Below are 1,038,261 nucleotides of genomic sequence, written 5' to 3' on the forward strand. Positions count from 1 at the left end.
TGCGTGTGGGAGCATATGTGTTCCTGATTATGGATGTGGTTTGCCAGGGCAGGACCGTGGGTGCATATACAAGCAGACGATACCGTTTCTGAGCAGACGTGAGAGGGACCGGGTGTAGTGTGGCTGTGATACTTGTCTTTTTTTTTGCTCGCAAAGGATCGGGGCTCATTTGCTCACAATCCTCCTCATCATCATTATGTTCTGTTTCACAGCTCCCCTATGGACTGTACTCAGCATGACTTACAATTGCTTCAGTTGTCTGACACAGTGAGTTTGAGGCAGCTCATGAATAGTCAGGAGCCAACGGTGCTTTATAAAGTTGGAGATAAAGCGGAGTGGGCATATTAGCAGGCTACTGTGTAATCGTGTCCAAGGTCTGAGCGGTCTTCACGGGGAGATACGAGGATTGCGTAATGAAAGTTGGGGACTTTGGCCTCTAGTAGACTTTATTACTGAACATAGCTTCAGTAATTACAGTAGGGTGTTTCAGGCAGCACCTTGTTTACACAAGTTTGCTGGTTGTTTTTGGAATTTCTTTAAAAGTATTAATATAACATCTTATAGGAAGTGAAAGTGATGCGACTGCAAATGCATATTGTGAAATAGTTGTATTCTTCCATTAGGAAAATGATGTTACAGGCTCAAGACTTAAGCAGCTTTATTGTCATATAATAACCTACAGCTGCTATAGAGTACGGCGAATACCAGAATCGACAAAACATGGACCAACACCAACCCGTGTGTGCCAGATAGTTCAAAAGAGTACAATAATTTCTTAGTAAAATGCTGTAAATATACAGTAAAACTAACTTTCTAAGGCTGACTTTCTCTGGCCTCTGCAGCATTTTATGTGTTGCACTTTTGGAGCAATTTAAGAAAGAAATGTTTTCAGAAATGGCTCAAAGATGAGAGGCGTTATCAGACTAGTCTGTTAGATAGCGTGGCTGTGCAGGTTAGAGTACCTCAGTACCTGTTCCAGGCAACAGGAAGGAAAAGAGTTTGTGTGAAGTGTGTAAATGTGTGTGCAGGGTCATCTACAAAACCGGTGATTTTGTGTAGGCAGCGTGTAGTGGAAATATCTGAGATGCAAAAAGGCGAGACAATATTCTCAGCTGTCCTCACTTTCTCTTGCAGGGTCTTGTCTGAGATGAAGCGGGCAGTGATTCAGCTGGTCGGGATGCTCTCGATAGTCCCTTTGTAGAATGTGGTAAGAATGGAGGGAGGGAGAGTTTCTCTCAGCCTTCACAGAAGGTAGACAAACTACTTGAGTACTGTTTGGCTAAAATTTAACAGCAATAGTCACCTGGGGGGACATTTAGGGGAATGGGCTTACCCTTGTTGGACAACATGGTCGATAAAAGAGAAGCCAGCGGCTAGTTAGCTTAGCATGCGAGGGTAAAAATAGTTGTGATTGAGATCAAATGTGTTAGTTTTTTTTTGTTTTGTTTTTTACTTTTGAGGCGCTAGTAGGTGGGTTTTGCTGCCTTCAAACACCACCAGTTTAGCTGTGTCGCAGTTTCGGGCCTCTTGCTAAGCTAATGTGCTAATGTCAGGAAACACGAGAGGTGTGTCAGTTTTTATGAAGCTGAGCTGTGCTTTTAGACTTGAGGGAAGGAAAAGGTCCAAAAAACTACAATGTGCTGCTTTTGTATTTTAGTTAAATGAGGCATAAGAGGTCAGCTAGCTCTAAAGCCTCGATTAAACTCTTTTCCAGACACAGATGGTTGGAGACTCGATGGCCGAGTAACGGCCTGCTATTCATTTTTAATTTCCACTTGCTGCCTGGGGAGCATGCGTAATTGCGTAATTGTTGCATTGTAAAGTAATCTTAGCAGACTCATGGATGCAAAAAGTATAATCCCTGCTTAAGTGTAGCCTTTAGCGTCTAGTCTGTGTGCTATGCTAAGCTAACAACCCTCACTGTAAGGAGGTTTCTCAAAATGTCAAACTCTTTCTTTTATCACATTTTCAGACTGGAGCTTTCTGCTCATCTGTTAGTTTGGTGGTCACTGTAATTCAGTGATTGTCAGACTGTGGAGTGGGCTCCACTAGTGGAGGATTGAGGCACTGGGCATGGATAAGCAGATGAAAAATACAAACTGAAGCTACTTAACTTATCTAAAGTCAAAGTTTAATAAATTCAATTGGTAGAGTAATAAACACATTTATTGATGCTATTTTTACTGTTCTTTTTAATTGTTAATAATTAACATTGCAGGTTTTAAGGTTTGGCCGCTTTTGTACTTCTGAATGAGAAGCTTGAGAAGGTTTGAGAGCTGTTGCTGTAATTTACAAGATAATCCTATAAAGACATAATACAACAAAGGAATGCAGAATAAGAAACACTTGTTAAACATCTTAATACAGTATTGTAGCAGTTGCATTGTATTGGTATGCAGCCAGTGTAGAGCAGTTTATATCAGCTGCAAAGGGGATGGGTATAGGGAATAGCAAATCAGTGTGAAGAAGAACTAGCCTCGTTTTTTTATTGCCTTTAGAGCCGTGCCAACTGATTGTCTGCCAAAGTCTGTTAAACACACGACAGACTACAGCATGCATTGTTCATTCAGAGAGTCGGTCCAAAGCTTTGGTTGTTAAGCGCTATCACCTTTGAAAAATTCAATGCAAGTGCCACAGTCTGCGGCTGTGGTGCAAAAGGAAATCTTAATTTTCTACTTTTCTACTTTTGATACCTCAGTGTATATATAAATAAATATATGTGTGTAGATGGCTGGAACACTGCTGTCATCTGGACACTGACTAATAGGCATCAAATACAGATTAGTGTGTCCTCAGCAAATTAAACCATGGTATCGCTGAGTTAATATTTCTAAGGGACATGTAAAAATTCTCATTATTTCTCAAGAGAAAAGCAAATGGTTGAGAAAGATTATTAACATAACTTATTTGCCTAAATTAGCGGTAAAAGGAACATTTGCCTAGAAAAATAACCTAATGCAGAGGTCAAGAGCAACATTATCCTATAGTAATATTATATACTGTACTGTGCAAAGGTTGTGAGTTCTTTCTATTTTGGAGCTAGACTTTCTTGGATTTTTTAAACAGTGGTCTTCTTCCGTGTGGAATTTCCATGTCCTCCACGTGTCTGCGTGGATTCTTCCTGGGTACATCGGCTTCCTCCCACAGTCCAAACTGGGTTAAGGTTAGGTTGGTGCCCATAGTTGTGAGTATGAATGGTTGCCTATCACTCTGTGTCAGATAGGAGATCTGTCCAGGGTGTATCCCGCCTTTTGCCCTACAGTAGCTGTAGCCAGCCCTGCCTCCCCCGGGATCCTGATAAGGATAAGTGGAAGAGGTTGGATAGTCTTGAGTAGTTTTGAAGGCCTTTCAAAATTTTGGCATTGGCTCCTTTTTCCCTCATTTTTAGTTGGACCATTTTCGGAAGTATTTTCACACCAACAAGGCAAATCCCAAATATATATTTGGCATGATGTGCAGTGTGTGCAAAAAATTGGGGGAAACTGCACAAGTGAGAGCAAAAAAAAAGGTGAAGGGTCTAAAAAATATCAGCAGCAGACGGACGGTATCTGAAAGTCATGTCCTTATGAAATAAAAAGCAAACTTCAGCAAAGACCTGACACAGGACCTGAAAGATGCATCTTGATCCACTCACTGAAACTTCTTCAGAATTAGTCTCAGTGGAAGGGTGAAAAAGCAATCATTCTTATAGAAGGAAAAACAGACTAATCCACATACAAATAGTTTTGCTATTTATACTTAATGTGTCTTTGACTAATCTAGAACTTGTTGACAACATAAGAAAGACTCAGTTCTGTGTATAGCTAACAGACGTGTAACCAGTGTGCTGCAGTTTCAGGATTCTCACGCTAAAAGAACAAAATAATATTTAATGGAAAGAAATGATTATCCTCCAGGCTGAGGCTGTTCACATTGCTGCTTTCAAAGACCCCCTCTGCCCTGTGGTACAGTCATCATTTTCAGCTGTTTTATAGTAGTGAGATAAGGAGGCTCCGCTTATTCTCTCATTGCCATAGAAACTGAGTGGAAATGCAGTTTTCTTAGAAGATATCATTGTGGTTTGTTTGGCAATATACAAGCAGAAGCAGGCAAAAGCACACCAGGAGGAGATGGGTGAAGTTTAATTGGCGCCGGGTCTGTAATATTTTGATGCTGTGCTGAGAGAGCAAGCAGCACAACAGCTGGGAAAAAATGAAAAGCATTATATGAATCTGAATATTACGTTTCTTTATGAAATGACTTTTATAATAAAATGTTTCAATACTTTTAGTAGTTCCCCTTTTCTTTTCATACTGACCTTAGTTGACTTTTTGAGCCTTAAAAAACACTGTTCCACTTAAAGGCACATTTTTTCATCCTTTTTAAATGATATGCTTTTTAAGAGTTTTGTTATTTTTATCTCTCTCGCATTCAAGAAAGAGCGGTGCAAAACATCGTGCCAGTCCCTCTGCTCTATAAAAAGACTTTCTAAGAACTGTTTTTTCACTGTTATATAAAATAAGCACATGGTTAAGAAAATGTTGTAGTTATCCTTTAATAAAAGAAACACAGATTTTCTTTCTCAAATAGGAAACTAACAGTAAAACTGTGAACGCCAGTGTTTTGTTGACCTGTCTATCCACCCCAGTCCCCTCCCTGTGTGGGCTTTGCTGCTCTGTACAAACACCACCTGATTTCCTGCTTTTGCCTGCACCACAAATCAATGAATTGATCTTTTCAGCAAGATCTCTAAATAAAAGATGAATGATCACAACAGTCAATTGATCCTATAGCTACAACTTACAGGAGTATTTCCAACTAAAACTCCACATTAGAAGGTAGGAGGCTTTGGAAAGGAGGCACGGGCACAGCTGACTGACCAGGATAAGAGTTTAACTCTCCTTTGAGACCACTTTTAAATTTCACTTTTCATCAGTGTTTACTTTTCACTTGCTGTTTGATGCTAGGCACAACATGCACTTGTATAAAAGTGCAGCTTTTCACGGCGTTAAAGTGTTTTAGCTCGATTGATCAGGTTCCGCTCGCACAAATGACCTACAAGATCACCTTGGAGAGGTGTTGTTCAGCTGAAAGTCTCTTAAAAAGATGTAGTTGAAACCATGAATTTATGGCCTATATTTGACTCGTTTTAAACTTTATTTGGGGAAACATTTGAAAGCGCCGAGATGACAAACAAAAAGGGAGGAGATAAAAGGGAATGTGTTATTTTTGCTCTAGTAATTATTCTGACAGGGAACATTTTCCTATTTTCAGACACAGACCACCGTGTTCATTAGAAGAACCCGTTAATATTACATGCACTGTTCACAGAGCCCTCTGTGCCATTAATTTGTGGACTTACCGCAGTAGATGTGATAGAAACGTAGCATGCTGCGTGTGTGTCCTCATGTCCAACTATGAATATGCGGTTACATTTGTGTGTGTGTGAAGTCGTGTTCTCTCTGCGTATAAAGAGCTGGGCCGGAGCTGTTCGTGTGTTTGTGATGTTCCCTCCGGGTGTGAATTAGCTTGCGGTGTAAAGGCCATGCTTCACGCTGAGACAGACCTCTGATCAACTGTGTCGAAAAGACGGATCATGTTAAACTACTCCTCTCCGCTTTCTCATTACTTACACTGACTCTTGCACTCCTCTTCTTCACCCTCGCCACTTGTCCCATCTTCACTGCACCCATCCCACACAGCTCCTGCATTCCTCCCTGCCCTTCTCTCCCCTCATTCATCTCTTGGCCTGTCACGTCCTCATCTCATCTCTTTGGAGGCTATCCTTCCATTCCTTTTCCTCTGTAAAGAGGTGCAGCAATGCAGAGAGTACTCAACCGGTCTCCGAATGAATTCCAGCACAAATAAGATGCTTATTTGTTCCCAGTAAAACCAAGACTTTAGTGCACAAAATGAGCAGTTCAAGAATGTCTTGACAACTTTGCTAGTATGTAATTATTGATTATTATTGATCTTCTTCTTTTAAATATGAATATTTTATGTGTTTGTTAGCTAACTGATGAATGGAAGTGAGAGGAAATATCATAACTGGTCCACTTTCATATCATCAACAGTCATAAAAACAGATCTTTCCTGCAGCAACATTGAGTAATGGGGAAGACAACCTGCAGTGATGACAAACAACTGCTCAGCATGATGTTTCACTACTTGATGTGGGAACCCAAAGGGAGTAACTAATGATTTTTATCATTATCTACTCTAAAGTTCTAGAAAGGGCGTTATCCAAGTCGTGGTTCCTGATACTTCAAAACAATTATAATTAATTTGTCACTTGTTCTTTAGTAATGCAAGTTTTCATATCTCTTACAATGAAAGGTCATTGGTTAGAGGACAGAGTAGCTCATGCTGCAGTGCTTTAATTTATAGACAAATGGAGCCTCATTTTGGCAATTTTTAAAGTGAATGGTTATGGTTACATTTTCTCTGATTAGAGATGGGTTTACTGTTGGTTGATGTACATCTAATTTATTTGAAGTTGGGGTCCTTAAGTGCATTTTATTAAACTACTAATATAGAAGAAATAATCAATAGATTCACTGTGTACAGTAAATAGCTACTGGTAGGAGCCTTGAACTTGAGCAGGCTGCCCTTTTTTCAATTCATCTTTATCTTCTTCTTATCTTTCCTGCTTTTCAGCTTGACCATTCTCTTCTCTTCTCTTCTCTTCTCTTCTCTTCTCTTCTCTTCTCTTCTCTTTCTCACTGGTCTGTGTTTATCAGTGCAGTGCTGCTTGGGCGACACGCTCCTTTGGTTTCCATTCATTCTGTGCCCGTTCCAGCACACTTGCGCAAACTCACACACACACACGCACACACACACACACACACACACACACACGCACGCACGCACGCACACACACACACACACACACACACACACACACACACACAGTAATCGCCACTGTCTTGCGCTGTGTCTTATCCCTGCACTCCTGCTCACATCAGCTCATCCTTCCTCAGCCCAATCTCTCTTTTTCTCTTCCATCTCTCTCTCTCTCGGGAAAGGAGGAAGATGCTCCTTTCCCGAGAGAGAGAGAGGCAGACACGCGCACACATACACACACTCAGAAAGACAGAGAGAGAGAGAGAGAGAGAGGGAGAGATACAGGGGAGGGCGCAAGAGCGCGCAAGTGAGCCAGCGGGTGAAGTGCGCGTGCTCTGTCACCGCCGCCGCCGCTTGAGAGGAGGAGAGACGTTTATTCAGCTGGTGGATAAGGAAACGAGCGGAGGGCAGGGATGAACAGATAGAAGCACCAGCCAGTGAATCAATGAACGGATCGCGACCTGGGCTTTTTCCAGAGTACCAAACCGGTGAGAGGACACAAAAATCGCGCCACTGTTGCTCTTATAATGAATTTATGTGCATTGTTAAAACTGTTTTGTTGCTCTTACGCGAGCCGTGTGTGTGTATGTGTGTGTGACAGGAGACAATCACCGTGTTTAAGAAGTGTGCCGGCATGTGAGGTGCATTCACTTTGACAGTTTGTCTAGACCCTAGCAGCGGGTGCTGCGGGGTGCAGAATTTGGTGCATGCGTGCGTAAATAAGGAGCGAGAAAGTGTTTTGATGAGGCGGAAGAGAATAGACGCTGAAACTGAAAGACACCGGAGTGCCCCGCATGACCAGGGAGGTCTCTCAGGTGTGTTGCGACACCGCGGAGTCCTGCCCTGCGCGAGAGACGCATTCAAGTGCCGTTCCAATTAAGCATCTGTCCGGGCGCGCAGTCTCCTGTGAGAACCAGCGTAGCCTGTGTCGTATGATATGAGGATCTTGATCCACGCCGGCTGTTCTCTCAGCTGGAGAGCGAAACGCGATGGAGTAAAATCTACTAAGACCTATAACCTTTGCTGAGCGGAGTTGGGGATTGCGCAAGAAAAGAAGGTGCGGGGCCATAAGATTATGGTTAGGGATAGGGAACGCACCTGGGTACTAGGGGACTGTGCACCGGGTCAGGGCGCGCAAGAGTAATGGATTTGTAAAGGGTGAAATAGCAGCACAATAGCGGCCTGTAGCTTTGCATATGAAAGGAAAACCCTGTGAGTTTGAAATAAGGCTGATGATAATCGAAATTTAAAAGTTGGATGAATTCCATTCAGGTTCCTGCCTTTCTTTAGAGGAGCTGATTATTATGATGATTTGTTAATTCTGGTGGTGGTGACGATGATGGTGATGAACGTATTTATGGAAGGAGTTGTGATGATACCAAAGCTGCTGATTGATATGTGACACTTTTAATGATGGCAGTCCCAACATAAATGGATGCTGCTGTTAGACATCGGTGTGGAGGTGTTTTTATAACAGCTGAAGAATTGGCAACAACATAATGGAGATGAGGATGATGACGCTGATGGTTTATAGATCATGATGACGGTGGAGAGTTAATGATGATGGCTGGGCTGCGGGGTACATGATGAGGCTACTGATGAGAACTTTTTCAACAATGATAAATAATTTACCCAAAGATATGTTGCCCTCTCAATAATTCAAGGAGCCAAGCTGTCTAAGGAAATGTAGGCTATAAAATAATCTGCATATCTTAATCCATTCCCAGCATATAAGCAAGAGTAAGTCTTTGTGTTAAGCAGCTTTTACACAGGTGTTGCTATCCAGCCACGTCTACAAGGTAGCGATTTTGTACAATTCAGACATACAAAGCTGTTTTTCTGAATTAATAAAGGGTCAAAATAAGTCTGATGGTTCCTGGAAGGAAAATATATCCACATTCTGAGGTTAGCAACAGTTTTTTTTTTTTTACCTTAAAAAATGATAATATATTCTTTTGCTTTATATCTTGGCTCTCAACTAATCCAAAAGCAGCAACAGTATGATTTTGGCTGCCTGTGTGAGCAGTGACTGTAAATAACTGCAAGTGCAGAGAAACCTGGTGCTTGGAAGGAAAAACACATGCATTTATTCATTATTTTTGTAGCGCCTAATCCTAGAAATGTCAATATTGACAATGATTTGGTCAAGTTCTCACATTTATAGTTTGTTTCTAGGTCTGTGTGTTTATTGTGTATGCACATAATGGAGGGTGCCTACTAGCTAAGGGTGTTTGCATGCCAGAAATATCCACGACTTTCCCTGTCTGTCTCTGTCGTCTTTTCCTGTGACGGTATCCTCAGCTAATCCATTAATGACTTAAACAACACACTCACTTCCCCACAGCAGAGGGTGGTAACCCACATCTTGGCCTCTATTCTTGTCCATGTTAATCTGATTATGTGTTTCGCTGGCACCGGTCTCTGGTTTCTTGTGTTGTTAGTGGTTACTGAGCATAGGGAACCTGTTACTTTAAGCATAATGCATCTGTCCAGTAGCTGGGAGGGACAGGAAACACCCTGTGGTCATAATCCTTTTTTCTCTTGTGTGTGGGTGTTTGTTACACACGGTTAGTAGTGCCAGCTTTCAAAACCTTGTGTTTTGAGTCGTGTACCAGAAGAAGATTATACTGACAATACCGTGAAATATAAAAAAGAAGGCCTATTCATGTTGGCAGGAGCATAAAGGACCAGGAACTTCTATTAAGCTAGAAGATACATTTTTGTGTTCTTTTAATTGATGAATTGTTGAATTGATTTATTGTTTGAGTGGTAGGCTACATGTAGCCAAATTCCTGTTTGGCCTAATGTTGCGATCACCAATCAGTTGTTTGTTATAACTTCAAGGGCTAAAATATTTCCTGATGGCACTGATTGGTTATTTATTATATTTGTCCATACTGGACAAACCCTTTATAGATCAGGAAGTTTGAATATGTAAAAATGTAATACAATTACTGGTGTGATACAATTAGCAATGAACTGATATAAGTAAAGACATTAAAGCCAAACTCAAAAAGCAACTTACTTTAAAATAATTTAACAGTCTCATTATCTTAAGGGGGGAAAAAAAGTTAAATAAAGTAATTAAGATGACAAGTTAGAAAATAATGTGTTTCAAGCGATATGCACTTAACTCTCTTGTGTCAAAGTCATCTTCAGTGATGACCCCAACCCTATGCTTTCATGTCTTTTTTAAATTTTTCCAAATAGGTACTTTATGCTTGCCTCCAAAGCATAATGATGATAACTTAAACCCCACAGGGTTAATATATCGTGCCAAAGTAGTTGTGTTCCATTTTGTGTTAACTGTACCAGTATTCTAGTTTAGCTGCCCTGATGTGATTATTAAAAGCAAACAATAGTTGGACGTAATATTAACACGGGATCTAAAACAGATTGTATCACATAGAATACACGGCATAGTTGCATGAATCTAATTAAAATGATTGCACACATTATTATTAAAGAGTGATTTGAACTCAAACATTAACAGTCCTGTCAGTTATTGTGCTCATCAATGGGAACTAGAACAACACTGAGATAATAGCTGAACCTACTCATGATCTCTCACAGTTCATAGCTTATCATCTGTAAAATGACAAATGTGATCTTTACATTGACCTTGAGTAACATTTGGGTGAAGACTGAATAGGTGATCATTATTTGTAAGTTTGCTGAGATATGACCAGTGCTCTAAGAGAAGAAGCGATTCTTGTGAATTGGGGATGAGCAGATGGCATGAAGTCATGAGCTAAAAGAAAACGAAAATGTATTATATATATATATTGCTAAAATAGCAGCTTCGTAGTGTAGTGGTTAACACATTCCATGAGAAACACCAACCCAGCCTCAGGAGGTCCCAACCAAATTTAATCCTGTGTCCTGAGCATATCACCTTATGTTTGGGAAGTTCTCCTCTTTGAGAGAGATTCTGACTTGAAGGGCTATGCTAGTAGCATATTGTACTGATGGTATGGCTTCTTTCAATTTAACTATTAATGCTGCTCTCCAACTGCCTTGCATGGAAGAAACTGCAAATTTGTTATGAAAGCCTTTACCCGGGTGTGCAAGTAGGCCTTGCAGTTTGTATTTAGTTGATTCATTAGTGCAGTGACATCAGCAGCAAATCCCATCTTCCTCTGCATCTGAGAGATCTGTAATCTTCTTGACTTTCTTCTCACAAAAACACTCAAATTTCTGATCTCAGGTCCCGTACACTTTAGCATTGCCCAGACGGAGCCACCTGACAGCCCTGTGGTAGCCTATGTCACCATTTGGAGTCTATTTGTGATTCAGTGCCCTTGCATTGATGAAGTGAATTATTTTAGTTACAACATCAACAATGTGGTTTATTTTTTAGCACTGACTAATACAACACCTCCTGGTGTGTAATATAGTGCAAAAATACCATTAAGATAAACAAAAGGACTGATAAGTTACAACCGCACTACTCTCTAACTGGTTGATTTAAAATTGTGTTGCCACTGTAGATGCTCTAGCTAAAAGGTAATTTCATGGTGGTTGGTGAGCTTAAAGGGTATGCAATGTAAAGTATGTGATTAACTAAAATGTAGGCGGATCATAAAATATAACATGAAACAACTAAAAAACCTGTAGTACAATATCACATTTAAATGTATTAGAATTTATTTAATTGCAATCGTCTATTCAATTATTAAGTTATTGTTGATTTTAGTATGGAATCTTTGAATACTATATAATTGCATTGCAATTATTTTTAATATTCATTTAAATTGAAAAATTTGAAACTATATGTATTGGATTTATATTGTGAAATGGCACCTCTTCCCAGGAGGGATCATTAAACTTTCAGCTCTCATCCCCAGGCTTTCTAAGCTATTTGCCCTCATTGTTTTAATTTTGTGTATCTTGTGTATGGACAGCAGCTTTATCCAAAATCTTAAAAGTTCACTCCATCTCCATGATTTGTTTTGGCTGCTGTTTGAATCTAGATAATTTTAAGAGGCATTTTAATCTCTCTGCAACCGAACAGTGAGTCGCCCCTGGAGGTTTACAGCACGGCCTCCTGCCTACAGGTTGATTAATTAAGTACACTAACACAATAGAATGAGAGGACAGTGATATATCGAGTGGTTCATCTCTTCTCTCGCTGCGACACAAAGCCATTGGCCTATCCTTTTATTTGACACAGTGTTTGACATTCATGGAAAGTGGCCAGTACCCATGGGTGGTGCCCAGTGCCACATCACATAATGGCACCTCAGTGTTTGCTCGACCGGAGGAAAGCGCACTGTGAGTTAAGACCAAGGAGTGAACTTTATGATATCAAACCCAAAGCTTAACAGTCAGTATGGGCATTTGGCAATTTGAGCTGTGAAATTAGACATTACAGCATGATCAAAATAATGACGCAATGAGAGAGAGTGAAAAACGCGTTCAACATATTGTGACTAAAACACATTAAAAATTAAAATAAAGTTCTGCGTCATTGCCAAGTGTCAAAGAAGGCTAAATCCTGTTTTAAATATCAGTAATCATTGACGAAGTCAACTAATTGTAATACAGGTTCCAGATATAGTCTGATTTAAACGCCTCTGAGTTTAAAAATCCTATAAAAAGGACTGTTGCAGATTTAATAACATCCTGATATCCCTCACAGGTTCAACTAGGTTGCCTGGGCCCTCACATCACTCATTCCACTCACTTTCAAACTGCTCTCAAAGTCTCAGTTTATGGCCAAATGGTGTGATTTCCAAGCTGGACAGCAGTTTGAGGTGTCTCAACAGTGATCTCACTTGCATGGCAAACTGATTTAGCCCTTACTCTTGTATACCTCAATTAATCCTTCAGAGGGAAACTACAAATGATGAACTAGGAGCCTGAAGCAATGAGTGCATGCAGCAGTTTGCCTGGTCCACATTTTCACTTGATTGGCAAACGGATGTCAGGATTCCAAATATCCAGATGTCAGGATGTTATAGTTCTGCTCAACAGTAATCAACAATTAGTAAAATCATTTATTGGTATGTTTAGCGTTGGAACTCTTTTTATTTATCCAAATTGATATGGAAACTCAGACTAAAAAGCCACGAGGAATGATTATTGGAACTATGACAATCATAAAACATCAGTTTAGACAAAAGTAGGTATGTCAGGCTAGAAAAAGGAGTGTTGCTTTAAAATCTAATATCTTTATAAGACATAGTTGTTTTCTGCATTTTTAAGTTAGTTAGGTTATGTCTTGCTCCTTTTGCTTATCTCCACAAGTAAATGGCAATAAAATGCTCATTAACCAACTGTAAAACAATCTATTATGCAATACTCTCTATGTACTGCTGTTAAATAAAAGGGATGCAGTGGTGGAGCAAGGGGAGCATGGGTTTAAAGAGGCCGTTATAAAAATGAGGTAACACAGTGGTGACTCAGCCTATGGCCAATTGATGAAAGCACTCCAATATTTATATAGCTGCAATGTTACCAACTGACCATTATTTGCTTTTTTCTACAAATTATATTACAGGATAACACAAACCAAACACTTGCTGCTGTTGCAGCATCACATTAAACGCATTTAAGCTGGTGAGCCATTAGTTGGCTTTTACTTTGGAACTGTCACGCAAAACATTCAGTGTCAGTGAGTTGAGTGCCATCATTGGCTAGTTATGAAAAACAGACTTTTTGGCATTGTCTTGCAAATTAGCTTGAAATACTAAAGGTAGTAATGAAACCAGAAGAAGCAGCCACTGTGAGCTGCAGGCAACATGCTCAACTCAACGTCTCCTTGTGCAAGCCAACTTCCATCCATCCATTTAAAACAGTTTCTCAGAAATAAAAGGAAATGGATAAATCTGCATGAATTGTTTTTTGAAAGCATGGAAATAACTTGTTTTGCTTTGATTTACTAGGATTAAATTCTTCAACACAGCCATTTCAAGAGGTCGTTATAGACATCCATCCATCCATGCTCCTACAGCTTATCCAAATTCAGGGTCGCTTACTAAATAGACATATCCAGGTAAACAAACCCTCAGTTATACAGGCTTAGAAACTGGTGAGTGACCCCCTGGCAGTCTCCGTTTGGAGATGGGAATTGATAAGAATTGAGCAATTCTTATTCCATTATCGATATCACTTATCAGTTTGATTCCTTATCAGTTCTCTTATCAATTCTTATTAGCTCTGCTTTGACAGTCCCCACGATCCCTAAGCAGCGTATCAGAGAATTTACATTCATGCAAATTATTTGGATGGTGTGGGTCAAATGTTTGTGCATCCTGGAAATATTTCCCATCTTTGTTGTGAGCAGTTTTGGGGTCGTTACTCAAAAAAAGTAATGTATTACACAGAACACTTTTCTTAGAAGTAATACAGTACATTACTGCTTAACGTTACTTAATTTGTTATACTGCTCGTTACATTACTTTCATGTTCCTCTGTAAAATGATCTGAAACATGCTGTCTCTTAATTACCATTTAACAATATAAACCTACAGGCTACAGACGCTCACACCAACACAAATCCCTATCCTGGACGTAACAGACCGTATGATCGTTCTATTAGTATTACACGAAGCCGAAAGCACAAAGCGAAATTGAAAACCAGCACACAGATTTTCAAGCAAATGCCACCACATTGATTATACTTTAAAAAGATGAGTGAATGGCAACAGAGACTGAAAGCATGACTGCTCATCAGTTTGTTATCTGATGAAATTCAAGCTATGGCTGCTGTGCTGGGGTTGGCATTCATTCACTTTCACTCTGGGTTCTTGGCTAGCTTAGTGTTAGCATGCTGTCCGGCTAGTTTAGCGTTAGCATGTTGTCTGTCCTGGATGTAGTTTCCACATTATCATCACGCTCTGTCTTTTGGTGCAATACAAATAAAAGCAATATCCATATACACCCTGACGACACACGAATCGAAATCAGCTGATTGTAGCAAGAACTGATAAGCCGGATCGATAGACAGGCAGACTAACAATTCCAAGGAATTGGACAAGTGATTCCCATTATTACCTCCGTTCACGAGGGAAAATGTATAGTCCCAGACCAGTTATCGAATGGTTGCTCTGTTACTAGGTGAAATTGGTCACATGTCTTTGTGATTCCTTTGGTCACTAGCAGACTGCAGCACGCACCTGTAGTTAGCATGGATGATACCCACTTGTTTGCAAACACTCCCTAAGCAGGTGTGATGCAAACTTTGAAATGGAGAACGTTCGCCTTCAAAGTAAAAGTTGGGCCTTACTGCTCCAAACCGACACGTTTAAAGCGCAGGTTTCGCTCTGGAGGTGACTGAAGCCCAACTGATGTAAGGGAAGAAGACCGAAGGCACCCCAACAAATGAATGCCTCCGAGTGTGGCTGGATTGTTCAGCTTGGCCTCTGTGGTCATAAGTAGGAATAACAGGATGATGGTAAATGTAACTCGAGTGTGTTTCATTGCTCATTAGTTTGGCAGATACTTCTTCATTCAACTTTGTAACTGAAGCTGCTGGTAGAATATTCCTGTGCCAAATTAACCATGGAGGGAGGTGCACTTGCCAGGACTCCTTGTCTCATTGATCTTGGTGGATTAGTTAAAATCCCACATGAGTTCTGCTGCTCTCAGTCATCTCTATGTCCTTAAGTCCTTTGGTCTGTTTCTAATAAAATAACCGTCATCATCATCTGGCAAACAATGACAGGCTTTTCCACAAAATCTAAAAATGTGCACGTATGTAACAAAAGTTGTTGCAGGAAAACCAAAAAACTCTTTTGCAGACAGACACATTCGATAGTGCTCTGATTACTATTATCATCCCACCAGATTATGTTTAAAGATGAGCCGAGCATTGATATGCAGAGAGGCTCCCCCTGCTGCTGCTAAGAATAGAAAACACCGAGGTGGAGGAGAGGCATTTGTTTTATGAGTAACCTCAGCATATGATACACACACTTGGACTCACCACAGTGTGTGAGAGGTAGTGACTGTGTCTGCGAATGTGTCTTTCTCTATGTCTGTGGCTGTCTGTGTCTTGCTCTGCGTGTGTGTGATCCTCATGCGGTGATTCACAGGGCAGACCGTCTCGGAGATTTTGCTTATGGTTGTCTGCAGTGCTGTTGTTGCTTTAAATTACATTTTAGGGATGGCTTGGTGCTTGGCAGAATAAAACTGTGCTAAGTGGAGAAAAGTGACTAAAGCGGTTGTGATCTCTGAACGATAGAAGAAGGGACAGAGACAAAAACAGACACAACCCTGCTTGTGTCCTTTCCTCGCTACTCTCTGAGGCCAGAATCAGTGCAAGCTGTTCTTTTAATATCATGAATGGGAGGAAAGATGTGAAATTGACAACTGCAGACTTATCCAGCCAACTGTGAAAATGGGCACAGATGAAGAATACAATGACCTTTTAAATCGCTTAAGCCCCAGGCCAGTTTGTGGAATTTGTGTGTGGAAAAACAAACTCAATCAACTTCAGTCACTGGCGGCTCCACAAGTGAAAATGAACAACCTTGGGCTCTGCTTATAAAGAATGCTTTGAAGAATTTTTGAAATACAGTAAATCTCCTTGTTTCACTCACCAGCCCTGGGTGAGACTTGAAAAAACCTCAAGCAGTATTTACTTCCAGCATCTAAACCTGATCAGAAATTAAACACCCGCTTTATAACAAAGAGTCAGCGACACTGATGATGGTGAACCTGATCTAAAAAATCTGACCTACAACCCTGCCAAACTTGGCAGTTGGTGGGACTATGTGGCCTCTCCATTTTAGCCATTTGAGAGCTTTAGAGAGCCAAATGGTGTTTGAAAATGGTGGCTGCAGGTTATTGGAAAAGGTTACAGATTTTCTGAAAGGACAGGTTTGCACTGCATGGTTGAAGAAAGAAGTGTACGCTCTTTTAAAAGAGGAATGGATAAAATACTGAAGTGTGTGAACTTGGCTGTCGTAAATTCTCGACCATCTCACACTTCTGTTTAATCTAATCTAATCTTATAACTTTAATCTCAGCCAAACCGATTTACTCAAGAACAAATAAAACACTGAAAAAGGCCAAACAATAACATGTTTAAGTTATTTAAGTGACTTATATAATATATCATGTTTAACCTGAGTAGCGAAAGACCGCGGCTACATTCTCGCCTGAAAATATGTTCAAAGTTTATTTTGCGACCCAGAAAGAGTAATAAGAGTAATATTAAAACTAAGTAGCTGCAGTAGTAGTAGCCATTGTTGGAAACTGGAATTGGCTGGGCCAATCTGGGATATGTTTTTTCAATTTTGTTGTCCGGGTGGAAAATCAGTAGAAATTCAGGAGAATGGTGGCTCCGGGAGATTTTTGGGAGAGGCACTGAAATTCAGGATTCAAGGTTGGCATGTATGAAAATACATCGCATTTTATGCATTTTCACAGCAATAGTAGTGGTCACATGTTAGCTTTTCAGAACATTCTCAAGGCAAACTTGTCCTTTGTCCTGTTTTTCACCAAGCTATCACGTTACATCAAATAAATTGGTCAGTTGCAATCATGGTGCTGGTGCAACATTAACACCACCGCAGCAATATCAAATAGCCCCCCGGCCCCCCTCCCCACGCCTTCTGTTCCGTCTTTGTCTGTCCTTTTAACCTTTTCTGTGTGGCTTCACATCAACACTGTCAGAGCAGTTTATAAAACAAATAGACCTGATATCCTGAAGTCCTGGTAATTCCAGGAATTCTCCATTTTCTTGAGAAAAGACACCCCTATATTTCTTCGCTGTGTAAAACAAAGCAGATCTTAATCTGTTTTGTGTTATATAGCAGACAAAGCCCGCACTCCTTGCAATGCGTTTCTTGTGAGGCGTACAGAAATACCAAAATGTGGCTTCAGATAATCCATGTAGTGTAATGTATGCAGTATCATAATCATAATACATGTACAGTGTTATGCAACTCACAATCAGCATAATCTTCTTTTGCCTTTCTATGGATGGGAAGTCACGGATGTGTTTTGTTCACGCTCCCAAACACACACACACACACACACACTCTTCTCTCCCCAAGCGCAAGTCATATTGCAGATGTTCATATCCAGTATCTGCCAGCCTCTGTTTGTTTGTTTTTGCTTCTGTGCGTGCGTGTGTGTGTGTGTGTGTGTGTGTGTGTGTATGATGTTGAGAGGTACTGGCAGCGCAGTGCTCAGACTTCCGTCCCTTGCTAATGTCACACACAGAGAGGATAGCAAAAAGCCCGAGGGAGCTCGCATGCTAACCCCCACCTCCCCTCGCCCCATCTCATCCTCAACACGTGCACGCACACACACGCATACACACACATATCATGCATAAATAAGTTCATATGAACGCTGAGCGTGAACATTTAAACTTCCGCGCTTCCACGCGCACTTTTTCCTTCGCTCATGGATTTAGTTGTTGCTGCAGCGACTTACTCTCGCACACATCTGTGCAGAGCCTTTACTCCTGCGTCTTTTTTTAACCTCTGCTGCCGGGCCTTGATGGCACACACATGCGCTCACGTGGAGTTTACAAATAAAAATCATCACGCCTATACATAGAAACACTCTGTGTCTCTCTAAAGTACAAGCGGACTTAAATGCGAGGTCCTGAGGGAACCTGGGTCTTTGAGTGTCTGCGCTGCGCTTGCCCTGCGTGCCTTTACACCTCCACTCTTAGCTTCTCTCCATTTTTATGTCACAGTCTTTTGCAGTAGCGGAGGCATTTAGTCTGTGTGACTTCCAAGTGGTACTACAAACAGTAAAAGAAATAAAGACTCGGAGCAGTCGTGTGTTTCTCAATGAAGGATTTAGTCAAACTGACTTCTTTGTGAATTTACAACTTTTGGTAAATACCAAGGAAAAGTGCTCACAGGGTGTAGTGATACAAACTCTATTGGCTATTATGTAAAACACTGGCTCTATGCATACTTTATGCAGTATGCTAGTTAAGTAACATAGTGTATTATATTATAGTGTAGTATAGTAGCTTTCAACAGTTACTTTTGTGGCCTTTTTGCAAGTAATGAGGATGGGAATCGAGAACTGGTTTCAAAATAACCAATCTATCACATCACTAAGCTTATCAGTTCCTTTTATTAGTGCTGGCATTACTCATTATTAAACAGTGGCTGCAGTGAAATGTTGCACATTTGTATCATATGGAATTCTTTGTTCCGATCTGTTGCTACACTGTATTTGTTTCGACTCAGGGATAATGTAACACTTGCTTTGATGCTGATGTTAATGCCTCTAGGCCTCTGTTTTACACCATTTGCAGGCCAGCCTATAATCAGAATTGATAAGGACACTGGTATTAAATTCATTTCTAAATTCATGTCTATCTATGTGGCAAAATGTGAAACGTGACCAAAAAGTTCTGAGAGCCGGTCGATTAAAATCCAAAATCTCACCCAGTTAAAATTTGGCCCTTTTCACATTCAAGGTCATCTTCTCAGGCATGTCCACACAACTTCCAGTGTGGCTGCTATTTTTAGATCTCTCCTTGTAAGTCCCATTCTGGCCACTTACACCGAGCAATGTCCGATTTCATCACCGACCTCAAAGTTGCACGGAGAGCAAACATCGACTTCTCTTTCAAACTGACTCAGGTCTCATGTGGAGGATCGTCTCCAATGTTCAGAGCTTCAGCCAATTCAGTTGAAGAGGGAGCGAGCCAGGTGAGTCGTTCTGCTTAAACATTAATTGTCCATTCGTCCGCCAGGTGAACTTGTCAGTGCAGTATTCTAGTGTAATGCCATTTGGAGTCGATGATATGAACTGCGGTGCATGGCAGTGTGCCGTTTCAGAGCACGGTGAATACAGTTTTTTGGCCACACGAAAAATGTTCTCTCACAGGCTGGAAATGAAAATCAAGTTGAAGGATCACCGTCTTGACACACTGGAGGAGATTGAACTTTAAGTACATACAGAACTTCCAGAGTGCTCCAAGCACGGCACGAGTGCTAGGAATACTTTATCTTTGCCAAAGGATACTTTTTTCAAATATTCTGAATTCTATTTATCTGAAATTATTTGATTAATACAGTTGAATGGATTTATAAGTAGAACTTTACTGTTTTTGTTGGTCTCGATGATGCTAGCTTTTCTACCCGCGATACAGTGTTTGTGCAAGAAAAACTGTTAGACCTGGAGAATGCAACATGTGGGGGGAACTGAGGGGTGTGTGTGTGTGTGTCTGTGTATTACAAGTCAGTGTTGCATTTGATTCATATAGTGTTTCACCCTCTATAAAAGTAATTGCTAATTGCTAGGACAGACAGAACAGAGGAGCTGCACATACGCCACAGAGCAGAGGGAGACAGAGAAACACTGGGGAGGTTATTTCTCATTAACTGTACATGTGCGAGAACGCTGACTTAGACGTAACCTCTATTACATCCTTGGTTTAGTGAAGATGAGTGAATGAATACGACCGATTTTACCCAGTGACCTCCAGCAACCGCTCACCAACCAGTCTGGGAATGCACATTTTTTCCCTTACAACTGGTGACTGTCCGGTGGTTGCTGTCCAGAGCATTCTCATTCCCAATGCGTAACATACCGACGATTTATCACATCCTAAGGCGTCTCATAGTAACACGAAAGGTACCCTTCGGCGTCCTTATGATATGCTCCGGATTCTCAATTGAATCCAACACGCTCCACCCATCCATTCCAGCCCTAACCCTAACCTTAACCCTATCAGATAGTGTTTTCCTAACACGTAACATACCGACGATTTGCCACATAGCGTCGGTATGTGACGAGTTGAGATGAGAACGTGACATCCAAAAACACCAGTGTCACATGGTTAGTGCTCACACGACTGCAGTTTATCAGTATTATGTATACTGTTTATAGACAGCATAGTAGATCTAAAGGTGCTGTACACTGATTCCATAGCAGCATAAATCTAACTGGTTCCTCAAAATGCTTTACAATGTGTTTTGGAAGAGGACATAAGCCAAAATAGCTAGGAACGACTGGTTCAGTCTGAAGCATCTTATTTAAAATAAATAATAATAAAATCTCTTTTTGAAGATTAACTATTAATTACAGAATGTTGCTAAACATTTGCTATAAGTGCAGACTAGCATATAATTGAAATATAATTAGTCTAATTTCTTTCATTTACTGAACTAATTAAATCCTCAGATGCTTTCCCAAAACCTCTCATCTCGTTTCTTTTACCTTCTGTTCCACCAAGATTTTATTTCCATCATAGCTCCACTGCTTCGTCACTGTTTTCCTCTAACTAAGAGTCTGCAAGTTCTTTGGCTAAACACCTAACTATGTTTAGAGTTGAGGCCTGATCTCTCTGTCCTCCGTTTCTTTAATTTCAAAAGTAAATACCCCTGCAGTGATAAGAAATGTCTGCTTCTTTGAACGGATGCCAAAAAGAGGTGTGCCGCGGCGTGTGTGTGTGTCCGGGTGTGCGAGCGATGCCAAGAAGAAGTACAGTTTGATGGCTGAGCAGATGGATAGCACGACTGTGTTTCATTTGTTTGTGTTTGGGAAACGGCAGTGACAGAGCTGTGGTGAAACTAATGAAGTTAAATGGAACCACGTCTTTCATTAGCTCAGTGCTTTCCTGTATGATAAAACCCCCGCGCTGCCCTTCCTCGCTTTACAGGAGCGACTCAGAGAGGCAGTGAAAACACTCCATCTCTGAAATGGATTTACAAAAGAGCCCATTATTTTCAGTGAGAAAGATGAAAGACAACAACAGCTTTATTTTCACGTTCACGCTGACACAAATGCCCTTTTGAACGTGGTAACACTGAGGACTGAGTAGCTGGGAGAGGACGCCAAACCAAACTTCAATGAACATACAGACAAGCCCCAAAAAACCTGAACAGCAAAAGCGAGCATGGAGAAATCGATGTTCCACTTAATGCGGGCATCTGAACAAAGCATGTACATGTGCAGTGAAGAGAGTAATACACAGAGAGAAAGCCTGGATTAGAGTATTTAGGAATGCATTTCGTCAACTTGTGTTCTATTTTATTTTATTGTCCTCCTGTGTATCTCTCCTTTTCGAATGATGGTCATCCCGTCCTAAATCCAATCAGGAAATCACCAGCCATGACAATCCTGACTGCACATACACACTCCCACACACACATGAACATGAAAACATACAAACCACCAGGTCCAGTGAAGCAGACACTTGCAAGATTTCACGACTGCTAATGCATGCACTTGTGAACACATCGTCACACATACACATTGCATTCTGTACCAGCCTGCAGTCATGCATGCAACGTGTCTGGACAGCTTGTGTGTGTGTGTGTGTGTGTGTTTGTGTAAGTATGCATGCGCCTGTGTGTGCGGACTCTTATCAGATTATATAAGCCAGGTTTGGGGTTTATGCTGCAGCGCCAGATTACGCACAAATGGATTGAAGAAAAGGGTGGGCAAGAGGAGGATAGGGGAAAAAGACTGGAACAAAAATGGATAAGCAGAATGGGAAATTTACAGCAGGATGAGGTGTTACAGGGCAGGATCCCCACTGATTGAATGGTACGTTGAGCTGAGCATTAAGAGACAATAATAAGGACATATGGCAGTGATTGTGGAAAGAGAGTCAGAGGAGATAAAAGTGGTAAACAACAAAGGTGGGAAATGACAGAGATAGGTTGAGCGAGAGCAGTAGTCCGAGATGAGCAATGCTACTGGAAAACAGGTGAGAGAGGAGACGGCTATGAGACAAAAAGGGGGGGGAGATAATGAGGGAGACAGACAGGAGTGAATCTAACAAGTGAAATGATGAGACAGGTGATAATCAGCAATAAGAGTAAGTGTCGATGAGAAAAGCTGAGAAAGGAAATAAAGTAGCAGGCAAACAAGAATAATGAGGGAGAGAGGGAAACGGTAGCCATCTTTCTATCACAGTAAATCCTATAGCAACACTGGAAGACGAATTTTCCTTCTGTATAGAGTTTACATCATACAACAGCTGTCTACACAGCTATTAGGTGTGAAGGTTATCTGTGGTTATGGAATCAGTACTATCTACGGGTAGATCGCTCTTCCACCAAAACAGGATTTTAACGCTGCGCCACTGAATATTTATATATTAACAATAGGTCGAATTACTGTGCGTGTGTCTGTGTTTCCAGTGACAAAAAATGAAAATACAGCAAAAATAACCGAATCGGGATTTTGCCTTTGATGTCTGTCCGTTTTTTTGAATACAAAACACTCAGTTTAATAGGTACACCCAGCTAAGACTGTTGCACACTTCAGCCTTCCTGAAAGTCACAGTGCTGAGGTGTAGCTGAAACTCAAAGAAGTGCTGATTCTACCACTTTAGACAGTTTACAGCCATTTGCAATCTGAGAGGAGGGAGAAAATGAGCTATCATTATGGAATGGAAAACTGTTAGATTTAGACTGGGTGGATTTGGTGCCAGTGGGGAGAACCTTGGGTTTATCACTGTTCAATTTGAGAAAGTTGCAAGAGAACCAGGATTTGATTTCCTGGAGGGAAACACACAGGGCGGTGGGTGGGAGAGTGGTAATAGGTTTAATAGATAGGTGTAGCTGTGTGTAGGGATAGCTCAGTAGGTAGCATAGTCACCTCATGATCGCAAGGTCAGGGGTTCAAATCCACTGAACAGCTACCCTGAGGTACCCCTGAGCAGATTAGTGGCTGCGCGCTGCTTCACTGAGTGAATGGGTTAAATGCAGAGAGAGCAATCAATAAAGTATACCTTATTATTATCAGCATAACAATGGAAACTGGTATTAATCTTACAGAAGATATGACCAAGTGGAAGTAGATAGATGATAAATAGAAGATGCCCCAGGACAGAACCCTGGGGGACACCAGTTGTTCCTGGGATTTGAAATTTAAGAATTTAATGAACGAATGTGGTTGAAAAGATTGAATTTAAACCAGTTTAGAGGTGTTAGTCTGTCAACAAGAATTTTATTGGATTTGGAGGCAGATGACAATGGTTAATAGACGGGAGTCAGTTGTCACGAGGAGGTGACGATATGTGTATGTGCTTGACCATCTTGATGTAGGTGATGGCTGCAGGTCTATGTCCCGACTTGGCCCAATGTTTTCTGTTGGATAATACATTTTTCATTCTTCATTTTATGCTTTATTCCAATGGTTGAACTCATCCAGTTGTATTTCCCTCAGATCCATCTTAGAAATGCAGCTATCAACCTTCAGCCCCAGAGCCACGTTCATTAAGTTCATTTTCTAATGCGGTCCAGATCTAGAAGTAGAATGAAACATTCATACACACTTAACCATTCATCTGTCTTCGGATGGTTCAGGAAACCTCTCTGGCCTTTTCAGCCTACAGGCCCCAATGACACTTTTCTCATTTCCTCCTCTGGATCACTCTGCCATTATTCTTCCGCCTTATACTCTTTCTTTCCTTTCGTTTCTCATTCTTACTTCCCTCTTCACTGCGTTGGTTCTCCACTCTGCCATTATCAGCATGAAAATCTGTTGCTGGTTTGCTTGGATCTCAGTCGCAGCTTCAAACATGCTTTTAGATAGATCAAAGTAGATATTAGGCACAAATGCGATCGCATACGTATGCAGACACACGATAGCGTCACATGCGTGAATCTCACACCCTGACAATGAGCCTGTTGCTAATTGCTGGCTTCAAAGACTGAATACATGCTATACAGCCTGTTACCTCTGAATATTTACACACATACACATCCGACCCCACATCCTCAAACTGCACAAACAAGTATACCCAGCTAACATGGATATACCAGATAAATGCATAGACGTAGGAGCATTAGATTGTACCCGTGTATGTATGTTTCTTTGTGAGAAAACACAAAAGTGTGCACAGCTAAGAGTGTGATTATCTGGGTAATGAATGCTCAGGTCTGCTGGTTGAGTAGGCTGTCGGATGAGGGTCAAACGCTTCAAAAGCTCTTTCATGCCTGCCTCAGATAGGTCGCATCGACCCCTGGATCTGTGAATCGATCAGCCAGCCTTAATGTGACTCATTCGGGGAAACAAGAGTCCCCTAATCAAACTTTAAAATGCTCATGCACTAACGCTTTCACTTTCACTTTAGAATAGAGGATACGAGATTTGGTGATGGAATCGCTTTAGCATAAGAAATAGGAGCGGAATAGCAAGTCATCAATACCACAGTTCTTTCTTTTGCTTTTCCCTGTTGTCTTGTTGATCATCATTCATTATATAATTACGTATGAAAAATAATTCAAATGATACAAATTTATTGCCTGTAACATTTTGCTGTTTCTGTGTTTATGGATCTTTTAGCACTTAGCGGACCAACGGAGATGGCTGTAAACACACACATATTCTCACCTTCTAAATGTGATTAGGCAAATGTGTCCACACACGGTTGCTGATTTACATACTCGGCAGACTGTTTGAAAACAGCTGCAGTTGTAAATACATTTGATGTAAGCCTAGAGGCATAAGACAAAATAAAGCAAAGTCTCTAAAAGTCTCTGGACTTCAGAGTCCTCGGTTATTACTTGGATTTATCTGTCACCTGAACGTTGCAAATACATTATTTAACTTTACTTTTAGCTCGTTTTTGGTCTCCACCAATTCCTGAGAAAATGACTGCACTCTTTGACTCCTTTGTTCTCTAGCAAGTTGCAGTGTATTCACGGTGATGCTGGGCAGGTAGTGTAGATTGCATGTAGGAGGTGGGAACGCGGAAATTTTTGTGACTGACCTTGCTGCATATGTATTTCTAGGAGTCTCTTTCTTAAGTTTTAAAATATAGGTAGGAGAATTTTTAAATCAAGCATGCAAACATCCAACTTACGACGAAAAAAAGAGCATCTTATGGTTTGCGCTTGACATTGAAATGAACTGACTGTGCCTGTGTTTAGAAAAGAGCGCAACTTTTGTTTATTTTCTCCCAATTAGTAAAGTGGCACTTGGTCGAAACTCTGACATCTAAATTGGTCAACACAGCGGCACAAACTCAATGCAGTTTGCAGAGGTTTAGGCCTCTTACAAAGTGAGAAAAATACATCAGATTATTGCAGGAATTAGATGCTTCATTGTTTTTCATTAAACAACAACTAATTTAGTTAGTGCACAGCTGTGAGCAGATGGCCCCAGATCTTTTATATGTACACAGATTTTTATTATCAGAGCTATTTAAAACAAAATATCATTAGAAATCTATCCATACTATTTACATCTGGACTTCAGTTTCATTTATTTGCACGAGGAACATAATGCATAGGACTGTTATAAATATTCCTCTCTGACACCAATGTCTGAACCATAGATTCAGTGATGGGATTGGCTAAATGTGCAGTAGGAAGGAAACTTAAGATTCTGCATTTTAATCACCACTGAACAGTATTTCTTTCCACATCCTTTTAATTGACAATGTTTCCTTTATCTAATTTTATAACTGATTAAGAGGTAGTTGAAAATAATTCTGCAGTCACAAACTTTATCTTGGTTGGAAGTCTTACCAGAACATCTGGGTGTGTTGAAGACGCACCTCGAACCGATGTCGGTTCAGCTTTTATTTTGAAAAACTTTTTCAGACATGACTAGACATAAAGAAAAGACCATCAGCCAGATGTTTGATGGGGACGCTATGACAGAATAGCCTGTAGAGAACTACAGCAAAGTCAGCCGATAAAGTAGTTGCAAGACACATTTCTCATTCTGCGCAGTGATTCGCTTACATCAGCTACAAATAGTGCAGTAGTCTGAGGTTTCACTTGTACAACTTCCAACCTTCCCAAGCCATTACTTACAGCTTACTTTAAACGTGGTGTGAAAATCAAGCTGTAGAGATTTGAAACTTGTTTTACATATTCCAAAAGCATATTCAAACATACAGATGTGGTATGGCTAAACCTTAGACTGCCATTTAGACAAAACAGCTTTTAATCATTTTGTACTATAGTGAATGGAATAACCTACAGAGTTGGACATTACTACACTTCTCACAGGTCTAAAACATCTCTCAGAGCTTAAAAGCTGGATTGAACTTGAATTTAATGCCAAGGATTCTTTTTTTAAACAGCCATGGTTCACATGTACATCACTGTAACTGTCCTTGCATCAAAAACAAGTCATTTATTATAACCCACTTACATTTGTTGTGACCTCTAGTGGTCAAAGCAGTTATGACAGGGGCAAAAGAGGAAGTCAGGTGACACAGAAAAAGCTACAAAGTCGGTACAAGTAGGAGGTCAGGGTAGATAAATGGACTTGCAAAACACTGGACTTTAACACAGGATAATAATCGTGGTTCTGCAGCTTGTCTTTCCTTTAAAAAAGTTGCTGACTGTGTTCCTCATATGAGAGCTGGCGAGTACAGCTCCCAGACTTCAAGGGCACTGGATGTGTAACTCTTTGCTCAAAGAAGAAAAAAAAAAGCATATCTTAAAATCTTGAATTACTGGGAAATGTTACTCATTCATCTTTTCCTGTCAGGTTTTGCCAAGCCAATCCAGGGATTTAAACCAACTCCCTCCAGTCAAAGGCTCACATATACTCCTCCAACCTCGCTGCTGACGGGGTCCTTTGGTGACCCTCTCTGAGTCATGGTGCCTGCAGCTGTTGCTCAGAGGCCGCAGTTTAATTCGTACTTCAAAATAGACAGGCAGGCATAAAAGTCACTTTCACTCAGATTTACTCGGAAATCTTCTCTATACATGTTGTGTGTTTTTATTGACCTCCTTCACCCATCCTGCCAAACAGTGTCCCACTTACATGGGAGAAACTGGTATCGATCCAAAGATAGAAAAGCAGCCGAGGGGGGGCTAAACTCATTTCACAGAGGATTTCTCATTTCTCTTGTCTCCGTCTTGCTTTGACTTTATCTCTCTAAGACACACACACACACATACGCAAACGCACATAGTCACCCACTCCTCTCGTACCCATAATGATAACGTTAAAGACTTTTGTATCTCATTAATCACCATAGCAACAGTGTTGGACCTACTTTCTGCACTCCTCTCCTTTGTTTAACTCTCTGTCTCTTGCACGCATGCATTCCCCTCCACTATACAGTCATCTATATTAAGTACTATATTGGATATTATTGGATGTGACAAACTGCCGATGCTTTCTCATTGTGTCTTAGATTATGTTGCTGAAGGATGCGCTGCTGCGGTGATTTTATATGCAAGTGTGTGTTCGCGCGCGTGTGGGAAAAACAGTGTGTTTGTGAAGCAGGAGGAAAGAATGTCTGCTGAACGGCGTGTGTGTAACCACAGAAGGGCAGAGCTACATGGTAACAGAGTTGCACTACATCTCAGTGTGCGCCTGTGTGTGCCTGTGTGCTCCCGGCCAATCAGAATAATGTGGATTATCGCTGGTTATGTAGATTGCGTAAATGTAGAGATTGAGTTTGTGTATGTGTGTCTCTGTGCTTTAGAGCAGGTGAGAACAGCTCAAGATGCCTTTAAGCGAGAGCAGATGGGAAGTCAAATGTTATTGGAGCGTATGCTACATAATTCATTTATGTTGTGTGTGTGTGTTCCTGGATCTCATTGTGTATATGCAGTTGTCACCCTGAGGGGGCTATAGAAACACAGGTTCATTATAAGGGACATGTACAATGTGCCCAATACAACATTTAGCAGTTATTTAAAGATTTGTTTCATTCTTTTCTATTCAGGTATAGAAACTAAGCCAGGTAGAGTTGGCCTTGCATTAATCAGCTGCTAGTCTGTTGTTTATTTGCTAAAAAAGACTCACACCTGTCTGCTAAAGCTGAGCAACCAGGGCTGAAAAATTAAGCCAGTGGCAAACCTGCAGTTCCTAGAACAGCCACTTGAGGGTGGCTCTAAAAGCGAGTCAATCTCCATAGACTCCTGTGGAAAAAATGGCCAACTTTACAAAAAGCTGTTGTCAGGTTAACTTTTTTTTGTTCCACTTTTATAAAATAGCTGCTTAAATTTCGCTGATACTCAAAGTTAGTCATTATTAAGTGTGGGGATGCTTTAAGTGATAGGTGGCTGCTGGCTCAGTTTATAGCTTATTGCTAGGCTTCAGTTCAGTTATTGAGAGTTACTGAAATGACTCTTGTTACTGCGTTTTAAATGACATCTGACAAAGAGCAATAATAATAAAAAAATAAGATCACAGAACAGGTTTGTGGATGATGGTGTTGCCCATAAAACTAAAATTCAGGCACCAAAATGTGAGTCCTGTTATTGAAATCAGAAATAAACTGATGTTCAGACAGTTAGGTTTTCTTTGCGAGGTTTTAATTTCACTGTGCAAACAGATCAAACAACATTACAGAGCACAACAGATCATGGTGGCCATCTTTTATTTACAGTCTGTGGTTAACAGCATTGGGCTATTTGGAGTCATGAGCTTAATGTTCCACTTCCACCCAGGTTGCTTTTTATGGTCATTAAAAAAGGCAGGAGTGTAACATCTGCTCGACCTGAGTAGGACGCATAGTGAAGAGGATTTTTCACACTGTGAAGTCAGGTCAGTCCTCTCTTCTAAACAGTCTGATGGTGCCCCTGTTTCTAAATCATCTCAAACCTATATTGGCATTTCTGCTTGGCAAGTTTTTGCAATAAACTACTCTCTGCTGTAATGCCAGCCTGGCTGATTTATGGCTCTAGCATCCTGCTAAAAAAAACATCCCAGTAAAACAGGAAAAGGAATAAAATGATAGTAAGCATAATATGCACTATGTAGTACTTCAAATCATCGGATTAATGAGAAACTAACCTGGGTTTTCTCTCTGTTTACGTCTCAGTTTCTGCAGTGACGACATGGAAAACGTGAAAGAGCAGAATCCAAGAAGACATGTTTAGATTTTTAATTGTTTATCTGACCAACCATCTAAAACCTACTTATATTCAATAGTAATTAAAAGGTAAGCAGACACAGAAATTCATATCTTATTAGTTGGCTATTATTAAGTTATCAGCTGAGTCTATGTGAAGTTTGCACTGTGTGTTGTGTTCATAGATCCAATTTAAGAATCAGAGCCAAGTTGCAATAAAGCGGGTTGGTAATTTTGTCATTTTTTTTCTGTGGCTTTCTTTTAGTTGGTTCATTCTCAGAAAATTGGTTGAGATTTTTTTTCTCATTCTGCAGCAGACTGAAAGACATTAAATCAAAAGTACTCCTCCAGGTGCTAGGTAGGGGGGATATTGCTCTCAGCAGGGACTGGGGATTTGAGGAGATTCGGGCAAAATCCATAACGACTCAGGAGTGCTGTTGTTATGGTGGAATATCAATTGGTGTTTTTCAACTGCTTCAAATCACAACCTGGAATGAGCTTTTGGATGTGACCTTTAGAAATGCGCCCTCGCGTACGGACACTTTGGCTCATCATTTCTGTGCCACTGTTTTTCACATGCTCCATAGTACAAAATAAACACCTGTAGGTGATGCGCGTCGCAATTCTTGGTCCTTTTCTTTTCAGCTTGTTGGTGTAGTGTATTTATTTCTCTGACAGACTGCACAGACGTGCTGTGTTTGAAAAGAAAGCGAAGGCTGTGATGTGAAGCTTTTGTCTCTGGCTCTGCTGCTGACGGAGTGACAGTGCTGGCATATTTGGTGCTCAGGGCAAGAGCACGAGTACCCAGGCTCCTCAAATGACCTGTGACTGAGCGACGCGTGCCATGACCGCTCCTCAAGAGACCGAGAGCCTATAAATTGTTAGAAAAACAACTAGTTCGAAATATCTCTCAGTAAATTGAAATGTCTCTCAAAAAACAGTTTTAAGAGCGGCCTTTTAACGCAACACTCGGCGGTGTATTTTGAGGCTAGATCCGCACCAGACAGAAGTGATTCAGCAGAAAACACACTAGTGGGGGTGATTATTAAGTGAGCGGTTGGGTGTCAGACGGCTAGGCCTCCAAGTCGTGTTAAAGTAAAGACATCACAATTAGATGACTTGCAGTCAGACCTGTCATTGGCCAACTTGCCTGCTGCTGATACTGAGGCCTCCTGAGGGCACGAGAAACTGAATATTGCTACTGCAGAAAGAAAAGTACTCTGAGAACAGTTTTACCAGCACTGCTTGCTGTTGCTAAATTGCTTTTATTGGATTTTGTCTTTACATGTAAGACTCCGGCGACTTCTCAAAGAGCAGGAATGATTGTCTAAAATTACTGTTTGGCTAAGAATCCACTAACTTAAGTTAAATAACGAAACACTTTTCTTTAGCTGGCTCTATACCCTCTACTCACAGTCGTGAAAAAAGAACATTTTCAGGTGACTCTGTGCAGACACGTGGAAAAACTAAGTATAACCTTACTGCTTCCATATGATTTAAGAGGGTAAATAGCAGCCAGGTGATGCTGATCAAATATACTTAATTAACTGATCATCAGCAGGTGTGAGAACCTCTGTAAAAGCAGATGTTTTGTCAAATTGCCAGCGTGGAGCATTCAGGTGTGTGTTAACACAAAGCCACAATCTTCCCAGCAGTGGACGTCCAAGCAAATTTAGCCCAAGGTCAGTCCATGCAGTGCTCAGAGAAACTGCAGCTACACTTCAGACTCTGCAGACCTCGGTTAGGATGTTAAATATGAAACTTCATGACACTGCAATTAGAAAAGGATTTGCTTGTTTGGAAGCGTTGCCAGGAGGACGGCCCTTCTCTCTAAAAAGAACAGCACAGTTTAGGTTTGCAAAGTTTAATATGAACATACCACAAGATCTCTGGAGCAATGTCCTTTGGACAGAGGAGATCAAAGTGGAAATGTTTGACTGTAACGCACAACTACACATCTGGTGAAAACCAAACAAAGCATAGCACAAACACGTCGATTGAGTCGATCATGACCTCCACTGTACATCAAAGTAAAGCCATCTGTCCAACATCTGAAGCTTAGCCAAAATTGGGTCATGCAACAGGACAGCAATCCCAAGAACAGCAGAGCCCATCAAATATACGCTGGAATGGCTCAAAAGATTCAAGGTGTTGTAATGTCCCAGTCGAAGTCCAGACATCAAGTCATCATTGACCAGGTACGATTCAAACCTCAATGACCTGATGAAACATTATAAAGAAGAGCGGACAAAAATTCCTCTATAACAAAGACTATGCTTAATGTGGTTCAACTACTGAATCATGGGATGTACTTCGTTTGTCACATGACTGCAGAGAGTCCTGTGAAAATGTATTTTTCCACATTACTGCATTAGCAGGTGTTAAGAGAAAACTCAGGAGGCAAGAAACACAGACTCAGCGCTTTGCTAAACACTATAAGAGTACAAACACTTTAAAACACTAAAATAAATTTGCTTTAACATATCCCTCCTGTTTTAGCAAATTTAAACTGTATATGAATCACACAGGTTTTATCAGAACATGACTACTTGCGTTTGCATTTTCAGTCTAGTCATCATTATGTGTGTTCAAATCAGTATTTATCTATGCTTTTATCATCGTTATCATCATCTTCTTCCTCTTGAGTTACGTTTACATATGCTGCAATTGAATGGCTAATCATCCTAGAAATCATTCCTCTGAGACATGGGATAATACATGTGGTGAAAATACAAAACAATAATAATAATATTCCAACAAATATCAGGCCTTTAATCAACAGGGCCGTCCAGGATCCGCTCATCAGCCAGCCCAACCAGTCTGGTTTGCTGGCGGTCCAATCTGCTACCTGTGCTTGTTGAACATTTTTAAGTAGTTGTAGGGCATCTGTCATGTTGCTAGAATGTATGTTATCAGGTATGTAGGTGCAACAGGTGGTGTTAAAAAGTACACATAGTCCTCCTTTTTCAGCCAGCACTATGTCGAGTGCCACTTGGTGCTGCATGACCATTATTCGCAGGGCATCTATCTCTTCGTTCTGCTGGTTGTTGATTCGGCATGATGCGTTCAGGAACAGCCCAAACCGGTAGTTCAGTGTCTCGATCCTCAGCGCATTTTTTCCTGTGCCCACCCACGGAAAGAGTGAGTGCAGCACTTTCTGTCCTGTAGTCCAAAGCTTGAATTCCTGTGGGACGTCAGAGCCCCATATTGGGTCATGTGCTGTTAGAGCTGATAAGCTGGTTGACCTTTTCCTTCTTGCGTATGACTGGTTGTCGGTGGTTATCTTGAATGTGTGATCGGATATGAAGATCGGAGCACACGTACCTGTCCAGTTCTGAGGGAGAGTGAAATAGGCACGCTGACCACATAGCCAGGCCATTCCCTGCACCCAATAGGTGCCATTGGAAGTGTCATTGTTCTTTACTGGTGCTCCAGGAGCATGTGTCACTGTTCCTACGCAGTTTGTGGTGTTTCCCATGTCTATGGTCCCTCTAGACTGGCGGTAGCACCGGGTATGATTCCATTTTCCTGGGTTTCCGAGGAAGACTGGAAAAGAGCCAGCTTTACTTCTACGTTTTACCTTGAGGTCAACCCAAAACAGTTCATCACATGTGCCCTTCCGTAATCCTATCTCCAGAGGTTCGCTGTGGTTGATCACAATTCCAGGGTACTGGTACCCGAGGCTGGCGTAACTTGCTGCACACTTTACCTGAGTCATGTTCATTGCTTTGCCATACAACGTTGCATGCTGTGTAGTTGGAGGCATATGTGAGCAGACATAGCAGTCTTTAGTAGGTGTGCTGTCATAGACATAGCGGTACCATGCATTGTTCATCCAAGGGTGGATGTGGTCCTGCGTCATTGTGTAGTGGTGTGAATTATCATGCGTCCAAGCTCTCTTCTGATGCTGTGTCAAATCCGGGCAGAGCCATAGAAGACATGCTGTGACTAGCACAGCAAGAGCAAGTGCTGCGAGGGACAGCTTCTTCATGTCGACCTGGCGCACCTGACCCCTCTGATAAGTAGACTAAAGGCAAGAAGAAAAGGGCGGGATATACCCGATCAGCCCTTCCTCCACCTTTCAGATTACCAGAGAGTAGGGGCGTCGGCGTCTCTAGGCCAAGCTGTCACTCACTTTTTTACAGTGGCTTTGGTGGATCCACGACGGGCGCTCTGCTATTTTACAAGCAGTGGGGGTCACAATCAGGACTTGATATGGCCCTTTCCACCTCGGCTCACTCCAAGACTTCCTGTTCAGCTCTCGGACCAGGATCCAGTCACCAGGTTGTAGCCTGCAAGAAATTGGAGACACATCGTCTGGCAGTTTATTGCTCAATACAATTTCTTTGTTCTGAAAAAGTTGGGCCATCCAGTCTGCTATCGTCATTTCTCTGGCAGACTTCAGAAGTGGTTCGCTTGTTATTGGCAAAGGGAAAGGTCTCCCATGTATTATTTCAAAAGGTGACATAGGGCCACTTCCCTTTGATAATCTCATCCAAAATTTCACTAAGGATAAACATTCTGGCCACGGTTTCTTAGTTTCTTCCATTACTTTCCTTAACCTTTGTTTAATTGTACCATTATTTCTTTCTACCAATCCTGCACTCTGTGGATGGTAGGCACAATGGTTTTTTAATGTGAAACCTAGAACTTGTGATACATTTTGTATGACTTCATTCACGAAGTGTGTGCCATTATCTGATCGGATCAAACTTGGTATGCCGTAGGTTGGAATAAAATGATTACATAAACACTTCGCTACTGATATAGCATCCGCTCTCTTTACTGGGTATATTTCTGGCCATCTAGAAAACACGTCAATGATGACCAACGCATATTTTGACCCTTGGCATTTGTTCAATTCTATGAAGTCCATGTGAATAGTGTGAAAAGGATGTGGTGGAGTAGGGAAATGACCTCTCTTTGGTCTTAAGTTCCCTTGAGCGTTATGTTTTTGACATATCATGCATGTTCTTATGAATTCTTTTGCTGAATTTTCAAAATTAATGACGTAGAAATGTTGTTTTACAAGAGACACTATCCCTCCTATTGACAGATGCGTCAAGCCATGTGTCACTAATGCTGCTGTTTTGTGTAAGGATTTTGGTAGTATTGGTTTTCCTGCGATTTTCATTATATCATCTGTGTCTAACTGTGCTCTATGTTTCAACCATTGTTTCTGTTCTGTGTGATGTGCGGTTTTCTGTTCACTTTTTAATACTTCAATTGGTATGTTTTTAATTTCTGTCATAGCTAATGCATGCATCTTCTTTTGTGCTGCTGACTTAGCTGCTTGGTCGGCAAAGTTGTTTCCTCGTGTTATGTATGTGTCATCCTTTTGATGTGCTGCACATTTACATAGTGCTAGTTGTTTTGGCAATAGTACTGCTAGCAACAGTTTGTTTAATAGTTCTGCATGTTGTACTGGTGTTCCGCTTGAGGTCACCATTCCTCTGTTGCTCCATATCTTGGTAAAATGATGTACTGCTGAGAAAACATATTGACTGTCTTTATGAATGTTTATACTTTTGTCTTTATGTAACTCGCATGCCCTTATTACTGCTATAAGTTCTGCACTCTGGGCGGAGTGCATAGATGATAGTGGTTTTGCTTCTATCACCTCAGTCTCTGTGGTTACTGCATATCCTACTTTATTTTTTCCATCAACACCTTTAGATGCGGAACCATCTACAAAGATGTCTGTATAGTCTATTTGTGGCATGCTATGAATATCAGCACGTGGTTTTTTTTCCTCATTTAACTTGTTTATGCAGCAGTGTGACTTTCCATCAAGTTCGCTTGGCAACAGAGCAGTGTTGGGCAAGTTACTTTGAAATAGTAATTCAATTATAGTTACTAGTTACTTCTTCAAAAAAGTAACTGAGTTAGTAACTGAGTTACAATATTCTAAAAGTAATTAATTACTTGGAAAAGTAACTATTGCGTTACTTAAAAAAAAAAACAAAGAACGTTTAACCCTCTGGCGTCCAGGGTATAATTGGCCATTTTTTTACTACTCTTGATTTTCTCTCCACATTTTACCTTTAAAAACTATTTGCTATTCTTTTTAGCGCAACCTCACGTGCCTGAATTTACAGTTATGTTCTCATTTTGTCATACTGTATAACCAGAATTGATCTAAAATCAGACAAAAAACATAAAATCACAGTAGAAAAAGTTATATTTTTACTGTAACAACCATAAACATGTTTAATGAATCATATTTCATAACTTCAAATGCAAATATTAATTGTCAATTTTAAAATCCTATGCACAAGTTTTGCAAACAAAGTTATTTGCATCCATTTACTTTTTACCCCTTTTTAAAATAACCATTTCAAACTATTTACAGAACAATCAGCTGTTCTTCAATAAGATGCCACACAAATTATTTGTGCCACTCCAAAAAAATACTTTCTGTCCACTACAAAGGAGAACATCACAGCCTGATACCTGCAGGTCTGACAGCAGCAGGTGTATCACTGCTGTTTCTACCTGGAGACAGCAGTTGCCTCATTGTTCTGACACACAACACAAAACTATCCACAACACTAAACACTAACTACACAAGACAACACATTAACTACACACTACAAACACGCTAAACGTCACAAATCTCACATCTCAAAACTCGCTCTCTCTCTTTTCCTGCTCTCTCTCTTTCTCTCTCTCTTTCTCTCTCTCTCTTTCTCTCGCCGTCACTCCTAAAACTTTTTTTTGTTTTGTTTTTTTGCTCATAAGCAGAGAGTGCTTGCTAGCGCTAACGTGGCGAAACTATTGAGGAAAAAACGCCGCGTATATATTGTTTATCATGACTCCGGTTTTACGTGGCCTATCAACACAATTTAAAAACTGGTACCTTGTTGCTTTGTCTTTAAGCGGTCATGTGATTGGCTTACCACGACTACTTTATTCTTCCTCAGTCAAACAGCAGCACTCATGCGATTGTTTTGCCCCCTGAGCTCCAGGTGTTGTGCTAGACAGTGATCGTGATTACCGTCCGCGGGAGCGCGCAGCTGCTTAAAGCTGTAGCGTCCAGATTACTTACAGCTACTTCCGTGCAACTGATATAAGATGCGGTAAGCTCAACACAGCTTCAACCGTCTGTTTGTTGAAAAATAGTAACGGACCGCGTTTCCTTGTTAGTAACTGTAACGCCGTTGTAACGATAGAAATAGTAATTCATTAGATTACTCGTTACTGAAAAAAGTAACGCCGTTAGTAACGCCGTTACTTGTAACGCCGTTATTCCCATCACTGCAACAGAGTGCCAGGGTTCAACTGACCGCAACGCACAATTTCTATGTTAGATTGAGACAACAATACGCCTACATAGGACAGTTGTCGAGCATGTGTTCCAAATGGCAACTGTCCTTGCAGAAGTATAGAAGCTACTGCGTGTGGCACCCGTAGTATAAGCTTGTGTCCTAGCACTATGTCAGATGATTTTTGAACGGCCTCTGCTGCGGCTGCACAGGCTTGCACACAAGTTGGCAATCCTGCAGCTACAGAGTCTAGTTTACTTGAATAGAAGGCTAACGGTCTGTGTTTTTCTCCAAAGGTCTGTGTTAACACTGCTTTCATGTAGCCTGCATTTCCATCTACACTGAGATAAAACGGTTTGTCACAATCAGGCAGAGCAAGGACAACATTTGTTTGCAAAATGGCGTTCAACTGTTGTTTTGTTTCTGGCTGCGGTGCTTTCTGTATTGCTTCTTTCCTTTTGTTTAACAACTGCTTTCCTTCCCCTGACAGTGTATGTCCCAAATACACAACTGATGGGCTCCACAGTTGTAGTTTATTCATAGACACTTTGTGTCCCTCCTGTGCTAGGTGCACTGCAAGGGTATTTTGTTTACAATCTTCCTGTGTGTGTGAGGATGTCAGTGGTTTCACTTCCACAACTCTGTCTGTTGTAGTTACTGCATAGCTAGAGTTGGATGTCTCGAGACCGGTCTTGACCGGACTTTTACGTGGTCTTGGTCTCGGTCTTGGTCTCGACGGACTTTTGTCTTGGTCTTGTCTTGGTCTCGACGGACTTTTGTCTTGGTCTCGGTCTTGGTCTCGCTGTTTCGGTCTTCCGTTCTCAAATCGACATAGTGTTCGGGAGATTTGGAGTCAACCATCAACGGAGCGGGGGGGTGGCTTACTGGGCTTAAGCCCGGGTCATTTTTTCAGAAGCATGGGGTTTTTTGGAGTGTAATTTGTTAGTTAGATGCCTGGCTGACAACTGTATAAAACAAAAACAACACATGAAGCGCAGAGCGCACCGTCGTAAATTCCCCCTAATTTTGGTACGATCCGAGGTCAGGCACTAGGCGACTGAGCACAGCACGCATGTGAGCGCGGGGGGAGAAGCTGCTGCCTGCGAGTTTGCTGCAGGCAGAGATGAGCTTAAGTTTGACCAGGTACCGAAGCAAATCATTCGTACTGAACTAATAATGTAAATATGATGGTGTATCACAAAAGATTGATATCAAACTGATCAGTTGGTTGCGTTACTTGCTCTTCGAGTGAATCAACAAATGGATAAATAAAAAGCCGAACAACAATGCTGATTTTTTAGAGAGTCTTAGCTTACATTTCATATTTTGGTAGAGTATCACTTCCTGTTCCTGCTCTTCCTGTTCCTGCTCAAACACAGTGGTGTTTCTGAGTAGCTTTTCTGCTTAGCAATTTAATTTAAATCTTTTGATACATCCCTTCTTCATAGTATAATCTTAACGTGCTTCATCTGAATCACCCTTTCTGTGTACTCACTACCTAATTTGTAGCCAAAGTATTCACTCACTGTCTCTTTACTGTTTCGCTAGCTTAGCTTAGCTCGTAGCCGACTCGTTAGCACCATGGCCTCTTCACCTGTCCCTCCTGCACTTTCCTGCTCATTGTGTCAGATGTTTAGTTACTCCTCGGCCTCCTTTAGCAGTAATGATACCTGTAACAAATGTAGCATATTTGCAGCTCTGGAGGCCAGGATTACTGAATTGGAGACTCGGCTTCGCACCCTTCATTCACCCGTAGCTAGCCAGGCCCCTGTAGCTGGTGCAGCCGAAGATAGCGTAGGCCCCGCTAGCTGTTCCCCGGCAGACCCCAAGCAGCTGGGGAAAGAGGGCGGCTGGGTGACGGTGAGGAGGAAGCATAGTCTTAAACTGAAGCCCCAGGTACACCACCAACCTGTTCATGTGTCTAACCGTTTTTCCCCACTCGGCGACACACCCGCCGGGGGTCAAACTCTGGTAATTGGTGATTCTGTTCTCAGACATGTGAAGCTAGAGACACCGGCAACCATAGTCAATTGTCTTCCAGGGGCCAGAGCAGGCGACATTGAAGGAAATTTAAAACTGCTGGCTAAGGGTAAACGTAAATACAGTAAGATCATAATTCACGTCGGCAGTAATGACACCCGGTTACGCCAATCGGAGGTCACTAAAATCAATATTGAATCGGTGTGTAACTTTGCCAAAACAATGTCGGACTCTGTAGTTTTCTCTGGTCCCCTCCCCAATCAGACCAGGAGTGACATGTTTAGCCGCATGTTCTCCTTAAATTGCTGGCTGTCTGAGTGGTGTCCCAGAAACGATGTGGGCTTCATAGATAATTGGCAAACCTTCTGGAGGAAACCTGGTCTTGTTAGGAGAGACGGCATCCATCCCACTTTGGATGGAGCAGCTCTCATTTCTAGAAATATGGACCAATTTATTAAACCCCCCAAAATATGACTATCCAGAGTTGGGACCAGGAAGCAGAGTTGCAGTCTTACACGCCTCTCTGCAGCTTCTCTCCTCCTGCTACCCCCCCAAAAACCCATCTCCATTGAGACTGTGTCAGCTCCCAAAAAGACAAAAAACAAACTAAAAACCAGCAATAAAAAACTTAAACATAAAAAATCACAAAGAAAGAACAATACAGTATCCACATCTGAACCAAAGAGTAAAACAGTGAAATGTGGATTATTAAATATTAGGTCTCTCTCCTCCAAGTCTCTGTTAGTACATGACTTAATAATTGATCAACAAATCGATTTACTCTGCCTTACAGAAACCTGGTTGCAGCAGGATGAGTATGTTAGTTTAAATGAATCAACACCCCTGAGTCATTCTAACTACCAGAAATCCCGAAGCACAGGCCGAGGGGGCGGTGTGGCAGCAATTTTTCACACCAGTCTATTAATTAACGAAAGACCAAGACAGACTTTTAATTCATTTGAAAGCCTGATGCTTAGCCTCGTCCACCCCAGCTGTAAAACTCAGAAACCAGTCTTACTTGTTATCATCTATCGTCCACCTGGGCCTTACACAGAGTTTCTCTCTGATTTCTCAGACTTTTTATCTGATTTAGTGCTCAGCTCAGATAAAATAATTATTGTGGGTGATTTTAACATCCATGTAGATGCTAAAAATGACAGCCTCAACATCGCATTTAATCTGTTATTAGACTCAATTGGCTTCTCTCAAAATGTAAAAGAACCCACCCACCACTTTAATCACACTCTAGATCTTGTTTTAACATATGGCATAGAAACTGGACATTTAACAGTGTTTCCTGAAAACCCTCTGCTGTCTGATCATTTCCTGATAACATTTACATTTACAATAATTGATTACACAGCAGTGGAGAGTAGACTTTATCAAAGTAGATGTCTTTCTGAAAGTGCTGTAACTAAGTTTAAGAATATAATCCACCCACTGTTATCATCTTCAATGCCCTGTACCAACATAGAGCAGAGCAGCTATCTGAACGCTACTCCAACAGAGGTCGATTATCTTGTTAATAATTTTACCTCCTCTCTACGTACGACTCTGGATACTGTAGCTCCTGTGAAAACTAAAGCCTCAAATCCGAAGTACCTGACTCCGTGGTATAATTCTCAAACACGTAGCCTAAAGCAGATAACTCGTAAGCTGGAGAGGAAATGGCGTGTCACAAATTTAGAGGATCATCATTTAGCCTGGAGAAATAGTTTGCTGCTTTATAAGAAAGCCCTCCGCAAAGCCAGAACATCTTACTATTCGTCACTGATTGAAGAAAATAAGAACAACCCCAGGTTTCTCTTCAGCACTGTAGCCAGGCTGACAAAAAGTCAGAGCTCTACTGAGCCAACAATCTCTTTAACGTTAACTAGTAATGACTTCATGAACTTCTTCACAAATAAAATTTTTATCATTAGAGAACAAATTACCAATAATCATCCCACAGATGTAATATTATCTACAGCTACTTTTAGTACCATCGGTGTTAAGTTAGACTCTTTTTCTCCAATTGATCTTTCTGAGTTAACTTCAATAATTAATTCCTCCAAACCATCAACGTGTCTTTTAGACCCCATTCCTACAAAACTGCTCAAAGAAGTCCTGCCATTAATTAATTCTTCGATCTTAAATATGATCAACCTCTCTCTAATAATCGGCTATGTACCACAGGCCTTCAAGGTGGCTGTAGTTAAACCTTTACTTAAAAAGCCATCTCTAGACCCAGCTGTCTTAGCTAATTATAGGCCAATCTCCAACCTTCCTTTCATATCAAAAATCCTTGAAAGAGTAGTTGTCAAACAACTAACAGATCATCTGCAGAGGAATGGCTTATTTGAAGAGTTTCAGTCAGGTTTCAGAGCTCATCACAGCACAGAAACAGCTTTAGTGAAGGTTACAAATGATCTTCTTATGGCCTCTGACAGTGGACTCATCTCTGTGCTTGTCCTGCTAGACCTCAGTGCTGCGTTTGATACTGTTGACCATAATATCCTATTAGAGCGATTAGAACATGCTGTAGGTATTACAGGTACTGCACTGCAGTGGTTTGTATCATATCTATCTAATAGACTCCAATTTGTTCAAGTAAATGGAGAGTCCTCTTCACACACTAAGGTTAAATATGGTGTTCCACAGGGTTCAGTGCTAGGATCAGTTCTGTTTACATTATACATACTTCCCTTAGGCAGCATCATTAGAAGACATAGCATAAATTTTCACTGCTATGCAGATGACACGCAGCTCTATCTATCCATGAAGCCAGGTAACACACACCAATTAGTGAAACTGCAGGAATGTCTTAAAGACATAAAGACCTGGATGGCCGCTAACTTTCTGCTTCTTAATTCAGATAAAACTGAGGTTATTGTACTCGGCCCTGAAAATCTTAGAACTATGGTATCTAAGCAGATTCTTACTCTGGATGGCATTACCTCGGCCTCCAGTAACACTGTGAGGAACCTTGGAGTCATTTTTGACCAGGACATGTCCTTCAATGCACATATTAAACAAATATGTAAGACTGCTTTCTTCCATTTGCGCAACATCTCTAAAATTAGAAATATCCTGTCTCAGAGTGATGCTGAAAAACTAGTTCATGCATTTATTACTTCCAGGCTGGACTACTGTAATTCTTTATTATCAGGATGTCCTAAAAACTCACTGAAAAGCCTTCAGCTGATCCAAAATGCTGCAGCAAGGGTACTGACAGGGACTAGAAAGAGAGAGCATATTTCTCCTGTTTTGGCTTCCCTTCATTGGCTTCCTGTTAAATCCAGAATTGAATTCAAAATCCTGCTCCTCACATACAAGGTCTTAAATAATCAGGCCCCATCTTATCTTAATGACCTTGTAGTACCATATCACCCCATTAGAGCACTTCGCTCTCGCTCTGCAGGCTTACTTGTTGTTCCTAGAGTATTTAAAAGTAGAATGGGAGGCAGAGCCTTCAGTTTTCAGGCCCCTCTTCTGTGGAACCAGCTTCCAGTTTGGATTCGGGAGACAGACACTATCTCTACTTTCAAGATTAGGCTTAAAACTTTCCTTTTTGCTAAAGCATATAGTTAGGGCTGGACCAGGTGACCCTGAATCCTCCCTTAGTTATGCTGCAATAGACGTAGGCTGCCGGGGATTCCCATGATGCATTGAGTTTTTCCCTTCCACTCACCTTTCTCACTCACTATGTGCTAATAGACCTCTCTGCATCGAATCATATCTGTTATTAATCTCTGTCTCTCTTCCACAGCATGTCTTTATCCTGTCTTCCTTCTTCACCCCAACCGGTCGCAGCAGATGGCCGCCCCTCCCTGAGCCTGGTTCTGCCGGAGGTTTCTTCCTGTTAAAAGGGAGTTTTTCCTTCCCACTGTCGCCAAAGTGCTTGCTCATAGGGGGTCATATGATTGTTGGGCTTTTCTCTGTATTTATTATTGTGCTATCTACTGTACAATATAAAGCGCCTTGAGGCGACTTTTGTTGTGATTTGGCGCTATATAAATAAAATTGAATTGAATTGAATTGAATTGAATATTTTCAGTTCTTACCCTCCACGGCTAAACAAACTCTCTAAATCGGTTTCAATTGTGTACTGATGTACACAATGATGGACATAAGGAGCTTCTTTCAAAGAAAAAACTCAGGTAGATGTTATTTTATATATTATGCTTTGTATGTTGTTCAGTATATCTATGCAAAACAAGAGGAATTTCAATACACAGCAGTATATTCACAGATGAAACCAGATATTTACATACACTTTAGGTAGAAAACATAAAAACTATTTTTTACTGTTAAACATCAATTTAGAGTAAACTTTTGTTTTAGATAAATAAATGTTGAAATATCTTTTGAATTAGTTAAATGTCAGAATAAAAAGAGGGAGCTGTCTATTTTAATCTCTTTCATCAAATTTAGGAGTACATGTATACTAAGTTTATTGTTAATTAATAAGAAAACTCCAGACGATTCCATTCTGAGCTGAAGAAGCTTCTGATAGGATAGTAGAGTCCATGTGAGTAAATTGATGGCACACCTGTGGATGCATATAAGGCAAAACACAGAGCCTGTTTCTTTAAAATGGGAAAATCAAGAGATGTCAACCAAAACACCAGGAAAAGAATTGTGGAGCTCCATAAGTGTGGCTCAATTTTGAATACAATTTGGTGCCATTTGCAATTAAGAAATACATATAGTTTCTCTCTTTACTCTTAAATTTAACAAATATGTTTTTTATATTTATCAATCTAAAAAAAATAAACAGTCTGATTTGATGTTACAATTAAAAAAGTGTTTGTGTTTTTATCTGAAGAGTACATAAATATCTGGTTTCCACTGTATATTTGATGATGTTGGTGTTTGGTCTGATTGTCAGCACAAAGAGGGAGAGAGAGGAACAGAGATGGAACAAGAGCAGGTGAGACACACATGTTAGTCAAATGGTTGTTTACCAAAACTCATCAGAACATGTATCTAGTACCTGTTTCTTTTTAGATACCATTTGTTACTTTTCAAATTCTATATTTATTAAGTTATGCAGGTTTGTTAGCACAACAAGGCTAAATAATTATATAAACTTTTCAGAATCTAAATAGTGTACTTTGGTAGAATTAAAAAATAAGTGAAGTGCAGGTCTATGATGATTTTCAGTGCTACTATCATGTAGTTCTGATTCTGGTTCTGTCTTGGTTACTGTTGTAGTCCTGTTTTAATTCCGGATCAGTTCTGGGTCTGGTTGAATTGGGGTTTAGTCCCTGTGTCTTGATACAGGCCCGACTTTGTTCTGCCTTGCTGCTTAATTAAAAAACTAGTTTAAGGTGTCCTGCATATGTATATAGAAGTAAAATATATATATATATGTATGTATATATATATATGTATATATATATATATATATATATATATATATATATCTATATATATATATACATATTTATGTATGAAGTCATTCTTTTTTGAACAAAACTCAAAACAGAGCCTAATAATCTTTCAGTCATTTCTACCCTCACTTAATTTCCTTTCGCTGCTCAGCTCTCACACAGTGGCTCAGTTATGCTCCAATCCCTCCATATTGTGGCCAATCACATGCGAGGATATAGGATAATATCATTATGTGAAAAACAGAGAGGGTGAGAGACGCGACAGTCAAGTGGAGCGTGCGTCTGTCCTCTCAGTCAGTGAGTGAGACAGTAGACAGCGGTGAGGAGGGCTGTGCGAAAGCAAAAACACATAAATATGCCTGACACCCGTAAACGAAGCAGCGTCTGGCTGCAGTTTAAAGACTTTTTTTGTCTCGGTCTTGGTTTTGGTCTTGGTCTCGTCTCGACTCGGTCTCGGTCTTGGTCTCGTCTCAACTTGGTCTTGGTCTTGTCTTGGTCTCGATACCCTCTGGTCTTGGTCTTGTCTTGGTCTCGGATTAGGCGGTCTTGACTACAAGTCTATGCATAGCCGACGGCTACTTTTAGACACTTAGCCGTCTACAAAAACGTCAGTGAAACCAGCTTGTGAGCTTTTAATAACATGCAGCTTCTGCTCTGAAAAACAAATAAAAATTAATAAAAAAAATAAAAGTGTGTAACTTGCTCATTAGCTTGGTAGTGTCCACATATTTAATTCAGCTTCTCCAACCTGTAGCTTTAGCTTTTGTATACAGGGTTTGGCTTATTAGTTGTTAGTATAGGTTTGCTCTTCATCTTATCAAAGTCTCATCTAGGATGACAAATTTACAAACAGATCAAGTGTCTCTATGCACTTGATTAGATTAGGTATTTTCCTTATTTTCTTCATCTTATATATATCATTGTACTGAGTTTGAGCAAACCTTAAGCTTGAATCAGACTACTTTTAACAATTATCCATCTCACATCATAACTGACTGAGGTGCCTCTTCTTATTAATAGTATGTCATTATTAATATTATTATTGTTTCGTTTGTCCTTTTTTATAACAGCAATAGTATGTTACAATATACTACTAATATACAATAGTTTATTATTTTATATTTTATTATGTATCCATCAGGGGCTGGGGGTGATCTGCAGTTTCACCCCTTCCCAAGCTGGAGACATTTACCTTTCCACACTTTCCTTGGCTGAACAATGACACAGCCTTAATATACCTTATGCATTTCTCTAATTTATTTAATATGTTTTGTGTGAATTATCTGCTTTCATTTATTCTATTCATTCAGCTTGGTTGTCTACTCAATTTTGTTTTTGTTTTTTGTTAATACCAATTTACAGGGTGTTATCCTTCCTATTATTAGTTTGAATACCCTAAAGATAAGCTCTAATTTAATTTAACCTTTTGTTTATTATACTTTATTCCTCTTGCATTTATATGAATTCAGTTGGTTCTGTATCCAGCCCTTTTTAGACTTTGATCTCTAATCTTTTATTTTATATAGTTTTATACACAAAGTACAACAAATACAGTTTTCAATCCCTTGGCACACTCTCGGGAGAGGGTGGTCACATGCCCTTCTACTTCTGCTAAACAGAAGCGATGCGACTTTTATGAGGCGGAACTCAACCTTTTTCCCTTGTCGCCAAGTCGTGAACTGAAAACTGTTACACAGAACTAGTCTGGTCCACTAAGACCACAACGTGACTTAGTTCTCCAAAGTAAACACACACACACACACACACACAGTTTTGAACGTGCAGCTGCTATTTAACTTCCAGGAATATTTCACGTGTTTAATATATAGTTAAAATAAATGGGAAGACATCAAGTTGCGATTTTGTGGATAGATAACTACTTTTCATGGATACATGTGTCTCCTAAAATATATGGTCTTCATGCTGCTCGTTTTCCCAATGAGCTAACTTTCTCCATGCTATAGCTATGCATTAAATATACAAACAAAAGTGTAGTATCAATCTTCGGAAGACATTTGTCATAAGCTATAAGAATTTTTATTAAAATGTCAGCATATACCCTTCAATGATGATATAAGTGCAAGTGGAAATAGTAGATTCAGTGTAAGTAGGCACTCTATTAAATTGCCCACATAAAAAGGAAATAGAATAACCATCATTTCCATTGCATCCAATAGCACTTGAATAATACTTGACTCGTGCTTAATTCTTGTAATTATATTGCATGAGAATAATTTTGAATCAAGAGGAAAAACTTATATAAAAGTTGAATATTATTTGCTATTTCTTTTAAGAGAGCTTTCACATTTCTTTGCCAGCATAAATCACCGCAGGAAGACTGTGAGCAACAATATATATATTTTATAGCAGCATTAAAGACAGTCAAACATATGATGTTGATCAGGAACAACTTTCTAAACATTCAAGGATATGATTTTTTTATTCATCTTATTTCCATATGTACCGAAGTCCTTGTCCAGAGAGCACACGGTGCAGGTCAGGCAGCCAGGTGGTGGCAAAGTCAAACTCCCCAGTTGTTGGGAACAGTGCCTGAAGACAGGTATGAGTCATCCCCTCAGCTGACTTACACACCTTTAAAACTGTTCATTGCAGTCTGTTTGTGTGTGTTTGTGAGTGCACCCGTGCATTAACTCTGCGTGTGTGTCTTTTGGCAATGCAGACAGCCAAATAGGCAGTCAGCTGCAACAGTGAGTCACTCAATCACTCGCCCTCGACTCAATACGCTGCCATTTAGACAATACTGCAACTCACTGTGAGGTGTGAGCGCGTGCATGCGTGGTCCTTGTCTGTGTTTTCGTGGGCTTTCATTTCACATTTCAGGATTTCATTAATATTTTTGCATCTTTGTGCACGCTCTGCATTAGCTACGCATCTCTGTGTCGGCAAACGGTGCATTGCATGTGTGATGGCGTGTGTCTGTATTTACACGTAAGCTCTGTGTTTTTCTTTGACCTTTGGAATTCCCTCGGTCCGTCGCACACCGCTGCTTCACTATAGGTCCACGCGCACCATTCATTTTGTGTGTGTGTGTGTGTGTGTGAGTGTGTGTGTGTGTGTGTGTGTATGTGTGTGTGTGTGTGTGTGTATGTGTGTGTGTGTGTTTGTAGGCACTCTGCAGACACTGAGAGAGCGAGTGGCAGACAGATAGAGGAGGAGAGGGAAATGGTATAAATGTTTAATTTCTGAGTCGAATTTGTGCAATTTTTTATATTGTTCATGTATAATTCATGGCTATATCATGAATTAAATTAAATGAAAGCAAAAAATAAAAAATAAAAATACAAAGAGAATTGAAAAAAAAAGGCATGTCTGTCCATCTGATCTGCTCACAGCCTGTGGATAGAAGTCCATTTAAGCAGTCATATCATTAACAAAATAACCCTGTAACGGCTCTTTTAGCAGGACTTTGATTACACATCAGGACCTTTCCATGTGCGGTATGAATCCTAACACTGATCAATATCTGAATTCCTGCAAAGCTTTACTACAGGATTGCTAATAAACACACAGGAAGCTAATCAAAATGCACTACCAAAGAGGACAAGAGGTGAGCCAGATTCAAATAAAGGCCTTCTCACATGATTGGGGAAGAATAATTAAAAAGGTCTTTTTCATTAGCTGCTAACCACTGGCAATATGGATGAGGCTGTATTTTCTTCCTCTCTCCCCTTTTTTCCCTCTTTGATTAATTAAAAATTTCAATGGCTTTTTTGGCTCTTTCTTTTCTTCCTTTATTCTAAATCATTTAGCATGGAAGCTATTTCCACACTGACATAATTAGTTTTGCTGAGCTTGACTTACCCGCTGCCACGTGTCCCGAAGATGCTGATTTATACAGCCTGCGCTGTTTTATTGCATCGGTAAATGTACAAAATCAATTGTGCCACGAAGAGAGAAATTAGGAAAGAGGAGATTTGGATTTATGGGAAAGAAACAAAACAGGGAAAGATACGTGTGGAAATGAAAGACGAGCCGAGAGAGGGAGGATTCAGAAGGATAGAGAGGGGGGAAAGGACATGACAGAGGAGGGAGAGGTGGGTGAGCGATGTAACTCACAAGAACAGGGGAACAAATATCGAGGCAAATACGGAAGGGAGCAATGAAGTGAGTAAAATGTGCAGCACAAAATGTGAATGGAAGAGGCATAGAAAGTGGAGAGGACAGTGCAGACAATAGATGTGAAGAGGTGGTGTTAGAGGCAAAGTAGGTGAGAAAAACGGCAGAGATTAACAGAGATGAGAGGGTGATGCAAAGTGGAGTGCAGGGCTGCTGCAGGTGGTGGAGAATGGATGGCTGATTGGTATGGAGATAGAGCGTGGGACCAGATTAAACCTAATTAGAACATTATAATGACTTTGTAAGGTGAAACGAAGAGATGGAAGCCATTATATGCTGGAGATAAAGAATGGATGCTGGCCAGCTCTTTAATGAAGAATAACACTGATTTCAAACATTTGGAAAAGCCGAAATTGATGCTGTGTTGTGGGAGTTTGAGAAACACTGAGACAAATGAAAAGGATGGACATGCATGGACGATCAGTGAAATGTAGACCAGAGGTCTGTGCCCAAATTGCAGAAGATGGAGGTTATAAAGGCCATGGGTACTGAGGAAAGAAAAACACAAGAAGAGAGAGAGGAAAAACGGGCAAAATTATCAAATAATGGGGACGATTAGAAAGAGAACGAGAGCATTACAGCTCAATCGAAGGAGAATGACCGAATCTGAAGAATTGGCAGAAATACAGCGTCACAAAGCTGCCAGCCTTTCTGTGTTTCTGCACTTGTTGGATAAACAGAAGAGAACATGAGTGGTTAGATGAGCAGTGGTAGCCACAACGGCTGAACAAAGACACTGCATCACATTAAGATCACAAGCATCCTCAGCCTCTGTGGTTTAGCTCTACTGGGTCAAAAACCTTCCATCAGACATGATTATGAATTGTGCACATGCTGATATCAGAGTATTGGTGTACCCTTGATTTAATGAATGCAGAATATGTGTGTGGTTCGCATCTAGCTCTTGCCCTTTGGGTGCTCTGCTCTGTTCATCAGCACCATGTGAAAGTCAGAGACATACTGTCTCATCTAATGTGACACTTCAGAAAGATTTACATCAGAGGCTGAAACAGAGGTCTCTCGACTTTATCTCAGAGCCGGTGGCACACGAAGGACATGGTACAGGGATTTAAGCAGAGATTTTTTAAAAAAGAACATGTACTTAGCCACTGGTTAGTGAAGCCCTGTTAACCCTGAAGTTGAGCCATTTTGCCGTTACCATCTTTTTATTTTGATACCAGATTTTATTAGCAAGGGTTGGATCTGACTGTGAAACCAAGCCGCAACTACCGTGAAAGGTCCTTCCATTTTATTCTGCTTATCCAATTCGGGGTCACAGGGTGCTGGAGCTGCCATAGGACAAGAACCAGGGTACACTCTGCACAGGTCACCAATTTGTCGCAGGGCTAACACACAGAGACAAATAACTGGTCAAACCAATTCACTTTAAAATCACCTTGCGTGTCTTATGTCTTATGTCATACCTTGTTTTAGCTTCCATTCTCTATGAGGATCTTAATTTACAGAATGAACATGACTTTGCATTCAACAAGCAACACAGACCAAAAACTCAACATATTTACTTCTACAAAAGTTGATTCTGTTCATCTGGACGTAGCGTTTTGGGGGAGAAACGTTTCGTCACTCATCCAAGTGACTTCTTCAGTCTCAGCTGACTGCAGGTTTCCCCAATCTTATAAACAGTACATTTGCATAATGACTGAAACTAGCTCACTGAAGGAACAATGGGCTGGGAGGTCAGTTCCTTAATCTTAATTATGGAAATTCTCATGACCATTGATCAACAACCACTGACCAAAACCCAATGATCAAAGCCTACTGACCAACTCTCATTCACAGAGAGTTGGGGAATGGCTGCAATCACAGCATTGTAAGATATTTACTTCTTTTTGCAACCTGAGGAGTCGCAACCTGGTGGCCATCAAGATAAATGCACATGTAAGGGGCTCATTCATTAGCTTTGCTTTCAAGCTTGGAGTCTTTAATACAGTTGATGGTTTCAAGTAGGTTTAGAGCAGCGGTCCCCAAGACCGCGAGAGTTGAGGCTCGGATGTGAAATTCATGGTTTTCAGGGTTTTTATTGTTAACTCTGTTTCCCTGGGTCTTTTCACGTGTTGTAGTTGTGTGTCTTATTTTGAAAGAAATATTTATGAGTTACCATAGTGACCAAAGAGCATTAAGGGGCAGAGAGGAGGATGTTACTCTCAATGTTGTTGGCGCATTTCAGGAGGACACTGCTAATAAAGTTACACAATTACACAGTGGATTCGCATTTATTATTATATTTACAAAACACCACAGTTTTTGTCTTGGTCGTATCATTTTATTTTGTTGTATTTATCCGCGACACCTTAAAGGCTGGTCCGTGAAAATATTGTCTGACATTAAACTGGTCCTTGGCGCAAAATAAGTTGGAGACCGCTGCTTTAGAGTATATTGAAAGTACTTTACATGAAAAGCATGGACACTAAAGTAAGTCTTTTTGAAGTACTTCTAGCCATCAGTAGCTTTTATTTACCAATCAAAGTACAACTAAATCAGATTGACATCAGGTGTGACCACTCTTCACCTCTAGAACATCACCAATTCTCTTTGCTACACTTGTAGCAAATGTACAGTTTTTCAAGGTTATTGTTTGGCAGATTTTTCCCAACATCTTAGGGAACTTGCCACAGTTCTTCTATGGATTTGTGCTGAATTGTTTCTCTTCATATGATCCATGTCGCTGATATCTGTGGGTCCATACCATCTATGAGTGACTGGGGGCAGATCAGATGATGGTACAATGTAATCATCTTAAATTCCTAAAAGCTTTGAAGAGCACATTCTCTTTAGGTAAGATTATACTAGAAATTTAGGTGAATGAAGTCACTTCAGGCTCCAATAATCCCAAGACATGTGCTTGAATAGTCTTCTCAGGGCACAAATATCCACATACTGAAACGCTTCATGTGTGACACTTCAGTCTGTGCATTTAACTCTGATGTGCACAGCCATGCAAGCAAACATAGGCGTGCCACTACCTTCGCGACACTTCTGAGGAGAATACTGGAGTTAAATGGAGGTGAATCGAAAGTAGCTTGTGTATTACATTTAGTACAACAATTTAGCTCCAGCCTGGCAATATGATTGCACAAAAGTCATTCTAGCAAAGACGACTGGGGCCTAATGGTTAATAAGGTGAGGCTGAGGCGGGGAGATTGTCTGATTGAATCCCAAGAAAAGCTGGATTGCCTGGACAGAGAAAGACACACACACAAAAACACACACACATTTTGCCCTCAAACAGCAGCCGCTACCACACTGCCCTTGGATCTAACAGTGGCTAATAATGCAGAACTGTGAGACTGCAGATAGGTGAAAATGCAATTGTTCTTACACAGTCGTCTCTAGATAAATATTATTGATACTATTTCTGAAACCTGTATGTATACTGACTGTTTATCCATCCATCCATCCATCCATCCATCCATCCATCTACTTGGGTTGCAGTGCCACCAGGCTAAGCAGGGTATTCCAGATGTCTTTCTCTCCAGTTCCTTTGGCAGTTTTCTAGTTTCTTCAGGTTGGGAAGATGCTCCCAGGCCAGATCACATATATAATCCTTCCAGTGTGTTCTAATTCTACTCCTTGGTCTTCTCCCATCTGGACATTTCTTGGAAAACCTCCAAAGGAAGGTTCCTAGCATACACCTCCTTAGGCACCTCCTTTCAATTCAAGCAAGCAGTGGCTCCATCCGGACGCACAGATTCCTTACTCCATCCCTAGGGCTGATCCAACCACCCTACACAGAAACTCATTTTGGCTGCTTGTGTCCGTGACCTCATTCTTTCTCACTCTGCAGGTTTTGGACCACAGGTCGATGGATAACACCTGCATTACTGTTGACCAAAACCAATCCTTCTACCTGCATTTTGCTCCATTTTACCATCATTTATGAAGAAGATTTATAGAATTAACTTGCAGATTTTGGATTATTGTACCTCATTTTGTAAAGAAGGGGGAAAAAAGCAATACGTAATAAGCTTAACTTCACATATCAATATTATTGTCAATAATATGGGGTTCTCCAGCTTCCACTAAAACACATGAGACTGAAGACATATTCTCACAATCATTTCAAATTTGTTGTCTGGGGGAAATTGTCATGATGTACACAAGCAAAAAATCACAAAATAATCTGGATCCAGGTGTTGTTCTGAGTCCAGCGACTCGGTTCTTGCACTGTTCGGAGGGAATTTTCAGCCTTGGTGGAGGCATGCAGCCTCGGGCCCGTAAGTTTCTCTATTTTCTTTACTGAATGCATTGCAGTGACAGCATCATCCATCAACAGACCGCTCAATAATAAAAATAAATGTAGAAGTGTATAAGTATGCATGAGTAATAAAAGCTAGGATGGCTTAACAGACAAGAAAAAGAGAACAACAAATGGAAAGTAAAACTTTCTAAAAGAGAAAATCAAAGGGAATGATGTTACAGTCCCATACGTTAACTGACAAATGAGTCTGGGAAGTGCAGTGTGAATACAGCAATTCTGGGAGCTCCACTGCCTCCCATATATGGATGTTTACACTCTCCCGGATGCCTGCATTTAATATTTCAATACTTTAAATTTAATGCAGGGCTTGGTTGAGAGTGCCAGACAGACACTCATAAATTTCACTCCTGGGAAAAGCCAAAGCATCCTGGGGATGATTTGTTAGGGTGCTGTGAGAGAAGGTCATCTGCATCCTAAATGATTCCAGGCTGGATATTTTCAGTTTTATGTGAACATAAATAAGTTATTAATACGACTTGCGGGTGTGGATGATGTCACGCATTATAATTACTGTAATTTTTTTCTTTCTTCTCCATCAAACCAATGTGCAGGTTTGAATTCACATACAGAATCTGCACATTTTTAGTGTCACAGTGTGTTTAAATTAGTTCATTTTGCATCTTTCGGTGTTAAATGTTGCGCTGGACTGTGTTTGTGTGTGTATGTGTGGTTCCCTGCAGATGAGCCAGATGGCTCTGTCAAGTGCAGATGACTAAAATCAAATGCTACGACATCAAGCTGCAGTTGCCGTGTGTGTGTGTGTGTGTGTGTCTGTGACCGTGTGCTGGTGGACCAATCAGGAGGTCGGGGTGACTCAGGGACTAACAGCACCTGTTTCTTCAAGTGTCTTTTTCCCCTTTGCCTCACTGTAGCAGAGGGGCGGTTAAACCCATGGCTGCACATAGACATATACATACAGACACGCACACACACTTAGACACATGGAGGCAGCAATAGTAATTAACAGCTAGCTGCGAGAAGCCATTATCATTACAGGAATGAGGTGGGATCAGAAGCTCCCACCTACATAATGGACAATAAGTGTGCGCATCATCAAGAGTCCAGTAGAAAACTCTCGGCTCTTTCAGGAATGGAAGCAGCAGTGATTAGTTTTCGCACGCTGGAGACAGTAATGTGCATTTTTTATGAAGGCCATTGTGGTACAAAATAGATTTCACTGCGATTTCCCCTGTTCTTTTAATGGCTCTGGGCAGATTATTAGAAATTACAGATGGCTTGGCCGGCCTCATAGAAAAGTTTCCCTAGGTAAAAGTGACAGTTTTCGGTTTGACAGGACAAATAAGAATTGATTGTTTTTGTGAGCGTACCGCACCTTTTTGGTAAAAGACACGTAACCTACGCGACCGCATGACAAATCATATTGTGCAGTTCCACAAATACCAAAAAGGATTACTTTGCAGAACATTTACATAACAGAAATGCTCCATTGCACCGGGTGCAGCGTCCTGTCTGTCAGCTGCCAGGCATCTTCTATTAATCTCGTCAAAATAAAAGCCTCCCCATTTAGAATAATACAAAATAGGACTAAAACATTGTTATACAAATAGTTTCTCAAGGGCCTTTGCAAAAACCAGTGGAATAAAAATGGAATTCATCCTCACGGAGAACACAAGAATACCTTTCTGCCTGACTCAGTCGCTCTGATTGCTCTGATTTAAATTTGGTTCTGTGCTGTAATTATCTTTAATTTCTAAACTTTGGCTTCCTACAGAGTTATTCCTTCTACCGCTCTTTATGGAACTTTAATAACTTTCTGTACTTTATTTCTCTAACATTGCTGGTTGCTTCCATTAAATCAAATTCAGCTCAGGCTGATTGTCTGCACAATCAGAGACTGGTTTGTCTGTCCTTCTACACCCTCACCAGTGCACCTCACCTCAATTTTATATTCACTTCAACTCCTGAGGTAAAATTCATGGAAAAAGCAACTCATGGCTCATTTCTGGGTGGCAATATTGTAAAAATGGCTATGACTAGCGAAACGTTGAAACGATTTTGGTCTTTTCCGGTGCTATTTAATCAAAGACTATCTGCACCGTGTTCCATGTCAGTAGCAGATCACATATAAAGGTCCAAAGAAAAATACAAAAAAAGTAAAATTGGAATATCACCGTATTTTTCAGCCATTAGCACCATCACAAGCTGCGGTGCGATAGCTGCGAGCGATATCAGCTCTTTTCATGTGATATTACTCAAATCCGGCTTCCCACTGATGCTGCTATTACATTTAAAATTGCAGAGGTAAAATCATTCAGATACTTAAGAGCTTGCAGACAATTACACACGGGTTACATCCAGCCGCGTTTGGCTCGGAGCAGAAACTCAGTCATCAGTCGCTACTGATGAGCTGATTTGCGAGAAGAGTATTGTAAAAGTAACTCAAAGTAATCTGATTCCACTTTGCTTTCTTTAATCTCTTGCGAGGATTGATCTCATAGTGCAATGCGGGGGTCTGAGATGGAGAGCGTTTTTAAAATTAAACATCCTGTGCTCGTCTGCTGCCCAGCGATGAATGCATTAGAGGCCAGACAAATTGGCTGAAATACCCCCACCCCACCCTCCCCGATTCTCGCCCCTCACTTCAGTTTGAGCTAATGGAGGCTCGATGAAGGCCGTGGCCAAAGCGCCCTGCATGACTGCTCCTGAAATTGATCCCAGACTGCACACTTGTCTACTTGACACATTATACAAGATAGTCTGTCTTGCTTTTTTTTTTCTTTCTCTTGCATCTTTTATTGATTGACAGAAGAATTTTCAGACATTATCGGAGAATTGTAACAAATACAGATGAGAAGCTAATGTTGCATGCTGTTTTTTTCTGAGGGTTTTTATGTGACGTCTTACCAGGGGTTTGCATATGAGTAGAGCCTCTCTGTGACTGTCACTGGAATTGTGTGTGCATAGGTTTTTAATTCCTCCTCAAGGTTGTAATGGAAATCCACACCGTCCACATTAGTCAGGCTGTATATCTCCTCGAGCCCCTTAGCGCTCATTCTTTCTGGAGCACTGGCTCATTTCCTCTGCTCACTGCTTCAGCTGATGATTTCTACGTTCTTCTTTTATCACACATCACAAATATATAAACTGCTGTATTCTAGGCTCTAATCCTCTCCTCTCCTCTCTTCACCTCCTCGTCCTCTATCGATTGCGGCGCCCGTTAATTAAGAGAATTTATTTCTAATGAGGCAAACGCTGATTACCTTGTTCCAGTCGGAGAAACAACCTCTTGCGAGGCTTTAGCCAGACCTTCAAACATGTGCTCGAAATTACCCAACAACACTCAAACCAGAGCTCCTTGTTGTTGCCTCACGGCTGATTTGAGTTGGATCACACCTATAGCCGTGGCCTCTCGAGGTTTCACATCGAACAGCTGGAAAGCAATCGCTCCTGCTGCCAGCTTCCTTCCTGCAACAAAATATCAAGAGGTGATTTGAAGGTTTCTGAGCATATGGGGCTTATGCTTCTGAAATCTCTCACAAAAAAGATTTCCTACAGAAAAGAGGATATTGTGTGCATGTATGTGTGCACCGCGAGCCTCCTGCTGTTGATCCGGTGATGCAACAGTCAGCTGGTTCAGACTTTAGCGCGGTACACAGAGGAGTGCTGTCTCATTCATGTTGTCAGTGGCTTCTCTGAACTCGGACCAAACACACATAAGACACCACAACTCCGGCTTTACTTTAGTGCACCGTTTCTGTGTATGTGGGCCAGATGCTAACATGCATGCACTTTTCCAGTGTGTCGTTTCACGTCTACATTAGTCACAGAGACTCTAAAATAACAGTAAATATTAAATGTCTTCAGCTCAGCGCAACAAAAGGCTTATATTAGTTGATTTACCACCACATGCAGGGAGTATGGCATCTTTCACTTTAACCTTGTCCTTTATTTAAACTGGGCAGTATGGATACTCTGCCATGATGGTTTTTCTTATGTTTAGGAATGGCAATAGGTCAGCACTCAGCAGCAAAAATGATTTTAGCATCTAAAAATAATAATAATCCAGATGGAATTAAAGCATTTTCACTGTCTTACATGCTGTCAAAAAGCTCTTTTCAACAAGTAAGTGAAGCTGACTCTTCCAGACTCGTGAGTTGTTCATCTTTCGCTGCCTCGATTAGTTGGACAGTTTATGCCATGATGTGACTTTGATGTGTTATTTTGTAGGGAACTGACGCACTAAACTTTCTTTTTCCTACCACGTAAAAACTGCTGTTTTTGTTAATGGAGTCTGGTGGCTTTGACGAGAGCAATTACCGTCTTAGCATTTCATTTTCACAAAACAAGGCAGGTTGTCAAGTGTTGACGCAGAATTTTAATTATCTTTAAACTTCAGGTTGGTGTTAATTGTTGGACCGGTCCTTGTGTCTTTCTGCATGTTAGAGAGAGCTTTGAAAGTGAGAAGATCTAACCACTACTGTCTAATTCTAGATATCTTTTCTCATATCTATAGGCGTGGCTGTAGCTCAGGCGGTAGAGCAGGTCATCTACTGATTGGAAGGTTGGTGGTTCAATTCCTGGCTTCCCCTAGTCTGCATGCCAAATATCCTTGGGCAAGATGCTAACCCCAAATTGCCCTCCGATGCATCCATCGGATTATGAATGTTAGCTAGAAAACACTTAGAAAAATGTGCTTGTATGAATGAGTGAATGCACAAGTTCTATAAAGCTCTTTGAGTGCTAAGAAGAGTAGAAAAGCGCTATATAAGAACCAGTCCATTTACCATATATAGCAGTGTATGTTTTTTTTGATTATCCAACCAGCTTTCCCTCAAACAGAACCAAATGTCTCATGTCATTGCTGCATTGATCATATTCCATCTCAGACCTCCAACTAGTGCCTTAACTCTTCATCCCTTGCAAAACCTTCTAGGAGTAACCCTTGAACCCTTGAGTGGGCAAAATGACTTGGGTTTGTATCCGTACTTAGTGACGGTGGTCACTGCCTCTCCAGCTACCCCTGGAAAAACTATTGTAACGCCTATCAAACCACATCTATACTGAGATATCAAAACCCATCGTTAAAAGTACAGGGGAGGTCATTAAATGTCATCTTAATTCATGAAAGAGTTAATAGAAAGGAACTGGAGCTAAATGCTGAAGCTGTAATGTGACATGGCAGATAGGAAAGACTCTAGCCTAACCTTGACCTTGCATTGGAGAAGTCGAACGCGATGGATGGATATGTCCAACGCCACTTTGGAACACAACATCGAGTTTCTTTTAATACAGTAATCGGTGATCCTGCTGTTTTGTGCATGATGCAAGATCAGATTTGCAATTAAACTTCTTCAGAACTTCTCACGAAAATACCGAACATCTAAACCGGGCTTAGAAACATCTAGATGAGTGCCTCTTTAAGCCCCGCGCTTTTCTCTAATCAATGCTCACACAAGTAGCCGGTTAATCCTTTCACTGAGCTCCTCAAATAGTCAATAAAGACAGAGTGCAGAGAAGAAGACCCAAAGTGTGGCAACAACAAAGAACGTAGAATTCTTTGTTGCTGCCTGTCTTTAGACGGTTGTTGACATTGTTTGTAAGATGAGCATTCGAGGGTGAAACTGAAGAGAGCGAATTTAAGTGACAGTGAGACAGCATGTTGAAATTGTACGTCTCTAGAAATAGTGCGGTGCCCTCGATCTCTCACACTGCTGTCTAGTTTCATTTGTGTGTGTGTGTCTGGGGAGGTGTGTGACCTTGAGGTAACGAGGTCCATTCAGATGCTGATTGCTGGCGACTCTGCTGGTGATGCCACGAATTGATTGGCTGCAGAACCTGGAAAATTTTTCACCACCTAATCCAAATCGCTCTCCTTTTTTGTCTCGGTGCCTTTGTCTCCGCTCTGTCCCCCCCTCTCTCTGTCCCTCTCTTTTTGGCCTTGCAGTCCATTCTCGAAGTGGATTTGGTTTGCTTATCTGTGGATAAGCCTCTGCTGCTGCTGTGTGCACGTTTGTGTGTGTGTGTCAGTGTGAGTCACTCTGCTAATTGCACCTGTTAAAAGTCTTGCCAACCTCGTTGCTTAACTGTCCTAGTCATTACAACAGTGGCAGTAAAGGTCTATCCACATTCATTTGCATTTTACAGTTATTGTTTGTGCCTGTGTGAATATGTGAAGAAAATCTGAACTGATGTCGAAGTGTGTGTGTGTCTGTGTGTGTGTGTGCAGCCACTCAGGCTGGCGGGAACAGTGACTATTCTTTTCCTCATAATAGCAGTAAAGGTTCATTCCAGCTACTCCACATTGTCTATAGCTGCAATTTGCATGCATGTGAATGTTTAATTGTCTGTGCAACAGTAAAAATATGAAAGCTCCCTCTCCGCCCACACACCCTCTTACACACACTCTCTCTCTCTCACACACACACACACAGACACACAAAAGCAGTTAACCCCCCTCCCATTGCATAATTACAGCAGGGAAGTTTTTTGCTGCTTTTTTATTAGCAGGTTTACGAGCAGAGATGCATGTTCTGGTTCCCGGTATCTGGGGGGATTTAGTGGTAGAACAAAGTTTTAAACACTGAGCAAACATTATTAATAGATGGTGAGAAAAAGATATCGAGCTCTGCGCTGCCCACCCTGTCACTGCAGCAAAATAAGCAGCCGCAGGACCGTGTTTGCTGAAATGGTGCTACACTTATTAACATGAATACACCGTGTTAGAAAAGCCCGTGCATGCATACGTTCTGTTTACTTTTGCACTGGCGTGGAGCCGATTACTGCGCCGCGCAGTAACTGTTAATTGGCTGCTTAAAACAGAAACCGTTTCAGGATTCACAGACAACTGCCTGCACCGTGGTGAAGATATAACAATGTTGGAGCAATAAATGAGGCGTTTGGTAGCGGCACATCATGCCACATATTAGCAATATGCAATCAGATTCATTACTTTCTCTTCTAATATAAGTAAAAGTAAATGCAAAATTATCATAACTATATATTAATTCATAATAACTGGCCATAAATTGGTGCAGGGAGAATGTAACTACTTATGGAAGCTCAGGGCATTGCTGCCTCAGGACAACAAAGGTCTTGGGTTCAAAGTGAGGTCACTATTTGGACTCTTTATGCAGACTGTGTGCCGTTTCCTCCGGGAGCTCTGGTTTCTCCCACCATCTAAAACATGTTAACTCGTCCGTCATTGTGCCCTTGACCAAGGCACCGTCTGACAGCTGGAATTTGTCCCAGGGAGCTGCAGATGGTGGCTGCCCACTGCTCCTAATGCTCAGGATGGGTTAAATACAGAAAAAACGATTCGACATTTAATCCAGAAACCGAGGAAGAAAGGCACCATCATTCTCTGTTGTGTAAGATGTATTTCAGGACATGTAGATCCCTTACGGTTTATTGTAGGAGGAGGAGGAAGAAGATGCAAAGAAAGAGTAAAATGAGATTTGTACAAAAAATCTTGTTCTGGATCTAAAATGTTTGTGTTTTCTGCACCAGTCTGAGAAAAACAGTCTTTTTTCCAGACGTCTTATTAAAATCATTACGATTATGTCTTCAAAGACTTGTGTGCATGATTTCTAGTTTGAAGCTTGGGTGGTGCGGTGGTTAGCACAGTCAACTTTAAGCAAGAAGGTTCTTTGTGTGCTCCGGCTTCCTCCCAATATCCAAAGACATGCATGGAATGATGCCAATTTAGAATTGGTGATCTTAAATTGTCCCTATGTGTGAATGGTTCCCTGTTTTAGCCTTACCATAGACTGGTGACTAGGTGTACTCTGCCTCTCGCTCTCTGCCAGCTGGGATAGACTCCAGCCCCCAAAATGACCCTGAATTGGATAAGTGGAAGAAGCTGCATGGGCGTTGAATCTATGTAGAGCCTACGATGCAACCTACACAAGTGGCTGACCCCATTGCCAGCATTTATACCTGTGCACGGTGTGCCTCAGACAAATCAACAAGAATGTGCATGACAGATTAGTCATAGCGTGGTCATGGCGTTTTTTATGTATGTAAGTGATAATGGAAGAGTTTGTGGTTATGACGTATTTAACACAGAAGTATAATTCCACTATAAGACTGTCATGAGTTCATTTTTTGGTGATTTTTGTGTCTAAATGATGATGTTAAAGCAATAAATGCTATTTATTAAGACTTCCTTCCAACATTTTGGCTTTTTTAACGGAATCCAAAAGTTTCGCAAACTAGTATATTTGTTTTGGATGGGAGTCTGTTTATGGTGCATGGCAACCAATGTTTATTTGCTTTAGCGCCACTGAGCTTATTTATTTACAACATTATTCACTGTGTATTGTTAATATTAATGTCAGTACCACTATACTGCCTCACCCGTACTAAAAAGGAATCATTGCACAAAACTTCCTAAAAGTAATTGTATTTATTTTTATTAGGATATCTATTGTTTGTATGGCAACTTAGCTTCAGCCTGTTATTGTAATCCCCACTTAACAGCATAATTTATGAGGAAACCCCTGTAATCTAATTGATTTGGTTAATGTTGTCCCTGTGAATAATCTGCTAACACTACTCTCTGGTTTCTCCTATCTGGCTCACACACGCTCAGCGCACAAACACACATTCTAAGAGCATCACCCACTCATTTCATACCCATAATGATAATGATAATAACTTTCCCTATCCCATTAATCACTGTGGTAATGCCACAGCAGAACAGCAGCAGAGGCCTGTTCTCTCTCGTTTTGTTTTGTCCCTCCTTCTGATAATCCCTTCTTTTATATTAATCTCACCTCCGATATCAGGTTGGCTCTTTTTGCACCGCACTCAAGCTAAGTGCTGTCCTCTTCATTGTTTAATATTAGTGGCAAAATTTTGCAACAGTAAATTAAGAGGTTTTCAATGTGTCACACAGCAGATGAAGATGCTTTGTGAATCTTTAAAATGACTGAGGGTAGACAGAGGTGCATAAATATGAACCTTTGCGGCTGCCTGAAATGTCTAACTGTAGCAATAACTATTATATTTATTCATCTTTTAAATAAGAATGAATCCTGCACAGGCTGATTACTAAAACCAGATGAATTAGAATAATGTGTCAGCATACAGGAGTACTTTTTGGTGAAAATTTACAGATTTTAATGGTTTCACACATGGGCGGGGTAAAATGGCTCTAGAGCGCCACCTATGCATGGTTAAATGAAGTCCTACAAACACGTAGTTTGAGCTATATGAATAAAATTTGGTACACATGTGTATCATAGCAAAACGAACAAAAAAGTCTGGGGTCCATAGACCCAAACCCAACAGGAAGTCCGCCAATTTGACTTGACAGTGACATGTTTGTGCAGATTTTGCAATTTTCAGGCGCTGTACTTTTGCGAACTCCTCCTAGAGATATTATCAGATCAACTTCATATTTGGTCAGTCTCAACTACAGACTTGTGTCACATTAAATTGCGGAGCTTTTGAGTTTTCGTCATAGGGCGCAGTTTTCAGTTCTCATACTTTAATGAACTCCTTTTAGGGATTCAATCAGATCGACATGATCTTCGGTGAGTGGAATCTAAAGACCTTGCTGCTTTTCTCACCATGTCAGCCTTTCCATGCATGAACATGACAGAGCAGGAAGATCCCAGAAAAGAGACATAAATGCTTTTTATAAACTACTATGAGATCTACTATGAAATCTCCCTTAGATTCATCTTGATGGTCCTGCCTGAAAAAAAGATTTTGTATAATTTTGGTCTCCCTGAGTCATTTTCTGTGACCTTTTTTGTAGGTGAAGCATAAAGGCCCATTCAATAGTCCATCCATGCGTGACAGCAAAGAGTAAGAGGTTTCATGATAGGAGGAAAGAGGGGGAAAAAAATAGATGTCTATATATAGAAACTGAAAAGTGACAACTAGAAGCATGAAGAGTGTGGAAAATGGCTGCCTTACAGCACATGGTGCTGTTGCCACAGTGACTAATGGGATAACAAACTTATTCTGGCCACATGGGTTGAAGAAAGTCACTCATGCTTTGAGTATGTAAAAGAAGTAGAGGGAGTGGTTATGCATACAAAAAGTAAAATCACATCTCAGTGTGATGTTCAAATAAATGTACTGTGTGTATGGATGTATACTACAGGTATTCTGTATATATGTATGTGTGTGTGTGTGTGTTTGTGTGTGGATGCATCCTCCAGTACTCAGGGATATGAGAGAGATCAGGAGGGATTAATGCAGCTACCAATAACTGCTCTTGCTTTCTCTCCCCTCTTCATCCTCATCTTCCCATTGACAATCACACATACATGCACAAGCAAATGACCCGTGTCCCTTTCTCTCTCTTTCTGCATCCTCTAAGCTCACAGTGATAAGAGGATTTTCTTTACACTTTTTATTAAAACTGTTGTTTACTTGCATAAAAGAGTGTCAGGCTAAGATGGGGGAAAAGGGGGACTGCATGCAAAGAAATACACTGACGTACCAGACAAGGGTGTGAGTCAGAAGGAAAGATGCATGAATGAAATAAAAGAAAAAAATTGGATGAGTAATGTTGTAGGTAATGACAAACACAGACTGCAAAAGAGAACATCAGGAGGTGAGCAGAGGCAAAAGAAAGAGCACAGGGGAGGAAGTGATTAGGAAGGACAGAAAAGAAAGGAAGAAGCAAACAAGAGCAACTTGCATCTGTGCAGTGGTAACATTTTCACTGTGACTGACACACACACACAAACCACATTTGGATTTTGTTGTCAAACTGTGCCACAAGTTCTAATCTAACATAGTCCAGTTCTAATGCTAAAAAATCAGATATGAACAGTGTTATGAACACTACATAGTGTTTAGTAATTCAATTTTCTCTCCACATATAGCGGTAATCACTGGACCTTTATCAAGTGCAGTGTCAAATCCAAGATTTTTTGGATGAGCTGGTTTTGTATTTAGGCTAAAACTCTGCAGCAGTAAAGGGAGGAACATGCATACAGAAACCTATGTTGGTTTGGTTGCTTCTATGGGGACATTCATTGCAATTAATGCATTCCCAAGCCTTTTACCCTTACGTAACCATTACAACTAAATGCCAAAACCTTATCCTATGTTAAATCCAATCCAAACTTTATTCCTTAAACAAAGTCGTAACTTTCAAACAAGCCTGTGAAAAGAATGAGAGTTAATCGAGAGGTTTAATTATTGGAATCTTTGCAATCCACAATCAGCACGGCCACATTTTCAGCAGGCACATTTAATGAGTCAATCCATATATCTGTCCTCTTTTCAAAGCAATAAGAGACCAGAGAAAGCAATAATTCTAATTATTTTAAACTGAAGCAGCAAAAATAACCTGGGTTACACTTTTCCTAAGAGACACTGTAATCAGTCAAATGTAAGACCAGGGAATTAAACCAACCAACAGTGGCACGGGCAAAGGAGGGGTAGGAGGTCTAGGCAGGGTGGCACATACCTCTTCAGTGAAGTATGTGAAAATCCCCTATATGTAAATGGAATGATTTTCATTTCACCACCATCCAACCAACTTACTATTAAATTAATAAAAAATTCAGCTAGAAAAAATACCAAGATTAAGTGAGGTTCATCGAAGAAAATCTACTGAGAATGAAAACACACTCAGCCTGCGAGCTGTGTATAAATATTAAATGGTATTTGTGCAAGCTAAACAGTAATGCAAATATCTTAAAACACATCTGGTAGTCTTTAGAGGTGGGAAGTAACAAAGTACTTTGTTACTTCTATTTTGTCACTGTACTTTGTCACACTTAAAATAAGACACAATTAGCTACGGAGTAACATTTCAGTGAGATATAGTAACTTGTTTTTAGACAGTGTATCTTGGATCTGGAGAATTTTCACTTCTTCAATTGGCAGATTTTTTTCACTTAATAAGATACTTTTGCTTGAAATAAGGGAAAAATCTGCCAGTCTGCCAATGAAAATTCTGAGATGAGATATTTTGACTAGAAATTAGACAAATATACTTGGTAAGATTTTGAGTTTTTGCAGTGTATTTGTAGTCTACAGCTCTGATGTTATATTCAAAGTGGCCCCAGTCTGAGATGGGAAAAGTCATGTTGTTTTCTCTTATGGTCGCTGCTTAATGTGTTTTACCAGAGAGCAAAAAGCCCAGTAGACTTTTGACCACTAGCCACAAAATTTAAAATTCACATTAAGCTAATTCTCCTTGAAGACATTCATCTCATTTATTCATTTTAATGGAGTTAGTTTGTTCACTCATCTAAAACCGCAAAAAAAAAAAGAAAAAAAAAGTTGAACCTGCCTCAGCTTTTGCCGCAACTTCATATCAGTGTATGCTCAGTTGGGCATGTAGATAAGACAAGCTAAAGTAAGCTAAGCTAAACTAAGATAAGACAGAAAACATGTAAGCATGTATTCTTGGTGACACACTTTGTAAAATGAACACCATTTATTCTAACCTTTTATATCTTTATGGCAAAAAAAGCATCTTATTGTAACTCTGCATTTTGCTGCTGCTTTCTTTTATAAAGAAGGAAGCGCTCTAAAAAACATTGTATATCTGTTGATTAGGAATACTTTCCCGTGATTAAAAATAGAGAAACGTTCATTAGATTAACTATTATAAACTATTATATTACATTATAAGTATTTAAAACTATTAACTATTGCAATAAAACATTTTGCACCCGTTAAATTCCCACTGTTATCCAATGCTGTCCAAACTACCAAGCACCAGCACCAGTCGATAAATGTTTGTATACAGTAGCTCAACAAGTAATATCTAATGTGTTAAATGCTGATATTTTGTCAAAGGTACTAACCGGCATCTCATAGCATAAGAAATCCTTTGATGCTATTGCTATGACTCTATGATGAGTTATTGTTTTGCAGGGACGTATTTTGGCAAAAGAAAGTTTAAAACACAGAGCTCTCGAATGGGAGACCAACCACCGTCTCCACTTGTTGTGCTCTTGAGCTTATTGTATTTTCTGACTCTTTCGTATTATGATGATTTAAGTTTCAGTTTAGCCTCAAGTTTAGTTCTTCCTATGTCTCTGAGTGTTTTGGGTTTCCCACGTTATGGTTATTTCTGTGTGAGGTTCCTCTTGCGTCTTTGTCTCACCCCGTGTCGCCCGTGTGACTCTGTCGTGTCATTGTGTTTCTCAGTTCCCTCGTCCAGGTCTCACGTTCTGGCTTCCCTGTGTTTTGTGTTTTAACTTTGTTTTAATTTGCCCAGTTTGGTTAGTTAGTCAAGTCTCGGTTTCTTGTTTTGCCTTCTACTTGTATTATCATCCAGAATTTGATAAACGGCTCGCTTTTTGTTCAACATCACTCTCGCCTCCAGGTGTCTGCATTTGGGTCCACCTCCTCTCTCTGGCAGATTGTGACACTTGTAAAATTCACCACCCCTCCTAGACCTAAATGCAGACTTATGACCTCTTTAAAATTTGCATACAAAATTGCGAAGGCCCATGTGTTAAGTCACCAGTTCAGGCTCTGGGATGAGGATGCATTGCCTCATTAACTACACTGGTAGTTATACAGTTAGAATCACAGTGAAAGATGTTAACTCTCCTCGTGATATCTGTATTTGCATTTCACTTAAAAAGTCATCTGTGAAGCAAAAAAAGTTAGAAAATCACAGCTGCATATTATTAGTTTTTGCATGCTGCTTGATTAGCTACACACACTCACACACACACACGATACTGAATATGCATGGCCACCTCTGCCACTGGCAAAAATCAGCCTTATTTATGCATTCAAACAAATTAATTTCCTCCAAAGTTCTTCAGTGCCTCTGGCATCTGACACACACAACATAGGACAACGAACTAACTTTAAATATGTCCACAAACACCCAAATGGACATGCAAGTCCCCCACACAGCAAGCAAAATAATATCATGCATCATCTTTTCTTGCATTAATGTCACAGCCCATTAAAACCCTTTTAAGCTTATTTGGCTGATATTCATGCCTACACAAAGTTTCACATGTTTACGCAGCAAAGCGAAGAGGGAACAGATAGTGAGGAAGGAAACGGAAAGTGAGAACTTGGACTGCACGCCCATATCTTTCTAGTCTACGCAGTCTTATGTGGCATAACAACATGTAACAGCAAGAGTTGGATAACAATAAAAACTACAACAAACAAAATTAAATATAAAGGAAAAGGAAGAGAGTGGAGATGTTTTGCTGCTTCAGACAGGATAGTATTAACCGACACTGACTCGATAGCCTGTGGTGAGATTTGTACGATGCTCTTTTTTTGGCAGTACAAAAATGCCAAGATTGCTCTACCCATGAACTTCACTTCACCTTCTCCAGTTTCCTAAATTATTCAGAGGCCAAAAAAAAACCCATACCTTAAAGCCACATGACAAAAACAGGAACTGTTTTTAAATTCATATCACAACTTTTTTGACAGACAAAGCAAGCAGAATAAATGTAAGAGTAAAGGATAAAGAGAGAAGTTGTACCAAGAGCCATGGGATTGCATGTGAGCTTGCTTTGCCTCTGATTAACCTTTTGACCTCAGCCATAGGCGCAATTGCTATAAATCATGACATCTCACACTGATATATGTACAAGCACATCTCTCCAATTTGTGTCAGCTTATGGGTCTCATGAGTGTGCCAGTGTGAGCGCAGGTATTAGTTACATTGTGGGGACCTAAATCTGTTTGTCTCATTCTGGGGACTCATCTTTAATGGGGACAAAAGCCAAGCGCCCATAGTACAAACCATTAAATTCTAAGGTGAAGCCGGGTTTCAGGGTTCAGGATGAATAGATTTCAGTTAAGGTTAAGTTAAGTAGACATGGTTCAGGTTCAAGCAGCTCAACAGACAATGAATATAAGTCAATGTAATGTCCTCTGAAGTCATGAAAACAAGATTGTGTGTATAAAAGTGTGCGTTTGTCCTCAGGGTGATGGATAAGCCCGAGGCAGATCGATGTTGAGCACAATCCTGTAGGGAGAAACATTGAGTGACCAGACGAGTACTGACCACACACACACACACACATATATGCACACACTTAGCGACATACCAACAAACTCTCCTCAAAGCCTGCAGCTGTTGGCCTGTGAAGTATTTGGGCAGATAAACTTCAAAGATATTCGCGTCTCCATTTGATTTTAAAAATACATATTCAGTGTTTGTACTTTTGCTTAGATCCCGCTTCAAGAAATAATTGGCTAACAGTTTACACCTTTTTCACATTACAGGACTGTAGTGACCTGCCTTCATATATTCACTGTTACAAGTTTTTGTGTCATTCTGCTAAACTGAAGGCGGATGAGGAATAGGTAAGATCCGGTGGGATGCATTTGTGAGCATTGCAAATACTTTTGATGCAGCATTTCTCTCTGTGGATGCACCGTCCTCAATCACAGCTACAGTTCCTCCGATCCGAGCTTGAATCATACATTTATTTTATAAATGCATTGAGTTGAATATAACACTGCAAAACCCAGAATATGGATTTAATGGCTAGCTTTCAGTCATTATCCTCTTTGGAATTACAGATACACGGACACACGGATCTTTAATCCAAAGCTCGCTGAAGCATGTGCAACACTTTACGGTGACTTATATAGTTATTTAGAGGCTTCCTGTGTCCCTTCTTTTCTTTCCATTCAGCGTGCATTACTATCACTTTAAAATCTGCACCGTGCTCTGGAGAATGTGGAGCACTTTACAACATTCTCTAACACGCTTGGACAGCTGTATCCATGGCCCAGTGGGGCGCATTCACTATTGCCCTTAAATCTGCCTAATTATGCATCCCATCAGCTCTTCAGCCACTCGATATCTGTAATCTCGGAGCCACACACACTCTGCTTCTCTTTCTCCACCACTTTCTACATCTCGTTTCATCTCCTCTCCTCATTTCTTGGGTTATCATCTTTATTACCTTGCACGCTTTTCTGCTTTCTCCTCTTCCATTCCACCCCCCTGCTCCCCACTTGCGTCATCCTCATCTTATGTTTAATCTTGTCCTAACTGAGAAACCAAGCTGTTCTAGCAACATGTCCCTCAGGCCAATGTGACCGCTACCTCCCGGGTTCGCCTCTCGGTCTTATTGCATACTTCCCCATCTTGCAACCCCTCCACACCTCAACCCTGCCACCAAACCCCCTCTACCTCTTTCCCTACAAGCCTTGAACTTCGACCGCCTCAGCCAATAATCAGTCATGCATGCATTTTATTTTTCACACAAACACAATATTTACATTGCATCCATTTACACCCAGTAAACTCTGACGCACAGCACAGCACCAGTTAATTTGCAGAGTTCAATCCACGCACATACAAACATAAACACAAATACTCTAAAAAAATAGTCCAAGTTATGGTGGATTCTTCTTGCTCTCTGTCATTCTTTGTGAAGAAGTGAAGACACTTTTGTTTGAGACAAAATGAAAGAATAGATTCAAGAGGTGAAAAAGATTGTGAAAAGTGAGATTCAATAATATTAGCACTGGTTTGTATATACCTCCATTTTTGGAGAATGCACAAACGTGAAGTTCAGACTGAAAGGAGATACAGTCAGCAATACCAAAAAGATCTGCAACAAAGGCTTAAGGCTTATCAGATTTAAGAAAATATCAGAAAAGGGATCTGTTTTTATATTCAGACCTAATGAAGATAAAAGCAGATTTATCCTAACTAACTAACTAACCAACTCCAAATCTTTCTAACAAAAACCTACCAGGAGGTCTCATCCTGCACGATAAGGCTTCATCTGAAATTATATATGATTAGGATCCAGATCTATTTATTCTTTTAAATGTATAATTAAAACCTTATAATCTTACGCCCCCCTTAACACTCAAGTACTAAAGGTACAGATGGATGTCGCTAAGTGTGGCCAATCCTTTAAAGAGCACTGTGGTTTAGCTTTACGTTGACATCATTCATGATGTCCTGGGTAGGTTGACTTTGTTGATAGCGGTAGAAACTGAGTTCAGTATATAAATTAAGCTTAAGCTTAACAATAATCATACCTGCAAGCCTCAGGTCTGGCAAGAAAGAGAATGAAGCTGTTTATATGAACAGTGAGGAAAACTTAATAACAAGGAGGATAAGGACAAGACAAAGTCTGGAGGGGTGGCATAATAAAGGTAGCGAGAGATGAGAAGGTAAAAATGTCCATCATGACTTCCTGACAAGTAATTTTTCTACCTACACACCACATATCTGCTTTCTTTCTAACCTTCAAAACAACATACACCACAGCCATGCCATAAAACCAAGACATGACCTGGGATTTAAAGGGAGATAGCAAATAGAGAATGCAATGAAATGCATATTTGCAGTCCTCAGAGAGTAAATAAATCTGGGTCTAGCCACGTCTGTGTTGTATTTGTATAAAGCTTTTATCTGAAAGAGCAGCGACATATTAAAGTACTGCCACACAACCCTCACATTTCAGCAAAGCACCTTTTCTCACAGCTGCTTTGCACTAAAAGGTGATGACATACCACTTTGGCTCATTATTTAAACAAAATATTATGTGGTATGTTTAGCTGGGGTTGTGTTAGCTATGTGAAAATAAGGAATTTTAGAACTGAAGAGAAGGGGAGCTTGACACTAGTGCAGCCGGTTGAATCAAATGTCATTTGTTCCTAACACAACAGTGTCTGCGTGTGTCTGTGTGCGTCTGTGTGCATGTGCGTCTATTTGTTGTGATGTGCTCTGTCAAAAAAGGCAGATCAACAAAAGACAGCTGATGCGAATCAACAATCATAGTCAATTGTCTCGCTGCTTCCATTAAGCGGGTTGAAGCTTGTGACGTGCTTTAGAGAGGGTGTGAACACGAAGGCTGTCTGCCTTCATCTAATCCTCCAGCCTCTCCACTTAAAGCTGGTTAATTTGTCCATCCCTGTGGTTAGATTTTGTCCTCTGATAGTTAAGCGGCAAAAAGAACGAACAACAGGTGTATCTGCTTAGATCTGTCTGATTGTAGTATAGAATAGAAACTGTGTTGTTTGCTGGTTTCAAACAAAGTTAAAATTGTAGATTGTACAATTGTATCGCTAAAAGAGTTGACCCAGTTGCAAATTGTTGCATTAAGAAGATGGTCATGGCAGTCTAACACTGGCTCGGGTGTAAGGCAGGTCATCTGCTAACCACAAGGTTGGTAGTTCAATCCCTGGCTGCTCTAGTCTGTATTGCAAAATTTCCTTGGGCAAGATACTGAACCCCGAGTTGCTCCTGATGAGCCCTTGACTGCTAAAACAGAGCAGTCAAAGCACTCTATAAGAGAGATAATTGCTATTTCTATAAAAGATGGATATAGCTTCCAGGTCTGAAAAGTGAGATTTATATAAAATTTCCTAATGGCCAGAAGGGGGCGACTTCATTGGCTGCAAAAAGAAGTCGTGTAGAAGTCGAGGAGAAAATGGCTTTGGTTCCTTTCATCCATCAGTAAACACTTTCTTGACTGGTTTATGATCTCTGTTACTAGTTTGAAGTCTTACTCGATGCAACATGATGTTCATTTTATACATTTTGTGCCCACTTGGAGTAAAATAAATGGTAAAGAGGTCACTACCATTCGTTTTCTCAGTCAGATCCACCCTTTTCTCATTATGTCTGGTTTCAAGATCTCAGATGTGACAGAAAAATGTTCAGCTTCTAAAAGAAGACTTCACAAAGCAGTGGGCGATGTTACAGTGTTTACAGTCACCTTTACATTCTGTGGTTACACCTGATTGTATCAACTCTTTGTATGTACAAAGGCAGTCTGGAGGAACAGCAGAGTCTGCCGCTGAACGCTGAATCCCTGTAAAGAGAACTGATTACAAAGTGTGCAAACACTGAATGGCATTTAATGAAAAATGTAGACCATGTAGTCCTTTCATCCTTGTAATTGCAGTGGCGTCCAACACTGTCAACAAGCATCAAACAATGACCAAATTTACTGGTATTTTCACACATTCGTAAGTTCACACGAACACCTGTCGGCTTGAGTGAAAGCAGAAAAAGCCATTTGGCAGGAGTGTGTCTGTGCTTGTGTGTGAATCAGCGCAGCCGGGAGTATTTGTCTCTGTGCCAGTGCATGTGTTGATATTCTCATTTACATACATGCATGCATACACACACACAAGCATTGCTTTTATGTCAGAAAAGGTCATTTTGTGTGTGTGATAAGTCAGAATGATTCAGTTCTTACACGGAGACGTCTTGAGGGAATAAGGAACAAATGCAGCACAAACACAAGCACCAGGGTTAAGAAGTCATTCGGAGCCTTGGACTTGGCCTCAGGCCTTGAGGAAAATCCGACTAACACAATAAAAATGCTATTTTTCCTCTGCTTATACTCCAGTAATATGTATTAGGTCTTATGAACAAAGCCCCTTGTAATAAACATCAAGTGGACAACTTTTGGGAAAACAAACAAAATAAATGTGTTTTTTTCTGGTATAATAAAAGATTGACTGAGGGTAACATGTTCTTCTCCTATTATTCTGCTCATCTTTCCTTTTCTCATCTGTGCGCAGACATCTCTGTTTGCACATTATCACTTAAAGGTTGCTTTAAGAATGCTCTGAAAATTAGAAAGCATCTCGACTCAGCCCTGGAAAAGGCTAATAGCTTTTTTTTAAGTACAAAAGCCTCAATACAAATTAGAAGAACCTTGACACAAATCAAGCTGGTAAGCTTCAGGTACGGCTACATAAAGCCACAGCCGTTTATTTCTACATTTAGCCCCTGCATTTGTGTTTGTGAAAGCCCATTCAGAGGCTCTCACCAGACACTCAGAGCTGAAATCTATATAAGACTAAGGGGACTTTTTAACCCATAATTCCCTCCATTATCAGTGTTTGCACCAGCATGAACTGTGTAGATATTTTAAGCTGAAACAGCTTTAGATTTGTTTACCGATCAGGATGCTATAAAAGGAGCAGGGAACTAAAAGGAGGTGTGAAAGAGTGGTTGAGCGGGGGATATTGAGAGGTGCTTGAGACATGAAGTGGTGACAGTCCATGTGGGCAGAGAGAGAGACGGAGGACAACAGGACATTGACTTGGAGACATGAGGGTGCATGAGGCGTGGGTGACTGACAACGAAGCTGAGAGGGAGATGGAAAAGGAGATCAAGAAAGTGAGAGAAAAACAGGAAATAAAGGATCAGAAATGAACTTTAGGGACCTTTTCAGCAGCAACGCGATGATTATGATTTAAAATGATCCAACTACTGCTGTGAAAAATCTAGAAACAAAAAATATACCATTCACTATCACTGAATAGAAATTCATCTTCATGTTATCATATGTTGTCAGAAATCTGTAGACCAGCTGTTGATGTGAGCTACTCCTGTTTGTGCTGTTGTTAGCCTGCTAGCTTATCTCCTGCCTGGAGGAGCTGGAAGTCCTAACATGCAAAGAATGTGCATGCTTTCTGCCAGTGTACTACAAGCATGCACAGTATAAATATGGGTGTAGCCATCATGACATCACCCACTAGGTTCGGTCTCAGCATTTATGCTACATTTCTGAAGAGTTTGAATTTCTGAGTTTCCAGTTTTATATTTTTTTGTGGTTTGCCCCCTCAACTTGGATCGCCCACTCGGAAAGCCGGAGCAGACCAACATACTCCAAGTTAGCTACCCAAGATGGCAGCAGTGAGCATAAACAGTGAGCCATTGTTGTGTATTTGTGACTCACTAAATAAGCCATATGCAGAGCACTGACTCCTCTATCCATGAATGTGCTACAGCAGTGTTTTAAGTCAAACAAGAACAAGTATTATGCTTGTGATAGGCGTGTGGCTCTAACTTGCTAAGTGCCTAAAAAAAAAAATGATTGTTTTCTTGCTTTTTCTGGAACATCTAAGCTCTGAGGTGTCTGCAACATTAGTGTCGCTGTGTTGCCTTTTTTGGAGCCAGAAGTTACCTTGTAAAGGTTGCTAATGTGGACTTTGTTAGCAAGCTGCATTCATATGGGTGCTATACATAGACACTGATATCTGAGAATTAGTGCTGATGAACTACCAAAACACTCAACAAAACCAAAACACAAACTTGGCACACAGCAAGTCAAAAATGTTAGTCAGATAATCTGTTAACTAATGTCAATGATGCAGCTCATCCAGCTCACAATCCATCACAATTCACAGGTTATTGTAATATGTTAAATACAAAAAGAGAGTCATAAGTTTTCTTGTCACTGGTTGGTTGTGTTACACAAACTAATGCGCAGAGGTGGCAAAACTACAGTAATTCTGTACTTAAGTAGAAGTACAGATAAAATACTCCATTAAAAGTTGAAGTACTGATTCAACTTCTTTACTCAAGTAAAAGTGAAAAAGCACCAGCTCGGAAATGTTCTCAAAGTATTGAAATAAAAGTAGCTCCTTGAAGAACATTTCTACCACCTGTTTTTATGCAAAGTTAACTGAACCTTGTGCTACATTAATGTAATATTAAAATAATATTATAGGATAGGATAATACCGAAGTACAAATACAAAGTGTTTGATCTTATCAATTCTGTGGTGATATAGGATAAAATGAAAATACTCTAAAAGGTACCAACAGTACAAAAACAACAGTAAAGTATATTTTAATACTTTGAAGTAGTGGAAGTGAGGCCTAAGTAATGCCAGTGGGCTCCAGCTCCAGCTACACCCCTTTTCAGTGTTGTTGTTTTGAAGGGGGAGACTAACCATAGAGGCTAAAACAGGGGGGTGGGAGGGCATGTAAGCATGCTTTTAAGGCTGTAAACTTGGACCATTTAACATGGGAGGCTATGAGGATTGTCTCCGTTTATCACTGCTGCGTGGCTGTAGGCCCACAGGTGAAAAGTCACACGCTGAAGGCTGGATTACTAACGAGCAAGGCAGGAAGTGCCCGAGAACTGAGAGCCTCCAGGGCTCTGGGTGCACGGCGTATTGCAACACAAAAGGACATTATGAAGCAGAAATGATAAAGGGAGTTAAAGGATTTTGCACATGAATGTATACAGGTCTGAACAGAGACTTTTATCTAAGCCTGTGAACAAATTTTAAAAAAGAAAAAGCTTTTTGTTGCTCCAGCGGGAGTGTGAAGTCTGACAAACAGCCGCAAGCAGTCAGTGCTGAAGACTACAAGTAGAAACTGAAAAAAGTTTGAGTGCACAAAAAAGTGAGTTTCCCAATATCTCATCTCTGCTTGAGGCTATCAGCTCGAGGTTACAATAGGTTTTACATGCATAACACACCTGAATCAAACTGTCAGTGGTCAACGTGCATTATGGGTAATGCATGAACTTTGTTTCAACAATGCAGTAGAACGCATAGGTGTACAAGTTTGAAGTATATTCACGTCTAATGCAATGACTGTGTGCCTAATCAAGATAAAGACCCTCAGATTACCTTATGCCTCCCTGGAGAACAAAGTGTGTACAAAGTTGCCAAAACACATTTTAGTACCAGGAGGATGTGCATGATTTCTAAACATAAACCCGAGATGTGACCACTGCAAACAAAACAAAGCATGCTGCAATGCAGGAGTGAAGTCATTTTTGGTTAAAAGGGAGAAAAAATAAATACTGAAAAAGAAAAGGGAGCGATAGAAGAAGACGGCAGAGGAGAGAAGTGACTTAAAGTGACAGGTTGTTGTCAGAGCGGCGAGACCCTGGAAGATAGATTAAGACAGGGTCAGCAACTTGACGCTAATGTCACGACTCATGACTAACCGCGGCTGTGTGTGTATAGGTGTGTGTGTAAAAACAGGGTCAGCGGTTTTTATTTGTCCACAGCGGACTAACCCAAAGAGTGGAGCGTGTGTGTGTTTGTGTTTGTTTGAGAGGATGTCAGTACGAGGCCAGGAACTTCTGCACCACGAGGGTGCTTGACACAGTTTGTGCATTTGGGTGTTTTTTGTGTATTTGTGCATGTGTGCGTGTCTGTCTCCGTGACAGTTTGCACTTGTTTGACCTAACGCTGCCAGGTCAAACCATTTCGCTTCCCTTTGGTTTGGTGCATTTTCTCTCACAAACCGTTCACGCTGAACAGCCACTTGTCCTCCTCGTCACAAAAACAGATTGCTGTTGTATCTCTGCTGTCGACTGCTTGTTTCCAGCTTAGCTTATGTTTGCTGCCAGAGAAATGTGCAGCAAAGAGCAGCATTTAAAGCTGCTCTTTGCTTTAAATCCTGCAGTAACTTGCATGTAAAGATTCAAGATTCACACATGAAAGACTACAATCAAGGCCAATGGTGGGAACACAAAGAGAAAAATCGATGGAGAATGCCCAAATTTAAAGGAGTCAGTGTTGAATGTTGCTACATTCAAATTCAGAGTTTTATTTGTTCGGTCTTCTATAGCAGGGAGTGAAATTGCAATCTTTAAACCTTCAGGGATGGATTGATCCATTTTGGCGAGAGATATTTAATTCATATATTTATTTATATAGCCCTAAATCACAACAAGGCACTTTATATTGTAAGGTAAAGACCCTATAATAATTCAGAGAAACCCCAACAATCAGACTGCCCGTATATATGAGCAAGCACTTGGCGATAGTGGGAAAGAAAAACTCCCCTTTAACAGGAAGAAAGCTCCAACAGAACCAGTGTCAGGGCGGGGCAACCGTCTCCCACAACTGGCTGTGGGTGTGAGAAGAATGATTAAATGCAGAGCGGTGTAGAGACAGTAAACACAGCAGTAACACAATATCACATTGCAAACCTGGCAAGGCAAACATTTCTTGTTTGGGGCTGTCTACTTATTAAATTCAGCATTTTAGATTTTAGCTCTGTTTTGGTCTCCACCAATTCCTGAAAAAAGTAACTGGCTCCGTAGCTAAGAGCTCACATTGCCTCATATAAGATTTGACTGTTTAATGCAGAAAAGAGTCTGTAGAACAGTTTTAATAAAGGACCCTGGATGTTTTAGCTATTCTGGGGCCATCCACTCTGTCCACTGTAACTGGTGTCTTTAAAAGAGTAAATGAACCAGCCAATTTGTTGATGGTAGGGATACACGGAGCATGCTGATCATTGTACTAGACAGACAGCAAACAAGCCAAGCACGATGTGAAAGAGACACAAAAGTAACTGATTTCTTTCCCTGCAATGAAAACATCCCTCGTGGTTTTCTCCAAGACTGATTCTGACTAGAATTGATTGTGTTCTCATAAAAGCATAGCCATCGTCTGTGATTGCAGTTTGCCAAGGTTGCTTTTGTTAATTATTTATTATCAAAATAGAGTTTTTGTATTCATATTTTAGCAATGGAACATGTAACTGTGCAACTGTAACAACACTCCCTGTCTAACAATCTCCAAGTTCTTACTGTCTGCTTTGCTGCGAAGCTGCTATTGACTGTTCTGTAGTGATTGATTTTTTTCATCTGGGTTCCCGAGCAGCTCCAGCTGGCTACATCTGCTTCAGCTTTATTGTTTTAACTTTATTACAGATGCTGGCTACAAGTGCATCATCATTTACAGCACTTCTACAGACTCTTTCTTAAACTTCTCTTTAAGTAATGACTTTCCATTATTGCTTTTATTGCTTTTTCATTTCATTTTATCTGTTCAAATGCATTGTAAAGCACTTTGCAGCTATGTTCTATTGACTTCTAGGAAGAAAAAAAGAAGTCGTCACACATATAAGGTTTCGCTGACAGCCCACCTGGGCTGTTTTCCTCACATGAAACACAGGGCAGGATTTCAGAACGTTTTAATTAAAGACACCTAGCAGTTGTTTTCATACTGAATACAATTAAGTGAACTGAAACAGTTTGTGTGAAAATTCATAAATAGGTGTTAATGAACGGTGAAGTACTTAATCCACCCTTTCTCTGTCTGTCTCCAGGTTTTAGGTATCGACCTACACTGAGCTGACCCAGAGCACAACTCGGTAGAGTCCAGTGAAGGTCCACATCAGCAGAAATGGCTCCGGCAGCCATGTCTAAGCCTCCGTCCTCTCTCAACTCACTCCGCCCTTTCCACTTTTCTCCCTCTTCTTTCCTTCTCTGCCTCCTTCTCTCCTTCTTTTTGCTGCTGTCATGCCCTGGATTGGTCAGTGCAGGTGCCGGAAAGAAAAACTGTTCCTCTGGTGGAGACCCCTGTCAGGAAGGTGGGTCTGTGAGAAAACTGCAGTTTAATGTGAATAAAGAAACACTGACATGATTAGACTTCTGTTTGCAAAAACTTGGCTGGTACACAGGCAGCAACCCATTTTATTGAACCCTCTCAGTTCACTGCACTCACTGAAAGGTTTACATGCAGGAGAACAGATAAACATGACGATCAGCCTGACACTCAACACATTTCAACACATTTTCTCCTTCGCTGATTATGGAGTATTAACATGCTAGTGAACACAAACTCTGTGCTCTATTCCAACTCCATCCATTGTTTTTTTAAACTTGGACTCTATTTCTCTCATTCTGAACCTCAAGCAGCTCCTCATTTCATCCTCTGTATGAATCAAGAGATTTTACTTCTTTTCCTCATCCATTTAATCCAGCTTCTTTCTGATTGGCTTCCACACATAAACAGAAGGTTTAAACAGCAGGTGGGTGGAACTTCTGTTTTCACAGCCAATGCTGTGTGCTTAAGATGACCATATTGAGATGACTGGCAACATAAAGAGCCAATAACAAAATCAAGCAAAGCAGAAAATACTCAGCAGTCAATTTTGGAGCTTTTACTTGCCTCACAGTGGGTGTTTGATAAGTGAGACAAAATATTGAACAACATTCGCAACATCATGCTGACCAGAGGAACTTAAAGAAGCTTACTGGTCAAGAATATGAAGTCAAACAACTGTTTTAGATTTTATGTATTAACAAACTTGCCATATCTTGATATGCTGTGCCAATCTTAAAGAAATTAAGGAAAATAAAAGCACAGTCATTATCAGTCAGGGATTGGCCGCCTCAGCGTATGGAGCTCAACATTTTTGAAGCAGAACAAAAAGCAGCCAGCATCCAAAGAAGAGCGTTGGATGTCCTTCTAGAAGCCTGGAGAACTAAAGCAGAACTATACTAAACTGTTGAGCTTGTTAGAATCGTATAAACTGTGCTGTTGCTTTATATACTTTTGCACATTTTCCATTTTCTTAGCAAAGTATTAAAAAATGAGGCATGACGCAAACGTTTTGCACAGTATTGTGTATTTCTCTCATGATACCACTTAATTATTCTAAGCCAAGTAGTATAACTTCTTATAACAGCATATTTTGTTATAAGAAGGGACATGTTTGCTAGGTGTTAATGGTCTATTAAAGTGGAATAAAGTCAGGAGAATATTCACGACAGTCTCACATCAGGCATCGGAAAGGTCTGCCAGCTGAGTAAAAATGTGCCACCGGTGAGTTAAAAGTGAAATATGTCAATTTAATGCCACAAATCTAGAGCGTTGATCACTTTGGGGTAAGTTTTCATGCTTTCATTAACTTTAGCAGTTCCACTGAGTTTTAGTAGGACAAATGGGACCATATAGAAAATTTCCCACTTACAATAATCTTTAATGAGGTTATGCCTCTGTGGTTTCCACAACATGCTCACAGTGGCAGGCTTTATAGGATTAGAGAGGCGGAGAATGATTACACAACACTGTTGCAACCAAATATTCCCTGTGATATCGCTGAAAAATGATTTTACATTTTTCCACCTTTATCTTTTCTTTTGATTGCAGGAGTGGTGCTGCCTGTCTGGAACCCTCAGAACCCCTCTGTAGGAGACAAAGTGGCACGAGCCATTGTTTACTTTGTAGCACTCATCTACATGTTCCTGGGTATGAGCATTATAGCGGACCGGTTCATGTCTTCTATAGAGGTAAGTCAATGAATATACTTTGAATTGTTATTAGATTGCACTGTAAGTTTCTGATATTAGACCATTAATAGGTAACCTGTATAAAACAATTAAATGCAATATTATTTCTTTCTTTACGCCCTCTCCACTCCAGGTGATAACCTCCCAGGAGAAGGAGATCACCATAAAGAAGCCGAATGGTGAGACCACCACAGCCACCGTGAGAATCTGGAATGAGACTGTTTCTAATCTCACTCTAATGGCCTTGGGTTCCAGTGCCCCTGAGATACTGCTGTCTGTTATCGAGGTCAGTGCAACATGAGCCTGCAGGCTGCACGTCAGATTATCTGATAGAGAATGTAATGGAAAGACAGTAATCTTATTTTCACCTCCAACTGCAGGTGTGCGGTCACGGTTTTGAGGCTGGTGATCTAGGTCCCAGCACCATTGTGGGCAGCGCCGCCTTCAATATGTTTGTCATCATCGCTCTGTGTGTGTATGTGGTCCCCGACGGAGAAACGCGCAAAATCAAACACCTTCGGGTGTTTTTTGTCACAGCGGCTTGGAGTATCTTCGCCTACATCTGGCTTTACCTGATTCTGAGTGTCTTTTCCCCTGGAGAGGTGGAGGTGAGGACAGTTTTAAGTAAAAACTGCTGAAATTTAAAGAAAGAAATCACTGGGATGAAATAAGAGGAGGAGAATAAAACAGAAACGCTTTTAACCACATCTCTTCTCTCATTCAGGTGTGGGAGGCAGTGCTTACTTTCCTCTACTTCCCACTCTGCGTGGTCCAGGCCTGGGTGGCCGACCGCCGCCTTCTCTTCTACAAGTATGTCCGCAAGCGTTACCGTGCCGACAAGAATCGGGGAATCATCATTGAGACAGAGGGTGGGGCTGATGGAGGGCTAGGCATGGATGGAGGAGGAGGGGGTGGAGTGCTGGGTCCAGGGGGTTTCACCAAGATGGACATGCTGGAGCTGGACGGACAGATAGCGCTGAACTGTCACAGCGGGATGGATGGAGGCATGATGGAGGAGGGAGGAGCAAAGGACGATGAGGACGAGGCTAGGAGGGACATGGCAAGGACGCTAAAGGAGCTGAAGCAGAGGCACCCGGATAAAGACATGGAGCAGCTGATTGAGATGGCTAATTATCAGGTTAGCAGCACCCAATCCCATTGATGTCTAAGCTTTGGAAGTCATGACTATATCAGATTTCCACCACACGATTATCATGATTCAAATAACGTTCTAAAACCATATACAAAGAACAGGTTCATTGGCATTTAATAATAAGCAGGATTTTATAAAACAGTAGTAGCTATACACTTTTGCCTTCTTATACATGGTATACAGCCTAATAACCAGTACTGAGGTACAACATCATCTGCACTCATTGGCCATCCCATTTGGTACACCTGTTCAACTACTTAACGCAAATATCCAATCAGCCAATCAAATGGCATTGTTTTAACACCACAGCCTACCTGAGGTTTGTTGCTGACTATCTCCTTTCCATTATGACCACTGGCTGCTTCCAGTAGGATAACACACCACGTCACAAAGCTCAAATGGTCTCAAACCGCTTTCTTGTACATGACAATGAGTTCACTGTAATCAAATTGCCTTCACAGTCTCCAGATATCTCAATCCAATAGAGCATCTTTGGGATGGATGCAAATGTGTGATGCTATTATGTAAATATGGGCCAAAATCTCTGAGGAATGTTTTGAACAAGTTGTTGTTGTCTAACCGAAGACTAGCAAAGTGTATTCAATGACATGGCCATTGACTATATATTAGAGTGTCAAAAAATAGTTGCTAATGCTGGAATATTCTCAGTATTAATATCTTATTATTATTATTATCTGTTAGTACTGATTCATTTTTTAGATGCCATGATTGTCATAAATTGCTACTATATCATGACCCCTGTTAATACTTGTTAAATCAAGTTAAGAAGTTTTGCGGTGTTACAAACAGAGGCGTGATTAGCTTAGCTCAGGCTAGCATAAGCTGTAAAGCAACCTCCCCTAGTTTCTGTTGAAAATAATTTCCACTAGAAATGTTGTAGTTTTACAGAAGATTACACAGAGACTGATTTCATTTAGACTATGAAAGATGAGATATGTATGTGCTAATATGGGGAAGTTTTGGAGGTGCTAGTAAACATAAAGATAAAAGCTAGCAACCAAAAGCTAATAGCAATAGCAAAATTTCAATAGTTATCTCACTTCCATTCTTTGATTCTTAGACTTTTGACATATCATTATTTCACTCAATTTCCAGATTTTCTATCTAAACCAGTAGCACACGATGAGATATGTATGTGCTGGTATGGGGAAGTTTTGGAGGTGCTAGTAAACATAAAGGTAAAAGCTAGCAACCAAAAGCTAATAGCAAATAGCAATAGCAAAATTTCAATGGTTCTCTCACTCCACTTCTTCAATTCTCAGACTTTTGACATATTATTATTTCACTCAATTTCCAGATTTTCTATCTAAACCAGTAGCACACGAGCAAATGTCATATTCCATATGTTACTCTTCTGAGGGTGATAATGAGTCAGATATGGTGCTGTGACACATTCAACGTGGCTTTGAAAGTAGAGGAAGGTGCAGTTCCCTGAGGAGACAGCACAAAGTTACAAAGAGCAAAATCTATAACATTTACGGCAGTCTCATACAATCAAACCAATAGCATGTTCACATAAACTAAAATCATTAGTGAGTGGTTAATTGAGTTGGCTGAGCATCAGCTAGCTACGCACATTATCTCAGTCTCTCTCAGCTTAACACACAGTAAAACTGTTTTATTAAGTGTTGATTAAACCAGTGTACTGAGTGGAAGGTGTCTGTTGGCTTGACTGACACCAGTAAAACCTTCACTCCTCTGCCATCCAGGTGATTTTTTGCCCGGTAAGTTACATGAAACCTAAATATATTAACGTGAGCGCCCGTTCTGGACCCTGGAAGCCTTAAAAATATTGACTTGCGGTAACATTGCTGCCTTTTTTCTCAGCGATTGAGTTGATCTTTAAAGAGATGTAGCTGAATGCTTTGCTGAAGAACTTAAGCGGGCCTCAAGTTAATATTTTTGGGGGAGAATTTAGATTTGTGATGTGTTGGTTGTGATACCTTAAGCAAAATTTGTTCAAAATTTAACTCATAGTTAAATTTGGCATTTTGTAACCACATTTTAGCTGTCAGCGCACACCCATACTCCTCTCTGTTATAGCAGTTGCTCACACTTTATTAAAATGTTTAACTTTTATGGGGAGTAATCATTAAACTGGCTCATTAGAGATTCCTCTTTTTTATGCAGCGCACACATTTCAGCTGTAGAAGCTGTCCAAGTCTCTGCTGCTCTCCCTTTCTCTGCTTTCCCACCAATTCCTTCCTTTTCCTCCTCTCCAACTCATTTCTATGTCTTTGGTTTCGGATTTGAAGGAGGGGAGGGAAGGAGTTTGGCGGGCAAAATGTGCACTGGTCAGCTCCCAGAGGTTTGTTTGCATTCAGGCCTCCCTATCCCTGCAGCTACTCCCTCTGCTCCGTGCTGTAAATAAGAATGACAGCTGCCCTGTAGATTAAACTTGACTGGCTAAATTTCAGTTCTTGCGGTCATAATGAATCACTGAATGTAAAATTAAATTGCCATCATGGGAAATGGAGCTGGGTGATCTTGTGCAGCAAAAACCCAAATCGGTTTCTTAACTAAACACTTACTTATCCCTTCTATCTAAAGAGATGCAGATATAAAGATTCTGTTGGCTCACTTCCATTAAATTTGAATAAATTGCAGCGTTCTTGGCTCTGAGGCCACATTTAGTCTAATGATCTCGCAGCTACAGTGGCCACTTTGTTCATTTTCAATTTAGTGGATCGTTGGGATAATACATCACTATTGAGCCATACGTTTTTATTAAAATCGCTCCTTATAGATTGATAAACCTCATTTGAATGAAAGTTGGCAGTGAAGAGAGCCAGCAACCAAAGCCTGAAGTTATTACATGAGAAAAGACAGTTAAATGATTCTTTGTCAGTATTATTGCACTGATTTAGTTTGTCTGTCTTTGGACGATCTTTCCAGAAATGTCAGGGAATCTGCTGTTGACCTTTGACACTGAGTTGACGTTCAGTTATGGCGGTGTAGGTTCTCCCAGGAGAAAATTCTCAGATTGTAGCTGTCTCTTTAAAAGTGATTGCTTTCATAAAAGCACGGCTGTTTGGGCCACAGCAAATTGAATTAACATGAAATGGTTTATTGATTCATTGCATTTGTTGATTAGGTCCTGATGCAGCAGCAAAAGAGCCGAGCATTTTACCGTATCCAGGCAACCAGGATGATGATCGGAGCAGGTAACATCCTCAAGAAGCACGCTGCTGACCAGGCCCGCAAGGTGAGGCACGCACTCTATTCACCTTTCTCCATTATTTTATATTTGAAGCTACTGGAACCTTGCACCTGACTGGTTGGGTGTGTTTTTTCTCAGGTGGTAAGCAGCCATGAGACCCAGGCCCAGGAGGATGACCCTCACACCATCAGGATTGAGTTTGAACCTTCTTTGTATCAGTGCTTTGAAAACTGTGGTTCCCTGAAACTGACCGTTGGCAGACATGGAGGTGACCCCGGAGTTACTGTCAAGGTGAGTGCACGGGAGGGATGGACAGTAGATTAGGAATAAAAGTGTGTGTGTGTGTCTTTAAGGGAAACAAGTCTTGCAGAGTCTCATGCAAATAAAAGCAGACAGCAGAGACAGAAGAGAAAACAACAATATTCTGTGGGCTGACTTCCCTGACACCTTTTTCTATCTTAAGCAGATCTTGTGTCATGTGCTCACCTCCAGAGGCTTTGAGCACCTTTGTTTTTCTTTCCTGGTTGGATAAAGGCAGAGAAGTGGGTGGCAGAGGAGAGTAGCTGAGAGGCACCAGAGAAAACACCTTCATCTCCAGTTTTCTAGTTTCTGGCTCAGGTTGTAACTCAAAGAAAGCGCACATCCTTTTGCAAAGGCTCATTGATCTCAGACTTAATGGTGGCTTAATGCTGGCTATGAATGAGAGCTCTCCCTGAATGAGAGAGTCTCCCGCTGAGTCTCTGTCAGTGGGATGATATCTGATCTGCTCAGCATTACTACAGTGGCTTCGCAAGGCTGGCTCCCCTTTATTCTTCTTCTTGTTTACAAATTAAACTGTGATGAGAGATCAGAGTTTTCTGCTGGTGGCACGGCCTTAGTCAGCCGTCTGCTGAAGGATGCTTTGCAAACACGTTGTCAGAGCAGTCGAGAGACAAAAGAAATATTATTCGTGTCATTTAGGTATTCTCAGAGAGCTCCCTCGTATTGATGGCTGGGTCAATGAAAGTTAAAAGCGAATTACTTTACATTGCTATCTAAAGGCTTTAAAGCACAGGAAAAGGTGCAAAAACATCTACACAGTGCTTTTTCCTTTAAAAGATTTAGCAATGTTAGCACAAGGCAGGCCGTTCCCAACACAAGCTTTGTTTTCAAAAGGACAAAAATGTGAACATCATGCTGCATTAAATAACCATTAAAACTAAGATTAAGCCAATCAAATCACTGAAAACATTTACTGATGTAGACTTTAATACAGGAAGACCATTGCAAGAATGCAGGTTCACTTCTGCCACTCACTTCACTTTACAGATCTGGATTCTCTGTTATTTTAACTTTGCACAAAAATGGAGTAAATTTGTGTTTGTCAATTATTTCTTCTTTCTAATGCTCTCTGGCAATGACTCTTATACGGTTGTTAAGCCTGTTTATTTTGCTTTAAAAAGTGCCACATTAATAAGAAAAATGCAGTTGTGGGTAGAGCAACAGAGTTGACTATGTGGGTTGCACCTTTGAAAAAGTTGCCAAATCTTCTCTGCCAATGCCAAACAGTTTATTCTGCTTTTGACTCTTGTTTTGACCGTCTGGTACCCCGGTGCTGATAATCAGGTGCCTGACTAGCAGCACATGTGAGCATGGATCCTGTTAAAGCGGTCACTTGGTGTCTGATCCAGGCATGCCATGTTTGGCTGATGTGGATAGACCCCGTGCCCGATCCAGGTAACTTCCAGCTGGTGTTCTGCAAAACTAAGCTGCAACATTATTTGGAGTGATCCCTAGTACCATTTCCAGGCAACCAGGAAATTGATGGTCAAAATTGAAGGTCAAGTTCCATAAAAGAGGTGATATCAGAGACAGGCTACCAAGTGGGCATCAGCAGATATGAACTGAAGGCACTCTTCCAGGGTTTGCAGGATGATATGGCCGACCACACTGGTGACCAGCATGAGAAGGATGTGCAAGGCTGCTGTGGCTGTGTGTGGTGTGCCACATGCTACTGAGGCCCCTGTTTATTAAATGAATAAATTGTTAAATTGTCAGTATGTCTTGCTTCTCCAGGCTGCAATCATCCAATCCAATAAACGACAACAATCAAGAGTGAGTATCAGAATAAGCTGGTTGATGTTGGCAGAGAGTATTTGGCACAACCCGCATACTCGACTCTGCTGCTCAACCTACAAATGCATTTTCCTTACAAATGTAGCATCGGGGAAAGCATTGTTACAACAAATAAATAATCGGCCAAATCATGTTTACTAACTTAATGTGCTAAGTTTATATACAGTTTATGATTGAACATTTGAAGCAAGTTCTAATCAAAATATCAACTTTTAAGCTGATATGGTGGAAAACTGTGGCTGTTTTCACATCCAGTATGCACAGAGCCATATTAGCATCTCTTAGCAGCTCTGCTTGTAGCTACAACATGTACGTGGCGCTAGTGTGATAGCAAGCTTTTATTAGCTGAGGGTGTTGAGGGTGAACTTGAAATAATTATCATTGTTTGAAGTCTTGAGTCACAGTTTGGTTCGATTAAGTTGGCAAAACATCAAAGTTTGGCATTACACAAAAGACAAACTGTGTTTTCTGTGAGTCAGGTGATGAATCACAGTGGACTTGTTACTATTAGCAACACTGTGAATGTTTGAACAGTCATTTCAGCTGTTAAATTAAGATAAATATAATGTAAGTTAAAATGCGTCCCTTATATACAGATACTAGGGGTTTTATTGAGGGCACGTGTGTAGTGTTAAGTCATTAATTTGAACCCACAGCAATACAGCTCCAAAACAGTCGTTCTCATCCAAGCAGCATGATTGACTGATAAGCTACCCCAATCTATCTTCAATCAATCAATCAATCAAGCCTTTTATTTGTCACATGCAAAGTTTACACCTGCAGTGAAATCGGACCCCCCCCGACCATACATACAAAGACATGACGTGGGAAGAGAGGTCAGAGACAGGTAGTAATGTGGAAAAAACAATGAAATGTACAATACAATGGGCAAGAGGTAAAAAAGAGACCTCTACTCATACTGGACTCCTTATGAGAGGTCAGCAAGCTCCTCTGCACAGAGAGCACAGCAGCAGATGGCCGCCCCTCCCTGAGCCTGGTTCTGCCGGAGGTTTCTTCCTGTTAAAAGGGAGTTTTTCCTTCCCACTGTCGCCAAAGTGCTTGCTCATAGGGGGTCATATGATTGTTGGGTTTTTCTCTGTATTTATTATTGTGCTATCTACTGTACAATATAAAGCGCCTTGAGGCGACTTTTGTTGTGATTTGGCGCTATATAAATAAAATTGAATTGAATTGAATTGAATTGAATATCCACATCACAACACCATAAACCACATGACAAGCAACTGGGGTGGGTAAGGGTGTGAGAGGTGAGCCGATGTAGACACAGCCATCTTGCCAAGCACTATTAATCCAGCGCTGGGACTTAGACCTGCTGTCTGACTTCGGCCTTGGAGATAAGCGTTCGAAGGCGTTTGGAACCCAGGATGGGGGGTACGTAGGATGTGAAGGAATGGTCTTCAGGGTGAGAATTCGTTTTTGTTCAGCTCCAGCCTTGAGACCACAGCTGGCGCCGATATGGTAGCCGCATTAAATGATGGTAGTTTTCCTTTAGTGCGAACAACTGCATGTCAATTTTACAGTTGATCTAACAGTCCGTCACTGGTCTCTCAATCTCCCGTTGGAGAGCCGTGAGCTTGTCCGAGATGTCATCAATTTTGCGCTCAAAGAGCATAGAGCATCTTGCATTAGAGGAAACTCAGCTCTTATATAATCACGGGCTGTGACGACATAACTTCTCACACATCAGTCTAAAATGGAAGAAATCAGCTATCCACATATCTTAAAATCTCTTGAGTATTACCCAGCTTCAATTTAATCCCGAAAATATCATCCAGCCATTGGATGCATTTAAAAATATATCACTTATACACATTTCATGAGACGCTAAAAATAGAGCAGAGGCTAGGGATTGACTTCAGTAGCACTAGCAGCACCGAGTGACTGACACAGCTTTGCCTTCAAACAGAAAAAAATGGCTTTGAAGCCATTTGAACTAAATGCATTTTAGATATTTGGGTTCTAATGTTGTCTAAATAAGAAGGAGGGGGTTAATTAACACAAAGCAGCTGAAAGGACAGAGAGAAAGGACAGGATACGCGGAAGGTTTTCTTATGTTATCTTCAAAGTCTTTAATATTGGCCTGTTTCTGACCAGAGGGCTCGGTTTAATGAAGCTGTTTTTCTTCTTCTCTCTCACCCTCTGTCCTCATCTCCCCAAATGCCTCTTCTTTGCTGTCCTCCTCTCTATCGCTCTCTCTCCCTCTGTTCGGCACTCTCCCTCTCCCTTTGTGTTTATCTGCCCTTTTCATATCTGCTCACTTGTGTTTCATCTTGACGACTCTTTTTGCTTTCTCCCCATCTCTCCTGTGTTCCCATCTCCTGCAGGTGGATTATCGCACAGAGGACGGTACGGCCAACGCAGGTTCAGATTATGAGTTTGCAGAGGGAACGCTGCTGTTCAAGCCGGGAGAAACCCTCAAAGGTAAAAAAACAACACTGACTACAATAATTTCTGACATATTTTCAATAAACATGTCATTGAAACTGATGCTCAAATAGCAGAGGTCATCTGCAGCTCCTGAGGCAGATTTCTTTTCTTTTTTTTTTGCTAGTGGTTTCACGGGGAAAAAATTAAATAAAAAATTTTAGCAAATTATTATAATTACTTTGCACCTGAGAGCAAGATGCTAAAACAACAATTCTTTTCTCAGAGATCACCGTGGGCGTCATTGATGACGACATCTTCGAGGAAGATGAGTATTTCTACGTTCACCTCAGTAACCCTCGTGTGGTTGGCTATACGGAGATTGGCACTGCACCTCTGGATGCCAGCGCTACCCCGAAAGCCGTGCTGGGTGACAACCACACTGCCACGGTGACCATCTATGACGATGATCACGCAGGTAAAAGGAAGCTTCGCCTTAACTGTGTTCACAGGTGTCACGATATTCAGACTTTAATACCTTAAAGTATTCAGTCTTCGGTAAGATTCCTATGGGGAAAACCTGCCGCCAAATAATATTGTGGAGGGCCACAAGTGTCAAAATGAATTAAATAAATAATTCATTGTGTCATTAATTAATTAAAATAGAAAATAATTGAATGATTACATATATAAATAATACAAAATCAAGGAATTCAATTTAAAACATTTACAAAATTATTTATTTCCAAATTTAATTAATTAATGACACATTTAATTAATTATGTAACGATCTATTTATTCAATTCATTGTGGCACTCGTGGCCTTCCATATATTCCACATCACACACTGGTTTGTGAAATTCTTTTTTAAAGCCTCAATTTTAGCATCCTGTTATTAGTAAACAACAAGTGACCATGTTTGGATGAGACCCTGAATACTAGCTCAGGTTAGTTAGGTTAGTGCAAAGTCCAGTTCACTGAATCAAGTTAACAGCAGTGGAGCCTAGCACACAATCATGTATCCAATAGTGCATAACTTAAACCTCTAATAAACAGATTTTTAAAATCATATCCTGTATACTTGTTATAAAGGGGGTAATAAGCTACATGAGAGTCTATGGGAGTCGACTTGCTTTTACTGCCACCCTCAAGTGGACTGTTAGAGCAGCGGTCCCCAACCCAGGCCACGGACCGGTCATCTGGTACCGGGCTGCGAGAGTTGAGGCTCAGGTGTGAAATTTATGGTTTTCAGGGTTTTTATCGTTAACTCGGTTTCCCTGCTTTTTGAAAACTGTAAACCTGTGCTTTACTGCTATCAGGAGTCCACATGAATCTGTTGGTGTGCCATAGCTTGTCGTCTCTGGGTGTCCATAAAACAGCATCATTAGAAGGTGACAAAGAGCTCGTCCTTCCAGTGTTGCGACATTTTGCTGCAATTTGAAAACATCCAGGGAGTTAAAAATGCAGGTGGATGAGTGGAGAGTGGGTGTTTACCCATTGTGTTTTATCCAGAGAGAGTGGGAAGCGATCTATTATCCTCTTACTGTACAGTATATACCGTGCACCTCTGAGAGCAAGGTAGTGCGTGAGAGTGTAGGTGTTTGTCAAGCTTTTTAGTGTTTCTCCCCTGTGAAACAAATTCTTTCTTTCATTAATTCTTAGGCATCTTTACATTTGAAAGTGCCACTCAGAGGGTGAGTGAAAGTGTTGGCGTGATGGAGGTGAAGGTGCTCAGGACGTCGGGGGCTCGAGGCCTGGTCGCCATTCCCTATCGAACCTTGGATGGAACCGCTAAGGGAGGGGAGGACTACGAAATGGCTGCAGGCAAGCTGGAGTTTCAGAACGATGAGACCATGTGAGTACCCCGCTGTTGTCTGCATGACATTTCATCCACCTTTGAACACCGTCCTGGTGTATTCTTTACATTTCGCGGTTGATGTGACATCATATGGAGACTGGGACATTTTTGGATCAACAATGACGCCCTCACATTTCCTCTGTTTTCCTTCCTGTGATTGATTTCTATTCAGAAACTGCTGTGTAGGTTAATCAAGTATTCTGCTGTATAAATGGCTCTATTAGGTAGATAACAGTGTAATAATGTCACATTTCCAGGCAGGCATCTCTGCATTAAATGCTTGCAAACACATGGGTGCACACATACACATTCATAAAATTGCTCTTGCGTCCTTGGGCGCATGCATTTTTAATATGCTGAAGTTAGCGGTGTTAAATTGACCAATACATAAAGTGGTTGGGAATGCAGTTTCTCCAACGCCTCTCGGGGCCCATAAAGCAAGCCCTCTGCGTACGTGTGTGTAAGAGTGTGTGTGGTTTCACATATCTATATGTATGAGGACCAATTAGACTTTTAGATGTAAGCGTGAGGACATCTGTGCATAATTTAAGAATATTTTATTAGATTGACAAGGTTACAGTGAAGAAGGACTGGGCCAGGTGGTGTTATGACATCGGTGTGCTGTTAAAAGCTTTGTGTGTGTGTGTGTGTGTGTGTGTGTGTGTGTGTGTGTGTGTGTGTGTGTGTGTGTGTGTGAGGTTTAGGTTTAGGTTTAAACCCAGATTTAGGTTTTTGACCCTTTGGGGAATTTTTGCCTTCAAAGTTCTGTTTGAGGAGAACAATTCTGGCTTTGGAGTTAAGATTAGAATTAAATGTTGGCTAAGGTGAAGGGCTGGTTTTCTATTTAGTGGTTTGCGATTGCATCAGATTATAATTTACAAATGAGCACAAACATCTGACACCAGCAAACCTCTAAGCAGAGCGTCTTTAAAGCACAGGTCATAGCGTGTTCTTGTGCGTGTGGGACGGAGCGATGTGCTGATGGTGCAGTCACTGCTGCGAGGTCAGGGAGAGATGAAAGGGAGTGCGAGAGAAGCTAAAGCAAAAGACAAGAGTTAAGTGTAATCAAACCATGCAAACTGTAAAGCTGAGGCAGTCTTCTGAGAGCTGCTGTTATATGAGCACAGGAGGTTAAATAGAAAGCTGGTATCAGTGGGTCTGAGACTGCAGCAGATCAGATTAGCTGAAAGTGAAACTATTGGTGGTGTGTTTGCTAAAGAGGATTAAAAAGATCACTTAGTAGAGTGTGTTTCAACCCTGAGAGATTGCAACTTTGTGGGTCAAGCATAAGCAGCAATGAGCGTCTTCCTCTGCTGGATGTAGATTAGTAGGGGGCGTGTTTTTATGAAGCATCGGAGAATAACTCAGTGTATATATGGGAGTCATGGAGTCATAGTTAATGTATTTAATATACTTAAAGGAACTGCTAAAGAACGTGCATATAAGCGACTGCTGCAAAAACAAAAAGCTATTGATTCTGATTCTGCTGGTCTACATCAACCAACATTGTATTTTAGTTAGTTTAGATTGCTAAAGCCAAAGTCACACAAGCATAGAGTCATGCAGTGGTAACCACCACTCGCTATGGAAAAATGTTTTCCCAGATCAGTTGGTGAGTGGTTGCAGGAGGTTGTTTGCAAGGTGAAAATGGTTGCAAAAACCAAAAACGCTACGTCCAGATGAACCGAATCAACTTTTTGGGATTTCTTTACCTTTCGCTACAGCTCTGTTAGTTAGCAAGTGTCTGCTAGCAACCAAAGCACTTGCAAAAGAAGCTGAGATGCCTTCTTTAAGCAGAAGTTCATCCTCGACTGTACTAATACTAAGGGCCTCTTCTCAGGTGAGATTTTGTGATCTTGTTCTTGAACTCCTTACCGTCTTTTAGTTCATCTGACTAACACAGACTGTGAGCTGAGGAGGAATGGAGGAAGTGTGTAGTTTGCATCAAATACAAAAGCAAAGACGCTGAGAGGCCTTGAAGCTGTTGCTTTGGACGAGCAGAGTGACTGCTGGGGAAAGGAGGGGATGGATCGATAATCCAATGTTTCCATGTAAAGGAGTGTGAGCAGGCTGAGCGAGGGATATGCTGGTGAGAAAGCCCCTGTGGTAAATTGATCTATCCCTCCTGGCGTCTCCCGCCTTTTCCTTCTTGTCTTCACCTCTGCATTTGCTCCCCGACCCTAACCTTTCATCTCCTTGCTCTTTTCGCCGGACAGCGCTTATAACTAATTTTTCCTTTGCTTTTTCTCCGTGTGATATTGGTTTTTATACTTAAACAAGTCTATCCATCCACTTCTGATTCACGAGAAACCCAATCAGTTCTCGACTTTGGGTTTAAGGTGGCTCGATCTGCCCTCGTTATCCATAGCTGGCTCTTTCTCTTTACAGTTTTACCCCTTTTGTTCTCGTCTCACTCCCTCTCTCTCTGACTTCACTGATTCAGTCTGTGCTCACTTATTGTTCATCTTCTCTCGCTGCTGCCCCCTCGCTGCGTGTTTTCTCTTTTCATCATTGTGCTTTTGAACTACTTGTCAAAAAATCCTCCTGCACACTAATGTGAACCTGCTTTAATCTGCTGCACTCGTTTCTCCTTCTCCCTCTGCTTTCTGCCTTTGCCTCATCACATTTGAGTTCTGTAGTTCATCATTTTTCCTCCACACTAATCTCTCACATATTTTCCTGGCATATTTTTAGATGAGTTTTCTCATGCCCTCCTCCTGCTTCTCCACCTTTTCCTCATACTTCACCTCCCCATCACTCTCCTCTCTCACTTATCCCTCGCTTCTGCGCACCTTTGACTTCTCTTCATTTGCATCTTCCTCCCCTCTGCCTTTCACCTTTTGCTTGTTTACATTGTCAGACTTTTCCTGCTCTTCTCCCTTCCTCTCGCTCTACCTGGCACCTTTATTTCCCTCCACCTTCTCTTCTTAATTACATCCTTCTCCCCATCTTCTCCAGCCAACACCGTAAGAACAGGGACTTGCTGCCAAAGCAATTCAGCTGGATCACAACCCAGACATAACTCAGTGTCCACACGCCTCCCTCCACTTCCTTGCGTTCTCCTCCAATCTGTGTAATTGTTTTGTTTACCCCCTTTCGCTTATATCCTGCATTTAAGCAACCCCACATTAATCTGTCAACTTTTCTCATTCACGCTGTCTGCCAGAAAACGTTAAAGCGGTGAGAGGAGGAGAACGGACTGAGATGGGGGAAACGTGACGAAGGGCGAGTCAGGTGCAGCAGAAAAAAATCTTGGGGGAAATCTAAAAGTTGCTGGAGCTGAACTGACAGGAGGAGAGGAAAAGCGAAGTGAAGAGAAGGAAGAGGCGCTTCCACTCAATTTCATTATAGAAGATAATGTAATGCTACGCTGAGCCCACAAAGGAAAAGTCTTTTTTCTTTTGCCTCTACATCACAGATACTCCAAGAGGTCGTGCTGAAGGTGTCCGCTCTCAGAAGCCCAAGATGGAGCCTCCCTTTATTAAGCAAAACCATTTTTACACATTAATGTCAGTCGTGAGGAGAATTACTCAACCTGCACATCCTCTTAAAAGGAAGACGAAGAAGCAGCTTTCAGATTTCTGAAAATAACCCAGATGATGTCATCATTCAAACAGAAATCCAGCTTTAAAAACCGGGTGTGTGCCACTTGAATGAGCCTGGCACGTATGAGGGCTCCCGCAGAAGCGAAGTAAAACTAAAACTTTACTGCAGCAAATACCTAAAGCTATAGCAAGAAAAATGACGAATGTAGCCACATACACGAGTAACACAAAAGCGACCGTGTTAGCCAGTTCTTGTACCCATACGGCATCACTTTCCGATGCACCAGAACGTACCACAACTATGTGACAGTTTGGGAATGTAAAGAGAGCGATGGAATACATCAGTGTTATGAGATACAGATGCACGTATCAATATTTAGATGTCTCAGTTCCATCGAGGCATCGATTCAAGTTAGGCAATGTCGGACCTGAATACGGTGCTGTGCAATTCACTCAGTCACATTCAATTAAATTTTATTCAAATTGCACCAAATCACAGCAACAGTCACCTCAATATTGTAAGGTAAAGACCCTGCAATTATGCAGAGAAAACCCCCAACAATCGAAGGACCCCTATGAGCAAGCACTTGGTGACAGTGGGAACAAAAAACTCCCTTTTAACACAGGAAAGGACAGCCATCTGTCATGACCAGTTGGGGGGGAGGGGAGGAAGACAGGAGAAAAGACACACTGTTGAAGAGAGCCAGAGATTAATAATAACTCATGATTAAATGCAGAGTGATATGTAAACACAAATGGGAGGATCCAGTATATGTAAAAGTATATGTTACCCACCGTAGCACTGTGCATCTGCATTTCTTTACTGTCTGGACTCCCTTTATATGCTGCAGCAATGAATTAATTCTCTCTCTGTTCAGCTAATTAATGAATGAATGTTTTTTTTAATTATCCTTTTGTTTTTCCCCATCGGACTTCACGAGCTTTGCTCAGTTTTCTGTCTGCAGGTCTTTATCTGCCGCCTCTGTCTTTGGTAGCCCTTTGTTAATCAGAGGGCATGTGAGTACTATATACAGAAGCAGGAAAGAGAGGGATATGCTCAGTAGGGTCTGTTTATTCTTAGCCTCCCTATGACCTGCAGCTCAGTGCAGATTCACAGCCAAGCTGCAGAAAAATGTGTGTGCGTGCGTCTGTGGCTGTGTTTGCGTGTGGTCCTCTCCCCTGGCTGCTCATTATAAATTTGAAACAGGTGTCGCCACCGAACTGTGCCAACGCCCGTTCAATTACTGCCTTGCACTGTGTGTGTGTGTGTGTGTGCATATAGTGTGCACTCACTTTACATACCAAAGCATCCTTACCATTTCTGGGACTTTTTTAAAGTATGTGAGCATATGAATGATGAGGTATTTAACTTCAACTGAGTTCTGAAAAATGCTCTGCAGCATATATGTTATATAGGGGGTGGGGGGGGGGGGGGGGGGGGGGTGTCATTGTTTTGTTTTTTTTGTCTGGTTTTGTATGGTAGCTGGGACCTCTCTCCTTTACCCTGATAGGGATAAGTGGAAGAGGATGGATGGATGTTGGTTTTGTGGGGGGAAGGGGGGGGATTCTGCTGAACACCATACTTACTCCAGCACCTGTTCAGCTTTTTGCTCCCTCGAAGCTCAAATGGCTTAGAATAAAAAAAACTGGTGGATTTATCAGCCAAGCTTCTCGATTACAGCCAAAGGGGTGCTGACTGTGATCAAATGATTGCCACTGTTGGCAGATTTTATATGAACTATTTATATTATGCTACCTTGCTTGGGCTAATATCAGCTCATAAGAATGGAAGATGTATTTGTACAAGTAGTTTTAGAACCAAATATAACACCGTACTGAAACACTGAGGTAAAGCTACTTCTTAGCTTGCTGTGTGGCTCATTTATTTGATATGGTTTATGTAAGGGGGGGGTTTCATTTTGCATAATGAGAGGAAAAGCCGTAATAACGAGGATGCTGGCTGGTGTTTTCTGAACTGTATTAGTGAATTCAGTGAAAAGCAGAATATTGCCAGTGACTAAACTGTGAGGTCATCCAGGATCATTTACAATATTTACATTGTGTGTGGGTGGATGGTGCTGCACTTGTATCCATTCGCATTAACATGCTGCTGTGCAGGGTGAAGGTTTGAAGTTATGCAACCTATGCAGACATGCTTGTTTTAAGACCTCCAAAAATCAGGCAGCGCATATTTTGGAGATATGTGCTGAGATATATGGAGATTATGCTCTACGCAGGTAGAAAAATGAGCCTGAACATGACCGGGAACGTCAGCAGAATTTGAAGACTTTGTTTCACTTCACCTCTTTGAATGTTCCAACTTTTCCACAGCTCGCTCAAAGACCATCAACAGATGGTAGCAAGAGTAGCTCACAGGAGTGTTTTTAACACTGCCCCCTGGTGACAGTAAACAGGTATAACAACAATGATCTGTAAAGCTGTGCGTAGCTTTGTGTTGGTCCTACGGAAAAACTACGCACTTGGACAACACGTGTTCACGACTACCGTCCTCACAAAGCTGTCAGAGTTACACAGCTGTAACTGTCGTTCTTGCTTCGAAATTTAGAATTTTTAACATGTTTACATTAAAGGCTTTAGTTATTTTATTAAATGTCTTTCCCCAGCCCCCAATCAATCCCACACTGTGTCATTTTTTGCTTTTGAAAAAGTTTTTTTTTTATAACTTATTATGGAATTGAGTGGGGATATTTTGTGGTTACAGTATATAAGGCTTAATAAATCTGGCCTTTTAGTGTTACCTGCCCCATTGATACTGTTTGTTACATCCATACGCTTAACTCAAGTATGGCTCCGCCTCCTAGAAAGATGAAGATGATTGCAAGCATTAAAAATCCTTGTTGTTCATTCCTAAAGTTTGTCAGTTCAGTCTATACGATCCCTTTATCCTCTAAAGCATGGGGGGGGCAAATCTTAGGCTCTCGCGGGAATCCATGCAGGAAGGGGTGGGACTTTATTTTTGATGGTAACAATCACATGCAAGGACAGACTGGGATCATACCATTATGTGAAAGAAGGCATGGGGGCAGATGTTCCAAAGGCAGCAAGTGTAGTGGTACAGGCCAGGTACACAGCGAGACGGATTGAATGCAAAAGTGTTGTAACGTTTAACCCCGCATGTTAACAGTGCTCACTTTCACATGCTGTAGTTGGCTATGCTTATGTTCACTGGTTAAACTCAGTAAATGGAGTTAAAAGTACAACCCGACACACATCTGGAGAAATCTAAAGCATTTCTGATACAACTGGACAGTAAGTGTTTGATGAGTTTAGATCATTTAGACTCACACGATAATCCCCTGAATGATACAATATTTATCATTTTGCTTTAAAATTATATCACAGATATCCACTCAAACACTACCCAGAATGCACCGGCCATATCACCACTTCATCTGCTCTAATCCCAGCATCCTGCCATTGTGCGTTATGTTTTAACGAGCCTGAACACAATTTCGTAGTGTTTTTGACAAAGCTGTCAGAAGAGCTGTGATCATACATTAGCTGCTGGTGAAGGAGAAGCAAGCTAGCAAGTTTAAAACAACACATCCTCCCTTTGGCGAGATGTTTCTCGGAATTAAGAGAGAGAGAAAAGAAGGAAATACAAGGGGAGCGAGAATGTGAGTCTGTGTGTGTGCGTGTTTGTGTGTTTGCGTGGGTGTTTGAGCATGTTGCAGTGCTTGTAAAGTGTTTGATATTTGCAACCTGTTTCTCCGTCTGTCACCAAGGTAGGGTGACTAACCCGAAGCTGTTCCCAAAATAAAACATCCTTTGAACTCCAAATCCGCCGTGTGCGTGTGCGCGTGTGTGTGCGCGTGTGTGCATATAAATACAGACGCAGAGTCAGTGTTTCGGCTTGATTGTTGCTCCAGGTGCTTGTGTTTGTGTGTCAGCAGCTAGCTTCATTTCCACACAATCATCTATGTTGCTCATCTAGCTGGTGTCGCATCATCAAACTGACACACAAACACACAAGCGCAATCACAGCGCTTTCAGGATTTTACAAACAATGCACATCTCTTCACATCGTGTCGATCCTGCCCGTCAGCACACTTCTTAACTTTTTTCTTTAAATCATCATTTGTGATTAAACTTGGCACGTGCTGTTTATCAGACGTGATGGAGCTGACACCAGGATAAAAAGTCTGAGCACATATTTGGTAATGATACAAATATTCAATCACGCAACAGAAAAACACAAACACGATGCTCCAAACATGTTTCTGTCATTCATTGTTTGGATGTTTGCCTGCTGCTTTGTGTGAATGTCACACGTTGAAGCTGTCGAGCAGTGTATCTGTGTCTCACACACACACACACACACACACACACACACACACACACACACACACACACACTGGCTTTTTTCCTGGTTAGTTAAGATGGATAGTGCTTCCTGCCGGGCATATTTATGCAGCAGAGCTCTTATTAGAAAAATACACCCTAAAACCACGGAGCACATTTCAAAACAGCTTCTGGGTCCTGTCTTGAAATTGTAATGCTGTGTTTTATTTTATATATTTTGATTTCAAAAGTTAATTGGACAAACATGACTGATCACACAGTGTTTGCCTACTAACACTGCATTAGTTGTGCACTCGTACATCACTAACAAATCAGACACACGTTTTTCTATGTTGGTCCGCTACTCTTGTAGTCACGTGCTTGTTTCTCTTATTTTCACAGACGTTTTCCTTTTATACAGAATATACCATCTCTGTTTTTAGAGTGACCCTATGTTGTGTTAGACCTAGGATAATATATATATGTGTAGTTTAATGAATAAATAAATTAAATCATCTTCTATTTTATTTTTAGTACGTATATGGATTGTTTTGTGTGCATTTTTCAGGCCTTGTTTTTCAAGTGAACAAGCAAAATCTTTGGACACACACTCACCGACCACTTTTGTTTAGGTAGGGCTGTTCAATTATCCATTAATGCATGCATCTATTCACCCAGACACAAGGTAGAAACATGGGCAAGGACATGGTCAAAACGACTTGAGTTCACACTAAGCATCAGAGTATGTAAGGTGATTTAGGTGATTTTGAATGTTTCGTGTTAGTTACTATACTACTAAACCTGTGTGAAGGATAAAGTTTTATTAGCCCAAATCCAGGACTCTTAAGACAATAATAAACAAGCTTTAATGCTTCCTGGTCCAGAAAATCCCTCAAAGTCTAAAATCCGAGTGATCATAAGGATGCTGAGGAAACTCAGGTCAAGCAGAGCAAGGAGAACACACAGCAAACAGTGGATGTCTCAACAAAAGAGAGACTCTATCACCATATTCAAATTATGATCAGGGAGCAGTAACATCTGGGGAACAAATCATTGATGATCAAACAAGAGAAGCAAAACTAAAGACAAAGCACCAAAATAAAAAGACTAGGAACACATAAGACAGACAGTGGAACACAAGTAAGTTAGATTTAACCTAAACACACAAGTAAGTAAAAGCAAACCAAAAATTAAACCAGGATACAACAACTCAAAACGCTGGGTTAAAGCCTCAGTCTCTGTATTTCGAAAACTGCTAATCTGCTGGGATTTTCCTACACGACCATCTCGAACGGTAGGAAAAATAGAAGATGTCCAGTGAGCAGTAGTTCTCTGGGTGAAAAATTTTAAGCTCATTTCATCAATATTAGAGAGAAAACCTCACCAATCAGATGATCCCCTGTGTGCCACACTTGGCAAAAGTGGGAAGGAAGAACTCCTTTTTAACAGGAAGACAGGCAGGTGATATCTGAACATGTGGGGAGTGAAAAGAAGGGGTATCAGAGGAAGTCCCACAGCAGTCTGAGCTTATAGCAGCATAACTACAGGATGGCTCGGGGCTGAAGGCTCTGCCTCTTCTCTTACCTTTGGAAAAGGAACCGCTAGTGAGCCTGTAGTCTGAGAGCTCCTGCTCGGATGATGCCATAAATCCTCCATGATGGCAGATTTAATTGAAAGTTTCATGATGTGTATATAGAGGTGGATTAGGATAGACTTTACATTTGTTCCAATTGTCTCTTGCGGCTGTCTTATGTTGCAGAAAAGTACGTTGTTTGCATCCAAATGGAGAATTTCCTCATTAACACAAACTCACTGGTTCACTTAGAAAGTGAGGTGCTATACAGAAAGACTCTGTAGCTTTTTATGACAGCCTGCAAATGGACAGATAAACACTTTAAACTCCCCCTCCCCCCTTTGTTCTGCTGAAAAACGTCAGGATGCCTCCATAACCACGAGAGGTTTTCCTCTTTCTTGTCTTCTCCCTGTTTGTTGCCTTAGCAACTTTTGATCCCCTCCCATTGTAAGCACAATAAAGCGGAGACGACGGAAAGAAAAACGAAGAACAGAAAGATAAAGAATAAAAGGGAGAAATTATAGGAGTGGAAAAAGAAGCCTTGTTGTCTTTTTTCTTTTTTTTTTTGATTTGTAGTTTTCTTCTAAGGATTTGTTTTCCTGCTGTCTGCACCGAAAGTTCCAAAACTACCGACTGTCTGATCACGTTCTCCATTATTTTTCGCGTCCCCCCCTCCCCCCCATTGCCCACTCTTTTTCTCAAAGATTTATTGCGAGATACGGAAACATCTACCGCATCTATTGTGTGTGTGTGTGAGAAAAAAGAGAGGGACACACGTCCATTGTTTGTTCTTTAATTAGTAAAGCAAAACATTCATTGGCCAAGTGGATTATGAAGATTAAAAAGCGAATCACATTTGGGCGCAGTCATGGTCTGCCTGACAGAGAGAAAGACTGAGAGCAGTCAGAGATAGACTAAATGACAGAGTCGGAGAGCAAAAATAAAGACAGAGAGGAGCGGAAGAGGGAGGATAGAGAGGATGCGAGCTTTTATCCTCCCTTTTCCTCTCCTCTCTCGCCTCTTCTTGTTTCTCCTCCTTCTCCGTGCCTTTTGACTCTTTTCTCCCTCTTCTATCCCCCTACTTTTCTTCATCTCCTTTAATGTCAGAGCAGTCAGAGCTAAGTAGCTTAAGTCAACATCTTTTACAACGGTAGAAGCCTTCTGTGTTCGCCTCATTGTGCGTGTGCATCCGTTTCTCCTCGTGCGTGCGGGCCCGAGCGTCTTACGTTTCAGCTGTGTATCAAAATTGATGTGGCAGCCACCATCTGTTGTTTGCCTATTGACATTTTTCTCCCTACTACAGTTATTCAACTTGCAGTGCCGCACACACATAACCAAAGAGCTCCCCGGGCTTTCTCTAAACACAAATTTTACCCATTTGTAATCCCTGCCTCTGGCTCCTCTTGCCCTCCCTTCCTCTGCCTCTTCCTCTTGCGGTGCTGCTGTTTAAGCAGCAAAACAAAAATTATGTTGATTTGCGGGTCTGAGACGAAGCCAACGACCTGACCACCGAAGTTGGAGAGATTTCACATCATATCAGAAACATGATGTTGTGTTGCTAACATCCAAATCAGCCTTCAGTTAGAACAGCTTTGAAATGCTAACCCTGCTGCTTTCGTCTTTTTCTGGATGTGTGCTTCTCCGTCGCTGTCGTTGTGTCTTCCTCCTTTCCTTAAATCTCTCTTTCTGTTCTGCCATCTAGAATCCCCGTCACTCCCTGTTTCTGCTGCCACTCGCGCTCTGTGTGTCTCTGTCTTTGTACTTCATCGCCCTACATGCTCCCCTGTGGTTGTTTTTTTAGCCCTGCAGTTCCAGCAATTTTCATTGCCAAGTATGCACACACTCACACACAAACGCACTCACATACGCACAGAGAACAAGCACACGCACACGCTGACTCTTGCCAATGGATCCCTGTCATCAAACCCCTGTAGACTGTGCACGCCCTGTAATCATGGCTCTGAGACCTACCAAGAGTTCTTGCAGAGGGCTGCTGGTTCCCTGCCCTTTTGTATCCACCGTACCCCCCTGTAGTCTCTGCTCCCCAACCACACAGTCCCCCCACCCACCCAGTTCCACCGGTCTCCACCCTGCCATGCTGAAACCACACTAAAGGACTCACACAGTTCGGTTTATTAGAAGGCCAAGGTAGAGTTACATGGGTTGGGTCAGCTGGAGTGCCACTTTTCCAGTTCTTTATTTTGACTGTGGGTTTCGTTAGAGTTTTTAGACTCTTTCTCAGCAGGCTGACTGAATTCATTGCTTCATGTTGCAGTTTTGGTGTTTGCTTCATGGACTTTGGTGTTCAAAAGAAAGAAATATGAGCTTGTGATTTATACCACTTCTCTCACTTTTTCATAAACTCAGGAAACCACCACTGCATTCTCACTCTGTTTTTCTCTAAGGACCATCAGAGACGAACTTCTTATGTTCCAAAGTCCAACTTTAAGTCTATTTTTAACCTACTCCTTGCTTCATTTAAACACTTTCTTGATAAGTTTGAGATGCCGTTTTGCTATTTTTAAGCCATATTATACTACTATTATAGCATGATATTCATTTAATAAGTCATTGTCCCATTTAGAGTAAAATAGAAAATAAAGCAGGGTGTGCCTTAGGGTGGACTAGTTTGCAATTGAGAAGCTGCTACCATATGAGAGTGCAGTGCCCTCAGTCGGAGTTGCACATCAGTCATCTTGCAGTTATACTGCAGCCATTGCCTCATACTAACTAACAGTTTGCCCTCTGATTTGTTGGAGGGGATTGTTAAAGTCTGCCAGAGCGGTGACCTTTAGTTGTGCATGATTGGTTGCTGCTCTGATGGCAGTAACAAACTAATGAAATCAAGTGAAATCGTAACAACAGCCTCAGACTGCAAGACTTCTGTTTCTGCTGCTTGGCTGGAATTACCAAACTAGAAAACCAGACAGATTTTAATGTAAATAGGAGACATATTCTGATTGCAGCTGTGTTAGCAATCAGGTGCAATCAGTTGATAAGTGTTTAAATAAAACAATAAACTGGGTCAGTTCCAGGTGGAACATTTTTCCATGGAAGGAGATGCTTGTAGGTGATGATAATAACAGTATTCAGTTTTTTATTTATTTATGATGATTTAAAAGATTAATTTTGACTCTGACAAATCACATTATGTGGATCCAATAATCCAATAAAAGCCATCACTTTTATATCTAGTAGTTTAAAATCATCTGTAGTTGGTTAGCTAACATAGCTAACAGCTAACATGCTAGCCATGGAGCAGTCCATAGTACAGTCACAATGACTCTCTTAGATTCTATTTTAATTTTTTCATCAGAATTTTACATAATTTTATATTTTACAGAATTTGATCAATATGATTTTATTGCTAGATTACTTTCTTTGTCAGTTAGCATGTTAGCTGTCTTACTACTAAACTCATACAAAGCCCGTATTTTGCTAATTTCAATGTTATTATTGGCTCATTTGTGCATTTAACTAATTTTGAAAGAATTTTTACACTTTTTAACACTTCCATATATTTTTTTTAAAAGAGTGTCGGATTCTGTTGCAGATTGGTTGTTTTTTTATTCAGAGACAAAGAAGCTCTCCAGGCTAACACGTTTGCAGGCTGTTTGCTAACTAGCTTACTAGCTTGGTTGGTAATTGTGTAGTTTCATCAAAACAATAGACTGCAGTCTCCTTTATCTATTCAGGCAGAACATTTATGGAGAAGAGTTTATAAGTACATAGAACAATAAAAGTTCATAAGAACAAAAGCTTTACTGTTGTTCACTGATCTTTGAGTCATTAGTTAGCAATAAAAATTAGTTTCTGTTCAGATTTTACCAGCTGTTTTTTGCTTTGAAGTTTATCAGTTTCACTCACACGAAGGATATCAATTCATATCCTCTTGCATCAATCTAGTGGGAACCCACCGGTGAAACTTGCAACCTGTTTTGGGTCTCAGTCCAGTGCTTGAGAAACCTCACTCTGACATGATGAATGTACGCTGTTGTAGAAGAGTGATGAGCCAGTTCCTGACTGCATTACCTCAGGGTAATCTAGTATGATACACACTCACACACACACACACACACACACTGATGTCAGAGTCATTAAAATCACTGATAGCTTGTGGAGATGATGTGACTCACATAAGCACTCACTCTCCTTTCCAGTTCTTTTTCTTCTCTCCATCTGACTCTATTTACCACATTATCTGTTTCATCCTGCTGCCCTCCCCCCTCCCCATTTGTCCCTTATCTTTCCCTCTCTACTTACTTTCCCTTCAGTTTTTGCCCTGCTCTCTTCTTCTCTGTCCTGTTTTTCTGCCCTGATCTCAACATCCATGCATCTATCTCTCATCTGCCTTTTTATTAATCTTTCGATTTCTTTTTTGCCCTCCACTAATTCTCGATGGAACTCTTGTCCTTGTCATCACCTCACTTTTATTCTTCTTTGTCTCTCTTCTCATTTTAGAGAATGATACAGCGTATCATGTTTTCAGCTTTATTGTTCAGCCATTTCCTCTTTCTCACCTCTTCCACCTTCTCCCATAGTGGTTCTTCTCAGCGCTCCAGCGTTTGCTGTCTATCATCCCGCATCATCATCGTCCTCCTTTGTGCCTACTCCTCCTTCTCTGTTATTTTGTCTGTGCATTAATAGTGGGGGAATGTTTAACCAGTTTGTTTTGCTAGAGAAAAAAAAGTTTAAGAAAGACTGACCATGTCAGCACAGAGTGGACTGGAACTAGACTCACATAGATCATGCACAAACACTCGCTGTTTTCACAAGCACTTGGTAGTGTGCTTTATGGCTTGTGATTATTGATTTCTTCACTATGGAATAAATGCATTGCCAGTAAAGCTTAGTGTGGAGAGGGCTTTCAGTCTTCATGGTCAGTATATAAATTAGTAGCAGGTAGAGTTGCAGGTGAAGGGTAAACTGGAGAGAGATCTGTAGATCCAATGAACAACTGAAAAAAGCAGAGATACGTTCAAGAGTGCGCTGTGAGGAGCTCTTTGGAGCCAGCAATGAAAGTACTGCAACTATATAGGTAGCCAAAAGAGATCAATTCAAAAGGATTATAATTGTTTAGCTTATGTGCTCTTAGTGCATTATACCCTCATTAGTTTGACCTTCACCTTCTTCCTCGCTGGTATGGTCATCACAGTGACAACAGCCAGTACCTCGTGACTTAACTTAACATCTTTTAGGATGAGGTAGCTGCCTGACTAACTTTCTTCAAATACACTGTGGTGATTACTCACCACAACGTCACCATAACGATAAGCTTCTTAATTTTCTGCACATGTTCATAATGTGATTTGATCGGCTGGCAGCTGAGCTAGAACATAATGTGACTGCCTGGTGCTTGATATAGTCGAATTGCTCTTTACCACAAGCAGGACAAGCAAAGCAGATCAATAAATCCCCATTTCAGCTCATTTCAGCGACGCCTGACGCCACGGCTTTCAAAGAGAATGAGATACGAGAGAGTCGAAACCCACATCATTCCATCTAGCTTTTTACCTGTTTATTCAGTTATAGTTTACTGCATAACCTAAATTTGGGCAAAAAAAAAAAACCCAATAAGAGGATATGCTGATATACGCCCATATTTAATAATACATTTAGTGCATTTTTTTCTCCCCATTCAAGTATGAATTGCAGTGTTTCATCCCTCTGATCAGGCTGACGTGATCAGTTATTGCATTGTTAAATACAGCAGCTGGAGAGTTGTATGCTCACTGACATCACCGGCTTTTAGAATTCACACATGTGACAGCATCACGATGCCCGGCGATATTCTTTGCAGCTCATTCACTTTCCTTACTCTCATTTCCCCTGATGGACAATGATAAAAACCTCTCGAGACCTCCAGGTTATAAACACACTTGTGCAGGTATTGTGAGTGATAGATAGAAGAAGAAGGATAGACTGATGAAGGGGACAGAGAGAGAGAGAGAGTGGTGGAGGTGTCAGAGGAAGATGAATAGGTTTCAGGGGCAGGCAGTAAATGGAAAGAGAGGGAGGAAGATGAACGGATGGAGGGGAGGGCAAGGAAAAAGGACAGACAGAGGCAGAGTCGGTGGAGGGAAGAAGATAGATGAATCGCTGGGAAAAAAAGACAAGAGGGAGAGGAAAGGGCAGGTGGAGGTGGAGAGAGAGAGAAGGGGAGCAAATGATGGCTAGAGGGAGATGAATAAAACAAATAGGGCCGAAGAGGAGAGGAGGATTTGGAGAATGGCTCACATTTGGTAAGACCAACTGTTGGCACCCCGGGTGGTGATGGGAGGGCAGACGGAAAGAGGAGGAGTAAATGAAGAAGAGGGGAGAGAAAGAGACAAGTGGTAGATTTTCATGTGCCAGGGGCGGAGACCGAGAGAGACGGAGAGAGTGAGAGAGATTTTGGCGAGCTGCCGCACGCAGCCCTGGCAGTGGTTGGCATGGTGATATATATATCCCACTGCTTAAAAGCCCTCACCTTGAGCTGCTAATGCCAGTCAATCAACCAAAGGTGTCATTACACAAGCAAGGCAGGAGATCGTCTATATTCACGCCACTCACTCAGAAATGTCATTTTCTTAATTACAGCCTTTTTCCATGCACTGAAAAAGGTGTGCTGAACTTTTTTAAATTCTGGGCAATGTGGACAGCTGACCCATGACACCAAAATCACATATTGTGTATATCAGCATGTAATTATGAATGCAATATCTCACTTACGCCACCTTAAAGGTTCCCAGCCCAGGAAGGTTTCGGGCTGTCGACCAACCACTTGGGTCACAACTGAACTGTCTCAGCAACAGATCTCTGCAGGTATGCAGAGGCTGTTCTTAGGTATGCCCCAATTCATTGGCCGCATCCGGCCCACGTAGGCCGCGAAGGCCGGGTCCTCCGAAGACAGAGAAGGCGAGGCTGTGAGATAGGATGGTCTAGCCTTCAGATTTGTCTCATCAGCTGTCCCGGTGGAGTTTAATGAATTCAGCCATCTGCTCCTTGCTCGCTAATATATAACAGGACATTGGAGTAAATTCTCGAACATCTCACACTTTTGTTTAATCAGTTTTCTGTTTGATGTTTATTCAGCTGTGTGAAAACTATAACTTTAATCTCAGCCAAACCGATTTACTCACAAACAAATAAAACACTGAAAAAAGCCAAAAAATAACATTTAAGTTATCTAAGTGACTTATATATCATGTTTAACCTGAGTAGCGAAAGACCGCGGGGGCTTTGAAAACGATGTGCCGGGAGTTCGATGTTCTCGCCTGCTCCACTGAGCCTCGGCCTCCCGGTCAGCTTTGAGCTGGTGGGTAACAGACGTCTCCGAAAACGTCTTTTAACTTTTGCAAATATGTGATGTCTTGATAAACTGAGCATATATTTGAAGTTTACACTGCTACATTCTCGCCTGAAAATAGGTTAAAAAGTGTATTTTGTGACCCCGAAAGAGTAACATTAAAACTAAGTAGCTGCCGCCATTGTTGGAAACTGGAATTCTTGGATAGGTTGGGCCACGAAGGATACACCCAACCAATCCTTCAAATTCGGGGAAATGAGGGACGCATTTGTTGGCCGCATTTGAAGCAGCCTTTGAATTGGGACAGCGTTCGTCGCATGGCTGTGACATAATCGGCCTTCAAATGCGGCCTTCGAAGGATGCTGCCTATGAATTGAGACACACCTCTTGGTATTCACCGTCCCTACCGTCCCCTACTTGCTCTTAGTGTCATGAGGGAAATAGCTTGATTTTTCTAAGATCTTTCAATGTAACAAGATAATAATTTTTTTCAAGGGGCTAATTTACAATAAAATACGTGTCTTCTTTTAGTCTTAATATTAATACACACGTTTACCTTTGATTCATAAAAAATGCCAAGTATGAGCATCCTTGCTTAAGTAGATTTGGAGAATCCCATTTGGACTTACGCGTCTAAAAGCAGTAAATTTCAAACCTCATCAGATTGGTGTTTACCTCGCTGATCTTCCTTTATACGTTGCCAGTACAAAAAAGACATTTAGACAGAGATAGCTGTGGACCTGAAGAGGGTGCAGAGCAAACATTTTGGAAGAAAGATGAAACACTTTTATTTCAGTGAACTAAATCATGGTTAGACAAAGCCAAAGACTCAACTTGTAAATATCAGCAAGGAATGATGTGAAGTTCACTGCAAACTGAGGACACTTTTGTCCTAAACCACAATATTCTGAGATAAACAACAGGAAATTTCATTATATCAAGTCTAGACATTGCTTACAGAGACACAAAGTGAGATTTTCTGAAGACTGTTTAGCGTAGTCAGTTGATTTATGTTTAGGATCACAACTGAAGTCTGTTTTGTAAATGATGCTGAATGTGTTGAGTCCTGCTGACTTAGTTTATTCCCTTGACTTTTGCTGTTCTAGTGCCAAAAAGAGGTAAAAACTGCATTATTAACTTAATGTTTGACCATATGCCCACAAGGCATCTACTTCTAATGAAGTACTGATTATAGAGTGTTGCATTATCCATATGTTCATATTTTTAATCTTGGATTCTACTAGAGTGGCTTCGGAATGTTAACACTTCCAAAAAATGTATCATGTAGTGCAGCCCCATCAGTTCATCCTCTGGCTGGAACATCCAGTTTTACTTCCTTTTGCTCTAAGCCAACTTTCTTCTGATTGGCTGACCTTCAATAACAGCAGGACTGAACAGCAGGTGGGCGGGGCTTCTGTGTTTACAGCAGGAAACACATCTCCTGGATATTCTTTCTCTGTGATATCACACAAATCCAAGAGTATATTATTTAAACCTTTGGCTTTACATATACGGGCTTTTTTCAGGAATTTTGCACGAAATATTAGCATTCAATTCAATGCATGAACTTATTTGATTTCGCTCATTTGTTTTAAATATTTTTTTTTTGGGTGGGGGTCAGCTGTTGTTCCACATGTAAATGGTAAATGGACTGGTTCTTATATAGCGTTTTTCTACTCTCACTGAGCACTCAAAGCTCTTTATACAACTCGTGCATTCACCCAATCATACCCATTCACACAAGCACTTTATCTAAGGTTTTTTTTTTTTAGTTTTAGTGCTTCTATCTAACATTCACTCGCATTGACACTCTGATGGATGCATCGGAGGGCAACATCATGCCAGGTTAATATCTTGCCCAAGGATATTTGGCATGTAGACTGGAGGACCTTGGGATCGAACCACCAACCTTCCGGTGAGTAGGTGACCCGATCTACCACCTGAGCTACACCCCGCACACGTGTGCTCACTTTTTTCTCCTACAGCTGTCCCTCGATGTGTAATGCTAACTACTTTGGCACAAGTGGTTATGTTTGCATGTTTACCTGAAGTTTTATATGCTGCTATATGATTCAAACAAAATAGCATAGGTATAATGGCACATTGTTTTATCACTGGACATTTATTCAGTGCCAGGAAATCATTTTCAAATATTGTCAATTGCAATGTAATAAAGCAGCGGTCCCCAACTCCCGGGCCACGGACCGGTAACAGTCCGTGAGTCGTTTGGTACCGGTCCGTGAGACTTGAGTCTCAGGTGTGAAATTTATGGTTTTCAGGGTTTTTATCTGTATTTTTTAATAGTTTTTATTGGTAACTCTGTTTCCCTGTGTCTTTTCCCGTGTGTTATGAATAAATCTTCTTTTTTTTTGATACTGGTACTGGTTTTATTTTGTTGTATTTATCTGCAACACATAAAGGCCGGTCCGTGAAAATATTGTCGGACATAAACCGGTCCGTGGCGCAACAAAGGTTGGTGACCGCTGTAATAAAGCACAATGTTAATCACCTTGGTGACAGCCTTAAGATGGGTCATGCTTCATTAAGTAATAGATATTGACTGTGATGAGGATTACAAACCTTCCCTAATTTTTTGTTATATAAGACTCAAAGACTATTTGGATTTGATGAAACTGTGCAGCTATTAAAAAATAGGTTTGCATTTTTAATTAAAACTGAGAATGGTAATGAGCCTATCAGAGAATGTTGAGAATAGGAAGAGTTTAATAACCCCAACGATGCTTACGGGGGAAAAACAAGAAGAATTGGCTAAAGTTAATCCAATCTCAACACCGACAGTGGAAGGCTGTTAGGTAGATTTTGCCCTTGTGTTGTGACATTCTTGCTTCCAAGACAGCCGTTTACTTGACCAGATCATTAATATATGATGAGCAGCGTTAAATCATACATGAGAACAGATGAGAAAGGAGTTTGAAGAGGTGGGAGGGGGTAAAAGATCAGAATGACGTCAGTCCTGGAAGGGCGAGTGGCTGTTGCCTATTTATCTTTCTTTGCTTGTCTTCAGCGCTACTTGTATTTCAGGATGTTTTCCGCCCGTGACAAAGATGGAGAATGGATAAATAGAAGTTACAATAAGGTTGCGTCGTTCAGGTTTATCGGCCTCATTTTTTACTCTTCTTCTCCGTCTCTGTGGAGCTTTCAGGGCTTCTTTTTTTCCGCCCTGGATTTTCCACGCTGAATCTTTGTGTTTGACTTTAATCTCTCCGTGTGTTAGTCCCCATTGACTGCTCCATCCTTCATTCTTCGATTTATTTGCTTGTTTCTTTATTTCTGTGTGTTGTAATTCCATATTCTTTGTTTCAAAATCTTTTCCTCCAGCCTCATTTCCATCCATTCCTCCCTCCGTGCATCGAAGGAAAAAGAACTGATGCGAATGTATAATTGAAAGCTGCTGAAAGCATTTACAGTAGGGGGTGAGTGGGAACTGGCAGCCACAACATTTGAAAACATGAAGAAACATAAAGTCAGGTGGGCCCGCTGCTGTATGTAAGTTGGTCATCGCCATGGCAAACCTTCTGACAGTTAAACTTAATGAGAGCTTCAAGCTGTTAAGTTAAAGAGTCTGAGATGGTGTGTAATGCTACAGTCACAGTGGGGAGAAACAGTGGTTGGAGACTGCAGCATGAACTAAAATATTGCAACCAATGAGTGCAATGAGCTTGTGATCTTGTCCTTTGTGAATTAGCAGTTTCAAAGACTGGGACCGGGCCTGATTAGCCTGCCATCGGACTGCTGTCATTTTGCATTGAACAGGGTCAGCTTTGCAAACTGTTTGTGTTAATACAGCCGCGAGTTGAGATGAATCAGCAAACGTCACAAATTCAGCCATTTCAGCTGGAACCTCTAGAACACAGGTGTCGAACTCCAGGCCTCGAGGGCCGGTGTCCTGCAGGTTTTAGATGTGTCCTTGATCCAACAAAGCTGATTTAAATGGCTAAATGACCTCCTCAACATGTCTTGATGTTCTCCAGAAGCCTGGTAACGAACTAATCATTTGATTCAGGTGTGTTGACCCAGGGTGATGTCTAAAACCTGGGGCCCTCGAGGCCTGGAGTTCGACACCCCTGCTCTAGAACATCTAGAACCAAAATTCATCCACAAACAGTGACGTAGTTGCTGCAGGACAGCGGTTTAATTGCAACCTAACCTTGCATCTGTATAGGAATATACCAGAATACAACTAATTGGGAACCAATCAACCCCCCTTTCCCAAAGACTACACAGCACAGATGGGTTGCGCTCATCATCGCAGGCTAACTTAGACTGATTGCAACTTGCTGTTTTATGAATTAGACAACAGTTATTTGCAAGCATTCGCAAATCTGCCTGAGAGTGATTGCAGGTAGTCCTCAATTGTTAGGAGACAGGTTGCCTCCCACCAGGAAACATGAGTTTGTCCTTAAGGACAGCAAAGTTTCACCAGGTTGCTCCTATGAGGAGGATCTGTAGATAACATGAAAAGCAGTACCGGCAGACTCGTGCTCCACAGTGTGGATTCATCAATATTTGTGAATATTTTCGGGAAATCGTTTTGCATTTGATTTGCAAAGTTGTGAAAATCTGCAAGGTGCATGTTTCGTTTGCCTGCCTGAAGGACAAAATGATTTGCTGCCATATGATAATGCTAATAAACCGTCATTGCTGTACAGGTGGGCAGTGCCCGGCTGTTTATCACAGTTACCACGGTGTAGGCTGCCGTTTTCTAGGGCTGAACTGTAGCCGCAGCCACGGCTCCTTCACAGCAAAAATGGCTGTCAGCACAAGCTGTTATATAAGCTGTTACATAAAGTCAAAGTGTTTGGTCAAACCTCTGACCCAAGCTAAACAAACCACATTAGAAAACTTGTCAGCTAACTCAGAGACTCACACGCTCTCATGAGGTTGTGTGATTCCCTTTGGAGGCACACCGTGTGTCGTTGTTCCTCTGTACCCAAAACCCTTTCATAGTGCCACTCGGGGATTCTGCTATACTCTATTCGCACTTTCAAATTACACAAAAAGGGGCTAACTGCCATCTAAAAAAGGCAAGCGTGTGGGTCTGTCTTTCGTCTGTCATCGACATCATGAGGCTGAGCTACGCTAAGCCCTCAGCCTTGACTCTCCATGCCGAATAAAAACCAATTCACTCTCATTCACTCAATTCTTTTGTCATTGTGCTTATTTCCTTTAACATTTTAATACTTGTCTTCGCGCTCTGTTTCCCTTTTTCTCGTTTTTTCCCCTCCCTCTTGAAATCTGGTAAAGCCAGTCTTGCCCTCATGAGACCATCTCCAAGTAGCACATCACACACAGCAGAGGTAGAAAGAGATGTTGGAGTGGGGGGAACGCAACATTCCCAATTAGGACACAGAGCCGCAGAGACGAGCAGCTTTTATGATCATATCAGAGGAATATATTTTCCATATCTGGAACAGAAACAACACATACATGTGCACACTGCGTCCCCGCAGCACCAATCCCATGGACGGTCACATGTCATATGCTTTATTTCACAGCGGTCCCAGTCCTCATTCATGCAAATGTAACCGATAGGATTGTGGAGGAGGGAGCAGGAGTGAGGGGGAAGCTGCGAGGGCGGATGATGATCAGGAGAGAAATGAAAGTGTTTGCGTGCAAGTGTGCAGAATGTGCGATGTTCACTTTGTCACTTTCACGTATCTGCATGTCGCACATGCGTGTCGCCTCATTTCTGTTCTACTTGCTTTCGATTTGCAAACTTAATACAGGCAACATGTCTGATCAGATCTTTACTCCCTTGTCTTTGTTTCCTCCTCATTCTTCCCATCATCCCCCCGGAACTAATTTCCCATCCTCTCATTTCTCTTTCTTTCCCCCTTTCCCCTCCTTCCATAATCGGATCGCTCTTCACGTCAGACGTTTCTTTTATTCTGTCTTTTATTTAATACTCTTGACATTCCTGTGCAGTTTTCCTCATCCCTTCTCTTCCGTCCTTTTCCTTCATCCTTCTGTTTTTTTTCTTCTGTTCCTCGTGGAGCAGGAGAAAGAAGTAGCTCCTCTGGATTATGGTGCATCTTGCAGGATTTGTGTGTGCATGTGTGAGGGAGGTGATGTATGCGTGATGTGATTTGTGAGCTTAATTTTACACAATATAACTGGGGTTAGGATTTTACACACACACACACACTGTATGTGTATGATGCTGCCGACTGCACACACTCGTAGCACATGTTGGCACCGCCCCTCATGACTTCATGGTTACCAACCAGATATTCTCATGCTCCACGTTTCCACATTTTCTCTCATCTCGAGTTCTTCAGAGTCTTCTGATAATAACTAACACGAGGTGAGAATGAAGCCTCTGTGAACAAATTCTGCTTATGAATTTACCTGATATATTTCACTGGAAGCTTTGCCGCCCATTTGTAATGTAGGGGCTTTTGATCCATCACGCTTGAGCAGACTTTGGGTGCGTGCAGTCAAACAGTCTGCGTGGACAGCCAAACAAGGTTGGCATTTGCTGCATTGAACCAGATAAATATTGACTATCGTCTGATGAGGACTGAGCTTTTTATTAGCTTTTCAAATTATCTGAAGAAATGGAAATCGCTGGCTACACTGGCCCATAACAAATTAGCTGCCCCAGGTGCAAAGTCAGCAGACTGGCTACTGGTTTTAACAAAACTGCTGTGGTGCTAAAAGAGCTCCTTAAACACCTCACAGACACATAATCTTACCATTGTCATCTGGTGGTGCACACCAAAAGTCATGTCAGTCAGCTTGTGATGCACTTTAGTGTTTTGGTTTGTCATGTACACAGTTTTGTAACCAGCTGCTGCCAGCATTTCAATGATAACAGTGCTTTAGGAAAATTGCAGTCTGTTCTCCAGTTGGACAAACATAGTCCAGTCTGATCACCCTCGATTTCTGCTGTGACATTTGGATGATAGGGTCAGATTTGGGCATAAATGGCATGAAATCATGGATCCATCCTGCCTTGTTTCAAAGGTTCAGGCTACTGGTGGTGGTGTAATTGTGTGGGGGATTTCTTGGCCCACTTTAAGCCCCTAAGTTCCAACTGAGCACCACAGCTACTGCTGCTAACATGTGACGCACCACGTCACAAAGCACAAATCAAATTACTTTCTTGAATAATGACACTGTACGCAAATGGCACCAGATCGCAATCCAATAGAGCATCTGCGATCTGTGTGTGTGCATATGTGTGTGTCTTCCCCTAAACCCTGGATTTGATGTGATACATCGAGTTTCTTTCTTTGGTTCCACCTATAAGATTTCATCCCCTATTTTTGCCAGTTGTCCTCCAGGTCTTGCCTTATTAACTTTGAGCCTTTCTTGCTATCCACCATCATTTTGTACCATCACGTTACCAAGCAGTGTACCCGAAAGTAGCATCTGCGGCAGCTGCTCCATGAAAACAAACACCAGCTGTGCCTACAACTACAGCAGATTAGTCACTAAAGTACCCTGAATGCTGCGTGACAGGATTTCCGAAGCTTCATTTGACTGCAGGTTTAGCAACTTTGCTAAAGTATACAAATGACAATTTTATTTGGAGTTTTGTGGAGTCTTAAGATATGAAATATTGAGGACCTGGAAATAAAAACCTCTTTTTTTCATGCACCTTATGTGCAGAAACACACTAGAGCGCATCTGTGTGAAGATAAAACAATCATCCATATATTTTTGAATCGTTAGTGGGTCACTTGTGCCAGAATCGCATTAAATTTCCTGTGTGAGAAGCTGGGGAAACCTTTTTTTTTTAATTCTCTCTCATCTGTTTCGGCTTTTCCTTCTTAGCTGCCTTTTTTTAGCCTCACTTCGTATCCTCGTCTGTGTCCCTTCCTCATCCTCCTCCTCATTTTCATGTCCTGCTTCTCTTACCTCTTCTCCCCCTCCTCCCCGTACCCTTCTCTCTCACCCTCAGTTCATCCCCTGCACCTATCTCTTTCCATCTTCCCACATACACACCAGAGATAAAACTTTATTGCTCACCACAGCCAGAGACCAGTCAGTATGCGTGTGTATTTTGCATTTCCTCATTATGCGTTCCGTGATATCATTAAGAGGGGTGATATCTCTCCCCTAAAGAGCTTTTTATCTCTCCCTCTCTCTGCTGGCCTCACTCAAATTGCTTTGTTTGTGTTGCTTCCACGCAGACGAGAAGAGCTAAACGAAGGACTTCTCTCAGCCTACCTGCTCATGTAGAAGCATGTGTGGGTGTGTGAGGGATATTCAGAACGATTCATATCATTGATCGCGCGCAGCTCTTCAGTAATGTCTTTTTGCATCTTTCTACTGTCTTTGAAAAGGGAAAATCCTCCCTGATTGCAGTGTTAGCAGCTTTTACACTGGATTCATTCATAAAGTCGTTTCCGGCATTCCGACAGTCAAAAATGTTGGATTTCAATGACGAATTGGGAATTTTAGTTGGATTTTCATAGCATTATATTAAAAAACAGCCTGTGTTATTTGTTATTTAAAGGGGACCTATTGTGCTCATCTCCATGCTTTTATTCTTGGACTCGACCAGAGTGCCTTTGCATGAGTCACAGTTCAAAACTCAATTTCTTATAATGGGTCTTGGTGCAATCCCTCAGCCCATCAGTTGTCTGAAACAAGCTTTTTTGGTTCTCTCCATTTAAGGTAGCTTTCATCTGATTGGATGCTGGTCACAAACAGAAGGTTTGAACAGCCGTGTGCCTGAGATGACTGCGACATTGAACTGTGAAATCGAGTGCTTTGAGCTTTTGGCTCACAGGATTACTGTACAACGTCAGCTTCCCTCATTGTGTGAGGGTAAAGAAAGAGGTTTCCTTTCAAGCTAAGAAATCCAGACGGTGTCATGCACGTGCACTCAGCAGTTTGGATCCAGATTGAAATACTGCTTAGATGCAAACGTCAACAGAGCAAAGCCCAGAGTCTGTAAAAGGCGGATCGCTGCCCCCTCTCCTCAGCTGTCATCTTTCAGCTGCTATCAAGCATGCTTTGCGTTAACCTTTCATAGTATGTAGGAGTATTCTGGTAGAAAAACAGCCTGACGTGGACACGTGTACATGGTGAAAGCATCAGTATTAAGGGCTGAATAGGCAGAAGAAGGGCATTCATCCTCTTTTAAGAAACTGCAAGACTGTTGTGTTTGTTGTCTAGGGAAATAGGCTAACACGAGATGCTGCTAGTGGAGCTAGGGTTGGAGACAGGCTGCAAACTTAGCTTTGCAGCCTGTCTCAAACTTAGAAAGACTTGTGTGCAGTCGAGATGAGTCATGTCCTGCATGCTAAGAGCAGAATTAGCAACAATGCTAATCCAGCTGATATTGTTTACCAACAGACAAGCTGCAGGACTTTTTAGCAGCTCATAAAAAGCTCATAATTCTTTTAAAATATCTAGCTAATGCTAGCTTTAGCAAATGGAGTGAAACCTGCAGCAGGTACAGTAATTTACCAATCACACCCTCCTAATTTTGCAGTCTACTTAAGCTAGAAGTTTCCCAACTCTTCCTCTGACATGTCAGTGCTGCTGCTGCTGCCCTGCAGCTGTTTCGTCCCCTCCACTACCCGAGCATCCACCTGTCCGCTCTCATGGGATAATTACTCATCACTCTCCACTTTCTGTGTATCATATTTGCAGGGAGCAACGAGCTCGAAGCCTAACTGTTCTCACTGACCTGTCCGACTGGACTGCGTTTCAGTCTCTTTCAAATTCTTTTCGGTGCATTTACGCTTGTTTTGAAATCTGCTAATTATTTAACGCAGGAAGTAACTAAATGAGATCTTGGCTTCTTTACTCGTCAATATAGAAATGGATAGTGTGCCGAGGGCTTTACCTTCCCAGTTTTCAGTTGCTTTATCTGTGGCACAGTCAGTGTGCCATATCTGAGATAGATATGCTGGGTCACTCTCGGTAAACTATCAAAATCTGTAGCAGAGTGCTATTCTCCCTTTTGGACTATAATCAAATTTTTGTAATCTTGTTACTTGTTGTTATGGCCATTACCATCCTGGCAGCCATCTGAAGGTCTGTTCAAGATATACGCCCCCCCGTCTTGGCTCCTCGACTTTGTTGTTGTTTTATTTTCAAGCAGCCAGACTTCAGCTTCCCTTTTCCAAGTTTTACCCTTTAAACTAAAATATTTTACCATCGTGATTTTACTGCATAGTGGCAATTCTGTCTCTGAGCGAGTGCGTACATGAATAAGAGATTTAGTGGTTCCACCAGAAGGCACAATAGTAAAACTGGCGCGTGTATATAAATCAGAATCACTCAAGAAAATGAATTGTTAGCTGCTGCGGTCCTCTACGATGCTCTTTCTATAAAAATATGGTGGACTGTCTTTCAGTGCCTGAAACAGCACTCATGCACACAACACACACACACACACACACCTAGATGCACTAACACAAAAGCAGGAATGGAGCTGGGAGAAAATGGAAAGCGATGGAGACAAAGATATAAACAGAGGTTTTGTCCATTAAGTAATGCAGTGAGGGCTTAACTAATCAAACCAAACTCAGACCGTAGCTCCTGTAAGAACTTTAGAGCCACGCACAAACACGCAGGCACGCTGCAACGGTATAAAACTTTCCCATTAAATCGATTTACAGCTCACTCAGTTCTGTCTGGGGTTTTTCAATCAACAACACCTTTTGTTGACCTTTTTTTTCACTCTGTCCTTCTAAAAGTCTCTATTTCTGGCAGTGCAAGTTGTGTGCTCAGTGAACCTGGTATGTGTCTGATTTTTGTGTCAGTCCGTTGACAGAGCGGGGCGTTGAGGCTCCGCTCTGACAGAGGAACTTTCTGGGGAGCAGGTGTCAAAAAGTAACAAGGTAGAAACAGAAGGCGAGACGGAAGGGAAAGATTTAAAAAATGTGTAAAAAGGAAGAACATCACAAATGTAGGACATTAGGACGTGTTTTTATGCACTGTTCCTGCATTTTGAGTTCATTTTTGTTAAATAAATAATAGCATTATGTTTTTATACTAGAAGCGCTGCTGGAGCCTTAACTTCTTCAGATCGTATCCTTTTCTCCCTGCACCTGAAGCCAGTTTGGCAATAAGAGAAATCTATAGAAACAGAAGCAAAAGTATATATGTAGAGCAGGAGGTTGGTGGTTTGATCCCTGGCTGCTCCAGTCTGCATATAAATATTATCGGGCAAGATGCAAGAGTATGAATGTGTGTGAATGTTAGATAGAAAGCACTTAAGCATAGAAAAAAGTGCTTGTATAAGTGGGTGTGAATGGATGAACGAGGCATGTTGTGTAAAGTGGTTTGAGTGCTGCGAGAGAGAAGAAAAGTGCTATAAGAATCAGTCCATCAACGTTTACCTTAAATCTATAGCATTATAAGGCTGCTTGTGGCGCATCCCTTAGGAAGTAGTCTGGACAGTGGTTCCCAGGGGATGAAATCAGTGGACAAGTTACAATGATGTCAATGTTGATTTCTCCATTTTCACCTCCTCATTCCTCCCACCACAGCTCCGGCTTTGTGAGCTCCCTTTTTCCGGCTTAGTTTCTTCTTATTTGGTCTGAGCGCTGAGCGTTGTGCTGGCCACAAGGCTCACACAAGGCTTGAGGTGGTATTATCTCCATGCTTATGATGCTGCAGGCCGGAAGGACAACTTTAAAGTCTTCAATCAGGACCTCTGCCCTGCCAGGTGTCAGGCATAGCCTCAAATAGTATGACTTTGAGTGATTCACAAGTTCTGCAAGAAGTTTAAGGAACAATCCCTTTTAAAGAGGCCTGGTTCTTTTGTTACTGTGGTTTGCAGAAGTTTTTATCTCTGGCTTGTTAAAAAGCAAAAACAGGACACAGAATGGTGAATCCTTTCACTAAAGCTCTGCCTGTGATCACTTCTGCTTTAAAAGTCTCCAAACAGAAGGTGAGGGGATTTAAGGATCTGAATTCCTGCTTCGAGGTGTGTCCCATGATCGTTGAAGACAAGCCTTTGGTCGCCACTGTCTCCACTGGTAGCCTGTCAGACTGTCGTCAAGGATTAGAGATGCACTTTCTGCTACTTTACAGAAATCATCAATAAATCTCATCCATGATCTAGGGGAAAGACTTCTGGAAGACTTCAGTATTTCCACTCAGACGTTTTGTCCTAGACAGACTCAGAGAAAATTCGAGTGAACTTTTGGCTCACATCATCACTGGGTGTCTGGGTGGGAGTGGACACTCCTGCAGGCTTAGCCTTAGTCACTGTATAGTGGACATGAGGCTTTTTCCTCTCTGTCACCTCCTTTTTTGCAATCCCCCCCCCGCCTCTCTCCTCTTTCACTTCCTCTCTGTTTACTTGCTTTGCATTTCATTACTTCTCTATCCACTTACCTCTGTCTTCCCTCGCCCATGTCACTGTCAGTTTGTGCTTATTTATTGTTGCTACTCTCGTTCTTCCTTCTATGAGGTCACATTGGGGTTTACTGTGATTGTGCTCTAACATTTACCTTTTTAATTGTCTTTTTTTGTGTTTGGAACATTGAGTTCTTGGCTTCAGATCACATTTTAGCAGCTGATGTTAAATTAGAGCTAATTCACTAGCTGGGACCACACCCTCAGTAACGATGGGCGATGAGGGATGAGGAAGTGTGGCGACGGCTCCCGGGCCGGGCAGATCCCCATGTACTAACGAGAAGTGAATGAAGGAAAGGAAGAGAGGAGAAGAGAGGGAAAATGGGGGGGAAGGGTGGGGCATGAAAATGAGAACAGCGGGTATAGGTGAAGCGGGGCTTTTATAGCCTGAGGCCGGAGGGGGCGTGAAGGAGGAGAGGTCCCGCTCCTGAAATTCAGATGATATCTCCACTAAAAGTATGATATAGCACCGCTGCCAGAAGCTCACTTTAAGTCAAAGTGTTGGGTTAAAGCATTGAATTTGATAGTAGAGCAGCGGTCCCCAAACCCCGGGCCACGGACCGGTGCCGGCTCGGGTGTGAAATTTATGTATTTTAGGGTTTTTATCGTTAACTTGGTTTCCCTGGGTCTTTTCCCATGTTGTAGTTGTGCGTCTTCTTTTTTTTTTTAAGAAATATTTATGTGTTACCATGGTGACCAGAGAGCATTAAGGGGCAGAAAAGGTTGGGGACCTCCAAAAGCAAGTCAGTCCCCACAGATTCCCCAGTAAACTTGCCTAAATAAACAGCATTAAAAGCGCCACCATCTTTTTTTACAGTCTGTGGATATAACGAGCATAATATCTCTTCCCACTCAGTTCCCTGTAGTCCTCCTAAATACATTAGGATGTTTTTTTATCTCCTTTTGTTTCACATCTGATTAAACAACATTTTAATTTCTTCTCCAGCACTGCCTGGGAGTTGGCCACTCACGCTGATGTGACGCTGGAAATAGCAAATCCAGCAAGTTCACATCCACAGTTGCCTTGACAGCTCGCCAACGATAAAAATGGACTTCCACGTCTCTTCCCCTCCGCCGCTTTCTCTTTCCCTCACTGCCCTTCCTCCACCCTCCATAAACGTCTCCCCCTCCATTTCTCCCTCTCGCTCCCTCTTTCTGCTGAAGCAAAGCCTATTTTCCGCATTATAGTCAACATGGCTGACAGCGAAACGTGCAATGACACAACCAGGTGGAAGTGAACGCTATTTCTTCCTCTCTGCTTGGTAGACGCAGATGGATCGTAGTGATGAAGATGAAACGGGTCAGAAAGATACCAAACCTGATGAAATTTCCTTAGAAGCATCAAAGCTGCTACACAACACGCACAAATAACAATTAAACAGAGAAATACTTAATAAACTATAAAAATAGTTCTCCTTTTAAAGTGAGGATAAACATTGCATGTAATGACTTTAGTGAAACTCCATTTAATCTCTCCATTTAAAGTAATTGGAAGTATAATTTGCTGAAGCTTTGTGCTCTCTGATAAAATCTTCCATTCTTGGCTTTGTCATATTTAACCAGTTTTATATTTTATGGTCTTAAAATAATTATCAGCTGTGACTCACATCTCTATGTGCTGTAGCTTTAACTGCTCTCCCTGGCTTATGCTTTCCACGTATGTGCTTGGAAGGGTGGGGATTTCCCAGAACTGAGCCATATCGCCAAATATAACGCACTGCAGATGGACCAAACATCGTTGTCCTGAATGAACTGAGTCTGATTCAGCCAGACAGTTCTGTTTGAAATGTTTATTTACAGCGAGCAGTTTAGTGTATAGGCTTTGACCTCATCTTCCACAGAATCTAAACGCACAGATGTGTTTGGTAGTGATGAGTAAATATCATCCCACCATTCAGGATCAGCAGCAGTACCGTGGTGCAAAGCAAAGGCAGACATAGGAAATTAACATCTTAGATAGAACACCCAAATTAAAGGGGGTAGCCTTGATTGAAGGTGCTTGCGGTGCATATTGTCTTTGTATGTAGGATTGTTAGAATCCAGTAGAGGTTTGGACCTTGACTGGGCCATTGCAACACCTCAGTTGTTTTCTTTTTCAGGCATTCTGTTGTAGATTTGCTGCTGTGTTCGGGATCACTGCTGCATGACCCTGTTTCAGACAAGCTTTAGCTGTCAGACAGATGGCCATACATTTGACTACTTTCATATGCAGAGGTGTTCATGGTTGACTCAATAGCTGCAAGCTGCCCAGGCCCTGTGACTGCAAAATAACCCCAAATCATCACCCCTCCACCCCCGTGCTTGGCAGTTGATATGTGGTGCTTTTGCTGATATGCCGAGTTTGCTTTTCTCCAAATGGTTCAGCGTGGTTTACAGGCAAACATCTCTACATTGTTCCAGACATATTGTGGTTTTTGTTGAGACGCAACTTTGCCATGTTCTTTTAGAAAGAAGAGGCTTTCTCCTTCAAAACAAGCTCTACTTGTTCAGTCCTTTTCTGATTGTACCGTCAAGACCTTAAAGATTTAATGTTTCATTAAATGTTAACTGAACTCTCTGAGCTCTAACTCTTTGTTTTTTTTGGTTTCTATGTACATTACATGGTCTAATCTTGGGGTGAATTTGCTGGGATGTTCAAACCTAAGAATGACACCTGGCTTTGTGTTAACACACAGCTGAAGGCTCCAGCATTTAACCACATCTCAGTCACGCAGAGTGAATCCAGTCCTCAGGATTTGGAATCCCAATCATAAAAGTTTTCTCGCGAGTAATCTAGAATTTACCAGACCAATCCTGGCAGGAACCGGGGGTCGTTAGCTGTCTGGGGAGCCCGACACAGAGGCTGCAGCCTTGCGAATGCCATGACTTTCAATCATCATGACGCAAGATGCAACTAACCTAGTCTCCTTTGTCCTTTTTGCAGTCCAATGCATTAGCTTCAATTGTGTTTCACATTTAGTGCTAAAAAATGTTGTGGTAGCAGCCTCAAAGAGCAACTAAGGAGACTCTCGCTACATGACTTTCTTCACGTGTTCCAATTAACAAGTTTTTCTAACAAAAATTCTTCACCACATTCTTTCGTGATTTTAGAGACGTTCCAGCCAATTCTCCACACCGGACCAGCAAACTGCCAAAACTTCTGATTGTATAAAAGTCCTCAGTTGCTAAGAAGTAGCTCAGGTCTGGGTTCTACTGCTACACACAAAGAAATGTAGATATGAAGCTGGTTAAACATGCGAAACCAGCTGATAAAAGTAACACGCAGAAAGACAGAAGCTACACACTGAGTGGAAACTGAAGGAAATAACAAACCAGTAAATATGAATGCACACACTGTGTTAGTTGTAAAAAATTGCAGATGTTTAAACTGGGGGAAAATGGATTGAATAGATTTGTCAGGAATGTAATTGTTGTTGATTTACAGTGAAACTCCACATGAAAAGCAATCACAGCTTTCCAGTCCGTCACATTTACAGCTTGCTACGAATGTGTCCTTCCTGCACTGACACCTTAATGTCTGCAGTTTTGGACACAAATTATTAGTTTTTATGGTTTTCAAAGATTCTTTTCTTTATGTAGACAATAAAATCATTATTCAAATATATCAATAGTCTGTCTTTTGCAACACAAGCAGTACTAAGAAGTGCTCCAATAGCTATTTTTGAAAATCTCCACACCTTTTTTCCGCTCCAATTTACACATCCCCTCAAAACTCTCTGCACTGCATTTTAGGAGCTCCCCTGGGCGCTCCTGATTGAAAATGTTTCCCCAGTAGTTGTGGTGCTCATAGCATCACTGTCAGTTGTCAAGCCTGGGGGGTAGCTAGCACCCTCACACGGCGTTCCCCCGAGTACTGCCAATCTGTGCTTCAGCCTTCACTTTTGCTCAGACTCGTCATCCTTTCCTCTGAGAGAAATCACAAGGGGATCAAATCTAATTATTTTTCCTTTTTTGGGTGTGTTTATTATAACTGTTACTTCAGGTTAGGTAGTAAAATGATTACTTATGTCAGTGTGTTTCAGTGTAGGGGCAGCAGAAATGACCTCGTGTCCGATTACAACCTGTCACGGGGAGAGTTTTAATAGACTGGTCCTTTGCCATGAACAAGCTTTTACTATGATGGAGAACATAAAACCAAAAAGGTAATTATCTGGACTGCACACACTGAGCCTCGTCTTCTCTCTCTCTTTTTAACAAACAGGAAGATCATCGAGGTGAAAATCATTGATGATGAAGAGTATGAGAAGAACAAGACCTTCACCATCGAGCTGGGAGAGCCTGTTCTGTTGGAGATAGGACAGAAACACGGTGAGACTTTCTGCCCGTGTGTGTGTGTGTGTGTGTGTGTGTGTGTGTGTGTGTGTGTGTGTGTGTGTGTGTGTTCAAAGAGAGTATCAAGAAGTCAGGAGAGAGAGCAGGAACAAGGAAAGTGTGACAGACAGAATGACGTCTTTATTTATCAGCAAACAGGCCCGGTGCACATCTGTCGCTTGGAGACAAGGTGAGACCAGCATTGATTACCTGAAGCCTCCAATCTAAACTCAGATTAACCGTGGAAACATTTCACTTTGAGCCACTGAGGATGTGACTTGGGAAGGATTTCGACATCACTGGCCCTGAGCTGCGATGCGTTTTTCAAGTAATCGTGTCACAGGAGGGATAGGAGTAATAACTCATCCAAATCAGCATGTGATCTGCTTAATTATGTCACCATAAGGAGGTTTAGTGTATGCAGTATAAACAAAAGCCAGAAAGCTTCTTTTCGTTGTCTGGAATCGCTGTAGTATCGCAGCGTCGTCACAGATGGAACACAATTTGCAGTTTAGTCATGACAAATGAACCATTTCGATCAGCTTCTTTCCTCTCGCCCTGTCATCTGCTAATTTAAAACCCGCACAGATCTTTGAAATCCAAGAATCTAAAACATTTAAGCCCCCGCCCTTCTTTTTTTTAAGAATGTGAGAAGCTTTAGATGAAAATTTAAAAGCTTCTTTAACAGAGAGACAGCTGATCTCCCCTAGGTGACTCAAGGCTGGAGAGAACCAATGCTCAAAGTCAATACGTCATTTTTATATGTGTATATATATATATATATATTCCACATTTAATGCTAAACATTACCAGCATTGTACCCCTGAATGTGTTAGCAGCTTCAAAGAGCAGCTAATGTGTCCCAATCAACAAGTTCACGTATTTTTCAAACAAAATTTCTTCGCCACGTTCATTCGTGTCTTTAAAGACGTGCCAGCCAATTAGCCACACCAGAAACCTCCTGCTTTATCACTCTTTAAACACACACAGGGGCTCTTCTCAAAGAGTCTATAGTGTAGATGTCACACAGGAAGAGCCCATAGCCTGCGGCATGCTGTGGCATGTTTCATTACAGAGAAATGTGATGGGTTTTATAATGCTGTCACAGAGCGAGCAGACTGGCAAACACATAATGCTGTGTCACATACAGTACACAGCTTTTCAATTACAGCGAGCTAGACACTGATAACAGCAAAAATTAATAACTTGCTGTCTGCTTTTGAAACGTGAGCGAGCAGGGAGACATTTGGGAGAGATGCTGCAGCATACATGGAAGCGCGCAATAGAGAGGTCGGAGAAAACGTAAAGTCTTTGAGGATAAAGCTTGTGTTTCCCATGTTTAAAGATTTAGCATATACAGAAATATTCTTTCACAACCCATAGCATACATTATCTGACAGAGATCTCAGTAATAATTCGCACTGCTGCGGTCTCTGCTGAGAATAATGAAAAAAAGGTGCGTGTCTTGAGATGATGTCTGAAATCTGTCAAATTAAAAGATTAAGCAAACGACTATATGGAGAAACCTCAGGGCAAGATTTGATGATTAAATGCCACGGAGTTATTTGAGTAACGTGACTGCTCAAAACTAGAGTAATTGTACTGAGCTGAAATTTAAAAATGGACCTATTATGTTCATTTCCAGCTCCATATTTTTTTCGTGCACTCCACTAGAGTGACATTGGATGATTCACTGTTATATATATCATTCTTTTGTAGCTCATACATTGGTCTTTGTTGCTAAAACAGCTTTTGTTTTAAGTCTTCTGATTGGCTATCCTTCCTAAACAGAAGGTATGAACCAATAAAGGTGGAAAGTATTGATAGATGCACAGTTTGTTTTGGTCGATAAACCAACACAGAACCTATTACTGATTTCCATCACAGTATAAATAAAACAGTACAATTATCATGTCACATGTTATGTTATGTTGTATGATATGTAACTAGTATTTGATATTTTCTCTACCATTTTAGGCACAATTTTCATCTTAATTCTTTAAAAATATCTCACTGTTAAACAAAAAAAACTCAGAATAACACAAGGAAACATTTCAGACCTTATTTTTAATATCTTTTCATTTTCACTGTGAGTTGGGTAAAGTTATGTATAGGTATGAATGTCAGACTTTAAATGAGGCAGAGCTTGTTAATGGAGTGTGCAGGGATGTTATTCAGCACATATAAATTGCCTTGGTAAAGGGAGTGGTATGTTTCTCAGTGTTTCTATTGACTTTTTTTAAGTAGGAGCTTAGATAATAATAAATCCTATATGTGAAAATATTAGCAAACTAGCTTTGGCCTTTAAAAATGTCAGTGTGCAAGTAAATGGAGCAGTAATAAAGACATTTCAAAATGAAAGCACGTAAAGTCTTAAACAGTATCCTGGCGAGGCACATCCACCGGAACTGAAAGGTTTGCTCTTATTTTGAAAGTACAGTCACTGCTAACCAACAAGCACCAACCCGTTCTTGTCATGCGCTTCTCTGCAGCCAGGCTGGGCAGGTAGCTGTTTCTGTTATTAATGTTACTTTAAAGTCTCATCACTACTCATCTCTATTGTCACCTAGGTGACTCAAATGAAAATAAGCCTTTGGTGGGGGCGGAGGAAGAAGAGGTGGCCAAGATGGGCTGTCCCAGTTTGGGCGAACACACACAGCTAGAAGTGGTCATAGAAGAGTCCTACGAGTTCAAGGTAAGTGTGTGTAACAATGCCATTACCAGAGCAGGTGTATGTGAGCGATTAAATCCTGCTGGGTCGCTAAAACTAAATGTCCAGTATCATTCTTTCATTTTGCAGTGGATGCATGTAGAGCAACGCCTTCTCTCCTAGGATGCTGCTAATTTTTAAAAAGGACCTGCAAAAAATAAGTAAATTATTTATTAACACAATGTTTTCAGAAACTCAAAGAAGTTAAGTCGCTTTCTTTTCAAGCTCCTTCCATCATCTGGACGACTGAGAACCTACACAGACGATATGTTTTCATCATATTTCAGTACAAACGGGTATTAAACAAGCCTGGCTTTCTTCTTTCATAAATATTTTAACACTAGGAGGCGGGCCTTCCTACATCTGATCCATTTCTAACTCTGACAAACACCATCGTCACAAGTGTGCAGCCGGGGAAACACAATAACGACACAACAACAGGGCTCTCTGTGGCTTTACCTCACGTGGACCCCTGTCTCTTCATCTTGTGTCATCATATCGTTACTTATTTTTCCTGTTAATTGTCATATTCATTTGTCCTCTCATTGGTGATTTTCATCTCTGTGTTTGGTCTCGAAATGTCACCGCTCGTGCGTCTGCGTACAGATTTCATCATCTCACGTGTCCATTTTTTGTCATTTTGTGTGCGTGTATGTGTGTGTGTGTGTGTTTGTGTGTGTCTGTGTGCAGAGAGCAGTAAATACACTTCTTAGGCATGCTGAAAAGGTAATCCATCTTTTTCATGCATGCAAAGCTTGTTCTCTAATCATCTACTGTACAATACTGAAATGTACTAATGGTGCCTGGGTTAATCACATCCCAATCTATAAATCATTAAGCGTTGCCACACATCGGGATTAATTTGTAATTTATCTTACCGGGACTGCTAAAATACGGCACATTTACCATTTTATGATGCTTTTAACATAGTAGATAGTAAAAAATTCAGATTCCCTCCAAGCCCTGTCAGTAAAGTTACAGTAATGACTGCTGGTGCTGTGCTCCTTAGCTGCTGTGAGCTCTTTTACAACACCTTTTATCATCTTTCTTCTCTTGCCTGTTTTAGAATAAAACACTGAAGCAGTATGCCTGAAGGTTTTTCCTTCCTGAATTTTACAGCGAGCATAAGTAAAATGTGGCACGGCTGATTTCACAGCTTCATATTAATTAGCACACCTTATACCTGGAGTGTACCGGGTCCTGAAAATTTAAATGAAAGGCCTGAAATCAGCAATTTCCTCTTTCTGTATAGCTGCGAATGAATTAACAGCTTGAGGGTTGTGTTTTTCCTGTTCTGCCTGATTTGTATGCAATGGCATGGTTGATATTTGTGCGTTTGTATATTTGTGTGTGTGCGTGTGTGTGTAGAGTACAGTAGATAAGCTGATCAAGAAGACAAACTTGGCCTTGGTGGTGGGAAGCAGCAGCTGGAGGGAACAGTTTGTCAATGCTGTTACAGTCAGTGCAGGTAACACACACACACACACACACACACACACACACACAAAAAGGGCTTCATTTTGATATATGAACAGTGGTTTTGGCTGACATTTTTCTTGACTTTATTTTTAAAGATGGTGGATGGAAGGAAAGAACTTCAGCATTTAATTTGGACCCTTATAGCATATTTTTCATAAGGAGAGCTCATCAGAAGGAATTGAAAGTGATTTATTGATGTACAGAATTCAGTTTGAGATATTTGGCGGTTAGACCCTGATGGCCCGGCGCAGCAGAACGGGACCTCAGTGGTGATAGGGATTAGAGCAGGACTCCCCGGAGTCTAGACGCTGGTGGTGGAGATGAAGATGGGGGCTTGAACGGAGCCTGAGTTGCACGAAGGCAACTGCAAGGAAGAATGACAGATGTACAGTGCGCGGAGTGAAAGCTGATTGGCTGGAAGAAGGCCAGCAGAAAGCTGATTGAACAAGACGTGTGATATCACAATCAGCTTGACAGCGTGGGAAAGTGGAAGTGATGTAAAGCTTAGTTTAGCCATCAACACCTGGGAAGCAGACAGATGAGTGACTACAGATCTTCCCAATTGAACTTACACATAAGCTATAGTCTGTTTCTTTACTGTCACAGACGGAAGTCTTATTCAGTTTTAGTTATGTAAAGTAGTTTGACATTGTAGGAAATGCAGTACATGGACAAAAGAATATTTCTACCTGCACGTTACACATGCACATATGGAGTTGCAGTTATGACTGCTTCCACTCTTTGGAGTGTGTCTGTAGGAATTTCTGCCCATTCATCTGAATTGGGGGATACGTGGGCAGAAAGTGATGTTTTGGATGAGGGGGCCTGGCATGTGTTCTCCATTCTAGTTTATCCCAAAAGTTCTGATGGGGTTAAGGCTCCGTTTGGGCCAGTCAAGTTCTTATCGACCTTGCTTTGGGCTTGGTGATGTAAGGCTTCCATGCAGCTGCTTCACCATGGAAACCAAGCCATGAAGCTCCCAGGGTACAGTTTGTGTGCTGATGTTGATGCCAGAGGAGGCTTGGAACTCTGCACGTATTGAATCAGTAGAGCAGGTTTTATATACTATTCAATAATATCCCTTAGAATTCACTTTGGAATATCTTGGACAGAAGAAATGTATCAAAATGACTTGCTAGTTGCTATGGTGACATTTGATTACAGTACCACACTCAATTTTCTTTTTTTTTGCAAATATTTGTAAAGGCAGACTGCAAGGCTGCATGCTTGACTCTGTAAGGTGGTGGCAATGGGATTGAATGAAACAGCTCTCATATATGGGCATAGTATGGGCTACTAGCAAGCTAGATTAGCATAACATAGCATAATTATTGGTACATTATAGCATTTAATTAATACAGAATTTTGTGTTGCTTAAAACAACCCCTCACTCTTAATTTAAATATATTTCTATAATCTCTAAAGCTTATCAATTAATATGACGTGCGTTATTAGCTTCTACTTAAAATGTTAGGTTGGGGAGGTATTTCAGGCAGTTAGCCTTTTTGCTTATATTGGGTAGTTTTTTGTGAATTACAGCTGCATACCAGCTGCTTTTCATCAAGTCATGACTAAAACATTTAAAACAATGTCAAATACAAATTGAGTGAGATTTAAAGTGCTGCTAAATGAGTGTTTTAAGCAAAGCTAAGTGGATCAGCTGTTTTTTAGTCTTTATGCTAATCTAAGCTAATCAAGAGACTTTGGAGGTAAATGTGACAATGTGTGATATAAACGATAGCAAACTTCTGTCTCTTATTACAGTTAAAGCTGAAGTTTATCTGTCTTGTTTCTTCTTTTTGTCTCATCCCTTTTTATTAATCGTCTTGTTACTTTTACTCTGTTTCAATCTCCCACCTTACCCAAAGGAGATGATGACGAGGAGGAGAGCGGCGAGGAGCGACTGCCCTCCTGCTTCGACTACATCATGCACTTCCTCACTGTCTTCTGGAAGGTTCTGTTCGCCTTCGTCCCTCCCACAGAGTACTGGAACGGCTGGGCCTGCTTCATCGTCTCCATATCACTTATCGGCGTCCTCACCGCAGTCACGGGCGATCTGGCATCTCACTTCGGCTGCACGATAGGACTGAAGGACTCGGTGACGGCTGTGGTGTTTGTAGCGCTGGGAACATCAGTGCCAGGTGAGGATGAGTGGGGAAGAGCCTTATTATTTCACTTTCAATCCCAATCTAAGCACCAAAACTTTCACCACCACACGCTCATCAATGGCCAGCTCATCAAAAACATCAGGAAACGTTTCTGGGATCTTTATTTCTTTTATATTGTTTTCACCTTTCAAACAACTTGGTTAGATTGGGTTAAAATACAAACTTTCAACAACGGCTACAGTGTCTTATCCATGCTGATGATTGGTCAGCATGGATAAATGCCACCCGTTTCCTGAGAACACGCTCTTAGCTGGATTGAAAAATCCTGAATTAACCTATCGAGTTCATAACCACCACCTCTGTGTGACCTCTATGTATGAGTGCGGCTGTTAAAAACAAGCGGGAAGAAGATTTCCCCAACTTGCAGCTTGATCTGAATACAGGTATGAGGAGAGGTTTAGCAGGACTCAAACAGAAACAGATGGCTCGATGTTACGCCACAGTGGTGCAGAGTGATTATTTTCCACGTTTGCCATGTTACAAATTCCTCCCCTCCCATTACACCACACTCGAGCTTTCCGTTTCACCAAACATGAAATGAGCTGCGTCTTCCCTCCAAAGTTCAGATGTAAGTAAACAAACACAAGCCTCTCTCCTGCACCTGATTTCAATAGCAGCCGCTTTGACTTCCAGGATCGAAATCAAAAATGTAATTGTAAAACTCCGGCTCCGTCACAGCCTTCAGCCTCGGATTTTTTTCTTGCCCGGAGTGGGCAGATCGTCCCCAGACTTTCATTCAATTCCCTGCCTCATTCCTAACGACAGCAGGTTTATTGTTGCCCCTTCGTATGATTTATAGAAACGGCTCCTGTGCTGCTCTTCCAGGCGGTAACTTGGATGGCTTGTGGCGAGGTCTCTGGAAAGTAGTGTTTGAATCAATTCCTTCTACAACCATGTTATGGTGTGTGAAGGGGAATTTTAGATCCGTAAATCAGCGCGTTTCCTTTTGCAAGGTTCTAATGTTTTTATTTTCCCTCTTGTTGTGAATCTCTGATCACTTTCACTCCCAGCCAAATCTCTATCTGTTCCTTCTTTAGTCTCTCATAGTCACCCCACTTATCTGTTAGGCTCTCGTGCCCCACTCTGGTCAATTTGTTACTCTGACTTGGTGTTACCTTACTCCGCTCTTTCTTTCCTCCTCTTAGTGTTTTTGCTATTGGATCATCCATCATTCTGACCTGTGTATGCTGTAGAAACCAGGCGTGCGTGTGGGTAAAAACGTGTGCTTTTCCTGTCGAGATGCTGCAAGTTAGCATGCAGCATCTCCAGCGGGCCATTATAACTTTCACTGGGAGTGTTTGCTGCCTTCTGTGTGTGTGTGTGTGTGATCTCCTTAAAACTTGTTAGGAACACTCATCTGGTCTCTCGTCTCCATTTCTCTGACATGCGCCCTTCCCTCCTCCTCCTCTTCTCTCTGTCCTCCTCGAGATTCATAAAAGCATTTCTGTGTTATTAGATTGGAGACACACTCCAGGATTATCGGCCCAATTTACACAGAATTTGCAGATTCAAGCAATTAGAGAGCAAACGCTGATGGTTTGAAAGCTGCACGCTGCAAAATGTTTCTGCCTGTTTAAGAGGTTTGTACAGCTCATTTGTAACCATCTGAGGTATTTAAACGGTAAGTGGTGTTTGATATGTGCGTCCGTGGTGAGCAAACGCTGACGCTGGTTTGCAGTCTTCATTTCGTACGCTGCTTCATACCTGAAGTTTATGTCTGTGTGAACTGATTTTTGACTTTTTGAGTAATATTGAGTTTTTTATTGTTTGATGAGAGCTCTTCTTTTGATCTAAATACATGAATTTCACTGTGGAAAGTCCTTTTGGGTTTTTTTGGGGAAGTTGCTGCAACAGAGGATTTAAATTGTTTTAGTATAACAATAAAAATCTGCACAGCCTCATTCATCAAATGAGAACTTTTAGATATTTTTGTGACCATTTAGCAGGAATAGTGTGGACGAAAGGAGTTTATACAAGCCAAATGAAGATGTTCAGAAGATGACACTCCAGTAGGTCTGCGTACATTCACCACAGCATTAAACAGGCTGTTCTCGTCATTGTTAGCTGTGTGGCTGGCTAGGCAGGACCCAATCGCAGGACTCAGAGACGGGGGATTTAAATCTAAGAGGCAGCTTTATTTGCTGTGATGAAGAAGTAAGATGTGGTACAAAAATAAAAAACCACTAAGAGAAACAAGACAAACTAGAACTAAAACTCTTGCAACCAGGACACAATAAAGGAACATGAACTACACACAAGAAACACACTGCAAACACGGAGACCACGACACGACCAGAGTGCGACTGAAGACTTAAATACACATGCAGGATAACAAGGGGATGGGAAACAGGAGGGAAACACAGCAGGAACAAATCAGACGTAATGAGAGAGGGGAAGGAAAACTGAACACAGTCCACACAGGACAAGAGACTATCATAACAAGACAGGAAACACTGAAAAGGAAAAGACTAAGGAAGGTAAACCAGAACCACAAAGGATAAACACAAGAATCAGAAAACTCATAAACATAAGAAAACTAAACTAGGAAATATGAGAACTCTAGGAATACCACAATAATGACTTATCAAGATTCCAAGAAGTCAAGAGCTCCACAAACACAAAACACTGGGTCAGAGACCCACAACCATGACAGTTCTGTTTAAGACATTTATTGTCCCGACAAAGATATATATCACAAAAATGTTACATTTCCTGTAAATTCCGTGAATCTCGGGTAACTCGACTTGTGTGAAGTGTTTTCAGCTGGGTGTTGTGTACCTGGAGTCGAGTGTACACACTATACATTTTTAGACATAAGCACGGCGTGCTGCTGGGAAAAGCCTGTTTTAACGTTTGAGTCTAAGATAAACTCTCTCCATACTCTTTTATGTGACTCTTGCGTTGAAGAGGTTTGCTGTGTTCGAGTCTGAGGTGGGGACCAGTTTCCTGCATAATTTGCATAGTACAGTTTTGTGGTCCGTGTCAGACTTTTCATAACAAAACCATGTCCATGCTACAGAGGTAGCCACTCGTTTAGAAATAAGGTCCTCGATTTGTTTTGACTGGTCTTTCTGTTTGTCATCATTTCAGTTTATTTTGAAAAATCTCAACAGGATCTTCAGCTTTATTGTGAAAGGTTTATGTGGAAAATAAACAAGTGGACAGCGGAGCCACACGCTGGGTTTACCGTCGTTGTTGCTAACAACAACGCGTAAAAACATAGTGTGGTTATTTTAAATATAAGAGAAAGCGAGAGCTTTAAGAAATTAATATAGCCACTACAGTGACCATCAAAATCATGAAAAAATATTGCCGTAAACAGTTTATTTTGCGACACCACGAAACAAACGATAGCGTAAAATGAAACGATAGACGTTTTCATATCGTCATCCGATATACGTCTTGTATCGAACACCCCTATATGAAATAGCAAATAAATGTTCATTGAGCACCTATTGGGATTTAAGTTGCTTTTTAGACAAGTGAAGACATTTCTTTAGCAAACTGATTCCTTTTAAGAAACATTGCTAATTCAGAGTCTGTGATGCTGCTGGATTTGTCCCACTGCATCTCTAACTTGTGTCTGATGATCTTATTTGGAGGCAGTAATGTGGAGTTTTATGACTGATTGTAATCCACAGCCTCACCTGCCCCTATGTGCACACACACACACACACACACTTGTTTTTTGTCTGGTCTACCCCCAGTAGGATTACAGTCACCCCCCCAAAAAAAATTTTGGAGGACAGTTTTAATGTTGGGATATGAATTTCAGCTAATCTCACTGACATTCAAATGAAAATTGAGACTCTTCTCACCAGCCTGTCTAAAAACAGAATTAAGCCGAGAGAGACGTTCAGTAACTGGCAGCAGCTTCCGGCGGTATTCCCTGCCAACCCAGTTGTAGTCTCTCTGCTTTTCATCCAGTTTCTCCTCACATATCCTGCACCACGGAGCACATTTAGTGTACACCTACAGCATTTCACAGCATTTATTACATTGATTTTGGTTGTGCTGATGCCAGAACACAACTGTAAATTACAGCAGGACTAATAAATCTTCTCTGAAACTAATGCAAGTGATGTTTAATTCTGCCCAGTGTGCATAAAAAAACGATATATGGCAAGTGAATCCATTTCTGACAAAACTGTGTATCGGGGAGCACCGCAAACCTCCTGAGGCTTTTTTAAATGCACATAAATTTTGATAATGTAACTCAAAAGGCTCGCCTCAAACAGTGACCCAATGTGAAAACAGAAATTATCATTCCACATGGATCCCACAGGGATGGAAATTTCTCTCTAAAGATATAACCTGGACACAGGGCAACCACTGAGCTACCAGCATTAAACCACTGATTCAGCTCCATGGAGCATGATTACAAAAATATGTACTAAGAGACTTTAACTGGGGCTGACAGATTGTTATTTCCTTATGCAGTATACACTCACCGTCCACTTTGTAAGTTGCTTTGAATCAACAGCTCGTGATTGCATTTATCTAATAAGTGAATCAAATCAAAGCTGCATTTGGGAATGCAGACATAGTCAAGAAGACCTGCCGAAATTCAAACTGACCATCAGAATGGGGAAGAAAGGTGATTTAAGTGTATTTGATGGTCGTTGGTGCCAGATGTGCTGAGAGGCCAAACGGACTGCAACTTAAGAAAAGACCAGCAATAAGGGCCACCGTACAGATGAATTTGTGTGCTTTAGAAACAGCAGATTTTCAACACAACCACCCCTTTAAGGTTTACAGAGAATGATCCAAAAAAAGAAAATACCCAGTGAGTGTCAGGTCTTTGTCTTGTTGATGCCAGAGGTCAGAGATTGGCCTTCATAGGGCTTCATAGGAATGAAACAGTAAGTCAAATAATCACGTAATACAATTAAAATGTGCAGAAGAGCATCTCTGAATGTACAGTGCATCAAACCTTAAAGTAGATTGGCTACAGCAGCAAAAGACCTCACCAGGTTCTTCTCTTGTTAACTGGAACAAGAAGCTGAGGCTGCAGTTAGCGTGAGCTTGTGGACAATAGATCACAGGCATTTAAAACTAAACAATCTTGTTTGTTTGTATCAATGGTTTTGTTGTAGCAAGGTGTACCTAACAAAGTGGCCAGTGAGTGCATATATTTGTCAGCTCCGTCATTCCCAGGTCAATTACACATACAGTGTTACACATCCATGATAATATTTATCCTGTTGCTCAAGTCAAATGCAAAAGGAATGGAGGAGCTGATCTTTGTGGTAGGTTGCAAAGGGGCTTGCAGACACATAGAAATTGTGGGTAGTGTATAAGATATCAGCAAGTGTTAGGTGATCTACCAAGAGGGAAGAGCTGAGTTTGACTTTAACTGACATGTAGGATATCCCTGGAAATGTCAGGATTTCACTCATCAATGACTTCCAGTCTCTGCAACAAACCTTTTTTATAAAATCTTATGTATGACTCTCCAGCATCCTCGTGATAGCTGACTGTATAAGCACCAGTGTAACCACCATTACAGTTCGGTTCTGCCAATTGAAATATCTACTGATTGAATTTGACAGCATTGCATATTTAAATTATGCAGGTTATAAAATCTTCTGCTGTATTTGGATGTCACCCAAGCATTTGTTCGTCCTTTGTCTGTCTTTGAGTATTATTTCCTCAGTTATTGGTACAGTCACTTTTCGTCTTCCTAGGTGTTGTAACTTTTTTTTCTTAAACAGATTGATAATCAGTGTCTGCCTGTAAAAAAGAGCAAACACTTTACAGTTTTGTCATGTCTTTATGCTTCTCTTTCCATTCTTGAATGACATGATGTTCACTTGTATGTTTTTAAGTGGAAAACAGTTGTTACCTTTAGCTTTTTGCAGCAGCCTTTGAGCAAGTCTTTCACAAAAATACATCTAAAAAGTTATTCAATTAAAGTCATTTCCATAGTTTTGGTTGGCACAGTGTCATTGTTTTGTTTTGACTCTAGGTTTATGCTTTGCTTTTATGTCTTGTTCTAATCTTTCACATTGATTTTTCCATTGTAGTTTGAAGCGGTTGCTCTGAGGTTTTGAAAAGATGAACCTAGTAGAAGAAAGAACCCTAAAAATGAGGCAGCATAAAAAATGGTTTTACAATAAAGCCTTTCTTTCTTTCTTTCTTTCTTTCTTCTAGACACATTTGCCAGCAAGGTCGCCGCCATCCAGGACCAGTACGCTGACGCCTCCATCGGCAACGTCACCGGCTCCAATGCGGTTAACGTCTTTCTGGGCATCGGCGTGGCATGGACCATCGCTGCCATCGCCTGGCGCTCCAAGGGCAAACCTTTCAAGGTGGACCCAGGAAGTCTGGCCTTCTCTGTCACCCTCTTCACTATCTTAGCTGTGGTGAGCGTGCTCACGCTTCTGTACCGGAGGCGGGCAACAGTTGCCGGTGGCGAGCTGGGTGGGCCGCGGACTTGCAAAATAATAACGTCGCTGATGTTTGTCTCATTGTGGCTGATTTACATCCTGCTGGCTTCCCTGGAGGCCTATTGCCATATACCAGGGTTTTAAATGGAGAGGAAAGCAGAGGGAGAGAGAGGCCCACTGCCAATATGAAAAGAGAGAGAGAGAGCAATGCAGCAGTCTTGAGAGAGGGAGAAGAGATGGATCGATATGGGCCGACTTTTCAGGAAATCTTTAAATCCGTCCAAAGACTATTTCAGTTTTTCATCAGATATGTTTTTTCCCTACATTCCTTTCTGTCCTGAAAAACAGAGAGTGAGTCCTCATAAACAGTAAAACTTGCCAAATGTCCAAATGATTAATTATTTATTCTACATTAGCAGACCTTTTAGACCAGAAGCCCCTCGAATACATAAAATTAAAATGCAACATCGTGAAAAAAAGGTATAAAACTGACTTTTGAGGGCGCTTCTAAAATCAGCAGTTGACAACAAAGCGTACAGGCTCATGTTGTCCTTATATACTGCCAAGATAGCTGGAACGAAAAGACGATCAGCTGGCTTCTGAAGAGAAAATAGGTTGAGAGTGAGGATTAAAGTGAGATATAAAAATGGAAAAGACGAGAAAAGAAGAAACAGAAATAGAGAGAGAAGAAAGTGTGTATAGCATAAACAAGAATATGTGGTAAAAATCTTTTACTGCCCTGCATCAGTCACTCGTTCGCTCCCTCCACCTTTACCGTATCAGTGGACGCTCCTGTCTGAACATTTGAGCTCTAATACTGACAGTGACTTAACGCTTTTAATCCCTCTTCCACCAAATGCACACACACACACACACACACACACACACACACAATCTCACCTATACACACTCTTGGGGCCCTCAGGTGATTCTGCAATTGCGGGGACCAAGTTGCGGGCGAGATGAAAACTGACCACCTTTCATTTTTATTTTTTTGTCTTTTTATTCTTTTCTTCCTCGGTACACTGTGCAAAATAGTCCCTCCACACACATACACACCATACACTTTCCTCAAACCCTTGCTCTTGCCTTACTTTTATCTTCCCCGTAGGAATAAAGTCTTAAAGTTGTGATAATGAAATGTTGTAGTCAGCACCGACCAACCTGCCCTCTTTTTAATTGATCCAGTTTCTGTTTCATTTTGGCATTTGTTTAATGCCAAATCCCCACACTTTTTACTAAACTTTTGAGTGGCGTCACGTGTTGATGTTGTTACCGTGCAATTGTAAAAAATAACAACAATGAAAAAATGTATGAATACAGCGTGATCTGATAATAGACATGACAAATCCAAGTGAAGAAATCTCTAAAGTGGGGAGGAAGAACCAACAAGAAGATAGTCCACCAAGAAAAAGCTGAAGCATCGTGCACGACACATCGTGACATTGTTTACACTTTAAACTATGGATAATGTGAACAACTTAGAGCCAAGCAGAGACTTATGTGATGCCGTTGATGAACAACACAGGAATCGGAGCGAAGGATCGACTGCGAGACTACGATGACGACGGTGTTGACGACAAATCAGAACCATGACTACAGCCAGTGTTTCTAATTGTACATGATAACAGAAACTGTCGTTGATGTGTGTGTGAGAAGTCATTGATATCCCCTCTATCTTAAGCCCCACTCTGAAAGTAAAACTGTTGAGGTATTCAAGAAAGACTCACGTGGACTTTTTTCTCTGAAACAAAGAGAAACGAGAAGACATTTTTAAGGAAACCCAATGCAACAAGAAGTGTGTAAACATAAAACCACAGGAAATTTAAACACTTTGAGGGAAATGTACGGCAGCTCTGAAATATCGCACGACTGTTCTGCGCCAGTCGGGACATTTCTTTGTAATCTAAACAAAAAAAATTCTATACATATAAATCACAAGTGTGTGTTATCCAAAGATGAGATAGAAGAGAATAGTCACAGATCACGTTTTCAGTGTGCAGTCTACAAGCTGCTGGTTGTAGTTTGTAAAAAAACAAAACAAACAAAATAACTGGCAAAAATTTCATAAAGGTGTTCACACTACAGATATATGTGGTAAATGATCTGGTATATTTTATGGGTAAAACTGTGCTATTTATTATGTTTTTGTGAAATGTTTTTTCTGTGAAACTCAGGCGTGGCGTGCGTGGAAGTGAAAGTAAGATATTCAGAATAGCTAAAAACGAGAATATTAGGCCATGTATCGTGTGAACTCAACTGTTTTGTCATCCGTGTCTGTCGTTTAAAGCGTCAAAGCCCAGATCTGCATTATGTGGTGTTAATAGCCCAGTCCTGCCGGGAGGCTGGACCGAAACTGGACAGAAGGGATGGCATATGGCTTGTCAGTGTAGATTATTATTAAATGCTTTTTCCCTTTGTTGAAAACAGTATAGAAAGAGATACTCTGTAGGAAGTGAGCGATTTTCCTCTCAACTACCCACCATGCTGACGGTGATCTTCAAGAAAAATCATCCTGAGATAAACAATAATTTAGCTTTTTGGTTTGTTGACTGACAGAAGAATAGGACCGAAAACAACAATTTACCTGCCCGCCATCCTGATTGTTAAATATGGACAACCCACTCACTGCTGTCAGCCCGTATAAATGCAGACATAACAAAGACGCCTTAAGTTGTAACCAATCCACGCCTCTGATACAGCCCCGCCAAGTTCGGTGGATGTAAAAATGGAATATAAGTGGGTGATTGGTGCAAACAGGCATTGCTCTATAGGGGAAAAAATTCCTGTATGCATTGCACCTTCACTCTAATGTGACATTTCTATGCCACAGGAAATTAAGGAAAGCTGTTTTCCCCAGCCCACCTACAATGATAGAGTTTGGACACCTGCCATATTCCTTTTAGCTGCAAAGATTTAACATTGCTCTACAGAAGTTAAACATGATGACATGCCCTGTCCCAACACCTGTAGAAAAGGGCGTTGGTCAAGACGTTTTCAGCCTTTTAGATGCTGAGGTCATGTTAAGTCAACCTAAGGCAACTCTACCGTCCATGTGAAAGGTGGGGATAGTCCAAATTTTTAAAAACTGCCACATTGGGAAGATGTAAACTGGAAGTATTCAGTGAGTTGTTAATAGTTTGTAGTATACCTGATACTAAGTATCAAATTTTGAAGAAGTTCTATCAAGATCATATAGTATCTATAATGAATATAATTAGCGCTTAATCTCGTTAAAATGATGTTAACACCATAACCGCATTAGCAAATCTCCGTTAGCGCGAATCGCCCCACACGTGGGGCTGCACATTGACAATGTGTTAGCTCAGTTACCTCGTTAACACGTTAACGCCGTCCAGCCCCACGCACGGGGCGATCCGCGCTAACTCGCTAACGGAGATTTGCCGCGTTAATGCGGTTATGGCGTTAACGTCATTTTAACGAGATTAACGCTGACAGCACTAAATATAATATATAATGATAAGTCACAGTGAAACTAAGATATGTGGGTTTGTACGTTCAGATTTGCCTGATAGGTTGAGATAGCGTCCAAGCCCCTAACTTTAAGCCTTACCAGTCAAAAGGAAAAAAACGACAACTTTAAAAATCTCTTGAATTAGTCATATTTGTACGAGGCTATAATTGTGAATTTCATGGCTGAGGCTGGTCATTTTAACATTTAACATTCACACCCTTTAATGATCTCTAATTATTTGGTCTCAGCACACAATAAGTTGAAACCTAGGCCTGGACCCTCCACGACCAAGGTCAGTGTTTCAATGTTTGACATGACTTGCACATTGCCGTGGCCCCTGCCAGCCTGTTACTAGGGCCAAACTCTTTGTTTTTTCTCAATGACTTAAGCTTCAGTAACAGTTGCCAGTTTCCGAATGAGTGGGCAGGATAATAGTGCTGCTGACGCCACAGGAACACAGGAATACTGGGACGGATTTAGAAATGTAGGCTTTTTAAAGGTTGATAAGCCTTGCTGGAGGACGACTGAAAGTGTTTGCGTGTGTGTCTGAGTTTGTGCGTGTGCCTGCTTTCTAAGTGAATGAAGAAATGCGACCATATTTTTAGTCTTTTGCCTGTTGCTTAGCGACCATCTATCTGCTAGCCGTTGTCTTCTTGACTGTTGCTGGTGTGTGCGAGACACTTCATGTGTGTGTGTGTGTGTGTGTGTGTGTGTGTGTGAGAGAGAGAGAGAGAGAGAGAGAGAGAGAGAGAGAGAGGTTTTCTTATAATATTTCTCACTTGCCCTTGTTCTAATGAATGTGACAGACTATGTACAACTGTCAAATTTTAAAAAAGGAAATAAGTTGTTTAGCTTTCAGTTCTCATGCAGCTTGATTCTTCCAGAAGATTCTCTAATTTGGTGTTTTGACAATGGTGATAATATGTCAGTCCAAAATCTCATGTCTGTTCCATTAATTTGAGATTATTTGACTGCTCAGACCATCTCTCACAACTGATCAGTGGGAACGTTGCTGAGACCACGCCCACCAGGATTTCATTCTAGGACAAAAGTGGGCACAATTGCTTTGCAGTGACCCTTCCACTCACAAATGGACCTAAACAATGTCAACACAATGCCCCTGTCACACATATGTTACTCAACATGTGTTTTTTGCCTCCCGTCGTTTGCATGTGTATCCACTGTATGTCTATGTCTGTCTGTGTCTTTTTGTGTGCTGGTGCATCTGTGTGGGTTGTAATCTCCTTACAAGGGCTCGCCCCATGTGTCCCTAGCTGACTCCCATATGCTAGATTAATGAATTTGAATGCCAACCTGACCCACAGTAAAAATGCCTGGAAATTGGATTTTCTCCCTTGTGTACATGCCTGCATGTGCGTCTGAAACGGAGATAGGGAGGCAGGTAAATTGTGGCCGGTACTCTACCCCCATCAGGTGTCTTTGTGTCTGTACCTGTCAAATAAGATTATATATATAATCGATCTGGCTGTCTATCGAGACTGGAAAGCTGGCACCTTTCTTTAAAAATGAATATACGTGTGCGTATGTGAGTGGAGTTTGGGAATGCCTGTCGTACACTGAGGTCACAGACTCCACATCTCTTGACTGACTGATGACTACAGGCACACACACTCTTGCACACAATATTTCATCATCAATTTACATGCAAAAATTCAGAAGATGAAAATGGAAGCATGTGGAAAAAATCTAACACTTAAAAGTAGTTACATTGTGACAACAGCAGTTAAAAGTATTTAACTCATTCAATCAAGTGTAATTATATGATTTGCAGTGTGTGTGTGTGTGTGTGTGTGTGTTCTAGTCCAGCTATCATAGTGAGGACCAGATGGTATTGTAGACCACTACAGTAAGGACATTTTGGAAGGTGAAGCCCTTTTGGTCTGTCCTCACTTTTTCAACCGGTTGTGAAAAAGAGTCTGTGTCTGGGTTTGTTTTGTGGGGTTTAACAGATGTACTGCATCTATCTGAATAGATAATATCTGAATTTTGAAATGGAAAGCTTATTTAAGAGTATTTGTTTTCAGGTAAACCTGGAAACCAGCGGCAGTGTTTTGCTATTATATTTACACTCATTCATTCATTTTTCCAAGATCTATTATTCCATAGTTTGTATTATTTTTCTGACCACATAAATGTCCAGCAGCTGATCCATATGAAAACTAGAAGACATTATTAAATAAATTATTTAAAAATAAATTAAAAAACATGAATAAATACAGACAAAACACCTAACCTTGAAAAAAATGAATGTTATTCATTACTTATAAATCTAATGAGCTGAGTATTAATAGTGTAAATCATTACTACAGAGCTATTTGTCAACGATAATTTGGAATATTTTGTCTGTATTCATTTATATAGAGTATACATTTAGTTCAAGACCTTGGAGTGTCTCAGAGCATGAAGACATCAGTCTGTTTCACACAGTGACGAGTCTGTTGTATACTTTACCAAATGTTTGCTTATATATGTAAAGAATCTGTTATGAGTAACACCTGAACAAATTAACAAAGAACACATTTTTAGCATTTTTGTGCTTTGCTACATTTCTTGTTTGAAACCATATGTATTGTATCCATGTGTGAAAGACAAAAGAGTATTTTTCTTTTTTCTTTTTTCCCCCCATTCTCACCACCTCCACTATTAGCCACTACATTGCTTTCTACCTTATAAATATATTTTTTTTCACTGTATACTCACGCCGCCCTATTTATGAGCTCACAAAGTGCTTTTTAATATAAACATCTGGTATTTTTTCATTCATTTTATTATTATCTTATTGTGCTTTTCATTGCATTGTTTTGTGTTGTTTTGGTGATTTTTGTAATAGATACACAAAAAAAATCCCTCACAAAGTAGAACAAGAACATAAGAGTTTACTCTATTGTTTTTATTATGTGTGTGTGTATGAGTGTGTGTGTGTGTGCTTGTGTGTGGATGTGTGCATATGTGTGAGCTGTTCATATCATACTGTGCAAGAGTGTGTTATTGCATGAATTAAAGTCATTCAGAATACAGCGTTCGATGTTGGAAATGTCGTAGTAAAGAGTATTTTTAAATGCTGAAAATGACATGATATGAAAAATGATATATAGACCAAACTTTTCTTTTCTCTTTTTTTTCAAAAATGAAATAAAACGTGACTGGAAAATACTCAGAAATGTGTGTTTCCTTTCTAATAATGGAGAGAAAGTCTTTTTCAGCGTTGAGATGTTTATTTTAGTTAATAAATTAATCATATTTGAGATAAGTGATTACCCTGAGTGTATACCTGTAATTGCAATCATCTATAAAAATGTTCATGTACATTTTCTGAAGCAGCTTCAATCAAGTCAACATCCAAAGAAAGCAATATTTTACTTAATTTAATTTAGAAAATTGAAAGCCATTTTCAGGCTTAAGGTTTTACACTTAAAACCAGCTGACAGTTTTTATTTCATGGTTTTTAACAGTCTTTTCATTAACATTAATATTGGCCTGTAGCTCAAGGATCTAATGATGTGCTACTCTGAGAGTGTGAACATGACCGTGTCATCAGCAAACAAGATCATCAAAATGATTGGCCATGTTATCACTAAAACAACATTTGTCTATTTGTATATATTTATGTAAGGGATGGTTAAAGCTCAGGGGGTAGAGTAGGTCGTCTACTGATCGGAAAGTTTGTGGTTCAATCCCCAGCTGCTCCAGTTTGCATGCCAGATATCCTTGGGCAAAATACTAAACCCAAGTTGCTCTCCGATGCATCCATCAGTGTGAATGTAGGTAAGTGTTAGATAGAAAGCTTAAAGTGTTTGTATGAATGGTTGTGAACTGGTGAATGAGGTATGCTGGGGACAGTAGAAAAGTGCAATATAAGAACTGGTTCAAGCATTTGTAATAAAAGAGAAATGGGGTACAATAGTAATCAACAGATGATCAGACTGTAATATACTGGTTATCATGGTGTAAGTAACTTATAAAAAAGGAAATAGAACAGAATTCAGTTACGTGCATGATTTTGTAAAGTTTTGTTTTTAAAAAATTGTAATTGTAGTATTTTAGATGATGTGTAGGTAGAACACAGAGGTTTGCAGAAAATGAGTCTTTTAAATCACTGCGGATGAATTTTGGCCCACCCTTCTTTGCAGTATTCTTTTAATTCAACCACACTGGAGAGTTTTCATCATTCAGGCCCTTAAACAGCAAAGCAGCCCCAGACCATCACACCACCACCACCATGTTTGACTGCTTTCATGATGTTCTTTTTATGAAATGTTCTGGGCAAAAATGTCACCCATGGGAGAGTTAGAAGAAGAAAACCAAAAAACCCCAAAACACAATATTATTGGAAAAATGTTCTGTGGAATGACGAGTCAAAACTAACAGTCTCTTTCTTATTGTTAAATTATGAACTCTGACCTTAACTGAGATAGGTCAGGCCTGCAGTTCTTTAGATGTTGTTCTGGGTTGTGACCTCCTGGATGAGTCGTTGATGCGCTCTTGGAGTAATTTTGGTAGGCCAGCCACTTGAGAGAAGGTTCACCACCATTCTGAAAGCTGCAGGACTCTCAGCTTGACAAGCTCAAGCTTTTGTTAATAACAGGACACGGACATGCCCACTGAAACGGAGACCTCGAATAGATTCCAGTGGAATCAGAGTCAAGCAGAGTCACACCTGCCACAGACAACTGCCAAATGTGGCCATAAGATGGCAGTAATTTAAAGGATGGATGCAAACAGGTGAGAAGCTTTATAACAAAATTATTTGAGATGCAATAAGCGACAACGTTGCTGGCAGACACCATGTTGGATCAATCATAGCCAAATTTAACGGCTTTTTTTCAGGTATGACAACATTATCCAGATCAATGCCAGTAAAACCAAGGAGCTGGTGGTAGACTTCCGCAGGCACAAGCATCCTCCACTGCAACCACTGAACATCCAATGTATGGACATTGAGGCTGTGGGCAGCTACAGGTACCTTGGTGTTCATCTGAACAACAAACTGGACTGGACTCATAACTCAGACACCCTCTACAGCAAAGGGCAGAGCAGGCTGTACCTGCTGCGGAGACTCAGGTCGTTTGGAGTGGAGGGCCCACTCCTGAAGACCTTCTATGACTCTGTGGTGGCCTCAGTCATCCCTGTTGGACAACATCTCCCACCCCATGCAGGAGACTCTGACAGCACTGAGCAGCTCCTTCAGTGGGAGACTGCGGCACCCACGGTGTGGGACGGAGAGATTTCGCAGGTCTTTCCTCCCCACTGCTGTCAGACTCCACAACAAAGACTTTTGCAGCTGATCAAACCCTCACACGTGCAATAAGACTGCTATATGTACAATTCTTTCTCTGACAAAGTTGTACTTTTGTATTTTCTTACTCAGTTGTATATAGTATTTGTATTCTATTTTATTCTATTGTATATAGTATTCTATTTTTATTCTATTGTATATAGTATTTTATTTTATTTTATTGCATTCCAGTGTTTTCTAATTTCTGCTACATAAGTTTGCACTTTTGCTGTAACAAAACAAATTTCCCACCAGTGGGACTAACAAAGGTCATCTTTATCTTTATTATTCAGGTCAGGTTTTAAAGGAAACATAATTCACTTATCATCCTTTTCATTTGCATTTAGCTGTGTTTTCCTCCATGACTGTACATATACATATATATATACGTACAGTCATGGAGAAAACACAGTTAAATTGTGTTACCCTTGTAAAAAAGGTAGGATGAGTTCAAGCTGCAAGCTCTACTTCTTGGTGCCTTATGTTTTCACATTAATTTTAGTGAACTGACACAACTGCCTGACACTTAATTATCTCGTCAGGATTCAGCACAGCTTTTCAGCTGCTATCTAACCCGGCAACCTGAGAAACACCATCATATTTATAGCAAAGCTAGAGGGGATGGTTGCTGGAAGTTTCCACACTCACGCATGCAAACAGACACACACACACACCTGAGACCTGATCAGCACAAGCGTTGTGTTGCTCCGCTAGCCAATAAACAGCTCTGCTGTGGTTCCCTGATTTGCTTTGCGGCACTTTGGGAATAGTGAGGTAAGAGAGCTTTCACCCTATCCGCATAATAGTCCAGGTGTTAATCTCATGTGCTTTTCATTCACTCTCAAGACTGACCTAATTAAAGAGAAAAACTCTGAAACTTTGACACAGATGCTTGAAACTAGTTATGTTTTGCATGATTTTACTTTGCTGGATTCTCTCCCTTTTTCTCGTTCTTCTCTGTCAGTTTCTCAACAACGGAGTGGCAGCTGTTATTCCCACGGCAAGCTGCCGGTAACCACAACGGCGAGGCATGTCTCCATCCTCCACTGGAGGAGAACGAGACAAAGAGTAAACACAACAGTCTTGAGGGAGAGATACAGGAGGAGAGGAGGAACAAGAAAGAGGAAGATCCAGACAGACAAAAAAGAGACTGGAGGAGGGGCGGAAGAAAGAGAGCTACAAAGTGTGAGAGGAGGAAGACAAAAAGAAAGGCCGGAAGAAGGAGAAGAAGGGTGAATGTGACCAGAATTTGAGCCAGAGTGGAAACCAGTGGACAAATTGAAGCGTGAGAAAGAAGCGATGGAGTCGGTGCTGACACAGAATTATCCTGTGGGATGAGCAGGAAGACGGGGAGTGACATGCTGCAGTGATCGCCTCCTCTCATGGGTCCAAATGTTTGCCTCCACGCATAAACTGATTTTGACACTTCTTAGTCGTTTAATTGGCTCTGCACTTACAACAAACAACTTCCTATTAGTATTCACCAAACCAAATGTTGTTTTGCACACAGTAAAGGGAGGGACACCTCAAGATTTGTTTCAGTCATTTGCAGAGATGAAATAAAAATGACTAAGCAGGTTTGGAAGAGGCAAACATGGGTTTCCATTGACTTAATTTTCCAGTACATCAGTTCATGTTGTACTGTGGGTATTGTTGATGAGATATATACTTTAAATTAAAAAGCATAATCACCTACCCCTCTTTGGCTGTTGGAATGCAAAAGTACTAAAGTACTGTTTCAAATCAAAAGCATCTATCTTAATAAAAATCTGTTTTTCAAAATAAGGTAACTGAGGGATGCCTTTCCATTATAGGCAAAGCAATTGTAACTAATATGCACAATACAGCTTGTTTGCTTATTTGCAGGGTGCAAATGAGGAGGAAACATGAAGGGAAAATAACTATCTGAGACCCGTGAATAGTGCTAGAGAAATGCAGGATCATGTGGGAAAATAATAGGTAGAAAAAGGAAATGAAATGAAATGAAGTGGTTAACTTAGAAAAGATAAATATGATTATAGAGATTAAGAAAGAAAAGAGGTGCGAATGTAATAGATTTCACAGATGAACTGATTTGTTTATGAGGTTATGAGTAGTTTTGAAATGATGCAGGTGATTACCAAAACGCATTACTGTCGCTGGATAAACTGTGAATAATCCCTCGAACCAGCCGTCTCCTCGGAGGCTCTGATTACGGAGGATTTGCAGCAGGTAATCAGTGACGGATTATATTTTCAGCTAACCTTCCTTACCATGCCCAGCAGCAGCAGCAGCCACAAAGGAGGACAGTGGAAACAAGAGAAAGAAGGAAGGGGGAGAGATGGTGGTGTAAGGAGCAATGAGTTTTAGTTGGATACTACAATTTCTCTGGTCATCGCAAAAAGGTTCCCGTCTGTGTATGTGTGTCCGTACTGAACAGAGAGGACCTGCTGGTCTTTGTTACTCTGCTTTTATATTGCAGATCGGGTTTGGGTTCAAATGTGTTTTTGCAGAAAGTTATAACCAATCAAGAATATATAGTAATTTTATTTTAATGGCTTACAGTTTGCTTCCAGAAGAACAGGATGATGCAATCCTCACAAGAACTGGGTGCTGCCCCTTGGCAGGCTTCCAGTAGTCAGCCAGTGAGATAAATATACAGAGCAAATTTTTTAGTGCCAAACTAACTGGACTGAGAAACGATGTCTGGTGAAAAAAAAAAATGAAAGGAACACTTTGAAAACATGTCAGATCTCAGTGGGATAAAAATAAAAATCTCACTGGATAGCTATACTGATATGGACCGAGTCATGGGTTAGGAATGAAAGGATGCCACATTGTTTGAAAATGAAAAGTATCAACTACAGAGGGCTGAGTTCAAAGACACCCCAAAAATCAAAGGGGAAAAATGATGCTGCAGCCTTGTCCATTTTGCTGAAATTTCATTGCAGCAACTCAACATGGTACTCAGTAATTTGTATGGCCCCAATGTGGTTGTATACATTTGTGACAATGTCCTAATGTCCATAATGGTCTCTTGGGGGATCTCCTCCCATATCACTGAGCTTCTGGATAGTGTGAGGTGCAACCTGGCGGGGTCAGATGGACCAAATATGGATGGACTACATCAGGGGTCCCCAATCCCAGTCCACGAGGGCCGGTGTCCCTGCAGGTTTTAGATCTCAACCTGGGTCAACACACCTGAATCACATGATTAGTTCATTACCAGGCCTCTGGAGAACTTCAAGACATGTTGAGAAGGTAATTTATCCATTTAAATCAGCTGTGATGGATCAAGGACACATCTAAAACCTGCAGGGACACCGGCCCTTGTGGACTGGGATTCAGGACCCCTGGACTACATCAAGTAAGTGTGGGGACAAGTCAGTGGAATCCTTCATCCTCTCGCCACATGAGGTCGAGCATTGTCGTGCACCAGGAGGAATGCGGGACAACGTGCACCAGCGTAGGGTCTGCAGGGTCAGGGTGTTGTTGCCTAGCCCGTAGAAGTCGGTGCATCCCTCCATGGGTATACCTCCCCAGACCGTCACTGACCAACAGGTCATGCTAACCAATGTTATAGGCAGCACAGCATTCTCCAGACCCATCTATCATGTGTGCTCAGGGTGAAACTGCTCTCACCTGTGAAATACACAGAGCGCCACTGGTGGATCTGCTAATCCTGGTGTTTTATAACCCATGCCAATCAGGCCGCGAGCACACTAGCGGGCGTCTGGCTCTCAGGCCACCCTCATGATGTCCATTTCTGATTGATTGACGAGAGACTTTCACACCAGTGGCCTGCTGGAGGTCATTTTTTTTTAGCTCTGGCAGTTTAGGAGGAGCAGATACACATCCTGATGATGGGTTAAGGACCTTCCCGAGCAGGGGTGGGAAACTCCAGGCCTCGAGGGCTGGTGTCCCTGCAGGTTTTAGATGTTTCCTTGATCCAACGCAGCTGATTTAAATGGTTAAATGACCTCCTCAACGTGTCCTGAAGTTCTCCACAGGCCTGGTAACGAATTAATCATGTGATTCAGGTTTGTTGACCCAGGGTGAGATCTAAAACCCGTGGGACACCGGCCCTCAAGGCTTGGAGTTGCCCACCCCTGTTCTACATCCATGTCCAGCTTTCCTAGAGTAACTGCCTTTTTCCTGGAATCTTCTCCTTGATGTGCCATTCTGGAAAAGTTGAACTACCTGTGCAACCTCTGGAGTGACTACCAGCAATGACACTGACCCTAGCCAAATGCAAAACGAGAGAAAAACAGAAAAGATGAGGACAGAGAAATGTCAGCGGCCTCCACGTGCATCGTGCTGTTGCCCCTCTAGTGAGCCTGTCGTTGATTTCATTAACACCAAAGCAGCTGAAACTGATTAACAAATCCCTCTGCTACTTATCTGACCAGATCAATATCCAACAAGGATAACTGCTTTACTCTATATGCTATACTCTGATTAAAAAATTGTTCCTTTCATTTTTTGACTGTGATACAGTCAAAGAGGGTCACACACACACACACACACACACAAATACAGTACAAGACAGCAGAAAAAGTACAACAACAGAGTACAACACGCGCACAGCACCAAATGCCTGTAACAGTCCTTTGTTGCCATGTGCTCTATCAGATATAAAACGACTACTCTTAAGAGGGAAGGCTGCAGGCTGCTCTCTCTTAATAATGCATCAGGGCAATAACATGTGTGCATTATACTGAGTGAACCAGGCAGGCTCAGAGAGAGTAATGACTGACATTTCTGTTACTGCAAGACCACAAGGTTACTCACATTAATCTTGAGCTATTTCTAAAGCAAGACAGGCCACCTCCCCCACATGAGATGTGTTTTTACTTTTCATTCAAGCACTCGGCGACTTTAGGAAAGACTCTTGCTCCTGTCTGCTCTGATCATGTCTTTATGATGTTAATATTGTTATTGATGTCCTTGGGCAGATTGTCTGTTTCCTAAAGAGAGGTCAGAGGTGAGGCACTGCTGTGGAACGGCACCGATTATGATGAAGATTAAGGAAATGACGTTGTCCGTTTCAATCATTCTTTTCCTGTTTAGATTCACGTAATTAGATGATACCATTCTTGGGTATTTCCAAATTACAGTATCTTATACTCTGACTTTTCTACTATTCAGAGGCAAATACAGTGAATTCACCCAGTTTAGTGTTCTTTCACTTGTAGTGTCTTATGGATTGACTCAAACTCAAGTACAGACTGAACAACAGCTGTTCCTCTGTTGTCTGTTCTTATCAGATCATTGCCATCGTTGCTTTGACATTTCCTACCCTAATAAACACTGCTGTAGACTAAGTACCAACTTGGGGAGGCAACAGCACTCCTCAGCAGCAGCAATCTCTCTCAGCGGGTCAATGCACCCTGTCAGAGTTCAAAACTGATCAGAAAAGACTTAAGAAAGTGGCTTGAATACCAGCAACAAAGCCCATGTACAGCGGCCCACCCTGCAACCCACTGGATCCAAAAGACACCAAAGGATACCCACAGATTTACAAAGTGTACCTGCACTATAGCAGGTTGACTGGCAGAATATTTTAATCCACAATGAAAAAAAAAACATATTAGTGTATTAGTAAAGTGAAAACTGTTGGACCCGTGATGGAATATCATCCTTTCCAGGTTACCTTGCCTTACCTTCTAATGTTAGAGGGCTCAGTTCCAGCCACACTGTGACCCTGGTTGGATAGGTGGTTAAAAAGACAGTTGAATAGATGGATAGATTATATTAAAATCAAGCACAGCAGTTTCTTGTTTAGTGCTACACCACTTGAGGAAGTTTCTCTTGGCAATTCAGTATCTCTACTTCCTGTAAATAGTCTGAATTTAAGAGGGTGTGAAGGCAATGCTCTGCCTCAGTCATATTCAATTAACTCAAAACCCATTACACAGCTAAAGGTGTTAAATAATAGACACTTTTCATTACAAATGAATGGAAGGGACTGTAAGTGCCTCAAAATCCTGGGGAAAAAAACGACATTAATGGCAAATTAACCAACAGCAGAAAGGAAGATGTTGCAGACTTGTTGGTGATGGTGAACAATTACTATCCATCGCAAAAACCAACCAAACGAATCAGGAAAGGTTACAGTCCATCTATGGAGGTTAGACATTTATTATTCAATGCTCAGTCTTATATCAGTTATGAAGGAACAATATAGCATTACATCCAGATCACTGTATAGTATTCCCTTTATATCTCACAGTCATACACTACATACACAGTGTGAACAAGACTGGCTACACATCTTGTATAATATATCACATGCTGTCTGTCACTAACTGATGTGTACAAACACAGCTGCAGTTTTTGATTAAACTGGTTCAAAAGTGAAAGATGGTCTCATTACTGGGTGAAACTAGAGGCAAGGAAATGGGGCAGTGAGGCTAAGGCTAAGAGGGAGAGAAGAGGGGGGAGGACATAACAGCCAAAAGCCGTAGGGCCGGCCTGAGGGAGCCGAGTCACACCAAATGTCTGCGAAGAACAAAGTTGAGCAGTGTTTGTGCCTGATGCTAAAGTGAACAGTGTCCAGCGTTATGCTAATGTGTTTGTGTCAGAACACAGTAGTGTGCAGGTCTGTTTGAATGGGATTTTTTAAGGTAAGTGGGACAAAAACAAGATGTCAAAGCTCAAAGCTGACATGAAAAAAAACAAACAAACCTGGGGCTCTATGCCTTTGGGAAGGAAACTAGCTAACGGCATTAGCACACAGACTGGCCTTCTCTTCCCTGACTGTGTGCCAAAGCAGCATAATGATGCACTCGACTAAAACAGTGTCACGGTAAAGAATTAAAGATCCTGATTGAGGAAATAGTTATAATTTAAAAGACTTCTTTAGAGTTTTAACAACTGTGTAAAAAATCTGACCACAGTATTGACTCTAGTAGCCCGTTGACTAGCAAAAATGCTAATTCTTTAGCATTCAAATTTAACATTAAACCAATATAATTTAAAGTCAGATCAAAATAAAATGTCAAATCTAGACGTCAGACTGTAATCAGCACAGCAATACTTTGGGCTAAATGCTAATATTAGCATGCTAACAGTGGATTTCATTATAGAAATTCTGTATGATCAGCAACATTTGTGAACCTGCTATAAACACAAGGTTCAACTGGGCCATATATTCCCATTTATGCATCTACTCAAACTTGAAGAACTGGAAAAATGTTAGATGTTGGACCAAGACACCGTTAAGAAAATTATAAAATTAACATTCGAAGGTAGCAGGCCACACACAGATTTGTGTTGCTTATAATTTCTTGATTTTTTTAAAAATAGACTATGCAAATACTTTTACATTTATTTTTCATTTGCTACCATTTACATGCCAAATTATCAAAATATAATTATTTCACTGCCTTACTGGTGGTTGTTGCCACGCAGGTGGTGTTTTTTCAAATTCTTCATTCCCTATTTAGGGGCGAATTTTTCAGAGTTCAGTTACATATGGGCGACATATATTGACACCTGAAACAAACAGACATGGACAATTTAACATTGCACTTGCGGGGGATGAAAAACGCGGAAATCAAAAGAATTGGGATTTATAATAAAATATTAATAATCGCAGTGTGTGACGATGCTCGTGCAAAGACTGGCCCACTCATGAAGGAGGAGATACATACATCCTATAATCGTTATAGTAAGAAGACTGGACTTCTCTTTTTCCCCTAGCCTCAGACGGTGATCCCACCAATAAATTAATATTAAGCTGACATCTGTAAACTGTTTCATAATCTTTGTCTTAGCTCATCTATAAAGACACTGTACATCATCTGTAAAGCCACTGACAACAGTAGAGTAAGAGTCCACATATCAAAAGCTTTGCACAAAAAGAAAAAACGAATTTGAAATACTGTAGCCTACTTACTTATTCACTTGCATACACAGATACAATTCCTGCTAACAGCAGAGAAAAGAGTTGCATTATTAAATTGGAGTTCCACATGGAAATCTCAGATCTGCTTAGAAATGCGACTTCTGGCAAGCGGTGCATGACTTGTGTTTGATTTCTCACTAAATTTTTAAAATCTAAAAACTCTCATTTAGGATGCGATGACATTTTCCATCCAAAAACCAAAAGAACAGTACAAAATAAATCCAAGCTCAAAGTGCAAAGAGGAAAACCTTTCTTGTACACAAAATAAACAACGGCTGATACGTTACACAAAAAGTAAAATCCTTAGAAAGTAGTTGCATTGATGTCGGCGTCACAGGAACTAAAGGTTTTTATATACACGTAAAATAGAGAAAAGTGCATTTAAACATAAAGAGATGAAAAATGGGATGTACGTTTTTCCTCGAAAACAGGAATGGAAAAACCTCGAGTACCCAGTAGTCATGACTTTATGATGTTCAAGGACATTATAGTGTTAACTGGATATGGAATGTGTTTGACTTTTGTTTCTCAGTGCTTTTTTCCTCTCTTTGCTCCTCCCTCAGCCCCAATAAACTGAGGCAGATGGCTAGCCTCAGTGGGTGGAGTTAAGCCAGAGGTCATTTCCTGTTAAAAGGGGGTTTTTCCTTGCCACTGTTGCCAAGTGCTTAACGCTTTCTTGTTTTTTTTCCCCCTTTAAAATATTATAGAGTTTCGATCTTACTATGTAAAGTGCCCTGAGATGACTTGTGCTGTGATTTGGCACTATAAAATGTATTGAATTAAATCGCTTGGACCAAGCTGACCTTTAAAACAGACGACCTGCGAGGAGTATGTTGACATTTTTGGCAAGTAAAATTATTTGAGACTGGTGAGTTTCACCTCTGAGACCAACGTAGGAAATAAAGGCTCAAATCTTTAACACACTACACAAATAAGCATGCACATGTAGGTCTACTCTATGGAGCATGGCACAGAAAATCATCAGAGCCTGTCACGGCTATCCTACTGCTGACCTATATGAAAAACCAACCAAAGCAAAACTGTTATTAGTTTCATAGATTTCCTTTTTGAGAACAAAGAACAGCGCCATTAAATCGTCAGATATATTAAAATGCCAAAAAAATAACACACATACTGAGTCTGTGATGGGGACTTGATATGAAGGGTTTCATTTTTCAGCAGCCTGAATGGACACAGTCTTCCATCAATAAAGACTTAAATCACAATAAAAGACAAAAAGTTGTATAAAATTCAGTTTCAAAAGATGACAGTTTACATGACGTGTGTGAAGGGGGCAATCAGACAGACAATACAGGCAGCCAGTGCTCATCGAAGGATGGACGTAGGAGAGGACAAGACAGGACTCCCAAAACGTCATCCAATAGTTATTTTCTTTGAGAAAACATTTAAATGAAACCCTCGTTTCTCTTCTCAGCCGTCTTTGACCTCTATCACCTCCATCTTTCATCAGCACTTGTGGTCAGTAGTAAAATTCACATACAGCTAAATACCTACATAGTACACACAAACAAAGTACCATGGTTTCCCCCTTCGGTGAGGACGAGAAAAGAAAACAAAGACCGCTGCTGTTAAACTGACAAAAAAAGTAAAGAGGAAAAAATCAAAAGCAAAAACCAAAATATATACAGCCAAACAGGGAGCTCTGCTAGAGACAGAAACTGATATTTAACTTATATGTACCATTCAGTTTGTACATCACAATGCCACACACCATTTTTGGCTATCCAATACAGTGAAGGAACTGTGTGGGAAGGGCATATTTAAGCTAACATAAAATTTACATGCACCTTATGTCCATTTAAAAAAAAATGGAAACATGCAAGTGGTATTTTTGAGGCTTTAGTGAAGTTCAAGCAGCATTAAATAATTAATACCACGCTAATAGAAAGCCTTAATTAAAAAAAGAAAAGAAAAATGAGTGCATTTTTACATTAAGATGTCATAGTGCCGCTCTGTGTCATCATCAGACTGTCGTCTACAGTAGTGACACTACTTTAGCTTTTGATGTCTTTCTCCAGTCAAACTAACTGCACCAACAGAAGTGCATACACACCAACTCTCTCCATTTAGTAGGAAGTATTACTGTCCCCAAAAGCAGATGCCTCATCAACAGATTAAGTTCTGGCCACACACACATACACACTCGAGTTCCCTTGAGTGTAGTAATCTCTGATATTTGGAAAAAGTTATTTTGATTTGTCCCTATTGTGTGTTAAATACGCGTCTATGTGGAGCAGATTGGATGGGATGAGGATTTTAGAGACTTTGGGTTTCTGAACCAATAAACTGTGTATGTGTGTCGAGAGAGAAGCCCACATGTTTTAGAAAGCGAGTGTTGCGTCACCAAAACCCCTCATAATTTGTAGCCAGATGGATGTGCGCTCATGCCCCCTCCCTCCTCTGCCCTTTCCTCATTGGCTGCAATTTCATGGAGGGTTAAAGGGCAGAGGCTTCATCCCAACCAATGACGGGGCAAATCCAGGTGTGCATGTGCAGGCGTGTGTGTTGGGGTACAGTCTAATAGGATTATCAGGCTGCATGCACAGACAGCTCAAATCACCAATTTACAAAAACGCCAAAACGGTTAAGGCTGTAGCACCACTTGCTGGTCAGCCGCTGTCATTACAGCTAAAAGTTCAGCTGTAATGTAATTTCAAAATCACCCTTTTCCTGTTTTATCCATCCTAAAACTCACGTGCTCACATCTGGGATGCACTTTTCTACCCTCATAACAATTGGGAAAAATAAAAATCTCCTTTGGCTGTCTGAAATTTTCCCCGTCTTTCTCAAGGAGATAAAGCTGTGACAAAATAAAGCTGATCGAATTTGTAGTGAGAAGTACCCTTTACCATTACCCTCAGCAGCTGGGAGCTAGTTATGTGGTTTATAGTTATGCTCCCCCCTCTGCACAGGTTAAAGCTTTCCAGAAACGTCCACAAAAGAGGTTAAAGCCATTATAAGCCTAGAAAAAAGATGACTGACCACACAAAACAATAGGAATGATGAGGGGTGACATTAAAAGCTAGACAAGAAAAGAACAATAAAACAAAACAGCTCTGGTTATGATTCTTATGAATTATTCCAACATAATCCACAATGAGTTTTCTGACAAAAACGGCGAAAATAAAAAATAATATAGCTCTGTAGACAAGACCAAAAAAAGGTCAGGATTAAAAAGAAAGAATAAAATTAGTAAATATTCTACATCATTACTATCCCACATTACAATCACTATAGACCCCTGTTGTATATTCCTTTGAACGAGTAAAAGTTTTAATTGAACGACATTTCTGCGTCTGACAGGACGGGCGTGGTGGACGACGAAGTGGAGTCGGCCAGAGAGGCGGTGCTATTGTCCCGGCTCCTGTGCAAAGTGCTCCGACTGGGCGTTGACGAGTTAGAGGGCGTGGAGCAGTTGGAGGGCGGGCCCGAGCCTGTACTGGGACTGCTATGATTGGACGAGGTGGAGAACAGCGCGTTCTTTTGGAGATTTTTGTTTTGCAGCTCGATCTGTAGGTGCTGGCAGATCTCCTCGGGAAGGCGGTGATACTCCTCTTCCAGTTTCCGATCCAACTGAGACTTAAGCTGCAGACGACACAGCGGCAAAATATTAACACATTTTCAGGTCAGCTTGGGTAAATTTGTTGTTTTTGTGTGAGACAACAGGAAATGACTGGAATAAAGAAACTGACTGTATATAAAAGATGGCTGTAACCATCGTATCTATTTGAAATCAGACATTTAAAAAAAGTATTCGCTGAGGCGGTAACTGAAGGTTGAAGCAGCGTCATTATTCAGATTGACTTCTAAACAGCTGATCTCCTATTTGCAACCAGTGGAGTCGCCCCCTACTGGTCATTAGAAACAATGCAGGTTTCATTTTTGTGATCCTAAAGTGGGAGTTTAAAAATAAACCCCTTTGAGTTTTTATGGATGCACTATGCGCTCTAACAAGACAACAGCCCAGTACACAAGTCATTTTTTTTTATTTCTATTTATAGAGATGCCAGCATTGTTGCTACATGTATTTTTAATTTTAGACAAGTTGGGGGATTTTTTTCCCTTTGTTTGCAGATCAAACTTTTTTAGTCTCGCTTTTTTTGCTCACCTGTGGAAGCTCCTCGTCTATGCGTTGTAGGACGTCCCGATGCCTCTGCAGCAGCTTGTCGTCTCTCCTGGTCTGTGCTTCCTCCAGCTGGGATACAGAAAGGAAAAAGAAAAAAAAAAGGCAGAGGAAGTGCTTTGAAGTTGATAACAATAATAGAAATATGAGCTATAAACAAGAAAAATGGACTGCTGGCGATAAAAGATGAAGAGTGTGTGTGCTAGGGCGAGTACTTACCCCACGGATTAAAGAGACAGAATCTTGAATGTGTTTCCTGTTAATCTCATTCAGTTCCCTAAAGAAAAAAAATATACGGATGAAAAGTAGAGTGAGGAATGCAACTGTTTAAAATAAGGCTGACTGCTTCTATACTAATACTTAAAAAAAATTATTACGATTCAGCCTTGTCTTTTTCACGGTTCTTGGCTTCACTGATGCTGTTTAGTCGTTTCCTGTCCAGGATCTTCTGCAGTTCTTTCTTCTCCCTGCAGACACAGTGACACACAGATAGTAGGTCCAAACAAGGACTATCAAATCAATCTCACAGACAAAGCAAAAATGAAATATACCGTAGTAGCTAAAAGGAGATTGTCATCCCCTAAACGTCTGATGCAAATTCCTTCTGACTCAGTTTTACTCATTTGATCATTCATGTTAAATTATAATAACGTAATAAACACAAAACAAAAATTAGAAATAAATCTAAAATAGGAGTGTTCTCTTTTTTTGGTTTCAGTAAGACGTCTGGCTGCTGCATTTTACACTTTGTTGACTCAAACAAGTGTATTATAAAAAATTGGTGCAGAGGTTTTTACAATATTGGCCCAACTTTATACACAAGGCGCTCAGATGTGGTGTTTTCAGTTCAGTAGACACATATGACCCATAGGTCATATTTAGCTGCTGTGGCATCCAGCATTTAATATCCATTTCATAGTCCTTTAATGTAGTGATTTCAGGAATGTTGGTGGGATTTTAAAAAATGTAAAAAGACATGCAGCTTCATCCGTGTAGGAGTGAAAATTCACACTATGCCTGCATGATTGACACGCGCAACATCCCCCCCAGTGGTAACATGTAGAAGTGGACCGACTTACTTCTCGCACAGCTCCTTGACCTTTTTCACCTGAGCTGCTTGGCATTCGCTGGCAATCTCCTTCAACTTCTGGTGGGCCTAGAAACACATCCCGGACAAGGCGACCTGTTAGCAAATCACTGTGCACGTTTTACAACCTTGTTTCAATTCACTGACATTTGTTTATGCACAGCTCTATTAAGGTAACACCACAGCATTTCAACCAGGTTGAGGTCTGGACTTTGATTGGAGTATTGTGACACCACTACTCAGGCACTCTGTTGTAGGTTGTCTGCTGTGCTTGAGCTCAATGACCTCTTTTGTGACCCAGTTTCAGCCAAGCTTTAGCTTTTGGACAGATGTCCTCACATTTGTCTCTAGAATACTTTGGTGTACAAAGGAGTTCATGGTTAGCTCAGTGACTGCAAGGTACCCAGGTCCTATTGCTGCAAAGCAAACCCAAATCATCACACCTCCACCATCATGCTGGGTGTGAGTCATAAACTTTAACATTTAACACGCTAAGTGAGCTCTGCAGGGCCTGAGATGAAGTTTTGGCAGTTTCTCTGAGCATTCCACGGTTTGAAGATCGTGGCATTGTGTTAACACACACGAGAATGCTCCAGCACAGAAAACTGACAAAACATTCGCTTTTCTGGAGGTTTTCACCTGATGATAAATAATCAAGTGCGCTTGATTAGCAGCCTAGCATGTGCTTACCAATTACAATTACCCTTTTAAATCTTATGGAAGTACTAGTTGTTCACAGCACTGTACATGCAGGAGGTGTGTGTGTGTGTGTATGAGAGAGAGATTACCTCTTGCAGGTGTGTTTTCTGCTTCTCTCTTTCGAATGCAAAAAGCTCTTCACGTAGTTTTAGGAGTTGCTGCATGTGAATCTCTTTCAGCTGATTCTTCTGCTTCTCCAGATCATCCAAGGCAGCCAACTCGCTCTGCATCAGTTCCTGGGACTCACTGAGGTACAATTTCAGGTAAGCTCTTTCACATCATCTACAAGGTATCTCCTTCTTAACACATTTCATAAGCATTCTTTTGAAAAACTATTCTCCATCACTGGTTCCTTTTTTCATATTTTAGGATTTTTTTTCCCCCCAACATCAGGGAAAAAACTGCCCAGTTACACCCCATGTCCATCCTTACCTTTTCTTGAAACTGCGTTTGAGTTGTTTCTCAATCTGGCTGCGTTTCCTCTGGGTGTCAGACTGAAGCTGGGTTTTCTGGTCCTTACTTAGATTAGACACCTACAAAAACCACAAAAACCAATTTATTTTTGCAGCACAAAGGCAACAAGCAACAAACTGATACTTCAATTACTAGTTTCGATAATTAAATCCGTCTGTGTGTACCTTCTTCAGATGTTTCTTGCGCAGCTCTTTGAGTTCTTTTCTTTGTTTTTTAAGCAGCTTTTCATAATGTTTATTCTGCTGCAGCTCCTCCACAGACTGAACCTTGATATCTGACAAACACACAAACCAGCATAAATGTTGCTGTAAACTTGCAGTTTCCATCTTGGCCAGCCTGACCATAAAATCATTTTTGCACACTTAGCTGTGTGAGAGATTTCTGTGAAATGAGTGAAATGAATATGCTGGGATGACCTTACCTGTTAGGACAGTACCTATGAGGTCCTCCTTCTGAGGTTGTACTACACACAAAGAGAAATAAACACAAGAGGAGACACACATACAGGGCGCATGAAATGGATGATGGACAAATGACTCAGATGCAAATAACAAACAGAACTTGATGCCACTGCTAGAAAAAAAGGACTGTAAAAGTCTTATTTTGAAAAGCCTAACGCTTTAACTTGTGAAAAACTGACATAGCGGACATGGATGAATTACACAACACAGTGAAAGTAGGTCATCTCACAGCTTTATCAAAGACACATATGTGAACATATTTCGTTAGGTAATTTCAACATATAACACAGAGTCTTGGACCAAGCCTGCACAGTGCTAATACACAGCAATACAGTTTCAAGATATCACAATTTATATTACGCTATAGATGCCACTATAACAAGCAAACACATGTGCAGGTCTGTAGAAGCTATATACTTAATCATTTAGACAAGGTTTGTGACTGTACCTGGTGCAGGTAACTTGATGACATCAGGGGAATCTTCATTTGGGGCGTGATGGGATGTTAGGGAAGGGGAGGAGATTCCAAATCCTGGAATGAGTTCACACTCTCTCTTGATCTCTCCTTCTTTGGGCTGGTTGGTGAGAGGCTGGATGAAAATAACATGCAATGAATTAAAACCTACAATAAAAGCGTACAGGCGAAAGCAAAAATAGAGTGTGGGGGAACTAATGTGATCAACATAACCGTCTCACCTCACTGTTGTCTTCTAAGAGACTAGCTAGCTGTGTCTCTCTCTTGTGCTTCTCACTGATATGCTTAATAGGGTTGGTGAGAGCTTCTGCATACTCTGAAGACACAGATCCATGAAACAATATACAGGTTAGTGTAACTTATAGTGCTGTAAACATGGCAGACAAAAGAATAATATGAGAATAGTTTTCATTTTTAGGGTAGATTCATTTTTTTTAAGTCTGTTTGTGGGAGTCATGCTAGCCTTTGCCCTCCATTTTGCCATGCTAAGCTAGGCTAGCTGGTTGCTAACTTTGATACCGCTCATGTCTGTAGAGTAAACACAGTTTAATTTCAGGAAAACAGTAAATAAGTGAATTTCAAAACTAACCTTAAACTATTAAAATTGTTCCTTTAAAGCCACATGTTGCCATGTATATCATATCATAACAACTAGCCAACAAACAGAGAAGACGAACGTGTTAGCTAAAAGTTAGCTAAAGGTAACAATTTCTATTTCTACTTTGGTTTTTTTAGCTAAAAAGGTATGAGACTTACATAAGTCTGCTAAGTATTTCCACAAAAAGTTATTGCTCAACAGATACAATTCATAAAAAGAAAATGAAGGTAATTAAAAAATAATAATTTAAAAAAATCCAGATCCAAACACTGAAGCATGGTTTGACCAAATAATAAAACACCTTCATATTCAAGTGGGCTAGAGACAAAACTATACACCAACATGTGCTGGCTAGTGTCATCTTTAGGGTGGTCAGGTGACCACACAGCTAAATCTGCTACTAATACAGAACCTGTCGAATTATTGTTTAAAGGTGCTTCTTTAAAAGTGTCATCTATAAAGCTAGGTCGTGGATATATTGGGCAAAAGTTGCTGAATGCAAGAAGAAAAGAGAAATGCCTCAAAGCTTTGTGGATCTAGTTTATTTTTAGCCTGTTTGTGTGACGTATTAATCCAGAGTGATGTTTGCATGGTGTCATTACCCTGGTGTTCATTAGGGATGTAGTCCTGAGCTTCAGTGTAAACCAGAAGTGACGGCAGCATAAGCGGCTGGTTTAGCTCATTCTTCAGGTTGATGTAATGGTAGCCTAGAAGGAGGAAGAAATAAATAACTGACGTTAGTACAGATGGTAAAAGACCATGTACGATGTTCCCACTGAGTGCAAATAAAGTATCAGTGATGGCCTCTGATAGTGACTGTTTGATGCCAAGAGTGTTTATTTCCTTACCCGGCCTAATAGCCGAAACAGGGAGAATCCGGTGTCCAATGAACTTGCCGTTTTCCTCAAACACAGCTATTCTCAGAGAGGCCAGTGTAGGGAGGACCACCTGGAGAGTGTTGACACCACGAGAGAAGTTTAGAGAGCAAGAGATAAAGGTTTAAAAGATATGTGAACCCTGCTCTGTTTGTCTGTTACCTTGTTAAAGACAAACATTTCATCATCCCACACAGGGTCCAGCGAGTTCCCATTAGATGTTTTGGTTCTGTACTTCCTTTTTGTGTCAGCTGGAAGTCCAAAAATGTCCACTTCCACATACACACCAACCTTCTTATCTGTCAGGAACTGGCCTGAGATCACCTGGTAGATGTTGGGTTGCAAATTTGTCATTTTTTCACTCACAGGAGCAACAAAATTGCAAATACTGAACTCAGATATGTCTTACTTTAATTTTGACCGTGTTAGCGACTATGCCGTCTACTATGTTTTCTGTGAAAGGGTCAAAGTGTTTGTCTGTCCTTCTCATGAACTCTGGCTTCAACAGGTATCCGCTCCCACCATTATACTCAAACACACCCATGTTCAGCTGCATAGGAAGGTCTAAGAGTAAGGAAGAACAAAACAGAGCAGATATTGGTATCAACCAGCATCAGAATGTCAACCTTTAATTGATTAAAGACTTTGAAAGACAACCAAATTAAAACAACTGTACAAATACATAAACCCCAGTAATGATAAATGCATATTATTCATAGCTATTAATAACTGTTAGAGTGTTTAGATGGTGCCACCAGGTGTTTGCAGGGTTTATTTTGCATCTTTTCCCTCAAAGATTAATTTTAGGCTGGTTGAATTTGTCACCATTAAGGCCAGTAAAAAATGGGTTGCCCATACTTAGGTGGCAGTTCAATCCAAGCAAACACTACGATGGAGTGGCTTCAGCCTGTGCTGGGGGACAATGTTTGTGTGCGTGGCATGAAGATTTGTTGTCCACTCTGAGTCCCATTGCATGTAAAGCATGTATAAAAGTAGCTCCATGTCAAATCAGGATAGCTTGAAGTTATAGGACATCATCAATATTTTTTGGGTTAGGGTTTGAATACATGAGTCTTTTTGGCGTTCCAAGTTAGTCCCAATGTGTTCCATGATGTGAATGCAAGGGGTTTGCTGTCTTACAGTTTAGGCTTAACTTTTAAACACATCCAGTTTCTTTATGTCCAAGACTAAAAGTAGCACAACTCACCAAGTGTCTGGAAGTTTAGCGCCACCATCTGGCATCCGACGTTCCAGAAAAGCTGAGGCATGTAGTTGGAGCTGTCTACTCTCGTTCCTTTAGGATAGATTCGGCTCAGCTGGTTCTTATTGTACCTGGAGGAGTCCTGCTAAGGATTAACACTGTATACAGAGGTAGAGTGTTGCACATGTGCAGAGACTATTTATTTATTGCACACTGTAAACCACACTAGAAAAAAGGAGTCACTGGTGTTTGGTCTAAGGTCGAGATCAAAACCAGATGAGACATTTTCCTCCATCAATAATGTCAAAAACTGTTGAGAAGGACCGACAGTGCAGCTGATATTTAGAGAAACACAGTTGTTTGGTTGATTTTCTAGAGTCAGATGAGAAAACTGATACTATTTTCAATGTCCGCTAAAGCTGAGGCTACAGCTGATGGGCGGTTAACTTGAAGCACGAAGATTAGAAATGAGGGAGAAAAGCTAGCCCGCCTGACTACACAGACAGGAAAGTATGCCTACCAGCGGTTTTTGTGCGTTTAATCTTTATTCCTAAGATTTGAGAAAGTCAGTACACCCAGTAAATAATAATTCAGCGAGTAAATTCTCATGCAACCATAAATGTTACTTTTTAAACCTTGCCCAAATACTCCTTTTTACCACTTTTGAACTTTTAAGCTTGCAAGGATACTCAACAAACTCTATAGGGAAGCTCTTCAGGGCATCCATGCCTTTGGTTTCAACAAACGATGACATCTCAAAGAACCTCTTCCTCTCTGTTGAAAGAAATGAGAAGCAGAGGGGGAAATAAAACAAGTCAGAATAACCTGTGACGAGATGATGCTACCTGTGAGTGAGTCTGTTTGGCTAATGAGCTACACCATAAACACGGCTGCTCCTCTCACTCGCAGTTTTTGCCTGATAAAGTGAATGCATCCTTCCTTTTCCGTTAAGCACGCACACACACTCACACACACACTTACTAGCTGCCCATTCAAAGGTCTTAAATTTGACGGGTTCAATGTAGTTGACGAGATTTGACATCTCCTCCGTGGCGTTCGCCTCGCTGCTGGCGGTACCCTGCAGGAAGCAGATACCACTAATCCATAAAGCAGCCTAATACCAGCTAGTCAAACAATCCATCAGTCCTCTTGACGGCACCTACCTCGTCGGAGTTTGGTTTTTTCAGCTCTGCCACCAACTCGTCCTCCTCCTCCTCCTCGCTTTCTCCTTCACCTCCTGGTAGGGTGTGATTAAAAAAAGTAACTTTACATAAGACAACTTTTACAATGTGCTGGGATCCTTTGTTTCTTCAACCCACCAATGGACTTCCGAGGCTCGGAGTCTTTCACCATCCTTTCAGCCAGCTTTTCCTCTCCATTGGACAGGAGTTGGCTTGCCTCTTCTGTCAGAGGGCAGTCTACACATGCAACAGCAAACTATCAGTTTAACAGGAATTCTTTTGATCGTCTACATCAACCTCGTTTTCAGTTACAATCATTTACCATCATCATCATATACAAAGGCTAAGTTGATGTTATTATCCCAGCAGGGGAGAACAGGTGGTTGCCTGCACTTTACCGTTGTGAGGCGAAGACTGCTCCCCTGGCTCTTTGCGCCTTATGCTGCCACTCTCAGAGGGTCGGTGATGGTGATGTTTCTTCTTGTTTTTGATAAGAATCTTCCCCATCAATTCCTGCGGCGAAGGCAGCAGCTGACCTTCGCTCAGCTAAAATCACAAAGATAACACCATGCTGTCAGAGGAGAAGAGAATAATGTAGGGCTTGCACTCGCATTAACGAGCTTCTTGATATTTAAATATAATGAGAAGAGGTATTTTAGAGCTACAACCTCTGACCAGAAAATAAGATTTTTGTGCTCCTTCTTTTCTGGAAGTTTTGCCCTGTTGAGCTCTTTTCCTTTATCATATTGTATTGTTTTGGTTTTTGCTTTTCTTGCAAGCTATTCTACTTTACTTCGAGCTGTTCTATGGTTAACATTTTAGCTGATGTGACAGTAATTTTCCAGCTTTGGGGATAAATAAAGCATCTTTTCTTATCTTTACTTGACTGAATGAGCTGAGCGATAAAAAGAAGCACATGTGCCTTTATCTGAGATGAATAATGAGTCTGCGCTAAAAGAAGCAAAGCAAACAAGGTTGCAGTTTTCAACAGTTTGGTAATGTTAAACTGGCCTCTATGACTCTTGAAACTAGAAATGCAGCGACTAAAATAAGTGTTGAAAACTCCTCCAATGTTCTAAGTAAATATATCTCTAAAAGTGCTATTGACGTGAAATTCTCACCAGATGTCGGCACAGGGAAAAAGTGTTGAACGCGCTTACTGAATGTATTTAATACTGAACAAAAGCCTCCTTTATGGAGAAACTAGTCGCATGCTTTGCTAAGGTGTGATTTTGGCCCATTCATCCACACAAACACTCTTCAAATCCTGATTTTTTAAATTGGATTCGGGTCAGGTGATTGGCCGGGCCGTTCTAGCAGCTTGATTTTCTGTCTCTGAAACAAATTAAGTTTCTTTGGCTGTGTGTTTGGGATCATTGTCTTGCTGCAACATCAATCCTCATTTCATCATCATCATCATCCTAGCAGATGGCAGCAGATTCTTAATCAAGAATGTCTTGATACATTTTCCATTCAACCATCCTTCCTTGTTAGCTTCCTTTTATCTGAAGCGTGCCAGTGCTGCTTGCTAGAACAGCCCCACACCGTGATGTTCACATCTCCAAACTTCACTCTTGGTGTGGTGTTTTCGTGGTGAAATGCAGTGCCTTTGACCTCCAGACATAAATCGTCTTATTGCATCCAAAGGGTTCAATTTTGCTCCCATCTGACAAGACCATATTCTCCCAGTATTTCACAGGCTTGTCTAAATGTTGTTCAGCAAACTTTAAACGTGCTTCTTCAGCCTTGTATGATGAGTGTGCATACAGGGCATGGCGGTTGACTGCATTATTTATTGTTTTCTTTGAAACAATGGTGCCTGCTGATTGCAGGTCTTTCTGTAGATCTTGTGGAGACCACCTGGTCGTTGCTGGTTTATGGTGAAATGATGTTATTTCCACTTGTGGATTATGTCCTCAACAGTGCTCGCTTGAACCTTCAATAGTTTAGAAATTGTTCTGTAACCAGTGCCATTAGTATGTTTTGCAACATTAAGGTTGTGAGAGAGCTCATTGGCTTTACCCATGATGAGATGTACAACGCTTTTTTATAGGCCATCAGTTGGGACTGAACCAGCTGATATTTCTTAAAATTTGCGGGATTATTTGTTTGTTTGTTTGTTTGTGCGTTGTGAAACCAAAAGCGAAGCATGACGGGTTGGATCACAAGCTGATCGGCATATCACAAGGTGTGCAATCGTATTTGATGGTTTGGAAGTTGAGTAACACCATGACAGACGAGTAAAAAGATGTTAGTGTCTCAATAATTTGCCCTGAGGAACAGCAAATGTAATCATTAAAACTAAAAAAAAAAAAATTCAAAGCTGTTATATAAATAAAAAGGGACAAATTGTATGTTTTTAGAGAAACAGAGAGACTCAGAAAGACAGAGAAAGAGTGATCATCCAAAACTAGACCGAAAAAAACCAAACACATGACCTAAACCCCCAACGCATGTGGAATGTGGAACTACATGAGGGTGCAGCTAATCATCATTTAAAAACTCATTGTAGCTGTGGAAAAACATCAAAAGCCAACTTCTAGCCTATAGCACCATCAAGTGCAGTATATACCAAGATGATGCTCTATCGTTTTTGCTGTTTTGCCTTTATCTGAACCCCCTCACTGAGTAGATTATAAAACAAATGCATGGCTAAAGATTCAAATCTAGGCTGATCACTGACTACCTGGTATAAATGGACGTCTTCAAGTCATACACTAGAGCTACGTTCAGGCTCGTGGGATGTTACCTGTCATTATAAACCCCATTAAAAAGGCTGAGTACAAATGAAACCGCTAGAACCCTGTTATCTGTCTTTGCTAATACACTGTTGACTGTGTGCAGAGTTTAGAAACTTTGTGTTCTATCTGGGTAAACGGGGGGAAAAAAGCTTCAAATTTTTCAGCCCAGCAGTGACCTGATCTGTTCAGACATCTGGAGTAATTCGGACTTTTTAACTTTTACAAGTGTGGCAGCAGCAAATTGAGGCAAAAGCTCAGCATCCATATCAGATATGACTTACTGGATATTTCTCCAATGGCTCGATGAGCAGCGCATCTCCAAATATTGTCCTGCAGTACTCTGCCATCTTAGCCTGCTGCTTTGCTCTGAAAGGACAGAGGAAATGGTTGGTTGGTTTAGCGTCCTAAAAATCATTAAACCAATAAAACCTGTCATTGGTTTAGGAATGTTTTGCACACTGAACACCGCACATGTTACAGACTGAGCATTTCCTTCAAAGGATTGGATTTGCATCTGGTCTGGTATTAAATAACCTGAACTAAAGCGTGCTGTACTTATCCCTAATGCAAAGAGTCTGCAGAAGACCAAATCATCTGAATACTCCTGACAAAACACACCGACGTGCAACTTACGAATCTACGTGGTTTTCAAAGGACAGGATGACGGGGTATGGCGAGGTCTTGAAAGCACTCTCTGCTATGGCTTCAATCACTTCCTGCAGTCAAGAAAAGAATGATAAAAACTCAAAACTGGACACAATCCCTCAGCACCATTTTTGTTTGTTGCAAAATGACTGCACAGTAAATCTTTTACAAGAGTAACAAATGATACAAAACTGCAACTGATCAAGCTGATCAAGAGGAAACCAAAAACGTCAAAGAGAGCAGAATTGCGCCTGTGACATTTCTGCAGCAGCTCCCACCTTAAAGGGGATCTCAGTGGTCATGGTGAACCCGTGGGTGATGTAGGGCTCTTCATCTTGTGGTCGGCCCTTCCAGCAGTCCAGCTCAATACAGCGACAACCGGTGAGCAGCACCTGCCTATACATCTCCACCGAAGAATTCCCGGTCAGCTGGCCCACTAAGATACGAGAAGAGCTATGGGTTCAAAACCAAAAGGCGCCAAGCAAATGAACCATTACACTTGCATGCATGCCGTTTACATGTCACACCTGTGAGGTACGTGTTGTGTGACGAGTTGATAAAGTAGTGAGAGAGCGGTTGGTTCATGTCGTCGATGATGTCCAGCCTCTCTGGAGGTACGATGGTGTTTTCCTCTCCTCCCAGATACCGACTGAACGCCTGCAAACTGATTTGGTCTGCAAGAAAGAACACGATGACAGTGTTTCAAAACAGCCAGAAACATCCCAACAGATCAAAGACTGCTGTTCTTAGGAGAGGCATCAACAGGCGCAGAGGGCAGCCAGATGTGATCGCTGCAGGCAGGACAGCAAATCATCTCGCAGATCGCGGATTAACATAGTTATGGCCGTGCCGCTCATTTGTTCACAGGTTTATTAATATGTTTTATCCACAGATAAAGAACAGCCTTAGTACTTGACCAACGTGTTTTGGCCTGCTATCGCTTCATCAAGAATTATACTGCATACAGCACTTTAAATAACATGCATGATTGAGGAGAGAGACACGAAATTGTAATAGGTCAGTTTTAAAAACACCCAATCATATCCACCGATCCAGCTCTGAATAAAAGCCTGATGCCACACAGAGAGTTACAGACCTCTCTCCAGCTGACTGGTGTTGGTCTCGTATTTCTCCATGATCTGTCGGACTTGGTCTCTTTTCAGCGGGGGGTAGAGCACCTCGTTTAGTCTGGAGTCTCTCTGCCTGCGGTTAATGAAGTCCATTAGCTGGTCCAAAGAGATGAACGGCTTCCTCTTGGAGCCACTGGAGCAGAGAGAAAATAAGAGTCCGAGTGTATAACACGTACGCAAGAGGTTTACTAGGAATCCTAAGACTATAACTAGAGCGTCCTTAGAGCGCACCTTTCCTCAAAGATGCTCTGTATCTCAGGCCGAAGACATAAGTTGTCGAGAAGCTTCTGGAAGGCGTCCCAGGTTAATTCATCTGGCTTTATTCCCTCTGACTGAAGCAAAAAAACAGATTTGATTTTATAAACAGGCTCTGCCTCAAGCACACACATTTATGAGTTAATAAACAACAGACAGCATCACATTACATTGCTATGTCCTATTGTCTAGAGAGAATATTAACAGGCTTTCATAAGCTGCATTGCTCGGAGTAACCAGCAGGAGGCTCCAGAATACAGCAATCTAAAGGGAAATGCTGACAGCACATTTTGCACAATCTGGTATCTCTTCAAGAAAAAAAAAAAAAGTCTTGTGACTTCAAACTGATTTTAGGAAAGATTGCACTGACTCATCAAAAAAGAATTTAAAAAGAAATAAATAAAAAACAAATTTTACCTCAACCCCACAGGGCTGAGGTAATGTACACAGCAGATACAAGCAAAGATTAGCAGAAAGTTGTTTTAGAAAGCAGAGTTTTAGTAGAAAGCTTGATACCATGATTAACATTTTAACCGCAGGCACACTGTCGAGAAAACCACATTCATGGCATTCTTTAGTTTGTTGTGTAAATTGGTTTATTTGCATTGCTGCTAAAATGAACTTCAAGAGGTTTTTATTGGGTGTAAAAGAAAGTACTGTAAGAGAAAGAGTTGCATTTTACATAACAATTACTTAAAGTTTAGCAAAACACTACGTACAAGTTGCAGTGATCAAAGCTAGTCAGTTAGCTAGCTATACTATGCTTAGCTAGCTATATGTAGTAGCTGAAGCAGCCAGTTTACCTGTTCATTTATTAGTTTGAATGATTTCACCTGTATTTTCAGTGCTTTCACTGCATTATTAAACTGTTTCATCAATTTATATTTTATTAATGCAGTTATTTTATGTACAACAAAGGATTTACATTTGTATGTTAGCTTGCTAAGTGTTTTTTTTAACTCAGGGTAACATGTGGCTACAGATAAAAGCTAGAAATGTTGGATACTGTGTTTAAAACTGTGTGGCCAATATCATTTGAATATAAACATGCCTCTAAGAGCAGCATGTTAACTGTTGTGTAAGAGGACAGGCAGCAGCTAGCCTCTCTCTGTAACAAAATCCACAAACAAGCATTTTACGTGTTATGTCTTGTCCCGTAACCCACTGAAATCGTACTATTTTCTTTTATTGCTACTCTTCTACGGGCCTGCAAACCTTTGTTGCCTTCCTTGCACTGCAAAGACACACCAACAACACAACTATATGCAACGCCGCCGCAGTTCAGTTCATTTCACCCATTCTCGAAGCATACACCAGTTCACCAAACCCATATGTCGACTAGCCATGTGATCAGTGATTTTACTGAGTGATTACCTTGTTGTTAATGAGGCCACATTGCTCCAGAGCTGTCTCCACTCTCTTTTTATCAGAAAACATCTTGATGACACTAAAAGACAAAGTACAAAATCACATTCAGATCAAATGTTTACAGTGACGCGTACAAGCAAAAGGAGTCAAAAACCTAAGAAATGATTGTAAACATAAAAAAAAGTCACTATAAAAGAGGCAAGAGAGAAAGTGGAAGAGAGACAAAGAAGAGGAAAAGAAAGAAGAAGTGAGGCACAGTTTAAAACGTGGTTGGCAAGGGTGGTACTCACTTCTTCACTGGAATCTTCCCTTCCTGGTTCACTTGAAGCTTTAACTTCGTGTACCTGACAAAGACAAAGAACAGTCAAGTATGAGTATTTTTTAATCATCGAAAATTAGCAGCATTGTAAAACGAGACGCACACAAACTCTTACGCTTTGTAAAGAAAGGTGTTCCGTGATACATTCTGGGAAAGTATGTTTGTGGACAAAGCGAACAGCTCATCTGTCCAAATCTGGAAACACACACACAGACATGAAAGGATAAAAGACGGTTGTTTGACTGTTCACCTCATGTTAAACCTTGGTGAAACAGTTACTATATACAGTGTAGCAGACACACACAGGAATTAATCCCTGTTTTTAGCTACTAAACATACGCACGCCTTTATGTCAAAGTAAAGTAAGCAATCAGCTCAAGGCTTGAGGGAATAAAGTCAGCTGCACAGGTAGGAGTGCAGTGGGGGACATAAGGATGGAAAGGAGGAAAAGAAAAGGAGGAAATACATTAAACTATAAATTATTTGGACAGTTAAGTTAGTTAAGAATTGTGGTTACCTTCGCTACATCCTCTTGCATGGCCTGGAAGTTGAGGAAGGAAACGTTGACCAGGTCATTGCCATAGACGACGGTTAACAGCTTCCCTTCTCCATTCTCCTCCTTAGTAAGGCCCAGCACTTCTTTCACCTTTGCGTCCTGGCACACAAAGATATTTATGCTTTTTCAGGATGTTTCATTACACACACACACACACACACACACACACAATCTAGCAAATTCAACAATGATCTGAACACTGAGCAGACAGATAAAACTCGTCCGTGTCTCCATCTCCTGAGGATATTAAATGTGATGCATGCGGTGTAGCGCCCTGATCTAATTAACCAAACGACTCTTTCCTCCTTTTTAGCCCACCCCTGTGTTCCCTCCACCAACTCTCTCTAACACTCAATGGCTTTCTGTCAATTATAGATCACTCTTGCGCCATCATGTCTCTCTTTCATTTCAGTTAAATACATTAGCCAGGAGCACTCTTTATAGACTGTTTATAGGGAATATAGTGCTAAAGAAATACGCAAAATGCTCAAAGACGGCGTCCATACTACTAATGTTCACATGTCAACATATGAAAATACAGAATCTGTAGGTAAGGGGCACAAATTCGAGCAGGATTTGGTTGGAAGCAGGTAAATACTTCACATGGAGACCAAATCAGGAAGTCTCACCCCAGATTGTAAATCTCAAAAGGTGTCGTACAGTAGCTGATGGTTTCCTAGATTCACAGATGCTAACATGAGAGGAAGTGCAACCGTGAATTATGAGAAGGCTCTTTAATAACAGAGATATCATCCACTGATTATAGCAGGTTTAGTCAATATTTTTTAATGTTGTACTTTTCATACTATAACCACAGTATGACTTTACCTTACCATTTCAAGAGCCATTTGTAATAAACACTTTAACGTGCAGAATGAACTCGCCACACATCTCTGTGTTTGGATTGTTTACCGCTAATACGCGCCCATATTTCACACTCTGCCTTGGTCAGATCTAGGCTCTTACACAATGACTTCCTCACTAACAGTCGCTGGTTATATCACTTCCTGTCTGATAGTCCATCTGTCAACAGCCTCATTAGCACTCCGTCACCTTTGCACCATCAGCTGAGAGAGGAAACGCACATGCATCGTTTGGCAACAGTCACATTTGAGCATCACATTTGTGGTCAGGGGACAAAGTAATCGACTGCAGGAGGTGACAGCTTCCCCCCCCCCCTCCCCCTCTTTTCTCCCACAGAGGCATAAACAAATATTACCAACCTTTGGCTGTTTGGCATACTTTCCCGTTCTGGTGTCCCTGATGTAACTGATGTCCAAAATCTCGACATCCTACGGGAGAGAGGAATATCAAATGATTTGTGTTATCACGTACTCAGTGAAAGTGTGTGCGTGCAGGACAACTAATCTTTATCAGTCAGCCTATTAAACGGGTGGGGAAAGAGGAAATTGTGAGATGTAAGTTCAGCTGTTTCTACACAGTGTCATGCGCACATATCATATTGTTTCCCTGACTCTGAGGGCTTCTGATGTGATATGTGATTTTAAGTCAAGAAATACTGGGTGGACTCATAGAAATAAATAGAAGAAAACAGATCTAATACACAGGATCCATGCAGCACAAATAAAAGCCCTTACACTCTCTGTGCAGAGAGCTGGACTGATTAAAATAAAGTGCATCCATTCATCAAAGAGAAATTAGGGTGAAATGATCACATGTGTTTCTGGTGGTTCTGAATCTATTTTTATTAGTTATTAGGTGGTTTTGTTTTTTGGGATTATCAAAATCTGTATTGGAAAACCTGCTTTAACCAATAACGGTGGCTGAGCCTCCTTACGCACCACCGCTCTCGTGTCACATACGGGTTTTAAACATATTATTTACTGCTGTTAGCAGTTTATGTAAGATGCAGCGAACAGAAATGCTGATAGAACAGAAGTCTGCTGCTCTTGCATGGAGCAGTGTGGGAGAAAGAGAAAAAACTTGAATAAAAGCCTGTGCAGAAATTAATTCCTCAGGCAAAAAGCTCATGCTCCGTCTACCTCGTTCCATTAAAACCTCTTTTATTTATCTTTCATCAGACTCCGCCGCTTCTCTAGACACAAGACACAAGCAGTGACATATGAATTGTGCGGGTGACGGAAGACAGAAAATGGCAAAGGACTCTGCGCACACACACACAGCGAGGACAGATCTTTGGAGAATATTTGCATGTTTGATGCCGCGGCACAAATATATACACACATGAACGCATGCACGCACATGCAAACGAGTGAAAAACAGACAGAAATGAGTGAAAAAGAGGTACTCTGTAATAGCGACTGCCAACAATTACACCCTTAACTTAGCCTCGAGGTGACGAGGGGAGACAAAAATGGAAGGGTCAAACAGGAGGAGGGGAGCGTGGTCGTAAATCCAGCCATAAACACACGGGAGGATGCATGCATCGTCTTGTGTAAATATTTGTTTAGTCCCACACTCGTTCCCCAAAGCTGTTTTGACTTCATCCATGTCACTATGTCACTTCTTTTTATCCTCGCCCTTTTGCTTTAGAAACCTTATGAATCTGTTTTATGATTTCATCAGTGAAAAATATAAAGCATTTGTGTCTCCAGTTGTGTTGTCCTTTGCATGAGTCTGCACTCGTTTAGGTTGTCAAACATGTCATTTTTGTTCCTTTTCCGTGTTCTGCTCATACTGTACGCTCTGTCCAACATAACAGCAAAAACATTTCAAAGTATTTAAACTCGTCCCTTCCTGATTCCTATGTCATTATTACACTCGGGTTGTGATTTTACCACCCTGCAGACCGTCTCCTCCCCCGGGATTGGTTGCGAGTATTAAAGGTCAGAAGTGTTGGACCAATTGGATTAAACTCTGTCTCAAACCTTGTCCTCTGATTGGCCTGTGGAGAATAACTTGCTTCCTGGGGGAATAAACCACTTCTGGGTCTGTAGGACACACATTTATGTGCGCACGCACATGTCTTCTCTCCCACAGGCCATGGTTTCATTCTGCCTTTGCCATGGTGACTCCTTGGAGACCACAGAAATGAGTCTACAAGTTGGTCTGCGGACTGTGTGTGCGCGCGCGCCCTTAACAGTTAACATTTTTGCACTCTAACACACAGACTCAACACCAGTGATAATGCACGCAGACATATCCTTGATGTGCAGGTCGCAACTTGTGAAACATCCTGACCTGTTGAGCAAGACGGGGTGTGTATGTGTGAGTGCGCAAGCGCATGTGTGTCTGCGTGTGGAAGAGCCTTGCAAGTCAGTGCACATTGGATGCACAGAATGCGAGAAAACCTTCACGCAGGATGAGTACGGATGTGTCAGCATGTGATCGGCAGAATGTGCCAAATGAAATCTGTGTTTTGCCACTAGGTCGTGTTTCCAAGTGCATGACGTGGTGTGTGAATCTGTGTGAAGGTCGATCTTCACTGAAAGCACATTCCTGACATATTCCATCCTTCTGCCCATTTGGCGCGTGTGTGCATCCGTGTGTTTCAGTGTGTAATATTTAAGCTAGTAACGGCAGCTGTAGCGCTCCATTCATCTTTTCTGTGCAAAGACCAAACACAGCTCACTCTATTTATCACTTCAGACTCAGCTGCGGGCTCATTACTGCTCTGAATGAGTCGGGTTATGAGTTTTCCAGGAGCCATGTTGTGATAAAGTGCTATAAATTACTTTAATTTACTGTTTTTGCTGGACCCAAGAATTTTTCCTCAGCCTGCCGTGTGCACTTCTGCTTCAGTTAGCGATTTCCTACATTTCCCAGAATGCACACCCGCTCCTTTTACAGCGATTACTGTGAACTTGTTGCACTCTGCTGTGGATTACACAGGCAGGTGGCTGAGAGAGCGTTCCCACCAAAGAAAAGCTGAGGCGCACCCTTCAGAACAATTCATGTTTTATGTATGTTTCCCCGCGCTGACGCCAAGGAAGTGATACTAAACTGTCGCTCTTTCGATAAGCGAATTGCTTTAATAAACCACAAAAGCACTAATGTAACGTACTGCTGCGTAATAGTGGGCTATTATCCGTATCTGTTGCGAGCCATTATGCAAACTAGTGTAAAGACTGCACTAAACATGCAGTACCTTAATGTGACACCTCTTCCTCAGCCATGTGGGTTTGTTTTTGTTTTGTTTTTTCAAGCTCAACAATGAACTGTGAAGTTCAATTTTCAGGCCAACATCAACAACACATCATAAACTTAAAGAAATGACAGCTTAGAAATCTACAGCACCTGCAGATTGGAATCAAGCGATATGATCCAGATCTCAATGTTAAATATTAAACGGACCATTATTGCTCCAGTTGTTGTTTAAATCATAAACTTTTAGATAATGGTCAGTGTGTCAGGGAACCAAGAAGAAGGCTTACCCAGCATCTTGAATCTCACACTCCACCCTAGGGCTGGCTAGAGTCCCGCTCACAGCCGCACAACTGATGTTTGAAATGATTCATTACATCACAGGAATACAGTCTGATTTTGGCATCTGGGCCCTCCAGAGCTGCAGAGCTGACATGCCAGAGAGTGAGATGGGAAGCTCTGCAGCTTAAATAGATCAACAAAACTGGGAGGCTGTGTTTGGTGTATGACATGATGACAGTGAGGCATGTTAAGAGTGTATAAAGTAGCGTCGCCGAATGGATTAAATACAAAACTGTACAAAGTGACCACCTTCCTGATGCAACGCTCCCCATTTATCCGGACAGTTGGAGTACACCGACTTGTGACAACTTCCCCCCTCCCCAGCACATTTCTTTCCCCTCATAATCCAAACCATCATGCCACTCCAGTTCAACAATAAAAGACTTATTATATGGCAACAAGAACAACAATATACTACAAACAAAAAGTGGGCAAGAAAGAAGAATCACACAAGCTGAACTCAGTCCATCCAGTGTTTGAGATGTCGCAAGTAGAGTTAGGCCTGTTTTTGGAAGAACAACTCTTCCCATTCTTACCTACAGTAAGAGGAGATGAGTAGTTGTCTGTTTTGCCCACGCAATACAATACGAGCAACGCCCAGGAGCCAATCGGACTAGCACAAACACGGGGAACTGGCTGTGCACAAAAGCAACATAACCTGTCTCGTTTAATCAACGGAAAACATGTAAATGTAAAAGCTGATGTTTCTTTCTTTACTAAAAATGAACCAAAAACTCTTAGGTTTCTCACTTTTTTATGTGGATATCGGTATGCGAAATATAACTTTAAAAGGTGCATGTCGGTTGACTTCCCACACAGAGCTGGGTTAATCATCATTCATAGCTATGGGGGGGTTGGGGGTTGTAGCTCAGGCTATGTCGTTTTATTGTTTGCGTGCAGAGGTGAGTTTGATCCTGCAATAACTAGTAGGTCAGCCTATATTTAGCCGCTGAAGTGAGTACAGTAAAACACTGCCGTGTTGCGATTAGAGCCTTGTTCACTTTCACTCCTTTCCTTCATTTCTTTGATTCCCCTCCTCTCTCCTGCCTCGCCGCCGTCCCCCATTCATTTTCTCAAGATTAGAATAATATGAAAGGGCAACTAAACAATCAGGGGAGCGCCACTCCTTTCCTGTGACGCGCCCGAGTGTGCGTTTGAAAGATCACCGCTGCTAAATACGTCTCAAATGACCAATCACAGCTCCTATCAAATGGCACACAATGACGGCATAAAAGGAAACTGATACCTCCTCAGCGCTCATACATGCACACTAGCAGGGACAGTTAGGCCAGGACGGCGTGCGTATCCACCCTAGACTTTTCTGGCTGGGACCCAACGGGCCAAATCAGTGCACAGCAGTGGAGAGGTAACAGACAGAAGAGGACTTTAAAGGACACAGAAACAGCAGAGACGTAAAACAAAGAGAGCTTTAAACTGTTTTATGGCTCTGATGGGAGACTTGGCAAGGTGTTTATAGAAGGAGGAGGGGGGAACACTTAATACCCCTGTGAAGCATGGGACAGCTCTATAACTCTGTCATTTTGTTATATTTTTTCTGCCTATACCAGTTTGATCCCACTCTTCCACTCTGCCCGTCATCCTCTATTAACTTGCTTTCTTCCTCACTCAGCTGTTTCATATTTCTGTCGTGTTCAGAGTGAAAATGAAGAGCCGGCAAACATTAGAGCGAGAATGTGAACGTTCACATTTCAGCCACTTAGCAGGAGATCTGATCCAGAGTGATTTATAATGCGTGTTACTGTAAAATCACCAGAGACGGAGAAAAGATGCTGAATAAATGGAAAAATTAAGACGGAGACAAACAATAAAACATGAAAGCGAACCGAGGTCCGTCCAAATGGAAAACATCATCGTTTATGGAGACGAAAAACAAAGACTGAGAGGGACTTGAACAAAATGAGCACCACACAGTGTCTCAAAGTGCAAATAAAAACAGGGTGAACTGGGCTGAACACGCACACGAAAACTCGTAAAACACAAGAACAGTTGAACTAATCATGAGTTGCTCATGAAACACAAACACGCATGAATCAGTGCCGGGTTGAACAAGGCCCTCATGTGCAGCCACTAAAGCGCACGACACACACACACACACACACACACACACACACACACACACACACACACACTTAAAACTGAGTTTGATACTGAAACTGACATTACAGTCATACTCGTATCCTCAGCTAAACCTGAAACTGTAATCAGCATAAATCATTTTCCTGGATTTTTCTACTTCACCAGATTTATTGTTTGCGTTCTTTCACAATGAAACCAGAACATCAGTGACATAGAAGCACATGCAGTTCACGACCCATCACACTTCACAGGCCTGTAAAACAAGAAATTTGAACTGGACGTTTAGCTCAGTTTGGTTGAAGACCCATTAAGTGACCATCGTGTGCAACTGTAAAATCTCAAATAAAAATCTCAAGTAGCCTGTAAGCGAGACGGTCGGGTTTAACACCGTTAAGCGTTGGTCACAGCACACACCTGAACAATGCCTGAGATATTTTATATTGCAGTTTGAAAGTTGTATATTAGTTGCCAGGCATGACTACTGAACAAGAAATTGAGGAAGAGGAACTGCTTTCACTTTGGTCCCTTTCATTTTTATAATCCTAGCCAAACCGGTTGTTGGCATGCCATCACATTCAGGCAGATACCTTTGTTTCTAAGTAACTGGTTGGGGAGAAAGAGGACTTCTAGCCGGTAGTCTGTACGTTGGCGAAAGAAGCAAGTCTTTGCAGTTATACTATGCTAATCAAAATTCATATTTGAGTGGTGTCTCTAAAGAAAGAGAAAATGAAGTTCATCTTACAGGCTGTAAATGAGCCAACAGTTTAACCAGATTACCAAATCTGTACCTGCAAGTAAAACAGAAAGAGTACATAGTGACAGATATATCCTGAGTACCCACAACTACAATTAACAAAGAATGAACTAATTGTTTGGGTTGTGAGTCGCGTTTCTATTTGCATGTGTTTAATGTGACATAACTGATTTTTTGTGCCTTTTTTGCATATATTTTCCCTCAAAATTGACATTTTCTTAGTTTTCTGTTGTTATTAGAACAGTTTTAATAAAAATTTCAGCTTGTTTAAAAAAAAAAAAAGAAATTGTATTTGGACAGGGTTAAAGGGTAGGTAGCGGTAGGCTGCTGGAAAAAAAATTGTAATGTAAATATAGAAGACAGGTTGTTTCAGCTTTCATGAAGCAATGGGTGTTAATTCAGCCTCGAAAGTTTATGCAATAAAATTCTGCAGGTGTGCAAACATTTGATTACTTAAAAATCCCATTTCTGTACAAAGGCTGTGTTGAAACAATCTGGGTTACTATACCCTCTGATTCTTCACTGGGAAAACGCTGTAGTGCAGAAAAAAGTGCTGTGTTTCACTATCAAATGGTGAGAAAAGGGCATGTAACAAAGGAGGAGAGATTGGTCGGTCGGCGGTTCATTTTACAGCAAGATAATGATCCAAAACTTCAGACTAAAAGAACCCGACAGTCAGCATCAAATGACAGAAGACTGGCACGACCTCGAAACCCCACTGAAGAGTTTTAGGAGGAACTGGACAGAAGAGTGAAAGCTAAGTACAAGTGAAACACATTTGTACAAATGTGTTTGCTAAGCTGTTGAGTGAGTCAAAAGTTTATTTTCTATTTAATATTCAGAGATCTATTTGAAAAAGGCCCTTTTCATTTTCACTTCAGAGTAAACTGAAACATTACGCTGTAGAACTCAGGAAACTGCAAAAGACTTGAGCAGTAAAGCCACACATACTGATAGACACAAACACACAGAGACAGGGTGGCAGTCTCATTAGAACAAACAGAAACACACACACTGCGCACAAGCATCTGCTCGCACAATGGATTCGATACCGTGCAGCGTCTCAGTTCTTCTTGCAGAGAAGAACTGAATTTTGACACTGTGCGTGTAAAACTGCATAGGTGTGTCTGCATCGTTTTGTCTTTATGTGCGTGGCTGTGTGTGTGCGTTAGTGTCACTATGTTTCCGTCTATACGGGAGTTAATGGGAAGACTTGGTCTGCCATGTGCTCGAGCAGATAATGTCAACAGAAAATAAAACATGGGGAGGAAGCTGTCAAAGTATCGACCGACACGCTCAACTTCCCCTGCGAACCGCTGTGTGTGTGCATATGTGTGTGTGTGTGTGTGTGTAAAGATGATCAAGAGTGTGTTATGCAAGCCCCCCGCTCCAAGTTAATTCCTCTGGGGATGTCCGACTTGAGCAAGGGAGATAATCTCTATTAGATCTCTACTTATACCTGCCAACAGTCATTTTACTGACAATTCAGTTGGTTCATTTACAGACACAGACACACACAGAGCTCTGAAGCTGCAAGAGGCTGTTGCTATATTTCCTAGCCTGGCATATCCACACGTATGCATGCACTCACTATTACCCGTTCAGTATACGGTTCTGGTTCATTAACAGCAACGTTATTACCAAATGACCTCTTTAACTAAAGAGATACGCACTTATTTAAAATCCCATCTCAGCCTCATCCACTGCCTAATGCCTTTTGTCATGTTAGATTTGCATGGTTCGTCTCACTTTCACACCTCCTGGGTGTTTTTTAAAAGTCACACCACACACACACACACACACACACACACTACCTGACATATCGGTGCAGGTTTTTGTTTGTGGTTTGTGTCTCACACGTCAGTCTGGTGAAGGCGTGCAAAATCAATTCCACGCCGACACCGACCAAACCAGAGGTCTGAGACCTAGGTTACATCCCTCAGGGGGCAAATGTTTATAAGCCCAGGTGGTATCGATATGACACCTTAAAGGGAGAGAAGGAAGAAATGACAAGTGGAAGGAGGAAGGACAGAACAAGGGGAATTCAAGAAGAGGAGTAGAAGAAGGGAGGAGGGATGAGGGATGAGGGGGCAAAAAATTCCCCAGAACCCCCATGCCGCGTCTGAGCTACTTCCTGCCCACTTTCCCACGCCAAGAGATAGAGAGAGTGAGAGATTAGAAGCGCTGTCCCCCCCCCAAAAAAAATAAATAAACGAAAGACCAAAAACTCTGGTGAGAAAATTTATGCATTGATTAAATCTAGAGGAAGAACAAGCACAGAAAATCTAGACAGTGAGGTGGAATGCTAAAAGAAATGGAGATCAGAGAGGGAGGAAATGTCATCCTTCAGTTTATATTAGAGGAACATCTTTTGCCTTATCCCTCTGATAGCTACCAGCTGCCCCAAGAGAGAGAGCAACATGGGGAAGGGAAACGGCAGGGAGAGAAGGACAAATTGAAGAAGGATTAGAAGTGTAGACAGAGCTGAAGCCGAACGTGTGAAAGAAAGGACAGGCAGCGTCAAACCGAGCAAATGGGAAGATTAGTCATTGGGCGAGGTGCATTTCACCTCAAGCAAGGTGACAGCTGAGGCTGCTCTCCACCAGGATCGAATGGACAGAACTGAATTGAGGTCAATTTTATTCATTGGAAATGATCATCCGTGCTAGCACAGCCTTTACTGTTCAGGACTGTTACCAAACAAAAAACACTAAAGACGCGCGTTGCTGGTGTTGGTTTTTAAAACCATATGACTCATCACATCCCGCCACATTCGTTTCCCGTTTCTATTCTGTTTAACCCAGACATTTTCTCTGCAGTGAAACAAATGGTAGATGGAAGTTGGATTGACAAGAAGAAGAAATGGGAAAATCCCAGCCACGTTCAGTGAAAATATCACAGCAAGCCAAGTTCAAACAACTGGAAGGTAAACCAAAGACTGGAAGTGAAATATCTCAAACTGGGTGAACTTTATTTGCTTTGGAGTACTGAAGGGCTTCAAAACAAGTGCTGATTTATTAGCAGGCCAATCCATCACAGCATTTAAATAACCACTGGACATGCAAGGTGCGCGGGTCACAAGCAACATATCAGCAGTATCGGTACATCGGCGCTGGCATCTATAGCAGCCTTTATCAGCTGGGCTCTCGTCCCGAGTTAAACTTTTCTCGGCTTTGCAGAAAGAGATTCATGCAAATACCAGCCAAGGACGCCACTGATAGAATATGGAAGGATGGTAAATACATTACAGTGACTGGAACCTTGAATGTCCACTAGTGACTAGCCAGTAGTCACAAAGCGATGCGCAGTGGTTAAATATACTGGCAGATTTAACACGCAGATTTTGTTTTAATATAAAAATAGCAATAGAGGACGACTATAAGAAAAAGGAGAAAACAGGAGTTTAAGGGGAAACTGGCACCCAGCTTCAATAGGCCTCAGTAGGACTGCAGTATAAGATCTCAGGTTCAATGTTTTTTTGTCAGTCATGTGAGTTGAGCTGTAAATGTCCCTTGCTCCATCTCATAGGATGGTTTCTTACAGCACAAAAAATGCATAACAATGTCAAAAATGTATTGTTATGTACTTATGGCTGTAGTTTAACATCCATCCAAACATGCTCCATTCGCCTCAACATTACTGTTCTTTTAACCCCAGTAGCATCTGCATGATACCTAATTTAAGACACAAATATAAAGAGGAGGAAAGTTTGGCCAGAGGACAGCAGAAGGACATGCTGCAGAATTAGCAGGAAGTTGCAAGCATATGTTATAACAGATGTGTGGATATGGGATGTGCATGTGGATCTTGTGTAACCCGCGGCCATTGCCATGCACTTTGCGTTCAGCATTTAGCCACAGCTATTTACTCAAGTGGGGTCTTTGGGAGTTAAGAATTATGGCAGGTCACAAGCCTTTACTGTTACAGATCTGAAGACGAAACGATGAGCGAAAGGGTTTTTTTTATTCCTTGACAGTGCTAAAAAGTTTTTGCTTAAGGGTTGGAGGGCTGCAATTCCTCCTAGAAAGCTCCTCTGGGTTCCTATTGGACCATAGCAGTCTGCTACAACATGCCTTAGGTTAGTTAAGTAAGGTCAAACAAAACTTGCATTTAGGACGGTTAAATTTGCAGTGTGCGCTTATATGTTCTGAGACATCTCATCCAACAACATGTTACTCATCATAATGTCGTGGGAAAACATTTAATGCCTCCATAAATCCTCAGAAACGACAGGCTGATTTACCAAAAAAAAGAGCTTATTTGAACCCAAGCCAGGTTTTTTAATAACCATAAAAAAATAAATACATTTAAAGTTTAAATTAGAAACCTTGCTGAGCTGTTATTTGCTCAAAGCAAATCAAGTCATTTGTTTTGGGGCCAAAACAACAAATGAACATGCAAATGATGTATAAATGCAATACCAAAGGAGTGTAAATATCGATTGAAGTGAAGTTGTTCTTTGACTAGACAGAGAAAACGCTTGTTACTGGTCATGTTCCTTTATCTCAGAGGCAAAGAAAGGAGCACAGTGAAGTGAAAGACAGGGGGAAAACAGTGCAGACCAGTGCACGGCGGGGTGTGTCTGCCCACAACCACTGTGTACAGCACGTGTGTGTTTGTGTATGTGTTTCTGTCAGCAACGGTTGGTCGTTATCGGCACTAGCAGAGTTGAGAATGGATAGATCCGCACACCAAACAGCTCTCGCAGAAGGATTTATTTAATGTGTGACGTTTCCCAGGACAAAGCTCTTACACAGAACAACGGAAGACTTATGGGACATTCTGGGCTCTGAGTATACACTCATACGTCAGAGGTCTTATAAGCCGAACCTCTGGACGTTACACAAAGATGGAGAGAGGGAGATAACAAAGAGAAGGAAGGAGGGGGCGCGGAGGAAGAGATGTGAAAGATTGCTGTAGAAGGATGGAGAAAGAAATTATCAGCAGGAAGAAAATCGCCGTGAAGAAAAAGTGTCAGCAAAGAGACGGAGATAAACGAGACCCTGGAAAAAAAGAAGAGAAAAGTAGAGATATATTTAAAGGGAAATGTTAAACAAAGCGAAGATTGAGACAAAGGTGACACAACGCAGATGGAGGTAAGACAGGATGAGGAGAGAATTACCTGGGGAAAAGGTGAAAAGGCTCAAAGCGATTGAGATAAACCAGATTTCACGAGGAAAAGTTATGTGAAAAGGTGAGAAAAAGGAGGCAGGTAATCCAAATAAAGTCGGTGTGGAATAAAAGGAGGGTAATAGAAGGATGACGGATGAAGGAAGAGGAAAAGGGATGGAAACATGCTTCCCCTGGGCTGCACGTAGGCCAACATTTAAGTGGTTTGTCGGGGATGTTCTTCTCAACACAAGTTTACTTCTTTTCTTTCTTTTTTTTTGCAAATCAATGGCCCCACTGCATCTTGGGTGGTCAGCTCCTCTTCGAGTTACTCACAACAACATCTTGGCGTCTCGAACTTTTCATTGCTACTACTTAAGGTTGCAGTTGAAAATCCACAGAGCAAATTTATTTCATGTTATGACATTACTGTTGAGCTGCAGTGATTAGAAGAACTATATGCTGGGCGGCAAACGGAAGAGAAACTCCACTCAAACTGAAATCCACAGGAGGGGCTGAGCTTTCACGCTTGCGTGCCTGTCCTAAATAAAATGCAATGTCACCTTTGTGGTACAACACATCTTCTTAAGTTGTTAGAAAAGTGCTTTTGACATTTTTGGGTTGCGGACTTTTTGGATGTCCTTCCAGGCCTTTGCTGAGATTCTAAAAATGACTCTAGTGAGCGTGATCCAGTTCCACTCAGTGACCACGGGCATCCTGAATTGAATGAATCAGGTTGATACAATAGATCTTGATCAAGTCAACTGGGAAGAATCCTCAAATTAAATCCTCATAGATGACTTTGGTGTAAATCTTTGACATTTAAATGATAAAGAGCAGAGTGGCAAAAATATAAAATGCACTGGAGAGCCAATATTTTGGGTGGCTCTATTCAGAGAAATGGGTTTCTTCCAGAATACCCTTGTCATCTGTGTAAAAGCGTATTAACTGTTCTCATTAATGATCGCTGGATATCTGTGTTGCAGTGTCCTCTTTCTTTTCAGCTCTGCTTGGAAATCTCCTGGGGAGTCGCAACGCTGAATTGAAGCTTCACTCTGGTATCGCTGAAATGACTACAGCCACTTTAAATTAGGACTTCTGTAAAGCCTGAGTGTATTTTTATACATTCAGGTGCGCCTATTTTCAACAACATGACCAACAGGACGTTTGCAAGGAAGCCGATCGCCCCGTTTTCCCCGAGCCCGATTCTCATTTGCTGTTCATTCTGAGAAAAGCTGAAGAAACAAATATAACAGCACTGGTCAGTCATTTTCAACATTACATCCAACATAATGAGCAAACACTATTAGTCACTGCCAGTCTGACCCTATCCATGTCAAGGACACCAGCGTTTCCCTGTAATTAGCCTTGGTGGCCTGAAGGTTTTTGAAGGATTTTTTGTGGCCGTGGCCATCAGAGAGCTGGATTCCCGCTACTGAAGTAAGAATGGGGACCACAATCGGCCTTAGTCATGCCAACACTAACAAAGACGAAAGGCAGCAATGAAAGAAAAGTCAAACAGTGTGGCACACGAGGCAAATGAGGCGGCACTACCAGCGCTCGCTGCTTGCATTTCCAGTAAGGCAAAGGGGAATCTTCCTCGACTTAGGCATTGGTGTAGTGGAAAGATAAAATCTGATATTATGAAAATCCATCGTTTGCATAACTGGGTTCACACAGGCAAATGGACCGGAGTCGGCTTGACACCAGTCCACCTGGATTTCTTTTATCACACTCACAGGGATTAAATCTAATCTGGCATTTAGTGCAACCAAGTTTAATGCCTCCTTTGAAATAATGTTCTCCTCATTTCAAAAAATAAATAAATAAATAAACACCACACCGCAAATGATGTAACAACTAATCAGCCTTTTTAAGCCTTTTTCCACACACATGGCTGGAGTTTCTCTGCTGTAGATCCTCGCGATTAGAAACACCCTGTTGGGTTTGGGTGAGGGCGCTGCCTTGATAGAGCAAGCAGGAGGAAGGGCACATGACATCTACCCAATTGCTGCCCGCTTTATTCTTAAATGGGTGTAAAACAAGCACAACACCAACTTGGCACTAGAGAATTGGCCAGTAAAAGATTGTTTAGTGGGAGGGACAGTTCCAGTCTCACGTGCAGTTGCATGTTGGTGAAGTCTAGAAAAGTTTCAGGACTACGGAGCATGTGTAGAAGTGTTTAGAGTCAAGCAAATAAGGAATCAGCATGTGTGTAACGGACGGCTGTTTATCATGGAAATGTTGTTTAACCCTGTAAAGCCTGGACCACAAAATAACTGCTGGAAAAATTTTTAAAAAAGAAGAATAAAAAAGGTCTTTTTATTGAACCTTTTCACAACTTAGGACAAACAAAAAGAAATGAAATATAAATTAGCATATGTGAGTTTTTAATTTGTACATTTCTGGTACTTCTGGCATTTTTATGCAACTTAACGTTTAAAAATTTACTCAACTTACGCAACTTATTCAGGTTTTAAAGCACACTGTTGATGTAGAGGTCTCAAAAACTCTTCTAAATGAAGCTCAAGCTCGCATTAATTCATTTGATTAGTAATCGAAACCGGTCTATTTCGCCAGTGAAAACACTTTGTGACAGAACAACATGGACTCAAAACAATCCGGTCTTTAAGTGATGACGTATGAACCCTGCTTCCAGGTCCAAACTACTCTGCATTTATTAAGGCTGTTTTTTTTAATGGTTTTAATGCTTTGCATCTTGTTATTTAATCTAAACAAACGCCTAAAAAAAAGTCAGTGATCACTGTTGTGCTCTCTCGGTTTTTATCACCACTGTTCATTTTAAAGCTCAGTTTTTAAGACCTTGCGATGTAACTACAGCCCAGCCCATGCAGCAGTATATTAATAACTAACCTCGTATTGTGGATGGATTATATCAGTGGTTCTGACTGAAGTTTGGTTTTGGTCCGTTTACAGGATCCTGCCTGATCCATGCAATTACATTTCTCCAAAACCATCGGGAACCCTCACGTTAACTTTTATTGAGTGTAAAAAGGTTAACGTTCATCCTCCAGCTTCACTGTGCTAATGTGTTTATGTCATGCTAACCATAGCTGTGTAGCTAGCCACCACGTAGCATCATATGCCAGCTAGCCAAACTTCAGTAACCCTACAAACGTCACTGCTGTTTAGTTTTCTGTCTGTCATTTATGTTGGAAGTGATAGCAGAGCTGTGCGTTTTAATTTTTTCAGAAATCTCTCAGTCAGAACATGCTATATCATGTTTAGGTGGAAACTAGAGAGCTAACTTCCTGCTAACTTCTAACTCTGTTAAATTTCATAAATGCTGTTTTCATAGACGCCTGTATTTTAAGCTTAATTGTTACACTGATGCCGCAGTGTTCGTTTGACTTTGGGACCTGAAGCGAAGTTTGGACCCGGAAACGGCTAATGGCGTCAGACTTAAAGACCGGATGATGTTCTTTCAAAGCGCAACATGTGATAAATCTGTGGGTAGCGAAAGAGTGTCCGGTCCACCTCTCACCTCTGCTTCAGCCTACACGAATCTCTGTCCAAACTCCTGGTCCAATTGTATTGTGGGTAATTTAGGCATCAAGCTTGCAAAAAGAAAGTGCATAGAGTGCATCTATTTTGATTTTTTTTGTTTAATGACTCCAAGAAAACTAAAGATGTACACTGTTTAATCAGTGACATTGGAAACAATGTGTTGTCCCTTTTCTTTCTTTCCTCAAATGCTGTCTCAAGTCATCTTTTTGTGAAACTATCTGCAGTCACAGTGAGCAGCTTTACCACCTTGTTGAAAACATTCAATGACTGACAATCTGACTCTTTGCTAAACAGTGTCACAGTTGCACCTCAGGCGACAAATGGCCTATTATCCTAATACCACACACACACACAGAAACACACACACGCACACATATATATATATATAAGTAAGACATCAGGATAGAATGAGTATTTAAAGCTTGTCTCTGTTATGTGAATGCACGAACACATGCTGACACATGTGCAGCCTGACAGCGTGACGTGTGCTCTGGCCCACTTATGCGCACACATGCAGTGCGTACACATACTGCAAAACATGCAGACAGAACCCAGTGATAATATTGGCTATCAACAGGTCATTCCTTACATGCCTTTTGGATAAACAGACAGCCAGAAATAAAGAGGGAGGTTTGTGCATGCAGAAGAAAGGGAAGGAGAAAAACAAAGTCACTGGGAAGGAGTTTTGTTTGTGTGTAAGCGTGCGTGGGAGGGAGTTAATTGAGCTGCCCCTGTAATGTACAGACCAGCCCAGCATAACCGAGATATACTGGTTATGTGAAGAGATGAATAAAAGGATAACAGTGAGATATTGCCTATAGGTCAAAGGTAACAGATAATACAGAAGGGCAGCTTTGTTCACGGGATTTGTTTATGGAAATGTTTACCCATGACAGCAGATTACCATATCCATACTCTAATATCAAAGAAATAACTCGTTATGATTCCATACATCTACATGCATAACCACAGTCAGAATCATATCATGCTGCCAATTCCCAGTTTATTGCTGAATGCCTAAAATGTAAAATCCAATATTACTAAACTAATGGCTTAAACGTAACCTCTAAAGTCACGGAGGGGAAGGACGGATGTTGGGAAGCAATAACACATGAATGGGGGGGGAAGAGATGGAGGGCTGCTGACGACCACAAAGACTACAGGGATCAGAGCGAACAGGAGAAAACAGGAGACAAACAAGGCCAGGACAAATTGATGAAACCCATTTTGGTTGAACTAATGGGCCGGGAAAACCACAATAAGTGACACAAAGAGCTGAGGAAGAAACAGCAATTTAGAAAGACAGATGAACTATGTAGGAGAAGTGGGAGCGTAGTGGTGTTAAAGTAGACAAATAACAAGTGTAATATCCATATTAGCACTCATGATGGTACATTAAAAATCCATTATGGTTAGAGTGGCTCATTTGTATTTGACCGTGTCCGAGTACTTCGGAGATGTGCGACAGTCTATTTGGCCGACTTTGAAGGTAAACAGTTTGTATGTGTGTAACTCCGTGTGTGTCTGTGTGTGTGTAAGACATCGAGTACATCTCACCTGGCCAGCACCTATGGTCCAGTAGAGGAAGAATCCTTGCGGATCAACTTTCAGGTTTACCAGCGTCGGCTGTGTACTGTTAGGCTCCTAGGCGACAACAGAAATGCAGATGTTAAAAAACTGCAAACACACAAAATAAAGGTCCAAGAAGAGAAAAACACAATGTGCAACTCAAAACAGGAGTCAGTGTTTATTACAACTTGGGTCTTACTTTTTATAGATTTGGCCTTGAATTTGATGGGGTATTATGTTGGAACATTATCACAACACACAGTGAATTAAGGTCCCAAACGCTCGCTCTCTGTCATTGTTTGCTAGTAAAAAAGTTATTTTTTTAAATCATTCAAAAAGCTGAAATATACACAGGGTGGAGACTTTTAAAGAACATTTCTGAAATGAAAGAGTGAGCCACGCCAGCGATGAAAGAGGACACTGGTATTACATCATGAGGCGTCAGCAGGAAGACTGGGAAACAACTATATTCCGTAATCTAAGATAAGCATGTAGCTTGTACTATAGCAGAATATAGATCATTTCCAAAGCTATGATTAATATTAATATGCTTGCAAGTAGCTTGCTAACTAACTAGACATAAGCTGATAAAATAAATAACTCAACTCATTGCGAAATTTGGTATTTTTGGCCATCTACAGCCAGTTTGTTGGAGTTTCAGCCAGCTACTCCATAAGATAAGGCAATCAGGCCCCACCGATACAGGATTTTAATATTGATACCAATACAGATATTTGACGATTTCTTAATGTGATACATAAGCTGAATTATTTTTGTCTATGATAGAGACAAAACAAACAGATCTGACTAACATTTGTTAAGTCTAGTTATTTATGAGACCTTACTAAAACCTTAAATCATCGCAGCCAAATGACTAAATTACTATTTTTAAATGAGTTTAAATGAGTTTATTTAAAAATATAAATGTAAGTAAGTGCAAAAATTGTACTTGCATAGCAGAGTGTAGTATTTAGGTCAGTCTCAAATTGATCCGTAGTATTTTTCATTAGTTTGTTTTTGAATTTTAATTTTAGTTTAGCTTTTATTAGCCTCCGTGCTATTTATAGTTGTTGTTTTTGTCATAAAGACTTTCTGAACGGGGATCGGAATGTGAACACTTGAGTCAAACAGTATCAAACATGTGCGCTGATGCGTCCTCAGAATGACTAATCAGACTATATTGAAAAGACTGTAGTCTAAAATTAAAGGCATGTTATATATATTTTAGTTTGGGTTTTTTGTTTAACAGTTTTAATATAGTTTTAGTTCATTATAAAAAAAACAAAAACAAAAAACGTAATGGTCAGAAAATAGAGACAGGTATTTACCATTGATAATTTTAATAACAGTGATTAGGTAAAACATCTGAACTTGGGACTGCTTTCACACTTTAATCATTTACATATTTATTTACGAGGAAAATGCTGTAGAAAAAGTCATCGCACATTTCATGGACTAAGTACCTCATTTGCTTATTGTTGAACTGGGACAGATACGCTTTGCTAACACTTTTCAAGGAAAATCACGACCCATCTGTATAGTAGCAGAAGAGGCACGGACTCAACAGATGGGAAAAACCTAAATGCTCGCTACTGACTGAAAGTTTTTGTTGTTACCATCAAAATTATGGACAACCTACAAAAATAATAAGACCCAGTTAGTATAAAACTCTACTTTGTTTAACTTTATGACATTGTGGATGGACAGAAAGACAAAGGAAAGGACACCGTGTGTTTATGTCACATGTTGCGCAACAGCTGTTTTCAAGCTGGAAACCACAAGCTTTGACCAGCATGAAGATCTCATTCATGTGCAACATAATGATGGCACAGAAGCCTGAATCAACATATCATTAGCATCATCATTATGGAGTCGTACGCAAGATACGATGACCACATGCACAAACACAGGCACACAAACACACAGAGCTTCTGGCTGCGTAATTACAGTCACACTCTGGTCCAACAGACAAACACATTGCCAAGACCGCCCGGGAAACAGGGATGTTGATTCAAATTGCTATTAAAGTGACAGACTCACAACACCAAAGCATCAACTTAACAATATACTTGTCATAATCGGATTATAAGAGAGAGAAGGACCTCCTGGTAACCACATAAAACTTTCTCACTATCAACTTAACAAAGGAAAGAAGGTTTATAATTTCCTTAATGTGTGGTGAAACAAATTATGCAGCTATTATATGAGTTCAACAAAGCTGAAACATTTTAGCTTAAACACAAAAATTAAGCGAACGGAAAAAAGCACAAAAACAGAGTGGGCTGAAAGAATAAGTGATGGAGGCAACTGGCAAAGACAGGAAAACTTTATGGGACTCCATAAAGGACTGTAGTCCTTAAGTATACTCATGTATACTTAAAGTACACAATTTTTCTTTACATCTATAAAACAGTTATAAAACGGCTAACAATGCTAACAGTTTTCATTTATATTTTATGTCCAAAAAAGAGAATAAATGTGCACCATATTAGTTTAGCGGTTCAATTTAAACCTATGAGCTATCCAAACAACACATATCTTGTGATATATTGTTATCTTTCACCATCTGTTACCTTTGGACAGAGCCTGGCTAAACGTATTTCCTGTTTTAGCTTTTATGCTAAGCAACAAATTTAGCGTCTCATGCTGGGCTTCTCGTGTTACCAACCCTAAGCAAAAATATTCCCAGTGTTTCCCAAACTCTTATAATGTTCCCTTACAGACTCCCTACAAAACATATATTACATTTTAAGCTGAACCTACCTTCATTTTAGGCTCCAAGGTTGGCTAACAGAAAGCGGGTTAGCAAGAGAGGTAAATAAAGGAAAAAGACAAAAGTTTAAGAACAAAAGGATAGAAGCAGGTGGATGGGAGCAAGAAAAAATGTTATAATAGAAAAAGAAACAAAATGTCAGGAGAATTAGCTAAAGTTTTATGTAATGCTGTGTGTGAAATAAGCCTCATTATTGTAACTTGATCATGTATAATGTCGGCCATTTTATTGTTGCTATAGTGACTAGCAATGACTGAGTAGACAAGGGGGCGATTTTAGACTCATCATCAGGTCTTAATAAGCAGCAATATGTTCTTTTAAAAGTGAGCTGCGTTAGCTTAGTTAGCAAAAGGCAGCTATAACACAAAAAGAGAGTCTGAAGCTCCAGCCAGCTCTAAAGACACCAGGAGTTACTGCTTCGCTCTGAACAGAAACTCACTGACAGAATAATTTGAATGCAACTTCAAACGCGAAGTCAAATGTGCGCTTAATCACTGAACTTGTGACCTCTGCTTACTCACTGGTGCAAATGGAACGCTATACATCCCCAATTTCACGCTGTGATTACCATCTTAAGGCTGTGACCTGATGTCAGGGCCTCTTTTCAGCCGGCGATTGGTCGGAGCAAATGTCTTGCAGCAAAGCTTGCAAATCTCCAGCCATATAGCTTTTGTTTGTGTATCTTCTGTCTGCAAGGCTGGATTTTCAAGACAACAGAACTGAAGACACAAACTAAAAATTCACTTTGGAAAGTCAGATGTTCCTAGTGCTAAATGACAAACAAATACAACAAAAACCCAAAAACATTCAAACAAAAAAGCCAGTTTTAAAAGATTATACCAATTGTTGCCTTTAAATTAAAGGTTTTGCTAAACTAAGGATCTATTCAACCTCACCAACTAAAAATGATGATGGCAATAAGTGGAACAATATGACAGATCTGACAATGTTACCTCAACTTCATGCTCTACTATCCCTGCAAAGCAAGACTGGATATACAGCTAATCATTGCTGGCCTATGTTGTAATAAAACTGCACACATATTGTTAGTTGAAGACAATAGAAAGGTTACTACTTAGTACACTGAAGTGACCCTGTTCCCAATGTATGCAACTCAGTATTAACAAACTCTATAGCATGACTACTGTCCACCATGAATATAATGAGCTGAGAAAACACATAACCAATATTGAATAACAGGCAATAATCCGTGAATATGATCAGGTCAGGTCATGTTTAGCAGAGACAAACAGAGACAGAATAATCAGGTTCACACATACACACTGTGTCTTAACTGCAAGCACACATTTTGTCATTGTGAATACAGTCATTATCAAGACCGTATGTTTGAGACTGATGAGTCATCTTCATAGTCAGTAAAAGCTGCAATGTTATTATTACTCTAATTGTTAAAAACAGTAATAAATTAGTAATATAGTAGTAGTAAAGTAGTAGTAATAAAGATCTTTTTAAGCCATGTAGGGGTTTAAGTGGTTTAGTCCACTGCCTGCTATCTGCAAATTATTCTATACATTATATTATACATGTCATATGTTAGTAGCTTCTGTGCAACCTTCAGGGACAACTTGAGAAATTTTTCTGGAATTGAATGAAAGACCTGCAGCTGAAAAATTAGCAGCAGCCTGATAATTAATGCACAATCGTTTCTAGAAAAACTTGATGCTGTATGCAATTCTGACAGGATTTTCTGATTAGGCTGAACCACCCCTTTTGCACCGAGAACCAGAGAGGGTGGGGAATATTTTAAACCATGCTGGAGACACCAGCGCAACAGGATGATGGAAAGCGGATTTCTTTGTTCACACGAAGAAAATTACAGGTGCTGCTAATTTACATGCATAAGTGAGAGATGTATAAAGAGACCATCTTTGGTTTAAGCTTGGTTCAGACTGTACTGAAATGGGACTAAATATGAGATTAACTCTGAACCTTACTCTGTTTTTTTTGTTGACTCCTGACTATCTACTGACTGAATATATGCGCGGTATCTGTGGAATCTAGTGGGGGCAGACACGCAAACACATGCACATGATCTTTAGATTCAGATGACCAGAATTATAACAACATCACTATCAAGCCTACATGCAATACTACAAGTACTGGCTGGAGGATGAACCCAAACACACCCACGCACACCAGTATTGGTCAAATATATTTGCATTTTAACGCCTGCTGGATTTTACATACCTGTTAGTTGCCTTTACAACTTGAAATACACACAGTTTCTTGTTTCTTTCACAGTTCATCCACTCTGACTCCACGTGAAGTCTGAAATATTTTCACTTAATTCTTTTGTTTAGTTGTTTTTTCCCCCCCATCACTTAAATCAAGACTGCGCGCCAAACATTCTTTGGCCGTAGCTTCAAAAATGTTCGGATTTGATGCTTGGCTTGATATTTTTTAATCAGCGTACACTGAATGTCTTTGGGTTTGCGATTGTTGGACAGATAAAGTCAGTTATTTGCAGGCTGCAGTTAGGAATTTGTAGACCAAAAGATTAACGGTAGTGACAACAATTTGTCATTTATGCCTTTATTCTTTATCTGAAGGTGTTTTTTCATTTTTACAACACAAAGGCAAAGGTATTTTCCACCTGACATTAGGTGTAAAGGTTACAAAACCAACCAGGAAATCATTAGCCGGACACACGGGCGTGCATACACAGTTGCCATGTTTACTGTAAACACCCTATGATGTGTTGGTGTGAGAGGGGGGTGGTGGGTCTATAATTGGACCTCACCCACTCCCTAATTAACCGCCATATGTAGGATCCCTCTGAAGTCTTATTTCCCTCTTTGCATTTTCATCGTCTCCGTGTCAATCGTTGCCTCGCTTTACTCGCTAAGCAACATTTAAAAACATCTCTTCCTCCTTAATTGATTAAAGACCGTGTCTCCTTCTCCAGACTGCCTCCAGATGCCCTGACCCACTGACAAACACCGTCATTACCTGACCATATAATGTCAAACACACACAGAGTGGAGGGACCACCCGTGGAGCTGATATCTTACACGGACAAACTAATGAGCACCTCTTGAAAAATCACAATGTGTAACAGCTCAGATGTAGAAAGCCAAACACACGTTACACTGCCTTCACCACAAATTAATGTGAGTGTGTATGTGTGTAATGGCAGTCAGGAGAAAGCCATTAGCTGGAAACTGATAAAAGTGGCTGCTCCGGCTGCACCTTTGGTCACTGCAACTCTGTGTGTGTGTTTTGTAATAGCTTACGGGAGTGGTGTGTGAAAGAGGGCCAGCGTGCACTCAGTGTGAGTGTGTTTCAGCAGCTGCTTTGGCAACATGGTAAAAGTTGATGACAGCGGGTAACCTTTGGACTCAAGACAGAGGAGAGCGAGGACGGAGAAGTGAAGCCAGAGATGTGAAAATATGCCACAGGATTGAGTATGGAAGGAATGAAATAAGCAGGTCTGCAAAGATTTATTTAGTGTAGGTGTAGATGGCGTCTGATGGGCATACACACATACTAGATCTAAACACATTTAGCACCTGAGGCTTATCTTGAAGTCTTTTTAATATTTTGGTTAATGCTACCTTCTTGCACACCCTCAGTACTTTTATGTGCACCGTTTTTCCTGTTGGCAGGTGCTGCACCATTTCATTTCCACTGGGTTCATTTAACTTTCATCTGATCGGGCTGTATAGGCAGCAACTGAACCACTAACCCTTCCGAAGACAGAGGCACATTCTGCATACTGAACAATACCCAAGTGTGCGCAGGTTTCACTCAGCTAAATAAAGTGGCAAGATCCATTTTTGTGATTTCCCCCCCTACTGGAAATGTTAGATTGTAGCCTGTGTTAACAGCACTTTGGGCCGCAAATTACTGTAGACTACAACCGGTTCTTTTCTTCACCTGCCACACAGCCTCACTGAAACACAGGACTAGCACTCTGTGCGCAGATTAATGTTCACTAAAAGAGAAAATTGTTACATGTTTGAAAGGCACTTGTCTGATCAAAGTGCCCTTTGAGAGCGAGTAAAGACAAAAGTGTTTGTCGCCGTCGGGAACGACTACAGTCCAGTCTGTGGCACAAAAAAAACAAAAACCGAGCTATTCTCTGCAGAGAACTTGCTTTTAACGCAAGCACAAAGAATTAAGAGCAACACAAGAAAGCCAACTCCTGCGCTGAACAGATGACAGGCGTCTACATTCAGGGAGCTGATCGGACATGTGCCACAAGTACAAAAGCGGCTGAATAATCTGAATGTGGAACAATCACCAGATTTGCACGTCACGCTATTCAGATTAATGTGCATCAGAGCATAAACAGTTACACCCTCTGCAGTCTTCAATCAGCCAATGTCCATCTCTTTGAATCATCCCTATAACCTGATCCAATTTCAACACTCTGCTTGTCACAGTGATTTCTAACAGCGCTACACAGGCCAAGTGTATTACTATTCCTCGATGAAAACAGCCAAGAAACCTTGCTGCGCAGTAAAACGGTATCAACGTAGTGATGCTCAACTTTCCTGAAGACTCTCACATTGATTGGTCAGTTCATCTACAGGAAAGGAAACCTCTGATCAAAAAGCTGCCATAGTGGTGATACAAAGTTTTCACATTACAGTGGTTCTAGTACTTTATGTGCTTTATGAGATACAGGTCATCTAGGACCAAAAATGAATGTTGGACAATTGGATACTACATGACATCTGACCAGAATCAAAACTCACAAGACACAAGACAGAAAGAGGGAAATACAAGAGGAGGGCAAAGGGGAGACTCGTCTGAAAATTAAGGAAGAGCTTAAGCAAAATACAGGAAGGAGATAGATGAATAGGAGGAGGAAGAAAGACGGCAATGGCAAATGGGCAAGAGATTACATACAAGATAAGAGACAGCAGAAAATGAAGGTAAAATTCGTAACAGAGTCAACGAGGAGAAGGAGACGAGATGAGATGCAGAGTTCAGATGGCAGTCCCAACACTTCACATGTGGCTGTGGTTGACCTTCCACCTTTCTCTCCCCTCTCCATCCGGCCCTTGTTTCTCACCACTCCGTCAGGATGTCAGCAGCATTTGTCGACATGGTGTCGGGCCCTTCCCGCCATTCTGCGCATCCGTTCCTCCACTTCTACTCTTTCGCTCCTGCCTTCACTCTAATCTCCCAAACATCTGTCTCATAACGGCAATTTGTGGCGCGCCGCTTCCGCGCATCAATCGAGAGCCAAACCAAGATATCCACTTTCTGAAAATACTGGCACACGGGAGCAATTGGCACAATAGTGAAGCTCATTGTGCTCTCCTATAAAAGGACAGGATGACTCTGCTCGTGAGAGAGATCGGTTTCTCTGGTCTGAAATGTGTTCATTTTAAACACGGCCTTTCACAAATACGTCATTGTGAAACCCCACTTTGCATCTCCAGCATCGTCAGAATTCAGTGTTGAGACATGAACAGCAAAGGGTCCATTTGAAAACGGAAATGAAGCGTGGCTCAACAATATCTGATCTTGTTTTCAGAAAGCAAAGATCACCCTAGAATGTCGTGGCAGTTATTTCCTATCAGAGCTGCAGCGTGCGACTGGATAAGGTCAGGCTGAAAAGCAAAGCTATGCGAGTTACCGAGTTTACAAGAAGGTTCAGCTGATAACCGTTTTATTTTCATATAACATGCTAATAGATTTCTTGCTTAATAGATTATGAGTAATGAGCAATTCAGGATACATTAAAAACTAAACTATAAAAACTTCTCTTATCCAAAGCAATGGATGCACACTGACTGGGACATTGAACAAATGCAATTATTTAGAAAAATGATGGTTGTGTGTTGAAAAAGGGTGACTTTTCATTGTCTATAAGCCAAATAAATAAGCCAAAGTGCAGAGTATGTGCATTTCACTTCATTTTTTAAGCTGAAAATACAACTCAGTACTACAAATAGACATCCCATCCCCCCAGTAAGCAACTGAATATCGTCTTGAAGGCAATAACCCCCCCTCAGTAACTTCCAATATTGTCTCCATTTGTCATGATCAGCCGTACTGGCATTAGCATATAAGAACTTTGCTATAAAAAAAAAAAAAAAATCTCAAAACTGTTAGAGCAATTTTTCAGACATTTTTGAAAAAGCTTTCAGCCCTGATGTTTTGATACAACAGGTTCCAAGTGGTTAAAAACTACTCATGTGACATTTCTCACAATATTGTTTTACATGGGAGTTCCGCAAGGAAACGTTTTGGGTCAACTGCCTTTTTTTTCTGAAGTTTTTAAGTACTTAAAACCTAAGTAATTGTTTTATACGTTTTTGATGCAGTGACTTTTTCCTTCTAAAACACACCCTGTTCTTTAGACCTTTAGCAACACAAGTGTTAGAACTCTAATCCCTTGAAAATTATGAACAAAACTTTGAGAAGACACTCAAAAACATCTATAACAACATGTCACAACATCTCACCCAGCCTCTGTTAGTTATATAGATGCAACAAATTCCTACTGCCTCCCATTTTGGTGTCTGACCACAAAAGAACTCACTAAACCACTACAGGAGCGAGATTACACCGAGCTCACCTTCCTTCCTCCTCTCTGCCTCTGCTGACTTACTGTAACATGTCTTGGCATGCTACCACCACCTGCACTACAGTGAAATAGTTTGATGCAATAACCAAAATATGAATCAACCCCATAAGCAGTTTTCAGGCATGAACTCCAGGGGAGGGGTGAGAGTCGGGTTTGGATGGTGTCCATAGCTGCCCATTTTTCACATGTAGAGCACAACAGAAGACATTCTCACTCCTGGAAATGATATGTAGGGTAGGGCATGCTGGGGGGCAGGACACATGATGCTGTCTTGGTTGCTGTGAAATCTCTGGATGATTAGCTGCTCTATCCTCACATGTGCAACTGGACATCATCCAGACTTTGTACTTTAGGTAGCTGGCAGCTTGAAGATCAGTCCTTCAAAATGCATCAAAAGTGTGTATTCACACATGCAATCTCTGTTGGGCAATCTCTAAAAAAAAAAAACCTCAGGAGGACCATAGTGCATGGATGATCACAGCTATATAAAAACAGCTCTGTAGAGCTAATGGAGGCCAAAAACTTTAAAGTGGTCCTGTTATATTATTCTTTTATTTTTTCATGTATAGACTAATCAGCAGAAGAACCACATTTTATGTCATAAAATGTCGTTTTTTAATCCATTTCTTTGTACATCATTTTAATCTCTTGGAAAATCCAGTTGATTGATTGGTTTTAGTCAGTGGTAAGATTCATGATTTGATTATCAAATAAAAATGCACTCGACTGCATTTTCAAGCCAGTGGTGTCAGAGCACAAAAAAACAGCACAAGTGCAACACTGGCATGAGTGCCACCGTGCTTCATCCTGGATGCTGCCGCGCATGTTTGAGCTGTTGATGTTGTCTTGGACATCCATGAGAGCGTCATGTCTGATCTGATAGTTCTCTGTGAATATCTGACTGGACAGAGGCAATGAGATGAGGTGCTCCAGCATGTACACCCCACACTATGCCCGTTTCACCAGCACAATGGCCAACGATCAGGAGTTTATCCAGATGACTGCTTAGCCAGCATTTAGTCTCAGTAGGTTTTCTGTTGAACACGCCAGAACATGCTGGGTCATAACCAAGTTTTAGGCCGCACTTATCCAGGAATGGAGAGCAATGCTTCAACAACAGATCCAGACAGTTTTGCAGTCCACGTGCTATCGTCACATGCATAAAAGCCCATGCCTCACATTAAACTTATAGTGTTGGTCTATAAAATCTATTTAAAACACAAAATACAGTTTTCTTTTGACTAGCACGTGTACTGTTGCCATGGTGGGTGCTTATATTAAGCACTCAAAGGGGGAGGAAGCTACAATGGCTTGTTTCAGACAAAAGACCATATGAGGGGACTGCACCAAGGTTGGGTATGGGATGTATAAGGATCAGTGTTAAATTCTTTGCATAGTTTTGCACCTTTTGCACGAGTACAAAAACTTTTATTTCGTCAACAAATAAAAATGAAAACATTCCAGAGAGACGAGATCCAATCTCTCGCCAGTAAACCTTTACACTTTACATTTTAGTCAGATGAATCGACTTTAGATCAAGTTTTAGTTGAGTAAAAGTAAAATTTAAACGGTTAAATTGTGACTTAAACACAATAACGTTACAGTCAAAAGACTATGACTTAAAAAAAATAAAATTATAGTCGGAATTAACACGGATAAGCATTATTTTAAACAATGAATCATGCAAAGCTACTCTGAGAGAGTTCAGGAATGAAAATATGCAGATGGAAATGAACATATTAAGTCCCGTTAAGCTGAGGATATCAAATGCTGGATGGCCAAAACGATCTTCTAGTTTTTATGAGGGTAAGATACAGGTTATTATAATCAAACCCACGCCATTTTCAGTTGATTTTCTAAACTAAGAACTAAACAGCCTGCAGATATGACGGAGGTATTGAGCTCTTGGCAAGCAAGCAAATAAGAATATTTCCAGAATTCAAACTATTGCTTTAACAATCTGAACGGGAATGGGGTATTATAACTGAGCAGACCACGGAGTCATTAAAAATTAAACAGACTGACAATCATCCAAATATCAAATTTGGCTTTTGATATGATGTTTAACTTTCATGCCTTTATCCAAAGCACACAGAAGTGTACTTCAAACTAGATTAGAGTAATGGCAACTGCAGAAAGAAACGCCTAGATGGAATTTCTGAATTGTGAACAAGTGCTGGCTGTCAGTTTGGTTTGCCAGCACGGTCCTGATAAACACAGAGGACAACAGCAGCTTTAGGTTTCTTCAGCTGTCACCAAGATTATAGTTCTGCGCCCCTATAAGTGAACTGCTGTGCAGTATTTAAAGTCTGACAAAATAATCCCAACCAGATTGTGGGAAATGAGCCCACAAAGCAAGCATTTTATGGTCCAGCGTGCTTCGCTCAACTTACAGGTTTTGGCTCCATTTCAAAACCCTGTAATCCCAAAATGATGCCAGGTTCCCAAACCTCTGTACAATTAATGAGCAACTTGTGATTCCATGGGACTTTGTTTACAAGCCCAAGTCTGCTTGTAATTATGCAACGTGAATATAAACAAGTCAAGTCCACAAATTTCGGAAAAAGTCTACTTGGCCTATTCATTTTGGTAATGACCAAAGCGAACATGGAAGCCTGTGCTCTAAAAACAAGACAGAAAAAGAGAAAAATCAATTGAATGAAACGTGCAAACACTCTGCATAAGAGGCAAATGTTAATGCTGTTAAAGCTATTTCTTTCTTCTTTTTTTTTTTTTTTTTAAATGGACCCTTAAGATTCATATCAGGACACCCTACAGCACACTGACAGCGATCCAAGCAACTCTGTGGACAAACTGTCTGTCTCTGTTTGTTTAATTGGCTGTTTAGGAGGAATTTTAACCAAATTCCAGTTGGAATTTGGTTAAAATTGAATTGTGGCCAGGCTGCAGAGGGCAGAGCAGCTGCAATGGTACAGTCAACAGACGGACCAAGGGAGAGTGAAAGAAAATGGTTTGGCTCTGGAGCCTTTACAACAAGCTCAAACAGGAAGTCATTCAACGCGAAACGCACACCCATGACAAAACAACCACGCGTGCACACAGAGCACGTGTGCTTGTGTGTGTGTGTGCGGACGAGCCCGATCGCAGACGAAAGAGGGTCAGTTTGGAACACATTCCTTCCTCCCCCGAGCATGAGTCAGTATTTTTGTGTGTGTGTGTGTGTGTGTGTGTGTGTGTGTGTGTGTGTGTGTGTGTGTGTCATTTGATGTGCCTACAGCAGACTTCCTAAAGGCCATTCAGAAACAGAGGTTTTGTTATGAGAGCAAAAGAAATCTAAAAACAATAAAAGTGGAAGAGAGCGGCAGCTGAATGAGTGACGTGTGTGAAATACAAGAGACGTGAATTAACGGAGGAAAGAAAGAGAGAGAGGCTGAAGCTTGAAGGGATGGTGAGGGAAGAACAGAGGATAAAAATCGGAGACATGTTGGAGAGGGACAAAGTAATGAGGAAGAGAGGAAAAGAGGGGAGGTCGAATGAGGGGTTTTCATATAAACAAACTGCACCGCCCTCAGGCACTTTCTGTATATGTGTGTTTCCTAATGCTTATCTCAATACACCAAGTTTGTGACACAGCTGGCTTAAAACTTTGGCGAACATCGCTCTGAGATGAGAAAAATCACATTCAATATTCTTAAATATCACAGTTAATAAATGACAAGCAACCACCAATAGTTACAAAACTACTGCCTTGCTATTATTTTGGATTTTTTTTTTTTTAAATTCTGTACAAAAAGAGCCAGACTGAGTCACGCTCAATTTAAAGCAGATAACTTCCAGTTTAAACACACCTCTGAGGCTTTAAATCTGGAAAATTGCATCGTTCTGTCCTTTAAATGAAAATGTTTTTGTGCTGGAAAAGCAAAAAAAAAAAAAAAAAAACCCTTTTAAATCAAACGCAATCAAATCAAAGTGGGAACTTTAGCCGCACGCCTACATTTTCTTGCCTCCAATCATAAACTTTGAAATATATGAATTATCTGACTGAAATGATTTTTATATTAGTACAAACAGGATATCTCCACTGTTTGTTGGGTGGGTCATTTTTGCCTGATTAAATGTTCAAAGATGGTGTGACAAAAGACTTTAAAGCCTTTTTGCTATTTCCCAGTAAAGATGAAGGCGGCTCGTTGTGCAAAAACAAAACATAACAAAAGAAAAAAAAAAAGAAGGGAAATAATTCAACAAAAATACTGATATTTCAAACATTAATTGAAATATCAGTCGGTGGATTTCTTCATTTTTTTAAAAAGTGTAACCACAGGAAAACTTTGCGGCAACTGTGCCCCGAAGACCTTACTAATTGGAAGGTCAGCGGCTCCTCCAGCGTCTGCATGTTGAAGTGTCCCGGGGCAAGTTAATGAACCTCAAATTGCCCCATTGAATCCTTCAGAGTGTGTGTGTTAGGAAGTACTTAAAGGCATAGAGTACAGCGCAGTGTGAATGGGGGAATGTGGCTTGTAGTAAAAAGTGCTTTGAGCGGTCAGTCAGTGCAGGATTCTGCAGACCTCAGCTGGGCTGCCATGTTCCTTTTAGAGAGAATAAGCTTTCTCCTGGCAACCCTTCCAAACAAGACACACTTGTTCAGTCTTTTTCTAATTGTACTCTCGTGAACTTTGAACATTTGTAATGCTAACTGAGGCCTGTAGACTCTGAGATGTAACCGAGTTTCTGCATTGCACTGCACAGTCTGACCTTGGGGTTAATTTGCTGGGACGAAGTCTCCTGGGAAGACTGTGTTACCCTTAACGCACACCTAGATGCGCCAGATCACTAAACTGCCAAAGCATCTGCTTTTATTCAAATGCTTAATCAAGTCGTGTGAAAACTTTCCTTTTCACATGACTGTAAATACCACTCCACAAAATACCACAGTGGATAAATACAACTCATCTTATCTTACGTCTGGGACAAATAAAGGCATCAATTTGGAGAGAACTGAAAGAAAATGAATGCCAACTAACGGCTTTAAAACTGGTAACCTTCGTTTTTCCAGCTGTTTATTCTCTAAAACATTAGCAAGCGGGCGTGTGTGTTATCTGTCCACTCAAGATGCCCATTTTGTCCCACTCATATACCAACGATATCCAACGTAAAATAACGGGCAGCTTCAAATCCTGGCATCGTAAAGCTGAAACCAGATAGTGTTTATATGTTGATTTTGGTGAAATAACTTGCTATAAAACAGCTGTTTGCTTTAGCCCTATACTGATATGAGAGGAAGGTGCAGCAGCACAAAACACACACTAACTCTTCGTGTTGTGTTAGAGAAGGAACGGAAATCAAAGGGAGTAAGTTCAACAGCAGTTTGTCAGCCTTGAAGTTATTGTTGAAAGAATGCGGAGCTGAAAATATGCACAAAAAATACCAAACTTTTACTTGCTTTAACACGGCATTTATCGTGCAGTGTGGAAAGGGAGGAAACTGAGATGCTCGTTGACTCGCTGCTGGCTAATTAGAAGCATCTTTGTCACTCACAGTCTGACTGTGTGAAAGAAGCCGACCCGTGTTCCTGAATAAAAGCACCGAGTCCCTCGCTTTCTTTAAATATTAATTCAGTCTGTTTCATGTCTAAGAACCTTTCTGGATTGGATAGCTTTGTTTGAGAGACACGAACACCGACTAGCCGGAGGCTTTAATCTCCAAACTCTCAACAGTCTCACTTCACGATGCCGATTTGAATCCTCAGAGCAAACGTGCAGAGCGTTCCTCTGCATGTTTTAGTAGCAACAGGCCCTCTTGCGTCGCCGTAACTCACTTGTTGACAGCGGAGGGAAAAAAACGGCAAACAGAGAGGAGCGAGAGACAGACAAGGGCACGCACATATTTTTAAGTGTTCACACACTTAATGAGCGGCATAACCATTTCCTGGGAATTCCCTTTGAGAGACAGAGAAACAGAAAGTTAGTGTGTGAGAGAAGGAAAGGAAATCAAAGGGAGTTCAATGCGTTGCGTGACGAGACCCTTTCCACGAAGGCCTGAAACATACACACACCATTTTATTGTGATGACATGTCGGGCTGTGTTTCTTATAAGTTGTCTTAGTTTCAAACACTCTTGTGGTTCTTCTTTTTCCCCCCCTGTTAAATTGCACTTGGCTGAAAGTTTCTCTGCGTCTTGTGTGTCAACACAACTACACCATGTCTGCAAAGTGCTGCTATGATAACGGCTTTATTGGAGCTACACACCTGCCCAGCAGCGAGATTGTTGATGACCCGCACCGCACATGGATAAACACACTGTGGTGTACACAGTGCGAGCAGCTGTAATATAAATCCAACACACAGGGCTTACAGACTGAGCCCTTCAGTCAGCCACTCCGTTAATCATTGATGGACGCCCAGACACATGGACACCCCCCCCACACACACACACACAGGTCAGTGACACAGGTTGGTGTGTGTTTAGGTTTCCCTGTACACACTTCAGAAACAAGCAGAAACCAGCAGAAGAGGGGAGAGTTCATCACAGAAAGAAAGAAACAAAAACAACATTGATTCCAAATAGATGTAAGTCCTGCAGAGACAGGTGCCTTCTTCCTTGATCCCCTGGGAAAAGGAGGGAAGGTGGTACAGAGGTGGGAAGGAAGAGGAGGGAGGGGGTGTATATATGTGTGTATGTGTGTGAGAGAGAGAGAAAAGTCTGAGCTGAACCGGAGCCCAGGGGGAAACCGGCTTGACAAGAATTCAGCACAACACTCACATTCAAGCACAAATGCCTGCTGGCGACTACATGGGGAACTTTTTTTTTGGCCGGAGTATCTGATTAACGCACACATTTGCAAATAAAGTGCGCTGCTGTGTTGAGCACAGACTGTGCACACACACCTGTAAATACATTATTACATCTGTGTCTACATCTCAGCCACACACGCACGCGGGCACGCACAGGCACGCACGACAGCGGGCCTACTGTCAAAACTGTCATGTTGTCCCTTCTCGTGTCTTTTTAGTCAAAGCGTGCCGCATCAGGACGGCCGATCACACTCGTGTCGCTTCAAGGTCTTTCGCAAACATAAATAGGACACTATTATGCGTTTGCTCTGAAGGAAACTTTCAGACATTTCATTCTCACCTCGTCCCACTTGACGAATTTGCCGCCCCTCTTTAGCGCTTCGTGGACGTCCACGGGTTTCAGCTGCAGCGCGTGGACTCCCGGCTTGGCCCCGGCCATGACGAGGGACTCCCAGCCCGGGTGCCAACGCCTAAACCCCGGCTACGGCGACCTGGAACTCCTCGGAAGGAAAAGAAGGCTCTTCCTTCCTGCACTTCCAGCCCCAGAGCTTCTTTTACTTTTCTTCTTCTTCTTCTTCTTTTTTCCGGGGAGAGGGTTAATTGAAACACCGAGCGAGCGAGGAAGGGAGGGAGGGAGGTTCTTAAAAGTCAGGCACTGTCCTTAAAAGTTAGCGAGCCTCCCCGAGAGTTTGAAGAACATGAGTAAAATCCAGACAGAAAGACAGGACTCGGGTTGTTTCAGTGCGCACCGCCGCCGCCGCTGTGTCTTGTCCGCGTCCACGCAAAGCGGTGACGCGCCTATAATTCCACTTTTTTTTAATTTATAAGCTTTGATTCATATATTTGTTTATTTGTGCAGAATCCTTTAATCACGCACTTGAGCCCTTGGAGAGATCCTTTCCTTCCTTCCTTCCTTCCATCTGGTCGACCCCTCTCTCCTCTCCCTCTCGTTCCACTACCAACTTTCTCTGCTTCCTCTCTCTCTCCCTTGTCGCCTCCGACGCGTTTTTTTTTCTTCTTCTCTCCTCCTCCTCTCCTCCCTGCATGTTTTCTGTAGGAAAAAAAGAGGATTTTTGAGAGGAGAGAGGGACGGCGTCAGATAGCGCTGAGTGAATGAGAATGGGGTGGAGGGGGGGGTGTAGTAAAATGGGTGTGTTTTAATTCAGTTCCTCTGCCTGCTTGCCTGCTTCTCTGTAAAGCATGCATGCAACAAAAGCTCAGAGAACACGGTCCAGCATATCCTGTATATGCATGATTGTTGCTGTTCCATGATTCTGCATCTCCAGATCTCCTCAACTCCATTCAGACAGCTCCAATCATTCCTAACTCTGCTTCCATTACACTGGGAGACCTGGAAGTATCATATTTAAAAGATAATGATCATGTTTTAGACAGTTTGGTCCCTTATTTGAAGTAAAGCTACAAACTTCCCATCGTGCAAATTCAAACTGTCTTCTATTAAAGTTATGCTTTTCCCTACATTTACCTCTAAGTTCATATAAAACATGGCCAAGGTCATGGTAAGGTCATCTCAGGCTCTTGCTTTGAGCAAAGAAGCTCCGCCCAGCTAATGTTCAAAGTTTCTTCTTGCTAGGGTAAACCAATCAGAACCCCCAAACCAACCAGAGGCAGATGACCGCCCCTCCCTGAGTCTGGTTTTTCCCAGAGGTTTCTCCTTGTTAAAATGAAGTTTTTCCTTCCCACTGTTGCCAAGTACTTGTTCATAGGGGGTCATTTGGGAGTTTCTCTGTATTACTGTAGGGAACGTCTGTTTAGCACTTTGGCTGGCACCCCATGTCTTTTAAATGTGCTATACAAATAAAGTTGACTTGATTTGACAGTATTGTTAGTGTTTAATGCCGAGCGGAGGACCACACCTATGGCCAATTTAGAATCACCAATTAAAATAGCATGCATGTCTTCAGAGTGTGAGACCGGAGTGATCCGGAAACTTCCCACACAGAAACACGCTAGCCAACCAGCAGCCCAGAATCTTCTGCTATTCTTTAAAAATCCTCCAAATAAAACAACATAAAGGGAAAATAAATCCCTCTTGTTTTAACAGAAACCGTGCCTAAAGAGAAGACACAAACATTTTCTCTTTTGAGCAAAGACACAAGAGTGAGGCACGAGGCAAGGAAATCTGGGTACTGACGTAAGAGGAATAAAATATTGTGTAAGGCCGTTTTTCATTAAATATCACAGGCGCACGTAGGTCCCCCATGAAAATATTAGAGACATTTCCTGTAGTTCACTGCAGGGTGCAAAAGCAATCACCGAGTTCTTTTCATTCTGAATTACTCTCGCCTTCGAGTGCTTTAAGTCTGCTTCTTTGTTGACACTGATAGATTGCCTGCACAGTCAGCAGTGTTATTAAAAAACAGTATCACTGTTATTGGAAATGCATAGTAATCAGCTTAAGAGGTGATTTTGGAGCAGTAAGTGGTCCTGTAACTCAGGAAGTTAGAATGCGCGATTAAGGACGGGCTCAAGATAACAAATCTGCGTTACACAAACAGGAAATAAATTCGAGGACTGGCAGGTGAGGTAACTGAAGATCTTTTTCCCCTCCCCTCCTCCAGATCAGTGGCAGCGTATCATGTTTAAAGAAGCATGAGAGCAACTGAGGTGGCACAGTTAGAGCACGGGCCTGTCCAAATCCTGCTGCCAAGCAACGTTTCAAGTTGGACTCCTCGTAAAAAAAGAGTGCTCCAGAGCAACTGATGTTTTTTAATGGCAACTATTGACACTTTCAACTCCTCTAACTACGCTGGGCAAGAATGTGAGATATGCTGCAGCTTGCTGACCGACAGCAATTGAGTCTTGTGTGTGCATTTCCTTGAGGCACACTTTCTGTACAGCATCTTGCATGACATCGCACAAACACAGGGAGGAGTAATGCATGTGCATTCTTTCTGCAGTGCAGCACGCATGCATGAGCACTGAGCCGTGTCTCTGTGCTGTATGGCAAGAATGTATGCACATCTTCTCTGGGTTCACACAAACAACGTTGGGTTGCGTCCTGCATTTGAAGCATGGGCACCTGTGCTGTCAATAGGCCTCTCTCCACCTCCTACTCTCTGTTTCACCCAGTTCTCTTCCTCTGGCTGCTCTATCTTTTCCCTGCTAAACAAACTCCCTCTCTCCTCCTCACTATCTCATCTCTCATTCCAACAGGTGTCGCGTTCCCATTGGCTGCTGAGGCTTATCTGCAAAGAAAAAAAATGGAATTAGGTAACAAAACATGATAAAAGAGTGAATGCAGACGCTTACTTACATGCTTACATTGCATGTTTTCAAACTGTACCTGGAGTAAGATCCAGATCCTGGGAGGTGTTTCAGCCCTCAGGTCTGTCATGACCTAAAAACTACAAATAATGTGTGTATTGTGTATGAAGTGTGTGTGTGTGTGTGTGTGTGTGTGTGTGTGTGTGTGTGTGTGTCTAAGGTGAGACTAAACCTTCTTACCTTTCTCAAATACAGCTCATCAGGGCCAAAACTAACTACTACTGCTACTATCAACAAATACCAACAAGCAACCATCCTTTGACACACCTCAGATGTACTACAAACAAAGGGTAGAAGTATTTGATATGTGACTTTTTCCTGTTAAAAGGGTGTTTTTCCTTCCCACTGTCACCATCTGCTTGCAAATAGGGGTCACTGTTGGTCTTTATCTTACAATATAAACCACCTTGAGGCAACTGCTGTTGTGATTTGGCGTTATATAAATAAAACTGAAATCAAATTAAATTGCCCATCAACTACTTTAGTGGAAGAATAAAGGGAATTAAGCAAAGGAGGACAGGCAAAGCAAAAGGAGGTATCATTTGCTAAGAAGCGTGAAAAGGAAGGCGCAGAAATAGTGCCATTGACTGGAAACGTAACTGTAGTGAGTCCAAGATCTAATCACGTTCAGGCATTTCGTTTTCATGCAACAAGGAAGTCAAAATCTTTATTCTTCTTTACTGTTTGGTTTACTCACAGTTAAACAAAAGAAAGGAACACAAGTTGGATATTTAGAGAGAAGGAGAATAAAGAAAGTGAAAGATGCTCAGAATAGCTTTCTAATAAAGAGGGTTAAGAAAAGGGACAAAAGAAGGCAGCAGAGGTTAAAAATGGAACAAAATAAGGGACACATAGAAGAGATATGGAAAATGGGAAGACCCCACCACCACCACCCTGATCTTTTCCCCTCTCAGTCTAGTAACAGCCAGATCTTTCTCTCCAACGCAAAGCAAAGAACTCACAAAGACACATTGTGCAAAGACACACAGGCATATTCACTGTCTCTCCGCACACTGGCCTCGCTCTGCGCACAGAAGCAGTGCACAGACTAGCTTTAATGGGAAAGGACTGACTCAGTCGACGGTAGCAGAGAAAACTTGATCAGATTACTGTTAACAGTGTTGCTGAGATTTTGGCCTGAAGTTGCTAACAGTTCACTGGAGGCCGGGCCCATCTGTCTCCACCACACCGCGGGGTTGTTGTCAATGTGTTCTCGAGAAAAGCTATCATGTGGGCGTGTAGGCAACGTGCTGATTACAGTCCCACCCCCAACATCCCAAGAGGCATTCAGACACAATCCAGATTCACATTACAAGAACTTTGATTTACCTGTGGTGCAGCTCCATTCATTTGAGTCTACTCTTTCCAAATGAGATGAGAGCTCCCCAATGCCCCCAGGAGCTCCCTGTGGGGGAATCCACTCATTTATTATAGATCACTGATTGTGAAGCCCATTTACAACTGCGATCTGATCTTATGATGCCATCTAGTGGCTGCACAGCAACACAACTGTCTCTTTTTGTACATTGCATGATTGATTGTGCAATAATTAGGAATGTGGACATACTAGTTCCCGCTATGCCTCACTTGTTAAGAGGATACAGGGCTGATACCTACCTGTGCACACCTCAGTCACAGTAGCCTATATTAAGCACAGGTGTATTTGCACAGGTGAGTCAACACTGTGTACACAGCATACAGTCGAGGTTGCAGCAAGGTTCTGCTTTGATTTATTACTTTGGCGGAGGGAGAAAAAGGAAAAGAGAGCAAGACTGCTCCACAAAATTGAAATAAATAGAAAAGCACCTTTTTTGGCGAATATTTATTTATTCAGGCAGTTAGTAAACCCAAAGGAGCTGGTCTGGGACATGTGCATTAAAACAAATAAGTCTTCTTAACCAGAGAGTTTCTCCCTGTGTCTGTCTCTGTGTTGCATCACAAAGCTGACCACACAGGAAAGAGCACGTCAACAGCTCCCCCACGTGGATGTCCTCGTTAAGAAACAAAGCAGATGGCACTGCCTTTCTGGGTGAATTTCTGGCTAAATAAGTATAGTTTCAGCTAAGACGTCGCAGCATGTCATTAATTTGTAGTCCTGCATGGAAACATACAGTGGATTTATCTATGTACTTATTTTTATCACTAGAGTATATGCATATATTCTCTGATTGTATCACATATTGACCTTATGAGACTTTTAATACAGAGCATCAGTATTGGGTGACTGTGAAAGTAGGAAAATGTAACGACATCTGCTTTTAATCTTTTAGCTGCAAGCTAAAAGTCTTTTCATGTAAACTGTTTTTAATGTAAAACAGAAAAGTAACTAAAAGAGACAAAACTGCAATAAAGTAAAAATTATATTTAATTTAGTGAATTAGAATAGAATTAGTATAAAGTTAAGGAAAAACTAAAATACTCATGTAACACGTGTACTTCAGGTTGATGCCCTGACATGTTTTTCGCAGATGAGAAGTGGAGCCATGGATTGGACACGACAAAATAATAATAAATAGTGTTGGACAACAAATCTGGGATCCACTGTGAAACATCCACGGGCCATCATTTTCCACACTTTCTTCTCATTTTAGAAGCTCCTGATCTTTGCAAGTTTAAGATTTGTAGGCCGAATATATGAGGTTTTAACATATTTGTCATACTTTGTACCCTTTCACTCTTACCAGTACAGGCAGAGCTGTAACATTACATACTGCCGTCATGCTGACCTCCCTCTCCATTGGTCTGTTTAACTGGAAGTCATAAAAAAGCCACATTTCCCAGCCAGCTTCTACAAGTCCAGTTAGCTGGTGTGCTGGTGCTCACGCACGCAAATAGTTTGGAATTGGATTTTGCTCTTTGACCTGTTGTAGCTCTATTGTTTCTTTCTATAAAAGTGACTGGTGTTTTTCACATGTAAGCGCACATGGATGTTTATGTTAGTGTGTGTACCGTACATGAGCGTGTACGGGCCTGTCTGTGCTTACTCAACTGTAAGTTTCAGACATGCCCGCTGAATAATTCAGGTTTTTCTACGTCTCGTTGCCATGGCTGTCTGTAAAATAGCTGCACACACACACGCACGCACATAAACACACTGATGTGAGCATGTTGACAGATGTGAACACCCACATAGTCACACCAATGGAGCAAGCCGGAGACATTATGAATTCGCTCTCCCTCTCCTTACCTCCCCCTTTCACTTCACGCTCCTGTTATTATTAAAACTCTTGTTATTAAGCAGCCTAGCCAGGGTGTAGGGTTCCCTGCTGTTACGGCACAATGGGCACACTGTGAAGAAATCTGACTGCACTGCGTTCCTATTCGTGGATCACGTTCAGCAAGTTGATCAGAGATGAAGTTAAATTTCAAAAGCAAACAAGAAGATCCAGCTGCGTTTTGCCCGTGGCACTGATTGCACTCTTGCAAGGGGGAGAAAGTACATTTTGCAAACATGGGATACAATTATAATTTGTGTGTTGTGAAATGAAGGCTTCTTATTTTCACAAAGAGTGAGGTGTAGGCGTGAAAATGTACCCATATAGCCTAGATTTCACAGATTCTAGAGGAGATATTCTAACAGTTATGAAGATACTGAAAAACGAAGTGTTTGAAGGAAAAAAAATACATTTGTGTGAATATTTTTTTGCATTGGTGCAACACAATGCATGTGTCCCTACCCTACTGAGAATGCACACAATGATGGAGATCAGGCGATTTAAAAAGGGCAAACAGGTTGTCAGAAGTTGGGCTGTGGGAGAAATCTTAACAGATCACGTGAGTAAATAACACAAGTCTTTGAGGTTGTGAGGAACACTTATACGGGCATTTTGAAGCGATTTAATAAAAGAATGTGGACTCCGGGGGATGGGTGGTCACGTGGTAAAGTTGGGAAATATATTTTAAAAGAAAAATAAATAAAGTTTTAAAAATCGGCTGCTTTTGAAAGCGGATGGTGATTAACGTCTCTTTTTCTTATCCGCTTTTTTGGGGGTTTTTTCCTCTGGTACGTCGGATGCGCTCGAGTCCGGTCGGAGAGCGCGCACGCACTCCTCGTGGGGACAGAGAGAAAGAGAGATAGAGGGGGAAAGAGAGAGACGTGAGATTTCTCTTTGTACTGAATGAAGAGTTGAGGCCGGCTCTGCTTCTTCTGCCGTCTCTTTTTATATAAGCAGAGTTTGCATGCTGTAAATAGCCCAATAAGCCGGTTAGCCTTTACGTTTCTCCGTGGCCGTCGGTCCCCTTTGTGTGGTGTAAGCGAGCAGCCGCTGCGAATGTTCCTTTGAGCGATTTTTGACAACAAAAGCATCAGGTCCAGCGTCCGTCCTTCTTCTTCTTCTTCGGGGGATTTTTTTCCAAGTCACAAATTAACCAGCCGGGATTTTTCGTTGCGGAAAAGCGACGAGCCTCACGTCCACAGACCGTTTTCTGCCTTCTTTCTGTCGCTCACTTCACACTTCTGTAGCTCCGGGGGCATTTTTTTCTCTTTCCCAAACCAAGCGACAATGGCAGCTGTAACAAGCCCGGAGACGAGCCCTCAACCCCGGGTATATTTCCAGACGCCGGCCGGTACCACGGAGGAACCGGAGACACCAGTTCGGAAGCAGGGACGCGTTACCGTCAAATATGACCGCAAAGAGCTGAGGAAGAGACTGAACCTGGAGGAGTGGATTATCGACCAGCTAACGGACCTCTACGACTGTGAGGTAAAGACCCCAAACAATAACCGGCCTCCAAACCGATCGAAGGTATTGATTAGGCGGCTCTGTTAAGTAATAGGGCTCCACGGTGTAGCGTAACGGGGGAAAGTCTGTGTGTCTGTCTAATCCAAAGGCAAACTGTTGATAAAGAAACATTAACGGGCCCTTTGTCGGTGCTTTTGGCCTAGCTCCGCTTGTTCTATAGCCCAGAGTATCAGGGACACATGTATGTGGATCAGTACGTAAAATAAGGAAGAGCCTCACAGATTAATGTCATACATTTATTAAATCATCCACACGAGCGCCATGTGGGTAAACTTCATGTTCTCACCCACATGTAGGGCTATAAGTAGCACATGTACTTTTATAGCCTCGTCGCGAAATCGACGGCCGCTGCTCTTTGTTCTGATTGGCTGAAGCGGATTTAAAGCACACCTGTGAATTAATTTAATCCGCTATTAATGGCCGACCGGAAGTAGCACCAATTCTCCTATTTCATGCCTTTAGTGTGAAATACACCGTGTAGCTGCTCTTTGGGGACAGTTTTACTTTGAATAAATAGTTTATCAGAATAAAACAGAGGGAAAACTTATTTTTGACCAGCAGTCTCTGGTTTTTATCCACCCCATTTTATTGTCATTCAGACAATAAAGTTTATTTTGTCTTACGACTTTTAAGTAAAGCTAAACGAGTTTGATCAGGCACAAATAGTGATGGCAAACCAGAGACAGATGAGATGAAAATGTCTGGTTGGTCAAATATCTCATCATGGAGGACCATTTTAATGATTTCCCTGGCCTTAGCGATGCCTGAGTATAACCATGAGCAGACTGCCAGTGCACCAGCACATATCAAACCTGCCGTCATGGTGTCACATGGAGAGTTATAATGTAACTTGGCGGCAGCTGTGGTGTAGCTCTTGGCGTCAGTAGTTGGTAAGCTCATGTCAACTCCACTGAGCTGGCATTGACCCACATTCTATTCCTGGCGTGAGGAATACAGGGACTTAACAGGTTTGCAGAATTCCTAGTAGTAGCTAGCAAAAGGATAGGTAAGAGGTGTAGTAGGCGGATTCAGAAGTTCCCTTCCAGACTTTTTTAAACCAGGAAAAACTGGTTCTTTTTATAGTTTGTATTACTGAAGCTTTTCCACCATTGTATAATGTCGCTGTAATGGTTGTTTAGCCATTAACACTCAAGTGAGTGAAAGGCGTCTGGCTGTTTACAACTGGAAGCCAAAAATCCATTCCTCTGGGAATTCATAACTCTAAATAGATATTATGCTAAATCCCAGTTAACCATGAAGATAAATGCACTCAGGGAAAGCCATAAATAGACGGGTTTGTTAGTCATTTGATGTCAGAAAACCAGATAGTCCAGCACACCTTTGTTTCCACTACAGTATCTCATCCTGTTAACAGAGGATCTCTCATGATGCACACTGTGGCCGGGATATCCTGACACTACAAAGTTACCAAAGCCCGCCGAGGTGATTAACGGACCTAGACGGGATTTTAAAATCAATTTGCTTTGATTGTCTGCCAATAATGGATTAATATGTTATGTGTAGTCATCGCTGAGTCCAAAAAGTCTGAACAAATGAGCTCAGGGGTAAAGCTTTTCAGCACTTTGGTCTAGTGTTACTTTTATAATTAAACAAAGTGGTTTTTGTGGCTTAGAATCGCCTTAATTTTTAATCCATTATTTGGCCACTTTTACGTGGATCACTGTGACCGATACCCAGACAGTCTGTTCAAAGTTAGTAACACCTATTTGTCTTTCTGTGATTCACTCCTTCATTCGCTTATCCCAGTCCATCTTTCATCCCCTAATCCGCTCAGTCATGCATGTTTTAATGCCCTGATGATTCACAGTTAGTCTGCTTTTCAGCTGTAAATGGGGTCCAAAAAAATAAAAAATACACAAATGGATGCACACTGACTTTATCTGTTGTTGTTCATAGTAAGACCTGAGCCCGGTGGAGATTTATTACGCTCAGGTCACAGGCAGATCGCGTTACAGTCACGTAAATGGGACATAAATGATTTAGTTCACATTTCTGGACGCACATCCATCGTTCATCTCTAATGACGATGCTTATTTTTGGCTTTCGTCCACTGAATTCCTCTCTTTTCATTGTCCTAATCGAGTCCCTGTCTAGGCTGTTAGACAACAAAGAGATTAATTTACAGTCGGTTCACTGATGGAAACACATTGGGCTCATTTAGATGGGGAGATGTGAAGCACGTGCTGCTAAACAGTGTAACTGGAGAGGCAGCTTTAGCCGGTCAGGGAGCAGAGCGGACACGGGGAGAACCCTCGTCACTGACAAAGGCATAGAGCATGCTTGGGATTTTCTCCTTTTACCCTAACCTCGCTGTGCCTCCTATTTCCTATAATCCGTATTTTACCTTTCACCCATCATTATTTCCTATCAATCAACCTCCCCTCTCCTCCTCCTCCTTTTTATTTATGCCCATTTCGACTTTTAATAAAACAGCGTGGAGTTTGTTCAGCAGGGAATTCATTATGAGCTATTTTCCCATTCACATAATCCCTTTAAACATGCTACAAGCAATCAACCAGTCATTGCTGCCAGCCAGTCTGTCAGATATTCATCCAGCCGCTTAGTCAGCCTATCAGTTAAAGTTGCTATGGGTAATAGAGAGGAGCTGAGCCTTAGTATGATTCCATGGCAACAAGCCTTGTTAAATGTTTATGTTGGTTAACCACACTGTGGAAAAAAGGGCGACCGTTTAGTCAAATTGAATCCCGTATAAAGAAAAGTCCGTGTTTTTCATTCTTGCATGATTAAAATTGGAGGCACTGAGTTATGATATTAGCAGGGCTTTGGTGAATACCTGCAGCCGATGTTAATGTGGCATTTGCTTTGCCCAAGAAGCACTCCCTGGTTTTGTTACCCAATAGCGCAGTCCCTCCCAAACATGGCTACTTATACACATTTTTGCATTTGCAAGCGGCTACAGGAAAAGACTGTGACGTCACCTGTTTTACTCAGACTGAAGATATAAGGACAGCAATCACACATCTTTACTTTCTTTAATTGAAAATGAAATAATGAAACATGTGACTAATTCGCCGCCAGTGTGGTTATAATTTAACCACATGATTCTGTGTTTGGTGATTTTTGCTTGACAAAGCTTTGACTGTTTGCTGTTGATTACTAGACTAGCAAAAGACGCTAGTATCCAAAAGTAGCCATGGCAATGTTACGCTGTTCGGCTGCTGCTTTAAGACGCTTGTATTTTGTGCAGCCTTCCAAAGACGGGACCCTCTGTTTGATACTAGTTTGATTTGTAGCTGTTTCGACGTTGATCTTTTACTACGCATGTTCTGGATGTTGTGTTTGCTTGGTTGTAATGAGCCCCAGTTGAATTTTGTGTGCTTATCTTTAATTATCTCCTGCCCTCTTGTCCAGGTCGCTTTTAGAAAAGACATTTTTAATCTCAAGGAGATTTTTTTTCTAAGATAAATAAATGATGATATAGAAAAATAGTTACATTGTCAGCTTTTACATGTGCTGCTTTGATAGCAGTCACCTGTTTTTACTGTAACTGCTATAAATGTGTTCCTAAGAAATTTGCTCAGTAATATTTAAACCTTCATACATGCTTACCAATGGAGCAGTTAACATTTGCTAATATAGCTAATATAGCCTGGCGACCTAGAAAAGCAGATTAATAAAATGTCGAAGGGGTTAAGGTTACTTTGTAAACATTTCAACTTTATTGTTACTTTTTCCAACTTGGAAAAAATGGAGCTAATTGGTCCGCCAATGATTTACAGCACACGCTGGTGGTGATGCTATGGTCTGCCATTAAAAGACACCAATTGTAGCTTCTTTAATGATGATAATAATAATAAATAAATAAAATTCATATCTGGTTTATTTGTAGTAGATTCAAATTTAACCAGCTGGTTTCATGGTTGATTAGCAGATGTTTGAAGAGGAAACACGGCTGTCTTTTCCACTTGTGCTCTACTGCAAAATTTTCATCTATTTCCTAATAAAATAAAAATATTATGGGTGAACGTGTGCACGTCTTTAACACTTATTAGAGGGCAGTGGACTATATTAATGTCAGTGACACTGGTTGATCATTGTAGCATCAATATATGCCTCAACCCACCTAAAACAACCGTGGAGTAATGCGTGTTGGTGCGTGGAGTACTGAAAAAAGCTACCTAGGCCCAAAAAAGTTTTACAAGACAGAACTTGAAATAAGTCAATGTTTTGTAATCAGACAAACATAGAACAGAGTATGAAAGTGCATTAAAGTTAGAGAAATAGAAACAGCTGGGTAAGAGTAATGGTTAAAGAAGTTTGGCTAACATTAACTGAAACACAACAATTTTAAGCATCATGCAGGTTAAAGTCACTTGAACTTGTCTGGAAAATATCAGACTCAGTTGATAAAGCGGATCTAGAGGCCATGTGGTAAGGGCTATGATGGTATGTCCAAAGGGGGGGAAAGGGTGGGAACAGCTGCAACAGTGCCTCCAAATCCCATAGCACCCCCGTCACACAGTTTATATTTTAAACTGTGGCAGTCTGAAAGTACAAACCCTTCACTGGCAGTAAAAGTTAGGGTGTTACGGGGCACACGACACAGTCGAGGAGTCTTTCTTCAAACGCTGGTGGTTTTAAACATGGTTTACATTTTCTCAGTTGTTACCGAGTCTTCATTCTATTAATGGCTTTGTGTATATAGTGCTAAGTGAGTTTGAGCGTACTCCGGGGAAAAGAAAAGAGTGGGAACACCAAGAAGGTCCACAGCCCCGCTTTTAGTAAAATAATCAAATTTCACTCCAGCCTTGCTCTCATTTCCATGGTAACTGGCCTGTTAAAATTTTATTTGTCAATAAAGACTCATTTTCTCTCCTTTTGCGGCGTTATCCCTCTAAATCACAGCGTGGCTGACCAGTCGCTACATGGTTAACACTGGAGCGAGTGGGCGGACCAACCCCCAAACTGCAGGGTCCTACGTGGCTGGCCACACAGATGCAAACACACACACTCTCACACACACACAAATACAGATGGGAATACGAGTGGGAACAGAGGCAGGATTGGTGAGCAGGAATGCAATAAACGGGGGAAGAGAAGGGGAAAAAAAAGTAGAGGGGATGGCAAACGGAGAAGGAAAATGTAGTAGGAGTGGGCAGGGAAGCTGGAGAATGAGAAAGTGTTTTTGGAACATGTATCCGCTGCTACTGCGTGATATATACACTGACAAAAAGCAATGGTTTGTAGTCTCACTGCAGTTTTATATGGGTTTGTCAGGCACTAAAACAGCAGTGCCTGCAGTCACCCCAAATTAAAAGTGCTGGGAAGCAGGAAATGAGTTTATGTAAGTCCTAAGGTAATGCTTATGAATCAGAGAGGAGGGTTCTGAGTTTTTATATTCTGCTTTAATGTTTATTATTGCTTATACTGCACAGCCCAGGGCCACATTTATCACTTATATCAAGTGATGCAAGCGAGTAGAGCATACACACACTTTAAAAGCATCTGGTTTTAGTTTGTCGCTTGTAAGCCTATTAGCTGACTACCAGTCAACCTGCTCAGTCCTTAAATCTGACTCGTTGTTTAGACAAGTACATTATCAGTTAAATGCCAAAGAAGATATCAGATGAAAATAATTTTGAAGTCATGCTCGAGCATGCCGTTTTTCTAGCTCAGTCTGATGAAATGTAACATTAGGCAATTTTTCCAGATTTGCCTCTGCTTGCAAACCACCATGTAGATTATGTGTTGTGGTGCACGCTAGAAAAAGAGCGCATCCCTTTAATTAAAAGGGATGCATGCAAAAAATATTAAAGTGTTCCAGTTCCATGCCATCAAGGTATGTGTAAACTGTAAAGCGAAAATACTCGGAAATAGACAAGCCACATGTGACTCTCTTCACATAAAAGTGAACAACAAAAGAGGAAATGCTACCATCTGACACTTAACTCACCACAATAGTTTGTTCTTCCTGTTCCCTTTTTCTTTAAATAGGCAAAGTCAAAGTTGAAATGCATTTACATGAAAAGAAATCACACTTTCTGAAATACAGGAAACACTGGTGTTTGTGTGCCCTTCAAAATAAAAGTACCTCTAAAATTTTAATATAGATGTACAGACATTTAAATAACCTCGTGCTTTATTGAGCACAGAAATCGTATACATTGTAACAAAAATACATATTATTAGCTATATTTTCTTTGTTTACTATTTCCTTATTTTATTAGCTAGTTTTCACTTTGAGCGTGTTGTGGTCTCAAATGTGAAAAAAAGTGAGAAGTGAAGTTGGAGTTAGTTCCAGAAATACACAAAAACATGTGTGTGTGTGTGTGTGTGTGTGTGTGTGTGTGTGTGTGTGTGTGTGTGTGTGTGTGTGTCTGCAGGAGAACACTTGTCAGGGAAAGCCAAACTCTTTTATAGCTTTTCCAGTCGCGGATTAAGTCGGCCTCCTTGACTGACTTCCGACTGTAAAAGGAAACTCACACAAACACACCCGAAGAGTGCCATCAAACATTTTCTTACACTGTTAACTTTAAGGTTTGAATACCAATCAGCATTACCCTGTTTCACTCTGTGACTACAAAGAGTGGTTGTTACACAGCATGAATGAAAGACTCCACTGTGTCTTCGTGCCCACTCTCACACACCAGTGCTCACGCGCACACACATCTGCACAGAGACGGACATACACACATCTACTTATACGTCACACCTGGTTCTACATATTGAGGAGACTCTGCGTTTCCTAGCGGATATGAGGTGAGTCGGCGTGTGCCGTAGCCCGACCCACTGACTGACTGTGTGGATGTTTTAAAAACCGGCAAAGGAACAAATCAGCAAAGTTAGAGAGGTGGAAGGATGCCAAGAATATTGTGAGTGAGGGAGATTAAACGTGTGTTTTGGTTGGTGGGTGAGTAAGATCGGAAGGAAGTTGAGAAAACCGAACGAGGCGTGGATGAAGGAGGAGAGGAATGGAGGGAAAAGAACAAGGGATGTGAGTCATTTAGAGGAATGTTTATATGTTGTCACAGGAAGTGTGAGACAAACAGTGTGTGGAAAAATTAACCAGATTAACTTACCACTTTCCCTTTGAAGAAAAAAAACCCTGGTCAAGACTGTTTATCTCTGTTTCTCAAAACAAATTAGGTCTTATAAGAATTATATATATATATATATATATATATATATGTGTGTGTGTGTGTGTGTGTGTGTGTGTGCACCTCTGACTGTATTTGTGTAATAGATAAAGTATAGTTTTTGTTATCAAGAATCAGCTTTTTGGCTCTATGTCCTTTGAATGTTATCTGCTCTGTTGTCTCAGTGTCTCTGAGGTTCAGGTGAGAGTTGAGTTATCACAGTTAACTCAGACAGGACTGTAACAACAGTGTGACTAAGAAAACTAAATACTGTTGAAGTTACAGTGACTTTAGTGCCCGCGCTTCTAAGCGACATCTTTTTTTTTCTTCAGCGCTCACATAGCCGTCGTTAGTCCCTCAACTAAGAGAACCTATTATGTGTGTTTCCAGTTTGGTATTTTTGTTCTTGTGGGATTTTACAGTTCAAAATCATCCTGAATTATCTCATACTGAGCCTTGATGCAGTCCCTGTGTCCATCTACTGTGTGAAACGAACTGTTTCGGCTCCCTTCCCCCTCCCTTTGAACTTTCTTATGATTTGTGACACTTGCCAACAGAAGGTTTGAACAGCAGGTAGGTGGAGCACGTGGGCTGACCATATTAGATACATATGCTCTCAGTGACATCATCCAGAGAAAAGAGGAGAAAAAACTGTCTAAAATGCAGTGATTAGAGTAGCCCGAGCTTTTGGATCACAGGTATTATTTCTTAAAACTTTGGCCATGCTTAAACTGTGACTCCACCACTGTATTAGGGTGTATATGAAGGATGACGGGGAAGCACAGTAGCTCCCTTTTAGATACAAACTTCAAAGAATATCTTTACCATGTAACTTAATCGGTATGCCAAAGATTTCTAAGCATCTTGTTAGCACGTGTCAGCCAGAGTAGCCTCTACATACTGACTAACACCTCTTCAACATTTAAACCCTTAAGCATAGATAATAAGGGTTGGATTTTACCAACCAGTTGCTTGTTTATTGCTGTGAAACAACATAAAAAGATGTAAGATCGTTTTCCATGTGCTATACAAGTGATTGTGTTTCAGATTGTATTCATCTAAATAGGCTACTCAAGCAGTTAACGTCTTAATAATGAAGCACACGTTGACTTTCCTGCACTTTATTTTAAATGATCTCCAGTGTGCAGTATCAGACACTTTGCTCCTATTGGTCCTTACTAAACTGCTGTTTGCACTTACAGCCTCTTAAGTCTGTAGCTGTTTTGTGAAAGCTCGTGCACCCTCGAGGAGGCTTTTTTTAAAGTGAGCATAATGGTGATGGTGCACAGACCTCTGTTATTGCTGTATGTGGCTCCAGAGTGTTGTTTTTACAGTAAAGACAGATGAGAGTGGTTTTTATTTTTTTGCGGGGGTGATGTGTGTTTATTGGCCTCCGCGCTGAAACCGTATTAAAACAATGGCACAACCAAGACACTGCTCTAACATTTAACAGCAGGGGCTGGGCCTGGCATTGGACGATTTGTTTGGAGCCGGAATCCTCATGAGGTTTCTCCGTGCACAGGTTGAGTGAGGTAACGCGGATCCACTCAGGAGGGTTTTTTAATCCCGGGAGGTGCGTTAGAGCAGACGCCTTTTGAGCGGTTGTTTGGCAGCGCAGAAGAAGCTTTATTATTCACCGTCGCTGACTGTGTATGTGTATAATGTGCACGCACGTGCCCGTTTCATGCCAGCATCCGACTGTGCAGGAGCGCTTCATGTGTGAGGCTTGGGCTTGTGGTTGCACCGTGTCGACATTACCTGACACCTCCTGACCTGTTGTCAGTCTCAGGCAGGCGGCTACTGGTTTTTGCCAAGGTCAGACCGCAGGTGTCGTCCTGACTTCCTCTGTGATGTCACCGCTGTGAAACTCGAACACTTGCGATAATCTGGAGGACAGGTCTGTGACGAGATGGGCTCTGGTTCGGATGTCTTTGGGAACGAATGAAGGAAGGATGTGCGCTCAGATGGACAGACAGGGAAAATGGAGAGATGGTGTTTCTGTTACATTATTGTAATGGCAAAATTCAAATGCACATATTGGTGTTTCTATAGTATATTACCTTAGTGTGTGCTTTTTGTTGGAGTTTGCTTCAACAGGAAGGAACAACAGACCATATTTGGTCGGTGTGTTTACAACTTATTAATCAGGAAGGGAGACGGCCATATTTGGTTGGATTCCTTTGATGCTCACAGATGGTTATTCAGTGCTCACCTGTTTAGGTTACTCATTCTAACATCTGACATGCAACAAGAGTTAAAAGTAGTAGAAGAACAAATACACGTAGTGACTTCTAGTCGCAGTTATGGGCACCTATCTGTGACAAACATTAAACCCAAAATAGAAACAAGCCCCTTTTGAGGCGACAGAGTAAAAGTTTGCTTGGTTGATGTTGCTTTCTGTACGTTCTGAAGCTGATATGGTCAGAGTAACACAATCTTGACATGACAATCTGGAGACAAACATTGTGTGTTTCACTCGGTAGGCAAAAGCATCTTTCAAGCTGCTGACTAAAGGGCATCAGGCTGTGCAGCGGATAGTCAGAGCGACAGCTTTGGCGTCTGCCTCTTACTCATTCTTTCCTCTAATGTTTCATCTTTAGTGCGTCTCTGGTTATTACAGTCACTCAGGATGCAGCGAGAGGTCACACAGTTGTACAGTAAGACGGTTACATGTTGAAATCGTCCTTGTTAAGTAAGACAAAAGTGGAGATGCAGCGATACGGCTCCTAGTTTTTGCTGTTTCAGTCTGTTTGTTTTTGGTTCTGCTGCCATAATCTGTTGGAATCGCCTGCGTTGTGAGTTTTCTCCTGTATCTGATTGAATATGGAAATGAACCAAAGCATTAGCTGATTAGATTACCCACTCTGTTGGCAGCGTTTGAGAGGTCAGAGACTCTGATGATTGATCTGCATAAAAGAATAATAATGTTCTGCAGCTCACTTTGATATCCATATGGATTAGATCTCAATATTGGGGCAATGAATCGAGAGGCTTTGCAGATAAACACAGCAGCTCGTGAGCAAAAGGGAATTAAAACTGAAGAAGAGGGGCGGATATTTAAATTGGACCTCCGTGACTTTGAAGTGGACTCATTGTGCTACAAACTAAAAATATAAAAGAACAAGTTACTCAGTGAATGACATGGCAAATGAGCAAGTAAATGCAAAGCCCTTTAGTTTTGTTAGTAGTACTTGCCAACAGTGACATTATGATAATCTGCTGTAATCCTTGTTTGTATGCATTCTTATTTTAATCTGTGCATAATCTCCTCTTTCAGGCCCGTTGTTGTGGTAGTGACTCCTCCAGCTGGTTGAAGAGTTGTGTGTATTTTTTTTTATATATAGTATCCATGGGTTTATAGGGGACCGTGATCAGTGCAGCAGAGATGTGGGCACTTGAGAGTTTTCGGTTCCCTTACTTCTGATGAGGGATTTAGTAATTAGTCGAAGCTGAAGAGGAGAGATGGCTGATCTTTGTGTGTTGTGACGGAGAGAAGCTGCGTGAAAATTGCATTTGAAAGTTGAAAGTTAACTGTCAGCTTTCTCATATTTTCTTTTTTTTTTTAAACTTGTACCTAGCTGACAGAGGAAGCTTAAATTTGCATAATTCTTTTAACACTGCAAGTAACACTTCCTTCAGGATAGTAATGCTGATTTGACAGTTGGTCAATCAGCCTCTTTTGCATGCTATCGTTAACATTATACTGCCTGACCAGAGTCCGTGCACTGCACTTACTGTGATACCACAGTTTGACCTCTCAGTCAAACCGTGATGTGATGTTTTCTATTTTTAGGAAACGTTAATGTTTCTGTAGCTTTAGATATGGCTTTGCGTTACCATTGTTATCATGGGCAACCTACTGTGACAGCATTGAGTCATGTGTTACTCTGCGATTCCTACTCCTATATTGAAAAGGCACTTAAACACTTGATGTATTAGTGTGAGCAGATTCATGAAGAATCCACAGGTTAAATCACTCCTCATGCACTGCGTTAAGCAGATGAGCATTGATGTAATTGTTTGGCTTTTTTTAATGTTATTATATGAGAGGTTTCATTTGTAAGGCAGTAGATCTAAACGGCAGCGACAAACTGTGCCCTCGTGTAGTCGTTAGAAAGGGTTACACGGCAGCATAGTTACCAATACAAGTCTACCCGGGGCTGGTTGTGACCCCAAGGGTCCAGCAGACTGTCTCCCTGGAAAAACCGCAACACAGACGTGTTCAGTCAACACACAGAAACCACTGAACCGTTTCAGTCAGGCCAAACAAGCTGACGGGGGAATCATTCAACCGAACAGCGATCAGACATGACTATGGGCAGCTTTTGGGGGGTCAGGTTTGGATGACCTTCTGCGCTTTCACTGTACAAATAGATTTTTTTGTGTGTGTGTGTTCAGTCTAAAATGAGAGCTTTACAGTTGAACCAAAGCTTGGCTGGGTGTTAGTTTTGACACGCTATCACATCCGCTAGTCTAATTATGATAGTGGACAAAAATACAGATTAGTTTGCAGGTATGTTACAAGCGACGATAAACAGGAAAATATTCCTTATGTGAAAGCTAAATGGTACAATCCATGTTTTATAGCCATTCCCTTCCCGCTCTTTATTCCATATTACAGTATCTGTCTGTCTTCTGTTAATGCTACCTCTGTTACCTAATTGCAGTTACAATGAAAACTGCTGTGCCGAAGTCCTAATTATAGCGATGAATGTTTCTTGGCTTCATGTGAAGATTTGTTCTGTGCACTCGGAGCCCGTTTGGTTTGGCTTCCTCCTGCAAAAAAAATCTGAAACAACCCACACAGCACCGGGACTCACATTAGCATGCCCACATCTCTACCACCAGACTCTGGAGGCTCTGCTTCTTTTTACTTTGCATGACAGATCCGTTTGCATTTTATCTGTAGTGAGATAGCAGGAAAAGGCTGACAGGGCTGCAGAGTCAAAGCAGATGGAGGCGCTGGTAGTGCGTGCTAAATGAGGGGTGCGTGTTGTTTTTAGAGTTTTTATAGAACAGTATCATTAAGAAGCTACATGTGTCCTTGCTTCCTAGAGATGCATGCAGCCAAGCGTTAAAGTTTTGGGGTTTTTTTTTTTTTTTACACAGATTTATTCTCTTTGTGATACTGTCCGTTATCGGTAGGAGGAAACTGCGCTTCCCTGTTTGCAAACTTCTACACGGGGTGAGGAAGAGCAAAGCAAACCCGACTGATGAAATAATATAATCTAGTCTGTGTCCTGGCAGGTTTGGTTATAAACAGGCTTCGGCTGATCTGTGCTGCCTGCAGCTCTTTCTTTCTGTTTTTCATATGATTCAAAACAGGACATCATTTTCTTCCTGAGAGGAAGTACATCCAACTGATTAGACCCGCGATAGAGATGAAAATCAGCCACGCACGGGAAAGTGCACAATAACACACACTTTCGAGATGTTAGGCTGGGTTAAGTATGTTGCATCGATTAGGGACTGCTGTGGTTTATAGTTCAGGAGTCATGTGTGAGGCCACATATTCATTACCACAGCCACTCACTACTTACATTAATTGGAAAGACACAAACAGACTTTGTTTGTGAGTTTGCCCTCTTTAAAGTCTAAGGGATACCCAGCATAGAAACTTCCAACAGATATCTCTACAGCTTCCCTTCCCCCAATATCTCCCAAGGTCACGTGCTCAAACAGGAAGTGGTTGACTGCTCTGGGATTTTTTAACCCCCCTTTGTGGTAAAGAAGAAACCCTCAGATGGAAAGCTTTGTGTGTTTTTTGGTGTAAGAGCGGCGATCCTAAAAAGGAAGTTGACTATAGTACTGTTCTTGTTATTGTTACCCCTGCAGATTCCTGATAAGCAACCATGAGGGTGAGACAGACTCAGATAGTAGGGAGATGGAAAGCAGCAGGCGATGACTGACACAATGCATCCCTAACCACCCCACCCACCCCTCAGTACACCCTCGCTGACCTCTTGTTGACTCCCTCCTTTCTCTTTCTCTCATAAGTGCTTTCATGCCCACGGCAAGATGGCCCAAATGCTACGAACTGGCCTGTTACAAACGCGCCAAGGGTGACTCTCTGTGTGAGAGCAGGGCAGAGCGGTGATACCAACTCGAGGGGAAGGGCATCAAAGGGGACGTAAGGATAAACGGACAGCGGGAGAGAGTAAGGCAGGAAGCAGGTTCAAGCCCAGTGTTTTTCCGCTCTTCAGATGCTGGCTTCATCCTGTCTGCGTGCGTCTGTTTGTAGTAATCAGATGACCCTAGACAAAATTACCAGATCAGTCACAAGGGTGTCATGAATTACCACCTCAGGACAGCTTCCAGGCAACTTTTTAGCTTCCTGCTTGTTTTCTGTTCTTTTATAAGCAAGGCTGCACTAACGCCGGTTGCGGCCTTGTTTCTGAATAAGCCAGTTAGTCATGTTGCAATGGCCAGATCGACACACTGGAATTATCCACATATACTTCCCCATTATCTGCCAGGATAACCTTAAATTCTCCACTTGACGATTTGTAATTTCCCAGGAAACTAATGTTATGCTCTGGGAGCAAAGAGTATTTTTATCCCTAGTTTCTGTGTTATACTTTCTGTGTTTGATATTCGTTAGACCCCAGTTCTATTGGATATCCTTCCTTGCTTAATCCTGCAGTGTTTGTTTCACACACACGCACGCACATGCATACAATATGAGAGTTTGAAGTTGTACTCGCTGGTGCATGCGTGGTGCTCTGTGAGCTGTGGTTGCCTGGCAAACCCCCTTTCGTAGATCCACAGTTAAATATAATTTAGTAATTAAGCTTCAGTCATTATCCACAACAATAATGGTGTCGAACAATACCGGGTTTCAGCCATTTTACTCCTAGCGCTTCACAATAGACTAAAAGACAAAAGATGACATCACCCATTGTTTTGGGAACTTGCGTTTTAAAGCCTGAAGTTTAGCATCGTGGCTGCCACCATTTAGTTTTATTGAAGCCAAAAGTGGATCAGCTAATGCTTAAAAGAGTGGCTAGAAAAGTGCATCCATATAATCGACAGTCTTCTATTAACATATAGATACAGTAACCAGAACTAGACCATAGACCTTTTTTGTAGTGGATCAACTACCTGCCATTTAAAGCGACCGCACCCCCAATAATGCAGAACTCGAAGCCTTAATGCATAATAAACTGGTGAATCATAAAAGCATTCACCTCCTGTGGTTTTATTGTTAGAGGTGGGAAGCATCAGACACCACATGATACAATATTATCACGAAACTTCAGTCACGATCCAATATTATTGTGATTTTTAGTATTTTGCATATGCTGAGTACTACAATAACATATTACAATTTAGCGCCTCTTTTAAACTGCAAACGATGTCCTTAAAGTTGGTATCTGTTTTCTCCAATGAGATAAAGTTATCTCACTTTTTTTACTGCATAATGAGATTGTCAAACATACCAACAAAACTGCCACGAATGTTCCCGTAAGACGGTCACGCTATCAGAGAGCAGCTGAATGGGATCAAGTTGACAATTACACGCAGTCTGTTTCTGATAATAGAGCAATTACTGTGATAAATGATTGAAAATCACATATCTGTTGCTGTTTACATAGAGAGAAATTTACATTTAACAGAAATTCACATTTAGCCATTACATGTATGGTCAGCAATCTTCCTGCTCTGTAGGAATATAACAGGAATACAAGCACCTGATAACCTGGCTGTAAAACATTTGCACATTGGATTCAGTAAAAGCACCTTGCACATCATACATTTTGCATTTCTGGCTTTTCAAGCCCAGAGTTGCTGCTTCATCTTGCCCAGCTGATCCTTATTAACTAAAACTGCTCCGTTAGCAGTGCAGATCTGAGGCTATGGACACCATCTCCTCTCATCTGTGACAACCAAAACACACAGTAGCAGTGAGAGCATTCAGCCGCTGTCCTCTCATCGCCAACAGGAGTGCCTGGAACTCATCACTGTCAGCATTCACACACACGTTTTATACCTGTGTCACCATGCCAAGTCAGGGTAATAGTTTTAATGGAGTGCCACTCTCTTAATGCAAATATACACAGTGCGATTTAGTCTGATTTAGTATCTTGTGATGGATGCATAAAGTGTGCGTTTGCCAGACAAGTCGCAAAGAAACTGCAGCGGGTGTCATTGTTTACTGCCACGCGGCCTACTTTTCCTACTTCTTCCCTCCTTCCTCCATCCTGTCTGTCGCAGCCACCACTTCCCCCTGTTTTCAACTTCCTTTTTCCGCCTGTCTCTCTTTCCCGTATCATACGCAGCCAAAAACATTGTTTGTGTGTTTTGTAGCAGAATGGGCTGTTGGCCATCCCCGGTTATTTTTATCCTGGTTTGTTACTGAGGCACTAGAAAAGCAAAAGTGGCTGTCTGTTCTGCCTACGTCTTTACATTTCCAGTGATACATAATCGCTCTGTCTTCTTTGTTGTTTTTTTCCGCTCACAGTTTCCCCACATCCTATCAAAGGAATCAGTTACTTTATGCATGAAGTTATCACTGGAAAACATGCCGTGTCCCGTGATAAACATCTACACCGACGTGAAGCTTTCCACGTCGATAAGACATTGACTAACATCTGCCTTTGCTGTCATGTCATTATTTCACCAGCTGTATTTCCAGTAGCTGTATCTGGCGTTTGAAATGTCCGAGCCTGGAGCCGCTACCCGGCCCTCCCTGTGAGAGAGAGCCAGTACTGTGACCTGCACACAGCACGCTCTCATACTGTCACATCTCATTCCGTTGTGAAGGAAGCCTCCAGACGATCGGCGTCTCTGCCTGTCGCTCTCTCTCGTTTCACCGTGCGTGAATCACATTTGCCAGCTTGTCAAGAGGAGTGTAATTAAGTTTCAAGAACCACGTGTTTGCGGCGTTTTTCCCAGTGATGCTGGTGATATGAGTGGCAAGTAGGGGTGTGGCTAAAGGGAGGTCTAGGGTAGCACAGCCCTACTACAGTATATGATGTTAAAGGATATAAATTGAAAGCTTTTTTTAAGTTTTGAAAACTGGACCCCCCTCATTTGCCTCAAAGTGGTTTGGTCCAAGCCTGCCGTTTCCTAACTCCATTACCACCAGTTGCCCACTATAGTGTTGTGGGGCAGTACCTGTCTATGTTTAGGCAGGAGGTCTGACCAAAGTGAAATCATGGTAACTTAATTTATCAGGTGGATTTTTATTGTGAAATATTTTTTGACTTCCTCTTTAAAAATATCCTGGAAACATCGCTTGTTGCGTTATGTTGCTGTTGCATGTTAGTTGTACATTGTATCCAAGTGCATGAACTTGGAGACTTTGTAACAACATGTTAGAGCTGCAGGGATCCACGAGTATTGATGCTCTTCTGAAGGCTCGTCAGAATAAAGCAGGCCCTGCTTCCTTTACCTGCACTCTTCTCTGTTCTGCTTTGTTTACAAACCTTCAGTGCTTGTCAATATCTTGTAATCAGCTTTTATTCCACTCCGCATCTTCTGCAGCCAGCAGTAAAACAAAAAACAACCCTCCAGACTAGTTCAGTAAGTCAGTCTGGAGCATTGTTTTGGAAATCCTCCCTCGTGATTCCCCGCTTTCTTTGTGTCTCCTCTCAGAAGCCTGTCTTCCAGCGTTTTTCAACATCTCCCTCACTCCTCTCTCTCTCCCTCCTCGGCTTCTCTCTTTCAGTCTGCTCCACTCAGCTGCTCCCTCGTCTCGATATGCTCCTTAACCTCTTACCTTCCTTCCTCTCGGCGTTCCCTCCCCCCCTCCCCTCAGATTTAACAGTGTCTGTTAAATCTTTTTCCATTAAGCCGTATGAAACATTTATGCTTTTCTCCACCTCGTCCTTTACGCTCACCTCACGAGTGTCTCACACAGATACAGAGTTAACAAAAAGGGAGGAAAAGAAAAGACTCATTTAGAAGCACATGGGGGCCACATGTTGTGCAGATCAGTCTTTGTGTCAGACCTGTGTGTGTGTGTGTGTGTGTGTGTGTGTGTGTGTGTGTGTGTCTGCACTGGTGCTTACAGGATATCTGCATGCTGGCCTGTGTGTCAGTGTGTGCGGTTGTGTTGCTCTGCTGACAGTAAGTCTAGCTGTCACCTACAGTCTCTATCTCACACACACAGACTGCCCCAAATTAAATCCTTATACTCCCCCTTTATACACACACACACACACACACACACACACACACACACACACACACACACACACACACACACACTTCAGCTCAGACTTATTAATGCCCTTCCTATAATTCTTTAATCCGTATGTGCAAGGTGTGTGTGAGACGTTGAGCCATTTTCACTGCCAAAAGAAAACCTACCGCTTTGTTAATGTGCCCACACAGCATGTTTTGCCTGTCCATGTGTGGTTGTGAGTCCGACTGACTTGTGTGTGTTTTGTGTGATGGGATAAGGGGCAGTCAGGCAGGTGCAGAGACAGCTGGTGTGGGCAACTCTAACCGAGGGGGAGGACGAGAGCGAGGGAGAGATTCCTAGAGAACGACATGAATATAGGGGCAGCAATTGAGCTGCAAAAGAGCTCGGGGGGGGGGGCACAGAGTGTTTGTACGAGTGTGCGTGCGTGTGTTCTTGTCGCCAGCGGTGAAGAGCTTGGCTGGAGCACACTGAGCCAGTGTGTGCGAGCGAGGCAGATGGAGAGACGGGGACTAATAAAGCTTTTTAATAGAGCGACAGATTAATCGGAAGAAAGAATTGATTGGATAAGGAGAAACTGAGACGAAGATGAACTCGCCGTGAACTGCTTTCTTTATCCTGAAGACTAATTCGACGTTAGATGTGAGCCTGATGAAACTGGGCGATGACTGATTGGCTTATATTAGGTGTATAAATGTGTATTTTAATTTATGTAGTTACTTTGCTTTAAATATGATTTGAAGTCCACGTTTTCTAAACGCGAATGCAGCGGTAAAAATTCCCAATTCAAAGGAGCAGATTTCCCAGTTTCAACTGGTTTTTACATGAATACAACATGGGTGGCCATCAGCAGTTAGCACCCTAGCTTTCAGTAATGAGCTGTCTGTAAAGAAAATAGTAATTATTCTAAAATAAATGTTTCCAGTTTTGCACAACAGATTTGAAGGAGGACACTTTAAAGACCTGTTAGAAACAGGAACTTGCCTGGATCCTAACTCTGTGTTGCTCCATTTGGTGTCTTTGTTTCTTCTCAGGTGTTAGCTTTAGGACATGCACGTGTTCTTACTTGATCTCAAACATCACACTGACTTTCTTGCATTGTAAGCTATAGATGGATGGATAGCTTTGTTTTGCCCACGTAAAGCTGAGAATTGATGGGAAATGAGCTAGCTCGGCCCTCTCCACAGACGATAAAACACTGCAGCGCCTTGCCTTTGTGAATCTTGACACAGTGGACACATGAGATGCCACCTCCTTCTCACTGTGTTTTTGCTAAACTGAGCTAAATAGCTGGTAGACGAGCACCCCTGTCTCCTCGTGTAACTCGTGGGATGAAAGCGAACTACAAATTTCAGTCCATTCCTTTAATCATTTTGTGTGGCAAAAAGTAAAATTCCTTCGCACTGGTATTTCTGGTCCCCAAACAGTATCATTGCTCTCTGTGTAACAGCAAATAAGCACAGCTTTTAACCAGATTATTCTTTTATTTTTTATTTTTCCAACCTTGAAAATAAACTCTTTTTTTTCATTGAAGAAGATTAAAAAAATGAAACCTGTCTGTGCTGGTTTTCTTCTCTCTTTGTCTCCTCATGTCTCTCTGCCATGTGCTTTGCGCTAATGGAAGCACGCCGCCCTCTAGTGTCCACAGCCGGACATTCATCAATAACTGTACCACGTCATACAGAGAGAGAAATGCTTACGCTTGCTGGTCTATTTGCAGACAACCACATAATATAAACACAGGCACTAAGAATAGACAGGATGAGGATTTCTTTCCATGTGTTCGTGGAAAGAGGTTCTCTAGTATTTTTCTAAGGAAGTTGGTGGATGTTTGGTCTCTGATGGTGCTCTTCTTCTCTCCTCCTTTTGTTACATGTGCTATAGGAAGAGGCCATCCCCGAGCTGGAGATAGATGTGGACGAACTGCTCGACATGCCCAGTGATGTTGAACGGGCAGCCAGGGTCAAGGTAGGACACACGTGCGCACCTGTTTCAGAGCAGGAAAGATGGCTGCAAACAGCAGAGTGTTATTTCATCCTGTTTTTCCCTGTTTTGCAGGACTTGCTGGTTGACTGTTTTAAACCTACTGAGGTAAAACACAGTTCTTCTTCACTCCCCTGCTCATAAACTCCCTCTGCCTCTTCAAGTGAACATTTCTGATGTGCATATTTGTCATATTGAGTCCCCGCATGTGTTTTTGTCCTTGCCCTCTCCCCGTAGGACTTCATCTCAGAGCTGCTCGACAAGATCCGAGGGATGCAGAAGCTCTCCACGCCTCAGAAGAAATGATGGCATCCTTCCCCTTCCTCCCTCCATCCTACATATTCCCTTCCACCTCAGCCCTCACCTCTCGTCTTCCTACCACAGCTCACGCTATTTTTTTTTTTAAACTTTTGTCTGTTTTCTTCCATTAAAGTTCATGAAATGACAACTTGTTTCTGCTTCTAGTTAGACCCTCTCTTGTTGTTGCCTGGATCCAGCCCCATATGTCGCTTTTCTCTTTTGTTGTCATGTCGTTGGACTTCCTTCATAAAAACCATCAGCCAAGAAGGGGGAAAAAAGACAAATTAAAGAGTGAATTAATTCAAAAGCGACTCATTGGTCTTAATCCAGGCATTCTCCTTCCTCCTCTTTTCCTACTCCTACCCCTCTCTCCACCTTTTTTTTTTCTTTTTTGGCTCTGCTACCCTTTCCCATCCAGCTCTACTTCCTCCCCACCCACCCCTACACCATCTTCCATCTGTCTGAGGAGGAAGAGGAGACGAGTCCCCTAATTACTGCGAGCAGAGCGACCGAGATCGAGAAGAACGAGAGAGCGCAGATGCCAAAAAAGACAGTGGAAGGGTGAACGAGGAGGAGGAGGAGGAGGGTTAGAGGAAGGAAGAAGCCAATCAACTCGCTTCTGTCTCCACCGATCTTTACGTTGCTGTTTTTGAGGGTTTTAAAGTTGACCCAGCCGCCCATTATAATTCTTTCCATACTTCCCGGTTCAATTTGAGGGCTTCACTTTAGTTTTTTTTAATTAACTCTTTCGGGGATCAGTACAGTCTTTTGCTAATTATCCCCCTCAATCAGAGGCATTGCTGCAGTGGTGCATTTAGAGACTTTTTTTTTGTGCGTGTGTGCGCATGTGTGTTTGAGAAGTCTGCACTATGTCATTTTGAGGGGAAGAAAAATCGGAACCACAAAGAATAATGTATGGTGTATCTTTAGCACGGCAAAGAGGGAAAATTTGAAGCCTGGAAAGGGTCACCGGCTTGTTTTTGGTGGTCACCGGCTTAAAAAAACTGATCTCCTCCGGAAGCAAGTTCTCTTTAGGCTGGATGTCAAAGTAGAAGGTTTCTTTTTCCTCAAATGCGTAGAACAGTCACGAGAGGCTCCTCAGAAGCCGCTGCACATACAAACGTATGTCTGTGTCGCTAAATGCTACGTGTGTGTTGCTACATAATGTACAGCAACATTTGTCATAGGAGTGTTTTTGGGCCTGTATATTCTGCTGTTCTGTATGACAGATTAGATTTTTAGTATAGGACTGGTTCCTGTTTCGTTTGGGAGGGGCGGGGGTTCTGTTTTTGTTTCCTGGATGCATTTTTTTGTCACACGGACACACACTGACAGTCCAACAAGGGGACCCAAAACAAAGCTGCCTTTTTTTAAAATCACTGCCCCTAACCCTTCCATCTCATTCTCACAATTTCTCCTTTTCTAAAACATTATTAGACTAAACCATTATACTTTTTTGAGGGGGGGCATTCAGAGCAGTCACATCTCTGACATTTGTCCTCTGCCTGACATGTCAGTGGAATCACCGCTAACATGCCTAAACAGGAGAGAGGCCATTGTTCAAATCAAAGCTTGTATTTTTCTTTCTCTGACACGCACACAGCTTCTCGGGGCGGAAGAAGCGGAAACACATCGGCAAACACAGCTGCCTCTAGCACAGATGTGCACACACACAAACACTGGCACAGTCAGAGAGAGAGGGAGACGAGGCCATAGTCCACCGCTGCCCCCCTCTAACCTCCCGGTGCAGCTACCAATCCTCTCGGAGAATAAGCCATCTGTTTCTGATCCTGGGCCAATCAGATCAGAGACCGAAGCCCATTGGTTAACAAGAGAAGCAGCGAGATTTCGCTGTGGTTCCTGTGACCGATTGCTAACACCTGCAGTGACAGCAGACCTTCGCTGTCTGCCTCTTTCTCTGCTAGAGCCAAAAGGCACATGTGTACACACACACACTTTCATCTTGCTGCTCTGTCATTGCTCCCTGACATCCCCCACTTTTCTCTTTTGCCTTCCTTCATCCCACAGTCACCCTTCTCTCCTCCCTCCCTTTTTCATTTTTTTTTTCATTTTTTGTTTTTTTATAAAGAGATGTTGCCTTAGGTATTATTTATGTTACACAAACCAAATAAACAGGAGACATTTTTCTTTTAAAGGGTAATGCAAACTGCTGCCACGTGTGAGCAGACCTGCAGTGTGTGGGGAAAAAATCTTGAATCTTCTGTTGGTCCTTATATACTCTTTCTTCTTTTTCTGGAAAACAAACTGAGATTCTGTTTTTTGATTTGTTTTTTTTTAAGAAGTGAGTGTTTAATACTTAGGCCTTGATACAGTGATTTTTGTTTAGGTAAAAGATGTTCTTTGCATTTACCATTTGAATACTGCTCTGTTTCTATCGTGATCATGACACTTCTTGACACCCGGCCTTGGATTAACACGTAGTTGAACAAAAAGAAAAAATCCACTCAGATGCATTTTGGTGCGATTGCTTTTGCCTTCCCTGCTGGGACATTTTTGATCGGTCAGATTTTACCAGGCAAGTCCAATCAGTAGCTGAAGTTTGAGTGGATTTTCATTGCTAAATCCAGGTTTGGATTATTATACCTTCGTAGACTGTTATTGACAAGTCTGTTTTGTTTTTTTACTGTTGGGGAAAATTGCAAAAAACAATATATATACTGATTATTTTCATTGAGGCTAAATACAAGAGCTAAACCATGCCATTTGGAGGAGTGGTGTTCTTTAGATTTTTTTTTTTTTTTTTTTTTTTAAGACAATGATTAGACCAACAAACCAACCAACAAATGTAGCAATATCAACAACAGGTCTTGTTTTTGCCCAATTTTGTTACACTTTTATGCAACTTTAATAAAAACATGTAAAATGGACATTTTTCTCTGTGTGGTGTTTTATTATAGTACTTGGTACTGTTTGTTAATCCTTCTTCTAGAGCCCATAATAGGTGAAAAATATCAAAATTCTCAAATTTCTCAGTCATGATTAAATTCTGCCTCACTTTAATGCCATCTTGTGGTTACTTGGTATAACCGCTACATCGTCCACCTGCTGAGAAGGTGAGGATATCTGGGGATACCTGCAGGAATACCATCGTACTTGGAGGATGGTTAATATAAGTTAAGTGAACGAGTGCATCATGCCATTGATAACTTTTCACCAAAGGTTCAGGGAACAACAAGAGCAATGAACAGAACAGGATAAATGCCAGTATTAGATTTGATGTTTTAAACATTGCAAGGACGTTAGCACGGACGTTTAGTTCACGGTTCCAACATTACCCCACCACCAAAAAAATAGAGAACTTTGGGGGAGAAATTGGGATCGTTCTCCTATGTATGGGGTTTAATTACACCATCACACCCCTGAATTACAGTGTCTTACAAATGCAAACTCAGCCTATTTGACCACATTACCATAATTAAGTATAGGGGTGTGAGAGCAGCTGCACAGTGCTAGCAGTGGAAGAGCAATTGAAAAAGAATAACCATTGATCGTACAGTACTGCGCCCTATACACACTATGCTAAGCTACATTTCTATAAGTATTTTATAATGAAATATTTGCCTTAGATCTCGGGATTTAAATTGTATTATCAGGTTTGCGCCTCGTGAATGAAAATAAGTTCAATTATAAACCGTATTTTTAGAATCATATATGTAAAATTTGGATTATTTTTTATTTTGTTTTATATTTTAAAATAATTAGAAACCAATTTTTCTCCAGTTATAGTGTTAGGTTATTATATTATATTATATTATATTATATTATATTATATTATATTATATTACAGCAAGGTCTTAGGTCAAACAGCTCCAAATCCTTGTTGCAAACAACGGGTATACTGAATTCTATAGTATTCATGAAGAAATATGTTTGTCTTCTTTAAGTGTCCTCTTTAAATAATTACATCTATCTTTATGAAGTTGTACCAAAACACCTTATATCACCGAGACAATGTGTTTCTCACTATTACATGCACTCGCAATGGGTTATAAGCCATCTTTCTCGCCTAAAGACAAACATTTCTTCATTTTGTGAATAATAAGGAAGGCGACCTGGATTATAATTGGCTTACTGGATCTGGTTGAGTATTTCTGATTGGACAAGAGACTTTCGGGTTGATCGCTGCTATTGGACAGTTCAGTGCTCGGTCTCCGCGCTCATTGGCTGAACTTCCGGGCTTCAGAGTCCGGCAAAGTGTGGAACTAAAGAAGACTGGGACGAAGAGGAAGTACTTTTTAAAATGGAAATACAGTAAATCATACTTGAACTTTTCACAGCAGAACAACAGGACGCGGTGAGCGAGCTTTTCTCTTGACTGTCACATTTATGGAAAGAAGGGTTATTTGTTTACAAACAGCATCGCCTGCATCTGTTGACGGATAACGTTATTTGTTAATCCGTACGCTGTAGGAAGGTAGGGTCAGTATGGAAGCCCCTCTGGCGATGCTTCACTGAGTTTGATGGGTGTTTTTCTTCTACGAACCAGCACACACTCTAAGAGAAAACACTTGGCCATTAAATAAGATGAGTATTCGGACAAGGTGATGAACAGGCAGTCATTCCTTCGCTGCAGGGTTTCAATTGTTAGCTAGTGTTGCACTTGACTTGTCCGTGGTCTAGTTCCCGCTAATTTTAAAAGAAAATGCAACAAACGCGTCTCTGTTATTTTGAGGGGAACTGCAATTAATTTCGCGTTCAATACAATAGGTTTCAGGCTAATTTGGGCATTTTATTTTACTCTATGCACCGCCGTAGCTGTTATAACGTACACGGTTTTACTTTGACATCCCGGAAGCTAAAAGATAAAGTTAGACCGATTGAGATGGGACTTCCGGTAAGGTAACAAATAAGACCCCCGTTAATTGGTGAAGCCAAATTGTGGAGCAACTTTAAAGTGATATTTCAGTTATAAACTTTTTTCTAAAGGTGTGTTTTATGAGGGATAAGCAAGACTGCGTTATTTTAGCTTGTTGCCTGCCTGTATGTCTGCGAAGCCAGTCATGTCATTTCCGGTGTTGTGTTGTGTTTTTTGCAGTTCACTTGGCCGAGGTTATGGAGGCCATACAGTAGCTCGGGGTCCCACGTCCTCAGTCTGCTGTTAAACCTTATTCCACTCCGTCTGCCGAGTAAGCAAAATTTCACTGTTATTAACCCACGGGCAGGTCTTAATTTTACCAGGACAATTTTTATGTGTTTTATGCTTTGCGTTTATTTTTTACAGACTGTAAAATATGAAATATGACCCCTGACAATTTATGTTGTTTTCAAATGTATTCGTTGTTGTAAACATCCCAGTCAGTGTTTTATAATTTTGAGTTTAATGTTGTTGGGACATTAATAGTGTGCTTATGCAGCTTCTTACATATAATTTATAAAATAATTGAATTTTCCAAAAATATGTTTTTAAACTATGATTCTTTATAAAGTCTATATTTAGGATGTACCCTTTGGAGTTGTGTGTAGCGCTGATCACTTATTTATGAAGTAAGTCAAGAATAATTAAAACACTGATGTCAATGAAAGTTTAACAGACACTTTGGTAATATATCATTATTATTATTTATTTATATAACTTTTTTTTAGAAAAATTATATATGCACACACATAAGTAAGACTTAGCTTACATGAACCATAATTTTCTGGGTTAAATTGCATTTTTTTTTTTTAAGTTTTCATTTTTGGTGTATGTAGTACTGTGCAAATGTCTTGAGCCACCTCTCATGTCTTTACATTTTTCTTCCAAGGAGACAGACTTCCTTGTAATTCTTTTATTTAAAGTGTTCTTGAGCAATAGTTCTCCAGGCTTTCTGGAGGTGTTTCAACGTTTTGGTTTTTTTTTTTCTCTTGTTTTCAGTCCAGTACTTGTAAACAAACTGGTATTTATAGTGGCTTTCAGCTCAGTTAATTTACTACTGCAAGTCCCATTCATCCAATCACACACACACATCCATACAGTACTTTCATCTAGCTACTTTCCAATTGGTAGACAACCCGCTCTGCCACCTGAGCCACAGCTGCCCCCATCTACCTGAATGTTTGTTTGTTATGCCGCTTAACACTGACCTATGAATTATTCAAGCAAATTCACCTAACTCAATTGATGAACCAGTGGTGTGTCTACACATAACAGGAAGCAGGCAAATTTGAATTTTGTTTTGGTTCAAACTGAGAGGATGTCAGGAGAGAGGTACAACACTGAGTATGCAGCTGTCTATAAAACACAGTGGAAATGTGAACACAAAAATTAGCTTTAGATTTTCATAGCAGCAACATGACAATGATTTCAAGCATGCTGCCAGTTAGAACCATATCACATCATCTCTGATATTCCATTATCCCAATTTTAAAAAATGTAGCTAAAAGACGTCCAACAAAGCACAATGCGCTGCACAATATGCAAGAAAACTGTTCCAGCTAAATGTAGAAATAACAGACTTGTTTCATCACTTGAGGCAAAAACACATCATCGAGTACACCCAGGCTACGAAGGAGGAGATACTAGCAGCTGGTGGTGTGTGACCCAAATGTAAGCAGATGACTCCACCGAGCGCAGCTGGAGCACTCACTGGTCGCACTCCACATGACAGGAAGAGCAAACTGTGGATGGAAATTACAGATGCAGTTACATGTGGCAGAGAAGGGTTTTAAGCAACAGGTTAAAAACTTTGGCCCAACGTACAACATCGCAGGCTGAAAGTATTCTTTCATTTTATTATGTGACAATACTGTGCTATATTTTTGAGGCCATATTGCCCACATCTTCTGCTAATGCAGTACAAACATATCTGGATAGAATTGGCTGTGTTGAAGAGTTTACCGTCTTTAGTTTTATGTGATATTTTTATTAATGCCACATATAGCTTCTGGCTTCCATGCCTGCCCAACCCCCTGTGAAGGAGCCGGAGGAGGAGATGGAGGCAGAGGGTGAGTCGCAGCTCCCCGAGGCCAACGGAGAGGTGGAAGAACCCAGAGAGAATGAAGGAACAAGAGGGGGAGGAGCCGAGGAGACCATGGAGGAAAGTATGGAGGAGAGGGAGACCGACTTGGAAGATAGTGACGAGGAGGAAGAGGAGGAAGAGGAAGAAGAGAGCTCAGGTAAAAAAAAAAAAAAATCAAAATGCTCTATTAACGTTTCGACTGCTTATATAACAAGAGAGACGCAATATAATCGACGCCACCTTAAACTGTTTTCTTTTTTCTCTTTGTCCTATGAAGAGATGGATGATGAAGATTGTGAGAGGAGAAGAGGAGAATGTCTGGATGAGATGATGGATCTGGAGAAACAATTCCAGGAGCTGAAAGAGAAGTAATTTGAAGCGGGGGGAAAAAGGGATTCAACACTTTGTCCTTCTTCTTTTTTTCGATGTCTGAGCCACCTGTTGCTGAGGCTGATTTCACCGTGTGATTGCAGGTTGTTTCGGGAACGGCTAAACCAGGTGAAAGTCAAGCTGGACGAGGTGCTGACAGGAAAGGCCGGTGAATACAGAGACCCGCTGGCTGCACTACAGAACAGCATGCAGATACGGACACAAGTGGCTGGTACAGAAAAATAAATAAATAAAATCCTAATCAAGTCCAATACCCTAGCTACGGTGGCCACTGTAGTGCAAACAACCTTGGCTGCCATTTGTCTGTAGTGAGTGTAGGTTGTCAGCGTGCTGTTTACCTCGGCTGTAAATATGTGTGCTCGTGCATTTACTCTGGAGGAGGCTGTAAAAAGTGTGAAAGGTACGAGTCGGTGAGTCGGTGAAGCTCACTTCTGTCCAATGACGGTGATACTGAGGTGAGTTGTTGAGGATATCCTCAACTATCCTGTCTGTAAAGGCTGCTGTTAGCCGGAGTTAGGGAAACCTTTTTTGTAGTGGAGCTAACATTTTTGGACTTGGACACTTGGCGAATAAACTCTCATACATGATCTGTGATTTTTATAGTAGACTCGATGTCGGATGTCTAATCTGCTGACAATAAACAATTGCGGGAATAACGAGCATGTTTATGCTAGTTTTCATGTGTTTGTGAGTCCTGACTTCAGTTCTTTCCTTTTTGGTGAAGGCGACACCTGCTCAGATGAAAAACAGACATTATTCTTGAGTCTGAAGCCATGAATGACACGAAGCTTCCACAACCATCACTCGTTCCTGTGGATTTTCATAATTCAAAATTTATTATCAGTTTCAGCATCAATTTGTTGGAAGACTTAATTACACACAAATCAATGTATATTTATGAGTAATTATTTTTCCTATTAAATAACCTAAAAAAAACCCTGACTGTACCTTTAAATCAATAAGGAAAAAGTGTGATGCCTCAAGGTAGTTGTTTACCCAGAATGCATTTCTGTTTCAGGGTCCTATTAAATGTTTAGATTTTTTAGGACCCTTTGAAATCCAAATGCAGCACTTACTTATGGAGCATTCCTAATGTGTGTTTAAGCAAACAGTAATGGAGTAACAGTGCACATAATGCCAGTATGACCTCCTCAGACACCTTTGACTGTCTCTTTGTGCAGGAGTGTACAGGGAGCTGTGTCTGCAGGTCATCAAACACAAGCATGAATGTGAAGTGCAAGGAGCGAGGCAGCACCTGGAGGTAGCACGCACGTGCACTCTCAACCGCATTCTGCTTTCATACTGGAGACTTAATATTCTCAACTAAAAGAGAACTAACGCACTTGTTTGTATCTACACGTGTTTTACAGAGTGAGCGAACGCTGCTGTTTGACGCCATGAAGGGCGAGCTACTGGAAAAGATAAGGAGGCTGGAGGAAGACAGGCAGAATATAGACCTCACCTCAGGTACGTGTCAATCACAAAGCTGATACGTACACATAAAGTACACAAAGGTTATAAAACTATAACTGAAGTACTGAGTAAAAGTGTGCGCTCATACTAGCAGTTAGCGAGCACATAAATATGTGCAACCTTTTATGCAAATACACTAACGGTGAAGTAAACTTGCATCTGAAGGAGTATGTAAACTGGTTTATGACGCTGTAAATTCATTTTAGTGGAGTTGTATAAGGTGGATTCTGTCTGTCTAGAGTGGAGCGATGAGCTGAGGGGCAAGAAGTGCAAAAGAAAGAACCTGCTGGGTCGATCTGAGAAGAAAAAGAAAGTAGCTTTGGTTTCAGGTAAGCACCACGTGTGAGGAGCCTCACCCGGGCTGAGATGTACATATACAGATGAGGAGATGACCTCCCGTCTTATTTTTTAAAAGTATTTCTCAAGTGCTGCTAAACAGAACAATATATTTTGTAACATAGTTTTCCATAGCTAATTTTTACCCAGATTTACTTTTTACATAGAAATTTCACTAGAAGTATTATTACTTTATTATTATTATCTGTTTATTGTTGTGCTGGAAGCCAAAGCAATGACTCAGTTTTGCTGCGGACTGCTTGAGGTTTTTCTTTCTTCATGATTCCTTCCACTTTGATGAGATTCCCAGTTCCAGACACACTGAAGCATCCCCACAGCATAATACTTCCACCACCATGTTTCACTGTGGGGACGGGGTTCTTTGGGTTGTACTCACTGCTTCCTCCAAACTCGTTAAATTTCTTGATAACACTTCTCACTCGAGCTCGTGATCCTTGGAAACACTCTGATGATTTTAAATGTCCATCTCTTGCATTGTGAGCCTCAACAATCCTTTTTCTCGAGTCCAGTTTTTGCCATAACACTTTCTCAAGTGCAGACATTTTTATATGGTGTGTAAATTGGAAGTTAACTCTTTATTACACAATTAAAACATATCGTTGCAGAGCAGTGGTCTATGCTATAGCTCGATAAAAAGGTCATTTACTTGCAAGCCATTTTTGTCAGATATTTCCATTGGAAATCCTGCAGAAGGCAAGAACACAACAACTACGATCAAAAGGCAAAATCATAATTATTATTATTGGTTATATATCATTTTACTTTTTTTTTTTTTTTTTTTTTTTTAATTAAGCTTAGATTCAATTAGTTTCCAGAGTGTGTTTTCTTCTGTTTAGCTTTCAGTCTCAGTTTTTGTCTTTATTAATTATTATTCTATGAAGGGGATATCTTAACAAAGTTTAAATGAAGGAGGCATTACAGCACTGATCTCAGTACAGTTGTCTCGAAGGTTGTAAACATATATATACTTCAACATGGGAGTTCCTGGAGATTGACTCACTTTTAGAGCGGGCCTCCGGTGGCCATTTGGGGAACTGCAGATTTAGCCACCGTGCGTTTGCTTGGTTTTTGACCTTCTTTTTGGTTGTGACTAATAAAAGTGTGGCCTCAGGTGGTTTAATAACACTGCCTCTGTCTTGCAGGGCCTTTCATCGTCTACATGCTGAGAGACATCGACATCCTTGAAGACTGGACTGCTATCAAGAAGGTCAGAAATCACTTGTAAAAGTTCCCTTTGACTTCCCAGATTCTTGATAAAGATGCAGTTTCAGGGTGTGTCTGAGTTTCCTGCTGCGAGAGATGATCGTGTAAACAGCGTCTCTGTTTTTCAGGCAAAAGCAGCTCTGTCGCCACTAAAAAAGAAAGTTGAAAGTAAGTCTGCTCCAATCATCTTTTATTAATACGATAAACTGAAAAGTTTGGTCTCTAAATGATCCCGTTTGTCTTTCAGAGCGGTGATGAAAGGCGGATCTCTGCAACAGCGACGCCAAACTTAACACACACTCACATTCCCAGCTATTTCCAGTTGAGGTTTTGTCTCCTTGACTGAAGCCCAGCAGACTGAGTTGTTTTTCTGCGCTTTTGATCCCACCTGCCTACCACCCTACTGCTTGTTTGTTATCTATTGCTATTTAAAAGAAGTTCTTAATGATATGACAACCATGTATTTATAGAATGATTTATAATGCTGATTGAAAATCTAATCTTTTAGCACACAACCTTTTTGTCTGTCTCCTTTTTGTGTCTTCACAATCACTGAGACATACTCGGCTGTCTGGGATTGCACAAAAGTTGCTGACTGCCTGGAAGCTGGTGGGAGAAGAAGGAAACGAAGCTTCTGATAAGCAATGTTCACATAGGAGACCCAGCAACTGTGCAGAAAACACGCTTATCTGATCAAATGACGTGAAACTCACTATCATCACGTGTTAATTACACCAATTAACAAATTCCAAGAGTTCATGAGCAGGACCGAAGACACAGGCTGAACCATGTTTTCAGCCATCCTGACCACCGGCACATCTTTACACCACAGAAAAGGTGGTTAAGCAAACTTAAAAACGTCCAGCAGGTGGCAGAATTTATCTTTATTTTTTAAAAATCTGTCATCAGGATCATGACTGGTTGTGAAATAAATAAATAAACCGGTCCTTATGCAGGTGGAAAATCATAACATGTTTAAATGTTTCTGCTGAGCATCACCACAGGTGAGCAATTTATATGAATGAATGCTGGGCAGCCCAGTGTGCATGAGGTTGGATTAATGCAGCATTAAAATGTCCTCAGTTTGTTTTGGGGGGTTTTGGAGGAGAAGCAGCAGGGACAGTGGAGACTCAGCTACAGGTCATTGAAATGAGAGCTCCTGTGGAGGGAGACAGAAGGTTAACTAGCCACAAAATGCACTAAAAGACCAACAGCCTCCTCTCAAACCACTATTTGCTCTTGCATGTTCTGGGTCCAGTCTCTCTGGAAAGAAAGGATCTTTTGATCTGTAGTTACAAGAAGTGCAACTAAAAATAATAATGTTCAGATTAGTTTCATCTGATCTTTAGGGCACCAGAGGAAATGAAAGGTGACAGTGAGAAAGCCCATGATGGTTTGGCTTTTGGCAATCGTTCATTTACCATCAATCCATTTTCCTTTCTTCTGTGTGGTTCGGGGCAGCAGCCTAAGCAAAAAAGCCCAGAGCTCCCTCTCTGCCTCCCAGGTCAGCTGAGACATCTCTCCGGAGTGTCCTGGGTCTGTACCCCGACCTGAAGCACCTCAACTCAACTTGTGAATTTTAAAGTGAATACACAAGGAAATCATAAGTTACTAAATAAATAGCTGGCACAATTTAAATGTGCATCGCTTTGAGAAGTCAGCAATTTGATAGTGAGCTAAAGCATGAGAGAGGTGGCAGGAACCCAGCTGACCTGGTAAATATGTCCACATTTGAAACAAATATCCAAAACCCTGTTATAAAACTAAATATCTACCAACAAAGAAGAATCTGAGGAGTCAAATATTCACGTCCTGGTCTGTGTACAGATCTCTAAAACTAAGTCAAAAACATTTCACCATTAAAGAAAATGTATCTTTCCTCAGTTTTCTGTCGATTCAATACAGACAAAATAATGTTACATAAACTTTCTAAGTAGTCGTCCATATGTTGTCCTTACTCGTGTCCCTTTACCTGATCGCAGTCTCTAGATCGAGGGTGTCACAGTGTACTGATGTGAAGTACATTTATTTTTGGTTCTCAACTGGTGCCGGGCTCCATATTCACCTCTGCCCACTGAAATAGGACCATTTCAAGTGATCTTTGCTGAAGGGGTACCGTTCTTTGTCTTCACTGAAGGATGCTGTAAATCACCTACTCTGGCACTTTCACGCTCAGTCTAATTAACCTAACCTGCACAATTATATGCAGGTTAGTAGATCAAGGAGTTTGCATGAAGCTGAAAAAACGCTCTAAAGGAGACATGTGGAGACCAGTGTGTGTGGAAATAATTTATTTGATGTGAGAGGAGTGAAGTTCAAATATGTGTTTACAAGGAAAAGACAGAGCTGTAGATAATGACAAAGTACTTTTCCCCTCTTTCACTAAACTCCAGGTTAAAATCTTTCTTTATCCTCTGGATTACATTTTTCAGGATAGTTTCATAAACATGGGTCTGCTTGAAGTTATACTCTCGGGTTTGTGAGAAATGGATTCAAATTCCATCTCATGCCTTCATTTTTCCCTTCATTGTCTTGCTGATCCTTTTATCTCTCTCCTTCCTTCTTTCTTTTGTTGTCTTTCTCTCTCTACCCTCAGACCTTCCTTCCTTTATCTAAGCTGCTGATCGGTTACTTTAACTGGGATGTTGCATCACAGTTCATGACTTCACCATCTTCCCCCTATCCTCGTTTTTCTCACAGCTGCTTGCTGAGTTTACGCGCCTGCCTCTCCCTGGCTTCAAAGGCAGCCTTGGTGTCTTTCAGCTCTTCCAGCTGCCGGCGGATTAGGGCCATGTCGAGCTGGGTGGCCTCGCACTGCTCCCTCAGGGCGGCCGACTCCGTCCTCAGCTGCGCGGCGGCGACGGAGAGCTGCTCGCTGCGTTCACGGCACTGCATCTGCATCCTCTTGGCGTCAGTGAGGAGGGACTCCACGCTCACCGCCACCGAATCGCACTGGTCGCGAGACATGTCCTGAGCGGGGATAGAGGGATGGATGGAGGTCAGGGGTCAAACCTGAATGGATCTGAGTGACGGTAAAGCTGGCGGTTGAAGGGCTCGCTCCTATTTAAATCTGAGATTTAAGGACTCAGCTCTGTTTTACAGATTTTGTGCCGTCTGATTTGGCAGTAGACTGGAGCTTTCCTGCCAAAAACACAGATAAAGTGAATCAATAGCTGGCTGTCAAAAGTCCAGCACAGATCAACAGGTTTAAAACAGAACATTTGATCTGTGGAAAGTGAAGTAGCTTAAAGAGGCTTATCATGGCTTAGCCTGCAGTGTCCACTGCTCCTCTCTATGTTTCTCTTTTATCTTTATCCATCTCCAAAACTCGTGCTTTTTTTCCCCACTTTTTTGCTCTTTACAAAAACATTGATTTCTAAAATTACAGGTTGTTTTTTCTAATTAGCAGTCAAAGAGTAACAGCAAAGCAACATGTGATGATGTCTTACCACAGACTCCAAAATCAGCTTTATCTCGACCCTTGTGGTTTTCTTCTGAGACTCAGGTTGCAGGCGGGGCTCGCCGTCCTCCAGGGTGCTCTATCCTTCGCTCTTTTTTTGCTGTCGATTACAGATGTCCTGTGTATATATACTTTGAAAAAACGTCCAGCAGACCCTGCTATAGGTGCAGATGGTGGAAGTGGCTGTAGAAGCTTGTTTAACAGGACCACTGGTGGTTCTTTTTCCCCTTTGAAATGCCAGTACGCTCTTCACTTCCTTCAGTTCCCCATCTGTGTCCGTCTCTCCAGTGTCTTCCTCCTCTCTTCAGTGAGGATTAGCTGTTACCTCAGGCTCAAGTAAGGTCAGGCAATCCAGAGATTAGATAGTTCAGGAAAGAAAGAGGGTGACGTGTTGTAAGAGCAGCTCATTGGGTCTATTTTGATACACCAGGGAAGGGGAAAGTAGCTCATTTAGACGCTCAGCCTGGAATATCAGTTCAAGTTATGCTTCAATCAGCTGTTGCAAGTCACCAGGAATGATTAGTTTGAGCAGTATTGATAGAATAATGCACTTTAAGGTTTGTATAAAACTAGCTTTTTCAGACAATAAATATCCCCCACAGTGGTCTTAAATGTATGTTTCAGGTCTCTTCTGGATGATTGGCCTGTTTTGTTTTGACACTGATCGAACACAGCCGAGACTTTTCACTGGACCACTGCTTTACAGAGCCGCTAGCTAGAAATCTTGGAAATAGTTTTCCAGACTTTCAAAATCTGACAGCAGGCTTATGCATCTGCGGGCAGCAACAACCAGGCTGTAGGCTGTACACAGAAACACAGAAACACTATAAACATATCGCTGGTAAGCGGAGGGATAGTGAGAACAGGCAAGAAGATCATCGGAGCCTCTCTTCCCTCCATCACAGACACCTATCACACCCGCTGCATCCTGAAAGCCACCAGCGTTGCGGAGGACCCCACACACCCCTCACACACACTCTTCACCCTGCTGCCTTCTGCCAAGAGATACTGGAGCATTCAGGCCAGACTGCGAAAGTTTCTTTCCCCCAAGCCGTCAGACTCCTGAACACTCAGTTCCTGGACTGACACACACACACGCGTCACTACCAAGCACTTATCTGCACTCAAACACACATTTTCATACATTAAGCTACTTTTTGCACAATACTCAGTCTTTTGCACTGTCATTGTTGCACTTTTCTATTGCACTGTTGCGTCTGCATCGCTCTGTCTGGTGTTGCACTCTCTGTTTAGTTTTTTTGCAGTTTTTGCACACTTGGACTTTATGTAGTCCTGTGTTGATTTTCTGTTATATGTAGCACCATGATCTTGGAGGAACGCTGTCTCGCTTCACTGTGTACTGTACCACTTTCTTTCTTTATTATTAGCCACCAGGGGGAGACATTATTCAACGTTTCCATATGTCTGTTCCCCATGGCAAACATGAGCATGTCCAGAAATGTCACAAATAAAGCGCAGCATCGCAAACACACAGTCAGATGTAAGAAGCACACCTGACTGAACATCATCCCCAAGCTTAGAAAAGGTTAGAATTTGAATTTTTTAACGTCTAAACGTTATTTCCAGTGTTTAGCTGAAGCGTGTTTCATCAGCCGGTGGCACTGTAAGCTAACTATCTGTGATCACCAACAAATGTTTCAAGTCAAATCAAAATAATTCATCATAAAGAAGCATACTGAATCAGTGTGGATGAACCCAGCAGCAGGTTTCAGCAGAACAGCCTCAGACGCTTCTTTGGTTGAAGGTTGTAAAAGTCAGTGTCGCACAACAATCAATTTGGTTAAAGATTTGCTTCAATGGCAGTTTGATTTTTTTCTGAGTTGAAAAACAAACAGTGAAACGTCTTCCTGGTTTTTTTTTATTTATTTCTTTTAGTTTCTAATGACATAATCACCACACAGATCAATAACTAAGCGATCTTTAAAGCCACGTGTTGACACCTTAAACTTGAAGACAATGCAGTGTTTTAGGATTTTACAGTCAACAAAAATAAAATGTGTTAAAAATGTCTATGGCAGATTCAGATTTTGTGAAATTAGTACCAAAAAAAAGTGTATTATGTAGAAAATTCCTAGTCTTACTTGTCAAAAGTACATCTGAGCACAGTTAAATTATAGAATCAAACACCCTCCCGTTCGTTGGCTGTGTAAACAAACCCAACAGAAGCTCGCTCTGAATAAAAAACAGATACGTTTCTGTGGAGTCCACAGACTTAGATGTGACGCGGTGGGTGAGATGTGGGAAATGGGTAAATTCAGTAACAGCGCCTGACAGCGCTTCAGTGTTTCCAGTGTGTCCTGACACACACAGAGAGGCTCTGCATGCTTGTGCGTTCAGGTGACGAGGTGGCCGAGTGGTTAAGGCGATGGACTGCTAATCCATTGTGCTCTGCACGCATGGGTTCGAATCCCATCCTCGTCGAGTGGAGTTTTGGTTTTGTGGTGCTTTATACATACTGTTAATCCCAAAAACTAATATCTGTAAAACCTTCCACGTGTATTCTCAAAATGCTGTTCACTGAAATCCTTAAAACACTTCATTTAACCTTTTTCCACACCTGCTCCCACTATGTGCTTTTATAACCCCTCGCTCACACCCGTTCTCACTGAGGCCTTCCAGGACGGTTGAAAAATGGCTCAGTCTCTTCGGGCGTCACACCCGTCTCCCCGAAAAGGCTTCCAGTTGGTGCGGCTCCAATCAGCTTGGACCCTGAGCCCCGACGCCTCTGGATGATCACCAAAACCCCGATGATGACCCAGAAGAAGAAGTTGATCCACACAGCCGTCTGAGAAGGAAATAACATGACACGCAAGATGTACTGGAGGCTCTGATTTCAAATAGTCCTTCAGTTCTTTTTCATCAGCTGCTACAATATAAAGAAACCTCTTACATTTGACCTGATATGCTCACTTTGACTATGTATCTTTATTCATGGGTTTTTGTAGTGTTGCAGGACTCCAGTTCATAATAATGCTTATTTATGTTAAGCATTACAGAAACTGGCAATGTAGCTAGTATGTGTGGACCATGTGACTCCAGCCAAAAGTATAAAATAAATGAATGAGGTACCGACCTCAGCTTTGTGTAGACTGCTGTAGAACCTCTCTCCATCAAGTGGGCTGGCCCATTTTTCAGACTGGGCTTTTTCACAACTTTGCACACAGAAAAACACTGAGCATTAGACAGTTTAAAAGAAATCTGGGGTTATGATTTAATTCATGATGGATTTGTCTTATATGAATTTAGTCTTGATTATTGGTCACTGACTCTATGAACAAATAGAAAAACTGCAGGCAGTTTTGTCAGAGGAAGCAGTGGGAAGCTGCAGTTATAGCACATAAATAACATCAAAGTTAGTGGAGCTCAAAACAAGCAATTAAAAACTAACAACACGTCTTTGCTTCTCTTTTAAGTGCTCGCCCTTTCAGAGCATTACAGTGTAGCCAAGGATGAAAAACTGTGTGCTGATGACATTTTTAAAAGGAAAAAGGGCATCCTGAAGGAGAGACACAGGCCAAGAGTAAAATAATATGGCTTCATATAGAGAGAGCTCTAAGAGAAAGTGCGTGGGTAGTAAAGTGAAGCTTTGGAAAGGAGAAAAAGGGAAAAAAACCAGAAAGCACGCAAACACAAAGTGACGCTCACTACCTTTCAAATGTTATTTTCATTTTCATATGCAAGTGTTGATGAAAGCGTTTGGTCCTGTGCCAGGTGTGGATGAGTGTAGGTGTCACCTGGTAGTGTTGGGAACGTTTTTCGTGACAGACGAGCAGAGCGTGTCGCGCCCGATCTTCAACATGCAGCCCGTGACGAGCAGGAAGAACAGGAAAACGCCAGAGATGGCAATAATCACGTTCATCCACACATTCTCCCTGTGAAGGAGGAGAAAAAACAAACAAACAGATAAGAGCGTGAGAACAGCTCTGTGCTCTTTAAAGTGAGGCCAAACAGAAGAAGGATGTGTTGTTTCAACTTTTGGCCGAACGAGGACAGGATGTCAAACTACAAAATGCAAGCTAATGTGCGATTGTGTCACCATGCCGTAGCATGACCCATGCATTTCTGCTTCTCCGTATCAGCTCTGCAGCCTGTACCTTCAGATGAGACTCTGAGAGTAAAATCCTAATAAAACCGCTGTGCAGACCTCCTCAAAGGAACAGTTTTATTCTGTGCTTCATCGCTGTGGCGACACACGATTTCACTTTAAGTTCAGCTTCAGGAGCTACTTAAATGATGCCAGTTTATACCTCAGACTGAGAAAAATTCAATTTTTTTCCAAATGTATTTGTAGCTTCTTTTGCTTGTGTTGGCTACAGAGAACAATGTTTACATGTACACTTATTTTCCTGTGTAATAAATAAGTTTAAACTAAAAATCAGCCTAAAAGTGCACGCAGACATCTGTTAAATGACAGAGCAGGCCAGCATTTATGCAATATTTGAAGGAAAACATGGACGATAAAAATTGTTTTTAAACCCACACACACACTGCAACTCTGTGCTTTGTCATGAAAAACACACACACAGCATGTGGTCACCTTTTGAGTTCCCCTTCGCTGCAGAAAGTGTACACCCAGTACACAGACAGAGAGAAACACACCACTGCCACCATGATTGATATGGCCGACACAAAGTAACACAAAGAGGAGGATGTGGACGACTGGACTCCGATGAGCTTGGACGTGGCATTGTAGCTGACCGCTCCGTACAGCATACAGCGACCTCCGAAATTACCCTGAGGAAAAGAGAGACAGGGGTTAGGGGGGGGGTCACTAAAAGGCTTGAGTTCCGCTTCACTGTTTCAAGCGCTTTGCTGGATGTTACAATAAGCGAATCAACGGTTGCATCTGACTTCTATAAATGAGCAGCAGGGAGCCTAATTGGGCACGAGAAGCGTCTGGGTCACATGATGAGCAAAGCGTCCGAACTAGAGGTACAGTTAAAAACCTGCGCGCGCGCACGCACGTTCACAATTTCACGTGCATATCACGCATTTCCGAGCGTCTGTTAAGCTAACACAACGAACAGTTGTTGACACTTCGATAAAAGTTTGTGGTACATTTTTTGAGAAGTAACTTCTCCGATGTCTACAGTCCAAAAACATTAAAAATATGGATAAATTAGAGTTGAAAAGGCCTAAGGTAATGACACAGTGGGCAGGAACTGGACTGAAAGTGGAAGCGCGTGTCAGTTTTTTTAATCTCTCGCGCTGCTTTTAATTACCGTGTAACACCCAGAAAACTGCGCAGCTGTACTAAATCAATTATAGTAGCTTGAAAATATAAATTTGTAAACACTGTATGCTGAATTATGGTTAAAGGATTTTTCTTCAAAAAATTAAAAAATAAAATTAAGAAGTTTGTTTGTTTTTTGCTAAACTTTCTGGGATACACAAACGCAATACAAAGTACGTCCACCCGGAAGAGGACGGGTACAACAGTAACATATGGAGCGAGTTAGTAAAACTTAGAAAAGTCACCTGGACGATGGTGACAGACGCTGCGGTAACAATCCCACAGACAAAACAGGTGATGTAGAGACCCCATTCCAGCACCAGTAGCCCCGCTAACGCCATCATCCAGCAGCAGCTTAGTCCGCGTCTGCAGAGAAAAGAGCTGCCGTGAAGGTAGCAATAGCAAGGCAAACAACTTCCGGTTAGTTCCTTCACAATAAAATACCAAGCCTCCAGCAACCACGATTAGCAAATATTAAGAAGACAGTGAGTTGATTAAAAACAAAGCAAGGGAAAGTAATAAACGTGTCTAGGTTAGTCAATAAAAAATACACGAAAATGTTTTCCATTAAGATTAACACGTGTCAGCTGTTTGCTTAAATAGACTGTACTCTTATTCAACCGCAGACTGCCAGAACATTGTGGAAAAAATGAACCAAGAAATAAAGAAAGGTCTCATATACTTGTCATGACCTTGTCATACGTCTCAAAAACATAGTTTAAAATGTTTTATGCCTGACTTAACTTACCCGTGTGTGCTTCAGCTGGGTTATATTGTGGAGGTAAAACAGTTTGATTTCCGGTGATATTGTATCTTTTTTAATACCTTCACCCGCAGTCAAACAGTCCAAAGTGAAAATCGTACGTCCAAACTCCTTTCTCGATATGAGTTTGAGCAGCAATAGAAGTTTCCTCTGAGTTTCACCGCAGCGCGTGAATGCGTAAAAAATAGCTTACTTGTCACACGTGGACACTGCTTGTCATAAAGGCCCTAGATCGTTTCTCTTCGCTTAATCAGTTGGTTTCATCCGATGACCCAGAAAGATAAAGTGAAAGTCTGCTGCTGGACATATGTGTAATTCACTCATGTTAACGCCTATATTTACGCAATAATTCTTTTTGTTATGCGGAAGCAAATACTGCATATTTGTATTGTCTCAAACATGATGGTTCGAGTTAGACAAAGTCTGAGGTTCTCGAGGGTTAGGGGATATGAAATGCTAGAGTTAGACACAGTGTGTGTGTGTGTGTGTGTGTGGTGCTTCCTTCCCAGAATGCTTAATGAAACCTTGTGACTTTGTGTCCTGTGACCATGTCATTTTTATAGGGTATATGTCAAACATTTTAAGCCTGTCAGATTCACCTCTGCACTAATAATAAGCTTACTAATTCCTGACACATAGCCAGTGTTACATCATTCAAGGCTGACTAGAAATACCTAACTGTTTTCTGTAATAGCATGCCACACAATTTCTAATGATATGTCATTAGAAAGGAGCTTCAAAATTATGAATCAGCCCAGTTAGCTTTCAAAGGAATTGTTTATGTGATTTACACCACTGGGTTACAAAAGTAAGTAGAAAAACAAATGGTATGTTGCAGAAGGCAATGCAAGACAGAAGGTAATAAACTGATGAATGGATTAATAAATAGAAAGCAGAATGCTATACTGCAGCGAGGATTTTTCACAAATAATTCTTAAATGTGGACAAAGAAAGTCTTGCAAAGACCAAAATAATACTACTATGTTGAGAATGTAACTTCACTTAACTAGGTGACTGGACTCATTGTTGGAAAAAAAGGAGACATGCCAGTGTGAGTTTGTGTGTGTGTGCTGCTGTCTCAGGAGGCTAGACTAAGTGGTGGGCAGAGCCATCATAAAGTATTAGTGTCAGTGAGCATGTGAAGGTGTTTTTAGATTGAAGCCTTAATGCATCCTGGCACAAATGTTGGACCCCAGGACCCAAACACTAGAAAGCTTCCGTTTGTCTATGCGTGTATCCAAAAATCATCACACAAGCCTTGTATCTCTTTAATTCATGATAAGTTTAAACATCGAAATTCACCAAAGTCTGAACGAGGCACAGATCTACAGTAAAGAATACACTATGTACAATATAAAATAGAGGGACATAAAAGATTACAATGCAAAACGAAAATGTAGGAAACATGCACTTGATAACACGTCACGGATAGGTCGAGGCTGTCGGTCGACATTTTCTTGAAGAGAAACCCATCTTTCCTCGAGATAAAAGTCATGATATAGAGCGGAGAGAGTGAAAGTTTCCCCCTTTTGGAAAACAAATGTTGATATATACTGTATATAATTATATATACTTATTGTGCAAGTGAACTATTTAGATTAGCAACACTTTAAAAAGAATTCAAAAACATACGTAAATATATCAGCAATAAGAGCACATCAAGGAAAGAACAAAACATTAATTATACTGTTTTAAATTCAATATAATGTCCCTCTTGAAAGAACAGCTGTCTTGATTTGACTGCATGTACAAAAGCTTGATAATAATTTAATACTGACCAGAGAGATGAGAGGCATACACAAGCAGCAAAAAAAAAAACCCAAAACCCACCAACCAGATCGTGCCGTGAAACAAGATCAACTTCATTTTGAAAATCTTAATCTTTTGAACTTCGGATGAAACGTGACGGTATGATGTTGTTGGAGAGAAAATAAAAATAAAAGATAAAATCCTGATGGAGAAGCCCACACACAAGGCAGCGTTAAAAGGTCATTTCATGATGAACGCCCCCTGAGGGAGGGCAGCCCTGAAATGTTTGAGTGTGATTGTTAAGTACTGTTTGTGCGAGATTGTTAATCATCGCACAGCAATATTACTGCTTTATATTTAAAATGTTTAGCAGTGATTTTCCGAGTAGGAACACTGCTCATTGGTGATGAAGCCAGAGGAGCCGGTTACCTAATCTAAAAAGGTGATGCGCGCTCAGACTGCGGACTGTGTGTCAGAGCGAATTTGAAGCACGGACTTTTGGATGTACAGAACAGCATTCGTGCTCAGATTCGGACAACGCATCTCAAAACGATAGCTATCTCGTGGTAACGCACCATAGCCACCACAGCAGCTGTGCATTTTTCTGTGACGTTTCTAATAAAACAGTCGATTTCAACTCTGTGGGATTTCCAGTCATGTGTCGTCGCACTTTGTGAAATTTTCCCTCGTTACAATCATTGTGTTTGTAAGGACGGATGTAAAGGTTGTAATTTTTTTATGAGCATCCTAGAAAGTGGTTCTGGCCCTTAAACCAAACCAACTGGAGATAATTTATCTGAGCGTAACCACACCTCCAGTTCTCTGTCTATATGTGACCCCCCCCCCCCCATTGCAACTACAAGCTGTTTTCTTCACCTCATTAGTACAGCGGGATTTGCCCGGCCCACGGGTCACTGTCAGTCCCCTCTGAGGCCTCCTCCAAACCACAGCCTCAATTCATCCTCAAGCCATGTTCCATTATCTACCAGAAATGGTGTCAAACCTAAAATGAGGATGTGGTCCCAGCTAATGAAACAGCAACTGAAAAATGAGCAGGGAAAGCAGTGCTGAATTTGAACCCTAACCCTCTTCGATGAAACTGAAGCTTATGCCACCAACAGACCTGAAGCGTCTTAACATGTACGTTGGTGTTCTTGGAAACTGAAAGCTTTGCTATGTGATTGACTTTTGCGTCAATGTCCACACTAAAAAAAAAAGAGTCTATTTGTTTCCATGAACGTGAAGTCCAAAAATTGTATTTTGTGTCTATTTCACAAAACTACTGTGAGAGTGTGCTTTTAATAATAGCTTTAGATTTCATTCAAGCAACTGGCTGCTGAAGAATGTTTGGAGAAGGAATTCCTGCTCTGTCCATTTTAATTCAATGGTATGGTCACGTTCCTTGATAAGTGCGGTCACAAGACTGAAGGCTGAGGGTTTGCTGTTGAGCCTCCAAACCTGCCTGTCAGTATGAGAAAGTGTATGTGTTCCTCTGCAAGTCAGTCGAAATGCTGTAATAGTTCTAAATGATCTTTTGGATGGTTACATATCAGTTTGCGCTGCCTGAAATGTACCAGTTTCTGAATGATTTAATGCATGTAATGCCTTGTTTTAGTCAAATTATGTTTGAGCATGCATTTGTGCACATGGACCAGATAAAAGCTGTGCAATCATTAGCCAACTGGACAACCTGGCAGTCTGAATGCATCTGGTAGAGGACTGTCAAGTTTACAGATAATTTTGTATATTCCTTTCTTCCAGCAGGGGTCGCTGTCTCTCCCCGTCCAAATGGCTGAGTAAAACTCTCTCAGAGCCACTTCAGACACCTCGATGAACCTCTCTGGAACCTGCGCACAAAAATATGAATGTCAAGGAGGAAATGTTTATGAGGAAGTCTTCTGGAAGAGAAAAATCCATTTTCACTTTAGTTTAGCATCTGAATCTGTCAGTCACATATCTATCTACCTTATCTATAGGAACAAAGGGATTTAAGTGAATTTGAGGTTTTGATTGTCTCTGTACTTTCTGAAAATCTCATAAGCGTTGTTGAGCAGTGAATAGTTTTATAGCCTTCACAGGAAGAACATTACAATGCCTGTTATTATAATGTGCATTCAATGCACTCTCAGGTGTTTTCACTCACTTTGGTTGACTTTGATTGTCTCTGATTCTCCTGTTGGTCTGAACGCGTCTGTCAAAGCGGACAGCTTTATCACAGCATGTAGAGACTTCTCATTGATTATTGTTTATAAATGGACCTATTCTTTCGCCGCTATGACGGAAAACACGTTAGACGCGAACACGATCTATTCACAGCTGAACCGCACATAACTTTAAGCCGAGCTGAGGCTCAATCAAATAATAAACTCACAAAAATTTGTGTAGGTGAGAGTGACTTTTCAAACTCGAGCAACCTTGTGACTTTGTTTTTACGATCACAGAGGTGATTTTCAGCGCTGCCTGAACGTTTCCCGGGATACATTGTAGCCATAGTAGTTTTAGCGTTCTCAATACCTTTTTAAATCCAATGACGTCTGACAAATAACAGATCACCTTGGGTGATAAAATTAATCATCATCTGTAGAATTTGACACTGTGAACAAATTCAGTCAAAACTAATGTGCGATGATTGTTTTATGATAGTGTGTGTCCTTCAGCGGGTCAGTGAGATATAACAGTGCTTCATTTTCTTTTTCTTTTTCATGCACGACCTCATACAAGTAAAATTCTTTCTCTGCTCACTAAAGGTAATAGCACATTACATGAAATAACAACCCCAAGCTCCAGTGCTTTTCATTTCAGCGGTGTAGCATCTTTTTAGTGCATATCTTCATCTTTATGTTATACATGATTTATTGAGTTTTATTTCCTCATTAGACTTATCGGCTGCTCGGAGCTTACCAATTAATATCGGATCAGGACTTCATTCAGAGCAGCAGCCATATCTGGCAGTTTACTGACCTCTGAAGAACAAAACAGCTTGAGTCCTCCAATATCCTACAGCCATCCTCACCTGGTTTGCACTTAATGGGACTTTTATTTGATTTTCAATAAGAACGGCTCAGTACACGCATTAAATGTTTTTAAGAACTGTTTGCTCAAGAAGGTCAAACAGCTCAGATCACATGATCTCAACTCAAAGGACCACTGAGCTTAAGAAAATCAGCAATGGCTTGCGTTAGGCATGTATGTGAACCTTGAAAAGCACTCCAGGTGACAATCTATAAAAGATATCAAAAACAGAGTGCAAGTTATCCTTCAATACATGACCCAAGACCGTGACACTGTAGACAGCACTTTAACTTGATAGGTATTTTCTTTTAAACACAGGAGCACTGCATAAAGATCCATAATCCATTAGCGCTGTACTTAGGGCTGAGCAGTATTCACATCCCCACACAAGGACTGAGTCCAGTCGTACAACCGGTAGGCTGAAAGCTGTAACTAGAGCGTCTCCTCACCTGGTAGATGTTGCTTTTATTGTAGTGCATGTTCAGTATGCGGTAAAGCTCCGTATCACGTCCCACTCGCAGCTGACTCTCTCGGCTAATGCGAGGCGCACCATCCCTGTGTTACAGAGACAAACGAACTCATTTAAATACGCTCACAATAAAAAACCAGAGAAGAGAACCATGTATAATTTACATAACTGATATTCAGCTTCAGTTTGTTTTTGACTTTTTTGCAGTCATGTTTTATGCCCATTGCTATTTGTTTTACTCGCTACCATCATGAGTTCACATCAACATGGCCACAGTGTCTAAACACCTGAGCACACACAGGCAAGAGCTGGTTATAAAAAAATCTACATTTTTATCAATAAGCCTTTCCGATCTCTTAAAAGCGATATAAAAAATGCAGACAACTATTTCTCAGCTGCAGTGGTTTGTTTGATTATAGCAGAACTGAATATCTGTCATGGAGGAAACCATGATGCTTCATGCGGTTCCAAAGTCAATCATGTGATGTGTGATTCTCTATTTCTAAAAAAGTTATATATGATTTCTGATGTATAAATCAGACTTTACTTCAGCTCATCTAACAGGGACAACATGTTCATGCTCATAAGGCCCACTGAAACAATGAAAGTATTGCAAATAAAATGAGTTTGACATGAACCAGTGCCAACCCAAACCAACCGGGTGAGAGCCTCGCGGACAGCCTGGCGTGCAAAGCGCTCCATCTGGATGTAGAAGAACTCTCTGAAGTTACTGAACCATTTAATCATCTGGGAGGTCACACAGCGATTAAACTAGACCATGGATGACAGGACAGGAAGTGAGCAGGTGAGGAGCAAGAGAAGAGTGCTTTTTTAAACACTTAAAATGATATGCTAAATTAACCTGACTTGAGCTAACTTAATTGAACTTTGTTTGTTATGTCAAATTACATTCAAAAGACACTGTATCCCCCCCTTTTCCCCCCTTAGTGGTCATTAATGAATATGACCTAATCTAATGTTTTCTGTTGACACAGACTCCAAGATGAGAAATAATCTCTGCAACTCCACACTATTTATGCTTCTAAATCACTGTAAGCTTGCAGATTATATTAGATAATACCACCTTATTAAGAGATACTAAAAAATAGCATTTGTTTTATTCATTGAAACATTTCACTTGTTAGTCATATTCAGAGATAGGCACTTTCTTGGAGAAGTAGTTGTAACCAGTAAGCTAGTTAATATTATCATTATTTCAGTAAATGGGGTAACTGCAATCTAATTTCCAGTATGTTGGAAACCTGATTGAAATATGCAAGCAATAATATCTGGGATGCAGTCGGCAATATTTGACAGTTTCGGCGTCTGCGCGTGGCCGGTTAGCTCAGTTGGTTAGAGCGTGGTGCTAATAACGCCAAGGTCGCGGGTTCGATCCCCGTACGGGCCATATATGTTTTCAAGCAGTTGAGCACCTTCAAGCAGTCACTTTTCGCTTTATTTGCAGAAGAAAATCTTATTAAAATGAAATGAAAAGCACCTCGAGTTTTAACACCCGACATGTCCAACTGTGACGTCAGCTTTTTCTAACTATTTATCCACCAAATTTCCAAAAATAACTCGTGGGCTGAGCAACTCTGGACTTGGTCCACTAACACCTGCCGCGACATGGCCGGTTAGCTCAGTTGGTTAGAACGTGGTGCTAATAACGCCAAGGTCGCGGGTTCGATCCCCGTACGGGCCAGATCTGAATTTTGTGACGCACCAACCACTACATATGTAAAATATGTATAAGACACTGTATCCTGACACATGCTAGCACTTTGATATTATTTCAGAGTAAATGTTATATGGACTTTGCTGTATCTGTTAGTAGAGAGTTAATAAAAGAAAACTGTGATAATAAATCAAATCACACAGTAATATGGGTACATTGGCTACAAGATTCAAGCACTATTTACATGTTAGACCATCAGCAGTGAGCAGTTTTTTAACTTCCTTTTTTTGCTGATAACAGCCTCTCTATTATCACTGAAGATTGTATTATATCTGAATACTTGGAATGCACAAATGTCCTGGTTTTCCCCAGTATATCACTGGTTAATTAGGTGATTTAAGTGATGGCCTTACAATAGTTACAGTCTTACAGTCACTTTAATTTTCTTTAGAAGATTGTTCAAACTGTATTTGTTTAGGCTACAGTATGTCTCAAAACTCACTCAAGGACTACTCATTTCCTTCTTTTTACATTCTGACAAACTCCTAAAAGACATCACAACTATAACACAACTGATTTTATGTAGTAATGAAAGATTTTAATAAAATAAAGATTCTTCAACGCAGCAGCATTTGCATACTTTTGGGGGATTCATGTTATCTGAAGCAGCGCTGCATCATTTCAAATCAAGATCCTGAAAATGTGCCTCATTGTCTTGTTAAAAACAAACAATGTAGCTACGAAGTGCAAACCAAACGCTCGTTAAGTGCTGTCTTCAATTATGAATGAATTGCTAACAGCGTAATCTGAAAACCCCACGTGTGGTATCCAATACTACAGCAGCCAAACTAGCCTAACTGGCATTGCATAGTTGTGACGTCTTCCATATTGTTCTAACAATGTGGAAAATTGTCAGTGAAAAAAATCTTAAGTGAGCAGGTGTGTCCAAACGTAACAAATTTCATGTAAAACGCAGTGGCTGATATACTGCCGTGTGACTTTGAGGTGTGTTAAAAAATAACCACTTTGAAGTGAAATTGTCGTTCCAGGCCTGAGCTGGTGTACACACACCTTGACATCAGGGAAATACGTCTTGAGCGTGTTGGAGCTGGGATAGCGAGTGTAGAAGAACATGAGCTTGGCTTTCTTCAGATGGCAGGGTGACAAGCCCTCCTGGGTGTACATATGAGGTGAGTTAAGGAGATACATGTTTAAACACACACACACACACACACACACAAAGCTCTCATCCTCATTCTTTCAAGCACACTGACAAAAGGATATCCCCCCAGCAGTCAGGTAGAGCTCTCCTCCATCCATCCCTCCTCCTCGCATGCCCCCGTCTCCCCTCATCACTCGCTCCCTCTCTCTCCCCCCGTGCGCGTGGCGTGCAAGTGACGGGTCCAGGTGGCCGAGCAAGGGGAGCGGGGGGAAGGAGGGGTGAGACGACGGGTGGGAAGAGAACTCCAAGAAAGGGTCAGAGTTCAGGTAGTCTTTGCGGGATGACGGGAGGTGGGGGAGCTGAGGGTGGTGGAGTGAGCGGGAGAAAAGCTGCTGCATTGAGTAGTGGAGCAAGGGGAGAGGGAGAGGAGGGGCGGAGGCGGGGGAGGAGGGGAGGCGCAGGGAAAGAAGAGGAGGAAGAAGAGGAGGAGGTTGAAGACGGGTGGAAAGAGGAGGAGGAGGGATCCTTGGGCTGAGAGGCTGGAGGCAAGAGGGGAGGGTGAGAAAGGGGAGGAGGACGAGGCAAGGAAGGGTGGTGCAGGGAGAGGTTTGGGTGAGAGGGATTGAGGTGAGTGGGGAGAGGTGGGCCGAGGAGTGGGTAGGCCTTTCGCGTGTCAGGTGACCTTTGAAGAGTCAGTGGCATCGCTAGATCGGACGGTTCAGTCCGACGGGGTGGTCGGGGGGGCAGGGCGCTCCCGTTGCTCATCTTGTGGAGCTGCTTCTCTCTTTCTCCGTCCTGCCCTCTTGTTTTGTCCTCCTTATCGCTCATTGTTTCTTCTCTTCTTCCTCTCGTTAACAGCCCCATCCACACTGCCTTCTCCTTCCCTCCGTCACTTCCCGGATCAGATGGGAGAAAAGAGATGGCAGCGGGAGGAGAGGAAGGAGCGTAATCGGTCATCTCGGTGTAAAGGCGGAGAACTCGGTCGATGACCCGGGCCACAGCGCTGCCCAACTCCAGCTTCAGCGCCGCGGCAAACTTCTGCCCTCCCTCCTCACTCTCGTCATCTATCCCGCCATCCCAGTCTCCTCTGACCAAACCTCCGCAGTCCAGCCACAACCCTGATCCTTCCATCACACCCTCCAAGTGCAACCCTCCTCCTCCTCTTCCTCTCTCCATCCTTCTTTCTCGGTCTTTTTGCAGCTCCTCTTTCCGTTTGTGGAAGCTGTCGAAAGGGGACTCGGAAAGCAGGGAAAATGATTCCTTTTCCATCTCTCCGCCATCAATGTCTTCCTCATCGTACATCCCTTCTGTCATGTCCTCCTCCTCTATTAGCCCTACATCCTCTTCTCTTCCATCAACTCCACCGCTGCTTCCGTTTCTGCGCTTCCTTTTCTTCTCGTCCTCGGCCATGTGCTTTTCCCCAAAAGCTCTCCACACTTTCTCCTGCAAAGCCTGCAGTCTCTCCCTTGCCTCCTCCAGCTGTTCTTTCAGCTCTTCCCTTTCCCTTCTCCTCCCTTCCCTCCCTCCTTGTTTGCCTCCCTCATCTGCCTCTCCATCCCTCTGTCGGCTCTCCAGCTTCATCCTCTTCACTTTCAGGATGTCTTGATTCCATTCGGCTGCGAGGGCTGCGTCATTGTGCCTCTTCTTAACCCCGAGCAAGTCGTCCTTTCCCTCTATTGCCCCCTCATCTCCCCCTTCCATTCTTTGCTCCACGTGTCCATCCCTCTCTCCTTCATCTTCCTCCACATTTCTGTCCTCCAGGTGTCTGTGTGTGCTCAGGCTTGTGTTCAGCAGCCCTCCGATCCTCCTGGGGCCTCCACCTGGCTGGAGGAGATGGTGGATCAATGGAAAGCCGGGGGGTCTAAAGGCAGGAGTAAGGCGGCCAGCATTAGCCTGAGGATGGATTCCAGCAAGATCTGTGGAGTTGAGAGTTGGAGCAAATGTACGTATCTGGGGAGCAGAATCATCAAAAAGATCTGTGGGTGAATCCATGGCTGTAGAGAGGCAGAAGGGACACAAAGAGACACAATAAGGATTATTATTGCTGCCAAAACGAAACAGTTTTTAATCAGAGTATAGCATTACATCAGTCAACCTTGTTGGATAATGATATTGATTATAGTGGAAATAATAAGATAAGCACCAAAACAGGAATGGTTTTACAGGTGGAAGTCACTGACATGTTTCCCTTCTTATCTTTTCTGATTGTTTTTCCACTAGTTTTGCATTTGGCTAGTGTCAGTGTGACTGCTGGTAGCATGAGGTGATACCTAAACCCTACAGAGGTTGCACGGGCAGTCCAACTCCTCCAGAATGGCGTATCAATACCTCCCATTGCCAGGAGATTTGCTGTGTCTCCCAGCACCATATCAAGAGTATTTAGGAAATTCCAGGAGACAGGCAGTTACTCTAGAAGAGCTGGACAGGGCCCTAGAAGGTCTTTAACCCATCTGCAGGACCGGTATCTGCTCCTTTGTGCAAGGAGGACAAAGATGAGGACTATGAGTACTGCAAGAACTACAAAATGACCTCCAGCAGGCCACTGGTGTGAAGCTCTCTGACCACACAATCAGAAACAGACATCATGAGGGTGACCTGAGGGTCTGACATCCTGTAGTGGGCCCTGTGCTCGCTGCCTGGCAGCTTGGAGCTCAATCGTCATTTCCTATAGAATACCAGAATTAGCAGGACGCCCTGTGCTTTTCACAGATGAGAGCAGATTCACCCTGAGTGTAGGTAATAGATGTGAAAGGGTCTGAAAAGCCGTGGGGAACATTATGCTGCCTGTAACATCATTCAGCATGACGAGTTTGGTGGTGGGTCAGTGATGCTCTGGAGAGGCATATCAATGGAGGGATGCAAAGACCTCTGCAGTCTAGGCAACAGCACCCTGACTGCCATTAGGTATGGGGATAAATCCCTGGATCCACTCTCAGACCGTAAACTGGTGCAGGCGGTCCTGCTTTCTCCTGGTACACGACAATACACAGCCTCATGTCAGAAAAATATGCAGGCAGTTCCTGAAGATTGAAGAAATGGAAAGCACTAACTGGCTCCCACACTCACCTGACCTAAATCCAACTGTCCAGGAGCTCAGTGATGCCCTGGTGCAGATCTAGTAGGAGATCCCCCAGGACACCATCCGTTTTCTTACTAGGAGCATGCCCTGACATTCTCAGGCATGCATACAAGCACATGGGGGCCATACAAATGAATTCAGGCCTCCGTAGGTTGATCATTTTCACTTACGTCAAACATGGCATCATTCACTTCTAACACATTACCCAGTCGATAACAGTATAGATATACAGCATGATTGTTTTTGAGCACAACTGTGCTGCTGGTGGGGTGTAGTTTCTGGGCTCAGTCACAAGAGGGAGAGTTGAAGCAGTGTGTTTGGGGGAGTAGTGCCTGATGAAGAGAGCAGCAAACCTGTTGGGCATGTCTAATTAACCTCTCCTCTGACAGTAAATGTGGGGCCGGAGACGAGAAAACACGAAACTGTTAACAGAGAGAGCCAAAGATTGAGTATAAAAAAGTGTGTGAATAAAACCGTGTATAAAAACACACCTTTCTCGCCCGTCCTTACTGGGGACCCTGTCACCAAAATTTTACTGTATAAAGAAGAAACAGGTCTTACTAAAATGGTTTGTAGGGCTTTTTTATGTGGATTATCTGCTCTGGTTGCTTTTAATTTTTTTCCAATGTCATTTTTAGTTCCATTCAATTCTAGCGCACTGCAGTAAGGGCAAACATCTCAGAGGCAGTTTTGGTTGCATAAATATCTGCTAGATAGCACTAAGGAAAATATTTCTGTTTATCTGTGACTACACTTGGTTGACAATGAATGAGTGCCCATCACAACGATATGGCTGGAACATTACCTGGACAGCAAAACAGGTCACAATCATTTTCACTTTAATAGCAAAAACTAAACGTTCACTGTGGCAGTGTTAAAGAGAGTCAATTTAGCTAGAAAGCACAGAAAAGATCAGATTCAACAGTTATTCAGCTGGGTTGATATTTACATCAGTGAAGGAAGCGACATCCTGTGGCACCAACTAAGACCTAATGGAAGGGTTAACATCTGGCTCATGATCTTTGTCACATATCGCCCTCCTCTCTTCAGGCTGTCCTTCCTGTTGTGCTTGAACGTGTGTTGTCTTAGACAGTGAAAGTATCAAAGAAAAATATATGCGAGAAAAGTGAGGAAGATAAATGCACATAGATGTGGATCACGCACAATAACAGAAGTTTGGAAAAAAAAAATACAAAACATTTTATGGTGGAAAATTTAGGTGCTTATTACACTCCTAGGCTAATGCTATACGGCTTCCCTACAATTCCTGGAAAAGGTTGTAAAGCAGAGAGCAGTGAATGCCAGGCTTATAAACGGCAGTACATCTCACTGTTTAATCAAGATCAAAAACACACATCCCAGTTCCTATTTTATATCACTGTGTAACCTCATTTCTGCCCCGATACCCCTTTTCCTTCCTCTCCATTCCTCTCTCATCCTCTCTTCCTCCTCTCTCTGTTATCAGTTCAGGCAGCTTGTTAAGCACTGTTTGATCAGAGTGTTTACCGTCAAACACACACATGAACACACAGACACACACACACGCACTTTTGCACAAAAGCAAAAGAGGCTTGAGAGAGGGCTAACAATGGTCAATGGTCCTTGTGGAGTGAAATAGAGTGAGAGCAGCATGTATGTAGTGTGTGTGCATATGCAAGTGTGTGTGTGTGTCTGTGTGTCTATGTGTGCATGAACAGTAGTCCTACTTAGCTTTGATAACACCGCTAATCCACTTCAGATGGATACACTACAGCTCACTGAACAGATGTAAGGACAGGACAGATGTAAGGACTGACAGAGGTACAGGAAAATACAGAAAATATGAACACACACACACACAAGGATGCACAAACGCAAACACACACATCACAAAAAACAATAGGTAGACAAAATAGATAGATAGATAGATAGATAGATAGATAGATAGATAGCAAATCGCTGGTGAAACATGAAGAGAATAATCCTCCTATAAATAGCTAAATATCAATTATTCAAATGCCCTCTCCTCTCTACTATAATACAGCCCAGATGGCAAGCCAACCAATGGGCTTATAACAGGGACAGATTAGCTTTTCAAAGCCAGTGCAAGCTGCACAAAATATGAGCAATGACTATGAAAGCCATTAACCACTAGATTAGGCTTAAGAATGGTGCTCTTGGACTGCCGGAGCTGTCACTGGGTAAACTGACAAGAGCGAAAACACACATGAAACAAAGCACAGATAACGCACTGGTATTATATGATCCATGTCAGTATGTTATATTGCAAAATTACATTCAAAAAGTTCATTTTCTAACATTCGAAAATAATAACACATTGGTTACTAAAATGTTCTTAGTGCTGGGTTGCAATCATACTTGTCGAATGAAATGTCTTTTTAATTAGCGTATTTTTAAGCAGAGCTTAAAGGCTGGATAAATGTAACTATGGATTTATAGCATACAAAATCAAAAATATAAGCTAAGGACTTTTTTTTATGTTATAAATTATTTGGGTCAGTCATTTTTCGGGGCCATTTCGTTTCCCCCTTCACATAGGTTACATTCTATCTATCTATTTGTGGCGTAATTATATCACTTTGAATAATTAATAGAGTGTTTAAAGCCTCCGCGTGGCAACATCTGCCGGTTGTGGCACGCGAATCTGCTTTGGCCATTCTGACGCACGAGCGGTCAGTTTGTGCGGGTGCGCGCGCGCCCGTTGTGCGTCCTGTGACTAATTGGCAGCGGTGGACTAATGTCGCAGTATGAAAGAAAATATAAACAGAGCGAGAGAGAGGCGAGCAGCTCGAGCAGACGCTGACCTTCGTAGCTTTTTAAACGCCGTAAAATGTCAAATATGTAAGGCAGAGGTTTGAAGTTTAAAATGAACTTACTCTCAGTCACAGAGAAGAGCTCCAGCGGTTCCCCGAAGCCTTCCACCACCAGCGGCCGTTTCTGTGCGCTCTGTCTCGGTTGGTTGTCTCCTGCTGTCACCGGACGGGCCTTGGACATCGGTGCGGGCAGACAGGAACCAGTTAGCAGGAGGATTCCTGCTTTTTCCCGCTTCCCTCTTCTCTGGATTTGTTCCGTAACTCTCTCAGTTTTCCCTCACTCGTCAAACGCCTCCTCTTTACTCTAGTTGTGTCACTGTGCAGGTTTTTCCTCCCTCGCCAATCCATCTATCTCTGGCTGGCATCAACCTCACGCGCTGCACCCGGTGTGGAGTGGCGCGCGGTGGGCGGGCGAGCGGGCTCGAGAGCTGTCCACTTGACAGTCCGGTCCCTCCCATGTTGGCAAGACCCCCAGTATACACACAAACACACACACATGCACGCACTGTGCTGTATTAAATCGCCGATTCATTTGAAATTAATTGGCTTTTATATAATTCACGCAGCAGTTTATGACAGAAGGCTACTTATCCACAGACGAGCCCATAAACATGTTAAGGGGAAATTACTCTGACCAAAAACCGAGAAGCATTTTTTCAGTTTGTGTTAGAGTAGTGATGCCACAGACCTCCAACAGCACATTCTCTGCACTGCATAGGTTTTATTTACCGCCGACTGTCAGTCATTAACAGTTTTATCTGACCACAGGAATCTGTCTGTGAGATCCAGCACCCCTGGGCATAAAGACAAACACAGCAGAGTATCTAAAGACTCTCTGTCTAAATGTATTCATTTTTAACATGTGGCAGCTTTAATCTGATTTTACACAAATTATGTGAATTTAACAGAGTAAATGTGGATTTATAGGATGCCTTTAAAATGCATAGGTATAATATTTGGAAGCAACGGTGCAAAGGTACCCATGTTCAGTGGACCACAATGGTCCTTTTTTACAGATGTCCTTGCTCTGCTTCAGCTTGCCTGCTTTAATCAACAGACACTCTGATAGCAGTGCAACATTTTGCTTTAACTTCAGCAGCACTTAGTAACCTGTTGCTGGGAATGTCACCCACCCAAACCCACCACTAAACTGTTCACAGGCTCTCCCCGTGAGACCAGGGGCCGCTTTCAGTCTGCAATTTTTGTGTGTTAATTTTTAATTTTTTTTTTCCACGTATCCCGAGAATCACCTAAATCACGCCCCCCCCTCCCCCTTCCCCCAACACCTCTGCCTCATCCCATCTTTTCCTTTCTCTACTTCTGATTAAAACTGGTTATGCACTGAGTGAAAGGTCGCAGTTGTTATGGAAACAAGGCTTGTAACAAAAGCTGGACACATGGGTGCATTGGGAGAGAAAGAGGGGAGAAAGATGGAGAGAAAAAGAGGGAGACGTATCTGAATAAACATAAACGCGCGGAGAGGAGGAGAGGGCAGGAAAGAGAGGTAGGGAGAGGTCTGAATAAATAAAAACATATGCAGAGGGAGGAGGAACGAGAGATGGCGAGGTCATGAAATAATGGCTCCATCTGCAATAATAAATAACAAAAGATAATGCTGGGTTTTTGTCATTCTAGGAAGGCGTTTGAGGAACAAAGGTGTGTGTGTGTGCTGTGAATGTGCGTCCGTGTGTGTGTGTGTGTGTGTGTGTGTTTGGACAGAGTGGGAGAATGCAATTGATAGATAATACATGGATCTGGTGCACAAGCTGGAGAATACTAAAAAGCACAAATTGTTCACAGAAAAGCGTACCAAAAAGCCTAAAATTGTGTGTCTGTCTGTGTGTGAGTGCCTGAACGTCATCTCTCTGAGGGCTCATATTATGTTAACCACTTAGACTAACATCAAACACTCTCTCTCACTCTCTCTTACACACACACACACACACACACACACACACACACATACTCCGGTAGGAGCGTGAAGGTGCCAGCCATATAAATAGGATATCCCAGAGCGAGAGATAAAAAGGAGAAGAGATTGACAGAGAGAGAGGGATAGAGATTATATATTCAAAGGGGAGAAAGAAAGTGGTGAAAAAAAGGATGGTGGGGGGGAAAGAGTGAGAGAAACGGAGAGGGCAAGAGCAGGAGGGGGTGAGGATAGATAGATACGAAAAGATCAATAAATGGCATAAAGTGTATGTTCATTGATTTAGTCGGAGTGAAAGAGTGATGGCGGGGAGAGACGAAATTAGAGGACAGAAAATGCTGGGAGCAGAGAGGAGGGCAGCGAGTGGGTGGCGAAGGGAGAAATAGATATAAAAATCTAATTAAAGCTGCATTAATCGATACTTTCATGTCAACAGTGGGTCAGATGAGTATTTTCAGTGCAAGAGAAAACCAATCATAGTGACAAAGTAGCAGAAAGTGATCACCCAACGCTGCGGCTGCCCTCAGCTCTGCGCTGTCCTTTAGCCACTTTTAGCCAGTTGTTTTGGTTATCGGGCTCTAAAACATGTTTCTGGCAAGAACGGGGAGTTTAAATAAAAGCGTTATGATAAACCTCCTGCTCAGCATCTCCTCAGCTTAGCAACTATAGGTTGAGAAGACCCTGGAGGATTTTGCAAGCACAAGTCAAAATATTTTCTGAACTAGTCCAAAAAGAGAAAAAGCAGCTTACATAAATCAGATAGTCAAACTCAAAAAAGCCAAATTAGTGCGAGAAAAAAAATCAGCATTACTGCATTGTAGTCCAGTACCAATCAAAAGTTTGAACACATCCATTCATTCAGGGGTTTCTATTTACTGTCTTTTTTCTGCTTTTTGGAACAAAATGTCATCAGAACAATGAAACAACACACAGGAAACTATGATGACTCCCCAAAAAATGTCTAAAGCAAAGCAACATATGTTTAACATTTCTGATTTTTCAAAAAGTGTTCACCCTTTGCTTTGATATAAACTTTTCAAAGTCTTTGCTTCCTCTAAATCTGCTTCATAGGATGTCACTTGGAAGCTTTTTAAAAGAGTCCCCACATATGCTGACCACTAGCTGCCTGCCTGCCTTTAATTCATTCTGCAGTGCCCTAACACACTACGTCAAGTTCAGCCTGGACGACTGTGGAGCCCAGTTGTCCAATGCAGTTCAGTTCTATTTATACAGAATCTTAAACTATCTATCTATCTATCTATCTATCTATCTATCTATCTATCTTGGCGACAGTAGGGAAGAAAAACTCCCTTTTAACAGGTGGGCGAGCAGATATTGCAGAACTCAATATCGCTCCTTCTTCACCTTTAAAAAGCCTCAAGGTGCAAATTGGATCATTCTCCTGTTAATAACATCAGACAATGTTCCAGCTAACTGGCTGGTAACTCCACTGAATGCATTTTCCACAGCAAAGGTAACACTGGGACTTTGTTTCCTGCGGGGCTGTCCTCATGAGAGACGTTTCATTGTAGCGTTTGATGTTTTTCGGTGCTGCGGTGTGTGTGCGACATGCTTTAAAGTCTGCTCTTTTGACTGGGTTGCTTGGTTTTCATAGATTACACCTATTTTCGATAGTTTCTCTAAACCTAAGCGAGCACACATACTAGACTGAATCCTACATTTCCCATAATGCAACTCAATGACATATTTCAATTAAACCCTTCCTGGACGTCCATGCCTTTTTTGCAGTCTGGAGGTCAGGCTTTTGGCTCCACTGATGACCATGTCAGTGAAAAGTGATCAGGTACGTTCATTTTCCTTCTTGCAGAGAAACAGAAACAGTTATCACCAGGTGTTATGTGATTCATCAGGATGAAGAAAACTGAATTTTCTGTCTAAAATTGGTGGAGTTATGCTCAAATGTTGAAACTCCTCCTGCACGGTTTTGGTGATAACGCTTTGTCTGACGTTCAGGCTCTGGGTCAAATTGAAAGAGACACAGAGGCTGTTAACATATGTCAAGACAGGCAGAAACAGAAAGAGAGACAGACAGGCTGGAAAGGATCATGAGGGTGAAGCAGACAGACAGAAAGAGCACAAATGTTTGTGCGTGCATGTGTGTGTGAGAGAGAGAGGGAGACAGAGAGGCAGAAGTGTACTCAAATAGCTGAGGGCAAGGTGACAGAGAGAAACGAATGGACAGAGGAATAACAAGCTCACAGAGGGGGGTTAGTGTGTATGTGTGTGTTAGGGAACAAGAGAGAAAAAGGAAGACACAGAGGGCGGAAGGGAAGAGCAATAGAGGAAGTTGAGAGAGCAAAAATAAAAACAGTCAGAGAAAGTGTGTGTGCGTCATGTGTGTGTGTGTGTGTATAGACACCCGAAGGTGTCACAGTGTGCAGTTTGGCTTGATGATGACCCACTGGGCATGTAGGTCATAACGGTTTGTCTCTCAGAGGCATGACTGTATGCCTGCATGCATCCATTAGTGTGAGCCAGTGCGAGAGAGTGTGTGTAAATAGAAACTCTGCAGACACACACACACACACACACATGCAAAGTGGGTCTCTTAGAGTGCGCTTAAGAGTGTGTTTGGTCAGGGGTTGGAGAAGCAGTTTTTCTAGCCGCTAGGACTCAAAAAGATACTTAAACATACACACTCATGTCACCCACACATGCTGCAAATCCAGAATGGGTACACACACACACACACGCATATACACGCAGAGCTGCCCTTTATGTCATACATGCACACGTAATGTACCATGTATGGCACTAAATTATGCACAAATACACACAGGCACACACCGACACACACATCTCTTTCTTTTGATCTCTCGTGATAACGCACACACACGCACAGGGGGAAGCTATTATGCTCTCAGGCTGGAGTGTTTTGATGGTATAATTGCAGTGACCAGTGAGGAGAAAGAGACGGAGTGAGGGATGGGGATGGAGGGAGAGAGAGAGAGAAAAAAGAGGAGAGTGCTGACACTCTCAGCATGCTAATGTTGTGAGGCTCTACCCCCCCCTTCTGATTTCAAACCTCCCACCCTCCCTCCATCTCTTTGTCTCTCCATCTTCCTATCTCACATCCTCTACATTTCACAGGTGGAGCACTAGAACGAGGGGGAGATGGAGAGAGAGGTAGAGAGGTGGAGAGATGAGAGGAAAAGAGGGATGTATAACAGGATGGAGCAATGTTATCTCTTGCTTTCTCTCGCCATCCCTCCATCCACTTCAAGCTCACTACAATGGTCAAAACAAAGCATGCAAAAAGAAAAAAGAAAAAGAAAAAAGAGGAGGTATGGTGGAGGGGAGGAAAATAGAGGAAGAGGGAGGGTCCTTTTTTCCCATCCCTTTAACAATGGAGGGATGATCTCTGCTTATCCTCTAATCTCATCCTTTCCTTTTTCCCCTCTCCTCCGTCCTTTCTGTCATGTCTCACACTCTGCAACCCCTCGATGTGGTGGGAGAAAGGGTAGCCTTTTCCTCTCGTTGGCCTCCCTTTTTTTTGTCGCCTCTCCATCTGTTTGTCCTTCCAGCGCTCACTCAATCCCTCTCTCCTCTCCAGAGAAAGGATTCTGGTGCTGGCTGTGATCTTTTTTTCTCTTTTCCATCTTTTTTTTTTGGCATTTCATCTCTTTTCTCTTAGTCAAAAATCAAAAATATCCCCTAACAAAAAGGTAGTATCATGGTTTACCTACATTTACATACTTGGTCACAAAAATGCATGAAAAATTGATTTGACTGATCAAGTATATGCAGATATAGTCACTGTCACTAAACATTATTTTTGGGACCATCTTGCCGTTGTTTTAACAGCCCATTCGGCATGCAAAAAAGCAAAACCTGTAGCATCAATTTTTCATTAAGTAGTATAGCTGAAGGCAGAAGAGTTCAGCAACAGGCGGGTTCCGGTTTCATCCGCAGTTCACTGCTTTGTGCTCAAAATTGTTCATCTGGGGAAAACAAATATGACATTTACCTGATTTTAACATGAACAGAGAGCATGAGTTTCTGCACTACGGCGTTTGTTGGTGGTTATAATCCAATAAGTCAACAGTGCCTCTCAGAGGTAATGCTTTGCTACTGCAGACCTACATGCAACGCGATTGTGAGGGACACTGGGAATAGTCTCATTCCTCCAAATAGAAACAGGATGAAGTGAATGCCCTCATAGTCCAAATGCGCAGTATGACCCACCCCCTATGCAGCGCGACAGATAAAACCTTCAGTATCTATGCCTGCAACAGGGAGAGACCTGTTTTACAGGTATGAGCAGTATTTTTGTCACACTGGTCTTACTCCGTGCATGAAATCATTCAAGCTTACTTAGTTTGAATCAGTGTTTTCAAGGTGGCATGGTTAGCATGCCTCCTGGTCAGGCTCCTGCTCCAGCTAGCACATGCTAGTCACACGGCAGTTGTCGGAACAGTTCCTGAGTCAAACAGTGAAATCAAAGCAGACCACGCAAAACTATTATTCAACATTTATAGTTCAAAATAGGCACAATTTATCTATCTGCTGCTTATATTGAACAGAAAAGACAAATATAAGACCATGAAAGGCCTAAAGAAAGAAACAACATGCCCTTATTAGATTAGATATTAAAAGACAGTTGGATCTGTTAAGGGACAAAATGATTATTTGCATCTTTACTGAGGGAAAACAACCATTCTTTAGCAACATTTAATGTACTTTTTATATGTTGCCATGATTCTCAAAATCTGATTTATTCATGTGAATACTGCAATTATGTCACATGTACTCATTTTAAACAGGTAATTAGAAGATAGATCTCAGTTTAATTTATTAAAAAATGAGCGATTTATTCCAAATAGCACAAAGGTGTTGATACTGTTTCCACTTTTACTACTTACCTGTAGTAAAACCACATTTATTTTGAATTGATTGACGGATTGTGGACAGCTGTAGTTACAGACTTGGTAACACTGTCGGCTGAAGCAGTGAAGCCACCCTTTCAAAATGTAGCGAAGAAGAGAAGGAATCTTACTCACTTAAATTAAAATCATATTTATTAACAAAAGATTGTGCAAAATGTAAATCACTGATACACTTATACATTATTGTGCTCAAGAAGAGCACAATGTAAAGTAAAGACAAGAAGAAGAAGAGATGCATTAATCCAATAAGTTAACAGCTATGTTCAGTTTCTGTATATGTAGATTTTGTGAGTCACAAGTTTTTCAAAACAAAGGCAACTAAAGATCCAGTTTGTGCTGTAGTGTGTACCTCGGGCGTGTGGGTCTGTATGTTTGTGCCATGTTGTTTCATTTCCACCTGGATGTGGTTGTATTTGAGAATGCCACGGTCCAAATGTCCGTATGTGCATGTATCTGTGAAACTGTTTATCTGTACCTTTCGTCAGTATGCCTTTGTGTGACATGCCAGTGTATGCCACGACCCTGAGCTCCATTGTGTTCCATCTTTCCTCATATATTGTACATTGTGCATCCATACACAGATGTGCATCTAGTGGTCCTGTGCATTTGCAGGTGTGTGAGTGTGAGAGGGTGAGGAGTGCCTTTCGACCAACATCTCAGCGTGCTTCAGGTACTGCGCCGTCCTTCGCATCACAGACTCCCTGCGTACTGGATCCGTGTCTCCTGCATGGACACAGTGATAAAAATGATTAGTGTATAATATTGTACATGTGGAGGGTTTATCTGAAAAGCGTAACAGAACAGAGGAGACTGACAAAGACAACAAAAGGGACATATTATGCTCATTCTTAACTTCACATTCTTGGACTCAACTAGAATATATAAAAATAATCCTTATTTATTTGTTTGAGACAAGCTATCACAGCTTCCCAACCTCTCCTTTTAATACAGCTTTCTTCTGATTGGCTACCCCTCATAAACAAAAGGCAGAACTCTGTGTCTGAGGTGTCCATAACAGGGACATCCACTCTGATGGACATTACACAGAGCTAAGGGTCGGAAACAGAGTGTTTACAGCAGTCTCAAATCTGAGACTATGAATCTATACATGCACTGACCTCATTATCTGAAACAGTGTCCACATTTAATACGACCATCTACCATTATATCGATGTTTATATGACAGATAGCATGAAAAAGCATAATACAAATCATTATCAGTGTTTTACAATATACTGAAGATTAGGAAAAGAAAAATAACCCTGGCAGCAGTGGGATTCGAACCCACGCCCCCGAAGAGACTGGAGCCTTAATCCAGCGCCTTAGACCACTCGGCCATGCTACCCTGTTAAAAAAAGACCAACCCACTGTCAGAAGGGTAATGGGTTAGCAGAGTTTAGCCTCCTGACATCTTGATGCATTCTCAATCATCCAGGTTGAATCTGTTCATCTGGACGTAGCGTTTTCAGTGGGAGAAACGTTTCGTCACTCATCCAATTGACTTCTTCAGTCTCAGCTGATGGCAGGTTTCCACAATCTTCTAAAAAGTACATTTGCATATTGACTGAAACCAGCACCACTGGAAGAACAATGGGCTGGGAGGTCAGTTCCTTGCTTGTTAATATGCAAATTCTCATGACCATTGACCAACAACCACTGATCAAAGACCACTAATCAATGGCCATGAGTACCATTCACAGAGAGTTGGGGAATGGCTGCAATCACAGCATTGTAAGATGGTGACAGATGTACCCAGATGACTCTGCGCTCAAACCAGCGTTCCTCCCTGTCCAGGATGTGTACATCCTCATCATTGAAAGAGTGTCCACTGGCCTGTAGGTGTAAATAGACTGCAGAGTCCTGGCCTGACGAGGTAGCTCTTCTGTGTTGTGCCATCCGCTTTGCCAGAGGTTGTTTGGTTTCCCCATGTATAAATCCTGGCAATCCTCCTGGCACTTAACAGCGTACACTATGTTACTCTGTTTGTGTCGGCAGACCCGATCCTTGGGGTGGACCAATTTTTGGCCCAGCGTGTTTTGGGCTTTAAAACCCACAGAGACGCGGTGTTTAGAAAAAATGCGTCTCAACTGCTCCGATACTCCTGACACATAGGGGATCCTGACCACTCCTGACCACTCGACCACACTACCACAAACTTCCCTTTAAGAAATTTCTCAGCACTCAGATCATCAGCCATGATAAAAAAAAAAAAAATAGTACAGCAGCTTTTAATTTAACAAAGGCTAAAATCCAAAATAGGCAGAACTCAGGTCTCACAAACTAACCACCACTTTGCAAAAAGGAGCAACTCTAAACACGGTTCTTCTTATGAAGCTACTGAACTGCATTTTCCACACCTGAAAAGGTTTAAGTGGCAGTGGTGGGATTTGAACCCACGCCTCCGAAGAGACTGGAGCCTTAATCCAGCGCCTTAGACCGCTCGGCCACACTACCTGCACATCAGGCATCAGGACACACTAGTGTGGGTGGACATGCTGAAAGTTGATTCTGGTCCTTTAGACATAGGGGACTGTCCCCCTATCACATGAGCCAAGGTGTGAAAATGGGTGTAAGTCACAATCCAAGCTCCTTAGACGAAGAGTAGAACTGTTGCAACATTTCCCTTTGGCCATAAACAAACGCACAATTCCCCATAGACAACTGATGTCAGAACTTACTTGCCAGTAACACAACAACTTACAGCAAAATAACAGGTAAAGCAGGAGAGTAAAGTTGTTAACGGCGCATTTATCGGCATGGTAGCAGCACATCAGACAAAGTGCTTGAATATGGTCGGTGAGGCGTCACAGCTGTAAACCTAACCGCACAATTTATTTTTCATTTGGACATGGTGCACCGTCTGGCATTCTGCAGGTTTTGCAGTTGACAAAGTGATTTCATGGTCTATCGCCATAGCAACAAAGCTGTTTTAATAATTGATGCAGAAATAGACATGACAGAGAGCATTCGAGTAAAATGCTCCATGTGAAAAAAATAAAAGGTTTTTGTTGAACTCAGAATGTTCACAGCAGATTAGTAATTCTAATTTTCCACCACTGCGACAACCACCTAGTATTTCACCCGTCTCCTCAGCTCCTTCATCAGTATTTTTAGCTCTTACAGGAGTATCTCTTCAACTATATTCTTCCCACCTCTCTTTCTCTTTCTCCACCCACCCACTGATTCTTTTGTACACCAAGGGCTCACCTTGTACTCCAGTGATCAGAATATCCACTGCCATCCTGTACCCACAAATGGCAGAACTAATTTCTCCCTCCTTCTCCCTCTCCATGGCAGCTGTCAGCTCCTTGGCAGCTTGGTTTAAGTAACCCCCGTCCTCTCCGTCCACACTGTTTGATGGTAGTGAGAGCAACTCCGAGTGGTCGGTGGAAGAATTGGATCTATCTGTAAATCAAAGAAAAAGAGATATTGTAGTAGTAGTGATATTGTCTTTAGTTAACTATGTCTTATGTTTTATTTGTTAGGTTTTAAAAAGTCACTATCTAAAATAAATCACTGGATGTGATGTTTTTAACCGGAAACAGCAGTTAAGGTCTGCTGATATGTTTCATTTTTGGGACTGTTAATTAAACAAAACAGCCAATGTGAATGTACTGCCTAGGCCTGTGTTTAAACTGTAATGACACTCTGAACTACTTCCTGACCACTTAGAGACCAAATGTAAATAAACATTTGGAAGATGCCTCTGGATCCTTCACCTAGAAGATTAACTCAAGAACTGCAACATTTAATGGTCTTCAAAAAATGCTTTTTTTTTATTGTACTTCTATTTATTTTTATTATTGTTATTATTACTTATTATAACCAAAAAAGCCAGGTGAAGGAAGACTGTTATTATATTTGACAGCACTGGCTCACCTCCTAATAGCAGCTCCAACATAAATGTATAGACATTTACACTAGTATATGTTATCAGGAAGCCTCAAAAAACACTGATCACAGACATCTTCTTATCCACTGACACAGTAAGTAAAAGCGTTAATGGATAAGACACATATTCGGGAAGACTAAAATCAGCTTTATATGATTACATTCACATTTATTTTGGCATCACCTTGTTTATAGCAGGGATCGAAAACAGCCAAGTCATTATCAGACAGTGGAGGAGGAACTTCTTCCTTTGGGGATGGGAGTCCTTCAGCCACAGAGTCAAACAGTGAGTCGAATTCTTCCTGGGTCTCTTTTGATTCGGGGTCCGTGAATGGAGATGGGACTGGAGGGAAAACACGGACCACAAAAGTGAGAACAACAATAAGAATAAAAGAATTAAATAAGGACATAACAGACCATCACACATTGTGAGATTTCTACCTCGGTCATCCAGCTCTGTGTCGCTAAGCTCCTCTTGCTCTTCTTCTGTTGGAGATCCTCCGATCTCACTGTAGGCTTCAGCTGCCACTTCTGGTTCTCCCACTTCTAAGCTCAGGTTATTGCCCAGATCCTGGGGCAAGGTGGGAGCCTCCCTGCCCTCCTCTTCCTCAGCAGGCTCACAGTCTGATGCCCTACGCTTGGGGAGGGGGATGAGAGGAGGAGGCAGAGACCCCGCAGAAGAGAGAGGTGTGGCATCCAGAGGCCTTGTTACCTCACCACCCTGAGTAAGGGAAGGGATAGTGTGGCAGCGTTAGAGAAAATGGGGTCTGGTAATAAAATGAACGTTGACCTGGCATACGTTTTTTTTTTTCTGTCGTTTAATGTTTGCTAAGATTTGAGTAATGGTTGATTTTGATTGTAAGAGTGCCTCTCTGAGTGTGTCTTACTCTGAAGAACTCCTTCAGCTGTGGGCTGTTATACAGAGCAGGAATGCTGGTAGTAAACTGAAGCATGGCCTCTGCTGCTTTTCTCCTTTCCTCTATCACAGCCCCATCAAACCTTCCTAAAATTACAAGAGACAAAAGGGAAGTGTTACAGTTTCTTTTTCACTTCTGAAGCTGCCGTTAGCATTAAGTAATCGCCATTTGTCGAGGTTAAAACTGCTGCCACTGCCAAACAGTCTGACTTCATATTAAGCAGGGCATGAAAAGTTGAATGAACTCATGAATCATTACTGTTTATAGGTACGGCTCAACTGATTTGCTGTGGTTGCAGTTTGATTTTAGTAACCACTGAAAAATGAAGCCACTTCAGCTCTTTGTGTACTATAACTCTGCTCTTCTCTTCAGCTGGCTGACGGACCAACATGAGCATGAGGAACAGCGGACCGCAGACCGAGTTACCTGACACTGTCTCCATCGACAACAAAACTCTCTGCAGGGAGTCGCACCATTCCCGGAATATGCTCCTCCATTTGCTGAACCATATTTACACTTGAGTTTTTATACACAATACAAAGTTTCGCAAGAAGATCAACCCTAAACATGATGCTTCTAATTAAAACATAAAGAGGTGTGTCTTAAACTTCCCACTGCCAAATGAAAAGTTTTACTTGGCAGTGGTGGGATTCGAACCCACGCCCCCGAAGAGACTGGAGCCTTAATCCAGCGCCTTAGACCGCTCGGCCACACTACCTGCTGAAAGACTATGACTCACTGTCCTAACTCATTTTACCTTTCTCAGAATACATTTGAAGAGAGGGCTGTACTCCACAGTTCTGACATGCTATCTGTGAAATTAACTTTGATTGGTCGATGTTGCTGTACACATCATAACAAAAGGTCCACAGAGATTTCAGGCTTTCATCATTGCCACACTACCACAAAACTGCCCACCTCCCATTCAGACTTTTCTCATCAGCATGATCTGATAAAAAATACAGCACAGGCGCTTTTCATTTTCAACACTCATGCAAATAGACTGCAGGAGGAAGGCAAAGGATCTCTAGAGAACACATACACACACTCCCCTCGAATGCATCTGATTATAGCAAATTTAGAAAAAAAAGCTCATTTTTGGACAAGTCTGGTCAAATATTTTGAACAGTTCTCAGGTAATTATTCTGTCAGGAAGGGTCACATTAAAACAAATGGAGCTACCTGCTGCAAATAACAAGATTTTAAAAGACTACTACATGCTGGCAGTGATGGGATTCGAACCCACGCCCCCGGAGAGACTGGAGCCTTAATCCAGCGCCTTAGACCGCTCGGCCACACTACCCGCTCGAAGGCTATGACTCACTGTAAAAAGATCAAAGGTAAAGGTCGATTGCTTGATCGTCAATGTTGCTGTACACGACAGTGAACTGCCCACCTCCCATTCAGACTTTTCTCATCACGAAGTTCATCAGCGTGACCTGATAAAAAAATACAGCACAGCTGCTTTTCATTTTCAACACTCATGCAAATAGACTGCAGGAGGAAGGCAGAGGATCTACAGAGAACACATAAACACGCTCCCCTCGAATTATTATTATTATAGCAAATGCACATTTTTGGACAAGTCTGATCCAATACTTTTGAACACACGATTTCTCTGATAATTAGTCTCATGAGTTACTTCAAAATATTTAAATAGAGACACAAAACCCTCTGGGGTTCTGTCAGGAAGGGTCAGATTAAAACAAATGGAGCTACCTGCTGTAAATAATGAAATTTTAAAAGAGCACTGTATGCTGGCAGTGGTGGGATTTGAACCCACGCCTCCGAAGAGACTGGAGCCTTAATCCAGCGGCTTAGACCGCTCGGCCACACTACCACAAGACAACTCTCAGTTCATAAGCAAAAACATACAACACAGCTCACGACAGGCAAAACTCACAAACCAAAGCTCTGCAAAAAGACCGACGCTAAACATGTCACTTCTTATAAAGACAAGTAAATCTGAGAGGAAATGTCACAAGAATTGTGATGAAAGTCTGAAAACAGGAATGAAAGCAATAATTGCATAAAAGGCTCCACAGGAATGTAAAGCATAACACAATCTTTACTCATGTACCAAAAAGTTGTGCTCGGGGAAAAGGTGGAAACTCCTCCTGTCTTCTGAACAGGTTCCTGTGCGTGTAGGCCAACTCCCCATGGAGCTTCTTCAGCTCTGAGAACCTCCTCCACACAACCACCTCCTTCACATCTTCTGGGTGACGCTTGGACACAAACTGCAGATGACAGAATAAAGTAAATGTCGCTTAACTGGCTGCATGTTTAACAATGAGACACAGCAGATTTGCTTTGTGGTAACACTGCAGAGGCCACGATTTAAATTATAAATTTAAGAGAGACCAATGAGTGCTTGAACAAAGCTTATGAAGACATGATCCTCTTTGACTTTATAGGCATGCCTCTGTAGTCATGAGGGTGCTCATGAACTGGATCACAAGTTCTCTCTGTTTCATTTGACTGCTCATTGTGCACCACTGCCTCAAATAAAAGGCCCGTTGTATAGTTATTTGTTTATTTATATGAGCTAGCTGCGGGTCGTCTGTCACTCTGTTAGAAATGCACACTATTTATAATAATACCAAGTCACTTACTTTTAAGCTAACACCTTTGTGCTACGCATTTAAATTTAAAATATGTTTTGGCAAGTAATAAGCAAAACAGCTAACCACGTAGTTATTAAGCATGATTACACCCGGCTCTACGATAGGTTTCAATTAATGACGCTGTAGCTAAGGAGAGATAAACAGTGTAAACTCACCCTCGCCGTTACTTTGTATTCGGTGTGGCCCTTCTCGTGTGTGCGTGGGTCGGTAACGGAGAAGAACCGATAATAGTCTTCTTTGAGTTTCCGTGACATGTTTGCTCTCGTTAATAAAAGAAAAACGGCGTTGTTGTTTTAGCGGCAAGAAACGCGAACAGTCAAAGGCTCTGTTGTGATTCTTTCGCCCCTCCTCTCCGTGGATGTATTCATTTCCTGGTTGGTGACGTGTACGAATGCGTGATTACGTAGGAGAGACGAGACGTCAAACTATTCAGTTTAATGTTAAAAAAATTATTTCCTCCACTAGGTATATGAAAATAAAATTTTACATTAAATTTTTTTTTTTTTTAAATGAGTCCATAGTTTTTACATGCGTTTTTCTTTCTTTCTTTTTTATATAAATTAAATCTAAGAAGCTACTATGGATGGACCCAATCCCAACTGTCTTAGGACAAGAGGCACTGTGGACTGTGGTAGGAAGCCGGAGCATCCAGGGAGACCCCACGCAAATACGAGGAAAACATCTAAAGGTTAAAACTGGAATAGTAAGATGAAATTATATATTAAAACTATATATAGATGTAAAAATTTATATAACAATAATTATATGAATATATGAAGATAACAGTCAGGACTGGGTCAACTGTATCCATATCCACTGTAACCATAATGTTACTCACTTTACCTTTCTCTGATTTTAATATTGTTGTTGATCGGTCACGGTTTATTAGTCACATTGTCACAAACAGTCATAAAAATTCCCTCTAACTTGTATTAAACATGTAATTATGAGGGAAATACTCCAGGGGGTGCTCTAATGTTTCGTAGTTTTCAACACAGCATAGACACTCAATTTAAACATTTTAAATTAAGATACTCATTTTTATTTTTATGACTTGTTGTGTTTTTCCTCATATAAACCCCCAAAAACTGTGTTTGTGCTGCTAAAAGGAAACAGATTCTGCATCAAAGATGGCGCTAAAACAAAAAAGGCACATAAAAGTGTTGTACATACCCTTTTTGAGACAATAGAACAAAGTGAACAACAACAGACGTTACTGAGGAAGCTCCAGCTGTGCATATTGTCTAACATCCCCTAACACTGTATTCCCAAGCTTTTATCTGTTTCCCATAGGCTATAAATGTAATGATCAGAGGCATGTTCAGTTGATATATCTGATTCACCTATTTACAGCAACACAAAGGCTTTGAAATTGTCAAAATATCCTGAAGATCCTTATATTCAATGGTCCAAAGCCTTCCTCTCAAAGCTTTGAACAGGATTCTGAGTTTAGGCTGAAGCTCAAAGGTCAGTTGTCATCTTTATTGGTCTCTCTGGCAAATTACCAGCTAAATTATAAGAAAATGTTTAGCATACCAAAATGACGTAAATGTTTAATTGGGAGTTACTTGCCAGACTCGTTTGGAATTGACAATGACAGACTAAGAAACTAAGCTCAGCAAACAGCCTGTAGTCATGCTGCAATGTCCTATTCAGGTCCATATGGAGTACCTGTATGTGTTTAACCTGTGTTTGGGTGGAAGGAGTCAAAATAGCAGAGGATGGTTTCGATCCATCGACCTCTGGGTTATGGGCCCAGCACGCTTCCGCTGCGCCACTCTGCTCACACAGGAGGAGCTGTCGCAAAGCCCTTCACATGGCTCAGCTGTTTTGCATTCTTATCACAAAAAGGGGGCCTTCTTATATAATTTGCAACCACTGTTTCCTGCTGACAGGAGGAGGTGGGTAGTTATATAGAGAGGGGCTCAACAGAGGGGAGAGGGTTTAGAGAACCGGGCAGAAAAATGCTGTAATGGTAGAGAAGGTGATGGGAATACAGGGGAGACAGGAAAAGTCAAACTAAAACAGGCATTCTTTTAAATATGTCAAGTATATTTTTCAAACAGCTTAAAAGCAGAAGTCGTGTGTACGTACAGTATTGTGTGCTCTGTAATTTCTGCAGTGTGTGAGGTGTATTATTGTAGATCGTTTATATATATATATATATATTTTTCTTAATGGTGCATTTTTAAGGAGAACTGACTAATTAGCTCCATTCATGCAAAATTAAAGAGAGGGAGGCTTTCCAAACCGAACAGGCTCCTCTTTGTCTGTGAGAGGAAACTAGGTCATTCGTTCTCATTGTCACAGGAAGAAGCAGGAGGCGCTGCTTTATGGGCAGAAAAACAATCAGAAGAAGAGAGCGTACAAGCAGAAAAGTTACGAAATGTACAGTCGGCAAGACACGGCACACGTGTGGGATCAGATCCCCGCTGTGGGACAATATATTAGTTACATAACTGAGAGCGCTAACGTTAAACAATATGGCTCAAAGTCCACGTGCGTATATTATGATTAATTGCATGTTTCGCTCTGTAAGTAATTCTCTTTATCACCAGTGCAGCACAGTCATTGGTGGATTCTTCCTTTCCCCTCTATCCATGACACAAAATGTAGCCACGCATGTTCTGTTGGCTGTAGATCCAAAAGACAAACATGCTCATGTTTGTTGAAGAGGTGAACAAATCAATCTGTGAATACACCTTTGCACTTTTTAGATGAGATTAAAGCAGCATTTCCCCGAACTTCATTCGTTCGGTGTGAACTCTGAATGCGAGAGCTCATTGCAGGGAACTTGCAACAATGAGATGAAAGCGTAAGCTCTCGGCCAGACTGGTCTGAACTGGTCTGAACTGCTGATTATTTTCCTTTTTTTTCTCTCCTCCCAAGCACATGCTGTCTTACAAAATAAACTCTCTCACAGGGATCAGACCATTCTTGGTGTAGCCATATGTGTGCGCGCGTGTGTGTGCGTGAATGACTGCATTCAGTGAGATGATCACTCGAGCCCTGACTGACTGACACTAATCTAAACTTTAAAAATCTAAGCAAAAAGCTTTCACACAGTACTTCTAATCAGCTCCTAATTTGCCCTACTTTGATCTTGTTACACAATCAGTTACTATGGTAATGTGAACTGTGACCTTGAACCACAGGTGGAGCGTAATGCACAGTAATCCCTGTGTGTTCTTCCCCCGTCCACTGAGAAAACAGAAAAAACCAAACTATTCAGCAACTTTGGCCTTCTTTCCTCTCTGTTATTATGCTGTGGGGGTCTGTGTGCTGGCTTATAGACTCCAGCAGAACGTCCCCTCCTCCTCTGCCAAAGGCATAAACAAAGAAGACAAGTCTAGGAGTGAATTAGTCCCTCCGTGTCCTCGGAGAACTTGTTGTGATGGTGGCTGATGGGTTTTTTTTTACTTCTTTTTTTATTGCCAAGTTGGGATTGATTCGGTTTTCCGAGGATTCAAATGCTGCTTGGATTTTGACCAATTTATCCTGTAAACTCTGTTTAAGCAGAACTGAAAACCTCACAGGGCTGAGACAACATGTGCGAAAAGGACACTAACGGTCTTTCCGTCGCTCTAGGCTTTGCTTCCATTAATACCCCGAGCTGTGCTCCGCTCCAAATTTTTGTTCCAACATATTCCTCACCCTCAGCTCAAAAACATGTTTACACATCCCTGCCCTCTCTCTGCCTGTCTGCTCTTTCCCCTCATTCCTAGTTCTCCTCCCTCCTCCAGTCGCCTGTTTCCTGATCTACTCACTCCTCCTCCCAGTTCTGCTGTTTTTACAGAAAAACAGAGCATATTCCGTTACTTCTTGTTATATCCTCAATGCTTCCCAGCTGGAAAGCACAGTTTGTCCACATCAGCCAATGCTCAGCAGCTCTGTTACAACCTGACTCTGCTACTTACGCACACATGATCAACAGGCTGAGATAAAAACAGAAACAGATGGCGTGTGTTTGACTTTGGTGAAATAGGAGAAGCGAGCACGAGTGCGCGTGTTTGGAGAGGCTATAACAACGTTATCGTCGTCATGTAGATATGCAGCTGCCAAACACTGGTTATAAAGTTAGATTTGATTCTTGGGCATATTTAAATAGTCAGCAGAAGACATTTAGAAAGGTTTTAAAATTAGTGACATCAGGTAGCAAAAGCCTGGCACAATGACTAAGCTGAACAACAGCAGAGTATAAATAGATTTAATGTCACACATCTTAAATTAGACACCCCTCCCTACCACTACCTAAGATTTGACCGAGATATATCCACATAGAGAAGAACATGTACCAGTGGTGAAGTCTGAAAATGAAATAAACAGGCACTACACTGTTTCTGGAAGACAAAAATTAGTCCCTGAAGACAAATATGGCATATAAGAAGATCATGGTCTAATCTATAAGACAAAAATCTTCTGTGGGACTTTGATTAAGTATATCTTTCTTTTCGTTTTCACTCATATTCAATCAGTTTTTTAATGCCGATCATAAAGGCTTTCCACTTCCCAACAGATAGCCGCCACTCTAGTTTATCTTTTGCCTGATTGTATATATACTCCGAAGTGGCCTCTTGAACAGGACACAGAGTTCACTGAACTCAAATGATCTCCACAGTCACCAGATCTAAATCCAACAGAGCTCCTTTTGGATGTGGTGGAAAGAGAAACGTATCATGCACGTGCAGCTGACAAATCTGCAGCAACTGAGTGATGCTATCATGTCAATATGGAGCAAAATCTCTGAGGAAAGTTTCTGGCGCCTTGCTGAATCTCTATTACAAAAAATTAATGCAGCTCTGAAAAGGGGGTCCCAACCCAAAACTAGCCAGGTGTACATAAATGCTTCCTAGTAAAGGTTGCAGTACTGTTACAGGACTCTGAAAGCCCAAGCTGTTAGAGTCAGTGGACTATATTGGATGTATCACTACAAAATAAACTGATTAAGTGGTCAGATAAAAAAAAAAAAGTTTGAAATTAAGTGCCATAACATGTCACATCTGTGAACACAACAAGCACAGAACAAGCGTACACATGCAGGGGTTAAGTTACAGCAGAGTGGTGGAGCGTGTTTCTGCAGTTACCTGTCACTGCAGAAAGTTGTTTTCTTGCCCTGCTTAGCAGAGACAGAGAGAAACAGCACCAGGGTCGTGTAAAGGGCAAAAACACTGTGCAGACATGGAGGAGTAGAGAGCAACAAACAGCCTGAGAAGACACAGATAACACATCTATATCACAGACAGCCAGCAAGGTTCTTTGTTATGGTTGCACTGTAAGAGCAGAGGGAGAATTGCAAACTGTAAAATCAAAGTTTGCACCATTGCACTACATGAAACACACACGAGTATGATTCATTTATGCAAACATTTACGGCAACTATAAATCCAAGCATTCTGCCTTCATTCTGTCTAACTTCTATGTCATGATAAATCACATCAGTGTACGGCAAACTGGACAATTAGGGTGAAAAACATGCCCCCCACACACATACTTATTTAATGTGCGCTCTTCCTAGAAGTCTACTGTTACTTCTAGGAAGTAAATTCTGTAGCTTTGTTTGTAACTTCTCTTACTGTAACTTGATGAAGGTCAACAACAGCTGGAGAAAGATTTAGAGCCCAAACTTGGACAGCAGGATGTTGGTTTTTAGATTGGCTGCGCCCAAATATTGTCTCCAACAGAGATATACATTGTTAGTGTTGGCATGAAATAATCTGTCATCGGCATGAGTGTGATCAGCTTTAACCCAGAATCGACACAGAAAATAAAGTCACAGCAGCATGAACCTGACATTTTCAAACAGGGCCCAACAACATATTTTATACCTTTACAAGGAAAAGATGCTCAGTTTTAATCTGTTGATCAGCTCCCAGGAGAAGCATTGCAAGTACAATTCAACTCAAATTTTGTTGTTTCGGTACTATAGACTCAGCGTGATCACAGGAGACTAAATGGTCAGCTGTTTATGCTTAAACACTGCAAACAAGGTAAAAAAACAAACCAAGAAGGCGACAGAAAGGTCCTCAGGCGTGAAATTAGATCAGTGAAACACAGAGTGGCAATCTCAACTGATCAGAAGAAGACAGCTAGATAATCACATTACCAATCATCTTGCCTGTGAAGCAAACTGCATTATCTTCAGTTTGCATAATAACTGATATGTGAACTTGTAAACAGCATTTTGTAGAGCGTTTCATTTACACCATTAAGAAGGAACAGAACAAAGTTTTCTTAGTTTGGAGCATGGCGTTCAGTTTGTTTATTAGTTTGTTTCTTAGGATTTTTCTTGGAAGAAAGAGAGACAGCAAGCGAAGGAGGGGAGGGAGGGAGGAGAGAGATAGAGAGAGGGAGGGATTATCGGCTCCCCCAGTAGGCGGAGAAACCAGGGCGGGTACAAATATGCGCTCTGATCCTCTCTACACGCTTAGTAGAGAACAAGGAATAACCGGCTGTAAACTAAGAGCCAAACCGGGACTATACATTGTATTTTACAGGTAATTTGATTTACTTCATCAACTTTTCTGCCACTCTGTAAATTCAGACCTGCCGTGTTATCGCCGGGAGTAGTCTTCAGCTCACAGCCGGATAAACTGCCTCGTGTACAAGCACGTGACGTTAGGGACGGGTTTGATTTCATCATCTTATAGGAAGATGGAATTATACAATATCACACAGTTTTTGGAGTTGTTATTGCTACCGGGTCGATTTTAACTTTATTGGGTTCGGTGAAGGTTTCACAGACATTTACGATGTACTTGTTTGAAGAGCTTTTATTTAATGACTGTTGAAGCGAACTAGAACAAACCGGTCAACTACTAAACTTCCGGTTTACACCACTTTAATCTTAAAGCCATGTGTGTATTATATTAGTTATATTAAACTGTCAGAGAGCTACTTGTTTTGTTTTTTGTTCTTGTTGTTGTTACTAACAAATGTTCACTGTCGTTTAGTCGTGACATTTGTTTAAATCGTTTTCTTAAGTCTGTTTGCTATTGCTATGCACTTATTTTGAAGGGTAGCTGCAATATTTCCGTAACTCGAGGCTGACCACGTGAAGTAAGAAGTTGTAATTGTTTCATCAGACACCGGTGGAACATATGAGCATCTCAAGAATGGGTTTTCCGTTTATTTGAAATATATATATATATATATATATATATATATATATATATATATTAGGGAACAGCACCGCCACTCCTGTTTAATTCCTACATTAAAAACTGGGCTAGCTTAATGAATCTAGTCGTTGCCTGTATGTCCTGTGTAGGGGGGGATGTGTTACATAAGGGTAGACAAAAGGCGAGGGGATGAGACTTGGCCGGTACTGCCTTAAAAAAAACAAACAAAAAAAACCAAATCCCTCTACTCCTTTTGGTGGTCTTGTGTTTTTTTTTTTTTGGGGGGGGGGGGTTAGCTCTTGGGTGTTAGCCAATGAAAGTGCTTTTGCAGATAAAAGTTATTAATTCATAATTTTCCTTTGTGCTCCACCTCCAGTTAAACCATGAATAAAGACACAGAGATCGACATGAAAGAAGTGGAGCTCAATGAGCTCGACCCAGAGAAGCAGCCCATGACGGGGGACGGTCAGGCTCCAGGCGGGGAGAAAAATGGCAGCGTCAAGCTGAAAGTTCCCGATGATGAGGTTACCTTCACCGGGCTGTCCAAAGAGGAGCTGATGAAGGTTGCTGGCACTCCAGGGTAAGAGCTGCAGCTAAGAGCTGTCTTCCTCTGTGGGCGTTAAAATCAGTGGACACTTTTACATTATTATTTTCGTTTTTCTTCCACAGATGGGTGAGGACCCGCTGGGTTCTTCTTGTCCTCTTTTGGTTGGGCTGGATTGGTATGCTTGCTGGAGCCATTGTAATCATAGTCCAGGCTCCTCGCTGCAAGTCTATCCCTGAGATGAACTGGTGGAATGAAGGGCCTCTCTACCAGATCACTGACCTTGAAGCGTTCTCTGAAGGATTGAAAGGTAGACTTTTTTTTTTTTTTTTTTTTTTTGGGAGAGCTTATGAAGAAACTTACTTTTGTTCTTGCATTTAAATTTTTTTTTTTTTTTTTTTTTTATTGCGCTGCCATGTTTATTCCCAAGATAAGAGTTGGAGCTTGCACTATAAAGTGCCCCAGTCTGAAATTGGGTAACATGCTCTGACTTACATGGATAAAGTCTTGTGACAGTCTCTTGGCTTTCATTAGTTCTCTGTGGCCTGTGTCAGCTGGCTAGATATCAAATTGCTGACTATGCTGCCACAGTGTGACTAAAGGTCTTAAGACCATTTTAAAAAAATGAAGACGTCATCTGTTTCGTATCTCTATTCAGATACAGCCAAGTTGAGCAACTCTGGAATATATCAAGATGTCGTGATCTGTACATATCAAAAAAATGTTTACTACAGGCTTTTTTAAAGACAGGAAGGAAGAACAGTGCTTACTACTGTTCATAAAGTGAACTGGTGGGGAGCACTTGGTTTTAACAGGCTTTGGGTGGAATTCCAAAAACTCCACGTGACTCAGTTTTGTTCTCTTTATCAAAGCCACCCTTGTGCTCAGGCTTCACATGGCCAGCAGAGGGAGAGGCTGGGATCCTTCACATGGTCTTGCCAGCACTGCGGCGCTACAGTCTTAACTATCAACATGTCTGTCTGTCCTCTGTCCCTAACCTGCTCACACCCTTCTGCTTCTCACACCCTTGTTTTTCTGCCTTATGTGAAATTCACACTGACCCAGCATTTCATTTACTACCTTTTTTTTTTTTTTTTTTTCTTTTAGGTGTTGAAGGAAAGTTGGATGACATTAATCAGCTAAAGGTGAAAAGCCTGGTTATCGGACCTCTTCATATTGTCTACGCCAACGAGAAGATGACTCTGGACCTTCAAAAAATTAGTCCAGTGTTTGGAAATGCTGAAGATCTCGATAGCTTGTTGAAGGCGGCCCACAAAAAGAGTACGTAATTTTCTGATTTCAGATCAGTTACTTGCTAAATCGCTCACACTAAAAGAGTAACTGGTGCTCTGTTCTTTCATTAAGAGTGGTTTCTACTTATTGCTGGATTCTGTACTCTTGAGGACCAGATGTGAGCAAACATTTGCTTTGCTGTTTCTTTCAGGCATTTCTGTGGTGCTTGACCTGACTCCAAACTACGAAGGAAATCCTGTGTGGTTTGACGAAAAAGACCGTAAAGAAATAATGGAAAAAGTCAAGGTAAGCACACAGATTTAATATTTAATTATTTGCAGTAATAAGGCATATTAAGCAACATCACTGTCTTTACATGTGATAAACAAATGGCACATTTTTGACTTTTGGCCCCATGGACAGATGATTAAATTGGACATTATATACTGTGGTGTGGATTCGGGTCTTGCTGCCACTGTAGTTAACTTGAATCTGTTCTCTTCCAGGCTGCAGCCGAATACTGGCTGGAAAAGGGTGTTGATGGCATCAAGATATCTGACCTTGGCATTGCCTCCACCAGTCCTGATTGGGCCAAACTGCGGATGGCTGTCCAGGGAAATGGCACTGATGACACCAAGAAGAGGTTAGTGTGGCTGCTATGTTGTGACCTGTGATTCAGCACAAGTAAACAATGCATGCCACTACACAGGGTATTTTATTTTAGATTCTTAACTTTAGCTAATATCCAGACATATGATAACAAAGTTGTAGGGCTGATCTGTCCTGGAAAGGTAATTTTAAAAGCATCAGTAAAATCAGGTACAGGATACGGTCTTCTGAGAGAACATGGACATGAAATGCAGTCCCATCAACATTCAAGGAAGTGTTTCAAGATGTATAAGAAGTGCAAGTTCTTCACTGACCTGATCCTATTCTCTTTTTTTAGGGCTCTGATGGGTGTGGTCAACAGTATTTCAGCTAATGAGGTGTCTCAGCTAGTCAATGTCTCTGGTGTCGATCTAATCTTGTCCGACCTGCTCAGTAGAAACACGGGAGGTAGGCTGCTACTGTTTGCATAGTAGTGATGATTGTCAGTGGCAATAATCCTAAGTAAATGTCAAAAAGGTGCTTTGTAGATGATTATGGTACCTGAATATCCACAGGTAAAGAGCGCATTAGGGACCTGGAGACCCTCCACTCTGAGCAGAGAAAAATAGGCTGGGGTCTCGGTGCTGCTCAGAAGGACCATCTGTCTAAACGGGCAACGACTCGGGGCCTGATTCGTCTCTACCAGCTTCTGCTCTTCACCTTGCCTGGAACCCCTGTGTTTACCTACGGAGATGAAATTGGCCTTCAGGCAAATCAGATGAGCAACAAAACAAACCAGACCAGAGAAGCTCCGAAGATGGTTTGGAATGTAGAGAAGGAAGAAACTGACGGTGCTAAGGTAAGTGTGGGTGTGTTCAGTCTGTCACTGATCAAGCGTTCATTTGCTTTAAGTGCAGTAAAACATTTTCTTGAATTTCATTTACAGTCTAACCATACTGGATACGCTGAAATAAGGAAGTGGTTCAGATCCCTCAGTGACCTGCGAGGCAAAGAGCGCTCCCTCCTGCACGGCGACTACTACAGTCTCTACAGCTCTGCCACGTCTCTCTCTTTCCTTCGTGTGTGGGATCAGAGCGAGAGATACATAACAGCTGTAAACTGGGGAGATGGTCCCGAGCTGCTGAAATTAAATCTGGCACCTACAGGCAAGTTGCAGTTCAACGGAAATGTCTACTGACGACATCTATTAACTCTGCTATTTATTTTAAACTTGATGATCTTTGTTTGTGCAGAGGGGGTAGAGCTACCAGAAACGGCCAAGGTGACGCTGTCAACTGGCCAAGAATTTGAGGTGGACTCGACTGTAAACCTGGAAGACCTCACGCTCAAAGCTGGACAAGCACTGCTTCTGCAGTTCCCCTACACGGGCTAAAGATGGCGCCAAAGGATAGGAAAGCTGCATAATGATTAGCGTTGCGCTTATTAAAATCTACCAAATGTAGTTTCTGAATACATTCTTAAGGATTAAAACTGCATTAAGTAGATACATTTCAGTCTGACAGAACATAAATTTAGTGGGTTAAATGAAACATGCAGTTTTAAAATGTTTAAAACATTAGCTAGTGCAATAACACTACATTGTTCAAATGTGTGAAAGACATTCCATTCCTGGTTCTTTGGGCATTTTTCTTATTAAAAGTTGTGCTGTTTAAGGTTTTTAGAAACCTTAAATTTTCCTTTTTAGTGACTTTATGAATTTTGGGAGAGAGTTTTCGTAACTCGCACAGAAAAAAGAAGTGAAGTTTGGACGCATGATGTTCGAGTCTGTCAAGTGAAAAGAATAAACTGTGTTCTGTACTCAACCGCATATTCGTGTTTGTGTGCAAGACGTCTTTAAGAGTTGTGTTTACGCTGATAATATCACATAAGATATTTACGGTCTTTATGCAGGAGATAATATCAAATGAGACGTTCATTGTTTTTACTGCATTACAGGTATATACAGTGGCTTGCAAAAGTATTCGGCCCCCTTGAACTTTCCCACATTTTGTCACATTACAGCCACAAACATGAATCAATTTCACTGGAATTCCACGTGAAAGACCAATACAAAGTGGTGTACACGTGAGAAGTGGAACGAAAATCATACATGATTCCAAACATTTTTTACAAATAACTGAAAAGTGGGGTGTGCGTAATTATTCAGCCCCCTGAGTCAATACTTTGTAGAACCACCTTTTGCTGCAATTACAGCTGCCAGTCTTTTAGGGTCTGTCTCTACCAGCTTTGCACATCTACAGACTGAAATTCTTGCCCATTCTTCTTTGCAAAACAGCTCCAGCTCAGCTTGTGAACAGCAGTTTTCAGATCTTGCCACAGATTCTCGATTGGATTTAGATCTGGACTTTGACTGGGCCATTCTAACACATGGATATGTTTTGTTTTAAACCGTTCCATTGTTGCCCTGGCTTTGTTTAGGGTCGTTGTCCTGCTGGAAGGTGAACCTCCGCCCCAGTCTCAAGTCTCTTGCAGACTCCAAGAGGTTTTCTTCCAAGATTGCCCTGTATTTGGCTCCATCCATCTTCCCATCAACTCTGACCAGCTTCCCTGTCCCTGCTGAAGGGAAGCACCCCCAGAGCATGATGCTGCCACCACCATATTTGACAGTGGGGATGGTGTGTTCAGAGTGATGTGCAGTGTTAGTTTTCCACCACACATAGCGTTTTGCATTTTGGCCAAAAAGTTCCATTTTGGTCTCATCTGACCAGAGCACCTTCTTCCACATGTTTGCTGTGTCCCCCACATGGCTTGTGGCAAACTGCAAACGGGACTTCTTATGGTTTTCTGTTAACAATGGCTTTCTTCTTGCCACTCTTCCATAAAGGCCAACTTTGTGCAGTGCACGACTAATAGTTGTCCTATGGACAGATTCCCCCACCTGAGTTGTAGATCTCTGCAGCTCGTCCAGAGTCACCATGGGCCTCTTGGCTGCATTTCTGATCAGCGCTCTCCTTTTTTGGCCTGTGAGTTTAGGTGGACGGCCTTGTCTTGGTAGGTTTACAGTTGTGCCATACTCCTTCCATTTCTGAATGATCGCTTGAACAGTGCTCCGTGGGATGTTCAAGGCTTGGGAAATCTTTTTGTAGCCTAAGCCTGCTTTAAATTTCTCAATAACTTTATCCCTGACCTGTCTGGTGTGTTCTTTGGACTTCATGGTGTTGTTGCTCCCAATATTCTCTTAGACAACCTCTGAGGCCGTCACAGAGCAGCTGTATTTGTACTGACATTAGATTACACACAGGTGCACTCTATTTAGTCATCACCTGGGTGTAATGTTTTTCAGCTAAAAAGAAACATGATATGACTCCTGCCTAACGATATAAGAGTAACTAAAGGTTAAATGCAGCTAATATGTCCTGTTTTAAGCCAGGAACTTACACCTTCGCTCTGTTGCGTCTCAGCCACCATCGCTCTGGCAGCAACAGCGCTACAGCGATAGTAGGGGAGAGCCGAGCTGGAACAAACCATTTTGGGGGGGGGTTATCTATATTTTTGTTGTTAAAATGTTATGTCTCAACCAAGTACTGTACGGTTTTTATATTTTTAGCAATGTGTCACACAGACAGCAAACATTGTCCAAAAAAAGTAAGAAATCTTCGGGGGTGCTTCAGCCCATTTTGGGGGTGCTGAAGCACCCCCAAAATGGGCTAAAATCGCCCCTGCCTGGGTGTAAGGTTTTTCAGCTAGAAAGAAACATGGTCCGACTCCTACCTAACTATATAAAGAGTAACTGAAGGTGAAATGCAGCTAATATGTCCTGTTTTAAGACAGGCACTTACACCTCCGCTCTGCTGCGTCTCAGCCAAGTCGCTCTGGCAGCAACGGCGCTAGAGCCAGAGCAGGGGAGAGGCGAGCTGGAACAAACCATTTTGGGAGGGGGGGGGTTATCTATACTTTTGTTGTTAAAATGTTACGTCTCAACCAAGCACTGAATGCTTTTTATATTTTTAGTAGTGTGTCACACAAACAGCAAATATTGTCAAAAAAGTAAGAAATCTTCGGGGGTGCTTTGATTCATTTTGGGAGTGCTGAAGCACCCCCAAAAATGGGCTAAAATCGCCCCTGGCGGCAGTGTTGCCAACTTAGCGACTTTGTCGCTATATTTAGCGAGTTTTCAGACCTCTTAGCGACTTTTTTTCTAAAAAGCGACTAGCGACAAATCTGGCGACTTTTTCTGGTATTATTGGAGACTTATTTATGACGACTTTTTGACGTGAAAACGCGTATCGCTCTTACTCTCAACAAGCAGCGGTGCTGCCGTGGGCACCTCACCCGTGCCAAAGCACTCACAGGCGGAGGATAGTCCTCCCCCAGCTGCTATCAGGGCAGGAGATGTTCACATCTATGCCTCCAAACGGCAAATGAATCGCGCATGAGCGAAGCCGCTGCTGCCGCACTGACTGTACCGCAGTCAGTTCTTCTTTTACTGTTATGTTGTTTTGTGGATCACAAGGTTTAAAACTACTTATAAACACACTCACACACACAAAGTAACTCCACCAGAGTGCCAATTTCGGGTCACTTTTGCCGGTCCAAACCCGGATAAAGGAGCAGGGTTGGAATTGTGATATTAAAAAACAATAATTACTAAAAGAAATTTAATTTGTAGTTCTAAATAAATTATAACTGCATTTAGGACGTTTTTTACTCACTTTATGTCTCTTCCACGATGTTATTTCTCTCTCCAACAACGTAGGTAGGTTACAATTACATTAGCGTGACCAATTATGCAAATTAGGCGATGACGTCATTTAGCGACTTCTAGCGACTTTTAGGACAACCAATAGCGATTTTCCTTACTGAGGAGTTGGCAACACTGCCTGGCGGAGGCCCAGTCGTTCCCACCCCTTGGCCAAATGGACACCGACAACTTGGTGAAGAGGATATCGGCGGAGGTGCTGAAGGCTGTGGAGGCCTCCTTTGAGAAGAAGACTGACCCGGTTCTGAAAAGACTGGAAACATGCACAGCTAATATTTCTGCATTGGATGTGAAAATGAAGGAGGCAGAGACACGCATATCAACGCAGGAAGATATTACAGCGGGCCATGGCGCCAAGATTTCCAAAGTGGAGCTTAAGCTGGAGGCAGCTTTGGATAAGATCGATGACTTGGAGAACAGGAGCCAATGGTGTAACATACGTATTATTGGGCTACCTGAAGGCAGTGAAAGCACCAACCCCGTGTCTTTTTTCAAAACGTGGTTACCGGATTTCGTGGATGTGAGTTTCAAGGGCGGCGCTGTTAAAATTGACTGCTTCCAACGGGTGCTTGCACGCCTCCCTTCCAATGCCCAGCAGCCCTGCGCAGTCATCATAAAACTCCACAACTTCCAGGATAAAGCACAGATCATGCAAGCGGCCAGGAGGAAGCAGTCTTTATTTCATAACGGCATTCCTATTATGATATTCGAGGACTTCTCCGCCGCTGTCCTGAAGAAACGCCAGGGATTCTACCACGTCAAACAACGCCTCAGGGAGATGGATATCCCCTTCGCTATGATGTACCCGGCTGTCCTTAGGATCAAGCTCAATGGCCAGGAGAAATCTTTTAGAACCCCAGAAGCGGTCTCAGCTTACCTGGATAACGTGCCTCAAGGTGGGGCACCACGCTTATCCTCAGTGGCTCCAGCAGACTGTTGATTTGCGCTCCAATCCCATACGTGAGGTATTCGCCAATTTCTCGTCTCCTCCTTTTTTTCTTTCTTTTTAATCCAAAACACTTTTAGATACTTGTAACGAACTTGATTTGGTTGACACCTGGCGGACTCTTGACCCTAACGATAAAGAATTTACTTTGTCTTGTGGTGTTCATAGAACAAGTAGAAGAATTGATCTCGTTTTCACTCCCAAACAATCACTGGGAAACATTTTGAGTTGTAATGTAATGAATGATGCTCATAGTGAGTAAAAAGTAAACTGAGTGCATTTTTTGGACAGAGATTCACTTTTAATGTGTATGTATAATATAATACAGATACATAAAAAATACACTCCAAAAATAGAAGAGTCCTTGAAATGTACAAAATATTATTAAAAAATGGAGACACCTTGGCCTATGGTACAATGTATACAATGTATGAAAAGATCTTTACTGCAGATACTACTATGGCTCTGCAGATTTTTTTTTATTTTAACCAATGTCACCTCACCTTGAGGTTGGCAAATCTGTCTATCACATTTTGGTGGTCAACTCTCTCAAGCATCTCTTTCTCAACTGGCACCAGGTGCTGGAGTCTGCTAAAATTAGTTTGTTTTTTTCTTTGCCAGTTTAACAGTTTCAGTTTTGCCTGTCACTGTTCCCTGTCTGTTTTCTTACCTGGTTCTTCCTGACCTTGTACTTTCTCCTCACGTTCTCCTCTTTCCTCCCTCCCTCTTTGGACTGACAATCACACACAAATAGATTGTATTCAATTAGATCAAAAAAAAAAAACTATTAAGATCACTAATAAAAAAGTCCTCTCTCAGTGTACTTTCAACCAAAAGGCAAATAACCAAACCACATGTACATCTAATAAAAGATATAAATATTGAAACACTGATCCAACATTATCCTTTATTAATGGATCATTTGATCTTACACCTTTACCTGAATGTGGCTCTTTTTTTGAAAAAAACTTCCTCATATCCATTATGAACCTGGCTGTCACATTTTGAACAACACCATGGGAATTTCGGATTTTACACAGGTGGGTGGATGTTGCACTCTGGAAATGGAATGAAGATGAGTGTTATGAACCCTCTGTGGTCCACGGACACGCTGCACCTCCAAATCACATGACTATTTTAAGCTGCAGCCACACAGCCCACATTGAAAGTTCGGACTTCAAAGTTTTAAAATTTTAAATACAGGGCAGTAAATCCAGAGTTATGATAATATATATAAGCCATTTTTTCTAAATACTGTCATCACGTTTGTGTGTGTGTGTGTGTGTGTGTGTTTTAAGCGTTTTCTAAGGACAGCGCGAAAACAGTAAAGAAAGGGGGAAAAAGGCACCTCTTTCCTATCAGTGGAAAAATGTACCATGTCGACCAATTTTTTTTAAAAAAAGTCAACACGTGGGATTTGGTTGTTTAGGAAGAGGGGAGAGTTTTGGGAGTGACGATAACGGCAGCGAGACAGAGCGAGCGAGTGAGAGAGAGAGTGTTTTTAGATGTGGGAGATTTGTAACGTTTAGTGTGGAGTGTATACTTAGTGTGTTGTGTTGTCTTGTGTAGTTCTGTTGTGTAGTCGTTTTGTTTTGTGTCAGTGAGGGCACTAATGAATGTCACTAAGGCACATTTGCAATGTAAACACTGTCACTAAGTAGAAAACCAGCGGAATGATACACCTCCTGCTGTCAGGCCTGCAGGTTAGTCCCTGTGCTGTTCTCCTCTGTCTTTTGGTGGACAAACTTTTTTTTTACTGGCACACATCATTTGTGGGGCCTCTTATTGCGACACCTGATTGTTCTCTCATTTTAGTTTTAGTAATATTTTTAAATGGTTGTAAAAAATGAAAAAAACAGCAGGTGTATTGGCTGCATTTTCAGATAAATAGTTGTATATGTTTACAAAATGTACAATTTATATTTGCATTTCAAGTTTTAAAAATTTACTCAACATGTCTGTGGTTTTTTTACAGTAGAAAATACTACTAGGATTTTAAGTTCTTTGTGTGATTTCAGATCAGTAACACTAATGCAGTATGTCAGTGAAAAAAACAACTAAATTGAATTGAGCTGAAAAGAATGATACCAAACAAGGCAAGAGGAAAAAAATAAAATGAAACAATCTGAGGGTGAAATACAAATGTAAACTCAAAAGGAGTCAAAAATGGCCGGTTGTATTTCAGACCTCAGTGGGTTAATCCACCAAATCATGAAAAATTAGGTTTAAATTTTTGTTCATGACAGTGCAGATTTCTGTCATTTTGTGTAATTTAAGCATGTAAGAATGCGTTTTTTTCTAAAAAACAAACAAACAAACAAACAAAAAAAAACAGTGTGAAACTTAAGTTAGACTTGTGTTTGTAAATGAACCGCCCCATGTTGTGTAGCTTTCTGGATTTTATACTTATTGGGCTACATGTTTATTTATTATACAGGCTACAGTACATAACATCAAAACTCACATGTTTTATGTAACTAAAGTGTGTAATTATGTTGGCTACAGACAATAATTAAGTAATAGACTATATTTATATGAAAAACGTGTATACTTACTACACTTGAATCATTTCAACCATATGTAACCACCTGCATGTGTGTTTGGGGGGAAAAGGCTTTGATTTTGCCACCCCATTTGATTTCTTTGCCACCCTCATGCCACCCTAAGAAACTTTCTCTAGATCCGCCCCTGCTTGGGTTCAACATCGGCACATGCAAATATGACAAAATAACCAGCTTCTCTCATTACATTTCAAACAGGACAGTGGTAACAACAGTAGGCTACGGACATTGTTAAGTTTTAGATTTTAAATAGGCTGTATAAGTTTAAAATCGAGCAACAGGACGGTCAAATATCGCTGATTTTACTACAGAGTAGGAAGGACTGTAGGGTAGCAAACGTACTCGGGAAACAGGTTTTCAACACTGCAGGTTACCTGGGTGTAAGATAGATAGATAGAGACAGGGAGAAAGAGAGCGAGTTTCCCAGAACACCTGTTCTCCAGGTAGGCGGAGAAAAAACCAGGGCGGGTACAAATAAGCGCTCTGACCCTCTCTACACGCTTAGTAGAGAACAAGGAATAACCGGCTAGTAAACTAAAAGCCAAACCGGGACTATACATTGTATTTTACAGGTAATTTTGATTTACTTCATCAACTTTTCTGCCACTCTGTAACTTCAGACCTGCCGTGTTATCGCCGGGAGTAGTCTTCAGATCACAGCAGGATGATTTCATCATCTTATAGGAAGATGGAATTATACGATATCACACAGTTTTTGGAGTTGTTATTGCTACCGGGTCGATTTTGACTTGTGTTCGGTGACAGTTTCACAGACATTTACGGTGTACTTGTTTGAAGAGGTTTTATTTATGACTGTTGAAGCGAACTAGAACAAATCGGTCAACTACTAAACTTCGGGTTTAAATTCCTTTAATCTTAAAGCCGTGTGTGTATTATATTAGTTATATTAGACTGCCAGAGAGCTACTTGTTTTTTTGTTCCAAATAGATGTTCACTGTCGTTTAGCCGTGACATTTGTTTAAATCATTTTCTTAATAAATCAATTCTCGCTATTGTTATGCTCTTAGTTTGGAGCATGGAGTTGGAGACAGCAATGGAAAGAGGGGGAGGGAGAGAGAGAAGGACGCCAACAAGGTAGTTAGTGAGCTACAACCCATGCTGGGTTCAGCTCACTGGGTACTTCTTTAAGATGTTGATTTCAAATTCCTCTCTGTGAAGAGAGACTGCTTCACGCAGTGAGTGGGTAGCCATTGGGCGCCTGTGGAAAAAAGGCTCGGATGAGCTTGCCAAAGTTCTAGAAGTTGTGCCTCCATCGCTTGTGTCCAGATCACCCGCTCTACTGCCGTGCAGCTCCGTCTTTTCACTTTCATTTCAGTTTGCGCGTGTGCAGTGTGAGAGGCTGCGGTGACACCCTCACGACGACAGACAGGATTTCAAACAGGTTTTTCGATGTGGCCTCACATAATTATCACAACAACCGTGAAAATAGTTGGATTGACATTGCTGCTCAATCGCAGTTGCCTGATTAATGCTTTTCATTAGCAATTTAGCAAAGTGGATGGTGGTGGTGTGCGTGTCTGTGTGAAAGACAGAGAGGGAGAGCGAGCGACAGATTTTCTGTTAAAACCTTAGTTTTATGGACGCACAGTGTGAGCACTCAGGTCGCATCAGAGCATCGGGCTGTATAGTGTGAAACCCTGCATCGTGATCTACGAACTTCTAACCCCTGCGAGTCAATCGTGCAGTTTGAGCATAAGCTGAATAACGCGACTGAAAAAAATCGCACAGTGTATGCCCAGCTTAACGCAGTCAGTTCTTCTTTTAGTGTTATGATGTTTTGTGGAAAACAAGGTCTAAAACTACTTATAACACACACACACACTACTTATAACACACACACACACACATACACACACACACACACACACACACACACACACACACACGTGTGTGTGTGTGTGTTTATAAGTAGTTTTAGACCTTGTTTTCCACAAAACATCACAACACTAAAAGAAGAACTGTAACTCCACCAGAGTGCCTATTTCGGGTCACATTTGCCGGTGTGTGTGTGTGTGTGTGTGTGTGTGTTTATAAGTAGTTGTAGACCTTGTTTTCCACAAAACATCATAACAGTAAAAGAAGAACTGTAACTGCACCAGAGTGCCTATTTCGGGTCACATTTGCCGGTCCAAGCCCGGATAAAGGATTGGAATTAAAAAAACAAAACAATAATTGCTAAAAGAAATTTAATTTCTAGTTCTAAATAAATTCTAAATGCATTGAGGACGTTTTTTACTCACTTTATGTCTCTTTCACGGTGTTATTTTTCTCTTCTACAACGTAGGTTACAATCACATTAGCATGACCAATTATCCAAATTAGGCGGTGACGTCATTGAGCGACTTTTAGGACAGCCAATAGCGATTTTCCTTACCGAGGAGTCTGCAACACTGGCGAGAAGCAGTAATTGTTCCCTTTCAGTCTATTCACTCGGTACAACACATAAGCAGTAGCGGTTTTTGATACGGGCGACACGGGCGGCATCGTGGTGGGCGGCATCATCACAGACATTGGCAAAAAAAAAAAAATGCTAGTACTCATGCTGCTCCGAGGTCAGCCAGCGCATTTTGGGAATGTCATAGGCACCGATCAGTTTTCTATCGCCCATTTGCTGGGAGTAAGGGCGCCCTCCGTTTGCGAGGTGCGCCTGCTGCTTGCGGCACAGGGAGGAGAGGGCGGGGCGGCGGGGGATTCTCTGGCTGGAGCAGCATCTAATAACCAACTCGCAAAATAAAAGAAAATAAAAACAAAACAACAAACACGAAAACACCAGACATAATAATACAGACTTATAATTTGCACCAATGTTTTTTTCGAAATTCTGTATGCGAAAAGTGAGCGTAAGAGCCCTCGGTGCGCCTGCTCGCTGCTGAAGTCAAAGTAAACTTTATTGTCATCTCCGCTACATACAGTCCAGTATATAAAGAGACGAGACGACGATATATATACACACACACATTGCAAAATTATAACCAATGGAAGATGGACAAGAAAAGTTCTCCCAGGCTGCCAAACAGGCTAGGACCACCACTGCACATAAGTATGGGATATCACGCCCTCGCGTGTCCTGGCTGAAGAAACCTTTATTCACGCCTTTAAGGCAGATGACGTGTGTGACACGCGCACAGCCCGCCTGCACATATAGCTGCTGTCATCACAGTCATCCCTCAGTTCAATAGCCGCTCTTCACCTCACTGAGAACACCTCTGCTGAGTTGGGATACCTAACTGCTGCTAGTTAGTTCCATTGTCTGCCTACTTGAACTTAGTTTAACTGCCCCTGTTGGTGTTAGCCTCCACCGCGCAGTTGGTGCGTAGGCTGCCCGCGGAGCACTAATTTCAAGTTTTTCTGTGCACCGTTTTGCTTTGCGTTTTGGAATGGACTCCAATCCGAAGTGAGCAAAGCAGAAATCTTCTGTTCGCCCCTGTCCTCAGGGATGTGGTTTCTCTTTGCACAACAGCTACCAGCACGATGCCTGCCCTGTCTGCCTGGGGATCGTCCACGCTAGGAGAGCAGTGACGGAGCCCAAAGCCTGTGCGTTTTGTCGCCAGCTCCAGCGCTCGACCCTAGAAAGACGGGTGACTTTTGTGGAGAAAGTGTTGGGACACTCGGCTGTCACACGGCATGACCCTCTCCTTTCCGAGTCTGGATCCCCGGCTCCGTCCAAGTCCGAAGACGAGGTTTATCCCGTCGATGTCTCCCCAATTAGCTGGACTGACCACATGGAATATGTTGGCAGGTTAGCCAATGAAGAGCCGGAACCATGCAGGAGCACTCCCCAGGAAGACGATGTGGAGAAGATTTATCGGTCTCAGGCCGGCACTGCTCGCACCATGAGCTCCGTCACCATGCTCCAGACGTACTAGGCAATGTGCCTGGCGGAGCTCGGATCGCTGGTTCCTGATGACAGCCCACTGGCACCCCTTCTTAACGAGGTCATTGTCGCCACAGATTACATCCTCCGTGCAGCGCTCTCCCCCGCTTCGACATTGGCTTCGACAATAGTGGCACAGAGGCACCTTTGGCTGACCTTCTCTGACGTAGGGACAGAGCTGTATATCTGGACCCACTAGTGTCTGCGGCTGGGTTATTCGAACATTCACTTGAAGCCATTCAGGCTAGATTTGATCTGAGGAAGAAGCAGACAGAAGGTCTACGCGACATCATCCCCAGATGATGGGGAAGCCCAAGCCCGCAGCTAGCTCTCACAGGCCCGCCGCTCCTCTGCCGACTGGCAAGAGACCGGCGCCCACTGCTGCAGTGGGTGTGCCGCCAGCGGGAGAACATCCTCCAAGCCGAGATCCACACCAGTCGGCCTGGAGCAAAGGAACACAATGCTCCAGGAGGAAGAAGCCTCAGCCCTCCTAGCTGTGCTTGAGAGTGGAGAAGGGGTCCAGCGGCAGGGAGACGCTGCTTTTACCCCTCTGTTGCCTCCCAGGAGTTGCCGCTTAAGTTCTGTTCAGGTTGTCAGCCCCAGAAAGCGCTGCACTTTCCTAACACTGTCTCCCAAGCACAAATCCCCTGCACACAAAATGCTAAGTGTTCTCGCTGTTTTTCATTGTTGTGCCCCAGTAAAGGTGCCTCCAACAAAATGTATGAATGTACATGTTCCCATGTTACAATCAATAAAGAGTGTTGTTTATTCTCAAACAATCACAAATGCTCAGCCTGCAGGCAGAATGAGCCAGGTCAGGCAGGTGATGCATTCTCCTGCAGACACACAGGTCAGCCGGCTGGTTGTTCAATTCCCTCAGTGGCACGCTTGCGCCCCCTCTCCGTGGGTGCTGCGAACCATTGCCATGGGTTACCGGTTACAGTTCAAGGTCAAGCCGCCTCGTGTCCAGAGAGTCGTAAACACGACTGTCAGCGCCAAGGCGGGTATGGTACTCAGAGAGGAAATAATGGCACTATTGCAGAAAAGAGCAATACGAGTGGTCCCCACTTCGGAGACAAAGGTTGATACAGCCGTTATTTTGTTGTTCCGAAAAAAGGGGGAGGGCTTCGTCCCATCCTCGACCTGCAAGTCTTGAACACGTATCTACGAAGTACAGGTTCAAGATGCTAACAGTCAGACAGCTCTTGAATGCTGTCGGCCCGGGAGATTGGTTTGTAACAATCGATCTAACAGATGCTTATTTTCATGTGGCTATACACCCGAAACACAGGCAGTTTCTGAGGTTTGCATTTGAGGGCGTAGCCGTTCGGGCTTTCGCTCGCTCCTCGCACCTTTGCAAAATGTGCCGAAGCAGCGCTAGCGGCCCTCAGAGAGAGAGAGGCATCCGCGTCGGACGACTGGGCTCTCGTAGCTTGCTCCAGAGAGCAGGCGGAGACACAGCTGTCACTGGTTCTGTCACACATTCAGACACTGGGTTTCTCTGTGAACTTTCAAAAGAGCTCGCTAATCCCGAGTCAGCAGATGTTTTTTCCTCGGTTTGGAAATATGCTCGCTTTCCAGCCGCGCACGTTTGTCTGAGCACAGAGTGCCTGCGCTTCATCCTCGTTCAGTTTCAGCTGGGATGCAGACTGCGTTTCCAGATGATATTATGTTTGTTGGGCATGGTGGCATCTGTGATCATCGTAGTACCACTTGGACTGTTAAAAATGAGAGCGTTTCAACGCTGGACTCTCTCACCGCCTGTGTGCATCGCGTCACCTCTGGTGGAGGCTGACGGTAACCGCATCTTGCATGCTAGCTCTCCGTCCTTGGAGGAGCCCGGGCTGCTGCATCAGGGCTCTCGGATTGGGAGGGTGTTGTTTCGCAAGGTGGTGTCCACAGATGCTTCCCTAAGAGGGTGGGGAGCGCTGTGCGAGGGTGCATCAGTGAGAGGGATCTGGTCCGCAGCCCAGCGCCAGCTGCACATCAACCACTTAGAGCTGTTAGCAGTGTTCTTAGCTCTAAAACATTTCCGTCCAGTCCTGGAGGGCCAGCATGTCTTAGTCAGGACGGACAATTCAACAGTGGTGTCTCACATAAACAGGCAGGGAGGAACATGCTCTCTTCCCCTGTTAAAGCTGTCTCGCTCTCTGCTGTTATGGTGCAGTGTTCATTTTCTGTCTCTAAGAGCCACCCATGTCGCGGGCCACCTGAACCTGGGGCCGGACCTTCTCTCCAGGGGGGGTCCTCTGGTGAGAGAATGGAGGTTACACCCTTTAATGGTGGCTCAGATTTGGGATCTATTTGGCAAGGCGCAAATAGATCTTTTTGCTTCCAGGGTAAATATTCACTGCCTCCTGTTCTTCTCCATAATCGACCACGATGCACCCTTGGGCTTGGACGCGCTAGCGCACCAATGGCCAGATGTGCTACTGTATGCATTTCCCCCAGTGGAAATGAAATCTCCAGTTCTAGAGAGAGTGCGTTGGCAGTCCCTCTCTGTCTAATTCTAGTGGCCCACAAGGTCGTAGTATGCAGAGATAATCAGCCTGCTAGCAGCGAGTCCTTGGCAGCTTCCTCTCAGCAGGGACCTCCTCTCTCAGGCGGGAGGAGAAGTGGTTCATCCGCGCCCGGATCTGTGGCGCCTTCGTGCTTACCTGCTGAGAGGTTAAACTTGATTGCTAAGGGTAGTGTGATAGCGACAATTCAGAGCGTTAGGGCCTCATCTACTAAAGGCTTGTACGCTTACAAATGGCGAGCCTTCGAGCAATGGTGCCAGGACCGCCATACTCTCCCATTTCAGTGCTCTATTGTGGATGTTTTGACATTCCTGCAGGAGCTGCTGGATAAGGGCCTTTCATTTTCAACAGTTAAGGTTTATTTAGCAGCTATATCTGCTTGTCATATTGACTTTGACAGGGTGACACCAGGTGCACATCCCCTCGCCATACGTTTTCTGAAAGGAGTTCGCCGGCTGAGGCCCGTGCTTAAGTTCAGTGTCCCTGCTTGGGACTTGTCTTTGGTGCTGGAGGCCCTTTGTAGCCCCCCGTTTGAACCCATTGAGTCTGTGGATATGAAATTTCTTTCATATAAGACTGCGTTACTTCTCGCTTTGGCTTGGGCAAAGCAAGTGGGTGACCTTCATGCGCTGTCCGTGCATCCCTCCTGCACACAGTTCTCTCCTGATGGCCACAAGGTCGTATTGAGTCCAAATGCTGCCTATTTTTCTAAGATCATGCCTGCATCTTATAGCTCAATGGAGTTTGAGTTGCTGAGCTTTTGCTTCCCTCGTTTTGCATCTGAGGAGCAGAGGAGGATGCATTCTCTTTGTCCAGTGCGTGTGCTATGCACCTACATTTAGCGCACACAGAATGTGCGAGGAACAAGGTACAACACAAGGTGGCCTCACTGAGCAGTTTGGCTCAGTGAAGAGCGGCTATTGAACTGAGGGATGACTGTGATGACAGCGGCCATATGTGCAGGCGAGGCCGTGCGCGTGTCATCACACGTCATCTGCCTTAAAGGATTGAATAAAGGTTTCTTCAGCCAGGACACGCGAGGGCGTGATATCCCATACTTATGTGTTGAATATTATTTGAATAAGTTGTTTTTTTTGTTTTTCATTTTTTTACAGCTGATATTTTTGTTGGTAGCATTTTGAGTGGGTTCTGGAATGTGACTGACATGAACTAGTTTTTGTAGTTTTTAACGAGCGCTTTGTAAGGAAAATCAAACAGAAGCTTGTGTCTAATTAAGTAGGGAACAGCACCGCCACTCCTGTTTAATTCCGACATAAAAACTGAGCTACCTTAATGAATCTAGTCGTTGCCTGTGTGTCCTGTGTAGGGGGGATGTGCTACATAAGGGTAGACAAAAGGCGTTGGGATGAGATTTGGCTGGTACTGCCTAAAAAATAATTTTAAAAAAACCCTCTACTCCTTTTGGTGGTCTTGATTTTATTCAGCTCTTGGGTGTTAGCCAATGAGAGCCTTTTTTATAGATAAAATCATTAATTCATATTTTCCTTTGTGCTCCACCTCCAGAGAAATCCAGTTAAACCATGAATAAAGACACAGAGATCGACATGATAGAAGTGGAGGTCAACGAGCTCGACCCAGAGACGGGGGACGGTCAGGCTCCAGGCAGGAAGAAAAATGGCAGCGTCAAGCTGAAAGTTCCCGATGATGAGGTTACCTTCACTGGGCTGTCCAAAAAGGAGCTGATGAAGGTTGCTGGCACTCCAGGGTAAGAGCTGCAGCTAAGAGCTGTCTTCCTCTGTGGGCGTTAAAATCAGAGGACATTATTACATTATTATTTTTGTTTTTCTTCCACAGATGGGTGAGGACCCGCTGGGTTCTTCATTTCCTCATTTGGTTGGGCTGGTTTGGTATGCTTGCTGGAGCCATTGTAATCATAGTCCAGGCTCCTCGCTGCAAGTCTATCCCTGAGATGAACTGGTGGAATGAAGGGCCTCTCTACCAGATCACTGACCTTGAAGTGTTCTCTGAAGGACTGAAAGGTAGACTATTTGTGGAGAGCTTATGAAGCTGATCAAGTGGTTTTATTCTTGCACGTTTTTAAAAAATATTTATTTTAAAATGTTTATTCCAAAGATAAGTGAGTGTTGCCCTGCTGCTTCTCACACCCTCATTTTTCTGCCTTATGTGAAGTTTACACTGACCCAGCATTTCATTCAATACTTCCTTTTTTTTTCTCTTTTCCTTTTAGGTGTTGAAGAAAAGTTGGATGACATTAATGAGCTAAAGGTGAAAGGCCTGGTTATCGGGCCTCTTAATATTGCCCAGGCCAACCAGAAGATTATTCTGAACTTTGCTGAAATCAGTCTAGTGCATGGAAAAGCTGAAGATCTGGACAACTTGTTGAAGGCGGCCCACAAAAAGGGTACACAATTTTCTGATCAGTGACTTGCTATACAGCTCACACTTAAAGAGTCATTAAGAGTGGTTCCTGCTTTGTTGCCAAATTCTGGAGTCTTGAGGACCAGATGTGAGCAAACATTTGCTTTCCTGTTTCTTTCAGGCATTTCTGTGGTGCTTGACCTGACTCCAAACTACGAAGGAAATCCTGAGTGGTTTAGTGACAGTGAAGAAATAATGGAAAGAGTCAAGGTAAGCACACAGATTTAATATTTGATTATTTCCAGCAAGAAAGCACATGAAGCAACATCACTGTCTTTAAATGTGATGAACCAATCGCAAATCTTTGACTTTTGGCCCCATGGATGGACGATTAAATTGGACATTATGTATGTAGTATTATGTGGTGTAGTAGATTCGGGTCTTGCTGCCACTGTAGTTAACTTGGATCTGTTCTCTTCCAGGCTGCAGCCGAGTACTGGCTGGAAAAGGGTCTTGATGGCATCAAGATATCTGACCTTGTCGATCCCTCCAATAGTACTGATTGGGCCAAACTGCGAATGGCGGTCCAGGGAAATGGCACTGATGACACAAAGAAGAGGTTAGTGTGGCTGCTATGTTGTGACCTGTGATTCAGCACAAGTAAACAATGCATGCCACTACACAGGGTATTTTATTTTAGATTCTTAACTGTAGCTAATATCCAGACATATGATAACAAAGTTGTAGGCCTGATCTGTCCTGGAAAGGTAATTTTAAAAGCATCAGTAAAATATCAGGTACAGGATACGGTCTTCTGAGAGAACATGGACATGAAATGCAGTCCCATCAACATTCAAGGAAGTGTTTCAAGATGTATAAGAAGTACAAGTTCTAGACTGACCTGATCTTATTCTCTTTTCTTTAGGGCTCTGATGGGTGTGGTCAACAGTATTTCAGCTGATGAGGTGTCTCAGCTAGTCAATGTCTCTGGTGTCGATCTAATCTTGTCTGACCTGCTCAGTAGAAACACGGGAGGTAGGCTGCTACTGTTTGCATAGTAGTGATTATTATTATTATTATTAGTGACAATAATCCTGAGTAAATGTCAAAAAGGTGCTTTGTAGATGATTATGGTACCTGAATATCCACAGGTAAAGAGCGCATTAGGGACCTGGAGACCCTCCACTCTGAGCAGAGAAAAATAGGCTGGGGTCTCGGTGCTGCTCAGAAGGACCGTCTGTCTAAACGGGCAACGACTCGGGGCCTGATTCGTCTCTACCAGCTTCTGCTCTTCACCTTGCCTGGAACCCCTGTGTTTACCTACGGAGATGAAATTGGCCTTCAGGCAAATCAGATGAGCAACAAAACAAACCAGACCAGAGAAGCTCCGAAGATGGTTTGGAATGTAGAGAAGGAAGAAACTGACGGTGCTAAGGTAAGTGTGGGTGTGTTCAGTCTGTCACTGATCAAGCGTTCATTTGCTTTAAGTGCAGTAAAACATTTTCTTGAATTTCATTTACAGTCTAACCATACTGAATACGCTGAAATAAGGAAGTGGTTCAGATCCCTCAGTGACCTGCGAGGCAAAGAGCGCTCCCTCCTGCACGGCGACTACTACAGTCTCTACAGCTCTGCCACGTCTCTCTCTTTCCTTCGTGTGTGGGATCAGAGCAAGAGATACATAACAGCTGTAAACTGGGGAGATGGTCCCGAGCTGCTGAAATTAAATCTGGCACCTACAGGCAAGTTACAGTTCCACAGAAATGTCTACTGACGATATCTAGCAACATCTATTAACTCTGCTATTTATTTTAAACTTGATGACCTTTGTTTGTGCAGAGGGGGTAGAGCTACCAGAAACGGCCAAGGTGAAGCTGTCAACTGACCAAGAATTTGAGGTGGACTCCACTGTACACCTGAAAGATCTCACACTCAAAGCTGGACAAGCACTGCTTCTGCAGTTCCCCTACACGGGCTAAAGATGGCGCCAAAGGATAGGAAAGCTGCATACTGATTAGTGTTGTTTACTAAAATCTACCAAATGCAGTTTCTAAATACATTCTTAAGGATTAAACTGCATTAATGGGCATTTTTCTTATTAAAACTTGTGCTGTTTAAGGTTTTTAGAAAACCGATCGATCTTAAATTTTCCTTTTTAGTGACTTTCTTTATGAATTTTTGGGGGAGAGTTTTTGTAACTCACGCAGGAAAAAGAAGTGAAGTGTGGATGCATGATGTTCGAGTCTGTCAAGTGAAAAGAATAAACGGCGTTCTGTACTCAACCGCATATTTGTGTTTTTGTGTTTGTGTGCAAGACGCCTTTAAGAGTTGTGTTTACGCTGATAATATCACGTAAGATGTTGACAGTCTTTATGCAGGAGATAATATCAAATGAGACATTCATTGTTTTCACTGCATTACAGGTGTGTATGTGTGAAAGTGTGTCACAGATGTGAACGGAGGAAGTGTTTATTTTATCACCGCCCTGAGATGGGTTTTTATACACGCAGCAGGCGTGAATCTGAGACGCACCTATGAGTCTCACTAAAGGGGTCACACACCTGTCCATGGCTGTCTTAAAGTAACTCGATGGACGAAATACACAAAGCTTCAAATTTGGTGCAGACGTCATGAGTTGTGATTCTAGGCAGATGAAATAACTTTGGCAGAAATGCAGCAACAAAGAGTTCCTAGTACAGCATGTTTCACAGTGGCCTTTGAAATTAATCTTCTAAATAAAGTGGCTTTATGAGCCATTATCTTCCTGATAAATGAATCAGCAATGATAAAATCAGCTAGACAAATGAGTAGTTGGTTACAAATGTCTACTGTCTGTACGTGCCCCACAGTTATAAACTTATGAAGTCTCATATAAGTTTAGAGGGGGAAAAAAGTTATAACTGACTTTTTTAAAGGAACATTGAAGTTATTTCTCTAGAGACTGTAATTCCAAATTCACAAGGCTCATGTTTAGACGGCTACAATGGGATGAACTTCTTTTTTTTTTTGCCCGCCCAAATATCAAGTTTAAGCATTGACCTGTCTGATTAGGAAGAATATGTAATATTTATATATTTGTTACCCATTTAAGTCATTGATCTTCAACAACAGTCTGTGGTTTCACCATTTACACTGACAGTCATCATTTGCCTTTTTTTAAACATGTTTTCTTGTTACTTGTATATAAAAATATATAACAGCTATAATTAATCCCTTAACTCTGCAGTGTATGATCTGATCTCAGTCCTGAAACCTCCCAAATAGAAAATGTAGGTTTTTAAAAAATTGAAATACAAGAAATATTTATAAAGATGATTTCATCAGCCAACACAATAACACATAAAAACAGCTACTATTACTACTAAGCACTCTACTCATGTACACTTATATATATGCACATCTGTGAATATGTTGCTGATTGCGATGTAGCTCAGAGCTTTTATACCACTGATACCAATTTATACCCCGACATGTAGTTAATGTACGAGTACAATGATGTTCTACAATTTCATACATTATATTGCTATCTTATTAATACAAACATCTTTTTGTTTGAGTATATATTTTACTCTAGTTAACATTTAATTGAATTAATACTATACAATACATATTCATGTCTGTTTCATTTTGTTGCATTAACATATTTTGTTGAATAACTAGTAACTGTGACTGTATGGTATATGAGGTGGGTAAAGAGTGCAATATTTGTCTCCACGTTGGAGTAAATTAAAACTTTAAATTAGTACAAATGAATCAAAATGACCTTAAAAGTGGTGGCGCTTTTAGTCCGGCACTTAAATGAATGCATAGCTCTATATTGCCGATTATACCTCCGTGCTTTAGTTTGAGCAGCAAACTTGAGCCTTTGACGTTTGCTTCTACTCGAATATTTCTCCATAAGGGGGTTTTGCTCGTAACTAATTTTAAACCAAAACAATGTTGAGTTTGTAATGATCCATCTGAAAAACAAAAATCACTTTCATATTCTTAAAATCGTCCTATAAATATCACTTTATCTTATTTAGAATCATCATATATGTCATAATCCATTGTAGATACGTAATTTTGATCCTTCAGATAGTTACTGAAGCTATTTTAAGATTCAGAGGAAAAAAAAAGTCTAGTTTTTGATGTTCAATCATGTTTTGCATTCATCTTTGGGACTGACAAAATGCTGTGCTTGGTACAAAATCCACATTTGAAAAGCTCAAAATGATGCAGGCTAACTGCACACACTGGCAGTCTGGCTTTCTTTTATATACTGAAATACATGAACCGTGCTTTATGAATGGAGAAGCCTTGCTTTGTAATATAATGCCATAAAACGTGTCAATTTCTCATTTAAAAACACTGGTTTAAACCCACTCTTTTGATAAAAATGTCAAACAATTCCTCTGACACGTGAAACTAAACTCAGTAGAGTTTCGGGGTCTTGATACAATACAGGGCCGCCGTGCTGTGGTATCACAGGGGAGGTTTGAAGATGATGATACCGGGAATCAGAGCCCGTGTCGCACCTATGCTTGCACCCCACGCCGCTGCGAAACCAAACCACCGCCATGCACACTCATGACTGACTCTCAGTCTGAGTCTGACAGATACAGATGCACCTTTTACATCACAGTGTCATGAAGATACATGACCTTTCTTCAGCTTTCATGGAACACTGCAGCTAGTGAAATACAGTACTGTAATTTAGTTAGAGTGGAAAGCCAGAAAGCAAAGTGAGTACAAGATATTCTCGTTTCACACAACAATTACAAAGCCAGTCGCTAATTCATACTAATGTACAATTATATACACCTCTTGTTTTGGTCATATTCATTCGTATATACAAGAGGATTTATTGCCTAGATGTACACACTTTTTGAACTTGTTCCCAGTAAAGACTTTGTGTAAAACAAATGTGTAAAACTTATTTTAGTTAATGGGACACATACAGCCCCATTTCATCTCGAGTGGGCCGCACCTGTAAAATCAATACATCACAAACGCCCCTCCAAAATTTCCAGTGACTTCAGGTGTAAAGACGTAGATTCTTTAACTCCGACTTGTCCATCGCAAAGGTTTTAAAAAGGTATTAAATAATGTTTCTGATTTAATGACCATTTATTAAATGATCCACTGCCTCTCATTTAATGATCACTGAAGATATCTTCAGGGTTTTAAACTGATTTTCAACACACTGATTCTACTATCAACACATACGCATCACAGGTCACAGTGGAAAGACGCAGAACCGTCACACCTATAGATTTTGTAGATAAACAATACTGGTATTTCACACCTTTATGATTCATCTTATTCTGACCTAAAAATAGTTGTAATTTTCCAAAAGTTTTAACTGGCATTAGTGAGCCTGGACAGCATTTTTTTAAAGCCATCCAGTGAGCTGAATATGATCTTTTGGCAGGTAGTTCTGGCCCTCTGGCCACAAGTTTCACACTGCTCTTGTAATCACTTTCACTCCATTCTTACAGTGAGCCAGGTCACCATGTCACCATATATTAGTATAGGAGCAACAATTTTATTAGAATACATTAAACTTGTTACATAGTTTAATGCATTTGTTAACACTTTCTAAATATTTGGTACTCTTCACCCTGGAGAAGTGAAGTCTTAATTTATCTACGGTAGCTATAGATACAGTGTGTGAAAAATAACGCTTAGTAAAGTACAAAAACATCCACTCACCAGCCATTTGATTAGGTAGTAGAGTTCGGTAGGATGGGTTGGACACTTATTTACCTTCAGACTTGTCTTAATTCTTCATGTCACAGATTAAAAATGGTGCTGCAAAATTCCCTCTTAGATTTGGGGCGATAATAACACACAGTTGCTGCAGATTTGTCTGTTGTACATCCATGATACTCAACTCCCGTTCCACCAAAAGATGCTCTACTGGATCCAGTTACAGGAGTGTCACGTGGTGCGGTCTTCTGCTTTTGCTTTTAGGTGCTGTTTGGTCAGAAATGCTCTTCTGCTTACCTTGATTGTAAGGATTGTTATCTGAGTCGCCGTTGCCTTCATGTCACCTCAAAGCAATTTGGCTATTCTCCTCTGACCTCTGACATCAACCAGATATTCTCACCCAAAGAACTGCCTCTCATTGATATTTTCTCTTTTTTTAGCGCATCCTCTGTAAACCCTAGAGATGGTTGTGTGGGAAAATCCCAGTACATCAGCAGTTTCTGAAATACTCAGATCAACCTGTCTTGCACCAATAACTACATCACGTTTAAAGTCATTAAATCACTTTTCTCAGCTTGAAGGTGTCTTGAACACGTCTGTGGGCATAACTGCACTTGGTGTGAGTGACTGATTAGATTTAGTTTTTAAGGAGGAATTGAACCCATGTACATCACGAAGTGGCCGGTGAGTGTGTTGTGCATTGTCTTTATTTAGATAAACAGATAAAAACACTGATACCAAACCTATTTCTACAGCAAGCCTGAAGCTAAAGCCAGAAGCTAAATAACTTAAAGTTAACTTAAGCTTAAAACAAAAGTGTTAAGCTAACAGAGCTCACACAGAACGTTTTTTCTTTTCTTTTTTTTTTATCAAATAATCTGAGAATCTCTCCTATTCACTGGTTTTTATCCTTTCCCTTTGTCTTTTTGTTTCTCTGAGTCAGATTTTATGCCAGTCCTACCTCTCCTGCTAACACCGTTCCCCCCACCCCCGTGCGGCCTTGAAGCCTGAACAAGGTACGTTCAAGTCAAAATATATCTAAATATACATTTCTCTTGGAATTGGTAAAAACTCCTTAAAGAAGTGTGTGTTCGCCCTTTTTTGTTGTGAGACAGTGAACTTTAATAAATACAACAAATAGGTCCGAAAAATAAATAAATAAAATAGGCTAGCTTGACTTAATCCCGAGGTAACAAACTAGCTTGCAGCACCTTAGCTAATTAAAATGCTACATCATCACGGTCTAATTTATCGTATGGAGAATGGAGATATGAACATATTAGTTTTTTAGCTCATATTTTATCCTTTTAATGACAGAAAGATGGTTCGTCTTTTTCAAAATGCTTGTAATAAGGCCAAATTACATAGTAGGTTCATAATTAAATTGCTATTTATGAGCAACATTACTGATTCCAGGCTTCAATTGTTTCACATCAGTTTCACAGAAGTTACAGTTTCATTAAAGTTTATTAGCCAGGCTATAATTGTGCTACTGGGTTTCACCTGCAAATCAATTTTGTGTATTTATTAAAGCACTTTTATTTACGTTGTTAGCTTTAGAGGCGCCAATAAGGAGAATTTAGTTCCCTAAGATCTAGCTGCTGCTCTGTGTTCCCGTACTCACTCACTGCTGGCTGCAGACGCCCATTCATCATAAATGTATGAGAGTTGTTGTGATCTTCTCAGTTAACTGATGGCAAGAGAACAAACAAGCATGTTTCCTCTAATGTATTTAACTTTCCCTTTCGCTTAAACTGAACCCCACACCAACACTGATTTGAACTTCCTTGTCTGAGAAAACAAGAGAAACACCATATATTCTGTTTTAATGGCAAATACTTTGACCATACACAGATCGGACCTGGACTTTCTACCAGACTGCAGTATTTAAAAGCTGATTATTCAGTGCATTGGGGTTTCTCTGAGGTCCTGCTTGTGTTTTAGGGTGTGTGTGTGTGTGTTTGGGTGTGTGGCCCTTTAAAAACAAACAGACCAAAAGAAGACCATAAGAAAAAATGAGGGATGAGAGAGGAGAAAAAACACCCACTCAAACTGAAAGTGTGCATATGTATGCATGTATATGTATGTGTGTGTGTGTGAGGTTAAAGCCACACGCCGGGGTGTTTTTTCTTTTCTTTCCAGCATCACTATGACACAGCTCGTAATACACACACACACAGAAATGCATGCACATATACACACACACACACATACACGCACAGTGGCGTTATGACAAGGTTGATCAAAGACTGAAAGAGCGACAGGCCGATCATCTTTGGTGAAACTACGTCTCTCTCTCGCTCACCATGTCACTCTCCACCCCTTTTCTCACACACATGTCTACCTACCAGCAGACCATACACACATGCATTTCACTGCCACTGGGACAGCTCTCCTCGTGATGAAAACTTAACAGGTAAGAAGACGGTTTTTGTTCTAATTTCAGTGTTTTTGTTTCTGTAAACAAAGCACTGTGGGGCAGGACTTTTTTCTGAATACATTTAGAGAAGATTTAACTATAAAACCCAGGGTCCCAGCATTAGCACAGTTAGCATACTCACACAGAAATGAAACACACCTGTCCTGTCCAGTTTTAGCTATCATCATTTACCAGTTAATTTTAATTCAACAAAATTTAAATTCAAGGTGGACTTTTTTTCTGTTTTTTTAAATGATTAGATATTTGTAGATTATGTCTAATCTAGTTCAGTCTAAATTCAAACATACCACATTTATCCATGAAAAATAGAATATATATTCGCAGGAATATGCATTTTATACAATTTAAAAGCTGCAAGTCAATATTAGAAGTGATTCATAATATGTTTGTACAGCTCTTAAACTTTGAATGATGACCTAAATATGCAAGCGCGTCTCCTCCTTTCGCATTACTTGGACTGTTTTAATAAAAGCATCACTTTTATGCCTCCGCTTAATGTCCTGAAAGTTTGACTGGTAGGTTCTGCGTGCAGTAAATGTTTTGAGTAGCAGAACAAGTAACTAGAAAATTCTTTTCTTCTTTTATTTTTTTTTCTTTTTATATTTTTCTAGTGACAAACTGCACACTGCTAAGTCTCAACATTACTTGTAGCATTTCACTGTTGTTAGCCACAACATGTTGGTGTTTACACCAAACATGCTCTTATAGAGAGAGGCTTAAAACCACAAGCTTGACTTTGTTCATTGTGAACATTGTTAAGATGTCAAGGCATGATAAATCTGGGCCTCTGCTTACCGCTGACCAGTTACATATAAAGTTGTTATAGTGTAGATATTAGCCAACTAACAGCCGCATGTATTATGAAGTATTTATTGAATGTGGCATTGTGGGGTAACGGTGTGAAACGGCTCTTAGTCAGCTTTTAATGTTTCGACGATATTTGTTGAAACCGTTAACATCGAGGCGGTGGAGGTTTTGGATTCTGTGCTTTGCTGTTTTAAGAATATTTTAGTGATGTTAATCGTTTCCCAGTTGATTTAAATGAAGTGGACAAAACTTTAGATGAAGAGTTTTCCTTGTTGTTGCTATTTTTGTCTTCCTTCGCTTTTGTGACCTTCTTTGACATCTGCAGACAGAACGGGGGCAACAACTGCCTTTTGTGTTTTTTTTTTTAAGTTAGGAAGTAAGGCTTCAGCGCCTGTGGCAATGCCGGCCCGAATTAAAAAACATATATACAGAACTTTCTTAAATGCTCGGCTTTACAACCCGTAGCTGAGAAACCACAATTAAGTAAAGTTATTGTCTTTAAATGACTTAATTAACATTGTTCTGGCCTTTTACACTCTTTCTAGAAGAGGAGGTGAAATGAGGAAGCCAAAGAAGCTGCAGTACATGCTACTTTCACCCACAGACATAAGGTGTAAAAGGCAAGGAGGATTTCAACAAAAATTCTATCATTTGTTCATATAAGTTCAGGCCACGGTAGGTATTCAACGCTATTGAGTGAAGTAAAAGACAAGACGAAATTATTGCGCAAGAATTCAGCGTCGCCGCGTTTAAATGCAGTAAAGTCGCAGACTTTAAAGTCTTATCGTACTCTGTCAACTTTAAGCATTTTGATGCATTCTTACCCCAGTCGGCTTTGCAAAAAGAGCTCATGTCGGGCCTGTGGGTGAACACTGACATTCAGTCTTGCTGTACATTTTAGACATGCTCAGTCTTGGCCTCTGCCCTCCACTTACTCTTGACACTGACTTTTTAAATCAGGGAGCGTAGGGTTTTTTTTGCTTTGTTGATTTCCCCTTCAAGTATCAAACGCTTTCCAATACTTGCTGCAGAGTCACCTTCCTGAAGCACTATGCTGCTGCTGCACAACTCCGGGTAGGAGCGTGTTGCGTGTTTTTAGTGCGTCTGCCGTAGATTTTAGTTGAACAACCAAAAAGCCCAAATTTGGTTCAGTGACTGAATTTTCTTTCACTTTATTTCCCACACGTGTTCTTACCTGCCATGTGATGTTTTTTTCGACAGCGGTTTTCACTTTGCCATAAAGCTGTGGCAGGTGAAGCATCCGGAAGGCAGTTTTTGTAAGTACAGTGTCTCCCTTCTCAACCATGGAAACCTGTATCTCCCTCTCAGTTGTTGCGGTGGCCTCTCTTACAGTCTGCCTCGCAGGATAACTTGGCCTACGGAAGATTTGCACTTCACCCTAACAGTTGACTTTACGGAGTCTGATAATCATCACCCATTTTCACATTTCCATATCCTGATTGGTACTTTGTTCAAAGTAACGTATTTGTAAATTAGTGTGGCTGTGACTCAAGGTGGGCTGGGTCATCTGCTAATCCGAAGCTTTGTGAGTCAATCCCTGACTTTTCCAGTTCAAACGCTGAAATTTGCAAGATACAGAACCCCAAACTGCGATTGTGAGTACTCATAGTTAAAAAGCGCTTAAAGGCACAGATTAATGTGATATGTGAATTTATATGGGTGAAGACACGATACGTATGTATCAGTCCAGCTACCAGATTCATTCTTCTTTAGCTGCACCCTTGCTGCAGGAATTACGATAAAGGTGGCGAATACTACAATTCATTATTTTGTGTTTTATACTAGAAAACAATGTGAATGTGGCCCATGTGGAGAGATTTGTTTTCACCTTGAGTATTTCACTTTCGCTTTTCTTACAATTTGTCACGAAACATTCTCAATTTTTGCATTAATTTCGTAAAAAAACAAAAAGAATAAGACATGAAACATTCTGGGTGCCCAAATATTTCTCTCTCATTTAGAGGTGTGTTTTTTGCTCTGCTGCTGTTTCTTGGGTGTTATTGTATTCATACAGACATCAAAGTCACTGTGTAGCGTAAAACAGGTGTTAGGAATGCTAAAGATGCACAATGAGGATAACAAGCAAATCATTCATCATTGAAGAACAAAGAAACACATCAATGCAATTAGCAGCAGAGAGAACATAGGTAGATGCAAGCACAAGGTGCTTTTACTCTCTCATAGTTGATGCTATCTAATATGAATGCACCAGTTACTGCCTAACCACTGCTTGTGACCAGTTTCCAGTGGCCTAGCTGATAATCATCTACAGTTCTTCTCATCGGAGTTATTGTGTGGTTGCACTCATATCCTTTAGTACATAAGGGCACCTTTTTAAGTAGTTGATGATATGATACTCTTAACACCTTTTAAAAATCCTTATGAGCTGTAATATGTTTCCTGTTAACTGTGTCACAGAAAAGTTTTAAAATTCTTTGTCCACTAGGTTATAGTGTAATATATTACATAGAAAATTGATGATAATGTCAGTGTAATTTGTTTTATTATGATTGTTTTTAAAAAAAATCTTTTAATATTATTACATAGTACCACTTTCTTTACTGAAAGCTTAGTTATATTAGTTTGTCTTAATAATAATAGTATATTTAGCATGGGTGAATTAAAGACATTTTATTAAGCATTTCTAGAACTGCAAATCAAGGCCCATTATGAGTTTGATATCTCTGTGACAGCTTTCCACCCTATCCTGGAGGGTAGGTTACAGGAACCAGGCTATACTGGATATTAAAATGCAACCTACACCGATTTCTCCGAGGTATATATTTTAGTCGCATCAGATTTGGTAAAGTAGCAATTTTCTTTGCGGGGGTTCAGTAAGATTAGTGTCGAGTCACTGGTAATGTACGAGTTCGATTAGCCGATGTAAGAGTGTCAGTTTTGTCTTTCTTTTTGGTTTAGTGTTTCAGCTCTCGCTTTTATCTGCGATTAGGAAACTGAAGCCGTTTTCACACACAAACTTTTTTTTAGAGAATTGCAAAAGTTCCGCCTGCGTTGAACGATCGGACATTCAACTGCAAAACCCGTGCAGTATCTAATGGCTCCGATTTGAGAATAGCTCTGGTGAATTTACAGCTGTTGATGGGTCGTCCCGTGTCCTGCGGTCTGCACGGTCAACAGCAATGTTCGACTGGGGACTACATTTGAGAAGAAAGAAGAAAAAAAATAATAATAATTTGGACACCGTCCCTACTTGACCTTCACATTTTCAGCGGTTGTTGTGCGACTTCAGCGTTACTGGTTTTCCAAATTTTCCCGAGAATCAACTATCCACAGATTCCAGCTTTTATAAAATTGACAGTACATTTGTAAAGCTGTACATATAAAAATAAAAAAATTAAATTAAAAACAACATTTTTTTTAATGCGCATATGTTAAGACTATGGCCGGTCTAGATCTGGCCTATTGCAAATTTTGATTTGGTCCACATTTGAATTTATGCTTTTTGGCCTGCCTACCTATAGCTGTAACAAATCGGTCTCTACTGCACCTGAAAGCTTACAAACCGGCTGAAAAGTTGATGTTAAAGGGTGACAACATTAAGAGAGGTTAGAATTTGAATACTTACCTACGGAGCATCCATTGGCCGATGACACGTCGATCTCTCTGACCCAAATCTTGATGGAGCTGTAGAGGCAAGTTTCATCGATCAAAGATCTTTGACTTTTAATGAAATTTCCCACACAGCTGTGGAGTTGTCACGGTTAGGCTTGTGAAACCAGCAGTGTGAGACTCGAATATCCAAGAACAAAACTAAAGATTCCTTATTTCACTTTAAGTGTTTGATTTTAAATGCCACGTATTTAGCAGGAATAACAAGGCTTGTGAAACGGGTCTTTTCCTTGCACAACTGTATTAAGACTTTATTATTTTGATTGACTATGACAGGGAAGCAGGTTATTTGATGATGTAAGATGGCTATGATGAGACATGCAATCCACAGTTAATCCAAGCCTGTCAAGAAACACTGTCTGCGACTGTGAAACAGTTTGCTTTCACTCCTTAAGTTAGAGGTTAAGGGGATAAATTCTGCATCGCGCCGATTCTTCTGCTACAGCATCAGTTGACCCCTGTGACCTTCGTGCAAATGGATGTAATTTAAATCGGAGAGCTTTGCAGCTGTGTGCTAAATAGGTTTGAGTCATGATTGTTACTAGCTATGATAGTGTAGCTGGTCTCATTTTTTTACCCGGTGACTCTGTGTGTGTCATGTAGTCCCGGAGACATTGTCTATAACAGGAACTACCACAAAGCTGCTTGTGAGTACTTTCGCAGGTGTCTGTGCATCTTGATATTGATATTTTGTCAACGCTATATTGTCACAGCAGTGCAAAAGAAGTTACTAAACTTTACAGGTATGCAGCTGAGCTCCTTGCTGAAGCTGGATGTAGTTTAACTCGAGAATACTGAGGGCTCGTGTAGCAAAAGTAGTAAATACCACTGATTACTGGCCCAGAACGCCAAGATGTTAACGGACATTGCAGCTTGTGTTACTAAATGGCTTCTTATTGGAGATTTTATCCAATATTCCTGCGTAGGGATAAGACTTTAAATGATTATAATATTTGGATCATATTATAGCTCCACATTTAAATATATATTCACTCATTCAGCTCGGCCTTCAGCGAGCATGACCGTAACGTTGTCGTTTGTCTGCACTTATGTACATAAAACATCATGCAGCAGAAAACTTGACGTTTGAACATTGCGTTGAAAAATCTTTCATCATATTCAAACCAAGTTTCATGACTTTTGTAGCTTCTGAAAGGTCCCATTCTAATGGGAGATTTTCTCAACAGTTTTAGACAGTGTTAGTTTATTATCGCTCTCCATTAATAAAAAATATTGTCATTTAAACGTTTTTAAATGAAAATAACTTGACACTTTTGTACTCGGCTAAAACCTTTTGCGCTTTCTTTTAAGTCGTTAACTTGTGAAGAAGACGAAGAATCACAAATTTTACATGAAAGAGGTCTGTAGCACCTCGAGTACATTTGCACGCAGCGGGGTCTCTGAACATTTTCTCTTCTGCCCTGTGATCTTGTTTTTAAGTAATAAGCTTCTTTTTTTCCCCTAGTTTGGGGAATGACTAATGCACGAAGAGGAAAATATGCCATATTTCCACCCTTAGAGGTTTTTGCATGAAATACATCAGTTTTCAGTGTAGTGGTTTTAGAACTTTCCTTCCACTCGAATTACATTTCAACCAAAGCTGTAGACGTCTGGCGTTCCTGCATTCATATTGTGAGAATAAACAAAGTTGCACACATACGGTAAATCAATGGTTAGGACCCCAAAGCTAGAGCGTCACTGCGCTGGTTCTTAAGTGTGCAACTAATATTTTTTAAAAAAACAACTTTTTGTCAACACTTTAGCTTTTTGTTATAAAAGTCTAATGTACGTTTGACAGTGTTGTAGATGCGGTGTGTTTCTAAATCGTTAACGAAGGGGGAATATCTCCACTTACACTTTCTGTAGAGAAAATATCTTCTGGTTTTTCCGAGACGCTCTCTGCGCATCTCATTATATTCTTTAATAAACGAATGCGTTCCTGTTTTGAAAAACAATCTGTCTCACCTGCTAGTTGTATGCTGAGCAGTTTGGTAGCAGTTTCAGTATATTATATACACTGTATGACTTTTTAGGCGATGTTAGACTTTGTCGTAGTAGCACAGAAGATCGACAAGGTTAGTGAGAGGCACTGTTCAAACGGCATTTTTTTAGTGAAATCGTCTGCTTCGTGTTTGTTTCAAGTTCTCTAATCCATTACGTTCCTCTCTTCCCGCTAGTCATCGCTCTTTTTTTATAAGTGACGGAAGACAGACAGAGATACGACTCGGAGAAAAAAACACGAGAAAAAAAAAAAAGTCCAGAAGTGCTCGACTCTTTCCCCCTCCTCTGCTCCCGCAGGTTTTCATGGTGAATTCAAGAGAAAACTAGAGAAACGTCTCCCCCGTACACCCTCCTCCGCACTCCCCTTTTATCCTTTCACATTCTTTCATTCACACTTTTTTTTTAAAAAATCGGCTGTTTTCTCAAGGTGAATTTATTTATGCAAACACTTGTCTGCATCAGATTCAGACACAACATAAGAAATCTCTGTAATTAAAGGGTCTTTAGAGCAGCTAACGTAATACGTTAGTGAGGTGAAGAACAATTTTAAATAGTAATAATAACAGTAATAATAAAGCTTTTAGTTTACTGCCCATTTTAATATTGAAATACATGATTCGATACAACTATAATTTTATGTTGGCATGATCATCAAAGTAGCATTGATGTTAGGTTAGAGCTAAAGAGCCTCAGAAACCCACTGTGGTGATTCAAGTTCATCTTTACAGCTTAAGGAACGGCATAAGTTTAGTAAACTCTGGAGGAGAAGACGCTCCGTGCCAGTTACCAGTTCACTGTACTCCATGTGGTCTTTTGGTATTTAAAAGGCTTCAAAGACAAACATAAAAAAGATAAAAGATAAAAAAAAATAGGGACAGCAATCTCTCAGCACTGTTACAGACACAGACAGCATGTGTCGTATTTAAAATCGAGTGTTTAAAATTGATGAAATTCTTCACCCTTGCCACCACGAAGCCTTGAAAGAACACCTTGTAATTTATAGAAATAAAATATGGGCATTTAACATATATGCTAATGTTGAGGTTGATCTGTCAGACAGTTGAGTAGTTACTGCATTATCTATTATGCATGTTAATACTGAGGTTTCCAGTGTGTAATCGCACTGTACAAGTGACCTCAGCATTAACATGACCACCTACACACTCAGATACTGATTTTGATTGTTGCTGGATTTTTGGATTATGCAGTACTTAAAACAATTCTTCATTTATTACAAAGTCACCCACCTCTCTAAGGACTGGATTTGAAATATTTCCAAATGTGAGCAGTTGGACAGTAAAAGTCCCGGCCAGTGCGGCTATTAATCAAACAGGCATCCCAATTTAACTGACTAGGATACTTTGATAATGTTCAGCTTGTTCAACTTTGTTTTTGTTGATTTAATATGTAGAAAGAAACTCAGCACCTGAAAAATGTGCATGAGTTTAATATTTACACAGATATTTAAAGTAAGAGAGCACATTGGCACAGGGTCTATGTGTACAGCTGGTTCCAGTTTTTCGAGCTGTATATAATTTTATATACATGTTACTGCTGACTATATACACTGTACAGATCTTATATACTTATACTACATGTGTAAATATATTCCATATATTCATGTCAGATTGTAATTCGCTTCACCTGGATCACTTACAAATCCTTAGTTCACTACTTTTTGTTATGTTGTTTTTAACTGCTCATACTTCCAACCCTTATGTTTTTTATACCAACCACAAAGTATTTTATACCTTAGCACTGCCAGTCAATTAGCCACATAGTATATTTAGATATGACGGTGATGCAGAGGGCTCATTTTAAATTCACTGTAATATATTTAAGGACTCGAGTCCCTCATGGTCTCGTCTGTTAATATGACCGTGTGTGTGTGCGTCTTTATGTGTGAGTTTGTGGCAGAGGTTGCAGCTTACAGAATTGTGGACCTGCCGGTGGTTGTGTCTGAGGTCGTGAGTTGGTGTTTTAAGGCAACTACGTGACATAACAAAGGCAGAAAATGACAGATTAGCAGTTAAAGGTGCATACTATGTGTGTGTGTGTGTGTATGTTTGTGTGCGTGTGTGTGTGTGTGTGTGTGTGTGGCTGGTGAGTGGGTGGGTAAGTGGGTGGGGCTGCAGTGTTTAGAGGGTTCCCTGAACCTCATCGTTTGTCGCCGTCTTCCTTCCTGTTTCATTCTTTCTCACTTCCTGTCAGCTGACTCAGCCGGAGAATCTTGATCTGGTAAACATGTATGCTACCGCCTCTGCACACGCACTCCTGCTATATCACACACACACACACACACACACACACACACACACATAAAGTGCACTGTAGCTAGACAATGCATGTACATCCACATATACTGAACCACACCATGTGTACCGGAAAGAAACACACAAGTACTTTTAGCACTTGTTACATGGTCAGAGTTGGTTACTGAGCCATAGAAATACAGCCCATGTAGCAAACCTATAGCCATATGTATATAACATTAAAAACTATATGTTATTACTCCAGAGTCTGTGACTTGCTGCTTTTGAACAGCCCCCCCAACCCCCCCAAAAAAAACCATAAGCTAAAAAGCTGACAACAAATGAAGGGACAGAAAGAAGAGAAGAGGCAGAGATTAAAAAAAAGGAGGCGAAAGAAGAAAGACGGCATGAGAGACAACAAAGTTGGGCGCTCAGTGAGAAAAGAGAAACAAAGAGATAAGGCCAGGCGAAGAGGCGGAAAGAGAGACAGAGAGATGGAGGAGGGGGGCAGAGAGATAAAGATAGCTGAAAGGAGGGAGATCCGTCAGCGTTTGTTTCCTCAGGATGTGGTTACCACGACGACGAAAAGGCAGCGAGGCAACATCACTACCCCGCTGGTCCTCTTTGACACCTGCAAGTGTGTGTGAGTGTGAAAGGCAGAGTGTGTGCGCGAGTGCGTGTGTGTACATCTGTTTTCAGTGAGTAAGTAAGTCGGTAAATGAGTGTATCGCTGTGAAAAAGACAGTCTATAAGAGCTGTCCATTTTGCTTCAAGTGTGACAGACTGTGTGCGCGTGTGTTAATGTATGTGTGTACTGTCAAAGGATGCACAGTAAGGAGAGAGAGAGAGAGGTAGAAGTAGGAAGGACTGTGTGAGAGGTCGAAAATCTGAAAGGGGAAATAATTAGACGAGCAGTCGAGACGGTGGAGAGGCAGAACGAATGATGACAGCAATAAGAAGAACAATAAGAATCCGAAAAAATGAACAACAGAAGACAAACTTCTGTGAAAAGGAAATTAAGCGCCAAAGACTGGTAAAAAAAAAAAGAAAAGAAAAAAAACCTCAATACGTATACAGTGTATTTGTCGCTTCATCTCATCTTACTTGGTTCTTTCTCTGTCTGACTCACTCAGTGTCCTATTTAGAGCAGAGTGTGGTTTCAAGAGAGAAAGAAGAAAAACCAATGAAGACTTAAAGATTTAATGCAATGTAAATATCTGTACTTGAAAAGTATAATGTCAATCACAGTATCAGAAAGAAAAGTGACTGTCATGAAACTGAAGGAGCGTATTAATTTTTCTTTTCAACAGAGCACCGACTGGTAGGAAAATGCCTTTCTCTTCGGTCACTTCTCTGGTTTTCGTGCAGCGTTCGTGCATTTTTCTTTAGACTATGTTGCGGACATTTATTATCTCGTTGATGATCTGATTAAATAATGTGCAAAACTGTGTTAGTGTAAATGCTCAACAGGAATCTGAATGATTAGAAAAATGAAAATGGACATTTTTAAAAAAGGCTCTGATGCTTAAGAGCTGCAGCAGTTTGTGTCACGGCGTGAGACTACCGTTAGCTGATTCATGATGCTTCGATTTAGAAACAGTAGTGTAAGAAATCATCAGGCCATTTAAAAATAAAGTTAAATAACATGTTGCTAGCTTGATGCTGTGGTTACGAAGTTGATTCATGTGTGAGTCTGTAGGCCTGTTTGAATGACCCAGCTATGTTAGTCCTGCTTACTTAGTTGTTTTGATTGTAACAAGAACACGTGGTTTTTAACTAGCTCAGATTTTGATGTCGGCAAAGATAGAAAGCATAACAATACACGGCATAACTGATCTTTCCTATAGGTTAGTTATCACCACACAAGTCACAGCTTGTAAACTTGGTCAGTCTACTTTGGCCAGATGGTTAATTGGATACTTGTTTATCAAATTTATGTTTTCATACTTAAGCTCTGTTTTTGTTACCTTCAGGCACTCTAGCAAAATCCAGAGGCCCATTATGGAGGATCGTTCATCGTCCACCCAGTCTTTCTCCAACCTCAACCACCACCGCCATCGTCCATCGTTTTCTCTCACCTTTCCCAACTGTCAAGGCTCTGAAGCGGGATATCTGTCATCTCAGCCTGGCCAGGATCCTCTGGAGCAGTACGAGTGTAGAGGGGAAGAATCCACTGCTTCGTTCCTGGCATCAAACGCCTCCTCTGTGACGAGGAAGACGAGTACTGGGGGGGACAGAGTGTTCCTAAGCACGAGTGCCAGCAGTTTGGATGGAGATGCTAGTTTTGGCCACCTTGATGGAGACGGTGCCTTAGGCAGCCATTTTGACGACTCTTGGTATGGGAGTGTCAAAAAGGAAGTTTGGGAGGATAAGGATAGTTGTGAAAGCACCACAGATGGGAAAGGTGATTGTTACGGTAACACAAATGATGTTTTTTACACGATAAACTGTCCGAGTGAGGAAGGAGCGAGGCGTAGAGTCCGAGCACCCTATAATAATTATGCTCACGTAAAGAGTGAGGCTAAAAGTGACACTGTGGTTTACAACAGGGAGGGTAACGTTAGTCACTTTCCTAAACAAACTGCGTCTTGTAACAGAACTGGTACAGTCAGCTTTAATGACAGCAGTGTAGATTATTGTATGATGGACGCAAGAACAAGTGATAATTATTTAGGGAGAGACGACAATTATGGGCACAATTGTGGCTCAGGTGAGGTTCAGTTTCAGCCAGCAGAGGCTGAGGGACATTGGCTTAATGTCTCTCCCTCAATTCAGGGAGAGGCGAGGTGGAGAGCATCAGCGGTCAACCACGCGCTGGCCTCAGGGGCCCTCCCGCAGAGATCGCTTATTGGCATCAACAGCAGGACATACACTCAGAAACTGGACTCCTTCTCTGAGGCCTTTCTCTCCCAGCGAAAGAGAAGATTTCCTGTGATACCCGGTGGAGATCCCTCTGGACAAATCTGGGAATTTGGAGTAGGGAGAGGAGAAACCCCAGGACTGGTCAAGTCAAGGCAAAGCTGTGCTTTTGACTCAGACTCCTATCTGCCTCCCTCTTCCTCCTCGTCTTCTTCCCCAGCTCACCCCTCCTCTCTTCCATCTTTCCCCTCTCCTCCCACATCCTCTCACCTCATGCCTTCTGTTCTTAGCCCTCCTCCCACACCTTTACCTCCTCCACCCCACTCGCCCAACAAAATGGACTCGCCCAGTGGATACGGGGGCACCGGACATTCAGTCTCCCAGGGAGAATCACTTGGTATGCTCCAGTTTTTTGCCTCCCGCATCTCATCCGCACCTTCCGTCCACTCCTCTGGGATGATATGGAAGCTTCCACTGGTGTCGCACAGCTTTCCACAGTCATCCGGTGACCCCGGCAACATTGAATGCAACGTAAGAGCCTCCCATGGTGACGACTATGGCAACATGACAGGTATCGTATAGTTTTGGGTTTTTTTAATGAAAGAATATAGTAAGAATCCAGAATAATACATTTCAAGCTTGAAGGATAAAGACCACCCACAGGGCAAGAGGGGGATTTTTATAATAGTTTTTCTGACTGTTTGAGAAAAAAGAATCAATTTTTTTCCCCTGTAGAGGTCAATTTTTAAGGTTTCGTTTTATTTCACTTCTTTAACTTTCAGACTAAAATAAAATATCAAATACACATTTAGTTATTCATTTTTCAACATTTATGCTTTTGGATATTTATGCAAATTAATGCATATTAAATGAGATAATATCTAATTTGCATATATAAACATACAGTTTTAGCAGAAAAACTGCTCTTAGCTTTATCTTTAAATACTAGTTTTACACTAATATGAAATTTTACAGCACATATATTTAAAAGAAACTTTCTTAAATTACATTTTTCAGTAGAACTGACTGAATTTTTAGGAGAATTTACTTTAAATAAATTTTCCACTTGTATTCAAGTCTGTAATTTGAAGGTTTCTATTTAAAAAAAACTGTACACATTCAAAGCCTGTTTTATAAAGCATCTTATTCCCAAGAACTGGCAGGCTGCTGACAGTATTACTGTAGTACTGATTTACTAATCGATAAAAAGATATCCGAAATCCCCTTAGTCAATACGTTTGAGTCTAATATGACAATGAAATGAACAAACAAAGACGAACTTTTAATCTGGCTTCATATTATGTTCAGACGTGTTGTGGAAAAAAAGCAAGGTGGTGTATTTTTAGAAATAAAAAGAAAAATTGCTTGAATCGAAGCAAACAGATTTTTTTTTAATTTATTTTTTTTTTACCTTTTTCCCATGTTGTGTCCCCTTTAATTACCTTTATTTTCCCCACTTATCAAAAACCACAGGTTAATGCCCACATGTAAATTTACGGGACATGTGGGTTTTTGTAGGTGTGCGTGTTAAGTTTCCCATTTCCCTTATGCAAATCAGGGTTTCACTTTTCACATTTTCACAACCAGAACCATTCGTAACAGATGCATTTCATACATCATTTGAAAACAAGCTCACTCAAAAAAGAGCAGAGTTTAAATGCGGGTTTTTCACGAAACTTGATCGTTGTTTTTCTATGTAACATAGAAACTTTAGTGTTACTTTCTCACTTTGCTTTTGTTGGTGCACAGATATTAATGACTTTGTGACGATTTGGTTTGTCTGTGTCTGCTTGCCGTGTAATTAGACAGTCAGACAAATCGGTAAATAATAAAGCCCTGGCAGCCTCATTATTTGCGTGCGCGCTCACTGCACTCCCTTTACTAATTTCTTCCTCCCGATTATGTTTTTCTAGCCGCACGCGACATTCTTCAGTCCCCTGAATCAACCCTGCTTACGCCCTCTTCCCATCGTTCATCCCTTCACCAATCCAGAGCCCTCTGCTCCTCCAGTGGTCCATCCCCCAATTCCCCTTTCCATCTTCCCTCTCATCTCCATCATCCGTCTGGGGAACATCACGAGACATCAGAAAAGACGTCTCCTCATGTTCTCACCCAGAAAGTAAGGAATGGACCCGCCAGTCTAAACCAGTCAAATCTGCAGGTATAGCACACTTACCACCACATGAAGTAATTAGAGAAGTTTTAAAGATATGGATTGATACGTTTCGTTCAGTTTGCTGGTTTTCAGACAACAAAAGCAATATCAGTTTTGTCTTCACATATCCAGGACTGTGAGGTCCAGCTTTGGTCTGCATTAAGACTAATCAGGTTCTCAGGTTGTAGGATTGCATAAAAAATAAAACTTCAGATGATGGATAACCTATATTAGAATATATAATTTTATATATATTGCTAAATCATACTTGAGAACATCTTTGCATGCAAAATTTTACAAGATCAATTTTGAGCCTTGTTATTGTTCTCTATGTTAGAGTATTGAGGCACAAAATTACCTATCCATTACAGAAGTAGTACAGACACAAACTTCATGTCTCATTGAAGATGTGAAACTAAAAGAAAACATATATGTAATACAAATATAACCTGTAGCATGCTGCTGTGTTTTAATTGACACATTTTCTCACCGTTACTCTTCCATGGCCCAAACTCAGGAGATCAGTTAGCGAGGAGGCAGGCGAGACTCGCTACAGCTGGAGAGGCTTCGCAGTCAAAGTGGGCGGATGCCTAAATGCTTCTTTGTCAAGAAATTACGTTAGCTCCAACTGCATTACTGCTTCTAAAACCACAGCTTTAGTCTGGGTTTTTATTTTTAGACATGTTGAGTAGATAAACTGTGTAAATGAGACAGACATGGAAATGGTGATAGGCCTGTTGTTCGCTTTAAGTTAAAGTAGGCTGTTGCTCGGGCACACTTCAAATTTGTCTCGGCGTACATGAGCACACACATGATCATTCAGCATACATGTTATAAACTTGATGTTGGCCTTTTCTCTGTATTTGTAGCACAGAAGTATCTCTGATCCCGTCAGCTCTTACACTTAGACCACTGTGCAGATGTTTCTAAAGTCTCGCCCCAAAATCTTAGATTATCGTACCTTAGATCATCAAGGATATCGGTCTCATTTTTTTCCTTTTGTTCTCGAAGCAGCAAGACAAGCCAGTCTACACTGGAAAGCCTTTCCCCAGCCTGCTTCGCTCCTGGAGAGGACTTAAGAGGCTTCCTTACACTCCTTATCCGCTCCTCAATCCTGCCCGCAGAGGAACTGGGCTCTTCTCCTCCATTTCAGGTCTCCATCACAGAGAGGAAGGAACAGCGTATGGAGAAGAGGGCGAAGAGGAGTGCAGCGTGTTTCCGTAAGTAAAGTGCTAAATATCAGAAGAGTAGTGACAGTAATACAATAGTTGTTACTGTACTGCTGGCTAGGGATTAATAGTTATAGACAATCAGAGCTACAGATGTTTTGTTAATGAGAAAGCATTAGCACATCAATGGATATATATTTAGGTACTTAAAAGTTTATATTGTTGTCTTTTATGTCTGTTTTCATATTTGCGCTCCGTTTGTTTCTCTTTTTGTTCCCCTGCTTCCAGATTTGTCAATGTGGGTCCAGAGTTCCAGGCTAATCTTCCTACATGCTTAGCTGATGGCAAACAGTCAGGGCTGCCGTCACCAGACGAAGAGTCCCTTAAGGAACAGTTACTCTGGAAACCATTGGACAAGAAAGAAGAAAGTGGTGACTTACCAGGTCAAGGTAAGCAGCACACAAAAATAAGTTCAGCTCAGTACAGTGACTGCACTTTTAAATTTTGTGGAATTCAAGGATTTTTTAAGGATGCTAAAATGTCAGGGCTGAAACCACAACAAGTTGATATAAGTGAGCAAAATAATCAAGCGTCTCTAAAATGAAGTGGTACTGAACTGATTAAAATTTACTGGGTTTATCTGTGTTTATGCTCAGTGGAGAAGCTGCTGTCCATGTGCAGTTCCAGCTGCCTACCAGGGGGAGGCAGTAACTCAGAGCTGGCTCTGCACTGTCTGCACTCTTGTCAGGGAGACACAATGGTAGGAAGTCTTTATCCTTTTCTTTTTTCTCTCTTTCTTGGCAATGTTCCATCCCTCATTTTTTGTTCTCTCCATCTTTCGCCACTCCCTCCTATGCAGGCAACACTGGAGATGCTATTGTTCTCACAGCCATCACCAGCAGGAGACTACCACTACTCTGGTAACCTTTGACCTCAGTTTAACTCACCTACTTAGATGACTCTTTGGATTGATAGTGTCTAGTTACCCAGAAAAAAGTTGTTTCTCAGAAAGAATTACCATTTACATGGACTAAGCGTACCTACTTGTAACATTAAAAACAATAGTTTTTTGTTGTATGAAAATTTAATGTTAGTGTCATGCTGGCATAAAACTATGGACATTTTAATTGGACCTCCATAAAGTCATGTTTTCATGTTGCAAACTTTTTATTCTGTCCACCACTACTCCAACCCAACTTTTTACTTAATGATGATGATAATTACTATTATTATTATTAATATGATTGTTTTTGCTGTTATGCATATAAAAAATGTTCTTGTTGGTGAATGCTTGCCTCTGAGGAAATCAAAAATTGTCTTTGCAACAGCAAAGTCCAATAGTCGTATTACTTGTAGGGGTTTGGTTGGAGGGGTTAATGTGTCTATAGCCATCTATATCAGAAGATTAAAAGAAGTCACATGATTCAGACATGGGTCTGTGTTCAGATGGGATACAGTTTTTCTGTAACTATCTAAATAACAAGGTAACTGCAAAAAGCAGTGAAGCAAAACTAGCTAAAATATGTTGTGATCGTAGGCGTTTACCTCTTGTGTTTCTCTGAAACAATGTGAGACAGCAAAGGCGGAACAATTCTCACTGTGCGTACAATGAAGGCATTGTAGCAGCTCAGACTTCTCTCTACCTCAATCGCATACCACAGCCCCTCCTCCTTGCCTGTTGCTTTTAAATCCACTAAGAACCATGTAAAGTACAGAATGGACATTGTTTTGCATGGCAGTACCCATGTGTTCCTGTAAAAAAAGCTTTATACTCTAAATGCAGGCAGTACTGTTCACAGAGACCGACTTCAGACTTATTGTTCATCTATTTGTCTTTCACTGTCAAGTTACTACATGTGGCAGCATTGCTTAATATGTTACTATGACCCTGTAGTGTTTCCTTTGATTTCTCATGCACCTTTTGTCCCTTCCCACGCTCTTGCTCTGTGTAGGCTGTGATCTGTGGACAGATGCTGAAAAGACTCTCTTCAATGACGCTCTCGGGACTTATGGAAAAGACTTTTCACTCATCCAGAAAATGGTAAAACACAACAAATGGTTGTTTTTTGTGCAACACGATGACACGCGGCACCATAATCAAAGGTCACATGATCAGCCAGCAGTTTACTGACATAAAAATAATTATTTTGTGGGTCAAATCAGTGCATAGAATGAAAAACAGAACATCAGCACCACAAGTATTCTGTTTTTTTGCTGGGTGGTTACTTCAGGGTGAAAGTATTTTCCTCAGATGCAATTTTCTTCTTCTTCTTGCCTATACCTGTTCAGTTTTTGGTGTCTCACCATGCATATTACTGGACTGCATCGTCTTCCCCAAAGGGCATTTTGGCACTTCAAGGATCGAATTGCTAACCGTGCAGTTCATACACAAAAGGCAGTGGCTCTACTAGTCCCAGCCACCAGCAAACCAAGTGCATGTTGCAACTTGATTCACAAGAGGAGCAGTTTGCAAACTAAAAGTCTGGAAGAAATATCTGAATGTGTCAGCTGATTTTTTTCTTCCTGACACATGTCAGCTCATAGGGTCTTTTTAGCCATATTTACAGCAGAAGCATAGACTGATTTTATATTCCTGTGTCACGGTGTAAGATATGTGTTACATGGCAATAAATTGGTATGTATGTGTGTGTGTGTTTCAGGTGAGGACAAAGACAGTGTGTCAGTGTGTCGAGTTTTACTACCTGAGCAAAAAGCTGCAGGACAAGCAGAAGAAACAAAAGGAGGAGGACGAGCGACGAGATGGAGAGTTGGATCAGCAGAAAAGTGTAAGAAACATTAAAAGAAGCCACAAGGAACTTAAAATTGCATTTCTTTTTTCATTTGAATGCCCCATGTCTAGCTTTCTTTCTCCCTGTTGTTAGTTCCTGTGGTGGTTTGTCTATTTTCATGATATTGTAGATTAGAAGCTACTAGGATATAATACAGGGTATTTGGACTATTCGTGTTGTCTAATTTTAAATGCGTCACATGAATGGAGCTCACAAGTCAGAGAATACTAACTTGTAAGCGGTCCTGTTACTTTAGGTGACGCCCACCTGTCAGCCAGTGGACAGACAGTTTTCCCTGGAGGGGGCTGTTCCTGTGACCCCATTGGCCAGCTTCTTCCCCTGCAAGTTGTGTGGCAAGTAAGTAGCACCAGTCATAAGAAAGGGAGGCTCGCAACAAAATGTCTTTGTGTGTTTGGCTTCAGGGCAAACAAACAGATGGTTTTCATTGTCAAGCATTCTTTTAAATTGCTCCTTATTTACTCCAGAATGTTCTACAAAATCAAGTCCCGTAACGCTCACATGAAGATCCATCGCCAGCCTCAGGAGGACTGGACCGACAGGCGGCTGCAGCACCAGCTCCTCACCCAGCGTTTGGCCCTCAGTCGTCCCACCAACCTCATGCCCACCCCAGCTAGTAATCTGCTCCCAGCCCAAGCTCCGGCTCCAGCATTTTCCTCCTCTGATTTTGCCGGAACGAGCAGCAACAGTATTGTAGACAGCGTCCACAATTCTGTGACCAATAACAACCCCGGCGTTCCCAGCAACGCTAACGTCCTAGATCCCAGCACGGTTGTATCTTATAGCAGCATTGCTCCTCCAGACTCTCATGGGATCGCCAGTATTGATGGCAGTGACTCAAATCAGAGAGAGCCCACCACTGTCTTACCCTTCCATCAGTCATGGGGCTCCTTCGGACATCCTCCAGACCAAAGTGCCTTCTACTGCAACACAGGGGGTAAGGAGGATGTTGGAGCTGAGACACTGGGGGGGAAACAGACAACTAACTGGCAGTAGTGGTCGACTATCCCACAAGCATTACCACCACTAAAGTCTGAAACGTATTCAAGCTTTGTGTTTAAATTCAAACTCGTGTTTTATTCAAACTTAAGTACTTTTATGAAACATTATCAAAAGATACATTTTTGTTGTAAATCCTGTACTTAAAGGTGTTACATATTTAATTGTTTGATAAGCATTTGATGTTTGAATAAATGTTTAAATTGAGGATTGTTTTTTAATCATTCTGTATTTGTTTAAATGGAATAAATGAAACCTTTTTTTAGGTGTAAATTTTTATTCTTTTATTCTGCAACGGTTTATCTTATATGAGCCTTGGTACAATCAGTTCAGAAACAAACTGTTAAGCTCATTTGCGCCTCTCTCGAGACCACCTTTCTTCTGATTGACTGCTCCACATAAAAGGCAGGCAGCGGGTGTGTGAGGTTGTGTGCATGAGATGACCACATTAGTGTTATTTTTCTTTCTGACGTTATCCAAAACCGAGACCAGAAAATAATTTATTTAGAGTATTTAGAGCATTGTCAGGTAATTCATCACGTGTCCTTGGGCCACAGTAACTCTCCCCTTATTTCAAAAATACCTTAGATTTTAAGGTTTAAAATTCAAGCAGGGACTGCAAAGGTAGACGTTAGTGAACACAACCACAGACACACAAACACACACACAGAGCACGTTGAAAGGGTTTGATATAACACCATAATGGGCTAATATTGACCTTGAGAGACCATCTTCTCTCTTACAGCCGTCTGAGTGCACACAATTGTCCCGTTGATGGTTAACTACAGTGACTCTGTGTGCATAAGTGTGTGTTTGTGAGGGAGAGAGTGCATGTTGTTTTTCATAGAAACTGACAGGAAAAGAGAAACTGTGCGAGGGTTAAAGATGATATTAAAACTCCTCCATCCAAGGCTGTCTTTTTGAAAACTGCATAAAAAGACAACTCGGAAAAAGCAGATTTTCATATTTCTTTTCTCTGTCCTCGTGTTTATTTCTCAAGCGACTGGGTCAGCTTTATTCCACCAGGTGGCTCAGGGTCTATCAGGGTGCTGAGTTTTCTTTGGTCCTCTATCTTAGTGAGAACTGTTACCGTCAACAGAGCGATTAGTGTGTTTACAAAGGATCCCTGTTTGTTTGTTCGTGGATATGTAATTCTGTCCTTCTAGGTGCACTTGTTTAAAACAATTGGGAGCAGATACTCAGTGCTACTGAATATCTTTGTTTTTCATGTATTCATATTGGAGCATTCCATGCTTGACCCTGTTTTTGCCTCTGATAACAGTTAACAAAGGCTTTTGAAGTGAAACGCTCCCTCCTCCTGACAAAAGTCCCAACATCACATTTTTGTCTGCCCTTCTTCTGGCATAACGACGTCTAACTACTTTTAGAGTGTGAGCTGCTTCTGCAAGCAGGGTTCTCCTTTCTGTATCTTTTGCACATATCCTCCTGCAGAGACAAAGCATTATCATCGTATTTCTAATGTGAGACATGTTCATATTAAGCAGGGGAGACAAAACGTGCCTTTCGTTCACTCTTATGTCGAGAAGAAGGGGAAGCAGGAGCAACAGTGTTGGAAGCAGGAGAAAGTGAGCGTGCACAGGGTTGTAGATAATGGGGAGAGGGGGAGCAGACCAATGAGGAGAGAGAAGTGGGACTGAGGAGAGAATAAACAGAGAAGTTTCTGAGCAGTATCCATTCACCTATTCATAGCGAGCAGCCCCCACCACATCGCAGCCGTTCCAGCTTTCTCTCATGTGGTGTGCTTCTATTTTTCCCAGGCCACAATGGAAACGGTAAATAAAAAACAACTTGTTCGGTCACTTTGCTGCTGTGACAGGCATAGAAATGCCTTAGCGCTAAAACTGCACGACTTTTCTCATCATACACAGTCTCGCTGACAATCAAGGTGCCGTTCAGAAATAACAACAGAAGCTTAAAGAGAGACAAAAGACAATGTGACAGTTACATTAAAGATGAAATAGTGAAAGAAGGCAAATCATAGAAGCAAACTGAAGTAATATCAGACTGCATGTGCAAAGGCAGGAAATCGGTGAGCTTTAAAGACTAGTGCTGTGTGATTTGACAAATTTTAGTATCAATCTATCACAATTATTATTTAAAACAACAAAACAGACCTTTTAGACCTGGAACATAAGTGTGCCTGTCTCTATCTAAATATATATGTAACAACTCAGTGGGCTGCATACTGAACTTTGAGGATAGAAACAATGTATCAATCCTATCGCGCTAGTGTCGATCCGATACCAATACTAATGTTGGGATAGATATAATCGATATTTGGATCGAGCCTTCCACTTCTAGTAACAACTGCACAGAGTTCAAAGATGATCAGTGAAAGCACTTCTAAAGTGACTTTAAATGGCTGTGACAGCTCACACAACAATTCACCCCAGTTTGACCTTTGCCCTTACTTTGGACTCGTGAGTGCATTTGAGAACCAAGATTTAAATAATAAAGTTTCATCACAAGACAGTGCACATGAATGTGTACTCTGTCACTGACACAGTTGGAAAGGGGACTCTATTATGTATTAGCTGGCACAAGAATCTCTGTAATTACAAAAACCTTCTGTTTTACTGTATCGGCTTCTGGCATCGAGGGCCCGTCTCTCCTGCAGTGAAACAGTAGGCTGCACCCTCAGCTAACTTGGCACGGTTAAACACTGATAAACATTTAACATGTTTTACTTTAATCTTGACTTTCTTTATCTGTGGTTGTTTTAATCACTGTGAATACTTAGCAGCACAAAGTGTAGTAGCTGTCCACCCGGGCTAAAATATCACTTGGATAATAAGTACTGACACCCTTCATCTGTTCTCTGACATTTATGGAAGCTCACCAGTCCACAACATGGCAATAAAGTTCATCAAGACCCTTTTATCCAGGAAAATGACCCCATAAACATTCTTTTGGCTTGGCCCAGAGTGGCCTAGCTACAGCGGCGCTGGTGCTGTTACACTTTGGCTTGCTGTGGTTGCCCAACTTGGAATATCTAAGAGGTGGAGCTCTGCTTGTAAAGGAGATATGATATTAATCACAAACATTAAGAGACTAGCAGAGAGGGGAGATAGAGAGCCCAACAAAACCTGGAATAAATGAAGGATGATCTGTGTGCAGGAATTCTTCAGTATTTACTTCTCTACAGTCCTTTAAAGAAATCATTGCTTTGCCCCGTCATAACTCTGGTGGAGTTGTGTGCGTCCTGTCAGGAATGTCATTGACACAGACTCTGTTATCTGAGGCCGATAACAGAGCAAACAAATGTTGAGAAACAAACACGTATGTAATTGCGTCTGTTGTGTGTGTGTGTGTGTGTGTGTCCCGTCCTCACATCGATACATGTAAATGCAGATAGGCACAGAAAATCCTACAAATTACAAACTTTTCTTTGAAGAACACATGAAATTGCTATTTTATTGTCATTTTTAGCTAAAGCAAGCATTGATATGTCAAGATATCAAAATATCTTTAACTTAAGATCAAGGTTTAGATATACTCAGGGTCATAGGTACTGGTACCATTACTTTTGAGACACTGAAAAGGGGATTATGTATAATAACGGCTGTAAATCCTAAACAGCTGATGCAATACTTTTGATGAACACCTTGAATTAAAGCTGAAAGTCTGCATTTTAATCACATCTTGATTATTTGGTTTACAATCCACCGTGGTGCTGCACAGATGCTCTAAAACCACGTTTCATTGCCTAAATATTGCACAAGTCCTGTCTGTGCGTATTGCATGATTATTGGGATAAAAGCATAGAGGTCTATTGTCCAGTTTACAAAGCAGGAGTACAAAGAACCATTTTGAGAGGCTGTAATCAAATCCGGTCCTTTTCAGCTCTTTCCTCATTCAGAAGTTCCCTCCTTACACGCCAGGTAAGCTCGTCTTTAGAGATCTTAAAAGTCACACAGTGTTTTACCCAACTCAAACATACAGGTAGTTATTCAGATAATGATGGAAGTTAAACAAACTGTATAAGAAAAGAACAAACTGGAAATGTCTCAATATAAATTTAGCACAGAAACTGGAAAGTAAACTGCTTTGTTTGGTTGATTGTTTCCTTCTTGTAACAATGCTTCTTGGAAATAATCTTATAACATTGGAAAACCTTTTTATTTCCCCTTAAATGCTGCCACATTTGTCAAAAAAACAACAACAACACAAAACCGCCTTTATGGGTAGAGCAGCAGAGTTGAGTTTGTGTGTTTCACCCATGAAAAAATTGCAGGATCTTCTCTGCCAGTGCCAAACAGCTGGTTCTGAACTCAAACTGGAGTAGATGTTTGAAGTCTGAAGAAATAAGACATTTGCAAAACTGTCACAACAGCCTAGCACCACCTCTGCATGTTGGTCACCAGCTTGGTCGCACACTGCAACAAATGCTTCAACCAGCATTTGTTGCAAGTCAACCAGTGTGGTTGTCTCCATTTTGGTCACTCTGGCCAACACTACACCCAAGCTGATCCCACAAGTGTTCAGTGGGGTTGAGGTTAGGACTGGAAGCAAACCATCCCGTCCTCAGAGATCGCTCTGAGGGGGTGAACGTTGTCATCTTGGAGGATAGAGTTCGGTCCCAGACTGTGGAGATATGGGATTACCACTGGTTGCAGAAACTCATCTGGTATCTCTCTGCATTTTTCCAGTGAGGGCGATGTCGCTGCACACCCTCACACTGCCTCCAACAAAACCTGTTATTAGTGCAGCAGTCTGCATAGTATTCTATGCATCTCCTCCGCACTTTAACCCTCCGATCCATTTGCTGTAGGCAGAATCTGGACACATCAGGGTCCATACTGGTGCTGCTAATTGGGCACCTTATTGTCAGCTCCTGGGGAACCAGAAGCTCAAATGAGCAGAATAAGCTGTTTGGCATTGGCAGAAAAGAGCTAGTATTCCAGGAGCACAACCCACATACTCTGCTGCTTAACCCATAAATGATTTTCCTTACAAAGTGTGGGAATAATTACCAAGAAGCATCGTTACAATAAAGCACAGGCAAGTTTAGACCCGTTTTTGGGGCACCCACAAATTTTTATCAGAGCACGTCTAAAAATATCTATATTAATAGTACTAATAATAGCATATTTTAATATTATTTTATGGAATTTTCATAAAATGTTATATTTTTGTAACTTTTCCACTGTTAACAGTACAGGATAGACTAAAAACGGGTTTCCTGTCCAGTGTTGTTGATGTCATGATGTTACAGTGCGCTCACACAGAGGCGTTGCTGCTGTGGTTTGTCATCAATAGCCTAACAGGAATTTGTTGCTGGGGCAGAAAGAAGAAAGAGAACAAGACAGAGAAAGTCAAAAAAAAAGATTTCTCGAAATAGCGTCAAAACATTAGCTAATAATAGCTTTGATCGTTAGAGATTATTAGCTATTTGTAACCTTCTGTTCCACTAGTCTGCTTGTATATTTCCAGTTGCCACCCAAGGAGCTCATGCACTTTTTTATTTTAGTTTGTTAAAAATTTAGATTCCTATTCTGGTCGAATTGGGCTTCGGTGGTTGTTTACAGTACATCTCCAGATCCAAGTGAGAGCAAATAAAAATGATGGTACCTGTCAATGCCCAGCAGCAGCCTGTGTTCAGTTTGAATACTGTTATAAACTGACATAAATCAGTTTATGCCTTTTATTCACTGTAATGTTTAACTTTTGGGTGAAAGCACAAAGACTGAGAGAGCAAAGACAAACAGGTAAGAATGGACGTGTGGTCAAATCCATATAAATGATAAAGCTTGTAGCTTTTGTTTTCCCCACATTCACTGATCATGATTTCACATAGGGAGGACAGAGAGATTGTACAAGAACAAGAAGAACGAGGGAGCAAATAGTGAAGTCAGCTAGAAAAGCAAAAGTTATCATTCACAAAGTAGTTTTCATGTATTTCATGGAGGTAGCACACTTAAAAAACACCAGTGGACATTCTAAACAGAGCATATTGGTATGAATGGCAGCATTTTACAGGATTCATACCGCTCTGCACACGGCTGAACAGGATGGCTGACACTACATGTGACGACTACAAATCTGTTCTCCACTCGTGAAATTGTGGTACGTGATGCTCTGTGCTAAGTCTGCATAATAAACGGTTTGTATGAATTCAAAAACTTTAAAATAAAACAGCTCTATTACCAGTTTGCTTTCTGTACAGGTCTTTGGGGTAGCGGCGCGATTGCCCAGTGTCTGTACTGAATAATGCTACTTCAAGTGCTTGAAGATTTGGTGGCTTGCCTCTATGTGTTTAAGAGACTGAAATAATGTTGTGCATGTTTCTTATCTTATCTGCTCTGCCTCAGATAATTCTTTAACTTCTTTAAGAACTGAGCCTTTGCTTGGGGTTTGATAACTAAAGGTTCCACCCTAAAACAGGTGGATTAGATTGAAATCTCTGATTATTCACTCTGAATTACTCTCTACTACAATAGGTCATCCAGTTAATTAGGTTGCTTTAGAGTGTAACATTGTAACGCGTAGCTAACTGAATTTAGGTTTGCAAACAGCATATCCCGTTAATATTAACTACAAGGCACTGCTGACATGATCGGGAGCTGAGCCCCCCTAAAAGTCTGAACCTAGAATCGCCCCTGCAGCAAAGAAATAATCGATCAAACACAAATGTCATTACTTTTTGTGCTAAGTTTATATCCTTTGCCCATTATTTATATTCTCCCTACTCTCCATTTGCCCAAATGTCATAGTATATGTCTTTTTATTTTGCTACAACATACTCTTTTTATCCATTATTTAAAACTTTGTGTCAACTTAAATCAGTTGAATCATTATTATCTTAAATAAAATCACCCTGCAATAGAAACTTGTGGCTGCATTTTCCTTTCCTAACACCTGAGCTTTTCCTGCCTTCATGAGCTGTAAGGGTACAACACTGCCAGCCCCTTCGTTACTACGGCGTTACCTTGTAATTACGTAACCTTACGTAGGGGTCTCCTGGTCTGAGCTCTTTAAACCCTGCCGCTCACTGCGTGCTGTCATTTCCCCTTCTGTGATTGGCTGAGAGCAGAGAGGGGAGCGCCTGGTTGCGTCATGTGAAAGAGAGGGATGAAAGCTTATGGGAGAGAGAGAGAGAGGGGAGAGAGAGGGAGATTAACAGCAGAAGGCAGGCGCAGTAGCAGACTCCATATATCCGCTAGTCGGAGACGGACGGTGCCAGCTGCTAGCTAAGTTAGCTTCAGTAGGCAGTTAGCAACTAGCTTCACAGTCCTAGCTTCTTTACTACACATGAGAGCCAGTGTGTGTGTGTGAGAGAGAGTGTGTATGTCAACGCTTTGAGCGGCAGCTCGGCTGTCCCAAAGTGACTCTGTGTTTGCGTGTACCTGTGCGTGTGCGGTGCGAGTCTGTGTGTACACACAAACCTGCTCACTCTTTTCCTCTTCCGAGTAGCAGCAGCAGTGTGTCTGTAACTGTGTGAGTGAGGTTAGCACGCAAAGAAGCAGACGCACACCTATAAACACTCTCTGATAGTCGACTGTTTACAGTTGGTGTCCGGTTACTCAGCTGCGGATTCACATCATTTCACTGACACCGTCAAAACGCCAGCATGTGAGTACTGATGGGTTAAAGCGTGTGTGTGAGAGTATGAATGAGTCTTGTTTGTTCGGCTGTCATTGATTGATTGCATTTGACTTGAGATTGATCGAGAGTGACTGAATGGCCTAATGTTTAAAGTGACTTAAGTGTGGCACGTGTTGCAAGCGTGGTTTAAACCACGGTCTTAGCTGCACAGTTGTAACACAGGTACATGTGCAACGTGTGCGTGTTTACCTGAAACAGAACATAAAGTACCAACCGCGTTTTAATCAGGAGCTTTCTGTTAGTTACACACAGTCACACACTCATAGCTGCCTTATAACTGACTCAAACGTGCACACAGAAACTTCAGGCTTGAGATTTCGTTTCACTGGACAGTTGCGATAGGCGTGAAAAAGTAATCACTGCTAGCATTGGATAGACACTATAATATAAAACTGTAGGAGTCCTTTAGCAGATGGAGTTCTGTGCAAAGAAAAGGGTAGATGTCTGTTTACATGCTGAAACTTGCAGCTTGCACAATGTGTTTGTTTTCGTGTAAGCCACACATAAATGCGGAGCTCTGACTTTGTTTTTTTCCCTCACAGATTCTGTAATGCAGAAATTTTTTCCCTGTCATATTTGACCTTTGATCCCGTGGATGTTGGACTGTTTGTTCATCCTCAAAACAAGCTTTACTCTGCGTCACACTGTGATACATGCCAACAGCTGTCCCATCCCAGAGCTCTGGGAGACTCAGCAGGAAGTCAGTTACTTTGATTAGTCATAAGCAGGAAATGCTGCACATCCTTAAGAAGGAACTAATTTCACCTTGATGGTAGTTTTTGGAGCAGTAAAGACAGGGCAATGGGAGGAAAGTGATCCTGAATTTTAAAGTAGCGCACATCTAAATCTTTAAGAACTCTGTTTATAGTTTTTATCTTCCTCCAATAACTGACACCTCCATCTTCTCAAAAAGACAACTTCGCAGTAAATTGTAGCAGCACAGAACCTTTAGAGCTGTTGTGAGTGCAATAAACTGAAAAGGCATCCTGCAAAGTCATCTTAGCCCCTTTTGATGAAGACATGCACTTTAGACCACTGTGCCAGCTGACACTCCTGCTCTAACTGTGCTGCGGTGACGGATTTAGGTGGTATTTGGAGGTCTTGGATGATCACAGGAGATTATATTTCCAGACGTAAGTCTTTACTGATATGTCGTTGGTATAAGGAGCCTTTTTAAGTACTCTTTTCTGAAATGCTTTCTAATAAATTAAATGGTTCACAAGGAAAAGTGCAGCGAAGACTCAAGCACTTTGCAAAGTGGCATCAACATTCTTCTGTCTCACAGTACATGTTTGTCTACTTCCAGGTTGCACAACTGCAATTTGTATTAAATATGCTTTTATGTCGACATTTTTGCACCGTTGCCTCACAGCATGACAGCCCTGGGTTGCTGGTGACTCTGTGTGGAGTATGTTCTCCCTCCTTCAGTCCAGAGGCATGCATGTTTAGTTAACAGGCAATTCTATAGAATAGAATAGAATTCAACTTTATTGTCATTGCACATGTCACAGGTACAGGGCAACGAAATGCAGCGTGCAAGTGTATAGACTTACACTTGCACATAGGTGTGAATTTTGGTGTGAATAGTTGTTGCGAGCTGTGGCGAGCTGTCCAAATCGTATTCAACTTTCACCCTATTACAGCTTTGATAGGCTCCAGCCCCGATGTTACCCTAAACTGGATAAGTGGAAGAGAATGGATGGATGGGTAAATATATAAATTGTCAACGTAAATTTTGATACATTTGTAAATTCAAGTGACAAAAGATGGATGGATATTTTTAATGTATGCTGGAAACATGGACACACTTGAGTATTTCAGTATGCATCTGTGCTGACCTGCCTTATCCTCCACACAAGTTTTTCAAGCAGTTAATTGGAGTGCTGACCTGTTGTTGGGGTTTCCATGTAATTGCGAATGGACAACTTGTATTATTCATATAAAAATACTGGACTTTCTCCTTTAATTGCCGCCAAGGCATCATCCAGTCATTTGCACTTAGCTGAGTCAACAAGCGGTGCCATTAAACTGGCAATCAAAAACTGCCACTCTATAATTTACCCTCTCAGGCATGTGATATAAAGACTATTTTGTGTGCTTGTTAAAGTTTTCAGTTGTGTATTCCTTGACTGAGCAGATGTGCACAATCACCTGTGAGAAAGAACAACTTCAGACAGTGTCTCAACCTGATCCTCTTGACATTGTCTGGACTTTATGCATGAAAATGGCCATAGAGAGCTTTCATCTAACATTTCTTATATTGGTTGGTGAGTGTGAAACAGGACGTTGCATAAAAGGGACTTTTTAAAAGGGATAGTATGCAGCCATAACAACAGCCTATAGGTTATATTACACTTTTTTGCAGACTGCCTCTCTACAATTCGAGAGCTTTCGCCTTTGCAGTGTTCATCATTGCTCCCACTGCATCACAAATACCTTTCTTGAGAATAAAATCGACATATAAATGAGATATCAGTCCTGAAAAAGCTGAAAATAAATGGCAGGTTCTCAAAAGAGCGTCTAAATCGATCAGTGAAAGTAACGTGAAAATTTAGGATTTATGTGGGAGATCATGTTTCTCTAGTACATCGTAGGTCTTGATGGGGCAGCGTGTAGCAGCGGTGGGTCGGACCATCTTGTTGACTCAGCTGGTAAAGTGTCTGAAAGTCAAAGTAAAATGCAGCAGGTTCACATAGCTCACAAGTCTTTTCAGTGCACCACATGTTATACCATCCATTCTTTTCCGCTTATCCTTGTCAGGGTCGCGGGGGGCTATCCCAGGGCACACCCTGGACAGGTCGCCACTCTGTCACAGGGCTAACACATATTTACACTTATGGGCAATTTAGAGTTATCAATTAACTTAACCCCACTAACTGCATGTCTTTGGACTGTGGGAGGAAGCCAGAGTACCCACACAAACATACAAACTCCACACAGGAAGGGTGGAATTGAACTCAGGACCTTCTTGCCGTGAAGCAACAGTGCTAACCGCTATGCCACATATCGTTTTTAAATAGGTACTGATCACACTTGTTTAGTTTGCTTCATTCAAGTTCGTGTCCATGATTACACTTTAGCTAAATGTCTGCTTAGTACTTAATTTAAAGAAGCTTTATGCAGCGTTAAAACACTTAAGGTCCACTTAAATGATCACAGGTGTTTCTTGTATCCCAAACTGCTTGTGAATTCAAACCCATGATTTACTTTTCCACAAGTTCAATAATCTAACCTTTATGGTATGTGTCAGCCTGTTCCTGCTGCACGAAGCTCGCGTTACTGACAATAACTTTGAAACCTGGTTTATGAGAGTTTGCTGCTCTGATACAGCTGATCTTTATTCTGTGTTATTCTTTCTTGTAAACGCGCTTGTTTGAAGAGCCCGGATATGGTTTGTCCCAGTTTACACAAACAGAGTAATCACTTCTGCCTATCAGGTCAGAGGCAGGTGGGGCAGAGACGGAGACTGCCGGGGTGGAAGAAGGAAGAGAGGAGGGAAGGGAGTTTGGTTGAATGCACATCCATTTTCCATTCGGTGTGCGCTCTGTCTCTCTCCATCACGGCTAATGAAAATTGACTTTTTCAGGAATCGTTGGATCGAAGTGAATCTGCTTTATGTCTTCAGGGAAAGATTTGTGTATGTATGTGTGTGTGTGTGGGTGGGTGTGAGAAAATGTTCTGTTAAAACTTGTTTAGTTCAGTCTTAGGTCACATGATGAAAGCATTGATTGCAGACAGTAAAATAGGTGTTTTTCAGGTGCATTTCCACACAACAGCCTGCAGCTGATTTATTTATATTAAGCTGGATTCCTGCATATGTGCACATCATGCTTTGTATAAAACATTAAATTCCTGTAAGTAAGCAGAATAATTAACTATTGCCGTTTCTTTACATCAGTAAGCTCGACTTTTTCACATCAGATCAGACATCTAAACACATTCTGACATTAAGTTGTGTTTGGAGTCACACATGCAATAACATAAAGTGCCTGGTAAAGAAAGTCTAAATGTATATTTAAAACACTACCTCAAGAGAGTCTGTATAATTATAACTTATACACTGCAACATCTTTAAAGCACATCGCGACTTGTTATACAAAGTTACAACTATACACACATAGTAGGCTGATAAAGGCATGTATACACATTACAGTGCAAAAGTCTTTGATAGCAGAGTAAACAAAAAAGGAGAGACTTTTTCTCAAGGTGGAGAAGTGGATTAACAAACTCACCACACACTGGGACAGTTTGGGTCGTCCACTGTGAGTGCAGAATACTCCAACTTTATTTATTTGTCAGTTTTGGAGTGCTTGGTTTTAGAAGGAGCAGAATAAGCTGAAGATTGACCTCCTTTTAGTTCCAAAGAGACATATTGGGGGGGGTGCTTCCCAAAGTCTGGCGTGCATATGCCCCAGAATTGGTGTCCTCCTCAGTTACGCTGCTGCTATTGCATTTAACTTGGTGGTTACTGGAGTAACTTATTGGCCATGTGCGTGTTTCACTTTTTCATTACCGAATTGCTGGATTTATAAACATTTATAAAAGTATTTATAGCTCATAGCTGAGGGGAGCACATTGACCCCATTAAATGTACCTAAGAAGTTTGATGCTGGAGCTCAATTCCATAATTGAGTGCATTTTAGTAGTAAAGTTGGAAAAAGCAAGAATAATTTTTCTGCTTAGGAAGGTATGCATCACTATCAGTACAGCACAATGCTATTTTCTTTTGTTTCTTTATTTTTTAACAAGCTATAAATGCACCGCAGTGATGCCGCTGATGATAATTTTTACAGTTTTCCTGATGTTTACGTAACACTGCCGCCATCTTGGATTTTGCAGTCCGTGTTGGTGGGCTTACTCCGACTTGGAAGTGGTGTTCCAGTTCAACGTTCTGACTTGCATTTCTGAAATTCCGACTTTCATGGAACGCAACAGTAACTAACAGTAGAAATAAAACTGGTCAGAGCAGTCTGAAACCTGAGCTTTTATCTCAGAGAGATTATTTGTACCTGCGGTGACCGAAATATTTGAATTTCAGCCATATTTTGACAAAAAAGAAAAGAAAAAAGTCTCTTTTGGTAATTACCGATTCCTTATTTTTATGCCTTTCTAATTGCTAATTACTAGGAAGCACAATCGCTAGTGTTCATTAGTAGAACTAGTGAACTATCTCCTTGCTGTTAGTTTGTAAGTTTCACTGCTAATCAGTTAGCCGCAGCCAATCTTGTGTTCTGCCTGCTGGCTCACTTGTTGCACTCCTTGTTATCAATGCTTCCCAGGGAGTTTCTCACCTCAGAGTTGGATGTACTCCGAATCGACCATCTTGGGCTGCAACTGGTTCTTTATCTGCTCTGGAGATCCACTACGATAGCGACTGAAACCTTGGAGGAGGTGGAAAATCGGTTTGTGCGCCACTATGCCGAGCACACTGAGGCTACCTGCTCTGGATTTGAGGAAGGCTCACTGAAAAGACAGCTGATGCTTTTGCTCAGTTGTATTTATCACAAAGTGCTTGACAAAGAAAATATTTTCAGAGGAGAAAACGCAGCTATTTAATATTTATTTAAGCGCTGTGAAAGAAGAGACATGTACATGCCTGCCACTTGGGCAGCTGCACATGTATGCACTTGCACTGAGCTTTTTTGATAGTCCTGTTTTTTTTGATGAGCGCTGTGCCCACAACAGCCAGTGAACATCAGCAGAAATCCATCACGTACAGCACATCCTTTTCTTCTAATGATAACCCTGAATGCTGTAAGCGCCGAAAGGTAGACTGTTTGTTATTGCCCAATTTCTGATGGATGGCTAGCTCTGTGTATTTGTCCCTCAGTTACTCAAGCAGGGCAAAGTTGAAACTAGTAATGTGTGTCACAACATCACAGACAAAATAGAGCTGAACTTTGATCTCCAAGAAGTTAATGTATGAACCAGAAGTCGCTGCGGTGCTTTTAAGCTGCCTAGCACCCAAAGGTTTCACTCAGTAGCCTATAAACTTTCTCTGAGGACAGGATGACGCATGCATGTGGCAACACATTTTTCTTTAACTGATCTTTCTGGGTTTTCCGATATAAAAATTTAAGACCACGTTAGCTATTGACGATGTTTGTGCTTGTGCCTTTTTTGCTCCTGTGACTACTGAGAGGAAGAGACACAGAGAGGGTTGGAGACTTACAATAGAGAGAAAGAGGTCATGGAGTACATTTGGCATGAAGCTATCATTCCACTTTGGCTTTCCAACTGGGAATTCTTCTTTTCACTTGTATAGGGTCGGGATTGAGATAGGGAAAACGTTGATGCTAAAGTTGTTTCAGATGATGTCACACTGGTGTGACTGCTCTAATGCATCGTGTTTCATTGTGAGGTGTGATGAATGAAATCATGAAAAGACAGGAAGCACGATCGCTGGTGTTAAGTGATACACCTGGAAGAAACCAGCACCATGAAATGTGCTTGAGCTGCCAAGATGAAGTGTCTCATAATGAATGTAGTTCCTCTAACTTGACACAATAAATCCTTTGATGGTTTTTCGCTGCTTTATTTGCAACTTTCCATCGACTGTGTGTTTTTAGCTTTTGTACTACGCACATTCATACCATAGCAGTCTGCAGGAGTGAGAGGCCTGCAGCTGGTTTGGAGCCTCCACAATGAAACAGCATGCAGATTTTTGCTTTAAAAATTCTTTGAACCTTGCTCATATCTGAAACTAAAACAACCCCACAATCCCGTGCATTTTTTTGGACTTAGTGAAAGGCGAAGGTCACATTCCTTTGTCTTTGTACGCCTGTTAGAGGGCCAGTGGAAAAGCGCTTTGTTTTTTTTTTTCAGGTATGCTATGAATATTATATTGAAATTACATTTAGAATAATTGAAAATGTAATTTTTTTGTATGATTTAAAAAAAAAAGCATTTCTTAATGATATCTAGTACTTGATAAACTGCAAAACAAGATGTATCTGATGTGTCGGTGTTTCTTTAATGTAAGCAGGTTTATTTCCTGGATCAACCCCAGGATCACATGAGTGGTTCTGATCTCTGACTTGGTCACTATTTACAACAAAAAGGGATCTTGAAAAAGTTAGCTTTGTATATAAATAAATAGGAAAAAGGGGAAGATACCAGAATGTATGGGGTTTTTATATCTTGGTCTTCTGTTTTTTGCCCTTCCAGTAGAGTGGAAATTGTAGCTTCTTCAAAACACTTATATGCCGTTTAATTCTGTAAAAGCTCCTATTGATAAAGTGGATTTTGCCTGGATTCCCTCAGTTAAAGTCATGCGTCAAAGTGCTCTTATTTTGTCCACCCGTTGTGCGTGTATGCACGTCCTGAAGTAGGCGCCATGTTTTGGTTGTCATCATACAAAAATCCATAACAGCCTTTCAGAATATTACATTTCAAGTTGTCTGAGAGTTAACTCAACTCCTTCACCTCCTCTAGGCTTTGTCCCTTTCAGGCTTTAGAAGATTGAGCCCACGACAGCAGACTTTGGCCAGTCACGTGCCTCTTTAAACCTGATCAGGCTTTTCGTATAAAGAGTGAAAAAGTCCATGGGGGAAATAAGATGGGGTGGTGTTGTGTGTTAAGTAGGAGAGTTTCAACCTGGGTGAGCTTGGTTAAAATAAACACCCGTGTTTGTGTTGTAGAACGTGACAGAATTTTAAGACTGGTACTGATATTTGGGGATTGAAAAATCGAATAATCTGATATTAGAGCCGAGAGCTCTAATATTTGTGCAGTTACTTATCCGCTCTTCCTGCCCGACTCTGCTCTGATCAGAATAGAGAGAGGAGAGCGGCAGGAAGACGGCTGTTTATTTTCATACTCTGTAGATGGAGAGGAGCAGCAGAAGTATGCAGAACAACTACACCGATGGTCCTGTTAATAAACACTCTATTATACAGTACTATCATGATACTTAACTCATGATACAATGCTATTACAGATAATAATTAAGTATTAAATAATAATTGCACATAGACTTGTGTCACAAGTTAACATAACCCTTTCTCTGGTACTGAAACGTCCCTCAACTTGTGCCTCAGCAGAGCCTGGGTACGGCCCTGTCCATGGGGAACCATACCTGGGTTTCACTGCCTCCAATTTGTGACAGACCCTCATTACCCACAGGATTTAATGGGGGTCTTTGGGAGCTTTGTCGAGCTAAGTGTGTCTAATCTTCAGTACCTTTTTGGCTGAGCGAGAAACTAACAAGCCCTAGTGAGTCATTGCTTTGCCATCATCGGATGGTGGCGCGTAACACGGGCGCTCATGTTCGTAGTATTCTACGACGGTCCTTACAAATCCCGTGAGTCATATCTGTCCCCCGTTGACCTTGTTAAGAAATCCAAAAAATTGACCTAAATGTGGAGGGCGGTTTTCTGAGTTCGTTACGATGCTTCCATCGTTCACCTCTGCTGATGCCACTAGGAAAAGAAAAACTCATTAGAAGAACCTCGCAGACCATACTAGAAAAAAGGGGCGCCATCTGGTGGACTGAAAGAGAATTCGATTTTATTCTTCTCGTATTAAAAAGTTCATCATTTTTACAATTGAAATAATAGGATACGTATTTGGTGTAGCAGTATTGTTACAAAATACTGGCTAATATTGCGATACATTGTGTTGATATTCCTTCGTTCTGTCCAGCCCAAATTCAGGGGTTTTGTCTTTTATCAGTTTTTGTCTTTTCCAGCTTTAAGTTGTCATGTTTGAATATAAGGTGGGGTTTGGGTTTCTCAGCACTTCATGACAAAGCAATGCCTGATAGCTGTAAGGTGGACCGTGATCACACTTCTCTATTTTTTTATTCAACATGTTAATGGTAGAAACAAAAAAAACCTCACAATCAAACGATGCGGGTCATAATGTTACATCGTCTGCTCTGTATTAGTGCTGACGGATCAAAGAAACGTAGCTAGAGTTATCTCATAGAGCTCTCATGCAGCTGTATTTACCCTCATTGTATTCCTTTCTCCAAACACTGCTGCCGAGTGTGTAGCCGGTGAGAACATGCAATGTCTGCGCTGCAAAGACAGCATTTATGAAAAGCTTTGCAAGTTTCAGGAGAAGTACACGTCTGTGCTTTGCCTTTCAGTTTTTTGTTGTGTTTAACTTTGATTCGGGCCTCAGAGTGAGCCAAGATTTCCAGCTGTGAGTTCCCACATGCCGGGAACACGAAGCCCCCGGTTTTATTTACCTGCTCATCTTACATTTTTCAGTATGAACCCAAAGCACCCTTCATAGCACTTGAAGGAGCTCCTCATACAGGACAACTGTATCTCTGAAGTAGTCAGAGTCAGAGTCAGTCTCTGAGCCAAAAATAGCAATATAATTCACGCTCTCCAAAACCAAAATTGCACTCAGATTTAGTGCGACAGCCGGACCGTCCCACTATCTTCTCGTCATACCACAGCGCACTTTCTGGGACACATTTGTCATTGTTGGCTGCGTGATCTCTTAGTGGAGTGAGATGGTGCAAAGCTGTTTAATAATGCTCTCACATAATGACAGAAGAGGACACACGTGGAGAGCAAATGATGACCTTTGATTTCCTTTTTCTCACAATTGTTGTAGATGATTGCTAGCTAAGTGTTTGTCTCAAGGACTGATTTGTACTGTCACAATGAAAAAAGTGTGTATCATATGAGCTCCTTACAGTGGAGCTGTTGAAGTGAAGAGGTCTGCTGCTGTCTTCTTGGATAATTTGTGATTCGGGTGGATTTTTAGTCATTAAATCCGTTTATACCATCACATGCTGTGTTTTGGGTTCGGAGTCTTCTTTCCTCTGCCCTCTGCTGGGATTGCTCAAAAGATTTCCAGATTTTTAAAGATGAAAGAGAATTTTAGACGACAGACAACACTTTAAACGAACCGCAGTTAGGCTGCCGGCTGAAAATATGTTATTGTATTTTTCAGTATCTTTTTTTATGTTCCTGAACGGTGCTGTGATTTTTATTATTATTATTTTTTAATTGCTACAAAATCTTTAGGCGAGACAAAACAATATTGTATCTTGTTTTTATTGTATATATTTTATATATAATAAGATACTAAATATATACAATATGCAGAATTTTTTCTCCAGAGTTTATTTGTTTAAGGTACTTGGTAGCTTCCTGTTTGGAAAAATATCCTGGTATCACATCATCATAACTGCTTATGTTACGCTCTACCTTGGAGATTACACGTGTGCAATATCTGGTTCAGATCAGTGGACTGTTAGGCTATTACAAGAGCTTCGTTTAGCATTTTGAAGATCATTGCTCCGGATTTGTTGCTTGGTATACTGACTTTTGTCATGAGTGGAGCACTGCACTAAACCTTGCAGCTTTGCAAATTTGCAGGTTTTATTTCTAAAAGGTTTGGTGGCCTTCATCATGACATGACTTCCACAGCTTCCCTCATCTGACAGCTTTTTTAATAACATGACAGTGGAAAGTTCAAGTAATATGACGTCTTGATATATGTTCCCCTGACTTGTAGCTTCATTTTCACAGTCACAGCCTGTTGCTCATTGGCTGCTTCCGGTTCATGGTGATGGTTGTCATTAAGGCTTATTTATGGCGTTTAAAGAATTAAAATCTAAAGTTCAAAACTACCTAGAGTTACTATTGCAAGGTTTAAGGAAAGGATCCAGTTTTTTTCAGTCTGTTGTCATTAGGCCCGATCAGTATTCAGGGCTTGGGAAACTGAATCTGTTTCTTCAGGTGTGCCTGTTGTTTTTGTGTAGATGCAGTATTTGGTTTCAGCCTGAGTTTCCACTGCATGCTGTCTACAGACGGCTTCAAGGCATTAACTTATTGAACGATTCTTGTCTCATTTATTCCTTTTCTAATTTGGCTAAATGCTAATTATTTATAGTGTGTGATAAAAGTATTTCCAAAACAGTAGAGCTTGAGTAGAAAACAACTTTTTAACTCTTTATCCAGATCTATATCTTGGTGCTCTAGTGTCTCAGTAGTGCAGTGTGAAAAATGGCATCATATATCTCAGCAGACACAAGCAATTGTCCACAGTAAAGAAGGAAATGACTGTGTAGTGACATGTGGCTCTGATATGTTTATTGTCAATGCAAAGTTGAATTTTAAGAAATTTTTTATTGAAGATATTTGGATTCACACACAAATAATATTATGACTTGAAGGATGCATTTAAGTCATTACATAATCAGTGCATTTAATAATCAAATGCAGTGATTATTCCCTTTGGTTTATTGTTTCATTGTCAAATTGATACTTGTTCTTTCAAGTGGACCTAATTGACTGTAGTTCCGACGTTTGACCACAGTGTGGCAGCAAAGGACTTTTAGTGAAGTGCAGGCTGAGGTCTGGCCTAAAGAAGAAGCCTGGCTGCCTCATAAGCGTTGAACGTCTTCTGCCTGTCTCCTCACATGAATGAGAAGCTCTTCATCAAGCTCAGGTAGCTGTGACACGGTTTGCGCCTTCATGCACGTGCGTATGGGCACCTGTGCCATGTGGCGCTCACGCGGCTGTTGGTTTGTTGGTGTTTGGCTGCTAAATGTTCGTAACAGTCAGTAGTTTAATGCCTATTTAGTTATGATGACTGGTGGGTTTGTCAGGTAGGGGAACAAAGCTAGTCTATGTTTGTAAGAAATCTTTTCAAGTTTTTTCTTTCACTTTTTTATATTTAAAAAAAATGGGCAGAAAAAGAAGGGAGGTCTGTGTGTCTGGTACAAAACATAGTTTCTGTGGTGGTACTTTTCTAGGAAATTAGTCTTCATTTTTATTGCTGTAATTTGGTGGAGAAACTGCACAAACGCACCAGAAACTCATTGTCGTTAATTGGACACAATAGCAGTTGATTGGCTGCTGGCAAGCAGAGCAGCAGCTGATTGGCTTTTCCGCCTCCTCAATTTCCTTTTTTATGATAATCTGGCTTCCTGGACGAAGTTATGCTGTAACTAATCAACTAGAGCTTATCCTTTTAGACTTTTGTGGGGCGTTTTTAAAAAAAATTGTTATTAGTATCTATCCATCGATTTTCTTCCGCTTATCCAATTCAGAGTCGCAGGGGGTCATAGGCTCCCTGAATAAGGCGAGAAGCATGGTGCAGCCTGGAGTCACAAGGCTAAGGCAGAGCGCCAGGCACCGTCAATTTTTAAATCACCAGTTAGCTGAACCCCACTAACTCCATGTTTTTGGACTGTGGGAGGAAGCCAGAGTACCCAAAGCGAGCCCGCTCAGTTACAGGGAGCAGAAAGGCCCCAGACTGGAGTTGAACCTCACCCATAGAGACCATAACCTAACCATGGGCACCACTGTGTCATCCATTATTAGTACTAAAATGGTTACTGTGTCATTGTACAGTTCCAAACTATATTTTAAACATTAAAAAAATTGGTCTAGCTTCCATTAAAAAGATTCAGAATTTCTCATACTGGTCTATCTAGCCACCTTTTCAGCAGGTGGTCAGACTTCCCCAGCAACAGCCATCACATTCACAGGCCTCAACCATTTGCTCATTGTACAGCCTTCCTTTTTTCCCCTTCCTGAATCCTTCAGTAATCCAGGACTCTTTGTATATATTAGTTCAAGGACTATTAAACTTTTCTGAATAAAATGCCATGTTGTGGAGGCTCAGCAGTAGCTTAAGAGGGAGCTTCTGTAGAGTTAATTTCTCCAAATGTGGTTTACACCTCCTTTGGTGAGAACCACAGATCTCCAAAATAATTTTTTTTTTTTTTTTTAATATATTTTTTAAAAAAAAGCCTTGTTTCCTTGTGCATGTGTTATGGAGTAAAATATTAAGATAAATATGTCTTCTTACTTTGCCTTTGTTTTGTTTGTGTAGTTGAACAGTTTGTTCTCTTCTCAGGATGTTTAGGTACACTTTAGTCCGGAGCGGCCTTGGTGTGTTGGCTCTCCGGAGGGCATATGTTCTTACCCGATTTGCTCACTCTGCCCCGAAGAATGAGTATCGACCAATCAAGAAAGTGATGGTGGCCAATAGAGGTAAGACTACTTTCCTTTTTTTTTTTTTTTTTTTTTTGGGTTCATACAGTTATAATTTCCCACTGAAGAAGACAAGCAATTGAAAGCACTGTTAAATTAACTACAGTTTAATGCTGTTTCATTTATAATGTAAGAAAAAAGTTATGACATTTACAGTCTCCCTGAGGCAAGAACAGACTCTTGGATCTGTTAATTTTTAATGCGCAGCATTTAGTTTGCCTTGGCGTATGCTAATATTTAAGCACACATTGTACGTGGGTGGCTGTTGAAGCTAGCTTTGTTTGCTTTAACCTAAAAAAAAATATTGGAGCTGCTGCCACAGCCGTCATTGTACTTGGAAGTTGTGCTGTGTACTGAGTCTATGTATTAAAGTGTCTTTGAATTTTCTGCTCTACATACTGTCACAGAGGTACTGTCACTGCCGTTCAAAGCTCAACTAAAATAGACATGAAAGTAAAAAAAATATTTATTTATCCCGCTCTGGTATCTGAGGTCTGAATAGAAATGTAATTATAGGGAAAACCCGAGTTTCCTGAGCACAAAGCAGTCCACAGTACGGTTGTTACAGGCGGGATAAACATCATTGATGTGCTTTGAGAGGCGGCCAGCGTGCAATTAGTCGCTCTGTCAGGTGATGAAGAGTGTTTGAGTGATAAATAAATAGATTCATGCTTTTTATTCTAATTGCTTTTATTATATTCATTCCTGCAGTCAAATTTAAAACGCTTGATTTGCTTCATTGTTTCATTATTCCAGTTTTATTGGTGCATGGATTTTCAGTACTGTTGGAGGTCTTGAAAGCACGCGGCGCTCTATAGGGCCCCCTGTTGCATACATGCATGCATACATCTCACAAAGGCTCTGTTTAGCTGCTGGAATACATCCATGTGATTCAAATGAGTTGTGGTCTGTCCTTCATACTCGAACACAGCGGGGCTTTCCGTCCATCCTCCTTCGCATCAGCCTGACGCGATAGCAACACCACATAAGATCACATTCATCACACTGGAGTGCATCGGGCCTTTCTTGGCTGCAGTGGGCGCGCGCCTATGTGGCGATAAGGGCACACCATCATATCATATCAGCCCAGATTCCACTTCACCAAACATATCTCCTCTCTGCCATAGCCTCTCTGCTCTTTTACCAACTCCTCTCCTTTCTTTTCATTTCTGTTCCCCACTTCCTGTCACAGTGTTTCGTCCTCAAGACAAGCTCGAGTGCCTTTTCTCTTTTTTGCATTGTTCTTTTAAAGTTAACCACATTTTAATCTGTCAGTTTTCCATACATCTCGTCCTCTTCTCTCTCATCCCTCACGCTTTCATCCCTTTCATGTTCATGCTGTTGCTCTTCTCCAGAATTTACTCCTTTCATGCTTGTCTACTCTCCTCATATTTTTATTTTTTTTATTTTTTTTAAAGCCGTACAAATGTTTGAACGCTGTCCTCGCCTTCAAGCAAGAACAACACAGCTTACTTGTTTTCAGCGACTTAACTTTCTCCCTCAAACTGCGTCTTGCTTGAAAAACAAGTATTTGGCTCTTGTGACAGCAAGATAAAAGTCAGGGAGCGTTTTGCTTGTCTGAAGCTGAGATTTTACGCTGTTCTCTCAAACTTGAGTTAAAAACTGTTGACTTGTTGCAGTGTCTGACTTTTTTTTTTTTTGCTTGTTTTCATGCCATACGCTACAACGTTTAGGCTTCATTTCTCAGCTGAGGCATTAGATGCAAAATGCTACAGGATGTTGATAAAATGCTATAAAGTCTGTGCTTATAAAACCTAGATGATGAAAGAACTACAGCCTCCCTCTACACACAGTCTCCTAAAAAATAAAGACATTTGCATAATAAAGGGAATAATAAAAGAAAACATAACGGAAGGGAACAGATGGAGTGGCTAAGCTAAACCAAACCGCCTTCACCACTGAGTCATCACATGTGCCTCTCGTCTTTCAGGTGAGATCGCCATCCGTGTGTTCAGAGCCTGCACCGAGCTGGGGATTCGAACCGTGGCCGTGTATTCAGAGCAGGACACTGGACAAATGCACAGGTATTAGTGTGTGCTACATTAGAGTGAACTGCAGTGTTTTAAATAAAGATGGCTTCATGGGCATATGTGGTGTTAAATGTCTCGCCTGCCACTGCTGGATATTGATTACAGAATGCTAACAGCTGATTAGAGGTAATAGCAATTAAAAAGGAGTCTTGGGAGCATTTTTCTCCGCTCCAGCGCTTTGGGTGGGTTCTTTGTTTTGCGGTTGATGTTAAGTGGGGACATAAGTATAATTGTATTGACATTACAAACATTCAGGTAATCGCACAGCTTAGTTTACATGCACACAAACTAATCTGGCTCTTCGTGAGCTTCAAATATAACATGGATACTTTTGTGTTGTATAATGTTTTAAATGATTAGTCTACCTGATTTACTGAAAGCTGGTGTATATTTGTACATGCAGCCTGATTTTTATGCACTCATATTTTGAGCTGGCCCCCTTCCGTCTCACTAATGCACGTCTTTGCGTGTTCTCGTCTTCACAGGCAGAAGGCGGATGAGGCTTACCTGATTGGGAAAGGCCTGCCACCTGTTGCAGCATACCTGCACATTCCAGACATCATCAAAGTTGCCAAGGTAACAAGTTTTCACCTTCACAAAAGGAACTCTTCCACTTCACCTGTACAGTGATTTACATGTCTCAAGAGAAACTTGGAAGAGCTAACAAAGACACAATAAAGCCACTGGGAAGTACAGCTGTGATAATCAGATTTTTTTTTTCACTTATTATTTTGGCTCTCGGTGGAGTTAAATAAACAAAATGAGGTAATTCAGATAAAACAGTGATGCTGAGATTATTTTCTGATTGATGTTCTGACCAAAGTGAAAGCAGCACAATCGTTTGTTCCTCATATAAGATCAGCGCACTCCTCCTTACAGCGCTGCATTTTTTTTTTTTTTTCCTGCTCTAAAATTCTGAAACACTTCCTGTTAAGTCAGGATTAATTAAGTTATAAATGTAGGTGAATGTGTGATGCAAGTTTCCCAAGAAACGCAAAGCAAGTCTCTAATTCCAGGCTCGATTCTCGACTGCATGACCTCGCTACCTGATTTTCCTGTTTCATTTATTTTGGCTTTAAGATGAGTTATAATTGTCACTGATGAAATGTCGCTGTTTAAAGTTGAGTTTAAGCTCAATAAATGTTTATTTCTAAAGACGAGTTATTGTTTTAAATTGTCAGGATGAGTTAAAATCAATCAAATTAAAATTTCGCACTGTTTGAGCAGCCAAGCTCGTGAAACGGCAGCATTTTCAAGCTCGACTTACACCAGGACAAGAGCCTTCATTAGTGCTGCAACAATTCATCAAATTACGACGTTTTTTTTTTTTCTTAAAACATCTCTGGTACACTACAGAAGATTCTTAGATCTCAGTAGGAATCAAATATTAAAACCAGAATTTGTTTTTTTTTTTTTGTTTTTTTTTCCACTGGTTCGTCTCCTAAGCACATGAACACAGTGTATATATGTTAAATTGATCTGTTGCCATCCATTGGCATCTAACATGGAAGAACGTCTAGTCTTACTATAATAATGTAGCGCATGTGCCTCTATGTACTCAGTCTTAAGAGTTGGGCCAGTCTGACCAAAGGTTTGCTCCAACATCGCCACACATACAGCAACTATTAACATCTTTAAATATTCTTTGATGTATTTTTGGAATCCATATGAATATGGGGATGCGCTGATTTGCATTTGTTTTGTGTCATGTACAGTGCCCATACGTATCTTAACGGTCCCCAAAATGAAGAACTTGATAAAGCGCTGCTGGCTAGTTTTTAATTTTTCACTGTAATTGAATTTTTATTTTTGCCTTTGAGTGAAATGAAAATCCATGCTATGCAAGTCTCGTCTTTTGCTGTCAGTAGTGGAGCAAAGCTTCTAGCTGGAGACTGGGCATGGATTGGAGTATGACTCTTGCACAAGAAAAGGGAATATTGTATTTCCATGCTCTACTCGCACACCCCTGCCCTGTTGATGTTTTCCTTTGTGGTCAGTATCCGTGTCCAGGGTCCACAGTTTCTTGTTTCTTCCTTTTCCCCCCCCATCTTGTTTCTGCTTTCCTTACTTCCTTTTCACTTTCATTTCCCATCTCCCTTCCTCTCCTCTTCCCTGTGCCACTTATCTCTGTGTAGATCATATCTGCTCTTTGTTGCATCTCTTCTTTCCCATCCTCCTTCCACCCCTCCAGGATATGCTGTCAGTTGTTCATTATCATTTTTCTGATCAATCTCTCATGGTTTATAATTTTCTGCGTGGGCATGTGGTCAGCCGGCCAAGTTGGGGAGCCTTTGTCATCAAACTCATTTCTCTAAAATCCGTCTGGCTCTTTGAGAGCTATGCCAGCATTAAGTGTGTGTGTGTGTGTGTGTGTGTGTGTGTGTGTGTTTGTTTCTGTTTTCACCCTTTCATATTTAGAGTATGTTTACCTCTTGTTCACAATGTGTCTTCACTTAGCCGCTAACAAAATGATTCTTTTCTTAAAATCGTCTAACATGACAATTAAAACAGTTTCACTTGTGTTGGACGTGAATGTGAGCCCACACGTGTGCACCCCTACTGTATCGTGTTAACCTCTGTGTTAATCTTCATCTGCTGTCCACGTCTTGCTACATTTGTGGGTTTTCTTTCTTTTTCTTTTACCTGCTTGTGTGCATGCATGCCACTTGCTATGTTTCTGTGTGACTCAGTGCCTCTTTTGGCCTGCCAGTAACAGCTCCCTTAACAACGGGACAGCCCATAATTATAGTCCGCCTTATATCCGAGAGCAGATGGCACATACTGATCCAGAGATGGCTCTATCTGTCAGCCTCGGCAGCTACTGTATCTGTCTGCAACCCTTTGTAGTGTGTGTGTGTGTACACATACTCGATACCTTCCCGCTGACCCTCAAATTATCTACGCCTGTCTGTTCACTCAGTCTCCTACTGGTGTCCATTGAGCAGATGATGATGATGATGATGGTAATGGTAACTAACATAAAATGAGAATAAAATTAACTCGGAACCATTTTTAAGTAACACAAATTCTTTGCACTACCCATGAGATTGCATGTGTTAAAGCATCGAGGTTAGTGTGTGACACCTCTGTTTCTCTCACTAATAGACAGCCAAGTGCTAACTGGGGCCTGCAGTGGCTCTGTTTAACACAACTCATGCAGCTTAGCTGAACTATATTTACTTTCTCTGGGATGGGTGAATTTAAAAAAGTCTTTATCCATCTGTCTCTCTCACTGCTTAGGACAACGGTGTGGATGCTATCCATCCTGGCTATGGTTTCCTGTCTGAGCGGGCAGACTTTGCCCAGGCCTGTTCGGATGCCGGGGTGATGTTTGTTGGACCATCTCCAGACACGGTGCGCAAGATGGGTGACAAGGTGGAGGCTCGTTCCTTGGCCATCAGTGCAGGTATGATGCGACCGCCCCAAACTGCTGTTATGATGCTCGGTTGCATGTAGTTTGAGGCTCGGTCATTATAGTGGACCTGTTGTGCTTTTTGTAGATGGATATAGGTGTCTGAAATAATAAAGTCCGTGCATGTACAGGAAATTTCTGAGCCAATATCTCAGGCTTCAGACTTCTCCAAATGCCCCTTTCCTGACAGCATTTTTAAAATATTCCTGGCTTTTTAAAAATGGCAAATGTGGTTAATTTGGTAATCTCAGGTGAGCACAGCAGCCTCACAACCCTGCTATTCAAGCCTTCATTCTGCAAGGGCCAACAAATCAGAAGAAAGTTGGCTCAAAGGGAGAATTGAAACTGCTTGTACCAGAGGATGAACTGAAGCACCAAGGCCCAGCAAAATATGAAGATTGTTTTGAACCTTGAATCATGCAAGGCTGTTCGGGTAAAGGGGAAAATATGCAATTGGAAACGTGTATAATAGGTTCATATTATGTGATGGTAGTAGTTGTATACTTACTATGATAAAATGGAAGCGTAGCTGACTGGTAGTGTGCATGTAAAGCTTGTGACGCTATTAGTAATAGTGTGGCTTAAATTTAAATCACTCTGGAAGATGAGTCACACCTCCATCTACCTTTCACTCTGGCTTTGCATTTGCTATCGCTTTAATGCTTGTATTAAATTTGTATTCACTGAGGTGATGAATATTTTAAGAGCATGCTCTTTTTCTTTTATGCAACTGTAGGAAATCTAACAAGCTATATTTCTATTAATGGGATGCTTTTGTCATTTTGAGCCACTAAATAATTTAGTATTTCAAGACCAAGTGAGTCTTAGATTGCACTGCTGTCTTTAACGGCTGCCAATCTTCTTTGATTATATCAGTAACTGTCATAATTATGGTGCTGCTGTTTCTTTTTTTCCCTCCTCTGTAACGTTTGACATCGTTTTTAAAGTAATATTTGTCACAAACCCAACCCTGTGTAGGAGTACCTGTGGTCCCAGGAACAGATGCTCCCATCTCAAGTCTGCAGGAGGCGCAGGTGTTTGCCCAGACATACGGCTTCCCCATTATCTTCAAAGCAGCCTATGGTGGAGGTGGTCGCGGCATGAGGGTGGTCAGAGAATATGAGGTGAGCGCTTGTATGGTGTCAGAGGAAGCCGTTTAAACTGCGTCTTGACTGACCAACCTTATGACACATTTTTGTGTTCGTTTTTATTAATTCCGTTTGCTTTGAATCGAGTTGAAATTGCTTGCAAATCTCAAACTGGGCATTTAGCTCTCTGGGCACCAATCACTCTGGATGTATTGGAATCTGTGCCCCGAAAGTGCCTCGGTCACTTAGTGAAGGAGTCTGAGTGATATCTGTTTGGCTCAGGCTTTCTCTTTTCTTTCAAGTGAGTATAATTGGAGGCTGTCCAGCAGGCACAGTTAAAGTATTGTCTCACTGTTTAAAATGAAAAATGGACAATTAACTGATCTCATGCATTTTACCTTTATTTTTTTTTTTTTAAATGATTTTTTTTTTTGGGTCCATAACAGTAAAATGTCTCAACATGTCCTTGATACTAATAACTGAAATATAAACAGAGTATATAAATGGCAGATTGTCAAAATAGGTAGCATAATCTTATTGTGGGCCCATATTACAGGAGGTGGAATTTGTGAATCTGTAAAAGGGTGAAATTTTAGCTTCATCTCTTGGCTCAAAAGTGTTATCTGGATATAAACTGTGAGATTGGTGCAAAAAGAATGGCCGACACAGTTTGTTTTTCAGCAAGACTGTATCTGTCAGTAATGTGTGCACAAAACAATGACGCAATCAGGAACAACTGGACTTTCCAATATTTCTAATGTTTATTATCCCAACTTTAGTGCCTGCAAGTATGTTTCAAAACTCTCCCTTAAAAATGTAGTTTATTTAACAGTTTCAGTAAATGAACTGCAGATAAACACTATTTTGCTCTAAATCGATATCCAGCAAAACCACTTGGATATGGAGGGGAAACCTCTGCTCAGTGCAGCCACACATGCCTGTGCGACCTATCCAGTTAGCCAGCAAAATTTGCTCATTTAGTGATGCTGGCGGCTTTTCCCTCCTCAAGCCTGTGGCGATAATGCTGTGTGGTTTCTCATAGGCAGAGTGGAATTTTTATTTTTTACCCGGGGCATTTTTGCCTTCATGTGACTGGACAGTGTAGACTTTCTAGACCAGGGGTCTGCAACCTTTTACACCCAAAGAGCCACTTGGACCCGGTTTCCACGCAAAAGAAAACACTGGGAGCCGCAAATACTTTTTGACATCTAAAATGAAGATAACACTGTATATGTTTTTTACCTTTGTGTGAACAACTAAGGTGTGCTGCTTATGAAATCCATGAAGTGCTACAGAGAAAATTACATTTTATTTATGTAATCAACACATTTTGAACTCTTAAAGAAATATAACAAAAGCAAAGACACCCAGCTGAACTAAAATGATCCATGTAGCAAACAAAAACTGTTGTGAGCCGCCTCCCTTATATCTCCTTTGGGCTTTTGGAGCCTTGACCTGACTTTTTAAAAAATAATTGGTAAAAAAGCTCTATGCTGCTGAAAAATTGAAAATAGATATTTGCAAAATTCTGCCTAAATATGTATTTTACCTGGTTAATGCGTGCGGCGGGGGCGTGGTCTGCAGCGCCGCTGCAGGGAAGGCGGACGCACCTGAGCGGCACCCGCAATCACGCCTCGCCGCCTTAAAGTCTGCGCTATCTGTGCTGTTGTGTTGGTGGTGTGTGTCGGGCTGTGAGCTGCGAAGCTACAGCCGGCTGTATGCGTACAGCAACCGCGTGTGAAAAGCGCGTTCATGCAAACATCGTCGGGTCTGCCGTGGTATGTTTACAATGGGACTTCTGCTCCTGAACCTCGGCGCACAGCGTCTGCTAATCGGTGCTGTGCGAAGTCAGTTTACGCAGGACTGTAAGCTGTCATCTGTGAGGCGTGAGCAGTGTTTGTCTTTAACATAGTTCACGGTGGAGTTATTGACATAATGTGGATCCGAAGATCCATAATTGGCCTACCCGGGGTTGAAAGTCTCGATAAATGCACGGTGTTTCGGCGGGAATACCGGCTTGAGCGTGGAAAAAAATAATAGAATATAATTTTATATTTATATTTCAATATCACAATAATCTTCCAATTTAGAACTACAAGTTTAAAAGAACTAACATAAATAAAATACACTTCAGCGAAATACTTCTAATTTATTTTCCCAAACCACGCGGAGCCGCACTATAAGGACTAAAGAGCCGCATGCGGCTCCGGAGCCGCGGGTTGCCGACCCCTGTTCTAGACAAACCCAGGCTGCTATATCAAGCATTGGGGCTTAATTGTCACCAAGCTGGTGGGATATCAGTATTAATCTATTTGCATCACTACCAAAACAGCAATTCAAAAAATTTAAAACTGATAGAAAATAAAGAGATGCATAAACCTGTTTTTGCTTAAGTATGTCCCCTTTTACTCATCGCTCTGTAGGCTTGTTTTGCACTCTGTTGTGCAAAAGTGTTGTCATAATCACCCAGTGTCTTCTTTTGTTCAGCGATGTAAAACTCTCACATAACCAAGACTCTGAATTCGAGCCATTGTCGTCACTGTCCGAGGTCTGGGATCAGATTTCTTCTTTGAATATCCGAATTATCCCAAGCTCCAGCAGTCTGAGCCCGACATGACACACAATGACCCACAAAGTGGTCATTAATAATTTAAGAAGTGCGGCGATGGCCTGCGTAAATGGTGCTTCTGCTGTTTTATTTCATCTATATTGAGTATGGTGAGCATCTTTCTATAACGGTGCTGGTTACAGACTGTTAACCTCACAAGAGTCCCTTAAAATACATTCATTAACCTTTTCAGTGTTGATGGTCTGCTGATGTTTGGTGTTTTGGGAAATGCTTGTGGGGGGAAAAAAATCAGGATAGCTGTACTTTAACCTCATAACCTCAGTTGATTGCTATTGGCGACTTGGCCAAGCGGAGACGGTACAGTTTATCTCGACACTGTTCAATATGAGGGTAATTGTATTATGTCTTTATTTCTGTTTTATTGCATAATATTAGAAATTATAGAGGGTTAAAAGGAAGCCAAAGATGTGATTTTTATTTTACCCTTACAATTGTATATTTTATTTTTATTTTTTTCCAAAATGTGTCCCTCAAAGGGGCTTTTATGCCTTTAAACACCAGGAAGTGTCAAGTTAACACCCCTGTTTTAGTGCATGCCTCGAGGTTGCTTTGTTTCTAGCGTTAGCAATATCAGGACAGTGGAGGGAGCGTCATTGCTGCCCCTTGATTTTAATATTCCCTGATGACTCTTTGAGCGGTGTAATGTTATCCTTTAAACGGCAAACATTTCTCAGATATTAGCTCCATAAACAGTTTAACGTCTTTACTTGGCCCTCAGATTAACCAGATCACTCTCTCCTAATTTGTATCCTATCATATATCATATCGTTGGGCGGACGTGCTGCCCGGAACATTTACTAAAGCCTGGATCGAGAAACACGAGTTACACTGACCAGTGTCAGTTTAAATGTAAGCCCCGCTTTATTCACTGGCACTATGCTTTAGTTACTGATCTACATGAGTAGTGGCAGTGTTGCGTCGTACTGTAGTCATTGAGCCTTGCAAGTCGGCAACCCATTGGAAAGTATGACCTTTTCTGAGTTGTACCCCAGTCTAATTAATTAGTTGTTGACATTTCTAGTTATTCAGTTGAGTCACAAGGGCCTCAGCAGCTCCAGCAGATACGATGTGAGGAAACTGTAAAGAGGTTTCTCTGTACTGTTGGGACCGCCGAGCAACAATGCGTAGGTTGACTTTTTATTCCATTAAGGCCAGCTCGTAGGTCATTTGTATGCTGAATTAACAGACCGAAGCTAATATTCTCAACATATTGTAGGATGAGATGTGTAGGTTTACTGATAAGCAAGGCTAAGATAAGCTAGTCTGCTAGATTTTATTATTTCCACCCCCTAAGATTGATGTGAAGAGGACGGGGGGAATGGCAAGCATCAAAGCTCCAGTGGCCAGACCTGATGATGCACTGAGATGTGGAAGGAGTACAAATGCGATCCTCATAAGTTTCCCAGTCTTTCAAAAGTCCTCTTGCACCTGCAGGCTTGTAAATGACAATGTGATTGAGCAACTTCTGAACCCTTTTTTCCCCCCAAAGTGTTGCATTCAGTCAGACTTGGGAGTCCCTGAAAGTAACTAGCAGGTTTTTCCTGTGCTCGTAGCACTAGCTTCAGTCCATGATCACCTGATTAAGTGGTGTCAAAGCCAGTTGGTGAATGCTTGGTGCTAAATTGTTTGTCCCCTTATTGGTAGCCTGTGAGTCTGATCAGATATTTAAAGGCTTATTTATATATTACAGTTGTATAATTTCCTGTTCTTTGAAAGTTGTGGCTTCCTTTTGGGCCATCTCTGCCCTTTTCTTTGACACAAGCGCTGATGACGTCTGCAGTTCCCTTGAATGTTGTAGTTGTGCCTCAAAAAGCATTTTTTTTGTCAAGGCTATGAGATGACAGCTGAGGATGGACTCGAGTTTCCTTTCCTGAGGCTCAGGGGAAGGGCATGTGGTTGTGATTCGTCTTTCCCCCATAGAGGAGACTGAATTGGCTGGCAGAGTTTTGCAGACTGACAAACACAGATGGAGTCGTGACCTTGAACATGGTGGACCGTGATCTCCCACAGATATTGTCCCGTCTTGCTCTCTAGGGGAATGTAAACATTTCTGTCGGGACAAATCAAATATTGTGTGCGAAAGGGGAATAGCAGTTTTCTAAATAACACGAATAATACCACTGCATACATTTGAAAAGCATTAGTTTGCTGGGACTGTCTCTTGAATGGTTGAACTAACTCAGACATGTATGGATTTTTCTTGTTTGTCAGGAACTTGAGGAGAATTACCAGCGGGCCTACTCTGAAGCCCTGACAGCTTTTGGGAACGGAGCCTTGTTTGTCGAGAAATTTATTGAAAAGCCGAGGCACATCGAAGTTCAGATCCTTGGTAAGTGCACTCTGACTTCATTTACGTTTGCCTTTTAACAATTTATCTGGTTTATGTTTATCTGAGTTTCATTAAGAAAGCAAACTGCATTGTAGTCCTTGAAATCTAAGAGTGCTAAGGGAGGAGGTGAAGCAGATGAACAATGAGAGGGAAGATGATTTATTTTCCAGCCATTACATCTTCTCATCTTAGTGCATGTAACTCTGCAAGCACTCTATTACAGTACTGAAATCCAACACCAACACTTACAGGAAGTGCCTGTACTGCACAGAGGTGTCTGCATGTTTGCATGGCCACACATACACAAGGTGGCATTCAGAATTTACCATAGCTAAGCGCGTGTGCGAGCGTGTGCACGTTCACTGTGATTAATTGCTCTCTTTAGGGCTTGCAAAGGATTTTGTGAATTTTCTGAATTACCTGCAAACAGCCATGTCTTTGCCAGCCCTCTGAATTCTGGCAGTCCTTCAGTCCCCACTTTCCTCTCTGGGTCTCCCTTTATTCTCTCCTTTTTTCTTCTCTCCTCCCTTTGCCATCCAGTTTCATTTCTTCTTATTCTTATCCAAATATCTAACCAGGAGATTTATTTATTTTGCATTTTCTGCACAGCTTCCATCAATCCTTGCTTCTGTTAGATTGTAAGAACTATTTCGGAGGTATACAACATTAACTAGTGCAGTTAAACTGTGATAGTTTGTAGTTATTGGACTGTTTTAACTCAACAAACGGCGGTTCGCATGTTTGCTCGTGTTCTATTCTGCAAGTTGATTGTGATGACTAACAGTTTAAACGATTATTTGAAAAAGTTGATCTGAAACGGTTTTGATGGTCCATTAACTGCAGTAATTTTCAGTAAAATTGTTACAGATGAATAGCTGTAACAACAAAATGGTTCACAACCGTGAGCCACTGAATAGCTTTTGATTTTGAATCATTTGAACAAAAGGAGAAATTTGAAGAAGGCAAATTAAAAAATGTCACTGTTATCTAAGAAAAAAGGACCAATCTAGAAAGTATTTGGGGAATAAGTGAAGAAAAAGGGCTCTACGGTCTTGACTGCATTGTCTTTTAATGAACTCTTGCACATTAAACTATTTAAGTAAAATCTGTGGAATTTGATTTATTTAGCTTCTCAACTATCAGTCTTATCTTTTAGTCCTGTTAAGTAATAATGCCTTGTTTTGTCACATTGACATAAAATGTCTTACTCATCATTTCATGTCATATTCTACTTATCTGCAGTAGCAATTGCTCAAATCTGATGCTATAATTGTAACAAAAAGCTGTTTGTGGTCACTCTAAAGCAGCGGTCCCTAACCTTTGTGCCACAGACCAGTTTAACGTCCGACGATATTTTCACGGCCTTTAAGGTGTCGCAGATAAATACAACAAAATAAAGTGGTATTGTGTAAATATAACAATAAACGCGGATTCACTGTAACTTTATTAGCAGCGTCCTCCTGAAATGGGCCAACAACATTGAGAGTAACATCCTCCTCTGCCCATTAATACTCTCTGGTTGCTATGGTAACGCGTAAACATTTCTTTCAAAATAAGACGCACGACTACAACACGGAAAAAGACCCAGGGAAACGGAGTTAACGATAAAAACCCTGAAAACCATAAATCTTACTCTCGCGGGCCGGTACCAAACGACTCGGTCCGTGGCCCGGCGGTTGGGGACCGTCTCTAATGCTCCAAAATTGGGCTTGCCTCACGTTGAAGCATCAAGAAAATGTCCTGTCCTTGAACACAAATTTTTTTTTTTTTTTTTTAAATTGCTTCCTGTTATTTCCTCACTTACATCTTTGTCTTTCCTCAGGCGATAAATATGGTAATGTCATCCACCTCTACGAGAGAGACTGCTCCATTCAGCGGAGACACCAGAAGGTGATGCCCTCTTTTTCGCCTTTGTTTTCATTTAAGATTTTATTTGCGGCGTTGCTTCATTAAGTAGATTAATATGAAGTGCCTGATAATGGTGGGTGGGCATGAAATAAGTCATAAGCATGGATTGGATGAGCGTGCATTGCTGAGAAAATTTACAATAGACTGTAGTGTTTAGTTCTTTTATTTGAGGAAATGGGCTAATTCAGTGGCGTACTCTGTGTGACGTTAATAATCCTTTATAATGGTTAATATAGCACAGGTGGCCCTGAGTGTCATAGAAAGCTCTAAGCTGCAGGGGGTAAGAGGATCTTATTCCAATAAAAATTAGCCACTGTTAATCCTGTGTGAATGGGAGTCTTGGCAGCAACTGTAGTAACTGCATAATCCTCCCACAAATCAACTTGGATCAACAAAAGCAGTTTCTTTGAGAACGTTTCGATTCATTCATATTAATCAGGCGGGCATTCATCGGACTGTTACCGGAGAGAAATGAGGTATTACGGCATCACCTGATTATCAAATTAACAAAAATGACTGAATATCAGATGAAAGGGGGAATAGAAATAGAAATTGCCATCTAATCACTCAATGTAACAGTGCTTTCATCAGAGGAAGCTGATTAACATGTGTAATATTTCATTACATATTGTCACCTCAGAGCAGTTTTAATCATGTGTTTTCATCACTTTCTTCCTTTCCCTTTTAATCAAATTACAGATGATAATCATATTAGTGGCTCTGTTCATGCTAGAGCTGCTGGTCTTTGATTCTGCCAGCCTTAATCTGCCTTTGCCCTTAATCTAAGATCTCTTTCAATCTCAGAAACAAGAATAGTCGCTTGTTGAAGTAGATTCGGGATGGCAGAGCGCAGCTGGGATATTTTTAGTTTTCTTTATGTCGCAGAAGTGCTACTCTTACTTGGAGAGAGGCTTCTTTATGGCATTAAGATTTGATAGAGATTTTATTGAGTTCTAGGGGTTTTACTTATTTTAAAATTTGTGACGGGTTACGTTGCTTTGAACCGACTTGCCCTGATGGGTCGACTTGTTTGACGCAGTGAAAAGAAATGGATCAGGCTCCAGCGTAGTGATCCGCAGCCACACTAAACACAAGGCTGTGCATAACCAAGATAATCTGCTCACTCTGTTTCGCTAACGCTTAAATGACAAACTCTATCAAGCGTGGAAAATAAAAAAACAAATTATAGCATTGACTAAATGGGTAAAGTAGGTTTATTAGTTTGTCTTATAGTGGAATACAGTGAAATCTGGGGCTTTGGGAGCACTGTTGTAAGCACTATAGAAAATTCAAGAAGCACCATTCCTTATAAACAATAGATTACATTTCTGTGTTACGGGTAAACAGCCACTTCTAGTAATGAACCAATAGACAATTATCTGCCAACTCTGCAGTACCCAGCAGCTCTCTGGAGCATTTAAGCATCTTTAAGCTCATTGTTCTGATTCATCACCCACAGCTTTACTCTCATCAACGCTGTTTACCATGAAAATAAGCCTGCTGCACGCTGCCTATCCAGCACCAAACGGCTTACAAAGCAGGTCAACATGATGGATGATGATCTGCAGTTATCGTGTTGCATGTTTCCAGTTTTTTAATTAATATTTTTAAAATATGGTTTATGTCCCTTAAATGGTGTGAAGTCATCACCATGGCTAATTACTCAGTCATACAACCTTGGTAGGGTTTTAAATTGCACATGTATTTCAGTGGTACATTAATAAAGCCATTTGCTTTCGGGTGTATCGAATGCATCACTAATGTCTAAGAGAATTAAGAGGCAAATTCTTATCCTCTGTGTTGGGCTAAATGAATCAGAACTGAGTGTTGTGATTTAGTTGAATCCAGATTCCTCCAGAAGTGTGAGAATGAATTATTAGCACCCGTGTCTCTCAGTGCCTCAAGGGCTGCTAATCTACTAATAATCAAGGTCTACTACAGGCAGTGGATGCACCCAGACCCCACCTCCAGTCCTGTTGTCTTTGTCTGGTGACTGCTCATCTGAGGGTTTTAACCCTGGTTTGGTTTCTGTCGCGCTCCCTCTTTCTCTCCCTTGGTAACAGGGCTCCTTTTTGTCAATCAGGTTTTCTGCAGTTTCTCCAGATGATTCACTGTCCTACATTTCTGTGGGGAAAGTTATTAATAGATGCTGGGAAAACAAAAGTGCTATCCTCTTCCTGTTTTGAGCCTTCATTTATCCCAGGAGGTTTCAGATTGTCATGAAAACCAGGCTTACAGGGGTTCAATCTAAAGATGCATACTATAGCCAGCTCACACTGCAGTCATCATTTACTTTATAGGTTCAAGAAAAAGACTTGCTGCCAGTTCACCATTTGAACCACATTATGCCACAGTGCTTGTTATCAGTCTTAACTTTTCCTCCTGATGTTGGTAATATTAATGGTCTCATCGATTTGAAGGTTGTGGAGATTGCACCGGCGTTCCAGCTGGACCCTCATCTCAGAGATCGTCTTCACGCGGATGCTGTCAGCCTTGCCAGACAGGTAAGGCTGCTTTACCCTTGAGTCATAGCTAAACACTGCTCAGTTTAACTGCTCCTCATAACATTGGGAGAACTGTGGCTGAATAAATGGAAATGGCGGAGGGGGTGTTTTGTTGTTCCCCCCTTTTTTTTTTTCTTTTTTTTTTTTGTGTGTGTGTGTTGGGTTTTTTTTTTTGTTTTTTTGCAAACATTTTTGTAATCACTGAGCATAAACTGCTCAAATCAAAAATATTCATGCAGTTGTGGCCTGATGTGAAGACAGCTTCTACATTTGGACGCGGCGTTTCCTCCACAGACTGTGAAAGCAGGTTTCAGTGTGTCGAATGTGCAGTGTTAAGTTTAGAACACTTGTTATGAAAAGTTGGCAGCCTGGGGAAGAAATAGCTCACTGAAACTGAAAAGGCTTTCCTGGCGAGTACTGTCAACCATCGTGTTGTTTTTAAGAAGCCTGAGCAAATTCCCCATACAATTCACTTTCCTGTCTATAATTGGTCTGCAAAACAACGGATTCTGCCCAAGAATTTTAATGTGCCGACTACCTTTTTTTTTTTTTTTTTTTTTTTTTTTTTTTGAAGGTAATGTTGACGCTTTGCCTAACTGTGAAAATGAAATTGTAATTTGAAAATGGGTGGAAATGGTTGTCAGCAGTGTAGACTGAGGATTGTGTTGTGGATATGAGTGTTTGAGCGGTTGGAGAGCATCTCACCTTGTAATTTAGCCTTTTTTTAAAATCATTGAAAAGTTGTCTCAACTATGACAGCGCCACTTAAGTCGAGCCTCATCTCTCAGGAGAGATTTCAAGAAATGGCCTTTTCGGGTAATGGTCCAGTTGAGGAATGGATAGGAGCGATGAGGGAGGAGGTTGGAGACGGGGATGGTGATTTGCTGAAGAATGATCTTTGTTACTGATCGTTATGTAAGACAGACTTCGAGACTGGTGATGTGACCTTGCTCTAGCAGTGAGGTTTTTTTTTTTTTTTTTTTTTTTTTTCCTCCAGTAATCATATCGACATCACCCAGCTCGTCTGCCTAAAGTGACAAACCATGTCTCCTTGTGTGTTTAAGAGCAGCAGCGGCGAGCTCTTGACTGCATATTACAGCTTGAAATGAGAGTGATGTCACTCTGGTGTGAGGATGACGGGTGCCAACAGGAGTACAGCATGCATGCTCGCTCATGCACATACCCGTTTTTTATTTTTTGTTCCCAGCTGACTTAAATACGACGAAATGTAGTGTCTTCACTCTTCAGTGCAGAAATGGAAATAACTGTAAAATACAAGTAAATGGTAAAAAAAAGGGTGTGACAACATCAATAAAATATATTATATTGCTTTCTCTTTCAATATGTTAGTGATACACTGGTGCCAAATATATTTTTAGTCAAACATGCAGGTGCTCCTGCCAGTTTACCTCTCCAGAGTCAATACTTTGTCTCCCCGTGGTGGCACTTAGAAAATGATTAGGAGGAGACTGGCGACTGAGTGGACATCAGGGCAGGAAAAAGTCAGTAATCTAATTATTTGATGCATTGTTACAGTTGAAGAATATAATCTATACACACAGTTGTCTTTAAAAAAAAAAAAAGTATCCAGAACTGCTGTATTATGATAGCTTTGGTTGGTGCCTGCCATTGTTGCTGATCCCCTTATGCTTGTAATGAAGGGATGAGGCATATTGTTGATGCTGTGGTTTGTTTGTTTGTTTTGTTTTTTTAAAATGTAATTGCTTAACTTGCAGTCTGACAAGATGAAGCCTTGAATCTGCCGGCCAGCTGTGGCCTTTATGTTGGATGTTGCACATTCTTCCTGTGCTGGCATGACTTCTGTGTTCTCTACTCGAACTTGCTACCAGAGTCCAAATATGACTGCTAGGTTAATTGGTAACTTGAAATTGGCCTTTAGTGTGACTGGTCTGTGTCCCCCCCCCTCCCCTTCTTCCTCTCTGGGTTCAGGCCAGGTAAGAGGCAACAGGCTCTTTTATAAGGATTATTTCACATTCTTTACAAATTAAAGTTCCAACAATAGTTGTATAAACGTTTGGATTTTACCTTTTCTGTTTCAAGCATACAGAGCTTGAGTGCTCATCCTGCTTAGTTTTTTGCAAAGTAGAACAAAGGTGAATAGAAAGTCTCACAGACCTGCAGACTTTGTAGATTATCACCAGGGGTCTCACTTTCTCTCTGCATCATCTTTCATTTTCTTCCTTCCACACTTGCTCCCCGCTCCCCCACGACTGTTCTTGCATTTCTCTGCTATGTGTTGTGACTGCATTTCACTTTAAGTCAGTCTCCACAGTGAGGCTTCCACTTCAGAGCTGAGCCCTGCTCTCACCTCGGGTATTGAAACACCCCCTTAGCAATGCTGAGGATGCACTCTGGTGCTTACTTCAGAATTATTAATGGGTGTGTGCATGTGTCACAGCCTGTGCATGCAGCTGCATGTGCGTGAAAGTAAGGTGATGCAAGATCTTATAAGCCACACTGGAATACTCATATTATTTCTACATACCCATAACTTTATTATACTTTCTTTCAGTTCTGTCCTGGAAAGGTAGACATCTTGGGTTCAGTTTTCATTTTGATTAATGTCGTTTCATTTTAATGAGGAACTCACTGAATTTAATAGCATTTTGTATGAGACATTACTGTTATTATGTCTGTCCTCCTTATTCCTACTCCTCCCGATATCCAGCCAAAAATGCCAAACACTCTGTTGTAAACCGTAGTTGGTAGTATAAAGATGTGCTCAGTAAAACTAATTTTTGTGTCTAATCAGCTGTGTCAAATCTTCAAAAAACTTTAAATGTGCACATCTGTGTCTTTACACACACGCACACAAAAATGATCAAATGTGAAAATGGATGAGCCACACGTCAAATAACTTCTGGATAGTTTTATTTGTTGTGACATTTCAGAACTTCAAAAAAAAGGCATAGAGAGCAAGCACAAAGTTTTAAAATTGAAACACAAGGGTGTAATTTTTTGGCTTGGACAAAATTACGAAGGGCATATTCTTAAAATATGTCAGAATAGGAGGATTATCAAGCTCTTGGTACATCTCTAGGGACACATGTCTATGATTAAAGACAATAACAAACCTTCCAGGATGTGATTGACTGTCTGAAATTCTCCAGTAGTAAGATGTTAAAGTCTGGCGCCTCTTAGTCAAGTCCTGAACTCTGAGGTTTGAAATATCTGAATGACACTTGGCAAAAACTCAGTCCGTGTAAGAACTGTGAGGTGAGGAACACTGTTAACCCAGAAGGCTGCTGTCACGATACATTTTGGTGATGCTCAGACCAACCGAGTGGAATGTTAAATTGTCTTGAAGACGGGGTTCCCGTAAAACGAGGCGCAGAATTCCACAAACTGAGACATTATACCGAGAGTTAAGCGCACATGTGGCAGCGTTGCTGGGATACTTGGCTGCTTCAGGGGAAGGTGAAGTGCCACACCTGAGGGGGAAACCTGAATTCTGCTAGAAAATTCAGAATGAGAATGAAGCTGAAGTTAACGGTTGTGAGTGAGAGTTAAAATTAGAATTTTTAAGATGTGGGTTCAAGAAAGGAAATCTGCCGTAAAGAGTGGGCTGAAATTCCACCACAGCATAGTCGGGCAGGCTGATCTGCTATAACCAGAAGGGCTTGACTCTAGTTACAGCAACAACTAGAGTCAAACTAGCAATGAAGTGTAGGGGCATTATTAGCAGTTAGCCTGGCTATAACTTCAGTAGACTTTACGCTTCCTGAGGGGAAATTTGTGCACAGTGCCACAATCTGTTTCTGTATATAAGAATGAGATCATAAAACCAGCAATCATAAAACCATACATAAAAAAACAAAAAAAAAACAAAAACAAAAAAACAAAGTATTGTCTTCTAACTACGCTGTGTATGTATATAAAACTACATTCACCAGCCGCTTCATTGCTTACACCTTTCTAGCTCTGGGTTGGACCCTGTTTTGCCCTTAGAGCTGCCTTCATTCTTTGTGCCACAGATTAAACTAGGTGGTTATGGTTCACACTGACATGATGGTATCACATAGATTTGTCACACCAGATCCATGATGAAAATCTCCCCTTTAACCACACATCAAAGGTGTGCTTTGAATGGCCATTTGTGTACAGGGAACTCAATTTCATGTTCAAGAAATCCGTTGGAGGATACGGAGATGGATGCATGCTTTTATGTTGGGTACACCAATTTCTGACCCTAGGATGGTGCATCAGAAGTTGCGCGTTTCTGAATGCTAGAACTTGAGAATGAGGTGACGTGGGATTTTATAAATTATTACAATAATTTTGAAATGTATTTGAGATTTGTAGCCTCGGTCCTGTTCTTAGCTGTTTGAAGTGACATCCAGTGTTGCATTTATGCTACTGTAGCATCTACTACTGCTACAGTATTCAAGGTGTGCTGTGTCCTCAGAAATGCTCTTCTGCATGACTTGGTTATGACAACTAGGTATTTGTGTTACTGTTCCCCTATAACTTCAAAGCAGTCTGGCGGTTCTCCTCTGACCTGTGGCTTCAAGTAATTTTTGCCCAGAGAACTGCTGCTCACTAGATGTTTTCAGACTATTCTCTTTAATCCCTGGACATGGTTGTGCAGGAAAATCCCAGCAGATCAGCAGTTTCTCAAATTCTCTGATCAGCCTGTGTAGCACCAACAAACGAGGCACGCTCAGAGCCACTTAAATCACTTTTCTTCCCCATTCTTATGCTCTGAACTTCAGCACGTCGTCTTGACCATGTCTACATGCTGAAATGCATTAATTTGCTTCAGTCTGATTGGTCAACTGGATGACTGCATTTATGAGTAGTTGAATAGGTGTAGTTAATGAAGTATCTGTGTATATCCATACAGTAATAAAAACACTATTAGGGCTACAAACACAAAAGCTAAGGTCTGTTCAGTCTATAGTCAGTTCTTGGTTTAATAGAGGCTTGAACAAATGAGGTGACGGTACATCTTCAAAGAAGACGCGATGTTTAGCCTGCCAACATTTTGATTGCCTGTTTAACTACCTGCTTGTACAGTCCTTGTATGGGCTTGTATTCCTTTAGTCTCTGTATGTACTGGGTGCCTGCTTTCTTAGATTTCTGCCAAATTATGCAGCAATACCATATTTGATGCAGTCTGATTTTTAGTATGACGTCAAGAAAGCATCTGACTCCTTGGTCAATATAGCCTCAACTATATCTAGATTCAAAGCCTGATGAAGACATCCATATTGACGTTTTGGTTTTTTTTTTGGTGATTGGGGCGTTATGCTTTCTTGCCTCAACAAGCAGCATTATTTAATTCTTGTATTTACTCTGGATATTTGATGTAACATTTTAGTGGATATCTGACAGTTTAGTATCAGATTCCACAATATAAACTCTGGGGATTTGAATCCTACTTCATAGCATTGAATAAATATTTCTTTTTTCCCATTCTCATTCACACACCTGCCGTTTCTCTCTTATCTGGTTTTAATGGCGGCTCCATAGTGTTGCTTTTTTTTTTTTTTTTTTTTTTTCTTCTTCTCCCCCCATCATTTTGCCATCTGTACATATCACACATCTTCCATTATCAGCAGCCTCCATCAGAGTCTTTCAGAGAAACGGCGCAGTCTTTGAACTCGTTACAGGTCACAACATTTCCTGATAGAATGTCCTGGAGAACAAAGTTGCCTGGCAACACTGAGCTCAAACCCTTCTGCTGAGAGCTGGAGTAACTTCCTGCAGCCATTAGTCAGATCTCACAAGAAAATCAGATGTTGTCAAACCATGCCTCTGTGCTCTTATGTGTTATCTGCTGTTCAAACAGCTGATTTTGTATACACGCCTGGAAAAGGATTTCGGGGGGGCTTTTTTTTTTTTTTTTTTTTTTTTTTTTTTTTTTGTCTTGTCTTGTTGTTGTTCTGGCTTCAGTGTTGATGCTTTGTCTTTGTTTTCAGTGAAAGGTCTGTAGCTGACAATTCTTTTTACCAGCCCATGTAATATCCCAGCCAGTCCTGATTGGATTTGAGTGATGTGTCTCACTATAGCAGTGTGAGATTTTTAATAATCAGTGATGGGCTCACTGATTGGGTGCATCATTGCTTGCTCTTTCATCCATGTACTGCTTGGCCTTTAATACCTCTTGATATGTGCTGTGCAGCAGTAGTGTCCTATATCTCTTACTTCTGCAATGAGTTAATAAAGAAAAAGCTGCTGTGAAGCCCATCTGTTGTCTTTGCTTGGTGGACACGAGTTTTATGATGGAAATAAGGTTGAATATCTGCATTTGAGTATAAATTCCCGGTTTGACCATGAAAAGTTTCACGGTGCTTGCAAGCGTGCAACATCTGCGCGCTGATGGGCTGTGGTTTACTGCACATATGCTCCAGTCCTGTGATAAGTAGACAGACATAAAGTAACGTGTCTCAGACACTGCACATTACATTTGACAAATTCGATTACACTCTAGCATTTCCAGAGTTGCAGCGACTGCCCCAAGAGATCTGACTTATTGAGTATAGACTAAGTGGTATGTTTGTTGCTGACTGGCTGTGCATAAATCATCTGTTAGATTTACGGTGTTTGACAACAGATTAATTCTGATCTGTTTTTGCTGCATCAATAAACAGGAAGGATGCCAATACTGAATCTCTCTCCTTCAAACGTTCAGGAGAGCAGCAGTGTCACGTAAAACGAGTGTGGTTCTGTGTAGTTTACGGCAGCGTTGCTTGATTGGGGAAAACACAGTTCTCATTATTTTGGTCAGTAACTGTAATCTTGATATCAATGTGACTTTATTATGTCATTACTTTTTAGAAGAGGAATTTCCCTTAACTTTAACTTTTTTTTTTCTTAAAATGTGAAAAACATGAGGTGTGTTTCAGATGAAACCTGTCTTAGAAGGGCCACGGCTGGGCTCTGCCAGATGTTTGAAGGTGCAGATGTGGACATGAAGAGGTGAAATGAATCACCTAGAGATGGCTGCGTCACATCAGTGGGGGAGTGTCTGTGTCAAACATGCATGCACAGGTTGTTTCAACAGGTTCTCCTGCAGAAACACTCGTTTACATTTTTCTGACTGGCTTTTAAAAATAAAATAAAGGCTCTTCCTGACATCATGGCTTAAGCTGAACAAAACTAAAAGTGAGTTTGAGCCTATTGGAAAACTCAGAGGTGGAAAGGGTTGTTTGACCACAAAATGAGAACGCCTAAAATAATTGCAGAATATTAACGGATTCATTCCAATTCTAAAAATCACAACGAGAGAGCGAGCGAGAGATATACACACATACGTGTGTGTGTGTGTGTGTGTGTGTGTGTGTGTGTGTGTGTGTTTAAAAAAACAAAAAAAAAAAAAACAAAAAAAAAACCAAACCTATTTAAGCGTTGTGGTCTGGCTGGCTGGTAACATACTTACACTTTTCTCATTTTCTAACTACCTCATTTTCTACACTGGTACCATCATGGATAGTCACTCCTCTTCCCAGTCTGACACCCTGCCATCAAGGTGTTTACAGCCTTTCAGCTTCATGAGATATTGACTGAAAATGAATAACTCCACTCTTGGAGCAGCTATATGATAGTTTTTAGGTGAGACTTGGCTGGGATGTTGCCACCAGACTTTGGTATTATAAATAACTTTTTGATGTCTTCCTTTCTTCTATGTATTTTTTTTTTAACTTGTTTTCTTTGGCAGCTATAATTCACCAAGTACTCTTTATTGTAATGATCCTTTTTTATGCTTGTATGTTAAATGAGCTCATTATATATCGATCATCCTATATTAAAATGTGATGGTATATGAACAGTCATATGTTGAGGTTTATTGACGTCTGTGGTTTTCTCTTATTATGGGAAAGGTTTTGTTTTCTCTCTTACTGTCCAGATATCTTGATATAACTACATCTGATACACTCTTAATGTTTCCTCTCTGAGCTCAGTTGGTTCACCCACACTTTGGGCCTCTTCGAGCGATCTTTGTTACAGTTTGGCAGCAATATCCAACTTTCTTTTCAAACCTCTATATCATGATTGGAATTTGGCAGAGGTAGCTGTTATGAAGGAGCGTAAGCAAATGAGAAAATGCAAGCCTATGATCTGCAATGATTTTGCGTTTTAAGCTGCTGTAATGAATTTGATTCACTTGATTCCACAGTTGGAGTTTGCCTCGAGACACACTGGTGCATTTAGCAGTCAGTGTGAAGGACAAAACGCGTCTTGTATGTTTCAAAATGAGCTGCAGCTAACTGTATAATATGCACACCTGATGTTACTATGCACAGGAGCTCACCGTGGGTATCTGTGAGCAACAGAAGTAGCCGCCTAATTAGCTTAACAGTTGTTGTTGTTGTTGTGTGAGAGGAAAAGCAAACAGGTGTGCCTTTGTAGGTAACTTTAATGGCAGCAGAACCTCAGTGCCTGACGTTTTTGTTTCATGGTATATTTATCAGTTTAATCTGAAGGCAGAAGGCAAAGTTGCTGTCATACGCTGCATTTTGTGCAGCTGTTTGGGGGAATTGAATTCTGGTACTTGTGCAGTGTAGGAGTGATGATTGAGGCTGTTGCATTTTAAACTGTGATTCAGTCCGTTTTGTTTGGTTTAGTGGCAAGTGAGGGTGGGGGGATTTTTTTTTCTTCCCTTTTTTTTTTTTTCTTCCCTTTTTTTTTTTCTTCCCTTTTTTTTTCTTCCCTTTTTTTTTCCCTGTAGAAATGAAGCAGTATTGATTTTATTTGTACACTCAGGAGTGGAAGAGGGCAGGAAATTTAAATTTGTTGCAGTGTTTTTCAAGTGTGACGGAGAGAGAACAGGAGCTTGAAATCTGTGTGCACAATGACATGAGAAAAATAATTTGTTAAGTGTGATGGAGAGCAGGAGAAATAATTTATTTCTATTTAGTATTGTGCCTGTTTGCTCACTCGTCTTTCTGCTGTCTCTTGAGAGAACTGCTGCTCACAATCAAATATGTCCACGGCTCATCAGCGCCAATTGGGGTAGCCAGCAGGGCTGTACAATATCATACCACTGTAAGTTTATATGTGATTAAAAATGTAATATTGTGATATGGTGGTGTGCTGTTTACATACCCTAGTGTCGCAACAAACTAACTTGTTCAACACTTGAAGCACAAACAGGCAGCCGAGTCCTACCAGGCTATGAAGGCGTAGCAGGAGGAAATACTAGAGCTGGTGATGTGCGACTCAAATGTAAACAAATGACTCAACAGAGTATTGCTGGAGAGCTCGCTAATTGCGCTCCATGTGACAGGAAGAGCAAACGGTGGGTGGAAATTGCAGATGCAGGTACACGGTGAAAAAGTGTGGGTTTAAGCTAATGGATAAAAAGCTCGACCCGAGGTACAACATGCCAGCTGCAAGATGTTTCAAATTGAGTTTTAATATGTGGCTGTTCTTTAGTTGCTAAAGAGTTGGAAGGTTAAGTTGCTTTAGTTATGTTGTTAAACTCAAGTGTTGTATTGAAAGTTTCTTGGAAAAACACTGCAGGGGCTACTTTTGTGCTAACATTTGATGTTTGCTCTTCCTGTCATGTGGGGTGCAATTAGAGCATCGCTGCAGAGCTCGCTGTCGAGTCATTTGTTTACTTTTGGGTTGCACATCACCAGCTGCTAGTATCTCCTCCTCATGTGCCTTTTATAGGCTGGTTAGATTGAACTTTATTTTCTTCTAGTGGTGAAAGGTTTTCCATAGTATTGGGTTGTTGGACGTCTACCCTGTGTGGTGAAACCCCTTTCATACTGCTGGAGTGGCTTCCTTTTTAGGTGCCGATTTGTCATCGGTTGACATGCTACGCTCGCTGTCAGACATTTGGGCTTTATGATTTTGTTTTGTGAGCTAGAGAACATAAATGCACAGCACATCTATATCACTCTCAAAACGACACTTGGACTTAGTTGGTAGCCTATCAGCAGTGGGAGCAGCTCATTGGAAGAGGATGAAAAATGCCCCTTATTTTGTTTGCACTAATAAATGCTGCTGTCTGTAAGCACCATTTCTTTTCTATATCATCATTATCACAAATTTCCTTGAATTATTGGTATTTTGAAGCTATATCACCATGACTAATGGCCTCTACGGTTTGTATTATGAAATGTGGAGATGAAGACATCAAAACAATACTTTTTTTTTTCCTTCTTCTTTCCCCAGTGCTTTACTCCCCAAGAGCGTTCTTTATATCGGTGGTCAGATAAATATGCAAGTGGCTTACACACGTGTGTAGCACAGTTTCACATAACAGCTGGGCGCACTGGTGTTTGTCAGATATTATTCAAATTGGTTAATTGTGGATTTGTTTGCTTTTCAGTGAAAAATCATTGCGCTTGCATGAGACTGCTGGTTTAGTTCATTTCACTTTATTTATTGTACCATATCAAAACAGCAGTTTTGATTTTACTAAAGATATTACAAATTCAATTTAGAAACCTACATAATAGAGACCCATGTTCACTGTAAAAAAAGGAACATGGAGAACAAAAATACTGAAGAGCAGGTGTGCTTGAAACGTCACTGGATGCAATGAATAAAGAATCTGGAGTTGTGCAGTGTGCAAACCATTATTTCCAATAAAGGAACACAGAGCAGGATAAACCAGGGTGACTGTGGCGCGTAGTCTTAGATTACATGCACAGAAAACGCTTGTTAGTGGTAGTGCTGTACCTGAACTTCAACCATTTGGATATTTTTGTTGTGTAGATGTTCAGTTGTCATTTCTGATTTGGATAATTGTTTTGAGCAAAATACATTTACTAGCTCACCATGGATGCATGATATCTCCTTCAGTCTACGGTCTTTTAGGCTCATTGTTCCTAATTAGTGGCTTCATATTTATTTGGCTTTTATTAAAAGAAACTTTAAGATTTAGATCTCATACTAAAAACAAGTACGTAGCAAAATTGTAGATGCTTTTCTTTCACTGTACAGTTTAGCGTTAGGTGGGCAGCAAAAGTCAGATACAATGTGCACCGATTGAGATTTATTGTGTTGCTTGTAACTTGAGCTGTTGTGGCACAGCTGTTAAACGACTATCGAATTTCAGAAGTCCAAAAAATGTTCAATGGTGTAATGAAGTGATTTACAAGAGATACTGAAATAATTTTAAACCAGTTTGATTTATCCTTGCGCTGACACAAACGGGATGATGGAAAAACTGCACAATGAACCTTTTTTCCTTTGCATCTGTGTAACTGTTTTCATAGATGTGATTAACAATTAACTAACCAGAACCACTACATATCATTCTAGTCCATAATTGTTTCCTATCAGCCAGAACTAAAAAGAACTGATGTCCTAAAAATAAGCGAGCAGGTGCTTTGTCTGTTGGATGCCAGTTCATGTAATGAGGAGAAAGGATTCCCATTTCTCCCTCTTTGGTCTTTGTCTTGGATTTTTGGACTTTCAGTGATACTAGTATGACAGTATGCCGCCATTATTAAATGGCAGCACCTGCTGTGTTTTGAAAGGATTTAAGGCGGTTTTTTTAGTGACCGATGTTTCGAGTGTCTCGGTTGCCATCTCCTGTGGTTTTTCAGGCCCTGCCTGTCCTTTAAAGCTCTCTGTGTGTGTGTGTGTGTGTGTGTGTGTGTGTGTGTACACGTCTGTCAATCCACCGAGGGTGTTAAATGCAGAATTAGTTCTGCTGTCAATCACCATGGCGACTGTGAGCGAAGAGACGACGCGCTCTAGCCGAGACGATTCATGTTCCCCGTCGACACGTACGGGAGGGGGCTCGCAAATTCAGACTGACACTTTGTCTCTGGAGCTGGTCAGTGGATTGTAAACATTTTTTCTACTCGCAGACCCGCCAACAGTCTGTCAGCATGCTTCTGTGTGTTTACACCCATTTGTGGCTTCAACCTTTTTGTCCTCAAAAGCCTGAAAGCATTCTGAAATATTCAACTAGATAACCCCGCCATGTTTTTCCCTTTTGTTTTGGTGCTCTTCCGCTCTCTAACCAAAGTTTTTACACCCGATAACCTGTGAGTTCTGCTAGGTTATGATCCAGATGAGCTACAGTGTCAGGTTCTGGTTCATCGGTTTTATTTAAAGTGTGACATTTCATTTTAAGCTTGAGACATCTGAATAGTTTTTAGAGATGCGACGTTATCTTCAATTAAAAAATTTGAATTGATAATTAATCAAATTTTGAAGCAAAACCTCCCCCTGCCTTGTTTTAACCTGGTTCTCTGCCTGAGAATCAGTTCTTTAGCAGTACGCGCATTAATGCTGTTAACTTGAATGGTATAACTAGGCCAACACAATATTTTGTGTGTAAAACAAATCAAACTATCAGCACCCAAACAAGTTGAATAAAAAGAATACTTTTATATTTATCCCATATTGTCTCAAGTAATCAATTAGCAATTGTAATTAAACTTGTTCTGCTCATTTCTCTCATATCCCAGTTATTCAGTCTCTGATGAAAGAGGCTGTAAATGCAGTGTTTAGAAACACTAGTCAGTTTTAAATAATGATAGGAAAACTAAATTTCAGACTCACTCCACTAAAATGTTAAAGTAGCACCCGCTCGTTGATTAACAAGAGGTCTGAAGGAAGCGCTCTGCAGAAACGCAACAGCATTGATGAAACAAAAGAAAGATAATTGGATGTCTAAGAAGGTGGCTGTAACGACAAGCTAATCTCACATTTATTGTAAGCACCAATAAGCGGTAAATAATTGTGCATTCTTTCTTTTTTCCTTCTCTCTTTCAGTTTGGTCAATAGTTGTGTGCACAGTGTGCAGAAAGCACAGACGGATTCTGCTGCGGTCTGTGAAATGTAGGATGCATAAAGTGGTGCAGGAGTCTTCCATGTCAGGGTGACATTGGCACTTGTGATTGGATGGGTGCTATTTTGAGCATCCGTGGCTGGTACGTACGTGCCAGCAGACTGTGCATGTCTGTGTGGACTGCATGAATTTGTAAATTTAAGCTCTGCGTGAGATGGGCAGGGTTGTTTTTGTTGCTGATTATGAATGGAAGTGTTGTGTTAAGACGAGCATAAAAAGCTTTTTGGAAGTAGAGTCCCACAGACGGAGTAGGCGATCTGAGACGGTCTGGGGAGGATAGAAAAATTTGGGAGGAAGAAGACTTGGGGGGGTTTAAGTGAGGTGTTGGGACTGAGACTAGAGGAAGAGGCGTTATTGATTCTTTCCGCCAGCCGGGGGGTTGATGTTGGGGGGGACTCTTGCCAACTGCTTTCTGAAATTACAGCCAAGGGAAAGTTGGACGGATGTCATGGAGGGTGCACTAGAAAATGGTGGGTGAGGGGAGACAATTAGTCATAATGTTCAGGAACGGTGGTTTAAACAAGCAAACCATAAATGGCCGGTGGGGGGGAAAGAGTGTACAGAAGCAGAATAACTATCCTGAAACTGCTAAATGAAGCGGCACTTTAATTTTACCTTCAGAGTTGTTGAGAACCTCTCACCTTGGACCATCTAAACAACAACAAAATGCATCAGATGCCAAACAAAGACATGATTATAGGTGTTGCAGCAGTGCGTTTGCTCTGGTTGGCTCTGATGCCTGAAGTCAAAAAATCCAGGGGGATTTCTGAGTTTGGATTTGTGCTTCTATCCTAGGCCCAGGATCCTCTTTTGTGACAAGAGGTTCTAAATCTGAAGTGTTCCAATTATTTGTGTTCTGAAAAAACAAACAAAGCAAATCATTAACATTAATGATTTAAAGTATAGAGAAATATGATATCGCTGCCAAAAACACAAGGTTTTATTTTTGGTAGCGTGTGCGTGTCACCGTTCTGTCTGAAAACATGATAGTTTGAAAAGTTTTGAATGATTTCTCATAAAACTTTGTAGGGGTGTCGCTGGGTCACATTTAACAAGCCATTAACATTTGGCTTACCTCCATCCAGGTCTTTAAGGTCAACTTAATGATTTATTGGTGGAAAATGAAGAGAGGGTATAACTTAGAAACAGATTATTCGATACTTTCTATTGTAAGAAAGATTTAAAATGTCACGTTTAACTTTTGACCTCTTCAAGGTCAATAGGTTGTGCTTAAGGTCAAAGTGATAATATTGCTATAGAGCCATTCAAAACATTTATTGTTTGTGTTGGCAACATATAGACATAAATGGATTGCTCTCAGGTTTCAAAATATCACGTGACTATCACCTTATGTACGTCACAGTAACAAGAACAACTTTAAAGATACACAGGTCATAACTGTGTGTGTGTGTGTGTGTGTGTGTGTGTGTGTGAAAACAAACTTATGATCAATTTTTTTTCCACTTTATTATGAAACATTTAAATGCATTTGGTAAGAAATGAATGTTATGTATATCCACAAATAAAACAAAAAATAATTCTACTCAAAATAAGTATATTCAAATATATTTCAACAGGGCAAAGAACTCTTGACTCTGCACTTGTTTTTACTGCACAACAAATGTCTGTCGTCTTCTTTTTTTCTTCTTTTTTTTTAAATTTTAAGTGCCCATATTATGTGTAAACCCAAAAGCTCACAACTCAGACAAAATATATCGAATATACTCGACGTATTCCGAGTTTTCTCACGTACGATCGTAACCATCGAGTATAAGCTGCCGTGGTTGCAAAATTAAGACAGTTTTAAACTCGGCTTATCAACGTCTCCCCACACACCAAAGAAAAGGTTAAATTAACCAGCTGTTACCTGTGACTGTTCTTGGTCAGTTGTTTTTAGTCACTATGTAGACTTCTTTCTTAATTTGAGGTCATCACATTTTTTATTTTAGTTTTTGTAAGCAAAAATTTTTAATTTCAGTAGTTTTGTTTTGTCTTGTGACTTATTGCTTGAAGTCCTTTTATTTATTTATTTTTAATTTATTATCTTTTGTTAAAGGTCTAGTGTTGACTACAGGAAGACACTTACTGTGACAGTATATAGTCATTTGTGAAAAGCCTCTCTGTGCAACTGATTTAAAAAAACGGTTAAAAATAAACATTTCAATTCATTCATGGTCGAATTGAATGAGTATATCAGTGAAATTTTAGGCACTATATGGTTAAATTGAACATTTGTTTTTGGAGGTCATTTAAACAAGCAACCAAAAAATATTGCAACATTAGATTCTCCTCATACCGCCCAACCCTACACCAACACCTGGTATAAAATCCAAATATTCTGAAATGGACTTCTCTGGAGTCTACTGTAGAGGTGTGTGTGTGAGATGTACTGTTTGACATTAAACTGTGTAGTCGGGAAAGTTTGACTATTTTCTATTCGAACTAATGAGGGACAGCTTCCTCCAGAAACACATTAGTCCCTCATTTTTGGGCAGAAGCTCCTAAATTACACTTGAGCTTCTAATGAAATCATCAGTCACATTTGGGTGTTTCCTGTTGGGTCTCATTTGGCAGCCCTGATGAGTTTACATTAAATTATTTCTTTGCATCCTAATAATGCACAGTGTGTCTAAAATGTCTACTGCAGTGCAAAACCACCAGCTTTAATTCCCGTCAGCTCTTATGAGGACTTGAGGAAGAAATGAGAACAATACACGCAGTCATAATGTGGTGCCACATGCAGTAAAAGTTAAAATCTCTCTGAGAGGTGGAAGAAAAGTAATTTACCTTTTGGGAAAATTTAATTTGAAAGACGGGTAGAAGTTTCAGTTTGAATGAAGAGGAGACTATCATTTCACCCCTGCTCTCTCCTTAAGAAAGGCACAGGGCCTTTGGTACAAACTGTGGCTGAAGAATGAATGTGGAAATTGTAACCCTTATAATGGACTGTGGACTATATAATGAAATATGCATGGCTATTGCTCTGCTTCCCTCTTATTCCTTCCTTTAACTTCTGTTAGTAAGCAAGAACTTGTAATAAAATGAGATTAGACACATGCTCGTTCATACTAGCAGCATCAGCAGTTCAGTGTTTCTTGATTATGCGTGTTGGATAATGTATTCAAGTCTTGAGTGACCTTGCGTCACCTTCCTGTCTTTAAATCGGTTTTAAAATCCTTTACTTTTTGAGTTCAATTATACTTTTTTTTTTTTTTTTTAATCCCCACTATACCATGTCATGATTTCTCCCCCTGGGGTCTGACTTTCTCTTATTTACATTCTGGGTTTTCTTGCTTTCTTCACCTTATCATTTTTTTTAACAGCTTTCCTTTTCTCTGCTGTTTAAACTGTTGTTTCAGCAGCAATGTAAAGACCCATAAAGTATACATCCATTTACTAACACCCTCGAGTCTATCCCAGCTGATAACAAGCCAGAGGATTTTCTAGTCAATTAAACGGCTTATTTAAATTAAACTAGTGCAGAGACAATATACCAAATGTCAAAATTTTGCTTTGTGGAAAAATATATTTAAATTGGTGCCAGCAGAGGTGCCGGTTTAACGAGCGTTGCATCACATCTTCTTTTAACACACTTGAGTGTTTGGCTTCTTTCTTTACTCTGGTGTCCATGATTTCCAAAAAAAGTCTCTGAACATTTGAGTTGTCAGACCTTTGGTCAGTTTGACAATTTCTCCCAGGTCCCCTTAAATGAGTTGGGGTTCAGAGAAGGATCCAGTTTCTCATGTTTTATCTTGCAAACTGTTCAGTTTTCAGAAATGTTCGTCAAAGCACGCAGGAAATTCCACTAGAAAATGTTTGCTTGATGGCATGAAGATCTGCACCATTCAGTATGTTGTTAGCTCTGTTCATTGATGCAGATGTTTAACCAGATGTTCTTCTGAATCCTTATGTGCTGATGTGTACTGTAGAGGGGGAAAAAATACCCATAACGGTGTGTGTGTGTGCAGAAAGACACAGCTGGGATGCACTGTTGACATGTGTAACTGGAGAGGTGTAGTTTACACATGTTAAGTTGTAGGGTTCACTTATAGGGCAGATTACTGCCAGCAATGACACTGACTGTTATTGAGACAGAAGGATGAGAGTTGGTTTAGACCCAGTCATTAGTAATTGTCTGTGAATGCCAGTTTAGTTGGGTGTATAATGAAAGTTTGTAGAACTGGCATTGATTTCAATTCAATTTTATTTATACAAATCCGAATCACAATAACAAGTGCCTCGAGGCGCTTTATATTGTAAAGACCCTACAATAATGCCCCCAAACCCCAACAAACACATGACCCTGTATGAGCTGGCACTAGAGTAGAATAGCCTTTTGTTGTCATTGTATATGTACAGTGAGGTTGTGGGTGCTTCACTGCAGCTGTGCTAGAATATAATGGTAGACGGCAGGAATAAATGACAAACAGGAGAAATGTGTAGAGTCAAGGATGTGCACAAAAAAGACGGGCACACATTAGAGAACAGGTCAGAGTGCTTGAAAGTGGTGCAAAGAAAAAGACTTGGCCTGAGTCAGTGTGTGAAGGCCTGAGTGATGAGGGTTACTCAGACCATGGCTCAGATTGGTGAGGTGTGGGGGTGGGGGGGGGGATAGTCTGAATGGCCCTGGTAAAGAAGCTGTTTGAGTCTGGAGGTGTGGGACCTGATTAACTAGAGAGCAGCTTGTCAAACAGCAAACAGGTGGTGGGTGGGGTGCAAGGGGTCACCTGTGATGGCCCTTGTTCTCCTGAGACAGGAGGATCTAGCGATGGTCTCCAGGGGTGGCAGAGGGCAGCCAGGGATTTTTATTTTATTAAATTTTGGGGGGTTGGTGTTAATTGCCCTGTGTGCAGCCTTCCTGTTCTCAGTTGTAACCACTGTACACTGAATACCCAGGAAGTAGGAGAGCACGCTCTCTCAGTGGAGAGCATGCTAGTGGTAGAAGGCTAGCAGCAGCTTCAAGTCAAGGTTATTTTTCCTCAAGGACACAGGAACTGCAGCTGCTCCTGTGCCGCCTTTACCAGGGCGTTTGTGTTGTGGGTCCAAATGAGATTGGCGGAGATGTGGGCGACCAGAAACCTGAAGGTGGAGACAGATTCCACCTGATCTCCATTTATGTGAGGCGATAGTGGTGACAGTGGGAAGGAAAAAATCCCTTTTAAGAGGAAGAAAGTCCCAGTAGAACTGAAGGAGTGGCAAATGTGGGTGATTTTTAGTGATTCCTCTGCTCTTCACAGAATTGGGTCATTTATCACTCATTCTCATTAGACATTGTTAATCATGAGACTATTCTACAAGTTTGGCTATCTGTTGGCTGCAGCAGTAATGGTGACCAAGCAGCAGAATCATTGATATTAATACTTTAACTCTCTTGCAATGCTAGGTGAAGATTCAGTATTTAATATTGCTCAAGTGGAAAGCAGTTATTTGCTTTGTATCCTTTATCTATATGCTTTAAAGTTTGTAGATGGATACATTGATACTGTGACCATGCACTTGTCAGTTGTGTAGTTATGACTGATAACATGGGAAGAAGGCAATTGGGTGGAGCCAGTGCGATGCTTAGGTAATGTTCTGCTGGGGAACTTTGGGCCCTGCCATCCATGTGGATGTTACTTTGACACGTAACACCTACCTAAGCATTGCTGCAGACCATGTACCTGCTCTCATGGAAATGGTATTCCCTGATAGTGGCCTCTTTCAGGAGGATAATGTGCCCTGTGTCATGGTCACTGAACCACTTTGTGTCTATGTGCGTAAAACGTTAATTTTGCATCACTCTAGGCTCAATTGGAGAACGGTGCCACACATGAGGTGCAAGATATGTGGTATTACCTATACAGCTCTGGGCTCACTAGACAAATAACCACTGTACACCGAATACCCAGGAAGTAGGAGACTCGCTCGGTCTTTACTCAGGGGATTTGGGCTAGCTCACGCAGGCTGATTGGTCTTGAGTTGCGGTTTCTCACCCCGTGCTGTGGACTACTGCTGGGCGATATGGAAAAAATATTTATCACGATATGAATTATTTTATATCACGATAACTATATATATCACGATATACCACCTGACCTGTGGTCACCTGGAAAGTATGCAGTCTGTAAACAGCGAGTGGAGAGGGTGCAGTCTTTTGAGTTACCGTAAAGCATGTCGCAAATCCGGGTGCACGTAAAGAAGCACCATGTCGCAAAACCACAAGACGGAGTTTCTTTGCGAAAAATATCATTTTTTTTATACTTGACTTTCTCTTGCATAAAGTTAAGAGTATGTATAGTGAGAAGACCACACTAATATATGTGCCACAGGCTATTTAACCCTTTAAGACCTACCATAGAACCAAGTCCGCCAGAGCTTATCTTTACATTTTACATGCTGTAGTGCCATTTGTGGGAGCATTTCAAGTTGCTATACATTAATACAACCGTTATAGCCCAAATTTTAATAATATGTATGCATTAAGTCCATAGTAACTACATAAATTGCAAAAAAGTGCAATAAACTACAAAAAAATTCGTTTTTGTTTTTTACATTTTGTTTTTTTACATATATTTCTAGTTAGAGGAATTTAAGAGGCTCAAAACTGTAAATACAAAAAAGTTGCACGAAATAGTTTCCAACCATGAGAAATTTATTTTGAGTGTCTTCATAGTTTTATTTTTGAGATACAAAATTTTTATATACTACAGGAAAAATGAAAATATTATAATGTAAATTTGCAAAAAAAAGCACGATTTCCAACAGTGTAATTTGACTTCTAAGCATCCCAGAAACGATACAGAAAAGCATAAAGTCAAACATGACTTTTAAAAACACCAACATAAGCTTTGAAGGTAAAAAACTACATTCTCCGCGAAAATGACGTCACTTCCGGTTTCGGACAGGTAATGGCGGACATGCGATAGTTCGCGCTGACTTATATTCCAACGTAGGAAGTGTTATGAACAGCTGATCGGATCGGCAAAGCGTGTTTCTGGAATATTATGTTTTTGTTGCTGGAAGTGCCTTTTATGCAATTTTTGCAAAGCTATATGTGGAAGGAAACCGTGACCTAGGGCAAGCTAATGGAACAAGATGTAAGTACAACTCCTACGGTTTCATATGCAAAAAAATTATTGCGCTACCTTACGTGGTTCCAGTTCTACAGGGATTTAAAAATAGTTAGGCAAAACGGAGTGTGCCTGCTCAGACCGGTTGTAAAGGGTTAATGATATATTTTATGTAATAATTTATAAAATTAGGGTTAGAAACGATAGAAAAGTCTATCGTGCCATTTGTCTTCTATCGCCCAGCACTACTGTGGACAGGTCAGTCTTTCATTGACGAGACATAAAAATGATGATGATTTCCAAATAAACAAAAAGAAGGAAGCAAAACACTCAGAGATGCTTAAGTGCCCACTTCCTCAAAACACTTGCATCTCACACCTGCCCATGTCATTATATTGAGAGCAATTTAGTAGACTCAGAGGCCCTTCTACCCACATCCTTCACATCCCAGTGGCCAAATCCTTGAGTGGATGGTACTGTGACACCTGCCACAAAGCAAAAATGGGTCAGGAATGGTTTGAGGAGCATGACAACGAGTTTGAAGTATTGACTTGGACTCCAAATTCCCCAAATCTAAATCCAATCGAGCATCTGAAGGATGTTCTGGACAAACGTCCAATGCATGGAGGCCCTACGTCGCAACTTACAGGACTTAAAGGGATCTGTTGCTAACATCTTGGTGCCAGATACCACAGCACACCTTCAGAGGTCTAGTGCATGCCTCAGTGGGTCAGGACTGTTTTGGCATCAAAAGAGTGAACAACACACTATTAGTCAAGTGCTCATAATTCTGTACCGGATCAGTGCACATCCTACATTTTGCTGACACTAATTGTGATGCATAAAATGTATCAGATTGACACGACACACACGTAGAGCTGGCAGCAAACGATAACGAACCCCCTTCGCTCCTATTTTTCTTGCCGCTACAGTTTCCTTTTTGTTTCCTGTTTCTCTCCAGTTCATCTCCTTTCAGCTGTGTCAGATGCTGTAGTGTGGGTGTTGTCATCCAGACTACAGCCAAATCTTAGGCTCGCACACAAATGCAGCTGCACTCAGGAGTGTGCACAGAACTGCATTTTTAGGGAGTTGAAAACCCATTTCTGTGTGAGACTGAGGGAGTAGGGAAGCAAGTGGATATTAGGAGGAACAATTGTATTTTAGCCTGAGTTTTAGGTTGCTAAGTTGCTAAACATGCATTTCCGCTGAGAATGGATTGTTTCTGTCTGATTCGGGGCGCATGCCAGTCTACATTAGTAAACATTAGTGTTTGCAGCAGTGTGTGTTCACCCTGCTTGCATTAGTGTATAGCCATGTGTGTTTGTGCCCTCCTTTGGTCCGGCCTTGTTCTGTTCTGTACCCTTTGATCATTAGACAGCTGCATTCATTCCTACTTCTCATCATTTTATAGACAACAAGCTCATTATGCTTCCATTAACTGCTGACAGAGCGAAGGGTGATTGAGGGCAGAGTGAGAGACAAAGGGGACCGACTGAGAGAAATAAAAGCAAAGTGGAAGAGAGGGAGGAGCAGCTAGCTGACCTAACAAAAAATGAGAAATGATGCACAACATTATGAAAGATGTGGGGAGAGGCTGACTCAAGAAAGAGGGGAGGTTTGGTGAGGTGAAATGAATGGGGAGCAGTGAAGAAAAATGCAAAGTCCTAAACTTTAGCAGGGTGCAAAATATGAAAAGTGGGATTTGAGGAAAAATGTTGTGCGCTCAGTTGAAGGGGTAACGGGAGACTTTGAGAATAAGACTGAACATCTTTGTCCTGCAGTGTGTACCACCATTTGAATTCAGCACACACTCTCACATGCTCTTTTTTGCTATATAACACTTAATTTTGTCAAGGTCTGAGGGGTGTTCCTCATCCCAGCAAAATCAACATTTAGCAAGCATGATTGGAAAGAATTACTGTCAAAATACTTTCTTACCTTCTGATTGTGTGACTTGATGTTGGTACTTCCCCACTTCTTTAAAAAGACTTAATCCCAGGTTGAAATGGAGGATATTCTTACCCGGAGGTTTAAAGCAATCTGCTTTTCACTGCAAACATTTGATCATGTTGCAGCTGTAATTAATAACGAACCAAAGCTCCACGCTATTGAGCTTTGACAGGTCCTTGGCTCTTTCTCTGTACATGCTGCTCGACTTGCTGCCCTTACATCAGAGATTCTTGCAATGTGACTGATCGGTGATGTAAAACGGTTACACGTGTACTATGAAAATAAAGTATTGAAGGCTAAATGTTTGTATTTGGAATATTTTTATTAGACTGCTCTTAGACCTTCATCATATATTAAACATTAATAATAAAACGCTAAAGATTAAATACAAACCAAGTAATGGAAGTCAAGATCAAAAACTGCTGATTGTAGAAGTCAGTATCTGCAGTGTAATGTAGCATTTTTCTCCATAAGTTTGTCCTTCTGACTGCAAGAGGATGACTGATTTGGGCTTGACTGCTTACAGTTACCAGTAAGGTGGTTTGGATGTATACCTGGAACACCCATTATTGCTTCATGGGGTATCTACATACCAGGGGTATGAGATGCAATCTGAAAAGCAGTCTTTAATTTGCATTCAGCTTTAAACAGTCCCCTCACAAACAGACACAAATGTTAAGAAAAAGGCACTGTGTGCGGGACAAATGGCTCAGCTTTTCCATGGTGATATGTTTTCATTAGCATCTTGTATTGTAATAGCTTTACAATACACTTAAAACATCACATTTCCCATTCAATTATTCGTATCTTTTCGAGTGTCTATTCTTTCCCACCTCTAGCTGACCTATGGTGGTCTCGTCATCATAAGACATCAAGGTTGTGAAAAAATAGAAATTTGACCTTTTTTTTAGGTTTCCAGGTATAAGAGATTTAAAGCACTGCCTTTTAGAAATGTCATATGTTTGGTACAGGGCGCCAAATGGAAGAAAGCTGCATTTCGAATAAAGGTCTCCTATCTTCCTTACGCCCTTTCTGGACCATATTTTGAAACCAGTCCTGCTCTGAAATGTGCACTTACCCTCCCCTCATCTTTCACGTGGGGATCTCAGATTTATACCAGATATCAGTGTTTCTGAGAAGGTGTTTTTTGGGTTTTTTTCAGCTTTTACTTTTTTTAGCTTAGAAGAATATAAATAACTTTGATGGGAGGTTTAGTGCTGGTGCTTTCTCATATTCACCTAAGCTGTGGGGGTCTGTCGAAGTAAAGAAGTGCAGAATGCAACTGAGCAGAGCAGTGATGCCATTTCATGTCTGGGAATTGGAGTCCTCGCCTTTTGTAGAGTAGAAATGGCATTCAGTCTAAGTTTTATCTTCATGCATGTATGTTTGGCTTTTCAGAAAGTTGGAATCCATCTTTAAAGGTGAGCTTTTGTTGTCGGATTTTTGGAGTAAGTTTGAAAACCACATTTTTATTAGTATGTGGTCGTGTACACTCGATTGCTTGGTTTCTTTTCTGTTTAGATTTTGTGCAATGTTGCCAAGAAAGTGCCAGCAGATGTCTTTTAGCGTCTTGTTCATCAGCAGTGAACATCGAGTTTTTCGTCAAATCACTTGCATCAGAGCTTAGACTGTGGACCAGCTATGGCGATGTCTTTTTGAGAAACATTGGCCGTGTACATTGATATGAGCATGAGAGCAGCACTCATCTAAAAGTTGGCAGAATAAGCAGTGGAAAGAGGAGTAGATTGAGGCAGCGGGGAGGAGACAGATTGAGAGGAGGCCTTTAGAAATAGGGCAGAGGATCAGAAAGACCTGTATAAAATGTTATGGCCTCATATATATTGCAGGCTTCAGAGAGATGGGGAGAATGGAAGGGAGAAAAATTGAATGGAGAGGGAGCTGGTAGATGTCCTGAGATGCAGCCTGTTTTAAGTTTAAAATATTTATTTTAATATCTATAAATGGGTCTTTGGGTATTATATGGCACCTAACTATTAATTCCAAGCTGTAGGTTAATCAGATTTTTAGTTATGTTGTAGGTTTTCAATAAGATGTATAAAAGTTGGCCGCCTAACATTTTCTAAGGGCCAAAGTTGACGCCATTAGATTTCTACAGGAAAAATGATCCCCTAGCACATACACGTGGTAGAAGATGTATAAAATAGCCGCTCGCTCTCTTTCTGTATAGCTGTTTATTTTTTGGTGTCATAAAATGTGACAGTTTGGGTTGCCTTGCTGTCAGCGAATCAGCCTGTAGAAACTTTCTCTGAACCGTGCAGTGTTATTTTAGGATGAGTCTGTATTTCTGTTTCTGTCTCTGCAGTACAAGTAAAGTTATGGTTATAGTTGGACTTTTTTTAAAATTAATTGATAGTAAACATCAGGTTTTATGAGCCCACAATGCTGTGTGTCCACATGTGGATTGTAAATTCCTGTTAGGTATTGTCTGTAGCTATATTGATTTAAAATCTGTGTGTATTTCTCTCCCTCTTCACATCCCTTCTTTCTGTGTGCACTTTTTATGAGTGCTTCCAGTCTCTGCACACCACCTATCACACTGTTGGCTGATGGTCTTGCAGCTTCTGCTTAGTTCACACGATCTCTCAGTAATGTGAGGGAATATCGAAGGATCAATTTTTATATATTTTTCGTTGACATCATTGATGCATCATGACTGAAATCAATTGAAACTGTTTTTCTGCAGCTACAGAATGACTTTTGTTTATGCAATAGCTACTTGAAAGCACAGAAATAATGCAGGTTGAACAATTTTCCACATCTTTTAATAAGTGCATCTAAATTCAGTTCTCATCATGTACACCTTAGCTCCGATTTGTCTCATATCATCATAGGATTTCTTATTGTCGTTATTTTACCTTTTGCACATCATACAGCATCTTTTTTTATTTTTCCATTCTACTCTTGGGGGAGCTGCTGACTTTACAAATTGGGCATAAGAATAAAAAATAGGTCAAAAAATATGGAAAAGGAAGCATGTGACACGTCCTTTATGCTGTTTATTGAGGCTTCATTGGAGCAGTGCTTTAATCTGCTACTGCTGTAGAAAGCTAAGTTATAGACCGTCTTACCTAGTCCATGTCCATAAGTGGTGTTTGTTTAAACTGTCAGCTTTGCACAGTAGTAGCATGTATGTACTCGCAACTTTCAGCCTTTTTGCTTTGCTCATCCCCACGGCCTTTTCTTTCATCAGGTTTACGCCACACGTTTCAATCGTTATTCATCCCCAAGCCTCTCATTAACACCCTGCCAGGGTCTGTTCCAGCAGATCTACAGGTGTTTAGGAAAAGTTATAAGCAAAATCTGTCTTTAGCTGCATCATTTTTCTTACTGTCTGTTCATTGTCCAGCCATCTGCTCCATTCAACATCTACCTTCCCTCATCGCTTCGATGCTTTGTCTCTGTGTCCTGTTCATGGTTCTTCTGCCATCTGTCTCCTCCCATAATCACTGACACTCGCTCCTTTTTTTCCTTTTTCTTATAAAGTTTTGTTTCATTTTTGGGATCGTGAAGACTTAATTTCTGAAAGCTTGGTAAGCATAACGGGAAAGGAAAGAGATGAAAGTGGACCACATAGGGGGAGATGATGGTGGGGTAAGTAACGTTTTTTGACTTGTTGCCATGTAAAGGAAAAGAAGAAAGATGAAGGGAGAAAAGCAAAGGCAGTGATCAGAGGGCAGTGGACAGTGGGGGGGCTGCCAATGCAAGAGAGTTTACGCTTAGGTATATAAAACTCCTTTTCTCTTATGTCTTAACTGCCTCTTTTTGTTTTCTCTCCATCCATCCCTCATATTTCTGTTTTTAATTATACATGGTCTGTTTGCCAGCCATCTTCTGATGGCCTGAAGAGTATAAAAAAATCAAAATACATCCATGTTTTCAACAGATGTTTCCATTATTTGTTTAATGTATTATCTCTGAGTTTGCCATTTGTGCAACATTTAATGACAGTTAATCAAATCTTTGAGGCATTTCATGACTAAACACCTTTAAAAACTCAGCAGTTTGGTGATTACTGCTAATTAGTAAATGTTGGGATGCGGTCTACGAGTGATTGTGGCAAAACGATCGCATCTACTGAACATGATCACAGGAGAGGAGTTTGTCACATAAGACCACAGTAGCAAACAACTCCAAAATAAGTGCTACTTCAGTTACAGAGAAATCACCAGCAAACCCTCTAAACAGAGCTATCAGTTTTACTTTCATCCCTGCTTTACATATCTGTGACAGTGTTCATACCCATGATGCTCTTCCTGAAGTCTCTGGTTTTCTGTTGAAGACCAAACAAGTTGTTCGCTTTGTCTTGCAAATGACTGGGCATAAAAATGAAGCTGCAAGTGGTTGAAAATGGCTATTGAGAAGACGCGAGAATGACCTGAATCTTAATTACACAAGCAGAGAGTAGAAGTGAGAGTATGGACAGGCATCACTGACAGAGAAAGAAATAACAAGCAGCTGGAATGAAGGGATGAATTCATGATTTGTAAATGGATGGAGGGCTTCTGGTCAAGCTCCTTTCATTACAGCTGGGATGAATATATAAGTGTGTGTGCATACAGGGATGTGTTCATTATGTTTTGTGTGTGTGTGTGTGTGCATACAGGGATGTGTTCATTATGTTTTGTGTGTGTGTGTGCATACAGGGATGTGTTCATTAGGTTTTTTTGTGTGTGTGTGTGTGTGAGAAAACAAAATAAACTTATGATCAATTTTGCGTGTGTGTGTATATATAAATATCTGTGTGCATTACTATGTGTTGGTGCCTATGTGTGCTCTTAGGCAGTGCATTGTTTTGGTAGGCTGAGCTGCACCGCTTTGGTAGCCGTCTGCAGCAAAGGGATTAGAGGTGGCACCACTGAAATGTAGCTGATCTATTTGAGCGCGTGTGCATGTTGGTGTTTTTGTGTGTGTGTGTGTGTGTGTGTGTGTGTGTGTGTTGCAAGTCTGAAAGGGAATTGGATCAGATTACAAAAAGTCTTGGCACCAGATTAACTCCAATCCCCACAAGAGAAGAGGAAAAAACGAGAGCCGCAGTTAAAGCGATGTATTGTAGGATTTATGTAATATTTGCTCTGTGAATCAACTGTGCATTGAAAACTTGTGCTAAAACGACTTATTTTCATATTTTGATTCCCTCATATTATACAAAAGGCTGAAAAAGTTTAGCCTATATGAGCTTTTGTGACATCAACTTTTTCACTGCTTCCAAAATGAGCCAGATGGCGGGACTCTGCTGCCTTCATGTAGGGTTAAGTTTTCTCCTGGGGTTTAATGAAAATTGAGATGAGTGTCATTTAAACAAAAACACCAAAAACAGTTTTACTCATTTTGCCCTTGAGCAAGTAAAGGAAGCTTTGCCTTAGCATGTACTTCTGAGACAAGAACGCTTCAGTAGCTTTGCAAGTCTGAAAACTCCAGACCTACCATATATGTAAATGCAGTAGTTTATGCTCATTATGTTGGAAGTTTTACATCAGTTGACTTCTGAATAACCAAACTACAGTACATTTTCTCCAATCTTGCCAAAGTCATATTTGATAAGTTCAAGTTTTGTAGTTTTAGAGCCACGAAGGAGACTTTGCATTCAACAACTTGTCCACCATACTTAAAAGGAGAAGCAGTCGACTCGAAAATAAATCTTGAAGTTAAATAAGTAGAGACCCTGCTTCACAAAGCAAATGTGATGGATTGGTCTTTTCGCATCTTTTAGCAAAACTGTGTATTTATAGTTTATTTACTTTTTATTTTATTATCTATGCTATATTTTATTTTAATCTGCAGAGTGAATGATGAAAGTGAGTGTATTTGAATGCTACTGTGCTGAAACATAAGCTCTGCTTCAGTTTCACTGCACAATGTTAAGTACACCGACAATAAAGGAATCAATCTTTTCTATTCAGGGAAATTCAGTTCTGTTCAGGACATTGACTAAATGTAACGCTAACTAAAAAAGTGTTAAGCAATGGGCGTCTCATCTCTTTAAAGGCATTTTTAGACATTTTCTTGATTAATAGCTACATCAGGATGTTCTATATCCTGTAAATGATTTTGTGAAATACTTTCAAAATAAACTTAAACAGATTTGACTGTTTTATTTTTATTAGACTTTCTTAATTCAGATGGCAGCGATACCAACTGCTAAACTCCAGAACAGTTTGGTTTTCTCTTGTGACTGATGTTTGTTTCCATACATATGAAGCCGGTTTATAACACCGGTACCATGGATTATGTGTTCAAATCATTTAATCCCACTACTTTGGTTTTTTTTATCCTTTATTTGATGGAACAGTGGAAAAAAGGAAAGCTCAGACTGGGGAAACACACTCTGCGTTAGCTTTACGGCATATGGTCCTATGGCTCCCATACGCAACCCTTTGAACTAAACTGCAGCCCCTGAATTAATCCCACTATTTGTCAGTAAATTGACGAGCAGTAATGTGCTGTTACACAATAATGTAACCAGACTTGCCCATTTAAAGAATCGGTACCATCGATTGATTTGTTTTGCTAGCTTTGCGATGTGCTGCACATCACACATGCAGCTTAGGAGCTTTGTTGCACATTACTATGACTGTCCCTGGACATTTCATGACCCAGTGTGTGTCGATGTCAGTCTGGTGGATATGGAACATTGGGAGATGGCAGGGGATTGGAAGGATTTGTGTGCAGTGTGCAGTGAATTATCAATATTGTTGTTCCTCAGAGGATTTGCATGTTGTGACAGCAATCTGGCAGTGACAACCTTGAGACAATCATTTCTTGTTTTTTTTTTTGTTTTTGTTTTTTTTAGACTAAGTAGTCTGAGTGAGTCTGCAGACCTGGTGACTGTGGAGAGTTTGTGTGTGTATGTGTTGTGGTGGAATTTAGGAGGAATTTTTACTTTTTTCAGGCTGGGTTTGAGGGCTTAATGTAATTGAAAATCTAAGAAATCTTGAAAGCTCTCTTTCTCTATCCCTTCTCTCCATGACTAATCCTAAGCCAGGTTCCTGATTTTTAGTTCAAAGATGAACAGTATTGTTATGCCTTGCATCTGCCAGGATTTTTGTGTGTATGTGCCTGCGCGTTCGTGCGTGTGCATGTCCTTGCAGAAATCAAATGGCAGTAGGCTTCAAAATAAAGTGGGGGCACCACACATAATAGACATTTCTGAAGACACGTATTCTGGCAGACTTGATGAGACCAGCTGAACCCAATATTTCCTGGATATGTCAAAAAAAACCTTTCTGAAAATTGGCAGTATTCAGTAGATTTGCAGGCTTTGGTGCTAGAAACCATCTCTTTGCGAGTGCCTATTTTGTTCAACAGCTACAATAGTATTTTGACACAAATCTTTGTTTTAATTAGGAATTTGGATATTAACAGTCCCATACACACTGATAGGCCCCCCCCTTTTTTCTTGTTTTCTTCTGCTGTTTGGATACTGTGAGCCTAGTGAGACTTTCTAATAAGTGACAGACCATTTATGCTGTTGTCGTAAGCAAATATAAAAACATACCTAACAAAGTACTTTAGATGTGTAAACCTAGCCAAATGCACACACAGGCAGACACAATCTGTGAGAAAAGAAAAGGTCTTGACGTCGTCATAGTTGAATCATTTGTACTGCCTCCCAGTTCATGTTTAACTCTCAATATCGTCCATTCAGGAGTGAATCGGGTGATAACTGTCTAGTAGCATGCAGAGGTGGTGGCAGTGTTCAGGGTACCGATATAAAGAAAAACACAACTGATTGCGACCGTTTATTCGGCTGATGAAGTCCTTCGATCGGGTTTGTTTATTCTACACAACAAAGTGAGCGCTGAACTCAGCCACCCTGTGTGGACTAGAAAAGTTAATAACAAATTGCTCAAAGATGAATTGGCCTCAAAAACAAGAGATCAGTGACATCACCGCTAAATACAGCTAGAGGCAGTAGGTAAAAGATGAGTCGGTGTGCAGGGCCATCAGAAAACACGTGACTGTGAAAGTACTGTACCAGCCAAACCTAACAGCTGATCTGAAAGCTGTTGACTTTTTGGGGTTACAGAAGATGATCATTAAAAACTGTGTTGTGCAAAAGTCTTAATCCAGCCCTCCTCTTTCTGTTTCTAAGGAGACAGACTTTCTTGTAATATTTCTGGCTTTCTGAAGGTCTTTCAGATGTTTTTTTTTTTCCTTGAACTTTGGCTGCTTTTTCTCATTTTCAGTCCAGTCCTTGCATCTGACCATTTATAGAGAAAGTTTCTTTCCTTTTTTAAAGCCACTTAACACTGACCTGTGAATCATTCAGACATAAAAAGGCATTTAACTCTGGGCAAACCAGTGCTGTCTACACACAACAAATTTTAAATGATACCTTTTAGGTACTTTGTTACGTGCATTTTGTCACAAAAACAGATCATTTGTTCCCATTAAGTTTAATCTGTACATAAATCCCAACATAAGAGCTCAACGTATGCATAAAATATTTTTTTCACTACATCAGTGATTACCAGATATATAAGGAATGGTGTGTATTGTCTTTTAATAAAAAAGACTGTTTAAGTGGAGGACAAATGTGTCACGACTTAAACTATTTACAACAGATGAGCAGTTTCTGCAAGTCATGTCCTTAAGAAACAGGAAAAAGTCAAACTGCCAGGTAGTATAGTTTATCATCTACTGTTGACAAGTTTTATCGGAAGTGCTCCTAATAGGATGACTGCCAAGAAGCCTTTATTAAGGGAAACAAGGAGAGGATGAGGTATGCCAAATTACACAAGAACTGCAATGAAAAGCTAGCTGTCCTCATTAGAAGAGGCACTGAGTTTTCACAATCATTATTGTAAGACATGGAAAACGTGAGATTCAACTGGAAAAACATGGATAAAGATATGTCTGTGAAGGTTCTCAGTCATCCAGGTCATCGTAGACTAAGGAGCTTGGAAAGAAAAGCGTCTGGACTTCTTTGAGTTGCTTGAAGACGTTTCACCTCTCATCCGAGAAGGATGGACTTGGTGGATTGGTGGACTCCCCACCAATTGACCCTTAGAACTGAAGCTTCTCGGATGAGAGGTGAAACGTCTTTAAGCAACTCAAAGAAGTCCAGACACTTGTCTTTCCAAGCTCCTTAGTCATGGATAAAGATAAAGAGATGCTAATGATTGTGTCCACGGTTTATTTTCGAGTTTGTTCTTGGGCTTATAGATCACCAGCAGACTGTGTCCCATAATATATTCCATGGAAATATTTGCCATATTTTCCTGTCAAGTGGTCTTATTAAAATAAGGTGGCTTTAGCAATTAGTCATTGTATTGTATAGAAGATAGAAACTGACTTTGTCTTCCACTCCTTTCAAGATGTGTTCAATAAGGAAAACTGCTACATATTTTTTGCTCCCCTTGGATATGATCAAGGTGTTTTGGGTTTCAGTGGGTACTGTGCATCTGCCAAAGATGACAAGTTCCTGCTGAGTTTTAATTTCAACTTGTTATCAAGTTGTAAATGATTTCAAGCTAAAGTATGTGTAGAGAGGGTAACCAGGGAGACGGGCCTCTATCATTTTAAGTTTTCTGCTATTTTACCTCTGAATACTTCCTCTAATCTACTTTCACTCTGTCCTGTTTCCACCGTCTCTGAACACTTCCCCCGTCTTTGTCTTTGTCCTCGTTTGATCATCCATCAGTTTTAACTTCAACTCCCCTCCCTCCTTCATCCATTGACACTCAGCACCATGAATTGTTCTTAATGCATTTTGTTTCACACTCTGACTCCGTCTACCTCGTACAATACCTGCTATCCGTCTTTGTCACTTTTTATTCAAATCTATACACCAGTGTCCATTCATCAGTGCTGGGATCATTTAAGCAGAATCAAACACTTGCAGCAGGGAGCTAAATGTGTAAATGCTCCTTATGCTTTTTACAGATGCTTAAAGAAATGTGTGCGTGTGTTGTGCGCATGCTTTCATGTGCATGCTGGTGACCTCTCCTTGTGCTAGTACAGTTCATTGACTTGGCTGCCAGACCTTATAAAACGGTGACTGCTCAATCTGTTACATTGGCTGCTACTTCACTGACTCAGTGTGTGAGCGCGAGGGGGGAAAAAACACCAGTGCAATATGGAGTCACACACACTGGTACAGTACATGTGGGAATCTGTGTGCACTTGAAGTGGATGGAGGTGTGTGTTTATATGTCTGTTTGAAGGCTGCAGTGTTTTCTCATCTCTTTCCATGCGAATTTATCTATGAAGTCTGGATCAAAAAACTGGCTTCATGCAGAAGGTTGAGGCAAAGGTGAATCAGGCTGAAAACTGGCATTCTGGGAATGTGTGTACACAAAGTAGCCCAGCAGTTGTGCCATCACCAGAGATCGGGGACATATAGCTAGTATGCACACATAAATGTGCACAAACTGTTAATTCCAGCAAACACTCTCACATCAGCTAGTGTACTAAACTGTAGAGCTCTCAACGTGTACATGTTTTGTATCCATAGGTTTTATGTTTGCACTTCATGAGCTCCAGTGTCCATGTTTGCATGTGTTTAAGACTAAGTTTTCTCTGTGCTTGTGAATGCTTTGAGTCTGTTTTTGGTAGAATTTTTAGGTGTTTCCATAAATAGGTCTGTTTTTCTTTGAGGAGCAGTCACTACTTTCTGAATTTTGTATTTTTTATTTTAGTTTTTGATGCATGAATTTGCATGTGAGTCTGCATATTATACACCTGATCTGTTTACTTGTGAGATGAGTTTTCTGGGGGCTGATGCAACTCTACAAGTTTTGGGATTAATAAGACATTTTAAGCAGGTGTTATTTTACTCAAATGGACAGTTTGATTACAGACCCATGTTCTAGCCTGGTTTTATTTTTCACTCTGTTTCCACAACAGCGAGACTCTGTTCAAGTCTTATTTAGTTGCCAGAGTCTAATTGCTGCAATTTAGCTTAGAGCCATCTTTGTCTCTGCAATCAATCTCCGTCTTTTCCTCTGCCCGTTTGAATGTCTTAACATTTATGATCGCCAAATGGAAATCAAAGCAATCCTGAAGGCATTAAGCTGGTTTAACAATTAAGAACTAAACAAGCATGTTTGTTTAAATACAGGAGAGAAGCAATTTAGGTCCTTAATTTCTCCTGGTGAATTCATCCCAGTCTGATTTAAATAAAAAGCTCAACACTACAGAGGAAGGGGGGGAGAGAAACAGTCATTTAAAAAAAAATATTTTTTTTATATATAATAAAGCTGTGGATGCTGCAGTTGGCTTTTCCTGGTGATTCATATCTGGGCCCCAAAGGAGGGGAAAAAACAAAACAAGATTTGCTTTTTTCCAGTATGTTTTTGGACATTTGATTACTTGTGGCCTTTAAATTTTATTCTAACATTTGCGTGTTGCTTTTTCCATTTCTCAAATGAAGTAGATTTCAAATAATGACAAAGCTTTGATTATAGGAATAATCACTGGGATGTTATCTGGGGAACTTGGGCTGGTCTGATTGTCGAAACCGAACATGGTTGGTACACCAATCACATTGCTTTGCTCACATCAGGATTGTAATTTGTGTGAATCTGCCCAGTCTCGAAATTATGGTCACGATAATAAAGGTTATTTATGTAGCATTTATATTCCAATTACACTCTGTATGCAGCTCCCACTGGGTGAAATTAAACTGGTGCTGAGACAATCCAAAGTGGGAGTTTGAAAGATGAATGGAAAGCGCTCGTGTTGGCCTGCTAACATGCTAATTTCCATCAGAGGTGTGTTACTCTGAGAGCAGCGATGTACAGCTTTGAGCCGGAAAGCATTTGGAGTCGTGCAGTTTCAAAGAATACCAATTATACAAGGTGATTATATAGTTGGATTTTGTTTGGGACAGTTACGATCGGGTGCAAGACTAGTTTCTTTTAGACTGAGTCATTCCAAAAACTCAGTTTGTAAGGAAGAAACATGAACTATAATAAACAACTAGTTCAAAAAGCTGCAAATCCTGTAATTCAAACTTGAAATTGACATTAAAATCAAAGTGGAAATTGAAAAGAACCAGTTGATGATTCTCCTTTGTTTGTAGCCTTTTTGTTTTCTTTAAAAATAAGGTTAAAATGCAATTTTCCATAAAACAAAGGAATTTTATATGGTGGATTTCATAGTTCTGATTAATAGAACATCATAACTGTGCCAAAAAGAGAATATTTGTTGGCTGACTCATGTGGAAGTCGTGAGATATAGTTTGCACCTTTTTTTTTTTTTTTTTTTGGAAGGCTTTTGAGTGTTGTTAGAAAGTGAGTCACATTCAGACCGAATATCAAAACCTATTCAACATTAATGATCTGTGCCTCCGAGGTGCAGTATAAAATCAACATGTTTGTGATCTGCTGAACTGGTAGCTCCATTGTTACAGTTTTGCTTCTGCGCACTGCGCAGCTCTGACTGCACCTGATGTGCACGGTTGTGTGTTCATTGGCGACGCTACTTTGATGTAGCAGTGGTCTACCCCTTCAGAACATTGAGACCAACACGCTCCACAACGACTAATCAGAAATGGCTTTGCAACACAACAAAAAAAAAACAACAACAAAAAACCCAGGGTGTTAAATCATCCTTAGGACTTCTCCGTTTCCAATCTGTTCAGCTGTCAGTGGTATATGCCAAAAGAAGCCCAGCTCAGGGGGGCCCCACTATGGTGCCCACAGGACCCAAAGGTCTCCCTCCAGGTGCTAGACAGAACAGGACAACTGCAGAGATTGCATGACCATAGCCTGTAGGGTCGGACTTGTTTGAGTGTGAGATCCTGGTCTTTCACACTAACCATCATCCCTTATTTTCTTCATATAAACTTCTCAAACATTTTAATTGAAGATCCCCTTTCCAGTAGAAAGTAGTAATGAGAAAGCAAACTTAATACATTGGCAGTGAGCAGTTATTGGTTGTGCATCGGGTCAGATATTCGTGGAGCTTTTGACGCTAGGTGTCTCTCTCTATGGATCCCATCTATCAGTTTGGGTGTGGAGGTGTTAATATGTAATAAGGGTTGAGTCTGTAATTGGCTCACACTTTGTCACTTGCCCGTTCACATGCAAATGTTGGATCGGCTAAAAAGGAGATGCGAGTTTACCTGCTATGCCCAAGGGCACTTGGATGTAGTATGTGGGCAGTACCTGAGCCACAGCTACCCCTTTGTCCACCCCTATTATGCACTGTTTGTTTTCCTTGTGGCACTTCTACACTGTGCACATTATTTAAAGGACATTTCAAGATCCCAGCCCCGACAACATCGACACATTGGCTGTATAAGGTACACGACAAGGGTTGTGATTATAATTACAGTGTAGTAGATGAGAGGTGGTAGAGAAAATGATGTTTGAGATTGAAATAAATCCCTCTTGATTAATGACCTTATTTTGCATTAAAGAAAGATGATGAAAACTGCCCTTCACTCTCTAAACAAATAATACATGAGGCTGATTCTTTGTGCTTTTATGTAGTCATGTTTGCCTGAAGAGAGTAAGAAGGCCTTTTTGTTTTTCTCCTTCATGGCTCAACCAGGATGAGTGGGTTTTCCTGCTTGATTGTTTACACAACTAATGCTACCAGTACAACTTGGATAATTAAGAGCTATAAAATTGCTCTCTTGTGATCTTTTCTTGCTGCAGGTTGGATACGAGAACGCAGGAACTGTTGAGTTCTTGGTGGATAAACACGGCAAACACTACTTCATAGAGGTGAACTCCAGACTCCAGGTTGAACACACGGTCACTGAAGAAATCACAGAGTAAGTAGAAGTTCACCTTTTGTAGATGCTGGGGTCGTTGCATTTTTGCATGCATTTCTTTGGGGTGATTGGTCCATAGACAGGGATTCTCTAGGACCTGCTGATATGCTAAAAAATCAGATTTTGGTTCTTTTTTTTAATTGTTGAAAAACAAACAAATCGGTGCCTCAGTGTGCAGCCTGTGCAAGCTGCACAGAATGCAAAGCTGGGTCACTGCTTCAGTCTAGACATACATCTGTTTAGATAAAGCGAGAAAGTCTTGGTGCTTAATAAATGTTAATAATTCTGTCCTGTGAGAAGCTAAGTACACCCTTACTGCTTCTGTAGGTGTTAAGAGGGTAAGCAGCAGCGAGGTTCTACTAATTAACTGCTCTTGATTAACTGATCAGCAGCAGGTGTGAGCACACCTATAAAAGAGGTTTTGGCACTTTGCTGGGGTGTAAACTCGATGTCATTATCTTCTCACGGGTAGATGTCCCAGCACCCTAAGATCAGACCATTCAATCCTTAAAAATTAAAATAAATTAATCAATTCTTAATAGCATATTTGGTAAAAAACAAAACACCTCATCAACTGTCAGGCACGGTTGTGGAAGGGTGGTACTTTTGGCTTGTTTGCAGCTATAGGACCTGGGCAGCTTGCAGTCACTGAGCCAGCTTCTCTGTATATCAAAGTATTCAAGAGTCACATATGAGGCCAGCTGTCTAATAGCTAAAGCTCTACTGTAACTGGGTATTTCAATAGAACAGTGAGCATAGCAGCAAATCAGAATGGCTGTACAGTCAAGGTGTTGCAGTGGTCCAGTCAAAGTCCAGACCTCGAGCTGATTAAAATGCTGTGGTAAGAAAAAAATGTATATGCATATGTTATACAAGTAGGTAATAATAAATCATGTGGGCATGCAAATATTTAAAGAATGTTTGATCTTCGTCAGGTTTTTTGTAGGAATAATCAAGTTTCACTTTTGGCAGCACAAATGAGCTGCATCAATGTAAAAAGCTTCCTGCTCTGAAAATTGTCTCAAGTAAAGGCAGTGAATGTTAGAGGTACATGGAAGAGGAGTGGAGTTGTAAGTACATGACAAGGAGGCAAGAAAGATGGAGAAATGGACAAGGCGAGAAAGAGGGAAAAGGAGATTGATAGAAAGCTGACAAGTACAAAGAGATGGCTGTAGGAGAGAGGTGATTGAGAAAGAAGAGAACCTGAACAGGTGGAATCAGTGAAGAGAGAAGCTGCAAGATGAGGTCAGAGGAGGGTCGAGAGACAAGTTTAAATGGGAGAGGAGAGAAAGGGAGGATAATGAAAGATATAAATAGCATTCTGCTCTACTGATGACCTGTGAGATTTGCTCAGCTGAAACAACACAGATGGGTTTCAGACACACTATAAGACACAAACGCCAGATAGGTACAGATCCATTGGTACTGGAGTTGCACAAAGACTGACAAATCTTGGTTTTAGCACTAATGTGTGTACACACACAGAAAAACCACAATTAGACTAATTAATGTAGGATTTTCTGCCTAATTTGCTGCATTAATAAACAGAGCTGACACACTAACCAGTGCTACTAACACTAAGTTATTGGCAGATGGTGGAAACAAAACACCTGCTGCACATGGCAAACACATGACTGACAACTTGATTTCTTTCTTCTTCATCAGTTTCCACACTCTTGTCTTGCATTATCTTTCTTTTGGTCTTGTTTTGTTTTTTCCTTAGAGTGAGCGATCTGCATTGCAGCACAGTTAATAAGCTCTGAGTGGAGGAAAAACATCAATAAATGTTTGCTATGGTGATAATTTAGTCAAAGAACTACTAGCATTGGAAAAGTCTTCTGAAACCATTCATTAGTCTGTGTTTAAGTGTGTGCCCTTAAATTGTAGGTAATTGCACTAATTATTTGAAAGACGGCATTTAAGGTTCGGCGTTTCTTATCAGTCCAGATTTTGGTCATTTAAGGAGAAGTTTGCCTTCAGGGTTGTCTGACTAGGTGAGAGCTTGGTTTATTCAAACCAAAAATTTATTAAGAATTCTTGTGCCTAAAACTTTGAGCCAGAAAGACTTGAAAGCCAATTTATTAGGTACAACTTGATAGTACTGTGTTGGACCGTCTTTTGCCCTCAGACTGGTCTAAAGGCAAAAGACAGTCCACTGTCCGTGGTGCTTTATCTTGCTGGAAATGATCAACAGATGTGTACACTGTATTAAGAAAGGGATCGACGTGATCAGCAACACTTGTGCAGTTTTTGGTGAGCCTGTATTATATCCTTGTTCAAGCAAACAGGAGGCACCTGGTGTGGGCTTCTGCTGCTGTAGGCCATCAGCTTTAAGGTTTAACGTTTGTTCGGAGATGGCCTACGGGCTTCCAATCAGCTTGAAGCAGTCTGGCCATTCTCCTCTGATTTCTGGCATCAAAAAGGCATTTCTACAGAACTGCTGCTCTCTAGATATTCTTTTTCTGACCGTTCTCTGTAAATCATAGAGCTATTTGTTTAGAAAAATCCCAGTAAAGTCGGTCAGCAGCTGCTGCTCCGTTTGAAATTCAGAAGGCCATCACGACTGGGTCTACACGCCTAAATGCATTAAGTTGCTGCCATGTGATTGGCTGATTAGATATTTGCTTTAACAAGGAGTTGAACAGGTGTACCTGGAAAAAGTGGCTGATTGTATTGCCTTGCCAGTGCCCCTAAGAGGTACATGTTTATTGATTTAAGACCCTGGATATCCCGTATCCACACATGCCAACATGTTTAGATATCTTCCATGGACTTGAAGTGGGCCATGTAGTTTTCAAACCCTGTGTGTGCACATTGTTCATCATTAAGTCCTATCAAAAAAGTCAAATAGTTTATTCTCAAAAACATTTTCAAAAGCGCTTTTCTTTCTTTCCCCCCTTCCCTGCCTTGGATAAGCTTCATAGTTTATAGTGTTTTAAATAACTGTAATTGTGTGAAACAAAGGCAGTAACCTTCAGAGGTAAAAAATGAAGCCACTGTGGAATTGCCAAAAACCGCATGTCCTTAAATATCCTCTTGAGTACGGCTCCAAAAATGAGTCATTTCCCAGGCTCGCACATTAAAAATGCCAAGCGTAACAGCAGAATTAAATATGTTCCATGTCTAGCTTTTAAAAGAGGTTTTGGTCTCTACAGCTAGCTTTTCTCTGCATTCACAGCTTTATGGGGGGTAATTTTATGACTCTGGTGTTTTTAAATGGTTTATTATTATGTGCTTGTTATTGCCCTTATATTATTATGTGCATTATTAGGGGTGCAGATGCTTTGGCTTTGCACAAGTTGGTAATTTGAGTTACTGAACTGGACATGTTTGTGGTGTTGGTGTCTTTTGGACTTGCAGTGCAATTATACAGATGCAGCTTAGTGTGTCATTAATTGCACTTTCTGTCACTAAAAGCATTTTTTGTTTTTCTTGTTAGGACTAATTTGTTCAGTCTATGGGTAGATATTCCTAATCAAGGTTCATCTAAATATGGTCACCTGATCCAAAAACTGCACATAAGCCAGTGGATGGTGGGATCCATTTTTTCCCCTATATATTCAATGGAAAAACCACTGGTTTGCATCATGTGCATAACAAAGGAAAGATGAGATGGAGAACATGGTTCTGCTTATAAGAACGCTGAAAAACAAAAACTGCTCAACATAAGACTGATGCACTAATATTAGAAAAATTCCTACTGTGCAAAAGGCACTATAAACCCTAAAGTTTACATAAACATATCTTTGTGTTATCTTTTTAAACAAACCAATTCTTAGATCCTGATCAGCTTTTTTCTTCTTTAGTCATGTTGCTGTATGAATGATAAAAACTAAGCAGAGCTATACTGGGTTAGTCTTTAGGAAGCAATAATGTTAGAATGAGATGGCACGTATATAATAAGTCGTGCATTTCATATTTGAGGAGCAGATATTGCCGTGATGTGTATATATTTAAGTTTTTTCCTCTCCCTACTGCTATTGAGTGCCGTGCCAAGTCCAATATATTTGAAATGGAAAGGGACACCAAAGAACTGTGGCAATATACTAACATTTCATCTGCTTTCAACTCAACAAGGACGTCTGTATTACTGCATTATTTGTGAACACCAGATAATATGGGAAATACTTCTACATTGTATATCCGTGTTTTTAATCCCGTTATTTCACTGCAACCTTGTCCACCTGTCCCCTGCTTGTATCAGCAAGACAATAAACTGACACAGTCATTCTCATGTATTACGGATCCCCTCTTATCCGTCCTTGCAGCAGTTTGTCATATTTTGTTCATCCTGCAGAGAAAACCCCATATAGCTGAGGAAATTTGACATTTTGGGGAATTGGGGTCATTTGAATTGGCAGGAGTGCAGTAATTACTTGAATCTGGGCAGCTCTCCCTATGAAACGTGTTTGAAAGTTTCAGCTGTCACACGCGCAGCTTTCATTTCAGGTTTAGCTCAAAGCAGCCAGCGATGACGGCTGGAAAGAGAACAGTGTCTGAAAAGGAGGAATTCAGTGTATATTCATCTTAATTGTAGAGGAAATGTACTTTTGAGACTAACATTGCATTTGAGTGCAAACGACAAGTGAAAACTGTATTAGGGCTTTACTGTGTCCATTCGTCTTTGAGCTTTCCGTTTCACTTGACTGCACTTCCAATCTGTGAGGTGTGAGCACATTAGTTCTTGTTTTCATGCGAAATGCTGTTATTAACAGACTTGTCAGGGAAGTATTTTACCAAGTTCTGAAACTCTCAGCTAAACTCGCCGTTCATTCCCCCGCTCTCTTCCCAACATTGTTTTTCACCACTTTAATATCTTCAGTTTAATTCATTCTGTATTCTCTGTTCAATTTGCTGCAGCCAGGTTGGAAAAAGCTAGAGTCCTAGTTTAATTTTATACCTCAATCCTCTCTCTGCACGCTCATTCAAAACATTTATGTACGTCCGATGGTCACCATGCCAGTAAGCCTACAATCATTGTAATTGGATTATCTCCCTTAAATTAGTCATTCAGTCTTACTCCACGTCTTTATTCCTCATCTCTTCTTTCTATGTTTGATGTCTGTCACTTTTTGGATTTTCTAGTCTTCCTCTTTCTGTCGTGCATGTGTGGATTACTGAATGTCCATTATCACCTGTAATCCTTGGCAGGCTTTGCAGGAGTTGATGCCTCATGTAATGGTGCTCATATCATTTCCACTTAAAAACGGCAACATAAGTCCACAGGTGTGGGTTTCTCTTCGTGTTTAGCTGGATAATGTGGAGAGTTGACAGGAGAGCAGGGTCCAAGAAGTGGCCTGGGGGTGGCTAAAAACCAGGCTGCTGCAGTGTCCTTTTGGACTATGCGTCACCCTCAACCAGTTGAACTCTTGTGGCACACAGTGTAGTTGGAATTTGGCACCAAAAGTACAAGTAGAGGCAATGGCTTCAGACAAAACACGAACTCTCCCGTGAACCTCTAGAGGTCTCCAAATGTTGGTTTTATCTCGCATGAAATATCCAACAGTAAAAATGTTTGTTGACATGAGGCTTGGAGCAGATTTTTCCTGTTGCCAGCAGCTATTTAAGAATTTTGGTTCTCAACATTGGGCTGATGTAGAGCTGGGTATTTGTATTTAGATTTTTAATGTATGAAAACGGTCCCACAAGGCATGCTGTGCCCAAATAACAGAGGTCACAAAAATCCACCTAAACACGGTGCTGCTCAAAGCCCACTCACTCCTCTTTAAAGGAAAAATGAGTATAACCTGCACATGTACATTTCTTATCTTCACCTTCAAGTTTTAAAATCAATCCACACGGGTTCACTGGGATAAGTAGAGTGCCGCTACTTCACCTGAATGCAAACAGGAGTGATCAAACGTTATGCAGATCCCTTATTTCTATACATGTTAGTGTCTCCAGTGAGAAGCTAAACTGGTAGTAATAGGATGTTATCTGCAGCGAGGGTTAATATAATATGTATACTTTCATGTATCAAAGTTGCCTCTATCTCTCTTTAATCCTCCATCGTCTCTTCCTCCATACCATTCTGCCTCATCTGTCACTCCTCCCTCAGGCTGTTCCCTTCATCTGTCTTTCCTCAACCAACTTGGCGCATTTATTTCTTGACCTCTGCCCATTTCTCCAGCCCTCCCTTCTCTTTGTCACACCATTGCCTCCTGTTCGCTCTTCCCATCTCCCTGCACCATCCTTTCAGCCCTGTCAGTTCCTCCCTCCGTATCTACCGCTCTGTCAGAGCCGTGACTCCTTCTCTACCCCTCTCCTTGCTCTCCTCCCCCATATCCATCTCTTCTCTGTCATCCTCTCCTCTCATTCGTATTCACCCCGACATCCATTTTCATTCATCTCTTACCATCTCTGTCCTTAAGTTCACCTTTGCCTCATCCACTCTGGCTCGTGCCTCATCCATTCTTTGTCCCTTTATGAACTTTTTTTTTGTCCTCAGTCTCTCCGTCTGCCCTCTCTTATCCTGCTGTCTCATCACTCTGTACCTGCCTGTCTTTCTGGCTCCATTCATTCATGTAGTAGTGCAGGCAGCAGACAACATGAAAGATGGTTAAAGAATAACTTTGAAGTAATGAAGTGACATTTGCAAAGCCAGCTTCACACATGATACTAAATGTTGAATCTCAGGTGTGTTGACTTTTATTAGCAGGTCATTCAAAAATGATGGAAGCAGTTTCCATTATGTTGACAAGAACCCAACACAAATGTAATGAAACTACTAAAAATGTGAGAGATTCTCTATTTTATTTTTTTCAGCACAGGTTCTTTAAATTCTTTTCATTTAGTTATTCAGTTCAAGATATTCTGTTTATGAATAAACTAAGATTTTTAAATAGTCTTTTTCAAGAATAAAAGTCACCAAGTGCTTTAATATAAAATAAGATGCAGCAGTTAACCTGGTATAACTGGCTAAAATCAGGCCTACACAGATGGGTCTCAAGCATCTTTTATTAAGTGTCCACAGACCTCAAGTCCAATGGAGAAAAAACTTCCTGACCTTAAAAGCCAAAATCTCCAGTGTCTCATTTTGACTCTCACCTGGACAGAGGTACTACCAGCAAGCACTGATGACTTCAGACATCGTAGTTATGTGTGGATTTAGAAGTTTGCTAATAAAGGAAGGTGCCTGACATGAAGAGCTGTGGAAGTGATAATCAGAATCTTCAATTTGAGACTGAACTTTATGAGGAGGCGCTGTAGAGAGGACATAATTGTTCTCACATGTGGCCTTTGGAGGAATGTTTAAAAGTAACTGTGGTTAAAATTTTGCCACTCTTGTTCCCATATTCTTCTTTAAAGCAGGTCAAGTATTGGGTGATTTTCTATACTGTTTCGTGGGTCAGTGGCTTAGTTAATACTACATAACTCCATGACAAATATTATGTAGTTAGTCAAGAAACTGAAGAAGGCAGGCCAGGGTTATATCTGCGGACACTACAGATGAATTGTTCTAGTCGGGCAGGAGTTTGCTAGCAGGGAAGAATCACTTGAGACCCATTAGCACATGGACCTCACATTGCAGGATGCCTTAACCAATCCAGTGAGACCAGTCTGAGTTTTGTCTCAGTACAAATGAGTGTAAAGACGTTTGCATTAAATAAGCAGTTCTGTACTGTGAGTTTCTTTTCCTGCGTTGTCCACTTTTGATAAATCTGTGCAGATGCAAACTCAGTAAGTCTCTGTAAAGACAAATAGCAATTACACATCTGCTGATATCGCCACAAACCTTAGATTTTTTTCCTTCTTAAAGTCTTCCTATGTTTCTATACGTCCTCCCACTTGCTCTCCCATAACAGATGCTCTTTTCACTTCCCTTCCTTCCTTCACCTTCTCTCCATATTGCTCTGATAGTAGTTGTCTTTTTTGGTTTTCCACAGCTCTGGTATCTTGACAGGGTGGCGTCTTTTTGACTGAGAAGGCATCCTCTAACTTTTCGCTGCTGCTTTTGCTTTGCTCTTTCTCTCAGCAGTGGTAATGGGCACGTACACAAGTGTCAGTGAGTAGGCGGAATACCACAATCTGTAATCAGAATGAACACACTCGCTCACTCGCACCTCACTCTCATTCATAGATGCGCACACAAATACGCCCCCGTAATGAAAGATTTTCAAGTCCAAAGGCATCAACGAAGACGTGCGCACACTCAGAAATGCACAGGGAACATTGTGCAAATACCTATTCATCTGTGTTCCTGCTTTCCCGAATTCTTCAACAATGGAGGCAGTTCTGTCTGGGGTGTCTGCGTATGCGACAGACAAAATGTGAGATAAATGTAAGATATATTTTGCCTGGGAGGTATACCCTGTGTGTGAGAGACGCTCGTCTGTCTGAAAGGCACGAGTGTGTTTGTGAAAGACGGCGAGACCGCCTCTGCATTCAGCTCCAGCTCTGTCTTTGAACTTCTCCTCTCTCAAGGTTCAATTTGTCTGTAATTTAGCTGTAAATGATCTTTCCTTTGTGCGTTCAGTGTGTGTTTCTGAGTGACTGTGTGCACCAAGTCAGGGGGTGTGTGTGTGAGTGTCCACATGCTGTCAAGGGACCCTGCACATTTGGTTGATTGGTGGACAGGAGTCCTTTAGATCCTAAAGTGATATAATTATACCCCCAGGCTCATGCTGGGCTCTGTGTATTCTAAAGAGACAGTGAGCGATTGTGTGGCTGTTGTGGTGATGTTGTGGAAAAACGGGTTTTTAAATTGAAATTTAAAGCTTCATATGTATTCATATAGGCCTGGAAAGATTGCACATATGAGGGACAAATGCTGGGAAGTAATGAGTTCCTGAACTACTTGTACATACGTAGTGATGGGAATCGAGAACTGGTTCTTGTAGAAAAGCCATTCCCAGTAGTCCAATTCTTGGAATTGTTAGTCTGCCTATCGATCCCGTTTATCGGTTCATGCACTCTTGCTGCAATCGGCTTTCAGTTTGCGTGTCAGAGGAAAATGGCGACGTAGTCTACAGCGTGGATATGGACACTTGTTTTTATTGCACAAAAGGCTGTATGCTTGCAAATGCTAAGCTAGCCGTTAACCCAGAGTGAAAGCGGCCAGACCCTGAACTTCAACAGGTAACAAGCAGATGGGCAGTAAGTCTGCAGCCTCCCCTTTTTGTGCTTGTTTTTTATCTTTGTGCGGTCAGCTTTGTATTCTAAGAGAAAGATCTTAGATGTGGATCCTCATTAGCGGTTTCTGTTGGTGTGTGGGGTTGTAGCCTCTGGTTTATGTTAAACAAGGGTTTATGAGACCGTTTCAGCTATTTTTAGAGCAACATAAAAGTAGTGTACGAGTAGTATAACAAATTACTTTTTCCTGGGAGTAATTAGGAAACGTAGTACATTACTTTAAAGAAAAGTGTTCTGTGTAATATATGTAATAACTTTTGAGTGGAGACTCCAAAACTGACCACAACAAAGACAGGAAATACTTCAACAGACATTTGACCCATAGCATGCAATCAATATACATAAAAGTAATTTCTTATTGCTGCTTAGCAATAGGGCTGCTGCGATTAGTCGACTAGTCACGATTACGTCGACTATCAAAATCGTCGACGACTAATTTAATAGTCGGCGCGTCGTTTGAAGCTTTGTAAGATCCCAAAAGATGCAGGAATAAGTAGGATTTAAGAGTGTAATAATGGACTGAAACAGAAGATGGCAGCACTGCACGTACAAGGATGCCAGCTGCCGTTAAACCCCGAAGCAGCAGTGTCCGGTATCGTAGCTGTGTCCATATTCAGGAACCGCATCCTCCTGTGCCCGCATTAGTAGGCCGATTACGTTACAGCGACACGACGAAGACTGTCAAAATTCGAAGACTCCGACAAAAGCGGCCCACAAATGCGCCCTTCATTTCCCCAGATTTGAAGGATGGGTCGGGTGTATACTTGGTGGCCCAACCTATCTCAGAATTCATAGCGCGGCCCTGCTCAGTTTCTAACAGTGGTGGCAGCTATTTAGTTTTAATATTACTCTTATTATTCTTTCTGGGTCACAAAATAAACGTTTAACATATTTTCAGGTGAGAATGTAGCTGTGTAAACCTCAAATATCTGCTCAGTTTATCAAGACATCACATTTTCAAAAGCGCTCCGACGTTTTTGGAGACGTCTGTTACCCACCAGCTCGATAGCTAGCTGGGATTGAAGGCTCACTATAGCCGGTAAGAACACCGGACTCCCGGCAAATCGTTTTCAAACCCACCGCCGTCTTTCGCTACTCAGGTTAAACAGGATATATTAGTCACTTAGATAACTTAAAAATGTTATTGTTTGGCTTTTTTCAGTATTTGTTCCTGAGTAAATCGGTTTGGCTGAGATTAAAGTTATAGTTTTTACACAGCTGAATAAACGTCAAGCAGACAGCTGATTATCAGAAGTGTGAGATGCTCGAGAATATACTCCGGTGTCCTGTTATATTTTAGATAGCAAGGAGCAGACGGCTGAGTTCATTAAACTCCACCGAAACAATCTGCAAATTTAATTAAAATTTAAACTGTCAGCACATACCTTAAAGTCAAGATAACTAAAAATAAACACTTAAAGCTGTAAGCTAATGATAGTTATATAAGAGCAGACACATGCTGGTGCAATAAGCTGTACGTTGTACGTCCAATGGATGCATTATCTGATTAGTCGACTAATCGCAAAAATAATTGGTGACTAGTCGACTATCAAAATAATCGTTTGTGGCAGCAAAACAGAACCAATAAGAACTGACAAGGGGAATCGATCATGGAATCGCAATCACTAAATTATCAATTTAGCATCAATATTTGGTTCACAATAAGAAACAAATGTGGAAATTACTATAAGAAATTCTAACAGCTCATGTACTGTTGGCAGAATATTTCCAGTGTGAAAAATGTCCCAACAAATGAAGCTGCTCCACCTTCCAACCATAAATGTTTCTCAATCAGTGCTCACACCCTCAGTTTGATTCACCCCATCAAGCTCCATCAGTTCAAATCCCTGAAAACAATCATAGGTACACCTCATGTGAACCATATCTCACCTTCAACACTAAAGACTAACAGTCTGGTTTATGGTACGGAAAGCTCTGGCTTCAGCGTCATATCTGGAAAAACAGCTTTTAGGTTATTGTTGCTAGCTTATAAATGACTGATAAATGCAAAAGGACCCATCTGTTATTATTGCTTTGGTAATACCATTATTTTAATTAACAAACCCCACACACATGTGAGAGTAGTGGTGTTTAGTGTTTGCTAATTTGTTGTAGCACAGGATAAAAGTTGTGGTCAGTAAGGCAAAGTTGCAACAGTTGACTACATGCAGTAATTGTTTAAAGTACAGTTTGAGACTCTATCCTGTCGAAATTCACATACAAAACAAGTACAAACGTCATATGACGTTTGTATCTGCTTCATGACAGCCTCTGCAGCTGCTGCATTTTTAACTGCAGTAATCTATAAATGCAATGCAAAAAATCTAATGTGCTCACTCATGTGTATTAAGTTTCAAATGAGTGGCATGGCCAAATGTACAAACATGCAGTCCTGAATATCTGCAGTAGACTTGGACTAAAGTTTTTTTGTTTTGTTTTTTTCTTGAGGAGTTATAACAGAACTTTGGGAGGAAGCCATTATATTTTGTGCAGCATCTTCATTTCATCATTGTCTTGCCAGTTGTTTTCCATTCTTGGCAGGAAAAATGAAGCTTTCCAGGCAGCTTTTAACCCACAAGAAAAGACAGTTAAACCTGTTCTATTGCAAGATGGAAATAAACAACCTGTTGCCACCAACAGTCGGTGTTATGTTAAAAAAATAAATTTTGTATGGTTACTTAACAAAATCCATCAAATTCATCACTGACATAGCCAATCGATGATTTTTAAACAGTGGCTTGCATATGAACTGTACCAACTGTGCAATGTGCTTTTGTGTTACAGTAAAACTGATAAACACGCTCTTGCATTGCTGTGTTCAATGTTAAGTCTAACATTTCAGTTGTTTGGAGTTCTTGCACTGATTAATTTGACTGTGTGGTGATGGAATAGAATAGGTAGGGGTGGAGAATAGTCCAAATGGCCCAGGAGAAGAAGCTGTTTGCAAGTCTGGAGGTGTGGGAACTGATTGACCTGAGGGCAGCGGATCAAACCAGGTGGTGGTCGGGGTACAAGGGGTCACCTGTGATGGCCCTGGTTTTACAGGAGGATGTGGTGATGGCCTTCAGGAGTGGCAGAGGGCAGCCAGTGAGTTTATTACTCTCTGCACAGCCTTCCTGTTCTCAATTCTGGCCCCTACATACCAAACACCCAGGACGTGGGAGAGCTGGTGATGGTGTTGTGGGTCCAGGTGAGATCAGCTGAGATATGGGTGGCCAGAAAATGTGGAGACGGGTTTCACCCATTCTCCCTTTATAGGGGAGTGGTCCTGTCTGCGCCTCCTGAAGTCCATTATTAGTTCTTTTGTTTTAAGGATGTTCAGCTTCAGCACCAGTGGGAGCCCAACCACGGTTGTGTCATCGGCATACTTGACAGTGACGTTGCTTGTGTGGGTTGGTATACATGTGTATAGGACATATATTAGGGGGCTGAGAACACAGCCCTGTGGGGATCTGGTGCCGAGTGACAGTAGGGGGGAGAGGTGAGGGCCAAGTTGGCCTGATTGAGGCCAGTTGGTGAGGGTAATCTTTTAAAACTGGTGGTATTATTATTTTTTTTTAATAAAATCCATAATTGTGAAGATTGGCCAGATACTAAATGAGTCTTGTATAGTTACATGTGTGTTGTGTTGTGGAGTAACAGGATCTGCTGTACGATGTTCAGTGTTAATGAGGAAATGAGAACCTGATGTTATCTAATACTTCATGTTTGAAGACTACGGTTTGTGACAGTTGAGAAAAAACGACTATGACTACATAAATGGCCCGCCGTGCCGTTTTGCTCTTTGAAATGGTGAGAGAGACAATAAGAGGCAGTGTTTCAGAGAAATGCCTTCATTACATTTAGCTCTTAATGCAGCAACAGGATGAGCAGATGAAGAGGCTGCCATGGAATATGGCCTTTTTAGAAGTGCTGCAACAAGATTATGATTGTCTATCGAGCAAAAACAAAAGTGTTCTTATGCTTTTATTGCTTCTATTTTGTCAAATTTCCAGACAAAGTTGCAGGAAATTGGATCCTATGTGTCAGACAAACTGAGTTAACATTATTTTGGGCTTTATTGCTTTTGGTTATGTGTGCGTTCATGTGTACTTGAGAGAAAGTACACCGCCCTTCTAGCTTCTAAATATGTGGATATGCGTGCATGCGCACGCATTAATATAGCGGTGCTTGAGAGAAAATGTGTGTGCTGCACCTGGTTATTTGTCTGTCTAGGCTTGCTAATTAGTCTGAAATGACCACTCTCAATCATCATCAGGCTGAGAGTGTTAGAGAAGGGAGTAAGAAAGACGGAAAGTAACAAAGCCTCACATCATTTGACAAGAGGGTCTGACAAACGAGGGGTGGAACTGGAAAAAGGAAAAGGACACGAGGTGAATTAAAAGACGAATCGAGTGACCCAGAGCTTCTAAAAGAATAAAGCGCAGCAACCTGCAGGACCAGAGTTCGAAGTCTGCGTCGGTTAGATATGTCTGAGTCTATAGAGAATTCCTGCATGAATATATTTTACTGTAACACTCTTTGCCATGATGCATAATAACGCCTTTTATCTACCCTTCATTTTCTCGTCAAGCCCTTTTTTTTCCCCCCTCTTTTTGCTTGTCTTTCATTCTTTCTTTTTTTTAATCGTCTATCTTCCTTTTGTTCTGTCCTTCTTTTTAATTTCCTCCTCGTTGAATATTCAGTTCAGCAGCCAGCATCTCCAGCACTCTGCTCTTGGCTTTGATTTCCTTTCTCAACGTGGGAGTTGAAGAAGTTGCTGCCACATCAGCAATTATCCCCCTCCCTCTTCAGTTCTCTCAACTCTTTGCCTTTCTCGTGTTTCTTGGCACATTAAGTATATTAAGATATTAGAGAAAAGGTCAATTCAAAGTCACTGTGCATTTGTTTTTAATTAAGATCTCATAAACTACCTACAGCCATGCAGTTGACCGCACTGAATTCATTTCCCTCGCTCCATCTGTTGATCAAATTACCTTGATTAAAAAAAAATATATAATATAATTTTTATTTTTTTTTATTTTTTAATTGTTCCAGTCATCGCTTCCTCTTGCACTTCCTAACTGAACCACTTTCCTTTGCTTTCTGCTCCTGTTCATGCCCTTCCTCGTTGTTTACGCCTGCCTGTCTCTGTGGTCCTCGGCACCACAAACACACGCCGCAGTAAACAATCCACCTCTTCTCCTCTGGCCACACAGGGTTTGTTGCGTGCGTGTCCATAAAATAACCACTGGCAGGCAAATACTACTAAGCAGTACGCAGGACATGCTTTCGCTTCTTGTAATATGCCAGATAATGATTGTAGTAATTGTCAGGGTGCGCATGTGTTCTGATAAAACGTGTATGTTTATAGTACAGTATGCTTTGATGTTGGTGTAAAGAATGTGTCTAAGCGGCGCATTTTCCAACTGAATCTAGCCTGTGTGTGTGTGTGTGTGTGTGTGTGTGTGTGTGTGTGTTGAAGTGTACTCGTGAGTATATGTGTGTGCATGCACTCTGAGGAGTTTTGTTTGGTTTTGTGAGCACGTCATAAAATAATTTGAAGGTGATTATAATTGTGCAGCGAAGCATACAGCGAGTGATTGAGAAGTAAGCAGATGAATAAGAATGAGGGATGTAGCTGTGTGTGTGAACGCCAGGGGAGAATCTCATTCATGTGTGAGTGGGAGAGTGCAGGCTATTTATGATAACAGGAAGTAAGCTTATCATGATGATCATGACAGCTGCCGGGGTTTTTTTCAGTTTTTATGTACAGTAAGGACTGAGGTCTCTGAATAATTTTCTATATTTAGTCAAGTCATCCTGTCTAATAAAAATATATGGATGAGAACACAAAAAGCGTTTGGTTATTAATTATGAATGGAGCTGTTGGTAGTAGCCATTAGCATCGAGGCTGTAAGGAGGTGCAAGACAAAAAGCTCAGAATTCGAAGACTTGAACTTAAAATGTGCCTTACAGGCAGAGTCACTTCATCACTTACTCAGGCATGTTTGTTTTCATCCCTGTTGTGTTTTTCATATTTTTGTTATTCATCCGATGTTTACGAATCTGGTAGATCCACTACATTACTGGGCCATTAAACAAATTCATGTCAAAATACTTAACAGACGTGTCAAATGTGGTGGGGGGTTTTTTCTACTGCACGTCAGATTTGCATATGTACTTTGTGCACTTGATGCTTTTATGCTGTGTCACATGTTGCAGTTGTTTTTGTTGCTGCAGGGATTAGAAGAGAGATCAGATCGGGGAACGCGTCCTATTACAGATGCATTTTCTAAGACTGGACTTTTCATTGCTGATGATTATCTGTTATAGCACGCCGTGTAGGAGGTGGAAGGAGTGAAGGGGCACAGCACCTCCACGCTTTTATGACCCATTGGTCCAGTGGACCGAATGCGACATGTGTAATAAGAATGTGTAGCCAGGGTTTACAGTGTGAAATCACTTAAAATGTTAATCTTAAAATGCCTTTTGATGTTCTTCACAGAAAATGAGCGAAAGGCAAAGAATTTTGCTCATCAACTTACCTTTATGCTTTTGCTTCCATCCTCCCTACAACTCAGACACATAAGAGTCACAGCAGATTGTAGGCATGTTTCATATTTAGTTGGATACTAAAAAGAATCTGCTGCTTATATTCTCACTATTAAACTTTACCCGCATATACTGAATGGATATGGATGCAGACTACAGTATGATCAGTTAGCGGTCATATGCTATCGGTTTCATGTTAGTGGGCTTATGTTATGAGGTGCCTTTTTCTGTATCTTAAAGTAATTCCTGCTTTTGTGTCCTTGTGGTGTTTGTCATGTTTTTGTCTTTAGATTTTTTTTCAGGGTCACATTTAAGAGACACATTGGAAGTTACGCTACACTTCCTGCACTATATCGCTGTCCTCTACATGTATGAGGACTGCACAGCCATATGAGTGCCACCATTTAAACCCAAGGCTGGAATTATTAGAACTGTATTTGCATGAATTACCATAGCTTAAATGATAAATTAAACTGTAATTTCCATACATTTTGTCCAGTAATCCCCTTTGGGTTCATCCAAAGCTTTCCCCGGGGCCCAGGGCTTCTGAACAAAGTCTTTTAAAACACGTGATGAAGACCAGAGGAGTGTGCATCAGAGGGAGGCATATAGCAGTTAAGGCCTTGGGACAGACGTGCGTCTGGGGGATGGCAGCGGGTGGGGACCTGGGGGCCACACGTCAGTCTTCCCCCTAAGCTGGAGATGCAAGTGACTGCTTTTTCTTTTTTCTTGGCTTTAAATGTTGTCTGCCACCAAAGAGGAGCAGCAAAAGCTGCTTGGCTCTCGCTGAAGACTCCCTAATGAAGATGTCAGTTTCATTTCTGACTTCACTGCGCAGTCATGAACCACAAGGGATTTGTCAAGCACTGATTCACTTTGTGTGACATACTGTACATTCGACCCGCTGACGCTTGTGTGAAAAGGTGCTGGAGCGTTGTCTGCTTGAACCAGCCAATCACAGGTCATGTTTGTCAATATTGTTAGGTTGTCACTCCCACACACCGACTAGCAAAATAGATGCCAAGCTCTGCTGCTTGCATTCAAATGATTCACCAGCTTGTTAGGCAGAGATCTGTGAGTGGAATATAATGGGCTGAAATGACAGATGAAATCCCTTCTAGCTACACGTAAAGGAAGCTTTGCTGCCTCGCTATGCTGTCTGGCATACAGGAGGCCTAGCTATTGGTGCATGACGCTGGAGCCCTATTGAGAAGATCATATATTTAATCAGCTTCCACATAAATTGTCTCAAATGCCTCTATCTGCTTGTGTCAAGAAAGATATTTCTTACATGTGAACACAAGAAATATCAATACATTAAAAGGAAATTTAGTGTGCTCTGAGCAGTGGGTTTAATTAGAAATATTTCCCTTTTAGCTTCGGTATATAGAGGAGTCCCCTGAGACTTTGTGCGACTGGGTTTCATCCTTGATTTGTGTTAAGAAAATTCCACCAGTAAGGTTACCGAATTTCACAAAAATGTCACAGGTCCCTGAATGCATCGATGTATGCGTCTGAGAACCATATGTGCTTTTCTTTTTTTCTGCAGAACTAAAATAATTAGCTGTGGTACTGACGGTAATAACATGAGCTGTATATTAAAAGAATAAGACCAGTGATGCTCCTTTAGTCTAAAGACGGACCAAAGGATGTCATTGACAGATCCACCTGACCGGCTTTACCTGTGACATCATTGTTTGCTATAGACATCAATTTGTCAACAAGTAAAATCACATCAGTGATGAAAATGTTGCGCCGACGTGCTCCTTTGTTATGATGAATGTGGACAGCGTAGCTTTGAGTAATTGCTGTATACAGTGGCTTGCTTCAATAAACGCTCGGTAGATAATCAAATGCACATTAATCTGCAGCTCAATAAATGTGTTTGGATAACGGAAGAATGTGGGGGTCTGATGGGAAAATGAACCAATGGGCAGAAAGTCTCACTTGAGCTCGACTTTTCTTAGTTTTCAGTTAAACCGACCTTCGTTTCTTGTGCTTTCTAAAATTCTCCTTCTAGTCACCATCTTTTCCTTTCCTCATCCTTTATTGTGACCCTATTGCCTCAGTTTCCTTCCTCTGAATGTGTTGCTCACCGTTAACTCATCTGCACATAATTCATTTTGTTCTTTCTCTGCCCCGCTCTCCTCATTCTTCTCTTTCACGCTGTATTTATTGCATATCGTTTTTCTAGCCTTTGTACTCTCTCCTTATTGTTGTTGCCTCCATTTTATTCTGCCAAAGCTCATATTTTATACTTATCACGTTATCTGGCTGGTCTGACTCATGGCCCCGTGTCTCGGTGTATATCTATCTCTTTGTCTGTTTGTAGGGTTTCATAACTCTGTTTACATGCGCCGTTTGCTCGCTTCCTCTTGGATATCTTTGAGTGTGACACACATGATGGATTTTTAACTACATGTGTATTTAGTATGTTGACTTGCATAGCTGTGGCTGTGATTGCGTGGGAGTTTGAGGGAGGTGGGTTATTTATCTGCGTCTTTCCTCCCTGTCTCTATTTGTGACTTCCACTGTGCAATTTTCCGAGTGAGAGAACTTGGATTGCCTTTTATCAGCCCTGTATGGACTTCCGCTTTTTTGTGGTGTTTTTTTTTGTCTGCTGGTGTGGATTTGTTGCGTTGTTTTCCATGTACATCCTTGGAGACTTTAAGAGAAATTTAATTTAAATTTAAGTTCAACCCCTTGAGATGCACTATTCCACTTTCTTTTTTCTTTTTTTTCTTCCAAGGCAGGTAAATATATAATTATATTTTCACCATAATTCTGCAGGGTACATGCAGTTTATTTCCAAACGATTGCAGGAAACAATTAGGTTGCTGAGCAACTCAAAAGATGTTAATTGTATAATTTACATCTATCTAGAAGAAGCTGATTATAGGTGATCCAATATCGAAATAAGTTTCTAAATTCCATTAATTAAAAACCCCCAAAAGTGCTTGAAAGTCAGGTTTCATCCATTTCATATTGCGAATGACTAATTGTACTTCGGAAAATGGAAGCAGAAAACTAGGCTTAACTTTTAAAGGTCTCAAAAAGCACATGTTGCATGATTGCCTTTTGCTTTGAGGCGGGGTACCTGGAATACACAGATAAGAGTGAAGCACACGGGATAAACATGTTCGAGTGTTGCGTAGGTGTATGAGGGATTTTTCAGGGTTCACGGGGGCTTGTGGGACTTTAGATTTTTTTTTTGCTGTTTTACCTTCAGGCTCAGTTTTGGGCCCAGTTCAAAGGAAATTTTGCAGCTGGCAGAAGCCTACTTGGTGAATTCATTGCAGCTAGTGCACTCATTGTAGACCTTGGTGATGGTGAGATTTACTTAATATCACCTTATTAAATGTTTATGGGTTATTCTAGGATGCGGATTTCCAAATTGAGAGCTTAAAATAAAATTTAAGTCTGCGGGTAGGTTTCATTTCAACCCAGCACAGAGTCGAGTTAATATTAAGCTGTGGACACAGACATCAGGTCAATATCCAAGTCTAATCACCTCCACAGTGTCTCCAAGTGTAGCTCAGCACATCAATTTTACACATGAGTCTAGATCGTATGCTGAGAGCTCTTACTCCTCTTAGATCCCATGAAAGCCTTGAAATGTAGCGCAGTGCAAATATAAAGTTGAAATACAAGTCAAGTGTAAATGAGGACTTGCATGAGTCCATGAGTCTGCTGCTTCCATGCTGTCTCGGAGTTTCAATGATCGGTCATTTCAGATCAGTCGTTGGATAGCTCATGGGTCAAGCAGTAAGATCATTTTACAGAAAATATTTACTGGTCATGTTAAGCTAATAAAGCATGTTGTAAGGACCAAAAAAAGCTGTCAACCCAGCCGTGTTTGTTAGAGATGTTGGATTTCTTGTAGTTAAAAGGGAAACGAAGCAATGTCTGTGTCTGTTTGCCTTCAAGGCAAAACTCCATGAGCCTGCATAACATTCCATGCATACAATTCAGCAATGCAAGCTGTGCAGGCTGACTGTAGTTGGGGGTTGATCTGACTGTTCACCATTTCTCAACTGCAGATACATTAACAACGATTCATTTCATAAATTATTAGCTCTTTTCAAAAACTCTGCCAGAAGGTGCTGTTTTAAGCTGTTTTAATCCACTTTTATTGCTTGCTTTTCCTTTCCTTAAAAATGATCCATTTTTCTTTTTCATAGCCCTTTACATAAGTCTCTCTTTGACTGAATTACTACTTGCTTTGTGTAATAAAATATAAATATATAAATAAATGTCCTGTGGCTTGCCTGGTACAATAATCATATGGACTTTATAAAAAAAAGTAACAAAGCTTGATGACTATGTGAAAATCTAAATCTTGCCTATAACCAGCCAAGACATTATGCTGTGTGTCCACCTGTGCGACTGTCGGGGTTGTCGACTAATAAATCAGATGTGGGTGACATTGTTTTCTCAGAGGAATGGGGGGAAAATAAAAAAAACTAAACAAAAACAAATTGCTAACAGCGTTTGATTTATACTTGGGGAGCCTGTTCAAATAGTCTGTGTGGAAAATACTCGTGACAAACGTGACACTCCATTATCGAGACTGACGGTAATCATTACACTCACAGTATATCTAACATTGCCAGTTTCTTATTTGCATTATGATACATGTTTATTTTGTTCTACCTGCACAGGATGGACAGTAACCATCTGTTTGGATGACTGATGATGAGTCTTGGTAAAAGTAGTCGATGTCTTATTGTTACACCTGTGATGATGCTATTGTGTTGCTCTGGTGATTGAATGGAAGAAGCTAGTGTCATAGGTAGGTAGTTTCGCCAGACCGTATTGTAGACTGTGTCCGAAAAATGTATTTTTAAATGTTTTGTTGGCATTTTTGTGTATTTGTTTCTCCCTGTGCCTGTCCTGTGTTTGCGGTTTCTCCCTTTGGTCCCTTCTGTTTCTCCCTCCCCCCTCCTCTGTCTCTCTCCTTTTGGCTTTTCTCCTCTTGCTCCTCGCTGCCTTCTGGACACTAGTTAGTTTGCATTCCTCTCCTCACACTTCCATCTGCTTCATAACAAGGAAAGCAGGAATTAATTAATAGGCTCATAGTGAGGCTTGAGAAAATGGGGGGAGAAAGCAAGCTGCAAAGGGGGAGGGGGGGTGGTGGTGTATCTAATCAGTCTGGGTGTGTTTTATGTGCGGATGTATGCCATAGCAGCATGTTTGTCCATATTTTGACTCCTTGCCTTATCCTGCTCCACAAACATCTTTAGTCATTGATTTAAATTACGTTTTTCAGTCTCTCCCCTTCACATTTTGATTTTTCCTCTTCCTGCATTATTGTGCAATATTTCCTCCCTCTTCCCTGTCCAGCCATGTTGATTGCATTTGAACTGGTAATGTTTTTCAAAAAACCGCCAGTCAAATTAATACCAAACGGCATCCTCCCACCACAGGATTCAAATTTCTCATTTCTTGATCCCCCTCATCTCCTCATTCCTTCCTGTCTATCCATTTCTCACCTCCTGTACCCGAGCTCAATGTTCTTTTCTTGTTTGCCGTCTAAAAATGTCTAATGAAATTCATACAAACCAAGAATGGAGGCTTGGTGGCTTCATTTCCCTCCTCTTCTGTCTCTTGCTTCATCTTTGTTTGCTCTTCTTTGATATTCTCCCTCGCTCCATTTACCTCATCTTATTGTCCCTTCCATCCGTCCTTCATACTTTTCTCTCTTTGTCCTCATCTTTCTCTCTGTGGATCTCCTTTTCTTTCACGTCCTATTCGTCTTTTCCCCTCCTGATTTCTCTTGTTGCCTTTGTTTGTGTTTATCCCTCGGTCTATTCCCCTGCCATCCATTGCTAACACTTTATCTGTTATACTGTTTTTCAACATTTCTATTCCTGCAGGCCCCACTTGGAATCATTTGAGCTATTTTTCCCCAGTCATTTAGACATGAGTTGAGGTGTGTGTGCTGAACGTGTATGCACATTTAGTAGACAAGAGTCTGTATTAGTTTTACTGAAATGAGAAATATATTTCTTGTTTTGCGTTTTTTACCGCTTGCCCTTAAGCCATCTTGAAAAATGTATTTACCGGAGACGTGGCTTGTGTGAACATGAACAGATATGCCTAGAAAACATGGGAGTACACCCTGAAATGGTGTGAACAAAAGCTCAGATTGGCAATGATGTTATAAAGACAAAGGTTTGCTTCAAAAGGGGCAAATGTTTTGGATGTGGCCACATGTGGAAAGGGAAGGGGCAAAAGACAAGAGGATAAAAGAACAGGACAGAAGATGGAAGCAGAAAATTACATCTAAAATAATATGTTCTATAAAAATGGCAGGATAGTGACGCAGTGGTTGGCACTGCTAAAACACAACAAGAAGACGATGTGATCAAATCCACCATCGTTCTGTGGAGCGTTTGTGGATTCTCTCCGGGTACTCCGGCTTCCTCCAGCAGGTCAAAGACAGATTTAGTGGGGTTAGGTCAATTGGTGATTTTTTTTTAAAAATGTGAGTATGAATGTTTGTCTGTATATTAGCCCTGTGACAGACTGTCGACCTGTCCAAGGTGTGTACCTCACCTCGCCCTGTGGCAGCTGGGATAGGCTCCAAGTGCTCCTGCAACCCTGAATTGGATAAGCTGAGGAGATTTAAGGATGAATGGGTGCATGCATAAAAACTGCTCCTTCGTTAGTCTTCTTCCTCTTTCTACCACCTTAAACTTGAAATTGAAGATGGTAGATATAGGACTCATTTCCTTTCTTACTGTGAAAAGATTGCTGCCATTTATCTCTGTTAAGTGTGTAACTGTATCTCAGAGACGAGCATAAAGAAACAGCTAGCTTGCTTGAACCCAAATCTGCCAAAGAGCTCCCCAAAGCTAATTTAAATGCTATGTTGTTTGTTTAGTTCGTGTATGTTTCATATGAACAGACTAGCTGTTTCTCCATGTTGCTAGGTATGCAAGTTGGATGTAAGGGCTGCTGAGCAAACAGACATGATGACATAAATCCTTTCCTCTTACACTCAGCTGGAAAACTAATGTATATTTACCTGAAAGTCAAATAATTTAAGCTCGTTTTTATTTTTTCTGCCGTACTTTCATTTTGCAACAAGAAATTCTTTATTAAAGCTTTCCCGCTTTATGCACTACCACCTCCTCTCTTTTCCTCCCTGCCTTATCTCCTTCCCTGTTTTACCATTATCTAGCCCTCACCCTGAGTCATTCCATTTTACGCACTCCCTCGCTCCCTTCTCAATTCGACATGGACATCCTCCTCCTTATCCCACTCGTTCCACACTCCAATTTATCCATCTTATCCCTCTATCCTTCCTTCCCACTCCAGTTCCAACTGCCCCCCCCCCGTACTCCCTCTTCCACCTTCACGTCCTTCCACCTCCTCTTTGCCTTCATTCCTTCTGTTCTTTTGAGCAAGGCCAAATCCAATCTTTTCCACACTCCCACTTTTCCCCACTCGTTCTTTCAGTCTTAGTATCCAGCTTTTTATCCTTTACCATACTCCCACTCTTTCTCCTTCCACTCGCTTCATTTCTCACCCTCCTGCCTTAAACATTAGAAGTATAGCTGTCATCTTGTCTGGTTTTTAATTTCCTCCATCCGTATGGTTCTTCAGAGTGAAGTTGCGCGTTTTCTTTCTGTTATTTCCTTGTATTGCTCCTTCCCTGTTTTCTCAACTGCTTCCTCCTCTCGCTATACTATATTCTTTCTATCTTCCCCTTTTATTTCCGGGCGCACAGCCACCCCCTTCTCCCCTGCTAACGAGCTCTGAGTGAAGCGACTGAAAATGATATGCAATTAGTACTCAGCCTTCATGGCCTCTGTGTGTGCGCGTGTGCATATGTGACAGATTGAGACAAAGTTTTCCGCGCTTGCTGCTCGATGCCGTGCGCTCAGGTTCAAGAATGAGGCTAATGTACTTTCCATGTGCAATGTGATGATGTGTTTGGTAAAGGTAAGTAATATGAGTGTCCATAATAAAAGGGAAAGGCAGAAAAATAATCATATGCTCTCAGTGTCCATATAGATTATTATGAACCTATTTAAGAATTTAATGGGGGAAAAAGTGGGTGTGTAGGAGCTGACTCCTGTCACAGGTCAGTACATTATACATCCTCTATGATCTCGCTGCACCTTGGCACTGTAACCGAGCATAACTCAGACCAGACATGATGATTCATTTTAATAGAATTACATTTTAATGAAACCTTCATTGTACTCTTGACTCTGGAGATGACCTGCAGTAATTTTAGGATGATTTTTCTTTTTTTTTTTTCTATTTTTTTGGGAAAAGTCTGTTCCCGTGTCTCATGTAGGCATACCCATTCACCTCTTCCACTTCTGTGTTGGGCAAGAATCGTGTATATTAATCACAAAACCATCTGTTTTAGGAGTTTCACAGGAACAAATGTAACAAACCAAAGCAGCCAGCTGTATGTAGTTGTGGTGGCATGTAAGACCCGTTAGTGCTACTTTGTGCCTTCTTTGGCACAAAGGGGTGCATGCATAAAAACTGGTCCTTGGTTAGTCTTTCTCTTCCTGTTTCTACCACCTTAAACGTCTACTAAAGATGGTAGACGTAGCACTCATTTCCTTTCTTACTGTGAAAAGATTGCTGCCATTTATCTCAGTATAATTACCTGTAACCACAGTACGAGGCCAGAAGGAAAATATGGAATCAGATGGGTTTTAGATTCGTAGGAGCCAACGGTGTCTGACAACAGAGGACTTGTACACAATAGGAATGGAAAATGAGATGGCATTTATTAACAGTATAAATAATATAAAAGTTTAGTAAGAAGTTTTAAAAATAAAATAGACCCAATGTTTTATTGTCTTTTGTCCTGTTTAAATTCAGTTTAGTCTGTCAGTGTCCAATAGTTGTTCTGCGTGTTTGTAACCAGTCGGGTTACAAACACTGGACTTTATTGGCTGATGGGTGAATGATTGGTTGCCCAGTATATCTAACAAAAACACTCTAAATGACAAATCTCTGCCTCCACATCACTCCATTTATCCACATGTTAATTGAACTTATATGTACATGCTTCTATCAGTATTTACTATATTTAATATAATCAATATTTATTCCCATTGTAGTTTTAATCACAACTGTATCAATATTTATATTTGTATTCACGTTTTTAAGACTATGGTACGTGTGCTTTTGCAGAGAGTTATAATAGCGTTATAATATTGTAAAGAATCTCCTTGGTGAGTTATGACTGTACAAAACTGCTGGAGCTACTTCATTTTGTTACCCTGTATTTATACATTTGTATTGACGATATAGATGAATCCTAATTCTAAAACAATCCTGTTAAATATTAGCAGTTTTTTGTTTGTTTTTTTAAAAAAAGGCCACTTTGGAAACCATTTTTAATTTGTTTTTATACAATGTTAAACACCCACAGTATATCAGGTATACATTAGCCTACAGCTATGGCTTGTTAAAGGCTCTAGATCCAATAAGAGGCAAATTAATTTAGCCATGGGTCATGAAAACAGGTTAAACTAAATAATTGTGATTTCTTAGTACATAATCTAAAAGTTTCCTGAACCTTTAATAAGATTTACATGGCCATAGCGCACTGATTCAGCATTTCCAGTGCAGGATATCTTGGGGAAGGGAACTGGCTCCATTGTCTTTGATGGGAATATTTTACTCCATCAAACATGACGTTGAGATAAAAAGACGTTAAAGTCGACTCGGTTAACGGTGATGTCTTGTTAGGCTGCAGCTAAATCCTCTGTCAGGTTGAGTGTGTTGGACTGATAAGATGTGAGCTAGCTTGGATAAAACATTTGCATTGGTGGATAAACAATATGTGCACGGTCCTGACCTCGACTTTAGATGAAAGGGTTTACCTCATCTTTGAAGTTTCTCGGAGGGAGACCTGGTAAGTTCAATTGGAGTCTAGACTTTTTGCGAAGACTGCAAGAGCCGATTTGTCTTGGTGTCTTTAATGTAGAGCTTTAGCGCCGGAGTGTAGAATGTGAATTTGGCTATCAGGACTTTTCCTTCCAAACATAAGGCCAGTGACTCTTTAAAAGTCAATGCTTAGATTCCACAAGAAAATGTGCGTTTAGCCATCAAAGCTGAGATAACACAGTATGAAGACCGACCTCCATACTTCAGATATTTCTTGGCTGTCTGCTTTGTCCTGGTGAAACACGGTTTGTGCTGCTGGTCCCCAAAAAGTTTTGTTATACTGAAATCTGACTTGCACTGTTTGATAATAGCAGTCATTAATGAATCCAGCTAATGCTGGAAATGCCCAATGATTGGACCTTTATGTAGTCCCATAGTTGATAAAGTGTATGTCTTATTTATATCTCTAGTAGATTGGTGTTTTAGGGTTGGTGTAAGCATTTACAGGCAACTTAAGTAGCCTTAAGTGAGGTTGTTGCACAGATGGTAGAAGCAAAGGCCAAGTAATGTATTTGGCATTTGAGTTCTGACAGCATTTAAAAAACAAAAAAGCAGTTCTGGCAGGGATGATAAATAAACTTGTCAGCTGAAACAGAGCAGAACAGATATCCGATATTGGACTGGGCATGTTGAAGGATTTATTCTCGGCATTTTCAGGACAAAAAATATTGGTTTGGATGTATCAAAGGTATGGCCTTAAAGTCAGAATAAGCAGTACTCTAGAAATATTGAAAGAGTTTGGTACATTTAGTAAAAATCTGTAAAAATATTCATTATATATATTTTTAGATGCAAAAATGTCGCAAGTACATAGACATATTTTATGTTGTCATTTATGAAGTTGGAAAGGACTTGCATTTCTACAGCTACAAAGTTTGCTCAAGCTAGAGTTCCTTCCCTCTCGTTGGCTTAGTGTATAAAAGAAAAGAGCAGGCAGCTTTGTATTGCGTTGTATTCGTTGTAATTATTTGCTGAACTGGGGAATATGCTCTGCTAAACCTAAAAACAATTGACAAGTGCCTTAAGGCAGGTGGTGAATAATTTCTGAATGCAGTCTAAAGTTGTTGTACTGTGGTGGGTTCCCGAGTCTGAACCTTGTCATCATTTTCAGTTTATGTTGTGCTTACGTGCTTCATACTTGAAACAAAATAATTTAATCAAATTTCCACCATCTAATTGACAAAGAACAAACCGTGGGCCGGGTAGTGCTGCAACTCAGGAGTACCTAGTTTGGTGGGCTCTAGGCGAAATATAATTAAACTGCTATTTGTAGCCTGCCGAGTGCTCGGTGCATGAAGGGTACTTGCATGAGAGAGTGCACACACAATATGCAGAAAAGAGAGCATAGGGGTCAACCACTTGTGGGTTTGTTTTGTTTGGTTTTTTTTAATGAGCAGACTTTTATAAACTTGCATGTTGGCCGTGGATAAATGGATCTCGTCACTTTTTGGCAAAATTTGCAGTCTTACTAAGTTGGATATAGTAAAATATATATAGGCACAGCTGCATTAGTGCAACACATAATATACACGTCAGATTAAAGAGGAACATATCAGACTTTTGTTTGACAGTGAAATTTGTAGAACTTTAAAATATTTATTTTACATGATACATTCATTGTCAGTAAGTTTTAAAAAAGGGTCGCACCGTAGTGAAGTCGTGCTCAGAGGACGAACAGCAGCATCTCCTGGGCTTCGCTCAAATACCTCAACTGTACTAGTGTGAGTAACTTTTAATTCAAGTGTGTATGTGAGAGAGAGAGGGAGGCAAGTAGCTGCAGTGTCAGAAAAGTAAATGCTTTTAATGGCTGTTACCTTACTTTAGCCATGAAGTGTGTTGGCGTAATCTGAGGCTGCGCTAAAGTATCAGGTGAAGAAGCAGAGAGCTGCGATGGGCTTCGGATTGTGTAACCAGGCTGCTTAAGTAGCGGGTCCATTTTTAAACTTTCTAATTTTGTTGATGTAGCAATTTCTGGGCTCCACATACTTTTAGTAGTGTGTGTGTGTGTGTGTGTGTGTATATAATAACAGAACATTATTGTACAGAGAACTTCCAGATCTGGCATTTCTTGCATTGAACCATAAAACACAAACGGTGAGATTGAATATTAATAATCCATTTATTAATTATGCATACCCATAACCCATATAATTTTTTCCAGTTACAAAGTATATATTCAACCTGATTTTGATGTCCTAGGCTTGCAAATGAGTCCTGCATTATATATGTAGCATGTATATTATAGTAAAGATGGTTATGAGATTCCTAAACAAGGGAGAATCCTGAAGGACACAAACATCAAATAGTGACGTTTAGGCAAACAGTATTTCCGTTTGGATATTTCTTGATCTTTCAGTCCCTGTTTTAGTCTTCTTACTACAGGTCATTCTCAGACCTTGAGATTATTTGAAAGTGTGGAAATGTGGTAATGTAATCTATTTGAGTCGGAGCTTTCAGGACCCATTATACAGCTATCTGCATTATTCCTGACCTGAAGTCTCATCCCTGCTTAGTGTCCAACTTTGTTTCTGTACAGATGTTTCAGGTCAGTCCTAATAACTCTGGTTAATCCTCTGTGTTCTCTACTTTGCCAGCAGTTACGACATGTAGCATTTACTGTCCTCGCATTTTTATTGTAGCCGAGCAACGGCTCTTAGGCTGTAGCGCGGCATTTACTTCACCGAAGGCAAATCGCCTTCATCCCCTTCCTGCATGGTTGGGCCACATTGTGTAACTTGCTAATGATCCAAATGACTTTTATTCTGTAAATGACTGCACTGAGGGACAGATGTTGCTGCAGGCGCTTTAATTTGTCGGAGTCAAATTAGTATACAATGAATTTCATAAACCTTCAAGGCTTCAATCAGAATAGCCTTATGTTTTCCAGATAAATTATGTACAGAAGGAAATCTAGGTCAGACTTGATCTGTACAATAAAAAAAGCCAAGCGTTTGACTCTCAAGTGAGAAAATGTTTTGTCATCTCGTTTGTCATTGAAATATTTATTTGCATAACACTAAAGAAGTTCAGTAGGAACAGTGTTTCCATTTTCCATCTCATAAGCCGTATATTGGAATTTCAATACTTGTCCTTTTGGGTTTATTTATTTTTGTTGTGTTTTTCCTTTTTTTCTTCTGCATTACTTTTAATGAATATCTGAATGCTCTGCAGATGTCAGTGTGTTTATATTAAGTGAGCAAGTTGAACTGACAGAAGGCGTTAATAAACAAAATTATTTTGACAGTAACTAAATTTGTCTTCACCATTATATGTATTATAGTTTTATCTCAATTATTTGCCTCAATAAAATTGTACACAACATAAGAGAAAATAAAAATCCCTGTTCCTGTGTACTGTCTGGTAAAGCTCTATAGCCCTCAGAGGCTAACAGTGTGGATACATAGTAACCAGTTTTTGTTGGTAGTATTCTCAGTCTGGTTTCGAATCTATCCTAATTAAAAATAAAATAAAATGCAGAGAAACCGAGAAATTTCCATAACTGCTGTTGGGGGCAATATCCCAGTGCGTCTCATTTCATCTTGTTCTTTTGTTATTGGAAGATTTGAGTGGAGCTGTCTAACTTCAAAGTTCCAACTTATTCATGAAAGTGGAACAAAGACATGATGTTGGCGCCTGTCCAACTTATCAAGAGAGATGGTGTCTTCCACCAACACATTTCACACCAGGCTGATGCATAATTGTCCTTCTGTTTAGCCAGGATGTGGATGCAACAGAAATGAGACGTAGAGGAGATGAAAGCCAAAACAGTGACCATGATCTAAGCTTGTGTGCCAATGTGTTTCTCATTCAACCTTCAAGGTGGAGAGGTTGGGTAGTTGTTTGTGTTGGGCAGCGGGTGAGTTGCCTGGACATTATGTGTGAGGAATTGCATCTCCCCCCACCCACGCACTCTGTCCACAGCTGCATTTAAAATGTGCCCCCATTAAAATAAACAGGAAGTATTTTTATACATTGTGGTTGTGTGTTTGACTGCACAAGGTCATGAAGCTTAACCCAGAACGTCTCATTTGAGCTTTACATTTAAATAAATGCATTCAGATGAGCCAAAATTGATGTTAAGGGTTACAGCTCATGGAAATGGGAGAAACTCTGTCCCTCTTGCATTTAAATTCCTTCTTATATTGAATAATTACTGAATACAGATTTACATAATGTACTGCTGTTTGTGTGCATGCAGTTACCCCCGAGTGATGATGCATTTCTAGAGTTGTGAATAAAGTGTTTTGCATATGTAAAACAATTTGTTTACTTTACTTTTCTGATGTTGTTTGAAATGTAATATAATAACACACAGAGCTGAATGAAACATGCTGTGAGCACCTAAATCTGTGAGAGTGACACATTCAAATTTTAATAAAGCAAAATAGTAGTGGTCTATTCATCTTTGTAGCACCTTAGTATGCCTAATAATCTCTAATGAACACAAGTTATGTTGCCCATTTATCACTTGGTTGGATTATGTTAAATTGGATTTACTGTGCCCAGCTTGTTTACCCCTCTCTCTGTCCAGGAGTTATTGTTTCAGCAGCATTAAATTAGTAGTAGGATATCAAATGCATTGTTTTCTTGTCAAACACTGCAGATTCATTTCCTCAAGTGAGAAATTAAACCCATTTTATCTCCAGACCCTCTCTGCCCCGATTTTATGCCAAGAATAGCTAAAAAAATCTTACATTAAGGGGAAAGTGGTCTTTCTGCTCCCATAAGCCTTGTAAGTGTGGGAGAAAATGTTCTCCAGTGACATCAAGGGAAATTAAGGGCTATTCAAACCATACTCAGGTTGTCCATAATTCACCTCATCGCCTCTCTCTCTCTGCAACAGCGTGGACCTGGTGCATGCTCAGCTCCATGTGTGCGAGGGCCGCAGCCTGCCAGAACTCGGCCTCAAACAAGACAAGATCAGGGTGAATGGCTGCGCAATCCAGTGTAGAGTGACAACAGAGGACCCATCCAGAGGCTTCCAGCCAGACACGGGAAGGATTGAGGTAGGCTTTATCTACAAGTGCCCTCATTGTGTTTATTTGCCGGTGTAGTGAAGCTGTTTGTCTACTAAGAAACCTAATGAAGATGGCAAAGGCCAAAAGAGGCCAGCTGATTTTAAAAAATCAAAAAGCCTTTTTGTGGCGGTTCAGATGGCGTGAACAAGACTGCAAGAGTTAAAAGCTTCTTTCTTTTTGGCGAAAATTGCAGGAATAATAATATTATTTAAAAATTTCATGTGTACATTTTCCACCAGTATCCTGGGATCTCTAAATTCACTAAATCTGCCAGAGGAGTTGAGTGCACTCTACCAAAAGCCAGTGTTTGCGGCATATCAAATTATTTTAACCTTGTTAGTTTATACTCAAACAATAAGAGCCTCGGAGCCGACCATGCGTGCACCTGCATCGTGATCTTGATTTCTGAAAATAGTCAGTGATTCCAAACGAGAACTATTCCCATAGTGATATGATATAATTTTCCTGTTTTAATGAGAGAGGAGTATTCACATCCAGCACGGTCTGGGTGAGGCTACTGACAGGAACTAGAAATGTGGAAGCTTTCACTGATGGGTGCATTTAAACCATTACTGAGTGGATTCATCGTTGTCTGAAGCTGGGGGTGTTGAAAACATTTCTTTTGGTTTACAAGTACTTTGTTCCACATTTTGATTAAAAAGAAATGGATTACCAATGACTTTTTGGTCTTGCCAATTAATTCTGTCAAAAAGGGGTGAACTAGAAGTTGTTTTGCATATAGATTTAAATTGAATTTGTCATTTCATTTGGCTCCAAGGGGTTTTAGTTTATTACCGGGATACGTGGCTCAATGATCAGACTTAATTTAACCTGGAAATATCAGCGCATTAAAGAAAGAGCCATCTCGGAATTTTCCTAATTTTAAGTTGTATTATAGTGTGCAGCATATATTTCAGGATCACCTTTAAATTGGCCTTGCAGGACCAAACATCTAATCTGTTTTTAAATACCATCCTCATTAGATGGCATTCTCACGTTCATTACTATTCACCGTGAAAATTGTGTGAGAAGAGTGGCCATGAAGGGGCTTGTGACCTTTCCATTTCAAGGACTTTCCATCTTGTTTCTACTCCATATTTTTCCTATTCAGCTCCACCCTGCAATTCTCAGAAACCTTCCTCCAGCCCACCACTCATCTTAACAATAATGTACATATTTCACACACCCTGATTCCCTCTTCATAGAGCACTCACTCTTCTTTTCAGCCATTTTATTAATTTCCTTCTCCATCGGTTTTATCCCGGTCTCTTTTCCTGTCATCCTGCACCATTTACCTGTGATTTTGAATGAGGAAACATGATGGACAATAGAGGGATGCCTCACCACCACCATGCAATGTGAATGAAATAAACACATTCAATAAAGAGAGGAATGGGACATAAGAGGAACTTAATAAATTATTGCTGGACAGCCGTGACTGGTCGGAGGCGGAGCAACACAGTAAAAGGTGAAGGGCACGAGGATGAAAGTTATAGGTTGTAATTCACTTGAGGTGTCCGAGGAAAGTCGGGCAATTGGCTTTGAGAAATGACGACACTGAAACTTCTGCACAGGGTTGGAGCTGATACAGATGACCCTTAAAACACGATGCTCCAAATATTTGAAACCTATGTGGTTGTAGCACAGAAGGTGATAAATAAATTCTTCATGTTAGAAAAGCATAAAAATCAGGAAAAAACAAAGGTGGGTTATTTAATGTTGGCGGTAAAAAGGGAACAGCACCACATCAGAGGCTATTTTTCTCATCTGTATGTAAAGAGCAAAGTGATGCAAAACCAAGGTAAATACTTGGCGCACATTTGCAGTGCTGTTCCTTAGCTTTCCGGGGCTGTTCACCGTGCACGTGTGTGCTAAAGCAAACAAAGCAGGGAGGAAAAATTGAACTTTGATAATAATGGATAGCAAGATTTGAACCTGAACTTCAAAATCAATAGGCAGCGTTTTATTTATTATAGGAATGAAGTCATTAGAGTTTTTCTGGGGCTTCTAGTTACTTTTCTCACCAGTATGGTGCCATACTTGCACCAACATATTCACCCCCAGGCAAGTTTCTGCCCTGAATAGATTTAATAGATGTGTTGCCAGGGAATAATGGATATACTTTGTTAAAACAAATCCCATCCAGAACTACCACAGCTGCATTTTCATTGCAAGAAGTTAAAAATTGTATTGGTACATTTTTTAATAAGTTCAGTAAATTATGCCTTTTTAGACTTTTTGGAAAACAACATGTAGAAGTTAAATTTGGTTAAAAACAATTGATATTCAGTGAACCTTTACAATATTAACCAGCTTCATGCAACACAGCAAGGTTAGTGTTTAATTGGCACGGTGTGGATATACCACAGAGGTCTGCACGCACTGAGTGGTATTAAAATCTCACAAGTCTGACTTGTATTTTTCATGTCAGCTCTTAAATAGAATTTCCTTCAGGTGTTGACTACCTGCAATATACAGTTTCCCTAAACTACTGTTTTCTCTTCTTCTCTCGGTTCATATTCTCCATAAGATGCTTTGCTTATGCACCATTAAAACATTGGAGGAAGCAGAATGAAAAATATGCTAATGCCCTTAGCTTTAGGGGAGCGTAGCCTGGAGCAAGTAAAATGGTGTTTAGGCATAGGAGGCACAGAGGAGAGGTTCATAGAGGGAGAAATAAAGTCAGGTGTGAGCGAGGGATGAGGAGTGATGGATGCCGTAGTGCAAGCTCGGCAGCAGCCCCGTCGACAGAGTGACGGGGAGGAATGGACTGCCTGCTTTGGAAGGCGAAGGGGGGAGAGTATTAAAGCAGCACCTTGACATTTTGTATTTTAATCTATTTTTCTTCAGCAGACGCTCTTCACATTCGGTGTGTTTGCGAGTCTTATGGCACGTAAACGCTGTGATCAGTTTAGCTTTGTGAGATATGAAGGTGATTCTAAGAAGCACAAGTGGAAAAACCTTTACTCCCGTAGTGTGATAAGTGGATGATGAAAGACTATTTACTGAACCCTGAAATCACGTTACAGCGGTAAAATAAAGATGGTGGAAATATGGTTTTGTTGTTCACAGCGGGGGGAAACAGTAGGGGTGAGTTTGAGCTTGCTTCATAGTATGCTGAGGTATTGAAGCGAATGATTAACATGTGATCTAAGGGAGCAGCGATCACCCTTCTTTCATCTCGGCGTTTATCTGCTGATCCATCTTCAGAGTTGCTCCATTGCGCTCGTGTCTTCCTTTCCTCTTAACTCTGTCCTCCTCCTCTCCTTGTCAACGGTGCCCTTTTCTCCCAGTTTCCCATTGTTTCCAAATTTGCTCTCAATCCATTACGTCCAACCATCAATCTTCCCTCATCCTTTCATCCCTTCACCTTTAACATCCCTTAACCTTTAACATTACCAACAATCTATTCCATTCCTTTTCTCACATTTGTCTTTCCCATCTTCGTCTCTGCAAAAAGGTAGCAAGTAACAAGGCCAAGTCCTGCTGTTCTCCTCTCCTCCCAGTGTTCATTTTATTCAACCTCCTCCTGTTACTCAGAAACTCATTTTACATCTTCCTTTTCCTCTCACTCACTCTGCCTCCACTCTGTCCTCCCTTCCTGCTGTCATGTCCTGCTCGGCGTACTAAACCAGGGGAACAGAAAACCCTTACTGGAGCAATACCAGACTACTTCATCTTCTCCTTCTTCATTCATTGTCCCATTAGTCATAATGTGACGATCAGATGAGGATTTAACTGTCCTCCCATACATCACTTGTCTTTTCTCTTCGACGTGTCAACCAGCATTACTCACATCTGTGTCTCCACTTCCACCCCCCCAACAGCATCCTTCTCTTGTTTGTTTCTTTTAATGGAACACATTTGCATGCGTCCCTCAGCGTATTTGATGTTTAAAAATGCTGCTGCCTGTGCACGGGTCTACAGGCCTGTGTGTGCCTGTGTGTGCCTCGTTCATCCGAGGAGCAGTCTTGAGTTTGAAAACAGGTTGAGTCCTAATTAGAGGAAGTGTATTTGTCTTGCCTATCATCATAAAAACACCTTCAGCTGCACACCATAAACAGACCGGCTCAATCTTATTGGCAGTTTCATCACTATTATCTTTCATTTTCTTCCCTGCCATTAACAGAGCCGTCAGTCACCGGTGTAATCACTGGTGACTGAACTTGGTCTTTTATAAGTTTGAACTCCTGCTTAAAAGTGCTGAGTTTTGACTGTTGATCGATTTCCTATGTGCTGTTTTTATTTATTTTTGTGATTTGGGGCTGTCCCAGATTTTAAAAAAGTGATTAACATAAGAGGAATTTTGACAGTATGTTTTCAAAACTGTGGTCCTGCATTGCACTGTGAAAGAGGCTCAGAGTTGGCTCTTTAAAAATGCAGGTATCTCACTGGGTCATCTCATCATGCCTGCTACCATTACCTGCAGTACTGTGAAAGTCTTGGAAAAATAGGTGCAGTGAGTTTATTTGAGCATGTAGAAACACAAACGAATATACGGCAAAGACGGTGTGGGTGTAATTCAAAGTCAATATTTGGTATGACCACCTGTATTCTTCAGGCTCTACATGCTTGTTGGACATTCAGAGCTCCCCTTTCGATGCTCGATGCCATTTTATTCAGTTTTGTCAGATAATCCCACACTGGTTCAATAAAGCTGACATTTTAAAATTTCAGCACTTCATCAGACCCGTTGCCACTGATTTTCAGTCCAGTTCTGGTGTAATTTGGCACACCCCGTTTCCCTGCCTCAAGAATGGCTTCCTGACAGCCACACGTCCACTGAGACGGTTTCTGATGAGGCTTTAGTGAACAGTAGCTGGATCAACCGAAGGGCCAAATGCCTCTCCAGGTCCTGTCTCAAGTCTTTATTGGATTTCCCCCCCCCGCTTTGTTTCTTATGAAAATGACTTTCAGATGCTTTAGATGGCTTTTAGTGCTGCCACTGTACAGCATGCCAAGTTTTTAGTTAATAGCTGAATACTTTTATTTTAAGCTTGTCTCTAAATTCAACTAAAGAAATGGAAACAAATGTCGTGACAGGCTTTCAGTAACAAAGTGCCTTAAGATGCAAAATTGGGTGTTAAGGTGCAACACTAATCTCAGTAGTTTATCAAACGAGTAAAAACAGAAACACTGAAAATGGTCAGCTACAAGGACCGGACTGCACATGTGAGGAAGCAGCCAATGTCCAAAGGAACCCTTTGCACAGACTTTTGTACAATACTGTATTCAGCCCAACCAGCAGATGTGCATTCAGGAAAACCCAGATGAGTTTTTCGAGAAAACTTTGTACAGTTCATCCAGCTGCCGTTGAAGAGAACAAGCAAAGGAAGTGTAGCTGTTTGTCATACCTATTTATTAATACTGTGCAGTTAATGTTATTATCGTACAGTCAATATATGCGAACGCCTGACTTTTGCATCCTTGTTTATTGGATCCAGTGTAGCTTGTATTAAACTTCTGAGACTGCTGAAATTTCATAATCTTTAGATGCCTTAAGGATGCTATAATGTAATTTCAGCTAGTTTAAAAGTTATTAGTCCAAGTCTGGTGTAGGGCTTTGCAGTCTACTTGTGGTGTGAAAGAAAAACGAACCAATCACAAGGCTGTGTGAGTAAATGAAATTAAACTGCTAAACAAAACCCACAGTGACACATGATGTAACCTTGGCGGTCTGTGCGCTCATAACTAAAGGACTAGCAGTATTTTCCATAATGGTAGTAAAAAGTGTCGAGGTCAGCATTTGTCTATAAAAAGCTGTTTGGCACCATCACTGGTAATGATAATGGTAACCCTATTATTTTATATGCAGATTAAAGTCATTCCTTCGCAGAGAGACGAACACATTTGGTGCAGTAAACCATGTCATGCACTTATTAGTCAGCAGGATGTGATTTTCCCACACATGCAGTATGTAGATGTGATGATGCAAGATCACATCTACTGTCCAGTGACTTCACGAGAGGAAACGTCTCTTTTGGTTTCCTATAGCACTATACAAGGATTACACATAAAGCAAGAAAACAGAGTAAGGGACACGTTCACATTGCCCCTTGTTAACACCCCTGACCACAACACCAGAAACGCAGACCTGCAGGAGGGCAAACCAGCAGCACTGTGGCTACAGACACGCATGCAGCCCTACAAGATGTAATTTCCCCAGAAAAAAGGCTTTGACCTTGAAGGTCGTGGGTGGGGTGATTCCTCCCATGTGAGCGGTGTCTACGCAGGCGGAGTTTGTTGTATCGCTGTGTGAAGAATGTTTTATCATATTTATCTTTTTTTTTTTTTTAACCTGTTTTTGTATCTCATGCATTGAATGCAGCATTTTCCCACCCTCCCTTTCCCATCTTTGCCTCTCATCACCATGGTAATTATAGGCCCATACCAGCCTGTATTTTTACAGAGTGACATTTCTCCCGTTCTTTTATTAGTTTACCCTCGACTGAATTGTCTGCTCATCCATTTGGTGTGCCTCGCTCTGTGTTTCTACCTCTTTCTCATCTCTCCTCTTTCTATTTGTATTTTTCACTGCTAATTTTTGTTCATCAAAGCCAAATATTTGCTTATAATGTGCACGGAAATGATCATGTTGGCAAATCCTTTTAATGATTTGACAAAAACAACTGTGGAACATGTTGAGAGACCGTCGGTGTTTGTATTTGAGTCATGAAAGTCTCAGTGAGCAAAGTTTCTTACTCGGCTGCTGTAGCTCATTCAGGAGAAATCTATTTTCATTCAAAGACCAAAGCTTATTGAAATTGGGGAAATATGCATGAGCGAACATCGTGAAATGCTTTGTCACACTCCCAATTTTCACTTAAACTGCTCCAGATTCCAGGTGTCAAAGAAAATCCCGACTGTTATGGATAGTCGATGGCATCGATTTTTTTGAAATCGTTGCCGTTCCTCGGTAGTCTTCAATTTCCAGCGACAAAACTCCTCCCAGCAATAAGAGCATTTGTGATTATCTGGTTCTCTTTTTTTAAAAAATGTTACAATGAGACAAATTAAATAATTCTTGTTAGCAAATTGGTCTGCCGACGAAGTGAGGAGTAAGTGGATACATCTCGGAGGAATAAAGGAAGCAACAAAACAAATGAGTTTTCAGGCATAAATCCCACCACTCAGACATCATTAGGAGGAGTGATGAGAAAACGAAGCACGAATTAAACGCTCAACAAAAGGTGTAGTATATCAGCAGAGGGATGCACATCTACAAGCTGCTATGTACACAGTGGATTCTGAAAATATTCAGACTTGAGACATGTTGTAATTTTATGTTTCAATAATTAAATCTTTGCGTCCGTCTTCGCTCTGGAGGAGCCCAGGAAGACGAGCCGCTGCCTTTTCATTGTAGCTGTTGGGGATAATGAAGAATTGATGATGGTGAAAACATGGTTTTTTTTTTTTTTTTGTTTTTTTTTTAGAAAGTTAAAGTTTAGAAGCAGCTCTTCGTCTTATACAAAGACTCGCCAGACACTTCATTAGGTACGCCTTGCTTGTGCTGGACTGGACACTGTTTTACCTCATCCCACAGGTGTTTATAGGATTGATCTGTGGAGACTGTATCGAGGCCGTATTGAGTACCGTGAAGTCATTTTCATGTTCAAGAAACCAGTTTGAGATGATTTAGTGTGGCTATAAAGGGATGAACACAGTCAGCAAGAGTACTCAGAGGCTGTGGCATCTCAATGCTCACCTGGTACTGAGATTTAACTAAGCGTTAGCCCATCTTCACATTATGAAGGCATAACACATCAAATCTGCTCCAAGGTTTGTGTGTTCAGAGATGCTCTTCTACATACCCTGATTGTAATAAGTGGTTACTTGAGTAGGGGTCAACCCTTCTATCAGCTTGAAGCAGTCTAGCTATTCTCCTTTGACCTCTGACATTAACAAGACATTTTCTGCCGCTTACTGAATATTTTCCTTTTTCCCTGATCATTCTCTGTAACCACAGAGTTGGTCATGTGGGAAAATCCCAGTAGATCAGCAGTTTCTCGAATACTCAGACCAACGCGTTTGAACGTGGCATTGTTGTTGGTGCCAAAGTTATATCACCTTTCCTGCCCATTCTGATACTCAGTTTGAGTTTTAACAGGCTGTATTAGCCATGTCTACATGCCTACATGCATTGATTTGCTGCTATGTGATTTCCCTAATTAGACATTTGCATTAATGAGCAGTTGAGCAGGTGTACCTAACAAAATGTCAGGTGAGAGTGTATCCTAACAGGAACCCCAGCTACATTTCTCTCCATATTTTCTACCAGTCTCACTCTGTGTGGTAGTTGCCATCCCTTTCTCCTTTTTACTACATCTTTCTCTGCTCCCACTGTATCTTTTCCCTTCTATTACCCCTTTCACCCTTTCCCCTGGATCCATTTCCATCTGCCCTCCTCACTTCCTGCTGTCACTATCAGGTTCCCCCCTGTTTTCTGCGTCTGTGTTTATGTATGTGATCTAGACTGTACATGCAGGTGTGTGGGAGTGTTGGTGTGCAGCACGTTCAGACGTAGATGTGCTGCATGCACACAGGTGTGTTGGTGTGTCTATAATTGAAATTCCCCGCTGTTGACAAGCCTTCTTGCCGTCTCATATTCCTGTCGTTTATGTTGTTTTTCCAGCTGATCCTCCCTTTCCTCCCTCTCTCCTAACTCTCATTTATCATTCCTCCTGTTTTCTATCTACTCGCTATCACCCTCCCATCTCCTCTCTTCAATTTCATATTTTCCTTTACACCAGTTTTCTTTCTAGTTATTCTTCACTCTTTCTGTCATTTCTCATGTTTTCCCCCTGTGCACCTGCTTCGTGTCTCTTGCTCTTCTGTTAGTTGATTTTTGCAGTTTCATATTTCTTTCCATGTTTTCTTTCACCTTCTTGTCACATTGTTCCCCATCTATTTTTGCCTCTTCCCCTCTCATACCTGATTTCCACCTCCTATTCTTTCTTTTGCACCTCACTCTCATGTCACTCATTAGTTTTTGTAGATTTCCCCCCAGTTTCTCTCCTTTCATCTAATTTTTACATGCTCGTTCTGTTATTTTTCTTATCCCCTCCTCTTTTCATTTATTTCTACATCTTTTAAACACTTCTTTCTAAATCCTTCCACTCATTCTCCCACCTTTCATCCCCTCTATGGAAATCTTTTCCTTATTTATCACTTCTTAGTCCCCCGCTCCTCCATCTTACTTGCTCCTCCCTTACTCGTTTGTCTAAATCGGATTCCTCCCTTTTCTCCCTCCTCCTTTTGTGCACACCTGGTCTCCCATTCACTCTATTCACAGTATACTTCATCTCTTTGCTTCTTAACACTGCACTATTTGTCATTTTGTTTTTCTTCTCATACCTGGCTGTCATTTCCTCTCTCGTCCTTTTGTTTTCAATGTCTTACTTTCTCTCTGCACTCTGGATTCACAGCTCTTATCTGTGTTCTTTCTCAGTCTTACATTTTATATGGAGGATGCTTGCATGTGTTCACACATCTAGTATTAATATAATACAATACTGCATGGTTACATCGAGTGCCGTGTCTGTACTGCAGTATTGAATCAATACTTCAGGAAATCAGTACATTAGGAAAGGCTTACCCTTACATGTTTCCTACACAGTGTCCATATTGAAAGTGTTTAATTTGGCAACAAAAATTCGTTTCTCTTTAGTTGTTTCCCTTTTTGCGTCGGCTGCGAGGCGAATGGAGTAACTGAAGTACTCTGGAAGTAGTTTTTTGAGATTATTGTTCAGGCACTTTCTCCTGTAGAACTTCATAATGTTAGAGCTTTCTGATGCTTAACTTCATCTTGTTATTTATTCATAAAAAAAACACAATTCCCACAATTTGATGTAATTTGTTCTTTCTTTAATCTTCCTGCTGTTACCGTGTTATTGAAAGGCAGATCTGTTTGTTGATTTCAGGCAAGCTCATTTGTTTGTGCAGATGAAACATTACTGAAGGATGCTCGAGTTCATTGGGACTAAATTTGAGGAAGTTTTCATTTTTACCGAAAAAGTTGCGACTGACCCTGTAAAAGACGTTTGTTTAAAGACAGATGGAGACAGTTGAGTTTTTAATGAGGGGATAAGATCAACCTTAGTAGAAAAGCAAACTCTAAAATGGCATCAAATGAGAAATTACACCTACACTCGGTTTTCTTCAGTGATTATCCACTTCAAATGAGCGTTTCCAGCACGTCAGAAGAAAAGAGAGGGGCATTGTTGTTTCTTTAAGACTTCAGTGACCTAAAACTTGATGCTTTTCATTAGAGGATTTTGAAGCTGTGTAATGATAAAATACCCAGCCTCCTTCTGAAACACGACGGTTTCTGTCGGTTTTAAATGACAATAAAATCAAGATTGTTCATTTCTTGAGTGAATGTGCGTAAGATTAAAGACTACTAGCTTCAAGTGTGGTGAAGCACATTTATTCATACTTTGACTGGGGATGCATGGAACAAGTAAACCAGGTGTCTTCATTAGTCATTTATCACAAGGCCTACTTTCAGTTTCCCAAAGCAGAATAGCGATAATAAGCCAGCTGAATCACAGTGGGTCTGCATTCACTAATATGTGCATGAAAATGTTCTTTATGCAAAAGGAAGTGCATGTAAAAAATGACCATAAGTCATGAAATGTGCAATGGTCAGTTTAGGTTTTGCCACCATGTGTATGTTGGTGAATCCAATTCATTAGCAATCAACAGGCTCATGTGTGCACCATTTCTCTATGTATGGAAATAAGCTAACTGCACGATGAAAATACTGTAAGAGAATCCCACAAACCAAAAACATGAGAAAGTCCAGCTGAGGAAACAGAAATCTGTCTGAGGAATGAGCGAGGAGACACAAAAGACGAGACTCGGGCTGAAATAACGCAGACGTTGAACGGTGTTTAACCTTCGATGCTCAAGTAAAAATAGAAAAGCTTTGTACATCAAAGCTGATATAATGAAAAGAGATAAGAAGAAACAGGTGGAGGAACAGAACCACCTGATCTGTCAGCCCAAGATAAGAAACTCGAGGCAATTATTGGAAAACAACCATATCCTCCAGCATCAGTGGGATTGGAAATGAGAAGCTAGACTTTGTGTGATTACATTCAATAACAATGGTAGTCATATTTATAAATAAGATAATGCCTGCTAGTGTGTGTTGAAGCCTACATTATGCTTTTGAGTCTGATTTAAAAATGATTTTTCTGAAAATGATAAGCAACCAAAAAGAAATCACGGAGTATGAACAAATTCTGATAAGATAATATTGATGAAGCTCAGGTTTGTACATGAACTCACTGTTTGTGAATGAGGCCCAATATTAATCTGACCTCATTTTCTTGGGCAAAGTCACAACTTTTAATTGGTATTGTTGACAGCAGCCGCGTGCTTCCTCTGAGAGCGTGGCTACTGAGTTGGACTGGCAGACAAGTGATTCTTTGCATGCTAATTGCAAAGCAGAACAACTGAAGAAGGCTCTCAGGATTATTTTCTCTGGTAGCCATCCTGAAAGTCCCCTGTGTCCTCCAGGGGCCCTGCATTAGCATGACAGGAGTCTGAGCACGCCTTTGTTTCTCGAACATTGAAATGAGCTGGCATATTATAATGCAGAGCCGGTGTCGGTGTCTGTCAGTGCACTGGCTTGCACATCATTCAGGTGCCTTTTCTTTTTTGGGGGGCTGAAAAGGAGGCTTGCACTGAAATAACGGAGTATGTTGAGTAGTTAAAGCATGAAACTTCCTCCAGTTAGCTGGAACTGCGGCCGAAATATACCACAGATTTCCCAGAACACATGACATGGTTATCACATATCGCTCAGCTTGATTATGGAGATGCTATCTATTAGTAATGAATAGATGAGTGCACTGAATATAGATGATGTGCATATGTTACTAATGAGCGTAGTTGAATTTTCAGTTCCTCGGACACCAAAACGGTTGAGCTGATCCTGCCATGTGAATCTGGTACAGCATCTTTTCTTCAGTGTTGTTTATCCCAGACATCAGATTTGGATCTGCCGACCAACCCATCAACACCCCCCTTTCTCTTTACTTAATCTGCACTGCAGGCTGTTCATATCTACTCTTTATATTCATCCCACCTCTCCCACTTGCTGCATTTTTGTCCCCCACTCTTGTTCAGCTTTGCTCTCTTCACACATCCCCATCCTTAGAGTTACTCAAATTCTAGTCCGGACCGTCTTTACTCCACAGCTCTCACCCTGTAGATTTTGAACTTAAAGCATTTAGTTTCAGGTCTTTGATTTCTCTGGGCTTTTTTATTCCTCTCCCTCTTGACATGCAGAATATGCGTTAGACTTTTCAGCGCACGTGTCCTACATAACTGCTGCCTGGCTGTTGTCAGTTTGTACATGTCGTCTTGTCGGATGTCGTTTACTTTTTTTCCCCCGTCCTTTGTGGAGTGGAGTGCCACGGTGTGCACTTGCAAGTTTAGTGATGCATCTGCATCCCTGTATGAGTTTCTCCTTGTTTCTGCATCGGTATGTATGTCAGTGTGTTTGCGCGTGTGTGTGTGTGTGTGTGTGTGTGTGTGAGGGTGGTTTTATCAGCTCTTGCAGATGGCCCCAGTCTCTCATCCATCGTTCCACTGAAATGAAGAGCCCTCTGAAGAGTAAAGGCAGAGAAGAAAGGAATGGACAGACAGACATGGAAAGAGTGAGGGGGCGATGACGCATGGAGTTAGCGGGTGGAGTTGGGGGGGGGGGAAGCATGTTTTGAAACGGCAAGAGGTAGAAATGAGAAGAGGATGATCAAAAGATGGACAGATTTGGAGAAGTAATGCAGAGTTAGATCACCAGAAGGGACTGTTTACACACCCTACAGTGTTTTGTGTAAAGTGAACATCTAAGAGCGTGTGATGGGGTGTGTGTGAGCTCATAACATGACTGCATGGATGTGAATTGTACCCAACTTATTTGATACTGCACCAACAGACTCGTTTGCTTCAAGCTGCATACGTCTTGATTTTTCCTTCGTGCGGGCCTTTGGAAGTGAATTTTTCCTGTTGCTAATGTACAGCTCGCTGTAAAGGCTTGGTCACATAGAGGTGTGCGTGCACATTTGTGTGTGACAGTTGGCTTGCATTAAAAAGAGGCTCTTCAAATCGCCACGGGATAAGCAGTGTTTATGATGCGCTACCCGCAGGAGAGAAAATAAACAGAAAAGAGACGGAAAGCCAAGAATAAATAGAATAAACACGCGAGGAGAGATGAGGTGAAGGAAGTGAGTTTGTGCTGCAGCGAGAATCGTGCGGCAAGCATTTGGAAAAGGTGAGCGAGGGACAAAGTCTAAGTCTGGAAACAGACTTTAAAGAGCTTGAAAGAAAAGCAAACAGACTCCAGGGTGGTGAGGGGGGGGAAATAAGCCACAGAAGTGAGGGGAAGGATTGTTGACAGGTCGAGCAAAGAGGTAGTCAAAGGAAGGAATTGTGACCTAGGAAGCGCGAGGATTATTTTATTTTATATTTTTTTTTGTAAATCGCTTAAGGAACTAACAAGCAAAAGGGGAAAAGAGTAGGAGGTCTGTGTTAGTATGTTGTCCTTTTTGATTATTTCTCCCTGTTGGGCTGTGAAATGTCATTCCCTGCAGACCTCCATTTTTATTGGAGAAAAAGACGGTAGTAGCATGCAGAGATGGAGGAAAAGAGTATAACAGAATAGAAACAGCCATGAAATACAGCAACAAAACTGAGTGTATTTTGAAACCCAAGGGTTTCTTTCTGAAAGGCATACAAATGTTTTGTTTTTTGTTTTTTGTCCAAGGTCTTTATCAATTAATATGGCTAGTTTGTGAAGGTATTTTCTTTACTCCTGGTAATCCTCAAATAAAGCTCCCCTTTGGGTTTGGGTTGGGCTGTTCTTACTTAATGAAATATGAAATACAGACATCTAAGAAGAGATTTATTTTTAAAAGTAGCGTTAGGACAACAATGAAAGCTTTGAACGGTATTAAAATAGGAATAAACTATTTACAGTAATTTAAGTTATTTAAGATGTATGTTGGTGAATATTGAAACAGAGGGGGGAAAAAAAACATTAAAGACAGAAATCGGATTTAAAAAGATGAAAACGTACGGGAACATTAGTGTTGTAACACAAGAAGAACGTTTGACACTAAAGGAATATGGCACTGATTGAAATTCAACATAGTGAGTTTTTTGGAAGAGCAGAGATCAGGGTCCTGTACTATGAAGAAGTTCAGCATACCCAAAGCATTTTTTAGGCTTAGCAGCCACATGAAGCTGGTTATCAACAGTTATTCCACGGTTTCCCCCCTGTGCATTCATATGAAAGGGATGGTGCTGGCAGCATCTGACCAACCACAAAGATGGACGAGTGTACTTGCAGCAGAGTGGGTGAGTCTTATAAAGGATGATGAAACTGTAATATTAGAAAAATAAATACTGCATTAATATGTGTGCACTTTAGGTGCTGTTGTCACTAAGACTGGACTAGATCTATAAAGTTGAGCCCATTTTAAGCCAGGGAGGAAAGCCAGCAAAAACACGGACTGTCACTAGTTACACTAATAGTGTAACTATTATTTTTTTTTTTTTTTTTTTTTAGCCACAGGAGAATCTGATGGATTATTATCCAGTACAGTGGTGTGGAAAAATCTTTGACCCCTTCCTGATGTGAAATGTGTCATCAATCATCAAATGCAGTTTCTAAATGAAGGTGTTTATTCTTAAGGGGAAAAAATCCAAACCTACACGGCCTTCTGTGAAAAAATGATTGCTGCAGATTTTTTTTTCCTTTAATAAAAACTGCTGTCCATGCACAGAGGGATCTTCCAGAAATAGTGATGCCATTTTCTAGAGAATCGATTGGTCAGGAGATGATTTCATACCTGTTGATCTCTAATCTCAAACATAACCTGCTCTGGAGGAGCGTTAGATGCTGTTGCGATTTACCCCAGTAAAAAGCCATCCATAAAACAGAGTTACCCTGATGTTACATGGGCGTCACTGCTTCATAGTGCAGGGCTCTGTCCAGCAGTGGCATGTGCTGACTTGTACAGAAAGGCAAGCAGAGCAGGGAGTGTACCGACTGCATACCTGTGCAGAGCATGCTGCAAAGAAATTGAATACAACTTCTTGCTGCTTTTCCAGTGTTACTTTTAAGCCTTATTGAACTCATAGAAATCTGTGGCCAGTGTGTTTTGACACAAACTTTATACCTTTTCCCTCTATATACAGAAAATGATACCCCTGACTGAAATTGGATTTGCTGTGCCTTAACATAAAAAGCTAAAATATTTCTGCGCCGCTAGTGGATTATGTGGTATAAAATGCTAAATTCACAAGGACTTTGGGAGCTCCTGTAATCCACACCAGTTATACCAGTATAAGTAGTATATTGCAAAAGGCAACCAGCAGTTGTGTATGACAGAAAGGTAATGAGATGGGGGAATTAATGGGGAAAATGGAAGACGCTATAAGAAAAGAGGAATAAAAATAATCTGGGAAATGACACCTAATCGAACTCATTTTCCAACCCTGTTTGGCTGATCCACAGACGCCACCAGTGGCTGGGCTCTATTAGTTGGACGTAATGAGCGAAAATGTACAGCACTGGCGGGAATAGAATAATTTGTTTCACGGCTGTGGATTAGGACTGTTCATGCTGGTTAAACAGATTTTTCTTTGAGTATTGCTGGGATAAAGGCAATTAAATTAAAATTTGACTGAACATTAGCAATTGGGCAAGAATTGGATTTTGACTAAAGCTCTTATCTAGTCCATATGCTATACGTGAAACCGTCCATGTTAATATGAGAGACGTAGCAGACTGGGCTAAAGCCAGGGCTCCTCATTTAATTCACTGCCAGGTACAATGTGTATAAATATACACTCGGTGATCTCGTGCCGTTCCTGTTTTGAGAGCTGCCGTCTGTTCTTGTTTATATGCTGCATTTGTGGTTAAATCCCTCTAACTCATTTTGAATTATGGGCTGTTGCTCCAGGCTCCAGCAAAACCATTGATCAGGCACTTTAAATGTCAGCAATAATGAACTTTACCTGTTGACGCCAGATTAACTCTTCTGTCAGTTAGCCGACATAAGAAATGAGGTTCCTTTTTAAATTGGGGCTACACACACACTCCTACACTCACTCTGTTCATCTTTTAGTCTGTTTTTATTTAGTTAAATAACGTTTAATAAGCCTCTTTGGTTTGAGCTATGTATTCTGTCAGGTAGTGAAGGTCTTAAAGTTTCGAGTTCACCAAGCCATCTGTGAACCAGACAAGAACTCGATAACAAAATAAAACAGTGTCCACGTTGAATAGATAGCTGCAGGATTTGGCTCCAGCCCTATAGCTCGACCATTTGTCTTCCATTTCCATATTATCCCCATTAGCTCCCATTCACATTCTTGTCTCTACCTTTCTCTGCCAGGTTTGCCTGGATAATGTACTTGCTTCAGGCTCACAGGTTGCAAAGTGTCCATTCCTCATCCCACAGATGTTTTCACTACTTTTCTGGTGTGCCTGTGAAGTAGCGAACTCCCGCTCTTGTTTCGGTGTTTTCTCAGCCCGTGTATGTGTGATACTTCCCTAGGTCATGTATGAAATGAATGAAACACTTCCACACCTTCTGCAAATGCTTCTCTCGGAAGCGGTTGCAGAAGTGCTTTACAGGGTGGTATTTGTAAGCGATAAACCAAATGGAGCCTGTTGTCCTGATGTTAGGTCATGCTGGAAGCAGCCGATACCTGTGCAGCAGGTTTAAGGGGAATGTACAGTAATGGCTGAACGCTGACGCGTTACTGACATGTCGCTGCTTTCATCCAGGAATGAAGTCAGTAAACTGAATGTTCCTGCGTTAAATGCGCGGTGGATTATTGACTGTTGAGCCGAGAAACGCCGCATTTAGCAGGCTGTTATTTAATGGCCTCGTTTGCACATTAAAAACAACCAGAATGCTGGAGGTGATGATGTCACATGGGCATTTCTTATTAACATATTTAGGTTGCATAATTTAGCCAATATTAACAGATATAGCTATAGGTTGATATCTGACGTGGGAACCTAACTTTTGTTTGGTTTATAATTAGAAACATTTCCTGCATAGCAGAATTTCAGTTAGAGTCCAGCCAGGTTATTTTGCCAAAATGCTAAAAATCGAAGAGATGTACTTTGTCCACCAACATGTATTTGGTCCCCACTGGTCTCTTCATTTCAGAGACATCATTCCCTTTCCTCGCTCCTTTGCTCTATAGTCTTTGTTTTGTTTAAGAAACTCAGCAGGGGGAGAGGACCTCAGCAGAGACATTATTCTTCAATAAAAAATTCTCTGACCTTTCATTTTTACAATAAAGTAAAACCTCAAGACACCAGAGTTTGCTCAGTGCCATGTAAGCCCAAAGCCAAAGTGAAGTCGGCTTGATGTCTCTGGTGTGCTGTGACAGACGGTGTGTGGTGCTGAGCTGAATGATGGTAATACACAGGACTGAGGATGAAAAAAATATATATCTTTTTAACTTTGTGAAAAGCCGAGACAAATGTCCCACTTGTGCCCTGATCAACTCAAACTGAGGTTTCACAATTGTGTTTTTAAGTTTCTGTTTTAACCAAAGGAAGCTGCGTTCCTCATAAAAAATACTGTTACTTTTTAAGACCTGCTTTGCACAGTTTCATATTTTATGTCTAAAAATAATTGCAGGTGAGGGTGACTCAGCAGTAAGCCAGTGCATTTTCTCTTTGGTACGACCACATCATTACCCTTCTCTGATTATTTACTTCGGCTTCATAATTGTGGAGAGAGCAGCAGGGTTGTGAGTTTAATGGAGAGAGCGGAATTAAATGCAATGCTCTCGTGTTTCACATTTATGTTCGCAGATTTGTAAGTTTGATTTGAGCATGTTGCTGATGTGTGGGCTGACATCCTTTGATCTGATTAGAGAGGGCGAGATTACCTGTGTGCATGGGTTTGTTTGAGCGTTTCATGAAAGAGAATAAATGGACCCAATGTCATTAATGCCGGTCATGTCGACCCCTCGTGAAGACGGCATGTCTCTGAAAGCCACTCGTAAATCTCGCACGCTGCAGAGAGGGAGAGGAGTTGGGGTCAGCGGAGACCAGTGGGGACAGAGGGCAATAAAAGCGTACAGAGAGAGGAGAGAGAAAATGCGAGATGGATGCTGAGCAGACAGAGAGGACAGCTTTCCTCTTCTCCCTTTTTCTCCCCAGTGTGGCCATCTGTACCGAGTGTGATTAATCATCCCGTATCCCCAGACATGGCAAGCCGATGCTGTGACACTCAAAGTCTGTGCGTGTGTGTGTCAGTATTGCACTTGTGTCTGTGTGCTTTTTTGTTGTGCGTTTTTAATTCTCTCGCCAAGAATTTGCATGTATGCACATGCCTGTTATATGTTAACAACCATGTTTGTAGCCTGCTCGAGTGCTTGCCAGTGTGTTGGTGTGTGCGAGGGGGAAAAAGCCACAGACAACTGGGGTGTGTCTGTGTGTGACATTTATGACACATTCTATTTGTTTATCGTTGTGCTGCCACCAGTTACGACCAGTCCCCGTGGCAACCAAGCATCATTGATGGTGTTAATTAGCGACATGTCCCAAATGGTCTGCTTGAGTGGAAAGGGATAGACTAATGGAAGTCGTGTAGGTGTGAGAATTTAGTAGAGAAGAAAGCATAAAAACCAATGATTTAAAGGAAATGTAATCATGTCCCCACTACATTTTGTTTTTGTTTTTAAATAAAGATGATAAACAAAACAAAAATATTACAAACATCCCGTCTGTGTGCAGCTTGTGTTCTGTACACGATCTGCTCCTGGCACACACAGTAATTGTTTTTGCATTTAGGCAAAGAACACTTGGATACAGTTATCAATTATTAATAGCAACTTGCATGCAATCATTATGTGAACTGGTGATAAATATTCTATAAATATGTAATTGAAGCCAAAATGTCTGAAGTTTAATCCAAGTAGTGTGTTAATCCAAAATAGGACTTATGGTGTTCCCACAAAACACGAAGCAAAGTTTTGGCACGGTACATTTATTTAGACAAAGTCTCTGTGACGAGGTTATTTGACACCACCATGTGCCTGATGTGCAACTTAAATTTTGCGCATGTTCAGCATGGGAGGAAAATGATTCATGCAGTTTTTGTGGCGACCCATCATCTGCAGGTAATTTGTGTCATGACCAGAACCCCCTTTTAAGCCTACGTTGTAACCTTCCACACCAGGTGGCCACTAGCTGTGGCTCAGGAGGTAGAGCAGGTCATCTGGTGGTTCAATCCTAGACTGCGTGCCAAATATCCTTGGGCGAGATATTAACCCTACGTTGCTCTCCGATGAATGTCTGTGAATGTTGGTGCTTAAAATCATAAAAAGTACTCGTGTGAATGGGTGAATATTTCATGTTGTATTAAGCGCTTAGTAGAAAAGCGCTATATAAGAATCAGTCCATTCAGTTATTGTGGGCTGCATCAACCTGATGTGTAGTTTGAACTTTTGAGGATAGCTGTAACTTTAAGATGGGAAACAGAGTGCTTGGAAAAAAGTGAGAGGGACTTGAAGTTGGGAAAATGTTTCTTTCTTCCATGTTTCCTGTGGGATTGTATTCATGCTTAATAACATGAGACAAAGCTTCACTTAAATTCAGCATGGACCACTGTGGCTACATGTACTGTAATATGGGGCAGGAGCTCCACTAATTTCTACCCTAGCCCCTCTACATGTGCATGCTTCCTGGACTGGGAGAAAAGATTATTTGATGTGAACATTGCTGAGCAGTGGGTAGACTTGGAGAGGAGGCAGGTTAGTCATAATTAACTATGAGAAATGGTATGATGAAGTGGAAAAGGGATAGGGCAGAGGAGAAGAGGGTAATGGAATGGCGAAGCTAGATTGAAAAGAAATATTTATTTTAAAAAAAATAGCTATGCTGTCATGTAAAAGCAAAGACTAAAACCTTGGACAGCAGGTAACGACCATACCACCCTGAATATGACCGATCTTATCTGAACTGGGAAGCTAAGCAGGATAGGACCTGGTAACTACTTGGATGGGAGACCACCTGGGAATACCAGGTGCAGGGGGTGGCTGTAGCTTGGGAGGTCATCTACTAATCGGAAGGTTGGCTGTTCGATCGGAAGCTGCTCCAGTCGGCAAGATACTAACCTCAAATTGCTCCCTGCACACTCGGTGTGAATGTGTGTGAATGTTGGATAGAAAGAACTTAAGCATAGAAAGTGCTGGTATAAATGGGAGTGAATGGGTGAATGACACATGTAGTATAAAGCGCTTCGAGTAGAAAAATTCTATATAAGAACCAGTCCATTTACGAATATTATTCAGGCACAACTAACCCTTTGAGGTCAGAATGTGTCAGAGCAGTTACTTTTAGCTGTAACCTGTAGGACAAACGATTCTCTTAATCTCCCAGAGAAAATGAAGTGTCACCTTGTCACTTTTTCATCTCCTGAAATGGAAAAAAAATACAAAAACAAGGATATCTTGGAGAGCTGGAGACAGTGAAAATGAGCAATGATTGAAATTCATGGAGGAAATAAGATGGTGAAGAAACAAAGTATTATGATGATTACAATGCAAAAAAGAATCAAACGGGCATTTAAGAACCAGGGTTGAACAAACGGAGCCACAAAAAATTTTTATAACAGTATAAAGCAGTTGTGACTGTGTGGGCGAGCTGGTGAGGAAGAGGAAAGGCAGAGGAGCCGCAGGAGGCTAAAGAGATATTTTAGGGGTGAATAGAGAAAAGAATCACAAAGGTTTGTCCAATGTCACAAAGATGGCACGAAAAAAGGACAAGAGGATGGTGCAACAACAAGAGGGAGAAGTGGCAGCAAGGGCAGGATCCACAAACTCACGAGTATCACAATGTCTTTCAGCAGCAAAATAGATCAGGCTGTTATAGCATTAACAAAAGGAAGGAAAGAGCACTTGCAAGGACAGAAGTACTTCCATCAACAGATGGATTTCAAATGGAAAAAAAGAGTGAGCAGAAACTCTTGGGGGTAGACGGAGGCGAAAAGAGGCTGGAGTATTTGGGGAAAGAAGAAAACGAGGACAACGGCGTGATCTTGGAGAGGATGGTGAAGTGGTACCCAGACTAAAAGTGCATGATAGAGGCCTGTGAACTGGAGCTTTCTGCCAAAACTCCAAGGCTGAAGATGAGCTTTACGTTAATTATAGTTATCTCAAGTAAACTTCAGGGCAAGAATAACTCTTGATAAATGCAATAATTTTCACCATTGACACAATCTCTCGTCTTGCCTCGAATGTATTAACAAGGCAGAGTAAGGGGCAGCGATTGAGATGGATGGGAAGGGATGACAGCAACGGATGATGGAAGAAATTGCTTGGATGGAGGAATGATGCTGTGCAGACTGTGAGGGAGATGGTCTGATGAGAGCTCACACTGTTAAATCAGACGCGTGGCAGTTGTGACACTATCTTCAGCCGCTGGCTGAGAGAGACTAGCACGATGAGGAGAGGATGGTAATGAGGAGGATTTGGAGCATTTGGGAGGAACTAGGAGCCAGAGTGAATGTTTGTCATAATGTCAAGCTAATGCACGTGTCAACAAGCAGCCATTCTCCTAATGTTGGCACAGAGGAATACAGGTTGGGCTAAAGAGGTGGAGAAGGGAACTGTGGGCAGACATCTTACAGGGATCCGTGGCCTGTTTATGCTTGTGCCCCACATATTAGTACTAATATATTTTAATCAGTCTGAGCCCTGGGGTGTCAGAATACATTTGCTCAGTTTGGGTCCCGGTACAAGACGAATACTAATATATTTTAACGATCCTAAGCCTCGGGGTATTAAGACTGGATTTACTCAATTTGGGGGCCAACTTAACACCCATATATTCCAAGGGACACCTGACATAACAGTTTATTAAACAGAAAGCATGCACTAATACAATTTGTGGCATTGCTATCTACGCTGTGAACATCGGAGCATCCCGGATTGTCCTCAGTTCAGTTTTTAGGTGTTGATTTATTTTGAATATCAGGGCACCATAAGCATTTTGTGCTAGTTTAACAACAAAGGTGCACGTTGTGTGTAGTTGTAGAGTAGTGCAAAAATCCTGCAGCGGACCAAGTTGGATGTTATATCAGTATTAAAGCAATATAAACATGAAAAATCTGGTGTTTTCTGCCACTGTGGTTCCAGAGTCATGTTCACATTGTTCTCTTTGAAGGACTTCAGCCTAAACACAGTTCTGCTCTTATAATGTCCTTGTTTTGTGCACAGGTGTAACTTGAAGTATTATGATTTAACAATGTAACACACCACTGTTTACAGTTTTACCTTTTTTGTAAATTAATCTTATGAGGTGATGAAATGTTTTCATAAAACTTGAAAGTGACATTTTGATCTCAGTATTAAAAATGCCGACAGCATCCCCTAAAATATGTCTGCATGCTTAAAAACTAATCTGCTAATTAACCTGAATGGGGTAATTGTACTATATTGAGAGAGGCCATTTGGACCATCTGGACTCTTAGACTTTGTTGCCATCCTAAGTTGGTCTAGCACAAAAGTTCAGCATGCTCGTGTGACCCGTGCCACAAGCTGTCACAGACTAAAATGACTCATCTTGAGTCATAGCGTGGCAGCAGTGCTAGAGTATAATTTTGAGTTTAAATCCCAGTGTCCAGATCTATACTTACTTTGGATCCCCCACGGTGAGAGCCTACGTAAGAGCTGTCAACGGTCAGCGAGAGCAGCATTCATTGGATGAGGGCAGGAGCATGTTTTCAAAAAGCTGGCTCCCAGGCTGTCAGAGAGACTTTGTGGCTTAGGTCTCCATGTAACAGAAGTATTGTTTTTAATGAATCTGGGCTCCAGAGAGCAACTAATTAACTGTATTTCCAGTCAGCTGATACAGAAATATGCATTTGAACTGAAAGTGCTGCCTGAGACTTCAGAATTTCAAAGTAATACAAATGGCAGCAACAACTATAAGCATTACAGAAGATGGAGAGGGATGGTGAGAGGAGAAGATAAGTACTGGATAACACACAGGACAGCAGCTGTAATCAAAGGGATTGTAATCCACAAATGATTTTATAGATGAGTACTCCTTGGAGTTAGAATTTGATTGGTTAACAAAAACAAATGGAGGGACAAATTTTGATCCACAAACACGAACGTGTGGTACCCTTTATCACTGTAATCTAACGGCAGCCACTAGCTTCCTGTAACTTCAAGTTAAGTTCATAGATTGATGTTTAATTCCATAATATAAGCAACATTTAAACTTGTGTATGATAATGTACTAAATGGGATGTTGTCATTAATCTTTCTCTCTATAGAGCTATAACTAATGTATTTTTACAAATAAGTAATTGATCATTGTTAACTTCATCTTTCTGTTACGTCAGTTGTGTACAGTTCTGTGCAAAAGGACTGAGCCAACTCATTTATATTTTTTTTAATATTTTTTTAAAGTGCCCTTGAGCAGTAGTTCTTTCTGAAGGTTGTTCAGATTTTTTTTTTTTTCTTTGGATGTTGAAAATGAGTAGTAGCCAATCCAGTCCCTGCAGCTGACATTTTCAGAAGAATGTTTTCTTTTGTTTTTTGGTTTGAGTGTGCTAAACCACTTAACACTGACCTTTAAATCATTCAAGAATAAAAAAGGCACCTCAATCACGGGATCAGCCAGTGTTTTCTAATCATTTAATTACAACTTTGAAAACAATTTTAAGTTGTACTGTAGGCGCTTTATTGCAAAGACCCTGCCGCAAAAACACGATTTGCTCAGATTTCTTTAACTGAATGTACAAAAAGTGGCAGGTCAGAAGAAGAGGTACATCTACAAGCCATCTGTAAAACATGGAGGATCTGTTTTGGGGATCTTATTAAAATTGATTTATGAACCAGAAATTTATAGGCAGATTTTGGTCCACCGTAAGGGGGCAGAATTACAGTTACAAACCTCACAGCTGCATGTTGATTTGTTTTGTTCCTTCATATATGATTATAAACATTGCATGAGACCTGTAATGTCAGCAATATACAATACATTGGACTGACTTGGTCAGAACTAGTGGGATGAAAGCATCCAACAGCAAGTGGAGGAGCTGAGTCTGTTCAGCAGAACAATATGTTCTTTCACATATTTGTGAATAGATCCGGTTGCAGTTTTGATTAGGGAAAGAAATGCTGCAGAGGCTGAAGTAAGAAGTCAAAGATAATGGTGTGTGTGATGCATCATGCATTACTGCAGGGGTAGATCAAGGCTTGGGCATAATAATCAAAGTGCTTTTGTCCTTGTTAGACAAAAAAGACATGCCCACACAGTAAAGACATGCGCACAGACTCGTGCAGGATGACTGGTTTATACTGGCGCTTTTACATTGCAGCACAAATAGCCACTCTTTTCAGACACACAAACACACTTTGATTATATTATGCATATCCAGTTTCCTGTTAATCTATCAGAGTAATTCATCAGTTTCAATGATAGAAATGTAGCTCATTAATTCATTGGTCTTTGTAAAAAGATGGCATGTGAGGGAGAGAGAGAGACGAGGCAGACAGAGGGGTCATAAACAAAATAAGACAGAATGAAAATTAATTTTGATTGCACGTATGCATGCATATAAAGATGGGCACGCTTAATAGTTTTCAATTTCAACTGAATATTCTGCTGCTTTTGTCCTTTTAAAGGAGGACAGATGGAAACAGGTCTGCGATGGAGCGTTAGCAGATAATAAAATCCTAATTTTGGAGTTGAGCACAAAGCATGGATATTTAAATAGTATACACCACATTAAAAACTATATTTACAGTAAGAAACAAAGTTGGTTTGAGGCAGAGCTCAAGCTGAAAAAGATGTTGGAGGTAATAGAGAGCGAAAGGGCAAGTTGGAAGTGTAATTGAGGCAAAAGTCAAAGAAATGGCAAGACCTCACCAGAAGGTTTTGGATGAGAAAGATATAGTGAGTAAAGGAGTTTAGATGAGAGCGGATTAGGAGGGATAAAGCTTTACCTGAGGAGATGGACACAATGGAAAGGGAAATGCTGGATAAAGCTGGAACGTGGATGTGAATTTGAGACTTGGAAAGATTAAATGTATTTGAACAGTTAGATTTTCCTGTTTTCATCACTTATCTCAATCTTCTCATAAAAACAAATATTTATGCAAGTATTTGCAATATTTTTGTGATGATTTTTGTATATTAATACAGTTGCAATATATTTTGAATAAGGAAGCTTTCTGGAAACAGCTGTTTGATATGTAGCCTCACTTATTTGAGATATTAGGTAGTTGGACAGTTGACTAAAAAGTTGTTTACAGGTATAGGTTGTTCGCCTGTTAACTCTTCACAGAACGATCCTTAACAATGCCATTCTTTTTCTTTTTTTTTTTAAATTCAATTTTATTTATACAGCACCAAATCACAACATCAGTCGCCTCAGGGTCTACCTGTATTGCAAGGTAGACCCTACAATAATACATGCAGAGTAAAACCCAACTACAACCCTATGAGCAAGCACTTGCTTGTGACAGTGGGAAGGAAAAACTCCCTTTTAAGCAGAACCAGGCTCAGGGAGGGGCGGGGCCATCTGCCGCGACCGGTTGGGATGAGCAAAGAAAGACAGGATAAAGACATGCTGTGGAAGAGAGCCAGAGATTAATAACAGATATGATTCAATGCAGAGAGGTCTATTAACACATGAGTGAGAAAGGTGACTGAAGAAGAAACACCCAGTGCATCATGGGAATCCCCCAGCAGCCTACACCTATTGCAGCATAACTAAGGGAGGATTCAGGGTCACCTGATCCAGCCCTAACTGTATGCTTGATCAAAAAAAGTTTTAAGCCAAATCTTAGGAGACAGACACTATCTCTGTTTTTGAGTCCAAACTGGAAGCTGGTTCCATAGAAGAGGGGCCTCCCATTCTACTTTTAAGTACTCCAGGAGCAACAACTGAGCCTGCAGTGCGAAAGCAAAGTAGTGGAGGCAATGTGATCGCTGGCATGCATAGCATCCAGTTGCACGATCTCACTGGTTCTCATTGATGACAAAAGACAGGAGCAGTTGGATGAATGGTGAAGCGTGCAGGGACATACTGCCCGCTCTAATTTAGTCAAATGCAGCAAGTTCATTGTGACTTTGAAGAATACTTTCACTTTTACATTCAGTCTCTCACTTCATCTCAACCTCCCTATTCTTGAGTTCACTACTGCATATAACACTAAAGGCTAAAAGATCCACCATCTTTTTGATTGGCAGCTGCAAACATCACAAAGGAAGAAATCTATTCTTTGTCCATACTTTCCAACCTTAGTTGTCATTGTCTGACGGGACTCGACGGAAAATTATGCATTTTATTTAAGATTATTTAAAGACAGGAACGGGTATGCGGTTTGTAGTAAATCCACACCGTTGGGTTAATGCTATATTTTTCTTCAAACCCCTTAAATTAATGCTGAGTGTCTGCACTTCATTTGGATCTTGACTGTTTAATTTCAGATCTGATGTTGTGTCATACCGAGAGAAGATACAGAAAATTTGTGACTGTCCAAATATTTGTCAAACTCTTTATGTGCTTAGAGATTCAAATGTCTGTGTGTATATCTGAATGGTTTCAGGGATGATCAGTGCAACCAAGATAATTTGTTTCCTCAAACTGATTATTTAATTTAATGTTGGTGTTTGAAATTTTACTTTAACCGATTTCCAGTTTCTTTTGTTGAGCTCTGTGCTGCTGATACGTTCCTTTACTGTCACTTGTTTGCTCTGTGCCTGGTGTTAGGGAGCTGCAGTGTTGTTTCTCTCAGGTTAACACTTGTAGGCTGAAAGTGAGGGTGGTGTAGTAATTTTTTATTTTTTTTGACCAGCTATCTGCATCCCCCTGCTGAACACCGATGTTCTTCTTCACTCTCTGTGACACAGTATGTACAATGCAGGTTTAAAAGTGGTGTTAAAAATAAATCTAGGAGATGGTCTTTTGGCTCAAAGCCCCTGAAGGTTCTTTGGTGAGTCAGGATTGAAAAAGTTTTCTGCCTCTGAACTTTGCTCTTGATCTATATTTTTCACCAGCTGCTCCATCCCACCGGATACACCGATTGAACGAAGGACCTGGCAGCCCACCCAAATGTTCTCCCATAAAACTGGCTAACTAATAATCCCTCTTTCCCTCCATTTCTGTTGGGTTTTTTTTCTTTTTTAATATCTAGCATTATAAGCTCACTTCCCTTAACCTTGGCTTGTCATACCTTAGTTCTTAAGCAGCATCTGCACAGGGTGGGCTGTGATTACGGTGACCAGAGACAATGTAATGTCCATGAAATTTAGCGGTTTGAAGCAACGACGGGCTGAGTAACAGTCAGCTGCATGAAGTGACCTGAATTAAACTCAACTATGAGCAGCAGTTGAAGCCAATAACAATGAAAGTAAAGTGCTGATTGATATATGATGTCATGGTAAAGACATGAGGCTACCTATGCAACTCATGTCCACCAGTGAGCAACCGTCAGCTACAGAGTGATGCACAGCGAGCACTTCAAGTCGATGAAGCTTCACTTTCACGTTTTTTCTTTTATCATTTAATTGAAATTTGCGTAGCTTCTTTACCTTAATCTCTGGCATTTTCCTCAGCACTCCTGATACTCCCTCTTGCTCTCACCCCACTTCACTCCCACTTTTGCTTCCTAAGCTACCACTGTTTGCGTTTGACTCGGCTACATCGCACTCTGGCTTTGTCTTCTTTGTCAATTCCCCTTACACCTCTCCTCTCCTCCCTCAACTTTGCTCTTTTTCTCTGTCTATCTGTCATGTATTTTTAATGCCTTTGAGACCTTCAAGTCTTTGCTAGTTCAGCTTGACTTCAAAATAAAACAGTTGAGCTCTGTATGTGTAGGATGGGAGGGGATGATGATGAGGAGGAAAGCTGAGAAGGGAAGGTCTGCAATGTATGAGGTGACAGGTACAGGACCAGGCCTTTTATTTTAGATGTGTGGGGTGTTTTTGAGAGAGTGAGGGAAAAAGACACGGAGCAGACAATTCATATGAACATTCAGCAGATCATCAAGTGCATGAACGAGTTAATGACACAGATATCAGCCTGTACACAAACCTGCAGTTTTCTGGTAAACAGAGACCAGTGTATAACACAGTTGATCACATTGGAAATATTTCAGGAAATGAAAGGGATGGATAGTCTATGTATTGCTTTTTCTATCTGATAATTTCTTTCTGACAGGTGAATTGATGTGTTGTAATTTGTTGACTCGTTCTAAATATTATAAAACCAGCTGCTATTTGTTTACCAGATTCCTTATCTTAGAAAGGGCTAATATTCTTTCCTCGTTTGGACTAGCTAACAGTCTACGGTGATGATCTTCTCTTGTATTATTTGCTGTAGCATTTAGTGCAACCAGAGCTAATCCCTTATTTGCATGCTTTGAACACACAAGGAGTAGGTCCTTGTGTGTTCAAATAGCTGAATTCATCTTAAGAATTGGCTGAAAGTTGAATGACTGTAGGAACAAAGTTGGAGCTGGTAGAGAAGTGGAGTAAAAATCAGGATGGTGCAATGTAGGGAGGGAAGAAGTAGTGTGAAGTGACCTACTTAGCAAGAATCGGATGCTTTTTGTTATACTGTATAGAGAGCGTGAGGAGATGAGAGAAGAGTGATTGCCGGTGAATTTTGGATTGTGTTGCTATGGTGTTGCATTTCCTAATGCAGAAGAATGAAAATGGAGACAGAAACCACACGAAGTAGTCTGTGATCAAATATTTCTCTTCCATTGAATTCTATTTCATCTTTACCCCTCAGCCGTAAAAGGCTGTTGGGGTATTGTCGACATCCTGCTGGGTGGGCGCGGTCGGGCAGGCAACGTAGACCCAAGAGTTTGTAATTGATGCCCTAATTGTATCTACTAAAAATCACAGATGGATTTGACTCTGTGACGTTGACCTCAAGTTCAAGGTGAGAGGTCAAGTTTTCTGAAAGTCTTGTGAACATGATAACTTGAAGGAAGTCGCCTAGGATTTTGAAATTAATACCGTAGGTTGTATCTGTTAGGAGGCTGAGGGTTACCACTGACTGGCGCCAGGATTTTTCTCCCATCAAAGTGCTTTTCTTTTTTCCCCCTCTCTCTCTACATTGTTCCTCAGTTGCCATATTTTCCACCCCCCTGTTTTTGTCACATGATTAAAAAGATAAATGTGCAAAAGGTTTCGTAATGCATTATTGGCACACAGCAGCTTCCTTTTCATCTGTCATCTGTATGTGTTTGCTGATGGTGCTGATTGCATCTGTGACCAGGAACATCATCTTGTGATTTCTGGGTTTTGCTGCAGGAATAAAATTGGGATCATAATGTGGGTTTTTTGGTTTATTTTCTTCTTCTTTTCCTTTTTTTTTTCTGTCATGGGTTGCTGCAAAAAGTTTCAGAATTTATCTTTACGCTGCATGCCGGGGTGGCACTGTATAATTTTAGAAAAGAACAAATTGAGATTGATTGTATTGAAGCACATAGAACAGATAAAGGCTGACAAACTGCTCGTGTCTGCAGCTGTCGGTGTTTAATATATAAATAAAATCCACTGTGAATAACATTTATAAAGCAATAAGTGCACAGATACTATTTTAAAAGTTAAATGCAATTTAGCAATGGGAAACCACATTTTGTAGTTTTTGAAAGCTGTGTTGCACTTGTGTGTGTGAAAGTAATCATTGTACTTTGGTTTTCTTTGTTTGGTAAATGTGAAATGTTTGTGTTATTAAAAGTAGCATTTGATGTCGAACCATGAAGCTGTCTGAGTTAAAAACAGCATCTTTAAGTGTTCTACTGGTTGTTAATGAACTCTTTATTTGCTGCATAAAAAATACTGCTTTCTGTAACTTTGACAGTTCTATAATTAACAAAATCTCAATGAAGGCCTTTAATTTATTGGACATATTTGCATACACAGAGGCAGTTTACATGAAACACAGGGGTGGCCGATTAATGTGCTGTAATATTTTGAATTTTTTTTTAATATAAAACACTCGTGTCCCTCAGTTTCACACAACTACTGAACATGGACGATTCCCTATTTTACTGTAAAAGTGTACAGAAATAATAAATATATCAGTGTATGTGATAAATTTAAAAAAACAGCGTGATCCTGGAGGCGCAAGAAATGCGTAGCATCGAAGCAACAAGTACATCAAAGATCTGTTGAAGTTGTTGGAATTGGAGAGGAAGCACTTGGATATTAGGATAGTATAGGCATAGCCTTAAGATGTGTTTGGCGCCGTCACCGTGAGGAAGATGGGCAGCGCTGATGAAAGCTGATAGATGGTTTGAACTTTTGGATGAGCCAGAAGATGATGAGAGAAGTCTCGACAAGCCTGAGCAGTGGCTAAGGCTTCTGCCGCAGGCGAAGAAGTGCCACATGCACATGGAGGGAAAAAAATCCTTTAATATTGCACTAGCAATCAAAAGTAAAGCACACTGGTAGAAAATCCAAATAACACGACTGGGGATGATGGTGTTTCACATAAAGGTCCCCAACTGTGTCGAGCAGAGGAAGATTTTAAAATGCTGATAAGTTGTGTCCAACTAAAACAGCCACACTGCGGTAGACTTTCATTTGACTTTTACTCAATGTTGCAAGTCGTCATGGATCTGTTTGAGTGGCCCAAAAAATTGTAGTGGGAGAAAGCGAGGAAACCTTATGTGGACAATCAAACTATGAAAAACTGAGTTCCACCCTTCTCCGTCAATTATCACCCCAAGGTCAGACCATGCAGTGCTCACAAAACTTCAAAAAAATCAAAGACCTACGTCTCACTCTAACAAGCTAAATGAAGCCTACAAACTTCATGATGGTACAATCAGAAAAAGACTGAACAAGTGTGGCTTCTTTGGAAGGGCCAGTAGAAAGCCTCTTCTCTTTGAAAGAACATGGCAGCACAGCTTACATTCAAGATTCAAGAGCTTTGTTGTCAATACAACAGTATACACGGTATACACTGTACTGAAATTCTGTTTCACCCCAAGCCCCCCATGGTGCATTTATAAGTATATAAAAGATATATCTCCAAGAGATATAAAACTAGAACTTACAAATAAATAACGTGCTAAATTTCAGTAAAATTAAGGGATCAAAGGTACTAATTACTAACTATACAATACTATAATGATAACTATACAATACTAACTGTACGATACACAAAGACATGACAGACGATACGAAGTGATTGTGCAGTGGAATTGAATAACGGGTTCAAGTTATTGTCAGGATATTAGATGAGACATGTGCAAGATGCAAAATATGCAAATGTAGTATAGTTTAGCTTTACAAAGTTGGAACTTTTTATTGAAAATAGAATTCAGCATGTCAGCACAAACACTACATATAAACTGTCAAACACGGTGGTGGAGGGGTGGGCTTGTTTTGCAGTCACTGAGCTTAGGCCTCTGGCAGTCACTAAGACGACCACAAAGTCCTCTGTATACTAAGGTCTCGTAGAGTCAAATGTGAGGTCATGTGACATTGACTCAGTGAAAGTCCAGACCTCAGTCTGATTGAAATGCGATGGGGCCGTGTGCATAATCAGACGTCTGCAAAATGCCTTTGACGAATTGAAGCAATGTTGTAAAGGCATTTTGTAAAGAGTGGGTCAGAATTACTACACATCATCAGGCTTAAAGTCCTACAGATAACAATTCAAGTTATTCCTACCAAAGAAGGTTCAACACGCTATAAAATCATGGGCTGTGCTTTGTCACATGACTGCAGAGTCTATGGTGTTGTTCACATGAGTGTTTAATAAATTTCACAGCAATCCATCCACATTTTTATTGCGAATCAAAATATGGACAGACCCCACTAGAATCCATAAAGTCGTGCTGTCATTTTGATTAATAACAACGCAGTAATAAACCATTAAACTGGTGCAAACGGTGCGGCTTAGACAAGAATGAGAACATGTCAGCATGTAGCTTCTATGAGCATAAACTACAATAAAATTTAGGTTGAAAGTAAGGGCAGGCTTAATGCTCATATATTCCAGGTTGTAATTGAGCTTTACATTTGCTAATATATATATATAAACGTAAAAGGCAGAGAGGCATTAAAAAACATTAAAGTGGAATCACACAGGACAGATGTGAACTTTGAAGGTGTTTTATGAGGACACTCAACAAGATTTCCATATTTAAACATTAGGACCTAAAATCCAACAGCTTCCCTGAGGTGATGAAACTTTGATGGGTCTTGTCTAGGCTGTTGAATTACCATGTTTGAATTTATTCTCCTCAGACACTGTTTATTCTTATTTTTTGAGTATAAACTTTGACATCACTAGCTCTCTTCAGAAGCTCATAGGCATTGACAGGTGGAAGCTAACTGTATGTACAAGATCTGAGGATTTATTTCCATGCTGTACATACGTGTGTAAACATCTTGCATCTTCATAGCAGAGGTCTGCATCTCCTCCTGAACCAATTTATATCTAACGTGGCTGCAAGTCTGTGAAAGTGTGGACTGCTAGTAAATCAAATAAGTGTGTTTGTGTCCATTGAACCTCCGTCCAAACCCCCAAACAGCTTGTAGTGCTGTCACAGACATCTGGTTGCCACTGACTCTAATGGTCGCACTGATGTTAAATACTACATGAGGTGAGTGTGTGTGTGTGGCATCGAGCATCTTTGCCCCAGTATTTCTTCCTGAGGTTATGCTGGGAGTCACTTTGTTTGGATTTTTGCTTGGTGTTGGACAAAATGTGGACATTTATGGGTAAATTTTTAAGGAGCTGTGTGTGCGAATGATCTTTATTTTTTATTTTTTGTCATGATGGTGGTGAGGAATCATGGAACAGTTACTACTGTATGTAATTAGGTGATTAAGGGCAATTTTTTAATAGAGGAATATATGAAAGAGGGAGGGAAGAAATTGTGAAGAGGAGATTAAGAAGGAAGAGGGTTCAAGCAAGGAAGATGGCAGTTGAAGTGATGTGCTGGGCCACGGGTGTGTGGGGTTGAGCGAAGATGCGAATTAGACAGGAGTAGAAAGGAAATAAAAGGAAAAGGAGGAAAGGGGTGATAATGAGAGGGAGGATGATGAGAATATGAACATAGGGGAAAATTAATGTGTTCTGAGGAGTAGAGGCAAGGCAGAATGGGTGATAATTGACAGAAAATTCAGAGCTAAAAAGGGAGAAAATGAAAAGGAGGAAAAACCGGGAAGAAAGTCTTCTATTGCTTATTAGGGTCATTACACCTCCGTCTGGAACACACACACTCTGAGAGGATTGAAAGGAGAAAGCAGTTCAGTTGAGTATCAAAAAATGGGCTTTTGATAAATGGCAACAAGAAGCTGAAAGCAGGGCATGTGTGCTCTGCAGTGTGCACGCACACTTACTGTCAAATTAGTTAGTACTTGGCTATAAATGTTTTTATTATGAAGGACACAAACACATCTTTGGACTTGGCCTAAAAATGTATCGATGCTGCTGTGAAGTAGTAAATAGAGAAAAACTGAAGGCAGGAGGAAGAATAAACACTGAAAGTCAGAGCAGGGAAGAAAGGAAGGAAAGATTTTAAATGAAGTAAAAGAGGATAAATAAAGCCAGTGATACCCCAGGGAGACATACAGGGAGGAAAGTGAGGTAGATAATGGTTTTGTGAGATGCTATAAAATAGAACCTGTATTATACAAGACAGGAAATGAAGGTGAAATTGAAAGTATAGGAGTAAAAGTGAAATGGAGTATCAGAGTAGATGTACTTTGAATTCAAGCACTTGTACAGCAGCTCTGGATTACAGCCACAGATAATGGAAAGTATGCACAAAGATTTTCCTTTGACAATGTGACTGGATTATTTGCAGTAGAAGGATCCCCGTGCACGTTCCAAATTCCAAAATTCAAAATAATTTCAGTAAAAAGAAAATGAGTTTACAAAAGGCTCCTTTCATGCATCACTGAAACTCTCCAGTGAACTTTCTGTTAATGAAATGAGAATTTTCATGTCTCCCTGGTTTCAGACTTTGCTAATAACTTGTGAAAGATTGTAGAAAATGCAGAGCAACTTTTAATTGAAGCAAGGAGAAATTGCTTTGCTGTCATTACAGTAGTCATGAGTCAGCTGAGTCAAATTTATGTAACCAGTGCAGCCATTAATTCTCTGAAAAGGTCTCGGTAGCGATTTAAAATAAATAAACCTCTAGTGTTCGTCCCTTTGTGTTATAGTGAAGTGTGAGAGGTCCCGCTTATTATCAACGACAGGCATTAAGTTCTCCAGTCAGTGTTGGCGGCGTTCAGTATTAAAGCAGACCAGCGTAAAGCACCTGTAGCTAAAGGCCAGTAGTATCACATGGATAAACTACAATACACATAGAACACAATTAATTTAAATTGTAGCAATTTTTTTTGCCAAATTTGTTACCTGTCTAATGCCTCTGAGATAACATTAACATAATGGCATTATGTTTGGGTTGTTAGTTTGTCAGGTAGGTCCAGTTTTGTGTGTATATGATACATTGATTTCATTGGACCTGAGCATGAACAGTCTGTTTTGGTCTGCAGAAAATACTTTTCTGGCAATTATTCAACACAGTCTGAGGAACAGAAAGAGATTGTGACCATACTTTGCATGTGGTTGGGCTTAAATTCTGCCAAAGTCTTAACAACATGTATCACATGTGTTGATTGTATGTGATTGGTGACTGAGTCTTTTTGAGTCTCTGTAAATAATATATAGACAGCAGGATTTTTAGACTACACTTGGGTGCATAGTTGCTTTAGTATTTTCAATTGTTATTTGAGAACAAAACTCTGGATAGAGCAAATATGGATTTGGCTGTGTGTGCTGCCTTACGTGTTTTTGCTGTTCCACGTCTTAGAGATGTATTGAAGGCAAACGCCAAGGTTTTCTTTTCATATACATTCATAAATAATCGAGGTAGTAATGCATTGCTTTCAGAGCTTGTGCATGTTCTCAGTGAATGTGTGACCATAAAAAATGCGCAGGAGAGAGATGACGCCCTTCTGAGGCAACAGTCTGTTACTCATTTCCATGACTGGCCCTGTTTTATCTGCTTTCTGTGCCACATACAAAGATGTCACCTTGTTATGCTCAACTGGAACAGCATATATACTGTGTGATTTCCTTTTTTCACACTTTGATTCAAGGTTCTTCTGTCATTAGGTCTGTGTAATATTAAATGCTATAACCATTATGGTGTCAGTGGAGACTGAGCTTATGGCATCTGCCCACTTTCAAAAGTTAACATTTTCCTTGGAATTTCTTCAATTTAGGCTAAAGTGAAATAAAAGGTCAATATTTTAATTGAAAACTGTGGTAAACATACTGGCTCGGGGGGGCTTGTGACAGCATACCAAGTGCACATTTTAATTTGGCACGTTGCAGTTACATGATGCAGAAGCTGTGACAGCGAGACACCCAGTTATGAAGGACATAAGTAATTAAATTCAGGAGATGGCCAGATTTTTCCAGGGCTGCACATAAACTGTCACCAAATTCCTTGGGAGTCAACCCACTTACGCATTTAGCAAAAAGAAGAGAAAAGTAGGAAGATGCTTTTGAGACATCGAATCTTTAAAACTGGTGACAAAGTTGTGAAGTTTGTTTCTGTGTCAAGTGATTGAAAGCTGGATTTATTTCCCCCCCCTTTTAAGTTGGTGTTCATTTCTGACCTCCCCACAAACTTTGTATAGAGAATTCCTTAAAAAGGGGGTTTTGAAGGACCCTCCGGCCTCATCTGGTAATACTTGGACACACGATGCAATTCTTAAAACATGTTTGTCTTTTGTTTTGTTTCTTTGAAGCATTGAAATAGGTGTTGGCGAATGACCTTGTTTTTACTTCACTTCTTTCCGTCTTCATTCATCCATGCAGCTTGACTTCAAACATTAACATGGGACATACATTTTCATCTCTCCCCAACTCCATGTGTTATGCTGTCTCGTTCCCTTTATTGCTCTCTTTACCTCTCTGTGTCTCTGCCTCTCCATCTGCTCCTCTCCATCTCTAATTGGTACGATATCAGTTGGAGCTCAGATATTGCCTTCACTTTTGGTCTGTTTCTGGCAGGCAGAGTGTCTCAATGTTTCCTCTCCATAGATCAGATTCAGGTGCGTTCGTGCTGTCTTATAAGTCTATATGTAAGCCTAGGCTGCCAAAATGCAAGAGAGTTTAACCAGGTAGCAGCAGGACTGAGTTTGACAAAGTCGGCGAGGTGGTGAAAGGTTTGAGGTGAAGGGGCTGTGAGTGAGCCTCGGTTGAGGAGTCTGTAAAGTGGGAATCGAGAGTAGAGTGGATAAAAGGCAAAATGGACTTAATGGTAAATGGTTTGGAGAGTGTTTTGAAGAGGTTTCATTGTTATTACAAAAGCAAGCTAACTGTGAAATCTGGAATAGGGTCCACTTACGGAGCCTGAGAAATTGGACCATTGCTGTGTTAAAATCCCTAAATGAGTTGAAAGTAACAAGGATCTTGTTCAGTTGTAGTTTGAAACTAAGTAAGGCCCATAATCAAAGTCGTTTCACGTCTGTTTCTGCACTTTATATTCCCCTGCTGCAATGTACTACAACATCTTTAAAAACACAGTATTGTCAACAGTGGGAAGCTGACCAACCTATATTAGTTTAAATTAGTTTAAATTTTAAAGGTACAGGCTGTCGATTTTGGAGTTTTAGTAGAAAGAGAGACATTAATTGAAAGTGCAACATTCTAAGTACGTCTTCCAACAATTGATGCATTGTTATAAACTTGAAATTAAGCAATTAAAAGTGCACACGTGCAAACGCTGGTTTGTGGAAGCTGCCATGTTGCCCCACGATCTTTACTACAGGGGCAGAGGTTTGGCTAATTGTGTTTATATACATGGCCACATCCATAGTACTCCTGCTGTGGAGGCAAATGTGAACTTGTGGGCTACGATTGATCAAACCTGAATTTTTTTTTTTTTTTTTTTTATTTTTCCCTTTACCAAAGAAGTGAAAACACATTAAATCATGTTTCTGCTTTGGCACTTTTTTTTATAATTAAAATTGTTATTGCTGAAATTAAAGAGAGCTGTGCAACAATGTTTGATGAATTTGGTCTTTTTGTATAGTAAAGTGTCTTTTTGTTTGTTATTGCTTGAGAGGGATTTCTCCAGTGTTTGAGTTCAGTGGTGTAGAGCTTGTCCACATGATAAATTGCAAAGCTCTGACACGTTTTCTTAAACAACTCTGTGATCTCCCAACAGTTGGATAAAACCATTTCAGTAAAACCACTGATGTGTTATAACATGTGTAGACGTCTTAAATCAATGTTCAAATGTGCTCTCTGGACTCATTTTTTGTGCTCTTCACTTATTACTGTTTTAAGGTGGTATATCGACTTGGTCAAGTGAAACGGTGCAAATACACTTTTCGGCTCATTTGTTTGTGCCAAACACACAATGTAATTTTTATTACTCAGTTCTCTAAAATCTTTACATAAGCTATTGTTGCATGTTTTTAAGCCTGTGCAGTCCAGATTTATAATGTGCCTGTACCTATTTCATATAATTTAAGAGAAACATACTATTGATCTATGCTTCAGAGTGAGTGGAGGAGAATTTGAGGGATGCACTTTGAGCATTTAGAAAAGAAGGTGGAGATCACATTAAAGGAGACTTTCAGAGTTTGCAGTAACGAGTGAACAAATTGTGGAGTAAAAGGTGGGAAGATGGTGAAAACTGGCATTGTTTGATTGTGGAAATATTATAAGGAAGATGGTATTAAGCAGAAAGCCCTCATTTTAGCTTGTGTGCACATGTGCATTTACTGATTAACAGGAATCCCAAGGAAAACAGGAGGATAAAGCTGGATTATTGTATAAGGAACAAGATGGCAGCCCACACAAGTGTACAAGACAACAGAGAACCAAATCACTGTGTGTGTCAGTGAAACCATTTAAGCACTTGAATTATTTGTTTGTCCTGTGTGCATGAAAGAAAACAAGTTAAGATGGAGATAAAATGACCTGGTGAAAGAGTGAGAGAAGAGTTTATTTTTTCCCCTGTTGTACAGCGCCCCGAGCTGAAAGAAGCTGACACCTTCGCTTTAATTATTTATGTGGTACTTGGCCTTCCATTCAAATCTGCCTGTATAGTCTCTCATATTTTTCTTTTTCTGGCTGCAAAATCTTTAGAGATGCTGTTTTTGTTCGAGTCCATGCTGACGAGTGGATGGTCTCTGTGGCATTTTGCTTTGGCACCGTTCTGCTGATATCTAAAGGCTTGAAGCCAACGTCAATGCAGTGATCACATACTGTGTATTCATATATTGACAAAGGCACAGCGTGAGAGTTCACAAGCCCTCATTAACAGATAGCAGACAAAAGTAAATATAGAAATACCACTACACTGGTTTAATTTGGGAGGGGGCGCAGAGTGGAAATGTTTTGTTTCTGAAAGTGTCCTGGAAATTATATTTCCTTTTTTTTTTTCTTTTTTTTTTTTTTTTTTCCTCTCCCATTTGTATTTTCCCATTTAAACTACTTGTCTGAGTGGTTCCAATATCCACGGAGTCGTGTGGCTTCCAGTCCAACTACATATCCCATATATATATATATATATTTGTTCAGTAAAGTGTAACGGTAGACATCTGTCTTCCTGCTCATTTGATTAGTCTCCTGACACAGGCAGCGTAGAGTTGTTTACAGTTAAAAAATTCTATTTCAAAACAATATTGGTATCAGATTTCTCTGCATGAGTGTTTTTTTTTTTTTTTTTTTTTTTTTTTTTTATAGCCGCATTTCTTATTGCTGTCCAGCGTATATTAAAGCCTGTAGCAAAGATTTATGTATTCAAACATAAATCTTTTATTAAATACATTAGTGTTTCTCTGTGTGGGTCCAGTTAAGTGAGACTGTGCAGGGAGTCTTCAGTGTTGCAGGAGGCTGCAGCTGTATGGCAAGATTTTTATGACAAATGTGGTATAACGCTGTGAGGTTGCATGTCTGAACTAGAGAAAAATAAACACAGGCAAAGTGTGTAGGTTTGCATGTGAGGCAAAAATGTTTTGTCATACTTCCACTTTGTCATCAAATCCAGATTGGATATCAATCTGTTGGGGATTTGACCCACTTTGGTACAAATTAAATTGACAGTATCCAAAAAGGGAATTTTGTTGCAGGTGGTGACCACAGACCGTTGTTCTCCTTTTCCCTCCTGGTGGGGTCTTCTCTTTTGCTAGTGTCTTCTACTGGCAGCATGGGACAATACCTGCAGTCTATTTAGGTTAAACAGGTAGTCCAGGATGGCACACCTGTATGTGGTGTTGCAAGGAGTTTTGATGTGTCTCAAGAGTGTGGTAGAGATGCTGTGAGATGGGCTCTTACATTATGAGAGAGCGAGACAGGGCTGTAGAAGAGCAACAACTCAGCAGGATGGCCAGTGTCTGCTCCTCTGTGTGAGGAGGAACAGAGGGCCCCAGCATGTTTCTGACCACACTATGAGAACTGGACTCCATGAGGTGGCGTGAGGGCCCGGCATCCTGTTGTGGGATCTCAGCTCTGAATTTGCCAGAAAACGCCAAAACTGGCAGGCTCACTCCAGGTGCCTCGTTCTCTTCGGAGATCAGAGCAGATTCACACTGAGCACGTGTGATAGATGTGAAGGAGTCTGAAGAAGCAGAGTGTGGCTAAAGTCGTGTTATCATCCAGCATGACTGGTTTTGACAGAGGGTTAGAGAGAGCCTGGGGAAGCATATACTTGGAGGATCAAGGACAGTAGCCTGAGTGCTGTTGGGTACCAGGATGAAATCGGAGCTTATGTCGGTTCAAGGGCTTTGGCTTGTGGCGCGCAGAAATGTGGTCAGCGTGTATAGACAGCTCCTGGATGATTGCATTGATGTCACTGATTGGCTCTCATGTTCCCCCAACGAGAACACAATTATTAGCCTATGCAACATATTGTATCAGTGCACCTGACATTAAATATCACTGCAGACTGTCAGAGCTCACTGATGCTCTGATCCAGGTCTGGGAGGAGAGATCCCAGGACACCATCAACAGTCTCACCAGGAGTGTGCTCAGATGTTGAGTGCATACATACTGAGCCATATTATGACACAACCTATTTCAGTGTGGGGTGTTAATTTTTAAGTTTGACTTTTGGTTTGATTTTTGAATCCAACCCTGAAAAGGGTTGATGGTTTTCATTGACTGCTGTTTCATCATGTTGCTCTCAATGACTTACACTTGTTCATCATAATCTTATGTATGATTTAAGTGTTCCCTCAGTTTTTTTTTTTTTTGAGCAGTATAAAATACACATAAAGGAAGATGAAGGTTGTTTGAAGTCTTCTTACACTCATGTCTTCCCTTTTTCTATTCCATTAATGTTTAAAAATGGGTTTTAACTTCTGTTTGGACCAGTACTTATTGTTGGTACTCAGTAGCTACAGATGTACATCTTTTCTTGTGCCAGATTTCTTAAGAATCACTTTTATTGTCACTTCATGTCATGAGTCTCACTTTGCAGAAAATTACTCTTTCTACTCTTGATCATATTGATATACCGTAGCAGCAAAAACAGATTGTCACATGCATATGGAGTATGTGTAGTCCTAGTTATCAGAGCTGCATCACCTCTGTCTTTGCGAACTACAGAGTCTAATAGCTGTAGTTTGAAAATAAGTTATTTATTCCATGCACACAAGATTTCAACTGCTTAACAGTTCAATGGTTTTGGTCCTTAATTCATCAAAATGTTTGTGGGTGAGCAGTCTGCAGCACTCTTGCATTGCAGCCATGGTATTGTAATATGTGTTGAATGTGTTTTGGGATTGTCTTGCTGAATAAGCAACAGTCTCCTTGAAGAAAACTTTTGCTCCATATGCTCCGTATCTTGCACAGTGCACCGGGCTTGGAGCTGTTACGGGCTGCTCCTACATATACCTGTCAAATCATCAGATCCTGCATTTAGATCTAATCCAGTGCGATTTCAGTGGTGGTGCCCTCCTGTGCCTCCTCCTTGGAGATGTCCGTGGTCATCCTGGGATCAGGTCCATCAGCACATGTTGATCCAAATGTGAGGCTGTGTCAGAGGCTGTTGGGTGGCCGCAATAGTTTCAGAAACTGTTGTTGGCTTGCAATAACTGTAAAGCCAGGATGTCAGGAACAGAATTGGCTTCGAGCTGATTACTGATCCGTCTCCCTCCTTTTCATCTTTTCAACCTCTGTATAAAAGAGTTAGCCAAGTGCCGTTCTCATTATGCAGTGGGGTGTTTGCTGAAAAAGGCCCAGATGCCCAGTGAACCTCTGTGAAGACTATAGCCTGAATAAATCAAAAAGCAGCATCAGTTTGAGCATAAGCAATGCTAAGCGCTTTACTTGCCTCTGGGAGATCGAGCTTTTTGATATTAAATAACAGCGTGCAAGAAAAACCTGGACAGTTATCAGACAGCCAGTCACTTGAACATAGCACTCAGTGCAAACAACTGCATTTGTCTTGTGTGTGTGTATGCTTGGCCCGCAGCTTTATGGGATGACAGAACAATTTTAAAATATAGCCAGTCCACAATAAGGAAAGATTTAATGAGTAGTGGAAAAGTAAACAGATTGTAGATTTTCCCAGGGGTATTTGCACAGATGAGAGCTGGCAACGGCCTCAAGATGACTGTGGAAACAAACTGCCCTAGAGCCCCATTGGCAATACCGATAAGCCACAGTTGGCAGAGTACAACCCATCAACAGAACTGTGGGATGTTTTTCTCTTTGTGAGCAGCAGAAAAAGAAACCTAAGATATATTTGGGTTCACTTTATTTCTGACATTCTTGGTCATTTTAATTTGCAGAGAACATCACTGTTCCTGCTTTTTGTGCTTCAGTAAACTATTTCATTTGTCACTCACTTTTTGTTAGTCGTCATTTTTTTGTTTTTGGTTTGTTTGTATTTAAACAATGCAAACAACAACATTGTAGAGATTGAGCATTCTTGAATTTGAAACTCCAAAGGCAATTTTAAGTAGACATTCCACGTTATAATTTATCAGGCGCTATTGAGAAGATTTGATTAACTTTTTACACAAGCATGGCTGAAACTCGGTCTAATATGTGCAGAGTAGCTTGTAAATTGTAAAATACAAGTCTAAACATTTGAGATCTACTTGAGCAACACTTGAAGTGCTGATGACCAGCCCCATATCAAAGGGGAGATCCTTGAAACAGGATATTGCTCTCTGCAGGCAGTCTCTCTCCACTTGGTCTCCAGTTGAGTTGAAACAAATCCAAACTCCTCCTTGGTGGAGGATATCTCAATGAATAAGTAATTCTTTGAAATATTAAATCCAAATTGAAAAATGCATCAATACTCATGGTATTTATTTAGTATTCAGCTTGATGATCAGATGTATTGATGTCTAAATTGCAGTTTCACATCTTTTACTTCCCTGCTGCGGCACTTAACTTGGCTTAAATTTTCCGTCTACATGTGTTCATTTGGGCTGATTGCTTTTTTCAGTTTTGACAGATACCGTGGTTTCTTATCTTTTAGTCTTTCTAAGACGGCGTCCAGTTTATAGTGAACCTGCCTACAACCACAATTTCCATCATCGCCAACTTACTTGTCCATTTTCTTTGACTGTTAAATCCGTTAAGTGCAAAAATACTTGCACTAAAATGTGTAGTCCTAGTTATCCTAGCTGCATCACCGCTTGTGCTAACTCTCATAACCCTTTGTTAGCACTCCCCTTAGCAAATTCTGCAGCGATTAAATGCTTAACTTTGTTCTACCACAAGTCACTGGTAAAGAAATGGTGTATAGATGTGTTGAGACACCCCTCATTACTTTATATTTTGCTTCCAAGAAGCCTTACTTGGATTTTCTTTTTTTTTTTTTTTAAAGTGGTCCTGACCAACAGTGCTCAAATTTTCCAAAGGCCTTTCAAAGTTTTTCTTTGGATATTAGTTGCTTTTTCATTCATTTTCAGGAAGTTTTAGTTTTCTGTTTATCCACGTAACACTGGCACCTTGTTCAAGGGATAAACCAGTCTTGTGTTTATGCATACTACAACTTAATAAAGAGCCAATGTGAAATTCTGTCCTTTGGTACTTGGATACATATAATTTGTTCCCATTTCTTTAGTCAAATCTGTAAAAATTGCTATAGACAAGTTTTTTTGTTTTGTTTTTTAATGCAGAAAATGGTATTTTTGCACCAACAGGGTGATTCCCAAAGAACCATTTGGGAATCACCATGGGCCATTTGAACAGACAAACCAGTCAAATAGAAGACAAAGTAAGAAGTGGTAGGCCTAAAACAAACTATCTACAGCAGGTAAACTGTAACTAAAAGCCATATCCTTAAGAAATGGGACACGCCACAGACCTGACACAGAATCTGAGAGCTGCATCCTTCTGCTTTTCAGTGAAGCCTCAGAAATTGTCTCGGTGGAAGTGTGGCTGTGGACAAGACTAAAAATTAGTGACAACAGGTCTTATGGAGCGATGAATCCAAATTTGAAATATTGGTTGAAATCATCGTCGGCATGTATGGAGTAGGTCGGGAGGGAGGTACATCAGTGAGGGTCTACAGCCATCTTTAAGACATAGTGGGGGAATGACATAGATCTTGTCACAACTGATGGAATTATGAACACAGTAAAGTACAGTCAGATGTTCCACCATGCAATATCGTCTAGAAAGGCTGATTCTGCTTCAGAGTGAATGGGTTAAATGCAGAGAGGAATTTCCCCACGGGGATCAATAAAGTATACATTATTACGTAGTAGTAGTAGTAGCAGCAGCGGCAGCGTCATCGTCAGGGGTCATCGGTCATGGATCGATCACCACAGAGCCCGGACCTCAACATTAGTCTCTCAACAGAGAACAGAAGAAAAGGGAGCCACAACCTACGAAGAGGTCTGAATGTCCTTTAGTCAAATTTTCCAGGCTTCTTAAAGACTAAAGAAGCTGCCTAAGACAGTTCAGGCTATGTTGAAGAATAAAGATGGTCATACTAAATACTGACTTTCAAGCTGGAACTGTACAAACTGTTTTCATTATGTTCTGTATTTGTGTTTGCACTTTAAATTGCTGCTCAGATTTTCCATTTCCCATGAAAAATATAAAGAGATGAGGGGTGGCTTGACTTTTAAACATGACTGTCACCATTTTCTTTTTATGTGGCAGGGAGTTGTTTCAGAGGAGAGAGGTCATACTAGATTAAATGGAGAGATGTTGCGCAAATGATTAATGAAAAAAATATTGTTATGAATGTTGACAGCTCTGCACATCTACTTCATCTGTTAATATTAGCAGCAGATCACCAGTGTGGCAAAACATTGTTATAATTATAATTTCGACTCATCTTTCTCCTCCAGCCCTCGAGGGGCTCCATATGTTGTAGTGTTGGACACTCCTCATTCTCCTCTTCACTTCTCTTCGCCTTCCTCTCTGCTCGCTTGCCAAGTGGTTTGGAACAGTTCAGCCTTTCTCACTCATCTCGTTATTTTCCTCTTCTTGTATATCTGGCTACCATTATTTTCAGTGCATGTTATGTTATGCTGAGGTCTTGGGCACCTGGTAGACGCTTCGATGTCTGTTTAAATGACAGCCCTGTCAGAAGGGGCAGAATCTTTTTAGTTTTTGGTCTTTTAAAGTTAACTTTTATATTTTAAATGAGGGAGTGATGAGAGACATGTGACTAAGCTTGAAAGCCTTGATATGAATCTAACACGCTGTTACATTTCAGTGCACTGAGACACCAGGATACTTTTTCTGCCTGGCTCCTTGCTATGCTTTTTTTCAGTGTCTGAATAGATGTACCTGTGCTGGTCATTGATCCCAGCTCAAACAGTGATTGCAGGGACATATACCAGTATTGTCTGTTTCCAAAGTAGTGAAAATACACCCAGTAAATAGCAGTTTCAATAGCAGAAATAACACAAATGTTAGTGCTTCCTGTAAAATATATCTAAGAGGAATAGCTGGGGGGGAAATGCATTCAGTAGCATTACTAGACCTTGCAGGGTAATACAATAATATCCCTAATGAGAACACTAAATCTTGTATTGGCAAATTATCCAAGTGTATTATCTTGCCAACTGCAGAAAAATCCAATGTGATGAAATCCACAAAAATACTGTGCATATATTGTTTTTCACATTTTTTTTTTTATTGTTAATGAACAAATCAGAAATTGCAGAATTTGTCCTCAGTGTACAGAAAATGTATTATATGTTGATAACACACTATGAATAATGACCTTTTTGCTGTATTAAAATGTCTCTTTTGTGCAATGACAGACATTTTCCTTCAAAAATATTAACCTGTGCCGTGCTCTTCCTGCCAGGTCTTCCGAAGCGGCGAGGGCATGGGTATCCGTCTGGACAGCGCCTCAGCCTTCCAGGGTGCTGTCATTTCCCCACACTATGACTCGTTACTAGTAAAAGTCATCGCCAGCGGAAAGGACCTGAACACAGCAGCCTCCAAGATGAGCCGAGCTCTGGCTGAGTTCAGAGTGAGAGGGGTTAAGGTAGGACATTCGGCCAAGTGCGCTCCAAAGGGTTCCAGTTTTGTGCATGTTTTCCCTGGTTTAATTCGCTTTTCTAGCTGTTGTTTGGCTTGTTGAGCTGATGAGGAAACTCGGGAACTAATGAACATTTTGGCACGAGGATTGATTCTTTCACAGCTTGGATATAAATTGAATTCTATTCTGTGTATTGGTGGCTGGCGTGGTAAGAGCCCATCTAAAACTACTCAGGGTAGTTTAGATTAATGGTGTGATGCATTTAAAGCTGAAAGAGAGCGAGTGTGTACTCAGTTGCTGCAGAGTGCCACGGCTAAGAAGTGGTGCACTAGCAGTCTTGGACACTTAGCCTGTGTGACCTTTCTGGCTGATTACATGGTTTATGTTGCTCTTTATTTCTTGGCTTTCAGACTGAAAACACTCTCTGCCTGTGTCAGAGGTGCCAGTTGTTGTTGGCTTATAGCAGTTTTGTCACAAAAACTTGCACTTGTTAAGGTAGTGCTATCCACCTTCCATAACACTGCAGCCCATACACAGAAACACAAGTGCATTACTGCTGCTGGTGAGGGAGAAACACACGCCTGGGAGTTTATTTCCCACTTGCAGCACAAAGAGAAAGATGTAAATACACCAGTGGGACAGACTTTTCACATATGAGTGATATGCTCAACAGCAGGGATGTCCCTGGCAGCTGCTAGTTTTTTAAAACGAAGGGGAAAAAATGGCACACTTTTAAAAACATAAACTGAGATCACATAAAACGGGAAAAAGTTAAACATTGGCCAAAGCAATATTTTGTATTTTAGGAGCTGTATGAAAATGTTAAACATGTTCCTCTTTAATTAAATCGTGTTTTAAATGTCGCTTTTTCATTGTGTAGGAAAAAGCTGCAACAAGTAAGTGTGGGGTGTTTGGCTAACCTTCGCTACCAGCAGTAGCCTTACTGGTGTAGAATATGGTTACACATCAGTTTGGTTGTTCAGTTATATTCCGGTTTATTCTGACAAAGCTGACATGAAACGCTGGTTTACTTCTCCCCCACTCATTTGAAACATCCCAGAGACAGTTTGTCAGTGTTGCGGTTACCAGTGCACCATAGTAACATCTTTGAACTGGTAGCTGCTGTTGTACATTTAATAAGATTAATGCTCTTACCAAAACTCTTATTTTTGACCAACTAGCGAGGGCAGCCGTCTAGTCGGGTAGCTGCCGACGTCTCTACTCCAGAGTACCCGGTGTCCATAAGTGGATGTATATCAGCTGAAGAGTTTAACAGTAATGAGTAAAACATGGCTCTTTAGTTTTTCTTCTAGAGCTGTTTTTATTAAACCACGGTGAAACAGATTAAATGTATTTTTAAGCTAACATGTTATAAAACCAATTAATCGTTGAATTAGACGAGCACAAGATTTTTTGGGGGGTAATTTGGATTTCCTGTTACTGTCAACATTCACACATTTCACAGCACATTTAAATGTGCAATTTTCTCTCCTCAATTAAAAATTAACAATTTTCCAACAAGATGAGTCTAATCCAACATATACATGCAGCTCAAAACATGTGCCTTTTTCTTCACTGAGAGGTAAATGGTGTTTTTGACCTTAAATCAGGCAACAATGTATAAAAGTGTATCAGAGAGTCAAGTCTCTGTTTTTGTTGTAATGTTAGGTCGGGGCAATAGACACAAAGATTCACTGAAGTGAAAAACTTGATTTGAAATGTAAGCAAATCTTCTGAAACATCTTTCAAACCTTTATGGAATTTGTAAGTAGACAGAAAGTCGGCTTCATGAATAGTTCAGTATCAAAATATCTGATCTTAAGTTGTGGGTAAGAGAAAAGATGCATTCCAGTTCATATAAGTTAACATAAACAGAAAACGTCATAAATGATTTCAAAGGAGAAGATGAGCAAAAAAGGTTGCAATGCTTCATTACATCCATAAATCCTTCTGTGGTCTTTTTCCACCATACAATGAATGGAGTGACTGCTAGAACATGGCTAAACGCAACAAAAGGTTGAAAATAGGTGACAATTATTTTAGGATAACAAAGTCTACAAATTTACATTTTATGAAATTTAACTTGGTTTAAGCAAAATAAACAATTGTAGTTTCTAAATTACCTGGTTGGAAGACAAAGTGCAGCCTTGCTTTTGTGTAACAGTTAGAAAAACAATTGCATCAGCTGTGGAAGATGTAGATGAAGCTGTTGGAGCAGCTAGGTGATGGAAAGATTGCAGAAGTTGTTTGGATACACAGAGATGGGGTGGAGAGAAAGATGCTGTTTATTTCTGTCTGTTGAATTCATGTGATGGCTGATATGCAGAATGTTTCAGAGGGTTTCAGACATGCATGTGGCCGTATTTCATACTTTTAATCATACTTGATACAAATCATCCTTTTTTTTTTTTTTTCAAAGTGTAAAAGGGATAAATGGAGCAAAATGTGCAATGCTTAGGAATAGTGTATCTGAGCATGTATATCACACATACTTTGAGGTTTGTCCATTTTGGGTTGTTATACTGAGTATTCAAGATTGAAGTGCTGATACCTGTGTGTGTTGCCAAAAAAAAAAAGGTGATCTGAATGTACAGGTTGGACCCCCGGCACATTGGTGCAGCCAAGTGTGTAAAGTCTTTGGATTGGAACGCTGAATCTGCTGTTAATGCTGGTCCAGTGAAGCCAGAGCTGTGTGGAAATGCAGTGTTTCTTATGCAGGAATGCCACACATTGATAATGATTTTGATAGTAACTGTTTGAAAACGGTGCCCAAAACATGTGCATAAAAACAAATGATTATTAACAAAAGCTTGGAGTAAATGAAAGTAACACTGAAGCTGGAAGCTTTAGCTTGTTATACAGAGTGTTTAACCTACTTTAAATGGCGACACTTTTATAACTAACTTTGATATAAAACAGAAACAAGGTTTCCAGAGTGCAAGGGCTGTTTTTATGCTAGTAATGGCAAAGAGCCGATGAGGATGGTGTGCGCCACACATCAGCTACCCCGTGTGACCTTGCTCAGTGCCTTTTACATCTGAAGAGGAATAGCCTTCTTTCTGTTCTGTATCGGCATACTCCTGTAAAAGCTCTGAACCTCATGGACACCGGCGGAGAATAGGACATTGAACATCACGTAACAAGGCCTGAAATTAAAATTGTTCGTGTAAAGAATGCTGGTGGCGGGCAGGAAACCATGACAACAGTTTTCGTAGAGGTTTTTTGAACTTGAGGAGAACTGGCAGCTTCCTTTTGCTACCGTTCAGTTTTAGGTTGGCTTACAGGGGTGTTTATGTCCCAGAGTTGAAGAATTCAAGGACTCGTTCCTTTATTTCACAAACAAAAACATTTTTCACCAAAGTGTGAACAAAGACTTGCTTTTTCTTCCATACATTGCTTTTACCTGCATTTAAGACACTGGTTGTCATTTCTCTGATTTCTGTGTTTTAGCTGCTGCAGGCTCCAATTGTTCTGATGTTCCATGTTATCAAGGACCCTTCAAATCTTGCTCTTTGCTGATTTCCAAATCACCTTCTGAAATGACCTCTGTTTCAAGCAGACTTTTCATCCATCCTTCATCCTCTTTTCTAGTTTCTTACTGGTGGGTGAAATCTCTTACTGATACCTTGAATTTTGTTTCTTTTAGCATGAAACACACTCACACATGCAGAGCCCACATGCTGCAGCAGCACCCAGCTGATATCACAAGTACTAATCTGTCTTCATATAGATTTTTACAGTAAAAAAAAACAGCAGCGCTTCAATTCCTGTGAATCTGGGAACTCCACTGTTGTGGTTACAGTAGGTCTCAGTGTAACCGCAGCTATAGTAGAGCCTCAGCATGTTAAGAGTACTTTTACCTTGGAAATAAAAGTAAAAACTAGAGAGCGCACTCAACAACAAAGTTTGAGCTGCTCAGTTGAAGCCCGGCTGCCTGCTGTGCTCCTCTGTTGTGTAGAATTATGTTTGACATTTCAGATGTGTTTACCTTCTGCTTCTCTATACAGTACGAGTCCACATGTGCGCATGTCTATCAGCATCTCTGTGTATGTGCAATGATTGCGAGCACACAGCTCCCCAAAGATGAATACGTGTGTTAGGCAGGGAAATGTCACGCATTCAGCATCAAAAAGACAAGAGATGGGAAGAAAGATGGATGAAAGCAACAGGACTTGAGGGTGGATGGATAGGAGGAGTGTGGGGAGAAAACATTAAAAGGGCAATCAAGATGGAAAGAGTGCAACATACATCTGGTAAGCTGGGGTCTGTGGACACTCATGTACTCTGCTAGTCAGTGTTGAGAAGATTTATGGAAAAGTTAAAACCTGTTGCTTTAACCTGTTTGTGACAACACATTTAATTAAAATTAATTAGGTTTGTGGATTAGTCTATTCTTTTTTCTTTTTTTTTTTTCTTCACTTTGAAGGATGCTAATTACAAAAATCTTATCAGTAAAAATAATTCTCCCTGTGCTGAAACAGTGCACAGGATTGCAGGATAGCAGCACATCTTACTGTAATGCACCAAATCTGTCAGTAAACCACAAGATCAGCCTTTGAGCAGGAGGAGAGCTTGGGTCTAAAGAGGTAAAATGACCCTTTTTTTTTTTTTAGCATTTTTGCACTTAAATCACTTGCACTAAATCAATGCATTTGAAGTTGGATAGAAATTGGATGTTAGCATTGTGAAATTATCGCCACTATAGTTGAAAATTATAACTTTTGGATATTATTCATACCAATTTCTCACACTAAACCAGTGCTTCCCAGCCTTTTGGAGCCACGGCACATATTGCACATTAGAAAAATCACCCGGCACACCACCAAACAAAAATGTCACCAAAACCATGTTGATCATTTTTCCCTGCGCACCAGGCACAGCGGAATTGGTTCGGTTTGTCCCCAGTAAACCTTTGTTGCTTTTTTCTGACCACTACTCATGCTAGGGACTTCATCTAGATCGGAATTTTCTCCAGGACCCATCCAGGTCAGGATGGCTACTTTTTCTTTTCAAGTATTTATCTATTGCTATTATGCGCTTGTCTCACTCACAGCATGATTATTATGTAATTTCTTCTTCATCTTCTGTTTTACTGGCAGTTGCAAGCTACTTAATTAGAGCAGGTAGTTGTACTGCCCTCTAGTGGAAGAGAATGTAATTGTTCAGCCAGTACTCACGCTTAGAGTTAGAGTACTAATCAGATGGAACCAGATAATCTTGCACGGCACACCTGATCATTTCTCACGACATACCTATGTGCAAAGTGGTTGGGAAACACTGCAACAAAGTGTAATGGCAAATTTCTTTATTCTATATATTGATCACATTTCAACGGTATCACTTTATTAATACTAAAATCAATTTGTCACTAGTTGTATGCATGTAGGATGTTATCACAAGTGGGCCTTGTGTTTATCACACCTTCACAGTGGGGCCATTGTATGTGGGTTAGAGACATTCAGGCGCTGCTGGTAAGGGAGGTGATGGTTGGTTGTAATTCTCCTTTGGGGGAGGAGGAGCTGATCTGGGAGGTATAGAGCTACGTGATGTGCTGTGCAATTTTCTTTGAGTTTGGTCAGGTTGTATAAAAGAAATCAGGGCGGCGGCCATCGTCAGAGACCACTTTGGCTTTACTCCATGTTGCAACAATTATTAAACCCACCTTAAAAGACGTTCACTGGGCGTTTGCAGTTAAAATTTCCACAGCAAAACTTAATGACCTAATCAGTGATTTCAGGAGCAAATACACTTTTTTTTTTTTTATGGTTTCTGCACATGTTCTTGCTAATTCCCGTGTTTTCTGTGACAAAACCTATTACCTAAAGGAGGAGAAAAATAATAGTTGAGTTTGTTAGAGATCAGGCTTGACCCTATCAATCAAGTTTTGTAATCAGATTTTTATCAGGCTTGATGTTCTGCCCAGTTTGGTGGCGAGATCAGCAGACACTGGCGATTTGAATATTGTAAAATTTTCCACTTTTGTTATTTGGAGGTTAATTTTTTGCCTTTCACAGGTGGTTTTATAACAGTTGATGTTTAACCATGCCCTGTAAGGGTGAGCATGTCTGAGGTGACCTCAGTTTCTTGCATCGTTTGTGAGAGTTGGATGGAAACTGTGTTGGGGCAGAACAGTGGGGTTTCTATTCAGAGAGGCTCTTTGAAGAATTTAGTAATGTTTCGCTTCATTATAGTCTGCGAGATCACAGGCTTCTTCACATCTCAAGATTGCCTCTGACTTTTACTTCTGTTCCTTATTTGAATGAAATCTTTAGTTTTGACTTTGCATAGATTAAATGGAGTTACTGCAGAATTTTTCACATAAAAACACGATATACAATATAAAAAACCTTTAACTGGAGTGTTCAAGTGAATTATGGCTACTGTGAATGTCAATGCTCACACTATGCAGTTATCAGTGGAGCAGTTGGCGTGGAGAAATGATAGAAATGAACCAAAACTGTCGTCGCACCTTTCATGTTGACACTCAGTTTGTCCCCTTTTTTGTGGAGGTTGCTGATAGTGTAGTAGTGACACAGCTTAATTTTAGATATCAGAACACCAGTAATCCATCCTGAAACTGTTTTGTTTCCACGCTCGTTTCATTTTCGCCAGTCTGATCTGTGTGTCGGGGTTTACACAGCATTTCCCAGGGCTTATTCTTTCATATCTTCCTGTTTTATCATACACTTATTTCTTTACACTTTCTCTGCTTGTAAACAGTCCCTTCACACTTTATTTTATTCTCTTCTGTGATGCTCTCCCCACTTCTACAACCATTTGACCTCAGCCTGCTTTCAAGAGCAAACTTATCTTTTTTAGTTTCAGAGTGCTGAGCCTCATAACGGTTCACCGAGTCGCTCACATGAGTTGTCCTTTTTTCCCCCCACATGAGCGTTTTTTTTCTCAAATCTCCATTTATTTCTTGTACCTTTAGTCTGTCCTCTAAAACCCAAACATTAGCCTTTTTTGTTAGTTATACCGATGAATTGTGACTATTGATCAAATCGACAATGTTTATTCCTTAATCCAAGTGTTAAGTCAGCTTAATTCATATCCAGATAAAACCCAAATATAGAACTGCGCCGTGCTATGAATGTAGACGTAAATCCTCTCATATCAAAAGTGTTAAGACCTTCTTTTTTTTTTTTTTTTTTTTTTTAAATGAGCATCATGTACAAATGTAAGCATCTCTGTATGCTACGTGTTATAAACTACTGGTGAATATATATAGCCTGAAAGTACAAAAATAAAGCACTGGAAGGATTGGGATCCCTGTACCAGATTATTTTTTCCATTTATCAATTTTGTTTCCTCTTTCTTGGCTTTCATGCTGTTGTTTTATTAACCTGAAGATCATGGTTGACCAGGTAACAGGATGATCCTTTCTTCTATCTGTTGTGGGCTGAAGTTCCTCCAACAACTTCCCTAAGGGAGGGAAAAGCGGATGGCTTGATCCGGGATAATTTAAAAAGCATTTACGAATAGAAGAGAGACAGGAAATCCATCTCATCTGACTTTTCAGTAGGAGGAATAAGTGGTTTAGATACACTGTGAAACACAAACACACACACTTGCTTTTTGTCACACACAGTCATGCACTCTAAATCTCACATGAAGTAACACACTAATATGTCTCCAGGGGCTGGGTTATCTGTCTATCTCCTCTTCATTTCACACCTCTAAACAACCACTTGCACGGTACTTAATCACATGAATAGCTTTGTAATTGTGTGTGTGTGTGTGTGTGTGTGTGTCTTAAACAGCATGGCTTTCATGTTTTTGTGAATCTTGAACACACTTTTGTTTTATAATTAAGAGCTAGTCCTGAAAAGCCTAATTTGAGGAAATTCAACAAAAGGTCAAGAACACTGAAATCCAATTACTGCATGGGATTAAAGTTGTGGTGAATATGAGAATGCAGGATGATTTTAAAGATTAAAAAAAATATAAAAAGGCAGTGATGAAAAATAAAACTGGACACCTAAAACATTTTTAGTGGTTTGACAAAGTGAAAAAGACTCCAAGCAACTTTAAATCCAACTTTCTCTCATTTTAACTGTTTAAAAGCTTTTAAATATATAGTTAGTATTAAAGGTCAGACGCATAAATCACTTTGACCCAGCTGGACATGGACATATTAAAGAATCTACAGGCAAAGTTGCTAAAGCTAGCCAGAGTTTGGAGCCAGCTACAAATCGGCAGTGTTGACTTGAGCGAAGGATCACAGCAGTTAGGATGGAGACGAGTGAACGAGAGGTTCTGTGTCCTGTTATCTGAATATATAAACAAGTACCTGACATTTGTTTTGTTATATAAATATAATTCACATACGTTTTGTTCGGTAAGGTAAAATGTGTCTGATAAAGCTGCGCGTACAGCAGCTCATTTTCAGTTGTTTCAGTGAGGGAAGGTCCTGTAACTTATTGCTGTTTGGGGGAAATTGGAAGTTGAATAATTTCTCTTATTATGAAAAAAGGATAATTGAAGACAAGTTGATTTTTGCTTGTATTTGTTTGGTCAGTTATAGCTCTTAAAGGATGAGAATCGTCAATTTGTATCAACAGGTCACACTGAAAAAGGTGGCCAAGAAAATTGCCATCAATGCATCTCTACTAGCATGTAAACATTGCAGTCCTTTAATAAACCACACCACTGCTGTGTGTAGTTCTTTGGTGGTCATTCAGAAACAAGATAAATGCGCTTTCAGTGTAGCAAGTGAAAGCTTTAATTGGCACCAGAGGTGCAGGTGAATCTGCAAACGGGCTGCGTTTCATCACGTTGTTTTACACATTTTAATTCTACTGTTGACTATTGTGACAAGAAGCTAGGAAGTATTTTACAATGTTATAAATCCTGTAATGATCCCTGCCTTTTTTACCACAAAGCATAACTACATATTGAGATTATATGCTCGCTAAAACAGCGTTTCAATTCCAACAGCTAATTAAACAACAGACATGAAACAGATGTGTTTATTTAGCCAGAATCGGCATCTTGCTGCCACACGCCAATGTACATCACAGTAAGTTTGAACTGGGTGCTGTCAGCTGGGACTTTGAAGGCGTAATCAGGATTAAACGGCTGGAAATTGGCTGTGACAAAAGGAGAGAAGCATGGTAGGGCTGGAAAGGGAGGCGAATGAAGGGAGAAGCCAAGTTCAGAAGAGGAATAACATGGTGCTTTTGCTTCCTTTGATTTTCTCCTGCATTTGTTTTAAAGATGGTAGATGATGATAGTGGTTAACCCTGTTGTCTCACAGCAAAGAAGTTGTGGGTTTAAACCTGTGTGTGGAGACGTTTTCTAGTTTCCTGCCACAATAATTGACGATTCTAAATTAGTCATAGATGGTGAGATCAATTTGTGCTGGTGCTGCGATGGGCTCGCCCGCTTGTCCGGGATTTACTGCACTTCTTGTCTGGCTATTGCATCCTGCGACCCTAGCTGGATGTTGTTAGCAGTAAGAAAACGGATGGATGTTGCTCCATCCTGATTCCCCTGTCGCCTTTTCTTTTTTCCTTTTCCCTGTTTGCCTTCCACCGCCTGCTCTTCCTTAACATCACAGCGCACGTTTATCAGCATTCATTTAAAAGAACAAAAACACTTCCTTGATCTTGCTCCCCGGCGGTGGTCTGGTCGACTGAATGTTAATTTGTGATAAGAGTGACCGATGAACACGCAAAGAGAAAAGGCAGGAATGACCTTACTGAAGGTGACATTTGATTACACGGGTTAGTAATGTACTCTGGCAGGACACCGGCCGTCTGTCACAGCGTCCGTGGTTTGAGCTTTGAACTTGTTGCAGTATATGTAATTATGTGTTCGGTTCACTGGGACAGAACAAAGGTAAATACTCAAACTTCTTTGTCTAGCTGTAAATCGCTGTGTGTAGGCAGACGGTGAACTGTTCTGGCAGCTGCTGTTCAGCTGTTTTCCAGCGTAACACCTTGAATGGCAAAGAAAGTAGTCATGAATGAGGAGCAATGAATTATAAAGTGTCAATGTGGGCAGTGAGTACAAATGAAAACCAAAGAGCAATTAAAGGCTTGGATTGAGAGTGGGCAGCTGAGCTTCTAAATAGCCGTGCAGACGATGAATATATTCATATGTGGACAGAACATGTTATTTTCGCTATGTTTCAAAAGCCTATGTTGATTGAGCATTGTTTCTAAACTGTTTTTGGTCCCATTAACCTTAGACACATTTAAAATTTTCACGTTATTTGAGACAAATGGAAGACAGTGTGTTAGCACAGGTTAGGCCTGTGCTGTCAGTGTTTCGCTGACTGAAACCTTCAGAGACGTATTCAGGAGTTTGTTTAAATCACACAAGTGTATTTGTGTGCGTTGCCATGCATAGTCATGAATAGTGAGACTTGGTAGAGGTGATGTGAATATAAATGCGCACACAAGTGGGGTCTAAGTAGTTTTAATTAAGGGTCGGTACACACACTGATGTTTTTACTCTCACACACTTTCAGGAAGCTTTTAGGGTTTAATGATCTATTACTCATACACAAACTCCAGAATCTACTTAACACTCAAGCACAAGTTCCCATTGTATGTAAATCCAACTGATTTATACATTGGAATAAAGGGTAATATATATCCTTTAAGACTTTGGCATCTTCATTCTTGTGGCGCAGGTAACTCTGATAGCATTAATTGAAAGTAAACATACGGAGTTATCAATCCTCACTGATGTAATCATTGTCCAAGCACTGCGTTCTAGATGTGTTTCCCTTCGGCTTTTAATTAAAGGTTTCTAGAACACAGGGAAGACGTCAGGAGCTCCGGGTTCGTTTGCCATCGAATTGGACTCGACTTCATTGGTTTCCTCACATGCTTTCACTGGCACGCAGCCTCGATTTCACAAAAATCGTTGTCATACAATTTTAGCCGCAGTGGCCATGCATCGGTCTCTCTCTCTTTTTCCCAGGGGCTTCACTTCTTTCCTCAGAAATTTTCAGCTCTAATTGAAAAGGCATAATGGAACACAGAACTCGATTACTCTCGACCGGCTGGGCGCCTGATTATTCCAGCCACACTGACGAAGAGAATGAAATGCTGTCTTTTCATCTTGAGGGCAGCATTAAATGCAGCAGTAGTTTATTTGCAGAGAAATGTGACAACTGCACCTGCGAGTGCACGTCTTTATTTCTTAAATATGTTTTATAATTTGTTCTTCGGGTTCTCAATGTCAGTTTCGCTAATTCTAAGCAGAACTGCTTTAAAAAAAGAAACAAAACCCAGAATCCAGAAATATGCTTTTACATTAAAAATGTTGCCGCATCTCTTTTGGTTTTCTGAGTTATTTAACAGCTGGGTTTGCTTGTTTCCGTTGCAACATCTGGCAGCCCAGTGGCTCTGAGTGTTTTTTTTAAAGAATGAGCCTGAGGTGTACCTGCTCTCTGTTCTCCCTAATATAAAATTCTGTTACAAGGCTGCACTCGCTCAGCGTTGGTTTGAAAGTATCTGTTGTGCTCGTAAAGCTGAATGATTTGTCTTGCTAACCGTTCAGCACAGTTCATCAATACATCTATAAAATTTACCTCTCTGACCACATCTTCCTTTGTTGTTTTGGTCTTTGTGTTTTTGTGCTAAGTGCCGAGTTGAGCGCCACATTACAATTACCCTTTTTCAAAATTGCACTGAGTGTCCATACAATAGTGTGTATGCACACTCTTTGGTCAAATTATAGCGTTGCTCAGGCCTTACCCTGCAATTCCACTTAGAAATAAAAAAAAAAGGACTGCGAACTTCAGGTGCACTAGATTGCAAGATTTGAGACAAAGTAGCTTGTAATGTTCTTGTTGGCTGTAAAACTAGCCTTGCCCTTAACAGCCCTCCAGTTGAGACATTTACAAAAGGCCTTGTTGAGGCCATACAGAGCCAGAAGGCTGGCAGAGGTGACATGTTTACAGCTGTCTTGGACAAAAACCTTTCACAGTGGCATTTCATCACAAAGTCTACACTTCTAGGGGGATCGATACGGAAGGAGAGGGGGAAGATAAAGCCGGGGGGGAAAAGCCCAAAGCTTTGGTTGCTGTCCTGTGAGACTGCATTATTCATTAAGCTTGGATTTTTAGTGTTGGACAGAAAAAAACAAAATGTTGATTAAAAGTTAGCATTTTAAAGCAAGTTGAAGCTGAATATGTGAAGCTTCAGCTTGATGCAAAGGCCATGTGTCACCGAATAGTTTTTAAAAAATTTTTTTATATATATTTATGGCAAATATTACATTTGTTCCACTTCTACCATTAGATAATACCAGACTTGGCTTTTTAATTACCACATTTAATTACTAGTGAACACAACTAGAGAATTCAGTTATGCTGGTGCTACAGAAAATGTAAGGAGGTCATCAAAAACATAAGGACTGCTATTCTAGTAGGTGTGAAAAGTCACAGTAATCTATTCTGTAGTATACCATAAATTTGCTGTGCTTTCATTTTTGCCTGCTGTGCAAATGGGCTGTTCTGAGCAGAGGAAATGAGTAGCAGTCTGCATTTCACACAGCAGCCCCTTGATCAAAGAACTTATTTGCTGAAAGTTGGCGTATTCCTCGGAGGCTTGGGGAAGCTATGTTATGGTGAAGTAAATGTGACACTCTAGCACGGAGTTTGGCATGGGATTATTTACAATTAGGAATTTCAGGGAGTTTTACACACAGGAAGCCTGTGGGCCACAATGAATCGGCACAAAAAGGCAAAAAGTGGAATAACTTTGCCATCGGTCAGAAAGGTACGGTCCTTCCCCGTCCTCGGTAATAAGCTGAAAACCCATTTCTTCCCACATCACCTTCTCTGCACTGAATCATATTCCCTCTGCACATCTGCTGCCTCTAATTTGGTCTTAAGTTAAAAAAAAATCTCTCTTATACCTCCATTTCGAAAAACCTTTATCCCCATAATGTTGGTGATCTAAGAACTGAGATTTATTCTACCATTGCCTTCACTCCTAAGTGGCTCTGGGTAAGAGCATCAAATAAATGCCTAAAACATGAAATGGGAAATGTTCCCAAAAATGGTCTGAGGTATCTTTTTCTTTTCTCCCCGGTCCAAAGAACCTGCCAGATAGCTGTCAAATAACTAAAATCATCCTTATGTACATAATTGGATAAGTTTCTTACTCTCCTGAAAGAAAATGATTTAATGGCCTGATTTGATCTCATCAAGTCTGGTAGCAACGCTGTATTTCAGTTATCAGAGCTTTCTTTGGGCTTTTATCCTAACAGTAGTTTAGGATGTGTAAGTTGGGAAATAAATACACAATAGTGAAAAAACTGAGATTTTCATCAAGAAACAGTTTTGCATGAATAGAGGTTTTGTTTGCCACACATACAGAAGAAAAACGGCCATCTGTTGGTTGGGTTTGCCAATGGCCGTCGAGTGTTTGAACCATAAAACAAGGCTCCTCGCCCTCAGAAGAACAAATGGAAAAACACTGAAATCTTGTACTTCTAAACTCATCAGATACACAATAATGTGTTTCTGTACTGCAGAGCGTTGATTGCTTGTTGAACTGTTTCAGAAGTGAAAAGCCCAACATTAGAAAGAAATGGAGTCCAAAAATCCCGAAAGGTTACAAACTGATTTGCTTGTCTGGAAAAGATGTTGGACTTGAACTCCGTGGAAGAAATTTCCAAAAGCCCATCTGTCCAGTAATCGGAAGAACGGAAATAGAATGAAGTAGAAAGTTGAGGGAAATATCGGAAAAGTGTTAAACCTTGAGGAATACGAGGCGGGGAGGAGAAGCGTTATTAAGAAGCTTGGTAAAAGATTTAAAGTGCTACAGGAGAGGGAGGGGTGGAGAAAGAGAGAAATTACTTTGGGAAAGTGCCTAGTGTTTTGGCTGCTTTAATGACTGATTGAGAACAAAAGTCTCTTTTCTAATTCTAATGAGTTTAATTATGGCTTGCCCTTAGCCAGGTGTTTGGATCAGCTAATGTCTGGATTCATTAATTGTCAATTAAAACAGAATCAGGCGCTTGCTCCCAATCTCAGCCACCTCTCACAACAAACATTAAAAAGTAGAATAACTGTTTGCTGTGTTCAGCCATTTGATGACAGTCCAAAATAAGATACGCCTGGTTGGTAAAGTTCTGATAGGAACTGAAGATATTTAGGATGTGCCCCTCTCCCCCTTGAAGGAAAATGGCATTTTCTTATCTGTTTTCTCTGTGATGATTTGGGATTGGCACTTTGGATTTCATTCTGTAATACAGCTCATTTTATTGGAAAAACGGGAATGAGGGAGGGGCTGAGGAAGGATAAAAGGAAGGATGCATAAATAGGATTTCAGATCAATAGAGGAGCCAGGAGAGTGTTAAGAATACAGGCTTTTCCTTCTCGAAGGTTTAAGTAATAAGGTGTGTGTTTCCGTGTCTTTGTTTTCACATGTGTACAGGGCTCGGTGTGTTCTTGTGAGAGAATGCGGAGATTTGTTTCATTTTGGGTAGACAATGAGTTTAAGCTTAATGCTCAGGGCTGCTGCTGAGAAAACAAATGCTTTCAATTCAGGATAGCAATAAGGTATGGTTGGTAGGGGGTTGCAATAAGTAGGCTTAGAGATGAGTGTTAAGTGCAGGCTGCGCCTTTTGTTTTTCAGTCATGATCATTTTTTTCTCACCTGCCTTTTCATGTCTTATGCTGTTCCTTCACTTCCTGTGCCACGTCTTATATTTCTGTCTGAACTGTGCAAAAGCTGAGCGTTAAAACGTTCACGAATGTTGGATTTAGTGCAGGCCAGCTGCATTACTTTTAACTGTGTTCACTCAATCTGACAGCTGAGGGTAATTTGTAATGTGAACATGCCATCCAAACTAAAATTAACTGAGTCTAGAGTGCACCAAAAAGCTTAAATAATCACTGCTCTGCATTGTTAAAGAATTTTCACCTGACAGCATTCAAAATGCATCTCAATATTGGCATTATTACTGACACTTTGTAGCAGTTATTTGTTTATTGCATCTGTAGTAATATTTTCCTACGTTGGGTTAAGAAGAGAGGTTAAAGAGCATGTTAAACATGTTTGCTTTTAGGGTGTTGATGGAGAAGTTTGGTGCGACTTCTGAGAAGCGAGGACAGAGAGAGAGGGGGGGGGAGACATGTGGCAAAGGGTCACGCGTCTGGCTCGAACCCAAACCTGGGCCCTGAGCGGGCAAAGGTGGAGTTTCACTGGGAGTGAGGAGGATTGAGAAGATTAGAAACGAGTAGATCAGAGGGACGGCTCAGGTTGGGCAGTGTGGAGGCAAGGCTGAGATGGTTTGCACATGTGCAGAGGAAGCTTAGTAGATATATTGGACAAAAGAAGCTGAGGATTGAGTTGCCAGGCAGGAGGAAAAGACCTCAGAAGATTGACGGAAGTAGTGAATGAGGCCATGCAGGTGGTTGTTGTGACAGAAGAGGATGCTGGTAGTAGGGTTTGATGGAAGCAGACGATCCACTGTGGTGACGGCCAAAGAGAGCAGCCAGGATTAGGATGATGAGGAAAGGAGAAGTAGTAACCGTATTTCAAAGTTATGAGCCGCCACACCAAACAAGTGTGAGGCAGAACAGACCAAAGCAGCACTGTGTGGTCTGTAATGTGTAAGGGAGCTGGGATGCTGTAGGTACGGGTAAAATTTCCTTTTGTTTTTCTGCTGTATATGAGGCTTTTAAAGTGAATATTTTGTCCCAGCAGGACTTTAAAGTGTCCCAGAATAGTGGTGGACTGTGTAAAGAAATGTCAAGCAGTGATACTTGTTTCAAAGGCCAGTGTTAGTTTAGTTTGAGTCTTTTTTTTTTTCCTCCTCCTTTTAAAAATAGAATATACGGTGTTGTGACTGTGTAGATGTGGATAAAAGCTTTGTAACCCTGCTGTTCTCTTATTCTCATGCTTTAAGATTTTCTTTCCCTTTTTATTTACCTTGGCATATCTGTTTTTCACTTGTTTCTTTTACCTTTGTTATTAGAGGTACTGTTTTTTGCCACTAAAATTTGCTTGTAACTATGTTTTATGTTTTTGTTTTGTTAATATGCAGGTTTGCAAGTGGGTGTGCAGGGTAGTGGTGTTGAGCTTGGTTGACTTGCGTGGCTGAGGTCATGTTGTTTGCATATTGCACGTTTTTATTTGTTTACATTTATGTAAATATCATAGCTTAATTTTGCGTATTCATGTACAGTTCCCTGAAAGTGTGCGCGCTCTTGCAGAGTATGAAAGCAATGGAGTCGTCAGTGTGGCTGTAAGAGTCCATTATGTTAAGTAAGACTTGCTGCCAGGATTCAAAACCAGCAGAAAGGACGGGGTCATCGGCTTTGTAGGCGTATAACAGTGCTTTCAAGGTTTTGAAACTGAAGCACAAGTGTGGAACTTGTTATTGCCTTGTAAAGAAATAAACTCCCTGAAGATGTTTAGTGCCCAGCAGTCTCAGTTTCTGCATTGCGCAGTAATCATGGCATAACTAGCAGCAGTCCTGCAGGCCATGGGCATGCTAGGGTTAAATCTTATTCTGTTATTTTCTGAGAAATGTGCCAGTGGGAGGCAAATAATTAATCTGGAAGCTTTGTGTTTGAGCACAAATATGGCTATCATAACGTTCTTGTTCCCTTATGGTTCTGTGCAGGTTCTCAGTCATCCAGGTCATTACTGGTGACTCTAGTGACCCGCACCTTTTTTCATATGTGGCAACTCTAACGTAATAGGGAGTTAACAGTGCTCAGGACCATCTGCTGGGGAAAACCCCCCGCTAAAGGTTAAATACTAGGACTCTCCATCGGTTGTTTTATAGCTGAGAAAAATGTTTGGATGAGAGGTGAAACCTCGTCACAAACTCGAGTTCCCCTATGGGCTACACATTTAAGAAAAAATGGAAACAGAATGAGTCCTTAAATCTTTAAGACGATTTAGGTAAACATCCACTGTTTTGTATTGAAGTTAAAAATGTGATCAATAAGAAAATAGTGAGCATCTTTCACTGCAGGCAGCACAAGGTGCGTCTGGATAGAGTCGTTACCTGTTCCACACATTGGAGGAAGCTCTAACATCTGTTTTCAGTCGCTGCATAAATATTTAATTATTCATATCTTGTCTGAACAATTGCCCACAATAGAACGCTGATTAAAGCTCACCCTTTGTTGAACTTTGCATTGGTTTTACTGAATAATCAGTTGGTGTTCATGTAGGTGACTGACCTGAACCTTTTATGCTTTAAATTGTGCTGCTGTCTTTATGACATTCAATCCAGCCTGTGCATAATAACTAAGAACGCATGAGACCACTGCAAAATGACTTGATGATTCATTATTTCTTTGCCCACAGACACGAGCTGAGTCATCATTGACAAATTATAGCTGGAGGCTGGTGCCATTTTCTCTCAAATAAAACCACTGTTTTTTTAATATCTCAGAGTCCACTCAAATGGTGATCAATGCCGCCTTAATCTTTTTTGAAATAGGTAGCTCTTTTACTGGAGCAAATAAATGTGTTAGATGATCAAATGCTCCAGTGCATATTTTCAAGTGGAAGAAGGGTTGCACATTTGTTTTCTCTCTCTGTGGTATTAGTGCTTTGTTCTTTCTTTTTGAAATAGATTTTGTGATTCTGTTTTTCAAATGCTCCATCCAATATTTGGCATAGGTGTTTGTATAATGATGGGAGACTTTGTCTTTCAGACGATGAGAAAGAAAAATAAACTACACGTTCCAAGACTTCCTCACATTTTTTTTCTTATTCCCCCATCTCAGAAAGTGCTCTGCTGCGCTCATAGTAATGTGTCTAGGTCTGACATCTCTGTATGCAGCTAAACTGCATTTTCCATGGAAATAATACACTTTCTGCAGTGTCCTCTGCACTGTTGCTGGCAAGCATTTGGGGATATTGTTAAAGCTTCGCTGTTTGCCTTCCAGTCTCACTGCTGCAGATGTCTGACAGCACTTTGATCCTGAACAACCACAAGCTAAGCTGTGGCTTAAGATGCAAAAAAACGACAAAATGCAACAACCATAACTGCAGATAATGTGAATGCAGCCTTCACCTCAGAGGTGAATGACAGCCTTTTTAAGATGTCTGTAAGAGGCTGATTATTTAGTTTGCATTATTGCCTTCATTTAAAAAGGGAAATGTATCTGCATTTTTCTGGTCAAGCTTACACTGAGTGTCTGCTTGCACATTGTGTTTTACAGTCTAGATTACAGAAGTCTACTTCATAGATGTAAAAAAAAAAAAAAAAAATCCAGCCATACTTCCTTCATTTTTTTTCCATTATAAAGTTTTTTTCTGTTTGTTTCCTTCCAGCTGGAACTAAGATTTCAGTACACAGTGCTCCAAGCTCTGTAAAACACTTTCAGTATCTTAAAATAATCATGTCCTGCAGCATCGGGCCTTTAGGCACACGTAGATACGGAGCCAGGTTAAATTACTTACTGGTTGCTAAGATGCAAAGTCAAAGGACACTATGAGCACATTTTAGGTGCTAAAGTTGCAAGTCGGTGTTTGAGGGTATAAGACAAACAATTTTCTTCAATGAGGTCGGTCAGTTTATTATAGTGTATTCTGTGAGTGACTGATTTGGTTACAAGCTGAACGCGGCAGCCGAGAACGGTGCAAGTAAAAGTTGTTTCCTCAGAGAGAACCTCGGCCTGTCACCTGTATCTTTTTATCTACCAGCCCCACTTATTCCACTACTTTCTGTAATATTTCAAACTATGCACTGTTAAAAAAATACAAACTATTTTTTGTGGATGTATTTTCATTGGTGCAAACATGCACATATATCCATTCCAACTCTTGTTGAATGCTTACAAGCAAATGTTTGGATTTCATTAGCATCAGTGCAGCATTTATTCTAGGAATGTTGCCACAGAAATGTTGCATTACCATCAGGCCCTGTGACCATTTACCAGATGACTTGATTTTTCTTTCAACTCTTTCCTAGTCCTTTTTATTGGTATAACAAAGTTTCTTGGTTTCTAGATAAGGGCTAAAGAAACCTAAGACTTTCCACAGAATCTCTTATATTGGCTCTCAGACACAAAGAAATCCTTCTGTCAACATCACAGAAGTTAAAAGATTTTACTGCATCTTTCTGATCATGAGTATGAAGGAAACCTGATGTGTCAGAAGAGTAGGTGGTGGCATCGCCATATGGAGGACAAAAGAGAATGAAGAGTGGGAAAAATGATGAAGAGAGGGCAGGAAGCTCCCCTTTCATTCTTTGTTCTGGGGAAAAGTGGCGAAGAGATGGGCAGTGGGTGGCATGTTGAGAGGTAATGATGAGCTGAGTTCCTGTGGTGAAGCAAGGAAGCGGAGGAATGTCACATCAGGGACGACGTATGAGAAAAGACTTTTCAGAAATAAAAGCATACTGAAAGGAAACGCAGAGAAGTTGAGAGACATCAGTGAAGAGGTGTAGTGGTAAACAGAACAGACATTGTGGAGACGTAGAGAATAAAACCTACTCCTGTTTTTAAGATACCAGTGAAATGGCATTCTCCTCCGGTTGCAGCAGCGGTCAATCAAACGGGAAGGTGCAGAGTTGAAAGAAGGATGTAAGTGAGAAGAAATGGCTGCAACAGCAAGCACTGCTCTGATGAAAGTGGAAAAGAGGGACAAACTGAGTAAATGGCAAGTTTGAGACTGACTGAAGGTAGTAAGTGACCAAGAAAAGGGGTGAGAGGGGAAAGAGGGGGAGGCTGGCAAGATGCAACGACTTGTAAAGTAAAATTTAAAGAAAAAATGGATCTTACTTGATTTACTTAAGAAATCAATTGCCGAAAATAAAAACTTAGGTGTCCCATTTTTCTCATTTTAATCTTTATCAAGTACAGTATAGATTTAAATCACTGTTTCCTATTACACTGGCCTACAGCCAAAATAAACTTTAAAATTTGGTCAGTTTACTAATTTGTGGTCTCTGAAAGTAATGTGTGAAATTGTTATCTGATATGCTATTTGAGCATTTCTAAGACCAGAGTTTCTTCGCTGAAACCAGAAATGACCTGAATACACTTGAACCTTGAAGTTTTGGTAAAAACGGTTTAAACTGGGTTGGATGCTAATTTTAAATATGGCCGCTCTTCCTAAACTATTCATCCAGTCGTATGCTCGTGTGCAACACAATTGTCCAATTTACTTTTGACACCAACTGTGAGATAAAAATTTGACGATCCCAGTAGGAGGAAATGCTGCAAAAGTTGTTTAAACTTGTTAAAAACATTTAATCTGGGTTTTTCTTTGTGTAAAACTTTTTTTTATGTATTGGGGGAAAAGTGATCCAACTGCTGTTTTAACTGTTATATTGTTATGTTACAACTTCAAAGCAGACAACTTCTAAAATATTGTCGACTAGTGTTGTACACAGACAATATGGTGTTAAGCGGCTCTGCAGACTTTAGAGCTTTGTGCAAATTACAAGTTAAAATTCATGGCGATTGTGGCAAACTGAACGACGACAAAATTTGCAAGGGCAAAGCAGCAAAATGAGAGCGTGTGTAATATTTTACTAAGCTACTAAAGTACCACGCTGATTTCTGGGTTAATTTTCTTTTCTGCTTTTTAGAGTTTTTGAAACTCAGATTGTGCAGTAATTCAGAGAAAATTCCACATTTAGGGTTTAGTTTTTAATTTAACCTTGAAACATCCTCAACTCTTTATACCCAGCTAACTTTTGCTGTATGATGCCGTACTAAAGTAACCTATTACTTTCCAAGCAAAGAAAAAGCTTTTCTTTAAATGTTTTTTTTCTTTTTTAAAGAATGAATAAAGGGGATATTGAGAAATACAGGAAAATGTGGGAAATGATGCAGAAAATTAACCATAAAGGGAAAACTGAGAGACAAGGACAGAGGGGCAAACATGAAATGCCACAATATATTTACGTGAGATAAAAAGTGAATGGAGCAGACTATTGTTTTAGCAGTGCAGTACTGATATAGCAATGAAAACTGAGGACCAATAAAAGGCATATTCAAGTAAGACTCAAACACTCAGTAGGAGGACTGAGAATGAGGCAGAGAATATTGTCTTACAGTGAGGAGAACATATTAAAATGAGTGAAAGATTGCTAAAGTGAACTGGCAAAACAATAGAAGAGCCAAGCAATGGCGTAGAAGAGAGCAGGGAGGTCAGAGAGAAGTGGAGATTACGAGTGAATGCAGTGAACAAAGGATTGAATGAGAAGTCAGTGAAGGTGAAGGAGAGCAAATTAGATAGAAGGCTAAATTAAAGATTGTGGAGAGTGTGAGAGGAAGGTAGTGGGAGAAAGAAGAGAGGAAATGATGCATGAAGGTAACGGCGTGCAGGAGGCTCTGTCTTATATCATTTTAGCACCGCTCTACTTTCAGCACTGGCTCCACTCCTCCTACCGTTCTTCTTTCTCCATGCCTGCTCCTTAAAGTTGTTCTGTGTAGCATAAACTGCTAACTTGATGGAATTAAACACGCCATATGTTTGCCTCATTATCAAAGTTTTGCACATTGCCTGCCAGCTCTTACATTTGGGTAACACTTTTATTCTATTCGGATGCTTAGCTCTCTAAGTCTGTCTAAATAAGGGACTAAGAATGAAATCTGATTCCCTGTGTCATGCAAGGTCAATTAATCTTTCTCCTCCTGATTTGCTACAATGCAGGTCGTCTCCTCTACGCTTTCTCCCTTGATCTGTATCTGTCTTTTCTGCAAAAGGTCTTCAACCTTTATCTACCTCAATTCTTCAGTCTCGGCTCTTGGGGCCAGATCATCTTGTCCAACCTTTTTTTTTTTCTTCTTTTCTTTGATTGCTTGGTGGTGTGTTGTGAAATGAAACAAAATTGTGAATTCAAGACTTGCTAATGATATGTTGATTGCAGTAAATGCAAGGGTAAGACTGTTAATACTTTAAATCGGTGCATAAATATTGTCAAGGTTCCTTTAGATATGACGGTAAGGTAATATTTACATGAGCGTTCATCAACCTTTGTCACATTAGCTGTCCCGACAACCTGTATTTATCATTCAGACTGCATTTCCCCTTAGCCTTGTTAACCGTGATTGGAAACGGAAAATAATTAAATACTAGACGGAAACAGTGATTAGTGTCTGGCTGGTTTCTTGAAATCTATATGTTGAAGGCTCCGGATAGCGTTTTAATTTGAAGAATCAATGAATAGTGCAGCTTAAAATGGTAAAATTACATTTTTTTTCACACAGATGAGAATTTTAGGTTTACTGGAAAAGTGTTTTTAGCCATGTTTTACAAATTTCAGCTCGACTGAACAGCATGGTTACACTCACAATAATATGATATGCAGGTGTGGTGACAGAATCATCATCGGTCTGTTTGTAGAGCAAAAATTTAGTTAAATCAAACTTTGCTTAAATATTTTCAGTGGGGGAAATCAGTTGATCCCCTGCTGAATTTGTACATTTGCTCACTTACAAAGTGATGAACAGTCTCTAATTTATGTGGTTTCATCTTAATGGGGAGAGACAAAATATCAACTGAAAATCCTGAGAAACGCACTGAGTTTTATAAAAGATTTAAAAGATGACTCTACTTGGTAGAGAAACCCTTGTTTGCAAGCCCAGCAGTAACACGTTTCTTCATTCAGTGACATGCGAATCAGTTTATAACTTGGCCGTAAAGTGTTTTTCTAGATTTCTTTGTTTGATATTCTGTCTCCATTTAAAGGAAACGATCATGAAAATTAGACTGTTCATTTCTTTGTGAGCAAACTTACAAATGATTTCTACAAAGTGAGCTTAAGAGAAACAATGCTTTCCTTGTGGACGTTACTTATCGCTGTAAATTAAACTCTCAATCTCACACTTATATCCACTGTATCCTGTTGACACTTGCAGTAAAAGTGGCTAATTAGGTGTGAAGCCCTGTGTGATTGCTGCTGCTGCTCCGTACTGCATTCACTAAACAGGGATTTAAAAATGTGTTATACTCGTAGGTAAAGCGCAGTATCTGAGAGGTGTTTCCTATGTGCATTTTCTTCATATTTGTAATCTCCAGCTTTACTTAAGAACCTCATTTTCAATAGCTTTGTGTAGTCATTTGTCATAATTTCAGGCTGGAGAGACAGCTGCGTAGCGCTCATGGAGTGTTAGGGTTTGTAATAACTTTTTCTCAAATGTTCATGGGATGTTTGTCCATTAGACAGATGTCTTGTCTGCTCCTTTTCTGTCAAAGTACACTTCAGTATGTTCTACAACTGGTCCAACTGGTATCTAGCACGTTAGCCGCTGACTCTTAAAGCGTCCTGAGTAAGCAGTTAGTCAGCACACTGCAGGGGAATGCATCACACCTTTATCATAACTGCAAATGTCAGAGGGAGTTTGGCTGCTGGCAGACACGACCTTTCGGGATGCACCAATAAGACGTGCACACAGAAACATGCAAACGCTGCCAGAAGGTTATCTTGCAGTGCACAAACACGCGTTTGTGTTTGCTGAAAGGTAATTTTGTCTGTGGCTGCGATTGTTTGAATGTTACTCAGCATTTTTTTAATTGTGTGAAATTGGGCCAGGTTTTTGCCATCGGCAAAAAAAACAGTGGGAGGGTTGTGCTGCATTGTTGATCTTGCCTGTCACACTTAAGTGCATCTATGTACATGCAGGCAGACACACAGTGACTGTTTTTAAAGGTGACTGTAGCAAAGACTCAGTCTTCCTTTTAATGTGGCCACTTATGAGTTTTAAATCAAATTGCCCTCCAGCCTCATGTGCAGAGACACGCAGGTGCGCGCACACACTTTCCAGCACACCCGGTTTTACTCCCCCTGTCACTGTTGATGGTCTCAAATTAGAACACAGTATACCACTCTAGCATTGCCTGGTGTCTGATGCTCAAGGCACAAGAGGGGGGGAGAACCCTTTTTACCCCATCCCTACTTTAAAAATAACACATACACACACAGATTTATCACACTGTTTGATTTCAATCTCTTCCTTAAACAGATATAAAAAAAGTGTCTTACTTATGGGCATACTGTGAACACTGAGAGGCACACAGTGAAAGCCAAACACACTGATCATCTCCGTCCTCGACTTCTATCTCTATTTCCTTCACTTTTCCTTATCATAGTCTGTCTCCAGGTGTTTCAGTAGTCTCTCAACCACACCCTTCCCTCCATATCTATCTTCATTTTGGCAGCATCATCCACAGAAAGTGGAAACATGAATTTTTAAAAAAAAAATTAATCATGAAATGTAAGACGTTATTCTCAGTTGGGCTGAAAGACTAATTGGATTAAAAATTAAACCGAAGTAAAATAAACAGTTGTGCAGCCCTGTGCAGGAATCAGTTCATTTCAGCTAGGGATGCAATATGCAGTGAATCACAATCTCACTAACAGTTCATGTTGGTTTTTCCTTTCCCCATTTTTTTTGTATTTATTTTTTTTGCCAGGGACACGCAGAAATCTTCAAGTCTTAAGCCCTTCATCACAATAACATTTAGCTACTGTATTATTCATGCGATACAACATTGCCACTGTTGATGCTATCTTATTGCTGATGTTTATTGATGCACCAGTATCAACCAAATTTAGCCCACTGTTCCATTCATCACACTGTTGAAGCGTTTTCTCAGCAACAAAGTGAAATAAGTACGAGAAACTCAGATTATGCTGGTGGGATTTATTTTTTTTTCCCCATCTAACCTCAGAAAAGCGCAGAGACAACTAGATGGCCCTGTGTGTCCGGTCTACCTCCGCTTCAGCTTTTTCCACTATGACCTGAAAGATGTAAATAATTAACAGATATGATGTTTTGGTTTGATAGTTCATGTTTGACACTTTTCTTCTCCTCGTATGTTTAAAAGTTTAATTAGTTCTGCTCAGATGCAGATTGCTGCCAGCTTGCATCTCGCTTTGTTTCCAAGTGAGTGTTAATCTCAGCTGCAGATAGCATTGAAAGGGTCTTGTAACGTCTTATATTGAAATACAGAGACTGTGAAACCAGCTAATATTGTTGATAATAACAGAACATCGGTTTCAGGATCCATTAGCCTGACGGCTTTTAGTTCCCGTTCTGTCTGTCTGTTGTCACATCAGCGCTCTTTCCCATTCTGTGTCGTATCCAATCTGTCCTTTGAAATCTTGTTTACTCGCACCTTTTTTCCTTCTAAGCCCATTTCTGTCTGTTCCTGAGCCTATTGATCTCCCTTCTCCAACCAGTTTGCTTCTTTTTATGTTCTGTTTTCCTCATGTGTTTCTTTTTTACTGTATGAAATGTTTTTAATTACCATAAGAAATGTTACTTCACCCTTACCTCCTAATCAGCTCTACTGACTGACAAGTAAACAGCTTCATTTTCGCCCCACAGATGTGCGTGCGCCGCAGCTTCTTTGACTCAGAAGTTTGCCTGGAGCTCAAAACATTTTCATGAGGACTGACTCATCTTCACAATTCTGTCCAAGTGCAAACTAAACCAAAGCAGCATTGGCACTTTTTTAAATGAAACTATATCCAATCTAATTTTGCAATAGATTTAAATATAACACTGAAATCTGCTTTCGGAGATGCACCAAAATACACACGCTCAATATTCATATCCAGCACTTTTTTTCCCCACAATGTGCTTAAGTAGTCAAGCGCACAAACATGACACATCGCCACGCGTTAATGACTCAGTCTCAGTTCCATACATGTAAATTTTATTATTTATATCAAGTCAAGAGAACAATATTGACTTTGGCAAAATGAAATGAGAACAGAAAGGAAACAACACTGATTGTTATTATTGGAATTGGCTTTGTTTAATAGGCATCTGTGTGTGTGTGTGTGTGTGTGTGTGTGTGTGTGCTTGCCAGTTTGTGTTTTGGAGTGTGTGCTTATTCTTGTTGTAGTTTATTTTACTGCCTAGTCATAATCAACATGTTCGTTCCTACTCATGAAGATTTCTTGTCTAAAACAAAAAATCACACTTTTCATAGTTTGCGTTTGATCCTAGAATCACTCCCCAGAAAACTTTGAAAAACAAACACATGGTGCGACAAGTAACATTATTTTATTTATATACTATATATGTATGTGTTTGCGTGTGTGTGTGTTTCTCTCTGATAGAAGTTTTTAAGAGTCTTCCAACAGATTTTATAGCGTTTAGTGGCGTCTGTAGCAGTTTCTGATTCATTTACTTTTTTTTTAAAACTGCTTCCTTTCTGAGAACATTCAATTTGGATTTACCATGAACCCATGTGGCACAAAGGAGTTTGAAGTCACACAAAATGAATTTGAAATTTTAATTCCCATTTAACAGTTTCTGCTTTCTCACCATGCTACACTGCTGAAAATAACAAGTTGTACTGGTTGTGGTGTATTTAAACATTTCCCTGCCTTCACGCTCAGTGGAGCTCAAGGACACCTCTTACCTTAAATTTTAGTGTTTTTTTTTTTTTTTTCCTTTCTTTTTTACAGCATATCCAGAAAGCACTAAACATTTTTGAAACATGGAGTCTAGTTCACCGGCTCGCCCCCCACCCCGCCCCACGAACATTCATATACACAGGCACACAAATGCATCCTGTCCCTGATCCATAGATGCATGCACACTTGCGCATCCATTAGCATTATTCATCTGTTCGGTCCATTATCATCTGACATCCAATACGATCTCGTCTTTTACAAATGCACATGCTTACACGTTCCATTGTGCACTCCCGTCTTCTCCATTTTGTAATCCATATCAACTCCATTGTAATTCCAGTGTCTTTCTTTTAATAATGTCTGCGCTCCCCTCGCTGTTTCCAGCCTGTATCGATTGATCATGTCCAATGCACCCAGCTCTGTATTTATACTCCCATAATCCGCAGGCACAGCGAGCCAAAATCATTGTCCAGACACGGAGGACACATAAAAGTCACATTCAGAAAAGAGCTTCAAAATGGCCGTCTGTGTGAAAGCCAAAACAACAGAGTGGGGCTGTGTCATCCAGACCTCTTCACTGATGTATTTCTGTCACAAGTATTTCTCCAGTATTAACAGTGGTGGTGGTGGTGTTCTTGATCCGGTGTAAATCCTCATGGTGGTGTGGGAGCTGAGACTCTGGAGAATTGAATGGTTGTTAGTGTGATCCACACAGTTCACAACATCTCCTTCACTGCTGTAACCTTTGTTCTCTTTCCTTACTGATGTTTTCCCTCATTTTTTCCTTAATCTACATCCTCCCATGTCCCTCTCATTTATATTTTTTTTTCCTTTCTTTGTCACTGCGATGATTGTACTTTCTTTCCCCGTCATCTTGAATTTTTAAAGATTTCTTTTGTTATTAATTTATTTTTTGGTCACATTTCTCTGCCATCACTTTCGAGGTTCCTCGGAGAGCCTCTTACAAATCCTGACCTCACTTCTTGGTATACTCTCTCCTCTCACCTCACATGGCAAATCAAGAAGCTGCTTAAGTGACACTTGAGTCACTTGCTCTTCTTCCTTCCTCTGAACTGGAAAAGTTTTTCATCTAAAACAGTTGTGCTTTTTTAATCCCTCCTCACCTCTTTGGCCTTCTTAAATCAGCATCTCATTCAAACTGTCCTCATACAGAACCCTTTATCCCCCTCGACTCTTTGTAATCCGTGCCCCTATACCACGCTTTCCTCCAGTTCTTCCGCACTCTTTCCATCCTTTGCTTTTTCCCTACTCCTGTCTTTTCCATTATTTGCTTTCCCGGGGGTAATCCCAGTGTTAGAGTTGGAATTGGTGGCGTTATAAGCATGAATATATCCCCTTTGGAAATCACAGTGACCCCCGAACCCGCCGCTGCTTTCGCACTCGTCGCTCGTGGTCGACGAAGCTGTGCTTGCTGTCGAAGCGCACTGCACCAGCATTCCATGCAGCGACTGGCTCCGCCTCGTCCAGATGACGCTTAGCCGCTTGGCATAACTGACAGCACCGTAGCGCCTGGCGACACTCGCTGCGGCATCAGTCGCTAGCGCGACCGAGGAGCCCATATCGAGTGAGTGCCTCCGTTTGCTAACTGTTCCACAGGCAGGGCTTAGAGGGGAAACGGGGCTCTGATAAGCCTGTGAGGAGTTCCATTTGTCCCTGCCTCTGGGTGTGACTCTCCAGTCCAACAGCTCCGAGTCTCTCAGGGGCGCCGCGAGAGAAAAACTAGCACGATTGGTCAGCTCTCGCTCCAGTCGGGGCTTTGGGCGCTCCCTCTGACGCGACTGACGGGGAAGGGTTGAGGGGGGAGAAGGGGAGTAGTAGAGGGGCGTTCTGTCACTTTCTGAGGTGTACGGTGGTGCCTTGTCCAACTTTCGCTGTCTCACCACCAGTGCCATCTCACTTCCTGCCCCTGTCGTTGTGGAAACCACGCCTCCGGCTGAAAGAAACTGCTCCAGGTTGACTTTAGGTTTCGGCCTGGGCTTAGGAGGCAGTTTTGGAGGCACAGAAGAGGCAGAATCGGCCTCTTTTTCCTTTTCATTGTCCTTCTCTCCTCCTCCTCTCTTAGAAGGCAGACCATTGGGCAGGACCACCATCATCATGTCTCCAGAACCATTGGATTGGTAGCATCCGCTACTGTTTCCTCCTTTGTCCCCTCCTCCTACACTCCCCTGACAGCAGGCCCCGCCTCCTGCCTCGGTATTGCTGCTGTGACACATTATATGGTCCCCGTGATTGCAAACACGGTGGCGAACCATGAGTGCCACAGTAAACACAAGTAAAGTGACCACAACAACACCGCCAACCAGTATGGTGAGTGTCCCGCCCAGAAAGTGGGCTTGCAGAGAGCGACATGCAGGGTAAACATCCTTGGTGGAGAAGGTTGTGCAGCCCAGAACTTTTGTCGCAGCTAAAGATGTGATTGTGTCATCAAAAATGGCCAACACGCACAGATTGTAGTCCACACCAGAAACCAGGTTCTTCAGCAGGAATCGATCACTGGTTGACGGTAAGATTCTAAAGAGGGAGTAAAGGGAAAAAACATAGGTCACTTACATAAACATGGACTGTGCACAGAAATGCATCGAGTCTGCTGTAATTTGAAACCTGACCTCGATATTCTGACTAATCTGACCGAATTTAAGGAATAAACGGTTGAAGATTGGGAAAACAAGCGGAGGAAAGGGGCATGAAAGGAGGGCTAGAAACGGCACAGGAGTAAATACTGCAGTAGGGGAGTGAGGGGAAAATGAGGCTATTGATGGAGAGTGCGCCTAGGGAACATGAAAAGAGAACTGTCTGCTCATTTGGAGAGCAGGAGTGTGTCTACGTATGTGGGGATGTACTCGCATCTTTGCGGGAAGCAAACATCATGGCAAAACCGCACATTTTTACTTGTTTTAGGTTAAATTGCCGAATTAAAGTTGAAGTATAGTTGATGTGTTTGCCTGTCAGCAGAACTTATGAAATTAAGACGTATATAATCTGGCTTTGGTCTTTTAGAGTGCAGATGTTTTCCTGTGTGTCTGTAATGAGTGAGAGCTTGCGTGGGATAATAAAGAGAGAAGTGCTTTGAATGTGCCCTCATTTTAAGTGTTCGAGCTGCCGTTAGAAATAACAAATGGGTGAGAGGTGAACAATAGAGGGATATTGGGGGGGGGTAAAGACGGTGAGGGAACAGGCATTGCATAAGTTGCATGTCATTTTTCTGTGTTTGCACCTGGATCTATGTTTGTATTTATGGGATGAGGGAATAAACGTGTGTTTTGATGTCAGTGGGTTTGTGTATGTGACATGCCAGGGTAAAGTGTGTGTGGGAGACTGAAGCGCACCTCAAGTGTCGCTGATGGGTATGACTCTGCCCTCTGCATTTCCAACCCTCTTGTGTGGGCAAGTATGTATCGTAGTTTTGTTTTGCTAACCAGAGTATTTTGTCAGTAGTTCCTTTGTTTTTCCTCTGCATCGCGCTGTCCAAGTCCTTTTTTTTCTCCATTCGTCTTCACGCTACGTCAAAGAGCTTATTTGTATCCTACGTTACTAACCATTTCAGCTCCCCTCAGACCTGAGCTACATCCTATAAATGCCATCTAGGATGACTCAGACATCCAGGGAGCTGCTGCAGAAGTCCCCTAACCTTATTCAGTATGTAATGCCTCCAAAATGGAGACCCAGAGACGGCAGCGGTTTGGTCTCGTTTTTCTTCCGTTTTAAATTGGAGGCAATTGGCGCCTTTTATATAATGAAGTTTTTCAAATAAAACCAATCCGTTTGACAATTCTCGCATCCATATTTATATCGATGTTGGTGTAAAGATGGGATTAGTCGTCTTGAATAATGCAGTGCTAGCTGGGAAATGAGAGGGGCCTTCTTGAGGCAAGCTACAGGCCAGAGCAGTGGATCTGGGTTATGGTAATGGCAAGTAGGAATATTGATCATTTTCACCACCTCCTCAAGGCTTTAAAAGTTAACAAAACCGAACGTTTTCTACAAATGTCCAGAATATCAACTTTTGCACTCGTATAATTTAAAAGAAAAGATTTTTTTCTTTTTCTCTTTCTTTGCAAATAACAATGTTTCAAACAGAGTTGCACCGTTTTAGCAAATTGCCTGGGGTGATTTGAATAGCAAGGACGGGCACTGAAATGCTTCCAAACTTCTAATTTTCAGCAGAAGCTCGGTATGATTTTAACAAGAAATTATAACGTACTGTGTGACACTCCAGGTTCCCAGATAATCTGAGAAGACACATGGGGCATCGTCATTAAAGTCGTCCGCATCCGGCGGTCATTAGGTCGCTATAAATTCCCTTCTAACACAGTTACAAATTTGCCCGTTAACTCGTGCTGTGTGGCGGAGCAACTTGGGTTCCAGGTGTATGTTTCCATGGCAAAGGCTCATTATTTGACTCGGTAGTGTAGTAATTACACTAAGAGTACCTCTTCTTCTGATATCCACACACTAAGCACTCAGGACCAATCAACTCTCCTAGCTTCATTTCCCAGAATATTAGTCATGTCTTTTTTCAGAGAATTGACATAAAAATTGCCAAAAATTTTCCATAGCAACATAAGCTTGAGAGATGACAATTACAAAAATAAAGCTGTACTTTGATACTTTGATTTGTCAGATCTCTGAACTCAGGGATATAAACTACAATGGACAACCTAAACATCAGAGCAGTAACCAGCATCGACATAGAAAGTTAAGAGGTTTTGATTAAGGAGTTTTCATACTCCTACAGCAAAAAGACATCCAGAGAATGAAAGTGAAACCGAGGATTATGACCAAATATCTCAGGGATGAAAGCTCAAAATAAAAGCCTCTTGGGCAATCAGTCAAGCCAGAGAATTGTGAATAGCTCCTGTGAAGTCCAGCAGTAAAGACAGGGGGTGCTCAATCAGATTTCCAACATGAAATATACAAGAGGCATCGCTCGCTATGCTTCTGTTTCTGAATAAAAAGCCTTGGTCATAGTATAGGCTTATAAAAGCTCCCGAGATTTATCGCAATGGTGTCAGTTCATCCACAGCCTTTATGCGTCTATATATAATTGATAGATCCCACAAGACAGAGCGACTTGACCGTCATTGGAGTGATTCATGTACTCCAGTGAGTTGCTGCTTCTATCTAACGCAGGCTAATACCCAAATCTCTTTTCTTACTTTGATTCATATTAGTGCATACTGGTTCAGAGTTACATGTGTTGCTGGATGCTGAATAAGAATGCCTAAATCTTATAAGATGATATTCTAGACCAGTATATTTGCATCTGTCTGGATTAGCCTAACACAACTAAGCTTTCTGGATGAGTCTTTGATTTGGTCCTCCATTGTGTGACCATGCCTCACACAGTCATGCACACCTTTAGTGAATCCACAAGTCATTTTTCTAATCCTACCTTTCAGACTCCTTCCTTTTTTTATTCACTCTGTCCTCCATTCTTCCCTCTATATACTCCTTCAAAGCTCTTTATCAGTCCTCCACCATCAATGCGTCCAACTTATTTTATTTTTTTCCCTCCATCAGTCTTACATGAACAGATTTCCTCCGTTTGGGTGATCAGCCTCTCCTTATCTCTTCATATCCCATGCCCTTTTCATTGCGGTGTAATCACCCATCCCTCTTTTTCCTTAGCCTAAATCTGCAGTGATGCAGTCATCTTTGGTTCAACCTCTCTTACAACTTCACTTATACTTCTCCTCCTCCTCTGGTCTAATCCTTTGTATCTTTTACCTCATCTGCTTGCCTCAAATCCTTTGGCATTTCCCACCAGGCTCTACCTGATCTCCCAGCCTCTCTTCCTTTTCACAGTCACTCCACTATATCTCTATTAGCCACACCAATAACCATGTACCATGATTGAGCATCCAAGGTCACTCTTCCTCCCCTCTCATCTACCCCTCTCTCCTCTGCCGTCTCCTTTTTAGGTACCTCTGCTCCTCCCTCATCCTCTTGCCTCCACTTTTCCTTTTTGCTACCCACCTCGCCATTTGCACTCATCCTATATTTCTTATCCTCTTCCTTTTGCCCACCGCCCCTCTCAGTCTTCTCTCCCACCCCGCCACTGCTTCCTCCCTTATGAGATTGTGAATCACCTCTCTAGTTGTTTTCGCTACACTGGGAGCGACAGAAATAGGCAAGCAAATTCACTAAAATATACATGGAAGACCCAGACACATTCACAAACGCATGCATCTTTGATATGCTGATTCGCTACCACTCACTGCATTATTCATTTTTTACCCGTATTTAGCTATGTGGTGTGGGTACACATGAAATAATATTCGGCTAAAACCTCTGTGCTCGAGACATTATGTTCATGAATACAAAGTGCATCTCGTGTAACTCGGACTGCTCGTCGTAGGCTACTACGAAAATTGATTGATTAAATGGCCGTGGTGTTGTCTGTATTTGCGCCGACTCTAGCTTTGTGGGCCGGCTTCTAACAGACCAAGAGAGTTTGTTCCGTCCCTGTGCTTCTAATTATGGTTAAAGCCTGCAAAGGCGTGCACATCCACAGATGCAGGAAGAAAGTGAACGAGACAAGGGAGTGCTTTGTTCAAGCCGGTGACACAGAAACGAGTAATTATTAGTACCCGTGAGAGTAAGGGGGGGGGAAAGAAGAGGGTGATGGAGAGAATAAAGGAGTGGTGGAGTCCAATTTTTTTTTTCTTTCTTCTCATCGTACTTTCTGTCTTTCCTTGTTATTCTCGCCGTCTCATGTCTTCCTCCTCTCTGTCAGTGTTACCAAGTCTGGTGGTCTGACACCAGACAAGATTGGGCACAGAGAGCAAGAGCCGGAGGAGTGAGTGAGAGAAAGAAAGATGAAGAGGAACAACAAAGCAATTATCTCCTTCTGGCTGACATCTATCCAGCTCTCCTCACCCCCCACCCCACCACCCCCACCCCATGTCACGCCTTTTGTTCGTTCACTCTTTCCTACATACATTTTTAGCCTTGATTCGTCAGACTGTTTATTGCCTTGTTATCTGTCTCTCTCAATTTTGTCTGCTTTCTTCTGTTTTCCATGATCACCCCACCTCCCCTGTTTTGCTTTCCTTTATCTGGTTTTTCACTTAACTCTTCCTTATTTGGCCTGATTTTATTTTTTTTTCCCCCCTCGATGCCTGATTCGGTTGTTTTCTTTCATTTTGCGACCTTCTCCTCGTCATCCTCATCGTTGCTCCCCCTTTCTTCACTTTAACCACCCAAATGTTTATAGGAAATTCCCCGTCCATCCTTTGCTACCTGCTCACCCCGTCCTTTTCCTTCATGTGACTCTACAGAATAATATAATGTGACATATGTATTGAGTGCTGACCCTGTTCTCTCCCCCTTCCTTTTGAAGCCTCTGATATGAGCTGACGCATGTATTGACACAGTAGTTTAACACTTAATTAGCTCTTCCCATGGGGTAAAACTCATCACTTCATTTTGCCCCATCTCCTTTTCGCTTCCCTCCCTGCCCTCTAACCACTCAGCTGTCCGGGTCCTTGTTTGTTCATCTTGCTTTCCTCTTTTTCCATCTTTGAAGCTGCATGCCTCAGCATGCCCCGCTCCCTGCCACATCTCTTATTACATCCTTATCAACCCCAGCCTCAGCATTTGCACATATCTTCTTGCTTTTATGATTTCTTGTGTTGGTTCCCAAGTAAAAATGAAGTACTGATATCAGTTTCCCTACCAACATTGTATTGAAGAAAACAGAAAACCATATGTAATATGACAAAGTGAAACCATGTGAAGATTTTGATGGATTTCTGATTGGACCAGTGGGGAAAATCATTTTTACAGCTCACTGTATTTTTTGCTGCTTCTTGTTTTTGTTGGCTGAACACACTGTAGTTTAGATTCTTATCACTTTTGGTAAGCACATTTAGTTTATATGTAATGAAATGTGCTGTATAAATAAAATTGACACTGACAGGTAGCTATAGTAAATGCCCTGGGTGAGCATTTATAAATATATCCATAGTGCAATTCAGTGTTTTGTCAAATATTAGTCAGATATGGTGGGTAATTTGCAACAGGAAAAGTCCTTGATGCCAACACCTAATTTTCAGGATTTTTATTAAAGCGCTCTCCTTTTGTGACTCATTAGCCGTGTTCTCAGCTCTGTTTCTCAGCACGCTCCTTTCCTGTGGCTTTCAAACTCTCGCCCTGTACTTTTTAACAGTGCGGCCTTTTCTTAGACACAACTTTCATTATTCTCATTATTTCTCAAACTCTGCGTGATTTTTCTCTCCAATGTACTCCTCTTGCTCTCCCTGTGATCGTTTCTGTTCCCATTAAATTTTGTGCCAAACTTGGCACTTTGAGTGCCCGGCAGAAAGGTCGATCATGTGGCGACTGGGGTGCAATTGTGAAAATTGTCAAAGCCACTCAACTCCTTCCTGCGCACTTTAAAGACTGTTGTTGAACCTAATGAGAAACGTTTGGCTCCGACATATACAAGTGTCATACAGATGCCCTCTCTGACATGCCTTATATAGCAGTGATTCATAACTAATTCCCAATTGCTTGCCAGAGGTTAAAAATAGATGGATTTACACGTAAAAAAATCATGAAGCACAGTGAAACGGCAGATATCTTGTATAATTCTTAGTGAGTAATGTATTATACAGAGGTTGGGCTCAGTGAGACTTGTGCTGAACATGGAATATGTTTCCTATAAAATGTCTATTTACTACATGTCAGGTGGATTTTGACTGGTAGAGAGGGCATCGTTTACTCCTGTACAATCCCAGCCAATTTAATGCTTCTTTCTGCTTTGTGTTCCTGCATACAGTACACAGAATACGTAAATGTTTTAATTCAATATCACAGCTGCCATTAAAGTTGACGTGCTTCTGATTAAGACATGACCAAAAAAGCGCATGTAGCGTTAGCTCATGAGGGTTGACGGCCTCCAAACGGTCTATGACTGCATGTTCTTTGTGACTTGCAAGTGCTGACGAAAACACACTTTTGAACAGATGGTGCTCCATCGGTTGCTTTAAAGTGCTGGCTCATTAACATGGACTCGTACTTTCCTGTCCTGTTCTTTGTCCTTCAGGTGGGCCAGTCCCATGTGTGGGCAGAGAAGTCATGGTAATTGCTCACTTTAACCGGCAACAAGGAAGTCTTTGGCAGTTCTTTTGCTGTGCTTTTCAGAATCTGAGCTTCATGTCACATTGAAGGATCAGTGACCGTGTGGTGCTGTTAAAGTGTAGCAGAGCTCCGGGAAGGAAGCTGGCTTAATGTTGTGAGGTAGCACAGCTCAAAGGAAGCCACATTCATGACATTGTACCTGTTACTCTCACAAATGCCAGCAGGATTACAAGGCATGCTAAAATGGAGGTTGGTATTGTCTAACATACGACTGACCTTTTAAAGGATACAGTGTAGCCTGCTTTTCTCTTATCTGTATACCACCATCTTACGATGTACTTATTTCTTGTCATTTCTCAAAGATTACTTTTTTTTCTGTGTTTGTCTTAATTTCTGAATGCTCTCAACTTGCCCCTCTTCCCAGCTTTTGCCCAATACAGCTAGTGGCTGGTGTTTTCTCCTCCTCCCAAATTCAGCAATAGAATACGAACACAAATCCCAGATAAAAGCGTGAAATCTCACTGACCTGGTCTCTCCTTTTGAGTTTCTAAGCCAGACTTCCTTTGGTTGATTCCTTTTTTCCCCTGACCTGCTAGCTGGTTTGAAACTTTAGTTGGCGCTAGCTCATTGATAGCATGATGGGAATCCATACTGGAAATTCTCGACAGCGTTGTAGTATGCTGCTTTTCTCCTTCTGTCCTGAGAGACTGATTCCAGTATTTCCTTCAGATTGTACCTCAAAGCCTCCAGACTTGTCTCCTATTTCTACCTGTTTTCCAAATTGACCTGTTAAAATGGCCACTACCCTACTCTGTGACAGATACACCCCCTTTCTGTTTTCTGGTGTGATTTGTTGAGTTTGGCAAAACCTCAGATCGCTTACTCTCCTGTGATCCCAGCTGGTCAGTGACTCATTCTTTCATGCTTATCTCTTCTGTTTTCTTTTGTCTCTCTCACAGCTGAGTGTTTCCTTAAAGTTGGCTAAGAAAAGCATTTTACTGGTGTCAACCTTTTGCCTTAAAGAGCTACGTTTAGGTGCCCGAAGAAGAGTAAGTACAAAGTCTGTATTTTTATAAAACCACCCTTGAGAAAATATAACATTAAATATTAAAACACTTAAATTTTGAGTCAAATATAATCGAGAAACTAATTAACCTAGTATTGTTTGATATCTCATAGTTTATGTAGAGAGTATGTTCTCTTAACCTTTGTTAGTAGAGATAACCAGCTTGCTCCCCTGATCTGAGTATTATCCACTGAGAAATTAACACTAGTGACCAACAAGGAACTTGAGATCTCAGTGAGCTCATTTTATGTATTACAAGCGTGTCGTGGGAGTATAAAGAATCTGCATGTTATTTGTTTTGATGTTGCATTTCCATTGGACATCTCTTTATCTCCATCCTTTCAACTGCACAACCTTCTTTTCAGCAGCAGCACTTTGCTTTCACAAAATTGCCTCGTCTCTATTTCTAAACGTTCCTGCTCCCTTGTCACATTATTCCTGTTTGCTTGTTTTTTTTTTAAAGACCGGCTTTCTAGCGCTTTCGCTGTCTTACGTTTCCGTGGGCTCCATTTTCTCCTTTCTCCCTCATTGCATCAGTTCTCCCAACCTCCCCCTTTCTTTCATACCCAGGTGTATATCTGTGTACACAGTCTTTCTATTTCAGTTATGGATTTAAATACCTTCCCTCCCGCTCTCCACCCTCGGTTTCTTTTTGTTTTTGTTTTCCTTTTCCCAAGTGGGCCTTCTGCTCTCTTGTCCTCCTTACTGTCAGTCTGCTTTAACACATCCTGCTTTTATCTCAGTCTCACCCCAAGGTGATTTGGGTAGAACCCAAGATCTTCTCAGTCTTCTACAGGTCTCAGTCCTCATGTCTAAATTCATCCGCTTTCCCCTTCTAACTGTATCCTTCCCTCATAGTATTGCTTTTTACCTCCCCATCCACCCTTTTGCATACAGCCCAGGTTCCTACTATTTTTACTTTGCTCTCAAATTTTCCGATTATAGCTTCTTTTTTTCTCTCCACAATCATCTTTGTTCTCTACAGTCTTTGTCATACGAGTTGCTCTACCCCTTACGATACACTTACAGCTTAATGCCTTCTTTATAATACCTGAGGGAAGCCACATTGAACCCCAGCATTACTGCCAGCTAAAATAAAAAACACCCCACACAAATAATAGCACAGTGGCAGCCCTTGCTCAGCCAGCCCCCAGTGTCTTATCCCATCTTCCTCACCGTTTCAGCCACTGTAGCAATAACCCCACGCATAATGTCTCATCAGTCTGTGCTCATAAATTCAGAAGCAGTAAACTTTGAATGTGTACTGCTATATTTCATGAACAGCACCATAGTATTGTACATGTAAGCACACCAAGTAGCTAAAAAGCCACTGTTTTATATTAAAGACGTTAGTCTCATCCTTTAGCTTTAGCTTTGTTTAGACTGTTTTCTCTCATAGTTTCTTATGCAAGTACAATATTTTAGAAATGCAAATAAAAAAGATGCGATTTTCAGGAACTTTGTTTTGCGCTTCCTTAGGTTCTACATAAAGTAATTGCAATCTTTTATAGCCACACCTACATTAGAGCAGTGGGAAAAAAAAGTGTAATTTTCAAATACTTGCAGATTTTCTTAGTTTTACCTCCATGTTTTTCCAGATCTGTACCCTGTACTCGTATGCCATGGTGTAAATAAGAGCTTTGAATCCTTTAACCACAAATCAATCTTTCTAAGTGGTTATTTATCTTCCTCTTAGACTATGATGAGTCATACACTGACATAACTTATGAAAATTTGTTACTTTAGATTAAATACAAATTGCATCACTCTGTGTTATCATGCATTTTGAGATGGGCAGTTTCTGGCCTCTCGATGTTTTTATGTTACGCAGCTCAGACAGTTCAGAAACATCCCCCTCCTTCAAATCCTTTTCCACGTTATCCACATGTCCTCCCATTCTGCACTCACCCATATACACTGGCTACTACCTATTGAGATTAAGTGTCATAGTGATGGAGATAAATTATTAACCATCTCTCGTCCACTATCCCTTCATTCCGCTCCCCGTTCACTTTTCCCTTAAGCTATCCGCACATCAATATGCAAGATGAACAGTTCGACTACTGAAGTGTCATACTGTAATGGATAAATATTTAAAATGATTAGCATGAAAGAAAAGGGTGGGGATGACCCTGCAAAAATACCTTGAGGAGAAGCTGAGAAAGCAATCATTTGGCAAGTGTCTAAGTTTGCCAGTAGATGAGCGACAAAAGCTTCTATTATTTGCATTGTGAGTAAAGTGAGTAAAGTTGAACTGACCTGTAAATGAGCGTCTCATCTGCAGTGCAGTTGTACTGTATCTGATACATCCAGACAACATAAGCTCCAGACAAACGCCCCAAATCCCATCGGACCTGAGCCGATGTCGATGTTACTCCCTGTACTCCAATCATCCTTCCTTCCTCTTCGTCGTCCTCTTCTTCCTCCATGTTTCCTCCATCAGTCCTCTCTCCTTCAGATGCCCTACCGCCGTCACTCTCTTCGTCATCCCCTCCAACTCTTTTCCCATCCTCTGCCTCTCCTCCACGTCCTGCACCATTGTTAATCCCTCCATTTTTGGCCGTGCTAATATCCGACGAGCCCGGATCGGTCCGTAAAATTCCATTGGTCACATTCCTGTTGTTCTTGGTGTTAACACTGTTGCTCCCAGCGTTTCCACCTACTCCACCCCGGTGAGGCAGGGGGATTATTTTGAGATCCACAGTGGCAGTTGCTTCACCTGCTGCGTTTATTGCAATACATGTATATGCCCCGTCGTCACGGGCTACTGTTACCAAGATATCCAAGGTCCCGTTGCTAAAGGAGCTTGTCCGGGATGAGTTTGCGATGATGCGATCATCTGGTGAAACCCAGTGGACTACTGGCTCGGGGTCACCAATGGCACGGCACTTTAGCGTGGCTCGCTGGCCCTCCAGCACCCACAGCTTGTGCGTGTGGCGAGTGATGAGAGGTGGTTCACATGTGAACTCCTCCTCAGGAATTGACCAGAAATATCTGCAGGGAAAGAAAAGAGACAGTGAGGGAGGTAGAGGGAGATGGGTGGAGCAGATTAACTTTGCTGTTCTTCACAAAACACAAATCATCAATTAACCAGATAGCATCTTGCAATGAGTCACACAACAATTATATGTGGGACAGGAGCTTAAAATGTGAAGACCAACAGCTTCCTTCTATCAAGCCTATCATGTTAACAACATCTGTCTGCATACATATTCTTCAAACCCCATTTGTGGTCATTACCACCAAACTAAGAGACACCAGGATCCTATGATGGCACACAAACTCAAAAATGCTGAAAATGTGAATAATACCAGACTGATGATGACAGCAACTCATTTTCCTCATAAATCCTTCATTTTCCGTGTGTGGCTTTGACTACAGAGTTAGACTAGAAATTTAGCACAGAGGGATATAGGAAGAGGAGGTAGTCCAGAGTATCTAATTAGGGACAAAATATCACGGTAGTGTTCTTAAAACTGGCTATATGGCCTACCTGTCCTCATGAGTTTCAGCTTAATCTCTGTTCTTGCACACTTGATCTCATTAAGGTAAGAATTAGGTCAGGAAGAATATACCAATTCAAATCATTGTTCAGCCTGTAACTTATTACATTGCTGCCCTATGATAGAGGAAACCTTTACTAGTTACAAGAATCAGAAAGAAGAATCCATTGACCAGCTGACGACGATTTACCTTCCAGCCAGGTGAGCAGGAGTGGCACACGTCTCCATGTCATCTCCACGGATGAGGCGCCTTAACCATAGCAGTTCACAATTGCAGTGCAGTGGGTTCCCTCCAAAATTTAGGCTTATGACAGCATTGTATGGGGTAGGACTTATTGCACCTGTCTGAGACCTGAATATAATAAAAGAAAAGCAGTCAGTCCATTCGCTTAATGATGCCTTGCTGGACTTAAAGGTTATCTAAATGCAATATTCATAATTGTCTTTTCTCTCATTTTGAAACGAGTACCTGTAGTGAATACAAAGGAGCCATAAAACTTATGAAGATAATTAATTTGCGTTTGGTTAAATTTTTATAAACAATTTACTTTGAACATACACTCTCTAAGGACAACTTTAGAAATGTGGTAGGACATCTTTCACGAACTTGTCCTTAGACAGGTTGAAGTCAATTTGGTGCAAAACAAATGTGAACATGGTATCTTCACATCTGAACATACCATGTTCAACCTCTCTGCTATTTGCTCCTGACAGAAATCAGAGCTTTGCATGCATCACTGAGTACAACTTGTCAGTTATCCAGTGTGAACGGCTGGTAGATGAGGCTGTCTTTGCTCACCACAAATTTTTAGCTTTTATTCTCATTCTGACAAATGGTTTGGAGACCACTACTTGTTTTCTGAGACCTCTAATGGGCACCGTTGCACAAGTGTTGCAACTTTTGTTTAACAAATTCTTTTGAAGTTAATTGGACAAAGCTTGATAGACGAGGCTCAGCTGTCTGATTGTGTCACTTTAATATTCTGCTTTAATGTACTTTATACTGATCTGCTCCCACAAAGCATTTTACAGTTCACAACCGTTTTTAGAAAAGGGTAAACTGTGACTGCACGTTGATTTACTTGAACATCAAATCCACCTTTGCGTCATCTGAACAGGTGGCTCAATGGAAGGGAAGCAATTCCTAGAATTCATTTATTGTACAAATAAACGTAAAATTTGCCGAAGTCTGGCTGCAAGTCTAGCAAATGTGTACAATTGTAAAAAATTTTGTTGTGCCATTACTTTAAGGTTTTAGAAACATTTGAAAATAAACTTGATAATTGTTCCCAGGTTTCCATTTTAATACCAAGCTGTTTTATATAGCATTTAATGACCGGTGTGATCCGTAGAGGGCATGGGAACATGTGAAACTGCAGAATAAACTTGCTGTGTATAGCATGGCTATATGAGAAGCTCTATTTAGTACAATCAGACTGAACTTTATGTTAAAATATAAAAGATTTAAACACTGAATTGCATAAACTATAGAAGAATACAACAGGTTTCCCTTTAAATCTGGCTGCATAAAAGTGAGTTAGAGGGGAAGTTATGATTAAAGTGATAATTTTTCTTTACATTTTCACTTGTTTTTAAAAGGTGGCCTGAGCTGAAAGGTCTATATTTCTAATCAAAGCACTGGTCATGGGTTATGATCTTGCACACTATGGTCTGTCATAGCGTGCAACATAGTCCTTAGACAGGCGAGTTAGAAATCGTGTCAGTGCAACACCTCATACGGTTGATTTGACAAAAATGTCAGTCCCACTGAGTTCCAGTTGACCAAAGCTGTGTCACAGCTGGACTTTGATTTCCACATTAGTTGGAGCACAGTTGACAGCTTTACAATGAGTGCGTACTTCTATTTATAACCTTCATATAACTCGCCATTACCATTTCAAAACTTGAAATATGTTTGAGTCAGCGAAGTGGTGGGAATTTTTGGTGGCACATACATGCTGTTCGTATCGGTTATTTAAATGGCATAAAAGTAAATGTTGATTAAAGAATTTACAGAATGCCAGCACACCAGCATTGTCTGTCTTCTTTTTCTGTGCCAGAAAGCACCCTGCTAAAAACACACACATTGGTAGCTCTGTGGTGTCTGCAATGGGATATTTCCACTAAGCTACTTCTGAGGGAAACATAAAAGTTGAAGCTTAAGAGCTACCTTGCAAAGAGAGGATCAGGAGGCAGGGTTCGGAGCCTGTTGGAGGTCATATCCAGCCTTGCAAGCTTATACAGCTCTCCAAAGACTCCTTCCGCTATGTGATCTATCAGGTTATGGTCCAGGTTCAGTGTGTGCAGACTTGCCATGTTCTGAATGGACTCCCATGGTACCCTGTAGATATAAAAAAGAACAATGTCTAATGTGAGATTTATTGAATTGGTAAACTTTGTAGTGAGATTGATCATGTAGTGTGAAGATGGAGGACTGAGTAACAGCAGCTCTAAAGACAGATCCACCTCTTGAGACCTCTTAAACATTAACTTTATTAAAGGATGTGAATGTGGCACCGATAGATCCACAGTTCATTTGTTGTTCTCTGGGTAATTTTTCTTACTCTTCAGAGAACAAATATGCAGTGATGAATTAATAGTGACAACAATGACAGACAACAACAACAGATGCTTGTTTTCCTTCTGAATCTTTTGCTCTATCTGGGTTTCCCCAAGTCCCATCTGTGACCCATTGCTGTAGTCATTTAGTATTCCATTAGTGCTGTCATTCCCTGTTTTGGACCAATTAGTGAGTCCAAATGAAATGTCTGGAACTCTGGAAAATAGGAAAAATATGAAGCATTTATATTTTGGCGTCAGTCACACCAGCCCTGCTGATTTTAACCATATTTTTTTGTGTCCAGGTTCACCGAACTGAACTTTATTACTCAACAGCAAGGTGATTCGAAAGCTCATTGGGTGCAAAGAATACTTTTTCTTTTTGTAGTTGACTAAATAAACGTATTCAATGATTTTTAATCAGTTACAAAAACAATTTGGTAAACATTGATGGTTACAGCAGGTGGCCTGCATTTATCTGTACAATAGTTTGATTAGACAACAGGCCTGAAAGAGGAAAGAAGTGCCAGGCATAATTAATTAGACTATGTTTATGGTTTAGATTATGGTTTTAGAGGTTGGAGAAAGGCCAAAGAGCTGCTTTAGAGAAGACAAATGAAACATCTTAATCAGAACTGACAGCCCAATGCTGCTGAGTTTATCAGTACAGAGGGACACTACGAAGAGAATAGAGGTCTCAAAGAGAATATCATCATTGTTCTGACTTATCATTTAGACCAGAGGAATAGAAAGTAACGCTGAATCTCTATTGTCCTAAATAGACATGAGAAGAATACTGCACCCTGCACTCAGCTGTATGGAGCAGCTATAGACGTACACGGTGGCAGTGGGGTGAGCTCAGTCGAAGTGAAAGAAAATTAGAACCTCATCAAAATTGACTTTCCTTTCCCCTCTCCTCGTTGCCTCATATGCCAAGTGTTTTCATTGTGCATTACTCTTTTTGTGTGTGTAAATTTTGTGTGCAGGATACACTGACAGAGACGGGTCTGTCAGTGTATGCTGGCTCATGAATTGAATTGAGTTTGACACAAAGGATGTCAAACTCAATTTAGTTCATGGGCCACGTTCAGTCCGCTGTATGCAGCCTAAGAAAAACAACAGTATGTGGTTCCTTTCCCCTTTAAGTAGTGTAGTACAAGGTGTTTTCCTAAAACTAGTAACCATAAACCCATGTAGGATATGTCTTCAAAATGTGCAAAATAAAGTATTCTTGTTAAATATTATGTATTTAAGAATGACCTATTTACAAGGAGGATGAACATCCTGAAATATTGTAAGAAAAATAAGTGCCTTTTCAACACTATATCAGAGTTTATTTTTCTTAATTCATTGAGTTTACCGTCATATGAACAATTGAGAGATCAGTGGAAAGGTACAAAACCTTCATACGTACAAGTTTTTGGAGTTTTGGAATAATTTATTGAGAAACTATCAATAACGGACTTCACTGCAGTTTTTAAACTTTGGAAGTCTGGCTCCAGGCCCCATTTTTGATGATTTCTGCTTAAAGAACAATGTCTATGGCTTGGATGTGCTGTGCACGTGGGTGATACCCAACAAAAGCAAAAACTCACCTCCTGAGGTTATTGTAAGATAAGTCGAGGTCTTCCAGTGTGAGCAGGAAGTCATCAAAAGCCTGCACTGAGACCTTGATCAGCTGGTTGTTGTTGACAATCAGGTGCTGCAGATTGACCAAACCTGCAAGGTCTCTGGGTCCGAGTATTGTCAAGCGATTACCTGGAGAAAACAATAAACGGATAAAAACACGTTTAAGTAGTGTATTTGATTCAAGTCTTGAACACTGAGAATAAAATAACTGACTGCTCACCATCCAGATGCAGAGAGCGCAGACTCTCCAGGTCAGCGAAGGCCATTGGTCTAATAAGGTGGATGGTGTTCCTTGACAGTGTCAGATCAACCAATCCGGTCATGTTGACAAAGTCATTTCCGCCCACTTCTGTTATAAAGTTATCAGCCAGTCGCAGCTCAACTGTCCGCCGGTCAACATGCGGTGGGACGAACAGGAGGCCTTTGTCGGCACAGAGCGTGCTCAGTGACTCCGAAAGGTTTCGACACACGCAGTGGAAAGGACAGGCCGAGACCACACCCCACGTCTCCCCTGCTCCAATTAGAGAAGGAAGCAGGCAGCATGTGACCAAAGTCAGCCAGTGAAAGATCGGGAAAGGGACAGAGTCCGGAAGGGTTCTCTTTGCAGTCCTGGGACAGGCGCAGTGGATGAGATGGGATGAAGTTGACAGAGATGAAACAAAAAGAGGGGACAGAAGAGAGACGGACAGACTGGGCAAAGGGAAGAGGGAGGGGAAGTCGGAGCCTTCTGCTCTGTCTTCGGGGTGGTGTGTGTGGGGTAGGTGTTTTTGTCTGCGGGGATTGAAGGGTGGGGGGACAGGCATGGTAGAACGCCTGGCTGTACACAGACCTGGAGAGAAAGACAACAGACGGGGGAAAAAAGATTAGACAGTTTGTAAACTCATACAGTTGGTCATATTTCTAAGATGTGTCTAGTTTTTTGTCTTCCACCTACTCTGACTAGACAGAAGTGAAGCAAGGGCTTGTTTTACACACATGCATACTTGTGTGGGTCAAGGCCTCTTTCTAAACAAGCACCACTTCACACTAGTGCCTACATGGTGCTTTGTAGCATTAAAAAAAAATCTGTACTGAAAAATGGTTGCCTCCCTTGTTGTGTGCTTTTTTTAATATATATTGGCTACATTGGCCACTGTAGCTTATTGCCTAGCAACAACATCCCAAAAGACTGAACACAGCCAGTCCCCATAGTAACAGTTACCTAGAAACATGTGAGAGTGGATTACTGTTATATCATAGGGCCCTTTCTTAACACTGTGGGTCAGGGAATCAAATTGGGTCAGCAGCCCATCAGCCTGGATTCCACAGCAAGGCTCAAATAAAGCACAATGCAGGTGCTGGTAAGCCTGGCGTAGTACTAAACATACCAGGGTCCCATTGTAAGTCTCTCACATATGCCAGTACAGTCGTACTAGAAGCAAGTCTTTCTACTCTGCAGCCTTGTTTTTTAAATGTATGGAGAGGATCCATAATTCAGTCACCATTTTTAAAAAAAAAACAAAAAAAAAAACAACAAAACAAACCAACCAACCCAGCAAGCTCTGATTTTCTTATCAGGTTACACTTGGGCACACACTGTTACAAATGCTTCAGAGTGCAAACATGATAGACATCTCTGGAAAACCCTATCAAAACATATAAACAAATGTGATACTAATTCCAGTTATTTGTGAATTAAGGCACTCAAACATATACCTTATATGTAGGGTTAGTGTCTCTGACATCTGTCAGTGCAACATTGGGTCAAATGACTCCCAGTTTGGCAGTTAATTGGCTTTTTGGTTGTAGAGGTGGGTCGGCTGTTCTGTTTGGTGTTAAAAATCTCACTTCTGTTTGTGTTGTGGCTTTGAAATGCCATCCCTCTGCCTTTATCTTGCCAGTAAATGCACACATTGTGGCTTGGTGATAAGGTATAGGAGTGAGTCACAGCCACTGATTGCCATGCCTAATAGTTGTTATAGCAACTGTAGCCTAGATACAGAAAGAGTGACAGGGATGGTTGATAACAGTCAGAGATGCGATGAGGGGAGATGAGATGGTGAGTCACGGACGGACAAAAACATCACTGAAGAACGATGGGGATATTTTCATATGAAGCAATCGGTAAACTGACAGTGCAGAAACTAGAGTGTGATGATTATACGGTGATATACAGTATATGCAACCCGATACTTTGAGTAATGACCAGGCATAACTATGCATCACGATGGCTTTACAGGTTGACGCAAATTGCGGCTCAATATTTTCCATTAGATTCTGGCTTTACTCTTTCTGCCTGAAACTAGAGGAGTGTTTGCAATCTAGCTCGGATAGCGAGACGGCGTTGATATAAAAAAGGCGAGTTTTGTATTCTCCTCCCTGCTACATGGTTTGTTTTGGTCTGCTTCCAAAATGTGAGCTCTATATTAGACCAGGCTACTGTGTCTCGTTCCTGAATCATAACTTTGTATTGAGTAGATGAGAACTCTAGTGCCTGAAATGAATGTACTTCTTTTTTTTAATCTTGGGATCTCAAATGTTCTCGGTAAAAAAGCTGAGGGGAAGGAATGAAAAAGGTGGTATAGATCACGCAAGAACTACTTTTCTGCTTTATTGAATGGTGCCATTGCTGCCTTAATATCCTGCGTTTCCTGTTGAAGCATGATGCTTGGGCAGCACATTAAACCAATGGGATATTAGTTATCAAGAGCAATGCAGTTTGGGCACAAGCCTGGTTTTCTGCCCATCCCATCAAGCCGTTCAGTTGTACGTCAATAGACTGCAGAGTTAGAAAACATTGCTTTTTGCTGCTTATCTTTAAATACTTGAGTGCCTCTTGGTTGTTCTGGGAAGCTGTAATGACTACCAGGAACTCTGTACTGTTTTCAACCCAGCCTAAAAATAAAACTCCAAGATGCTCTCCAGCTTAGCAATGATATCATGGATTGTTATTTCCTTATGTCTAGTGTCATCATTTTCAAAAAAAGGAAAGGAAGGATAAAAATGCTTGCAGCAGGAGAGAGGGAGATGGTGGGAGTGCGGGGAGGGGGACAAAGGCACGGAAGCCTGCAGTGACAGCCAGTCCCTGGGGCAGGTCGATGCTGGAAGTCGACTGCTCCTGCACTCCTGTGGAGCCATGCATACTAAAATGTGACAATACTCTGGCAAAGTGTAATACTGCTTAAAAATGTGTCTTCTCCGCCATGTTCCCTGAAAAGCCCTAATGTCAGGTAGTGTCTTCATAGGATCAGCGCTAAACCAGCTTTACCCCACGCTTTGCTAACACTTGGTTTGCCTGCGGCTTGCTGAATGTCAGTAATGCTCGTGCAGTCCCCTGTTGTGCGTCCTGCATCTGTCTCTCCACACCGTCATTTGACCTTTGTCTGTCTTATTCATTTTTTCCTCCTTTACTCTCGTTGCCCAGCTCTTCTCAGTCATCTAATAACTCTCCTGGCCTTTCTCTCACTCTGTTTTTAATTTCCACCTTCTGTCTCCTCTTCTTGTGAAAGCCTTCTCCTCATGTCCCGCCTGCCCACACTGTCAACTCCCACACCTCTCTTACTGTACCGCTCCTCTTCTTTCTCTATTTCCAGGGATCGGGCTTTGTTTCCTCATCTTCCATCCACTCCCTGCAGTTGTCTTCCTTGTTATCTTCGTCTATCCTGTCTCTGCATCCTTACTCACCTTCCATCTTTCTGCCTCTGGCTGTTCTGTAAATTACCACATTTTCTTTCTTTATGTCTCATTCCCTCTTTTTCTTTCTCTCAGTCTTGTCTGCCCTTGAGGCAACCTAAGTACGACAATGTTATCAGTCACAGCTCTACCTCACCACCTTCTCCGGCAGCGCTTCCTCTGTCATTTTGTCTCGTCTCCCTATCGCTTGCTGACTCTGCTGCCCTCCATGTCTCCTTGCCAGTGCTGCTCTAACTTTCAGTCACAAACTATCCACACATGCAAACACACACCCTCTGATCCTGCAAACCACACATGATTATATGCTGCACCCTGCCTGTCTCAGAGGCACCCTCCCTCCCTCCTTGCTATTTCTTTCCTCCCTCCCTTCATTTATCTAACTTTCTCACTCATCTCTTCTCTCCATCTGCTTTATCTCTTGATTTTTTTTTTCTTCTCCTCCCATACTGTCATTTTTCTCTTTCTTCTTACTCACTCAGCGTCTCACTCTCTCCCTTATTTGGTGCTCTTCCTCTGTTAGGGAGGAGATCTCATTTACAACCAGAGCAGTGCAGTATTGAAGCTTTCTGGCACACAAGTTGGATGTAACTGATCTGCTCAGCTGCTGATCGATCAGACCCAAAGAGATAGATAGCACCCTGTCCCATTCATTTACTCTCCCTCTTTTTCTTTCACTCTATTCTTCTTCCATGCTCTCATTTCATCTTTTTTTCCCTCTTTAACAGTGATAAACATGCAAGTAGTAAACACGTGCACATGTTCTTAATCCGATAAGTAAATACCTCAAGTTTCTAAAATTGTGAGGAGTTTGCTTTAAATTTCATATTTATGCAAAAATCTAGAGTGACACATCAGCATGCCTGATGCACTATGGCATTTAATAGCTGCTTCCAGCCTAGGATGAGTGTTTCTTCTGATTCACGTGTTCCCTTTAGTGACAGTCAGACAGTGTAGGACATACAGTTGACTGTATTTGAGAAAGCCTCCTTTGGACCTTAGCCAGTCCACCTTTGGGCCTTCATTATTTTTGCACCATTCTTATTTGCAATTCCAAAATCTGCACACAAAATGGTCTCTAGAAAGGTACCCAGATTACATCTTCAGATTACTATAAAAAAAAAAGATCTTGTACAACTGTGAAACTCAACAAATCCTCTTGTTTGAAATTATACAACTCAATGTTTGCCACAGCTTATAAATCCCTCAAATCAACTTCCTACATTTCTAATCTTACCTGGTTCTATCCCACCTATTGGGTAACTGTCACTTGCCGATAATGTAACCTACAGCAATGCTGCTTCAATTTGACTGTAAATCTTAACTTATCTTTTTCAGTTTTTAACCACTAGTTGAAAATTGCTTTTGCCTACAGTATGGTATTTATCTCTATTCATCTGTTATACAAATATATAGCTTTTTGATTCCAGTTCTTCCCCCCTCTTATCTTTCCTTGTCTCTTTGGTCTGTGTGTGTGTGTGAGACACTCTTGTAACACTGGATTTTCCCCCTCTGGGAATCAATAAATTCTTATCTAACGCTTTGTACCGATGCCTCAGAAAGCTATAGTACTGCATGTGTGCACGTGCAGTAACTGAAATAAGCCAGTAAAGTATCTGCACTTGCTATATATGGTTGTAGACATGAACCCCCACCATGCTTGTCTACTGCGTGTTCCTGTTTGTGAATTAATGTGACACTCTTCTGCACTTAGGAAGTCTTCTCGTGCTCTTAAGAGTTTGCTGCTGAATTTGCAATAAGCCGGGAACACACTGATGTGTGTCAACACAAACACACCCGCACTTCTTGCGCTCTCGCTCAGGCACATGTGCACAAAGAACAAGACATCGCAGTATATAGCAATAAGGACAAAAGCCCATTGGGACAAAGCCTACTTGACACTTTTTGGGACACAAAAAAAAGTCAAGGAGGTCAGTCGATAAAAGATTAATGATTAAGAAATAAATCACTGAGGAGAACACAAAACTGCAACAGAAACTAGACGAAGAGGAGCATGAACAACACACTATTAATATGAAAGTACATGAGTATTTGCTAGCTCATCCAAACTCTTAGGCTTGTGTACCATATCTGTTGTTTGCAGGTGTTTTTTTTTTGTTTGTTTTTTTAACTCTATTTTGGGAAATCTCTTCTTGCACGACCCTGCGTGAACCCATAACTGTCCAGAGAGCAGGAAACAGACTGTTGATGAGAGCAAAAAAGGCTGCATAAAGTGAGAGTGAGAACATGAGCTAAAAGCATCTATGGAAGGATCTACTCTGTACCCTCAGCTCTGGAGCACAACTCGGTGCCAAGAGACTGAACCTGACCTCACCCCGACTCCAGCAAGCTTCAGTTTTAACGCCCACCACAAGCCCTGGAGGGTGCCGCTTCTCTTAGTGAGGACAAACGCTGCTGAATGCATTGCCACTAATGGCTTTAAAATGATGAATTTTCATTAAGTGACTTTTCTGTGATACTGTTGAACCCGAACCCATGCAATTAAAATAAGCTTAAGGCATGACTTGTGGTAAAAGCTCTAATGCGTCTGTTTGAAGTTTGTTTTTCACATGTTGGACCTAATGCACTTGATGGTCCATTGTTGTCCTTGGTTTCTGTGGATCATTATGAATATCCGGCCCTTTTAAATGCCAGCCACTATTAATAATGTTAATAAAAACCGTGTGTGTGTTTGTTTGCACATGTAGGTTTGTGATTATATTTCCAAATCTGCAGATTGGCGTGTGTGCGCGAATCCACTTTGGCACTCGCAAATGCCATTAGCCCATAATCGACTTAGGGAATGTTGCAATGTTTATAAACAAGGGGATTTGTATTTGCTCTCAGAAGCCACTTATCACAAGCACGGTAATCCACAGATCTTATTGGGCTGTGAATAGGTGTCCCACCAGGCTTCAGTCAGAAATCACTGACAGCCAGACATCGCCTTGCCACCAAGCGGTTAATGCTGGACTGCAAGGCGTTTAGGTTGGAAGTAGAAATGAATGGAAAGTTTTAAAGCAGCATCATTTGACTGTCTATTCATATGGCTGGCATGCACTTGAGCTCTGCTGCATTGTTTGATGTTACAGTACGCAAAAGCTCCACTAGCATAAATGCAGAGATCAAATATGGAGGCAGCCTTTCATTCGCTCGCATTCAATTTTTTTTTTTTTTTTTTCGGTTACACTAAGGCTTTCTAGCATGCACTCTTACTCATAATCCAGGCCCTTCATATTAGGTGAGCACTTGCATACAGAAACAACCGCGAGCATACCAAAACAGTCTTCCCACACAATCATAATTATAGGGAGGCCGACACATAGACACACACTCTCTCTAGGCAAGGAACAAAAGAACACCCACGTAGCCTCTTCTTGCAGCAGTCGTGTGTACTGTAAGCCCACTCATCCTTTTGATACTATCGCTCCTCTGTCGTACTCGGTCCTCTTTAGTATGTATAGAAGGCACAGGGACGGGGTAACGGTATTGGATATGGAAACAGACAACAAATGCGGAGGTAAGGAGAGACTAAAGCGTGAAATACAGTGAAAGTGGGAAGCAAAAAATAAATGGAGGAGTACATAAGATGGAGGAGGGAAGGGTGCAAGATGGGATAAAATGAAGCCAGTTGTGTGACGAGTGGAGGGAAAGTGGGATGAAGAGAAGAGTCTGAGTTTGAGGAAAACGGAGAGAAAGAGGGATGAAGTCATTGTGTGTGAATGCGTGTCGTTAAGCGGATGGGCAGAGAAATATGTAAAGGCGATAAACGGGTGAAGGCCGCCATCCATCACTGTCAGAGAGAGGGATGAGGGAGGGAAGACGGGATTTGATTAGAGGAAGGGAGAGCTGCTAAAAACGACTCTGTATGGCATCGCCGTCATGATAGTGGTGGGAGAAGTGGGAGTGAAAGGCGATGAGGTAAGGAGGAGCGAAGAGGTTAGTGGTCAAGAAAATTACAGATAAGTTGGGATGGATTGGCTTGGGACATTTAAAGCACTACATCTTGAGGTCAGTAAATTAAAAGTAAAGGCCAAGTATGTGAAAGTGGTCTCTTTATTTCCCCTCTAAATGCTGTTTTGTTGTTGTAGAAGTAGAATTTAGTAACCCAGGCTTTACCCAACTAAGCAAACTACGGGCTGCTGTCCCAAAAGAAAATGAGATGATTACAAACGCTCCAACTTTAGATTTGTTTCAGGTCTTTGCTTGACTGAGAAGTGTGAAGATCATTATCTTTCAAACAGGAGTTACAGTGTAATCCTAATCTTTGTGTCAAGCATGGGCCTCTCAAGAAAGAACAAAAACATGCTCGTTTGTGTGGAGTCCTTTTTCAGTCTTTTCATCTTTTTCCCATATAGATGGGGGGGTACTGATGGGGAGGAAAGAAAGCTCACAGAACCCCTGAGGTAAATGGTAGGAGTGAAAGAAGTGAAATGGGAAATCGGAGAAAAGAACTGAAGTGTGTTCTCTTTAAAATAAAAAGACTGCAGTCTCTTCACAGTGGGACTCCAAAATAATACACTTCTTATGAAATACTCCACTCAACTAATTCCTCCCAAGCCTCTATGTTGTATTTGAAAGAAAAAGAAACGCGTGAGTGTGTACGTACTCGTATATTCATCTGTATGCAATACCCACTCTCACTAAATCCTGTTGGAATCCTTCCTGTTTGGAAGATTTTAATAATTGTTTCTATTCCTGGAACGTCTCATAGCCAGATATTTAACATGTTTTCATTTGGGTTTTTGGTTTAATTATTTGTTTTTTCATTCCTGTGAAATTTCCCACCTTATGTATCAGTTTATGTACTAAGTGGCTCATATATTATCCTTGTTTTTGCCTCACTGAGGCACATTTCACAGTTCTTGCACGAAGATCATAAAAACTCTGGTGGTTTTGGTGATTTTCTTAAGCAGTCTGAAGAGCTTTTACTCTTATTTGTACAAAATTTGAAGACATGAGTGTTTGATCTGAGAGATTCTAGCATTGTAGGGTGCTTTTGGCTACTGTACCTTATGAAAAGCCAGGAGCTCTTGAAACTATCTAATCTTTAAACATGGCAACACTTAAGAGAAAGCAACCCACTCTGCTTGTTCTCCGCTCACTGTGTTTGGAGTAGGAAAAAAAATGGCAATATTGATGCAGTCTTTGAAGTTTGGCTTTATAAAAGCTGCCACTTCGCATCAGCTTTGCGTAGATAAGCAACCCAGTCTTTAATGAACTTGGAGTGGCTTGTTAAAAACTGTTTAAAAAGTCATAAAAGTTGAACCATCTCGGTTACCTGTGATTCTTTTTGAAGTGTGGCTGTCATAGTGGCCAGACCTCCCTCCTTGCAGTGTGGAAGCACTCAGCTGAAGGATGTGCCAGACATCCCAAAACCCAGGTGTTAGCCCTGCTGTTCTGACTTTGCGCTGGCTGTGAATTGGTGAACCACGGAGAGGCTGGGCAGGAAAACCTGACGTGGTGAACCACAGCAACGAGTAGGCCTTGCCTCTACTTCATGTCACGGCTCACATGTGTGCACCTCCATCTGGCTATTTTGTTCCCCTTCCATCAATCAAATGAACATATAGCTTTGGAGGCTTTCTTTCCAGTTCTCTAACAGTGTCATTACCATTAAGGTTGTTATAACTGTGGCAGCCAATAACCCATTATTTGCTGAGGGTTTGTAATTTAGTTTCCTCCCTTTGGAAAGCCCACACAACTGCACAGCTTGGGGATTATATTTTCTGGGAGGTAAATTGAATTGGCAAACAACAGAGGTGACAGTGATTTTCTTTGGCACTTCATTGGCACGGAGGGACGGGGAGTGGTGCCGTTATGATTTGTTATGTAACTCTCGTATACACTGCCTGAACTTTCTTCCTACTGGTATTTGTGGCCATTATAGAAATATACCAGCACAGCTTGTGTTGCATGTGGATTTTCTTCACCAGGAAGCTTTTCTTAATCGTTGTAATGCTTCATTGTCACTCAGAATGCAAAGCGGGACTTCAACATTTATGTTTTGAAGGTCCTTTTGTAAATGCTAGCAGTCTCTTTCTATACATCTTACAGATGGATTCAGCAGCTGGATCACGGGGACAGCTGAGCAAATAAGGGACATAAAGCACTGAAAATAACTTGGTTACATTGCTGTACCAGAGTGTCTTTTCTACTTGGAGAGTAATAATTTTTCATTGTGGTGGATAGCTGTCATACTGCTGATAGGGGGAAGCAGCTCAATGCTTTTCTCTTTTGATGACTCCTTACTCCAGATGGCAATAGCATAGTAGGATCTAATTAAGTTCCACAATGACAATAAGTAAGCCAATAAAATCATGTAATTAATAGCTGACAGTCTCTGATTTTCCACATGCTCACTGATGCTATTCCATATTGCGCTGATTGTGAAGGAAGTTGTGTTTGCATCAGTTGGCATCCACGAGCCGTTCTTTAAGACTTCTCCGTGATTGAATTACACGGACTGCGGGGCAGACGCGGTTCTTGTAGCAGAGTGGGTTGGCCACTAATTGCACAGTTGGTCGTTTGAGACATGGCCACATACGCTTTGACGAATGTGACCTTGGGCAAGGCACTGAACTTCAAGATGCATGGAGGTGGGGGAAAGGGAAACGCACTGCAGAGCACTTTGTGCGAGCGTGCTGAGGTTAAAACGAGTGCAGACTGCTGATGTTACATGACATCAGTGGGGTCATTAAGGGAAAGGATGGATTAAATAGCTACATGATGTCAAGAGCCTCGAGCTCAACACATGTGAAACTTGAAAATTAAAGCAGGAGGCTGGGAAATCTTTGCTTTGTTCTGCAGTGACCAAGTCGTGTCACTTTTGCAGTTCAGAAAGGTGTTTTGAGATCTGAAAAACAACATGCTGTTCATGTATGCCATCATGCATGTTCCTCATTCAACACCTTATTGTAGATGAAGTTAAAGATTCTTCACATTTATGGTGCTCATCTGGATATCTACTTCTAAAAAATGAACATTGCTCCCATATTCTAATTGTGATGTGCTGTTAAATATTAGTGACTTTTAACCTGTGTTGTGACACCTATTATCCTCAAGTCTGGTATCAGTAGACATTCTCTTTCTTGATTTGTAAGATTTTAGTGAAAGGTTGATTGTGTGTATTTGAGTTTGCAGTCACAGAGGGGTCACCCAGGAGAAACTCTTGCTTCAGTTTCTAATCCTAGTTTATTTTTCTTCACACAGTCACATTCTTGAACTTCTAAACTTGCACCCACTTTAAATATGGTTATGCTTACATTCGCAAATTTGCCTGCAGACACACAGTAATGCAAGTGTTGTAAAATAGCTGACCTGCCACTCACCGTGAACATAACGTGCTTGCAATTTCCTGTCCTGTTTTTATTTTTTTTTCATTCCTTCTGATGCTCTTTCTTCCTCTTCGTCTCTCTAACTTTCAAGCTCAGCTTCATTGTCCCTTATTGACTTGTTTTGGCGCCTATTTCTCTATAAGCAGATGACTGCTCATTATCTGATTGTCTTCCCATCCGAACTCCAACTTCTCTCTCTCCATTCCTTAATGTCAGCCTTTCAGCACCATATTATCAATGGATGCTTTTGTGTGTGCGCACCTGTGCGTGTTTACGTCGATGAGGCTAATCAACCACAAATTCACTACAAATACAAGTCTACAAATGATGTGCCAACACACCACTGCTGATCTGTCAACATCCCCACCAGTCAGAAACCCTGCAGCGCCAATTATATGGACCCTGATTGGCTGACGCCACGGGATGCAGCTTGGTGGAAAAGCGTGCGCGCGTGTGTGTGCATGTGGCAGTTTGGTGATTCAGCAGGGTTTTCAGCTCAGTGAGGGGAAATCCTGAGTAGGAGAACAGTTACCCAATCAGCGTTCTGCATCCAGCACAGTAGGTCAGTGACATGCCAGCCAGGCCTCTGCATCACAGTGATGGATGTATTGATTAATGCTGCACAGACGAGCACACACACAGTTCCACACAGGCACGCACTTCTATAAAAAATAAACTCTGTCTTCACTAATGTTTGTTCCTTTTTCTACCCTTTTTCTATTTTATTTCATTCGATTTTCTATATTGCTCTAGTGGTCGCCCATCTTTCTCGTGGCCCTCTCTGAAACAAGGGAACTTAAATGAGGAAAGACAAAAGGCCAGTGATAAGAGATGGGTAGCACAAGTAGAATCAGAAGGAAGGGATAAATGTAGCATGTAGCATCTAAACGATTCCTTGCTCGAGTCTTGTTAGCATCAGGCGCGTTTGATCTGAAGCCACTTTTAGCTGTTATGAATCACAACTTGCAATGTAACTCACCACAAAGAGCTTTTTTTCCCCCGGTGTGTGATACTAATACAGGCAAAACAAGGCTGCACTGCAATGAGCCTGCAGGGGAAACTGGTTTCCCTTGAGTTTGTTGATTACTGCGTCTCATATTCTAATGCTTAGCAGTGCTGATACATGCAGAAATGCTGCGTGCTTTGCTGTGAGACTTAAGTGTTTCCGACTAAGTACAAGCCGGTTTCTTCTGACAGTCATCACCCACGCTGCATTCTGCACCATGATTCACTTGAACATCTACAACCCACTGCATCTGTTGGTGATATTTGTAATGCAGACAAACACATGTGAACTGAAGACGTAGTGCTGGTTTGGATGCTTGGCAGGAAGCTGTTCCCAGCGTGTTTAGCAGAATTGTGGGACATGCTTGGGCTTAGATTTAAACTCGATGTAAAGAATGTGCATCTCAGCAGTCTAAAAGAGGCTGACGGTGCTTTCAAAGCCCAGATTTTCTTTTTCAGTTCTTGGTTTTAAACTCTTGAAACGCCTAAAATCAATCATCGAAGAGTAAATGCACCCAGAATATCAGTCAGTGGACCTGACGGATTGAAGGGCACCTTTGATTTGTCTTGGTATAGTATAGTGCTGGGACAATCAACAGTCATTTATCCAGCAAGAATGCCAAACCGCTTGGGCTTTGCAAGTACATGACCCCATATTTCCTACTCTTGTTCCGCCTTTTTATAGACTGAACATGTGATAAAAGGTTTAAATGGGGTCATAACATCTTGCATTTTAGGCTTGTTGGAGAAAAGTTTTGATGGGATTGAACACATCAAAGTTTTGTGCTGTTTCTGTAAATCCATCTCCTCTCTTCCTCCATCTCTAGAGGGGGTTTTCACAAAGCAGGATTAGCAAGTTAGCCCGATAAGTTTAAAAGTACTCTGTGAAATTTTGTTAGCAATTCTCAGTCTGCATAGCTGAATCACATTACATAAACCTAATTTTCTCATTTAGTTTCATAGATTTGGATCAGTATTAGTTAGAGTGGAATAATCTTTCACAGATACGCGGGTTAATTCCTAATCTTAATTTGCGAAATTCTGCTGGGACTGATTGGATCTGGGTTCTAGGTGTTTATAAAACGCTGCAGAAACCATTAATTTTATTATTTTCTTCTAATTCTTGTTTCTGCTTTGTGTGTCCTTTGTGTGATTTTTGAGCTGACCCTTCTCTTTGTTGTTAGCTCACTGTTTTGGTCAGGCCTGATGGAGCTTGTTGGAGCACACTGACCTGACCATCTCATATTTGCAGTGTGTGTTTTGCCTCTACGAAGGACATCCAGTTCGGCATAGCTGCTTTTTGATAATGGAGATGTGCTCATCATGTTCTCTAATCTCTAGAAAGATATGGGATTGTTCTGTGACACAAAAAGAAACACAGAACTGGATGAGAAGAGCCATGATAACAGTTTCTACTTCTCTTTAAATACGATTGCTGAATGAAGTCTTAATTTCACCACATCTCAAACCCCACACTTATCCACCTCTCGCGTTCTAACCCCTCCCCCAAGTTTCCTCACGTTCACACTCGACTTTCCCCCCCATTTCTCCCATCTCCTGGATATCTCCGTCCCCAAAACCCACCCCTCCATCTGTCTCCAGTGGTTGCCGTGGTTACGGTTTGTTCTGCTCATCAGGCCCCTGCTGTGCCTAAACAGACTGTCAACAGTTTAATTACTCATACTTTCATCCCCGCGTCTTTCCTTACTTTCTGTACAGCACGTTTGCTCGCTCCTTCCACCTCTTTACGGCTAACCTCTTGGTAACTCTTTCTTTTGCTCCTTCAATCATTCTCCACTTTTATCTTCACACTTCCTTCCGTCATTTGACATCCTTTGACTTTCATCCTTTTTTTTTTTTAAATATATCATCCTTTCGTTGCCATCATTACATCCTACAAATCTACGTTTGACTACCAACTGTCTAATTACTCAATCTTTTATCATTCGGTCCCATCGGATTGATTCCATTCGTTCACACACCCCCTCCTCCTTGTGTCACTGTTTTATTAGTGCAGTTTTTCTTCTCAGACATTGTTATTCCTCTATTCCCTTATCCCCACGCTCTCTTATCATCCACCTCTCAAGTGTCATCACTCGCCTTTTCATTCTTCATTACTCAGTCTCTCTACATCCTCCGAGTGTTCCTCCCTATCTTAAACAGTGTTGTAATTACGCCTCTTCATCACACTATCGTTCTGTACCTCTCTGTCCATCATCTGCCGCTCTGATCCTTGATCCCGACAGTGGCCTGATGCCTCATCCTTTGATCCTCCCACTATTCCTTAACAGCTCAGCTTTTCACGTCTCTCCCTCCACCGTTTGTCATCCGCTCGTTCGTCCATTCATCCATCAAGTGCCATCCTCCTGACAGTAACCACGTTTCCCTTGTTTCAGGGTTTCAAACTTTCCACTTCTCTCCTTGATGGAAAGTTGGTTAAATCAAGCAGGTGTGTGACATCCTGCATCCATCATAGGTTATGATCTTTGATGTTTAATTGTGCCTGTCTTTTTTTTTGTTTCATGTAATTATCATTAATGTTGATGACTTTTCCACTTTTTTGGGTCCCTCATCTTCCTTTTCGCTCTTTTTTCCATTAATCAGCTGTTCACTGAAGCCTCGCCCCGCAACCAGATACTGTCCAGTCACCGTAACTAAGTGTGACTTTTTGCTATATTGAAGTGGTGTGCATAAGTATTTAATAATGGGCTCTAATCTACATTTAGCCAGCTTTCCTGGGGTATTTTTTACCATTTCTAAAGATTAAAAAATGCATGAGAGCAAGTTTAATGTAATTATTAGCATATCAGACTTATAGTATGCTAGTATAATTATAATTACCCAGCCTAGTCTTAATTCACAGGCCAGATGCAGTTCATACTGCAAAAATGTCTGGATTTACATGTTGTTTGAGCTAGATCACACCAACTAGCACACAACCAACACTGCCTGGTAACCCATCAGTTAATAAATATATATAATATAATATATACACACACATTGAGTTTGTTTATCTTGGCAAGACTTGTATTTTGAACAGCAAGTGCCCCATCTGTTCACCTGCCTTACTGTTGCCTGGGAATGATGGGCAGACACCCTCGGTAACAACAAGCCACGTGGAGCATTAACAACATAATTGAGAAATTGTTCTTTTATTCTGCTTTTATTTCACTGTTTGAGGCAAATGACACTTACCTGCTCAGTATTCTTATGAAACTCGGTAGCAGGAGAGCAGAGCCAATTACAGATTGATGATTTGCTTAATAGAAATCAAACAGCCTCTTTGTTGCACTTCAAAAGGAGTTGGTCGTCATTTCTTCTGCATTAGCTGTGCCCCCGTTCAAAGCAGGAGTCAAAACTGTAAACTATCAACGGAGCAAATAACGAGCCCTGTCTCGGTTATTCAGAAAGCTTATTGTTCACATGTGCCGTATTGTTTTAAGCTGAATCTCGTTTGTTTCCGGGATAATTAATGTTCCTCTAAGGTAGATTTTTCACTTTTCCTGTGAGCCGGGCCCGATAATTGGCACGTCTTTTTACATGGAAAAGCCCTATGGTACGTTGTATTCCCCTCGTAGTTATATCTCCAAATAGCTCATTACTGGTGTTAGTGATCTTTAACAGAGTTTTTGGGGCCGTGCAAGACTAATTGTAGCCAATGGTAACAGTAGAAAGCAACATAATGATGACCATCTGTCACTGTTAATTATTTCTTCTCATCTGTTTTTCTATTTTTAATTCCCACCCAGTCAATCCTCACTCATGTATTATTCTAACTTTATTATCTAGTCACTCATCTCAAATCTTTTTTTCCCCCACTGCCTGTGATTGGCTCTCCTGTTTTTCATTTTAATGTAGTTTCTTGCTTCTGAAATCTCTATTATACAACACTGTGCTCATCTTGATCCTTCCATTTCTTTGCTTTTTCACTGTTACCATAAGACCTTCATCACGTCACTTTGTATCCTTTCCTACTACTTCGACTCATTGTTTTTTCCTTGTCACATGACAGTCTGTCACTGATTATAACTCACCCTCTGTCATCCTGTCATCTGACCTCTCTTAGCCTTCAATACCCACCACCACTATCATGTGCCACCCCTCCCTTTCCTTTTTCCATCTCCGCACATCGCTATTTACCCTCTCTCCCTTCTCCGTTTCTTTCTCATCGCCCTCTTATCCTTCTCTGTCCAGTCTGTCTGATCTCCCGTGTCAGCGTGCCAAATCTGCGCGTTTGTGTGCACACGCAGGCAAAGCTTACGTAAAAAGCCCGAAACGAAGAGAGGTTAGTACGGATCTGTGCTGCTTAGGCTGCTGCTGCTGCTGACACCACAGACGCGCAGTCAACCCCACAGACACACACAGCACGCCAGGTGAGATTACATAAAGGCAAGGTGATGAAAGCCAGGCTGAGACACACCTAGTAGGTAATCTGATGCAAGACGGCTGGCTGACACTCAGACACACACAGATTCTCAATGGGAGGGTAGAGTGAAAAAGGATATGAAAAGTATACAAGGATGATGAGAAAAGGTTAAAATTGGTGCCAAGTGGTAGATTTGACACTACTTCTAACTTCTGAATGCACTTTTGTTCATTTTGTAGTCCTGTGTGTGTGTGTGTGTGTGTGTTTGGAAGAGAGAGAGTGAGAGAGAGAGAGGGAGGGAGAGGGGCACAGAGCTCTGAGTTCCCAGTTCAGTGAGTGCTGGTGTGCACTGCATTGATTTACTCAATGATTCAGCACAAGAGAGCTAGCCATGCAGATATAGATTTGCCTTTTCTGGTGTGTGTGTGTGTGTGTGTGTGTGTGTGTGTGTTTGGAATTGCATGGACATTACCTTTTCCGTCTGTGCGGCTCTATAATCCGAATCAGCTCCACATGTTATCCTGGTTTGTGTGTGTTTGTGTGTGTGTATGTTGCACAGATCTCGCCCCAGGTGTTTCTACTTATTCTGAGCCAGCACGGGCGAGGGGGGGGTTATTGTGTGCTTCCACTGAAACCTGTCCTACTCCGCTCCACACTCACACATCCCCACACACATCAAAAGGAGACCGATATAGGTCAGTGTCAGACAACCAGAGAGTTGGAGAAATTCCAATCCCACGATATCCTCTTAGGCTTCTATAGATGAAGAAAACCTGGAAAATCCTGAATTACTCGCTCAATCCTGGCGCGGTATTCCGAAAAGAGACTCTGGTTTGGAAAAAATCCAGGAATCCACTTTGCTAAAATCCTATTTATGGCATCTTGATACGATTTCCTCATGGCTGTGTTGAACTTTTCTGTCTCTCAAGCAGTTCAGTCAAGTAAGAATCCAAGCAGTAGTCTTCACCTCCCCTTCTCACCTCCTCTCTCCTCCATCACCCTCCCTTTGCTCCTTTTTTGCCTCCACTGTCAGCTCCTTTTCTTTTATTCATTCATCTGGTCCTTTCTTCGTTCTTGTGCACGCTCAGTTTTGTTTCTTTTCACGCCTTCCTCTCGTCCCTCACTTCCAGGAGCGGTCTCCGGTGTGTCTCGGGGCTCTTCTACACTCGCTGCTGCATTTGTTCTTCCACGCTGAATTATCTGTTTGTTGATGACCTTGGAGGCAAGTGCAAAAAAAAGGTGGTTTGGGAGTAACCTGGAGAGATGGCTGGCAAACCTAAAACGAGAGAGACATAGTGTAAATGCAGTGTGTACTGTGCATGTGCTCCATTTTGAAAACTCCTTTTGTGTGCATCATAAATTATAAATCAGCCTTTCGCTGCTCCACCCTGCTGACCTCCCTTTTCCCTCTGATGCCTCCACACCTCCCCGTTTCCACAACTTCTGTCACTCACGCCTCCCTTACGGCCCCCTCCTCAACTTGCCACCCCCTCCTCAACTTGCCACCCCTCATTTCTTCCTCCCTCGGTTTCCCACACTCCCTCTCTGTCTCTCACCTGTCAGTCAGAGGGAATCGATAGCTCCGAGACCCTCTTAGCACTTCTCGGTAGGCTGCATTGGATGATTCTTGCGCTCACAAATGCACTCGTCGCGCACACAGACACACAGTCGTGCAACACATTTACACATGCTGGCGCACGCATCCAAGTAGCCATGCAGTGATACTCTCTGCAAGCACGCACAGCCTCTGCATCTCTCCGTTTACTTGCTCTGTCTTTGAATCTCACGCACAGACACACACTGAGCCTAATAAAACAACTGGTCTATTGATCAGTGGCACGAATGTCAGACGGTTCAAAAGTCCACCCGCCTCCACTCTCTGGCCTGTCAATCAAACCGGCACCTTTTAAGAAAACAATCTCATTATCGTGCTTTGAATCTTTGCACTCTGTCAGTGTCTCTCGGCGAGTGTGTTTCTTTCAGTGTGTATCTATATGTTAGTGCCGCAGCTACATGTATGTTACAAGCCCGCTGGATTTTTTAAAAATTAATTTTTATTATCTGCAATTCATTTCTTTTCGTTCCAGTTTATCTCCCTCTTCTCCTCCTGTGTGCACTTTGCTACTTCAAAAGCACAGTAGAGCTATTTTTCTGTTTTTTGAGTCGTCTCATTGTTCTTTCATCTTCATCTAGCGTCTTTCACCCCTGTTTTGCCCTCTGTGAGATAAAAAGATGTATTTACTAACCTCGTTTTCCGGATCATTCCACCACCATGACTCCTGAAGCCATCACATTTCTCCGTCTCCGCGGCTCTTGCTCTCTCAGCTCCGTGGAAAAACACCCATATCTCTCTCTCTCTCTCTCTCTCTCTCTCTCTCTCTCTCTCTCTCTCTCTCTCTCGTTGCTATCTCTGTCTCTTCGTCTGCCTCTCTCTCTCTCTCTCCCCTCCCGTTGGTCGTCCCCTCACTCGGTCCGACAGCTGCAGCGCTCTGTCTGCCTCCTCTGTCGCTCTTCCGTCAGGGCTGTAGGCTGATTGAATTTTAAGTCATGTTAATCCCACAGAACAGGTACTGAATGAAGGAGGGGACAAAGAAGGGAGAGAGAAAATAACAGAATGCAGAGTAAGCTGGCTTGTATTTTTAGAAATCTCCTCTCTCCTCAGGAAGGGATCTTTCTTTTACTTGTCCTGCTTCCACAGAGTCACTTGACTCTTGAATCCCCCCCCGCCCCCCCCCCCCCCCCCCATTTGTCTGCATCCCATCTTCTTTTCTTTTGTCCTTATCTGGGGAAGAAGTGTGCGATTCTTTTTGAGCAGCAAAGGAAAGCGCTGTGATCGGTCTCCGGCAACGTCAAGCATCAGACTGAGAGTGTGCACAAGAGAGAGGCATGTAGATGAGGAGCAGGACAAATACAGGGCTGAGGTGTAGAGGGGTGGGGGGAGAGTAAGGAGGAAAAGAGACGGAAGATGTGCTATAGGAGGAGGAAGAGCCAAGATGAGGAGAATGTGGGAGACTAACAATGAGGAAGAAGAGTGATGACAACTACCTACACTGGCTCAGTGTAGTTAATTTAAAATAAGTAAAAAGATGCACTGTGAGAAAAATGTGTGCTCAAATGTAGATGTGGCACCGTGCTGATTTTACTCCTTTGGTGGGATTTGTTATTCTATATATAGGAAATGCACAGAATAAGGATTTAGCACGCTTTCCCCCCCTCCCACCAGTTAGGTGTCTGTACTGGACCCAGTCTTTGTTATAAAGCCAAAGAGCACTAATGAGGCTGTTTAGTACTAATGATTAAAATTGAGATACTTTAATATTAGTCTGTGCCTCACTTCTGTTTCATTACATTTCATAGAGTTATAGTTAACTGGCTCCATTTTTCCTTTATAGCTGCCCGATTCTTCACAGCATAGATTTTTTTTAAAAAGTGCTGGAAACGTCCCTCAGAGATTTTATGTCCATATTGACATGATGACATCACACAGTAGCTGCAGATTTGTCAGCTGCACATCCATGTTGGGAATCTCCAGCTCCAGTTTTAGATGACTGGAGTTTGTGACAGTGTGTTATCCTACTGGGAGCGGCGTCAGAAGATAGGCGCACTGATCATAAGGGATGGACATGGTCAGCAAAGATACTCAGGTGGGCTGTGGTGTTTAAACAATGCTCAGTTACAGCAGCAGCCTGAACCGCTGATACAAAGCAGGATGGATCCATGCTTTTCTTTCTGTTTATGCCCAAGAGCGACCATCCAAATGTCACAGCTGATTGAGGCTCATGAACATTTTTACACTCTTTTGTTGTCCAATTTTGGTGAGTCCGTGTAAATAGTAGCCTCAATTTCCTGTTCTTACCTTAAGAGTGTCGCCCATTGTCTTGTTTTTTTGTTTTTTGTTTTGTTTGGGGTTTTTTTTGCTGCTGTAGCCGATCTGCTTGAACGTTCCACATGTTGTGTGTTCAGAGATGCTCTTCTGCATTTGTTATGCTCGTTTACAGCCTTGGTTATAATGAGCTGATACTTGAGTTACTGTTGCCTTCCCATCAGCTAAGATAGTCTGGCCATTCTCCTCTGACCTCTGGCATCAACAAGGCATTTTTGCCCAGAGAACTGCTGCTCACTGGATATTTTCTCTTTTTCCAACCATCCTCTGTAAATCCTAGAGATGGTTGTGTGGGGAAAATCCCAGTAGTTCAGCAGTTTCTGAAATCCTCAGACCAACCTGTCTGGCACCAACACTGTGGCACACTGATAGCCACTTAAATCACACTTCTTCCTCATTCTGATGCTCGGGTTGAACTTCATCAGGTCTTCATGTTCACATTTTCTAAATGCATTCAGTTGCTATCATGGGATTGGCTGATTAGATATTTCACGTTCTTTTAGATATTTGCATTAAAGAATTTGAAACAGTGAGCGAATGTACACGGACAGACGGAGATGTATTGCGATATCTCTCTTTCTCTCTATATAGAGAGATAGAAATAGAGATGGATATCTATAGACAGATATCTATAGATATATCTCTATAGAGATATAGATATCTCGATATATCTGTCATAGAGATATTTCGATCTATAGATATCTATCTATATACAGAGATGGATATCGAGATATCTATATCTCTATATATAGATATAGACATATAGATATGTCGATATAGAGATATAGCTTTATCTAATGCATGTTATCTACTCTACATGTTATCTAAGCATAGAAAACCTTTTTTCTGTATCTCACTTCAGCATGCTGGGAAGAATAAGGAGAAGTTCTCCCAGGTGTCTCTTTTCCACAGTGTGCACAGTTTTTCATTTTGGCCTTCCAGGTATGAAGCTCTTACTGAGTTTCTGGATGGTTTTTTTTATATATATATATTTTTTTTACTTTGCAAAATTTAGAAAAAAAGGAGCCTAGGGGTTAAACTAACTACATGCAGGTGTGTTTGCAAAGTGTTTCTAGCTGAGAAAGGAAATACAAGGAGTGAATGGCACAAATGGGGACAATAATGCACATTTTCAGATGGTCTCCATGCAAATGCAAGCATAACTAGCACTTAATTGTATACATAAAAGTCACATAAGTAGTTGTGTGACAAAATAAGAGACCTTAGGAGAGAAGCTAAGGTTCTGCATGCTGCGTCTCTTTGGTTTGCTGTAGATTGAAGCATACAATGAGGCCCGATCACCTTCTGTTAAAAAACAGGCCTGAAAGATTGTGGTGCAGTCATATATAGAGAAGTACTGATAAAACATATTTCGGATATAATATCTCCAAACTGCAATTGCAGGATTTCGTAGTTGTAGGGGTATTTTTACACAAAATCTGATGGAGGGTTGGGTGGACAGAAGGAAGGAGAGATGGAGGAGGGGGAGGAAAAAAAGACGGCTGGTGTGACAAGGGGAAGCGAAGTTTTTACCGCCTCGAGCAATTCTCAGTCGGACCAGGATGAGAGCGGGAGCAGACGATGATGATTAAGAGAGAGTGAGGACGGGGACGTAGGGAAGGGGCCAAAGATCTCTGAGGGCATAAGGGAGATAAGTGAGGAAGAGAGGGGTTACTGAGAGATAGAAGAGAGGGCTGGATGGAGTGATAGGAAGGCGATAGGAGCGAGTGCAGCTGATACTACTTCAAACGGTGGTCGAGGGCTTGATTTCCCTGCCACGCTGATAGCTGCTGGAAACGGCCGTGAAATGGAAACCATCTTCGGGTGCGTGTATGTGTGTCTGTGTGTCCCATTACTAAAGCAGAACCTAAAACATCAGAGCTATTGGATGTTGGAATTAAGTCACTCCCAAATTTCACATAAGCGCAGTTCTGTTTTGCAACAAAATCACACTGGAGATGAAACTTCAGAGAGAGATGGTAGGAAAGAGATGAGGGATGGAGATGTGGTTCTGTTATGGGTGAATTGGTTTTTCATGTATCTAAATTTCCACCCAAGACTCAATTTTTTGTTCATCTTTCACAATTTATGGCCCCCTTCCTGTTTATCTCCTTTCTTCATTTCCATTTCAAGCATTTGCCTCCCCCATCATTCATTTTTTTTTTTCTTATATCTGTCGTTCCTTGATCTCTCCCTCTTGACTTTTTTTTCCCTGCTGCCGTGGGCCAACATATTTTTAACTTTGTAAGCCAAACCTCCCTCAAAGGAAGGTCCAGCAAGGGGACGTTTGATATATTATTTCATCCAGTCATTTAGAGCGGCCAGTTGATGGCCCGTTGATTCACAATTAATCAAACCTCTAGTGTTGTAGCACCCAGTTCTCTTCCCGGAGCGAGCGACCTTGCTGAACGAAATAAATGACATGACCTACTGCTGGCTAACGGATCAAGTGAGTTCACCAGTGAGGAGAAACTCTTATTACTGACAGAGAAGTTGGTTTATATACATTCCACAATCAGTGCACTTATGAATAAAATACAATGCTTTTTCACATAAAGTAGGGCAAAGGTGCATCCTTAGCAGATTATCTGCTTCTACAGCTCAATCTGGTTAAAGTAAAGCACACAAGGGGAAAGTCTTTTTTTTCACTCGGACTGAGAACTAAGCAGAAAGATTGGCAGGATGTGTAGTTCATTCTGAGTAGCGCCGCACTTAATCAGAAAGAGGCCAGACCTGTTCTGGTTCGGTTAGGCCAAATTAGCCCTCAAAGTGAAAACGGTTGCAGGGGAGTCGCCCTACTGACCCGGCGCTGAACACATCCATCGATGTCTTTCTTTTGGTTCAGTGGTCAGCTCACTAGTGGCGTGTGCCATCGGTTGCATGTTTGTTTCTGACGTGAAATTAAAGCAGCGTGTTGGCTTTAGCAATGAGTTTATATTTGAACATCCACACCTCTCTAAAACTGACAGAAAGCAATGAGCTGTGGAAAAGACGAACAAAATCTAATGTAGACGTGAACGTCGTAAAGCTAAATAAGACTTTCCTGTTTTTACTTTCCGCTATTTCCTGTGTTCAAAGATTTGGTCACTACTTCTCACAGTACAATCGAAAAAGCCAGAACAGTGTCCCTGCCTAGAGGTTGTGCATATTCATGCTTGCTACCATCTCTTTATAGAGATGAGCAAGTAGTTGCCACTGCTGACTCAGAGCAGCCCACAGTCTTTGCTGTTTTCAGAGATGCGACTGCCATCTGACCACAATGATTTCTCCCTTGTAAAGGTTGCTCAGGTCCCCATCTGCTAATTCATCTTGCATCCAAACACACCAAGTGTTAGAACAGACTTTAAAGGATTTTGCTGAATGGCTCTTCTTAAACAATTGAGTCGACGTGCGCTACCATCAAACAGAAAAGGTGAGGTTTAGTCAGCACTGTGCAGCTTGAATCAAAATATGGAACCTTGACAGTAGCTGCAGAACATGTCCTTGCCGGCAGCAAGTATAATAGGTGTGTTTTTGAATGAGATGGGTGGAAAAAACTGAAAGCCATTTTCACCCTTGACAACTTAGATTTTGTAGTATTTCACACTATGGTGCAAATGTTTTAGGCGTATCACATGTTTGGGTTCTTTTCCTCAATGCGGCCTTAAGTCTTAAATGCATTCTTCTGTAGACGGTGACCACCAGTCATACTGCCGGATTTCTTAAGCACTTTAAAATAAGCTGGATCTAAGGGATCTGTTCCTCTACAGGACACAGCAGCAGGAAATGGCTCATCATTCTTGTTCTTTTTGCCTGGACAGCAAGGAGTGGCAGCACTGTAATGCAAAGAGCCTGTCAGAGGTGCACGTAGTGGCTGAGATGAGGCAAAGAGAGAGGAACTAGCAATTTCATTTTGCTCTTGCAGACTTGACTCATATGCAGCAGTGACAGATCCCTTACTATAATCTGTAATTACTGGACACAAATGGACAGAGATCAGGTAAAATGTTAATAAATGATGATATATCTTTAAAGAAATCAGTGTTTCTTTGGTCAGCTTTTGGCCAATCCACAGGTCAATTAAAGATGCTTGTATCTTTTCTTCCAGGTCAAAAAATATGCCACCACATACATTGTAGATTTCACATATTTGTACTTAATGCACTTATTAAATAAGTTCAGGATTTATTTTTTTTAAATCAGCTACTGCTTTCTGCTTGTGATTCACTGAAATTTGTGAGACACAGTGACTAAATATACGCAGCACTGAAACCCACAAACGAGTGCGCTCATTGAGCACCAGTGTGCACATACATGTCACACATAATCACCAGTGTGGTAAATGCTTCTGTTCGCACACACCCACACACAAGCGTTGCACATACATCCAGAGAACATCCGTGACTGAATGCACACCTTCACCTACAGATTGAAATGACCGTGTGATACCACAACACACAAACGGACTCTGTGGCCAACATGGCATTGGTGTTAGACACACACCTCTCACAAGGCTAAATGAAACGCGCGCACACAGAAACCCACATGGCACACTTGCTCAGCTGTGATGTGAGGGTAAATGGTGTAGAGGTTTAGATCGAAGGGCAAGATCCCCTCTATTTGTCTCAATCTGGGGATAATGAGAGAGAAGGACAGACCCACACACACACAGAGTTGCACAAACACACAGTCGCACAACATCGAATTCTAATTTTGCTCTGGAGCCGTTTGCATGTCATTTTGCTTTTATTTATTTCACCTGCATTAGTAATAGTGTCTCCAAATGATTTCCAAGTTACTGCTGGTCGACGGTTTACCAGCAATGAGCCGCAGTAAATGCAGTGTGAGGGAGGAAAAACATGCTGGTCCTCATTTGTCTATATTGCTTCATGCGTACAACCCTGACAAACGCACTCAGACGTACAGGCACAGGACAGAAATGACTTCAGGGACGAATTGGTTAGAGAAAAGAATCGCACATTCAAGCTGAATATTTCCAAGAGTGTGTTGTTTTAATGAAGTGTGTTGCTGGAGTTACAAGTGGAAATTACAAACAGTGGTTAAGAGGCAACTATTAACTTTGTGTGTGCGGGGGAACTACACAAATGGGTCTGTACAGAAATGCAGTGAGCTGTTAGAAAAGGCTGTTAAATGTCAAAATACAAAGCTGGGAGGTGCAAATGAAAATAATGCAAATGAGATTTTGTTTGTTGATTGTTTCCCCTGAAATAAGCTGCAGTTTCTTGGCGTTAGTTCTGTGTTAGAAAAGCAGGCGTGTGTGTGTCTGAGTGTATTGGGGATACATTTGTGAACCCTTTGGACTCATTAAATGCTGCGTGATTGTCTCCTATGTCACAGTTATAGGCAAACACCATCTAAAATAGGAACACAACAGTAGACTTTTCATGTCTTTACTGAACACATGCCGTAATTACCCAGCGCTGGCTGGATAAGGTCATTTCTTCAATTAAATGACTCGCAGCACTTCCTTCATCAGCATCAGTCACAACATAAGATGTCTCCTGTAGATGTTTGCACTGAATCTTGGAAGAGTTTTAGATGATTTCTCCCCACAAAACAAGTTGGAGTTCATCAGTATTTCTGGGACGTCTTGAACAGTCTGCCTCAGGTCATGCCACAGCATCTGAATTCGTTTGGGGTCACAACTCTTACTTAGCCATTCCAAAACATGAACTTTATTTTTTTATTATTTTTTTTTATATATCAACTATTCTGTTCAGCTGAGCTGCTGCTCGACACTCTCCTGTAGTAGCTGTTGTGATTTGGAATCCATTGTTCTCTCAATGGTGGCAAGACATCCAGGCCCCAAGCCGTGGTACTCCCTGTACCTCTGTTAGTGTGCAGCACAGCCTTCCCCCCCCCAAAGAAATTGTGTATTTGTGTCTAAAAGTCGTCTCCACAGTGTGGTGGTTTACACATTCGCCTAACGAGCAAAAGATCCCCGGGTTGATCCATGTAGGTGGGTTTGTGTCAGGGAGGGCATCTGGTGTATGTATAAATAAATAGAAATAAAATAAATACTAATAATAAAAACAATCTGCCAAATCATATATGTGGAGCTACCCACTGTGGCAGGCCTTTGTGAAAAAGGGAGCAGCCAAAAGTATCGTCGTGTCACAAAGCTGGACTTTGGTAAGTATTGTAACTTAAGAGTGCTTGAGTGTCTTCTTGGAGAAATGGGTTTTCTTCGAGGCATCATTTACCTTTTTACACGTTTTACAAGGTCTCTCGCTGTTACCCTTTAGTTCTTTTAACCTGTTTGAGGATTGCACATTGTTCTCTTTGTGTAGTCTTTGCAGGATGCCCCTCCTAGGGAGAATACCAATTGCAGCCTAATTTCCTTCATTTGTAGACAATTTGTCTAAATGTGGATTGATGGACATTCAGGTCTTTAGAAATACTTTGTAGCTTTTTTCCAGCGCTTCTATCTGTTCTAAGGTCCCATGAAAGTTGTTGTGATTGAGGCATGATTCACACTATTGAGGTTTTTTTTTTTCCCCCAGTTGAATTCAACAGTTTTCTAGAACATGTGAAAACGTGTTACAGCTCAGAGGATTTAAAACTGTTTGTCCCTCTGTCATCAGAGAATCTGTATGATCCTGGATTGATAATCACAGGAATGAGGTACACAAGTCAAAAGGACACAGGGTCAACCAGATGTTGGGATGTAACTTTTGCAATTCACCACCGGTCGTCATAGCGATCAGCAGCAGTCATAACCTGATTGTTCTATAGTTTTGTTTTTTCTATTTTTCTTTTTTCCCTGTTTATTCAGATCATAGTTTGGTACAAGCGTGGCGTAGATAAATCATAAGTAGTGGAGTAGAAGTAATGATAAGTCATTACTTCTATAGGGTTTATATAACCACATGTTAACCACAGAGTACAGTAACAATATTCCATTTATAGTTATCACATAGTGGCACAAAATCACTAAAGTATTAAGAAAAATCATTTTAAATTGTTTAACCCTTTCACGCATAGTGGTCACTACAGTGGACAGCTATTCAAAGGCTGTTTTCTTGTATTTGTGTCAGTGTTGATGGTACACTTGCACATAAACCACAACATTGGACACTAATGTGTCACTTGATAACAAATTCATAAGTCAAAACATGTGTTGTCCACCTAAGTGGACATGTTAAAAAAAAAAAACTCTTTGAAAAGTACATGTTTAAAAAAATTAAGTTCAAAAATCTTTTTTTCATGCCTAAAGATGAATAAGAAAAAAATCCTGATTGAGGTTGTCATAATTCATGCATGAAAGGGTTAATGCACTTATTTTTGTGCTACTTGGGTTAACGCTGTGATTTACACCCGTGGCTGGTAAATGTACTGCACCAATCCTAGTGTTTACAGGGAGAGATGGCTTTTCGGCGTGGCTACATTATGGTTATTACGGTCTTAGTTTGTGAGATGATGACATTTCGGCCTTTGGTATTACCATGTTTTAGTGGTAAAGCTCTCCTTTTAGATCTTTTTAAAATCTTAAACAATGTAGATGTGCTCACCAAAGAATGAAGCACTGAGAGGGTTTCTTTGTGACTCGGTGAATGCCTCATCAAGATAATAAACTGAAGGAAAAATGCAGTTAAGCCTCCAGTACAGAGTCAAAGTTTGATTAAGATATTTACATTATTTAAACTCATTTTTTAAATATTGAAGATGAAACTGCACATAACTTCTGATTATGAGAATATATCAGCGTTTAGGAAAAGCAGAGCGTGTTGTTTACATGGGCTCTACCTCAGCCGCATTACAGGATTAATCACATTATGATTGGTTTATTGGCTGTGCAAGTAAACATTACTAATAGACATTTCTCACAGCAGGACATGTTGATTTGTTAAATGCTTGTGTAACTAATAACGTTAATAAATGTCTGCACAGAGTTTAGCTCTGCCACTGCCAGAGCCCTGTTGTTGTTCCTGCTGGCTCACTAGCACAGCTAAATAAAACAGATCCATGTTTCACCTGTGCCTCCCCTGCTGTTCAGGCTAATAAAAGTCTGTAACTTTGCGAGTTACTGCTGCCAGAAAGCCATTTCAGAACCACGGTCAGTGCACATGAGCTGTACACACTGTTTGATAACAACACACACACCTGTGTGTGTAGTCACAGGAACTAAAGGAAGAGGAAGGAGCTCTGATTAAAAAAACTGAAGACCCAAATGTCAAAACCTATAAATACTAACTAGAAAATCCAGCAACCATGATAAGGCTATAAAAATATTCAAATAAATAATGTGTGATGTTCTGTGCTGAGGAAAAACTAGACAGTTATAGTACATTCTGTAAATAAGAGGCGGCTGTTAGTCATTTGTGTTCTGGGCTCCCCTAGTCCCTCAAAATAGAGACTATGAATGTTGTAGCATTAAAGGCAGCATGCTGAGCAGTAGATGAAGAGGAAGGACTAAATATGGGCTTGACTGTTGAGTCAAGAATTTCCATTTTGGTTTGCTTTTTATTTTAAAATAAAAGTCCAGCTCTGACAGCTTAATATTTATTAGTGCAGAAACTCGATGAATCACTATCACTACTGACAGTAGTCATCAATACAGGTCCACATGAGATGAGAGGCATTACTCCCAGCAGTACAATACTGAGACTTCTTTGGGATGGTAATGGGAGACTCACTCAAGAAGTGAATCTTCAGCCAGCATCATACAGAACGATACGGGAGACGCATGTTGCTTTACTTTGATCTCTAGAAATCGACGTGTGACTCACTGAATCCTGTTTTCCGTGCTCTTGCTGTATTAGTCTGTTGCTGTAATTATAACACATCGTCTGTTGTTATGGAAGTTGATGAAGCAGGGGGATAGTAATGACACCGAACACATGACTGCCAAATTGGGGTTCACAATAAATTATGGGCCTAACTAGTTATTTCTCATTCAATTATATGTATGTGCTTTCATGGCACACTTGTACTTGTCTTGCAACTGCTTTCTAAGAATGTAATCGGATTTCTATGATTAATTGTTATCAGTTACCTTGGAGACACTCATGAGTCACTTGATGGATACTTTGTAGTCTGGACATCTTGAACCTGACGTGGAAATGGGTTTGAAGCGATACGGTGTATCACTTGAGTGTTCAGTCATTACTCACTAATTAGACTGTTAAAGGTGGTTCAGTGTTTTCACAGGTTTTTATTGCTGTAGCATCTAAACATCTTCAGGTGTTATATACTTTACGCTTTCACTGGTTTTCACTTTCTAAGGGACATAAAATATATACAGTAGGGCCTCAACCTACTGCGTCAACCTACCGTCAAAAAGCCCCCATACCGTTGATGACTCTTTAACTTATGACTCTGGATGTAAGGTTGTTATATGTCTGGGAACATAACAGGTTAGAATAATTTGATGTTAAGAGTCTGAAATTAATGCAATGATCACAATTTTAGAATTTCAAACTGAATATCAATAAACAGGAAAATACTTCTACAGTTTTCGATACCACAGCAGCAAAAACAATGACAAAAATTAAGATGCTTCTAAAGGAAAAAAAAATTAGAGCAATATAAAAACAAATGTCAGCAGTTCTTAAGTTGCCTGACATAATGCATAACAAATAGGAACATGGCTTTAAGGTGTGTGTATATGACAAATATTTATTGGTTGTCTGGGTAGTTCTATATTTCTGGTGACTTGGCACCATATTTTTGTTGCTGATCAAATGGCAGTGGTAATGTAGGCTGTCACTGTTCCTGTCTAGTTACTGGTAGACTTTCCTCAGCTTCATTCTGAGACTTCAAGAGAAACTTTTAGACAGTGTTATGTCCATATTAACGTTTGCACCAGCCAGCTCAACGTATACGCTAATTGTTCAATACTTAAGTGTTTTTGAAACCGGAGCTTTACTCAAATTCCTCAGTGTTATTCAGCTTTGTGGACCTCAACTACTTCAGCTTTTAGTGAGGGGGAGGGCTGTGTGTGTGCCTGTGTGCAGCCATGCTGTCTGTTAACTGTTGGCATTGATACTGTTGCAAACAAGTATGCAATCAGATATGAGGGAAGTATAATCTGTGTACATATCATTTTTCAGGAAATTCCTAGCACTAATTTAATGTTTTATACATGTAAACCTAAAAGTCGTAAAAAATTTAAACATTTTTTAAAATGACCGTTACATCTAATAGTTATGTGTATCATGTAAAATTTGTATTTTTGGATCCAAGTGTTCATTGTAGCTGACATTATTCTGTAAATGAGTGGTCACTGCTGCTTTTAATATTGACTGAGTGGAATTCAAATGGGCAATTATTTCAAATGTTGCTTTGATATAATGAAGTGATGGTTAAGTGAAGTAAAAACATTTTGTTTCAGGTTTACAAGACACATTTGTGTTATGCAACCCTGGGACTGCACACGCTGAAGTCTCACAGCAAGACTTCAAATTTAATGTTTCAGTCTGACATTTGGGAAAAATTACAAAAACTTTAATCTGTCCAAGCGTGCTGTGAACTTGTTCATTATAAACACACGTTAACATTCGGGGCACAGCGTCGAAGCCTTTTGAGCTGGTACTAGAGAAGATGTTAAATTACACATCAAGCTTAAAAGAAAGACTACATCTCACTTCTGACAGGTCAACAAGATTCCCTGACATGTGCAAAAGTCTACCAACAGAGCTACCATCAGAAGGTGCTTTCATCAAAACCCCAGTGCCTGAAGCTGCTGGCTGTAATCTAAAATAGTGGACAAAAATGATTCAGCATGTATATCCAAATTAAATTCATCACACTGCCAGTATTTTAGAGGCTGAAAGTGCTTCTCACCCTGTTAAGATAATCTGCTCTTTGGTTCCTCTTTCCAGCTTTCATGCCTGCAGGGGCCAAGAGCTCGGAGTCTAAACTTCAATACAGCTGCGAACCCAATGATAGAATCCTAAAGTCATTAAAGGCAATTCTTTTAACACAATCACTCTTAGCGTTACTGTGTTAAAAGGTCCTGATGTAGTTATGCTGGCTACTGTAGATGCTCTGCTGGCTCTAATTTAAAACAACTGTCATATAAAATTAGTAGGCACCATTATTGTGTATGGAACTGCATGCAGTGCAGGTTTCTAATCTGAGGTTGCCAAATAAACACAAATATAGCAGTTACTGAGTTTTTACAGTACAATATCTATTTACACTTTACCTTTAGCCATATAGGCTCCAATTCTGCTACTGCTGGCTCCCTATGTGATACGGTTTGTAATGAGTTTTATTGAGCTAGGATCCCAGGGTGAAACTATGAATTTCTAATGTTTTCTACAGGCACTAAAAGATCCCTGCTGCTTTATGTTATATCAAAACTCTCGGAAGGGGCCGCGGTTCAGTGGACAGGAGTGTTTGAGGGGAGTTGTTAATTTTTATAAACATTAAATTGACATAAAAGGTGTATGTATACATTTTTTTGTCATTTTAGTTAGGGCCCCCTTTTTTTTCCTTCTCTGTTTGAACGGGATCATGAGATAATCATTCCCACGTTCAAGTATAATTAACACAAAAGGCCAGACACCTGCTAGCAGAGTCTGAGACAACATGCCCTGTGGGTTTGAAGTACATCATGAGTCTTTCGGTGCGTCACAGGCCTACTGCTTAAGGATTCCCAAAATACCACTAAGCGGCAATCTGTTTTAATAAGCTTGCGTCTCAGAGTGTCTGAAAGAGTTTAAGAAGTCATTCTTTTAGCCAGTTCAGCACTTCATTTTTTTTGATACTGGATGAGTCACGCTGCTTAAGGAAAACACACCGGATATTATTTATAATTCTTGGCGAATATGTTTTTCCCTGGTGGTCGTGAATTGGTCATCCTGCATGATTACCTTAGGAATGTTTCAAAACTCATTATGTGTAGGCAATTTGTGATGTCCAGATGCATTCACTGGGTTGTTTTGTGTCCGTTGTTAGCTTTGTTGTATCAGCCTTCACCATCTCATCTGTTTTAGCCTGTAATTTCCTGCATTTCCCAGAATCACTATTACTGTCCCTCAAAAAAAGAAAAAGGAAACAAATGGTGCAAACAGCTGTAAATTTGCTGTGATTGATGTGCAAGTTTTTAAATATCGCGCTAACTGATAAGCTCATGCTTTGATAGTAATTCGTCCTCTGTATGAGCTTGAACACTGTCACAGAACACAGCATAGGGAGCGTATTGTCGTCTGCAGAAGTTATGACTTGGATTTTAAACTTGTTGTTTATGCCACTGTAGGGAGATCTAAGAACAAAAGTGCAATAGCTCTTACCCAATTTTGTCCAGGATGTCTGTGATTTCAGCACCACGGATAGCTGCAATTTCAGCACCATGGACAAGACCGTCTCAGAGAAGCAGCCAACACACTGTATCAGGAATAAGTTAAAAATAAAGCAGGACGGCATTTGTCAGATCCATCTGAAAGCTTTAGATTACTGTTCCTCCCCTTGCTGTTTTTTTTTACGTAGTTCTATGAAGTGTTCAGCTGAATTTACATGGGACCATTTCATAAAGCCTCAGGTACACAAATGATCACAGATGCCCACGGAAAACTTTAATCCTAGAAATAACCATTTTCTATTTATTTATTCATATGTTGGTAGATACCCCCCCCCATACCCCATGGGCTGATTTACAATGGTGATATTTCTATCGTCATCTCCTCCTGTGACTGCAAAGTAAAAATTGCTCTGCCGTGAAGTGGTGATAGGGTTTATTACTGGAAAAATCGCCAATCAGACTTTTTATTTCACTGAGGAGAGAGCCTCATAGCAAATGTCAAATGCAGATTCTAGATTTAATTTGTAGATATGGCCATGAAAATGGTCATGAACAAACTTGTTAGCTTGACAGGGGTGAGGAGAGTGTGTGTGACGGCAGACTGCTCCTTTTTCCTTTAATATTTTTAGAGGATATTTCAGGGCTGTAAAGGATGCTGGATTTGGATAAGGATGCTTGGCTTGATGAACATTCACTGATTACTTTTAGCACGAAGACAAGATGTGAGAAATAGGATGGATATAAAGAGGAAATGGAGGGCAGAGCATTAAGGCATCACTATTGAGTTAAAGAAGTAGAGGGGGAGGGCATGGACACAGAATGTGCCCATCAGTGTGGACTTAATCACAAGAATAAGAGCTAACACATGCATCTGACCTTTTACACACCTGTCAGAATACGTCCTCAGCAGGACGGGGAGTTTCTGGTAGCACTTTTCTCCCCTTTTATCCACCTGCAAGTCACTGTAACTGTAAATATTTGCTTAATGTCGTGGGTCCTTGTTGGATTCTTTAAAAGCCAGAGCTCTGTGTGTGTGTGTGTTGTTTGTCTTGACTGCTTGAGTAAATCTGTAGCGCGTGTGTGTGGGGTCCTCTTCGTGTCTGTGTAAGCGTGCACGTCGACTCCTCGAGGGTGTGTGTGTTGATCTTGTTTATGTGTCCAGGCCAGTGGTTAAGGCATGACGGATGGGGATAGGGGAGACAGAGGAGGAGAGGAGAGGAAAGACGAATGACCTGACAGCTCCCCTATTCAACTCCTAATCACTGCATGAGCATGGAGGCTGTCTATGACAGGGGGGGAGCCGGTGTACGCGTTGGGAGAAGACAGAGATGAGGTGTCTGTGTTGTGCATTTGGTTGAAATGCAGAGCGCAGTTTTAAATTTTTAAAAATCTGCACCAGTAGTGTCTTTGATACTTTGTCGTTGCACAGTTTTTGCATAAATTTCCTCAGTTTGTCACAAAACATGAACAGATTTACTCTGAAGGTCTTACTGCTGTCTACTTTATGTAAAAGACAAAATATTTGGCAAGTTTTCCTAAGTAGGAAACATTATGTGGTGTGAAATATTTATAGCGTATTGGTGTCGGCTCAGATGCATTTTTCAAAAGCAGGTTTGTAGTCTGTATTTGGAGATGCCCATGGTCTGATGTTCACAAGAAGAGGTCTTTTTCTTTCTTGATGTGTCCCTGCCTCAAAACTTAATTTCACAGAGCTAAATCTTGACTTTATAGCTGAACACTGGAATTTGAAAACAAATGCATGCTGATTAAGGGACTCAGTGGAGCAAGTGACATTTCAAGTTTGTGGCTTCAGTTAGACAAGTATGCCATATTTATCGCATCTCTGTGGATGCTTCAGCTTGTAGTTGTGGTGATCTGTGACTAATGCAAAGAGGAGTGCCTCAAAACAAGAAGCTAACTAGCGAATGAGCTTTGTAGTTTGCTTCATTCATTCAACTGGCATTTTTGCTTGTTTTGATACAGCGCTGCACTGTTTCTTTAGTTGTTTAAACTTGCATTGATTGATTAAGTGAGTTAACACAGGACGTTTCCCACCCGGAGGCTATTTTTATGCTATTTTAAGTTCATCTGTCTGAAGAACTGAGGTCATCCACACTTCATAAGAGTCGCCACTCCTCTTAGATGAGTTGGTCATTTAATACAACTTAGACGCAATGGTCACCAAATGTGTCTTCACCCAAAGTGGGTTCAAGGTCAGAATGATCATTTTACTGGAATTAACTTGTGAATTTTGATGGATTGTGAGCTGGATGAGCAGCTATGTCACTGGTTTCATGTTGCAGGTAAATGCCTCGGAGGAGTAACATTTCTGCTTTGTCTTAGTTCTTCAAGCGAATGTCAAACCAGTTTTATTTATATAGCACATTTAAAACAACAGAAGTTGACCCATTGTGGTTTCCAGGCAAACACATTTACATTCCCAGGTCTCCAACAAAACCCAGTTTCAAAACACAAACCTCACATGGCCAAACAACACGGTTAAAAATGAAAACAGAGCAAAAACTACAAGAATGGTAGAAATCTGATAAATAAAATAGTATTTAAAACTACAATGTAGTGAGTCAAAAATCAGATAATTTTTAAATGAAATTTAACATCAGAAACACCAGCTAAAATAAAAGATCAATAAAACGACATTCACAGTGGACCAAACCTTGTGGCAACTCAGACTTGATGAAAACAAACAGAAAATAGGTTGTTTTGTTTTGTTTTTGTTTTTGTTTGTTTTTTTTGTGGGATGGAAGATTATTCCAAAACCTGCAAAATAAGGGATTAAAATACCTGATACCGATGATGTGCCACCAACGTAGGGATTTAAAAAAAACATATGGTACTTAAATTTGACATTTCACAGGTAGCCAATTTATCTAAAACCGGAGTGGGTCTTTGTGCCAGCTAGAAGTCAAGCAGCTGCATTTTGAATCTTCGGTGTTATAATGTTCAACCAAGATGTGATAAGAGCATGGATAAATGTTTAAGTCCTTTGGAGACCAAATTAGCTTTAATTTAGCAATAGATCTTAGTTGGTAAAAGCTGCCCTTTATAACACTGATTGAATTGTTAAAAATCAATGAGCTATCCATTAAAAACACCAAGATTTTAAATGGAATTTGAACGTAAGTGGATAAAGTGCCTCAGTGAGGATATTTGTAGAGCTTAAGGGGGACCAAATAAAATATTTTTCAGTTGTAGTTGAAGTTTTTTTCCCCATCCAGGTTTTTGGATGATTCACTGTCTCTTTGTAGGAGTCCTTGTCAAGTGTAGCAAGTAGATAAAACTAAGTGTCATCCACATAGCAGTGATATGAGTTTCTGAATGATGGTGATGCGGTGGGTCATTGTATAATTACATTTGAACAGGACCTAAATTGGGTCCTTGAGGGATGCCACATTTATTAGACCTAGAGATGAAGAATAGTTTCCTGTTTGGACAGTGAAGGTTCTTTCAGATGAGGGAAAACCAGTTTGAAACTTGACTCTGCAAAACAGCTTTGTGCTCCAGTCGTTTTTAAAATGTCAGCAGTATCAAATAGCTGCACTGAGATCCAGCAATACTGGAAGGGTGACAGGAACTGGAATCACATTTAACAGAGCAGGTTTAATACTTTGCAGATGTCTGTTTCACTTGGTATTTTAGCAAACGTAGGACTGCATAATACAGCAGACGTGTCTCTTGCAACCTGTTGGATTTTTTTGTTTCACCCAGAAATTGATGTCAGCATAACTAATTCTGTTTGCTAATATGATTAAAATATTTTAAAAATCATATTAAAAAAAACATCTAGGGGAGTCAGCGAGGAAATGGCAAAGAGCCTGCTCTATCTCGGGTGTTTGTTGCAGGAGTATAAGGCAACAGGACAGCTTTGTCTAAGTAGATCACTGTCTGCTTACTTTAGGCTTGAATATAAACAAGGCAATAAAACAAGTAGACATGTGACTCCCAAAAATATTTTTACCATGATGGTGAAAAAATGTCAGCTGCAAATTGCACTCAGAATATGATCTGATCTGTGAAAACACCTTTGCATTATTGTCACTGATTCTTTCTCCATCTAGGTGTAAACACCATCCCTTCTGTGTGACCCCCTGCTATTTTACAGTTATAAAATATTTATAGGATATAAATAAGGAGCAGTCTGGACTGTAACACTGTAACACCTGCATTTTTTTTTTCTCCGTCATCACTCCACCTACTCACCTGCTAGTGAAAAATGACATCCAATCTTGGTGCAGACAGATTGCAGACAACGAGAATGCATAAACTAGCAGGTGATACGATTTATTTTCCTCCCTGAGATATCCAGACTGCATTTTACCGTCACGTCTAAATTATATCTGGATTAACATATGGCTCCTCCTCATTCATTATGAAGCAAATAATTGCAAGAAAGGTACATTGCCAGATTTTTGGAGAAAATATGGCAAAGTTAAATTGGTAATAACTGAGCGTTATGTTTAGCCTACGGAAACAAAGTGTTGCTAAGTGGTGATGGAGCTGACTTGTGTGCAGTTGTGCCAACAGCCTGGGACGTCAATACTTAGCTCACAATGCTGCTTTGACAATCACCAGTAAAGCTGATTGCAACAAGAGTAATAACGACGGGCTGTGAGCAGAGTAGCAATAAAACAGACACTCTTGTGGTGATAAACAAAGTGCTCCAAGGGTAAAAGTTGGGAGAGAACACAGCCAGATGTCATCTTTTGCCGGGGGGAAAAGTGCCTGTTATTTAGTATGTGGCCAAAAAAAGGCAGGGGTTTCTTTTTTGGTTTTTCCTTAGAGGCATGTATGTGAGAGTTTAAGTATTCCATGTTGGAGGGAGCCTGAATTCAACATGAATTGAGCTCTACAGTACATGTGTTCACTAAAAACTAATACTGTACTCAAAGATGTGTGTCTGTGTGTGTACGTACTAAGAATATGCAAAGCATTTGGGAACTCGAGCCGCTATCATCACTTGCAGGAAAGTGTGTGAGCACTCGTGTTTTGCATGCTGTGCGCATAGCTCTGAAAGCTGGAGCTCAGCGGTTGTGTCAGGGCATCCAAATCAGGAAGGGGCCTCTGAGTGTTTGTGTGAGACATTACTGAGATGAAGACGTGTTGAAAAGGAGACAAAGTGGTAGGTAGGGAGAGCCCAAGTGTTTGTGTGTGTTTTTTCCTTTTTTTTTGAGCGTGCATTAAAAATCATTAGGGGAAATGGAGTGAAGGGACTGCTTGTGCATCTGCGTGTGTGAGTGTGTGTGATGGCCACAGGCATACTGAGCAGCCTCATAATGAACACATTGATCTAGTACAGCAGAGAGGAAAAGGACAAACCTCCATGCATTAATAGTGACGTTAATCTTCTCCATTATTTCCGAGTCTTTCATTAGACACAACCGTTGGTGTTATTTCTCTCGTGTCTCTGCCTTGTCACATTTCTATTTTGTTTAAACTTTTTGATTGCACCCTCCACCTATTAAGTTTGTTTACACGTATAAATAATAGATGTGGATGTCGAGAAAATATTGAAAATTCTAAACTTGTCCAGGTGAAACAAAAATATCCCAAGGCCCTTTATTTAAAAAATTAAAAAAAAAAAAAGACGACTCCTGTATACTAATAAAATACTGCTTGTCATAAACTGATTTCAGATTCTAAACATAAGCTGATCATTTTAGAGTAAAAGTAATAATTGGGAAAATAGTTTATTTTGCTTTTTTGGCCAAAATTGGATGACATGTTTGTAACAGAAAATGAAGATACAAATAGATGGCCAGTGAGACTGACTGGAAACTGAGGGAAATGTTTTTTTGCCCTTTCAAAATAAATCAAGATTAGACAAACCTCGCAGGTGTGGAGCTGGTGGTAGGTAGATTCGCGTCACCGTTACAAATGACTAAACCGCGTAGATGTGAGTTTCTCCTGTTTTATCTTTCTGCTGAGCTGCTACTGATAGTAGCATCGTAACTTACCGTCTGCACATTTCCCAAAGTGAACCCTTCAATGGCGTGAAACACATCGCTCCTTTAGCTAATATGTTTTGTTTTTAATCAAACGTACTGGGTTTGCCAGTCTTCATTTGGCTGGCCTGTTTTGATCCAATAAAAACGTATTACATAACCATATCCAGCTTTCACAAAGCTGCTTGGAGACTAGTATGTGAGGCAGCAGCATATGATCTAGTTTAATGCAGTTATTGTTGGCAGATTCTGTAAATGGAAGAGGAAAAAAAGGTCCACAGGTTTTTGAAGTCTTACTGCAGCGATAGCATTGGGCGAAAATCCCTTTTTGTTTTGGTCCACAGCTTGTAGCCCAAGGCTTGGCAGTGCAGCACAGCCATGTGAATCCTACAGCTCTTGTCGCTTTTTCTCTCCAGCTCCTCTCCCGGTAGTAGACGGCTAAGACTGCAGTGTCATCTTGTGTTTGTGCCCGTATCCTTTGGAAAACAAACCCTCTTTTCCCCTCACTAGGGATGTGATCAATGGGCAAACGTGGAGTTTTCCCTCAATTTCACTTCGTATTTTGAAAGAACTAATTGTCTCATTCATATAATTATTTTAAAAAAATAAGCGTTTTTGCTTTTCCTCTTGCATTCAACTCCATCTTGTTTTTGCCTTTTATTAGTGTGACTAGCATGAGCTTTATATGCCCAGGCACATTGATCTCTCTCCTACATCCCTCCTCTCTCTCAGCACAGATAGTGGGGCATGCATCTGTGTGTGTTTATTCCCCAACTGCCTTCTCCTAATTACATGATTTCTGAGTAATTGTGCTGTTGCAATCATTTGAAGTCAATCTGGTTTTGACTGTCATCCAAATGCCCAAATTATGGTTGGTTGTTAGGTCAATTGGGTCCATATGTGGGTTACGTTTAATGGGGGCATATGCTTAAAGGTAATTTGTCTACGTGTGTGTGTGAGACGGAGACATTCATCTATAAACTGCAGAGATAACTGAGTGGATCGGACATTTATGGGCTTCAGTTTCTTCACATCGAATACTGAGGTGGTCCTCTGGGATTCAGTTTGCGTGTGTTGGTTCTGTATACTTGTGTGGATGAGGTTTTCTTTTTAAATGTCACTTAAGACTCCATATCGGGCCGCATGCAAAGACACTTTTGACAAACTTGGAGAAATAATCTTTCACACGGTTTACCCCAACGCCCTTCCTTTGGGGACATTAAACAGTGATAAACACGTTTAAAGCTGCTTCAAGAATATATTAACGCATACTTTCACTCAGTCCCTCCAACTCTCTGCTCTTTTGTGCTTTTCTTTCTCCTAATCGCTCTCCTATTCCTTTCTTCCTTTTCTCCCCTCACTTTCTGTGCCTCCTACAACAACTCAAAGCAGTCTAGTCACATTAAGTCAGGCTTGCAACAGTGGTGGGAAAAACAGGCAACAAATCAAGTAATGAAATCAACTCCAACAATTAAATATTTTTCCTGTATGTTCTCCCTTGTTCACTCTCCCTCTCTTGGCTAATTTAGAGAGCTTAATTGGCACTGTAATACTTTAGAGGCAGGCAAACACCAGCAACATAGAAATAAAATGTAATTAGTTTTACAGTTGACTTTTCTCCCTGTTCCTCACACACGTGTTTATCTATTGAAGCTGGGACTGTTTGAAGTACTGTGTTATTAAAATTTCGAGGTTTTTTTTTTTTATGACGTTACAACTTGTTTACTGATGTGAAGGTAGCGTATGCTTTGTATCCTTAACTGTTTAACACTGAGCTCTTACTCGAGACGCTTTCTTCAAAAAAGCCAGTCTTGTTTTTTCTTTTGTTTTTTTTTCTTGAAGCGATTAAATTGCAGAATAGAGCAGCAGCATGATTGTGGTCTTGACTCGCTTGCTTTCATATATATACTGTGTGTATGAGTTTGTGCGAACTAAGCCTTTGTTAATTCTGCGTTTTTACTGACACACGTTCTCCTTTTTTCTCTCTATCTCTAGACCAACATCCCATTCCTCCAGAACGTTCTGTCCAACCACCAGTTCCTGCACTCCACAGTGGACACCCAGTTCATTGACGAGAACCAGGAGCTCTTCAACCTCAAACCCACTCAGAACCGAGCCCAGAAACTACTGCACTACCTTGGTCAGTGCAGAAATGATACATTGTAACACTTAAACAAAGGTGGAAAACAAATCAATTTACATGATCCATACTGACTGAGCACTGTCACCGTTGATTGTTGGGCTTAGGTTTATTGCCCGTCAAAACTGTAGCACTTGTCCACAAAGCTAAGCTTATCTAAGACGAGGCTATTAAGAAAGATTAATAGTTTGACAACCAAATATATCGAGCAGAGCTGCCTGTTTCTGTAGCTACTAAGAGTTGGGAAAATGATAACATTTCAGGTGCTAAAGACCTTCAGATTAGGTGCCACTCTATGAAGGAGGTCCAACTTACTGATAAGACCAGTAAAGTTAAATATTCTTATCTCAGGCTTTCACCAAACCTTGGGTTTAAAAAGACAAAGCGCAATTCTGTGTAAAAGGGAATAAAGAGAAAAGGGAGATAACCTGGATGTCTAATGTGCAGAAAACCTCTCGCACACAAATGCAGGAGGACACATTTGACACACTAGTCCTATAATCCATACTGGCCTTCAGGCTTCTGTTTTATAACCTTCATTGATCCCCCCCCCCCCCATTTTTTCTTTTGGACTCTTGTTTTTAGGGTTTGCTGGACATCAACTTCATCTGATTTGTATTCTCTATTTTTATGCTCGTATCCAGGTCATGTGATGGTGAATGGACCAACAACACCCATCCCAGTCAAAGCTAAGCCCTCCTCCACAGACCCCGTCGTCCCTCCCGTCACCATGGGTACGTCAGTCAAAAGCAGTTTCACCAGTCATTGCACACAGTTTGCCCTCACAAATTATTTGGTAAACTCTGATGGCAGTACCCCCTCCCACTCAAAAATCAATAAGACATTGTCCCAAACCGTAAAAGCATTTGGCTTAATGAAGCTTGGCCCTGAGCTTCAGTCAATGTTATAAGAAAAATAAAAAAGTTAAAATAAAAGACAGGTTGTGACCCACAAGACGAGGGTCCAGGACTGTTATCATAAAAATATCAAAATGCATCATCCAACATTGAATTTATTACATTTGGACTCATTTAGCAAGGTACTGCCACAGCAAGTGTCACAGGTTCCTCTTTCCCCTGGGGCAGCGTTGCTAAAAATGTAAACACTTGTGTATCCATAGGGCACTTTGGATAAAAGCACCCGCCGAATGACGAATGGTCTGTCGAACGCTCTGATAGCTGTAGGCGGAAAGGCCTTCCTAAATGGCTCAGTTTAGCACTTGGGGAGGTAAAGGGTTTTAGCCCAGAGTGCTCTGCTGAGCTGTGAGTACAGTCGGGGAGAGGTGCAGCTCATTGTTTCTGAAAGCAGAAGTTCTCCGCTTCTCACCCCGCTGTGCGCCGGCACCCTTGTTAGTCTCGCAGGAAAGGCCAAGGGCCAAGCTGGGCTCTTTGATGAGCTGCTTTGGGTCTCTGGAGTGAAGCCACCCCCTTCCCCCCTCAAGGCTAACTACAGTGTTAAAGTACATTTTGTGAAGTACAAACAAGGCTGTTTAAATATGTATTTTTAAAGTTATGCATTCTTAGTTTTACTCCTAAATATGTTTTAAAGTTATTGAAACAAAGGACTTATGCGAATTAATCTCGTCTCTGGGGTCATTTTGCAGTGATTCGCTCTTTCTCCATTCTCACTGCTCTGTCAGGTGTAAATTTGTTCCATGCACAAACCGCATGAATTTATGCAGCTGTTCCTTTTTGACAGCAACGAAATAGTCAGCCGTAATAATCTGACATGTTTATCAGCACCCCGTTCTGCCTCGGCACATACCCCAGCATGCCTAGTAAACATGAATTTATAGCAAAATAATGTGAATATTACGAATCATAATGAGGCATAACTAATCAAATCTGACATCTAAAACCCGTGCACAGTGGAACGGAATGGAGCAGAATAGGACCGAATGATCTGCGGCGTTTGTGCACGTCTGAGTGTGCATTTCCCCATGCATGCCCTCCACTGTTTTCATTTATGCAAATTTTCTGTTGAACGCCATCATTGCCTGTCTCTTGTTGCAGGAGAGCAAACACACACACGCGCACATGTGCATTAAATCACACAAACCGACATATGCTGCACCAAATGCTGTAGACACAATTCCTTTGTGTACACACACTGCACATACCTACTGTAAGCAGCTGATGAGGTAGGTGCATGCAGCACAGGGACGCACAGAGGCATACCTAAAGCCTAGTAATGAGATTTGTAATGTGCTTATATCCTTTCTTTCATTCAACAGAGGGATTGAGAGAAGAGAGGGATTAGGCCTGTATTATCACACTCTGTGGAGAGAGGGATGGAGGGAGGGACAGGGCTATGGAAGGAGAAAGGGGTTATGAAAGGAGGACAGAAGGCTCGGGCAGCGTATAATCCCTGTATATGGAGAAAATGGTCAAATGGGTGTGGTGACAGGTGAGACGCAGATAAATTGATCAAGATATTGGCGAGAAGGTACGATGGGGAAGATATTTGAAGGATTATTGCTATGTAACACTCTCTGATAAGAGAAAAGCAAAGGTCAGTCACATTGGGATATCTCAATTTCACTTTTAAAGATAAGCAGTAAGCAATTTGGGTCCCACCACACTGAGGAAAGATGGGATGAAAAGTATTCCTGAAAGACATGGCGAGGGTGTTCTCACAGAGCCTGTTAAGTACTCAGAGGCCATTATTTTCTAATTAGGATTTGTAGTCTGAAACGTTCCTTCTGAAGGCTGATTGCTGGTGGTTCATCGATGTTGCAGAAGTACACCTTGTTCCAATTATTATCTGGATTTATTTAATGGAGGACATCTAGAGGTTAATGACCAGATGCCTGTGAGCCCGCTCTAGGAAGGATGAGTAATAAAAATGACAGACTATTTTCAAACTCCCCATCGTGTACTGTATTTCCATTTTTTGAATAAATTGTAGAAGTAGTTTGTTGTACAATAGCGTATTACAGTATACATAAAAAAACAGAAACATGGACTTAAATCCTTAAAATCCCCTTTTTGTTTTCCTCTGCTTGTTTTTTGTTAACCTGTTTTATTACCAATCTTCAAACAAAATGGCTTTTGCTGCTTTTGTTTCAGTTTTGGAACATTATAATTGGTCTTTGTGAAACTTGAAGATACCTTAGGTGTTGTATATAGCAAAGTAACTTTACTCACTGGCCATGCAGCTGGTTTTAGGGGGAAAAAATGCTTTTCCTGAACTTTACTTCCAGTCAAGTTTAACCAGGCTGTGTATTTATGAATTATTTATAGACAATAATTTGACAGTTACAGCCTACCTGACTTTAGTAAAGCACTAATTAGTAGTCCCACCGGATCTGTCAATTAAAATGTTCTGAAACACAAACAAACACACACAACAGATTTTTTTGTAGAGAGATGTCAACTCGGAACAAAGGTATGGCATACTGGTTTTACTTTAATTAGCTAATAGCGATGCTCGGGGCACTGTAGCTCAGTCTTATCGGGTCATATTAGCTGCTGTTGTAGAGCAGGAGAAGAATATAAAGGGTACGAGGTATGAAATAACATCAGCCTGAGCAACGGAAAGCCGGGAACCAGGAGTGCGGTGTTTTCAGTGCAGATGACTGGGTATGTTTGTGTGCAAATTGGTCAAAATCAAGCACAGCAACCTGGGAATTGTATCTCTCTAATAGTTTTTGCACTCCAGTGTACCGCACGCGTGTGTGCGCGCGCATAAATCTACTCCAGAGCTGACTGTTTTCTAGGAAACTGTGGCATGCGTAGGCTCTGCAGTCCCAGTGCACACGCCCTCATTTTCTCACTGTTCTTGAGATGCGAGGACGCCACAGGTGGTTAAAAACAAAGTTTCTAAGATTTCATTTTTTGTGACAAATGCAACTTTGACAATGAATCATCCAGGCTCCCTCATACATACATCTTGATCAGTTCAAACGTCTGTTTTCTGCTTCAGCAGCATGACTTCACAGAGCTCATCTACTTTGCCAGTGTGAGCTCGTTTTGTGTTTCTACGTTAATGTGTTGCTGTGTCTGTGTGAACAAATGTATTTGTTGCTCTGTGTGTGCGTGTGTGTGTTGCCCATTTTACTTGTGCAGGCCTTAGAGACAATTATAGCACAGATCATTTGTTTTCGGGGATGAGGTGCAACAATAAAAGGTCAAGAGCCAGGATCCAACTACAGAGAGAGTGAGAGAAGCAAGGTTGGAGGACATCTAAGCTGGCAGAAAGTACCTCATTAACTAGTGTTTTTGATTGATGATTGTACACAGCACAGCAAAAATAGGTCCAAATTGTGCTTCCAGTATTTTAATAACTTGGGTTGCGCCTGTGTTTAATTGCAAAGCAAAGAGGAAAGAGAAAAAGATTAGGATAGAAGGTTGGTTATAGCGGCGTAGAGCCAGGGCTATGTAATGTTTGTTTTGAGGACCACTAAGCTGTAATAAACTGGAAATGCCAGCATTTGTCTGGGGGATTCCACATCAATTTTTATCTCTCCTTGTGGATGCTTTTAGCAGTTGCGTTATGTTTCAATGCTGTATGTGACATTATAGTCTTGTGAGCTAACCAGAAACTCTTAAACACTGCCAGCATGTCCAGCAGTCTTCATCTCGGGTCCCTCTGGGATTAGACCCTGCAAGATTTAAAAAGCACTCTTAATGGATGTGATGCTGTTTTCCTGTTAAGAGTTCATCTGTTAGCTTGAATTTCTGTCCCGAAAGACTGAAATATCTCAATTAATAGATGAGTCGCCATCAAAGTCATTGGTGGTACCAAGAGAAGTACACAAACCAAAATTAACCTCAAACTCATTTAGTTTATGAACATACATACTAATTAGGAACTGTTAGGATGCTCACAAACAAACCTCAGGCACTAAACATGGTACACGATATACTTGCTAAATATTTATATCTGTTTAGCAAGCATATTGTGGCAGGGAGACACGGTACAGCCTGTACAGGCTGCAAGTCGGGGCTAAATATTGACTGCGTTGTCAAATTTGCAAAAACAGAATTTGCTTTTTTGATCAGAGACCTAAAATCAGCGGCACGTTCCAGAAAACTAAGGACTGAGGAGGAGGAGACGTGACGGGCAAAGTAGGAACCATCCTAGAAGTTGTTAACTTTAAGCTGGCAACATGTTGCCCTAAGCTCTGTCATTTCTATTTTACTTAGGGTAGCATCTTAGTTTCTATATAAAACCATAGTCATAGGAATCACTGTCAGCAGGAGCAAACCATTTTCACAAATTGGTGGGTGGTGTGTCTAATAAGCCAGCTGCTGAGCTTATATTCGTGAATTCTTTTATAGCTGATCTCCTGAGCTGTGGGTGATAGGCGCAGCATTGAGAGATGGCATTACCTCATTAGTAAACGTTATGACAACTGCCAGACCTGCTAACAGCACAACTTAAGAGAAAACTCCATGTGGATACAGTGCAACTGTTTACTTGTTAAACGGGTGTAAATCGGTTAATTTGTCACATTTTGCCTGTTTTTTTTTAAAGTCAGTACACAAAGACTAAATAGGGGTGCTTACACATTGTGTCTTTACCTGTTTGAATAAAATGAAACCCTCTTTGCTCTGCACTGCTGTGATGTGTAAATAATAACTGTTATTTTACATTTTTCATTATATCAATCCATTTTCAGTTCATAGTATTTGCACAACCTTGTGTGGTGGAATAAAAGTATTCTTCAAACATCTGATTAATATTTATCACATAGAGCTATATGACCACTAAGCCTTTTCCTTTTGCTTTCTCTTCAGTGTTCTCATTAACATGCTCTTTCCCTTTCCCCACTATCAGGCGACCCTCCTGTAGGTTTCCGTGACGTGCTGTTGCGTGATGGTCCTGAGGGATTTGCCAAGGCTGTCCGTGCCCACAAAGGCCTCCTGCTGATGGACACCACATTCAGGGACGCTCACCAGTCTCTCCTGGCTACCAGGGTTCGGACGCATGACCTGAAGAAGATCTCGCCATTTGTCAGCCACAACTTTAGCAACCTTTTTAGCTTGGAGAACTGGGGAGGTGAGTTTCCTGGTGTTTTCTGGTCGTCACGTTAAGATAAACTTGTCCGCTTCTTTTGTTGCCCTTTTTGCCCCTAAAGTTTCCTTTGTATGACATCAGCCATAAACGGCATCGCTGAATGAAGTTAAAACACTTGAACAGCAGTATGAAAGATTAACTGAGCTGTAATATTTGATCTCCTATAGGCAGTGGTGTTTTGCTGGCCACTAGTTAATCAAATCCTTTCGAGATGCCATTTTATTGCATCTCGACACTAGTGCCCCTCCTTTCTATTCTCCCCGCACTCCTGCTGTTGATCATCATTCATTGCACCTCTTACTTTTTCTTGTTTGACCTGTGAAACTTGTGTCACTGAAAACAGATCTCATTCTTCCACCTGTTCTTCCAAAACTGAGTCCCCAGCAAGTTCCCTCAATAGACAGTGATTGTACCTTTTGCCTGCTCTTCAATGAATAGAGAAAATCACACGTTATTGAAACTTCTTAAAGCACGCGCAGTCCACTAGTGTCCCTGTATAATATGCAATTACTCTGAAATTGAAGCGAAAATGCGAGCAGCATGTTTGAACAGCTGGCTACATGACCAATTATCAGCACTTGTTGATAATGGTCCTGTGTGAAGTGCAATTGTTATGAACTGGTTTCAAAGAGTACATTTATCCCCACCCCCCCGCGCCCCGTTAGAACACTTAGGGCACGCACATTCACAGGAAGGATATGCCCAGAGAAGCTCTTGAGGTTGAAACATTCAATTTAATGCTAAATTATATAGAAAACGACTGTGATTGAGCAGATCAGAAGAACAAAGAAGTAAACAACAAATGCCTTTCTCTATTAAAGGTCCTGTTTTAGTGGCCGGTTGGCTAAATGCTGGTTGAACAGAATGAGGTGAAAAAAAAAAGACATGAAAGAGTCTCTGGTGAAAACTCTTTGGAGTTATAAACCCTTTCTGAGATTAAATTCCTCTTGGAAACTGATCATGGTGCACCAGTTAAGGGAAAAGCAATATATTTCATTACTGTGGGAGAGCACTTTGAGCAGATCTCACATTAAGCAACTGTCTACTTACTTCATGTTTGGACAGATAAAAAGGCTATAGCAAAAGTCAATTATTGAGTAGATATTTCAATAAAAAGGGCTTAAATGCTTCCTGGCTTCCATCACCCAGAATATTGTGGTGTTATTATGAGACTGACCGAAGAAAGAGGATATAAATTCAGTTTGGCTGTGTTTGAGCGGTCGCGTTAAAGCAAATCTTTAAACAGACTTTGGAAGCTTGTAGCAAACTCGGTTTTTCACTGTGAAGCAAATTGTTGAATAGGTGCCAGAGAAGCCTCCTGTCTGCATGTGTCTCATTACACGGTGAAGCTGCGCTGCAAAGGGAAGTGCTTTGGTTAAGGCACATAACAAACCCTTTTTTTCTTTTTTTCTTTTTAATGTCATTTTTCTGTATTTGGCAACTCAAAGTACTTCCACGTTTCCAGCAGAGGCCGTACAAAAATGCTTCTGAGCATCATTTACAAACATGGCTTTGCTTCTGATGATCCCAACACTATAATGCAGTCGGTTTCTCACTGTGGTTGTGCACAGCCTCGTGGGGCAGTTGTCTAGCCTTTCAGAAGCTCTGGTAAATCCTTTTTTTAGAAATGGCTTGGACATGTCTGCACAGAACGTTTCGTGTTCCAGAAATGAGGACGATGTCAAACAGTCGAAAGGAGAAAAGACACAGCATGCTTTGAGGCCATTTTTATGGTCAAACATCAGTGACACGAAGAGAACATCCTTTTCTGAGCAGGCAGTTATTGTGGGCTTTAAAAGTCTAAAACATTGACCCACTGGACTGTTTTAAAGCGAGCTGAGGAGTGGAAAGTCTTTGTATAGGTTGAATAGTCTGCTGATGTACATTTTAAAAAAAAGGCCTGGCTACAGCAGTGGCAATTCAAACAATATAGTAAGATCGTTTCCATTTTACACATTGGTTTATTTGGAATGTTGTCATTCTTAAAGGTAGAGTGTGTAATTATGTCTTCCATAAATTAATGCATTCTAGTAAATTTAGAATAAATCTGTTAAAAATGCACACAGCACCAAATCAAAACAGTTGGCTCTATTATAAGGTAAAGCTCCTGCAATAATACAGAGTGAAACGGAGAAAACCCCAACAATCAGATGACCCCCTTTGAGCAAGTGCTTTGGCGACAGTGGGAAGGAAAAACTCCCTTTTAACAGGAAGAAACCTCAAACAGAACCACGCTCGGGGAGCGGTAACCATCTGCCACAACAGGTTGGGGGTGAGGGGAAGAAGACAGGACACGCAATACACACAAAGTCAGAGATTAATAATAACTAGTGATTAAATATGGTGTATAAACACACTGAGTGGAGAGGGGGGGGAAAAGTGAAGAAGACTCGTATCGGACTCGGTTCCAGAGTAAATAGACGTAGTTAAAACTGTAGATTAATCTGCTGTGTGAACTGAATCCATTTTTTTCCTAAGAGAACAGCGAATACGTCTGACTTTGACTCTGAGTCGGCTTCTGACATCTCGTCATTCAAAGCTCGTAAAGTTTAAACAGTTTTTTGTCATCTTAAAGAAGTTGGAGAAATTGAATATATGCTTACCCGTCTCTCATTTTTACAACTGTAATAGTAGATCACTGAAGTCGGAGGTTGAATGTGGGCTGGGAAAGTTTACACAACTACTGATATTCTGTCAATAGGCTGATATTATGAGCTGAGGAGCGTACGATTGATTTCTCTCTGTTAAGAAAACTTTTGGCAATCATGTGAATTGGAAGAGAAAGGTAATCTGCTAGTGGATCCTCTTGAGGCCTTAGTGCTTCCAGCGTGGTGATTATGAGTCAGAGAAAACTGCATGGTACTTTCTCATGATTATTTAAACACTTAAAGGCAGATTTCATTCTAAAAAGAGACGCTCCCCTGAAAGCTTCCTGTAACTTCAGAGTGTCATCTTCTCCATATTAATAATTTAATGTTGATTAAGCCAGTTTTGCAGTAACGACACAGCGTTTAGAGCGCAATGAAAATCCGCCACCAAATATTTTGACACACCAAGATGTTCAGTTTGGTGCTTTTGCTCGAGAGTGGTCAGTGTTGGTTTCAAACCCAACATAAGGATCTTTATTTTTTATTTATTTATTTTTTGCCCACAGCTTTTAGTTTGAATGCCTCTAAAAATGTGAAACCTCAAAACAAACCCAAGATTCCTGTGATATTTTACTGAGAATTAAGCGACGCCTTTGCAGCCACCTTCGACCACAGCGCTCCTTTTTCGTAGTCCGTCTCATCTGTTGCCATTGAAGCCTTTTTCTGATTTTTGGGGTGGCGATGCCATCCTATATATGTGCGAGAGGAAAGCAGCAGTAACAGTATACTCTACCCACCCGTTCATTAAAGGGCGGAGACTTCCCAGGACACAGCAGTACAACAAAATACAAATGACTACAGATGGCAATAACAGTCCTGTTTTGGCTAAAGTGGTCCTGACTGAAAAGATCTCTGAGGTCACATAAGACTTTATAGAAGCAAGTCACACTTTTAAAATCCAAAGTTCCCACTCTGACTAGTTGCCAGCCTTGTTTCCTCACCTCATATTGATTTAGGGTGGAAAACAAATTGGACTACGTGCAGTTAAAAGGTTGGCTCTAGCACCCACTGTCCCACAGCGGCCGCTTGTAAAAGTACCTCTAAACAGTTCCTCGTAAATCACTTAATAACCACTGGAGAAATGACGACCATGCCTCCCTTAAGAAGGCGTCCCTGTACAGTGCACTTTTGTTACCGAGAGATCAGAGGTGGAAAATATTACTCATCTATGCTAAAGAGAGATGATCGTGTGAATATTGAATTCTCTTACCCTTACTTAATGTCCCTATGTAGGAATGTTTTTTTGTTTTTTGTTTTTTTAACACAGTGGTCTTAGATGGGGAATATTGCTTTCACATGTTTCAGCTGCTTAGAGGCAGAATGAATCATTGAAGAGATTAAGCCTGTGAAAGCCCTTTGAGGATTAAGTCCTTTCCTGATATAGCGTTCCTCCCTACACCAGCAAAGATACAGTAAAATGAACTGGGTCACATAATGCGTCTATATGGTTTTCTCATCTATTTTACACTTGGGAAATCTATCAGATGGGGACAAAAAAAAGTAGATTAATTGCTCTATGCCATCATGCTCCTATTTGGATCTTGTTCATTACACAAGCAGTTGTGTAATCAGGCGTCTCGCAGGTTTTAGGGGATGCAAGCAGTTTGTCGGTACGAGCAGGAGAGACTTGACTGCACAAAGGTGGCTCAACCAAACTACAGTAACAAAGTGGAATCTCAGGGGACATAAAAACTGAATGAATGTTACATCAAGGCCGTATTGGGCACGCAGGCAAAAACGATAAATGCTGACATTGGTTTATGTAACTCAGTAATTCACATAGATATTAATCATCCTTATGTATAGTTGGATCTATTGGTATTTGGACAATGGTATTTTTTTTTCCTCTGTATGCCACCACAGTGGATTTTAAATCAGACAATGAAGAAGTGATTGAAGTGCAGACTTTCAGCTTTAATTCAAGGTACTGTAGTACTACAAGAATTTTGATAGAGGGCTTTTTTTCTATCTTTCAACATTCAACTCTGAGTGAAAACTGCCTCTCTTTCCAAACCCCCCCCCCCCCCCCAAAAAAAGGCAGGCTGCAACATTTTCCTGCCTAACGTCCTGCATGTGGGACCAGCTGTCAGTCTTCATTTGCGTTATCAAATTATCAGAGTACATTCTGCCGTCCCAGATGAATTGCTCACCCACCATCATGTTTTGCTATCTCACGTGCAATGAAACATTCATACTAATATGTTTAACATCAGACAGGATTGCTTGAAGTCATTTCCGCTCCAAGCTATTGGTTGAAGAGATGCTGACATTGGTTAAAACCCCCCCACCCCCAAAATCTTTTTAAAAATGATGAAGAGGAGGGTTTTTCCTTGGCAATCCTTACATCTGAGTAAGGAACAAGCACTTGTACTTAGTATTCTCTCCGTGTCTAAACATATGAGTGCTCAGAAAATGAAATTTAATGATGACAGTGTTGGATCAGCAGAATATCACTGGAGGCTTCAATATTTCTGGCTGATATGATAAACGGGTATGAGAATCGCTAATCTACTCCCCCAGAAAGGGAAATGAGAGGATTGCTATCTCTCCTCTTTGCGTCTACCACTGCAACATTTCTTAGATTTTAAAGTGACTTCAAAAAAAAAAAAGAATGAATACGTTTGGATGAACAATATGTGAAGCTATCATCAGATTTTTCATTTGAGCAGCCATTACTGTGTTTTATATCTGCATGTGTTTGTGGGTAATGGGAGAAGTTTGAAATTTTTTTTTTTTTTTTTTTTTGATTTTGAGATCAAAGTCGGCGTGAAAGATGAGAGTGGAGATGAGAGCTGACGTAAAGTGTAACCTGCGTGTGTCTGTAGGTGCTACCTTTGACGTGGCCATGCGATTCCTATCGGAGTGTCCCTGGAAGAGGCTGCAGGAGCTGAGAGCTTTGATCCCAAATGTCCCGTTTCAGATGCTGCTGAGAGGAGCCAACGCCGTGGGCTACACCAACTACCCCGACAACGCGGTCTTTAAGTGAGTGACACGTGCACATTTTGTCATCCTGCTTTTCATCTCGATTCAGTTCAAGAGTCAAATCATTCAGTTTTACTGTGAATATGTGTATTCTGAGTCCAAATATGTCCAGTAATCCAGTGATGAATGCCCTGACATGCAAACATGTCCAGCTTAAGTTGCATTGTCAGAGAGATCTAGTGGCTGCTACAAACCACTGGTGTAGTTTTCAGTATTCAGAGTAAAGCCAGTATCCTGTCATCCAGCTTTGGACAGCTCAGCTGACACTTTGTAACACTGGAGCGGGTTTATGATTTTCCCCATCTGGCTTTTTTTGTTTGTTTTAGATGTATTGAAAACAGTTTTTATTGATTTGTTGAAAAACATGAATTTAATCAGATTTTCTTAAAGCCAGCTGCTGCTCCTTCTGCTTTGTCTGTCATTGTGACATTATTTCAGAAATTTTCTCTGATGTGGTTTCTATGGGAACAACGTCGCTAACTGTCAGGTTCATGCATGCACTTTTTTTTTTTTTTTGTAAAATTATTGAAAATGAAATGTATTGTTGTTCTTGAATAATAACACGCAGATGTGTTTATTTCTAAGCAAAAAGTACAGCAGAAAGCATTTCTACTCCAGACTTCAAATTTGGATTAAACCCTCCATCAGACCTGTTCTCACTGATTGTTCAGTCCAGTTCTTATATAATTTGGCATACGTCAGCCTTTTCTCACAGTTTCTCTTCCTTAAGAATGGTTTATTGACAGCTGCCCTTCCTTTAAGACCATTTCTGTTGAGGCTTCATCAAAAAGTCATTTGACAAACTGCGTGTCTCGGGTCCTGTCAGGTCTTTGCTGGATTCTTTCCTCCAGTTCTTCAGGACATGACTCTCACATGTTCAGTTGCTGTAGACGATCTTTTAGGCGACTTATTCTTGTTGTCTGCTTATCCAGTTTCATCAAAATTTTTAAGGCAAGGTGTGCCATAATGCAAGTTCTTTGTCAAGTTTTCTCTTATGTGTAGACACAACACCGGTTCCTCCCTAAAGTTCCTGTGAAATGGTACGGTCCAAAGACTGAACTGAAAATAAGTGAAAAAGCAAAACAATGTCCAACGACAAACTTTCAAAGACCTTCAAAAAAGGCTGGAGAACTATTATTAAAGAACATTTTAGAAAGGTGTCTGCTTCTTTGGAGGAAGACATTTTAATCATATTCACACATTTTTCATTCTTTTCTACTCATGATGTAGTTTAGAATTATTTTATACATAAAAAAGAAATGATTTCAAAATAACAAAATGTGTTTTCTATAAACCTTTTTTGAGTTTTGGTTACATCATTTTGTTACAGAATCATCTTTGTTGATTTTGTTTTGTACACTTGCACAGCCTTTTGAAAGTGAAGGAAACTTTAATGAATCTTTCCACCTCTGAAAAGTGAATATTCTCCCCAATTCTCATATAAAATTTGCACAGCACTCTTACACCACATTGGCTTTTTAAATTTTTAAGAACTGTTGCCGAAGTGTCATATATAATTTAGATTTCCCATATCGATAAAAATTAATCAGCATACAATGACACTCTTTTTGACAGCTTTATGAGACGATTTTCATATTTCATGCTGTTTTCCAACCTTTTCAGCAGTTAGCTTCTTGAAGCTCAAGTTAATGACATTAGGGATGTTTTATAGCTCCTTGTGTTTGTAATAATTATGTTAAAGCATCTACCCATCAGTAGTGCGCCTACAAAATAAAAGCTGCACATGTCCAACCCAGCGTCCCAGCACAGTTGCTTCCCCCCTCGATATATCTAATTAGATGCACCGTACGGTGGCTACCCACAAACCACACAACTTACTCACATTTAATCAGGTCAGTTGGTTGATGTGTTCCTGTTGTCTCTCGGCATGCTTACCGAGGTACACATCATTGATACAGCTGTATATTAGTAATGCACTTAGGGCCATGAATATTTCACTACCTCCACACATGCATCGACACGCCTGCAGTTCTTTTCCAGATGGATTGACAAGCTTACCTCGTTGATGTGCATGAGTAATATATATACAAGCTTGCACACCTGCAGTGCATACACAAATATTAGAGACTGGATCACACAACTACCCTATCCTTACGTGTCTACTCTACCCCTCCTATCCATACACCAATCATTTATACCCACTCATAACTCCCATTTTTATGCTTCCATTCGTCTCCCTGCATAATACACTTCTTACCCTCCTTTTAACTCCCCCTTTCTTTCTGTTCCTCCTGGTCCTCGTCTCCCTCTTCAGTCAGCGTCCCATAGGGAGAGTGCCATCGAAAATTTGCACATCATTGTGATTAATGACTTTGATCTGTTTGCCCGTCTCCCTTTCCATCCCGCTTACACGCTCACTCCCTCACCCGCAATGTTTTCAGTGCAGCGGCTAACAGCCAAGTGACCTAAGCGTCTTCATTAACTAAATCAAATCAAAGAGTAATTCCGTTCTATTTAATTGATTTAAATTATTTTACAGGGTCACAGTACACTTTGGAGGGAGAGGGATGTGAAATGTTTGCGGCCTAAAGAAATGAAGAGGTCATATGATTGCTAACTAGATTAGGACTTTATGAACTTCTTAACAACAAAACTTATCCTCGTGCATTGCATGAATGATGATCACTTCAGCGCTGAGTTGGATATCTAGGGCAATGCAGTGTTTTTCCATTTGGTGCCAGATAGCATAGACTAGACAGCGCTTGTATACATTGTACTGTATTTCTAAATAAAGACTGGACACAGACGTTTGACAGCTAATCCTCTTGTGGCACAAATGAACACACAATGCGTATCTGTTTATTTGCCAAAATAAAAGCTCTCAGTCTGTGTAAATACTGCATTCACAGTAGCACAGCTACAGTATGTACTCACCCCATTTATGAAAAACCTGATTAAGATACCGAGGCCAAGGCAATAATAGGAGGGATTTACCACTAGCAGCTCGGATAATGAGGCGGGTATACATTTCTCTCCAGTCATTGTGAGCTCCTGCGGGCTGTGTAAGCGTACTTTTCATGAAAATAGTGGGAATATTGTATTTACTCAGGTACAGCAATATTTATGAGTGCCGATATGGAGACGGATATAAACAGCTTATCCCTACCCGGATGTGCACCATTATCTGGAGTACACTGTGCATGAAGACAAACTCGTTATGTATGTGTGAGTGAGACTGTGTGATAATCTCACAGTGTACAGGAAGTCCTGACAGCATCCATGACCTGATTTCAATTAACATTTAAAAACACTACCGTGTGTGTGGGTTGACTAACATGATCGCCTCTCCCGCTCCCACCCTAAGGTTCTGCGAGGTGGCCAAGGAGAACGGCATGGACATCTTCCGTGTGTTCGATTCTCTGAACTACCTGCCTAACATGGTGCTGGGTATGGAGGCTGCTGGAGCAGCAGGTGGCGTAGTTGAAGCTGCCATCTCCTACACAGGTGACGTGTCTGACCCAATGAGGCAGAAGTACACTCTGGAATACTATGTCAAACTGGCAGATGAGCTTGTCAAAGCTGGAACCCACATCCTATCTATCAAGGTAAGTAAATAAAAAAAGGATCTGGGAGCGGTTTACTGCTACTCAGCTTTGGCAGCCGCACAGGCCATCTTTTCCTTCCCTCTGAAAATCTAAAGTTTTTGGCACTTGCTTTGCTCCTGTGTGGAAATCCTTGCCAGTTTGCTTCCAGACATAAATAACATAAATAGTATCAGGTGGAGAGCTTTTATGAAGGCTTTCATCTTCAGATGCACACGCACTCTTCTTACACCAGCAGTTGTATATGTAAGTTATATACATCATGATTGGAGCTTAAACTACAAACTAAACCTTGTCTAGCTGTATAACATGGGTTGTGTACAGTGCCAGTAGCACTTGAATGCAAATATCTTTTGTGTTCATGGTAAAGCTCCTTTGGCTTGACTAATTCGAGAACTTGAAAAGTGACCAATATTTGATCATGTGAGCAAACTGTAATATTCTGCGCTGCATCTACAGTACTTATCTTTTTCTGATACTGTTACATTTGGTGCCATTAGTATGAAAATTAATGTAATGTTTAATATCCCAGCCATCAATAACCAGTGTCCACAGCATACAAACCTCACACATTAAAGTGACACTTTGAGTTGCAGCCGTCTCTCACAAGTGAACTGTTGAACACAGCTGAAGGTTTTCAGCTTGCTTCAATTAAATTAACTTGTATATTTGAGCTTCTTATCTAAATGAATAGACTGATAATGTTCACAATGAATTAATTTCTTTATTCAGGCATGACCGAATATTTTGAGACGTGAAATGATAAACTCGCACTCTGCCGCAGTGTGCACCATCACACGCAGCTGTGACAATCTCATAAAAGGCTGGCAGAGCTAATGAGGTTAACTTTTAAAGGAGGAAACAGGCATGTATAATAATTTCTTGGAGTGCAATGATCATCAAAGGGAGCACAACTAAACATCTAAGCTCTGCCTGCAATTTGTATTAATATCAGTTATAATTTACACTTCATAATGAATGTAGAAAATGTGAGTCTTCATTTTGTTGTGCTAATGAGTTGGTTGCATGTATTCCTCAGACCTGTAACCTTTCCTCCCCTCCATCTCCCACCAGGATATGGCCGGCCTGCTGAAGCCAGAAGCCAGTAAACTTCTGATCAGCGCTCTGAGGGACCGCTTCCCAGACGTACCCATCCATGTGCACACGCACGACACAGCTGGAGCTGGTGTTGCTGCCATGCTGGCCTGCGCTGAAGCTGGTGCTGATGTAGTTGATGTGGCGGTGAGTATTTATCATGTTTCTTCTATGAGACTTAATAAAGTTGGACTTCTCCATAACTTTGATTTAAAATTGATATCGGGGTCATTATAGGATGCTTGCCGTATGGCGAGTGCTAACTACTATTCTACAAATAATGAGAAAATAATTATTTCAGTCTACACGCCAGTTATCCTCACAACATGAACAAACATTAATTTTCTACCAGTTCCTGCAGTTTGCTTTGTGAAATGTCACTGAAATTAAGATGGAACTGTTGCTGAAGCCAGGATCATTTCCCTTACTGCGATCACTGACGCATGCTGCCAGCATGGGCAGATTCATTATAACAATTGGCTACTATTTGCTGTTTGTGCTGTTCAGTCCCTTGTAACACCGTATGCAAAAACTGATTGTCCACCATGGATCGGTTAAACACCCACTCAGCATTTGTATTCATTGGTTTATCTGTCAATTGCAATAAAGTGTGCTAAAATTACTTTTTCTTTGTGCTTTCATCAGGCATGTTGTTTTGACCACTGATAGGTGAAGTGAATAAATCTGATTATCTCTTCATTATGGCCCCTGTAGGTGGATGGAATATATTAGAGAACAAGTGAACATTTTGTCCTCAAAGTTGATGTTAGAAGCAGGAAAAATGGACAAGCATAAGGATTTGATTGAGTTTGACAAGGACTGAAGTGTGATGGCTAGACTGGGTGTTGACTGGGTCAGAGCATCTCCAAAACTGCCGCTCTTGTGGGATGTTCATGGTCTGCAGTTGTTAGTATCTATCAGAAAGGAAGCAACTGTGGTGATGGGCGGTCAAGGCTTGGTGATGCACGTGGGGATTGGCCCATGTGGTCCGATCTAACAGATAAGCTCAAAGTGCTGAAAAAGTTCATGTTGGTTCTAATAGAAATGTGTCCGAATACACAGAGCATCACAGTTTGTTCGCCAACAATGAGCACAGGAGCATCAGAACTGTACCATGGAGCAATGAAACAGTTTGGTTTAATGACTCGCGTTTTCTTATGCATCACATGGATGGACCCGGTGCTTGTGTCACTTACCTGGGGAACACCTGACACCAGGATAGACTATGGGAAGAAGGCAAGCTGGCAATGTGATGTACACCCTGATGGCTGTGGCCTCCTTCAGGAGGATAATGTGCACTGCTGCAAAGCAAAAAATGGTTCGGCAACAGTTTGAGGAGTACAACAAAGAGTTTGAGGCGTTGACTTGGCCTCCAAATTCTCAAGATCTGAGTCCAGTCGAGCATAGGAGGTGCTGGACAAACAAGTCCAATCCACAGAGGCTTCACCTCACTGCTTACATGACCTAAAGGATCTGTTGCTAACATCTTAGTGTCAGATACCACAGTATACCTTCAGAGGTCCAGTGGAGTCTGTGCCTCAACAGCTCAGGGCTGTTTTGGCAGCAAAACTGGGGTCAATACAATATTGGTCAGGTGGCCATAATGCTGCCTGATCAGTGTAATTAGCTGAAGACTTTGCCTGGGGTGGCTGTAGCTCAGGAGGTAGAGCAGGTCACCTACTGATCGGAAGGTTGGAGGTTCGATCCCAGGCTCCTCCAGTCTGCATGCCAAGTGTCCTTGGGCAAGATACTAACCCCAAGTTGCTCTCCGATGCATCCATCGGAGTATGAATGTGTGTGAGTGTAGTTAGAAAGCACTCAGTATAGAGGTAGTGCTTGATTGAGTGGGTGTGACTGGGTGAATGTGGCGTGTTGTATAGAGCGCTTTGAGTACTCCGGGAGAGTAGAAAAGCGCTATATAAGAATCAGTCCATTTACCATTTACCATTTACCATGCCTGTACATGTAGTCCTTCCCAATCTACAAAGGTCATGAATTAGGTTTTCGGGCAAACAGTATTCATATTGATTGTTTCTCTCTAGGTTGACTCCATGGCTGGGATGACCTCCCAGCCCAGCATGGGAGCCATGGTTGCCTGCACCAAGGGGACCAAGCTTGACACTGGTATGTCACACACTCATTAGCCTCTCAGCACCCACAGGTCAGTTGTTTAAAAAATAAAGTCATATAAAGAATTACAATTACTTTTGGCCAAAGTAATTGTAAGTATTGCGATGAGTAACTAAATGTTTAAAAATACACCTTCAGCTTGTATTGCAGCTTGGAATTGTTAATGAGATCAAGCTCAAATACATTTGAGTGTCCTGCTTCAGAGGAGGAAAGGCATTGATCAACAAATCAATGCATGAGTCAAAGTCAGGCAGACCCATGTGTTCTGCCCAGTGATAATGTACACAGTCGATTGTGAGAGGGCGATGTAAAGAAAAGGAGACTGGCAAAAACAAGGAAACCACTATGGTCAATAAAACAACTCCTCCTCTTATCTATAAGATAAATGGTTCACTTGTGAGCTAAAGATAAGTACAGGCAGATTTTTTTGATGTCCACAGCCCTGCATGGTTATATAAACAATATCAGCAGTAGCCATTATTAAGGTGGTCGTATTTCATAAGTTTGCTAAAAATTGAAACCTGATGTGCAGCACAAGCACATCAGGAGCATCCTTGGAGCATTTTAAGGGTTTAAGGTTCTCTAAAAATGCCTTAATGTAACACTTAGTGACTGATTTGCTTTCCCAAACAGCATCGTACCAGCCTCTGTCAGATATCTTGCTGTTGGCCTTTGTATTGTGCATTATGTTATATTCTCCCACACCTCTGATCAGCGACTGGGCTCGGTGACCTCCCACAGCGAGGGCAGCAGAAAGGAAGATGCGTTAACGCGCTCAGTCGTGAAACTTCTGTTTAAAAATTGAAGGGAAACTAATCTGGTTAAAGGAATTAAAAGTGATGTGGAGTTTGCTGCTCAGTTATGTAGAGTAATGCTATTGGGAATACTGACTCAGCTCTGCTAACCAGATGTGATAGCTCATTTCCATTACTCAGAACCTTAAAATGCCCAGCTAATTTTGTTTACATGATATTCACACTGCACGTTTAATGCACCGTCAGCTCCTGCAGCGCAGTATGTTCTTAACATAAGAAGTTTGGCACTGTAGGGTAAATTATTGCTGATTATGTTTTAAATGGACCGGCATGTCGCCCTGATATCCTGTGACACAATATTTTCTATCGCCTGTTTTTTGCCGTGCGGTGGTTGTCCTTAGTTTTATCATTGATCGCTTGGTGTAGACTCTTATGTAGTCGAGGAAAAATGCTGAGCCCCAGTGCAGTTATCCTCAAGCACAGACTACTCTAGTCTGTAGTGATACACACATCTGCATCCCTGCTTTGCATATTTATTGGTGTATTCTCAGACATGGTCTGAAGAGGGTTCTGCAGTTCCTGTCGCGAATAAAATCACTGTTTGTTAAACTGATGCAGAATCTAGCAAGCCTTTGTTTGTTTTACATGGTTTCCTTTTCTTTGGAGTAAACAGCAGTGCTTAACATTTAAAATAATTAACCCGTACATGAGAAAACTTCCTCCTTAAACTGTTAGTTTAGAAAAATGATTAGACCGTATCATAAAACCATGAAAACACAAATATACAAAAATAGTGTAAAACTTAAAAACATATTATTTATTAGTCAAATAACAGGCTTGGTTCACATTTTTACACCCAAACTCGAGTCGCTGGACCTTAATCAAGCATAACACTTACTAAAACACATTTTTCTATTGAGAAATGCAAGTAAATGACTGTCATTTGGCATCTTAATCAGAAATAGTAATGTGCTTTTTCTATTTTTTCTTTTTTTTTTAATTTGTAGCACATTTTGAAAACTGATGGAAAACAATAATTATAATAATTTCAGTTAAAGAACTTGCACATACTGGTGGATTAACCATTAGAGAAACATCAGAAAAAAATTTTTATATCGTGGTGATATCACATCACAGTAGTTGTGTAGTACTGGGCACATTAGGCTGGGCTAAAGCACAAGTAATTTCCACTTTTGAGTGACTAAAAAAGTCTTAAGCGTAATTACAGTGCAGCTACAGTGGTTTCAGAAAATAATGGTAAACCTTGGGTGTTGGTGGTACCTGAAGGAGTCCTTCAAAGTGAATGAGCTGCTTTGCTTGGCTTATTGTTTCTGCAGCAAAATGTAATGATCACTCACATTTAAAACCCTTTCATAGAAGAGGAAGTGATTTTTGTTCATAAAGCAACGTAGTAACAGAGCCATTTAGACGTGCTGTGTTCGCAGCATAATGTGTGGCTTGAGCCATGAAGGAAAATCTGTTTGCATCGTTGCTGCTCACTCAGTGCTCGTTTAACCCACAGCTGGATGCAACAGGTTCTTGGACTCGGGTGAAGTAGGAAACATTGTAGAGCACGACATAAATGTTTCAGTGGAAGAAATTATCTCGTCATTTTGGCGCAGTCTGGTTTAATGACACAATATCAATTTGTGAGCATACAGTACCAAAATAATGGGAACAGAAAGACAAGGTTATTACTCAAGAGCCAGAGTTTTTCAAGTCTCTCAGGTTATTCATGGAATTTCAATTTGCAGACTGTCTCGCACACATTTGTGCACACTCGTGCTCTATCCTGTATCCTGGGGTGACCCTGGTAAATGCATTATGCATACGGCTCCCTCTCACATCCAGCTTCTTTTATACCTGTCATCTTGGGCTCGTGTCTTCTTTTCATCACCGCGTGATTTTTGTGCCTCTCTCCTTTTCCCTCTGTTTGTCCATCTTACTACATTTGTAATCAAGAAAAGCACTGCCTGATACTTCCATACCTTACTGACCCTAGTCTGTTTACTGCTTCTCTTTACTCCCTCCCAGCTTTCTTCCATCTCTCTTTCAAAGCAATAATCAGTGCAGTGTAGTGTGCGCTGCCTATTCGATCACCCACCCTCTCTCTGCTCTTATGCCTTTTCCTATTACTCCCCCTTCTTTCACATTGTCTTCCCTCGTCATCCTCCTCTTCCTTCTTTCTCAATCGGCGACAAACCAATTAACAGCACTTTCCATGCCTGCATCCCTCCAACTCCCCCTCTGCTTGTCCTTTCCCTTAGTCTCCCTCAAAATCTCCCCTGGTATCTCTTTCTCCCAGAGAAATGGCAAAGCATTGGCTCTGTGGTTAATTTGTTTGTCTTCATGCCGTCTCTTTGTTTATGCAGTAAGCCACGACGTGCGTACATACCCATGCGTTTTAAAAGTCATACATATTCACACATAGTTATGCAGCTGAATGATGACACATATTAAAATGGTCCTCATGTTTATTTGACACTGCATTTACTGCCTTCTCTTGTGCATCATGCTTGGATTTAATTGATAAAATATTTAGTAACAAATGGCAGACGCTCTGCTCAGAGGTTATGCATCAACTGTGTAGACAGTCAAACCCTACACACTCACAGCTGAACCCAGACAAACGGGTGAGCAGAGGCATTAAATGTATCCAACCTGTTACATCTGTCCTGGTATTGGTTTTTTTCTCCCACAACGTTATTGTGTCATGTCTCCGTCTTTGCATCGTCACTGACGTTCTTCGTCTCATCAGCCTCTGGTGTGGGTGTGTGTGTGTGTGTGTGTGTGTTACAACTGTATATATGTGTGTCAGTCTACAAAATGTGTGTATAGATTAATGAAAGCAGAAGTATGCGTCTGTCTGTTTGTATCCTCTGTTAGTGATTTTGTGCTGCTAATGAGCTGAATATTGATGGCGCTTCGTCACTACCAAGCAGCCATCTGTATGAGTGATCTATGGACATGTGTGTTCCCATGGGTGCCTAAACAGGGGGAACGAGTGAAGCAAACGAATCCCCATTATTCAATTATGGAAAAAGCTTGTGCTATCATTCTTTGTGTGTTCTAATTATGGATTTATCGTCATGCGGTTGCGTGTGTGTCGGATTTATTTACAAGGATCTGTGTACAAAAGGAACAAGGGGGTGAGCAGATGAACGTTTGAACTTAAAACATTTAGGCTGTGAAAAAGGGAAGATTTGTCTGATTCTCAGTTTACTAATGAATAAAACTAATTGCAAAGTTAATCAAACTTCTAAGATTGAATGTTTATTATTTCAGACTAATTCAAAATCATTTAGACTTTTTCAGACTATTTTTTCCTTAATTGTCTTTAGAGTACCAGGGGCATTAATTTGATCATACGGCAGCTGAAGCTGGTTGTTTGCCTGCTTTTGAAGTCGCAGGCTGGCTTGAGTTAGAGCACCTCTCTCCAGGTTGGGCAGCCATCATTGGGACTTTTACTGGGAATGAAGCACATCTGCAGATTTCAATTTGTAGGGGTCTTTTAGACAGTCTGGCTGGAGTCGACTGAGCAGGTTCTGCAGGACACAGCCAGATGATGTTGGCACACAGCAGGAAGCAGCTGCTGCTGTTGATTTAGACTCTGAATTGTTTTACTTGAACTACACCAGGCTTCAGAATTTGTGGTGTAACTATGTAACTTATTCCAAAATACACAAAAGATTTGGGTGCCACATTATACAAAAATTAAACTAAATTAACTAAATTAAACAAGTCATTCAGTCATTGTGTTACTTACTGACTGAATAATGTGTCATGCGTTTCTAAACAATCACATCTGCATAAGATGATATGATACAATAAACTGATTGTGAAATCTTTTTAACATAGTGGAAAGTATTATAATGGATTATATGTTCAGGTCTGTAACGGTCTGGTGTACTGGGATACTGTGTTCAGCTGTGGCTCGCCAGTCGGCCTCTTAGACCATTTAATAATTTGTGAGCTTCTGTTCCTTACAAATAAATATCCAAACCATGAGAGAGGGTCAACAGAAGAGCAATCAAATCAAGTCATCACAGTTTTGTCAATGTGGAAATGAGTTTCCTCAGATATGGCAGACCATTGTCCTTTTTTTGCACACAGCTTCAGTTGATCTGAATCAATAATTATTCCAAGATCTTTAAAAGACTGAACACCTTCCACAGTCTTTCACTTAATGGACATGACCTCTTGTGCATGAGTAAATTCATATGTTTTGTTTTGGATATGTATAATTAAAGATGGGACTCATCACACCATTTATTAAAATCATCAAGGACTGGGCCATGGGTGGTCTCGTTATCCTGAAGCTGTCTAACAAAGTATGTCATGTGAATACTTCTAAAATGGTCCCGTTTTCATCTCTTTTAGGCAAGTAAATGGTTATAGATGCCAAATTATCCACTTTATAGGAAAATTAGCATTTTCTTCAGTAAAGTAAATGCAGGTTTGTGGCAGCAGGGTGAGAGAGAGGGGTGAGTATGAGAGTGAGACAAAGATGTGTAGAACATCTTCAAAACATCTTCAGAGTCGTTGAAGATGTTTTCAATAACTAGAAATGACACAAAATTCTCTTATATTGAATTGTTCATTCTTGTTGAATATGACGCCACTAAGATGTTCTTAGTTCTTTAAATGTCTCGCAAAAAACGGTGTCATTGTTCAACTCTTATTGCAGATTATCTTCATCCCCCCAAATTCCACTGAGACTCAGATTCGACATGTGTAAATCTGTCTACTTGCTGACACTTGAGGTTTCCCTCAGACCCGTTTTGTGAAATGTTGGCTTGTAAGATGATGTTTTAACCTTTCATTATCTCCTTATTTCAGCTTATAACTCAGTCACATGTAATTTATGTTTATTTTTTAAACAATATCAAGTGTCACACCGTGTTTAGCAACTAATTAAAACCAGTTTAAAAAATCATTTTGAATAACTATTTGAGTTGATTAGGTCAAAGCCTTAGTAGTCACACATCATTCTTTGGCGGTCACAGTCTGTTAATCCCCTGCAGTGTGACAGAAGTGAGAAATGTGCCATTTAGCATAATTGCAATTATGACTTGGAAAAAGAGCAGATAGGCTAACACATGCATTAACTTGCTTGGTGTAGAGAGGCCTACCAGACTTTAGGTTAGCTGAGATTACAGTTGTACTGTTGGCAAAATACTAAACCAGTTAAATCAGTGTTAGCTGAGTTTGCCCGCCTGATGTTACCTTCATGGAGGAAAAAGAAGTAACCCTCCTGCTCTAAGTAGACATTAGCCTGATGAGTTTAAGATCTCTAGTTTGCTCACTGAGTCTTATTTAATAAAACGTGATGTTAATTATGTGCGTTGTGGTTATATTTAATGTCAGAAGTTATGATAAAGGAGGTTATGGTTTGGGGTCATAGCCCTTACCCATGACCTCTGGTTCCAAAAAGCTCTCTCTTCTCACACCCAGATCTCTCACTGACAGGAAGTGATTGAATTACCATGGTTACAGGGCATTCCTCTTTGTTGTATGCACGGTTTTAAATAGGTGGCCTTAAAATTAGATGGTTTAAAGTTGCAAATGTCTCTTTGTCCATCAGCTAAAAGCCCCCACATGCATAAAGTTGAGCGTAGCGGCTCAGCTGCAGCCGGTGTTAGGGAGGAGCTGAAGATTCGCCCACGGTGACCTTTGAATCCGACTCAGCTGCCGAACATGTCCCCGCACTGTATTAATCCAAACTATAATTTCACAATGGAAGCACAAATGAAAGATTAAAAATAAGTGTTCACAAACAGAGAAGAAAATGGACCCAATTACTGCCTGACTTGGCAGACGGTTGAATTTGAGGAGCAACAACATGCACATTAATATCACATTAATTTCACAGTAGCTCCATTTACCCGCCAAGATCACAGTTGAGGCACGCAAACACTTTGGAGTATGTACTCTCTTTCAATCTAAAAAGTACAAGCTTGTCTCTCAGTTATTGAAGTAATAAGTTTGGCTCGTTAATATGGCTGATTTTTGTCATCATTAGCCAAAAGCTCAGTGTACTGCCATTTCTGTCATGGTATTAAAGCAGTTGCAAGGTAATCTGCTTTAACACACCTTAAGTGGCAGCAACAAATGCTGTTTTAGTTTTTTTTTTTAAAGATCTCAAAATATCAGAGGGATTTAACAAGCAGCTTTGATGTAGCAAAGACTAGATTAAAATACAGAGTGACTTTTCCAGCATGCTTACAGGCTCAGAGTACAATTTACACAATAGGTAAACTAGATATTATCCTTCCAGAAGAGATGAGCATGAGCTGCTGCTTCTGATGCAGACTAGTTTGTGGAAAGTACATTATAAAAACTACAGGCTGATACTGGGTTATTGATAGAGAAGGGAAAATTATGGGATTAACTTTCCACTAACATGTTTTTAAGACTATAGAAACCTACCAAGCAGGCACAACTCCTTCACAAGATGTTGTCCATTTGATGGTACTCTGCTGTATGTGATGCAGACAGAGCTGAGAGTAGGAATCGGCACACTGTAGTGTCATTGGAGATGTGTTCAAACATACCTGATTGGTGTGTGTTAACAAACGTTTAGCACACTGCTCAGTTTAACATGCTTATTTTTTTTGCATTAGCATCAGCATCATAAGCCCACAATTGACTAGCTGGCACAGTGCACATGTTGTCAATATGACTAATTCAGATAAATGGCAGGCTCCCATGGCTTCACTAACAGTTCATCTGTATTTATAGACAGTATCACGTCTCCCTCTTTTCACCAATTGAAAGAAGCCATATTTTAAGCTAAATCTGGCGATTGGTACTTTACATGAAGACAACAGTATTGTTGTTTAATGCTGAATGCATTTAATCTCACTAGCCGCTTCATACGCTGTGTTAGTACTGAGTTGGACATGATCACACAGATTTGTCAGCGATATATATTCATGATGGGAATCTCCCGTTCCAGCACATCTTAAAGGTGCTCTGAGATCTAGGACTCTGGAGGCTATTTGAGAGTATTGTGACAATCCACCGTATCCTGCTAAAAGGAGCCATCAGGAGATTGTCACACTGTGGCTATAAAAGAATAAACATTTAAAAAGATCATCTATTGCTTTTTATATCTTTTGTTGCCCAAGTTTGGTGACTCTGTGGAGAATTGTAGCCTCTGTTTCCTATACTGAGCTGATACAAGTTTCTGTTGCCGTAGCCCATCTGCTTCGAGGTTCAACATGTTGTGCACTCGGAGATGCCCTTCTGCATACCTCGGTTATAACAAGTGGTTATTTGACTCTGTTTCCTTCCTATCAGCTCAAAGCAGTCTGGCCCTTCTCCTCTGACCTCTGCCATTAACAAAACATTTTCACCCAGAGAACTGCTGCTCGCTGGATATTTGCTTTTTTCCAGACAATTCTGTGTAAACCCTAGAAAAAGGCGATGGTTTGGAATTCTACTGGAATTTTCTCAGTTTCTGAAATGCTCGCATCAGTCTGACACCAACAACCATGCCACATTCAAAGTCGCTGAACTCACCTTGTTGCCATTCTGATGCTCTGTTTGAACTTTGACACGTTGGTCTGCGTGCATTTAAGTGCTGCCCTGTGATCAGCTGATTAGATATTTGCATTAACATAGTTTAACAGGTTTACCTGTTAAGTGGCAGGCGAGTGTAAGTAACCCCTAAGATCACAAACTAAAATTTCTGCTCAGGGTTTCTTCCCTGATCATATGCTTTAGTTTTCTATATTAAAAGACCTCAAACATCAACATATCTTTGCTTTTGTTTTTGCCCCACGTGACATTTAAGTGTAAAGTAATTTTCAGTTCACCGTACGCCAAGTCGCATAACTGTGTGCACTGAGCACTGATTTGATGTCAGTTCACTGTCCTGTTTTGCAGGCATCGCTCTGGAGAAGGTGTTTGACTACAGTGAATACTGGGAAGTAGCCAGAGGCTTGTATGCTCCATTTGATTGCACTGCCACCATGAAATCTGGCAATGCTGACGTGTATGAGAATGAGATACCCGGAGGACAGTACACCAACCTTCACTTCCAGGTACAGTTAAATGCTGCTGTTTTGTTTTTGCCTGTCAGTGAATTATTTCGAGGCTAAAAACATTAGATTACTGCATTGTACGAATCCGATTCCAAAATTTGCGACTGGTACGATGAACTGCGTTCACGCTGTGCCTGTTACTTAATGCGCTGACACCTGAGGTCCCAAAGATCACTCGTATCCAGTATCGATTTTCAGCCCTTGCATTCTGTTGTCATTTACATTTTACACAGCGTCCCAGTGTTTTGTAACTGGGTTTGTCTGGTTAACTTAAAATGGAGAAATAGGTTCTCTGTGTCTATTAGCTCAATATAACATAAGATATCATCTGTTTCAGTCACTGTTGTTAACACGGTTGTGCTTAAAGTTCAAAGCTCCAGGAGATGCAACAAATATGACTAAAACGAGACAGTCATCAGCGCTGGCTCAGAAACTTGAGTAAAAGCTGCTTATTCCAGTGTTTGTGAATACAAACAAGACTCTGCAGCGTTTGTACTGTTACAGTCACACTGAAAAATGTAACAGATAATTTCAAAGTGATTTAAACCACAGGAGCGTCGCTGTAGAATTCTTCCCAAGTGTTCAGCTGCAGGACCGGCTTGTCCAGCATTCCTTGATTTTTCTCTTAAATTGGTTGTAATGAAAAGAAAAGCTTACTCGGTTCATTGGTCTATTGCAGGCTCACAGTATGGGACTGGGCAACAAGTTCAAGGAGGTGAAGAAGGCCTACGCAGAAGCCAACAAACTACTTGGAGACCTTATTAAGGTAAAACATGGACACCAAGCGTCCCAGCTTGCTCTTTATTTTCATGATCAAACTGTGTCGTTTCAGCTGTAATTTAGTTTACCAGCACCACAGCACAACAAAGATGCATTTGGAGTCAGTGATGATAGTGGCCTCAACACCCAGCTGCAGTAACTGATGCCAGAAAGTCCTAATTTAACTTGGCAGATAAGACTATATTCGAAAGTCCTTGATTTAGGAGCATCAGCTGTAGTGGTTTATATTATTATCTTAAACGGAGCAGTATAAATGGGTTTGGGGAAATGAGTAGAATGCACAAGGTCGGGCACATTTGCAACGTTAATGATGTTTTACTTTGTAATATTATGTCTGACTTGGGTCATGTGTATTTCCTGCTGAAAGCACAATTAGAAATGAGTTTTCGATATTCTTTCATCGGCCTGGCTCACACTGACTCATTCTGCCAAGCCGCCTCTCTTTCCTGGCTTGGCTGAGCAAAACAATCCCAGATTAAGTTAGGTGCATTCACTGTTCTGTGCAGTCTGAATTCACTTTCAGTACAGCTTCCTTTTCCTCTGAGAGTAATTTTGTGTGCCTAACTTTTTATAGCTTTGTCATTTCCCTTGCTAGACTTGTTTATCTTTTCCCGGCTAGTCTACATTAGGCTCGTTTATCCTCTCATTTACCAGGTGGTTTTAACGTAACTTCAGCCATCACTAATTGTAGTCATGGACAGGGAGCTGTGCTGGAACACTGTCATTCTGTGCCTAGGCTGACCTCCTGCCTGCTTCTTGTTTATTATCTTTCATTAATTACTATGTTTTTCCCATTTCTTTTTCTCTCCCTGTAATTATTTTGTTCTTTCTTTTGCATTTTCTTTCATTATCGAGCCACCCTCTTTCCTTCTGTTCTCCATTCCACATGCTGCTTTCTGCATTTATTCTCAGCCATCTCTTTATTTTGCTTTTTCTTACCTTAGACATGCTCCCATGGATTCCCCATTATTTTACCACCTCCTTCTCCCTTTCTTTAGGTCTCTCAATTTTCCCTCTCTGGTCCCTTCTCCCTAATTTTCTCTCCCCCTTTCTGTTTTCCTCATCAATTCTCTCCCCCCCCGACGTCCCCTACCCCTCTGCCCATGCCTCTCTATCAATTCAATTAAGACTCTGTGGGCTTCACTGCACAAGCCAATGTTGGCTTAATGTGCCTACGGGCCCTGCTATGCTTTCCGTTGTATCCTGTTAGCTCGACAATGGCTGTGTCTCTCACACTGTTGGTTTGTCGATAAGGGAGAAGGAGTGCGCTTGTCAGATATAGACATGAAGTACACACACACCACATACTGCACTGGCAGTAAGCAGTGCACCTAAAGTATATGCCCACACGCACCACGGCGAAGCCCATATCTTTGAAGTCTAGTGCCGTCAGTGAAGGAGAAATGGGGATACTTTCCTCATTTTAATCAAGGACACAGCTCTAATTATTTCAGATTAAAAAACAAAGTTAAATGTCTAATCTTCAAAGCATTTACATAAAAGTGATTTGCATTAAAGGGATTGTTTACTTCAGAGTCTATTAATTCATGTTTTCTTGCAGTGGGTGTCATGTTCTGAATTAAGAAATCAAGATATTTGTACAGGATGTGTCTCAACTTACAAAACCGCATCATTAGAAATGAAAGGAAAAGCCCGGCCTTAAGCTCATGGGCCTCTCACTCAGTCCCAGACAACATCAAACTCGACACGGGAATCTGGGAGATTTTCATAAAATGCTCATAAGCCTGACAGTTTCATAGCTTAATATTAATTCCAGATGTGCAGCTGAGTATAATCATTACATTGCTTGCTGAGTACCCTGTGCCAGTTCTGTAAATCTGCCTTAATCCACAGACTTGATTTACAATTATAAACGGGTATAAAACCACCTCATTAGTTTTCCTTCGCATTAGTGACCATGGAGTTCAGAAAGATCAGATTGAATCTCTTAATGATCAGCCGTTCATTTGCATGCAGGGCAGTTGAATTATGAACTATGACTATTTAATGACCCAAGCTACAATGACTCTACTAAATATGACACCTGCACTAGGATTAGGATTGTGCTCTGTTTTCATGTATGTATCACATACAGTTTAATTAGAATTAATCTTAATTTTAAAAGCATGCATGTGGTAAAATGTAGTGCTGGGAATGCTAAGCTGAAAGAACCGTTGATGATTTGACCTTGAAACTGGTGAGCAGCTATAGAATAGAGACACAAGATTTGTTTCCCTTTTCCACCTTGTGTAACACATCGTGTACGCTGCGTGTTTTGGTTGATGTCAGTCTCCTTTGCCCTCCTGTCAGCCTACTGGTCACACAGTGCACAGTATATGTACAGTATAAACATCTGAGCCGACAAACCTTGTCTGGAAGATAAGAAGGGGTCTTGTCTAGTTCTAAATCTACTCGTTACTGGTTGGAAGACTCTAGTGAGAAAACCCCACACATGAACAGATGGCTCCAGTGTTTGTGTTAGTGATATGAACTGAAAATGCACATAAAGCAATGAGCATTTCTAAAGTTAATTTTTATCTATGCAAATGTCAGCGCAACATGCATTGCAACAAAAGCTGCTGGATTAATTGGCAATGACTTGCATACTGCTGGAGCATGAGTTGTCAAACTCACCAGGGCCTCCCTTCCTCGATTTCCCTGCTTTTAACTTGTTTTGCTATCAACTTCCAGTCTCCTCCTCTCTCTCTCAGCTACATCTGTCTCAGCGTGAGCTTGTCGGTATAAAGAGGACAGCTTGTATATGTATTTGTGAGTGTGCTCTGTCTTCTTCCCTTACCCTGTCACTTTCCTCTTGCAATTACAAGCACGTATCCACTCACCTCCCCATCTCAAAACACACTCGGTCTCTCATACTTCGAGGTGGACCACCTCCTTGTATTGCCTGTGGGGCTGCAGATGTCTACTGCTCTTCTCTGTTTGCTTCTGTCTCTCCTCCCCTCGGTTAATCTGTCCATCCCTTTTATTTCTCCCTCTTAGTCTTCCTGCCTCACTCTTCATCACCCCGTCTGCAGTCTCTCCCCACTCTCTCTCTCCAGTTTCATTTGGTCTCATCTCCTCCTTCATCACCGCCTCCCACCTTCCCTCATTTCGATTAGACTTCCTTCATGTATCTCTAATCTTTCTATCGTTTCTCCCCTCCCCCTCTTCTCTAAGCCTCTCATTATCGCTCCTCTCTCGTCTCCTCCCCTCCTGACAGGTACCATTCTTCACTCTGCTCCTAGCTTGGCTGTCTGGGCAGTGTGTGTATGTGTTTTCGTTACATTTGCCTTCTCCCTGAAACAGACGCGCACACGCGGATCTGGATGATATAATCCTACGCTCTTTTGGGCGGTTCAGGTTTGGGTAGAGTTGCATTTTGAGACGAATTTGAGCAAAGTACACAGATGCATGCATGCACACACAAAATCCACCGGCATGCTGCACACTCAAACATGCCATTGTACCAGATTTCTGCTGCCAGGGGTGTGAAGTCACGCAGGACCACTTAGTGAGGACTGCACATTAGTTGAAGTGAGAAAGATGGACAGAAGGTGGAAGAGCAGTGTGAGAGAAAAGGAACACGGAGGTGGTGGGAACAGAAAGAGCCGCTGGAGGTGGGTGAGGGTGGAACAGGGCTTGTGTCTCAGATGTGATAATGAGAGCCTTAATTTGGATTAATCGGCATTAATTCCTGATAAAAAGCATTTATGAGGGAGAGGCAGAAATGGCAGGAGCTAATTTAATCTCCCTATTCAGTCTCCAAAGTAGCTTTGGGTAACAGAATGTAAAATATGTCCAGTGTAAATTATTTAGCACTATCTATACAACACTAACGGTAAACATGTACGTAGATATTTATTTTTATGTTCAGCCTTGCCAAAGTGTGACTCGATGAATGGCAATGTCAGTAAGTGGGTCAGTTTCTCTGCAATCTCAGCTGCTGAAAGGATCAACATGAACATTTACAGAGAAACGTCTGCTCCCCAGGATAAAGACTGTTAGTTTTTTCCTTTTTCTGTTTTAGTGACGCTCTGAAATTGAACGCAGGACCTTAAATTGATCAGATTTCTCTCTGCGCGTCTCAACATCTCAGAGCAGATTGTTACACATTTTATATCCAATCTGGTCCCGGTATGTCTTTCCCAGAGAGGGAATCCAGTGACTCTCCTCAAGGTTTCTGGCTGAATAAGATGTAGATGTAACACAGTGCAGTGTTTAGCACTGTCAACCTTTTAAGAAGTGTGGCTTAACACCCGGTTTCTTGGTCTTGTCAGGGGAAAAAGATAACAGCAGGCGTTTTCTACTGCAGTGCATTTTGTTCAGAGGCTCAAGAAGCTGATTACTTATGTCAGTCCAGTCAAAAGCTAAACTTCCCTCTAAAGTAGTGACATAAAGACACCATCTTATCAGTAAGACGGAGAGCGATCAGCAGCCAAGAGTCTGAGCTCAGCTTCGCGCAGGAACAGAGGAAATCAGATTTTTCTAACCCGACCACAATGTGATTTTCCTCACTCCTCGTCTAAAAATATAGGAAAGCTCACACATCATATATAGCTCATACACCGCTGAAAATATGATTTCTCTTTTTCCCCGTGTGCGAGGCATCCGGAGAGAGTTGGAGGTGGGTGATTCATCAACAGAGATTGATAATGAGAGTAACACTCTTGATGTTACTGTGGATCAAGCAAAAAGAAATATTTGGCAGACGGACTAGAGAAGAGGGATGGGAACGGGACCAAGTTGATTCATGAAGGAAGAGTAAAAATCCAACATGTTGGCTTTTAGTGTAAAGACAAAGGTCAAGATAGTGAGTGAGGGATGAAGTAAGAAGGCTGTTCCTTGAAGATGGGTAATAAAGATGGAAAGATATAACACCTGTGCAGTGAAAGGAGGAGAAACATGAACTCCAGACGCAGAGAAAACTAAGCAACACTGAGCTTTGCTGTGTTTTGATAGATTTTAAGTAACTGAGCAGTATGCTTTTGTTTGACATCTCCACAGTTTATGGCGTATAATAACAACCGACTCAAATCTCTCAAGGTTCTTTGCAGTCGTTCATTGTGTAAAAGCAGGGTGTCAATTATAGCCTCTACTCAGAAACCCTGTCAACCTGAACTACAGGTGTTGTAGCAGAGAATGCTGAAGGGAGGTGCATTTCTTCTATCTTGTTTCTTGTCTTGCTCCGTAATCACTTGCACATGTCCTTTGAAAATAGTCCAAATGGTTTTGGACTTTAGCAGGCATCCTGGGGCTGTTCTCGACACTTTGCTTCTGATTGCACAGAAACAGGTTTCAAAAAACTGATCCGATCGTTTTGATGTTTGTTAAAATGCGGTTGCAAATTGGGAGGAACTGTTTGAGACACTTTCATTATTTTGTCACTTAAGTATTGTTTTTTTTGACCAAAGATGTTATAATGCTGTATCAGGATTTGCTCGGTTGATCTGACAGTGTAGCTTAAATCGTTTACTGTTTCTTCCACTGATGGCATTTTCTATTTCTACAGCAGTCAGTAGTCAGTATTGCTATGTCTAAACACAAAAAGCGCTTACACACACACACTCTCATTTTGCAATCTTAGTGAGGACACCTAATTCACATAATGCTTTCCCTAGCTGCTTACCCTACCCCTAACCATCAAAAATGAATGCCTAACCATAACTTAATTGTAACCCTGACATTAAAACTACATTTTGAGTCTCAAAAATGCCTTCATACTCATGAGGACTGGCGTGCATGTCCTCACAAGTGACTATTGGTCCCCACAAATATAGTAGAATGCCAGTTTCTGGTCCTCACAAAGATGTCTAAACAGGAACACACACACGTGTGTATTTATATCCTTGTGGGGACATCTCATTGACATAATGCTTTCCCTAGCCCCTAACCCTAACCATCAAAAATGAATGCCTAACCCTGACCCTTACCCTAAACCTAACCGTAACCTAATTGTAACCCTGACACTAAAACCACATTTTGAGTCTCAAAAATGCCTTCAAACTAGTGGGGACCGGGATTTTGGTCCCCACGAGGGCTGTTTGTCCCCACAAATATAGTAAACTACCAATTTTTGGTCCCCATGAAGATGTTAATACCCGTATATACACATACACACACACACACACACACACGGCTGTAGCTGTTGAAAGACTGAAGTGATCCCATGAGCTCAGGTAGCCTAACAAGCACCCAAATCCCAGGAGGTTGTAGTAATCCCAGAGGGGATGTGTGTGCTTTATTTCTTCCTCACAATAATTTGGTATCGCTTCTTTGAGAAATAGGTGTCAAGGTCTTTGTTTGGGGATTCCTCAGGGAATGTCAGCTTAATCTATATTTGTTCATCCATTCTCTCTCCTTGCTCTCTCTCCTTTTGAGTGCTCTAATTGCCTTGGAAATAGACTTTATGTAAAACGTGGACCCGCTTCCTGCATGTGCTGCTCCTTCAGCTGTCAGTTCTTACATTTACAGACGATGGATCGGGGTTGAAAACAACCCCAGATTTTTTTTTGCCAAAAACCAAAATGTGAAAATGTTTTTTAAATTTAGAAGAGGTTAAATCTGGAAGGGGAAACTAACATCTTTTCTGTTTTATTCCCCCTTAGCTCTCTCTTTCTAACAGATAATAAAATGTTAAGGACTGAGTACAAACCGTAGTGTTTGTTTATGAGATTGGAAGTTGGTGGGTCATATTAATTGACCCCTTTCTCACTTTAATGGTCCAAGCACCAGATGGAAGTCAACAGGAAAGCCTTAAATTTGCGTCTCCAATCATTACAATAAGAGTAATGTGTGCAATTGATATTTGCACCAGTGTCCTGTTCAGTCTGAAGAGACTCTACCTATCACCATTATGCTAATAGGGATCGCTATTACCATAATGATATGCCATTATAAATAATGAAAGAGTGAATACGTGTGATTTTAATGAATGTTTTCTGCACCCTTTTTTCTTCCCTCCTCGTTTTCAGGTTCATTCTGTTTTCACAGAGCAGACCAAATCAGATGATTAAAGAGACTGTGTAGATGTAAACATCTTTTCGTTTCCCTTTCTCCGGGTCTCTCTGTGCTTAATCTTTGTAGACAGCATCTTCATTAAAACAAACACTCTGTGACCACTTCTCTTTTGCTGAAATCACCGCGGATGTGCAGAAATACCTGTGCTCTGCAGACGGGAGGACTTGGTGTGGAACAATGCTGTAGCCTGACAGACAAACTGCAGCAACTTCTACTCTACCATTACCCAACTAACAAAAATGCTCGAATTTCTCTTAATACTTTCTTTTTTCTCTATGAATGTGGATATATATATATTTTTTGTCAGCTTAAAAGGCGCAGTGAATAACAGCGGCTCCCCTTGTCCTAAGCAAACTGTGATAATCTGTGTGCAGAGGCTGTGATGAAATAGAAGTATCTAACTGAAGGGTACATCAGGCTAATATTAACTTTCTTCTTTATCCGGAAATGGGTTTAACACTCCCAAACGAAACACTACAAATACTCAGACTTTTTTCCTCTTTGCTAGGTGACTCCTTCCTCAAAGATCGTGGGTGACCTGGCCCAGTTCATGGTGCAGAACAACCTGACCAGAGCAGAGGTGGAGGAGAGAGCGGACGAGTTGTCCTTCCCCCTCTCTGTCGTCGAGTTCCTTCAGGGATACGTTGGGATACCACATGGAGGATTCCCTGAGCCGTTCAGATCTAAGGTACTCATATTTGAGTCTTTGTATATAATTCCAATAAGGATTTGTACGAAAGATTCATTTATTTATTTAAAAACCATTTAACTTCCCTATCTGCTGGAAAAAATGGACACGGCTATTTAGATCGCAAAATACTCTCCCAACATTTGTCCTTCACGTCCTTCTTCACTTGTACCTTTTTGTAACAAACACGGGCCAGAGAGCTTTATTAAAGGTGTGCATGTAATTACACACATGCAAACACACAAGTTCTGTTTCATGCTTTTTCTCATCTGGCACAAGCTGCAAACAGTTTCTTTGCCTCTGCTCTTCTTTTCTCGTCTCCTCACGAGTGCATAAAGCGAGGGCGACTGCTATGCGCATCAGGGGGCCACCAGCATGACGTCTCCTTGGGAGTTACAAGAACACACAGAGGATTAAAAAATGTCACAATTTCCCCTGAATGTTACTAACATAGTGGCTAGTTGACGTTTCTGAAAAGTTTTTTTTTTTAGTATTTCCTTTTCCATCTAATATTTTGAACAGTGAATTTTTAATACTTTAATGTATTCCCCCACTGCTCAAGTCATTTCTTACAGCCCTATCAAGGTGTTTCCTCAGTTCATAGCTTAGTTTGATCTTAAACGATCTGTCGGTTTGTTTTTGTCGTCATTTGGCTCCCGTCCATCCTTTTCTTTGTTTGCCCAAGTGAAACATCGCTTGTCCTCCTGCCACTTTTCTTCTTCCTCGAACATAATCAGATGTTTTTTATTTAGTTCCACGTGAAGTCCAGCCATTTTTCTTTCACCTTCTGTCTGCTTCCTGTTTAGTTTGTGATGGTATATTGGTGTGTCTGGTGAGTCAATACCATTTTAAAAAGCACAGATAGCTGCTGTGTTCATTCCGGTCATCAGGTTTGGTTTAGGTGGTTTTCTGTTCAGTCAGCATTCACGCTGCAAGATGCTAAAGTGTAACTGTTTTCTTTTTTTCAAGTAACTTGTTACTTAAGTGGATATTTGCATTCCAAATAATGCAAAAAAGACACCAGACTTTTTTTAAAACAACTGTCAGAGCTGCAGGTTGCATCGTAGTGTGTACTCTGAGTAAATACTGCATATACAAAATCCTCTCATCTCAGCCAGAACATCTGACTAAATCTCTTGATATTCAGACACCGACAGCCCGTCAGCACCGAGGGGCAGTTGGGCGTACAGCATAACTTCAGTCGTTCGTTCAGTTAAATAATGACTACCAGAGTTTACTTTTGCTTTGATTTCATTGTTTTAATTTGTGTGCTATTGTGTTTGCCTGTGTCGACATGGAAGCCGCACAGCTGAGACCTAAATCTGATATTCACTCACACATACACCACGTATCAGCATGACTGATTTACATAACCTCGGCTCAGACGTGAAAAGACACGAGAGGAATTTTGTTTAAAGGAAAGAAAGTAAAACATTTATCACATTATCTTTAGAAAGCAGAGCTAGACTGTGACTACTTTGCCTTCAGTCATTGACCTTTAGTTGCTGCTGTGTCACTCATCTTTATTAATGCATATAAGCATGCACATGCATACCCCCAGCTGTATGCTGTAGCTTAAGGTTATATTCGTACGCTATCAGCAAAGAAGCAGCAGTGTTTCCTTAATGGTGCTTCGGTGGTGTTAATTAGCTGGTGAACAGGCGTTCCATAATTATATCACATTCATTCATTTCTCAAAGGCTGTCGAAGAGTTATTGTCATTCCTTTACATCATAAAGTGGTAACTGAGTTGTTTCCTCATCTGGCGTGGGTGGACCAACACAACGGACAAGGGAGAAGGGTGGAAAGGTGCGAATGTGGATTGTGATACTGAGGAAAGAAGTGTATTAGACCATCAGAAATAAAACGAGCTAAAGAAATAAGTGTCATTAAAAATGTAGCAGATCCCTCAGAGGAGCATACTTGAAAAGAAAGGAAAGGGGAAAACTGAGTGCGTGTGATGTTTAGGAGCCACCAAATAACCTTGGAGGAAGTTTCCTGTATTTGTTAATAGAAACAGAGAGACACACACGGAGTCACTGTCTGTGTCTCACACTTAAACAATCAAGCATTTAGGTGTAAGGACATCCTCAGAGGAGACTGTGTTAATGAGCAGGGACTCCAGTGAACCTGCTATCTTTGAAGTGCCTTTCTCGCACACGCACAAATGAGTAAGTTATCTTTGAACTGTTAGCTCTGTGACTAATAGAATTGCACTGGGCCCTTTGTCTAGAGATTTCTGCAGGGTGCACACACACGCTTGATGTTATGAAGATACAAAGCAGCGCACAAATTAGTAAACATAACAAATATATATACAGTTGTGGTAGAAAGTACGCACTTTATCAGTTCCAAGGATTTACTTTCATCAGGATGCAATAAAAATCATCTGCTCCTCAGCAGGTCTTAAAGTTAGGTCAGTATAACCTCAAACTATAAAACCTAACTTATTTCACTGTTATTAACAAAAATAAGCCAAAATGCAGAAACAGTTAAGTCCAACCTTACTGCTTCCATAGGTAATAAGGGAGAAGGTAGCAGCCCAGGGCTGATAAACAAATACAATCAATGAACTGATCATCAGCAAGTGTGTGTGCACCTCTATAAAAGCATTCAGGCATGTATTATCACAATGCCAAGGAGGAAAGACAGAAGCCGCGACTTAGAGAAGCAACCGTTGCTGTCCATCAATTTGAGAAGGGTTGAAAGTTTCCAAACACTTTGATGTCCATCATTCTACAGTGAGAAAGATTATTCACAAGTGGAAAATATTCAAGACAGCTGCCAATCTTCCCAGGAGTGAACATCCCAGCAAATTCTCCCCCGAGGTCAGATTGTGCAATGCTCTGACCAGAAACTGCAAAAAATACAAATATAACATCTCTGACTTTACAGGCGTCAGTTGGCGTGTTAAGACTGAACAAGTATCACTTGTGTGGGAGGGTGGCGAGCCAGGAAGCCTCTTGCCTAAAAAGAACATGGCAGCACAGCTGGGGTCTGCAAAGTTGCATCTCAACTAAAGCCACAATACTTTTGGAACAATGTCCTTTGGAGAGACGAGACCAAAGTGGAGAAAAGGAAACACAGCATAGCAGCACAAACCCCTCATACCAACTATCAAGCAAGGTGGAGGAGGGGTCACCTCACCATGACCCCCTCTGTATATTGCAATATTGTGTGGCGATCTTCTGACAACTAAAGCTTGTCTAAAACTGGACCAGGACAGTGATCACCAGCATGCAGCAAATCTGTAACAGAATGGCTGAAGAAGAAAAACATCAGTGTGTTGCAATGGCCCAATCAAAGAACAGACCTCAAACTGATTGAAATGCTCATTGAAACCTTAAGAGAGTCGTGCATTAACAAATGCACACAAACAACAATGACCTGAAGCAGCATTTGTAAGATGAATGGGCCAGAATTCCTCCACAGCATGTGAAAAACTGATGAATTGCTTTGTGTACGACTTTAAGTTGTTGTTGAAGGTGCTTCTAAGACCTACTGAGTCATGGGATGTGCTTAGTTTTTCACAGTATAACAACAGGCCATAAAGGTCAGCACCAAAGACACAAGTGAAAACGCCAAGTCTTCCAGTAGCTTCCTCCTTTTGCATGTTTCAGGAAACAAAACAAGGGTTCCTACACTTTAGAGCAGCCTTTAGATGAATTGACAGTATCTCAACATAATCTCCACAGCGCAAATTATTATTAGCCCCAGATCAATTGTCTCTTTCAGACACCAACAACTGTGTGGGCAGATAAAATGTCATATCATTGGTCTTATAGCAGTATCTGTATGTTGCCTCTGAACGGTTTCTTTGAATTGTCATTTATTTTTTTGTCACATGTAACACTAGAGTCATGTTTGATGGGCTGATGGTAGCTTACTGGCTGAAATGAGGGAGATGGAGCTAACTAAAGTGGAAATCAGAGCTTGAGATGACAGTGCTGCTGTTTTTATGTAAATTTAAAAAATAACTTTAATCCGTAAGTTTTCCATTCTCAGTTTCTGCTTCTCTCCTCCTTTGTGCCTCAAAGCGTTCAGTGCATCTGTCTTCCTCCTCTCACTCTGTGTGTCAATTTAGTGTTTTTGACAGGTTCAAGCTTTTATGTATAGCTGTGAAGTACAATGTGAAGGTTTTACCATCACTTTATATATTTCACATGCTTCCACCTCCCAAGGGGACGTTATGAAGAAAATCCAGAAAGACTGTATGACTTTTTATATAAAGTTTTAGTAAATAGTTTGTTCGCGCCCCTCTTTTGCTGTGATTCTTATTTTTTGTTCCCACTCCCCCCCCCCCCTCATTTCATCTTCATTTCCTCCTTTTCAACATCCTATTTCAGGTGCTGAAGTCTCTTCCCCGCATTGAAGGTCGACCTGGTGCCTCTCTGCCACCTATGGACTTCAAGTCCCTGGAAGAGGGGCTCCGAGCCGCACACGGGGATGACATCACCCCTGAGGATGTGATGTCAGCAGCCATGTACCCCAAGGTGTTCCAGGAGTTTAAGGAGTTTACTGGTGAGTGGACCGACTGGAAAACCGATCTCTGTATAGTTTAGAGACTTTTTTTTTTTCTGTTTCGATTTTTGTAATTTAACTGCTGTGTGAAATGTGTGTTTAATCACACTGCATCCGTTTGATTAAACAAGTCTAGGTTTGTGGTATGTTGTTCTCATTTGTGTTACTACTGGGGCTTGAAATTGGTACCAGCCAAACTTGGGTCAGGAACGCCGAGTATAAAGTTGAACCATTTGGTACAAATATTTTTGTTGTGTTTGGAGAGAGAAATCATTGTAATTCCAACTGTGGTCTAAAGGCAGGAGCTTGGAGCAAGAAATGACTAATGTAGGAAATTTAACAATAAAGGTTACATATGAATCAGTTTCAACTGGAAGCAGTTTGAAGCCCCTGCCTGGATTGACCTGAGTCTAATTATTCTTTGTGGAGTTAGGATGCTGTTAGCTGTTAGTCTGGTGTTGGCTCTATGTGAAGATTTTTAATTAATGTGCAGTTGTTCCTTCAACAGCGGGCTAGGCTCTATACAACCCTGAATGTAATGTGAACACTCATTCTTTTCATAGTGTTTCATATTTACGATATTTACTTTAAAAAGCCATTTTTTTTTAAAGCTGGATATTCTGCAGTTTCTCCTGTGTGATGAAAATGAGCTCTTATGCATCAGCGTATGCAAAGTTTGGTGGGAGTTTAATAAAAGGCACATATCCGGAGCCTGTTCTCCATATCTAAATTTATATTTTAGTCTAATCAAGTTGATAGGAGTTTGGCTTGATCCCAGATCATTCAGTAGATGTAAAGTCAATCCTACATGGCAGCGAGTTTAATTACGCAAACAAGATTAAATGATTAAACTGAAGCTGTGGGATTCTTCCTGGAGAGCATCTCAGGTGGATCGATTGGGCAAATATCAAAATCCTTTTTCCTTTCTGATTCTTTAACTTTAGAGATGGATTAATTTAAGTTGGAGGGACCTGGTTGTGGCTAATTTGCCAACATCTGGGGGAAAATGTGGGATTTCCTCCATCTGTCCATCAACAGTTTTGAATGAGTTTCAGTAATTACAGCGAGGGACCTGTGATGTGACAGAACATCTGATGAACTTTACCTAAAATCAAGTCACCGCTGCTGCACCATGTCAGTGGCTCAGAGGTGGAGATCCTGTCTCAGGATAGAAGATCTTTGTTCTGTTACCTGTAAAAATACAGCATATGCATCTAAAAAATAGTACTTGAAGGTAAAAAGGTGTTTGCCTTGTGACTGACTTTTATGACGCGTAAGCATAAAGACATGATGTAATGCAGTTATTTCTTTTTCACATTTTAGATCAGCAGTTTTTTTTAAACACTCCTCTTTTCTTATTTCTGTTGGTGTTTTCACTGTCGGTGTGAATTATCTCAGTAAGTTCCTGATGGAATCATAGATTTGCTGGTCGTGGTTTCCAGTGTCGATATGTTTCCCATTTGAACGACCACAAGAGGTACACCATCAGTTCAGATGATTGAATTGGGCCCAGCTAATCTAATTCTCTTGTGGCTCTGAAGAACCAAACAAGCGTTATCAAGATTACTGATCCTGGATCAGGGAGCTGATCTCTGAACCTTTTTTAAACGACGTGCAGAGAACTGGTGCCGACACAGTTTCTAACAAAAACGGCATTTCCTGTTTTCTTTTTTCAGCTAACTTTGGCCCAGTGGATTGTCTCAGCACCAGGCTGTTCTTGGATGGACCCAAGATTGCAGAAGAGTTTGAGGTAAGCAACCACTTACACCATTCTCACAGTTTTTACATCACTAATCTTGTAATGAAGATTTTCCTCCCGAGGCTTTGTTAGCTTGTTTCGCTCACAATATCATCTCTAACATGCATAAAACACCACACAGACACGTAAACGAGGTTAAAAACTTTTTTTTTTCTCCCCCCCTATTGAAGCAGGATTTTAACAGTCACTGAGTAAATGTTCATGGATTCAGTTAGCTGATGAGAAATGACTTGAGTTAAGTAGAGTTCATTAAATGAGTTGTTTTCAGCCTAATTCGAGTGCATTCAAAGCCGACCTTTATAGGATATTAAAGGATATTAAATAAAATAAATGCTAACAATGCACAAAAAACCCTGCTGTCTGTGGACACCTCTTTTATCATTTCCTTTTTTTTTTTGGAGGGGAGTGGGGTCAAGAAAAGTGCACGTTAGATTCAGCGCTAAGTGTATTTGTTATTGTTAAGTAACTGTCACTAATTGTATCATAATACATTTAATCTTAATTCCTTTAATGGCCCAATTTTATCTTTAATTAACTCTGATGTAATAACAGTTTAATAAAGAAAAGGCGTTATCTGCAGGAAATGATCTTTCCGTCAGTGCGGGTGACTGAGGTTTGATTCGGTTTGGTGCAGTCACAGTGAAGTGCTGATAACGCAGTGGGAGGACGGAGATATTAACAATTTAGCAGGGGAACAACAAACAGGATTTCTGATCCCTGTGGCCAGCAGATCGGCCTTCCTGCACTGAAATAGCAGATTAATTTAGTTGTATGATGTTTGAGACGAGGCTAGTGAAAACTACTGGGGCCAACATGTCATGCCAAAAATTTTAACTGGTGCTGACTTTTAAAGATTATACTGTTCGCTTAATCTGCAGCAGAGAGGCAGCTGAACAGTGCAGTCAGAAGAAGCAAAATACATGAGCTGAATCATTTTACATCCAAGTACAGGTAATAACTGGCTGTCACGTAACTAAACTAAAAGACTCCGCAGGAATATTGACACATAAGTTGTAAACTAGTTTCTGCCACTTTCATAATGTTACACGAGCAGAATCAGCAGGACGGAGAAGGGTTTAAACTTAAATAAATATGCAGTCAGCAGAAATAATTTCAGGTATTTGCCGTGTTTATTAAACAGTTCTCTATGAAAAGGAGACGGCACGTTTAAGGACACTGGTTTGTTTTTTATTCCATTTTTTCCCATTACTCATAAACACTTTGATGAGTAAAACTTAGCCTAAAATGATTGTTGAAGTTCAGATTCAAGAGCAGATTAGAGTGTGATGTAGCTGCTGACAGAAACTTTTGCTACAAATGTCACAGTCGCGTCTGATCAGTCTGTTAACATAATAAAACTGTATTAATAACCTTTTTTTTGTCCTTCAAAATCTATCCTGTAATTTTACATGAGGTTAGACATGATTTTGGTCTGTTTAATACCAGATCATGTAGGAAGATCAGCGACTCAGTATTGAGGAATACAAATGGTACTCTATTAGATTTCAGCTTCTTTGTCCCTAAAGAGTAAACTCACTTGGATACAAACAAAACTATTATTAGTTGTAGTTTAGTAATGGACTAGAATAGTAAGAGACTTTAGTCTGGGTGAAGAGGTGTGGTTGTACCTCTGACCAGATGGCATCAGTACAAAACAAGTGAGCAGGAGGTGAGGCAGGGCAGAGATGTCTGTGACATTTTTTTCTTTTTTAACTTCACAAGGTCTGAAGTGACCTTGTGAAGTGTTTTTGTTGCTGCTTTTTGTTTTTGTTTGTTGTTTAAGAATTCTATAAAAAGGTGATTAAGATTTGCAGCCCTTCCTGTGTTTTTGTTCTTTAACTTAAGTAAACCTACACACGTGACAATTAAATGTTAACCTTGTAAAATGAAGCTGATTATAACAACATAATGAAACTGAACTGATTCCTGTCACCTTGATAAACTGCGGTAACCTGAAAACCTGCTGACTGTAACTAAAATGTGGACAACTCCACCCTAATCTCAGCCATTAGTTCGGCCACTATTCTGAAGCCTTGAGTTTGGTATTTTTAGCTGTTAAGTTGTTGTTTTTTTTGGATTTATGTAGAAACCAGGGACCATTCATGGAATTATGGTGGTGATTTATTTCTCACAAGAAAGCTACGTTATGGCTTATTGAGTTCTCTTTGTCTGCTTTGCTAGGGGCCATAATTTCCCAAAAGGACACTACAATGTATTAAAGAATTAAAACAAACAAGAATATACTGATTAGGAAATGTTTACTGAGGTCTGAAATAATAAAAATACAAGTTTGGAGTATGCATTTTCTCATAATGGACTGGTCCTAAGGATCGCTCACCTAATCACACACATTCATTCAAGCACTTTTTTCTGCGCTACCCTCCTGCTGTATTATATAACAATCGCACATACTCATCAGTTCGACCCGCTCTACCACCTGAGCCACAGACACATCATAAACTTCTATACAATTAAATTTGCCGTTGCAGCCGGAGGAGTTACCATCTGCTGTCTGTGCAAGCATGTGGCGTACAGGATCTATACTAAAAGATATTTTTTGAAGCCCCTAAATGTGCCTAAATTTGAATATTTCAAATTAAATATAACTATGAAATCTTAAACTACATGGACAAAATCTAACCAGCTAACTAAATTAGCCGTCAGTTCGTCGGTACTTGCAGTCACCCTGGAAAATGAGTCACTGAAAACCTTTAAATCCTTAAACACAATATTTTAACTGCTTTTACATATTTTTTTTCTCTAAATATGACAAACCCTCCAGTTCTCTTGTAGAAATTGTGTGTGTACAGCCTCCTGTTGCTGTTTTGGTTGAATGTAGTTGGAGGCTTTTCAGAAGTATTCATGCTCATAAATACGGGTGTGTTTTAGAGAAACCCCACAGATTTATTTTCCATGGCGTCTTAAAATCTACTTTTTAAGTCGCATCTTGTGACGTGCATTGAGAGTGTGTGCTGTTCTGCTGCAGGCTCGGTGAGTAATCGGTCTACTCTCCCCTCAGCCTTCATACATCGTCGGTATTTTGTTTTCATATGTTAAACGAATTGTCTATATAGTACATATTTCATAAGGGTTCTTTTCTGCACTCTACGTCAAACTCTCTAATCTTTTGACGAGTATTAAAATTCCAGTATATTCCTAACTGCCTTCATACATTATAAACCATCTGATCCTCCTGCATCTTTTTCTTCCTTTCAGAAATTCCTCTTCATTCTCTCAGTATGACTGCCGCACACAGATCCGACTGACAGTGATTCAGAGCAGTGAAAGGCAACCGTGTTTAATTACGGCTTCATTTCAGAGCAGCAAAATGTTTCCAGGCTGGTGTTAATTGATTTTTTATATTACCGGAGACATAGGAAGCACTACTACCCTCCTGCTGTATTATTAGGAAAAATCCACTGTGCTCATTTAGTATTGACCCTAAAGACTCGCAGCTCCACCTCATCCACCCAAATCATTTGATGCCTCGAGTTAGAATTCTGTAAGGGGACCCATACTCAGACCCCTAACCACAGATCAGAATAAAACCTTCAAACATTTGATTAAGCCTAAGCAGTTTTAGCATATAATTATTTGCTTTGAATCTGCAGTTTGGGATACATTGTTCAGCTCCTTTCACACTCGGCAACATAGTAAATAGTCAGCGTGAATAGCAAGAAAAAAATCAGCAATTTTAGAGGAAGAAAAGCAAAAAGCATCAGTAATCAATAATCAGTCTTGCCTATTGCCGTATCGACTTTCCATCCATTTAAATTGATTTCCTAACTGTCCTTCCTTTAAACTGAAGACTTCATAAACACAGCCCATCTTAGCTTTCAATGATTCTGTTTGCATTTTCCCTGCCTAAGTCTGTCATTCACACACTTACCGAGTGCACTGATGTTTCTTTCCAACCTCAGCTGTCACCTCGCCTTGCTGCTGTTTATCTAATCTCCTCTCCGTCAGAGCTATTGTCGTTTTTTTTTTTTAAACTTTCACTCAGTTTTGTGCTCAACATCAGTCTTTGCCACAGAAACGAGCCTGCCCCTGTTGTCATGACGATGGGCACTTCCATCAGATCGGATCCGATTAGCGGTGCCGAGCAAACCGTGGAATGAAAACATGTCAAAGAGTGACCCGTCGTAAGCAGAATGAGTCACCTCACGGAGGCTAAAAGACTAGAACGACTGATTTCAGTTTTCTCATTGCTGTTTCACTGAATTTAAGCATGAATTGTTACTATTGTAACTGTAGTTCTCTGGAGTTGGCGTATCGACAGTGTTGAGACATTGTGCTATCGGCTAAATCCGCCTTTTTCTTCCTATATTCTTCAGGACATACCGTCTGATACATAATGCATTAGTGTCCTTAGGTGCAGCGTGCCTTTATGTTTGAAAGCCAGAGTTACCACCAGTGAAATATTAATAACCTGGCAGTCGAGCACCTATCAAAGCAGCACTGACAACGTTAAAAGACAGGCAGCCGTCACTGGGGGGAGTTTTGAGTTGCATGAGTTCCGGACGAATTGACTTTTTGGCCATGTGAGATGTTGCGTTTGATGAGACTCTGACAGCTTGAGTGTTAAGTTGGAGATGGACTGCGTGGTGGCCAAATGAGTGACGGCAACAAAAAAAAAAAAGTCCAGTGCACAGAAGGGTAGGTAGCGTCGTGTCAGTTAGTGACAGTAATCAATTGGTGTTTGTAGCTTTGGCCGTACTGACTAGTTTGTAGAATTACAGTAAGTTTTGTGAAAGCAGAGAAAAGCCCAGAACTGGAGCTTTGTAGGTGCTTGTGGCAAATCCGAGGTGGTTGCTGTCAATACACATGACTTTTGCAGTGCAGATGCATTATTAACTGTGTTCTTGTAACTGACAGTGTTTATGAGCTTTTGGCAGATAGTCTGTAAAAGACACAGAAAGTCTTGATCAAAAATGATTTAGCCAGCACATCTTTTAGAGCTCAGCGCTAGACCCAAAGCCTGCAGCAGTTGATGTTGTGGGAATCGGATATAAAGGCTTTCACTGTAATCATATATTGTTCCGCACTTCCCATCAAGGTTGTTGGAAATCTAGCGAATAGGCCAAGAAAGGAAAGTGAGCCTCAAACATTTGTTCTGAATATTGTAGGGAACTATGATTGGATTTTTATTTATTTTTCAGTCTGCTGTCATTGGGTATCCTGCTGAGTCCTGCTGAGCTGGCCGTTCACACGTGTCCCTCTTATAAGAGAAGTTACCACTGTGGAGAAAAACAAACATCTGATGCCTTTTTTTAATGTGCACACATACATAAATATACACCTACTCACAGGTTACTGGTCTGTCCATACCAGTCATTCACCCACACATGCATACAGCACAGAAAAAGCAGGAGGGCGACATCGCCTTACGTGTATCTGGCATGTGCTGATGAGTCAGTGTGCTATTAATCATGTTTGACAGAAATATAAACACAGATTTTCACAAACATGGAGTCATTTATTTACCGACCATCACCGCTAATGTGCGCAGACACCGACACATAATCTCATTACTGTCACAGGCGACACAAGTCATTAATAAAGTCGTATCAAAGACATCGTGTTAAGCAGAAAGGGAAACTTGTTTAACGCAGGGATATGATAAACCCAAAATGGCTAAGCAGGTGAGTCTGACAGGAGGCTGCATGACGGGTGTGCAAAGGCGAGAAGAGCACTAATATGTCGCTGGGTTAGAAGAGATTCATGATGTGTGTGTGAGAGACACAAAAACCAGTATAGTGTTAAGAAACCAAAGCAGGAGGCAGCTGAGTATTTGAGGATTTGGTCTAAAAGTATTTTATTGACTTTGAAACTGTCAGTGTAGTTTATCTGATGCCGTTAAGTGCCGAAGAATTTGTTTAATAAGTCTTAGGTGCCATCCTGCATACTAATTATTTTTTTTAAAAGTCAGTATACCTACTAAAACAACTTCTCTTGCTTACCTGTGGGGCGCAGAACCTGAAGACTGTAGGTGGTTAAGAACTGTGAAACAATAGAAGAGGTGTAATGTAGAGAAGCTTATGCAACAAAGGTGGCAGCTACAGACAGCGCACAGAAGCGTTGGATTTTATAGTTGGTTATACATTCACATCTCTAACACAATAATCTTCAAAAGATTCATAAATGGTTAGAAACTCTTCTTCTATGCAGTTAGTGTTCTATATAGGAACGCCTGAGAGGAGATGTAGTGTAGAAGACACACAGATGGAAAAAGGTAGGCAGCTGTGTTTTTTGCAAAGCGCTGTCAAGGGCCTAACAAAACAGCATCAGCTGCAGAGAAGTTTAGTGTAAAGGAATGTGAAGAAGAGAGAGACAGAAGGCAGAAGCTTGCAAAGAAAGAGTCGGAGCACCCAGAGAAAGAGAATAAAATTAAGATCAATACATATCTGCAGCATCGTGTATTTTTGTCTTTGCGCTGAGGTTTAGTTTGGAATATCAATGGATACTCAGCAGCTCAGATGGCAGTGTGGGGTACGAAGGGAAGCATAAACAAAGTAGGAGAGGCAGAGAGCTACACAGCAGATAAGAGAAGCCGAAAGAGGCAGATGATGGAAATTAATAATGGCATGAGAGTCGCAGTGGCCCCAGAAATAGGTAGCAAAATAACAATACAAAATAGAAAGCCGTGACACATGGGAGGACTGACAAAGAGTGAGATTGAAAGCCAGAGAGAAAAAGTTGGACAAATAGAAAGACGGGGGGGAAAATGAGTTTCCACCCAGTGAGATGAGAGATTTGAGAAGGGCTGTGAGATAAATGAAGAAGTAGAGCGGCCGGTGTCGAGGGGAAGACCGGCAAGCCAGAAAGCACGACTGACCAGAATTGATATGAGAAGGTGGTCGACCTGCTTGTGCTTCAGAGATGAGGCGCGTCTGTCTTAAGACACACTCACAGGTAGCAAACAACAGAGTTAACAGCTGTACAAAAGACAGGAAGCATTTTTCGCATCTTCTGGCCCGCTGTCATGTCTCTGTCATTCTCCCTGCCTGCCTCTTTATTTCTCTAATTGTCATTCTGTCTATACCACGTCTCCTCTATTTGATGTCTGTATTGATATGTCTGGTAAAAGTAAACACACAGATTCAGTTTCTAGCCTCAGAGGACATGTGCAGAATGAATATGGCTGTATGTATATGTATATACAGCAGATGGAAACCCACATTTTGTGGCAAAAATCTTTCTTTGCACTCCCAGAAAACGAATTGTTCATCTGGAAACGACGTTTTCAATGGGAGAAATATTTCATCGCTCATCCTGCAGACTTCTTCAGTCATGCATGGCTGTAATAATAAACTGTAAAGACTTTAAAGTCTCAGTGAACAGACTGTTACTTTGCTCTTTTATACTAATTAAGGAGAAATTTGGGGTATTTTTCTGCATCACTCCCAAAACATGAATTTTGGGCCAAAATGGAAACTTTTATGGTGAACAGAATTAATTTTCCCACACACACAGACGACACAGTGTTGTGATCTGTCAGTAGCAGCGCAGCATTTCCTCCTCCTGCTCTTATAGCACTAGAAGCAGATTGACAACCACCCAGGAGCCTGCAGGAGAAAAGGGGACAGAGTACAAATAATAGGTTTTTGTTTAAAAAAACCAAACAAACTCACAGCTAATCATTTGAGTCGCTCATGTTTTCTGAGGTCGTTTGAGAGGTTGTCAGTTAATCTTATGAGTCAGTACACATATAGGCATGATTCCATGTTTACCTCTGAATATCCTGTATTGGCTCATAATTCATTTTCAGTGACAGATGTAAAAATGACTCCTTAAATGATTCTAAAACACAGGCGTGTGTGACATGTTTTTAATGTGCAGCCAGATTTGACATGAAGAGAAATCGAGTTGAAATACGAGCTATTCAAGTCACAAAAGAGCACAGAAGCGTGGATCTATATGCAAGTTGACTCAGCGGGGATGGTGTCGCATGAGAAAAGTTTATCTGCAAGAGAAAAAATATTGGACGGGAATGCAGAACACCAGAGAGCCCGGGTGCATTATATAACTGCCACCTGGCGCCTGGGTTTTCAGTTTTCTTTGACATAAATAGGCACAAACTGGTGTATGAATATTCAAAAGACTGGAGAAAATGAACTTGAATCAAACGGCTTACAGACTGTAGGCCAAACGCTGACTCTCCTCTTAGTTGTCAGCTGTGTTTTATTTGCAGGTCAGTGGGCAAAGAACAGGAATCATCAAATTGGGGTTCCCTGGGTCAGAGTTGGAGCTAGATTATAGAAATACGCCGCTTCTCTTGATTGAATCAACCGTTGCTTTCTATTAAGTACACTGTGGTCTGTAAGCAGTGCTGCAATTTTGCCTCTGTCTGTCAAATGGGACAGAACCACAGACTTTAAGTGGTTTAAAAAGAAAGAAATACGTACAGGACTTGATTTACAGCCATTCTTTTTCATGGTCAGATGAGCCCTGCTCCATTTTTATTTATTCCATGGCAAAGAAGGCAGGTAGAAGATTCGAAGTCGATTTCAAGTGTTGCACTTGCACATGGTAGGTGTTCACTGGAGCTCTCAATGGGTGCAGAAAGATGTTGATGCAAGTAAAGGTGGTCATCATCAGGCAACAAAAATAAAAGTATCACAGAGCAAAAAAGGTGCCAAATCAGCTATGTGGTGCATTCTTAGACAATTAGGAATGCACTGGCCAGCTCAGATTGAGCCAGATGCTGCACAACCGATTGTGCAGAGTTTTGGGGGCAAAGAAATGTGATATTCTTCAATGGCCATGTCAGTCACCTGATCACAAACCAACAAAGGATGCTCTTTAGTGCATGAAGACAAAACTAAGCAGTAACTCAATGCAGGTGCAGTGAAGGCCTGGCCGAGCATCTCGAGGGGAGAAAAGCACCATGTGGTGATGTCCACGAGGATTTTTTTTTTATCCTAGTATTGAAAACCAGGGCAGTGCAGCGGTGTGGTTGTTAGCACCCTCACCTCACAGCGAGAACGTCCTGGGTTTGAATCCAGCTGGTTTGCCTGTTTTGTTATGTCTGCATGGGTTCTCTCCGGGTGTTCTGGTTTCCTCCCAGTCCAGGGATTGGGTTAATTGTTGAGTGCAAGCGGAAGAAAATGGATGGATAGACGGCATATAAAATGATCCTTTGTGCATTTTCACAATAGTGTTTGTTTGTTTTGAGTTTCTTTTGAATATTGGAGACTGTCTAAAATGACTAAGCTTTCAAAGCTTACACTTAAAAAGCTCCACTTACAGCATGAGAGAGCCTGCATTTGTCCCGCAGTTAGGAAACTCACATTATTACAAAAGCAAAGTGAATTTAAAAAACTGTAATTATATGTGCATACAGTACATTAGTCCTTTTCACAAACCATTGCATCATTGCTTAGCTGTGTTTTCTTCTTTATAGACGTAATTATTGATGTTTCCCATTGTTATAGCTAACAAGTTTAAAAAAATATTGGAGAAACTTTGAACTAAATGGGAACATTTTTATGCTTACGGCCTATTTGTGTGGTTTAAAGTGCTCGCACACTTGGTTCAGTTAATTTGAAGGGACACTGCCTGCGGTGTGAACTAAAAACACAGATTGAATCTATCAAAAAATTTACATTTGATGATTCTCTGATAGCAGAAAGCGATTTTAGCAGCAATTTAAACTCCAAACTGCCGTTCAAGGAAGTGTCACACAAAGCATGTTTTAGGCTGTGATTAAGAAATTTGCATAAGCCTGTTTTTTACCCCACTACACTATTATGTTAAAAGCAGTATTAACCCACAGCCCCTAGTCTAAATGGTTGGCACTTATAGTGGTTTGAGCTCGGCGCTTCCCAAACACATACACCACATGTAAGCTAACATGTAAGTTGCTTCCTGTAAACGGGGGCAATTCTTTGTTACACAAACACACTTCAGCACACGCAGGTTAAGTAAAAAGTACCGAGATAAAATAGATACAGGAAATTAACTGGATGCGGTGACATTAAAAACCGCTCTTATTGAGTGTCAAATAAAAATTCTCACAGACATAGGATGTCTTATTGCTTTCAGCCCACTCTAAAAGCAATAAGAACTCAGGAAGAGGAGGAAATATTGTCTGCCTAAGTTAACTTTTTCTCTTCCAACAGGCTCTGCAGTCTGTTTTATTGCTGCAGCTGGACTTGTGAACTGAGTATCCATATGTTAATTTCAGTCTTCTAATGCAATATAATCGCCATCGCTTCCTCCTGCACACCGTCCCCTCTTTAATTTTTCTTGCTTTGCTTCTCATCTTCTCTGTATTTCAGGTGGAGCTGGAGAGAGGGAAGATCCTCCACATCAAGGCCTTGGCACTGGGTGACCTGAACAAGGCCGGGCAGAGAGAGGTCTTTTTTGAGCTCAATGGACAGCTGAGATCTGTGCTTGTTAAAGACACAGTCGCCATGAAGGTACGCAGGAAATTTGGGGAGAGACGTGAGATACAGCTGGGAAAGTTTACGGGTTGATGAAGTTGATGGATCGTTGCAGAAAAATTGAGACTTTTAATCAAAGGACAAACTTGCGAGTTGGTAGAGCTGTTAGACTGGATAGTTTGAGCGAAGGATGGATATCCTTGAATTATAGCTGTATAAAGCATGCAAGGGAAGATTCTTGAAGATTGTTTGGAACGTTGAAGTCAGATTTGAAAAGAAAAACAGATTTCGTGACAGACAGTCTATCCCTAGTGATTTTTATTCATAGAAACAGATGGTTGTGAAGTGTAGAAGGGGACTCAGTAGGGAGGAACATTTCAATGGGCAGTTGGATGACTATATGGATAGATCACTGCCTGGATGAGTGGATAAATGGAGACAGGCGTGTGTGGGGGTACTTGGAAGAGTGACTGACCAGACAGATGGATGCGTTAAGTATTTCTTTATCTCATCACCCAGGAAATGAAGTTCCATCCCAAAGCTCAGAAGTCCATCCGGGGTCAGGTGGGAGCACCGATGCCTGGAAAGGTCCTAGAGGTCAAAGTAAAAGTTGGATCCAAGGTCAGTTGATTTGGGGGTTTTACGGTTTTTCCCTCCTCATCATGCGATCTCTCATTTCAGTTAAAACACTTCTGCTTTTTGTAACTGCTCTCAATGTTCTAACATTTGAATACTTGATGTAATCCTGTTGAGTCAATGCAAGGCCTTTTCAAAGATGGTCTCTTTGGCCTCAGCAGCAAAATTCTTTTCTGTAAATGAATTTAAACCGGTAAACATATTAAATCAACATTGTACATGTACAACGATATTATTTGTGCTCCACACCACAACTGTGTAGAAATACAATATAAATAGCAAGACAGCAGGAATAAATAACAAACAGGAGAAATGTGTTCAAAACGAGAGAAGGGCACATTGGAGAACAAAGTGCTTGGAAGTAGTGCATACTTCTGAACCTGAGACATGATCAGAAGAGTCTTGTGTGGACTAAAGAGAAAAACTTCAGACACTGCTGTAGTAGAAATCCATCTCTTGATTTTGGGATGTTTTCAAACAATCTAAATTTCTGATTTTCATGAGCCATAAACATCCAAATTGAAACCAGCTGGTTTTGTTCATCCATCTGTACATTTGACTTGTATTTACTGAACTGTGCTTGCAATTCTTACAGGTGGAGAAAGGTCAACCGCTGTGTGTCCTCTCTGCCATGAAGATGGAGACTGTGGTCAACTCCCCAATGGCTGGGACCATTAAGGCTGTTCATGTCACACCCGATGCTTCCCTGGAGGGAGATGACCTGATACTGGAAATTGAAGAATAGAGCGCAGGGAGGGAGTGGTAGGAGGCAGGAGGCAGGCGTTCAGACGATATGATCCTGGAAATGGTGGCAGCTGGAGAAACGGGGAGATTTAAACTGAGGAGGAAGAGGAAGATTGTGGCCCCAGATATGTACATATTCCTTTGGGTGCACTGGGGGATGCACAATGAGGCTGTATTCATATCCAAACACCTGATGGGAGCAAAGATAAAAATGTACGACAGTCCAAAACAGTGTATTGATTTGAAGAAAATTACTGAGTCCCCTGTTAAAGCAATTCCATAGTTGTGGTATTTAACTCAAATAACGGCATCTTTGCGCACATCCGTCAACTTGTGGAAAATAGCATTAAATATTTTAGAGTAACATCATGTATTTGAAATGTGATACATTCCAGTGCTGAAACTCTAGTCTTAATGTGAGCTAAACATATCTAACACTAACAGGGTTTTAACATCTACTTGCATTGCTGTTGCCTCACACATTCAACGTGAGTAGATTGAACTTTTTGTCTGACTGCTCGGTGATTTCATACTTTGCTGGTTTCAAAAGAGAAGAATAGACTTGTGGATGTATTACACAGGTTACTGTTGTTCGTATGGGAACAATCTTCATTGTTTTGCTTTGTTCACGGTGCATTCTGGGAATGTGTAATCACTGTAGCATTTAGGCACAACCCCCCCCAACATTTCCTTAGAAATGACAGCACAGTACACTGAGGGGCTGAAGAATGAAATCACATTTTCTCCATCAGGTTTTTAGACCATAGTTTTGTTTTGGGTTTTACTGCAAGAAGAGAAGCACAGTAAAGATGGTTTGTTGACAAGGACGCACCAGAAACATCTCATGTCGAAGGCTATTAACGAGCACTGCCAGTGAAAGTAAGTGGTTTCCTTTTTTAAAGGATCTCTGCAGGTGTTTTCTTACTCATGTCTGATTTTAACCCCCACCCACCCTCAAAATGTGGATGTATGCAAATCGGATTAGCGTTGGTTTGAACATGGCTCTTAATTCAAAGCGTATCTGCATGAATATTTAGAGGTATGTCGACACAGACGTGGCGTTTGAGGTCTTTTTAGAGTGTCTGGTTTGTGTGATGTTGGAAAAGTTGTCAGAGAAGCGGTTTGACAGTCTCTTCAGAACCGGAGATTATGGTGGATGGTCTGTCTGCATGGGGATTTTCAATGCTAGGTGTAAATGGGATTACATGGTGCTGTAATGGAGCCATGTGATGTTATTTTCTGAGGCTCTGCTGATTAATTTATGGATTAATTCTCTGTCAAATGATGTTAAATTAGCCGGACTAATAAGGGACTCTGGAGACTCCCAGCAGCACTCCGCTTTATACATCTATGTGGGTGTGTTTGTACCAATGAGTCAATGTGCATGCGCGTGAGAGCAAATTCAGCCCCTCCCCCCATAACACACCAGCTGATATTTAAATGTATTCACATGCACACCATACTCTGCAAAATATCCAAACTAGCCCCTAAGTGCTGTCTGGATCACAGCAAATAAATCTAATCTAGTGCAGAGGACTGTGGTTTTGTCTCTATAGTGACTGTCCAGCACATTTAACACCAGTAAACTTGCTGAGAATAAACAAAAAAATTAGACTCAGGCTTGCCCCAGTGTTTCCTGCAGGCCTTTCAACAGTGTATTTGTTCACCCTAAAAAGCGATGACTGAATGTTGAATTACTCTGACCGGTGACAGAAAAATCACACATCACCTGCAGAAAGTGTCAATGTTTCCTCGTAAGGCAGTGAAGCATGAAGTGTTTGGGACAGCGAGCCATGAGAGAAATCACAGCAGATTCCTTTCCCCAGATCATCTGTGCTCCTTCAACAGAATACACTGATTGGGGGACAAAATTAAAATATCAGTTTGTACTGCACTGGATTATTTGCAGCAGTTTTGCTCCATTACCTCTGAGAGTGAATCCGCTTTTGAACCGTGCATCAATACTTTGCAGTGACGCCGTAGTTAATTGGGACTCTGTCTCCTCGCTCTCCCAGGCCACTGCAGTGCCTCGCTGTATCTCCTGGTTTATCAATCCATGTTTGACTCTTTTCAAAGAGACAAACTTGGATTGGTGGGATTTTTTTTTTAATGAATAAGTGTTTCTGACAAGCTGTTGCGCAGTAATGTAAAAGTTCCTGCCTCCTCTTCTGGTTAGCGGTCCTCGCTTACCTGCTTTCTCTGCCTCATCTTCCCAACCACCTTTTCATTTATCCCTCCATCCCCCTGTTGCTTCCCTCTGTGTATATTTGCACATGGTAGATGATAACAGCAGTTCATGCAATAAAGTATCAATGCTTCTCTTTGTCTTAGCCAGCAATGATTCTAACAGACATGCTTATGACAATGTACTACTGCACAGTGTCTCGGGGAAAGAAGAATAAATTGGAGAAAAAGTACACACAGCTGGAAAATGTTATTTGTTTCAGACAAGGGGATATAATGTCAGCCTATTCTGGAGCTCATGCTATCTACAGCTGAGCTGTCAGAATATGAAAATAGGGTCTGTGACATTTCCATTTTCCTTGTATCACGTCTTTTTTTATGAAACCAAGCTGTTTATTTAGCAGAAATACTGCCTGCTGATTTCTTTCTCCATTACACCAAATGTTCACAAATTTCTCAACAGTTCTTTTGTCTTCTAAGTCTACATTTCTTTCTAATTTACTGTTGTAGTTTACATTGACCTGTTCTAAGTATGTTTGGGTCCTTTGAGAGACTCTGAGCTGGATTGCAAAAGAAGGAAAAAGGATTGAATCTCAAAAATAAAGTGATACATGTTCTCTGTACTTACAAATAAAGTTAGCTCTAACTAAATCTGAATCGTGTTGGTGTGCATCGTATATTCTACACCAGGGGTGGGCAATTCCAGGCCCCGAGGGCCGGTGTCCCTGCAGGTTTTAGATCTCACCTTGGGTCAACACACCTGAATCACATGATTAGTTCGTTACCAGGCCTCTGGAGAACATCAGGACATGTTGAGGAGATAATTTAGCCATTTAAATCAGCTGTGTTGGTTCAAGGACACATGTAAAACCTGCAGGGACACCGGCCCTCGGTGCCCACCCCTGTTCTACACGATACATGTTGTTATAGACCACAACACTGAAACTATTGACAGGTGCATAACATCAGTGATCCTGTTACGAAGTGATGTCCTTGAGTCATTTCTTCGACACGTACGAAACACCATGTTGGGGACCAAGCACCCGCCCTGACAGAAGCAGCAGCAGGGAGATGGTCTCCACACACAGTTTGAAGACTTGGGCTCTTTGTTGTGTTCCTCAAACTCCTCAGTCGAGCATCCACAGGTTGCCCTCTAACAAGATTGAGTCCTGTGGGTCATCAAGGGTCTCCGTGGATCCAAAGCTCTGCTGCTACCTGCTAGACACCTGCAGAAGTACCACGTCCCTGCCTGGGTCAGAGCAGTTTTCTCAGTGCACCTTCCCATTATTAGGAGATTATTTTGTGGCTAATTTTAGCATAAGCACCGAAAGAAAGGCACAAAAGGCTCGAGTGGAGGGCAGCTTTGGGTTTTAAGAACCAATAATCTCAAAGTCCTTTCTGTCAAAGTTTCCCTACAAACGTCACGCTGATCTTCTCAGCTGGAGTAAAATGTGTATTTTATCTGAAAGCTGGAGTCCTGCATTTCATATGAAGCTGTCAAATCACAGCCCTTTCAGAACAATGTGTCCAACCAGTAATTAGATTTCACCAAGTGGGGAAAAAACAAAAACTTGGCATACGCTGAAATCCCGCTGATCCAATGCAAGTAAATTATACTCTGCCGTTTTCTCACCTTTGTTGCTGGAATGTGACAGGATCTGTTGGTGTGCTGCAGGCAGGCTGTTTGGGTTATTTTACATAAGTAGGTTCATTTTGTTTTCTCAGCCCACCCCTGCCTCTTATTAGCATTCAATCCGAGTGTGGTTGCGTCAAAGGATTTTTTTTGTTTTTTTCTTGATACTTTTCCAAATAACTTGATTCCTGTGTGGCAGGTTATGCATCTCCTCTGACACCCTGCTGTCTTTAAAGGGGTTCGATAGATCTGATTACCTACTTATTAACCGCACCGAATCAATCAAGTTTGTAGTTCAACTGGCATTATTGATCATCCTTCACTTACTCTGTGCATGCTTGCTGAGTGGATGGATCATGATGGCAGCTGACGCTGGTTGACATTCTCAAACTCCTCCATGGATCTAGTGACTCGGAGCGTCGCTAAGCCATGCGCGGTTGGCTTGCATCCGCTCGGTAAAGTAGGTTAACTGAAGGTGGTGAGGGAGGAAACGGTGCCAGGATGGAAGAATAGCTTGGTGCTTAATTGTCGTCAGACTAAATCGCAGAGGTAATTTTGTGATAAGATGGATGTTGTGACCCACTTTTCAGCTGATTTGAGTGACGGCCTTGATTAATAATAACTTAATCAAATTTGCATATGTGGAAAAACAGAGATGGATGATAACAGTCGGCTATGACCTTGATTGGTTTCCTGATGTCGTGTGAAACACAAACATGGTAAACTGTTTAGGCAGCTGCCTAAAATTAACCAATGTCAGCTGAAAGGAAGTTCAGTGTGGGTAAATTCTTTACCTGAAGGACTCCAACTCAACACTAACCTTTCTAAGTGTTACTGTATTACCCAGATGGGGGGGAGCTAATTTCCAAACTTCCAGCACATTTATGAATAGCTTCCTGTAGCTTTCATGTGCTCTGAGCCAACTATTGATGACTGGTAAGTATAAAACATTTAAACGCATTTACAACAACAAAAGTTTATTCTTAATTAGGTCTCTGCTGACTTTCTTGCGGTCAGAGCAATCATTTGTGTGTCAGCTGAATATTTATGGGGTGCTGATGATCACATTTGTGAAAGGCCTAGTAATCTGCAATAACAGATTAATCTGTTCCCGTGGCAACAGAAATGTAATGCACGTTGTGTTACTGTGAATATTTCATTTTTCACGTGCAGAGCAAAACTTCAATTTGCTCTTAAAAATGGGGCTAAACAGACTAAAGCTCTTATTCCCCGTTAGGGCCACAGCAAAGGCATGAGCTGTTGCCTTCTATATAATCAACTGCTTAGCAGCTAAATAAAGCACTGGAGTTTACTTGAGTGGCTGGAACCAAAACCCAAGCCTACACCTGTCTTTCAGTGTGATGTTTTCAGCAAAAACAGCTAGAGACGAGCACAGACTAAGGCTCAGCTGTGGACTGTTAATTTTGATGTGGAATTAAAGACCACTGATTTAATTTGAACTGAGATTTGCCAAGTGGTCAGTGACACAACTCTGAGGGATCTCATTGTGTCCTTACTGTTGTATATACACCAATCAGGCATAACCTAACCAACACAGACAGGTGCTCATTAACCTTCTGCTGCCGCAACAGTCCTGACCCGTCAAGTCGTGGACACCATTAGATCCCCGAAGGTGTGCTGTGGTATCTGGCACCAGGATGTTAGCAACAGACCCTTTAAGTTGTGAAGTGGGGCTTCTGGATTGGGCTATACAGAATAAAACTTTGATGCTGTGTATTCTGACACCTTTCCATTAGAACCAGCATTAACCATTTTGACAATATGAGCTATAATTGGATCCCCATTACCCTGTCGTTCGTTCACCACTGTTGCTTCCTTGGACCATTTTGATAGATACTGACCATTGCAGACTGGGAACATCCCACAGTAGCTGCAGTTTTGGAGATGTTCTGTCTTTCCATCAGTTTAGTTCTTGTCAAATTCGCTCAAATCCTTACGCTTGTCTATTTTTCCTGCTTCTAACATTGAGGATGTTTTGTCTGATCAGTGTATATGTAAATACACTTTTACTAACAAGCTTTCCAGAGATTTTCCCCATAATAATAGAAGGGGATGATTTTTGCTACCACTCCTTTAACTCATTTTCCTAAAAAGTTAATTTTTTAACACATTTCATTCAGACAAAGTTGGCGAGATTTCTTTTTAAAGCAGTCGCTTTCATAAATTTAACATTATTCATGACCACCTACAGGATGGAAAAAAAAAAACGCACGTCCTAATCCTCCATCTTTAATGTGCATTTCAGCAGGATGTCTCAAAATGGTCAAATCATATCTAACTCACCTAACACAGTAAAAGTAATTTTTAAAAACGCAGTCGGACATCGTGCGTTTAACTTCAGCACCGTTTGCTGTTGAAATGAACATCGTTTCCAAAAATGCATTTTTAGTAATTGTACGTTTTCATCTTCCCATTCTACCAAAATGTTCCCTCACTTGTTGTTTTGATGATGACTGTGATGGAGAGACCACGATCTCTAGCTCACAGGTGTCCTGTAGACCTTCTGTAGGGAAAGACTTTCAAATATCAGAAGGGGATTGATGATGCCCGGGTTCCATTAAGTGTCTCCGTAAACCGTGATGGACCAGCATGCACGAAAGCAGGACCCCCACCCGAGTGGAATGTGGCCATCATTAAGACACCTGTGCTTTCAAAACCTCTTTAAAAGGATCCATTTGAGGGCGAGCTAGTGATTAGGGTAAATGGACTAGCTCTTACAGTACACAGCACTTCTCTGCTCCAGCTTTCTATACTACAAACCTCACTCCTCCATTCATACTAAGTGCTTCCTATCTAACATTCACACTTCAATGAACACGTCAGGAGCAACTCAGGCTTCAGTATCTTGCCCAAGGATAGCGTGCAGCAACAAGGGATTGAACCACCAACCTTTCAAAAAGTGGACGGACACCCCACGGCTGTGTCGTATTATTCATGTTACATGCCCTACGGCTGGAAATGCAGGATTGAAAGGTTTCCCAGGATAAATGTGAGCAATAAACAGTTGTGTGGATATTCAGTCAGCCTTACTTCTGAGGGAACTATTACAGTACTGTGCAAAAGTCTTGAGCCCCTCATTTCTTTATATTTTGCTTCCAGGGAGACACTTTCTTGCTTTTTGTTTTTAAGTGGTCTTGAGCAACAGTTCTCAGAGTCTTTCAAAGATGGTCTTTGGACATTGGCTGCTTTTTCACTCATGTTCAGCCCTGTTCTTCACCATTTTCAGAGGGATGTTTTGGGGGTTTTTATGTTAAAACACTTAACACTTGACCTATTCAAGCACCTAACTAAAGGGATGAACCAACATTGTGTTTACACATAACGGCAAAGACTGATTTGAAATGAGCTCTTTGGTACTTTGTTACTAGCAGGCTGTTGGAAAATCACATCATTTGTTCCCAATTCTTTAGCTGAATGCATAAAGCGTTAGATAAGAGTCTGATGGGCTTAAAATAGCATTTCTGACCCAACAAGGTGATTCCAAAGAGCCACCAGACCCAAAACATGCCAGCCGACTGACTAATGCTTTCAGCTTTGCTTAATGTAAGCAGAATAAAAGCAGCTGCATCAACATGTCACTACTGAGAAGCCAAAGCATGTTGTTCCTGTGCTGCTTAATAACTAAACTTACCACAATGAGTTTTTGCTGGTTTTACAAAAGGACTGAACATTCAGAGAGCTTTTCTTGTTAAAGCCTGTGTTGTTTACGCCAACTTGAGGGCTTATTCTTCTTTTACTCGAGCACTGCTGCCTTCTATAGCACTTCACCTTGCCTTTAATTACCTCGCTTTGCCACTCATAAATGGCAGGAATGGCGCTACTATATTAAGCATTTCTCTAAAGTGCGAGTGAAATACCCTCAACTCTGAATTTTTAAGTGGAACACTCAATCGAACCCATAAAGCAACAATGGTTCGTCTCGTCAAATCACAGCTAAATCTGCTGTAAGACGTTCAGATTTTACTGAAATACAGGAAAAGGTAGGTTTTGCCCACAGTGGGCAGCTTTTCCTTCTGTGGGTAAAACCGTCCCTCAGAACGGGTCAAAGCCCCGCTTTGATGAGGTCTGAACATCACAAGGAAAGCAGATGATTTCATTTCGTTTGGTCTTGAGGTCACACATGAAATTTCTCATTTGGATCCCCAACTGAAACTATGACCGAGCGCGAGAGTTCAAGTCCCTTTGATGTATTCCTTTTGTGCCTTTCCACCGTCCAAACAAACAGCCAATGCTTACAGGGTAGAGCTGTGAAGTCTTGGCAACTCTGCGTGTCAAACACCTTCTGAAGAATATCTGTAGTTTTGGCAGACGGTGCGGCAGCAGCTGTCCGTGGAGCCAGCTTTCTAACCCGTGCATGAGTCTTTTACATGGGCCACGGGGGTCCGCTGCTCTGTTGAGGTGCAACTTTCCCTTCTAATCCCTTTGCTGCTGTTCGATAATCCCTTCACTGCTTGCTTTGCTGCTTTCTTTGCTGTAATCCCTCCGCTTGAATAAAAAGAGAATAGACAAGGAGGATGGGGTACACAGTGTCTCAGACAGATGGGATTGATGGCTCTGTCACTCACTGAGCCGCCTGTCAATCAGCACAGCTGGGATTTGATCCATCCAGCCACTGATGCTGCCCAGTTGCTGCCGTTTCTGAGCGCTCCAAGGAGCCAGCTCAGATAACAAAGTGAATGATTCTAATCAGTGGAAATAAGCCCGAGATATGATATGCATGCTAAAAAGCTGACGTATGAGCCGACGCAATACAGCTGATGAAAACTCGATGGGTGAAACGGCAGCAGTGGCCACACCATCATACGTGGGCTACTTTCAAATGAGGGATTTCATCAAGCGCTCCCCTGGCAGGTGTGGTCCACTGCCATCTCCATTTCTTTTCCATTACTCCCTCTTCAAAGATTGCTTGTGGGGACAATTTTACACCTGTCTGAGAACCGTCAGCCAGGGTGCACGCGGGGCAGTAAAAACATCCCACCCTACATGTTCCCAGAGAAATGTCCCATCCGGTGTGATGGTGACATCCAATTTGCCCACAAACGATGATCCCATCGTTTGCAAGGTGCAAGCCACCGAAGATTTGGGATGCAGACTGGGTTCCAGTGATGAATATGACTAGTAGGGAACCAAGAAACTATCTGCCCGGAACTCTCCTGCTCCAGCTTCAGCTGCTTCATTAGACATTAACAACACAGCAGTGCATCACAAAGCCACGGGCGACCCTCACGAGTGACGACTTAACAATGAACACATCAGTTAAGCAGGCGGATCGATGCGACGCGCTGACCACACCGACAAATTCAATTTCTGGTGAACGCCATCAAATGATGGCCAGTAGCCGGCCACGGCAGGGATCGCTTCCGATCACCTCCTCCTGAGTCACTCTGTGTCAAGCACTTGTGATGCGACAGCTTAGTGACACCCTGCGCTGATGGTGCGGGTAAAGATGTGTGTCAGTGTGTGACAGAGAGAAGAGTGGGAAATGGAGAGTTTATGCAGCATGTGTGTATGTGATGAGACATCTCATTAAGTGCTAACACCGCTCCACAGAACCCGCTTAGCCTCAGGTGTCACAGAGGGCACACAGACACACACAACTGCTCCTCGCTGCAACACATCGCTGTTTTTAAAGTGTGTGTTTGAGTGTGAGTCGGTGCATGTGCAAAAGTGTGTGAAAGTGTGACCTCTCTTTGCCACTGTGGCTTTAAAACGCTCCGGCTTGAATCAAAGCACTGCAGCAAATATAAGAGGGAAGCTGAAGAGCAGAAACAGAGGCGCGCGCGCGCACACACACACACACGCAGCCAGACGGGGAGGATTCAATGCGACAGAGAGTCAGAGAGCAGGCAGAGAAAGGGAGGAGAGCGGCTCAGACTGCGACACGGAGCCGAGACGGGATTTAAGGAATGAAAAAAGCAACGAGAGCGAAGCAGATCAAACGAGGAGAGCCAAATCGCTCCTCATTTCTTTTTATTCACGTGCGTCAGAGACACGGTGCCAATCATTAGATGTCTTTTTGCGCTGCTACATCATCCTCCACCTTGGTGTCAGAAATATTGCTGTTACCGTGGCAACTGGTGTGTTCAGGGCGTAAGACTGTGACGCTGTAAAAGAACAAACAGTCCAAGCGGGCTCTTTATCACTCCCATCTTCTCTTGCGCACATACACGTCTGTACACCTTCTGTCCGGCGTGTTACCGAGGAGATCAGGAGCAGATCACGGCAAGCTCGCTCACTCTAACATAGTCCAAACACAGACAGCTCGTCTTTATAGGTGTCTGAGCGAGTGATGCACAGTAGCTTTGACTTAGAGCTGGTGTGAGGAGGCTCGGCGTGCGAGGAGGCTCAGCTGAGCTGGCAGCCTGAGAGCTCCACCTGTGGCAAATGTCACTTCCTACAAGATCAGACTCCAGGCCAGAGGCTCCACCTGAAAACACTGCTCCACTGTTGTCACCAAGCTGGCAGCTTTTCCTCACAGAAAGGGTGTTCTGTGAAGGCAGGAGCTGATCTATAGTCAGCCTTTCGATATACTAAATCATACATTTGAGTGACTGCTGTACAACTTCATGCTTCCACTCAGTTACCCGGCTCCCTGCATGGCCTTATTTTGTGCAAGCTGTGTCATCGCAGTACATCTTACTTTGTAATTTCATGTTAATTAACTGATGTCTAGCAAGGACAGTCTGTATAAAGTAGGGATTTCCCAGCAGTTAAATATTAGAAAAAGACTCATAAAAACAGCCCTAAACATTAATATTGCCCATACAGATATTGCGAGTGTTATTAAGAGCTACTTGAAACTGTTAATCATGACCAATAATTATGTGATGCTTTGCAGGATGTGCAATGTTACACACACACACACACACACACACACACACACACACACACACACACACACACACGCACACAGTGTCAGAGTTTGCTTGTGCAGGTCTCATCTGTTTACTTTTCACTTTGCATGTTTACAACTTCCAATCACAGAGAGAGAGAGAGGCCGCCATCTGTCTGGGCTTCCTCTGCAGCTACTGGATTCATAACATGTTTGGACCAGCAGTTAACCAGCAATGCATGTTAATAAAATATGAATAGTTAGTTTAACCAACTAGTATTTGTGGTACTGATTAGTAGCAGGGGCAGCAGTGTTTAAATGTCCTGTTAACTAGTGGACACATGCCCAGGAAAAATCCTTGTTAGTTTTCTTTTTTCCCCCAAGAGTATTAACTGAGAAGAACAGCATGACCGGATTGAAATCCATAAAAGTCTTTAAATTAATATTGCACACTGTTAAACAGCAAGCAGTACTAATTATTGAGCATCCACTCGTGCTCATGTAGCCAGAGTGGCTTCTGTCAAGCTGTTGAACCATAAAGGCCTGATGGAGTGCTCTCATCTCTGCAGAGGACTTTTAAAACTCAGAGTAAGAGTTGGATCCCTAATCACCTTACTTGCTTTATTTGGCAGGACAGTATGGAGAGACCTGTTAGTTTTAAACTTCTTTCATTTCATAATTATTGGGGTCACTGTGTTTTTGAGACACCCACAGCTTTAGAAATGTTTTACACCCCTGTCCACACCCGTGCCTTTCCACAGTTCTACAGAGTCAGGGTTTCTCATCATGACGTGCAGGAGGTGATATGCACAGCTGTGTCTAAACTGCGTCTGCAGATGGATCCTCCCACAGTTTGGAGTGCTAGGGCAACAGTCTCTTTAGTAAATGAGAGGATTCGGTTTTTGATTTTGAGAAATCAGGAGCGTTTCTAAGAGCGCCTGAGTGTTGTGGGCTACAGGGTGTATGTTTGTGGAGGAAAATGTCAGGTTAAAGTTACAGCTACATCACTACACGGTGTACAAAAAGTCAAGAGGACTGAATGCTTCCCAGCAGACGACATCATTCTGTATCATCAGTAAGTGTCGAGTTCAACAGCAGCATTTTTCATCAGTAATGTGCCAGGCTTTGTTTTGGGATTTCTAGAACAAAGCAGTGTACATGCTGTTGATGGTTTTCCCATTTCTTCTGTTGCAGACATTTTTTTCATAATTAAATTCAATACCGTTTTTCTATTTAATTGAATTTTATTAGCGCCAAATCACAACAGCAGTTGCCTCAAGGTGATTTATATTGTAAGCACACACTTGGTGACAGTGGGAAGGAAAAACTCCCTTTTAACAGGAAGAAACCTTCTGCAGAACCTGACTCAGGGAAGTGGTTGGGGGTGAGGGGAGGAAGGCGGGACAAAAGACACACTGTGGATGAGAGGCAGAGATTAATAATAACTAATGATTAAGTACAGAGTGGCGTATAAACACAAACACTGAAGAAATGTGAGTGAAGAAGAAACAGCCCCAGCAGCGATTGCAGGGCAACCAAAAGGAGGATTCATAGATTTCCCAATAAGCTAAGTGTCTATCAGACAGGGCTGGATTTCATACACATGTTCATGTGTTCTTATCGTGCAGCTGTGTGACCAAATAAATCGAAAAAGTCAGCAAGAGCTAAATCTTGGATAAGCAGGAGTTGACAGCAGGTTTAACCTGATGGGAATAAGGGGAGGAATAAGGACAGTGTGTTGTGCTGCTTACTAGATGGCTTGTGTTAGTACAAATGGGCATTAAAGTGTTAAATTGGAACTATTTCTCTTTTATTTAGAAACTAAATGACAGTTTGATTCTTTATTACTCTCAGTCAGACAAATATTATTTGAATCGGCTGTAATAAGAAAGTGAAAGTCTATACATATACCAGGGGAACTATTAAACACACATACGCCTGAGCACTCAACCTCTTAACTGCTTCCAGTTCACTTTAGGTGGTACAGCTGTCTTGTTCCCCGGCATGGGGCATGTGTAATCCCTTAGTCATCGCTCTTAGAGAGCAATAAAATACCTCTTAGTCAGGTATTCAACTACAAATGTACCTCACAATCAGACTTTTTGTGTACTCCTCTGCGTGTACTTACATTTAACAATCAGCAGCTCCAGTACCATAGACAGTAAAGCAGACTAAAGGCAGGCTGTGCTGTGAGTGCTGCTCTATTTTGGAGGGGGGTGTCTCAAGCTATCACTGTGCTATTCATCCACAGCTGGGTAGAAGAAGTAACTGCTCCCTGAGAGCTGTCAGAAGTCATCCTGGGAAATCAGCAGCTTAAGTAGAAGCAGGTGAAGCATAAGTGGATGCAAATAAATAAATAAAATAGAAATCACTGTAAATTACAACACTTCAATGCAAAATAACTCCAAGAAGGCGTCATCACAGACAGATGATGTGCAGCTCTTCAGTGAAAGAGCCCTCCACGAAGACAGACGTGCGGACGGAAAAAGTGAGATTAGTTTGGTTATTATAGCTAAATTACGGCTGCCACATCTAAACGGAGCACGGACCTTGTTTTAATGACTGGAGTCGATTCCGGGAAATACACTAAACGTGATCTAAAGTTCACGTCCTGCTGGCTTTTCACATTTTGTTACTTACTCTTAAATTAAACTCCGAGTAATTTTTAGATTCCCGTCTGTAATTTAATTAATTGGGTTCACGTCCGGTCTTACAGTTTCATGGCATTTTCACCTAAATGAACAAGCTGAATCCACACACACACACACACAAAAAAAAATGCACACAACCGTCAGATTATTATGCGCTCAAGCTGCCAGACTGGCCAAGCGTGTGCAACACTTGATAACCCGTGTTACTGCAGCATGATTTAAGTACGCCAAAGAGCTTCTTGTGAAGCTTTGAAGGGTCAAGATCTGGATTTTAATCCTGTTTCGCTCTCAGCAGTGTGCTGCGAAATGCACTGTACTGACTGTTGATGTAGTGCAGCAATAATAAAGGTGACGAATTACATCACAGCACATAGACATATACACCAGCCTTATCCATCTTTCTTATCTCCCTCATCCCTACGCACACACCCACACAAACACACACTATGGCACAGAAGTTAATTTTCTCTCTGATCTCTTGGTGTCACTAGTGTTGAATACTTGTATAAATTAAGATAATACTGAGGCGATGCTCAGAAAGAAATGAGCGAGTTTAAAGTTTTTTGTAACGATAATTGAGGGGCTTTGATGTCTGACGGGAAAAAGTTTCTACTAAAAAACTGGAACACGAAATTGGAAATTAGAAAGTAGAAGTGTCTAATTTTCTCCAACGCTGGTTCTTATTAGCAACTACGACATAGTAATGCCTATGGTGGAGACACAGAAACAGACACTGAGAAGAAATGTCATTAATGAATGTGAACGCACACAAACACACATCTGCTGCAGTCTGTGGCCTGGAAATGAATAGGCTATTTTATTGTTTGTTCGTTTTTTTTAAATTGAGCATACAAACTTTGTTCAGACTCTTTAAAAGAAGTGTGCCATAAGAACACAGAGCAAATATCTGAGTCTTGGCTCAGCTGCTTGTAGAGGTTGTTCCACGAGCAGCACACTGCCTCTGCTCGGTCTCCTTCGGCCTTAAATTCAGACTTTGTGCAGAGCCGTCCTGTGTAATTCAAAGACTTAAGAGAGCACACTGGCCGGGATGGAGTTAGGTTAGTAATGTAGCGAGGGGCTAAACCATGAAATACTTGGAAAATAATCTGAAAAATCAGATCAAACACCAAAAACCAGAGTTGGGAGTACAAACTAACATCAGCAGCACACTAAACACAGAGAAAGACTGAAGCATACAAATGGGCCTCTTCAAACACCAAAACTGTGCAATCCTTAGAAAAACAGATATAATAACAAAGAAGAATAAACTAAGGCGTTTGTCAGTCAGTGTGAATGTCCCTCTTTTTCCACTTTCCCCACATCTACCTCCCAAGTTTAAACAAGTCTTCTGTTTATAGATCCTTCAGAACCGTAGTAGCGATCTAAAATGTTATGTTATATATGTTACATATCTAACTTTTGTGCTATACTTATACTAAATAAGTGATCTTACTTTAGTTATAAGGATTTCCTTCTCAAATTAAAATATTAAACTTGCACTTTCAGGACCTTTTGACCCTTCTGCTCTTCGATGCAGGTTCCTCTAGAACTGTAACATTTTCCAGCGAACACAAGCTAAGTCGATACAAATGTGAGATGCGGAATGAGTGTGTTTGTTAAATATTGTAGTGTTTTGCTGAAGACCTCGACATATAACAGCCTTCCATATAGCATACGCGATTCTTTCAGATTCCCTCTTTTGAAACGTGGAGAGCCAAAACTGATCAGATGTGAACTTCACACTGAAAAGTCAAGTTCACCTAAAATTCACTGGCGGGAGTTAACGGCAACAAATGTCGATGGCATTGGTATTTCCAGCGTGCAAACCGCCAACATGTGTGATGCGAGCTCACGTGTTCAATGAGAGCGATGGTGGTTAAAGACTAGTATTGACTGTGGTAAATTAAACACCCTCATTAAGATGGCCTCGTGACCCAGTAAACAAAGCTGTGGTGTGTGTGTCCGCACACAACACGTTTAAGTGATTGTGCTGCACGACCCGGTGAATCACAAGGTGGGGTGGCCTAAGTATCTACAGTATAGCAGTCTGCTATGCAGAGCCCAGATACTTCACACTTTACTCCCACTCTGAGATGAAAGATTTTATTGTAACAAAGTCAAATGATTAAAGCTCTATTATGTGATATTTTGGATTCTTGAGATTAATAAAATGCCTCAGTTTAATGTGAAAGAGGCTGCTTGTGCCAGCCCTCCTAAGAATTAACCTTTTACTCAACTGGAGCTCTGAGTAGCTTTTAACCACATGAAGCACCATTGTCTGGCTGCTGCACAGACCACACTGTTGAGCCCTTAATAACACTCTGCAGCCTTTTCCAGCACACACAAATCACACGATTGATGATGTTGTCCCGTCGCTCTCTTCTCTCACCACTCACCCCCAACCAATCACAGCACACGGCTGCCCCTCAATCAGCCCGCTTCTGCTGGTGGCTTCTTTCTCTAAAATAGGTGTTTTCCTTCCCACTGTCGCCAAGTGCTTGCTCATAGGATTGTTTGGGTTTCTTTCTTATTTCTTATCTTATTGCAGGGTCTTTACCTTACAGTATAAAGAGCCTTGACGTGACTGTTGCTGGGAATTGGCACATCATCAATCATACTGAACTGAATTAAAAATGTCAATAAATATACACTACACGATGATGCAGTGAACAAAACGAGCACACATACCCGTCTTTCTATTGAAAGCCTGGCGAGCAGTATCTATGCCCTTTAGCTGAGTTTGCTGAAACTTGGGTTGATGTAGACAGTCCTCGTTCACAGGACGAGTCAAACAAGGCCAAGATAATCACTATAGCTTAAAAAATCTACTTAAATATTCCAGGTTCGGACTGGGGTTAACCTTCAAAGTGCCTACATTTCTGCAGCTAAATGTGAAGACTAACCCCCAGTTTAAAAGATGTCAGTTACATAAACAATGGAGCTCTGATGGATTCAACACTATGTGCGCACATGTCCCACAATTTAGCTGCTCACTTGAACGCCTGCCGCATCTCAACACATAGAAAATGATAGCCTTTTACGAAATCTGCCCATTTTACATAACCCTTTTCAGCCATACAATTCATGAGACATGAATTCAATGCAGCATACAAAGCATGAAAGCACCTCTTTCGCTGTGTAACCTCCACCTGTGGGAGGAGTGACAGGTATTGTTTATCAGACACGATGGGCCAATCAAAGCACATATTCAGCGTGCCTCTCCCAGTTCGCGGACGACTCCTGAACCAAAGACTCGTCTCGATAACTCGTCAGATTGTGAACTGGAGGATCCGTTTGGTGAATGCACCTACTGTCAGAACAGCTGCAGGGCAAGAGGCCACAAACCTCACAGCACCGACACGTCTGCAAAAGTGTGGATTAATTCAGAAACTTTTTACACAGCGGCACATGCTTAAGTTGCTGCAGTTTAAGACTTTAGGGGAAATAAACACTCAACTACAACAACAACAGCCTGAGACAATAAAGATGGCATTTCAGGGGGTCCGAGCGTTTCAGGCTTTCACTGAGAAGACTTCTATTGTCCTTTAAAATCTGTACCCAATTTGCCGAACCATCTCAATTTTCCTCAGTATTTACAAACCTTTTACATTTAGAGGATTACATTTGAATTCAGTGTTAAATCCATTAGAAAGATGCTGGTGAATCAAGGTCTGTAACAAACAGCATCAATATTGAAGCAGCCTTGTGTTGCCGTGTTCATATTTGATTGCAAGCGTACCTCAGGGAGTCTGGCACTTACCCAAAACAAAACATGCCACGCTAATGTCTAACGAATTATTGAAGTGGTTTTTCAGTCTCATAAGCGCCAGCGTTTCTTCTTTTTCTCAAGGACTGACTTAAAGTCGTCATCAACCATGCAAATACTTCTCATATCTGCAGGTCTAAAAATGGCTTTTGTGACATTCTGCACATGTAACATACAACAAATTAATTGTGTTTGAAAAGAAGCGGTCCTTCGGCCATCTTTCTTATCACAATATTCCCAATTTACTTATCAAAAACAAAGAGACAAAAGCTTCTTTATGTTGAAACACACCACAGCACGAGGAACTGAACCCATGTTGTGTGCAGAGAGACACGAGGAGCTAACTCGGTGATGATGCTTTATTTTAAACTCGCTCCTCCTTACTAAAACTTACACCTGCGTGCATCAGTTTAATAATGCACAGCTCACAGTTTAAAAAGACGCATGCATACAAAAACACATGCATGCACACACACGTAGATATTTTAAATATTTTCTCTTTTCCAGCTGTTCCTTGGTAATTAAACAGTTAAAAAATAAGTCTCCTACTCACTGCTCAGTCCTCCACCCACACACACACACACACACACACACACACACACACACACACACACACACTCCACAGTGGTAGAAGCACCTTCCTATAGCCAGATGTCTACTGTCAAATCGCTGCTTTGCTGCTACAGAAAATTACGCAACGTTCCTGAATACCATACGGCAGGTAGCGCTGTCCTTTGTGTCAGTGCCAAAAGCTGCAGTTTTATGAAGAGCCACTTGAGGATGCCTCTAAAAGCTACTCAATATTCTCGGCTCTCCAATCTCCCGTGTTAAAATTTATAACCACACAATGGAATTAAATGTGTTTGCAGCACTGTTTACATCTTTGTTTCCCAATTTTATGATAAATGAGCAACTTAAAGTTATACATTGCCAGGGGCTGTTTTCTGTCCAGCATTCTGTTATATTAAAAGCCTCTGAATACTCAAAGGTTTAGTTTACTTAGAATCTACTGAAATATTTTAGGGTTTTTTGGCCCACAAGCCAAAATGATCATCCCAAGGTCAAAGTGCAGCTGACAGTCTGACCTTGCTGACCAAGTTAGCAGCCAAGCATTAGCATTATGATCGTGTTTGAGAGGGTGTTCACCATTTGTAATCAATTTTTTATTTACTTTGTCAAACCTGCCTTATAATAATAATAATAATAATAATAATAGGCTTAAACTGGTGCAGCTGTAAATCTCATCTTTTCAGCAGAAAACTTTAATTTGACTGCAACAATAAGTACAAATACAGAGAAGTGTGGAATTTGCTGTTTTCTCTCATCCCTTTGTGGCCCAGCAAACGTAATCTGACAGGTATTTTAAACTTATCTAACAAAACTCAGTCTTTTGAGCCCACTAATGCACTCAGCCTTTTTGCTACATTGCATTGGGAATACTTAAACGGCACAAAACACAACTAAAAACATTTCTTTCTGTGCAGATTTACTCAGGAACAGTGACTCCTTCCCTGCCTCACTCACTCACTTTTTTTTGGTTTGTATCTACAAATTTTAACATGACTTCGTGAGATCAGCTCTAGCGACGGCCCGCCTGCCAGAAGTTGCCACATGAGAGGCGTTATCCCATTGGTTTCCCGATGCCAGGGAAGATCAGTGGAGCACAGATAAGTGCTATCGATGTTGAATTACACCCAGCTGGAAAACAAAAGTAACACGAGTCTCTTGTCAACCACGGAGCGAGGAAGAGAATAGCACGGAGGATGTGAGTTAAACCTCCTCTGAAATCCGGGCTGAAACCCTGCAACAGCCATATTAGATGAATCTCAATGAAGCCAATCCGCTGATGCAGAATACATCCAGTTAGAATGAAAGCAGGCATGAAGGCCCAGTCAGCCACTGGGATATAAGTGATACTAAAGCCATTATTAAATTCTCACTCTGCGAATTTTCTTGACATGGATACTTAGATGTTTTAAGCCCACGGCCCAGATTTTGGCGACCTGAAACATCTCCCGGCTTAACGTGTCTCTCAGATCTTGGAGCTTCCAAATGGTCAGTCACATTTTTTATTTTTATTTTTTTAATCTATCTCTGAAACGTAAGAGTCAAGGTAAATGGATCAATTTTTCAGCAGACAGCTCCCATCAGTCTGTGTCATCACTGATTACAATTTATTTCAGGAAGGATAATGTCTTACCTTGACAGTCTCAAGTGCCCTGCTTTGGCATAACGTTGCTCTATGGAGCGAGTAACTGATTACAGCATAGAAACATTTATTTCCGCCTGTCGCTTTTTGAAAAGAAAGGGAGAGCACTCATCGCCACATGCTGCTATCCTTTGTATCGGGGCCTGTTTGAACAGCTTGTACCTGATGTAGCGGTCTACCGGCAGGCACATTCACCGAAAGGAGAGAACACATAAAACAAAACATCAGAATAACAAAACGGGGATGTAACAACACGCGCTTCTGCTCTGCATGAGGAGCAACCGAGTCCCTTCTTAGGTGGGAAAGCAGAGGAGAGGCATTTGTTTTCAGACGGGGTTTTTAAAAGGTCTTGAATCTGAATCTGTTTCAAATGTGCTCAAATCTATTTAGAGCAGCTGTTGAGTGACTGAAGGTGAAAATGGTGAAAACTCTGATTATTATGAAACTGATGTAACCTGATCAGCTATGTTATCTTTTTTAAAACTTAAAAGAAAAAAAAAATCAAAAAGTGATGTCTGGCTGTTCTTACAAGATGGATTTGATTTGATGGCCTTTTCATTTGTCCCAGTAAGAAATCTGATCCCAAATGCAACCAATCACCAGAAGCTCAAGTATAAAGTAGCTGTGTTAAATATCCTATATCTGCAACTCAGTCTGAAGGCTGAATCTTCAATCTGAACTCAGTGGCAGCTGGGAGTGCTGCTGTCAAAGATCCTCCTCGCTTCCTTGTTAAAAATTTATTAACAGACAGCAAGGGACACTGAAAGAATCATGAACCTTATAAACAGTGTTTACACAGGTCTAGTTTTGTTCTAAAGTGAACAAAACTTTAACTTACAAAAACCCACAACTGAATGTGGCAGCAGCGTGACTCGTGATGCTCGCTCTGTCTGAACCATCCATCCAGGAGCTGGACCTTATCCCGGCTGCAAAAGGTGGGCAGGAGTACGCCCAGGACAGGTCGCCAGTCTGTCGAGGGGCCAACACAGAAAGACAAACAACCACATAGTCTCACATCTGCAGAATATTTCGAATCGCAAATTAACATAACAAGCCTTTTTCTTTTTTTTGACTCGTCTTAAAGTGCGTTTAAAAGTTGTTATGATCTTTGTGTTTATTCGATTCTGAAGCAAAGGGCCTTAGACAAAGGTTTATGGTGCTGGACCACTATGTGCATGTGAAACAGGAAGTTGCATTTCTACCCGGGTCAGGTGTGGCTCAGGAGACAAAGTGGGTTATTTCCCACTCGGAAGATTGGTGGATCGATTCGCTAGCTAAACCCGTCTGCATGGCAAAGTATCTTTGGGCACGACACACTCCTTGCATGAATGTGATTGGTCAGATTAGTAGTAAAGAGTGCTCATTTAGAGTAGAAAAATGCCTAAGTACCAGTCCAGTCTCCCTCTTCTAATGTGTCTGGTTACTCAAAAAGTGGGGCACACACCATCCTACCGAAAGATGTTCCTTTATTTGTTGATACTGGCGGTGAACGGCACCGATACGTCACTCTGAAATCTGTTCATCCAGGTTGGGATCTGGAAACTGCAAATGCCACAGATATGACTCACTTCACACTGCCTTGTGCAGACGGATTTGCATTTGTCAAGCCTCCATTCATTTCCTTGGGGTTTCACTTTAAATCGTCCCCCAGCTGCATCGCGCACATTTAGTCCAGCCTGCACTTGTGTTTGTCTTTCTGTTCGACCTGCTGAGCCTCGAGGTGCTTCATTGTAACCTTTCGTAAATGAGATGCAGGGGGTGCGCTTTAAGGGAGGCTTAGCTCCGCTGACAGCCTGCTTGTTACAGTTGTCAGCCAGCTGAGGTAGTTTGACACCTGTAATCTCGGTTGCTACGGTTCTGGGCCAGTTTCTGTCGGCAGGGCTCATACTGCCCAGCCAAGCAAAAAAGGGAAAAAGTGACAACTGACTTGACCACTGAATTGTGTAAAAGTGGTATCATCAACTTAATACACACCTTGAAGGAGTTTCACCTCCTCGAGAAAAAGCTCGTCTGTCTGTCAGCGCACGACAACCACTCGCTATTAGTCGTTCTGTTTGACTTTGCAAGTTTGCGTTGACACACTCGTCTGCAGACATCCAATTAAAAAAAACTCACATCTACTTTTAATATATTTCATGCAAAGCGCAGAAAGTAACACAAAAAAAATTGACAGGCCCAAATTTCAGCAAACTAAAGTGATTTTTCTTCGGGTGTCCTTTTGACAAATAATGTTATTACATACTGCATTCAAAACGTCTCATTGCCAAACCCAGAGTTTCATATTTGGAAACAGATATCTCTATCTTTGCGCCGAGGACAGAAACAAGTCTCTGAGCCCTCTCGTGTGTTTTGGCTGGTGCGTGGGTGCTGTTGCGGCGTGTTGTTTAGCAGCAGATTGTGCCTTTAGTTTAGAATCAACAGTGCATGCAGTGGGTATTATTTGTTAAGGCCTTAGCCAAGCACTGAAGTGCACTTAATGCTATTAAGTTGAACCCAGCAGTGCGTGTCCTGCAGTATGTTGTGTGTCTAACATACTGGAGGAGGAGATGACCATTTGATGTGGTCAGGCAATTAAACAGCAAGTTAATATTTATGCTCCTCCTCTGAGCGCGCAACATCATCTTTTCTCCTCAGCTGTGAGAACATGTGCTTGACTGCAAGCCTAAACATACATATTATTCCCATTATATTAGCACTGTGTGTGTGTGTGTGTGTGTGTGTGTGTGTGTGTGTGTGTGTGTGTGTGTGTGTGTGTGTGTGTGTGTGTGTGTGTGTGTGTGCATGCATGCTGCATTAATAAGCACGGTAATGAAAGGGGACAGTTTTCAGTTGCCGTGGTAATGAAGCAGTGGACCGTTGCCAGGCACGACGACAAAGAGGGGACGTAACTGTATTACTGCAAACACAAACAGCGGACAATGATTGGATTAAGGCAGAAGGGAGATGGATGGACAGATATAAGCAAAAAAAACCCTAAATAGGTGGACAGCTGCAGCATGGGACAACTTTGCATGTCAAAATAGAGGTCTGTGTTTATGAGAGAGAGACTGATGGATGGTCTTGTCTCTACATCCAGAGGTGTACAAGAGAGAGATGTGTATGTCACTAGGGGACACGGATGGGATGATGTGATCGATATGACTGGGCCCGTGTCCCCCGAAGAGAGACAGACGGAGATTCAGATGGATGGACAGAAACAGAGATGCAGCAGAGGAAGGGTCGGCTTGACAGACAGATAGATCAAATGAAAGGAATGCAGAGAGGCGACAGACAGACAGAGTGAGACGATAAGCAGCGTTACGAAAGACAGCAAGATTAATATAGAGGTAGATGGTGAAATTATGTGAGAGAGGAGAGGTCGGGCCGGGTCGATGGCGAGACATATACCCTTTGGAATCTTTGGTGAAGAAAAGAGGCAGAGTGCACAGATGATTTTCTTATGACCTTGAAGCGATGTGGTTTAAATGAAGTTAAGAGTAAGTACCTTCCAAAGCCAGAAACAATTTCAAGTATCTCTTCTCCACCATGTGACGCTGTATAGAGCTGTCAGTTCGCTGACAGTCAAAGACACGGGGTCACATTTCACGGTTCAGATGCTTTTGCATTGCAGAGGAGAGACACTCAAAAGAAAAGGACAGAGGTGAATAGTTTCAGTAATGTGTTTCTTTCTTTCAGATCTCTCCTTCAGACATACACTAAAACAGGGTTTTGTTCAGCTTAAGTCTTTAAAACCCTGTTATAGGCTCAGCCTTCTGTGTATTTTTGGTATTCTGTCTTCTGAAGCTGCGTATTCAATAAAGTGCTACATCACATTTTCTAAGGCAACATTTATCCTTTGATTGTTAAATCTCAACAACTGTTTGACTGATTCTCATAAACTTCGCATCATAGCTTGCTTAAGATGAATTCAGATTCATCTAATGATTCACTGAGTTCTCATTTAGTCCCTTTAAGTCTTTGGTTTTGTTTTTTTGAGCATTTATTATACCTGCTCTTTAGACAGTAGCAGCTAACCCCCTCCTGGCTGCTATGCTACAAAAATCTTTACATGTGCATTCATTAGTGTTACAAATTGCCCACGTTTCATAAATTGTTGTGTGTAACTATGTTTGACCTGTTACACCACACGAGTGGGAATCAGTCAGCACAGGTCCCCATTATCATGCTCCACAGCACTTCTGGCAGCAAATAATATGTTACGCAGTACCAGTCAATGAGTGAGTGCTCAGACTTTTGACTGGTGTATTTTGGACCTTTAACACACATACACAGGGGACATCTCAGCCAAAGCGGTGACATTTGAAAATTCCTTTCATTAATGAAATCCTGACCAGCGTACTGCATGATACTGATGCAGTATTATGCCCTGTAGCTCAGGTTAAATTAACAAAATGATTCATTAATGCAATTTGTCGTGATGCATAAGCCCACCTTCTCTGTATTTCTCACAGTTTGCAAAGCCATCCTGTGGGCAGGACTGGAAACTCTGCTGGGCCACCGAACTGATGACTGAAGTCGTCGTTGTGCTGTGGTGTCGGTTTTGTAAATATATGCTGTGGTGTGTGCTTCTTTTGCTATATGATGTCTCTCAGAGATGCAAAAAGAAGTTGTTGTTTGTGTTCTCAGTTTATATGCGTCTCCTTGTGAGTATGCATGCGTGGATCAGTAACTGCTGCGCGCTGACATTACACGATTTATGTGTAGGTATGTTGTTCGGGTTTTCTGCGTAGTCTCGTCTGAAGTCGTTGTGCACAGTGAGCGTTCCTGAACAGTTTGAAGTGACTAGTGTTAGAATAGCTGGCATGTTTCCAGGCACACATGCGTGCAATATATAAAGTAAGACTGCTGAAATCTTAAACTGGCGCACACCTTGTATGCTTTTCAAAACGTCCTCCTACACCTTAACTCCCACACTTTAAACACAGAGATTATTTCTACACAAACTTATCAGGCACCAGACTGCTCCCACTCCACTCTCACCTACATCTCTTCAGTCTGTTCACTTTTTGTGGCGTGACACTAAAAGAGTCAACAGAAAAATCCAGTCCAGTTCACACTTTGATATTCATTGCTGGACGCCTGGCTAAAGCAGTCGGCAAGCTAAATGAATCAAGGGTTTAAGCAGTAAAGATATCATAAAGATAAAGCTATGATATCATGTGTAGCATGGTCTTACTCCACATGTTCCCATTAAATTGCAGTCGTTGGTTTGGTGTGTTTGCATTTCCCTACACTCCCTGAAGCACTCATATAAGCTGCTCATTAATTGGAAATCGGGGAAAAAGCCAAACATTATGAATAAGGTCACACATCTACCACCAGCTTGGTCGCAGACTGAAATGAAGCTCGGGCTGCTGAGCACAACTCGAAAGCTGTGACAGCAAAATCAAGTTAGCTGTCAGACTGACCACAGCCACCTTCCTAAATCTTACCAGTGGCACGATCACAACATAACCCCTTTAACTTATAGTCTAAGATAATTCAGAGGGAAGTCTGTTAAGGTACAAATGTAGTCACGATTTCTCTTCATAACTTTAAAACCTTGTAACTATTTTAATTGTTTTCCTCTTCATAATAAAATAAAAAGGGCAATGAATAATGTAAGGCGTCTATCTTTGAAGTTATGCTAATGTGATTAGACCTAATTTCCTGTGATTGAAAGTGCTCCTAAGGTCTAAAATCACGTGACTGAACTATGATTAATTACATAATCGGGTAAATAAATGCATAAAATCAATAATATATAAGCAACGAATGACTGACTCGCTTCCACCAAGCAAAGGAGGAAGAAGTGCTGCAGCCATCTGACTTTTTCCACTTCCAATATCAGCACTACCTTGGCTTGGTGTCAGCCGAGGTATGCTATGTTAAATTAATAAGTTGTATTCCTCAGTGTGGAAAAACATACTGGGAATTGTTCCTCTGCGTGTGACACGAGGACACAATGCTTGACTTCAACTATCCAAACCAAATATGCAACAAAAAAATAACCCAGCTCTGGTAACATTTGCAGTCTTCTCCAAATGGCCCTGTTAAATCACACAACAGGTTGCTCCATTATATCTGGTAGCAGACCCCACAGCGGATGCAACTTTACACACAAAACAGACACATGGGAGAGCTGTATATCGTCACAAGAGAGAACAGGTGGAAATAATCGCCTGACTCATTAACCCATATCCTACGCTATCTTGGCAAACATTATATAAGCATCTGCAAACTCTGCTTCTGTCACTGGCAATAATTGCAAGAATTTCCAATAAATTCAGAAGATACCATCTCCGCCCATGGAAGCACAGATACAATATTCATACTTCTGACAAACACAAATACACGCCGCCGCAGCAGCTGACAAGCCATTATATTACCATCTGGCAATACTTCGCTTATTTCATACCATTTCAACAAATTAGGAGGTCCATGTTGAAAGGCTAGTATAAAAACAAGTAAGACGGTGTGAGTGGGAGCTTGTTTTTTCAGAATAATGGGCTCAATTATCGCTTCTGCCACCTCTTTACTTCTGCTCAGCACGGACAGCAACTTTCCTGAAATGTGCAATCTACAGTACTTCATTGCCTCTATAAAAGGTTAAACTTACGGGATTTAAGAGCAAGCAAAGCTATAATGATTTGTGCCAATATCCATGTTTAATTTAGTCCAAATCAATGCTGAAAAATCCCAAATGATCAGACGGGCTCAGCGTTTCCTCCAGCAGTCTGTTCTTATCAGGATGGACTGGAACACAATTTGTGAGTTTACCTAAACCTCACCTTTTTAATTACTCGAGTTCCGTACTGTAGCGTCGCGGTCTATTAAATCTATACTGTATCTATTGAACGGACCAAAGTAATCATGGCTGCAGCCGTGGTCATGCAAGCTCGCCTTCCCTCCTCTTAATTGTTACACTATGCTGCAATAGGATTATTAAACTTTGCAAAAAGGTCAGTAATCCATCATTTCCTCTTTTGTTTCACCAGTTTAGGTCAGTGTCAAATGTATGATTAGATAAAGACAAATTGCTAGAATTAATGGTACAACCTGAGGCATTTTTTTCTGTGCATTTTATTATCTTATTACAAAAAATTGTGGATGTCTCACAAAGAACTTAATGAGAACTACATCATGAAAGGTAAAGAAGCAGCTGAACTACATCAGTGTTGTGTAATCTGAAGCATTTAGAGGTGTCTGATTGATTTAACACTAAAAAGAAATACACATTGCATTCCGCTGCTGATACCTGCACTTGTTGACTGTAGTGTCAGGAAACGGAAAAATTTTGGCAATATTAGAGGGATTATTTCCATTTGGCAAGTTTTTTTTTTTACTCTAAGTCACTGACAGCTGTGATAGTCTGGTGTGTGTATGTGCAGAAGTGCATGTGTATTCTGGTTTAAGGTTGTTCCTATCATCCAGCCCTCTAAGTTTTAAAAAAATTAAGCCTCTCTTATTTTTTATTTTATTTTTTAAATTCCAATCAACCGTCAGCATCTTTGCATCAACTGAGAAATATGCCAAACTCAGCCTGATGCCCATCATCATGTTACATTAGCATAGGAGTTATGTTTGCAGCACCTTGTACAAACACAGCATCGAGCTAACAACTAAAGCTGGAGGTCTGAGTCCTATTAGAGATATGCATCCTTGTCCACTGAATTCTTCAATGCTGCTGTAAGAGGCTGGTACCTCTCCTCAGACAGTGACTGAACAGCTAACTCATTCTCTGTCTGCATAGATACCAGACAAAGAATCTCCTCATCAGAGAAACTCTGCAGAGAGGGAAGCTCGAGAAACTCAGACAAGCCAATTAGAGTTCTGGAAGCCGAAAGAAAAAGAAGTTTCGAGTGCTTTAAGTGGTCAATAAAAGTTTCTAAAAAAAAAAAGCACCAGGAAGTCAACTAAGAAATAAATAAACTGATGTTGTGACACAGACATCCTTTGCTCAGAAAATGATGTAAGGGAACACTGGAATGACCAAGAGAGGCATTTCGCTGAAAGATAAAAATCCATCAAACCACCCGCGGTGGTGGAATGATATAATTGTACGAGGATACACCTGCATTGGTGTTATTGGACAATATTAAAAAAAACAACCTGCTGCTGGGTTGTTGTGCAACACCAACTCTAAGTCCAGTGATAGCTTTTTGGTGACTCTCACAATCAGCTCCACTCTTCTCACTTTTCTTTCTTTTTTTGTCTCTGCCAACAGTCTGCTTGTTGTAACTCATTATATACTGAGACAAGCACTACAGAAGCTCAAGATTTTGATTTTATGCCTAGTCATGGCTAAGCATAAGTTTTATATCCAGCAGTAACAAGAAGATGGTCACATAGCTTCATTCACATTCACAAAAGACAGCTTCATACCTCTGAATATCACCCACATCTTAATATAACTGCTGACCTCTTGAGCCATTTCAGCAATAATTCATTAGGCTCCATGAAGATATTAAAGGAATCAATGTGTCAGGGATTAATAGCCATTTCTTTAATGCACTCAGGCAAATACCTCGCCCCCTTTGGTTTTATGGACGTTATTTCCTCACAGCCATTTTCATTCATTTCTACATGCCTCCCTCAATCATGTGCAGACGCTTCACTCACGCTTATTCTCATAAAACCAAAAGATTTTTAAAATACAGAGACTACTCAGCGCTCATCTACCAATCGGAAGGTTTGTAGTTAGGTCCCCAACTTCTCCAGTCTGCATGTAGAAGTATCCTTGGACATGATACTGAAACCTGAGCATCCACTGGACTGTGAATGTTAGACAAGGCACTTAAGGTTGTAGAAGAAAAGCTCATGTTTGAATGCGTGAGTGACTGGGTGAATGAGGCATGTAGTAAAAAGCGCTCTGAGTAATCGGTTAACACAGAAAACCGCTACAGAAGCAGCTACCAGGTGAAGATCCCTGGTTCAAGACTGAGAGGAGACACAAATCGCTGGGAGGTGTGTGTCAGGAAGGACATAGGGTGTAAATTCAGGGCCAAATCAAACCTGTGGATCCATCAACTGTGGTACTGTGACCCCTTGTGAACAAGAGAGCACTCAAAAGAAGCTTTCTGAGTAGTTTCTAATAAAGTGTCTTGATGCATGCTCAATCATCCAGGTAAGGAAATCCCAGAAAGTTGATTCTGTTTATCCAGATGTAGCGTTTTCAGTGGGAGAAAAAGTGTTTCCTCATAGTCTGGAGAAAACATCTGACCATATTTAATTCTTTCGTTTGATGAATTAAATGTGATTTTATGGATTTTTGCAGATTTTGGTCATCAAACCAGCCACTACAGCCTTTCATAGTCGTTATAGACATATCTAATATCTGGAAGAACAGCACACAGCATAATGTCTCACTTTATGCTGATGATCTGTTGCTCTTGTCTCAAAAACAGGGACCTCAGTGCCGCCTTCTTTATTGCTGCTCTATTGGGTCAATTTTCCAGACGCGAAAGAAATCCTTTTCATAAAGATGAAGAAGATGCAGGAAAACATGCAGTTTTTCACAGACTACATCAAACCATCTGTTCAGGATTTTCTTTCAGTGATGGCACAGGAGACGTATGCTTCAACGATCTATATATATAGTCAACACTCTGGCATCATTTGAGTAGTAAAGCAAAAAAAAATTCAGTTATCCTAAATCATTTTTCCCGAGGTGCACTGCTGTCTACATGCCAGTCGTCATTTTCTTTCTTAATTGTCCACCGACAGATGTTGATACAGTCTGTGCAGCTTGTTGGAAACGAGAGAAGAACATTCAGGCTGCACATCACATCCCAACTCTGAAATCTCAAACAGAATATAAGGAGCCATGACACTCACACGATCTCGAACACTGATCTGAAAAGATGGAGGCAAGTTAAAAATGAACTCCCTGCCGTCTTTCTGTAGCTTGATTGGACAATCTGGGACAAGTTCTCAACTGGAACCAGATGAAAACACAAGTGAAGACACTCAGAGCACTAGACTTAAGCTCTGTCTTAATGCATGCTCAATCATCCAGGTATGGAAATCCCAAAAAGTTGATTCTGTTCATCTGCATGTGGCATTTTCAGTGGGAGAAGTGACTGCTTCAGTCTCCATAGTTAAGCTCATTCTTGTCATTACCCCAATCAGTTTAAAGCAGCACACATGGCTCATATTTCAAAAGAAAAATGTTTTATTCATTTTGAGTTCCTCATTGTGACAAATACAAATGTATCACAGCCCATCCTCTCTCCATATTCCAGCCCTGTCAGGACCAAGTAGTAGACGGAGAGCTTTTACACCCTCTCAGACACTAAATGTCAAATTGAAACCAGATACTCCAGCTGCTTTGTTTGCGGTCATTTGAAAGCAGGCCCAATTAACTGTGAAAAAATACATGGGTTATCTATTGTCTCCCTTCTGCCTCAGCTAACCATAGTGTGGGAGCACAGCAGGCCTCAGACACACACAAAGGTTACTGAACATCACATCTCTTTAAACCTGTGGAAGGGTGGCCAATGTAAACTTAAGGAAAGTGAGACAGTCACTTCCTTTTGAATACATCGGGCCCCTGGCTACAAAGTGCAGCTTGACTATGTTACACATCATTTACTCGTACAGTGCAAGTATTTGCTGTGACAGACAGATATTAGTATGCATAACTCGCTCTCGGTGACTGAGTTTGTTTTTGTTTTTGTTGTATACACAGGGTATGTTCAGTGCTGTTTGGTGTTGATGTGTGTGCGTGTCTGTTGTTTTATGACACACTTGCATTACTGTCAGCTACAATCGTGATACATTCGTTTGTCTCTCACTTAAAAAGCTAAATGGTGCATTTCTGTTATGCCTTAGATTTTATTTTTCTCTTGTTTTTAATGTTTGCACATTATGTGTGTGGGGGAATATCTTATTATTTATCAAAATTCCTATATACCACATATCACATATCGTACTTAAAATCCAAAATACGAGTAACTATTCTGTTACAGTTACCACTTAAATAGGTGATAATTAGAATACAGTTACTTTGTTGAAATAAATTGATTACACAGCGTATATGTTAGGCTATCTCCTCTCTAATTTTGGTAATAACACGCATTGCCGGAAACCAAAAACAAAACACGCAATAAGAGGCTCTAATGTAAGCGTCCTCTTAATGCTGGTAGCGTCAGTTACACAATGGACCCAGAGCAAGCACAACAGAGCCAGCAGTGCATGGGCAGGAATGCATTTCTTACTTGAAAATTCTGATAGCACTTCATTAAACCTGAACTCTTTCATGGCATGCATTTTTAATTTCTCTTTGCTATTTGAGCTGATTGGGACCTGATGAATGTAAAAACAAAAATTATGTGATTTTTTTTTTTTTTTTTTTTTTTACCTGATTTTTGTTTCTGAGAAAAATGAGATCCACATATGAGGACATTGGCTTTAAATTTCAATAGGACAGCGGCACCATAATGTCCTCGTACGTGGATATCAGGCCCTTGTAGAGCAAAATTTAGTATTTTGGTCTAGACAACCCAAAATCTGATGTCCACATATGTAGACGCCAGGTCCTGGGAGGATATAGAAGAAAGGGACGGGTGAAATCTGACCATGCAATGCAAACTCTGTTTGCCAGCAACCAAACTGCTCTTAGTGTCAAAAGAGTTAGTTGTGGTAACTACCTGGGTTATGTGCCACTTCAGTATCTTCGATGTACTATTGCTGTGTGATTTATTACTATTACCGAAGGCTGCATTACAACCTGCTAGCTGCAAATAATCATGTGCAGTTCTGAAAGCAGACAGAAAGAAAACATATTACTGATACAGACATAGTTTTCCATACGAGATCACTGCAAAAAGTGCAGCCTTACCTAATGTCCACCCTACTGTTACCAAATCTTGTTGGTATTGCTTTCAGAACTGCACATGATTATTTGCAGCTAGCAGGTTGTTAACACTATCCAAGTCTAACAGTCTGCGGTCTATGAACTAACCTCAGCTAACAATGTTAGCTCGGTGGTGAGTAGCCTTCAGTAATAGTAATAAATCACACAACAATAGTACATTCATGTAGTTGTAAAAAGCATGACAATATATCAAGTAATCCAGAGTACTCAGAATACGTTACTTACATTGAGTAACTTAACCGAATATATTGCAAACTACATGTTGGGCCATGTATTCTGTAATCTAAAGTAACTTTCCCAACACTGTACATGATTATGAACAATGAATGCTACAAGAGACTCGCTCTTACTGCACTGTAGCTAAACCTTAACATTATATCTGACCACATAAACACTGAATATCACATTGCACAACATCTAAAGTCTAAACAGCCTAATAGAAATTACATGATGACAACATTATCAAACAAATTATTTCAACTAAAACATAATCCAATGACTCTCTATGCTCCACATAAAACCAGTATAAAAGGCGAATAGTGCAGGAAAATTCAAATGAAAAGACTAGTATAAATAAGTTAAATGCACCATTTAGTCTAAGTAAGAGCACTGCTTACATTTACAGTGCAGAGCAGCTTCATATTTAGTTTGTATTTCCCTTTATCTCACTAAGCCCCAGGTGCAGATGTAGCTCATTTAGTTAATTACTGTCATTTCCGCTTGGTTAGTGCTCGCAAAAATGTTAAGCCACACATACACGGACACATTCACTGTAAAGTGCAGACTGTAAAAATACACGTGACGCTCACACATGCGATGCAAATGAAGCTCAGTGTTCACCTCAGAAACACTTTGCTTCGTATTTATGCCGACACATGAAAAAACGTTCGTCTTAAATCAAGCTGTAATTGGCAGCATTTGATGGAAGGATGCACACATACTGTACACACACAAACACACTAGTTAGCTACTACACAGAAACCACTGGCAGGTGAAGACGGTAACAGTGACTCTGAATATTCACACTTGTTAATTCGTGGGATTTATGAGGCAGCGAGTGGAAAGTCAGTTCTTGAACTTGATGTCTTGATAGCTGGAAAAATAAAGTGTAAGGATCTCAACAACACCGGGATAAATTCTGACGGCTCACTGTGTCAGTGAACCTCCCAAACACCGAGTCTCAATTCAAGACTGTGGTGAAAAGGTCTATGTACTACATCATGCTACATGTGTGGCTGCTGACTGGTCACATGCTGACCTCATCATGGGAACTAGAGATCGTGTGTCACTTTCATGAGGAAGAGATAGCAGCAGATGCACTCAGAAGAGTCCCACAGAAGCTGTGTGTTGCTCCCAGAAATGGTCTGCTGGGAAACCTTGGGTCCTGCCATTGATGTGAATGTTACTTAAAACCGTGGCCCCCAGATATCTCCTCATATCTCAATGAAGCTGAGCATCTAAGGAAGCTGAGCTCACAGTTTAAAGCCAACAGTCTGCTGTCCGTGGTGCTGAATGGACCCTCTGCACCACTTACTGGACAGGCAGCAGAGCACCTTCTCTAACAGACTGATTCAGCTCTCATGACTTTCACTTTCATTATAACTTAAACTGGTGCAAAAATATTGCAAATATGGGATATCATCTTATCTCCGGGATGAGCTGGAAAAACAAGCCAAATCCTTGAAGGCGCCACCTCACCCCCAGGTTAATGCTGGTTTCTGACACCACAGAGAACATTCAGAGATGTGGGTTTATGCCCTGACATCTCACAGCTGTTGGCGGCATTTTGGGAAACATACACAGTATTGGGGAAGAATGTCGTGTCTGCTCCATCTGTCTGTCCAATATAACTGCGAATCTATATTGTGAGCAAAATGATGAAATGTTTCCTCTGTTTACCACTTTTCAATCACTTTTTATCTCGGGTGAGAAAAAAAGCATCCTGAATTGACAAAATAAATATATTGCTGCAGTTAGGAAACCAAATATGAGCACTAGAGGCTGAGGTAGGATGAAGATTGATTTTTTATTTTTTATTTTTTTTTTGGAAACCATAAATGACTGACTTTAAAGCAAAGGAAAGGAATCTGCAAATACAACAGATACAAAAGAATAAAGAGAAACTGATGGTAACAAATTATAAAATGGGTCTATTCAGTATTTCAAATAATCAGAAGCTCTGCAGTTGAACATTACTGATGTAAATAGTAACTACTGCAAATATTGTACTAGTGGCAGGAAAATACATTTGCTGTTATTGTTTCAATCATGGCCTTTGTCTGTTCTCTGTGCTGCTGCCTGTTTATAAGATAGTGACACTGACTTAAGGTTGCACTTTATTCAAGTGGAAGACAACAATGTTCAGTATCCCTAAAGGCTATGCTCGACTCAAACCACCAGCAAGAGAGACGGCACAAGCACATCATCAAACATCCGGCAAAAAGCAGAGCATGACTGTGACGTCTTCAGTCGCCACTCCTGCAGTCGGCCTAATTATCCCGCTACATAAACAGAATTTCTAGCTTTTGGCTTTGGAGCAGATTTTTATCTGTTATGTGCAATTAATTACCAGCACAGCTATTACTGCCGTCACTGCAATCAATACAAAACTGTCAAATGATGATGTCTATGGTAAAACACTGCTATAACACATAGGCATGTTACTGAAAACACTACCGAGTTGGCTCTCACACCTTTTCAGGTGTGTTTTAACCGCTTTCCTGGAAGGCTGTGCTTGACAACACAGTGATTCAGCAGGTGTTACTTTACCAAAAGAATACAGGAAGCATCTTGAGACGTGATGGTAACTAACTGAGGGGAAAATGTCATTAAGGTGGGTATTCAATGATTTAAAATGATGCTCCATTTAAAGGAATTTTCACATCATTATAAAATATTGAGGGTGGAGAGACATGAAATGACAAATCGTATTCTGTTCAAGCCTGCTGATTAAAACACCCAAAATAGATTTGAGCACTTATATTTTCTGATGAAGCTAAAAAAAAAAAACAAATCAGTGAAAATCCATCAATCAATGCAAATGCGCTTAAGGACGGTATCTGACTTGGCACATTAGCACAGCTTTATATTTCACACATAACGCAACTGCACAAACAGAAATCCATCTAAACCATTACTTCGGCCCCAAAACACTGTATAAACATTGTTTCCTCGTGACATAAAGCAAAGCTGCGCCTGACGCAACTCAGAATGATGAAACTGTGCAGGAAGGCAGAATTTGCTCATTTATCTGCCCTGGAAAGTAACTTTTTATGTGCACTGGTGCTGCTTTATACTGAGCTCTGTTGCTGTGCTTGTAGTGCTTTTTCTCTCAGAGGATCAATCAGACAAGGATTTATATTCACCTTTCGCTTCAGGACACTCCCCAACCTTCCAAAAACATCAGAGCTTTGAGTCAGTCTGGATCAAATGTTCTCTCCAGCTATGACTTAAAATTTGTTAGCAATCATTACCCAGCGGCTAACTAAATATATAATCAAATCAATTAATACAACAGGCATGGCTGCTTTATATTGCTTGGCTCGAGCAGCTGCCAGAGCATATGCTGGAAGCAACACCTTGATGAAAAATCAGCGGCTTGTCTGATTTTTGTTATTACAAACCAACATCCTATCAGGTAGCGCTGTGTGGCAGGCAGGTTTTGGACCCAGTATGCAGGACTCAAAATACTGTTTTATTGCAGGTGACGTTTCAACATCACAAAAGCACAAAGTAGAGGGAATACTAAACACTGGGAAACGAGAAAATCGAGGTGCTAGGGCACATATAACACAGATCAAGGAACACACACCAATGAGAGTAGGACGTGATGAAGAGGATTGGGAGATGAAGACATTAAACACACAGCACGTGATTAGGCAAAGAGAAGACAGGTGAGAATCGTGGCAGGAACAAATCAGGGATAACGAGACAGAGGAAGCAAAACTGAACATAATGCATTTAAGACTAGGCACCACCAAAATAAAACAGGAAGTAACTAATACCAGAACTAAGGTGTTGTGAAAATTTTAACAACAACCTGCAACACACCCAGTGAGCGTGATTTGAAGTGGGTTTAATAAACACATTTCAACGTGGAGAGAAACATCCCAGCCAAACACTACGATCATCCCGCCTCTCGCCCTATGACAGCCGGGATAGGCTCCAGCACCCCCTGCGACCCTGAAATGGATAAGCAGAAGCGAATGGAAACATGGAGACATGATTGACTAGCACAGAGAGACCAGAGAGACCAGAAAGTAATCAGGGGTTACTCAACATAGACTAGACGGGGACACAAAGGAACACAGAAGGGAACAAATCAGGGAGCTGAACTAGACATGGGACCACGGGAAACGCGAGACTACTTAAGTACAAGATAACGTAACAAAATATGGAATCGCAAACAGACTAAAACTAGACAAAGCTGCGTCCAAACCCTAACACATGTAAATTTTAGTAAACTCCCTGGTATATGTACGTTACATGTATCAACATGAGGATTTGCTCTTTGGCTTTAGTTAAACATTTTGCAGTTGTTTATTTTAGGAAGAACGTTTATGGGCATGTTCTGAGCTCTGGCAAATTGCAACAGGCCATCGCTGTTTGACATTTTATAGACCGAGTAAATGATCATTTTAATAAGAGGAACGCTGATATATTAACCCATAAAGTTAGAATTACATTCAGAAAAAATTTACAGCTGAGCCAGAGAAGAGTTTTGGCAAGGAACCAAACGCAGAGGTTCAGTCAGTGAATCCATATTAACATTGTCACCACATTTTCTTAACAGAGAAGTAATATCTGCTATTTAAATGTATTCCACATCTATGGTTGGTCTAACAGCATTCTTTTAATTTTTGTACTTAGTATTTTGCATTGTGTCTTCATTTGCTTTCATCTCATTACCATTTGTTGTTGCTCAGCATTCTGGGTTTAATATGATTTGACAGCTTGCATGAATTAAGCAGAACAGATCGAATTTGTTATAGAAACATTTGGAACATTAATAAAAGAGTAACTGGTTTTCCTGGTTTCATATTTCTGCCTGCTGCTTTTGGTCCTGTTTAAATGTCACCAAGTAGGCAGCAGCTATACAAATCTCTGTCCGATTGCTTATTATCACAGTCTAATTATAGGAGAGCGGAGCCAGGCTTTGCAAAATAATGTGCAGATTGTTTACATCTTGTGGCTTTTCAAAAGAAAAAAAAAAATGTTGCTCCTGTCTGTTCCATTACTTTGGAAAATCTGTGTTAATTTTGTACTGGATGAGCATCTCTTGTTAACTATGCATAACCACAGTTGGGTTTAGTGTGAATTGCAAAATGTCAAACCCATCACACAAACATCAGCAACAAGCATAAATGTCACTCCGAACTCCTGTGAATGATTAGTTTTTCAGTCACGGCTAAATGTTTGTACCCACATCAGAGTAAACAGCACAGTGTCTTTAAAACATCGTGTATACACAGAGTGTATTATACCCTACAGAATGTATTTATTTCAGGTGACTGGCAGTGAGCACTTCTGTTAGAAACGCGTATCATTAAAAAAGGAAAGGAAAACTTTCAAGTTGTGTCTATTAAAGTTAAGAGAGACAATTGCAGTTGATTATTAAACATTTCTGGATGTTTCTACCTACAGAGCATCAATATATTTGTTTTTCCTTTACTAAGATTTTTGTATTGCATTTTTATACTACGTCCTACTACTCTGTCCTATTACTTCATTAGGTATGACCTGCTGAAGTTCAAATTGAGCATCAGAATGGGGAAGAAATGCGATTGAAACGACTGTCTGGTACCAGATGAGTTGTTCTGAGTATTATAGAAACAGACGGTCTATTGGGATTTTCCTGCATAGCCATGTGCAGTTTTTACAGAGGTGTGAAAAAGAGAGAATATCCAGTAAGCAGCAGTTCTCTGGGGGGAAATACCTTAGTGATGCTTTAAAGCTGATGGAAAGGGAACAGTAATTCAAATAACTACTACCAAGGTATGCAGAAGAGCATCTCTGAATACATAACTGAACCTTGAAGCAGATGGGCTACAGCAGCAGAAGACCACTCCTGTCACCTAAGAACAACAAACTGAGACTAAAATTCACAAAAGCTCATCAAAATTGGCCAATGTAAGACTAGAAAAATGTTGGATGGTCTCATGACTCTGTTTCTGCTGCTCATTCACATGGTAGGGTCAGAATTTGGCATAAACAACATGAAAACATGCTCTATACTTCCTTGCATCAACAGCTCAGACTACTGGTGGTGGTATAATAGTGTGGGGGATATTTTTGGCATACTTTAGGTCCCTTAGAAACAACTGAATATCATTATGTGGCATAGCCATTGTCCATCCTTTTATAACTTCAGTATCTATCTTCTGATGACTGCAGTACAATGAGACATGTCACAACGCTCACATCATCTCAAACTGGTTTCTTGAACATGACATGACACAGTACTCGATTGGCCTCCATAGTCACCAGATCTCAATCCAGTAGCGCATCAACAGAGCTGGATTTGCAGCAGACAACTCTGCAGCAACTGTGATGCTATCATATATCACATATGGACCAAAATCTCTGAGGAATGTTTCCTGCTTGTTGAATCTATGCAACAAGGCAGCTGTTAAGACAAAATGGGCCCAACCTGGTACCAACAAGGTGCAAGTAACAAAGTGGCCCGTGAGAATATACTTACTATATACTAAGTAGAGAATATACTTGATATCCCCTCCATTTTGTAAATATTTTCCACCCTCCACTAGCACACTAGGTCCTACTCAAAAATTTATGCCAGTAGGAAAGCTGTTGAATTTTGACACATGACTCACACAACACACACACACTAAACGATGCACTCCTCTTTAAGCTGGGTCAAGGCTTTTGTGTTAATTATATGCATTTATTCCATATAGAGTCCTGGATTTATCAAGATGTTGACAACAATCATTCCAAACCACTGATTTTGTACATATGCTGTATACAGTTGACAGAACAAAGAGGAACAGGAAAGACGTCTGGAAGCAGTAGAAAGACGGTGAGGGCAAAAACAAGTGTCAAAGTGGGCGAAAACAGTTATTTTTCCGTAGCAGCTTCTGTTGTGGTCATTAGGATTAAGTCTTTGGCTCAGATTTCATAAATTGAGCTTCTTCTCTAAAACAGGTGTATCACTTTGATTTGGCAATTGTTCATCCTGAATCATTAGCACGCACAGTTGCGCATGTTGTGTATATCTACCTGAACCGAAGTCTGCTGAAGTGAAGCGGTTTGAACATCTTTGCAAGCAGCATATTACATTTTTCATTTACTTTAAAAACAACTGATTTCATGAACTGATCCCTCACTGAGCACCACATAAAAGTGACTCTCTTTTTCAAAAACAGCCAGCGTTGCAGTCCAAACACAGCTGACTTATTTAACAGTGCGGGCAGAACAGATGTCAGGGTGAGCAAAACAGCAAAACAGCCTGGAATATTTATAACTAACTTATCACAAAAGAATATATAAGAAGACACAGGCATCTTACCTGCCTCCTGAAACATAAACAAGAAACAAACACAGAAAGAAAAAAAGAAAAACTTCTCACCCACGCAGCTCCTGGCCTAGTATATAAAGCAATTTTGGTTTCTATCTATTCATGATAACAATGGATAGGCTAATAGATGGATAGATATGAAGCCTGTGCTCAAACTTAATTAATTTCACTACTTAGAACTAATTATCAGGTTATACTAAATGTACCAATCTATTTTTAAGCATCGCTATACCAGTGAACAAAAAAACAGAGAAAAACCCATGTATCAGCCGTTTACCATTCTCATTCACATTTCTAATAATATTAGCCATGGATAATGTGCTACTGCAAGCTAACAGGTGTTTTTGCTGATGACAGAATAATTTATGCCACAAACTTTAGAAGAATGAGTACAAGTGGTGGATGTATCAAAGGTTCTGCACAGTGCTGCTGTGGAAATAATGATGATAATGAGCCATATGTTAACTCTGTTTAACAAACAGCTGCAACAAAAAGTTTCATTACATGTTAAAGAAAAGTATATTTGGCATCCTGTATAGGATTGACTCCAAATACCATACAGGGAGTGCAGAATTATTAGGCAAATGAGTATTTTGTCCACATCATCCTCTTCATGCATGTTGTCTTACTCCAAGCTGTATAGGCTCGAAAGCCTACTACCAATTAAGCATATTAGGTGATGTGCATCTCTGTAATGAGAAGGGGTGTGGTCTAATGACATCAACACCCTATATCAGGTGTGCATAATTATTAGGCAACTTCCTTTCCTTTGGCAAAATGGGTCAAAAGAAGGACTTGACAGGCTCAGAAAAGTCAAAAAATAGTGAGATATCTTGCAGAGGGATGCAGCAGTCTTAAAATTGCAAAGCTTCTGAAGCGTGATCATCGAACAATCAAGCATTTCATTCAAAATAGTCAACAGGGTCGCAAGAAGCGTGTGGAAAAACCAAGGCGCAAAATAACTGCCCATGAACTGAGAAAAGTCAAGCGTGCAGCTGCCAAGATGCCACTTGCCACCAGTTTGGCCATATTTCAGAGCTGCAACATCACTGGAGTGCCCAAAAGCACAAGGTGTGCAATACTCAGAGACATGGCCAAGGTAAGAAAGGCTGAAAGACGACCACCACTGAACAAGACACACAAGCTGAAACGTCAAGACTGGGCCAAGAAATATCTCAAGACTGATTTTTCTAAGGTTTTATGGACTGATGAAATGAGAGTGAGTCTTGATGGGCCAGATGGATGGGCCCGTGGCTGGATTGGTAAAGGGCAGAGAGCTCCAGTCCCACTCAGACGCCAGCAAGGTGGAGGTGGAGTACTGGTTTGGGCTGGTATCATCAAAGATGAGCTTGTGGGGCCTTTTCGGGTTGAGGATGGAGTCAAGCTCAACTCCCAGTCCTGCTGCCAGTTTCTGGAAGACACCTTCTTCAAGCAGTGGTACAGGAAGAAGTCTGCATCCTTCAAGAAAAACATGATTTTCATGCAGGACAATGCTCCATCACACGCGTCCAAGTACTCCACAGCGTGGCTGGCAAGAAAGGGTATAAAAGAAGAAAAACTAATGACATGGCCTCCTTGTTCACCTGATCTGAACCCCATTGAGAACCTGTGGTCCATCATCAAATGTGAGATTTACAAGGAGGGAAAACAGTACACCTCTCTGAACAGTGTCTGGGAGGCTGTGGTTGCTGCTGCACGCAATGTTGATGGTGAACAGATCAAAACACTGACAGAATCCATGGATGGCAGGCTTTTGAGTGTCCTTGCAAAGAAAGGTGGCTATATTGGTCGCTGATTTGTTTTTGTTTTGTTTTTGAATGTCAGAAATGTATATTTGTGAATGTGGAGATGTTATATTGGTTTCACTGGTAAAAATAAATCATTGAAATGGGTATATATTTGTTTTTTGTTAAGTTGCCTAATAATTATGCACAGTAATAGTCACCTGCACACACAGATATCCCCCTAAAATAGCTAAAACTAAAAACAAACTAAAAACTACTTCCAAAAACATTCAACTTTGATATTAATGAGTTTTTTGGGTTCATTGAGAACATGGTTGTTGTTCAATAATAAAATTATTCCTCAAAAATACAACTTGCCTAATAATTCTGCACTCCCTGTATATTTATTTCTTACTAATAAAGCCTATGTGTCAATTTTAAGTTTTGATTATTTTTTAAGTATTTTTTACTCTATATATTGAATATATTTCATACTTGGATAAATGAGATGATGGCAGATAATCCACTGAGACCCTAGAATTGTGTTTGTCTGGTTTCCTTAAATGCTGGAAAGACAATCTGTAACATCAGCAAGAAAGCAAGAAGGCTCCAGTGAGGCACCTTTAAAGAACATAGTGTATCTTAATCTTAACTGTTCTCCTGTCTGATAACACATATGAGCCTGATCAGTGTTTTAGAATATTGACTTTCCAAACCATGGTATTACCTTGGTATCATTGGTATCATGTTATAAAACCAAAGTAACTCTTACTCCTTTAGAAAATGAAAAGTCTGTCAACCCCAGTGGCTGGAAATTTCTATAAGAAAGTGACTTTAATCTCCTCAATTTCCAACAGAACTTTCATTCTGAATGAAATCAATGCAATGCAACAATGGATACATGTCCTTAACTAAAAGATGATTATTATTCAAAGATCCAAGAGGCTTGTCTGAGTTCTCTGTATATTATTTTTGTAATATTAGACAGAAATTCTTCTGGCTTTGAACAAAAATGAAAAATGAAATTCAGAACCTCACCCTAGAAAAACATGGGATTTCTCTAATATAGACGAGAAGACTGAGTAAAACACCAGATTTAGACTACTACAGACCAGAAATAGGCAGTTACCCTCAGTGGTTCATGAAGCTTAGACTTGGCTTACAGTGAAGCTAGTAAAAAGCAGAGGAGAGCTTCGAGGAGGTGGTTGTTTGGCAATATTGTCTAGTTAGGAAAATAGTAACTGTGTGTGCAGACTGTGGTATTTGTAGGTTTTTGTTGTGTCCAGCTACACATGCTAATCATATTTTTAAACAATGACATTTTTTTTTGGTGCAGGTTTAACAAAAGTAGGCAAAAAGCAAAAAAGTGACAAATAGCTTCATGTTCTTTCATATTTCCATGACAAATCAATCAGATAGAAGAGTTGGAGCTTAGTGTTAAATTTGCATTTGGTATCTTTTCACTGAAGTTCCCAATGTGAAGTTCAAAGCTATGCCAATGCCAAAGTAAAGGAGGCCATCAATAAACTGAAAATCCCCAATAAACCTATCAGAGAGGTAGGAAACAAAAGTTTTAAAGTTGTTCAAATACACAATAAACACCCAAAGTGCAGAAAGATCAAAAAGACAACTAAAGTGGATAATTCTGTAGATATATCATTGTCAAAGCCTACAATGATATATCTACATTGTAGGTATATCATTGCAACAAGGTGCAAACAACAAGGTTTGCACCTTGTTGTTAACCCTCTGCGTTTAGAGGGTTAACAACAAGGTGCAAACCACTGGTTACACTCAAGGACGAGAAGGACAGATTAAGAGTTTGCTAGAAAACATCTTTAAAAAACATCTTGATTGGGAGAGAAAAGTATGGAGACAAAAGAAGCATACAGCATCATCTGTCAAACATGACGGAGGTGACATGGGCATGTATAGCTAGTGGATCCAAGTCACTAGTGTTTATCGATTATGTTACTGCTGACAGAAGCAGCAGACTAGACTCTGCTCAGATTCAAATGCTACAAAATTGATCAGACAGTGTTTAACAGTACAAACAGATAATAAGACAAAGCGTGCTGCAAAAGCAACTCAATACTTCAGTGCCTTGAGGCAACTGCTGTTGCGATTTGGGACTATATAAGTAAAACTGAATTGAAATTAAATTGAATTGAGTTTCCCACTGTAAAGAAATGGGATATTTTTAATGCCCAAGTCAGTCATCTTAGCTAAACCCAGTAGAGCAAGCTTTTCATTAACTGAAGATACGACTCAAGGTACAGCCCCACAAACAAGCAGCAAACGAAAGCAGCTGCAGTGAAGTCCTGGCTGAAGATCTCAAGGGAGGAAACCCAGTGATGTTCATGGGTTCTGTCCAGTATGGCTCATATGACTTAAGTCTTTTTGAGATTCTTTGGTATGACCTTAAAGAGACCGCTCATGCTAGAAAGTCCTTCAGTGTAGCTCAATTCTGGAAAGAGGACCGGGCCACAATTCCTCCACAGCCACGTGAAAGACTCATTGGCAGTTATCGCAAATGCTTAATTGCAATTCTAGCAGCCAAGGGTGGCACGACCAGTCGTTAGGTTTAAGGGGCAGTCACTTTTTCACAAAGATCCAGGTAGATTTGAATAACTTTTTTCCCTTAATAAATGAAATCATCATTTAAAATCATTTAAAAATACTCTACCCCTCAGCCTAGCTGCACCTTAGTTGTTCTTTTCTGTATTTCTCCCTCTGTCTCTGACATGGTTTCATTGTGTGCAGAGTTTATTGTTGCTGTTTTCACTTAAGGTTCCTCTGTGTCCTTAAAATACCTTACATTTGTTTCCCCTGTATACTCTGATTGCTTTAATTATAATAAGCAGTTTGAAATCACTGGAAAAAATTTCAACACACGGAGCACTATATGTTCAAAATGTGAAACACACGTTTTGTTTTAATTGTGTTTCAGTTATTATCTATTGTTTTTCTTTTAAGGATGATCCTGCTGTTCTTCAAGGCACTTCATGCTGAGTTTGGATCGAAACATCGTACACAGTATCATTCTCTACTTCATCTCTGCCTGCTTGTTGCTTTAGAAGCTATTATTTCTTCAAAATCCATTGCCCATTAGAGCTAGCATCCAAAGGGGAAAAAAAGAAAAGAAAGAAAAATCTCTTTTCCCCCTTCTTTTACTTCCAATATGATCACTAATGTGTCACAAGCTCCTCTTTTTTTTTTTTTTTTACAAATACATATTACTGATATGTTTTTGCTCACTGCAAAAAACATCTTGTAAAGACAAATTATTATTAAATGTTTCTAGTACAGTCAGTCTTTAGGTATGCTTTTGTCTTTTTTAATGCTATAAGAAGACAGAGCAGTTAAAATGAAATTGTCAAAGAAGCAATAAAACAGCCAATGAAAAATAGTTTTAGACAGTTTTACAGTTCATATTTGAGATTGATGTCAGGACTCAGAACAGAATTTAATGCATTTTAATTGTGAATATATTTTACAGAGCATTCAATCGCAGGATTCAGATGTTGCTTTCACTGTAAAACTCTTGTCATTAATTCTGAAAAGAAACTACATTATAAACACGTTTTATGTAAATTTGAAGAACAACTCAGTTAAATTAAAGTCTCCTGATACTGACCTTGTTTCAGAAAAAGGTTGAATTAGCTGGTTTTAGTTATCCACACAGGCAAACCAGGATTTAATCAGTGAAAGTGCCAACATGGCAACATTTAATTCCATCTCTTCTTCTGAATACTGTTCGGACTTTACAGTCTGAGGATGCAGTTTATTTTATGTTTTTCATTAAGATTTTATGGGATTCAGTGGACAGTACTGTGCAAAAGTCCTCAGCCATTCCTTATTTATATTTTATCATTTATACAGTGGTGTGGAAAAAGTGTTTGACCCCTTCCTGATTTTTTGGTATGTTGAACACTTAAATGTTTCCGATCGTCAAACAAATTTTAATATTAGACAAAGATATCACAAGTAAACACAAAATGCATGTTATAAATAAAAGGGTTTATTATTAAGGGGGAAAAGACTTCAAAGCTACATGGCCCTGTGTGAAAAAGTGATTGCCCCCTAAACCTGATAACTGGTTGGGTCACTTTTAGGAGCTACAACTGTGATCAAGCGTTTGTCATAACTTGCAATGAGTCTTCTACAGTGCTGTGAAGGAATTTTGGCCCACTCATCTTTGCAGAATTGCTGTAATTCAGCCACCTTGGGGGGTTTTGAGCATGAACTGGCTTTTTAAGGTCATGCCACAGCATCTCAATCGGATGATCGGAGGTGGAAACTAGATGGTGTGTTTTGGATCATTGTGCTGCTGCAGAACTTAAGCGTGCTTCAGCTTGAGGTCACAAACAGATGACCGACATTCTCCTTTAGGATGTTTTGGTAGATGGCAGAATTCATGCTTCCATTTACCACAGCAAGTCTTCCAGGTCATGGGACAGCAAAACACCCTCAGACCATCACACTACCACCACTATATTTACTGTTGATGTTCCTTTTCTGAAATGCTGTGTTACGCCAGATGTAACGGGACTCAAACCTTCCAAAAGGTTTGTCTCGTCAGTCTCATCAGAGTATTTTCCCAAAAGTCATCAAGATGTTTTTTAGCAAATGTGAGACGAGCCTTTGTATTCTTTATGGTCAGCAGTGGTTTTCTCGGTGAACTCTCCCATGGATCCCATTTTTGCCCAGTCTCTTTCTTATTGTTGAATCATGAACTCTGACATTAACTGAGACATGAACTCCTGGATGAGTCATCGATGTGCTCTTAAGAGTAATTTTGGTAGGCCAGTCACTCCTTTCAAGTTTTCTCCAGTTGTGTAAAATGGCTCTCACCGTGGTTCACTGGAGTCCCAAAGGCTTAGAAATAGCTTTGTAATCCTTTCCAGATTGGTAGATGTCAGTCACTTTGTTTCTCAGGGGTTTCTTTAGATCATGGGGTGATGTTTTGCTTTTTGAGATCTTTTGGCCTGCTTCACTTTGTGAGACAGGTTCTATTTAAGTGATTCCTTCATTCAACAAGTTTACCAGTAATCAGAGTGTGTTTAGTGAAACTTAGTTGACCAAAAAATGTGGTCAATCACAGTTAATTCATGATTTAACAGGAGGAGCAATTACTTTTTCACGGAGGAACAGGTAGGTTTGGATGGTGTTCTCCCTTATTGAATCAAATCGTCATTTAAAACCTGCATTTTGTATTTACTCTGGTTATTTTTGTCTAATGCCGAATGACACAAAACACTTAAGTGTGACGAATACGCAAAAGCCACTTTTTCACACCACTGTAAGACATTTGAATTCTTCTACATATGAAATGTAATGATTTTGACAAGATATTCCGAGTTTGGATCTATCACACCATAAGACCTGTTGCCACTGATTTTCAGTCTTCTTGACAGCCACTCTTCCACTGAGTCCATTTCTGATGAGGCTTTAGTGAACAGCAGATTGGCTGAAGGGTCAGATTTATCTCTTAGGTCTTTACTGATTGTTTTCTATTTCTTAAGAACATGACTTTCAGATACCGTTTATATGCTGTAAAGAGGCCTGCTACTTCTTCTTTTGACCAGTTTTCTTAAAATTATTAAGGACATGCTGCACACCACGCTAAGAAATCCCAGGCTTTTAGCTTATAGTGTTTTGAGAATTACCCTGCTGGTGTAAGAAAAACTATTTTATGTCTGTCAAATCATGTGATCTTTGGCATCTTTCATAAAGAAATGGTGCTAAGTATGTTTTTTTGCGACAGGCTGATAATAAAAAGTGATTAATACAGAATAATTACAGCCAGACAATTTTACCAAACAAATGCTGCTTCCTCGTAATACTAAATTAATGGAATTATGACAACCAATTAACAACAAAATAATCAACAACATTCAAATAAACCCTGTGTAAACTGCAACTGCTGAGTTTATCGCTTTTGCTATGATATTCAATAGCTGTATTCCTTGTGTTCATTCACGCATTAGTAGGCAAAGTTAGGGACAAAGTGATCAACTTGTGTTAACCCAGTCACCGTTAAACTTCACTCACTGCAACCATGCACCAAGCAGAGCACAGCAAAGGTTGGAAACCCCACAAACCAGGAAAACTTAGATTACATCCTGCAGGCAGATGTGATGTTCAAAGCTTAAAGCTGGTTGGCTGGGGAATGTTATGAAATTTCATAAGCCTGGCAAAGACTTCAGGTGAGGAGGGCACCATCATAGGTTGCAGGAGAGTTATGTTATTACAGAAAATCATAAATGTGTGCTGTAACGTGCAGAAGCAGTCTGCTCGAATGAGGTCACCACGTTTCATACAGTGAATGCAAAAACTGTTCAGAATTTCTAACTAATTTAACCACTCATATAAACCGTCTGCACCCAATCCCTCCACTCGAAGGACGCACCTGAAGACTTAACCAATTCCAGCATTGCAAAGATTAGTGACTGACATATCCAATTTATATATAACAGGCTATGACACATTAGAAGGGCAATGCAGACCACATAAATGCAGCATCTGTGCTTCAACACCGGGCTGGGGGGCCTAGGCGGAATGTCATGTCCTCTTTCTCCCTGTTTCCCATCAATCATTGCGCTAAATGTCAGAGGCAAAATGATTAAAGTCTTCTAAGAAAAAGACAGACAATTTTGCCAGTATCTGGCAGTTTGGGTGAAAATATGCCAACAGAAAAACCTGTTTTTAAAGCATAAACAACAATTTTAATACTGGAAAAAAGTCATCTTGTGTATTCCTGTATCGTTTTGTACCTTGTTGGCTTACACATACGCCCAATGAATGACCGCTGCACAGCATAATTATTCATATAAAGTGTAAATTTTATATTTTACAGTATGTCATTATCCTTATCATATCGTATGCCTTATCAAATTTTATGTGGGAGCAAATGGCAAGTGTGGCTAAGCATGAGATAAACAGCAGAAAGTACACAAGAACAGCAACAAGAAGGTCGTGTAACAAAGGGATATATTAGTTTAATCTGGAATTTTCTTTAATTATTTGACTGTGAGGTATTAGGACAATATTAGGGCAATATTATAGAATGCTGCTATGATCCCCACAGTACTTTAGATTAGGGCTAAACAACCAACCCAATCAAAAAACCAGATGAACCATATGACACAAAAATGTATCTGTACTTAACCCAAACAACTGAAGGGAACAAATATTAAGTTTCCACAGTTATGAATATGAAAGTGAAATGAGTGTTTTTTAAATATACTGGTACAATGTAACGATAAATGTTGCCTCATGAATAAACATTCAATTTAAAATATAAATGAACATTGGACTCCAACAAAAAGAAAAAGAAAACTGACTTTGTGTGCTTATAAAACTGGCTAAAATACCCTTAATTTTAGTCTTCATCAGTGTGGTGCAATTCGTCAACAGTCTCCCTGATGAGGCTTTCCTGAACGTGTTTACCGAGTTGTGTGATGTTTACATGGCCGTGAGTCAACTGGCTCCGCAAAGTATTGTGTTTGTATTGCAACACCAATTCTGAACTTCTTAATTCTGACAAATATCCTCCATAGTACAATAACTTAAAAAGACAATCAAATTAAGGCTGAAAATAATGAAAACTAAACTAAACTGAACTAAGAACAAACATTCAAAATGAAATAAAAAAGAAATAGCAAACTTTTATAATTCTGGCATTTTAGCACACTAACTAGCTCGTATAGATAGATACATAGATGATAGATGTTTACAGATTGTACAATGTTTGAAAGTAGTTGTACTTACCTACAGGAAATAGTGGTTCCTCTATTCCGTTTTATCTGGGGAGCACCACATCTGGTACAGAAAAAAGTCTGCTTCAAAACGTACATAATAAAAAACAACAAAAAACAACAACAAAATTCTTTGTGGAAGCCAGTGTGACATTATCAAATCCTGCTCAGAGTGACTACACCTCCTTTACTACATCAACATCAGCTGTGGCCAACAGCCGGCAATTACAGCAGCGTTTACAGGTGTGCGCAGCTGGCAAGCACCAGCAAGTGAATGTGACGATTTCAATAAGCCACCCCATTTCAAATGGTGCTTTTCATATATGTTACGGCTGCACCTGAGACACTCTTGTGTCTTGTAGCTGCACTTAAAGTACAGTGTCTTGAAATATACTCACACAGTCACTTCATTAGGTACGCCTTGCTACTACAGGGTTGGACCTAGTTTTACCTTCAGAGCTGCTCATTCTTTGTGCCACAAATTCATCAAAGTGTTGGAAACACCTCAGAGCTGTTTTGCTCCATATAGGCATGATAGCATCTCACTGTTACCGCTGATTTGTCTGCTGCACATCCATGATGAGAATCGCCAAAGGTGCTCTATTGGCTGTAGATCTGGTGACTGTGAAGACCAATTGAGGACGGTGAGCTCATTGTCATGTTCAAGAAAGCCGTTGGAGATCATGTGAGCTTTGTGATGTACTCTTCTGCATGCCAGGGTTGTAACAAGTGGTTATTAGCTATATCTCTTTCTTATGAGCTTAAAACTGTCTGGCCATTCCCTTCTGACCTCTGGTGTTTCTTTCAGAGAACTACCGCTCACTGGATATTTTCTTCTTTTTCAGACCTCTGTAGACCCTAGAGATCCCAGAAGATAAGCAGTTTGTGAAACACTCACACCGATCCATCTGGCACCAACAACCATGCCACACTCAAAGACACTTAAATCCTATGTTTATTTTGTTTGAACTTCAGCAGATCTACATGCTTAACTTCACTGCATTCCTGCCATGTGCTGATTGGATATTTGCATTAAAGAGGAGTTGAATAGGTGTATCCAACAAAGAGGTTGGTGAATGTCTGTCACTGTGTGCTCAAAATTATGGCTCAGTTGTGTTAGTTGGTGGTCTGAATAAATTTGAGCCTATATTTTTGAGTAACCTGTTCTTAAACAGGCTCCACTAACAGGCTGTTTTTAAACAAAATGCAGATTAAAGGTTATGAGTTAAACAGTGCAGAAATATTGTCAAAATCTTAGATTAAAGAAGCGGTTTAATTGGTGTTAGGTGCTATTTGATGCCCAACCTGCATTTTCAAAATGTCAGAAAGTAACCTACATGTAAGGTGCTCTTTACAGAATCCATAGCAATAAAGACTAGTCTCATTAGTCTCATTACCCAGTGATGGGCGGCAGGCTTAGCCTCAGATCCTGCAGCTCACTATATCCCAAACAAGTACTGAGGCATCATTAACAAAGGAAATCTTCTATTCCCTGACGCACTTTATTTTGGTGCTTCTATCATGTTTGTCACTGCACGCCTGTGTTGATCTAAGAGCCCATCTGTTTGTCTGCATGCCTGTCTAATTGCGTAAGAAGGAAGGCATCTAACCGCTCTTCCTGTTGTTCTGGGTCTGCTGGGTTCTTTCATATTCTACCTGGGTGCAGTAATGAGGTTCACACGGCAACACAGAGAATTTAACCAGAAAATGTCTCAAGCTTTCATCTTTGCGTCTGCCTCTATGTGTGCATGTGAGTGTGTGTGCAAGCACGTGTGTGTGTTTCTGTGGGATGCAAGAAAACTGCAATAATGCAAAGCTAACCTTTATGTATGAAGCAGACAAACACGGAGGCAAGTGAGCAAGGAACACGAGCACGTGTAGACGTCTGAAAAGGAACGCACGCATCAGCAGATACATGCATGGACACAGACTGAGCACGAGCAGAAACATAACGAGGCAGGCTTGGAGAGTTTGGAGAAAAAAGCCGACACAGTAAGAATGAGAAAATAGCGGGGAAAGGCAGACAGCCTGCACACTGCACGCTCCTGCAACAGAAAAAGAATTAACAAAAGGATGGGGGGGAGGGCATACAAGAAGGGGAGGTGGGTGACAGAGACAGAACGACAGAGAAAGAAAGAGAGTGATAGAAGTTGGGCGTGGAGTTAAGGACCTCATACTCTTGAAAGCTAAAAGAGGTGGCCTACGCAAACAGGAGACAAACGGAGAGGAGAAGAAGAAGAGTGATGAGGATGAAAGGAGCCAAGACACGGCAACGAGTGGGAGGGGAGTGGAAGAGGATCACATGTTCACACTGTGTCTGCACCGCATCCAGAAAAAAGAGGAGGGAGGGAAAAAGAGAGGAGAAGAAGGGGTGGAGGAAATGGGGGAGGAAATCAAGGAGAAGGGTGAGATAACACCAAGACAAAGAGCATATGGAACGAGAGGGGAATGAGAAATGTGATAAAGGGAAGTGGGAGATGGAAGGGAGGTGAGAAAGACTGCATACCAACGATGGGTGGTGGTGGTGCAGCATCGGAGGGATGGAGAAGCAAATGACGAGCTGCTGCGAGCAAGACGCACTCAGAGCACATTATGGATATTATTAGAAAGGGAAGAGAGGTAGCCTGGTGGGGGTCTGCAGTGAGAGATGCAGGGGGAAGTGTTTGAGAGCAGCGAGTTTTGAGGATGAAAAGAAACTAAAAAAAAATGTCAGCTTTCAAAAAAAAGACAGAAAACACGAGGTAAAGGAAAACTTAAAGGAACACAGGAATGGTGGTGAAGTGAGCAACGAAGGGGGAAGTTGTGCGGGAGGAGAGTGGGGATGTGGGTGGGGGTGAAAACAAAATCTTTTGTAAGCAAACCTGACGGGCGAAGCAGACAGACGGGATAAAAAATAAGGAAGGAAAGATCTGTGTATTATTGCGGGGTGAGTCAAAGCATGTCCCAATATGTCACTTCAGATTTGCTACATTTCCTCACTCACCCCACCCCACCCCGCAATGCCACACCACACCACCACCCCCTCACGCCTCAATCCTTCACTCCTTCCTTCCACCTCATCCTTCGCTCCACTGACTTTAGCCTTACTCCGCAAGCGACTCCACGGCAGGCGGCTGCTGCCACACTCTGTGTGTGTGTGTGTGTATAAATGCATGGAACTAAAAGTACACCTCTCCATCCAACGCCCCTCTTTTCCTCTCCATTGCCCCATCTCTCTCTTCTCTCTCCTCTTTCAAGAACTGACTGCTACTTTGTGATTCCTGACTAATTTTCCTGCCACCTTCTGACAGACTCCGAATGTGTTTTTTGGGGGTTTTTGTGCTGAGGGAGAATGTTCAAGAAAGAATGCAAAACTATAAATACACCAGGTGTGTCTGGGAATCGGTTCGAGCACCAGTATGTTCAACATGGCTGTGAGCTAACTTGAAAGTCCCCCCACCCTCCACCCAGGGATTGAAAACACTGCTTAACCTTTTCCCCCTTGGAGACTGCTAGGGGGTAACCCTTGGTACTCTTTTCTGAATTGAGTGATTTTTGTCATAGCTCTTATTTCTGTTCCCAGAACAGAATGACTGGGTGTTCTGGAAAAATCCAGAACCTGTTCTAATCCTCATCAAACCAAGTCTTTATTGATACGTACCAAATGTTTGTAGGTCGCCAAATGTTGCCTTCGTCTATGGTCTATAACGTTTACCACAGACGTATTTAATGCAATTAATTTCTGTTTTCATTAAAAAGCCTTTACCCTCTAAGGTTTTACTCTGCAAATTTGAGGCATATAATTTTATCCCAAAGCTGACAAACTTGTTTTCATATCTTACTGAGGACATCTAATTAACATAATGCTTTTCTTAGCTGCTTACCCTAACCATCAAAAGTGAATGATAACTATAACCTAATTGTAACTCTGACACTAAAACCACATTTTGAGCCTCAAAAATGCCTTCAAACACGTGGGGAATTCTGTCCCCATAAGTGACTGTTGGTCCCCACAAGTATAGTGAAATGCCAATTTTCTGTCCTCACAAAGATGTCTAAACATGTACACACACACACTTTCTTCCCTGCACAGAATGAGAGCTGCACCCGGCCTGTACAATGGGGCTTAATATTTTACCAATTATAAGTGAGCTTTGTTCAAATAAACTTTTCCAAATGTTTGCTAATCCCGTTTTGTCTTTTGGGTACTTTGGACACAATCAAGAGCTGTAGCCCTGATGTGGAGCTCCACTGGTATTCTTGGTTTTTGTCTCAGATTACATTTGATGGTAGAAGGAGAGGTTTGCTGTAAAACTGTGGAACTACAGTGTCACCAAGTGGTCACAGCAGCGCCCCCTCCCCCCTTCGGCTGTAATGAAAGATTGTTGCATCCACTCACTGAGAAACTGATCCCAATTTGGATTCTAATTGGAATCTGGTGTACTTTTAGTGCACGCTACTGTACTGTTTGTGTGTTTCTTCAGCCATATACTTCTTTACTTGTATCTGTTTACTCAGTCCCTTCCAGAAGGCTTTACCTCCAGTTGTTGTCAAACAGTAAACAAATTTTGCCTGCCCCCCTCCGCACTGTTTCTTTCAGCCCAATAGGAGGAGCTGGGCAAACAGCCGCCGGTGCAGCCAGGAGCTCCGTGCGGTACAGACAACAAAGCCAGGTCTGTGGGGGAAAATCAAGCGTCAGAATGACTGGCAATGCTGGCAGCCGATAGCTGCGAATGGAAGGGAAACATATGGCTGCAAGCAGACACAGATATCAGTGCCACGGAAGAAATGTGGGGGCTGTGGTTGTGGATCCAGTGAATTACTCTAACAGCTGACATCAAGTATTATTTCCTATTTATTGGTCAAATCAAGCCTGCAGGCCGGCTAGCTTGCCAGAAACAGCGAGCAATATGTTTCCATGTATTTCCTCAGACATTCAGTGTCTTTGCAGAATTTGAATGCTTAATCTTAAAGAGCCTACACACGAGCTATTATCATTGGTCTGCAAATAATCTGTACACAGAAGGCCTCAATAAATAAGCTATACTTACAGAGTAGTTGTAGATCTACAGAATATGAGACGCTTCTTCAGCCTGAAAAAACACAAAAGCAGAATGCACGTGTTACAAATGTGATGCAAGAGGTTTGTGTTAAAGTAAGAAAACATACACTTCTTTACTAGGATATAAACAATTTATGGTATAGAACTACTTAAAGATCCCCTCCAGACAAGATCACTTAAACCACTTTACTTTGAATTCTAATTTATCTCATTTTCCACTGATGTAGATTAAAAAAAAACAAATCAATAAGCTACAGTTGTTTTAAGTTTAATGTTTCCACCTCAAGTGGATTCTTCATTTTCCATGTAAGCGATGTGGCAGTTTCTATATCACTCTGCTGGAGCACAGTTGGCTTCCAGTTTAGTTGTAGTGTCACATAATCATGCTGTGAGAACAGCCATAGGTATGAAAACATACCTGTGGCTGTTCCACACGCATTACCATGCACTTCTTTGAAATGGAGGACGATTTGAAATTCTGCTCACACGCCTAACATCCAAACCGAGAAACACGATGCAAAGGCTCTGCTGGCCTCTAGTGTCTGACTCAACAGCTTGCACTGTGCAGTCAGCTTTAGCCACGTACTGTTTCACTGCAACTCTGATATACAGCGGTTTAAAAAAATATATGAAAGAATATGAATTTTGGCTTACTTTTGAAGCAATTCATGTCTGATGTATCGATCCGGTGCTCAACCGCTGACTTCATAAACATCGAACAGAGTCATTCTTAGATGAAAAATCTGATGAAAACAAGCAAGTGGAGCTCGGAGACATTCCCCTGGGATGGGAAACCTGTAGTGAAATTTCCTATCTCCCGACTCGGTGCATTACTGATCTGACAAAAGCTTTTGTCTAAAGTACTTTGATGTCTAAACCTATGGAAAACAAGTCAGATGACAAATGTATGACTACACCTCAGCTGTGCGGTTTCAGAAAATCAAAACAAAACAGAAGCTTCACGTACAGCAGAATGGTGCTGTGATCTTACAATGATGTGAGATTACAGAGAAGGAAAAACAAAGTTCACATCACAATCGCTTTAACATGATGGGAACAAAGCCCATTCAAAGGAAGCATAAGTGCGGTTTTGCCAACGTGATCAATATGTTCCAGCCTGTTGTGCTCAGCCTGTGAATGATGCAGAAATGGAAATAACCTTTGTGAATATTTTATGCGAACATAAGTGTGTCTTTTGCACACTACCGGGCCTCTCCTACATCAATAACACAGCTTTTCATCTATTATACAGCGAGTCGATTTAAACAGAGGAATGTGAGCAAGCAGCTAGTCATTATTAATCCTGATTAATTTACCGAGCCTGGCTTTTCTGAACTGATATGAAAATGACAGAAACTACAAATGCAGCCATCAACTCTGTTTCAAAATACTGAGATAAAAGAAAGATTAGCGCCGTTGACCCTTTTTTTTGTGCATCTCGATATAATACAGTAAACAACTGATATTCAGGTTTCCTTGAAGACGTCTCCACAGATTTAGAATTGGGAGATCAAAACAAAAATTATTACTGTTTTGGTCTCAACTCTGAAGTCGAACTCCAGAAGAACTGGGCCACCTCCCAGTATGCAGTGTTGAGGAGTAGTGTGACCTACATGTAATACTACATTTTGCTGTATTTTTCTGGTAGTTCTACTTTCATATGTTAAAAACAGTTCAAGCAGAAATACTCTTTTGTATTTTTCGTGTTATTTATTTACTATAGAAGGAAGCATGGTGGCACAGTGGTTATCACTGTTGACTCACAGCAAGACGTTCCTGAGTTCAATTCCACCATCAAGCTGGGGTCTTTCTTTTTGAGTTTGCGTGGGTTCTCCCCAGGCACTCCAGCTTCCTCCCACAGTCCAAAGACATGCACTTGGGGATAGGTTAATTGGTAACTCTAAATATCCCATAGGTGTGAATGTGAACGCGAATGGTCGTCTCTGTCTACGTGTTAGCCCTGCGACAGACTGGCGACCTGTCCAGGGTGTACCCCTCCTCTCGCCCTAAGACAGCTGGGATAGGCTCCAGCCACCCCGTGACCCTGAAAAAGGATAAGCGGAACCGAGTGGATGGATGGAAGGAAAAAAGTGATAATAATGGTAGTAATGTAAAGGTAATGGCTCGCCTGGTAGTTCGCATTGTCGTTTCACAGAAAGTGGGTTCTCGGTCTGAATCCACCAGCCAGGTGTAGTTTGCATGTTCTCCCTGTGCCTGTGTGGACCTCAGTTTAGTTCAAAGGTTGCATTAACATGACAGTTTCTGAAAACACTACTGGCAAAGAATCAAAATACAGTTAATAAGATAGCAATATTAGATAAATATATATATGTATATATATATATATATATTTATCATGTCAATGTTGTCAATAAACAACATTTATTCATTTGCGGGTTGTCACACGTTGATAGTCGGAAGCCAGATGTACCCGGTCTCCTTGTCCTAGAGGAGTATTTTAAATTTTCAGACACCCTTCAGTTTCGGCGAAATTTAGTACTTTTGGTTAAGGTAAGAGTGGACTTGGCCAGAATGTTTGTCTGCTTTCTGTCCCTGACATTTAGGTGATATTCTGCCAATACATAATCCGTTTATGGTCTGCTTTGGTGTTTGCATTCTTCTTTCCAGTGTTTTAAAAAGGTCCCTTTGCAATGGGGCATCATATGATTCAATCTGATCAGTGTTTGCAAAGCAGTGCTGTTGTGAGACTGGTCAGGGAGTTAGAGAGAGGGCAGTTAGTGTCAGCAACAATTTATATAGGGGAGAGCTGGGAGGTTGTGTCTTGGGAGGCTGGATTTAAGGTGATTAAAATTTTAAATTGAGTTTCAGTGGGTCCCCTACCTACAGGCAGCAGGGTGTTGTGGTGGTTAGCACTGTCGCCTCACAGCAAGAATGTCCTGGGTACAAATCCACCACCTGGCTGGGGCCTTTCTGTGTGGAGTTTGCATATTCTCTGTGTGGGTTCTCTCCTGGTACTCTGGCTTCCTCCCACAGTCCAAAGATATGAAGTTAGTGTGGTTAGGTTAATTGGTGAGTCTTTGGTTGGTTATCTGTCTTTCTGTAATAACCCTATGACAGACTGGCAACCCTCCTCAATTAATTAGCTAAGCAGAAGAAAATGGATGGATATGTATCTACTGCTGCTCAACAGACATTTGTTGGTCTTTTCCTGTGTACAAATGTATCTGCAGAATTGTGCATGCAGACATGACTGAGTGGACCCCATACTTCACCAACATACAATGCAAATGGCAGAATGAAACTATCAAATATTTTAATCCGGATTTTACTTGGAACTTAGAAGCCTTTGAGCTGTTGAGCTAAGCTCAATTTTTCTCTTAATTACACAATCTGAAGACATTCAAAAACATGGTTTTTTGACTTGCTATCACACATATCGGGAAATGTCTCTCTTGATTAGTCCTGAAACAAACTGATGATGTGCACAGAGTGTACTATGCCTCTTACCCTGAGCCCGGTTCTGCTGGAGGTTTCTTCCTGTTAAAAGGGAGTTTTTTCCGTCTCTCCGTGCTTGCACAACTGAATTACCCTATCAAAGCTGAGACAGGCTGCAGATAGTTTCTCTGACACTGATGTTTTGATCATTTAAAATGACAAAGCAGATTAAATCACATGTCGTTTTCATTTGTTAGAAACTGTTAGAAATTAGACTCTTTACACTGATACCGGGGAGATTATTCCATTTCGGAATTGAATCAAATAAGACCTGAATATCTTAAACAAACAAAAAAGAAAGAAACACTTCAGCACAAGGATTGTAAACGTCTATTAAAATGACAGAGATGTGACTGGGATAATAATCTCACAAGATAAACTTTGGTATATCAAGCAGATTGACTTTATTTGTAACTTCCAACTTCCATTGTAATTAATCATCATTAATCATCACCGGGATCGCATCAGTTAACAGTGTTATTGCCGCCGTCTCTATTACCTTCACAGTCACCATCCGCTCAAATAATGAAATCACATTATCTTAAACAGGCCAGTGACAAACGCTTTAATCTGCTGTGATATTGACAATCTCATTATCAGTTACATAGTAAGTAGCTTAAATACTGAGGACATTTTTGCTCGACGGTGCTTGAACAGGAAGCCCAGTCTCGGCTTCACACATCACTGTGTAAGACAATAACGCGCTGTATGTGACATTATTGTTTCAAACCCATAGAGGCTGCATGTACATTACAACTACACTGTGGTGACAATCCGTTTGTTTGACATTCGATCACACGCAATCCAGCAGCATGAAATATTCAGCAGGAAAGGAAATGTGAACTGAAATGTGAAGTTAGCGCCGAGACAGCGAGAGAGCTTGCGTACAGGGCAGCGGGAAAGTTTCGCATGGCGACAAAGCAGACTAAATAACGTCAGGCGACACAGTCGACGTTTACTGCGTCTTTAACCCGTATTAACCCATTTTTAAACTCAGCCTGACTATAATGTGACCTCAATCATACAATTAGCCTTTAACCAGACACTGTGTATCTGCAGGATAATTATATATTGCTTTAAACTTCAGAGGAGTTTTTACTGACACGTAAATACAGCGAGACGACAGAGATGTGATTATATGCGTTTGAGCTTTTAAACACGGCCACCATTTTTTGTGCTATTAATTATCGTCTTTCGTGTCGGAGCAGCAGACTGACTGCCTTAAGGTGGTGACACATCGTTGCATCAGCAACACACAGCTGCTCTTTATTGCAGTGCAAAAACAAAGGGCACTGATACTGTATCGCCGCGGACACAGGGCTCGTTAGACGTATGCTTTTTCACATTCCCAAAAGAGCGTGCTGTTGTAATTGCTGTTATCAGGGAGACTTAATGCAACTCACGTTGATGTGTCTGAGGTCAAAGGTCAAAATGCTTGTTAGTATGAATGAATATTACAATTATTGTCTGTATACGCAGCAACTTCAGCTGCATTTTGACAGTCCAACATGTACAGAGTCAAAGAAATCCATTTGTGAAACCTGGTCACACTTTTGTATTTGTTTAGCCAGCAAGGTATTTATGAACATGAAGGCTCATCATGCAGCTGGAATCCACGTGACTTCAAGTCAAACCATTTCTAGACTTTTTTAAAAATTGTTTTTTACAGTGTTTGACAAACTTGGTATGACTACTCGACTCACCCCATGACCACGAGAAAAACAGTAACAGTATTGACAACAATACATCGGTCATAATTGCTAGAGCATTTTATAAGATATTCAAGTGGTGATGTTGGTGAAACGGTGGAAAATGAGAGCAGGATTTTGTGTCCGAGTGAAGAAAGAAAAGCGTGTATGAGAAAGGAAACCGTCGTGCATTCGACTGCTCTAGGAGGAGGAGTGTTGAACACAGTCCAACTTCCTCCGTGTCGCTTTGTGTCGTGCAGCGCAAAACGGCCAGACGATGAGTTGTTTGTGTAGGTGATATGGAAGCTAAGTCACAAAATGTAAAAATGTCTTTGTCTAATAATGTCGTCATTTTGATGACCGTAGCGCCCACTGCTTGTGGTTATACGTTCAGAAAGCTGCTTAGCAACATACACAAGTCCAGCCAGAAGCAGGGGTATGAGCAATACTGCTCGGCAACACATTCAGTCAGTTAAAGGAAAAGAATAAAATCAGCAGAGGCTGAGATGATTAAAGCACAATCAGATCAGACACAAGCGATGTCAACCAGTGATGTCAAAGCATGTGCTTTAAAAATAAATAAATAAATTTAAAAAAAGAAAATCTGCAGCTAAACAAATCACCTGGTTTCACATCACCAGCTGGTGTGTACAGATGCTTAAGTCTCAAACCCACAAAGCATGGGACAGCAGCTGTTTTCTACACTGAGTCGCTGTTGGTGGTTTATCCCCATTAACCTTCATATATATAAGGCTCTGCTGCCATCTGGTGGACGAAAGTCACGTGCCAGGTTCCATCAGGCAAACCACCAAGTATTAAAAACATTCTAGGTGGATTTACATGTGAACAGCACCTCAGCTATGAAACAATTAACAAACATCTGTAACAAACAAAAATGTGCATGTTGATGATGAAGTTTAGTCGCTTCATGTAAATGTTTGCTTCTGCCCCACAGTCCACGAGCACAGATCACACTATTGCACATTGTGTGGATCTGGTGAAGCCACCTGTGTGAGCTGTTAATGTGCATGTATATAAGCGCAGGCATTCTCTGTAAGTTTTCTCTTTTTTTACATTGTATTTTTTTTTGTTTCTTTTTTTTTGCTTTGGCATGTTGATGGATTCATGAAGAAAAGCTTTTGTTGTCGCAGGAACGCAGCAATTAACTGAAATCCTGAGCAGAAAACGTTGGCAACACAAAGGCAGCGTAGCAGGAAAGTTCCATGCTTTCAGTGTGTGTGTACGTGCGCGCATGTTTGTGTTTGGAGACTGCATGTGTGCGGTGATTATGGGTTTCGGGATGAATGCCACTCTAGTCTAAAACAAGCTGTTATAATGGCCGCTTTACTGCTGTGACTAAACATGCAAGCGCGAGTGTGAGTGTGTGTGTGGTTGTGTAAGACATCATGGGCACAAAGATCTCTTGGCACACCTGAAGTGGCTGACACACTTTTGACACACTCAGAGATACTAAAACATGATATAAATATCCAGTAACAACAAGTATTAGTGTAATACACTTATTTAAGATGAACAAATGAGCAAATAAGACTTGTAAGCAAGTATAACTGCATCCAAACCACAACTTGAGGCTCATCAACCCAAGCTCACTGGGCCAGGAGCATTGTCAGTTTTACAAAAATAATAATAATAATAATAATAATAATAAAAACCAGCAAAGATAAGTGTAAGCTTACAAAAGCATCTGGATCACTTAAACAACCTGAAAAAACGTCTACAAATGTAGATGATATAAAAGTAGCAAATCACTGACTGAACTGACAGATTCAGATTTTCAGTTAGAGCTCGTTACTTTTCACCGCGAAGATCAAAAACACATACTGAACAGTAGCCACGTTATTACAGTTAAATAAAATAACAGGCTCCGAGAATTAGTGAGAACAATGCGATTATGCAAATAAATGAACACAGAAGTGTGTTCGGTGCTTTTTCCAGTGCTTCTTTTTGTTTCGGGACATTAATGGAGTCAGTTTTATCCACAGGTCAAGAGACTGAGATAATGACTGATTATGTAAAAATAATTGTCATTTTAATCTCACATTTTCAGCATTTTTCCACTTCTTCGCTCCTCGCCAGTTTTTCTTCCCCCCCATTATTTCGTCCGTTAGCTTCCTTGCGCCGATTCCCTCCCAAAAGCTACACAAGATCCAGTGTGTGTGAATGTGTGTCAGAGTGTGTGCGCATGTATGTGTCCCCTACGCCAAACCAGGTCAGCAGTCATGCTCCACTTTCTCTCTCCAGAAAGTTGCAATGAGAGAACTTTTCCCCGTTGTCTCTGCTCGATCCACATCCGTGTCTGCGTGTGGTAAACGTGTCCGTTTACTGCTTGCAAAGTTGATCCAGCATTGTTTCTGCCTCGTGGCTCTTTACTTGGCTCTTTCCGTGTGCTTTTCATTCCCTTGTGAACAGGAAGCAGAGAGAGAGAACGAGGGAGACTCTTCCGACATCAGATAGTGGCTGGAGTGACCTCTGAAGGGCGCTATGCAGGAAAGGTCAACAAATGTTCATCTAACTACTTTAGCGTGTTTAGTGTGCTTTGGAAAGTATCAGCATCAAAGCACTGAAGGTCTCACTGTCTGTGCCGATTGCCTCTCCTGGGCTGAGACGTGACAACTCAGGAAGTAGGACACAGCTATCCATGCCCTTGTCTACATACGTCTAAAATATCTGAATCGGTGCAGATTGTTCATCGATCGCTACTTTTTGGCACTGCGTTTTGCAACGATAGCCATATTTGCTACACAGCTATTAGTAGCTAACATGCATCTCTATGCCAGCAAACGTTTACACATTTTATGCTGAGGCGATGTTTTTCAGAGAGCACTGTTTCTTATTTGCAGATGATTCTCAGAGAGTAGGAGGTAGCAGAGTTGGGGCCACAGTTCTTTCACAGGGCTGATAATGACAGATCGTTAGCGGGAGTTAACCTCATACTGTATTTCCTCATTCGCAATTTTGTTGTCTGTGCGATAAAAAAGGAAGCAATTAAAACTGATTGCTGCTTACTGTAAGTGTTATTTCCCATGCAGTCCAATCTTATGGACATAAATGAGATAAAGAGGTCATTTTCCATGCCTAACCACATGTAGTACTACATAGTATATTGATATGGAGGAGGGTTTGGGGGTTATTGCGTTTTCTTCGTAGCATACAGGCCTATCTTTGGGAACAAATGTGTTAAACTATAGCACAACTACACTGGCATCACTGGGGAAATTTAAAGCTCATGTGAGAATCAAACCTGCTGTGGCAAACCTTTCAGCTGTTACTTTTTCGGTAAAGTCACTTATATCACCCACATAATTTGCTTTTTTCCCCTTCAAATACGCAGGCATAAAGGTCACAATAACGTTACACAAGTGGGGGAAAAATCCGGTTTATAAAATATGGTCACTGAGAGGAAACCTCAGCCTCGGGGAGATGTGATATGGGGAAATGCGATCTCATCGCCTACAGGAGCAAGGAGGGTGTCATATATCAACCACTTGAAAAAAATAAAAGGAGGAGCAGAAGGATGGAGTGGGGTGAGAGGATGGGGAAGTTCACTGTGTTAATGCAACGTTTGATTCTTCCAAATATATGATGCTCCTCACTAGTTTTTTAACAATAGAAAGAGGAAAGACAGGACATGTGATAAAATGGACAGAGGGGAGAAGACGGGCAGGGCAGCGCTGAGAAGTAGAGGAAGCAACTGCTCTACTTTTATGGAGTTTTTTTTTTTCTATTGGCTCTATAACAGTAATGGATTGAGTGGTGGGGAAGCTAATGGTGAAATAAGACGTAATACAGCATGACGAGACGGGGAGGAAATCAATGCTTCTCCTCTTTTATTGTACTGCCTTCTGTTAGAGGTGCCGTGTGAGGTCATACGGTGAACCTGACTGAATCTTCTCACGAGGACCTGTTCGAATGATATTTGGATTTCCTGATTAGATTCAAGGTCAGGATTGTTGTTCAGAGGTTGTTGTGTCTGCGATCAGTCCTACATCTTTTCCCCCCCTCCTCCTTTTGTGATTATCTTTTGGATAATTTTATTTTCTAGCTTTTAAGAATCTGTCAAATGGAAAAATGAGATTTAGGGTAATCTGGTCTGTGTCCATTTTGGATTCTTCTTAGCCTGCGTGTCCTGCTTCCTTCTCTTGCATGCTGATGTCTTTTGCTCTACTTTACTATGCTGTATTTTACATGATCTATTTATTCCCTCATCTGAATTATTTAGAACCTCTTATCAATTCCCACTTTTGATTCTTTAAATTGGCTCGATTCTCAGTTCCTCTCTCTATTTATCATTCTTTAAATCCCCTTTGTAGTCTTTCATTTGTGTTAAAGAAAGATTAGACAACAACAAACTCCACTACCTCTCAGCTGGTTTGGTGTCTCTCCACTGCCTCTCCAAGCTGCTATCTTTAGACTTGTTACCCCTCCCACTCCTGCTCCTGCTCCGATATAGCTGAAGATAGACATTCCTAACTTTGCAGTCTTCCAAATTATCCAATCCGTCACCCTAACATCTAAAATTGCAAAGATTTTCTTGCCCTCGCTCATTTTCTTAGACTCTATCTCATCTTGCTGCTGCACTCTCTATCAGCTCTCTTCTTCTGATCTAGTGGGTTTATTGACTTTTTACAGTATGCACTGTATTTGTCACATCTCCTCCGTTTGCCTTCCCAGTTCCTCTGACAGTATCTTCTCTTTTCCCTACATCTCTCCTATTTTGTCTTTCTTACCTCACTCACTGTGTTCTATCTGAATCCTTTCTTCTCTCTATGCATCCTTCCTCTCTTCCTTCATCTCCCTCAGCCTGTGCCTGTACATTCTCACTCTCAGTGTTTTTATTTTTCTCTTCATCACATGTCGTCTCCGGCATGGCAGCTCTCCTCGCCGTGTATAATGAGGACGGGGAAGAAGAACGCATCCTGATAGGATGGAGGCCGATCCCTCTCACCCTCTCTCGCCTCTCCTCCCCCTGCGTTGTCTTGCTCTGCCTCCTCATCCCTCTCTCTCCTTCCTCTTCCTCTATCTTCCCTCCTCCTCTGCTCCTGCTCTTCTTCCTCGTCATCGTCACCTTCCCCTTCAAGCACTCCTCTGGTCTCCTCGTTGTTCTGTCTTGAACCTAACCCAAGGAATCCTCCACCACCTCCGCCCCCTCCGCCACTTACCCCTCCTCCTCCTCCTCCATCTTCCCTACTTCCTCCCAGCCCACCCCCCATGCTTCTTGAATGAAACAGGCTGTTCTGGCGCCCGCCTCCAAGTCTCCCGAGAGAGAACCCGCTCCGACTGAGCACCAGTCTCCCTCCCATACCCCCACCTCCTTGCCCTGCTGCCCTGATCCCTGCCACTGTAGCGTTCAGGAGGGCTGTGGTTCCCATTGAAGCCCTTAGCCTGGATGGAAGACTGGCACTCGATGTGGTCCGCCGGCATCGGGGGCAGCTCTGAAGGAGGTAAGCCGAGTTGAACACCACAGGCAAAGCCAGAGGAGGGGGGTTGGTCCCCTGGCTGGGAGTGATGACTGGAGGCCCAGAGATAGGTGTGGAGGCTGTAGGGTTTGTCCCCCCACTCGTGTCTAAGTCCATAAGGAGGGCTTCAGAGTAGCTCGGGACCATCTGTTGGTTACAGCGAATGTGCCACTCCAATTCTGTCATGTCCACCGTGTTGACACGAGAGATGGCTCTGTAGCTTGTCCCATTCAGACCGATGCCAATCGAAATTCCTCCTGGGTGGATTCCATTCTCAGTCCCTCCTTCAACCCCGTCCCCTCTTCCACCTCCGCCTGGCCCTCCTCCGCCGACTCCCCCAACAGTATCCTCGTCCTCCCCGAACAGCTTCTCCACGTGGTAGTGGACATACGCTGTGCGGTATTCCGACACAACTCGCAGCGGCCACGACAGGAGGAAAGCTGAAGCCAGCCAGAACACCTTGTGCCTGGAGAACCACGGCTGGTGAGCCGGATCGGAGAATGCTAGGATGTGTTCGCGGAAATCCACGTTTTTAAGGTGCATTCCCTCCCTGGCCTCCATGTAGTCATCAAGCCCCTCGTTCTCCCCAAAGAAGCGTGCTCGCTTGCAATTACAGAGAAAAAAATCAAAAAATAAAACACTGTATAAGATTTAAGATAAGATGCTAAATCATTACCAAATTTTTGAGCAATTTAGTGATTAAAATGCTTCATATTTTTCATTTAAAATGAAAATGGAGATTTGTTTATGCTAAAAAAAATAAAATAATAAAGAACAAAATAAATCGCATTCATTGATCCCTCACATCTTACCTGGGTGAGGTAGGCAGCTTCAGCACGTGCACTTGAAAAGCTAAAGAACACAAAAATGAGTCACTATCTATTTCACCTTAAAAAGAAGGTAAACCTTTTAATGATCAAAGTCATACAGGTTTAAATTTGATGTCTCGCTGATACCTGAAACACTTTGTGAAACGCAGGCGAACAGCAGGGTGTTGCTGCAGGTCCAGCAGCTCCTTTGACACGTCTTTGACACCATAGCGGGCGTAGTCAAACTCAGAACTTGAGGCATGAGTGTTCACCCGTTCATGGTAGACCTGAAGAAGAAAAAAGCAGGGCACGGACAAAGAGGTCGAATAATGATGAAGAAAAAAGGAGAGGAGGAAGGAAAGCAGGATCTGTGATACCAGAGGGACATTTTTATTTTCAAATTATGTTCCGGCGTGAATAAAACTCAGCTGTATGGAATTTTTTGCCTTCTGCACACAGCTGTTTGCCACAGCTCAACAACACTCACTATAGGAAAAGCAGTCAGGATAACAGAAAGGGTGTAACATGAGTGTGTGGATCAGGAAAAGTGTCCTCACCTGTGTGGTCGTATATGCATCTCCATTGCGGTATCTTGTCACCTGTCTGGTCCTCCTCACGTAGTGATAGCTGATGGCCTTCCACCAAATACAGGGTGTGGCCTGCTGAAGTCTCTGCACACGCTCATATACTTCCTGTGTAAAACAATGAGGTAAAACAAGGCTGCTTTAAAACATGTCAAAATGTTGTATACTTTCTACAACCAACTTGCTGCCTATTGTGTTAAAAACGGGATAAAGACACGTTGTCTAAAACGTGCAATCACAGCAGAAGCAGAAACAGTTGTCTTACAGTCTGCATACAGTTTAAAGCTGTGCAGGCTGGTGATGGATTGATTATTGTGGGATTATTTTTGTCCTTCTATTGTTTCCTTCTTAGTAGAGACAGACAAACAGCTGTACGTTTGGAGACAGGACAGGCCAGAACAGACCAAAAAACAACCAAACCCTCGGTCAGCTCATTTCCACATGTAGGGAAGGAAGCTGTATAATGACGTTCTCTCCTCATGAAATATTACAAATCGGAATAAACTGCATTAAACTCAGGCTTCCTTGAAGTGAGGATTTTCTTTTTTTAATCATTATTTTTACTGGTTTAACCATTTTAAGGATTCCAGACACAAAAAACAATCACTAAGTGAACAGATTTGTTTTTTAATAACAGGTCTTTCTAGATTTCTCTTCCAGCGTCTTTCTGCTTCATGCTGGAATCACCTCACTCAAGCCGATTACACCCACCTTCAAAATACAGGCTATAACTTTGACACATACCTGGAATTCAGCATGAGCCAACATGGCCGTCTTGGAGAAGCAGTGCCAACACTCCACCAGGTAAACGACATACAGCATGGCCAGGAAGGCCAGTGGGATGTACACATAACCACTAGAACACGGACTTTCCCATTGCTGGATGTAATAGGCCGCCGAGGTGCCATCAGCAGATACGGAGGAGGAGCCCAGAACGGGTACGCGACAGAGAGCGCACCAGGCCAGCGTGGCAAAGCAGCCGTACATGAGGAGGGTCAGGAGGAGGCACTTCCAGTGGGACTCCCGACAAAGGGAAGAGGCCAGAGACTGTTGGACTGGCCGTTGCTGTGGAGGCACAGAGAGGAAAAAAACAGCTGAGCCACAAGACTTCATAAATTTCTAAGTACACACATTGACAGCAACAAGAGTGATAAATAACACAACATGCCTCTAAATATGCCTCATTAATAAAGCCAGACAGGTGACAATTATTGCTGCTTAACACAAAATGTTTGTGAAGGAAGCAACACAGGTTTTCTGTACCTGCTGAGGTTTTAATAACCATATTCTTCCTGTTTGGTAAACAGTGTCACATTACAGAGAAAGTGTGTAAGCTGAGGTCTTGACCAAAGGAATGCATTACGCTGCCCCATTCCCATCACAGGATAAGTGCTGCATATTAGGAACACACACACACACACACACACACACACACACACACACACTGCTTATGCCACTCTCTAAGTGCACACAGCCTGACTTGCACTGTGGAGACATCATATTACAGCGCACTCAAACACACACATATACGCACGTACACACATTTGAGATATACAGACATAGATGGTCTAATGCGCCTCATTCTTTTCAGTCTTGCTATCTCTATCCATACTCACGCCAGCATGCACGTTTCTCAGCACTGTAATGCAGCCAGCGGAGAGTATGTGAATAATTTAGATGAGAACGATGCTTCTAGACGGTTCTCTAGCCAACTGACTCCGCTCCAACATCAAGAGCATATCAGCATTGCTGCAATTTGTGTGTGTGTGAATGAAGGACGGAAAGATAGACAGCTTGTGCCAAAAGGAAAAAAACCAAACAAACGTGTTTATTATGCATGTATGTGTGCATACCTCATAAAAACGTGAACACATTTAACACACACCTGAACTGTTTCATGTGACAAAGGGTGCTTATTTGTGTCTGCGTTGATGTCTCCCCTGTGGTGAAGGCGACAAGGCGAAAGAGCAACAAAGCAGATGACGAAAAGAAGGAAAAAAAAAGATGGGATGACACCATTGTCCTTTCCTCCTCTCAGTCAAGTCTGCTCGTCCTGTCAGCACATCACGCCCTCCATTTGTCTCACACACTGGCCCCTCTCCTCCCTCCTTCTACAGTATATCACTCACACACACTCTCATATCCTTCACCTTCTCCCTGCGCACCACAACATAGCCTCAATTTGCTATTTGCTATATTTGCTAGCAGATCTTGGTGGCTGCACTGCACACGAACACGCACAAATGTGCACCCATGATTTCAGAGGACATCTGTGCGTCATGCCTGAAACATATACCAATGTTACTGCAAATCTTACCTTATCATCAGCTGATAATATGTCTTTACCTTAACCTTTAATGATTTACTTTTTGGCTCTATACGTGACTGTGCAAACAGACTCAGGATCACATTAACTGTACACACACACACACACACACTTTCATTTTTCACTACTGTACATCAAGGGCGAGCAGTGAAAGGCAGAGAGAAGGGCATCTACACTCCACCAGTCTGTCATCACTCTGCAAAAGCTCCCAAAAAGCATCCAAGTGCAGGCCTTAAGATCCTAAAAATAGGTTTGCTGCTTTTAAGAAAATGAAAATGATCCGTGGTACCAACTTAATATCATATTTAATGCTTCTCCTATTCACATCTTCTTTCATTTGTCTATTCTTATGCAATCTCTTTTTCCTCCTCCTTCCCCAAATCTTCTCCCCCATCTCCCAAGCATTTTGTACCCACCAATCACAACTTCTACCTCGCCTCACTTTGTCCTCGCCCGCCAACCCCACCCTCCATGTCTCCTCTGTTACATCCTCTTTCAAAGTCTGTCTCTAAGTGGATTGATTGGGCTAAGAGTGTAGCGTAGGGGGAGGGGATGAGGAGTGTGAGGGGAGACAGAGAAACGGTCATGAACTTTTCATGAACGCAAGTATGAAAGGAAGCTAAATAAGAAGAGGAGGATGAGGAGAGAGGGAGAGAAGCTAAAGAGCCAGCAGCAGTGACAGACTGCACCTCTCTCCAGGGAACTCCACTGCCAAAATCCATCCTTTTCCACCTTCTCCCTCCCTCTTGTGCCCTTAATTTGTCCTTCTGGCACCAAACCTCTTTTGTCGTTTACCTATTACCCAAAAGGAAAAGAAAATACTCCAGCAGTGCCAAAAAAAATGTGTCAAGCATTTTCAACAAGAATCTGCAGCCGTGATGCCAGGGTGGGTACAATCAGCCCCAAGACAGGAGTCAGATTATTCCTGTGAGCACTTATGCCAGTCAGCTTTTGTCAGTATGAGCCATTCTCTTTCCCACAGGTGAAGACACCCGAGTGCCAGAGCTTTAGCACGACTTAGTGAGCATAGTCAAATAAACCAGTGCCGCAAGTCACCACACAAATTCCAGTGAAAGATGAAACATCAGAGCACTCTGTCAACCATCAACTCTGCATGACGCCAGCTATTTACAGTAATGGGAATTATACACCATATATGGGACTGAGAGGCCATTTTAATTATTACACAGCCACTAATGGAGGGTCAAATTCCAAATCCAGCAACAATGCACACAAGTAGTTGTCTTCAGAAAACTGAAAGTCTTTGATGGATTAGAATTAACTTCAAAGGAGGAAAAGCTCCTAATAACACCTCCTTAGTAATTATTATTCTTAGAGATAACGGCTCTACCAGGATATTTGAGCCTACAACAATAAAAAAAAACTATGTGTGCAACCATGTGGACCAGAAAATATTTTTAGGTGTGGCAAAGGATTGCTGAAAGAACTGATTTAGAAAAAAACAAACAAAGATTTTGTACTACAAAAATAGCAAAAAAGAAAACTTTACTAAAAAAAACCAAAACGCTTTTATACTAAAAAACAGTAATACTAGCAGGGGATTTGGAAGGCTATTGTCAATACCCAATTCATGAATAATTATCAGCAGCAGAAACCAGGCGTGTTGCATTTGTGTGTCCTTAATTATTGTCGACTTATTATTCTCGATAACCATGTGAGAGCTTAAAATGACAGCTTGACAACTTAGGTGAGATTTACAGCATGAACGGGAGCCACAGCTCAGTGTCCTCTGAAAGCATGCAGATTCAGGCATAGACTGTACTTAAAAGATGGACTGAGATTCCAGCTCTAAAAGCTGAAGCCAGTGACGTGGAGCTGCCTTAAACCTGTGTTTAATGTAATTGCTAGCAGCGAATGGCTTCTATGGTTGAAGCATAAGACAGTATAAAAGATATAGAAAGGAATAAAAGTGTCATGGTCCCCGCACCTCGCCGGCTGACAACAGTCAGGCGCTATGTGTGTTGTTTATTCTCTTCTCTCGCACCTGCTCTCTCTTTCTCTCGTCCTCTCCCTCTCTCTCTTTTCCCTGCCGAGGCGGAGCTCAGTATGGGCTCCCGCCTCTGGCCCACGCACCTGGGGATGATCAGCACACCTGCCGCTGATTACCAGAATTAGAGTCCTACTTAAGATGGCGAGTCTGCTCTACTCGTCGCTGGATCGTTGAACCATCAGCGTCAGTCGCCCTGCGCTCTGCAAAGTTTTGCTCGTGAGTACGTCTGAACCAGGAGACTAACTGTTTCTCTGTCTGTATATAGATTCCCTCCGGACCCGTTTTCCGGAGCACTGTGATTGAACGTGAGCAAGAGTGGTTGAGGGAAGAAGAGGAGCTGTGTGTGTTTGCGAGAGCTGTATGGAAATCTCCCCTCCCTGGACTCCTGCCCCTTTCACTCCCGGACCCTGGAACCCCGGCCCCTTTTCCCCAGACACCGTTGTATATATTTCACTGTGGAGAACACTGTAAATAAATTCACGTTTGGTTTGAAGGAACTTGTGGTCTGCGCCTGAGTCCGCTCCGCTAATCGTGACAAAAAGACATAGTTACTACAACGTCATCGACTGGTTTCTGAAGTCCTGTTTTGAATCCTTGAGCGTTTTTATCGTCTTGGATTTTAAAAACTGGATTTGACGAGAGGGGTGGGTCTGATCGTGAAACAGCTTTCTCACTGACGATCCTTTTTTTAATGATTTTTTATTTTTGACCAGTATGACCCAAAATGACTGACTGGGCCATAAACACTTCAGGAAAATCTTTAAAGAGGTCAAGTCAGAAAGCTCTTATACACCTACGGGACTGAAAGTCTTTTCACAGTTATAGCTATGGAAAGCTACGTCTAACATTTATACTGTATTTGTTTGCAAACATTGACCTATGACATCAGTAAATGCTTTCTTTGCTACTGAATGAACACAATCAGATGTTGTATTCAATGCAGAGTAAGGTTAACTATGTGAAATAGACTCCACTAACTTTTAGCAATGCTGATCTTTTATATATCATCTTCAGAGGAAAGTTTTTTGTTTGTTTACTTAACACTGATCTATGAATCATTCAGGCATAAAAAGGCACCTAACTCAAGGGATGAACCAGTGTTGTGTCTGCACTAAAACAAACAACAGTATTGAACAGTATCTGTTAAGAAACAAGAGAAAAAGTCCAGCAAAGATCTGACACAGGACCTGAGAGAGACTGAACCTTCAGTTGATCCATCTGCTGTACACTGAGGCCTCATCAGAAACAGTCTCAGTGGACGGGTGGCTGTCAGGAAGTCATTCTTAATGAAGGGAAATGGAGCAGAGGCTGAGGTATACCAAATTACACAAGAAATGGAACGGAAATCTGTGACAACAGGACGTATGGAGTGATGAATCCAAATGTGAAGACGTTGGTTCAAATAGTTTTCACGTATGTATGGATGGAGAAGGTCAGAGGAGTTACACTGTGGGTGTCTACAGCCATTTGTAAAACGCAGTTTGGCTCTGTCATGGTTTGGAGCTGCTTTCAGCCACCGATGTTGGAGATCTTGTCAAAATTCATGGAATTATGAATGCAGAAAAGTGCCAACAGATTTTCATCCACCATGCAATACCATGTAAAAAGCGTCTGATTGAAAAACCCTTCACTTTTCAGCACGACAATGATCCAGTAAACTGATACCTGGATTGAAAAACACCCAATGTAACACCATCAGTCATGGATTGGCCTCCCCAGAGCCTGGACTTCAATGTTACAGTGAACAAAACAAATGGCGACCAACATCCAAAGAAGAGCTTTGAATGTCCTCCAAAAAGGCTTGAGAACTATTCCTTAAGACTACTTAAAGAAAGAACAAGAAAGCTTGTCTAAGAGAGTCGTTGTGTTGAACCCGCTAAAATATTTACTTTCAAGCTTGTTCAAATTGTACAAATCTGTTTTCCCTTACATACTGCAAGAAATGAGGGGTGACTCAAGACTTTTGCCCACCACCTACCTCCTGAAGGACTGACCAACAATCAACACTTTTGTCTATAAAAACAACTCTGGCTGTGTCGTGATCCTGTGTCTGTTAAAGCTGCCTCTGTAGGCTGCAACAGATCAAAGAGAAATCTCAGTTTCCTTGACACCATTATGCAAAGAAATCTATATAGCCCAGTCTGGAGGGTGTCATCTTTCCTATTTCATACTGAAAGTCTGAACTGCTCTCCTTAGAAGCTCTTTTGAAGAGGGCGAGTGGCTCTGACACGACATATTCTGTTGCATTAATGACATCGTTTCAGGGTTAAATATGCATAAAACATACTACTTGACAAAGTTTTGCTGGGCTCAAAACACAATCTACATTCGAGAAGCATCCCGAGCACCCCAATGACTACAGATGGCTGTTTTTTATATATCTTGGACCAGCTTGATCTGTGAACAAGATTTTAAAGAACTAATTTTAAACATCCTGAGCAAACATCCGATACATCCTGCTTCTACTAACTGAAACACTCACAGGCCTTTCCCGTTAACCGTATTTGTGCGCTTCGCACGAAAGGATCGTACAACCCTCTCTCCGTATTAAGGTGTCTAATAGAAAACGTGCGCTGCTCTCCCGTCCTTCCGTGCTTCAGCTCATACTGATTCAGCTGGTTAGGTGTGACTGGAGCAGCTATAATTAGCAATCCTAGCGTGTGGGTGGCAAATGAAGTGAGGGAGCGAAGAAAGGAAAATGTGCTGCTGATGCTTACAGTGCTCTGCTAAAAATTATGTCATTTCAACACAACTGGAGTGAGTCATTTGGAGATGTCAGGTTTCTACTAACTGTTCGGTGGCAGCAAACAAATTATTACCACTTGATGTGGCGGCAGTGTGTCATCATACACTCATAACGCTATCATCATTATTGCTCTGTGTTGGAGTGTGCTCAGTGGAGACTACAGACCAAACAATGACATCTCCTATTCATAAATTAAATATCAGTGAAGGCAGAGGTTGGCCTATACGTGAGCCTGAATCCATGTTAGTTACAATACTGTAGATCCGAATGGTGGATGCTAAAAGTTTTCACAGAAACCTCTCAGTATAATAGTTTTGTCTCAATCTGTATGTAGAAGGTCATTGCTTTGCTAATATATAACTGTTATTGTAGCCCATGACAACAACAACATCAACAAGATACTATCACAGGCATGAAGAAATAAAAAAAATCATGTTTAATATTAAACATAATAACTGAAAACAAACATTCAAACAAAGAATTGAGAGCATTGCTTGTGTGTTAATTTTAGAAAAAGCTATTCTTGTTTATCTCTCAGCGAGTTGTAACGTTTCTCTTTGTCGAGTCAGGTTTTGTGGCTGTTGACACATTTCGTTTCTATTCTTGTTAAGTTTACATGCTTTTTCAGCTCCTCTGTCTCTTTTCACATGACAGTTTTCCCTCCCCCTCCTGATGATGAGCGGCGTCTCATGTGGTAGAATGTAGTTTTCATGGTTTGTGAGTGAAACTTAGAAGGAAATTAGAAACGCCTGCTTTGATGTGACAAACCCTCCTGCTAATGGAAATATGGCACGAGTGTTTCTATGTATGGAGAAGTATGAGCTGCAATTTTAAATCTTAATCATTCAATTCTGCTTCATTTGTAGCAATGCCTGCATAAGAGTGCATACATGTATGCATACCCATGTGGGGCAAAGTGAATGCAATTGAGGGAAATATGAGTGTGGAAACGCTTGAGTGGGAGAGTCGAGTACGATGGGGGATAGGAGGACGAGGCTGTAAACTCCACTGGGCAAAAAAAACAGGAAGGAAACCAGGAGAGGAAGATGAAAAGAGTAATGGAGGCAGAGAAGAGATGCAGGTTGAAATCATTGCATTACACTGCACTGTCTGCACTGCAGGAACAGATACAGACAGAGGACTGTAAGTGAAAGGCATCTTTTAACCGGCGTTCCTAGTCCACACATTACATCCATTGGTTTATGAATTATCACTTTTCAGGTGCCAAACGCTTAATTTATCTCTTATTTTCAGTTTTATTAGTCCTTATTTGCAAGTATTATGTATTTCAAAGTATTTGGACAATTAATACACTTACTCTGCTTGCCACCCAACCAAGGCATTTAAAGCCCAATAAAACCAAAGTAGTCTTTTAACGGACTACTCAGTTGACAGATGAATGATGTGCCTCTCATTTTCTCTTCAGTTAATCTGTCACTGCGATTTTTATTTGAATGTTTCCAGATATGCAATTCAAATAAACAAAAAAGGGCTTTTATTTAATGGACAACTAACATAATAGTAGCAGCCTTTCATACATGTGACCAAGAGTCTGGGAGCCCTGTACTGCCTCACCTGACCACCAAGTGTGACACAAGCATATTGCCTCTGGCAGGCTGCTTGCATTACAACACACCCCACCTTTGTCTTCAACTGCGCTCAGTAGGAATGTGTTAATAGCCTATGTCAAGCTAGTAAAGTTGTCATAAACTCCACTGGTAAATTACATTATTAATATTATTATATATACGTTTTAAATGTGCTACAACACATGCCCAATGTGCTGTTTCACAGTGGGTACAGACAGTCATGCAGCATGCTCAGATGTATCTATGATAACTTCTTGCTGCCAGCTGACTTACATAATGTCATGTATTGTACCCTTCTGTATTCCTAAAGCATTTTTTTTTTCATGATAAAGTGCATTTAAGTGGATGATGCTGATTGTTCTAAGTCTGGTAATATAGTAATCACAGAGTGATTCAAGGCAAGATGTAAACATAAACCTTTGAGCCCTGTGTGAGGACTTTCAGCAGCAGGAGGCAGGCTTCAGTAGTTAGGGATGTGTGTAATAAGGACAAGGATATCTGCTAATCATGTTGGTATGTGTTTGTAAAATTAGCTGAAAATCAGAAGAAAACACACTGCTGAGTAGGTACACTGTAACATATTGTAACTCCCGGGGTGAAAATCCTGACATACTGCTAGGATTTTCCGTGATTTCACATTACGTGTCCTTGTGTAATTCTGGCTGAAAGGTGGGTGTGTGGCTAAACTGTGATGTCACCCTCTCTTGCATTTCTGTGGTGACAGCTGGCAGGTAGACGTGGTCTACTATACAGAAAAGACCATCCATCCCAAGAGTAACACATCACGCAGCCCTGTCAGACATATCGCATCAATACTAAGCCCCCTACCACTCCTATCTGTTTACTAAAGCCACAGCCTGATCTCCACTCACACTAAACCAAGCTCCTCCGTGTCCTTGCGTGAGGCATCACGGAGGGAACAACGGCAAAGACATGTTTTGTCAATGAAACAGCACATTGATAAGCGTATAAATGCATGTACTATACGTGGAGACGGCAGGCTGTTTGGGAAGCAATGACACAGAAATTGTGCCATAGATAGTTCTTCAATGAGCGATAATACGTGCACTTTTAGGTAAACTGGACCCTTGTTTAAAATGTAAACCCCAAGGAGACAGGAAAAAAAACAGAACATGTCCTTACCTGCTCTCTTCCCGACCCTTCCTCCAAAATGGGCTCTTCTGCGGCGGCCGTCTCCTCCTCCGTCTGCATTTTCTTTCCTGCCACTCCTTCCCTTCCTCAGAACGGGGCACAGGCAGCTCCCACCCCGGTAACCTCCGAAGGCAGGGACCTCCCCGGCGGAGCAGGGAGCTCGGTCACCCCATCCGCCGCAAGTCGGTATACAATTTCACGATGGCGGGGCCTGCGGCAAATAGGCATCATCTACTCCTGGTTTACAGGTAGCCCGTGCCTCCCGTCCGCATCCTCTCGCGCTGACCCCGCTTACTGCTTTGGTTCCACCTGCTCCATCCTCCGGCTCCGCGCTCACAGAAAGGCGGCACGAAGCAGCCAAAGTCAAAGCCCCGTCACCCTCCGTAACAACCGTCTCCGCTGACGCCACCTCCAGTGATGCTCGAGCTACACAAGCGTGTGTATGTGCACGTGGGAGCGCGTGACCGACAGCGCAGGGGGGTGGGGGGCAACCGGAGTCAAGGATTTCTCCAGCTGCACACCACCGATTGTTAGATTTTTTTGCGCAAAGGTGAAGAGGAGAAACGGGCAGCATCGAAGTACGGCAACCAAAACACGAATGTCCGTCTCCGTTTAACTTTATTCGGTCGTGTTTGCACCTTGCTCTGGGTCCCCATTGACGTCATATACCAACATCCCCCGCCCCATCTATTCACCTGATCACGTGCACAAGCGCGAGTCTCCCCCGTAGAGCTAGACACGCGCCCACACTCAGGAGGCACGGCTCTAACTCGTACAGTACGAGCCAAATTAAATTAGGTAGCGCAGGTATTTATCATAATGTGTTATAAGCAGACACGGCCACACATAAGAATTCAATTGCCTCAATTACTTCGGTTAATATTTTTATTTCACATAAAACATCACAAATTATGGGAAATAATCAAACGTGAGATGGTTATAATGTGATGAAGGCTTAAAAGGTGTGAAATCTAGTTGAAGGTGACTGACTGAGAGAAGCTGGAGTCCTTAATATGTCCTGAAAACAAAACGGTTTTATCAGTGACTCATCCTCTGTCTGAATCTTAAAGATGTTATTTCATGGTGTAAGACACTAACCTGTGTTTACTGCGGGACTGATCAGGACGGTTCCCCGCCCAGCTGGAAGCCTGGAAGACCTTGGAGATGTTCTTTTTATGGACCCTGCTATGGTCCTTTAGCCAAATTTCATATAATCCCTCAGGAAGGATAGGTGAAATTATTTAAGGACCAACATCACTTCTTTCAACACACACGCCATGAATCTTCATTCATCTTCATGAAATTTCATATCAGCAGTAACTTTGAATCTTAGTTACACAAGAAATCCTTTTTTTTAACCTGAAATTGAGGCTGGAGTAATAACCTAGGCAACAACAAGTGCACAAGTTTGATCTCATATTAAAGTAAAATGCAAGCAGCCTGAATGTGTCATGCATAAATAAACTTATTATTAAATTGTAATTTTTGTATTTTGTTTCTTGTAGGTTTTTTTTATATATATAAGTAAATCATCTTTAGTTACAAAGCCAAAAGGAGTTATTCTAATCCACAATAAACACTGCAAACTAGTCCAGATTTTTACTTATCGATGTCACCATGTAACACACTCACATTACGCTTGCCTAAGCGTGGGTTTGACACATCCTGAATCAAAGAATGAGCAGCTGCCTCACAGCCCACCAATTTTATGTATTTCCTAGAATTAAAACACTCCTGGCATCTGTGGAGCTAAAAACCCGGTGGATTACTTTTATTTTTTATAGCAATGTCACCACAACAAAAGAAAAAACAAAAAAACAAAACCGTAGTACTACCACATGGTAACGTATTACAAGTGATTGTCGATTGTGAAACCAGTGAATGTAGGCTGGCTGAGGTCTACTCTATTTTCATTTTGCATTTTGTGCTAAACTCAGATGGATTTGTTGCTAGCAGTTACCAATAACAGGTAAAAATGATGCGCATAAAAGCAATTTCAGACATGACATTGCCATTGCTTGAAAATACCGTTCACTGTGTAGCAAAAGAAAGCTGCAACAGTCCTTTTCTATTTGTTATTTGGGGTTTGGTTCTGTTTCAGACGTGTATGTTTGAAATTTTGGTGTTGGTTACTCACTGAGTCTGGGCAGATCTCTTATACACAACTTTTCTCTCAATTGTTTCGGAAGTCAGAAGAGAAGAGAAGTTTTTGTTTTTTTAAACACTGTTTTCTAGTAAGAAAATTAAAAGCTAAACTGAATGTGTTTCTTTAGGTGCTCAAAGGATATTAGCAGTGACCGGCAGACAGAGGATGTCTTTCTCAGTAGGGATGATAATTTCCTGGGAGATTAACTTCCTTGGCTCTACTTCCCCTGCTTGGACAGCACACATTGCAAACAGCTGAACCTGCAGTTCGACCTGCAGACCTGCAGCCACCTAGTAAAACAAGACACCGCATATGTCTATGAGAAGGAAGGAAGCAGAATTTAACCCTTTAACAAACCAAAAATGTCAGCTGTTTTGAACATTTATACAATTAATTCAATAACATTAAAGTAGAAAAGCAGTGGCTGGAACATTAATATAAATATTTTATTACATTAAATTTTTATTTCATATTAAACATGAAAATGAAAACTTACAGGGCCAGGGCTGTAGATGACCCGGAGGCCTGTAGCAGGAGGAGGCTGTTTCACATGGAACCTGGCAGCGACAGAGTGAAATAAACCACAAATAGTTAGGTCAGAGTTTTCCCTTTGGATTTGAAGGTGACCCATAAATTTCCTCCACCTAACAGTCCTCATTTCTTTCCGCGGTACTAAAAGACAATTGAAACAAGACCTAAGACTACAAAAAACCCCAAAAAACCTAAAATCACTTGTCACTTGTCTCTATCTGTCTGTTGTTTACCTGCATATGTCAAAACCAACATTCTTCATCACAACAGTAATGGTGGAGGAGGTGCCCTCCTTCAGCGTGCCAAAGTCTACGCTTGATGGGATGAGCTGGAAGCCCTTGACGATGGTACTGGTATTAGAAAGAGAGCCTGTTTGACACTTCCTCCTCACTTGCTCCTCCGCCTGCAGGAGCTTCAACAGAGGACATAGACAAAGAAAAGTTAACAATGAAAAACTGGCAGCTTGATAGTGCCGTGATAAAAATATAGGATAAAGTATGTGTAAAAATGGAATTATAGGAACATCTTTTTTTAACACTCCCAATTTGACAGGATATCAGCGATAAAAAGGCACCATCATCAGTGGGATTTAATCACCCCACTGATGATGGAGAGAGGAGAAAAATCCTTCAGGTTATGAAATAATTATGGCACAAATGTATAGATCCTCTGAAGGTCACTTCAAGGGCCATTTTACTTTTCACAAACAAACAAACAAAAAATGAACTCTTGGAATGGTTCAGGGGAATGTGAGTTCAAAGTTTCTCTTAATCATTGAGCCCATAGGTGGTAATACTATTAACCAATCGCAAGTTTAATACTAGGGAACCACCCAAAACAAAAACTCGACCAGCACATTTTTGGCTAAAAAAAACCAAAAAAACCAAAAAATTATTTTGTACCGATGCACTGCAGGATTTAGAGCCGAGGACAGAGGATGGTAGTGTGACTGTAGTCTGTCTGGGCTTTCCACTGACATCTAACTGTGGTGACTTGCATTTCCTAGACGAATCCCTCCAACTGCTTTCACCTGGACATGTACACGCACACAGACACACACAGGATAATTCATATGTTTGCATAGAATTGTAAATCATATACAGTATTATTTGTCTTTGTACTGAGCCATCAAGTCCTGGGAGAGATTCAACGATCTAAATAAATTTAAATAAAATTCTGCTTCTGTCCTCACAGAGTGCAGTTTCTGACTGATCATACTGGTCCATGTCTGTATGTTCACAGTGGTTTGACGTTATTTCTGTCCTAAAAAAATATTTGATGCATTATTGGTGAGGTGTCCAGGAATTAACAGTAACATAAAACATGAGAAGGTTGGAAACAAACCAGCAGACTGAGGTGTGGGGTTGGTGGGTCTCTTTTCTAGCACCCTGCTACTTCTTGCTGAATGACTAAGAAAAAAAACACACATTAAGCACTGATGACGGCAGTTTTGTAAGTAGCTAAATCACAGAGTGAAAAATTAAACAGAAGAAACAGCTCAAAACATAATTATTACCTTGCAGACTGAGACGGTGTTGGGTTTAAAGGCCTTGGAGCTGCAGTGCCAAACACAACAAATGTAGTTTAATAAACAGCATTCATGTCACTGAATTCACCATTAAGACTAATTTATTCTGTTGTTTTGTTTTTTGGGGGGAAGATTCCTATCAAAAAAACATCTTTAAAACAAGTTATACTTTGGTAGCCTCTAGTAAATCCTGACAAAGGTATCATAACTTACTGTCCTCCTGTGGCGCATCTTTCAGGAAGCCCTCAGTACTGTCCGACTTGGGAAATGGTGGGAGAGCCATTGACAAACTCCTCATGTCAGGTATTTGTTGCTGTAGCAGACTCTGAAAAAATAAGAAACGGTGCTTTGTGTCTTTCTATAATGCACAGAGAAAAATCGACTGGGAATCATTTAAGATGATGTTAAGAGAATATAGTACCTCATACAGGGGAATATTTTCTGGGTGGAAAAAGGGAACAACACTCCTCTTCCTCAGAGCCTCTCTGTAGATCTTCTCTTCACGTATCTCCTGCCTAAAATACACACACAAAAAGAGAAAAATAGAACAAATACAAACTTTAACAGTGGCAGTACTTCTTTCTATCTTTCTGTTAGTAGTACTGAAGTATTGCAGTAGCTCTAGTTCTGTTCATAAAACCCACTCAGGAAAAGAGAGGCTGAGAGCCATTTCTACAATTACCACAAACCAATTTAACTGACAAATGTCCAGATTAAGTCCTATACAAGTCCTAAAAAAGGCTAAGCTGCAAAGGCTGCTTTGCTATATTAAGGTTAATTACTCACAATCAGTAGTGATGTTTTTACCTGTACTGTGCAAGTTTTTCAGTCCACTTTGAATTCTTTTCTTTGGTACAACTGGAAAGAAAAAGAGCATTTCAAAAGCATATTTACACAGTTTAAAACCTGGAACTTTCACCTTAGTGAAGATGAGATTATTTTAGCACACGTGCCTGTTTGATTTCTCCAAGCTGTCACTTTGTGCCGTGGCAACGTCTTGAGAAACATCTGACTGTTCAGCTGGGACACAGATTCCTTGGCTGTACAGACTGGCTACATCCTCTGTGGACACATACAACAAAAGGTGTACTTTCCCCTCAGTATTCTGAGACCAAACCAGGACTAAATCAGGTACAAGTCAACTCTAATAACTAAATGAATTGGTTTACAGATGCTGTCTTACCAACCTGAAATCCTCCTATCAATGGTGTGACTGACATCATCTTCCTCTGGAAAAGACTACAAAGCGCAATATAAGTCAGCTTTTGTCCTGTATATTATAGTATGAGGTTTACTTTTAGAAGCCAGTATGTAGTAGAGGGAAAGAGCCACACAGTGTTCCCTAAAACTATAAACATTATCATTGTTATACTCAATATGTGTGTATGTGTGTGTGTGCTTACCAAAATCAGATTGATGAGATCACTGGCATGGGCAGTCTCTTCCTCAGAGCGAGGGTCTTTAACTTTCATCTTTTCTGACCGTTGCTCTCTCTCCATCAAACTCTCGATGTATTCCTGCAGTAAAAGCCAAATTTCTAGGTATGTCTGAAGTAACATCGATGGGATGATTTATGTCTTTCTCAAATATTTTAGCACAAAATCCAATTTTGGAGACAAATGATAAAGAATAATTTTACCTTTAATCGTGAGTCTATAGTATTTTTGAGTGGTGTGGTGAATGGTCGGTGCTGGTATAGTTCTCTCAACTCCAGGACCTTAGGGCAGCTCCTGACAGGCCGATGATGTACTGCAGAACCTGCAGGCCTCATTCTCAGACCCAAATCATACACTACGTCAGTACCAAATGGAGGACCTGGACTCTTCTTCTGGATTTGAGAGGAATGCAAAATCAGGAAAATGAATTTCAAGTGCTGTTCTCTCTTTCTGTGTGTGTGTGTAATATGTGTAAGCATGTCTATACTTCTACTGCGGGGAAGTCATGCCAGCTGCGGTTTCTGAGGTTGGGAGGGGTAATTTCAGGGTTCTGTTTGTTAAGCAACCACTGAGACCACACACTCTGGTGGCTGGGCTTTAGGATAGTGATGCCAAACTCATCTGGAACAGACACACCCACAAACCTCACATTACTTCCTGGTTAACTGAATAGTTTCTCCTATCCATCTCCTGATGTAACAGAATGAGAAAAGTACACTCAACATTAGAGACAGTTAATTGTCATCATACAGTATGTGGAAGTTTTTTGGGGGACATTCTTTAACAAAAACCATAGAACAATTTTATTCAATCCAGTTGTTTCTTGATTTAGGAGACATTAAACCTTGTGTGTTTGCCAATTGTTCCTTCAACAGTGCTATGGTAGGGTCCAAGTACGCCTGGTAGAGCAGCTCCTTTACAGTTTGAGAGCTCAGCAGTTCAGTGCCTGAGCCATCCTCATGCACCAGAAACAACCTGGAAGACAAAATACGTTTGCAGACTTGGAGTAACAATGCCGGACATCAGTTTAGTTATTTAGCACTCATTTCTGCTACCTTTCTTTTAGAGAGTAAAAAAAATAACAAATACAGTTTATAAGAGTTTTCTTAATAAATGCCCTGTGAATTGTCTTTTCTGTGATCTTGTGGCCAATTAAAAACAATTGAAATACGAGTGGATGTTGCTGCACACAATCAGCCAAGCTACCTGGGACACTGCTCTCTGGGTTTTTCATGAGGCCCATCCATTTCACTGTCCTCTTCCTTTTCTAGCTCTTCCTCCGTTTGTTTAAGCGTGCTAGGAGCAGGACTCAAGTTTAGCACAGATATCTGCCCATCCTCCATAACCTGCAACAAAGTTCAGCATGTTACCAAAAATAAAAATAATACAAGTTTAATGAATTTTTATATTTTTTCCCATTATAGGTCTTTCTTTGAGACTTTAAGAATATAGCAAACTATTTCATAGATCCAAATTCCCACATTCCTTCTATGCTAACCACCTTAAAAAAGACCTGCACAGCAACATAGGCTCACTATCTTGTGATCAGAGAAACTGACCTGGAGATGGTTCCCATCAGGGTCTGTAATTTCACAGGCCACTTTGTCCGTATGACTCATAGTGTAAATTCCTGTCTGGTCAGTGGGAGTAGACCCCTTTGGACTTGGAGTTACGAGTGGGTCTGAGGAGTACACACATGTTCCATCACTTCTGATGGACAGGACTCCTACACTGGATGGGAACACCTTGCGTACAAAGTACAAATATGGATCAACGGTTCTGCAAACAAGTGTCAAAGTGCAGCCTTGTCCATGTCTTAAAGTCACTAGTTACACGCTTTTATTTAAGTTTTGGTGCCATCTGCTGGCAAATCACGCACCTCGTATTCTCCTTGATTGTTCCCAGTGACGACCGTTCCATCGGCTAAAAAGATATGAGCCGTTTGACGCTCTGGGTACATCACTACTGTGGCACAGCCCTCCTTCTCTACCAACACCATCCGCTCTTTAGCAGACATCCTTGATTCATCCTTCTCACACCCTTTAGTCTCAACATTCTGAGCCGCAGTCTCTTCAGCAAACACACCCTGTTCACTATTCGTATGCACACTACTTTCAGTACTTTCTTTTTCATCACACATACATCCACACTGATTCAGATTTGTGCACACATGAACAGCTCCCTCCCGGTCACATGCATTCCCTGCACTGCTCCTGCTGATGTCTCCATTGAGACAAGTGTCCTTGACATCCATGTCCCCAGCAATGCTTTCCACACACTCAGTGCAGTCGCTTGCACATTGAGAGGCTGATTTAGGGGTTACACTCCCTGGCTGCTGTCCTGGAAAAGTAAATGACACAGGAACATAAATCAGATATAAAAATCTGCTTAGAGATTATAATGTATTTTAATGGTGATAGCATGTATACTGCATATATTGTGCATATGTTTGTGTAGTCATCTGTAAGTGCAGGTCTACTGCTGAGTATGGATTTGATCAATGTACTGTGTGCCTGCCGGTCACCAGTGCGCAGCAAACAGTGTGGATTTGCATTCATTGGCCTTTCTTGCAAGAGGCTGCTGATCCTGGTTCCATCTGCATGTTCTACAATTACAGACCCATCTGGGTTCTGGACAGAAACCACCAGATCCTCGCGGTTCAGCATCACCTAACACAAGAAGCCAGAGTCAGCGAGCTAAGTTAGCGATGAAAAGCATAAGACGATTTCAGAATGAGTCTCATTTCTCTCTATATATCATGTACTTCAAGGTACTCAGAGGACATCAAAGTGTGAACACTCTGAAATGAAATTTCTGCCCCGTGAGGATTTTTTAACTCTCACATTTGTATTATGGACTTAATTGCAATGTTGGTAGCCTGTATAATTTAGAAGAAATAGTACTTTCTTGCCTGATGGGTGATGGGGTCAGTAGCCTTATAAGTGAGAAGGGACGTGGTTGGCATGTGTTTGTGTGTGGTCCCAACAGTGCAGATGCGATCTCCACATGGAGTTGTAGTTAACCAACACCCTCTGTGATCCTTAGTCCCCTCCTTTGAGCCCTCTTCTGCAGAGACACAACATGCAAAGAGAGTATAACTGTACCACTGAAAATTAATTATCTTCCCAGCAAGCGTCCCGTCACACGCATTACGAGACAGAAGAAGTGCTGTTTTGTATTCAGTGGTACACCAGTCTAACCTTTCTTGCTGTCCTCAGATTCCTGATCAGAGTTTTGCTCCTGAACCTCAGAGTCAGGGACCCACACTGGACCAGAATCCTGACTGAAACTGACTGAGCCATCAGCAAACAGCACCTGCAGTACAAAAAAATAAGAGAAGCCAGAAAAAACAGGCTAGAGAACTACCTGCCTGGAGTCAGTTTTATATTTATTTCAATATGTGCCTCAGTATGAATGAGTGTACCTCTGTGGATCCATCTCTCATGTAACGGATCACAGCTCCCTGGCTGCTGATAGTACGGGACAATTCTTTGGAGAGGGATGTATCCTGAAGATGTCTATCCTTTCCTCTGGCATGAAGAGGAAAGCTTTGTCTCACCATAATACCTCCTTCTTTACATGGACACAAAAACACACACAAATCATGTAATATATATTTGAGTATGACTCTTTAGCTTATGCAGAATGGTTAATGGGATTATAGTAGATGCAGAAAGTTGTGCTAAAACTTCATGAAAGGCACATTCATTAAATTCAAGCTATTTGTAGATAGGCCACCAAAATGTGGCACTAGTCTCGGCACATAAGCGGGTAAGCAGGTCAATTTGAGCACAGAAGATATACAGATGAGTCTCTACGAGCACGAACAGGGTCCTACTTGCACCAAGGACGGGAGTCTGCAAAATTGACTGCATAGGTACTATAAATTCTAAACACATCCCTTACTGACCTTGTGTATCTTCTCGCAGATATTGCAGCATGAGGCCATTAGGAATAGAGAGGCTGAGACCGTTGAACAAATTTGATTGCTCTGCTGGTTGGCCTTCACAACCCTTAGACATACATTACATATTTAGTCTAATGACAGAACATATTTTATGGTTAAAATCTATGTGTACACGTACATATAGCCTACATGAATCTACATTATTTTCTGTAAACAAGTAAATGTGTGTTAACCTGGGGCTCTGGAGGTCTGAACTGACTGGATGTGGTTTGTGTCTTTGCGGGAACTGACGCCACATCTTTTTCCTTGGAGCAGTGGATGGAGGCAGATAGATGAATGGGGTCTGGGATAGATGTCTCTGGTACTTTGCCTTTGGTTTCCTGGGAAATTACTATAATAACAATAATAATAACTTTGTTTTTAAAAAGTACTTTAATAACATGTAAGGGATTTTCACATCACAAAGAAGACTACAAATCAAACAGAGACAAACTAACTCAACATGGGACATTAAACAGAAACCGCTCACAACAAGTGACAACAAGAACTAAAGCTTATGATCAATGCAGTAAAAAGGAAATATATAATATGCAGTGATTAAATAAATAAATAAATTTTAAAAAGCTAAGTATTAAGAACCAGTCTGAAATAGTGATTGGCATGGATTGTTCCAGTTTCAGACCATCAGCAAGGCACTAAGCTGTAGCAACTCAAGCCAAGCAACAAAGTGCTTTCTTCTGCTCATCCGATTCAGGGTGTGAGGAAGCTGGAGCCTATCCCGTTTAAAGTTAAATAGGATTAAAAATATTAAAATCAATCTTAAAACTTTAATTGTCACCTGATGTATCCTGCCCTCTTTCAATGTCTTTCACTAGGGCGTAGAAATGGATGCCATCTGCATAATCTTAAAAAAGAATACTGAGTTTGCAGATAAAATGCGAATAGAGAAGAGAAAGAAGAAGAGCCAAGGATGGATCGATAACTGGGCAAAGGGGTTACTAAAGTGCAGGTCTGACCAAACAAAAACACTACGCTACCCGTACAGTCAAGGCCTTTTAAACTTGATGCTCCAGGCTTAATAAATGCCAGGAGCACTGAGTTTATTAACTATTCAGTACTGTATTTAACCTGTTTGCAACTTTAAGTATAAAAAAATACTTTCTTTTATAAATGTGTACTGTATGTCTGAGTATAATACCTGTGCGCTCTCCCGTGGGACCGTAAAAACTGTATGAAAGACGAATTCTATTGTCGAGCACAGCTGAGAAGGAGCCCTGCTTCACTGTTTTTATCTCCACAGGCTCTGCCACTGAAAGAGACCGCACACACACACACACACACACTAAATGAGACTATAAATCATGCATCATTCACAATAACTGTGGTATTTACACAGGTGTATAAAAAGGTAACCTAAAATTACAACAGACAGCATCTTTACCTCTACAGTCCTTCTCTGGTTCAATGTTTTTATTGTCTTGGTTATGAGGGGGACATTTTGCAGGATCAACAACAAATTGGTTGATGTGTGTGTAGAAATGATGCCCATCCTTCTTCACAACGACTTTCATTTGGCTGGAACCTGGAGGAAAACTATGTGTTACTGAGGAATATTTGACCTTTGCTTTATTTATGTTTTTTATTGATTTATGGTGCCATTTGTCTAATAATGGAACAAAGCTAATAAATGCTTCAACATTTTTTTCATTCTTAGGGAAATAAAGCTGCAGGAGGGGGAGAAAAACTGTACGAATGGTTTAACTTTTTATGTTATCTTAAGATATAACACATGTTTGTAGTTTTCTATAGTGTCTAAGTAAGCTGTTTGTGAGTTTGTATTTGAAGGTCTGCTTAGATGCATGAAGAACACAGACAGATCCTGTACCTTGAACAAAGCTGACTGTCTCCACAGTGACACGTCCTCCATCAGAAGGGAAAAGGTACTGGAGACAACCTGACACATGGATCAATTTTCCATCCATGATGTAGCCAATGAAACCCTAAACATTGGACACACACATCAACATGTACGACCATATGCATGGAGTCATTTATTACTTAACCTGAACAGAGCTGTTTCACTTAGCAAGATTTTAACCAAAACACGAGTTTAGTTATGTAATGGGTTCTAGCTTGTGTGCTCTCACATTGAAAGGTTCCTCTGCCTGCTGTACTTCTACAACTTCATCCACAGGGGGTGCTGTTGTGATAGCTGACTCTGTGGGAGGGTTGGCTGAGCTGCCTTCCGTTCCCGGCCTGCTCTTCTTGCCATCAGAAGAGGTTTTCTTTTTCTTGTTGTCGAGTGACTTATCCTCCTTTTTCTGCTGCTTATCTTTCGTCAAATCCTCTTTCTTTGACTTTTTGGGTATCGCCTCTTCCTTCTGACGCTCCTGCTCCAACTTCCAAGCCTGTAACACCATAATACTGTAACCATGTAACACTTTGGTGACTCTAAAGTAGTTTGATGTGGCTGTGTTCTATCCCGATATAATGAAAAATCTTATTTTATCTCTAGACGTACTTTACAGATAAAATACTGACAACTGGAACTATTAGAACTGGACCATGAATTTGAACTCGTGAATTTATTACTTAACTGCTCTGTGAAAAAGCATCTGAGGGATACAAAAAATGAGACTGGTCTATGAAATTCTCCATGTCAGATTCACATGTGTGGATTTGTGTTAGCTTGTACTGACTTTAAGGGAGCCTTTTCTGATGAAGACTTCCATTCTCTCATCCTCCTTGGAAGAACAAACAGTATTTTCTTCTAGTCCAGGAAGAAAAAAACATATTATATGTATACAGAGGTAAGCACGGTTACATTGGTAGAGCCACATATTGATCATTATCAGTACGATACCTTTTGGAGAATCAGATTTTGGAGTGTCGTTTCCGTCTTGCGTTGTGTCTCTCTTTGATTCCTCCTGTCTCGTCCAGTGTGAAACAGTATCTGCCACATGCTCAAAGTAACTCCTGTACAGACAGACAGGACAATGCAGAGGGAGCTGCAGATTACACCTCTTTAATGAATCCAAGAGTGAGTACTCAGTTCCAACACATTGCTATGACACGAACATTGTACATCCATGGAAGCAATCAGCAAAAGATTTCTTACTATTCCTCTTGTAACAAGCATCATTTCACACCTGAACTTGACATCGGTGTGAAGAGCCACATGCCAGAACTCCCTGGACTGGCGTTGAGGACTCATGGGATTGTGGCAAAAAACGTATAGGATGTTGTTATGGCTTCCTCTGAAGGTGTCCAAGCAGCGGTATTCCTCTGATGCTAACTGGAGCAACTACACCAAAGAAGAAAGTCAAAATATCCAAGCAAATGCCTCAAACTGTTTTAGGTAAAAACACATAAAGAACATAAAATGGTGCTGTTTTATGGTTTTCTGATGGCTGCTGCAGAGTATAGCCTCAACTTTGTTTAGTTTGCTCAGTAAATCCATTTTCAACTCTTCCATTCTACATTTAAAGCTTCAGAGTAGAGGAGACTTAACGTGTAGTAACCACAGCACGTCTAATGTGACCCCACTAACACATTTAACAAGATAAAACAGATATATCACCTGAGGTAGGACGGTGGCATTGTGGTGCTCAGCATAGTGCCAGTGAAACAGAGATCTCAACCTACAGCTCTGTATGTCAGATAAGTCCAGGTGGCTACACACTCTACCACTCTGCTCCTGGGGGAAAAATACAGGATCCATTGTTGTTTTCTTTTTCTTTTCTTTTCTTTTTTTTAAATTAAAGCAAGCTAAAAAAAAAAAAAGAGAGAGAGAGATAAATATAAGAATAATACCTCTCTGTTGGAAGGCTCTTCAGTAAGAAATGTTGGATCTATAGTTAAAATAAAAATAGTGAAGTAAAGCCATTATGTAGGGAGTTTCATGAGTGAATTGTAAAATGTAACATGCATGTAAGCCACTGTGATAACATAAATTAACTAATATAACATCAGACCTTTGTTCCTCATGTTATAAAGCTGCTGTTTAGCAAAGGATAACGGGTCATCCCAGGGGATTACTGTTGATGTCTGCTGCTGTGCTGGATCTGCTATTCCACGTAACACACCCTGCTGATCCACGCCGGACAGCGGCATAGCCTCAAAGACACTCTGATGAAAAAAACGCTCCACCTCCGGCCATGACACATCATCTGTAGGAAGCCGATGAATCAAGAACTTTATCACAAGACTCACCAACATTTACTGTTGAGTTGGCTCGAGGCCTTAAGCACAGGTTCTGACCATCTGTGCAGTAGTGCTGTAGCTGTTGTTTGATGGACATCCAACAAGATTTTCTGTTTTTCTGCTGAGTGACTGACTCGATCATCTCCCATACCGGAGACAGTCTCATCATGGACAACTCCACCTCTGTCGGATCGAAATCCTGAACCACCTAAGAGGGTCACGTGCATGTACACAAATACACAGCAGCTCTTGTTAAACCAGGCAGTCATTTTCTTAACATCTTGTAAAAATCACACATGGACAACATAAAAACTTAATTTTAAAATAAAATAAAATAACTTACACTGATGACTCTGAAGCGCTGGGCCCGCTCATCATGGTGTCTGATAACCAGAGGTTGCTCAGTCTTCTTGTCAGTCTCCCTTGCTCCAAATTTTGCCACTAGCCTCTAGCACAGATAAACAAAGAAAATAAATTTGTGCAACATTAATAAATTGTATACTGTGCTCTAAGCGTACATGAGAACCCAGAACTCATTATTAAACTGGAGCTTATAAACCTTTTCTGATAGAAGTTCACATCATTATTTGCAGTTAATTTCTGATCAAGTTTTCACTTAAGCAGGAGATAAAATTTCTCTTTGCTGGTATGAGCAACAGATCCTGGTAACAATTTGTTAAAATGTCAAAAATGTCAAATATATTAAATAAGAGTCTTGTTAATCAGACCTAGAGTTGTGATTCTGAGTGAGGGAACACTTATCATAAACATGCAAAGTGTTTGGAGTTTTTTAAGGCCTCAGTGAAAATCTCCCTACTAAAGCAGTGTAAACTGTGTTTTTGTGCTTTCTGTGGGGTTTGTGGAACAATGCTGGTGCTGTAATGTGAATTTCCTGTATGCAGGAATAAAAAGCCAGCTTAATGCATATGCATATGTTCATAAAGTAGCAGCTTCAAGCCTTTCATGATTAGAGTGAATGTTTAAAAGGAGCTTATGGAAGCAAAGTCATTTAAAGGAATCCTGTCCTACCCTCCAAAATCTTTCTTCCTTTGAGCTCATGGCTGGTTTCTTAGTATTAGTATTTATTAGACATATATACAGAAATATCCTCAATATTTCTGCTAAAGTTACACATTGAATATAGCACCATCTGCTGGTGGTGCACTGGTATGTATTTGTAGTATGGTTACTCGGTGCTGTACGTGTTATTTCAGCATTACGCAGCTCTGATTAATCTCTACAATAAGGATGTGTTAAGCATTATTATATTGGAGTATTTCTTGAAGAATCCATATCTGATTCATTTTGATGAATTAGATTTGAAATTTGATTCTTCTATTAATGCATACATGTGACTGAGTTATGACTTAAATTTGAGTTTGAGTTAATTAAAGATACAATTGTTTTGAGAACCAAAACCTTTTGTTCTATAAAAATGAAAAAATCTTTTCATGCATAAACAACAAGCTGACATGGTTTTCCTGTCACATGTTCAGGAAACCGAGTGTTTTACTCCACCCATCCCCCATACGTCACAACCAAGCCCATCCTACTTGGGGAATGTTGCCGCAAGTGCTCTATTACCATAACACAAAAGCTTGTGGGGATTTGCTATTCAGCTTTAAGTGTCTGACACTAATCCTGCCCACTGAAATACGACCTTGTCTTCCTTTGAGTCGGCGCCTTCTGTTTAAAAGGAGAAGGGAAAGAAAAAAAAAAAAAAAAAAAAAAAGCTGCTGCATTGGCCGGGAATCGAACCCGGGCCTCCCGCGTGGCAGGCGAGAATTCTACCACTGAACCACCAATGCTTCACATACTAAGCTGGAGGCTTCACGATTTTTTGTGGTCTTCTCAGCACTTGTTCTTTGGATTTTTTTTAGGTGTGTATTGTTATGCAGTGGTAACTATACCTTCTTATCCTCTTCATTCTGTACTGTGTTTAGGAGGTTGTTTAATACATAGAGTCTCTCCTCTTCTTTTTGTACTAGTGGCAAGAAGCTTTGGAGCATATAGCTGACCAGCTGGTGGTCTAACCAGGGCTCGCTGAGAGGTTTGGAGTCCTCAGCCACATGGGGGTGGGCAGACAAGGACTGCTCTGCAGAAATCACCACCTAGAGACACAAATTGTACAAATTCTAATATGTCCTCAGTCCTCATTTTAGCTATTCATTAATCAGTCACACAACATTTTCCCATCGACCATAATTGGAAATGCTTCTTTCACACACAGTAAGAGATAGAGCAAAACTGCACATTCACAAAACCAAATGCACACATGCCTGTTCCAACATACAGTGCAGGATCAAAGGCACAGAGCAGGCCTCAGGAGGAACCAGGTCCAGCAGGTTGTTATAGTAACACATGTCCACATCTAGAGAGAGAGGAAGGAGCCTGTTCTCTGTCCACCAAGAAGAAACCATAAATAAAGAGAAAGGATAGGGTCTCGTTAGGATGTTTTAATTCAAACTGCCAAACAAGACTATACCAAAATAGTCCAGAGGAACAATAACAATAACAAAATTTCACCCTGGTCTCCTGGGGCTTCCTCCTGACCTGACTTCTTCTTGGAGAGTGGGGTTGGAGCTGCTGACACAACCTGGCACAAGGAACAGAAAAATCATCTCCATTCTGACAAGTATCAACAAATAAAGAGAAAGAAAAACAATGATGTCAGTGTAGAGGTTCAGGACCAGTGTCGTGGGTCATATCTGGATTGGTTTTTAGATAAAAAGCTGTGGTATCTGATTGTGAGAGGATTAATTTCAGACTAGATCTATCCTCCTCAATACTCTTAAAAAAAAAACCCCACACATTTACCTACCAGAATATCAACACTTTTATTTTGATAGTGTAATTGAAAATCTTTTTTCCCCTGTTTTTGGTTTTGATAAAGCCAAAAACGGAGGGTTAAGTGCAGGGTAGTGAACACTGGTTTGTACCTAGTGGGTTAACACCAGTGTATGAAGCCTAATGGATAGGCCTCTTAAGCCAGGGATTGTGGGTTTGAGTCACATCAGAGGCATAAGCAGAGTGGCGCAGCGGAAGCGTGCTGGGCCCATAACCCAGAGGTCGATGGATCGAAACCATCCTCTGCTACAAGCCTATTTTATAAAACAAATCCATTCAAGAAAACTACTGGTGTCTAACTGTATCTACATGTATTTACCTCCACAGGCTCTGAGTGCTTCACAACAGCAGGCACACTGATGAGTTTAACACTGTTCCGGTATTGCTGATACTGCCTTCTGACGTCTAGGCAGTCATAGATAAGACTGGCCACACCGTCAAAGATTTGGCTTCCCAACTCCAGCTGGACACACAGCATAGCCACACACAGACACGGATTTCAAGTAAAAAGCAGGTCACATGTCATGTAATGCTTAAACAAAACAAAGCAGATATGTAATATATCATTCAAACTGGATAACAGAAAAACAAGATAATGTGCAATATTCTAATAAACTCAAAAATGAGAATAGATATGTTAAACACTTATCTACTCACCACAGTTTCAGGGTCCTGCGCGTCAAAGGGAAGCAAGAAGTCAGGAACAGTGTAGCTGAGCTGAACCACATCATGGAGCCTGGAGTCTGGTGGCCCGCTGTCCAAAACTGATCTCAGACCTGACCAGAATTCATTCGACTTCCTTTCCTGCACAGCTTTTGATACACACAGAAAAAATGATGATGCAGTGTAAACATACATGTCTTATACTTCTGTTACAACATACAATAAATCTACTATTTACTGAAGATAACAAACAGAAGATTTACTGTTTACTCCTTACCTGCATCAAAAACTGGACAAGCTCTGAGACTCTGTTCATTTCCCTCACAGCTGTCTTGGTGATCCTGCTGCTTCTCCATATTTTGGGAGAACTCCAAACACAATTTGATGACATTAGACACATGAACACCTATGGCATCAAGCCCCGCTATCAGTTGCGGCTGGTAGAATCCCAGCATTAGAATATAGTGCTGAGGACCCCACTCTGGCTCGTCGTCTATGACCAAGAGACAAAATCAGTGCGCACAAGATTTTAAAGCACGAAACAACCTGAACAAGTATATTAATTTTTACCACTTTAGCTTTTCATCAGCTTTTACCTTTAAAAGTAGGTGGCTCAACGTCACCCCTGCGCTTCAGCTTGGTCTTCTTCTCCTTGGGTGGTATTACCGGTGTATGAGGACCCTTTCTCTTTTTATCAGAGACTGCTGTCTTTTCCCCCTCAGCCTTAAACATAAAACAGTTTTAAAAATATGACTCTGAGGAACATCTCAAATGTTTTGGTTTTTTTTTTTTTGTATCTACAACTCAGAATCATATCACTGGTGGTACAAAAGCTGTCTTGAATGAAACAATACTTGACCATTAAGTATAGGCCATGTACACATGACATGTGAAACACAAATGAAGAACGTAATATTATAGGGGTATGATATGAATACAAAAATACAACGAATTTGGAGTTACAATAAATCTTTTTTAAAAACAACTAGATGTTAGTAGTGTTAGTAAGATAACACTGAAAGCGAAATTTCACGCCCTGTCAACACCTTAATTAATTATAAAGGAATAAGAATCACTTAAATAACAAGTCATTTACCTGGTTAGCATCTGACCTCTGCTGATCACAGGCCTTGATAAGTAGCAGCTGGAACTTCAGTATTTTTGCCATCAGGTCACAGGGAATCCCCTCTCCTGCATCGAGCAGCAGTTTACCTGGCTCTGTAACCTACACAAAACACATACACTTATAAATACACACACAACAATGAGCATTACACTGAAACATGTCACATAAAAAAAACATTATTCTTTGGTGCACAAAGTCACTCCTGTAAAAATTTCCAAAGCATACCTGATAGAACATGGGGGCATCGTCGGGTTTTTTTGCTTTGGGATTCCCCAGCTCATGGATCTGTAAAGAGGAAGGATTTTACTTTACCAAATATACCATAAATGATACATTATTAAGCTATAAGCAATATTAAACACAGCTCTGGAAGGTCCATCCCAGTTTTAAGCGCAACTGTTGAGTCAACTCTGTACAGGTTCCCAGTCAAATACGAGGACTACCACATGCTCACCTAAAAGGGACGCACTTTGAAATGTTGGAGAAACCTTGAGCACCCAGAAAGAAAGCCAGGTAGGTTCAAACACCCACCCAAAGGGCTCATCCTGCTGATGGATTCGAACCCACGACCTTCTTGCTGGTAGGCATTAGCATCATGACGCATTCACTAACACAGCCATGCGACGTTTGAGACAAAGTAGGCTCATTTTTAACTGTAAATGATGTAAAGCTAGTCTAGTAGAGTCCAAAATAAAATATAAAATGTGGTATATCAACACCACAGGTCCCTTTAATATAAAGGAAGTTCAATCAAAGATGGAGTACCTTTGCAAGCGTGTCGTCCCAAGTTAGCAAGGTGAAAAGTTTGCGTTGTGGTTCCTGTACAGCCAAGGCCAAAGCCTGGATCAGTTCCTCCTCCTGCGGACCTCTCCCAACCACAAAAGACACACATGCCTGCCACGAATCCTGGGAAGGGCAATACGTTTTACGACATATCACTGCAATACACCCCAGTCACAGGTTACATTATCTCATATCATATTTATACATATTTGCTTTGCAGTATCTGACAGCTCGCCTTAGGCTCAGTGGTGGTGCAATTTATGCTAAGACAAATGAAAAAAAGAAAGAAAAAGAAAAAGCGTTTAAGAAGCATAAGTCCCACTGCAACAACTTTTACTAATGACATTTAGGGATGTCGAAATTATAACTTCCGATCTGAAAAATCGAAGCTACCTGATCTGGCTAATCGCACGCGCGCACCCATCAACCTGCCCTTAGACTCGGCTAACGCCTTATGAGAAAACTGCGAGATTCACTCTGTGTGAAAAACATATAAATGTTTCCAACAAACTATTTAAGTTCAGCCAAATAAAGTGGTCAGTGAGACGACAAACCTCTTCAAACTCTGCTTTGATGAGACCAGTCTCCCAGTTGTTGTTTACTGCGCCTCCATCAGTACTGGACTTTTTAGCAGAGCCCTTTTTAGCTCCCTTTGGTGGCATTTCCGCTTAGTGGTAATTCAACAACACAGAGCAGTGAAAACAGTAATGCAATTTTCGAGTTAGAGATCAACTTTAGATTACTAACTGTGAGTTGTCATCTGGTGCTCATGTTGCCCCTGGTAACCGCAAGGGCACGAGCGTCAAGTAATGTTTTCAGAGTGGGACTTCCTGTAGACTTTCAGAACAAAAGCTTGATGGAACGCGCCTCCCTGTTTACAAATTCGCTGTTTCGTCGTGTTCGACTTTAGTAGTAAAAAGGTACGAAAACAAAAATTAGAATATAATAAAATCTGCTTCGTTTTTAAAGACATAACCTTTTAGTCTAATGTTGCTGTCGTTTCCTGTCTCCACTAGATGGCCGTATTATACTTTGTCTACAGCTGCGCTTTCACAGCAGAGTCACAACCCCTCCTGAATCAAAACTACAAACCAAATCTAGGTCGTTGCTTACACAGTTTCAGTGATTGTTATATCTATAGTAGTACATAGTAATCAGTTCTTAAGTTCAAAGCATTTGTCTTCGTAAACCTAACCAAAAAAAGAGCTCCCATTTACCAGTTTAATAGATTCAAACCTGAGCAGTATTGTCACTGTGCCCAGACAGTGAACACCGAAAACAGCTGGTTCATTTCTGTGATAGAAACAATGATCCACAGCAACTGAGAATAGATACACCTTTTTAAATCCCTATAAAGGATGGTGAAACAGTTGTTCTACAATATGAGCTAGGTAACAAGATAAAGGTTAAATATAGCAGCCATGCACAAGAGCCTTCAGTTCAGCGTTCATATATTCATTATTTTCAATGGTAATGCAGTCAGTATTGAAAAAAGAAACCAGCCATGGCAAGGTTTTACTTTACAACAAGACTTTAAATGCTAATTTGGTGAATACATAGATATAATAAATCTAAAAAGGTTGTGACCACTTTACCACCCCAACACACTCTCAGACAGTAATTAGCAATTCATGATAATATTATTTATATTCTTTTCAATCGGTCTGCTTGATCTTCTTTTTAAAAGGAATAGCATATTTTTATCTGTTTTAAGTAAACTTGTGCATTTATACTATTGATTTTTGTCCACTGAAATATCATTTAAACTACTTCTCATGTAGTTTGGCATAAACTTTGCTTTACTAATCTTTAACTTAATTTTTTTTTAAGGAAGGCGACAAAACATAAAAATCAGTGATGCTAAAAGCACTTCCTGTTTAATTTCAGTGCAACCCAGCCATAACCCATAATTTCTAGTGAAAAAAAACATGAGAGATGTTCCCTAATCATGTCCGAGGGTCAGACTGCCTGTTTAGTTCTGGTTTCCGAGATATTTTTATTCTTGGCACATATCCTCACAAAATGTTTATATTGCACACATTACTCTGGCTTTGTATGTTAAAAGCAGAAAAAAATGCTTTGTGTAAAAATGAGGGCTTATATATCTACTGGGCATCTGTTAATGGGCACGCATTCAGTGATTTAGCTGAATTTTTCTTGCTCTGTTCATATTACAAAGAATTTCATGCATCTCTACATCTTTGTAGCCAAGCACAAATTCCTAATAAACACAATGGGGCACAGTTATGAGGTCGACATGACCCAGGTGACAAACCTCTATCAGCTCTGCCTTAAAAGGTCAGAAGTGAGACAACACCCACCTGCGAGATGCCAGAGAAATCTGTGCTTGAAGCCGAAGGGGGGGGGGTTCATTAGTTATGGAGGAGCTGTCATCTCCAAACCTTCCAGAGGCGGTGTCCTACAAAGGTCACACACACAGCAGCCACATAAACACTGTAGTGACACTCATATAACAGTCCGCATACTGAAAATAGCATAGCAACATCTCAAAATACCCATTTCTTTTAGTCCTGCACTGCTATTAAACTTGTGCATCATGCGCCTGCAGGGGCTATTTCATTACGTCCAAGACCAGTCATAAGAGTTTATTTAAAATCTCGGTTCACTCACTACTCAAAATAATGCACCTTGCACAACTAAATATCAAATATCTCAGTAGGAAGGAAATATGACGTCACATTCTTGGGAAGGTATTACCTGTACGTTCGTTGCGGTTTATTACACCCTCGAGGTACAAATTGTAAATCACGTATTTATAACCTGTTTAACATCATTCAGAGGCTAAGCTTTCCACACATATTCAATAGTTCAGCTGCAGCTCATAAGCACCTTCATGTAACTGTGGAAGGAGTGTTACAGACTCATGGCAATGGAGGAAAAGTGAGCATAAAATAACCCAAAACAGAAATGCATACATTGTAATGCAATCCATCAAATCGGTCCTACCATACATACTGTCCTTCTAAAAGTTAAAATTACTTTTCTCACCAGGTATTTTCTACATTTAGATCTACATTACATGTCCAATAAATTTTTATGGCACGACTTCACCTACTTCCAAGGTGCATGGAGAAGACAAAGATCTGATGATGTGAAGACTGCAGCGACAGTTTAAGTATTAGGGAAACTGTCGCTGGAGTCTTCACGTCATCCTACATTTGATACGGTGTCATGGATTGTAAGTTTCTTAAAATTACAACCCCCTTGGATACTTCAGAAAAAGATGATTAGGATATTACACTAGGCGGGACCCGTACTAAATAAGCATATCTCATGCCACACAGCGCTGATAAGAAATGTCTACTTTTAATCCAAAAAGAAAGCGCTGCAAACGTTGGTGTTTTTCCACAGTCACCGTACTATCTTCTTACTTTTAAGGCTAAATTAAGCTCGGCACAGCACATCCTACAGCTACTGAAACTTTGCAAAGCAGATTTAACATCTCCCTCTTGAACATCACATGCTGCCTGCTCCAATGGCAGCAAGAGTCAAGTGTTTTAAAGATATGTATTTTGATACCCAAACATCATGTGATGAAACTCGTAAACATGAGCTTGAGCACTCAACCCAACCACCTAACACGTTCTTCTTCTTTCTTCGGATGGAGGGCTCATTTTTTTCTCTTCTGTGCAAACAAAGCTGAACATAAAGTTTTTTCAAATAAAGTTTTATCGTCTAACATTCAAGAATTTTATGTTTATGTTAGTTTCCTGGTGTGAGATAAAGATTGCAGCATCACAGGGCAGCTGATCCAAAATCACTTATTACCTAATTCCAAATGGGGATACTGACCAATGTAAGAAGGGCCTCCTGTTTTTTTGTTTGTTTGGGGTTTTTTCTATGTTTATGCTATGTCTGCTTGTGAACTGACATACCCAAAAGATGATGAGGCAATGGGGAAAAGGTATTGTTTACTTAGAACATAAACAAACAATCAGATAAACATATCTGCATTACAAGATAACCCCGGGTCCCAGAGTGGCATGCATTCTCCTTTTAGTAAGTTCATCAGATTTCCATCTTCCCAGAAAGACCTTGCTCTACGGGTCAGGAGGAAACATGGAATCAAGCCCAGCTCATCTCTCAGGAGTCAGGAACAAATAGGCCTATCCGGTAACTCGGATAAGCCCGTGGGGATGGAGAGGCATCAAAAGCCGATAAACATCTGTAGGCTGTTTGTGCAGGGTAGGCAGTATGCATCCGTCTGATCGGTGTGATCGACTCCACAGCTGTGGCGGTAAAAGACCCCTTTCACAACCGTCGATGTAACTCACGCTGAGCAGGGCTGAGATGAATCATGTTGACACTGAGGATATCGAGCACCACAAGCAGATTTACTAGCTTCAGCAAATGAGTTGCCAAGCCAGTACAGTGCAGCTAAGATTTTCCTTTTTTTCTTTTTTGGTTGCAGCAGCATGACAAGGGCCTCAGTACTTTTCCATGAGGCAAGATATTATGGCAAAGCCTCCCTCGGTAGGAGGATTTGCCAACTCTGCCTTTTCATGGACAAGGACCATAAATCAGGGGCAAATGCTAATGTTGCAAGGGACTTATTGACAAAGATCCTTGCAAGATGTAGTAGGTGGAATGAGAAGGCCTAAAGTAAATCTATATAACAATGGGGACACGAGGAAATTAGACTGTAACTTGGGCTTCAATTTAACCTGTTTTTTCCGGCCATGAATAATCAAGTGTAGTACACTATCAGTCTAAAATTTGGACACCTTTATTTTCATGACTATTTACATTGTAGATTCTCACTGAAGACATCAAAAACATATTTAGAGTTATTTTCTTTGCTACATAAAAAATAAAGTAAAAAAAAATAAAGAAGAACAATTAAATGACAAGGTGTGTCCAAACCTGTGATTGATAGTGTATATATAGAAATATTAAACATAGCGATGAACAGTATAGCACATATTCTTTGTGGATCTTTTGTGTTTATGGGCTTCGCAGTTCAGATCTGCGCTGCTGACCCACATTAGCACAGCAAAGCAACGGGATCAGAGGTTGTTACGTGTGACGCCAACCAGACGATCAGAGCTTCATTGTCCTGCACAAGGACTGTATGCAGTGCATCTTGCACAACATCATGTGACTCTGCCATTAACCTGCTGTAACCCCTGCGGCCTGTTTCGCCACTTGAGCATGACCGGCGTGTCGCCATAACTTGTAAACTTTTGCACAAATGTAAAAAACAATTATGACAGTAATTGATTATTAAAGCAAAACTGGGAAGAATCTTGTCATGCACGAGTCTCAATCTTTTGCTCATCTCACTCGGATTTCTCACAAGTTTCTTAAAATCCCAACCATTCAAGACAATGAGAGAAATGTCACACAAACACTGCAGGTACACACAGCAGCAGCCAGTGAGCTTTATGAGCAGTCAGGAGAGTGGCATGTGCAAACCTGCAGAACAAATTACATTTTTAAGCTTTTAAGGATCAATATCTTATTAAACTTAAGCACAAAGACTTCTACAACAGTATTGAGAGCTGTGATAGCGTGAGTCATCGTTAATACTTGGAAATGCACAACTGAATAACAAAGGTTTGGTTATTTCTATGCACCTATTCACTTACAAACAATTGCAAACAGCTTTTAATTTAAACTTAAGATTGATGTCACGGGCAGGATGGAGGAAGTAAGTGCCACATTCTTGTCAAGATCTTGTAACGCCTGTTGCTCTGTCTAAAAGGTGCATTATCCCCGTTTAGCAGGCTTTGCCATGACAGGGTATCCATGGCAATATAAGAATGGAGAAAAGAGCACACATGGAATCAAAAATGAACATTAAAGTGATTTTATTGTCCAAACAGACAACTCAGTTTGTTTCAACATCAAATTTGAAAAACAATGGAAAGTTAAAAAATAAAAAGGGGGAGGGGGACTTGGGATTTTTTTTTTAACAAGTTAAATATTAAAACAAATACACATCACTTGGGCGAACCATTCTTTAATAATTTATAAAGTCTCTGGGGTAAAAAAATAAAAATGCAATAAAACATTTACAAAGAGACGCAGCTGTGACATAGCTGTGTGAAAAAAAATGTGCATGAGATTTAAGGCATCCACATATTCCCCTATAGTGTGGGAAGACCCACACCATGACAGCAGCATCTACACAAGACATATAGTCTTAAAAACAACCGCAGCCCTAAATACAGCATCACACAACCAGAATATGGCCCCCAACAGACTAAATGTCAGACTCTTATTCAGCCCTGTGTGTGCTCACTGTGGCTGAGCGTTCAACGTATCTGGAAACACACAGATGCCTCAAGAAAGTGTCTAGTGTCTTTAAGAAAAGTGTACCCGACAGTATGTCCCTCTCACACTTTGGGATAGGTTTACATTCATCTGCAAAAAGTACAACTTCAAATGGTGTTTGAGCAACGCATGTTAGAGAAAACACAAACACCCAGAACATTACAATTTACTGATTAAAAAAAAAGAAAAAAGACTTGAATCAGAACAATCAGGCTTTCTGATGCACAAGCTTCTGACTTTACATCCAAAGCTGACTGGCTAATAGTTAACACTGCGCTGTACAAAAACACTGTAGAAAACGTGACACCACTGGAGTGTCATTTACATTTGGGCAGAAGTGCATTTCCCAACAGGAAACCCAATATCCAAATCCCCAGTCCCTACAAAAGTTCAGCACTCCTCAATCACGGTACCTGCCGAGGAGGAGTACAGTTTTTTCTTAACAAGACGGAAACCTGGACTCAGTTTAAGTGCGTGCCTAAAGGTCGGCGCAAAGCAGGTTCCCATAAAAAGAAAGTCGCGCAGGCTGGGCCAGGCGGTGCCATCCTGCTTAAAAACAAGAGTCAGCTCAAATGTAGGCACCACGGTGGCATCGTACACGATGCGTTCGAGCTGCTTGCATCCCTTGTCCAGCTCCAGGTGGACGTAGAGAACAGAGCCGCGAAGGCCGCAGGGCTCGCAAGATGCCAGCCGCAGGACTTCACGAGCTATTCTCCGCGTTAGCTTCTCTGGTACCAGCACAGAGGAGCAGTGTAGCATTGTCTTCTTAGCCCGCGAAAGGCAGTTTTCAAACATCTTTGCCAGCTGCTGACAGGTTCTGTCCTCAGTGGCATCTGCGGCTCTCTGGGGCTCATCTAAGCAGTGATCCCAGAAGTCCAGTCCTGGGAAAACAAGGCAAGATAAACATTTAAAGGTCGGATAATCCTGACTTAATCATATCAGCTGCAGTAAAATTGAAAGGTATTTTATGAGGTCAACTGGGACAAATCTCAAGATTTCAACTCCACCAATGACTGAAGGAATGGGTCTGTGTTTGTATGCTTTTCAGCTGCCTTGTGGGAATGTGTCAACAGTCCCTTAAAAAAGAAATACCATCTCAAGAGTCTGAGCTGCACACTCACAAAATATCATGTTTCTGCAGCACAATCTTGTAGCAGTGTGCAGAGAAAGACAGCCTCAGATTTGCCTTTAATCGTGGGCTGCTGTTTAGCAGACAAACTGAAGGGATGACTTCATCTGTACCCGCCCCCTCCTCCTCCCCACTGCTGCAGCCATGCACCACACAGGGATAAACAAGCGCACAACTAGAAGTATCCAGCATCTAGCAGGTTAGCTACACAAACAAAAAGAAAACACTAGTAAGCTCACCTGCATCAATGCAACCGTGGTCATATCTTCTATCCGCCAATTCTGAAACACACTCGCTGCTTTTGGGCTTTAACGTGCTTGTAGCAACCATGGTGATAGCCTGTTTCTCCTGGAGTCGGCCGTTTCCCCGTGGTTTTAGAAAAGCTGCCTGAAAATAGACGTGGTAGCGTCATTGTGTCAGTCCAAGCGGATGGTTTGAGCTATAATTAAACAAGTGACTAACTGAGGTAGCTACCTCAGGATGCTAAAACTTTCAAAATGTAGCCCTTAACGATAAAAAGCCGTAAAAAACCCTAAACAAATAACTAATTAAACCTCTCAATTCTTAACTGCTAGCTTAAAAGACCCTCATTCGCAGCATTAAACCACTCACCTTAAATATTATTTAATACAAAATAACTTAGTTTAGACGGTTCCTCATGAATAAATTCGCGCACACACACACATATACAAACACACACACTGACAGTCAAACGTACTGCAACGGGGTGAAACTTTGGGGGTTATTTATACCTTCGTCTACTCAGCTGACCAGAGGGCTTGACCAATCAGGCGCTGGACGCGGGACACAGCTCCTTTCCGATTGGCTGCGAAATAGCATTTAAATTAATTCATTGACCAATACTTGGGGGTTATTTCTTGTGTTGCTACGTGGGCAAGAAAACATGCCGTAACGTTTTTCTATTCGTTTTAAAGAAGTGTTGTAAAGCGTTAACTTCGCCCGAAACGTGTTTTAATATGCACTCAACACTTCAGCCACCTGTTTGGTAGATTATGGCTCACCAGCAAATGTTAATAAGCGATCTATGACTGTTTCAGTATTATAGAGAGAGACCTCGAGCTATGTTTAAGCCTGTAACCAACCCCTGTGAGTTTTCATATTGCTGTTTGATCAGAAAACGCAAAAATATTTTTATTTAATCAATAAGGTAAAGGAATAAAGAAAAAAGTAAACACATGGGAAAAAAAAAGTTACTACACACTTTAAAGAAGGGGTGGTTAATTAATATTCCCAAGGTGCCACATGATCGATTGGGACTGCACCAATAAGCTGAACTCATTACTGTTCAGTATCAAGTTTATCTCTTTGTAATCTTATTATGGTGGCCCTCCACAACAGTCCCAGATTCTCATGTGGTCCCTTTAAAAACAGCATTTTTTATTCATAATTTTATTAGCTGTATTGATACAACGGTACTAGCTTGAAAATATGAGGCAAAAGCAGAAAATAAATCCCTTGGATTCATCTCAAATTTTTTTGTAAACCTCACCCCAAACACAGAGTGCACAATGTCCTCATCAAAAGGACACACTGCCGTATGAAAGACCTTCATCCCAACACAGAAGATCAGTAGATGGAGTCCATTCTGAGTGGGTTTCACTTCCCAAAAGTACAGTTATGAGTAAAGTGTGCAAACATTTCCCAGGATGTTCGTTTAAACCAGATCAAAATGTGAATTTCAGTAATGCGAGGCAGGAGGAAGCCCTTTGACTATAGAGCCGCTGAGCCAAAAATGTCTTGTCTTACTGTATTGTGTGTATACATTTGGCAGGAAACGCGGCGAGCACAGTTGTTCAGTTCATCAGGGGTTTGTCTCTCACAACTCACAGTCTCAACAGAGTTTTTCTCCCAGTAATTGGATCTGACCCTCTTACCCCCAGCAGCTCTGCTGGCTAAAGGGTAATGGAATCCAGTGGGCGAGGGAGAGAGACGGAGAGACCAAGCGTTTTCCACCGGTCACATGGGGGGAACTAGATATGCCCTGGAAAAAAAGTCACATTCTTTAATGTTGCTGCTTTTGTAGATGCAGAAATATACTGACAAGTGTTAGGTAAGCAAGGACTTTGGTAAAGTTAAACTTGTGTGCAGAGAAACACAGCAAGGACAGAAAGAGCTGTGATTATGGAGGCGGTGGTAATGAGGTTTGGACTGACATTTATGAAAAATATACAAGGTCGTTAGTAGCTGTCTAAAGGGTAGAAGTGGGTCAGGGGCTCTGAATAAGGAGTACTTGTACTTTAGGTAGATTACAAGTAGAAGTAAAATAATTTCCCAGCTCTTATGCAGTGCCTCTTAACATCATCTGTATTAGGGCACAGTCCAGCACATAAAACTCCGTATCTAATCGTTTCAAAGCCAGCAATCAACATTTTACACCCTGCAATTAAAATTTACAAGCAAGAAGAGATTCCTTTGACAAGATATTTATTCAGGTCATCGAGTAAAGTTTAAAATAATCTAGACACTTTTATATTCTAAAAACTATCATCTCGAGTGTCAGCTTCATGATATATTGAAAATCTGCCATGAAGAGGACACCATGTGTGATTTATTCCAGACACTGTGTCCGAGACCTGTCCTGCAAAGCTCTGGCTCTTATCTTGCAGGTGTTGTTGTAATTTGCAGCAGTGTGAGTTAGCTGCAGTAGCCTGGGCGAAAATGGAGCAGCAAACTGATTCATGCAGTGTCTACAACACAAGCATTTTTAAAATACTGTGCAAGTAGTTTGAATGCATTTGTGGCCGTTGTTAACAAGTGTGTAGTAACATTTTGTCTGAGCTCAGGAGGTGCAGTGCGTTTGCACGTCTGCGTAAGATCAAACCCACTTCTGCTCGTTTTGCTTTGTGCGTCAAACATCTGCTCCACTGAAACAGCTGAGAGCAGGCCCGTAATGTGAGGCACTGCTGCGTTCGACCTTAACCCCCTGTCAGTAAGTCGAGTCAAATCCGAATCTGCTTGATAATTTTTCCCCAACTCCTGTTTCCCTGAATGAAGCAAAAGATGAAACGTGTCGGGTCTCGGGTTACTAATCCATTCTGGTTCACATGAGCCTTCTCTTATCCCCTTGAGGACACGTGGTATGCCAATCTGGGACTCGCCTCCATCCAGTAAAACATGCACCTCGTTGCCCCCTCTAGGAAAATAAATAACAAGAAGCTTTTTGCTGAGTTGCATTTCAGGAGAAAGCAGGTTGCATGTGCCGGGGTTCATATCGGTGTGTAGCTGCGTTTTGCTGGTTGTCACAGCAGAGCAAGTAGTTATAACTTACTCAGATAAATTCTTCTTTAACGTGCTCTTATATATCTTATAGTTTAGCAACGTCTTTGACACATGAGCAGATGGAGGAAATGAAAAAGACCAATAAGTGTGTTTGTTTTAACAAACAGGCAACTATACGTGGAAATTGCAAGTATATAAGCCAAAGACAGAGTCGTCTTCAGGAATAGTTCTCAACGAATTGTGTGTTTTAACAGCAGGCTGCAAGTAACAAAGTGACTAAAGCTACAATTAAAAATTGGTCTGTTACACAGCAGTGGTTCATCCCTTGAGTTAGGTGTCTTTTTATGTCTGAATGATTCATTGGTGGGTGTGAAGTGGCTTAACAAACAAAGCATTCCTCTGAAAATGGTCAGGTACAAGCACTGGACTGAAAATGAGTGAAAAAGCAGCCAGTATCCAATTAACAACTCTTAATAAGCGGTCTTAAAGACTCAATATTGAAAGTTTGGCTCCTTGGAAGCAAAATATAAAGAAATTAGGGGATGGTTCAAGACTTTTGCACAGTACTGTACATTTAAAAAAGGACTTACACACACACACACACACACACAGAAAAAAGTTAAACCTATTCTTTAAAGTCTGTGGGTCACGAAGGCTTTAATTTATCACTTTAGAAATTCAAACATAAAAGGCTTTTATGTGTCGCACAGTGAGCTCAAAATCTCTGTTTTCACAGGCAGTTTGAACAGTTTTAATTAACAAATGAAAAATGTTCTGAGAGGCTTCGTTTACATCTAGGCAATATTAAAAAAGTCAACTTTTATCCCCACTCCATGGTTTTGTAACTTGTTGGCTGGTCATCTGTGAAGCACTGTGTCCGGGGCTGACACCCATTCAACTATTTCACGACTTCAAACGATCCAAAATCCAGCAGCTTGGTTTTTAACAGCTGCTAAGAAAAGAAAGCGCATCGCTCCCTTCCTAGCTTTTTAAAGGCTTTAGTGGTTTACATTTCTGATCTGCTTGCACTATACTCTGCCCCAGGTCACTTAGGTCATTATCACAACTGCTCCTGTCAGACTTCTTTATTCATTTCTCGGATTTAAAGCTGTCTGCCTGCAGATTTGGAGGAATCTCCCATTTCAGCTCAGATCGTGTCCCACAGCTGATGTAAATGGAAACTCGAGTAAACAATCTTTGATGCGTTGATAGTTTATTCATCCGTTTTGTAATCCTTGCTATTTACTTCCTCAGATGCACTGTTTTACTGTCCCCTCTAACTGCATCGACTGTTAAGCGCTTTGGGTCGAGTGCTGCTGTTGTTAAATGTGCTATTAAAATAAAATGACTCAACTTTCATGTGAATGTTTGAAATGGCAGTTAAAGAAGGCCCGCTATGCTCATTTCTAACTCCATATTTTTATCCCAGAGTACAGGATTACTTTGATCTCCTTTTATTCTGCGAAGCATGCACTTTTAGTTAAGAAGACTTGTGCCTTAAAATGTAAAAAGACAGAAGGATTCAGGTTTGTAAGCAACAGGAACAAAAGCATGTGGGAGAAAATCAAAGGTAAAGATACATATTGATTATTTAGAGTCAAGAGAGGAGAAGGGGTCGAAAAGGGGTGACAAACACACTGAGCAGGAGAGGGAGATGGCGAAGAAAGCTCGCCACGATGCCCTGAATGTCACAGCCCCGGCCACAGCTGTTAGCGCATTTTATTTGTGTGTGGAGGGTCTTCTGCCAACCTGCTCCCTGTGTCTTTGATGGAAACGTGCCCACAGTCCAAGCTGTCACCCGGTCTCATTTTACGAAGGCCACGGTCAGACCTAACAGGGCAGTGTGTGAATCAGAGCAAAATGAAGGTCATGAGAGATTTTATTTCTGATGTTATATATATATATACGCCAAGAACATTTCTTTGCCCTTTCATTCTTGAGTTACCTGTTGGCTCCCTCTAGTGGTGAATCACTCAACTCACACCATTGGTGTCCTTGCATCTAGCTCACAAAGAACCGCAATCAAATACAATAAACTCTGCAGATATGTATATAAATTAGAACTTTTAATTTATTTTAATGATTTAATTATCCATTTAGAACATCTCCTAGGTGCTATTTCAGATTTCTCAGAGGATGCATATGTATACATATGTTAAAAAACAGGGCAGCACAAAAAAGACATTTTCTAGTGATTTATTGAGGAAATTGATGATGACAAATTCCAGCCACAAAGCATTAAGCAGTTCCAGTGTCTATAAATCCAAACAGCCTTTTGCATCTGCTTTAGTTATGTATGCTTTGGTGCAACATTTGTAGAAAACCCCCCACAAAAACCTTTAACAGACCCTCTGTTGCAGCAAATTCCTATGTGAGCTGAGTTACACGCGCAAACAAGTCGTCCTAACAGCAAATATGGAGCGCACATCAAACAAACCCCAAACCTTCATAATCAGCAAAATGGCTTAAGGCAAGTAAAAAGTAAATGGCAGGTAAGAACGTAACGAAAGGATGATTACAGAGTTATAAAGCTTATGATAAGACTAACGTGAAGGATCTGGGGTCACTACACAGGAAACATGGTTGCGGCAGTAGTTTGCACGGGATGCAAATAAAGGCTGCATAAATAATAAGTCACCATTGCCATTTAATAGGTGGCGGGTCAGCTTCTTTAGATGAGCTTTGCAGTCCTTACTTTTGAGATCAAGTTCATTTGTTTTAAGATTTATCATCGCAGTCACACGCCCTACTTCATAAAACTGCTCTCCGCATACAGAATCACACTTGAAAGCCTCTTTTATTAAAAAAAAAAAAAATTTCATTACAGCTTCAAAAAAGGAGACCTAGGATCAAAACAGCTTTCTCAGACCATCGGTGTGTGGGCGACGATGGTGACTCTTCTTATCTGGCTTCAGCTGAAACACACAAAAGAACAGGAGAAATTCATCAAACTGATTTTCCAACCTGAAAAGTCAAAAGGCCGTTAAATTATGATTTTCATCTTATTGTGTTTGGTGGGAATGCGTTTGCTGATTTAAAGCTCCTCTCCAGCAGCCTGCAACAAAACAAACCCTTCTTTTTTTCCTCATCAGAATTCCTGAAGCCTTATTCCATTTCCCTGCCAAGGCATCCAGGCCTGACTGGGAAGGAAGGCATTGCATTCGTTGGCTAGCTTGTGTTTTATAGCAGGTTAACTTAGGGTGTGTGCGCAAACTATGCTTGACATGCTCGCCCGTGGATGTGCTCGTGCCTTTGCGCACGCACGCCTCCGTAGCATGTGGGGCCACGCTGACATTTACCCAGTGCACAATAGGTCGCGTCCAAAATAATCTGCGTTTATGTTAGGAAGTCCCTATCTTTCAAGCCCTGCTGCTTGTTTGAGGGCGGGGGGCGAGAAATCACAGGAAACACCTTCTGCTGCCCAGCTAAAGCCCCAGAAGCCCCATACAGTACAATGAGGATATTAAAAGCCTAGCACTTCCCTGGGATAATTGAAATTCGGTGTCTAGAGAAACAGTTTCTCCAAGTGATGGAAGAATGCGCAAACAGAGGGAAGTCGGGAGCAACCTGCTGCAGGAAATAGAGGGAAGGCGGCTCACCGTTCTCTTCTCCTCCTGATGACTTAACTCCGAGGAGCATGACGCCATCCTTGCTGTTGTCAGCTCTCTGGAAAGATGCGCTGTGAAGGGTTTTAAAGAGATAAATGTTTGGCTTTTCTTCACACACCCTGAAAATGGCATAATCTGTCTGATCTTTTAATATCAAACTCACTTCTCAGTTCCAGTGTCGACGGTTTCTGTTCAGCAGAAGACAACAGAAGGCATTGATAAGCACACACGCTTGTTTGAATTAAAATAATTTTTCAAATGATAAATCCCAGTGTAAGCACTCATACATGGGCGTCCTGGCAGAGCATGTACCTGTGGGGTTGTGGACTTTCTTGGATTTGAATTTGAGGACGATGGCGATAGCAGCTACAGCCAGGATGGCGGGCAACACAAGCCACCACAGCTTTTTATCTGAGGGAGGGGGACATGAAGGACACGGCCATCAGCATCCATCTGGTGTGACGTGCGTCTTCCACATTAGCGTCTAACCAAAGGGCAGAGCAGTGATGTAGCAGCTGCAGCACGACTCAGTTTGGACTTTCGACCTTTAACGGCCCTTCTACCAGCCCGTGAACATGAACTCTGCATTGCAGTGCAGAGTTTTATCCCCCAAATCATTAAAAAGTTAAAAATAAATAAATAAATTCAAAAGTCTGTCGACATAATATGTGACCTTTTTTAAAACAAGATTTTATTGGGATATTTTAAAGGTTTTGGAGCCCCGCTGTGGAATGATTCAGCCCTCTGAGGTGGCAGAGTCAGTGGGCTGGGCAAATGCTAATCTCAGTAATTACCGTGAATTTTTGCCCACACATCAGATATATGTAATCAGGAATCCCAAATTGCTTGCAGTGTTGCTGATAGTGTAATCCCCAGTAGGAAACTAGTTTTCTGTTTTGACTCTTTTTCCATTTTTTTCTTTGCTCTGAAGCTTTTTTGTGCTTTCAAGTTCAAGGTTTTTCAACAAACGATACTCACAGTCTATTCATTCATGTTCATCTCTGGATGATAAGTCAATTATATGGAGGACCAGAAGAGCTACATATCAAGATCATTCAATATGACTCAGTGAAATTGAAATGAATGAATGAATATCTATGTTTACTCGTTGGTGGCATTTAATCATATACCATTTATTTAGTGTCTATATTTTTATTGGCAGCTTTGGTCCTCCATACAGATTCAGCTGTGAGAGGCTGCAGCTGCTGCATCCCTGGTGTGCAAAGTCAAACTGATTAGCTTTGTTACCTGCTGATTTCTCCTTTGTTTGGCCCGCCTGAGAACCTTTCAACGACACACATTTTGATTTGATTAAACACGGTTGGAACGTCCATTCGTGACCTCACGTTTAGCTCACTCGTACACAGGATCACTTACCGGGACTGTTCTCCTGAGCAGTTCTTTTAGTGGGAGGTGATAATGTCCTTGAAGATCTGCTTTGAGAGTCACTGGTGGTTTGTTGTCCTGTCACATTTAGATTCATTATTTATTTATATATTTCATAAATTAACTTGATTAATTTTTTTTTACTCTGGTTTTGGTTTCAATTATAATGTGTGGAGCTGTTTGAGGATTTCTTTTAATTTCAACATTTTCAACAAGGAAGTGCTGAAGGATGGTTATCAATAAGAGAAGAGAGCACAGAAGGAAAAAGAAAGAGAGGGAGGCAAACAGTCATACAAACAGTACTGTACCTGGGGCAGGAGTAGGGTTACCTGTGGACAGTGAAGAGCAGCGTTGTTTCATTTGAAAAACAAACCGTTTTAGTTGTTTGATATGTTTTTAATGCTTTAAAAAAAACGCATGATCACATTTTATTTTATTGTGTACCTAAGTCCTGGTCAGGATCGGTGTCATCTGTTCAGAAAACAAAGAAAGGAAAAGAAAAACGCTTCAAACATAGTCATCATTTTTGTAACAAGTGAAGAAACCTATGCCTATCACTGAGGAGCTCACATGTGCCACACTTACCTTGACCTGCTCTGCTTTGGCCACCAGAATGCTCACTCTGAGAGACATTAGTGGGAGCTGATAAAAAAGAAAAAACCTCATGAAATATGTTAAAAGTATCTATGTCAAACTGCATTCCATATACATTGTTACACATTATTTCTGAATAGAAAATGAAGTTCATTTAAATCCTCTCTGTACTAAAGCACATGTAGAAACCCTTCAACAAACCACATATGTCATATAAATTCATACAGAGCCTTACTTCCACTGCTCTTCTTGTTCATTAGTTCAGAAGTCAAAGAGTCATTCTGGGTGGATGCGGATGTAGCAGCAGCAGTAGCAGCAGCAGTAGCTAACGTAGTATTGGCTTTAGGCATGTGTCCTAGAAAACAGAATGCAATGAAGGGTTGTAGGAAAATCTGTTGGAGCTTGACGATAAAATAAACAAGCAGTCTTTAGCCCAAACTAGCTTGTTTTTGAAAGCACACCATCTTGTCCTGGTTTTTCCTTTCCTACCCTGTATTATTTATTACCATTAAATCCACTGTATTTTAAATATCTTTAAACTGCATACTGGAGTATTTGTAAGGTCACAAACCATGCTTCTACATCTACAGGTGTGTCCTAAAAGTGGTTTTTAAGGTGAGCTTTGAGAAACCTTTTTCGTGCTCAGGAGATGCATGTAAATTCCATGAAACAGAACAATAAAGCAAAGTGAAATGCAAAGAAATTTGGAAGAGGGCTTTAAGACACACTCACCATCCAGAGGAGATGTGGTCATATTTGTAGGAGGAGAGGGAGGTGCTGCTGTTCTTGCCTTTACTGTTGTCGTATTTGTTGTTGTTGGTGGATTTGTTGGCGGTCCCGGTGCTATTGTTGTGGTTGTGGTTAAGTTTAAGTTTTCTTCTGTGAAAAGATAAAGACAGAGACATGAAAATACTTTCATATTATCTGGGGGGAAAAATAATATTGGAGGTCAGTTTGGCTCATTTTCTGCGTGGTATGAAGAAATTATGAAGGAAGTTAAGAAAAATGATTTGATTAGGTCCACACAAAAGTCTTTTGATGGTTATTTAATGATATTTGTGATTGTGGAGAGGTTTCAAGAGAGATTAACACTCTATCCAGAGAAAATCTACAAGCAACACCAGCTCACTGTTGAACTCATTGCATCTAAAAACCGAAAATCTTCAGACAACAGCAATTTGATTTTGTTTGAAAGATTTATTCTTGGCATTTTAGCCTTTATTTTCACAGGACAGTTCAGAGAGTAGACAGGAAGGATGGCAGAGAGTAGGGGGCAGACTCCACCCAGGGGCCCTGCAAAACCTTCACTGTTGCCACACTTGGCTAAGTAGCTGGTTAAGTCCAACCTGCCTCTGGAATCAGTTTGAGTAGTGAATTTGAAGGATTATCTAAATTCAATTAAATTTTAATACCAATAAACCAAAAACTACACTGAGAGAATCAGAAGTCTAAATCTAATTTTTTTCTTTAAAACTTTGCTGATTGCTGTTATATTTCTGTCATGAGATCTGCTGTTTGGAAATTTTTCCAGATGTCAGTTCAGGATTCTTTGACTGCATGTCTGTCTTATAATGTTCCTGAGTGCCTTCTTTGGTTGGATTGTTCACTGTGATCCAGGTTTAAGGTATTTCTGCATACGCTGGAAGGTATGTCTATCTTTTATGTACAGTCTTTGGTTTCACCATCAGATCAGGCCGTCACTCGTCACGTCAGGTTATAAAACAGTAAGATGGCTCCAGCAGAAATGCTCAGCTTGAGGTTTCACAGGTGGTGCAGATGTGGCTACGGCTTATATTGTCCACCTGTATGGTCTCGGTTGGAGATTTTGCGTTGTGGTTGCTTTGGTAACCCTGCATTTCTCATAATTACTCATGGGAATGGAATTTTTTGGTTCCATCGGAAGTCGCTTCAGTCACTTCCTTGATCGGAAGTGACTGAAGCGATTTTCGATGCTATTCTTTGTCTCCCCTCAACACTGTGCTCGTTACAAGTCACAAAACTTAGGTGACATTGTTGCTGTTCTTTTCTAATGTGCACAAACCTTTATACTTAAAAATACCCAACCGAGAAAGGAAATAGTTAGTATTACTTTTTTCTTATTACAGTAAGTTAGTATTTGTGCTATGCTTGCGTATTGTTGGTTGAAACTGTAAAGATGTTTATGCCCAGTTTTGCTCACTGAGTCACGGGCTTGCTTTACAAGCTCTGACCGCCGTCCTGCATCGTGAATGTTTGGCGCAACTTTAAAGGCCAGCTTTTGAGACGACCGAGGGTCAAACGTGTCAGACAGGGGGTGAAAAGTCTAGATAGAGAAGGAGATTACGGCATGTCGAGGTGGATGTCCTCTGCTCCAAGTGTCGCAGCAGTGTGAAGCTGCATCCTCTCCCAGACATATACAATTGTTGCTCCCTGACCCGTGTTAAGCTTCCTGCTGTCGATCGAGAATCCATTCAGTGCATTTCACTGCAGTCTGGCTGCTTGATGGCTAACAGGACGTTTCTGCTCTGACCGCACAAAGATCAGACTGTTTTTCATGAATCTGGTCAGGAAGGAAAATCAAGTCTCCCTGCCAGACTCCCTCTAAAGTATTTAAGGCGAGTCTTTGAGTCGTTAAAGGAAGAGTACGAGGCGAGTCTTCGGTATGTTGGATCATTCAGAGAGTTGTTTACGTTCGTGCAAGTAAATCAAGGTAAAGTTAAATGTTAAGTATGTGTAAATTGTTTTGAACGCATCGTGGCCTTTTCAGTCCTTTAATTCACGTAAACAAATCCAAGTCAAGCCTCAAGTGTTTCAAAGCAAGTTTAAAGATCAAAAGCTAAAGATTTGCCAGCATCAGAGAGTTTCGGATCCTACCAGGTCCACACTTCATTACTTTTCCTTATGTGTCGCGGAACAAAATCTCACACAGATAATTATAATGGACCAGGCGTGGGCGTTTCCTCCAGCTTGTTTACCGCTTAAACCTTGGAAGAAGATTGTCTGTCACCTGGGACCTGTCAGGCTCAGGACAATAATCTGCTGTCTCTGTGATAGAGGGGGCGGTTTGATTCTCACTTCCTATCTGCTGTTAGATCACCTATCTGCTCGGCACAGACAAGCTTCCAAGTTCTTTTGTTTCTGCACAAGGAAAAAAAACCCAACAAGTCAGTAGCCATGTGGCACTCTGGTGCTTTTCATCCCAGAGGTTATGACTCGTATCTAACATCTGTTCACTCGCTTTGATTAAACTTACCAAAAATCAGAAACTAATTGTCAGATTTGTTAGTTTGAAGGTTTCTGTTAAGATTTGGAGGCATAGAAACACAGTCACATAAAAATGTGCTCCAAGTTTATCTCCCTTGGATAAGCAAAAAGTTTGAGTGGATGTCTTTAAAGTAACGTAAGTGACTTTTGACCATCGCTGTGATCTTTATCATTGCACATACCAAGGGGGAAACGCATGGGTTAAAGGGAAGCACCATTAACCAGTGCTCAAACCAAAGCAGAACACAACTGTGGAGGCGGTCATCTTGATACAAAGCCTACTATAAATCAGTGACGGCAGCCATTCTACAGAACGGTCCCCACACAGAAACAAGGTTGTTGCTAACTATTAAAGAGTGCTGAAGACTTCTATCAGCATGTGATCAAGCCGTAGCCGGTGTGAATGTTCGCCCTACCTTGTGTGAAGACATTGGCAGATGCTAGAAGCAGGACAGCAAAAACCCTGACGGACTTCATGGCGATTCTGCAGCTGTGAACTCCTTAAACGTCTCCCTTCGAGTGGCCTGTGTGAAAGGTGTCCAAGCCTGGGTGCTCCGCTGCTGATGCTTATTTTGGCACTTCCTTTAGATAGAGAAGGGGAGGAAATACACTGGCTTCCCTTCCTGACGTAAACTGGGTGGATGTAGAGACTAACACAAGGCAGGCACTCAATCCTGAGTCTATTTAACAATCATGTCAGTTTTTTATAATGTGGTGGAACGCAAAGGCAACTCCCATTGCTTATTTTTTCCTGCTCTGACACCACTTAACGAGGGTGAAGGAGATTGGAGAGACCTCGTGGAGAGTGAACGGAGCAGAATCGGACAAAACAGATGAGATTAGATCTTTAAAAAAGTAGTTACACTGAGCCAGAGCTGTGCGTTAAGTCGGCAATCGGTGAAGTAAGTGTGGTAAATTTTGATAGGGGTGACATTGCAAGCCTTATTCCATTGGAAAACATTAACATACTACACAGTTCAGTCATCACGCACACACATAAACTGAGAGATGGAATCAGATTGGTAAATAATGACTGGAACTGATGACAAAGAGCTGCAGAGATGCCAGCAATTCTCCACCGTTTGTTAAACAATGTCTTCACAAAACCTGTTGTCCAGGCGTGTTGGTGGTAACACACACTCACACATCGACCGATGCATGAAATCAAGACAGCTTTTATTTTGCAAAAGCATCACAAAATGAGTTTGGATTTTTATACAGACTGAGGTTATAGTCAAAGACGAAATAAGTTCTTCACTTTTGAACACTGCCTGTTTTTACTTGAAACGTTTTACTTGAAAAAACATTAAAAAAAAAACTCAGATCGTTTCCTACCATATCCCTACCCCCCACCCCCAACAAAACCAAACTGCTGTTTTTTGGGCCCTCCCCAAAAACAGGATGTCAGAGTTTACTTCCTTTCATTTAAACATTGTGTTTGATTTCTGTTGAAAAGACAAAAGAAAGACACTTGAGATACTAGGCACACGAGAAGTGGACTTCTTAGCCAAAATATAGAATGACTTAAATGTTTTGTTTAACTAATTAGAAATTGTTTTTTTTCCCCACTGACAATAAATTAGAAGTAGCTGTAACATATTTTCCCAACACATGTTCAGAAAGCTTGATATTTCCAAAATCAAATGTAAACTTCAACTGCAAGCTAATGTACGTGTTCATTCGGTACAGCTATTCAGTTCCTCGTCAACACAAATGTGTAATCAGCCAATCACGTGGCAGCAGCTCAGTGCGTTTAGACCCGTTGACATGGTCACGATGACTCGCTGGAGTTCAAATCAATCATCAGAATGAGTAAGAAAAGTGATTGAAGTGTTTGTTTAATATAATGTGTTTGTCGTTGGCAGGCTGGCTGGTATGAGTATTTAAGAAATTGCTGTTTGGGACTTCCCCACACAACCATCTCTAGTGTTTACAGAAAGTGGCCTAAAAAAGAGAAAATATGCAGTTAGCAGTTGGGTGGAGATGTCTTGTTGACTCCAGAGGTCAGAGGGGAATGACCAGGCTTCTTCTAGCTGACAGGAAGGCAGCACTATTGCCAGTATATAACCACTTGTTACAAGAAAGGTATGCAGAACATCACTCCCATCAGCTAAGAACTGCAACTGCAAAGTGCAGTCTTGAGCTCATGCTGCATTTGGATGTAAGGATCAGAATTTGGCATAAACAGCATAAAAGCATGGCTCCATCCTGGATTGTATGAGCAGTTCAGGTTGCTGGTGTTGTAATGTGTTTGAGATATTGACTTTGGGCCCCTTTGTGTCAATTTCCTCATTGTTTAAAACCCACAAGCCTACCTGTTGCTTACCATGTCGATCTCTTTAATTAAAGCGCACCCATCCTTTGACGGCTGCCTTCTTAGGTCATCTCAATCTTCTTTTGAACGTGACAATGAGTTCCTTCTACTCGAAAGGCCTCCAGTCACCAGATCTCAATCCAACAGAGCACCTCTGAGATGTGGCGCAAACCAGAGTCGCATCATGGATGTGCAGCCAAAAAAAACCCTGCAGAGACTGTGCGATGCTGTCACGTCAATCTGAGGAATGTTTTCAACACCTCAGGGTCCAACTCGGGTGTAGCTAATAAAGTGGCAGTTGCATGCATTTAAAAAAAGAAAGAAGGCTGCAGATCCCTGTTCTCACAAACAAGTGTGATTATGCAATCTTAGCTTGGCCTCCCGAGTTTAATCAAAGAAGTCACTGAGGTTGATAAAGAGGAAACACCTTTGCTGAAGAACTGCCAAATAGCAATTTCCTATTTACAAGCCGCAGCGCTTTGAGCCAAGCTGTGTTTGACTGGAGCTGTAGAGGAGAGTCACACTGAGAGCACACTGAACTTATATGAAACCATATATAATGACATGAGGATGATTTCTATCGGTTTTCAGGCGCTTTTCCCTTCCTTAACTCTGAGCTGCAAATTAAATAACACACCTCTACCGTCTTTGCTTTCCTCACAGGTTTAAATTACACAGAACATGAGTGGGCTTCCTGTAATCTCTCTGGAAAACACAAACCTGATCACACCGCATTTTAAATCCGCTGCGGGACGACATGCAGGCCGACCTGCGGCCTCACGCACACATTCACTACACACACAGGAGGATTCAGGTTCATTTCAAGTTGAAATTCATGCACATTTTTATTGAACAGTTATATAAAATACTTTTCATAGTTGCAAGTGCATGCCTCATCTGCCAACAGTTTTGAAGTTAAATTACAAAAGCAAGGCTTCATGTCGTGTAGTGAATTACTTGGGCACTTAAAGCAGTTCTTAAAAAAGATCTAAGTTTTTTTTTCCTCGTTTCATCTTAAAGTATTGAGCAGTATCAAACCTGTAACTGATATACAAAGCAGAGGTCCAAATAATAGTCATAATAATAATAATAATCAAATTACACTTTCTGTGGCACATTTACAAAAACAAAACAAAACCGATTCACCTGTTATATGACACAAACAGCTAATCATGCATTTTGGAGTTCCACATGTAACCACACACCTCACAAGAATTGTCAAACATGCTTAATTGGACTGTATGCACTTACAAGCGCAGGTTAAAAATTTCATTTCTCATCCATCATAGATAATTAAATGCTTCAATTACAAAAAAAAGAAGGCATAGAGCATCATGGTGTTAATTGAAAGTATGCAGTTATACGTTTCCAGTATATGTTCACTAAAGCGCAATATATTTCAAAACAGGCCTCCACAGCCAGAGTTTTCAGATTTTCAGATGTTCTATTTCCTTTTGTTTGATTTTTTTTTATAAAACATGCATAGGCAGACACTTTATTGTATTCTTTTTTTCCTTTTCTTTTTTACACAATATAGTTTCTCTATTTTTACTTTGTTCGCAATACTTAAAAAGAGAAAAAAAAAAATAACACTCATTTCCAGCAAGCCACAATAAATCTACCCTCCCCCCCTCCCCCCTTCCAAAAGAGACAAAAAATACACATATCTGCAAATGATAGATAGGTTAAGTGTAAATTCCAGTTATGACACTCAAGAAAATAGGTATTCATTACTGAGTTATTTAGCCATTATACAGAAAAATCAGGTCAAAGCACACACCAAAAGAACCTGAGGTAAGCATAATATGTACAAAACCATAAAACGTTCCATTATTTGGCATTTCCACAACATTGCAACATTCTTTTTTTTTAAGACTGCCTAATTAATTTCAGAGCTATTTTATAAGAGTAGCAAAACAAAAAGTTATCAATAAATAGTCCTTATTTAGTTTGTACACCCTTATATGTTAAAAACATTATCTCATGTTCTGTCCTTTTTAGTGCTGTATTTTTGTAAACGTACGATAGTTAGTAAGAAGTTAAACGACTTTCCGTTTCGGTGTAAATGAGCAAGGGTCTTTCAAGAAAGAAAAAAAAGAAAAAGAAAAACTGAATCACCTTTAAGATCTCTCTCTCTCTTTCTATCCCCCATCGTTCCCTCCCTCTCTGACATACTGTGGTGTGGAGGTGAGTCAAGCGCGGTTACGGCCTGACCCTTCAGAAATGTGACCTGGCAATAACTTAGCAGATTTGACTATGAACTAATATTTTGAAGGCATATCCAAAGACTAGCAAGTGAGATGTCCCCCCGTTATGAGCCATAGATGCCTCCCCCCTCCACATTCCAACACTCCTTCTCCTCCTCCATCCCACACCTTCACCCTCTGCCCCTTTTCTGTGGTGGCGGGCCGCGATGAGGCTGGGGGGCGAGGCAGCCCCGTCGGCCAAGGTGGCGCCTTGCTGCTGGGCCTTCACTGGATGTTGCTGCCGCTACTGGTGCTCCCCTTGGCGTCTGTGCCGTTGGTCTCCGAGGACAGGGCCTTGTTGAGAGAGTTGAGGCTGGCGTCAGAAGGCAGGGCGTCTCGCCGCGGAGGCATCCTCTCATTGATGCGGTCCAGGCCCTTGGCCTCTTCGAAGCTAGTGATCTTGTGCTGAGGCGAGAAGCCTTTGATTGCTGTTGAGATGCAGGAAATAAGGGGAGGGAGGGGGGGAAAGAGAGTTAGGAGTGATTTTATAGGGGGTAGAGTTTAAATGATTAAAAGAATGGGGTGGAAGGGGGGGGGGGTCACGCTCACATTCACCCGTGCATCACCAAATTTGATTATATTTGCTTTGCTCTTGAAATTGTGAGAGAAAAAAGTTGTTTTACTGAGAAAATGACAACAGAGACTGCACCTGATGAGCTGCTGGCTAGTTCAGTTACATTTAATCCATGAAAACTGAATATCTAAAGGCGATCTCTGATATGATAAGTGCATGGCGTCGATCTCTCCAGACACACGTGTAGGTTTGGAAAACAGACATACTTGCTTTCTTGGGTAGGGTCACAGAGAAGATTTTTTTTTTTAAATCCTACCCTTTAAATCTGGTTAGCTTAGCTTAGTAACATGAAACAAAGTTTCTTTTGGCTGCTACCTTCTTTGCAAGGTGTCGATATCCTCAGATTTCTACCCCAGCTGTCCTTTTTTATGCAACTCTTCTAGGAATTTGAGAATCTCTGCCTGGCTAGAACCATGCATCTTTTGCGTGTTGGGCAAATGTGTTAACCACTACACTATGGAGCCACTAAACAAGGATGAACGATTGAGGCTAACACAACAAAATTAAACCAACTGTAAAGCGTTAAACTTCCGCCCCTTGAGCGTGGAACTAAAAGCGAGGCAATCAAAGGAGACTACCAAAGGAATGTTTACAGGCTAGTAAACAAAATATTGTTTTTTTTGGTTTCTATTGATAATTTCTATGAGTTATAAGTGGATACCAGGCAGGTCAAAGCCATTATATTTGGGAGTTTGTGCACATTAGCACTTTGCTGGATGTTAAGCTGAGCTAGCTAGCTGTGACTGACACGCACGAGTGTTGTGAATCTTCTCTTGTAACTCCACCCAGGAAATAAAAAATTCTAAAAGTTGAACTTTTTTGGGTTGAAGATGAATGAAGTGAGAAGAATCTTTGCTATTCATGAGGCCAGACAAAGTCTTCAACCACTGTTACTGTTTGTGTTTTTCATGGAAAACAGCATGTGTTGTGCAGCATTTTAAACGATTAATGGTTTAATAAGGCATGAACGCAATATGAAAGTATTTAAACAATTTGATAATGTGACAACACACGGATATAACTTATCTGATAATGTCGCTTGACAGATGAAACGATTACATATTCCTTCTAACTCTACAAAGGGCACTTCCTGGCATCAGGGTCGACAGGTTTTCACTGTGCCAACAATATCCATAATAGCAGACCATCTCGTGGCCATCTTGTCATGCTTTTTTGTGCATGTTAAAAGTTAAGAATGTGACCGATATTAACCAAAATCTCAACGCCGCCGTATCGCAGAACACCTGAAGACCCCAAACATCCAGGTCACCCCATCACATCACAGCTTTTGTAACGACAAAAGGGAGAGGGAGAAATGATCAAAGAGACAAGAAAAGAATAAAGGGAGGAGAAAAAGAAACACTAGAGTGGAGCCCACTGAGACATTCACTTCCACAAAATAGAAACCACGTTGAGACTGAGCTCACGTACAAAGACACTACCAAAGGAACTTGGGGTGCTAACGACTTGTTTAGTCTGCTTGAAGCATGCAGCAATTGAAGGTTGACTGGAGGTTATGATGGGTGGAAGTCGCAATATGATACAAAACTAAGTGAACTAAACTGAATAATGGAGATAAAACCCTTTAAATATGCAAAGAAACACCAATGAAATGAATAAAACCAGCACTTCAAGGCTGTTTCATTCAAGTCAACGGATACTTTAAGTGTTACAAGAACGAATGGTTCCAATATTCAGCTTGAGTTCTATTTCAGCACTTTTTTAAAAACATTTTGTTACTTCCACCTTTCATACAGACTGAGGGTGATTAATACTATGATTGTAAATAAGAAAACCCTTCTTACTAGAATGGGGGTGTGACAAGGGGAGGAGGGGATTTGATTTAAGAGGACAAATTGGGGATTGTGGAGAGGAGGGTGTGATGGGTAGCGTAGTTGTGTTGCTGCATAGCACAGGTCAGACACAGGTTATTAGCAGCTCAGAGGAAAGAACACGACACAGCAGGGCCACAGAGGATCCACATGGAGAGAGAAGCAGAGAAGAGTCTGGACACTACAATGGACTGTCCTCTATGGGGCTAAAGAGGAAGTACTGGACAATTTCAATGTAAATAGCAGCTGGCATACTACTATTTAGCTCGCAGTTGAGGTTGTTCTTGCGCCAAAGGCGATGCAAGTAAAGCAGATTTTAGGGAGCGTCCAATTTGGATTTCAAAGCCTCCTGTGGAGCGTCTACCAATTCAGATTCAGCTCTAAGGAAGGTGTTACATAAATAAAACAGCAACAACAATGCACAACTGCTTCAGCTGTTTCAAAGGGGAAAACCATCAAGAGCTTTCATAGCAAGACTTCATTGCCTTGTGTGAGGGCAGAGCAGAGGTGGAGCGTGCTGTCTACTATGATAAGAGCATTACATTAATCATTTAAACTATGATGAGTAATTTCATTGAAGTACCTTCCTTTGGAAAAGTTCAATGCCCAGATAAGAGAAGAAGTACAGTTTACCACATAAAGTATTACCCTTGGTAACATTAGGAATATATTCCATTAGGAAATTAAGTGTTACTTCAAAATGATATTCAATATCCTGTCAAGGTGAACTCCACCGATAACGCTACAGGACCTACTTCCTCTTTAAGGTCGTGAAAACCTTAATCAGGAAGGTGGGGTTAGAACACTTTGGGCCATTTTTCACTTACATGGTGCCTCATCTAGATCTGGTGCACACATTTGCTGTGGAAAAATACTGGTACCAGTACCACAACATTAGCACCAGTGCTTTCGGGAAAGGCCAAATTCAGAACCCGTGATGGCGATATAACCTTTGTGCTTCTCCTATTGGTCTGAAGTAGTTAAGGCTTGTTCAGGAAAAGTTCATGCCAGATCTAATACTGTGCAAAAGTCTTGATTTACCGCTTCTTTGTCCAGTTTTATCAATTTTTTTTAAGGGCTCATACCAAGTTGTTTGGATAACAGTTCTGAGACTCATCTCATGTGTTTCTGTGATAGGCTGCTAGTAACAACGTGCCTAAAGATACTATTTAAAATAGGCTTTTAAATAAGTTGTCTGTTATGTGTAGACACAACACTGGTTCATCCCTTTAGTCAGGTGTCTTTTTACACTTGAAAGACTCATAGCTCAGCGGTACTAACAGACACGCCTCTAAATGGAGTGCCTGGAAAAGTATTGCTCCAGACCACCTTAAAAATTGCAACAAAGTCTGGCTCCTTGGAAACGATATAAGACAATATAAAATGGGGGACAACTTAAGACCTTTGCACAATATTGCGCTTTTCAACATTAATCAAGACGCAGCTTCCTTTGAATTAAAAACGAAGGATCTTATTGGCTTGTGTGCGTCACATAACCCCTCAAAATTTTAGGTTTTCAGGACCTTTAAGGATGCTGGTCCAGTCCATCCCTCTGGTATCTGGTGAAGGCTTGGTAAAGCTGCCAGATGACCTGATGATACTTATGTACTTACGTGTGAATGTGCATTTTCTCTTTATCTTGATATTTCATGCTGATTATTTTAACTTCTAACAGAGAACATCCTTAACGAAGGAGTTTTTGTGGATGAACCGATTGTGGCCTAGACTAGCGCCGATTTCCGAGGAAAACTGCGAGTGGTAATTTGCTTTGCACTCACTCAAAATCACAGATGACCTTTGTGATTATAAAATCTGTGCTATGAAAGACATTCCCCTTTCAAACATATGACCACAGGATTTCCTAATTTACTTACTTCTTTTTCTCCGTTAATACTATGCCACAATTTGTTAGCCCAAACACCCAACACACTCTATTCAAGCACCAGCGAGATGGATGAAAACCCAGCACAGCCCCCTGTCTATTGCCATGAGAAGCAACAGAAGAGGGCAGCCAGACCCATTTACCTTCGTCAGCCTCAATAGCTTCAATAGTAGCTGAAGAGAAGAAGAGGGGGGTTGCAAAATGAATGAGAGAAGTGAGCAGGAGAGTTCATTTTGTCCCAGGAACAAGTCAATGAGCAGCAAAGACAGCCAATGCCGACAACAAAGGTTAAAAATCATCTCCACATTTTATGACAGAGGACATGTGGATGTTAGCAAACAGGGGAAACGGTGAAAGAGGGGGGAAGAGGAGAGAGGATGAGCCTTAGTTCCAGATCTGTAAAGGGAAGGCGATACACGAATGTAGCAGCAAACCTCGTGGAGAGGATTGCATCTTTGAGGTACTTTGAATGTGTTTGACAAAAGGTCTGAATGTGTGACAGATAAAATGGAAACTGCAAGAATGAACATCGACAGCAATTTTAGCGAGTTGCAGATGCATTAGGTGTTTCTGTACTCAAAGAAAAGAGTACATTTCGAAACGAGACAAATGGAAAACAGAGAGAGGACTTAGGTGCGCGTGCAGTTGTGAGGTTTCTGGCCGTGACTGAACTGTTAATGTAAAGCTCAAAGTACCACAGAAACATGGAGCACCGTTAGCGCTGTGTTGTGTGCAACATGAAGTAGCATCTGCAGCTGCGGGGTTAGCATCTTTTGATATTAAATATCAAAAGTGCTGGCTTACTTCTGCGACGTGTGAGGGGAGGAAACCTTTCAGCCACTTACCAATCAATTACAGTCATCCTCGAGATAATAAGTGAACACACGATAAAACTGTACAGAGTCAACTTTAACAAAGATGGGGGGGGTGGGGCGAAGGGTGACAACAAAGTAATGACTAAATTCTACTGAAGACTACATACTTAAAAAAAGGGCACAATAGCATGAGACTTTAAAGAGTATGACTGATGGAGTCAACATTAGAGTAGAAGCACACTGATGTGCTAAGGGCAGCAGTGTGATTCTACCAATGTCGTAACAGGAATCTCTGAACATCGCTCTACCTTCACCCCAGTTCTCTTCAGTGTCAGCTGCTTCCAAAACAAATCCCTCTGAATTTATATACTTTATACGCTAATCCTTAAGAGCACTATTGTCATGTAGGTCATCAGCAGAAACACCTGTTTGAAACTTAAAGGGGACCCACGATGCTTTCCCTTGTTTTCCAATGCCGGACGGGCATACCAGACATGGTCAAAGTTCCAAATAATGAGGTCAGATATTCCCCCGGCTGATAACACAGAAGCTCCACCCACCTGCTATTCAAGCAGCTCTTTTCAGACAGGGCATGTGCTAATGGGCAGCAACACAGCCCAGCATAAGATAAATGATGATTAAAAATGAATCACGGAGAGCTACTTTAGTTGATTCCCAGAAAAAAACCCTCAAAAAACCCATGATATTGGAAATGAGCATGATAGGTCCACTTTAATGTTGGTTTAAAAGCTCAGTAGAGATGCTGAAAATGACTGTGAAAGAATGCTAGGCTTTCAGGATAATTGCATCCTTCCTAACAGAGATATGCAGAACTGTCAGCTTTAGTTAGAGGCTCTTTCTTTCTGACAGACTCACGTCTAAGGACACGTGCGCACTAAGTTGATCAACATGGTGTTATGTAATATGTTCAAGTGGTTCTTTAGTAAAGTCTTCCACCATTTCAATAAGATTTTATACATTAGAAACGAAAAGGGGTGTTAATAAGCAATAAAAACAATCTTACTGAGATCCATAGACCTGCACGACTGCTGCTACATGTGTGGTATGACCAGTGGCTAAGTAGGTAATGCTACACGAGGACCAAACAGAAACAGTTTGATGATTAAGTGTGCTAAAGTACTGTACACCATACTGTACAGCACAGGTGTCGAACTCCAGGCCTCGAGGGCCGGTGTCCTGCAGGTTTTAGATGTGTCCTTGATCCATCACAGCTGATTTAAATGGCTAAATTACCTCAACATGTCCTGAAGTTCTCCAGAGGACTGGTAATGAACTAATCACTTGATTCAGGTATGTTGACCCAGGGTGAGATCTAAAACATGCAGGACACCGGCCCTCGAGGCCTGGAGTTCAACACCCCTGCTGTACAGCATGATTAAACATTTATTATTCATCATCATGTAAAGGTTACTAACACTATGCTACATATGTTTTTAAAGTAGAGACATATGAGACAGGTGTGTATTCAGGAAAGTGCTAGCTGATGTAGGGTGAGAACCTGTGCGAGGAGAGGGAAGTCGTCCGGATTTCTGCTTTACTCGGTGAATGACAAGGCAGATGGCAGCTATCCCTTTTTCTACACTTATTTGTGTCGATACAGTTTTATCCCTTGATTCACAGAGACCCGAGTCTATTCTGACAGAGCACTGCTGAGATTCTCTACTAGCGCTCAGATCTGATCAGCGCTGTGAACGTTTGTGTCCAATTAAAGCGTTCGTAAAGGTGATTCCAAAAAAGCCTTCATCTCCTTGCTGCGGCAGCTTGCCAAACTCATTGAGGGAGCATTTGAAATTTAACATGAGAGAGAGTGAACTGAGCTCTTATCTTTTCCCACAAAGAAAAAAAGAAAAACACACAATGGAATACTTGCACAATTGATTATACCTGCAGTTTCTAGGGAGAGAGGAGAAAGAAAAAGATACAGGTAATATTTGAGATAAACCCAGTGGAATACAGTGAAAGACAAGGACGGGAAGAGAGGGTATTAATGCCAGATCAGAGGGGACACATGGACACAAAAAAATTTAAAAAATAAATAAAAATCTGCTGAATGTGTTCGACATTGTTTAGGGAGAGGGGAATATCTAATTTGTGCAGAAAAACTAAGACAATGAACTCCAGCTATGTTGATAAAAACTACAAGGAGCAACTGCTGCTGTTTAGTAACAATTAAACTAAAGATAAAAAAAAAAAGACTGAAACTGTCATAAACATTTAACTATGCTAACATTTTGAAATTCCAGTACAGGTAATGAGGAGAAAAGTGAAGGATTCTGTATTTGCAGTATTCTGTAAACACTAAGCTTGCACTTTGTTGAGAGTTCTGCTGTGTAAGGGGAAAATGTGTTGGTGTGAGAATCCACTGGTGGTGGGGGGTCTCTGTGACACACTTACCATTCTGCAGCTTCTCTTTGCCTCCGGACAGCACTCCGCTTGGTAGCATGCCTGTGGGCGTCAGACCCTTCAGCGTCAGCACGCTCTCACTCTCCTCTCTGAAATATTAACCGAGCAGCATTTTATTTATTTACACGGTAGAGCTGATTTTATTTATTTAGAAAAACATCCAAAATATGAGTTTTGGGCAGTCACATAACTACATAACCATCTTACTAAGTTAGCAACAAAAAAAAACAACAAAAAAAGTCAGAAATCAATTGTAATATGAAATATTAAAGTAACATATTTATTACTTTAATAAGTTATTAATAATATATTCAAGCGCAGATCTCTAAGGTGTAAATGGAGCTTAACGCAACAACAACACTGTTTTTATGCGTTTACCTGAGCACAGAGAATACCCTGGCCATCTTCCCAATGGCACGGATCTTGTTGCGGATGACCTCCTTACGTGCAGAAGCTGTGGCACCTGCAAGATTGAGAAAGTGCAAAAAGTCTTACGACCCGTGACTCATCTGAACTCAACCACGCCCTCTGGAAGTCGAGCGCACAATGCACCGCATAGTCTATGTGCTGTTTGTTTTAATCCCCCAAATGCCTCGTTAAAAGATCATCGAATTCAGTGAGTCTACTCAAAACAGAGCACGTCTCTTGGACTATTAGTTTATCCAGGAGTGCAGCAGACGAATACAATGCAAACACATTGTTATTGGAGTCTTAAGTTCAGTTTACACAAAATGGTTTGCATCTATAAACACATCACATCATCTGAGTAATTCTCAGCATTCAGTGCATTCATGCTGCGGCTGTGTTACGTACTGTGAGCTGCAGTCCCTTTGACTCTTACAGATTATTTTGCCTAGAGAGTACTTAAGCGTTTTTAAAACAAGCCACTGTTCTCCATCACTGAATGGCTCTGACCTTGTCCAAAGTGTTTTCAGCATGTTTCGATAAGCACGCTCTTTAAACCTTCCTGTGCTGTGTTTTAGTGGTGGAGACTAACGGGATTTTTCCTGGACTGGAAACTTTGTTTTAAAGAGATCCCCTACTGCAAAATAACAGTTTCAAGGTCCCAAAGGCCCAGTTTGGAAAATGTACGAGGGACAGAAATGAAGTCGATGCATGGAGTAAAGCTGACAGTGTGAGGATCTGTTTCAAACTATTCCTGCCATCCTCAGGTTGCTCATTCTTCAGAATATATTTGTTGTGTACAACAAAGACTAATTTAGATAAAAGGCATGACCCTTCTGAACACTTTTTCCCCTTTCTGGCCCTGCCTCAAACAGGAGTGGGTTATTGTTTACACTTTTGACCCATTTTTCGGTTTAATTGAGAACCATAGTTAGCCTCAGCAGAAGTGTTAGCGGGTGCTTTAAACAGAGGTGTTAGTTTACAGACTTCTGAAATGCAGAGCGCAAGCATGGACAAAAGTCTGTCCATCTCTGCACACACCAGTACAGCTAGTGTTTGTACCTTTTTTGGGGGGATATATTAGCTGTCCTTCTCATGAAACACCCCCAGAAGAGAAGACAAGAGAAAGGACAGAGAGATCAGTGGATGGCTGCAGAATGAATGAGGTGGAAGAGAGGAAGCACACGGCGAAATAAGAGGCAAGAAAGCACGAGTGTAAACAAAAGCGATGCCTTGAGCACAAAACTCTGGAAAACATAAAAGAGAGAAATTAGATGAGATAATCATGGGGAAGAGAGAGTGAGAGAGATGTGAAATATCTAGTGAGGTTGGAAACATCAACATAATGGCAACTGAAAACCATGGAAACCATAGCAGATAAAGAGCGGGTCAAAGGAAGGATTATCTGAAATCATAACAGGGCACAAAAAAGGAGCTCATGAGCGAGAAAGAAAACATAACACAATTCAAATGTCAACACAGTTAAAAAAATAAAATAAAAACAAGCATGGAAATGGCTGCGAAACTAAACAAGAAACAAGCAGTGGCAAGAAATGAGATCAGCTAAAATCAGCATGAATGAGTTGGTAGAAAATGATGTTAGAGGACAGCTACTAATGTTTAGGAACGGCCGAGTGCACGAGTTGTGCTAACTTCCTTATCAATATAATCAGAATTAAGCTTTTCACATATGAAATGCTTTTAAAATGAGCCACATGTAAAACCCAGTTTATTCTACAACGATAGTTACAATCACAACTTCAACAGCAAATGAAGCAAGAAAGGTTCTCTTTGTGAATTTGGAAAAAATAGTAACAAAAAACCCCCAAATATTTCTAAACCATTATAAACCACAACATTTGGTCTTGCACATGATCTGTGCAAATCTCAATCTACGCTCCCTGATCAGTAGATTAAAGGAAACGTTGCATTTAGATGTGCAGAAGGAGCTCAGACATGGTGGAAATCTGCTGAGATCCTGACACATATCCTGGGTTTACTGATGCACACTGTGACCATTAGTAAACACAAAGAAAGAGGAGGAAGGGGGGTGGGAGGAGGGGGTCTGGTGAGATCATTTCCTGTTTGGCAGTAAGAGGTGGGGCAGGCGGAGGAAAACTGGCCATCTCGTGTACATAAGCTGTAAGCTGGTATCAAACAGATGACTCAGATTCACCACTAGCATAGATTAACCAAGCAACTTAGCAGAAAACAACACTTGAAAAAACTGTCCTCAAAGGATTTTAAAGCCTTTTGTTTTAATACTGACAGATATGTTGCCACTTTATAAGGGTCTTCATATTCAAGCTGCTGAGTTCAGTCATTCACACCGTCACGTTTCTCTGTGTTTAATATTTTTAAAGCATATACAGTTTTTACATGTAAAGTTCTGAAAACCACACATGTAAAAACTAAGTAAGAGTCTGTGTGTGTATGAGTTTTTGAATAATGAACGTCTGATACGCCCTCTAGTGGAGCAGGGGCAAAGTGCAGAGAAAACTGAACCACCGAGCTTACCGTCCAGCTCCTCTTCAGTTGACAGCTCATCATTGGAGCAAATGCTCAATACGTTCACTAGCATCTCCGTCACTGTACAAGAAAAGAGAAGCATACTTTAAAACGTCTCACATATATTTAATAAACCACTTCGCTGAAAAACTCTGGGCTGCTCGGGTTCACTCGATTAACTCTTCCACACACGCACATGCAGTTCGCTGTGCCGATCAGTGACCTCGTGAGACTGCCAGGAATGGCTGTGTGCAGCAGGGGTCACGCCTAAATTGAGCTTCCTGGAGGGAGTGTATCAGTCATACTTATGTGTGATTAATTGACACAGATGTGTCACAGCTTAACCCCAGTAAATCTTCAAAGCAACCAAGACCTCGACAATGCCAAGCACAGCTAATGTCTGGCAGTTTCTAACTTTCATGGACTTCTACTTATCTGCAATTTACCTTATATAGACATGTATATATATATAGAGCTCACAACTGCTCATTATACTCCTGCTTCAACAAGGAGCTGCAGCTCATCAGCAAATGGTTAAAAAAAAAAAAGGAAAAAGACAAGAAAAGCTGGAGTTTATCTTCTGATCAAGAAAGCAGGGAGACAAACACTGGCTCCAAGAAGAATTTAGAAATCTATACATAATTTTGGTTGCTTATTGGGTGCTACATGGCGCAACGTTGGAGCATATTTCTGAATGAATCGTGTTTGCATTAGGACTTAAATCCAACCAGATTGGCTCTCCACTGTCTATCCTTTCACTTAAGATCACAGAGATTGAGCGTCTGCTGCCTTTGTCTCTGGAAAAGTTTCCTATTGCTATTAGATTATCCAGTCCACTGGAAACTATCAAACAAAACATTCAAAACACGCTTATTTTCCAACTTTCCTCCAATTTTCCCCTTTTATTTTTCCTTAAGTGTATGTGCCTTGTTCAAAAATAAACCATTCGTCCCAACTTCTACCTCTAACTTACTTATAACGCTGCACACAAGCACATTTCTGGCTCGTAAATCTTCCGCTTTAAGTATCTTATGTATGAACCGCAAAGTGATTTCGCTGCACAAAGTGTACACGCTATATTTCTCGAGGCCGGGCTGTTTTCATTAGCAATTCATGAAAATCAGAAGGACGAGCGCCGTTCAAGAATGAAAACAAGAACTGCTTTCACTCATTACTAAAAGAAACTGAATGTAGTGCATGCACACTCACCTTTCTCACCAACAAATGGCAAGGACCAGGTGAAAACATCCATGAAGTTGGGCAGCCAGTAAGGGTGAGGTGAGCAGTTGAACTGTCGTATGTTCATCACGTTGTTCTCGTACTTCAGCACTGCCGCTGGGGATTGGAAAAAGCAGGAAAGATGTTAAAGCAAATCCAAATTCAGAGTATTAAATAAAATGAAATCCTGTTTTCTTTCCAATCTCCGGAAAAACAAGATGAATAGCTGTAACAAAATATTCCTTTAAACTGTCGTAGTTTCCAGAACGTCTCTGCCCACATGTAACAAGACAATAAGCTTTGTGGGTATTATGGGATGTAGAAATCTTCAATACGGTCACAAAATAAAGAAAACCAGGGAGTATACATCTCTAAATAAATTAAATGATATAGAGATGTATTGGGGTCATGGATTGCAGTGTGCAGAGCTCAGTCTCTACTGGTGGAACAAGGCAGCTGAGCTCAGCGAGCTGTGAAAGACAGAAAAAAAACCCCAATGGAAACATTTGGATTTAATCCTGTTGATAAAAACCCGTCCGCCAGCAAGGGCAAAGCTGCGTGTACCATCTGCCTCAAGAAAGTTGCGGTTACTTCACCCAACAAATATAATATACTCCTCTGAAATGTCAGCAAAGTATGAAAAAAGAGATACCACCCAAGTCTATAATGGAAGTTTTGATTTATGATTTTATGACACATTTGGGATTTATGTCGATAAAGAGGCCTCAGCTCTCACTGTGGTCCAGGTCCATTATTAGATTCTATCCTGTTCCTAACCACCACTTATAGCCTTCACTGTCATGATGGCTCTTACACTTGGTCTGAGGAGAATAGCCCTCAAAGTACTCAGCTGAAGAGCTAATGGTATACACACAGAAGAAACAAACATCCGAGCAATCGCTGGAAGAATAGTAATGTATTCTTCACAAGTAACTTTTTATTCCCCCTTTAGTTGAAGTAAGAAAGCATTTCGGGACTGGCCTGAACATTTCTTCTTTAAAAACCTAAAACAACGAATTAATTCAGTCGCATTATGAAACACTTGATGTGGGATTCAATGTTAAAAGTCGCTTACTGTTCTTGGTTAATGATTCATTAGCTGCAGGTGCTGTGCGGAGGTGTGATTCAACAAAACCACTGATAACTACAGAGTGCCATTTGCCCGAAAAGAAAAAAGGAAAAAGTGGACAAAACTGTCATCCACGTCGACACCGAAACCTGGACGTCGCTCAACATTTTGTCAAATGCTGTCAGTCAGCCTCTGGAGATGATGGTGAATAAAACGGTTTAGAACAAAATACCTACACAAAGACTAAAAGGCGGATATTTTTTTTGCCACTTTAAGGTGATATCTACACAGTCAGCATGTGCCAATCTCTCACTTTGACAGAAGGACTCATTTAAATGCAAAAGTACAAACTGATTTCTGCAAATGAAAGTTAGCAAACTGCACAAGCATCTAAACGAAGGTAACCGTTTGGAGAAAATAAAAATCGATGCTCTGGAACATTTCCTCGGCGCATTGATTATTGCCCCCAGTCGGTGAAAGTCGTCTGTCATTTGAAAGGATTGGATACATGAATAACCTCTCAGAACACATTGCTCAGCATTTGGGCTCATGAGGGCGAGCACTTTTCACTGGTTAACAGAAAAGCAGTTCCTGGTGAGGAGGAAAGGAAGGAATAGACAGAAAAGTAAGGTACTAGACACAATAATGATCATTATTGTAATGAAAGTATGTATTCTTAGTTTCTAGGCAATCGATATATGAACTCATATGTTACTCACATGTTATTTTTTTCTTATTTTTAGAGCAGTTTCAGTTTGCAGGATTGCCCATGAGAATATTTACAAAAATCTACATTTGCCTTAAAAAAAATCCACACACAGTGCTTTTCAATTACTCAAATTAATAATTTAAGAGGAGAGACTCGAATGGGTGTGGTAACTGGTGTGCGCAGTAAGGGTGGAGAAAGAGCAGCAGAATAAAAGCACAAATATGCTGTGTGTTGGGTCTTTAACTTAAGCCTACTTGACAGCACCTGCTTTTCCAAAAAGGATTACACAGCTAGCATGGTATGTGTCACTCCTTATGAACTTGCCAGGTAAATCTTAGGTAATAAAAAGAAGACACAGCATTTCACCAGTATACATTTCTGCTTGTGCCATCTTTGGTATGTTTTACAGTATATTTCTCAGTTTATTTTACAAAATGTCTCATTATAATCGAGATCCACGCACACAGAAACCAGCTCTAAAACACTGGCCACAGTGTGTCCCATGCGACCTCACCCATGATTAGACAGTGTTAACGTGGGTGTGGAGGAAAACATGAGAGCTGCCAAACATAAATATATCCATGCTGTATATAGCAGCCTCAGATTCTCTAATACACAAGGCCAGTCTGGTGGCCCAGATCTGAGGTAAGCAGATACTGTGGCAGGGTCACCATGGGGGACTTTCCTGCCTGAGCCCCTCTCAGACTCAAGAATAGCAAGTCATCAAACCTGGCATCCAGGCAGCTTTAACCTCAGGAACAACACAATTCAGGTCAGTAAGAGTTCTGATACAAATGTGTGTGTGTGTGTAGTATGCACTGAAAGTGGTGCTCAAGTAATGCTTAAACACTCATAAGTGCCAGGCAACACAATACAAACAGAAAACTTTCCTGCAGGGGAACATCCATACACTTGTATAATTAATGCAGGATTATTATCAATATCAGCAAAACACTACTACCCGCTCTAATAAGAACAGTGCTGCATTGCTACGACACACTCCACTCAGACGGAGCTGTGGGTGTTTATCCCTGCGCGTTGGCGTGCATGAAAGCAATCGCACACGTGGGCAGCCATTGCATAAACATCACATACTGCATAAACATCGTTGAGGCACTTGATTGAATACAGCCATGGAAGCCCAGAGGGAAAAAGGCAGAGCGGGGGAGAAGGTCAGCTCCCCTGTTGTCGCTCCTTCAAATCGGATTCCTTTTAAAGGAACAGAGACACCCAGCAACCTGCCTCGTACCAAACAAACACACTTGTTCAGGCTTTTTTTTTTCTTTTTTTAAAATACAAGAGGCATTAGAGACAAATATGTATTCAGTGCCCTCATCTGTATTGTCAGGGCAGATGAGGGTGACATTAAAGCACTTTATTTTCCTCACCACTATAAAACACAATTATATGCAGCTTTTTCATACGATGGAAGTCACTTAAGCTTGCACGGACCAGCTGAGAGTTCTGCGTCCACTGCCAGAGCATGCTACATGACAGCCACTAGAGGGCTCTGCTGCTCTGACGGTGGATAACAGGGCAGCCGAGGCCAAGCCTGCTGCAACGGTAACACAGATATTGCAAAGAGACGCCTGCTCATTCATTATTCATAAGGGAGTGCCTCCAGTCGGTTTCCCTGGCAACGAAGACTGTTAAATCTGCTTTGAGACCAGGGGGAGATTCCCGCTGTCCTTCCGACACTCGGTGCTGACTACATATTTGCCTTTAATGCCTCGCGTATAAAGTTGCACTGGGTTAGCTTTTCACACCAGCCATTTAGAAGCTGACGCCACACGCGTGGACTGCAGGGACTGAAAAGATTTTAGAGCAGTCATTTTGGTATGAGATAGTGGGGAAAGAGGCGGTACTAATCACAAACAACCGAGGCTATGGAACTAAACAGAACACAACCTTCATCAATAGCCTTTGCAATGTCCGCCTAACATTTCATATCAAAGTGACTGCTGTCCATGTACAGCTGAAGAACTCACGAATGATTTGAACTTTAAGAAATTAATAAGAGCATTTGCTGTATCACAGTGTGTCCTCACGATGTGCGGCGTCTCGGTGAACTAGAGCCAAACTGGATCTGCTCCACTTTGGCTCTAATCCATGCATGAACTGAACTGCCCTACAATACAATACAGCTGCTGATGTTACCACTCGTTGTCTTACTTTCCAGTTTGCATTGTATATAATTAGTTGCAAGGGGATGTCAACAGGTACTTTCTGTTTAATTGAAAGGAAAACAGGAAGGAAGGAAAGAGACACGAGCGAGATGGATCAAACAACCTTTCACTGTCGTCGTGGATGAAGTAAATGTTTCATGTGAACAGCTCGTGCAGCACCACTGTCGTTTAGCTTTACTCCAATCTAAGAAACATAACCATTGGGGCTTAGTTGCTGATTTTCTGGACCAGTCAATAATGATGCAGCACAAAGCACTCCATTAACACAAAAGCACAAGCAATCTCCAAAGTGTACAACTGCCAACTACACCCACTTCCTCTACCCTACTCCATCTCTCTCTCTCCCCACTGCAGTCACTTCCGAAGCCAAACCGAGAAAGATCAAACAGTGAAAACTGCAAAATCACTGCTGCTGAGTTTTCATTTCACACAGCCTCCCTCTGCCATGTCACAACCGCCTGTGTCACTTTTTACTGAAAGGTTGAAGGGGTCAGAGCAGTGATGGACAGCTGGTCAGCATCTGACACTCAATGAAAAAAGGAGGACTGAGGGCTGAGGTGGCATCGAAAGCTGGAATTTATAGAATTAAGTCCTCAATCATGTGTTCGGCAGTCTAACTAGCCTTCAAGTAAGTTCAGTCTACTTTTGGGAAAGGAGTCAGTTTGTGTTGCTTCAGATATCTTCCACCTCCTCTTCTCTGATAGGAGGTGCACTTCTCTTCTTTTTTACCCCCACGTGGAGAGGTATCATTGGTTAATCCTTCCACCCCCTAACGCGGGATTGATGGGAGCTGTCGATGCCTCCTCCCTCCTCTTTAAAATTTATGCGCCCACTCGTTTGGCCATCAATCACAGGGCCATTGCTCAGTGTGCGTGGAGCTCCAGCATGAAGCTAAGAGCACAGCAATTCATTACAGGGGCTTTACTTCTACCAATGAACCCCACCCACAGCACTCGTTAAGAGCATCAACAGGAATGTGGGATCGTTTCACGGACTTGTGTAACTGTCAAGTGGATGCCAAGTGAATAGGAGCTAAGTAATTTGCTTTAGTGTTGATATGAAATCTCAGAGCTTTTAGTTGGAGTGTTTTATTTTTTGTGGCTGGGACCTACTCCCTTTCCCCACTCATATTTGTGAAGTCTTAAAAACCTGACAGTGATTTGCAACTGTCCCTTAATTTATCCAGGTCTCCATCCAACACCATCAGCGGTGGAGGTTAGAAGAGTGTTTATATAGAGACTTCTGAACAACAGCCTAGGGCCGGTTTTTAGATACGAAACACTGATCAGATCAAGCAGAAAACTTCACGACAGACTGTTAAACTGGTTTTCACCCACTAAAGATTGAAATGTCACAATTCATTTTTATTTTATTTTTTAAGGGGGAAACATTTTTACTAAAATTAACACAGATGGTCAAGAATCACATTAGTTGTACTGAAAATTTAGAAAGTGTTTGTTACAACCAAGCGAAAAGTATCCTTAAATTTTGAAAAAACACAAAAATAATTCTAAAAAACTAGATAAAAACCAGCAAGTTGCAAAAAATGGATTTAACCTAATATCTACAAGTAATTCTTGTGTCTGGTAACTTTCTGTAATGAGCAAAAAAGCATTTTTTATATATCAGTGCTTACTGCTCAGCTTTTAACATGATTAGATCGCATTTCTGTCACGACTGTGTTCTACTGAACTGCCTTCATTACTGCTTGTAGCTACATTAAGAAAATGGATTTAGTCAAAAAGTGTGCATCGTTTTGCAACGGAGAGTAAATGTTGAGAAACTGTATTTGATTTTATTTTTTTTAAACCCTGTACTCTGGGGGAAGATATATTTTTATGTCTAAATGAAGTCAGTTCTGAAACAACACAAAGCAATCTTTTCTGTCTGATAACCACCAATGCCCTGGGTAGTATTTTAATCAGCTGAACATCCACCAGCTACATCTAAAAGAAGCGTTGAGACAAAATCGGGAAGAAAAAGTTGATATTTCGGCTGTTCCATTATGATCTCCAGAAGACTAAACGATTCTCCAGGCAATTGGTTGCCAGAACTTAAAAACCAAAACAAAACAAAAACCCAAACACGTGCTTCACATCACTTTGTTTGTTTGGATTGTGCTGTGTTGACTGTGAGTCCTAGGAAGATTAGTTGGCATGGAACAAATAGGTTTCTAATAATAAACAAAGGCACAGTGCCACACTTCTCCACCATCTTCACTGTGTAGGGAAGGAGGCAGCTTAAAAAAAAAAAGAGTAAACAAATGTAACCTAATGTCTCATCAAAGATGGCACACACCTGCATATAGGACAGCCCTCACTTCCATGTGTAATAACCACTGCGGTGATGTGGCATTTCATCAAGAGAGGAATTGCAGTACAGCACGAACTAGCCTCCATCACTCTTTCCTTCCCATTTCCTGTGGTTTTCCCACCGATGTCACCATTCCAAACGTGCCCCCACAGTTAAAGCAGATACTGTCTGTTCTCTCGTGGAAAAGTGCTGACTCACAGCACAAAGGCGAGCCCATCTCGGCGCGCGGGCACCGCAGCACAGCATCGGGCGTCGCTAGGTGCCAAGTGATGCGGCACCAGGCCACTTCACACCAGCTCCCTCCCCAAAACTACCTGACTAAAATCAATGTTGCACTCTATTGGAATATATATCAATATAGATCTCGTGCGATGACCACTAGAATAGCTTCTGGGTTTTTCCAAGGGTGGCCACATAGGCAGAGACCACCCTCACAAACTTCTGATCCACACCCAGTCATTTTGTTCTAAAAGTAGACCTGAAATAGGACAGAAACCACTCATTTCAGAAAAACCTCTAAGGTTACTCCTAGTAGGATTTTAAGCAGTAAAGAGTTAAGCCATGTCTGCACTGGCCTCACTTTTCAGATATAGAAGCTGCGTCTGTCTTTTTATACAGTTTATGAATGTAAAGCAATTCTGCACAAATCACCTCCCCAAAATCATAATCTTATTAGTTATATCTACAATTATCCTGCAGCGATTTCGAAGCATTTTGAGACGTCACAGTGCTGTCATTCATCTTTAACAAATCTGACACTAACAACTCTACAGCCTGGATCGACTTGACAGTGAATATTATGTCGCCTTAGGCAAGTCATAACACGACATGTCACAATCTGGTATTCAAAAGCTACAAGCCACAGGAGACTGATTACGACAAATTCCACGCTCTTACCTTTGTTGTTGTACACGTCTAGATAGTTAGGTGCTGAGAAGATGGTGATAAGGGACGGGAAGCCAGTGGTCTGACTCTTTCTGTACATGCGGTATCTGTGAAGTTCCAGGGAGAAGCATCAGTTAACATTTCAACTATTCATTCATGAATTACTCAACCGCATTTGACCCTTGAGATTTGATTAGTAGTGATAATTTTTATGGCCTAATATTTCACTGTGCCTCCAGAGAGTAAATCCCTTTGCTGAAGTCCCAAGTTCTGAGTAGTCTGATGCAGCTAACAGCTACTGATGATGGGGAATGCTACGTATTTATATCTGGAATGGACTAAAGCTTCATGTTCTAGCCTAGACCATTTATTAGACCACAGACTGCAGACATAAAAAAATATCTGTATATTCACTGCGTATTGCAAATTAAGTCTAAATGGGAGCCATTAACTTAATGATGTGTGGTCTGAGGTGTCTTGGGGCAGCTATCTCAACTGAGGGCCAAGGTGTCCCATGTGACCACCCAGTGGGAGTGCAATGGTAAACAACTTTGCTGCTGTGCCTCCCACTGTCTTAACCTTGCCTAGAGGAAGATCAGCTTGACACATCCACCCACCTGGCAGTGTTAAAAAAACAAAAACATTTCAAAGAGGCTTTATTTTTGTAGAAATCCTGATTAAATGCTTATCACACCTCCTGTTGTGCCAAAAAATTTGCTGGGTAGTTAAAAATGTAAAGGTGTCTAAATGTGAAATGCGCAACACTTTTTAAACCGCACCACGAGCTGCATGAATCATTCCTGTCGCTTCACATCTGGCCAGCTCGCTCCTCACGGAGGTTTCTTTTTCATTTCTTGGATTAACGTGGCTCCTCTCAAAGATCAGGCTGCCCTGAACTTGCTCCCAGACAGACTGGCGCAAACCCCTAGACACCAGGGGGAAGGCTTTTCATTTAATACCCCCGTCTGAATCGCTCTGCTGTGTGACAGTGGGATGGGAAAAGACAAAATACCACAGCACTCACCCAGCATCCTGTGCTTCATGGGCCCGGATGATAGATAATAAGTTATTGTGTTGTAGAAAGTCACAGACTGCAGGGTAGCTGTTGAATAAAAGAGGTATTTAGTTTACTCACATGTCAAGAAAAATCCCAGAAAGACCAAGAAAGGACAATCAATAGAAAAACCAAATAAGTCATGGCTCTTTATTGATTGCGCCCAGGGAAACAGTGGCCAAGCTCTAAAACCGGCCGCACACTGAATAAAAATACATCATCTCAAAAGATTATTATGAAAGCCTTTAAAGGTGATCTTAACATCTAACCTGAAATTTAAAGCAGGCTCTTTCACTTCCTGAGTGAAGGAATGATAACTCATAGCTCATATAATCACCAATAATGCACTTAATTTCTCAAAAAAGGTTCAGAACATATGAAGACTGCGACCCTTTTCAAATGCTGGATTTTATTTTATGGAGTGACACACAGTGAAATACTTTAAGGAATAAAAGCCTGAGCTGATCTTTTCAGTTTGTGAGCAGCATGACCAAAACCCTTACTGCCAGCATACTGCAGTACAATAAGGCTTCAGAGATCCACTCTGCAGTTTGCCATCCTGCAGCGCCAGCTTCCACTGGTTATCCTGTCCTCAAAATCATTTATTTTTTTTTAAGAAAAAAAAAAGAACAAAATGATCTCATTATAGGTTTTCTTGAAAAACAACCTCCCCATCAAACATTTGAGAGATGCTTCAACCCCGCACGCGAATAAAAATGAAATAAATAAAATAAAACCCCAGTGGACGCCGAGGTTTTGTTCATTTCAAAGAAACCCACGATTCACAAAGTGAGTGACAACTCGCAATAAATGAGTGACACCGACGCGCAACATGTGAAACACTTCAGTGTGGGAGGATTTATTCGACAGTAACAGCGGCGAAATTCAAGAGGTTTCTCTTTTTTCTCTCCTCCCCTGGCATCTTGCGGCGATGCAGATGAAATTTCAAGGCACTTTACAGCCCTGTGCGAGCCGCAGAAGTTAATTAAATGAGAGCATTTGAAATATCATTCGTGATGTTAAAAGGACAGGGCCCTTTTGTGTGGAGCCTGATCTCAGAGCAGCTTCCCCTGCCGTCAAAACTAGGCTGGATGTTCTGTCGTCGCGCCCTTGACCGAGGCTTACATCTGGAGCTGGTCCCCGGGCGCTGCACAACAGCTGCCCGCTTCTTCTTCTACTCTGGGTTACAACATCCTTCTCGATTTTTTTAAAATCATTGCTACAATTCAGTTACTTAGAAATGCTTTTTGTCAGTCTGCTTCAAATCCCCATCTCTCTGGGCCAAACTCTACACCCCAATTAGTTTTTCTCCCTTTTTATTCAACCCAGAAGTTAAAAACACAAAAGTGCACCAAGAAATGAACACCCCTGAATGCTCAAATCTCTTTGATTCACTGAAGTAATATTAAGTTCTTGAATAAAATACAGGCTGGATTTTAAACTAGGTTCTGTAATCCTAGCTCGACACCTCTGCCCGACAATGAACGCCACCCACACGCTGCAATCAAAACCAAACGAGACATTTTCCTCAGCAACCGCTGCACGACGAAACCTGCTGATTTTAAAATAGCTTTTTAGACTTCTCTATAATCAACGCAAAGCACCGCTGAGGTTTCATAATGGCTCTGATAAGCTGTTGTGGAGTTCTGTTCAAGTGTGATCCGCAGAGAAGCATTTTGCAGCTTTACATTTGCATTTCCTATTGTACAGTCGTTCTGGGACACGGTCATTATCAAGCAAATTTATACGAGCAAGCGTTAATCTGACTGGTTGTTTTTTGGGATGTCTTACTCCACGCTCGCTGCAGAGATTAATTATTAAAAGTGAAAGCATTAGGAGAAATCTATCAACAATCGTGGTGCATGTAGACACAAGAACCCGTGCGTTCTGCTGGGAGTCATGTGAAAGGAGAGAGCAGATGCCATGAAGGAATTAACGACGCAATGAGTTTGTTTTTCTTTACAGGGGACGAGAAATTAGAAATAAATGTTTGATTTCTCACTTGATTTCCTCCAGCAGATGTAGATATGTGCCATATGCTGCTGTTTGGTAGTCGAGACACATTTTGGCCTAATTTGTCTTTTGGCAGTTTGCGTTCTGAGATTAGATCGTCTCCCATCTGTCCAACAACGGGGCACAGATGTTAATGTGCTCCTTGGACAACAAGAAGAGATGTACAAGAAATTACTTCGCCATGTGCGATCCAAGAGGAAACTTTGCTCGTTCGCTAGGTTAAAATTAAAGCTTTAAAGTTGTTTATATGAACTGATTACAGATGTTTTTTGTTTTTTTTAAACATTCACTGTAGGCTTATTCATACACACTACCGAGTGGAGGCGTCTGTAAAAAGCAGCCATATCTCAAACATGTGCAATTTCACGCCTGAATAACATTTGTAAAAGTGTTACGAGCGTGCCTGTGGCGATGGTGTGGGGGGGGATAAAGAAGCTGATAGGTTTGGAGTATTGAGGAATGGCTCTCTCTCGGTCTGGCTAAAACCGTCTCATAAATCCTGAAACTCAATGTGATGCCAAATAGCAGCAATCCCCTGGGCAGATGGAGTCGGGGGGACAACGATGAAAGAAAGACTCCAGAGGAATTCTGACCGGAGTGGCAGAAGGTTAACTGGGATGCTGATACAACACAAACATGTGATCGAATCGGTCGATAAGGCAAAAAGGCCGCAGAGCTTACATTTTTGGTCAGTTAAGTGACATAAGTGACAACACGTGTGGGTAAAATATTCTTTTACCACAGAACCACTTGTTGATCTGCAATATCAAGACTCACTCATTCTCTGAGCATTAAAATACTATTAAGTAAGTAGTTATGAAACACCTGGGAAAAAAAAAAAAAAGAAAATGAGAAAATGCTTATTAGGAGCCTGGGGACATCTCCAACGACTTCTGCTGCTCGCCAGAGGCACGCCAGGGCGAAGCAAGCATCACTCAGGCCGTAATGAGTGGAGGGAGTGCCGAGCGCATTTAGAAGCAGGACTGCGCCTCGTGGTAATGTGCCAGTTCATTACATTTTGTGACAGCGCGAACCGCTTGCTCCGAGCATTTCCTCAGTTTGTTCAGTTACTCAGCTCAATTGAAGGTAATGTGGGTTACATAAATACTGGCGACAGTCTAGGGAGGAGTCTTTGTGATTTCTCAATTGCACAGCGCGCTCTAACAGCCGTCTCACAGCTGAGACGTTGCAGAGGCGTGAACGTTGTGAGACGGGAGGAGAGAAGTTATTAACTCTTTTTTCCCTCCTTCACCCCTCCAAGTTCAAATATTTTGTTTAGGAAAAAAACCCACATAAAGTAAAACTAATCAGGTTATTTAGTTTACTTAGTGGAATAAGAGCACCGAAAGTTTCTAAGATACCGCCAACAACATCTTGTTTTTAATTCCGATTGCCCAACAAAAACAATGTTGGCTTGCAGATGAATGTAACTGTGTAAACTAAAGCCGCTTTCCTTCTGACAGCTACTTGGAATCCAAAAAGAAAACAAACACACACACACAAATGTCTTAAAAATAAATAAATAAATCACATGACTGTAAATCAACGCAGAACACACTCACCTGTAGAAATAGGAACAGCCTCGCACTGTGTTGTGTGTGAAGTGCTCCTGGCTCTTCTCATTCCCAAAATCCTCCAGGGGGTCGGACCACAGCAGATCACACATTGGACCGTATGCAGGGGGCTCTTTGAATCTGTCTAGCTGTGGAAGGGGAAAAGTCAAGACTCCCGTCAGTCTGTTTGAATAGAAATATGACACACGGAGTCTTCGCACTGCTACGGACAGATTGCTTCTTCTGTGAGAGCCGAGCTGGCGACTGCAGCTATGATCATAATTAAGTAACATGTCTGCTGAAGGGATTTTGAATGGTATTCGAGGTAACACAATATGGGTGACGTGTCAAAAGACACCACTCGTCTTTCAGAACCTGGAAGGAACTTTCAAGGAAAGGCCTGAAAAAACTTGCAAAAACTGGCAGCCGGTCTTTTCGAGCGCTGAACATAAATGGCTTTGCTTTCAGGCAAGCGTAGCTCTTTCTCCAACAAAAGCTCGTGGATTACTGGATGGGTAGCATGATAGACACTTCAATAGAGAAAATTCTATTATGCATGCCCTCTGATTGCAGCCACAAAATCCATTTAGAATTATTGAATTAGTCTGAAAGCTGGATCTGACTCTTCAACATTTTTTAATCAGAGGTAGGACCAGACTGCTGCTTACAATCCAGCATGTCCACGTCTGCACACAGATCCGGAGGAATAACTTCACTCATTGCAAGCAATGCTGTTATGTCATGCTAAAACACAGGACTGTAGCTTTATTAAAATTAAGGGGGGAAAAAAAAAATCAGACACATACTTTCCTGATGTCATCAAGATTTGTGATTTCTGGAGATAGTCCTCCGTGTACACACAGGAACTGCTGGTTCATAAGTGCAGCCAGGGGAAGGCAGTCGAAGGCGTCCATACATGCGTCATACACCCTCTCTGAATACTTAATTCTACCTGTCATGGGGAGAAACAGGGCAGGGAGAACAGAGGATGCCAAGTCAAACAACGGCGCTCTCATACATCAGGGAAGTTCACTGGCCTCGGACGGAAAGGCTCTCCGCAGTTCCAAAAACTTCCCTTTTGTCGGGTTTCATTGGGTTTTTTCCCCCCCTATCCCGTCCGAATCCAACAGAAATGTTTTTGACATGTACAAATATCAAGGCTGAATCCTGTAACAGGCCAGAGTGTGCTTTTAAGCGAACGTTTGAGGTCAGTGGCTGAACTGCACACATAATAAACAGCTTTTTAGCAAGGATAACTCAATTTGCCTCCCTCCCCGTGCAGAGCTTCGGAGACTAACTCGCTTTATATCAAAAGGTGAAACATTAAGTGCGTGAGTGTTACTTACATTCCTGCTTAAATGTGAAATACTCTGTTAAATGTCGACATTCGTGATTCCCACGCAGCAAAAACAGTGTTTTGGGGTAAAGGATCTTTAAGGCCCACAAGTACAGCACACACTGAAACAAAGCAGAACAAAAGAAAGCAGGAAACTGTTAGCTTGTCATATTTCTAAAAGGCTGGAAACATAAAACCATCGAGTCACATCGTGTCACTTTCACAGAGTGGTACAATAAAAGTAGTTCTGCATTTTGTGCTCATGGCACACGCCAATACATTATTCTTTTATTAATAAAAGAATAATGTTTCAGGCCATATACACATATAAGCAAATTCCCAGATTAAATATCTGTATATTGCTTTATTTTAAAATCTCTCTATATATAACTCCAAGCCTCGCTGTGACATTTGCTTTCCAGGCCACATTTGAAATTATTACAAAAGCCTATTACCACTACAATATCTGCAGCCTGATTTGATCTACGCTGAGAGAAAGCTATTAATAAACACAGCTTCAGCCGAGCACATGGCGTGTGTCACACTTGATTAGGCCCTGGTGAGGACAAAAGCAAATATACAGACTCACTTCAATACTGAAATACCCTCTGTCAACGTAGTCCCCCAGGAAAAGGTAGCGCGTGGATGCTGGTGAGCCTCCTACTTCAAACAGCTTCATCAGGTCAAAGAACTGCCCGTGGATGTCTCCGCAAACTGGAAAAAGGTCAATTACAAGAAAATATGAATGATAAAAATGTAAACTCTCTATGTAAAAAGAAGAAGTAAAACTAAAGTTCTTATGTGAAATGTTAAATTAAATATTCAAAAGCTAAAAAGTACAATGAACAATACAAACAAGGCATTACGAGTGGTGTGTTGTTTTGCAGTGCATCGTGTGAGAATGAGTGTTTTGCTGCACACGCTCCTGTGGCTGATCAGCACAAGATGTAGAGGAAGATGGAGAGGGCGTGAATGGTTGTTCGGTATTGACTGCAACTTGGATTGCATCCTTTCTGAAACCGCTGTCAGAGAGTCGGGCTCCACACCCACACCATTACCAGCTTTGCAGAGCACTTTGTTGACTCTGTTGGTTGTCCCTCAGCTCTACTAAATGCCAAAAAGCCAAGGTAAAGACAACTGAAACATGGCAACTGTTTACAGGTTGATGGGCCAAGAACATTTCAGAGGTGTTATGGAAAATGAAAAGGGAGAACTACTGCTGACAACATGTCCGCAGTGATGAAAATGGTCATATTTAGATTTTTTCTCTTTCGTTTTTCAAGCAGCCCACTGTTTGGCCAGCAGACGCCTCAAAAATGACCAAATGAGGATCTTTGGACACATTTTGGAGGCCGAGCTGCTTCCAAATAGTTCTAGAAACCGACATACCACGTCATCGGTGTTTTATATACACACACTGTATAAAATTGAGGATGCGAATTTGGAAAAATCTTTTCTGTAATTTATTATGTCCAGATAATATGCATAATTATATTCCTCCTGAAGATAACAAAACTCACTTTTATATTGTTAAACTTTGAGTTTGGATTGAGAGTATTACACAATAAAGTGAATCATGGGAATTATGACTTGCCTAATAACTCTGCACATAGCGTTTATCCCATTGCACAAAGTAAGGTAAATAAGAAATAATCCAAACAAACTTTTTCTAAAAAGAGATTTTTAATCAAATCCTGCAAAAATTGTTAAGAGTGCATCTGCCATCTTTCTTCTAACATGCTGTAATACTTTGGTGCATACCTTTTTCTTGATAAAATCTCCATCCAATATGGAAAGGAATCACAAGAACTGAGTGTCCCTTTCCACGCCTTGCTTTTCCACCCCATCCTCTTTCAATCTCTTTATAACCTTCAGGTGTTTCAGCTGGCTTGCGAGACTTAATTTGAACACACCGACCTTTGCCAAATAAACTAACATTTCACTGAACTTAAACCACCGGAAAGCTTCCAGCTGTGTTCATTTCTAAGTTTCCCCTGTTAACTGTGACTAAAAATCTGGCTTGTCATAACAAATATTAAAAGACAATTACAAAGTAGGTGCCTTCGGTGCTATCTTGTCACTCCATCACTTACAAAAAATAAATGTTATGAGCTTTTGGATTAACCAGGATTTCTGGATCAGACCACACAAAGATTTTATCCTTACAGAGCAGATTGGACTCTTTAATTTAGTAATCCTGCAACAATCCATCAAACCCTTCCTGTATCTGCTTTTGAGAACACTTGAAAACCTGTTTCAGATCATCATAATTTTAGGTTGACATACCAGAGATTTACAGTTGGGGTTAAGATCAGCGCTTGGACTTTACAATCTTTTTTTCCTCCTTTTTGTGTACTTTGGATCATGGGCATTGCTGAATCACCCACCTCTCCTGAGCCATTGTCTTCTTTAAGACAGCCAAGCAGGGAAACATACTCAGCCAATGGTATTGCTGGACTGACGCAAGTGGTTGTGGAGTGGAATAAATAACTGCCCAAAATAACCTCCGGGGGGCGTTACCAAGATACCGAGTAGCAAGACTTCCGAGAAGGAGTGTGATTTTATATGTAAAAGGTCAAAGGGCAACTTCATTTGACATCTTAATGTTCTGCTAAAACTATTCAGTCCATTAATCAACAACACAACATGGGAGCAGAGGGGGAGATGGGACGTATTTCAACATTTGTCAGACACTGAAATGGTGACGCAAATCTTTGGTGCTCACATACTCATTTTTACTACATATATTAGGGAGTGCACTAATTCTTCAAATCATAGGTCCGGTTAATACTTTACCCACAGTTAGGTTAATTATTTTAAGAGGTAGGATGAATATGAAAGAAATCAATCAAGAATCAAACAGATGTCACAATCACATGGTGTCATTACTGGATCATCAACAAAACCAAACCTCATTATTCTGGTGCATTTCCAGTTTATGCTTTAAAGCATTCTTTAAACAACACAGCCCCACATGGCTTTTTAGCACAGGCAATGTGACGGCATGATTGTTAGCAGCATATAGTTACATTCTTTAAACATATGCTGTCCACACAAATGATAAGAGGCACTATCTCAAAAGTTGTTGTGAAATGGAACAGCTCGAGTGTGATATGAAACTCCATATTTTGGTCTCAGTTTCAGGACCATAACACTCATGATATGTCTGGGCAGGAAAGCTTGTAAAACGCAACCTGACTGGTTGATAGAGGCATAGTTTTCGAGCACTGTGGATTCATACTTGAGAAACTTCTTTAGAAACCTTGTAAACCACACAACCCAAAGGATCACTCGCCAACAACTCCCGGCCAGATGCCACAGGGCGCCAGCAGAGGTAGCTTGTAGCTTTGACGAACATCATACCACATTTCATTAGTAATCAGTGACTTTATCTTGTAACTTTTAACCACAATCATATAGATTTTTTTACAAAGAGCACAGCAGGTATGAGATAAACCGACTGTAAGGTGTGGCTTCGATGACATCTGTGTCAAAAATGAGCCAGCACACCGATTCAATCTGAATTAGTTTCTTATCACTGTGATGCAATACTCTTTTCACTCCCCCAGGATACAGGACGAACAGAAGCAACAGGAGATTAGCTGCTTAGACACCAATGAGTGACAACATTGAGGGATGTCGATTATCTGATTGAAAAGCCTATGCTCGATTTTGTAGATACCATAAAGATCGATTCAAGAGTTGGTTAACTTAACTATCATTTCTGCACAGAAACAAAAATGTGATTAAAACATTTAAAATATGAAGCTCCATTATGCCAAGTGCCAAAAACTGCAGTTCCCCTAGTGGCCACTTGAGGCAGAGTGCAAAGCAAAGACAGTACATGTTTCTTTCTGTGTGAAAGGACTTAGGAAATAGTTTGGTCAGAAAGTGAGGTCGATGCAGAAAGATGCTTTCCCACAGACTTCTAGAGGACTAGATGTCTTTTTGCAATCACAGCTTTCGGTCTTTACACAGACTGCAAGTTTAAGGCAATTCGACACTGGCTTAATTGTTCCAATCTGGGAGCTACACCAGTGTTTTATACAGTCTATGGTTGAAAGGCGATTTAATCTTTGCAGACTCCCATGTTAAAATGACCAACAAAAATAAACAAGTTTACAGCCTGATACAAGAAACAGTCACGGTCTCCTCAGCTCATTTTAAGGGGTTGAATTTTTCTTGTGACATCACTGTGTGGGTCTTTTACACACTGTGTGACAACACCTATTAAATAGTTCCATATATGTTGGTGGAGATGTTCATGGACGAATGTGTTATTAGGGCCTCAGGTTTCAACAAATACAGTCAGATAAGTTTTTTAATTAAATTCATACCTGCAAAATGTAACACACAAATAACACAAAGATACCAATTACCAGTATCCACTGAACACCATCACAGTAACTGTGATGATAAGCATGGCATTCATAGCCAGCGCACCTCAATTCATCTATTCTTCAAGTAATCGGCTAATTGAGTAATTAACCACAGGGTGAATAGATTTAAATCTAATTTGAAAAGGATACAGACTTTCTTTTTGCGAGGCCGTTGCTTTATGAACTGTATCTAGGAGCAAGAAATACAATAAGAGCCAGTGAAAAAGTCTTTCACAGAGATACCCAATTAGTGGAAGCTGGAGGACAGCGTTGGAGAGCAATTATCTCAGGTTACGAGCCTCGTGAGACAGCTCTGAGAATCAGCTCTGCGTGACTGTATCGTAAACCTCTACTTTACCATTTGTCTTTTATTAAACCCACACAGAGTAACTGTTTAAATCCACAGCGGGGACCAACTTAAAAGGGGCCTTGTAGTTGTAGTCCCATTTCTAAGGACGTCCTCACTCTCTCTTGCAATCAAGCTAAGTATACTTCAAAGGAGCGCCAGTCTGTTTTCAATTGTTGTAAAGTTCCTGTGAAAGTGATTTATTGGGACAAAAAACACTCAAATGGAGCTTTAATAAATATTAGTTGCACAAAATTTATTTATTGCCACTATTTTTTTAATTGTATGTAGTCAGGGAGTAATACTTCATTGCAATCTGTTGGTGCTTTAAGGCTACAAAGTGACCACCAACTTTACAGCAATGCCAAACTTTTGGATACATAGATTATATTTTGTCTATCAGATATGATAGATGATCATGATGCAGCACTTTTAATTAAACCATCATCGTCAGAAAGGTCCATTTTTTTCCTCATGTCTCCCTTGTGACATTTATTTTTTTTACACCAACAGATAATTTATTGATTCATTCTGACAACGATGTACTATTCTTAAATCATTGTTAAAAGTTTATTGATTTTACTAAAATTACAATTCAAATTGTTTTCTTTGACGTTTTAAAATGCCCACATGTTGATTCCTTAGTTGTTTTAATTAGAGCTACACATATTTGTCTTATGCTCAAAAAAAAGATAATTAAATTAAACCCACGATTCCAATTTCCATCTCCACACTTTTATTCTTAGGCTCTACTGGAGTAGCTTTGCATGAGCAACATTCTGGTTGATGCAGCCCCTCAGTTCACCAAATTTCTTTTGACTGCCTCTCAATTGTAAACAGAAGCTTTACAAACTGAAGTTGGTATATCTTAATATGGATGGTCATATTAGGCCGCCCCCTGAGCCTGGTTCTGCCGGAGATTTCTTCCTGTTAAAAGAGAGTTTTTCCTTCTCACTGTCGCCAAAGTGCTTGCTCACAGGGGGTCACATGTTTGTTGGGGTTTTCTATGTATTATTATTGTAGGATCTACCTTACAATATAAAGCGTCTTGAGGCAACTGTTGTTGTGATTTGACACTCTATTAAAAATTTAATTGAATATCAGGTTTGTGTATATGCAAAGCCAAGTCACAAGCATGAACTCATTGTGTAAAATTGCAAAAAAAAAAAAAAAAAAAAAAGGAAGGAAAATAAAAATTGTTGACCTTTTAAAACCTACATGACTACTGTGTTCTTCGACAGTTTTATGCAGACTTAACTCTTGACTTGAAATATTCAAACTCCAGCATACGCATTAGGTGTTAATTGAATTTTTACACAACAAAAAATTAACACATTTCTAAAAAGGTCAACACAACTCGGAAATCCTAGTGATTCATAGCTTCATAGGCTGGTTATCGCTATGGAAACACCCCCAAGACAGTAAATCCTCCAAACAATGGTAGTCAATATCACTCAAGAAAATAAAAAGGCTAACCTAAGCTGCTCCTGACCTGATAGAGGACCTCTACGAGCATCACCAGAGGCAGCAATCCAATGCAGCTATTGTATAAAACCACACAGGCTGATGGTACAACATAACCATCTCATCAGTAGACTAAATGTTCTAATATTCACAATAAACCGTGCTCCTGAGAATACGATATTGCCTGAATGGATGACCACCACGAGAGTAATTACTATCAAAATTAAGCGTTCCCAGTTTTCACAGGAAAATTAATATACAATATGTTTTTAGACGTCCATTTAGGGAGCCAGAGACAGCAATTTCACCTGAAGCGAATGCAAAACACACCGTGTGTGGGAGGGCTCCAGCTGACCTTTTGGAAAGCTATCGCTTGCTGCTGAAGAAAACAGCGGGGTGATGCGGTGATGTTAAGAGTTCAATCGGTGGCCAAAAAGACCCGATGTGACGGTCACTGTGAACTGCAGCTGTCTCATGTGTGCAAGCCCGGACGCCACTGGTCAGAGCAAATCAAACGGTAACACTACAGCAGCTCACTCCTCCAGCTCAGGGCTCTGCTTTATCGCAGCAAACACACAATCCACCCATCACTCTGTTCCAGTACACCTACAGACGTGCTTTGCCTCCCTCCCTCTTGTCATACAACACACAAAAAAGAGGTGAGAACCAAAGCCCACATAAGAAGAGCAGGTGGGAGTACATTATCTGGAGTGAGAAACAATTCGTTCTGGCCATCTACTGCTTGTGTGCTAAAGTGATCTCCCTGAGTAGCAGCATATCAGCGGGCAGCAGCTATTGAGTGGGTGGCGGGCATTACACAACCTGGCTTCAGAACCTACACAAGCCACTCCAAAGGCCGCGCTCATTGAGCGAGTGAAATCCACGGTGATACAGACTGTGTCAGATCGTGTTTTGATTGAGATTGGATGATAACAATACCCCCGGTTTTATGATTCTCTCTAAGGGCTTACATCCTGCACAGCCCGCATTTATGAAAACGCAGTCTGTTCTAAACATCAATTTGAATGCAATATTGTGAAAGCTGCCATTAAAGTAAAGCAACAGAACTAAATATTGAATATGTCAGGTATATTTCAGTCAGATTTAAATTCATTTTGTCTGGGTATAATACAAATAGTTCCCAACCCTTAAAAACTATAAACTTTCACATCTATATCCACGGAGATTCGCCAATAATGGATTTTTTCTAGACAGTATTGACAAATATTATCAATAATGACCTCAGAAATCAAGGGGGAAAAAACCCCCAAACCCTGAAAATGTCAATATTAATTTACTTCACATAGGGGAAAAAAACAAAACACCTTTCCATGATCAGATTAGACCCGACCAAAAGATCAGACAAAACTGTGGTCAGTTAAAAAATGCAATCAAATACTGAAAGTGTTCATGGATGTGAAGAAAGCTTGGTCTCTAAAACCAGATACTCCGAGCTGCCCTACACGAGATACCATACCTTTTTTGTGGCTCCAAAACAGTCATCCCCACTGGATAAGAGGCTTTGGGTTGACCTTTGTAATGGTCTTACCATGGTGGAAATAAATGTCCTAATCAAAACATATTCAAAAATAAATTACAGCTGACCCGTGTCAGAAGGACCCTTGTTTATACAATGTTTCTTCAAGCGGCTATCAGGATTGAGCTGAGGAGGACATCGAGGAATTCCAGCCTATGATTGAGTAGATATTATTACAATGAAATGCACAGCATGGTTTCCCCCACATATATTCTACATGGGCAGGTCATGTATACCACTGGCACAAATACTTTGTAATTTACGTCTTCAATTCAGTGGATTAATTAGTGGAAGCTCAGTCACTGCTAATTAACTAGTTCTTTTCCTTACTGCATTTCCTACTGGCGGCCTGTTTAAGCTGCTATTGAGGCAGCCCTTAATGTCATTAAGCTGTCTCAGGTCTCCCATGATCAGACAGATCATGCCAACTGTACTATCCTAAACTGGAGTCGGCCAGAGTAATCCCCGTTTTACGCCAAGATCAAAAGCTGCACAGCAAAGCAGGGACTATTGTGGCCAATTGCAGTTCAAGGCTTCACTGGACGAGGAACTTCCGCTTTCCTGCTCCATTTAGAGGTTGCAATCTTACCAAAGTCCAGTATATCCATATCGGTACATAACTACCTCAGCCATAGCTCTTTAACTCTGTCTCCAAACCGCTGAACCTAAGCTGTCCCATTTGCAATAAACATATGCAAATGCTTAGTCTCCCGTCTTTTTGTCAGTGCCACAATCTCCTAACCATACATCATAGCAGGTCTCACTACCCCGACACTCATCTCCACCCGCTCCACCCTGCCTGCAACTTCACCTTGCCACCTGTCTCCCTCTCATTCAAACACATGTATTCTGTCTTGCTTATACTGACTACACAATACGTTTTCTTTTCAATTTAAAACGATTGGAGTGCACCCAATACCTACTACTGTCACAAATACTATGCAGCTCTCTGGAAAACACTGCACAGCTTGGCTTGCAGTAAACTTATAGGATTGCTAATCTACGAAAAAATATCTTCTAATTTTTTTTTTTTTTGTTTACATTTGCTGTTACGTTTTACAAAATCAAGCAGGGCCCATATGTACAAATACCATACATGCTATCCATGTTGCTCTAATGTCCATACAAGTGCATTTCTCATTATAAGACTACTGCATAAGAACCTATTGGAAATATTCAACAACCTTGTAATGCTGCACAGAGCAAACACTTCACATTATGCACATAAAACTGCCACTCTCATCAGGGTCTAGGAGGAGGCTTTTTAAGCTCTATACAGGAAATTCCACAACCAAGGTTTTAATATTTCCTTACCAACAATGCTTTGCAGATTTCTCGAATTTATTTCTAATCCTATCAGATACGAACATCTAAAGGAAGATGCAGGGAAACTTAGAGCATTTTATACTCAGCTATGTAGTGTTACATCAACACACAACAAAAAGAAAGAAAAAAAAAGATCATTTGTTCAAGGAAACCATGACAGAGCCCCTGCGCAAAGTGGAGCTCACACACTGAAAATGTGTATGAATAGTTTAAAAGCTGGCTGTTGCCTGGTGATGTGGCTGTAGGAGCTCTATTGATGGGTGACTTGTGTGAAGGCCATGAGAGCAGCTTGTACTCGGTACACTAAGCCAGCACCGTTCATCACACACACACACACACACACACCCCTCCCTTTCATGAAAAGCCCCACCTGCCATCTGGCCCAACAAGGAAGTGACTACGAGAGAGAGAGAGAGGGGTAGCTGACATGTCGTGGTGCTTTGCATCCATGATAAATATTTACATACCAATTTACTGACCATGTGTCATGTTGGAATTGGAGGCCTGCTAACGTGGAGAGAGGCAGAGAGAAACAGCTCCTGACCGTGACACAGACAGTCAAAACATGGCAGGCAGAGAGGGAATGGGAGCAAAAACAAAGAAATGCTTATAGCAAACAGGAGCGCGCACGGAGAGGGAAACACAGCAGGCGCATGAGCACGCGCAACAGAGAAATCCTTGTCCAAGCCTACTGAGTGGGAGAGGGGTTGAGGCAGGGGTGTTGAGTGGGAGGGAAAGAACTGGTTCATCGCTGCACTCGTGTACACAAGTGCACCAAACGCGCACCGCTCCTCGGGATCTGTGGCTCGTGCATAGAGGAGAAGCTGTCCACTGTTTCCATGTAACACAACAAAGAGAGGAGGCTTTGCTGGCTAATCCCTTATTTGAACTGCTGTAAAATCTGGAACCAAAACATGTTAACTTGTACCAGATTTTAAAAAGGCGACCTGACTGGGGAAGGTCACCGCTGGAGATTGTTTACACACAGGAATCCACACTGTGATCAGATAAAGCCAGAAAATCGAAAAAGGTTTATTCGTGCTAGTTATCTAATTTGTCCCACACCCAGAACCACATTTTGTTTTTTGTTTTTAAACACCTGGAGTGTCAGATTTAAAATGGGTTAGGGTTAACCCCTAACCCTCTAACCCCTATTAAGACGCCCGGAGAGTGAACATGTGTTTAATTTTCACAAACAGCCCACAGCTTTAGTACGAATATGCACTTATTTAGTTAGTTTAGCTCAAAAACACATCCGTTAACCTTGCAGCTCTCAGGTGCCTGCAAACACAAAGACAGACGTGGAAAACATGCAGTTTGTTTGCATCTTTTTGCTTACCTCAACTCTCTCAAACAGCAAGGGTTATAATAACGGTCTACATCCATTAAGACAAAACAATGAACAGCTTTTTAAAAAAAGGGGGTATTTGCATTTATGAATTTAAGTAAGTGCCATGCCTGCTAAATATGAACGCAGGCCTCTCTGGATGATATTGTGGGAATGATCTCACATTAGGAAACGTTTGGTTGCCATAGATCCTATGAGTGTGTTTCTGCCTCTGATTACGACATCAAAGAAGCCTCATCAGAAAGTCTAATGGAGGAACAGGGCACTTGACCAGGAAGAAAAGACGACAATGGACGCGCTGGATTTGTGCATATGCATCAGCGAACCTCCCGCAGCAGCCTGTGACGGGGCTGAATGAGCTAAGCTTCAGTTACTAGCTGCTTTGAATGTAAAAACTGTAAACTGTTAGCTAAAGCAAGCAAATGAAATGAAAATGACATTTTTCTACATTTTTTCAAAACTACACTGACTAATAAGTGATTTTAAAACAACAACGATCGATGTGTCATACTACCTCTCTCCAAGGTTAGCAGATGTTTTCAATAACGTCCCTCTGCATTGCTTTGAGACTCAGCCTAGTAACTGAATGCAACACTGCTCGTTAGCTTTGCCAAATTGGATGAACTGAAGCAGTGTTTCTTAAAAATACACTGCTCTAGTTATCGACATGGCCCACGTGTGGCTTGGTAAAACAGTGACTCAGTTAATTAGGAAAATTAAGTTTTATACTGCTGTAAACATTCAGCTCTCTCTTCCATTGTGTTGGCGTGTTTTTAAAAACTTGTATCTGTATATTGTTTATACCTGCAAATAAATAAAACAAACAGTTATTGTAGGTTACTGTGAGCTACCGTTTGTTTGGGAAAGTGGAATACTTGGAATACACAGTGAAAAACATGCTGGGAAGTGTCTGTAAGTGAATCATCATCCTTTGTTAAGGTAAATGATGATGACTGAGTCTGTTTCTTCTTATAGTTGTGGGGCGGTTCTAAGGTTTGCATTTTAGATATATGGAGCCTAAATAAGACAAGAGAAAAATGAATGTAGGTCATGATATGTAGGATTTTGTGGAATAAAGAGTATTTGAGTGGTGTCCACCCAAGTGTTCCCTCTTGGAAAGGCTATAGTTTGTGAGTGAGCAGCTAAGTGTTTCCCTGATGTTGCATCATTTTTGATCATCAATTAATCAATGATTCCCTTTTAAATTTCTATAAGTGCACAGTGACGTCTTTGCATTAGACTATGAATATAAATCCTGAAAGTTTAGCAGACAAAAAAAAATAGCTCAACAAATCTTCCATTATTGTCTGAAAAAAAAACAACCAAAAAACAAACTGGTGATCATCTTCAGTAAACTTACTGTGTTTCAAAAGATGTTGAAATGTGTGTTGCACACACCCATCTCAGTGCTGGCACAACCTACCTTGCCCAGGGGTTAACTTTCACATGCACAATGTGGTTTTGCATTATTTATGTGATAGTCATGTCTTACTTTTCACTGTACTTGGTTACAACTTCCTGTCACATTTGCACCAGTAGAGAACAAATGAGTGACACACACACTGGTGTCCAGTAAAGTTGTAGGGCTGCAGCACTGGCTAGTTGTGGGTGAGTGCATACAATCTTAGATGCATCAGCTGACTACTGAATAATTATTTTGACTACTATTTCTGGAGTGAAACAGATCATCCGATCAAAGTTATTAACTTTTTATTGGTCGATTACTGGTTTGCAGTAACACATGCAGTATTTGAACCCTGACCTGTCACAGGAGCCTCAATGTCCAGCAGGTTCTTCTCTGAACGCAAGATTGCGGCGCCCTCTCCTATGAGCCTGAGCGCCACCGCCTCATCCACACGGCCCTCCTTGGTTAGGTGAGCTTTCAGCACGTCCACTTTGGGCTTCCCATCGCTGTCAAACACCTCTTTAGCTGTCAGCCGGTGACTGGGGGGGAAGGGGACAGCTGCAAGGGTTTTTAAAAAAAAAGAAGAAAATCATTAGAACTGATGTACTTTCATACCATGTTTACAGTCCTTTAATACACTTTTCATTGACAAAAGGCTTACAGCAATACACAGTTATTTCCACATCACTGAGAAAACTGCATTTAAGCTGTTTGATTAGAAGGTACTTTGTACCTTCCAGGGGATCGGCTCCCTGCAGGAGAGGGAGTTAGCGCTCACTCCCATGCTTCCAGCCCACCCTCTGAGACAATTTACCTGATTGCTGCTATGATCTGTGAGTCATTCAATTTTTAATATTTATTACAGACCCACACATTTTCTAGTTTACTTGGCAATATTCGCGAGAAAAGAGACTGTATATTAAAAATGAGGCAGAGAACCGAGACATCTTTATTTTATTAACATTAAAAGCTTGTGCTGCGAGGACAAAAACACCAGTATATGCGGGGTTTGATGTGTAACCAACTCCATACTTCAGTGTGCTTTCTTTTATTGTGTTCGATTGAAACAACAGAGATATCATCTCCAGCCTGACAAGCATTTACTTATTTGTCAGCTACAGTTATTTCTTTTTTTAAGAGTAAAATTGGGTTTATTCCTCAGAGTCTTGCAGGCACTGTGGAAATCAGACAATATCCAAATCCTCAACAAATCTCTGTAACTGTCAATTTCCATAATTAGTGGCTTATGAGGGATAGCTTTTCAGTGTAATTCAATGTTCCCCAGTAATTTGGAATCCTACTGATGCATTCGCAAGCTGCAATGCTATTTGCACGCATTTTAATTCAAAACAGGGATTTGCAGTCTAGGTCTAGTCTTCTTCTATTAAAAACGCTCTTCAAACTGGACTTCATATTATTGCGATTTTAGTAGCCCAATGCTTTTATTAAATGAAAGCTGAACATATTACTTACAATAAAAGGTACAAAATGACGTTTTTTTTCTCCCTCTCTTTTTTTTTTTTTTGCTCAAGAGTTTAAAATATACATCATGCTCTTAGTCAGACTTCACACACAACTTACAGGTGACTAATCCACAAAACCAGAAGAAAATACTGCTGAGCTAGTGTCTGTGTTTGTTGTGTGTGTTTGTTGTGTACATGTGTGGTGTGTACGTGTATCCCGGCCAGCATCCATCCTTCCTGAAGGTGACATCAGCGGTAATCAGGCCAGCACTTTATCTGTGTCACAGTGAGCTTTAGCAACAGATGACATTTGGGATCTCAGCTCCAGTTTCTAATGGGTCTATGTGGAAATTACAAATTTACTGGACTTGCACAGTTGCACCCTGGGTATTTTCAGCAATGCTGTGTGTAAAAATGTAAAATCAGCAGGGTGAAAGAGACAGGATGTACAATTTCTGATAACTTAGACTTCTCTCCCAACGCCACTTTAAAAATAGTAGTAAATTCGGAGGTGCATAACCCTGTAGAGGGTGAATGTAAGAGTATTGTTTCTAATTGAAAAGATTCAGAGAAGGTTTTAATGTTTAGATATCTAAAAAACTAAATGGCTGTAATTTTCAGTCCTCTGGTCTTGTCGTATCCACATATACATGTTAAAACTATACACGCATTTAACTCGTTCCCTTCATAACATCTGACGATTTCTCCTGGACCCCTAATTGACAACTTTTGACACCTGGGTATCGATCAATAAAGACACAGTTTGATCCCTACGTTGGGTGAGTGCTGAGTGTTTGTATATGTGTGCATGAGGGTGGGAAAGCATGTTTGTGTCTGTGTGTGCCTGTTTGTCTGTGTCTATATGTCAGGTCGGGTCTTAGACTCCACCTCCCTGGGTACTCCCAGGCCCTCCAAGTGTGGAGGCCTATCTTCCCTCACCACACTCCCTGCTGGTAACTGATGCCCTCAGGGGTTGGTGCATTGGTGGTTCTTGGTGTCCGGGGATGGGCGCTCAGGTATGCACCAGCTCACTCCCGGTGGCTACTTGGCGGGGCCTGGTGCCTGTCGCTCGGTCAGGCCTCTTCCGGGGCAAAGGGGGCCCTCGGGCCTCCGGCCTCGGGGCCTGCAACTCGGTTCACTCTGGCACAGCTGGCTGCCGGCAGAGCCGGCGGGCACGCCGATTCAGCCCCCTCTGGCTTCTGCTCCGTGGCTACTGGGTGACCCCTCGTCTGGGGATCTCCTCAGCCCTTCCCAGGAAGGTGGCACGGATGCCCCTCCGGTGGTACTCCTTGGGCTCTCGCACTCTGGGGCCTCTGGATGTCTGGAGCCTGGATCTCCTCCATGCCTGCTTCATGCCCTGGGGGACGGGGCTATGGGCCTCCACACCCTCTAGCAGACAGTTACATGGGGAAACCTTTTGTATACAAGCGCGTTGATCCACACAGGTGTGCACACAGGTGTTCACTGTTCGTAGACATAAACTACACCTTTCTTAGCTGCTACTTCAAAGCACATTGTGCGCTGTCTGTCCTGCGTGCTGCACAACAGCATTCAATATTTAGTATTTACTGCTGTTCACACTTAGCTAGATTAACGTGATGGTGTTGTGTTTAGTATGTTGCTTTGTTTGGGGTTTTTTTTGCTTGTCTTCTCTTCTTTTTCTCTCAACAGGTGATCCAGGAGATTTTTTTTTTTCTCTTTGTCTTTGTAAGTGCCCTTTCTCACTGTCCCTTTTCCCTTCTGTTTTTCTTTTCCTTCCTCTCTTTCTTTCTCCCTTTCCTATCCCCCAGTCATGTCTGTCCCATCTGTAACAACTGAAAATAAAATAAATAATAACAACAAAGGTTGATCAAATGGACCAATACGGCAATGCCATGATGATCCATTTGGCAAAATAAATCCATTTGGTATCCTTGTTGGTCTTCAGACAACAATTCTGACGGCTAAAGAACCAAATGGGACAGGCAAAAAAAAAAGAAAAGAAAAAAGACACGGTTTGACGACCATTGGAATAGTTTCTGGGGTTTTCTGAGGGTAGTTGCAAAGGACGAGACAAAAGTAAAGAAAAAAAAATCAAAAATCGTGGATAGTTCATCTTCACAATTCAAAAGCCAGCATTTGTGACGGCATGGGGGCGAATTAGTTCACAAAGCATGGATATCTTGCGCATCTGTGATGGCATCATCGATGTTTAACAATAAATACAGGTTTTTGGCAACATGTGCTGTTATCCAGACAAAGTAAGGTCTTCCCTATTTCAGCAAGACAACACCAAAGCACATCCAGCATGTTTAATGCCAGCATGGCTCCATCTAAACTGGCATGTTTGCAGTACAGACCTGCCAGCATTGGAAAGTATGATGACAGGAAAATACAGCGAAGGAGGTCGGACCTATTGCAGATTAAATCTGACATGAAAGATTGGGAAACGTTTTGCTTTCAGTTTTACACAAATGTTTATTTTGAGTTAACACTTAAGAGGGCTGCTATAGGATGAGGTCATGCACCGCGGCGGTAAACACGTCCACGTCCTTCCTTATAAAAAAGGATCCTGTAATGATAGGACAGCATTCGATGTGCCGTCTTTGTACTCATTTCAATGCGTTCCATTTTTATTCACTTTTTTAAAGGCGTCCCAACTTGCTTTTAGAAACACGAGCTATAAAAGCCAAAAAAAAAAAGAAGAAAAGAAGTGAAGCTGAAAGCTGTTTCTGATATCTGAAAGTCATAATTATGATGCTGGCAAGCTACACGGAAATAAGCCTTGTTCTACCTACCTGGCAATTATTTTTCCCATAAATGCTATTTTGAGAATCTGTGTGACATAACACAAGTTTTCCAACATCAAACATTTTAATGCAACTCATTCAGTTTCCTTTGTAAATTCAAACACGTAAAACCAAAATGTTTGAAGGAGGCGGATACCACAAACTCACTTTAAGCCAAATAAATAGTTATGATGCTTGAAATAAATCTTTAATAATACAATACGATGTCTTTGCTCAGGTGTCAGGGGCATTTAGAGATTCCCCCATCTGAGACTGATTTACCAGAGCCCCAGGTTGCCCTCCTGTGAGCACCTGCTACGCAACTCTAGCCTTTGGGACTTTTTGACTCCATGGTGGCAAACGAGCAGAAAGCACAGCCCCTGAGTTGTTGAACACATTGAGTGTTAACTTAATTGGGGGCATTTTTCAACTGAGCAGCAAGCTTTTAAAAATGACAGCTAGGCCACGAATCTGCGACATGATTAGCTCACAGATAATGATTGAAAAGCAGCACGAAAAAGAGGTTTTTTTTTATTTGAAAAGTGCTACAAAATTTACATATCACACACCGAAATTCTTTCGGATGTCAAAGTTCGTACACAGGTGCACTTCAGATTTCAGGTAAATACAGAAAAACCTTTTACTTATAGCTGCCAAATGTGACAAGTTCTTATGCAAACTCTGTAAATTAAATCCAGGAAAAGACAAAAGAATGACCAATGGAGGGATACTTTCGGGGAATGAACCGGAGACTATAAGGATTAGTTGCTTTAATTGGCTAAACGCAATCCAACTGTCAAATGGGAGTAGAGGGTAAGGTGCTTAAATTATTTCCCTAATCCCACGCTGTTAGCCAATTAGGCAATGCAGGTAAACTCCCCAGGCTGTTTGCCACAACTGCGCTGTTGTTGAATTTGAACTGCATAAGAGGAAACCAAGCCATTTTTTTTTTTTCCCTTCCACTTGTCCTTCGGGACAGGAAAAAAGAAAAACACTGATTATGAGGAATGACAGTTAGTGGCAGGACAAAGCCATAAATCATTTATGTGCAGAGTGACGTACGAAATCTGTGTAACAACATACCTGACGGTAAACATATTGAGCTTATGGGAAAACCCTGTACCTACCAGCTGTAATAGTTATTTGGTTCCTGTAGATAATAATTAATAGTAAGTCAGTCAGTGAAAGAAGTAGAACCCCTAACCCCTAAAATAACCAGTAACTGATGCGGTAACAATGGCAATGAGTTGACTTTACAGACATTTTTGGGACTGATAGTCCCCAAACAGTGTAACCACTGTGAATGTCGTGAGTGATCCCACTTCCCACTGAAGTGACAGAACATGACGCACTCTAAAATCCAAACACCAAAGACATTATTCCGGAATAAAAATACGCTGTGTGAAAGCTGCAGGTGCTGGCATGCTAGCAGCCTCTTAACACATCACCCTTCCATTTCCTACAGTCATGACAATGGAAACACTGTGAACTTTCCCCTTGTGGAATTTCTAACAGCTCCCTTATTAACAAGAGTAACACCCACATCTGCCAAAACACTACATGGCACGTTGTAATGATCAGTTCCACACTCTTAAGAAGAATGTGTTACTCCCATTTCTTTGGGACATGATTTTCAGATACTGTTCATCTGATGCACATCTTTCGTTTTTAAAACAGCCCAGCACTTCTTCTTGTCCAGTATCCTCAAGTTTTTTCAAAAACATGAAATGAGACATCCCATGTTTTTGGGATTCCCAACATTTTATGGCAACCAAATTGTTATCTGTACATTCAGCTAAAGAAACTGGAACAAATGATGCGATTTGAAATTCCACTTGTGTGTGAAGTAAAACAGTTTTATTTTACCATTTCCAAATCTTTATATATTCAGTAGCGGTGTGCATTTTTTAGTATGAGCACACTTTTTGCCAAACGCAACGGTCTGATTGGTCAGATCGATTTATTCGGGAATATCGAGCTGATTCAAAAATTAATCAAAAAAAAATTTAAAAATAAAAACAATCTGAAATTCCTCCAGCAAAACTGAACGGCTACATTATGAATAGGTGACAAAAAATATTTTTAACGCATCCGGTGTGTAAAAGCATTAAGTCTGGAACCTAAACACAGAAATGAGGAGGGTCTCAAGGCTTTTGCACAGCACTGTATTACAAAAAATGAATTTGTCTAAAAAAAATAAAAAACAAACAAAAAAAACATGGATAACAACTCAATAAAGAAATAAATATACTCCTTTCATAAAAAAGAAACAAGAATAAATGATGGTGTATTATTTGAAGTAATTGGCTATTCCAAGTCTAAAAGAATCACACGGCAAAAATCTCTCTGATCCTTTTCCTCCCAAACCCAGCCTTTATCAGCGGTATCGGGGCTTTCCCCAGACAGCAGCTGTTGATTGTTGCAAATAATCTTGTGCATCTATTCATCTTTTCTTACAATGCTTTATAACCGTGAGAGCATAAACTGACCTGCGGCGATGTGCCTGAAACCCAAGTATGAGTCAGAAATGGTCTCCATTAGCCGTTCACTTTTGCCTTCATTAATTTTAACATTTCTCTGTTCTCTTCTGTTATGTAATGGGGAAATTGCTCTGCAGCCTCAAATCTGGCATGAGAAAGAAAGGATGAGAGAGCGAGAGAGGGTCAGAGAGGATTTTTTTTTTTTAATTTAAAAAAAATAAAACGCAAAAAGAAATCTGGACTCCGACTTCACTTTCCGTGGTAATTTGTCTCAGATTAGTATTACAGTTTCTGAGCTAGCCGTTCATCAGGCATTTCATTGTAAGCCTAATAGACCTCTAAATGACTGAAGTGTGTATAAAATAAATTTAAAACTACAATCAGGTTCACACAAACGGTAAATGATTTGATGTACTTCGGGTTTTAAAGTCATCCAGCTTTAGATCGTCGACCCCCGCAGCCACCTTCGTGCATGCAGCAATCATGAAATAACTACACACCGCATAGCAGACATGCAGGTGTGAATTTTGAGAAAATCGGCACCACGGGGTGCAGTGCAGCATAAACTGCTGAGAAGCAGTGGGAAGATAGGCAGCTGGAAATTGTGAGGTTGGTGTAGTTCACCGCTAAGGCAATCTTTTGGAGGAATGAGACAGCGGGAGGTGCGCAGTCATACGGTGTTGGACAGATCAGCTTAATTGGAGAAAGAGAGACGGACTGTTGCAGAGCTCACCAACCCCTGACTCCGTTTAATGAAGGACATGGAGTGCAACCGTTAGTCTGGCCTGATCCGGCAGCTCAGGTCGCTACAATTGGTGCGCATCAATTTCCTTTCGGCCCCGGCAGCTTTGTGAAAGGTGTGTGCGAAACCTTAGACTGCAAACAGACGCAACGACGATCACGTTCGGTCTTTTTTCAGAGCAATTTCTGCAAATCAGAAAACTGCCGAGGCTGCTCACACAATGCAGTCATTTGATATCCAACTTGTGCCACTTAGAGACACCAACTGAATGATAAAAAAACATAAACTAAAGTCATTTTCAAACACAAACTGAACTATTTTAAACAATTTTTTTCCTCACATGTATTAACATGCTACTGGGAGTACTTTGTGTTAGGTGAGGGGAGGACAGAGCAAGCAGGAGGCAGCACACACGACGCTCTGAGGAAAAGGCCACTTTCACACAGTGCACATGAGAAAATGGCTTAATTTTAGCTGATGCTGAAAATCATGCAGCATAAGCCATTACCTACTACCTCTGTTGGACAAAAACATATAAAGCTGGCACAGTCTGAGCTGGACTGGGATGGAGGCCAACGATCAGCCATTTATAAAAGCAAAAAATCCATTAAAACCATAAAAACACAGCAGACTGAATGCAGAGAATCCCAGCGACCTGTGAGAAATTCTTCCAATTCCACGTCCACAACCACTTTGGCATAACACAGCATCTTACCAGCAGATGCCAAACTGACCCCCACAGAAACAGCTGACATGGCATGATGCAGCAATGGCCCTCCCCGAGTGTGGGCGAGACTTGGGTTGTCATTTCCCACATCAAACCATCCGGGCCCCTTCCACCAGACAAGCCACAGCACCAGCATTTTCCCCTCCCTTAGGACTCAGTGGAAATCTCAGCATGACAAGAGAGAGCCGAGTCAGAACAAAGATTCAGGAAACTGTTTGTGAGTGCAACAAAAGGTCATTTCATACAAAGTATAGAATAACAGAGTTCATTTGACTGCACAGCCAGACGTTATTATGCAAAAGGCGGTGCGGTGTCTGATCTAAAGCGCGATACCGATCTATAACTTTGCTTCCTTACCCGCACAAAGCGGCACTGACTACTCGCCAGATCCATTTGCCTTTTTGAATGACGGTACAGTGCTCTTTATCCCGAGGCAAGGTAAATGGCTGCCAGCGCGAGCAAGATCTCGGTGTAATGCATCAAGTGGAAACTCACTATCTGATCAAATGGTACATAAATACCAGCACCAGGTAAGACACAAAACCAAAGTAGCATGCAGTATGTTTAAAAAGGAAAAACGAAACAGAAATGCATCCAGCTGCACAACGTGAGATCACGCTTTGAAAAAAATGCTACACTGCAGTTGCAATATCTGCATATGAGATTAACTTGCGATCGACAGTGCAGAGTTTTTGGTTTGTTACTATCCCCCAGTTGGAAGCCTGTTAGTGATGAAGGACCCACTGCGCGTCTTGTATGCACAGAGGACGACTGCCAAGTGTTGAAGGGGCACAGAGAGTGTGCAACTCACTCTCCACTGATAGTCAGGGTTTGTTAATTGAATTACGTAACAACACTGAATTAGAGTGGGGTAGGAGTCCAGGATGAACAGAATGCATGAGCTTCTGTAGGCGGTAGGAAACAAAGGACATACTGTACAGCAGAAAACACCTCAACTTCACGTCATTTAGAAGCTGTTTCATTGCTCTGGTTTTACACGGTTCGGCCCATTCGGAAGCTGGTTAACTGACATGCATACTGCACAAAGATTGAGACCCTGATTTACTAACAGCAAAGAACTGCAGCACTTCAACCACACCACAAATTACTTTCACAAGGTGAGAAATGATCTACAATAACCCATCTTTCGCACACAGAGGGTGCAGTGTGATGTCTGCAAGTCACGGATGAGACTGCTGTATTTAACAGCTCTGTGTCTCTGTAACCCACCTGTAAAGCCTAAGACACAGTAAATCAATAATTCATAAGTCTGCACTCCTAAGATTCGATATCTTTTATTAAGCTAACACAACATAGATTTTAGCTGCAGAATGACCCAAATGTCAGTCCACAGTAATAATGGAGTATATTTTTTTTATTACAAAAAGGATTTCAAAAAGAATATTAAATCAGCTACTGGCAAGAAATATAAGGACATAATGACACTTGGCTGATCTAGGTAGCCCTTTAAAAATTCCTCAATGGAATCTGCTGCTATGTGGGTGAGAAATGAGAAATTTCTAGACTGCAATTTTTCTTTTCTTACCAAAACCTGGTCGTTTATCAGCTGCTTATACTGAAAACTGCAACAACTAATTCCACAAGCCCAATATTTATACGTCGGTCGACTTCATCTACTACCACTATATTATATAACATCATATTAAGATTTATAAAGATCATGTAATGTTAGAACTCTGTTCAGTGAGTACTTTAGAAGGCCCGTGGGCTTCAGGGCCAACGGTGGTGGAAAGTGGTGTGAACCTCTTTACTACGTATACCTATGAACCCAGGCGAAACACAACATTTAGCACAGCATAGCTTTGAAGTTCAATGATACGAGTCTGCTGATTATATCTGTGTGCCATTATGGAGGTGTAGGCGTTACTTTTGGTTGGCTGAGGCAGGAAGGAGAGCAGGGCCAATAGCACTCACTTTCCCAGAGAGGGAGAGTACGAGAAAGAGAAGCTGCATCAGATAAAATACTACAGACCAATGCAACAACAAGAGGTGGGTGGGGCAAGCAGAGCAGTCAACAAAAACTCAGGGGGCTGGCATCTCATCCCATGGAGATCGCCCAGCAGGTATTAAAGATAACATTTCTAATGTTAACAAATGAGCAATGGCTCCCTTAAATTAATAATTTGGACTCCCGTACTGCTTAATGTGTCCCCTGCAATTAATAACACATTTCCGAACATTAGCAAAACGGTGTCTTTGCTTCCCTCAATTCATTCATTTAAATTAACAGCAGGTCAGCAGAATTAGGAGAAATTACACATAACTGTGTATAGAGTCCAGTCAGGGACGAAAAGCACTCAAACTGTGCCTCATTACAAACAGGTCCTGGAGCTACTGATCTTACTCCATTTAAATTAACATTAATTTCATGCGTTAATATTTGCTGAACGCCCTCTCAGAAGCTACACGGGCTCTTTTCTTTGAGATTTCCTTGCACTTTTCGCTGGTCATCCGTGGCTAAGTGGTGCACAGAAGCCACAGTTTGATGAATTTAAAAATAAACTGGGGCTGATAAGCAGCAATCTAAATCGAGCTCTTTGTTTGAATCGAGTCTGAACGCAGACATACAGACATTTCATGTTTTGGCTCTATTTTATCTTTGCATAACAGGTTTTTAAATCAACGAGATTATCCCACCAGATCTACTTTTCTTTCCTTCAGTCAGTCATAACTAACCATAGCTGCAAAGACCCCAACTTTCTGCTTTATTGCTTCCAGGGTGCCATTACTGTACTTTAAAGTGCTGCTGACCATCATCATCTGCTGCAGAGAAATAAGCTTTTAAATCGCATCGACAAACAGGAGAGATATTAGATAAAAGTGAGTAAAGGGGTTGCCAGGGAAACAGTGCTGTAGAGTCTCTGTATTAATCTTTCATCCATCAAAATATTGGCTTAAAAATGAATTGCTGGCAGCATGTTACGTTCTGCACAGAGTCGATAAAGCTCTGAAAATTATATATATATATATTCATGCTTAAAAATGACATGCTAGAAAAATGCGGTGAACACAAACAGGAGAGCGACGGTGGATCTGACGGCCGTTCAATGCATGTTTGTCCATCTGCACAGGTCGTCTCATCAGCAACAGTTATCGAGGTATGCTCATTATTAAGACAGACAGGTTGTGTACTAAACAAGCCGGGCACACACCCCATACCTGCATCCGTCCTGCCATGGCTGTCAGGGTTATCAAAGACCATCCAGCTCTGACAGAAAATAGCCCTCAGCAGTGTTTTAGAGACCTGGGCAACAGCGAAGTCCGCATGAGTGACAAGTGAACGTTGGTCCTGCTGTCGCCTCAACAGGTTTTAGATGAGAAATGCAGAAAACATTTGCAAAAGTAGGTGATCAAAATGCACCGGTGCTCAGACAGCACTTAGTCAGCCTAAGTCTCTGATTAATTAGTGAGGTAAGGGCTGAAGCGTGGGAGGCTGACGTGGGTGAATGTAGGGGTGGATGTATATATATGCATGCAAGGATGGATAGAAGGGAGCAGGCAGTAGATACTGCGATGGGGTGGGGGATGGGGATCAACGGGCAGTTTGAGGGATCTCCTACTGCAGCTTTTTTTGGTGGTGGTTGGGTGTGTGGTAAGCCGTCAGTGGAGCAGTGGATCAATGACACAGTCAGAGGCCACCAGGGATCTAGATCATTGCTGGCAAATGACTTCAGTTATTTGGAGCTGGACTCGGGGAAGGGCATGAGTCAGGGAGAGTGAAAGATAAGTCAATGAAATAACAATGCATCATGGATGAAAAAAAATGAAAAAGAGAGCATTTGCCAATCTTTAAAAAAAAAATCTATTCACCAAGTCACAGTCCAATAATGGGAGGTTCCTGTGTATTGACACAATTTATTACCTACAGTAAATTATGAGCCGCACCCTGATAAAACAGTTCAACATCTAGAAAAGCTATACAGTCACACAGTGAAAGAGCTACCATTAAACCAAGGGCCCAGGTGTAAGGTAAAACGCTTTTCACACTTCTTTCAGGGAATCTGAACATCGTGGTTTTTGCTAAAAGTATTATATTGGACAATATATTTAGAATTTTTTATTTTGTCCTTGGCCTAACTTCCCTTGGGATTTACATAATCATAGGTTCCACTCAAAAGTAAAAGAAAAATGGATTTTATTTTTGTATCAGATTATTATGCACATAAAGCTAGAGCAGGATCTGCATAAACGTCTAATTTTTACATTTTCCAACTCATTTTTTTGAGTGATGTACTTAAGGTATTTATTTTTGATTCTAAACTCCTCGTTTCTGTTTAAACTTTCACATTTTCTTTTAAATTGTATGGTGTATATAATTACATTCATGTGTGTATTAGCAGGTAAATCCTACTACTTTTTGCAATCACAACTAATCACAGCAATGACCTCTTTTTAAATTTGATAAGAAATCTACTGAGACAAATGTACTCAAATTTGAAAAATTTCAAACTGCTGCTCATTATTTTTTGTCTCACAGTAAGCATAAACTTGCTGACAGCAGGAGAGCACAGTTGTGCTTTATTTTAATAACACAATGTGCCTTTCTGTGCTGAGATGGGGCTCAACATCAAGCCAGCAACCCACTGCACGCATGGACTCACAGCGTCACTAATCTAACACGAAGGTAAATTAAACTCAACCTAAGAAACCCATATACCGTTAAACACGGCACATCTCAGTATGCCATAGGTAGCTTAACATTTTAAGTCATGTCAATAAGTTGTGCTACTACAATCCTGCATAATGTAACATTATAACAGCCACATAAATATGAGATTGTGTTGTGCTTTTGTTCCAGGAGAGCACCTTGATCCTGTGCTCAGTAGATAAAAGTCAAACTCAAAGGAGCTACAGCTCTTCCCCCTTTGAAATCGATTAAAACAAAGTCATTTAACAAGATCATTGTTTGTTGTGTGGGTGTATGTAAGAAGATTAGCTGGGATTATGTAAACATCCTGTTAAGGAATAAAATGCGCAACGTCTTGTTTTGACTGAATGCAGATTCATTCAGACCTCAATCCCAACTTTGATATGATTCACACTGATTTCACTTGTACATCCCTGGACTTGTGCTACCTCCCATGATAAGTAGTTTATAGGTTTTATAGAAGCTTTACTTGGGAAGGGAAATGGCATAAGGATAAAAATCTCTGTATATAACACTTTAAAGTGTACCTATATTTTTCCTATAAATATTTTGAACAACTAATGTGAGCATAGGGGGAATTAATAAAGGATTTTAGAAATTGCTGCTGTTGTGTAGAAGTCACTAAGGGACAATGGGCCCGCGCAGAGGAAAAAAGCTCCATGTAAAACTCGGATTTGCAGGTTTGTGGAGACGTTAACACTTTCTGGCATTTCCTCTGAAAGCTACTCTGACAGGCCCTGAAGAAGACATTCCCTGCTAGCTTTGCTGGCTCAGGCCTGCCCCCCTCCTCCTCCTACACAATGCCGTGACACAGGATTAGCTTTCATTAGAGAAGGCGCTGTAATCAGCTTTGGAGCATAGCAGAGACGGAACAATGGAGGAGGCTGAAAGGATCTGGAAGACAGGGTGCTATGGGTGCATGCTTTGCTCTATGCAAGTTCCAAATGCAACCTGTGGCACAGCCAGATAGATAAGTAATGCTGTGTGGCACCATCTATTCACCAGCTTAAAAAAAAAAAAAAGGAAACAAATTGAATGCAACATGCTAATTGGTTCTCTTATGTTTTTAGGGCCTTGACAGTGCATGCAAGGTACTCTTCTGCTCTTGAGCACTTCAGAGGCAGCCAACGCCTTTAATTTTTTCTGCTACGTTTAATATTTAATGGGCTTAATTATTCACCTACAGGCAATAAGAGAAAGCTACTAGATATGTTCACATGCTTTAATCTACAAAACACCTAAAGCTAAATCCAGCCTGCCTCCATAAAAAAAAAAACAAAAAAACAAAGGCACCTCAACACAACTTAATCTAATGAAATGTGATTACCCTCAAGGTCTTTCATGTCTATTCTTTGACATAATGACAAACTACAAGTTCAACCTTTTCTTCAGGTGGTAAAGGCAAAGGTCAGGCAGCTGAGAAGGGATTAGGTGGACATGTTTATATTCCGGTCTGGACAAAAATCTGGCCCTGTACATCGACAGAACCGCCTTTGTGTGAGTCTTGTGCCACTCTCCACCATGCTGTCGACTGGTGCTTGTATTGGGAAGGACTGACGACATAGGTCTATCGAGAACATATGTCCCCACTAACCTTGGAGAGCTCTGCGAGTGCGCCGACAGCCACTCTACAAAGGGTTCTTGTTGGTGGCTTGTTCTATGAGTGCGCAGTGACAAGCAGACAGGTGGCTGGACAGGATACAGATTCACAGTGTGCAGATGAACTGGGGTTGGAGATGTTGTCATAAAAAACATGAGTCACGGGTATGGACACGGATGTGCTTGCTACCCCTCTATTCATAGCACTGTCAACAGTTAAGGGCCTCCTTCAATGAAAAAACAAAAATAACCCCCCCAAATTATTACATATATCAGATGTAATAGCAGGTAATTCCAGTTGTTTTATATGTTTGTTTGTTTTTTCAAGAGTTTCAAGAGCCAAACTCTTACCACATTGTGGTAAGAGTTTGGCTACTTGGAAATTGTGGTTTGGCTGAAACATGCAAGACACTCCCTGAAAACCTGTACACAAGATTGAGCATTAATGGTGCCTTCACAGATGTTCAGGATACCCATGCAATACACACACGTACACTCACAGCAAGCAAGATACTGAACACTGAACGTTGTCTATAGTGATTTTAATATCATCCCAATTTATTTTCTAATTACTGCATTCGTGCATTGCAGTTCATATACATTTTAAAAAATTTTAAAACTGGAAGATGTGTAAGAATAAAATGCATCATGTTAGCTCTACAAGCGACATGATGTATTACTCTGCACCCAGTCTTAGTTTCTAAAAAGAAAATAAATAAATCACTATTTCACTGCTTGTCGATATCAGCTGTAGAGATCATTATTGAAGCTGCTTCGCCAGACCTTTGTAAACATTTCTAAACACATATGAACCTTTCTAAGAGAAGTCTAAAAAATAATAAATATATAAAGAAATAGAGTACATTCATGAATTCTTGAAAAATTGGGATTATATTTATATACAACACTGTGTGACATTTCAGCTATCACCTGAGAAAGTTAAAGTCCTGGACCAAGATGCACAACAACATCAAATATCCAATTGCAAATCTATACATATGACACAGTGAAGAATCTAACTGGATACGGTGTTATGTAACGTGAAATAATATGGAGCGCAAATCAATAGCAAAATGCTGTTACGTTCCAGAAACTCCAACTGACTTCAGTGTTTTCTGTACTCATTCACAGCTTGCCTCAGAGATAATATGCCTCAACAGGCGTGATCGCACCTCCCAAGGAGGGCTCGTTGGCAGCCGCAATGTTGGCATTTCTAGAATGCAATTACTAGACACATACAGAGGGGTTGAGGCCAGTCTATATTTGCAACCACACTTGGTAAACGGAGCATACCAGACCTGAGGCTGACCCAAATAAAACAGAGCCTGAGCTGTAGATAACATTCCTCATCATTAATTAACCCCCACCCCCCCACTCTTCTCAGCTGGGGACGCTACCTGTTTGATTTGAAAATGAATACCGCACTGCCAACTATTACAATGATGTGTGGACTGGGGAAAACCCTCCCCGCCACACAAGAATAGCTACATCTCATATGTGAAACGGCATTCCTCCATGCTGTGTCAAAATAACTAGGATGGGTCAGAAATGGCAAACAAAATGCTTCAACTTAAGTACTGAAAGTATTTATAGCAAAGAAATAATACTGAACGTATAAAGTACTTATATTATAGCAAGGATTTTTGTGGGATCAAGCATTTGCATCCAAGAGGTCCATGGCAGAGTTTTTATTTCTGGCAGACTGACCGTGGTTTTTCAGGGGACAGGTGGTGAGGCAATGGGATGGCGCAGCCAGCCACCTCCTCCCACCTCTTGCCAAGTCAACAAGGCCCCTAAGAGTTCCCTTCCTTTGCCATTGCTTCCTTCTCCCCCTTACCCACGCCCATCTCTCAAGCCTATCGCTGTTTCTAGGCCAAAATTGTGTGGGTGTGGTGGGTTCTCCTGCCAGCAGGGGTACCTGACTGCCAAGAAAGAAAAGCAAAAGCAGCACGTGGCTGGACTTGGAGAGAGGATGGGCAACAAAGGAATTGCTTCTCTAAAGACCAAAGGAATTCTGAGTCAGCAAGAGCAATAACTCCACACTAACCACGCACACGCATCTTGTCTCGCCATCGCTAGCACCCCAGAGGAGCTCTATATATCAGGAGAATCTGTGACGAAGCTCCTGAAGTAGCTGCTATTATGCAACTCTTCTGGGCTAAAAGTGACTGTAAAGTAAATCATCCTTCCCTGCTGCCAGCCTGACCCCCACATTGCAGAGGAAGCACTTTCAAAACTCACTAAAGGAGTATTATGCTGAAGCACCATCTGTGCAGGCTTTGCTAGCAGCCGTGAGATTAAAGGCAGTTAAAGCATCGCGTTGAAAAGCCATCCGCCAGCCAGCATCCAATCAAAGATGAGAGCATAAGCAATGGACAGCGCCTTTATAAGACTCTGGGCACTGCTGGGTTGTGTGGATCAAACGGCAGTGTGCGGCCTGGGTCATGCCTCTGATCCCTCTGGGACAAACAGGGCTGCTCCAAGGTTCATGTGTTCTTGAGGATCAGGTCACAGAGTATGTTCAGCTCACTTGACAGCTTGAGTGCCCGAAGGGAGTCTTGACTTTCTTCTATTGCACTTACATTTTCAGATCAGACACAGGAGGGTGGAGGGTCAGTTTTTTTCCCTCTAATTATTAAAAACAGCACTGTTTTGTTATTCAGCACTGTAAATGCTGAATAACGTCCATGTTTACATAAAGAAAGACGAAAAACACTAGAGTTAAATTTCAGGTAACCACTTCCTTCTCGAAAGACAAACAAGGACAAAACGCACTGTCACATACCCTGGGCAGGGTGTTTACGTTATCTGCTGCTCTAACACACACTATATTTACTTTCATCAAAAGCAAACAGGCTTTATAGAGACATCCCATGCAGTGTTGCAGCCCAGTACTGTGGGACTGCATAGCTCTGTACTGTGTGCGCACCATCTGTTGGGCTAAAATGAAGCCTCTGGCCCTCTTAACTGCTGGCTGCAAAACAGAAAGTACTCGACTAATGTTTAATTCAGCTTACAACTATTGTCCTACATCCCTGCTGTCATGGAGTGTTTGAAATAAAATAATAACCATGAATTTTGTGCAGTGGAGGCTAAATGCTAAATTGAGTCCACACTTCTAATTACTGCTCAAGTGTCGCTTAAAATTACTTGGAGATACACAATCTGCTGGATGACCAGCTGATTTGTACCTCGATTTGGCCGTCCCCTAGGCTTACCACATTCCTCCCGAGAGATCGGATTACGTTCTATACAGGGAGACGGGCCTGGAGCGTTGTGTGTGTTACAGCGTGGGTCTGCCACAGTTGAGCAGCAGCCTGAGCAAGCAAGTTCGCAAAAAGGAATGAAAGGAAATGCTGAATGAAATACAGACAGTGGCCTAGAAAAAAAACACTGCAGTCACGGCTGAAAGCAGGAATGGATGAAGTGAAGCTAAATAGAGGAAAAAGACAGTAATATGAAATATACTGCTGGAATACAAGACAGAGACAGAAAAATAAGTGAGCAGGTAAAACAAGAAAATAATCGGTCTTGTACAGTATGTCTGACATTTCTACAAGAAACAGGAAAAAAAGGCTAACTGTGAAACTGTCGCGCCTCGGCAGCAAAGCTGTCAAAGACATCGTACTCCTTAGTATTCTTGAGACTGTGTGACATGAATGTGGACATACCCAAACCTGCAGCGCAGCAGTAACTGTGCACCACTTAGCTGCTGTGTCACTCTGCAACCTTACCAGTTTATGTGGGGGCAGGCTACTATGAAAGGCTTGCATGATATACAAAAGCAATAAATAGGCTGCCAAGAGCATGACAGCGAGGGAGCATATGCGTGTAGGACTGGGGTGTGACAACGGTATTAATTACCAACAAAAGATCACATCTTTGGCTCGGGAGTTCACATGGAGTGAAGATTAGCTGAAACAACACGTCTCCCACAGTTTCATGATTCAGTTTTCACTAAATTTAATACACAAACACGCACATACGCAGGCACAAGACACACACAAAAATGAGTGGAATGAGAGGTTTCTCCTCCATCCTCGCATCTGACGCTTCTCAGAGTCGTCACTACACGATCTGAGAACACACAGACACATGTATGAACAGGCACGACGGTGACGGCTGACTAGTGCATCAGCAGCAGTCTGCTAAAGATCTCCCTGCATGCAAATCAATAAAGCAAAAATGGAACTGCTCCTGAGTGGCAGGCCCAGTTTACAACCAAAGAAAAAAAATATATATATATTTATACCCTGGGTGCAACAGGGAATAGGATGCACAAATGATTGGTCACTGTAATGTATGGCACTCTGGTGGTGTTTGGACAGGCACATAATCAATCGGAGCCATGGGACACACTAACCTCGCCGCAATCTGGCTAGCCGAGGCATATTGTGAGTTCAGACTAATGGGATATCAGTTTGCCCTATGATTGGACTCGATTTGACGTGGCAACAGCCGAGGCCAAATTCTGCCTTGAGTTACTGCCAAAGCTAAGGTCTATCATGGAACTTAGAACAAGATACTTGCAATTACGTGGAGAGCAATCCCAGAGGAAATTTACTGGAGCTTTTCGAATTGTCTCTGGGGCCTAATTCAAAAGACGAAACAGCAAAGGCAGGGGAACATTATGTGTGTGTATATATGCCACCTCTAGAGCTGGCCTAACCCCAAGCCCCCCCCCTTCTCACCAACAGAGACACATCACAGTCACGACTCTGGCTTCGGTCAGCCTCTGCAATGTTTTGAGTGAGTGGGCCAGCCAGTGGTCCTCCTGCTCCACTCTCCACGTGGGAGGAAGTGACTGAGTGGCCTGAAATCATCAGCTCTTGGGCAAACTTAACACCTCTTTGTCCTTTTTTGAGCACAAAAAAAACACAGCTTGGCAGTAAAACTGTAAAAACAAACAAAAAAATGTTTAACAGGTTTAAAACATTTGCAGGTGAAAACTTGAAGTAACATCCTGAAGGCTGAATTGATAAAGCATTTCAGCCAACATCATCATATCCCATTAGACAAATGCCAGTCTCATCAGACAACTTCTTGTCAGGTCAACTATAGGACACGCCAACAACCAACGACAGATTTTTTTTTTTTTCCAGAGGTAATCCAAGATAAGCACACGCCAAATTCACAAGCACATGGAATAAGAGGGTTAATTTTCAGCCAGGTGGTCTATAATTAACGCGTGTGAATGAGGGTAAATAAACCTTGGGGCCTCGACTCACCTCCAGCTGTATTTGTATAGCTGGAGTTTCTCTCTCGTCCACAAGCTGGGTACTTTAACTAGTAAGCTGATAACACCTGGAAGAACAAGGGGGGAAAAAGGTGCACCAGGATTGTAATCTAACGCACCAAGATCCACCATGAACCTACACAGTGCAGCCACGTAGCATGCAATGTGCTTAAACACCCAATGAAAATGATTTTTGCAAAGCAAAAACGTGCAGAAAACGTGCAGACTTTGACTTTTCTCAGCAAAGAGTGAAAATGAATTGTGCTCTTTGTTTAAATTCCTTAAAACTAAATCGCATTATCCAACACTCAGGCAGAAACATAAATAAATATTTCAGTGTGTGTGTGTGTGTTCTTGTTACAGCCTTACTGAAGTATATACATAAAATCTGATGATGATTAATTAAAGACGGAGTTTCTCGCCGGGTAAAAGAAATCTCGAGCGCTCGCTGAAATAAAAGGATTAATAAAAAGGTGAGGGAGGATGGTGAGTCCACTTGGATTCTTTCATTAATTTAGCCAGACAACTGGAAGCTGCTACATACGGTATTTAATACGAGAGCAACAGATACTTTACTTTAATGGTCTACTGGTTCATAGCTATGGGTCCTGGCCTGGAAAATGTCAAACTGCATTTTTAAGGCCTGAAACGCGTCACTGGCCGCAAACCACCAGGGCAACATGTCTAAATTCTGATGCCATGTTGGCTGATACTGCTCCCGGTGCTTCAGTGACATGCCAAACCAGACCGCTGCCAAAACAAACACTACAGTGGAATGCTACACCCAGAAGGCAACGAGGAATTCTGCGTAAAATCCCGCTCTGCTACGACAGCATGATCAAAACACAATGGGAAAACAGGGAAATTAACAGGAAGCAACGTTTCTTCTCAGTCTTCCTGTGAAATTCGTCCCTTTTCACTGTGTCGAGCTGACAAAAAAAAGGCAAACTAGAGTCATCGTATCAGACTTCCTCATAGCTGAGGTTTACCTTTCCCTGATAAGTCATAATGATGGATAACATATACGAGTTTTACATCTGCTGAGTTTATTGTATGCTCCCTGGTGCAAACTCCAATGTGCTGGAAATGAAAAGAAAACAGCATATCCATCTCTTCTTCAACAGGTCACATTTGCATTAGCCTCAGTATGTATACGTGTGTGGGTGTCAACCAGTGCAGATGCTACTATGATAACAGCGAGATGCAATCGCAAACAGACATTAGCCATGACATACTGTGTACCCTTTCCGTGTCATTCCCCTCCTGTGCATGCGCTGAGCTGATGAGCGGGCATAAAAGTTACAACATCCCTTTCCCCTGTGGATGGCTTTCTCCGCTTACTAATCTACCATTTACAGGCAACCAGCAGATGGCTTTACTCATTCTGCTCGTATTTAAATACAAACAACTGCCTGGCCCAGCACAGGAGAGTGTGCGACTGTGTTTGCATCTGTCACACAGCACCATGCAGGGGCTTGACCTAATCCAGGAAGTCGAGTCTCCCATTTAGCATGCAGGTATGTTTTCACCACAGGGAAACTCCTCTGCTAAATAGCATGGCATGAAAACTGAGGCCAAAATACTGTGTGCGTCTACACACAGGATATTTGTCCTAGATAAACACATTACTGCAGAGAAATTGTATTTGGACTCACAAAACATTACTCAGGTTAGTGAAAACTGTCGCATGCACAGAGCAGTTAAAGGTGGCCATGTGTGCACGTACATGCAGGTTCAAATATATTAAGAGTGCGATTCTTTGTGCAGAGGATAAAGCTGGAGGTGTTAACATTTATCTGTAACTGATATATTCATTCACTTAGGCAGAATCAATTGCATTGACGCTGCACAAGAAAATAGAACTAACTGTTCTGATTTTAGCAAACTCACATATGAAATAGATCAAACTGTTGGCAATTCTCAAACTTCTCAGAGTTTCTTAAATGAATTATAATGAACTTGATCAGCTGCTTCTCCCATGAGTCTGTCAATACTGAACTCCAACCTACAACGTCCTGGCCTGCAGTCCTTGTTCTGCAGCCTCTGTGAGTTTGGCATGAAATGGCAGGTCAGGCATTTGTTGTCATAAAACTGTGAAAAAAAAATATGGACATAGCTACTGTGATGTCACCCATTGGTTTCTGAAGTCCCATTTTGAAGCAGTCACCATCTTGGTGTTTTGAAACCAGATGTGAGACGAGAGCGGGCGAACCTGATTGCAAAACCACACTCTTGTGATGGACAATGCTCCTTTTTCAAACTTAGAATGACCAAAATTCACAAAATGAACTTTAGGTTTTATTCAGTTTGACCCGTAATGTTTGACTTTTCACACCCACAACTTCATCCAGAATTTATATTATCTATCGTTTTCCTTTAGCAGGATCTGGTTTGAGTGGTCATCCTGTGGGGTGCAGCGTGTTTCCACAGCAGAACAAAAACTAACGTTGCCACAACGATTTGAATTATTATTGGATGTGACCACAAGATAAGCCTCTCACTGAAGAAGCAGCTGAATGATATCTAAGACCACCAAAAGAGCAAAGTGACTGGCGAGGCAGGCTGCAGGAATAATACAAGGCAGCTGGTTAACAGATTTTCAAAATAGAGAATGGGGCGATTATCCATAAAGTAATCCAAATTCATCGTTCTCACACACATCGTGCTCAAATAACTTGCCGAATACAGATGGGTGGCCATTAATTTATCTGAGAGGCACATCCAAGGTGAAGTTAATCAGTGGGAAACAGCTCAACATAGTTACATGGAATTAATTATACTTCAGTCTTTCGTGTTTCGCAAACCCCCGAGCAATTACTTCATAGTCGAAATACAGACTCACTTGTTTTCCCAGCATAAGCTTGTCAAATTGAGTCATAATTTTAACTTACCAAACTGTTACTGACAAAATGCAACAAAAAAAAAGCACAAAATTACTGCAGGATCAAGTCAAATAACGATTTAGCAGCTTGCTGATTGAACTGAGTGTTGTTCAGCCAATGACGCACGCTCTTTGACAAAACTTTTTTCCCCAATATTTGCTAAACATAATCTACTAAACAACTGCGCACAGATGTTTTTTTTTTATGTAAATTCTACCAAAATCTGCTTTCTCAATTAACTTTATGTGTCCAGTGTTGCAGCTAACGTGCATGCCTGTATACACGAGTGTGCAGACGCGGATGCACAACTCCTATAAAAATTCAGTGTCTTCGCAGCCTGTCCATGCTCAGCCCTCCAAGTAGGAGTCAAAGTGAGAAAGCAGATTTACTGCTCTACTAGCCTCTAATATAACCCAGCCACCCGACTGCTCCCAGTTCACTGGGTTAGCTTCTCCTCCCCCACACTCATTGTACTGGGAGCGCAGCCTGTAGTTACATGTGTTGCAGACACTATATTGATTGATTTGTGACTGTTCTGCGACCAACTCTAGAGAGGGATCCAATGACACATAACTCCTGCCTCTGCTGCAAATGGCTTTTGTTAGCCACTGTAGCTCACAGCAGCAGCAGCAGCAACATGTGTTGGTGTGTACATGCCATGAAATGGGAAAAAATTGAGGATTTGTTTATGTAGAGGTTGATTTTTTTTTAACCCCAAAAAACAATAAAACAGTTATAGTCACTGGCTCATAGATGCTATTCAGGCTATTTTAAATTTTTTACATTTGGTGCTTAAAAGGCACCTTATGAAGAAAGCAGCTACATTAAAAAGTAAAACTGCTTCCATCAACATTTAAGATGTCAACATATATAACATGTGTGTCCTGGTTAGACAAGTGTATCAACAGCACAAGTTCAAAGGATTGAAAATCCCCAAAATGTACGCACAGGCTTAGCAACAACCTGAAAATGCAAAGGTAGGTAAACACTTTTTCTCCACTCAAAAACCAACATCTATTTGTTCACACGAATTAGCAAGAGCAGCAGCTAATGCATGGAGTCAGATTACAACCTCTGAGCAGAGCTGCCTTTATCCCCCTATATGGAGCTTAATCTGTCCAAATCCGCTGCTTTGCTGTGCCCCAAATCCACAACAGAGCCTAATTCCTCTTTAATCTAATGAGCAGTAAAGGTGCACTTACTCTGGTTTGGAATACCGCAGACCGTATATCTTACTGTTGTACCACAACAGAGATAGCTCAGGTCTTCACTTTCAGGCCATGATGCAATGCATTGTTATCAGAACCATCAAATCTCAAAAAGAAAAAAAAAAGGAAACCTCACAGGAGATCAGACAAGCACATACATGACAGGCACCAATAGCTAGTTTGGTTACCTTGCTGCAGCTATGGGAGACATTTCAGAGTTGAGCTGAGTGAGTGGACTGCTGTCAGACGATTCAAAAGGTGGAGGAGGTGTCCCACCCTCCCTCAGGCTCCTAACCCCAGACTTCTTTGCATGCGAAGGAGATATGTCAAGGAATTGGAAAGTGGCAGCCGTGATGACTTATGAAACCTAGGAAAGTGACCTACTAACTTTTTTCTCAAGAGTTTAAAAGCAGAAAGCAAAAACTAAATCTTGCAAACTCATTGTCTGGAATAACTCGGGAAAGCTGGCACTGAAATGCAACGCAAGACAACAGCTGGAGCCTCCCAAACTCCTTTTCGATAGTGCACGGTTAATATATTTTTTATTTTTTTAGATCAAGATGATATTTCCTTCCCAAGATAATTAAACTAGACTTGGTATGAAATTGACAATTTGACATTTAAGTGCCTGCTCTAGAGCATCGGCTCAAGCAACCCACAGGTCAGCTGTCTGACCAATCGCAGCCTTAGATTAACTGCTGCTCTCACACATTCACACGCGCACACAGGAGCAGCTACAATCTGTTTGCTGTCTCATGAGATGAAGAAATACAGCCACTCAATACAACTCCCCTTAAAAAAAAATAACTTGATCACAGAAATGTTGATTAATTACTCACAAACCTACTAACCTAACATTATGTTTAAGCTCCCAGAGACTGTTTTTTGTATCCCACTACACTTAAGTGAAATAAAAATAATGTCCAAAAGTGCCTCTCTTCTTCTTCTATTAACGCTTTCAAACGGGTTCTTTCTATTCATTAGTAGAAACACAACTTAACAGAGTGTATTTTATTCGTCTCATCACAACACATCTCTGCAACTCCAATTTAATTAAGACAATTTAATGCCATCTTTATTGCTTTGTCTCCGTCTCACAAAGCAACAAATGTACGTCCTTACTCCCTCTGAATAAAAGTGACTGCTCGTAAGATGAAGAAATTACGTGCCAAACCAAAGTACGAGTGGAAGGTAACACAAACGTCACCGAAAAAAAAAATTAAAACTCCCAGTTGAAATTTTAACTTTACAAATTACAGACAGAGCAGACTGGCACAGGTTTAAAATTATAAACAACCTCGATGGTTATAAATCACCTGACTTTCTCACAGCAATCCTATTCCCATGCAAACAAACCCGATGACAAGGTTTATGAATTGTAATGAGGAAATATTACTCAGAATGACAACACCTCAAGGAAAATTACTCACGACTGGTAATTTTATAGCTCTGCAATACACAGCGCTTGTACTCGATTAGAAAGAAACACTTTGATGGCACACAGGTCGTTTTATGACCACGAAGCAGCGGGTCTGTGTGCAGGTGATCGCACGTAAGGCGAGGATCAAGTCTGTGGCATTACTTAATGTTCTGTTCTATAAATGACTCGGCTTTCCAGCTGGGATCAGTGGCTGGGATCAGTGGCTGGCATCGCGCCGCTGTCACCACCGCCGTCTCTCCAGCCCACGCATGTCTGAGCATGGGGGCCTCTTCTCAAAAGTCAAATGTCAGATGTTATCCATCCCCAACTCGCAGAGAAGCGCCCAGCGCACCGCTGGGGGCTCGGAGGCCCAGTTTCTCGGTCGCTGATGGAAAAACACTATTAGTGCGCTTGCTTTACTTTGGCGTGCTGAGGTTGTCACGACTGCACCATGACAACCATATTACCAACTTTTTATGTGACATTGCTACATCTTTGCCTTATACAGTGCTGGACAAAACTCAGCAATATCAGTATGTAAACAAGGTTTTCAAAATAAAAGACTAAATGACTCATTAGTTGATAATGAAAAAGCTTTGCTGTTAATTGTAGCAAAATAAAACAAAAAATCATGATCACAAATTCTGACAAAATAATCAGGATTACCATAAGACCCAGGATAATCCTTATTTAAACTCCACTTAATTAACCGAGCATTAAATAAAATGGTCATCCAGTGATGATCCACCAAGCATTATATACAATATTAAAAAACCGGCTACAAACACAGTTAAGTCTGTTGAAATATATACTGGAAATTGCTCACATGTTTATTCCTGCAAGTGATAAAAACACAAGAAAAATTAAGCAACTTCTCTCGCCTCAGCTGATTAAACTCAATTACTATGCAGCGCTGGCTTACAGGAGCATTATGATAATGCATTTTGAAAACAGGTGGATGCAAAGCACTTATGATAAGTTGGACTGACACCTTGTAGCACGGCAAACTAGGCAGCTGAAAACAAATTACTTCACACCTATAGCCTGCAGTTATTTTGGAGAGGTGCTTTGTACACAGCTAGCGCCTGTGTTGTCATAATACTGATGCATTACCAAAACACTGACTCCTCGAAACGTGATGAATGAAAAATGAGCAAAATTACTTTGTTGAGCTTGACACAAGGTTTAAAAGTGAGCCACGTAAACTGGCCTCCAAGATTAACTGACATGGCCCTCTAACGTCTAATCAATACATTTCAACCCGATTAATATCCACAGAGCCAAGCATGAAGATGTGGCGTCTCCTCTGCATAACAGAGGAAGATGTAGCTTCAGATCCATGCAAGAAGACCGGTCACCCAGTGATATTGTTGTCTCTTTAAAACTTATGCTTGTCACATATATTTTTCATTAGCCTTCAAGTTGGTGGAGACTGTAGGGGTATGATCTCTTGAAATATTCATTACAAAAAGCACCCAAGACATGCAGTGACTCTTAACACTCAACCCCTTATTTTTTTGGAGCAAAATGTAGCTGCAAAGAAATGGCTGCAGATATCTTTGTTAAACGTTTTCTTCTGTTTCAAGTGTCAAGTCCTAAGTCCGAGATAGCAACACGGGAGAGCCGTATTCCTTACTGAGTTGAGCAACCAGGTGCACAACCTCGTCTTTTAACACAGAGTCAACAATCCCTGACCGACTCGTTCCAACTTTCTTGCATAAATCTTGACGTTTAATGCTCAGAGGTGATCCAATCATTTCAATCGACTGAACTCAACCAGCTAAACTTGAATAAAAATCACTCAACAGTCCCCTTTTGTGTGTTTGTGTGTGTGTGTGTGCACACTGTGATCCCTGCACATGCCTGTTGGGCTGGAGCTGCAGAGGATTTTGGGGGGTTGTAACTACTGCCAGCAAGCAGGAGTAAACACATTCTGTCATGTCACTTGTGAGGAAAAGCTTTTGTCTTCCAACAAGAGAAAGGAGGAGGGGGGCTATTTTTCACTTTGAAGTGCCCACATGCTAACACAGAAATAGGCTTGAATGCTGCAACTTAAGTGTGCTGCCTTTAAGTACACATGAGACGTCAAGTGACACGAAACTGGGTAGGCTGCACTGGTCCTATTTCGAGGGAAGGCTGCCTCGATTATGATCTTTATTGCATTCTTATGGTAGATTGCAAAGGTGGAATGTCAGACGTGTAAACACAGAGTGCAGGAAGAACCACCCCGTGTGACACGAACAAAGCACACGATGAACACCCCCAAATGTGAGATTACAAAATAGACGACATCAAGCAGTATTATGCAATGGAGAGAGGGAGAGAGAGAGAGAGAAAAGAGGAGCCTTGGTATAACTGTTTGACGATGCATGCAAAATGAGGGAAAATCGCCCTTGGGGTTGAATGCAACGGTTGTGCAACATCTGCATGCATACTGTAAACCTGTGCACTGTATATGAATCGAAACGCTCATGCATCTGTCACACCGCTGGTAGCATGCTATTCACTGATAATAGGGGAAAAAACAGCAAAAAAAAAAAAAAAAAAAAAAATCCGAGTATTTACAGATGAGCGGCTGTACCACGTCTAACGCCTCGCGCACAGACAGTGACACATTTCATGCTAAATTCTTGCTCTGGTCTACAAACTGGAGTTGCCCTCACTTCCTAGTTTACTGCTGCTGTCATAGCTCGGCTAACACCCTTCTTCCTCCCTAGCCAGCAAACAATTTTTTTCGACTACATTTGCCGCCCGCTGTTGCTGCGACCGAGAATTCTTCAAGTCTGCTTGTGCTGGTCAGACCCAGAGCTGTGGTAGCGTCTCGTTTCAGTATGACACGAAAAGCAACACTTACATTTCACCACCCTGTCCGTCGTAGATAACTTCGGTTCATCATTCGGCTTGTTTTCGGACATTTCCAGTGTGATATAAAATTAAGATAGGGCAGAAATGAGACTGAAAACGGTCCCTGCGTTGCTCTTGCCGAACAACTCTTGAGTCTATCCGAGGAAAGAGACCGCAGTGATCTCACTCGGTCCTATCAGCGGCCAAAAATACTTGCAACAGGGTTACAATTTCACTGCTGGTGCTGTAGGAGCAGCTCTGTCTGATTTACTGTTACTCTGTATCAAGTTGTCTCAACGCAGTGTGCACTCGAACGTGCTGACTCGCAAGACCCGCCTCCTGGTGACAGCGGCTTCGCCCATTGGTCGAGAATGACAGTTTGCCTCTGCCCGTACATCCACTTTCATCAAAGGGCTGTTTCTGTGTCAGTCTGGTATTAATAACCATGGTATTAATTCATATGGATAAATATGAATGTATACACTGGTTAAATTGCACAAATAAACAGTCCCTAACGATTTACATTTTAAAAACCATAAAAACTGAAACATTCTGTCAACATATTGAAAAGATTGGTGAAACAGCTGGAAATTAGCTCTCAAAAGATTTACACCTGTTTAGCTATCTTTAAAAAATGTATTTACAAGTCATTTACACACACAACAAAACAAAGCAGATTTGAATAAAAGTAAAAAAGTCTCATTGCATATTGTGACGTAAGTAAAAATTCAGAAGTAAAATCTTATGAGATTATAGCAAAATATTCCCACAGTAACTGAGAAGTAAAGGATTCCTTAATGCTGATATATAAGAGGTCCCCCTGACCTTTCTACATCAGATTCTCCTTGTGCATCCTCTTGCAGCAACCCTGGGACACTAAATCAATATTTGCAAAGATAGCATGTGACAAAGTGAAGAAAAAGAATTCACCTTTGACCCTTAAAGTGAAAGGTTCTCATGACTTTGTTATGATCCAGGGTAATGTGGTTGCCAGGTTTGGGTATACATGTTCCCCAGAGGGAACCATCAAAGGAAATCAATATAAAACGGCTCCTATTGATCACATTAATCATATGAAGAATCTGTTTTCTTCTGATGGCTGTAACCGCTCACAGGTTATGAGGGGCAGTCTTCACAGCGACTGGATCTCAACCCAGCTGAACACATATGGGAAACACCTTTTTATACTGATTTTTCTTTATGTTTTTCACCTGTTTGTACCTTGTCCTGTCTAACAGACACATTTTCTGAAAATTAATTAATTAATTAATTAAAAGAAAATCCTAGGAACATTCATGGTTCCATGAAGGTAAACCTTTTTTTAATTTCAACTACTCTATGTCTTTCCCACTGGCACCACCCTCAGGACAGGATCTGCAGCTTCATGTGTTTGTACACAGTGAGTCATTGATTTGAGGTCAAGTTTAAGGCCATTTTATTTGACTACATGTTTTTAGGTACTTGTCGCTTCATTGTCTACTATGTTCAGCTGGGCTTCCTCCAAATGCAGAATAGTTCATACAGAATACAATAGTTTTCTGTTTTAGTGGTTTCATCAGCGTAGTTTGGCAACAAAAAATAATGATAATAAAAACAAATGAATAAATCTGAGTGAACCAGTCTGGATCTGCGTGTACAGGAACAGGAAGATCTGTGGCCGGTGAGTCACCAGATAGACGGCTCCAGTGATTTGCATAAAGGAGACCTCAACTTTCACCTGCTCATTTTCTCGACTTGTACATTTCAGTCGCCCCTCTAACACTCAAAGGACATAAACGGCTGCAAACTGCTATTAATGAGACACCTGTGTGGTATGAGTCAGTTGTTTGGCAGGTGGAGGCAGTTAATGAAGCCCTAACTTTTACATTTCTCTCAATGAGAAGCTTTGTGCCTGGTAGGTCAGACAATCCTTTTTTTTTAAGTTCTGGCTGTACGGGAGGCATTCACATCAGATCATTAATTTTAACACGCCTCGGGTTCTAACACTTTGTTTTGTGCCCCGGCTTAATTAAACTCCGGTCAAGTCTGTGACTCAAGCTCTGCTTAACGATGACCTTTTGTTGGTTTCTGTTTTTCTCTTTCGCTTACCTGAATGCCTACTTTGTCTTTATAAGGGATACCATAAAAACTAAGCTGGCTATATGTGATTTTTTTCATTATTTTGGCGTATTTGGCATCTCTACGATATAACGTGATAAGGTGACACTCAAAAACGCTCCACACATGTAATGTAATCAAACACTGACAATAACCTTCTTCATCTTAATGTGCCGCTCTCTTTAGCTAATGTTTACTCCATTACCTCAACGTTGCCTTATCACAGCATCGTATTTTATGACTATAAATTTATAACTCCCTTTTACGCACAACACGCCAGCTTTTATGGTGTCAGCATCATTTTAAGAGCAAAACTAAACCTCTGATGTCCTTATCCCTTATGGTCTGTTGGGGAATTTCCAATCACGTTAAAGGACAAAAAGTAAAAAGTTGTGTAACTTTTCAATTACACTAACTTCATAGCGTATATCAAGCTATTTATTTATGTATATTTTAAGCAAAACATCAAAGCCTAACTTTTTCCTGGTCATCATAGCGGAGTCTTTGTCTGCTTTGGCACGGAAACAGCCTCTTATCTGCACGCCTCCTGACAATAGCCATCCAGTTACTGTGAAGTCAGCCTTGCACACAAGCAGCACCACAGACATGAGCCACACAGGTAGGCTACTTTTTCATATTATTTATTAATTAGCCCATTATTACGTCTATTTTATCTTGGATAGTGAAAAATGATTGTGTAGTATGTGATTTTTGTAGTTAATGCTTTTTGATTGATTTTGTTGTCATCACCAGATCAATAATTTCTGTATTTCATTTGTTTTTATGTATTTAGATAAACAGGGATTACTTTGGCAGTTCACCTCTATGTGGCTCAGCTCCAGAAAAGTCTAGATAATTTTGCTATGTTGTTTCATAAAATACTGAAACCATAAAGTTTCTTCTTCATATAGCTGGGGATCTGCTGATCGTCTACGACACTGAGGCAAAGCAATGGGCTACCTACCTACAGTCAGTTTTCACTGGTCCCATCTCAGAGGCCGGGATCTGCTGCTATGACATTGCTGCAGCAACCAGCCCGAAGGGTGATTTCCTGAGGCTCGTCCAGTATACCTGCAAGCTCCTAATCCTTTCCAAGGGCTTGCTGGAGGGTCTTTGCCCGACGAAACGCTTCTTCCTGGGACGCGTGTTGAGTCCTGCGGCTCATGTGGTGGTTCTGCTTTGTGGGGTGGAGAGCCTGAACCCCCTGCTAGAGCTGGTGCCTCTGAACGGTGATGAGTGCACGCAGATCTCTAGTGAACAAGACGCCTCTGAGTACCTGTCCACTGTGATGGACACTGTGAGAAAAGGTATGGAAGCGGCTTATTTCTTTTTAAAATCACTGACCATATATTGTGTTAGTACCATTGTCTTTAGCCTGGTAGAAGATTATAGGACTTTAGGGATGCTAATATTGGCTAAAGTGCAAAAGAATGGGTAAAAATAAATCAACCACTTCCTGCAGAGTGGATAATGAGTAAAACTGAACTATTGGTATCTTTTATCATTGCCCCCCCCCCCACCCCATGAGGTCTCTGATCTTATTTCATGAACCAGTCAGGTGTGAATACTACCTGAGTTTCCCCACAACTCTGTAACATCTCATATTTTGTGATTGACCTCAACATCATTCCAACTGTTATTCCAATCCAAACACTCCTAACACAAAACATCTCAATGCATGACGGTTAAAAACAGACAGTTAAAAACATGTTTTTTGGCACAGTGCTGATCTCAGCCTTGAAAACCCGGAACAGCTTTTTCAACCTGCCCTTCCTTTAGGACAAATGTCCTTGCTGTTCCCTTGTAATAAATGCGAGGAGAGAGGAGCGCTCGTTATTTGCTAGAATGCCGGAGCAGCAGCTTGGAAACCTGTTTACTCAGTTTTTTTTCATGAGAATTGTGCATTTTGAAGATCCAATATTTGTTAGGAGCAGCTGCAGAGACATCTTTGGTGAAACTGTGTGTATCACTACCATGTCCTCATTTGCCCCGCCAATTATCCTCTGCCTCCTTTCCCGTTTTTTTCCTAATTACACTATTTGTATAAAACCATAAAGCGGAGGAGTGGGCTTCTATTTAAACAGGTGTGGGAGCAGGAGGAACATTTGATGCAAATTCAGACACCACTGATTACTCATTGTGAGCCATGCAAATTCAATAGCACTTACAGCATTGCTTCATTGCAGCGGTACAGAGAAGTGGTTCAGAGCGGGAGCCTATAAACAGTTACACTTTAACCCAGAAGCACCTTCACTATTAATGCAGGATGAAGCTGTTTGTTTGTTGACACATGCAACAGACATGTGGGTGTTTGATGAGTTTGAGTGCGTAGCCCACGTAAAGTAAGTGCACTTCTTTACTGGTTTCTGTACCTACACGCATCAGCGTCAGGCTGTTTCCAATAAAAAGGAGAGCTTAGATTTTTTATTTGAAACACACGAGAAATCATCAAATTAAAAACTCTATTTACCACGTTAGGTTAGGTAAGTAAATGACAAGAGAACATCATGTAACCATGGCAGCAGGTCCATCGGTTTCTTCTGACCACACCGATGTTTTGAGCAAAAGGCTAGCATTAGCATGCTAACATGCTCATACAGTATTTTTATCCCAGTATTATACCTGACAAACATACATGCAGTTAGGTTAATGAGATTTTTGGAGAATGACACAATTTTTGTAATTTTACCTCGTTACACCACCACAGTGCGGACGTTCAGCTTGAAATCAAGGAGTTTAACATAAGCTGATTGTTTAGGAATTACAGCCATTTTATATACAGCGTCCAATTTTTAGTTGGACAGACTAATGTCATTTTAAATGTAAGAACTGTTTTTAATACTTCAATTAAAATCTTTTGCAGTCAATGAATACCTGATGATTGTAACCCATAGATCTGACCAAATATGAGTTTCTGCCCTTGAGATTTTTACTGCGGCCACCTTCTGCTGCTGCTTGTTGTTGGGCCTCTACCTTTAGTGTTGTCTTCAGTAACTGGAAAGCATGCTGTATTGGGCTGAGATCAGGCAACTGACCTGATAATTGAAGAACAGTCAATTTCTTTGCCATGAGAAAACCTTTGCAGTATGCTTTAGGTCATAAGCCATCCGGCTGAATCTGAGCAGAGAGCATAACCCTGTACACTTAACAAATCCTGCTACTTTTGTCAGCAGTCACATCATCAGTAATCACTATTGCCTTCATTCCCCTGGCAGCCATACAGCCAATGTACAGCCTCTGCCAGTTTTTCCAGGTTTTACATGTTAGGACATGACAGCAAATCAACATTAAGTTCTCACCAGGTCTTAAAATTACACCCGACGATTCAACAGCTTTTAGCACTACCACTTTAGCAGCAGTATTAACTGTTTGCTGTATGTATTTTTCAGTCTCTCACATTATCACAGAGGAATTTTGGCACCCTCTTCTTTATAACGTTGCGTCAATTCATTGTGGTTTGTGGGCATTTGTTTACGCACAGCTCTCTTAAGGACTCAGCATTTCAATCAGGTTGAAGTCTGGAGTGTGACTTGGCCCAGCAGCTAGATCCTTTTCTTTATCAACTATTCTGTTGCTCTGCTGGGGATCATTATCCTGTTGTATAGCTCAGGTTCAGACAGTTTAGCTGCATGACAGATGGCCTCATATTTAAGTAATATTTTGGTATACAGAGAAGTTCACGGTCAACTCAATGAGTTCATGTTGCCCAGATCCCATGGCTGCAAAATAAGCCCAAACCATTACCCCTCCACTAATGTGCTTGACAGTTAGCATGAGGTGTTGATACACTTGGTTTTCTCCAAACATGACGTTGCACATTATGATCAAACATCTCCACGTCGGTCTCATTTGTTCAAAGGACCTTATTCCAGAAATCTTTTGTTTTTTTCAGATGCAACTTTGTAAACATAAGCGTTGCTGTCATGTTCCTTTAGAGACAAGAGCCTTTCTCCAAACCACCCCTCCAAACAAATCACACTTGTTCAGTTTTTTTGTAATTGGACCGTCATGACCTTTAACATTTAGCATGCTAACTGAGGCACATAGAATCTGAAATATAGCTCTTGGGTTTATTTACAGTTTCTTTCAGCATTCTCAGCAATTTGCTGCGATGTCCACTAGTCTTCTAGGAAGACTAGAAACTGCCTAAGATGTTTACTGACAAGGAATGAATTGTGAAAAATTACTGGGTTGGACATGGGGAGGTTCTGCTGCACAACAGTGTCACACATTGGGGGCTCCGCCAGAGAGGAGGGTCTGTGGGCAGCTGGTGGCAAACCCAGTGTTAGCGAGACCAGTAGGCAGATTGTGGTTTGGCTGGTGAGCAGGTTAGTTAGTGGGTTAGTGAGAACCGATGAGTAGGCAAGCTTGGCAGGAGGTTTCTAAAGGCAGCAGATGAGTGTTTCCAAGGTGGCAAGGTTTTTAAGAGTCGGGCGCATGATGGTGACAATGTGAACTGCTGCAACCTTCTGCCTTGCTATCTCCAGCACCTGATTATCAAATGTGAAGCAGATGTAGGAACGATGGTTGAAGAAACAAAGAAAAACAGTATGACCAGCAGACCTCATATTGAGAGTTCGCATATTGAGAGATCCACTGTGGTGCTGTACAGAGTCAGTATAGGTACGTGCTTAGACATTTCCACAAAATCGACTGCGAGAATCTTATTCTGATGCTACAGGAACTAATTCTCTGGTGACCACCAGTGGCTGCATAACGCTGTCGAAAACCTTGACAATGCCTTTGACTGTCGGCAAGATATTATAGCTTGTGCCAAAGTGGCAGAACAACCATCTGGGATCTTCCAGTAACTAAAACACGTTTCAGATAGCTACTGCTATTTGAAAAATGTGTTTTGTAGAAATTCTCAGTGCATAGTTCAGCATGTTATTGAGTGTCTATCTTTTTCAGCCTCAGCAGCAAATATGAACCCCATGACACACAAACCATCAGCATCAGAGCTGAAGGGGGTGCAGATGCAGTTGTCTGGAGCTGACAGCGCCAGATCCAGCATTATGGTCGTTCCTTCCAGAGTTCCCTGTGGGGTGAGAAACTCATCTAGTCATTAGTAAGTCTCTTTTTTTTCTCACAAAGCACATGTAACATGTGTACTGTCTGTTTGGTAGAGTTCTATGGAAGTGTTCATTCTCCTGAAAAATGAGGTGGCTGGCTCTGACACTGAAGTTGAGTTTACGGGTAAGAGTCGGACGCTAAGAGTGAAGCCTCTCCGCTGGAATGAACGGATCCTATGTGTCAGCGCCCCAGGTAAACAAAACGATAAAATACTGTGATGAATGTATGATTAATGAAGCTTTATTCTGTCTTGTGTGAAGCCTCTAAAGTCCTATGAAGTGATCTTCTTTGAATGAGTCATTTATCTTTGCATACAAAGGACTAAATAGTTGAACCAAGATAATAGGCTGTTTGCTAAAGTAACTTCTTGGCACGCGATAACAACTTCGTCACACACAAAAATCTTAGTGTCTTCTCTGACCATGCCTGTGTGTTATCTGTGTGTTTTTACTGAAGATTTTCCAGCAGGAAATGTAGGAGTGACTGTCTACAGCGGTGGAGTGCCGCTGAATGATGCACAGCTGCAGTACTACAACAACATCGAGGAAATCGCCTGTCTGCTGTCGAGGGTAACAGACCCTGTAGATTTCATGTGTCAGGTAAAGCCATAAATGATATTTGGGTAAAGAATAAAGAATAAATGCCTTATCTAAGTTTTACAATGGGAAATTCCACTACTTCCGCCAGAAAGGATCAGTGCTGAACTGGGAATTTTTCCTCATTATACATACATCAATGATCTCTGCCCTTTCTATTTCTGCATCCTTTCTTTAGAGTCTGTTTTCCAACTATTTTTATAGAGGTGGACAATTAAATTGAGGAGCCATTATAACAAGAAAACATTTGTTTTTTGTTTTTTGTATTAAATAATTGTACTAAAGACTGCCTCATACCTCACAGTATATGTTTGCACAGAAACAGCAGTGGGTCTCCAAATATATAACACTTGCAAATATATTTAAATACCTGCAGTCAATCATTAAGTTACTCATGTTTAGAGCACTTTTAACTGCTGTTCCAGACTCCCCCTTAACAATAGAAGTAACTCTTCTGAGGTACTGCGCAATGCTACTTAGTGACTCACGATTATGCAACTCACTCATCGAAATTAGTCAATCACTACCTCAGAACACGGCCTAAAAGCACAAAGATGTGGGAAAACATCCATTAGATTGAATCAGCATATTTCTTCTGGTGTTTTATGAACAACCATTCACCATCTCCTTTCTGAAATTAAAGGACAGCAGGTTTCAGCTGTCTTGGAGCCATGAACACTTGATTTGATTAGATCCCTTTTGCTGAAGAGGCACACTCGAGGCATGCCAGCAGAAGAATTTGCCAAGACAATCTCAAACTAAAGGCCCGGACACGCCTCTGATGTGTGTGTGGTTAAAATTCAACCTGGCATTTTTATGGTCTCTCTACTGTAAATTCAGTATAACATCAACAACAGTTCCATTGTACTTTTTTTTAATCTATATGTTTAATTTGTTCATCAAATAAAAATAAAAAAGGCCTCCAGCCTGGTCATTAAGAGAAAAGGCTGCAAGCTTTTCTTTATAGCCATTACTCACTAGACTGTGTTTGCATTTCAGGCTTTTCGGGTGTCCTCTGTGGACACACTGGATCAGAAACTGGCCTCCATGCTGTTGGAGAACATGCCCACGGGAGGCTTTCAAGGACTGCAGTGTGAAAACGCACCTGAAAGAGGTACAGCTCTCCATGGCGGATTGCTTACTCTGAACTTTACATTAAAAAGCATGTGCTGAGTAATCACAATGAGAGAAAAACCCAACCTGGTATATAAAATATATAAAACAAAACTCTTGTTTGATTGTCAGAAGATCCACAGTCCAAACCACAGTAGTTACACGATCCCTAATTGTGTGGAAAACATTTTCCCTTCAGACAGAAGCTGCAAATCAACACGTCTAACGTGTAACTGATACAAGCTGCGGCAGGTTATGACAACAGAAAGTGTCAGATCATGCCATTTATATTAGCTGCTGCATTGCTAACGCCTTGCTGCAGTAGAACGCCTACTTAATTCTCTCTTTCCTGACCATGTCTTGAAGCAATGACGTGAATTCAACATAATGCACACAGCTGAAATAGGTCCCACTTGCATCAAGCGCAGTATCCACTTTGAAAGGGGGAAAAAAAGCCTTCCATTATTACTTGGCTCATTATGTGGCAGATTGATGGCTTCATCAGCCACTGAGATTGATTCTTAACTCTGTTGAAAAGGGCACAGGGAAATGTTGCCATGACAAACAGGTCAATAAGTACCTCCAAGCTGTCTTTCTTTGACGCTCCTGGATGTGTTAGATTACCCACATTGCACTAGATCGCCGTCAAGTTATCACAAGGCAGAGGTATCGGCTGCTATTACGTGATACAGCAGCTCATTTTCAATTTCAGCCTTAATGTAATGGATGGAAATTCCTTTCCAAGACCTAAACTCTCAAACATCCCCCGCAGAGCTCCACCGTGCAGAGGTGCCCTCGCTCCTCCACTTTGCCGCTCGGTACGGCTTCAGAAATGTCTCCAGCCTGCTCCTGCAGTGTCCAGGTGCTGTAAGAACACTCCGCACGGCCAATCGTCACGGACAGACTCCCGTTCAGATTGCCAAGAGTCACGGCCACACAGAGGTTCACGTCATACTGAAAGAGATGCTGGTAACTACGTCCTTATAAACGTTCTTTCACTCTCGCTGTGTGTGTTTCATCTTCTGAGCTCATATTGACACTTACTCCATGTGGAATTGATCCTTGCAACAAGTTAGATCATGTTTCTGGCTTATTAACCCTCCATAGATGCAAGACATTCATAAGACATTATTAGAAAAATCACAATATCTGATTGTAGCTTTCAGGCTCAGTGATTTCTAAGTTTAATAAAAAGCTGTCAATCCATTAATCATTGTTACAGAGCTGCTTGGATGTCATTTTAGGTAAGCTGAATTGCAGTTACTTGCTGACAGTTGAGGAAAATAGCAAGATGCACGTTTGTTCTTGAGATCTAACAGCCGGGGCAAGCAGCGCAGCACTTAGGAATGCTCTTACTGAAATGAGTACGGCAGCAGGACAATAAGTGACTGGTCCCTTATCAATAATGAAAGGAATGGAGAGAATAGGAAGGATTGAAAGCGAGGAGGGGCGAACACACTCCCTCCTAACTTGTGTCTTTATATCCAGATCATGACTCAGTTAGCAGATGGATGGTGGGCTCCCTCCTCCCATCTTCAATATATCTGGCCTGTGAGGTTCCTAATGGAACACCCCCACAGAGATTAGAAAGACGGTGTTTGTTCACGCGTGCACAATGGCTCCCAGCTCAGGTCGTCTGCATACATTCAGACAATTAATGCGGCCGCTGATGTTAAAAATTTCCTTGCGTAACAGCTGCCATTTTGCCATGTTAATGCGGGGATCATCTTCCTGCTCAACCTTCCACTTCGCTGTGCAGACGCACTCGCGCCTGAGCCGCAGGTTAGCCTCTCACGCGCTAATTAGAGGTAATCCAGATTTAATAGATTCCTTGCGTGCGCGTACCTCACTTTATTTGATAAACCTGTAGGATCATAATGTTCTTTCCGATACTAATTTCATTAGGCCGTGAGGACATTATTTATATATATATTTAAAAACAAAACAAGACAAAAAAACCAAAACACGCACCCAGTGTTACAGCCAGGTCAGCAGGTCCTTTTTTTCAGTGTGTAATGCAAATGCTGATACAAATATTACACAACATTGCACATCTGCTGTCAGTACACCTCAAAAGCATTTCAGTGTATTCATTTTAGCAGGAGCGGTACATCTTTGGTACACTGTTGTGAGGTAGTGAGCAAGGTTTAATTGCTCATGAGCTTCTTAAGTGAGGTTACCAAATCTTCCTCCCTGCAGCTCTAAAGCTGAAAGATTAACATTTGGCTTTTTTCCATCTTTTTTTCCCCCACAAAATATGAAATGAAAAACCCGCACATGTTCACTCTAGCTAGCTGTTAACCTCACTGAAGAGAAGCAAATAATCACAATAAAAGGTTTTGCTACAATGCAAACAAAAGTTATTATACATAAAAGTGTTATTTTGTATCAGTAAGGATAAGTATGTTTTCCACACATGTCCACAGATGTACACTCATTCTTATGAAAACAAATAGTGTTTCAGAGAGAGACACCTCAAAACCTGAATAGAAACATCAACATTTATGGATATATAGCGTCAAATCACACCAAGCCCTTTGTATAGTAAAGGTAAAGACCCCACAATAATACAGAGAAAATCCCAACAATCAAAAATAAAAACCTTTGAGCAAGCACTTGGCAACAGTGGAAAGGAAAAACTCAATTTTAACAGGAAGACAAGTTGAACAGAACCAGGATTAGTTAAGGGCGGCACTGCGGGTGAGGGGAAGGAGACAGGACGTTCGACAGCATGTATTTTATCCTGTCTTCCCTCTCTCATCCCAAGCGGTCACAGCAGATGGCCCCTCCCCTCCCTGAGTGTGGTTCTGCCGGAGGTCTCTTCCTGTTAAAAGGGAGTTTTTCCTTCCCACTGTCGCCAAAGTGCTTGCTCATGGGGGTCATATGATTATTGTTTTTTTCTCCGTATGTATTATTATATATAGGTCTACCTTACAATATAAAGCACCTTGAGGCAACTGTTGTTGTGATTTGGCGCTGTATAAATAAAATTGAAATGAAAAACACAAAAATCCCCACAAAAGGAATAAAAAAAAAATCAGCTTAAGAGAAGATGATGAACAGAGGCTTCGGTTGCGAAGCAGGATTTGGACTTATTCAGGTAACTTCAGGGTTAACCGTGTATTTTCAGTATTGTTAACCTCTTAAGAGATTGCAGACATCACCTGCTCCAAAACAGGTTATGTTCCAGAGATCAACAGACACAAAACCACCGCCTACTGACCAGGCAGTTCTCTGGAAAATAGGCTCGGCGTGGCTGAAAGACTTACATGTGTCGATAGTAGGAGAGTCTGCAAATATTACTTTGATGGAAAAACAGTTATGCTGCCAGTAGACTTATCCGTTTGTGAGTGGTCAGATGTCACCCCTTTTTATGTGAACACACTCATAGCTAGATTGATAAATTCTGGGGTAACTTATCAAGCAGATAACCAGCTTCATGTGCCAGCACAAACTAAATAGACTCTGTGGGGAAGAGGAATGAAGCACAGATATACCAAACAAAAGAACAACGACAGGAATGAGAAACATGGAAAATATGCTTCAAAATAAAAGAGGAGGTAAGAGACACAGACAGAGAGGCACAGAAGACAAAGAACAAAAGAAACAGAGGAAAAAATAAAAGCTACAGCAGCCAATCAGACAAATTACAATCAGGTTGTTTCAGACATACTGTGACTTAATGCTCAATCAGAAAATGTCAATTTCCCCTCATCTTTCCCTATGATGCCAAACACATTTTTGCTTTATTAATGCCTCGGGCTAACCTATAGAAAACCCTGGCACTCCAACAGCTGTTGCAAATGTATTTATCCCCCTAGCAACGCTGCTAATTGAGAGTGACTGCAGAGTGAGCGAGGTTCGATCAGAGTGGTCTAGCGAGTGCTCGCTGTGAGCGTACAATAAGTCGTTGGAGCGGAACTGACAGGGGAGCGGTCGAGTCATACGGAGGTCTATCAAAAAGGAGTCTACAGCTACAACCTAACAGACATCAGATACAGCACACAGACGAAACTGTTATTTCTTGGCAGTTTTTATTGGAGGGTATTCATCTTGACAGCTAAAAACAACACATACTGTGCTTGCATGTGGCCTGGAGGAGAAATTATGAGAGCCATGATTGTGTTGTGGGTTTTGTTCCTTTTTTTTTTTGTCCTCGGTTCATTAAATCATCTGCAGCGTTTCCCCCCACCACCTCCAATTAATCAACCCATGATGCATCAGTGATTTGGGCGTCAGCGTAGCAGCACTCTGTCAATAAATCCTAGATGGATTGGCCCCCTGCTTCATAGACGGGCCGAATCACTCACAGCGCCTGCGTCAGATCCACTAGTCTGCCCCGGCACCACACTTCTTTGTTAATTAGCTGCGAACTGCTCCAGAGGGGAAAGCTGAATTATTCAGGGAGAGCATAACTAGAATACAAATATAGAAAATGCTCCGCTGGTATCAACAATGTTTATGTCCTCAGACTGCAATGTGCTCACTCAATTACTAACACAAGCCAGCATATTCCTTATTTAATATTTCAGAACTGGGTCACAAATCTGGCTGAGTGTCACTTGGCATTTCAATGGACTCTGTGCTCATACTACAAGATTTCACTGTGTGCGCTCTGAGTGCAGAGCACAACTCGATAAATACAAATCAGCTAGCCACTGCACCACCCGAAGGCTACAAAGAACTTTTTATGTGTTGTTCGTGTATCCACCCATTCAAATTCACAAAATCCAAATTAGGTTACGTCCTAGACTCTGGTCGTGAGATTTGTTATATCAACTGACCATATTTTGCATAAGGTGTTCGGTTTATTAGTAACTGCACAGTAATATGCGTCAGCTCCAGAGATTTGCGTAACATTTGTATATTCCTCAAGTAAAATGCTGTTTTAGCACCCATTACCAGACTATATGTTGCATGTCCATTGCATTGCACCAAGCACTTTTAGCCCTTATTCATCCAGACTAGCAGAGCTGGTTTAGAAATGCTTGAAATATCTCAGTTACTGGATGGAGCTCCATCAAAAGCTTTTGCAGATATTAACAGGTTGAAGAAGCTGAAGCCTGAATTTAGCAATACCCTGAATTTGTACATCGTTCAATCACCTGGACAAAGTTTCTAGTGAAACAGATTAGGTTGTTGTTGTTTTAACTCACAGTCCTACATGATGAATCTCTCAACTTTGTTTCTAATTAGCAAATGTTAGCATGACGATGTTATTCAGCATAGTATGATAAATATTAATAGAGACATATACACGTAGATGTGGCAGTGGCTATCCACTGAAGCACCTCTACACTCCTCAGGTGGAGCTGGGATTTCGAATGCACGTCTGTGGAAACACAGATCTCTACACAGTGAAATCACAACTAAATTCAAACTTACTCAAACTGTATTTATGATATGGGGTTATTAATGTGGTTTGGTGGTTAGCACTGTTGCCTCACAGCAAGAACTTCCTGAGTTTGAATCCACCATGTGGCTCAGGTCCTTCTGTGTGGAGTTTGCACGTTCTCCGTGTGTCTGTGTGGGTTCTCTCTGGGTACTCTGGCTTCCTCCCGCAGTCCAAAAACATGAAGTTAGTGGGGTTAGGTTAACTGGGCTTCCACCTGTTGGGCTGGTGAGTCTAAATTGCCCATAGCTGTGAATGTGAGCGTGAAACGCCACAACCCTGAATTGGGTAAGTGGACGAAAATAGATGAATGGATGGGTTTTTGTACAATAATGCTTATAACATAAAAGTTCTAAAGTGTTAACGTTGTATAATGTTTTCAGTGAATATTACAACTCTAGTCAAGCTTTTACTTTGCATAGTCTCTTCTTCTCACTGCTCCTTAGTCCACATGTCCTCTAACTAACAGAAAACGAGTTCATCTGAACACCCACGTGCAGCTTTACACATTTTTTAGCGGCGTTTCAGGTAAACACTGAGATGCTAACTGTATGCCGTGTGAGATTTCCATGGAAATCAATGAACAAATAATTAATAGCCTCATTTAGGACAAAGTAACACATACGATGAGCCATTAGAAAATGTCACTATCAGCATCTGTCTGATACACGCTTTCGTTAACATAAGCTAGTGCTAGCTTAATTTAGTGTTGGGGCAGTCACTTAGCATTACTGATATATCAAAGTAGGCATTTTCTTTACAGTAAAATGTTGGTTTAAAAAAAACCCCTTCTCCCTCTGGAACATTATTCCCAGTTGTTTGTTATTTAATATAAGAATAGGTCAACTATGGTAAACATGTAACCGACATCTTAGCGTTGCCACTGACAGCAGATTGATGTAAGCACAACTGATTTATGCTTGCTGTGTTAGCCTTCAATAATACATGTTTGGCTTTGTGTGAAAAGAAAAGTGCGAAGGTAACACATTCCTGAGCAAAATTAGCTTTACAGAAGTGTGAAGCATTTATTCGCCAGCTCAACTAGCTGTTCTATGCCAAAAAAAACAACAAGTTGGACAGATTTTTAACTGCACAGCACTTGTGTGATGTTCAGTTTTACACTTTGCAATCTGCCACACATCAAACACTCCCATCGTGACACCAGTATGCAAAAAGATAGCTAACACGCTAAAGCTGAGAGCCGAGCGGAGAGCAAGCTCGTGAATTGGCCATTTCAGCCGTTAAAGGCAGATTTACGGCCCTTATCCCATGTTAGATGTATACTGTCTGCACTGCGGAGGTTGATATTGAATTTGTCTGGAATGAGTGGGGCTTCTGCAGTTTCAAGCGTCTTTAAAATGATTTAGCATTTGTGGTTAGTAAACAAATACCCCTCCTCGGTCCAGAATTACCCCTGAAAATACCACACTGTGCTTCGGCACAGCATCTGACTATTAAAATTCAATGATCGAGTGGTGGTAATTAACCCGTCCCTTCCACCTGTTGGGCTTGTTATGAACCTCTACTGTTAAGTAATGCATTCATGGCAGCCAATGTGTAATTTGCAGTACTCGGAACAGTGCAATATTCTAATTGAGTCATGATTTGCTGTGTTGCTTGGGAACGGCACACACAGCAGGGCGGGTTATATGGTGGATGTTTTGATCCAAATGAGCTGTATCTCATGCATTCTGCAGATTTACATTGCTGCATTCGAAACGTATCCTCTTAAAGCGGCAGCGGGGTCAGGTGTAATCAATAGATATTATTGCATATTCACTCTTTTTTTTGCCATAATCAAATCGCTGCAAAAGTCACAAAACAGTAAAAGCTTTTTTTTATTTAAAAATGTAGTGGTACTGTTTTTTTTGTCTGTTAGTCATATCAGAATGTGCATCTCTATCAGAAGTTGAAATATAGCAGCAAATCATTATCTGTTTCTCATCCTAATTATAGATGCGGTCTGATATGGAGCAAAAGGGTCTTGAATTGCTCACTAAATGATATGTTTAGACTGAAAGGGGAAGATAGTCTGATTTCATAATTACCCTGATCATACCCCTGTCTGTCCCTCAGCGTGCTATTAGCGAAGAGGCCTAGTCTGCTGTGGCTTTTGTTGTCAGAGAGAAAACGGATTTCTGTTAGCCAGCAGGCGGGGTAACAAGCACACCTCTGTAATTCACATTATAGCCGCCCGAAATTGCTTTTCCACAAGTCCTAACAGATGCAGTGAGAAAGCTCGATTAATAATCTGGACATTTGTCACAGCTGACATGAAATGCTGAATATCAAATCATGCACGGAAGGAGATATCAGCCTGTGGTGTGTGGAGAGTCATCTGTGCTCTGAGCTTTCAATTTCTAAGCCTAAGAACGCAGGTGAGAAAAAGAGCCGGCGGGCAAAGTAGGGAGAGCGAGCCAAGGAGTAATCCACTTTTTTCTTTTTTTTTACCAAACTCACATTTTGCTGCACTGTATCACAATGCATGACAAATATCCTTTAAAATTGCCTCCTGGACGGGCGCATGAAATGCATCTCGGTGGTCTGTTGTTGTTGCAGAATATGTTCGGCTCAGGCGGGGACAATGACGACGCCAGCGTGTACGAAATGATGTGCAATGCAGGTGAGTGAGCAACTGATGGGAAGTGGAGGGAGGGCAGAGGGAAAGCCAGTAATGGAATTGTTTTATGCCCCCCGGCATATGATTACGCTGTGTTTCCTTTCATTTCCGACCACTGAGTGGTTTCCCCTCGATGATGAGGACATCGTGTAGCATTGCTTCTGATCAGCTGTGAAATGACAAGTGGCCAAACCCCCCCCCAAAAAACACATGTGCAGCATCCATTACGATTCTGAGGCTTTAGTGCAGTAAACACTCTGTGTTTCAGGGAATCTTTCCATCACAGACACACAGAAACCGCAACAGGTGGAGGAAAAAGAGGGGGAGGATGAAGATCTCTATGCACCGCTGGGGGTGAATGGTGAATACGACACCATCCTGAACTCAGCTAAAGCAAAAGCGGTGGTCATTGCCAACCGCCCACCAGCACCCACACCCCGGCCTGAAGGCACCCAGTTGATGGACAGCAAAACCCCTTACATCACTCAAGGTAACTTGAGACTCTTTTCTTGCATCACTCATTCAGACAGATACAATAGTGATGATTCTGGTTCTGAGTTATGCAGGATGGGGGGAGGAAGGGCCTGGAATGTGCATCGCCACCATCAGCAGAGTGCTGCAGAGCGCTGAATAGAGAAAAGAGGGCTTGCTTTGTGATGCAGTTTGTTTTGATTTCAGAAACCGCAAGAACATAGTCGCTCCCCGTCACAAAACAAACACGAGCGAGTCTGGAGAAAGACCCATTTGCCTGCGTTGAGAGCCCGCAGTCCCTAACTGTTCAATTACAGCTGTGTGAATATTTCATGAAGATGAAACATCCAAAAGTGACTGGTATTATTAAGGCTTATAAATCATTAAAACAGCTGTGGCTTCTCTTTTTTCCGTCTCGCAAATGCAAAGATGAACACGCGGGGCCGCAATTAATTATTACCGCAGACAATATTATGCCTCTCGCATTCACGTGCATTCAAAATGCACAAAATTAATTAGAGCGGCTCAGTAAATAGCCCCCCCCCCTTTCTTTTCTTTATTGAGCTTGCTTGTATCTACTGGGCCGACCCCGTTCCCGGTGGGATTTACGAAGCAAAACAAGGAATTGAGTGCACCACTGAGTTCTCTGCACCCCAACCATCCTCTCAGTAATAGAGAGGGAACTACCGGGCTGCCATCTGCAACCAATCTTGGCCAGACCAAGGCCAAGTCAGCCAGAATAAGTCATTACACATGTTTTCCATCGTCCTTGTCCCCAGAGCGCACAAGAGAAAGGAGAGGGATTTTGAGGTTTCCATCTATTGAGACAGAGGAGCTTCAAACCACACAAGGATCACATTTTGCCCCTAACTCCCACCACCGCAGTCAAAGATGTGAGGGCAGAGATGAGGCTCGGTGGAGGATTAGGCAACCAGCCAGTTATTGGAGAACACGGCACAAGTGGAAACACTGAGGAGTCTTCTTTTGTTAGCTGCGACGTCTCGGGCTCAGTGAGGCCGAAAACGTGAATGAAATTCAATCCCATGGGCAGGCAGTTCCGCACATGCAACATACATGGACACTCCGAGGCCGAATGAAGCCACAAAGCCGGGCTTGTATTATGAGCGAGGCAGGAAAGAGAGGTCGTGTTTGAGCATGAAGTGGAAAAGAGGAGATGCTGTCACAGAGGACGGAGTCAGAGGCTGGGATTATCTTCCAGGGTGTGGATGCTGCATTTGAAATCCAGCGTTGGTCACACGGCCGCAGCTCCCCCGCCTCTGACAGCTAAAACAGTGTAGTCTTTCATTCAGAGCGCTGACAGGAAACCAAAAGCATCATTCAGAGTGTCTAACTCAATTCAGAGCTCAACTGTGTCTCTTTGCAAAGAGCCAAGATCCTGCATTTTTTATTTCGAGATTTTTAAACATATATTCAGATGTCATTTCATTTGTCATTTCTGAAACAGTGCTGAGTGTTTTTTTTTAACTAAGCTACGAACAAGCCACAAGCAGGGTGCTTTGAAATTTAGATCATGGCTCCATCGTGTGGCAGGACAGTTAAAATGCAGGCGCAAATTAGAAATTAGATTCAGATCTGGTTTTCATCATTCTAGTAGTATTATCTAATAAGATAATTAGTGGAAAATTACAGAGATATTTACCACATTATTAGCACAATGTTACATAAAACTGTTGTGTATCAACAGTGTTCCAGAGGAAGAAAACACCAGGCGATGGAGATCTCTACTCACTTCCCTCTAAACAAGGTAGGTGTTGAGTAATATATAGTAATAAGAGTAATATGTAACATGTGATCAATGCGTACAACGGTCATTTAGTACAATATTTAAGGTACGTGGACTTTACTTGAATATTTATAACTTATGTAACATTACTAGGGAACCAGTGCTAACCAGTCGTTTGTGATCCTTTACAAAAAACAGTGCTAATCCTGTTTCATCATATACAATTTGCCCTTCAGTTGGTATCATTTAAATGCATACACACTTTATTAGGTACTGGGTTGGACTCTTAAATTAGTTGCACTAATGAACAGTTGAACAAGCGGACCAACAAAGTGGCTTGGGGGCTGTGTGTGTATAAACTGGACCAGAGGTCGGCAACCTTCAACATCAAAAGAGCCACTTTAGCCGCTAGACAGCCAGATGGATGACAGATGTAATCTTTTTTCCTATTCATATAGTTTATAATATTTTTTGTTCAAAGCTCACATGAGCCACAGCTGAAGGGCACGCGAGCCAGCTTGCGGACCCCTGAACTAGAGCTAGAACTCCATTAACTACTACTGCATAAAGACATTCTTCCGATAGCGTTCCCTTATTTCTGCCTGTGTGCTGCTTTAAATCCAAGCTTTGACCACTGAGATATCCAAACATCTGCATCTTTCAAACTTCATGCCCTCAGTAAAGCAGACTTTCTGTTCAAAATCTGCAGTCTCCAGACCCATGCCGAGATAATCCTGAAGATATATCAGGGTTTTATTCTCAGGCTTGACTAAGCAGTCGCCTGCATACTAATGCAAGTAGCTTTGATATGTTTTGCCTTTTTACTCTTTGCTCTGTTTGGGACAGAGACAGTCGCGGTTCATTAACTTTGAAACAAACAAGCCCTGCAGCTAGAATAAGCAGTGAATGCTTTTTTCCTGCTTGCGATGTCTTTAAACAGTTGCTTGTATTTCCCTCTTTGGCTACGACTGGTATCGTCACTTTAAATTAGACTGTGCCAATCATTTTTGGATAAATACTTTCCTCTATTTTTTTGTTGTCTATTAAAATTACTTGCTGGATGATATAAGTTAATGGAGACGCTATGAAATAATTTGTAGTGTTCTGTTAAACTGATTAATATTCCAGTAATCAGCATGGGGAAGGCAGTAATTAAAGCAGCAGTGTAATGGGTACACAGGCAGTAAAAAAGGCAATAAAATGATTTAAGCACAGCCACATGCCAAGAAGTTTTAAAAAAAAAAGGATGAACTGCAATAGTGAGCACCTACAGAGAGATGAAGCCATTTGTCTGCCTCGCTGTTCCATTAGTGACACTGAATGACAGGTCCACAGATCATCACACTCACCACGAAAATTACTTACGATCTCCGTGACTCACAGACATCACAGATGTGCTGGGCGAACTCACATTACCCGACTATGGATACCAGCTGCTTTGATATTACACTCGGGCTTTTCTTCCTTCTATCTTCTCCCAACTAGAAATCAGCCATTTAATTTATGGATGGATATTTTAGGACTTGCATTATGATTATTTTATAATCTACAGGAGTAAACATGTTGAAAAATTCCTGCTTATTGTTTTTATGGGCTTGTCGTTTACAGCAGCACGTGGGCGAGAAGGCAGCGCCTCTACCACCTACGACACCTTTGTGCCAAACCAGATAGACGGGCTTCAGCAGCTCATTGAGTTCCAGCAGCAGGTGAAGGCGGGCTCACTTACTGTGGACGAGGCTCTCGAGCTCTTCAGCGACTGGCAACATGTTCAGAAAGACTTGGATGCAAAGCAGCAGGTAGGATCGCTGCACGCTCTGACCGAACTCACATGAAGGGATCTGAAAGAAGCAAGCAGGTCCAAACCTGAACACAATACAAATACTGAATAATCAGGCAAGTGTTGTATGCATCTGGGGAACCATGTGTCACAATAAAGAAAACAGTCCCTCGGGTTTTAAAGATCTCTGCAGGCAAGAAAAAAGAAAGTGAACAATCGCTGATTCAAAATAGGGTTTCTGTTATGAATTGTACAGGAACCCAGAGGGGCCAAAAATATGACAAACTCACATTTGAAGGGAAGGATTTCTTATTTTCAGCAGCTCACTTTAAATCAAATTAACAGTTTTCCTCATTTCAGACACATCTTGTATCACACTCTTATTGTACACTTATTTGTGTAGCATGTAAATTTTGACATGGTACTGTTTTCTAGTATTGTTACGCACCAAAAAGTAGCAGAAATGATGTTTACAATATTTCGCTGTAGTTTTTTCCTGTAGTTACTCTATTTTTTCTACATCTGCAACTCGAGGAACCTCTACGCACACATTCTTCAAACACCAAATGGCACATATCACATGTACTGGGTGGTTTTAGCTGTTGTGCCTTAAAAAATAAGTCTGTCAAATCTACAGCTTTCGGCAAACTACCCTGCATTGGGGTCTTATGTTGTTGTTGAAGCACAACACAAGTTACTTGCTGTTAAGTTCCAGATAGGGGAATGATGGGAAGGTGTATCCGTTCATTATCAGGTAACTGTGCAACACTAGGACACCAGGGTAGGAAAGTAATGTAGTTTTCCACCAACAAGGTGATTCCCAAAGAGGTATCAGCCGTAAACTTGGCATACCTTGGCTTGATGTGCCGTCCGTCCATAAAAGACTTAAAAAAACTGGAGAAGTGGGGGAAAAAAGAAGAAGTGACACTATCTACAGAAAGTGAGCAGTACAGAAAGTCAAGTCCTTAAGAAATAGGAAAAAAATAATCCACCAAAGACCTAACACAGGACATGAGATGCATCTGGACCTTCCACTGATCCATCAACTGTTCACTGATACCTTAGAAATGGTCTCAGTGGAAGGGTAGCTGTCAAGGAGTTTTCTTTAAGGAAGGGAAACAGGAAGAGACGGTATGCCAATTTGGACTGAAAATCAGTGGCAAGACGTCTTATAGAGTAATGAATCCAAACTGTGAGAGTCTACAGCCATCTGTAAAACAGGGTGGAGGCTCTGTCATGGTTTGGGTCTGCATTTCAATGGTGTTGGGGATCTTGTAAAAATTGGTGGAATTATGAACAAAGAAAAGTACCATCAGAATTTGATCCACCATACAATTCAACCTGAAAAGTGTCTGATTGAAAAAGGCTTCATTTTTTAGCATGACAGTGATCCCAAACACCCTGATAATAAAGTAAAAGCATAACTGGATAAAGGAAAACACAAATAATGGAACATAATCAGTCATGTATTGGCCTCCCCAGAATCCTGACCTCAACATTACTGAAGCAATGTGGGATCATCGTGACAGAGAACAGAACAAAAGGCAGAAAACATCCAAAGAGGAGCTTTGAATGTCCTTCAAGAAGCCTGGAGAAATATTCCTGATAACTACTTAACCCTTATATGTTCCTTAAAGAAATTACAAGTGTGTTTGTGTTTTGACTTTTGCTGCCATGATGCAAGGTCTCTCTTGGAAATTAGATTTGAATCTCAATGAGATTTTTACCTGGATAAATAAAGGATTATTGACAAGACAGCTTGCCTCAGAGAGTTGTGTGTGTGTAGGAAAATAAAGGTGGTCGTGCCAAATACTCACTTTCGAGCTCGTTAGAATTGCACAAACTCCTTATACACTTTCCAGTTATGCTTTCAGATTTTTGAATAAATTGCTGCAAAATATAAAGACATGAAGGGTGGTTTGAGACTTTTGCACAGTACTGTAAATTTCATCAGGCTGCAGTTAATATAAATGTTAATTTACAATGAAGTGCTCGGGCTCCATCTGCCTTAACAAACCTTTTTCGCCTAATACTTTCTGGCACGTCAGAGTAGGAAATAATAAAACAGATGATGCGCTAATTCCATGTACCTGCTTTCATTTCAGGGTCCTGGTTTTTGTTGGCTCACCGTCTCATTTTTGAGACACATTTTTAATGTTATTAGTAACACCTGTGCTTTTTCCTGTTGAGGCAAGTTCTAAGGTCTGGTCTACGGTGCACTGCTGTGCGTTACACAGACAGGTTATGAGGTTGTAAAACAGCGGTAGATGCCTTTGTAGAAGCTAAAGGAATTTGTTTCCTGCCTAACACCGAAGTCAAGTCACAATACCTGCAAAATGTACGACTCGAGGAGAAGAATCAGTACAGCCACAGGATTCGCACTGTATCAAAGTCCAACTAAAGAGTCACCAGTTCTGCTACACAAATTTGAATATGAGGAGCTTTCATCTGGGAATTTCAGATCTAACTCCTACTAGTTTTCACATCTTAGAACAGACTTTGTGATAAATGATCGAGGTAGCACCTTAACATCAACATCGTTTCTAAAGTCCTATTTTTAAGCCCTGAGCCATGCATTTTGGTGGTTCCAATGTCGCCTGTTTTGCAAGCTAAGAAATGCGGTGCTTTAATCTCTAACAATGCAGGAAAGGCTAAATTTCTAAACTTCACTTTAAACTTAACCTCCCAGGATATAAATGTAAAAAAAGAGTAAAAAGTATATTGCTCTCCGAAATGCATTGCAGTAGAGAGAGCAGATTTATTGGTCTGCAGACTAATATCGTCAGTAAAACTACCTCCGCCCTTTTGTTCTGCTCTGTTGTTGCATACTTGGACTATATTTGCAGTATGTTTTCCACTGGACCTCCACGAAAGCACCGAAAGATTTATGATGAGACTGCGAAACGCGCTCTTTTCTTTGTCTTAGCCAGTGTAAACATAACACGGATCCATCATGGAAATCTCAGAATGTATAAAGACCTGGATGCCTTCTGTACAGTCAGTCTAATACTGAAGCACTGATCTTTGTCTCTACAGCAGAAGCTGAGCCATCTGAGAGCCACTATCATAAACAACAGAGAGGCAGATGACAGCGTCTATGGTAAATATTCTCCTATGTGGGCTAAACTGTGCTGTCATCGCAGAGACTTTTTGGTTTTCTTTAAAATAATAAGTATATGGACTAAATAACCCCGATACAAATGAGTGTATTAAACTGTATACTGTAAATGGCTTAAAAAGTCTTCTCTCCCTACAGATAAAATCAACATCGTTCATCACACGGCAAGTAAGTCTTTAAAAACTTATCTCAGCGCGCGCAGAGGAAACCAGTGTTTGCATGCCTTTGTAGTTTCTTGAGCTCCAGTCGCAGTGCTGGGAAATTAATCCTCCGGGAAGTGTTATTTAATCAAATCCCCAGTGCCTAGTGTTTTGATCTAGTGAGTTTCACCAGCGCTAAATGAGAGTCCTTTATTTTCTTTTACCGAACGATTCTCTGTTCAGCAGTGCATATTGGATAATTTCTCCCCCAGGTGTTGCGGTGAATGGAAGTCAAAGAGGAAACCAACCAGCGGAGTCTGATTTTTACAGCAAGCCGCTTAAAGGACAGCAGGTGCGTTTACCTCACTTGCAGTAGGCCAGTTTGGCTCAGCTGCATTAATATATCATTTAATCGCATCTGTTGATTATTCTGCTTGAAACAAAGAAAATACTGTACACTGACGTCCCAGTGAGCAAATGTAATAATGCAGCAATTCACCTAATTCTTTTGCAGTCGGCTTTTTTTCGAAAATCCGAAAAACGGTGAACGCAAGTCCTATATCGATTGTGAGTATAAAATCCAGTCAGACTCATGTTTTCTGTTATATTTTCATATTGTTTGGCTCCAATGACACTATTAATATTCTGTTCAATTATGAATTATACCTGCTATGATCTGTTGTAATACATAAACACCTTTATTGTTTTCTCTTTCAGAGAAATGTGAAGTGAAAGGATGTTACACAGTCCATATCCAGCTTATCCCTCCTGTTATAGGATAACTTGTATCAGTGCATTAGTTTGAATAATTATATGTAATATACAATACAGTGACAGATTTTCAGCATCATATAGTTTTGCTTTTTGAAAACTTAGATGTTAGTATTCCTGTAATTTTGTAGATTAAACCGCTTCTAACGGTTTTCTGTTACTGAATTTGCAGCAATTCGCTCACAATTGTAAATGTTTAAACTCAACCACAATTTTAATAATTAGTGAGGAAATTGTGTGTTTCTCATTTTTATGAGCTTCTCCTCTAGAGACAGGCAGCTCTCACACCAGCAAGTCTCGGCATGTAAAACCTCCAAATGTTTCCCTCTAGAGGGCGTCATATCTCTAGATATAGCCATCGCACCCACAGTTGGAAGACATCTGTAAATACAGATGCACCTGTGACCTCCTATTGACTGGGTGGCAAGCTTTGGAAAAATGTATCCATACATGTTGATGTATGTAATCAGAAGACGAGCACATCAATTAATTACTTCTTGCTGTGGCTGCAAACGGGAAGCATGTGTTCGATCTTCGCGTCAGCCAAGAAATGTCAATATCAATCTGAAGGAAAGAAAATGAATGCTGTAAGCCGGCTTACTGCGAAGAGCAGAAATATTAGGCATGTTAGGGTAAAAGAAGCTTGATGATGCCAGGAAAATCGTTTTGTTTAGCTGCCACAATGCAGCCATCTCTGTGCTTTACAAATTTAATAAATACCCTCTTAGAACGGCGCTTTTAAATCACGTCAATCACATTTGTGAACAGCAAATATTTACGGTACATACTTGTCAAAAATCTAAATTTGCTGTGATTTACACACCCATTCAGGAACTGGCACATATGAGCACAGTCTTTCTCACACTCACAGACACCAGTTTGTTGGTATAGCCCTGCCTGTGCTTGAATGAATGAATAAGAGCTGCATGGGGAATTCAGTGAATGCATGGCTAAATCCAAGCTCAGTCTTGAAACCCAGGCAGAGGCTGAGCTGTGTGCCAACAAAGCAGCTGGGTACACGCCGGGCACATTTTTCTGTTCAATCATGCTCTTTGTGAATAATATGTATTAATGCCGTCTCTACTTAGACCTGCCAGTTAGCCTTTGGAGATGATCCGGCTTCGGGACCCCATGGCATTCGAGGCATATGTTTGCCTGTCACCTGCTGAGTTTATTTCAGTCCGTGCATCGGGCACGGCCACCGAGATAGGCCTCAAATCATTGCGTATGCAAATTTCTGAGCGCCACCACATGGAATAATGCCCTAGTCAGAGAGACAAGAAGATAGAGAACTTCAGTGGCATGCATTGCCCACACAAAACATGCTTCTATATGTGGGCAGCAATACATCAAACACACGATCAAAGACTGACAAACCCTGTACTCTGCATCCACTTTGAAAAAAAAATTCTTGTGATGTTTCTGAAACATAAATCTACACACACACTTCCTACATTGATCGTATATGTTATTTAACTGACCAAAATGACACTTTCTGTATTTCTCTATTCTGTAACTTTGTTTCTTTTTGGTCACAAAAAGTGGTCACACTTCATACAATTGTGAGTTGGAGTTTTTTACCAAATGTGTATTTTACTATAAACATTTGAAATCTCTAAAACATTTAATTGCATAAATGTATATGTATGAACATGACTTCCAAAGAGCTATACTACTGTGGTGTGCAAATTTTAGTAAAAGTATAGACATTTAAACAATAAATCCACAAAACATGTAAAATCGCCTCCAAATTTTTTGCCAGTACATGGGAATTTCCATAAATTGTAAAATTCAATGCATTGTTAAAAAAAATCCATAAATATACAATAGAAAACTAATTACATTTCAAATAGTAATAAATGGTAATGCACTTTATTTTGTTTTTTGTTTTTTTAGCATATATTTTCAACCACTCTATGTATGAATAATAGACTAGGCTAAATAAAAGATACTATGGCATCACACATTGCTTTGTAAAGTGTGATTTAAAATCTCAAATTTAACATGATGGCAAACTTGCCAGAAGTGACCATGTTTAGAAAAGATGGTGTAAAGTTTTCCGCTAATGCTAGCAAGTTTGGCTAGCAAGGCTAAGTAACTCAGTAAAATACTAGAGCTTCAAATACCAAAAACAGAGTATGGACTTTTTGAATGGGCTGTGCCACATGGCAAACCACATTATTTGTTAGCTAACTCCATTAAAAAATGGTCCAGAAGGCACCAGCACCACAAAAACTGTAAAGAGGTCCAGTTCAGTAACTAGCAGAGTAATTAGCAAACAGTTAGCAGCTTCCACTTGCTACATAATGCCTAACAGTAAGCCTAAATTTAATTATTAACTATAAAAAAGAAATCACCTAGCTGTCATTAAGAGGAAAATTAGAAACGGAGATGAAAAATCATTTTTTCACCTGTGAATATCTTTACTGCCGTAAAGTCAGGAGGCTATGGGTGAGAGGAACATTTTGGCTCGTTCTAAGGAAAATATCCCGCTTTGTAGTTGTTCCATGCTCCATGACTGAGTTGCTAATTGTCTGCCTCCCAGTTGCTGCTGGGCCTTTTGCATATCTGAGCACTGTTTCAAAAGAGCTAAAACAGTAAACTGAGCACAACACCACAGAGTTTAGTGACATTTGAATGCCCCATGCATATTGTCTGCTTAAATAGATGGACAGGAAGTTGTAGAACCTGGTTCTTCCGGACGTTTCTTCGTGTTGAAAGGAATTTTTTCTTTCCCAATGTCACCACATGCCTGCTCAGAGGGGGTTGTCTGGGTTTTCTCTGTATTACCTTAGGATCTTTACCTTACAATATAAAGTGTCTTGAGGTGACTGTTGTTGTGACTCAGTGCTAAGTCAAACTGAATTTAATTTAATATGAAACTTTGTAGACAGAATACAGTTTTATGGATTCACTATTATGCAACATGAACTTTAATTAGATTTCCTCTCTATCCTTATTCCAGGACTAGACTTGGTTAGATAGTGGAGAGACAGGATTATACAGTCAATGCATCAATAATATTATTATGACATATCTTTTTACTGGCCTTTACCAACTGAAACATGAAAAGCCAAGCTGTCGCCACAGTCATCTACTGAATCCTTCCTGCATCCCTGTAGCACCACCGATTTTGGGACAACACTGGGATAACTTATCAGGGATAACTAGCCTTCTGAAGGATCATGCATAAACACAACCATTCAGAACCTTTCCAACATTGGCATGCACGCAACACTCTCTCACACACACACACACACACACACATGCAGGGAGACAAAAACACACACAAACACCTCCCCTCCTTGCCCGGTCCCCTCTCCAGCCCCGAGATTAGGGCAGAGGATTGTGCACAGCTGCTCACCAACATCCCCGATAAAAATCAGGCAATTTCACAGTCAGTGGCATTCTTTCATCCCCTAATCCACAAACCGCATATAGTTATAGATGAACCTCACTGCGATGAGAACAAGCTGCTCAGAGCTGACCTCAACAGTAAATGTGGACAGCATTGATTATAAAGAAAAAGCTGAGCAGCTAGAGTGTATGGCACAGGAGCAAAAAAACAAAGCGTCCAATCCAGGAGTTCATGCTGACTTTCTTTTTTTAGCTTCCAGTTAGATGAGTTTGTGTCGCGGACCAGCTGCCATAACTCTTGTGAGCACGTGTTACAGCTAATAAAGAAGAACATTAATAATAAAACAATGTTTTTAAAGCGTAACGGTTTCTGAGCTTCTTCTTCATAGGTCGGATTGGTTGAACTTTGGATATTCATCACCATTAATTCTTTCAACTGAATTCCCATTAACGCTTATATAAACAGCCCACTTCCACTAATCGCATTAACAGAGGAAGCCATCACTTGCAGACCTTATTTAATCTTATTCATTGTCAATGCATGCCACCATTCCTCATATTTTTCCTTTTCCGCCGCTCCTTAAGTCATTCAGTTCGCCCGTTTTGTCTGACCCCCAACCTCCACTTGCAGATGAATTCTTCACCCAAGTTCAAACAGGGGACAAAAAGGTACTTCACAGGGGGAAAGGAGGAGGAAAAAAGAAGTATGAATCAAAAGGCAAGGAAATGGAATTCACTGTACAAACGTCGGGGGAATTTCAATGTCCGCCGAGGCACAGTAGAGCTCTGTTCAGTCCTCGCAGGCTGTGGGGGGAAAAGAGCAGCAGCCACAGCAGGGTACATCTATTCTGACAAGTCCTTACAAACACTGAAAAGCCTGAGCAAGGTCTGTTTGTTTAAGAGGCATTAGGCCCAGCTGAAGGATAGTGAAGCATTAAGGCAATAACAGGATAATTTTAGGGTTTCGCTTTTGGTAGATTTACTTGACAGAAATCAAATTAAATGTTTCCTCTTTATTGTTTGTGCATTTAGAGCTCGGGAAACTTGATTACAGACTGTTTATTTAAGGAAAAATCATCATTTGGTTTCTACCTCAGCCCCTCCACAAATATGCTGAATTCAAAACTACACCCCTAGGGATCAAACAGTCAAACAGACACGAGGAGACACATCAGGAAATAATCTGAATTTATTAGTTTTATCTTACTGATTATGAATCTCTGCGCTCTAAAATGTGATGAAAGTTACATTTTTATCATTTAAATGTACCAGAATAAATCACTGGACTGTAATAAAATGATGATTTGGAGGTAGATTCTGCGTGAATTGTGTCCACGGTAGACGGAGTTGCTGTGCAGAGAACTGGTGTTTTGTTTGCTTTTTTTCCTCCGTGATGCCATCTGTGCCAATGCCACATGTATAATTCTTTTAAAAGAATGCAGATTCTGGAAAAGTGAAGCTTAAGGAGGAGTGCCTTAAACCTGCGTTCTTTCTGATTGCCAACTGGTGGCAAAAAAAAGTCCCTTTTGTCTAGAGTCTAGACCATAAAAAAACAGCCCCTGTTTCCCTTGATCTTTGACCCCAGTAGGTTCCTCATAAATTTATGCTGTAAAATATCTGTTTCAAGTCTCATTTAATCCAACTAGATGCTTATTTTGCAAATTACAGTCTTCAATAGCTCCTCGGTCAGATGTACCTCTGGCTTGACGGCGATGTTGAAAACAACTCGAGGCTTCACAACTGTAACCTTATTTAATGGCTTTGGATTTATTTTTGGTCTCATTCATTTATGTTGTATATTGAGATGAGCAATATTAATTCATGGTTTTGCATAATTGAGTTTATTGAGTAATTAATTCATTTTCAGTTACAGCACTTTATAATTTTACGTTTCCCTTATAAAAGATTATTTCAGTGCCTAACTTTTAACGTTTGTGACAGACTGTTACACCCTCTGAGTAACACTGGGTTTGGTGCACGCTGTTGACAATACACACACACTTGAATGCATGGATGTACATTTAAGACATGACAGTGAATGACTAGAAGCTCTACTTTTTTAACACCGGGTGTGCCTGTAAAGGATTTACAGGAAGTAACTGAAGGTTGCTGGCACTGGGTTATTTAGGGCTTACCTTAAGTCAGGTTAGCTTAAGTAGATTTCTCAGCACCAGCAGCCGGCCTAAATAGTACTTAATGCAGAGATTCTTGTTAAGATTTGCTGCTTGCAGCCAGTCCTAAAAAGGTAAACCAAGCTAAAGGCAGGTGTTGGCTCAGTTAAAGTAAAATAAAAAAAAAGAAAAAGCCCCCCTTCATTCCTGCCTTCGTGCACCTGGGCCTCTAATTTAAAAGCCCCACCCACTAGAAGCCAGCAAATTTTACAACCTTTCCTCTTTCCTTTCACATCTTTCTGAAGGAATATATCATCCATTGCAACGGTATGCGTAATGTGTTTCAGCAGAATTTTGTAGGGAACTACTAAATACTTATATTTTTGAAGATTTAACAATCATTCCTTGCTATTTTTCCATGCCGCAAGAGGCTCAAAATATGGAACGGGCCTATTTTGCTTCAATATTTACTCAGATCAGGCAAATAATTACTCACGCTCACAATCTGCATGTTGTACTGTCAGCTGTTATCGCTTCATGTATCAGAAGATTAAACTCCTAATAAAATATTTCTCTCTGTAATGCAGTGGCGGCATCACAGGTGTCACTCGCTCTCTTCAGTCGCACTCCGGGCCCTTAAATATCAGACGGAGAAGCTGTGGCGCTTTCAAATGACCCTCTTTCTATCTCCTCTTTAATGATGGAGGAAGAACAGCTACATCCTGATTGATGTTTGTGAAGGCCAGCAGCACCAGGAATGATCCTTTCGCCTCTCCCCGGAGCCGGCCTCAGCCTGGCATCTGCTAAAGGGCACAGGTACACCATCCTGTGCCCTTGTCCCACCCCCACCTATTTGATCCAGGGCCAAGACTGACCCCACAGAGCCTGCCAAGGACCCCCGTTCTGAGGGCCCCGGGCACCAGACTTAGGGGCCCACACTGACTCTTTTGCTTTTTTGAGGCTTTGGGAAGATTAATAGGCCTCCTCCGTAGAGCGCCTTTGTGAGGCAGCGCCCAGGCGTGTTCAAGCTGTTGGGTTTGCAGGAGACGAAAGGAGCAGCGGCTAATTCCTCTGCAGGTCAGTTTGTCTGTAGCTACTCTGCATTTTCAATGACTCGGAAAGGTCACTTCCGCACCGGCTAAGCCGGCGCAGGAGTCTCATAAACAACACCAACGTGAGAAATATAGAAAACGCTGCTGAGGATTTCTGTGCAGAGAAAACGGCAGAGATTCTTTTTTTTGTTGATCTGTTTCTATCTGTGCTGTGATCTTGACCCAAAGCCCCATTTTGCATGTATCACTGGATGATCCTGGAGCCACAGCTGAACAATCAAACACCTCCCCCCGCAATGCTGTTTACCGCCAGTTTAGTTTGGATTATGGATTAATGGTGAAATGAATGACAACAAACATGCAAATGTACATATCATATTTGCACAGCCGTTTTCAGACGGGGGATGCCAATCATAAGCAAATACGTGGGTCACCACTGAGTGTTGCAGGCAGCGCTGCGGCTTTGTCTTTTTAATACAAACTCGAGCGCAGACACTTTTAGTCAGGAAGGTTTTTCTCCTCACGTATTCCCTCACACCTGCTGCAAATACCAAAACCTAAGCCAAGAATTTCCTTGAATGCACTTTGAACTTTGAATTTAAAACCAAGAGAAAATGTTTTTTTTCTCCTCTCCCAAACTAAAAGTTTTCGGATTTTATGCAAAGGCTTTTGGCCTGAAACCATTTTAATGATTTTTCTTCTCACTCGGTTGCAGGTGACGGCCTTTGATTCTCGTCATGTCACGCCTCCAATAGTGCAGCCACCAATGACAGCCTCTTTCACCCTCTCCCTCTCCCACTCACACATACAGACACACACATACATATACTTCAGGCTTGCTCCAGGTGCCAGAGTGTGAAGGGATCAGCCAATCCCAGGACTCGTCTGAAGCTGGATGGTGGCCATCGTGTTATTAAAAGCTACGGGTGAGCTTTGCTGCTCGGCTTTCCTCTGCACTCCAAACAAATTTATAAAAAAATAAATAATTTTTTTTAAAAAAAAAAGCTAACTTATGAAACAAAACAGCACTGGTAGTGGGTGAGCATTCCACAGGGAGAGGGAGAAAAAATTGAGTTTTCTATTTAATAAACCAAAGCACTGAATCACTCTTTCCATCCATTTACACGAGCTGATAAGGAATCAATTTATGGGTCATCATTGCATGATTGATGTCTCCATCTCGCTGCTCTTTGTGTCCAGTGATAACTTTCAGTCATATTATTTCCATAAACATCATTATCACATAGAGCCGTACTATCTGCTCACTCAGGACTACTGGGAAAGCTGAAGTGCTTTTGATGAGATGAGATCACATTTTAGAGGGAGCTGTCTTCTCTTTGCCTGTAGCCAAAAGCAGCCTAATTGTGTTTTGTCCCATATGTGAATTATTATTAACGCCGATTCATTTACTACACTTCCTTTGCCAATTTCCTAAATTAAAAAAATACCATGTTGAGATTTACAGCACACCCCCCCTATTTTCAGCACCGGCTTCCAGCATCACCATGGCAACTTCCAATCAGCGAGGATGGTGGAGCCTGCCGGCCGTGTGTTTGGCGCGAGGCTCTGAGAGGCGCAGGTGGAGCACATATGGAACAATGGCCTAGCTAAAAAAAAAAAAAAGAAACACCCTGCCCGCCTGTATGTGCCAGCAGTGCCCATTTTAATCCCACCGTTACCTTCTAGTGCTCTCTGATGGAGACGTTCGGCTGCAATCACAGCCTCAGACTGCTGCTGGGCCCATGCCAGACTTCACTTGACAAAGCCAGGCCTGGTGTGCTTTTGTAAAACAATGTCTCCAAAAGTCGTGAATTCAACATCTCTCCATCATTTCCTGTCCTCGCTGTTATTTACTGGAACATCAGTGACCTTGGCTGATCTTCAAGCCAAAATTTCCCCTCCATTTACTGCGTTTTTATTAGCTTACCTCCACCTGAAAGCAGGTTTTACTGTATGTTGTATACATTGACGGCCATATTGAGCGTTAATGACTTTTGTGCCTCATATGGCTTGTAATGTTATGGAAATCACTAGCATGTGCAGTAAATAAATCAATCATCCAAGGGGCCTTATCTATCATTGCACATTTAAGCAGTCAGCTCCTATGTAGGTTAATTAAAGCACAATGGCCGAGGAGAGGACCTGGCACCCGTCCTGCTTATGTTTAAGCCTTCTCTAGGCCCGCTGGGCTGGAGCTTTCTACAGCCAGATGAAATTTGCCCATTTTATCCTCCCCCATCCCCAGCTGAATACATAAATCATCTGTAAGGGCCTCGGCTTCGACCCTAAATTCCATGAACAATGGTGTTTGTCCGCAAATACCACATATAATTGCTGGATACTCTTCAAAGCAGAAATCTTGTTTTTTTTGCACTTATCTGAGGGCATATAGTGCAGATTTTTGTGAGTCACTTCATCTGGTTTTGGAACAAATCAATTAAGATGTTGTGCTACATCCAGCAAGGATATTGGGTGAAGGGTTCTACTACTGATTCGCTTTTATGTTTGGTCTGAGCACTGAGATAAGAATGAATGGCATCTGTGATTAGAGCGAGGCTGGGTGAGTAAAAGATATGTCAAAGTTCAAACTAAGGTATATTTTAGATCAAAACTTCTTTATTCTAAACCAGACCTCTGTCAGCCGAATAGTATGCCAGTTTACAGAGTAATGCTTGAATTCTTTCCATTATACTAATATTTACAGGCCTACTCAGTGGGAGGCATTAGTTTAGCCCAGGGCTCTAGTATTTATTGTGCCTATATAAAAATGTCCCTGTGACATCACTTAGCAGACAGCTAGTAGCTACAACCGCATGTACCGAAAACCTACTTGCCAGCTGCCATGCTCCTAATATGCATAATTTAAAGTCTTAATACAGTTTAAAGGAGTCTTTCAACATTTTTGTCCTTGCACCATGTAAAACAGTCTGGCTCAAATGCTTTCCCAGAGATAAGTAGTTTATTTAGAGTGTTCTTCATGATGTGCAAAAGTCAAACCAAAAACTCCCCAAATCTATGGTGGCCCTGAAGGGTCAAAAACAGCACTGCTTAAGGAAATACCCAGAAAAAGAAAAACACAAAACACAACAGAAGTTAAATAAAACACAACAGAGATAGAAAATAACAAAATGTCATAAAACACAAAGGTAGAAAAAGATGCAGGTAATATGTGATTTAATCTCATAAGTCATATAATTTTATATATACATGTTAGCTAGTAGCCGTTAGCTGTTAGCTTGTCACTGTTAGCTTGTCACAGCTGTTTCATTGTGTTAATGTCTCCACAAAAATACTTCTGTGTAGGGTTTTTTTGTGTGTTTCTTCTGTTTCTTACGTGTTTTACTGAACTTCAATTGTAACTCAATAACTTGTTAATTTACACAGCTAAATAGCTCCCAATAAGACAAATACTCTTGACAAGTGATTCAGTGATCCAGACAAGAAAAAACTCACACAAAAGAAAACATTCCTACTGAAAGAAAAACATTCGTCTTTATGTAGCCCAGTCATATTGACCATGAAATCACCAGCACTATAAAAGTCAGGAGATGCGGAGGAGCCTCCTTCCCAAACACTTTACCTCCACTATGGCTCAGAACAAAGAAACAATAGTAAAGTATGAACAAAGGAATAAATGACATGAAGCATCTACAACACAATAAAAGATAGACTGTATTTGCCTTTATCTGTGGAATTGCTTTGATGTTAACTGCAACATAATGCTAACACAAACAAACCCAGAATAGTAAGTGAAGCAGTGTTACCTTGGCAATGCCAAAACATAGCAAATAAGCACATGTAGAAAATAATATACTGTGGTGTATAAAATTCATATTTATGAGGCAAGTGGTGAGGATGAAAGAGTTCGGCTGCTGCTTATTCACTTTGTCACATACCACAATACCACTTTTTACACCAGGCTTTAATACATAATTTTCTTTTGCTGCTGCTAAGTTGGGAAGTTTAACATGAGTCACTAAGATGAGAGGGATTTGCATGCTGACTTCTATTCTTCTATCCGCAGAGGTTATATGTTGACCTACAGAACTACATCTCTAAGCAACTTTTTACTAGCCTTGTGTATCTTTAGCTAAATTTAGACTTAGCTAAAGTTATTCAAGAGTCTAACACTAGCTGTGGTCAATTAAAATGCAAGTTATGCAACTCACTAATGAGCAAAATAGCGCAAAAATGACCAGTCGGACCAGCTTATTAACTATATGCTAAATTTCATGTCACATCTCTCCAGTTAAACATGTGCAGTTCCCACTAAGAAGTAATTAGAAAGGCTTTCAAGTGAACATTAGCATCATTCCAATCTTGCCTCCCACTCTGGGAGGATCAGAGTCGAGGCACCGGGCCGATACAACTCCTCGTGGCCCTTGGCTGTCACTGATAACAACTGTATCTCATTATCCTCCTTGCGGGGGCCATGGAGGTAGCGGCGACCATAAACACCATCCTCCTATCCACCCACAATAGACCGTTCACCGACAAAAGGCACTCTCGGAGCCTTGAACCCAAGCCAAAAGCTCTATTCATGTTGCCATGTACAGCAGATGTCTCGGTGAGCCTATGGAAGGTTACAGATCTGTTTCTCATGCAGACAACAGCAACACAACTTAGTGTCATAAAGAGAAAGTTTGCTAACCATTTGGGATTACCAGGATTTACAAACTGGCTCTTTACAACCAAACTGAAGACAAACACAATCTGACTTGGGTATTAACACACGAACAGATATAGGGTCACTGTCTTGTTGCATCACCAACCCTCTCCATTTATATTCTCACCTAAAATTTCCCAAATACAACTTTGATTCCCTTAGTAGCAAAGCATCCAGTCCCAGAAGCCATCCACCAATCGCCACAGGTTTGATGACGTTGTGTAGTTTGTTTTTTCAGCTACATATAGTGTTCAGCATTTTGTCTCTCATTTGTCCCAGACGTGAAAAATCTGTTTAGTCTTTAAAAACTTCAATTCTTTTATTTTGAAGTTGGTTTGGTGCTGCTTGGTGATCACACCAAGAATCATGTCAAGAGTTCCCCTGCTTGTAAACAAAGTGTCCGAATGTGGATCGGTGAACACTCGCGTCCTCTTGAATTGTTTTCCAGCTTCCACTCTTGTGATCAGGACACAAACTGAATCACTTTTGTTGAAGTGCAGACTTTGGCGTCAGTAAGAAGACTTTTGATGCATTTATTTATAGGAATAACACAAGAACAACCCCCACCTCTAATCTCTTCTCTTTAATTGGACCACCTGACTCCCTGTACTATTAGAGACGTCGTTAGCGCAGAGGTCGAGGTTCGGTTGAATTTTCCAGCCTGTACTGTGAAAGATTACTGACTGTGTCCAATAAAAGTGAGTCAGATTGTGTTAGTTGAATTGTACTTGTGAATTAGACCATACTTTAATCACTGCAACTTGAAAAGTATAATTTATTTGTTTTGCTCTTCAGTAAAAAAAAAAAGTGCTGGATGTTTAACACATTATTAAATATACTATTGTTTAGCATCCCATTGATTTCTTTTGGTAAATCAAAGACAAATAAATGTCGATGTTTGATCTCAGCTTAAGACTCTCTTCAGCTTTTCTGTTTAATGCTATTTTAAAATTAACCAAAGAAGTTATTCAGACAGATACTGCTTTGGGATCTGGGAAATTTCCATGTGTAGCTTTAGTTTGTTGTAGATGGTAAAACTGAAGTTAAGCAGTCTCCCAGGGGATTATGATAATGCAGTTCTGGTTTTCTGCGGTGTAATCTTACTGCAGTTTTTTCCTTGCTGCTCTGCACATATGGCACCTATAGTATATGCAGCCCTGTTCTTTTTTCCTCTACCTGTTTTGTTCCCTGTTCTCCTGTTACAGTTGTTCTTTATGCGAATTTTGAATACAGATTGCAAAACAGATCAAATGCGACTTTGACCTCATACTTGCTTTGTTTCTTTATTATGTGACCGACTCATCTTAATTACTTACTAAATCCTAGTCGTTTTTATTCTGCACTTGTACGACCTGCAGAGAAATACTAGACAGACTCTCCAAATCTGTTTTATTATCGATCAAACACACAGTGTGTGTGAACTTTCAGTTCACTGAAAACCGTAATCCTTTTGATGGCCCTCGGAAAATTGACATGTCACAAGCTAAACTACAAAAAAACACAAAACAGCACTTCGTGCATGAGTGACAGCGTTTTCATTCTCCCTGCGACGTGCACAATGACGACTTCAGAAAAAACACAATAAGGAAATTCAGATTAAGAAGCAGCACTTTATGAAATTAAGAAAACAATGGCACCATAATCAGCACACAGTGAAACATCTTCTCCAACAACTCGAGCCATTATTAAAAAAGCGAAACAAATCAATCATTACCGAGTGCGGTACCCCTGCTTTCATTAGAAAATCATATAGATTAAATGTTAATCATAGCTAACTCTATACCAGTGGGCTTCTGCCAAGATGACAGATGGACCATTAATGAGAATAATGAGGGGATCTTAGTCTATACACAGATATGGAGATGCAACAACAAGCATAACACCACACTTGGCTTCCAAAAAACTGTTATTTCGACAGAAATAGAGGCAGATAATCAGTATGCACATACAGGGCTGCTTCTTCCCCAAAGTCAAAGAGTATGTGTCAAAAAATGTGAGATCACTGCAACGTGGATGCAGACATGTTTTAAGATGTTTGCGTAGTGGTGGCTGCCACGAGAGACTGAGGGAAATCGGTGGTAACACCTGTCACACACATTCAGCATCAGATATTAGCATCCGTCTCTTTTACTGGTCTGCGAACGATGAATAATTACTCGTTTAAAAATCTGCCTATTAGCGCTAACCAGGTTATATTGGACATCTGTCTCCGAAAGCTGACTGATATATAATTGGCCGCCATCATATTGTGCTTCAGTCTACGGCGAAGCACGCTGCCACGACAGGCACCTCGAAGCGCCGCCGCCCCTCGCTCCGGCCTTGTGACGTAGCTCCCACATGTCGGCCCCGCCAGCGAGTCAAATGAAATTGTACGAGATGAAAGTTGCAGCTGAAACAGAACACATATGTCCATACGTGGCGCTCGGTGGCACATTATTGGCACGGTGTTTTCATCGGGTCTGATAACATATGTTTCGAACTCGGGAGGTTTTGGGCAGGAGGGAATAGCGCTGCGTTTGAAGTCAAGTGCCGCATTAAGCAGAGAAGCGGCACAGTTGTGTGGAGATGCTCTCTTGTTCAAAGGGATGGAAGGAACCGCTCCGGGGAGCGTCCAACATCAAGAGCTGACCCCGGCACTGTTTCCCGCTACCTTCTGCCATGCATCCCGCCGCCGTATGCTGTGATTCCCAAAGACCGGCAGGCCTGTGCCATCTGGCCTCACTTCGGATTCCCTGGACACATATTGGGAATCCAAACTATGCCACCTCCCCGTCTCTCCCTTCCCTCTGCGCTCTTTCCCTCTGGGTTGCCTCTACGCCTCCACTTCATCCCTGCTTGAGTGTTGGCTCAAGTGGAAGGGGTCTGCTCTCCAAGTGATCCCAGTTGCCCTTTTCCTTTTTAATCCCCTTGTGATGGGATCCAGTAGGAGCCCTTTAAATTCAGAGGGAAACCGTCAATAGTTTTTAAGATGAAGGAAAATCCCCTGAGGCTTATCCACCTGGTTTACTCCGTCTCTGTTATAGGATGTTTGTTTCATTACGTGACCTTCAGAGGACGTGCTGCTCTTCAAACTGAGTGACTTCCTCTCCACCTATGTCAAAAGTCAACATTCATGCATTTTAACGCCCTAGATCATGCCTGACAATGAATTGCTGCTGCAAATCTTTACATTTTGGAGCAGTGGCTGTGGTGCAAATGTGTTTACAGACTAACACAAAGAGAGAAGAGGCTCCAGGAAGAGAGCAGTGGTGGGCTGTGCAGTATGTTCTGTAGCACTGCCACAGATTTCACACTCCTTTTGTGTGTCTCTTTCTCTTCCTCTCCTCTGGGCGTCGCCTCAGTGGGGAATTCAATTCCCTAATAACTGGGGAATCAAAGTTGGACAGCACCACTGCTGAGAATCATAAAGGAAGCAGTGGAGTGGCTGGCCATTCATTCATCCAGGCCCATTACATCGTATACCAGATGGACACTGCACGTCACCGGGTGACATCTCAAGACAGCCGCGGCCGCCTGCCTGCCCGGCATGGAAAAGATGAAAGTTACGAGGGAGACGGGAGGCAGGTTGTGTCAAACAGAGACAGATCTGATCAACAACTGCACAGAGATGAAATCAAAGTGGCTGAAGCATGTGGCGTGAGGCATCTGGTATTCTAGAAAACAGAAGCTAGCGTAGCTGCCAATGCTTTCAGGGGAGAGAAGCCTCCCCCGCTCAGCGGCCTCAAGCCAGTGGAAGTGCTGCTGGCGAAGGCTGTGTTTTAAATCCACAAGAGGTGTGTTTGTTGGCCGCGTCGTCCAAAGGCTGCTTTGAGGGGAGTGGGCATGGTATTTTTTTTGCAGGTGGAACAGACACAACACAGACAAGTGACAAAGGTCCTGGCCTGGATTCAGACCAGGAGGTCATGTTTACAAGGCGCACACTTTATACCGCAGAGCTGCCAGGACACCCCTGTGCAATGTTCTTAACACAACAAGTATAAACACTAGCTTATTTACTCTGAGTAGATCAATAGGAAAGGTGACGGTAGGAATTTGCGTCTATTGGAAACGTGCCAGAATATTTTCTCAAATGTCTTATCTGCAGGACGAGCCAAGATTGGATAGCAGATTTCTGAAATGCTCATTTTCGGATTTACATCACCAGATAATAAATTTCTCTTTCCAAAAAGCAAATTAGAGTGTACAGCAAACTAAAACATGCGGGTTCATGCGCTGTGTAACAACATTATGTATGGCGTATCTGTGTACATCTGCACGTCAAGTGTAAAGGACCTGTCAAGCCCTCCTGGCATTGATTTTTACATTTCATCCTACTTCCTGCATAGAGCGCTGTGAGCATCTGATCCCCTAATCTCAGAATGCCAGCTTTCACTCAATGTCATCTGCCAATGAGCTGCAACCAGGCGCCCATCCTGCCTCTGGCACCAGAACTGCACCCATCCAGCCTGTGTGCGTTAATACCCACCGTTGCTAGGCTACAACGAGAGGAATCAAATTTAGGTGGCTTCCACAGCTGCGTTGTACTGTTGTGCACCGAGGGATATACATGGCAGCGTTCCCAGTATGCACCTGGATGGAATGAAACAGGAAGAACTGGAGAAGTCTAATCTACTAGGCACAGTGGCTGTCTGCCCCGAGTTTGCCCCGAAACAAGAAGTATGTCCGGAAACAAGAAGAAATCACATTTCACATTATGGATTTTTAGCTTTCCTTTAAGGAGCCTCGCACTGTTGACGAGGTAAATGTGTATTCTTCTGACAGGAGGAAGGTCAGCAGGGGAACTGCAAGTGCTGAGAAAAGTGGAATCTTATCTGGAAACTGTTAGCTTCTGGCCTTTTTTTTCCAAATCCCTTTTTAAATAGTTCCATGAGGCGTTTAACACTGGCATGTAATAAAAATATGTGTTTCGGCAAAACATCTCAGAATAACACAAATCTAAAACACTCGGGGTTTCTCTATAAAGTCCTAATATTCTTATTTTCACTTCACAAATGCACATTCAAGTGCTGTGATGTCCTCTTTTAATCAGTTTGCTGTATCACTGCATGCTCTTTTGCTCAGATCTGTGAAACAACAGAGACTCGAACAATTGGCTGCAAATAGTGGCTCCAACATGCCAAAAACCATAGAGGGCTTCTCCACAGCTGGCTTCCTGCGTCTTAGTTTCAATGTAATCAGTGAGCCGCGCTGCTCAGATATTGTTAATTTCGCAGCATTTGCACATCTGTAACAACATCTTAACAATCAGTTTCAAAAGAGCTGTGAGCCAAAGGCTGAGTTATTAGATCTTGGAAAACATGTTGGCAACATAACACTTGTCAGGCAGTCATTAAAAAGAGAGAAGTTTTAAATCTCTGTAGAGATGAGTTTTGGGGCTACATTACAGTGATGGCCATGTGGTATACCATAAAACATTTCTACAGTTTTTTGCATTTGGCAAAGGGTTTGGGTGGGTGGAGGGTGGGGGCTGTTGATGGATCACCAAGGGGGAAAAAAGTAGCTATTGAAGCTTAGTTATTGATTATATATAATCATGTTACGTTTAATTTCAGCTAAATTCCACCTGGATTCTTTCTGTTAATGATTGAGAAAAGATTTGAGAACCAAAAACATGTGAAGGTTATTAGTTTATTTGTCTTAAGAAGCCAAGATAGCTTTTTTAGACTAAGTTAAGCCTGTCAGGATTTTAATGTTTAAGCTTTTTTAATGGACCCACATGCAGGATGTGAAGGAATCAGGAAATAAAATAACTGTCTTTAATGACGTTGTGAAAAAATAAGATAAAAGTTGCTGCAAGAGGAAAAGAAGCAGGTTAGGTGGGAGCTGCAATGATCCAACAAAGACTGAGAAAAGACGAAATTTGCAGCAGGGAGACGAGTAAAGAGGCATAGTTAAGGCCACGTCCACATTGACTTGGTGGATAAATAATCTACAGGAAGACCAATCCTGTGTGAGTTGATCAAGTCCATCCAAAGTTACTTCCTGTCATTGTCAAAATGGTGTCCAGCCAACCCGTTGCTGGTCTTCCTCTGCACCCAGTTGCTTCTGTTCTTCCAATCATGATGTCCCGTTGTAATTTTCTTTTTTAATGATGTGTCTAAAATTCAGCAGGTCGTAGTTACCTTATTGGTCCTTCCAGTGACATTATTGGCTTGATTTCTTCCACAGTTGAATGGTTGTCGTACTGGTTGTCCACAGTACCAATAAAATCTGTCTCCAGCACCGCATTTCAAAAGCACTGACTTCTCATTGAGCCCTGGTTTCTTATTGTCCAACTGTCACAACTATTGATAACCACGAAAAAAATCTGACCATGTGTAAGTCTTCTTTTTATCAACAGAGAAATGTCCTTGGATTTGATGACCTTATGCAGTGATTTCCTCGTTGCTCCTTTTGATTTCCAACGTAGACGTGGCCTCATTATTAAAGTTCTTGAATATTTCTATTTTCTTGTTGTCTGTGTTGAAGGTGTAGTTTTTAGCTGCTAGGATTTGGGGGTTTAGACATATTGAGCAGCGGTCCCCAACCCCCGGGCCAGAGTCATTTGGTACCAGGCCCTGAGAGTTGAGAATCAGGTGTGAAATTTATGGTTTTCAGGGTTTTTATCATTAACTCACTTTCCCTGGGTCTTTTCCCATGCTGTAGTTGTGTGTCTTATTTTGAAAGAAATATTTACACGTTACCATAGCGACCAGAGAACATTTAGGGGCAGAGAGGAGGATGTTACTCTCAATGTTGTTGGCGCATTACAGGAGGATGCTGCTGATAAAGTTACACAATTACACAGTGAATTTGCGTTTATTATTATATTTACAAAATACCACAGTTTTTGTCTTGGTCGTAGCATTTTATTTTGTTGTATTTAACCGCGACACCTTAAAGGCCGGTCCGTGAAAATATTGTCTGACATTAAACCGGTCTGTGGCGGAAAAAAGGTTGGAGACCACTGATATTGAGTAGTAGTGCCATGTTATAGCATTGGGTGTTGGTTGCTATTAAAAGGGTGTTGTTGTTGTTCGTATTTTGGCCCCCAACAATACAAAATCCTTATTCGCTATCAGCAAGCCCAGCATTCCGAAAGATCTCTTTGGCATATAGGTTGAACAGGAGCAGAGATATGCTGACTCCATACTCAGTCCCAGCTCCATTGTGTTCATTCAGAGGCACAGGCGACCTCAGTGGGACACTAATGAGGATGGAATGAGAACAAAGGCAAGACGGGAAAAAATCTTCAAAATTAAATTGGAAGCAAGAGAAAGTAACAGAACAGACAAACACAAGGGTGAAGCCAGTATAACCTTTGACAACACAAGACAAATCCAAATAGCTGCTGAGTTTGTCTGAATTTAGCTCAATGTCCCAACTCTGTGTTTCAATCCTAAAGCTCATTTTCATTGACTGTGCTGTCAAAGCCAACATAACTCAACTCACTCCTTTGACTCTGAGAAATAATTAAAAAGAATCCAGAGTATATTCCTTTTTTTTTAACCCCTGCCTTGGCATGTATAGATTGGTAATCCTTCCACATGTGACTTCAAAGCTGGACTTAACCAGTGGGTGGAGAGAAATCTTTTAACACAGGATGTCAGTGCTGACTGATAAATGCACAAATACACTTTGATTTGAAAAAGAGCCAAGTTTCTGGACTTTGGGATCCACCCCCTCTTGGATAGATTTAAGCACCCTCAGCTTCATTCAGCACATCTGCACACTTCTCTTACTAAGCAACAAACCTCCACTGCAGCACCAAACAAAGGAACACTTTGCCGTCATCCCGGCGAGACATTAAGAGCCATTAGACACTTCATATTTGACCAGGATTTTTTAAGTTTTCTCCCAAAAGTAAAAAATAAATCCATCCCCTCCTCCAGCTTCTCAATGCCACTGTGAGTCAGAAACAGATGCTGGTACCACCATGCTGCCAAGATGACAGGAGCTGCCAAATTCAGTCTCCTTCACCAGCGGAGGCTCAAGTGATGTTCAAGTGCGCACTCTAAAGGAAACTGTGTTTGTCTCATATGTTAAATGACTCCAGCATCAATGTGGACGTGATGCATATGAAATAATACTTAAACATTTTTTGAAGTCAAATGAAGTCCTTGATATGAAAAGAAAGCACAGATGCGATTCATTTCCTGCTCTGTTTCTTCCATCCTCGCCTCCCTCCTTTCCTTGCCGCTCCGTTCCAACTCACTTCCAGGTAGAAGATGAGTGCCGTGACCAAGAGGAAAAAAGTAGGAGATTATTTCAGACCTATGTGTGACCTTGCACTCATCAGTGGGAGTGGGTTCTCTTTTTTTTTGAGTGTTTTTGATATGATGGGTGAAAAGGGCAAAGAAGAAGGTGAAGAAGAGCTGGCAGATGGAAGCAGTGGGATGGTGTTTGTTGTAGTGAAATGTGGCAAAAATGGGATAGGCCTTAGGTACTGTAGGTGTAATAGATGTTTGAAATTACGCACATTATTTAAATACCAATAAGTATGGGAGAAAACAATCATGTGTACACTATATTTTATAAAAAATGAAAATATTCTATTATTTTTCCATCAGTTTTTGTTTTGTTTATGGTCATTTCTTTAAATGGTGAATCACAATATGCATTGAAAATTCATACAGAAAATTCCTTTCCTTTATGATTCCCCCAATTTAAACAGTAATTGTACTGTATATTTACACAATATTTTTCAGTGACAATCAGACAAAAAAAAAAAAGAGAATATTTAATGAAATTGTAGTTTTGTGTAACTTCATGAATAGTACTTTACACTTTTATTTCACTACACAAATAAAAAATTCCTACAAATACTCCACAGCAGCTTACTCGGACATAAATGTCTTTATACACAAGACAACAGATAAAAATATATAACATTTTGACTGTTTTTAATGCAGCATTTCTGCATGTGTGATAACTGTTTTTCTACACTTTATTAAAGTCTGCTGCAGACTGACTTGTTCCAAATTCACGGGGATCACACACAGGAGGGGGAGACTTAAAAGACATCAAGAAAACAGGTGATGTTCTTCAACCTGCTTTAAAAATGTACTATTGGGGTTTTAAATGAAGTTAAAATAAGATTTGTACATGTGTCTTGTGTGTCTGAATGAAGATTGTCTGAACATCAAATTTAAGTCCAGTGAGAACAGTTTGACATCAGAGCCTGTTCCCTGTTAGTCAATCAATATTCACTCAAATGCTAGAAAGAATGAAAATACAACATGGCAACAATTCAGCTTCTATTTAAGCTTCTCTAAATTTAACATTTAGTATCACAGTATCTACTTTTTATAGCTTTAAAAAGGCCCTCCTATTGGCATTTTATAAATGTGACAAATAGTTTCTAAAATATAGTATATTCTAGAAAAAAACATTTAAAACTGATAAGTGCCAGATGGTGCTGGAGTACATACTTAAATATATATAATTATTATACATAATTATATGACAAAGAGAGAGAGATTAATGTAGGCTCAATATGATTGTTATAGGCTGGAGGAGTCTTTAACACTAAAGACACGAATGGCCTATCAAAAGCCACATATTGCCTGTGGGAACTGGCATATCCTTGGACCTACAAGCGTCACTTTCTCCCTCAGTCACACATACCCGCTCTGTCTCACGCCCCGTGTGAACACTCATCTTTAACGAGGGGAGAGCTGAAACCGTGCGTGATTGTTTTAGAGAGGCTGCCCTAAAGGCACGATATCGCTCAGTGTGGGACTGCTTCTCCAGTCATACGTCCTCTCTTGTTGATTGTGCGCCGCAGATCAGCGGCAACAAAGGCGTCATTAGTGGGGCTTTAGTCTCCACCAGGCCCGGGCTAATTATGAATGGGGGGCCCGGTAATAATTCAAGGGCCCATCGGTGCAGCTTGAAACTGAAGAGAGAACTTCACAGATTCAGTGGTGGCGTGCTCAGCCCATCTGCCTCCGTTTCCCAGCCACCTGCCTGAAGATCTGACCCACGTCAGCCACAAGATTGGAGCACCGTTACACACAAGAGCGAGGCAGAGGAAACATATGGGATTTATACCTCGCTTTCATGAATGATTTGCAGTGGTCATTAAAAGCTTTGGACAGTTACCTGGTTGGAGCCCGATGGCCTCCCCTCCAAAGTCTTATGTGAATTGTAAAAACGATCTCTATGTACTCAGATAAAACTATGGAGAAACAACACTAACAGTTACATTTCACTATCAGTCAGTACTACAAATGCTCAAATAAGTAGTTTAACATCCCCATTTGTGCGCTGGTGATTTGTTCTGCGCTGCACTGATTACTGCTGTAATTATAAGATGCAACTTTAATGCCAGCTTACACTGATATTCAATAAAATTACTGTTCTCCCTAGAAGTGATCACTGCTGCTGCCAGAAGAGGGCAGTATCCATTTTCTTAATCACATCTCAAGTGATTTCCCCCTTGGCCAGTGCAAGCACAAACATTGCTCTAATTCCAAACCCACAAAAGAGGGAATTTAAAAGTAAACAAATGAGCCCGATGGGATGATCAGCATTCTCAGATTCGCAGCATAAACTCTTTTCCCATGGAGCTGGCTCATAATTTAAGCACAGGACTTGGATTTATCTCAGCTCTCGACTCGTTTGGTGACGAAGCTCTGATTTATAACAGCTCTACACTCTGATGTCTGTTTTTTAGAGGTTTCGAAGAGGGGATGAGTTTAAAATGCAATTTATGGAGTGGCTGCAGGGCTCAAGTACCATTATAGAGTCCATACTTTGTTTTGCTGTCAGGCGACTTAAAATACGGCCTTAAAGTTTTGATGAAAACGGCTCTAATGCCAGTCAAGGATGCCGATCTCCTTCACAGTCTCGAGCACGCTCATGTGAGAGAAGGTAAAAGTCAAAATATTAGCTCTAAGAACATCCTTGAGTCGATTCCCAGGATGTTTGGTGATTGTGAGTGTTATCTCTAATCTCCAAATGAAAAGTGAATATGTTAAGCATTACAAGTCTTTCCAGGTCAGTCATTAATATGCGAGTTCTAATTTGGGCCTCCACGTTTAAGTCCTTTCTGAATGGAGGAGCTAATTTGAAAATAATCTAAAGTGGCACACAGCTTTTTGTCGGCAATGACATCATCCCGTCGATTATTCACGCCGCTTCTAAAGACGGTTTCCCAGTGATGGCTTTACTACCAGTTATAAGTGCCGCCTCGGGGCAACAAGCTCTTTCTCTTTGGTTTTCTCTGTGTCCTTTCCCCGTCCAAAATACTTACATGGAACCGCAGGGTGCTGAATTCCCCCTCGTTTTCCCACCACGTCTGAAATTTACTGCCAAAAACAACATATTTAGAAAAACTTTCACAATTACATGTTTTGCATGACAAGTTGACCCAAGAGAGGTGGTCATATTTGTGGCCTCGTAATACCGAGCCGGGGAAGAAGCAGCGAAGAAGTGATAGAAAAGAAACGAGGAGCTGAAAACAGAGTCGCCCCCCCCCCCAAAAAAAGAAAAATTCAGGGCTGGTTTTGATCTGGATTCAATGGCCTGGAATAACTGGCCCCTGAAGAGCTCTTGTATCAAATGGTATCTGTGACAGGGAACAGGGAAGGGGGATAAACATGCTGCATTTAACATGTGGACATAACACCTCCCCCTAACACCATCTGGGAAGGAAAACAATCTCATCCGCAGCTACCAAAGAAAGATCCTGTTTTTGGTTGCATTTCATCAACCTCAATTTGCTTTTAATTCTGAAGCAACAACTCAACTGGCGCTCGAGTTGTGTCTGAATAGATCGATTTTCTGAAGGGGGAAAAAAAACGGCAACAGTGTGAGAGTCAAAATGTTTTATTTTAACAAAAGATGGGCTAGTGTGATAGCAGGGAAGGCGCATCGACAAGTTGGCTGACTCCCCTCTCCCTTTGAATCGTCCTCTGCTTTGTAACGTGAGGGTGTTTGGAGGCAGGTCAAAAGGCCCTTTCAACCCAAGGCCTCACCTACTTCCTAATGAATTCCCAGGGTCCATCAACCTGCAGGCGCTCCCATACAAGCTAACCAATGATTACACCTAGAGGGGGAGAGGGGGCGGGTGGAAGAGGAGTGGAGGCTGGTGAGATAGAGCATCCCCAGTATACACACACACACACACACACATATACACAACCTCACACTCAACCACCACCACTACCATCGCCCCCAGATTGGAGGCAGGTGCAGCAGCAAATCAAGCCTCATTAGCTGCACCTTCTGCTAGCGTATACCGTGGACAGATGGAAGCTCGCCCTCACATGTTACCTCACATCAGATGGCAGTTGGAGGAGGGTGGCTAGGGGGTAACGGGGAGGAACACTCGCCCCCTTCTGCCGACACTACTCCTTCCGAGCTACAAGACGCCCCTAAGCGGAGATCTAGCACCAGAATGCTCCTTAACCTTAATCCTGCTGGCAACAGCTAGTTTCCAGAGAATATCTAACATCACATCAGCTGTAACTTTTTCTCTCCCCCCTCCCACCTCCTGTTAGGCCTGGTTAGAGAAGTACATTCCTCACCTAAGGAGGAGTCGAGGACCTGCAGAGGCCTCCCCCACCACCCACCACCTCACCCGCCGTGGTCACATTTCTGCCGGATCCATGTAAAAAGAGATGAGAGCATGTATGTGTTAGCATGTTGCGGGCACATGATATGTTAAGGCACACTATGAAGCAACCAGGTAAGTGACAGAGCTTCAGCTGCAGGGTATCACATCACCGCCCGTGTCCTCATGGCTCTGACACAAGATCCTGAGTGGCTAATTGAGGCAGCAGCGCAATTCACTGGTGCTGGGCCCAGTGTCAACACCTTCAAGGTAACAGCAGATTTATGCCCATCCCTCTAAGGACGTAGGCAAAAAGGGTCAAGGCGGGGTGAGCGGGAGGGGGCATGTGCAAACCGACACCGTCTATGGGAGAAAAAAATCGTGCCTTTCTGCGCAGAAAATGCTGTCATAACCGAATGAGTTTAGGAAGCTGGAATTTCCTGTCGGGCCTCTGAAGCTGTCATAGGTCTAAGTGAGTGAAACATCTGTGAATAAAGATGCCCACATGATGACGGCAGCAACCCACCTAATTTCCTCAAATGTCAAGTGAGAGCTTCTGCTTTCCAACAAAAAAAGGGCCCAAAATAAAAAGTTTACAGCAACTTCAGCAACTGAAAGTCAAAATAGAAAGGACAAAATGCAATAACAGCACAGGTAACTTTTAAGTGCTTTGTGCAGATAATAAGGTCGAACGCAATTTTACGATTTAGATAAGTGGTGTTTGGCAGGTAAAATAAATCCATATATACGCTGATTTTCAGTTATGACTGGATGTGACTAATTTAATGTTTAGGTTAGAAAGGGTTGGGATAGGAAAATCCTTAAAAGGGTGTTGGTTTTGCAGGGAGAATGAGGGCATTGGTACAATGGGTACTTTGTTTCAGGCTAACAGAGGGAGGGGTCACCGCGGTGGGAATAGAGCTGTGGGATTAATGGATTGAACCTAAGTAGCTGAATCCTAAAGTTTTGGGGGCTTCTACCTCATAAACCACAGCAGGAAATGTATTCCTCAAAATCTTTGGAAGAATTGTGCTTTAAAAAGCTACAAGTATTAACATGTAATGTCTCTCAAAGCTGCCTAGTTTCATATTCTTAGGTAAACAATGGCTCAAATGACATTGAGCCATTGTGTAATATGTAACATAAAAACATCTAACTCGGAGTGAAGAAGAGAAGATCATCCCTCAGGTATACCTAGCATTTTTTCATTTTTGCCTCTTTCTGCTCATTGTTTTGGTTTTAAAAGATGCCGCCGCAGATGTCATCAATTAGCTTGGTAAAATAGAGCTCAACGGTGAAGTTGGGGTAGTAAAATTCCTCTCATAAAAAGTTGTAACCATCCAAAGCTGTCACGGCTAGACGGTCCTCACCGGTCGCCTTGCCAATTTTTGTTGTGTTTGTGTGTACTTTGTGGTGTTCTCCTCTCCATCCTGTGCTGTGTGTCTGTATGTTGGAACACGGACTACCGGAAGCCGTGGCACGGAACGGCAGCTGACCCGGGGGGAGAATCCTGAGCTGGAATCACCGCACCTGTGCTTTATCATTTCGCCGGCTGCTACTAATCTGAAGCAGACCTATTTAATGGTGCGGTCGGGTCACAACCAACGCTGGAACGTTGAGCTAAACCGGGTAGCGTAGTCGCGATTAGCATACCTAGTTTGTGAAGGAGTGAGAACGTTTTCGTGACCGTGTGTGTGTTTTTCTCATCTGCCTCCAGGATCCAGGGATCGGAGGAGGAGCGGGCACAAAAGGAGTTGTTTTGGATTATCACTGCACTGTCACCACGGGGAGAGGTCACCGTATCACTGCACCGCTCTTTTGGGTTACAGACTCGAACTGTTGCCTTATTTTTCACTGTGAATAAAATTCACTGCCACGCTGCAAGGAGTCTCGCACCTGAGTCCTTTAACTCAATTCTCCATGACAAAAGCAGACTTACTTCGAGCTATAGCATTTTATTCATTTTACTTGCGGTGTTGTAGAAAAGAATTACTCTATCTTACTGTCCTGAACTGAAAAAGCAATGTCTCTGATTGGTGGAGGTCATAAATGTTTAAACTTGCAAATGTCAGGTTTGCTCAAAACTTCAGAAACCACCTAAGTGGCGATTTCAGTCAGCAACAAAGTATCCAACCATATCAACAACTAGGCTGTAGTTTACAATACACACACAGCATAAACTACAAAATATATTCATAAATACATATAAATATATATTAAAAAAAATTTATGTACACACTCTTTTCACGTTTCCTTTTCTTTTTGTTATTTTTTATCTAAATCAAATCTCTTTATGACAATAAAGGGGAAAGTCACTTGTGGAGCATTTTACGATAGTCGATAATCCTCAGATAATTCTCCATTTTGAAATATGGTATGACAACGATTTTTAAAATGGACTTAAGTTATTCTTCAACTTAACTGTCTTGACCAGAAAGCTGCATTTATAACTTCAATAGGGCCTGAAGTCTTTTTGTAACCCTTGCTATCTCCATCCTTTTTTGGCTAGCCATGACTCTATGAAGAGGTAAGAGTTGCCTGGGGAACTGTCACCTAACACTAGCAATAGCTAGCTAGTTAGCCGCTAATAAGCGGAATGCTAACTTTGGCTAACACAAAAGATACTTGCAACAAAAACTGAACAGCAGAGTCCTTTAGAGAGTCTTTAAGTGCAGCTGAGTGATTAACATTACAAAATATTGTCTACCTGTCACTCAAAGCTGCCTCATCCTTAATAAAATATATCTTTGTAATACATATTAGAATATAAATGTAGAGTATAAAATTACCTCTCCTTACAGAGTGTAGGGGGGAATATTAGCATCCCCAGAAGCAGCTGCTTGGTTTAGACTTAGCATTTTCTTACCATTATCGAGCTACAGCAGGAAGCTGTTTCCACTGAGATAAAACAACCATACACTGTACCTGCTTCAAATAAGAGATACTCAAATAATACAGTGAAGCCTGTAGTTGTCGAGGAGCGAGGAATGTCCCCCAGGTGTCGATGTACCAGAAATGAATCTTACTGCTTTTACTGGGAAAATTCACTTGAAGCAGGTTTAAGGTGGCATGCTTCATATAAATATGTAAATAAACACGGTTCAATTCATAGTACATTCTTAGAAGTTAATATAGGGTGTAAAGAGCATCTTCACTTCTTAGTTTCATGTCAGGTTAGTTCGACATGGAGATTTCTTCCACCCCGTAGGGCTCGTTCTTAAGCGCAGAGGGGTGACAGGTCCTGCCTTCACTTTTACCAATAGCAGTGAGAGAAAGAAAGGATGGCAACTTAAACATGCCATTTATTCCACATATTCAAATCTGTTCGCAGCGCAATGTCAAACTCTCTGTGATGTCAGGTCCTCGAGTGAATGAGCTGCGTCCGTATTGACATTTTTAACAACATTAATTTCAATCAAGCTGCTGAGGAAGTACTTCTGTTTTGCTGGGAGCTAATGAAGAGAAAAAGACACACATATGGGACTCTTTTTCTTTTTTTGTGTGTGTCTCATCCTTCGATCTGCGCCCAGATCCATACGCCATATGGGAAAGCACGGATGACAAGATCCAAGAGTTCAATGCATTTCCAGTCTTTCTCCAAATGCAGCTGAAGAATCAAAAAAGGACTCCCTCTCTTGTCTCATATACTCCCCTGGGCACATGAAAGTGAAGGTTGCTCTTGCAGCCCTTTTAATGACGGGCTTTTTTTGAGAGAGAGAGAGAGGTTTTTGTTTCATTTAGAGCAAATCTTCATTGTTAATCCATTGCCTGTTGCCAGGTTTGGACGCGCGGCGCCATATGTTGCACGCTGCCTCACTACCTTTCTTCTAAACCAAGGATTTCAAATTTGTCATTTTGATATGTTTCATAACGAGACAGCACGTTTCACGTGGGCTGACGGTCCCTATTAATGTAAAGCTGCAAACAGCTTCAGAGCTAATACAATTTATGACAAGAATACACAGCTGAAGGCTGTCAGGGCCATTTTACACGCGACACTCGGGGAAAGTTTTAAAGCCTTAAAAAGTTCAGCCCCGTTTTGTGGATCTACCTGACCCTGGTGGTCTTCAGATCGTATGAAAACCAAGAACATCTATATTCACTCTTGACTAAAGCATACAAACATTTCTAAGTCAGTCACAGTTTTGAGAGATCTGGCTGAGTCACAACAATGTGCTTCAGCCAAGACCAAGTCTGGAAACCATTAACGGAGAATATAGCCCGGCTAGAGCAGAAAGTACAGTAAATGTTAAGCAGGTGAGAGACTCTGAAGCTATAGTAACACAAAACTATTTTGTTATGCTTGAAGCTTTATATTTAGGTTCATTTTTACATTTGAATCCACAGATTTCGTGTTTGTAAGCCAGAAGTTTGTGGACATCACTTTTAAGGTATTAGCAGTGTTTTTTAAAAAAAAGTAGCCAGCCCACAACATAAACAGTTTTTCCAGCTAGCACGTTCACAGGTGGGAGTACAATATTACCGTGCCACAGTCTATACATTGCACCATTCATCACATAATTAGATTTTCATGAAGTAGATTGCCTCCTTATTGGCTGTCACTTCGACTCTGCGGCGTCAATGCGAGAAGCCCCTGCTGCAGTCCGCTCCATCAGGCCTGTTTTTGCTTTGCATACCTGCCAACAAAGCCATAAAGAAATTACCCTAATCATCACGGTAATTAACATCAATAATTATTGACAGTGGCGCGGACGAGGAGGGATGGATGGACGAAACGGACGCTTCTCTTTCCTGAGCGCTTTGAAGCCAGTTTCCTGGAAGAAGTTTAAAAAAAACAAAGTCCGGTACGCGTGCGATGTACACGAGGTATAGGAGCCAAGTTGACGTCATATATTTGCTAATGTTGAGCGCCAACCAACAACAGCAGGTGACCCAGCTTCCCCCCCACCCCCTCCAGCACACACTCACACAAACACTCCAGCAGTGCCACCCACCCCCCTACCACCATCCACAACCCCATCATCTCCTCCCTGGTTGCCAGGAGTGCACCTGCAGCTTATTATCCAAGCCTTTAGGTTTATAATGTAGCGCAGGTGCCAAAGTGCCAAAGCACCATTGTAACACACACACACACACACACAAGTCAACAAACTAACAGGCACAGAAATGGGCATACACGCTTACAGATGTGCGATGATTAATTAATACTATGGTAGGTAAATCCTTAACATTGTTCCCTGTGAGTGTTGGGTAACACATATGGGAAGAAGAAAATAATTTGCCTTGAGTTGTTCATTTGGTTTCTGCATAAATAGTTATTAGTGACTTTGTTCTCAGGAATGAAAACACCTGACAACATACGATGTGTTCATTCCTCGGAAAAAGCACTGTGCTGTGATATTGGTGGGATATGACCTAAGATAAGCCAGGATTCAGCTGTTTAGAGTGCTTTGGTCTGATTGGCCCGGTTCCTGAGATATCTGTTTGCCTTCTCTTAAACATAAAAATAAAAATAAATGGGCCTCACTCTAAAATAATAATTCTGAAAAAACTCATCAGCAATGACTTTTTACAGAAATCAGTACCTGGTTACTGAAAAAATATATTTTCCATAACTGTCTCACTGAGACAGACATGATATAAAAGGTGACGCGGTGTCCAGATCCGAAAAGTACGGAAGCCCGTTTCTGCCACTATAAAACAAAAAAGTATCCATAACTTGAAGTTTTGAGTCATCTTTCTCAAAATTTCGGGTTATTTTTATTAACTCAAAATTTTGACAAAAATAACTCAAAATCTTGATAAAAGTAACTCGAAATTTCGAGTTATGAGTAATCTACGTGAATGACGTCATTTCCTTGTTACCCGGAAGCTGAAGCCCTCAGCTACAAATGCTACAGCTAAGCTACCAGTATTACTGTAACGTTTGACCCGTTATGCATACACTGGACACGAGTGTGATGACAGCAATACTTTTATTTACAACTGTGGCTTTCGTTTTGCGCTGGGACACAGACACTCCCGCTCTCTGCTGTCACGTCCGCTCTCCTCTCCCTCCGACTGTCACTGTGAACATATAGAGTCACAATCACATTCAGATCCCAGCACACCTGTTCACCCTGCCCCTGCGCCGCCCCGGGAGCTCACTGTGTCACCCCTCCTCTGCAGCCGGCCAGAGACCACACCCACGCCACAATTACATCCAGTCATGAATGCGTAAATTGCTGCGTATTTTCAGCGTGGCTTCACAAATGATGAAATCCTTGTGTTATTAGCTGAATCACATGGCGTTATTATCAGCCAACGCCAATTTGTTGCCATTAATTGGTAGCTCACAATCCGGTTTTCAGATCCATATCCTTCCAGGTAACAAGAAAATAACGTCATTCACGTAGTTTACTGACTGGCAATGCTAACTCAAAATTTCGAGTTATTTTTGTCAAAATTTCGAGAAAGATAACTCAAAATTTTGAGAAGGATAACTCAAATTTGATGGATACTTTTATTTTATTTTTATTTTTTTTTTAGTGGCAGAAACGGGCTTCCATAGAAAAGTGAAATCTGTATAAAAATGACTGCATTCTTTTCACTGACGCTGGTAGCTTAGAGTACTAATCGAGTGGAACCAGATAATCTTCCACAGCACACCTGATCATTTCTCACGGCACACCTATGTGCCGCAGCTAAGTGGTTGGAAAACACTGGTATAGATGCTTACAGGGAACAGATTTGTCTCCTTTGTCCCACGCCCTCAGTACACACGTTCATAAGGAGTTAACAGTGTCAGTCGCCAGTTTCAAATCATACCGAATACAGCATGATGTTGATTTTGCTCATTACGATTTCTGTTAAAGTAAAAAAGAAGAAAAAAAGCACAGTATGCTCTGCCGTTTGATTAACAGCTCTGCTTGTTAGGTCCACTTTCAAAACACGGAGATGACATCGGAAGAAGAAAACAAAACCCAAAAGAGAAAGAAACAATACTTTACTAACCGTACAGCGGCTGCATCTATCCTTTATTTACAGTCTGTGTTGACAGGTTGTAAACACCAGCTGAGCTGTAATGTTAACTAGCTGCGCAACTCTTTTGGTTGACAGATGCAGACAGCAGAAAGATAATAGCTCCCACTTTAAATTCCCCACAGCACGGCTGCCGGACTTTTTTAAGTAACCTACTCGTGGTTTGTAGAAAGAGACTGCCGAGTTTTTCAAATGCATTTTTTTAGCACAAAGTAAGAGCCCTTCACTCCAAAACACTCCAAAACTGGACAACTCCCACAATCGAGATGGATGACAACCTATGCGTTTTAAAACAACTACGTCATTTTAGTGCGATCTGTCCCTTTGATATGACAAATTTAGGCCTATTGCTAGGCCTAATGTAGTAAAATGTACTATAATATTATGCTTAATAGTGCAGTGTTAGAGAAAGACATTCAAGAAAAGAAAGAAAAAACAATTTTTGGTGAAAAATATCAACATTTCTGCCAAAGGTTTTCTTGTAGCTGGAATAAATGGCTAGACATCATAAATAAAATCAATCAACTGATCAATTGAAGAGGGCAGGAAAAGTCAGACACTTCAACATTAGCAAGAAAAGAAACAGGAGGTAAGTCACAGGACGAGACTTCCAAGCAAAGCGAAGCGAGCTAATCTAATTATCCCAGCTTTCATAAAGTCAGAAGAGGGCTATTGTTATTCTCTCTTGGTTTCTTTATCTGTTTATTAACTGAGTGTGTGAAGCGATATGCTCTCCTTCAAAAAGAGGTCAAAGGTCAGCCCCGTGTACCGAATAGCAGCTTGTGGCAGAAGCTGATATGGATGCAGCGTGCTGTTCAAGGACGCTTCAGCGAGCGTGAGCGTGCGTGACAACGCAAGGGCACCGTGGACGGTTACTGTACTCTCTCCCTGCGAACGGCAAACAGCAAAACTCGTGTTTTTCTTGCTGAACTGGGTCTGCAGCGGCACCGCCGGCACGTGCGCACCACGCTTCTAAAGCAACACAAATCGGTTCCTGGTTCAGCAGAAATTCGCTTAACTTGCAAGCTTTTCATAACAGGCCAGATTATTGTGCAGCGGGCGAACATCTGTCTTTCGCCTCGTATCGTTTGTTTGAACAGTTGTTTAATTCCTAACATCCTGTATATTGATATTGTATTATGCTCGGAGAAATAGAAACATACAGTGAGGTTTTTTGTTGTTGTTGTTTTTTTTTCTAAAAAGCCCTTTGTTGGTCTGTCTTTTTTCACCAACTTTGTTTGGCGATGATTTTGCGAGTTGAATTGATGGCAAACCGCAGGGAGCTCCGGGCGGGCTGAGACACTGACCACAGGCACCCCGATCCAGACTCAGTGACAGAACTTGCGGTGACATCTGCTTTTACTCAGGGAGAGCACTTCAGCACTTAATAAAGCATGTAATCACAGTGTTGTAACTTGGGAGCAGACGAACCAAAGCAGGCGCGGCAGTGAACTCATCGTATACGGACTCGTCCCCGTTCACAAATGTCTGCTTTTGCTTATCTCGTTTGAGTTTATCAGCAATTTTACATTAAGACCCAAATGAAGACAAAGTGCCCCTTAAAGCCTTTTTGATTGATTACAGCTCTTTGCTGTGAAAGCAAAAAAAAGCCATTTAACGAAAAGAAGAAAAAGAATACGACTTAAAAGGTGTTGCTCTCTGTTCTTATATACATCTGCATGCAATTTTCTGCATGTAAGTAGACAGGGGAAGGTTGTAGTTTTTAATGCCGGTGTAATTTGGGAGGCTGAAAGCTGCACGCCGCAACCAACAACAAAAGGGGGTTTTGTGAGCTTTATGACATCTGGGGTACAGGTCACTTTTATTGTTTCCCAACGCAACATGCTGAAGAGGCAGACGGGCCACATTGCTGAAATATTTAGAAAAGAACGGGAAAAAAAATCCCTCAGGTTGCTAAAATGTGAAGGCTTGCAGCAGCGTTGCAGTATGCAGGCAGGCTGGAATGAAATTCACTTTGAGTGTGTTCTCTGCATCTCGTCTCATATTTCAGCTAAACTGCCTGCTCGCCAGGGCCAAGGAATGCATCAAGCGCCATAAATCAGGGGCTTGATAGGAACTTGGCGGTCAGACAGCGGTGCAGAGTGCTGTGTTATGTAGCTACAGTACAGTAAAGATGTTTTAAGGTGAACATTACCATCTTGGAGGAAGAGGGAAAAACGAGGGGGAGGATACTTTGATTCAGGGGGAATTTTGTCCAAATGACAGAGCAACGAAAGCTCTTCTCACCTCCTTGAGCCGCTCACATTCCTGCACTTGTGAATCACTATGATCACCCGGAGGAATACAGGCCTCAAACTGCAGTCTGGCGCTGCTTTTAATTTTATTTATGCAGCAGAGTTTGGACTCAGGAAACACATCTTTATCCCGAGGAGCGCGTACGCAGGTGGGCTCGCTCGAGCCCTATCTTGTGTGTCTCTTTCTTGTGAAGGCGAGAAAGAGGCAAAAGAGTTCACGTACGAGAGGCAGCCGGCACTGTGTGTGCCAGGTTTGTTTGTCACATCTCCGCCTGTCTGCGCCTTATGCAAATGGGCAGGGGGGCTGGGAGGGACGGCTCCATGGGAAACTGCTGGTGCTAATCCAGCATGTTGAACAGGGGAGGAGAGGAGTACTTTTCAATAAAGCACCCCCCCACCCCTCTGTCAAGTCAAACACACACAAACACAAATGCACGCACACACGCACACATGAATGATGGGTTCTCATCCCATGTGCGTGCGCGCTTTCGAACAAACATCAGAAGGAAAACACAAAGACACACAGGCGCTCTCCCGCTTTCTCCCTCTCACACACACATAAACACTGAACACCTGTTTCTTTTCCGCGCATCCAAACAGACATGCTTTAATATGTGAACAAATCCCACGATCTTAAGAACCCACTCTCAATCCGCAGGGTGTAATACCGGGGTGCTTTCAGTGAGATAACAACAAGGCTCAGTGTGATCGGTCTGTACTACCACCTATAGATAGACTAATAACACGCTCCAGCCACAGTCCATGACTTAGACTATGAAATTTATGCAAATTTGTGTGGGAATACACAGAGCCGAGAGCACTATTTAGGACTAGTGCATTTTTAGACAGCCCTCTTTTATTCCCAGAGCTCTCTTCAACTACATTTTTGCAAACAAACGCGGGCTGTTGCCTGAGATCTTGAGGGTCCCTTCATGAAGGCTGAAGTTGTTCACTGAAAGAGGTTGTCTTTTGTGAAAGTCCTAAAACGCTACAAGTCTCAAATATTTTTAGCGAAGCAAGTCCTGCTGTCGTTAATTAGTTAAAACAACTGTTTTGGGGGAAATATTTAAATAGACATTCACGTCTCTGAGTGAATTCTCACAGACAACAGATAGTTAAAATACCCAGCTTTATAGAACAAATGCAGCTGTCTACAGCCTGGTGCAAAAAAAAAAAAAATTGTTTATAGCGCCTTTTCTCTTTTATAACAGCTGTAAACTTATAAATTTACATTGTATTAGTTTTTAAAGATAAAGAAAGTCATTTTTTTTAGCTTATTTAATTTTTAAAAAGATGTTAAACTCACAAATATGCATTGATTAGCATGTAATAATTTACAAATTGATGCGTTCTCAAAATTTTGTAATGTATCAAAAATAGATAGGCGTGGGCCCAATTATTGTCAGCAGATTAAAAATGCAACCCTCCCATCTCCACAAAGCTGACAACGAGCTGACTAAACATCAACCAATGGTTCTAAGCTAGCATTATGCTAGCTAACGTTAGGCTCGAGTGTCCTAAAAAATCCCACTTTCCCTCTGATTAAACGGTTTCATTACATTCTCACATCATATGAGAGTTTATTTGTGTCCAAGTCTAACCATTTTAGATCCACTTAAAAGACAGTTTCAGTAACACCAACTGAGGCTAACACCAGCTAGCAGCGGCAAAGCCACAGAAAAGTTCAGGACATCGTCAAAAACTCACCTCGGTATCGCCGCCACTGGTCAGAAGTGACTCATTAGCTGATATCTAAGTCCTTCAACAAAGTTTTACAGCCTTCTCCAGAGTAAATAAACATGGACACATATTGACAGCTGAGGTAAACAGCAACCTGACAGCCTAAACTCAACATAGAGGAACGGCAGCAAGACCTTTTTGTCCTACAGCGACCACCTGATGCGTTTGAATTAGGAGGAGCAAGAATGCAGGACTCAGCTGATGGCAGTTTGCAATCTACTGACATTTACTGGTGAGATTTTACACACTGCAAGTTTAAGTTAGATGCAAATACATGCTAGTTGTCACCTCAGCTAATTTTAATCACGGAACTGGACCTCTCAACCATGCTTGTGGCATTGGTGCCTTTGCAAGCACCGTGTGATTGAAATTCAAGTATCAATTTATCAGCGCTAATAGCTAATATGTGTATTTTTGTAACATGCTCATACAGTCTGTGCCTGAACCTTGCTAACGAAGCTAGGTAGCATTAGCTGCTAACTTAGCACTCCAAGTGCTAAGTTGGCTAACTTAGCAGTCCAAAAACATAACCTGTTACATATAGTGAGCTACTCTGATTAGGCCTTGAGAACCCGTAGAGCTACAGCCACCTCTTGAATCCCTTCAGCAGTGGTCCAGTGTTTATTCATGGTCTTCAGAGGTATAGCCAGAAGGTGATCTCTTCTGGCTGCAGCTTTATATTCAGCAGACAAATATGAAAGTGTATCAGTCCAATATTTCCACAAAACAATTCATTTAAGCAAAACATTGACTCCTGAAATCTCTCCCCTTGTGGGTTTTATTTGCAGAGAGAGCAGTGCTGACAGTTTGCAATCTATTTTATAGTTTCCCTTTTCTATTGGAATCATAAGCAGTGTCAACAGTATCTGCACCAAACTCTAGTAATATAAATCACTGCAAAGTTTGCCTTAATTACTTCCTGCTAGATAAAGTACATTACACTCGTACTTTGATGCCAAACGACGACAGGATCAGATTCATTCATTACCTGATTCCAACAGCACACAAGATTATATTCCTCCCATAAAACTTGGGGATGTGACAGAGTTCTTTGTGCTGGCCTTGGCTTGAATCCAGCGGTTCAGTCCAGCCCCTGCACTCACAGGTTTGTGTGAGAGTACTCTCTGTGCTTTCCCCCTCGCCATCCTCTTTTCGGTACACAGTCAGACACACGTTGGAGAGCCACAAGACGCCGTTACCTCTCCTGGATCTATATAGGTAGAAAGAGAAAAGGGGGGGAAAAAAGGACAAACACAAAAGCAATCAACAAATCCCCTTTGCTTGAGTCCTGCGAAAGATAATAGGGCCAAATCATCATCTATTTAGCTTCGTCAAATCACTGACAGCAGGCCTTGATAAAAGAGAGTGGAAAATATGTAGGGTACAAGACTGTGCCAAGACCCTCACCGACAAGAGCCCCCTATTGAAGCCAGATGTTGACTCAACTGGCCAATTTTGATAAATGGCATAATGATTACCATTATAGATCGGGTAATTTTATATCAGCGTGCCACATTGTTGGTCCTCTTTAATGATAGCCAAATGAACTCTGGTTTGTGCCTGAGGCCAGGTGGGCTTTTCTGCTGTTGGTATGCAACATGCAGCGCTTTAACCACCATTAGGAGGGCGCCTGTGCTGAAGTCAGGGCACCTGGTCTTGTGGGCACCAACTGACAGTTCCTGTTGTTGCCATCAAGTGTCCAGCTGAGCCCTGAGCACATCACACAGGTCCGTAATGAGACTTAATTGGCGCTTTAGCCTGACTTTTGCCTCTTTCAATGTCCTCAATCCCATTAGAAAAGCTTATTCGATCAGAGCTTCATGTGCTTGACACAGTGACCCAGATGGATCTTACCTTGTGTGACCCGCGAGGTCCCAGCAGACCGATTGTGCTCTGGTCCGAGCACTGAAGTCTGTCTCCCATTCCTTGGGGATTGGCGTATTACAGCAGATTAGCTGGAGTAATACCTTGATGGAGCATGGGTATGCGGGGTCATGGGATCTCTCCAGGACATGAAAACTAATGTTTGCTTTCAGAGCTAACTGTCACAGACACACTTCTAAGAATCAAGGAAATCCAATTAGTTTAATACTTAAAGTCAAATAGTCGTCTTTCCTCTGATCTGACACTGTCCTTATTCCACCCCTGCAAGAGCTTCTATCCCTGTTTTCCTCCTCCAGTCTGAGTTCTCGTAGAAATCTTCCTGAGTGACGTAACCTGAACCTGAACATTACAGTTGTCTTGGATTGCAATACATCTTTGAGGATTTCTGGTCTCTGGGACTTGCTTTCAGGAATGTGATGCAATGAATTTTTATTGAATGCATACTGTGGACACTTCGACACATTCACATTACCTACACGATGTTAAGGTCTATAAGATCCAAGTAACCCCCTGTCATACCTACTGATAATGTATTGTCTTCTTTTATGGTAGTTGTAGATTAGATTAGATGTTTCACAGACTGCCGCTCTGGATTTTAGGAGATAGAAGCTTTAGGTGATGATGTGTGCGTTCACCAAAGGAGTACAGACACAGCAAAAACTCACATGTACACAAGCATTAGTATGGGTTCAGTGAAGCTCTTTTATTATTTCCAAGAAAAGATTTTTTTCTCAATGAGTTCACTTTAAAAAGGAGCAATCATTTTTTTTAAATGTCTGTTCCAGGTAAACTCGATTCCTTCTACCCATATCTGAATTATATTTGAATAGCAGTTTTATGGATGCTTGTGATTGAACGGTAAATGGCAAACATTAACCATAATAGTATGGTCAGTGCCCTCACTGAGCTGATGTCATTTTGCATATACTTCTATTGATGTATTGTTCCAAAAACACCTCACCGATGCGCATTTGTGTGGGTATTCCGAAATCTTTTTACACACTCACATTGTGTAGCCCTGTCTTAATTAGGTAAAGAACTCATAATGTTAATTGTTTTCTTTTACCTTGCTTCACTCATACACTCACTTCATTAGGTGTGCCTACATGAAGTACAGGTGTACAGAATTACACCGTTGCTGCAGATTTATCGGCTCGATATCCATGATGAGAATCTCCCATTTGACCACATCTCAAAGGTGCCTAACCTAATTGTTGCAACCTAAGTTGTAACAATTGACTTACTGTTGTCTACCTATGGGCTTGCAGTAGTCTGACCAGTCTCCTCAAGCATCAATAAGGCATTTTCACCCTGCCTTTCACTGGATATTTTCTGTTTTTGGACCATTATTTCCAAACCCTAGAGTGGGAAAAATGTGGGAAAATCCCAGCAGATCAGCAGTTTCTGCAATACTCAGAGCAGCTCATCTAAATTATCTTTCTTCCCCATTCTGATCGTCTGTTTGACCTTCAGCAGCTCTTCTGGACCATGTTCTTAAATGCATTAAGTTGCTGCCATTTGATTGGCTGATGAGATATTTGTCTCAATGAGGAGTTGAATAGGTATTCCTAACAAAAAGGCCAGTGAGAGTAGATGCTCTTATTATACATGGCCAAAGTTTCAGATAACAAGGTGAGCATGTATACAAAGAATATCTGTAAGGCAAAAACTCTGTTTCCTCTACTACTGACTTTATAGGATCATCTCGAGCACGCAGGTCTAAATGTGAATAAAGAAACCACTGGCTTGAACTGTGCGACACGCAAAGCCACCTTAAATTTAAAGGTGGCTTTGCGGCCAGCTGTCTTGAATACAGACATCAGCTGTGTCACCTTACCCATTCTCAGTTAATGTCATCAGATATCGAACTGGGACTTTTATGTGCCAAATTGCAATCATTCACAATCAGCGAAGACCAAACGCAATAAATAAACACAAGAAAGAGCCACAGTAATGAAGTCATTTTTGTAGCATAGCTCATTTTATTGTTTAAACAGTTTTGCATAGGAAATATATCCACTTCCAGTAATTGACTGCAGTAAAAACAGCTGCTAGCAGTATAGGCTGGATATAACAGTAACAATCACAAAAAGTTGAGCCTTATTTACACTGATTTTAATCTTGTGGCAATTTTAGCCCCTGCACCAAATGTAACTAGCTTGAAGGCATCGCCTATTGGGTGGCGTTGATAAAAATCAATAAAAGAAGGGATATCAAGGCCTTTGCTATACAGTTCACAATGGACACCTGTGGCTCCTAAACTGTAAATGAAAAGATGAAAAGAACAAAAAAAAAAAAAAAAGGTTTTCCAAAAGTCCTCTAAAACGTACATTCAGATACATACATAGACCTTTGCACACACTTGCAGTGTAACTACGATCACTACTGGAGACTGTTTACATATTGTTTTGTTGGTGTTGTTGTTGTTGTTCCTTTTATATATTTATATATATATAGATTCCACCGTGATTCCTAAAATAGAAATGTGTGCGCAGAGGGAAGTAAAAGTGCCACAAGACCCAAAAAGAAATCAGCCCTGCAGAGAAAAATGGTGACTAAAGAAATTCCGTCATTGCGCTTAATGTAGCACTGACCCTCCCGCCCAACTCCCCCCCTCCCTCCCTGAAAAAAAAGAAAAAGAAAAAAGAAGAATTTCCTATTTTTTATTTTTTTTTTGAACAAATCCGACGTGGGCATCGTGTGCTGACGTAATTCGAAAATGAATAAATCACAAAAAAACACCAAAAGAAGTGATAAAGAGCATATTTTCAGATGCGTTTGCCACATTCTGCTCGGTGTGACGCCGTTTTCTTCTCGCCACGTAGGAAAGTTAAGTCTATCACATTCTACATATTGTATACAACAGACACTTGGACAGCTTGAACAGGCACTGCATTGCTATCTTTTAGTCTCCTTTTGGTGAATGTTACATCCTGTAAAAATGCTGGTTTTTCATGTTTCGTAACAACCTGATGCCAAGTGACTAGCAGCTAGCCAAAGTATGGAAGATGTGTATTGCTCATGTAGGATGAAAATGAAGTTTTCTCTTAAGTCTGCATGTGTACAAGCCTCTCAGTCCCTACAGAATGTGTGACATTCAGTTAAAAAGGAACAATCTCACATATTGCATGAGTGCCACAGGTCCTCCTTGCATAAAGTCGTCCTGTTTCTCTGCGATCGCAGCGATCAGTGTAATAATACTTTCCAGTCTCAGTATTTGCTCTGAATGGGGGCTCTTGAAGCTGCTGATGGGTTGAACACTGACTTTTTAACCCGGAAACACTAGCTCAGCTGGAAGGTACAGTACCCTAATCTGAAGCACCTGAAAAGCATGTAGTATTTGTTTGTAGTGTGAATGGAGGGTTTCCTATAGTACATCAGGATTTGACAACATGTGAAATGACAAAAGTGCAAAATGAGTGGATGCTTTCTTTTAGGAAATTCTTAAAACAGCATCGCCTGCATGCGAACGATGCGCATGGCTCCAAACTTGCCAGATATACGGTGAGATGCAGCACCAATCACGTTGCGACAATTTTGATTTTTTTTTTTAAGAACAAGAAGAAAAAGGAAAAAAAAAACAACAATCCGACAGATTCATCAAGGATGTTTGTCACTGCAGATTTTACCCTGCTTCTCACTTAAGGTCAGGTGCAAACTGGGGCCTTTTCCTTACAGGTTTACTTCCCAGCTGCTACAAGAAACACACTCACACCACAATCTTGTTGGACAAGAATTCACACCCATTTCCAAAGAAAAAAAAAAAACCAACCCCCGAGATAAATCACATCACACGCTCTATGGCCACACTACTGAAAGAACAACAATTCAAATATTCATGAAGTCTTTCCCAAATGGAAATATCTAAGCACTAACCAAGTTCAGAAATAATATTAATAAGAATGAAAAAAGCCTTCAATGTTGTTGTTTCTTAATATTTATGGGTCAGTACAGAATACACACTCCCTCCCCGACCCCCCCTCTTTTATCTTTACATACAGGAACACCTGATGAAAACACTAATCAGGGAAACCTGGAGAGTTCTAACTCAAATCCAGCCTCTGAAACAAACAAATCCAAATTTAAAAAAACATTTTTTTTTGTTTGTTTTTTCTTGTTTTTTTTTTTCCTAAAATGGAATTGACTCATTTTCCCCAGAAATGAACATTTACAAATGCGGGCTTCAAAGAAGAACTCCCCCGAAAGTTTACAGTGTACAAACTCCTGTCCTACGGCAGGCTTTTTCTTTTCCTCGACAGAAAGACCCTCATCTTCTATCGCTGTGTAGTGTCGGAGGCACTCGATCATACATCCAGCTCGCAAATTCAACCGCGTACGCACTTGCACGCACTTGCATGCACGCTCAAGCTGCCAAAGCAGAGTTCAGCCTCGCAGACTGCAGCTATCGACGCAGTCAGGATATTTACCATTATGTACAGTCTCCTCTTCAAACAGACACCAGCACAACAGCACAGTGACCCTGACACATTTTTAAGTTGCGCACACACACACACACACACACACACACACTTGGGGACAATGCACTTCAGTGGGGTCTCCAATGGCCAAAGGCTGCAAAGCACTTATAGTTTTTTTCCTTTTAAAAGAAAAAAAAGTAACCAAGAAAAAAAAAGAGCAGTGCACTTACAACGGGGTGACTTTTTTCGGTTTGTTTTTTTCAAACATTTTCTTTCTGCGTGAGAAATCTGGGTGAACACGGAGAGATTGAGCTTGACTTGAGGATTACTTTTTAACAACGATTTCTGCTCCTTAGCCCTCTGCTGGCGCCGGAGAGCTCTCGGGGGAACTCTCCGAAGGAAAACGTTTCTTTCACGATTGCAGGGAAAGAGTGCAAAAGGTGTCATAGCAGCACTGGCTGCGCTGCAGCTTTCTGCGAGAATTTTTTTTTTACAATAAAAATGGCAAGGTATCGATTGATATAAATAATGCCCTGTAATACGCCTGAGAGGTTTAGTTTGACTTCTGAACACTGTAGGACGAGGATGGGGGGTGGGGGAAATGATTGCCTATGTGCTATTTAAGTGCTAGATTTTTTCTCCTAGTGGATTCTATTTAAGCTTCTACTGGGGGCATTTGGACAGGAAGTTAGAAGACACCACACTCCTGCAGTCCAATATTTCCTTTAACATACTCTACGGGGCTTCTGCTAGGGAAGCGTCTCAGGAATTGACATATGTGCATATCGTATATACATTTATACAAATCTACTACTTATAAAATACTTTCTAAAGGCTTGCTTGAGCCTGTCTGGAACTGATTTCAACAGGTCTCACTAGCATTAGTCGGTGTGTGATTGTTGCGCAGGTCACAGGCCACTTCACTGATGTGTTTAAGGCATCTACTTGGGAATTGCATTCGGCGACATCTAGAATAGCACGGCGTAAAGATTCGGAAAAACGCGCGCGACGCCATCGGCTGCGGTTCTCGGGGAGCCGAGACAGAACGGGATTCTACGCAAAAATGATTTCTTCAAATGATTGTCGCGCTCAAGTCAAGCTGTCTCTCCAGTGGAAGAAGAAGAAAAAAGAGCTCCTTCAAGGTCACATGCTAGCACCCCAGGTGGAAAGTTGAAAGTAAGAGTCACAGTAGACCAATCAGTGACTTTGCAGCCGCAGCAAGCCCGAGGGTGCATCATTTTAAGATAAGTACTTCTAGAAAAATACCACCCCTCCTCCCAAATCTCCCAAATTCATAATACACGGGAACATGTCTCACCGTCATTCGGTAGGCCTATAAGCTAAAGAAAGAAAAAAAGGGGGGGAAAAAAAAAAAGACCTTGTCTCACACTGCATAGAAAGCAGTCCCCACTTTGGTCGATAAAAAAGGAAAAAAAACAAAACACCCACAACAACAACAACAACAACAACAACATCATCAACAACAACAACGACAAACAACGATATCAACAAAATAAATGCATTACAATATTATCTATCTCCAAACTAGCCTCTAATAATTGACGCATCTATAAGCACTACCTACATAGGCAAAACTTGGTATTGCATAATTTTCATAATTCTGAATTCCACCCTCCGCAATAGTAACTGGAAGATGAACGAAATGAGCATTGAAAAAAAAAAAGACATAAGGAAAACAAAAGATGACAGGTTATTAGAAAAACCACCAAAATACTGAAAACAAACAAACAAACAAACAAAAAAAAAATGCTGGTTGATTACAAACTTTAAAACGGCAACTATACACAGCCTTGATATGCAATGTAACTGTGACATAGAGTAGTACATGAAGTTAAAAATCAACAATTTCATTCAGAGTACAAAACAATTCTTATCATAAAAATGTTAATTTTTTTTCTATAATGATAAATGCAGCAAAAAACAAGTGTAGTGATGTCTCTATATTCAAAGGCAAGGCACGTAATGTGGACTATATGTCATCGTGCAAATTAAGAGTACTGGAGAGATTTTTTTTTTCCTCGTATATAAATATGTCTGGACTGGAGAGGCAATGGCCGTGAACACGCCACGCGCAATTCTTGATTTCGGGGATTTGCCGCCACCTGGATTCGGAATTTCAGCTTTCAACCTCTTCCACTTTAGAGTTAACCTTGCACAAACTGTAGCTTTACCCATAAGCCCACGCTACATTTGCATGAATAATACAAATTTTCCCATGAATTAACACTTCTTATTTTCTTTTTTTCGTAAACATAAGCTTTAGAAGCTGTTGGCCAAATGCGTATGCTCTTGATCTCATCGTGAACATTAAAAAAAAAGAAATCTTTTACACTATGTGCATCTCGTTTTCTTTACTTACGATTTTTCTTTTTTTCTGAAATAAATAAAAAAAAAATCTCCCCATAATGATGGGAAGGGCTCAAAATAAGTGCTGGTTTTGCTCAGCGCTGCACAGGTAGCTTTAATGCTCGCCTTCAACTGCCTTTCCTACTTAATGTTTTTACTTTTTTTTTGTTGTTTTTTCTACGCGAGGAGACGGATATCGTGACTGAAATCAAATTCAGATGTTTTCTCAAACATTTTACCCATAAAACATTTCATATTTATCCCCCTTCCTTTAGAGTCTTAGGGCTAACAGACTGATAGCTTCCCTTCAAAAATTCAATTGCACTTGCCTCTGTCGCATTTTTTTTTCTTATATTCCTTTTTTTAAAGGAAATGCTAATTCTTTCGTGAGGGGTCCAATCTCAAGCCTAGCATTTAGTGTTGTTTTGAAAACTGCATTTAGAGTTCTCAACCTTTACCCATAAAGCCCCTTTCAGACATGCACTCCTCTCCATTAATCTGACAGCATCTTAACATTTACGGGCAGCTTTCGACACAGCGCAGGTCTCAGTCGTACTGACGGACAGGCACGCACAAGTTTACCGTACAGAAGAGGGCGGGGTACGGCGGCACCGTGCAGTAAACAGACCCTGTACTGTTTTCACAGCAGATATTTTAACATGTCAAAGCAGGAAAGGGTGCAACATGCAGATGTTCTGTGAGGACCCACTGGTGTCACCATTTAACGCTCTAGGTAACCTCTTAACCATCACTTTTCAATTGGAAAGCTGTGAACTGGTGCGGTTTTTAGCCAAAACATGTCCCACAGGACAGGAACTGCTATCTGTCAGGATGCTGGATGACGCTCCAGATGATGGCAGTTTACCCCACCAACACCCATCCTAACTTGTGCAGACTTTGTTGGCCTTTCAGCCAGGAGGGTTTGCTTTTGGCGTCCAGCGTTGCCACTGAAGAACATCCTGTGCCCATCTCAGAGATGCTGCTGGCTCGGACCAATTAAAAAAAAGAAAAGTAAAAAGGTCGGGAAGTCCTGCTGTTGCATTTGCTTGCTCACTACCCAGCTTGCCATGACTTACTGGGATACTTAATGAAAACTGAGCCATCATCCTGTCATGTGGAAATGTCTCCTGTGAACAGGGTCTGTGGCGGCGAAGAGAACTAAATATCGCCGGGCACATCTTGCGGCCACAAATGCAGCAAGCCTTTTGCACATACCGAGGCTGTCTGCGGCGCTGCCGTGAGGAGCGTTCGCATAAGAGTTACCGGTGTCTTAATCGCTTTGACAAACCCGTGAAGCCATGTCTGAAAGGAGCCTAAGTGTTTACATTAATTCATGAAGTAAGTAGCAGTAAAGAATAAACAAAGTCAACACATTTTTCTGAACAAAGAGTTGTATCACAGTAAACTGAAATCAAATGGAAGAAGAAACACTCTGAATTCACAAGTTTTTGTTCCTATGGTGCACACAGTGAATCGTTTGATGCGGGAAAGCCTCTTCTCAAGAGGTCTCAGTTGGAGAGCTTAGAGTCTCTGAGCCATCCACCAGGCAGAGGTTGTCAAATATGCAGACCCCCTCACTTATGCATGTTTGTGTGGGTGTGTGTGTTTGTAAATCTAGATTTTACATCTTCCTCCAACATGGAAAAATAATAGGAATCGCCGCTAAGAGACTAGAGTGTCATGCAATAAAACATTAAGGCATCTATACATCACAGTATCTGAATGGATTGCAAAGTTCTGCAACACACAACAACTGACTGGTGGGTGGTAGGTGTGTGTGTTTGTGTGTGTGTGTGTGTGTGGGCCGGGGTGAGGAGACAGCAGACCTGAAGCTTCTTGTTTTGTTTTTTTCTTTCCTCTGAACGAACCCTCATCTTCACTTCAGGGCCAGTGTCCATCATCGGGAGGGACGGGAGTGGGGAGGGAACAAGGAGGGGCTGGGATGAGGGCTGGGGGGGGATAGTAGAGAGGGTTATGCAGCGCTTGCTGCTTTGCTGGTTTCATCCATGGCTGTGGACACCTGTAGTGCTAGCTCCGCACTACCAACACCCCCACCCATCCATCCACCCTGGGGGTCATCCGGCCTCTGTGTGATCAGTTCCCTGTCTCGGCGGGGACCAGGGGCTCACCAATGATGTTTATGCTGTAGTTCTGGTGGACATTTGTTGGCAGAATCGGAGTCCCGTTCGACACTTGGAATGGAACTAAGCTCGCCCAGGTACCAGGACTGTGGAGACAGAGAGACACAGAGAGAGACAAAGAGATTACTCCTGTGCAGTCAAAATCAGATTCTTTCACTCAGTTATCCTGAACGCTGCTTCGCTAATGACCAGCTCTGCTGTCATCGAGGTTCGTGGTCTCGCTGTTGGTTTGTTCAAACGCAGAAAAACAAAAAAGAAGCTCGTTAAACTAAGCTGAGGGGATCCCACTTGATTCCCAGTGAAGGACATCGTGTGAGAGGGCCGTGACGCAGCCGCTCTTCTGTGCATTAACAGCGGTGGAGAAAAGTGCGATGGGGGGAGGAGGAGCGCGATTGGTAGCGGCAGCGGCGGTGAAGGAGTGGTTGTGGGTAAAAAGTGTGGGGGTCCCTACACAAAGCTGTTCCATCCCTATTCATCTCACGCTAATGGCAAAACAACACAGTGATTGTTCCTGGGGAGCAACGGTGCTAACTGAAAACGCGAGCGGGAACAAACAGCATGTTGTTCCCGAGGGGTGCTGCGCAACGTAGATGTCAGATAATTAGCCCCCCCCCCTTCCTCTTTTCTTCCCCGCAGGGCCCCAGTGTGCACTCATCTAACCCCCTCCCACCTCTCGCATCACTCCCGCTAAGTATGAAAATACCTGTGTTACACTTTTCACCAATAACCGATGCACGCATACGAAGCATCAGCACGCTGTTGCAGCAGCTGAAACGTGATGGATGGAAAAAAAGAGCAGGAAACAGATAAAAGTGAGGAACGCAGGAGTGGAAGGAAAATGCGGAAAAAAAGGAAAGAAAAGGAAAACAGGGGGACAAGGAGGTTTTGTTTTTTGGGTTTTTTCTTCACATGAAACAAAACACAAGACAAGCCTCGAGTCTGATGATGCTCCTGTGCAGAGACTCGACTCTTTGTGAAACTTCAGTATTAGACAACACTGTCTGGGCTCATAAAAGCAACTCATCAACCAGTCTGCATTTTTTACAAATCACTAGTCACCGCTCTTTTACTTAAAACAATGGAAGTGCAAATTCAATTCACCTCACGGCCCGAGAGGCCCGAGTCGCTAATAAAGAGTGAAAGACAGAAAACACAAGAGCCGAGGAGACGCATTCAAAACAAAAGCAAACATCACTCAAGTTTTAGGTTGCGTTTCAGTGCGCAAAGTGTTAAAAAAAAAGACTTGAAGGCTAATCCTCTCTAGCAGTTTTTTTTTACCATCCAGCCCGTCCTCGTTCTATCCTCCTCCCTCCCTCCTTCTCTCTTTCACTCTGCCAAAAATCATCGGACAGGAAACGAGGGATTAAGTTTTTCCTACCTTTCTGAACAAAGAGCGCACAGAGCGGCCAAGGACTGCAGCGCTCTCCTTTTCTTTCTTCCTTCCTTCCCTTCTTTTATCTCTCTATGTTTCGCTTTTCTTATGAAACGCCTCTCAGGTAATGGCTTACATTGCTTAGGAGGTGTGGGGGGGTCAAACAGCTACAAAAATGCACTTTTTTTGCACAGATCAGTTTTAAACTGGCTGCCTGTCCACACCTGCATCCTATAAGCAGGGTTTTTGATTTACAGTACAGAATAACTCTCTGCATCAGTGTCTGTGCATGCATTAGGGTGCGTGTGTGTGTGTGTGTGTGTGCGCCTCATTAGTATGACTGAACTTGCAATTCAAACTGTGCAGGAAATAAGGGCCCCATTCACAGGAAGTTAGATGTTCACAAGTCAGGTGTTTTGTCCCCTGTAGCTTTTAAATAATTAAAAAGACATAACATAAAGACAAACATTTTATTTGAAGCTATTTGTTGTTGTTGCAATCTTAACCTGCATCAGTGCGGCTTTAGATTCCTCTAGATTTTGTCTCCACACTGAGCACGGCTAAAAGACCTGACCTCCATCGCCGCGTTTCCTTAGGTAACCTTCAAGATGGCCTCCCCCTGCCCTGTCCGGCTCCCAAACCTCACTAATTCTACTCCCCGCGAGCACAGCCTGGCCATACAGCGTGCTTCGTTTAAGGATTAGCTCCCTAAATTAGATTATCTAATGGCATCTTAATGGATTGCTGACCCATTTCCTGCACAATAGCAACATGCGAGTCTGGCAGCTTTTTAATTTGAGGGCTAGTACTGAAGAGGCCTAGCGAAGCGCTCCATTTAAAGGGGCGAGCAAGATAAAGGAGAAATCAAACTGATCTCATCTGTATGTTGAACGATTGGGCGTAAATAATCCATCAAAGAGGGAAAAAAAAAAGTGTAATAGAATTACTGTCCCCATCCTCGTAATAATGTAAACTGAATCCAGTCGGGATCTATTCTATCTTTTCTTATTACTGTACGAGTCACATGGCGAAAGGAGGAGGAGTGAGCTGGAGTGTGAGTGGAAAAAGAGACCTCAGGCTTGCAGCGGGGGACATTTTTCTCTGCTATCTCTACTGGCCCATTAGGAGGCCTTTCGAAGGGGTTCTGCTGTGTGCGTTTGTGTTTGTAAAAACATTTGTAACTTCAGCGAGCGCAAAATGACCTGTACACCCACACACACACTCGCACACACACCCACACACTGTACATATCCAGGGAAAAGGGGAAAGGGGAGACGTAACAGGAAAAGGCTTAGCTCAGCTTGCTCGCTCTACCATGGTGAAATGGTTCAGGTTTTCCCCCAGAGAGGGAGAGATACAGTATGGAAGCGAGGGAGGAGGGGTGTGTGTGTGTGTGTGTGGAAGGTGGGGGGGGGTCTGTAACTTTAAGTTACAGAGAGTAAAGCATGACTTGAGAACAAAGTTAAACAAAGCTAAGCTTGTTTAAATACAGCAAGCAACTTAACCGCACATGGCTAACAATCTGACCTGAAATGACTTCCTTTTTTAAAATTTCCACATGCTTTGACTTCATTTGGTCTAATTAGTTTTATCAAAGCATTATTTTGTTGTTTTTATTAAGAATGAATCCAAGAGGAAGGAAGGCTTTATTTCTATAGCTGTTGTTGTTATGCAGAGAAATATAATATTGGTATTTATATTTATCGCTTTTCACCAGATATGACCAGAAAGTGACCTTCGCCTCTCGTAAAAAGGTTTGTGTTTGTGTGCATTTACAAAAATCGGAAAACTGAATAAAGGGAATCCTCTGCTAATCGAATTCTCAAGTGCAAAACAAGAATAAGTTACTGGGAAATGTATAAAACTATTAAGGCATGGAAAAGGAGATGAAGCAACAGAACAGGGGGCGGGGGAAAGAAAACATGAGGGAGACACAAGGAAATGTGTGTTTTATCAAAGGCATGACCTCATCTCGAAAAAGGTTAACATCTGCAGCAATAACAGCCACGGCTACTGGCCCCGTAATTGCATTTATATGTGAACGTAAAGAGGAGACAATCAAGGAAATCATACATTATACTGAGTTACTCATTTCAATGCTTATACGTTGTGTGTTTGTGCATGTGCTGAAAGAGAGACAGAGAGAGACGGCATGAAAGAATGAAAAGGTTACCTTTGCCAAGTAATCCCCAAAGTGTCGTCAGTGGCACTGGGGCCATAATGCCTGCCGTTTTGAGTCACGCTCCAGTCACACTTCCTCAGCTGTCAATTGAAACCTAGCAGTCAGATCACTGGGCCAAGACAACTTCCACTTCAGATTACACTACAACTCAACACTGTATACACACATGCATGCAAAAGAGCCTAGGGCAGGAGCAGGGGAAATAAAAAATAGATTTTTTTTTTAAAAAAGGCTCCAAAATGAACCCTAAGAATGAAAACTGAGTCAGTGTTTTTAATACTTATTGAGATAAAATAACAGCTACAGGTGAAACAGACAGCAAATAAAAAGCATGCATTACAGTTAGTGGAAACAGCTAACCTGGAAGCAAAACAAAAAACAAAACGAAGTTAGTTAGTTAGAAAATGTGAGTGGCATCATACAGGAAGTTCATCTGTGAGCAGTCTCTACTGTCTTTGCTTGTTTATTTATTTATTTCTTTTTACCTGGTAAACCAATGAAGCCATGCAATCCACTGGATGCATGCACCCTGTCCATAATGATTGCTTCACTCTAAGTGCACTTTCAGATTCAGGACGCATGCCCTCAAGCATGCAGACTTTTTTCATTAGCTAACTGTTTTTATTGATTAAGGGTCGCAATTACAATGAAGTTACAGCACTCGCCCACACACACACACACGAATACACGCACGCGTCAACGCGCACACTAACCCCTTCTCCCCGTTTTAAGACATGCCAACCTGACATACAGATTACAAATTACTGCAACAAAAAAAGCCACGCACAAACTGTGTCTCCTTTGCATGCATTATGCGAGCGCACGTGTCGGCAATCCAGCTGAGAGCTATCTCTGCCAATACCAACCTAACCTTGCCCTGTGGTCAACACATTCATTTAGTAATGCATCGGGATAAAACTGCACTGTTAGCACTCCTCGTGCAGTGGCAGACATTTTGCAGAGGCTCTTAAGAGGGATTTAATCAGATATACGCATACGCTGAATATTCAGAGCCATTTGCAACGGTCAAGAAATGTGTTCTTTTTTCTCCGAGCACCTGGATGAACACATCGGGAGGGAGGGGTGGTAGGGGCTGATGGTTTCCTACTTAAGCCATACTTAAATTGAGGGATGTTTGCGTTGTGTTCCTTCATTTTTCCTGGAACAAATGTGAAGTAATGGCAAGAAACAACCAGCGAAGGGAATTAATTTTAAGCAACGGTGACGCAATAACAGTCATTTGGTTTCAATTTAATGTATCGGTTTCATTTGATGAATTGCTTTGAGCGGCTGATTAATAAAACTGAATAGGAAACAATGCAAACTTGTTTCATTCAGTGTGTTTTCTCAGTATTTATCAAATGCTGGGAGCCCAAACCCCCACGCTGTTCCCGCACTCTCCAGCCTGACAAAAGCTTGGAGAGAATGCGCGGGCTGGGCCAGACGCTCGGTGCCACCGCTCCTCGAGGGGCTCGCCATCTGTCCGCTGGCACCGACACATCAGAGTCGCACGGGCAGCGGGGAAAAAAGGGGAAGGAGCCGGGGAACGTTAGCAAACAGATGCGGGCAGATTGTGGATTAGAATCCTTCCTTAGATAATACCAAATGACATCTGATCGCGGATCTTTCCCTGCGGAATGCTAGATGGTGGCATTCCCTCGAGGGGTTAACCAAGGCGAGAGATGAATGGAGGGTTTTCACACATTCATTGCCTGGGAATCGTAGAGCAGGTGTGAGAGCGTGTGGTGGTGGTGTTTTGTTTTGTGTTTTCATTTTGAAGCCTAGTATGAGTGTGTGTGTGTGTGTGTGTCCGAGGATCTCTATTTTGGTGGTGCCACATTTTAAAATAGGCATCCGATGAGAAGTAGATTTGTTTTTAAAAATTTATTAACAAGTTATTACAGGAGACATACGTTTCTTATAGCAATGAGATATAAATTTAACAATAATTCATAATTCGATGACGATCAGGAAACTCATATGTGTGCTACGGGGCTAAAATAATGACTTGGGTATTCCAAAAACTGTAGTTCCTTCAAAGTCCTCTGCTTTCGGTTTATTTTAAAAATTTAATACTATCTCTGGCAGTGGCGAGGAAATGCGAAACAGATTCAGTGGAAGTCACGGCCTCTATCAATCACACACACAGACAGAGACTGAACCTCCACGGTCCAGCCACAAGGCTGACCGCATTAAAAACCTTGACTGTCTCTTTCCTGTTCCTTCTCGTCCTCGTTCCTACCGAGCCTAGCCAGAAACGGCTTCAACCAAACATCTGACATCGTCAGTAAAGTCTTACAGACCCCCCACACAATACGCATCATTGCCAGATGAGGACAATGACTGAGCATTCGGTGAAAGTGTTTAGTCCTGAGGGACTTGGCTCGGTGTCTCTCCCCGCTCCACGGGGCCAGATCCTAGGCCGCTAAATCATAGCACAGAAAACAAAAACAACTGCGACAAGTAGAAGCATGATGAATCAATGCGAGGACTGTTTAGACTTCCTTAAGCCGACAAGAACATTTATTCTTGGGGATATAGCATGTAACCTTTCAGAAAGGTATCATTGTTATGCTTACAAGGCTCTCATTCTTCTACATTTCTAAGCTACTGTCTTTTTGATAAAATGCTTCCCAAACCAAATCTAAGGGAATCTGTTAGGCCCAAAATAATTCATCTTTTGACTTATCAGTGCAATAAAATCACAGAATTATGCCACCAAAACATAACTGTCATTAACTAATAAAACTAGAGTAATTAAATCTTTTACTATATTTCTTTATTTTAAGAGCCAACAGGCCTTACTGAGGGGATCTTTATATATCTGGCTGATTTCAAAATCTGAAACAGAAAGGCTTTGTAGCCTCGGGGAGCCACGGTTTGGACAAAATTCAGCAGTTCATGCAGCTACTCTCAGACTGCCGCTGTCTTGTGTAGTCACTTTGTGCCCCACTGAAAGAAGTAGCAGGGCTACTAGAAATGTGGAAGACAAACTGTGCGACATCAGCCAAGTGAATCCTCCCTCTCCTCCTCCCTCTCCTCCCGAGTGGGATAAAAGCATCCCACGACTGCTGACAAATATTCCCCCCTGTGCTTTTTTTTTTTTTTTTTTGCCCTGATTTTAGGAAATTCAAGTGAAAAAGGCAGAGAGAAAAGGAAAGACAGAAAGAGAAGTGAGGAAACAGAGGCCAGCTTTGTCTTTTTTTTTTTCAAACTAAACATAAAAAAAGTGAGCTGAGGAGAAACCCAGCGATCATTATGTAGCTGTGTGCAGATGCATTCAATTAGTTGTGGTTGGAAAAGCCTTGGCCTCAGAACAGCGCTTTCAATAAGACTGGGTAGGGGAGAGCACTCTCCCTCTCTCGTCCGACAACACCGCAACAGTTCTAACCTCGCAGATACGCACACCCCCACACACAGAGAGACACACACATCTATCCCAGGACATCCTGTAGCCAGTCCTGAGGCAACCACCCGACGCCAACGCTACATATTTAGCACGTGTACGGTAAATGAGGTAAATGAGTGTGCTGACTACGTGTGGTATGCGTGTGAGAGCTTCTAAAGTACGTGTAAAGGAAACAAAAATGAACACATTTCACTCTCAAAAGCATCCATGTGTACCATCCAGCTTCTAATGGCAATGACCCTTCACCTTTCTTAAGGTCTCTTTTTCCTCAAGTGTGGAATTTAAATTCAAGCACACTCGCTCAAAATGATAGTTTAAAATGGGCATAATTTAAGCTGTTAATTTAAGCTTCTCAATTCCAAAGTGAAAATATTATGCTTGCATATCAAAGGTTCAATTGTGGTTTGAACAAATAAATAAATAAATAAATAAATAAAAGAAAGCAACGCTAATTTTTTATGCCAGCATCCACGGCTACGGTTGACCTCAACTTATCTGTCGTTTAATCTGAACTTCTGAAGTGCTCTAATCTAAAGGGATCATTTACTGCTCCCTAGAAGTCAGTAGCAGTGTGTTTCTGGATTTTGTAGAGAGCAGGGATTTCATAAAATGGGTGGAGACGTGGGAAGGGATGAAAGGATAAGATGAACAGGTGAGCTGAGTGCTGAAGGGGGTGAAACCTCACCTGTTGCTGGTGCAGGAAGGTGGGATCTCTAGGGTTTAGGCTCACAAAACGATTAGCCGTTGGCGTGCCAGGCGATGAGTAGCCTGGGTAGCAAAGCATCACAAAAAAACAAAACAAAAACAAAAATAAGTGTCTGGATTAAAATTTGGATTTCGGGAATTTACATGGAATTGACCGCTGTAACCATAGTATCATAGTTAAATTCCACTGATACTCTAAACTATAAACATATAGTGAAAACTGCCTGCAGGGGTTCCGCAAGACTCAATGCTGGGTCCACTCTGATTCTTTTTAGCGTTTGCTTCTAATGTCAGACACAGCCTAAATCTTTTTTCTTTTTGTCCCCCACTAGTGGTTTATGGTCTCACCTGGCTGCACTGACAAGCAAACTCCCTGGCAAATCCATTCAGTTGGCATGGTTACCAGAATACTGATACTGAGTGATTGAAACAGACAAACTACTAACTAGCTTTGTGTCACTCTGATGTTCACTTACTCTTCAAGGGTTATTTTTTCTAATAGAAATAATTAGATCAGTGCTGCCCTTAGCAATGACTTTCCACCTTAAGTGCGATGCAAATTGAAAAGATGCAAATTTAGAGCACAGACTATACACTAGGTTAAAAAACACAATCCAGTGTGTTTCTAGCGTGAGCTACTACACGGTGAGGAAGTGCTGTATTTGCTGTACTGTAGGTACTGTGTGTCAGTAGTGGGCAGCAGGTACTGGAGCTCACCTTCTGTTGATGTGGTGATGGGCTTGGTGTCTGGCATGGAAAGCGAGACAGGTCGCACAGCGCCGTGGTGTGGGGAGGGAGCCAAAACTGGGGTGAAGTGGCCTGGGACCTTTCCAACAACCTGACCACTGCTGTTAGGCTGCAGGTGGGGTACAGATGATAAAAAAAACATAACAACAACACAATTATGCACTTTATTTTTTTTTAAAGAACTGAAATAACGGTCACAGCAAATATGAGCTGCATGTTCTTGTAAAAACACCTAAAATCTTTCACTTCTCTTTTATTTCAAAGATAATGCGGTAGGAGTAATAGAAACCAGGATCATACTGAAATAATACATCTGAATTAACTCAAAAAGCAAAGAAAATCTGTTTTTCCCCCCTAAACATCCACATGTAAGAATCGCATTTGCTTTGCCCGCCACCAAAAACGTGTCACCTTATAAAACGACAGACTGTGTCCAGTGACTTGCGTTTACAAGCACTTGCTCCCTTGTTAATGTGCAGTGGGGTAGATCTCAATAAACTAAGACAAGCATGCAACAAACTGAACACTAAAGAGGCTGAACATCCTATCACGGCGTCATTTCCCTCCTTTTCGGGGGGGACGTAACCGCCTCTGTTTGCCCTGAGAAACTTACACTTAACAACAAAAGATTGCTGGACCACTGACTCTCACACTTAATGCTCCGCCTGAAGAAAGGATTTTAGTACTTTCAGCCGCTGTCCTGTCACAGTTATTACCAAAACTCTGGGGGGCATGAGCAACAATAGATCTTCAGTCAATGACAATGTAATTCCTACATGATTCTAAACAATGATTTTAATGGCGCTCATAAATGGAATTTAGGGGGACCCGGGCATGAAAAGACGGAGAGAGAGCTGTGGAGTGACCTGTTACAATGGCGTGAATGTGCCAGTATAGAAAGAAAGGCAGTGGGACTATATATATGGAGAAGGAAATAAAGGAAGCTAGTGGGAGCTACTCTTTCAGACGGCTGGAGACTGTCTGGGGCGTTCATTTCGGGGCCGCCCCAAGTTCAAAACTCAAACAGGCCTTTTTGGAAAAGAATTGTGTCCGCAGGGTTCCCTTCGATGTGAATAGAATGTTTAATTAGAGTGTAATATAATCTGCGTTAAAGCAAGCATAAAAACATTCTGGCACTCGTCCATGGGATTATAAGCGCTGTGTTATTTGCTGTGCCCCCCCCAACCTTCGCTACCCCCCTCACCTCGCGCTCTCTCTTCCCTACCGGAGCCCACCTCGCTAGCCAAGTCAACCCCCCCAACTTTCCAGCACCCCAGCAGAGGGCCAGTTAATTCTGCACAAGAGCCGGGCCCCGGCAACGGCAAATATTTACAACCTTTATCATTCCCCGCGGTTTTTCTCTGGAGTAACCCTCTCTCCCCCCCACCTCCCCACACTTCCAGCCCGCTCCCTGCTCTGGAGATGGAGCCGTCTACGAGGCCTTTGTTTACAGTTAGAACAGCGGGGATATAAAACTCACATAAATATCACACGGCTCTCTCATCTATAGAGACGCCTGCTAGCTCTCTCCAGCACACTGGCCGCAGTGTGTACCCTGAATGTAGAAAAGCCCAGAGCTATTTGATTTACTGCCATGTCTCCGTGCAGTATTGTTTGTCATGTGTGACTGCAATTGCAATAGTTTGTTCGGTATTTTTTTTTTTTTTTATGGAGTCACGCGGTTGATTTAAAAAAAAAATACAAATATAAGGCTGGGAATGTGCTATAACCTTTGGCGTGAGCTCTATATCAAGCAGAATATATATGCTTTTTTTGTCACATGAAGTGGTAACAAAAATAAATCAGTACTTTCTCCACTGATATCAAGTGATTTACACTAAATTAATTAATTTTAAGTGTAGGTTTGTCTTTTTTCCAATATTCTATCCCCTTAAAAAGGCAAGCTGCCCAGTACTACAGTGGGAGGGAGGCAGGAGTCCATCAAATTTAGTCATTCTAAGTGTGTAAAAAGCGCAGTTTGAGGTTTGTAATATAAAGATATTTAGAGCAGGTTCGTGTGGAAAAAATTTGAAAAAATAATCTTCCCTGATGCAAAAAGCACCAGTGAGGCAGTAATGCTGAAATACAGACAAACAAATGCTGTAATTCATACATTCGTTCTCATCTTTAATCTGTCGGATGGAAATGGAGCCCAATAATATAACAAAGAACGACTAGAGGCCGTGAAAGTTGTGCCAAACAACCCTACGACTTCTGGCTAAAGATCTGGCTTACAGCCTTTTGAAAACACGGGGGGAAAAACGAAAAGACAAAAAAAAGTCTGACCTGGCTGCTCTGCGGGCTGGACGGGTCATATGACGGCACGTAGCTCTTGAGGGAATCAGCAGGGTTGAGATGAGGCGGGTAGCGGATGGTGGGGTGTGAGAAGTAGGACGACGCCGTCGGGGGCAAGATAGCCGAGGCCGAGAACTGCAGCGGCGAGTGTGGAGGGGGGCTCCTCGCCGATATAACTGCAAGGAGCGGAGAGAGTATGAGCGTTTCACTGTGTTTAGGCAGGAAATGAAGTCAAACGTTAAAGAAGAGAGTCAGCATTTGGAACTCACCACTGTGTCCTACACTTGTTAGGCCTGGGTGATGAGGCTGAGGGAAAGTGCTGAGTCGTGGTGAGGAGTCCTGCGGAGAGGTCGGGCTGAACAGCGGCTTCTCTGGCTTCTTCATCGTAGGAGAGGACATCTCTGCTGGTGGGGAAGGGCACACGAGCACGTGAATGAATCTGCGCTCAGAAAACGTTAGCGAGCCTTTTTGATTATTGCCTAAAAGTTGAGCTTGTTTCAGGTTACAATCATGGGACTCAAGTAAAAAAAGTTTCTCCCAACTTCCCTGACATGAAATGACTTCCCTAATGGAAAAAAATGAACTTTTAAATATTTTCTTTTGCAGATTTTTAAATTTTTTTTTGTTGAAAATTAATCAAAGATTTCCCCGTAGCTTGTACTAATTCTTCCATTTCTCATGAATGAAAGGAGCTGAATGCCAAAAGTGAATTATGGTTGAAATTAAGCACAATTTGATCTGCTTGGGATTAGTGCGATCAGGGGACCGCTTCTTTTTTCCCCCTCCCTTTCGCCAGCAAATGTAACTCACAAATGAAAAATGGACTCTGCAAATTGCAGACATCCCCACGGGTCAAAATCACATATAATCTCTGGAATCATTATAAACCACCGGACATCCGCTAGAAATGAAAAATGTGTCTTTTGTCATGTCTGAGAAGACAATTAAATCCAGTGAAGTGACACGCAGTCAGAAAGCAGCTGGTCGCTCAAATAGGATTTAAGGAATCTCAAGACCCTCACGTAATCTTAAATAGAATATTACAGTGTTACATCTGCTTTGTTTGGCCTCACACACTGTTTGACAAGCCACCGTAATTCCCCATGAATAATCCTGGAGGCTCAGCACAAGACACGGAATTTGTTTAGGCAATTCGTGTAGTTCTATGAAGTCAAAGTAGGTGCACAAACTCAACTTACGAGTCGCTCATTATTGCTGCTCTACACTTTCGTGAGCAATGTTCTGCTGTCACGGCTGCGCAGTTTTCAATTTTCCATGGTAAGACGCAGTGTCTGAAGGGAACGTGATAACAAATAGATGCGAAAGGCAGTGGCTTATGTCTGCTTGTGCTTCTTCTATGAACATTCATCAAGTGCTTTTCTGGTCTGTCACAGATTCTTGCGGTGTATAACTTTCACATCATTCATCTCTTCCCCCCCCCATCCTCAAAAAAAAAAAGGCTGTGTAAACCCCATTTGTTCAAACGTTTTCTGTAGCATTAACCGTCCTTCCCTCCCTTTTCCTAACAACAGGGAAGGATCCACCCAAGTGACGGGAAAAATCGCTCATCACCAGAGGAGAGAGCGACAAAGGTGGCTGGAATTCAGGGGGATTTCCCAGTCTGAGGTTGCAAGAGGATACAGGCTTAAGTGCTTTCATTTTGTGTCAGAGGAAGAAATACCTTGGAGAAGATTTATATCGCTGCCTAATGTTTCCAGTAAAAAAAGGAAAAAAAAAGGGAAATATTTTCTCCAGAAGAAGTATTTAGCTTTTCCTCTCTTCTGCTAATTAACTGCTTCAGAGACTGTCCCAAGAAATTAAACTGGACAATTAATTAACAGACGTTAAACACTTTAAATAGTTTAAATAAAAAGGTCCAAAGTGTCCTTGCAGTTAGAGCAGATTGGCCGTCCTCTGGAAACAATATATTTTGTATACAAGGGGGTAAATATGACACCGTAATGCAAAAACAGGAGACAAATGTGAAATTGTACAGTACTTTAACCAGAGCACAACACAAGAAAGAAACTATTTCTTCCACTACATGATGAGGTTTTGTCAAACGGCAACCATGTGGACAAAATAATTGCTTGGCACTTGGTATGACTCATATGGGTTTAATATCACCCCACTTCTCATTTATTTTCTCTTGACAGAGTAATGGCTGTCTTTGGAGAGTTTCCTACCCACTGCTTTCCCTTTCTCCTCACCCCAAGTGTCTAAGTTTACACAGAGCCATACTCTCAGGCCTTGTGCACAATGACACGCTGAAATTTCATGCAGCCACACTGGGCTGTGGCTGAACCCCACCAGTGCTGCGCCTCCTGTGTATCATGTGGTGTTTTTCCCCACTCAGCCTTCCTACTTATTATATTAAAATAGTTGAGCAAACCAAAAGAGAAGTGTTCAAAGTTCAGACCGAAGCTAGTAACCGCAGCAGGCCTTGGCGTGGAGGAAGAGATGTGCTTTACTTTCAATGATACTGTTCATCACGTTCAAACAAAATGTTTACTACCGCCTCACTTGGTTAAATCCAGATGAAGCGTGGGCATCGAAGTGTTGAAGGAAGTCAGCAGAGAGTGAGAATGATCTGGAAACGTGGGACAGCGAGGCCTTAATTCTGCTCTGCACCGGGAGACGGCGAAATAAGACATGCAAGCGGCCCTGTGAAGATCACACTCTCTCGGACGGAAACACACATCTTTATCTACTTCCTTATAATGTGAGCCCCATGCATTTGCTTATGACGAGTTCTTTCCCTTCTGTGCATTAAACTCGATCATCAAAAGTCCACTGATTGGCTTTTTTGTTCAAAACTCACTGCAGATCTAAACCGGATGAGGTTTATGAAAAAGAAAGCGCTGCGTAAACACAATCTTAGAAGGAAATTCCAGTGAACTGTTACATACAGATAATCATTCACTTCAAAGCTGTTGAGCCGACACTCTACGCTACTTCCTTTGCACAAGCGACAGGTGCGAGAGAACAAAGATTTGTATTCAACCAGCAACTCCAAATGCATCTACATATTTATAATGACTGTTGATGCCCGAGGCTATATCTGCCATGGTATGTATTTTCAGAGGGGTGAGCAGCATTGATGTACAGTAGGTTATGACAAGGCTGAGAGTTTAAGAGAGTTCAGCTGCTGTTGCAAAACAATGCTAGGTGTTCACTTTGATCAGATCTATTTGCATGCCAGGACAGAAGATCTTCTCATCCCTCTGCAAATTATCTCCACATGCTGTTGTGCAACCGTGGGCCGTGCACTCTGTATGTTTGTACAACCATGTAAATAAGAAGGAGAACGATACTGGAAAAGACTCACCTCCGTCTCTGTCGCGCCAGTTTGCCTGACTGTTTGGCGGGCTGGGGGACGAGTAGAAGTCGGGTCCCGTCGGGCTGGTGTCCATGTTCTCCTCCATGTTGACGGTTTTGGGCCTTTTGCTGCACACATGGAGAAGTTTACGGTTTAATGCAGACAGTAGTGTGGGGGGACCGCAACTTTCAAGAACGCAAGATGGTGTCGATACTGATTTACGGGCAGTTGGAGAAGATGTTTGCCAAAGATTAACTGGCATTATGTACAAGCTTAGTTAAAAGGAAGAGTCCAATATTTTGGGAAACACCCTTGTTTGCTCTGTTGCCAACAGTTAGATGGGAAGACTGATGTCACTCTCCTGTTAGTGTGCTAACTCTAAAGCTAAGCTGGAGATGTTTAGCTTAGCTTAGCATAAAGATGGAAAGCAGAGGGATGCAGCTTTATACTGACTAAACAAATGCAGTATAATGCGGTAGGCACATTTGTCATCATCTTTGTTTCATTTGTGGTTCATTTTGGCAAAAATATATACAAAACAATATCTTGGAAGAAGTCAGTGCACTTCCCTTAAATTTAAATAAGATATTTTTGTGTTTAAAATGATCAGATAAGAAAGCAAAGTCACTCTGACGCTGCAGCAGCACTTTTATCTCCAAATAGCTCTTATCCTGAAACTCTATCTGTTGCTGTAACTTCCACTGACCTGCCAGGAGGGGAGGACAGGGGGCGATGCAGCCCCACGCTGGAGTTCAGGTCATGATAGTAGGGTTGGCTGGGCATGTCCGCCATGGAGAAGTTTACCGTTGCACCGTGGGTAATGGGCACTGCAAAGGACACAGAGAAAAGGAAATCAATGTCAGTACCGTCAGACTGAGGACCATCTTTCGCACAATTAGATGCACAATGGCTTCATCGGCTTTTATCGGCCTTGTGCATCAAATTAAGCGCACTCTGTTCACAGGTTTAACCGTGTGACCATCACAGATACCTCAGCTGATCATTGACTAAGAAGCGTGTTTGCCAAAGCGACTGCAGAGAAGAACATGTTCAAGACAGCGGCAACATTTTGTTAGAACAGGCGAGTTGTTTTTATTTGGCTGGATATTTTTTTTGGCTTTACAACAAATTAAAGAGTGAAATGTTTTTCCTTTTGCCTTAAATGCCTCTTGTGAAAGTTCAAACGATGCCTTCGGATTGCTTCTAAAGAAACTCGTGGCAAACGTTCACAATCGCCAGCATTTCCTTCACTTCTTTATCATCGGGCGTAAAACTTGGCAGTTTCCTCACATAATGATTTACAGTGGAAAAGGTGTTGTTTTTCTCACTGCGGTCAAGGTGAGGGATATTGTTTCAGTGGGGGTCAGGCCTGTGTTTACAGAACAAAAGAGGTTCACCACCCAGCTTCTCTCTCTCTCTCCCGCTCTCTTTTTCCTCTGCCTCTCACTTTATCTCTCTTCAGTGTGTGGCCCGCAAGGCAGCCTGCAGCTCGAGCGGTTGGTTGGTTTGGAGTGGATGAGAGGATGGAGTGTGTGGCGCCGTCTGTTGTGGTCTGAGGTTCACCACTGGCACGATCCCTCCGCCAGCCTCCACCCTGGCAGCCCGCTGTAGCCCTGGCAAAGGCCCCTACCCGCTGCTACCCATACCGAGCTGTCTGTGGAGGAATGCACCCGGCCCGCGGAGGCTGAAGACGAGACCATTGTTTTTATTTTGTCTGTTTTTTTTTAATTTTCTCATTCATAGCTTTGAACATTCCCGACGATTCCTCTGTGTGCTGGTTTCTCTTTATGGCTCTCTCCTCTTGGCTCAGCACAATATTTGTTGGCCACCCTGCCAGTCATCTCATTTAATAATCTGGGCGAAAAAAACCAACAAAAAACCCCCAAACAAAAACATTAAATACACAATGATTCTGAATCAGCTGCAGGAGAGGATTTACTTTGAGTAAATTCGCTCAACAGTTGCCCGTGCATGCCCACATTTTCTGTTGACAAAATATTGTTACACTCGCAGTCGAGGCTCCTGTTGCATTAATGAGCGTCCTCGGCGAAATGCAGGACTGCAAGTCAGCCTTGAACTCCGTAGCCCCCCTTTCATGGACTTCAAAGAATGTCTCAACGGGCCTGGAGAGTTGGGAGAGAAGCGCGATGACGGACGAGCGGCTGCTTAGATATCTTCCCAGGGAGCGACTGGCTGAGTGAGTGACAATTCCTGTGCGTCCGTCGACCTTTTTAAAATTCCAGCGCGACTTCAGTCGGCTTTAGTGAAACCAGGCTCAGTCACATGAGAGCAAACATGGCAGCTCAGAGGCCATCTGGTCAGGGGGCACATTAAACACTAAACAAAAACACAGAGTCTTTCAAAAGGATATTCAGTGTGCGAGCATGGAAACAAGTAGGTCCTGTCTTTCACAGCACAATGAACGAGACAGCTGAGACAAAGTGGCTCACGCTCTTCCATCAGAGACGTGCTATGCACTACATAAACTACCAAAAAATTCAGATGTAATCAGCATTTGTTGTTAGCATTGCAGTGAGATTTTTTCTAAATATAAAGACATACTTAAACTATATACAATTATTTTCTGCTACTTATTTTTGGCATGTAAAATGTGAGTCCATGCTGACATATTTAAAACCCAAATAAATTCATTTGAGAAGCTGGAAGTGACATATTTGATTCACAAGTGATCTCAATGAGTCAACAATAAATATTTCCTAATTTATGTATGTATCCCTGCTTATTCCACACCACACTAACCAGCTGATTAAAACTAGCTGGAACACGGCGCAACATATAGACAACACATGGAGGTATGTTTCTTTAAAACGCTCGTTGTTGAGGGTGACTGGGGTCTTTGTGCACCGCAGGCACATTCGCTACAGTTACAACTCAGAGGCAACACAGGTAAACGGTGCCTTGACGTGCCCTCAGTTATCAGAGGAGTCCTGGAGGGACGACGGTTAACGGCTCTGCGCGGGGCGGACATGTCTATACAGATGATTGCAGGCTCATACAGACAGCTGTGCACTCAAGTGCTCTTTTTCTCGCAAAAGCAGACCAGCCAAACTGGATTATCCACACTACAGCTGTGTGGTGGGTTTCAGTAAATACAGAGATTATGAGGAAAACAGAATTTTAAGTGGCTGTTGAGGGTTAAGGCACTTTTATTTGTTTTGTTTTGTCTTTTTTAAATCAGTTTTTTCTCTTCATATGAAAACACATAAACACACAGAGTGTGCACACCCACACGAGTCTTTTCAATCGTCGTACCTTCAGTTCTATTCACTAATTAGACCCCAGTTGCCTGTGAATAGACTGACAGAGTGTCAGCTTTTTGACCTTGATATTAACTTTGTTAAACCTGTTACACTGTCAACATACCTCTAAAGCCCCAGCTCGGCTCCACCCGTGTTTAACATAACCACACGTCTGATCAGTGATAAGAGAAAGACACACACATTAAAAGCAATATAACAGCTCTATACTTACTTCTGGACACTCGCACTAGTTCTGCAACACTGAAGACTCCTGATTTGATGAAACTGTCTTCCAAATACACTGAAACATAATAAGCAATGATTAATGAAGCTGTGACTTACTCATGTAATTATTTGCTTGTAAAATGAACAATAACACGAGATTTATTATGGCTATTAAATCATTTCATTAGACATGGATGGAGCTAAAGAACCTATTTTATTTCTTCTTTTTTATTATGATTTTTTCCCCCTTTCAAGTTGTGTTTGCATGCAAATTGAGTCAGGAGACTGTTCAAACAAAACAAACTGTCATTTAAAAACATTTTAAATTTGGAAGATATCATAAGATTATAAAGAATGTATTATACATTAAATTATGGGTATAATTTATGGATTATGGATTTAGGAACAGGCAGTTTTTAAAAAATGGAAAAATGGAAAAGGAAAGTGCATTGGACACTGTCTATTTCCTGAAAGCGCCGATTATTATTATTGTTGTTATTTTTTCCATCTAGTATTTTAAGCACAAGTGCTGAGAACTTAGTCAGAAAAAAGAGTGACTCGCTTTGTTTCTGGCCTGACATGTTTAAACGAATGCCGAGGACAAAACCATTCCTGTGCAGCGCAGCAAAGAGTGACAGGACAGGTGTGTGTGTGTGTGTGAGAGGCGGAGGACACGCAGGCTGCTGCTGCTGTGAGAACTGAAGACGAGTCCGTGCTGAACAGCAGGTCCTGCCCGTTTGATCAATACAAAGGTAGAACTTCACCACTGTAAATATTGACACTGTTACTATATAACAGCATGAAATAGCTGCAGAAAAGCATAATCATAAAAACGATTATTTGCAGAACCTTACACCGCTTGAGTTTTCTTTTTTAAATGAAGCTGCTCTGAATGAGGTAGAACATGGTTATTTAAGCACAGCCAGATTTTTTTCGTCTTCTGTTTTTTTAGAAAACTATTTTCAGACTAAATAAAGTACCCCTAATGTGTGTGTGTGTGTTTTTTCTCCCCCGGTTTACACTATAGTGTGTATGCCCTGCCCAGAACTCATCAGCACTAATCAGATGCTGTCAGTCATGTAAAATACTCAGAGAAGTTACTGACACCCAAATGAAGCTGGCTCTGCTTTGATTTAAAGCCAAAGGCACTCGGGCTGTGCCAGAAAGATAGATGGGCATCTCGATTGGCACCTACTAAGCTTAATGCCTCAAGTGAGCCAATGGCTTTTGCGAGGAACTGTGCCACTGCCGAAGGCCTCCCAGGCCTGAGTCATTGGCTCGCTAGCATGTTTTTCTTGGCACCGGTATCAGCAGAACCTGCTCTTGAGGTAGAAAACTAATTATACTTCTCAAACTATTTTCATTCCAGCACTGTGACGACACAGTGCAGGTCAGTCCAGGGGAACAACGGCACTGTCAAAGAATATTCTCTACAGCTCAGCTCTGCTGGCTCACCTTGACGCACTCAACTACCAGCCAAAGGCGCAATATGCTGTAACATTTTCACTCCAGATCTTTTTGGATTTTTTTGAAAACACAGAAGCTCCGACTGGGGTGATGAACTCAAATGTTATTCTTTCCTCAGCCTACATAAAGTTTAAAACTTCGGCTTTAGCCAGGGAATTTTAGAAAGTGATACTGACTTGAATTTTACTTTTTTCTTTTTAACATTTACCAACTGTCTGTTTAGCTAAATCTGGTTTGTGCTGATGATTTCACAGCAGACCATCTGGTATACACCTTGGGTTTGCTTAAACACAGCTTGTATACTTAGGTATTTTCCCTTCCAGTCACAGAGGTTAGCACACTGTTTAAACTCGGTAGGTTACAGTGTAGATAAGCTGCTGTACAGTTGGAAAGCTGCAAAGAAAACAATGGACTGATGACAGGAGGGAGGATGACTGGCACTGTACATACCTGGAAGAGGGTTCTTGCCTGGCTCATTGTTACTTGGACTTCCTGACTGCTGAGAGTCTGCAAACACACAGAAAGAAGGGCCGGGGATTAGCTCAAAAAGAAGGCAGCAACGTCTCGCTGAAAGTGAAATATTTTCTTGTCAGCGCTGATTATTTCCAGCAAAGAAACATGAGAGGTCAAATCGTGCAACTTGAAAATTACGTAACTATGCAAACCGACTTTATTTTTGTTTTTTCTTATTGTAACATGTAACACCTTTGTGGGAGCAAGAAGTCGTTTGCTGCCCGAGCGCGTGAAGGTTTTTTTTTTCCTTTTTCCTTATCTGTTTCTCGAGGAAAGTGCACCCACTGCACATTGAACAAGTCATTTTTGTTTGAACAGGATTATCATTAATGGGAGAGTAAACTGAAGCAAAAGCTCTGCGTCTGACACGGACTAACCTATAAACCTAAATGTTTTTACCCGCAGACCTCTGGGTAATTTTTCAAAGAGGCTGAGGGCGTGTTGGGAGGAAGGGGTGAGGGGCATACAAAATGTGTTTGGTCCTGCTGCGCAAGGTACAAGCACAGAACAAAAAACGTGGAGAGAGGACAGGAGGGGTGGGGAAACACAAGGAAACATGAGTGGAATTCTTTCCACCGGTTAGGGTGCGCAGGGCTGTGGTATGAGCCCACGCACACTGATGTGTTTTACCTACCAGCCTAACTGGGAGGGTAACGCATCATTCCTCATGAGTTCGTCATCGACCAGTGATTGATCAAAGGCACTTTTTTTGTTTCCTTATAAGTCGTGCAGCATAACAGTCAAAATCGGTATAAACTGGATTTATAACCTGTGCAGATAGTTATGGTGTTTCTGTCGCACGCTAAAGTATATTAAGACCAAGCCATGCCTAGCAGGGGGCTCCTAATGGGACCCCAATAATAGTTCAAACCAGTCCAAGCCCATACATGCCCCGGGACAGACAGGGTGCAATAAGAAGCAGCAGAGAGATTACCATCTACACATTTAACATGAGACCCAAGAAGCCAGAGACGGTGAACTCAGATACCCTCGCCTTGGAACAACACCCCTTTTCCTGCCGCAGCTCTCATGAGCTGCGTTACAGAGGCAACGGAGAGAAGGAAAAGAGAGGCTGGTGGAAGAGAAGGGGAAAAAAAAATAAGTTGAAAGATTTATTCTTTTCTTGTTCTCTCCCTATGTCGTTCTCCCCCTCTCTCTCTCTCTCTCTCTCTCTCTCTCTCTCGTTCCCCCACTCCTAAATTTGACTATTAAACAGGACTGCAAAAACAGAATGTTCTTGGCCGAAGCTCAACAATGACAAAGCAGGGAGGGAACAGGACCATACATTAAGCAAAGAGGGAAAAAAAATCCCCTTTTATCAGAATGTTTAACTTTTAAAAAATGTATGCGTAACATACAAGTTAAAGGCCAACGGTGCAGATCTGCTACACTTCCAAAACATGTGAAAACTTGAGCGCGACTTGTGCTTTCATCGTTGAACTGTTCAGCTGTTAGAGCTTTCTCCTAAAGAGCTACTTTCGGTTGCTCCCTTATTCACAAAGGGTCGCCACACCGGGCAGCTCCGCATTATTTGATTTGGCAGATTTTTACACCGGATGCCCTTTCTGATGCATAACCCCCCCCCAAAAAAGGGATATTGTCTCCTCTCAGGATCGAACTATGGATCTTTTTGTTTGTTGGGCTGATCAGCAGTAAAAAAGACTTCATTTAAAGTGGAAATAAAACAGAAAAAAACTAAACTTGACAAGCTGGGAAGCCAGAAAACAAATGATACCGCTCCTTACTAAATTATTTAAATGAGTAATCAGCTATTTAAATTACTAGAGTAGATTTGGTCAATACTAAAATCTGCATTACATCGCAACTTGCACATTGAACGTGTTCAAATCAATTTCAGACATCAGCCAAATAGCTTTCTTTGCCTTGCACCAACACACAGAGAGTTCCTCCTACAAACACACACTCACACAAACTTTTACATGAAGTTAGCACATGTCCATAAAGTTATCGCACGACACTCAGTGGCCTTGTCTCCCTGATATCTCCAACCGCCCACCCCCCCACTCCATCCCAATTGCCACTTTCCGAGTCATCCATCAGTCTAGTTACGACTGCCAACTCTGCGCTGGCTCCCCGAGAACTGCTGAGAGGGAGAGAAACAGGCAGGGGGCGAGAAAAGAGCACAAGAGAGTAGGGAGGAGGTAAATGCTGAAAAGGTAGCGCGGGGAGGGGAAAAAGGAGCGGGGAGGTGGGAGAGCTGCTACAGTTCGCTTAGATCGGATCAGAGTTGTGCGTTTTTTTGTTTGTTTTCCTTTTTCCTTTATTTTTTTTCTACTTCTTCGAGGGCTGAACAGGCAACCATGACAAAAAGAGCAGATGGTCGTGGCAATTAGAGATCCCAGGCAGCATCTTCCAGCATGAGGCCCCACTGTAGCACCAGGAGAGACCACCTGGATGACTCAAGGTGGGATACAAGCATATGGCACATCTGCCAGGTCTGCACCAGAGCTGGAAACACCTCCCCTATTGCATTACATTTTATCTTTGACCCAAGAAGGGCAGCTTCACGCTCCCTCTATTTTTTTCAGTTTGATTAAAATATTTAATAAGACGCTTGCACATTTGGGAGTCTGCGGATGTGCTCGTTTTATCTCTCGTTCTGGGCTTTTCATGCCCCGTGGTATTTTCTGCATGCATTTTTTATTCGTTTAGTGCGACCTCACTAAATCAACTTTCTATCACATCTATTTAAATGACTAAATAGGTAGGATTGAATAGTCTTAGCTTGTGATTCAACAGGCTTTTGAATAAAGCGCTCGTTTGAAATTATGCAAACAAGATAACCGTGCTGAACCTTAAAATATCAAATGAAATTTCATATAAAAGAGCGTTCTTTTTAAGGCTATTCTGAAAAAAGAAAAAAAAAAGATTGCACAAAGTAAACATGTGGTGAAGCACGAGCCTGAGGCCCGGTATCTGTATCTAAAAGGTGTCCTTTGCAGAAGCCCAGCCAATCCGATAGTCTTCAAATAAACAGTAGTGTAACCTGTAAATAAACAGTTGCGGTCGAGGAGGCTCGGCTTTGCCCTGGGAGTTTGGCAGGGCTCGATCGCGGGGCCAGACACCGCACACACGCGGCCTCTCTCTCGCACACATAAACACACGCGCGCGCGCACATATACACACGCGGCCCTTTTCCAAAAACAACATTTCTTGGCACCCTCCGTCCCTGCCACTTGTTTAAATAAACAAAACGGTTCATGAAGGAAGCGAAAAAAACACAGTACCACGTATGAATCAGATTATCTGCTGTTACTCAGCAAAAAAAAAGAAACAGGGGGAAGAAAAAAGCAGGAGAAAGGGCTTGTGGGTATTTTGGATGTGTCCACGAGTTCTTACACCTTCTCGTCCGGTGGGATACTTATCATACCACTGTAACGATTAGGGCAATTAGGGGTAATGGCAACAGAAATCTGGCTCGGCAAGAAAGTTTCGCAGTGCTTGTGAGGTTTCTCCACGCCCAAGTGTGTTGCTCGCCTGGATTTTAGAATCACTAAAACACACACATACACACTCTCCCTAACCCACCCTCTTCATTTTTGGCATGATACCCATTCTGTTCCCACTAAATTGCAGAACACACATGCACATACGCACACAGTGTGGGTTAAATTAGCCACATAGTTTGGGAAAGTTGCTTTTTTTTTTCCCCTTTTCGTTCTCTCTTTCTTTCTTTCTTTTTTTTGGATTACTGCGGTGCACGTTTCTAGCCCGCAAACACTTGCAGACACGTACAGATATCCTCCACAAAAAAACAGCGCGCACGCGCAACACGCACGCCCTGCAGATGCATACCGCTGTCGACATTTCAGGAGGAGAAGCCTGTCTGGCAGCCATTTTATGCCGAGCGGGGTTCTGTGCACATGTATAGCACTCTGGCTGCCAGAGGCATGGGTCCCGAGCCAAGACGCATTTCAGCAGCCTGGGGAGGCGAGGGGAGGGGAGTGTGCGGAGGAGAGGTGCAGAGGGGTGGACTCCCAGAGAAGTAGGGAAACAGAAAGAGGGAGAGGGGCAGAAAATATCGACCTAATTACGGAGCGGCTCCGATGCGTAATGTTTCGACAATACAGCTGCTCCTGAGTAAATATTTGATGTGGCCGAGCAGACTTTCTGCTCAGTGTCCTCCTGCTTTTCTTTCCTCTTCCGGTGAGGGAGCCTCCACTTTGTCCTTCCTTGGAAATGCACAGTCCAAATATGTATCAAGTGCTTGTGTGTCTGTGTATGTGCAGCACAGGGGTCACACAAGTCTTGACGGCGTGCATAAATGACTGTACATGTGCTGGTATGTAATGTGTGTGTGTGTGTGTACTTTGTCCCGTGTCCTCCTCTGCTCCTGGTTTCTATCATTCACAGCTTTTGTCGATGACCTCACACTACTCGGGCTGGCTTCCAGCAGAACCTGCTCCCTTCTCCAAATCTTTTTCTTCTCCTCGCTATCTGTCTATCGCTGTCCCTGTGCCTGCAACAGTATCCCTCCTCTATTGTATCTTTTCATACCCGCCTCTGTGTGCATATCTACTGTTCAGCGTGTATCTGCAACCATAATGTCTTATCCAGTACGAAGTGCGCGCTCTTTTTTTTTCCCTTCTCGCGTCGCCTTCTTTTAACACTTTTCTCTCTTTTTCTTTTAATGTTTCCATCTGTGCCGGTGCCCCCCCACACACTCCCGTTGCCGCCTTTTCTAATGCCCCCATCACCCCCCACTCCAACCCACCCAACCCTTCTCTCTCATTCTCTCTCTTTGTCTCTCTATCTTTCCCTTCTCTCCCTCCCTCACGCTTTGTTGTCTAAACAAAGTGGCCTTTATCAGGATGAGCCGCAACCCAAACAAGCCAAACAAAAGATATGGGCGAGAAAATCTGCCCGCAGAAGAGGGAGGATCTTATCGTGCCAGCCTTTGTGTGCCAGCCTGCCAACTGGCGATGCCTCCCACCGACGACCCCTCCCTTTACACACACACACACACACCAAATTCTGGCATCTCACCCCCCCTTTCCTCATTAGGACTCACGCATGGCATTCTGCATAGGGCTGGCACCTGACCTGGCCGAAAGGAGAGTGATATTGATGCCGAGGGTGAAGGGAAGACGAACGCTGTGCCAAATGGAACGCCATCTTGGGGCGGCGTTGTCTCATAAGGAGGGTGAGCTGTGACGAGGAGCGAGGAAAAGCTTCCTTTACATATACTTGGTAGGACTGAACTTCAACACTTTGCACGTAGCAGGATGTGGTAAAGTCTAAAGGAAATGGCTCTTACGGCCTCTTCTATATCACATGGTTGGTTTTATTATCAGCGATACCTCTGCACAGACTGATATAGATACCATTGTATTCCTCTGACAAACTGACTGTGTTGCAGCAGTGGCGGCTATACACTGTGTGACACTGTAATGATTATCTCATAATTGGAACAAGCCAAGTATTTCTTATTGGCTTAAAGGAGCACCTGGTAATCCGGATAGCTACCCTATCAAATGACTGCCACTGACGGGGAATGCAGGTACAGTAGGATGAGTTACACACAGACACGCACACACACAGACACACACACACAGATATACTCAGTCAAATGAGTGAAAAAAAAAGCTCAGAGAAAGTGAGAGGGGCAAAGTTGAAACGTCTGTGAGAACAATGACATGTTGCCTTCTTTTCTCTAAGACAGACACCCCAGACTTGTTCAATAGACCAGGAGACACACACACACACACACACACACACACACACACACATATGCACACAGTAGGTCTGTCAGGGTTTTGAGACTTATGGAATCAAGTGGGATCCCAGCCCAGACAAGAACAATGAGAAGCCATACAGTGTGTGTGTGCGCACGGCTGATTTTGTGTGTGACCCAGCTCATTTGTATCTCTCTGTGCCCGTCTCTCAATGGAGCGCACGCTCACGGCCGCTGCTGCCTCAGTGTGTATGCCCATGCGTGCGCGGATCATCAGTGTGTGTGTTTGTTTCTAATCGTTGCATACTAATGCCGGTGAAGAGCGGGCCCTCTTTCTCTTGGCCGAGTCTCTGTGCCTTCTCCTCCGTAAACTCTCACGGCAGTGAAAAGAGGAGAGCATTTTAACTGAGCCGGGAGGACAACAGGCTCCTCATTGAGGTCACCAAACAGTGTGGACGGGGAGGGAGCGTATTCAGTGGCGAGTGGGCCTTGAACAAGGGACTGAATGGCCTGACGGATCATTAGCCACACCGGCCCAGGAGAGGAGAAGGAAGAACCTGGCAAGCTCAAAAGGATACACAGCTATACAACTAAGGATGCAGATGAGGGTTAATCCATCTAAAATTCAACTTCCCCACCTTTTGAGCTGCGAAATAAAGTTTACCCACCTCTGTGTGGATGCACAAATCGCATGCATTTACAGTCATCCACACGCTATGACATACGCGTGTGCACAAATAGGGGCACGCATGCCACATCCTGCAGGAAGCCGATGTGTGCTGTGCGAACGACGCAATCGGCAAACCGGGCTGCAGACGAACTACGTTACACAGCGACGCGGCACAGTGGCTCATCTGTCCAATGAAAAATGAGCAGGCTGGTCTCCAGTCAGCACACTGTGCCCCACTTAATGTTTCCACCTCCTTTCGCTCTCTTCCAGTTCACCCTTTCCTACAAATTGGACTTTCCTTTCACTTTTTACACGACATTCCTTTTTCTTTTCCTTTCACGAAAATCTGCTTTTTCTCTGTTCCTGACGCTTAAAAAAAAAAAATAGTTTGCAGCCAAAACTTTTCACCTCCTCCATCAACCCTGACACTGTCTTACAGAAGTATGCGCAAATGTATTTATGAAAGCCGTTTGTGCTGAAACCACTTAAATCAATCCTCAACCTTTTTTTAAAAAATCATTTCTCAAGCAACAATTTTTTCTTTTTTTCTGGTATCAGCTTCTAAAATGTGAAGATATGCAACTTTTCTCGCCCCTCAAATCTTTGTAAATTGAACATTTTGAACGGGTGACTGTTGATAAGTCAAAACAAACAATGTGAAGGCTTAAGTTTGAGCTCCCGCAGATTCTAATCAGTGTTTCGGACTAATATCTGATTATGTAAACTAAATAATCTGCTAGTCGGAAAATAATTAACAGATTCTTCGATAATGAAAGCAATCATCAGATGTTGGACCAAAAATTGTTTAAACGTGGATTAGCTGATTTTCCAAAAGTGTGGTCTCGTCATCATCCACAACTTAAACGACCATCAGGTCCAGACTGTGAGAAAAAGAGAGCGCTGCATCTGTGTGTGAGACAAAGGGCCAATCAATGGCCAACGCTGCATCTTTTTTGCTATGCACCAAACAAACAATTAGCTTTGTTGCGGTGTAATTGACTGGCAGGACCGGGTGGCATTTACATTCGCCCGCTGTTGCCACCCTGCCATTCGGCGAGCCGGGGGTATAAAAAAAGAAGAAGAATGGGCCCATACAAGGGTGCAAGGTTGGCCACATCTCTCTGGTTCGAAGACACTGCTATTTTTCCACGGTGGCAAACTTCCAAGCAGGAGCTTTTTTTTTTCCCCTTAAATGCACGTCTGTGGAGGAAGGAGGGGAGGGAGGGTGGAGTGAGGACGAGACTATAGATTTAATTATGCATGCGTGTTTTCTCATTCATTGTAGTGGTGGGAAGGGGAGAGGAAGAGGGTAAGAGGGGTGTGTGGTGGGACGTTTGGGGGGGGCCAGACCAATGACATTCCGTCGTTGTAGTCCTCCTCCTACACACATACACACACAAGGAGCAGTCTGGGAGCGAGCCGCTATAGGCTAATGAGGTGACACTCACCGTCTGGAGACTAGCCAAAACAGTCCATTAACTCCTAGCCAGTAGTTAAGAGGAGAAGAAGGAGAAAGTGGTTGCAGGGAGGGTGCGGAGGAGAAAAAGGGGAGGCGGATGAGGGAGAGGAGGAGGAGTAAGGGGGGGCAAATGGGTGAGGTAGGCGGCTAGCTGATGGTTGGTGGGTGGAGCTTGTGAGGGGGTGAGGAAAAAAAAGAGAGGAGAAAGTCTGAAGTCTTTCAGGATGTGAGGGTGGGGGTATTTCTGCAGTTTTGTAGTTGTGAATGAATCAGCGGGGTGGCTGGTAGAAGGGGGGGCTGTGCACGAGCGTTCACTGTTGGTGAATATGCTCTGTGGAGGCAGCTCTTGAGGAAAAGTAAGACTCTGTGTGTGTGTGTGATGGAGTAGAGGTGGCGGTGGGGCGGGCGGTGGATGCCACGAAAGAGAGAGAGGACAAGGGAGATAGATCCAAAACCCCCCAGCCAGGCAGACAGACCTTTGACAGAGGAGCTCTGTGATTCGTCTCTTTCATCTTTAGAACCCCCCTATCCAGTCGGATAATTATGAGACAAATGCACCGGACCCCTGCTGCTTGAGTGGCAATGGGCATTGGAGGCCAGAAACACATAGAGGGTTCAAACCTGCACGTCTCGACTGGTCCGGAGGGAGGAGGGACAGAGGGAATGAGAGATGGCGGGGGTGTTTAGGAGTCTGGGAATTTCCCCACTCTCCCAAGAGAGACAAGTTGGCCAACAGATCATAGTTCAGGGACAGCTTGGTTGTGCTACTAACGAGGTTTAACTCCATTTTACTTCCTTTCAACTTCGACACACACACACACGCACACACAGTTAAAAAGTATCACACTTTTACGGTTTATTTTTAAAAAACGTATAAAAGAAAACTTTGGAAAAACGCTGCCAGATTTCTAACTTGTAGCTGGCTCAGTTAGACTGATCCATGCACAACATGTTGTTTTATTAATGTAATTGATGTTGCTCTGGTCTGCACTGATAAGGCAGTACAGTTAGGAAAAGCAATGCTACCTACATCTTTATCTTGCACCAACCACCAAACCCTGAAGGCCTTATCCCTGAAGCAAACACACATGCAAAATACTGCTTTATTTGACTGGTAATTCAAATAAAAATCAATGTGCCAATCTGTAAGGGCACTTTGAAATCAAAAGTGATTTATGTGAAAGAATTTTTCCTTTGGGTTACAAATTTTCACTCAGGCCTGGGCAACTCTCTGCGCCCGTTTCTGCCTCTGCCAGTGATGTGTCGGTGATTGTCAGCGCTTACGACGACATCAGGCCTCAGCCAAGAGGACTTCCCACTGGCGAGGGCCGCGGGCTGCGTCAGGGTGACTGGGTGCTCCCTCACAGGGCAAAATGGCTCTCCTCCAGCTGGATGAGAGGCCACCGAGGATCCCTGCCACCCATTGCCACTGTTTGCACTCCCTGAGGTCTGCCAAGCAAGCGGCAGTAAAACACACACAAACACACACGCCCACACACACCTTAAAGTGGGGACGTGGAAGGAATTATCCGATCATAGAATGCCACCACATCTAAGACCAGATCTTGGCCCAAAACAGACAAGGAAAACAAAGCGTGCACTCATTCAGACGATTTTGCTGGCACTGCTCCCTTGGAACGGGACATAGGGTGGAGAAGGAGGTGGGGGGGGGGAACAACCACAGAGTTTAATGTGTCATTACAAGCATAAAAACAGACTACTGACATTGCCAACAGATGTCGAGCCAGTTTATTTTTGCCATTACAACTCCAGTAGGGAATGAAGCGGCAGGTGCAAATGGGGCTTTCTTCTTTACTATCCCAGCTACTGTGCTGCTGCATCATCATGTCTCTTGATCTATTACTCAGACATGGATCATGGGTAGAGGGCTCAGTGCCTTTGGCACCAATCAAACTCTGAATCATGGTTTACATTTGTCCTCTTCATCCAACTTTTAGATACTTAGATTTCACTTAAACACCACATGGGCTAAGTTCTCTTTAAGAACCTGAAGCTTAATAATGCTTACACCTTTCTTGAATGTCTCACTCCAAATAGTGCAATAATGACAGAAAGATGTTTTAACTCTCAACACTCCAAAGAGTGCTCAGTTGCAGCAGGGGAACTGAGGAGTTTGTTGGTGGTTTAAAAACCGGCTGCATGCTGCATTGCCAGTAAAACCCCTCCTTTCCTTTTAATGAGCCTGGAGGACGGTGCTTTCAGAGCCCCCACCCCTCAGCCCCATCAGAGCTGGTCCGAATCAAAGCAGCCGTGGGGATCAAGGCTCGGGGGCAAGAGGGTGAGTTGGGGGAATGGGGTTTCGGTGTCTCCACTGGCACAAGACCATTGAATGAAGCTATTAGGGGGAGTGAGGGAAATTATAGGAGTGATTTCACAAAACCACTACTCTTGCAAAGAAAAGTGATTCTTGTGGAAACGCTGCACCGCTTAAATTCTTACTCGGTGAGCCACGGTCAGATGCAGAGCAGTGGTTTAAATTAAACGGCGTCATAAAACAGATTCTCACGTAACTCAAAAGGGAGTGACAGCTCCTTGCCCGCCACAAGGTCAACGCTTTGGCAGTGATCCAGAGTCAGTGGAGCTCCTCACCTCCTCGTGGACCCTCCGACTGTCTGGAGATATCCGGCTAACAGCAGTCAAGGTGCAAAACATCTTTTGTGGTTGCAGGTCCCCGATGCAGGGTTTAAACACCAACATTCAGAGGCTCAGTGCTTTCAACAGCCCATCCGCTACCACAACAAAGCGCCACATAATCGTGATTAAACATCTTGGTCTTACAGGAGATCAAAATGCAAATCTGATCTTTCGGGTTTAACAGAGTACTCCCTTTGCTGCACCACAAGTGCGCGATTTATAAATCGCTCTTAAGTGCACGCTAAGCAAGATATTCACAGCCAGACAGACTGAAATGAGTAAGCAAGGCAGAACTCTCTTACACATTTAGTCGAGTAAAAAAAAACAGACAGCAAATCTGTTCTCTGTGACTGAGGCCTGCTGAGGCAGCCCCCTCTGCCACTGCAGCAATAACAACATGTGGTTTGGCTGTGCAGCGCCAGCTTACAGTGGGAAGGGGAGAGGCGCTAAATTAATTTCAGATTCTGTTTTTGAAAGTCATAAACAATGCTACAGCGAGGCATGACATCCACAGAGGTGGCCACAGTGTTTGGTCACATGATTAGAGAATGTTACATCAGCAGCATTGTAGGGTTTCGGGAATAGATTATCATCACAGTGAGCACTGAAACATTACAAATCATATTTACATAGTAAACTGTGGTTATGCTGAGCGTACTGTCTGAAACAATTGTGTGTAGCCTGCACACAAGCATGCCGTGTCCCCAGGCATTGTGAGGCTTTTCCCAGTCTTGCTATGTAGAAGGGAAATGTAAAGGGCCTTTGTTTTAAAATGGGCTGCTGCCAAATTGTTAGGATCATACACGGAACAATGTCATCGGGCCTCACCTGGCAGGGTTCTGTTTGTTTGCAGGTATCGTATATATTGTGGTTTTGTGATTATATTCTTGCTGTGATAGAGTTAAGAAGGAAAGGCTTTCAGTTAAGTCTGGCCTTCCTCTTTGCTTCAGCCTTTCCCACGAGGCTCCCAAACCATAATCTCTTGAAATATTTGCACAGATGACGGCAGCACTCGGCTGTTTTGACATGGAGCGGCATGAGCAAGATCTAGCAGTCACATTTTCCATCACTTTTCAGTTCAGGAACAGGAATTCCCCTTTTGCCGCTTTTCTTTGTAACCCACCCGCCTCCCACCACCCCGTACAAGCCTCCCAGCACTCCTTCCTCCACTTCCTCAGCCTGCTAGCATTTGTCCACTCAGGGCCACTCCACAGGGGCCTTTACACTCGCCTTGCAGCCAGCTCCTGCAACCCTTGCTTTCCACTCATGCAAGCATGTTTTTTTTTTTTTCTTTCCCACTTTATCTGAGATGCCAAAAGTTCACTAACTGAGATCGGGGGTGGGTGAGAGGGCAATCAGGGTTGGGGTAAATTCTGCAAGCGGGTGCAGATAAGAAGTAGTGTCTTTAGTGCCCTAGTTCAGCTTAGGAAGGCAAGCGTGGCTGTTTTCTTTATGTTTTATGTTTCTGGGAGAGTCATTTTTCAGAGCAGCAAGTTTTGGAAACGTGATCGTGTTTGCATTTGACTTAACTCTATCATTCATCACAACTGCACACAACTGCACTCACACACACAAAACAGGCTAAAGTGTGCACACACTCACAAGCATTTCCCATTTTACCTCATAATTGCTGATGAGGTGGTTTTTATATTCACAGAAAGTTTTCCTCAAGGTGTTTTCACTGTCTGGAGTCCTACAAACTCCTCAGTGTCCTCATTTTGCCTTTCATCCATCCTTTTTTTTAACAATTAGTCAGACCGAATGCACATGGTGAATCATCAACTTGCAAATTCATCATTTTATTCTAATTAAAAAGGTAAAAATTACAAACAGAAACTAATGCCATATTATGCCTACAATTATTTAAGAATTTCAGTTATTCCAAACTGTAATTGGACCTAATTTGCTGTGGAATCTCTTTAAAGGTCATAAAAAAATTATCTCCTGACACTAGCTACAGTTGCATCATGGGAACTGGAAGGAATATCAAAGGGCCACCATTGGAGCAGACTCTGTAATCCTCCTCCTGGCAAGCATCTACATATATACACTCGACCTTGCCAAAGTTTTTTTTTTTTTTCCTCCTGAGGGCCTGCTTGAATGTGCATGTACATGTAGAAAACACTATCTCTTTGCTGACACTGACGGCACAACAGACTTGTTGCAGTCGCAGCTCGAGCAAGGTTGGCAGCCCTGCAGAAACACTTCCCATTTGTGGTGTGGGGCTTGGTCCAAGCCACTTGAACTTGGCAAGGCTTACCTGGAACAGCCTACCCGTAGGACTGCCACAGACTCTCCCCCTTCAGCCAACACAGCCAGCCTCACTGTAAACTATAACAGCTGATTTCAGCCACACCTCCAGAAAGCTGGCTGCAACTGATTTGCAGGTGTTTATCAAGGAAGAAGGAAGCAGTGCCCTTTTCTTGTTTTGTTTTTGTTATTAAATCAAACTGAACAGGTCCCAAGTAACTCCCCGCTGAGCAGGTTAAGCTGCTGCTTTCCAGCAGGTACTTTGTTATTGAATAATACATCACTGTTACCAGTTCCTCTTGTTTGTCACCATCAATTGTTGTATAATATATATTAATTGTTAAAAAACTTGTTTGTGACTGGTTGAGAAAAGTTGACTGAAGGTTTTAGGGCAGTATAGAAGCTACAGAACTTTTCACAAGGGACACAATTGTGAGTGCAAGGTGACTTTTTTTTATCATTTCAGGGAGAATTACACAGATCATATGACACCATATGGAATTCTTTTTACACATAATGTATTTCCTTTGCAGCCGCTGTGAAAGGCAAGGCCTACAGGGAGTCCTCTTTAGGAGGAGGGGAGGGAAAAAAAAGCTGTATGTATGGTGAGGAGGGAGGGGTGGGTGGGGATGGGGGGTCGAGGGGTTTAGTGGGGCGGTCCAAGCACGCTCAGCGAAAATATGCCTCATGCACTCGTTGAACTTGGGGCCTGCGCAGGCTTCTCTCAAGGTTACAGGAGAGGCCTGTACGGAGAGGAGCAGGAGAAAGAAATCATGCAGTAGCAGTCCACATGCAACACGCTTTTCACTGGACTCTGCTCTCTTGTTGCTATTGCTGCTTTCATTTTGGAGAAATGCCGTATTTTAAGTTTCCAATTAACGCAAAAAACTTGTTATATCTAAAAACGCGTTGCCAAACGTATCATACATCCATTCAACAGTATCTCAGCCGGGCATTCAACCTGTGGCAGAGTCAAACCGCTAGTGTCTGTTGCTCGGATAACAGAAGCGGCATGCGATCGCCTTTGACACCAGGTTTCCTTCCCTCCTCGGAGCCTGCCGGGATTCGGGCCATGTATCCGCTGCCGCACCCCTGAGCCCTCGACCACACAAAGGTAGGAAGCGGCCGTTGAAGCAGAGCGCATTGTGACGAGGTCACTAAATCACCGCTCGTTTTATCCACCGCTATTTACGAACATTTCACCAGAGGAAATCATAAAGACAACAAGGCTGAGTAAATACATCTGAGGATGATTGCTGGAAAGAAGGGAGACTACAAAAGCTGCCTTACATGGACAGTTAGGCCATGAAACATTTTCAAGGAATACATTCACAAGGCTTGCACACTTTAATCCAAGTCTGATAGAGGTGGAACAAATACAACTATCTTGGTAAATATTAACTTTTACTGTGTGAAAGGCACTGACTCATTAACACTCATCCTCAACTAAGGTTATAGTCTGACGTGATATCACATAATAATGCCACATAATATATTGGAAGAGAAAAAATCACAAAGGTCCTACAAGTCAAACATTAATATAGACATAACCAGTCTTTCCTTTGCAGAGATTTAGAGGAGTAATGGCATGCTTAGGAGAGAATGTAGTCACTTTCTTTGTGTTGTCATCTGAGCCTCTCCATTCAGTGTTTTGGTGGCAGGTTTGGCCACGCACTCATGTCAGTGCCTCCTAGGACCTGGCATCCACATATGTGGACATCACATTTTGGGACGTCTAGACCAAAATACTTAATTTTTCTCTACAAGGGTCTGATATCCACTTACGAGGACATTATACTGCCACCGTTCTATCAAAATTTGAAACAAATGTCCTCATATTTGGATCTCATTTTTCTCAAAAACAATAAATTAGGTAAAAAAAAAAAAAAATCTGGTAATTCTTTGTTTTTACATTCTTTAGGTCCCAATCAACCCAAATAGCAAAGAAAAATTAAAAATGCATGCCATGAAAGAGTTCGGGTCTTAGGAGGTTAAAGTTGCCAATCCCAATGTTTATAAAAAGACAAGAGTGAAAGTGAAAGAAAAATGACCCAAAAAAGTGATCCAAACATATTACGTTATGTTTATCAAACAATTCATTTATTAGCATTTGCCTAGCCTATGTCTCTGCTGCGCTCCTCTGCTCTGTTTCACCATGTGTCTGCTCGACTCCAAAACAAACACAGTGCAACAGCGAGCATAGGAGCGCAGCAAAACAACAGCAGAGATTGTTTTGATTCTGAGACCAGCATTAGTTAGCTTATGTAGCATATCGTTGCCATTGCTTTTAAGTGTATTTTACAGCCTTATTCTGGGCATATATTTTAGCTTTTTGAATTTTGAGCACACAACCTTTCCGGTTATAAAGGGAGGAGATCTGTTTATTTTCTTTAAGAAGCTGGTGATGTCACTCAAAATCCAATCTTTTATCTGCATGGCATGGCTCCAATTTAACATGCTTGTCCAGCCTAAAAAAACAAAACTTATCTGACACTTTCACAGAAAAGTTTAAGGTCAGTCATTCAGATTATTTGAGATGTTATAATACAGTGCCAGTTTCCCTTTTGATGCAGATATGTGATGACAAACATTTGGAGATTTGACTCAACATGTCAGTAAAGACAAACATGGTGCTTAAGCTGGAACAACAACAACTTGTATTTGACTTCACCATGACTGACAGAGGTCAAAGGGCAACAGGTAGTAAACACTGGGATTAATGAATCGGTCACTTTGCCTTTCCTCAAGAATTAGCAGTCCATTAGCACCTTGTAAAAGGGCCACTTCTATGCTTTACAACAGCTTAGGCCTGCTTTCACACAAATACCGAAGCAAAGATACTCAATGCAGTGACAGAGTTAGGGAAACAGGGTTCCTGGTATATAACGGCAGAAAGACACAGAGGAATTAAGTCTACATAGCCCACTTCAATGCACATTTATTACTTTGATATAAGCTTATTAAACAAACCAAAAACATTTCTTCACAGTCAATCTGAGCTAATTTTCCCCACAAAAACCAAAAAAAAAACAAATTAGCATAAGATGAAGTGGGTCATTCTCATGTCTTGATTAAAGTAGGCCTCAGCTTTGCCCAAGTGGCCAAGCAGCAGACTGCAAGTTCAGCTTTGTGCACTGAAGGCCTTATCAGGGCCTCTTTCATAAACAAGAGGAGGAGGGGAAAAAATAGCCCCATCCAACATAATAAAAGGGAGCATCAAAGCAGCTATAGAAGAGAATCAGTCAGAGTATTAGACGCCACTAGGGGTTGTCAACGTGATGGCTTAGATGTCACTGGAGAACATCTCCATGGATGTAAAGCGGGCAAACAAATTAAGAGGGATGAGCTCGCACTTGGTGGATTAGTATTAGATTTATGAGGACAACTTAGAGCCAGTGCAAAGCAAAGAGTACACAAGTCTGTCAAAGCTGTGAAGAGAAAAAGCACCTTTACACATTTAAGTTCAAGCGACGATCGCTATGTAAGACTCACTGTAGAGTTATTTGACTATGGAGGTGTTCATGTAAAGAAGATCTGAGGTACATAACAAACCGGCTCGACTTGACAGAGCACTATCATTAAAGAAGACTGCAACATCATTTCTCTTAGTTAGCACAGGCAACTGTGGCATAGCATCTTCTCTAAAGTCTACCCTTAGTGTCTGACTGTGAGAGGGTGGTGAGGCGAGCCCTACACTCAGGAGTCCAACTGTAAAGGATATGAGGCACCTTTATGTCAACTATGAATGAATGTTTAAATGGAATCTTTGAATGCAAAGCTTCTTGAATTCAAGAAGATGGAAAGATCCTTTAATGCGCTGATGATTCCAGCAGCGGTTTCATCGCTGACTATACGGACTAATACGGCGCCTGGTCCTGAGAGCCCCGAGCCCGAGACACTCAGAATTCCATATGCGAGACGATGCGAGGGTATTTTTAGGCCAGCACAATTTCCCTGTGACACATTTACTGCGAAGGACCTCAAGAGTGATAACGTGTACAAACTGCAGTCTGCTGAGGAGAGCGACAGCAATACTTGGAGCCACAGGAGAGACAGGCCAATTAATGGCAAGACGTCCTCTGAGTGCAGCCCTCTGTATAATCCCACAACCTACTTTATGGCGAACACTCCCCTCTTGCGCTGATGTGTGCATCATTAATCACATTTCATATCAAATGCATATCCCTAGCCACAAATATTCACTCCCAAATCTCTAAACGATGCATGTCAAACGCTGTTCTTTACCAGAAAGAGCGGCTCAAACTTTCCACATCTGATTATAAAGCAAAAGGAGCTGGCTAAACGTTTAAAATGTTTAATGCAATACCTTCAAAGTTGAAACACCTCCATACTTCTATTTCTGAGCGATACCACGTGAAAAGACTGAAAATGCACTTATGAAAGCAGCTTTCCAGGGAGAAGAAGAAAAAGAAGGAGAAAAAAAAGTATGATGGTTTTAACTTCAATTTAACCAATGCCACTTAAAGCCAAGCTCTCAAAAGTCTAGCTCAGCACGCAGAACTGGCACTTGAGACATGAAAGGGCAGCTGCGACTTTTGGTTTACATTATATCTTAGTGGTTTCCACATTGTGGCCAGGGGATAAGCATCAGGAGAGGTTTATCTCTGTCACAGCGCTCTATGGAATATGTAAACACTACGTGTAATCAGTGCCGCAGTGAAATGGAGTGCAGGGGCTGTGTGGGAAAGTGAAGCACTTTAGGAATAAGTCGACATCTTTACTCGCTGAGCTCAAGCAAAGATAAGGCGCTGGAAGCAAAGCTGCAGAACCTGTAATGCTACTGTTGCAAAACAAAACACTCATTGCTGAAAACTGCTGCAAATGCTGAACACGTGCATTTTTGCAATGAACAAAATCAGCAAGCCTTATGCAAGTAGCACTGTTAAGTTAGTGTTAACTTTCACTTTGCTTAAGACCTTCGCTCTCATCTATCTTCATCTCATCCATCTCTTGGCTTTACTCTGTCAGCGTGTCTTTGTCCTCGTCATCCACCCAGCGAGGCGGCGGCGCTCCTCCTTTTTTTTTTTTTTTCCCTTGTGGAGCACGGGTACTTGTTCTAGACGAAGAGCCTCTCTCCCTTCTAGAGCCCAAGTTTTAATATGGTGTCCAATCAAAAGTGATTAAGCATCGCAGAGCACAAACAATGCTGGCCCTTAAATCTCTGTGAACCCTCATTCACTCGAGCGAATGAAAGAACACTCTGTCTGCGGCGGCAGATGACAGACGCGCGCTTGAAGATAAGTCTTCTGCGTGAGCCCTTATCCTGCGAACACCCGCCGTTTGAGCAAATAAAGAAATAAATAAATGCATTACAAAACGCCACACACAACAGAACTGGGTGCCACCTCTAAAAAGGCATCAGTGGGGGAGGAGAAGGCTGTTATTTTGTCCGTCAGTGTTACGTCCCCGACATGGTGCCTCGAGATGATACCTAAAACCAAGTGGCACCGGACGAGGCCCAGTTGAGTAAGTGAACCATAACTCAGCTGATGGGAATTAAGTCAAGAATAGAGGACAAACATGCATGCAGATGCAAAGACAGCGCAGTGAATAAAAAGCCTGTTAATGTTCAAGCACAAACCCAACTGCGAGCAATAAATCACTAATAAAATCAACCAGCTGCCTCAAGCGCAGCATCTTTCACATGAGAAATTTCAAAAAAGCAAATTTCCCACAAATCATCCTGTCTTGTACATAAATTACCAACAATTACAATGCATAATGTATGCGGTAGTAAAACAATACCCTGAACTAATGCATTAGATACGTGCGGTACACAGCAGCATGAACATTTAAGAAAAAGGGGGGACGCTAACTAATGCTGAGAAGATATTGTTCTTTCTTTTTTTTTAAATGCCAAGTGCAAGAGCAGAATTACTTGGCAGCTGTTGAGCGAATTTTTCATCATTAATATAAGAGCTGCTCGCTGAGTTGCTTAAATACTCTTTTTCAGCGCGTGTAATGCGATCTTGTACACGGTAAGCTTCCATTTCTAGCTGGAATGACTGCGGGAAAATACTGGAACCAGTCCGGCTAAACATGGCAACCCCACTTGCGCGTATATTCTGTTATATTTATTTTTTTCCCTATAAAAGTTTGCTGTTGAACTGTTACAGCATCCAAAAGGCACTGTTAGCAGATCTCTATTAGCCCATTTCAGGGATTCAATAACCATACACACATGTAGACGCATTAGCAAATTTGAAACAGAGAGAAGCAGACAAGCGTCATCACTGAGAAGTCATGAGAGGGAGGAGCTGGCACTATGACAACAAGACATTAGCCGTCTGCAGCCTGCTGCCGTCAACAAGTCAGCATGAGCACTACCATCTGACTGGGCTTTCCCAACACTGCCCCCATACACTCAGCCAAAACTAGCTCTTGCTGCTGCTGCTGCTGCTGCTGTTACTGGCTCCTGCTTTCAATTTCAAGAGTGGGCCAAGTAATGGCTTCAGCGTTTTGTGGTCTGCCGACACATATGGTCCGTGTAGCAGAACCAGTTCTGCCCCCCCACCTCCTCCCCTGTAGATCGTTTTGGGACGTGCACGGAGATGTGGGCAGAAGGAGACTGACACAGCCCCAGGGGCTGGCCGCAGTTATGAAGGGAGACGTGTACGGGTCTTGTTATGACTGCCAAGAGAATTGGTCTCAGCGGGGCCACCGCTGCAATCAGTCCATTGCCACAACGTGCAGAACTAACCAAACAGTACTTGTTTAAGGTTTGGGCCTTTCTGAAAATAATGTGTAGGAGGTTCTTAAAAATGCCACCAGCTGCATCCTTCCCAAAAACACTTTATGCATGACCATATGAGGAATCGACCCCAACTTTGACCAAATGGAGAACTCATTAATAATTAGGTCAACTTCCCATTTAGCCTAATGGTGGACGAAAAAATTGTATTTACATTAAAAACAAAACTTTTATGAGCCGTCATAGGAAGGGCCACGTTAACCTTTTCTTTATTGCTCCCATCAGCACTAACATCACCGCTGGCAGTTAGGCTATCTCTGCTGTGGACGCTATCTGGCTGCATGACCTAGATTAAAGGTTATTTGCTCAAGTCACAGAGGCTGCTCCTTTGGCTCGCCCTTGTTGGGTTTCCTTATCGGAGTTTGTCTGGACAAATCTTGGACACAAAGCACCCATTTTGTGCTCCTCTCTGGAGATCCTGTTACAGCGTTCCAGACACGACGCGGTCCGCCACCAGTGCCTCTGGGAGCACGGCGTTTGGTTGGGGCGGTGCGATTAGCTGCTTCCTCAACTTCAAGCATATGATACATGTGAACTCCTCTTACGTCCCTGAGCATGCTTTTGTGCCACGACAGGGTAAAATGATCAGGGGGGGTCAGATGATGTCATGCTGTGAGAATTCGGATAAAGTGACCCTCCCATCCTCATTACCAAAAGCAGAAAACATACAAGATGATCCAAGGGTCCTCCAAGTAAATTCTGCCTTTAGCTACTTAACTACTTTTCTTTTGTAACTACTAAAATTCACATTTGTTGCACAATAACGCCCTTTTGGATATTAAGTAAAAAAGTGTCCTGTCATTAGATGTACTATGGAAATAATTGAGCATCTCCACCCAGCAGGATGATCCAGTGGCCTTATTCCTCCTGTGCTCTACAAGGACAAAGAACAACTAAGAGAGCAGGGTCGAGCGAGGCAGGGAGAACGAGGAAAACGAGAGAGAAAAAGAGTAGTGTTCGCTGACCTCATTCTGACAAGCCCGGGAAGAGTCTTTCCTTGGAACCGTTTCGCAATAGCACTGTTGTTTATACAGGTGGTGGGTGAGTCGAGCGAGATATGCAGAGAGCATGCATTTTGCAACACCTCATTATGAATACTAAACACAAGCAGCATGTCAAATCGCACAGCGCACACACAAACAAGCACTTCACCCACACTCCTAAGAGTGGTTCAAGTTTCATTTAAGTTGTGACATTTGCAGGGAATGCGTCACTTTGTGGGCAGTGGCCAAATCATCCCTCTCTGTTTAAATTTCAAAGTCAAGTTCCTTCACACAACCCAAGAGCTGTCAAACGCTACTGTCCCCTCGTATTGGCCGCCAACTGCAAGCCTCTTGGAAAGGATGCCTCCGGTTGCCTTGTGTGTTTGGCTTTTGGGCCGTCTTCGGCAACAACATCCACTTGGCCAGAGTTCAGCCCTGTGGAAGGCTACAACAGCCCAAAGGTAGCTGCCGGGGCCATTGTTTATGCAACAGTATACTACTGCCAGGTTAAATGGAAAAAGAGCAAAACAGTGGAGGGAAATGAAGGGCTCCTACCTGCAGAAATAAGCTTCTGTCTTTGTACACATGGTGAGACACTTTAAGAATATTATTACAACTCTTTCTTTTCTTTTCTGGAGCCAATATCTTAAGTAAGTTAATTCACAAATTGCACATATGTGAGAATAACCCTGTGAATTTATAAATACTATGCTTTAGATAACCTACTGTCTTTTCTAAAAGAGGAACACTCTTGAAATGACACAAAATGGAAAACCAGGACCTTAACTAAAAGCCATTTAAATTTAATGAAATCTTACCCAAACTAAATAGATTTTTGTGCTTTTATTTCTGTAACAGTTGAAGCCTGAAAACAAACCCATGCGTAAGTTAATGTAGCGCCTATCTTATTTTTCCCACTAATCAATGAGGTGAACCAAATCCATTATATCTTCGAAAGATGTGGAAAAAAAGGAGAAAGGATCCACACAACAGCTGTTTGGTAAACATACCAAAGTAATTGTTCCAAATGCCTTATTTTAACACAGATTAAATACAATTAGAGGCTGTTTATCTAATCACAACAAGTCACTCTGCCAAAAGAAAAACCGCTGTCATTGTTCCTAGCAGTTCTGCTCCGAGGGATTAAGCTGGAAATAGGATAACTTTTTTTTTTTTTTTTAAACATAGCTTCCTTATGTACAGGAAGGAACTTTTACACACAAACAAAGCATAGGCTAACTGCACAGCAAGGCTGCAGGGAAAGAATATGGCTGGATGGTTGGCTGGCTAAGGCAAGGGTCTTCTGAGGTGAATACGAGGAATTCAGGTCAGTGCAGCCGAGACGTTTAACCAGATCAAGCCGCTGCAGCCTGGGTGGAAATAGCATGGGAGGCCACGGAGGGGGAAACCAGTGCGTCACAGCTCCCGGCCTGAATCCAGGCTCACCCCGCACCCCACCTCCCCAATGCAAACAAGAGCCATAACTTCCCTAATGATCTGAGATCATGTACGCCTCACACACACTTCGCCAATAGGAAGCGCTTCCTCTCCACCTTTGACCTCAGAGTGGGTGTGTCTACCTTCGACTTGACATGCAGATCAGGAATGGTGCTAGAGTGATTTGATGAATAGTTAGTGGCAAGTTCATCTATGAGGTTTGAAAAAAGAAAAGCTTTAATCCGAGAAAATCTTTCTGCAACACCACCAAAATCTTGAAAAATCTGATTTTAAGCCCCAACAAATCTCTTAATATCTTAAATGTTTGCCACATTTTGATAATCTGACACTGACTTGTTTTCATTTACAGTCTCTCCTCCTCCCCCCCCTACCCGTCACACACAATTGCTCTGTGATTCAGAAGTCCAACACCGCACTCACTCACACACACACATTGTAAACAGTCTTTATTGAGACGTGAGTGCTTGTATAAACATAGACAAGCTCTATTGAGGGTCCGGGGCTGGGTCGAACAATAAGAGGGGGAAAGTTGCTGGACGTTCCTCACAGACGGTGTGTACAAAATCCAATTATCAGAGCCGTGGCATTAACATTCCAGCAGTCTGGCAGGTGACGGCTCCGTCTTTTCAGCTCCCACCACCACCATCACACACACACACACACACACACACACACACACACACCGCCAGCATGGGATAGTCTCCCTAGGCAGCACCTCGACAATACACTTACACACATGCAGCCTTCTTCAGCTCCCCCTTTCTAAGAACCCCCAAGTATTGAGACATATATAGCAGGAAGAAGGCAAAGAGAGGGGAGGCAGTTGGGAGGAGTGTGGGGTCCACCAGCGACACTGATCTTTTCTTCAGGAGATCAGCGCAACCAGCCTAGCAGGCAGTATCAGTCAATGGGGCATTCTTCTCCTCTCTGTGTTTGGGTGAGAATATGTTGATCGCCGATAACGGCGCTTTGATTGCCATAATGGGGAAACCGCGTTTTGTTTTGAGCATTTGCCTAAAAACAGTGCATGCTTTGTCAGCCTTCGGGAGATGTTTGCGGCATACAAGACGCCGAACTCGACAAGGGTTGAAGGTAAAACAAAACTATTGCTGTTCTTGGCTACAGGGCGGCGTCTGAAGGATTAAAATAAAAGCCGGCACTTTAGGGCTTCTCAGCGCGGGAAGCAAAACACACAAAAAAATACAACTAAACAACTAAAACTGAGACTTAAAAGTGCTTCTTCTTTGATTACACACACTAACTCCTGTAATTAGCCTCTGCACCTTCTTCCAGCATTAATCCGTCCGGTCTCACAAAGCTCTATCCACCGTGCATCGTTACCAGGTTTTCTTTTTTTTTTCTAAACATACTGTACATATAGACCTTATCACTATAGGATATGGTGTACGTGATCGTGTGCATGTGATATGTAACGCCTCTGCCTGGTGTCATGCTCTATATCCTTGTCAGGTCCTATATATAAACATACATCTGGCCCCCATTCTGCTCTTTCCATCATGTCATCCTGCCTACATGGGAGCAGGCTGTGGGAGATACATACAGTACAGTACAGGACAGGACAGTAGGGCTGGAAGAAATTATTGTTTTCATTTTTTTTTGACTGATTCTTTTTTATTAAATGTCAAAACGCCTGGGCTTAGGCTTCCCAGAGCCAAAAGGAAATCTTTCTTTTATGGTTTTTGCTTGACAAGTAGGTTTAGATTCAAGCAAATTCAACTTAAAGATGCATATACTAAGAAAAAAAATGCTCAGGCTGAAAGCTGGGAATAAGAAACGTTTGACATTTTTCGCTTTGTAAATGATGATTAATGAATCTAAATTAAGCTGAACTAACTTTTTCTTGATCAACTGATACAGTACATGTACTGAAGCCAAACACCCAACTGCTTAATCATTATATGCATTTATTCTGCATCAATAGCTAACTAGGATTTTATGGGCATTTTGACTTGATGTTGTATTCCTTCCTTTAAAACAGTTACCGGTTTTTTAAAAAAACGCCACCTTTAGCTTCTCTTTTCACAGCTTAAAGTAACTGAGAAGTCTACTTTGTCCCCCTATAAACCTCCTTTTGTTGCTCCTATTCTCCCCCCCTCTTTGTGTGTCGCTGTCCTCCTTTGCGGTGAGATGTTAGTCAAGTGTCTTGTGGCTTTCTCCACCCTCACCAGAAGGCCTGCCCGCGGTTAATTATTCTTGGATGGCGGATGAAAAAAAAGTGAGTTCTCTCTCTTTTTTTTTTTTTGTTCTTTTTTTCATTAGCTCAGCAGCAGTTTCCCATTCATAATAGTTGGCACTGGTTTCGCTCTGCCTGCCAGAGATCACACCCCAACCATTTTCATTTTCCTTCATCCATTTGTTTCATTCATGTCATAGATTTGGCAGGGGCCTGCATCGTTTTCCTGATGGCCGCCGACCCTTCAACACCCTCCTTTTGAGTCTCAAACTCCCGTTTGTGGCTTTGTTTTGGATAAGAGCGGAGAAAATGTGGAAAAAAATTTTCATGCTGGTTCGTATCCAAGGGTTGTTGTCTTACTGTATTTCAGGACTGGAATTATTAATTGTAATGTAAAACTGAAAAAGGGATACTTTAGCAAAGCCATATGAAGCTTTGCTGACATGCCCTTGGATGAAAAGAAAGTCATAATAAAACTTTTCCTGGGAAACTGAATGAATATGGTTTATGTATGTGTGTGTTGGTATAATTCCAAAGTTAAAAAGAACCATTAAGGACTGTGGGTTACCATTCCCTTGCCTTCACACAGTTTATCCCATAAATTTGCACAAGCAGTGAGTGCACTGAGTAATACGCTCTCCACCAGAACTTTAAGTCTATTACACAGTGCGTTCAACAATCTGAGGCCCGGAGAAACAGCATTTCATCATGCAACTACTGGAAATATGCCCACTGACAGGGAATCTGGATCGCACCATCACACACATATTTAAAAAAACAAACAAAAAAAACTCTTCCCACCCACCTGTTCATGAGACATTTTGCTAAATCTATCAACTTCATCTGCTTGCATGTATTTTATTCCATACCACACAGGCCCACAAGCAGAAAGCACACGCGTTTGCATGTGCATGAGTCCAAACATTCAAATGTAACGTACACGTCTTCTCTCTGGGGCTGCAACCCGATCCCAAAGCACTCCAATGTGACATTAAAAACCCAGACTCTTTACCGTTAGGAACCTGGATTCCCAACATGGAAACAAACAAGATGGCTGCCGTGTCTCCAACTGAAGGCGGTGTTCCTCGGCTCCCATCTGAATGGAGTTAAGAGGCTGGCTAGCAGGAGCGGAGAGGAGAAGAGTCTCCTGGGGCAGTTGGCTCAGCAAGCGGGACCAGAGGATGGCTGCACCGTGGATTAGGGCCCCACAGTGGTCCATTGTTAATTGGGCGCCATGTGTGAAAGCTACAGAGAGATTAGTTTGTACAGCTGCTGCCATTTGTCATAACTGCCCTTAACAAGACACACATGGCAACGCAAGTTACAGCCAGAAGTTTTGCAGAAAAAAAAGGGGAGTAAAAAATGTCAGGCGAGCGTCTAACAGTTTGCAGAACAGGGCCCGCATAAGCAGATGAAGATGTTCCTGGGAAACACCGAGCAGACTCGGCGGGGATCCCATAAGAGATGATGAGCTTGAGCATTACTCATTTAGCCATCTGTAGGTCAACTAGAGTCATTATCATAACTGCTCAAAAGGACTATGCTAAACCAGCACAGATCCCAGACCACAGGTTGCAAACAATTCGGTGAAAATTATGAGGGAAGATCTGCGATTACATCACGGCCCTGTTGGGCAGAGCTCAAATTAGTCAGCGTCTGGGTTTTGTTCAACGAGCAAGAGTGGGATACAACACAGATAACAAGAGCCTGATGACCTCCTGTTAGCCAAATTTCCCTACTAATGTAGAATACAGCATTAGGTTTAGGAGACGGATGGTGGAGGAGAGGCTTTTTTTTAGGGGGCGAGTAGGAATGTGCAGTGTAATTGTGGGTTGTAGGTATGCGCACATGTTGGAGGCCTAATTACAATCTTGACTTGGTAAATCTGGAACAAGCTTTTAAAAAGGAATCCCACTTTCAGCTTTTTCTTTTTTATGCCTGACAGCTGCCGGAGTGGCGAGGAGTTGCTGCTCAACAAAACTAAACGCAGTCTTTTGAGGAGAAGTGCAGGTGAGTAACCACAAGTCGGATTTGTTGCAGTTTCTATGTGCATATGGGCGTAAAAGTGAGAACGCAGGTCTCCATGTGTACATTTTTGGATTTGCATGTCAAATTTAGGGACGCTTCTCTGAAAGTCCCTTTGAGCTAAACAACCAGCTGGAGCTTTGTGCCAGCATAGAGAGCAGGACAATTCGAGAAGAACTCAAGCTGTTGGGATCCGGATCGTCACACAGACTTTTAGTGGACACCATGGTAACGAAGCCTCTTCTTCTTCAGGAAAAATAATGGACTTCATTAACCATCCTGTTAGTGCTCCTGCTGGCTTTAATCACGGGAGCACACACGGCACTGGACCAGCCCATTCCTAACACAAGTATTAGCACTTTGGGCAAACAATTTCATCATTACTACAACATCAAAATTCCCCTCATTTCATTTTGAAAAAGTTATAATTAATAGCTACATTTTGTGATTACAATTTGTAGTATGGTTTAAAATAGGAAGAGTTTATTTTCATTTCTGATTTAAGTTGCTGGGTTGTTGTGAATGCTGCGTTTATGCCGGTGCAATTCTCCCATATTTATGCACATCTCCACAGAAAATATGAAGGAAATGTGCACTTTTCTGTTCTCCTTTTTAATCACTGAGTTTGTTTTACTAATGCCTTGATGTAAAGAGAGAAACAGAACTGCCTGTGACAGCGGAGAAAGTACCTCTGTGGAAAATGTGTAACATCTGCAGTTTGGTGATCCTGAGATATGAGATTTTCATGTCGTTACAAACAACAGCGTCCATATTTCCTCTCCTCCTGTCTACCCCGTGTATGGCTCACTTTAATCAAACACAGCCCTGCTGCTCAAAGATGCTGTCTTTCGTGAAAAGATAGCGTGTTGCTGTACATGCTACAAATGTAAATGACTTCTTTTCCCCTCTTTTGCTATATAACTTTTCTTACTAAAAAGTTACTGTAAGAGCCAGTAAAAATAATACATATGCACTCTGTGTTTATTGTTTATTGCTCTGCTGCTTAACAGTTGGTTTCTAAATTTGGGAGGGTTTTTTTTTTTTGGGAAAAGTCAACCCAACATATGTGAGGGAGGAGTGCAGCTCCTTTTGCTTGCTTTGACAACTCAATGGGGTGCTGATGAATCCGTCCCAAGCAGGCCATTCCCAAGCCCCAGACACCATATCCCCTCTCTGACCCACTGCACTGACTTTAGAAAGAAATTCTCTGGGGATTCGCCCCCCACCCCAAACAACAACATGCCCACCCAAAAGTACATTTCGCACAGCGCTGTGATGGCGGGCCCCTCTTTTTCTGTTCCACTCAGGTCTTGTCGAGCCGTCACAGTGATGGGCCGTACTGTAACGCCAGACAAAGGAAGAGACAACCATCACTCTAGGCCACTGATCGGCCTTGTCTGGCCTGAAAAGACTTTGATGGGGCAAAGCAGAGTGGGGGGTGCTGCTCAGAGAAGTCAGTGTCTCCTGGGCAACCACTCCGATTGTCTGTCCCTGCCCAAAGTTCCCAATAACACCCCACCTACTACCCCTTCCTTTTTTTTTTTCTTCCCTTCATTGGTTGTTCACAAGCCTCCATCCTGGGTGAAGGGGACTGGCTTTTGCATAAAAGTCTCATTCTGATACTCGAGGGTGCTTTTCTCCTGACTGACTGGAAAAAATGCAAGGTCAAAGAACATCTTCACACAAATTCTCTAACTAAGACTTTTTGTCTTCCCTCTAAACCTTCTTATCCTTCTTTTCACTCCAGACTCTGCTGTCTTACATGACCAGTCTAGCAGGCAGATGGGACAACAGTAGGTTTTTCTAGCAGTTACGCTAGTACAACGGCGAAGAAGAGGGCGCAGCCACTGGATGGAGAAGCTCAGGCAGCAGGGAGGGCCCGCTTTGTAAGGCAGGACAGTGATAAGGTCTGGGATAAGGGTGAATGTACCCATTTGTCTTCATTTGGTAGGACTGGCAGACAGGATGGGGGGTGGGGAATCTATCCGGGTGAAGTGGGAGGTGCCGGTCCTCCAGTCAAGTGGCCTCGGGGGGATTTGAAATGCATTTGGGGTCCTCCCCAAAAAAGCCTGGGAAAGTGTGGGGAAGCTGAGATCTTAACCATAGACTAATGACACAAACTGCAGACCTTAACCAAGTGTAGCCACGAACGCAAAACTGAGTCTCCTGCTGAAATACACAAGAAAAGCCTTTTCAACACAATGCCCGAGCCTCACAATGCAGAAGAAAGGCCTCGTCCCGTTTTTTTGACAGATGCAACAGCGCAAACTGTGACACAAGCAAATTAAACATACTGTAGCGGAGCAAAGGAGGGAGTTGTAAATTTTGTTGAGAAAGAAAGCATCCACATTTCTCTGTGGCCTCTGCTCCGAGTTGCCTTGTTTCCATGGAGATTTATGTACACATGGCACACAAAAGAGGGCTAAGGAGGTAACACGGCCTGTTTAAGCCTTGAGGTATTTGCTCGAGCAAAGCCCCGCTGCTAATAACACAAGCTTCATACTGTGCCAGGCAACCTGGCTGCAATGCACCCAGGTTAGTTTTTGAGAAAGAGCAGGAGAGGAAAGAAGGCAGAAGGAAGTCAGATGGAGATCACAAAACAACCAAAGATCCTGGAAAGGGGGTGAAGACATTAATACAGAAAGAAAATAAGCGAGAGAGCAAGAAAGCAAGCGAAAAAAAAAAAAGAAAAGGAAAGAAAGAAAGAAAGGCTGCACTGCAAAACATAAATAGCTGCCGGGTTAAGAGAAAAAGGATCGGGAAGACATTTAGTGGGAAGCGGAAATCAATAAGGCAAGCGGTGAAGCTGGGAGGGAGTTCTAAGTGGATTAGATTGAGAGAATGTGTTCGATAGGTTATGGCTCTGAGAGAGAGGTAGCCAGACACCGCAGGCTCTATTGCATACTAATAAGGAAGCCAGCATGGAAGCTAAGCACAGGGTTGTGCAGTTCACTGTGAAGATTTTTTTCTATATATCTCTGGCATCAGTGGTTACGGTTTTTCCCAGGGTTTGGGGTTTAGCTTGTTCCTTTAAATTCATGTTCAAGAATAAAACTCCATCTCGACAGCAACGAGAGCCATTCTCCAGACTTGTTCTAACATTATGGCACAAAATTTACAAGGAGTTGAGTAACTGTAGTTAAACTTGACAGCGGTGTCTTTAATGCGCTCCTCCTTACAACAAGTTTTGTTTCACGTTTCTGGCATAAACCCAGCAGCCATTTCTCTGGCCAAGCGCCTGGGCCTGGGACAGCTGTCATGGTCGGAGTCTCAGGCTTGAGGGAAAGCCAGGGACTGAGAAAAGAAAAGAGAACGGGAGAGAAAAGGAGTGAGAGTCACTTGGCCGGGCAGTGTGCCGCAGGGGTGATTCCTGATGGCAGAGGAGGATAAGGGGATACGAGGGGGGAGAGAGGCAGGGAGGGTTAGATGTTGTGCTTAGTCACAGACCTCCACTGTGACCCAGAAGGTCAGACCTCCGCACTGGCCGCCTGACCAAAGCCTCTGAGGCAGCCAGGCGGAAAACAAGATGCAAACAGCGATCCCGAGCAGTGTGGCGAGCAGGCAGTGGAGAGTCTTGAAGATACCGACCAGCCAGACTACCCAGCCTGAGGGATTGGTTCATTGGGTGGAGGGGTGTGTGCGGGAGACAATCACAAGGGCTTACTCCCCCTCACTTAGGCCAGTGAACCAAGGGACCACCGGCTATACCACAAGAAGTGGCAGAAGAGCGGAGACAAACAGTTGCCAAGAGACCATCGGTGATCCCACGACCGCTGTGGTTTGACCCCGATTGAAGAGTTCAACGAGAGGGGCTTAAGAGAAGCCGCCCTTCCCCTAACAGCTCTGCTGACCACCACCACCCCCACCACCACGGCAAAAAGTCTTCCTCCTCCACGTGCCCCGGGCCGGCACAGGCATGTTTTCACTGATCTGTTTTGCTCAATTAAACTTCAGAGGACACCCTGTCACATCTCTTTGTAAAGGTCGTGACCTTAGGGGCAGAGGTTAAGCCTGGCAATTGTAAAACAAGGTTTTGATTAACATGGCGGCTTGTATCCGGAGGTAATCCATCCATTTCTACAAACTATCATGGAAAAAAAAAAGTTACATCACGGGGGGGTGTGGGTGGGAGTAAAGGTAATGATGTTTTATGGCCACGTTAACTTTCAGCACACGACTAATGGGAAGGCTGCTTGACCTTGACTTCTTTCATCCCGATTTGGACTACCTCAGCAATCCTCGACTCTCACGGTTTCTAAGGAAATACACTGCCAACTTTCTAAATTCTCAGAAATCTTTTTAGGGATTAGTCACTGAACGATTTTATACATTACGCATGCGTCTTAATAAAAAAGCCTTTTTACAATGTTATTCTCTCATTTCTCCTTTTTTCCATACATGGCCAGAAAGAACAAGTGAACACAATAAGTATATCTCTGCAGTTGCTTGAACAAACAGGGATGAGCAGCCTAACAAAAACCACATACAAACGAGGCCTAGAGAGTCCCAACATGTCCCGACACGATGATTATCTACATGCCCCATTGCAACTATTCCATCACGCTGTCAAACTGGATATGCAAAATATGAATCCAGGAGGTGAGAGTTGATGATTTAAAAAGAACAAAAACAAATAAGAATTCCCCTTCTTGTTTTATTGGAAAATGATAAAATGGTGCAGTGGATTACCACGGCAGTATGTGTGTGTGAGTGTGAGAAGCCCGGGCCCTGCATTGAACGCGGCCTGCCAGTTGGCACAATGGATGCCACAACCCCCACTCCCAGCCCCCAGCCTACTTCCCAGCGGGCATTCATCTGGGCATGCACATGGGTGCTACAGCTCTGCCTGGCTAAACGCGTCTGTGCCCCAGAACAAGGGAGCTGAGTGCCCTCTCAAAATTCACCCGGTACACTCGCTGCCAACCCGCCGACCTTTCTCAGGCAGCAGCCCACCAGAATCAAAAACAAACACTCTATGAACCCCATTTTTTTCTCACGAAAAGTAACACCAAAAAAAAGATTTTCCAGAATAAATAACAGCAGCGAAATAACGGATTAGAAAACACGGCAGAAGCAGAACTACATTAAAAATCACAGTCCGAACTCGCTCTTTTTTCCCCCCACAAAGTTCGCACAATAACCAGATTCTGTTGCAGCTCGAGCCGTTTGCTACTTTCTTTGTGTTTGATTGTATGTTTGTTTGTTTCGTGCAGTTGCAGCAGAACAAAGGCAGCGGCTTCCATTCTGCCACTGTCAAAAAACTTTCCCAACGTGCCCACTGCATTGCGGATGCCAACCAACGAATCAAAGGCACGCTGCAAGCAGACAAAGAGAGTTTGATGCCAACCTCCAAACCTCTAACAACCATTACTGGTGATTTCGCCTGCCTCCCTGGCACCGTGTAAAACAAAATGGCGCCGTGCCGCACGCTACCACAACATGGCTGCATTGTCTGGGTTTGCGGACCGCTCGGTAACTTAAAGAAAAGAAGGCGACGCTTTAGTTTGCAAAAACTGGAGAAGGAAAAGAAAAAGATGGCCGTCTGAGTGATCCCCGCTATTCGGTGTTTGCCAAGCATTTCACTCAATGGGAATTTTGAGGATGGTGGCAAATGATCGTTCCCATATAGAAAAACATGACATCATTTTAACCTTTTATTATAAACACTGAAACGAATCTTCAATATGATCTTCCTCTCTACTCAGATACAGTTTACTAAAACAGCGGCTGGTTTATAAAGTCAGTTTTGTGAAAAAACAGCACTAAATGCCGTTTCTCGAGTTGGTACCGAGCAGTTCAAAATGCAGCAGATGTAAACCAGAGAAGCGGTGGCATCCTACAAAAGACACAAAAGAGGGTCTGATGCCAACCCCGGTGCCAATGGCAACCATTATTGTCTCTGTGCTGTGCCTTCTGCTTTCCCTGGCACTTATCAAACACAAAATGGCGCTCAGGGTTTGATGATAATGAGCTAGCTATACCACTACCCCTCAATGGGAGCACAGTGTAGTGGCGGCTATTCGGTGTGGTTGCAGCAGATTTAAGGGCAGCACATGGGAGGTTTAAAAGTGTGGGATGTATATGACTGAAATGTGTTTACTCGCAGTCAGAGGAGACCTGAATTTCATTTTCAAAGGCTTTTTAAAGGTGTTATCTGATTCGAGATCCGAGTAGGAAAAAAACATCATTCACAGTATCTCTGTGAAAAGTGTTTTCTGTAGAACTCATTGAACCTGGAAGATATCAGATCTGAATGCGGCGTTGCTCTGATCATGCTCTGAGTGAAAATCTCCCAGTTTATAGTCTGCATGACTGACTATGTAAACCAGTTTCTGGTGATGTACACTAGAAACACCGTTTCTGTTCTGGACTTTCATAAATGCCCTTATTTTATTTTTGCGGCCACGTTTACTATTTTTTATTAAAGAAAAAAAAAGAAAGAAATCCTAGAAAATTAATTCTGGAAAGAAAAAGAAATAAATTAAAACATCAATTTAAAATATATGCATGACAAAAACTATTCTAACTAATTTAACGAACTATTACCCTCTTATAAAGTACACTACCTAAACTGTGTAAAATGTGTCCTCTAAATCTTTCATGTAAAAGAATCCAGTTTTTTTAGGGATCGGGAAAATAACATGCAATAACATGACACACAAGGAAGAAAACAGAAAAAACTGAAACTTTAAATTTTATAACTGAAAGTGTTTTTATGTCTGTAATGTGACTTACTATTAGAAATCTATTGATCACATGTATTACCATTTTAATTGGTAGAAAATCAACAGTGTTTGCAGACAACTCAGTTTAAAATTTTTATCGTGGAATGAAAACTAAAAGGGACAAATGCCATGATTATTTTTAAAATATTGAGATTAACAAGTGAAAGTTTTTTTTAATCTTAGGTTGCATTAAATTTTATTTATTTATTTACAAATGAATTAATAAAATATAACACTCCTTCATATATTGAGCATTTGGAAATTTAAGACTGAAACTTTCCACAAATGCCACCACTTGATTTCCAAACAAATGGAACAGATATGCAGTGTGTGTGCAGTTGTGCAATCCTGTGTGTGTGTGTGTGTGTGTGTGTGTGTGTGTGTGTGTACAAGGTAACTGAATAATTACAGGAGAATTACAGGGATATGTGCTGCTGCTGGATTTCAGCAAAGCAAACACAGTTAATACATGGTCCTATCTAATTTTGATGACATTGTTTTTGTAATGAGGCTTGCTTAGAAAAATAAAAATGTTTGTGGTATAAATATATGCACAGTACTGACCGTCACAGTCGTACATTTGCTCCTCTGGCAGATTTAGAATTGCCAGAAAATAACTCATGCGACTCTTGACCTTGCTAAATCATCACTCACTCTCTCTCACACACACACACGCACATGCACGACATTAACTGTCTCTCTCTCACACACACAGAGAATCAGTATGAACTTGAAACCTACCTTGGTCCTGGACATAGTATGCTAGAAACAAGTCCAGCTCCTTGACTGATACTGTTATGTGGTGTGGCTGGACACAAAGTGCTGGGTTGGTGCAATGTGGAGACTTGACGAGGCGCTCGCCATCTGTACTTTCCAGAGGGATGCCTTTGAAGAGGATGACCATCACCAGGTCCAGACGCCATACTTTGTCGGCCTGCCGCAAACAGTCGATTCGTCGTATCTTGCCCTTTTGGTCCGGGTTGGATAGCACGCAGCACGGGGGCTTCTTGCCCGTCACGCTGAGGACAAAGTCCTCCCGGTACTCCTGCCGAATGTCCTTACGCAGCTTGGCTAGCAGCCTGGATGCCCATTTCTGCTTAACCTCGGGCTTCTCGCTCAGAAGCTCATCCTTCACCGCGCGCTCCTCGTCCTTGGACATCCGCTTCTCGTGCTTCTTGAAGTACTTGCGTTTTCTGGCCTGGAGGTTGAACCACGTGTAGGCGATGGCGCGGACGTGAGGAAGAAGTGCCTCGATGAAGGGATGAAACTCATCCTGGAGCATCCGAGGGGCACAGTGTGGAGAAAGAGACAGAGAGAGAAGGAGAGAAACGTAATCAGAAACTCATGTCATCAAACATGAAGAAATATGTGTTTACCCAGCTACTAATTTAAAGCAGAAGGGAAGTCAGACCACAATTTTAAAATCCCTCATAATCAGTCACATAATGTCACTGGCAGTTTCTTCAAGCTAAGAATGATCTCTTTATATTAGGAACACTAGCTTTACCATCCTAGATATGCTGCAGGTGTGACAAGGAAATTCCACCGTTTATATCAAGTCAAAGCCCGGTGACTGAATGCACTTGCAGCTCTGCTCGCATTTCACGAGCATGCTCTGAGTGGGACTCCTGTAACACTGCTGCTGCTGCTGCTGCTGCTGCAGGGAGCATGCGCCCCACACAGTTGCATTTCTCTTATCAAACTATCCAATACAATAATCTGGAAGTGGGATGCAACCATTAAAAAACAAAAAAACAAAAAAAAAGGAAGTCAGAGAGATACTCCTTATTCAGACACGATGCACACGGCCTCGTGTATATGCGCCAGCTTCATGTACAAAACGGAATAAAACACAGGCAGGCGAGAGAGGCGGCACATCAAATGAAGCAATAGTGTGAAAGGTATTTGCAAAAGTTGATCAAGGACTCAAAGGATTTCATGCCAAATCGTTTCAAGCTTTGAGGTTAACACATGGAATGGCACCTGCCCAGCTTCATTCCTAAAAGTTGAGGTTAGGCAGCCCGGGCTACTTTTAAAATGTTCCATCTCACGTTTATTTATTTATTTATTTGTATTTAACTCATTTCGTATTACAATCATATTACACTACTTTGTGTTGCATTACAAAATCGTTACCTTTGAATAAAACACGTCATTATGAACTTTTTGACACTCTGTTTTTTTCCCCTTCAAAAATACAAAAAAAAAAGACACTAAATGCGGTTATTCCTACAACAACTCAGCAATTAAATGGCTAATATTAATACTGCTTCACTGATTCAACAATAAATTATATTTGTATAATTTCTTAATTCTTGTTCTCCGGGAATCTCTAGGAATTCTAGGAATCAGCAGAAAGGACTGCAGCTGAGGGGTGGAAACATTAAATTATCTTTGTTTGAGGTCATTAAAATGCCAGATTTAATAATTATACACAGGCGTTTTTAGGGTGGGAAGACTTTTGAAGAGTTATTGTTCTTTTTGTAGGCAGTCAGGCAACAAGCCGGCTATAACAAACCACAGAAATCCCCGCTCTATCTGTGGCTGCTGCTGGTGCTCCTCTAAAAAGCCACATTTCTGGTCTCAGGCTCCATCGGCCGATAAAACTCTGCTCCAGTACACTAATGTCAAATTATGATCATTTATTATACTGAAAGAGGTAACTCTGTGTACGTTGCAGATTCCATTAACAGCTTGTAAATGTATTATATTCACTGTGAATAGTATAGCTCCTCATTGTCTTTTAGAGAGGTTAAAAATCCATTCAGAACTTCTTTTAATGTCATCTCCTCACTATAAAGCTGCCAATTAAAATGACAAAAGCAAGTGTAAATGCTAGTAAATGTGTTCGCTCGCAACTGTTTCTCATATCCTTTTTTCACTCCTGCTCAAAATCACTTTAAATATTCTGTTAATTTTTTTTTTTTCCAGCCAGGTTAAAGCCAAATGCTGTAAAGATAAATGACTTGGCCAGGGCCTATGCAGTGCACTTCAGCTGGGGCCATAAAAGCACAATCCTCTTAAGTACAAGCTAAACCACATCTCAGTCAATCACTTACTTATGCCAAGTAAAATATAAACAGTAAAACTGAGTCAGCCAAAACAGTCAGCTACTCTGTCCAACCGCTGAATCAACCTTATCACGCGTTTGATCTTTCTACAGTGCAAGTGGCTTTATCTTCTTCCAACTTCACTTCCCTAAAGTATGGGGGCTTTATTCTAAATAAAAATATACGCCTGGAAAATATATATACATAAATATATATATATAGCCACAGCTCAAGCAGGGCCGGGAGGTGCGCGCCTGTGTGTGTGTGTGTGTGTGTGTGTATCTGAGAGAGAGAGAGAGAGAGAGGTTATTGGAGGACGCAAATAAGCTAATTAAACCTGAGAGAAAAATACCTGCACCAGTTACAAAGGATTATCAAGAACAGAGTATTTTGGTTATATCTTAAAACTCATCTTTACGCAAAAGTTTGTAAAGAGCGAAGAACGTGTGAAGATTTGCACTTCAAGCGCCAACAGGACACAGCCGATCTTTCGTTAGGACTTTCGCAGAAAAGAAATTTAAATATATATATATATGTATATGTCACAACTTTATCACAAAAACATATAATCTCAGTCGAGAAGTTTTTGCCTCGCTTTAATGCCATATCTTTTATTTATTTACTTACTTACAAGGGAAAGTCTGTATTATTTATAAGAATTATGAAAGCAATTCACAGCGCAGACACTCAACTTTCTATTCCCGGGCTAAAAAAAACAAAACCAAAAAAAACCAAACAAACCGTGTGACAATTTTTATACAAATTAAAAATCACAGCGATAAGATGCATAACTTTAAAAAAAAGACACAATTACCTGAGTTAGACAAATCGGGGAATACATGACGAGACGGCTACACAGAAAGTGACTGTACTTGGAGCGATTCCTCTGATCACTTTATCGCGCCATTCCTGGATCCGCTGTGCGCTATGCGAGACTCTGTGGATCCGCGTAAAAACCAAAAGTAATTATCCAATAACATCCATGAATTTCTGCAAATCCAGAGATTGTCTTCACCGCAGAGAAATACAGATTTTCTGCAGGCGATTTTTTTTTTCTCTGTTTTTAAGTTGACATGCACGGACTGTACTCGTAGAGCCGGTGTGCGAAACGAGGCTGCCGCTGCCGTACTCCTGCACTGCACGGGGCTCTGTGCGCGTCTCTGTGCGGCGTTATCTCATGAAAGCATTACGGGGAGCTTCAGAGGGCGCCGAGTGTGGGATGTTCACCCCTGCTTTAACCAAACTTGATATGAAATCGACCGGTGCGCCCTCGGTCCTGCGCGATTCCAGCAAATCAGACCCAACTTTTTTCACCCACGTAATTGCACAGTCACACTCCTCCCCCTCCTCCCCCTTCCAAACACACACCATATCCAACCCCTCCAAGCACCTTCTTCTCCTTCTCGGCTTTATATGAACACACCGCATAAAATTCATTAACCCCCCCCCCCCACACACACACACACACACACACACATAAACGCACACCTCCCTCCTTCCTTCCTTCACCAGAATTATTTTATGACCTTCTGGGACTTTGGACCACAGCCTCGGTCACATACACGAACGTAAACAAACGGGGGGAAAAAACGTCCCGCTGCCACCCTTTTTTAACCACCGAGCTCCCTGTCAACAAGACACACGCACTCTACGTTTCCAGTTCAGATAATTCAACGCAGTGTTGGTGGCTCACACTGATAACAAACCTTTTAGCTTGTCAGTTACACAGCAAGCAGCAGTAGTTTATTAGCCTGTTAACGTCTGCTGGAGAACTTCTTAAATATGATTTTTTTTTTTAGGGGGACAGAAATAAAGGGAGGTACATTTTATTAAACTTTTTTTAAACCTATTTCCAACACAATTAGCCTGCATTGTTCTAGAAACAATAGGTAAAAGGGACACCTAGCTTAAACTTTAGCACCCGTTAAAATGAGTTTATAGGTATTAAATGTTTTTAATTTATTAAATTATATTGTGCTCTCAGAAACTTCTCCTCAAAATAAAACTCCCTGACTTAAAAGCGTTAATAACGCCGTTAGGAAGTGCTCATTTAGGGCGAAGCTTGGTGGGTAGGTGTACAGTAACATTATGGTAGTAGAGCTAAAAGGAGTCAAAGTTAAACATTGTTACGGTGCCGCTACAGTGCGCGCGCACGTGTGTGCCCTACAGAGCTGTTAACAGTCTACACGGAGCTCATTTGCCAGATTAAGGGGGACTGGGATGTTAACATAGGCTGCGGGACAGTCTGTGCCAAGTTTACAACAATTTTGGCCCGACCGTGCCTGTGTTGTGGTCCCTGCAAAGTCAACCCACTTCTCCACATTTCTCCTCTCCCCCCACCAGCCGCGAGGACGGGACAGTATATTTAAAAAAAATGGTACACAAGGATTGCTACACAACATTTGAAAGTAGTAATGATCCACGTTCACGTACCATTGCACTGTACTGCATGGATTAATGGGGAATCCTGGAGCCTGGTTGAAACACACAAGCCGGTAGCTTCACATTTCTCACGCTCAACTTTGTGCTTTGAAGGGTTTTCTCTCTTGTAGTGCTCGCAAGAAAAAAAGTCAACACCGGAAGACAATTCTTGGCAGATAGCGGTGAGAAGAAGTTAGGAGCACCTCGCGTTTTTTTCTCTTTTTTTTCTTGTCTTCCTTCCTCTTCAAGTCTTACTTTTTTGGATCGTTTTTTAGGGTTGTCCAGTGAACTTGAACGTGATCCAGAAGAGGCTGAGTTTTCGGCACTGGGTTGGTCTCCGCCTTCACTTTCACTGCCTGGCTGGCTGCCGCCCCTCCGGCTCTCAGCACTAACCGTCAAACCGCACATAGCCTAAACAGCGCCATTTCCGATACAACTTTTCAAAATAAAACAATTCACGCTTAAAACTATTAATTGAACAACAAATTGACATAAAATATTTACCCAAAGTAGCATTGTAATAATATATAAAATACCTTGAGAGCTATTCTCAATTTCTTCTATATTCGCGCATTTTAGTGGGCCGCTAAAGCTCTTCACAAAATCAAGAATTTATCAAAAATATAAGGTCTTCCTGAAAAAAAAGTACTTCAAATAGGTGGCAGCATATTTTTTAAAGTATTGTCCTACTGTGAATTATATCACCGATTTTCTTAATATTTTTGTATGAAATATCAAATTCAGATCAACTCCGGCTCATACGCTGGCGTGATACATCTTATTTTGAAATTAAAACATTACAATTTCCGGTACGAGCTACCCGTTTATCTGCAGCTTGTCAGAGCGCAGTTTTGTAATAGCCTTTACATTCTTGCCTCTCATTGGCCAGCAGCCGTGGCCCCGGGACTCTGTACCCTGGGCCCCTCACTTCCGCTCCTCTGACGTGCATGTTTGGGGTTGACAGAGCGGCTGCTGCTGGACGGCAGGGTTGAATAGCGATAGTTACTGAGTGATGATGGAAAGCACTGCATCGCAGCGGTTATTGCCCTAAATTCAGTCTCCTGTGGTAATGAAAATTAGATTCATATTTTCAATATTTGCAGTTAGAGGAGGTGGCAGTAGTGCTATTATCAGTGTAAAATGACAGCAAAGTATAGCTGGAAAACGTTTTCACAAATTAAGATGTGCCCACGAGGGCTGGCCGAGTAGTGGAGGAGGCACACATGAAGGAAGCAATAGTCATTACAAGGTGTGTGGGTTATTAGTGCTCATCGGACAAAGGGAGACAGATCAGCCTTGTTTCGAGTGACCTTGAAAAACGAACAACCTCTAGAAAATAAAGCTCTTCCTACAAGATCAAATCGTGTTCATGAGACATGCAGTTAATACTCATTAAGAAAATATATGAACACATTTTAATTATTAATATTATCCAATTGTTCCCACAGAGAAACACTAACAACACATGTTGTTCGGTGTGTTTAAAAGACTGCACATCTTCCCTATATCAAAAGACTAAACTCGTGAATAATCATTCAGTGGATGCCCATTACTGTACACAGAGCATCCAGTCCACAACAATAGCAGAAAATGTGATCGTAAATTGAATGGAAAGTCTCACAATAGATTTTTAGTGCCTCTGTCATCACTGTTGTGCTGACATTAACACACTGCTTATAACATCCAAAAATGTCACTGCAGTCACGTGTATCCAGTGCTTGTTTGTATTGTTAAGACTAAGAGGACTCAGCTGTAGTAAAAGTGACTGATCGATAACCATTTGAAAGATAAATCAAGTCTGATAATGTTAGCGTGTCAGTTCGCATTGTGCTATTTTCTCCTTGGAGGCTGAATAGATTTAGTCCCTCTGACTATTAGCCTTTGGATTTAAAAGCCCTCCTTCAGATCATTATTAAACGGAAATTTAAAATAAAAGTAAATAAATAATTTGTGATACGTTCAGTTCACATTATCCCGTGTTTCTTAGAATGTTTTAGTCTTTGTTCATTTTACTTCTTATTTGCTGTTAATGTTACCATAAAAGGCTGAATCATTATCTCATAATGACTCCATTCTCTCTCTGCCTCCATTAATCCAGCCTTGTATTGTGCGATCCACCGGCGCACATGGCAGGAGCCCTCACAGATTCAACACTCTCAACATGGAGCTACCGCCCCCATGTGGCCGCAAACAAAACTGCGAGGTGGGGGAATAAATGCTGTGGTCGTCTTATTGCGGTACATCCGACACCAAGTGGGTTGTCACAAGCATGCACAGGACCAACAACTATTTTCTTTGACTTACTAAAAGTCTGAATTTCTCATCGAAAATACTAATTTACTGTAGCTCTGCTCTGACTTGTCACAGTAGAAAAAGTGCAGATGTAACCATTAATTATTAACAGCGGTTCTATGAACATGTCAGCCGTTTGCAATCCAGCCATCTTTCATTTTATTATTCATTTATTATTCATAGAGCATTGTTAGACCTTTGAAAGACAAACTCTAAACATACTGTTTTAGTACAACAGTGTTATCATGGACCTACCATTGGGTCTACCATATACATACAAATGGTTTTAAACTCTAGCCGGTTCCACAGTTAAGGAAACAAGAACACAAAACACAATTTTTGAAATGTACATAATCTGATTTGAGTTATTTTAATTAAGCTGCAGTGTGAATAAAGGGCTATAATCAGGGGAATGCATGGTTGTACTTAATTACTTTACTTTATATGGAATTTTATCCCTTTTCCCTCTTATTCCACATACTGAGACAATGCACCACATTTTACTGGCTTTAGCTTACAAAGCTCAACATGTAAGTCTCTCAAGACTTGTGGCTAAAAAAGAAATTTAAAAAAAGAGAAAGATGGTTTGGAAGGAAATTTTAAAGATAGGATAAGATGACCTTTATTAGACCCAGAGTTGTGAAATTCACGTCATATTACTCAACACTAAATCACTGACATAAAGCAGCAGAGATATGACATTTCAAACCAGGAACAGATCTTATGTGGTATACTGTACATGACAGACTTTTGCATTGTAACTTTTTATATGACCTTTTTTACCCCTTCCAAAAATATGTGGTGTCAGTAAGAGGTTGTTTGGGTGAAAAGATCATTCAAAGTAGGAACAGAATCGATAAAAGTTTGAAAAATATATCCCCATATATCCCTATATCCCTATATATAATATAGGGCGCTGCTACTGCTATTTCTGCTTCTGTGTATTTAATTGTGCATTTTTCCTGTAAAAAAAACCAAACAAAAAAACCCCAAAAAGCAAGAAAAACAATACAGATTTTGTGCTTAAATGGGTTGGATCTGCAACTTCCTACCAATTGCACAATTTCCTACTTTCATAACATCGGTTTTTATTGCAAGAGAGCAGCTCAGTGTATCTTAGCTAAAGCCTTCACTATTCTAGCCTTCAGCATGCACATTTAATGAACTGCTGTTCCTGGCAGTGATGTACTTGACATCATCTTCTGTCCCCTGTTTGCTTGGAACTGTGCTCATAATGAATCCCGAACTCTTAAAAGCACGTATTCTTTTTTTAATATCCTTCATAACGGCGTGAGGTAAATGTAATTCTGTGCAGTGTCCAATTAAAATTACTCACAAACCACGAGTGAAAACAGGAGAAAATAAAGTAAAAACCGAGGAAAGAATGGGGGGGTCGTATACACTGAAACACACAAAGTTAAACCCTGGAGATGGGGCACAATAAAAGCTCGCCTGTGCCCGGACAAGTAAATAAATATTCAGAAAGAAATGTCAGCCTGTGTTGCCTCTTCAGCATGGGAAAGGCGCGGGCTGGACAAGGGCTCTTTGTGCAACACTAAATTAACACTGCTGAGGGTGCACAGAGAGGTGCACTTGAGGAGCGCTCTTATGCTCAAAGGCAGGTTGAATACTTCCTTTAGTTAGCTATCCCAGTAAAAATACAAAAAACATTGTTCTAGTCCATCCTCACCTTAAAATCCTCTATTGTGTGCAGCTAAACTGAAGCATAACTCAATTTACAATGATCTGAGTTAAAACTGCAGGCCTGAAGGAAACGAACATCAGTGCCAAGGATGCTCTTAAAAAATGGATCAAAATGAAGGCTGTGAGAGGAACTTGACAAGACAGTTTGCTCTGCAGCCAAAATCTTTTATCAGGAAAGCTTTCCTCACTATATCCTCACTATATCGCTCTCTCCCACAAATCCTGACTTGGAAGCAGACACGGAAAGACGCAGACTGGAATATGGACGGGAGAGCACAGGGCAAAGAGCAAAAAGAGCACTTACCATCCACCACGTCCTGGCTGATATATCATAGCAAAGCTGCCACTTAATGGATCTCTCAGTCAGTTTCTCAGCCATCACAGGGCTCTCAGCTCCAATCAAACTCAGCTCGGCGGTGGGTGAGACACCTAATCAAAGGGGCATCAGTAGAGGCATGCTGAGCCACGTGTAGGACAGTCCTTGATGATGTTGCATTATGGGAAGACAAAACAAAAATCAGCAACAGCTTGACCAGTGACTTGAACCTGACTGTGGTAATTACAAGAGCCATGACCCAGTAACCCTCACCATCCCCCCCTCCCACACTAACCCCCCCTTACTCCCTCCCCTCTGCCTCTCTTACATTTGTTGCACCAAGTGCTGGAGATGAATTGCAGCAACATGCAAAAAGAAATTTGCCGCTCAATTTACTGCCATGTAAAATGATCATCTGCCAAAATAAAAATCTGGACCGAGTCAAACGTTTTCATTTTTGGAAGAACATAAAAGGTAAGAAGCAAATTGATCGTGACCCAGTGCTGACATTTTGGCCTCCCCCCTCGCTCAGCCTCATTTTCATCCAAGGTCAAACCTGCCAGTGCTGGGAATCACCCATCAATACAACCCAGGCGGTCTGATGTCACTGTGTGGGTATCTGAAAATACTGAGGTCCTCTGCTGTGAGGATTTTAAGGTAAAGGATTATCAGATGTCACTGTTCCTATTGAAAGTTGCCTCAGTTTATAACAAAAGCAGCAAAAAAGCCATAAATATCAAGTAGTCATCAAGAGACCTGTTGCTTTACAGCTCCTTTCAGAGTCTCTGGGCTTTAATGGAACCCACTGTATTTTGATCCATATATTAAGATGTTAGGCGTGTCCATGTAAATGTTATCTGAATGCCAGCTGAAAAGACCTTTTCTCCTCCTGCCACATTCCAATCCTCCTCACTGAGGCCGCTCCGTGGCAGCTGGATTTCCCAACAACAGGGCAGTGGGTGGACTTAGCAACAGTAACTTAGCATTAGCTACAACAAATAAATGAGGTGACCTAAACAACAAGGAGACAGTGAGCAGAGGAAGGCGAATGTCCACTCAGAGTTTAAGACAAAGGAATGTAAGGTGTCAGTGAAATCTGTGGTTTACATGCGAAAGGAACAGAAAGAAATCTGAACTTCTGATATTTGCAAATAGTTATGAACATATAATGACGGCAGACCGACTGATTGTGAAAAAAGCTGAGACATCTCAGGCCGATCAAGTTGTAGCTCTTTAAATGAGGAAACAGAAGTTGGAAGATGATTTTTGTTATAGGTTATTGTGCAATGACTTTACTGATGTGCCCCAGCTGAGAGGAGGCCCGTGAACTGAAATGTGGTTTGCATCTTTAGCTCAGCAACACACTTAACATTGTAGCTCGACACTGCGTGACTTTTTCTCATTTGCAGAAAAGTACGCACCACCTATGTTTGGACGCCCCAGCTGTGAAATACTGTGGAGTTTCTGTGTTCAGTGTGCATGTTTTCAATCTGAGATTGTCTTTTTAGGAGACTGAACTCAGTGTATGTTCCTTCATTTGCTCTGTGCAAGTAAAAAAAGACCAAAAAAAAAAAAAATCAAACAAGACACCGACCACTTTATTGGGTATACCTCTTCAGCTCTTGCTCATTAATGCAAATATCTAATCCGTCAATCACTTGGCACCAATTTAATGTATTTAGGCATTGGCCGAAAAGAGCATCAGAATGGGGATGAAAGGTGATTTAAGTGACTGCGCCATGTTTGTATTTCAGAAACTGCTGATCTGCTGGGATTTTTCCCACCCAACCATTTCTATGGTTTATAGAGAAAAGAGAAAATATCCAGTGAGCACCAGTTCTAGGGTGAAAATAAATGCCTCTTTCATGACAGAGATCAGAGAAGAATAGCCAGACCGCTTCAAGCTGGTAGAAGGGCAATCAAAGTAAATGAGTTAAAGCAGCAGAAGGCCACAATGAGAAGGACGGCTAAAACAGGAAAAAACAAAACTGGGCGAGTAGTGTCCAATTTTGGCCACACCAAAAAAGTTCCCTGGTCTGCTGGTCAGAATTTGGCATAAACATGAAAGCATGTATCCATCCTGCCTTATATCAATAGCTCAGCCAGTGGTGGTGCTGTAACGATGTGGCTGATATTTTCTTTGTAGCTCATAGTACCAATTAAGGATTGCTGAAACACCACCACAGCCTACCTAATGCTGCTGACCATATCCATCCCTTTATGACCGCCATGTACTCATCTTCTGATGGATGTTTCCAGCACGTCACAAAACCCATATCATCTTAAACTGATTTCTTTAAGGTGGCCTTAAAGTCACCAGATCTCAATCTCACAGAGTACCTTTTGGGAGACTTGCATCATGATGTCCAGCCAACAACTCTACAGCAAATGTGTGATGCTATCACGCCAATATCAACCAAAAATCTCTCAGGAATGTTTCCTGTTGAATCTATGCCACGAAGAATTAAGGCATCTCTGCAGGCAAAAGAGGGCCCGGCATGAGATTAGCAAGGTGAACCTAATAAAGTGGCAGTGGGTGTATATTCTATAGAGACATGAGGTATTTTTATGTGCGTAATTATGGGTTTTTCTACAGTTGGGTCATAGGAAAAGTAGGATTTACATATATTTGAACAGAGCGCAAGCATTGACACAGTTGGATGGATTTAAAGAATTTTCTTTCAGTAACTTGATATCCTGGCAGATAGAAAAAAAAACAACAGCATTCCAGAGCTATTACTCAGTTGATGCAAAGCGTGCGCTTCACTCTTTGGGAGAAAGGACTGAGCTCTCACAGAGCGGCGTGCACCTTATTGATTTTGAGGTCAAAATCGATACATTTCATCGTCTTGAGTGGATTAACTTCAACTTTTAATTGGATTTCTACTTTCTACAATGAAAGCTTATTTGAAAATCAATACGCCAATCAATACCTCGTTGTTCAGAAAGTTCAGCTGTGGTGCTGAAAATGGAGGAACGTAGCAGACACCTGCTACTGGAGAGGCGTGCACATGAGTCAGTGAGGTCTAACAAATCTAATTAGCATGTATTTGTTACTGACAGGGGAAAATCTGCACAAATAACTTCTTTCTTCATCAGAGTGCAATTAGACAGGAAGTAAGAATTGTCATTTTAGGTCTCAAAAAGACATTAAGTTTGCTTTGTGTCCACTTTTCTGGATAAAAAGACCCAAGAGACCCCAACAGGTAGGGAAGCATGTTGGAACCAGCAATCGAAGCAAAGGATATCTAATGATGGGGGTGATTCTGCTCATTATGCCATTTCGGATACGAGGCCCATATGGATAGAATTCTGAAAATGATCGTGTGCCTCATAATTAGCGTTCCAGTAATAAATGTCGGTGTTCCTTAGCGTAGACTTAATCCGAGTTTAGCCTGGGCAACATAGCAGCAGAACACGCCAAGCCACTAACTCTAATCCTAGACAGGTAAACAGCCTTATATGATAACTGTTCCAAGCACAGTTTATTTTTATGAAGCATGTGGCTAATTATTTCTTTTGTTCAGCCAGATGTCATAGACCATGAGACTAGCAGGTGGTCCCATATCTAATTAGTCCAGCTGACCAACTAGTAGCAGAGATTAGGAGCACATTTGACCCTGGCTGCTGCAGACTGGTCCGCTTAAATTAACATCCCAAAGCCCAAACTCACCAATTAAATTTAAGGCTTACTGAAACCAATGCGGCATTCTTGCGATAGTGCCGTTTAAATGAAATGTAAAATACCTCTTCTTCTTGGTGAAGAAGGAACTGGCTAGACTTTTTAGTTTCTGCTGCAGTTTTCACATCATTAAAACACACAGGATGCTTCTTTTATTTTGAAATCTATTCCAAAATACCATAAAAAGTTTATATCAAGCCCCAAGCACACTCAGGAAGTCATATCTGAAAATCCTGGTGGGTGCTTTCTTAGAATTGGGATGATTATAATAGGTGAACAAAATAAAGCGTATTGACAAATTATTGCAAACAAGTATGCATGCTCAATTTCTTTAAAACCCAAATGTCATTAAAAATTAAAGAAAAGACACATGCACGTGCACAATCTCGATCTCATCTTTTAAATCCATCCACGATGACTAGTTGTTGGAGCTGCAGACTGCTGAAGGTCAAAAGCATGATGGCTATGTGTATGTGTGTGTATGTGTGTGTGTGGTTCAGAGTATGCTAAAAGCATGTAACCATTTTGGACGGCACACACAGATTATGTTCACGGATCGTGCACACATTAGGCACGCTTCACTGAGACTTAAGAACTTTTCAGAACAATGACCGTTTGGCGGGAAACAATCGCTCGTATGGTAGTTGTACACAGAGACGCGGACAGCAATTAAAGCAGCCAGGCAGCCTGACTTTAGTGTTGCAGTTGTGGGACACTCACTGAAAAACTGTGAAAAAATGTCAATAAAAACATTTATGCTCCTGCTTAAAGTGGATGTCAGTGTGCGCGCGGCAGCGACCGTGCTGCTCTACTGTTCATTCAGACATTCAGATCCATTAAATTCAAGTAAAATTACATGCTCAGCAACTTAGTGGGTTTAGTTTTGTGATGTTTTGCTGCTGGTCTACAAGTTTTAATATTATACAATCTAATATATAAATGGATTATTATATTTACGTAAAGGAAAAGATACTTTTCATTGGCTTCGTCTACTTTTATTTATATTCACTGTGATCTAAAGCAGATTTTTTTATTTTATCCAAAACTTACAATGAACTCAATACATACAATATAATAACGGTTGCATGTTCACTGGATTCACCATCTCATCATATCTCAGATGTCTATGAGTCTGCTTAACTAGGTTCACCGTTACTCTAAAATGGTTTTTGTTTTGTTTTTGGGTCAAAGAGAAAAAAAATGGAAAAAACAGAAGGAATTATATATCCACTAATCACCTCATGACTCTACAAATATAAACCTGAAAGCTGGCTTCGGGGTTCAAAAATCAGCATAACAAAAATGATCAGAGTTTAACGTTATTAGCATCAGCTCCATCTCAATCAGTGACAACGTCAGAGTGCTGCTTACCCATTAATGCTGTTGATATTAGCCGCTTAGCAGTTACATATAATAATACTCAAAGGACATTTTCATAATAAAAGTTACAAATAGAATCCTGAGAAAATGTAATTTATTTGTAATGGAGCATTTTTACAGTATGGTGCAGTGTAATCAATCTGACTGCTTATTCTAACACTTTTTATGTGTAGTTATTGCTCTTTCACTTGCACTGGGAAGTTATTGTAATGAATGCTGAATCATATCCATGATGTGAATCTCCTATTTGACCACATCTCACAGGTCCATTGGATTGAGATATGGTGGCCGGGGAGGCCATCTGACTACAGTACTGGTAGTACTAACCAATATCAAGGTTGACTATGGTGCTCAATCTTCAATTCCCATTTGGTATAAATGGGCCCAAAGTAAGGCAAGTAAATAGCCCCTACACTATTATACCAACAACAAGAGCCTGAATGGTTGATGGATCCATGCTGTTAGGCTGTTTATGCCAAATTTGCATTGTAAATTGAGACTCGTCAGACCAGGCAATGTTTTTCCAATCTTCTGTTGTCCAATTGTGTTGTGAATTGTGGGCTCAGTTCCTGTTCTTAGCTGATTGGAGTGGCACCCGTGGTGGTCTTCTGCTGTTCTAGCCCATCTGCTAAAAGGTTCAGAGACGCTCTTCTGCATACCATGGTTGGAACAAGTGGTTATTTCAGTTACTGCTGCCTTCCTATCAGCTTGAAGTAATCTGGCCACTTTGATCTCTGGTAAATAAAAAAATCTCCTTTCCATCTCTTACAAGTAATGTTTTCCTTTGATAAATGCCATTTAGCGGTCATGTGCTACACTAACTTCTCAACTAACTTTAATTCTAAAAAAAAGAGGCTTCAGATGAAGCAAAGATGTAGGTGAAAAAGTACAAAAAAAATAATGAAACAAAGTTATTCAGAATCAAATTTATTTGAATATGAATACCTATATACCTTTTATAATCACAATAGTAGTTTTGTAACATAATAAATTGGCAACTTGTCATAGGCTTCCTAAACATAAAGAAACATATTTATGGAGTAACAAATTAACTTACAAAACATAACAGTTCCACTGTTTGAGGTCAGAATTAAACAAAATAAGGCCTGAAAACTCATTTCAAAAAACTGAAAATGAACAAGATGCATGGATTTAGAGATCTGGGGGGTGCCAGATGGCAGCTGAGAGGGGAAAAAAGTAAACACATTAGAAATATTTAAACCTTCAGCTTGCTGCAGGTTACGACTCAAAATAATTCATGAGAGCCTTTCAGCTATTCCAGTATTATCAACATGAGCTGTAGAGGCCAACATATTGTTAGTTGATTACTTTACTAACTATTAGCTGACAATAAACACACACCAGTGTGTGCTGCAGAGGTTTACTGAAATAAGGACAGATGTTCAAGTCGTGTAATTACTGGTTCAGGAGTGATGACTGAAACCCATCCACCAGTTCATAAATTTCACACTACATGTCGGAATTTCACTAAAGGATGGCTTTACTGATACACAATGCTTATTGCTTCAAAAATGATAACACAAAACAAAAAAAAGTGCCAATCATGCAAATTTATCTCCTCATTAAACCGACCCCAAAATAATAACAAAAACACACACAGACACCCAGGAACCTGAATATGCATTATAAAAAAAATCACAGAGTCATCAATAATACACATTCATGCAAATGCAAACAACCTGAACACATCATAAATATGAAAAAAAGACTTCCTTTCATAAGTACCACGATTGCAATAAAACGAGACTGTGTGCGAATGTGAAATTCAGTGCATAATATTGAACCGCTACCTTCAGAAATTTGGTGAAACATGCACTTATTGTATGCTTGCTGACTATTGCAACATTTCCCCAGGTCTTTGGCTTGTAGACAGCCATACAACGATGATTATGGACTGTGACAGTAAATAACAATGAAATAAAGTAGACAGGCACTTACAACTACTTGGATATTGTACTATTTCCCAACACATGACAAGCTTTGTTTACATACAGGTTTAGCTAAGAGATTGCCAAGTATTGAAGACAACCACGCAATGCTAGTATTATCATTACCTTAAGTATCTCATTAAAGAAGTCAATAAAATCTCTAAACAGTTCCACGCACTTACAATAAAACCACCATAATTGCCAGTGTCTTGTCAAGGGTTAACTAGCTGTATGTCACCACAAGTAGGCTAATCTGCCAGTTTTGCTGACAGCATTAACAAAGTTCCCGTGTTCAGATGCATTTAAGACCTACCTACAGCAGCAGCAGTAGCAGCAAAAATATGATAAATATCAATTAGAAATTATATTGTCAACAGTCTAAATTAAAAAAAATTGGTCAAGTTGTTTTTGCTAACGCATTGTACTGTACATACATTTTAGCTAAACAGACTGACTTAAAGGAATAGGCTACCATTTTGGGAAAATCATGGTGTAAAAGAACCAAAACAAAACTGATATCACTTGTACATCCTTCAGGTACTATGAGGCTATAAGCAAGCCATCTTAGCTAAACTAGGTAGCTACTGGCTAGTTTAGCTTAGCATTACGCTAAACTAGCCAGTAGCTACACAGTTTAACTTAGCATTAAGCTAAACTAGCCAGTAGCTGTAGTCTTAAAGCTACCTAGCTTTAAGACCACAAAGTAAAATTAGCTTGTTAGCTTGGTGTTATCCAAAGGTAAGAAAAGCTCACCAACTGCTAGGATTTATATTACTGACTTAAAATATTTCTTAAAAGTATTTTAAAAAAAAAAAGGTTAGTCTTTATCTTTACACAGTTTACATCGTGCTAAGCTAAGCTAAGCTAACTAGCTGCTAGCTATAGTTTCACATTTGCAAACATAAGTGGGGCATGAGGTTAAACTAGGCATTTAAGATAGGCAGCTTGATTTAAGTTATCTTTGAAGGCAGAACATGACACCTAAATGCCTTCTAAAACAAAGTAATACCATGTTGTCATCAAGTCATTACATTAATTGGCCAAGGAATGTTATAATCTTGATTATGCAGCAATCTGACCACAACATACAACTCTAACATTGATTGTATAAGCTTGTTTCTAATGTGGATTTTTGCCATAGCAAAGTGGGAATTAACTGCTCTCCATAACACACGTTCATACCAGGCTGCCTATTTGTTATAAAAGGACTACAAATTATCATTCAAGTTATCAACTTTGTTCTGCTCCATTCTTCGTAAATTAATGGTTCACAGAGTACTTCTTCATAGAACAATGCCAAATTAAAAAAAAACAAACAACAACAACAACAAACCCCAAATGATTTACAAATCCTCAAATTATAAACAGCAAAAGAACATCGCTGATAATAGACAGATCCCTTTACAAAAAATTATAAATAAACAAACACAATACAAAAAAATAAAAAAAGCTTCCAAACCAGAAGTAGCTGGAAAACATCAAACAAACACACACAAATTAAAAGGACCGCTAAAAGAAACAAGGCACAAACTTCTTACATTAAAACAGCCAGTCTACAGCCAGACATACTAAAATAACCGTTGTTCTGTCTGTAGATGATTAAAGGTCAGTAGTCAAGGCTCTTTATTAAAGTAACCTGAGAGGGGGGGTTCCTTTGCCAGCTGCTTTCAGATGAAAACCTCCATCCTTCTTTTGCAATTAGCCAGAAAAAGTGGTTTCCAAATGCTTAAAGTAGCAGTCACAGTGAGTTAAAAACACAACATTTTCCCATTACTCCCAAAGGTGTTTCTTGACCCTGTTTTCTGCCAGTCTGGGCCTTGTAGAGAAAGGCAAAAGAAAAAAAAAAAACTTGGCATATCCACTGAAAAACCAAGACTGCTGCCCAGCTCTCGTAGCACAAAAGAGGATGGTGAAGGCGAGCAGATGGATTCTTAAGTGTGTATACAGTGTTTCATCAGGGCAGCTCCTACCATCTGTGCAGGTGGGAGCGCTACTGGCCTACACGTGTGAGCGGAACTGGTGGCTGGCGTTGAGTGGCTGTCTGCTTCGGAGTGGGATGAGCCAAAGGAGTTTCCAGCGAGTGCCACAAACTTCAGCTAGCGCCCACTGCCAGGATTTCTTTGCGCCATATCTGATAAGAAAGAACAGGTAATTATTCAAGTATCCTTTTTGTAGCAAGCTGCCTGCCAAAAAGTGAATAAGGATCATAGATTGCATATAAAAGACAGAGAGTAACACTGCAAAAACTGATCTGTCACTCCCGTGTTGAAACCACAAGTTCCCTTCTGCTTTGCCTTTGGTGTGCTATGTACGTGGTCTCTATACATAAGATACATTTATCTCCCAAAAGATCAGCCTATTCCTCTGACGCAGCTATTCCTGCTATAAAAAGAGACAGAACTCACATTTCATTTGAAAAGTGAGCCATTTTCTCGATGGTGGTCATATCCTGTAAGAGAGAAAAGACAAGAAAAATCCAACATGAGTAACTCATTTTGAAACATTTCAGATAACATCTTTCCACAGACCTGCCAAACTATTTAATAAATGAAATGATTTATTCATGTCAGCAGAGGTATGGCAGATGACCATGCTGCTGTTGTGGTTTATAGTAATATGAACGCATTCGTGTGCACACTTTCTCCCCCGTTTCTTTCTTATCGATCGCTGCATTACTGGCATTGATCGTTTTATTTCTGTACACCATGTCATGTTGTTTTGTCTGAAGCTGCTACATCATTTTTCTTCTTGTTTGCCTTCAACTTGCTTTGAAGAGGACATACAAGCTGAATAACGCTGTGAATGACGCATTTACTGATCCTACAAACTGATATTCAACACTTAGCTTGGAAATATTAGCTGCATTTAATTAAGTAAAGACATAATCGCATCAAGACGATGGCAGCAGGAAATGGGTGGAGAGCTTAAACTGTCAGCTGAAACGAGAAAATAAGTCTTTACTCAGTACTCACCGAGAGGATGCCAGTCATCTGTGTGTAAAACAAGGAAGTCATGCCTCCAAACATGACCACGCCCATTAGCGCAGAGATTCGCAGCAGAGCCAGTTCGTGACGTGTAGTGAACTTTTCCTGAGTGAAAGAGAACAGTGCCCTTTGTTGTGAAAACCTCTTATCTTATCATCTTAAAGTTCCATTTGCTGATTTTCCCACTGTCAAATATGAATGTTTATAGTTTTCCATTAGTGTAGCTGAATCTCATAATAAACATGGCCAAAGTTTCAAATAATGAGGTCAGAGTATGAACATCAATCGCTGTAGGAAAAAGGCATTTTTTATACTCTTGGCTCTCTGTGATGTAGGTGTGGGCAGATATCCCTAATATGGTCATCTCAGGTGCACAGCTATGTGAATGGAGCAGCCCCACCCACCTACTGTTTAAACATGCTGGATATGAAGGGGCAGCCAATCATAAGAAAAGTCTTTATTCAAACTGTGGATGAACTGAGAGGCTTCACTGAGGCCCAGTAAAAGGTAAATAATGATATGTTTAAAGTTACACAGCAGAGAATAAAATTATGAAGCTGGACATGAGTAGAGGCCAACTTTTAAAAACAATCCCATGGACCTACCTGGTCTAGTCCTGTCAGGGGCTGGAAGTAATAGTACTGACAGAAGTCCAGCACCAGCGTGAATAAGCTGAGGACCTGAGCATAGAAACACAGCTGCAGGAAGAGCCAGTGGTTGTCCTCTCCCACACAGTTATTAATCCTGCAACGGAAATAAAGTGCATTTAGCAAGTGATCACATATTTGTTTATCACAGCAGTGGACACACATGGCATGCTATGATATGTTCAGTCATTAAATAAGCTTTCAAATCTCAGTAATTGAATAAACAAGAATGGATGGAAGCATGAGGGTAGGTGTTCGTGTATGATTACCAGGGACAGTGGTGGTCCATCCTGCGCACACAGTGGCCACAGCGACTGCAGTGGTGCGACCTTTTAGGTCTCATTAAGTTGCACTTATTGCACAACTCCCAGTGCTCTCTCTCTGAAACACAAAGACAACAAACACTATGTAACAATCATCAATCCGAAGAGAGTTGATACTGCTAGTCGGTACCGGAGTAACAGACAAACTGGACATATACAAACAAGTGGTAAGCAGTGAGAAAAGCATTTACCAGCATGAGGTATGTGTGGGTCCACAGGAAGACGGCCTGGATCTGCCGTGGAAGCTCTGAACAGCGCTGCTAGGCAGAGTCCTGAAGCTATGTAGTAACCTAAAGAAATACAGTGTTTTAATTCCACTGATGGGGTGTGATTGGGCACATTCTTTTCCAGTTTCCAAAGAAACTCATTTTCAGTTTTTCACGTGTCAACACAAAAGGTAAGGAAACTCACAAACAACAATGGCCCAAGGAATGTGTCCCTCATTGTAGTGTGGAAACAGAACCAGTTTGGGAACAAAAAAAGTGTTGTAGAGCCAGATCCCAAATACCATACTGATGCACAGCCAGCCCATAGGATCCACCACGAAGTGCAGTCGAAGCTTCATGGTTGCTGGGAATTCTGGGAAACCTACAGTGTACCAAGCACGCAGGCACACACAAATTTAAGACACTGACAAACATGGTGTGTAGTTCTTTAGTTTACAGCTACTTGAAATGATGTGTTTCAGGCAAAATACCCATCACTGAGACCTGCATTTTGCCCTGCACATTATAATAGATCTATAACTAAACAACAGCAGGATTAAGGATACCTTTATAAGATTTGTACGTACAAGGACATATCAGATACTGTGTGGAATGTGTCTTAAACAAAGGCCTAACCTCTGTGTAATGCAAAGCAGATGTTTATCAACCAGGCACCTGATAGCCTGAGCAATCTACCCCCCAGCTGTCAGACTCCTGAACTCTGCCTCCTGACATCTGACCCACGTTAAACTCATGGACTGAACATACACACACCCACAACCACTAGCACTTTATCACTATCACAATTATCCTAACTGCACTACTGTATAGTTCTGTGTGAATATCATTCTGTACATATGATAATTTTTCAATCCTACAACTGTTTATAACTTGCATAGTTCACATTTCTGTATAACTGTATATCTCAGATTTCTGTATAGTTTTTATTTCATATTTATATCCTGTTCATAGCCTGTACATAGCTTTTACTCACTACAGCCTGTACATACTTATAGTTATAGAATATTCATAACATACTTCACACCGTGTACATTATAACATACCATAATAGACCCATTTCTGTAATATACTTACACATCTATATTATTGCTAATATATATTGTATTATATCTATATCACGGCTAAAAGCACTTTCTGGATGGATGCAAACTGCATTTCGTTGCCCTGTACCTGTGACATGTGCAATGACAATAAAGTTGAATTCTATTCTATTCTATTCTATTCTAACCTTACACTGAATCTTATTATCAGCATTATCGAATACAGTAACACTGCTAGAACACAGTACGAACAGCCCTCATAACCACGTAACCACTACCAGAGCCTCGTTATTTGTAAAGCCTCGCCTGCTCCATCATTCATAGTGCTGAAAACACTCACAATCGTGATGGGCTGGGTTCTATAAGCCTGACTGTGTTAGCTAACATCTACGGGCCAACGCTGCTGTGCTTCACTCGCGTAGATATGAACCAACGCGTTTATTGTCAAATATACTTCTCGTGAGCCAAAATGAAAAGACACTTACTTTTTCGTCCTATTCGGCGAACGAATCAGTGAGACTACTTCCTCATCGCCTCTGTGGGACCTGTTTTGCTACCTGCAATGGAAAAAAAAGTCACACTTCCGGTCACATTTCCAGTCTAAAAAATAAAACCGGAACAAGCATTATTTGCATTTTTTCCTTTAAGTATAAACGGGGATTTAATGGGAAGCATTGAAATTTTTAATAAAGGTATTCTGTTTCATATTACGTAAAACGAAATCATGGAAAACTAAAAACAAACCAAGATACCGAAAATGTTAAATTATTCATAAAAGCAATGATTTGATTAAAAAAAAATCACGTCATTTGCTGGCGAGACTTACGTGTTTATTAAGATGTCCTAAGTCTACATAAAAGCTTGGTATTAACATTAAACTCTCGTTTGACGTGACAGATAACGTTAATATGATTTTTTAAAACAACGGCACTTTTTACGTTTGAGCTGTTTTTTTTACGTCGATATTTCTAGTTTCCTGCTCACTCCGCAAAGTCGGCAGCTTGATATTGCTGTTGTAGCAGGTTGGTGGCGGCCTCGCTCTGCTGCCGCCCTGTGGTCAACTGTGATCAATACATTTTGATAAAATATATTCAAAAATACAAACCTAAAATACAGTTGGAAAAACACTATTCTAATGTTAATGTTATAAACGTAAGACAATTAATATTCAACATAATTAATTAAACATTAGTTTGAAAGGTGCGTCAATCCTAATAATGACGTAATTCAACTTCCGCTAGCAATAGCGGCTGGTGTTTGTTGACAGCGACGCCGCATAGCGTAACAGTGCCACAGTAGTTTCATTGTGCTGTTGAAGCAAAAATGGCATCATCCAATTCGTACAAACTCAGGTGTTCAATCCCGGGCCACGAGATGGACGTCAGGGGACTCGCCGCTACTGTTTTTCCAGAGGGAGCATTCGTGTCGGTGTCCAGAGACCGAACCGGAAGAGTCTGGGTACCAAACTCCAGGTAGCTAGCGCTAGCTTGCTGCTCAGAAACTGCTGCCTGGCTACGATTAATTTCAGGGTACAAGTCACTCTGCGCAAAGAGAGTGACTTGTCCGGACACGAAAAGTGTCAAGGCAAATCACGCCTTACTGAATATTTTACTATTTCTGATTTCATATTTGTAAAAATGGCTAGTAGCTAAGTTAGCCAAAAAGCACAGTGCTAACGTTTGCTCAAATTAGCTTTGTCATTCATTCAGCTGCAACTGTTCTTTTACGAAACACGAAACTGAAACAGATTCGGAGTGTTTATTTTTGTCAGTTAATTTGCCTAGCCATCTTACAAATAAGAGCCAAAAGAACCTAACTTCTTCCCTCAGTAATAATTGTTAACTTTCGTCCTTTTCTCCTTCTGACAGCTCAGACAAAGGCTTCACAGAAATGCACTGTATGTCTGGACACTCAAATTTTGTATCCTGTGTATGCATCATCGCACCCAGTGAAACATACCCTCGGGGACTTGTTGCTACAGGCGGGAACGATAATAATATTTGTGTTTTCTCACTGGACCGACCGCAGCCCATCTTCACTCTCAAGGGTCACAAAAATACAGGTGAGTTGTGCTCTCCTCGCTGTTTTTAGTAGTGAGGATTAACTGCTTGACCTGTTACTCGTCACAGTGTTTCTGGTTCCTGGCTTTCTAACTTTAAACCTCCACAGTTTGCACTCTGTCGTCTGGGAAGTTTGGGACACTTTTGAGTGGTTCCTGGGACACTACAGCCAAGGTCTGGCTCAATGAGAAGTGCATGATGACCTTGCAGGTATGCGGTCCTCTACACTTTTCAGCTTGCTTGGATGGTGATTAGTGTCTCAATTGATTTGAAAAAATTGAGTTTGAAAAAAATTGACAGAACATGTTTTGAGCTTGTTAATTTTGTTACAGGGCCACACTGCAGCAGTGTGGGCAGTGGCTATTTTACCTGAACAAGGCCTTATGCTGTCGGGATCAGCAGATAAGACCATAAAGCTTTGGAAAGCAGGACGATGTGAGAAGACGTTTACAGGTGAGGATATGCAGGTGTATATTGGACTTGGGTTTTTTTGGGGGGGGGGTTGGGCCTTGCATTTTAAACAGATCTGTGTGTATACAAAAAGTAGACTGGCTGATGATTAATATGATTGGTTGTCTGTCTTTGATTATGTGGTTAATAATATAAACCAACAGTATTGTAGGATATTGGACAAAACCATAACTTTGTCAAAGTAAAATTTTAAAATGATAACTGCATATTTTTAGGGTTAAGTTATGGTTAAAAAATATTTCCCTTCCATCATAGGTCATGAGGACTGTGTGAGAGGCCTGGCAGTGATCAGCAACACTGAGTTCTTCTCGTGTAGCAATGACGCAAGTATCAGAAAGTGGCTGGTGACAGGCGAATGCGTACAGGTCTACTACAGCCACACCAACTACATCTACAGCTTAGCTGTCTTCCCCAATAGCCAAGGTTTGTTGATTGTATCAATATTTAAAAACAAGGGATAGAACTGAGAGACTTGAAACCAGCAGTCAGTGGTGCTCTGTGGTTTATTCAGCCGGCTTCCAGTTCTTTTCACATTCTGAGATGGTAGCTACTTCCTACACCCTGCCCTCACCCTTATTTTTTTTTTCCTCTTAGATTTTTATAAGCACAGGGGAGGACCGGAGTCTGAGGATATGGAGGCAAGGAGAGTGCTCTCAGACCATCCGCCTGCCTGCTCAGTCTGTGTGGTGCTGCTGTATTTTACCTAATGGTGACATAGTAGTCGGAGCCAGGTAACAGAGCTGCTTTTGGCATGCTAATATGCAATCAGGTCATAGTGATTTCCTTGATCATGTTACACCGTAAATATTTAAAAGCCCATTAATGACAGTGTTCACTGTCCTCATTCATTGCATCTCTCCTGCATTCAAACAAATGTTGAATGAAGCAGTAAGTAGTTCTGTGGCTAAACCAGAAGCTGCTCCTCTGCCCACAGCGATGGCATTATCCGCGTGTTCACGGAAGCTGAGGACCGCATGGCTAGTGCAGAGGACCTGCAGGCCTTTGAAGATGAACTTTCCAAAGCCACCATCGACCCCAAGACCGGGGATCTTGGTGACATCAAACTGGAGGATCTTCCTGGAAGAGAACACCTGAACGAGCCTGGTAATGCAGCAGGCTGCTATTTATTTTGTCATATAAAACGGTGAAGCTGTTCTCTGTGCATCAGGGTGGATTTGTTTACAACAGGGAATCGCGATGGACAGACACGGTTGATCAAAGATGGACAGAAGGTGGAGGCATATCAGTGGAGCGTCAGTGATGGCCGCTGGATGAAAATCGGAGACGTGGTCGGAGGCTCAAACCAACAGACCTCCAAGAGTGTCATGTACGAAGGAAAGGTGAGGCTACAAGCTCAGAGTCAGTAAGCGGGACGTCGCATATGAGCTGTCATTAATGTGACCCCCCCCCCATCTGCGTGCAGGAGTATGATTATGTATTCAGCATTGATGTGAATGAGGGAGGGCCATCCATGAAGCTGCCTTACAATGTGACAGACGACCCCTGGCTGACAGCGCACAACTTTCTGCAGAAGAATGACCTCAGCCCGATGTTCCTTGACCAGGTTGCCAATTTTATCATTGAGAACACCAAAGGGCACGTGGTGGGACCAGCCCAGCCCGCTGGTGGTGACCCCTTTACTGGTGAGGTCCAAAAGATGGATACTGCTGCTGGCTTCTTTGCTGTACATTTAGAACAATTTCACTGGAACGATTAAGGAATCTTAGATAGGATGTATGATGTGTTTCACCTCTTTATTTGACAGGAGGAGCTCGGTATATCCCTGGTTCTTCCAGTGATACTGCAGGCCTTGGAGCTGATCCTTTTACAGGTATAGTTTGTTTACTCAGAGGTGTTCATAGTCAGAACTTTTATCTGTAAGTGCAGTTTCACAGCTGTGTTTTTTGTTTTTTTTTTCTTCACAGGCGCTGGTCGCTACATCCCAGGGTCAGGCCCAAACCCAGGTGCTCCTGTTGGTGTAGCGGATCCCTTCACAGGTAACTTGGTATCAAAAGGAACAATTGGGACTTGGGAGATACAAGTCCCAATTGTTCCTTTTGATGGAGTTATGAGGCCTGTGTCTCATACTTTTTTCTTCTTCTTTTTTTTTTTTTGCCTTTAACTAAATTGCTCCAGGACTGCAGTGAATTATCGAGTCATTTGAAGAACACAGTTCTTGCTTCGGTACCTAATATAATCCACAACTGTGGAGCTCAGTCATCACCACATAAATAGTTTAACGTGCAGCTCAAGGTCTGTCTACACACACCTTAAAGAGGTGGAGCTGTTACCGAGACTGAGCTCAAGTGGTGTGAAAGAAAAAGGCTTTTAAGTCTCCAAAACAGCAGTGTTTGTTGTTGTATTCACAGTAAAAATCTTTACTAGGAAAAAGATGGTGGAAGTCCTGAATGAAACCAGCTTTTCAACAAGCTCTAGCGTGAAGAAAAGGGAACTTTGGAGCTGCTCCCATCCACCACTGTTTGTCTTACACAGTGAAAAGCTACAGAAGTTAAAATAAAAGTGTTTAAGCAGATTAGCTGTTAACTTAATCTGATGTGATGTTTAAATTAAGCAGCTTACTGAAGGCTGTCATCAGCCGTCCTGCTTTCTGTCACAGCAGCTAGCAGGGGCGAATCTAAAGTGGATACTGGAGTGTGCCATTATTTCAAGGCTTTAGTAACATTACTTTGTACATTTAGATTCATATAAAAAGGTTGGCCATTGAATTAATATTAGCATTAATTATTAACATTTACACCATCATAGCATTTATTTTCTGCAGTAGGAAACATTGCGTGAAAGCACAGAGCAGACCTCTGAGAATGCTGACATGCTCGCTTTTCTTCTTTAATATTATATTTCCTTTCTGTCTCCCTGCTTTGCAGGAGGCGGTGCATACTCCTCATCAGCCTTGAGACAAACAACCAACATCTACTTTCCCAAGACTGATGGTGTGACCTTTGAGCAAGCCAACAGCTCTCAGATCATTGGTAAGCATTTCAGTGTGGTTTGTTAACTCTCGCTGAATAACTTGTGCTTTAAAGTGGGTGATATTTGGAGCCTTCATATATTTTAAGAATTTTTATTTTATTCTTGTCCGTAACGTAGTGTAAGAAAATGTGTTTTCCACCTGTCCTTAACAGCTAAGTTGAAGGAGCTAAATGGAGGTGCTCCTCAGGAGCACAAGCTCTCTGAAGAAGTTCTGGAAAGCCTTGAGAGGCTTTTGTTGTCTGTGTGTGGACTCAACTCCTCTGAGCCTGCTCCGACCATCCAACAGATCAACCTGCTTTGGAAGGCTTCTCACTGGCCTGAAGGTAATAAAAAAAAAAAAAAAAGTCTCATCCCAATTCATGTGTGTTTTAATGCTCTTTAGGTCATTTTTCTTCACTAATAAGACCCCACCCCAATCTTTCTTCATGCTTTGTAGATATTGTGTTTCCTGTCCTGGACATTATGAGGCTGGCAGTGCGCCACCCGCAGGTTAATGAGAGCCTTTGTGGAGAGGCAGAGGGTGTACAACTGTGCAACCACCTCCTGAACCTAATGAGGCCCGAGGGGCGTCCTGCCAACCAGATGCTGGCACTGCGGACTCTGTGTAATTGCTTCAGTGGCAGGCATGGCCGAGCCCTGCTCATGGCCCAGCGCGAAACGGTGCTATCACGTGCTGCTGACCTGGCCACCGTCTGCAATAAGAACATCCATATTGCCCTGGCCACTCTGGTGCTTAACTACGCTGGCTGTCTCCATCACCAGCCTGACCTTGAGGCCAAGGCCCAGTGCCTATCTGTGGCCAGTAGAGCCCTGGAGACAGTACAAGACAAGGAGGCTGTATTTAGGCTGCTGGTAGCCTTGGGAACCACAGTGGCCTCAGATCAAACAGCCCAGGATCTGGCTCGCTCGTTGGGAGTCAGCTCTCAGATTTCCAAGTACTCATCAGTGTCTGATCCATCGAAGGTGGGAGAGTGTTGCCAGCTGCTTTTAAAAGAACTACAATGATATGAATGATTTAGACAAAAAAGAGCACTTGTTTCTATTACTCTGTTCTACTTAACCAGTTGTGGTGGAGATCTAAATAATTGTATGTTCCACAATAAAAGAAGGACAAGTGAAAATTTGCCACACACTGACTCTGTTTTTATTGCTGCAGCACCTCTCCAAAGCCTTTTGACTGATTTATTTTTTTAAAGTATGTGCTTAACAGTGTATGATTGATTTACATGTGTAGAAAACAGTTTACTGTGTAAAGTTACTTCTCCATTGATCCATTTTCTGCTTCTTATCTCAGTCCAAGCAGTCTGTGCAGAGATATCCAGGCCTCCCTGTCCGCGGTTTCTTAACTGACTCAAAAGCTGTGACAGATAATGTGAGGTGACATCACTGTGTCCAATAAAAGAGCAAAAGCATTTATTTGAAGCTAACAGAACTGAATAAAGTTACGCAACAAAAAGCCATGAGATGTCAGTAGTGTTGTCACGTTTGCACTCAGGAGCACTTAAATATCTCATTTAAAAAACAACAACAACAAAAGTTTTTTATATCAGGAAACACTGATGACCCAACCACATCCAGTGGGTGCCTTGCAACACACACACAAAACAGACAAAAGACCTCCCAGCCCTGCAACCAAATCCTTCAGCTTTTTCCAGGATAACTTCAAGCTGGAGAAATGTGCTGGGTTTGCTGCAAGACCTCATCCTGTTTGAACAAGACAAACAAAACTAAGGGCAGAGTTAGGTGAAGCACTTGTGGATGTTATGATTGCTGGACTTTGACCTGTGTACAATCCTAATAACCCCAAGCAACTATGGGTAAAATACGGGATTTCTAGTATACTTAAGCTATAAGCTTCTTTCTAGGTGGAAGACTTAGCTGGTAATATCACACGTGGTTTTCTAGAAACACCGTCTTCCCAGTGAAATCTAAACCAGTAATAGCTTAGGAAAATTTTGGAGCATAGTACAGCTGCTCTGGCCAAAGTCCAATGAAACTTTGTATCTGCCAGGGCTACGCCTTTATATGTCAAATTTACCTTCGACAAAAACTGCAACCAATATAGTTACTTATAGTGAAAAATACAATGAGAAGAAGCACGTTACAATAGTGAGTGTATACACAAGAAGTTTTTTTGTTTTTTAAATTTCCAATGGGAATCCCGTGCGTCGCTACCTTCGCTAACCGGAAGTAATTTAAAACATCCGGGTAATCTTTAGAAAAATTGGCGGTTTGCGTCCTTGCGTTACCTTTTCTTGTTTTCCAGTTCTCGGTGGACTATGAAATGTGTGAAATGTATATTAACAAACGACAACTTGGATTTAACGTCAGCGGCAGCCTCTCTTATAATGTAACTGTTTCCTGGCAGTGTTTGTTATTGTGAATGGGCCTTGTTGGCGTAAGTTAGCGAAGAGTAAACTTGGTTGCTAGCAGGGAGGCTAGCGGACTAGCGGTTTTCTGTTTGCCAGTCTGGAGCTTTGAATTCGCCTCCGGACACAATCACGGTGCTTCTTACTCCTCTGAATAATGGCCAATCCGGCACTATTGCAGAAGAAGAATGGACAGTATTTGTGGTTCTCTCTTCTTGGGCTGGGATTTCAACCGGACGTTGCAGTGTCGTCAATCGCTGGCAAAACCAATATTAATGCTAAACATATTATCATGGGGCCGTGAGTTTTCTTTTTAATGTCTTTATGAATAATACTAGCTACTCTTTCCTGTGCGAAATGTCGCTACTTTAACTTTGCCTTGAATGTACATTGCCATTCATTCTCCCTGGAGCGTAAGAGTATCCTGCTAAGTTTAGTTTTATGTCCCACAGGAACATGTTTGACAAACCCAACAAAGATGGTTTTTACATAGTGACCCATTTCCTGCTGGAGAAACTCAACCGGACACGGTTTCATGAGGCATATAGGTAAAGCCAATTATAACCAGTCTTGTATGCTCAGATATATGATTCATTGTCTTCGCCAGTATTTGTTTTAATGTCTTCTCATTTATCCTTGGGTTTTCAGGCACTGCTGGCCTGTTTTAAACCCAAAAGCAGACGCCGAGTTCCGCAAAGTTACCTGCGCTTGGCTGCGAGAAATCATGGTGAGAATAAAAGAAATTGTACGAAAGTTTAAGACTGAATTAAACAGACAGGGCCCTTCTTTAAGATTTGCATTGTGCTACATTTATGTTAATCGTTGCAGACAAATAAGGCGTTTATTCAAGTGCATCTCCTTGGAGCAAAGTACAGTGTTTTATTTCATTCATTGTTCCTGCATGATGAATGGGAATAAAACTCAAAGCAAAGAGCTATGCGATCCCTCTCTTATACCCCACTGATTTTTGAGTGTAAGCACAGGTATTTTCACTTTAGAAAAATTACTGTGTGTGTGAATAATATATTGTTTGACTAGTATGTTGACCATTTTCCTGAAGCTTTCATTACTCACTATGTTTGCTGGACACCTATTTTTGGCCAAACGGAGTTGCCTTGGTGTTTACAGACTCTGTGTGTGCTGTATGGATACGCAGATGTGCGGGATAGGGTCGCTTTTGTTGATGCTGAAGATTCACATTAGCATTGTCAAGTCCACAAACTTCACACTGTGCTGTGCGAGAACAGTTGCAATTGGCACTTGCAGACACATCACCGGATGCTAATTCCGGAAGTGCTTGATTTGCGTTCTATTGACAGAACATGCATTTTCAAAATTCCTAATAGGAATTTCTTGAAAAGCCAAAGTTTTGTTCAAGATTACAATTTGATTAATTTTGTAGGTCGTATAGTAATCTATAATGAAACCTTTTTATTAGCAAAAACAGTTTGTATTTAGGTCAGTGACAGCCATCTGTTTTTGACTATGTGCAGGAAGAAACTGCAAATACTGGATCCAGAGTGGTGGCATCATTGTTTCTCTCACCTGGAGGCCCCAAGTTTGTCAGCTTGATGCTTCATTTGGCCAAGCATGTCATGCTGCAGGAAATGAAGACCTTTGCTATAGGTAGGTCTTGTGTAGCCTCTCCAATCTACAATTCCTAAAGTTTCAAGTGACAGCATTAAACATGACTTCTGTTCTCCTGTTAATCTCATCTGCCATGGACCTGGTTTGCAAAGATGCCAACCAAATGATGACGTGATCTTGAACATTATTGTTGTCAGATGGTAGCTGGGTACCTGAGGCGGCGGCAATGCCGGCTTCGACGTCGAACATGGCAGTTAAGAGGTTCAATCTGGTCCGTGCCAGATTTTTGAAAACTGCAGTGGAACAGGATCGTTTTCTTCATGAATACCAGAGACGGGCCCAGTAAGTGCACTTTTGGTTTAAGCAGCTTTACAGAGTTGTAAAATAATTTTTTTGAAATGTCACCAAACAAAGAAGTTTTAGCTTTTTACCAAAAGAGTATAATCAGGACTTGTATATATTTAAGAAAGGAAAAAAATAATGTGTGGCTTAATTTACTCAAGTCTGTGTGTTTGTTTTTCAAATGCCAAAAAATATACATGCTGCCATTTTTATGCCCCAGTGGGTATTGAAATGAAAGGGATTTCAGATGATAGGTGCAGCTTTCATCTGCAACTTTATTTGTATTCACTAAAGTAGATCGAAGTGTTTACTTTGTTACTACAGTAAGTCTTACAGAAATAATGTTTTGCTGAAATTAAATGAACTTTCTCTGAGTAGGTTTTCAGATGGGACATAAAATATTTTTGTCCAAAAAGTTATGTCGTGGAAGGCCTAAAATATAACCTTTAACATAATGGTAGAGCAGTAAAATAAACACAATATGACAGAACAAAATGACTAAATGAGGTAATAATCGCTCAGAACAGAGTACAGTTAAAATAGTAACAAGTTAAAGAGTTCAATTACTAAAACTTGCTGTGTAATACAATAAAGCGCTTACTAAGTAAATGCCTAACAAATAAATTCAGGTATTGTGGTATGAGGTTTGCTGTATCAGGCTTTGTCAAAGCAGAACAGAAGATGTTAGAGAAATACAAGGTATTAGGAAAAATGTAATAAATGTTTACTTAGTATAATGATACGATGATACAGAAAATACACTTCCTATCACTTTAAATTATTTAAATTAGTATTAAATTGCAAATTGTACTAAACTAGTAAAGTCAAAATCAAATAAATCTTAGTACTCCGTTTCACTGCTCTATTCAAGGATGTTTTGTCATTTACTTAATCTACTCACTGCAGTTCTAAAATACAGCTGACATTTTTCCCACACTAATTTCCAAACCTGTAAGACCTAACGAGCTTGGAAAGAAAAGCAAAGTTTCTTAAAGTTTCTTGAAGATGTTTCACCTTAACAAAGCAAAAAATAAACAAAGTGAGTGGATTGAAAGAAGCAATCTATCCCCAATGTAAACGACCATCTTTGAACAGAGGTGGTGGTTTACGACACCAATTGTCTGCCATCTATAATCCAGTTTTGAGATCTCTTCCCGGATGCCTTAACGCCCACTCACATCCTGGGTCATTTGATCTCAGTAAATCACATGATAGGGTGGGGGAAGGTCTCACAATGGGTTCACCCGAAACCTTGGCTGATTGTGACCCACACCCGTTTTCACACCTTGGCTCATATGATTAGGCAGATGATCAATACTGGCATCAACGACCCTCTTAGGGACACTCCCCATAGGGTTTAAAAATCTGGGTCTCTCCACCATTTGCTCTTAGAACTGAAGAAGCTTCTGGGATGAAGTAAAATGTCTTCAAGAAACTTAAAGAAGTCCAGACGCGTTTCTTTCCAAGCTCCTTAGATTACCATGACCTGTAAGACGGAGAACCTTCACAGACAAACCTGTAAGACACAGCGTTTTACTTTTAGTCTTTGTTCATTGTGTTATGTCAACTATTTTACTTGCTTCCTCTATTCTTATGTGGTTATAAATTTATGGCTGATGCTATGTATTTGTATGTGCTTCGCTTCCCTTCTGTGCAAGTAGACTTGGGTGTGGATTAAACACACAATAATTATCATGTGAACTGTTTGGTGAAACAAAGGTTAATGAGGCTAGTTTGTTGTTCCTGTTTGCAGTCAGCAGCCTCTTTTTCTAGCTGATGTTTTCATTTGTCGTGCAGGTGAAACATATTTTGTAAAAGACAGACTCACTTCCTCAGTGTCTCAGTAACCTGTGAATGCATGCACAGTAGCAGCACTTCAAATGATGTGTTACAGCTCTGCTTTCTGAGCTCTGACATAGCAATGTATCTTCTGTGACTACAGCTTTGTTATGCTGAATGTTTGAATGTAGGAATGGAAGTTAGCTTCTGCTACTTTAAACTTGTTTTAAGTCTCTTTTTGTTTCTCTCTTGTGAAGGCTTTTGGTGAAGTCTATGAGGGACATCAAAGCAGAAGGTGTCAAGTATGATGAGCTGCTTAAGTATGTATAATTTCTTTCTCAATATGCCAGATTTAATCTAAGACACATTGAAGTAATGGAGCTGTGTCCTTTCAGGCGCTACAGCAATGATTGCACTCAGGAGGAAGGAACTTCTACAGCTGAGAAGCTCAAAAAAGTATGTAATGTAAACTTTTCAAAACGCTGGAGAGTCTTTGTGCTATTTTATTAAGGAGCAACTGTGATGTGACAGTCTGACTGTTTTCTAAATGCATTCATGTTATTTTCAGATGAGTAGAGACTCGTGTGCCGAGGTGTCTGTTTTTCTAAGTGCTCACAGATGTTCTCTGTTATCCTAAGGTGCGCTCCCTGTGGTCGACCATTGATGGAATGTTGTCGGCCATCAAAGAGGAGCAAAGTGCTGTGGAGAGTGTCCTGAAAGGAGACGTAGATCAATACACCCTTGATGGGACGGATCGAGTTCTTAAAATTCCCCGCTGTCTGCTGGAGAGAATTGAACAGCTCCCACATCAGGTGAGTGAGAAGAGATGGATGGATGGTTAATGCTTAAATACAACAGGGAAACTTCTTTGAAATCTTGTCTGTGCTTTTTCTTTTTCCCTTAACTTAAACTATACATCGTATTTGTCCCTCATGACTGCGTTTTGAACTTTCTCACGAAAGGTTAGCATGATTAGGCATTTCATGAGCGCACACAAAGCTACTGTCTCGAAACACTCGAGAGAGCAGCTACAGAAGATGTGGAACATCTTTCTGGGCTAATATTGGTATATAGTGACATTTGTCTATAAATTGTAATGTTCACAACTTTCACCTTTGTGTTTCATGTATACTTTTATTTATATAATTGTTATTTATTTTTTAATTTTAATTCCAGTTAAGTTCAGGGAATGTGTATGAAGCCAACCAGCTGAACCTCCTCTGTGTGATGGAGCTGATGACCCACGCGGTGCAGCTCTTAAAGGGGGAACGTTGTCGGGTCTCTCATGCCCCTGTGCCCCAGCTCAACCCTCAGCACCTGCAGGAGATGTCTCGCCAGATGGCCCGTACGCTGCAGGACCTCCACCTCATCAGGTACACATTAAGCTGCACTGGCTTGATAGTGCACACTTCTAACATGAGCCAATTTATCCTTTGTTCTTCTTCCTCCTGCTGTTCCCTTTAGGGGTCGTCATAGGGGGTCATCTACCTCCATGTCACCCTATCCCTAGCATCTTCTTCTGTCACACCAACCCACTGCATGTCCTCCTTCACTACACCAATCTTCCCATTGTTATCCTTCCTGGCAGCTCCATATTCAACATCATTTACCTGATATTTCCACTATTCCTCCTGTTGCACCCGCATTATCTGTAAATCCAAATTTCTGGATGCTTGTGGTTTGGAAAATACTGTGCTAATAGATTTGTGGTAATAACTGTCAACATTTTTTTCTTTCTTTTAATAACTACAAATGTGTCCTTTAATGTCAACTCCCAGGCAGAAGATTTCTAAGGAAGAAATCCCTGAAGTCAGGAGTGCCATTCAGGATTTGGAGGCAGAGTGGGACAAGAAGTGGATGGACACTCTGAAAGAAACACCCCTAGTTTCTTTTCTGAATGAAGATCCTGTGAGTGGTCGCTTTAGTTTTTGGTTTTTTTGCTTTTTATTTTTATATATACTTGCACCACACCACACAGGCACTTATTTTTAATTGAGTTATTGTACTGTGGAAAATGACACGAAGACATTCTATTGTTAATGTTGCTTGGAGCTTATGTGCGCCCCCACTTCCTCCTCAGGCTCTTGGCTTCCTCTCACCAATGGCTCCACTGTCTTTTGAGCCGGCGGCTGAAACGAGTTATAAAAGCAGTGTGTTTTCCCAGTACCCTGCTAAACTTCTTGGTGAGCGGAATCGGATTTTAATAAAGTTTTTATGAAGGTGTAAAGTTACATTTTGTTTTTAATTAGCATTTATTTGTTTTTCCCCCTCAGAGGAGAAGCACTTGGAGAGAGGAACACAGGATGACGTCAAGATTCATTTTTCCAACCTTAAAAGGTAATATTATCAGGCATATTTGAACTTCATGACAGCATTATTCCTTTTGCTTTCTGCTGGGAGGCAGATACCTGGGCAGTCCTGAGCAGTGCTCTGCCTGTCACTAGTCCTCCCTAGAGCATCCCTGCTTTCTGATGACCGCGGCGAATTGAGAGAAATCGCCACGGACAGATACGGAGCAGACACTTTATTTCTGTATAAATATGATGATAGACATGAATGAGCTTAACCTTGTTAACCTGGACCATGTTGTGAAGTACCTACCTATACCACAAATTGATTACTTTTATATCAAAAGCTGTGATGCGCAAATGTGTTTGGAATAATTAAGCACTTTCTTATCTAAACAGCACTTTCCCGGTGACGGTCGAGAGGCCAGAAAGTCCTGTTGTCAAGACTGAAACGACACGAGCGAATACCTCTCTCGACTGGCTTTTTGACACGCCCCCATCTCCTCCTCAAAGAGCTGCACCACGGTCATCACCTCAGGCAAGTGTCATATTTCACATTTTCTCTGTTTTAAAAGTTAGTTTCATATTTACTGAATTCTGTTCTTCAAACAATTGTACACTTGTTCCACTAATGTTTAAATAAATGAATAAATAAAAACAATGTTTGTGCATCAGGTGAGTGTGAGGAAGATGACCCATACTGATTGGAAGGTGACTCCCTTGAGGACAAAGACTCAGATATTAAACATGGAATATGACAACCTTGCTGATCAGGTAGTTTAAAGATTCTCTGTATAATTGAGAACTTCATGAGGGTTCATACATCTAAAAAGGGGCATAGCGATTGTTGAAAACAAGATTTTCTGATTCATTGTTGACATTTGTGTGCACGTGTTGTTAGTTTGCAGATGCTGTAACTACAGCCACTCCTTCAGAGGGCAGGGTTAAAGGTTTGGAGCTGGAGGCTCTTCTCAGCAGTCTTCAAAGAGATCCCTTCTCTGCTCGTAAGCAGCTGCCACGTACCCCTGAGAGCTTGAGTAAGTGATAAAATATAGGACCTGACATTCAAAAAGCTTCCCTTAATGTGTTCCTTTACCTAATAAAATGGCTTTTCTCGTCCTCGCCATTTCTTCCCAAAGTTATGGATGTCAAAAGCTCCTGGCGTAAGGCAGTCGAGGAAGACAAAGTGAAAAAAAATCAGCCTCCTGCTGAGTTTAATGACAGCATAATAGAGCAACTCACCCCAGTCAGTGAGCACCACGATGAGTCGCCAAGCTCAGAGTCCCCAAGTTCCGACACGCCCGCCCAGACTGTCCCATCGGCTGTCAGGAGCCACAGCAGCCCTCCGGTCTGCCAGCAGGGGGCCTTGCACAAGTCCATTCTTGCATGGGACACCTTCATCACAGAGGCCCACGACAGCCCGGGCGGCCTAGGCAGCAGTGTGGTCCACTTCAGCCTCGACCAAGAAACTCTGCCAGAAATTCCGGGCTGTGACAGTCTGCTCAGCCTCGATGACGAAGAGATGAAGAGCGAAGACGACGACGAGCAACTGATTCCCTTACCGAAGCTCGAAGTGAAGCAGCCACCGTTAAACTGGCATCAGCATGAAGCAAGAAATGACGGCTTCTTGATGGAGGGCACGAGGACACCCGAGTGCCTTCTGTCAGATTACACGGTTTCTGGTTTGGACAGAGACTGGCCGGAGGAGCCAGCATCATCAAAGGAAGCCACAGATAAGATTTTTTCACTCGATCTAGATGCGCTGAAGACCCCTTCACCTCTAAAGAAGCAGGAGTACAGGCTTCCCGAGCTGATCACATTCTCCCCAATAGATGACATGAAGTGTTAGCTACAGTCCGAGTGGCCAGTCTTCAGCCTCCTAATTGTGCTTAGTTGTTTTTGTTTTTTTTGTAAGTAACAAATATGAGCATGTATATATTTTTTTGTTTGTTTGTTTTGTTTGTTGTGCCTGTCTGTAAATCATTGAGATTTTTGACTGGAGCGTATTATGCCTCCCAGCATTTACACTGCACCACTGGCTCAGTTTTTAACATGATGGAAATAAAGAATTCTCTCGAAGTGTTACTTCTCCAATAATCACTCGAAGAATTCCTTGTTTTAGTGATTAAGTTTTTCCTGTCAATTGTGGTGCATGGAAGGTATAAAATGAATTGATTTGAAGCTACTAGTGTTTTGTTTTTCTTCGTTTTTGTTTTGTCTTTTTTTTTTTTTTTTTTTTAAATAGGTGTGACTTGCAGCAATTTAAGATAGGGGGCGTCAAACATGGCCCCAAATTAAATGTGAAGCAAAGCACTGGTAAAACCAAGAAAAGGGAAGTCAGAGTGTTACTCCTTCACAATAAAAAGTTCAGCGTTTGGGCACAAACATTTGACTTGAGTGGTGCTGTGTAAAACACATGAAATCCTGAATGAAAATAATTTGCCTTCATTTCCCACTAAGTATTTTCTCCCCTTCTGTAAAGTGGGGAAGTCTATATAGAAATACGGGCATTCAGTCCCCTCATCCAGGTGTGCTGTTTGCAGTGTGAAGGTTAAGACTTTGGTAACTGGATCGAAATTTCTAGAGGAATGGGACTTTTCCTTTTCCCCCAGATGGATTTGTTTAATTTAATGAAATGAAAACCATTTAGAGACAAACTATAATCTGGGATTTAAAATTTCTTTAAAAAGATATAGGTGGGTCATTACTCAATGACTTGCTTTGCACTGAAGGGACAAGTGAGGTGAAACCATACAAACACCTAGTTCCTCCCATTTGTATATATTAATTCACATGACATGTGTTGCATGACAATATATTTTGGCTGCATCTGGAATTTTATAGAAATGAAGCTGGTTGAACTGTAGCTGGGATTTCAGACTCACTTTATATTGTGGGCCTACTTTGATCTTAAACATTTATCCCTGAGATGTCATAATGTAATAAAAGAAGTCCAGTAACAGTACATCTCAGTTTCTTTACATGATAAATACAGACAGTCCTGTATTTATAAAAACAATGTTTTTGTTAATTCACATATTTAACAGATTGTTTTTAATGTGGACCCATCATAATAAAAAACTGAAATTTCTGTAGTAGCTAGTAGAAAAACAGGAGCTTTTCTGTTATTCAGTTGTTGATCTATTACATAACTACGTTAATATGATATCAGTGACAAATAAGGTGGAGTCTTTATCGATAAGAAAAGCTGCAAAACCCACGACAATGCAGCTAGCAGTTCAAAATCTATCACATTTTCCAAAGTCTTCCAGGGGGCCGGTTGGAGTCTTTGCCCTCCACCTTATGTTCCCCCCCAATTTACAGAATATTAATTTATGTAAAATACACACATGCAGCGTGAGTTGCATCAAAAAGTTGAAAGTTAAAAAAATAAAAATGTTACATATGCAATACATATACCAGATTTAGGCTGCATAAAATTGAATCTTCATACAGTTTTTTTTAATTCACTGATTCATCCATTATAACTTTTACGCTGTCACGGGTTTGCCATTAAAGTGTCTTTTACTTTGAAAGGATTCACCAGAAGCGGCTCCTTGTTCGCTTGCTCGCGCTGTCGCAGGGGTTGCAGGGGTGGTTTGTTGCATTTCCTTTTCTCTGGGCGGTTCCAGTCTGAAAGAGAGAGAGAGAGAGAGAGGTTCAGAGGAAAGCTCTCCAACTCAACTATCAGCACAGACACAAACATGGCGCCTGCCTCCGCCGACAACTTCAGATGAAAGTGTGGCGAAGAAGTAACTAGCAAAGTACAAAGGAGTATTTCCGAGTGCCGTTTTCACTCTTCTTTTTCTTTTGAACTTGCCGTCCTGGTTTGACCAGTTTTTTTGTTTTTGTTTTGCACAAATAAGTCTGCGGGGTACTTCGAGGAGGTAAAACAAGCAAGTTGCCTTCATGTCAACATTGTCTCTTGCTGCGGTGTAAACAGCTGGTAAGTACTCGTGTTTTGTTCCGTGGAGATAACCGTTAGGGATCGCAGCTTATTGTGGCGATGAGAGGGAGTGGATGAAGTGCGAACTTTCGCTGTGCGTGAGTGCGCTCAGCCGCTGTAAATGCATTTTCCTGGTGTTGCGCTGCTGCACTTTCAGCGTGTTATCCAACCACGGAAAGAGAGAGAGAGAGAGCCACGTATGAGCGCTCGGGGTGATCATGGGAGGAAATTTCTTTTGTTATACCCACAACGAGGTGTATTTCCTGCATCAAAGTTGACCTACTTAAGGTTGGGATGCAACAGTTGGGAACATAGCACCCCTCTCCTCCGCCGCCTCCTCTTGCTGCTCCTGCTCGCCTCTCCTCCCCGGGCCCTCCCTGTCGCCAGATAATCAGACTCGGCTCTCCTGGAGTCTGTCTACCCTTGCAGGTGTCTGCTCCCAGCAACAAACCCAACTTCCTGCGTGGGATCAAATGTGTGTTGGGGTTTAAAGCTCCATTTTAGCAGGACCTTTTTGTCATGCAGTCAGCGCCCTGTTCGTGTAGAGGATCAACTGGCCTGACTTCTTTGTGAGTTTGCTTTTCATCCATTTGCTAGCCGTGTATGATGTGGCACTAAAGCCATTGAATGCAGCGCCAAGGTGCTCACATATCTATGCCTCAGCACTTGACTGCTTGCCAGTCAGCAGCAGTCTAACCCCTGGGCTTAGAAGAGTGCTCCCTCTGCTCCGTGCTCCCATCACAGCTGTGGTGAATCATGACTGGCATGTGATATTTCTGCTCTGATGGCACAAGTTCCAGCAGAGCTAAGCTTGGCACTTCCTCTTCTATTGTGCTCAAAGTATTCATAATTTCAATTAGGTGTTTTAGCAACTGAGCTGGCTGCAGGAATGCTGTGTAATGACAGGATAATCAAGGCGCGCGGAGTGTGAAAAACATGGAAATTGCTCTGGCAGAATCCACTGAGCCGTTGCCACGTGGAAACAAAGCAGAAAAATCTCTTCCTTGACCTTGGCTTGCCCTGACAGGCGCTGGGAAAGAGGAGTGGAGCAAACGTTTCCTCCCACTATAACCTCTACAGTGCTGCAGGTATAAAGTGGGTCATGGCTGCGCTGTGGCTTTGTGTACATTGAACTTGCACTTTGTGGCCTTCCAAAGGCTGTGTCAGGTGACTGGGGGGAAGGAGGTGGATTGGCTCAAAGGAGCAGCAGCAACAGGCAGTATTTATTAAGTGGGAGAGTGAGAGTGATACGTTGGCATACGTTAGATCGTACCTGTGTGATCTGCTTCATTCTTTCATTCAGTTGTGTTCATTTTATCTCACCCGGCAAATAGCACGAGGGAGCTACCTTTTTTTCCCCCTTCAGCCTCCACTTGAGTTGACACTTTCAGGTTGACTTGTCACTCACACTTTCACTGTCAGTTTTCTCAGAGTTTGAAGAGTTTGTCTACTGGAAGTTCTTCCACTTCTTTCATTCTTTCATTACTGATGACGCCTAAATCTCTGTCAGATCGTAGGACACGAGCCGATCTCCATTTTGCATAAACCTTTAGTTCTGACACCTTGAGTGCTTGTACTTCAACACTACAACTAGCATCATGCTCATTTTTTGCTATTAATAATTTTCCAGGAGTCCCACATCAACTGACACTTTGATGTCAATGAATGACTCGCTCTGTAAAGTAAAGTTCAACTTGTTTGAGTCACATTGTGTTTTGACAGTGTTAACCACCCCTGCTAGCTTTAACTCCTTCCATCAAACTATACTACCCAGCATGACAGGGTCACTTTTTGAGAAAAGACTAACGAATTACAACCCTAGTTTTTTTAAATAAATTCATTATTTGTTGGCTCAGTTAGCTAACATTTTCTTTTTAGTATTCCTGTTATATCAGTACAGAAATATGAAACACAAGTAGGCAGAGTACACTAATATTTCCTGTTACCTAGTGGGAATCAGCAGACCACAATACATTATCACAATATTTCACTCATGATCCGATGATAGTTTGATTTTTAACATTTTGTGATAAGCTAAAAACACATAATACAATTTATCACCTTTTCTTTTTTTTCAACTGTAAGTTATGTCCTCCAAGTTGTTGTTGTTTTTCCAATCTGTTTTATCTAAGCAGATAAAGTTATCTCACTTAAGTTGTTCTTTTTTGTTGCAAAATGAGATTGTCAAGCACACCAACACTGTCACTAAAACCTACCCTAAATGTTGTCATAAGACAGAATCAGTCTGCAATCAAATGGGATCAAGCTGGCAGTTATATACTATGTTAAGTGTGTCCAGTTTTCGGTTTAGCCAGCTTATTGTAAGTGCACATGGCTAACGTTATCTCATGAGGGCGGTGCAAGAGATGAGCTGTTTTCTTACTAGAGTTTTTTCGTATGATTACTATTTATATATTTATTTTCAAGTATCAATAAAATGCCTATTTTTGGTGTCCCTGTGTTGATACAATATTGCAATGCAAAATATTGCGATACCGTGCTGTATCAATGTTTTCTTTCCCACCCCTTCTGTGAGACGAAACGATCCATGCAAATAAAGAGGCAAGAAAGAATAAACCCGGATCATCCTTTGGTTCAGCTAACATTGTTCCTGCGAGCCCGACCATCTAGCTTCTTTCGCTGTTTGCCGTTGGTGTGTACGGTTTTGTGGGTTTTGGCTGGCTGAAACTGAAATTTTCCGAGACATGGATTACTCTGTCTCACCTGTGTCTGCTGTCTTTCTCAGCCCTGCTTCTCTGCCTCTTTCACCAGGTGTCTCTAGATCCTAATCAATACAGAATTTTTAAGAACAACGCCAATGCTTAAAAATTTAAAAATCGGATACATCGGCCGATATTTCATTTTCTGCCAGACGCACAGAACATAAACAGATTTCATTAACAGTTGTTGCGTGTCATTATTGAGTCCTTACTAAGATAATGTGACAGTGCTGATTATGAAGTGTCTTGTTTTACTGTCGAAACAACTCATGGATTATCAGTTAACTATCTGTCCAACTCAGATTGGATTAGCTAGTTGTTGTGTTGGTGAGTCCCTGGTGGACAAACTACATAACGTCAACACTCATAACCTGATTAAAGGGTGTTTCTCTCATATCTTCTGTACTCTTTAAATTTTCATGTATCGGCCATTACAAACGCTGATACTGATATATCGCCAAATACCTAATATCAGTCAAGCTTTAGTTGTCTGTATCTTCAGCTCATTCGGAGGTTGCAGAGAAACTCTTGTACGTGTCTTTAATGGCATTTTTTTTCTGTTTTCTTTCAGTATTCAGTGTTAAGCACATGTGTTCAGCCTTTCAACTATTTAAAATCTTTCAAAGTCAAGTTTCAGTGTTTGTATAAACCATTCACTGTGTAATATTTGTGCTTGTGTAAAGAAAGTTTTCCTCCATGAAGAGCTCAGAGGTCAGTGTCAGCAATGCTGTAATATCTGAATCAAGGATGCTTTTGCAGGCTTACCATTTCATTTACAGTCACACTTTTTTTTTTTTCTTTTCTCATGGTGTTTCTACACAATTAGCGGACAGATCATGGTTTCTTGTTTCGTTGGAGCCCATGTGTACCTGAAGAAGCACTGTGCGTTTTGTTAAGCCGCCTGTTTGCACCTCTTAAGATAAACCAAACTCAACATAGTTGTTTGTAGCCAAAGAGCAGCAGGAAGGCACATGTAATCCGCTCCTCTTCCCTCTCAGGTAACCTACTTCCCTCCTCTGACCCTTGTACTCTGCTGTGGTGTGCCAGCATTTCAGTTGTTTTCTTTCAGTAGCTCTGCCTCTGAGTCGGTGTAGGCCCAGCTAGTTAGTAAGAGCAGTGAGTTTGCCTTCTCTCTCCCGTCTCCTTACAGTGGAAAGAATGCTCTGTGTCCACCGGCTTGTCACGCTTCAGGAGGGAGGCAGTCTTGTGACGTTTCTGCTAAGCCTGCCTTCGCTCCTTGCATCTACCCAAGCGGATTTTAACTGTAAAAAGTCATATTTTTGAGGGAATGTGTGGTCTAAATGCTGCTTTTGACAGGTTTCAGTAAAGTGCCTCGCTTTCTTAAAAGAGAAAAAAACAACCCCACCTGCTTCACACGGTGTAATTAGAGACCCACGGTGATCCAGGAAGAAAAGTGGAAAATTTTCTGCTCCGCTCATTAGAATTCATTCCACGTCACTCCTGACTGCCTTTAGCGTTAGCTCTGATGCTATCTCTGAAAGTGTTGGACTGTTTAGAGTTCAAGATTTAGAGTTAACATACTAGGATGGAACAGACAATATGGGTGTTTGTCATAGTGCTGAAACAGCAGGGATTCAGTTCATTTAAAAAAAAAATATATATATAAATATGTATCTGTTACAAGTGGGAGACACACCTTGCTTAAACCTTTCAAACTGTGAAATTTGGTGGGGGTTTTTATAGTAACTTAAATTAGAGCTGATGCCCAAAATCTCAAATTCAAATAGCCTGAAGCAGCGTCATCCGTTCTGTCTGTCATCAGTGTGATTTGCCAACCAGATGCCTATTCTGAGAAGCTTGTTGACAACTGGCGTCTGTGCTTAAATGAAATTGAACTTTATGTAGACATTTATGTGTAAAAAAGCAGCTGCCAGGGTTAAACAAACACGGCCCAGAAACAAGAGTTCACAGCAGGTCTTCGGCTTTATTCAGGCACTACAGAGAGAGGGAGGTGTTGTTAGCATATGGATCTGATAATGCCGAGCTATCACACAGACTCCACCTCTGTCACACACACGCTGAACAGCAAATATTGAATGGTAAGAGGCATTTCTTGCAAGTGCACATGAAGATACTTTTGTCGGAACATTTCTGAAAGACTTTCCTTACTGTCGTAATTACTTGAAAGCTGATGTGGATCACTTCTGTTAAGTCTGGCCTTTAGGTTCATCACAGCATGCTGTTGAGATTAATGAGCAGAGTGAGGTATTTCTAGACCGCACTTTAACAGCCAACTATGTATGTGCGTGCATACTCCAGCTCACGCTGTATGAATGCAATCATACATCAGCTCTACCGGCTTTGGTTTATCTGCCCTAAAAGCAGCATTCCACTTTTTTTTTCCCCCCCCTCCTGTGGTTGTCTCCTTGTAAAGTGGTGGTTTCATCACCTCACTGGCACCTTGTACTCAGTCTGGCCTCAGCCACTGACAGCACACTGTGATGACAGGTGGCAGAGAGGGCCACTTTGCTCTTCAGATCATCCAAAGCCCAGAACTACAGAGTGCCACTTGAAGCAGGCTCTGGTGCTGCAGAGTGTGACACAGCGTGGCTCAGCAGCTGTTTCAGGCAAGCTGTGAGTGGATGTGCATGGCAGGGTTCCTGCTGAAGTAACCGAGACAGACACAGCACTCGCTGTTGTCCAGCATCGCGCACAAACACACACAATCTTGTGCATGCGCGTAATCGCAGACAGGCTCTTTGGTTCCCCCCTCTGGGGAACGAGCCTCCAAGCTCTTTTGTGTAAAAGGGATGAGATCATCGTGGGGCAGACCATGAGGGGATAGAGTAAGGGGTTCCACCTAAATAGAGAAATCTCTGTTTTTTTTCTGTCCCTTTCTCTGCATTTCTCTAACCAACTTGAGAATTTCCCTCTGCCCTCAGGGGTTGTTGATGTCCCTTTGGCACGTTTGCAAGTGAGTTAAGACCAGTGTGCCCCACACACTCCTTTGCAGTGCAGGAAAATCCAGTATTTTAATGAATGGCTTAAAAGGTATTCACTGCACCTTGTCTGGTCCCATAATATCTGTATAGGTGCCCTCCCTGTCCCCTCCCTATTGATCACAGTTGCTTGAAAGTTCTGATTATATTACAAACAAGCACTACTGAGGGATGACAATGCAGTTGTTGTCACTGCAAATCCAACTAAGACAGGAAGCTGTGCTCCAGGAGTACAGTCATGTTGTTGATTTGGCTTTTTCAGGGGTTATTGATTTTAAAAAAAAATGGTGGTTATGAATGCTGAAAAGGAGCAAATTGTCTTTTCATCAAAATAATTTCCATCCTCCTTTTTTTTTTTTTTTTTTTTTTTTTTTTAATATTGGGTGGATATGATGGGATAATCAGCACATCTAGCTCTTTAACTCTCAGAGTATTGTTCTACTATAAATCGATCATTTTTGGGCGGAGGTTTTTTGTCTTTGTCATGGTTCTCTGAGTGAAAACCAGACAAAGAGCGTGTCACACGATCATCAGGCCTCGCGAGTAACAGAGGAACAGGTTTTCAAATGGAAAGGGAGGGGCAGGGCACTACCTTTTAGAGGCATGGTCTCAAATTACAACACAAGACTTCAGTGTAGTGGAAATCTAATGGACCAGTTTGTCTGCCAGTTTGACCCTTGAACCATAAGCACTGTAAGATTTTCTTCAGATTAACTGGTATTTTTTTCTCCCTTCCATCTCTCTCATGTTGCTTGCCATTAAAAGGGCAGACAATCCCTGATGCAGCTTACACCTCTGTTTACGAATGCTTTAAAGCTTTTAGCTCTAATTTCTTGTCAACACCGGCGTTTGTGAGCACTACCAAGTTTTATTTGCTCGCCAGACAATAAAAAGTAGCAATAAAATCGTCTTTTGCTGCTATTTTTCTTCATGTATGTCTAAAACTAAAACTAGGCTTTTTTCAGAAGTCTCTGAGTCTGCCTTTACAGAGCGCATGGCAGCTAAGCTGAATGTACCCTTGAAAGATCAATTTCCTCAGCCAGAGTAACACTAGTCGCAGCTCAGGGTCGTGCAGCCTGGTATTGTTAGGCCTCGGTTGCTATGGCAGCGGCATGTATTATAAGCTGTTTGTATGGTTGTGGGGTGTGTGGTGAATGCACGTGGGACTCTCTAGTGCTTCTTGCTTGAAAGTAGTGTGCCCGCCACTGTGGGCACACCTGATGACATCAGGGGATGTTTGGCCCTGCAAGAAAAGAAGATAAGCAATGTCAGTGCCGTTGGTGGATGTGACCTGATTGTACTCCACAGTGACAGATACCAGTAGCTGTATGAGCTATTCAGTTGCTAACCTACCCTCTCTATTGTACACAATCAATGTAGTATAAACTATCACAGATTAATCCTAGTTCTAATAGCAACCTGGTAACAGCAAATAATGTGTTCCTTCAATGACCCATTTTCTGAAAACAGGAAATGATATGCGGTGGCGTCTCTGTGGTGGATGTCATTGATCATAGCCCAAAATGACAACAAGTATTTATGTTAACCTGCATTAACTTCCATTAACCCATTAGAAATAATATTAATGCAGCACATCAGCGAAACCTAGGTAATATGATAACCGCAGTTCAGTTTTATTTACATAGTGCCAAATCACGGCAGCAGGTGCCTCAAGGTGCTTTATATTGTAAGCTAAAGAGCCTACAATAATACAAATATGACCTGAGCATCCACTTGGTGACAGTAGGAAGGATAAACCTCCGTTTAAAAGGAAGAACTCTCTAGCAGAACCAGGTTTAGGGAAGGGCGGACAAAAAACACACAGTGGAAGAGAGCCAGAGATTAATGATAATGATAACTAATGATTAAATGCAGAGTGGTGTGTAAACACATAGCGAGTGAAGAAGAAACACTAAGTGCATCATGGGAAGCCTCACACAGCGTAGGCTTATTGCAGCGTAACTAAGGGAGGGTTCAGGGTCACCTGATTCAGTCCCAACTTTATGCTTTATCAAAAAGGAAAGTTTTAAGCCTAATCTTGAAAGTAGTGAGGGTGTCTGCCTCCTGGATCCAAACTGGGTGCTGGTTCCAGAGTAGAGGGGTGCAACCTGGGGTGATATGTTACTATGAGTTCTTTAAGATAAGATGAGGCCTGATTATTCCTGATTAAGGATGTTGGATTTACCAGGGAGCCAATGAAGAGAAGCCAGTTTGGTCGAAACATGCTCTCCCTTTCTAGTCCCTGTCAGTGCTCTCGCTGCAGCATTTGTTTAATTCAGTACTGAATGTATTGTTCTTTGAAAAAAGGGGGCTAATTGCATGAAAGCAAAATGTCATACCAAGTCTTATGAATGGCACGCCAGCCTCGATGTTGTATTTTAGCATTTTTTGTGAAGTATGTGCTTCACTGGTTTAGTGAACATTCACAGGGAAGCAAAATCCCTAAGTGGTAATCTATGCCAATTATCTTAGGAAGCTGTATGACTCACAGCCTTGATATTTTTCATGCCAGCATGACTGTTTTACAGGAGATGGCATGAAGAGGTTAAACTGTGCATGCTATCCAGCAAAGCCGACTCTTACAAGTCAAGAGTCGGCTTTCCTGCTGATCACTTTCTTACAAATACAAGAAAATGAGGCACTGTTGAGTAGTTGCTGTTACCTGATTGATCCACAGCCGGAACTACTGTAACAATGAAGGCAGTCAATGAATATTACATTTCATTTGCCTCACTGTATCTCATTAGGGATATATTCAGGTAGTCAAACCTACCCAACTCCCTCCTTGTATTGTCCAGCTGTAATCAATATTTTTATCTTATGGCTCAAATGACTATAACATAAAAGGTGTTGCTCAAAGTAACTGCAGTTCCCTTTAGCATGAGTACACGAGGCCTTACACTGTGTCTAAACTGGGAGCTTTGAACTTTGCTTTTATTTCAGTTTCACCGCTCACTCTTTTGGCCACTGCCACTCTTTGTTGCTCTCTTGCTGGTATAGCCCCTTTAATGGGAATTAAATGTGTATGCATGTGTCCCTCTTGCTGCTACGTCACCATAGCTCAACTAAGTGTTTAGCCTAGCTTGACTCCTCTGGGAGAATTGACATGTACTCTTATTTGAGCCAAGTTCTAACATAAAAAGAGCTGAAGTGAAACTGAGTATTGAAAACAACAAAAAGTGTCCGTGGAGCTGCTGTCTGTACTTTTCGTGCCGTGAACTCAGTTTTTCCGGTCAACTTGTCAACCAATCAGCATACGACCGACACACTCGAGCAATGTGCAGTTGGGATTTGGAGGCAGCACGTTTCCATTGGTTGAAACCCTCTCTTCGTAGGCAAATACGCACTTGCAGCGCCATAAATTAAGTGTAATGGCTTTTTCATGGTTTTATGGTTTTTCAAGGTTTCATATTTGTCTGCTGTCACCAGGGAGCCGTTGTTGGTCTATCAATCAGCCAGAGAAAAGAGCCAAGTTATAAGACACAAAGAGCTGAAATGACACTGACTGTTCTTCATGTCTGTGCTTTTCATGCTGTCTTTGATGTTTTTTCACGCTTCTGCAGTTTGTTAACTCCACAGTCACTTCCTTTATTGTTTCAGCCAATCAGCGTTTGACCTGCACACGAGTATCTTCCACATTAAGCTGTGGTCTGTTGTGGTTTGTGTAGCATATACCCATGGAAACAGACACAAATGTGGTACTATAAAGCCACCATAACATCTGGTGACAGAGAGAAATTTTGGGAGAAAGTAGGGTGAGCTTAAATTAGGTGAATAATTTTTATACTTTCATTTTGATGTATTTTTACGCCTTTTTGCTTAATGATAGTAGGAAACATTGGCACTGTACTGTCTGCACCTCACAATTACTGCCTTTGCCCCCTCCACCACTTCCACCACCATCACTACCACCATTATCACTACCACCACTACTACCTTGACTTTGTTTTTAGTATGAGTGCCTTTAAAAATATTTTTTTAATTAATTATTTAAACAAATATTTCTTTCAGTGTGGTTAAAATATTCTAGCAGACCACCAAACAACGTATGTTTTTGCAAGTCTTTGTCCTGTCTTCCTCCTCTCACCCCCAACTGCTTGTGGCAGATGGCTCTTCCTCCTGAGCGTAATTCTGCTGGAGGTTTCTTCCTGTTAAAAGGGAGTTTTTCTTTCCCACTGTCGCCAAAGCGCTTGCTCTAGTTGGGGGTTTCTCTTTTTTCTTTGTATTATTGTAGGGTCTTTACAATATAAGTTGCCTTGAGGCAGCTTTTGTTGTGATTTGACCCTATATAAATAAAACTGAATTGAAATTAACTGGATGGTTACTAGTCATTAATAGTATTAATATTGTTTTCAAAATGTTTTCACTATTTATTTAGGTTCTATATGGAAGTAAGTTAGCGTTAGCTGATAAATTGAAACTCATTTGTTTTCTGGCTCCACAATATCAGACTCCAAAGTCCTAAGACCTATTTTATAAACTAATATGTGCAACTGTGGCTATAGCCATCTTCTACATACAGTTTATGGGTTTAGCATATTGTAAATGTAAATTAAAATAAATGTCAAATTTCAGTTACTGGCTTAGAAACTAATGGTCAGTTCATGTTTGTGGACTAAACATTTGAATCGAAATATGAAGTCCACAAAGAAAATGCAGGTGTTATGAACAGGTATAATACAGGCAGCTGCTCATTTGTAACAGACTCCCTGGACCATTTTCCACGTCAAGTGTTTTGGCTGTAAAGAGGCACTTATTTACCCACAAACACAGAAAACCCATCCAGTCAATGTTTAAACCACCAGAGAACATTTATTGGCCACTTTGGTGAGAGCACATTTAACAGTGTGGTTTGTTGCTGTGCAAATATGGAGAAAACAGCATTTTGCTTTTAAACAGGGTTTTGACAAGTGAGATGTAGCCATGGATACTGTGCAGTAAATCTTTTCAGAGCAATAAGTCTTAACTCTGTCTCTGCAATGATGTTGTCACATAATAGTAGTGATATCTAGACACAAAAATAAACAAGTATCAGGGACATGACTAAACGTAGAGCAAATAAACACACAGCCATGAGTACAGAGATAAATAGATGTTATTGACTGAAGCGAGTAAACCCGGTCAGGTAGATCTCGATAGATCGCGGATCCCTTCTGCCTCTTACCTCCTGTCTTCATTAATGCACTTTTTTATTGCGTTTTCTGTTGGCGGAAAAAGTAGAAATCATTCCGCCTCCTCGTACACACGACATTAACCTTTACTGGTTTCGCTGCTTAAATGGCTGTGTTGACGCATTGCGCTCGGCTCTTTTTACTGGAGCGTTTTCCCAGCATTGTAATGAAAAGGAGGCCGTATCCTGGGCAAATGTCCAGTTTTAACTGTTGAAAGTTACCTGGACCGTAGAGCTGGCAGTCTTCTCAAAACAAATCAATTTTGGCACATTCTCATAGGCAGCAAGCCAAGTTTGAGCCCAGATAGTGTCACTGCATGAATTCTTCATTTTAATGAGTCATGTCCTGTATGACAATAATGAAACATAACTTGAAATGTCTGTGACACAGATTATACCGTGGTTGTCCCAGAATGTATGCTGTCAGTGGTTGAGAATCTAGGAAGGATTTGAAACTGTGTGGAAAGTGTGTTTGGTGTGTTTGCCTCACTGTAGCTGAATAATTCCTCCCAGGTAGGCCAATCTACCACACCTTGAACTGCAGCCTCCTGCACACAAACGCAACCTCACGTGTATTCTTTTAGATTTTCACCTCTCCCAACTTTCAGAATGCCTGCATTGTTGCTTCATGATAATACCGTGGAATTATTGCAGTGCGTTATCATGTCGACCGGTAAAAATAGAAACAAGAAGACTACAAAGAACTGCATTAAGACTGTCATAAAGTTCAGGGCTGTCTGTGGCTGTACAAAGTGGCTTTTTTTTCTGTCCTGCTGCAGATGCTGACTCACCAGTGGAAAAACTGAACTTCCTGAGTTGGTCCTAAAAGCTCTTTGAAGAGGGCATAGACGTACTTGCCTTAAGACTATAATGTGGAGCCTTTTCCCTTTTTAAACACCCCAAAATGACCGGTTTTATATATTTCTTCACTTGCCTACTTACATTATGCTTCCAAAAATGTAAAGACCAGGAGAAATCCATAATTATATTTAATGTACCGCTCTGTTTTATTTGCAGTTTCCTGCCGATTGCATGTCATCCCGTTTACTCGAACCAGCTAACAAGCCAGCATGTATAGTATAACATTATGACAATGATCAACATGCTAGTAAAGAGAAAAGTGGCGGGCTGCCCCACTATTGATTTTAACTCATAATGTTGTCTGTGGTGGTTTTATGGGTGGTCGTTGGCTTATATGAGCTTCAGGAATTACTCAAACTAACGTCACTTGTGCCTCGCTTATTAGAATGAAATAGCAATAAATGACTGAGTTACTTCACATGGATCATCACTGGCAGTGGTGAAGACATCCCATAATCCCATGCTACTTCATTATGGCTTCAAGCTGCATCTTCAATAAGTGTTTTGATTGTGAAAACCGTTGTGGGAGAAATTATAAAAAGTAACTAAGTCACTTTCTCCTTGTTCGCTCTGTTTCTTAACTGTTTAAGTGGCAGATTTGAGATGTATATTTACCTCACTATCTACTGAGGGACCACCTGTTATAAACTTGGCAGTTGTGGTGATATTGAGCTTCAAGGAAACTCTTTTAGTTTTATTCGCAGAACCATCCTGTGTGTTCTCTGCGTTTTTTACCATACAGCAGTGTGTGACTGTGTTGCGTCTTGGTCTGTAACTGATTACTAAGTCCCTGACAGTGAACTTTATACTTGGCATTGTGACTCAAAGGTTTACTGGGAAAACATAAACCTCTATTAGAAGTTCTCCTCGAAAACATGCAATACATGATGCCTAAAGGCGCATTATGCCAGTGCCAGCCCAGTTTGGGACCATATTTCAGCAGTTTTATAGACTTGGATGTCTGCTTGATTTACACTCTCAGTGGCATTTCTGAGCATTCCTCCAGCCTCGGCCGCTCTGCCTTGGCTCGTCGCAGCCACCAGAGCTTTAACTCACCCGACTTGTTTGGAGCAGTGCGGTGATGTACAGTGACAAGGGTGTTTGGGAATGCCAGCAGATCCAGTCCCCCCGTTAAATCTTGTGTTTCCCTAGTGTGTGTGCACTCCGGTGGGGTGCGACAGTCTTAAAGGATCCTTTCATTGCATTGACCACAGTATTTAGATTCTGCATGTGAAACCCATCCTACTGTCTCAAAGTCAAATGTTCTTCTGGCTAAGATGTACTTTCTGCTGCAGTTATAGTTACAGACCTGCAGATCTTTGATGTACGTGACCTACATTAAGGATGTCATTTTACCTTGTGTGCCACATGCAGCCCACTTTGATCTTCAATCTGGCCTTTCTGTCAGTGAAAAGAAGTTTAACTACAGATTTGATCTCTGACATGTCTTTAATGTAAGATAACGAAGTGCAGTTTCAACAACACATCTCACTTTTTCTAGGAAAATAAATAAATATGTTAGCATGCCTCTTTGGGATAAATTGTAACAAATGTATGTATAAAACTGAAATAGCAGAAAATGCTCTGTTAGCTCATTGCACAGACTGTCCTGTAATTGTGAAACAGAATTTTTTTGCAAGCTGACAGGATATGTCCCTTTTTACTTTGAACCTAAAATCATAAATCATATATTTCTACAGTAGATGGTGAAAAAACAGGAAATTTTCTGTCATTTACTTGTTTATCTGTTGCTTCATTACATAAATGGAGGTCTGTACCAGTAGTTAAAACTCCAAAATTTATGCCCTCCTTCACATTTTCCAGATCCACCCAGTTGGATTGGATTAGAGTCTTTTGCAGGCTAATTTTGTTTGACACCCCTGTCATTTGTGCTTTGCAAGAACATTTAAATACAGTATAGAATAGAAGGCTACAAGAAGTTTTGCTGTATTTGAGGATGAAATCAAAAATGTAAATTTTTTTTAATGTTCTTTCTTCTCAGGTACATCCAGCCATGATTGAGGACAAGGGTCACCGCGTGACCGACTACTTTGTGGTGGCCGGGCTGACCGACAAGTCCACGCCCCTGGAGCAGGACCTGTCAGAGACTAAATCCACCGGGCCCAAAGCGCCCATCACTGACTTGGCCGTCATTAACAAGTCAGCAGGGGAAACGGTGCCTGAAGGCTTCACTTGTATCGAGAGCACCTACAGCGGCCAGCCAGCCAACCTTAATCATGGCAGTCTCAAGAGCCCTGAGCTCTTCCTCTGCTACAAGAGAGGACGGGGTAAACCTCCACTGATTGACATCGGGTGAGTCAGCCATTTATTTACAGTATGCTGGTGTTTGTAATCACAAACGCTCATTTGCCTGCAGCAGGAGGAGACCATTATAAGTGGGGTTATTTACCAGTTTTAGAAACTGGGTTTGACTGATGAATATCATGAGGAAAATAAAACTGCTTCATGTGTTTAAAATGATGTAATCAGTACACAAGTTCTCCTGTAAGCTGTAAATTCAGACAGGTGAAATATGTATGGTTCATCCAGCCAAGTATATAAAAATGAGGAACGAGATTTTATATCATCCACTTTGTCGTGAATCTTTAGGCTCATCCTACTGCTCTGATTTCTCGCTGTGTTATTATGATTAAGGCAGGTTAGAGAAAGAAGTGAGCTTGTGTGGAAGAGAAACAAGCTGATCAATTACACCTGCAACAAATTGCTGTAATTGCTGTGCAGATTGCTAGCTGGCATGCTGGCAGTTGATCATATGCAGAAAGCAGCCCTGTGGTGAAAAATCTGATCAGTCAGCTAAGTGGATCGTTAGTGTGCCGGTGCTGTCACGTCCTCATTCAGAATTTCACATGAAAAACCTTTTCACCAGCATCATTTGATGATTGTCACTGTCGAAAACCCCTTTTTTTGTTTTTTGGGGGGTTTTTTTTCCCCCTGCCAATCAAAACCTGGCCCTGTTAGGTTTGTCAGTTTGTTTTTTGTACCTGACAAAACATTACTGCAGACATTCAGGAAGTAGGCGAGTTAGCTGTTTATTCACTCTCCCCTATTTTGTGACAGAGTTCCCCCCTCTCCGCCACGCCTCTTGGCTCGTATCTGACGATAGAAATTTCCCTGCTTCCTACTATTATGTTTTAAAAGGGAACTCCAATATATTTCACTTCACGCAGCGAGGTATGCCCTAAGCCTCACTAGCCTCACAGGAAGCCGAACTTTTAATCTACATCTCATCAGCAGCAGCACTTTATCCTGTTACCTGAGTGAAGGAGCAGTATCTCATGCAGTAATGCATCTTTCAGAACAGTGACGCAACACCCCGAGGCATTCACGTTCTTCACACACCTGAGCTTTGTCTAAAGCCTGTTTTTTTTTGTTTTTTTTTTTTTTTTTTTTTCTCCTGCTAACAAACTGGAATTTGCAGTTACAACTGCCAGCATTCTCCTGCTCCCTCTCTGGAAGATTCCCCTCCTGTCTGCAAAATCAAGACTGGATTAAATAAAAAAAACGTCGATCTGCTGCCTCAGACTTTATTCTCATTCTGTAATGAATCTGGTTTATTTCACATGCTACTAATGTGATTTCCTCCTCCTAGGTATCGCTTTATAGCCGTGACTCCCTGCACACACAGAAGATTGTATGCAAAGTCATATTTCCTCCATGAGATTGTGCAATCCCCCTCAGCATGCAAATAGGAAAAAAAATAGAAGTAAACTTGCAAAGCTGCTTTGTACTTTGTCATCATCAGTTGAGACACTTAGTCATCGATGCCTCTGATGAGGCTGAGTAACAGCGTAGCCTTCTCACAGGTTACTGTTAACAAATATTTAGACTCTTAATGTAAAATTTGTGAATTTAATACTAAAGCTGTTTGAGAAGATGCTTCTTTTCACTCCACCTTCCGCTTGTCCAGTGAAAGAATAAATGTAAATCTAGTGAAGCGTAAATCATTTATCGCTCCTTCTGTTGTCCAACATTCCCAGCCCGGGGCTCCAGAGCATGACTGCTTACCGTGCCCATTAGGACCCTGTTTTTGTTGCCTAAATGAGAATTTTGCTGGCAACTGTCCTCCCCGCCTCTTTAGATTTGTCCTGCACTCTTTTCAGAATAAATGGAGTGTTTCAGGACTATTATATCTGCAACGGCTGGCCCTGCCCATGGATCAGAAAGTGTGTTTTTAGTCCTAGTTTGAAGAGGGTAGGAGTCAAAGCTTTTGGCCTCCCACATGGCATTGTCCAGATGGAAAGGGAGGACATGGAGCATGCTGCTACAGAAGCCCTGCAGTCATGCAAAAAATAAAAAAAAATAAAAAATCCAACACAGTGGGGCACTGATTGCTTTCCAGACTGCAGCTCTTGGCTGTGTGAAATTCAATGTGGGAGCGAGCAGGTCGCAGAGACAGGTAGTGCACAGAACGTTTTTAGCTGTAACATTTAAAGGGTTTAATCTGTTGTGAGCTGGATACGAGAACCACTTTACTGTCTGGGATGTGAATGAGTCAGCTACTAAGTCTGAATCACGTCACTCACTGAAGACAGACTTCTTACCGAGGCTTTAAAGAGAAACCAGAGCTTTCAGAACCAAGTAAGCAGTGCTGACCACACACTGATCCTCTCTGTAAAACAGGAGAACCAGAGATTATTCTTACCACAGAGCCACAGTTTAACCCCTTCATTTAGTGTCTCACAGGCATACACTTTGTTTCCCATGGGAAGGATGCTTTCATATAATAGCAGCGCGTTGCTTATGCTTTGTCAGATTTGTGCGCCTGAAGAAATTGTAGTTTCTTGCATTTTAACGACGTAATTGGACTGAAGCAAAGCTGCGTGGAGTTTACAGAAATCAGTCCTTCTGTGTTTTTCTGTAAGCATAATGTTTCTGACCGCTTACGAGACTCAAAGCTACAGTTACTAGTATAAAACCCTTAGATCGGATAACTCCACCTGCAGTTCCTGCTCATTTTACCACCTTTCTGATTATTATTTGGGGTTTACAACTTGCACGGTTACTGTTTAGGTTGATCAGATTAAGCAGTAGCCGCTCCACACAGCAGAGCATTTAGCAATTAAAGAGGCAGATATCGGTGTAGCCCTAAAGAGGACATGAAGGAAAATGACTCTTTGATTGCTAATGTTTGTTTTTCCATTGTGGAAATATGTTTCCCAACACTGTGAGCATGTGATGTGTTAATATTTAGTGTGCAGTTTGTGGTGGTAACTCAGAGTCCAGATTAACCGTCTATGCAGTTTAGAGAATAATGTGATGTTGTAAGGTGACTTTATATCATGCAGATGGTGATTGTATACCAGGCATGTTGGTCTAGGTCTTCTTATGAGCAGCACAGGATTCAAGTAATAGTAAACAGGGGGGGCGGTTTAAGACGTGGGTAACTTTTCTGTTAGATCGAAGTTTTCTGTCATCTTCAGTCTTTTCTTTCTTTTGGTTTAGCTGCTGTTTGTTATTTCTTATCTGTGAACTAATTTAGTTGCTTATCTCTTTTATATCAAATATGTCCTCTTATCAGTTTTGGCGCTGCTCTGTTTGTCACTGTTTTCTATTGTCTGCGTCCAATCAGGAAATAAAAGTTGGTGCACGGAAGATGGAAATAGCTAGTAGGCATAGACGTAAGACAGCCGGGAATTTATCCTGTCAATAATTACTTTGGAGGATTCCTTGGAAACCTTCACTTCAGACTGTTAAGCTCATTACTCGGAAAATTTACTGCTTGGAAAAATATAACCAACCAAAGAGATATGCTATTTTTTTTCCTTTGATTTTGCAGGGGGGCAAAGCTCTATTAGCACCCATAGTGTCACTACATTCACTTATTTATGATCTTTTTATCCTTCTATGGCAGTGTAAGTTCTGTTTATTTATCACAATGATTGGGAACAGTTCCCTGATTCTTTTCATCAAGTTCCATGTCTGTACCTCACATACCAGTGTGGTGGTGCTCTGCTACTTATGAGATAAAGTTGGTGGTGAGTTTAGCCTCTAACTGTGAATGTGAAACTATGTACTGGTCTATGGGCAGAAATCTGTGCCATCAGAAACTGAATTTGAATAAGTTAAATTTGAATTTGAATTACTCGGATTGAATCTGAATTGTAACTTGAATGAAAGCTTTTGAAAACTGAATTTGAATTAGTCTAATTTGAAATTGAATTTATGGTTTGAAACTGCATTTTATCCTTTAAAAATTCAGCTCTCGAATAATTTCACATTCACTTCTCACCATTCAGTTTCAGTTCTACAATTCAATTTCAGTTCCAAAATTCAGTTTTTTGGGACTTACATCCGGTTCCGGTTCAAGCGCAGATTAATAGAACTACAGACTGATAGCGTTACTGACGGAATCTACAGCGTCTTGAGCTGAATTAAGACTTCAGAAGTCATTCGTCATGTCGAATGACCAGCGGATAAACTCTCAGGTTGGTAATAAATGTATTACATGTATAAGAACAAGCGTCATGTTAACAATTGATAGCCGTACAGTAACCTTTATGCTTATTGTAGCTGCTAGCTAAAAACGCTAATTTAGCCTAGTTTGCCCTGGATTCAGCTTTGACAGACAAATATGATCGACTGTTTCTAGTAGAATTCCAAAGTTGTCATCTTGTACCCTCTCAGAGCCCTGTATGCTTGCAGAGACCCCTACAGTAAGGAAACATGCAAAACGCTGTCCAAACCTTTGTATTTGAGCTTTATTTATGTCTTACACAGCATCCCAACTCTTTAGCGAACTTAATAACTTTAGCTAAAGTGAATAGTTAGTCTTATTCATTAGTGCAGCGTTACTGGATCACCTCTGTTTGAAGTGATATAATATGATATACAACTATCACTGTGTTTAACTATCATAATAATTCTTAGGGTACTGAGTGCATGCTTAATTAGATTTTTTTTTTTAAAACATACTGCTCCATTGCTATGTTTGACAGGCTGAAGTTGTCGGGTCACCTCCTAAATCGACCATCTTTTACAGGTGTTTTGTGCCAGAAATGGAGTGTCCACTGAAGACTGAAGATACTGAATCTCTACGCCGTGCCATTGATCCCTCCTGTGCCTTCATCTAGACAAGAGACATTAACTTAACCACTCTCACATGCTCTGTACCTACATCACCTTCCCTGACAGTCGTAGCTTGGCTCATCTGAGGGTGAAATTATAAGAATGTGTTATTTTGCAAAGTGCTCTCTAGGGTTCCTAAATAAAATATGGCATTGAGGTCATTTCTTTTGAATTAATCCCTTCTTCTGAAATATAAGAACCTCTCCTGGTTTAAATGGCACTTTCTGTTCTTTACTTCCTGTTCCACTCCCAACCCCAAATAGATGCTGACAAGCTGACACAGTAACATGGAAGAGGGAAAGAAGCTGGAAAGGACTACTACAAATAAACCCAATGCCTAACAATGAAAAATGTAAAATAAGAACAATAATAATAATAATAAAGATAAAAGATGAAGTAACAAGTTTTTTGTTTTTTTGTTTATTCCAAATGATCATCCAGATATCTGTGACATGTGATGACAAACACCATAATGGAAGGCCTTAGTCATCACATGCTTAAACTCATCATATATTTTTGCATATGCTGAACAGGCAGTCAGACATGCTGTAACTGTGGGGTAGAAAACTGCATGAACACCATACGGCAGGGGTCTCAAACTCCAGTCCTCGAGGGCGCATGGAAAAGTTGCATGACACCGGCCTTCGAGGACTGGAGTTTGAGACCCCTGTCATATTCCATATGACAGGTGTGGTTGAACTTCATGAAGACTCTGAAGTTTCTCTTCTCTTCTGGCAGGACAGGAATGTCGCCTTGTCCTGTGAACCACCGTAAGGATGTACTTAGAGTAGAACTGGACTGTCACCGGCCTCAGGCTCTTCACCTTTTCAAAGACAAAGCAGTCATTTAGATAAAATATTAGATATTGTTTACCTGTAAATGCACAAAGAGAATTTAGAAATGTAATTATTGTCAAGAGTGAACAAGCACTGATAGTGTAATTTACATCTGTGGCCAAACGTTTAGAGAATGAGAAGTGTTGTTTATTTACAAAGTTTGCTGTTTCAGTGATAGTTGTATATCATATTATATCACTTCAAACAGAGGTGATCCAGTAACGCTGCACTAATGAATAAGACTAACTATTCACTTTAGCTAAAGTTATTAAGTTCGCTAAAGAGTTGGGATGCTGTGTAAGACATAAATAAAGCTCAAATACAAAGGTTTGGACAGCGTTTTGCATGTTTCCTTACTGTAGGGGTCTCTGCAAGCATACAGGGCTCTGAGAGGGTACAAGATGACAACTTTGGAATTCTACTAGAAACAGTCGATCATATTTGTCTGTCAAAGCTGAATCCAGGGCAAACTAGGCTAAATTAGCGTTTTTAGCTAGCAGCTACAATAAGCATAAAGGTTACTGTACGGCTATCAATTGTTAACATGACGCTTGTTCTTATACATGTAATACATTTATTACCAACCTGAGAGTTTATCCGCTGGTCATTCGACATGACGAATGACTTCTGAAGTCTTAATTCAGCTCAAGACGCTGTAGATTCCGTCAGTAACGCTATCAGTCTGTAGTTCTATTAATCTGCGCTTGAACCGGAACCGGATGTAAGTCCCAAAAAACTGAATTTTGGAACTGAAATTGAATTGTAGAACTGAAACTGAATGGTGAGAAGTGAATGTGAAATTATTCGAGAGCTGAATTTTTAAAGGATAAAATGCAGTTTCAAACCATAAATTCAATTTCAAATTAGACTAATTCAAATTCAGTTTTCAAAAGCTTTCATTCAAGTTACAATTCAGATTCAATCCGAGTAATTCAAATTCAAATTTAACTTATTCAAATTCAGTTTCTGATGGCACAGATTTCTGCCCATACTGGTCCTCAGTGAGGACAAAAAGTGAATATGCACGAAGACCAAACGTGGCTACAATATGTGTAAAGTGAACTTAAAGTTGCAGTTTGATTTTGGCAATATTGGATTTGATGAAAAAAATGTTAAAAAAAATAAAATAAATAAATATATAAATATTCAGAGGTATTAAAATTCTTCTAGTCTTCACCAATTTTTTCCCCAAAGTAACATTTTTACTTACTGTTTGTCTTACAGGGTGCTCTATGAAGGTAAGGAGCGTCTCATCCAGGGGTGTGAGGTCATCCAGGCAACACCATACGGACGCTGCGCGAATGTCAACAACAGCTCTGCAACCTCGCAGCGCATCTTCATCACCTTCCGCCGAGCACCACCCGTCCAGCCGCAGAATTCGCTGGCCGTGACGGACATTTGCGTCATCGTCACCAGCAAAGGCGAGACGCCGCCGCACACCTTCTGCAAAGTGGACAAGAACCTCAACTGCGGCATGGTGCGTCTGAATTTAGTTTTTTATCTCTCTTTCGGTATCATCGGTGAAAGTTCAAACACGTAATAAGAGTGTGATCGATCTTTCAGTGGGGCTCCAGCGTGTTCCTGTGTTACAAGAAGTCGGTATCTGCGTCAAATTCCATCGGTTACAAAGCCGGTGAGTAAAAGTGATCAGTTTCACAATCTTCAACTGGTATCTGTTTCCTGCAGCTGCTGAACAGGGGTTACTGCTGTCACGTTTTTGTGTCCGTCAGTGTTTGATTCATCTGATTTCACCTCACTATCTAATTTTTTTTTTTTTTGGAATGATTTGCCCATGTGGTGTTAAAGCTGTTTGCAAGAGCAGGTAGTTAATATATATATAACTGAAACAATGTTTTGTCTTATTTAAAACAGACAAGTGTTTGAAGTCAACGAAATTAAATGTAATGTTATCATAATGCGTACTGTAATATTATGCAAAACGTAAAAGGTTGACAGTAATAGTAAATACAATATATCAGTAATTCACTTTGATCGTTGTTTTACTGACCAGTTAGATAATAGTGTTTTAAACAGTAGAAGCAAGACAGAGTGTGTGTGAATGAGAGAGGCACATGTAACCGTTGGTTACACGTGGACTAGTTTAAATACCTGGGTCAGCCATCCAAAGCAACAAACAGTGCACAGGTGAGGTGTGTGAGAGTGCAGGCAGGGTGGAGATGGGTGGTGATGAGTGTCAGAGGTGAAGTGTGACAGAAGGATTGCAACAAGAGTGAAAGGCATTGTTTACAGGACAGTAGTGAGACCTGCTTTCGTGTATAGTTTAAGGACAGCGGCACTGACAAAAGGATAGGAGGCCGAGCTGGAGGTGGCAAAGCTGAAGACGCTAAGACTTTCATTGAGCTGGATGGACAAGATTATAAATGAGTGTATCGGAGGGACAGTTCAGGTTGAGCAGTCTGGAGACAAACTTGGAGAGCGAGGCTGAGATGGTTTGGACCTGTGCAGAGAAGGGACAGCATATACTGGACAAACGGTGTCCAGGCAGGAGGAAAAGGGGAAGATGTTTTGCAGTCATGAGTCTTTCCAAAATGTGCATCTATGTTAAACACTGATAACAAAACTGCAGCAGCGAGACGTGTTGGCGCATTGTGTGTCCTCACAATGGCCCCTGCTTGCGTGTTTAGGTCACCTTCAGCGTGTATCGCTGATCTTTGTGTGACATTTTCACTGACTGAAAGCTTCCGCAGCACTTTGGCCTTCTGAGCGCTGCGTTGCGTAACGTCATCAGCGTTCACATGTGCACACACACACAAACATACACGCCCTGTGGAAACATGCATGCTGGCTTTATCTTCTGGCCGACCTTTTTCCTGTGAAGTGGCTATTTATTCATCTCGGACAACTGCACTTCCTGCCACACCCTTTTGTGCTTCTGCTGTGCATGTGTGTGTGTTCATGCACGCTCAGAAGAATGTGTTTTTTCATAGCGACAGACATCAAGTTGAGCATCTTATTTCCTCAAAATGAATTATACAGGCTGCTGACTGTAAGAGCATCAGAGTTTCAAAATACTGATCTCCCTTTTCTTAAAGGTAGTAGTTTAATCCTTGCAGGGAGACTGAGATTAAAGGCCTGCCTGGAAGTTTAGGACCTATTCAAACTATTCAATAAGCTTAAATGTTACCATGTGTCTTGCTCTGAACAACCACATTGTTTCATCATGTGATTTTTATTTATTTGTTTGTGTGTTATTGTGTGCTCCAGGTCTAATCTTTCGTTACCCAGAAGAGGACTATGAGTCTTTCCCTCTGTCAGAGTCTGTACCTCTGTTCTGTTTGCCCATGGGTGCCAACATCGAGTGCTGGGCACCGAACACTCGTGACCCTCTGCCTGTCTTTTCTACATTTGTCTTAACCATCTCCTCTGGTGAAAAGGTAAGACATAGCTACCAAAGGAAGATTTAAATTTAAGTGTTTAAAACTCTCTGCCTAGCCAAAATGTTTCAAACACTTTAACGTCCACCTCTTGTTGCCAGGTGTACGGATCAGCCATCCAGTTTTACGAGCCATATCCAGCAGATCTGTTGAGCGAGAAGCAGAAGATCCAGCTGGGCCTTCTCACCACGGTGGAGAAGAAGATGATCCCCAACCGGCCTGTGAACACCAATAAATGCATCTGTCTGCTCTCCCGCTGGCCCTTCTTTGAGTCCTTCCGCAAGTTCCTGATGTTCATCTACAAGTTCTCCGTCTCAGGCCCGCACCCACTGCCTATTGAAAAGTAGGAAACTACTTGGCCGCTGTGGAAACTTTCAAAATCATTCACTGGCCACTTTAATGCCAACCTTTTAAAAGGAAACATCTAACATGAGTTTATTATTTCCTTCAACAGGCACATCTCGCACTTCATGCACAATGTCTCATTTCCTTCCCCTCAAAGACCCAGAATCTTGGTCCAGGTCAGAGTTTTTCTCTCTTGCTGTCGGTCAAAATAAATCTGAGTTTCCGCATGTGCAGTACTCGGGGAACGTTTGTTGTGATATTTTTGTATTTTTCTGTCACTGATGTTATTTAATGTCCTCTGCAGCTCTCGGTAAACGACACTTTGATCCTCTCCCAGCCCGTGTGCACACCCTTACCGCTCAGGTACCTGCTCAATAAATGCATAACAAAATCATTTCTCTACAAAAAAAAAAACATGTTCATTTAATTCCTGCATCATCATCTTTTTTAAAGCCTTTTTCTGCTGCTACTTCTGCCATTTTCCGACTGATATGAGTAATTCAGCTACTTTATTTTCCTTTTTGTAGTTCTGGACGCTGCCTTATGCAACCTTGAAACCTCATAAAAATGGTGATTGACGGGCTTTTGTTAAAGCTAGCACCGGCTGCTATTGATATTCAAAGTAATGTTTGCTGCAGTCTCTACAATAGAGATTTAAAGGAGACAGGATTACTGCACAAAAGGCAGTCAGTTTTAAGTTGTGGTTATGAAGGCTTTTAAAATGATCAGTTTGTTAGATTATGAAAAAAAGCATCTGAAAACGGAGCGCTTTAGCAAACTGAAGCAGTAAAGCAGATGGCGCGAGATAAACAATACATTTTATGTTGATGGTGTTATTTTGATTCTGTGCCTGTATTTCTGCCTTTTCCTTGTTTCCCATTTGATTAATTCAGCTTGCATTTGGTTACAGACCCAGCAATGAACCCTTCTGTTTCCCAATTCTTTTCCCTTTATTTTTCCCTCTCCTTTTCTTTCCGCTGTGCTTTCCGTTCCCTGTCTGAACTCATCACTTCATTCCTCTCCTCTCTTCTCTCCCTCCGTGCCAGCGGGGCAGACTATGGCACTCTGCTGATGAATCTGGGCTCAGAGAACTGCGCCACACTGCTGCACTTTGTCCTGCTGGAGAGCAAGATCCTGCTGCACTCGCTCCGACCCGCCGTGCTCACCGGAGTGGCCGAGGCTGTGGTGGCTGTGAGTAGGCTCCAACATGCACTCTCATATTGTCATACTCAAATGTATTCAAATATACTCAAATAGATATAATTTATTTGCAGGATTGGGTTTTAGCAAAGCTTTTCCTCCTTAGTCTGATTACAGTATTTTATTTAAAAAGCACATTGAACACAAAAAGTGGAGCCTGACACATTTATGGCCAATATTAGCTATTTGCTCATTTCTCAGAATCAACAATTATAATGGCTGAAAAATGAGGGAGAGAAAACAGAAGCAAGGAAGAGACGAGAGAAACACCCTTCAACTGTTATGAGTGTTGACATTGCCTAGTTTGTCCACCAGGGGGCACTCTGCAACGTCCCTGTTCGCAGCAGGTTTTTTAAAAACGTCACAAAACTAAAGAACCAGCTGATCCGAGCATAGTCAGGCAGAGCGAAAATGAGTAAATAAACATCTGTAAAAAAATGTCAGTGAAATCTGTTTATGTTCATTGTGTCTGAAAGAAACGAATATCTGCCGATACATCAAAATGTTGGATTTTTAAATCGCCAAGTATCGGTATCGGTCTTAAAAATCCTATATCAGGCTCCAATGAAGAGCTACCTGTTTTTAGGCAAAGCTGGAAACTTGAATTTGTGTGTTCTCCTCTGCAGCAGTTCCCCTCAGTGCATTTGCTGTGTTTTTGAGTCCATTTAGCTCATATTTGCCTGCAATGCTTCATTGCCTTTGCTGTCAGTATGGAAAGAAATGAATCATCAGCTTGACCTAGTGCTGACATGCGAAGCGACCACACAGTCACTGTTTCTGCTCATAAATACAGAATGTGTCCTGTAAGTGCTTAGGCTGTTTTGAAAATCAGGTCTAATATTAACCATGTGATTAAAATGAAAAACATACACATTAAAAGTCAAGAAAACAACATTATGACTGCAGGCTGTGGTGTCTCAGTTGTGCAGTTGTTTAACTTTTGCAATCTGCACATGCAAAACATTGACACTTGCATTTCCTTGACTTATCTGAACTTTTTAGATAAGAAACATATGGCTAGCACTATAAAGCGTTGCACAATAACATCTCATTAAGGAACACAGCAACAAAAATATATTTGCAAAAGGATTAAATGAATAACACGCTGTAGATGCACAGTTTAACTCCTCTGTGTTTGGATAACCCAACACTTTCCTTTAAAGTGACATAAGTAGTAGTCACTGTTGTCGAGTCAACATTCATCAGAACTGCAGAGAAGAAAACTGTCTGCTTAAAAACACTAATTAAGAGCTTACAGAATACACAGCTTGTTATTTAGGAACTCGATGCCCAGACAAGCCATACATGTACAAGGAGATGGAGAGAGAGATACAGCACAGTTACATAAACTACATTTAGTAAATGATATGCAGTATATGTAACAGTATCAGTAATTAGTCAAAGACTGCTCAAATGGTTGACATGGAGGAACTGTAAGTATTAGTTTCATTTCCTTTCACTTATGTTTTATGACTGTAATGAAAGAGCATTAAGATGAGTCAGGTAGAGCAGTTTAATCCAGAAAAGCAGCAGCAAGAAGAGGAACAAGTTTCTGAGCAGTGATGTGAGCAGCACTGCACGTCTTTTTTTATTCATGTAGACACAAAATCAGTGATGGGGCCCGAGTGAAGCCTGCACTGTAATCAATACTGTAAACATATTCAACTCTCAATAATGTAGTCCTATTGAGTATTGGTAAAGGTGGTTTCCATTTATCCATTTATTGCCTAATGATGTTGCAACACAGTACCATGAAGTCCAGAGGATGTTAAAGCATGTGTATCTTTCTTTTAGCTAAACTTGCCAGTCATGAATGACTAGAACCGCAAGTTAATGACTTCCTTTTTAAACTTCTGACAATTTTAAATTGCTTTTATAGCTGATCATTACTTTGTGTCTCACATGTCCCGTGCCTGCAGGCAGCGTAGTATCCAAATAACTCTGACACTACTCAGGCTTTTTGAACTTTGAGTTTTTTTTTCACTGAATTTAGTTGCTTATTCTCCAGTTCCAGAAAAGTAAGGATTTCACAATTCTCAAAATCAACCCAAATAGGTTTCAGCTGTTACAGTAGATCAGTTATGCAAGTGTGACCCTCTAAATTTGTCTTATTTACGTTCGGTGTTCAACTTATAGATGTTCTTGAGGGGTGGAGCAATATGAAAAAACGGGCTTGTGAATAAGGAAAGAAATATGCTGCTGTTGTTTTTGGTTTTTTACACATGGGAACCCCTTTAAAAACATCTGTTTGGGAGTAATAATCCTGATTCTGGCTTTTGTCTCCTTCCAGATGATTTTCCCCTTCCAGTGGCAGTGTCCCTACATCCCCCTGTGCCCACTCTCTCTCGCAGGCGTCCTCAACGCGCCGTGTCCATTTATAGTGGGCGTGGACTCCCGCTACTTTGACCTTTATGACCCCCCACCAGATGTTGTTTGTGTGGATCTGGACACGAACACTATCTACCTGTATGTTGTGCTTTGCTAGAGAAAAACACACTTTGTCTTCTACATTAACAGGTCCCATAATGTTGAACAACTGTTTCAGCAGCAGATTTGTGAGCCCAGATTTTTGTGCAGCTGTCTTTTTCTTTTTTTTCTCCAGTCAACTAACTTTGTGGTTTTGTATGTTACAGGTCAGATGAGAAGAAACACAGCAACTGGAAGAACCTCCCAAAGAAGCCCTGCAAGAGTCTCATTAACTCACTAAGCAACTTGCACCACCAGCTGGCCACTGGTACAAACAGCATCTCATTTGTATAGCAAAACCTGGATCACTTACCTGTTACACAAAGTTACCACAATTAACGTGGACAGGGACAGCTTAATCTTTACCTGAACACTGTAAGCTTAAATTACAATATGCATCATGGTATTCTTTTAGTAATTATGGTAGTCCAAAGCTGAAAATAAAACTGTATACCTTTAAAAACAAACAAACAATACATTACAAAATTTTACATAATGGCAAAAAAGCATCTGAACTATATGCTATTTCCTTTTCAAAAACAAATATGCTTTCATATTTTCTTTTCTGGTTGCTTGGTTGATAAAATCTTAGAATTATTTTACTATGTCAAATTTTTGATGCAATAAAAAGTACAAGCTAGCTAGCTTAACTGTAAACACTTTTGTCAAAATCCACACTGAGCATGCTCAGTCTCCATTATAAAACAGCAACAGTTAATGCATTTGATTCTAATCATTCATACGCTGTACTTATATAGACCTGCATGAACTTTTTTACAGCACCTGAGGCGGTTTGGTCAGAAAGCTAATGCTAACAGCGTTAGTAACCTCACTGTTATGTGACTCTCATAATTTTCTCTCTGCATCATTACATTATCTCCATCATCAAGCATTATTACAGAAAAGTAAATGTGGGGAGACCTAATTAATAAACCTATTATTAATTAAGAGCACATTTAATAACACTTTATAAAAGGAGAGAGCTGAGAAATTTATATAAATTATTTAAACTGACCACACTGGCTTGTTTTAGTTTCACTACGCCCAGTGATGCCGGATGGCTCGGCTGTCGACATGACTCCCATGGACGCGGACTTCACCTGGCACAAGAAAAGGACGGCCTTGGAGATGGAAATCCAAGAGGCCTTCCTTCGTTTCATGGCCTCCATCCTGAAGGGCTACCGCTCCTACCTCAAACCCATCACCCAGGCGCCCTCTGAAAAAACCACGGCTGCAGACTCCCTCTATGACCTACAAGGTAAACACGTGATTCACCAAACACTATGGATTTGTTGATAGCTTCCTGGATCTGTAACCTTTGCATAATTTACAGCTTTAATTCAGATGGGCTCAACTCATGCATACTTTTATTGGCATCTCTGTTTCAAGGAGTCAGGTTGACCGAGTGGCTGAGAGGCTGGGCACATTCATATGCCCTCTAGTCCAATTCCCTGTCCTCCCTTCCATGTACATTAATGGTTTAAAATAGACCATTAAAGGTGTTTTTAGAAATTAATCACCTTTCTCATCAGCCATAAGAGTGTTTGTTGCTGGGAAATAGGCTCCCGGCTCCATTTAATTCCCCTCTCATAGATCAATTTTAGATGGTGAAAGATAATCTTCTTCACGCCGCATATTTTAACACTTTTATAAATAGCTGCACATTGATTTGATGAGGGTCACTCAGGAATAATTAATATAATGAGGCCAAAAGGACAAAACTTCTTATGTTTGTCCTTTTAAGATGCAGTAAAGACTCTAATTTTGTTTATTGCTAAGTTACGAAATTAACGAGTGACACTGAATTCATAAATTCAGTAAACTGAGATGACCGTGAAGCTGACGCTGCACTCTCTCCTTCCCTTCCTGCAGGGTTCCTCAAAAGCAGAGACCGTGCCCACCAGAAGTTCTACTCCCAGCTCACCAAGACCCAGATATTCATCCGCTTCATCGAGGAGTGCACCTTCGTCAGCGACAAGGACACAGGCCTGGCCTTTTTTGACGATTGCGTCGAAAAGGTGATTACCATCCCGGCATCATGCCGCCTCCAGGCGTGTAAAAAACGCATGCTGGTCTTTGTTGTTTTGTTTTTCTCTTCCGTTGGAGCGCTCCTTCCAGGAACAGGCCTTTGTGTTACAGTGGTTTATTGGCAAAATAACATTTGTACGCTGCGAGGCTAAGGAAGCCATAATTTCCTTTGATTCATTCTGTTCCCTTCGCTCTCTTCCCTCTACTTGCAGCTTTTTCCCTCTGATAAAATCACCGACAAGGGCACCAAGGTAATTGCTAATAATGTAATCAGATTTCCTTGCACCTTTTTTTTTTTTTCCTCTTCATATATTTTAATTTCCCCCTATCTGATGAATGCATTCAGTCAAGAGACATGGATTTTTCCTGCTTTTCCTCTAACTTAATCAGAATTAAACAAGCATGCTTTACTGCTTAATTACAAAAGCTTTATAGAGTTGAGTGTCCTTGTAACCTAGATGTTTATTTACTGGCATCAGACAGGAAATGGTCTACAGTCTGTGCTGTTTTCTAAATCTCTGGATGTGATCCCCTCTGCAGGTTGAAGGAGAGTCATGTGAGGACACAAGACTGCTGGAGCTGGATGAGTCTCAAAAGAGTGAGCACACAGTCTTTGTAATGCCTCCTGAGCCTCCAGTAGATGATGGACCGGATCCTGCTCCTCAGTACACGTAAGACTTGTAGTGCTTTAAGCTTACACTTCACAAAATTATAGTAACACTTTAAAAACACATCAGAGCTCAATAGGGGAAAAATCATGCTGAATGTCAACACCGATATGGGCATGTGATCAGTCTACACAGGGCTGAATTCCAAGACACCCCCAAAAATCACAGTGATAAAATGATGCAGCAGGAGAGTCTATTTGTGCTTACATGTGTGCCTGAGAATGTCAGGGGAATGCTCATAATAAGAAAACGGATGGTGCATTGATGAGCTTCTGGACAGTCTGAGGCGCAACCTGGCGGTGTTGGATGGACTGAAACATAATGTCCCAGAGGTGGATTTAGGTCAGGCGAGTATGGGGGCCAGTCATTTCTTCATCCTCCAGGAGCTGCCTGCATACTCTCCCCACATGAGGCTGTGCACCAGGAGGAACCCAGGACCACCTGCACCAGTGCAGGTTCATACAATGGATCCAAGGATTTCATCTCAATACCTAATGACACTCAGGATGTTGTTGCCTAGCCTGCAGAGGTCTGTGTGTCCCTCCACTGATATGCCTCCCCAGATCATCGCTGACCCACCACCAAACTGGTCATGCTGAATGATGTTACAGGCAGCAAAATGTTCCCCACGGCTTCTTCAGACCCTTTTGCATCTATCACGTGTGCTCAGGGTGAATCTGCTCTCATTTGTGAAAAGCGCAGGGTCCCACTGGTGGACCTGCTAATTCTGGTATTTTATGGCAAACGCAATCGGGCTCCAAGGTGCAGATACCGCTGCTGCTGATGGGTTAAGGACCTTCTGTGGCCCTATCCAGCTTTCCTAGTGTTAACTGCCTGTCTCTTTCTGCCAGTGGTAATGGTATTAATGTGTCAAACTACCTGTGCAACCTCTATAGTGTCTATGCATTGCCTCATGCTAACAGCAGTGACACTGACCCTAGCTAAATGCAAAACTAGTGAAAAAACTATCAGAAAAGAAGAGAAGAGAAAAATGTCTGTGGCCTCCACCTGTAAAACCATCCCTGTTTTTAGGGTTTTCTTGTTGTTTTCCCTCTAGTTCACCTGTTGTTAATGTCATTAACACCAAAGCAGCTGAAACTGATTAACAACCCCCTCTGTAACTAAACTGATCAATATCCAACAAGTTAAACTGACTTGATGCTACACTCTGGTTTAAAAGTGTCCCTTGCTTTACATTCTGCAGGTATAAAGGGTTCCCCAAACTGCAGTTAAATCTATTTGACCGTCCAAGAGAGTTACGTCCAGCACTCAGCACCAGAGCAGCAGGGGCCAGTCTGTCCAGCAGCCCTGCACTACTAGCAAAGAGGACAAAGCAAGTACGTACTCACACTATCATCCTCAGCATCAGTAGTAACGATACCTGCTTTGACCATGCTCTTCACCCTTTGTCTTTATCAACGTGTTCATCTGACATGTGCCCGTACTGCTTCCATAGGAGGTCAAGCTTGCATACAAGATGGCAAAGCGTTTCTACTCCAACCCGCCTCTGTGGGCCCGCTGTCTGTTCAGTCACTGCTACAGTCTGTGGTTCATCTGCCTGCCAGCAGCTGTACGCATGGCCAAGTCAAAGACCCGGGCAATGCAGCAGGCGTACAACATCCTGTTAAAGATGAGGACCACTGAGGTGGAGATACTGGATGAGGTACGTTCACATTTTGTAGGAATATGTTTAGATTATCACTTCTCTTTAGATTTTTGGAATTTCATAGACAATGCAAAACATATAAAGTAATGATCATGTGTTTGTCTGCTGTCAGGTGTGTTACAGAGTGATGATGCAGCTCTGCGGCGTGTGGGGTCTGCCTGTGTTGGCTGTGCGAGTCCTGGTTGAGATGAAGAAAGCTGGAGTCCATCCCAACGCCATCACATATGGATACTACAATAAGGTTTACATATATGGCTTATCACGTTAAGATCTGAAGTGTGTGTGTGTGTGTGTGTGTGTGTGTGTGTGTGTGTGTGTGTGGTCTTGCTGAAATGCTGGTTTATGGGATTTATTAAGCAATCCCATCTCATCCTTCATCTGTTCTGCGCAGGCTGTCTTAGAGAGCCCGTGGCCCAGCCGGAACCAGAGCGGCCTGATCATGTGGACCAAGTTGCGCAACGTCCTTCGTGGAGTCACGCAGTTTAAATACGGTTTAAACCGCACATCTTCTGAGAAGGGATCAACGCTGACTACCACAGGTGTGAATCAAATATACAGGGCTGTGTTCCTCCATAACTGTGGCAAATCTCGGTTAGCGAGTTAATGCGGATCGTCCCATGTGTGGGACTGCACGACGTTAGCGTGGTTAGCTCGTTAGCGCCGTCCTGCCCCACGCACAGGGCGATCGGCGTTAATGCGGTTATGGCGTTAACGTCATTTTAACGAGAATGACGTTAAAATGACGAGATTTACAAAGCTATTCTTGGATTGTTGCCTCCTTATATTTGTACTTTGGTCACAAGGACAAATAGTGGTTCTTACTCCTTGCGTTCAAATGATCAGCTGCTGCTGTCTGTTCCCCTTGTCCGCACAGAGTTGGGTAAGAAAGCCTTTGTCCACTCTGCGCCTTTTTCATGGAACCTGTTACAGAAAGACTGGAAACTGACTGAATTGTTGTCTTTAAATGTTTTTAAAACTAAACTCAAAGGCCTACAGACTGCCTCAATAATGTGTAATTGTTTTGTGTAATTTTTAATCTTGTTTGTTTGTATGTATTTGTTTGGAAATGTGCTGCCTCTTGGCCAGGACTCCCTTGAAAAAGAGGTTTTTAATCTCAATGGGACATTCCTGGTTAAATAAAGGTTAAATAAAAATTAACGCTGACAGCACTTGTTAAAACCTCAAACTTTATCAGATAACAGGTTGATTCTACTTAGAAGTTATAGGACACTTCTTATCATAGATTCATGATTACATATAAATTGGAATAAAAAACAAAACGATGACATTAACTTGATGTTAACCAGAAAATATCAGAAGTCTGCTGCTATACCACATACAGTCTACTCATGTTTCTTCCTGCGTCCTTCTCTAGCTGCTCCAGTAGCTGCCTCAGCAGTCACTGATGCCGACTGTTTGAGTCATGGAAGTGCAGACAGCTCGAGCGAGGTCAACGGTGATTTGAACAGTGTATTTGCCCCCAGCCATGACATGGAAGACATAGCAGACAACCACTGCAGCGCAGGTACTGATTCCCAAAGCATCAGTTCTCTGTAACCCAAGGTTCAGCTGAGTCTCTGAGGAACAAAAACAAAAGCTTTCTTTAAAGCGTACATTTGTGATTACAGCTGTGTTTGTGGGTTTTTTTAATTCTGTGCTCTCCAGAGAGACAGTGTGATCAAGGATATGGCTCTAAGGATGAGCTGCACCAGGAGTTGGCTGAACCGTCGCACGCTGCCCTTCTGCCGGCTGATGAGAGAAACGATACCAAAGCACAGCATAATGGTAAGAAAGGCCCAGACTCAGGCATTCACCTCCAGTATTGTGTTGTATGCACCACAAACCACTACTTTTATTTTTGTTTCTTTTTAACCAGGAGGGGACATAGCTGGCTCAGTGGACAGTGCAGTAGCAGTGGGAGAGCCCCACAGTCCTGTCGATGGGTCGCCGCATGTCCACAGTATTGTTAGGCTGTCCACGGGAAGCTTTGACGGAGAAACTGGTAAGAAAGTAGATTTAGCTCAAATACTTTAAAAGCTTTTGGTGGAAATTCTGTGAAATTGGCATCACCTTTGAATTTGTAAAGATTATTTGTTCCTGTTTCAATTAAGCTACATAAATGTAATTGTTGCACTACAATAACTGTATCTGTGTGCAGGTAAAGGGAAGCTGTTCAGGAGACACAGCAAGAACGATAACGTGTCACTTACCGATGACGATCCCTCGCTGCCGTCTCCAGCCGTAGTTCACCAGTCTCAGCATCAGAGGCAGAAATCCTTCTCTGAACGCAGCTGCAGCTTCAGCGCTGAAACTCGTGCTGGAATGCTCTCTGAGGCAGGCATGGACCACATGGCCAGCCGAATGGGCGCTGATGCTCGTATCCTAGCTGGAGTCCTCTCAGGAGGTCAAAGCCCACCCCCTAATATTGTGCCCAAACCACTTTTTAAAGACTTAGAGGAAGAGCCTGAGGAAAATCAGGGGTTGAGGCTTAAAAGGCTTCCAGAAGAAGAGGACCCAGAAACCGCTGAAGAAAGAAAGACAGACGACAAAGAGGTGAAGGCTACCGAAGTAAATAGGGAGAAACAAGTAAGAAAAAACACTGAAACTAATGAGGATGATTCTGGAGTGCGAGGACCCATTTTGGAGAGGGCCGACGTGGAAGTGGGAGCTGACCCACTGTCACGTCTGGTGTCAGAGAGCGAAGAGTCGGCCTCTGTCAACAGTCAGGAACCGCCACGCTCCGTGCCTGCTGTGGTGTCCCGTAACCTGGCTGAGGAGATCGAGCTGTACATGAGCTTGAAAACCCCGCTGGGTACCAAATCCTCCAGCATGGAGCTCCAGCAGCCGCAGGTAGACTCCACGGATGCACCTCAGCCCAAACAGACTCTGGAGCGGAGGTCCAGCCTCCCGGTGCCTCCTGTGAAAACCCCAACTGGCTCACCGAGCAACACCCCCAAACGCAGCCCCAGCACTGTAACCCGCTCCAAGACTTTTGCAGTAAAGACAAAGACGCCTGCAAGCTCTACAGCGAGCCCGGGCCAGCGATCGTCCTCACTGACCGCACTGGTCAAGTCCTCTCAGGGGGGGTCGCTGGGCTCGGTCTTTAACACCATTTCAGGTATCAAGATGGACACGTTCTTAACAGGACCTAAAATCGATGTGCTCAAGTCAGGCATGAAGCAGGCGGCAAACGTGGCCAGCAAAGTGTGGGGGGCAGTGGCATCTGCTTATGCCGACTCAGACGATGAGGTGAGGGTCATTGAAGGGTCATTTCAGACGTTTCAGGCAGTTTAACATCTGATCTGATGGATCAGGTGTGTCAGCCTGTTCTGCATAAAAGGGAAGATTTTAAGGTAACTTTTCTCTACAGGATGAAGCTCAGGCTGGTGGCGGCGGCTTCCCAGCTCGTCTGGATGAAAATATGCTGGCTGCACATGACTTGGATGACAGTCCTGAGAGAAAAGGCATCCCAGGTTTGGTGGCTAATGGTCTGACCCAGAGCTGCACCAGCCTGGGCGGCAGCAGCAGCGGCAGCAGTGACACGGGCCGAGGGACGACACAGACACGTAAGCACTGACTCTCTGATGTAAATGAAGAAGCAAGGAAGGGGCAGTGAAGTACTTCTTAAGCCAGTGATGCCAGCTTTCAATATTGTTTTCATGTCGGCCTGCAGATCTGATTCCAGGGCGCCCGGGCAGAGGTCCTGACTCTGAGCAAAGCTCCTCGCATCACGCCTCCTCCTCGAGTATTTTCCAGAACTGTGCACTGGAGGTAGGACATGCATGAACAGAGTCTCTGTTTGCGCTGCGCTCTCACTGCTGATGTTTAAAATACTGCAGGGTTTGACATGTTATCCCACTTACAGGTGCTGATGTCCAGTTGCTCCCAGTGCCGCTCGTGTGAAGCGCTGGTGTACGACGAGGAGATCATGGCGGGCTGGACGGCTGATGATTCCAACCTCAATACCAACTGTCCTTTCTGTCAGACGGTCTTTCTTCCCTTATTGCACATCGAGTTTCATGACCTACGCACGATGACCGGGTAGGAAACTGTCAGATGAGATTTTTTATTTTTCCTGTGTTGTAAAACACAAACATATTCTTTGTGGCAACTCAAATTTAAATATCCCTGTTCTTTTATTTTCTCTTGAAGGTTTTATGTGAATCCCAGTGCCTCAGGGGACAGCATCCACAGCACCAGCACTCACCCCACAGCTAGCAGCGCGGCTGACATTAAGACACCAGACCTGATCACTTTCGCTGAAGATGAACCGAGGGAGACCGCTGAAAATAATTCAGGAGCACAGAAGAGGTACAATTTCATCTGAGTACCCTGAATGCACTTCAAGTTGTATGCACGAGGAGATGCATCTGCACGTTTGTTTAAATCTTCAATACCGCCTTACTAGTGTTTTTATAGGCTGTGGATAATCATTATCCAAAGCCTATAAATGCCATCTAGTGGTAGAAACTACCACTAGATGGCAGCATAGACTTTTTAAATATGCTCTTGGTGCCTTTTACTTGGTGACTGAGAACACAAGTTGTTGGAATAAACTTTAATAACAAAAATAATAATTGTTGTCGTGCATCATTGCATTATTGTAAGGTCTTTACCTTACAATATAAAGTGATTTGAGGCAGATGTTTTGGTGCTATATAAATAACTGAATTGTTGTTCCCAGTTTGATTCCAGAGCCGGTACAGTCAGATCCCCTGGGTCTCCTGGAACACCAGGCAGCATGTAAGCAGCAGAAAGGCACCGGGACATCTTTGACACGTAGCAACAGTGTTGGAGGACCTCTGCAAAGCCTGGACTACTCTCAGAGACCTGGACATGGCGTTTCCACCACCAGCCTTCCCTGCAGTTTGCAGGAAGTGCAAGTCAGTGCCTCCTTTCTGTTCCAAGCTATCACTGACAGTAGTGCCTTTACCCGCATGGAGTCAATGAGTGGAATTCTGTGTGTTTTCAGGACGGCATGGGGACAAAGCGGCCAAATCCCAAACCAGTGTCTGTTCCGTACCTCAGCCCCTTGGTACTGCGCAAGGAGCTGGAAACGTTGCTGGAGAATGAGGGAGATCAGGTATAAATATAAAGAGATTCTCTCATGGTTTGATGTATATAGCAAGTGTCAGCCAACAGATTCAAGATCCTTTAAGTTACACTTTGTGGTCTATCTGTCCAGGTAATCTACACCCACAAGTTCCTCAGCCAGCACCCAATCATTTTCTGGAACCTGGTGTGGTATTTCCGCCGCCTGGACCTGCCCTCTCACCTGCCCGGTCTCATCCTCACTTCTGAACACTGCAACAACGGAGTGCAGGTTAGACATAATGTCTGGTTAAATGCAGTTTTCTCTTCTTCTTTTATGTTTTTCAATCTCAAGATATGCACTATTGTCCACAGGAACTTGTACCAGGAACTAGGAACTTTTAGACCAGAACTTTTAGTTTCAGAACATTGGGGCATGGAATATTTCAGCTATTTCACAATAGCTGGTAAAAAGTATTTTTGCTCTGTGGTGTGATGCTTTTTTACTGTTTTTAAAGATTAAAAAAAATCTCCTTGATCGCTCTCATCTTCATGTTCCTTGTTGTTGTAAGAAAACTGTGACATCATCTGTCACGCCTCACTTTTTGTACTGTCCAATCAGGTGGGCATACAGTAGAGTACTATGTCTAAATGAAGCTGTGAGGAATGTTTGTATGAAACTGACCCACACATAAAAGATGAAATGCTGTGACATTAATAGACTGAAGCCAGCAGTGATGTGCACATCACGTATAAGAAGGCTTCAGTCATCTAGACCCAACACAGCAAACTCATTCCTTTACAGAGGATGTCCTGTTAATTAGCGAGCACCATGTAAGCTGTGCTATAATGTCATGATTTATTCTTGCAGCTGCCTCTGACGTCACTGCCACAGGACAGTAAGCAGGTGTACGTACAGCTCCTGTGGGACAACATCAACCTGCACCAAGAACCCGGAGAACCACTTTACCTTCTCTGGAGGACCTTTTGTAAGTGTGAAGACAGACATCGTCAATGATTGTCCATCAGTACAGTGTCAAGTGTAGAACCTGTATTTGCAAATTGAATTGTGAGCTTTTAGATTATTTGGTTGAGCTATACTGCATAATCACCACTAGGGGGCGCAAGAGTTGAGCCTTTAAACCTCTACTAACGATCTACTAAACATCTCAAGTTTGAACCTCAGTAATCTTGAAGTCAAATTTTCTGAAAATCTTGTCAATGCAATAACTTGGGAATGAGACAACATGGGGTTTTGAAACTGATACCTTCGGTGCATGTACTAGGTGATTGAGGGGTATTTTGTTAAAGTGTCACTGCTGAGCAGAACAGATCAGATTGGAGGCTCTTTGCTAAAAGAATATTTCAGCAGACTCTCTGATGCTTTGGTGTTTGTGCTCCCAGTGGAGAAGAGGGGAACTCTGGGGCCAACAGACCACCAGGAGATCCGCACTCTCCTCAACACCATTGTTCGCAACATCCAGACCAACGACGTCTACGGGCCGATCAACCTGCTGATCCGAGAGATCAAACGGCGTCCAGAAGGGGTCAAACGACAGAGGTCAGTTCTGCTCCTCCATCTATACTCACTGTTTCATATTTAGTCTTTCTTTAAGCTCTTAGTTGTGATTTTTGCTGCAGTGCATTAGAAAAGTGTCTGATGCCTGGTGTGTGTGAATGTCTCCCAGGAGCGTCTATAGAGAAATACTGTTTCTGTCACTGGTGGCTTTGGGACGGGAGAACATCGACGTAGGTGAGTGAGATTAACTAGTGATATCGGCGGTGACCTATAGTGTACTGTAAGAGTTTGAAGGTGATGACGTGAAATGTTTCTAACTCATATCTGTGTCGTCATCCTGCAGAGGCCTTCGACAGAGAGTACCACAATGCATACAAACAGCTGAGTGCGGAGCAGCTCAAGTCTCTGCACTGCATCGATCGCCCGCCTACTCCCAGCGTCCAGTGGTGCCTTAAATGTTTTGGAGAACCTTTCATCTGAACTGATCCTCTCAGCAGCAGAGACACAAACTCTTACTGTTCCTGCTTCAACTTTGGGGAACAGGGAGACTTTCGGACATCTCCAGCTGGACGAACATGGTACTGCTTCCTCCGTTCGCCTTGGAAGATGACGTTGGCCGTTTCATGTTTCTTTGCTTTGCTTTAAAGAGGTTTTCCAAGCAGCTGCCTAAAAGTGGAACTGTTGTTGTAAACTTCCTGGAAATCTGTAATGAATCTCTTCAGACTAGTTGAGTTGCTTTTCCTTACAGAAGCTGTATAAAGCGATTGATCACTGTACAGAATATCTGTGTGTGCATGTCAGCAGCCTTGTTCGTAGCCTTTTGCCTCCTTGGCTTAAATCTGTTGTAGCTATACTCGTATCAGCTCGGTGTGAGACAGTGTACAGACTCTGACTCTAACTTTGTGCACTTTCTGAAGAAGAGTAAGTAAATCAAGTTCACCTGACTTTTTGTACAGTTTAAGGAAATCTCAGTCGAGGTTGTATTTTTGTCAACAACCCTGGTTGTTGTGATCAGAGTCTTAATGAATGTTCACATGTACAGGCTCACACTGGGGCTCTGTGTAGCTTTGTGTTGGAGCAACACATTTAAATGGGAGAGGACTGAGGCTTTGGACAATCACTAATTATCAATCAATCACTAAAATAGATTCATAACATTCCAGATGCCCTGTGCTCAAAGCCGGTCTCACAGAAGTATTGATCTCTGTGATAACACATGTGACAGCAGCTGTTTGGAAAGTAGAGATCATGAAAAACAAAGACATCAATCTGAAGCATAAAGGTGCCACACCACTGATTAAAAACACAGACAGCAGAGGTGAGCTGGCTTCAGTCTTTTTTTAAAGCTGCATTTTTAACAGTAACATACTGTATTTGTTCAGCTAACATGTCTTATTCTGATCATAACTCAGAGCTGTGACTCTCATTCTCTACTCTAGCACAGAGTGAACCACGACGGTTCAGACAGCATCTCTTTTATGGTTTACATAAAAGTGCAGAGGGCTCTTGATGAGTGCTGAAACTGTGTCAGGACAGAAGGCCTTTGATATTTGACATTCCACTAAAAACAGTGAAACAGGCAAGAAAACAGTAAAGTGCTGCGATGAGTTGTTGGGTAAAGATGGACCAGTGCGTTGACTTGAGTGTGAGTGTGGTGCTGTACTTGTACAGATGAGAAAATGTGTTGTAAAATATTCCATTTGCACTGCATAGATTAGAACCTGCTCTTAACCCACATCAGAATATTAACAATTTACACCATTTTTCATCCAGTAAAAAAAATCTCAATTATTTATTTTTGTATTGTTGACATTTGGATTGCAGCTGCTGTGCTAACTTAGAGTTTTTATAACTAGCTGCCCCCGTTTTCCCTTTGAATCCATGTTAGGGGACTCCAGCCGGTGTTGACCTCTTGGTGGAGGATGTACAGAAAGGTTTTTTAAAGATAGCAGGTGAAATGTTCTCTTACCGTCCTGTGGAAAGGAAATGAATGTCTACACATAAGTGCGCTGCAATAAATGAGTTTGTGAACTGATTGAAAATGAAATTTGTCCTTTTTTTTTCTTTTGTTAAGAAGAATTTGTATTTATTGCCAGATTTAAAAATCTGTCTGTAACATAGCTGTAGCTCATTTCTGTTATCATGGAAATAGATGTAATCTTCCTAGGAAAAAGTTATACTCATGTCAATTTATCTCTGTTAACTTATTCAGTTTGTCATCCACTGCCAGGAAATCCCATTACTCACAAAAGATCCATCCACCCATCCAGTTTTAGGGTTGTGAGGGGCTGGAGCCTATCCTAACCGTCAAAGGGCAAAAGGCGAGGTACACCCCGAACAGATCAGCATTCTTTAGAGCTTAAGCAGATGCAGACACCCTCCCTTCTGATTACGTCACAGTGGCGCGCCGAAGGCTGTCCCAATTCAAAGGCTGCTCGAAATGCGGCCCTCAAATGCGTCCTTCATTTCCCTGAATTTTAAGGCTGTGGCAGTGTAGACTTCGTGGCCCAACATATCCCAGAATTCATAGCGCGGCAGTCGGTGTGGATAATTTTGCCGCAGACGGCAGAAGCGGAGCGGCCGAAGAGTAAACTGTGAAAAGTAAGTACCGGTACTGAATATTATGTCACTTATTTATGTGCAAATGTTTAATAATGAGGAACATTAAAACATTACTGTTCGCCACATGTCGGCAAAGTTATTTGCCATTAGCGATGTTTGTACGTTCAGCTTTTACTTGCTTTTAAAGCCTTTAAAATATAATAATACAATGGCTGCCCTTAATCTTACAGAGAATGTGATGATTTCATGCGTAATTAAAGTCAGTCATATATCCACAAACACAACAAGCTGAAAGTCAGTGATGCTGCTCAGTTTGCAGTCCTGAATATCACGGCACAAGCAGGATTCACTGCACTGTTAATGTTAGCTATGTTATATTGCTGCCTCTGTTCGGTGGTGTCGAGCCAAACGGACTTTAACGTGTGTTTGAACGAGCTGACGGTTCACTCGTTAAGCTGAAAGAAAGATGCTTTAATCACAGGAGTCACACATGTGTCCACTGTACCATCTGGGAACTCTTCTTGTTTAGCACTCGTAATACCACAAACACTAAATCCTCCTTCTCTTGTGCTGTTTTGTAGCAGTGTGTACACCTGAGACTGTCACCTGTCTGTCTGTCCTACACTCTCTCTTTTTCTTTCTCTCTGATTGTGGAATAAAAGTATGAACATGTATTTATAAGTTACACTTGTGTTTGAATCCTGCAGCTTATCACACATTTGATTTCCATGTGTGACGACTGCAAGTGTCCAGAGTGAGGACAGACTGAGGGACCCACTGCTGCACATCATCTGTGAGGCTTTGCACCCCTGATGATCCACCAGGACAAACTCAGGAGTGTGTGAGGAAGAGGAGGAGGAAGAGCCAGCAGCAGCTGACAGATGGAGAGAATAGACAGACTGTTTCCTGTTTGTGAAGGACTGCTAGAAAAGTTTAAAATAACTAATTGTCTGTCCTGAATCATTATTAGGTAATGTTCAAATAATGTTATCATTCCAGTGTTTTCAGTGTGGGAGAAAGTACTCAGGGCCTTCAAGTTACACACTATGAAAGGCAGCAACAAGTTTAATACTCAGAAACCTAAAGTATGTATCAGCAGCAGAATGGAGCTAAAAATAAATGTTTGTTTCAGTTCTATGAAGCTTTGAGTATTTTGGATTAGTAGTACTGCTGTGTTTGTTGCATCATATTGCTGTAATTGTTTATATGCTTTATATATTCTGAGGTAAGTTGATCTATAGTGTTACATGATATTCTATGTGTTTGCATACTTTCTGCCCAGTTTGACCCATTTAGCAGAAGTCAGCCTGTTTAAGGCTCTGATATCTATTCTGTATGACTTAAAGCTGTTATGACATTGTCTGATTTTCTCACCCAATAAAGGAATATTTAATATATCAGTCTACTCTTCATTCTATCAGAAACAGTTATCACAGCTCGTACATTTTCTTTTTACACATATATGTAAGCATTGAGCCAAATTTAGTAATGCCAACATACTGAAGGAACAACATTTGTCTCTTATATATAATACATCTATATATACACTGTCAAAGATACTCGAGTGTCTTTGAGTGAAGATTTAAGGTGATAGGAAATATAAATGGCTGCAACTTGAATCTTTACTGAAGCTCAGTATTTGACACAGAATTCACTCACATGAATTTCACTCACATGTGCTGTACCAGTGTACCTGCACATGTGATGTGACAATAAAAGTGATTTGATTTGAGAGTTCAAACTCACTGCTGTAATAACTTATAATGATTAATATAATAACTACAATATTGGCCATATCATATTTACACTGACTTTAGTCTCATGGACAACATTAACTAATTGTTATTTACTAGCTAATCTTAAATGACTGTTCAGTACAGATATGAAGCCCAACAATCATGTTTTACACTCCTGTGGTCTCAGCCTCAGATACTTATTAAATCACACAAAGCTCGTGTAGAAACAAACAAATGAACAAAATATGTTCTCCTTCATTTCTGTCAACCACACGTTTCCAGCTATCACGGTTGCTAGGCAACCTGGGCAGCGCGACGGAGGCTAGACCGTCCCATTTCACAAGCCTCGCACTTCCGGCCTTAGCGGTCTTTGAGTACGCGGCCCTTGAGGACCGTTGAGGCTGCGTACTTTAAGGCTGCAGACCCTGAATTGGGATACAGCCCATCGCTGTGTCCGAATTCAGGGGAAGGATGCTCATAAGAACACTACCTACCTACGTCACAAGGTAGTGTCCTTAGAGGGACGGGTAGTCAGGAAGTGAGCGGCTGTGGACAGCCCCCTTTTTTTCTACATAGAAACTTTATTGAACAAACAATGAGTATCCAACATAACAGACGGGCTGTGGACAGCCTCCTAGCCTTCAACTAGGGGTGGGTTTTAATAATCGACTCATCGATTAAAATCGATTCTGGCTTGGATAACGTGAAATTGATTCATTACAATCCTGAATCGATTTTTTAATATAAATTTATTTTGCCCGAAATGCCAGAATCTCAGGTTAAACCTCACAAAATTTCAACAACCACCAAACAGCTAAGACAGTAAATGAGAGCACGTACACGGATTCTGCACAAGGAGGTAAACACAGCGCGGACCGCGGATCAGAATCAGTGAGATGTCGCCTTTCTCACCTGACGGGCGCTGCAGCTTTAAGCGGCTGCGCCCGTCCCGCGGAGGGCATTCACTTTCTGGCACAACAACGGCATGGACAGGGTCGGGGCTGAAAGCCGACAGCTCGCTGATTCTGATGTTTCGGCGGGTCCGCGCTTTGTGTTCACGCCCTTTTTGTGCTGATTCTAAAGCTGTTAGTTTTGTCTCTCTCCAAACAATATTGACCGAACCAGCAGCAAAAGAAGATCCAAACTACGCTTCACATAAACAGCGTCACGGATTCCCTCTGACTTTTACTGTTTTGCTTCCACCACGATAAAATCACACTTCATGCACAGCTCTCTCTCTCTCTCTCTCTCTGTGTACTTCAAGAACAGTTTCCCGTCTAAAAATCTGTTTTCTGCATTATTCGCTTGCTTGTTAGGCACAAGTCTACTGTTGTTTACAGCGCTGTCGACCGCGCTTCTTTTTTTGTTTTACATACTTCCGAAAAGAAAGCCTAATTTCTGCCGTTCAATACTGAACAAATTGAAACTTTTTAAAATTATGCAAAATGCAAAATGCTTAGCCGTGTCTCTAATAAAACCACTGTAGTCAGAGGTAACGTTCATATGTTGATTAATGGTTTTCTTTCGTTTTTTATGTACTGCAGAATATTTTTATAAAATCCCAGGCCAGGAAAACCACCTTCAAGTCTTGCGTGTGTCAGCTTCCTTTTTATAGATGCAAAAATATGTAAATGTACTGATCTGAATTATAACATTTCTGACGGTCAAAATTTCCCAGATTCAAATCGAATTTAATTGAATCGAATCGAATCGAATCGAATTTAATCGAATCGTGGATCGAATCGATTCGGGACCTTGGGAATCGGAAACGAATCGATTCTAGAAATCAGTGAAGATACCCAGCCCTACCTTCAACTCCGCCCTTACTTGCGTGTTTTTCCCGTTCGCTGGAACTTTAAAATGGACCCAGAAATGTCGCTCTGTTGTGTGGACAATTTTATTTCTCGAGGAGCTAGAAAAACGTTATCGTCGTCGCCCGCACGTTTTGTACCTTAGGCTCATCAGAGACAATCATATCCAGGTAAAATAATTTCCTTTAATCTACACGCATTTAGGAATTACTTAGCTAATTACACGAATAATTGAAATATTGCCAGCGTTGTGCCAAAAAAAATGTTCGCCTGCCAAAAAATTTCCAATGTTTCCGAGTGTAATATGTGTAATATCTTTATGTATGTTGGTAAATAGACTTCGGTGAACATGGTTTACAAAAAAGTTTTAAAAATATACAATAATTACCTGTTGTTCAAGTATCTTTATAACTCTGGTTATAATGTAGGTACAATTGGTATATTTGTTACGCTGTCTGCTGTCCTCTGGGCCAGATTACTCTTAAAAAAATAAATTTCTAATGTCAACCAGATTGTTTGTGAACTGGATATAAAGAATATATAAAAGTCACTGCCAAAAACTGATTGCAGCTTCTACCTTGTTACAGGAATGTTGCTGGTGGCTCAAAGTGACTTGATATCACTAATGAGGGAAACATTTGACATGTTTCACGTATTATAGACCAACAAGTTATTTATAGCAGTTTAAATATGAGCAATCAGTTTAGGGCAAAAACCGGAAATCAGTTTTTGGCAGACGATCATTTTTTGCCACAACATCGGTCATTCTTACACATGTACTGTATCATATAAAATATATAAACTAAACTTTGAAACGTATAGAATCTAATCTTTTGTTTTTTTACATAGCACTTTATCAAACTGTTGTCTACTACAAAGTTACACGTATTATACTAATAATATAGCATCCACGATCTCCTGAGCCTGGATACTTGCAACCCTAAAGGCAGAGGAAATCAAAAATGACAGCAGGCAAATAAAAAACACCACAACAACTCTTAGTAATTGCACATTTATTAACTTGTGTTCTTAAGAATTATCTTCTTGATAACACGCATACGTAATTTGTATTCTTTAAAGTTATCTCATGTCTTCTGGCCTGCAAGGGGGTGACTTTCCCCTGCAGGCCCATCTTCTCCAGAATTGTCCTGATCACACACAACAAATAAGAGAAGAAAGGAAACCATGGCAACTATGTTAATCCCTAAACCCAAAAGTGTTCACAGCAGAACACCAGAGGAATACCGTCTGGACATCACAGGTTCTGTACAGCAGCGGTCCGTTAGTCGTTTGGTACCGGGCCACGAGAGTTAAGGCTCCGCTGTGAAATTTATGGTTTTCGGGGTTTTATCGTTAACTCTGTTTCCCTGAGTCTTTCCCTTGTTGTACTTGTGTGTCTTATTTTGAAAGCAATATTTACACGTTACCATAGCGACCAGAGAGCATTAAGCGACAGAGAGGAGGATGTTACTCTCAATTTGGCACATTTTCAGGAGGACACTGCTAATAAAGTTACACAATTACACAGTACAGTCACGTTTATTATTATATTTACAAAATACCACAGTTTTTGTCTTGGTCGGATCATTTTATGTGGTTGTATTTACCCGCGATACCTTAAAGGCCGCTCCGTGTCTGACACAAACAGGTCTGTGGCGCAAAAAAGGTTGGGGACCCCTGCTGTACAGCATGAGGGTTAATAGGACCGTACCCATATGAATATGATGTGTAAATTGATTTATTCTTGTACATCCACGCCGTAGCGGCCCAATTCTTCACCCCAGTGAAGAGGTGATCGTTTTCTCCTCGTTTTAATAAATTAAGCCGTTTGGTCTTTGTTCCCCACGACATATCACCAATTCTAAAAAATCAAAATTAGCTGTATGTAAGCGGCATTACATGAAAAACCGCGGGACCCGCCATACAAGCTGGTTTACGGTTATTTTAAAGAAAAGAAACATGTCTATGCAGATGCCCAAAGCTTAAATGGTAAATGGCCTGCATTTGTATAGCGCTTTTCTGGTCCATAGGACCCCAAAGCGCTTTACACTACATTCAGTCATTCACCCAGTCACACACACATTCACATTGTACATTGTAGCCACAGCTGCCCTGGGGCGCACTGACAGAGGCGAGGCTGCCGGACACAGGCGCCACCGGGCCCTCTGACCACCACCAGTAGGCAAACATGGGGTTAGTATCTTGCCCAAGGATATTTGGCATGCAGCCAGGATGCAGCCTGGGATCGAACCACCGACCTTCTGATTAGTGGCTGACCTGCTCTGCCACCTGAGCTACAGCCACGTTAATAACACGACCGCTATAACAATTTAACTTTTGTACAACACTGTAAACCCGGATAAGTTCAATACACTTAAATCGTTTGAGGAAACCGATTCCCTTCAAATGATTTGAGTAATCAACCCAAAACAAAAAATTAACTGATTCAGTCAAGTAAACTTAAAAGTAAAATTGTCACAATTTACTATATTGAGTCATCGCTACCTAAAGTGTTTAAGTATTCAATATTTCAAAAATAATTTGTTTAAGTACAGTTAACTTAATACTAATAGAAAAAACTAAATTGTTTAAGTGGTGCTAATATTACAAAACTCACTTTTTTGCGTAGTGTTTAATTAAAAGCGTCTTTTAATTAAATGTATTATTATTACTAAAACTTAATATGTCAAGGCAAACACACTCAAAACCAAAGACTACTAAAGTGTTTCTTGTTTTTTTTTTTACTTTATTTATAACAAAACAAGACTTTTGTTTTCCTTTGAACAGTATTCCAATTTTTACACATGGCGCTTCTAAGAAGACATTTCTTTCAGAAACAAACACAATATTTCAGTTGTTCCTAGCCACTTTTTGACAAGAATTTATTTTTGGTCTCTGAGGTAGTTTTTTTTTTAACAGTAAGTTTTTTGTTTGCACAATTGGACTTCCAATAAAACATTTTCTTTAAAACAATCCTTTTAAACAGATAAAACTGTGTATCACAAGTAAAGAACTTTGGTGCGACACTCTGGGTAACAAGTTGTAACAGTAAAACTTATTTTCACAAATATTTTAACTTGGAAAAATAAAAACTATGGAATAAGGAATGGCCCCAGCGAGACAATGAAATTAAAGGAATAGTTCACTGATTTTACATAATAAGATATGTTCTTACCTTAGCTTTGACGAGTTGATGTGTACCAGTCTTGTCTTTGTGCGTGCCCTCAGTCATGCAAATGGAGCAAAGCCTCTCCCATATATTCCAAATACCTCCACTTTTTGCTCCTTTTAGAAGCTACCGAGCTCCCCCACGTTTTCCCTATTTATGTAAAATTACATGAAAAGTGACACTCTCCAAGTTTAGTTTAACTAAATTTAACGTGTGGATTTTCTAAGCCGATAAGAAGGGGTACTATATTACAAGGTGTAATAACACTGTAGGAGCACTTCTTCATCCCCCCAGTAACTCAGTCTATGCTCCAGAGTGCACTAGGGTTACTGCGCGCTTGTAATATAGTGCCCCTTTTTATCGGCTCAAAAAATCTATACGTTAAATTTAGTGAAACTAAACTTAGTGTAACTTTTCATGTAATTTTACATAAATAGGGAAAACGTGGAGGAGCTCGGTAGCTTCTAAAAGGAGCAAAAAGTGGAGGTAGTTGGAATATATGGGAGAGCCTTTCTCTCGCACAAAGACAAGACAGGTATGCATCAACTCTTCAAAGCTAAGGTAAGAACATATCTCAGTATGTAAAATCAGTGAACTACTCCTTTAAGCCCTGGTTTTGCCATCCACTAAAAACAAAAAAAGACAATTACAAACACAATAATGACTTCCTGAACTTGAGAAAAAGCTGCTCAATGAAGAGTGAACATTCAATGTATCTATGCACACATTGAAAGCTCATTTTTTAGCCTTTGGAGTTTTGGAGGAGGATCGTTTCGTCCCAGATTCAGCATAATCTGCTGGATAAACAGGAATGTATTCTTCATGCACTTTGGGTACTCCAAGTGGAGTGCATAAGTCAGTCCAAACAGGAGACACATTGCCAAAGGAAGACTGCAGATGGAATCCATTACCACATTGCCCTCTAGAAGGATCCCCAGCTGGGAGGGGTTCAGTTCTTGCTCTGGACTTCCGTTTTCACCATTGAAGATGATTCCTATTGGGATTTCAAGGTCACCATCAGCAGCATTCTACAGAGGGGGGGAAAAAACTGTGAGTTAACCTGTTGGTGGAGAGGACCGTGACTCCTGTACGGCACAGAATGCTTTCAGTTTGTCAAATGAAGTGCTATTTGTCACATCCAAACCTCAGTAAAGTGTTAAGTCCAGAGAGAGGAAAAAACACGAGTTTTTCTGAAACACGAGTCCCGTTTGCAGAGTTCAGTACGATGTACCGCACGGAGCAGCGAGGGCCGAGGACGAGACGCTGCTCAGCTCTGTATGGCGCTGCAGCGGCGCACATGTTAATAAAGTAAACTTTACGAGAGGCCGTACAGGTGCAGAGGAGCGGTGTTCAGCCCCTCGAGCCTCAGCGAGGGGCTGAGCGTCAGAGCGCGGCTGTGCAGAGAATAATGACAGGTTTATTTGTCCGTGTGAACGGCTGGAGGTGCCCGGCCGTGCTCTGGTCCTCCTCCTCTGACCGGGGCCGGAGTCCGGACCCGGGCTAACCCTGAACACGGTTTGGATGTGCTCACATCACACAATGGAACCGCGCGGTTTGGATGGACGAGGAAGATGCTAGAACCATTACGCATGAGCAGGGGTTAAGGCTGTGAGGGTTACAGCCTTAAAACATTTATAATAAATACTTTTCACTACTTTGCGGATTTCACTTATTGCGGGTTGTTTTTGGGACGTAACCCCCGCGGTAAACGAGGGTTCACTGTAGATTGAATTAGCGTGCACATTTGCGTAATGTAACATGCAACTATTTTTGCTTAAAGTTGAAATACAAAGATTTAACTCACCAGTTTGCGTGGAGGTTTGAGGAAAAGTACTCCCTATCGACTGTAGACTGAAACAAACATGTCCAATCCCAGGCAAAACCACCAAAAACGACTTGTCTTAATTTTTTCTGACAAACAAGTCCAGACGTGTCTTCGGTTCCAGTGCCGGGAAAAATATGGGAGGGGCAACAAAAACTTAAAAATAGTGAAAGTGCTTTCAACTAAACATAATCAGTAAACATCAAATTTACTTTTATTATTTGAGTGTTGACTTTAAAACTTATTCTCTTATAAAAAATTGAACTTAAACTATTTATTAGAATAAACTTAAAATAGAAAGGACCATGTTAAATGTATTCATTTTAGTGCATCACATGCAAAACAATATAGGTTAAGTGCAAAAAGCTTCCACCAATGAGTTCTGTCTGACACAGTTATATGATTTTAGTTTTACAAAGAAAATTAATTACCATCAGTGATTATAGCTAAACCATTTGAATGCAAATAACTTTTGGGATTACAGTGTGCTTCCACAAAAACCCCCACAAAACTAATGAACAAAATAAAATACACTTAACACATATGTTTTAGTCTTCTACTTTTGGCACAGATGCACAGTAAAGTTGGAAAAGGTGAGAAAAAACCCCCATGGATGTCATGTCTTAATACTTAATCTGCCACCTATCTTTTCGAATATTACATTTGCCTGTCCTCTTTGGTTCTTTTCCCATCAGAATTATTGTCTAAAGGAGAAGAAAGATGCCCAACGGATTTACTTCACCAGCCTTGCCGTAATGGTCTATTTGATTCACCTTTTATTGTTTATTTTATTTTATTTTCACTTGCTAAATACAGGACAGACTTGACTGGGGAAAAGAAAGAGGAGAAAGAAAATACGGAAAGAAAAACAGCGGGGAAGAGGAACGGGGATAAAGGGCAAAAAACAAAAACCAATAAAACAAACAGACAAAAAATATATATATCGATCACCTGTTGAGAAAGAAAAAAGAGAACCAAAAACAAAAAAAGAGAGCAATATAATAAACAACATCATCATGATGAGCTATGTGAATATAACACTAAATACTAAATATTGAATATTATTTTGCAGCACGTAAGATCGACAGCGCACAGTGTGCTTTGAGGTAGCAGCCAAAGAGGGTGTAGTTTGTGTGTGTGAGCACCCGTGTGTACACCTGTGAGCATGAGCGCGCTTGTGTTTAACAGGTTCCTTCATGTAATGATCTGTTACATTACATCTGTTACATTGGGTGTGGGGAGGCTGTGGCTCCCCACACCCAATTTAAACAGACTTTCCTTGGGGCTTAGAGTACGCTTGGGGAGTGTGATTGTGTGTACAGTGTCTCTTTGTCTGTCTCCACGTTGGGTGAGTGTTGAGTAATTGCATATGGGAGCATGAGGGTGGGAATGGATGTTTGTATCTGTGTGTGCCTGTTTGTTTGTATCTGTGTGTGCCTGTTTGTTTGTATCTGTGTGTGCCTGTTTGTTTGTAACTGTGTGTGCCTGTTTGTTTGTGTCTATATGTGTCTATAAAATTAACAAGTGGTGGAGGCCAGCAGGTGGATGAGGGAGATCGGAGGCAGTGAGGAGGAGAGACCCGAGGCGGCCGCGTCAGGTGAACTGAACTTCAGGTAAGAAGTTAATGACCTGCAGTCTATCTGGGTCAGATATAAACCAAGTTTAGGTGGAGTTTATTTTCGTTGTGCTGACTTTTTACAGTCAGTTACAATAACTCGTACTGCGTGCTAGCTAGCATGACGGAGTTTCTATACAGCTGGGTGGGTGCTATGTTACTGATATTGAACTTCATTTTATTCATAAGGTTAGTTAGTAGAGTTGCCAACCGTCCCGTAAAAAGACGGAATCCTCCCGCATTCAGAGAAATTAATACGCGTTTCATGTTGAGCTGAGAAGGGACCCAGTTTGTCCCGGACTTCAGCTACAATGAAAAAAAGACACAAAGGTGGAGTTATTCTTTGTCTTTGCCGCACAGCTGCCTCTTCTTCTCTCCACCTCTCTCCTGTTGCTACTTTAATCATGAGACTGATCAATGATCAGCTGATCGGCTTTTCTCTCTTGTTTGTTTATGCCCACTTTGTGCCAGAAACAGGAAACCTCTGGATGTCGCACTAAACAACAGCAGCACGTTTAAGCTTGATCAGCTGTTGTTAGAATTTATTTAATATTACTTTCTAGTATCAGCTGATGTTTGCTGGAGCCACAGCTGTAAAAGCTGATGGTCATGATATCGGTTTGGATATGTGGTGAGAGGGAAACATGCAGATGAAACCAGGAGATGTCCTTACTGACTCATCAGAGCTGAACAGGTGATGGAGAAACAGCTTTACCTTTTAGGTGACATGAATGAGTTGAAGGGAAGTTATGAACTGTTTCTGAGAGACAAATAACACCAATATCATTTTCTAAGTAACTGACAGCTGGTAACTGTGCAGGGGCGGGTCTAGCAAAGTTTTGCCAGGGGGGGCAGGTGGGGGATTAACAAGGAAAGGGGGGCACAAAGAAATAATTTCTTATTCTCATTTAAAATGTCTGTCTGTTATTAAATAACTGATGTAAAATGTATAGAAATCATACATATACCAAAAGGACAGTGTACATCACTGTCACAACAGTATTTGTTTTCATTCAAAGGCTTTATGGCTTTAATACCTGGTGGGCCGGTCTTTAGTCAAAATGCCCGGGCTGTTTTTTGTCCCAGTCCAGCCCTTGGACGACACGCAGTGAATTAATCTGAGAAGGTGCCTTAAAAAAATAATTGGCCGCGCCAGCGGTGCACATCACAAATCAGCTCGCATAGACACATTAGTTGTGCCTCCTCTTAATGACAGTATCTTAACTAACAACCCCAGCTACCAGATTCAACTTGTAATTGGCTAAAAATAACTTAGCCTACTGGTGAGGGGGACTTTGTTAGCTTTCCACATTCCGACACTTCAAATGCTTCAGGAGCTTTCCACTCAGCATAGCATCAGCACCACGGAGATACACGGATACATCTGTGGACTCGAGACACAATGCGACTTTGGGACTTTCAGGTATATGGACCAATGTTTTCTTTTCTGATCAAACCAGAAATCTTTAATGAGCAGCTAGATTTGTCTCGCATTAACTGGCTGAGTTAATGCCAGTTAATGCAACATCGAAGCAGCTGGAATCCACTGCTGTGCATGTTCATGGAGCTTGCATTTTCACCTGCTGGACATCACTACCTGACAAGTTTAACTGTCTTCAGAACATTGCAGAGGCCTTATTGACAGTATTTGGCTCTACATATCTGTGTGAGCAGATTTTCTCTCACATGAGAGTCCTCAGGTAGCCGTCTGAATCCTGGACACTCGGAGACCTGTGTCTCTGAGTGGGAGACCAGAGATCACATTAACGTGTATCTCTGTATTAACAGACATGCCATATTGGCCCAGTTTATTTTTCTTATCATTGTTGTGAGGAGACCATAAATAGCGTTTGTATTTTCTGTTGTACAGTTCATTTGCTGTTATGGAGTTCTTGTTATGGATAAAAAGTGTCTTTTTTTTTGTTTCAAAATAGCTGATAACTATTCGCTGATAGCTGCCAACATCTGCGAACAAATATAATTCTAGAAAGTGGTTCTATATATTGTGTAACTGTTCATATAGAGGGTTATTAAATTTATTGCTAATGCAATCATATGGCACTCTGACTTCTGAGGAAATTTTAAATGGCACTCGCCATCAGAAAGGTTGGTGAGCCCTGGTCTCCTGTTTCCTGAGGAAACAAACAAACCCACATTCATGCCTCAACTGTTTTTTTTTTTTGTTTTTTTTTCAAATAATGCTATCAGGCAATGCTATCTGTCCAATAAAATGATGAGTTGAGGTGGTGTGACTTTCATTTGGGGGGGAGGGCGGATGTCTCTCATGTAGTGCAGCTTGCACTATGAGGTGTCAAAGCTCTGACTTTTTGAAGTGGGTCTCGAGGCTTGCTTTGATTACATATGCAGTGACGGCGTTCGAGGCCTCGCAAGCAGTCCGTACTATTATCTGATTTCTGTCTTTTAGTTTATTAAAAAGTGAAGCGCCACACACTAGTTTGTGTCATTATCCAGATGTACATAAGCATGATTACCATACACAGCCATTAAGGATCAAATCAGTTTCTGAAAAATGTTCTGTTTTTTCTCCCTCTGCTTGCTTCTTACTGTCTTTGTGGCTTGGGCCCAGCACTCCTGTTGTTGGACAGAAAGACATCAGTAAGTATTTTGGTTTTCCAATATATGAGCAACTGTCAGTGACATTTATATTAATCAGGCTGAACTTTAATCATACGTTAGATCAGCCTGTTTTACTTATTGTTTTATTTGTGCTTTGGTTGGGGAAGTTGTTTCTTTACTGATCTTTTCCTGTCTTCTGTTATTAGACTTGAGATATGACTGCACTATGCTGTTGCTGGTGACTCCAGTTAATTCTACAAGACATGCTGTGTAAGTAAACAAACAACAACAGTTTGGTCTGCATTTCTTGAAAGATCACATCCCCCAAACTTAGTTTAGAGGGTCTACACTGTATATAGTGAAGTCTGCAAGTTTTCTAACAGCAAAATCTGTTTTGTGCCCAAAATCATTTTTCACATCATTAGAATGAAAGTTATTGGCCATGTTTGCATAGCCCTTTTTAAAATGATGCTTTCATGACATTGTTGTGTGTTGGGTGGTGGTCAGGGCTATCCAGACTGACAATTGGGACATTGAATGTCACCTCTCCGGTGGGGAGGGAGCCTGAGATTGTCTAAATTGGAGTCTGTTTTATACCAAATGCAGAAAAAAATGTTTTAAGAAAGCAATTAAGTTCATGTTCCAAAAAATATGATTGTTTCCTTGCAGGACAACAGGAGAGATGAGTCCTCCGTCACAGATGGTTGGTCAGTGAAGATGGTCGCCTGGAGGTTCAAGCTCATTGCATCTCCAACCCACATCCTTCAGGTTACCACAAATTGTTTTTTCATTTAGTTGAACTTGAAATGTTTCAGTAGGTAAACAATTAGTAAACATCTTACGTAAACTTGATCCAATTTTTTTGAGTTCTGGGAACAAATGAGCTTGTACAGAGTACTCAAAATAAATAAGTTGTCCTAACTTAGTCATTTTTAGCTGAGCTTTACTCAATTTTTTTGAGGCAACGAGTTTCCTCAATTCTTTTGAGTTCTGGGAACTAATTAGATTTTACAGTGTGGTAGAATTTTTTTTTTAACATTATCTGCCAATTACATCTGCCACCCTTCTCCAAATCTGTGACCCTACCTTCCCCCCCCCAACAAAAAGTTTCTAGACATGCTACTGCTTAATGTTAGCATGGTACTGTGTTAATGTGGTTGGTGTGCTATAGAGGAAACGGCCAAGGAAAAAAACTTCGCTCAGAGTTCCTCCTAGTTCCTCTAAGTTTAAAAACGTGTGGTGTAACATCACCGACTGCCATCCACCCCATGCATGTCCAGCAGGACCTCAGAGCAGTGCATTCTCAGCAAGTCACAATTCTCCATATCCCCGTGATCCTCTTTCCTGCGCTCGAGCTCCAGCAGTACGGCAAGTAAGTAAAATTTTATTTATATAGCACCTTTCAAGATAGAATCCCAAAGTGCTCTTTTTTTTGTTTATTCTTTAGCTGCTCCAAATTGCTTCCGTTTTACTCGTTTAAAGGTTAGGGTTAGGGTGTGTGTTTCCTTGGATGTCTCTTCATTGTTGTTACTTCACCATAAAGAACTGTGCAAACATCATTATGATCATATAATGATCATTATTCTATGCACATATAAAAGTCCGTCTGGGATGTTAAGCTTGTTATCAATTTTCATGGAATATTACTGTTTCTGAGTGGACTGTTCAGTGGTATAAATAATTAGGCAATGGGAAAAAAACACGAGGGTGAGTGATGAGTGAAAAGAAAAGACTCAGGGACAGACAGGGTGTAACTCCGAAATGACAACACAGGCACGGCTTCTTCAAGACGGGCGCTTCGCTGCATTTATTGAACGCCGTGAAAACTACAAACACAAAACACAAAGGCTTTAAGCGCTTCAGTCTATCAAAAGTAACATTTGTGCTTTAACAACAATAAATTACCTCGTGGCCGCCTGCCACTTCGGAGGTTCTAGAAGAATACCTTTACCGTCTTGCGCATTCTAAATTAAACCATACAATAATTAGAACAGCATACATTACAAATTTTCACAATATTACAATACAGTTATGGCAAAGGACAAATACCTTGCACAGCTGGTAAGCTAACCAGGCCTTTGCAGATAGCTCGCTGAACTCCTTAGCGTGATTATTAAACGTGGGCTCACAGTCTATATTATCACGCCCCAAACCTCGCGATAATAGCGGTGTAATAAAACTTGTTCTTTGTGACAAGATAAACATGTCTCCTATACAAGATAAACACACCTTTACAATATTGTCCACAGAACTGTACAAGCAAGAACATTTTAACTGCTGGAACCATCTATTAAACTTCTTATACATAAGCCATTTCTGTAACACTTACACAGGGGAAAGGTAAAGAATATGTGGACATAAAGAAGAATAAGCACAGTGTTTTCTTGAACGCGTCTTTAGCTGTTGGTGATTGTGACTTACGATTTGTTCTTCCTTCTGACAGACTTGAAGCTGCAATGGACGGACTCGGTGAAGGTGCCATTCCGTTGTTTGTCCTGCCTGTGGGTTTGGGGTTTCGTCTCCATCTCATCTATGACCAGGCTGACGGACTGGCTGTGATCCTTTGCGGTGGCAGACGGAGGCTTGCAGCGATATTCCTCCAGAGAATGGTGATGGAGTTCTTCAGGAACTTGATTCAGAGGCCTGAGTGACCAAGACCATCAGTGACCCAAGCCTGCGGGGCCTTCAGCATCCAGCAGTGCCTTCACAGATTAAACACTCTTGATGTTGTTTACAAACCAAAAATAAATTCATTTTTAAAAAGTTATGTTTCCTTGTTATTATTTCATACATTCGTCAAAGGTCGCCAATCTGTTTGTGTTCTCTCGGTTAGATATTCATGTATGTGCTGATGTAAGCTGCATCTATCAGTCTTTAAACACAGTGAGTGGTGTAATGATAGCTGCTATTGTTGAAGCTACCCACAGGGGGCACTCTGGAATCAATAAGATATACAGAATAGAAGAAGAAAGTGATCGCTGTAGAAAAAACAATAAACAGCTAGCTGAAGCTAGCACCAGGAGCAATTCTTGATGTTTTATTCATAGAAGAATAAGAACATTACAAGTGGGGGATGGGGAAGTGTTGGGAAATCAGTTTTTACCCCGGTTCTTTTATTCGTCGAGGGATCCAGAAATGGCACCGGAACTCAGTAGTTATTTTTACAAAATCTTTATTCATCTTCATTTAAGCATGCACTTCTAGAAGGGAAGACGAGGCCGTGTCCCTCTGAAACAATCTTCACCCCTTTGTTAGTTCCAGGCAGCTTTATAGAGGCGACCCCATCATAAATCCCCCATGGTGTGCTCCAAACTCTGTCTCTGTGTGTATGCACGAGCACATGAGTGCCTGTGTGTGCATACCTGGTATGTGCGTGCACGTGAGTGAGTGTGCATATAGGTGTGGGAGTATATCAGTTAAAACACTGTGGGTGTGTGTCTCTTCCTAGGGGCCATAAATACCATCTCCCCTCCAGACCACAGTTATCCAGTTACAAATCTACTTCTAAGCTCATGACACAATCAGGCCTTTGTTTATATCCAGGGCAGTGTCAGTGTCTCTACCATAATTCTACATTCTATCTTAACACATTTCTAAACTCTAAAGCAAACTAAACATTCCTACATGTCTAAACTCTAAAATAAGCTAAACATTTCTACAGAAGCCAGGTGTGACTGCATGGCATCTGATTGGTCGGGGCTACAATTTATGGTCTACAGTGACCCCTTGTGGACATTGTAAAATATTGCTGTGTTGAGTGAATAATCTGTTGTGATTGTTTTCTTAGTTATGTGACTCCATTAATTATAGAATTTCCTGTTTCTGTTTCCAGAAAACCAGTATGGCCACACCGCATTTGGACTAAATCTCGGAAGCTCTGATGTAAACAATTATTTTGTGGAACTTAATTGAAGACAGTCAACTCAACTCCTGGACTGCTGCAGTCTTTGTGACAGAAAATTTCGGCCAGACTTGTATACCCAGCACTTCCAGTATATGTATATTCTACAGTCATGATTGTGGTCATTGAGAATGGGGATCGCAGGCATAGCAGTGTGTGACCGAGACCGTCAGTGCCCGTGTTTACACGGAGGGAGCTGCTGTCTCACCTCAATACGATCTGTACATGCTGAATGTCAGAGTTTATATTTTTGCTATTTATTTGTTGTTATTTATTTGTTAGGAGTTTTTTTTAGACCAGAAAGTGGTAGATTTTCTTTTTTTCTTCTTCAGGAACCTAGGTTGGATCTCACAGGAGCCCCTAATCTGAAAGGAACATACACCCCCCCCCCCGAACCACAGGGACGCTGTGCGTAAGAAATACGTATTTTCAGTTTCTTTTCAGTTTCTTGTTACCTTGTCTGAAGTTCTTAGAGTTAGTGTGGGATGCTATGACAGTGATAAGCCAAAAATAGAACAAAACAGTGAAAAGCTGAGGAATATAACGCTGGTGTCAATGAATGTCAATGGGATGAATAACCCAATTAAGACAAGTAAAGTGACACTTAAAATGAGAACGCTTAATGCCAATATAGTATATGTACAGGAAACACATCTGTCACAGGAAGAACATGATAAATTAAAGAAATTTGGGTTCAGAAATTCTTACTATAGTACTTGAAAGAAAAGTCGTAAAAGGGGGTAGCAATATTTTTTAAAAAAAAATTCAGTTAATTTGGAATTTTCTAAAGAAATTCGGGACAGCGAGGGGTGATGCATCATTGTAAGAGGTAAACTAGAAGGGCAGGTGTTGACACTAATGAATCTCTATATTCCCCCTTAGAGGAACCAACAAAATGTGAAGACTCTACTTACAACAGTCATGTCAGAATCTGAAGGGACAGTGATGTGTGCAGGAGACTTTAATATGGTATTCGATCATAGGATTAGGCACAAATAGAAGCAAAAACAGCCTGGGGAGAATGGTTAATACCTTTATGAAAGAGCAGGGAACACTGGAAAAAAAACGCCATGTTGGATTTACTTGATTCAATAGTGGACATTGGTTGCACACAAATGTTTTGCTTTGGCAGAAACTTAGATAAATGAGTTAAATCAACACAACTTATTCATATTCAAAAAACATGTGCATTTTGTGTTCAGAAAACGCAATTGAAACATGTTTAGATGAAGTAAGTTGAGCACTTGGAATATTTTAATCCTTCACAATTTTGTCATTTTACTTCAACACTATTTAATAACTTTGACCCCAATACTACTTGGTCACTTAAATATTACATGTTGTCTTCATATTACATAATGTTCAACAACGTCTAGAGCAGGGGTCTCAAACTCAATTTAGCTGGGGGCCGCTGGAGGCAGAGTCTGGGTGAGGCTGGGCCGCATTAGGTTTTCCACAAGAAAGGCATGGTTAAAAAATTCCAATCTTCGCAAATCTCTTTATTTTTATTTTTTAACACAAAATATGAAAAATAAATAAACAAATTAAGAATTAATAAGAAAATAAATCAATCTGTAATACATAAATAAAACAATAATAAGATATTTTTACTCAGTGAACTTATGTGTTTTTTTTTAGGCTTCTATATCTGCTGTATTTAGATTGAAATGTCTGTATTAACAGTTCTGCAACCTTCTTCTGAACATGAATGGAACACTGTAGAAAATGAACTGTTCTTCTGAACATGGCTTCTCTTGCCTACTCCTTGCTGCTAGAGACCTGGCAGCGTCTCCTCTCGCATAGCCGAGCCAGATTTGGCCTGAGGGAGGAAGCAGTTGCGACCCTCAGTATGTCTTGAAGATGATCATCCGTAAGTCTGGACCTGTACTTGGACTTATTGAAGTTCAAAGTGGAGAAGAGCTTTTTGCACAAGTATGTGCTACCAAAAAGGCACATGGTCCGCTCGAACATTCGGGAAAGCCGAGGGAAACTAGGGCTCAATTCTCTCAAAAATTGTCCAAGCTTGTCTGCTTTTCCATTCACCTCCCTGAACTTCGCTTTGAGTTCAGAGTTGCACTGCAGCTCAATGAGCTCCATTTGAAGCACAGAAGACATCAAAGGAGAAGGGGTCCGCAAAAATTTGAAAGGTGGCTCTGTGTGTCTTGAAGTCAGCAAATCTGTGATCAAATTCCTCCTGTAGCCTCAAAATGACATCAACATACTTGTCAGCACTGAATGGTGTGCCTGCATCCACGAGTGCCTTGCATGCTGGGAAATGGCAAAGGTTTGTCTGAGAGAGCTGAGCTTTCCAGAGCGCAAGTTTTGTGGAGAATGCTCTCACGTTGTCATAGGCAGCACTGACAAGTTGCCCCTGGCCTTGTAACTTCTTGTTCAGTACATTAAGCTCATGTGTTATATCAACAAGAAAAGCTAAGTCCATGAGCCATTTGGGATCAGTTAGCACAGGAACACTAACTCCATCCTTCTCCATGAAGGCTTTCACTTCTGTTCTCAACTCAAAAAAATCTCTTTAATACATTTCCCCTGCTGAGCCAATGTACCTCAGTGAAGTAGAGCACATCCCCATATTCTGACTCCATTTCCTCTAAAAAAGCACGGAGCCTTCGGTGCTTTAAGCCCCTGGATCTGATTTGGTTGATGCATTTCACAACAATAGACATCACATTGTCAAACTTCAGGCATTTGCTGCAAAGGACCTGCTGATGGATAATGCAGTGCAGAGCAATGGCCTCCTCCATGCCTTCCTCTTCCAGTTTTTTTTGAACAAGTGCCACCAGTCCATTTTTCCTCCCTGTCATTGATGGCGCTCCATCTTTTGTTATTCCAACAAACCTCTTCCATGGCAAACCAACATTCTCAATGGCATCACACAACTTGTGAAATATCTCCTGAACGGTCGTCTGGCCATGCATTGGAATTACTGTGAGCAGCTCCTCCATCACTTCAAAACTGTCATCAACACCACGGACATACATTGCGAGCTGGGCAGTGTCGGTGATGTCTGTTGTCTCATCAAGAGCAACTGAGTATACACTGAAACATTTGGCTTTCTCACAGTTGGTCATAAATGTCACTTGACAGGTCAGAAATGCGATCTGCTACGGTGTTGGCAGAAAGGCTGATGTTGCTAAACTGACCTTTCTTTTCCAGACAGACTATATTTGCAGCCTGCAATATGCACTTTTTGACAAATTCACCTTCTGTGAATGGCTTTCCTGCTTTAGCAATCATCTCACTAACCACGTAGCTAGCTTCGACTGCTGCATTATTCTCTTTGGTTGCTTTCTTGAAGAAATCTTGCTGCCTCAGTAGATCTGTTTTAAGACTGGCAACCCGGTTCGCTCTCTCATCTCCCTGGTATTTTGCATACACATCAGCATGTCTAGTTGTGTAATGACGTTTCAAATTGTATTCCTTGTGCACCGCAACTTTCTCTGTGCAAATAAGACACGTCGGGGTGCCCCTGTGCTCAACAGTGTTGGGTAAGTTACTTTAAATTAGTAACTTAGTTACATTACTAGTTACTTCCATCAAAAGTAACTCCGTTACTTCAAGTTACTCGTTACTTTCAAAGTAACTAGTTACTAGGGAAAGTAACTTTGGTTTTACTCAGACTTCTCTTGTTAATGTGTTGCTTCTGTGACACACTTCCGTAACTGGATACCCAGCAAGATTGCCAGTCTTCTAGCTTGCTTACTTGCCACAAGTGCACTGTGCCACCTAACAATAGAAAGGAAAAGATAATGTGCATATTTCCACGAGAGAAATCCCACGCCTGGACCGTCATTGACCGCCGCCATGATTCTAGCCTACGTCACAGCGTCATGTGCGCTTTTTACATCCAACACAAAAACTGCAGTCGTGGTGCTTTTGATTGTACTCAGAACTCGGAAATTCTGCCTTCTGAATAGGAAGATGTAGGTAACACCAGACTGCAAATAAGCTGGATACAGGGCTGGACTGGGACAAAAAATCGGCCCGGGCATTTTGACTAGAGACCGGCCCACCATTATAGGAAAAATCATAAAGCCTTTGAATGAAAACAAACACTGTTGTGACAGTGATGTACACTGTTCTGATGGTATATATGTATCAATCTATCAATCGTTTGTTGTAAGACTCAGATAATTATTTTTTAAAAGCTAGACATTTTAAATGAGAATAAGAAATTATTTCTTTGTGCCCCCCTTTCCCTGTTAATGCCCTACCTGGCCCCCTGGCAACACTTTGCTAGACCCGCCCCTGCACAGTTACCAGCTGTCAGCTACATAGAAAAGGATCCTGGTGTTATTTGTCTGTCAGAAACAGTTCATAACTTCCCTTCAACTCATTCATGTCACCTAAAAGGTAAACCTGTTTCTCCATCACCTGTTCAGCTCTGATGATTCAGTAAGAACATCTCCTGGTTTCATCTTCATGTTTCCCTCTCACCAGATAACCAAACAGATATCATGACCAGCAGCTTTTACAGCTGTGGCTCCAGCAAACATCAGCTGATACTAGAAAGTAATGTTAAATAAATTCTAACAACAGCTGATCAAACGTGCTGCTGTTGGCAGTGGCGGTCCTAGCCTGTTTGGTGCCCTGGGCGAACACTCCCTCTGGCGCCCCCCCCCCCCCCACACACACACACACACATTCACACATTAACATAAAACTGTTGTACACACACACACATATGAAGAGAGAGAGAGTATACATCGTATGCAAATAGCTACCAAACAGCCATCATAATTCATCATACAATGAGAATAGGACAAATCAACAATTGACAATGACTAATTAATATTAAAATCTGTAACATAATGTATTGTTTGGAGTTTAGTCTGTTACTGTTACTATTTTTACCATTTCTTCTTGGAGCAACATAATTTCTTTAGGGATTAATAAAGTATCCTGATTCTGATTGTTTCAGGATGACCTGCCATTATCCAATGACACATTTGCTTACCTGGATCTTTTGCTCGTTTCTCCTCCTCTTCTTTTCTATTTTTTCTAAACTGAGGACCTGATGGCTTTGAACTTTTCTTGTCCATCTTCCATTGGTATTAATTTTGCACTCCAGTATGAACACCCATCCCTCAACTCGAGGATCACCACAACATAATCTAACACACCTACACCTTAGTTCACAGATTCACTTTGTCTAAGGTTTATTTCTGCGATTTCACACAACCCAGGATTCAAATCATGAATACATAATGGACTTGGATTTACAACATTATAAATGAAATGTGCTCTATTTGGAAGCAGCAGGGTCCCCCTCCCCTTTCGACGGGTTGTGTGTGAGACTTTAAATCAGCAATTATACATTTTAAATTGTTATTGATCCCTTTACCCCGAGTCCTAAAGTGTATATTTATTTTCTTACTCTTCTTATATTTATTGTTTGTTTAATTGCACTGCTGTAACTGGAGCCTCGTCGTCTCGTCTCTCTATATACTGGACTGTATATAGCGGAGATGACAATAAAGTTTACTTTGACTTCAGCAGCGAGCAGGCGCACCGAGGGCTCTTGCGCTCACTTTTCGCATATAGAATTTCGAAAAAACATCGGTGCAAATTATAAGTCTGTATCATAATGTCTGATGTTTTCGTGTTTGTTGTTTTGTTATTTTGTTTTATTTTGCGAGTTGGTTATTAGATGCTGCTCCAGCCAGCCAGTGAAGCCCCGCCGCCCCGCCCTCTCCTCCCTGTGCCGCAAGCAGCAGGCGCACCTCGCAAACGAAGGGCGCCCTTACTCCCAGCAAATGGGCGATAGAAAGCGATCGGTGCCTATGCCATTCCCAATATGCGCTGGCATGACGTCGGGGCAGCATGAGTACGAGCATTTTTTTTTTGCCGATGCCAGTTATGCCGCCCCCCACCACGATGCCGCCCCGGGCAACCGCCCGTGTCGCCTGTATCTAAAACCGCTACTGGCTGTTGGTTAACGCGACATCCGCTGGTTTCCGCTGGGCGATAAACAAACAAGAGAGAAAAGCTGATCATTGATCATTCATCAGTTTCATGATTGAAGTAGAAACAGGAGAGGGAGGGGAGAGAATGAGAGAAGAAGAGGCAGCTGTGCAGCAAAGACACAGAATAAATCCAGCTTTGTGTCTTTTTCATTCTAGCTGAAGTCCGGGACAAACTGTGTTTCTTTTCACCTCAATACGAAACGCGTAATATTTTCTCTGAATACGAGACGATTCCATTTTTTAGGGGACGGTTGGCAACTCTAATAATTAACCTTATGAACAAAATAAAGTTCAACATCAGTAACATAGCACCCACCCAGCTGTATAGAAACCCCGTCATGCTAGCACGCAGTACGAAAAAGTCAGCATAACGAAAATAAACTCCAACTAAACTTGGTTTATATCTGACCCAGATAGACTGCAGGTCATAACTTCTTACCTGAAGTTCAGTTCACCTGACACTGGACGGGCGGCCGCTTCGGGTCTCTCCTCTTGCCTCCACTTTCTCTCATCCACCTGCTGGCCTCCACCACTTGCTAATGTTACTGAACCTGTGGAAGCTCCGCGATATCCACCACACGAAGTAATGAATAACGAGCCTATCTAAATCCCAGTAACGAGTAACCGTTCCTGATTTTGGCATAATAACTAGTTACCATGCTCGTTACCACAATAATAACGTAGTTACTGTAACGCGTTACTTAATAACGCGTTAGTCCCAACACTGGTGCTCAACAAAGAAATATTGCATTTCCCACTTTTCCTGAAATTGTCGGTGCTCATCACCAATCTTTCTCTTCACCGCAGGCTTTGAAAAAGACATGTTTGGGGCTATGTAACATTTATAATTCTACTTGGTGTCACTGTCGCATTGAAGTTTCAATCAAGCATTTAGCCGACGGACGGGGAACGTCTCAACGCATAGAGAACGTCATTTCCCCCTTCTTTTTCTTGCAACCGTAGCACGGCGATCGGCAGATAAAAAGCCGGTAGCAGTCTCCTTTGTTTTTACGCTCGATGTTCATGTCTTTCGTGATGACACGAACACCGTGGCATTTGCAGATGGTAGAAAGTACAGGGATAGCGAGCGCAAAAAAGGCGACTGCTCACGGACTGTTATCCGCCGGTCTGTTGTTACAGGAGAAAGAAGCGGAAATGACACCGTGACATATAACAAATAACATCACCTGTTTCCGATGTTAGTTGTTTTGACTGCTTTTACATTATATTGAAATATATGTAATGTTTATGTATGCTGCAATGCAAACGGAGTGATGCAAATAAAAAAACATCGACCCACAAATTACGGTGTGACCCTATAATTAGTCTGTTATTGCCGATGAACAGGTGTCGCTATGTGACTGCAGACTAAATTGGGCTGCATTGAGTTCATTACTTTTCTTTTATCCCGCCGCCTACGCATCACTTTGAGAGTTAATATTGTAGCGATAGACATTACTACAGCAGTCTTGCGTGTAAACCTTTTCCAAAGTGGCTAGCTTGCACTCTTTAGTGGCTTAATATTCACGGAGAGAAAATAACGATAGCCATCTTCCATTTTGGCCTGGGAACCACACACTAGCCATTTATTGCGCATGCTCACAAGAGAAAACAATAACAATCTCGTGCACGCAGGCACGCACCTCTCTGACGTCATCTCGTCACTTGGACTTGACTTTGCTTATAGTGAAATACTTAACACTCCCACTCAAAGACATGTTCGTTGTTCTCTGTAATAGAAAATAGAACAAACAAAAAAAAAATATACAGATATATTTTTCAATACTGGCCATACTCAAAAAAAACTTTGCATCGCTCCTTTGTTCATTTTTTTTTTTTTTAGGATTCTCTGTGCTGATCCATTTTATTTTCCAAATAGATACTCTTTGAAACTCTCGAACTTGACCTTTGTCACTGACTTAGTAAGAACATCAGCTATCATATTTTCAGTAGGGCAGTACTCAATAGATATCTTTCCCTCAGTGTGCGCAGATCGAACAAAGTGAAACTTTATATCTATGTGTTTGCTCCTCTGTGTGCATACCGGGTTCTTTGATAAAGCTATCGCCCCCTGGTTGTCTTCATATATCTTAACAGGTACATGCTCTCTACTATCTACTCCTCTAAGTAGTTGTACAAGATACATACTTTCTTGGGTAGCAGCAGCCAGCGCCATATACTCTGCCTCACACGTAGATAGAGCTACTGTTGACTGTTTTCTGCTTTTCCAGGATATAACTGGACCATTTTCAGTTAGACTAAAACAGTATCCAGTTGTGCTCCTCCTGTCATCTTTATCTGACGCCCAGTCAGCATCACTGTACCCTTCAAGCTTTAGACCTTTCTCACTTTTGTGATAGTGAAGCTCTTGGTCTCTAGTACCCTTCAAATATCTCAATAGATGTTTTGCTGCAGACCAGTGCTGTTGTTTTGGTTCCGCAAGATGTTGTGATAATTTACTAACGATCCAGCTTAGATCGGGTCTGGTGCATGTCATAATGTAAATCAAGCTTCCCACCATCTCTCTGTACCCTGTAGGATCAATGATCTCTCCTTCACTGTCAAAACTTAACTTTTGCTCGCCTGGCGTGAATCTCGGTTTACAATCGGACATCCCCAATTTTGTCAGCACCTTTTCAATATGTCTTTTTTGAGTCATTTTAATCTCTCCCTCACCCTGTGAAAAATCGATGCCTAGAAAATGTTTAAGTGGACCCATGTCTTTCATCTTGAACCTTTTCTTTAACACCTCTTTCACATCCCTGAGTAAGGTGTTGTCACTTGCTGCTATGATCAAGTCATCTACCCACACTAATAGAATGACCTTCCCACTCTCAGAACCTCTGTTGTAGACACAATGATCAGCATCATTCTGGACAAAACCATTCTCTTCAAGGTAATCGTGCAGTAACAAGTTCCAGTTACGTCCCGACTGTTTTAAACCATACAGTGACTTGTTCAGTTTACACACTAAGTGTTCTCCTGTCTTGGATTTTACCTCAAAACCTTCTGGTTGCTCCACATAAACTTCACAGTCCATCGGAGCGTGGAGATAAGCAGTCTTTACGTCCATTTGGTGCAGTGTGAGGTCTTCCTGCACCGCCACCTGCATCAAAGCTCGAACAGACGTCATACTCGCTGTTGGTGAAAAAGTCTCTTTATAGTCAATCCCTTCTTTTTGTCCATATCCTTTTGCAACATACCTTGCTTTGTAAGTCTCAGATCCATCTGGGCTTTCCTTTACTGCATACACCCAACGGCCTCCCACTGCTTGTTTACCTTCTGGCAGTGGCATCAAAATAAAAGTCTCATTTTCCTTTAAAGAGTTCATTTCCTCTCTCATGGCATTTTTCCACATTTTTGATTTTTTAGAGTCCATGGCTTCTTTGAATGTTATTGGCACCCCATAAGCCACTTTATAGAAATAGTCTACACCTTCATCATCATCATTGTCACACTCAGTTTTGCATTGATAATCCTTTAAATACTCTGGAGCTTTTCTCTGTCTTGTAGGATACCTCACTTCTTCTCCTTCCTGAGTACTTTCTGTTGAATCTGCCCCTGTAAACTCATCTAGGTTTGGTTCTACACTCGCCTTTGGTTCTACTTCATTTTGGTCAACCATGTTTGGTGGTGTATTTTTGTGGATCTCAAAAACATTTCTGACGTCAAAATCTGTTTGTGTCTGACTGTCTGCACTACTTTTAGTAAGACATTTTATCAGCCTGTGTTTTTGGATCTTTCCTACTTCAGGATAGTAGACATTGTAGGCTGGGCTATATTTGTCATAGCCTAGGAAAATTCCCTTTTCACATCTAGAGTCCAGTTTCTTTTTATCCTGTTTGTACACGTAGCACTCAGAACCGAATACCTTCATGTTTGATAGGTCAGGTGTTTTTCCAGTGAATACACAGTAAGGAGTCTGTTCCAGTCGCCTACTGTAACATCTGTTGCGGATTTGGGCAGCTGTTTGCACAGCATACGTCCATAAATGCTTTGGGAGTTTGCTCTCCAACAGCATGCATCGTGACATCTCAAATAAGGTTCTCCAACCTCTTTCTGCAGTTCCGTTCTGGTGTGGTGAGTAGGGTGCACTAGTCTCGTGCCTTATCCCATTACTCCTGAGTAAAGTTTGGAACGGTTGCCCGGTAAACTCTGTACCATTGTCGGATCTTATACATTTTATCTTTCCATATGGAGCTACATCTGCAATGAACTTTTCTGTAGCTTTTGTTGTGCCACTCTTTGCTTTTATAAAGTACGGAAAAATCATTCCACTGTAATCATCAGTAAATGTTATCGCATACTTGTACCCATCTTTGCCTACTGGCTCTATAGGGCCACATAAATCTGTGTGTACTAGCTCCAGTATAGTTTTAGCTTTAGCATCTGCCTGTCTGTTTCTGTTTTGTGTGAATTTTCCCTGTATGCAAACTTCACAGTTTTGGTTGGACCCTTCCTGTTTTCCTTTTATGGTCATGCCTTTAACCACCTTTTCAAGTTTTGCAACATCATCTAGGTTACAATGACCAAGTATTCTGTGCCAGGTCTGAATATCATGACAACCATATATCTCATCAACATTTTCATTTTCTACAGTGTTCAGGTAATACAGCCTACCGTACACCTTCACCTCAAATTTGGTTCCATTTTTGTGGAATAACCAGTTATCCCCATTCTTGAAATGGAGTTCGGCTCCGTTGGCTGTTGCTGCTTTAACTGAGAAAATGTTCTGAGGAAACGATGGGACGAAGAGTGCTTGCTTCAGCCTTGTTTTCACCTGCCGTCCCTCGCTGTCCAGGATGTAGATCTCTGCGTCGCCCCTCATCTTCGCCATTCCTTTCACCTTGGTTCCATCTGCAAGTTCGATCACGTGGTTCTCTGATTTGAAGTTCTTGTCCACTGTCTTGAACTTTGTGGCGTCGTTAATCATGTGTGTGGTGGCACCGCAGTCTACTAAAAGACTTTTCTTTTCTTGTTGCATAGGACAGTCACTCATTTTAAAGAAACAAAAGGATGTAGCCTCTTCCTCTGCTTTATTCATGTAGTCACGTCCTCGTCCACGACCGCGTCCTCTTCCTCGTTGTGGTGTGCCCCAGTTTTGCTCCTCTCTCTTTAACTGGGGATCTGCAAGACAAGTCCTGGCCATGTGGCCCTTTTTACCACAGGTGTAGCACTCGATAGTAGCCATGTCCACTTTCTTTCCTCTCTGTCTTCCCCGCGACCTTGTCCCGCCGATGGTCTTCATCACGTTGTCCTCCTCTACACTCACGTCACTCCTCCCGTATCTTTCGGTACTCTCGTAACTCCGCAGTTTTGTTTTAAACTCGCTGAACGTTACCGTGTCATTTGTCTGAGTGATGTGCACGACAAAGGGTTTATATGAATCAGGTAGCCCTTTTACTACCATGGCTATCTGGAGTCCATCACTTATATTTTCATCAGCCCTTCTTAATGACGTGAATATAGTCTCTGCTCTGATAATATAGTCAGTTACTGTTTCTTTACTAGTCATCTGGAGGGAGGACAGTTCACAGTATAAACTTACGACACGTGGTTTGTCTTTTCCTGCATAATGCTCGCGGAGAATCTCCAGCGCTTTTCTTCCGTTATTTCTTGCATCTCTCATGACCAGTGACAAACTCTTGTCATCCAAGCACTGTACCAGCTCTGCGTATGCTTCCCCGTTCTTCGCTTCGTCTTCGGCGCGGGCATCCTCGTCGTCCTCTGCTTCCTGCTGCAGGACAGCACCGAGGCCGCGCAACTCCATGTGCGCGAGGAACCGCGTTTCCCAGAGCTCGTAGTTTTTCTCATCGCCGTCGAATAAAAGCTTAAACCACCTTTGGCTGGTATGACTGGGCCCATAACCTGTAGCGATAGACATTACTACAGCAGTCTTGCGTGTAAACCTTTTCCAAAGTGGCTAGCTTGCACTCTTTAGTGGCTTAATATTCACGGAGAGAAAATAACGATAGCCATCTTCCATTTTGGCCTGGGAACCACACACTAGCCATTTATTGCGCATGCTCACAAGAGAAAACAATAACAATCTCGTGCACGCAGGCACGCACCTCTCTGACGTCATCTCGTCACTTGGACATGACTTTGCTTATAGTGAAATACTTAACAAATATGAGATCTCTCTCTGTGAAAAAATAACTAAAAATCCCACTGACGTGTGTATTAATCTATACGTATTATGTCCCGCTGGGCAGCAACTTAAAAAAACAACAACTTTTTTTGAAGTGTTGTGAACGCAGCGCGCTGGGGCGAATGTCCGCGTTTGCCCAATGGAGGAAGCCAGCCAGGCACAGAAAAGAAAGAAATACTCCAGGGCAACGCTGCTGTAACTTTTACTCATTGAGAAATGTTTCCCTGCTTGCATCAAGCCCGGCTAGTGTCCCCTGAGATCCATATCCCACCCCGATTGGTTAATTCAGCTCCGCACACAACACTGTAAAGTGTCATACATTAAAATACATTATCAAATTCGCGGGCCGCACTAAAAACTATCGTCCTGCGGGCCGCAATTGGCCCGTGGGCCGCGAGTTTGAGACCCCTGGCCTATGACATTCCCAATATGCGCTGGCTGATGTTGGATGCAGAAATCTGCATTCACTGTTGCGGTTCCCTGCACTAACTATTGAGGTTTCCTGGGTGTAGGGGTGTCCATGAACTTGTATGAAACCTGAACAGGAAGGATGAGCCTGTCAGACAGAACCTGCTTAACACTAGAATTACTGAGCCTTTTTTTCCCTGGTGCAAGTCCCTACTACTAGATTTACTAGCCCTGCGCAAATTTGAGTAAATTCCCCCGACCCTAACACCTCTTGGCACCCCGCTGAGATTTTCACAGGTCTTCAGCTCCATTGTTCTCCTGCTTTTGTTGTGCAAGCACCCTCCCCCAACCCCCAACCATATATATATATATATATATATATATATGCAATGACAATGCAGATTTTCCACTTGTGGGACAAATAAATGCAGATTTGCTGTGTGTGTGTGTGTGTGCGTGCGTGTGCGTGTGCGTGTGTGTGTGTGTGTGTGCAACATTGGCATTTGTTTACTCAGATCCAAGGCAGGCCAAACTCTGTGTTACAGCCTACATACAAAAGACACACATTTACAATATATGGGTACACAAGTCTGTTTTATTTCAAAGTGTTTCAAACTTTACAGCGTTTGCAGACCCAGTGTCCATCATCCCTGCATTTGGCACAGGTGAATTTCTGACATGTTGCACAGGTAAACCTGCTGCGATTCCTGTTGCAGCTCTGGCACTGCGTTGTCTTTACAGTCCCTGGCACAGCAGCTGCAGCAGCTTCAGCAGCCTCTCGCCACAAGGGGGCTCCCCCCCACAGCTGACAGCCTTTCCAACAGTGATATTTTAGCTCCTTGAACAGCGAGCAAACACGACTGCTTGGTGTCTGTTTTTTTTTCCGCTGAAGTTTTGGATATTGCATACAGAGCTTTACAGCTCAGAGGGGAAGTTGTGGTCTGAGCTCTGAGTCCATTTGTCTCAGATCTCATTAGACCACTCCTCCTGCTGACAAAAACTGCAGGCTTTCGGTTTCGGTGCAATGCATGCTGTCATCTTTAATACTTGGCATGGCATGATGTAACTAAGTAAAATTATTGGCCTGGACTATCTAAGCTCCAACAAGATGTGAAATAGCAGCTTTCTTGGAAGAGCTGGAAAGTCAGAAAGGAACAAACTTTTATCTCTTTTTAAATGATGGGAAAAACATGGATATTGTGGCCTGTTTGGTTGCTATCACTGCACACCTGAATGAACTGAATTTGAAGCTGCAGGGCAAGGACAAGTCAATTTGTGAACTGATGACAGCTGTCCGCTCCTTTCAGAGGAAATTTGAAGTGTTCAAAGAAGACCTGCAAGGAGACTATGTCCTGACATTTTGGAGATGTTAGCTCTTTATACAGTAAAGTTACAGCGGGATACAAATAACATCAGGCTGATCCTGCCACAATTTGTTCCCCCGGTTCAAATCACGGACAAACAGCATCCAACAGTTGTTTATGTTTTTGAACCCATTTTGCAGAGGGATTGAAAAATGTATTGATAGCAATGTTGAACATTATTACACAGGGAAAAAAACAACTACATGTAAAATAATTACACCGTGACGCCTCTGCCTTTCTAAATGGAGGGACAGTAACCGCGTGTGTATATGTAAGCGTGTAAAACCTGCAGATAGTCAGATTAACAGTATTTCGTCTCTATCTGCTTTGACGTTGCGTGACGAACTCTGTATTCCTTGTCCACACGTAAACGCAAAAAAAGGAGTTTTAAAAAAATCTCCGTTCTCGGTGATTCGAAACGCCGTTTCCGTGTGGACGAAACAGCTGCGTTTTCAAAAATACCCGTGTAGGTGCGGACGTAGCGTAAAAGAGTTAGTAGTTTAATTTCTTACTACCTGTGATTTGTTGCAGATTACTTGTATTTGCTTAATTGTTTACTAAATGTTTGAGGTGTGAAATAAACCGCAATGGAGCAAAATATGGGTGTGTGTGGTTGGAGGATGTGTTCGTGCGTGTGCGCGTGCGCGCGCGATGGGGGGCGCGAACATTTTTCTTGTAAAACAAGGGGGGCCCAGCAAAAAAAGTTTGGGAACCACTGCCTTAGTTCATTAGATTCACTTTGTCTTTTATTTCTGGGATTTTGCACAAGGATTCAAATCATGAATACATAATGGGCTTGGATTTACAACATTATGAATGAAATGTGCTCTATTTGGAAGCAGCCGGTCCCCCTCCCCTTTCGACGGGTTGTGTGTGAGACTTTAAATCATCAAACTGTAAATTATACATTTTAATTGTTATTGATCCCTTTACCCCTAATCCTAAAGTGTATATTTATTTTCTTACTCTTCTTATATTTATTGTTTGTTTACTTGCACTGCTGTAACTGGAGCCTCGTCGTCTCGTCTCTCTATATAGGTCTGTATGAAGTGAAGAAGACAATAAAGTTTACTTTGACTTCAGCAGCGAGCAGGCGCACCGAGGGCTCTCGCGCTCACTTTTCGCGTATAGAATTTCGAAAAAACATCGGTGCAAATCAAGGGCGTGGATTTGGTTTTGGAATTGGTGGGATGGATGATTCAACCACCGAACCCTGCTCTGTCCCCCCCCCCCCCCCCTTTTTGTCTTTACTTCTTGATAAAAAAAGGAGAAATATAGCTACTTGCCTACATATGCTATTCTGCATGCTTTTAAACCATTTAAAATCACAATTCATAGTTTTGTGAATGTGAATGGGGTCGCATTCACATTCACAAATTAGGCTATATAATGTTAAATTACTATTAAACAAATGACTAAGTATTTTATACTTTAGTTTACTTCAGCAATATTCCATATAAATCATGTATCATACAAAAATAAAAATATCTTCA

The 1,038,261-nt window shown here is 41.3% G+C and overlaps 23 protein-coding genes, 8 long non-coding RNA genes and 12 other non-coding genes across 79 annotated transcripts; 20 read left to right on the top strand and 23 right to left on the bottom strand.

Moving 5' to 3' along the window:
- The first annotated feature begins 7,044 nt into the window (after positions 1-7,044).
- slc8a4b (solute carrier family 8 member 4b) lies at positions 7,045-142,734 on the top strand. 2 transcript variants are annotated; one of them, XM_005468067.4, is made up of 17 exons: positions 7,045-7,310; positions 77,308-77,571; positions 79,137-79,276; positions 79,410-79,562; positions 79,657-79,884; positions 80,001-80,414; positions 83,545-83,655; positions 83,749-83,901; positions 88,071-88,167; positions 88,397-88,588; positions 89,773-89,965; positions 123,229-123,335; positions 125,909-126,033; positions 126,739-126,774; positions 127,417-127,516; positions 129,396-129,668; positions 135,849-142,734. In XM_005468067.4, exons 2-17 carry the CDS (start codon positions 77,385-77,387, stop codon positions 136,226-136,228), a joined length of 2,889 nt encoding a protein of 962 aa, XP_005468124.1. In that variant the 5' UTR covers positions 7,045-7,310; positions 77,308-77,384; the 3' UTR covers positions 136,229-142,734. The 2 variants fall into 2 exon arrangements, with proteins under 2 accessions (XP_005468124.1, XP_019203685.1); XM_019348140.2 differs by lacking the exon at positions 126,739-126,774 and having other exon boundaries at positions 7,048-7,310.
- An 8,967-nt stretch (positions 142,735-151,701) lies between these two features.
- Positions 151,702-205,626, bottom strand: plcb3 (phospholipase C, beta 3 (phosphatidylinositol-specific)). Of its 4 annotated transcripts, none has more exons than XM_025905902.1 (35): positions 204,847-205,626; positions 191,180-191,203; positions 188,405-188,491; positions 172,176-172,244; positions 170,914-171,051; positions 170,512-170,591; positions 170,368-170,421; positions 170,084-170,156; positions 168,686-168,786; positions 168,421-168,587; positions 167,852-167,998; positions 167,603-167,760; positions 167,313-167,395; positions 166,961-167,045; positions 164,337-164,484; positions 164,077-164,175; positions 163,921-163,994; positions 163,739-163,835; positions 163,447-163,531; positions 162,764-162,888; positions 161,966-162,120; positions 161,719-161,880; positions 161,530-161,629; positions 161,284-161,388; positions 160,299-160,399; positions 160,057-160,201; positions 159,569-159,610; positions 159,312-159,421; positions 159,106-159,206; positions 158,763-158,919; positions 157,967-158,043; positions 157,265-157,354; positions 157,107-157,164; positions 156,873-156,959; positions 151,702-156,349 (listed from the first exon to the last, which is right to left on the bottom strand). In XM_025905902.1, the coding sequence occupies exons 1-35, from the start codon at positions 204,943-204,945 to the stop codon at positions 156,038-156,040; spliced, it is 3,795 nt and encodes a 1,264-aa protein (XP_025761687.1). In that variant the 5' UTR covers positions 204,946-205,626; the 3' UTR covers positions 151,702-156,037. The 4 variants fall into 4 exon arrangements, with proteins under 4 accessions (XP_025761687.1, XP_025761688.1, XP_003452445.1 ...); XM_025905903.1 differs by having other exon boundaries at positions 160,057-160,198; positions 160,305-160,399; positions 204,847-205,625; XM_003452397.5 differs by lacking the exon at positions 191,180-191,203 and having other exon boundaries at positions 160,057-160,198; positions 160,305-160,399; positions 204,847-205,625.
- Positions 205,627-211,793: 6,167 nt separating this feature from the next.
- On the top strand, positions 211,794-234,972 carry ppp1r14bb (protein phosphatase 1, regulatory (inhibitor) subunit 14Bb). Its single transcript, XM_003452416.5, has 4 exons — positions 211,794-212,497; positions 231,686-231,769; positions 231,860-231,892; positions 232,022-234,972. Exons 1-4 carry the CDS (start codon positions 212,297-212,299, stop codon positions 232,088-232,090), a joined length of 387 nt encoding a protein of 128 aa, XP_003452464.1. The 5' UTR covers positions 211,794-212,296; the 3' UTR covers positions 232,091-234,972.
- A 1,277-nt stretch (positions 234,973-236,249) lies between these two features.
- brms1 (BRMS1 transcriptional repressor and anoikis regulator) lies at positions 236,250-242,981 on the top strand. 3 transcript variants are annotated; one of them, XM_005468069.4, is made up of 11 exons: positions 236,250-236,399; positions 237,141-237,231; positions 238,966-239,200; positions 239,321-239,411; positions 239,517-239,644; positions 240,615-240,694; positions 240,804-240,900; positions 241,146-241,235; positions 242,406-242,470; positions 242,595-242,634; positions 242,714-242,981. In XM_005468069.4, exons 3-11 carry the CDS (start codon positions 238,978-238,980, stop codon positions 242,719-242,721), a joined length of 822 nt encoding a protein of 273 aa, XP_005468126.1. In that variant the 5' UTR covers positions 236,250-236,399; positions 237,141-237,231; positions 238,966-238,977; the 3' UTR covers positions 242,722-242,981. The 3 variants fall into 3 exon arrangements, with proteins under 3 accessions (XP_005468126.1, XP_005468128.1, XP_005468127.1); XM_005468070.4 differs by lacking the exon at positions 236,250-236,399 and adding an exon at positions 236,660-237,031; XM_005468071.4 differs by lacking the exon at positions 237,141-237,231 and having other exon boundaries at positions 236,261-236,399.
- A 4,810-nt stretch (positions 242,982-247,791) lies between these two features.
- On the bottom strand, positions 247,792-252,205 carry tmem179ba (transmembrane protein 179Ba). Its single transcript, XM_013275856.3, has 6 exons — positions 251,929-252,205; positions 251,426-251,546; positions 250,485-250,681; positions 249,682-249,819; positions 249,021-249,099; positions 247,792-248,732 (listed from the first exon to the last, which is right to left on the bottom strand). The coding sequence occupies exons 2-6, from the start codon at positions 251,522-251,524 to the stop codon at positions 248,550-248,552; spliced, it is 696 nt and encodes a 231-aa protein (XP_013131310.1). The 5' UTR covers positions 251,525-251,546; positions 251,929-252,205; the 3' UTR covers positions 247,792-248,549.
- trnas-gcu (transfer RNA serine (anticodon GCU)) lies at positions 248,287-248,368 on the top strand. The gene has a single exon. It is a non-coding gene; the product is annotated as a tRNA-Ser (tRNA).
- A 992-nt stretch (positions 252,206-253,197) lies between the features above and the next one.
- prox3 (prospero homeobox 3) lies at positions 253,198-266,326 on the bottom strand. The gene is given in 7 exon segments (XM_005468073.4): positions 253,198-255,539; positions 257,154-257,259; positions 257,832-257,944; positions 259,920-260,027; positions 260,133-260,490; positions 260,492-262,004; positions 265,966-266,326. Coding segments are annotated over 7 exon segments (2,490 nt in total). The 5' UTR covers positions 266,084-266,326; the 3' UTR covers positions 253,198-255,365.
- On the top strand, positions 258,508-258,581 carry trnai-aau (transfer RNA isoleucine (anticodon AAU)). Its single transcript has one exon. It is a non-coding gene; the product is annotated as a tRNA-Ile (tRNA).
- Positions 258,802-258,875, top strand: trnai-aau (transfer RNA isoleucine (anticodon AAU)). The gene has a single exon. It is a non-coding gene; the product is annotated as a tRNA-Ile (tRNA).
- A 6,527-nt stretch (positions 266,327-272,853) lies between the features above and the next one.
- snx15 (sorting nexin 15) lies at positions 272,854-280,562 on the bottom strand. Its single transcript, XM_003452394.4, has 7 exons — positions 280,327-280,562; positions 279,628-279,784; positions 277,518-277,633; positions 277,072-277,351; positions 276,815-276,973; positions 275,947-276,144; positions 272,854-273,462 (listed from the first exon to the last, which is right to left on the bottom strand). The coding sequence occupies exons 1-7, from the start codon at positions 280,423-280,425 to the stop codon at positions 273,329-273,331; spliced, it is 1,143 nt and encodes a 380-aa protein (XP_003452442.1). The 5' UTR covers positions 280,426-280,562; the 3' UTR covers positions 272,854-273,328.
- Positions 274,003-274,084, bottom strand: trnal-aag (transfer RNA leucine (anticodon AAG)). The gene has a single exon. It is a non-coding gene; the product is annotated as a tRNA-Leu (tRNA).
- trnal-aag (transfer RNA leucine (anticodon AAG)) lies at positions 275,112-275,193 on the bottom strand. Its single transcript has one exon. It is a non-coding gene; the product is annotated as a tRNA-Leu (tRNA).
- trnal-aag (transfer RNA leucine (anticodon AAG)) lies at positions 278,184-278,265 on the bottom strand. The gene has a single exon. It is a non-coding gene; the product is annotated as a tRNA-Leu (tRNA).
- On the bottom strand, positions 278,769-278,850 carry trnal-aag (transfer RNA leucine (anticodon AAG)). The gene has a single exon. It is a non-coding gene; the product is annotated as a tRNA-Leu (tRNA).
- trnal-aag (transfer RNA leucine (anticodon AAG)) lies at positions 279,306-279,387 on the bottom strand. The gene has a single exon. It is a non-coding gene; the product is annotated as a tRNA-Leu (tRNA).
- Positions 280,563-281,883: 1,321 nt separating the features above from the next.
- trnam-cau (transfer RNA methionine (anticodon CAU)) lies at positions 281,884-281,955 on the bottom strand. The gene has a single exon. It is a non-coding gene; the product is annotated as a tRNA-Met (tRNA).
- Positions 281,956-286,513: 4,558 nt separating this feature from the next.
- slc3a2a (solute carrier family 3 member 2a) lies at positions 286,514-291,477 on the top strand. The gene is made up of 10 exons (XM_019348171.2): positions 286,514-286,665; positions 287,666-287,869; positions 287,959-288,143; positions 288,941-289,114; positions 289,278-289,372; positions 289,573-289,709; positions 290,013-290,122; positions 290,230-290,513; positions 290,601-290,820; positions 290,908-291,477. Exons 2-10 carry the CDS (start codon positions 287,673-287,675, stop codon positions 291,045-291,047), a joined length of 1,542 nt encoding a protein of 513 aa, XP_019203716.1. The 5' UTR covers positions 286,514-286,665; positions 287,666-287,672; the 3' UTR covers positions 291,048-291,477.
- A 6,891-nt stretch (positions 291,478-298,368) lies between these two features.
- On the top strand, positions 298,369-308,917 carry LOC109195675 (4F2 cell-surface antigen heavy chain). Its single transcript, XM_019348178.2, has 10 exons — positions 298,369-298,453; positions 305,820-306,021; positions 306,111-306,295; positions 306,505-306,678; positions 306,817-306,905; positions 307,118-307,254; positions 307,561-307,670; positions 307,787-308,070; positions 308,158-308,377; positions 308,475-308,917. The coding sequence occupies exons 2-10, from the start codon at positions 305,837-305,839 to the stop codon at positions 308,612-308,614; spliced, it is 1,524 nt and encodes a 507-aa protein (XP_019203723.1). The 5' UTR covers positions 298,369-298,453; positions 305,820-305,836; the 3' UTR covers positions 308,615-308,917.
- On the bottom strand, positions 306,912-308,080 carry LOC112846112 (uncharacterized). The gene is made up of 3 exons (XR_003218943.1): positions 307,773-308,080; positions 307,537-307,648; positions 306,912-307,235 (listed from the first exon to the last, which is right to left on the bottom strand). It is a non-coding gene; the product is annotated as an uncharacterized LOC112846112 (long non-coding RNA).
- A 3,946-nt stretch (positions 308,918-312,863) lies between the features above and the next one.
- Positions 312,864-333,674, top strand: LOC100704633 (uncharacterized). Of its 10 annotated transcripts, none has more exons than XM_005468079.4 (13): positions 312,864-313,010; positions 313,270-313,342; positions 314,678-314,742; positions 325,451-326,907; positions 328,250-328,497; positions 329,503-329,711; positions 329,949-330,109; positions 330,317-330,420; positions 330,520-330,580; positions 331,613-331,701; positions 332,321-332,446; positions 332,706-332,806; positions 332,935-333,674. In XM_005468079.4, exons 4-13 carry the CDS (start codon positions 325,479-325,481, stop codon positions 333,461-333,463), a joined length of 3,057 nt encoding a protein of 1,018 aa, XP_005468136.1. In that variant the 5' UTR covers positions 312,864-313,010; positions 313,270-313,342; positions 314,678-314,742; positions 325,451-325,478; the 3' UTR covers positions 333,464-333,674. The 10 variants fall into 10 exon arrangements, with proteins under 10 accessions (XP_005468136.1, XP_019203742.1, XP_005468135.1 ...); XM_019348197.2 differs by having other exon boundaries at positions 314,681-314,742; XM_005468078.4 differs by lacking the exon at positions 314,678-314,742.
- A 6,985-nt stretch (positions 333,675-340,659) lies between these two features.
- On the top strand, positions 340,660-622,959 carry pcxb (pyruvate carboxylase b). Of its 4 annotated transcripts, none has more exons than XM_005468082.4 (27): positions 340,660-341,059; positions 353,924-354,060; positions 356,012-356,105; positions 356,597-356,687; positions 359,352-359,517; positions 360,502-360,647; positions 365,452-365,569; positions 367,392-367,459; positions 369,898-369,981; positions 405,393-405,511; positions 435,948-436,110; positions 481,432-481,614; positions 566,258-566,402; positions 567,047-567,136; positions 572,184-572,405; positions 577,897-578,053; positions 581,379-581,619; positions 582,691-582,858; positions 584,754-584,835; positions 593,487-593,644; positions 594,324-594,410; positions 601,947-602,126; positions 606,473-606,647; positions 608,324-608,397; positions 618,687-618,827; positions 619,311-619,412; positions 620,023-620,172. In XM_005468082.4, coding segments are annotated over exons 1-27 (3,543 nt in total). In that variant the 5' UTR covers positions 340,660-341,057. The 4 variants fall into 4 exon arrangements, with proteins under 4 accessions (XP_005468139.1, XP_003452463.2, XP_005468140.1 ...); XM_003452415.5 differs by lacking the exon at positions 340,660-341,059 and adding an exon at positions 352,356-352,507 and having other exon boundaries at positions 620,023-622,959; XM_005468083.3 differs by lacking the exon at positions 340,660-341,059 and adding an exon at positions 352,518-352,539.
- LOC102078091 (leucine-rich repeat and fibronectin type-III domain-containing protein 4) lies at positions 507,208-544,573 on the bottom strand. The gene is made up of 8 exons (XM_005468081.4): positions 544,419-544,573; positions 542,645-543,448; positions 526,016-526,624; positions 525,762-525,924; positions 523,778-523,948; positions 521,798-521,959; positions 520,364-521,098; positions 507,208-510,465 (listed from the first exon to the last, which is right to left on the bottom strand). The coding sequence occupies exons 3-8, from the start codon at positions 526,596-526,598 to the stop codon at positions 509,145-509,147; spliced, it is 3,135 nt and encodes a 1,044-aa protein (XP_005468138.1). The 5' UTR covers positions 526,599-526,624; positions 542,645-543,448; positions 544,419-544,573; the 3' UTR covers positions 507,208-509,144.
- On the bottom strand, positions 602,206-618,679 carry LOC112846114 (uncharacterized). Its single transcript, XR_003218945.1, has 3 exons — positions 612,296-618,679; positions 607,753-607,838; positions 602,206-602,511 (listed from the first exon to the last, which is right to left on the bottom strand). It is a non-coding gene; the product is annotated as an uncharacterized LOC112846114 (long non-coding RNA).
- A 15,522-nt stretch (positions 622,960-638,481) lies between the features above and the next one.
- On the bottom strand, positions 638,482-668,723 carry LOC102078403 (uncharacterized). 2 transcript variants are annotated; one of them, XR_269072.4, is made up of 4 exons: positions 668,359-668,723; positions 640,306-640,436; positions 639,459-639,642; positions 639,337-639,352 (listed from the first exon to the last, which is right to left on the bottom strand). It is a non-coding gene; the product is annotated as an uncharacterized LOC102078403 (long non-coding RNA). The 2 variants fall into 2 exon arrangements; XR_003218946.1 differs by having other exon boundaries at positions 638,482-639,642.
- A 21-nt stretch (positions 668,724-668,744) lies between these two features.
- On the top strand, positions 668,745-669,799 carry LOC112846115 (uncharacterized). Its single transcript, XR_003218947.1, has 2 exons — positions 668,745-668,989; positions 669,191-669,799. It is a non-coding gene; the product is annotated as an uncharacterized LOC112846115 (long non-coding RNA).
- A 7,428-nt stretch (positions 669,800-677,227) lies between these two features.
- LOC100704366 (transmembrane protein 151A) lies at positions 677,228-695,877 on the bottom strand. 2 transcript variants are annotated; one of them, XR_003219089.1, is made up of 7 exons: positions 695,216-695,877; positions 686,145-686,465; positions 685,374-685,508; positions 684,964-685,103; positions 684,820-684,859; positions 683,330-684,610; positions 677,228-683,219 (listed from the first exon to the last, which is right to left on the bottom strand). XR_003219089.1 is itself a non-coding variant. In XM_005468084.4 (6 exons), exons 1-6 carry the CDS (start codon positions 695,282-695,284, stop codon positions 683,399-683,401), a joined length of 1,917 nt encoding a protein of 638 aa, XP_005468141.1. In that variant the 5' UTR covers positions 695,285-695,877; the 3' UTR covers positions 677,228-683,398. The 2 variants fall into 2 exon arrangements, 1 of the variants encoding a protein (XP_005468141.1); XM_005468084.4 differs by having other exon boundaries at positions 677,228-684,610.
- Positions 695,878-696,080: 203 nt separating this feature from the next.
- On the bottom strand, positions 696,081-715,254 carry spag17 (sperm associated antigen 17). 7 transcript variants are annotated; one of them, XM_019348231.2, is made up of 49 exons: positions 714,949-715,246; positions 714,377-714,517; positions 713,837-713,896; positions 713,582-713,710; positions 713,082-713,208; positions 712,763-712,978; positions 712,480-712,634; positions 712,142-712,285; positions 711,502-711,571; positions 711,255-711,373; positions 710,886-711,086; positions 709,319-709,423; positions 709,033-709,183; positions 708,747-708,941; positions 708,586-708,623; positions 708,353-708,469; positions 707,922-708,076; positions 707,636-707,748; positions 707,472-707,542; positions 706,920-707,180; positions 706,658-706,772; positions 706,214-706,354; positions 705,971-706,081; positions 705,006-705,163; positions 704,776-704,878; positions 704,290-704,438; positions 704,066-704,180; positions 703,777-703,931; positions 703,372-703,534; positions 702,745-703,205; positions 702,425-702,610; positions 702,072-702,211; positions 701,710-701,840; positions 701,353-701,486; positions 701,069-701,254; positions 700,833-700,946; positions 700,617-700,668; positions 700,383-700,491; positions 700,237-700,287; positions 699,851-699,944; positions 699,643-699,754; positions 699,418-699,457; positions 699,246-699,310; positions 698,804-698,931; positions 698,135-698,313; positions 697,867-697,927; positions 697,513-697,660; positions 696,323-696,455; positions 696,081-696,242 (listed from the first exon to the last, which is right to left on the bottom strand). In XM_019348231.2, exons 1-49 carry the CDS (start codon positions 715,054-715,056, stop codon positions 696,233-696,235), a joined length of 6,420 nt encoding a protein of 2,139 aa, XP_019203776.1. In that variant the 5' UTR covers positions 715,057-715,246; the 3' UTR covers positions 696,081-696,232. The 7 variants fall into 7 exon arrangements, 6 of the variants coding, with proteins under 6 accessions (XP_019203776.1, XP_019203782.1, XP_019203772.1 ...); XM_019348237.2 differs by having other exon boundaries at positions 701,069-701,257; positions 705,971-706,075; positions 714,949-715,242; XM_019348227.2 differs by having other exon boundaries at positions 701,069-701,257; positions 707,472-707,539; positions 714,949-715,240.
- trnag-gcc (transfer RNA glycine (anticodon GCC)) lies at positions 710,713-710,783 on the bottom strand. The gene has a single exon. It is a non-coding gene; the product is annotated as a tRNA-Gly (tRNA).
- Positions 712,000-712,071, top strand: trnam-cau (transfer RNA methionine (anticodon CAU)). The gene has a single exon. It is a non-coding gene; the product is annotated as a tRNA-Met (tRNA).
- A 4,954-nt stretch (positions 715,255-720,208) lies between the features above and the next one.
- On the bottom strand, positions 720,209-722,584 carry LOC100711057 (DNA damage-inducible transcript 4-like protein). Its single transcript, XM_003452413.5, has 3 exons — positions 722,433-722,584; positions 722,060-722,207; positions 720,209-721,572 (listed from the first exon to the last, which is right to left on the bottom strand). The coding sequence occupies exons 2-3, from the start codon at positions 722,148-722,150 to the stop codon at positions 721,082-721,084; spliced, it is 582 nt and encodes a 193-aa protein (XP_003452461.1). The 5' UTR covers positions 722,151-722,207; positions 722,433-722,584; the 3' UTR covers positions 720,209-721,081.
- A 4,656-nt stretch (positions 722,585-727,240) lies between these two features.
- Positions 727,241-734,552, bottom strand: LOC100703830 (eukaryotic translation initiation factor 4 gamma). The gene is made up of 12 exons (XM_003452387.5): positions 734,308-734,552; positions 731,381-731,527; positions 730,884-731,003; positions 730,640-730,696; positions 730,499-730,525; positions 730,363-730,383; positions 730,046-730,132; positions 729,917-729,952; positions 728,981-729,079; positions 728,832-728,856; positions 728,660-728,739; positions 727,241-727,975 (listed from the first exon to the last, which is right to left on the bottom strand). The coding sequence occupies exons 1-12, from the start codon at positions 734,366-734,368 to the stop codon at positions 727,962-727,964; spliced, it is 774 nt and encodes a 257-aa protein (XP_003452435.2). The 5' UTR covers positions 734,369-734,552; the 3' UTR covers positions 727,241-727,961.
- A 2,472-nt stretch (positions 734,553-737,024) lies between these two features.
- On the bottom strand, positions 737,025-803,378 carry LOC100703556 (serine/threonine-protein phosphatase 2B catalytic subunit alpha isoform). 3 transcript variants are annotated; one of them, XM_005468088.4, is made up of 15 exons: positions 803,081-803,378; positions 775,390-775,590; positions 763,817-763,941; positions 763,238-763,349; positions 762,698-762,843; positions 761,901-762,040; positions 758,296-758,373; positions 757,284-757,378; positions 750,101-750,226; positions 748,901-748,972; positions 746,357-746,441; positions 745,970-746,067; positions 745,460-745,468; positions 742,883-742,912; positions 737,025-738,879 (listed from the first exon to the last, which is right to left on the bottom strand). In XM_005468088.4, exons 1-15 carry the CDS (start codon positions 803,139-803,141, stop codon positions 738,677-738,679), a joined length of 1,581 nt encoding a protein of 526 aa, XP_005468145.1. In that variant the 5' UTR covers positions 803,142-803,378; the 3' UTR covers positions 737,025-738,676. The 3 variants fall into 3 exon arrangements, with proteins under 3 accessions (XP_005468145.1, XP_005468146.1, XP_005468148.1); XM_005468089.4 differs by lacking the exon at positions 745,460-745,468 and having other exon boundaries at positions 803,081-803,377; XM_005468091.4 differs by lacking the exons at positions 742,883-742,912; positions 745,460-745,468 and having other exon boundaries at positions 803,081-803,377.
- Positions 803,379-804,947: 1,569 nt separating this feature from the next.
- On the top strand, positions 804,948-829,722 carry LOC102079435 (B cell scaffold protein with ankyrin repeats 1). 2 transcript variants are annotated; one of them, XM_005468093.4, is made up of 17 exons: positions 804,948-804,964; positions 805,696-805,786; positions 806,079-806,474; positions 810,079-810,212; positions 810,294-810,432; positions 810,697-810,839; positions 811,836-811,950; positions 812,722-812,918; positions 819,901-819,964; positions 820,230-820,451; positions 822,138-822,197; positions 823,785-823,972; positions 826,990-827,053; positions 827,210-827,239; positions 827,484-827,563; positions 827,726-827,778; positions 827,929-829,722. In XM_005468093.4, exons 2-16 carry the CDS (start codon positions 805,774-805,776, stop codon positions 827,756-827,758), a joined length of 1,878 nt encoding a protein of 625 aa, XP_005468150.2. In that variant the 5' UTR covers positions 804,948-804,964; positions 805,696-805,773; the 3' UTR covers positions 827,759-827,778; positions 827,929-829,722. The 2 variants fall into 2 exon arrangements, with proteins under 2 accessions (XP_005468150.2, XP_025756605.1); XM_025900820.1 differs by lacking the exon at positions 804,948-804,964 and having other exon boundaries at positions 805,603-805,786; positions 826,993-827,053.
- Positions 829,723-833,489: 3,767 nt separating this feature from the next.
- Positions 833,490-836,732, top strand: LOC109195689 (uncharacterized). Its single transcript, XR_002057250.2, has 4 exons — positions 833,490-833,777; positions 834,038-834,527; positions 835,218-835,428; positions 835,988-836,732. It is a non-coding gene; the product is annotated as an uncharacterized LOC109195689 (long non-coding RNA).
- A 26,052-nt stretch (positions 836,733-862,784) lies between these two features.
- Positions 862,785-889,808, top strand: LOC112843088 (uncharacterized). Its single transcript, XR_003215208.1, has 2 exons — positions 862,785-862,914; positions 888,984-889,808. It is a non-coding gene; the product is annotated as an uncharacterized LOC112843088 (long non-coding RNA).
- Positions 866,526-931,734, bottom strand: LOC100703287 (nuclear factor 1 B-type). 7 transcript variants are annotated; one of them, XM_025900826.1, is made up of 13 exons: positions 931,356-931,734; positions 929,737-929,859; positions 926,614-927,145; positions 892,924-892,980; positions 891,014-891,082; positions 888,228-888,348; positions 887,531-887,649; positions 884,472-884,606; positions 884,194-884,378; positions 881,878-882,016; positions 881,141-881,223; positions 877,038-877,126; positions 866,526-873,578 (listed from the first exon to the last, which is right to left on the bottom strand). In XM_025900826.1, the coding sequence occupies exons 2-13, from the start codon at positions 929,761-929,763 to the stop codon at positions 873,446-873,448; spliced, it is 1,689 nt and encodes a 562-aa protein (XP_025756611.1). In that variant the 5' UTR covers positions 929,764-929,859; positions 931,356-931,734; the 3' UTR covers positions 866,526-873,445. The 7 variants fall into 7 exon arrangements, with proteins under 7 accessions (XP_025756611.1, XP_005468153.1, XP_005468151.1 ...); XM_005468096.4 differs by lacking the exon at positions 929,737-929,859; XM_005468094.4 differs by lacking the exon at positions 931,356-931,734 and having other exon boundaries at positions 929,737-930,306.
- Positions 907,659-925,508, top strand: LOC109195691 (uncharacterized). The gene is made up of 3 exons (XR_002057252.2): positions 907,659-918,960; positions 919,068-919,132; positions 919,241-925,508. It is a non-coding gene; the product is annotated as an uncharacterized LOC109195691 (long non-coding RNA).
- Positions 931,735-942,188: 10,454 nt separating the features above from the next.
- zdhhc21 (zDHHC palmitoyltransferase 21) lies at positions 942,189-948,444 on the bottom strand. Its single transcript, XM_025906045.1, has 8 exons — positions 948,373-948,444; positions 947,032-947,208; positions 946,812-946,910; positions 946,567-946,678; positions 946,256-946,394; positions 945,639-945,755; positions 945,072-945,115; positions 942,189-944,797 (listed from the first exon to the last, which is right to left on the bottom strand). The coding sequence occupies exons 2-8, from the start codon at positions 947,183-947,185 to the stop codon at positions 944,665-944,667; spliced, it is 798 nt and encodes a 265-aa protein (XP_025761830.1). The 5' UTR covers positions 947,186-947,208; positions 948,373-948,444; the 3' UTR covers positions 942,189-944,664.
- Positions 948,445-949,112: 668 nt separating this feature from the next.
- plaa (phospholipase A2-activating protein) lies at positions 949,113-954,539 on the top strand. The gene is made up of 14 exons (XM_019348305.2): positions 949,113-949,359; positions 949,756-949,949; positions 950,057-950,157; positions 950,280-950,400; positions 950,674-950,852; positions 951,013-951,149; positions 951,353-951,522; positions 951,607-951,758; positions 951,842-952,061; positions 952,184-952,249; positions 952,344-952,415; positions 953,304-953,408; positions 953,562-953,732; positions 953,846-954,539. Exons 1-14 carry the CDS (start codon positions 949,211-949,213, stop codon positions 954,412-954,414), a joined length of 2,406 nt encoding a protein of 801 aa, XP_019203850.1. The 5' UTR covers positions 949,113-949,210; the 3' UTR covers positions 954,415-954,539.
- A 1,064-nt stretch (positions 954,540-955,603) lies between these two features.
- Positions 955,604-963,955, top strand: haus6 (HAUS augmin-like complex, subunit 6). Its single transcript, XM_003452384.4, has 16 exons — positions 955,604-956,078; positions 956,231-956,326; positions 956,427-956,505; positions 957,272-957,404; positions 957,563-957,707; positions 959,744-959,806; positions 959,882-959,942; positions 960,125-960,298; positions 960,663-960,859; positions 961,265-961,394; positions 961,567-961,669; positions 961,760-961,823; positions 962,174-962,312; positions 962,450-962,548; positions 962,676-962,811; positions 962,914-963,955. Exons 1-16 carry the CDS (start codon positions 955,936-955,938, stop codon positions 963,621-963,623), a joined length of 2,472 nt encoding a protein of 823 aa, XP_003452432.1. The 5' UTR covers positions 955,604-955,935; the 3' UTR covers positions 963,624-963,955.
- LOC112846595 (small Cajal body-specific RNA 8) lies at positions 961,881-962,011 on the top strand. The gene has a single exon (XR_003219604.1).
- Positions 963,652-966,289, bottom strand: LOC109195694 (uncharacterized). Its single transcript, XR_002057254.2, has 2 exons — positions 966,004-966,289; positions 963,652-965,407 (listed from the first exon to the last, which is right to left on the bottom strand). It is a non-coding gene; the product is annotated as an uncharacterized LOC109195694 (long non-coding RNA).
- On the top strand, positions 965,401-1,005,707 carry dennd4c (DENN/MADD domain containing 4C). 2 transcript variants are annotated; one of them, XM_003452383.4, is made up of 34 exons: positions 965,401-965,720; positions 979,434-979,744; positions 986,578-986,830; positions 986,917-986,986; positions 988,579-988,748; positions 988,850-989,091; positions 989,203-989,269; positions 989,398-989,456; positions 990,140-990,284; positions 992,584-992,759; positions 992,927-993,027; positions 993,793-994,017; positions 994,632-994,777; positions 995,000-995,038; positions 995,328-995,458; positions 996,660-996,792; positions 996,912-997,118; positions 997,234-997,362; positions 997,513-997,660; positions 998,497-998,646; positions 998,787-998,906; positions 998,998-999,123; positions 999,280-1,000,370; positions 1,000,492-1,000,687; positions 1,000,795-1,000,892; positions 1,000,987-1,001,162; positions 1,001,274-1,001,432; positions 1,001,806-1,002,004; positions 1,002,094-1,002,204; positions 1,002,307-1,002,444; positions 1,003,024-1,003,141; positions 1,003,557-1,003,713; positions 1,003,841-1,003,905; positions 1,004,015-1,005,707. In XM_003452383.4, the coding sequence occupies exons 2-34, from the start codon at positions 979,446-979,448 to the stop codon at positions 1,004,149-1,004,151; spliced, it is 5,781 nt and encodes a 1,926-aa protein (XP_003452431.1). In that variant the 5' UTR covers positions 965,401-965,720; positions 979,434-979,445; the 3' UTR covers positions 1,004,152-1,005,707. The 2 variants fall into 2 exon arrangements, with proteins under 2 accessions (XP_003452431.1, XP_005468157.1); XM_005468100.3 differs by lacking the exon at positions 995,000-995,038.
- Positions 1,005,708-1,038,261: the final 32,554 nt, after the last annotated feature.

The sequence above is a fragment of the Oreochromis niloticus genome, linkage group LG3, assembly GCF_001858045.2.
Source record: "Oreochromis niloticus isolate F11D_XX linkage group LG3, O_niloticus_UMD_NMBU, whole genome shotgun sequence".
Taxonomy (NCBI): domain Eukaryota; kingdom Metazoa; phylum Chordata; class Actinopteri; order Cichliformes; family Cichlidae; genus Oreochromis; species Oreochromis niloticus.

Bases quoted from the DNA above. Each gene is read 5' to 3' on its own strand.
- slc8a4b (XM_005468067.4), top strand. From the start codon at position 77,385: ATGGCTCCGGCAGCCATGTCTAAGCCTCCGTCCTCTCTCAACTCACTC. The intron at 79,563-79,656 runs GTCAGTGCAACA...CTCCAACTGCAG, and splicing joins TACTGCTGTCTGTTATCGAG to GTGTGCGGTCACGGTTTTGA. The intron at 88,168-88,396 runs GTAAAAAAACAA...TTCTTTTCTCAG, and splicing joins GCCGGGAGAAACCCTCAAAG to AGATCACCGTGGGCGTCATT.
- plcb3 (XM_025905902.1), bottom strand. From the start codon at position 204,945: ATGGCCGGGGCCAAGCCGGGAGTCCACGCGCTGCAGCTGAAACCCGTG. The intron at 159,611-160,056 runs GTACAGTCACAA...CTTTGTGTGTAG, and splicing joins CATCAAGTTACCTGCACCAG to TACAACCTCAGAAGGAGGAC. The intron at 157,165-157,264 runs GTAATAATTTTT...TTTTTTCTTTAG, and splicing joins GAAAAAGACAAGGCTGAATC to GGAACTGAATGAGATTAACA.
- ppp1r14bb (XM_003452416.5), top strand. From the start codon at position 212,297: ATGGCAGCTGTAACAAGCCCGGAGACGAGCCCTCAACCCCGGGTATAT. The intron at 212,498-231,685 runs GTAAAGACCCCA...CATGTGCTATAG, and splicing joins CGGACCTCTACGACTGTGAG to GAAGAGGCCATCCCCGAGCT. The intron at 231,770-231,859 runs GTAGGACACACG...CCTGTTTTGCAG, and splicing joins AACGGGCAGCCAGGGTCAAG to GACTTGCTGGTTGACTGTTT.
- brms1 (XM_005468069.4), top strand. From the start codon at position 238,978: ATGCCTGCCCAACCCCCTGTGAAGGAGCCGGAGGAGGAGATGGAGGCA. The intron at 239,201-239,320 runs GTAAAAAAAAAA...TGTCCTATGAAG, and splicing joins AGAGGAAGAAGAGAGCTCAG to AGATGGATGATGAAGATTGT. The intron at 239,412-239,516 runs GTAATTTGAAGC...GTGTGATTGCAG, and splicing joins TTCCAGGAGCTGAAAGAGAA to GTTGTTTCGGGAACGGCTAA.
- tmem179ba (XM_013275856.3), bottom strand. From the start codon at position 251,524: ATGATGGCGTTAGCGGGGCTACTGGTGCTGGAATGGGGTCTCTACATC. The intron at 249,820-250,484 runs GTGACCACATGC...CCTCCTTCACAG, and splicing joins AGCGAAGGGGAACTCAAAAG to GGAGAATGTGTGGATGAACG. The intron at 248,733-249,020 runs GTCGGTACCTCA...TTTCCTTCTCAG, and splicing joins GCAGTCTACACAAAGCTGAG to ACGGCTGTGTGGATCAACTT.
- snx15 (XM_003452394.4), bottom strand. From the start codon at position 280,425: ATGTCACGGAAACTCAAAGAAGACTATTATCGGTTCTTCTCCGTTACC. The intron at 279,785-280,326 runs GTGAGTTTACAC...TGTCATCTGCAG, and splicing joins AATACAAAGTAACGGCGAGG to TTTGTGTCCAAGCGTCACCC. The intron at 277,634-279,627 runs GTACATGAGTAA...TTGTAATTTTAG, and splicing joins TCCCCGAGCACAACTTTTTG to GAAGGTTTGATGGGGCTGTG.
- slc3a2a (XM_019348171.2), top strand. From the start codon at position 287,673: ATGAATAAAGACACAGAGATCGACATGAAAGAAGTGGAGCTCAATGAG. The intron at 288,144-288,940 runs GTAGACTTTTTT...TTTTTCTTTTAG, and splicing joins GTTCTCTGAAGGATTGAAAG to GTGTTGAAGGAAAGTTGGAT. The intron at 290,821-290,907 runs GCAAGTTGCAGT...TTGTTTGTGCAG, and splicing joins ATTAAATCTGGCACCTACAG to AGGGGGTAGAGCTACCAGAA.
- LOC109195675 (XM_019348178.2), top strand. From the start codon at position 305,837: ATGAATAAAGACACAGAGATCGACATGATAGAAGTGGAGGTCAACGAG. The intron at 306,022-306,110 runs GTAAGAGCTGCA...TTTCTTCCACAG, and splicing joins AAGGTTGCTGGCACTCCAGG to ATGGGTGAGGACCCGCTGGG. The intron at 308,071-308,157 runs GTAAGTGTGGGT...TTTCATTTACAG, and splicing joins AAGAAACTGACGGTGCTAAG to TCTAACCATACTGAATACGC.
- LOC100704633 (XM_025905349.1), top strand. From the start codon at position 316,132: ATGAGGAAGCCAAAGAAGCTGCAGTACATGCTACTTTCACCCACAGAC. The intron at 330,421-330,519 runs GTAGGAAGTCTT...CCTCCTATGCAG, and splicing joins CTTGTCAGGGAGACACAATG to GCAACACTGGAGATGCTATT. The intron at 330,581-331,612 runs GTAACCTTTGAC...TGCTCTGTGTAG, and splicing joins AGGAGACTACCACTACTCTG to GCTGTGATCTGTGGACAGAT.
- pcxb (XM_003452415.5), top strand. From the start codon at position 352,479: ATGAATGAGAAGCTCTTCATCAAGCTCAG. The intron at 354,061-356,011 runs GTAAGACTACTT...CTCGTCTTTCAG, and splicing joins AGTGATGGTGGCCAATAGAG to GTGAGATCGCCATCCGTGTG. The intron at 481,615-566,257 runs GTAGGACATTCG...CTCTATCTCTAG, and splicing joins TCAGAGTGAGAGGGGTTAAG to ACCAACATCCCATTCCTCCA.
- LOC102078091 (XM_005468081.4), bottom strand. From the start codon at position 526,598: ATGCCTGTCCCCCCACCCTTCAATCCCCGCAGACAAAAACACCTACCC. The intron at 525,925-526,015 runs GTGAGCAGTCAG...TGTTTTCTCCAG, and splicing joins GCGCTCTCTGCATCTGGATG to GTAATCGCTTGACAATACTC. The intron at 523,949-525,761 runs GTGAGTTTTTGC...TTATATCTACAG, and splicing joins TCTTACAATAACCTCAGGAG to GGTACCATGGGAGTCCATTC.
- LOC100704366 (XM_005468084.4), bottom strand. From the start codon at position 695,284: ATGCAGACGGAGGAGGAGACGGCCGCCGCAGAAGAGCCCATTTTGGAG. The intron at 686,466-695,215 runs GTAAGGACATGT...GTGCCTCCACAG, and splicing joins AAGGGTCGGGAAGAGAGCAG to CAACGGCCAGTCCAACAGTC. The intron at 685,104-685,373 runs GTGAGGACACTT...TTTCTTCTTCAG, and splicing joins ATGCATATACGACCACACAG to GTCTACCATGAACGGGTGAA.
- spag17 (XM_013275859.3), bottom strand. From the start codon at position 715,056: ATGCCACCAAAGGGAGCTAAAAAGGGCTCTGCTAAAAAGTCCAGTACT. The intron at 714,518-714,948 runs GTTTGTCGTCTC...TGCCCTTCCCAG, and splicing joins TCAAAGCAGAGTTTGAAGAG to GATTCGTGGCAGGCATGTGT. The intron at 707,543-707,635 runs GTATCGTACTGA...TTCCTGGACTAG, and splicing joins AAAATCTGATTCTCCAAAAG to AAGAAAATACTGTTTGTTCT.
- LOC100711057 (XM_003452413.5), bottom strand. From the start codon at position 722,150: ATGGTTGCTACAAGCACGTTAAAGCCCAAAAGCAGCGAGTGTGTTTCA. The intron at 721,573-722,059 runs GTGAGCTTACTA...TTGTTTTCCCAG, and splicing joins CCACGGTTGCATTGATGCAG to GACTGGACTTCTGGGATCAC.
- LOC100703830 (XM_003452387.5), bottom strand. From the start codon at position 734,368: ATGAAGTCCGTCAGGGTTTTTGCTGTCCTGCTTCTAGCATCTGCCAAT. The intron at 731,528-734,307 runs GTAGGGCGAACA...ATCTTTTCACAG, and splicing joins TGCCAATGTCTTCACACAAG to AAGAAAACTTAAACTTAACC. The intron at 730,526-730,639 runs GTAAGTGTGGCA...TTTTCTGAACAG, and splicing joins CCAAAGCAGAGCAGGTCAAG to ATGACACCGATCCTGACCAG.
- LOC100703556 (XM_005468088.4), bottom strand. From the start codon at position 803,141: ATGTCCGAAAACAAGCCGAATGATGAACCGAAGTTATCTACGACGGAC. The intron at 746,442-748,900 runs GTAAGCTCGGTG...TCAATCTTGCAG, and splicing joins AACTGAAGAGGAGCTGGACG to GTGCCACAGCTTCTGCACGT. The intron at 738,880-742,882 runs GTAAATGGGTCT...GCATCTCAACAG, and splicing joins AGCTATTGAGGCTGACGAAG to CAATCAAAGGCTTCTCGCCT.
- LOC102079435 (XM_025900820.1), top strand. From the start codon at position 805,612: ATGTATATTTTAAGCAAAACATCAAAGCCTAACTTTTTCCTGGTCATC. The intron at 810,213-810,293 runs GTGAGAAACTCA...TCTGTTTGGTAG, and splicing joins CTTCCAGAGTTCCCTGTGGG to AGTTCTATGGAAGTGTTCAT. The intron at 827,240-827,483 runs GTAAGTCTTTAA...TTTCTCCCCCAG, and splicing joins CATCGTTCATCACACGGCAA to GTGTTGCGGTGAATGGAAGT.
- LOC100703287 (XM_025900826.1), bottom strand. From the start codon at position 929,763: ATGTATTCCCCGATTTGTCTAACTCAG. The intron at 882,017-884,193 runs GTCAGACTTTTT...CCCCACCTGCAG, and splicing joins CCAGCCCGCAGAGCAGCCAG to CCTAACAGCAGTGGTCAGGT. The intron at 881,224-881,877 runs GTGAGCTCCAGT...TTTGCTACCCAG, and splicing joins CATCACCACATCAACAGAAG to GCTACTCATCGCCTGGCACG.
- zdhhc21 (XM_025906045.1), bottom strand. From the start codon at position 947,185: ATGAAGCTTCGACTGCACTTCGTGGTGGATCCTATGGGCTGGCTGTGC. The intron at 946,911-947,031 runs GTGAGTTTCCTT...GTATTTCTTTAG, and splicing joins TCCTTGGGCCATTGTTGTTT to GTTACTACATAGCTTCAGGA. The intron at 945,756-946,255 runs GTAGGTCCATGG...TCTTTCACTCAG, and splicing joins CCCTGACAGGACTAGACCAG to GAAAAGTTCACTACACGTCA.
- plaa (XM_019348305.2), top strand. From the start codon at position 949,211: ATGGCATCATCCAATTCGTACAAACTCAGGTGTTCAATCCCGGGCCAC. The intron at 950,158-950,279 runs GTATGCGGTCCT...ATTTTGTTACAG, and splicing joins AGTGCATGATGACCTTGCAG to GGCCACACTGCAGCAGTGTG. The intron at 952,416-953,303 runs GTAACTTGGTAT...CCTGCTTTGCAG, and splicing joins TGTAGCGGATCCCTTCACAG to GAGGCGGTGCATACTCCTCA.
- haus6 (XM_003452384.4), top strand. From the start codon at position 955,936: ATGGCCAATCCGGCACTATTGCAGAAGAAGAATGGACAGTATTTGTGG. The intron at 960,299-960,662 runs GTGAGTGAGAAG...TTTTAATTCCAG, and splicing joins TTGAACAGCTCCCACATCAG to TTAAGTTCAGGGAATGTGTA. The intron at 961,670-961,759 runs GTGAGCGGAATC...TTTCCCCCTCAG, and splicing joins GTACCCTGCTAAACTTCTTG to AGGAGAAGCACTTGGAGAGA.
- dennd4c (XM_003452383.4), top strand. From the start codon at position 979,446: ATGATTGAGGACAAGGGTCACCGCGTGACCGACTACTTTGTGGTGGCC. The intron at 979,745-986,577 runs GTGAGTCAGCCA...TTTGTCTTACAG, and splicing joins CCTCCACTGATTGACATCGG to GGTGCTCTATGAAGGTAAGG. The intron at 1,003,906-1,004,014 runs GTGAGTGAGATT...GTCATCCTGCAG, and splicing joins ACGGGAGAACATCGACGTAG to AGGCCTTCGACAGAGAGTAC.